Raw genomic sequence first — 1,153,433 nt, 5'->3', positions numbered from 1 at the left:
CTGAGAGGTCACTTGATGGATTGGTATGTAGAGGCAGAGGGCGAACTGGCCGCGAGTCCTTGTTTTGAGGAAGTCTGAGCCAGTATCTTTATAGGAGCCTGAAGGAGACCTGCTTGCCCGGCTCTTGCTAGGAGGACGCTGTGTGATCCGGGGCGCAACTTGCAGCTGTGAGCGCGAAGCTTCCCACTCAAGGGGAGAAGTGGAGCGGGTCTAGAAGTACCGTCCCTTCCCACATTAGGTATCTAGCGTTTGTCCACCAAGCCGGCGTGCTTAGATTTCTTGCCGTCTTTTTCGGTTTCGTCTGCTGTTGCTTCCTTTGCTCTGTCAGCCCCTGAAAGGGAGGGCGTCTTTAACCTTAAGCCGTGTTCTTGTCCTCGGGGACGATGAAGTGGAAAGCCTGATAACCTGCACCTAGGGAGACAGCCCTAGGCCAGACACAGTGCTACTGGTTCGTTTTTCTCCTGAATCAGCGTCACTTAACGTTTGGGAGCTCCACGGACCCGCGTGAGAACCTTAGCTAAGCTATGAAGCAACTCCTCAGCCAGATGTGCATACACGAGTTCATGGTTACTCGCTGAAACCTACCCCGTGCCCATCCCCCACACAGGATTTTAGGACCCCCCCCCCGCCCCCGCCTTGTGGAAGCGTCTGTATCCGTGTACTCTGTTCCTCTTTAACTTTTCAACCGCCGTCCCTCCGAGACAGGCAAGGTTGATGTGATGTGACAAGTGACCCTGGAGCGTGGGAACGGAGACGTTCAAAGCCGTGGTCTGATTCTTTCTGTAATATCCGTGGTCTGGGGATTCAACAACCTGAAGCCCATACCTGCAGACCCATATGCCCAAATTGGTCTATGCTGATGGTTCAGTTTCCTGGTCAGACTTGCCCTCCTTCCAGGCCACTTGCTGAGGGACAATGAGTTTGTGTGTCTGAATTCTGTTCAGGCAGGACCTGGGTTTCAAAGCAAACAGAAAAAGGCTCAAATAATTTAAGAACATCCATTTCCTGATATAATCTGTGTTTTGCACTCAGTCATTTGAGGACAGATGTGTGACTTGCAGAATTCTTCAACAGCTCACTGTGGGTTTTACAATGAGGAGTATTTCTGCTGTTTGTGGTTGTGAATCAGTGTGTAAGTCCAGCACTGCCTTTGGATTGGAAGTACAGATCTTAAGGCAGTGTGAGAGCAGTTTTCAGAATCATTACGACTAATGATGACTTATGTTCTCCCAAACTGACTGTGTGAGTGGACATTGCTCATTTGTGCAAAAAGCTTTCTTTATCTGTGTAGACATTTCTTGATCAATATTCTCATGTCCAAAAAATGGATTTCCAAGATTTTCTTCCTCAGTTCTTCTGTCTCATTTTTCAGCTTTGGATGACTTTGTTCTCGTCCCTCTGTACCATTTTAACTCCCCTTTGACACTTTGAAATGTATTATAAGGTTGTAAGTCATGATTTGACGTGGCCAGTTTTCCCTGTTAAAAGATAAGAAAATTGCTCTTACCAGATAAGCAGTGGCTGCCAGTTCACTTATTTTTGAATGGCTAGTTTGTTTATTCTTCTCCCACAAACATGCACACAAAACCCCACAAATATCTCAACTTGATTACTGAATATTTTTTCATTGGAGGGAACTTTTCCATATATCTGGTTCTAGAATTTTCTGAGTCACTTAAATTTCAATATTCATTTTTTGACTCCTTTTAGAGATGTGTTTTGTTTGACGACCTAGTTCCATTTAGTGACACACAGACACAGAGATTCTTTGTCCCCTTACCTACTTTTCAGTGGCATATAGCCTTTCTCTAATAGCTGCTTTTATTATCTGCACAGTTCATTTGTTGGTGAACACTTAATATAATACTTTGTTATGTAAATGATGTGTTGGTGTATATGGTATTAAAACTGCATTCAATGGAGATTAACCCTTGGGTATGACATCATCACCAGCCAATCCTCTATCTGATTTGAACATGCATTGACAAAAGTCACATTATCATATTCAGCAAGGGTTTCTATATTGCCTGTGATGAATCAGAAAAAGAGGGGAGTCCTTTGGTTCTTCCTTACTCTCAATTAGCTGCCCAGTTGGAGAGTTTTGGGGATTTCTACACTAAGAAGCTTAGCTTAATAATAAAATTCTCAGATTGCAGTTTTATAGATCTCTTTAGAATTTGCATAAGTACATTTTCCCCGTTTTGCTTTCTTCTTTGGAAATTTTTCACCCTGCATTTTGGCTCTATTTCTTTACTGATAGAGAGACATCATAGTAAATGGACTAACCTTTTGAATTTTTTTTTTCTTTGAAATAGGTGGAACATCTAGGTGATGGACTCACTTGTTTGCGTACATGTGTACTTTTCATCAGGTGTTGGGTATGAATCTGCTAGGGTTACCAGTGTACCTACAAATCTTGAAGTCAATCATAAATGACTGGGAGATCAAATAGTGTTCTTCATTCTAATTTGTCAAACAGATTCAGGATTGAGGGTAGGGGGACAGGCAGTAGAAACATGTCTACGAAGGGGTTGATGAAGCAATTTTGGCTACCTTAATGACTTCATAATTATTTGTTTTGAAAACACTATTAGAAAAAGCTCAGATCCTTCCTAGGCAGCCCTTACTTATATAGACTAGAATGGGTGTGTGGAGTTTGGTTTTACAATAATAGCCAACTCATTTTGTGAACTCTGGCAACCCGGTGCTCACAGTGTAAAATTAACTTTGGCTTCCCATGTTTTTAATATCTATTGAAAAAAATAAAAGTAACTCTTTCTGTTTTGCAGTAGCCATTCAAGTTAAATCTACTTTTCTCCATAAAGTCAGTTAAGAGGGTTCTTGGGTTTTATTTTTAACATAAATTTAACTGTGCAGTGTGGTTTAAGGGGAGATTCAAAGGCAAGCAGAAGTTTGAAAAGTATCTCAGAGTTCTGTTTTCCAGATTAAAAGTAGGAGATGTTGTGACTTGGATCCACTGTGGGCTTAGAACCCCTGAATCCTTACTCCTAGCCCACTGTGCTTTGAAAACCTGCAAGGAATGGCTTTAGTAATGTGCTAGGACCCACATTTTAGCTGTCTCTGTGGAGGGAGGACCACATCCACTTCTTCCATTATTGAGTCTTAGTTAGAATATTATGTTCGTTGAACCCGACTCAGAGATTTGATAACTATATGCAGCAGTTAGCTTGCGTCACTTCCTGGTAGCTTAGTACTGTAATTATAAAAGTGACATTTAACTGAGGTGATGGTGGAGGAGGAGTGGGTAAGGTGACTCAATTTGGACCTGATCACAGGGAAAGACGAGGATGATAAAGCGATGCTGAGGCATCACTTCAGGTCTAACAACTCAGAACATTTATTTATTGTGTGATAATCTCTTTCTTCATACTTTGTGCTTTCTAGTTGCTGTGCAGCCAAACCAATAATTTGGAATAATACTCTTTTTTAAGTATGATCATGAATATTGATAATAGCACCTTACCTTTGTTGAACACTTCGTGTGTTCCTGGTATAGGGTTAATAAATGCCTTTCTCTGTATGGATGAACTACTGATTTTCAAAGAGTCATTCATGTAAAACCACATTGACTCTTTCTTTGGCATTCTTTTTAATTCAAAAGATGTCAGGATCATACAGTAGCAAGTTATTAGCATGAGCATAAATAATTTTCATTCAGAAATACAGTAGCGTCAGATGTTAGGGAATTTTTGTTAATTCAATGCCAAATAAAAGGTAAATGGTGCATTTAGAAAGATAGTAAAGATGTGGCTAATTTGTTTTATTTTAAGAGATTGCCCATAGTATTGTTAGTACAGAAGAGTAGCATAATCCCTTTAGAAAGATAGGAAGATATGTTTATATTTCTTATAAAGAGAGAACAATGGGATTCTTTTAAAATAAAAATACGCATTGCAGAAAAAATAGTCTATGTTGCCTTTGTTAGTACTGTAAGTTCATTCCAAACTAGATACCAGTCAAACATTTCTACGCCTTTTCAGTTGTCTTAACTAAAAGTGAAACTGTCAAAAACTAGCATTGCTTTTATTATTAGTGTTTTGATGACCATTCATTATGCCTGCTTGAATTCTCTTAGGTGTGCATCTATGTTGTGTATCCTAAAGTTTTCTCTGAAAATTTATGGTTTTATTCCTTTATTCCATTTGATGAATCATTAAAATATTGGCATGTGCTTTGATGAATCATTAAAATATTGGCATGTCCTGGTTATAACAAAGGCACTTCCTTGTCCATCACCTAAAACCTCAGACTGTAGACACAGCTCCTGAGATAATCAAGGAAGGGTTCCAGCAAGGAAGAAACTGAAATCATCTAGGGCAGTGGTTCTCAACTGGGGGGCAGTTTTGCCCCCTCAGGGACATTTGGCTATGTCTGGAGTCATCTTTGGAGTTCCACACTGGGGTGGGGTTATGTGGGTCTCCAGTAAGTAGAGGTCACGGATACTGCTCAACATCCTATAATGCACAACATGGCCTCTACAGCAAAGAACACTCTAGCCCTAAATGTCAAGAGTGCTGAGGTTGAGAAACCCTGCTGAAGTGCAATTTTCTGGGCCCAGCGTCTTGAAATGGCTTATCCAGTGTCCCCAGCTTCCTGTTTCTGGCAGGGAACCTAGATCTCTAAATGCAAACCCAGGATTCTTTCAATCACTCTAGGCTTCTGTTTTGAACAGTTCTCTCTCTGTTTCTCTCTAATACATTTATAAAGATAATACATGTTTGGGGTAGAAAATTTACATACTGTAGAAGGGTATAACATGGAAAGAAAAAGGAACCCAATTCTGCCATTGAAATAGTTCTTTTTCATATTGCAGTAAATGTATTTCCAATTCCCTCCTTCTGCTTTTCTCCACATACAAACATTTAGGCCAAATCACTTTAGATAAATGGGGTCATCCCTCATATAAACTGTGTCCTGGTTTGTTTACTTGGCAAAGGGCTCCTGGAGGACCCTTGGCGACTCCACTGCTGAGGGGTCGGGTGAAATTCCCCCGACAGTGGAGACCTCCTGTGCAGTGGGACCACTTCACACATAATCGCATGGGATCCATATGTGCTTTGCAGCCATTCTCGGAAGGATGATGAATCAGTGAAAAGACCTGATTCTGTATGCATGCCATTCTTTTACATGGCTGTATCTTATTCTATTTAAAAATTCATTTTAAAATGCATTCCTCTTTGACAAAGGCAGCAAGTTTCACGATGTTAATATTAGAATAAGTCCTTGAGTTCTACCTTTTTTTTTTTTTTGTGCTGTCTAGTTTGAGATTTAAAGTACCTCGAAAGCCAAAAAAAAAAAAAAAAAAAATTATCCAAAAAGGTGTTTAATTGAGGCCATCTGAAGAAAATATTATTTGGGTGAATTCTCTGAATGTATCAGTGGGGGCAACAAGTCACTGGGGCCCGGTGATCTTGCCGTCTTCGTTACTATTTAAATCATTTGGCAGCTCTTCCAGAAGCAGCCAGATTGTAATGTAAACATCTGTTACCTTTTCTCTGCTTTCAGAACTGATTATGCAACCGGGCTTCACATCAGAGACCCACAGCTTTCTTCATCTGTATTCCTGGATTAATTCCTTCTCTCTGTCTCTCACACGGACACATCCACAGACTCAAATCAAAAGAGCCATAAAATTGGTCATCATGAGCTCAGTCCTCCCAGGATAAAACTCCTGTCTTCTTTGTGTTCTGTCCTGCTCTTTGCAGACTGTCGGGTCAGCTCATGAGCGTAGAGCTCCATTAACCAAGCTGGAGGATGATTGGGAGTCTGTCCCCTGGTACCTCTCATTCTCCGTGTGTGCTGAATTCCCACCACCTCAAAGCCTAGGGGCTGATGCTCAGCTCAGGAAGTTTGGGAAACTAACAGGTTAATATTTAAACATCCCCAATAAGGGCACATAGGGATAAGAGTGATGTGCAAGGAGTGCACAAGGAGACATTTACATGGAGTTGAACATTTGATAGTAAATGTCTCTTTCACTAGTTTCTGCTGGTATTTGCCATATTTACATTAAGGGATGTTTGAAATATTTTCTTTGTTGACCTTTTAAAAAATGATAGTAGCAACAATGACAATCATTTGTTGGATAAGGATATTGCTGGCTACTGCACCAAGCATTTACAAAAATTGTGTTAAAATACAAATAATAGGAGTTTACCTGTTTAATACCATTGAACTGTATGCTTTAAAATGTGTAAGTCCATTCACATTGTTGAACAGCCGTCACCACCATCCATCCTCAGAACTCTGTTCATCTTGGAAAACTGAAACTCTGTACTCAGTAAACAACATCTCTGCATTTCCCTTCCCTCCAGCCCCTGGCAGTTACCATTCTGTTTTGTATCTTTACAAATAGAGCTGCTGTAGAATCCTACAATATTTATCCTTTTGCGACTGGCTCAGTTCACTTAGCATAATGTCTTCAAGGTTCATCCGTGTTGTAGTGTGTGTCAGAATTTCCCGACTTTTTAAGTTTGGATACTATTCTCCTGTGTGTATACACCATGTTTTGTTTACCCATTCATCCATCCACGAATGCTTGGGTAGTGTCCACCTTTTGGTTATTGCGAATAAAGGTGTTATGCACTTGGGTGTACACATACCTGTTGGAATCTTTGCTTTCATATCTTTCAGGTAAACACTCGGAAATGGAATGCCTAGGTCATATAGTAATTCTGTTTTAAATTGTTTGAAGACCTGCCATCCTACTTTCCATAGAGAATGTATCCTTTTACTGCACTGAGAATTTTGATGCACTGTCTCATTCAATTCTCATACCCCAACCCCCACCCCCCGCCACACACACCCCAGGCCCTTCAAGGTAGCCATAGTCATCATCCCCACCCTGTGCATGAGAAAAGTGAGGCACGTTGGCAGGAAGCCACAGGTAGCTCGTGAAAGAGCCAAGATTTGAACCAGGCAGGACAGTAGAGTCAGTGCTCTCACTAGAGTATCCATTCTTCCAATTGAGGAAAGATTGACTGGACTACTCCTTCATAGGGCCCAGGGATGGGGGTTGGGAGTGGCTAAGAACTGAGTAACAAACACGCCGATTCCGAAGAGAAGCTGTGAAAGTCCTCACCCTGCCACACGGAAGAGTTTGATTGAGATGTGGGTCAGATGCTCATTGAGAAATTGATCTATGATCAGAATAACCAGAGGGCAGTAAATACACACTCTGGTTATTTTGGCTGCAAATAGTGGTGCTGTCTCCAGTCCTCTGGCAGTTAGTAACCATGCAGCCCATGTTTCTTAAAATGCCATGCCAGTTTCGTTCCTTGCTGGAGGTGGGGGATGGTAGTGTGTTGAGACAGTACAAGGAAATGATCAAGACCAAGGTAAGCCTTAAGCTGGCTCTGAGTGATTACCGTATTTTTACTTTACAGAGATAGTGGGAAGAGGACTTGGGCATTTTTTTCCCCCACCAAAAACTCAGCTTAATGAAGTGACTGCAAAAGAAAGCACGTAAAGTCACTTTAGAGAATTAACAATTGATCAGTTTTGTGGTGCCCACGTCCTTTATAAGCACCCCATGTTTATTCATTATTGTGATCACACAGTGTAAGCGGCCTGGCTTGATGTGATGAGCCAAGGCAAGATGCGAAGACGTTTAAATATACTTGAAATTAAAGTCTGCACAAATAGGTATCTGAAGGGATAGTCTAATTTAATTCTAAAGACCTAGGAATAAGCCTCCATCTGGGGGTGGGGTTGGGGGTGGATCCTTCTGGAATCCTAAATCAGATGTGTGTAGTTCAAATATTTCTGAACCATAGCATAAATAGACATGAACTTACAAGTGGTTGACTGCATCCATATATAAGTTGCACTGCCTTCATTTACTGAGAAGTAAGTGACAAGGGAAGATGAATATGGGGTTCATGCTGATTATAGTTTTTAAATTTTTTGTCCTCTGCAAATCTTGGATTTTTAAAAAGTCTATTTCATATTATCACTCTTGCTTGGTGATACTCCCCATTCTGGTATGATTGCAGTTCTTAATATTATTACTTGGACCAGTGCATAAGAGTCATCTGGTACAGTTCAGTCGCTCAGTCGGGTCCGACTTTGAGACCCCATGAACCACAGCACGCCAGGCCTCCCTGTCCTTTACCAACTCCCAGAGTTCACCCAAACTCATGTCCATTGAGTCGGTGATGCCATCTGTCATCCCCTTCTCCTACCCTCAATCTTTCCCAGCATCAGGGTCTTTTCCAGTGAGTCAGCTCACTGGAAAATCCTGGAGGATTTTGTTAAAATACAGATTCCCATGTCTCACCTCCAGGGCTGCTGGTTCAGGGAGTCTGGGCTGGAGCCTGATAATGTTCACTTCTGACAAGTCCCCATAGAGCCCCTCAGACCATACTTGACTTAACACTTCTTTTTACAGCTCATCTTTTGATTTGAAATTTTTAACATGAAAAGTTTTAGAAAAAGGACTATGCTATAAGGTGGCAGGTTTTATGTTTTGTAATACATTGATGTTTGTCTAAATAGAATGATTCTGAAGATGAATTTAAATTCCGGGGCTCAAAATACAAATTAGATTGGTGTTATAGATGAGAAACTGATGTTGATTATGTCCGTAATTTTCCTTTAGAGCATAAGATGCATTTTCTGTGGCTGAAAACTTTTCTTAAAATTAATTAATTTATTTTAATTGGAGGAGAGAAGGAAATGGTAACCCACTCCAGTATTCCTGCCTGGAGAATCCCATGGACAGAGAAGCCTGGTAGGCTACAGTCCACGGGGTCGCAAAGAGTTGGACACGACTGAGCGACTTTACTTTCTTTACTTTACAATATTGTGGTGGTTTTTGCCACGCATCGACATGAATCGGCCACGGGTGCACGTGTCTCCCCATCTTAAACCCCTAACCACCCTCCCACAGGAATCCATTGTTTACATGGATGTTGAGGAAATCTTGTTGTGTGGAGCACGTAACATGCATATTACCTCTTTCTGTCATTGGACTGATGTCTGTATTGACGAAGGAAAATGTGGCTTCTAAGTCCATATACTTTTGAGTCTGATTAAAATTGTAATCCTGTCGGCAGGTGACATACATGAATTTCGTCTCTGTATAGTTAAGACTCAGCAGATGTTAAAAGCTGATGTGGATTTAAGATTTCATCCATTCTGGGGATAATTGAAGGTTCAGTCAGGACCAGAAGACGAAGATGTAGATGGAGTTATGGTACTTGAGGGGATATGGAAAGTTTTTGCACAGATGCCTGGCTTCTTGTGTTCTCCTACCACTTGGAGGAATAAATTATCTCCTGTGTTTGCTGAAGTGAAAAGCTTTTGGTGGATTTGACTTTTGTCTTGCACTGTTAAAAAAAAAATGTGAAGTTTGCAAACTGAAGTCTCTTCTGATAAAAGACAAATGAGAGGAGGTTGATTTTTAACAAATCTTCAGTCTTTTTTTTTGTAATTGGGGTTTTAGGAGTTTTTTTCAGAGATAGCTCAACTTACAGAAACATGTGGCTGTTGGCAGGAAGGGAAGAACTGGCAAGCACCAAGAAGAGGGGATGGGCTGGATCAAGGGCATTTAATCTCCTTTGTCTCCAGGGATGTGTTTTAATTGCATGGCTGGTTTGTGGTGATACTTTCCTGGAGGCTGTGGCACATTGCACGTGACTAGGTTTGCACTAACATTTTCTTGGGACCCATCAGTCACTGTTGTCCCTTCGACTGGTTTTTACTTTGGTTATCTCTGCCCAACTGTCAAGATGCTATGACTCTCCTCTCTGGCTGCCTGCCACTGTGCCCTTTGTCCCCTCCAGCACTCAACTCCAGACAGTTAGAAGATGAGGCTTCCAAGAGGAAAGGCAGCTGAGGGCACGACAGAAGATAGCTTACATGGAAGACTAAATGGCAGAAGCATCCAAACAACAAAATTACCTGATTTTTTTTTTTAAGAACAAATATCCACTTAGGAAAGAAACATGGCATTTGGTTTACTGTAGAGCCTGGTGCATGTAGACTGTATTCTCTGCTGGCTGAGAATGGCTGGTCAGTGTTATTACAGCTGCTAGCGTTGAATCTCATGGACAAGGGTGACATCAGTTGTAATACAGGATCATAGTGACCTTGTGGGAGTCCCGCTGGTTAACTCATGAGTTCTAAAACAATAAAAGCAAAATTAGAATAAAATGAAAGGTACAGTTTAGTTCAATTGTTCAGTTGTGTCAAACTCTTTGTGACCGCATGGACTGCAGCATGCCAGGCTTCCCTGTCCATCACCAACTCAAACTCAAAGAGCTTGTTCAAACTCATGTCCATTGAGTCGGTGATGCCATCCAATCATCTCATCCTCTGTCATCCCCTTCTCCTCCTGACTTCAATCTTTCCCAGCATCAGGGTCTTTTCCAATGAGTCAGTTCTTTGCATCAGATGGCCAGAGTTTTGAAGTTTCAACTTTAGCATCAGTCCTTCCAGTGAACATTCAGGACTGATTTCCTTTAGAATGGATTGGTTGGATCTCCTTGCAGTTCAAGGGACTCTGAAGAGTCTTCTCCACCACCACAGTTCAGAAGCATCAATTCTTTGGTGCTTAGCTTTCTTTATAGTCCAACTCTCACATCCATACATGACTACTGGAAAAATCTTAGTTTTGACTAGCTGGACCTTTGTTGGCAAAGTAATGTCTCTGCTTTTTAATATGCTGTCTAAGTTGTTCATAGCATTTCTTCCAAGGTGCAAGCGTCTTTTAATTTTATGGCTGCAGTCACCATCTGCAGTGATTTTGAAGCCCAAGAAAAGGAAGTCTGTCATTATTTCCATTGTTTCTCCATCTATTTGCCATGGAGTGATGAGACCAGATGCCATGATCTTAGTTTTTTTAATGTTGAGCCAGCTTTTTCACTCTCCTCTTTCACTTTGATCAAGAGGCTTTTTAGTTCTTTTTCGCTTTCTGCCATAAAGGTGGTGTCATCTATGTTTCTGAGGTTATTGATATTTCTCCCAGCAATCTTGATTCCAGCTTGTGCTTCACCAGCCTGGCATGTCGCATGATGTTCTCTGCATATAAGTTAAAGAAGCAGGGTGACAATATACAGCCTTGATGTACTTCTTTCGCAATTTGGATGAGAGGTACAGATCACATTTAATTATCTCTCTACCCACTTCTGTTCTTCACTCCCCAAATTTTATAAAGAGTTTGGCTTAAATTTTTCTGCACATATTTATAATATTTAGTATGCTTTATCCAAATGTGAAGAGAAAGAATGTACTCATCACATCTCAGAAGACTCTCTGTAACCATTTTAAGTTGATTTGTCAATGCTCATTGATCAACAGAAGTAGGAGGCCTATCTGGCATTTAATTTGATTTAAAGTTTAAAATGTGGAAACATCAAAATATAGTAATTTGCTATATTTGTGTTATTTACATTGTGTGTGTTTTAAAATATATCATATGTGTGTGATGTTTTATTTTGATTAAATAGTAGCATATAATAATTGTGTTACTTACTGTTGTCTTCCGGGTCTACCTATGTTGATACATTAATAGTGCTTGTCCATTTCTTAATTTGCTTCTTAAAATTTTATTTTTGGCTGTTCTAGGTCTTCATTCCTGTGTTCTAGCTGCAGAGAGCAGCTGGAGAGTTGTAGTGCACAGGCTTCTCATTGCAGTGGCTTCTCTTGTGGAGCACAGGCTCTAGGGGCTCAGTAGTTGTGGCTCATGGGCTTAGCTATCCCATGGTATGTGGGATCTTCCTGGAACAGGGATCCAGTCGGCATTCCTCGGCATTGCAAGGTAGATTCTTAATCACTGGACTACCAGGGAAGCCACTTGTCCATTTATTTAACTGCCATTAATGTTCACTTATGAATCTACTGCATTTTAATTAGCTATTCTTGTACAGACAGGCATTCATATTTCCCCAATTCTTCTATTACAATGAGTATTATGAGAATATTATTGAGCAAATTCGTACCTGACACTGAGACCCAGTGTTTACTGTTGAAAGCCCTCTCATAATTACGCATCTCTTTGTAGCCGTGCATACATGTTTTTCTGAAGTGGAAGTGGAACTGCTGGATCGGAGGATATGTTTTAGAGCATCAAGTTGCTTAAGAATGCATCTGGAAAATGTGGGGATGCACAATGCCCCATTCATTATTGTGTTCTCTTGGAATCAAGATGTACAAACTCCAGAAGAAGTCGGACCCTGGACTTTCTAGATGAACAGTCTTTTAATTTCCAATAGAACTTTCTGTGATGAGGAAGAGTGTTTTAAAATCCATGCTGCCAGCTCTCATAGCCACTAAGTGACCACTGAGCACTTGAAATGTAGCTATTGTGACCAAGAGTCTGAATTTTAAATTTTACTTCATTTTAATGAATTTAACTTTAAATTGAAATAGCCATATCTGTTTAGAGACTCACATTTTAGACAATTATAAGTGGGAGGTACTCACCATCCAGGGAGTACAGTTACTATTTTACTTTTCAGTGCCAGAATGTTTTAGAAAGTGACTCATGCAGAGGTAGAAATGTAGTCTGTTTTGTTCAATAAGAGGCTTAAGATGTGTTAACTGAAAATAAAGAGATAAATAATCTAATGAAAGCGAGATGCTGCTGTTAAGATTTATTGGGCACTTTTCTCCCTCGTTTAGAGACTGTTGTCTGCTCTACATGGTTGGGCTGCCTGGTGGGAGCTGCGCAGTTCTACTGGGGCAGTTCTTTGTAAACTGAATTGATGGCTATGTAAATACAGCCATTAACCTTAAGCACCTCGGACAGCTCCTTGGGCGCTGCCGCTCTCTTGCCCTTGAAAATGTCAGTTGATGGATGTCAAGATATAAAAGAATTTTTTTTCCTTTTCCTCTAACTGGTGAAGCAGTGGTCCTTACATGTCACAGCTCAAGGAACCAGTGAAATTGAGGGCCTACTAGATGTAAATACCGTAACAGGGGCTGGGAACTCTTTTCTTGCAGAGGGTTATTTTGAAGGCTTATTCTCAATGTGAGAGGTCGGACTGTGTATTTGTATGTACGTCTTATTTTTAAAAATACACAGACCAATGTTAAAGGAAATTTATGGAAAGCCTTGTTTTAAAGCAAATGATGTTTTATACTTAAGGGATTTTTATGTATGTTAAAATTAGGCTTACTTTGCCATCAAAACAATATCTTCTTTTCTTTCTCTTAGAAGATATTTTTTGAAGTAGATTGAGTGGGGGTGACGGAGACAGACAGGTTATAGATAAGATTCCCACGTTGAAAATGCATTTGTTTGCAGGAAAATCCCAATTTGTATTAGAGGTAGTGGCGAAACATGATGATTGCCAATGTCTTGATTTTCTGTCTGATCTCATCTGAGCCCTCGCCCCCTTGCTTGCTTTCTGGTAATGACACTGGCCATCCATCTTTTCCCTCGAATGCACTAAACTTACTACTTCTTCAGTGACTCTGTACTTGCCTTGGAATATGCAACCTCTATTAGTTTTCCTTTTCTTTCCTGATTGGCTCCTTCTCATCCTTAAAGTCTCAGATGTTCCCTTGAGTACTTATACTTATGTCTTTTACCTACTTGAACCAACAGTGATATGCCCTGTATAAAGCAGTGGTGGGAGTTTCCAGTTGTTATTATGTGGAAATCCTTGAAAAGCTGCAGCTCAGAGTGTCAAGACACATTGTCGTTATTCCTGAAGTTCTGCCAGAGGCCACGTTCCTTCTGCCAAGTTGTAGTGATCTTCCATAAGGCTGGGCATTGGAGTGAAAACTAAGAGGTATTGAATTTAGAGTTTAGGTTTCTGCCATCTCATTCCATGTTACACAAATGCTATCGTTTCTCTGAACTCTTAAGTCTTTTCCACATTGATACACAGAGGTGTGTCAGCAGTGAAGTGAAGTCGCTCAGTTGTGTCCGACTCTTTGCGACCCCATGGACTGTAGCCTACCAGGCTCCTCCGTCCGTGGGATTCTCCAGGCAAGAGTACTGGAATGGGTTGCTGTTTCCTTCTCCAGGAGATCTTCCTAACCCAGGCATCGAACCCGGGTCTCCCACATTGGAGGCAGACGCTTTACCATCTGAGCCACCAGGGAAGCTCTGCAGAGGACTTTAATTCTACTCTTGGGTTCAATGAGATATATGTACATATGGTTTTATCTATAAATACCACAGGAGGCGAAAACCTAAAAGTTTAAACCGTAAAATACTTTGGTCTCATGATAAGTGCAATTGAGGTACTATTTATGCCTGAAATCTTTTATTATGTTAACAGGATAAGGAAGTATATGATACTGACCAGTCTGAGAAGAAATGTCAAACTGAGAAGAAATACATATCATGGTGAATGTTGCTTTCTAGGGTGCTGAAATGCAGTCTTCTGGGAGGTTCCCTGAAGTGACGAAAGATAGCATGTTAGAGAATCTTCCTTTCTTTCATTTATTTGATCCTTGATGGTCATTCATACAAAGTGCACATATACAATACAGGCTTACGGAAGAGATGCTACTTGCCTATATCTTTCCACCTCCCTTCATAATGGAACCCTGATTTCTATTCAGGCACCTGCTGTGTGGAATTAAGACCAGATTTTAACAGCCTCTCTCATGGTGTGAAATAAATGTAGAAACATTGGGTGGTGTTTCTGGGGTGTCTTCTTAAAATCAGGAAGGGAACCCTTCTTGGATATCTTAAATCCTGGCAGGTGAAGTAATGGTTAATACTGTAGCAGCCATCTTGGACTATGAGGTTACCTTGAGAATGAAAGGCAGATGGCTGAAGAGAAAAACGGAAGTAGCTTGAGACCCTGCTCTGTGGAACTGAGCTACCTGCCCTGGCCCACGTACCATTGGACTAAATTTTTGTAAAGGAGCAAGCCTGTATTTTTTTATGTCGTTGTTACATGCAGTGAGATGAAATGATACAAGTGCAGTGCAGTGACAAGTAAGGTTAGAACTTCCCTGAGTGAGTTCATAATGTGGTAGAGTTTCTAGTCTGTCAGTCCAGAATATGGGCTTCCCTGGTGGATCTGTGGTAAAGAATCCACCTGTCAGTGCAACAGATGCAGATTTGCTCCCAGATCCAGGAAGATTCCCTGGAGGAGGAAATGGTAACCCATTCCACTGTTCCTGCCTGGAGAACCCCACGGACAGAGGAGCCTGGTGGGCTACAGTCCATGGGGTCACAGAGAATCCGACATGACTTAGCAACTGAACAACAATAGCAAATCCAGAACATCCTTTCAAGTTATGTGTAGACCTAGCCTTGATTCTCGAAAACCCATTGAAGGGAAGGCTACACTGTACCACAGATTTAGAATCACAGGAATGAATACTACACAGGTTGATCCTGAAAACAATTTCTGGGAGAGTCACTCAGAGATACTCTACGGTTTGGGGGCAAGAAGTGAAGAAAACAGCCAAGGCTATCAAAGGCCATCAGAGACTTCTCCAAATTGCCCATATTGAAGTTAGTTACAACTCATTCTCAAATAAATTGAAGCCTTACCCGTTTGGTGCATTTTGACAGGAAATGTGTATTTACTGCCTGAAACGAGTCTAGTTGCTGAGCCACAGTATTTCATAAATGATTAACATTAGAGGCAGTAGAAACCTCGTGCCTTTTCATAAATAGCATTCCACAAGAAAGAATTTTTCACAATCACAAGGAATTTACCCTGTTTCCAAAAGGACAAATTCACCCTGGTAGATTTTGAACCTGTCTGTCATAAAATAGTTCCTGCTTTCACACATGGAGAGATAGCCACGTAAAATCAAAGGGGATGAGCAGATATATTCCGTGTATCTTGATCAATTCAATATTTATTAAATGAGGATAGGACTGTATAAGTTTCTCCCTCCATGTATTTCTCACATGCTTATTTTGCATAAAGTGGTGGGTGTGATTCTTGATTTTAATATGGATTTCATTTTCAGTGAGCTTTCAGTGTAGTAAGGGAGATTGAGCTGCAGTGGAGCTAGATGAAGGATATTCCATGTGGAAGAAATAGGCCTTTTGAAAGTTCGAGGTGGGAAAATTCCTGTTCCATCATTCTTTCACAATTACTCTTTCTTATCAGCCAATTAGCACCTCAGTTATTTTCTATTGGTGCTTTTCCAACAACACTCTTAAATGTTTATACGTTGAAGACACCCTAGTGGCTTGAAAACAAAAAAGGACTCCAGAGTTGGTTGTTTTTTTCAGCAAGAACTAACCTGAGGGCAGAGTAAACATTCTGGAAAAAAAATGGCCACTTACACAAGAAACTGACTTCTAATATTAGCTTCTGATACATTGAGATTGCATTGTCTTTTGTGGCTAGGATCTTCTGATAATACTCTAGTTGTCATTGGATCAGACCTTAGAGTTCAGACACAGGCTGTGGGCTTTATAAAGTCAGGGTTTGCTGCCAAGAATCTTATCATATTGGGTGTTTGAGGACAGCGTCTGAGTGAGGAAAGATTAGGAAAGTAGGTAACTTTATGGGCAATATCAGTGGCAAAGATGGAAATTAGCTGCTAGAGCCAGAATCCGCCAACTTTTTCTGTACATGGCCATATAGTAAATATTTTAGATTTTGTGGGTCACGTGGTCTGTGTTACAACTTTTCAGCCCTGCTGTTGCAGCAGGAACAGAGCCAGAGACAATATGTAAATGAGTGAGGAAGGCTATGTTCCAATAACATCCTATTTGTGAACATTGAAATTTGAATTTCATATGGTTTTCACATGTCAAGAAATATTATTCTTTAGATTTCTCTCAACCATTTAAAAATGTAAAAAACCATTCTTAGTTTTGGGGTTTTAAAAAACAGGCAGTGGGCTGGATTTGGTTCCTGGGTGTAGTTTCTTTGTTTTTTTCATTCTGGGCTACAATAAAGGTTCTTTTGACTTCCCTCTTTAGCTAAGGTATGTGCTGCTCATAGTTTAGTGACTTCCAAATTTCAGTCTTTTGCACACTGTCTTTGAGTGGTTTGTTTTGTTTTACCATATTTTCCCATATTTTTGTTGAAACAGATGTGTCCATTCTCATCTAAACAATTATATTAATGAAATATAGTCTAAATACATCCGTGTTTGAATATTAATTACTAAAATGGAACATACTATCACGTCACATACCATACTGACTCAGTACTTTTAAATTTTTAAATATTGAGGTGTCACTTCTAATAAATTACCCAAAGCTTAACCATTCAGTTCAGTGGCTCAGTCGTGTCCGACTCTTTGTGACCCCATGAATCACAGCACGCTAGGCCTCTCTGTCCATCACCAACTCCCGGAGTTCACTCAAACTCATGTCCATCGAGTCGGTGATGCCATCCAGCCATCTCATTCTCTGTCGTCCCCGTCTCCTCCCACCCCCAATCCCTCCTAGCATCAGAGTCTTTTCCAGTGAGTCAACTCGTTGTATGAGGTGGCCAGAGTATTGGAGTTTCAGCTTTAGCATCAGTCCTTCCGATGAACACCCAGGATTGATCTCCTTTAGAATGGACTGGTTGGATCTCCTTTTAGTCCAAGGGACCATTAGCACTTAATAAATTTGCACAGATGTACCTCTGGGTGACACCCCACAGCCCTGCAAGCCTTGTAGTTGCCCAGCCCCTGAGGAAAAAGCCCGGAGACAGTGACAGAGACATCAGTAGCTTATCGGACAGAGGATCTTTAGCAAAGGGTCCTGGAGTGACACTCCATCATCGACAGCAGGCAGGGCATGGCAGCAGTCTACTGAAGGGAGGAGGCGGCTACCATTTACAGAGGGAACTGACTTCAGGTTAGCTCACTGGTTACCAGGGAAACCAGCAGCTGGGGCAAGGACAAGCATGCAGGCAGTTACTGATTAAACCCTATAATTCAGAGGGTTGGACAGTCATGTGAATGAAACAAGGCCTGGTTGAGCAGAGAATGTACAGAGAGCAAGAGAGCAGCCATCTTGAATGGCCTGACCATATACATACACCCTCCCAAAACCACTATTCAGAAAGACTGCAGAAATCCAGCTCCCAGGTGGGTCCCTTGTATCACTTTCTACTCATACCCAGCCCGTATTGGGTGACTACTCCACCTCTGCCAGCAGAGCTTAGTTTTCTCTCTTTTATAGCACTGTGTGAACGGAAACGTACAGCATGTGTTCTTCCTGTCTGGATTGTTTGGTGCGCTTCGCGTCTGCCGTTTCGTGTAGTGGTAGTTCTTTATTGCTATGTAGTGTTTCATCGTATGAACAAATCACTGTACTCATCCATTCTAGTGTTGAACATACAGGCTTCTTCTAGCCTATGCTTTAGGCTGCCGTGAACTCTTATCATGTTTTTGGTTGACATACACACTTCTTTCTGTTGCATATACTCATGTTTTTCAGACTGGTTATTTGAACCAGGGCTATTTCTTGGCAGAATTGTTATAAAAGTAAAACACAGTTAATACTTAAATAACAGAAATTTTCTTTAATTAATCTGTACCAAGTTTTTAAGTAGAGTTAATATGTAATATTGCATTAGATTTAGTTGTGCAACATAATGAATGGGTATTTGTTATGTTGTAAACTGATCCCCACAATTCTCCCTACCATCCATGTGTCCCTCGCTACACAGGTACAGATACTTTCTTGTGATAAGATCTTTGAAGTTTAAATCTCTCAGCATTTCCAAGAATGCAGCACAGTATAATTGACTCTAGTCACCGTGTTGGACATCACATTCCCATGACTGACTTATTTTGGATGAGCCGAGCTTTCTTTTTCAGGCTTCACAGGTAGCTGTATTGGTAAAGAATCTACCTGCCAATGCAAGAGACTTGGGTTCGATCCCTGGGTTGAAAAGATCCCCTGGAGAAGGAAATGGCAACTCATTTCAGTATTCTTGCCTGGAGAAGTCCATGGACAGAGGGGCCTGGTAGTCCATGGGGTCACAAAGAGTTGGACATGACTTAGTGACTGAGCATACACAATGCTTAAATAGCACTTATGCTGTGTGAAATGCTATTCTGAATCCGTTGGATTTATCAACCCTTCTTGCTGGGGTGAGTGGGGTTGTTGTCTGCATTTTACAGGAAGCTAAGGAATAGAGTGATGAAGCATTTGGCCAGGGTCACCAGCTAGTGACTTAGAGAGCTTGTATTTATTTCTGTCTCTCATTGAGAAAGTCTTTCAAACATTGATCAGATAATTACAATGATTTTTTTTCCCCCAAATGTAGGAACTACCATCTGTAGGACCCTGTGCCAGAGACGGAGTAGGTGAGGAACAGCATTGCAAGTTGATCTCCAGCAGCTCACAATTTGAGCTGGACTTTGAACCCAGGTGTGACTCCAAGGGCTCTGCCTTTAATTATTCTGCTAACTAAAGCAAGCTTCATTTTGGTCAGTTTTCCAGCACCTCTCTCCCTCTCTTCCTGGGCTCTTTGCTGCCCCCAATGGCCATGCTATGTCCTGCAGGCCCCTTGTTCTCTTCCTGGTTGGCCAGCTTTATTTTGCAAACCCACCCAGCCACCACATGTGACTGGGGCAGAACTGGACAGTCTTTAGAAAACTGTGCTCTGGTGTCACTTGCTTGGATTTAAACCTTGGCTTCAGTTGTAACTATCCTTGCAACCCTTTCAGGTGTCCTTGTCCATAAAATAGAGAAAATATCACCTGAGCAGTATGTGGGAAATGTGTATATAGCTCACAGCACAGTGTTTGACACACAGGAAGTTTTCATTAGATAGAATCAGTTATTATGTTTATTGCTATTTATTTTGGTTGTTGTTATTCAACATGTCATTAGAGCTGTCTCAATGAATGACTGGGCAGCTGAAAGCCTTCCCATATTAATTCCTCTAGGACAGATGATTCCTTAATAACCCCAAGAGTTGATCTTTAGTAGGATAACCTGGCTGGGGAGATATTTGGGGGCAGGGTTCCCTCCCCCACTGCCTTCAATCACACCTTTGCCAGCAGCCAGCCAGCCTGCATTAAGAACCTGGGTAAATACCTTGAACCTCCAAAGTGAGCTCCACAAGTGGTTTAACATCCATTTTAACATCCACACAGAGGAAAATACCTGAGAACTGTTTTCTTTCGATTTTGTTAATCTCCAGTGGTTTTCTGAAGCCCAGAGAGGGTTTCCATAGGACTTTCCAATTTTCAGGGTTTTAACAGAAGAACAGGTGAGTTTGAGCTCTTGGGACTTAAAGGGACAGCCAGGAATCCCAGAGCACTTGAATGGAAGCCAGCAGCACCTTGGTCCTCCTGTTTTCAGCTCAGCCCGTTATTAATTCTCTCTGAATGCAGCGGCACACACACAGATGAGGAGGGTTGATTAACGGCATCCTGCTTGCTCGCTCATCTGGTCCCAAACACTTTGAAAATGCAGTGGAAAGAGGGTGGGGGAAACCAGGGGTGTTCACTGTGCAGAAAAAAAGAAAAACCCAGTATAGTGTTGGATGTCCCATTTTGCACTGATGCTGCTGTTTTGCATTTAATTAGTGGCCAGTCGTTCAGTCAGGCATGTAACATTTTGGTTGTGTCCTTGAGCTGCTACAGTCTTTTAATCACAGGACCCATGTCCCACTGCTTTTGATGTACTATTCTGCAGGCAAATAAAGAGACCCAGATTTGATTCCACGGGACTGGTAAAAGTAGAAGGGGGGTTTGGGTTTGCAGGTCTTTCCTGATGTTTCATGATTAAAGGGGCCCTGGCAGGTGAAGAGAAAGAAATTGGCTTGTGTAACCCTTTACGAGAGGGTTTCTCTTTAATGTCTCAGGAAGTGGAAAACAGACTATGGGGAAAATAATAGAATGGGATAATGGAATAAAGGTGCAGGAAATATTCTGTGAGCCTGGACCAAAAGAATGAAGGAGAAGGATCAGTGATTCAGCCGAACGCAGCGGATGAAACATTGATCCAGGGGAGCTTATGGGAGGGGACTGAGGCCTCTGAGGTGAGGTGCAGAGAATTGAAATGATTTCACGGCGCTTGGGCTGATGAGTTGGGTGCTAGAGCCCTCCGTGTGGGTAAGAAACATATTACTACTAATAAGGGTTTTGAGCCAAGGTAGCCCTATCTGATGACACACACATCCAGCATCCAGACACCCTCTCCAGGAAGGTTTGCGGCATTTTATTTTTCTGTTTCAGCTTGTTAGACATACTGTTTATACATCAATCCATCTTCCTTCCCTGTCCCCCACTTGCTCCCCACAAGATTACAGGTATTTCTGGGTCTCGCCTCTTTATTGGTCCTCTGGTTTATTTACAAGTCATGCAGTCGGTGGTGGTGTCCAGCATATAGAAGACTTTCAAATATTTGTGGAGCAGATGATTTGTTTGGGGGGTTCTCCTCTGTTAGAGACGTCCTCCGTATTAGGGGATCCTCTTCTGAGGGTCTGGCTTCCAGTTGCTGTTTGGTGTATGTGTGTGTGTCTGCACAACCTGTGTGACCTCTCTCATAGCTTGTTTCTCCCACTATAAAACAGAGTTGATCATTTCCATCACCTCGGGCGAGTGTGAGGGACACATGGCCTCACGTCGGGACCTCGTCTGGCACTGTATCCCACACATGATGCGTCCCCTTTCCTTTTTACTGTCTCAGTCCAAAATCCACAGGGAATGTTCTTCTCAAAAGAAGAGGAACATTTAGTTCTAAAGGACAGCAAGCTCTTAGTTGTTGATGTTTTGTCTTTATTTTATGAGAAGATGATAGAGGTATGGGTGAAACAGCAAGAAATGTCCAAATGCACGCTTCTATAGGAAAAAAGAAAAAGGATTGTAGAGGATTAATCTTTGCAGTTCATTGTATCGATTGGCTTGGCATAATTGCTCATCTCTCGAACATCATCTGCCTCTTTGCTCTCGGCAGCAAGCTGCTAGGAATGTGAACAGTGCCCTTACTGGGTTTTGAGGTTACTGTTATTGAAATGTAAATTGTGCAGGAAAGAGAGATATGGAGTTTGACCCTCTTTTTGGGAATGTGAAATTAAACTGAGCCAATATTTCAGGCCAAATCTATCATCGAATCTTTTTTGCATGCTTAGTAATTTAATGGGAGGTAAGAGGATGTTCACCAAACAATTAAGTACCAAGCATTAAGTTACCCTTTTAATGATGTTTTACTAGAAAAAACCTATGAGGTTTGGACAATGAAATCTGATTGCACATGGGATTTGGTGCTTAATTAAGTGTGTAAAACAAAAATCATAGATAGTAAGAATTGCTCTCTGAAAAATCCCATATTTTTGTGTCAAGAGGAGTATCTCCATGGGGAAGTCTGAGCATTCAAATTTATTGAATAAATGAATGTTGAGTGAATTCTGCTTAGAACTCTCAAAGTTCTATAGATGGGTGATGGGTTGAGAGGTCTTAAGTATTTCTCTGGCTTAAGGGTTGCCCTGCTTCTCTTTTAATCTTAAGCCTCTTTAACCTAAATCCATCCTACTAGATTTGTTGTTGTGAGGTTTAAACAGTATCATGGAGACAAATCTGACCTTGGTCACATTCTAAAGTGAGTTTGTATATTACATGTGTCTATAATGACTCCACTGTGCTCATAGGGCCTCATTTTTATAGAGGACAAGCTAGTGTGTGTTGAGTGACCAGCCAAGGTCACTGTCACAGACATTAGGGTTGTCCCACAGGATCACCACCTCTTAGTGTTCACACCTTTCTTTGGTGGCTTCCTCTTGAGTGTGGGCAGGACTTGACTTGATTCTAACCAGTGGAATCCAGCAGAGGTGATGGGGTGTCACCCATTGTGATTATGTTACATTATGTAAACTGTTTGCTAGCAGGCTTACTCTACACACGCTCTTTGATGGCTTGGATATATGAATGGAATGTTGAGGAAGCAGTGTGGCAGAGAAATACACATGACCTTAAGGAGCTGAAGGCGCTGAGCCTGAGAGCCGGCAGACAGTCCCGAGGCTGTCAGTCCTGCAACCAGAAAGACAGAGGAATGAATGCTGCCAACAGCCATACGAGTGGGAAGAAGGTTCTTCCCCAGTTGAACCTCCAGAGGAGAACCCAGCCCTGGTTGACATCTTGATTAAGCTTCATGAGACTCTAAGCAAAGCACCAAGCTAACCTGTGTCCAGACTCATGGCTTGAAGAAACTATGAGATAAAAATTGTATGCTGTTTGAAGTCACTAAGAAAACTCACATGTAGAAATCCGTTATACAGCCGTAGGTATCTGATTAGTCCCACAAATAGCGAGTGTCAGGACTTAACGCAGTGCCATCTGATGGTAGATGTGAGGCTCGTAGCAGATCTGGAAGGACCTCACATGGTCCAGCTGCCTTTTGGTGGATGTCTGGCTCTTGCACGGTGTCCCTGGAGATGGTCAGCCAGCTCCTGGGGACTCCTCCTGGATGAGGAAATTAATTGTCTTTTGAGGCATTTGTATTCCATTTGGATTGCTTTCTATTTTGATTAATTGATCGGTTTACTTAAATGAAGTATTTCCTGAGAGCTTCCTTGGTGCCAGGCAGGGTGCTAGGTGCTGGAGGTGAGTTCCGTGGCCACAGGTTCTGACGTTGTCATCATTATTAAACACTTATTTCTACACAGCCATGGATTTTTATCTTACTCTGATTTCCCTGTGTCCTAGTTTTGTCCAATGGACTCGAAAGAATATTTCTAATCCTTTTTCCATGAGACTGCACTTCAGAGATTAAACACAGTTGTCATTTTGGCCCCCTGAGTATTTTTTTCAAGGTTGCTAACCTCCCAGTCAGTCCTACCATTTGGCATATGGCTCTGTTTAAAGTTCTGCAGCCTCATATGGTAGCCAGGGGCCATAAGTGCCTACATAAATTTGAATTAATTAGAATTAAGTAAAACTCAAAAAAAAAGTCAGTTCCTCAAGCTCTATGAGCCACATTTCAAGAGCTCAGTAAGCCACATGTGGGTAGTCACTACTGAACTGGAGAAAGTCAAAGCGTTAGTTGCTCAGTCATGTCTGACTCTTTGTGACCCTGTGGACTGTAGCCCACCAGGGTTCTCTGTGCGTGGAATTCTCCAGGCAAGAATACTGGAGTGGGTAGCCATTCCCTTCTCCAGGGGATCTTTCTGGCCCACGGATTGAACCCGGGTCTCCTGTATTGCAGGCAGATTCTTTACCATATGAGCCACCAGGGAAGTTCGAATAGAACATTTCTTCATGGCAGAAAGTGGTCTGGGTCAGGGCTGGGCTAGGATTCCTCCTCCATCCTGAGGGTAGATGCTGAGTGAACCCTGGCATTCTTACACTGAACTGAGTACTATAATGTCTTTCGTTCTGGTACAACTAAGAGTATAACTGAACTATATGTTTTTCTGATTGTAAGTAATATACTTTCACTAATGAAACATAAGATCAAAGTAATAATTTTAGCAGCCATTTTGTAGTCGTCATTTTTAATTCAGAACCCATAAGACATTTATGAGCAATCTCTGCCCGGGTGATGTGAGAGAGCAGTGTTTCTTTCTTTTTTTTCCCCCTGTAATGTGGTTTGTCTACTTCTATTTTTAGACCCAAGCTTCATATTTAGCATTTACGTCTGGAGAATTTAATTTTGTTAAATTCAACGAATTGTAATTTCAACTGTATTGGAATTTTTTTCAGTTTTGCTTCAAACATTTCAGAATCGTTGTTATCCTTCCAAGCTTCAGTTCATCCCCAGATTTGACTGGAATGCCAGCAACATTGGCATCCAAGTTATTGATAAGAAAGATGAACAGGATGGGACTCTGGATGGAGCCCAGTGGCATAACATTAGAGGCTGCAGTCTAAATCGACATAGATATAATTAAGCAGAGGAAAACTTTGAGCTGTTCATCACTTACTTTCAGTAAGTCTAGCCTGTAATTCTTTATTTTTACATTGGAATTTTACGAAAAACCTGGTCAGAGTATCTTGCAGATTTATGAATTTTATGACCCTACCAGGCTTTTTTTTTGTTATAAATTAAAAAAACAAAATTGAAGTATAGTTGATTAACAGTGTTGTGTTAGTTCATGTATTCAGCAAAGTGATTCAGTTACACATATATATTGTTTTTCAAATTCTTTACTATTTTAGGTAATTACAAGATAATGAATATAGTTTCCTATACTGTGTAGTAGTAGGTCCTTTCCTTTCCAAACTACTATACAGTATAGGGAACTATATTCATTATCTTGTAATTACTTGTTTACTTATTTTTTGTAGTGTGTGTATGTCAATCTCCAACTCCTAATTTATCGCTCTTTCCCCTCCTTTCCTATTTGGTAAGTTTTGTAACAGTCTCTTGATTGTCAGTTTCTGTGAGGATGGTGAAGGGGAGTGAGCATTGCCTGGTATTAATTATTCTTAGTGAATCCACGCACATTCCAAGTAATCCTCACTGTTCCCTGTCCCCTCACTCCCCACCCCATGTTACTAATGGCATTTGAAGAATTTCAGTTGTGAGATTAGCAGATGCTGACTCAGTTATCTTTGGCAGAACCTCCCTTTTCCTTCCCTTTCATTCGCTGGTATGTTCCCTCTTCTCCAATGTTCTTCAGAGTTTGCCAGCGATCTTTTTGCCACCTCCCATCTCATGCTATCAATGGCATGGAGTTTAATTCATCAGGGCCAGGAAGCTCGGACTCATTCGGAGAAGGGGCAGGCAGTCTGACAATCGCTGCACTTGTTTTGGACCTCGATTCCCTCTGACCAGGGTCCCCTGTAGCCACTCCAGCACTCTTGCCGAGAAAATCCCATGGATGGAGGAGCCTGGTAGGCTGCAGTCCGTGGGATCGCTAAGGGTCGGACACAACTGAGCGACTTCACTTTCACTTTTCACTTTCACACATTGGAGAAGGAAATGGCAACCCACTCCAGTGTTCTTGCCTGGAGAACCCCAGGGACGGGGGAGCCTGGTGGGCTTCCGTCTATGGGGTCACACAGAGTCGGACACGACTGAAGTGACTCAGCAGCAGCAGCAGCAGCAGGGTCCCCTGTACTCTTTATGGAAAGCATCTCATCCCTCTTGACAGAACATGGATGCAGAGCGGAGGGTGGGTAATTCCGCCTGCTGTCACCCTGAGCATTGCCACACCCCCTCCATGCAGGAGACCGATGTCTTGGTGTTGTTCTCCTTGCCCTGAGTGTAACAGAAATAGCCCTTTTGTTGTGCTGCACATTTTCTGCTGGGCTCAGCTCATTCCAGCCTTTTGCCTTCCTGACACTCATATCAGAGGCTGAAGATTTTTCATTTGAGGATCGAGGCATTCTCCAAAGCAGATGACTTGAAAGTAGCCAGCTGGATAGAAAGCTATTATATTGAGAATGGCAGTTGGTGCATATCTTTGCCTCCACCTTTGATTTGAATAGTGAGCATTAATTTCTTGGACAACTTTGGCTATTAGTAGAGGATCAGTTTCTCTAAACTTTCTCTCCCTTCCCTCCCCTTTTTCCCATCTCCTTAAATCACTGGGCTTCCCTGGTGGCTCAGACAATAAAAAGAATCTGCCTGCAGGGCAGGAAACCCAGATTCAATCCCTGGGTGGGGAAGATCCCCTGGAGAAGGAAATGGTAACCCACACTGGTATTCTTGCCTGGATAATTCTATAGACAGAGGTACCTGGTGGGCTACAATCCATGAGGTCACAGAGTCAGACATGACTGAGCAATTAGCAGTTTCACTTTCAAATCACTTTATTGAGACCCTTTTCTGGTGGGTGTAATATACTGTGGGGAGTGGTTTTCAGATGACTGTCAGTTCTCATTAGACAAGGGGTTTTCTTTATAGGCAGGCTTTCAATGCCTTTGAAATGCCGCCACCATGGCAAGTCAGCTGTGAAGTGCCTACGGAGTTAACAAAGTCCTAGAACTTGTGCTTAGGAGATGGACTCCGGAGTCAGACCCTGGCTGCTTCAAATCTCAGCTTCCCTAATGGTCTTTATGATCCTGGTCAAATGATTAACCTTGTTGCATTTGAATTCCCTGTAAGGAGGTCCCTACCTCAGAAGACTGCTGTGAGACTACAAATGAGTTCACGTATAGAACAAGTTTTCAGCACTACATTTGACACATGAAAAAAAAGTGAAAGTCGACTCTGACCTCATGGAGCGTAGCCCGCCAGGCTCCTCTGTCTGTGGGATTTCCCAGGCAAAAAAATTTCCCAGGAGTGAGTTGTCATTCCCTTCTCCAGGGGATCTTCCTGACTCTGGGATCAAACCCAGGTCTCCCCTGTATTCCTGGCAGATTCTTTGCTGAGCCACCAGGGAAGCCCATAGTTAATGCCAAATAAAAGCTCTGTAATAGCAGCAGTTAGGATTTTCATACTGAATCTTTCAAGACTAAAATTCTCCAAATAATTGAAATTAGAGGGCAGTCAGGTGACATGATTTTGAATTCTAATGCCCACAGAGGTACTCATGAAATCAGTACCTGATTTGTTATGGTGCTTTGTTATGTCCATCAATGTATCATCAGCCAGGACATGAGAAAGGAAAGGAGATGCAGAGCTGGTTTGACCACTTTGAGGAAGGACAGTCTATCCTTTGAGATGCGTCGAGCCTGTAATCCTGCTTCCTTATCTGGCCAACTCTATACACAGGTTACTTCAGTGCAAGGTACCAAACCCCACTGCTCCTTATTCCCTGTTCCTAAGATGGGAAAGTACTTCTTTATGGTTTACTTTTGTTCTTTTCTGTCCCTAATGCCCTGGGACCATAGGCCCTTGGGGACTTTATCTTGGGTTCAAGCCTGGTTGATGCTGTGAAGCTCCAAGTTCAGTGATCTGTGGATGGAAAGGTGGAGAGGAAAAATTAAAAAAAGGGAAAGAGAAAAGAAACACTTTAGTGCGGTTGGGAGTCTGTGTGAAGAGAGGGTGCTGTGTGTTGTCTTGAGTTCATTACCATCTGAAAACAGGTTTGCTTCGCAGACAGTTGGCTTCCTCTCGACGGAGGAACTCCATGGCTGTAATAAATGCTCTCCTCCACCCAGTGGAGGATGCACTGACTTGAGCTCTGACTGGCTTCTTTGCACCGCAGGGCCTTTGCTCCTGCTGTGACCTCTGTTTAGATGCTCTTCTTTGCCTGTCACAAGGTAGATTCCTCATCTTTCAGGCTCTACGTCAGAATGACATTTCCTGGCTCCCCTTGCTGACTTATCCTCTCTGCCCTCTCCCTCTCCCCCTTGTCCTTTCTCCTGTCGTTTCTTTCTGTCAGTATCTGAGACTCATGTTTCAGATGGCTAGTATCTGAATACAAGGTGGAGGAGGGCACAGACCTCACCTGCCCTGTTCATTGCTGAGTGTCCACATCTGGAGACAGTGCCGAGTACGTAGTTGGGGCTCAGAAATAGTTGGTGAGTGAATAGATTTTAAATTTTCCTGCAGACATAGGTGAGTGAGATTAAAAGGTGCAAACCTTCAGTTACAAGATAAATGTCACAGGTATGAAATGTACAGTGTGGGGAATACAGTCAATAACTACATAATACTTTTGTACAGTGATGTACTGTAACTGGACTTGTGATCATTTAAAATTGTGTGTGTAGTCGTTCAGTCACTCAGTCGTGTCCGACTCTTTGTGACCTCATGGGCTGCAGCATGCCTGTTTTCCCCATCCTTCACCATCTCCCGGAGTTTGCTCAAATTCATGTCCGTTGAGCTGGTGATGCTATCTAACCATCTCATCCTTTGCCACTCCCTTCTCCTGCCTTCAATCTTTCCCAGCATCAAGGTCTATCAAAGTACCGTGTTGTATACCAGAAACGAACATAGTGTTGTAAGTCAGTTGTAATTCAGAAATATACAAACTCAGAGAAAAAGAGGACAGGTTTGTGGTTACCAGCGGCAGGGATTAGGGAGGAGGAAGGGGTTGGAAGAAGGTAGCCAAAAGGTACAAACTTCCAGTTGTAAGATAAATAAGTACTAGGGACGTATAATCCCATGGACAGAGGAGCCTGGTAGGCTACAGTCCATGGGGTCGCAGAGTAGGACATGACTGATCATCTTCACTTTCACTTTCAGGGACGTAACGTACATGATACATAGACTTTTCACTGCTGTACATTATATCTGGAAGTTGTTAAGAGAGTAAAGTTTTAATAGTTCTCGTCTCAAGAAAATATATCAATTTTTTTCTTTCTTTATTGTTGTATCTATATGAGATGGTGTATGTTCACTAAACTTAACCATTCTCACCATTTTATGATGTCTGTAAGTCAGATCACTGTGATGTAAACTCTGCATGTGGTGTTGTATGTCAATTCTATCTCATTAAAACTGCAGAAAAAAAAGTTAATGCAGGGGAAGCTACTCCAGAAGAAAAAAGCTGACATCCCACCTTCACTCTGGGTAGCAGGTAGCTCTGGGACCTTATGTCCCAACACTCAGCTCCCCCAAGTTGCAAAGGACCGTTCGAGCAGGTGCAGAGGTTGGCTTGGTGTGTAGATGAGGACACGAGGTACCAGCAAGAATGACTAGCTCATGCTCTGTCCTTGGCATTCGCTCAGCATCTTTTCCGCCTTTGTCGTGGGGCCTTCTCTGATGTGATGATGTGTAAGCAGGAGGTAGCCCAGGAGAACTGGGGCATGGACGCCTCTGATGGAAACCTGAAGTGTCAATGCCCCCACCCTCTGTGCTTGGGTGGATGATTCTGGGAGGGATTCTCTTGGCTTCTTGGGAGGCCCTGGGGGAACTCGCTGCCCTTACTCCTTCGGAAACCTCAGTCACGTGCTGTCACCTTGTGTCCTTGTCTCAGGCTCTGCTTTGGAAAGAACCCACCCGAAGACCCCATCCACACTGATAGCTTCGATTCCTTGTTGCCTGCCCTGTGTCATAGCCTGCACAGATATTTACAACCTTTTATGAAAGTCTCCATGAATGTTTGCCTGGGAATGTGTTTTATCTCTTTCAGGCTGGCAGGGGTCTCTTGGACTTCTGAGACCTGTTATCCTAGAAACCTAGAAACTTGGTCTCCTTTTTCTTATAGTTGTTCCCTGTGCTAGCCCCTCAACTCTCCCGGTTCCTTTCCTGAAGACACAGTCATGAGATCCAGCTCACTGTTGCTTTCCCATGCGTATTTATAGCACTGGGTTTTAGATGGTGGGCCAACTTTCGAGTTGCTTGCTTTGAAATAGACTTTTCTGAAGGACTTCTGGAAATAATGAGGCCATTTCTACACTGGCAAGTTGGAATGCATTACAGATAGTGGTTGCAAGAAGTACTTGAAACGATAGTCCTGTCTATACAGGGCAAATGATTTTTTTTTTTTAACCTTCCCCAGGTCGTTCTGCAACTGTTACCTGGTGATTTTGTGACTGGTTCATGTCCTATATGGAAGTCATTGCATTGCATCATCTGTCAGTTTTCTTCCAGACTTCTGAGGCGGTACCAGTAGAACTGATGGGTGAAAGATTTGGCTTATGCAGGGTGGCGGTGGGGAAAAGCGACAAGCCAAATATGATACTGCACATCGAACTTAGACTTTTGCCAGCTCCTGCAATGGAGAGCCTGTAACCTCTTCTTTGCCGTGGGTTCCCTGGGAGGCAAAGAAGAGGTTAAGCCAGATCTTGTCTCAAAACAATGTCTTAAAACACAGAAAACAGGGTTCATAGGATCACAGAAGAAGTCAGTTCTACAGAAATGTAGTGATCGACACGTTGAAATTGTCCATGACACAGAGCAGGCATGCTTCTGTAAGAATACATGCAACAGCACGATCTCCAGGCAGGTCCATTAACCCTAGAATTATGAGGTGTGATGGACACGTTTTGAGGTATTTGCGACAGACTGTCATGTGACTTGAAAATACCTGTGCTTTCTGCTTGTGATCAAGTCCTAGGAACTGCTAAATACCCCTCTGGTTTGTTGCAGACATTTATAATTGAAGGGAATAATGAGGCTCAGGTAGGAGTAAGGAAAAATGACCATGTCATCCCCCCCCCCATTCCAGATCATAGATCCCAAATCCTCTCCAAGGACCCCTGATTCAGAAACCCTGCTCTCCGGATGGCAGGCGCTCTAAGGCCTGTGCCAAAGGTCTTCTTTGCCAGGTGAGTGGTGGTCTTTTGCTTCAGCATCTGCCTCATGTGTTGGCTGAAGGAAAACATCGCCCAGCACCGTGCCTGCTGTTGTTACAGGTCAGGTGAATGTTCAGGACGAGAGTCATGATGCTGGCTTCTTATCTCTCAGGATTCTGGTCTCTGCCTTTTTTTGGGGGGTTCCTTTCATCTGTTATAGAAATGGCCATTGATTGGGAGAACCAATGGTGTCTGAAATTACTTATTAGATGGAAAAGACTTTAGAAAGGGATTTTACTAACTTGGTTTGTCAGGTTTCCTCTGCTGATTGCTACTGTGCAGTACGTCGTAGAGTGAAGAGGCCAGCCTGCATCTTGTTTTCCTTTTCTCCCCCCCATCCCCGCCTTTTAATGGCTGGACTGCACAATTTGTGGGATCCTCGTTCCCCGACCAGGGATCGAACCCATAATCCCTGCAGTGGAAGTACCAAGTCCTAACCACTGGACCTCTGGGGAATCCTCTACTTTTTGTTTTGATGTTGTGTTTTTGTATCCAGTAAACTTCTTATTGTTGTTTAGTTGCTAAATTGTGTCGGACTCTTTGTGACCCCATGGACTGTAGCCTGCCAGGCTCCTCTGTCCATGGAATTTCCCAAGCAAGAATACTTGAGTGGGTTGCCATTTCCTTCTCCAGGGAATCTTCCCGACCCAGGGATCAAACCTGTGTCTCCTGCATTGCAGGTGGATTCTTTACTGTTGAACCATGAGGGAAGCCCACGCTTCTCATACCCATATATAAAAATATATAAGAACAAGGGAAGAATAATACAAGAGAAAGCCCCAAAGACAAGATTATAACTGGAATGCGCATACACAAAGTGAGCTGTATAGGTATTGACCGAAAGAAATGATGGTGGGGGTGAAAGGGAGGGAGGTGTGAATGCCTGGCTTTAGACATTGGAAAGGCGTGCCTCACTTGAATCCCCCAGTAACCTGAGAAGTTATTTTTAAATCCATATTCAAGATGAAGAACCTGAGGTTAGGAAAGGTTGAATGATTTGCCCATTGAAAGGCTATGAAGGGGTGCAGATGGGAGCCCAAGGTTTGGGTTGGCAAGGCATCTGTCCACTTTCCAGTGGGTCCCACTGCTTTTAGTAGAGCGGCTGAAGTGAGCTTTTGCAGTTTGTTTCAGATTTCACATATGAAGAACATTGTTCCTGGAACTTCCCTGGCAGTCCAGTGGTTAAAGAGTTCGCCTTCCAACCCAGGGGATGTGAGTTCGATCCCTCATTGGGGAGCTAAGATCCCACATGTCTCATGGCCAAAAAACAAAACATAAAACAGAAGCAAATTTATAATACATTCAATAAAGACTTTAAAAAATAAAAATCTTTAAAAAAGAAAAACATTGTTCCCTTAGGAACCCAGCCCCATCCCAGACACTTTTTGCAGTGGTGGGGATGTTCTGTAAATTTGACTTCACTTAAGTTCATTTAAACTTTAGTGACTGCACATGGCTGCTGCTGCTAAGTCACTTCAGTCGTATCTGACTCTGTGTGACCCCATAGACGGAAGCCCACCAGGCTCCCCCTTCCCTGGGATTCTCCAGGCAAGAACACTGGAGTGGGTTGCCATTTCCTTCTCCAGTGTGTGAAAGTGAAAAGTGAAAGTGAAGTCACTCAGTTGTGTCTGACTCTTAGCGACCCCACGGACTGCAGCCCACCAGGTTTCTCCGTGGCTAGCAGTTACCAAATGGACAGTGTGGACAGAGTGGCTCTTGCGTTAGAAGGCTTGGGTGGGGAGCCCAGCTCTATCACTGATTAGGTTTGCCACCTGGGGAAGATAATTCCTAGAAGCTCAATTTCCCTATCTATGAAGTGGGACAGTTCTCTTTGGGTTCAATTAAAAATTCATTCCAGCAAGGTCAAACAAAGATGAAAATTGTTATTGTTTTTTGAAAAGTTACAGCCATTCTTGAGAAACCCAGGAGAAGGGTGAAGGCAAGCCGAGGAAAGGCTAAAAACAGAATGACTTTCAGGGTCATGATCACGCTTTCCTGGGTCATGTCTGCTCTTGGCACATCTGTGCCAATCTCACGGGCTTTCTTTGTCCCTGCTGCATGTGAGGAGAGAAGCCTGACCACCCCCAACCCCCAAATGTGTATCTCCCTCCTTTAGCAGCCTGTTCTAGAATGATCAGCTGTCTCTCAGTCTCCATTCTAAGTTCCAGGACAGGAAAGTTCTCTCAGTTCATGTTAGAATTCTATTGTTTCTGCTCCCTTGGCCCCAGTTACCAAAAATACTTTGACACTGACTATAATTGATGGGTTTTCAGGGAACTCTGTCATTTTAATTAAAGAATGAAGGTCCTATAGGTCACAAAGATAGATCTGCAGCTTTGTGCATTTTTATGTCAAGCAGCAGATGATGGTAATCTTTATTTTCACCCACGTTTCTCCCTTCTGAGGGTGAAGAGTGCATTTGATACCTTAAGGGCCTAAACTCGTCCCTGGAAAGAGAAATCATTCTTGCTCACCTCCCTTGTTTTTCTGCTTTAAAAGTCTCCTGAAGTGTGTGTTGTGTCTCTTGTGCATTGGAATTATGGGATCATGACCTAATATTTTCATTATATGGGTGTCCTTGCTGCCAGAATGTTTCCCTGATGCCCAAATGAAGCATGATTAGTGAATTCTTACGTGGAAATGTGAATGCAACATGGAAATGTCTTAGAACTCAGGTTCTGACTACTGTGCATCCCATCTGGCTCCATGTGGGCTGTGTCTTTTTTTAGAGCCAGAATAAGAGGAATGGCCTCACAGACCTTTTCTAAGTCAGTGATGTCAAACCATAGGACGAGTTGAAGATAGTTGCTGTGAAAACCAAAAGATTTTTTCCAAATGAGGAAAACAAATAATCCAGAATGTATTGTCTGTAGATAACAACCTGTGGTGACACATAGAAGCCTGAATTTTGCTTTTAAATTTCATAATATATTTTCTTTAACCAACCATATCTAAAACGCTATCAATTCAACAAGTAATTGATACTAAAACTTACTGAGGGGGTTCTTTTTTTGTTTCAAATGTTTATGACTCTGTGTTTTTTTGTACTAAAAGTGCACATTAAGTCAGATGGTAAATTTTCACTGGAAATGTTTGCTAGGCATTCAATTTATTCCGTAGTGTTTACATAAGAAACAGTGGATACATGACTGAAATTATGTGACCTTCCTCCAATATGGCCAGTTGTTAGGAGGACTCTCTCTTTCTTAACAGCTCCAGTATTGAAATGGGAGACTTTCTGGGCTGTACTTTCTGTACTGTGAAAATTCTAGTCTTGAAACAGCCATGGCTAATTACTTTCCACTGCCAGCCCTGCCTCTGGCTTTCCCAGACCTTTTTCTATTTTGCCTTCACTTTTCCTACCGTATGGGGCCTCTCCCAGTTTCGTTTGGATCCCTGGGTCCACTGCTTACTTGCTTTGTGCTTTTGGGTAACTAGAATTACTTATATTCTGCCCTGTGGGTTGTTCTGAGGGTTCTATGAGATGAGAAGTGATGGTGTCTGTTCTAATGTTAGGCTCGGTATATCCAGCTGCTAAATTATTATCTCTATGTCAGATTCCTTGATTCTCTTTTTTAGACTTAAGATACAAAATAGATAAGACTTTCTAGTGTTTTGTAGGTCCTGTGAACACTTTTCTGGATTCTTAGATTATATATTATATTTGTGTTAGTCTCTCAGCTGTGTCCGACTCTTTGCGACCCTATGGACTAAATAGCCCACCAAGGCTCCTCTTTCCATGGAATTTTCCATGTAAGAATACTGGAGTGGGTAGTCATTCCCTTCTCCAGGGGATCTTCCCAACCCAGGGATCGAATCTAGGTCTCCTGCATTGCAGGCAAATTCTTTACCATTTGAACTACCTGGGAAGCCCATGATCTTCATATCAGAAGGAGTGATTGGTTGTGGGTCACTGCTGGCTAGGACTGATCTTTGTTAAACATGTGTTCTTGGGTCCCTTCCCATCCCATCCTTTTTCACCTTGTCTTCTTCTGGGTCCCTTGACTGCACTCACTTCCTGACCTGCAGGCCCAGAGCTTGTTTCTCACATTCTGACTCACTTTAAGCCAAACCTTGTGTCCTTTGTCCTATTTGCTCAGACCCTGCAATCTACCAGGAAATTCATCAGTGACTCCCAGAGTGATTTACTGCCTGTTAGTTTCTATGTTATGTAAGTCTAGGTAACATTTTTCATTTTATTATTTGGAAATAATGCTTTTCCCAGAGGTAACCATGCCCTGGTGGAAATTTTGACTTTTGGTCTGGCAAGTAGAATGGGTTGAAAAATGCCAGATTTTTGGTCTGGCAGTTAGTACATGTTGGGCCTGTTAAAGCATGTGGTGTCTTGTTTACATATTCATGTATTTGTATCTGTCCCCATCAAAGCAGATTTGAGAAAACTTTTAAAAATATTTTATGAAATTGGACATAAAGGGACGATAAGGACAACTAAGCAGAAGGTTAGACTATGATATGCTTGGTGAACGGTCCTCTTCACTTACTTAAAGGTGGACTCTAAATTTGACTCTGAGCTTCCTAGTAGCCAAAGTGAAGAGTAAAACCAGTGGATTATAGGATGTACAATTGCATAGATAAAAACTAGTATTCTTGGTACCAAGACCTGAGCCTTGAACCTTGCATGTTAATTCTGCACATGTTTGACTGCACATGGAGTGTCTAAGATACCCAGCAGTGTATGTGAGCAAAACTGTTCCTCAGGAGGCCTGACTTCATTATTGCTCTGCTCTCCAGACATCTGGCCAGATTCATTCTCTTGTACTTCTTGGTTGAGACCTTAGTCTGCAGTAGTCTCTCATTTTTCTACTTTTGCTCCCCAGAGGGCCTTCTCCACCCAGCAGCTTGAGAGCTCTTGTGCAAACCTAAACCATCTCCCATTTCTCTCCTGCTTACAGCTCTCACATTCCATTTGGAACCAAATCCCAGCTCCACACTGTTATCTGCAAGCTTCCTTGTGATCTGCTCCTGGGACCTCCCTGATGTCACCCCCTAACCCTCTTTGCCCTGCTCATTGTCCTGCAGGCCCCTCTGCTTCTGACCACACCCAGTTTGTTTTGACATTAGACTCCTACAGAGCAGAGCTGTTTCTCTTCCAGGGACATTCTTCCTTCAGAAGTCACTTTCTATCATTTGTTTTCATGTCAAGATGACCTTCTCAGAGAGGCCTTCCCTAAACACCCCGTCAATAGACTGGGTTCCACCAAACCCAGCCAGTTTCTGTTACACTGTTGACTATGTTTTCTGTCATGCTTAATCTGAACCCACCATTACCTTCCAAGGAAGATTCTTTGGAAGGACTGATGCTGAAGCTCCAATACTTTGGCCACCTCTTGCAAAGAGAAGACTCATTAGAAAAGACCCTGAGCTGGAAAAGATTGAAGGCAGGAAGGAGAAGGGGACGACAGAGGATGAGATGGTTGGATGGCATCCCTGACTCAATGGACTTGAGTTTGAGCAAGTTCTGGGAGATGGTGAAGGACAGGGAAGCCTGGTGTGCTGCAGTCCATGGGGTCGCAGAGAATCAGACACAGCTGAGTGACTGAACAACAACAGTTCCGTTATTCATACTTGTTTGCCTGTCTGTCTGTCTTCCCAGGTACCCTGGGGTCTTGTCCATCTTCCATGCCCAGCACCCAACACAAGACCTGGTCCAAGAATTGCTCAAAAACTACTTGTTTAAGGAGTCACGAAGAGGTGACCCATTGAGTGTGGGATAGGACCTGGGAGACTGCTCACCTGTTCTGTAAGACCTCCGCATGGGTCAGCCTGCCATCCCTACCTCCTCTCCCTTCCCCCTTTCTCTGTGTGGTTTCCTTCAGTGGCCCTTTCTTCTCCGCCACCAGATCAAACCAGGACAAGACAAAACAAACTCGCACACATGTGCAGGTCTTCTCCCCTCAGCGATGACCAACCAACCAAACCAAATTTTTTAAATTCCTGAACACCTCTTTACTCTCTCCCCCAAACAGTCCTCTTTTACTCCTGTGTGTTGCTGTCTCCTCCAGGAAGTTTTCCTGGATTGCAGTAGTCCTCAGTGCAATTATTCTCAGTAGTCCTTATTCTTCTGTTTTCATTATTCCAAGAGACAATAGTAAATTTTTTTTAACTTTTTATTTTGTTGGAGCATAGCTGATGAACAATGTTGTGGTAGTTTCAGGTGAACAGCAAAGGGACTCAGCCATACGTGTACATGTATGCCTTCTTCCCCAAACTCCCCTCTCATCCAAGCTGCCTCATAACATTGAGCACAATTCACTATGCTATACAGTAGGTCCTTGTTGGTTATCCATTTAAAATACAGCACTGTGTACATGTCCATCCTTTTCCCCCATCCTCCCTTGGCAACCATATGTTCATTCTATAAATCTATGTATCTGTTTCTGTTTTGTAAATAAGTTCATTTGTATAATTTCTGTTTAGATTCCACATGTAAGGGTTGTCATACAATATTTTCTCTTTCTGTGTCTTACTTCACTCAGTATGGACAATCTCTCGGTCCATCAAAGTGAAGTCGCTCAGTCTTCTCCAACTTTTTGCGACCCCATGAACTGTAGCCTACCAGGCTCTTCCGTCCATGGGATTCTCCAGGCAAGAATACTGGAGTGGGTTGCCATTTCCTTCTCCAGGGGATCTTCCCAACCCAGGGATTGAACCTGGGTCTCCTGCATTGCAGACAGACACTTTAACCTCTGAGCCACCAGGGAAGCCTAGGTCCATCAAAAGACAATGGCAAATATCATTGACTTGCTCTCTTGGTTGCCCCATGTATGCCTTTTGCAATTGGTTTCTCATTTTTGGATAGACAGGAATTAGTCTTATTCTTGATTTCCCTAAGCATGTCCTAGTATTAAGCCAGAACTCAGTAGGCTTTTGTGTATATAAGCTGAATGTTTAGAGTATCTTTAAGTAGCTTGGAGAGATTTGATAGATGATATCATGGATTTGTGTTATAAAAGCAACAGGGAGAACCAATAAATATTGAATATCATTAGGCTTGTGTTTATTATGTGTAGTTTTCTGTATAAATAATTACCATTTCATTTAGAAGCTTTTTACCATATTTTGATTTGACTTTTTTGTGATGCAATTTAAATTGCTCTTTAACTTATTTAGTATCTTATGCTTCTTTAAGGATGATTTGCATACTGTTTTTAAATGACTTTATTAAAAAAATGAAAACGTGTACTTAAAAATATCCATTATAAATCAGGTAACGTTAGCATTTTCAGAAGACTTCCCTTTTTGCCACAAGAGGGCACTGTTGTCAAACAGAAAATGAATTTTTAAGGTTGGAAATTAATAATGTTTCTGATAAAGCTTTTAAGAAACATTTATCTCACTAATGGATTAAAATGGTCAATATTGCCTGCGATGGGCATTGTCTTGCTGTGCAATCCTGTTGCAGTTGAATTTACTGTGTTTGTATATCCAAGAGCTGGATGTTATCAATAGCTGAATCTTACCATGTTTTCCCTAAAATGGTCTGTGAGTCATTGTCATAGCTGGTGGTTGAACATACATTGGTAATTGTGTCTTTGAACTATATTAGTTTACAGGTGAGGAATTAGGGAAGTATAGAAGTGAAATGACCATTCATTTGGGAGTAAAACTAGAGACTTTATTCATTTATTTAACAAAATGTATTTAACACCCATAGTGTGCAGAGCATTATGTTAGAGTTTAGCATAGAAGCGAAATAAGATACCATCCCCTCCCCTCAAGAGGGTTACATTCTGTTTCTAAATGGCCAGCCCTGACCTGAGCAATGTAACTATTGAATAGTCACGAAATTCTATTTTTGCATTCTATTTTATACAGCTTAGGGCTTCCCTGGTGGCTCAGCTGGTTAAGAATCTTCCTGTAATGGGTTCGATCCCTGGGTTGGGAAGATCCCCTGGAGAAGGGAAAGGCTACCCACTCCGGTATTCTGGCCTGGAGAATTCCATGAACTGTATAGCCCATGGGGTCGCAAAGAGTTGGACACGACTGAGCAGCTTTCACTTTCATTATATATAGCTTGCTTTATTTTTTATAATATAATGTAGAAGTTAGATCATATCACACAAAAACGTTTAAAAGTTCAGTTGCTTGGCAACTTGTGAGTAGCCTCCAAAATATTATGTTGGTTATTTATTATGCTAAATAAAATCCTTAGACACTGTTTTGATGCTCTGAAAAATGAGAAACGGGAGGAAATTTTCCAATTAAAAACTGGTCCAATTAAAAGAAACCCTTAGACATAAGGATAATTGGGCCTTGAGAGATTTATGGCTAAATTGCCATTACCACTCACATTAGTTCAGCCCCAGACCTGGGCAATTTCAGTTGGACAACAAGCTGTGGAATCGTGTTGAGTGTCCCTGAATTTGGTGAGTGCGTTTTGTATTTTATGTCACTCGTGGGTTTGTTTTCTGTGTTTTGTATAGACTGACTCTCAATGAACCATCGTAACTTAGCGATGATTGCTTTTGGACAGTTCATAGTCACTTGTAGGCTAGAGTTTTTCATCACTAACAAAAGGCACTGGCCATATTTCCATTAGAAAGGACCATGTCACTGCATGGAAATAAAGATGCTACATGGTTGTAAGGAATTTCTCAGTTCTTACAGTGATAGAGTGTGAACCTTATGAGATCACAGTGTGTCTATTTAATTTGTTTAAATCATCTCTGACCAGAAGGGCCCTTTTGAAGAACTCTACAACCTAATTTAAACAAGATGGTATTGGCAACACTTGAAATTAAAATGCCACGTGTAAAATTTTATACAATTCTATACCAGACACAGCTATTGTCTTTAATAACTTACTTAGAACCTTTAAGTTCTAAACATGTTTACAGCGTGTTGTAAGATGAAGGAGTAAGTTCCTTATTGATATTTTTAGGCAGCAATAGAAAAGCAACTTAATGGCATGAGTATACTGCATTTTGGCAGAGAAACCTGTCCTCTTGAACGTGTGACAGTAAGCATGCTCTAAATTATGAGGTAATTCCACACATCATGTGATAGTTATAAGTGAGAACTCAGCTGAGGCTTTAGCCAAGTATCAGGGCTTGAAATACATTCATAAAAGTGTCGATAACCTATTAAGTACATTTACATTCATCAGAAGCCTTTTAAATATTAATACTTGTCTTGTTCCTGCGTAAATTTGTCAAGAGAGAGGTTGCACTTGGTTTGCATACTTTTGTGGAAAAGTGGTTTGAGAATTTCTAGAAGACAAATCGGTGTGGTTGTATTATATAAACAACTAGAAGTAGAAACATATTTCCTCCTCTCTGTCTAAAGAAATGATGAATTATTTCATGGAGACAACTTCTCTTTCAAAATTTCTGTTGGTTATGAGACACAATTCTTGCTTAATGGGACCATCTTTTCACTCATTTTCAACTCATAAAACTCTGTTTTATACATCCAAAACTCAGGTTGCTAGTTTCACCTCTGGAGGATAGAGGTGAAATTTCTCACCTCTATTATCTTCTACCTTGACTGATTTGAAATTAGTGTGAAAAAATGATTTAACGTTTAAACTTGTTTAAGGGTGTCATCTGTTACATCATTAGCTGGAAAAATTAGTCCTACTTGTGCCCTGATACCCGAGGGGCTGAGAACCACAGTTACCAGGTCATCCCAGTAGATCCCACTCCAGGAGGTCAGCTGCACTAATGGTGAATCTGAAAATAGCTCATTATTCAAGCATCCCTACTCTGCTGGTGAAGCAAGACGGGGCTTGGAAATCTCCTAGGTGAGGGGGCAGGCAGGAAAGGGCAATGGTGCAAGAGTGTCTATCTGGTTTTAAAGTGAGAATCTACCTTGCTGTTCTGTCACAAAATTGCTTCTGGATTTCTTGGCAGAAAATGAGTCTGCGTGGATGCACCGACAGAGTTCCACTTTGTTTTGTGTCAGTGCTGAATTCCTGCATAGAAATCGACAGAAGTCATTTAGGCTTATGTTGTGGCTCTGCTGTGTTTTCACCCAAGTGTCTTTGAGGCGTTCTGATCTAAAGTGTGGTTGTTTTTCCATCCGTTTGAAAAATGGCAGCTTAAGTGCTCAAGGTCTTCAGAATTCTTGTATGTTTGGTCTTAATTTGGAAAGTGACCTTAAGCCTTGAATAAACCTGTAGTAAGGCAGAACCTTGCAGCAAGTCAGAATCACTTTTATTCACCAGCTGTTCAGAGATGAGGCAAAAATTATTTAGGGGTTAATAAAAACAACAGAGGTTCCAAGCCAGGATCTGGTCCTCATTCAGTCCAGTCGCCTACTCATGTGGGTCCACAGACAAAATTTTTACTTTTAGTTTGATGATCATATTGCCTTGAATTCCTGAAGAAAGAGTTATTTTCAGTCTATTTAAAAAAGCATGACAAGGACTAATACTCTTTGAAAATATTTTGATAAGAATTGAAAGAGTAGATTCCTTGGTGCTAGATGGCTTGCATTTGAATCATGGCTTAGCCACGTGCTAGCTGAGCGAAAATATTTTGATAAGAATTGAAAGAGTAGATTCCTTGGTGCTAGATGGCTTGCATTTGAATCATGGCTTAGCCACGTGCTAGCTGAGCGAAAATATTTTGATAAGAATTGAAAGAGTAGATTCCTTGGTGCTAGATGGCTTGCATTTGAATCATGGCTTAGCCATGTGCTAGCTGAGCGACCTCGGGCAAACCCCTTGACCTGTCTGTGTCTCGCTGTCTTCATCTGCATAGCAGGATAGAAATAAATCCTACTTTTCAGTGAGTTATTATTTTAAGGTACTTGCACGATGACTGAACCATAGTAGACACTATGAAAGTGCTATTTTTTCTCATTGAATACATTTTTAATTAATCAGAGAAGTTAGGAGCACATAGTTTCAATCTCCTATACTTCCTATACAACTGATAGACCTTTGACCAAAGGAACACATTGAATAGCAACAGTTTTTGAATGTTATTGACTGTTATATTCTATTAAATGTCCTTGAAGATATTTTAATTACATGCAGATATTGTACGAACTAACAGCTTGAGAAATGGTAAACCAGTATGACATTTTTAAAGGAATAGCAAAAGCACACACCCAGATGTTTACAGAAGGTATTCCTATGAAAGTGCTTTTTAAATAAAATCAAATGAACTTCCTCTGGGGTCTCCAGTGAGTATTAAGAGAGTCAGACGAGCCAGAACATTTCAACTATCAACTCCTCTTATGGTTTAAGAATGCTAATAAGTTCTGAATCATTTTAGTGTATATGTGATAAAACTGGTCTTTTTAGTGAACATCTATTGTCTTACTTGGAAACAGTCTGTTGTTCCATGTACAGTTCTGACTGTTGCCTCCTGACCTGCATACAGGTTTCTCAAGAGACAGGTCAGGTGGTCTGGTATTCCCATCTCTTTCAGAATGTTTCACAGTTTATTGTGATCCACACAGTCAAAGGCTTTGGCATAGTCAATGAAGAAGAAATAGATGTTTTTCTGGAACTCTCTTGCTTTCTCCATGATCCAGCAGATGTTGGCAATTTGATTTCTGGTGCCTCTGCCTTTTCTAAACCCTGCTTGAACATCTGGGAGTTCATGGTTCACATATTGCTGAAGCCTGGCTTGGAGAATTTTGAACATGACTTTACTAGCGTGTGAGATGAGTGCTTAGATGCAGAGTACATCATGAGGAACGCTGGGCTGGAAGAAGCACAAGCTGGAATCAAGATTGCCGGGAGAAATATCAATAACCTCAGATATGCAGATGACACTACCCTTATGGCAGAAAGTGAAGAGGAACTCAAAAGCCTCTTGATGAAAGTGAAAGAGGAGAGTGAAAAGGTTGGCTTGAAGCTCAACATTCAGAAAACAAAGATCATGGCATCTGGTCCCATCACTTCATGGGAAATAGATGGAAAAACAGTGGAAACAGTGTCAGACTTTATTTTTTTGGGCTCCAAAATCACTGCAGATGCTGATTGCAGCCATGAAATTAAAAGACGCTTGCTCCTTGGAAGGAAAGTTATGACCAACCTTGATAGTATATTAAAAAGCAGAGACATTACTTTGCCAACCAAGGTCCGTCTAGTCAAGGCTATGGTTTTTCCCGTGGTCATGTATGGATGTGAGAGTTGGTCTGTGAAGAAAGCTGATTGCCGAAGAATCGATGCTTTTGAACTGTGGTGCTGGAGAAGACTCTTGAGAGTCCCTTGTACTGCAAGGAGATCCAACCAGTCCATTCTAGAGGAGATCAATCCTGGTTGTTCATTGGAGGGACTGATGCTAAAGCTGAAACTGCAATACTTTGGCCACCTCATGCGACGAGTTGACTCACTGGAAAAGACTCTGATGCTGGGAAAGGTTGGGGGCAGAGGGAGAAGGGGACGACGGAGAATGAGATGGCTGGATGGCATCACCGACTCTGTGGACATGAGTTTGAGTGAACTCCGGGAGTTGGTGGTGGACAGGGAGGCCTGACGTGCTGTAATTCATGGGGTCGCGGAGAGTCGGACACGACTGAGCGACTGAACTGAACTGATTGTCTTATTTTGATATAATTTCTGACGTAATGAAAAGTTGAAGGAATAGTGCAAAGAATTCCTAGATTCATCAGTTGCTTACATTTTGTTCGTTTTTGTGTTCATTCATTTATTCGCTTTTCCTTCCTTTCCTCTTCCCTTTTCCTCTCAAAATCATTTGACAGTAAATTCGAGACAGTTGCCCCTTTATTCTTAAATATTTCAGGGTATATTTTAATAAAAGGGATATTCTCTTAACTAATTTAATATTGATATGACACCGTAGTGTAATCTATCAGCTATATTCAGAAATTGTTCTTTGTCCCAGCAATGTCCTTTATAGATAAATGCGTGTATATATATGTGTGTATGCGTGTGACTGTGCACGCGGTTCATTTGAGAATGACTATGCATGTGCATTTTTTCTGATCTAAGATGCAACATAGGATCACCATTTCGTTTGGTTGCCATGCATCATTCCTTTATTTGGAATAATTTCTCAGATTATTTTGGTCTTTCATAACCTTGACAGTTTTTAAGGGGCAATTACTTTGCAGAAAGTCTCTCACGTTTAAATTGGTCAAACGTTTGGCATTTTTCCTTGTGATTAGGCCCAGGTTTAAGGTCATTGTGAATTGTGGTTTTAAAAGGAAGGTGGTATTTCATCATTGTAGAGTTTTAGAATGAAAAGATAAGAACATCATGCTGCATAAATTGACATCTCTGGAGTGAGGTGGGTATAGCAAAACTGACATAAGAGATATTCTGAGGGTGCTTATTTACAACAAGTCAGTAAGTGTATCCCCCAAAATTATCCTTCCAAGGAATTCACTCTGCTAATAGTGAAGTCAAGCAGATCAAGAGAAAAGAAAGGCAGAACCTCACTTTTCCTTGATAAGAAATTAGGTGTAGGCCAACTTCTTTCTTGGATACAACAGAAATAAATTAAACATTTGAAGAATGGTCTCCTCTGCCTGGGAAGCTCAAAGTTTCTTGGTACCAGGAAACATGAACAGGCATCCTGCTCTTTTGTAGAAAAGTGACTGTCTCCACATAAGACCAGTAAGGTGAAAGATGAAAAATGTAACCCAGCATGCAAATGCTGTTTTTTTTCCCTCGTTCCAACAGTGACCAGACACATTTAAAATTGTTCTTAGACAAGATATGGCAATGTCATTCATTGTTGTAAACATCCAGACTCTTTAAAAATGAATGACTTTTTCTTTAGTTTGAATATTTTCATTTTAGTATTATATAATATAATAATATTATATTAATAAGTAATAATATAATACTTATTGAAGTATTGTTGATTTACAATGTTGTGTTAATTTCTGCTATATAACAAATTGATTCAGTTATGTATGTATATATATTTACACACACACAGAATATATATTCTTTTTTAGATTCTTTTCCATTATGGTTTATCACAGGATACTGGATATAGTTCTCTGTGTTGTACAGTAGGGCTTCCATGGTGGCTCAAATGGTCAAGAATCCGCCTGCAATTCAGGAGACCCGGGTTTGATCCCTGGTTTGGAAAGATCCCCTGGAGAAGGGATAGATTACCCACTCCAGTGTTCTTGCCTGGAGAATCCCATGGACAGAGAAGTAGGATCTTGTTGTTTATCTATTTGCTATATACTAGAAAAAGGAAGGACTTTTAAAGTAGAATAATAGAAAAAACTGTGCCATTGTTCGAAAGCAACCTAGAGGGAAGTAGAGTGACTGGAAACACATGCTTTTTGTGTTGTGCACAAAATCACTGATAGTCTTGAATGTACTAAAGTTCAGAAATGACAGGAAAGAGTTAATCCTTTTAAGCAAGTGCCTAGGGTACACTCGGGGAAAATCTGACTGAATGAGTTACTGCTCAGCCTAAAATTAAACTCCTGGCTTTTTGTCTAGCATGTGAACTATTGGATCACATTTGTTTTTGCTGATGGATCCTTTTTTTTTTTTTTTTAACAAATTGAAGAGAGAATCCCCAGTGGTTCCCTTTATGCGAAGAAAACAAGATAAATATTAGCTAGGAAAGGTCATTTTGGTTTCCAGTATGTGGGGAGTTCATTAGGATGGGTTCTGGTAAATTATACTGTGTATTTCTTTCCGATAACAGAAGGTCATGTTGTGCCCTTGGGTGGATATGAGGACAAACATACTTAATAAAGTTGGAGGATCTGGGAGACGAACATTATCCAGTGATTTCTTTTCCAAGTATCTTACGTTTATACAGTTACTCAAAGCTGCAGCTCTCTCGTAGAGCTAATCACTCACGGCCTCCTCTGTGTCTCCCGTGGCCCCAAAAGGATGAATCTCAAGCCTGTCACCTAAAGAGGCCTCTAGACAAACATCTGTAATTACATCCAGGGCATCCAAAGAAGAGAAAACTATCAGTTGTATTTTGTGGTGCATTTGCAGTGGGTTCAACAGGATTCGATAATGATTAGACTATGGAGCAAGGGTCTTTTGTAAAAATAATTTTATTTATTTTTGACTATGCTAGGTCTTCATTGCTTCACGGGCTTTTCTCTAGTTGCAGCTTGTTGGGGCTACTACACGTTAGTGGTGATGCACAGGCTTCTTACTGCAGTGGCTTCTCTTGTTGGGGAGCACAGGCTCTAGGAAGCGCAGACTTCACTAGTGCTTGGATTCTAGAGCACAGGCTAGAATGTGTGACACACGGGCTTAGCTGCTCCATGGCACGTGGGAATCTTCCCTGACCTGGGATCGAACACGTGTCTCCTGCATTGGCAGATGTTTACTTTATCACTGAACCACCTGGGAAGCCCACAAGGATCATTTGTATGTCATATTTGCATCTTAAATATTTATTGTTGCCCATCATTATTTCTCTTTGATCTCCATCCCTTGGAGGAATATACTTAACTCAGTAATGTTAAAAATGGGTAGTTTCATGTTTCTTTTTTTTTTTTTTAATGTCTTTTGGTTTGGAGTTATCTGAATCCTTCTTGAAAAATGTTTTCATTAAGTAGAAAAGTCTTTTTAGGTGTGTGCATTAAAGGAGTATGTTGAATCTCAGTTATGGTGTTAAAAAGTGTTTTTGTATTTTTGTGTGTTTTATGTTGGAAAAAATTTTGCCTTCTGTGTCCCATCAGGATTTTTCAAAAAGCATCCTTGCAAATTGTTTTATATCTGTATTAGTGAATGAATGAAAGTTGCTCAGTCATGTCTGACTCTTTGTGACCCCATGGACTGTAGCCCACTTGGCTTCTCTATCTGTGGAATTATCCAGGCAAGAATACTGGAGTAGGAAGCCATTCCTTTCTCCAGGGGATCTTCTCAACCTGGGGATCAAACCTGGGTCTCCTGCATTATAGGTGGATTCTTTACCAGCTGAGCTACTAGGGAAGCCTATATATATAAAGCCCACTCATTAAAAAGCAATTTATTTATTTTAATTGAAGAATAATTACTTTACAATATTGTGGTTGTTTTTGCCATACATCAACATGAATCTGCCATGGGTACACCACATGTGTCCCCCTCTTATAGCTTATTATATAATATTGAGTCTAATTCCCTGTGTTATACACTAGGTTATTCTTGGTTATCTATTTTATACATAGTGGGGTATCTTGCAAATTGTTTATCATCATCAGGTTTATGTCGCAGAACATTGAAACTTAGGTCTGCATGCTGGCTTTTCCACTGCTCTGTGAACTTGGGCAGGTTGTGGAACTCTTGGGATTGGAGTATCTCCAATTTCATTTTCATCCCATGGTTGATGAGAGAGTGAAATTTTGCATCATGAATAGTTTGGTACCCTCTGTCAACTTGGTCGTGCCTTTGCTGCAGAGGGAACTTCTACTTTAAGATTGTATTCTGTTAACTACTGTGTGGCTAATTTATAAGTGCAGAATTCTGTATTTCCTGCCCTCCCTCCATCCCCATCTATTAGGACACTTTACAAATGTGGATGTATTTGACTGTCTACTACTTGCCTGAAAACACAATTGTTGTAAAAAAAAAATTTTTTTTTGCTTCTGAAAACCTGTATCATCTCAACATTAAAATGCTAATGGCTTCCTGTCTTTTTTGTATTTTAAATAGGTCTATGAAGTTAACATAATTTTTTGGAACTGTCGAAATGGTTGGTCCTTGCTACCAATGGGAACTTGGAGTCACTCTGAAATCCATCCTGGAATAACTGTGTTTGACTGGAACCAAATTTTATGAAGTCTCCAAGGTAAAGTGATTTTAGCACATACCTAGAGATGGTATCTTTATGAAGCATAAAGAATTTAGGCAGATGGGTCATCTTAGAACTGATGACCCTTTATAAAAGCTTTATTTTTTGTTGAATTTTTGGAAATATGGAGAATTTTTTTAAAATTAGCTGTGATCTTTGAAATTATTTCAGTTGATAAAGCAGTACTTTGGCTATTCAACAGGGCCAAAGGGGATATTTTTAAGATAAACTAATTTTGTTTTACTTTTGGACAAAATGTTCAATGTAGGAGAAACTGAAGTATCACAGTAGGTATGAAAGTGAAAAGTGAAAGTGTTTGTCACTCATTCGTGTCCTAATCTTTGTGACCCCATGGACTGTAGCCCACCAGGCTCCTCTGTCTGTGGAATTCTCCAGGCAAGAAAATGCTGGAATGGGTTGCCATGCCCTTCTCAAGGGGATCTTCCCAACCCAGGGATAAAACCTGGGTCTCCTGCATTGCAGGAAGATTCTTTCCTGTCTGAGTTACCACAGTAAGTGTAGTATGTGAGACATCTTTTTACTGGGGCTCTGGATTATTGAATGAAATGAAGAATTATTGCTAAATAGCTGCCCGCCTAGCCATAGGCATTTCTCCAGGGAATCATAGTGGTTGTTAAGTAAATAGTTGTTCTAGGCAATACTTATTCTCAAACTCACCCCAGACCCTGATACATAGAATTTTCCATGAGGAAGAAGTCAGATCAGGGACAGTCACCCGAGATTTGGAACAAGGGCCCATGAGACTTTTGATTTGGGATTTATTTTTTGGAATCCAACCAGGAGAACAGAAGCCATCCAGGAGCCAAAGGACAGGGAATTGAACTCAGGAAACTGATTACACGTGTGATGGGAGAGTCAGAGAGGTCAAGCAGAAGACACAAAGGCAGCCCATAGATGAGCAACAGCAGGCAACAGCTCCTGCCATCCTGAGGCTGGTGGGACAGAGGAAGGCAGTCCTGCTGGCCAGTGGCCTTGGCGGGGAAGGGCCTTCCATGGGAGCTGGAGCCATAGTGGGCCCTTCTGGGGGAAATTGACACCATGGAGGAGAAATGGCCACTCTGTTGACCCTGCTAAGACAGAGAAGGTGGGGGAAAATACCATGGCCTTTCCCTTCCACTCTGCAGGCCCTAACCAATGTCTCCTATTGGTGAAAGCCAGGTAGAAGCCAGATCATTCAGGAGCCTGGGGAATGCAGTATAGAGGTGTCACCCAGTGGAAGTGGAAAGAATGGTGCTGAGGGCAAAGCAGGCCCAGGCTGGGCTAGGGTTTATATTTGAAGTCTCTTCCCATCACATTTTAATGAGCATGCTGCCCTGCCCAGCATCCCCTTCAGGAATGAAGGATTCATGCCCTCAACTGTCGGAAGCATTGCAGAAGATGGCCTACAGCATCTTTGAATTGTCCTCAATCCAAAGAGCCTCCTTGCCTGAGATGAAAGATTTTTCCTGATGTTCAGGTGTAAAGGCCTGACCCCTCACCACAGTTTGGGACCATGAAGAAGGGGCATCTCAGCTGTGTAGTTTGTTCAGTCACTCACTCATGTCTGACTCTTTACAACCTCATGAACTGCAGCACGCCAGGCTTCCCTGTCCTTCACCATTTCCCGGAGTTTGCTCAAACTTGTGTTCATTAAGTCCATGATGCCATCTCATCCTCTGTCGTCCCCTTCTCCTCCTGCCTTCAGTCTCACCCAGCATCAAGGTCTTTTCCAGCGAGTGAGTTCTTCGCATCAGGTGGCCAGAGTATTCTGGAGCTTCAGGATCAGTCCTTCCATTGAACATTCAGGGTTGACTTCCTTTAAGATTGACTGGTTTGATCTGAGCTTTGGAACTCTCCAGAGGGTTATCTGAGGCCTTTCCCTCTTTCTGTCTTTCCTTCTTCTTGTCCCTCCCCTTTCACAGGTGATACTCCCTAGAGCACTCCTTGAGTCATCCGCTGATTATCAATTTCTATCTTAGAGTTGACTTCCTAGGGTACCCAGCGTTTGGGACTCAGATCATCTGAGACATATTCTCCCAGTTTGGTTAACTCCGTCCAGACAGGTTTAGGACTTGCAGTGACTGATAAACACATGGAAACGGAACTTAACTGGTAAATTAGGTGGGACAGATTATAGCTCATCTGATAGACTTCATCTGAATTTGGAGACTCTAAATCAGGTGGAACACTGTGGTTAGAGGCAGAGGAGCCAACCCATGAAGCAGGAAAAAGTGGAGGATAGAAGAGTGAAGAGGCCTTTGGAGACCTATTGTTTTCAACTGTTCAGTTTGGCAGTTTTTATTACACAGCAGTAGAAAGCTAGTACTCCGTTCATCTGATTCCTTAAAATTTTCCTTTTTTGGGCCACTAATTGCTACAAACCAGAAGTTAGGGTACCCAATCCAGTGTGCAAATGTGTTTTGTTTGATTTGCACGCTGTTTTTTAAAACAAAACAAGTAGAATCCTTTGCTGACTCAAAGTGTGCAGATGGTGTATCAGAAAGTAGCTTCTCTTGAAAAGTTATTCCTGGCGTTCCCTTGGAGCAGCTGCCCCTGGACAGGACTCTACCTTCCCTACTGCTCTCCAGTGCCTTGGGCCCAGCCAGCCTACACTTTTATTGGGAGATAATTGAAATTTTGACCCTTGGGTAAGAGGGATAAGCCTTTGTAACAGTTAGATCAATAATGGATATTGGAGTTAACAACTGGAATTTTAAAACATGGGAGGGGCGACAGAACACCTCATTCAAAAACTCAGCATATATAGAAGTCTGAACCTCCATGCTTTCCCTGTTGAGTAATAAATTAATAATCAATTTCCTGAAGTGAAAATGTAATTACGTACTAACACCTCCAGCTCACATAGACTTGCACATATTCTTTGCCACCTTTTGAGCTGATTCCAGGGTTTCTACCCACCATGCATGGAGGCTGAGGTGGGGGAGACGGAGGACATGCTTTGCAAAATTAAGGTGCACGCAGGTCTTTCAAACAGAGGCGCCTAGTATTTCTGTCAGTTTCAAGCACTCGGAATTTCCAAGGCCAAGGGCAAAATGATGTCAGGCTTCAAAGCTTGACATCAAAAGTGACTGGACTCAAGTCCCCTTTGCCACCATGGTCTTCAAAGCTAATCTTAGAATCTTGTATTACTGTGGCTGTTTCAGAGTCATACTGAGTCTCAAATCAGTGGTAATACAAGATCTTTCAACATTTGTGAGAGGCCAGTGTCTGCTCCTGGGAGTGTGGTGTGGCCACTGGGTCCCCAAGGCTGCACTTCCTCTTGAGCATGGAGTCAGGGTTCTGGTTGAGACCCTGTGGGATTGGCAGTCATGGGCTTGTTAGGCCCTTCTCAGGATTTCCTCAGAAGCTTTGCCTGTAGTGTAACTCAAACAGGAATCCACGGGCCATGTCTTTATTATCTGCCCGTGAGTGTTTATACATCTTGTATATGGAAAGGGAGTTCCTTTGATCCTCTGTGGTGGATCTATTATCCTTGAAGGCAGGCAGAACCCACTGTTACTGGAGTTTCAAATGCCCAGAGCTTGGACTTCTGCTTGAAAAAGTTAATTAAAAAAAGAGCAGACTAAAGTTAATCTAGTGCTGTCTGAGATTGAAAAAGGCAGAAAGTTAGGAAAGGAAGTAGAATGCATATTAGCTATTTTCTTTTTATTTGGAAAGGGAAGTGTTTTAGAATAGACCACACAGCTGCATTTGTAAACTGAATTGTCTTTGAGCAACTGTTTGGATACTGTCCATTCATATATATCTTCCCAGTTTTTATTGAGATGTAATTGATTCATAACACTGTGTATGTTTGAGATGTGCATTATATTGATCCAGTATGTTTATCAATTGCAAAATGATTCCCACCATAGTATCAGCTGCCACCTTCTTACTGTCGCATAGTTACTGTTTCTTTCTTGTGATGAGAGTATTTAAGATCTACCCTCTTAGCAACGTTCAAGTATATGGGACAGTGTTATTAGATTAGCTGTAATCACCATGCTCAACATTAGATCCCCAGACTTGTTAATCATGTCACTGGGAGATTTGACGTTTAACTAATACCTCCCGACTTCCCTCACCCTCAACCTTTGGTGACCACTATGCTACTTAATCTGTTTCTCAGAATTTGTCTTTTTTAGATTCTACATAAAAGTGAGATTATGCAGTATTTGTCTTGATCCGACTTATTTCACTTAGCAGTAATGCCCTCAGTTCAGTCAGTCGTGTCTGACTCTTTGTGACCCCATGAACTGCAGCACGCCAGGCCTCGCTGTGCATCACCAGCTCCCGGAGTCCACCCAAACCCATGTCCATTGAGTCGGTGATGCCATCCAACCATCTCATCCTCTGTCGTCCCCTTCTCTTCCTGCCCTCAGTCTTTCCCAGCATCAGGGTCTTTTCCATTGAGTCAGTTCTTTGCATCAGGTGGCCAAAGGATTGGAGTTTCAGTTTCAACATCAGTCCTTCCAATGAACACCCAGGGCTGATCTCCTTTAGAATGGACTGGTTGGATCTCCTTGCAGTCCAAGGGACTCTCAAGAGTCTTCTTCAACACCACAGTTCAAAAGCATCAATTCTTTGGCGTTCAGCTTTCTTTAGTCCAACTCTCACATCCCTCAAGGTCCATCTAAAATTTTGTTTATGGCAAGATTTCCTTCTTCATTCTCATTGCTGAATGATATTTCATCTTTATCCATTTATCTATTGATATCTATATGAAGTTGTTTATATATTTATCTGTAGTTGCCCATGTTCTCGTCAAACTCTGAGATTGGATTAATAAACTATTCAGCCAGTATTCTAGGCCAAAGGGCATTAATATGCAGTCAGAGAAACCAGGGGAAAGTCCTCAGGCCTGGTGTGTGAATTTCTGAGGTTTCGTTCACATGCAGAAACCAAATATCTTTTATTTGAATCCTGCTTAAAGTATGTTTCTTTTTAACTTTTGTGCTATAAAATATAACCCCCATGTTCTATCAGGGCCACTCAGGCTTCTCACTGAGGCATGTAGTTAACTTGAAAAACTTTTAATTATAAAAGGTGTGTATTGAAAACTGAGCGAATGCACAGTGCATGTAAGGTTCGCTTGGCCTCTAGTCTCTTTGGTGAGGTGGGGTCGAGGTGCATTGCCCAGCGTCTTCCTCTGCTCTCTGCGCCTTTTAAGGATGGTGTTTGCTCAGAGTCTCTCGCCACCCTCCGTCGCTGACCTGCTTCCTGCTTTCCCTCCAGGATGAGAGCCTGTGCCAGGCCCGTCTTGCTGTCTCACTGGCTCTTTCTGGCCTATGTGCTGATCGTGTGCTGTAAGCTCATGTCCGCCTCCAGCCAGCATCTCCGGGGACACACAGGTAAGCCCTTTAAACTCATCATGCGCCACTGAGATCAATTATAGAACCCTTCAAACGTCACAGCCCACATTTTAGCCACAGGCAATTGACAGGAGCCTTGGATGGTGTGTAAATAACCAGAGGAAGCATGAAATACAGCAGGGTACAGCAGTTTGACGGTCTGATGCTTAAAGAGACTTGTTCTAGATATCTTTTTAAGATTTCTCCAGGTTTTCTTTTTCCTGAGTACACTTCCATTCTTTGGAAGTGATTTTTCTCAGAGAATCCTGGAAACCCAGCAGCATTTTGTGCTTATGTAGTCCAGCTTCCTTTGAAGGCAGAACATCTTTATTGGTAAACTTGAATGAACACTGAAGGCAGTTTGCACATAATAGGGTTCTTTTAGGAAAAGATGGTGAATGATTTAAAAAGAAAAAGGAAGAAAAAATGTGGTGGTAACTTTTGCACAGGGCCTAAACTAGAACGTGTGTGAAGTTTTAGAGAAGCATTCTGATAACTTTCTAGTGAGACCCATGTCTGTCCTTCCGCTTATTTCTAAAGACAGATCAAAATAATCAGTTAAGTTTCTCTGTGTGTATTTTGTATTTGTCTTCACCTTTCCCTTTTACATCTACATTTAAAGAGATACAGATTTGAAAACTCCCCAGTGAATTGTGTTTTTCTGAATAATTCATATTTGTCAGCAAACTCATTACTAAACAATTAATTTACTGTCAATGCTTCAGTAATTGGAGGTGTGGCAGTGCCAGGCCTGCTCTGAGTTTTTAGTGAAAGAGTGAAGCTTGAACCCTAAGCCGTGTATGTGTCAGAATTGTAAAGTCTGTGTCGAAGAAAGTGTGCTCGTCACATAGCCTCATTCTCAGATATGTGGCAGGTCAAGGTTTCCCCTTAGTAGTTATTCTGATAATTTAGGACTAAGATTTAACTTTAGGCTGAAGTTTTGAAACTCTCTCACAATTCAATTTTCCTTAAGCGATGGTTTCAAGAAGACAAGAAAAATAATGACTGCAATTGTAATAGATCAGTGTAAAATCGATGCCATTTGACTGCTGTGAAAGTGCCCAGGGCTAGTTGGTTATTATGCTGTGTATCTTTGGGTGAGCTTACTCTCAGGAATAGGGTATTGGAAGTCATCGGCCTTGCCTATTTTAATACACATCTCTTTTCTGGGGTTGCAGGTAGAGAGTCAGTGTAGTACAGAAGCAGAACATTTCAGTGGGGCGGGTTAGCACCAGCACATTCCAGACTTCTCAAAACTGGGTTTGAGATTGTGATCAACAGTGATTAAATCTGAGGGAAACAGGGGCCATGACTGACCCTTCAATTCTTCATCTTTGTTGGCAATCCTCATTTCATACCATAATCTTTTAACTTTGGAAAAGGTGAGACCATAGGATGTCTGTGTGAAAGTGAAGGTGCAGTTTGGTAATAAAATGTGTTATACGTGAGCAAAAAAAAAAAATCTGAATTAAATCTAAATTAAAATTAGAATTGTGAACACAAGAGATGCAGTATTTTCCCTATAAGCCAAGACTCAACTGTAACTGGGAGGGTAAGAAGTCTGAGCTAAACCTTCAAAAGTTTTGCTCAAGAAATGAAATTTTCATCATGGATTTCTTTCAGTGATTTTATTTGGATTCTTGGTCTTTGGTTTCTCTTTGACTTTTGGGGGATTCTTCCTGATTTTGTTTTTGGAATTTAAGTACCTATCATCACTCATCTTTTAAAATTAATTAATTTATTTTTCAGTTCAGTTGCTCAGTCATGTCCGACTCCTTGTGACCCCATGAACCATAGCATGCCAGGCCTCCCTGTCAATCACCAACTCCCGGAGTCCACCCAAACCCATGCCATTGAGTCGGTGATGCCATCCAACCATCTCATCCTTTGTCGTCCCCTTCTCCTTCTGCCCTCAATCTTTCCCAGCATCAGGGTCTTTTCAAATGATTCAGCTCTTCACATCAGGTGGCCAAAGTATTGGAGTTTCAGCTTCAACATCAATCCTTCCAAAGAACACCCAGGACTGATCTCCTTTAGAATGGACTGGTTGGATCTCCTTGCAGTCCAAGGGACTCTCAAGAGTCTTCTCCAGCACCACAGTTCAAAAGCATCATTTCTTTGGCGCTCAGCTTTCTTTATAGTTCAATTCTCACATCCGTACATGACCACTGGAAAAACCATAGCCTTTACGAGATGGACCTTTGTTGGCAAAGTAATGTCTCTGCTTTTTAATACGCTATCTAGGTTGGTCATAAGTTTCCTTCCAAGGAGTAAGCGTGTTTTAATTTCATGGCTGCAGTCACCACCTGCAGTGATTTTGGAGCCCCCCAAAATAAAGTCAGCCACTGTTTCCACTGTTTCCCCATCTATTTCCCATGAAGTGATGGGACCAGATGCCATGATCTTAGTTTTCTGAATGTGGAGTTTTAAGCCAACTTTTTCACTCTCCTCTTTCACTTTCATCAAGAGGCCTTTGAGTTCCTCTTCACTTTCTGCCATAAGGGTGGTGTTATCTGCATATCTGAGGTTATTGATATTTCTTCTGGCAATCTTGATTCCAGCTTGTGCTTCTTCCAGCCCAGCATTTCTCATTATGTACTCTGCATATAAGTTAAATAAGCAGGGTGACACTATACAGCCTTGATGTACTCCTTTCCCGATTTGGAACCAGTCTGTTGTTCCATGTCCAGTTCTAACTGTTGCTTCCTGACCTGCATACAGATTTCTCAAGAGGCAGGTCAGGTGGTCTGGTATTCCCATTTCTTTCAGAATTTTCCACAGTTTATTGTGATCCACACAGTCAAAGGCTTTGGCATAGTCCATAAAGCAGAAATAGATGTTTTTCTGGAACTCCCTTGCTTTTTTAATTGGAGGATAATTGCTTTGCAATGTTGTATTGGTTTCTACGATACATCAACACGAATCAGCCATAGGTATACATACGTTCCTTCCGTCTTGAACCTCCCTCCCACCTTCCACTCCATCCCACCCCTCTAGGTTGTCAGAAAGTGTGCAGTTGAGCTTCTTGTGTGGTACAGCAAAGGCCCCCTGGCTGTCTGCCTGACATCTGGTCGTGTGTACGTTTCCATGCTGCTCTCAGTTCATCCACCTTCTCCTTCCCCACGGCGTCCACAAGTCTCCACGTCTGCCTTCCCTTGACTGCCCTGCAGATAGGTTCATCTGTACCATCTTTCTAGATTCCATATATATGCCTCACCCCTCGTCTCAGTAACCATCAAAGCAGTCAGGAGGGCTCCTGCCCACGGGAGCTCTGTTCTCTCCCTGGGGCTGCAGGCTGTATATGAAGAACCATCTTTGCAGAAGTACAGGTGTGCTTTGTTTTTTTGCTCTTGGCTTCTTGCTTGCACTCTACTGCTTTTTTTTTTTTCTTAACAAATCAAATGTTTGTGGCAACCCTTCATCCAGTAGGTCTATCGGCTCCATTTTTTCCCAACTGCGTTTGCTGTCTTTGTGGGTCTGTGTCATAGTTTGGTAACCCTTACACTATTTCAAACTTTTCCATTATTTATTTGTTATGGTCTGACCCGTGATCTTTGATGTGACCATTGCAAAAAGATTATGACTTCATGAAGGCTCAGATGATGGTTAGCGTTTGTAGCAATGAAGTATTTTAAAATTAAGGGATGTGAATTCTGTTTTTGACATAATGCTTTTGCACACTTACTGGACTACAGTAACATAACTATTATATGCACTGGGGAACCAGAAAACTCACGTGTCTTGAGTTATCGCGATATTCGCTTTATTGCGGTGGTCTGGAATCACACTGGCAAAGTCCGTGTGATCTGCCCATACTCTTTGTATAACTGCAGTTGAAGGCTCCTGACGGAGAAGGCAATGGCAAGCCACTCCAGTACTCTTGCCTAGAAAACCCCCTGGATGGAGGAGCCTGGTGGGCTGCAGTCCGTGGGGTCGCTAAGGGTCGGACACGACTGAGCAACTTCACTTTCACTTTTCACTTTCACACATTGGAGAAGGAAATGGCAACCCACTCCAGTGTTCTTGCCTGGAGAATCCCAGGGAGGGGGCAACCTGGTGGGCTTCCGTCTATGGGGTCACACAGAGTCGGACACGACTGAAGTGACTTAGCAGCAGCAGCAGCAGAAGGCTCCTGAATCCTACTGTGAAGTCTTATTCCCTCATGGGTTTCCTAAGCTGTGTCCTTGATGCTTGGAATATAATGGGTGCTAAATGAATATTTATTAATAGGCTGATTTTGCCCATTTGTCACCATGGAATCAGTTATATAATTTTCTGCTGGTGCTAAAAATTCCAGACAGTAACAGGCAGGTGTGAAAAGATATCCTGTTTACTTTTTATTGATTATTAGGGTTCTCCAGAGAAACAGAACTAATAAGATATGTATACATACACATATTGTTGTTGCTTAGTTGCTCAGTTGTGTCTGATTCTTTTGTGACCCCATGGACTGTAGCCCGCCAGGCTTCTCTGTCCATGGGATTTCCCAGGCAGGAGTTCTGGAGTGGGTTGCCATTTCATTCTCCAGGGGATCTTCCCCACTCAGGGATTGAACCCACATCTCCTGTTTGGCAGCCAGATTCTTTTACCACTGAATCACCAGGGAAACCCTACACATACACAGTGTACATTCCAGCCTTCCAAAGGCCTGGGGTCCAGGCGCCCAGAGGGCAGGAGACAGTCAGTGTCCCAGCTCAGCAGTCAGGGAAAGAACACATTCCACCTTCTTCTGCTTTTTTCTTTTCAAGTCCTCAAGCGCTTGGATGAGGCCCACCCACAATGGGCCATCAGCTTCACTCAGCCTCCCAGTTCCAATGCTAACCTCTTCCAGGAACACCTTCACAGACATATTCAGGGGTCATGTTTAGGCAGATATCTAGGTGTCCCCTGGCCCACTCAAGTTGACAATTTCATGTATCCGTCTAGATATTGTTTTATATAGTCATCTTTATTTTCTATATTATTTTACAGATTTTATGTATGCACACACCTATCCTTCCAGAAAAAGGAATGTGTATTCTGGTACATGTGTATGCGCAGATATCTCACTCTGTACTTTGTTTTTTATCTTGATTTTCTTTCCCATTTAACAATAGAGTTTAAGGGGTCTTTGAGTGCATGCAGATTTCTATCACTGTCTGTTGTACAGATGTGCTCTCATTTATTTGATCACCCCCAGTTTTGGTGGACATTTATCTTGTTGTCTGTCATATTTTTCAAATATATGTCCTGACTTCAGATGAATCTCTAGTAGTGGAATTGTTGAATTAAAGTGCACGGAAATGTATTAGTGGGGCTTCCCAGGTGGCATTGTTGGTAAAAGAATCCACCTGCCAGTGTAGGAGATGCAGAAGCAGGTTTGATCACTGGGTCAGGGAGATCCCTTGGAGGAAGGCATGGCCACCCACTCCAGTATTCCTACCTGGAGAATCCCACAGACAGAGGAGCCTGTCAGGATACATTCCATGGGGTTGCAAAGAGTCAGACACGACTAAACTTCTGAGCACACACACAGCAAGTGTATTAGTGAGAGTGGGCTAATTCCTGTTAAACATAGACCAAAGAAATATACGTAATGGCTTAAACAAAAGAAGTTGTATTTCTTGCTCACGAGTGCTGAGTAGGTAACATGTCAACTGGCTGTCCTCGACTGTGGCCTTTTTGGAACCGCAGGGCATGGAAGCTATGTGTCCTCAAAGGTTCTTCTGGAGCCATCTTCATTCCAGCCAGCTAGAAGGGGAATGGGTGGGGAGGGTACACCTGGAGGTGATGATGAACCGGGTTGGAAGCTGGCAGTATCCCTTGACCTGTCCTCTCTTGCCATTGGCTGCAGCTGAGTGTCCATGGCTACACCTTGCTGCAGGGGCTGCTGGGAAACATACCCTAGCTGGGGGCCCAGGTCCGAGAGGAGATTATGGTTTTTGGTGAGTGTCCTGCATCCTCTGACAACCGCATTAAGATTTCAGTAGTGCAGAGAGTTTCCTGGTGGTCCAGTGGTAGAGTCTGAGCTTCCTCTGTAGGGGTCACGGGGTCTATCCCTAGTCTGGGAACTAAGATCCCACATGTTGTTCAGCGCAGCCAAAGAGAAAGAAAGAAAGATTTTAGTAGTGCCAAGCACGCTCCAAAACTTCTGAACTTAAACTTACAGCAGCAGTAATAGTATGATAACTCCCTTGTCCCCACACCCTCATCAACTCTGGGTGCTATCAGGTCTTACTGATGTGTGAATATGGTAATGAAAACTACTGTCAGATTGTTTTGACTTGCAGCTCTTTGACTGCAGACTCTGTGCTGGGGGACTACTTGTTTTCCTTGTGCTGCTGCTGCTAAGTCACTTCAGTCGTGTCCGACTCTGTGTGACCCCATAGACGGAAGCCCAGCAGGCTCCCCCGTCCCTGGGATTCTCCAGGCAAGAACACTGGAGTGGGTTGCCATTTCCTTCTCCAATGTGTGAAAGTGAAAAGTGAAAGTGAAGTCGCTCAGTCATGTCTGACCCTTAGCGACCCCACGGACTGCAGCCTACCAGGCTCCTCCATCCATGGGATTTTCTGGGCAAGAGTACTGGAGTGGCTTGCCATTGCCTTCTCCATTTCCTTGTGCTAGCCTATCCATTATCTGTTTTTGTCTTGGCTGTATTGTTTACTTGTCGATTTGTGAGAGTTCTTTATAAATTGAGGACTCCAAGTACCTGGACTATCACTTCCTTGTTTCTTCCTGCTTTTCCTTTGCCAACGGTTCTAGCGAGGCTGTGTATTCTAGTTGGCTGTGTGTGTGTATGTGAGAGATGGGGAGGGAAGTGGTGATGGGAGGCAGGTGTTGTAAATGTGTCTAATGACCTTACAGTGGCCACGTGGATTTTCTTCCCAGAATTGTGCTCACCTGATGACAAAGTCAAGGGTCAGACTTGAGAAACTCTGGTCAGGTCTTTGTGTGTATCTGAAACAGCCTGAGAGTGGGAACAAGCTTTAGAGAGTTAAATGCAGAAGACAGTGTACTGTGTCCAAAAGGACTCCTGACACTGTCCCAAGAGCTTTGTGGTTTGTGCTGGCCAATTAAAGAAACTGTGGCCCTAGGAAACCCTAGTTGGAAGTTTATTGGATGCTTTTAATGGGTCAGATTAGAACAACTTGCTGAAGGTTGTGTATAAACAAGGAGATATTTTCAAATCCTGTCTCCGCTCATCCCTCTAAGACAGAGCCAGAGGGGAAGAAGGTGGGACCCCATCCCTGATTTGGGCTTATCAGATCGGGTGTTAGGTGTGGACTGAAGTTCACTTTAGTTCAAGTGTTAGAAAACAAAAATGCACCCAATTTCCGCAGAACAGGGAGTGGGAATCTTTCTTTAAGGCATTGATCATCTTCCACTAGAGTACAGAGGTAGTGTTTTTAAGGAATTAGAAAACACAAACGGCCACCTGTGTTGTTTTTTAAAATTCTACCTGACACAGTGATTGAGTAGGAGACCTTGGGGTCGCGAAGAGTCAGACACGACTTAACAACTGAACAACAACAAAGGAGACCGCCTGGGCGTCTGTAGCCCCGAACCACAGAAACGGTGCCTGGGCCATTGGTCGGTTACATTCTTTTAAAAGGAAGCCAGAGTTAACTCTCTTATTTCTTCAAGTAGCAGTTTGTCCTTTTGTTCCCTGTCCCCCGACCCTTTCCCCGCCACTGTGCTGTAACGTCATTTCCCCACAAGAGGGCAGCACATGTAATGCCAAGGACAGATGCTGACAGTTTCAGACTTCAGTCCTTTGAAATTAACCATGTAGGGATGTTTGTGACAGTTTCATTCGAGGTCCACGTGATGAGTTTGGGACACAAAACATCCTACATCCTGGAGATTTATCCCTGGGTATATTTTGTTGTTGTTCAGTCGCTCAGTCGTGTCTGTCTCTTTGCGACTGCAGCATGCCAGGCTTCCCTGTCCTTCACAAGCGAGCCTAAAAATGAATATTTAGACACTTTAACTTTCTCCTTTGAAGACAGAATCATAGCTACTTTTCCCATATAGCTGAGAGTGTCGGAAACTTGGGTGCTGCTGGTTTACAGCTTCATTTTAATAGTCCCATTTCTCCAGACAGCTTTACATGTGAATGGCTTTGGTCACATTTAATTCCTGCAGATGCCGTGGTGCCTGGCTGCTGTTTAATGTAGTCCATGTTGGTGTAAAGTCTCTTGTTTAATACATTGTGCCCTGGTGTTAAGGCCCTGAGAAACTGGAGTGCAACTGAGAATGAGGCAGCAGAGCACAGGCGGGTCTTCAGTGAAGCATAAGCCTGGTTCTGCCGCCTCCCAGCTGTGTGACCTTGTCCAAGTCACTTAATCTCTCTGAACTTGCTTCATTATCAGTAAAAATAGAATGATGTACTTGCCTACCTTATGGGATCATTTACTGACTCAATGAGAAAGTAGGTGAAAGGATTCTGTCCGTCCGTTCCATCGCTCAGTCGTATCTGATTCTATGCGACCCCGTGGACTGTAGCCTACCAGGCTTCTCCGTCCATGGGATTCTCCAGGCAAGAATACTGGAGTGGGTTACCGTTTCCTTCTCCAGGGGATCTTCCCGACCCAGGGATCGAACCCGGGTCTCCCGCATTGGGGGCAGATGCTTTAACCTCTGAGCCACCAGGGATTAGTACATAGTAAACACTCAGTAAATGGTAGCTGTCTTCATGTTTCGAGGCATTTAGAATGAGCAGGAGTCTGGAAACTTTCAAGGAATAATGGAGGACTCAGTATGGGTGGGGGATATAATCAGTGACATAACATTTGAAGCTTTATCATGTACAAGAGAAAATGCTTGTTTTTCATTGTTCTAAAGAGCTGACTGTAATGAAGACAATGTCTTGATGAAGACTGGTGTTTCACTCAACCTTAAGAAAAGAAGAAAGGAATTTCTAACAAGCAGGATTTCACCACGTTGGGGACAGAGCAACCCCAGGGAATGCTGAGAGTCCTTTTACCTTTTGGCCTTCAGATAGGTCTGTAGAGGGAGGCACCTCACTGATGGGGAGCTGTGTCAAGAATTGTGACGGGTCTGAGGCTTAATCTCCCTTGCGAGGTCACGGGGCAGCCTGTCGGTTTCCTGGATGCTGGTGGAAGACGAGAGATCCTAGGCCAGAGACGTGGGGTTTCTTCTTGCACAGCAAGTAGCAGGGGTTCAGGTTAGCTACTGCTCTCCTTTCATGTTTGAGCTGGTTACAAAATCTCTTTGGGACTCAGTCTCTTCTGGAAAGTGGAGATAATAAACAGTAAAAGTCATCCTTAAGGAGTTGTAAAGAGGAGTCAGTTCATGTCTGGAAAGTGCTAAGAATTGTGTTTGTGCTGTGAATGTTCAGTAAATGTTGGTCATCTTTATTGAAAACTGCCTTCTCCTTATGAGGGCATTCCATTTTATAGAGGTTCTGTGATGTTTACATTTATGTAAGTTTAGGTTTTCTGTTTTCTCTGTGATGCAGGATAATTGCAGAATATAAATGTTGGACTTGGGTGCCTTGTGTTGTTTTCAACTTTGGTTAAATTGTTTGAAAAGTGGCAGCACCTAAATTTGGGCTCATGTTTCTGTCCCCTATAATACCTGAAATTTTATAGGAACCCTGCTGATGATTTTGACTGGAATGACTACTTTAGCCCTCATTTACTGTAAAACATTTCTTTCAAAGATAATACAGATATTTGAAAAATAATTAGTCTGCATTGTCAGAGTTCTGACACGAGGGGGCAGGCAAGGCTTAGAAGAGCTAAACAGCAAGAAGCAGTATTCTAGCCTGATGCAGATGTTGTCTAGTAGAGAAAGGAGAGCCACGTATGTAATTTTAAATGTTCTATATAATCACGTTTAAAAAGTAAAAAGAAACACGTGAAACGGGAATATATTTTATTTAATCTAATACACCCAAATATGATTATTTCAACCTGTGGCCCAAGCCACATTCTAAGCACTCAGTAGCTACACACAGCCAGAGGCCAGTGTAATCTGCTTAGTGAAGGGGAATGAATTGAGTCTTAGCATTACTTTCTGAAAGATTAGAATTACGAGTTATTTGTATTTTCATGGGTCAATCCTCAGGCACAGTGTTTTATCTCCCTTTTGTTCACTTAATTTCTTTTTAAGTTTTTAGTTTTAGTTCTTTAATTTTTCTTGAATGACTGCTTCTAAATTTAGGTTAAGTACCAGGTAAGTGCGGTGTGTAGCCTTCATAAAGTGTGGAAAAGATGCCTGCATTTCCTGATGAACTGCCTATATGATCATTCCTTGCAAGAGTGTATTTTTTTTTTTAGGAAAAGAAAAATGGCAAGATAGTATATGTGTATCTGTGTGTGTGTGTATGTGATGGCTTCAGTCATTAAGTCTTAAAGTTAGTCCCTGGAAGTTAATTTTGACCAATAACTGGTATTTATACACTTGAGTGAAGTCCAACAATATAGATTTAATGTGGTTTCTTCTGTAACTGTTTTCATCTTCCTGCCCTGCCCCCAGTGAATGGTTACTTCTTTAACTGTATGGGTATATTTCTATGTAGGCAACTCCACAGGAATATCCTCTATTTTATAAACCAGAAAAGGACTCTGGAATGGCCCCAAAGCCCACGTTTTGGTAGTAAAGAGGGTATCCATGTGATGATGCTTACTTGATTTCTCTGGGGACCCTTTACATGAAAAAACAGAGAGGCTCCACCACAGCTATGTTATATCTGAATCTTGCACGGTGGAGCCCAGGCAATTATATTATTTAATAGTTTCCTGGTGAGTATCAGAACCACTCATTCAGAAGAAAAAAAATCACAGGTTTGACTCAAGCTCTTGTCACGCTACAGTTTGATCCCAGTGGTGATGAGTCTCCATTTCAGGCTCACTGCACACAATCAGGCTTGAAGAGAGGTCTGTTTGCTCCCTGGAGCGATGACCTCCATCTCCACTTCTTTGGAAGGACTGTGAGAATATTTGGTTATTTTGCACTGGCATGACTGTTCCTGGATGCTAAGAGCTCGTAGCGTGAGGGATTCCATTGACGTCCCTTGGACCCTTCATTATTTTTTTCCGGTGCCATTTGATGGGCTCATCTTAATCTCGGTGTTCATAAGAAGAAAAAGGAACCAATTATATGAGGTGTTAATATTTGACTTCTCATCTCAGCTGCAAGTTCAAGCCCTGGTGCCACAGACAAGGTCAGCTTGGCAAAATATCTGACAAATGAGCATGCTTCACATTGTTTTTTGTGGGGAGGAAGGGGTGTTTCACAGAGAGGGGAGTAAAGAATTTCAGGTCCTTAAATGAGCTTGTGAGCCCCCCGCAGGTGGCAGAGCAGGCTTTTTTTTCCTGATGCATTTTTGTGCCTTTGAGGCAGAAGAGGCAACCCAAGGCCTTTGAAGAGTTCTCTGGGTAGTTAGGCAAAAGATTCTCTTTACCCTTGAGAAGAAAGCTCCTTTTTCTTTTTTCAAGCCATAGCTTTGAACTTACCTAAACAAAGCCTACACTTGGGGGTTTAAAAAGCCCAAGATCTCACATGTGTGTTGGCTTTGTCCAAGGAAACCAGAATCTTTTGTATAAGGAAAACAAAATCATTTGGTAAGAAGAATCAGGAGGGTAGAGATGGCATGGGAAGAAAATGAGGTTTTATGTTTTTCTAGGTGTAACTTGAATGCTGGAAATAACTTGGCCCATATGGTGATAGTAATATTATTGAAAGGGTGTTCAGAAACCTATTAAAACTTTAATTCACTCAGAGAAGAGAGGGTGTACAATAGTTAAAAACTTTCCCACTCTTATGCCACGTGCTGTCAGCGCATATGTCTTGAGGAATGTCTGAAATCAGATAAAAACTGCAATCAATTTAAACTGGGCTGTGAGGGCCTGACCGGGTGGCTCAGTGCTTAAGAACCTGCCTGCAATGCAGGAGACGTGGGTTCAACCCCTGAGTCAGGAATATCCCCTGGGGGATGAAATGGCACCCCATTCCAGTATTCCGGCCTGGAAAACCCCACAGAGGAGCCTGGAGAGCTATACTCCATGAGGTCACAAATAGTGGGACATGACTGAGCACACTCGCAATGTGTTGTGGAACAGGTAGTGAGGGATTCAGAAAGGGAAAGAGTAGAAAACTTTATTTCAGGGAAAAGTAATATGGGCTTGAAATAAAATGAAAGACTCTACCAGTGGGCCATCTTTCTATAGTTTGTTACTAATTCTTGCATAACTACTTGCTAAAAGGCTAGAAGTAAATAACAGCAATCAAGGTATGTGTATGACAGGGGAACTTGAACAGATTGAACTTGGCACAAAGTTAAATGTGTGTGTCTTCTGCCCTCAAGCCAAACATAGTCCTAAGCTTTGCTGTTGGGAAAGCATTTGCAAGGCATGGTGGTCCAGAAAGTCATTTCTTTCAAGAGAACCATTGAAAGGCCTGGTTGAATTTGAGACATAGGCATGAATTTATTGCTATTTTCTTTACCTGACCTTCCCCAGATGTCCTGTAGTCATTGAGCCAATTTCCAAAGTGCCAACCAGTGGAGACCAGTGACTTCTATTTGAAGAGATTCTGTGTGTTTGAGCTATTACTGGTCAATCCTATTGAATAGGAAATATTCACTGTATATAAAGCGAGATAGTGGCAAGTAACACTGAATACTTTTCTAGTTAGTGGACATCTAGAAATTTGAAACATCCACACAATGGCTAGCTCAGCGTTTTAGTTGCCAGGTCTGTGTGTGTGTGTTTATTCTCCAGAAGAAAAATTATGGTGTTTGATTTCTCCAGGTGGGAGCCTGTATCTTCTACTGTATGTTGTGCTGATCTTGAGTTTGTTTCCAATGAGCCTGACTTGGTGACTCTTGGCTGTGTGACACGTCAGAACCTGGATTGTTTCTCTAAGTCACTGAAACCTTAAATTGAACCCTATTAGTTTTAGAATTTGCGATGATCCTGAAATGATGGGGTTGACATTTACCCATGCTCTCTCTATGAAAGGAGATTTGCTAAGCAAATAAATAGTGTAAAACAGTGGGAGCTGTTAAAGTTACCTTTAAAAAATATCAAGAGCTTTGAAAGCATTTATTTAACAAGAAATAAAAATGCTTGTGCTTTGGCTCTATGAAGCCCTAGCTGTGTGAGTTATTTATTGAAACAATTATTCAGTCTCTCTGGCAATGGGACTGCACCCTCTATCTCAAAGCTTTTTCATGAGGTTTAAATAGTGCATAGTTGGGTATTACATTGGGAACTTAATATATTTAAAAAAATTTTTGAACAGCTTTATTGAAGTGTAATTGGTGTGCAGGAAACTTTGTATAAGTGTGCAATTTGGTAACTTTTAGCATACATAATATATATGTATATAAATATACACCCACACACATACCCATGGAAACAATCTCGGTGATCAAAATAATGAATATACCCATTACTCCTGAAAGTTTTCTTGTGCCCCTTGGTAATCAATCCCTCTTGCCCCTACCTGCACCATGGCCAGGCAACCACTGATCTTTTTGGCCATTATAGATGACTTTCCATTTTCTGAAATCGTGTTTGAGTAAAACCATACAGGATCTATTCTTTTTTTGCTTGATTTCTTTTTCATAGTTGCTGTATGGTTTATCTGGGGTGTCATATGCATCAGTACCTCATTTCTTTTCATTTTTATTGGAGTGTAGTTCCTTTACAATACTGTGATATTTTTCCTGCTGTACAGCAAAGTGAATCACTCATACACATATATATGTCCCATCTATTTTGGATTTCCTTTCCATTTGGGTCACTACAGAGTATTTAAAAAAATAGTTTTATTTATTTATGTTTGGCTGTGCTGGGTCTTGCTGCGCGGGCTTTTGTCTAGTTGTGGCGAGTGGGGTCTCTTCTCTAGTTGCAGTGCAAGGGCTTCTCACTGTAGTGGCTTCTTTTGTTAGGGAGCAAGGGCTGTAGGGCGCACGGCTTCAGTAGTTGTGGCTGCCGGGCGCTAGAGCAGAGGCTCAGTAGTTATGGCAATGGGCTTAGTTGCTCCATAGCATATGGGATCTTCTTGGATTGGGGATCGTACCTGTGTCTCCTGCATTGGCAGGTGGATTCTTTACCACTGAGCCACCAGGGAAGCCCACTGTAGAGCTGAGTAGAGTTCCCTGAGCTATACAGTAGGTTCTCATTAGTTATCTATTTTATACACAGTAGTGTATTTATGTCAGTCCTAATCTCCCATTCATCGCATCCCTATTTCCTCCATTAGTGTCCGTACATTTGTTCTCGAAGTAGCTCATTTAATAGCTGAATAGTAGCCCATCCTATGTCACACACTGTATCCATTCACCTATTGGCGGACATTTGAGGGTGTTTCCAGTTTTGACTATTACAAGTAGAGGTGTTGTGAACATTTCTTACAAGTGCTTATATGAACATATGCTTTCATTTCTCCTAAGGAAGTTCCTAGGGAACAGAATGGCTGGTTCATATGGTAGATGTATGATCGACTTTTCAAGAAACAGTCAAGCTGTTCTCCAGTGTGGTTTTACCGGCTCACAGTCCCCCCAGCAGAGTAAGAGAGTCTTAGTTGCTTCACATTCTTGTCAGCACTTGGCATGTATTTTTAATTTTAGCCCATTTACTAGGTGAGCAGTGATATCACATGGTGGTTTTAATTGGCATTTCCCTCATGACCAGTGACGTTGTGCATCTTTTTGTTTGCTTTTCTGTGTATCTGTGAAGTATCTATTCAAATCATTTGCCCATTTTTTAGAAAGTTGGGTTATTTTCTTAATATTGAATTTTGAGAGCTCTTTACATATTCTCAATGTAGTTCCTTCATCAGATAAGTGAATTGCAAATATTTTCTCCCAGTCTGTTCATCCTCTTAGCAGTGCCTTTTGAAAAGCAGTTTTTTGTTTTGATGAGATTCCATTTACCAGTTTGTTCTTTTAGCTACCATGCTTTTGATATCTTTTGTTTCTAACTCAAGGTCACAAAGCTTGCTTTCTATGAAATGTATTTTTAATTTTAGTCTTGATGTTTAGGTCTGTGATTCATTTTGAGTTAATTTCTGTAGATGATGTACTTGAAATGCATTTTGAGTTGGTAAAAAAATACTGCTCATTATAAATTCTCCTCCTGTAACCTAGGTGAAGTTGCCGAGAGTACTTGAAAATAATAAAATCATAGATTTATTCTCAGAAGACTTAGGCACTTTAGTAAGCCAGACTGATCAGTTCAGTTCAGTTGCTCAGTCATGTCCGACTCTTAGCGACCCCATGAACCACAGCACGCCAGGCCTCCCTGTCCATCACCAACTCCCGGAGTTCACTCAAACTCATGTCCATCGAGTCAGTGATGCCATCCAGCCACCTCATTCTCTGTCGTCCCCGTCTCCTCCTACCCCCAATCGCTCCCAAGTCCCACACTAATTAGTCTGAATTAGTGAGTTAAAATAACGATGTCCAATCATGTAAACAGTACAGCTCTACAGATAAGGATATTTTAAACAGAGTGCATTTGTGAAGCTGTTAGCAGCGAGAGGACTGCCATCCTGGAAGCCAGGAGACCAGCTCTTCTTCCAGACATGGGCAGGAACCAGCTGCATAGACCATGACAAGTTTCATCTCTTGACCTCAGTTTCTGCAGCTTTTAAACACAGAAGTTAGATGATCTTTGCTGTTCACAGTGTGCAGCTCTGTTCACTGGAGGTGGGTCGGATTCTTTTGGGTCTTTATGTTCATCCTAGAACCAGTGACTGACTCAGTTGAATAGATGTCCCTCAACTGTGTGCAGCTCATTTTTCAAGCATGCATTGATGGCATCAAATGGAAAAAATAGAAATTGACTTAAAAGGACTTTGACTTCCTATTTAATGTTATGTTGGGTCTACATTTTCATAATCAAAGACTTATCAGCAGTGCAACCACTGTCTGATTGGAAATACACTGTAAACTTTATTCTTACTAGTAGAATGTAGTGGCTTAGCTAGTAAAGAATCCTCCTGCAATGTGGGAGACCGAGGTTCGATCCCTGGGTTGGGCAGATCCCCTGGAGAAGGGAAAGGCTACCCACTCCAGTATTCTGGCCTGGAGAATACCATGGACTGTATGGTCCACGGGGTTGCAAAGACTTGGATATGACTGAGCGACTTTCACTTTTCAAAACAGTCTTACTCATTTTAGCTGGGAAACCTACGTCTAAATGATCTTCTGCTAAGGATTTTTCAAACTTGGAGGTGTAATGAGGCTGTGAGGTGTACTACTCGTTTGTCATTTGTGGCTAGTGGGTCTCAGCTGAGATGCCAGTTTGTTCTGGTGGTTGCAGTCCCAGGTGGGTAAATGTCTTGACTCTCCTGCCTGGCCCGTGAGAGTGTTTCTCTCCCTGCTCCATCCACACCTCTGGAGGCTCAGAACATGGCCTGTGTGGTGGGTAGAGTGATTTATGTCTCCTCATAGCTCAGACTCAAGGGTGGAGTTCGAACTTCTCTCTGTGGGCGTCCTATAACATGTGCCAGCTTGGAAGCCCCCAGGAGCATGTTAATGAACCGGTGAGTTAGGGTGAAATGACGCGGACTTGTAGGGACTGGCGTGGGAACTGTATGTTGCTTTCTGCTTATTTTTACGAACTGTTTCATGTCTATATGGCCTTTCCTGGTGGCTCAGTGGTTAAGAACCCACCTGCCAATGTCGGAGATATGGGTTTGATCCCTGAGTTGGGAAGATTCCTTGCAGAAGGAAATGGCAACTCACTGCAGTATTCTTGCCTGGAGAATTCCATGGACAGAGGAGCTTGGCGGGCTACAGTCCAAGGGGTCACACAGAGTCAGGCTCACCTGAGCAACTGAGCAGCAGCAGCACATGTCTGTACACACATGCATGTCGTACCTGGTATTTGCAAACCGCCTGGGCTCTTAACTTAGAGCATTTTAATATAACTGATTTCCTTTGCCCTCTTGTGAGTTTTATTTCATGCATTAACAGTATTCTGAGAGGAAGTTTGTAGAGTCACCATGACACAAAAAAAGATGAGGAATTTCTGTGAGCATTGGGAACTGCATCTTAGCCTCCCCGCCCTTCACAAGTCTGCTAAGTGGGAAAGGGTGGCAGGTAGCACAGGCGTCTTGCAGCCTCCTCAGAGAACTCTTTCCCCCCAGGGAAGTGACTCGCTGGTCACGTGGGAAGCTGCTCTATCGTGATGTCAGGGGTCCAGAGAGGTGATCTTCCCCTCGGGCCAGTGGGAAAAGGGAACAGCAGCAGGCAGAAGTGAAATCAGTTGCACCATCTGGCAGAGTTGGGACGTGGAGCTTATGTGTGACTAGTTCTGGGGGAGCATCAGTAAAGTTGTCATCGTACCAGTCCCCTCCCCACACCCCTGCATCAGGTGTCCAGTAGTGAATCTCCATTCCTGACATCTGTCATGTCGGTCTGCACTTCTAGCAGGTGGGGGAGATCAGATGACAGGTGGCTTACTTTTCTGCTGAGTCCTCATGCCCCTTTTCAAACCATTTGGTGGCATTTCAGTAGGCTCTGAAAATCTCCCATCCTCTATGTTTCAGCACAGAAAGAATTTAGCGAGAGACAAAGTGATAGATAAGGAGTGATTTATTAGAATAGGATGCTTGGGAAGCTTACCAGCCAGGCAGGTGAGAGGGTGCCATGCCCCACGAACTTAGTGGGCTACACTTTTATAATCAAAGGAAAAGTGGGGAGGAGGGAGAGACTGCCTTCTTCCTCATTCTTGAATAGCCATCACACTTCCATCATCAGTTCTTTGACCAGTTTGGGCAGGAGAGTTTTCTTGGCCTTATATGGTCAAGCCAGGACTGTCATGACACTATGGAAAAAGTAATTCAGGTCTCTCTGTTCAGTGAGGGTATTTCACTATGAAATGTCGCCTTTCCATAAAGCATTCCTTCTCATGTGTAGAAAGCCTGTCCTAGGAATCATTAACTTACTGAGCTCACTGGGCAGGACGTGGGTCTCATGCTACCATTGGTTGATTGTTTAGGGGCATGTCTCATGCTTCTGCTTATGAATTTTGTTGCTAAGTAAGCCTGCCTGGTTTTGTGGCTAAGCAAACATGCTTCCTTGAGTAATCATTAACTTATTAACCATTGTCAACCATTAATGTGTTAATGTTATCTCCCATACCTTTTTATAATTTATAGTGCCCTAGTGGGATTAAGTATTTAATGCTTTGTCCCTTTACTCCTTTCCTGTCCCTTTCTCTTAGTGGAGAGAGGAGGAAGTGAGTGCTGGAACACCTCCAGGGCTGTGGGGTCCTCTCTGAGTCAGTGGAGCTGGACTGAGGGGAGGAGGGCACTCTCTCCTCCTTGGTGAGTTCCAGCACGTGCCCTGCACAGGTATACATGACTTTGTGGCCTTTATCATTGTGTATGAGCATGATTTGTGTGTGTATCCCTTTCTAGGCAAGAATTCCAGCAGGATAGGCACAGGGGTCTTACATTTGTTTCACAAGGTACCTGACACACTGATTAACAGAGTGAGTGAATATTGAATGCAACAGGATATTTTCTATCCAAAAGCAAAATTTCCCAAGGCCTGTCATCCTAGTTTTTTGGGATACAAGTGGGAGAGAGTTTTCACGAGTTAGTTCCTGAGAGTGAATGAAGAACAAACCAAGATTCCCAGTGCTGTGGAATATTCCATCGTGAATGCCCATCACAGGTGAATTCTTCATTCGCTTAGTCAGACAGTTAGATTGTTCTTGCTCTCCACCATCCCAAAACAGAAACAAAACAAACAAGGAAAATGCACTGGTGATAATCCATGTGATAATCATGTCCCTGTCTGGAGCTGTTCTGGAATTTTGGGGATATACAGATGGGTGGGAGGAATTACTGGGTAGCCAGGGAAGAGGGTGCATACGGAATTTTACCAAGTACTAACAGATGGGCTGGCCGCAGCAGTCACTCTCTTTTGCAATCCCTGAAACTGTGTGAGATATATTCTTTGAGAGGAAGGAATTTGAAGGCAAAGATTGTAGACAATAATATCTGTGCCTCATTTATGAGTTTCAGGGTCTTAGCCCATTGATTAGTATATATGATTAGCATTTTTGGTCAGGGACCTAAGTGTTACATAAGTACTTGAGGACTTGAATATTCTTTACAATCATAGGATTCAAGCGTTCCACATAAATATGTGTTGTTGTTGCCAAGTTGTGACTCTTTGCGACCCCGTGAACTGTAGCCCACCAGGCTCCTCTGTCTGTGGGATTTCCCAGGCAAGAATATTGGAGCAGATTACTATTTCCTCCTCCAGGGGATCCTTCTGACCCAGGGATCGAAAACCCATGTGTCCTGCATTCGCTGGTGGATTCTTTACCACTGAGCCACCAGGGATGCCCAGATACGTATTCAGTTCAGTTCAGTTCAGTCGCTCAGTCGTGTCCGACTCTTTGCGACCCCATGAATCACAGCACGCCAGGCCTCCCTGCCCATCACCAACTCCCGGAGTTCACTCAAACTCATGTCTGTCGAGTCGATGATGCCATCCAGCCATCTCATTCTCTGTCATCCCCTTCTCCTCCCGCCCTCAATCCCTCCCAACATCAGAGTCTTTTCCAGTGAGTCAACTCTTCGCATGAGGTGGCCAAAGTATTGCAGCTTCAGCTTTAGCATCAGTCCTTCCAAAGAACACCCAGGACTGATCTCCTTTAGAATGGACTGGCTGGATCTCCTTGCACTCCAAGGGACTCTCAAGAGTCTTCTCCAGCACCACAGTTCAAAAGCATCAATTCTTTGGCGATCAGCTTTCTTCACAGTCCAACTCTCACATCCATAGGCATTCAATTTTAATTATGTAGTATTGTAAGAAAATCTGGTGCTAGAAATACTTGAAAGGTAGTTTTTGGCACCTGGTGATTGAAATAGTTCAGTTCAGTTGCTCAGTCGTGTCCGACTCCTTGTGACCCCATGGACTACAGCACGCCAGGCCCCCTGTCCATCACCAACTCCCGGAGTTTACTCAAACTCATGTCCATTGAGTCGGTGATGCCATCCAACCCTCTCATCCTCTGTTGTCCCCTTCTCCACTCACCTTCAACCTTTCCCAACATCAGAGTCTTTTCAAATGAGTCAGCTCTTCACATCAGGTGGCCAAAGTATTTGGAGTATTCAGGACTGATTTCTCTTAGGATGGACTGGTTGTATCTCCTTGTAGTCCAAGGGTCTCTCAAGAGTCTTCTCCAACACCACAGTTCAAAAGCATCAATTATTTGGTGCTCAGCTTTCTTTATAGTCCAACTCTCACATCCATACATGACTAATGGAAAAACCATAGCTTTGACTAGATTGATCTTTGTTGGCAAAGTAATGTCTCTGCTTTTTAATATGCTGTCTAGGTTGGCCAAAATTTTTCTTCCAAGAAGCAAGCATCTTTTATTTTCATGGCTGCAGTCACCATCTGCAGTGATTATGGAGCCCCCAAAGTAAAGTCTGTCACTGTTTCTATTGTTTCCCCATCTATTTGCCATGAAGTGATGGGACTGGATGCCATGATCTTTGTTTTCTGAATGTTGAGTTTTAAGGCAACTTTTTCACTCTCCTCTTTCACTTTCATCAAGAGACTCTTTAATTCTTCTTCACTTTTTGCCATAAGGGTGGTGTCATCTGTATATCTGAGGTTATTGATATTTCTCCCAGCAGTCTTGATTCTAGCTTGTACTTCATCCAGCCTGGCATTTCGCATGATGTACTCTGCATATAAGTTACATAAGCAGGGTGACAATATACAGCCTTGATGTACTCCTTTCCTGATTTGGAACCAGTCTGTTGTCCCAAGTTCAGTTCTAACTATTGCTTCTTGACCTGCATACAGATTTCTCAGGAGGCAGGTCAGGTGATCTGTTATTCCCATCTCTTGAAGAATTTTCCACAGTTTTGACTGTGATCCACGCAGTCAAAGGCTTTGGTGTAATTGATAAAGCAGAAGTAGATGTTTTTCTGGAACTCTCTTGCTTTTTTGATGATCCTGTGGATGTTGGCAATTTGATCTCTGGTTCCTATGCCTTTTCTAAATCCAGCTTGAACATCTGGAAGTTCGTGGTTCATGTACTGTTGAAGGCTGGCTTGGACAATTTTGAGCATTACTTTGCTAGTGTGAGAGATGAGTAGGATTGTGCGGTAGTTTGAACATTCTTTGGCATTGCCTTTCTTTGGGGTTGGAATGAAAACTGACCTTTTCCAGTCCTGTGGCCACTGCTGTGTATTCTAGCTTTGTTGGCATATTGAGTGCAGCACTTTCACAACATCATCTTTTAGGATTTGAAATAGCTCAGCTGGAATTCCATCACCTCCACTAGCTTTGTTCATAGTGATGCTTCCTAAGGCCCACTTGACTTCACATTTCAAGATGTCTGGCTCTAGATGAGTGATCACAGCATCGTGGTTATCTCAGTCATGATCTTTTTTGTATAGTTTTTCTATGTAATCTTGCTGCCTCTTCTTAATATCTTCTGCTTCTGTTAGGTCCGTACTGTTTCTGCCCTTTATTGTGCTCATCTTTGCATGAAATGTTCCCTTGATATCTCTAATTTTCCTTGAAGAGATCTCTAGTCTTTCCCATTCTACCTTTTGTTAGAGTCATTAGAGTCCTCGCTGGTGGTTAAGCTCTTGGCAAAGCCGTGTGCTGGGCTGACTTGGTGCAGCTTTCACTGTACAAATATGCAGCATGATGCATGCTTGGGACGTTCTCTGCTTAAATCATTTCCATTATTTCCCAAGTCTCAGTCCATTAACTAACTTGGTCAAAAGGCCAAGAAGAGAAATGGCATTCTCGAAATATTAGCATTTGCGGTGAATGCTAACTACTGTACATTTACAGCCGATTAAGTTTTGCTCTCTGTTTTATTATAGAATATGACAGGGATTTTGAGACTGAATTCTGTTAAATAATAAATAGAACCAGCAAGGTCATTTTCTACCTGACCAAAAGTAAACTTTGCAGCAGGAAGACATGAATGAAGAAACAGGTTGAGCTAAACATCTCAGCGGTGTGTGTGGGGGAATAGGCAGGGATTCAAGATTTTTAGAATCAAAGAGAATCCAACAGATGCTGGGGACTTCCCAGTGGTCCAGTGGCTAAGACTCTGGACTCCAAAGGCACAGGGCCAAGGTTTCATCCCTGATCAGGGAACTAGATCCCAAATGCTGCAACTCATACCTGGCATAGTCAAATAAATATTTAAACATAAAAGAATTTTCTGTAACCGGGAAGAATACTAAAGAACAAGAAAAAAATCGATCAAATGGATGCCAAATAAACACCTGCAATGAAATGTGAATATTGCCAATTATTTATTGCCAGTGATTTGATGGATTTTTTTTTTCCTCACCAAAATTGTTAGGGATTGAAACAGGAGTCTCCAAGTGACAGCCCACAGGTAAATTAGGTCCATGGAGGTGTTTTGTTTGGCCCAGATGATGTTTAAAAAGCATCTTCAAAATCAGTTGTATTGTTTGAAAATCACAGGGTTGCACACATAAATCCAGATTTTGGGCAACACTAGGTTTTCCCCTCTGCTTTGTAGCGGTTTGCTGTTGCTAACTGCTGGCTGCTCTCAGCAGATGGGCCATTTGTCATCCTCTTTGTCACCTGCTTCCCTCATTTATGTTGACCCCTTTGACTCTGAAGTATAAGCAATTGAGTTTGAGAGCCTTGACTCCCATGTTTCAAAATGAAGACAAAGATAACTAGAAGATTGTGTTTCAGGTTTCAAGCCTCTTTGTTATTTTATAGCGTTAAGAGTTTGGGTTTTGGGATCAAAATTGCATGGAAACATGTGCTGGTTTCTTCCAGTTTAGCTGTGTGACCTTAAGAGGGTTATTTAACCTCTCTGAATGCTAGTTTTCTTCTTTAAATTGGACTGCAGTTTTATCTGCCTCCTAAGATTGCTGCAAGGGTCCCATTTGCATCTGTGTGGATGTGTATCCATTCAACACTGTCACACAAATAAACACGCAACACTCAGAGTAGTATCTCGTTTGTGCTAACTCATATTTTTAAGTAAAGTTTGGTTGAAAAAGAAAATTTAATTCATAAATAAAAGGGTAATTTCTCTTTAGTACTCATCAGTTGAAAAAGGCAAAAAGTGATATTTTTCAGACTTTGTGTGATTTTTCTTAAAATGCAGGTGTACTAGGTTGATGGTATTATTAACCCCATTCTAACTTGACTACAACAAAGAAATTGTCAAACCTGATGGACATTATCCTGCTCTTGATATTCTGCCAAGCAGTGAGACTTGAGAAGATGGTGCATTATATAAAAGGATGCCAAGCATTCCACAAAGCATTTTTGTTACGTATGTGAACCTTGTTCCTTATACATGAACCAGATGGCTCTAAGTGACGGCTTCCATGATCCACCTGAGGAGGTGGAGATGATTCCAGGCTGATGAATAAAGTGAGCAGGATCTGACAGTCCACAGGGGGCAGAATAGCAGGATCAGTCTTAGAGACAGAGTCTCATTCTGGTGGTTGGTGTTTGATCCGCAGATGGAGCATCAGAAATCAGATTTAAATTACTGGATGATGGAAGGAGATGGAGATAAATTGGCCTGCTTTAATCATTATGTCCTTTCCTGACTAGAATCAGGGCTTAGTATATTGTTTTTCTTCAGCTAATATGGCTTTTCTCCACCTGCTTTTTATTTTAAAAGATGATGTTGGCTTCCAAAGCTATTTAGTGCTAAAACGAAGTGCTATTTCTGAGTGTTTTACCCACCTCTGGAACTCTTAACACTCAAGAAAATTAGTAACGCATAACGATAGTACGTGAATGTATGTGTGTGTGTGGATGTGTGTGTGCGTGTGGATGTGTGTGTGCTTGTGGATGTGTGTGTGTGTGTGTATGTATATGCTATGTATATGTATATGAATTTACATTTCACTTCTACATAATGTATTTTAGGTAATGATAAACTAGTAAAGCAATCACAGTACGTGAAGTGAAGTGAAAGTTGCTCAATTGTGTCCGACTCTTTGCAACCCCATGGAATATATGGTCCATGGAATTCTCCAGGCCTTTCCCCTCTCCAGGGGATCTTCCCAACCCAGGGATTGAACCCACGTCTCCTGCATTTGCAGGCGATTCTTTACCAGTTGAGCTACCAGGGAAGCCCTCAGTTCAGTTCAGTTCAGTTCATTTCAGTCACTCAGTCGTGTCCGACTCTCCGCGACCCCATGAACCACAGCACGCCAGGCCTCCCTGTCCATCACCAACCGGAGTTCACTCAAACTCATGTCCATCGAGTCGGTGATGCCATCCGGCCATCTCATTCTCTGTTGTCCCCTTCTCCTCCCACCCCCAATCCTTCCCAGCATCAGAGTCTTTTCCAGTGAGTCAACTCTTCACATGAGGTGGACAAAGTATTGGAGTTTCAGCTTTAACATCAGTCCTTCCAATGAACACCCAGGACTGATCTCCTTTAGAATGGACTGGTTGGATCTCCTTGCAGTCCAAGGGACTCTCAAGAGTCTTCTCCAACACCACAGTTCAAAAGCATCAATTCTTCGGTGCTCAGCTTTCTTCACAGTTCCTAGTAGTCTGTAAAAGTCATTTTTAATTTCAGTGATTTGATGGTAATTAAGAGCATTATCTGGGTGATAAAAGATTTCCATCTGTGGGTTCTAATTAGCTAACAGCTACCATTATTTCTTGTTGATCCTTTTTTTCAAGAAGTTCCATACCATAGAGTACAGGCATTGTGTTTCCGTCCTTCCAACACTGTGTATGCAGACAGTGCTTAGCGAATCAACAGGTTATGATATTTCTTTATTAAGAGGGACTTTGTCCTTTAGCTGTGCTGTGTTATTTAACACTTGTGCCACCAATTTATCTTTGAGTTTTCAGAACTGGCTATGTTACTATATTTTGACAATTCACATAAAATGGAGCATCATTGAATGCCACGGTGAAAGGGAATCTGATTGTCACACTTTGTACATATAACAGGTACATGGAGGCTGATGATAAGAATGCTCAGGAATTTAAGCTTAATTCAGAAAGAATGTTATTACATACTAGTGAGTTTAATTAATATCAATGCCTAGAATATTATTAACTAATTCTTATACTGGGCCAAATGCTCTACCCCGTGTGCATCCCCTTTGACTTTCCCTCAATCGTGGAGGTCTGTGTTGTTACCTCCTCACATGTGCATTGAGGCTCAGATCTGTTCAGTGATTGGCCCAACGTCACCCAGCCAGCAGATGGTGGAGCTGGGGCTGGAATGGCACTGGTTTTCCTCCTTCCCTCCGTATCCCAGTGCTTCACCAATGATAGGTTTGGTTTCTGGGGTGTGGTTCTCACCTGCATCTCCCTGAGAATGGGTGAGGTGGAATTATCACTTATTCCATCCATAGGATTGCTGACAATGCTGCCTTTCTCAGTACTGATGTGTGCTAGGGGTGGGAGTGGAACCGTGTCTTGCTTTCCAGCTTAAGCTTCCTACTATTCTTAGGAGTTAATTTGAAAATCACGTGAGATTTACTGCTCCATAGCCAGTAAAGTCTGTTACCTCAAGAGATTGCCTAATGGGTTGAAGCCACAGGTCAAAAGAAGTTTTCATAGACTCTGGGAGAATGTTCTGAGAGGAGTGAGACAAGTTAGGTGTGCTTGGGACCATCTCAGACTCTGGAGATGGATGCTGTATGAGGCAGCTGTAAGTGGCTGCCTTATTCCTCTGTGCCTCTTTACACATAGGCTCTCAGAATGATCCTCTATTTTATTATTATTTACTTTTATTGAAAAATGATGGCTTACAATGCTATACTAGCTTCAGATATACAACAGTGATTCCATATTTTTATACATTAAGAAATGACCACTATGCTAAGTCTAGTCACCATCTGGCATCTATTTTTAAATTAGGTATGACATGAATAATGGTGCTGCTGCTGCTTAGTCGCTAACTTGTGTCCAACTCTTTGCGACCCTGTGGACTCTAGCCCACCAGGCTCCTCTGTCCATGGCATTTCCCAGGCAAGAATCCTGGAGTGGGTTGCCATGCCTTTCTCCAGGGGATCTTCCTGACCCAGGGATCAGACCCTAGTCTCCTGCTTGGCAAGCAGATTGTTTACCATTGAGCCACCTGGGAAGTCCTGACATAAATATTACAGATTGTTATTTTAAAACCTTTAAAAAGATAAAGCTGCCTTACATCTCCCAGTCCTCTTCTCCCATTGTTCCTTTACCTGGTTTTCTCCTCAGGGTAACCACTTTTGTAAGCGTGGTGTATGAATCTGTTAGGATTGTGTCATCTACATGTAATCAACTAAACGTAATAAATCAGTCTGTTGCTCCCTCTTAACAAGGAATCCAGGGGTGCATAGTCTAGAGAGGCACAACTGTTCAAAGATCCAGACTCCTCCCTTTCTGCCTCACCATCTTTAGTTTGTAACTTTTGTTTTCATGGTGGCAAGGCTGTGGATAGCCTGTGTGCATTTGGGGCAGGAAAAACAGGAAAGGGCAAACAGAAACAGGTGCATGGCAGCTGATTCTGGTCCTTTTTCTAGGAAAACAGTAACTTTTCTGGAGACCAGGGATGTCTTCTTATATTTAATGGTCAGAATGTGGTCACAAACCACTTGGGAAAACCACTATGTTTCTCATAGTAAGAAAGATGGGATAAAGGGATGTTGAGATGGTATTTATCAGTGTCTGCTTATTCATTCATTCTTTTTCCAAAGAATTTATGTATCTGTTCATGTATAGAGTGCCTCTCTCTTTTTTAATGTAACTGACGTGTACTCTCGATATTGTTCTGCAACTTATTTTCCTTACTTGTCAGTTTGTTACGTTAGTAATTTATTGGGCTTCATTACAGAAATAAAAATTTCTTCCCATTATGAGTAAAATACAAGAGTAAATCAAGCTGTTTCTATCATACAGCAAAACTTTTCTGATTTTAACCATTTTGCATAGAACTCCATCTAGATGATAATTTACTGTTTACTTTCTTGTAAATGAAAAGATACAAAGCATAATTGAAATCTTTGGTGTCAGCCACTTTAGAAATAACTAGTTTGGAGTTTGGGGAGAGCACCCAGCATAGTTCTGTTGTAATTTAGATTTTCTTTCTTACTGAGGTTTTTTTATTTTAATTTTATTTACTTTTGACTGCACTGGGTCTTTGTTGCTGCACGGGCTTTTCTCTAGTTGTGTGAGCAGAAGCTACTCTCTCCGTGGGGTGTATGGGCTTCTCATTGTGGTGGTTTCTCTTATTGGGGAGCATGGGCTTCAGTAGTTGGGGGTCCCGGGCTCTAGAGCATGGGCTCAGTAGCTGTGGTGGACGGGCTTAGTTGCTCTGAGGCAGGTGGGATCTTCCCAGACCAGGGATCAAACCTGTGTCTCCTGATTGGCAGGTAGATTCCTTACCGCTGAGTCACCAGGGAAGGTCTTTACTTAGGTGTTATAGAATCACCTTTTACTTATCATTGTCAGTTTTCTGGCCCCTAAGGACTCCACTGTTCCCTGTTACGATTTTTATTCTGTTGGGAGTTTGGGACCAGAGGTATTGGAATTCTGTGTCAACCAAGAGTGAGTTGGAGTGTGTCCAGATGGTTACAAGTAAAATACAGACATAGTGTGTTGGGAAATTATGATTGATTCTTGGAGAGTTCAGTAGCCTGTTTATTGTTTTTCAAGACTGTTACAGAAGCCTGAGGTTGTTGAAAAATGGACTTCGGTGAAGGTGAAATTGTTGTTCAACTGTCTTTGAAAGTTGATTAGGAAAAGAGGCAATCTGCACCCCGCCCCGGCCTCCCTACTCCACACATACATACAAAAACAGAACAGAGAAAAAACATACTCGAAAATACTTGGTGACTTCATTTTTTTTAAACTGTGTCAACTGAGAGGCGAAGACCATTCTTTCAGTGAATAAGGCTTTCAGCATGAATCTGCCCCTGCTGCATGTGAACTGTATGTGAGTCCGAGAATTTGTAAGACTTGATGCCTGCCAACAAGCGGCTCAGAGCTCTCAAGAGCAGCTAGTGAACATATATAATAGTTTTGACAATTAGTGAAAATGGATGTGATTCTAGCATGTTCTCCACATAGCAGATGATGTCACACCCCTCCCCCCACGCTGCACCCCACCCCCGGCTTGTAACACTCGAGCGGCTTCCTGCAGCTCTTAGAATAAAGCTGTCATCCTTCCTGTCACCTCTAAGGCCTTCAGTCTGGGCCCTGGCTGCACCCTTGGCATCATCTCCTGTCTTTTTCTTTCTTACTCACTTTTTCTGACTACGCTGGGCCCCTAGACCTTCTTCACAGAACATTCTCGTCATGGGCTTGAGTTCCCTCTGCCTTGAACCCTCTTCCTGTTCACTGTCCCATTTCATTGAGAACTTGGCTTAAATGTCATCCCTTCTGGGATTACTGCTCCTGCTCCATCTGTCTCCCTGCTTACCCTGCTTTGTCATTCTTTATGGAACTCATTGTTATCTGATATCCCAGTATGTCTTCATTCATTTTCCTCCTCCTCCTTGTTTTTCTCTTTCATTGAAAAAGAGAATTTTCACACTCACATCCCCTGAATAGTGTCAGGCACATAGTAGCTGCTCAGTAAATCTTTGCTCAATCAGTGAATGAGTTCTAAAATATGAAACAGACACCTTGCCCCATTTATTTGTGTACTTCCTGAGCCCAGGGATATGATTAGGAGTATTGATAACAGTAACAGCTAACGTTTACTGAAGCTTTCTACGCTCCAAGCCCTGTTCCACGTGCTTCGCAAGTGTTGATTTATTTGAGGACTCTTTGAGGTATGGAAAAACGGTGGAAACAGTGTCAGACTTTATTTTTTTGGGCTCCAAAATCACTGCAGATGCTGATTGCAGCCATGAAATTAAAAGACGCTTACTCCTTGGAAGGAAAGTTATGACCAACCTTGATTGTATATTAAAAAGCAGAGACATTACTTTGCCAACCAAGGTCCGTCTAGTCAAGGCTGTGGTTTTTCCCGTGGTCATGTATGGATGTGAGAGTTGGACTGTGAAGAAAGCTGATCGCCAAAGAATTGATGCTTTTGAACTGTGGTGTTGGAGAAGACTCTTGAGAGTCCCTTGGACTGCAAGGAGATCCAACTAGTCCATTCTAAAGGAGATCAATCCTGGGTGTTCATTGGAAGGACTGATGCTAAAGCTGAAACTCCAATACTTTGGCCACCTCATGCGACGAGTTGACTCACTGGAAAAGACTCTGATGCTGGGAAAGGTTGGGGGCGGGAGGAGAAGGGGACGACGGAGAATGAGATGGCTGGATGGCATCACCGACTCTGTGGACATGAGTTTGAGTGAACTCCGGGAGTTGGTGATGGACAGGGAGGCCTGGCGTGCTGTGATTCATGGATTCGCGGAGAGTCAGACACGACTGAGTGACTGAACTGAACTGAAATGAGGTAGGTCAGACTGTTAGCTCTCTTTGTAAAGAGGAGGAATTTGAGGCACAGAGGTTGACCAGTTATCCTTAAATCAAGCAGGGAGTAAATGGAGGATCCTTTTATGTGGGCATTCTGTGATCCCTTAACCACTTCACTGCAGTGTCTGCCTCCAGAAGACCTTCAGTAAATAGTTATTGCATTGAAATGAAGAATAAAGGACCATATTATGGAAAATGGAAAATAAGAGACTAAAGGAGTGTGTGGAGAGGCAGTAATTGTCTGCATAAATTAGTAGAGTAGGATTTAGCCAGGGTAGGATCAGGGAAGGAAGGGTTGTGGCCCAACCCCTCCCTCGAAGGAGAGATGGGGCTTATCTGGATTTTAAGAATAAGTCTCTCTTAGTAGGTGGAGAGGGGCAGAGGTGGTTTTCCAGGGGAAATGAATAGAAACAGTAAATCATGCATTTAAACCATTACTTTAAATAGACTTGAAGGTAATAGAAGGAATATGGGTGTTTCAGAGTCACACTCTCCTGTATTAAAAACCCAACTGAGTCATATCTATTAACAACTCAAGGTTTATTTTTAGAACACTGGCAAGGGAAAAATTTTTTTTTCCCTTTAACTCTGTAGTAGATAATGATAATAATTAAGACTATTAGATGTATAAACATTGTGACACTCCAACTTTGTATCTTTTGCATTTCTTTTCCATGGGGATGGTCTTGGTCCCTGTCTCCTGTACAATGTCACGAACCTCCGTCCAGAGTTCATCAGGCACTCTATCAATCAGATCTAGTCCCTTAAATCTATTTCTCACTTCCACTGTATAATCATAAGGGATTTGATTGAGGTCATATCTGAATGGTCTAGTGGTTTTCCCTACTTTCTTCAATTTAAGTCTGAACTTCGCAATAAGGAGTTCATGATCTGAGCCACAGTCAGCTCCTGGTCTTGTTTTCGCTAACTGTATACAGCTTCTCCATCTTTGGTTGCAAAGAATATAATCAATCTGATTTCGGTGTTGACCATCTGGTGATGTCCATGTGTAGAGTCTTCTCTTGTGTTGTTGGAAGAGGGTGTTTGCTATGACCAGTGCATTCTCTTGACAAAACTCTATTAGCCTTTGCCCTGCTTCATTCCGTGCCCCAAGGCCAAATTTGCCAGTTACTCCAGGTGTTTCTTGACTTCCTACTTTTGCATTCCAGTCCCCTATAATGAAAAGGACATCTTTTTTGGGTGTTAGTTCTAAAAGGTCTTGTAGGTCTTCATAGAACCGATTAACTTCGGCTTCTTCAGCATTACTGGTTGGGGCATAGGCCTGGATTACTGTAATATTGAATGGTTTGCCTTGGAAACGAACAGAAATCATCCTGTCATTTTTAAGATTGCATCCAAGTACTGCATTTCGGACTCTTTTGTTTACCATGATGGCTACTCCATTTCTTCTAAGGGATTCCTGCCCACAGTAGTAGATATAATGGTCATCCGAGTTAAATTCACCCATTCCAGTCCATTTCAGTTCACTGATTCCTAGAATGTCGACATTCACTCTTGCCATCTCCTGTTTGACCACTTCCAATTTGCCTTGGTTCATGGACCTAACATTCCAGGTTCCTATGCAATATTGCTCTTTACAGCACCGGACCTTGTTTCTATTATTGGTCACATCCACAACTGGGTATTGGTTTTGCTTTTGCTCCGTCCCTTTATTCCTTCTATAGTTATTTCTCCACTGAGCTCCAGTAGCATACTGGGCACCTACCGACCTGGGGAATTCCTCATTCAGTATCCTATCATTTTGCCCTTTGTTACTGTTCACGGGGTTCTCAAGGCAAGTATACTGAAGTGGTTTGCCATTCCCTTCTCCAGGGGACCACATTCGGCTGTGGTCCATGTGATTAGATCAGCTAGTTTCCTGTGATTATGATTTCAGTTTGTCTGCCCTCTGGTGCCCCCTAGCAATACCTACCGTCTTATTTCGGTTTCTCTTACCTTGGTCGTGGAAAATCTCTTCACAGCCGCTCCAGCAAAGTGCAGCTGCTGTACCTTACCTTGGACGAGGGGTATCTCCTCAAGGCCCCCCCTCCTGACCTTGAACGCGGAGTAGCTCCTCTCGGCTCTCCTGCGCCCGCGCAGCCACCGCCTGTTGGACGTGGGGTAGCTCCTCTCGGCCGCCGGCCCTGGCCTCAGGCGTGAGGTAGCTCCTCACGGAGGAGGCCTTACAAATAGCTGTAAAAAGAAGAGAGGCGAAAAGCAAAGGAGAAAAGGAAAGATATAAGCATCTGAATGCAGAGTTCCAAAGAATAGCAAGGAGAGATAAGAAAGCCTTCCTCAGTGATCAATGCAAAGAAATAGAGGAAAACAACAGAATAGGAAAAACAAGAGACCTCTTCAAGAAAATTAGAGATTCCAAGGGAACTTTTCATGCAAAGATGGGCTCGATAAAGGACAGAAATGGTATGGACCTAACAGAAGCAGAAGATATTAAGAAGAGGTGGCAGGAATACACAGAAGAACTGTACAAAAAAGATCTTCCCGACCAAGATAGTCACGATAATGTGATCACTGACCTAGAGCCAGACATCTTGGAATGTGAAGTCAAGTGGGCCTTAGAAAGCATCACTACGAACAAAGCTAGTGGTGGTGATGGAATTCCAGTTGAGCTATTTCAAGTCTTGAAAGATGATGCTGTGAAAGTGCTGCACTCAATATGCCAGCAGATTTGGAAAACTCAGCAGTGGCCACAGGACTGGAAGAGGTCAGTCTTCATTCCAATCCCAAAGAAAGGCAATGCCAAAGAATGCTCAAACTACCGCACAATTGCACTCATCTCACACGCTAGTAAAGTCATGCTCAAAATTCTCCAAGCCAGGCTTCAGCAGTATGTAAACCGTGAACTCCCAGATGTTCAAGCAGGTTTTAGAAAAGGCAGAGGCACCAGAGATCAAATTGCCAACATCCGCTGGATCATGGAGAAAGCAAGAGAGTTTCAGAAAAACATCTATTTCTGCTTCATTGACTATGCCAAAGCCTTTGACTGTGTGGATCACAATAAACTGTGGAACATTCTGAAAGAGATGGGAATCCCAGACCACCTGACCTGCCTCTTGAGAAACCTGTATGCAGGTCAGGAAGCAACAGTTAGAACCGGTCATGGAACAACAGACTGGTTCCAAATAGGAAAAGGAGTGCGTCAAGGTTGTATATTGTCACCTTGCTTATTTAACTTATATGCAGAGTACATCATGAGGAACGCTGGGCTGGAAGAAGCACAAGCTGGAATCAAGATTGCTGGGAGAAATATCAATAACCTCAGATATGCAGATGACACTACCCTTATGGCAGAAAGTGAAGAGGAACTCAAAAGCCTCTTGATGAAAGTGAAAGAGGAGAGTGAAAAGGTTGGCTTGAAGCTCAACATTCAGAAAACAAAGATCATGGCATCTGGTCCCATCACTTCATGGGAAATAGATGGAAAAACAGTGGAAACAGTGTCAGACTTTGTTTTTTTGGGCTCCAAAATCACTGCAGATGCTGATTGCAGCCATGAAATTAAAAGACGCTTGCTCCTTGGAAGGAAAGTTATGACCAACCTTAATAGTATATTAAAAAGCAGAGACATTACTTTGCCGACCAAGGTCCGTCTAGTCAAGGCAATGGTTTTTCCCGTGGTCATGTATGGATGTGAGAGTTGGACTGTGAAGAAGGCTGATCGCCGAAGAATCGATGCTTTTGAACTGTGGTGTTGGAGAAGACTCTTGAGAGTCCCTTATACTGCAAGGAGATCCAACCAGTCCATTCTAAAGGAGATCAATCCTGGATGTTCATTGGAGGGACTGATGCTAAAGCTGAAACTCCAATACTTTGGCCACCTCATGAGACGAGTTGACTCACTGGAAAAGACTCTGATGCTGGGAAAGGTTGGGGGCGGGAGGAGAAGGGGACGACGGAGAATGAGATGGCTGGATGGCATCACCGACTCTGTGGACATGAGTTTGAGTGTACTCCGGGAGTTGGTGATGGACAGGGAGGCCTGGCGTGCTGTGATTCATGGGGTCGCGGAGAGTCGGACACGACTGAGCGACTGAACTGAACTGAACTGAACTTTGTATCTATTTGACATTGTAAATTAACGTATAATTTACTTATGCAGCAATCACATTGCTTCATACGCTCTAACCATGTTCTTGCAAAAGACTCGGGGGAATCACAGCTGAACCTTCGCATTCCTGTGGAAGCTAAGAAGTACAACAGAATTCTGTAGTGACTATAACAAAAAAGAATCACAGATATCCCATGGGGGTCAGTAAAGGAGTGAGGGGATGGGAGGTACAAACTGTTGGGTGTTGGATAGGCTCAAAGGTACATTGTACAACACGGGGAATGTAGCCAGTATTTTGTAATAACCATAAGTGGATGGTAACCTTTAAAATTGTATATCAAATTAAAAATTAGATTTAAAAATCAGACAAAAATCACAGGAAAAGGAAAAAAAACCCCTCAGTTTTCCTTTGAAGTGAGAAGAGTTTATTAAGGAGGAGTTTTTTCAGAACACTTTTGGGAAACATGTAGGGTTTTTAGATTCAAAAGGATTATGTAGTCTGATCATGAATATGAGACGAGGGAATTTTTTTTTTTGTCTTGTTTTATACCTCCCCCCACAACCCTGGGCCCTCAAGAACCAAGGAGCTCAGTCTTGCTAGTTAGTTTTCTTTTTGGTTGATGGCAGTGCTAAGTTGAGGGTGCCCTAATGGTATTTGGGACCCTTGTTAATGACTTTCAGTGACTAAGGATCCAAGCTTAATAAATCTGAAAGGAAATTGATGATCATTGTGTATTGACTTCTCTGCAGAAGCTGGAGCTTGACCAAATCATTTTGAAACTTGTGATTGGAATTTTGGGAGGCCTGAACTTGCACTCCCTACTTTGGGTCTAAACTAGTTGAGAGAGAGCTATGAAGTCAGGCAAGTGGAGATGAGCACATTGCCTTGGGCACTGTTCAAGTTGGTTGGAGAATGTGCCTTCATGTCTATAGCCAGGGGAGCTTGCTGATGCTTCTGCCTGAAGTTAGATGAACTTCTCTACCCTGTCACTGGCAGGGTTGGACAAGCACAAGCCCCTGACACAGGAATAGCCCTCAGATGACTGAGAACTGACAAAATGCAAATGTCCTGCAGAAATGCAAGTCCCAAAGTAGGGAAGAGAAGGAACTGGGTTCAGTTTATCCTTCAAAACTTAGTATTTCAGTTAGTTGCTCCTCTTCAGATGCCTGGTCCCTTCTAATTGTATCTGGCATGAAACAGTCACCTCCCTTGAAACCAGCCCCTCCTCATCTCCCTACTTCTGTCTTAGCTCTTCTAAATCTTGAGACTTAAGAGTCACTGATTCATCTTTCTTTTCATCTTTGTCACCCATCAGGGGATTAGATCTCAGGTAGGGATTTTCAGAGTGGTCTGTGGCCACTGTATCAGAATCACCAGGAAGCTGTCAAAACACACATTCCTGGGATCCCACTCAGAGGCACTGAATCAAAGTCTCTTGGTCTGAGCCTGGGCTCACCCTGGTTCGACCTTAACACTGCCTCCTGAAATGCTTTTGTTCTATTTCTGCTAATATCACCCCACGATCCAGGCTCATTTATCTCTACCTAGGTTGTTTCCCCCTCACGTCTTGAGGGGGAGAAAGAAAGACTTTCTCCTTTCCTTTGATTTTTCTGTACCTACTATGACTATAGTGAGTTTTGAAATCAGAGAACCCAATTTTGGGCTTCCCTGCTGGTACTAGTGGTAACGAACCCACCTGGCAATACAGGAGATGTAAGAGATACAGGTTCGATCCCTGGGTCAGGGAGATCCCCTGGAGGAGGGCCTGGCACCCCACTCCAGTATTCTTTCCTGGAGAAGTCCATGGACAGAGGAGCCTGGCAGGCTACAGTCCATGAGGTCACAAAACAATTGGACATGACTGAAGCAACTTAGCACACACACACACAACCCGGTTGCTAAAGCCTACCCCCTCAGTCACACACAACCCTCAGTGTTTAGTAGCAATGAATTGCACTTATGTAAAGGTATAAGAGCCCTCAGCAGATCAGATGAGATTTGAAAAGGAGAACCTAGATCGGGTTGTTTCCCAGTGAAAGAGACAACCTTGGACCATGGTGGTAAATGACAACGAGCACACAAAACACCCTCTGGAAAGGCAGAGAAGTGGGAGAGGGAAGGAACCTGGTGAGGGCTGGTGAGCGAGCTGTTCAGGAGTGGAGGAAGAGGCACGTGAGGCAGCAGGAATGGAAGTTGGCGTTCTGTGAAAGGACTGGTGTTTCACTTGTTTAATGCAGCCTAAGAAATGACTCCCCAAATTGTGACCTAAGGCAATGTTTTATCTTAGATCATGACTTCAGATCAGGACTTCCGGACACTTGGTTAAGGGTGGTTCTCCACAGGGATGGGTTGCTTGGGGATATTCAAATGGCGTCTGGGCGAGTTTGAAGGATTCAGGTACTTTCAGTCACATTTTTGCCACTTTGGTGGAGAGCTGGGCGGTTGGAGGCAGTCAGCTGGGTCTCTTTGTATGAGTCTCAGGGCCTCTCCATGTTGTCTTCTGGGAGGTGGTGGTTATTGTACTTGTCAGCAGTGGCTCAGGGATCAAGAACAAACTTTCCAAAAGCCAAGGAATGGGAGCTGCCAGTCTCTTAAGGTCCAGACCCAGAAACTGGTGCAGTGTCATTTCTGCCACGTTCTATTATTCAGAGTGGTCACAGCGCACATCATCTTCAAAGGGGGGCAGAGACCCCACCCCTCCCTCAGAGGAACATCAAAGCCTTTGCAGCCATCTTTCATGTGTCACAGTGACTTACTCTCTCTTTCTGATGCATCTCTTGGCCAAAGAAAGTTAAGAGATATGAGAAGGAAATACGGGTTGGAATGCAAGAATCCTACTAGAATAGCCAAGGAAAGGTACATGTAGAAAAACTATATATGCATTATATTCATCAGCTGTAGTTTCTCTTGCAACCGTTTTTCTGGAAGGATAACTTGTCCCACTGGTCATGTACGGTTGTGAGAGCTGGACCGTAAAGAAGGCAGAATGCCAAAGAATTGATGCTTTCGAACTGTGGTGCTGGAGAAGACTTCTGAAAGTCCCTTGGACAGCAGGGAGATCAAACCAGTCAATCTTAAGGGAAATCAACCTGAATATTCACTGGAAGGACTGGTGCTGAAGCTGAAGCTCCGATACTTTGGCCATTTGATGTGAAGAGCTGAATCATTGGGATTCAGGGCAGTAAGAAAAGAGGGTGTCAGAGGATGAGATGGCTGGACAGCATCATTGATGCAATGAACATGAACTTGGGCAAACTCCGGGAGATGGTGAGTGACAGGGGGGCCTGGTGTACTGCTGTCCATGGGGTCACAAAGAGTCAGACACGACTAAGTGACTGAACAGCAACAACAACTTATGCTAATGGTGGGAAATCTATTGCAGAGAGAGTTAGGAGTGTTTTTATTTTTCTTCCTAGGTATTTTTCTTTTTGTAAGTTGGCATTCTGCTTGGCAAACCCTTCCAATGAGTCAAGATGATGTTTGTGAAGTGTGCTAATGAGGTGGAAAGGAGACAGTCTACCACATTCCTTGTACTATGCACTGTGTGTGTTCCCATCCTAAAACAGTCATGCCTGAGAAAGTGGCAGAGTGGCACGGGACGCTGGAGTTGGATTGGGAGTGGTGTAGAGTAGACTTTGTTTCCTCTGGAGGTGTCCATAGAAAATAACTGTCTGAGCCCCTGGCACTGGGTGTGGGTGATGTTCAAAGGGCATGGAAGAAGCAATGCAATTAAATACGTGTGTCCATTTTTACCTTTCACCCAAGTTCGTCGTATGTACCATTGCCACCAAGTCATTGGCCTCCCATGATCTATGGAAAGGCTGAACAGTAGGATGAATGAGATATTGAAAGTTTCCACCTTATTGATTTAGGCTGCCTACTTCCTAGAGAAAAGGTATATGGTTCATAGGAAAGGCCAGTTACATCTTGTGCCTAAAAAACTAAACAATACAAGTGGAGACCATTATTTATATTTGCTGATACATGGCTGAGGGTAGGGAGAGGATAGTGTCCTATTCATTTTCTCTAGTCTCATGTCTAGAAATAGAGTGGTATAGAGCCTCAGAAAATCCTGGACTGGTTAATTTTGTGACTTCTCCACTGAAGTATGAAGAAGACATATTTCCACAGATGTGATGAGCTGGTGTTGGGGGGACAGCAGTTAGTGCTGGTATGGTGGGGGGAGCGCTTAGTAGCATAAGCCTTGGGGTCATATTTCTTGTGATCTGATCATGGTGTTGCCGTGGAATAGCTGTAGACACTAAGATTGTTATTTAATCTTTCTTTCCTCAATTTCCCCATCTATGAAGTGAAGCTAACAGTAGCATTTCCTTTTTGGTAGAAGTGTGAAGATATAAGATATAAAGTGGACAGAAAGCTATAAAAATGCTAACTCTTAGCAGCAGTGGTGGTTATCTTTTCTAGAGCAATTTCTGACATCAATTCTTGGCAAAAAGTAGGGTGAGTGAATTCTGCGTGTGTTTCACTTGGCCTTTGGAAGACATGTTCAAAGCAGGAAGTGCAGGAAAAGTTAGTAAATATTTCCAAAACATGCTGTACACCTGGGAAATTAATGTGCATTTCATGACCAAGTGATTTCATACTTTACTGTGCTCAAATCTACCAATCTGGAACTTGTGACCTTTGAGAAGTTCAGTTCCTCTGAAACCCCTCCAGTAAATCAACTGGAGGTGACATCATATGAATTGTGGAGGGTGATAGTCACGCCTTGCTATTTAGCTCAGGGCCTGGGGGCCTTGTGCTGTCAGGGAAGAAAGGCAAGAACTCTGGCAGTCAGTTGTGGAAACCACAGAGATTTAATGCGAATTAAAAGTTTTTTTTTTTTTTTCTTGTGTGTATGTATTCTTAAGATCACCTTCAATTTAGACTTGGGAAGAAGGAGTGAACGCCTTGGAGTGTTGTAAGGTTTTCACACTGCAGCGTTGTTATCTTGACAACAGGCGTGGGGAGTGGGTGACAGGGCAAGTCCAGCGTTAGTTGGGTGTTTCAGGAAGTAACAGTGGCTGAAGCAAGGGTCGTTCTCACCACAGTGGGGGCAAGGGGTGTTCGGCAGGCATGGTGGCGCCTAGGGACAGACTATGAAAAGCTTGTCATGCAGGCAGAGTGTTTGCTACTAAACCAACTGTGAAATAGGATTTTTTTTCCCCGTGGGGAAGGGCTGGGGCTCTGTTGTCCCTTCTCTGTCACCATATTGGGTACATGTAAATGTCACCTGCCTACTTCTCAGCTTCTGTCTTTGTGTATTGAAGAAAACAGAATGTTAGTTTTAATTTTGAAAAGTCATGTGTATTACATCTCTCCAGCATTTCTTAGAGAGACTACTAACCTAGCCTTACAGTTGCTCTTTCTTATTCTTGGCAGTTCAATTTAAAAAAAAATTTTTTTTTTAATTTTATATTGGAGTGTAGATGATTCACAGTGGTATCTTAGTTATGGGTGTACCACAAAGTGATTCATTTGTACCCCTACAAGCATCCATTCTTTTTCAGATTCTTTTCCCATTTTGGTTATTATAGAATATTGAGCCAAGTTCCCTGTGCTGTGCAGTAGGCTCTTGTTCATCTGTTTAAAATATTATAGTATATATATGTCAATTCCGAACTCCCAATCTATTCCTCCCCCTACCCTTTACTCCTAGTAACCGTAAGTTTGTTCTTTAGGTCTGTGAGTATTTCTGTTTTGTATATAAGTTCATTTGTACCAAACAAATGGTATTTCTAAAACTACTAAATGGCAAGACCTGGACTCTAGTCAAGGAAAGTTTACTGATGTAGCCCGTGCTTGCCATGGGATCTTTTGTCCCACAGTCTACATCTTTTCTTGAGATTTTAGCCTCAGGAACAAAAGCTTCTTTCTTGGAGGAAAGACAGAGTTGTATCACAGCCTCTACCTGGAAGCGGAAGGACGTGATGAGACTCTAAGAAAGCTTGCTGCTGCTGCTAAGTTGCTTCAGTCGTGTCCGACTCTGTGCGACCCTGTAGACGGCAGCCCACCAGGCTGCCCCGTCCCTGGGATTCTCCAGGCAAGAACACTGGAGTGGGTTGCCATTTCCTTCTCCAATGCATGAAAGTGAAAAGTGAAAGTGAAGTCGCTTAGTCGTGTCCGACTCTTCGTGACCCCATGGACTGCAGCCTGCCAGGCTCCTCTGTCCGTGGGATTCTCCAGGCAAGAGTACTGGAGTGGGGTGCCATTGCAAAAGCTTTCTGATTGTGTATTAAATCTGTGGCCAGTGCTACATGTTCATGGGGGCCCATCAGTGGTCTTTTACACCTTCTCCTTCCATCTCAGCCCAGTGCCTCTGTGACTATAGTTGATGGTCTGTCTGACCTCTGAAACTCACAACCAGCTTAAGAAGTTGTTCTCTCTAGATTCTCCCCCTTAATTGAAACTTCCCAAGGCACCTCCTTTACAACAAACTGCTTTGGTGAGGACCCACAGGCCTCAAAGTTAATACTTCTAATGGATTACCATGAGGCTGGAAAGCAGAGCGGCAGGCCATGTGTCAGGGAAAGGAGGAATTAAAATGGTTTTCTAAGAGGCAGGGGAACATTTCTCAATATGAAAAGGTTGTGAATTGCATCAGGGTGTTAATGAAGCTTGGTTGGCAGGCCCCATTTGAAGCATTTGCTTTTACATCATGTGGCAAAACTTTCACTTTCCACCTTGATGGTGTGTGTTTGTGTCCTGAGGCCCATTTCATAGTACATGACTTCTGTGTGTTTGTTTTGGACATTGTTTCTACCATTCCCCAAATGGTGTTAATGTCATTCTCCACAATTAAAAATTTTTTTAAGTTTTTAAAAAATGATTTATTTTTCTCTGTGTTGGGTCTTCATTGCTATGAGGACTTTAGTTGCAGCCAGTGGGGGCCACCCTTGAGTTTGATCACGGACTTCTCACTGCAGCAGCTTCTCTTGTTGCGGAGCACAATCTTCAGAAGTTGTCACTCCCTGGGCTCTAGAGCACAAGCTCAGTAGTTGTGGCACACAGGCTCAGTTGCCCTGCAACATGTGGAATCTTTGCAGATCAGGGATCGAACCCGTGTCTCCTAAATAGCATTTGGATTCTTTGCCTCTGAGCCACCGGGAAAGCCCCTCATGATAATAATTTAACATGAGTGAGTCTTGCCATATCTGGAAGAGGGGTACTCATTTCCCCACTTGATGAAAATCTCTGCTTAAATGTCACCTTCCTTGGCCACCTCCTATGAACATCCTCTTCTGCTGTCATTCTTTAATCCCTTTAGCATTTTTTTTCTTCATAGAACTTAATTGCTGTCATCATTTTACTGTCTTTGTTTACTCTCTGTGTCCTTCTGCTAGAGCATACTCTCCATAAGGGCAGGGACTTTTGATCGCTCCTGTATTCATTCCTATCACCTAGACTAGGGATCGAAAAACGACAACCCATGGACTGTATCTGGCTCATTGCTTGTTTTTGTGGACTGCTTGAGAATCAAGAATGATTTTTGCATTTTAAAGGGTTCAGTTCAGTTGCTCAGTTGTGTCTGACTATTTGCGACCCCATGAATCACAGCACACCAGGCCTCCCTGTCCATCACCAACTCCTGGAGTTCACTCAAACTCACCTCCACCGAGTCGGTGATGCCATCCAGCCATCTCATTCTCTGTCGTCCCTGTCTCCTCCCGCCCCCAATCCCTCCCAGCATCAGAGTCTTTTCCAGTGAGTCAACTCGTCGCATGAGGTGGCCAAAGTATTGGAGTTTCAGCTTTAGCATCAGTCCTTCCAATGAACACCCAGGATTGATCTCCTTTTGAATGGACTGGTTGGATCTCCTTGCAGTCCAAGGGACTCTCAAGAGTCTTCTCCAAGACCACAGTTCAAAAGCATCAATTCTTCAGCGATCAGCTTTCTTCACAGTCCAACTCTCACATCCATACATGATCACTGGAAAAACCATAGCCTTGACTAGACGGACCTTTGTCGGCAAAGTAACGTCTCTGCTTTTTAATATACTATCTTGGTTGGTCATAACTTTCCTTCCAAGGAGTAAGCGTCTTTTAATTTCATGGCTGGAATCAGCATCCGCAGTGATTTTGGAGCCCCCCAAAATAAAGTCTGACACTGTTTCCACTGTTTTTCCATCTATTTCCCATGAAGTGATGGGACCAGATGCTATGATCTTTGTTTTCTGAATGTTGAGCTTCAAGCCAACTTTTTCACTCTCCTCTTTCACTTTCATCAAGAGGATTTTGAGTTCCTCTTCACTTTCTTTGAAGGGATAACAAAGAAAACAGAGGAATAATATAAGACAGAGACTATATGTGGCCCACAAAGTCTAAAATATTGACCATCTACCAATTAGAAAAAACATCTGCTGACCCCTGACATAGAACATGCCTGGCTGTTGAGCCAACCCTCATCAAATATTTGTGCAGTGAAGGAATGTCATTTGGGTCCCACAATTTTGTTCTCTCCATCTTCCTAGAATGATGTCTCACTGATTTCTGGTGTTGAATAAAGTGTCTTGAATATGGCCCCGAACACTTAAACCTGTACTCCTGTCACTGAAAACAGTAATTGTAGTAAAATATTTTTTATAGCTCTTAGAGTTGCAGCACCTGACTCCTACATAGCCATAGAGGCACCGTGAGTCTTTACTTTATAATAAACTGTAGCTCTCAGATCTCCTGGTGGTATTTTAAGTGTCCCAAAGTAAAACTCTGATAGTGATGTACACAAATGATACGTCTCGATTTTGGCCCCAGCTGTGATGATGAAGGTTTAGTCTCTCAGGCTTTCCTGGTGACTCCGTTGGTAAAGAATCAATTACCGCCAATTCATGAGGCCTGGGTTCAATCCCTGGGTCAGGAAGATGCCCTGGAGAAGAAAATGGCAACCCACTCCAATATTCTTGCTTGGGAAATCCCATGGGCAGAGGAACCTGGTGGGCTACAGATTCAAAAGTCTCCTCTTTTAAAGCAGTATTTCCAGAGTGATGTCCCAGGCTCACTTGTGTCTGAATCTCCTCGGGGGTGCTTGTTTAAAAATTCTGGAGTCTTTGACTCCATCTCAGGTACGCTGAATCAGAATCATTGGAGGGAGGTCCTGGGACTTTATAGTTCTTACAAGCTCCACACGTGATTCTGATCTTACTAAGGGGGAAAGTCATTGTGTTGAATTCTGGTATTGGTAGGAAGGAGGAGGGTGAAATTTACCACGTCAGCGTAGGGCGTGGGTATTTCTGTCATCACGAAACATTCCATGGCAGTGGTTCCAAGGCTTCTGCGTCATGGAACCCCACTTTGGGATCTTGTTACAGTGAAGATTCTGATTCAGTTCTGGAGTAGAACCTCAGATTCTGCATTTCAAATAAGCTACCAGGTGATGGTATCTGTTCTTGAACCTCATTGAGTATAACAGGGGATTAGAGCAGGGACTGTCACATTTTTTTCCCCTAGAGGATGAGGAAGTAAAAATATTAGGCTTTGTGGGTTGTAAAGCCTCTGTCTCAACTACTCAACTCTTCCTGTAGCACCAAAGCAGCCATAGATTATACATAAATGAATGATGGTGTGGCTGTGTCCCAATAAAACTTTATTTGCAAAAACAGGCGGCCAGTCAGACTTGGTCTGAGGGCTATGATTTGCCAATGCTGTGTTAGAAAATCATACCAATTCATATCACTATTCTTCAGAATTATTGAGCATCTTCCATATGACAAGTCATTTGGTGGGTGCTTTCATTCATTTGTTTCCTGGTAGCATACGCAAAAGTAGTTCTGAAAGGTTAATTAAGGAACACTCACAGCTACCACATGGCAGAGTTGAGACTTGAGCTCTGACTTCCGGGCTCCAATGTGAGTGTTTCTTATACTGTACAAGGCGGGTTCCTCATTAGCAATAAATCTTGCTTTGAAAATAACTTATTTTTGAAAGACAGATAGAATGGAGACTTCATGAGGGCAGGAATTTATACCTTTGGTTCTCTCTGTAGCCTCATTGCCTGGAAGAGGGCTTGGAACACAGTAAGTAGTTCACAGTTCAGCGTTTAGTGAATGAATGGCTATTTCATGATTTCCCACTTCTAACAATAGTGTTTTATGAAAGGGGTTTTCTATGTAAAGCAAGGCAATCCTTTATACAGTTAGTGACCCTGAGTGCAAGTCCTAGGAACCAGGTTTTTCCACACTAAGGCTCTTTCATTCTGAGCAGTGCACTAAAGGTAGATAAAAGACGATTTGCAGGGACCTAAATTGTGACCTTGTAGCATCTAGCAGATATTACCCGCCTCTTAATTTTAAGTCTTCAGTCCCTTTTCAACATTGGGAATAAAATTGTGTTTTGACAAACCTCCTGGTGAATGGAGGAGTCAAGGGCAAGAGATCCCAGACAAAACTCCTGTCTTCTTGTTGTAGGGAGTTCCTCCAAAACGTCAGTAGTCAGAAGAAAAAGAGGCCTGGCAAGAGGGACCCTCTTCTTTTTTCTTCTTTGGAGTTTCCCATTTTAGGACACTTAGGATTTTTGCAGTGAAATCCATAGATCTTTCTAGAATGGGTTTCTCAGTAACAGTATTGCATATTGTTAGAAAACACACTGTAATTGGCACAAGATGCTTCTGACTCAAAGGAAGGGCAGTTGGCACATGTGTTGAACGCATCACAAATAATTTTTGAAGAAGGATATGAGAAGAAGACCAAATGACTGCTTGAGGTGGAGTTTACTAGAGATGCTGCTGCAAGGCTGGGAGTCAGGGTTTTGATCCTGAAGCAGCAAGAGGGGAAGGGACACCTGCGAAAGCTACAAAGAGACTGACTTGAGAAGTTGTATCGAGCTCTGTATCATTTCTAAGCCTTCTTGCTTCAGGTGACCTAATGGTGTCACCCCTGAGCTAACTTTGTGCCCATGCAAGACTGCCCCCTGACGTCCAAGCTTCATAATGAGATTTCTCACAGAAGTGTTGCCTTTGTACTGCATTTGAACAACTGACTTGACTAGTTTACCTTCAATGGAGAAATTGAAACTGTACAATCTGGGGATTTATTTTTTAATGGTATTATCATCAAGCCTTGCCGAAGCCAGCCAGAGGAAGAAATACATTTGTTTCTATCGTATCCCTTGACTTCATTCATTCATTTTTTCATTTATTCATTCCACAAATATTTGCATACTGACTGTGTGTCAGATAGCATTCTCATTCTAGGCAAAGTCTGCCTTCAAGTTGTTTTTAATCCTAGTGCATTAAGAAAGATAGTCAATGGACAGAAAAAGTAAACATCAGATGGTTACCAGTTCTAAGGAGAAAAATACCAGATTCAGGGGGATCTGGGGAGCAGGGTGGGTAGTTATTTCATATAGGGCCATTAGGGAGGGTTCGATGGGGGTACCCCTTAGATAAAGACCTGAGGATACGCGGGAGCCAGTGTTCCAGGTGGGACACAGCAAATGTGAAGGCTGTGAGAGAAGAGGTGGAGGAATAGAGAGTTCAGTGGAGTGAATACGGCACTAGCCACCTGTGGATGGAGATGCCGACAGTATTGGGCCTCATGGGCCATTGTGAAGACATTGACTTCTCTCCTGAATGAGATGCAAGAGTTTGGAGGGTTTTTTAATATTTTTTTAGTTGCTTTACAATGTTATGTTCGTTTCTGCTGAGTGAATCAGCTGTATGTTTACGTGAAAGTGAAAGTGTTAGTTGCTCAGTTGTATCTGACTCTTTGAGACCCTACGGACTGTCGCCCACCAGGCTCCTCTGTCCACGTAATTCTTCAGGCCAGAATACTGGAGTAGGTTGCCATTCACTTCTCCAGGGAATCTTCCCAATCCAGGGATCAAACCCAGGTCTGCTGCATTGCAGGCAGATTCTTTACCATCTGAGCCACCAGGGAAACCAATGTGTTTAAGTATACCCTCTCCTTTTCGGATTTCCTTCCCATTTAGGTCACCACAGAGCATTGGGTTGAGTTCCCTGTGCTATACAGTAGGTTCTTATTATCAGTTTTATACATAATATCAATAGTGTATATGTGTCAATCCCAATCTCTCAATCCACGCCTCCCCCACCTTGGTATCCATAAGTTGGTTCTCTACGTCTTTGCCTCTGTTTCTGCTTTGCAAATAAGATCTATACCATTTTTCTAGATTCCACATGCATGTGTTAATGTACGATATTTGTTTTTCTCTTTCTGACTTGTCTCGGTTCTCTGTGACAGTCTCTAGATCCATCCACGTCTCTGCAAATGGCACGGTTTCATTCCCTGTTATGGCTGAGTAACATTCAGTTGTATGTAGGTACCACATCTTCTTTATTCTTCTGTTGATGAACATTTAGGTGGTTTCCATGTCCTGGCTTTTGTAAATGGTCCTGCAGTGAACACTGAAGTGCGTGTCTCTTTTGAATTCTGGTTTTCTCTGGGTATATGCCCAGGAGTGGGATTGCTGCATTATGTGGTAGCTCTATTTTCAGTTTTTTAAGGAACCTCCAGGCTGTTCTAATGTTGGAGGGTTTTGAGCAGGGTGACAAGGTCTGACTAGCACTTGAAAAGCACCACTCTTGTGCTGTATTGGTAAGTAGAAGGGCAAGAACCAGAACAGGGTGACCACTTAAGGGGCTATTGAAATAAATTCCCTGCAAGAAATGTGGGTAGCTTGGATGAGGGTGGTAGCAGTAGAGATTTAATAAACTCCGAAAATGTTGTGCAGTGGAGCCAACACAATTTTGCTGACAGGTGGAATGTAGATGGTGAGAGAAAGAGAAGGATCAGGGTGAGGCAAATATTTTGGGCTTGAGCAACCAGAAGGGAGGTAATGCTGCTTCTAAGATGAGGGAGTGTATGGGGAGAGCAGGGTTTGGGGATGGATGTGGAAATCAGGAGTTTGACTTGGGGTATATTGACTGGAAATGCTGATGACCTCAGATGAAGATCATAGGGAGGGTTTGGAAGATGCTAGTGATGCTGGTAAGAGTCATTAGGATTGAGTGTCTTTTATTTGAATGTACGAAAACAGTTAAAAACCTTCTTTTTCACAAATGTCTGCATTCAGAACCAAGTGATACATGAAAACAAAAGCTATATAGTTACAGAGTTGAAATTTCAACTTTATTGCTCATAACGGCAGGATTAGAGAATGTGGCTTTGAGTCTATGGCAAAGTGGACTTGCCCATTCTTTACTTTTGAATCAGGTGGGCTTTTCCACCAGTCATGGTCAAGATGGACATTTTCGGGGATGAGTCCCTTCTTGTATGGAGGTACTGAGCAGATCAGAATGTTAGCCTGTGCTCAGGTAAGCAGATTCTATATGAACGCTTATTACAGACAGACTTGAATGTCCACTTCCTTCTTGAACTTGCCAGTTAGTCAGCTGCTTAAGTCATTTTTCTTCCTTCGGAGAGGGGCTCCAGATGTTCGGGGAGAGAAGCCAGGGTGTGCATTAACTTAGATAATGGAGTATCAGGAGTGGGGAACACATATTGAACTGAATGTTAGATTCTTTACGCTTACTGTTTCAAGTGATCTTCACATCTTTATTACCATTTTACAGATGAGGCAGCACTTGCTTAAATATGTTACTTTACCTATTATCATATAGCTTGGAATGGGAAGACCTCTATGTACATTTGACAGTAGTCTTTAATTCCTCTGCTATGTTTTCCAAAGAAATGAACTATCAAAGGGGTGATCATTTTATTTTTTAAACTATAGACATGAAAACATTTGTTTTTGTTAATGTTGATGGGGTGTTCAGAGTATATGTCATTTAAGAGAAACTTGTATTCACATCACAAAAGAATTAAGAAAAAACCACATTGAATATTTACATGCAATTTAAACGTAAAAGACTGTGACTGTTCATTATCATTGGGCTTATTTTTAGGAAAACTTTTTACTCACACTTTTATTCCCAAGTGCCTGAATGCTTTAAAGATTCAAAATCATCTTGACATTGGCATTTTTATTGGGACTTCTTAGACAGACATGCAGCCATAAGTCTGGGTGCTGTATTTCATACAAAGTCAGGTCTCAGTTGTAGAAAATTCTAGACTCTGATCTCTATGTTCATCGTCTGGATCTGGGATTATTCTATGGTCTTTTGAGAAATAAAGTCCTTTAAAATGGAAATCTTCTGAAATAATAAGGACCTGTTATTTCTTCTCATGCCTTGTTGCTCTCATATTACTGAGTAAGAAAGTTTGCAGTAAAAAGTACTAAATCTTCAGAAGGAACATGGGTTTTCTGGACTCTTGAGCTTCTTCAGAGCAGACTGAGTCTCCTCTCCTCCCAGTGAGACTTTTCTATTGGTGTTCTGCCCTCAAATTCAGGTCAACATCTACACAGGCTTAGTTATTTTATTTTTGCAAACAACCTCCCTGAATAGCCTTTCTTTTATCCCTTGTTATGGGTGACAGAACTTTAGATGATGGAGTGTTTGTGGTTCCACAGGTAGGGGCAGAACTGGTCTTCAAATGTCAGCCTTCCAATTCCAAGTCCAGTGTTCTGTTCCTAACTCACTGCTTTGCTTCAGCCCCAACAAAACTTCTCTCTGAACGACACCATCATTTCTGTCCCACAGCCTTCACTCAACTGCAAAACCCTCTCATTCTGCAGAGCTCCCTGCCTGTTCTAAAGATCCTGCTGGTTTGATCTGTTTGCTTATTAAAAGCCCTTCATGATGCTGACTGAGTCCCCTGTCTATTGAAGAGTCATGTTTGCACTGGTTGATTTCTACTTATTCCCTCTCCCATCCCTTATGTTATAAACAGTGTGTGAGCAGGGACGGGTACCTTTCTGTGTCCCCAGTAGATCCTAAGACAAAGTCTTGCACCAGTGAGTGGAGACGGTCATTGAATCGGCCTGAGAGTCCCTGTAAAAAGCCTTAGATATTGCAAGTCATTCCCTTCAAAGGTTGCATTTTCATTCTTATGAATTATGGGGGCCACGTTCATTGAAGGATAAAGAGGCTGCTAAGTCTCTGCTCTTGTTTGCCCCCCACACTGAAGTTTGTGCAGTAATATAAGTTAATAATGGATGAATAAACATAAAATTCAGGGACATAGCAATGAAAGTACCAGGCACTCAAGAGCCATGAAGGAAGCATTAAACTTTGCATCCAGGTGTGAATGGGAGTTGGTCTAGAGAGCATGGGACAGCAAGTCTGGAGGGCAAAGTACAAGGTAATCTGGATATAAAGCACCAGGATATAAGGCAGGACTTCCCTGCCTTCCCAGATAAAGAAACCGCCTGCAATGCAGGAGACCTGGGTTCGATCCCTGGGTCAGGAAGATCTCCTAGAGAAGAGAATGGCTACCCACTGCAGTATTCTTGCTTGGGAAATCCTGTGGACAGAGGAGCCTGACAGGATACAGTCCTTGAGGTTGCAGAGTCAGATATGACTAAGCAACTAAGCACATACAGCCATATAAGCACACGGGCAGCTCATAGAAGCTGGAGAAGGCAGGAGACAGCTTCTCCCCTCGAGCTTTCAGAGGAAACACAGTGTTGCTGACGTTTCGATTTTGACCCATTAGACCTGTTTTGGATTTCTGAGAGATCCAGCCCAGAAAGATGTTTGTGTCGTTTTAAGCCACTGAATTTGAGATGATTTGTGGTACAGCGGTAATAGGAAACCAGTTCAGTAAGCATTCATCTGTATTGTGGTTGCTGTTGTTGTTACTATGTTTCTGGAGTAATTTACAGTAACTTGAGGCTTAAAGCTGCTAAAGTAAGTTACCCTTTCCAAGCTTTGGGTGCTCACCCATACTCACATACCATCACTGTACTGCACTTCGTTTGGTTCTTTTTCTGAACCATGCACCCCTTTGGCGGCACATTATGTAAAGCCTGTGGATGATTCTCATAGTTCTTTTTTTAATTCATAAAGTCAGTACTGCAACCCAGAAAACCAATTATATTGAATCATACTTATCAAATATATATATATAAAAAACTCAAGTGTTGCATTAAAGTGATGTTTGAACCTTAGTAACACATCAGGAAAGATCTTGTGTGAGGCCTTAGATCTACTGTACTTTTGAAATAGTAATGAGCATGAATGGTATTTCAACACATCTGCAAAAACTGAAATGTGAGATGAAAATATTCATGATTTCTTTTGGTGATAAAACCTCAGGTACCTCTGATACTATTGCATTTCATTGCCTCATCATTGGAGGAACTGCTAGATTACAGTTAAAGATTAGTGGAATGAAAATGTAACTTTCCCTCTCCTCCAATCCTGTTTTACTTGCCAAGTCTCCCAAGCTCCATTTCTCTCTGTGGACCTCCTTGGGGCCTGAGGACCTCAGGTGAGAATCCCTGGGAAGGACAGTATTGAAAGACCACAAAGCAGGATAGTTGAAACTTCAAGATCTTAGTACTTCTAGCAAGACTCAGTGTGTGTATTCTGTAAATGCTTGAGGATAGAAGGGGTGATAGGTCTGTTAGAACGAGGAAATGACTGCTCTGTTTCATTTGGGAAAGGCCAAAACCATTATTGTAAACCCAACTGACTTTATTTGGGCTTCATGGGTTTAAACATTTTTTTTTTTGTAAAGCTAACTTACCAGGAGAGAAGACCTATCAATAAACAGTAGGATAGGGGGATGAGAGTGAAATTAATTCCATATTAGCAAAGCACAAAACATAATGAAAGGAATGAGTAGTGCTGCAAGAATTTCAGTGAAGTTGCCTCTTAGAGGAAATTCTGGGTAAATAACAGTGGTCAGGGAAATATTCTTGACCAAGAACGAGCAGGATGGTCTGGAAATGGTACTGACCATTGTCACAGAGCAGTTTCCACAGGTGAGCTTCCACCAGAGTTGAAGGAGACAGCTCCAATCAGAGAGAGAGAGGAGCTCATGGGATAGCGCATCAAATAGCTTGTTTGGTGAGAGTTTTAGGCTTAAATGTGGCACATGGCTTTGCACATAGTAGACGTATTCATGGTTGTCAAATTGGCTTGACTTAAGAATCTTTACTCCCTTTTCACCATTTGGATTACACTTTTGGAAAAGTCAGTATCCTCACTGGATAATTTAGAAAGACAGCTATGGCAGCCACAAGTAAACATGTAGCTTTTCAAAGCTGTCCACACCTGCCATATAGCAAGAGGGAGCATAATACACTTTTATTTTGTTAACACGAGGCTCAACAGGATTGCAAAATTAATAACAAGAGAGCTTTTCTTCAGGCAGTTTCCATTGCAGATTGACTGGAGGAGGACTTGCAAGTATCTTTGTAAGTGATGGATTTGACAGCAATGTCTTGAAATAGAAGACAGCTGTTAGGTACTTAGCATGGTTTAAACAGTCAATGTTTTCTCATTTGTCTTTCAGATAAAAAGTTACTAGGGGCAAAACACCCCAATGAAGCAGAGTTATTGGGAATATGCCTTCATGGATTCACTCTTTATGGCAAGGTTTAAAATTGAGAGTGGAGGTGGGGTTTATTGTGAGTAGTGGTACCTAAAGAAATCACATAATTCACGATGCACAATGCATCCAAGCCTTATTTTCTTCTGGGAAAAAAAATCAAGTGGGGTTGCCTTCATGGACCATAAATCTACACCCATCATGTCTTATTGTTTTGATGCTATGTGTATTTCCTCAGTATTATTTCTAATGGCTCAGTGTTTGTTTTTAAATCAACAGCATGGTATATGTTGGCAGTGGTTCAAAAGCTATTGATTTTTTGCCATGTTTTTCAGCATCAGTGAATGTATAGGTGACATTATTATAGATTTTTAAAAAATTTAATCTGTAAGTATTGACTGTTAAAAACAACAGCCACAATAGTCAGTAAAATAACTTACAGAATTGGTTTCCACATTGTTAACAAAGTCTGTGTATTGGCAACTTTATATGGTATAGTGCAAACTGTTGATAGTTTCCATGGCTCACCAACTTTGGAATGAAATCCTTTACCTTTAATTGTGAAGGGTTTATGTTGTTTCTAACTTTGTACATATAGTGAGATTTAATAATGTTTTCTATCTTACCATATCAAAATTGTATATTTCAGAACTGCCTAAAAGAAGCAACCAAATTATGTTGGCAAAAAATTATATTTCTAGATAAATAACTCTAAATGCCGTGTTGTTAATAGTGAACTTTAAATCCATGTCCAAATTATTTTGTTCTACTAGAATTTCATTGCATTGGTTAACTGAGTTCACAAACTGGCAATTCAAAAGACATGCTATTGGTTCTTATTCATATGGATCAACTGTGTTTTGGGGTTTCAGTTTATACTTTAAAATATACAAATCCACTGCTATCATCATATTAGAATACAGGCAAAACTCAAAGATCATATAGGTTTAGTTCCAGACCACTGCAATAAAGATTTCAATTACGAGAGTCACACAAATATTTTGGTTTTCCAACACATATAAATTTTGTTTACACTGTACTGTAGTCTGTTAAGTGTGCAGTAGATAGCATTGTCTAAAAAGAATACATACCTTAAGTTAAAAATATATACTTGCTAAAAAAAAACGCTAACCATTCTGTGAGCCCTCATTGAGTCATCATCATTTTGCAATGGTCACATCAAAGATCACTGTCCACAAATCACCATAACAAAACAGTAATAATGAAAAAATTTCAAATATGGCAAGAATTACCATAATGCGGCAAAGATATAAAGTCAGCAGATGCTGTTGGAAAAAGGGTCCCTGTAGATCTGTCTGATACACAATTTCCACAAAGCTTCAGTCTGTAGAAAACACAGTGTCTGCAAAACACAATAAAGTGAGGTCTGCCTCATAGAAACAGCTTGTTGCTGACCATGGAACTTGTACAGTCCTTTGGAAATTCGACGAATGCCTGGGAAGTGATCACTAGCTGTGCACGTGATCAATCACTATTGATTTTAATGTTATTTTAAAATATTTGCTGCCCCTCTTTTTCCTGTCTCATTGACATCATGTTTGGTCATGTGGTTTTCTTTGGCCAATGAAATCTGAGTGGAAATGACTTGTGAACTTTCTGGGCAAAAGCTTAAAAGTTACCGGGCAGGGCTTCCCATGATCTCTTTTCTTGATGGGCAGCAACCTTCCAGATCAAAGCTGGTTCCCTCTCTCATCCCCAGCTCCCAGAACAATTTCTGATACACATTAGCATTCAGTGAACAACTCCTGAATGGATATTGGTGGCATTTGTGTATCTTTAGAGTGTTGTCTACTCTTGGCCAAGGCCTGGATGGCAAGCTTTTTGTAACAGAAACTTAACCACAGAATATATAATGTGAGGTTTAGATAGGTAACCCAGAATGGCAAACAAATAGCAAGGGATTGTTTCTTCTTTAGAGAAGTACTTGAGTTAAAACCGTTTTTCCTCATTTGTTGATTTTGACAATTTTTTTTAGGTTTTTAATTTTTTAAAAAATTGAAGTATTGTTGATTTACAGTGCAGTATTAATTTTAAGAGTAGAACGGAGTGATTCAATATATATACATATGTATATGATTCTGTGTTGGTGTGCTTAGTCGTGTCTGACTCTTTGTGACCCCATGGACTGTATCCTACCAGGGTCTCCTATCCATGGGATTTCCCAGGCAAGAATATTGGAGTAGGTTGCCATTTCCTCTTCTAGAAGATCTTCCTGATTCAGAGATCAGACCCCTGTCTCTTGAATCTCCTGTATTGGCAAGTGGATTCTTTACCACTGTGCCAAGTAGAAAGCCCACATATATGATCATGCATATCCTTTTTAAACATTATTTTCTGCTGTAGATTATTATATCATGCATATCTTCTGTAGAATATATACATACATTCTTTTTCATTTTGTTTCCCTTGTAGGTTATTACACACAGTTGCATATAGTCCTTTATGCTATAGGTCTTTTGCTGTTTATTTTATATACAGTAGTGTATACCTGTTAATCCAAGCTCCTAATATAACCCTCCTCCCCTTTCCCCTTTGGCAACTGTAAGTTTGTTCTTGTGTCTGTGGGTCTGTTTTTTTTGTCTTTGTCTTTTCTATATTGAAGTGTAGTTAGTACCTAATACTATGGCATCACTGACTCGATGGACATGAGTTTGAGTGAACTCCGGGAGTTGATAATGGACAGGGAGGCCTGGTGTGCTCTGATTCATGGGGTCGCAAAGAGTCGGACACGACTGAGCGACTGAACTGAATACTATGTAAGTTACAGAGTAAAACATAGAGATTCACAATTTTTAAAGGTTGCACTCCAGTCATAGTAAATGTAAAATATTGGCTGTATTCCCCGTGTTGTGCAGTATATCCTTATAGCTTATATTTTTATTGATTTTATAAAAAAATATTTATTTTTGGATGTGTTAGGTTTTCATTGCTGTGCATGAACTTTCTCTAGTTGCGGAGAGCGGGGGCTACTCATTGTGGTGTGTGGGCTTCTTACTGCAGTGGCTTCAGATGTGGAGTGTGGGCTGTATCATGAACTTCAGTAGTTGCGGCACGTGGATCTTCCTGGATCAGGGGTCAAACTGGTGTCCCCTGCATTGCAAAGCAGATCCTTAACCGCCAGACCACCAGGGAAACCCCAATCATATGGTTTTTATTCTTCAATTTGTTAATGTGGTATATCACATAGATCGATTTGCATATATTGAAGAATCCTCGGATTCCTGGGATAAATCCCTCTTGATCTAGGTGTATAATCCTTTTAATGTGTTGTTGGATTTGGTTTGCTAGTATTTTGTTGACGATTTTTGCATCTGTGTTCATCAGTGATATAGACCTGTAATTTTGTGTGTGTCTGTGATACTGATGATGACCTCATAGAATGAGCTCTGTACTGTTCCTTCCTCTGCAGTTTTTGAAACAGTTTCAGAAGTGTATGTGTTAACTCTTCTCTAAATGTTTGATAGATTTTGTCTGTGAGGTCATCTGCCCTGGATTTCTGTTTGTTGGAAGATTTTTAGTCAGAGTTTCAATTTCAGTATTTGGGATTGGTCTGTTCATACTTTCTATTTCTTCCTGGTTCAGTCTTGGAAGGTTACATCTTTCTAAGAATTTGTCCATTTTTCTAGGCTGTCTTTTTCTTGGTGTATAGTTGCTTGTAGCAATCTCTTATGATTCTTTGTATTTCTGTGATGTCTGTTGTAACTTCTCCTATTTAATTTCTAATTTTATTGATTTGAATCCTCTCCCTTTTTTTCTTGATGAGTCTGGCTAAGGGCTTATTAATTTTCTTTATTTATGTTTTGTATATGTTTATTTGTGTAATTATTTTAGATCCATATGTAAGTGATAATATTTGCTTTTCTCTGTCTTTTTGATAATTTTTAAAGTAGACAATTATGTGTGGAAACCAGTAGAAAAGTGTTTTCTACTGACTAGTCAAATTTGAGCAAAACACTTTTTCTCCTTACTTGGAAAGCACAACATTCCTGGTGAAAGTCTTTTTTTTCCTCTGCCCTCTGATTACCAGGTCATAAACTCTATAATAAACTACTGCTCAGGTCACTGGCATGAGGTTTTTTTTTTTTTTTTTTACAGTGTTTAGATTGTTACCAAGTGCTTAAAGCCACCTAAATCCAAGACACCAGGTATTCAATTTTCTGTTTTTATTTTCTTATATAATATTTTATATGTAACTAATGAAATTAAAAGATGCTTACTCCTTGGAAGGAAAGTTATGACCAACCTAGATAGCATATTAAAAAGCGGAGACATTACTTTGCCAACAAAGGTCCGTCTAATCAAGGCTATGGTTTTTCCAGTGGTCATGTATGGATGTGAGTGTTGGACTGTGAAGAAAGCTGATCGCCGAAGAATTGATGCTTTTGAACTGTGGTGCTGGAGAAGACTCTTGAGAGTCCCTTGGACTGCAAGGAGATCCAACCAGTCCATTCTAAAGGAGATCAGTCCTGGGTGTTCATTGGAAGGACTGATGCTAAAGCTGAAACTGCAATACTTTGGCCACCTCATGCGATGAGTTGACTCATTGGAAAAGAGTCTGATGCTGGGAGGGATTGGGGGTGGGAGGAGAAGGGGACGACCGAGAATGAGATGGCTGGATGGCATCACCAACTCGATAGAAGTGAGTTTGAGTGAACTCCGGGAACTGGTGATGGACAGGGAGTCCTGGCGTGCTGTGATTCATGGGGTCACAAAGAGTCGGACACGACTGAGCGACTGAACTGAACTGAACTGATGCCCTTTGTGCATTGACTTAATCGGAGACTGTGTTCTTAGATGTATGGACTGGTGGTTCCTTTAAAGGGTTGAATTGAATTCATGTTTCTTGGAAAAGTGGGCTAGATTTTCTTTTCTACTCATGGTTTAATTATATATAGTGTATATGAAAAAAAAAATCAGAAATAAAGATCCTGGAAGGTTCTGAGCTTCTTGAGGGCAGGAATCTTATTTGTTGGGGTTTGTAAGGGATCATATTGATCTTTTCTTTTCACTTAATGAACCTCCTGAAAAGCAGACACAGGCAGAGAAAAATAAAAATATCAATTTAATGTTAATGTTAACAGAGTAAAACAGAGTTGAAGAATGAGGCCGAGACCTCTAACCCAGACGGACTTTTTCAGCTCTCTATTAATTACTTGGCCGCACTGCACAGCGTGTGGAACCTTAGTTCCCCGCCAGGGATTGAATCTGTGTCCCCTGCAATGGAAGCATGAGTCTTAACCACTGGATTGCCAGAGAATCCCCAGATGGACTTCTTGATTCCTCCCTCCTGACCCCGAGTGTCCTCCGTGGGACTCACATAGGGGAGAACAGTCATCCAGTAACCCAAGTGCAGCATCTTGGTGGATCATGGCCTTCGTCAGCACAGCGACTGTGAATCAGTCAGCCTTGCCCAAGACCCAACGGTGGACCAGGGATTTGGGATTCTCGTTATTTCACCAATCAAATCAGTTCCTCTTTTTCCCGTTTGGGGGACTGAATGTGAGAGGGCCACAGTGTCAAAACCAATTCTGTAGGAACAGACGGAGAGGAGTATTGTTCTCTGTAAATTATTCGTCCCTGTATTTCTTGTTATCTCGCACAGCACATAATAGGCATTAACAAATAGATGGATGGATCTCACATGTGTTTATTTATTGAAGCCTGGTAACTACAAAATACTATGGCTGTAGCTGCTGCAGATATAAAGTGAGCTACTTTTGTAATTCATCAGTGAAGGGAATTTTCAATAAAGATCTCTTTGGGTGGCACCTCAGGTACTCATTTAGGCAGATGGGAACAAGGTGGGGAAAATCACAGTGCCTAGAGAAGGGTGGAAAGTTACTCTTAAGCAGAAGCATACCATCCTATTAGAGTTCTCCTTTGCAGCATACAGCGCTGCATCTTACTAGTAAGCTGCAATTTTGACAGCAAGTTTCCAAAGAAGAAAGCACATGAAATTCTATTTCAAGTTCTTTGTCACAAAAATGTGGTAATTTAATTGAAAGAAAGGCTAACTTCCTTGCCATGGAAGCTTTTAAAAATGGGGCTGCTCTATGCTTTACCGCTGTGTGGGAAAGCTAGGTGACGTCTCAGAAGCTCTGCTTAAAAATCGTACCGTATGGGGGCAGGATTCGCCTTCTTCTATAGGTGTCAGACGCTTCTGTCTGTGCTGTGTGTTGTTCAACAGTGTTGTGTTTTGGCTGCTCTTCAGAGCACTTCTGGGGCTTCCATATTTATGATAACTTCAGGCCATCTGCTACTCGACTGCTATCAGAATGAAGAAGAATCTTCAGCTTAAACAGAGCCATACTCCTCATGCCAAAGCACTTTCCATAGTATTTATCTTCCAGTGCAGTAGATTTTGTTGTTGTAAACTCCCATTGAGTTCACGTTGAGTTATGATTTGCAGCCTTTTTTTTTTTGGAATTATCTTTCATGCCATCAAAAAACAACAAAAACAAAACCAACATGCTGCCTTCTATTTCTGGGCCTATGTATGGGGCTCTAAATATGACAAAGATTCATTCTGACCTTCTGATTCAGCATGTAAATTAGGATACTTGAAGCAGAAGGCTCCGCATTTTCTTCCAGTTCATGTGTAATGCCAGCAGATTGGTATGAATCAAAATGGAACACTTAGAAGCAGCTACCTTTTATAAAATGTCAATTAGAGAAGGCTAAACTGCATATAAAAGTTAGCTAACTGGTGATATCAATTAGAAGAGCTTTCTTTCCGTGTTGCTTAATACTGCTATCATTGTTTTGCAATAGAGTAAAAATATAATGTAATCCCCACCCCGTTATTTTGAGAAAAACATCATGGATGTAAGTGTGCATCAATATTCCTTAATGATATTTACCTGCAGCAAATCCTGAAGCTCCCAATGGCTGCTTTGCATCTAATACACCCTATTGATTTCTGGGCTCCAGGAAAACACACATGCAAACTACAGGGATTTAATGTAAAGAATTTGAATGATTAAGGGAACAGTTCAAAATTCAAAATCCAGGATTCCCACCCCTCGACCTGTGAATAGACTCTCTTAATTATCTAGATTTTTGTTCTTGCTGTTCAGTTGCTACGTCCTTTCCAACTCTTTGTGACCCCATGGGACTGCAGCATGCCAGGCTTCCCTGTGCTTCACTGTCTCCTGGAGCTTGCTCAAACTCATGTCCATCGAGTTGGTGATGCCATCCAACCATCTCATCCTCTGTTGTCCCCTTCTCCTCCTGCCCTTAATCTTTCCCAGCATCAGGTCTTTTCCAGTGAGTCAGCTCTTCACACCAGGTGGCCAAAGTATTGGAGCTTCAGCATCAGTCCTTCCAATGAATATTCAGGGTTGACTTCCTTTAGCTAGGTGAGAGGTTGGCAAAGTATGGCCCTTGTGCTAATGCTGGCTCACTACATCTTTCTGTAGGATCTGTGAGCAAGAATATTCTTTACATTTTTAAATGATTATGTTTTAAATGATTGTTTAGACATGGATATAATAGCCTTAATTCTGCCTCTTGGCCCTCAAAGTCTAATGTATTTACTGCTTGTTCTCTTAGGAAAAAGTTTGCCAAACTCTGGTCTAGATTATGGTGATAAGACTTTGCCTAATTGCATTGTTGTGATAGGTAGATGCTGCTGCTGCTGCTAAGTGGCTTCAGTCGTGACCGACTCTGTGCGACCCCATAGACGGCAGCCCACCAGGCTCCCCCGTCCCTGGGATTCTCCAGACAAGAACACTGGAGTGGGGTGCCATTGCCTTCTCCAGATAGGTACATAGTAGGTAAAAAATAGGTGAAAGCAAAAGAAGGTGTTAGTCGCCCAGTCGTGTCCAACTCTTTTCGACCCTATGAATTATACTCTGCCTGGCTCCTCTGTCTATGGAATTCTCCAGGCAAGAATACTGGAGTGGATAGCCATTTCCTTCTCCTCTGTAGTAAATTAAAAAAAAAAAAATTGCATTTCTGAGCTACATTCATGTTGTGGTCACCGGAGCATTGTCGTAAGCAAAGCACCAGTGTAGTTGGTGCTGTGAGTGGAGAACCTTTGTGAACTAAGAAGGTTCTTAATCCCAAATTTTCACATAAGCCACTGAACAGCCATCAGTGGAAAAGAGATGAGAGTGATTCCTAACCTGGATCCGATGATCCCCCCGAAGGCTGCCACAAAATCCATGGGATTCTGGAGCTTATTCAGAGCTATAAGGGGATGGTCGATCAGGCAAAGACAGAATTCAACCCAGGGAAACATCAGCAAAATGTGAGGATATGGTGTGAGTTTTCACTTAGAAATCTACATGCCGATGGCAGTAACTGAATATTGTATATATTAAATTTACTGTTTCCATAAAACTCATAACCTTAGGGGTTGGGGGGTGCGGGGAGTTACCTTTCCTAGAACTTAAATCCAAAACAGATCTGGCTGTTAGACTCTGGGACCTTGAGGGGTCGGTCCTGCAAGTTAATGGGGGGCTCTTTCGTACCAGGCAGCTGTGACCATTTGACACTTGCAAGCCAATTAGATTTGAGGCTGTGCAAGGGGTGCCATCTGCTCTCCTCGCCTCGATGCTTGGCATACACCCATGGCTTTGCTAACAGAGCTGGTGTCCCATTCTGAGCCTTGTTTTCAATTCCACATCTTGGTAGTAATGATACCAACTTATTTCTTCACGTGCTTCAGTTCTCATTAAGTTTGTGGAATATACACCTGGCAGAAGAACTTGCTTTTCTTTCTCCCTTTAAGTGGTGGCAAGTCTTTCAAACATGCCTTAATGACACTCTTCAAAAACAGCCTTTGTGTTGCGGTGCCAGGCTTGGAGAGCTTGAGGAAAGTGTGGAGCAAAGTTGTGACAAAGATGAGGGTGAGCTGGGAGGCCGAGAACTCTCACATTATGAGTTTGGCAGGTTGCCTGGAGGCACCGCGGCTTACTTTTTTTCATATAAGTCAAATCGTGGAGTTGAACAAGAACCACTTCATGTTTCCATTTGTTTTGAAAAGTTTGACTTTAGGACAGAGTATCTGTATGAAAATGGGCTTTCTGCCACACACTTGATTTCTTAAAACAACACAAATTTATAGTTCCAGAGGTGATAACTCCTAAAACCAGACCTCCACAGGGCTGTGGAAATTTGAATTTGCATGAAAGAAACAGTGAATGTGTTAGTCGCTCGGTCATGTCCGATTCTTTGCGACCTGATGGACTGTAGCCTGCCAGGCTCCTCTGTCTGTGGAATTCTCCAGGCAAGAGTAGTGGAGTGGGTTGCCATTTCCTTCTCCATGAATTTACATACTTTACTATTTTCCTGGGTTCTATTTTATTTTGTATAAGTTAGTTTTACTAGTTCTGCTTTCCTGGAAAAGTAGTTGATGATTTTTTAATTTTTTGGTAAATGGAAAACTCACTTTTCTGTCTCACTGTCTAGGGGAAACCCACTTCTTTCCTATATGTCTTTCTTCCCTAAGTGTTTCCTTTCATTCAAGAGAATGCCTCACTTCGACACTGCTGCTCATCTAATATGTGGAGGTATTTACACCACAACAAGCAATTCTCTGACACCAGCTGGCTGTCCTACAATTTAATGGAATTCTTGTTAAATTTTATTTTGTACTGGAGTTTAGGTGATTTACAATGCTGTGTTCATTGCAGCTGTACACCAAAGTACACCTGAGTAGTTTTCTCTGAGTATACACCTTGGACTGCAATTTACAGATCATATGGTAGTTCTTTTTTTAGTTTATTAAGAAACCTCCCTGTTCTCCATTGTGGCTGTTACCAATTTACATCCCTCCAAGTACTGTTGGAGGCTTCTGTTTTCTCCATGCCCTCTCCGACATCTACTGTTAGTAGTCTTTTTGCTAACGGGCATTCTGACTGTTGCAGTGTGATACCTCCTTATAGATGTGATTTTCAATTCTCTGATGTGGCCCATGTGGAGCATCTTGCCATGTGCTTAAAAAAACCCAACACACACAGTGCATTAAATTGACCTCTTGCGATTGGCTTCTTGAAGGTCTGCCCTGTTTTGAATTGTTTCTCTATTACCTACCCCAGGACATTTGTTGAGGGCAGGTGTCCTTTACAGCCCCTCAGGCCTTGTGAATTTGAAGCGCCCCTAGCTGTGCTGTGCTCAATCGTGTCTGACTCTTTGCAACCCCATGGACCATAGCCTACCAGGCTTCTCTGTCTATGGGATTTCCCAGACAAGAATACTGGTGTGGGTTGCCATTTCCTTCTCCAGGAGCTCTCCCGACCCACGGATCAAACCCACATCTCTTGCGTCTCCTGCATTGGCAGATGGATTCTTTACCAGTAGTGGCACCTGGGGAGTCCCAGAATGCCCCATGCACTGGCTGTAAAGTTGTTGTTATGGGAAATGTCCACAAGGTGGCAGCACTCCCCCATGCCCTTCTCGGGTTCCTCTGGCACCTGGACCCCTAGAGAAAGGTGTGTTCCTGGGTTATAGATCAGAGTGGGCTGTGCTAGGGCTCGTGTCTCATGACTTCTTCCCCCTTTCCTTGAGCCCCCCAGACATATCCCAGATCCTGCCAAAACTGAGACTGAAGGTGCTGTCCTAGTTAGGTGGAGGGACTCAGGAAGGAGGCTGCCGCTGGGAACCCCACCACTAGGAGACTTGGAGACCTGGTAACATTTCAAAGCTCTTTCAGTGCAGAGGGTCCATTGTTTGGGTTGCGCTAGGTTTGGTTGAGCTGTATGAGGGCCTGCCTGGATCTGGAGGTCAGGGTCCCTCCACAGGGAACCAGGCACTCCAGTTCCAAGAGGGGCTCATTTGCTGCCGCATCCTCCCCAGTTCCCTCAGCTCCACCAGAGTCCAGCCTTGGGATCCAAGGCTGTCAGACTTTAGGGATGTTACAGCAGCCAAGGCATTTCTTTGCTTTTCTTTTGCATTTAATTTTTATTTTATATTGGAGTCTAGTTGACTTAAAAAAAGGTTGCGTTTGTTTTGGGTGTAGAGCAACATGATTCAATTATACATATATATTTTATTCTTCTTCAGATTGTTTTTACATACAGGTTATTAAAGAACATTCAGTAGAGTTCCCTGTACTCTACAATAGTTGCCTGTTGATTGATTTTTTTACATATGTTACTGAATTTATGTTAATCAAAGCCTCCTAGTTTATTCTTTGCGCTGCCTCTTGTGTTTTGTAACCATAAGCTTGTTTGCAAAATTGTTGAGTCTGTATTTGTTTGGTAAATAGGGTCATGTACCTCGATTTTTAGATTCTCCCTGTAAGTGATATCATAGGTTATTTGTCTTTCTATGTCCGACTTCCTTCACTTGGTATGGTCATCTCCAGGTCCATTCATGTTGCTAGAAAAGGCATTATTTCATTCTTCTTAATGGTTGAGGAATATTTCATTGTATGCATATACCACATTTTCTTTATCCATCCTTCTGACGATGGATATGTTGCTTGCTTCCATTAAGGTTGGAGTGCACGTGTCTTTTCGAATTATGGTTTTTCTCAGCATATAGGCCCAGAAGTGGCATTTCCAGATCATATGGCTGCTCTAATTTTAGTTTTCTAAGGAACCTTCATATTGTTCTCCACTGTGGCTGTTACCAACTTACATTCCCCCAAATAGCACAGGACGTTTCCTTTTGCTCCACGCTGTCCCCTGTATTTTTTGTTTGTAGACTTTATGATGATGGCCATTGTGACCAGTGGGAGGTGACACTTTGTTGTACTTTTGATTGGCATTCCTGTAATAGGGATGCTGACAGAGGATGAGACGGTTGGATGGCATCACCGACTCAATGGACATGAGTTTGAGCAAGCTCTGGGAGTTGGTGATGAACAGGGAGACCTGGCGTGCTGCAGTCCATGGGGTCACAAAGAGTCTAACACGACTGAGCAACTGAACCGAACTAAGCATCCTGTGCTGTGGTGGTTTTGTGTTTTGTGTTTTTTGGGTTTTTTCTTTCCCTTCAAGAACGTGAGGAAAATTTACCTGTTGCGATTGGCTTCTTGAAAATTGGTTGTATTTGGAACTGACTTCTGAAATTACCGTCCCAGGAAACTTCCTGAGGGCAGCTGTCATTAACAGTCCCCCAAGCCTTGTGAATTGAGGTGCCAGTAAGTGGCAGTGGTCAAGCTGTAGTTACAGGAAATTCCCACAAGGCAGCAGCACTTTTTCATGCCCAACCAGTTCCTCAGGCCACCAGAGCCTTAAGGAAAGCTGGCTTCCTGGGCTGTGAATTAGAGTGAAAGGTGCCGGAGAAAACACCCAGCGGTTTGTGTCTCACTGCTTCTTCCCCCTAAAGATTCACTACCCCACCGACTCCAGGCTCATCCAAACCTGAGCTACAGCACCTGCTGAGGGTTCATAGGTGCCTAGAAGGCTGCTCTCTCAGGAAGGAGGCTTGAGCTGAGAAACTCAGGGTAAGGTGACTTTTCCAAGGTCTTCAAGGCCCCAGGGTCGGGCCAGCATCATTTGGATGCACTAGCGACTCTGGTTCCAGCCAGAGCAAATCAGACACTAGAGGTCTAAGACGGAGCTCAATAAAGGGCACCCCCTTGGCTGTCTCGACAACAGCACAGTCCAGCCATGGACCCAAACGTGCTGAGGCTCTAGGGATGTGATAGCAGCCCAAGTCAAGGAAGCTGGAGAGTAGAAACCATGCATTGCTTTTCATTTCATTTCTTTTTTTTTTTTTTAACTTCATTATGAGAGAAGGAAATGGCAACCCACTCCAGTGTTCTTGCCTGGAGAATCCCAGGGATGGGGGAGCCTGGTGGGCTTCCGTCTACGGGGTCACACAGAGTCAGACACGACTGAAGTGACTTAGCAGCAGCAGCAGCAGCATGATGCCATCTTGGAGTATAGTCAATTTGCAGTGTTTAGCTTGTTGTCTATTTCAGTTTGACATGTACATTCCTATATGTCTGTTCTTTTTAGGACTCGTTTGCCACAGAGGTTATTGCAGAATGTTGAGCAAAGTTCCTGTGCTGAACATCAGTCCCTTGCTTATGGCTTATATAGTACAGTTGCAGATTTCTGTGTCTATGTTAATTCCAACCTCCTAACTAACCCCTAACCCTTCAACATTTTTTTTTTCTTTTTTTGTAACCCTGTGTTTGAATTCTGAGAATCTCCCTTTGTTTTCTAAATCAGTTCCTTTGTATTTTTTTTTTTTTCATTTTGCCTGGAAGGGACATTTTCCGTTATTATCTTCCTCTCTCTGCCTGACTTCACTTAGTGTGTGATCCTCCAAGGTCCATTCCTGTGGCTTGGCTGCGTAATTTCATTCGTTTTTTTATGGCTGAGTAATAGTCCATTTTATGTATGTGCCACATCTTTTTAAGCTTTAATCTGTTGGTGGATGTTTTGCTGGTGCAGTCCTGGCTATTGTAAGTAGTGCTGCAGTGAACACTGGGGTGCTTGTGTCTTTTTAAATTAAGCTTTTCTCAGGATATAGACCCAGGTGTGGGCATGTCAGATCCTAGGCTTAGCTCTCTTGATAGTTTTTTTTCTGACATGTGGTGAGTGTCCTTCATAGTGGCTGTTGCTGATGTACATTCCCACCAGCAGTGTAGGTGGGTTCCCTTTCCTGCAGGCTTTCTCCTGCATTTGTTGTTTGTAGACTTGTGAGGATGGCCGTTCTGACTGGTAGAATTTGATTTCTTGTTGTAATTTTGATGGGCATTCCTATAATGAGAGAGATAAGGTCACACCTCACAGGTTGAGGGCTCAGCTTCACAAGATGACCCCCTGGCTTCCCCAGCACAACCTCAGATATCAACTGCAAGCCTGGCTTATCACCTGTGCTTTTGACTAACTGGCCGTAGATTGGATGTTCCAAAAGCCCTCTCACTGACTTTCACTTGCTGAAGCAGATTCCGGAACTCAGAAACACTTACCTACATCTACTAGTTTGTTAAAAGGTACGAAAGAGGATGCACATGAACGTCCAGCTGCGAGATGTGTGGAGCAGAGTATGTTTTAAGGGCCAGAACTTCCTTGTCCTCTCTTAGCCGCCACTCTCCCAGCCCCTCCAAGTGTTCGGCAACCAGGAAGCTCTGTGAATCGCATCATTTTGGGTCTTTATGGTGGGTTCATTCCACAGGCAAGATAGATTGAATCATCAGCCACTGATACTTTAAGTCAATCTCCAGTCCTTCTCCCCTCCCCCGAGGTTAGGAGATGTGACTGGCAATTCCAACCCTCTAATCACAGGGTTGGCTCTACTGGCATCCAGCCCTCATCTTAGGTCCTGTCCGAAAGTGAGGTCAAGAATGTAACAAAAGACATCTTTATCACTCTCTTCACTTAAGAAATTCCAAAATTTTGGGAGCTCTGTGCCAGAAATCAGGAATGAAGATCAAATATATATTTATTATAAATCACTGTATCACCATTCTGTATATAGATTTCAAAAATATTGAGGAGTACCCCTGTATTCTTTGTTGAAGTAGTATGGTATGTGAACCTTGCAGTCAGACCTTTGCTCCTCTATAATTGGTCAAAAAATATCTTTCATAAGCTCCATCCCCTAGTCACCAACCTATAGACCTCCTGCACCCAACATGTAGTTTACTGAGGGTCTGGATCTTTCATAAGATGATTCCTTATTCTGCTCAGGTCTCTCTTTCCAAGTGTCAGAAACTCATCCACTTTGTCTCAAGCAGAGGGCAAATATGGTGGCTCTTGTGAGGGCAGAATTTGTTCTAATTATAGCTTGAAAAGCACCGAGATTCGGTTTTCCTCTATCTTTAGCCTCTGCTTTTGTCCAGATTTTATTTTTATTTTTGGGGTCCCTGTGGTAGCAAGATAGTAGCAGTGGTTCCACCTTCCATCCTTTGAGTTCCAGTGTCATGGGACAGAGCGATATATTTGTTAGCAGTGTATAAGACCAGGCTAGCTTTATCTAGGTAGATTTGAACTCATCACTAAAGCAATAATTAAAAAAAAAAATTTGTTGAAGTATAGCTGATTTACAGTGCTGTGTTAATTTCTACTACCTAGCAAAGTAATTTAGTTATGCATATATATGTGTTCTTTTTCATATTCTTTTTCACTATGGTTTATCATAGGATATATATTATACTTTCCTATGCTGTACAGTTGGAGAAGGCAGTGGCAACCCACTCCAGTACTCTTGCCTGGAAAATCCCACGGACGGAGGAGCCTGGTAGGCTGTAGTCCATGGGGTTGCTAAGAGTCGGGCACGACTGAGCGACTTTACTTTCGCTTTTCACTTTCACACATTGGAGAAGGAAACGGCAACCCACTCCAGTATTCTTACCTGGAGAATCCTAGGGACGGGGGACCCTGGTGGGCTGCCATCTATGGGGTCGCACAGAGTCGGACACGACTGAAGTGACTTAGCAGCAGCAGCATGCTGTACAGTAGGACGTTGCTGTTTACTAAACCAATTATTGTGACTTGTGGGAAATACGAGGCGCTGAAATATGGGTCTGGGTCATAAGATCTGTAGGTGGAGCTGGAAGAATCATGAGACTGAAAATGGGGAAGGCTTTTATTGGAGTAAGATCAGGCTCTTACTAGCACTGAAGGAAGTGGATGGTGCTGAGTGGCCCCAAATTAGCAGCTGTTGGAACTCTCCTCTCCTGAATGCTTTCTGCTCTCCGTATTATTATTAGTGTCTGCATCTGTTCTTTAACATCTAACTAAAACTTGACCTCTTCTTGGAGTCCTTCCTGTAAGGTTCCCAGAGCAAAGTGATCTCGAACTTGTCTGATTATTTATGGAATCTGTCTGTTTACTTAATAAATACCTGAAGTATGTTCATCTTTCGGCATCTGTGTTCTAAGCATTTGAAAGGTTGATTATTTCCTTTGAGGGGTTTAGTATGTGGTGGAGGTGACTGGTGTTTCATGGGTAATTGTAGGTGCAATGAAAATTACAAGAGGAAAAGGGGTGAGAGAATTTAACAGGAACAATTAGTCTGTGGGCTCAAAGAGGGCTTCCACAAGGAAGTGTTGTTTAGCGTGAATCCTGGAATTACCGAGACGCAGAGGAGGGTAGTTTAGGGTGAATGGAATGTTGTATATGGAAGGAGGTAGACAGGCCCAGAAACTGTCATACATCAAGGATCTCAGACTCCTCTGTCTGCAGGGAGGATGAATAATTGAAAGAAGTCCACTGTCATTAAGACAATACAGGTTGGCAGGGCTGTGAGTCAAAGGGCTGTTTTAAATAGCTTTGTCCTCTCAGCTCTAGTCCAGGTTGCCAGATCTTCTTGTGTTTGAAGAGTTTTTATTTTACTTTTGCCAATTCAAAAATTTTGGCAGTGGATTAAAATTTTCTAAAGTCTGTATGGGGAAAATAAAATTCTGCTGGATACAGTGATCCTTTTTCTAGTTTGCAGTGTCTGCTAGTCCTAAATCTGTTTAGGTAGATACAACTTGTAATCTCTGGATTCTTTGCCTAAGAAGTTCTAAGTTGAGATCGCTAGGATGATGCTTTGTTATCCCAATTCTTTAAACCAAAATTTTCTGTAATATTATTAGCCATGCTGCCCAGCATGTGGGATCTTAGTTCAACTAAGGGTCAAACCCACCCCCTGGATTGGTACTGTGAAATCTTAACCTCCGGAACACCAGGGAAGTCCCATTTGTTATTCCAGTTTTTAACTAGTGTTCTTCCCATGAGATTGTTTTAAAAGGATCAGCTTCTAGAGCTTGAGAAGGAAAGAGAAGCAGAATCAGGTCCTACAAACCTTCTAGGATCTGGCACGTAAAGTTTGAGTTTTATTCTGAGTTTAATGCGGAACCATTGGAAGTTTTAAGGAGAGAAGTGTGTTGTGCTAGGTTGAGTTTTGTACTGGTCCATGAGAGCTGGTGGTTCTTTTTTAAAAATTTGGGCAAGCAAGTGGTTAAACAGTTGGTAGCTTGAAAATAACTGGTAGCCATGAGGGGCTATTTACACCATGGAAATTGGCAGATGCTGCAAATGACTATTTCTGCCCTTGTGAGGATCACTAAATATTTATCATACATCATTGAGTACATTTATCAAATGTGTGTATGTTCATATGTATGTAAATCTGTGAATTATATATTTAATGTACAACATATATTTATATAGAATATACACAATGTATATGTACATATACATATACACACATAGAGGTATAATTTCAAAGATCCATCTGGATGCATTGTGGGGAGTGGATGGGAAGATGTAATCGTCTGGGTGAGAAATTCTGATAGCAGAGGACAGAGATGAGTAAGTTGATGTATGAGCTTTTGCCTCAAAACTTAAGGCTTAAAACAATAGCATTTATTCGGCTCACAGGTCTTCTGGACAGTTCTCTTGGTTTGTGACAGGCTGTTGCTTTGGCTAGGTTTGCTTGTTTGTCTGTGGTCACTTAGAGGGTCAGCAGGGGGCTGACTGGTCAGAATGGTTCCACTTACATGTTTGAGGAGGGCTGCCTGCTGGCTGGGTGAGGGGGTGATGGCACCCTATGTCTCTTGTCATGCAGAATTACCCAGGGCCTGTTCACTGGCAGCCAGTTATAAAGAGCAGCAAGCAGGCAAGTCTCCACATTGAGGGCTTTCCAAATGTTTGCTGAGGTTGTCCTGGCCAAAGCAGGTCTCAAGCCCAACCCTGGTTCAGGTGTAGAAAAATAGCTTTTTTTTTTTTTTTTAAACTAAAAGCCATACTTCATTCAGACTTCCTTAGTTTCTACCAGTGTTCTTTTTCTGTTCCAGAAATCCCGTCCAGTATGCTGTGACAGTTTCTCAGACTTTCCTTGTTTTTAATGACCTTGACAATTTTGTTTCTGTTTATCTGTTTGATTTTTGGCTGTGCCTTGTGGGATCTTAGTTCCCCACCCAGGAACCAAACCCCTGCCCCTGCAGTGGAAGACTCCACCTCTTGTCGGGAGCAGTTACCAGATTACACTGCATAGGTGAAAGAGGGAAGGAGTCTGTGGCCAGTCTGGAGTTCCACCATGATGGATTTTTGAGATGGGACACAGTGTTATCAGACATTGGTGACTGAATGTGGAGGTGAGGGAGAAGTGACCGAGGCATCATTGGTTAACCTGTTGTGTGTGTGTGTGTGTGTGTGTGTCATCTGCTGCCAACCAGAATTTAAACACAGGACAGAGAGCATTAAAAAGTGTAAGAAACTATTGCCCAGCACCTTGAGCAATGACCTCTACCTCTTAGGCACATATTTGTTGTCTAGTGAAGTAGAATCATCCTCCTCTCAATTTTGTCACCTGTCTGAATTTGACCAAGTTACAGCACCAGTTTTCCTACACATGGACTATTAGTCCATGTTCTTAGTTTCCTGGCAGATAAACCTTACTCCAAACTTTCCTGTTCTGAAAAGTCCTCCCTGAAGAATAACATCTACACTTTCCAGTTCTTCCTGACTTGATGTGTTTGTTAATCATGCATATTGAGACCTGCTTCTTCAGCCTCAGTCCTGTGTGTCTGTGTGTACAGATCCGATGATTTGTAATTCTCCTAACAATGTACAGTGTTGTAATGTCTGTTGTTACTCTCAGACTCATCCAGTGAGCAAAGCAGAGAAGCTTGTGTGCTTCATCGGGGTGGGATCCTTCCTGTTCAGAGCTGCAGCCCCAACGCTCACACGATGTGGACACATAGTAGCCTTACAACACCTAAGTATTAGAGAGGGAAATGGGCACCCACTCCAGTGTTCTTGCCTGGAGGATCCCATGGACAGAGGAACCTGGCGGGCTGCATACAGTCCATGGGGTCGCAAAGAGTCAGACATGACTTAGCAACTGCTGCTGCTGCTGCTAAGTCGCTTCAGCCGTGTCCGACTCTGTGCGACCCCATAGACGTCAGCCCACCAGGGTCCCCCGTCCCTGGGATTCTCCAGGCAAGAACACTGGAGTGGGTTGCCATTTCCTTCTCCAATGCCTGAAAGTGAAAAGTGAAAGTGAAGTTGCTCAGTCGTGTCCGACTCATAGCGACCCCATGGACTGCAGCCCAGCAGGCTCCTCCGCCCATGGGATGTTCCAGGCAAGAGTACTGGAGTGGGGTGCCATTGCCTTCTCCGTAACTTAGCAACGGAACAACAACAAATTGATAGAGGAAGCCTTGGAATCTTTTCTGTAGTTCATGGACTACATATACCTGACTTTCTTCTCTATAAACAAGACGTGTGAAATCTCATCAGAAAGCCAGCTTCCACTCAAAGTCTGCTTCCTTTGCTCTTTGCTCTGATTCCTCAGAAAATTCCACATCCAGAGAATCGCTTCTGCAAGCCAATTGTGTTTTATGCACATTCTTTCTGTAACATGCTATTCTTGTCCAGGTCGCAATAAAAATCCAGGTATGTTTTTAAGTGCTAGTAAAGCACTTACAGCACTCTGAATTTAATCTTTCAAAATTGAAGCATAAACATGGGTCAAAAGCACACCCTTAGTTTAGACTTTATAATAACTCTTGGTAGCATATGTTTTTTCATCTGTATCAATACTTGGTTCTGCTGAGGTAAAAATCATTGCTCAAGTAGCTATTTTTCTCTTTGTTTTTGATGGGGTCAATTCCTGTTAGTCTTTGCCTTAGTGGAGTTAAGTGGGTCATCCTTAAAAATAGTAATAAAATGAATCAGAGCTGTTGGGCCACAATAAAGGGTGTGATATATATGCACACTCCAGATTGATTCCTCGTGGTTAGCAAAGGTATCTTTCAGGCCTTCCCTTACTCTTGTAACTGCAGGTAGGCCTAAGCTGTTCACCGAAATCAGTATATGGTGTGGAATTTTGAAAGAAATGTGAAGAAAGGAGGGCACCATGGAAAACAGGAAGAAGTGATAAGGAAATGTAAGGAGAAGGAAAAGCAGACCAACGACCGACTAGGGGAAGAAGAAAAAGTCATCTGAAGGCCAGAGCTGTCCCTGTTGTTTTTAGTTCATTGGGAGTGAGGGTCTTTAAAGTTACCGTGTCTTACTTGATAGTAGTCCAGCGTGTATTTAACACAAGTCAGATAGGAAGATCCTTATCGACATTATAGCTTTTCAAAGTGCAAGGAAAGAAAGGAGCACAGCCAGGGTAGAAAACAGACCTCCCTGTGTTAGTAATGAGTTCTCCAGAAAGGGGTAAGTGGAAGAGAAAAAAAATGGCCCAGGTTAACAGGTGCCATTTCCTTAGCTTGTATTCATGGATAGCCACTCCTTGTAGCGTGAAGTCTGTGTTTTCATCAATGGCAAAATAAATTGGCATATTCCTACCAGGATTCGTTAAGATCTTGAATTTTGAAGAGCACCTTTTATTCCAAAGAGAGGATTGTGAAAAAATAAAAAACAAATAAGGGTTTGCACCGGTCAGGATCCTAGCAGATCCTCAGGGAATAAGAGGTGTTTATGTTTCACTGGTTGTGACAACCTGCCCACTTTTGAATGAGTCACTGGGGACAGGTTGTAAGTGGAGCAGCTTTGCCATTCCAGTGTCTTCACTTTTTATTATTACTATTCCATTAACCACAGAGAGACAGCATCTTGGGTGATTAAATAGATTGGCAGGTAAAGATGGCATTTTCTGAATTCCACTTTATCTGATTTGGAATCCCTCGTTATGTGACTACATTTGATTCATTATTTCAGAGTGAATTAAATGTGCATCCGAGATGCAGTTTTCTAAAGTCCATATCTCAAGCACAGCAGTAAAAATGGCAGCTCCCCTTAAAAAAAAAAGAACAAAAACCGGCTCTGAGTTTTGTTCATTGCTTTTGCGCAAAAGATCATAATTGATACTCTCTGAAGTTCAGCTAACTGTTACAGGAAGAGACTGGTTCATGCTCAGTGTTTTTAATGTTCTCTTGCTCAAATGTAAGCTCAAAATTAAAATGCCATTTTTGGCATTTAGCTTTATGACTAATCATTATCTAAGTGGCAGTTGGATTTCCGAGCTGGACTGTCTAGCTCTGAACCACCAAATAGGATTGCTTATCTGAAACAGTTTGCTGCAAAACCAAACCCTGCAACGAATTACAAACGAGCAATTAAAGCAGAGGGTGTTCTTCAGTAGAGCAGTGATCATCTTAATGCAGTTATTGGACCTGTATTCACTTAAAGATGAAACCTGCTTGTGCCTGTTAAGTCACTTCAGTTATGTTCAACTCTTTGCAACCCTATGAACCGTAGCCTGCCAGGCTCCTCTGTCCATGGGGATTCTCCAGGCAAGAATACTGGAGTCGGTTGTCATTTCCTCCTCCAGGGCATCTTCCCGACTTGGGGATCGAACCCACATCTCTAAGTTTCCTACATTGGCAGGTGGGTTCTTTACCACTTGTGCCACCAAAGGTCCAGCCTCTTTTTCTGTTTAGTAAATTATGGGGTTGTGTTCATGGACCATCTGCTTTTTTTCTGAATTTTTCAAAGGATCTCATTTGAAAATCTCTGTCCCAGTGGGAGATGGGGTAAGTCAGCTTCTACTTCCCTGACCACGCAGAGCGATTAACTGCCTATATTTGCTTGCCAAAGTTGAGATGCTTTGCGAAGTTAAAAATAATGAAAGCAGAAACACAGGAAAAACATAATCCCACTATTAAGAGACAATATAACCCGTTGATCTCACAGAAGCAGCAGCACAGCTGTACAAGGATAATGAAGAGAATGAAGAGACTTTTTACCGGTGTGTAGATGGCCATCAATTTGATAGAAATATAAAAGTACCAAACTCATTTCATTTTAGTGTTTGTGATTCTGCTTGAATTTAAGATGAAAGGTCTGAGTTTCATTAGAAATGGAAGAACAGTTGTATCTGTCTTCAGAACACATTTTTTTCATAATAAGTGGCATTTCTTTTAATCTAGTTAATTTGAAAACATTTTAGATGAAAATTACTGCTGCCTGAAGAACGATGATGATAAAATGCTGTGGGCAACTTTAGAGAATTTGAGGAAACTAGAAGATTGTCATTAACCAAAAACAGAGCAAGAGATGGCAGAAATCAATCTTTTTTTCCCCCCCTGAAACTTTGAAAGCTTTGAAGGGATTATCTTTGGGGTATGAGTGCATATCATATTTTGAATTTTAAATAGAGAATGTTATCTCAGTGTTAGAAATGCCCTTCATTCTACTGTCTGTTGTAGAGGTTTGCAAACTTTGCTGCACGCTAAAATCATCAGTTCAGTTAAAAAAAATCCTGATAACCTAGGCCATATCCCAGACCGTGAATTGAGGATGTGTGCCCCCGAGTTTGAAATTTTATTTCTGTCTCTTCCAAAAAATTTCCTTGACTTGTAGAGGAATAAAATTATTGTGAATGGATCAGTCTACATGTGTAGTTGTAGCTAATGTTCCCAACCAAACATAGGAATAAGATTATATTTGATATTTTTCCTCCACTAATGATGATGAGTTAAGGCTTATTTTTTGTCCATTAAGCTCTGTCTCTGATAAGTACTGTTAAAGTACTGTTTAATAATGTATCAGCCCAACAGCTCATTTTCTGAAAAAGTCGGAGCTTGCTGGGACCTCTCTGGTGGTCACAAATCCACACAGCCTCACCTTCCAACGTAGTGGGTGTGGGTCCCATCCCTGGTCTTGGAGCCAGGAGCCATGTGCCTTGCAGCCAAGGAACCAAAACATACATGCACACACAAAATAGAAGGAGTATCGTAACAAATCCAAGAAAGATTAAAAAAAAAAGCATGCAAGGATGGATGATGAAGGTATTTTTCTGAGAACATCTAAGAGTATTTAATACTTGGGAAACTCTAGACATCTCATAAAATCCATCGGTAGGCTGTGAAATTTTGTAAGTGAGTGACTTTTCTGCTGATCTTGTGAATCTCTGCCTTGAGGTGCAGGGATGTGATCATAAGAAGATATTATCAGCTGGTGGCTTGTGGGACATGTTCGGCCCAAATATGAGCTGTGTTTAGTCTGCAGTGTTTCAGTGTGGGAATATCAAAATCCTGATCTCTAGTTTTGAACAAAATATTAGCAGATCTTTCTTACATTAGGTAGACTTAACAGATATATTCAAAATATTCCATCCAAAAACAGCAGTGCAGATGGAACATTCTCCAGGATAGCTTATACGTTAGGCCACCAAACAAGTCATAATACATTTAAGATTGAAATCATATCAAGCATCTTTGCCAACCACAGTGATACAAGACCAGAAATCAATTTCAAAAGAAAGCTAGAAAATTCAGAAGCATGTGGAGATTAAACCACATGCTACCGAACAACCAATGAATCAAAGAAGAAATCAAAAGAGAAATTAAAAGAAAAACCTTGAAATAAATGGAAATGGGCCTACCATTTTGTTCTTTGTTTTCTGTTTATAACTTCTGTTTTTTATTTCATGTTCCCCTTCTTGCCTTCTTTTGGGTCATTTGAATAATTTTTAATGTTTCATATTACTTTGTCTATTGGCCTTTTGGCTGTAGCTCTTTCTTTTCTTTTTGTTTTTAGAGCTTGCTCTTGGGCTTAGAAGGTACATAGTAATCTTGCCCGGTTACTTTAGAGTTAACATTTCGACACCCTGAGCAAAATGTAAAAGCCTTATGTACATATAGATCCATCTATCTTCTTTATGTATACATGACACAATGAAAACCCTACCAGATAATGTTATAATTTTTGCTCTCAATAACCTCCATATCTGTAAGAATTGAAGAGGAGAAAAATAAACCCTGTTCACCTATATGTTTACCATTTACCTGTTGCTTTGCCATCATTGATGAAAGTCCAAGTTTCCCTCTAAAATGATTTCCCTTCAGCCTGAAGAATATTGTTTAGTGTTTGTTTTAGGGAAAAATCGTCCCTGATAAATGGTACTCTTTTAGAAGTATGCGACCAACATCGTTTCATTGATGTATGTGGGTATTTGTTGAATGTATGATTTTCTTTTGTTTTCTGATGAGAAGCAAAGCTAATTTGTCCAATGAGGTTGGTTTTTTTTCTTTCTTCCCCATTCCTCTTCTGCACCCAGTACTAATATTCATCAGAAAAATGCTGACAGAGAGGTGAACAAAACAGATAAATACCTTTCCTTTCTTGAGGCTTATTACGTCACGTGTGAAGGGAGTTTGACAACAAATACGGAAGAACAAACATAGTGTATCATATGTCATGAGTTCTAGGGAAAAAATAAAACCAGGGTCAGAGATGGAATTTTATTTATTTGCTTTTAATTTTCTTTTTTTTTTTCTGCACTGGGTCTTAGTTGCAGCTCCCAGGATCTTTAGTTGTGGTGTGCAAACTTTTAGTTGCAGAATGCAGGATCTAGTTTCCTGACCAGGGATTGAACCTGAGCCCCCTGCATTTGGAGTGTGGAGTCCTAGCCACTGGACCACCGGGGAAGTCTCCAGAGATGGACTTTGAAAAAGGGTGGTCCTAAAGACGACCTCTCTGAGAAGGAAATATAAGCACAAAGGCTCAGATGAGGGGACCAGCTCTGATGATAGCTGGGGGAAGAATGTTCCAGATGAGGGGACAGCAAGTGGAGATGTCCTGAGGCAGAGGGTGACCAGCAAGGGTGGGGAGCAGCACGGAGCCCAGTGTGGCCAGGGTAGTGAGGGGAGAGGGTGGTGAGGCAGCAGGAGTAGGGCCAGACGGGGGAAGAATGTGTTCACAGAGATGGTGCCGCGCAAAAGAGGTAAGAAGACCAGCCGACTGCTATGCCACATGAGACTGATGTATGGAAAACTGTTATTTTTGTTTTATTTTTTAGTGCAAGCTTTATTAATCTCAGTTTATTCTTGCAACAACATAAAGTTAGAGCAAAGCTCATATACTTAATTTAAATACATTTATCCCTAAACTATTACACAGTCACGTGCAGCTACACCTCCGGTCTGCCCCAGCTTGTTATGCATTGTACATAAAATAGACTGTTGGTGTTAATCCCCTCAGTAAAAATAACATTTATGCTAGTAATGGCTCATTACGTGCCAAGCACTGTGTTGGAGGATATTAAGAACCATTTCTCCTCCGGAGAGACAGCTGGAGTGGTGTCTGTTATTTATAATTCACTCTTCTGGGGCCATAAAAAGAGTAAAAAAGCTCAAATGCCTAAGAGTAGTGTTATCTCCTCTTGAAATAGGCAAGTGTGAGCCTAGCATTGCAATCTTCCAGTTTTGCCAAACAAGCTAGAGATAGACTGTTCAGGGACTTCTCTTAACTTTTAAATATTGACAACTGAAAACTGAGAGAATTTTTGGAGCTTTGAGCCAACATAGCATCCTTGGTTTAGAATGGGGCTGCAAATTGCTTTACATAAGTGCTGGTCTGGAAGCTTTATCAGTCAACAGGCAGCTCCTTTCCATCACTCTTTAAGGAAAACAGTGGTTTGTGCTCAGCTAGTTTTGAGTCTTGCTTTGCAGCCTATGCCCTCTTTTGTTTAATGTTGTATGCGCATGCTCAGTCCCTTCAGTTGTGTCCAACTCTTTGCGACCCCATGGACTGTATAGCCTGCCAGGCTCCTCTGTCCATGGGATTCTTCAGGCGAGAAGGCTGGAGTGGTTGCCATTTCCTCCTCCAGGGGATCTTCCTGACCTAGGGATCAAACTCGTCTCCTTCATTGGCAGGTTGATTCTTTACCCACTGAGGTACCTGGGTAGCCCAGGGACTGTGTACCACAGTGAATAACTAGGTGAAATACATATTTGCTTGTGGCATAGATTAGACATGACCCAGCGGGGTGGTTGGTGGGGCTCTGATGTGTAAGCGGCGCCAAGGACGAGTCCCCCGATGTTACTGGGCGTCCACTCTGCCCTTCTATCCTGACTCGGCAGGTTGTAGACATTCATCTGACTTTATTGCCTGAGAGGTTCATTATACTTAGCACAGCTTTCTCCACAGCCTGGTGATATAATTATGATTGTTATCTTCTCCTTATCTTTCCCCTCTCTCCCTTTTATGAGATGAAAACCTCTGGTATAAATATGTGGCGGTGAGGGCATGCATTTTCCCTTCCTCTCCGCCTAATGGATGAACAGCTGGGAGTTAATGAGCTTTTAATAGTAAGTGTAGGGGGTGAGTTTGTTGCAGTTTCAGTCTCCGCAGAATACTCTGAGGTCTTGTTGTTTTTCTGTTTCTCTTTAACGTTAGCTTTATTGATACCTGCAAACACCTGTTTAAAATGCACTCAGCATGGAGGGAACATATTTCTCTTTCAATCACCTTGGCCTCCACTGACTCTCCTTTAATTATAAGTCTCCTGTGCAATCTCACACAAGGTTTTTACCTTCATTTTTAAGGACCTTGAAAATGTTATATAGGCCTAAGTTTTTATTTAGCAATTTTAAGTTTACATGAGCATTTGTATATATTTTTTGCCCCTTTTTATTTTTTTATTTTGACCTTAAAGGCAAACAAGACCAAAGCATTTTTCCACTCATATTTTGTAGCAGGGTTCTTAGCCTTTCTCATTCATCCTTTTCCCTAAAAATTTTCCTCATACCTAGCCATTGTAAATCCTGGGTTATAAAATGATTTCTTGTAGCTAAAAAATCATCATTAGCAATAGTACCTAACTTCTGTGCATTACAGGCTTCCCTAGTGGCTCAGCTAGTAAAGAATCCACCTGCAATGCTGGAGACCCTGGTTCAGTTCCTGGGTCAGGAAGATCCGCTGGAGAAGATTTAGGCTACCCACTCCAGTATTCGTGGGCTTCCCTGGTGACTCAGCTGATAAAGAATCCGCCTGCAATGCGGGAGACCTGGGTTTGATCCCTGGGTTGGGAAGATCCCCCGGAGTAGGGAAAGGCTACCCACTTCAGTATTCTGGCCTGGAGAATTCCATGGACTTTACATTCCATGGGGTTGAAAAGAGCTGGACATGACTGAGCAACTTTCACTTTATATGCATTACTATGTAAAGCTGATAAATCTCTTTCAATATACCTGCATTTTCTCTTTCGGTATTTGAAATACCATCTGAAGTTAACTAGACAAGTATTATTACCATTTTTCAAAGTAGAAAACCAAGATCGTTGGTCAAGGTTAAATGCTTGTAAAAGCTAATAGAGGAGAATGGTAAAATTTGAAACAGTACAGAGGATGCACAGAAGTTTCCCTCCCAGGAGATAACCATACTTAATCATTCTCTTATGTTTCTTCCTGTAGCTTTCCAGTTTTCCATGCATGCTCAAACTCGTGTCTGCTTTCTTTTTTAAACACAAAGAGGATAATGTTCTCCATAGTTTCGCAACTTGCTTTATTTACTTGTGTGGATGAAAAGTGAATATATATGATCACAGGTCCTGCAGCTATCCCTGTTACATTGTAGGGACTTAGCAGAGTTGATTTAACCAGTCCCCAGTGGATGGACATCTAGGTTGTTTCCACTTTTTTAGGACCATGCAAACTATACTGCAGATGCCTGTTCCTAGACAAATAGGCAAATTCCTAGAATTGCTGAGTTGTCAGGTAAATGTGTTTAAAATTTTGATGCATGTTTCTAAAAGTGTCTTAATACATCCTTACAATATTTACACAGTAAATAAATTTTCACGAAAGGTTATGCCTTCACTTTGTTGTTGTTGCTTAGTTGCTAAGTCGTGTCCGACTCTTGCAACCCTATGGATTGTAGCCCGCCAGGCTCCTCTGTCCATGGGATTTTCCAGGCAAGAATACTGGAGTGGGTTGCCATTTCCTTCTCCAGAGAATCTTCCCGGCTCAGGGATTGAAGCTGGATCTCTTATCACTGAGCCACCAGGGAAACCAACTAGTCTAATACCCTAAATCATAAACCTTTGTAAAATTGACAGTCTGTTTCAATCTGCATTTCTTTAATTAGTGAGGTTGGTCATCTTTTCATAGAATTATTGGCAATTTGTATTTCATTTCCTGTTCTCTGTTCTGTTATTCATTTTTTAAAAAATCTTAATGATTCTAAGAACACTGTGTATTGAAGAACATATCTGTCCTGCTGCAAATATTTTTCCCAATTTATCATTTATATTTGACCTTTTTTAATTTAAAGACCCACTTTTTATTACAGTAGTAAACATGACCATTGTAAGATTATAGTTGGTAAAAACTGGTAAGCAAAAAGAAAAAAATGAAAGGCAGCATAATTCCATCATTTAGTGACAACCACTTTTGTCATTTTGTTGTAACATCTTCTAGTCTTTTTCTAATATGTGAGTGTGTGCTAATTGTTTTTCAAAATGTGTTTTAGCTTGCAGTTTCTGTAGGCCCGCGGGGGTCAGAAGGCTAGGTGGGAAGCTCTGAAGCAGATCCCTTAACTTGTGCGTATCACCTCCCTTTCCCCATTTTCTTTAGGGAGGAAAATCCTCAGTGCTTATAAGGATCTTTCTCTTTATTTCTCTAGGGAGGGTGTAAAAGGCCTGCTCCGTTTACCTTTTGCTCATGTTGCTGAAGTTCCCAAACTGGATGGAGCTCCTTTGTCCGTATTTGTCTGTCTGATTCTGAGACAGTCTTTGTTTTGGTTTGTTATTAGTGGGCATAATTATTAAACTTTAGGATCACTCTCTGCTTTTCAGTTCACATTTCTTTTCTTAGAAGTTAGAGTTATTAAGACATAATTTACATATACACAGTTACCGTTTCCAATGTACAGTTGGATGAGCTTTGATAGACATATATATGTGTATATATATATATATATATATAGTAACTTAATCATCATAGTCACAGATACCGAAAATTTCCATCACCCCCAAAAGTATCCTCACACACTTATGCAGTCTACCCTCTCCTTGACACCCAGCTCTGATTTCTGTCTCTATCATTTTCCTATTTTTAAGTTGATATATCGATAGGCTCATACAGTATATAGACTTCTGAGTTGGCTTCTTTCACTCACATAATGCACCTAGGATTCGTCCATGTTGTTGAGTATCAGTGATCCATTCATTATTATTTTTCAGTAATAGTATTGAGTTATATGGATATTCCACAGTTTGCTTATCTATTAACTAGGTAATGGACATTTGGGATGTTTAGACTTGTTGACTATTATGAAAGAAAACTGTTATCGCCATTCATGGATGTCTTTGTATAAATATATGATTTCATTCCTCTGCTGAGGAATTAGATTGCTGAGTTGCATGTAACTGCACGCTTACGTTTGTGATCAGCTGTGAACTTGCTTCCCGTAGTGACTATACCGTTTTGCATCCCCACCAGTAATGTATGAGATTTCTAGTTGGTTCTCATTCTCACCAGCAGTTGGTTTTGTCACTTTTATGATTTTAGCCATTTTAGTAGATACTTAGCAGTATCTTACTGTAGTTTTAATTTGTGAAAGCTTCTCTGTTGGTGTTGTGAGTACTTTCATATGCTAAATTGTCTATTCATAAATTGTCTTTGATGAAATATCTCTTTAATGCTGTGCCTGTTTTTTGGTGAGAGAAGGTGTTTAGTTTCTTATTGAGTTGGAAGAGTTCTTTTTATATTCTAAATTAAAGACATTTATTAGGTATGTTTTCCAAATTATATTTACCAGTGTGTGTCTTATAATTTAATTCTTAAATGTCTTTTGATGAATTAATACATTTTAAATTATCATGAAGTTCATTTTATCTTTTTGTGGTTTCTGGCTTGTTATTTTGGTGTCAAATACAAAAATAAGAATCCACTGCTAAATCCAAGCTTATGAAGGTTTACTCCTATGTTATCTTATAGAAGTTTTGGTTTTAGCTCTTATTGATTTATTTGAATTTAAATGCTGTGAAAGTGCTGCATTTAATATGTCAGCAAATTTGGAAAACTCAGCAGTGGCCACAGGACTGGAAAAGGTCAGTTTTCATTCCAACCCCAAAGAAAGGCAATGCCAAAGAATGCTCAAACTACCGCACAATTTCATTCATCTCACACGCTAGTAAAGTAATGCTCAAAATTCTCCAAGCCAGGCTTCAACAGTATGTGAACCCTGAACTTCCAGATGTTCAAGCTGGTTTTAGAAAGGTCAGAGGAACCAGAGATCAAATTGCCAAAATCCGCTGGATCATTGAGAAAACAAGAGAATTCCAGAAAAACATCTATTTCTGCTTTATTGACTATGCCAAAGCCTTTGACTGTGTGGATCACAATAAACTGTGGAAAATTCTGAAAGAGATGGGAATACCAGACCACCTGACCTGCCTCCTAAGAAATCTGTATGCAGGTCAGGAAACAACAGTTAGAACTGGACATGGAACAACACACTGGTTCCAAATTGGGAAAGGAGTACATCAAGGCTGTATATTGTCACCCTGCTTATTTAACTTGTATGTAGAGTACATCGTGAGAAATGCTGGGCTGTATGAAGCACAAGCTGGAATCAAGATTGCCGGGAGAAATATCAATAACCTGTTAAGCAGATGACACCACCCTTATGGCAGAAAGCAAAGAAGAACTAAAGACTCTCTTGATGAAAGTGAAAGAGGAGAGTGAAAAAGTTGGTTTAAAGCTCGACATTCAGAAAACAAAGATCATGGCATCTGGTCCCATCACTTCATGGGAAATAGATGGGGAAACAGTGTCAGACTTTATTTTTTGGGGCTCCAAAATCACTGCAGATGGTGACTGTAGCTATGAAATTAAAAGATGCTTACTACTTGGAAAGAAATTTGTGACCAACTTAGCATATTAAAAAGCAGAGCCATTACTTTGGCAACAAAGGTCTGTCTAGTCAAGGCTATGGTTTTTCCAGTAGTCATGTATGGATGTGAGAGTTGGACTGTGAAGAAAGCTGATTGCCGAAGAATTGATGCTTTTGAACTGTGGTGTTGGAGAAGACTCTTGAGAGTCCCTTGGACTGCAAGGAGATCCAACCAGTCCATCCTAAAGGAAATCAGTCCTGAATATTCAATCGAAGGATTGATGCTGAAGCTGAAACTCTAATCCTTTGGCCACCTGATGTGAAGAACTGACTCATTTGAAAAGACCCTGATGCTGGGAAAGATTGAAGGTGGGAGAAGAAGGGGACGACAGAGGATGAGATGGTTGGATGGCATTACCAACTCAATGGACATGAGTTTGAGTAAGCTCCGGGAGTTGGTGATGGACAGGGAGGCCTGGCGTGCTGCAGTCCATCGGGTCACAAAGAGTCGGACACGACAGAGTGACTGAACTGAACTGAACTGAATAGTTCTAAATTAATTGAGACATATTATATGGCCCATAGTATGGTCTTTCTGATTAACTTACCATATGTGTCCAAAATAATGTATTTCCTGTCGTTGAGTAGAGTGTTCTTTAAATCTTGTCAAAGTGGTTGACAGTGCTGTTTTGATTTTTTGTATCATTGTTGACTTCATCTTGTTATTATAATAGTTGTTGATAGAAGGGGATGAAAATCCCCGCCTTCCTCCTTTCTCTTTTCTTTTGAAGTCATACTACTACTGTTAGGACTCTTAGGTCTTTGTATGTTCCTTGTGTTAAGTCTTTGTCTGTTCCTTGTGTTAAATCTTTGTCCTCTAGTTTTATTTTTTCTGTTTGTTTATTTTGCTCATTTTCTTGTTGGAGACTTTCTGTCAATGTTGTACCCCCTTATAGAAGAGTGGAATCTCTGAGTGTGTATAGGACTTGGTGATCAGTGGACTTTGGTTTTGAGTGTGTGGGTGGTCAGTCAGGCCTCCTTCTTTGAGTGCCATGCCTTGAAGGACCTATTGAGGTCCTTGCAAGTGAAGTGGTTGCATCCTCTTACTTCTCCTGTCCCAATCAGTCACTTCTCATCTACCTGCTTTCCATCTCCCCAAACACAGTGAAATGCTTCTCATTTGTTTGATGTGTTAACTTTTATGTTTGTTCTTGCGAGTTTGACTTTTTTGTCGTCCTCAACTATAGGGCTGGTTGCATCTCGGAAGGAGAAAACACTGACCTAAGTGGTTAATTTACCATCTTCAACTGGAATTTAAAAAATTAAAACATTTATTGAAAACTGATTCTGCTAAGTTGCTGTTCAGAAAAGATTCATGGTGACATGTCAGGTTCAGAATGCTATTTTAATTCTGGGCTTAGATACTTAGTGACATGTATAATGTGACAACAAAAATAATGCTTATAAGAGAGTTTAACAACTAAAAATTGTTTAGGTTTTGTTAAAAAAATCATTATGCAATATTTGTGTTCTAGTCTATTTTAGCTAGAAGTAAAATGGAACAAAATTTTCTAAGAGAAAATGTGAAAAAATCATATATTTTTTATGTTTGAAATGTACAAGTGGAAGCTTATTGCCCGTTTGTACGTGCATATAGATTTATTCATTTTTGTCTACTGAGATGGTTCTGCATATAAATGTAGTAGAAGAACGATTAAGAAATCTATCCAACTGTGCAAGAAATGTTGAAATCACAGATACAGATATTGAAGGGACTTGCAGGGACTGAAACAAGTCCTTTTGTTTATTTTCATCTTTTAACTCTCTGTTTGGCTTTATTCTGACATTAGCATACACACACACATACAGACACAAGTTGTGTAACAGGTTCTTTGAAACTGAAGTCAGCAGTTACACTACTTTTTTTTTCTTTCTTGCACTTACTCCTGATTTGTGGGAGTGCTAGGAATGGAGGAGTGTGTCTAGGGCTGGGAGGGAAGGTGCCAGTAAATCCTAATGTCAGTTCTCTGCTTCATCAGCTACCGCTATGGGAGAGGTGTTTTGCAGTCTTTTCCATATCTCTGCAATCATGTTCGTCTTTCAGAAGAAAACGGCTCAATCTGATCATCTGAGCATGGGGAGCCACTTTATTTGATTTCCCGTCCTCCAGTGGGCCTGCTGAATTTAAAACCTTTGGAGGTACTAGGCGGTGATGAAACCAGGAACCAGAGACACAGAAACTGGAGCGCCCAGTATATAGTCCAGCGCAGTGGGGATAGGCTTCTAATGGGAAAGTTAAAGGTTTAAGGAAGCACTGAAGGAATATTTCTTAGGAAATAAAGGAATTAATGCACCAGGCGAGGGCTTCCTTGGTGGCTCAGCTGATAAAGAATCTGCCTGCAGTGCTGGAGGCCTGGGTTTTATCCCTGGGTTGGGAATATCCCCTGGAAAAGAAAATGGCAACCCGTTCCAGTATTCTTGCCTGGGAAATCCCATGGACACAGGAGCCTGGCGGGCTACAGTCCATGGACTCGCAAGAGTTGGACATGACTGAGTGACAAAACCACCACCACACACCAGGTAGGGAAAAATTAAAACAGAGGTTGCTATTTCAAATCTTTAATAAATATCAGTTGAGTGAGGGGAGCCTTATTAGGGGGATGTTTTGCTAATAGAAAGCATTTACTTTTTCCTTATTCTGAGAAGTATAATTTTTAGAAAATGATTTGAATTCAGTTCTTTGCATTTCTTCTAGATCCTCCCAGTTTAACAGTTATTTAAGTAGTCCATCATAATTACAGCGGTAATGTTACTGTCGTGTGGGTGTGTGAGTCGCTTGGTCGTGTCCGACTCTTTGAGACCCCATGTGTTGTAGCTCGCCAGGCTCCTATGTCCATGGGATTCTCCAGGCAAGGTTACTATCATACTTACTGTTATTAGCGGTAAAAATTTTATTGAAGTGGAACATTGAACAATGTTGTGTTAGTTTCTGCTATATAGAAAAGCGACTCAGCTGTCCATATACATATTCTTTTTCATATTCCTTTCCATGTAATTTATCACAGGATGTTGAATATAGTTCCCTGTGCTATACAGTAGGACCTTATTGTCATATCCATCCCAAGTATACTAGTTTGCATCTTCTACTTCCCATATGGATTGGGTGCTTACTGTATCAGGCACCATTCTTACCACTTCACCTGTATTACTGTTTATGCTCAACCCACCCTCTGAAGGTTTATTATTTTGCAGACATGGAAACAGAGGCCAACAGGAATGAAGTCACTTGTTGAAAACCTCCCAGAAGTAGAGAGATGGCAAGTTAGCTATTGAAACTGAGGTACCTGGAGTCCCTTGGACTGCAAGGAATCCAACCAGTCCATCCTAAAGGAGATCAGTCCTGAGTATTCACTGGAAGGACTGATGCTGAAGCTCAAACTCCAATACTTTGGCCACCTGATGTGAAGAGCTGATTTATTGGAAAAGACCCTGATGCTGGAAAAGATTGAAGGCGGGAGAAGACGGGGACGACAGAGGATGAATCGGCATCACTGATTCAGTAGAAATGAGTTTGAATAAACTCTGGGAGTTGGTGATGGACAGGGAGTCCTGGCATACTGCAGCCCATGGGGTCACGAAGAGTCGGACATGACTGAGCAACTGAACTGAACTGAATTGATACATGTTTGTTGTAAACTCTACCTAAACATTGCTAACATCTGTATACTGTATACATTCTTATTTTTCTTCTGCCTTTCACAGCAGAATTTCTAGCTGTAATTATTGTTTCCAGTTTCTCATTGTACGTGTTTTCTTGAAACCTGTCCCAATCATGGTTTGCCTCCACTCTTCTTCTGATACTTTTCTCATGAAAGCCACCAGTGGCTTTAATGCTGTAATGTCCAGTGGTCCTCAGCTCACTTCAGTTCACAGCAGCATTTAACACGATCACTCCCTTATCCTTGAATCCTTTGTCCCCTGGGTTGCCAGAATACCCCTCCTTCATCCTTGGTTCTCGTTTTAGGCCACTGGTCACTCCTTTTCTTCCAAAATTATACCATTAAAGTGAGCCTTTAAAAAATATTCTTGAGGTCTAATTACTTCCTTGGGGATTTGACCCAGTCTGATGGCTTTAAATACCATCCACGTATTCTAATGATGGACAGATTTAAACCAACCTTCTCTCTTAATCTTCAGACTCAAGTCTCACACCTAACCACCTAGTTGATGTTCCTCAGGTATCTAACCAGCACCTGAAACCAAGTAAGCTCCTGGTTTGCTCTCATTTCTTGGAGGATCATCCCCACCCTTCTCGTTGTTCAAGGCGGCAGCCTCTGAGTCTGCTTTGACTCCTCTCTTCCGCTCACGCCGTTCATGTAACCCCTCAGCACATCCCATCACCTCTGCCTTCGTCTCCAGAACCCCAGCTTTCCTTAGGTCACCTCTGCCACCACCTGCTCCAACCCATCATCACCTCTCTCTGGAAACAGGAGCTGTGTCCCTGCTCCATCCCTGTTCCTCTTTAGTCTGCGCTCATCACAGTAGATCCTTTACAAATGTTTGTCATAGCAGGTCACTGCGGGTTCACACTTGCCAGGGGCTCTGAGTCATATTGTAAGTAAAGCCCAATCCCCCACCGTGACCCACGAGGAAGCTGCTCAATCTGCATTATCTTTCTGGCATCACTGCCTATGAAGCTTCCCTTCTCTCACACAGCGCCAGGTGTCAGGGTCTCTTGCCCTCAGATAATCTGCATGTGTTCGTCTCTCCTCTACTTTGAAGTCACACTGACATGTTAGGTTCTGGGGCCCTCCCTATTTTCAATTCCTTCTTTGCTGCTTTGTGTTGCTTTCATCACCAGAATATGAGAGGTCCTTGAGGAAGAGAGTTCTTTGTCCTGTCGTGGTCAGTGTTATGTTTCCATGTGTCTGGCACAGAGCAAGTGTTCAACAAATAGTTATTGAATAAATATGTAAACAAAAAGCCAAAGTCATTTATTCAACATCTATGGTGTTTGAAGTAACTCATGATATCATTAAACACTTTAATTGAAACTTCAAAACCATCATGTGTGATAGATAACAGTCTAGCTGTGTATTTAGAAAAATGAGGTTGAATTACTGAGTTGAATTCCCCAAGTCTGGAAGCTGGCATTCCAGCTCAGTAATTCTGACTCCAAGTCCAGTGCTCTTTCCTCGGTTACCTTCAGGGAAGAAGTCCGTTTCCACCTTGGGAGACTCATCAGATATTGCCATTCGTTCTCTCTACTTGCTGAGGCCAGAAGCATTTCTCTTTACTACTGTCTCCTCATCCCCAGCAGAGGGCCTGGAGCATAGCAGGAGCCCAGAGGATACTTGTCTGCACAACTGAATTATGACTTTTGTCCAGCTGATGGTCCCATGGCTACCATAGTCTTAACGTCCATAGTGTCAGGTCTCTCGTTTTGACAGAGAGCAAAGTTGGGGCCAGGACTGGGGAAGAAAGTTGAGAGTTTGGATGGGAAGCACAATTAGGCGTAGTGAGCTTGTTTCCCAAAGGCAAGTGACGGCCTCATCTCTGCTTTCATTTCATGAAGTCTTGTTTTCAGCCTTCCGTTTGCTGTGTTCTGCCCCCATGGAGGGGAGGCTGAGAATACTGTAGAGAAAACCCTGCTCAAATCAAAGAAACACTTGCTAAGATCACTGGAGTGTGAGGCTTCCCTCTGAGGGTGTATTTGCCTGTGCGGGGCTGGAGGAGGAAACGGGGAAAGGATTTAAACAAAGGCAAAAGGATGCGAGGGAAATAACAGCATCAAGAAACTCACCCTAATCGGATGCCTTCTGTCTCTCCATCAGCTTTCAAGTCGCTTCAGCCAATCAAAGTAGAACTTTTACTGCAAATGAGGTTTTGTACTTTATCCCTTTTATCCTGGGAAGACCCTGACTGCACTGGGACAAATATGTATTTATTTACCCTTCTGTCAACTTTTCTTAAAAACATATTTAATAAGAAAAACAGATACGTATTTAAGCAGATAACGTTAATCTATCCTCTGTAGCAATCCCAAAGCACTGAATTTTTGTCGTAAGGATTGTCATAACTCTTTTAATGGTATATATATAAATTATTCAGGTGAGTGAGAAGCCAGGCATATTAGCTTTTACAATTCTGCCCGTATGTAATGTCACCTTTTTGGAAAAGAATATATACAACCTGATTGCAAATTCAGAAGTGTGGAAAGGAAGAAGAAGGTGAGATGATTTGAGAGAGTAACACTGAAATGTATATATTACCATGTGTAAAATATACAGCCCGTGGGAATTTGCGGTATAACACAGGGAGCCCAAAGCGTGGGCTCTGTCACGACCTAGAGGTCCGGGATGGGGTGGGAGGTTTTAGAAGGAGGGGACATATGTATACCTATAGCTGATTCATGTTGATATGTGGCAGAAGCTATCACAATATTGCAAAGTAATTATCCTCCAATTAAAAAAAAAGTAAAATTAAAAATAATGTTTCAAGTTTCCCCAGTTTAAAAATATGCCTCTAAGAGCACTGAGAATAGTGTCTTGCATATAGTACACTGTATGAACGTGTTGGTTAAATAAATAGAAATAAATACACTTCCATCCACCTAGCCAGAGAGGAAGCTTGGAAGGGAAATGGCTCAGAAACTGACAAGGATTAATGGCGTCAAAAGGATGGTGATTTTCTTTTCTTCCCCCTTCTGTGGCCAGTTTCTGTCCAGTGAACCTGGCCCCACTTCTGGATAACTCAATCGTCCATCCTCCACTCCACACCTTGAAGCTCTAAAGTACACCTCACATGAGAAATTTCAGCACAACTTCTCACTTACGGCATAGCCCTTATGTTATTATATGTATGTAGCTGTAGTTTTCGAGACAGTTCCCCGACCAAAATGTTCCTTGCTGTTTAAGAAAGAAAATGCATCTTTGTTTTAAGTGAATTTATCTGAAGTTGCCAGTCCCCGGTACTAAGCTTATTGAACAAGGCATCCCTCTTGCATGTCTTTATAGAGAGCTAAGCCACTGGTTTCTTGTCTGTTTTCTACCCTCGTTGTTTTCCTGTCTAGCAACACTGTACTTCATAGATAGATGTATGTTTATGATGGTTACATTTATATGTCAGCTTGACTGGTGGGGTGCCTGGTCAAACATTATTCTGGGTGTTTCTGTGAGGGTGTTTGGATAGCATGATCATTTGAATGTATAGGTTAATCTATAGACTAAGTTGACCTCCCCAAAATGAGTGGGCCTCATGCAATCAGTTGAAGGCCTAAATAGAGCAAAAAGCTGTATGTTCCTCTTGAATAAGAGAGATTTCTTCCAGCCTTTCCTCTTTTTAGACTCTGACTGAAACATACGCACTTCCTCCGTCTTAAGTCTGTCCACCTTTGGACTAGAATGACACCGCGGCTCTCCTGCTTCTCCGGCTTGCTGATTCACCCTGTAGATCTTGGGAATTGCAGCTTCCATAGTCACTTGAGCCAATTCCTTAGGATAAATCTCTCTCTGTGTATACACACACACACGCACCCTATTGTTCCCTTTCTCTGGAGAACCCTAATACAGGGTTAAAACATGAGCTGCCCAAGCATGTATAATCAGTGAGTTTACCCACACTGGATCCTTATCCTCTGTTGTCATTCCTTTAGCTGTATTAAGTACCTGTTTCTGAGTACGCATCTCAAGTTCCAGGAACAAAGATGATAAAGAAGCCAGGCACATCCTTATTCAGAGATTATTACTGAATGTCAACAGGACATGATACATTCCTAGAAACGAGTTGGAGCCACACACACATTGACCACAGGTAGAAAAGATGTTTATGTGGAGGGACTAAGCAATGCCTTGTGACTTGCTGAGGTGGACACACTATTTTGGTTGTACTTGGTGTGAAATATTGGGCTTCCCAGATGGTTCAGTGGTAAAGAATCTGCCTGCCAATGCAGGAGATGTAGGATATGTGGGTTCATTTCCTACATCGGGAAGCTCCCCTGGAGGAGGAAATGGCAACCCGCTGCAGCGTTCTTGCCTGGACAGTCTCATGGACAGAGGAGCCTGGCCAGCGACAGTCCATGGGCTCTCAAAAAATCACCCATGACTGAGCCACTGAGCATACACATGGTAAAATATTAGCTACCGTAGCTGCTCCATTTTCCATCATCCTGTGGCATCATAGACACTACGTCGGTTTGAATCTGTCCTCTTTCCATTCTCTAGCTGTGTTAATGTGGGCAAATTATTTTCTGGATATTTTATTAAATGTAAACTGGAAATGAAAATAGTACCTACATCACAGCATTTTTAAAGACTACATGGGACAATATTTATAGGAAGTTTAGAACAGTGCTTGCAATCTGCCATAGTTTATCAAGTCAGAAATGCTGTCAGTTGTGAAATACACTGCTATTTTGTGTATTTCAAAGAAGGGAAAGCAATGCCAATTATAATGGTAAGATGCTATCAGTTGTGACATCTCCTGACATGTTAAAAGATGAACAAAAAATGTTTCTTAAAATCAATAAAGTACCAGAGTTGGTGCTATATAAATGAATAAAATCTACACCAGGCAAGCTGATTATTCAGAGACAAGACTGAATAGAAAAAAAAAATCTATTTGCATTTGTGAATGGTTATCTAAATAGCAACAAAACTCTCAGCAAACTATAATATTAATGAATGTTCACATCACTTCTTGGCTAGTCTAGGAAGTTACTAAAGCATATTTCTTTTATTTTCTTAATGGGGTATAGAGCTGCTTTCATTATAGACTCTCTATGGCCATTTAAAATCTAATTAAGGCACGTTGGCTGTTATAGACTTCCCCCACCAAATTCATATGTTGAAGCCCTGAGCCCCAAATGTGACTGTATTTGGAGACGGGGTGTGTGAGGAGGCGATAAAAGTTAAATGAAGTCATGGGGGGGACCCTAATTTAATAGGGCTGGTATCCTTAGCGAAAAGAGGAAGCATGCTAGAGCGTGCAGAAGGAGGGGGACTTCCCTTCGGTCCATTGGTTATGACTCTAACCTTCCAATTCAGGGGGCACAGGTTCAGTTCCTGGTCAGGTAAACTAAGAGCCTAGCCACATGCTGTGTAGCCAAAAAACTAAAGTAAGTAAATTATTATTTTTTTTAAATAGGCTGTCTAAAGCCAGGGAAAGAACTCTCACCAGGAACTGAATTGGCCAGCACCTTGTTCTTGGGTTTCCAGCTTTCAGAAATCTCAGACACAAATGTCTGTTTTTGAGGCCACCTAGTCTCTGCCAGTGTGTGGTGGCAGCCAACGGGGAGTGGTCACTGAGAGAGGACTGGCCACCCCTCTCCCCCGCCGGCCCCCAGTTGTTACCTGCCTGGGGTTGTTTGACCCGAAGGTGCTTATGTGCAACTGGAAACTAGAGAAACGCTCTCCTCGTGAGCTCTTCCCGTCCTCTCTTCTCTGCTCACGTGGTGCTGAAGTCCCATGCAACTTTACCGACGCTGTAATTACTCTCTTTTATTTATGTGCTTTCTTACAATCGTATACAACTACCTATGGGAAATAAACACTCTTCCTGTGAACATTTAATTAGGTTTATAGTTTTAATTATGTCTTTCATATTTATGTGTTCTTGTGGATTGAAAGCTGTCTCTCATGTTGGCAGTTTGACTCTGTGGGTACTGGTTCCACTTTTATGTATTTTACAAATGAAACTTTGCCTTAGTGTTTGTTCTTACCATTATTTGGATTTTGTTTTTTACCATTTAAGATGGTATGATAGGGAAGGGCCAGAAAATCATTCAGCATGATACAGAGATTATTTTGTAGAAGGCCTGTCTTTATGGACTGAAAATCTGAACGGAATTTTTGAAATGAGTCTTGTTATTCGAAGCACATACACCAAACAACAGAGACCAAGCAAAGCATTAACCCGTGGGACTCCTTGGGGAAACCTGTTTTAATGAGTAGATGAGATGTCTTGTAATTCACAGAACAATTTATATGTAAATGGAATCTGTGGAAACCGTGAGGTGGGTGCTCTGAGGGTGCTCAAAAACTTGCCTTTCATTAATAATTTCTGAACACTGTAATGTTCATTACAGCCTCTGTAATCTTGTTTATATTGCTTTTTTTTTTTATTAGAACAAAGCTAAGTCTTTCCATTCTAGTTTTAACCAGAGTTAGTGTATCAGTTATCTATTCAGTTCAGTTCAGTCGCTCAGTTGTGTCCGACTCTTTGCGACTCCATGAATGACAGCACACCAGGCCTTCCTGTCCATCACCAACTCCTGGAGTTCACTCAAACTCATGTCCATCGAGTCGGTGATGCCATCCAGCCATCTCATTCTCTGTCGTCCCCTTCTCCTCCTGCCCCCAATCCCTCCCAGCATCAGAGTCTTTTCCAGTGAGTCAACTCGTCGCATGAGGTGGCCAAAGTATTGGAGTTTCAGCTTCAGCATCAGTCCTTCCAATGAACACCCAGGACTGATCTCCTCTAGAATGGACTGGTTGGATCTCCTTGCAGTCCAAGGGACTCTCAAGAGTCTTCTCCAGCACCACTGTTCAAAAGCATCAATTCTTCGGCGATCAGCTTTCTTCACAGTCCAACTCTCACATCCATACTGACCATGGGAAAAACCATAGCCTTGACTAGACGGACCTTGGTTGGCAAAGTAATGTCTCTGCTTTTTAATATTCTATCTAGGTTGGTCATAACTTTCCTTCCAAGGAGTAAGCGTCTTTTAATTACTGTGTAACAAATTAGCCCTGATCTTAGATGCTTGAAACAACGTACAGTTGACCCTTGAGCCACACAGGCTTGAACTGTGCAGGTCCACTATACTCTGATTTTCTTTGATAAATATGCACTATAGTGCCACATGACCTGTTGTTGGTTGAGTTCGTGGATGTGTAACTATAGGTAAGGGGTGCCAACTGTAAGTTATACTCAGATTTTCGATTGTGTTTGGGAGTTGGTGCTTCTAACTCCTGCATTGTTCACAGGTCAACTCTGTGTTATTTTACACAGTCAACTGTATATTATTTTACTCACTCCATTGACTGGTGGCAAATACTCTAACTCCTGGCCACAAGACCCTCTCCACAGAGCTGCACGCAGCACGGTGTCCTCAAACCACTGCTTCTGGTGTTTACTGTTGGTGTTGGCACACAGACCAGTGCTGGTGCAGCATCAGAGGAAATATACCAGAAGCTTACTTACAGGGTTTCGTGGCAAGAGACTTCAGTTTCTTTATAAGGGCCGCTTACACCATGGTTTCCCTAGAGTGAGTGATCCAAAGGGCAAAGAGTGGCCACCTAATTTTGGAAGTTCTGTATTACGACAGCAGGCTATTGGTCATGCAGACCCACCCTGGTACCATGTGGGAAGGGACTATACAAACGTATGGACTGGAGGAGGCAGGGCTGACTGTGGATCACCTTAGATGGTGGTTGCCACAGCTGACATGACCTTGAACAGAATGATAGAGTCATTGAGTAGAACCATTCCCTCAGGGTCACTCATGAGAACAGGTTCAACTACTGTTAACCTGGGCTTCCCTGGTGGCTCAGATGGTAAAGAATCCGCCTGCAATGCAGGAGACCTGGGTTTGATCCCTGGGTTGAGAAGATCCTCTGGAGGAGGGCATGGCAACCCACTCCAGTATTCTTGGCCTGGGGGAAATCCCATGGACAGAGAAGCCTGGTGGGCTACAGTCCATGGGGTCGCAGAGTCAGACATGACTGAGTGACTAAGCACACACACATTATTAACCTAAGTTCTCTCTTTGCTCTGCACTCTCCTGATACTCTTCCAGTAAATCCTCTTTGAATTAAGTGAGCTCAGATCAGTTTCCATTGTTATAACAGAAGAGTTCTCATTGATAAATGAACTCCAAAGTAAATTAAACTACTTTTTGTTTGTTACAGGACTGTGGAAGTCAGGTTTCTCATTATTGGTGTCAGGAGATTCAAATAGAGAGTTGTGGACAGAGTCGTGAAACCTGTGCTGCTAGGTTGGAATTGGAGATATTGGTGTGAACTTACGTTGTACACGCACACATGCACTCCTAGATCGATCTATTCTTTCAGCCCCAAATCACTCCCTGCAATGAATAAACCTTTGTGCCAAGACCTTGGTTTCTAAATCTGATGCCCCACTAAAAACAATCAGGTCTCCTTTGAGAAAAATGATGACGGCAGGGAAAATAAAGGGTGAGTTTGGCACATCTTTGAGTCTCCATTTGAGCCAGAAAGTTAGTAAGAACTCAAAGAATAATGGGGATATGTCACAATGACAGAGCTGCCAGTGTGAAGGGTCTCTTCCTGTCTAGGTCTGAGAGAATTTGAACATTAATATAGAATCACTTATGCAACCATCCTGTTAATAACTGGTTCAGATGGAAATCATTGATGGATGCTTAAAATAGTGGATGAATGTTTGATGAAGAATGGGGTGTTGCCTTTGTTTCAATATATCTCCCCTTAAAATGTGTATTAATTACAAAGGGCAAAATAATACCTTTAGAGATGGAGAAACATGGTAGACACCACCTTAAGTGTGTGATTAACAGTTACCGCTCCAGCAGTGGAATAAATGGACATTTAGTGCCTCCTGATAGGATGCACTGAGAAGAGCATAGTGTCACTTCTAGGGTCATCTGTCAAAGTGCATTGCCTGACTCTCATCAGGAGGAAACATCAGACAAAATGTGAGGAACATCTTGTGTATTCGTCAACATTGTGTACGATAAAGCCTGAGAAATAGTTCTGACAAAAGAAGACTAAAGAAAAGTGAACTGAATATAATGCAGAATCCGGCATTAGATCCTGAGGGAGAAGGAAAACTGCTCTGAAGGACATCTTTGGGAAATTACTTAGGCCACCTGGATGTGAAGAACTGACTTATTTGAAAAGACCCTGATGCTGGGAATGATTGAAGGTGGGAGGAGAAGGGGACAACAGAGGATGAGATGGTTGGATGGCATCACCGACTCAATGGACATGGGTTTGAGCAAGCTCCGGGAGTTGGTGATGGACAGGGAAGCCTGGCGTGCTGCAGTCCATGGGGTCACAAAGAGTCGGACACGGCTGAGCAATTTAACTGAACTGAACTGAGGATTGTCAATTATATAATAGCTTTATGTTAACGTTCTTTGTCCTGAATTTGTTAATTATGTCAGAGAATTAATTAATTATTCTTGGGAAATACACAGTATTTAGGGGTGAAGGAATGTCATGTCTTCGACTTACTCTTAAATGGCTCAGAAAAAACATATGAAAGAAAGTGAATGATGAAGCAAATGGGGTCACATGTTAATGATTAGGGTATCTTGGCGAAAGGTCTTCTATCAGTTTGCTATTGCTGCTGTGACAAATAACCATAAATTTAGTGGCTTGTTTCTATGAGAAGACTGGCACAGTTTGGCTGGTTTCTCTGGGTTAAATTCAAGGTGTCTACAGGACAGCATTCCTCTCATGCGACGAGTTGACTCACTGGAAAAGAGTCTGATTCTAGGAGGGATTGGGGGTGGGAGGAGACGGGGACGACAGAGAATGAGATGGCTGGATGGCATCACCGACTCGACGGACATGAGTTTGAGTGTACTCCGGGAGTTGGTGATGGACAGGGAGGCCTGGTGTGCTGTGATTCATGGGGTCGCAGAGAGTCGGACACGACTGAGAGACTGAACTGAACTGAACTGAAGGAAGAATCAGTGGAAACAGTGTCAGACTTTATTTTTTTGGGCTCCAAAATCACTGCAGATGCTGATTGCAGCCATGAAATTAAAAGACGCTTACTCCTTGGAAGGAAAGTTATGACCAACCTAGACAGCATATTAAAAAGCAGAGACATCACTTTGCCAACCAAGGTCCGTCTAGTCAAGGCTATGGTTTTTCCTGTGGTCATGTATGGATGTGAGAGTTGGACTGTGAAGAAAGCTGATTGCCGAAGAATTGATGCTTTTGAACTGTGGTGCTGGAGAAGACTCTTGAGAGTCCCTTGGACTGCAAGGAGATCCAACCAGTCCATTCTAGAGGAGATCAATCCTGGGTGTTCATTGGAAGGACTGATGCTAAAGCTGAAACTCCAATACTTGGGCCACCTCATGCGACGAGTTGACTCACTGGAAAAGACTCTGATGCTGGGAGGGATTGGGGGTGGGAGGAGACGGGGACGACAGAGAATGAGATGGCTGGATGGCATCACCGACTCGATGGACATGAGTTTGAGTGAACTCCGGGAGTTGGTGATGGACAGGGAGGCCTGGCGTGCTGTGATTCATGGGGTCGCAAAGAGTCGGACACGACTGAGCGACTGAACTAAGGAAGAATCTGTTTCCAAGCACATCCATGTTTTTGGCAGAATTCAGTTCCTTGTGGTTGGAGGACTGAAGCCTCCATTTCTTTGACTCTTGGCCCCTCTGTCTTCAAGCCAGCAATGGTGCTTTTGGGCCCTCCTCAGGTTTTCAGTGTGACTTCCCCTTCTGCTTTTCTGTCTCTGCTTTGAAGGGCTCACAGGTGACATTAGCTCCACATAGGTAATCGAGGATAATCTCCCTCTCTGAAACTCAGCTAATTAATAATCTTAATTACAGCTGCAAAATCTCTCTGCCATGTAAATAACATAATGTAGCCATAGGTATGATACCAGGGGACTAAAGGTCCCCGAAGACAAATTTCTGTCTACTGCAGGTTCATAGGAGTTCCTGCCACTATTCTTGTTACCTTTATCTAAGCTGAAGGTTCCATCAAAACAAAATAGTTATAGATTCATAAATGCAGTACATGGACTTGGAAAGCTGTAGTCGTGGCGTCGCCGATACTCTTGGTGGTTCCATGTCTTCCTAACAGTACCGGGTCTGTTTTGTCCCCTCTTATCTGCCAGGTCACCACCAAATCAAGCCGGGGACCTGTGAGGTGGTGGCAATGCACAGGTGCTGCAACAGGAACCGCATCGAGGAGCGGTCCCAGACGGTCAAGTGTTCTTGCTTCCCGGGGCAGGTTGCTGGCACGACTCGGGCTCAGCCGTCTTGTGTTGAAGGTGAGACCTTTACAGTCAGTTTCCCTAATGTTGCCCAAGGACCTAACACTATAAGAACCTGCTTGCTTTATTGTCTTTGCAACTCCAGAGAAAAGTAGGCTGCCCCTAGGTCAGCTATGTCAGTGTCATTTTAAAAACAAACATAAAGGGACTTCCCTGGTGGTACAGTGGTTAAGAATCTGCCTGCCAGTGCAGGGGTCACAGGTGTGATTCCTGGCCTGGAAGGATTCCCTAGGACCCCCCAGCTAAGCCCATATGCCACCAACTACTGTGCCTGCGCTCCAGAGCGCATGCTCCACAGCAGGAAACTGGTGAGGATTGCGACTGGAGAAAGCCTGCGGGTAGCAATGAAGACACAGTGTGGCGAAAAATAAAATTAAATAAAAATGAGCATAAATGTAACCCCACAAATGTCTTCATGAGTAAGGCATTAATGATGTCTCTCAAAAGGTACCAATGAGGAGTTCTCTTACTGGACAGTTAGGAAGATATGCTTTGATTTCCTCTTGCGTGGATATCTCTTCAAACATCATCCAATGGAGCAGTCACCTCCCCAGACACGCTCCTCTCCCTGCTCTCAAACGCTGCTCAAAAAATTCAGCAACCTGGTCTTCTCACCTCCTCTTTAATGTTACAGACAAATACTCTCTTTTTTTTTTTTTCTAGTTTACTATTTGTGAGACATTTTTAGAGCAGGTTCCCTGAGAATAGTCTGGGATCATGTATCATTTATTTGTTGTTTCCACATCCCCCAGCTGAGTACTGTGCCAGTCGTTTAGAAAAATGAATGAGGGTTGATGGCTGTAGATGGAGGCCTGGGACTGATTCCTTTTGATGCCCCGGCTCCTTCCAGCAGACACCTTGTTAGACACAAGTGTCAGTCCCCAGGGGAACACACACAAACATGAGGTAAGTCTTGTAGCTGTTTCTCTACAGCGGCATGGAACCTCAGTGAAAATGAACACTTCCCGTCTTACTGGATGCAACTCTAAAGGTAAGTGGTTAAAATGACACACCCATTCACACACAAACACACCCATTCTTATCTCTGGAATTATACAGTTGACAACAATAGCTGAATTACACGTGCCAACTCCCCTACCAAAGGCAGACACAGATCTATAGGTTGTACAGCATACTTGTATGGTATACATACCCATGGTCTGTATCAGCACGATCTTAGCCACCTTTCAAGCTGGAAGGTGAAAGTGGAATGTTTCCGGACTGTAGTTCCTCACCAGAAACCCTGGCGGTCAGGTGAGTTGCCAAATGCAGATTTCATCAGATTTTCTCAAGGTAAAAAAGTACATATACCATCTATTAGCTAACAGTCCTGAAGTCTTCTTCAGTTGCACCCCATTATCATAGATACTAATATTTATGCAGCAAAATATATGAATATTCATGCAGGATGGGATAAGGCAAGATGAAGAGCCTCATGTTAAGTCAGGTATTGCTACCATCGTAAAGAAATTCTTGCCATTTTGAGAGCTTTTTGGATTTGGGGATTAAAGATAAAGGATTATAGACCTAAGTAATAAAAAAGAATGAGGAGCTTTAACATTTTAAAAAAATCGCTAATTTTGGCTCTCCAGCTGGAATGGTTTGTTGTTGTCATCCTCAGTCATGTCCAACTCTTTGCGACCCCATGAATCACAGCACGCCAGGCTTCCCTGTCCTTCACCATCTCCGGGAACTTGCTCAAACTCATGGTCATCGAGTCAGTGATGCCATTCAACCATCTCATTCTCTGTCATCCCTTTCTCCTCCTGACTTCAATCTTTCCCAGCATTAGGGTCTCATTTCTAATGAGTCAGCCCTTCACCAGAGAAGGCAATGGCAAGCCACTCCAGTATTCTTGCCTAGAAAATCCCATGGACAGAGGAGCCTGGTGGGCTACAGTCCTTGGGGTCGCTACTAGTTGGACAAGACTGAGCGACTTCACTTTCACTTTTCACTTTCACACATTGGAGAAGGAAATGGCAACCCACTCCAGTGTTCTTGCCTGGAGAATCCCAGGGATGGCGGAGCCTGGTGGGCTGCCGTCTATGGGGTCCCACAGAGTCGGACACGACTGAAGCGACTTAGCAGCAGCAGCAGCCCTTCGCATCAGGTGGCCAAAGTATTGGAGCTTTAGCTTTAGCATCAGTCCTTCCAATGAATATTTAGGACTGATTTCCTTTAGAATTGACAGGTTTGATCTCCTTGCAGTCCAAGAAACTCTTGAGTATTCTCCAACACCATAGTTGAAAAGCATCAATTCTTTGGTGCCCAGCATTCTTTATGGTTCAACTTTCACCTCCATACATGACTACTGGAAAAACCATAGCTTTGACTATATGAACCTTTGCAGCAAAGTAATGTTTCTGCTTTTTAATACACTGTTTAGGTTGGTTAGAGCTTTTCTTCCAAGGAGCAGGCATATTTTAATCTCATGGCTTTTAATCTCATATTTTAATCTCATAGTTGCCATCTGCAGTGATTTTGGAGCCCAAGAAAATAAAGTCTGTCACTGTTTCCACTGTTTCCTCATCTGTTTGCCATGAAGTGATGGGACCGGATGCCATGATCTTTGTTTTCTGAATGTTGAGCTTCAAGCCAACTTTTTCACTCGCCTCTTTCACTTTCATCAAAAGGTTCTTTAGCTCCTCTTCACTTTCTGCCAGTAGGGTGGTGTTATCTGCATATCTGAGGTTATTGATATTTCTCCCAGCAATCTTGATTCCAGCTGTGCTTCATCCAGTCTGGCATTTTGCATGATGTATTCTGCATATAAGTTAAATAAGCAAAGTGACAATATACAGCCTTGACATACTCCTTTCCTGATTTAGAACTAGTTCGTTGTTCCATGTCCAGTTCTGACTGTTGCTTCTTGACCTGCATACAGGCTTCTCAGGAGGCAGGTAAGGTGGTCTGATATTCCCATCACTTTAACAATTTTCAGCAGTTTGTTGTGATCCACACAGTCAAAGGCTTTAGCATAGCCAATGAGGCAGAAGTAGATATTTTTCTGGAATTCGCTTGGTTTTTCTATGATCCAATGGATGCTGGCAATTTGATCTCTGGTTCCTCTGCCTAATCTAAATCCGGCTTGAACATCTAAAAATTCTTGTTGCATGTGATGTTGAAAACTAGCTTAGAGAATTTTGAGCATGACTTTGCTAGCTTGTGAGATGAGTGCAACTGTGCGGTAGTTTGAGCATTCTTTGGCATGGCCTTTCTTTGGGAGTGGAATGAAACTGACCTTTTCCAGTCCTGTGGCCACTGCTGAGTTTTCCAAATTTGCTGGCATATTGAGTCCAGCAGTTTTGCTCACCACCTCCTGTACGATGTTACGAACAGTTTAACATATTTATTTTCTCCATTATTGAGCCCAGTCATACTCTGTCTCCTTGTTCTCTCTCAGATCAGTTCACTTTTCTCTGTTCTGTCACCTCCACAGTCTAAGGGCCTTGTTATATTTTGCGGAGCTTACTATCTGAGTGTTCCAACATTCACCCTGTAGCCAGAATGATCTTTCCGCAGAAATAGAACTCATCACGTCACTCTCATATTTATTAATAAAACCTTACTTCAGCGACTTTCTACCGTCTTTAAAATGAAATCTAAAGTCCTTACCCTGGTGGTGTGGCTGATGAAACCCTGCGTAATCTGGTTTTGTCTTTTTTTCTTTCAACTTCTGTATTCAAGCCACACTGGAGTCTTCTCTGTTCCCTTTCATCTCTGCACTTCACCCGTCTGTATCCACTACTTGAATCTTTGCCTTTGTCCCCTCAAAACACATTTGTCCAGTTGATGCCTGTTCTTTCAAATCTGTATGTTCTGTATCTTGCCATGCTTCCAGTTCCTGACATGGATCTCATTTTGTTGTAAAAACTTGCTGAATGTTTGTCTTCCTGTTAGTCTACAAGTTGCCTGAGGATAGGAACGGGATCTTTTAGTTATATCTCTCCGAATTAGCTGATGCTTGGTGAGTTTTAGCATAGCAGAGAATTGTTTCATCTTCACTAATCACAGATTCATTTCAAAAAGTAACAGCACTGTTTGCTTGCCTCTGTAGATCTTTATTGTTTCTGCTGAATTATTATGACAGTAATAATAGTTGACGGTATTATGATAGTTTTAAGTGATCAGCATAGTGATTCAGCATTGATTTACATTACACAGTGATCACCATGGTAAGTCTAGTAACTATCTGTTGCTATACAAAATTATTAAAGTGTTATAGATTGTATTCCCCATGCTGTATATTATATCCCCATGGCTTAATTTATAACTGGAAGCTTGTGCCTCTTAATTCTCTTCACCTGTTTTGTCCAACTTCCCACACTTCTCTCCTCTGGAGACCTCTAGTTTTTTCTTTTTTTTTTTTTAATTTTCATTATTTTTTATGGATGAATAGGATTTCAAGAGACCCCGGTTAAATTACGGGGTTGGAAAGATCCCCTGAAGAAGTGATAGGCTACCCACTCCAGTATTCTTGGGCTTCCCTGGTAGCTCAGTCAGTAAAGAATCCGCCTGCAGTGCGGGAGACCTGGGTTCAATCCCTGGGTTTGAAAGATCCCCTGGAAGAGGGCATGGTAACCCACTCCAGTATTCTTGCCTAGAGACTCCCCATGGACGGAGGAGCCTGGCAGGCTGCAGTCCATGGGGTCAACAAAGAGTTGGACTCATCTTGAGTGACTAAGCACACACATATCAAGATGTATAGTTTTAATCATAGAATTCTTTTTTTTTTTTTGCAAAGAAATGAACAGAGGAAAATTTATGCGTCGAACCTGGACTGGTCACTTATGATAATATACATGCTACAATTCCATTCTCTCCAATCATTCCACCTTCACCCTCTCCCACAGAGTCCCAAAGACTGTTCTAAATGCCTATGTCTCTTTTGCAGTCTCTTATACAGGGTTCAGGTTACCATTTTTCTAAATTCCATATATATGCGTTAATATACGGTATTGATGTTCTTCTTTCTGGCTTACTTCACTCTGTATAATTGGCTCCAATTTCATCCACCTCATTAAAACTGATTCAAATGCATTCTTTTTGATGGCTGAGAAATACTCCATTGTGTATATGTACCAAAGCTTTCTTATCCATTCATCTGCAGATGGACATCTAGGTTGCTTCCATGTCCTGGCTATTATAAACAGTGCTGCAATGAACATTGGAGTACATGTGTCTCTTTCAATTCTGGTTTCCTCGGTGTGTATGCCCAGGAGTGCAATCGCTGGATCATATGGCAGTTCTATTTCCAGTTTTCTGAGGAATCTCCACACTGTTCTCCATAGTGGCTGTACTATTTGCATTCCCACCAACAGTGTAAGAGGGTTCCCTTCTCTCCACACCCTCTCCAGCACTTATTGCATGTAGAATTTTGGACAGCAGCCATTCTGACTGGTGTGAAATGGTATCTCATTGTGGTTTTGATTTGCATTTCTCTGATGATGAGGGATGTTGAGCATTTTTTCATGTGTTTATTAGCCATCTTTATGTCTTCTTTGGAGAAATGTCTGTTTAGTTCTTTGGCCCATTTTTTGATTGGGTCACTTAGTTTTCTGGAATTAAGCTGCAGGAGCTGCTTGTATAATTTGGAGATTAATCCTTTATCAGTTGCTTCATTTGCTATTATTGTCTCCCATTCTGGAGGTTGTCTTCTCACCTTGCTTTTCAATAATTACCTTAAATGTAAATGGGTTGAATGCCCCAACCAAAAGACAAAGGCTGGCTGAATGGATACAAAAACAAAACCCCCATATATGTTGTCTACAAGAGACCCACCTCAAAACGAGGGACGCATACAGACTGAAAGTGAAGGGCTGGAAAAAGATAGTCCATGCAAATAGAGACCAAAAGAAAGCAGGAGTAGCAATACTCATATCAGATAAAATAGACTTTAAAACAAAGGCTGTGAAACGAGACAAAGAAGGAAACTACATAATGATCAAAGGATCAATCCAAGAAGAAGATATAACAATTATAAATATTTATGCACCTAACATAGGAGCACCGCAATATGTAAGACAATTACTAACAAGTATGAAAGGGGAAATTAACAATAACACAATAATAGTGGGAGATTTTAACACCCCACTTACATCTATGGATAGATCAACTAAACAGAAAATTAACAAGGAAACACAATCTTTAAATGATATAATAGAAGAGTTAGACCTAATAGATATCTATAGGACATTTCACCCCAAAACAATGAATTTCACCTTTTTCTCAAGCGCACATGGAACCTTTTCCAGGATAGATCACATCCTGGGACATAAATCTAGCCTTGGTAAATTCAAAAAAATTGAAATCATTCCAAGCATCTTTTCTGACCACAATGCAGTAAGATTAGATCTCAATTACAGGAGAATAACTGTTAAAAGTGCCAACATATGGAGACTGAACAACACGCTGCTGAATAATGAACTAATCATAGAAGAAATCAAAAGAGACATCAAAATATGCATAGAAATGAATGAAAATGAAAACACAACAACCCAAAACCTCTGGGACACTGTAAAAGCAGTGCTAAGGGGGAAGTTCATAACAATACAGGCATACCTCAAGAAACAAGAAAAAAGTCAACTAAATAACCTAACTCTACATCTAAAGCAACTAGAAAAGGAAGAAATGAAGAACCCCAGGGTCAGTAGAAGGAAAGAAATCATAAAAATTAGGGCAGAGATAAATGCAAAAGAAACAAAAGAGACCATAGCAAAAATCAACAAAGCCAAAAGCTGGTTCTTTGAGAAGGTGAATAAAATTGACAAACCACTAGCCAGACTCATCAAGAAACAAAGGGAGAAGAACCAAATCAATAAAATTAGAAATGAAAATGGAGAGATCACAACCGACAACACAGAAATACAAAGGATTATTAGAGAATACTATCAGCAATTATATGGCAATAAAATGAATAACCTGGAAGAAATGGACAAATTCCTAGAAAAGTACAACTTTCCAAAACTGAACCAGGAAGAAATAGAAAATCTGAACAAACCCATCACAAGCACGGAAATTGAAACTGTAATCAAAAATCTCCCAGCAAACAAAAGCCCAGGTCCAGACGGCTTCACAGCTGAATTCTACCAAAAATTTAGAGAAGAGCTAACACCTATTCTATTCAAACTCTTCCAGAAAATAGCTGAGGAAGGGAAACTTCCAAACTCATTCTATGAGGCCACCATCACCCTAATCCCAAAACCTGGTAAAGACCCCACAAAAAAAGAAAACTATAGGCCAATATCACTGATGAACATAGATGCAAAAATCCTTAACAAAATTCTAGCAATCAGAATCCAACAACACATTAAGAAGATCATACATCATGACCAAGTGGGCTTTATCCCAGGAATGCAAGGATTCTTCAATATACGCAAATCAATCAACGTAATACACCACATTAACAAACTGAAAAATAAAAATCATATGATTATCTCAATAGATGCAGAGAAAGCCTTCGACAAAATTCAACATCCATTTTTGATAAAAACTCTCCAGAAAGTGGGAATTGAAGGGACATACCTCAACATAATAAAAGCTATATATGACAAACCCACAGCAAACATTATCCTCAATGGTGAAAAACTGAAAGCATTTCCCCTAAAGTCAGGAACAAGACAAGGGTGCCCACTCTCACCACTACTATTCAACATAGTTCTGGAAGTTTTGGCCACAGCAATCAGAGCAGAAAAAGACATAAAAGGAATACAAATTGGAAAAGAAGAAGTAAAGCTTTCACTGTTCGCTGATGACATGATCCTCTACACCGAAAACCCTAAAGACTCTACCAGAAAACTACTAGAGCTAATCAATGATTACAGCAAAGTTGCAGGATATAAAATCAACACACAGAAATCCCTTGCATTCCTATACACTAATAATGAGAAAATAGAAAGAGAAATTAAGGAAACTATTCCATTCACTGTTGCAATGAAAACAATTAAATACTTAGGAATATATCTACCTAAGGAAACAAAAGACTTGTACATAGAAAACTATAAAACACTAGTGAAAGTAATCAAAGAGGACATGAATAGATGGAGAAATATACCGTGTTCATGGATTGGAAGAATAAATATTGTAAAAATGAGTATACTACCCAAAGTAATTTATACATTCAATGCAATCCCTATCAAGCTACCAACAATATTTTTCACAGAACTAGAACAAATAATCTCACAATTTGTATGGAAATACAAAAAACCTCGAATAGCCAAAGCAATCTTGAGGAAGAAGAATGGAACTGGGGGAATTAACCTGCCGGACTTCAGGCTCTATTACAAAGCCACAGTCATCAAGACAGTATGGTACTGGCATAAAGACAGAAATATAGATCAATGGAACAAAATAGAAAGCCCAGAGATAAACCCACGCTCCTATGGACACCTTATCTTCGACAAAGGAGGCAAGAATATAAAATGGAGAAAAGACAGTCTCTTTAACAAGTGGTGCTGGGAAAACTGGTCAGCTACTTGTAAAAGAATGAAACTAGAACACTTCCTAACACCATACACCAAAATAAACTCAAAATGGATTAAAGATCTAAATGTAAGACCAGAAACTATAAAACTCCTAGAGGAGAACGTAGGCAAAACACTCTCCGACATAAATCACAGCAGGATCCTCCAAGACCCACCTCCCAGAATATTGGAAATAAAAGCAAAAATAAACAAATGGGACCTAATTAAAATCAAAAGCTTCTGCACAGCATAGTTTTTTCTTTCCCCTGTATCTTTGAAATTTTTTCTGTTTTGTTTGTTCATTTATTTTGTTTTATAGATTCCACATACAAGTGAAATGGTATGTTATTTTTTCTTTATCTGACCTACTTCACTTAGCACAATACCCTTTAGATACATTCATGTTGTTGCAAATGACAGAATTTCTTTCTTTTTATGACTGAGTAATATTCCATTGTGTGTATAGGGACTTCCTACATGACTCAGTGATAAAGAACCCACCTGCCAATGCAGGAGGCATGGGTTCAATCCCTGGGTCAGGAAGATCCCCTGGAGGAGGGCATGGCCATCCACTCCAGTATTCCTGCCCGGATAATCTCATGGACAGAGGAGCATGGCAGGCTGCAGTCCATGGGGTTGCAAAGAGCTGGACACAACTGAGCGCATGCACACACACATCTCATATCTTCTTTATCCATACATTGGTTATTGTAAATAATGCTGCAATGAACATAGGGGTGCATATTTCTTTTTCAATTAGTTTTTTTTTTCTTTGGATGAATAGCCAGAAATGGGATAGCTGGATCATATGGTAGTTCTAATATTAGTATTTTGAGGAATCTCCATGTTTTCCATAGTGGCTGTACCAGTTTAAAATCCCACCAGTGGTATATGAGGTTGACTTATCCCATGTGGGATCATTTTCTGAACTTTTCTTTCTGATAGTTTGTTACTAGTTTACAGAAATACAGTAGACCTATGTATATTGATTTTTGTATCCTGCAACTTTACTGAGTCCCTTAATCGTTTCTAAGTGTTTTGGTAGCGTCTTTCAGGTTTTTTTTTAATATATACTATTGTAACATCTGCAAACAGCAACAGTTTTGCTTCTTTCTTTCTAATCTGGATAACTTTTATTTCTTTTTCGTAGGAGTGGGACTTCAATACTGCGTTGAATAAAAGTGGTGATAGTAGGGATCCTCGTCTTGTTTCTGATTTTAGAGGAAAAGCTCTCAGCTTTTCACCTTCGAGTGTGATGCTGCCTGTGGTCTCTTGTATGTGGCTCTTATTATGTGAGGTGCATTCCTCTGTACTCACTTTGTTGTGAGCTTTTAAGCAACTGGATGTTGAATGTTGTCAAGTGCTTTTTCTTTATCTGTTGAGATGATCATGCAGTTTTCTCCTTTATTTTGTAAATGTGGTATATCATGTTGTTTGGTTTGCAGATATTGAATCACCCTAAAATTCATGGAATAAACCCCACTTAATCATGGCATATGGTCCTTTTAGGGTTTCCCTGGTGCTCAGTTGGTAAGAATCTGCCTGCCAGTGCAGGAGACCCAAGTTTGATCCCCAGGTCAGGAAGATCCCCTGGAGAAGGAAATGGCAGCCCACTCGAGTATCCTTCCCTGGAGAATCCCATGGACAGGGGAGCCTAGCAGGCTACAGTCCATAGGGTCGCAGAGAGTTGGACGTGACTGAGTGACTGAACCACTACCATGGTCCCTTTAATGTATATTGTTGAATTAGGCTTGCTAATATTTTGTTGAGATTTTTTGCATCTAGGTTCACTGTGTACACTGGTCAGTAATTTTCTTTTCTTTTTTTTGGTAGAATCTTGGTCTTAAGGTTTGATCTGTAGTTTTAGTATAAGGATAATGAGTTTGGAAACATTCTTTCCTCTCTAAATTTTTGGAATAATATGAAAAGAATAGGTATTAACTCTTGTTTAAGTGTTTTATAGAATTCATCTGTGAAGCAATCTGGTACTGGACTTTGTTGTGAGTTTTCTGATTACTGATTCCATTTCAATTAGTAATCACTTTATCCACATTTTCTATTTCTTCTATTTCTTCTTGATTGTCTTGGAAGGACATGTTTCTCGATCTCTTTGAGGTTGTTCAGTTTCTTGGTATGTAATTATCTGTACTAATCTCTTACTATTCTTTGTGCTTCTGTGGTGTTGGCTGTAACTTCTCTTTCATTTCTGATTTTATTTATTTGGGCCCTTTCTCTTTCTTTGCTTGATGAGTCTGGCTAAAGGTTAATCAATTTTGTTTATCTTTTCAGAGAACCAGCTCATAGTTTCATCGATCTTGTCTATTTTTTTTAGTTTCTATTTCATTGTTTCTGCTCTAATATTTCTTATGCTGACTTTGGGCTGTGTTTGTTCTTCTTCTAATTTCTTTAGATGGTAAGTTAGGTTGTTTCAGATTTTTCTTGTTTCTTGAGGTAGGCCTGTATCACTATGACTGCCCTCTTAGAACTACATTTCCTGTATCCTATAGATTTTGGAAAATTGTATTTTATTTTTATTTGTGAGATATTTTCTGATTTCCTCTTTGATTTCTTCATTGACTCATTGGGTTTTTTCAGTAAAGTGTTATTCAGTCGCCCCATCTTTGTGTTTTCTCCAGGTTTTTTCTTGTGATTTGATTTCTTGTTTCATACTTTTGTGGTTGGTAAAGATGCTTGATTTCAGTCATCTTAAATTTATTGAAACTTGTTTTATGGCAATAATGTGATCTATCCTGGAAACTGTTCCATGACACTTGAAATGTTATGTGCTTTTTCTGTTGTTTTTAAAAATTTTTTTAATTGAAGTATAGTTAATAGTATTGTTTTTCAGGTGTACAGCAAAGTGATTCAGTTACACATATACATGTATCTATTATTTTTCAAAGTCTTTTCCTATTTAGATTATTACAGAATACTGAGCAGAGTTCCATGCCGCTATATAATAGGTCCTTGTTGGTTATCTGTTTTAATACAGCAGTGTGTAATTTTCAGTTTTACCTCAATAAAAAAGTTTTGAACTTATATATATAACATGTCATTATATATTAACTTACACACATATGTATATATATTTAATCATTTTAAAATGACCTCATGGTTTGGGACATATCTTGTAACAAATACATTTACAGATAAAAGAAAAATACAGAAGTGTGTACATGCCAATCCCAGACTCCCGATCTATAGGTTCACCCCTGGGAACCATTAAGTTCTTTCTCTAATAAGTTAATAAACACATTCATTATCATTTTTTAAAAAGATTCCACATAGAGGTGATATTATATGATACTTGTCTTTCTCTTTCTGACTTTATTTGATAATCTCCAGTACCATCCATGTTGCTGTAAATAGCATTATTTTTCTTTTTAATGGCAGAGTCATATTCCATTGTGTATATATACAGCATCTTCATTATCCATTCATCTATCGATAGTTATTTAGATTGCCTCCCTGTCTTGGCTAATGTAAACAGTGCTGGAGTGAAGCTTGGAGTGCATTTATATTTGTGAAATACTGTTTTCCGTGGATATATGCCCAGGAGTGGGAGTGCTAGATCATATGCTAGCTCAATTCTTAGTTTTTTAAGGAAACTTTATACTGTTCTCCATAGTGGCTATACCAGTTTACGTCCTCACTAAGAGTGTAGGAAGAGGGTTCTCTTTCTTCCACAGCCTCCCCAGCATTTATTCTTTGTGGGCTTTTTGACGATGGCCACTCTGAATAGTGCAAGGTGACACCTTGTTTTGATTTTCAGATGGTTAATAATGAGCCATGTGGAGCATCTTGTGCTTTAAAATAAGCGTGCTTTAAAGTGACCTCTTCAGATTGGCTTCCTTATGGTCTGACCTGTTTTGAATTCTTGATTTCAACTACTGACCTACTGCAGGACATTTCTTGAGGAGAGATGTCCTTTACAGCCCCGCAGGTCTTGCGAATATGAGGTGCCCATAAGCCGCGATTTTAAAGTTGTTGTTATGGGAAATGTCCACAAGGCGGCAGCACTTTTCATGATTAATTTATTTGGTTTTGGCTGTGCCGTTCTTTGTCCCTGCATCGGCTTTTGTCTAGTTGCAGAGAGCGAGGACTACTCTCGTCTGGGGTGCTTGGATTTCTCATTGTGGTGGCTTCTCTCGTTGCAGGGCACAGGCTCTAGAGTACAGGCTTGGTAGCTGTGGCGCTCGGGCCCGTTGCTCCATGACATGTGGTATCTTCCCAGACCGGGGATCAGACTCGTGTCCACTGCATTGGCAGGCAGATGCCTATCTACTGCACCCCAGGGAAATTTTTGGCAGCGCTTCCTGATGCTCCAGTCGGGTTCCTTGGGCAAACAGAACTCTAGAGAAAGTAATGTTCTGGCGTGTAGATTATAGAGTACACTGTGCCAAGGCTCCTGTCTCATGACTTCTTCCCCCGCTACCCTCCACCACCCAGACAGATCCTAAGCCCTATCAGAACTGTGATGCTGAGGGTGCTGGCCTCGTTAGGTGGGGGGACTCTGGGGAAGGAGATAGCTGTTGGGAACCCCAGCACCGGGAGACTTGGAGACCAGGTGACTTTTTAGAGCTCTTCTGGCCTGGAGGGTCCACTCTTCTTTGGGTGTACTAGGTTTGGTTGAGCTGTAGGAGGGCCTGCCTGGATCTGGAGAACGGGGTCCCATCCACAGGGCTTCCCTGGTGGCTAAGATGGTAAAGAATCTACCTGCATGCAGTGCTGGAGACCCGGGTTCGATCCCTGGGTTTGGAGGATGCCCTGGAGGAGGGCATGGCAACCCACTCCAGTATTCTTGCCTGGAGAATCCCATGGACAGAGGAGCCTGGCAGGCTACAGTCCATGGGGTGGCAAAGAGTCGGACACGACTGAGCACCTAACACTTTCACTTTCCACAGGGGACCAGGCATGCCAGGTTTAAGGGGGCTCATTTGCTGGCACATCCCTCCCCAGGTCCCTCAGCTCCACCCCAGTCCAGCCTTGGAACCCAGGGAAGCTCAGGCTTCAGGGATGTCACACCAGGGCAGGTACCTGAGGCCTGAGGGGAATACTGATGGCATTTAAAAAATCTTTTTAATTTCTATTGGAATATGGTTGATTTATAATCTTGTGTTTGAGTGTATAGCAACTTGATTCAGTGATACATAGACGTATATCTATTCTTCTTTGGATTGTTTTCCTGTTTAGGTTATTAGAGTGTTCTGTCGAGTTCCTTGTACTATACAGTAGGTCCTCATGTTTATATATATAAATGGGTGTATGTTCATCCCGGCCTCCTAGTTTATCCCTCCCTCTGCCCCACCTTTTCTGTTTGGTAACATTAAATTTGTTGTCTAAGGTGTGGGCCACTGATTTTCCTTTGCAAATGAGTTCATTTGCATTGATGTTTAGATTCTACCCATAATTGATCTTGTAGGCTATTTGTCGTTCTCTGACTTCCTTCACTTAGCTTGGTCATCTTTAGGTCCATCTGTGTTGCTGGCAGTGGCCTTATTTCATCCATTTTTTATGGCTGAGTCATATTCCATTGTAACTTTGTGCTGCATCTTCTTTGTCATCCATCTGTCCATGGACATACTGGCTGCTTCCCCGTCGTGGCTAATGTAAATAGTGCTGCAGTGAATGTTAGTGTGCAAGCATCTTTTCCAGTTTTTCTCTGCCTATAGGCCCAAGGGTGGAGTTACTAGATCGTGTGGTAGCTCTGTTTTTATTTTTTGAAGGAACCTCCATACTGTTCTCCATTGTGGCTGTTATCAATTTTCATTCCCAAAATGAGTGCATAGGAGGGTTCCCTTTTCTCCATGCTTTTTCTGACGTTTATTATTTGTAGATTTTTGATGTTGGTCATTCTGACTAGTGGGAGGTGATATCTTGTTGTAGCTGTGAATAATGAGCCATGTGGAGCATCTTTTCATGTGCTTAAAAAAAACTATGTTAAATTTACCTCTTGAAATTGCCTTCGTGAAAGTCCTCCGTGTTTTGAATTCTTTTTCGATTACCTACCCCAGGACGTTTCTTGAGAGCAGGTGTGCTTTACATCCCCACAAACCTTGTAAATTCGAAGTGCCAGAAAGGTTTAAAGTTGTTATTACAGGAAATGTCCACAAGGCGGCAGCACTTCTCCATGCCCCACCCGGTTCTGGCAACCAGAGCCTTGGAGAAAAGTGTTCCTGGTTTGCAGATGAGAGAGAACTGTGCCAGGGCTCAGGTCCCACATGTCTTCCCCCTTACCCTGCACCCTCCAGACACCGGAATCACCGGCGTGGGCCGCGTGCGTCTTCCTTTTAGGGCTGAGTCTCTACTGCTGCAGACACACTGGTGGGCAGGGCTGATGCCCAAGCTGGCTGGTTGCGTGGGTTGGCCAGGACAGTTTATGGCACGTCCTGGGTGTAAAACTGGTCTCTGGGACAACTGGCTGTGAGGCTTGATCATGACTCTTGCGAGAGTGTGGTTGTGCGGAGTTCCCCGAATGGGTGCTGGTTTGCAGGGGCACCTGGGAGCCGAGGTGGCCCGCCTGGTAGCGGTGGATCTCCTTGGGAGGGACTGAGCCCAGCGTGGGGCGGGGGCGCAGTGCCAGCGCGGTAGACGGAGCTGCAGAAATGCCGCCCAGCAGCGCTGGGCCTGCTCGGGAAAGGAGGGTTAAAGAAAATAGCTCCTGTGAGCGCTTCTGCCCCTGGAGGTTATGCCAGGGGCTTGCCTCTCTGGTACCTGTCCTAAACGTATCCCCTGCATTTCCTTCCCGTGTATCAGCGGCACTTTCCAAGCTGCTGCCTGTGTCCTGGGACTTGGAATAAGTGAGTTTGTGTGTGAATCCTTCAAGAGCGGAGTGTCAGTGGTCTGCGCTCCCCCAGCTCTCCGCCGTGAGTCCCGCTGGTTTTCAAAGCCGTTCTAAGGACTCACCTTCCTGGTGCAGGACCCCTAGGCTCTTTGGTGTTTCCAGGGTAGGAGATGAACTCAAGTTCTTCCTACTCTGCCATTTTATCCAGACCAAACATGACCTCTGTAGATTGTACACTTCTACAGGAAGTCATGAATCATTACATTAACTGTTCATACTCTGTCTGGTTTGGAATATTTGAATAAAAATCTTGTATGTCTAAATCATGTGTTACAATTCTGAAAGCACTTTTATTGGGGCCTGGAAAGTACAGATAAGGTAGTAGTTCCCATTAGCATCTGTCTCTTAGTAAAGGAAATGCTAATCCCTTACCATAAACTAGCTTGTTTTATATTTGATATGTGGGAAAATCCTTTTCAGCCTCTACTGTCTGAGTAACTACACTTCTCTGTTTGGTCAATATATATACTTGTGTATTTAAAACAGATCTGTAGAAAATGTGGTGGCTCTTGGTATGAGTGTGTGTTATACACACGGATATCCCAGTGGCTATTTCTTGACTCGGTGTGCGTTATTGCTGTTAGTACTAGGGTGTGGAGGTCTTTGCGGGCTAGTACCTATTGACCTGTTTTCTTTTTAATTGCTCCACAGCATTCCTTCATATGGACAGGTTGTAACTTCTTTAGCTGTTCTTCTACTGAAAGGCATTTTGTTTCCTGTCTGTGGCAAAGGAAACATGCTCACAGGCTACATGAGTGCCTTGGTGGGGAGGATCAGTGAGTGGTGGAGACCGATTGTCTGGTCTTGGAGCAGAATCTGCACAGTAGAACTTTCTGTGACGATGCAAGTGTTCTTTCTGCACAAATCCATCTCTAAGTGGCATCCTGTATGTGTGTCCAGTGCGATTGGGAGCCACTAAGCATGTGCGCCTCCTGAGTATTCCAGATGCGGTGAGTGTATATTTAAGAGGGAATGTGGGACCTGAAGCTTCTTTGTTGCAGGATAAGCTTTATGCCATTGTGTAAGTTTAGTGTAACATTTGGTGGCCAGGGCATCCAAAACCCTGAGAGAGGTAGGATTGTGTGCTGCATATCTGTGTCTCCTGCACGAGCACTGCCTGGCAGATAATCGGTGTTTGGTCAGTGTTCATTGGCTCAAAGTCACGGAGGCAGTGTTGGAAGTTGTACTTTAGACACTAGTTAGGATGTATGAGTGTTCTCATATGTCTCTGATCTTCTCTTCCTTATTTGAATATGTTTTGAGTCGGGCTTTTTAGCTTTACCCGCTTAATCTTTATCCCATAATAATTATGCAATATCATGCTGCTGACTGGCATGTGGGGAGACCTAGTGTCTGCTGATACCTTCCTTTTATCTTATTTGTCAATAAGGATAGAGAGGATCTAAAATATAAAATTTACTTGAATTTACATTTAAATTAAAGGCGAGAAGAGGGGCATTAATTTTGGTATAGACATTGGACTATCTTTATGCGTTTTTTGTTAATCCATACCACAGATACTTATCTAGTGTTTTTTGTTGCTTTTCTGGGAAATCACAGCTTTTAGTAGTTAAAAATAGCTCTTTTTCCCTCCCATCAAGCTTTTTTTGTTATAATTAACTAATGAAATCCCCCTGAATTATTGAAATGTGTCTGTAATACACATTTGGGATTTGGGAGAAGGAATGAAGAATTATTTGATTGAAGCTATGATTACTTGGATCCTGAAACAGAAACTATTTAGCTGTTAAGCATTCTTCCTTTTGCATCTTCTACTGGCATAGACAAGGCTGTTTTGTGGTAGGAACTGTATTCTACACATTTATCAAAATATAACCCTATAGAGATAATGCTGGATTGTTTTATGATAAAATGAGATAAATGTGTAGTACAATGAAGCTTAATTTATTTTGTCAAACTGAATGCTTTCTAAACATCAGGTTTATAAAAGCTTAATAAGACAAAAGCTTAGGACTAGAAGACAGTTACTTTTCGAAGGTTTTTTTTTCTTTCAGTGATGTCCCAATGCCTTTTCTGAGATGTCAGACTTCGCTTAGTTAAGCATAAGAGTTACTGCGTGTCCTGAAGACGTCTTTTGTGGATTGTGTGGTGAGATGTCGGGTCTGTAAGATGTGAGTTCACAAGGTTTTGTTACTGGCTGTGTTCTCTGTGCCACCTGAACAATGAAGCAGTTTTCTGAGTTTTTCTCGGTGGTTGGGCAGCTAAATGACATTGAAGTATCCTTTACTAAAGCACTTTGAAAGTGGGAAGGATATGTCTGTGCATTTATCCAGTTTTAATGTAACTCTTTGGTGCCTGGCAAGTCCTAGATGCTGGAGGTCCTGTTTTCAACCCAGAGTTTGCTAATAATAAGCAAGATAGATAATTAAAGTCTAGTAAATGAAGGACTCTTGGAGAAAGTAGAGAAGGGGTCAAGGGTGGTCCCGTGAGAAACCATGGGTCTGACTTTACTGTAGGAAGAGGGGCAGGGTTGTAGAGCAGCTGAGAATGAGCGGGGGCAACTTTGGGAAGTGGAAGCAGCTCGTCTGGCTCAGAAATGGTAGAAGACAAATAGGGAGGTGTACACAGGGCCTGTGACAGTAAAGGTCTGAGAGCAAATCAAATTTTCGAACTTACTGCCTGCTGTCTGGGAATTTGTATTCAAGGAGAGTGGATGAAGCAGACTCTGCCAATAAGAAAGGTAGGAAATGCTGTGAGCGCAGTTCATATCAAATACCTGGAGATTGCTCAGAAGGAAAAAGGTGCTCTGTGAATTTGACAGGTCAGATGGATTGTCACATAGGTGTCATGGTGAGCCCAGGATTTGTGTGTCTGTAGGGGACAGAGACACATGCAGATGTTAGACTTGTGGAATTGCCTTCAGTCGGGGGAAGAAGGGAGGCGAGGACTAGAGCCGGCATGATATTTACTTAGAGTGACGTGCATTTTCACCCGGCCAAGCTTTGATGAACTAGCAAAGCCTCTCATTCTGGGCTGAGGACATCTGGATCATGACTGTAGGTGACCAGAGACCATTGTTGCTCAACCACAGGTGCTTTTCTCCAACTTGGGAACATGTGACAATGTCTGGAGATGCTTTTGGTCTTTATGCTGGGGGAGAGGGTCATAATGCTGAATATCTTAACGTGCACAGGCTGTACCCCTGAAGTGAAGAATTAGATGGCTCCAAATGTCAGGAGTGCCAGCGTAGAGAAGCCTGGCCTTCAAGGTTTCTGCTGTGTGTGGATGTGCTTGTGCGAGGTGGCATTTAGATGCATCTTAGATCACAGAGGAGGAGTGTGTGTATCTTCATCCACAGCCTCACTTTGTACTCTGTGGAAATAACAATTCTGGGTCATAGGTGAAATGTGTGAAAAGTAAAAGATTCCTTAAAAAAGAAATCCTAGTCCTCCCAATACTGCTTGTATGCATGTTACCTGGGTCAGCTTCTAATGGCTTCCTTTCTTGAATACCAAGCAATATCTATTGGCAGGGTTTTCCACCTACCTCTCTTAAAAGTTAATCAGTGGCTTAATATTTAAGGAACATGTCAGGTGTCTTGAAATAACACAGGAAAGAGCAAAATAGCTAAAGATGAAATACATCAAAACCTCTTCTTGTTTTGATGGTCTTGTGACTGTTTCCGTTTTCCGGAGGACACATATCCTGGGGAAGATGTATTCCTAAATCTTTGTGTCCCTAGTGTCAGTGTAGAAACACACTTTTCTTTAGAAAAGCCTTAACTGTTTGTAAAATCAATCAAAATAAATCAACAAAGACCAGCTATAGAGAAGTGAGCCTTTTAATCTTATTTGAAGGTGGGCTTATCGAAATAATTACGTATTAAGGAAAACAGAGTATGTATTTAGAGTAATATTTATTTGGAATAAGGGCAAGAAACCAAAAACGTCCGTCTACTTTATACAACAGAGAGAAAAAGACAGTGCATCAGCTTTACTTAGCTACTTAGCCACCTCATCACATTGTCTTCCAAAGAGAATGCTTAGGAACTACTAGCCGCTACCATAAAATGGGAGCGTCACTGTCTGTTTAAAATTTCCTTTCCTGCATAAAACCAGAAATTTGTTACAGCTCGGCAGCTTGGAGATAGGGATATTTTGTGTTTTCCTAAGTTAGGAAGTCATGGGGCTTTTTAAAGAATTTCATTTTAAAAATAGATGTGACAAGATAACTTTCTCATTTAAAGTATATTATGGTACTTGGTAACAGGAAAAAAAAATGTATTCCTCCTACAAACTTATTTTCCTGCGGAGACAAGACTCAGTTAAGTGGGCAAATGTTCTCAAGGGTTATTTTCATAGAATCCTATTTCTAAGTCCTTTGTCTCAGCTTACAGCCCTACTCAGTGTGCCCTCCAAGCCACACTGGCAGGCTGTTGAATCACTCTCTGCTCTCTTCTCTGTTAGGTCAAACCTCCGCTTGTTCTTCACCCTCACTGTGAGTTTGTTCTTCAATCCTTAATTCCGAAAGGAATTTGAATCTTGTATTTTGGCTACCGGGGTGGCCCTTACCATGTCTCTCTTTTCTGAAAGAACATCGGGGATTAAGTCTTTCACAAAAACCTCTATCCTGGATACAGTATGTACTTATGGAACCCCCTCCCTCTTTGTGTTCTATCAAATATGAACAGGGTTTCTTTTTTTATAAGTAGCAGTGTTTTACATTCCAGGACAGCTTGCTATTTTTAGGAGTCAGTTGTGAATCTGTCTTTAGAAATACCACTCATTTTCCAATTAAATGAAAGGATCGTGGTAAATGATTTCATAAGGTCTTGATGGTATCAATATATGCTTCTTTTATTTATTAAAATAAATTACACTTCAATCTTTAAACAAAATACCAGGCAATTCAGTAGTTAGAAATTGGCCTATCTGTCTGTGATGAATGCCTGAATCCATCATCTTTTCCCCTCAAGATCCTTTTCCAGATTTGTCATCAGCATTGTCTTGGATCCCCATGGTCCAGGGAGGAGATACTAGCACTTGCCTGCTCTGAAGGTGAGATGATTGGATTTCATCCATTTCCTCTGCAGGGAGTTTATTCCCAGACTTCTCACCTCACTCCCCCTCAGCTGGTCTTCTCCCTCAGACTCCTTTTTGTTCTACATTCCCTCATCTTCTAGGGCCACAGGTTTCCCGGCTGAAGGCACTACCTTGGTCACAAGCTTTCCAGAGCTTCCTATTGCTGAGAGACCCAAGTGCTCACTTGTCCTTGACAGCCCCTGGATGGCCCTTGCTTCCTTGCTGAGCCCTCACTTCAGCCACATGGGCTCCTGCTCACCCTTCACTGTCCCTCTTACCCTCACTTGGATCTCTAGGTACCTGTCAGAGCTTCTTTCGAATCATCCGTGTGGCTCTGATGCCTGCCAGGAGTCCACAGGTCTCTGCTGCAGAGTGGGAGAAAGTTTGTCTATGGAACAGTTTTAAAGACTTTTCCGGACAGTATTTCATGTTCAATTTTAACTCTGTGCAAGTATAATGAAGTCTGTCAACATTTATATAACTTTTCTGTCCTGGAGATGGTGTTTTAAATTGAAGAACCCCTTCTTAGTTATCTTTGTACCTACTTGGGACCAGACTAAGGCATTCAGAAAATAAGGAATGACTAGTCAGCAGTATGAATATGGTCAACTCTGCACGGCACTAACTCATCTAAACTATTACCTTAAACTCTGGTGTAAGCAGAAAGATTGATGGATGCAGAGTTTCAATTCAGATACTACTCATGGTGTGGAAAGCGCTGGTGTTTTGTCTGGAACCATCTGCCTCCTTTTCTTGCTTCTGAAGGTTCTGGGGACAATCACAAGAAGAATAGTACATAAAAGTGCTTTCAAAATGACACAGCTCTGTACAATTTTACGGTGAAACTGTTGTGATATTGGGGACTGAGAAAAATACAACTTTCCTAGACTTGACCCCAGTGTGTCCATCCACTCAAGTTCAGTCTCTGACACAATAAATAACCCATTTAGCGCGATTCCTTTCTCAGGGTTGGCACCTTCTGATTTCAATAGCAGTTGGTTATTCTCAATCACAAAGCTGCCTTACTCAGGCACTACTCTTGGTTTGGAGGGGACTTACCGGGTAACACCTCAGTGTTGGGTCAGAACCTGGAATGGTGGCTGCATGCAGAGACGGTACAGTGAGTCGTCACTTCCGCCAGTCATGGAACCATTCTGGTCCCTTGTCATGCCATATTGCGTTTGCTCTGTCACCTACTGCTGTTGCTGCCTCTGCTGGGGAGGAGGTATGTACTCAGGGTAGCACTCGGGCACCTCTGTTCAAATGCTGTTGGGCTCCTTGCAAAAACTGTGACTTTGGGCAGGTTGCTTAATACCACTGGACCTCAGTTTTCTCTTCTGTATAAAACGCAGGAAAAAAATAACCACTGTTAACCTTAGAGTTGTAATGAATTTGAAATTACTGAGCGTCTTCCCTTCATTTTTAAGGTGTCCTGCATTCACGACAAAGTAACGATTAGGATTTAGTCAGGCCTCATTTTATCGTACTTCACAGACAGTGCGTTTGGACAAATTGGAGGTCTGAGGCAACCCCGCACTGCGTGAGTCTATCAGCACCACTTTGTATTTGTGTCACAGGTTGGCGATTTTTGTGATACTTCAAATCCTCTGTCAGCGAAAAGAATATGACTCACTAAAGGCTCAGATGATAGTTAGCAATTTTGAGCAGTAAAATATTTTTTTAATTAAGGTATATATACATTGAGGGTTTGCTTTAAAAAAAATAGATACAGTGCCATTGCACACTTAATAGACTACAGGGTAGTGTAAACCTAACTTTTATATGCACTGGGAAGTCATAAAGTTGTATCACTTACTTTATGGTGGTGGTCCAGATTACTCCAAGGTAGGCTTGTGTAATGCCTGCTTTTTCTTGAACTTGACTTTCAGAGTTCTCAGGCAGTGGTAGAATCCATTGGGGTATTTTTTTAAAAAGCAACCTGTTGCTGTTTAAACAACAATGAAAGGTTAATCTACTTCCACCCCCAATCCACACACACTATCCCCAGCTTCAGAGCTTTGTCCTCTACCAGCCTACTGTGTGGGGTCCCCTTAAAAAACCTATCACAATCTTCTTTGTCCTTTGAAATCTATGGGAATAACTAGGCAAGCTGATGGTGTGTTTTTTTTTTTCTCTTAATTTCTCATCTTTACCTGCAAACTCAGAGAACTGGGGTGCTAGTTTCTGATTCATGGGCTTCCAACATGAATCACCGTATTGGCAGACTGCTGTGGGGACAGGGAAGTGAGGGGAAGCCACAGGAAAGCCAGCTGACCGGTCGAGAATCTGCACTTGTGAAGGGGTGCCAGTGCTCCCCCTCTTAACTTGGTGCCCAGTTGACTCAGGGGGTTGCTCACCCAGCTGGAGGGGCATGGAGAGATGAGCGCCTTCTGGGATAAAAATGCTGTCTGTTCCCAGTCTTGACGCTCTGTTGTCAACAGCACTCACACCTGCGGGATCAGCGTCCTCCACCGTCACCTGCAACCAGAGACACAGTGACAGCTAATATGTCCTGACAACACCGTGATTGGTGCAAAGTCAGCCAGGACTTTTACATGGATTGGCTGTAGCCTCTTGCCATCCTTTGGGGCGGCTCTATTTTTCTCCCCATTGTATAGGTGAAGAAACCGAAGCTGAGGGTAAAACAGCTCATCCGAGCTCCTTTAAAGAAGGCTGCACAGTCTGAGATCTTACTGCATAAAAAAGAAATAGTGTTCTTCTGTTAAGTACATGGGTGGTTGGATTCTTTTCTAATGGTGACAGCTATATGCAGTCTTGGAAGCCAGTGTACTAACCTGCATTGAGCTTTATGTGGCCTGGATTTGGAGGGAAGAAACATCACAAATGTTGCGTGGCCTTTGTCTTCCAGCTTCCATTGTGATCCAGAAGTGGTGGTGTCACATGGATCCTTGTTTGGAAGGAGAGGACTGCCGAGTGCTGCCCGATTACTCAGGTTGGTCCTGTAGCAGTGGCAACAAAGTCAAAACTACCAAGGCAAGTATAGATAGAAGCCAGCTGTACTCGAAGCTTCCGCATCCTGTAACTGCCCCTTCATTTCATCCTGCCGCCAAGAGGGAGGGGAATGTGACGGTGGTAAAGTGCCGTGGGCAGTGCCCCTCTACGACTCGGGCCCTATGATAAGCCTGTTTCTCAGCGTCACCCTCCGTTTCAGATTTATGGAGTCGTGACTGGTGGAGGGATGCCTTATCTTAAGCAGGGCTCCTGAATTCATTTCAGCTCCTTCACGGGCCGATTTAAAAGTAAAGGTTTCACAGTTGACAGTCCCGTGCATCAAACCAGCGTGTCCAGACCCCACATCCTGGTGACTCGCTGAAATAGAATACCTGCCACCTCGGAGGAGGTTTAGTCTGGCTGAACTGGCTGCAGACGCCAACTCAAGCCTTGTAAGTCATGTTTCCTCCCTATTCATCCTCGTTCTAGCTGTGTCTCTGAAACACTCTATTTTCTTCCCAGTTCTCGAGCCAGAAACTGAACTTCCTTCTCCTCCGCTGCTGCCCACTCTGTTCTGTCTTAGGGCTGGCACTGCCACACCCGCCCGCTTTCTGCCATCACCGTAGTTACCACCCCCGGGTGGTCTCCGCTGTGTCTGGATGACCAAGGCTGCTTCCTCATAGCCACTCTTGCTTTCCTTCCTGCCTGTTCTCCATAGAACGGAGTCATGTTTGTGAATTGCAGATCTGCTAAGCTGGTCCACCCCCGAATCTCTGAGTGGCTTCTCTGTGTTCCTTAGCTCACCTCTGCTTGTGTGGCCCTCACTAAATAACTCTGAGGAGCACCTACCTTTGTTCTTTCTGCTCCAACCATCTCGGCTTCTGTTAGTCCTTCTTCCTATGGTGCTTTTCCAGCTGCAAAGGAATGGGCTTTCTGCCATTCTTCTCTAGAACGGAGCCATTACTCAGGGACTCCTTCACTGATAGGATTCACATCCCTTGTATCTCTGAGTGCATCATGTAAAACGCACTCAATTTACACGCGTTGCTCTACTTACTTGCTTCAGACTGTCAGCTTCCTGTCTGCGAGGAGAGCGGTGAAGCCAGGGCCCCTTGCTGGGTCGCTCACCCAATAGTCCCAGAGCTGGCTGAATATCTCCACAGTTTTTTTTTTTTTTTTTTCATTTTTTTTTTTTTTTAATTAATTTATTTTTTATTGGAGGCAAATTATTTTACAATATTATATTGGTTGGTTTTGCCATACATTGATATGAATTTGCCCCGGGTTTACATAAGTTCCCCCTCCTGAACCCCCCTCCCACCTCCCTCCTCCCTTTATCCTCCCTCTGGGTCATTTTTTTTGTACAAAAATTAATAAAGACAGTCTAGGATTCTAATGAACTACTCACACTGGAATGGAATGACTGTTTAGTCCTGGTTGCTGTGTCAGCTTTGGCCCCCAAGGAGGTATAATATCCCTGAATAGTTTCTTACCATGCTTACATTTTCCTCCTTTATGAGTGTTTTGAATTACTCAAGTTCTCAGTCATCTTCAGCCACTGAGGGCAAGAACAGGTGAGTTCTCCTATGTGTGCATATAAGGTATTATAATAAACAAGATCTTATAAATATTTAAGCAAGTCATTAATAAAAGATTAAGTCTAAAACATACTATTGTAAAACAAGATTTAAAATAAATTTTACATGTAAATTTTAGCTGATATTTTTTATATCTCAGATTATTAATAGTCTAGTAAGTTGTCAGATTTATTCTTTATTATGTAGGTAAAATAATTTCAAAATCAAGACCATTTTAACATTAATTACAATTATCAAGTAAGCTGTCCTTGTTAGCAATATCATGATCACTAGGTTAAATGACTTGATCTGTGCTTTTTTATCCAGGGCAGTAGAAGTTCATGGAGGTTGTTGTAGAGGAAGGAAGCTGATATTGCCATCATTTTAAAAAAATTGGAGTATAAGTGCTTTACAATGTGTTATTTTTTGCTGTACAATGAAGTGAATCAGCCATGAGTATGCATCTATCACCTCTTTCCGACCCCCACCCATCTAGGTCATCACAGAGCACCAAGCTGAGCTCCCTGTTACACAGCAGCTTCCTACTAGCTGTCTGTTTTACACACGGTAGTGAATATATGTTTTACCCTAAGGAAACCATAATTCTAAGAGACACATGCACCCCAGCATTGCAGCACTGTTTCCAACACTGCCATCACTTTGATCAGCTCCTCTTCTAACCCACTCCCATAGACTTTCGATCTGGGTAAGCCCGTGTGTGCCTGTTAAGCACATCCTGCCTTAAGATAATTCCACTGTCCTTTCCCATGGGCCCCCATCAGCCTCTCTTCCCTTACCTCTTCCGAAATCCAAATCTTGCAGTGGCCAAAGAGCTAGGGTCTTAAATCCGTCAACCATAAACCGTTCCTTTTTCCATGCTTCTTGTAGACTAAGAAATAACGTTTTGCAAGATTATGCTTGTATTGACTCTTAAACAGAAATATAAGATACTGAGCACCAGTCAGCTGTGTTCTGGGACAGAACACATCTAAGGAGCCCCTTGCTTGAGCAGCTCCCTGCTGTTTCCGTACAGTTAGCGAGGGTGTTTGCACGAAGTGGGCCTGGAGGGGTGTTGTGGCTCTATGTGCTGGGACTAGGAGTTTGCTCTAGCGAATCCTCAACGGCAGTGACATTTCATTTAGCGCTGTGAAAAGCTGCAGACGCATAATACAGTTCCCCCAGCCCTCATGATACATAGCTACTCTTCTTTTTTCTTTTTTGTGAGACAGCACTGGAGAATAATCTTGGAGTCATAAAACTTTGTTTCCTTTAGTAATCCAAGTCAGTGTGACTTGAACTATATAAAACATTTTATGTCTTTTATGGAGCTTATGCACATAGAGTAAATTCATTTGTGGAGTGGTGACTGGCATTGAGCTCACAAAAGCTATGTCTTAAAATCGACACTGGACCTCACACCCTAGCTGAGACCACAGTCACATAAAGGTAGAACACTTACCTCTCTCAAGGGGGTATTATTAACTATAGCAAAATAGTTTCCATTTTCGTTAACAGTCCATGCATGGCAGCATCAAAACACAGAAAGGCTAAAGGAAAAAGATTAGCTACTGTCAGGCATCTAGGTCCAAATTTTCTTTTCCACTGAAATGCGAATGTAACAAAGTTAGCAGTCAACCTGAGGGATGAATAGTCTTAGATGAAGACAGGAACATGAGAGGCGACAACTCCCAAAGCAGGAAGGCAGACACTGAGTTGCTTCTGCTTGTATTGTTTTCATTGTCCCCAGAGAGGAGGCAGGTACTGCTCTGTTGGGGGAAATCTAACTTCTCTGACATCCTGCTTTGATTTTCCTTAATTAAACTCTGAGTTTTATTACCTGAAAGTGAAAACTGTAAGTTGCTCAGTTGTGTCCAACTCTTTGCAACCCCATGGACTATACAGTCCATGGAATTCTCCAGGCCAGAATACTGGAGTGGGTAGCCATTCCCTTCTCCAGGGGATCTTCCCAACCCAGGAATCAAACGAGGGTCTCCTGAATTGCCAAATGTGCTAAATCATTTCTCCCTATTTGAGTTGTCGGTATTAAGGCTCCTTACAAGTGTGCAGTGTCTTCTGAGCACCACAGGCAATGGTTTGAAGTGCTTTTTTGTTGTTTGCAAATACAAGCAATCACACGTTGAAGTTTGAGAAGTTTTAGATTTTTACATGTTCCTAATTTTAAGACCTCTCTGGCCACCTCATGTGACGAGTTGACTCACTGGAAAAGAGTCTGATGCTGGGAGGGATTGGGGGTAGGAGGAGACGGGGACGACAGAGAATGAGATGGCTGGATGGCATCACTGACTCGATGGACATGAGTTTGAGTGAACTCCGGGAGTTGGTGATGGACAGGGAGGCCTGGCGTGCTGTGGTTCATAGGGTCGCAAACAGTCGGACACGACTGAGCAACTGAACTGAACTGAGGATGTTTTTAGGTGTCACACACTGGGGAGGGGGTTGCTATGGGCTTCTGTGGTTAGAGGCCAGAGATGAGGCTCAATATCCTGAAATGCTCAGGGCCGTCCCCACGACAGAGTTATATAGCCCCATGTAGCAGGAGTGCTAAAGCTGGAGAAGAGACTACTTCATGCAATAGGGCAGTTCTTTCAGTAACTGTGTGTTAGCCTCCTACCTGATTCCGTTGCTTCCTTTTGTTCTTCAGAGTTTCTGTAAAGCGTCCAAGCGTTTGCAGTATTTCATACTGGAGATGCTAGAGGTAGGAGGAAAGACACTCTCTTCCACACCTCCCTCTCCCTCAGGATCTAAGGTGACCGACTCCTCTGGTCCCTCCTCACCGTTCCTCATGGATACCTTTCCCTCTGGCTCTTGGTCTGCTGCACCGGGTCTTCCTTATCCTCTCTACCACCATGTTATAATAGTTTAATGATACCAGTGGCTGTAGAACAATTATGGGAACTTGTTACAAACACAACTCTTTTGAGCCTCATTCTAGGATGTTCTGGGATGGCGTTTAGAAAACCATACTTTAGAAACAATTGTTCTTAGGGAGATTCTGATGAGCAAAGAGTATACCCTCGGTTTTCAAGCTCCCTACCTGCTCTCTGTTTCTGCCTTTATCTTGGCTTTCTGTGCTACGAGGGTGAAGTCCCTGCCAAGGTTCCTTCCTGGAACCATCAATGGATGCCCCTTGGTAACTGCTAGAAAATATAGAATATAAGCATCTTGGGATGGGCCTTCATGGCCATCACCAGACAGACCTGTGTGTCCACACCTTCCTCTCCATCCCCTCCCACTTCTCAAGTCTACCTGTCTGTCAAGGTTGAGCTGAGGTGACTCTTTTATCCTGAAGTCTTACCTTCTCTGATCCCTAGAACTAGAGCCTGAACTCTTCGGGGTACACTGTCACACAAGAGCGGAGCTAATATCGACATGACGGCAGCCTTTTCTCCTGGTCAGGATACAGTGCACCTTCCACCTATGATCAGCGAGACAAAAATTTTGAAAGCAACTAACTCTGAACGTACCTTATCCAACCGTCAGTGCAGAAAGGTTCCCAAACGGGTTGGATGTGGAGAATGAGCTTCCTCAAATAAGATGTTTTTGAGAATTACATCCCAGATGTAATTCTACTTGGCTGACTATAAAGATGGCTGGGTTTGAAACAGACGCGTGAAGGAAAGATCCAGGAAGAGCTGCCATGACAACAGTCACTGTTCCCTGAACACTAACCCCACGACATGACAGGCAGCAAGCACACCCTTCGTGTGGTTCATTCCCTTCTCGGTAGATGCTGCTGGTTTTCATTTAGCAGATGAGGCTGAGCGAGAGAGTCCTCCCTGCTCGGAAAATGACCAGCTTCCTCCTCCGGCTGCACAAACCTAAGACCTGAGAGTTGTCCTTGACGCCTTTCTCGCACATCCTGTATTTGTCACGAGTCCCTTCTTACCACTTCAGCCCAAGGGGTCTCTCTCAGTTGACAGCCTGGACCACATTCCTTGTCTCATCTCTGTGCCTCCCTCAGAAAAAGGCTGAAATCCTTGCGTTTCCCTCTCCCTGGACAGTTCTTCCCTCAAGCAGTCAGGGCTCCATTCCGCCTGTCACGTTTCTCTGTAGGCACCTCCTTCCCCGACAAGCCTCTGTGAAATAGCAGCCTTTTCCCCTCCCTGCCCCACTCCTGAGCTCCATAGACTATATCACCTTTTGATATACTTTTCATTTACCTATTTGTCCAGCCCTTTTCCTCTAGACTAGCAATAAGCAAGCTATGTCTTACGAGCCAAATCCAGCCCTTAGCTCACAGGTCATTAAAACAGTAGAGAAAGAATGAATTGAACATTTTTTTAAATGGTTGGGGAAAAAAATCAAAAGGAATATGTATTTCTTAACATGAAAATTTTGTGAGTTTAAATTTGAACATCCATAAATCAAGATCATTGGGACCTAGCAATGGCCGTTGGTTTGCGTACTGCCTGTGGCTGCTTTCATGGTATACAGACAGGATGCCGTAGATACACAGTGACTGCATGGCCTGCAAAACGGAAAATAGTCTACTGTTGGGTGTTCTACAGAAAAACTTTATCTACCTCTATTTTAGCTAAGTTCCATGAGGAAAGGGTGTTAATGCTATCTGTGCTGAGAATACTATATAGCAAACAAAAGAGCAGCTGTATAATACACAAATAAAGGACTATGTCAGTTAAAAGTGTATCTGAAGTTTGAATACACACCTGATCGGATGACGACTGTCATCGAGTGGTCATGATGGCTATGTGATCAGAGAATATCATTTACTTTAAAAGTATGCTGATGGTGTATACGGGTTAACATACTACGTTTCTATTTATTCCTACTTGGTGTATTGATTATCTAACCTGTACAGTTTATTACATGGTGAAGTCAAACTGTAGAAACTGCAGCCCTGTTTTCTTAGATCCCAAGTAATGGTGAGCCTGGGTGCTTAAAAGTAGAAGAAACCACACATTTTTTTAATGGATGTAGGTTTTCAGAAAGGGCTCCCCTCATAGCTCAGTTGGTAAAGAATTTGCCTGCAATGCAGGAGACCCAGGTTCGATTACTGGATCAGGGAGATCCCCTGGAGGAGGGCATGGCAACCCACTCCAGTATTCTTGCCTGGAGAATCCCATGGACAGAGGAGCCTGGAGGGCTATAGTTCATGGTGTTGCAAAAAGCCAGACACGACTTAGCGTCTAAACCAACACATTTTCAGAAAATATTGTAGTTTTATAAAACAATCTATTTTTGAAAAGTTAACTACCTTGTGCTTAGTGGATCCTTAAAAATATAACAAAGGCAGCATTCTGATCCTGACATACACTGATTTAAATCAGCACTCATCTGACAAAAGTTTAGTCACATTAATAAAAGCATGCCTTAGCATACGTGAGTTACCTTGATGAGCAATCAATGTACCTAATCTGCTGGGATTTTTTATAAACCCCTCAAGATACAGAACTAAGGCCTAATACCATGTTGTGGAATGTTTTGGGTATGTTTTCCTCTGCAGCCTACGAGGAAGACAAATATAAAGAAGAATTTGATGTCAACAGCTGATTGGGAGAGGTTGATTACAGATAAAGGGGCCCGACTATTAAATTGTACACATCTGGCACAGATAGGGACTTCTGGGTCTGTTAACAGGAAGGATTACCTTTGGTGGGTCTAGGGTGCTGAATGCTAACTTTTAACATTCATTTCAGGTAACACGGTAGCAAAGAGAGAGGTGCCTCCATGCTGGAGAAGGGACGGGCTGCAGTGCCGTCCTGTTTGGACTGCGCTCCTGGACTCTGTGGGAAATGGTCTTCGATTTTACCCACGCCACATCGGCATATCTGTGCTGTGAATGGTGGTGTTAACTGTTCCAGCTCTCACTGCCTCGTGACTTGACTACAGTGAGTTACAACTGTGGGCTGCCACACACACACAATGGACAGCCTACCTGGGTTCCTAAGGAACATACCTCCAAGAGATTCTGGACCAACAAACTAGAAGCTGGAAAAGTGGATCATCACTGAATGAAGACGATTAGGTCTGCAGCTTCTTTCTGTATTTACATAGGAGCACGGACCTGCTTCTGAGGACCCTCTTTCTCTTCCTCCTGTGAACTTTTCCTTCAGCCCTGTGTTCATCATTTGAAAGGGTCCAAATAACAAAACATTTTGGCAGAACATTCTTTTTTTTTTGCAGTTGTAGATTGATGAACTCTGATTAACTGGTGATGAAAATTTATTTTATAAACCTTACATTGGGGTAACTGTGTGTGCATTTGTTTCACTGTTTTTAAATTCTCTGCATCGTAAGGTCCTTTGGCAGGTCAGCAGAAATAAAATGCTTCCATTGTAACTTCTGTGTGCCATTTCACCGAGTGCTAAGGAAGTGTATCAACCCCAATAGTTTATAACCAAAGCCCTCTCGTGACAGATACACAACAGAAATGAAATCTGCTGGGATTTCTATGGCTTAAGTGCAGGCAGAGAGGTAAATCATTGAAAATATAGAACACTTTCTGTTTAGATCAAGGGTGATTTCTTAGATCCAGTTTATGTCAATCAAACTGTTTTGCTAACTCTGAGACAAAAGTCATTAATGGCAGCATTTTTAGACTGTGGCTGAGTTAGCCCCACGCCTTCCCTCCTTATTTATTAGTTATCTTATTTTTTAAATGTGAGTAAAATCTGAGTCATTTTTTTTCTTGGTTAAATGACTTTGCAGCAGCTGTGTCTCCACACATTCTCAGACACTGTCGTGCAGAAACGTATTACAGACAAGTGACCCAGATTTTAAATGCATAATATTAAATAGATACCTTTATAATAATGTGGAATACATTTTATATGTTAAGAAATGCCAAAAACATACTTTCTGCACTGTTGATTATCTCTGTCCTGTCACAATTATGGGAGAAAATAATATCATATTGTTTGTAACAGTAACAGTTATGTCTCTTTGATTTTATTCTTGCAGAAGGAATGGAGAAAGGTGATATCCACTTGTTTGCTAAATTTTGTTTGAATCTGATTGACGAGATGCTTACCAGAATTGTTATTCTCATATTAGTAAGTAAAAAATTAGTTTCACTGATGGTGTTTGGTGTAAACACTCTTGTGACTGTTTTATTCCATAAGACTTGACGTTAACATTCTTAGGCTTGCAAATTTTTAATATAAATGTGGAAACTTTACATAAAATTTAATGTTACTATATGGCAATTTATATATAGATCACCACTTTGTTTCTTCTCCCAAACCTATGTAGCAGTAAGGAGAATTTAAAATGTAGGAAGATTTAATTAAGTTGAGGCACATTCATAATGTTTTACATGCATTCTGCTGCCTTTAGGATAAGATGTTCCATTGTAAAAAAGTGAGTTAAAATGAAATTTTATGGAACATGAGACAGTGTCTTAGCTTTTCAGCCACACATCTGATCTTTTACCCCAAACAAGATCAAGTAAAATGACATCGCTTCACCTTGAGGTTCATTCCAGGATATAAACTACTTCCAGGGAATAAATAGTCCATTTGGGAAAATGGCAGGTATCGAAGCTGCCATTTCATCCATTATTGCTTCAGAGTGTTCTTTATCCCTCGTTCGCAAGTTAGCTCTGAAATGGGTATTTGAGAAGCATTTTAGTGTTATCATTCCTATTTTTTCCCGGTAGGGAAGTAGATAGGAGTCTTTGCTTTAAATTCTGTAAAAACCCAGAAAAGATACCAAAGGAGGTATCTGTCACATCAACCTCTGGCTCCCTGATGGTGGCGCAAGTGGTCTCAACAGCTGAGACACATTCGATGCTTACATCTTAGGACTTCCGGCTGCCCTGCTGGGCCTGTGGACGGAGAGGCCCTCTCCTAAGGCAGCGGCAACCTCCTCAGTTTTAGAGCACTCCCTGCCCCCTCCAGGTTCCCGTGTGCTGCTCTGAACTACGCAGACCCCTGCAGCACCTGCCCTTGGAAAAGTGGAATTCTGCTGCCACAGTAATTCATCAACACATAGTGAACCTTCCCAAGACCCCACAGAGTGTTGGGGAGATTTTGCATCCTTTTACACACAAAGCAATCTATCTCACCCTTTGTCCAGTGCACTCATTGCCACTGGATACACGCATGAAAACTGTCACACTTCCAGTGTTAAAAACAATTGGAAAAATATTCCGTATTGAACTTCAGCATGAGTTTACAAGAAAAACTGTATTCTTTATTATTAAAAAAAAAAAACCAACATGGTTAGAAACTCACAGTGAGCATCATTCTTGACAGTGAAAAACCGAAAGCATTCCCTCTAGTATCAGGAAAAAGACCTGGGTGTCCAGTGTCACCACTTCTCCTCATCATAATTTTAGAAGACTTAGCCAAGGTGGTCAGAAATGAAAGGAATCCAAACTGGAAAAGAAGTAAAACTGTCCCTGTTTGCAGATAACATGATACTACACGTAGAAAATCATAAAGGTGCTCCCAGGAAATTATGAGAGCTCATCGATGAATTCAGTAAAGATGGAAGATGCAAAATTAATACACCGATGACACCAGCGTTCCTATACGCCAACAGGAAAAGCTCAGAAAGAAAAAGGAAACGATCCCATTTACCATTGCGACAAGACAAATAAAATAGCTCGGAATAAACCTACCCAAGAAGACAAAATACTGTGAAAACTATAAGACACTGATTATTTGTGCTGGAAAAACTGGACAGCGACATGAATGACATTAGAACATTCTCTAACACCACACACAAAAATAAATTCAAAATGGACCAAAGACTAAAATATAAGGCGGGACACTATAAATCTCTTAGAGGAAAATGTAGGCAGAACACTCTGAAATAATTGCAGCAATATCTTTTTTGAACCACCTCCTAAAGTAATGGAAAAAAACACACAAAAATAAACCGGACCTAATTAAACTTAAAACTTTTGCACACCAAAGGAAACCATAAATAAAACACAAAGCAACCCACAAAATGCAAGGAAAAATTTAGATATGTGGCACCAACAGGGGATTAATCTCGATATTATTCAAAGAGCTCATGCAGCCATATGTCAAACAAATAAAAAATCCCAATCAGACAATGCGCAGAAGATCTAAGTACATGTTTCTCATAAGAACACATACAGATGGACAAAACCATATGAAGAGATGCTAATTATCACTAATAATGGAGGCAATGCAAACCACAACATCAGCTCTCAGTTCAGAATGGCCATCACCAAAAACTAAACACAACAACTCCGGGACAGAGTGTACAGAGAAAGGAATACCTCCTTAGGAATATAAGTTGGTACAGTCATTACGGAAGACACTTTGGAAGTTTCTTAAAAAACTAAAACTACAAGTACCATATTATCCAACAATCCCATTGCTGAGCAGCAGTCGGAACACACAAGAATTTGAAAGGATACGTACACCCCAGTGGCCACTGCACCACTGCTGACCACAGCTACAAGATAAAAGCAAGCTAAACTCACAGGAATGGACAAAGAAGACAGTGCACATAGGCACAGGAATTAGGAAAATGGATGCAGCACTGCATCGGCAGAAAAATGAATGGCCCTGCAGCTTATCGCACAACTGTAATAAGACAAAGAATGTCGGCTAGGCAATGATATCACTGACGCCTGCAATCTCAAAATGGACACAAATGAACTCTTTACAAAAACACAGAGAGACCCGCCGAGTTGAAAAAGAAGGTTACAGTTATTAAAAAAGAAAGGTAAGAAGACACGGATAAACCAGGAAGTTGGGGTTAACCTATATACAGTAATATATTTAAACTGGATAATCAAAATGGACCTACTGCATAGCACGGGGAAGCCCACTCAATATACTATGATACTATGTATGGGAAAGAACATGAACAAACTTAATATATGCATATGTACAACCAAATCAAGTTGGCGTACACTGAAAAAGAATCATCTATGTTCCCATAGAAAATTAAAAAATTAAAATGAAAAAATGCCAACGATGTTTCCCTCAGGAAAACCTGGTCTGGGGACACATTTCTGGAGCTTGAACAGCCTTGTGTCCCAGGGCTGGACAGGGTGGAGCACAGGCGCTGGGGGAGGCAGTGCCAGCACGTAAGCCCACTGCAGACCACGTGCCTGGTTCCCCATGAGGATCCCGCATCTCCAGACCCACACGGGCCCTCCTATAGCGCAGCCAAGCCCAGGGCACTGCAGTGATGTGGGCCCTTTGGGCTGGAAAACCTTCGAAAAGACCCCTGCTCTCCGAGTCTCCTGTTGGGGGGTCCCAGGGGTAATCTTCCTAGAGCCGCCTCTCCTGCGTGTGACTGCTTCCGCTGCTTAGTGGTGTAGGCAGGGCTTGGGACTTGTCTGGAGCTTGAACTGTAAGGAATGAAACAGGAGCTCTGGACTCTGACTCTTGCACATTGCAGTCTAATCTACAAGTGTGTCGCTTAGTCGTGTCCAACTCTTTGTGACCCCATAGACCTTAGCCCGCCAGGCTCCTCTGTCCACGCAATTTCCCAGGCCAGAATACTGGAGTGGGTAGCTGTTCCCTTCTCCAATTCACAAGGCCTGCAGGGTTATTAAAAAAAAACACTTTGCCTTAAGCAATGTCTTGGGGGAGTAACCGAAAAAGAATTCAAAACAGGGTAGGTCTTGAAGAAGCCAATCTCAAGCGTATGTTTAACATGGGTGTTTTGTTTTTAAAATTTTTAAACTCCCTAAAAGATGCTCCAACGTGGCTCATTTTCAGGGAAAGGAAATGATAACTACAAAGACATATCATGTCCCACCAAACAGAGTGGCCATCACCAAAAATTTATAAACAGTAAATGCAGGAGAAGGCATGGAGAAAAGGGAACCCTTCTATGCCCTTTTTGGGGGGTATGAAAATTGGTAACAGCCATCGTGGAGAGCAGTATGGAGATTCCTTAAAAGATGAACAAAAGAGGTACCACACAATCCAGCCATCTCACTCTTGGACCCAGCTGCAAAGACAGATCACAGCCAAGAGATGGAAGAAAAGAAAATGTCTATCCAGACATGGTTTCAATTAAGATGATATGGCGCGTACACACACACACACACACACAATGGAATACACCTCAGTCAACACACACACACACACACACACACACACACACACACACACACAATGGAATACACCTTAGTCATAAAGAGTGAAATAATGACTGAACTGAACTGAACTGCCTGAGCCAGCAGAGTGGAGGGGCGGCGGTGGAAATCAGAAAATGCTGCCGCCATGTGGCCATTTCCTGGAACAACAACTATAAACCTGGTGCTTCTGGGTACCACGTACTCAAAAGGCCTGAGGGGGAATAACCTCACTTGCCCTTAAGGATGTCCTGCGTAGCTAACTGAATAACAATGGAAAACACAGTGGACCTTTAAGAAGCCAATCTCAAGGATATATTTAAAGCATACCGTAGGTTTATATTTTTGAAGCACATGAATATATGCTCCACATGCCTTATTATTCAGTTCAGTTCAGTTGCTCAGTCGTGTCCGACTCTTTGCGACCCCATGAATCACAGCATGCCAGGCCTCCCTGTCCATCACCAACTCCCAGAGTTCAGTCAAACTCATGTCCATCGAGTCGGTGATGCCATCCAGCCATCTCATTCTCTGTCGTCCCCGTCTCCTCCTGCCCGCACCCTCCCAGCATCAGAGTCTTTTCCAGTGAGTCAACTCATCGCATGAGGTGGCCAAAGTATTGCAGTTTCAGCTTTAGCATCAGTCCTTCCAATGAACACCCAGGATTGATCTCCTTTAGAATGGACTGGTTGGATCTCCTTGCAGTCCAAGGGACTCTCAAGAGTCTTCTCCAGCACCACAGTTCAAAAGCATCAATTCTTTGGCGATCAGCTTTCTTCACAGTCCAACTCTCACATCCATACATGACCACTGGAAAAGCCATAGCCTTGACTAGATGGACCTTGGTTGGCAAAGTGATGTCTCTGCTTTTTAATATGCTATCTAGGTTGGTCATAACTTTCCTTCCAAGGAGTAAGCATCTTTTAATTTCATGGCTGCAATCAGCATCTGCAGTGATTTTGGAGCCCAAAAAATAAAGTCTGACACTGTTTCCACTGTTTCCCCATCTATTTCCCATGAAGTGATGGGACCAGATGCCATGATCTTTGTTTTCTGAATGTTGAGCTTCAAGCCAACCTTTTCACTCTCCTCTTTCACTTTCATCAAGAGGCTTTTGAGTTCCTCTTCACTTTCTGCCATAAGGGTGGTGTCATCTGAATATCTGAGGTTATTGATATTTCTCCCGGCAATCTTGATTCCAGCTTGTGCTTCTCCCAGCCCAGCGTTCCTCATGATGTACTCTGCATATAAGTTAAATAAGCAGGGTGACAATATGCAACCTTGACGTACTCCTTTTCATATTTGGAACCAGTCTGTTGTTCCATGTCCAGTTCTAACTCTTGCTTCCTGACCTGCATACAGGTTTCTCAAGAGGCAGGTCAGGCGGTCGGTATTCTCATCCCTTTCAGAATTTTCCACAATTTATTGTGATCCACACAGTCAAAGGCTTTGGTGTAGTCAATGAAGCAGAAATAGATGTTTTTCTGGAACTCTCTTGCTTTCTCCATGATCCAATGGATGTTGGCAATTTGATCTCTGGTTCCTCTGCCTTTTCTAAAACCTGCTTGAACATCTGGAAGTTCACAGTTCACATATTGCTGAAGCCTGGCTAACTAGAAAGAAGTATCAGGTCTGTCTGGTGGTCCAGTGGCCGAGTCTGCCTGCCAGTGCAAGGGACGTGGGTTTGATCACTGCCTTGGGAAGATTCCACATGCTGTGGAGTTGTTAAACCTGTACATTATATCTACCGAGCCCACACCCTAGTGACCGCCAGTGTCAACTGCTAAAGCCTATGCACCTTGGAGCTCATGCTCTGCAGTAAGGCAAGAGCCACAATGAGAAGCCCATGCACTGCAAAGAAGAGGAGCCCCCGCTTGCCACAACTAGAGCAAAGACCCAGCGTAGCCAAATAGATATAGTAAATAAATGAACCTTAAAAAAAACCCACAATGAGGTGTCACGTCTCACAGGTCCCAATGGCCATCAATATAAAGTCTATAAACAATACTTGTTGAAATGGTTGTGGAAAGAAGTGAACTGTTTGTGGGAACGTAAGTTGGTACAGTCAGTATGCAGAACCGTATGGATTTTCATTTAAAAAAAAAGTAAAATAGGACTTTACTGGTGGTTCACTTTCAAGACTTGGTGCTCCCAACTCAGGGGCCAGTTTCAGTCCCCGGTCAGGGAATCCAGATGTCACAAGTAAGAGTTTTCAGGACACGACGAAATATCCCACATGCATCACTGAAGTTCCTGCATGCCGCCGCTAATTATAAATATAGAAATAAATAAAGAGGATCCTACATTCCGAAAGCAAAGATTGCTGCATGCCACGATGATGACTGAAGATGGTGCATACAGAAACTAGGACCAACTATGGACAAATAATTATTCAAAAAAAACCAAGGAAGAAAAACTAACAATAGCGCTCCTATATGATCCAGTAATCCCATTCCTGGGCAGAAATCCAGAGGAAACCATACTTTGAAAAGACACATGTACCCCAGGGTTGACTCCAGTACTGTTTACAATAGCAAGACATGGTTGCAACCTCAATGGCTATTGAGAGATGACTGGATAAAGAAGTCATATATGTGTATGTCCACACACACGCGTGCACGCACACGCACACACACAGTGGGATACTCCTCAGGCAGAAAGAAAATAAAGTGAAGTCATTTGTAGCAACAGAGATGGACCTAGATATTCTCATACTAAATGACATACTTCAGAAATTCCATATGTTAATACTTACATGTGAAATTTTAAAAAATGAGACAAATGAACTTGTTTGCAAAACAGAAAGAGATTGACAGTCACCGAAAACAATCTTAGAGTTACCAAAGGGGAAGGGTGTGGGGGAGGAATAAACCAGGAGCTTGGGATGAACATATACACACTACTATGCATAAGACAGATAAGGTCCAGCAAGGGCCTATTATACAGCACAGTAAATTCTACTCAATACTCTGTGATAACCTATTTGAGAGAAAAATCTAAAAAGAATGAATGTATTTCCTTTAGAACTAAATCACACCCAAAACTAAGACAGTATTTTAAATCCACTACATTGCAATAAAATTTTAAATAGAAAACAACAAAAAATCAACCCCAAAGAATAATTTTTAAAAAAATACTATTGGTCTGGTATAATATGAAAAATTATCTGAGCTGCTGTTAGTATGACTCATATACTATGAGCAAAGTTCTCCACCCCACTGTATACCCTGGCAGTACACCAGCCCTTCTCTACAAAGAGGCTGTGTAAGTGCTGATGGATCTCAAGTGTATGTTCCATGGATTTCTAAGGCTTTTTGAAGATGCAGTGACACTGAGCCCATGTTCTTCCATGTCAGTGTCAGCAGCTGGAGTGGAGACAGCAGACCCTTCAATTCAAAATACCACCCCCTACCCATCCCAGCCCCATGCCATGCCCGCTCGGCTGGCAACCCTCAGTTGAATATTTGCTCATAGTATGGTATCTTGGAAAGAATTGGTTGGTGCACAAAATCGGGAGTTGACTTCTGTCAATGTCTGTGGAAACAACCTCATCGAGATGCCTGCATCATTCAGTTCAGTCGCTCAGTCGTGTCCGACTCTTTGTGACCCCATGGACTGCAGCACGCCAGGCTTCCCTGTCCATCATCCCTGTGTCATACTAATAGGTAATTTCTCCAAGACTGGAGCATGCTTCTGCACAAAATTCTTAGTGATGGGCAATTAGGGACTCACTGACCAAGGATTAACCCACTGCTGAGCTGGTCTCTCTGAACTAGGCAAAGCGTTATTAAGAATTGTACCTAAAGTTAAAGTTCGACCTGGGTTCTCCTATACAGTGTGCTTAGTCACTCAGTTGTGTCCAGCTCTTTGCGACCCCATGGACTGTAGCTCGCCAGGCTCCTCTGTCCATGGGGATTCTCCAGAATCCTGGAAGAATTCTCTAAGAATACTGCAGTAGGTAGCCATGCCCTCCTCCAGGGGATCTTCCCCATCCAGGGATTGAACCCAGGTCTCCCACACTGCAGGTGGATTCTTTTACCAGCTGAGCTACAAGGGAAGCCCTCTTCTATACTAGGGATTGGCAAAGTGTGGTCAAATTCAGCCAGTTTGCCAGTAAAGGTATATTAGTGTATTTGTGGAGCACCTCAGGCTTTGCACTACAACAGCAGGCTTTGCACTACAACTGTGACAGAGCCTGCATGTTCCACAAATTCTACAATATTTACTCTGCAGAGAAGTGGGCCATTCATGTTCTATACAATGGACGAACCTAATATTCTTTTTTGAGTTCACTGAAACACTGCAACACAGTGGCAGACAGCTGAAGTGTTGGAGTCAGAAAAATCAAAGTTTGAATGTCGGCTCTGCTACTCATTTTTCAAAGGTTTCTACTCCATCAACTGCAGTTTCTGTGTAAAGTGGGGATAAGGGGAGGATGATATATACGGCCCGAATGAGTTTTTTGATAAGAATTTTATATCAACAAACTCTTAGCATGGTGGTGAGCAAATAATAAACTCTTGTAAAAGCTGGTGCCTCTGTTATGAGCAACCCATAATCCAGTAGTCATCTCACACAAAAAAAGCAAAGGACTGCCCCGGTGCTCCAGTGGATAGGAATCTGCCTGCCAATGCAGGGGACATGGGTTCGATCCCTGGTCTAGGAAGATCCCACAGGTCATGGGACAATGAAGCCCACGTGCCACAACTACTGAGCCCAGCTGCCCTAGAGCCTGTGCCCTGCAATGAGAGAAGCTGCCACAATGAGAAGTCCGTGCGCCGTGACTAGAGAGTAGGCCCTGATCACCACAACTAGAGAAAAACTTGCATAGTAATGAAGATCCAGTGCAGTGGGGAAGAAAAAAAAAGCAAACAGCAGGCCTTCCCCTTCATGGATCACTGCACTGTTGTGGTGAAGGGGCTTGTGTACCTCAATGAAGCTATCAGCCATGCCATGCAGGCCCATCCAGGGTGGGTGGGTCATAGTGGAGAGTTCTGACAAAATGTGGTCCACTGGAGGAGGGAATGGCGAACCACTCCAGCATTCTCGCCACGAGAACCCCACGAACAGTATGAAAAGGCAAAAAGACATGACACTGGAAGATGAGCCCCCCAGGTTGGAAGGTGTCCAATCTGCTACTGCGGAAGAGTGGAGGACAGCTAGTAGTAGCTCCAGAAAGAATGAAGCAGCTGGGCCACAGCAGAAACAGTGCACAGTTGTGGGTGTTGCTGGTGGTGACAGTAAAATCCAGTGCTGTAAAGAACAGTATTGCACAGGAACCTGGGATGTTAGGTCCATAAATTAAGGTAAATTAGACATGGTTAAGCAGGAGATGGCAAGCGTGAACATCAACATCTTAGGGGTCAGTGAACTAAACTGGATGGGAATGGGTGAATTTAATTCAGATGGCTGTTTTATATCTCCTACTGTGGGCAAGAATCTCTTAGAAGAAAAGGAGAAGCCCTCATAGTCAAGAAGAGTCCAGAATGCAGAACTTGGGTGCGAATTCAAAAATGACAGAAAAATGGTTTCTAAGGCAAACCATTCAACTCACAGTAATCCAAGTCTATGCCCCAACCACTGACGCTGAAGAAGCTGATCAGTTCTGTGAAGACCTATAAGACCTTATATAACCAAAAAAAACCAAACTATAAAACCAAAAAAAAAAAAAAAAAAAGATGTGCTATTCATTATAGGGGACTGGAATGCAAAAGTAGGAAGTCAAGAGATACCTGGCTTAAAAAGGTAAGTTTGACCTTGGAGTAGAAAATGAAGCAGGCAAAGGCTAACAGAATTCTGCCAAGAGAACACACTGGTCATAGCAAACACAGTTTTCCAACAACATAAGAGACAACTCTACACATGGACATCACTAAATGGTTAATACCGAAATCAGACTGATTACATTCTTTGCAGCCAAAGATGGAGAAGCTCTATACAGTCAGCAAAAACAAGACCGGGAGCTGACTGTGGCTCAGATCATCACCTCCTTATAGCAAAATTCATATAGCAAAAACCTAACATTATAGGCTTAAACTAAAGAAAGTGGGGGAAAACCACTGGTCATTCAGGTATGACCTAAATCAAACCACTTATGATTATACAGTGGAGGTGATGAACAGATTCAAGGGATTACATCTAGCAAACAGAGTGCCTGAAGAACTATGGATTCAGTTTCATAATACTGTACAGGAGGCAGTGACCAAAACCATCCCCATCTTAGGGGTCAGTGAACTAAACTGGACGGGAATGGGTGAAAAAGAAATGCAGGAAGGCCAAGTGGTTGTCTCAGGAGGCTTTACAAGTAACTGAAGAAAGAAGGGAAGTGAAAGATACTGGAGAAAGGGAAAGTTGTACCCAACTGAATGCAGAGCTCCAAAGAATAGCAAGGAGAGATAAGAAAGCCTTCTTGGATGAACAGTGGAAAAAAACACAGGAAAACAATAGATTGGGAAAGACTAGAGAACTCTTCAAGAAAACTGGAGATATCAAAGGAATATTTCATGCCAGGATGGGCGTGATAAATGACTGAAACAGTAAAGACCTAACAGAGGCAGAAGAGATTAAGAAGAGGTGGCAAGAATACACAGAACTGCACAAAAAAAGCCTTAATGACCAGGATAACCACGATGGTGTGGCCACTCACCCAGAGCCAGACGTTCTGGAGCGTGAAGTCAAGAGGACCTTAGGAAGTGTTGCGACAAATAAAGCCAGTGGAGGTGGTGGGATTCCAGCTGAGCTATTTCAAATCCTGAAAGATGATGCTGTTAAAGTGCTGCACTCAGTATGTCAGTGAATTTGGAAAACTCAGCAGTGGCCACAGGACTGGAAAAGATCAGTCTTCACCCAAATTCCAAAGAAGGGCAGTGTGAAAGAATGTTCAAACTATCAAACAGTTTTGCTAACTTCCCCAATTCCTTCAAGCTAGGTTTCAAGAGTACTTGAATCGAGAACTTCCAGATGTACAACCTGGATTTAGAAAAGGCAGAGGAAACAGAGGTCAAGTTTCCAACATTCATTCAATCATAGAGATAAGCATGGGAATTCCAAAAAAACCCCATCTACTTCTGCTTCACTGACTATGCTAAACCATTTGACTGTGTGGATCACAACAAACTGTGGAAAATTCTGAAAGAAATGAGGATACCAGGCCATATTACCTCTCTCTTCAGAAACCTGTATGCAGGTCAAGAAGCAACAGTTAGAACCAGACACAGAACAATGGATGATTCAAAATTGGGAAAATAGTATGACAAGGCTGTATATCGTCACCCTGTTTATTTAACTTATATGCAGAGTACATCATATGAAATGCTAGCTTGAACGACTGACAAGCTGGAATTAAGATTACTGGGAGAAATATCAGCAACCTCAGATATGCAGATGATACCACTCTAATGGCAGAAAGTGAAGAGGAACTAGAGAGCCTCTTGATGAGGGTGAAAGAGGAGAGTGAAAATGCTGGCTTAAAACCTCAATATTAAAAAAACTAAGATCAGCATCTGGTCCCATCACTTCATGGCAAATAGATGGGGAAACAGTGGAAACAGTGGCAGATTTTCTCTTCTTGGGCTCCAAACTCATGGTGGACGGTGACTGCAGCCATGAAATTAGAAGAGGCTTGCTCCTTGGAAGGAAAGCATTGACAAACTTAGGGTATTAAAAAGCAGAGCTATCACTTTGCTGATGAAGGTTCATGTAGTCAGAACTATGGTTTTTCCAGCAGTCATGTTCGGATGTGACAGCTGGACCATAAGGAAGGCTGAGTGCCAAAGAATCGATGCTTTTAAATTATGGTGATGGAGAGGACCCTTGAGAGTCCACTGGATTTCAAGGAGATCAAAGCAGTCCATCCTAAAGGAAATCAACCCTGAATACTCCCTGGAAGGACTGGTGCTGAGGCTGAAGCTCCAATACTTTGGCTACCTGATGTGAAGAGTTGACTCACTGGAAAAGACCCTGATGCTGGAGAAGATTGAGCAGGAGGAGAAGGGGACGACAGAGGATGAGAAGGTCGGATGGCATCACTGACTCAACGGACATGAGTTTGAGCAAATCCGGGAGATGGTGAGGCACAGGGAAGCCTGGCGTGCTGCAGTCCATGGGGTCTCAAAGAGTCAGACAGGACTTAGCGGCTGAACAACAACAATAAGACTAGACCTTAATGTGTTTTCTCCTGGTTTGTTTAAGTCAGTTAAATCTCTTGAGAAAGCTGGGCAAGGACAAACTCTGCAAACAGCTCAAGAGGCATGGCTTCCCCCTGACTTTCGCTGTCCTTTGGCAGATACTGAAAATGCTTACGCTTTCTACATGGAGAGGTCAGTCTTGAGTCTGTAACACCTGTCTGGGGGAATTCCAAGCACCACTGGAAATATGTAGTACACAGTGATGCTGATTTGAATCTGCCGCCTGAGCTGAGGGATGTAGGACATACACACAAACACCATTCTTTCAGGTTCATCTTGTAAAAAGCTCAAGCCCCCAGCCAGCAGCCACATGAAAGGAAACAACCATTTCTAGTTACAAAGTAATCTTGTAAACAGAAACTCTGAACAAAAGAGCCCAATAAATAATTGATGACTGGTTACTGAAGCATGTTGGGCAGTCTTTGTACTATTGATCTGGGGCTGTGAACCAAGCAGGGCACTGCAAGCTCATGCTTGAGTTTTTTCCCTTCTCTTTGGTGCCATCCATATTCACTGTCGGTTCCCATGAGAGAAATGTGCAATGGTCCTGCTTTCATATTGCTCACCTGGACCTTTGCTCTCTGTGGATAGGGTCTGTGACCCATCCTTTAATTATCAGCTTCGGTTCTCTTAATGAGGAGTTATCAAAATAGTTCAGGCCACTGAATTATTAATTGAAAACTGTAATTAACAACCAAGGGATGGAAGCAAGAAGATGAACTTGGGTCCTCTATTCCAGATCTAAAATCCTACTATCAGGAGTTCCGTTTGCATCTCTGAACTGGCCTGCCCTCTTTTTGAATTGCCTCTTCACACTTGCTTTTTGTTACATATATTAAGTTCAACATTCAGTGCTTTATTGCCTGTTCGCAGACATCATAGAAAATTTAATCATGCCCTTATTATTTTAGTACCGCAATAACTGAAAAGAAAACATAAAAAAAATCCATACAGTCTCTCTTCACACACAAATCGATAGGGTGGACTGCTGAGGTCAGCTAGGTGGAGGCATGGGTTGAAACAAGAATCAGGACAACCCTTTGAAACATTTAAATATGTATGAGCTCTACATATCTGACAGAGAACTGAAATGGATCCTTAATGCCACAGTGAAGAGGGAAGGAAAGCCACTAAGCCTCAGCTGGAGAAAAAAGTCAGTGACAACTCTTAAAACTGTCAGAGTCAGAAAAAGCACTATCTGATGATGCCATATGCTGTTTCAATCACTGTCTCTCCTGATTCACTGCTAAAGCCCAGATGATGAGCGGCGATAGGGGAGGGGATCTTTACAAGACACCATGTCTAATGTTCTCACGGGAAAGGGTCTTTCCTGTAGAAAATGAGTTCCGATGGCTCTGATGTGGTGATGTAGGCACCTGGGCTGTGGTCAGACGGAGTCAAGCAGAAAATGGGTCTGAGTGTGGTTTTGGACAGCTCTTATTTCACTTCTGACTAGACAGAAACCCACTGGAGAAGGTCTTCCCATTTGTCACTCCACTCGTCTTCCTTCACTTTAAAGAGAGCTGTATCACTTTCTCGTCCCCACCCTGACATTTCAAATGTAAAAAGCGGTCAAAGGGTGAAGGGGATCTCTTCAGGCTCAGAGTAGGACCTGGAAGGCCAATCTCCTCAGCAAGAAAAGATTTGTAAAAAGGGATAGATTTGACTCCATAAAAAGCAAAATCTTGGGCATGGCCAAACCACAGAAACTCAACTGGAAGTCACACTGGGACAAGTATTTGCAGCTTATATAGGCAAACAAAGTATTTATATCCATATATGCAAAACTTTGGAGAAGGCAATGGCAAGCCACTCCAGTACTCTTGCCTGGAGAATCGCATGGATGGGGGAGCCTGGTGGGCTGCAGTCCATGGGGTCGCTACTAGTCGGACACAACTGGGCGACTTCACTTTCACTTTTCACTTTCACACATTGGAGAAGGAAATGGCAGCCCACTCCAGTGTTCTTGCCTGGAGAATCCCAGGAATGGCGGAGCCTGGTGGGTTGCCGTCTATGGGGTCGCACTGAGTCGGACACGACTGAAGTGACTTAGCAGTAGCATGCAAAACTTATAGAAACCAGTAAGCAGAAGACAAGTACCTCAATACAAAAGCAAACAAAAGCTGTAATAATTCACAAAAGAAGAAATACAAGAAGGCCAAATGGTTTGCAATCTTTGATGAGAAGCTGATGTTGAAGAACAGTGTCTCGTGTCAGTTTGGCTGATATTAAAAAGAAAGAATATTTAACAGGAGCTGCAAGGGCTGTGACATTACCCAGTACATACTGCACCAAGAGTCTTAGCAGTCAACCTTCTTGTCTCAAGGTTTCAACTTATAGAAATGTGAGGAAGGAAGAGGCCAAGTGCGTAGGCGAGACTATGAATCCCAGAACTGTTCAGAAGGGCCAGCAATCAGAAATCCTATATTACCATCAATCCTATATCACCATCTGGTTCTGAGGACAGTGCTTTCCGATTTACTCCTGCTGATCTCAGCAGAAATCCCTGGACAAAACCCATTAAAAACCTGGCAGGGTCAAAGATGAATGACAGAGACAAGTTGGAATTTTGGGACTCAGGGGTCAACTGAAAACTGTCACTTGCCATCTGGTTATGCAAGCATGAAGTCACTGGCCACTGTAGCCTTCAACACACCCTGACGGGAGTCCATGGTGGAGATGAGGAAGGGGGTACTCTGTACTATAGGAAAAAAAAGGCAGAACAGGGCTTCAGATAGAAAATCTCAGGAAAAGATGGTATGAGCCCAATTTCTTGCATCTTCTCATATCTAGAAAAGCACAAAAATCATTTACAGAGACATATGCTCCTCATGAAGACCTGCAAGACCTTCTGGAACTGACTAAAAAAAAAAAAAGATGTCCTCTTCACCATCAGTTCAGTCGCTCAGTCATGTCCGACTCTTTGTGACCCCATGGACTGCAGCACACCAGGCTTCCCTGTTCATCACCAACTTCTGGAGCTTGCTCAAACTCATGTCCATCGAGTCAGTGATGCCATCCAACCATCTCACGCTCTGATATCCCCTTCTCCTGCCTTCAGTCTTTCCCAGCATCAGGGTCTTTTCAAATGAGTCAGTTTTTCACATCAGGTGGCCAAAGTATTGGAGCTTCAGCTTCAGCATCAGTCCTTCCAATGAATATTCAGGACTGATTTCCTTTAGGATAGACTGGTTGGATCTCCTGGCAGTCCAAGGGACTCTCAAGAGTTTTCTCCAGCGCCACACTTCGAAAGCATCAATTCTTCGGTACTCAGCTTTCTTTATAGTCCAACTCTCACATCCAGACATGGCTACTGGAAAAACCATAGCTTTGACTAAATGGACCTTTGCTAGCAAAGTAATGTCTCTGCTTTTTAATATGCTATCTAGCCTTGTATAGCTTTTCTTCCAAGGAGCAAGTGTCTTTTAATTTCATGGCTGCAGTCACTATCTGCAGTGATTTTGAGGCCCCAAAATTAAAGTCTCTCACTGTTTCCATTGTTTCCCCATCTATTTGCCATGAAGTGATGGGACCAGATGCCATGATCTTAGTTTTCTGAATGTTGAATTTTAAGCCAACCTTTTCACTCTCCTCTTTCACTTTCATCAAGTGACTCTTTAGTTCCTCTTCGCTTTCTGTCATAAATGTGGTGTCATCTGCATATCTGAGGTTATTGATATTTCTCCCAGCAATCTTGATTCCAGCTTGTGCTTCATCCAGCCCGGCATTTCGCATGATGTACTCTGCATATGAGTTAAATAAGCAGAGTGAGAGTGTATAGCCTTGCCCTACTCCTTTCCCAATTTGGAATCAATCTGTTTTTCCATGTCCAGTTCTGACTGTTGCTTCCTGACCTGCATACAGACTTCTCAGGAGGCAGGTAAGATGGTCTGGTGTTCCCATCTCTTGAAGAATTTTCCACAGTTTGTTGTGATCCACACAGCCAAAGGCTTTGGCATATTCAATAAAGCAGAAGTAGATGTTTTTCTTGAACTCTCTTGCTTTTTCAATGATCCAACAGATGTTGACAATTTGATCTCTGGTTCCTCTGGTTCTTCATCATAGAGGACTAGAATGCAAAAGTAGGAAGTCAAGGGATACCTGGAGTAACAGGCAAGTTTGGCCTTGGAGTACAAAATGAAGCTGGGCAAAGGCTAGCAGAGTTTTTGTCAAGAGAACACACTGGTCATAGCAAACCCCCTCTTCCAAAAACACAAAAGACAACTCTACACATGGACATCACCAGATGGTCAATGCCAAAATCAGATTGATTATATTCTTTGCAGCCAAAGATGCTGCAGTCAGCAAAAAGAAGACCTGGAGCTGACTGTGGCTCAGATCATGAGCTCCTTATTGCAAATTGAGACTTAACTTAAAGAAAGTAGGGAAAAACCTCTAGGCCATTCAGGTATGACCTAAATCAAATCTCTTCTGATTATACAGTGGAAGTGACAAATAGATTCAAGGGATTAGATCTGATAGACAGAGTGCCTAAAGAACTATGGGAATAGGTTTATAACACAGTACAGAATGTGGTGACCAAAATCATCTCGAAGAAAAAAGAATGCAAGAAGGTAAAGTGGGTGTCTGAGGAGGCCTTACAAATGGGTGAGAAAAGAAGTGAAAGGCAAAGAAGCAAGAGAAATATATATCCAAATGAATTCAGTGTTCAAAAAAATAGGAAGGAGAGAGAAGAAAGTCTTCTTAAGTGAACAATGCCAAGAAATACAGTAAAATGATACAATGGGAAAGACTAGAGACCTCTTCAAGAAAATCAGAGATACAAAGGGAATATTTCATGCAAAAATGGGCACAATAACAGATAGAAATTGCAAGAATCTAACAGAAGCAGAAGAGATTAAGAAGAGGTGGCAAGAATACGCAGAAGAACTGTACAAAAAAGTTCTTAATTACCCAATAACCATGATGGAGTGATCACTCACCTAGAGTCAGACATCATGGAGTGTGAACTCCGCTGGGCCTTAGAAAGCAGCACGACAAACAAAGCTAGTGGAGGTGATGGAATTCCAGTTGAGCTATTTTAAATTCTAAAAGATGATGCTGTTAAAGTGCTGCACTCAATATGCCAGCAAATTTGGAAAACTCAGCAGTGGCCACAGGACTGGAAAAAGGTCAGTTTTCATCACAATCCCAAAGAACAGCAATGCTGAAGAATTGTACTCCTTTCACATGCTAGCAAGGTAATGCTCAAAATTATTCAAGCTAGGCTTCAACAGTACATGAACGAAGAACTTTCAGATGTACAAGCTGGATTTAGAAAAGGCAGAGGAACCAGAGATCAAAATGTCGACTTCCGTTGGATCACAGAGAAAGCAAAGGAATTTCAGAAAAAACATCTACTTCATTGACTACGCTAAAACCTTTAACTGTGTGGATCACAACAAACTGTGGAAAATTCTTAAAGAGACAGGAATACCAGACCACCTTATCTGCCTCCTGAGAAACCTGTATGCAGGACAAGAAGCAACAGTTAGAACCAGATCTGGAACAATGGACTGGTTCAAAATTGGGAAAGGAGTATGGCAAGGCTGTATATTGTCACCGTGCTTATTTAACTCATATGTAGAGTACATCATGGCAAATGCTGGGCTGGATGAATCACATGCTGGAATGAAGATTGTTGGGAGAAATATCAACCTCAGATATGTAGATGATGCCCATCTAATGACAGAAAGTGAAGAGGGACTAAAGAGGAGAGTGGAAAAGCTGGCTTAAAACTCAACACTCAAAAAACTAAGATTATGGCATCCAGTCCCATCATTTCATGGCAAACAGATAGGGAAAAAATTGGAAACAGTGGCAGATTTTATTTTCTTAGTCTCCAAAATCACTATGGACAGTGACCGCAGCCATGAAATTAGAAGACGCTTGCTTCTTGGAAGAAAAGCTATGACAAACCTAGCCAGCATATTAAAAAAAGCAGATGAATCACTTCACTGACAAAGGTCTGTAGAGTCAAATCCATTCTCAGTAGTCACGCATGGATGTGAGAGTTGGACCATAAGGAAGGCTGAGCACCGAAGAATTGATGCTTTTGTACTGTGGTGTTGGAGAAGACTCATGAGAGTCTCTTGGACAGCAAGGAGATCAAGTCAGTCAATCCTAAAGAAAATCAACCCTGAATACTCATTGCAAGGACTGATGCTGCAGCTCCAATGCTTTGCCCACCTGATTCGAAGAGCCAACCCGTTGGAAAAGACCCCGATGCTGGGAAAGACTGAAGGCAAGAGAAGGGAGGGACAGATGATGAGATGGTTGGATGGCATCAATGACTCAGTGGACATGAGTTTGAGTCAGCTCTGGGAGTTGGTGATGGACAGGAAATCCTGGGTGCTGCAGTTCATGGGGTCGCAAAGATTCAGAGACGACTTGGTGAATGAACAACAAGATGGTCCTCATGCCTAGCAACAAACTTCTTATGATTAGCAGTAACTTTCTGCCAAAATCTGAGCTTGACTGCCTGTATTCCCCTTCACTAAAACCACACATATACTACCTTTACCCTCACCACTTCAGAGCAGTTCTTCAGAGCTATCCGAGAGGCTGGTTCTCAGACTGTAGTCCTCATTTTGCACCCCCAAAATGTAACTGACAACTCACATTGCATGTTTTTGTTTCAGCAATGCAAGAACAACCCAGAAGTGATGTCCGATTTGTATTTTCTTTTCCCCTTGTATTCTGTGTAACCCAGCTAGGTTTGGAGAAGCCTGAAACCCAGAAATGCCAAAGGGTGCAGACAAAACATAGCCCCCCCCAAAAAACCTGCTTTCTTTCACACAAAGGACTGAGAAAAGGGCAATCCAACAGAATAGAAACTTTTGGCCATATCTGCCTGTTCTTGATGTTAGATAGCGCTTCGCTGATAGCTCAGTTGGTAAAGAATCAGCCTGCAGTGCAGGAGACCTGGGTTTGATTCCTGGGTTGGGAAGATCATCTGGAGAAGGGACAGCTATGCACTCCAATAATCTTGGGGGATTCCCTGGTGGCTCAGTTGGTAAAGAATCTGCCTGTAATGCAGGAGACCTGGGTTTGATCCCTGGGTTGGGAAGATCCCCTGGAGAAGGGATAGGCTATGCACTCCAATAATCTTGGGATTCCCTGGTGGCTCAGTCAGTAAAAATCCGCCTGTAATACAGGAGACCTGGGTTCGATCCCTGGGTTGGGAAGATCCCATGGAGGAGGGCATGGCAACCCATTCCAGTATTCTTGCCTGGAGAATCCCCATGGACAGAGGAGCCTGGCGGACTACCGTCCATGGGGTCGCAAAGAGTTGGACACTGACCACCTTGAAAACCCTCTGTAGCCACCCCTCCCCCAGTGCGCACTGCAGCTGGGGGTCTGCAGGAGGAACTCTGTCCTTCATCTCTGTCTCCAAAAGTGCGTGTCCCTCCCCTGCAGGGATAGGGGATGAACTAAGAATTCTTCCACGTTCTTGCAGGTGCAAGGAGATGTGTCCCCTTCCTCTGCAGGCTTTGGTCAGACCCCTGCCTGCCACACCCCTGTAATCAGATAGCACTCCTTTCCTACTAAGCCTGCTGCAGAAACCTGAATTCCATGATTTCCATTCTGAATGATCAGGCAGCTTTCCTCTCCTGTGGGCAGAACTCTGATGTGTAGCCCCACTCTACCACAATGATGATGAGGGGACACCCTGGCTCTGTAGAGCCTGTGGGCAAGATTTTGATTCAACCTTTTCTGCAGAAACAAGGTGGCCCCTTCTCCCCTAGGTCTGTCATTGCAGAAGACTCCGCCCTCTTTCCCCACCCTGCAGAGATGAGTTGTCTCTCCCCTTCCCACCTCCAGCCACCACTGATGCCACTGTAGTGTCGACTCCTATCATCTAAGTAACATACCAGTTGGGGGAAGAAAACAGCTTTGTGGAGGCTTTATAAACTAAACTGATATTTGAACCATGAAGCACAAGAGTGAACCAGGATATGTATTTAGAATAGGTTGATTAGAAGATTTAAATAGGAACCAAATCCTAATACTGTAATATTCAAAGCTTAGGATGCAGTCCAAAATTACTCATCATATCAAGTCAAAGGAAAAATCTCAGCTCAAGTGAGAAAATGTGAGCAACAGATTCCAACACTGAAAAGACACAGATTTTGCAATTTTCTAACAATGTTTTTCAAGCAGCTGTCACAAAAATGCTGCAACAGGCAACTATGAACACTCCTGAGCAAATTTAAAAACAGCCTATCTCAACAATAAAACAGAAGACACAAAGAAGAAACAAATTAAACTTTCAGAATTGAAAAAGACGACAAAATTTTTTGAAAATTTCACTGGATGGGTTTCATTGCAGAACTGAAATAATGAAAGACTCAGTGAATTTGGAGATCGGCTAATAGAAATCATCTAATCTGAAAAACAGAGAGGAAATTGATTGAAATAAAATAAAATGACCCTTAGAGGCACATTATACAATAACAAGAGATCTAACATTCATGTCCTCAGAGACCCACAAGGAGAGGAGAAAGAATATGGAGTTCAAAAAATGTTTTAAAAAATGGCTGAACATGTCCCAAATTTGACAAAAGACATAAACTTACAAATTCCAAGGTACATGTGTGAAGGTAAGTTTTTGTTTCTCTGGGATTAATACCCAGGAGGTACCATTACTAGGCTGTATGGTAAATGTATGCCTAACTTTATAAGCTTCCAAACTTTTACAGAGTGTGGTTCAGTGCCCTACATTTCCACCTGCAGTGTGCAAGAGACAGATCTACATACTCCACCTCCTCACCAGCTTTGTACAGGTGATTCTGATTATTCATGGTGGTTATGGGCTACAGCACCACTAGGAACATTGAACGAATGAATGCTGAATCATTGCTCCTGTGGGAAACACAGGGCTGTGTTTCTATGGGCTTCCAGGGACAACATTTCATCATCTGATTAATGTCAGTACATTACTTCTTTCAGTGTATGTTTCTGTTTAAGGACACCATGTGTAATGCATTAATGTTGAGTGATTAACATGGGACTCATGACCAACAGCACTGTAACTTGTTTGGAATTAAGTTTTTTTTTAATACACACATTTTCTCCATAAGGCACACGGCAGCCTTCCTGTACGTAGAAGCACTAGCCAGGAGGCCATCTTAACAGTGAATCTGCTGACAAAAAGCATAAAAGTGCAAGAAAACATGGTGCTAAATAGACTGCTGCTGCTGCTGCTGCTGCTAAGTCACTTCAGTTGTGTCCGACTCTGTGTGACCCCATAGACGGCAGCCCATCAGGCTCCCCCGCCAAAGGCACTTATTTATAGGATGGGAGCTGAAACAAGGCAGAGTGTCTCCATGCTTAGCCTCTGCTGTGAACATTTACATCGAGCAACTAAAAATTGTCACCGCTCTGTGCAGACACACGTCCAAATGACTGGAAGGACTGAGGTTGTTGATTATAGTTTTTCAAATAAATTCTGGTCAGTAGACAAGTTCACAAATTTGAGCACCTCATTATTCAGAATCCATGAATAACGAGGACTGATTATAACACCATCATTTTCTGGTTTGACATAGTATTATAGTTATGTAAGATATTATTATCAGGAGAATCTGGTTAAAAGGTACACATAAATTGTACTATTTTTTTTTTTTTGGGTAACTTTCTGTGAGTCAAACGAAGGTTTCAAAATGAAGTTATTATAAAGAAGAGGTGGCTAAATATGTTATAGTATTTCCAAGCAATAAATATTGTAGAACCATTAAAATGGTATTGATTTATACTGAACTATCTAGTATAATCCCATTTTATTAAAACACAGGCAGAGATCTCTTATGTAAAGTATGAAAGGGAAGGAGGATGGGTGGTTTTAGATTCCTTCTTTACACAATCTTTTTTTGAGACAGATTCACTAATATATTTAATCTCTAACTGATCTCCCTTTAGATATTCTCTGAGTTTACCAAGTCATTCTAACTTAAACTGAGTTATTATTCCATGTCAGGGAAGACAATTTCCAGATAGCTAGAAATAACATTCTATTGACTATTGAAACTCCCCAAGAAGATCACTCTTTCAACTTGATCTCTTAAATGTGAGTCTCACCAATTCAGAGATGTCATGTGTCAGAATGTTTGGAGAGAGATTTGTATAGCCTTCAGAATTCATCTATTACCTCTCCATCCAATCCCTCACATTCTAGATTTCGATGCAAGCCTAAAACATCTTTGGCTCCATTGTACAAAAATCGCTAGAGAGAAAAAGAGAATTGATATTTAGCAGACACCAAGGATATGTAAGGGTCAGCATCGTAGCTCTCCAGTATTTTCCAGATGAAAAGACTGAAAGAAAGGACAATAAGCCGCACTGAGGACACAGGAAGTGTTTGAGCTAAGATTCACACCTTTGTCATGTTCCTACCTAGCTTTTCTAGTCTTTCTTCAAAGTGAAAGTGTTAGTCTCTCAGTTATGTCCAACTCTTTGAGACCCCATGGTCTGTAGCCCTCCAGGCTCCTCTGTTCATGGGATTCTCCAGGGGATTCTCCACTGGAGTGGGTTGCCATGCCCTCCTCCAGGGGATCTTCCCAACCCAGGAATCCAGCCCAGGTCTCCCACATTGTAGGCAGATTCTTTACCATCTGAAGCCCCTAGTCTTTCATAGAAGTTTGCAATTTGACAGTAAATGTTAGTAAACAGTAACCTCAGGACCTCAAGTCATTTTCAGTGCCTTAAGGCTTCAGCAAATCCAACTCCTCTCAAAGAAGGCATTGTAAAAACAAAGCCACATCAGGGTGGTGATAATAGAAGTCAAAAGGAGAGAGATTTGGAGCCTAATGCTATAATTAATTTTGTAATTACATGGAAGACTATCCAGAATTGGGAATGTGAGCTCTTAGAAAGTAAGTTTAAATGAGAACTGCTTAACTAAAAATGTGATAAGACACTAATTGATTTTAGTAAAGAGACATTATGTGAAGTATCGTCAGCAAGACTGCTGAAATGAGAAAGTGTGTGTTTAAGAGTTTAATGGAACATCATCCCAGTTGCTGAGACCCTGTCTCAGCAGAAAATGGGAGCCCACAGGATGTAATTAGCTAGAAGGAGGTTGTTTTTCATGGCTCAGAGGAGGAGCAAGCAGGGCCCGGAGGAAAAAAAATCTCTTCTGGTTTTTGCAGCCATGCAAGTGCTGACCACCTACTCCGTGCTCTGAACATCAAACTCAAGGTTTCCTTGGTCAGTCGAACATTTCTTTCAGTTACAGAAAGATATCCCTTCTAGCTGGGCCACTGCTCAGCACTGGTCCAGGGTGAAACTGAAAGTGTTGTTCGCTCAGTTGTGTCCGACTCTTTGTGACCCCGTGGACTGTAGCCCACCAGGCTCCTCTGTCCATGGAATTCTCCAGGCAAGAATACTGGAGTGGTTTGCCACTCCCTTCTGCAGGGGATCTTCTCAGGGATCGAACCAGGGTCTCCTGCACTGCCAGGCAGATTCTTTACCATCTGAGCCACCAGGGAAGCCAGAGAAACAATGACAAAATAAAACCATGAGAGAAAAAAGAGGCATATTTTCTTTTTTTCTCCCATGAAGCTGTAATTATTTTAAAATAAACATCCTCATTCTAGTTTTTCATAATCTTTGCCTGACAAAAGGAGAATTTCTTTCATCTTTTTATCTGAAAAGTTCCCCTCAAAAAGATACTTTTTTATCATGGCTGATATCAAGTCAGTTCTAATGACTACATTTGAAAAGAAATACAGGTATTCAAAAGGACAAATTACAAAACCAAGCTCTGTTTTACAGTATCCCCAGGGAGGACCCCTAGAGAAGGTTGATTTAATGAATCAGAGTAAAGCCTTTGTAGGTAAAAGTGCCTAATAATATATTTAGACATTTGATCACATGTCATGTGTGAACTCTATTTTAGTATTTCAATGGACACAGGGAAGCAACAGTAATTCCCTGGTTTCACAGTTAAAAAACAGGAAGAGTCAATAAACAAAGAAAAGTTTCCTTTTGTTTTCTTCTGATCTCTGGAACATCTGTGGTGTGGTACACATCAATCACTAGAGATTTCTTTCTCTGTGACAGGCATTCAACAGGTACATTGATTTAACCATTCAGAATAATTCTGCGCTTCCTAGGAGAGGTTAAGATCCTAGAGTACTTCAGCTTCAGTGTTCCTGAAGTTGTCATCTTCCATTTGTATGTGAAATGTAGTTGTCCAGCACCAAGACACTATAAGGACACATGTACTCAACTTGCCCATCAGGATCTGAGAGGTTTTGAAGGGTCAGCAGAGTAATCTCAGGGGACTTGACACTTTAAACAATGGAGACAGTTGTTAGGAAAATAGCAGGTTGACAATCTTGCCCCTCCAGTGTGAATGGTTTTCCTTTGGGTTTGTCAAGTTTTTATTTTGAAATAATTACAGAAATTACAGAGATAGCAGAGATATGAGTCCCTTGTACCTTTCTCCCAGATCTTCCACTGGTTCCATCTTACATAATCCTAGCACAATGCCAAAAGCAGGAATTTCACATTGATACAGTGTTTGTGTGCGTGCCACCCAATGTTCAATATAAACCTACTCAATTACCCCAGTTCTCACTCATAGCTCCTTTTTAGTTACACTCCCCTGTGACCCACCATTCCTGATCCTTGATAACTACTAACGTCGAATTCTATCTCTATAAAAATTCAGCCTGATGCCCTTGAAATTCACCTTGTGTCAACAGTTTTTTTAAGTGCTGAATAGCATTAGGGATGTAGGGATGAACCACAGTTTGTTTAGTCTACTCTCCTAGTAAGGCATATATTGGTTGTTTCCAGTTTCTATCTATTATAAATATGTTTTCTATGGACAATTATGTGTAAGTTTTTGAATGAACATTAGATTTTCATTTCTCTGGGAAAAATGCCCAGGAGTGCAACTGCTGGGTCAAATGGTAATTGTATGTGTAATTTTTTTTCTTACAAGAAAATAACAGATTTTTTTCCATCATGTTACATGTTGAGTTTTAAGTGTTCTTTACACAGTATAGATATGAATCCTTTGACAGGAATGTAGTTTGCAAATATTCTCTCCTACTCTATAGCTTTTCTTTTAACTGAGTCTTACACAGAGTAAAACTTTAAAATTTTGACGAAGTAAAATTTATCAATTTTTCTCTTTGATCACGCTTTTTGTGTCACATTTAACAACATTTCAACAAACCCTGGTAGGTCCTTAAGATTTTCTTCCATTCTGTCTTCTGAAGTTTTATAGTTTTACATTTTATATGTAAATCTATAATCCACTTTGAGCGAATTTTTCTATAAGACATGAAATTTAAGTCAAGATTCATTTTTTGCCTATGGATGTTCAATTGCTCCAGCATGTGCTAAAAAGGCTAAACTCCTTCATTGAGCTGCTTTTGCACCACTGTCAAAAATCAATTGGCCAAGAAGGAAGTAGTACAACTTATCTGAAGTGATGAAAGGTGAAACCTACAAGGAAGAATACGCAGTGAGGCTCTCTTTCAGATTTGATGGAGAATCAAAAGCTTTGCAGACAAACAGAAGCTAAGAAAATTCAGCACCACCAAATCAGCTTTACAAAAAATGCGAAAGGAAATTCTCTAGGTGGAAAAGGAAAAGTTACCAACAGAAACAAGAAAATTACAAGTGGGAAAGCTCACCAGTGAAGGCAAACATACAGTAAAGGAAGGAAATCATCCACACATAAACATGGTATCAAAACCATCATTCATGAGGAGAGGAGAGTAAAAATGCAGGATACTGGACGTACGTATGAAACTAAGTGACAAGCAACTTAAAACAATCTTGTTTATACACAGACTGCTACATCAAAATCTCAAGGTAACCACAAACCAAAAATCTACAACAGATACACGCACAAAACAGAAAAAGCGATCCAACCACAGCACAAACAGTCATCAAGTCACACGAGAGCAAAGGGGGAAGGGAAGAAAAAGAACCTACAAAACTGAATCCAGAACAATGAACAAAACGGCAATAAGAACATACATATCAATCATTACCTTAAATGGAAATAGATTAAAGGCTCCAAACAAAAGACAGACTGACTGAAGGGATACAAAAAAAAGACCCATATATATGCTGTCTGTAAGAAGCCTACTTTAGACGCAGGGACCCATACAGACTGAAAGGGAGGGGATCGAAAAAGGTACTCCATGCAGATGGAAATCAAAACACAGCTGGAGTAGCAATACTTGTAACAAAACAGACTTTAGAGACTGTTAAGAGACAAAGAAGGACACTATGTAATGATCAAGGGAGCAATCCAAGAAGAAGTATAGCAAGTGTAAATATATACAAACCTGACACGGGAGCACCACATCATATAAGGCGCATGCTAACAGTCATAAAATGTCACTAACACAATGATCTGGGAGACTTAACACCCCACTTTCATCAATGAACAGATCATCCAGATAGAAGATCAATAAGGAAACAAAGGCCTTAAATGACACATCAGACCAGATGAACAGTATGGAGTTTCCTTTAAAAATGAAAAAATAGAGCTACCATATGATCCAGCAATCCCACTCCTGGGCACATGGCCTCGGAAAACTAATTCAAAAAGATACAAGCACCTTGCAGCTCAAGGTACCACTATGGACAATAGCCAAGACGCCAACACAAGCAAAATGTCCATCGACAGAGGAACAGATAAAGAATATGTTGTATATATACACACAATGGGAATATTACTCAGCCACGAAAAAGAATGAAATGATGCCATTTGCAGCAACATGGATGGACCTAATGACGATAATATGAAGTCAGACAGAGAACAAATGTCATATGATTATCACTTAAACGTGGAATCTAAAAATGGATACACGTGAACTAATTTACAAAACAGCAACAGACTCACAGACTTAGAAAACAAACTTGTGGTTCCCAGAGGGGAAAATGGGGAGAGGGATACATTAGGAGGATGGCATTCACATGCACACATGAACATAGATACAACAGATAATCCACAAGGACCTGCTGTAGAGCACAGGAATGCTACTCAACACTGGCGGGTCCTATATGGGAAAGGAACCTCAAAAAAGAATATATATATACATATATGTATATGTATATATACATGGGCTGGTGTCACAACCCTGGAGCCTGAGCAGCCTTGGGTCAAGCTGAGGGAGCTGGGGAGGATGGGCCAGCACAGGAGCCCCTTTGGACGCAGAGTGCCTGCCTGGTCCCCTGTGGATGGGACCCTGATCTCCAGATCCAGGTGGGTCCTCCTCCAGATGAACCAAGCTTACTGCACGCAAAAGAAGGAGGACCCTCCAGGCTGGAAGAGCTTTGAAAATTCCCCTGGTCTCCAAGTCTTCTGGTGGTGGAGTTCCTATCTCTAGCCTCATGCCTCAGAATTGTCCCACCCATACAAGTGCAACGGAACGGTCAGCATTGCTCTATTGCAGGGCCTGAGATTAGTCTATGGGGATGCAGGGTAAGAGGGAAGAAGTATGAGACACAAACCCTTGGGTGTCTGTTCTGGCACATTCTACTCTAATTCACAACCCAGCAACACTATTTTCATATGGCTCTGGTTGCCGCAGTAACCCTGGTGGGGCATGAAGAAATGCTGCCACCTTGTGGCTATTTCCATAACTACAACTTGAAAACCAGTGCTTATATGAGATGGTTGGATGGCTTCACCTACTCAAAGGACATGAGTTTGAGTAAATTCTGGGAGTTGGTGATGGACAGGGAGGCCTGGCGTGCTACAGTCCATGGGGTCACAAAGAGTCAGACACGACTGAGCAACTGAACTGAACTGAATAGACACTTCATATTCACAAGGTCTGCTGCTGCTGCTGCGTCACTTCAGTTGTGTCCGACTCTGTGACCCCATAGACGGAAGCCTACCAGGCTCCCCTGTCCCTGGGATTCTCCAGGCAAGAACACTGGAGTGGGTTGCCATTTCCTTCTCCTCACAAGGTCTGAGGGGCTGTAAAGCATAACTGCCCTTAAGAAATGTCCTGGGGTATGGAATCGAAAAAGAAATCCAAACACGGCAGACCTTCAAGAAGTCAATTTATATAGGTACATTTTTTGCACACAATTGAAAAACCTGCTAAATGTGGCTATTTATTAGAGAAAGGCAAATCAAAACTACAACAAGTTATCACCTCACACCACTCACAACGGCCATAATCAAAAAGTCTACCAGTAATAAATGCTGAAAAGAACATGGAGAAAAGGGAACCCTCCTACAGTCTTGAGGGGAGTGTAAACTGGCACAGCCACTATGCAGAACAGTATGGAGATTCCTTTAAAAATGAAAAGTAGAGCTGCCACTGTTCAGTTTGCAACCCCATGGACTGCAGCATGCCAGGCTTCTGTTTTCCGCTATCTCCCAGAATTTGCTCAGATTCATGTCTATAAAGTCGGTGATGCTAACTATTTCAACCTCTGCCGACCCCATCAATCCCACTCCTGGGTGTATATTTCTCAGAAAACCATAATTAGAAAAGATACATGCATCTTGTGATTCACCGCATGTGTGCTAAGTTGCTTCAGTCACGTCCGACTCTGTGGACTGTACACCACCAGGCTCCTCCATCCATGGGATTCTCCAAGCAATAGTACTGGAGTGGGTTGCCATATCCTTCTCCAGGGGATCTTCCTGACCCAGGGATCAAACTCGCTTCTCTTACATCTCTTGCATTGGCAGGCAGGATAGGATCTTTACTGACAGCACTACCTGGGTGACTCACCGCACCACTATTTAAATAGCCAAAACAGGGAAGTAACCAAAGAGGATGTGGTACATACACTCAATGGAATATTACTCAACCATAAAAAAATGGAATACAGCCATTTGCAGCAACATGGATGGACCTAGTGATGATCATACAAAGTGAAGTAAGTCAGACAGAGGACAAATATCATATGATATCACTTATATGTGAAATCTAAAAATGGATACAAAGGAACTAATTCACAAAATTGATACTGACTCACAGACTAAAAAACAAACATGTTTACCAAAGGGGAAAGACGGGGAGGATAAATTAGGGGGTTGGGATTAATATATAGACACTAGTATATATAAAACAGATAATCAACAAGGACCTACTATATAGAACAGGGAAACCTACTCAATATTCTGTAGTAACCTATATGGGAAAAGAATCTGAAAAAGGAATGGATATATAGATTCAGTGAAAGTCATTCAGTTGTATCCAACTCTTTGCAACCCATGAACGGTAGCCCCTGAGGCTCTCTGTCCATGGAATATTCTAGGCAAGAATACTGGAGTGGGTAGCCATTCCTGTCTCCAGGGGATCTTTCCAATCCCAGGGATCAAACCTGGGTTTTCTGCACTGCAGGCAGATTCTTTACCGTTTGAATCACCTGGATGTGTAAAACTGAATCGCCTGGCTGTACATCTGACACTAATAACAACAATGTGAATCAACTCTACTCCAATATAAAACTAAAATTAAATAAAACAGAGGAAAAATCAGTTGGCCATACTTAGTGACTCTACCTCTGGATTTTCTACTCAGTTCCGTTTATCTGTGTGTCTGTCCCTCCAAACATAAGTCAAGATTACTACATAATCTGCAAAGTGATGGAGCACTTCCTTCCATTTTATTTTTATTTTTCAGAATTATTTTTAGTTATTCTAGTTCTGCTGCCTTTCCATATAAATTTTAGAGTAGTATTTTCTATATCTACAAAAATATGACTGTGTTAAAATCTGTATATTAATTTTGGAGAACTAGTTTTTACTAATGGGAGCCTTCCAATTCATGACCATGGAATTTCTCATTTATTTAGATTCTCTATCTTTTCTGGCATGGTCAAGTTTTCAGCATACAACTCCTATACAGATTTTGATAGATTTATACAGATGCCATTTCATATTTTTGGAGCAATTATAAGTCATATTGTATTTTGAATTTCATTTTCCACGTGTTCTTTGGTAGTATATAGAAATACAATTGAGTTTCGTATATCAATCATGTTTCTTGACACCTTACTAAATGCATTATTCTAAAAGAAGACTTTTTTCTGGTACTTTCTTTGGGATATTTCTGTTAAGTAGCAAACCATCTGCAAAAAAAGCAGTTTTATTTCTTCTTTTTTGGTATGGGTGCCTTTTCTTTTCTTTCTTTATCACCAGGGATAAAACGTACTACAAAGAATAAGAGTGGTGAATCAATCATCCTTGCTTGGTTTATAGTTTTAGGAGGCAAGCATTCAGTCTTTTACCATAAAGTATAATATTAACCATATTATTTTTTTGTGTGTGGATTCTCTTTATCAGTGTGAGGGCTTTCAACTCTATTCCTATTTCTCTGAGAGATTTTTACAATCACAAATAGGTACTGAATGTTGTCAAACGCTTCCCCCCCTCACTCCCCCACCGCATTGACTGACATGATCTTATCCTGTTTATTCTTTCGTATATTAATGGGGTGAGCTATATCACTTGAAATCTGAATACTTTGACAACCTTGCAGCCCAAGAATAAAACCCAATCGGCCACAGAATATAGTTGTCTTCATAAATTACTCAATTCTATTTGTAAATATTTTGTTAAGGATTATTGCGTCTATGTCCATGAGAGATGCTGGTGTGTAGTTTCCCTTTTTCTTCGAATTGCCTTTGGCTGGTCTGGATTTGAACAATACTAGTTTCATAAAATAAATTGAGAAGTGTTCCCTTCTCTTTTCTGTCAGAGACTTTTTAAAGTTGGTATTAATCCTTCAAAAATTTGGTAGACTTGTCTAGTGAAACCATGTGGGTCTTGAGATATCCCCGGGTGTTTCGGGGCTGGTTTCACCCAGCAGCCAGCCTGAGATACACCTGAAGCAGAGAGAGGAAACAGGGATCTCACTGCCATGTTCCCTGGATCCCAAACTCCTCAGCTAGTCTGTCTTCTTCTTTCCACTTTTTAGACGTCTATTATATTTTCCCAGAGTTTTTATTTGTACTTATTGGGAGAAATAAGGACCTCTTTCCAGAAGTGGACGTTTCCCACAGGATTTTAACCTGATGGATATCTAAAAGGAATGTGTTTAGGAGAGAGGGAAAAAAATGACAAATTCTATAGAACCATTCTGTGTTAGACATAAATGAATGTGAGGCTTTGCATCTAGTGATAAACCACCTACTCCATCTGCCTTGTGTTTTGTTTTTGTTTTTCTTTTTCTACTGACATATAATTCATATACCATAAAATTCACTATTTTAAAGTATGTAATTCAGTGAATTTTTAGTATATCTAGAGTTCTATAGCCACCACCACTATCTAATTCAGAACATTTTCTTTGGAGAAATATTAACTCAAATACTTTGCATATTTTAAAAGATTTTAATTTTTAACTGAACTACAGTTCAGTTCAGTCACTCAGTCGTGTCCGACTCTTTGCAACCCCATGAATCACAGCACGCCAGGCCTCCCTGTCCATCACCAACTCCAGGAGTTCACTCAAACTCATGTCCATCGAGTTGGTGATGCCATCCAGCCATCTCATTCTCTGTCGTCCCCGTCTCCTCCTACCCCCAATCCCCCCCAGCATCAGAGTCTTTTCCAGTGAGTTAACTTGTCGCATGAGGTGGCCAAAGTATTTGAGTTTCAGCTTTAGCATCAGTCCTTCCAATGAACACCCAGGATTGATCTCCTTTAGAATGGACTGGATGGATCTCCTTGCAGTCCAAGGGACTCTCAAGAGTCTTCTCCAGCACCACAGTTGCCGTATGATATAAATTACAGGTGTACAGTATAGGGACTCACAATTTTTAAAGTTTATACTCCATTTACAGTTATTATAAGATACTGGCTATATTCCCTGTGTTCTCCAATGGACCCCTATACTTCATTTTATATTATACGTAATAGTTTGTGCCTCTTAATTCCTTGCCCCTTCCCCCACTTCCCTCTCCCCACTGGTAACCAAGAGTTTGTTCTGTATCTGTGAGTCTGTTTCTCTGCTGTTATAGTCACTAGTTTGTTCTATTTTTAGATCCTATATATAAGTGACATCATACTTTTTTATCTTTATCTAACTTATTTCACTTATTGTAATACCCTCTAAGTCCATTCATGTTGCCACAAATGGCAGAATTTCATTTTCACGGCTGAGTAGTATTCCGCTATGTGTGTGTGTGCGCACGTGCATGCATATAAACACATACACTCATACATCCATCACCTCTTACCCAGTCCTCTGTTGATGGACACTGAGGTTGCTTCCGTGACTTGACAACTGTAAATAATGCTGCCATGAACACTGCAGTGCAAGTATGTTTTCAAATTAGTGGATTTTTTAAAAGATATATACCCAGGATTAGATTGCTGGCTCATATGGCAGGTCCAGTTTTAATTTTTTGAGAGAGCTCCATACTGTTTCCCCAAGTGAGTGCATGACTTTATATTCCTGCCAAACGTTCCCTTCTTCTCCATGTCCTCATGTAAGGTTATGCTATTGACTGGAGAGTCTTCTTTTCTAACATAGGTGTTTACAGCGATACATTTCCCTCCAAACACCATATGAGTCACATCCCCCAAGTTTTGGCACACTGTGCTTTTGTTTTCATTCATCTCAAAGTATATCCATGTATTTATGAAGTCTCTGATTTCCCTTCTGTTAATGATTCCCAGTTTCATTTCACTGTGGTTGAAGAATATACTTTGTATGATTTCAATTCTTTAAAAACATTTTAAGGCTTACTTTATTGCCAAACATATGGTTTATACCGTGGAAGTTTTCATCTGCAGGTGAGAAAGAGGAGTAAGCTGGTGTTGTTGGAGCAAGTGTTCTATAGATGTCTTCAGCTTATTTGGTTCAAAGTGTTGTTCCAATCTTCTATTTCCTTTTTCATCTTTTGTGTAGTTGTTCTATCCGTCATTGAAAGGACAGAATCCTGAAGTCTCTAACTATCATTATTGAAAATACGGCATATTTCTTTCTTTGTCAGTTTCTGCTTCACATATTTTGGGAATACATTGTTAGGGGCACTGTCTTCTCTTGACACCCTTGCTATTGTAATTGACTCTGTTGTGGGTTAAATGGATACAGAAATAGTCTAAATGAATTTTGGATGTAACGGTCTTTACAAAGATAATTTAATAACCAGTGTTCTAGACCAGGGGCCTCCAAAACTTTCTCAGTAAGGGACAAAGGAATATTTTAGGTTCTGCAAGCCATATGGCCTCTGTCATGACTACTCAACTCTACAGTTGCAGTGACAAAACAGCTGTAGATAACATGAAAGCGAGGAAGTGTGATTATGTTACAGCAAAACTTTGTTTATAAACAGAGGCAGTGGGCTGGACCACATTCACCACTCCCTGGTCTGATAAATGGTTTCTGGCCGTGTGATTTATTAACCATGCTCTTTTATCGGTATCATTCTCTGTGTTCTTTGGGGATATTTCCTCTGCATAATTCCAACAAGTAATTTGATTTTGTAAACTTCACTGAATTACAGAGATTCTAATCTACCAATTCGTGATGAGTTTATTTACAAGAATAATGCTTCTTTCTACAAGGTCTCCAGCTCTGAAACAGGGATGTGAAAATACACTTCCATTTTCGTTAGCAGCCATGTCTGAATGGCTGGAAACTCACATATTGCCATTTGACACATAATGAGTCTGAGAAAACATAATATTCTCATTTCAAACCAAGACATCCTTATGTGTGGATTTGAATGAGTCACATCTGCTTTCACAACAGATGCCTGCAAATCAATTACAAAAAGAGCATCCTAAGAAGCATCATATTTAGCCGAGAACGCATGAAGCTACGTGTCAGAAAAGAGCTGGCCAGTATTGAGTCTTCAAGACTCCAAGAATACTCCTGAGGTCTCAAAGGTGCCCATTCCAACAGGAAATGTGACAACAGGAAAACTGAGCGCTAATTGATTACGTGCTGTTCAGCAGTATGCAGCAGTCTGTAGCAGAGTCCAAATGACTAAATAATCAAATTCCAGCTATACAGTAATGGGATGATAGACTGCCTAGGAAGGTTCTGTTACCCAGCCATGGTAGTCAGAGCTGCAAGAATACCTTTGTACTCTGGGGAGGAAACAAGAGACCTGGAAGCAAGGTATTTATCACCATATAATTATCCCATGACATGTTTCTTCTACAAACGTCAATCAGCTGCCACATACCTCCTCAACCAAAGGAGGAGGAGGGAGAGGTTATCTCGGCCTGACAGAGTTGGAAATGATGGCCCAGAGTGGCTCAGTGACACACGGGTAAGTTTGTTCGTTTCAGCTCTGCAGCTCCTTCTGGGACAAAACCTGGCAGCTTCCCTTACTGCCTGCCTTCCCCTGTGTTATGGCAACAGGTATCTGTCTTTCTTTGTGTGCCTGCTGACGAGGATAAAGAGGACAACAGCAGCTGCCAGCTATTGCTCCTCTGGTGCTAGGCCCTGGGTTAAGGGTTTGATGTATGTCATCTCATTGTTTTCTCACAGATAATACTGTATTGCGATTAAAATGATCCCCATTTTAAAGATGAAGAATCTGAGGCTGCGGACTGTGAAAGGACTTGAAGATGTTGCATCTTCTCTCTGATTCCAAAACTTTTGAAAACACTTTCTGCGGTTTTCCTGGCCGGCACAGTTATCTTAGTCTTCGTGATGGTGTTACTTTGTGCCAATAGACAGTGATGTCATTCCTTGAAATTAGAACATTCTCTAACACTGTACACAAAAATAAACTCAAAATGGATTAAAGACCTAAATGTAAGACCGGATACTATAAAACCCTTAGAGGAAAATATAAGCAGAACACTCTCTGACATAAACTGCAGCAAGATTTCTTTTTGATCCACCTCTGAGAGTAATGAAAATAAAAACAAACAAATGTGACCTAATTAAACTTGAAAGCTTTTGCACAGCAAAGGAAGCCATCAGCAAAATGAAAAGAAAACCCACAGAATTGGAGAAAATATTTGCATATGAAGTGACTGACAAGAGATTAATCTCTAAAGTATGCAAACAGCTCATGCAGCTCAGTATCAAAAAACCAACAACCCAATCAAAAAATGGGCATAAGATCTAAATAGACGTTTCCCCAAAGAAGACATACAGATGGCCAAGAGGCACATGAAAAGATGCTCAACATCTCTAATTATTAGAGAAATGCAAATCAAAGCTACAGTGAGGTATCACCTCGCACCAGTTGTAATGGCCATCATCAAAAAGTCTCCAAACAATAAATGCTGGAGAGGGTATGGACCAAAGGGAACCCTCCTACAATGTTGGTGGTAATGTAAACTGGTACAGCAACTATGGAGAACAATATGGAGATTTCTTTTTTTTTTTTAACTTTTATTTTGTATTGGGGTATAGCCAATTAACAATGTTGTGATAGTTTCAGGTGGAGAGTGAAGGGACTCAGCCATACATACACAGGTGTATACTCTCCCCTGAACCCCCTCACCCAGGCTGGGCTCCAAGTACTATTCAGTAGGTCCTTGCTGGTTATCCATTTTCAATACAGAAGTGTAATGGTATGGCGGTTTCTTAAACTAAAAACAGAGCTACCATACGATCCACCAAAGCGACTCCAGGGCATATATCCAGAGGAAACCATCATTCGAAACAGTACACTCACCCCTATGTTCACTGCAGCACTGTTTACAATAGCCAGGACATGGAAGCAAGCTAAATGTCTACCGACAGAGGAATGAATAAAGAAGATGTGGCACATATATGTGATGGAATATTGCTCAGCCATAGGAAAGAAAGAAATAATGCCATCTGCAGTGACACGGATGGACCTAGAGATTGTATCCTGAGTGACGTAAGTCAGGAAGAGAAAGACAAATATCATATGATACTGCTTATCTGTGGAATACAAAACAAAAAATGGCATAAATAAACCTATTTACAAAACAGAAGTTGAGTCACAGACGTAGAAAACAAATTTGTGGCTTCCAGAGGGGAAATGATGGCGGAGCGATAAATTGGGAGATTGGAGTTGATATATACACACTACTATATATAAAATTTTGCCAAGAGAAGGCACTGGTCATAGCAAACACCCTCTTCCAACAACACAAGAGAAGACTCTACACATGGACATCACCAGATGGTCAATACTGAAATCAGATTGATTATATTCTTTGCAGCCAAAGATGAAAAAGCTCTATACAGTCAGCAAAAACAAGACCAGGAGCTGACTGTGGCTCAGATCATGAACTCCTTATTGCCAAATTCAGACTCAAATTGAAGAAAGTAGGGAAAACCTCTAGACCATTCAGGTATGACCTAAATAAAATCCCTTATGATTATACAGTGAAAGTAAGAAATAGATTCAAGGGATTGATCTGATAGACAGAGTGCCTGAAGAACTATGGATGGACATGTGTGACATTATACAGGAGACAGTAATCAAGACCATCCCCAAGAAAAAGAAATGCAGAAAGGCAAAATGGTTGTCTGAGGAGGCCTTACAAATAGCTGAGAAAAGAAGAGAAGCAAAAGGCAAAGGAGAAAAGGAAAGATATACCCGTTTCAATTCAGGGTTCCAACAAACTACCCCACAATTGCACTCATCTCACATGTTAGCAAAGTCATGCTCAAAATTCTCCAAGTCAGGCTTCAACATGAATTTCCAGATGTTCAAGCTGGATTTATAAAAGGCAGAGGAACCAGAGATCAAGTTGCCAACATCCCTTGGATCATCAAAAAAGCAACATAGTTCCAGAAACATCTGCTTCTGCTTTATTGACTATGACAAAGCCTTTGGCTGTGTGGATCACAACAAACTGGAAAATTCTTCAAGAGATGGGAATACCAGACTACCTCACCTGCCTCCTGAGAAATCTGTATGCAGGTCAAGAAGAAACAGTTAGAACTGGACATGGAACAACAGGCTGGTTCCAAATTGTGAAACGAGTATGTCAAGGCTGCATATTGTCACCCTGCTTATTTAACTTATGCAGAGTATATCATGAGAAATGCTGGGCTGGAAGAAGCACAAGCTGGAATCAAGACTGCCAAGAAAAATATCAATAACCTCATATATGCAGATGACACTACCCTTATGGCAGAAAGCAAAGAAGAACTCTTGATGAAAGTGAAAGAGCAGAGTAAAAAAGTTGACTTAAAACTCAACATTCAGAAAACTAAGATCATGGCACCTAGTCCCATTACTTCATGGTAAATAGATGGGGAAACAGTGGAAACAGTGAGAGACTTTATTTTTGGGGGGCTCCAAAATCACTGCAGATGGTGACTACAGTCATGAAATTAAAAGATGCTTGTTTCTTGGAAGAAAATTTATGACCAACCTAGACAGCATATTAAGAAGCAGAGACATTACTTTGCCAACAAAGGTCCATCTAGTGAAAGCTATGGTTTTTCCAGTAGTCAAATATGGATGTGAGAGTTGGAGTATAAAGAAAGCTGAGCACCTAAGAATTGATGCTTTTGAACTGTGGTGTTGCAGAAGACTCTTGAGAGTCCCTTGGACTGCGAGGAAATCCAACCAGCCCATCCTCAAGGAAATCAGTCCTGAATATTCATTGGAAGGACTGGTATCTTGGAGCTGAAACTCCACTATTTTGGCCACCTGATGCAAAGAACTGACTCCTAAGGGAAGACCCTGCTGCTGGGTATGACTGAAGGCGGGAGGAGTAGGGGACGACAGAGGATGAGATGGTACTGGCATCACTGACTCAATGGATATGAGCCTAAGTAAACTCCAGGAGTTGGTGATTGGCAGGGAGGCCTGGCGTGCTGCAGTCCATAGGGTTGCAAAGAGTTGGACATGACTGAGGGACTGAACTGAACTGATATATAGAATAGACAACAAATAAGAACCTACTGAATAGCACAGGGAACTCTATTCAATACTCTGTAATAACCTGTATGGGAAAATTTTTTTTAAAAGGTGGATGTATATATACGTAAACCTGATTTACTTTGCTGTACAGCAGAAACTAACACAACATTGTAAATCAACTATACTCCAAGTAAAAGGTGAAAGTTGCTCAGTTGCGTCCGACTCTCTCGACCCTATGGACTACATAGTCCACGGAATTCTCCGGGCTAGAATACTGGAGTGGGTAGCCTTCCCCTTCTCCAGGTGATCTTTCCAACCCCTGGATTGAACCCAGGTCTCCTGCATTGCATGTGGATTCTTTACCAACTGAGCCACAAGGGAAGCAATGCTCTTGCAACCCCATGGACTGTAGCCTGCCAGGCTCCTCTGTCTATAGGATTCTCCAGGCAAGAATACTGGGGTGGGTTGCCATTTTCTTCTCCAGGGGATCTTCCTGACCAGAGATCGAGCCCAGGTCTCCTGCACTGCAGGCAGATTCTTTACCGACTGACCTATGAGGGAAGCCCAGATGAAAGTGAAGTGAAAGTTGTTCAGTTGTATCTGACTCTTTGTGACCCCATGGACTATACAGTCCATGGAATTCTCCAGGCCAGAATACAGCAGTGGGTAGACTTTCCCTTCTCCAGGGGGTCTTCCCAACTCAGGGATCGAATCCTGGTCTCCTGCATTGCAGGTGCATTCATTACCAACTGAGCTATCAGGGAAGCCCATACTCCAAAAAAATTAATTAACTTGATAGGGATTGCATTGAATCTGTAGGTTACTGTGGGTAGTATAGTCATTTTCACAATACTGATTCTTCCAATCCAAGAACACGGTATATATCTCTCCATCTGTTTATGTTGTCTTTGATTTCTTTCATCAGTGCCTTGTTTTCTGTACACAGCTCTTTTGTCTCCTTAGATTTATTCCTAGGTATTTTATTCTTTTTGTTGCAATGGTGAATGGGATTGATGCTTTAATATCTCTTTCTGATTTTTCACTGTTAGTGTATAGGAATGCAAGAAGTTTCTATGTATTGATTTTGTATTCTGCAACTTTACTAAATTCACTGATTAGCTCTAGTAATTTTCTGATAGTACCTAGAAAGGCTACCCACTCCAGTATTCTGGCTTAGATAATTTCATGGACTGTATAGTCCATGGGGTCGCAGAGTTGGACGCGACTGAATAACTTTCACCTTTAGGGTTTTCTATGTATAGTATCATATCATCTGTAAGCAGTGAGTTTTCATTCTTTTCCAATCTGGATTGCAATGGCATTTTGCACAGAACTAGAACAAAAAATTTCATGATTCATGCGGAAACACAAAAGACCCCACACAGCCTAAGAAATCTCAAGAAAGAAGAATGGAGCTGGAGGAAACAACCTTCCTGATTTCAGACTATACTACAAAGCACCAGTCATCAAGACAGTATGGAACTGGCACAAAAATAGAAATGTAGATCAATGGAACTAGACAGAAAGCCCAGAAATAAACCCACACACCTGTGGGCACCTTATCTTTGATAAAGGAGGCAAAACTATATAATGGAGAAAAGACAGTCTCTTCAATAAGTGGTGCTGGGAAAATTGGACAGCTATAAGTAAAAGAATGAAATTAGAACACTTTCTAATATCATACAGAAAGGTAAACTCAAAATGGATTAAAGACCTAAATTTAAGACCAGAAAGTATACAACTTTTAGAGGAAAACTTAGGAAGAATTCTTTTTGATGTAAATCATAGCAAAATCCTTTATGATCCACCTCCTAGAGTAATGGAAATAAAAGTAAAAATAAACAAGTGGGACCTAATTAAAATTAAAAGCCTTTGAACAGCAAAGGAAACCATAAACAAGATGAAAAGACAACCCTCAGAATGGGAGAGGATAATGGTAAATGAAACAACTGACAGAAGATTAATTTCCAAAATATATAAGCAGCTCATCATCAGAAAAACAAACAACCCACTCAAAAAATGGGCAAAAGACCTAAACAGACATTTCTCCAAAGACGACATCCAGATGGGTATTAAACATGTGAAAAAAATGCTCAACATTGCTTATTATTAGAGAAATGCAAATCAAAACCACCACCTCACACCAGTCAGAATGGCCATCATCAGAAAAATCTACAAACAATAAATGCTAGAGAAGATGTGGGGAAAAGGGAACACTCTTGCACTGTTGGTAGAAATGTCAATTGATACCACTATGGAGAACAGTGTGGTGATTTCTTAAAAATCTAGAAATAAAACTACCGCATGACCCATCAGTTCCACAACTGGGCATATACCCTGAGAAAACAGAAACTGAAAAAGACAGATGTAACTCAGTGTTCACTGCAGCACTGTTTACAATAGCCAGGACACGGAAGCACCCTAGATGTCCGCTGGCAGATGAATGGAAAGTTTGTGGTACACATATACAATGGCATATTACTCAGCTGTAAAAGGAACAAATCTGAGTCAGTTCTAGTGAGGTGGATGAACCTAGGATCTGTTATACAGACTTAAGTAAGTCAGAAAGAGAAAAACAAATATCGTATATTAATGCATATATATGGAATTTAGAAGAAATGGTACTAATGAACCTATTTGCAGGGTAGTAATAGAAACTCAGACAAAGTGAAAAGACTTATGGACACAGTGGGAAGGGGAGGGTGGGATGAACTGAGAGAGTAGTTTTGAAACATATGCATTCAGTTCAGTTCAGTTCAGTCGCTTAGTCGTGTCCGACTCTCCGCGACCCCGTGAATCACAGCACGCCAGGCCTCCCTGTCCATCACCAACTCCCGGAGTTCACTCAAACTCATGTCCACAGAGTCGGTGATGCCATCCAGCCATCTCATTCTCGGTCGTCCCCTTTTCCTCCCGCACCCAACCTTTCCCAGCATCAGAGTCTTTTCCAGTGAGTCAACTCTTCGCATGAGGTGGCCAAAGTATTGGAGTTTCAGCTTTAGCATCAGTCCTTCCAATGAACACCCAGGATTGATCTCCCTTAGAATGGACTGGTTGGATTTCCTTGCGGTACAAGGGACTCTCAAGAGTCTTCTCTAACACCACAGTTCAAAAGCATCAATTCTTCGGCGATCAGCTTTCTTCACAGTTCAACTCTCACATCCATACATGACCACGGGAAAAACCATAGCCTTGACTAGACGGACCTTGGTTGGCAAAGTAATGTCTCTGCTTTTTAATATATTATCAAGGTTGGTCATTACTTTCCTTCCAAGGAGTAAGCGTCTTTTAATTTCATGGCTGCAATCAGCATCTGCAGTGATTTTGGAGCCCCCAAAAATAAAGTCTGACACTGTTTCCACTGTTTTTCCATCTATTTCCCATGAAGTGATGGGACCAGATGCCATGATTTTTGTTTTCTGAATGTTGAGCTTCAAGCCAACCTTTTCACTCTCCTCTTTCACTTTCATCAAGAGGCTTTTTAGTTCCTCTTCACTTTCTGCCATAAGGGTAGTGTCATTTTACCATATGTAAAATGGATAGCAAATGGAAAGTTGCTGCATGGTGCAAGGATCTCAGCCTGGTGCTCTGTGACAACCTAGAGGGGTGGAATGGGGAGGGAGGTGACAGGGAGGGGTCCTGTGTGTACCCTATGGCTGATTCATGGTGATGTATGTAGAAACCAACAGAACATTGTAAAGCAATTATCCTCAATTACAAATAAATAAATTTAAAAAATTAACATAAAAAAGATAGTAATGTCTTTCTTGCTTATTGATTGGTCTCTCATGAGCCTGTGTAGCCTACAGTAGGCTCTCAGCGCTAAATAGATGAGTAAATTAAACTGCCAAAAAACGGCAGATTGTGGCTTCTTATGACTCACACAAGTGAACTAGTTTTTAGGGGTCAAGAGCTGCTTACTTTTGGTTCTATTTTCCCTCAAATACAAATAATAACTTCTGTGGGAGGGTCTCAGAGGCTAAACGCTGTGTGAGCTCAAAAGACCACAAAAGTCATGGTGAGCAGAATTCTGAGATGGCACCTCAGGTCCCAGCTGAGATTCTTATCTCTGGTACACAGACCTATGTAATGTAATCTCCTCCCTTTGCCTATGAACAGGACCTGTAAAAATAATGAGATATCGTTCCAATTGTTAGATTATGTGTCAAAGTGAAGAGATTTTTTACAGATGTAATTAAGGCCCCAATTCCATTAGTTTTAAGTTAAACAAAAGGGAGATTATCCTGGGTAGGCCTCACTTAATCAGGTGAAAGACCTTAAAAGAGATGCTGGCCTGTTCTGAAAAGATTGATTCTCCTGCTGGACTTTAAGAAGCATGCTGGCATGATGTGAGAAGGCCATCATAGTATTGAATTTTGGTAACAATTAAATGAACTCAGAAGAATATCATGAACTCCAGAAAAGACTGTAGCTCTGCCAACACATGAATTACATCTTGGTGAGATGCTAAGCAGAAGACTCAGATAAGACATATGGGGACTCCTGAGCCACGTGTGTGTGTCCTTAGTGGCGAAGTTGTGTCCGACTTTGCAACCCCATGGACCATAATCTGCTAGGCTCCTCTGTCCATGGAATTTCCCAGGCAGGAATACTGGAGATCTTCCCAATCCTGGGATTGAACTCACATCTCCTGTTTTGGCAAGTGGATTCTTTACCACTTGACCCACCCAGGAAGCCCTGAGCCATACAAACTGTTAAATTATAAATGAGGGTTGTTTACAATCACTATATTTACATCCTTTCTGTTATGCAGCAACAGATAACAAGGAGAGGGGTGAATTAACCAAGAGGCCCCGGGGAAAGTCTGACAATCTGTGTCATACAAGCTGGAGAATCAGGCAAGTTGACAGTATAATGCAGCCTGGATCTGAGGTCTCAGGAAGCAGGAAGGCTGAAGTCCTAGGGTAGGAAGAGATAAACGTTTCAACTGAAACAGAGAGGAAGTTTGCCCTTCCTCCTCCTGGTTCTGTTCATGTCCTCATACGTGTTGGATGATGCCCAACCACACGACTGACAGTCATCTTTATCCAGTCTACTGGCTCAAGTGTTAATCTGTTCTGGAAACATCCTCACAGAGGGCACCTGGAAAGAATATTTTACCAGCTGGGCATCTCTTAGCCTCGTCATGTTGACACATAAAACCAACGACCACAAATAGCTTTCTCCTTTCTCTCATCCCTCTTCAAATCCATTGTCCAAGCAGCAGCCAGAATAACCTTTCAAAACTGTACAGGAAATCATGTCTCTGCTTACTTAAAACTCTTTAATGGCCTCCCCTTGATGAGAGTCAAGTGTCAACTTCCACCACAACTTACAACGTCGTGTATGACATGGACCTTACAGGGCCGTTCCCCCTGGGCCTCCGCTCCAACCTCCCAGGCCTTCCTTCACTTCCTAAAAGGCACCACCACATACTTTCCAAATCCAGAGACTTCACACTGTTTCTTCCCTTTGTCTGAAACACTCTCTGTCTCATTGTGAACCACTTCATACTTTCCTACCACACTAGCGAAATTACAAGCCTTTATTTAGAAGCTACTTATTCTGTCCCAAAGATGTATAATCATGTATTTTGTGGGTCTGTTTTTATTTTTATTAATTGTTTTGTACTCAGGGGAAAAAAACTCCAGTTTGTTACATAAAGGTAAATCTTATCCATAAAATTATGCTTATATATAAACTTATATATATATGCTTATATATATATATGGACACAGAATCATATATTCTGAATTAACAATAATTGTTGGAAAGCTTATAAATATAATTTCATTGAATGTAATCACTCCCATTTTAATTAAGACTGAACCAGGCTTTGGACTTAAGTGTGTCTGCCTCAAGAGACCAGTATCTCACTCATATCTGAAGCTTGGTTAAGGAGGGTGTGTATTTTAAATGATCACTTCATTCTCCTTCCTTTATTAAACTCTAAGCTCCATGAGGGCCAGGCACACAACTATTTCATTTCACACTGAATTTTCAGAAAACTGATCAGTGGTGGTATCAGAACAATCAGAACATTCATCAGTGTGCCTCACTGATACTTTTTTCTCCTCCAAGGACAAGATGAGATAGCTCTATCTCACCCCCAGAAGCTCTAGGTGGACACGGGACTTTAGTGCATTAAATGGCAGAGTGTATGGCGATCATTACTTCTGAGTAGAAGCTTTTAAGGACAGGTGTGTAAGCATCCATGTTTTTTTTCTCCCCTAGCAACATATGATGATTTGGACCTACACTCTAAAAGACAGTGGCTATGAATCAATTGCGGCTGCTGAAATTAAAATAGTTAAAATTAAGTAAAAGTAAAAACTCAGTTCGTCAGTCACATTAGCCACATTTCAAGTACTCAAGTGCCACCTGTAACTAGTGGGTACCATTTGGGGCAGTACATACACAGATCATTTCCTTCACACAGAGAGATTTATTGGGACAGCGCTGCTATAGATGCTGAGGGCTGCTCCTGAATGAGGAAGCCGTGAAGCAGAGCCACAAGCTGACTCTAATATGCATGTTATATGAGTATGAAATAATCTGTGTTGTTATCAGCCACTTATATTTTGGGCTTGTTTGTCACTGAAGCAAAATCCAGCTTATCCTAATTGATAAATGTAATCATTAAATGAATCCATGCTTAATAATTTGACGGTTGTTTTTCTTCTGGGAGTTTTGGATGAAGAAGGAAGAAAGAACTTTTAAGGGAGGTCAACATAAGCAAAAGCTTACAGCTGGGATATTAACAGAATCTCTAGGAGTGGCAGGGTTTATGTGAAGAGGCTTCAGTTAAGAGGTAGGACTGGAGAGAAGCAGAGAAGCTAAGGCTAAGAATTGGTGCATAGAAAGGAGCAGGGGTAGGCCCCAAACCTGCATCTAACTCTGAGATGTACTAAGCAGTCACAATCTACTGAGCCTACAACTTGAAGCCCTGTCTGACACTGCTTTGTTCATTTAACCATTAGAGTGTAGACACTATAGTATGTTACCTCCCCAAGCCATGACATCTTTCTAATGAAGGTAACATGGCTAGTTAAGAATATCAGTATTAATTTGCTGAGGATAGTCTACAGAAAGAACCTGGATGATGCTTGGTACCCAAGAGGCTCTCCTTGTCATCCCAGAATCATGGCTAAAGTCCACAGCTGAAGAAGAATCTGGAAGTTATACTATGTACTCAGAGTAAAGAGGGCAGCTATTCCCCTGCAGCACTTGTTAAAGGACATCACTGCACAAGGACTGGACATTTTTCCCCACCTCACCTCCACCCTGTTAATAAGACAAGTAGAGCAAGAAGAGCTGTTGGTGTGGGAAGGAGGGAGGGATATTTGAGGAATTTGTATATACACAGTACTGTGTATAAAACATAACCAATAAGGACTTACTGTACAGCAGTGAATGATACTCAGCATCTTTTAATCAATAAGGGAAAAGAATCTGGAAAAAATAGATTTATATGTATATACAACTGAATCACTTTTCTGTACACTTGAAACTAACACAGCATTAAAAAACCAACTATACTTCAATAAAAAAAAGCTAAGAAAAATACCAAAAAGTAAACCTCAAACAAAACAAAAAAAAGAGCTATTGCCGCTACTTCTCACCAGGGGTCTGTGATGCAAGGTACCTTCCCTCCTGTGAGTCAAGAGTCAGTCCTCCAGGAAAGTCACTTTTAAAGCTTGTGAGTGACAGAATTATTTTCTTTGTAGGTGTGGGACAGGTTAGAGACAGAAGATTCAGGACTGGGGCAAAGAAGAGGAAAACTGAGAATGAGATTTAAAAACAACCTGTTGTTTTTAATATTGTTGTTTTATCGTCTCAATACAAACTGCAAAGAGACCACTGGGGTAAGTAGAAAAGAGCTCAAACTTGTGGAATTGGGCTTCAATACTGAAGGGGATGTCAGCTGAGAAATACTACAGGGGGTTTTACACATGTTCCTTGGACACTACTATTAGAAAATTAGCTTTTCCCTGAAAGTTACCCCAACAACTTGTGACTCTTCAATAAGCCCCTCTACTCTTGGACGTTGCTTGAGATACGGCAAGCACCGATGACCTTCCAGTTGCTGCAGTTGGAAAGATGCTTTAAAAATTGTCTCTCGATGGCTTTTTACTCCCATCTTTTAAGCTCTGAGTTGATGAAACAAAAAGTTATGTGAGGGATACAATTTTATATTCTTAGTGTATTTTTAGTTTTACAATTAATTCATGGATGAGAGAGTCATTATCTGATAGCATCCAGAAAGATGGAGACCATTCGTTTCAGACAAATACCCCCAGTACTGTTATGGGTTTTGATTAAAATGAAAACTTACCAAGTTTTATTCCTCAAAATATGATAGGTTCACGGGCAATTGAAATCAGCTAGTTTCATTGTTGGGTTTCTAATTCCAGGGCTTATGATAATATTTTTTGGAGTCAAACATGACATACTGCTAGGACTCCTGGAGCTAGCAAAGATGATAAAGTGTTTCAGCCCCAGCAGGTGCTCTGCACAACCCTTTATTAAAAAGAGCTGCCACACGCGGGCTCTGGGTGTGATGGATTGTATAGGAATTAGGAGTGACATGCTATGAATTTACAACATTAAATTTTTCCCCCTAATTAAAGCGGTGGGAATGGCCTCCAAACACAGTCTGGCTGCAGCTGGACAAGAATGACTGTATTCCCCAAGACTCCAGAAGGAGGATTCTTGACCCAGTGCTTCCACATAAGAGTGCTTGAATTAAACCATGAGCTGACAGCAAAAGATAACTGACATTATTGAATTAAAAGCCTCTTTTCTGTTATACTTTGACTTCTATTCCCAGCTTGATGTGTGCACATTTTCCTTTTTTTTGAGTGTATAATTAGACTTGGTAAGGTAGCTGTCCCGTTGACAGAATAAACCCATGGAACAATAAGGGTGGCTGACTTCCAAACATCAGAAGGACCCACAGAGCACTGCAAACTGTGCCGGGGTGTGTGTTAGCAGTGACGAAGAAAAGCTCCGCAAGCAATATCTCCCAACAGCTCTGTGATTGCCTGGGATGGTGTTGAAAGACCTGACTTCATCTGCACATTCTTGCACAGAGGGAAATGAAGGTGTGTGTGTGTCTCCAGGAGCAAGTACTGAATGAGTCACGACTCTGATGCAAGTGCAGATGAATATATTTTTCACAGGTTTTTGGGAGAAAAAGAATGAGTGGCCAGGTACCTGTTCCAAAGGGATCATGTCTGGGACAAAGAATTATTCAGAAATAATAAGTTTACCCAAATGAATACTAGATTCTGCAGCTAAATGAGCTCATTCCCCTTCCCTGACTTTTTAGTTCATCTCCTGTCTCTAAGGTTGTCCCCAAATGGATCTGAGTGCTTCCTTCATTCAGCAGACTTTTAGTTTTCCTTCCCTCAGAACTCTGAGAGGAACATGAAGAGGACATTTCCTTAATATTTCCACACATCTCCAACACACACACACACAGAGAAGAAGTTAATGTCTCACTGTTCCTTAAATACATCTGTATTTCTAATCATGATAAATCATTTATTTGAATTATCTTTCTCTACTAGCATGAACAGCAGTGTTATTAATAGCATGGATTTCAGAGCCAGGCATCTCCACTGTTTCCTGACTAGACGATCTTGGGCAAGTTACTGAACTAAGTCTCTTTTGCAAAAGGGGGATGTTAATACTAATTATCCTCAAAAAGTTGTTCTGAAGATGAAATGAAGTTATGCATGTACATCAAGCATTGGGGGATGTACCCAGTAAATGTTAGCTGTAAGTATGTAACATTATTATATTATCAATAAACTGAGACCTGAAATCACTGAAGAGAATAAAAAATTACATAGGCAGAATGTTGAAATTGGTAATCAATTATAAAACTAGTTCAGCAAGACAAAGAAAGGCTTCTATTTTATTCTTATGTTTAATAGTCTTAGTCTTAGGGGTGGGTGATGTCAGAAAGAGAGGGCATATGGACAAGGTGAGACTGTGACTTGGAGAGGAAACTTCAGAATGGAGGAGTAAGAAAGCAGCAGCAGAGGTACACAATTTTAAGACTCCATTCTGACATTTTCCCCAAACTTGCAACTTCTCTCACTGTTCCACTTAATAAAGCACCAAGTTCCTGCTCACATGCTTCTGAACTCTCCAAATACTTTCCATTCACTATGATTTTATGGTGTCAGACTCAGACCTGAAATAGCCTTCTTGCTACCGAAACACCATCCACCCATCAGTCTATTCTCTCCAAGCCTATGTGACTTCTGAGTCTATAGTTTAAGGTTGGCAACTAGTGTGCATCTCAGACACCTTCTCCCATTGAGTTGTTATGCCCACTTGCATTGCTGCAAAGAAACGATTTCAGAGTCCATGTCTGGGTACAGCAGGAATGAGTGATATGACTCACCTTATGTCTGCCACAAGCATGGGAGTGGGGAGTGGAGCTGAGATTGTCATGTATTATTGTCCCTCTTGTGAATTTTGCCATCCCTTATCATCACCTTCTTGTTGTTTGGTCATTAAGTCATGTCCAACTCTTCTGTGACACCAAGGACTCTAGCCCACCAGCTTGGCTGTCCATGGGATTTTCCAGGCAAGAATACTGGAGTGGGTTGACATTTCCTTCTCCAGGGGATCTTCTTGGATCAGGGCTTGAACCTGCATCTCCTGCACTGCAGGTGAATTCTTTTCCACTGAGCCACCCAGGAAGCTTTATATTGGTTATAAATCCCATCCCACCTTGAGGTTGCTCTTGTGTAAGATCATTTCACTTTCCCCCCAAACTTTTGGAGGAATTCAGAGAAGAGGTGTTTTTTCCTTCTTTGTATTAACAGTTCCACATGAATGCTTTGTATGTTGTAAATACTTGGTAATTATGTGCTGAATGATTGATACCCAGGAGCAGAAATAAATGTGTTTGAGAGAGAAGGGGGCAGCCACATGACAGATCTTTCTTTCCTTTAGAATTTTTCTCTCTCCCCATCCAGAGTGTAAAACCTTAAGAATTCCCTTGGTGCTTTTCAAAGAAAGACACTCACACACACCCTATACGTGGAAAGAAAGGCGTGTCTGCCACATGCTGTAGAATTAGTCTCTGGAACACAGAATTACTGACTCTGAATAGTTCACTATTATCTTTTCTGTCCTGCAAGTCATTGGGAATGGCAGACTGCAAACAGTAGACCTATTGAAAGGGACGTCAAAGCCACTTGTCTCCACAGGAACCACATTGAAAGGGTGTTCAAAAGCCAGGCACACAAGAGCTGAGGCTTGGCAAGCATCACAGCTAGCTTGGAGAGCAAGTGACTATTCAGAGTGGTGTTGCCTAACTGTCCGCATTCCCCACTGCTTCTCTCACTGGTTCATTATAAAGCCATAAGAAACCAACATGGCAGGGGTGGTCTGTCGGCAAGTCAGAATAATTGAGACAACTTTTGGGCTGCCTGGATATAGGTAAGAGAGACAGGCTCTATGTTGAGATTGAAAGAGTTGTGAGTGAGTGAGTGTGTGTGTGTCTGAACCAGTGAATGTTCAGATGGGATTAGCTCAACCACCTCAATTTCTCAGACTCTACCCAATTTAGATCAAGCCAGAGAGGTAGGCACAACCAAGTATGTTTGGGTTGCTTTGACAAGGGCTAGAGGAATATGGATGACCACACTTAAAGGATATGAAGGGGCTTTAAATTCTTCAGCTCAGACAAGAGTTTTTCTTCCTTGGCACTATTGGCAGTTTTGGACAAACAACTCTCTGTTAGCGTGAGGGGCTGTCTGGTCCACTGCAGAATGCTGAACAGTATCTCTGGCCTCTACCCACTGGATGCCAACAGTACCCATCCCTCAGTAGTGATAAGCACAAGTGTTTCCAGATGTTACCAAATATTTTCTGGGGGAAAAACTGTCCCTGTTGAGATCAACTGAACCAACTGTCCTCTTTGATTAATTATTAATAGTTACCCATTAGTAAGAAAGACATCAAATCAACACAGGATCCCTTGGTGATAGTCTCATAAATCATATACACATATCTTGTATATTTTATCACTCAGTAGTGCTTTAAGAGAAATTTCTGTCTCAAGCAGCTATTGTGTTAAAAATGTCTTTTGTGTATTAAATACTCACACAGAACACAGCATTTTAATTTGGAAACATATCAGCTTACATTTATCAGAGCATTTTCATGCAGATAGAAATATATAACCAAAACAAAGAAGTTATAACCATAAATCATGGCAAAGTTGGCAGTGTAACTAAATTGGAAATGAGTTCACAAAATAAATGAAAACACAAAAACAAATTACAGAATAAGTATGCCCCTTACTGCATTCTTTTTGGGATTGTTATAAATTGGAAAGAAAAGAGAACTGCATACAGTGGGAGTTAAATTACAATACATTCCACCTGTCAAAATACACTAACACAAATAGATCTATGAACAGGTGTAGCTAACTGCTGTTGTCATTAGCCTGGATTTATAAACATCTTGACTTTCCAATGAAAAGGTGAATAAAAATAAACGAAATCCTCATAAGCCTTAATTGAATGACAAAGCAATATTTAAATCGTACTGTATCACTAGCTTTCAGTCAAAATCTTTACACCTTTCATTACAAGACATTCCTTCTATTTGTTTATGAGTTGGCCACTATTAATTAACTTAGTAGATAAACATGATGTGAAGAGTACAAAGACAGACAAATGACTTTAAGGAAGCTTTCTGATATATATTCTTTTGTACAAAGACAAGCACTTAACCAAATTGTTTTGGACCAGTAAATTGACTATTAATTTAGCAGATTCAAGGCTTGAATGAGGGTTGTTTCAAGTATAGTTCTTATCTCTAAAAAAAGAAAAAGGAAAACAAACACACGAAGTCACTTGGACATTATACTGAGATTGGATAATTTAAGTAAGAAGCAATTTTATCATTGCTAATCATTACATTGTTCTTTCCCATTCTAAAATCAAGGACATTTTTTTTAGTCTACATTAAATTTTTTCTTAAACTCCCAACAACTTTCTTACCCATAGTTGAAGTCTTAAGGGAAAGTCTTCCCACTTTACCTGATAATAGTATTTGGCATTTTGCTTGATAACCAGGCATCTGCAACAGAATAATACCTGTACCACACTGGCAATTTGTTTATGCTTTTATTATGAAGTTTGCTAAAGTATCTCCCATGCCTCCATCTCAGGAATCAGTGTGTGAAACTACTGATGCACTTCACTCTCTTTCCAAAAATGCAGCTGGGTAGTCCAACTGAACTGCTCACATACTTGTGAAAATGCATTTTATTTTGCTGACTGATGTTAATGTCTTTCATGAGTCTCTCTACATGATCAAATAACTAGAGTTATCTTCAGACCAGAGACCGCTGTCTCTTCAAACCATTAGTGTCAGGGAGCTCATCTTTCCAGTTTCCTGTAGCATTCTGAATACAACTTGTGTTAGCATTTAGCCCACAGTACTAGGACTATTTATTTTCATGCCTTTCTCCCCTAACAGGCTGTTGACTACTTGAGAACAATGAATATATCTTATTTATTGTGTCTCTCTCAGAGATTTCCTAAGAGCGAAATCATAGTAACTTGCCAGTGCCCATCCTCCCTGCAGACTGCTACAAGGTAGCAGATAATGATACTAATAACTTATACCTGCATGGTATTTAAAAAACTGCTAGGCATTGCCCAAAATGTGTTGTTACACTAATTATATTTCATTTATTATAACAACATATGAGGTGAATGCAACTATAACCTTCATGTTATTGTTGAGAAACCTGGACCAGAGAAATTAAGTCTAAAGTAATTGCCTAAAGTAATCCAGCCACTGCATGACAGGGCTAGGATTTGAACCCATGCAATCTGGTTCCGTCTAGTCAAAGCAATGGTTTTTCCCGTGGTCATGTATGGATGTGAGAGTTGGACTGTGAAGAAAGCTGATCGCCGAAGAATCGATGCTTTTGAACTGTGGTGTTGGAGAAGACTCTTGAGAGTCCCTTATACTGCAAGGAGATCCAACCAGTCCATTCTAAAGGAGATCAATCCTGGATGTTCATTGGAGGGACTGATGCTAAAGCTGAAGCTGCAATACTTTGGCCACCTCAAGTTGACTCACTGGAAAAGACTCTGATGCTGGGAAAGGTTGGGGGCGGGAGGAGAAGGGGACGACGGAGAATGAGATGGCTGGATGGCATCACCGACTCTGTGGACATGAGTTTGAGTGAACTCCGGGAGTTGGTGATGGACAGGGAGGCCTGGCGTGCTGTGGTTCATGGGGTCGCGGAGAGTCGGACACGACTGAGCGACTGAACTGAACTGAACTGAATCTGGTTCCAGAGGCAATTGCATTTAATCATTACATCATCCTGCATATCAGGGCCTCAACAATATTTGGGAAAGAAGGGAAAACAAAAGAAATACTATGAAGGAATAAAGGCATATGAACTGGAATTAGATAGCAATCAAATGTTTGTCGAGTAACTGAAGATTTCCACTGCAAGTAAAACATGTGTCATGAGTAAGATGCAAATGATAACCCTGTATACGAGACAGCAAAAGAGACACAGATGTATAGAACAGTCTTTGGGACTCTATGGGAGAGGATGAGGGTGGGATGATTTGGGAGAATGGCATTGAAACACGTATGTTGTCATATGTGAAACGAATCACTAGTTCAGGGTCAATGCATGTTATAGGATGCTCGGGGCTGGCATGTGGGGATGACCCAGAGGGAGGATAAAGGGAGGAGGGAGGTGGGAGGGGGGTTCAGGAGGGGGAACTTATGTAAACCCGGGGCAAATTCATATCAATGTATGGCAAAACCAACCAATATAATATTGTAAAATAATTTGCCTCCAATAAAAAATAAATTAATTACCTAAAAAAAAAAATGTAATGGAACCATAAAAGACCCTGAAATTCCAAAGCAATCCTGAAGAAAAAGAACAAAGCAGGAGGCATAACCTTCCCAGACTTAAGACAATGCTACAAACTACATTAATCAAAACAGTATGGTATTGGGGGAACAAACAGACATAAGCATCCATGGAACAAAATAGAGAGCCCAGAAATAAACCCACACACCTACAATCAACCAATCTTTGCCAAAGGAGGAAAGAAAATACAAAGGAAAAAAGGTAGTCTTCTCAGCAACTGGTGGTGGGGAAGCTGGACATGTAAATCAATGAATTTGGAACATACACTCAAAGCATATACCTAAACTTTTGAAATAAACTCATAATGGTTTGAAGACTTAATCATAAAACACCATGAAACTCCTAAAAGAGAGCATAGGCAAAACCAGTACCAGTGTTTTCTTAGGTCAGTATCCCAAAGCAACAGAAATGAAAGCAAAAAGCAACACAAGGTATCTAATCAAACCTACAAGCTTTTGTACATCAAAGGAAACTATAAACAAAACAAAAAGACAAGCTACAGATTGGAGAAAATATTTTCAAATGATGCGACTGACAAGGGTTTAATTTCCAAAATATACAAAGAGCTCAAACAACAAAAAGTCCCAAACAACCTAAGCGAAAAATGGGCAGAAGACCTAAACAGACATTTCTCCTAAGAAGATATACAGATAGCCAAGAGGTACAGGAAAAGATGCTCAACATGGCTAACTATTAGAGAATGCAAATCAAAACCCACAAAGAGGTACTACCTCACACTGGTCAGAATGATCATCATTAAAAAATTTACAAATATCAGAAGCTGGATGGCGTGTGGAGAAAAGGCAACTCTCCTACACTGCTGGCAGAGATGTAAATTAGTGCAGCTACTATGGATAGAGATACCAAGGGAACATTTCATGCAAAGATGGGCTCGATAAAGGACAAAAATGGTATGGACCTAACAGAAGCAGAAGATTTTAAGAAGAGGTGGCAAGAATACATAGAAGAACTATACAAAAAAGATCTTCATGACCCAGATAATCGTGATGGTGTGATCACTCACCTAGAGCCAGACATCCTGGAATGTGAGGTCAAGTGGGCCTTATGAAGCATTTGTATGAACAAAGCTAGTGGAGGTGATGGAATGCCAGTTGAGCTATTTCAAATCCTAAAAGATGATGCTGTGAAAGTGCTGCACTCAATATGCCAGCAAATCTGGAAAACTCAGCAGTGGCCAAAGGACTGGAAAAGGTCAGTTTTCATTCCAATCCCAAAGAAAGGCAATGCCAAAGAATGTTTAAACTACTGCACAACTGCACTCATCTCACATGCTAGCAAAGTAATGCTCAAAATTCTCCAAGCCAGGATTCTACAGTACATGAACCATGAACTTCCAGATGTTCAAGCTGGATTTAGAAAAGGCAGAGGAACCAGCTATCAAATTGCCAACATCCACTGGATCATCAAAAAGCAAGAGAGTTCCAGGAAAACATCTACTTCTGCTTTATTGACTACACCAAAGCTTTTGACTGTGTGGATCACAACAAATGGTGGATCATTCTTAAAGAGATTGAGGTACCAGACAACTTCACCTGCCTCCTGAGAAATCTGTATGCAGGTCAAGAAGCAACAGTTATAACTGGACATGGAACAACAGAATGGTTCCAAATTGGAAAAGGTGTACGTCAAGGCTGTATATTGTCACCCTGCTTATTTAACTTATATGCAGAGTATATCATGAGAAATTCTGGGCTGGATGAAGCCCAAGCTGTAATCAAGATTGCCAGGAGAAATATCAATAACCTCAGATATGCAGATGATATCTGCAATAACCCTTATTGCAGAAAGGGAAGAGGAACTAAAGAGCCTCTTGATGAAAGTGAAAAAGGAGAGTGAAAAAGTTGGCTTAAAACTCAACATTCAGAAAACAAAGATCATGACATCTGGTCCCATCACTTCATGGCAAACAGGTGGAGAAACAATGGAAACAGTGAGAGACTTTATTTTTTTTGGGCTCCAAAATCACTGCAGATGGTGATTGCAGCCATGAAATTAAAAGACGCTTGCTCCTTCAAAGAAAAGTTATGACCAACCTATATAGCATATTCAAAAGCAGAGACATTACTTTGCCAACAAAAGTCCATCCAGGCAAAGCTATGGTTTTTCCAGTAGCCATGTATGGATATGAGAGCTGGACTATAATGAAAGCTGAGCACTGAAGAATTGATGCTTTTGAACTGTGGTGTTGCAGAAGACTCTTAAGAGTCCCTTTGACTGCAAAGAGTCATCCTAAAGGAAATCAGTCCATCCTAAAGGAAATCAGTCCTGAATATTCATTGGAAGGACTGACGCTGAAGCTGAAACTCCAATACTTTGGCCACCTGGTACGAAGAACTGACTCACTGGAAAGACCCTGATGCTGGGAAAGATTGAAGGCAGGAGGAGAAGGGGACAACAGAGGATGAGATGGTTGAATGGCATCACCAACTCGATAGACATGAGTTTGAGAAGCTCCAGGAGTTGGTGCTGGACAGGGAGGCCTGGTGTGCTGCAACCCATGGGGTTGCGAAGAGTTGGACACGACTGAGCAACTGAACTATGGAAACCAGTTTGGAGGTTCCTCAAGAAACTAAAAATAAAGTTGTCATATGGTCCAGTAATCCCACTCCTGGGCATACAACTTGACAAAACTGTAATGGAAAAGGATATGTTCACCCACATGTTCACTCTTTACAATAGCCAAGACATGGAAACAACCTAAAAGTCCATTAACAAATGAGTGGATAAAGAAGACATCATTCCTTTGTACAGTGGAATACTACTCAGCCATAACGAACAATGAAATATACCCTTTGCAGCAACATGGATGGACCTAGAGATTATCATACTAAGTAAAGTAAGTCAGGAAGAAAAATACAAATATCATATTATATTACATGTAGAATCTAAAATATCACACAGATGACTTTATCTACAAAATAGAAACAGACTCACCAACATAGAAAACAGACTTGTGGTTGCCAAGAGGTAGTGGCTTCGGAAGAGGGACTGGGAGTCTGGGATTGGCAAATGCAAATTATTACATGTAGAATGGATAAACAAGATCCTACTGTATAGCACGGGAACTATAGCCAATATTTTGTGGTAAACCATATGAAAAAGAATCTGAAAAATATCACTTTGCTGTAGAGTAGAAATTAATACAACACTGTAAATCAACTATACTTTAAAAAAATAAATTAAAACATACTTTTTAAAGCTTAAATATGCCATAGTATCTCTGATAAGAACTAAATTATTTTAAAGTAATAATTTTGAGGAATTCTGTATGGCATGCAAAACTTCCTTTGCTATAAAGCTGCGTGAAAAAAAATATAAAACAGTATATACCATCTCTTTCCAATAGAATTACAAGAAGAGACACAGATATAAATTCACATAAATAATTGTCAAAACCTGGAAACCATGCTTAATAAAACAGTAAAGAAACAAAATGGGAGAACTTAATTTTCATAATTGTATTTAACTCATACAGCCAAAATACTATTTCAACACATCATCAATATAAAAATTATAGATGAGATATTTTACACTCTTTTTTTTAATAATAGATTTTCCAAATCTGGAGTATATCTCCCACTTATAGCACATCTCAAAAAAGACTATCCACAGTTCAGAGGCTGAACAGAAACATATGGCTGGTGGCTACACTACTGGGTGGTGTAGGGATAACAGAGCGATTCCTATTAAACACAGTTAGTTGGCCAGTGTATCTGTCTGTCTACATTAAAAAGGAAAAAACTGTTGGCAGGAAATGCAGTATTATATTTATTGTAATTTCCTTTAGGATAAAGAGACATAGAGACTTTCTCTTCATTCTTTTAAAAACTGTTCAAGAGTTATTATGTTTAGGATCAAGAAAATACAGTTTTCACATATAGTCTCTGAGGAAATACTAATTTTTTTTCCCCAAAAAGTAAAATGAACATGTGAGGCACAGAACACTAAATTCAACCTAAGTATCCTGAAACTAGCACAATCATCAAGGTTCTGATGGAATATGAGAAGATGGGAAGGAAAGGACCACAGATGCTTTTGAGACAATGGCTCTCCAACATGAAAAAACAACCAGGGGTCCAGCTGCTGGTGATAGAAGGCTAGCTTTCCCAGACAAATCCTACTATGAAAAACAAGCAAAAATGCAGAATAAATTATAAAACAAACTTTTAAAAATAGCAAAGAGAAACAGAATAGTAAGAAATTAGCTGACTAAAACTGAAAGGAAAACTAAGGAGGCAGAGAATTAAGCAGATAACTAAAACAATGCCCTTTGGTTTTGAAAAGTTCTCAGGGAGATGTCATAGCCCAAGGAACTGGTGATTCTAACAGGAGACTCTTTCCACAATAATCTATACCTCTGAAGGGCTGCACAGTCAGGGGAAAGATAAAGTGGATAATTAAATAATACCCAAATTATGTAGAAGAAAGAGGGTGATTAAAGTTAAAAAAAAGACACCAATGGCACAGGAAACCTGCAAACAATAAAGAAAACTAATGTTATCAACATCACTAATCATCAGAGGTCAAAAAATGAATGGATAAAGAAGATGTGGTGTATATATTTTTGAGCTTCCCTGGTGGCTCAGAGGTTAAAGCGTCTACCCCCAATGCGGGAGACCCGGGTTCAACCCCTGGGTCGGGAAGATCCCCTGGAGAAGGAAACGGTAACCCACTCCAGTATTCTTGCCTGGAGAATCCCATGGATGGAGAAGCCTGGTAGGCTACAGTCCACGGGGTCGCATAGAGTCGGACACGACTGAGCGATGGAATGGAATGGTGTATATATACACAGTGGAGCCATAAAAAGAAGAAAATTTTGCCATTTTCTGCAACATGAATGGACCTGGAGGGCATTATGCAAGGTAAGTCAGACAGATAAAAACAAATACTCTATGATATCATTTATATGTACAATCTAAAAATTACAACTAAATAGTGAATACAACAAAAAGCAGCAGACTCACAGATACAGAGAACTAGTGGTTACCAGTGGGGAGAAGGATGTGGACAGGGGCAACTTAGTGGCAGGGAATTAAGAGGTGTAGAATGTTAAGTACAAAATCAGCTATAAGGATATACTGTATGACACAGGGAGTATAGTCAATATTTTATGATAACTCTAAATAACCCTTAACAACTGTGAATCACTATACTGTACACCTGTAACTTCCATAATAGTGTACAGCAACTCTTCAATAAGAAAGAAAAAAATCTGTAAAACTCCTAGATGTCTTTTAGCTAATGGAAGGTTAATTATTGAAAATTCATCGAATTAGATTTATACAAGGCTATTAACAATGTTGAACTAAACCTATATGCATCATCAGGGAAACTGTTCCTAAGTTTTAAAAATCAGGTTAACAAGTAGTATGAACACCTTCATGAAACATACATTACATACATATACAAAGTCAAAAAGCGGATGGTTTTCAAATATAAGAAATATTTGGAGTCGGGAAAAATAAATATCAACAGCAGCAATTATCTCTATGATGCTGTATTGAGTGTTTACTTTTTCTTTTCTTGTGTTTTCTGATTATTCTTTAATAAAACATGTAGCATTCATAAAAATTATAAAATATATAAAAATGCGTTAAACAGTAAGAAAGGCAGTGAAAGATGATAAAATATCCGAGGAAATCAGTTACTGCAGAATGTAGCAACCTTGTTAAATACACTCAGAATGCAGGCAAAAATAGTTAAAACTAATGGGAGAAAAGGTCAGAAACACGGAAAAATACATATAAAGAAAACCTGAAATACAACAGAATTGATGGAGCAGAATGAGTAAAAAAGAAAACAATAGCAGGCGATTTTTCTGTCTTTAAGAAAGGCCTGAAGAAAAATTAATGAAAAGAACAAAACGTCTAAGCTTATCCCATAACAACTTTTGAGTTTTATGGATTTAAAAAAGCATCTTATAAATAACAAGGAAAATGTCACTTGCAAAGGAGCAAGACTCTATAATGCAAAAACTAGAAAACATGTGAATCACCAGTACGTGAGAAAAACACTTAATTCAAGAAATCTATTTCTGCCGAAATAATTTTTTCACTTCCCAGTACAACAGCAAGCTGGTTTTAGATATTAAATAAAGCATATCATACATAAAGCTTTCCTTAAAACAATTATGTGTGTGTGTATAAAAACTGGGCTTCCCTGGTGGCTAAGACAGTAAATAATCTGCCTTCAATGCAAGAAACCCAGGTTTGATCCCTGGGTCAGGAATATCTCCTGGAGAAGGGAATGGCTACCCATTCCACTATTCTTGCCTGGAGAATTACATGGACAGAGGAGCCTGGCAGGCTACAGCCATGGAATCACAAAGAGTCAGACATGACTGAGGAACTTTCACTTTCAAACATAAATTACATATACATACATTTAATTGTATATATATATATAATTATGTAAATTTAATATATGTAATTATATATATTTAATATAATTTTATATATTAAATTTTATTTATATGTAAAATTTATTTTTTATATATATGTAAAATTTAGATACATATGTGAAAACTTGAAATAAATTACCCATCAGTTCAGTTTCAGTTCAGTTCAGTCGCTCAGTCGTGTCCGACTCTTTGCGACCCCATGAATCACAGCACGCCAGGCCTCCCTGTCCATCACCAACTCCCGGAGTTCACTCAAACTCATGTCCACAGAGTCGGTGATGCCATCCAGCCATCTCATTCTCGGTCGTCCCCGTCTCCTCCCGCCCCCAACTTTTCCCAGCATCAGAGTCTTTTCCAGTGAGTCAACTCATCGCATGAGGTGGCCAAAGGATTGGTGTTTCAGCTTTAGCATCAGTCCTTCCAATGAACATCCAGGATTGATCTCCTCTAGAAGGGACCGGTTGGATCTCCTTGCAGTCCAAGGGACTCTCAAGAGTCTTCTCCAGCACCACAGTTCAAAAGCATCAATTCTTCGGCGATCAGCTTTCTTCACAGTCCAACTCTCACATTCATACATGACCACGGGAAAAACCATAGCCTTGACTAGACGGACCTCGGTTGGCAAAGTAATGTCTCTGCTTTTTAATATGCTATCTAGGTTGGTCATATCTTTCCTTCCAAGGAGCAAGCGTCTTTTAATTTCATGGCTGCAATCAGCATCTGCAGTATAATACAAATAATTAACAATAAATAAACAAGAATTCTATATAACTAATACTAATGTGGTCACAAAACAAAGTTAAATAAAACATAAATCTTGAAAGAGAGTATTTATAATATTAAAAAAATCAACCTAGTAGTCATTAGGTCAAGAGAAAATATAAAAGTATGCTTAAGGACTTATCTACATAGATCCAGTTTTTCTTTTCATTTTCAATATTAAAAAACTCGTAACAATGGGTTAATTTTTTTTTCTTATGTTAAAATTAACCATTAGTCAGGAAGTAGGGCAGAAGAACGAGTAATTCAGATTAGGCCTTAAGATAAAATATTTACCGCATCATTATTTACAATAACCAAGATTTGGAAGTAACCTAAGTGTCCAATGATGGATGGATGGATAAAGTGTATATATACATATATAATGGAATATTACTCAGCCATAAAAAAGAATGAAATCTTGTCATATGCAACATTATAAAGGGTATTATGCTAAGTGAAATAAGTCAGACAAATAAAATATGATCTCACTTATACATGGAATCTAAAAACCAAAACAAACCAACAAAACAAAATTAAAACAGACTCACAGACACAGAGAACAAATGGGTGGTTGCCAGAGGAGGGTAGAGTGAGGATGGGTGAAGCAGATGAAGGGAATTAAGGGGTAAAGCTTCCACTTATAAAATAAGTCACAGGGATGTAATATACAGCATAAAGAATATGGTCAATAAAACTAATAACTTTGTATGGGGACAGATTGTTAGACACCACAGTGATCATTTCATAATGTATTTAAATGTTATATATGTGAAACCAGCATAATACTGTATATCAATTATATTTCAGTCAAAAGTCAATCATTTTCCAGAAGCTTTCTAAACACCTGTAACTACATAACAGATTTAATCTAACCAAATGGATGAGTATTTATATTTCTCCTCCCACTAGTAATAAGAATATAGCGGACTACAGTTTTTCCAGCAGATTTATTAAGTGAGTTGAGAAAACAGGGATTTTCACCAATCAAAAATGATGAGAATGATCTTAAATACTTAATCGTGGTTCCTTAACAGTGAAAGGTCCAATAGGAAAAAAGAAGAAGAAGACAAAATTGAGTTATTTGGTCATGTAATACTGCTTTTTCTTTCAAGGTCAATCCACATAAAAGGTGTGCCTAGTATAAAACTACAGTAGAATGACATAGAGAATCACACAATTAAAATAGCAATAAGAGAGAGTGCTTAGATGAGGCTTACTATATCAGACTCTTGAGACCAAAGAGCAGGTGTTTCTGAAATGGGTTTGTTAAAAAGAAAAATCCAGGGATGAATTTTCAAACAGCCCTCCACAAATTCTAGTTTTTTCAAAGCAACAGCTGTTTCAGGGGAAATAGTTTCTATCTCTATAGATGTGAACTTTCAACAGACACTTTAAAAAATTACAGAGAACTGTTATGATGAGTTCACATAGACAGCAGCATCACTCAGAAAAGCATGGCTTATAAAGAAGAAAGATCATTCCTAATTACAGGAAAGACAATTAAGTGCATGAGTCAGTTCAGTTCACTTCAGTCACTCAGTTGTGTCTGACTCTTTGTGACCTCACGGACTGCAGCACGCCAGGCCTCCCTGTCCATCACCAACTCCTGGAGTTTACTCAAACTCATGTCCATTGAATCAGTGATGCCATCCAACCATCTCATCCTTTGTCATCCCCTTTTCCTCCTGCCATCAATCATTCCCAGCATCAGGGTCTTTTCCAATGACTCAGCTCTTTGCATCAGGTGGCCGAAATATTGAAGTTTCAGCTTCAACATCATTGAAGTCCCTCCAGTGAATATTCAGGATTGATTTTCTTTAGGATGCACTGGTTGGATCTCCTTGCAAGTCCAAGGGACTCTCAAAAGTCTTCTGCAACACCACAGTTCAAAAGCATCAATTCTTTGGCACTCACCTTTCTTTATAGTCCAACTCTTACATCCAGATGACTACTGGGAAAACCATAGCCTTGACTAGACAGACCTTTGTTGGCAAAGTAATGTCTCTGCTTTTTAATATGCTGTCTAGGTTGGTCATAACTTTCCTTCCAAGGAGTAAGCGCCTTTTAGTTTCATGATTGCAGTCACCATCTGCAGTGATTTTCAGTTCAGTTCAGTTGCTCAGTCGTGTCCGACTCTTTGCGACCCCATGAATCACAGCACACCAGGCCTCCCTGTCCATCACCAACTCCTGGAGTTCACACAAATTTACCTCCATCGAGTCGGTGATGCCATCCAGCCATCTCATTCTCTGTTGTCCCCTTCTCCTCCCGCCCCCAATCCCTCCCAGCATCAGAGTCTTTTCCAGTGAGTCAACTCGTTGCATGAAGTGGCCAAAGTATTGGAGTTTCAGCTTTAGCATCAGTCCTTCCAATGAACACCCAGGACTGATCTCCATTGAATGGACTGGTTGGATCTCCTTGCAGTCCAAGGGACTCTCAAGAGTCTTCTCCAGCACCACAGTTCAAAAGCATCAATTCTTCGGCGATCAGCTTTCTTCACAGTCCAACTCTCACATCCATACATGACCACGGGAAAAACCATAGCCTTGACTAGATGGACCTTTGTTGGCAAAGTAATGTCTCTGCTTTTTAATATACTATCTAGGTTGGTCATAACTTTCCTTCCAAGGAGTAAGCGTCTTTTAATTTCATGGCTGCAATCAGCATCTGCAGTGATTTTGGAGCCCAAAAAAATAAAGTCTGACACTGTTTCCACTGTTTCCCCATCTATTTCCCATGGAGTGATGGGGCCAGATGCCATTATCTTTGTTTTCTGAATGTTGAGCTTCAAGCCAACCTTTTCACTCTCCTCTTTCACTTTCATCAAGAGGCTTTTGAGTTCCTCTTCACTTTCTGCCATAAGGGTCATGTCATCTGCATATCTGCTGCTAAGTCACTTCAGTCGTGTCCGACTCTGTGCGACCCCACAGACGGAAGCCCACCAGGCTCCCCTGTCCCTGGGATTCTCCAGGCAAGAACACTGGAGTGGGTTGCCATTTCCTTCTCCACTGCATATCTGAGGTTTTTGATATTTCTCCCGGCAATCTTGATTCCAGCTTGTGCTTCTTCCAGCCCAGCGTTCCTCATGATGTACTCTGCATATAAGTTAAATAAGCAGGGTGACAATATGCAACCTTGACGTACTCCTTTTCCTATTTGGAACCAGTCTGTTGTTCCATGTCCAGTTCTAACTATTGCTTCCTGACCTGCATACAGGTTTCTCAAGAGGCAGGTCAGGTGGTCTGGTATTCCCATCTCTTTCAGACTTTTCCACAGTTTATTGTGGCATCTGGTCCCATCACTTCATGGGAAATAGATGGGAAAACAGTGGAAACAGTGTCAGACTTTATTTTTTTGGGCTCCAAAATCACTGCAGTTGCTGATTGCAGCCATGAAATTAAAAGACGCTTGCTCCTTGGAAGGAAAGTTATGACCAACCTTGATAGTATATTAAAAAGCAGAGACATTACTTTGCCAACCAAGGTGCGTCTAGTCAAGGCAATGGTTTTTCCTGTGGTCATATATGGATGTGAGAGTTGGACTGTGAAGAAAGCTGATCGCCGAAGAATCGATGCTTTTGAACTGTGGTGTTGGAGAAGACTCTTGAGAGTCCCTTATACTGCAAGGAGATCCAACCAGTCCATTCTAAAGGAGATCAATCCTGGATGTTCATTGGACGGACTGATGCTAAAGCTGAAACTGCAATACTTTGGCCACCTCATGCGACGAGTTGACTCACTGGAAAAGACTCTGATGCTGGGAAAGGTTGGGGGCGGGAGGAGAAGGGGACGACGGAGAATGAGATGGCTGGATGGCATCACCGACTCTGTGGGCATGAGTTTGAGTGAACTCCGGGAGTTGGTGATGGACAGGGAGGCCTAGCATGCTGTGATTCATGGGGTCGCGGAGAGCGACTGAACTGAACTGAACTGAACTGATTGTGATCCACACAGTCAAAGGCTTTGGCATAGTCAATGAAGCAGAAATTTTAGAGCCCCCCAAAATAAAATCTGCCACTGTGTCTATTGTTTCCCCATCTATTTGCCATGAAGTGATGGAACTGGATGCCATGATCTTAGTTTTCTGAATTTTGAGCTTTAAGCCTTAAGGTTGAAGGCTTAAAGTGCATGAGTAGGCCTATTTAAATGAGAAAGGATGAAAGGGCATTGGTTTAAGGGACCTATTTTTTTTTTTTTTAATTATTATGAGACTAGCAAGCTTCAAGACGCTGCCTGGGACATATGAAACCTCCACAGGTAGGACTCAGAAAGCTGGTATCAGTTTTGGTATTGTCACTGGGTAGCCCTGAGAAAGTGAAGTAGCCTTTGAGGATACTTGGTTTATTGAACCCCTCTCACTGTCTGCTTTCACAAACCCCCAAAAGGAGCATTGAGCAGCCATCAGTGCATGGTACTGGATAAGAGCCTAGGGGTTAGGTGTCCAACAACTTTAGTTCAAATTCTGATTTGACCAAAAAGGTATCTGTGAGACCAAGGGCACTCATATAATTGATCTTTGCTTTTCATTGTTCTCAGTTGATGGTGGACTGTAGCCCACCAGGCTCTTCTGTCCATGGGATTTCCCAGGCAAGAATGGGAATGGGTTACCATTTACTTCTCCAAGGGATCTTCCTGACCCAGGGATCAAACCCACGTCTCTTGCATCTCTTACTTTGGCAGGTGGATTCTTTACCACTGAGCCACCAAGAAAGCCCATATATTACACATTACATAGACTGAAAATTGGGTGTTCAAAAATTCAGTCTCCCTCTCCTTCTTTATCAGAAGGAAAAAATTCTTGAAATAAGAGAACAGTGCTCATAAAGCTTGCTTACTTGTATGTCAGGCACTTAATTATTACCTACAACAATTCCTTTAGAAAGTTTTTATCATTCCAATTTTACTGATCACAAAACAGCCTGGAGGGGATAGTAAACTTGCTCAAACAGTAAATACAACCACAGAGCTTCTATTCTGTTCCCTGTCTAATTTACTCCAGAATTCAGCCTTTTTTTTTTTCAGTCGCTCACTCGTGTCCAGCTCTTTGCAACCCCATGAATCACAGCATGCCAGGCCTCCCTGTCCATCACCAACTCCCAGAGTTCACTCAAACTCATGTCCATTGACTTGGTGATGCCATCCAGCCATCTCATTCTCTGTTGTCCCCTTCTCCTCCCACCCCTAATCCTTCCCAGCATCAGAATCTTTTCCAGAATTCAGCCTTTAGTCACCACCATTTCTTGCCTTAGTAAAAAACATATATATAAGATTTTGCATACATTACCCATTTCACCTAAAATTTACACCATTAAAACACAGTCTTCATTTCCCTTTCTTGATCTTAAATTGAGACTGCTAGTTCAATGGTGTGCACAGTTAGTTCCTTAGAGAGTTAGAACAATTATGAGCCTGTGTGTGTGATAGTCACTCAGTCATGTCCGACTCTTTGCGACCCCATGGACTGTAGTCTGGCAGGCTTCTCTGTCCGTGGAATTCTCCAGGCAAGAATACGGGAGTGGATTGCCTCTAAGGAATCAATAAATGAAATTTGCCAAGAAGTAAAATATTATAAATGCAGTTGCTATTAATTTTTACATAATTACTGGGTCCTAGTTCCATCTGTAAGAAGCTTCATATATATTCTGCCTAATATGATGGAGCTGAACTTCAAAAACAGATTAAGTCCTTTTTAGTTTTTCACCTCAAACAAAGATAATTAGCCTGAAATACAGAAGATGAGAATAAATCACAAATACTGTTGTTTCAAAGACATTTCCTTTCACTTGATCCTGGTTTGCCTGATGTCTTCACACATAAAAAGTAATGTTCCATCTGTATGCAAGTTTTGCACATTTTTCTCAGAAATACCATTCTTATATTTTAGCCCCTAGATGGTGATTTTGAAGGTTTCATATCCTCTCATTTGACAGCTACTCAGTGATTGCTTGGAATCTCATGAGTATAAACAGCAAATAAGGAAATGCAGTAAAACTGAGAAATATCATGAGGTCAAAGATGAAGTGAGGGAATTTTTCTTGATAAGCTTGAGAGAAACAGTGCAATTCTCCTTTCTTCATGAAAAGACTAAGTCCTTCTCCTGTGGCTTGGTTACGTCAGTCTGAGCTCTCACTGGCCTAGTAGGAGCCTCAAGAAGACATACTCATGTACTGAGGGTTTTGAGACAGATTTCATGCAATATACCAGCACAAACATCTGGGAAGTGCCTGGAAAACTGAAATAAACATTTGTCAGCAAAACCCAAAGTATGCCTGGGAAGTTAGCAAAACTGTCTGATAGTCTGAACATTCTTTAGCACTGCCCTTCTTTGGAACTGGGATGAAGACTGATCTTTTCCAGACCCGTGGCCACTGCTGAGTTTTCCAAATTTCCTGGCATATTGAGTGCAGCACTTTTACAGCATCATCTTTCACGATGTGAAATAGCTCAACTGAAATTCCATCACCTCCACTAGCTTTGTTTGTAGTGATGCGTCCAAAGGCCCACTTGACCTCGCATTCCAGGATGTCTGGCTCTAGGTGAGTGATCACACCATCGTGATTATGTGGGTCATGAAGATCTTTTTTTGTATAGTTCTTCTGTGTATTCTTGCCACCTCTTCTTAAAATCTTCTGCTTCTGTTAGGTCCGTACCATTTCTGTCCTTTATTATGCCCATCTTTGCAGGAAATGTCCCCTTGGCAACTCTAATTTTCTTGAAGAGATCTCTAGTCTTTCCCATTCTATTGTTTTCCTCTATTTCTCTGCATTGATCACTGAGGAAGGCTTCCTTATCTCTCCTTACTAGTCTTTGGAACTCTGCATTCAAATGGGTATATCTTTCCTTTTCTTGCCTGCCACTTCTCTTCTTTTCACAGCTCTTTGTAATGCCTCCTCATACAACCATTTTGCCTTTTTGCATTTCTTTTTCTTGGGGATGGTTTTGATTACTGCCTCCTATACAATGTCATGAACCTCCATCCATAGTTCTTCAGGCACTCTATCAGATCTAATCCCTTGAATCTATTTGTCACTTCTACTGTATAATCATAAGGGATTTGATTTAGGTCATACCTGGATGGTCTAGTGGTTTTCCCTACTTTCTTCAATTAAAGTCTGAATTTGGCAATAAGGAGTTCATGATCTGAGCCACAGTCAGCCCCTGGTCTTGGTTTTGCTGACTGTATAGAGTTTTTCCATATTTGGCTTCAAAGAATGTAATTGATATGATTTTGGCATCGACCATCTGGTGATGTCCATGTGTAGAGTCGTGTGTTGTTGGAAGAGGGTGTTTGCTATGACCAGTGTGTTCTCTTGGCAAAACTCTATTAGCCTTAAAGTTACTCAGAAAGCCATAAAAAGAATGAAATTAAAATCAAAAGCTTCTTCACAGCAAAGGAAACTATAAGCAAGATGAAAAGACAGCCTTCAGAATGGGAGAAAATAATAGCAAATGAAGCAACTGACAAAGAATTAATCTCAAAAATATACAAGCAACTCCTGCAGCTCAATTCCAGAAAAATAAACAACCCAATAAAAAAATGGGCCAAAGAACTAAACAGACATTTCTCCAAAGAAGACATACAGATGGCTAACAAACACATGAAAAGATGCTCAACATCACTCATTATCAGAGAAATGCAAATCAAAACCACAATGAGGTACCATTTCATGCCAGTTGGAATGGCTGCTATTCAAAAGTCTACAAGCAATAAATGCTGGAGAGGGCGTGGAGAAAAGGGAACCCTCTGACACTGTTGGTAGGAATGCAAACTAGTACAGCCACTATGGAGAACAGTGTGGAGATTCCTTAAAAAACTGGAAATAGAACTGCCATATGACCCAGCAATCCCACTCCTGGGCATATACAGTGAGGAAACCAGAATTGAAAGAGACACATGTACTCCAATATTCATCAGAGCACTGTTTATAATAGCCAGGACAAAAGCAACCTAGATGTCCATCTGCAGACGAATGGATAAGAAAGTTGTGGTACATATATACAATGGAGTATTACTCAGCAATTAAAAAGAATACATTTGAATCAGTTCTAATGAGGTGGATGAAATTGGAGCCTATTATGCCGAGTGAAGTAAGCCAGAAAGAAAAACACCAATACAGTATACTAACGCATATATATGGAATTTAGAAAGATGGTAATGATAACCCTGTATACAAGACAGCAAAAGCGACACAGATGTATAGAACAGTCTTTTGGACTCTGTGGGAGAGGGCGAGGGTGGGATGATTTGGGAGAATGGCTTTGAAACATGTATATTATCATATGTGAAACGAATTGCCAGTCCAGGTTCGATGCATGATACAGGATGCTTGGGGCCGGTGCATGGGGATGACCCAGAGGAATGATCTGGGGAGGGGTTGGGAGGGGGGTTCAAGATGGGGAACACATGTACACCCAGGGCAGATTCATGTCAGTGTATGGCAAAACCAATACAATATTATAAGGTAATTAGCCTCCAATTAAAATAAATAAATTTAAAAAAAGAATGAAATAATGCTATTTGTGACATGGATGAATCTATTATTGTCATACTGAGTGAAGCCAGACAGAGAATGGCAAATATCACATGATATCATTTTTTTATTTGGAATCTAAATAGTGGTACAAATGAAGCTATTTACAAAACATAAACTTAATCACAGATGTAGAAAACAAATATATGATTACCTAGGGGGAGAGGGCAAAGGATAAATTGGGATTGATAGGTATACACTACTATACATATTGCAAAATAGATAACTAATAAGAACCATTTGTATAGCACATGAAACTCTACTCAGTATTCTGTAAGGCCTTATGGAAACAGAATCTAAAAAGAATGGATACATATAGATGTGTAACTGACTCACTTTGGTATAAGAAACAGAATCTTGTAAGTCACCTACAGTGTAATAACAAAATTGATTAAGAACAAATCAGTGAAAAGACAACCCTCAGAATGGGAGAAAATAATTGGAAATGAAGCAATCGACAAAGGATTAATCTTCAAAATATAAAAGCAGTTTATGAAGCTCAATATCAGATGAACAAACAGCCCAATCAAAAAAAGCAGAGAAGACCTAAACAGACATTTCACCAAAGAAGACATACAGATGGCCAACAAACACATAAAAATATGTACAGCATTGCTCATTATCAGAGAAAATGCAAATCAAAACTACAATGAGGTATCGCCTCACATGGGTCAGAAGGGCTACCATCAAAAACCCTACAAATAAATGATGGAGAGGGTGTGGAGGAAAAGGAACCCTCTTGCACAGTTGGTAGGAATGTAAACTGATACAACCATTATGGAGAACAGTGTGGAGATTTCTAAAAACTAGGAACAAAACTACCATATGAGCCAGCAATCCCACTATTGGGCATATACCCTGAGAAAAGCGTAACTGAAAAAGACACATGTATCCCAATGTTTGTTGCAGCACTATTGACAATAGCTAGGACATGGCAGCAACCTAGACGTCTATCAATAGATGACTGGATAAAGAAGCTGTGGCATATATACACAATGAAATATTACTCAGCCATAAAAGGAACACATTTGAGTCGGTTCTAGTGAGGTGGATGAACTTAGAGCCTGTTATACAGAGTGAATTAAGTCAAAGAGAGGATATGCATATATATGGAATCAAAAAAATGGTACTGATGAACCTATTCACAGGGCAGACTAGAGATGCCGAGGTAGAGAACAGATTTATGGACACCGTGGGGGAATGAGAGGGTGGATGAACTGAGAAAGTAACACTGAAAACTACATTGCCACCTGTAAAACAGCGAGTCAGAAGTTTTGTGCTGTGTAACGCAGGGTGTTCAACCTGGTGCTCTTTGACAACCTAGAGGGGTAGGTTGCGGTGAAAGGTGGGGGTAGTTCAAGAGGCAGGGGGTATATGTACACCTGTGGCTGACTCACGTTGTTGTATAGCAGAAACCAACAAAACATTGTACAGCAATGTCCTTCAATCAAAAATTAAAACACAGCATCTAGGAAGCTTGGAGGAATGAAAGGAAATTAGATTTATTTCATTTAGTTTCTTTTTAATTTTCAAATATTCCATACATTTTTATATTTCATTGTATCATTAAGAATGTTAATATGGCACACAATAGATGCACTGCATTTTTTTTTTTTGAATTGTCAATAGCTTAAATTTTTTTTTTTTAAATGGCAAAAAGCTAGTGTAATTTCTTGTTGATAGCATGTTCAGGATCATCCCTGACCCCTTTCAACTAGATGCCAGAGCACTCGTCCCAGTTGGGACAACCAAAAATACCACCATGTATTTCTTGGGGGCCAAATCATGCCCAGATTTAAACCACTGTTCTGGACTGAGGCACAGCATAAGGAAAGATCACTAGAACAATGTGTGGCACATAATGAACATTAAACAAACACTGACGTCACTGCTCACACCCATTTTGGATGCTGAATCACTGCAGATGAATTGGAGGAAGCTTGCATGTGACGAGTTGACTCACTGGAAAAGACTCTGATGCTGGGAGGGATTGAGGGTGGGAGGAGACGGGGACGACAGAGAACGAGATGGCTGGATGGCATCACCGATTCGATGGACATGAGTTTGAGTGAACTCTGGGAGTTGGTGATGGACAGGGAGGCCTGGCATGCTGTGACTCATGGGGTCGCAAAGAGTCGGGCACGACTGAGCGACTGAACTGAACTGAACTGAACTGGATGCGACTATTTCAAGAGAAAATCGTTGTATGGTAGTTATGCAAGCTTTCTTAGAAGGTTAGGTAATTATTTTCTCCTTTGGAATGGTTATCTGAGTATGGTTAAGAAAAAACATAATTTAATTTTGAGCATCTCAAGTGGATGTCTAGCCCTTAATTAAAACAAAAAAATTGTGTTGTAATTTATTAGTGTTTTTTCTTTTAATCGGGGGGGGTGTCAATAAATAAATCCATACACAAGACTTGAAAACGTAACCTCAAATGTGATCTACTTGTCCTATTTATGAGAATTATAATTGATTGCCTGCCTATGGACACTTTTTTCTCCTCTTTTCCCTTTAAAAATTGAAAGCCACACACACTTTGTCTAAGGAATCCGCTTTGTCAAGAAAGCAAATAGAAAAGGTGAAGAAGAAAAAATTAGTGTCATAAACATCATTTTCACTTCCTTCTTTAAACATACGGCCACTCCAACAGCCTCAAGCACACACGAGTTGCCCTGGGATCGGGGGCACCTGACAGCTGAGGCTGTGATGTGAGCTACAGGCAGGTGTGACTTGGCTCCCCTCCATCAGAGAACTGAGTGAGGGTGGGTGTCCCCACAGAAGCACAGTGGACACGGATCTCAGAGAGAATTCTGCCTTCAACGTCGGCTTCAAAGTAAGGAACTGGAAACCTTAGGAAGACAGGTAAAATGAAACAAGCAGTAGGGAAGCTCGCCTGAGTTCAGCCCATGTTATACCACAATGGCAGCTACTCCTTAACAACAACATCAACATGTGTCAACAACGGCCACAAACAGTGCCGATTTCTCTACAGGAACTATTGCTAGCACTACACACTTCTTCCCTACCACTGCTGCAACTACACAGCCACAGCAAGTGCTGCCACTACTGCACAGCCACCACGGCACAGTGACAATGATAACAATAGCTGCTCCTCTGCAGCTGCTACTGCCTCCCACTACTGCCGCAACAAACAAACAAGCAAAAACTGTCCAAGAGGTCACTACATAACATGGTCTTTAAATAATCCAATGAGTTAAATATTGGAACTCTGTCTTCCAAAATGGAGTCTTAGCCTTTGACTACTTGTGCTCACAGAACGCTGTAACCAGGGGTCCAGGGAATGTGATCAAGGCGTGAACCTGGATCTCCAGTTCTATGAGGTGCTGCTATACACAGTGACTGGAGGACTTCACCCTCCTGGAACATGGTCATCTCATTACAGAGGGCAGAGGATAGATTAGATGACGGATAAGCTATTTCCTCTATTTTTTTGTCTCAGACTAATTCTCTCACACTATCATGTGAGCCTGGAGAGCATGGCATTACACAGTGACACATGTTCAAATGTGTCCCTTGGGTTCCCAAGGGGGCAGATGGCTAGAACTGTGACTCAGGCAAACTTTTTTTTTTTTTAAACGCAATTTGTCTTCTCCTGGCCAAGAGGACAACATTGGGAGGAGAACTGCCACTGTCCACACCAAGGCTGACCACAGAGGGACCATTTCTATTTGAACTTTGAGATTAAAAAATGATGACTATGGACACTCGATAAATCAGACATTCTTCAAAAGCATGTTCCCTCAAGAAGAAAGCCTAAGGGAGGATGAGTGAATAGGCAGTATAGGTTAAGATCTATTTGTAAATAACAGAATTGGGAATGACAGCAACATTCCTGGTAATGTTCATAATAGCAACATTTTGGATACCACTTAAGTGTCCATCAGGAGGGTGTTGGTTACATTTTGAACCCTCTCTACAACATCATGAAGCCATTAAAAATGTCTAGTTTTATATCTGACAGAGAATGACACTCATTTAACATAAATGACAAGCTAAATTATTATCATAATCCCATTTACAAAAGAATTCATTTTGAACTCTATTTGAACAAAGAAAAATTTAAAAAGATAGATGCAAAAACATAAATCACAGGTACCTCTTGGCAGTGAGATTACACTTGATCTGTATGTTTTCTGTATACATTTTAAGCCATAAGCAGAAAAAATGTTATAAAGCTATTTCTAATTAAGGGGAAATTCAGATGTAAGTGGTTACAGTTACATACTAGTGTCTTTTTACATCTCATATCACCTTTGAAAATTGCAGATTTAATTTATACTGTACTAGAAATTAGGCCTCTTTAAAATTTCAAATTTCCTACCTGGTCCGCCATGTTATTTGTTAGCCCTTGACTCAGAACACCTGGTACTTTCTAGAAAGTAAATCCCTCTGGAAGGAGATGTACTAGGATGCTGGGAGGTGCAAAATGATTCCACATAAGTTATCAAAAGCAGCTCATGTGAACAGCACTAGGATAAATGCTAAGCTGCAAAGGCAACTACTTTGAAAGAAACAAAGCTATTTGGAAAATACATTGTAAGGCATGAAGGAAGAAAAGTATTTTTTTTTTTTTAAGACATAAGGGAACATATGGAAAGATACAGTCAGCTCCCTTTTAGCATCAGTATTATGTGATTTTCAAATTAAGTCCTTCCAATCTCTAGTCTTGCCTCTCAGACCCAATTTGGCTGGCTGATCTATTTTCATCCATCAATTTTCTCTTTGATGAGGTTGCATTTTGGGCTCATCTTTTCCTAGAGGCCTGGAGGCATTTTAATAGGATGAGTCAACAGGTGAACTTAATTGATCCTGTCGGGCCTTCCTTTATGCAAGGCTGATGTTGAGGGGCCGACGGCTTAGTCCTTTTCTGAAAAATGCATAACTCTAGAAAAATGCATTTCCATCTTATTTTCTTTGCTGAAGGGATAGTCACCTATCTATTATTCAACACACAGTGACCAGAAGATTACAAGCATCCTTACTGTAAACAACACGTTTTCCCAACACTGCTAGTTTAATGCTGGAACAGCAACCGGTGATTTATAGCAGCTGTTCTCTGAGGCTCAGTGGCTTTCAGATACCTTCTCAGTTTCTCCCTGCCCCACCTGGAAAAAATTTTGGTGATGACAGAGAAGGCAATGGCAACCCACTCCAGTACTCTTGCTGGGAAATCCCATGGACGGAGGAGCCTAGTAGGCTACAGTCCATGGGGCCACGAAGAGTCAGACATGAGCAACTTCACTTGCACTGGAGAAGAAAATGGCAACCCACTCCAGTATTCTTGCCTGGAGAATCGCAGGGATGGGAGCCTGGTGGGCTGCCGTCTATGGGGTCGCGCAGAGTCGGACACAACTGACATGACTTAGCAACTTAGCAATGTCAATATCAAACTTAGACATAAGAGTCCAGCAAGATGTTTTTTTCATGTGTCTTCCAATTCCACTTCTGCCTGCCAGGATTTGCCCTCTCCTCCATACTTTGTTAAGACTCTGTGGGAGAGGACGAGGGTGGGATGATTTGGGAGAATGGCATTGAAACATGTATATTATCATATGTGAAATAAATCGCCAGTCCAAGTTCTATGCATGATATAGGATGCTCGGGGCTGGTGCACTGGGATGACCCAGAGGGATGGGATGGGGAGGGAGGTGGGAGGGGGGTTCAAGATGGGGAACATATGTACACCTGGGGCAGATTCATGTCAATGTATGGCAAAACCAATACAATAATGTAAAGTAATTAACCTCCAATTAAAAAAAAAAGACTCAGTGAATTCCTTGGTGTGTCTTTTTTTAAAAATTTATTTTATTGGAAGCAAATTACCTTACATTAATATATTGGTGGGAATCCCAGACCACCTGACCTGCCTCTTGAGAAACCTGTGTGCAGGTCAGGAAGCAACAGTTAGAACTGGCCATGGAACAACAGACTGGTTCCAAATAGGAAAAGGTGTACGTCAAAGTTGTATATTGTCACCCTGCTTATTTAACTTATATGCAGAGTACATCATGAGGAACGCTGGGCTGGGAGAAGCACAAGCTGGAATCAAGATTGCTGGGAGAAATATCAATAACCTCAGATATGCAGATGACACCACCCTTATGGCAGAAAGTGAAGAGGAACTCAAAAGCCTCTTGATGAAAGTGAAAGAGGAGAGTGAAAAGGTTGGCTTGAAGCTCAACATTCAGAAAACAAAGATCATGGCATCTGGTCCCATCACTTCATGGGAAATAGATGGAAAAACAGTGGAAACAGTGTCAGACTTTATTTTTTTGGGCTCCAAAATCACTGCAGATGCTGATTGCAGCCATGAAATTAAAAGACGCTTACTCTTTGGAAAGAAAGTTATGACCAACCTTGATAGTATATTAAAAAGCAGAGACATTACTTTGCCAACCAAGGTCCGTCTAGTCAAGTCTATGGTTTTTCCCGTGGTCATGTATGGATGTGAGAGTTGGACTGTGAAGAAAGCTGATCGCCAAAGAACCGATGCTTTTGAACTCTGGTGTTGGAGAAGACTCTTGAGAGTCCCTTATACTGCAAGGAGATCCAACCAGTCCATTCTAAAGGAGATCAATCCTGGATGTTCATTGGAGGGACTGATGCTAAAGCTGAAACTGCAATACTTTGGCCACCTCATGCGACGAGTTGACTCACTGGAAAAGACTCTGATGCTGGGAAAGGTTGGCGGCGGGAGGAGAAGAGGACGACGGAGAATGAGATGGCTGGATGGCATCACCGACTCTGTGGACATGAGTTTGAGTGTACTCCGGGAGTTGGTGATGGACAGGGAGGCCTGGCGTGCTGTGGTTCATGGGGTCGTGGAGAGTCGGACACGACTGAGCGACTGAACTGAACTGAATATATTGGTTGGTTTTGCCATACATTGACATGAATCCGCCCTAGGTGTACATGTGTTCCTTTTCTTGAACCCCCCTCCCACCTCCCTCTTCCCCATATTCTCCCTCCAGGTCATCCCCATGCACCATCCCCAAGCATCCTGTATCATGCGTCGAACCTGGACTGGTCACTTATGATAATATACATGCTACAATGCCGTTCTCCCCAACCATCCCACCTTCACCCTCTCCCACAGAGTCCCAAAGACTGTTCTATATGCCTGTGTCTCTTTTGCAGTCTCGTATACAGGGTTACCATCTTTCTAAATTCCATATATATGCGTTAGTATACTGTATTGATGTTTTTCTTTCTGGCTTATTTCACTCTGTATAATTGGCTCCAATTTCATCCACCTCATTAAAACTGATTCAAATGTATTCTTTTTAATGGCTGAGTAATACTCCACTGTGTATATGTACCAAAGCTTTCTTATCCATTCGTCTGCAGATGGACATTTAGGTTGCTTCCATATCCTGGCTATTATAAACAGTGCTGCAATGAACATTGGAGTACATGTGTCTCTTTCAATTCTGGTTTCCTTGGTGTGTATGCCCAGGAGTGCGATTGCTGGATCATATGGCAGTTCTATTTCCAGTTTTTTGAGGAATCTCCACACTGTTCTCCATAGTGGCTGTACTAGTTTGCATTCCCACCAACAGTGTAAGAGGGTTCCCTTCTCTCCACACCCTCTCCAGCATTTATTGCATGTAGACTTTTGGATAGCAGCCATTCTGACTGGTGTGAAATGGTATCTCATTGTGGTTTTGATTTGCATTTCTCTGATTATGAGGGATGTTGAGCATTTTTTCATGTGTTTGTTATCCATCTTTATGTCTTCTTTGGAGAAATGTCTGTTTAGTTCTTTGGCCGAGTTTTTGATTGGGTCACTTATTTTTCTGGAATTGAGCTGCAGGAGCTACCTGTATATTTTGGAGATTAATCCTTTATCAGTTGCTTCATTTTCTATTATTTTCTCCCATTCTGAAGGCTGTCTTTTCACCTTGCTTAGAGTTTCCTTTGCTGTGCAGAAGCTTTTGATTTTAATTAGGTCCCATTTGATTATTTTTGCTTTTATTTCCAGTATTCTGGGAGGTGGGTCTTGGAGGATCCTGCTGTGATTTATGTCGGAGAGTGTTTTGCCTACGTTCTCCTCTAGGAGTTTTATAGAATCTGGTCTTACATTTAGCTCTCTAATCCATTTTGAGTTTATTTTTGTGTATGGTGTTAGGAAGTGTTCTAGTTTCATTCTTTTACAAGTGGCTGACCAGTTTTCCCAGCACCACTTGTTAAAGAGACTGTCTTTTCTCCATTTTATATTCTTGCCTCCTTTGTCAAAGATGAGATGTCCCTAGGTGCGTGGATTTATCTCTGGGCTTTCTATTTTGTTCCATTGATCTATATTTCTGTCTTTATGCCAGTACCATACTGTCTTGATGACTGTGGCTTTGTAGTAGAGCCTGAAGTCTGGCAGGTTAATTCCTCCAGCTCCATTCTTCTTCTTCAAGATTGCTTTGGCTATTCGAGCTTTTTCGTATTTCCATACAAATTGTGAGATTATTTGCTCTAGTTCTGTGAAAAATATCATTGGTAGCTTGATAGGGATTGAAGTGAATGTATAAATTACTTTGGGTAGTATACTCATTTTCACAATATTTATTCTTCCAATCCACGAACACGGTATATTTCTCCAACTATTAGTGTCCTCTTTGATTACTTTCACTAGTGTTTTATAGTTTTCTACATACAAGTCTTTTGTTTCCTTAGGTAGATATATTCCTAAGTATTTAATTCTTTTCGTTGCAATAGTGAATGGAATAGTTTCCTTAATTTCTCTATTTTCTCATTATTAGTGTATAGGAATGCAAGGGATTTCTGTGTGTTGATTTTATATCCTGAAACTTTACTGTATTCATTGATTAGCTCTAGTAGTTTTCTGGTAGAGTCTTTAGGGTTTTCTGTGTAGAGGATCATGTCATCAGCGAACAGTGAAAGTTTTACTTCTTCTTTTCCAATTTGTATTCCTTTTATGTCTTTTTCTGCTCTGATTGCTGTGGCCAAAACTTCCAGAACTATGTTGAATAGTAGTGGTGAGAGTGGGCACCCTTGTCTTGTTCCTGACTTTAGGGGAAATGCTTTCAGTTTTTCACCCTTGAGGATAATGTTTGCTGTGGGTTTGTCATATATAGCTTTTATTATGTTGAGATATGTCCCTTCTATTCCCACTTTCTGGAGGGTTTTTTATCATAAATGGATGTTGTATTTTGTCAAAGGCTTTCTCTGCATCTATTGAGATAATCATATGATTTTTATTTTTCAGTTTGTTAATGTGGTGTATTATGTTGATTGATTTGTGGATATTGAAGAATCCTTGCATTCCTGGGATAAAACCCACTTGGTCATGATGTGTGATCTTCTTAATGTGTTGTTGGATTCTGATTGCTAGAATTTTGTTAAGGATTTTTGCATCTATGTTCATCAGTGATATTGGCCTGTAGTTTTCTTTTTTTGTGGTATCTTTACCAGGTTTTGGGATTAGGGTGATGGTGGCCTCATAGAATGAGTTTGGAAGTTTTCCTTCCTCAGCAATTTTCTGGAAGAGTTTGAGTAGAATAGGTGTTAGCTCTTCTCTAAATTTTTGGTAGAATTCAGCTGTGAAGCCGTCTGGACCTGGGCTTTTGTTTGCTGGAAGACTTCCGAATACTTCCTCTAGTACTGTTCTTGTGATTGGTCTGTACAGATTTTCTATTTCTTCCTGGTTCAGTTTTGGCAAGGTGTACTTTTCTAGGAATTTGTCCATTTCTTCCAAGTTATTCATTTTATTGCCATATAATTGCTGATAGTATTCTCTAATAATCCTTTGTATTTCTGTGTTGTCAGTTGTGATCTCTCCATTTTCATTTCTAATTTTATTGATTTGGTTCTTCTCCCTTTGTTTCTTGATGAGTCTGGCTAGTGGTTTGTCAATTTTATTTACCTTCTCAAAGAACCAGCTTTTGGCTTTGTTGATTTTTGCTATGGTCTCTTTTGTTTCTTTTGCATTTATCTCTGCCCTAATTTTTACGATTTCTTTCCTTCTACTGACCCTGGGGTTCCTCATTTCTTCCTTTTCTATTTGCTTTAGATGTAGAGTTAGGTTATTTAGTTGACTTTTTTCTTTTTTCTTGAGGTGTGCCTGTATTGCTATGAACTTCCCCCTTAGCACTGCTTTTACAGTGTCCCAGAGGTTTTGGGTTGTTGTGTTTTCATTTTCATTCATTTCTATGCATATTTTGATTTCTCTTTTGATTTCTTCTATGATTTGTTCATTATTCAGCAGCGTGTTGTTCAGCCTCCATATGTTGGCATTTTTAATAGTTTTTCTCCTGTAATTGAGATCTAATCTTACTGCATTGTGGTCAGAAAAGATGCTTGGAATGATTTCAATTTTTTTGAATTTACCAATGCTAGATTTATGTCCCAGGATGTGATCTATCCTGGAAAAGGTTCTGTGTGCGCTTGAGAAAAAGGTGAAATTCATTGTTTTGGGGTGAAATGTCCTATAGAGATCTATCAGGTCTAACTGGTCTATTGTATCATTTAAAGTTTGTGTTTCCTTGTTAATTTTCTGTTAAGTTGATCTATCCATAGATGTAAGTGGGGTATTAAAGTCTCCCACTATCATTGTGTTATTGTTAATTTCCCCTCTCATACTTGTTAGTAATTGTCTTACATGTTGCGGTGCTCCTATGTTGGGTGCATAAATATTTATAATTGTTATATCTTCTTCTTGGATTGATCCTTTGATCATTATGTAGTTTCCTTCTTTGTCTCTTTTCACAGCCTTTGTTTTAAAATCTATTTTATCTGATATGAGTATTGCTACTCCTGCTTTCTTTTGGTCTCTATTTGCATGGACTATCTTTTTCCAGCCCTTCACTTTCAGTCTGTATGTGTCCCTCGATTTGAGGTGGGTCTCTTGTAGACAACATATATGGGGGTCTTGTTTTTGTATCCATTCAGCCAGCCTTTGTCTTTTGGTTGGGGCATTCAACCCATTTACGTTTAAGGTGATTATTGATAAGTATGATCCCGTTGCCATTTTCTTTGTTGTTTTGGGTTCGAGTTTATATACCCTTTCTGTGTTTCCTGTCTAGAGAAGATCCTTTAGCATTTGTTGGAGAGCTGGTTTGGTGATGCTGAATTCTCTCAGCTTTTGCTTGTCTGTAAAGCTTTTGATTTCTCCTTCATATTTGAATGAGATCCTTGCTGGGTACAGTAATCTGGGCTGTAAGTTATTTTCTTTCATCACTTTAAGTATGTCTTGCCATTCCCTTCTGGCCTGAAGAGTTTCTGCTGAAAGATCAGCTGTTATCCTTATGGAGATCCCCTTGTGTGTTATTTGTTGTTTTTCCTTTGCTGCTTTTAATATTTGTTCTTTGTGTTTGATCTTTGTTAATTTGATTAATATGTGTCTTGGGGTATTTTGCCTTGGGTTTATCCTGTTAGGGACTCTCTGTATTTCTTGGACTTGGGTGATTATTTCCCTCCCCATTTTAGGGAAATTTTCAACTATTATCTCCTCAAATATTCTCTCATGGTCTTTCTTTTTGTCTTCTTCTTCTGGGACTCCTATGATTCGAATGTTGGGGTGTTTAATATTGTCCCATATGTCTCTAATATTGTCCTCATTTCTTTTAATTCTTTTTTCTTTTTCCATCTCTGTTTCATTTATTTCTACAATTATATCTTCTAGCTCGCTTATCCTGTCTTCTGCCTCCGTTATTCTACTGTTTGTGCCCTTGAGAGTGTTTCTGATCTCATCTATTGTATTATTCGTTATATATTGACTCTTTTTTATTTCCTCTAATTCCTTATTGAACATTTCTTGCATCTTCTCAATCCTTTCCTCCAGTTTATTTATCTGTAACTCCATTTTGCTTTCCAGATTTTGAATCATTTTCACAATTAAAATTAGAAATTCTTTATCAGGTAGGTTCCCTATATCTTCCTCTTTTGTTTGTGTTGGTGGGCATTTATCCTGTTCCTTTACTTGTTGGGTATTTCTCTGCCTCTTCATCTTGCTTATATTGCTGTGTTCGGGGTGGCCTTTCCGTCTTCTGGCAGTTTGTGGAGTTCTCTTTATTATGTAGTTACCTCGTTGTGTGTGGGGTTAGATGGGTGACTTGTCAAGGGTCCCTGGTTAGGGAAGCTTGTGTCAATGTTCTGGTGGGTGGAGCTGGATTTCTTCTCTCTGGAGTGCAATGAAGTGTCCAGTAATGAGTTTGAGATGTCAGTGGGCTTGGAGTGGCTTTGGGCAGCCTGTATATTGAAGCTCAGTGCTATTCTCCTGTGTTGCTGGATAGTTTGCGTAGTATGTCTTTCACTGAAACTTGTTGACCCTTGGGTGGTGCCTGGTTTCAGTGTATGTATGGAGGCATTTGATGAGTACCTATCAATTAACGTTCTCTGGAACAGGAGATCTCTGGTGTTCTCAGGATTTGGCCTTAAGCCTCTGCCTCTGGTTTTCAGTCTTATTCTTGCAGTAGGCTCAAGGCTTCTCCTTCTGTTATTTCCAAGGCAGTTCCTTCTGTTGAAAAAGCTCTTCTGTTTTCTGGTCTCCTTAGTGTCTAATTCCTGTCCTGACACCAGGATGTGGTGGTGGACACTTTTTTTTTTTTTCCCTGGCTCACCTATTCAGTCCTGCTATGGGGAGGGAGGAACAGCTAACAAATATCCCTGGCGTCTGTGGGAAGTGCTTGCGGTGTCTCAGCTACACTGGGAATGTTCCTGCTCGAGGCGTGTGTGCTTTCCCTGTTTATGCTGCTTAGGCTTTAGGTTGCTCTGCTGCGAGCTGTCTGCGGCTGGCGCTGGGTTGCATGCACTTCCCAGGTCTGAGCGGCTCAGGTTCAGGTCCTCGGGTACTCGACAAAGGCGCAGACTTGGCTGGGCCTGCGTTTGGTGCCTTCCCGGTCCTAGCAGCTCAGGTGACTGGGTGTTTGGCGAGCGCGGTCACTGTGACATATCGCCTTCCCGGTCCCTGCTGCTCGGTTTTCTGGGAGTACAACTGGCGCACTTTCTCAGGTGGATATCGACCGGCCTGAACCCAAGAAGTCCTGGCCAGCAAGGAAGCCTGCCTGCAGCTTGGCAGGGGAAGCCTCTCTGGGGCCTCGCTGCCCCACCCCGGCGCTGGCTGCCCTCCCCACCTGCATCGGCGGGGGCTGGGGGATGGGCCGCCCGCTGCCGGCTCCATCCGCTCAGAGCCCGGTTCTGTGGGCAGGGCTGGTGGAGTCTTGGGCTGGGGCTTTTCGCAGGCTTTTCCTAGCCTTTTCGCCTTTTGGTATCTTAAGTTCGAGCCCTCAGTTTGCCCTGGGGCGTTCAAGCCTGGTTCTCCCTCTAAGCACCGCCACCGGTTCTCCCTCTAAGCGCTGCTGCGGGCGCCTCCCTGCCCAGCCCCCGCCCGCTAGTGAGGGGGGCGGGCGTCTGCGCCGCTTTTCCGCTGAGAGTTTCCTCTGGGCACTTAGTCTGTGAGTTTTAATTATTCATGTATTTTGTCTCCCAGTTATGCCGCCCTCTGAGATTCCACTCCTCAGTGTTTCCAGGTGTTTGGAAACTTCTCTCTCTTATTTTTTTAAGCCTCCCTTCCCGGGATGGAGCTCCATCCCTCCCTCTTTTGTCTCTCTTTTTATCTATTTTCTACCTCCTTTCGTTGACTATGGGCTGCTTTCTGAGTGCCTGATGTCCTCTGCTGGTATTCAGAAGTTTTTTTGTGGGATTTACTCAGCTTTCAAATGTTCTATTGTTGATTTTGTGGGGGAGAAAGTGGTCGCCCCGTCCGTCCTATTCCTCTGCCATCTTCCCGTGCTCCCCCTTGGTGTGTCTTGAAAACATTCCCAAAACCAATGCTCAGTGCCGAAGAAGTTACCTGTCCCCAGAAACTGGGCAGAATGTGACTCCCTCACTTTCCTATTCCTTGACCCTACTTCTGGTGTGAACCACGCTCTAGTACCACATCGGCTTTGTCTCCCATTTGCTTTCTAACATCTCTTCCCTTTTCAGATTCTAACATCTCCCGCTCATTCATTATTCTTAGCTGACGATCATGGTGTTTCCGTCTTTGAGAAGATTAAAGAGTTAACAAGAGAACTTCCACAAACTTCTACCGCGACACTGCCTCACCTTCATCGTCTTCTCGTCATCACCGTAGGCAAGCGGACCACACTTCCCCCCAACCCCCGAGGCCACACCTCCCTCACGCACACTAGCCGGTCCTTGCTCTCCCGCTCACAAACGCGCTCAGCGGCTCGCGAGTCTCTCCTCCTAGGTCATCAGAGCGTCTGTTTCTTCTTAGATTGCTCCCAGCTACATAAAACTACTGACATCCATTCCCACCCTAAAAGTCTCCCTGGATCCCATTGCTCCTTCCCTCTGGAGCATCACTTTTTGGGTCTACGTGAGCAAAACTCCTCTAAGAATTGTTAATGCAGACACGCATCACATGCAGCACTTTGGCTCTGAAACAGTTCAACCAGTCTTTCCAGGCTTTTGCCCAGGCCGCTGCACTGAACGCATTCTCTGATGTTACCAATGAATTCCTTGTTCTCCTGTCTCATAACCTCTTCACTAGTCTAGCTTTTCCCGTCCTTGATCCCCATAAAATATTTCAAACTCCACAAAGTGATGTCAAATCATGTCACATCTCTGCTGAAAACATGTTCATAGTCTCTGTTGATGAAAACAGTCAACACACAATTGTCCAGGGAGCTTGTAATTTCCTCGGTTCTCACTGCAGCAAAAATTTGAAGCAATGAATGGGCCAGTGTTACGGCTTGATGTTACAGCTCAGTTTTATTTGGCAAGCAAAGGAAAATACATCCTTGAGGCGTGAGGGTGGGCCAACCCAAAAGACACTAAGAGAAGCCAGTGGCTCAAATTTGGCTCCTCTTTTGATATGTTTTTTCTCCTCTCCCTGAGCCTGCCCTATGTAAACTGGGCTAGCCAGAGAGCTGTTTGTTTCACATTAGGCTCTCACTCTGGTCCTTGGACCTTTCTTTGTTCTATTTTCATGGGCTTTTCCCTTCTTTGCCTTTTAGCCACTGCCATTCTGGACACATTTTTCCTATTCTAGGTACCTAATACAATCAATAATAAGACCAGAAAAGGGTGTTATTTGAGCCAAACTACTGTATAGTCAAAGCTATTGTTTTTCCATTAGTCATGTACAGATGTGAGAATTAGACCATAAAAAAGGCTGAGCACTGAAGAATTGATGCTTCTGAATTGTGTTGCTGGAGAAGACTCTTGAGAGGCCCTTGGAAAGCAAGGAGATCAAACCAGTCAATCCTAAAGGAAATCAACCCTGAATATTCATTGGAAGGACTATGCTGAAGCTCCAATACTTTGGTCACCTGATGCAAACAGTCAACTTTCCCTGATGCTGGCAAAGACTGAGGGCAGGAGGAGAAGAGGGTGACAGAGGATGAGGTGTTTCAATGCCATCACTGACTCAGTGGACATGAGTTTGAGCAAACTCCAGGAGATGGTGAAAGACAGGGAAGCCTGGCGTGCTGCAGTCCACAGGGTCACAAAGAGTTGGACATGACTGAGCCGCTTAACAACAACTGAAGACTAGGCTGGAAGGCCGCTTTCCAGATGACGCTGAGAAACTACTCCTGAGAAGCATGGTTTTCTATTTTGTTGGAACAAAGAATATTAAACAATCAGGGTTACATTTCTGCAAAGTTAAAAAACAACAACAAACAGATCTGCACATATACAGCGAGGTAGTATGGCCATGGTGCCTGGGAAGGGACTCCTATCATCAAAGGAATACCAGCACTGGTGTCCCAGGAAGAGAGGCATTTAATCTTTACTTTGTAACATGGATGTTCTTTACTTTTGGTCAGTATGTCCTTTTCTCTAATAATTAAAGTAGATGTACAATGTATGTTTGATAGGTTACAAGCAGGCTCTTTTAACTAGCATAAAATTCAAGTTAACTCATGTATAAGCCAGAATGACTCCCTTACATTGCAATATGTGAAAATTTCTTCTATCACTTCTCATTGTATGGAGTCCATATAATTTTATGCAAGATTCTGTGTGATATTCTTCCCACCTCACCCTGACATTTACTCTTAACTCTTATCCCCTCATCCTCTGTCTCTTGCTCACTCTGCTTCAACCATGTCATCTCCTTGGTACTTGTTCAATAAATCAGGCACACACCCACCTCAGGGCCTTTGCACTGGCTGCTCTTGTCCTGATCTGCTCTTCCCTTAAATGCATGCTGGGGTATTTTTCCTCCCATCCTCTGGGTGCCTGCTCACATGTTACTCCCTCACTGAGGTCACCCGGTCTACCATCTCCACTCCTGGGATACCCACTCTACCACTACCCCCTCCCCATTTAGGTTTGATGTTTTCCCATGTCATTTACTTTATACTATATAATTTACTTATTTATTATGTTTATCGCCTGTCTCCCCCTACAGAATGAAAGCTCACTGAAGGAAGTGATATTTCCAGCTTTTAGAGCAATTCTTAGCATATTACATACATGCTCAGTAAATCGATCTTGAGTGAAGGAACTTGTGGCAAAATGACCAAGAGTACTCTATGGAACTGGGAACTTGGTCTCAAAGATCCTGTAAAAACTGCAAATTCAATGACTCTGCACATGATTACTAAGTTATGGTCTCTGGAGGTGGGCCCTGAGAATCCGGTTGGTTCTTGTGCACAATGATTCCTTCTAAGTGATGCTTCCAAGAAGCCTAAGGGGCCAGAGTTAGTTCCAGGATTCTGAATGGCTATTTTGTAGCAAACCTTGACCCCTCAACTAGGTTGACCAGGCCAACAATTTCGAACCTAGGTCCCTTTTTCTTCCTAGGACACACTTGGTAATGTCTGGAGACATTTTAAGTTGTCCAAACTGAGGTAGTGGGGGTGGTGGAAGAGGCATGCTCCAAGTCTCCAGTGAGTAGAAGGTCTAAGGGCAGACTGAGGAACTGGGCTTGACCAATGAGCATCTTAATCTCTTGATCACAATGACTGAAACTAAATCAATAGAAATTCTGGGATTTTTTTTTTTGTGTGTGGCTCTACTGGAAATTTGACTCTTGCCTTCTGCTGGCTTGAAGCTGGGAGCATGTGACACTGAAGCTCTCAGTGTCTTTACAAAGCTGCCTGACAGGAAAGCAGAACTGAGAGACAGACAGAAACTCAGTCCTGATGACTTATAACTGAACAAGCTGTGCCTCAAATTTCCTGGAAGATCATATAAAGAGGTAGATTAACATTGCTGTGATACGTGGACAGGATGCACTAAATTGGATCCGAGAGCCAATATAACCAATAATGATCCCTGGCAAGTTGAGCCTTTGCCCCCCAAAAAATGGCAACTGCAATTCAAGTTTGAGGCAGAAGGTGGGGATTAGAAGGCATCTCAGCACTCTTTTCTTTAGTGAAGGTTAGAGGGCCCCTTGTAACATTTGCAGAAGTTAAAGTTTAGGTGGGGCAAGCTGATTCTGTCCTATTGGAAGAAGAGAGAAAGAGAAGAGAGAGAGAAGAGAAGAAATACAACAGTAAATTAATATTTAATGTGTGGCGGCCCAACTGGCCCAACTGGCTTTGCTAGTGAGATAATAAATAAAAAAGTGAGGTAATAAAAACATTCCATGATGTAGCCAGTATGGAAAGAGGGTTTATTGGCCCTAGGAGAAGGCAGTCATAATTCAGAGCTATTAACAAAAATAATAGGGCTGGGGGCCCAAGGAGATTTTCATAGAATGCCTGCACACATTCTACCTAACCTAATTTAAGGGATGTCATGAGTCAGAACAGATCCCCATCAAGTCTGTCATGCTTGTCATAACATGGCATTTGAATAGCAGACATCCCGTCCCAGGAGATATTCCTGCTAAGGAACTGTGTTATTTAGTGGGGTTTAAAGACTCCTTTTAAATTTCAGGGCCTGTTTGTATAAAATCTGCATTGGGAAAAGCACCATTTGGCTAAGCTCCTCTTAAAGGGAAACAAGCTTTCTCCAGGCCAGGATTTGGAGAGCAAGTGCCACAAGTGTAATTAGCTAAGGATGGCAAGGGAGCGGAGGAGCACAGAAAGGAAGGGGGACTTTGAGTATGGAATGACAGAGATGGCCTTTGAAAAGCTACCATCTGTGATTTGGCGTTACTTCTAACATAACCCCGTGGTTATTAATGACAGTGTTTGTATTTCCTGGTGTCACCCTCTGGGTAAGGGGAACACCTGGCCCAGGTTTGGCCATCAGAGTCTCTTGGGATGTGGAAATGAGACACAGAGGCACCTTGATCTGCTTATGGTTGTTGTTTCTTGAACTTGGAACGTATGTGTTCCAACAGACATAGGCTGATGGCAGCCTCAGTCCTACATTCCTATTTATCTAGGAGGAAGGAACAGAGTTAGCTTTGAAGCCTTTAGAGGAAGCCCTGGAAAAACCAGAAAGGGATCTACAGGGAGAGAGACCCAGTGCCCAGTGTAGTCTCTGGTTTCCAGACACAAGGTAGATTCCTTTCCAGGTTAGTGATTTCAGGATTAGTCAGTGTTGAGGAAAAAGAACATGTCTAATGATCAAATCTGCTTTATATTTTCATTTCAAAAACCAAACTCTTTTCATTATGCTCCTGCTGACATAGAATTAATACAGTAAGAATGCTGCTGGAGTTACACAAGCAGACAATTCTGGAGACATCTTAATCATGACTGTCTTTAAATTCTTTCCTTCTTCTATTTTAGACCTTTTTTGATGTATAGTCACTCTGGAAATATTTTTTGACTTAATGTAGAGAAATTAATAAAAATTGTACCTAAGAAATATTGCCAAAATAGCACAGTAGACTTCATCTTATATAATTCATGGAGAAGGATATCCACTCATGGAAAGGTAGACACTGATTGTAGACGTGAAAGTTTAGCTTGGTATGTCAATCACGGACTCAGATATTGCTGGTTTGTAAATATCTATGCTCATCTTGGACAGCAAAGAGATCAAACCAGGCAGTGCTAAAGAAAATCAACTCTGAATATTCACTTGAAGGACTGACACTGAAGCTGAAGCTCCAATATTCTGGCCACCTGATGCAAAGAGCTGACTGACTGGAAAAGACCCTGCTGCTGGGAATGGTTGAGAGCAGGAGAAAAAGGGTGGCAGAGGATGAGATAATTGGATGGCATCACTGACTCAATGGACATGAGTTTGAGGAAACTCCAGGAACAGTAGACAGGGAATCCTGGCTTGCTGCAGTCCACTGGGTCACAAAAAGCTGTACATGACTTAGCAACTGAACAAGGAACAACAACATCTTGATGTCACAGGCTGGGGCAGTATCCAGGGATTCACCATTCCTATGGACATGTTTCTCCAAATTTACTTGGCAGCTAGGCAGCAAGAAAAAGTTACTTTTTTTCACATCAGGAAAAATTTATGAATAAAATGAAACCTTTCCTTAGTGGCTCTCCTGTCTAAATGCTATGTTGCCTTATTTATCACAAATCATGACAGCACATCATTTGGAACCTGTACTCATACTTCTGCTTCCTTTTCTTTTTTGAGCTAGTGTTATCTGTCTCTTTTCCCTCTGTGATTAGGAAAGCGTCTTAAATGCTTACTAAAATAGGAAATGTGCTAGTAGGACCTTCTGGAAAAGACAGTGGTTGGGGTAGAAGCCAGAAAAGCAGCCTCTATTGTTTCATGTTTGGAGACTTAAGGCAGCAAGAAATAGTTGGAATCTTTTTGGCTAACGTCAAATGAGGCTACCAAAACATCCATTGACAGATGAATGAATAAAGATGTGGTACCTATACACAATGGAATATTACTCAGAAATATAAAGGAATGCAATTAGGTCATTTGAAGAGATGTGGATGGACCCAGAGTCTGTCATACAGAGTGGAGTAAGTCTGAAAGAGAAAAACGCACGTCATATATTGATGCACATCTGTGGAATCTAGAAAAATGGTACTGATGAAACTATTTCCAGGGCAGGAAGAGAGCACACACATACGGAAGGGATATAGGGCTGGGATAAATTGGGAGACTGAGATTGAGCCTGATGTTTGTGCACTGCCACCTCTAAAACAGATAGCTAATGGGAACCTACTCTGTAGCACAGGGAGCTCAGCTCGGTGCTCTGTGGTCACCTAGATGGGTGCAATGGGTTTGGGGGGTGGGAGGGGGATTGTGGAGGGTGGGGATATACATATACGTACAGCTGATTCACTTCGTTGTACAGCAGAAACTAACACACATTGTAAAACAAGTATATCCCAATAAAAAAAGGAGGCTACCTCTGTATCCTTTCTGCAGTGTCACATAGAAAGAGAACGCTTGTTGTTTATTATAAAGGGATGGCTTAGCCTTAATAGTTGCAGGGGGACAGAGGCATTGTTTGACTGACTAAAAATTCTTTACAACTAGCACCGACAGAGTGATTGTGGGCAGCCTCCCAGGCATATGGAGGTGGTGCTGGGGGTTTGGTCAGCAGTACACATGCCCAGCCAATTAGCCCTGGGATGATTCTAACAGCATTTGAACAGCAGCTGCAGTCTTTTAGATAAGAAAACAAATTTCTGAACACAGGGAATTTATCCCAATGTGAAGTCCTGAAATACCTGTCAGTTCAGCCGCTCAGTCGTGTCTGACTATTTGTGACCCCATGGACTGCAGCACGCCAGGCTTCCCTGTCCATCACCAGCTCCCAGAGCTCACTCAAACTCATGTCCATCGAGTCGGTGATGCCATCCAATCATCTCATCCTCTGTCGTCCCCTTCTCCTCCCGCCTTCGATCTTTCCCAGCATCAGGGTCTTTTCCAGTGAGTCAGTTCTTCACATCAGGGGGCCAAAATATTGGAGGTTCAGCTTCAGCATCAGTCCTTCCAATGAACATTCAGGACTGATTTCCTTTAGGATGGACTGGTTGGGTCTCCTTGCAGTCCAAGGGACTCTCAAGAATCTTCTGCAACACCACAGTTCAAAAGCATCAGTTCTTCAGTGTTCAGCTTTCTTTATGGTCCAACTCTCACATCCATACATGACTACTGGGAAAACTATAGCCTTGACTAGATGGACCTTTGTTGGGAAAATGATGTCTCTGTTTTTGAATATGCTATATAGGTTGGTCATAGCTTTTCTTCCAAGGAGCATGTGTCTTTTAATTTCATGGCTGCAGTCACCATCTGCAGTGATTTTGGAGCCCCCCAAAATAAAGCCTCTTACTGTTTCCTTTGTTTCCCCATCTATTTGCCATGAAGTGATGGGACCAGATGCCATGATCTTAGTTTTCTGAATGTTGAGTTTTAAGTCAACTTTTTCACTCTCCTCTTTCATTTTCATCAGGAGGCTCTTTAGTTCTTCTTCACTTTCTGCCATAAGGGTGGTGTTATCTGCATATCTGAGGTTATTGATAATTCTCCCCACAAACTTGATTCCAGTTTGTGGTTCACCCAGCCTGGCATTTCATATGATGTACTCTGCATATAAGTTAAATAAACAGGGTGACAATATACAGCCTTGACGTACTCCTCTCCTGATTTAGAACCAGTCTGTTGCTCCATGTCCAGTTCTAACTGTTGCTTCTTGACCTGCATAGAGATTTCTCGGGAGTCAGGTAGTAAGGTGGTCTGGTATTCCCATCTCTTTAAGAATTTTAAACAGTTTGTTGTGATCCACACAGTCAAAGGCTTTGGCATAGTCAAGAAAGCAGAAGTAGGTGTTTTTCTGGAACTCTCTTGCTTTTTTGACGATCCAGCAGATGTTGACAATTTGATCTCTAGTTCATCTGCCTTTTCTAAATCCAGCTTGAATATGTGGAAATTCATGGCTCACATACTGTTGAAGCCTGGCTTGGAGGATTTTAGACATTACTTTTCTAGCTTGTGAGATGAATGCAATTGTGTTGTAGTTTGAACATTCTTTGACATTGCCTTTCTTTGGGAGTGAAATGAAAACTGACCTTTCCCAGTCTTGTGGCCACTGCTGAGTTTTCCAAATTTGCAGTCATATTGAGTGCAGCACTTCAATAGCATCATCTTGTAGGATTTGAAATAGCTCAACTGGAATCCCATCACATTCACTAGCTTTGTTCATAGTGATGCATCCTAAGGCCCACTTGACTTCACATTCCAGGATGTCTGGCTCTAAGTGAGTGATCACACCATCATGATTATCTGGGTCACGATGATCTTTTCTGTATAGTTCTTCTGTGTATTCTTGCCACCTCTTCTTCATATCTTCTGCTTCTGTTAGGTCCATATCATTTCTATCTTTGCATGAAATATTTACCCATCTTTGAATGAAATATTCCCTTGGTATCTCTAAATATCTTGAAGAGTCTTTCCCATTCTATTGTTTTCCTCTGTTTCTTTGCATTCATCACTGAGGAAGGCTTTCTTATATCTCCTTGCTATTCTCTGGAACTATCATTCAAATGGGTATACCTTTCTTTTTCTCCTTTGCCTTTTACTTCTCTTCTATTTGTAAGGCCTCCTTAGTCAACCATTTTGCCTTTTTGCATTTCTTTTTTTGGGAATGGTCTTGATCCCTGCCTCCTGTACAATGTCATGAACCTCCGTCCATAGTTCTTCAGGTACTCTGTCTATCAGATCTAATCCCTTGAATCTATTTGTCACTTCCTCTGTATAATCTTAAGTGGTTTGATTTAGGTTGTACCTGAATGGTCTAGTGGTTTCCCCTACTTTCTTGGCTTTAAGTCTGAATTTGGCAAGAAGGAGTTCATGATCTAAGCCACAATCAGTTCCTAGTATTGTTTTTGCTGACTGTATAGAACTTCTCCATCTTTGCTTGCAAAGAATATAATCAATCTGATTTTGGTATTGACAATCTGGTGATGTCCATGTGTAGAGTCTTTTCCTGTGTTGTTGGAAGAGGGTGTTTGCTATGACCAGTGTGTTCTCTTGGCAAAACTCTGTTAACCTTTGCCCTGAAATACCTGTAGGAGGGATATATATCAGGAGTAATTATGTAGAGAGAGTGACAATGAATTCATTCTGGCTTAAATATAAGTTGGTTCCCTGGAAGGTCAAGGGAACAGCTAGTCAGGAACACTTGGATCCAGGGGACTTATTGCCTTCTTTCAGCTTTGCTTTCTTTTGTGATGACTTTTAAGTTTTATATTGGCTTTCACATCATGGTGACCCCTGAAAAATACAGGTTGATACTACAGTGTCAGCAATCCCAGCAGAAAGAAATTGTCCCCATTTTTATTAGTTCTAACAGTATTCTTTTCTCAGCTATTTGTAAGGCCTCCTCAGACAACCATTTTGCCTTTTTGTATTTCTTTTTCTTGGGGATGGTCTTGATCACGGACTCCTGTACAATGTCACGAACCTCTGCCCATAGTTCTTCGGCACTCTATCAGTTTTAATCCCTTGAATCTATTTGTCACTTCCTCTGTATAATCGTAAGGGATTAGATTTAGATCATACCTGAATGATCTAGTGGTTTTCCCTACTTTGTTCAATTTAAGTCTGACTTTGGCAATAAGGAGTTCATGATCTGAGCCACAGTTAGCTCCCAGTCTTGTTTCTGCTGACTGTATAGAGCTTCTCCATCTTTGGCTGCAAAGAATATAATCAATCTGATTTCGGTATTGACCTTCTGGTGATGTCCACGTGTAGAGTCTTCTCTTGTGTTATTGGAAGAGGGTGTTTGCTATGACCAGTGTGTTCTCTTGGCAGAACTCTGTTAGCCTTTGCCCTGCTTCATTCTGTACTCCAAGGCCAAAATTTCCTGTTACTCCAGGTATCTCTTGACTTCCTACGTTTGCATTCCAGTACCCTATAATGAAAAAGACATCTTTTTTTGGGTGTTAGTTCTAAAAGGTCTTGTAGATCTTCATAGAACCATTCAACTTCAACTGTGAAAGCCAAAGCCATGCCAAAGCCTTTCACTCTTGTGGATCACAACAAATTGTGGAAATTTCTTCAAGAAATGGGAATAACAGACTACTTCACCTGATTCCTGAGAAATCTCTATGCAGGTCAAGAAGCAACAGTTAGAACTGGACATGGAACAATAGACTGGTTCCAAATCAGGAAAGGAGTACGTCAAGACCATACATTGACTCCCTGTTTATTTAACTTATATGCAGAATGCATCATGCAAAATGCCAGGCTGGATGAAGCACAAGCTGGAATCAAGATTGCTGGGAGAAACATCAATAACCTCAAATATGCAGATGACACCATCCTTATTGCAGAAAGGAAGAGGAACTAAAGAGCCTCTTGATGAAAGTGAAAGAGGAGAGTAAAATGGTGGCTTAAAGCTCAACATTCAGAAAACTAAGATCATGACATCTGGTCCCATCACTTCATGGCAAATAGATGGGGAAACAAAGGAAACAGTAAGAGGCTTTATTATTTTGGGCTCCAAAATCACTGCAGATGGTGACTGCAGCCATGAAATTAAAAGACACATGCTCCTTGGAAGAAAAGCTATGACCATTCTAGACAGCATATTCAAAAGCAGAGACATTACTTTGCCAAAAAAGGTCCGTTTAGTCAAGGTTATGTTTTTCCCAGTAGTCATGTATGGATGTGAGAGTTGGACCATAAAGAAAGCTGAACACTGAAGAACTGATGCTTTTGAACTGTGGTGTTGCAGAAGATTCTTGAGAGTCCCTTGGACTGCAAGGAGACCCAACCAGTCCATCCTAAAGGAAATCAGTCCTGAATGTTCATTGGAAGGACTGATGCTGAAGCTGAACCTCCAATATTTTGGCCCCCTGATGTGAAGAACTGACTCACTGGAAAAGACCCTGATGCTGGGAAAGATTGAAGGCGGGAGGAGAAGGGGATGACAGAGGATGAGACGGTTGGATGGCATCACCGACTCGATGGACATGAGTTTGAGTAAGCTCTGGGAGCTGGTGATGGACAGGGAAGCCTGGCATGCTGCAGTCCATGGGTCACAAAGAGTCAGACACGACTGAGTGACTGAACTGAATTGAACTGACTGAACAGTATTTCTGCAGTTAATTCATTCTGGTCTGGCTTGGGTAATGATTAATACACTCACTGCCCAGACCCATGGGAGAGTTCTTTCCTGGAATAAGATGGTTGTGTGTGTGTCTGTGTGTGTGTGTATCTGTGTGTATGAGATACTGTTTTCAGCTCCCACTGAAACTCATAGACTAAGAGTTAAAAAAAAAAGGAGACTTCTCAAAGGAGAAACTAGGTGCAATTACCAGAAGAAGGGGGACTAGAGCTTGTGTTTACAAAAGCAATGCATTTAGATGTTTACCACAATGAGACCCTGACAAGAACTACTTTTCATACTCGAGTACACTGGGTTGGTAATTACCCAGATGGGGTATAAATGATCACGTACCCTTATTCACATTCACATACTAGCTGAACCTGCCTAATTTAGACTTGGTCTATTTTAAATTGATCAGGATGAAGTTAGATAGAAGGAGAGGAGATTTATCTTTACTGAGTGCCTATCATATACCTATCAATCTCAAACTTAGGATTTCATTCTCTTCTTCTGATGGTCTTCCAAGGCTGGTATTATTTTCCCATTTTAATAATGAAACCAAAAAAGGGAAACAAGAAAGAGATCTGTCTGCACTCATATAGCTAGTGAGAATCTAGTCTTCAACATAGCACATTATTTTGATGTTTATAAAATTCAAGAAACTAATTAAAAAGCCAGAGTTCTCAAGTTTGGTGCTGATGGTGGTGGTCACTCCAAAAGACTCAAACATGTTGGTATCTTTCTAGCTCCTGATAAAATTTCTGTGGTTCCATTGTTCATTTTGGTCTGCTCAAGCTGCTACAACAAAATACCAGATACTGGGTGACTTAAAAAATAGACCTTTGTTTCCCACAGTTCTGGAGGCTGGCAAAGTTCAAGATCAGGGTGCCAGCATGGTTAGGTTCTTGAGCTATTGTCCTGCTTTGCAGATGGTCACCTATTTGCTGTGTTCTTATGTGTTGGAGAGAGAAAGAAATCTGGTCTCCTTTTCTTCTTATAAGGACACTAACACCATCCTAAGGGCCCCACTCTCATCTAAACCTAATACCTCCCAAAGGCCCCCATCTCCACATTCCATCACATCAGGGATTAGGGCTTCAACATAAGCATTTTTGAAGGGACACAAACATTCAGTCTATAACATCATTCTATCCTTCCATCTTAGCTGATCCTCAGTCATGGCCTTTATTCTCTTATCCTTTTCCTATTTCTGACCGCCTCAACTCTGCCAAACGTATCCATGCCATGATATGAATTTGTTTTGGAAAATGAACCAATTCAGTTCTCTCTCCATTCCCTTAACCCTGAATTCAGGCATCCTTTGGCAGACACATCAACTCAGAGAAGGGAAAACTGGCTCTCTGGGTCTGCTCTTGCTTCCATGTATAACATCACCTCTGTCTTGGAGCCAGAAGAGGCACAGAGCTCATTTCCCCCTTTAGTCAGATTTGCCACATTTCATCCCAATACATCTGGGGAGTTTTCAACCAGTAATAGTTATGAATTGAATTCCCAATTAACTTCTACCAATGAAGAGGAGGGGCACAAAACCACCTCACTCAATTTGATAAAACACTTTGTCTGGCATTTACTGACAGTAACAGGCTTAAGGTGTTAGCTAGCTGGATTGAGTAGATTAATACCTTGCCCTGGGTTATCAGCAGAGTTTCATCCACAAAGAAATCCTGTCTGATCTCTTCTACAAGCCATGAGATTATTCTATCTATTCTAGAGGCGAGGATTTTTTTTTTGCCTTATAACTGAGCAGCAAAATGACTTTAGCTAGAGCATATTTTGTGTGTCGTAGGCTTGGCTAATTTATGAATTAAATCATGGGAGAATGATGGCTTGCTCACTGTCACCAGCAAGTTTTTAATCAAGGAGGATGTGATCAAGCGAGAGCAGTGGTTCTCAGCCTGAGGGCAGTTTTGCTGCTCTCTCTCCACAGGGGTCCTTTGGAAATGCCCAGAGACATTTCCGATTATCACGATTGAGGAGAAGAGGTACTATTTTCATCTACTGGATAGAAGCAAGGGATGGCGCTTAGCATCCTACAATACACAGGACGGTTCCTCAACAAGGAGTTATTGAGCCAGAATGTTAATAGTGCGGAGGTTAAAGAGGTTTCGAAACCCTTAGGTAAATCATAAGTAGTCAAAGACACTATGTTGGCTTCCAATCAGGTAGAATGTTTTCTGAAACTTCCATCAGGAAACACCCATCTCTGGCAGAGGCTGCCGATGAGGAACTTAATCTCTGTATTAGTTTCCTATGGCTCCTGTAATGATTGCCACAAACTAGGTGGCCTAACCAATGCAAAGGTAGCATGTTACACTACTGGAGGTCAGAAGCCTCACTTCATTCCTTCTGGAGGCTTAGGGGAAGAAACTGTCCCTTGGCTTTCATGGCTTCTGGAGGCTGCCTGCGTTTCTTGGCTTGTGCCTCTCTTGTCTTCTAGGTGAGCAACTGCATCATGCTGACCTCCACTCCATCATCACATTTTCTTCTCTAACACCCTGTCTCCAGCTTATTAATAGAAGGATCACTGTGCTTGAGCCCATCTGGATAATCCAGGAAAATGTTCCCATCTCAAGACTCCTTAAACCCTTAAAAATCTGCAAAATCTCGTTTGTCATATGGAGGTAACACATCCACAGGTTTTGGGCAGTTAGGACATGGATATCTTTGGGGAACTATTAATTTGTCTACCTTCCTCCACTACAGGAATCTAGAAACTACCCTGATTTTTGAGATACCTCTGTCCTCCAACCCCCTCTCCTCACTAGAATCCTGTGACCACAGAAGAATGAAAAACAGTTCTAGACAAACCAAAATATCAACATTCCTGACCCCAAAGAAAGACAATTCTCTTAAATAAATTTCTGGCCAGTTGTTCAGGCCACTAAAATAATACTACATAAGTGTGAAAATCACTGTGGATGCTGATTGCAACTGTGAAATTAAAAGACGCTTACTCCTTGGAAGGAAAGTTATGACCAACCTAGATAGCATATTAAAAAGCAGAGACATCACTTTGCCAACCAAGGTCCATCTAGTCAAGGCTATGGTTTTTCCCGTGGTCATGTATGGATGTGAGAGTTGGACTGTGAAGAAAGCTGATCGCCGAAGAATTGATGCTTTTGAACTGTGGTGCTGGAGAAGACTCTTGAGAGTTCCTTGGACTGCAAGGAGATCCAACCAGTCCATTCTAAAGGAGATCAGTCCTGGGTGTTGATTGGAAGGACTGACGCTAAAGCTGAAACTCCAATACTTTGGCCACCTCATGCGAAGAGTTGATTCACTGGAAAAGAGTCTGATGCTGGGAGGGATTGGGGGCAGGAGAAGAAGGAGACGACAGAGAATGAGATAGCTGGATGTCATCACCGACTTGATGGAGGTGAATTTGTGTCAACTCCGGGAGTTGGTGATGGACAGGGAGGCCTGGTGTGCTGTGATTCATGGGGTCGCAAAGAGTCAGACACGACTGAGCAACTGAACCGAACTGAACTGAAGGGTGAATAAAACAATGATTTTATTTTCAAGATTCCAAGAAGATGGAAGAGTTAAACCATTCTTTTCTTCTTTCTGTATATAGATTTGTAGTACACAGTCTTATTGTAAAAATTTAATCTTTAGTCTGCCAATCCTCAGAATTTCCAAGAATACAGCTAGTATTTTGATCCAGGTTGGTACCAATGTTCATTTCAGTCCTTCATGGTCCCCCAAAGTGCAGATGCTGAACTCGATGCAAACATAACAGAATTTCCCACAGGGTCTGTATTCATTGTGTTGACGTCAGCATCAACATACTTACCATGGTACTTTGGAGGGCAGAATTGGGTACCAAAGAAATGCCAGACATTCTCCCAGGATTCAAGAAACTTAGAAAATATATTTGGCTCTGCTTAAGGGGTTTGTGAACTAAAAGAACAGAATCCAAGCCAATTGAGTGAACATCTATGAAGCATGTACTTTACACCAGCTTTGCATAAAACATTAGGATATAAAGATAAATACCCAAATGTTTCTCTTGAACTTATTCACAGAAGAGATTTGCCCTAATCTTTCTTGTTAGACTATCCTTTCTTAATAGCAAGGCTTTAATTTGTCTCCACCTATAAAAACATTATCAGTTCAGTTCAGTTCAGTCGCTCAGTCGTGTCTGACTCTCTGCGACCCCATGAATCACAGCACGCCAGGCCTCCCTGTCCATCACCAACTCCCAGAGTTCACTCAAACTCATGTCCACGGAGTCAGTGATGCCATCCAGCCATCTCATTCTCTGTTGTCCCCTTCTCCTCCCGCCGCCAACCTTTCCCAGCATCAGAGTCTTTTCCAGTGAGTCAACTTGTCGTATGAGGTGGCCAAAGTATTGCAGTTTTAGCTTTAGCATCAGTCCTTCCAATGAACACCCAGGATTGATCTCCTTTAGAATGGACTGGTTGAATCTCTTTGCAGTACAAGGGACTCTCAAGAGTCTTCTCCAACACCACAGTTCAAAAGCATCAATTCTTCGGCGATCAGCTTTCTTCACAGTCCAACTCTCACATCCATACATGACGACGGAAAAAACCATAGCCTTGACTAGACAGACCTTTGTTGGCAAAGTAATGTCTCTGCTTTTTAATATAGTATCAAGGTTGGTCATAACTTTCCTTCCAAGGAGTAAGCGTCTTTTAATTTCATGGCTGCAATCAGCATCTGCAGTGATTTTGGAGCCCAAAAAAATAAAGTCTGACACTGTTTCCACTGTTTTTCCATCTATTTCCCATGAAGTGATGGGACCAGATGCCATGATCTTTGTTTTCTGAATGTTGAGCTTCAAGGCAACATTTTCACTCTCCTCTTTCACTTTCATCAAGAGGCTTTTGAGTTCCTCTTCACTTTCTGCCATAAGGGTGGTGTCATCTGCATATCTGAGGTTATTGATATTTCTCCCAGGAATCTTGATTCCAGCTTGTGCTTCTTCCAGCCCAGAGTTCCTCTTGATGTACTCTGCATATAAGTTAAATAAGCAAGGTGACAATATACAGCCTTGACTTACTCCTTTTCCTATTTGGAACCAGTCTGTTGTTCCATGTACAGTTCTGACTGTTGCTTCCTGACCTGCAAACAGGTTTCTCAAGAGGCAGGTCAGTGGCACCAGAGATCAAATTGCCAACATCCGCTGGATCATGGAGAAAGCAAGAGAGTTCCAGAAAAACATCTATTTCTGCTTCACTGACTATGCCAAAGCCTTTGACTGTGTGGTGAACATTATAACTCTACCTAAATATGACATCAGGCAAATAAGAAGTCATTTACCCTGCACCTTCAAATCCTAGAATTTCTTTCCTGTGGTCTCTTTTGAGAAAGGCAGCATGATGCAGTGGGAAGCATGCAGATTCTCAAGTACACAGACTCCGGCCATGAACCTGTTTCCCCCTTACCAGGCAGTAGAGACTATTGGCAAGTCACTTACTCTCTCCCAGTTCCAGTCTCCTTATTTGTAAAATGGAGCTCATAAGGGTTCCCGCTGAAATACTTCAGGAAGGACCAGAACAGGATATCTGGAAGGACTTTACACAGAATGCAGGAGAGGTGGGTTAAATCCCTGGGTCAGGAAGATTCCCCTGGAGAAGGAAATGGCAACCCACTGCAGTATTGTTGCCTGGACAATCCCATGGATAAAGGAGCCTGGCGAACTACAGTCCATTGGGTTGCAGAGAGTCGGAGACGACTGAGTGACTAAAAAGCAGGCAGTGGGTAGCAGGTGAGTGGTGACTCTCCTCACCAGCCTTAGACTACTCTTCTGTCTCTGGTCATCAGACACATCGCTTACTTACATGCAGACTTATCAAGTCCAAGTCAGGTTACATACCTTCCTTTATGACTTCTTCGCCTCTCCCAGGGGCTTGGAAAGAACTTAATATGAGGACTAGCTACAGTTGCTCACACTCCTCATTTCACATTTGAAATCGCTTATTTTTTTTTCAATATCTTTAAATGTAATTCACTTGTCATGTAATTGGATGCTATAAGAGCCTCTACTTTTTTTTTTTTTTATTACCCAACTGAGTATCTTCTGAAAGGTGCTGACTGTATAGTTTTTAAAACCTGTTACTAATGGAGTCATTTTTCACTTGGAAAATAATCCCTTGTTTTCACGGAGCACACCGGGTTGGCATCACTGCCAATTAGGAAGCTTTACAATCCTCCATTCCATTTATGTCTCTCATTTGGAATTATTTTCCAAGAGGAAAAAAAAAATGATATTGACATTTTTGATCTATCTCATGTGTCTAGAAAGTTTGAACACTGACATTTTCATTTTGTGATGCAATATTTATGTGGCTCTGAATTGGTGGGCAATTGAAAGCTTGGGATCTGGAGTTAGGGAGGATGGAATTTGAATTCTAACTCTCCCACTTACTATCTGTGTGGCTTTGGGCTAGATACTTACTCTTTCTGTGTCTCAGTTTACCCATCTGTAGAATGGAGATTATAATAGAATCTCATTAACAAGGTTTTGTGAGATGAAATGTAGCACAATAGTGCCAAGTGCACGTATTATTATCATTATTATTAATATTGTTATTCTTATTATTTATTACTACTATCACACTACTACAGAGATTTACGTTTGGGATAAATTTATCTGTTAAATGTAAAGTGCTTAGCATGAAGTCTGGCACAAAGTAGGTTCTTAGTAAAAGGCAAATATCATTCATTAAGTTTTATTCATCAAAAGATTTAATAAACATTAAATTCTGTAACCATTGTCTTATGTATATGTTCCATTATACCCATTTCAAAGATGGATAAACTGAGGCCCCAAGTGGCTAAATATACTCTTTATAGTCATACAGGTATTAAGTGGCAAAGCTGGAACTTGAACTTGGGCAGTTACTAAACAGAAATCCATTTTATTCATGGGGCTACAAGATGCTCCTCCAAATAAGATCTCTCAGAAAAATGTCCCTGGTGTGTGAATTAAGTCATGGCCATGCTGAATGGCCAGGTCAATTATTGAGAGCCAGGCAAAAGAAATGCGATTATAAAAATATTACTGCACCTAATGTAGAGTCCTCCCCTTCCAGAGCAGCACACTGTCCAGACAGCCCAGAGGAGGGAGGAGGTCATAATCCTTAATAAACCACCATCCTCCATGTGGACCAGGCTTGAATTAAGCATCCATGGAAATGAGAGAGACACCCACTGATTCAAGCAGACCGCTTCTTTAGTGAGAATGAGAAATATTTCCTTGTTTTTATGGCAATTTGAACAACTCCTAATCACCAGCAGCCTGGCTCCCTTCAGAAGAAAGATGGCCTGAAAGGGGAAGATGAGGTTGAGGAACACAGCTTCTAATGGGAAGCTGAAGTGAGAGATTACACTGTGATGCTGATTGCAGGTGCTTGAGTTAGGGTGATTGGCCGAGAGAATTCAGATGGCTCCTGAAAATTAGCTGGCTGGATAACTCCATGCAGGGTCAAAGTGCTGCTTCTCCCAGATAACACACTTTGGCTTGGTGCAGTCTGCCATGGATGCAGCCCCTGCATTTTATAGTGTAGGAGCAATGATGGATTTGACAATAGTATTCTGAATGGATACCGTTTACTGACCATTTGTCCAGTGCTTGGCCCTTTCCATACTAATTTTCATAGATCCCTCACACTAGTCATCTCAAGGAAGGAGAACTGTTTTCATCATTTTACAGATGAAGAAACCAAGACACAAAAGCTAGAATGCTCCCGTGTAGCAGAGTCAGGACATAAACCTGGGTTGGCACGACTCCATCGCCTGTGGGTCTAATTACTGAGCCATACAGGCAGCCACATATAGCAGAAAGAACCAGGTCAGAATTTTAGCCAGGAGGTTTACGGGACTGCACTTTGGTTTTCTATTCCCTACAATGAGGAGTTTGCATACCGAACATCCTTGCTGTCCTTCTGAGAGCTGTCCGCAGGAACAGAAATCAACATATGTCAGTAAGTTTTGGAAATATAAGCAAGGATTCTAATTTAGGCAGTTCACTTGATTTTCAAACTACTGCAACCAAAATATATTAAAGCAAGGATGAAGAATATAAAAACCAAATTCAGACCAGATTTAATAAGAAATGCATAGACTGGCCTATAGCACTGAGAACTCTGGAATAAATGTACTTGAGTTAGACTAGCTGATTTTCAAATAGCTTACTTCATAGGTCAACAGCAGTGCTCCTTAAACTTTAGTGTGAATCCAGATCACCCATAAGGCTCAATAACATGTAGATTGTGGAACCCCACACAGAGTTCCGATTCAGGAAGTCTGTAGTAGATACCCAACAGTTTGCATTTCTAACAAGTTTTCAGCTAAGGCTAACTCTGCTGATGCAGGGACCACACAACGGAAAAGACTACTCTAGAGACTGCAGTATATTTCAGATAAGGTTTCATTCAAAGGTATAGACATGGGTGGACTTAAAGATTATCATAATAAGCGAACTAAGTCAGAAAGGGACAAATACCATATGACATCACTTATATGTGGAATCTAAAAACATGACACAAATGAACGTATCCATGAAACAGAATCAGAGACACAGAGAACACGCTTGTGATTGCCAAGTGGGGGATGGGGAGAGGGATGGAACCGGAGTATGGGATTAGCAGATGCAATTATAGAGAATGGATAAACAAAAAGTTCCCACTAAATAGCACAAAGAACTATATACAATATCCTGTGATAAACCAAAAGGGAAAAGAATATGAAAAAGGATATACATTTATATATATATATGTACATATCGGAGAAGGCAATGGCAAGCCACTCCAGTACTCTTGCGCATATATATGTATAACTGAATCACTTTGCTGTACATCATAAATTAATGTAACATTATGAATCAACTATATGTCAATATAAAAACAAAGGCACAAACACTGTTACCGGCACCTGAGTGGCTCTCCTCTGTCCTGCCATCTGCTCAATGTCCTTCATCTCTGGGCTCTGCATTTGCCTTTAGCAACCATTCCTGCTCTGTAAGGATTTCCCAGGTGGCTTAGTAGTAGTAGCATAGAATCCATCTGCCAGTGCAGGAGACACAGGAGATGAGGGTTCGATTCCTGGGTTGGGAAAATCCCCTGGAGAAGGAAATGGCAACCCACTCCAGTATTCTTGCCTGAAAAATCCCATGGACAGAGGAGCCTGGTGGGCTACAGTCCAGGGGTCACAAAGAGTCGGACACAATTGAGCACGTTGTAATGACAGCATATTTCTGCAGCAGAACTAGATTTCATCTCCGCACACCTCACTTTACAGGACTGAGAAAGCCAGTAGTTGCTCATTTCCTGGAAACACTCTTTCCCCTCCAAAATGGCTCCTGTATCTTAGCGGCTCTGATGTGGTCAGATGTTCAATCTTGAGCCAGTCCCTTGGGGAAGGGTCTTGACTTAGGCCTGTCAGAGACTATGGAAATAAAAGTGTGAGGTGAACCCCACCTCACATGACTGATGAGAAAGGATAAGGGTTGAAGTTCCCAAAGGAAAACCAGGGACCTGATTTTTGGTAGGGTGGAGTGGTGCAGATAGTAGAGAGATAAAGAACAGATTCCCCAAATTTTGTAATATGATGAGATCTCTTGAAAAAATACCTGACTCCTCTTAGATTACTAAACTGTGGCTTGAGTGGGGTTCAGCTCCACTTTTCTCACTTATTTAGTGGATATCACTTGTTCAAGATACATTTTATCTCTTCCTGCCTACATGGTTCCATCACACTTAAAACAAATGAGACTTTACGGTCAAAAGGTCCAAACTTTCAGGTCTAAGCTAAATTCTGGGGAGTAGTGTACCACATGGTGACCACAGGTAATAACGCGTGTACGTGCTCAGTCACTCAGTCGTGTCTGACTCTTTGTGACCCCATAGACTGTAGCCCATCAGGATACTCTGTCCAAAGGATTTTCCAGGGAAGAATACTGGGATGGATTGCCACGCCCTCCCCCAGGGGATCTTTCCTACCCAGAGATTGAACCCATGGTCTCCTGTGGCCCCTGCATTGGCACACAGATTCCTTACCACTGAGCAACCTGAGAAGTCCCATAGGTAATAATACTGTATAATATATTTGAAAGTTGCTGAGAGATTAGGTCTTAGAAGTTCTCATCATAGGAAAAAAGAAAACAAATTGTAACTATGTGTGGTGGTGGATATTAACTACACTTATTGTGGTGCTGTTATTTTGCAATATATCTGTATATCAAACCATTACATTGTACATCTAAAACTAACACAATATTATACACTTACTTTGCAATATATCCATATATCAAACCATTATGTTGTACATCTAAAGCTAATACAATCCATGGGATCGCACAGAGTCGGACACGACTGAAGCGACTTAGCTGCAGCTAAGTCGCTTCAGTCGTGTCCGACTCTGTGTGACCCCATAGATGGAAGCCCACCAGGCTCCCCCGTCCCTGGGATTCTCCAGGCAAGAACACTGCAGTGGGTTGCCATTTCCTTCTCCAATGTGTGAAAGTGAAAAGTGAAAGTGAAGTCGCTCAGTCGTGTCCGACCCCTAGCGACCCCAGGGACTTCAGCCTACCAGGCTCCTCCATCCATGGGATTTTCTAGGCAAGAGTACTGGAGTGGCTTGCCATTGCCTTCTCCGAGCTGCAGCAGCAGCTAATACAATACTCTATCTCAATTGAAAAAAAGAGAGCGAGACTGTAAAAGCCAGTAGTGTGACCAATCCAAAAACCCTCAAAATCTTAAAGCGGTAACCATAGTGCTGAGGATGACTGAGTGAAAAAAGAACCCATTTCTCAATTCCAGGTAATTATTTAGGCTACAAGCATCTTTATTGTGCAGCTCAAGCCCACTGTCAAAGCAGGGAGGAAAAATGCCTCCTTTTATTTTGTTCTTTTTTGTCCTAACTGTATGGCTTGTGGGATATCAGTTCCCTGACTAGGGATCAAACCCATGCCCTCGACAGTAAAAGTAAGGAGTCCTAACCAGTGGACCTCCAGGGCATTCCCCCCAATTTTTCCCTTTAGACAAAGCTTTGGTCAAGGAAAAGATTACAGACTGCCTTCTCTGCTCTGCACCTAAGGTCAGGTTCTGGGAAGGTGGTCCTGGTGGGAACGGCTCAGGCTGGCCACGGCTTATATATATATATATGACTTCTAATGGGTGATGAGAGCTCTTCTGTCCCCTAACTCACCCACTTCCTTCTTAGACTGACCCATGCCAATGCTGGGAATCCTTTACATTGTCCCCAGTTCCCCACAACCTCATATGTTGCTCCATAAAAGTGAGAGCTCAAAATGACACATGTTGGGGAATGATTAGCCATTTTGGTTGGACTTAGGCTTCTGGTTGATACCCTTGTAGAATTATCAATTCATTCATTTCTATAAATGAACTGTTCAGTCAATCCGTTTAGCTGCTGCTGGGGTCAATGACTGCCAGACTTTAAAAAGCATTCTTGGGGGCTTGGAGTGATTGTGAGGGGGGAATTGGCCCAGGGAAGGAAGAAAGACGTTATTCGCTCTGCAGGAAGCACCGTGTTTCAGAGTCATTTCACTCGTATATTAAAAGCCATGACCTCATTTTGGACCACAGGCTAGTGAGATTACAAGTCAGGAGAATAAAGACAACAACAGCTACAATAATCTTCAGTATCTTTTTGAGGACTCATTATATGTGAAGCATTTTAAAAAGCACTTTATACATTTTAGCTCTTTTGATGCACATCATAACAACGACAAACAATATTTCTATCCGTATTTCCCAGATGCAGTAATTAAGGAAAAGAGATGAGATTACCTGCCTAAAGTCACATAGCTAGAAAGTTCACATATGCTTCTTGCAGTCTTAGATTGGTGGGTCTCAAACTTTAACAAGCAACAAAATTCCCCTGGAGCATTCATTAAAACATAGATGGCTGAGTCCCACCTCTAGAGTCTCTGTCCTTAGACGTTTGGGATGGGGCCTAAGAGTTTGTATTTCGAAGTTCACAGGTAGTGCTGCTGTTGCTTTCCAAGGGTCACACTTCGAGAACCATGATCTTACATAAACAGACTTTACAAATGTGGGGTAAAAAGAATGTTCATTGAAAAATTGTGGCACATGTCATTTAACTTTTACGGCGTACACTTCTGGGACAGGAGCCCATTTTTATGACAAGGGCAGGTCATTTTCTCTCTTTCCTGCAAGACCATGATCATTCGAACTGTCAGTACCTGAGTGCTTCCTGTCGATTTCCCATACCGTAGGATGATGTTGACTTTCCTTCTCCTGAGTCATTTGCTACAATGACCTTGGGAGTCCAACGCCTGGCAGTCATCATTCCATGATTGTGCTCAGTCGTGTCCGACTCTGTGGCCCCATGGACTGCAGCCCACCAGGCGCCTCTGTCCATGGAATTTTTCAGGCAAGAATACTGGAGTGGTTGCCACTTCCTTGATTCATGGACCTAACATTCCAGGTTCCTATGCAATATTGCTCTTTACAGCACCGGACCTTGCTTCTATCACTGGTCACATCCACAACTGGGTATTGGTTTTGCTTTTGCTCCATCCCTTTATTCCTTCTAGAGTTATTTCTCCACTGATCTCCAGTAGCATACTGGGCACCTACCGACCTGGGGAATTCCTCATTCAGTAGCCTATCATTTTGCCCTTTGATACTGTTCATGGGGTTCTCAAGGCAAGTATACTGAAGTGGTTTGCCATTCGGGTTAAACAGGAGATGGCAAGAGTGAACATAGATATTCTAGGAATCAGTGAATTAAAATGGACTGGAATGGGTGAATTTAACTCAGATCACCATGATATCTACTACTGTGGGCAGGAATCCCTTAGAAGAAATGGAGTAGCCATCATGGTCAACAAAAGAGTCCGAAATGCAGTACTTGGATGCAATCTTAAAAATGACAGAATGATTTCTGTTCATTTCCAAGGCAAACCATTCAATATTACAGTAATCCAGGCCTATGCCCCTGCTAGTAACACTGAAGAAGCCGAAGTTGAACGGTTCTATGAATACCTACAAGACCTTTTAGAACTAACACCCAAAAAAGATGTCCTTTTCATTATAGGGGACTGGAATGCAAAAGTAGGAAGTCAAGAAACACCTGCAGTAACTGGCAAATTTGGCCTTGGAGCACAGAATGAAGCAGGGCAAAGGCTAATAGAGTTTTGCCAAGAGAACGCAATGGTCATAGCAAACACCCTCTTCCAACAACACAAGAGAAGACTCTACACATGGACATCACCAGATGGTCAACACCGAAATCAGATTGATTATATTCTTTGCAACCAAAGATGGAGAAGCGAAAACAAGACCAGGAGCTGACTGCGGCTCAGATCATGAACTCCTTATTGCCAAATTCAGACTTAAATTGAAGAAAGTAGGGAAAACCACTAGACCATTCAGATATGACCTAAATCAAATCCATTATGATTATACAGTGGAAGTGAGAAATAGATTTAAGGGACTAGATCTGATAGATAGAGTGCCTGATGAACTCTGGACAGAGCTTCGTGACATTGTACAGGAGACAGGGACCAAAACCATCCCCATGGAAAAGAAATGCAAAAAAGCAAAATGGCTATCTGAGGAGGCCTTACCAATAGCTGTGAAAAGAAGAGAAGTGAAAAGCAAAGCATAAAAGGAAAGATATAAGCATCTGAATGAAGAGTTCCAAAGAAGAGCAAGGAGAGATAGAAAAGCTTTCTTCAGCGATCAATGCAAAGAAATAGAGGAAAACAACAGAATAGGAAAAATAAGAGATCTCTTCAAGAAAATTAGAGATATCAAGGGAACATTTCATGCAAAGATGGGCTCGATAAAGGACAGAAATGGTATGGACCTAACAGAAGCAGAAGATATTAAGAAGAGGTGGCAAGAATACACAGAAGAACTGTACAAAAAAGATCTTCATGACCAAGATAGTCATGATAACGTGATCACTGACGTAGAGCCAGACATCTTGGAATGTGAAGTCAAGTGGGCCTTAGAAAGCATCGCTATGAAGAAAGTTAGTGGAGGTGATGGAATTCCAGTTGAGCTATTTCAAATTTTGAAAGATGATGCTGTGAAAGTGCTGCACTCAATATGCCAGCAAATTTGGAAAACTCAGCAGTGGCCATAGGACTGGAAAAGGTCAGTCCTCATTCCAATCCCAAAGAAAGGCAATGCCAAAGAATGCTCAAACTACCGCACAATTGCACTCATCTCACACACTAGTAAAGTCATGCTCAAAATTCTCCAATCCAGGATTCAGCAATATGTGAACCGTGAACTTCCAGATGTTCAAGCAGGTTTTAGAAAAGGCAGAGGCACCAGAGATCAAATTGCCAACATCCGCTGGATCATGGAGAAAGCAAGAGAGTTCCAGAAAAACATCTATTTCTGCTTCATTGACTATGCCAAAGCCTTTGACTGTGTGGATCAGAATAAACTGTGGAACATTCTGAAAGAGATGGGAATACCGGACCACCTGACCTGCCTCTTGAGAAACCTGTATGCAGGTCAGGAAGCAACAGTTAGAACTGGACATGGAACAACAGACTGGTTCCAAATAGGAAAAGGAGTTTGTCAGGGTTGTATATTGTCACCCTGCTTATTTAACTTATATGCAGAGTACATCATGAGGAACGCTGGGCTGGAAGAAGCACAAGCTGGAATCAAGATTGCCGGGAGAAATATCAATAACCTCAGATATGCAGATGACACTACCCTTATGGCAGAAAGTGAAGAGGAGGAACTCAAAAGCCTCTTGATGAAAGTGAAAGAGGAGAGTGAAAAGGTTGGCTTGAAGCTCAACATTCAGAAAACAAAGATCATGGCATGTGGTCCCATCACTTCATGGGAAATAGATGGAAAAACAGTGGAAACAGTGTCAGACTTTATTTTTTGGGGCTCCAAAATCACTGCAGATGCTGATTGCAGCCATGAAATTAAAAGTCGCATACTCCTTGGAAGGAAAGTTATGACCAACCTTGACAGTATATTAAAAAGCAGAGACATTACTTTGCCAACAAAGGTCCGTCTAGTCAAGGCTATGGTTTTTCTCATGGTCATGTATGGATGTGAGAGTTGGACTGTGAAGATAGCTGATCGCCGAAGAATTGATGCTTTTGACTGTGGTGCTGGAGAAGACTCTTGAGAGTCCCTTGTACCACAAGGAGATCCAACCAGTCCATTCTAAAGGAAATCAATCCTGGGTGTTCATTGGAAGGACTGATGCTAAAGCTGAAACTGCAATACTTTGGCCACCTTATGCGACGAGTTGACTCACTGGAAAAGACTCTGATGCTGGGAAAGGTTATGGGCGGGAGGAGAAGGGGACGACAGAATGAGATGGCTGGATGGCATCACCGACTCGATGGACATGAGTTTGAGTGAACTCCAGGAGTTGGTGATGGACAGGGAGGCCTGGCGTGCTGTGATTCATGGGGTCACAAAGAGTCGGACACGACTGAGCGACTAAACTGAACTGAACTGCCACTTCCTACTCCAGGGGATATTCCCTACCCAGGGATCAAACCCACATCTCTTGTGTCTCCTGCATTCATTGGCAGATTCTTTACCACTGAGCCACCTGGGAAAGTACATGCATCTAAACAAAGGAATACTACAAAGTTGGGGAAGAATGATGGTCTTCCTGAAATCTGTTTTCCAGTTTTTATTGGCTATATGGCTGGCCAGTTAGATCAATAATTTCCTAGCTTTCTGTGCAGCTAAGGGTGGCCATGGAATTAAAGGCTCCTGAGATGAGATGGTTGCAGCTTTCATTTTACTCTCTTTATCAGAAAACTGCATACCTTTGGTGTCCTTACTCTCTCCTTTCTTTGAGCTCGTATACAGAGGGGATAGCAACCAGCTTTGATCTTACAGATGATGACAGTGCCTAGGTAATAGCAAAGCAACAAGACAGCAGGGACCTGGGTATCTGAAAGACTGTATGGAGAACCGTTTCTCCACCAGGCTGGACCTCACATCTCTAACCTATTTTATGGCGGGGAAACAGTCTTCTTATTTTATTTAAGTCATTGAATTTTAGGATTGTTACTATCATTTGCAACAACAAAGAAAAATGGAGTTTGCAACAACAAACAAAAATGGAGTGTGATGGTATATATTGGTTATCTAAAATTACCATCTACCCTCTAAAATCACCCTCTGTGTATGTGCTAATTCACTTAAGTTGTGTCCGACTTTTTCTGACCCTATGGACTGTAGTCCGCCAGTCTTCTCTGTCCGTGGGATTTCCCGGGCAAGAATACAGGAGTGGGTTGCCATTCCCTTCTCTGGGGGATCTTCCCAATCCAGGGATCATGTGTCCTGCATTGGCAGGCAGATTATTTATCACTGAGCCACCTGGTAAGCCCTTACCTATACACACATACACACATCAGTGCCTAAAGACTCTTTCTGAAAGGATACCTAATGAACTGATAACAGTTGCATCAGTTGGATTTAGGGGATTAGTAGGGTGCAGCAGAAAAGTAGTATCTTCTATAACATATCATTTTCACAGTTTGATCAATTGATTGATCAATGTTTAGTGAAAACATTTTAAATGAACCAAACCAAAAAAATAAAATGCCAACAAAGTGAACATGAATTGTTATCCAAACTTGAGACCACCATACAGTCATCCCTAAGACAGCAAGCTGGTATTAGAATCTGATGTTGCTTCTTTTACTTTTTTCTCAGACTAATAAGTCACATTGAATCAAATAGTATGTTTTTTTTTTTCCTATGTAAAAAGCAGTTTTCTAAAGAAACAGTTTCTTTGCAGAGTTAATATCTTAGGTATAATGCACAAATATTTGGAAGTGCAGGAAAATACACGGTGTCGTCAATAGCAAATGTATTCAGCATGCAAAAATAACAGTGAAACATAGTGAACTCCATATTTCACGTTTAGAAGAACAACTTTTTTTTTAATCACCAAAAACATTTAAAATGCACATAATTGATATGACTTATGTCTTGAAACAAAGCAGCCCATGCCCACAGATTTGCAAACTTGTTTGCAAACGATGAACAAACTGTTCCCTAGAAAATTTTACTGAAAGTTTATTTTAGATTGTGTTCTTTCAAAGGAAAAAGGAGATTTTGGAATGAGCTAGAATTCTTAGTTAGCAGAGATAATAGTAATTCTTTGTTTAGGACCTGAGGTTTGGGTTATGTAAATACCTAGGGAAAAGTTGGAGATAGCAAGCTTTTTTCTTTCACATTTGTGACCATTTACTGGCTGTTAGCCATGTCAGTCCATCTCAGATCATCAGCAGGTAACAATGTTTTTACAGCTTTCCAAGCCATGGGATGACCAGTGCCACAGGTAATTTACCAAATGAGCTTGACAACATCCAAACCAGCCTATTGCCTTTGAAATAAATTAAGCCCCCTGAATACATGCTTGGATGTCACGGTAATGTCACATTGCTATAGATGTTTTTAAAGGTTCATTTCTATACTTATTATGTCCCAGATCTAGTCAGTCAGTTCATAAAAGTATCAGTCACTGTGCCAGACGCTGAGTAATACTGAGGTGGAGCCCAGATAATAGGTGGGAGGTGACTTGGGTCAAAAAAAGTCTGGTTGGCTTGTCTTATGCTCTGTTGTATAATAGGTTGAACTGTGTCCTCCAAAAAGACATGTTCAAGTCCTAAGCCCTGATACCTTTGAATGTGACCAAATTTGGAAGTAGGGTCTTTCTAGCTAGAATCAAATTAAGATGCAGTCATACTGGATTGGGGTGGGCCCTAAATCCAGTGATGTTCCAACATTCCTGTATGCATAGTCACTCAGTTGTGTCTGACTCTTTGCAATCCCATGGACTGTAGCCCGCCAGGCTCCTCTGTCCTGGGGATTTCCCAGGCAAGAATACTGCAGTGGGTTGCCATTGCTTTCTCCAGGGGATCTTCCCAACCCAGGGATCGAACCTATGTCTCCTGCATTGCAGGTGGATTCTTTACTGTCTGAGTCATCAGGGAAGCCAAACCCAGGGATGGGTGTCTGTTTAAAGGGAGAGATGTAAAGATCCAAGGGCACAAAGGGAGGACGGCCATCTGCACGTGGAGGCAGACTGAAGTTAACTCAGTTGGACTTGGAGGAATGCCAAGACGTGCACTAGAGGACAGGAAGAGTCAGGAAGATTCATTCCTCCTCCTCCAGAGCTTTGAGAGAGAGAGAACCTTGCTGACACCTAGATTCTATTTGTCTAGCTCCCAGAACCATGGAGGGTACCCTTCTGCCATTTTGACACTGAGTTTGTGATACTTTGTTACCACAGCTCTAACAAACAAACACATGTACCAATAGTGGATTCTGGGGAAAAACATTTCAATATGTATTAGGCCAAAAAAAAAAAAAAAAGTTTTTATGGCCAAAAAGTTTTAACAAGAAAAAAGTTCAAGATTTAATCTCTGTAACATATCTCAGGGCTTTTGATGTAAAATTATCAGTGGACTCACATTTGTCATGGGATAAATGTTCTACTGCTGAGAGTATTTTAGGGATCAAGCAGTGTGGGATCTCTGGAAAACTAAGTGAAGCAAAGTGATTATCAATGGCTCCAGAGGTACAGACATATTTAAAGAGCCAAACAATTTATTTTTGTACCCAAATATTCCTATTGGAAATCAACTCTTATATGTGTGTGTGTGCACGATTTGGGAACTGAACAGGGAGGCATGTGCTGTTTACCATTAGCACTGCCTGGGAAGCTCTTTGCCTCCTATCTATCCTGAAAACACTCAGATCAAACTTTGTACACAGATCATTGCACTGAATCATTCCGGTCAAGATGGCTATGGTTCTGTCTTGCCAAATCTTCCTCAACCTGTTAGCAAAATGAAATGGCTAATCACTTCTTTGAAACGTCTTTCTTTCTTAGGTTTCCAGGATACCAAACACAACTGGTTTTTCTCCTATTTCATTGGTTGCTTCTTTTTCAATCTCCTTTGTTTGATTCCCTTCCTCTGACCTCTAAATGGTAGGGCTCAAGCCTTGAAACTCTTTTCTTCACTCTCTATACTTAGTTCCTAAGAACTCTCATCTGGTCGCCTGGCTTTAAATACCGTCTATTAAATTGCTGTCTCCTGGATTTGTCTCTCCAGCCTTGAACTTTGCCCTGAGCTCTGGGCTCACATACAGAATTGCTTCCTTGGCATCGCCTCCCTGCAGCTTCCTAATAGGTACCTTGCACGTATCCTCCCCCCGGAGCAGAACTCATAATTCTCCTCCCCCTCTGCCCTCTAGCCAGCTTGTACAGGTAGCATTCTGTGGAAGCAAACACTGAGATAAGAGGCTGGTGAGCAGGGCGTTGAGTAGGGATCAGCATCTGTGGATGTCTTGGCTCACTAGGTGGCAAGCTCTGGAGCACGCTGGACCCATTAGAGATGTTCCAGGTTGGGCCAGGTCTCTATCCTCCCACTGCATAAGTCACTGATGTGGGCTGCCCTCAGGGTCCCCTTGGATGAGGCAGCTCTCTGTAGCAGAGCAAACCATGAAGACACTGACGGCTGGCGGAGTGCGTCTCTGACTCAGTAACTCTGAACACTTTGGGCTACCGTGGCTGAAGGACTGAGTGAGTGTGTGCGTGGGCGCGCACGCGCACACACACACACACTCATATTCTAGAGCGTATCACCGTCATGGCTTAGCTTAACATGCAACTCATGAAGGGAGAATCCAGGTATTTTGCTAATTTTGGCTATTTTATCCCAAGCTGCAAGCATGCTTTGTATAACATCTGGACACCGTTTCCCTGACTCGTTCTGCATTCACTACACTTGTGATCTCTTCAGTGCCACTAGCTATCACCCTATTTTATTTTAAAGAGGTTTTGAAAGGCCTACTTATGACACTGACACTTTGCAACTGTGAGGGTCATATCTCCAAAAAGAAATACTTAAGATTGAAAGACAATTAAATGTAAAAAATTAACCTTGCATAGGGACCTCTGAAAGAGGAGAGTGAAAAGGCTGGCTTGAAGCTCAACATTCAGAAAACAAAGATCATGGCATCTGGTCCCATCACTTCATGGGAAATAGATGGGGAAACAGTGGAAACAGTGTCAGACTTTATTTTTCTGGGCTCCAAAATCATTGCGGATGCTGATTGCAGCCATGAAATTAAAAGATGCTTACTCCTTGGAAGGAAAGTTATGACCAACCTAGATAATATATTAAAAAGCAGAGACATTCCTTTGCCAACAAGGTCTGTCTAGTCAAAGCTATGGTTTTTCCAGTGGTCAAGTATGGATGTGAGAGTTGGACTGTGAAGAAAGTTGAGCACCGAAGAATTGATGCTTTTGAACAGTGGGTGCTGGAGAAGACTCTTGAGAGTCCCTTGTACTGCAAGGAGATCCAACCAGTCCATTCTAAAGAAGATTAATCCTGAGCGTTCCTTGGAAAGACTGATGCTAAAGCTGAAACTGCAATACTTTGGCCACCTCATGCGACGAGTAGACTCACTGGAAAAGTCTCTGATGCTGGGAAGGATTGGGGGCGGGAGGAGAAGGGGATGACAGAGAATGAGATGGCTGGATGGCATCACTGAATCGATGGACATGAGTTTGAGTGAACTCCGGGAGTTGGTGATGGACAGGGAGGCCTGGCGTGCTGTGATCATGGGGTTGCAAAGAGTCGGACACAACTGAGTGACTGAACTGAACTGAACTGAACTGAACAAGTACCTTAAACTAACACTGACTGAGTGTCTTTCAGGCTGCTGCTGCTAAGTCGCTCCAGTCGTGTCCGACTCTGTGTGACCCCATAGATGGCAGCCCACCAGGCTCCCCCGTCCCTGGGATCCTCCAGGCAAGAACACTGGAGTGGGTTGCCATTTCCTTCTCCAATGCGTGGAAGTGAAAAGTGAAAGTGAAGTCGCTCAGTCATGTCCGACCCTCAGCGACCCCACGGACTGCAGCCCACCAGGCTCCCCCGTCCCTGGGATCCTCCAGGCAAGAACACTGGAGTGGGTTGCCATTTCCTTCTCCAATGTGTGGAAGTGAAAAGTGAAAGTGAAGTCGCTTAGTCGTGTCCGACTCTTCATGACCTTATGGACTGTAGCCCACCAGGCTCCATCCATGGTATTTTCCAGGCAAGAGTACTGGAGTGGGGTGCCATTGCCTTCTCCGTCTTTCAGGCTTGGTTTTCCCTAAATGATGCTTAGTAGTTCAAAAGAAAGTACTTTAGTAACTTTGTATGAACTTCTACTGGAAGGTCACTCCCTATTTTCTGAATGGTGAATTTTGAAGAAAATACCTTGCCTTATATTCAGGCACATATGCTATTTAAGACTATATAAAAACCAGATCGATTGGTCACAATGGTTGAAATAAACCTTATTCTATTTACTGAAGTCAATTTCTCGCAAGTCCAAATAACAAAACCACTTTTCTTCAAAGCAACACTTCTTGAGAAAAATCCTGCATTCCTGTTTCACCTCTATTTCATTTGTCAAGTAAAGCCCCTCTTGAAAACAAAAGCATTTCATGGAATAAGTGACAGACCCTTAATTCAAGGCACAGATTTAATATTCCCATAATACATGGGCCCAGGAAACCAATTTCATATTTTATAACCTGCTTTTAGAAAACTTGGCCTGTCCCCTTTTCTTCTGGAGTTGGTTTCCTCAACTATGACATTTGGGTTGTCTTCTGAACTCAAGAAATAATAATGAGAATGCCTGGGGCGCGGGGGTACTCCTGCATAGGTCTCTGAAGCCCACACAGACTGCAATTGTGTTCCAGTGGAAGTTAAGGGTATTTTTGCCACCTCATTCTGCCACCTCACAATTTGTCAAGACATCAGGAGTGGATGAATATAGAATTGAGAAATGAACACAGAGCTGAACAAGATCCAGATTCAGTTCAGTTCAGTTCAGTTCAGTCGCTCAGTTGTGTTCGACTCTTTGCGACCCCACGAATCACAGCACGCCAGGCCTCCCTGTCCATCACCAACTCCCGGAGTTCACTCAGACTCATGTGCATAGAGTCGGTGATGCCATCCAGCCATCTCATTCTCTGTCATCCCCTTCTCCTCCAGCCCCCAATCCCTCCCAGCATCAGTCTTTTCCAGTGAGCCAACTCGTCACATGAGGTGGCCAAAGTATTGGAGTTTCAGTTTTAGCATCAGTCCAGTAAGCTTTATATTTAGAAAGTTCAACAAATGAAAAACTTTTAAGCTGTTCTCTGTTTTTTAAAGCTTCCTACCAAAAGAAATAATTTTTCAAAATTTCATTTCCTGTGCTAACCGCAGCTTCACTCTGCCTACCATTACTAAAAACTTACAAACTGATTATCATAACAAAAGGAAGTGGTAATATGGTTAAACTTTATCATATGGTCTCCTAAGATGGCCTGAAGTCATGTGGACCACTATACAGCCTGCCTGGGGGTCATCAATGCACAGTCTCCTTTTCAATGGCTTGTCTCTCACTTTATCTCTCTCACATGACATCTTCTGGTTTTAAAAATTGAGATGAATCATTACTATAAAACAACCCAAGGAACAGCAGCTATTTATAAACTATACATGGTGCTTCAGGGTGATGTGTATAAACTCTCTGCTTGTGAAGTGGACACTGCTGCAAAGCCCATTTTCCAGATAAGAAGACAGAGACTCAAAGAAGTTAAGAGACTTCACGGACAAGGCTATTTAAGTGGAAGGCCTGGCCCACCGGCCAAAACCCATGCTCTTGTCCTCTGCATATTGCCCTACGCTCAGAGCTAAAATGCACTCAGCAGTTTCTCTATTCCAGCTGCCTCATGATCAAGACAACAAAGCGGAATTCCAGAAAGGTTGAGTGACTCATCTGAGGTTACACAAGAGCTGACTCACATCACAGCCTGGATCTTTCCTGTTTTCAGTTCTATGGTCTAGGTACAATATGATACTGCCTCCAACATGATTAGGATTCTGAAACATGGGACTCATTGCTCACCCTGGCTTTTGACTTAAAATAAAAAGAGCAATTTCAGTAGAGTTATGTATAGGCAGACACTCAGGAGAGAGAGGAGTGACTATGTAATTTCAGCTACTTTTCAGCTTCTTTTAACTCATTTCCATCAGGCTAAATCGGCACCCTTTGGAGATGCCTGTATAAAATGCTGCCATTGATTTGTTGTCTTAACTGTTCGGATATTTGAGTATGACCGGGAGGAAATCACTTTCGATTATCTCATCTTTTAGGACTTTGCTCTAACTTCATCCATCATGCTTGTTCAGAAAGTGAACCAGAGTGATGGGATGGGGAGGGAGGTGGGGGGGGGTTTCAAGATGGGGAACATATGTACACCCGGGGCAGATTCATGTCAATGTATGGCAAAACCAATATAATAATGTGAAGTAATTAGCCTCCAATTAAAATAAAAAAAAAAGAAAGTAAGACAAACTATGGTGGTCTTTTTCAGAGATATTTCATTTCATGGTGATTTTTCAAGGATATATAGAACCTTTTCTTCCTCTGAGCTTCATTATTTGTTCCATCAAATATCTATCTATTTATCTACCTATCTATCATCTGTTTCAGTCAGTCAGTCAGTTCAGTCACTCAGTCGTGTCCGACTCTCCGCGACCCCATGAATCACAGCACGCCAGGCCTCCCTGTCCATCACCAACTCCTGGAGTTCACTCAAACTCATGTCCATCGAGTCGGTGATGCCATCCAGCCATCTCATTCTCTGTCGTCCCTTTCTCCTCCTGCCCTCAATCCCTCCCAGCATCAGAGTCTTTTCCAGTGAGTCAACTTGTCGCGTGAGGTGGCCAAAGTGTTGGAGTTTCAGCTTTAGCATCAGTCCTTCCAATGAACACCCAGGATTGATCTCCTTTAGAATGGACTGGTTGGATCTCCTTGCAGTCCAAGGGACTCTCAAGAGTCTTCTCCAGCACCACAGTTCAAAAGCATCAATTCCTCGGTGCTCAGCTTTCTTTATGGTCCAACTCTCACATCCATACATGACCACTGGAGAAACCATAGCCTTAACTAGATGGACCTTGGTTGGCAAAGTAATGTCTCTGCTTTTTAATATGCTATCTAGCATCTGTTTAACTATGTGCAATTACATTTTTCTGTCTGTAATTGCCAGATGAGAAAATCAGATTCAGACACCAAGCCAAGTATGGGAGATAAAAGAACTGGTTGTCTCACAGACTTCATAGTTGGTTTTCTACACACTCTGATTCATCTGTTTTATTATAGGCCTCTTCAAGAACTGATAATGTTGCAGAATTTCAGAACCACTTCTGAGGTCGACTACCAAACCTACAGATTAATAAAATTAACAGGAACGGTGACTCCATGCAGTGGTGGCACAAGAGGCAATCTTACACAGTGTGCCACAGATTTTGATCTACAAAACTCTTTTAAAAGATTGTCTGGCTTGAGTTTCAGTTCTTATTTGCCATGGTATTAATGCATACTATTTTTCATGGATGAAAACAAATGATTGTGTTGAAGAATAATTTGCCACTTCTTCTTGTGGAGTTTGATAGAACTATTCAAAGCCATGTGATCAATGAATTATTTATAAACTACAGAACTAACATTTGATAGCAATGCTATTGTTAAGGGTCTGTCAGACTTTCCAATAGAGCTTGGCTTAATTTTTTTTTTCCCCCTCTCTTGAGTGTGGATCACTTGCCCATTTAAAATTGTAACAAGGGGAAACTTGGTGGAGAGAATGACATTTTATAGCAAAAATCACCAACCAGTAAATAGCAAAGAAAATTGCCCTCTCCCCAGTCACATTTAAATTCCTAGGCACACAATGTTTGAAGGTAAAGAAGTTGGAATAAGCATATATTTCTTCTCAAAATAAAACCAAGGTGGTTTATTATCAAGGAGAATGATACAATATGTTTTCACATAAATTTAACATAAGGTGAATATACAAATACAATTCTAGGCAAACTTATTCTCATACTAGTCGTTTCACATTTATAAGGATAAATGTCCCCTGGCAGAGTCACACCTACCCTCTAAATTCTCTCAAGGCAGCATTCCCTAACATCCACTTTTCTGAACACCTTGAACTGCCCATCGTTAGGATGCGGAAAATGTGATGCCTACGGCCATGACCGACCTCAACTGCAGCACAATCAGCAAACTCTTAGCTGCTGAACCTGCCTTGACCAAAGTGTAATTAACCCATTAGTTGTTTATGCACTGGTATTCACTGAGGATGCACTCTACTACTCCCATTTTATAGGAAGGGCAAAGATAATGTTAAAAGTTACATGACCAGGACTGGAAGCACTGTCTAAATTCTACTTTAAATCAGTTTAACAATTGTTCTAGGTTCTGTGGAGACAGATACCATGGAGATGATGGGAGACAAATAAGATATTCCTTCAGTGCTCATTAGCTCACTGGGTCAGCCACAACATTTTCTCTGTTCTCTAAGCTGTATCTCCATACCTATTGAGATATGGATACAGATCTTTTGTCTATCTATGTATCTATCTTTCTATCTCTCTTACCTTTTCAGAGTAAAGTATCTAGTTTCTAACCTTAAAACCACAGATGTTCAATGAATAGTAGGGATAAATAGAATTTGGACTTAAAGGCCAGGCCCTGGGAGTTGGTTAAAAAAAAAGTTGCCATGTATATTAGAATGAACTGGGTTTTAGTTGTAAGTTAAATAAGCTCTGGAGATGTAACATACAGCATGATGACTTTAACATTCCTGTATTTTATATTTGAAAGTTGCTAAAAGAGTAGATTTTTAAAGCTGTCAGTATAAGAAAAAATTGTAACTAACTGAGGTGATATATATTAATATATACATTGTGGTAATCATTTTGCAATATATGCACACATCAAATCATTACACTTAATGAATTTTTACACTTAAATGAATACAATTTATGTCAATTAGAACTTGATAAAACTGGAAAATATATATTAAAATAAAGTTCTAGCTAAACATTGAAAAAAAAAGAATGAACCAGGTTTCCCTCATTGTCCCTCAACCCACACTCTGAATCAGATCATACCAGCTCTGCTGAAACTTAAAGATAATTACTAATTCTTATGTGCTACTGAGACTTTGTGGTAACTTGTTATGCATCAGAAGCTGACTAATACATTCAGTTCAGTTCAGTTCAGTTCAGTCGCTCAGTCGTGTCCGACTCTCCGCAACCCCATGAATCACAGCACGCCAGGCCTCCCTGTCCATCACCAACTCCCGGAGTTCACTCAAACTCATGTCCATAGAGTCAGTGATGCCATGCAGCCATCTCATTCTCTGTCTTCCCCGTCTCCTCCCACCCCCAATCCTTCCCAGCATCAGAGTCTTTTCCAGTGAGTCAAGTCGTTGCATGAGGTGGCCAAAGTATTGGAGTTTCAGCTTTAGCACCAGTCCTTCCAATGAACACCCAGGACTGATCTCCTTTAGAATGGACTGGTTGGATCTCCTTGCAATCCAAGGGATGTGAAAAATATATCTACTTATTTCCCTCCTACCAACATAGAATTTGTAAATATGTCATAGACACAACAGCACTACGAAGTGACTTTGTGTCATGGCAGTTATTAGGGAGACTGGTTTGGGGCTCTGTTAATATTTTTGCAATATCAGTTACCCCCAAATTGGTCTGAGAACATTTATTCTGCCTGAGGACTCACATATAGTATCTGCCAATTTCGTGGGGGAGAGGGAGAGGAAGTGATTTTAGCACCCATTACTTGCTTGCTTCTCCATAAAGCTATCCATAGTTGATGAATAATGATAAGGCTCTTTTGAATAATTCACATTTTTTTTAATAGAGAGAAACTGACTTTTTGAAATCTGATTAAATGTGTCTTGCTTTTAGCTGAATGTATACTAGTTCTAGTTTATCCATAAGAAAGGAAATATTTGTCAGATTAGGGAAGGTAATGGATGAGACTGTAAAAAATGTGTTTGCCAGAAAGCAAATAAAAGGTAATATATAGGAATGGTGGAGGCACTCAGCACTGGACTAAAATTATAGCCTCACTTACTTACAATCCATGGTCTTTGCCTACGTACTGAATTAAGTAAGACATTTACTCATTTCCACATCTTGTATAAATAGCTGCTGTAAGGCCCAGGAATCGAAAAATAAAACAGATTTTGTTCAACTTTCTGTCCCCAGTACATGGCCTCAAGCCTGATACTAAGTATATGCTCACTAAGCCTTTTAAAAATAGATGCACAGGAGCCAGAGTGAATGTCTGAAAATCTAAGACCTGTCCTGTCACTCCTCCATTCAAAATCTTTCTGTGGCTTTCACATCACCAGAGATGAACAAAAAAGTCCCTGTGATGACTTTCAAAGCCCAACGTGGTCTGACCTTGAACTCCTATTCTACCCTCATCAACTTCATTCTTCCCTAGCCACAGGGAAGTTTCTCCTCCTGTTTTGCAAACTCACTAAGCTTATTTCTGTCTCAGGACCTTGGTACTTTTCACCTCCTCTACCTGAATTGCTCTTCCCTTGAATATGTGCATGGTTCCCTTTCCTGCTTCCCTGAGGTCTTTATTCAAATATTTCCCATTCCATTTGACCTTCCCTGGCCACAGGAGACGTGAAAAATTACAACTCCCTGCCTCACTCATGGAAGCATTTCCTGCTTCCATGGACAGGTTGTTAATTCAATTTTTCCTTTGTTCTCACCCAATATAACAATAGATATGGATATATTTATCTCTCTCTCTAGCTAGGCTGTAAGCTTACTCTAATGATGAAATTTTTCTATTTTTTGGTTTATTGCTGGATCTTAAAACAGTGACAGAGCAGTCACACAATACCTCTTTGTTGAATGAGTGATGGAGTGGCAGTTTATGCCATATGTTGGGTGGTTCCATGAACAAAGAGATGCACCTTGGCAATGGATTCTATTGCCTCAGCTTAGGACCAGGACTGTCTCTGCAGTACTCACTTGAAAGGGATGCTGGTTTTAAGAGAGGTGGAAGGTGTATAGGAGATAATTCTTCAAGTTGTTTGTGATGATCTAATATTGACAACTGGAATAATAAACCAACTTGGTGCTAATGTGCAGCGTCGAGGTAGCAAGTGCGCTTTAGCTCCATATCACAAATCAGCCAGCGTCTTTGTAGTGGTCAATGGGGAATAGCCAGATAACTGCTGTGACTTATTAACTGTGTCTCCCTAATTAAGATAAAATATTTGATGCATTAATATTTCCTCTGTCTGCTGCTTGAGCTTTAGGAATAAGAAATCCAGTGACAGATAGGCCCTCCTAGATGCTGAAGAATTCTTTTAGGGGAGGGAATTTTTTTAATCGGAGGATAATTGCTTTACAATATTGTGTTGATTTCTGCCATATAACAACATGAGTCATCCATAGGTATACATATGTTCCATCCCTCTTGAGCTTCCCTCCCTCCTCTCGCTGTGTCCCACCCCTTTAGGTCGTCACCACAGAGTATCGGATTCAAGCTCCCTGCGTCATACAGTAAGTTTCTACTGGCTATCTAATTTTACATATAGTAACATGTAGGTTTCAATGCTGCTCTCTCAATTCATCCCACCCTATCCTTTCCCTGGCTATGTCCGCAAGCCTGGTCTCTATGTCTGGATCTCCATTGCTAGGGAGGGACTTTTAAAAAGCTGATTCTTTTCTGATGAAAAACAATACAATAATGTAAAGTAATTAGCCTCCAATTAAAATAAATAAATTAAAAAAAAAGAAAAGAAGTAGACAGAGACATCCTAGAAATTCTGAGCTCTGGAAGAGATTGCAGCTGTATCTTTGCCATTACAACCAGTCATTAGAGTAAGACTCTAAGAACAAATGTTACTTCACTGGCTCTTCCTGAATGGGAAAGATGGAGGCTCAATGATTCAGAGAGTGCCATTAATGTAGCTTCTCCAGGTGAAACCAAACCCAGTGGGAAGGGACCACAGAGCATTGTCTACCTTGAGATCTTCCATCAGTTTTATCTTTATCTTTTTCCATTTCTATTACACATACATTCATACATCCCTGGCATAGACTTTCTTGAATATTTGGATCAAAGAATGTTTACATCTGATAAAGCAAATTTTTGAGGTAAAGAAAACTCAAATACATTCAAATAAACTAAAGCAGTTTTGAAATAATCCAAATGATAGGGCACAAAATGATTAGGGATGGAATATGCAAAAAAAAAATTCCAGTCTATAAAATCCTGGTGCATAGATAGGGGAATCCAGTGAAGTGCAAATATTGAATATTGGCAATGTATGGGCAAGATGCATTAGAAATATTACCCAGCATAATTCTCTTTCTAATTCTCTTTCATGAAGCAGGTAATATCTTCATTTATTGACAAGCATTAGAAGGTTGATATAACTTGACTGAATTATTATAATCCTATTTTTTATCAATTAGTAGACACTTGTAGTGAAGCTCAGTAACTTGTCCAAAACCAAATAGTTGGAAATGGCAGAGCCATGATGTAAACCTGGATCCTTCTCCTCCAGAGTCCTCGTCACTATACTCCATCACCTCACTGGCAGCATGAGAGGACTGACTTGATAGTACCTCACAGAAATTCAGTAACACACAGAATATAATCCATTGTAAAACTCATTTCCCCAAAATGACATTACTGGAAAGCTCAGCGGTTCACCAAGTTTTCTGTGTAAATTTAGCACTTACCCACATCTTTGACTTCATATCCTATTTTATTTAACTCTTCAGCTCAATACTATTCCTCACAAGATTTCCTATTTCCATGCTTTTTCATGGATATTCTTCTTCCACACAGTATGCCTCAACTTTCAACCCAAATGCTACATATTTCCCGAAACTTAGATAAAATGCACGTGTTCTTTGAAGCCATCCTGAATTTACTCAGGAACTGAGATGCTTGTCACTTTATACACCTTACTGGGATCCAGCCTTTTTTCTTTTTTTGTCTGATGTATTGCTATGATGCATAGCAGACACCCAGTACGCGGTTTTAAAATGAATGTACGAAAACAGATACAATGCTATACTCTGCAATAAATATGAACCAGAGCTGCTTTTGTGGGCAACATTTCAGATCAGCACCTTGGAGAGGAGCCAGCTCTACTGAAAACTTGGCCTTGTGTGGGCCCCTGTCCTCATCCCTTCTGATATTTGTGTATGTCCTTTGAAAAACTCTCTCACTTGTTATTAAGGAGGTACAGGTAAAATAGTGAAGATAATTTACAAAGAGTGGATTTTTTTTTTTACCCAGAGCCAAACATCACATGCATTAAGCAATGTTTTGGCTGTCATGGTTTACAACAACACATGATACAGAATTCAGAGAAATGTTCTTTTCCTAGACGCACAAGAGGCAGCTTTTCAGTAGGGAAATAATGCCAGCATATGAGTCATGTGTTATAATCCCAGATATGCTATTTTGGGCAATCACTTAATCTTTCACAGAGCTCAATTTTCTCATTTATAAACAAAATTAATCATATGTTTCTGCCTATTTTGGAGAGTGATTCCAGGAATCATATGAAAAGATATTATGTCAGATATATTCTGTATAAGCATAGTTTAATTTTTTTTTTTGACTAAGTAACGAAACCCCATAACTTGTTAAGACAATCATGACCCCATAAACCCCAAAATTGAACAACCAGCCCATTAGCCATCTGGGGTTGTGTGGGTGGGAAAGAATATTTAAATCTATCACAAATTAGATTTCTTTTAAACAAGGCACTGTTTTATTTCTGATATTGCCTATTACTAGCAATATTATAACATTAAAACTCAAAGAGTTTCTTTTTTTCTTTTTGTAGGGTTTAAATGTCTCGAGAGGTGAATTGAGAGGAAAAACGGCTCTATGTTTAAGGTGATTACTACTCCTCTAAGTTTCAAAGCAACATTTAAGACTTTGTCTCAAAAACCTTAATAGAAAGAGAAATTATGCTAATTAGGATAATGGGAATTTGTTTATCTAAGTGTAAGGATCCTTTTGAGGAAGGGAGATGCTTCCTGGGCAGCTCCTCACTCAACTGGGAGTGGAAAAACTACACTGGGAAAGTGATAAAGGTTTACCAGAGCCTGGTGGGCTGCAGTCCGTGGGGTTGCTAAGGGTCGGACACGATGGAGTGACTTCACTTTACTTTCACACATTGGAGAAGGAAATGGCAACCCACTCAGTGTTCCTGCCTGGAGAATCCCAGGGACGGGGGAGCCTGGTGGGCTTCCGTCTATGGGGTCACATAGAGTCAGACACGACTGAAGTGACTTAGCAGCAGCAGCAGCAGTCTATGAAACTACATTTGTTGCTGCTGCTAAGTTGCTTCAGTCATTTAGGAGGCATTATTTTCCCCTCTGATTGGGGAAGATTTAAAGCTGTGACCAAGACTCTGAAGGATTTCTTATGGGTCTGGAACCAACAGATACTTGTCCATTTCTCAGTCTCTTGTGTAATTTCCCTTCACACACACACACACACACACACACACACCCCTGCAATGCCCTGTGGATCTCATTTTCCCCATTAAGCCTACTTGCATGAGGATAGCCCTGCATGCCATTAGAGTTCATCAACTTCCGCTATCACTCTTTCCATTGCTCCTCCCAAGAAAACGGAATGCTCATTTTATTGGTTAGATTATAGATTCCTTTATAGAAAAATGTATTAGTGGATGGAGTCATTGGAAATTAAGAGGTTACCTGTTGGTAACTGAAGAACAGTTTCAAAACTTTTCAAGTTCAATGTCAAAATAGAGTTTGAATGAACTAAAGCAGATTGTAAATCTAGAACTCCTCCCCAAATATCAGTCTCAGGTATACAAAAATAGATCCCTTACAATGGTCAAATGATGCATAATAAATTTTCTGGGTTCTCTTTCCTCCCAGACAACTGAATTAGATTTTCTCTTTTATTCATGTATTCAGTTCTGCAAGTCAGTTACAGTCCACTGTAAGCAAAGGTACAGGTATGAAAGGTGAATAAAAGTTAGTTTTCCTCTCCAGGAATTTGTACTTTTGAAGTCTTATTATTGGGTTCCAAGGAGTTTATTCTCTTATCTTTGAAGTATGAAGTGACAAGCTTTCTCAGGCCTCCTCCTCTCACTGTGTCTTACAGATGTCATTTACAGTCTTTGGCTGAAGGAATTAGGATGGAGCAATATGTTACTCCTGCAATGCAGGAGACCTAGGTTTGATCCTTGGGTTGGGAACATCCCCTGGAGAAGGAAATAGCAACCCACTCCAGTATTCTTGCCTGGAGAAGTCCATGGACAGAGGAGCCTGGTGGGCTATAGTACATGCGTTCACAAAGAGTTGGACGTGACTGAGCGGCTAACACACACTGTACATGTTACTTGCTATCACTTCGGAGTTCTATAAAATCCTTGCTGCTGCTGCTAAGTCACTTCAGTCTTGTCCGACTCTGTGTGACCCCATAGACGGCAGCCCACCAGGCTCCCCCGTCCCTGGGATTCTCCAGGCAAGAACACTGGAGTGGGTTGCCATTTCCTTCTCCAATGCGTGAAAGTGAAAAGTGAAAGTGAAGTTGCTCAGTCGTGTCTGACCCTTAGCCTTATGAAAGCCTTTATTTCCAGGTCATCCTGGTAGAGGAACTCTGCTTGACTCTCACAACACAGGATACGCCAACAGGAAGAACAAATCTCAAGCTCTGCCAGCCTTACGGTCTTTCTTAGCCCTCTTTCTTAGGGACACTGCCTGGAGGGCAGTGGGTGCCGTGTGATTTTCATCAGACACAACAGCGGGGTGTCCCTCTCTCTCTGCTTTGCTCTCTTCCGTATCTCACTCCGATACATGGAGATAAATCTGCATGAAATCACTGGAGGGGCCTTGCTAACATACAGATCCTGATTTCACAGTTTTAGAGAGAGGACAGAGAGTCTGCATTTCTCCCACCCTCTCATGTTAAACAGGTGCCGCTGGGCTGTGGACCACACACAAGAACAGTCTGAAGCTTCCACTCAGCTTGCCAGGGCGTGCCGCCCTCTGCACAAGTCCACCTAGCAGGCAGATGGTTCTGGCTTTCTTCTGCTTCTGTCACCCATGTCTACAATTCCCTCAGGCTCTTTTTGTGGCAGAATGCTTTTCAAGGGAGGTAGGGTCTTCTGCTGCAAATACTACACTGATACCTTCAGGATGGTGCCACTCATCCTGTATCCCACTATTCCGTTAAGAATTCTAGATATAAAACGGCAGTAGTGAAGTACTTACTACCCAGAGGATGATGGACGATGGCCAAATGGGTGTCACTGTCACTTTTGTTCATTTTTTCCTTGACTTATGTTTAAGTTTCTTAAGACACCTAATCTCCATGGAAGCCATCATCAGCTACGCGGATGATATTTTTGGAGACTCCTGTGCAAGGGCTGGTAAGAACTTTTTCCAACTTAATGACACCAGAGTTAAAATAACTTTCACAAACACAGATTTAAACACAAATTGAAGCTCAACAAAACTATTGAGGCACATTAGCTGGCTTAACCAGGGAGGCTGGGATATAGAAAACTATTCTGGTTGGACTGAGAAAGTCAGCAGCCTCTGTCAAATACCTGTTCCTTGGTATCAGTAATAATACTGAGTTCTCTTTCTTTAAGGGATGGTTCTTTTATAAATGCTACTGAACACATGGTTTGTGTCAGGGACCATGTGAGGTACTGTGGGAGTAACAAAGATACATAAGATAAGTGCTTGCTTTCCAGAGATCTAAATGGAGGCCAGAACTAACACATAAATAGCATGAGTTTTTCAAAGATCTCATAGGCCATTAGTTTATTCAGCTAACAGCTTATTGTTAAGCTACTACCATGTGCCAAGCCACATTAATTATCATCATGTCCATTATTTTCCGCTATATTTTAAGATCATTTCCTCCAAGGAAATGTGAGTTGGAGAAAGAATTCTAGAGAATGTTCTCTATTAAAGAGGGTAGGTTTTTTAATATGACTTAAAAATATACTCTTTTGGTGGCTGGGGCTTCCCCGGGGGCTTCCCTGGTGGCTCAGTGAAGAATCCTGCTTCCAATGTGGGAGACTCAAGTTCAATCCTTGGTCAGGACGATCCCCTGGAGAAGGGTAGGGCTACCCATTCCAGCATTCCTGCCTGGAGAATTCCATGGATGAGAAGCTTGGCAGGCTACAGTTCATAGGGTCACAAAGAGTCAGATATAACTGAATGACTAACACTAAAATTATACAATATATTTAAAGCTATCCTTTGGGTAAAAACAATGCACTAGCTGTTGGGGGATGTAAGTTCCCATCCTCAATCAACTGTTTGTTCAATGTAACCTTGGGCAGAATACTTATTTCTCTCATGTATAAAATAAAAATACTGAATTATGTAATCTGCAGACCCCACTCAGTTCTGAATTTCTTCTGTGGAAATCAACATGGGGATTGAAATCAGAGAACATGGTACTTCTCACTAGCTGGGGACCTTGGCAAAGTCACTCGATGCTCCTGAAACCAGATTCCTCATTTGAGAATGAAGAGAGACGTGATGCTATCTAGAATTGCAGACCCAGCATTTTAGCACAATGTCGGGCACTTAGTAGGAACTACAAAAGCTCTTTTTCAATGGAGGAATACTTTTCTACCCTGTGAAAATTAAATGAGATCACGCGTATGAAAGAAGTTTGGAAATGTTATACCACTGTTTCAGTAATGGTTCGTATACTTCTTATGAACTCAGTTTATACTATTAAAAAAAAAAAGCAAAAAACAACAGCTTCCCTGTGTTCTGGGCTGAGTATAGTTCTTTATCCAGCATTATTTGTTACCATGAGGGTATATCTCCAACTTTTGCATCACACTTTACAACAGCAAAAAGTAAGGCTGGGGAAAAAAATGACTGGGTAAAGCGTTTTAATGAGCTATTAAACTTCCTATCAGAAAGCCAGAAACTCACAGGGAGTCCAAAATAGCAACTTCTGCATAACCAGCCAAATAATAACCTACATTTAAAAGCCAGCAATCAATTCTTAACACGCCTACAAGATAAACTAAACAGGAAAAAAAGAAAAGCCAGCTTGGGCTCAGAGACTTCCCTTAAGGTAACTTTAGTCATCATTTCTAATGCTTGTAATTTCCAGGCAACGGTCTCTTAATATGAACTAGCAGGTTTCATATGAGAATGACTAGAAGTTTAAAGTATGAAAATTTGCTGCTTCTGTGGCAGAGAATTTGTCTTAGGTTGGAATTTCTTTGAAATGATGGCTTGAGTTCAGCCTGTCTGTATTATGTAAATGCCATGGCAGTTTTGTACCCTGGTCCCCCCATGATCTATTCCCTCATTCTACTTTTTCAGTTGCTGTTTTCCTATTCTTGAAAGGGTTGTGGAAGGGACCAGCTATAGTTTGGTCTGGCTTTGATGTTCAGGAGACTCCCCAGGTTTCCCATGAATGATTTCTCTCATTGAGAGTTACTTTGAGCTGGAGGGAGAGTTGAATGTTCTCAAAAGACTAAAACAAATTCCCTTAGGTATATGATAGAAAGAAAGAACATTGCCTCCTTATTTCTGCTCCGGTTCATCTATCTAGAAAGGCAGACCAGTGGGAAGGCTGGAACAAAGGCTAGGATTGCACCAGGAAGCCAGCTGGGTGCCTCATGGAGTAGGCTGGAAAGGAGAGAAGGCAAAGACAGCTGTGAGTAAAAAGGGCTTAATAGATAAGAGCTAATGTTTCCTCAGAGGGTAGTTTGGGCCAGATATGTTATTGGTAAGAACAGCAGCAAAAATAGAAGCTACACCAATAATGACAAAGCAACTACTATTTAACTGAGTGCCTACTGTGTGTCATGTTCTATAACAAGGTTGATCATATATGTTGATTTGCTTATTCATTGCAAAAACCATGTGATATTTTCACAGATGAGGAAGTGGAGGTAAAAAGAGGTTTAGTGATTTGTGCAAAATTACATAACTGGAATAATATAGAATCAGATTTCAAATCCAAATCCGTCTCAGTCTATAGCCCACGGCCTTTCCATTTCATCACGCTATGAAGTATCGAGAAGGGTCTCAAGAACATTCGCATGGTGGCCTTATCTTGTTTACACCCCTGACTTCCATGGCTTACGTCAGAAAAGATGGAGTGGACTTTGAGCTAACAGAATGGCCTTGTTTTACTGAGGGAATAAGAGAGCATAGCTTCTTTTCCAGTTTAAAGCTAAAACTATTCATAATCTGAATTATCTGAGGATGACTGCAAAGGGAAAAAGTGGTAGGAAAGGGAAACAGCATCAACTATTAAAGTAAGCATTTTGTTTTTTGCTAACAAAAAGGGTGGCCTCCAGCCCTCTGAATCCACTCTCTCTGCACAGCAGCTGAGCTGCCACAGGGTTAGGCAAGCACTCTGAGATTGCCTTGCAAGGGCAGCAATCAGTTCACAACCATCCTGGCTGAAAGCCCTAAACCTCACTCTCCTCTGCAGCAGACAAGCCACAACTGGGATGGGCAGGCAGCTCAAACCTGGCCCTCTCCCTTTGTGGTCGAGCCACAACAAGACCAGGGGAGCACTCTGAGCTCCACTCTCCCTGTGCAGCAGCCACAGCCCTATCAAGCCAGTGGGCACAGTACAGTGCATACGATAGCTCTGGTGGCCAGGGGAAACTGCTTCTAGGCCACTTGGACAGCTCCTATTGAAACAATTCCTTTATGACTGAGGGAAGAAATCATTCAACCTAACACAGAGGAGACAGAGGGATATGTTCCAAACCAAAGCACAACACAAATCCCCAGAAAAAGACCTTAATGAAATAGAGATAAGCCATGTACTTGATAAAGAGATCAAAGCAATGGTCATAAAGATGCTCAGCAATCTCAGGAGAAGAATGGATGATCGCAGAGACAACCTCAACAAAGAAATACACAAGAAAGCAGCATACAGAAGTTATAACTGAACTGGAAAATACCCTAGAAGGGTTCAAGAGCAAAATGGAAGAAACACAAGCATGAATCAGTGAGCTAGAAGACAAAGCAATGGAAATCATCCAGACAAAGCCGCAAAGTAGAAAATGAATTCTAAAAAGTGAGGGTATCTTAAGGGACCTCTGGGACAATATCAAGTGGAATAATATTCACATTATAAAGGTCCCAGAAGAAGAGACAGAAGGGGCTAGAAAAATTAGTTGAAGAAAGAATGGCTGAAAATATCCCTATTCTAGGAAAGGAAACAGATATCCAGAGCAAGGAAGCCTCGAGGTTTCCAAATAAAACTAATGCAAAGAAATGACAAAAAGATAAACTTACAGGCCAGTATCCCTGATGATAAAGTCTTCAGCAAAATTTTAGTGAATCAAATTCAACAGTACATTAAGAAGAGTCATAAACTATGATCAAGTGGGATTCATTTGGAGAGGCAGATGATTTAACATGTGCAAATCAATCAATACAATATGCCACATTAACAAAACAAAGGATAAAAAATCATATGATCTCAATATATAAAGAAAGCATCTGACAAAATTCAATATTCATTTATGACAAATACTCTTAACAAGTAGATATAGAGGGAATGTACCTCAACATAATAAAGGCTGTATATGATAAGTCCACAGCTAACATCAAATTCAACAGTGAAAAGCTGAAAGCTTTCCCTCTAAGATAAGGAAACCCACTTCTATAAAACTCTCACTATTTGCAGATGACATGGTCCTATATATAGAAAATCCTCCAGACTCCGCCAAAAAACTCTTAGATCCAATAAATAAATTCAGTGAACCTGTAGGATACAAAACAGTTTACAGAAATCTATTGCATTTCTATATGCTAATAATGAACTATCAGAAAGAGAAGGCAAAAAAATCCCATTTAAAATTGCATCAAAAAAGAGTAAAATACTTAGGAATAGATTTAACCAAGTATTCTGAAAACTATATGAAACTGATGAAAGAAACTGAAGATGATACAAAAAAAATAGACTGATTTTCTGTGTTCATGAACTGTGTTAAAATGTACATACTACCCAAAGCAATCTACAGAGTCCATGCAGTCCCTATCAAGATATCCATGGCATAATAATAGAACCAAACAAATAATGCTAAAATTGGTATGAAACTACAAATGACTACAAACAACCACTGTAATTCTGAGAAAGAAGAAAAAAATCTGGAGGTACCATGCTACTGCAAAACTATAGTAATCAAAACCGGATGGTACTGGCAAAAAAAGACCAAAAACCAAAACAAAAAACCCAGGCATATAGATCAATGGGCAAATTGGAGAGACCAGAAATAAACCAACACTTGCATGATCAATTAATCTACAACAATGGATATACAATGAGGGAAACAGTCTTTTCCATAAATGGTACTGGGAGAGCTACAGCTCCAAGCAAAAGAATGAAACTCAACTACTTTCTTACACCATATACAAAAATAAACTTCAAATGGATTAAAGACTTAAATGTATTTAAGACTGGAAACCACAACATTCCTAGAAGTAAACATAGGCAGTAAGCTCTCTGACATTAATTCTAGAAATATCTATTTTGAATCTGTCTTCTCAGGCAAGGGAAACAAAGCAAAAATAAACAAATGTGACTACAATGAACTAAAAGTTTTATGAAGCAAAGGAAACTATCAACAAAACGAAAAGGCAACATACAGATTGAAAGGAGATCTTGATAAATGATATTATCCTTAAGGGTTTGATATCCAAACTCTATAAGGAATTCATACAACTCAATATAAAAATAAATTCGTACAACTTAATATCAAAAACCAAACAATCTGATTAAAAAATGGGCAGAGGACCTGAGTCAACATTTTTGCAAAGAGGACATACAGATTGCTCAACATCACTAATCATCAGGGAAATGCAAATCAAAAGCACAATTAGGTATTACCTCACACCTGTCAGAATGCCTATTATCAAAAAGACAACAAATAACCAGTGTCAGTGAGGATGTGGAGAAAAGAGAACCCTCTTTTACTGTTGGTGGGAATGTAAATTGGTACAGTCTCTCCAGTAAAACAGTAGAGGTTCCCTCAAGAATTAAAAATAGAACTACCAAGCAACCCAGCAATTCCACTTCTGGGTTTCATGAGAAGACAAAAACACTAATTCAAAAAAGAAAGTTGCACTCCAGTATTATTTACAGTAGCTAAGATATGGAAGCAACTTAGGTGTAAATAAAGATCTTGTACATATGCAATGTGATACTCCGTCCGTCCGTTCCGTCCGTTCCGTCGCTCAGTCGTGTCCGACTCTACGCGACCCCGTGGACTGTAGCCTACCAGGCTTCTCTGTCCATGGGATTCTCCAGGCAAGAATACTGGAGTGGGTTACCATTTCCTTCTCCAGGGGATCTTCCCAACGCAGGGATCGAACCCGGGTCTCCCGCATTGGAGGCAGACGCTTTAACCTCTGAGCCACCAGGGAAGCCCAGAGAATTCAGTCTTGCCATTTGTGATAACACAGATGGATGGAGGGGGTAAATGAAATAAGTCAGAGAAAGACAAACATTACCTGATCACACTCATCTGTGGAATCTCAGAAAACTAGACAAAACAGAAACTGACACGTAGTCACAGAGAACAAATTGTTAACTGTCAGAGGGGAGGGTGGTGGACGGTTGGGCAAAGTAGGTAAAGGGGATTAAAAGGTACACATTTTCAGTTATAAAATAAGTATGTTATGGAGATGTAATGTACAACATACAGAGTCAATAATATTGTAATAACTTTGTATAATGATAGATGGTAACTAGATTTAGTGTGGTGATCAGTTTGTAATGTACAAAAATACTAAATCACTATGTTGTACACCTGAAGCTAATATAATATTGTATGCCAATTATAAATCAATTTAAAAACGTCTCTCAATATATGTTTTTACTGTGAGTATATCCCCAGGCTCTGGCACTCCACCTGGAATACTAAAGAAAGGCAGGGACAATAGAGAATGTTAAATAGGTTGACTTTATTTTTACAAAATTTTTCTGGGATTAGCAGGTAAAATAGGAGTTACAATAGAGATGGAGCTTGCATGCATTTAATTTACAAACTGAATTTAGATCTAATTTTTTCTTGGCCCTCCACTCCCTTTGTATTCAGATTCTTCTATATCATCTCCTCAAACAGATAATTTTAGTGGGAAATTGGCTCAACTGCTGAATAAGGAAAGGCATTTTAGAGGTTTTTCACACTCATCTACCGCTAAGGATTTTCTAGTTATGATAACCACTAAAGGTTTGAATGTCCAGATGTCTACATAGAGACCTTTCTTTTGTTTCTTCCTTATGGATTCTCAAATTTTAATAAGCATTTAATCAGAGGTGCCATGTACTGATCTTAAGATCCAGATATGGCATCTGGAAACACTCTTCACTGGGCCTCTCAACTTCAGACTTGACTTTGACATGCTCTGAGCATTAGAATTTTGGATGTGTTCATTAGTCTAAATTTGTAAGAAGTGTCATTCTGGGAAATCTTTCATAAGTCACAGACCTGTCTGGACACAATGAGTTAGGACACAGCTCTCAGGAAATATCAGAGCCCTCTTTGACTTTGGAAAATTTTAATCAAATGCTAGGCTGGGAGTTTGTGTACCAATATCACAGTCTATGTGGTATGATCCCAGGAGCAGTTACTGCTGTTTGAAATAAAAATTAGGAGTCCAGTTACAGCCCTTGTTTCAGCGGTTAGCAAAGGGGTGTCACAAATTTACTAGGGTGCTGTGAATCCTTTATGTCTTTGCCTTCACATTTTGAACAATATATATTAATACCGTCTACAACTGAGGGTTCATATTAATTATTGCAGTGATTTCTGTCAGATGTGAGGTTATGCTAAGATTTAGGCAACTCTATCAGTAGAGAACACCTGCTGACAGTCAGAAGAGTCTAATCATGATATCAAGTCAGCATGGAGAAAAGAGCTCGGGTTTCTTAGAATACTCAACAATTTTACATTGTGGGTATATTAGGGAGTTTAGTCAGGGAAGTAAACAGTATGCGCTGGGTTGATGGCACTCAACAAAGAGGAGAAAAACGATGATTACCACACACTGAAATGTTACCCTGTTTTAAAGAACTGTACCATAGGTATAACGGATTCATTAACTGCTGCCTCCAATCTCTTAACTGCTTTAATATGTGGCCAAAATTTCTGGTATTTTAAAGGTTGAGGATCACTCACTTAGCACCACAAAACCTTATCCCTCAAATATAGGGAGAACAACTCAGTATTTACCTGGTGAATGGGAATCTACAATCTATGTGCTTATATGTGGAATGCTCCACATTTGCTGGACGGTTTGTGATTTGAGGAGGCACAAAAGTATGGAGGAATGGGAAGTGTGGAACTTCTTTGTGTTAAAAAGTTGGGAGAGTGATCGCAGGAAGTCAAATGCTCAAAAAAAAAAAAAAAAAAAAAAACAAACCAAAAAATCCGCAGCAAAATAAAAATGTTGCTATATGCAAGATTTCGAAGAGGCAGAATATCAGTGGTTGAATATATATTGAAGAATAGACAAACAAATGAATGTGTCAATGAATAAATAACCTTTACCATGTATTGTGATTTCCTATGTACTAGACATGTATATGATCTTACTTAAGGAGGCAGGTATTATCATGCTCAGTCTGCTGCCATTAAGGGTTTAAGGCAAGAAATTAAATAACCTGTCTAAGGTGAGCTAGTAAATGGCAGAACTGGAATTTGAATTCAGAACTATGCAATCACCAAAGCCCACTTTATTAAGCTATTATATATTAGGCAGTGACAGGTTTTACTTTCTTGAGCTCCAAAATTACTGCATATGGTGAAAGCTGCCACAAAATTAAAAGATACTTGCTCCTTGGAAGGAAAGCTATGACAAACCTAGACAGCATATTAACAAAGCAGAAACATCACTTTGTCAATCAAGGTTCATGTAGTCCAAGCTATGGTTTTTCTGGTAGTCATGTATGGATGTGAGTTGGACCATAAAGAAGGCTGAGCACTGAAGAATTGATGCTTTCGAATTGTGGTGTTGGAGAAGACTCTTGAGAGTCCCTTCGACTGCAAGGAGATCTGCCAGTCAATCCTAAAGGAAATCAACCCTGAGTATTCATTAGAAGGACTGATGCTCAAGTTCCAATACTTGGGCCACCTGATGTGAAGAATCTTGAAAAAGACCCTAATACCAGGAAAAATTGAAGCCAAAAGGAGAAGGGGGAGGCAGAGGATAAGATGGTTAGATAGCATCAATGATTCAATGGACATGAATTTAAGCAAACTCCGGGAGACAGTGAAGGACGGGGAGACTGGTGTGCTCCTGTCCATGGGGTTGCAAAGAGCTGGACATGATTTAGTAACTGAAGAACAACAATGTGTTAGGTAAGCCATAGATCTATTTGCTACCGATGAGCCAAAATTTAATTAAAAACATTAAAGCCGATCATGTCCTTCTCCTCCTAAAGCCCTATGATGACTTTCCATCATTCAGAGAATAAAATCCCAAATGCCTGCTCGGGGCTGGAAAGGTCACCTACCTCAAAAAGGTCCTCATCCTTTTTGTATTAGATACTTCTTGTTTTTCTAACCAACCAAGCTTATTCCCACTCCCAGAGGCTGGCATTTGGTGTCCCAGCTGTCTGGAATATTCTTCCCCCACATCTTTTCAGATCTCTCACAAATGTCACCTCTTAGAAAGACTTTTTTCATCTTTCACTCTGAGTAGTATGTGAGTTCCAAAGATTCTCTCAGTATTATCACTGCAATTGTAGGATCTAAAACAATGCCTGGCACATAGTAGGAACTCAACTGAAATATTAATTAAATGAATGAATGAGTTCATTCTCTGAAGCAAAGACTGAATGCCAGCTGTAATCATGAAGATATTTCTTTTGTATGGAAGATAGATAACATCTTGGAGGGTTAGGGAGGTGAAAAATAACATCTGGGTAAAACATTGTCACTTTATGAAAGCACAAGATTGATCAAGGAACATAAGCCCCCAGCCTGTAAGAACAAGGCACAGAAAGATGAAGTTGAAACACAGACCTGAAAGGGTTGAAAATTTGTGGTTCTATTCTCACCGGTCAGGTTAAACTTCATGACCTCAAAATGGTGCAAGTAAAAATGAATTTTGGCCAAAGTGAGCTGATGACAAATTTGGCCAGAGGGTCACCAGGCAGACATAATTTCAATGTAAACAACCTTCCACAGCAAGGGCAGTGTCCTATTTGGGAGTGTGATTCCAATATAATATTTTATAGGGCTGCAGCAATTTGGGCCAGACAGAACTGTACAAGTCTCTTATTAAGCTGAAATAACTGCAGAATTCAGAATATGTCATGTGTGTGTCAATCTGTGAACCCTTAGCTCTTGCCAGTTCTAAAAGACGACAGATCAATTCCCATTCAGCTGCCCATCCCAAGTTTAAGATATCTCTGAGGCACAATTTCCAAGACTCAGATGGAGTTTGGAATTTAACAGTTATTGTTTCAGGTGAGAAGTGTAATCTAATGAAGTGTGCAGTGATATCCTGTGGTGAGCACTTGAACGTTAATCTGCTTGGAATAAGGCAGTGGGTCTCATCCGACCTTGTCATCTATATTGAATTTAACACTCCCAGTGAACGCATTTTGAGCAGCTCACCTCAAATGGATGCGATCTGTTTCGATTTTTATTCTTCCTCCTAATAGTTTAATACAGCTGAGTAACTCCCAGGGCCTTGGTACAAATCAGCAGTGTGGCTCCCTGCTGCCAGTTATGGGCTGGTGCATGACATAGCTAGAAATTGACCTTCATACAATACCTCTCTGTTTCTCCCACTGATCCTTATTCTAGGAGGTGATTGAGAAACCCAGTAAGTAATTCTTCCCTGGGGGTCTCCCCACACCAACTCATGGAGGGACTTGGCAGATGTAGGCTGTGTGACAGATAGGAATGCCAACATCTGTTTCCTTTTATAATGAGAGCTAAACTGTTCTGCGAAGTGGTTTATTGTGGGGGGTTAACATTATGCAGTTGTTTCTGGATTCCATATTTGGTAGGGCATAGAGAGTAAGGTCGGAGAAGGCAATGGCAACCCACTCCAGTACTCTTGCCTGGAAAATCCCATGGATGGAGAAGCCTGGTGGGCTACAGTACAAGGGGTCGCTAAGAGTTGGACACGACTGAGCGATTTCACTTTCACTTTCCACTTTCATGCATTGGAGAAGGAAATCTCAACCCACTCCAGTGTTCTTGCCTGGAGAATCCCAGGGATGGGGGAGCCTGGTGGGCTGCTGTCTATGGGGTCGCACAGAGTCGGACATGACGGAAGCAACTTTGCAGCAGCAGCAGCAGAGAGTAAGGTATAATTCAACACCGATAAATTTCATTTTCTGTTTCCACCAAAGGCTAAGACACAGCGTTTTGTTTTGTTTTTTTCTGGGTATTTGCATGAATTCGACATGACAGTCCCCATTCAAAGTTTGGGAATAATAGCTTGACTACATCTCATACATGTATATATTAGATAGTTATTTAACTAATGCTATTGTACAGGCAACTGGAGAAGCCAGGTTTTAGGAAAGGGATCGCTTAGATAAGCTCTGTTGAGAAAGAATGTCTTAATCTAGAAAGTGGTATAGATACCTTTGGGCTAAATATCCTCTTTGGATTTTAAGGGGATCTGATAGTCTCTTTGTAAAAGTCGGATTAAACTAGGTTTATTAAAAAAACAAAAACCTCCATTTCTACACAGCTTTGCTCTCTCAGGGAACAAAAAGTATAATCTACTTACTAAAAAAGGCAGCAAAACTGGGTGAAAGTGTTACTTTAATCATTTATGAAGCTCTTGCTCAGTGCTGAACCCTGGACTAGATGCTACAGTTGGGAAAACGAAGACGCAGAGAGGTGAAGGAATTTTGCCAAGGTCTCACAGCCAGCCAGCGACAGCACTAGGATTTGAAGCCAAGTTCCTTCTGACCTCAAAGGACAGTGTTTTCCCAACATCCATCAGCAATCAACTTTTGGGATTCTATCTATAAGCCATGGCTGACTTCCTCAAAAATAAGCTATTTGGACATTTTGATTTTCTTTTATTAAAAATTCCTTCATTTATTCCTCATAATGACCCCCATTTTATATAGAAGGATATAAAATGTCCCCTCAAATGGGGCAGAGCCTGGCTCACAGTCACCCAGCTGGAAGTGACTCTGGAGGAATCTGAAACAGAGATAATCTGACATTAGGGATCACACTTTTCTACATCAGCAGGTGCATGGAAGGCTGCCCGAGGCTGAGCTTCATTTTAGCCTCACTTGCAACAAGGGGCTGCAAGAAAGATTGCCTTTGTCCGGTTTCACTCTGCGTCTTTTGTGAAAATGTAAACTGTATAGCTCTCTGAATTTTCCTTTAGCCCTAAACTCCTATCATTACATCTAACTGGTTTTGAGTCCAAGAGGCTGAAGAGTGGGTGGTTAGATGACTAAGATGTTCCAGTACTGAACAGTCAGAGGGTAGATGGGAAACATTTTCCAGGGATGGTTGACCTAATGGATCTGTCATCAGAGGCTGTGCCCTTCATGCAGTGGAACCCACTCTTCTCACTTCCCCATTTGTTCCCTGGCCAGACAGATGGCTTCATCTTCCACTTGTGCTGTTGCTTGCCTTTCTCACTCTGGGATTCAATAAACGAGTTTAACTGAAAGAAATTTGATGCGGGACAGCTAGGCTGACTCGGTATTAGGCCAGGAAATGCCACTGTCGATCATTGTTTGGGCTTTTCTTGAGAAAGGCTGCAGGTTCAGGGGAGAGTTTATCATTTTCTAAAAGGCACATTGTGTTCTTCAAGGCAAGAAGGGAGATTTGTCTAAACTCAGTTCACCCTTAACATGTTTTTTTTTTTTTTTTGGAGCCTGATAGTCTAGGGACAAATAGGACTATGTCAGTAGTGCATTAATCAGACCACGTGAATTGATAATAATAATGATCGTGGTGAGTGTTACCACTGCAACATTTATCAAGTGCTTATTAGGTGTCAGCCTGCACTTTACATTCCCTCACTTCATCCTCAACCTGATCTGAGATAGGTATTTTTATTCCCATTTTTCAGAGGCTCAGAGATGCTAAGGAATTTTCCCAAGGCCATACAACTAGAAAGTGGAAAATGTGAGACTTGAACTAGATATGTTAAAGCCATAGTTTGGGGCTATTTTGCCTTCATGGGGACATTTGGCAATATCCAGTGATTTTTTTTTTTAAATTAGCTTTTATTTTGGAATTGTTTTAGATTTACAGAAAAAGTAACAAATTTCCCATGTTCTCATGCCCAATTCCTCCTATTAATAACATCATGTTAATAATTAGTATGATATATTTGTAACAATTAATGAGCCAACATAATACACTCAGTTCAGTTCAGTCGCTCAGTTGTGTCCGACTCTCTGTGACCCCATGAATCACAGCACGCCAGGATTCCCTGTCCATCACCAACTCCCGGAGTTCACTCAAACTCATGTCCACAGAGTCGGTGATGTCATCCAGCCATCTCATTCTCTGTTGTCCCCTTCTCCTCCCGCCCCCAACCTTTCCCAGCATCAGAGTCTTTTCCAGTGAGTCAACTCGTCGCATGAGGTGGCCAAAGTATTGCAGTTTCAGCTTCAGCATCAGTCCTTCCAATGAACATCCAGGACTGATCTCCTTACATTACTATTAACTTAATTCTGTACTTTACTCAGATTTTCTTAGTTTTTATCTGATGTCCCTTTTTGTTCCCAGATCCCATATAAAGTTTAAGCACCTGTCTCCTTAGGCTCCTCTTGTTATTGTTTATTGTTTTTAGTCCCTAAGTTGTATGTGACTCTTGCGACCTCATAGATTCAGAGGATTAGATTTGGTAGACAGAGTGCCGAAGAATTATGTACAGAAGTTTGTAACATTGTATGAGAGGCAGTGACCAAAAACATCCCAAAGAAAAAGAAATGCAAAAAGGTAAAGTGGTTGTCTGAGGGGGCTTTACAAATAGCTGAGGAAACAAGAGAAGTGAAAAGCAAGGGAGTAATTGAAATATATACCCAACTGAAGGCAGAGTTATGGAGGATAGCAAGGGAAGATGAGAAAGACTTCTTGTTGAACAATACAAAGAAACAGAGGAAAACAGTAGAAAGGGAAAGACTAGAGATCTCTTCAAGAAAGTTGGAGATAGCAAGGGAACATTTCATGCAAGGACAGAGACAGTAAGGACCTAACAGAGGCAGGAGAGACTAAGAAGAGGTGGCAAGAACACACAGAAGAATTATACAAAAAAGGTTTTAATGATCCAGATAACCACAATGGTGTGGTCACTCACTTACAGCCAGATATCCCAGAGTATGAAGTCAAGTGGACCTTAGAAAGCATTACTACAAACAAAGTTAGTGGAGGTTATAGAATTCCAGCTGAGCTTTTTAAAATCCTAAAAGATGATGATGTTAAAGTGATGCACTCAATTTTATGTCAGCAAATTTGGAACACTCAACAGTGGCCACAGAACTGGAAAAAGCCAGCTTTTAGTCCAATCCCCAAAAAGAGCAAGGCCAAAAAATGTTCAAACTATTGCACAACTGCAATCATTTCAGCTAGCAATGTAATATTAAAAATCCTTCAAGTTAGGCTTCAGCAGTATGTGAATTTCCAGATGTACCACCTGGATTTAGAAAAGGCAGAGGAACCAGATATCAAATTGCTAACATCCGTTGGATCATTGAAAAAGCAGGAGAATTCCAGAAAAACATCTACTTCTGCTTCATTGACTATGTGAAAGTCTCCGACTTTGTGGATTACAACAATCTGTGGAAATTTCTGAAAGAGATGGAAGTACTAGACCACCTAACTACCTCCTGAGAAACCTGTATGTGGGTCAAGAAGCAACAGTTAGAACTGGACATGGAACAACAGACTGGTTCAAAATTGAGAAAGGATTATGGCAAGGATGCATATTGTCACCCTGTTTATTAACTTATATGCAGAGTACATCATGTGAAATGCCAGGGTGGATGAATCACAAGCTGGAATCAAGTTTGCTGGGAGAAATATCAACAACCTCAGATATGCAGTTGACACCACTCTAATGGCAGAAAATGAAGAGAAACTAAAGAGCCTCTTGATGAAAGGGAAAGAGGTGAGTGAAAAGCTGACTTAAAACTCAACATTCAAAACACTTAAGGTCATGGGATCTGGTCCCATCACTTCATGGTAAATTGATGGGGAAAAAGTGGGAGTAGTGATAAATTTCATTTTCTTGTACTCCAAAATCACTGCAGATGGTGACTGCAGCCATGAAATTAAAAGATGCTTGCTCCTTGGAAGAAAATCTATGACTAACCTAGACAGCATATTAAAAAGCAGAGACATTACTTTGCCAACAAAAGTCTATCTAGTCAAAGCTATGGTTTTTCCAGTAGTCAAGTATGGATGTGAGAGTTGGACCATAAAGAAAGCTGAGCACTGAAGAATTGATGCTTTTGAACTGTGGTTCTGGAGAAGACTCTTGAGAGTTCCTTGGACTGCAAGGAGATCCAACCAGTCAATCCTAAAGGAAATCAACCCTGACCTGAATATTCATTGGAAGGACTGATGCTGAAGCTGAAGTTCTAATACGGTGGCCATCTGATTCAAGGAGCCCACTCACTGGAAAAAGACCCTGATGCTCAGAAATACTGAAGGCAGGAGGAGAAGGGCAGCAGAGAATGAGATGGTTAGATAGCATCACTGACTCAATGGACATGAATTTGAGCAAGTTCCAGGAGATAGTGAAGGACAGGGAAGCCTGCCGTGCTGCAGTTCATGGGGTTACAAAGAGTCAGACACAACCTAGTGACTGAACAACAATTTGTAACAAGTAATGAACAAATATCAATACATTACTATTAAGTAAATTATATACTTTATTCAGATTTCCTTAGCTTTTATCTTATGTCCCTTTTTGTTCCAGGATCCCACAATCGGTTTAGATATCTGTCTGTTTAGGCTCCTCTAGTTGTTGTTTGGTTGCTTAGTCATGTCCAATTCTTGTGACCCCATAGACTGTAGCCTGCCAGGCTTCTCTGTCTATGAGATTTCCCAGGCAAGAATACTACAGTTGGTTGTCAGTTCTCTCTTCAGAGAATCTTCCAGACCCAGGGATCGAATCTGCATCTCCTGCATTGCAGGTGGATTCTTTACCACTGAGCCACCTGGGAAGCCCTAGGTTTCTCTTGGCTAGAATCTGCATCTCCTGCATTGCAGGTGGATTCTTTACCACTGAGCCACCTGGGAAGCCCTAGGTTTCTCTTGGCTATGACAATTTGCCACAGTTTCCTTGTTTGTGATTCCTTGTTTGACAGTTCTGAGGAGTACTGGTCAGACATTTTCTAGAATATTTCTCAACTTTGATTTGTCCATGCTTTCCTCATGATTAGGTTGGAATTATAGGTTTTAGAAGGAAGACCACAGAAGGACAGTGTCATTCTCATCACATCAAATCGAGGGTACACACAATCACCATGACTTAGCACTGCTAATTTTGCCCTTGAGCCCGTGGCTGGTTAGCGTCTGTCAGGTCTCCTTACTGTGAAGTTACTCATTTTAGCGCTCCTTTTCATGTTGTGCTCTTTTTAAGTAAGTCACTATGCATAGTCCATACTTAGGGAGGAGTTATCCATACCTCATTGAGGACTGCCTAACTCATGATGTGTGTGTGTGTGTGTGTGTGTGTGTGTGTGTGTATGAAAATGAGTGTCAACATAAATTACTTGAAAGTCTTCTGCAGACGAGACTGTCCATTATCCCCATTTAATTGTTTAATCATTTATTTATATTAATATAGACTTAATGGATATTGATTTTATACTTTGTGTTAGAACCCAATACTGTTTTATTTTGTTGCTTAAACTGTTCCAGCTTTGGCCTCTGTAAGCTATTCTGTGTTCATCTGACATACACCATCATTGAATTTGTTTGTCTGTATGTGTTTTGATAACTATCTTTTTTTCATCCTTGATACTAAGAGATGCACTCGATTCATCATGTTATTCCTTCCCCAGCCATGAAATCACCCATTTCTACACAAGCATTTTTGCTTGTCATGACTAGTAGGAGAATGCTATTGGCATTTTGTGTGGAGAGGCCAGGGATGCTGCTAAACGTCTTGTGATACACAGGACATCCCCCCACAGCAAAGAATTATCTAGCTGAAAATGTCAGCTATGTCAAGTTGAGAAGCCATAGTCTATTTCCAGAAATTAAAATGCATCATATTGACATTTACTGCCTACTCTTTGTCCAGACCTTCTGAGTGAAAATGCAGGAAAGTTATGGATACAATCCAAGGACACCATACAGTGTTCCTAGCAAAATGAAACCATCAGACTGATTCAAAGATTCTTTGCATTTGCACAAATTTTCCTTGCCTTTTTGCTTGCCTGGAAGAGTGAGATATATCAGATATATTTGACAAAAGGAGAAAGGATTTCTACAGTAGAGCATATAAGATGGTGAATGGAAAGAGTGCAATGAATGGAAGCAATGACTTTAGCATCCACTAAATGAAAAGTGAAAGCTTGTGTCCCTGGACAGCTCTCTTACCTTTCCTGCTTTCCCTTCTATCGAAATTCTCTTTAGTAAGAGGAAGACTCCTTTCCAATCCTCTACAGGATGATATTTTGGAATTTACCCTGAAAAAATTATATGGCTGAAAACTATGACACAGTTCATGGAAACAGGAACAGACCCACAGATTGTTTGTGTCTTCTTTTGGTTAAGTAACATTAGTGGAGAGTGGGCAACGATTACTTCCTTATGTTTGGTTGTCACAAGTTTCTAACACTTGTTCATGTCAAATTTCTGCTTGGAATTTTTCCGCTGGCAGAGCCTGCATGCTCTCTCCTCTGTGTGTGTTTTCTTTTTAGGATAGGATGGCACTCTATTCCTCTCTCACACCACTACTACCATTTATAGACATGTGCATTCTTGCAAATAATAGCAGAAAAAAGCAAAACTATGAATGAAGACAAAGCCAGGTCATTCAGAGAAAGTTAAGAGCTTATGGAGTTCAATCACAGGGACTTCCAAACATGTCCATACCAGACTGAAACAAATTCAGGGAGAATGGAATACTATCTAATATAGATCACTCCAATTCCTCATTCTTATACCAACACATGTAATGATTCATGATTGAAAGGGAGCTATGTGCAGGCAAAATACTGGATTTAGACAAATTTCTAAGCCTGGCTCTGTCACTGCCTAGCTAGTGAGCCAGGGCCAGTCATTTCACCTGTTTAGCCCTCTGGACATTTTTGTATGTGTGTGTGAAACTGAGCTAATTTTGCCTACTTCATAGAGTTGTGAGGACTCAGAGAAGTTCTGAACATATAACACTTGCACAGTGCTACATGTGTAGTTGTTCCATTTATTACACTGATGAGAGATACATACATCTATACACTCATTACACTGCTATGGTGATTAATAAATGAGTACATTCTGAGAAAACATGAAGCTCAGACAAGTTACTTCACTGCTGTGTTCTCAGTTTCTTCCTTTATAAAAGATAGACTGAGACAAGATACTCTTTAAAATTCCAGAGTTGTTATACTAAAATCCTATGATACTAATAAATATGCACTGGTATAATGAGCATCAGCTACTTACAAATCATATGCAAACATACATATATGGTTATTATTGCTATTGCTTATCATAGAGTTGTCTATAGATCTCACCCATCCTTATATCTGCCCAAAAGAATGCATAATTTCCAGTCTAAATTCTCTCTTCATCCTCCCCTCTTTGTAATCCACTGCTTGCCTTTCCCAAGCTGGGAGACCTGGGGATACAGATCCAGCAAAGGGCAGAGAAGGGAAGACCCAGATAGGAATGGCAGGGTGTGTGTGGGGGGTGTAGACCTGGTGAAAGGTTCAGGGAAATCATGGGGAAGATGGAAGGTTGGGTGTTAACAGGGTAGGGAGAGGGTGGACTGCAGGCAGAGGAGAGTGCCAAAGAGTTTCAGGTATGTGAAGCAAAGAGAAAAGGGGATAGAGGAAATGTTGAAAGTATTGAATCGAAACTCTCAAATTGTCTTATGAATTTATGTAAGGGAAAGTCCTTTCCCTTTGAACTGCAAATGGTTTATACAATTGCCCATTCTACTGTCTTAGTCCATTTGATCTGCTACAACCAAATATCACAGACTAGATAGCTTATACACAGCAGAAATTTAGTTCTTCCAGTTCTGGAGGCTGAAATTCCAAGATCAAGGTGCTGGCAAGATAGCATTCTGATCAGGGCCCTCTTCCTTGTTCATAACCAGCACCTTCTGGCTATATCCTCAGTGATGGCAGAGGCAAAGAATCTCTGTGGGGTCTCTTTTTTTTTAAGAATACTAATCTCATCTGTGGGAGTACCACCCTCATGACCTAAGTACTTCCCAAAGGCCCCACCTCCAAATACTGTCATATTAGGCATTAGAATTTTGAAATAGGAATTTGGGGGGAGAGAGTACAGACATTCAGACAATAGCACCTACGTTGACACTTGGGTATCTAATAAGTATTTTATTACCACCTCTCCAAAACTCCTATGCTTTCTCCCAAATCAGCTTTACTCACCTGTTTCCTATCTCAGATGGGGAAAACTCAATCCTTTAAGTTCCTTAGGACAAAGTTTTGGAGTCCAGCCTTCTGTAATCTTTCTTGCATACTCATATAATCAGAAAATGTAGTCTGTTCTATTTTTACTTTTTTAAGGAGCCTCCATACTGTTCTCCATGAGCATATACACAGAGAAAACCATAATTCCAAAAGATACATGCATTTCAGTATTCACTGCAGTACTATTTACAATAGCTAGGACATGGAAACAACCTAAACGTTCATCAATAAAGGAATGGTTAAAGAAGATGTGGTACATTTATACAATGGAATATTACTCGGCCATAAAAATGAACACAATTTTGTGCCATTTGCAGAGACATAGATGGACTTAGAGACTGTCATACAGAGTGAAGTAAGTCATAAAGAGAAAAATGTACAAGTTGGATTTAGAAAAGGCAGACGAACCAGAGATCAAATTGCCAACATCCGTTGGATCATAGAAAAAGTGAGAGAATTCCAGAAAAACATCTTCTACTTCATTGACTGTACTGAGGCCTTTGACTGTGTGGATCACAACAAACTGTGGAAAATTCTTCAAGAGATAGGAATACCAGACCACCTAAAGTGCCTCCTGGAAAACCTGTATGCAGGTCAAGAAGCAACAGTTAGAACCGGATGGGTTTAACATTTACAATGTTAGACTGAGTATAGATCAGATCATTGTTCCTAATGTGGATGGCCTCATTCAGTCAGTTGAAGGCCTGCACAGAATGAATGGGCTGACCTTCTGAATGAGAGGTAACTCCTATCTGATTGTCTTCAAACTGGGCAAGGCATCAGATTTTTTTCGTACCTCTAGACTTAACCTGAAACACTGAGTCTTCCTTCATCTCAGAGCTTCTGGTCTTTGGACTAGAACTACACTGTTAGCTTTCCTGGGTCTCCAGCTTGTCAACTGTAGATTTGGGCATTTGTGGGCTTCAATAATCATGGGAGCAAATTCCTTATAATCTCTGTCTCTACATACACACACACACACACACTCTCTCTCTCTCTCTCTCACTTATCCTATTGGTTCTTTTGGGTAGTTTCTCTGGTGATCCCTGACTAATACACAAAGCTATTATGATGATGTATAAGGCCCCATATAGTCAGGTCTCATTACCAACTCCTCACTCCTTTAAACCAGAGGCCTGCTCTCTATAGCAGCTTTTAGACCACAGTGGTAAGACTGAGTGGTTGTTATGGAGACTGTAATCTTTTTTATTATCTGTTTTTCTACAGAAAAAGTTTGCTGATGCCTGTTCTAGTTGCATACTGACCTCAGAATTCCAAGAAAGATTCAGCACTTTCCCACTTCAGGGCGTTTGCACTTGCATTTCCTTCTGCAATGCTCTTTTCTCATGTATCTACGTGACTCACCCCTCAGCCTCTTCAGATTTTCATTAAAAGTCAGCATCTCAAAAGAGACTCTTCACTCCCAGAACTCCCAATCATTTTTCTTGCTGTGTTTTGTGCACATCACTGATGATCAACTAACAGGACACAGTTTATTTAGATTATCATCTGCCTTTCCCCACTCAATGTGAACTTAATGAGGGTGCTTTTCATTTAGTCTGTTTACTGTTGCATCAATAGTGCCATGAGTAGTGGCCAACATAGACGTTGTTCAAGAGAAATGTAGAATGAATGAATGGAATCCATCTTAGTCCACTTGTGGGCTTTTGAACTGTGACTCCTAAATAAGCAGACAGCAAAGACTGAACCACACAGATCACAGATTATAAAGGGTTTCACAAGCTTCCTTAGCCTAAGTAAGCACAAATAAGCAGAGAATCACATTACATGAAATATCAGTTCAAACAAAAATATAATAGAAATATATTCCATTTCTTCTGAGAACAAAAAAAAGGGGGAAGGTGTATGCTCCAGGCATTACAAATTTTTTTTCTTTGAATATTTTGCTTTTTTGGACCCTTCTCCCACTCTCATAAGCATCTGTCATCCTTTGCTTACTCCCTTGACATTCTGACTTTCCCTGAAAGGCTACATTTGGTTTTTCTGGTCTTATTATCATCGGATCCTCTTCTATTTGTCCTGACCATCTCAACTCTAATTCTTTAATTCCATTGAGCACATAGAAGAGGAGAAAATGAGAGAGATAAAGCTCAAGCACAGAGACTGTGGACAAAAATAAGTTCTCACGAGGAATAGACATTTATCATTTTCATTAAATAGAATCTTCTGGGCAACTCTGCACAGTTGCTTCTTTTCATGGAAGCCGATACTCATGGGTTTTTCATCATGTGGATAGATGGAAGTATTGTGGTGATTTGGTGGACCTTTCTCTGAGATCCTACATTATAGTCTTTCTTAACTTTTAAAACTCTTAAACCCCAACATATGTATGTAGTTCTTTCCTGAATACAGCACTGCACCCCTGTATATATAGATACAGATATAGACATAAATATCGATGATACATGGGCCTCCCTAGTAGCTCAGCTGGTAAAGAGTCTGTCTGCAATGCAGGAGACCCCAGTTTGATTCCTCTGTTGGGAAGATCCCCTGGAGATGGGATAGGCTACCCACTCCAGATTTCTTGTGCATCCCTGGTGGCCCACATGGTAAAGAATCAGCCTGCAATGTGGGAGACCTGGCTTCAATCACAGGGTTGGGAAGATCCCCTGGAGGAGAGCATGGCAACCCACTCCAGTATTCTTGCCTGGAGAATCCCCATGGACAGAGAAGCCTGGCGGGCTATAGTCCACAGAGTTGCAAAGAGTCAGACGCGACTGGAGTGACTAAGCACATGACAGCATAGGTGATATATATGATACATGTATATCTAATACAGATGATGTATATAATCCATATCTAACATATCTATACCTATAGTGTTGCTGTTACTGCTGCTAAGTTACTTCAGTCGTGTCTGACTCTGTGTGACCCCACAGATGGCAGCCCACCAGGCTCTTCGTGACCCCATGGACTGTAGCCTACCAGTCTCCTCCATCCATGGGATTTTCCAGGCAAGATTACTGGAGTGGGTTGCGATTTCCTTCTCCAACCTATAATGTTAGGAATTCTATAACCCCCCCAAAATTATGACAATGAGCAGTGAATCAGTATTAGTACATCCATCTTTTTAATCTACTTACTGCCCATGGTGGTGATAGTTTAGTCACTCAGTTGTGTCCAACACTTTGTGACCCAAGTTCCCATGTAATTTTTTTAGTCCTTCTTGATTCATACAGAAGAAGTCTGACTCAAACCATTTAAGCAATTAAGGAATTTGTTGGCTCATGTAACTAAAATGTCCATGAAATGACTTTGGTGCAGTGTGATTCAGGGGCTCTAAGTCAAATAACCCCCCAGTTTCTTCATAAACTTAAAAGGGTTCTAATGAAATTCTCTGGTAGCAAAAGATGTAGGACCTCCACGAAATTCCCTCTCAGGGCTTACTTCAGTGTAGTAAGCCTTGACTTCCACATCCTAGAATCTGCACCTCTTGCCTGAGGTCATCCTTGTGTGGCTGAAACAGCCACTGTGCTAGTGTTCAGGGCAGGTAAGAAGGAGCAGTGATGAACCCCCTGAAGAGCGACCCTCAACCAGTGACTGAGGGGTACTGATGGACCCTGGTGTGGGCTGCCTCTGAGGCTCCTGCTCTGCACTAACTCCCAGAATCCCCCAATAGGATGAAGCTCCAAGTTCCCTCAGTTGTAACTTGCTAGATAACACCAAGTGTCTCCTGGGATTGCTTCTTAAAAAAAAATAATAATTCACACACAAATCTTTGTCTCTGGGTCTGCTTTGGAAAAATTCTTCCTGACTGTACATGCCACAAGTCTCATCTTGATTGGACAAGTTGGGATCTCTTTTCAATCTCTGCATCAATCCCCATGGCCAGGAGGATAGGTGTGTTCATGGGTTAGATTTGGATCCCATTCTCTATCCATGAGGCCAAGAGTCCAGTCTAAACAAAATCATGTGGGCTGAAGGTAGGGTAAGGGTGGTTCCCAAAAGATATTAATGGAAACAGATCCTAAGGAGGCCATGAAACAAAACCAAAAATACCCCTGTTTCCTGTATCTGTTACATTTATCCATTGGCAAGTTCATTTGTATGCCCACATTGCTGTCAACTGGCTGTACTTTGGTGCAGATAAGCTAGACTAGAGGTTGGCAAACTGTAACTTATGAGCCAAATCCAATTTTTTTTTCTTGTTGGTAAATAAACTTTTATTCGGATCCAGCCATTCTCCTTTATTGTCTATGGTCGTTTTCATGGTATAGTGGAGATGTCGAAAAGTTGCGGAAGAGATGTTATGATTCACAAAGCCTAAACTATTTACTATCTGGTCTGCTATGGCCTGAATGTTTGTGTTCGGCCTAAATTTATGTGTGGAAATCCTAACCTCCTTATAAAAGAGGCTCCACAGAGCTCCCTTGCCCCTTTTGCCATGTAGGGATACAAGAAGGTGTCTGCTGCCCAGAAGAAGGCCTTCACCTGACCATACTGGCACCTGATCTTGGATTTCCAGCCTCCACAATTGTGAGAAATGAATTTCCATTGTTTACAAGCCACCCAGTCTAGGATATTCTGTTATAGCAACCCAAACTGACTAAGACATAACCCTCTGCAAAAAACTGCCAAACCTTGAGGTTGCAGTAAGCACTTTGATTTCTAGAACTGGTCATCAAGGTTCCAGGGCAGAACATGAACCCCTCTCAACCCTTCACTCTTCTTTGTTTCTTCATCTGAGGAGCAGCACCTGAACAAATGGTGATTAATTTAGCAGATTCTACTTGTCATACTTCACCAAGCAAGGACTATGCACTAAATCACATGCCCCACCCTGGGTCTTTTCAGTAATCCAGGGCCCCTGGCACTGCTAATGGAATACACAATATAAAATTCAACATAAGCTCTTTTAAACACAGTTGTGACAAGTGTGTTTACTTCAGTGAGGTCTCCCTTATTCAGCTTGAGCAAATGAGTTACTGAAAGGCAGATGTTGGTGGGTTATCGCTTTACGGTGATTATCTCAGGTGTGCAAAAATGAATGAACTTTACTTCTATGAAAATTTCTGATTTTGACTTAAGACTTCCCCGGAGAGAAAAATTAGCTTAACACTTTTCAGTATTTTGTCAGTCCAGTTCAGAGATTTTTGTTTAAAGTACTTCTGGGCTGAAATTTAGGATCATTGAGAAAATCTCATAAAACCATCTTGACGTTCTCTCCTTCCTCCAATTCAGTACATGTCCCAGAGTTAAGACAGGTGATGTAAGATGCCAGATCTTAGACTTATTCTATCTTGATATTTTGTTACAGCTTTTAAATATGCAAAATGTATTTTGCCTGAGTCTGGGATGTGCTATTCAGTCTATGCTTTTGCACTTCACTTATCACAGCTTATGGTCACTGGCTTCTAGCAACTCTGTCCTTTGAGATCATCAAGGTTTGCTCTAACTCTCATCCTTATGCCTTCAGGTCATCCTCCATTCTTCATACTCTTGACTCCAGGCTCATTCAGCTCTTTCAGTCCAACCTCAGTCTTCTGGGATCTCTCCTAATGGTCTGATTGCTGTCCTTCATCTTTTGGAGGTCCACGGAGATGGGGAGCTACTCTTCCCTGACACTTACTTTCAAGTCTTTGAGACTATTAATGACAAGAGTTTGAGAGAGAATTGGCAGGGTACCAATCCTCTCTATTCCAGACCTCAAATAAAATCAATTGTGAGTTTGTCTCCCCTTTTCTTCACCAGGACTTATTCCAAGAAGGAGAGACAGAGTAAATGGCCTCTGGAATGTCTTGTCTTTCTTCTCATCCAAATTCTTTTTTTCTGTCTATATCTTAGAGGATCTTTTATAGGATCTAGGGGCAGGAAGAAAACATCTTTTCCTATTCATTCTTCCCTTTGATTTCTTTCTTTCCACCACTGAGAGCTAAGGATGTCACCTTTGCCCTCAGTAGTGGATTGTGTGACTTCTACAACTGGTGTTCCTTCATGCGACTCCTAAAATGGATCGTTGAAATCTGTACTGGGAAGTAGTCAGTAGGACTTTGGTAAACACTTTGAAATTTTATTCTGTTATATTGCATAATGGGATGTTTTTTAATATTAAAAAAGCAAAGGATTATCCTAAATGATAATTATAGCTAGCTAGTTAGCATTTCTTTGATGCAAAGACTTTGCTAGATCTTAAGCTAAGCTCTTCATAAATCTCATCTAATTTTCATAAATCCCTACAGCATAGGTATGCTCAAACTTTCCATTTTTGTGGGGGGAGTTAAATTTAATTTTCTCTGGCATTTGTTATGTTTTATAAAATACCTAAATGTCAATCAGATTTATAAAAGTATATGTATAGCTTACTAAATAGTAAACACAGATTATTCACAGACAGACACAATGCAGAACAAAACAATCTAAGCTGATGTGGTTTTTATTTTCCTCTCTATTGCAGTAGTAGTTACAGTTTGCTTGCAAAGTTTTTAAAAGATATTTCTTTTCCAGCTTTATTAAGGTGTATTTGACAAAGGATAATTGTATATATTTAAGGTGTACAACCTGATATTTTGATGTGTGTGTGTTAGTTGCTCAGTTGTGTCCAATTCTTTGTGATCCCAAGGACTATAGTTCACCAGGCTCTTCCATCCATGGAATTCTCCAGGGAAGAATACTGGAGTGGGTTTGCATTCCCTTCTCCAGGGCCCCGTCCTGACCCATGGATTGAATGCTGCATTGCAGGCAGATTCTTTACCATCTGAGCCACCAAGAAAATAATTACCATGAAGGCTGGCTTTGAAGATGGAAGATGAGGTCAAGAGCCAAGGAACAAAGGGGTGCCTATAATCTAGAAATGCCTAGGAAACAGATTCTCCTCTAGAGCTTCCAGAAGGAACGTAGCCTGCTGGCACCATGGATACCATGATTTGAACCTATTACTACTCATTTTGGAATTCTAATGTCTAGAACTGGAAAATAACAAGTATGCGCTGCTTTAAGCTACAAAGTTTGTGATTACTTGGGAGAGCGGCAATAGGAAACCAATACAGCTACTTTGGAGTCAGAATGCCCTGATTTGAATTCTCACTCTGCCACTTCCTGGACATGTATCCCTGGATCACTTTGCTGAGTTCCACTTTGCCAAGTCTCAGATTTCTTCTTATTCCTCATAACAGTACCACATTATAGAGTGGTTGATCATCATGGTGTTGGGCATACAATATGCACTTAATAAATATAAGCTAGTAAGGTGATCCTTGACTAAATAAAGCCTTGAGTCCTCCATAAAAGCATTCCAGGGAAAGGGGAGAAAATAGAGAAGGCATCATACCATGAGCAAGTGGGGTACAGTGATGAGTTTGCTATGGGTGCAGTAAAACATTTAAGGTAAGAAGAATCTAGATGTGAGGCTGAAAGGGTAGCGGAGGAACAGACTGTGAATGCCTGTATGTTATCTTAAGGCGTTTTAATGTTACCAGGTAGCTAGGAAGCCAGGAGTGATCTTTGAGTGAGGGCCATGATAAACTTGGGTATGTACTTAGAGAGACAGCTTTTTTGTTCCAAGGAGTGCAGGAATGGAAGAGATTTGTTGGAGGGAAATTGAGTGCTTCAGTGCTTCCTTTGTGCCAGGCACTGTGCTAATTACTTTCTGAAGGTTATCTAACTTAATGATCCCAACAGCCATGTAACTCGGTACATCACTACCTTCAATATACACAAAGAGGTATGTCTGCTTAGAAAGATTAAGTGACTTGCCCGAGGTTACCAAAGTAGCAAGGAGTGGAGAGAGAATTCAAGCGCAGGCTTTTCTAATGCCAAAGGCTATTGTTTTACCTGCTGCAAAATTTCACTTCTATCTCTGTGGAACACTCTCATAAGTGAAGTTATCTTTTGATGAAGCCCTTGGGTCCTTAAAAAGTAAATTAAGGCTCCATGAAGACCCTCACTCTGCCTATTGAATCCCATTCTTCTGAGATCCACATAAGAGCCAGTTTTCAGTGTAACAGTTTCTCTATGAGCTCATTGTTCAATCTAGCAGTCATACATGCTAGAGACTATTTAACCACTGAATGTCTTTATTGCTGTGGATTTATGCCCTTTTCAGCATTCAGTGGATGAAATAACAGTCATTGGTGAACTGGTGAAGCTCTGCTGATTTTGGCACTCCAGAAATATAGCCAATTAAATTCACTGGCTAGAAATGAACCCTATCATAACTACTGGTGGTGACAGAGACTGCTGTTTGTCTCAGTACAGGAAATAAACATAGTCAACTTTTGCTTTCTAAAAGTGCATCAGAGGCAGTATCTGCCCTTGTGGGTGCAGAAGATGCAGTGATAAAGACTTGGGCTGTTATGTGGAATGGGTAAGGCAGGAGATGGATGGAAAACCCTCCGGTTATGGGAATCATATTAGATGTATAATGTGTAAGCACTGTCGATGGACCTAGAGGTATTATGCTAAGTGAAATAATTCAGACAGAGATACCAAATACTGTGAAAATTCTTAAAGATATGCGCATACCAGACCACCTTACATGTCTCCTGCAAAACCTGTATGCAGGTCAAGAAGCAACAGTTAGAACCAGACATGGAACAATGGACTCTTTCCAAGTTGGGAAAGGATTACCTCAAGGCTGTATATTTTCACCCTGCTTATTTAACTTACATGCAGAGTACATCATGCAAAATGCCAGGCTGGATGAAGCACAAACTGGAATCAAGACTGCAGGGAGAAATATCAATAACCTCAGATACACAGATGACACCAGCCTTATGGCAGAAAGCAAAGGAAGAAGAGCTAAAGAGCCACTTGATGATGGTGAAAGAGGACAGTGAAAAAGTTGGCTTAAAACTCAACATTCAAAAAAGTAAGATCATGGCATCCGGTCCCATCACTTCATGGCAAATAGATGAGGAAACAATGGAAACCGTGACAGACTTTATTTTCTTTGGCTTCAAAATCACTGCCGATGGTGATTGTAGCCATGAAATTAAAAGACACTTGCTTCTTGGGAGAAAAGCTATGACAAACTCGGAAAGCATATTCAAAAGCAAAGACATTACTTTGCCGACAAAGGTCCATATAGTCAAAGCTATAGTTTTTCCAGTGGTCATGTATGGATGTGAGAATTGGACTACAAAGAAAGCTGAGTGCCAAATAATTGAAGCTTTTGAACTGTGTTGTTGGAGAAGACTCTTGAGAGTCCTTTGGACTGTAAGGAAATCAAACTAGTCAGTCCTAAAGGAAATCAACCCTGAATATTCATTCGAAGGACTGACACTGAAGCTGAAGCTCCAATACTTTGGCCACCTGATGCAAAGAATTGGATTTATTGAAAAAGACCCTGATGCTGGGCAAGACCGAAGGCAGGAGGAGAGGGGGATGACAGAGGATGAGATGGTTGGATAGCATCATCAACTCGATGGTCATGAGTCTGAGTAAACTCCAGGAGCTGGTGATGGACAGGGAACCCTGGGATGCTCTAGTCCAGAGGGTTGCAAAGAGTCAAACACAACTGAGCAACTGAACTGAACTGACTGAATTATTTATATGTAGAATCTTAAAACAAACAAACAAACAAACAAATGGATGTAACAAAACAGAAATTAATCCATGAATATAGAAAACAAACTAGTTGTTATCAGTGGGCAGGGCAAGATAGGGATATAGGATTAAGGGATACAAACGACTCTGTATAAAATAGATAAGTTACAAGGATATATTGAACAGCATAGGGACATAAAGCCATTATTTTTAATAACTTTAAATAGAATACAATCTATAAACGTATTCCGTCACTGTGCTGTACATCTGAAACTGATATAATAATGTAAATCAATTATACTTCAATAAAAAAAGAAACACAGTTACGGTGGACAAAAGTTTTTGTGTTCTCAGTTCCACTTTCTTTGGGAGACTAGTCCTCCTACTTTCTGTACGATTTTGTCTGTGATCTATCAAATTACATAATAGTTGAATGAAAATGAGGCCAACGCATACTGGAAGTAAAACTAGAGGTGGAGAAAGAAAACCAGCTGAATATCATCTGAGGCCCTGGAATCTGCCATACCCAACATGTAAATTTCTTCTACGTTTGTGTCCATTCTTGGACTTCACCGCTAGATGAGCCAATACACTTTCTGAGTTAGTTTTAGTTATTTTTTCTATCATTTGTAACCAAAAGAATCCAATCAATATATACAGTGGTATGAGGGGTGTTACTATATTTAAAATTATTACTAGTATTTTTTCCCCAAAGTTTGAAATATATTGTGGACTTCTCCTTTCCCTTAGAAACAGAAATTAAACAATAACTGTCTGGATATCTTCTAACTTCATTGTGCCTCACACTTAAGAATGATCTTACTCATGTTAGTATATACTAAGTCCAGTTTCTGTATACAAGCATCAGTATTGTTTAAAGGTATATAAAGTCCAACTCAAAGCACAGAACCTTCTGCATTTCAGATTCTCCACAATGATCTTGAGACTCTTGACTTGGAATTTGCCCCTGAGAATGTGCCTCTGAGAAGCCATTCAACTCAATGGAACTCTCCTCAACTTTCTGAATTTGTTGGGAGACAGAAAAAGGAAACATCCTTCAGGTGGAGAAATGGAAGGATGCTGGAATGTGGCCTCCACTGACAACTTGAGGGAGTCAAGCCCGCAAGAAGAGAAGATGACGGAGTGACCACCAGAGCTATCCCAACCTGCTGAAAATAGACCCCTGAGATTTGGCCAAGAGCCCCCATGACCACTGCTGGCTCTCCTGTTCCTTAGGCTCTGCCCTCATCTACTTATATCTGCTGCCAAACAGCCCTACACTCTGGGGACCTCCTTGTTCTTTGGCGTATGCTCAAACTCTTTATTTTGTCTGTTAAAAAATGTTGCACATATCTTACTGGATTCTTTCCTGGAGTAGTTGCAAAGGAAAACACTTCCTTCTAGTTTCACTGTTTTCACAATGGGGCTTACAAATAAACTTCTAAGATGACACTTCACCAGAACATGGCCTTGATCTTAAAACAAGTAATAAAGCCCTACCTTAAGGATATTTACACACATAAGGTGTGATCTCAGACATAAAGATTTACTTTCTAAACTGCCCTTGGCCTGTTTTTGAGAGCTGAAAATTCGTCTTGTAACATACTTTTGTCATTTTTGGAATGACAGTGTTACCTATGGGTCAGTATGCTGGAATCGCAAAACTGGTTTTTCTCCTCCGTGGCTTCTTATAGCCTCTGTTTCTTAACCACCCTGTCTTTTTCAGTTCAGGCTGCTATAGCAAATTACCATTGGCCAGTTGCTTCAACAACAAACATTTATTTCTCACGGTTCTGGAGTCTTGGTAGTCTAAGATCAAGATGCTGACCCAGGTGGTGCTTGCTGAGGGTCCTCTTCTTGGTTTGCAGATGGTGGCCTTTGCAGCATATCTCACAAGCTGATATGCAGCGAGAGATAGTCATCTTGTATTTCCTCCTTTTAAAATCTATCATGAGACCCCCTCCCTCATGACTTGATCTATGCCTAATCACCTCCCAAAAGCTCTATCTCCAAATACCAAAACTGGCGGGCTAAGATTTCAAGATATGAATTTGACAGTGAGGGACACAAATATTTACTCCATAATACATTCCCTGTCAAGGCTCCCCGATTTCTGGTCTCCAGCATATCTCACCTAGATTATGATCATAGCCTCCTAACTGGTCTAACTGCTTCTATCCTTATATTTTTGCCTCTTGAGACCCGGGTTCGATCCCTGGGTCGGGAAGATCCCCTGGAGAAGGAAATGGTAACCCACTCCAGTATTCTTGCCTGGAGAATCCCATGGACGGAGAAGCCTGGTAGGCTACAGTCCACGGGGTCGCAAAGAGTCGGACACGACTGAGCGACGGAACGGAATGGAATCTACTTTCAACAAGGCAACCAGAGTAACTTTGTTTCAAAGAGAATTAGACCTCATTCACGGAGAGTTGGACACGACTGAGCTACTGAACTGAACTCTTCTGCTCAATACACTCCCACAGCTCCCCCTCATTTGGAGTCAAACCCCAAGTCCTCATAATAATCCACAATTTAACCCACATAATGCAGGTTCTTATTACCTAGTAACCTCATCTCCACTCCTCTTTTCTGATCATGAGCTTGGTCACCATGCTGCATGAAACCATCAATGCTTTCTCTTTGCTTCTGGCCCACAGCTCTTCCTGTTAGCTTTGTTCTTCCTTGGACTCACCAAGCATTCGCCCATCTCAGGGCCTTTCCACTTGCCACTCCCTCAATCCTGGAACGTCTCCCTTCATGTATCCTCAGGGTCAGCACCCTTGTTTCCCAAGGGTCTTTCCTCAAGTCACTGTTGCGTGGAGGGCATGTACAGCCACCTGATCTAAATTTCAAGCCCTACCATTTGACATATCCTTCCCTTCTTCCTATTATTTTTCACTAGAGGTTTCTGTTTCTTCTACTAGAAAGTTAAATTTTATCAAGTAGGAATTTTGGATTCACTATTGAATCCTCAAGGGCTGGAAGAGTACCTGATACATAGTATGTGTCAAAAGAAATGTGTAGAATGAATAAATAAATGGATGGATGACTAAAATGGAAGACAAGGACACATATTTGAGACGTAAACTGAGGACGTGTGTGGGAGAGTCTTCAGAGAAGTTCTTGCTCCAAATTGAAGAGGGGCCAATGGCTTTATAGATGCAGGGAACGGGAAACATGTATGAAATACTACTAGGAGTTAAAAAAGCAGAAATTGAGATAAATATACTGACATAGAACAATCTTCAGTTCAGTTCAGTTCAGTTCAGTGGCTCAGTCATGTCCGACTCTCCACGACCCCATGAATCACAGCACACCAGGCCTCCCTGTCCATCACCAACTCCCGGAGTTCACTCAAACTCATGTCCACAGAGTCGGTGATGCCATCCAGCCATCTCATTCTCGGTCGTCCCCTTCTCCTCCCATTAGAGATACACTATTAAGTAAAAAAAAAAAAATTAGTAAGCGCAATGAACAAATAAATCAACTTCTCTTCTATAAATAAATGGAAAAACAAAACTCTAGATTTCTGTGTGTCTATTTGTGTTTTTATATATGCACACATGCAGATACATGCTAGGAGAAAGGTCTGAAAGTCTATGCCAGTAGGCAAACATTTTTTTCTGTAAAGGACCAGACTATAACTATTTTAGGCTCTGCAGGTCATCTAACAGTTTCTATTGCATATTATTCATGCATTTGTTTGTAAACAACGCTTTCAAACTACAAAAATAAAAAACACTTTTAGCTCATGAATTATATAAAAATAAAATCCTCTGGGCTCACTGGTTGTTGTCTCTTGATCTAGGTTTGGTTAGTTCTGGTGAAATCTGTGGCATTGGGAAGACTGAAGGGAGATTTTAGACTTTTTTCCTTTAGATGGTCTCTATTGTTTGAATTATTTTTTCTCAGGGAATGTATTCCTGAAATGTGTGGGTAAAAAAAAAAAAGTGCTATGAAATAAATGAATGGGGAAAAACCTGCTGCAGGGTAATTATTCAAGAAATACTTGTTGAATAAATGAATGAATTTTGAATGAGTGAATAAATGTTCACATGAACAAATGAATTGCATGGATTCACATGTTTTCAGTTCTTTTGCTATGCATTATGTGGAAGCAAGGAAGTGGTTTGTGAAATTCTACAGCTAACAGAAAACCACATAAGATTTGCAAGTCCAAGGAACTGACTTTGTATTTTTCGTCATTATCAGTTCTCCTAATATTAGTACTTGAAAACCTGTTTGAAAGTCAATTCTATGCAATAAAAACCTTTTTACCTAATGCATTGCATTAACCTTTGATTTGCATCAAGGTTTGGTACAATACACTGGAGGAAAGCTTAAAATAATATTTAGTTACTTCAGCATTTTGTTCCAGGCTTAAGTGGGCATTGGACCATGAATATTTATTTATATTAAACCCACTTGTCTAGGTGTGAGCTGCTTTGTAGACTCTATATAGCAAACATAGAATAAGCATTTTAAATCTTCTTGGATTTTTGCAAAAACCTTTTGTTCAGTAGCCTCTTTGAAAAGAAAAACACATGCACACCTGTGTCCTTGTGGAAAGATGAAATTGTCTTTAGTTTTGCTTTAAAATGCTACTTTTATAATACTAGTGTAAATTTCCAATTGTTCTTGAGATTAGTGTCTAAATTGCTATCAACTTTTAAAAATATCCCTTGGCCATGCTTTAGTACCTATCCATGTGTTTCAAAAAATAGCATATTTATCATCATCAATAGAGATTTTATTAAAAACACATATTAGGCACCCATCTGTACTGTTCTGGTACTGTACCAAAGGCTTTTGGGGAAAAAGAAATTCAACAATATAAGTCTGGGAAGTCTTTTAATAAATAAGTTCCTATCAAGATTTATTTTAACTCCTGAAAGATTTTAGCCTTCTTCAATATTTATACTTTCCCCCTAACCTCAGGTTATTGAGATATAATTGCCATGTTACATTCTGTAAGTTTAAGGTGTACAACGTAATTATTTGATAATTAAATATCTAGATTTCCCCCTGTATTTGTAGAAAGTTTTCTCTTTCTACTTGGTTGATTTCCTAATTTCATTTTCACAAAAGTATTTGAGCGAAGTCCTTATTCCGCTGTTTTAGGCTGCAGTTAGCATTGTCACACGAGAGCTTCCATCAGCTTTAATTGAAGCTGTCAAATTTGCTGCATTAAATTCCCTTTAAGATTAATGCTAAAGCACAATATTAACTCTCTATGAGCAAATATCCCACTACAATATGTGAACTACCCAATACTTTCTTATCATACTAAAAAGTGTGAATTAAATTATAATATAATGAGAAACTAGAAGTTCATAGTAATTCTAAATGTGGTGAATCTTCACCAGTGCATAAAAATTTTCAGTGACTTGAAAAACAGCAGAACGGCTTGAGCCTTGAAGCTTTCTCCCAACAACCAAAAAGGACCCCAAACAAGCAAGCATAGCTAAGCATTTCATCCTGGAAGCAGCTTACTGAATTAATAAGACAAGTCAATTAATGTAATGCTCTGTTGCTTCAGGATAAAACATGAAAATGGAAAAACGTGGAGCTGTTTACCATATTGAGATCAAGCCACCAGGAAGACTCTGAACAAAACAGCCTCTTTTCTCTAAGTCTTAAAGGAGAACTTGGCATGGTTTCTGCTATGGACTTAAATGTGAATTTCTCCCGAAATTTATCCTCAAAGGACTAACCCCTCAATGGGACTGCATTTAGAGATAGGGCCTTTATGGAGCAATGAAATTTATATGAGGTCCTAAAGGTGGGGACCTGAACCCATAGGATTAGCATCCTTATAATAAGAGACACCAAAAAGTGCTCTCCCTTCTCCATGTGAGGACACAGTGAGAAGGGGTCCATCTACAAACTAGGAGGTGGGTTATCAACCAGGAACTGAAAAGGCAGCATCATGATCTGGGACTTCTAGCTTCCTGAACTGTGAGAAAATAAAGCTGTCAAATTTGCTGCATTAAATTCCCTTTAAGATTAATGCTAAAGCACAATATTAACTCTCTATGAGCAAATATCCCACTACAATATGTGAACTACCCAATACTTTCTTACCCAATACTTACTTAAGCCAGTCAGTCTGTGGTGTTTTATACTCTGGAGAAGAGGCTGTGGTGGAGATCAGATAAGGGTTGACCAAGTGGGTCTCTGCTCCTTCCTGGGCACTTCCTGGGATGCATTTCCTAGCCTCTCTTCCAGTCAGGTGGGTTCTGCTGGAATCTCCAATAAACTGGAGTTCTGCTCCATGAAATGTGGGCTGTTGTATTTTCTACCACTTGTAGGACTGTCCTGTGCTTGCTTTCTCTTCCCTGCCTGCTGGTGGAAAGCAGAGTTTCAAATAGATGTTTCTATGGGCTCAGAAATGGTAGGGCCTCTCAGGAATTTATAACATTGAGTCCCTGGTTGCTTGATCTGTGGATAAAATTCAAGGAGTTTATGGCCTTGGCTAGAAAAATATCACATCCCTATTTTCATGAAACTCTAACTTAAATTTAGTATCTCCTTCTATTATGAATGTAGGCAAATAACCACAATGATTTAAGTACTCCCTATTACTGTCACCTGGACAAATCACAGATTTTTCATATCACTTAGTTGTTGCAGATATTTCAAAAGTGTTTTATACTTACTACTGTTTTAAAGTTATGATAGTTGTTAAAGCTGTTGCCAGATTTTGTTATTTAATTCTTTTGTAGTGAAGCATGTATATTATTATGTCACATTTTAAAACATTTTGATTATTGAATTTTAATGTATTTTTCTTTAAATTCTACATATTTTATTTTATGAATTTGAAAATTATTATCCTGGAAAAGGGTTGACAGACTTCACCAGACTTCCCAAAGGGTCCAAGGCACAAAAAGGTTAAGAATCGTGATGCCACATGGGAGGGCTCTGTGACACATGGGGAAGATAAATGCTTGCTGGCTTAACCCACTGAGATGTTCAAGATGCTATATTTGTTAGTCGTTTCACATTAAAGAGTCTATGCTCTCCAAGACAGGGATTGGTGAAGGTTTTCTGTAAAGGGTCAGATAGTAACTATGCTGGGCTTTGCAGTCCACACAGTTAGTGTTGCAGTGATTCAACTCTGCCCTTGCAGTGAAAAGACAACCACAGGCTATATGTAAATGAATGGGCATGGCTGGGTTTCAATAAAACTTTATTTATAGATTGGAATTTCCCCTGGAGAAGGAAATGACAACCTACTCCAGTACTCTTGCCTGGAAAATCCTGTGGTCGGAGGAGCCTGGCAGGCTACTGTCCATGGGTTTGCAAAGAGTCAGACACAACTGAGCGACTTCACTTTCTTTCACTATATGTTGGAATTTCTATTTCTTTTAATTTTGATAGGTCACTAACATTATTCTTTAAGAATTTTTTCAATCATTTAAATATGTAAAAAACCATTCCTGCTCATAGGCCATACAAAAACCCATAATGGATTGTAGTTGGCTGATCCTTAAAATAAGACATAAGTCAGATGGTACTTTTGGGAAGGATAGGGGAGTGAAATTGTGTTAACTGCTGAGTTTGCTGGATGACTCAATTCCACAATGTAAACCAACATTGGAAACATTCCTGAATGGCAAGCTGAAGGGATTTTGTATTGTCTGCTCTTTGTAAATCTAGGTTGCTATCTCCTACTACAGGGCATCTTCCTGACTCACGGATCAAACCTGTATCTCTTGTGTCTCCTGCCTTGGCAGGCAGATTCTTTAATGCTGAGCCACCTGGGATGCCCAGCTATCCTCCTAACACCACTTAAGTCCTTAGTGTTTAGTGATTCTCTACTTTGTGCTTTAGAATGACATGGGGTGCATTAAAAAAATATCGAGGCTGGAGCATCATACTGGACCCACTAAATCAGAATCTCAGGACTCTGACTGCACACTGATGCTCCTACAAAACTCCCTGATGACTCATGTTCAGTGAGGGAGAGAATACAACTACACGGGCATTGACGATGAAGTCTGGTGTGTGCCCCACAGTGCAGGGCATAAACAAAAATCGAGATTTCTCTCTCCAGACTCTTGGTCTTCACTTTATTTCATTCCTACTAGGTTGAAAATAGCACACATCGTTTAAGTTAAAGAAATATAAAACCTCTCCTCTAACACACATGGTGTCATCAGGCCTGTGCAGATGCCATACATGAATGACTGGGATGTAGCCTCTTACCCAGAGTTTGAAAACTGGTGGTTTAAGGAATGGTTTTGCCCACTTGTCCCTTTTCATTTTTTCTGCCTTTCCCCTTGCTTGTTTTCCCTTTCAACCTCTCTGTCTCCATCTCTCTTTCCTTCTTGGTTCCCTCTCCTTCTTGCCCTTTGAACTCATATTTATTGAGAATCTACTATGTCTTTATTCAACACTTTTCTGGGTGCCCTGAGATTTGTTGTTTGCTTTCCCATTATCCTAAAAATATTTAATTATTTTCCATATTTAAATATTCAGATATTCAGAAATAGGGAGATTTCACTGAACCATTAGAGGAGATGGAGCTGCTGGACATTTCCACATGGTGACAGTCAGGTACAGCTGAGTTACAGGGTCCCTTTCCACTGGGAGAGAAAAGTCTTTCTACCTGGCTATGTATTCATCACTTTCAACTTTTTAATACACACCTACATCTCTTCATGTAGCTGAAAGTTGTCAACCTGTAGATATCTGGGCTGTGACCTACCTGAGCCACTTACAAAATTTATAATCTGTACATTGCTTCTCATATCTGCAACTAAGTGGCAAATTCCCACATGAAAGCAAGATTTCTGTAATCATCTGCATCAGAGGTCTACCAACTATAACTTGTACACCAAATCTAGCCTGTTGCTTGCTTTTGTAAATGATTTTGTAAAAAAAATTATATACGGATATTTATGCGATGGGGAAACAGTGGAAACAGTGTCAGACTTTGTTTTTTTGGGCTCCAAAATCACTGTGGATGCTGATTGCAGCCATGAAATTAAAAGAGGCTTACTCCTTGGAAGGAAAGTTATGACCAACCTAGATAGTATATTAAAAAGCAAAGACATTACTTTGCCAACAAAGGTCCATCTAGTCAAGCTATGGTTTTTCCAGTGGTCATGTATGGATGTGAGAGTTGGACTGTGAAGAAAGCTGATCGCCGAAGAATTGACACTTTTGAACTGTGGTGCTGGAGAAGACTCTTGAGAGTCCCTTGGACTGCAAGGAGATCCAACCACTCCATTCTAAAGGAGATCAATCCTGTGTGTTCACTGGAAGGACTGATGCTAAAGCTGAAACTCCAATACTTTGGCTACCTCATGCGACGAGTTGACTCACTGGAAAAGACTCTGATGCTGGGAGGGATTGGGGGTGGGAGGAGAAGGGGACGACAGAGAATGAGATGGCTGGATGGCATCACCGACTCTGTGGACATGAGTTTGAGTGAACTCCGGGAGTTGGTGATGGACAGGGAGGCCTGGCGTGCTGTGATTCATGGGGTCGGGGAGAGTCGGACATGACTGAGCGACTGAACTGAACTGAACTGATGCATTATCTATGCCTCTTTTCTTGTTCTGATGGCAGAAATCAATAACTGCCTGCAAAGTCTAACATAATTACTTTCTGGTTCATTATGGAAAAATATTTGCTGACCTATGATCTAGGTATTTGATGTAAAAAATGTCTATATCTAGTTATCTGTTAAAACCTGGTTGATTTCATTTTTAGCTTTTCCTTCAGGTACTTCACATTTGTTGTGGCACCTGCTTTTTCCTGTGCAGCCTGTTAAGCAACTCTGAGGTCACTGGTAGGAGACAATAGTTTGATCCCCTCATCTTCAGGGGAGAAAATATTTGCAAATGAAACAAGTGATATGGGATTAAGCTCCAAAATATACAGACAGCTTATGCAGCTCAATATTAAAAAAGAAAAAAACCAATCAAAAAATGGGAAGAAGATCTAAATAGGCATTTCTTCAAAGAAGACAGATAGCTAAAAAGCACATGAAAAGATGCTCAGCATCACTAATTATTAGAGAAATGCCAATCAAAACTACAACGAGGTATCACCTCACATCAGTCAGAATGGCCATCATCCAAAAACCGACAAACAATAAATGCTGGAAAGGGTGTGGAGGAAAGGGAACTCTCTTACACTGTTCGTCAGAATGTAATCTGGTACAGCCACTGTGGAGAACAGTATGAAAGTTCCTTTAAAAAAAACTAAAACTACAGCTATGATATGATCCATCAATTCTACTCTTGGGCACATATCCCGAGAAAACTGTAATTTGAAAAGATACATGCACCCCAATGTTCACTGAAGCACTATTTACAATAGCCGGGACATGGAAGAAGCTAAAAGTTCATCAACAGAGGAACAGACAAAGAAATACACACACACAAACACACACATATATACACATACACACACACAATGGAATATAATTCAACCATAAAAAAGAACGAAATAGTGCCATTTGCAGCAAGATGGATGGATCTAGATATTGTCATACTAACTGCAGTCAGACAGAAATAGTCAAATATCATATATCACTTAGATGTGAAATCTAAAACAAAGTACAGTTAAATATATCTACAAAACAGAAATATGAGTTACAGATGTGAAAAACTTATGGTTAGCAGAGCATGAGGTGAGGGGAGGGATAAATTGGAAGATAGGGATTGACATACACAAACTGCTATTTGTAAAATAGATAACTAATAAGGACACACTGTATAGCACAGGGAACTCTACTCAGTACTCTGTAGTGACCTATATGGGAAAGGAATCTAAAAAAGAGTGGATACATGTATATGTATCACTAACTGATTCACTTTGCTATGCGCCTGAAACTAACACAGCACTGTAGATCAACCATACGTTAATAGAAATTAAACAAACAAAAATGTCATCACTGGCTGATATCTTGATTTTGGCCTTATGAGGCTCTAAGCACAGAGCTCAGTCATGTTGTACCTGTACTTCTAACCCATGGGAGTTGACATAATAAATGTATGCTGCTTTGAGCAAAAAAGACCACACAACTCAAAAAGAGATAGCTTCAATCATAGGGAATGAATGTGGAGAGATGTTACTAGCATCTGTTGTTATTTCTTTCCTGAAATACCTTTGCCCTCCTATTAATTTGTCATGTCTATTTTTTTTTAGCCAATTGTTCTTTTAACGAGTCATTAAGAGAAACATTTGATTTCATTTTATTATGTAAACGTTACTTTGCCAAGAGAACATTATCATTGCTTGACTTTACAGCAAATTCCCATTTACTCCCAACCTCATCGAACCATACTGTGTAACATGAACTGTGATGGAGGAAAACAGGCAATGGTTGAAGAGCATCAGACCATTTCAAACACTAGGATTGTAGCTCATCTGCTTGAAACACGGTTAAGATATTATGCTTATTTTATGTCTCTGGTCAGCAGGAAAAAGATCCAGTTTATTGGGTTAGAGCAAAATGCTTGACAGTGTTAAGATACCTATCACGGGGCTTAATTCTCTTCCAGGAAAAGCTAGTCTGACCTGAAACAATTTTTTTCTTTAAAGGGTCTTCTTTTATTTCCATCTTCTCCCTACTTCTGCTCAACTAAAAAGGGTTTGTGAAAATACAATTTGTTCTCTATAAAGTGCTTACTCTGCAACACATTCTCAATCTTCCTCCATCCTAGGGCTTTTTGATGAACTTCATGGATGGTGGTTCTCATCAAGAGAAAAATATAACAGGCTATAATCCACCATGTTGGTTCACACCAACTGCCTCACTCTGATTATTTTAAAGCAAATCACATCTTTAATCAATTGTCATGGATGGAACTTATTTGAATCTTGACCCAAGCACTTTACTGAAAAATTGTAAGACAATCAGAAGAGCACAAATATTGCTGACTTGTTCTTTGATATTAATGACATCATTCATTGTTGATTCAGTTCAGTTCAGTTCAGTCGCTCAGTCATGTCTGACTCTTTGTGACCCCATGAGTCACAGCACGCCAGGCCTCCCTGTCCATCACCAACTCCCGGAGTTCACTCAAACTCATGTCCATCGAGTCGGTGATGCCATCCAGCCATCTCATTCTCTGTCGTCCCCATCTCCTCCCGCCCCCAATCCCTCCCAGCATCAGAGTCTTTTCCAGTGAGTCAACTCGTTGCATGAGGTGGCCAAAGTATTGGAGTTTCAGCTTTAGCATCAGTCCTTCCAATGAACACCCAGGATTGATCTCCTTTATAATGAACTGATTGGATCTCCTTGCAGTCCAAGGGACACTCAAGAGTCTTCTCCAGCACCACAGTTGATTAGTTTTGATAATCATATTGTGACTATGTCTTAAAAATTTCCTTGTTGTATGTAGTCTGACATATTTATAGGTGAAACGGTATGATATGCTTCAAAATAATCTAGGGTGGGGGCAGTTGGTGGTGATGTGGACGAAACAAGAGGGGCTGTGTACTGGTATTTGTCAACGCTGCCTGGTGGGTAAACAGGTTCATTATATTATTTGATCTTCTTTTGCTTATGCTTGAAACTTTCTGTAATAAAAAAAAAGTAAAAAAGGAAAAGAGCCTCAGCATGGAACAAAATGAAGCCAGAAATCCTCAAGTATGTTCAGGGGCTTTGACCTTAGAGTTGGCAGTCTGAAGAGCTCACAGGGCAGGGCAAGGTCTCTAAAGATTCACTTTTTAATCAAATTTTTAATTTAGGTTTACAGCTGTCAAATCCAAAACCTATAGGACTCCAAAGCCCCCTCTGTAAAATCCGTATGTCTCACATACACATACCTCTCAGATGTCACTGAGATCTGATAAACATCTCAGAAGTTATAAAACCAACATCATGACCACCATTTTCTTATAAATTAAAAGAATCTTCCCAGTAGGCTTTGAGCCTATCTTGAGTTTCTCTAAGAGTGTTTCTGATCTGACCCAAATCTTTATTCTTTGTTCAAGCTGATTTCTTATTCTTTTTAGAAATCAGCTTGAACAAATTTGAAATGCTGAGTGATCAATTTGAAAGCTAGATTCCAGTTTATTCAATGAGATAGTAATATTTGACCAAAAGAGTTTTTTATTTCCAGTTGTAGAAGTTGCAGTGCTTATGTTAGGAGGCCAAATGGAACAATCACTGAAAAATATCAGACATGTCACTAAATATACTATGAACTTGAAAAATCCACTACTGAATTTAGGAAGAGAATAGTTTTTTTGGTTTTTTTTTAAGTAAAATACCTTCTTTTCTCCTCTCTTTGGGACTAGAGTCAATGTTTAAAGCCAAATAAGTATTTCATTAAAATCCCATGCCATGAGTGGCAATGGTTCAAAGAAGACTGTAGAAAGCATTCTCACAGTGATTTCAGTCCATGGCCAGCAGTCTGGGATATTACTTTTGAAAAAGTCCGGGTTGCATCACCCAGCCCTTCTAACCTACTCTGGGGTGTATTTTATTTTGAAAAAGATTGCAAATAAAAATGAAGTATTTTGAGAATTTTAGACTCTCCTTGAAACCGTTAAGAGATCTCCTTGTGTGTACCAAAACATGATTTGGGAATTACTTAGATCCTGATTTTAAGCCTTCAGCACTTGGTAGGGGCCAATTCATGAAACGAAAACCTGAAAAAATTCTTTGCTGTTTGTGTGTGTGTGTATGTGTGTGCGTTTGACACCAGCAGCCTCTGGTGCTTCAGCTCTGCCAACAGCTATTCAGATTCATATTTGAAACCACGGTCTGTGCCTGGAGGGTCTCTTAACTGCTGTTTTAAATGCAAAATCAAGTAAGAATAAAAAATATCTTTGAGCAACAGAAAAACTTCCTAAATAGCTGGGAAGTTTTTTTTTTTTTTTAAACCCTCTACCTCAAACCACCATTGAACTATAAAGTTGCGGAGTTCCTTCTTGATGATGAGTTGAGAAACATATCATCATTGAACTGTAAGGGCTGTTGCAAATTCTGAGAAATACCACACATCCTAATAGTATTAATTTAGGGAAAAAAAAAACCAAACAGAATCCTGAAAATTATTTAATGGATCACTGGGCAAGAGTATATTCTGCATGGCTGTTTTACAATTCACATGTAATGGGAAGGAGATGCAGGTGAAATCACCAACAAATACAGTTTCAGTAGTCCTTAAAGTAGTCTTTAAGTGATGGTGGGTGTGTGCAGTCACTTCAATCATGTCCGACTCTTTGTGACCCTATGAACTATAGCCCGCCAGGATCCTCTATCCATGGGGTTCTTGAGGCAAGAATACTGGAGTGGGTTGCCATAGCCTCCTCCAGGGGATCTTCCCAGCCCAGGGATCGAACCTAGGTCTTTTACATCTCCTGCCTCTGCAGGCAGGTTCTTTACCACTAGGGCCACCTGGGAAGCCCTAAGTAATGACTGTCAGTTTGGAAATCAAGAAAGTCACGGTGCAAAATATTTATATGGTTTGATTATTCTTATGACTGCAGCTCTCAACAAGGGCAGTATCTTATCCTCAAGGACCATGTGGGCATTTGTGTAGTGATTTCTTGGCTGTTACAGTGGTTGTAGGCTGCTATTACTGTGTGGTGGGCAAGGAGGAGAAATGCCCTGAAGTGCATGAGATATTCCTGCTCAAGGGAGAATTACTGCCCTGTTGACTTAGTAATGTCACACTGAAGATTAATGTACGTAAGAAAATCCATTTATGATGTTTTGAGCCCAGAACTGAGCTCAGATACAAAAAATAATATCTATTTTTTCCCTTAAAAAATTGAGGCATAATTAGCATTTCATACAATTCACCACTTTAAAACTGTTTACATGTCAATGGTTTTTAGTTGTGCAACCATTACTAATATCTAATTTCAGACTATTTTCATCTGTCTCAAACAACCAATTAGCAGTCGCTTTCCCATTCCCCTTTCTATCCCCTGGAAATGAATCTACTTTTGCAAGCAGCTCCTTGGTCCCCTTTTATGTTTGCTCATCCTTCTTTTGCTTAGACCTTAAAGATAAAGATGAGTTCATTAGGCAACATTTAACTCTGCTCCTGATTTCTGCTTTTCTAAATAAATACAACACCTTACCTGATTTGTTGATTCCCTTCTTGGATTAAAAGGAATAACAATGAAGAATTAAGTAGTTAAAGAATGACTGACTCTCTACCCCTAGATTCCCCTTAGTAAATCTGAAGGTAGACTCTGCGGGCACAGGTGGACCACGTGGGCAAGAGAACATTCAATTACAGGTGGACCATGTGAGCAAGACAGCATCCAAGTAAGACTGGGGTAAGTCAACAGGCCTGCATGCGACGGAAAAATGATGAAGACTCTGACTTCCTGCTTAATAGTCAACTGTTTCCCCTTTTTCCCTTTAAAAATCGTCACTAGGGTTGGGCAGCATTTTCAGAGTTGCTGGATTTTCTGAACATAGCATGTTTGTTTTCTACTGAAGCTTGCGTCTCAGTTTATTGGCTGTTGAGTGGTGAGCAGCCAATTATGTGTTCAGTTACACTTTCTGTGCCTACATGCATGCTCTGTTGTGTCCGACTCTTTGTGACCATCAGAGCTCCTCTGTCCATGTAATTTTCCAGATAAGAATACTGTCAATGTATGGCAAAACCACTACAATATCGTAAAGTAATTAGCCTCCAATTAAAATGAATAAATTCAAAAAAAAAAGAAAGAAAAGACCCTGATGCTGGGAAAGGCTGAAGGCGGGAGAAGAAGGGGACAACAGAGGATGAGATGGTTGGATGGCATCACTGACTCAATGGCCATGAGTCTGAGTAAACTCCGGGAGTTGGAGATGGACATGGAGGCCTGGCGTGCTGTAGTCCATGGGGTTGCAAAGAGTCAGACATGACTGAGCGCCTGAACTGGACTGATGTGGAATCTAGAAAAATGGCACAGACGAATCTATTTGCAAAGCAGAAATAGAAACACAGCTTAGAGAACAAATATATGGACATCAAGGGATAAGGGGGTGATAAAACGGGAGACTGGGACTGACATCGCTACACTACTGTGTATAATGTAGGTAAGGTAGGTAACTAATGAGAACCTGCTGCATAGCACAGGGGAGGAAAGAAGGTATAATGTGTAGGACATGTATTAAGTTAACCTTAAAAATTCACTCTAGTATATAGTTGATGCCGGCAAATACTGTTCGATTTCACTTATACTAGGTACCTAGAGTAGACAAATTCATAGGGTCAGAAAGTACATTGGTAGATTTCAGGGGCAGGGGATGGAAGGTGAGGAGAGGGAATGGGGAGTTAGTATTTAATGGGACAGAGTTTCAGTTTAGGAAAGTGAAACATTCAGGAGATGGATGATGCTGAGATCTGTTCAACAACGTGTACGTACTTAGTGCCACTGAACTGTGTAGCTAAAATAGTATGTTTTATATTATGTGACTTTTATCACAATAAAAAAATAATTAGATGATATCCATAATTGGATAAACCACTGAAAAGGTAGTAGAGACATATCTGGCTGAAATGTTCCATGACTTGCTCAGTTTTATATTTTTAAACCAATTTCTGCCTTCGATCATTTTGTTTTTCACTGATTTGGTTTGGGTCTGCTTCCTTGTTTTCAGACTTCTAACTGGTTCATCTTTGCAGTTGTTTCTACCTGACTTAATAGACTTGAAGTCTTTTGGCCAGTCTCTGTAACAAGGACTGCTGATTAATGGCAAAATCATCACCTCATTATGGTTCTCACTGACTGATCAGCGATTACGCTGGCTTTCTCCAGGTGTGGCTGGAGCTGGAAGAAACAGATGCTACAGAAGTTGGGAAGGAAGAGCTTTTTCTTTGCCAGTGAGCAAGGCTTCTGGGGCTGTTAAGGGACATCTGTATGTCTAAATAAAGCAATCTCGATGTAAGCAGTCAGAGCTGCTCTTTAGAACCTAAGAATTTGTTATGTCGTAAGTATCTGAAACTGCAATACTTTGGCCACCTCATGCGACGAGTTGACTCACTGGAAAAGACTCTGATTCTGGGAAAGGTTGGGGGCTGGAGGAGAAGGGGACGATGGAGAATGAGATAGCTGGATGGCATCACCGACTCTGTGGACATGAGTTTGAGTGAACTCCGGGAGTTGGTGATGGACAGGGAGGCCTGGCGTGCTGTGATTCATAGGGTCGCGGAGAGTCAGACACAACTGAGCGACTGAACTGAACTGAAGTATCTGCCTTAAAGAGTATCTCGAATTCTCTTTTCACTCGTTCAGTTCAGTTGCTCAGTCATGTCTGACTCCTTGCGACCCCATGGACTTCCCTGTCCATCACCAACTCCCGGAGCTTGCTCAAACTCATGTTTGTCGAGTTGGTGATGTCATCCAACCATCTCTTCCTCTGTCGTCCCCTTCTCCTCTACCAATTATCACTCTACCAATAAGAAATTAGGCTCAGATAATCACAAATTCCGAGAAGTACAAGATTCCTTAGGCATGAATCCTTCTATGTTGTTGTTCAATCACTAAGTCATATATGTCTCTTTGTGACACCGCGTACTGCAGCAGGCCAGGCTTTCCTGTCCTTCACCATCTCCCTGAGTTTGCTCAGATTAAGCACCCCTAACAGTTCTCATCTATGCTTGAATACCATTCATAGCAACAAAGCCATTACCTACTAAACAAAGTCAATCAGGTAAGTTGCTCTTAAACTGATAAATGTTTAGTTACAAATTGCACATACTCTTTAGAAACTAGTGTAACCCCTTCTTCTAAATGAGACCGTTAAATATTTAAATGCAGTTTCTCATTCTTGACCCACTTTTCTTTTTCCATGAATCTAAGCATCAGCCTCCTTCAACTGTTTCTGATTATCATAAGTACTTTCCTCTGTCTACTTGCTTGAATTTGATTTAAACATGCCAGGTAGTCGATGACCAGTTTGACTGTGGATCATCTGCAAAACTGGTCTGTATAGCATGTCAGTACTGTCTTTCAAACAGTTGATAATAAAACAATGCACAGGACACAGCTAGGACAGTACTCAGGATTCTATTACTAGAAATCTTCCTCTAGGATACAATTATTCTGGAAATTAGAAACACTTGAATGCCATTCTTCATTACGGTTATCAGCTCACACAATTTTTACTCTCATTTGGTATGGATGTGAGAGTTGGACTGTGAAGAAAGCTGATCGCCGAAGAATTGATGCTTTTGAACTGTGGTGCTGGAGAAGACTCTTGAGAGTCCCTTGGACTGGTCCAACCAGCCCATTCTAAAGGAGATCAGTCCTGGATATTCATTGGAAGAACTGATGCTAAAGCTGAAACTCCAATACTTTGGCCATCTCATGCAACAAGTTGACTCACTGGAAAAGACTCTGATGCTGGGAGGGATTGGGGGCAGGAGGAGAAGGGGACAACAGAGAATGAGATGGCTGGATGGCATCACCAACTTGATGGACATGAGTTTGAGTGAACTCCAGGAGTTGGTGATGGACAGGGAGGCCTGGCGTATTGTGATTCATGGGGTCACAAAGAGTTGGACACGACTGAGCAACTGAACTGGACTGAGCCTTCTCCAGAATACAGGGAGCAGTAAAATGTAAAGAGCCAAATAGTAAATACTTGAGAGTTTCTGAGCATAATATCTCTGTTGTAGTCATTCAGTTGCTATAATACTGCAAAAGCAGCTATGGCCATTATGCAAACTAGTAGCTGTATTACAATAAAACTTTATTTGCCAAAACAAGCAGCACTCCAGACTTAGTGTAAGGGCCACAGTCCACCAATCCTTAGCTTAGACTCATACCATTTTAGTATCTAGACCTAATATGTGAATCATTTAAAAAAATTTAGACTAATTAAAGAAAACCGTGAGGTCAATGAAAAAGTTGTCTGGTGTGATTTTTTTTCTCAGTGAACCCAAGCTGGCTCCTGGTAATCACTGTTTCCCTAATTATTCCCCCCAGATTTCTTAAATGATCTACTTTAGCATATTGCCCTGGGTTGACCTCAGGATCTCTGACCTGTAGATTTCAGAATCTACTTCCTTTCCCAAACGATTTAAACTGTACTTAACCCATACTAGACATCTAGTACCCCTCCTAGAGGTACATATTTCCCCAGCACTGGCATGGTAATTTTTGGACAGGGTTTTTTTTTTGTTTGCTTGTTTTTTGAACTAGGAATGTCATTTCCCTTACACAGTGGTATGCTGAAGCTGGCTCTCACAGGTTTGTGAGGGCCAACCAAGTGCATCTCTTCCCAGCTTGTCATTGGTAGCTTGGAATCAGCTGTGGGAGTATTTACTCCACAGAAACTACAAAAATATGTATAAATTAGAGCTTCCTTCCTTCTTTCATCACAGCTCCCTGGGTGCTTGAATCTTTGAGGTGAACTAGATGTTCTCTTCCAAATCTCTTCTCCTATCTTGAGTTATTTTTCTCTTAATAACATCCTTTCCAGACATTTTAGCCAGCAGATAACTTTTATCAAGATAGAAAAACCAGAAACAACACAGTTGCTTGAGAAAGTCCTGGATTCTCCATCACCTCTACATCACTGGCTTCACCAAGTAGTTGTGTCCTTTTAATACAGCTACAAAAAGGTTTTTACATTGACCTTACCATGTCTGGAAGTCAATTTCAGTCATAAGTCAATGTAACTCTATCATATTCTTAGAGGTCTCTGTCACTGTCATATATAGTCTTCACTCTTTATTTGCCTTGCAAAATCTTATGCCTATATCCTTTAAAATTTCAAACTGGTACTTTAACTAGTTCACCATTTCCCCTACAATGACAATGTGTGGCTGCCTGCACAGAATGCAATTTCTGAGAACCGCTGCAAGAAGTCTAAGACATTTCCTGGGTTATAACTAGAGATCAGGGTTCATCTAACCCAATGCATTTTCTAGGATGCCATCCACGTTTTACCCCGTGGTTTTTAGAAAATACTAGGATTGGACACAAACTTGGCATTTCCTTACTAATAATTCAATTTGAATCTTGTTCATTGGCAACGAGGCTAGCTAGCTGGGAACAAGGTGAATCAGAAGGGACTAAAGTTTTCTCTGTCTGAGTTACCTCTAAGAGATACAGCATAACCTTACTCTTGTTTTATCACGATGGCCTTGGATAACTGAGTCTATAAAATGGCAATTGACTGATGTAGCTGAGACTCGCATCTAAGCTATCAGCTCCTCCATGAAGGCAAAAGCATGATTCACTGCTCTGTCCTCAGGCTCTAACAAGGTAATGCTCCACGTATATACTCCCCGCCCAGTATATACTAAATGCTACAAAAACCTCCTTACTGATCCCCTCAGCTCTAGTTGGTGCCCTTCCCATTTTTCTCCATTTTGGAAATAGAGTGGTCATCTTAAAATATTGCCTTTGGTGGGTCTCTCCATAGGAAGACCTTGAGACAAAGATTTCAAGGCAAGGAATGTATTTGAGAGGTAAATTCGGGCAGCACTGAAAATGAAGTGAGGAAATGACACAGGACGTGAAAGGAAGTCAGTAAAATGTTTGGTTGTGGGCACGCCACCGCTTTGGGCAACTGGGGCTCCGTGTTAGGACTTCTCAAAGGTGAAACAGAACTATGCTGTCCAGTAAGGTCGCCGCATAGCCACATGTGGTTGTCTAGTAAGTTAATAAAATTAAATAAATGTAAAAACCTCTTCTTGTGTCACAGTTGACAGATTCAAAGTGCTCAATAGCCACGCGGAGCAGGTGGCTACTGTATTGGACAACTCAGACACAGAACATTTTCACACTACAGAAAGTTCTACTAGACATCATGAAAGGTCAGACCCGTGCACAAATGAGGGTTATGTGTGAATTTGTATGAATATTTTGCCCGAATGACAAAAGGGTAAGATGGAGGGGGGTCGGGGAGTAGGCTGGTGATGACATTGTGCATTGTTGTTGGACACTGTCCTACAAACCAGACAACTCTGGCCATTAACTCTGGCCAACTCAAGTCTTAATGGCAGTGATCAAGTGTAGATAGTATTGGCATTTTCCAGTGGTTTAAAAACACTAACAATAGTAATGGCAGATGGGGAATTCTACAAAGTTGAACAGAGATCTGTCTATTAATCTGAGAACAACAAGAGTTTACCTATGGCTTTCCATGTATAATACATTTCTATTTTCTCTAGTTTCCTAGTCTTCCCATAACCTTTAAACTTTGTACAATGATCTGCATTTTACAGACAGGAAAACTCAAGAGGAAGAGGTTACAAGTTTTCTAGGTGATAAGTGGAGGGCAAGGACCCAAATCTTCGGGGGCCCCTTTCAGCTTCCAATTCTAGAACTTTTTAAAAATACATACAGTGCTTTTAAAGTCTGGAATGTAAACGGGAGAAGAGGGAATATGACAGTGGTGAGCTGAATGAAAAGGGTGATGAGGTAAGAGGCCTTGAGAGCTTTTCCATCTGGCCTTCTTGAGGAGGATCCAGATCACGGGACAAAGAACTTAAGAACTCACCCACGTGAGTGTGGGAGGGAGGGTGCAGGATGAGAAAGCAGAGGGAGGAGGCAGTTTCCATTGGGCAGGTGGTACCTAGCATTTTTTTCTTAAACTAAATGTTCACGCTTCTCAGGTGTTTTAGAAGCTGCTTGTGGGAGATTCTGACCTGACACTGCTTCCTTCCAGCCCCTAAAATTGGCTCCCACAGTGGTTTGGTGACCCCAACAGTGGAATCTATGGAGGTGTAATCCATTTACTCTATTCTAGTACAGGGACTGACCTCTTTTTGATCCCTGGCATACCCCTATTCGAGTATAACTGATATCTATTGCTGTGAGCATAGGGTTCCCAGTGGCAAAAGCAGGAGAGGTTTCAGGTTACATGCAATGGACTGCAGACAAGCTGTAACTCCACTGCATTTTTTTCTACTACCAGAGGAAGTACACAAGGATGCAGATCCTGAGAAGAATGCCATTGTAGGCCAGATTTGCAAACCAATGTTTCATACACAGAATAGAATCTTAGTCATATCTTTTAATAAAAGTTCAGTAAGTTATAAATATGCACCATTTGGAGATTTCATATAAACCTTGGAATTTCTGGATTTTCTTATAAAACACCCCCAAAACAGAAGAACTGGGCCATATTAGCTCACCAGTGCTAAGCGGGAGGAATAGACTGGGACCAAATGCTGCCTGCTGGAACCTGCCAGGTACAACATTGCTACCCTAATCATGTGTGCTTTGGCAGTGACACGTAACCTTGGTTAGCTAACTAGTGTTACTTGGCTAGCTCCTGTTGGCATATATATCTTGTAGGCCATGGTTGGGAACTACTCGTGAAATAATTATAATTTTATTATTTCTAAACTGTAATTGACTCACAGATGTAGAAAACAAACTTATGGTTACCAAGTGAGAAAGGAGGGGTAGGGGTAAATCAGTAGATTGGAACTGATATATTCATACTACTATATACAAAATAGATAAGCCATAAGGATCTACTGTATAACACAGAGAACTCTATTCCAAAACTCTGTAATGACCTATATGGGAAAAGAATCTAAAAAAGAGTGGATATATGAATGTGTGTATGTGTGCAGCAGATGATACTCTTTGCTGTACAGAAGAAACTAACAATGTTATTAATAAACTATATTGCAATAATAATTAATTTAAAATGTATTTATAGATCATATTAATAAGCCACTTCTAACCCCTCTATAAACAATGGCAACATATCCATGTTGTAGAGAACCATTGTCATAAGGAAAGTCTGGCCTCAGGTTTTTCCTCATGGCATGAGTGGAATCTAATCTAGGGTTAGAGCCTCTCTAAGGAGGTGGGATGTTGACAATTTGATCGCTGGTTCCTCTGCCTTTTCTAAAACCTGCTTGACCATCTGGGAGTTCACGGTTCACATATTGCTGAAGCCTGGCTTGGAGAATTTTGAGCATGACTTTGCTAGCGTGTGAGGTGAGTGCAATTGTGCGGTAGTTTGAGCATTCTTTGGCATTGCCTTTTTTGGGATTGGAATGAAGACTGACATTTTCCAGTCCTGTGGCCACTGCTGAGTTTTCCAAATTTGCTGGCATATTGAGTGCAGCCCTTTCACAGCATCATCTTTCAGGATTTGAAATAGCTCAATAGGAATTCCATCACCTCTACTAGCTTTGTTCGTAGTGATGCTTTCTAAGGCCCACTTGACTTCACATTCCAAGATGTCTGGCTCTAGGTGAGTGATCATGCCATTGTGATTATCTTGGTTGTGAAGATCTTTTTTGTACAGTTCTTCTGTGTATTCTTGCCACCTCTTCTTAATATCTTCTGCATCTGTTAGGTCCACACCATTTCTGTCCTTTATCGAGCCCATCTTTGCATGAAATGTTCCCTTGGTATCTCTAATTTTCTTGAAGAGATCTTTTGTTTTTCCTATTCTGTTGTTTTCCTCTATTTCTTTGCATTGATCGCTGAGGAAGTCTTTCTTATCCCTCCTTGCTATTCTTTGGAATTCTGCATTCAGATGCTTATAAGCAAGAGAGTTCCAGAAAAACATCTATTTCTGCTTCATTGACTATGCCAAAGCCTTTGACTGTGTGGATCACAATAAACTGTGGAGAATTCTGAAAGAGATGGGAATACCAGACCACCTGACCTGCCTCTTGAGAAACCTATGTAGGTCAGGAAGCTACAGTTAGAACTGGGCATGGAACAACAGACTGGTTCCAAATAGGAAAAGGAGTACGTCAAGGTTGTATATTGTCACCCTGCTTATTTAACTTATATGCAGAGTACATCATGAGGAACACTGGGCTGGAAGAAGCACAAGCTGGAATCAAGATTGCCAGGAGAAATATCAATAACTCAGATATGCAGATGACACTACCCTTATAGCAGAAAGTGAAGAGGAACTCAAAAGCCTCTTGAGGAAAGTGAAAGAGGAGAGTGAAAAGGTTGGCATGAAGCTCAACATTCAGAAAACAAAGATCATGGCATTTGGTCCCATCACTTCATGGGAAGTAGATGGGGAAACAGTGGAAACAGTGCCAGACTTTATTTTTTTGGGCTCCAAAATCACTGCAGATGCTGATTGCAGCCATGAAATTACACAACGCTTACTCCTTGGAAGGAAAGTTATGATCAACCTAGATAGCACATTAAAAAGCAGAGACATTACTTTGCCAAACAAGGTGTGTCTAGTCAGGGCTATGGTTTTTCCCATAGTCATGTATGGATGTGGGAGTTGAACTGTGAAGAAAGCTGATCGCCGAAGAATTGATGCTTTTGGACTGTGGTGCTGGAGAAGACTCTTGAGAGTCCCTTGGACTGCAAGGAGATCCAGCCAATCCATTGTAAAGGAAATCAATCCTGGGTGTTCATTGGAAGGACTGATGCCAAAGCTGAAACTCCAATACTTTGGCCATCTCATGTGACGAGTTGACTCCCTGGAAAAGAGTCTGATGCTGGGAGGGATTGGAGGCGGGAGGAGACGGGGACGACAGAGAATGAGATGGCTGGATGGCATCACCGACTCGATGGACATGAGTTTGAGTGAACTCTGGGAGTGGGTGATGGACACGGAGGCCTGGTGTGCTGTGATTCATGGGGTCACAAAGAGTCAGTCATGACTGAGCAACTGAACTGAACTGAACTGAAGGAGGTGGGAAGTAGAGCTGGACTATAAATATAGTCAGTTATGTTTGGGGTCCTGGCTTTTATGTTTGGTAATTGGTTATTATTATTTTTTAAAAGTAATGTAGCTAGCTATCAAAATCAATATATGAGAGCTGAACATTTTGTTTTTGAAAATGAAACAAACTACCTAAGGTAATAAAATAAATAAATGAGAGCCACTGTGGACCAAAGATGTCAGAATAATGTAACGTCCCCTGGGATGCTCCTGAGATCTTTTATAAGGAAAAAATATCCTGAACTATTCAACCTAAAATCTTAAAATATTTATTAGCAGGAGATTTGTGTGTGTTGGTGTAATTAGTAGCTTCCTTTTAAATTTATTTTGAAGTGTGAATATGATTTTATTTTATCACTGTTGTATAATGTCCAGTTCAGTTCAGTCGCTCAGTCATGTCCGACTCTCCGCGACCCCATGAATCACAGCACACCAGGCCTCCCTGTCCATCACCAAATCCCGGAGTTCACTCAAACTCATGTCCACAGAGTCGGTGATTCCATCCAGCCATCTCACTCTCAGTCATCCCCTTCTCCTCCCATCCCCAACCTTTCCCAGCATCAGAGTCTTTTCCAGTGAGTCAACTTGTCGCATGAGGTGGCCAAAGTATTGCAGCTTCAGCTTTAGCATCAGTCCTTCCAGTGAACACCCAGGATTGATCTCCTGTAGAATGGACTGGTTGGATCTCCTGGCAGTACAAGGGACTCTCAAGAGTCTTCTCCAACACCACAGTTCAAAAGCATCAATTCTTCGGCGATCAGCTTTGTTTACAGTCCAACTCTCACATCCATACATGACCACGGGAAAAACCACAGCCTTGACTAGACAGACCTTTGTTGGCAAAGTAATGTCTCTGCTTTTCAATATATTATCAAGGTTGGTCATAACTTTCCTTCCAAGGAGTAAGCGTCTTTTAATTTCATGGCTGCAATCAGCATCTGCAGTGATTTTGGAGCCCAAAAAAATAAAGTCTGACACTGTTTCCACTGTTTTTCCATCTATTTCCCATGAAGTGATGGGACCAGATGCCATGATCTTTGTTTTCTGAATGTTGAGCTTCAAGCCAATCTTTTCACTCTCCTCTTTCACTTTCAACAAGAGGCTTTTGAGTTCCTCTTCACTTTCTGCCATAAGGGTAGTGTCATCTACATATCTGAGATTATTGATATTTCTCCCAGCAATCTTGATTCCAGCTTGTGCTTCTTCCAGCCCAGCGGTTCCTCATGATGTACTCTGCATATAAGTTAAATAAGCAAGGTGACAATATACAGCCTTGACGCACTCCTTTTCCTATTTGGAACCAGTTTTGGATGTGACCAATGATAGAAGCAAGGTCCGGTGCTGTAAAGAGCAGTATTACATAGGAACCTGGAATGTTAGGTCCATGAATCAAGGCAAATTGGAAGTTGTCAAACAGGAGATGGCAAGAGTGAGCATAGACATTCTAGGAATCAGTGAATTGAAATGGACTGGAATGGGTGAATTTAACTCAGATGACCATTATATCTACTACTGTGGGCAGGAATCCCTTAGAAGAAATGGAGTAGCCATCATGGTCAACAAAAGAGTCCAAAATGCAGTACTTGGATGCAATCTTAAAAACGACAGAATGATTTCTGTTGGTTTCCAAGGCAAACCATTTAATATTACAGTAATCCAGACCTATGCCCCTACCAGTAATGCTGAAGAAGCCGAAGTTGAACGGTTCTATGAAGACCTACAAGACCTTTTAGAACGAACACCCAAAAAAGATGTCTTTTTCATTATAGGGGACTGGAATGCAAAAGTAGGAAGTCAAGAAACACCTGGAGTAACTGGCAAATTTGGCCTTGGAGCACGGAATGAAGCAGGGCAAAGGCTAATAATGTCCAGGGGCACTACAAAATCATATTCTATCACTACTGCATGAGCTCTGAGTCTCTATATTCCTTGGAATGTCTTTTACATTGCTTTCTTATATTTATAAACTATGTGGAAGTGACTTGAGCCCTAGAATTTGCTAGACACTAAATCTTTTATTTGGAAGGTAGACAGATAGTGAAAAGAGACATGATATACTTTGTCAAGCAAAACCAAATAGATTTTGAAATGGCACTGTCAAGCTTAATTAAAACAGAAACTCATTCATGATGCGATATTTGACCTTCCAAGGAGGAGTGCATATCCCATGCAGGTGAGGAATGTGTGAATTGTCTCATATAAACAGTTTTTATGCCCTTCATAACTTATTTTATCAGTGACAATGCAAGGTAGCATAATATACTGCACTATAAAATCACTATATTGCTTGGTGAAAGTTACATTGGATTTGATCAGAAAAAGATATGAATTGTGTGTTGGTGAAAACATTCTTCATTGTTCTATAATGGGAAAAGAAGTAGTGTCCTTGCTAAGTCCGTTTATGGGTAAATACAATTATACACAAAAAGAGTCAGCAAATAAGCTTTACCTTCCTTGAAAATCTTTGTCTTATGAAAAGAGTCATATTTCCCTTTTACCATGAGAAAGGATTTGGATGAAACCCTTGGCATTTGCTCTAATTATGTTATAATATTATTCATCATTGACTCGAAAGCTCAATATCAGTATTAGTCACACCACACTGAGCTCTTTATTAACCTGAAATACGTGATATACTTTTTAAAACCATATACATTCAGATTCAATAGGCAGACGGTAGTTACTGAAAATTCCCCAAACTGCTGCAAGTTAAATTTAAACACAAGTTGATGGTTCACACATTTTGGTAAGGGACTTGGATAAATGGAAACTGAATTTGATGACATTTACAAATGTTTTCACTGTTTTCTTGGATGATTGCTTGATTCTGATGTGGTCTTTTCTTTTTTCCCCCCTTCTCTTTTCTTCCAACTCTTTCCCAGGGAATTTACTGCATTAAGCGAACAATAGGAGATGAACTAACCAGACATGGACCTCTAGACTGGATCTTTCATTGACTTACAGGCTCTAGTTACAGAACAGAAAAAGCTGTGAGCCCCACACATTGAGAATCATGAGGATGGTCTACATGTGTGAGGCCATAAAAAGAAAAAATTTGCTTCTCATTGGATTTTTTTATTCAGGACAAACACTTTTCAAAGGGTATTCCAGAAAATACTAATCTTATAGAAAAGGCCACATGGTCAGATATTTTGGGCAGTAATAAGGCTTGCAGAGTTTTTTAATGGAAATAGCCTCATTCTGGTTCATCTTATTTAAGAATGTTAGAAGATTGTATGTAAAAATCCAGACTTCTGGTTCTCTAGAAAAACTGAAGACATGACGACGCAGTAAATCTTTCCTCACACAGAAATAATTTCTTGCAGCTTCTATTAGTCAGCAAACAAATGCTCCGTTAGTCAAGGACCACTCAACATGCTTGGATTCTGGAAGCCTTTTACTTTACTCCCCCTGTTTTAGTCTTGAGGACACACAGTATCTTTTGATGTATTAAAGCCTCTGAGAATCCCTTTAAATACTTCTACTTTATTTTGTTGAAAATAATTTCCCTAATATATTTGATTATAGAAGTCTCTTGCTCCATATTTTGGGATGTACTGTTCTAGATAAATCCTTGGATTTATGACTTCAGTTTTCACCTCTGAAATTTATAGATGAAATCAATTTGTAACATATTACATGGTACATGGATATGGACCACAAAATTCAAGCAATTCTGAATTGTTGGTATGAATTTTATGCTACCTTCTAGAAAATATTTGTTGAAGTGTTTACGAAGCTCAGATTTTGCAATAAGGTTTCCATTTCCATTTTTGGATGCTTCTATAGGCATTCAAGATGCAGAACAAATCCACCTAGAGTATTTATATATTCAATCAGATTTCAAGGTATATTAGAAGAGATGAAGGAGCCTCTGGATTTTACCCAAAGGTTAACTGAAAAATTCACTCTGGGAAACCCACTGTGCCACTGATCTAGTAACAGGCCCTAATAACACATATTCTGGAGAAAAGACTTTGGAGGAAAAAAACACACTTGCAGTATGATATGATAAGTAACAGGAATGTACAGTAATATTATGCTCTACCGGAGTGCTAACATAATATCTACTTAAACAAGAATTTAAGTAGATAGTCTTTCTTAAAAGTGTCAGCTAAGTAACTCTAAAAAAAGAAGATGGACACAAATTGATCTTTGGGGGGCTGAGCCCTATATGTATCATCCAGGTGATCACTATGGAAGCCCAATAATAGCATTTGACATTTCATCTTGCTGGCTGAGAACACTGAACTTCTAGTAATGAATTTTTAGTTTTCACATTATTCGAGTTGGAAATATTGGTTATGATGGCAGCAATGACCATGTGCAAATAATTCTTGTGGACTATGTGTCACTGCATGAATGTTCTCTGGATTTGGCTAACGCTGATTGGGGAAAAACAAATGGCAAATGAAGAGCACACAATGATTTAGAAAGAAGTTATTTACCACTTTAATAGGGCTGTCCAACATTTGGTCACACAGATCATTCTGAAACCTAACTGCTTTAACAGTCTTTCCATCTCACCAGAAGAGATCTCTGAATACTCTTGGAAAAATCAAATCAAATGTAGAAAGAGGTGCCATGATAAGACTTGTTGCTACAGCACTATGTCATTAATGATGTCAGACTTTGGATTTAATCAGAGGACATTTCTGCAGTTTAGGATAGCTATACAAAGCCTTAAGACACTGTATTTACAGAACTTAATACAGGGATCCATATTTGACCATCACTCTGCCAGAGTCTTAACAGCATGGTGGAGTGGCTCCCTCAAGAATCCTCATTTTTCTTATCTGTGGAAAAGCTAGTAGTTCTAAAAATATTTTCCTGGAAGAGGTTAGAACGGTTATTATATATCAATTGAATATAAAGTATGGTTATGTAAGCCAAGCTTGCATGCTAATATTGCACAGGATAGAAAACAATAAATCAGGAGGATGTGCTTCCTCGGGCCATCTGGTAGAAACAGAAGGAAGCTCTTGACTTGGAGTTGTTTTGATGCCTCAGATTCCAGGAGTCCACCTGTAGCTGGCCTTCCAGTGTCAGTGCCATGCCCACCTCTCAAAAGGGCACGTGTTTTCCTTGCCGATAGCAAAAGAAATGACAAGAAAACAAAACAAAACATCCAAAACTCAAAGAGGTACACCAGCCGTCTCAAACTGTGGTACAGTTCATTTCTTGAAGAGAATATATAATATTTCAAAATATTATGTATATACATGTATTTCAAGTGGTACAAAGGAACTATAGATCCAAATGAGAAGACAGTTGATCGTTCTTCATAATCCCAAAAAATTTGCATTGAGAAAACCCATTTTTTTTTCTTAACCCACTTTCCATGGTACCGCCAAAACTTCGGGTCTTCTCACTCTAGGATACTCTGTGATACACAGTAAAAGCACTGTGCTTATCTGGTAATCAGTCAAAGTGCAAATAAGAAATCCATTTGGCTTCTAATGTATAAGATGTTTTAACTTTTTAAAATGTATTTTCCGCAGAGTTGGTTTTCCTTTATTACTATAACAAATGCTTCCGTTAGGTTCTTGGGTGAATCTGAAAGCAAAGAGAGAAAGAAATTTCAGGAAGAAAAGAAGGAAAAGAAAGCACAAAGAAAGATGATTAGGAGGAAAATTAAGGACACCATGAATTTTTAGGATGTTGCTTCTTTCAAGAGCACTGAAATAAAAAATGTTCAAGTCTAGAGCAGTAGTTTTCAAACAGTGACCAAAGCACGTGCACAGGCCAACATAGTTTTATCAATTCATTAATTTTTGCCACAAGTGAGGACACAGACTCTTGGAGCAATGGTTAAGCAAGACTGTGGTCGTGGGCATGCAACCTACGTAACTGTGGGGAGCCCTGTGCCGAAAAGGACCTTGCAACTGCCATCCTGAAATTCTTAGTAATTTTTTAAAAGGGGTTTTGTGTTTTCATTTTGCACTGGACTCTTTCTGTAAATTATGTAGTTATTCCTATGTCTGTCTGATGAGAATTTCATGAGAAGGAAATTCATTAGCCTTGTCATGTTGGTTGCTTGTAAGATGCAGAGGGGCGGCATAAGGTGAAGTCATTGCCAAGGTTGGATCACACTTCTTGAGGAATTTAAGAGACCTTTGCAAGGCGAGAAACTGTTCCACTCAAACAATGATATAGTTTTCAAGGGCAATCAATGGCATACTTCTATAACTACTGATGTCATTCAATCCATTCAAATAATGGTCCCAAAGACTCATATTCAGAAGGATGCATGCATGAAGAATCACTGGTTTAGAGCATGATGATGGTTCTAATAAAGTTGAAGTTTCTATTTTAGAGTTCTAGGACTTAAAATAGTTTTCTTCATTATCTCTTAATTCTTTATAGTTTTAGAAACTGAGTATTCTGAGTCCAGGAGTGAAGTCCATTCAAAGCTTTCAGGGTTAGATAGGAATGGTAATACATGCCTGCATTCAAAAGTTGGTTGGGCCAGGGGCAGAATGCATAAAAAAACTTCACACATTCATTTTTTTACTCTTTCCATATAAATAACAGATCCTTTCAAAATTTAGTTTCCTATAGTCCAGTGGTGTTTATGACATTTGTTTTCACTGTCTTCTTTTCCACCAAAAGGAAGGAGAAAGAGATGTTTCTGAAACTGATCTGGAATTGCCTTTTAAAAAAAAAATTGTAATTACCCTCCCTCTCCCCGCATCCCACCCGACCTTAGGCCCTATCCTCCAGGGAAGACCAGGAGCCATGTCATGACCGTCATCACATTCCCAAGACTTTAACTTCAGATAATAGAGGTTTAATACTATTTATTAGTTAAATAAATGAATGAGCACACTTGGATCATTTGTGGTAGTTTTGATAGCACAGTTTATTCTTGAAGAAGATAGTTTACTCTTCTGTCCTGAAGTCTCTAAATAACACTCCCACTCCAGCCTCCCCTCTTTCCACATCATCTCTCTCTCAAAGGCATTTCTTGCAAAACGAATGGACTTGAGATCAAGACTGTAAAGACTCTCAGAACCTTTCATGCCTGGTGGAATTTTGAGTGAAGAAGCTGGAATATGTCAAAGCTGGTATTTTACTCCTTAGTAATATATAAAAAAAACATTGGGGTGATTAGAATGGGTGGAGATATGCAAAGCCATTAGGAGGATAAGGCCAGGAGGCTGTGGGCAAATGACTCTGGTGAATTGCGTTGGGCGAGTCACAGAGCATACCACACCTGAAAAGATGGCTATTGTGGTTAGGTGTGTAATCTGAGGGGTTAGATTGCAATCTGAGGTCTGTAATTACTCTTTTAGGGAATGAGACTTTACAGTGTACACTAACTGTTGATCTCCTCACTAATGTGAAAGACATTAACATACTGGGATGAAGGGAATCCAAAAAGTTGCTTGATACTTCCCCAGATATAAAATCAGATTACATTCTGGTATTTTAATCTACTAATTTTCCTTCCCGAGTGATTTTGGATTTGTCCTCATTTTATTCCCTTCCTCTTCCTGTCCCCAATCACTGTTCCACTTTCTACACATAAATTATTACAGCATTGTCGGACAACTTATTTCATCAAAGGGGAAGTCTAGCTTTCTGAATTAAGTCATTATTCCTGAATACAAAAGATAGTAGATTCATTCCTAGATAGATGGACTATAGCCTCTTCACCTTTCACACTTATGCTTTTCCTCCATCAGTTTAAACAAAAAAGATAAACCAATAGGTATCCACAACCATAGGAAAAAATCTCTAGTCGATATTTAGGCAGGTTAGTCTTGCTACAAACTACCTACAAAGCTATGTAACAAAAAAACTGAAGCCATGATCAAGTGGGAACAGGGTTAAAATTTAGCCAACTTACAATTTTCATATATCAGTTTAAAGAAAAGGGATAAACTAATGGATATCTAAAACCATAGGAAGAAAATCTCTAGTCAATATTTAGGTAGTTTAGTCTTGCTCCAAATTCCTAAGAAAGCAATTTAATAAAACAACAGAAGCTATGATCAAGCAGGAACAGTGTTAAAGTTTAGCCAAGAAGCTTCACACAGCTGCACCAAGCTTCTTCTCAGAAGGCATCTATTTTACTGTACCCATGCCATGTTTTTGGAACACCCCTCAAGTGTGATAACTTTCTCTCCATAGCGTGGCATTCAGGAAGTGTCCTCTTTCCCTATGATTTATTCTGCCAAGTCTCCTGAAAGGGAAGCCTCTGCTTGATTCTACTTATCTTCTCTCCCTCCTTCTGAGTTTTATTGTCACCCAGATCCAATTTTCCCAAAATTTTCCTTCAGACTGTGGCCTGTTACCTTGGCTAGTCTATATTCTGTGGTGTCTGGTGGTAAATGAAACTCTGAATTTCTACTCTCCACCCTCCTTAAAAAATGAGCACCCTAAAAATTTAAATCAGAGCACACTTTAAACCATCTTTTGTTTATCTACACTTCAAAAAATGCTGAGAATTTTGGCTTAGGATGATTAGTTGGGAAGTAACTCACATAATAGGGAGTTTATATGGAAAAAAAAAAAAATGTAGGGAGAAAGACTGAAGTCCCAGGATCTTTCCTGCAAATTTCTTTACACTGAAGTTCCTTTTAAAAAATAACAGTTTGCAGGAAATTCACAGTTGCCATTAGCAATCTGAGTATGTTTTTTCAGTTTTCTTTTTTTGTTTCTTTCTTAAAGAACTCTTTGACTCAATCTTGCCAATAGAACAAAAGGAGGTGATTTTCTTTATTCTTCTTTTCCCTTTAATAAGGTCTTGAATTTTTTACCCTAAAGATTACTTCTTAACAATGAAAACATATGATTCCTAATTAAAATACATCTGTGACTTAAACTTTTAAAAGTTAAATTGCTAGGGTCAACATTTGAAGTGTGTAGGCATATTTATACTCTGATGGGGAAAACGCACAAGGCATACTAGAAAAATTCATATAAAACTTATTTTTTAGAGCATATGATCTGAGGACTGGTGTTAGCCATTTATATGGGATGAAGCGCCTGTGTATATCATTTGGACTTAACTTGTGGCTTTTGAGTTTAAAAGTGTTTATTTCATCATGAATTTCTTTGTAAAGAAGGGGAAGACAATATGTCAATTGCAGTGTTTGGGTTTTCGTAAGGTCTGAAACATTCAGTTTTTTCTACTGTCTTCTTTTTCCTTCTCTAAAGAGAGACTTGAGGATTCTTAGTTGACTGACGTGCCACACACATGGCTATAGAAGACTCTCTTATTTCCTTGCCTGAAACAGATGCACACATCAGAAACAGGCACATCTTCTGCTTGTAAACTGCCTGTAAGGGTGATTTATTTCTCTTATGCTGTTCAACTATTTGAATTGCGTTCAGCTCACCTAGTGGCATAGTGAACACAGTGTGTACTTGACTCTATTACCATGATCAGATTCCACACCATACTTTGCTGATTCAGAAGAATGTTTCGGATGTATTACTGCAAACATGATGCTATTAAAATATACTCTATGAAAGCCAAATAAAAGAAAGTGACACGGGTCACAAATAAGCAGCATTAACAATTTCTTTGTTTTATTTTCTGTCAGTCAAAGAGTCTTCTCATTGGTACTCTTGGAATTTTACACATCTAAATTCTGAAATATTTTGACTCGCGTTCTTGTTCTTTAAGGAGTTTTAAGTCTGAAGGTACTATGAGAGCAAGGATTACCATCAATAAAGGGTGATTGGTTATCACTTGGAATAGGGAATGGAGATTTGGCAGAGAGTATGTCAGCAACATGTTCAAAACAACAGCTACTGATTTCCAAACATACTGGCTAAAATACAGAGTAGCTTAAAACTAACTTGTGAGGGTATCTTCAAATTATCTGGTAAAATCATCTTCACAAAAAATGTAACCAAAGGGAAACCAAAAATCCATACTTTAGACTGGCTAATTAAGATGACTTCCGGGGTCAGTTCCGTTCCATCGCTCAGTTGTGTCCGACTCTTTGCGACCCGGTGGACTACAGCCTACCAGGCTTCTCCGTCCATGGGATTCTCCAGGCAAGAATACTGGAGTGGGTTACCATCTCCTTCTCCAGGGGAATCTTCCCGACCCAGGGATCAAACCCGGGTCTCCTGTATTGGAGGCAGACACTTTAACCTCTAAGCCACCAGAGAAGTCCAACTTCTGGGGTAAGTAACACAAACTAGGTTCAGTTTTAAACACTCTCTTCTGTAGGTGTGTCATTGAAGTGAAATACGATAGTCCAGATTGAACTTCTTGGCACCTTCAATTTGTAGGTTAACAAGCTAGGTTGGTTTCGAAAAACCTTCTGGCTGCAGGCCAGGGAGGTAGAGCCATTTGCTGGCTAACTGGTCAGTATTGGCAACTAAACTGGAAAAACAGAGTCTTCACTTATAAAAAGTTTCATAAAGTGTTATGTTTTCTGCATCACAGAAATGCAAGAACCAATTTCATTTTTTGAAAGGAAAATTCTGAGAAGAAAGACCAGGTTAAGACTCATGATTTAGGGGCTGGAATCAGATATGCCCTTTGAAATTCAGATCATTCTTTTGGAAACTTACAAGTTCAACATATTGGAATTGTATCTAGTGGAGCTTGCTTTAAAAAGTACCCCATAGTTGCAACATATGCACACATAACAGGGCTGATATTCTCATGGTTCATGTACATATCACCACACTGACTGTTAAAATACGAATAGACTTTTGTATAGTGATAATTACTGTCTTACATACCCTAAAGGACCCCCTCGATACCCCCATTAGAACTTTCAAACTTTCTTATGAACCAGTAACTACAGAGTCAACAACTGGCCTAGACTGGCCTCTCTAACCTGTTCCAGCCTCATGACACCAGTTCTGATGAGTTGGGTAGCCTCATACACATCATTACATATTTTGAAGCTAATTCCTGCTTCAAAACAAAGAAACCACACAAAACAAAGAACAATTATTCACATCAGAGAAACCTTTCATTTCACTAAAAGAGCATCAAAAATTCCTTTAAACAATCTTTAGAAAACAGCAGTACTTAAATGCAGAACTTTTTAGAAAACCATCTGGATGAATTAGGCAAGATCCTTATTTTATTATCTGAGCACCATAGATGTCCAATGCATTATCCAAATACCCGCCTCACTGCCCCTCTTCCCTTTGGCGATGGCAGCCTAGCTTTGTTTATGAGTCCATAACAGAAACACTAAACTGCTCAGTATGGAGAAGTCAAGTTCAATCTCTAACTTCTCTTTGATGGATGGACAATGATCTGAACGGTCAAAAATAGTTTCTGCTGGGGAAAAGGCTTCTTTCTCTCCTGTTCAAAGCTTCTCTGGGTGCTCTTTATACAACACAAAGGCAAACAGTACAGTTTGTAACATGCATGAGACATTTGGAAAAAAACACAAAAAACAACAAACAACTTACTCTTGTGGTCTTGATTTTATTGCCTGTAGCACACATCCATCCAGAATTATCAGGGAGTGTCTTACACTCTTCTCCTTCTAGACAAGGCTCCATCTCACACCACCATTTTCCGATCACAATGGAGGCTGTGCAAAGACAGGAAGCAAGTTTGTTTGCAATTCATCCAATCTGGGTGTGAGACTGTGTCCTTCTACAGATGTTAGTGTTCTATGAGACACATTAGGTCCTTTTTAACATTTCATGATTGGGTAAGAACACTGTTAAGAAGAGTAAGATTTTAACTTAGAACATCTTAAAATGCAAATATAATGATGCCATCTGGCTTCATCAAGCTACATTTTGTCCAGAATCTCCTTGTATGATGAAAATATGAAGAATGGAGACATTCACTTTTTAGAGAAACTTCTCTGTTAGTTTTCTAGATCAAGGATTTGGTACTTTCTTTTCAGCGTGAGGGACAAAAGGACTAAATGTTCTTTAGAATGACTGGACTGAGCTGTTCTTTTTCAGAAAGGCCAGTTTATTCACCCCCAGCATTAGGGGTTATCTCCCAGCCTAGGGTCTTTGAGAATTTCAAAGGCCTAATGAAAAAAAGAAAAAAACTGAATTTATGGAAAGTACAAAAGAAAGCCTGAGAAATTAAAACCAGCAGTCATAATAAAGGAAACTATTTGTTTACAGTCAAAAGTATATTTGATGTGAGCTTTCAGTGTGTTTCCTTTCAATGTGTTTGAGGTGATATGAGTGTAAATTTTAAAACCTGAGCCTCTGATAAAACAGCTCTACTTTGTAGGGTGATACCGAGGATGACCACATTAGGAAGCTGGCGATGAATTTAGTGGCTGGATTTATAGCACACTTTTTTGGATAATGAGATTTTAAAAACTAGAGACTGGATTCACTCAGTCCCCAGAGCTTTAATATCTTGAGTGAAAATGATTTCTGCATAAGCATTGGTCATTTCTGAGGATCTTCAAGGCATTGGTTTTTTAATTTTTACTTTTTATCAAATTCACCTGGCTTTTTCATGAAAAATCCTTAACATATCTGTGAGTGTTTCTTTTGTGATACTTTCCAAATGGCTGTCTTTACAATGAACTGGAACTCTAGGTCTTTATCTTAAAAGAAAAAAAAGTCGCTTTTTAATCCCTCACATTCCCACATTGTCTCTACCATGATGTTTTGTCTCAAAACAACAAAGAGCCCACAGGATATCTCTTAACATCACAGGGCATTAATGTTAAAATGAAATGGGGTTCATGGTATAGGGAAGCAGGAGCACATTAAAATTCTCTATCCATCCAGCGTACACTAGAGAGATCAGACTGCTACCTCAGAAGCAGAATGGCTTAAACACCCAGACATTTATCTGCATTTGTTTCCCTCTTCCTTTCTTTTCTTATTTCAGACTTCCCCTCCTTTAGAATTCAGTCTTCCTCAAACTTCCCTTTGAACAAAAATTATTCTGCAGGATTATATATGCAAAATCACATCTACTCTATTATATGGTCAATTTAAAGATTTTTTTTCAAGGGTAACTTTGCCTACATTTGATATACACCTTACCTGTAGACTAGACCAAATCACAGAAAACACAATTCCATAGAGCAAGCAGAGGAAGTAAAATCTTGCGTATCGTTCTATCCACATACAAAACAATGCGATATTTTTGAAAAAACTCAGGCTAAAAACAGAAAACACAGATCCTCTACAGCAAGGGTCTCCAGCCTCTGGACCATGGACCTGTTTCACCTTCAGATCAGCAGTGGCGTTACATTGGAAATCAAGTGCACAAAGGGCTTCCCTGGTGGCTCAGACAGTAAAGTACCTGTCTGCAATGCAGGAGAATCAGGTTCAATCCCCGGGTTGGGAAGATCCCCTGGAGAAGGGAATGGCAACCCACTCCAGTATTCTTCCCTAGAGAATTCCATGGACGGAGGAGCCTGGCTGGTTACAGTCCATAGCGTTGCAAAGAGTCAGACACAACTGAGCGACTAACACAAAGGGTACAATAAATGTAATGCTCTCGAATCATCCTGAGAGATTCCCCCCACACCCAGTCCGTGGGAAAGCTGTCTTCCACAAAATCAGTCCCAGGGGCCAAAATGGTTGGGGATCACTATTCTAGAGGGTCCAAAATGATTATGAACGCTTTGAATGATTTTCTTTTTAATAGTAGGGTTCAGCATCAGGATATGGAGTAGAAGAAGAATCTTGTTATGAATTAAGAGGCCTTATTTTTGTGAACTAATAGGTTGACAATACTAAATACAGAAGCAAATATTTTGGAAGCAAGAAAAGCGTATGTTGTGTTGAAGGGGAATAAAACCACATGGCAAAGTTTTCAGGAACGTAAGATACAAGTCAGTGTTTGGCAGTGCTTCTTGAGAGCTTCCAAGTTGAGGCTCCCTTCTGGCTAGAGCTCGGTCACACGCAAACCAATGACACTTGCCATGCTTGTCCCCTTAAAGCCCACCTTATATTTCAGTATTGTGCCCTACATCTCAACCATCAAGAACAGAGACCCTATGATCTTTGCTCGGAGGGGAAACTGCCTCTCCCAAAGGTCTTAGATTTAGCATTTGTGCCCCTTCATTCACAGAGGCTCACAGATAATGAACAACTGCTGGTAAGGTCAGCTGTTAGTATCTTTGCCTCTTTCTAAAGGACCCCGTTCCGTCTTCTTCAGGCTGCTCTTTGCCCTCTCACAGCTGACCTACTTTGCTGCACGCTAACAAAGCAGCTTCTCCCCTTTCTCTCAAGCATTAATATCTCCTGAATGAACACGTAGGCTGTAGGAAAAAGAATGCACCTCAAATCCTGAGTGTCACTTTTAATTCAAGTTTATAAAGACCCACCAGCATGGAGGGAAAGAGAAAAAAGCTTTTTAAGAATAAAAATGTCCCAGATCTGCCGATGGTCTCGAAAAATTTGTATTACAGTTGCTTCTCCTACATGGAGTTTGATGACTTGGTATCCCTCCGGCTTTTTTAGAATCTAGTTCATTTTTCCAGGATCGCTTTTCTTAAAATGCTATTAGACCTGTGTTGTTTCTGCTTTGTGCATTACACAGTCATTTTGATACCTATTATTTTGTGGCCTAGGTCAAAATATAGTTTCTCCTCCCCCCTTTTTATGAACTCACATTTCCTAGAATATCTTTAAAAAATTCACAAAGAAAGGATTTAAAAATTGCCTTCTCTTCTCCCAGTGTGGAAGCTACTGAAAACCTTCTGAATATGGGACAAGGAATGAATAATTGGATTTAATAAAATGAGCTAATATTAATGCTAGTTGTTTTTAATAATTTTTCTTACAGAGATAAATATAATAATAAAACTGTAAATATAAATAATTCTAAGATAACTTGCATTATAATGGTCAGTTCAATAATACGAATGATAACTGACATTTCTGAATGCTTCTTGTGTGTCTCTATATTCCGTTGCTCAGTCGTGTCTGACTGTTCTGGAGTGGGTTACCGTTTCTCCCGCATTGGAAGCAGACGCTTTAACCTCTGAGCCACCAGGGAAGCCCCTGTTAGATACTTTTAAATGTATTATTTCAGTCTTGAAAGCAATCCTATGAAGTAGATATCATGAGACTGTTTTTTTAGATTAAAAAAAAATAAAGTCCAGAAAGGTTAAGTAACTTTCCCAGGCTTATAAAGGTAGAGAAGTTCAAAAATTTACATAAGAATTCAGGCCGGCTTTACCACAAAAACCCATGTTTTCCACCATGATAGTGCTAACTCATTTTAGTTGTGAGTTTAAAAATCATAGTTCTCTAAGAAAAACATGTATTGATTTATGAGTATATGCATGAATTCTCTCTGCTCTATTATTATTGAAATAAATTTTGTATCAACCTGAACACTTGCAGGAAACAAAAACATTCAGTTTTTTGTAAAATTAACTTAAAAAATAATTTGGGAAGGGACAGTCGATCACACTTGTTTCTTCCTAGTCTAAGGTACACGTTGCTTCATTTCATTTGTCACAGCATTTTAAGAGAAATTCCCACTAGTGAACACTTTATAAATCCATAAGAAACTTATGAGGTAGATGCCTAACTGCTCTAAGAACTTTTCTCTCTTAGAAGAACTGAATTAATTAAATATCAGTTGCAAAACCCAACTCTCTTATCTGTGGTGATTATGAAAAAGAATCTTAAAAGTCCCTTTTAACCCTGGGATTCTGAGATTCTATGAATGCGCCGTGTTCAGGAAAATGTCTGATCTTCATCTTTTTCAAGAATGTTCATCTTTCCTTGAGAGATTCTTAAAATCACTAAGGCCACTTTAATCATGAGTCTTGATTTTGCTCTTATACCAGGTCCTATTGCTATCAAGCAGAAGAGAGACTATAAAAGGACAGTGAATCCATCTTTTGGTGATAAATTGTAAATGGAGCAGAAATCCCTTTTTTTATTTTTTGGGTTGTTGTTCACTGTGAGGAATTTTCCCATGAAAATAGAATGGGATATAATAAGCAACTGCTAAGTCACTTCAGTCATGTCCGACTCTGTGTGATCCCACAGACGGAAGCCCACCAGGCTCCCCCATCCCTGGGATTCTCCAGGCAAGAACACTGGAGTGGGTTGCCATTTCCTTCTCCAATGTGTGAAAGTGGAAAGTGAAAAGTGAAAGTGAAGTCGCTCAGTTGTCTCCGACCCTTAGCGACCCCATGGACTGCAGCCTACCAGGCTCCTCCATCCATGGGATTTTCTAAGCAAGAGTTCTGGAGTGGCTTGCCATTGCCTTCTCCAGCAACAGGTTTAATATATATTTAAAAAAACACTATTTAAGAATTGTCCTTTTAATAAATCATTTCAGTAGATAATGTTTGAGTTGTGGTTCAGCAAATGTTTATTGGGTACTTTGCATAGTCAAAGCTCCCTGATTTGCTGAGAGTAATAAAATAATGAACATGACATAGTCCCTACCCTGAGAGCCTACAGCTTAGCTCAGGGTTTTTCAATATGAACACTATTGGCATTTTAGCATGAATTATGGTAAAGAGAAATAAATGAACAAAAAGTACTCCTCCAGTAGTAAATATGATAATGTACTAGAACAGCAGACTCACGATTGGGAGTAGTAGGAAAATAGAAATTCTTAGTAAGATTGTAGAAGTTTCTTAAAGCAAGGAGCCTGAGCTTAAAAAAATTGTTTTGTCATTAACTTATTTTTAAGGAAAGGTAAATCATTGAGAGTTGGACTGTGAAGAAAGCTGAGTGCCAAAGAATTGATGCTTTTGAACTGTGGTGCTGGAGAAGACTCTTGTGAGTCCCTTGGACTGCAAGGAGATCCAACCAGTCCATCCTAAAGGAAATCAACCCTGAATATTCATTGGAAGGACTGATGCTGAGGCTGAAACTCCAATACTTTGGCCACCTCATGTGAAGAGCTGAGGCTGAAACTCCAATACTTTGGCCACCTCATGTGAAGAGTGACTCATTGGAAAAGACCCTGATGCTGGGAGGGATTGGGAGCAGGAGCAGAAGGGGATGACAGAGGATGAGATGGCTGGATGGCATCACCGACTCTATGCACGTGAGTTTGGGTGAACTCCGGGAGTTGGTGATGGACAGGGAGGCCTGGCGTGCTGCGATTCATGGGGTCGCAAAGAGTTGGACACGACTGAGCGACTGAACTGAACTGAACTGACTGAAGTCATTCTTCAATGACTTTCTTGATTTTCTAAGCAAAGGGAGGACCTATTTATAGGGATGATTGGGGGAAGATGAATTTGGTAGTAATATGCAAGATGCAAGAAGGAAGAAGCAAGCACCTGAAATGCCAGGTAAGCACTGCAGCATTCAGACAGAGAAGCGACAGGTCTTGATTTCTAGATGCCTGCTCTAGAATTGTGAAGCACTGTAGAGCGGAAAATGATGTTAGGAACAACTTGGGGGAACACAGTTGCCAGTATATCAACCATGTTAATTGTAATCCTAACCACACTGGACACTAATTATTAACTTATTAGCTCATGTGCCAGGGCCTTCCCTGGTGGCACAAGGGTAAAGAATTCGCCTGCCAAACAGGAGACCCGGGTTCGATTCCTGGATTGGGAAGATCCCTTGGAGAAAGAAATGGCAACCCCTTCCAGTCTTCTTGGCCTGGGAAATCCCATGGACAGAGGAGCCTGGCAGGCTGCAGTCCATGGGGTCGCAAAGAGTAGAGCATGACTTAGCAACTCAACAGTGACAGCAAACAGTTCATATGCCTGCATACTCCCTCTACTCACTAAGTAGTAAATTCCTTGAGGGCACAGATCATATTACATTCATCTTTGAATGACATACAATAGCTTAAGACAGGTTCATTCACTCATAAATGAATGAATAAAACAATGAAACAAAAAAGAGAAAGAAAAAATAGTGACTATTTCAAAGAATTGTGAGGATCACATGAGAAATTCATCCCAAGCACTTAGTATTGTCTAGCATTCAGCAAATGTTTAATAAATATTAGGTATTATTATTATCATCAGCAGCAGCATTTCAGTACTCAAAAGAATAAAATCATTCCCAAAGAGAAAAGGCAATTCTTCACAAAGCTAGCAACTACACCATTGTTCTTCAATATTATACCAAACTCTCAGCTCACTTCTATGACTTATGAGAGTTTGAGCATAAATTAAATGATTGAACATATGATTGCATTCATGTTCCCAGAAGTAGGTTATAAGTACATCAATCAAGACAAATTTCCAGGCTCATTTTTGTGCAACCTGTCATGCAATTTAAAGCAATGGCTGGGACTCCATTAGAAGAATGGGACAGCTCTCCAGCCTCCATTTTTGCACAGGTTGTTGGAACAGCTGTTACGAGGCTCTTCTTCAAAAGAACTGCAGTGACTCCTTGTGTGTGATTGTCTTTATCAAAGGAAACAGAAAATTAAAGGCACTGAATAACACTGTCTGTAGACATTCTGAGCTCCCTCTTTGCTATAAGCTCACATTTAAGAACTGGACCCAGTTTGGAGGGACTGGGGAATGGTTAAGACTCTAAGCTCTTGGGTGTGTGATAGAGGGACCCAGGTTTGAACCTTAACTCCATCACTTATTGGTAGAATGGCTTCTGAAAATTCTTTGGTTCAAGTCTCAGGTTCCTGAGTTATCAATGGAGTTCATAAAAATCACCACTGTAATGGTGAATTTTAGATGAAATAAGATACTTAGCATAATACCTAATAAGCTTTATGCTCAACACAGGGAAAATTATTACTATTATGTATCCATGTGTACTCTAGCCAGCTATGTATGCATTCATGCAATTATCTTTACAGAGAGTGAGTGCCTTTTTTTAATGGAAGTTTATCCCAGTTTTGAGAGGCATATATTTGCTTTTTTACTGTACTGATTAGACTGTACTACTTTATAGGATCTATAATATATTTCAGAGACATACACAGAATTAATAGCTGATGATAGGATTGATAAGCATTACTTCTCTTCTACTAATTCTAGTCTAGTGTTTTTCAAACTGAGGCAGCTTTTTTCTGGTGAGGGTAGAGGTGAGGATGTGGATTGTGAAATGGGCCATACTTAAAGCCACAAGATAAATGTTGTACAGTCTCCTTGAGTAATAGTTTTCCTTGAAGGTATTTGAAGAAAAAAGTCATCTTTTATTCATTTGAAAGCTATTCATCAAGTATTGTGCTGGACATAAAAGAGACATGGTTCCTACCCCAAAGTGGCACACAATCTCTTGTGGGAAATAAACACTGTATGTAATGATGGGGTAACATGTGTTTACAAATTGTGATATGTAGAAAAATATGATGTGCTTTAAGGGAAACTAAATGGATCTGATTTAGAGTGTCAGCATGATGGCAGCCAAGAATCCTCACCGAGGAGATAATCTAACCACCAAGTAATCACCAAAGTATCTTCATATGGAAGCAAAAAAATACATTTCTTATGAGGTAAAAGGCTAACTTTACCTGAATTTTAAGATAAAACACAAAGAAGTATTTTACTTGTCATGGGTTGTCTTATTAGGATGCAGGGGTACCATCCCCACTGCTTTAGGGAAAAAAAAAAGCTGTCTGCTTGGTAAGAGAATTCTGAGACCCTTTGCCAGTTTAAGGGAACACTCCTAATTCCTGCCAGCAGTAATACCCCTCTTTGTGGTCTGGACACCAGGACTGGAGTCTCTGGCTTAATATGTGCTCTTAATACATGACAACTCTATTCACACATCCACTTATAATTCAAACACTGGATGTTGGTCTTGCTTTCCTTAAACTGATGCTTTTATTTTTTAATTTAATTCATATATATATATATTGCACTTATGTAAGTACATAATTTAAAATATATGGTTAAGAAAGAACACAAAGAATCAGTTATTAGACAAAAAATTCTACTGTACATTTCTCATATTCTCAAATTTAACATTTTATGTTAAAGGCTAACTCTGAAGTTTACAGTAAATAGGAAGTGAAATTTTGTTGTTCTTATTTTTTCCAACCATATAAAACTTTACATTTTTCCCTCCTTAATTTTAAAAGTAAAAAATATTCTTTTCTAGAATTCAAAGCATACAGATAATTAGAAAAAGGAACATAAATCTAATTGCATTAGGCAGAGATAAACTGCTCCATTTGTGTATGTTTTTCCTACACTTTCCCTCTGAGTATTCATGACATAGCATTCAAAATGATCTTTAAAAATGCAAATAATTTCTTATCATTCATCTCTTTAATCCAACAGTTCCCATTACAGGGAATAAATCCTAAACTCCTTACAACGGCTTTCAAAGATCCACATCACTTGGCCCCTCCTATCTCCCAACACACATTTTCCACCATCTCTATCTCCACCCATCTCCCCCCATTTTGTTACAATCTCTTTGCCCCTCTAGCTCTTCTGCACACCTGTAAAGCTCTCTCTCTCTTTTATTTGGCTAATCATCTGTCTGGGCTATGTTCTCCCGGAATTGACATTGTTGCTGCTGCTGCTGCTAAGTCGCTTTATTCATGTCCAACTCTGTGCGACCCCATAGACGGCAGCCCACCAGGCTCCTCTGTCCCTGGGATTCTCCAGGCAAGAACACTGGAGTGGGTTGCCATTCCTTCTCCAGAATTGACATTAACTAGGCCTAATTTCAATTCTTTGTTCTCTAAGTGGCCTTTTTTCGATAACTTATCTAAACTAATTCATACTCTCTTACCTTGCCACTTCCCCTCATATTCTGCTTTGCTTTTCTTCATAGCACATACTACTACCCGAATTTACAGAATATGTTATTGACCTAATACTTCTCTTTTCCTCCCACCTGATGGTAAGCTCCATGAAGGTTTGGACTTTGTATTTCCAAATGGCTAGTACTTTGTATTTCCAATGGCTAGCACATAGTAGGTGGTCAATATATATATTTAAATTGCTTGAATAAATGTATTTACCAACACACACATACAAACACATACCATATCATACCACACATACAGTCTGTACCCTTCTTTAAAACCTAAACACTAAATCATAAACATTCCCCCATGCCTATTAATAATGTCATTATCTTAATGCCTGCATAATATCCCATAAGAGGGCTGCATAACTGATTTAACCAATCCCCTATTATTGGAAAGTTGTTTTTTTTTTTTCGGTTGGTTGCTATTAGAAAGGATGCTTATACGAATGACCTTGCACTTACATCTTTGCAACGTATTTATTTCTCTAGCATGAATTCCAAGAAGTGAAATTTCTGAGTCAAAAGGTTAAAAAAAAAAAAAAAAGTTTGGTGCTTGGGCTTCCCTGTTGGCTAAGATGGTAAAGAGTCTGCATGCAGTGCAGAAGACTTGAGTTTGATCCCTGGGTTGAGAAGATCCCCTGGAGAAGGAAACGGCAACCTGTTCCAGTATTCTTGACTGGAAAATCCTATGGACAAAGGAGCCTGGCAGGCTACAGTCTATGGGGTCTCAAAGAGTTGGACATGAGTGAACGACTTCACTTTGGTGCTTGTGATATGTATCATCAATGAGTCCTCCAGAAAGTTGATACTAACTGGTATTTCCCACCGAAAGTACCCAGTTCTCTGCACAGCTGCACCAATACTTGTTTGCATTGTTAATGATTTCTGTGAATTATGGATTTTGTCTGTCTTTTGAGGGGTACAGAAACATGTTGCTTACCTAGTGAGCCCAGCTAACTTCATAGTCCAACTTAACTATCAAAAGAGTGACCTAATAATAGGGTCTCAATTGATTTGTGAATAATTCCTCCTTGAAGAAATCTGACTGAGAGGGCTGTCACAGAATAAAGAGAGAATGGCATAGTGAAGGCACTGAGCCCCAAACAAAACCAAAACCACTACGCTGGAGTCCTTAATGTGCACTGATAGCTCCTGGAGGTCCCCAGTGGATAGTGTGTGGCTACTGCACATGGATCGCTCAGGCTTAGCCAGCCTGGTGTGGAAAATCTTGCTATTTCTGAACAGAACAAGCACTTATGCTGTCCTTCTGAAATTCTGTGTCCCTATGGATTGTAAATGCAATCCATTTACATTCATGGCAATAAATGGGGAAAGGGATTAACATTGATATGGGTATAAAGAGGAACTCCACAATGGTTCTGCATTTTAAATCAAAGGGGAAATCAGAATTTTAAAATGATATTTACAAGCAACTTTCAAGACACTTATACATCTATATACCTTTTGAGTGCTAGTTCTCTCTTCTTACAACTTGAGAAACTGCTCCTTGGAGGGATGTATTTATTTCTCAATTTGAAAAGGTAACTTTAAAGGTTATTATTAGATTATATCATATAGCTTATTTTCTAGACTGGCTACAGATTTAATAGAATCAAATAATATTAGTTAAGTACCATTTTTTCCTTTCCATAGGTAAGGTAATCACTTCTATAGTTATTGACATACAAAACTATCACTTTGGTTGGTTCCAGTTTGTGAATGATCCCAAATATTAAATTACTCCCAGAAAATTCTTGGCATCAAGATCCTTTGCAAAACCAGTGCCTGCCATCTGAGCCGTAATGGGAAAGCTGCACACTGATTGTAAGGTCTTTCATTTTAATTTTGCTCCCACTAGAGAAGATTGATATAAATAAAATTTAAATAGAAAACACATTTCAGATGTCAGCAGTAGAAAAGACTTTGTCAGCCTAATGAAAAGGTATCAATTTTCTCGATTTTATTCAATAAACTGTGAATCATTTTCTAAATGGATTAGATTAAAGGTAAGTTCAAACTCCCAGTGAGATGTTCTTGGCACTAAGGGAGACTTCAGACAAGGGAGAGAAAACAGGATACCTGGAACCTCATAGGCTCCTTCAGATCTATGCAAATTGACGTAAGCTGGAGAGAAGTGTCTCAAACATGACTTTACCTATTGATTTAGAAGCCAAATCCTGGGGAATTGAATGGGAAACATTGTTTCTTTTATTTCGTTAGGATGTTATATGTGGTTGGTGGAATTACAACTGAGAGCATGGAAATTTGGGGAAGACTGAGCGACTTCACTTTCACTTTTCACTTTCATGCATTGGAGTAGGAAATGGCAACCCACTCCAGTGTTCTTGCCTGGAGAATCCCAGGGACGGGGGAGCCTGGTGGGCTTCCGTCTATGGGGTCACACAGAGTCGGACACGACTGAAGTGACTTAGCATTTAGCATTAGAAGCCAAATCCTGGGGAATTGAATGGGAAACATTGTTTCTCTTATTTCGTTAGGATGTTATGCGTGGTTGGTGGAATTACAACTGAGAGCATGGAAATTTGGGGAGGATTGAGCTACTTCACTTTCACTTTTCACTTTCGTGCATTGGAGTAGGAAATGGCAACCCACTCCAGTGTTCTTGCCTGGAGAATCCCAGGGATGGGGGAGCCTGGTGGGCTGCTGTCTATGGGGTTGCACAGAGTCGGACACGACTGAAGCGACTTAGCAGCAGCAGCAGCAGCTTGGATGAAGAGCCTACGGCAATCAGTGCTTTATATACCTGTCTCATAAATGTTTGATAAAATAAGACAAAAACACGCTGTGATGCTACCATGCCCACACAGTCTCTGGGGAAGACTTTGATGCCTTCTGATTTATTATAATTAAACTTCCAAAAACATAACCCAACTTTCATGTGAGGATCAGATGTGTAAAACCCTGATCACAGAGTACTCTTGAATCTAATTTTATTTGTGTGTATGTGTTTGAAATGGCAAAATATTTTGATAACTGGTGATTTTTATAATTCAGCAAGAACTGTGTGATATCTTTTTGGCATATGCCTTCACTCACCAATCCCTTGAGAAATACAAAATAACGATTGGTGTTTTCTTTATGTTTTCTTATACAACGCCCTACAACTAGGATGGTCAATTTGGTGGAATCATTGGGATAGTTTGGAAAAGTTCAGCTTCATTTATCAGAAAATAGCTATAGACTATCTGCTCTATGCTTATCATCATTCAATATAAGCAGTCTGAATGACATAAAAGGGATGTCAAAGCTTTTCGATGAGTTTAAGGTAGATGAGCAAATGAAAAATGATATAAGGTCCTTATTTTTAAATACCTAATGCCTAAAATATCAAACAACTTTATTTAAACGACCAGAATGAGCCTTTAGAAATTACTACATATATGGATAAATTCACAACATTGACAGTTTGTAACTTTTCATGTTCATGATGATGGTAAAAGGAAAGCCAGAAAATCAAAGACAGCCAGCAATATAAAAGTGGCAATGTTTTCGATGCACCCAGCTGCAAAAAGTTCAGAATGATAGTTCCACTGCCTCAAGCTGCACATCCTTACTCTTCATGCTAAATTGAAAACCTCTAAGTTTACCTCAATTGGAAGCAGGAGGTAATGTGTTCCTGAAATCCAACAGCAATACCTAGAAGCCAGAAAAGTACTTCCCCATCTGAGGGCTACAGGTCTGGGGAGGAGCTGGGGACAACTGTGGTTTCCATGGTGCTTTGAAGAGTCTTCTTGAATTGAGTAATTCTGATTCATTTTTATTTTTTGTATTTGTTATTTCCTTATGTCAGGTGATACTACCTTTTCATTTTGACTGTAGAAATGGCTGCACAGTCTTCCTCTTCTTCTCTGTCCACCCTTTAAAATGTGACTTGACCTCTCCTTGCATCAGGAAGGGAATGAAGTCTATTTCCTCACTCCTTTTGTCTGGGTTTGGCCATGTGCTTTGTTTAGCTAATTAGAAGTTAGTAAACACGACAGGAAGAAGATTGAAAGTACTTTTGCTTGCTTGGGGCTTGCTGCCCTCTGGAATGCTGAGCTGACCACGATGAAAGGTCATGTGAGCTGAGAAGAGCTCTCCGATCTGATGCCCTCCTGGACTAATTAGCCTGCCGACCATCAGACTGTGGCTGAGGCCATCCTAGACCCCACTTCTACAAAGTTCACTGCTAGCCTGCTCCTTACCCGTCCCCTCACCAGCCACTTCCTGTCTTGAATATTTAAATGACAGCTGCAACTTCAGTGGCTCTCACCTAGGAACGTTCAGGAAAATGGCTGCAAGGCTGGCACTTATGTCATTAAACCAACGTCAACAATCCAAGCCCCTGGACTTCTTGTTATCCAAGAAAAATCAATTCCTATTATTCCAGCTATTACAGTTGGGGATTCTATTACTTGCCAGTTAATGCAGTCCTAAGTAAAACTGAAGGTATTAAATATCTGGACTACCTGAATGAATGAGTGAATCCAGATACTTGTGCCTAGGCCAGATCCTGCCATTTCCATCCACCAACTACTAAATATTCACATTGGTCAAGAGTGACTTTTTTTTTGGGCATTCAAATTCAGAAATTCAATTGACATATAGACAATCCTGAGAGTGGTTTTCTGTCCTCATTGTGTGTGTCTCCAATTTGCATGCACAGTCACACCTTCCTTCACAACTCACCAGATGTGGAAGATACCAAACTAGCATAGCTGTATGTAAATTAGGCATTTTCCCAGAGCAATTCAGTGTCAGTGGCAATGTTGAATTTTCTTAATTACAATCCAGATATGCTCACAATGGAGTAATACTAACTGTTATGGTCTAGAGAAGCTAAATTCAATTTTGCTAAACTATTAAGATTCATTTCGATGTACTATTTGGGCGAGAAGAGGAGCGCATATAGAAATTGCTCTCATGGTGAGGTATTTTCTGAGGCTGGCTGGAGCAAAGAAAGAAATTGGGAAAGGACTGAAAATCAGCCATCCAAAGAAAAAGAGAAACAGAGCAACAAAAGCAACAGCTTCTAGTATTTATTTATTGTTGATTTAAAATCATTTTCTGTTCTACCTGTAGCAGGCTGAAATGTATCTCTACCTGAGTCCAAGCCACTAGGAGAGAGTTTGAAAATTTATTTGAATTGATGTGATTTTTGGAGAAGACAGGCCTAAGGAATTTTTTTCTAATGCTCTGAGTTTATAAGTTGGCTTGAGCCTCAAGTACCAAGCTCAAACACCACTTTCATTTCAATTTCTGAGATGACAACTTTTCTCAAAGAAAAAAACCATCATTGTAACAATGGGACTTAATGTGAAATTCTGAGTAAAGGTGTTCTGCTTTCTGTTATATGATTTTGTTGGGTCATAACAGCCCCTTTCTATAAGAAGGAATATACTGAAATCAGCTCCTTTCAATTGTAAGTCTTATTTTGTAAATTTTCTTGAATAATGTCTCCCCTCAATGCAGAGAGGTAAAGCACGTCCAGTACGTAAATCCACAAAACACACTCATCCTAAGACCAATTCATTTCTGAAATGCATCAGCCTAGAGCACAGTTGATACAAATCACTAGGCAATCATCTGGAATCTTTTAATTGGCCATTTCCTATTGTGCAGTTTAGACCAAGAAGCTTAACATCTTGAAACATACAGGCACACATAGACACATCAACTTATAGTATTTGGGAGCTGAGGCGAATTACTGACATTTTAGAGAGGAGGAAATGGAATCAAAGGAAGGTTAGATAACTTGCCCACGTTCACACAGTTAGTAAGGGGAATAATTGTGAATTAGCTGAAGCAACCTTCTCCAGAGCCGAGGAAAGGTTTGAGAAAGTGATGCCTGATGTAAATGTGGAAGGATGAACAGTAATTTGCAATGTAAGCAAAGTAGAGATGGATACTTTCAGTGGAGATAAAGCTGTGCACAACCCAGAATTGTTGTCTAGAAAGCTGTACTTTGGGAACAATTGGTGACTCAGAATTTCTGGAGCAAAAATGTGTGTGTGTGTGTGTGTGAGGAAGCAAAGAAGGTGAGAGGCTGGGTGTGTGCTAGGTACTGAGGAATTTGATCAAGGTCTTCTTAATTAAATCAACTTTATAAAAACTGCTGTGGCAAATCAAAGGTTCCAAGAGAATGATGGAAAGGATCATTTTTGATCTACAGCAAGTTCTCTTTGATCTTGAGTGGTACTGTTTTTATGTCAGATGAATTTCCTCTCCAGGGCCATGGTTCCACATTTGGAAAGTGTATTTTAGTAGATGGACCTGGGGATGAATTAATTCATTTGGCAGAAGCAAGCGGTCTGTCCTCACCGAGTACTTTCTTCAGTTCAGATCTCCATCAGGAATAGCCTGTAGGATATCTGCTCAGCATCTCTATCACTCCTCCAGTTGGAGGTCATGTGACCACAGGCCTCCACATCTTTCCCTGAATCCAGGCTGCAAACCCAACTAGGGATCCTTGGTTTATAGACAAGAATTCAGGACAAAAGAAACAGCAGGAGGCCATGACCCAAATAGAGAGCTCGCTGCCTGAGTTTTAAGCCATAGGTTACCACTTGTAGGAAAAGTTTCTTTTATTGAAGTGAATTTATATGAAAAGGGACCTTTATTTCCTGGCTTTACGAGGTAGGACAAGTAGCATTGTTCTCATATCAAAGATATAAACATCACCTTCACCCAAACAAGGTTACTATATCTAGTTAGATACTGCTGCCCTCCTAAACTGATGTCTTTGGTCTGTTTGAAAAAAAAAAAATTGAGAATGAGCAGATTTTAGAGAGGTATTAAAGACACAATAGTACATGACTGAGTTCTTCAAGACATCAGATTGGCAGAAAGAAACTGAAAAAAAAGTATTAATTACTCTGTATTCTTTATTATTTAGTGTCCTATTATTACCTAAAACGATCTCATTTACCACCAGGGGTATGACCCCTGCATACTGACCACAGTGAAATAATCTCTTTTATTGCTTCTTCAAGAAGCAGGAGGGAGAACGAGCTAAGGCTCTTGATAGATGTCTTACACTATCCTGATTGCTTTTAATCCAAGACCACTTTTATTTAGATGGCATTCAAGAACCAGACACATTAATGAGACAGATGAATAAGTGAAACTGTAAGCTAAGGAAGAGCTGCAACATTACTAGCATAAGTTTTTCAGCTGACATTCACATTAAAAAATATATCAACCAAGGCTAACATTTCTTGAAGGACAGCTCCCTTTCAGTCCTGGCTCCATGATGAAAAGTGCCAGGCTGAGAAGTCATCGGTCTGGTCCTTTAAGGTGCATTTATCTAATGGCTGAATTTGGAAGACAGTTTCCAGCACCTGAATGTCCAGGAAAAAAATATTAATCAGTCAAGTTTTATTAGTGATGACCAATAAAAAAGAAAAGCCAAATTCAGCCCTAAAATTTCATTATTATGATGGGTTGAGTGACCTCCAATATTCCTTAAGAGACCGATGGCCTTGGATGCTCAGGATTCTGAGAGAAATGAATTTTGAAGATGAAATAGGAAACAGTATGTCACTGCAAAGATGCAGAGTCTCTCTCTCCAGTGAACAGAGACCAACCTGCATCTGGGTTTATTGATCAAACTGAACAATATGAATTGGATTTTGGGAAGTAATGGCTGATGTAGCCTGTAAACAATGCTTGGTTTCTACAGATTTGAGACTCCCTAGGCTACTATCTCCTATGCCACTCTCAAAGGGAGGGCTAATTTCGTAAGCTCACATCTATGGCTGAAGAGGTTTCAGTGGGAAAGAAAGTGAGGGGGATAACATTTGCTGAGCAAATCTTAAGTACTTTTATATAGAGTATTTCAGCTAATGCTTGCAGTAATTCTGAAAAAGCTATTATTATCCACATTTTATAGGAAGGTAAGCTGAAACTCCAATACTTTGGCCACCTCATGTGACGAGTTGACTCACTGGAAAAGACTCTGATGCTGGGAAGGATTGGGGGTGGGAGGAGACGGGGATGACAGAGAATGAGATGGCTGGATGGCATCACCGACCCGATGGACATGAGTTTGAGTGAACTCCGGGAGTTGGTGATGAACAGGGTGGCCTGGCGTGCTGTGATTCATGGGGTCACGGAGAGTCAGACACGACTGAGCGACTGAACTGAACTGAGCTGAAGGTTCAGAAGTAAGTAAACAGCCCAACTTGTGGATGGCATAAGTTAGGGTACAAACTCAGGCTGAGTCCTAACTTCTTATGCAAATTCCAGAATGACTGTTGGAAGCACAGGTTTGGTGATGCGAGCATCAATTTGTAACATAGCTGTTGTTTTTATACACCTAACATCTGTTTCTTTGTCTACTGGCAACAAGATACTAATTTTCCTCTGTGGAACTGCTCTCCTCACAATGTTAGTCTGATGTTTTAGGTAAATCTGATCCCACCCTATGGAAACAGAGATGGCACATGACCAGGTTTGTCCAATCAGATCACTCTCTCTCTCTGCAGGTTAAAGACTGTTGCAAAAAATTAGAAAAATAGCTACTCCTCTCTTTGAGAATTGGGGTTTCCCTGGTGGCTTAGCTGGTAAAGAATTGGCTGCAATGTGGGAGACCTGGGTTCGATCTCTGGGTAGGGAAGATCCCCTGGAGAAGAGAATAGCTACCCACTCCATTATTCTGGCCTGGAGAATTCCATGGACTGTATAGCCCATGGGGTTGCAAAGAGTTGGACACGACTGAGCACTTTCACTCTTTGGGAATTAAAGTATTGTTGCCTTTCTGCTGAACCTAGGATGGCCCTAGTAACTTGCTTGACCAAACAAATGCAGCAGAAATGGCATTCTGGGATTTCTTATGGTGGGTCCTGAAAAGCCTTGTAGCTTCTATCCATGCTTCTCGGAATCCTCTCTCTGGGAGTCTTGAATCATCTTGTTAGAAGTTCAGCTATCCTGAAACTACCATCTTGGAAAAGGGCATAGAAACCATATTGATAACCCCAGCTTAACCCATCCTTCCATCCACCCACTTTAAGCCAAGGTAAATGAGCCATTTTGGACCAGATCTGTCCAGTCTAGTCACCAGCTAAATACCATGCAGTAACCTCTGATGCTGGGAAAGGTTGGGGGCGGGAGGAGAAGGGGACGACGGAGAATGAGATGGCTGGATGGCATCACCGACTCTGTGGACATGAGTTTGAGTGTACTCCGGGAGTTGGTGATGGACAGGGAGGCCTGGCGTGCTGTGATTCATGGGGTCGCGGAGAGTCGGACACGACTGAGCGACTGAACTGAACTGAACTGAACTGAACCTCTGTCAATGTCATAACTGAGGAATCAACCTGCTGACACATTCAAATTGTTGACCAATAAAATCATAGGATGTAATAAAAAAATTATTGTTTTAAGCCAATAAGTTTGGGGGTTATGATGCAACATTAAAGACTAGAATAATCTCTTTGGCCACAATGATTGGCTTGGGGGTGGGTTGCGACCTGAGTCAATCAATGACACTCATTCCAGGAGTTCTGTTAATTCTATTGGGAAAAAGAACTCTCCTTTCATTTCTTGGTGGTGATTAGGTAAGAGACAAAACTGGGACTAATGGTAGCATTTTTATTACCACTGGTGCACAGCTTGTTTGAGACTAACGCCAACGGAGAAGAAACAGCGGAAGGATGGAGAGAGGAGTGATGTCTGAAGATCATCTTAGCCTTGGCCTTTTATTTCATAGCAAAATAAACGTTTTGTTTAAATCGAATTCTGTTTCTTCCAACTGAAGAAGTTTCTACCAAGGAAAGCTATGTTAATGGGATAAAGGTGAAATGGAAAGAAAGAATGCAAACAAGGGAAAGAAGGACCACATATGTGCATATTTGAAATTAACATCAAGTCACAGTTTCGATCAAAAGGAAATGGGGAAAAAATAAACAAGCACAATAGCACGATGGTTAAAACCATTAGCTTATGTCTCGGTGGGTAAGTTACTTTGATGACCTGAGGTCTATTTTCCTGATCTGTAAAATGGGAATAATCATGTCCTGCTTTCTCCACAGAATTTTTAATTAAACTCTGTTGTCACAGTCATATATAGCTCTTAAGCCCTTGAAATGTGCCTAATGAAATGGAGAAGTTAAATTTTAATTACATTTAATTGTAATTAATGTACATGTAAATAGTCACACGTGGCCAGTGGATACTGTATTTGACAGTACTGGCATGGGACATTTTTAGCATTAACTTCAGGAGTCAGCTTGTGGCTCAGCTGGTAAAAAATCCACCTGTGCGGGAGACCTGGGTTTGATCCTGGGTTGGGAAGATCCCCTGGAGAAGGGAAAGGCTACCCTTTAATTAAACTCTGTTTAATTGAACAGAGTTCGTGCTTTTGGAGGCAACTGGAAATAGGCAAGTAAAGTTGTTTAGAGTTCGGGGGACTTATTTGGCTGTATTGGTCTTTATGAAATAGATATGGGTTAGCAGGAAAGACAGGTCTGACTCCTGAAAATGAAAGTGAAAGTTGCTCAGTCGTGTCCGAGTCTTTGTGACCCCATGGACTATACAGCCCATGGAATTCTCCAGGCCAGAATACTGGAGTGGGTAGCTTTTCCCTTCTCCAGGGAATCTTCCCAACCCAGGATCAAACCCAGGTCTCCCACATTACAGGCGGATTTTTTACCAGCTGAGCCACAAGCTGACTCCTGAAGTTAATGCTAAAAATGTCCCATGCCAGTACTGTCAAATTTACATGTACATGAATTAAAATTAAATATAATTAAAATTTAACCTCTCCATTTCACTAGGCACATTTCAAGGGCTTAAGAGCTATATATGACTGTGACAAAGGAGGCAAGAATATACAATGGAGAAAAGTCTCTTCAATAAGTGGCACTGGGCAGTGCAGAATAGAATATTTCCATCACTATAGAAACTTCTATTGGATAGCACGGGCCTCCTATACCTGACATTCAACCTGCCCGGCGTCTATTAGCCATCACATGGCATAAATCCATCTACTCTGTCACCAGCAGCACCCTATCACTTCTGAGCTCTGAGCTCGACATCCTTTTCATGTCTTACTCTCACCATTCTGGAGGTGCTTGTGGAGTCATGTAAAGTGGACTGAAGTCCTAAGAAGACCTGAATTCTAGTCCAAAATCTAATATTGATGTAGGTGACAACTTCAGCTGATCATGTTATGTCATTAAATCTCAGATTCCCATCTGTAAAGTGGGTATACCACGTACTTCACACAGTTGTTGAAATTGCATAAGGGAACCTATGTGTTTTGGAAAATGTACAAAAGTTAAGATTAGCAAAGTTCTTAAAAAGTTAATTTTTTTCCTCAAGATAAATTTTTTAAGATCTAATTTTATAACATATTAATAACAACACAGTCAAGATAATTTGCTCTGATATCAGATAAAATATTTATTTTAAATTTGCTTTACATCCCATTTTAGCCATTTACAAGTTGTATAATCTTGCACAAGTTTTTAAGCACTTTAATCCCATGTTTCTCATAAAATCAAAGGCAAGAACCTACTTAATACTTAACTACTTAATACTGATGCTGTGCTGATTAAGTGAGATAACATGAATTAAGAATTGTAACTGACACACAGAATGGGTTAAAAAGTATCAGCTGACCCTTCTGGTCCTAATGCCTCCCAGGCCATTGCAATGCTTTCAGTCATTACATAGGAACAATGACTGTAGGAGTGTATCTGAAATTCTGATGGTGGGTAAAGAAAATCATAGAGAGCTCATTGGAAGGACTGATGCTAAAGCTGAAACTCCAATACTTTGGCCACCTCATGCGATGAGTTGACTCACTGGAAAAAGACTCTGATGCTGGGAGGGATTGGGTGTGGGAGGAGAAGGGGACGACAGAGAATGAGATGGCTGGATGGCAGCACTGACTCGATGGACATGAGTTTGTGTGAACTCCTGGAGTTGGTGATGGACAGGGAGGCCTGGCGTGCTGTGATTCATGGGGTCGCAAAGAGTCGGACACGACTGAGCGACTGAACTGAACTGAACTGAAAGATACTACTAAAATTTGGAAGTATATTTTCTTAAGGTAGTTGTTCATTGTGCTTAATGCTGATAAAATAGTCTTTACTTTTAAAAGTTAATGCATGATTTTTTTAAAAAATTAATTTTATTTATTGAAATATAGTTGATTAACAATGCTGTCTTAATTCCTGCTGTACAGCAAAGTGATTCAGTTTATATATATATATATATCTAATTTTCCATTATGGTTTTTCAGAGGATATTGAGTATGGTTCCCTATGCTATAGAGTAGGATCTTGCTGTTTTTCCATTCTCTATATGATAATTTGCATCTGCTAATTTGAAAGCCCCAACCCATCCTTTCCCTGCCTCCCTCCCCCTTGGCAACCACAAGCCTATTTATTCTCTATGTCTGTGAGTCTGCTTCATAGATACATTTATTTGTGTCATAGTTTAGATCCTACATATGTGTGATACCATATGGTATTTGTCTTTCTCTGCCTGGCTTGCTTTACTTAGTATGATAATCTCTAGGTCCATCCATGTTGCTGCAAATGGCATTATTTCAATGAAAGATGTTTTCTAAAGAGGTTTTTTTTCTTTTGGAAGTCCCTCATTCCTATACTGTGGGAAATAAATCTATGTCTGCTACATGAAGAAAGAAACAGAGTGAACTTTGTAAACAGATCAGTAGGTCACAAGCTCTGTGGCAGCACGTGAAATGGTTGAAACTTTAACTGTGGAGTCAGGGAGATCTAGATTTACATAACCTGCTTTAAGTTATATGACTTCTGAAAACCTTGGTATCCTCTTTCATCTAATAGGGATAATCATACTGTTCCTACCTCAGAGAGTTGTCTGAGTGATTAAATGTTAAACAGTTGACATAGGAGTTTAGAAGAAGTCCTAGCATCAGTTCAGTTCAGTCACTCAGTCGTGTCCGACTCTTTGCGACCCCATGAATCACAGCACGCCAGGCCTCCCTGTCCATCACCAAGTCCCGGAGTTCACTCAAACTCATGTCCACAGAGTCGGTGATGCCATCCAGCCATCTCATTCTCAGTCGTCCCCTTCTCCTCGTGCCCCCAATCCCTCCCAGCATCAGAGTCTTTTCCAGTGAGTCAACTCATCGCATGAGGCGGCCAAAGTTTTGGAGTTTCAGCTTTAGCATCAGTCCTTCCAATGAACACCCAGGATTGATCTCCCTTAGAATGGACTGGTTGGATCTCCTTGCAGTCCAAGGGACTCTCAAGAGTCTTCTCCAACACCACAGTTCAAAAGCATCAATTCTTCGGCGATCAGCTTTCTTCACAGTCCAACTCTCACATCCATACACGACCACTGGAAAAACCATAGCTTTGACTAGACACACCTTGGTTGGCAAAGTAATGTCTCTGCTTTTTAATATATTATCAAGGTTGGTCATAACTTTCCTTCCAAGGAGTAAGCCTCTTTTAATTTCCTGGCTGCAATCAGCATCCGCAGTGATTTTGGAGCCCAAAAAATAAAGTCTGACACTGTTTCCCCATCTATTTCCCATGAAGTGATGGGACCAGATGCCATGATCTTTGTTTTCTGAATGTTGAGCTTCAAGCTAACCTTTTCACTCTCCTCTTTCACTTTCAACAAGAGGCTTTTGAGTTCCTCTTCACTTTCTGCCATAAGGGTGGTGTCATCTGCATATCTGAGGTTATTGATATTTCTCCCGGCAATCTTGATTCCAGCTTGTGCTTCTTCCAGCCCAAGATTCCTCATGATGTACTCTGCATATAAATTAAATAACCAGGGTGAAAATATACAACCTTGACGTACTCCTTTTCCTATTTGGAACCAGTCTGTTGTTCCATGTCCAGTTCTAACTGTTGCTTCCTGACCTGCATACAGGTTTCTCAAGAGGCAGGTCAGGTGGTCTGGGATTCCCATCTCTTTCAGAATGTTCCACAGTTTATTGTGATCCACACAGTCAAAGGCTTTGGCATAGTCAATGAAGCAGAAATAGATGGTTTTGTGGAACTCTCTTGCTTTCTCCATGATCCAGCGGATGTTGGCAATTTGATCTCTGGTGCCTCTGCCTTTTCTAAAACCTGCTTGAACATCTGGAAGTTCAGGGTTCACATACTGCTGAAGACTGGCTTGGAGAATTTTGAGCATGACTTTGCTAGCATGTGAGATGAGTGCAATTGTGCGGTAGTTTGAGCATTCTTTGGCATTGCCTTTGGGATTGGAATGAAGACTGACCTTTTCCAGTCCTGTGGCCACTGCTGAGTTTTCCAAATTTGCTGGCATATCGAGTGCAGCCCTTTCACAGCATCATCTTTCAGATTTGAAATAGCTCAACTGGAATTCCATCACCTCCACTAGCTTTGTTCGTAGTGATGCTCTCTAAGTCCCACTTGACTTCACATTCCAAGATGTCTGGCTCTAGGTGAGTGATCATTCCATTGTGATTATCTTGGTCGTGAAGATCTTTTTTGTACAGTTCTTCTGTGTATTCTTGCGACCTCTTCTTAATATCTTCTGCTTCTGTTAGGTCCATACCATTTCTGTCCTTTATCGAGCCCATCTTTGCATGAAATGTTCCCTTGGTATCTCTAATTTTCTTGAAGAGATCTCTTGTTTTTCCTATTCTGTTGTTTTCCTCTATTTCTTTGCATTGATTGCTGAGGAAGTCTTTCTTATCTCTCCTTGCTATTCTTTGGAACTCTGCATTCAGATGTTTATATCTTTCCTTTTCCCCTTTGCTTTTCGCTTCTCTTCTTTTCACAGCTATTTGTAAAGCCTCTTCAGACAGCCATTTTCCTTTTTTCATGTTGAGTGCAATCATGCATTGTGCTTAGATGTTCAGTCATGTCTGACTTTTTGCGATCCCGTGGATTGTAGCCCACCAGTCTCCTCTGTCCATGGGATTCTCCTGGCAACAATACTGGAGCAGGTTGCCATTTCCTCCTACAGAGGCTCTTTCCAACCCAGGGATAGAACCCGAGTCTCCAGTTTCCTGCATTGGCAGGCAGATTTTTTACCAGTAGTGCCACCTGGGAAGTCCCATACAAGCACAATATGTGTTGTTAATGATGATGCTGATGGTCATTCTCATTGCTTATGTTACCCAGAACCATTCCTGGTACATATTTGGTTTTAATTTGAATAGTAGTAAAGATAGATAAATTAGTTTAGTAAATTAAGTTTATCTATGGTAACTAATACTATCATGAAAAAGTAAAAAAATTATGAATCTGGGGAATATTAACCTATATTTAAATAATAATATTCTTGCAAAATTTGAAATAATGATTTTTTTATAATAGACTTTTTAATATCTATTTTCTTAGAGTAATTAAGAGAGTCCTTAGAATCACTTTATAGGATAAAAACTGATGATATTTGCCCAGATCCCACACCCTTGCCTCTGTTCCATTGCTTTAATTTTATTGTTTTGATATAAGGAAAATGGGTTCCTTTTCTAGCATATTTTTAATTAAGTTCTAGAAGAGATAAGTAATTTCAACTTGACTGCTGGTAGAAACATAGGATTAGAAACCTTGCTAAACTATGAAGATAATTATGTTAATAACATTTATGACAACTGCATTTGCTAATAGTATTATTTTCACATTTGTTTCCATACTATTACTTGATGTTTAAATTTATCATAGCAAGAGGCTGAGCCTTATTTCCATATTTATTGCTACACAGATATTTATACTATATGTTTATTTAAAAAACAGCAATGGGTTCAATCTTGAATGTGGAAAGCAAATGACATACTATTGCAAAAAATCTAATGAGTTTTTTCCCCTTTCAGGGGCAAAGAAATGGCACAGTGAAGAGATGCATTTGCAATTGAGTCTTCTTAATATACGCTCTGGAAAATCAATACGGTAGATACCTGACCTTTCTCTTGTTCTGTGGAATAAGCAAGAACACACTAAAATCAAAAGGTGTAAAATCCTAAGGATTGCAATGAGCTGATTTACATCAGGGAGCAAATTTCTATTTACCTGATAGCCAAAGAAGAATAATACCTTGTCGATTTTTCCCCTTTACTCTTTCGTAGAACATTTTTATTTTTGTTTTATTCATATTTTCTCTTTACTCTGTAAAATGATACTGTGGAAAGAACATTGACTTGGGTGTCAAAATTCCCCAGTTTAAGTCTACATTCTGTTGGTAATTAACTATGTCACCTTGTTTGACTTACTCAACTTTTTGAGTTTTCATATCTTTATCCTAAGAAGTGAGTCAACTCTGAACTTTAGATGCAGCATAAAATCTGGTAGCATCACATGGTAGCATTATACAGATGCCCTGAGACACAAAAGTGGGATATGCAATGGTGCATGTGGTCAAGCATGGGTGATTCTCTGGGTTAACAAGGAAGCTAGCTACCTTCCGGGAGACAAGAGAATTAAACTGCTTTCTCTTCAAAATCTTTGACTTTTTGAGCAGAGGAAAGCTATCAAAAAGGATTATGTATGTGTGTGTGTGTATATGTGTGTGTGTGTGTAAGCAATCACTTTATCACCTGAAAGCCTCCTCCTCCAGGAATAGTGCAAAGCACTGGGGATACAGGGATGTCCAAGGCACTGTCTGCTTTCTACCTTTGAGTTCCTCCAAGTCTAATGGGAGATAGTCAGGTTGAGGGGCAATCGCAGTTTAGTGTAATAAGTTCTGCAGCAGAGTAAGCACAGGTGAAGGGCACCAGACTCAGCCTTGGAGGGTGATCAAGGGAGATGTCTGTTAGGAGACAGTGATGCAAAGGAGGAAAGGATGGAGCCCTGGAGGCAGAGGGATCATCTTTACAAATGTCTGAACATGAGAGGAAGCATTGAGCAAGAGGTGGGAACAGATCATTAAGGATCTTATAAGACGTGACAATGGCATTTGATTTTATCCTGACTTGATAGGGAATCAAAGTTACATACAATGTGTGTTTTCCACTGGAGTCCAGAAAGGACATAAACTAGTTCTAATAACCCTCTGAAGCCGGGCACTTCACAGCCCACTTGGCACTTCAATTGGGCCTGGTAAGACACTGAGCAGAGGATGTAGCTATGAACTCCAGACATAAAGAAACTATGGGTTAATACTTGTTAAGTTGCTAGATTTGTAATTTGTTATGAAGAAGTAGAAAAATAATATAAGATCATGGAGCTGAATTTAAAATATGGCTCTTGAACTTGAAAATGTGACTATAAGATTATATTACAAGGTTCTTAGTGTGATTATAAGGTGATGGGTTAGTTATATCAAAACATCAGGAAAGGTGAGAGAACTTGTTAAAAGATAAAAAGCAGAAGTCAGAAGAATATAGCTTGTATCATGTATAACTATCTCCCTGACAGAGGTTCTTAACTTGCTATGTTTGCTAAACACTAGGCATTTGGGTGGAACACTTGAAAGGATTAGACTGACTCTGTCTCTGCAGTTATCTCATTTTGCACTCGGGCGTCCTCCCAAGCCTTGTCACAGTTTAGGGTTAGTCGCTCAGTCATGTCCAACTCTGCAACCACATGGGCTGTAGCCCAGTAGGCTCCTCTGTCCATGGAACTCTCCAGGCAAGAATACTGGAGTGGGTTGCCATTTCCTTCTCCATGTCACAGTATGGGTACAGCCATTTGCTGCCTTGACTGTTCTCTCATATCCAGAGGAGGTGGCTCTCCCATGTTTCAGGAAACATACTCAGACCTTAAGTATCTGCTTATCAGAATGTCACACTTCTTACCCTCTAACACACGCAGTAAAATGCACTCTGTTCTTAGCATCCCACACAATCCATACATTACGCAATCTGACAGTCTTTTCTCGTAACTTTTAGTTTTGAGTAAATAGCCTCAGTTTGAGCAGGAGCAATTTTTATTTCTCCATCATATTTTGATCCTTTAAGGGATTGTAGTACACCCGTGCACCATAGCACAAAGTTGAAAGCACTATCTCTCAGCCTTGCTAATAATACCTTTGGATAGACTTTTACTGGCCATTGATATTTTGGTTGATAAAGTTGGGGGAAAATGTAAAGCTCATGAGCCAAAATGTTGAGGTTAGATGGCAAATTTTTAGTAAAGGGATAAGAAAAGGATTGGTAACTTCCACTCAGACATGGTAGAGGATTCACTCTTCCTTTTAAAGAGACTGAGTCAGATGTGAGGACGCTGATATATGGCTACATGACAGGGACAGTGGCAGGCCTCTTGTGACTGACTTGTGTGGACCAGACGAAACTAATCAAGTCAGCCGAAAGTCTCAATGGCACACACTGTAGGACAGTGTGTCTGTCATGCCTGGATCCTGGTTACAATCCTAGTTAAGTTGTTCAGGAACACTATCTGAGTCCAGGGAGGTCCTCCCCAGGACAGAAGCAGACAAACACAAAACTGCCTGTTCTGTGGACAGTTTGTGTTTAGAGCAACTCAGCTTAGGGTGGCCACAAAGGAGCCCTGCTAGTTTTCAGAACAAAGGCCTAGCAGGCAGTTTCTTTTTTGGTCAACCTAGTGAACTGGGCGAGGGAAGCTTGGCTGTTCATAAGATCTTTATGTTTGTAAAGATCATAAGAAAGATCTTTACAGAAAAATGCCTATAGCAGACAAAGAGGACGGAGAAACTCCATGGCTGGACTTACCATTAGCTTTTTATTTGGTTGTACGTAAATGAGACTAGAAGGAAATGGCAACCCACTCCAGTGTTCTTGCCTGGAGAATCCCAGGGATGGGGGAGCCTGGTGGGCTGCCGTCTATGGGGACACGACTGAAGCGACTTAGCAGCAGCAGCAAATGAGACTAAAATGTGGTTATTCATCTTTTCTTGTCCCTTCACCACAAATTTATTCTTTAAAGATAGAACCATCATAAAGAAAGCAGTCAGAAAGTATGCACTAAGATTCAGGTTTCTGTGCACTGGATTAATTTTTTCTGTGATTATCAAGTTATCCAGATTATATGATGATGGTACAATGATGATGACCATAGCCATCATGGTGGTGAACAGCATCATCAACTATTTACTTCATCATTCTTTCTGCATTGAGCACTTAGTTCAAATCCAAAAACAAATCCATCAGTGCTGTTTCACTGGCTTCCTTTCCAAAATATGTATTATCAGAAAATGATGCCTCTTTCTGGGGAATTGCACACATAACAACTTTTTGCCTGAAACACCTCCCCTAGCAGGAATGATTCTTGCAATGATTTTTTTTTTAATTATTAAGGTACAACTCACATCACTAAAACACCACTTTAGCCATTTTCAAGTATTCAATTCAGTGGATTTTAGTGCATTCAAAATGCACAACTCTCACCACTATCTAGTTCAAGAATATTTTCATGGTCCCCAAAGGAAACTGTGTACCCATTAAACATCACTCCCCATGTCCCTCTCATCACAGCCCCTGACAACCATAGGCTTCTTCTGCACTTAGGATTTGCCTATCTTGGATACTTATATAAACAGAAGTATACGATATGTGGCCTTTTACATATGGCTCTCTCAAAAAAAGTTTTCAAGTTCATCCACGCTTTCAAAATTCATCTATGTTGCAGCATGTGTAGTATCTTACCTCTTTTTATGGCTGAATAATATTTTTCCCCCATGTCCATATCACATTTTGTTTATCTATTCATCTATTGAGGGACATTTGGATTATGTCCCAAGTGAAATGAAGTGATGTCGCTCAGTCGTGTCCAACTCTTTGCAACCCCTTGGACTGTAGCCTACCAGGCTTCTACGTCCATGGGATTTTTCCAGGCAAGACTACTGGAGTGGGTTGCCATTTCCTTCTCCAGGGGATCTTCCCAACCCAGGGATTGAACCCAGGTCTCCTGCATTGTAGGCAGACACTTTACTGTCTGAGCCACCAGGGAAGTCCTTCTGGCTGTTGTGAATAATGCTTCTCAGAGCACTTATGTAATAATTCTTTGGGGCCTTAGAATAATTTTCAGGGTTGGTTTTGAGTCTTTGAATGTGGTCAAGACAAGTTTTGGCAGCTATTCTTTTTTGCATGTTATTATTTCTAAGAGCATTGAGAAGGAGCTGTTTGACTCGGTAGATTGAAGGTAGCAGATGAGAATGTGTGTGGAGGAGTTAGGGAGGAAGAAACATACAGAAAAAAGAGCTTGGGGCTGGGACTCTCCGAAGAAATAGAATTTCTCATAATCTGCTATACTGGTAGTGTTTGGGATTGTATCTACTTGCCTATGACTACTTACTAGTCTGTCTATATTCACCCGTGTTCCCAGGAATAAATACATTCTGTTTCTATTCAATTACTCAATGCTTAGTAATCCACCAACTGTGTGAAATAATTAAGACTAATAATCACAAATCAAGATATTTGACATAAGGTTCCATTAACAACTATTTTGTGTTTGATGGCAGTCTTTGTTTCTGTGTGTTCTAAAGCATGGAAGACCTATATTTATTTTTCCTAGCAGACAATAAAAAGTGTAATCATAATACTTATCTGTAAAATGGAGTTAACAATAGGTTAGTTGTGAGGTTTAACTAACTTAATGCTTATAAATTAAAAGGTGTTGCCCTTAATGAATCAGTCATTATTACCGTTACTACTATTCATTCAATACACAGCAGTAGAAGCAGTATTTGTAAAAGCAAATCAAACCATATTGTCCATTTGCTTAAAACCCTTCAGTGTTTTTCCCGTTTATGGACTCAGGAAAGAATCCACATGTCCTAAGGCCTCACCTGAATGGTTTTTGCTTCTAACTTTCCAAATGTTTTTGGACTATTTTTCTTCTTGCTTATTCTCTCCAACTATGTGGCTTTATTTCCTAGAACAGATCAAGATTTTCCTGCCTCGGGAACTTGGCACCTGCTTTTTCTTCTGCTGGGAATATCTATAGTCTACGTTTCTCTTGGCTAACCACCCACTGTTTTTCTTGTGGAACTTAGCCTCAAAGCCACTTTGTCATACAGGCCTTTTGCTAAAGGACATCCTCCATTATTAATCTCTATTTTTTTTCCCTTTTGCTGGAGTTAAATGATAGCCTAATTATAACCTGCAGTGATTTTATTTGATTACCCACTGACTATAGTTCGCGCGTCCTTCCTTTCAAGTCTCTTGAGAGAATCAATATCTAGCTCAGTGTTTAGATATTCATGGTATATATTTATTAAATATTTTCTAAATAAATATACTCTCCAAATAGTTTCTATTTTCATATCTGGAAATGAGAGTTCAGTTCAGTCGCTCAGTCGTGTCTGACTCTCTGCGACCCCATGAATCACAGCACGCCAGGCCTTCCTGTCCATCACCAACTCCTGGAGTTCACTCAAATTCATGTCCATCGAGTTGGTGATGCCATCCAGCCATCTCATTCTCTGTCGTCCCCTTCTCCTCCCGCCCCCAATCCCTCCCAGCACCAGAGTCTTTTCCAGTGAGTCAACTCGTCGCATGAGGTGGCCAAAGTATGGGAGTTTCAGCTTTAGCATCAGTCCTTCCAATGAATATCCAAGACTGATCTCCTTTATTTTTATTTTTTTTTTATTTTTAGTTTTATTTTTAAATTAATTTTTATTGGGGTATAATTGATTTACAATGTTATGTTAGGTTCTACTATACAGCACAATGAATCGGTTATACATATATATTTATCCACTCTTTTTTGGATTCTTTTCCCATGACTATGACGGTGTGCTCAGTCATGTCTGACTCTTTGTGACCGCATGGATTGTAGCTCACCAGGTTCCTCTGACCATGAAATTTTCCAGGCAAGAATACTGCAGTGGGCTACCATTTCCTACTCTAGCAGATCTATGCAACTCAGGGATCGTACCTGCGTCTCTTGTGTTCCCTCCATTGGCAGGTGGGTTCTTTAGCACTAGTACCACCTGTAAGCCCAAAAAGGTCATTATATAGGTCATTATAAAGTATTGAGTAGAGTTCCCTGTGCTATACAACAGGTCTTTGTTGGCTGTCTATTTTACATGTAGCAGTGTGTGAATGTCATTCCCAAGCTCGTAATTTATCCCTCCCCCCACATTTCCCCTTTAGTAACCATAAGTTTGTTTTTGAAATCTGTGAGTCTGTTTTGTAAATAAGTTCATTTATATGATTTTAAAAAATTAGATTCCACACAAGTGATATCATATTTTTCTTTCATTTAGTATAATAATCTCTAGATCCATCCATGTTGCTACAAATAGCATTATTTTGTTCTTTTATTAATAAATGAGTAATGTCTTACTGTATATATGTACCACATCTTCTTTATCCAGTTCTCTGTCGATGGACATCTAGGTTGCTTCCATGTCTTGCCTATTGTAAATAGTGCTGCAATGAACATTAGGATGCATGTATCTTTTCAAATTATGGTTTACTCTAGATATATGCCCAGGAGTATGATTGCTATATCATATGGTAGTTCTATCTTATTTTTTAAAGTACTTTTTTGATCTCCTTTAGAATGGAAATGAGAGTTAGGTAAGCCTTGAGTATTTTATAATTATTTTATATCGTATTATGGTTGGGCTAATTAATTTATTATAATAACATTTAAAAATTATTTATTCTTTCCTTTGCATATTTTATTACTTCTCAATCCTCAAAGGATTTGAGATGATAATTTTTTAAGCCTGAATTCATTTAAGGCACATTTTGAGGTTTCAGTATTCATTTTTAAACAGTATCAAGAAAACAGCATATTAAGATGGAAAATCAAAATCCAAATTCTATACTAGATATTTGAAGGAATTCAGCTTCCCATTCTCTTGAATAAGAAGAGTTTACCTTACGCCATGTTCTAAGAATGAGTTTCTTGCAATAAAAAGAATAAGTTTCCCATTCTTTTGGTAGCCGGGTTACAAGTTCCTTTAGGAGAATTATCCCATTGCTACTCCCCATCCATGTGCTTAGGTATGGGTCTGTGACTTCTTGGATAATCATAAACTCATGGTCTTCTGGTCACAGCAATTGCATGAAGTAGGAATTGGCAATTTTTTTTCCTATAAAGGGCCAGATGATAAATATTTTGATCTTTCAGGCTGCAAGTTTCTGTTCAACTACTCACCTCTGTCCTTGTATCATGAAAGCAACCTAGAAAACATGTAAAGAAATGGTCATGGCTGTCTTGTAATAAAACTGTATTAGCAACTCATGAGGGATAAGATTTGTTCTGTGAATTGCCATTCGTCGACCCCTGGCTATGGGTCTACAAGTACCAAAATTGTGAATAAGTGTTTAGAAAATTTTATACCACTTTAATAGAGTAATTTTATGTATTTTGTAAGTATAATTGTTTTCCTTTTGTTTTTATGCTGATTCATATTTAATTGTATTTTACAAAATTATTGGTCTATTACATACTGGATGTTTAGAAAAAATGATAAAAAGGTCCTCATGATGGAAAGTTTGAGAAGCACTATCTTAGATCACAACATAGTGTAAGGTAAACTCATCAGCCTGATTCAAGCCAATCCAAGACTTGTAGGAAGAGACCCATTTTCCCCCTTGGCACTTAAACCTAGAAACTGTGAGTCTGCAGCTACTGGGCCACCTCAAAGAATCCAGGAAGGAAAGAAGGCAAGATATTGGAAAGCACAGCCAAGAGGTGGATAGAAATCAACTGTGATGACATCACCTGAGATCTTGATCAAGTCTGCAGCTTGGTACTGCTTATTTGTGTTTTGTCTGCTTCCCCAACTGATAAGTTTTACCACTGAATTTTACTTGTATGTAAGCCAATAAATCCTTCCTCCTCCTTAAAAAAAAGCCAGTTTTCATGGAGTTTTTTTTCACTTGTAACCAAGAGAATCTGACAAATATAAATTTGCTTAACTTTCACTTCCATTAACTGTGAGACATTGGGGGAATCACCTCCCTTACTCATATATTTATTTCCCCAGCTATAAAAATAATGAAGTTTTACCAAGCAAGACCTTAGTTCTTAAGTCATATCATTGGGAAAACATATTAAAAATGACTCAAATAGTCATTATTGTTTCAATAAACGATACCTTTAAAAATTAACATACAAAGGGTTTCCATAGAAAGTACTGCTCCAGATAATCATTATTCCTGTCAATTTGGCCCTGACAAAATAAGTTTCTTAGTATACATGAAAATTCTGCATGGATCTCTAAAGATATTTTATACCCAGGCTGCTTTATGAGAGTTGGGAGAAAATGTATTTCTTTAATGATTTCTACAATTCCATTTTTCTCACATGAAGTTGACTATTTTGACTTCTACCAGGATAAAGGGGGAAAATGTTGCAAAAGAGAAACTTTAATAACTTCTAGGCTCCAGCCAATACATGTCTTTGCTGGAGATAGGCTTTCCAAGTTCCAGTTCCAAGGAAGTGTTAAAGAACATCTCCTGTACTCATGAAAGTCCCCGAAGACCATTAAAAAAAATTAATTTATTTATTTTAATTGGAGGCTAATTACTTTACAATATTGTGGTGGTTTTTGCCATACATTGATATGAATCAGCCATGGGTGTGCATGTGTCCCCCATCCTGAAACCCTCTCCTACCTCCCTCCTTATCCCATCCCTCTGAGTTGTCCCAGTGCACTGGCTTTGAGTGTCCTGTTTCATGCATCGAACTTGGAGTGGTCATCTATTTCACATACGGTAATACACATGTTTCAATGCTATTCTCTCAAATCATCCCACTCATGCCTTCTCCCACAGAGTTCAAAAGACTGTTCTTTATATCTGTGTCTCTTTCACTGTCTCACATATAGGGTCATCGTTACCATCTTTCTAAATTCCATATATATAGGTTAGTATACTGTATTGGCGTTTTTCTTTCTCACTTACTTCACTCTGTATAATAGGCTCCAGTTTCATCCACCTCTTTAGGACTGATTCAAATGTATTCTTTTTAATTGCTGAGTAATATTCCATTGTGTATATGTACCACAGTTTTCTTATCCATTTGTCTGCCAATGGACATCTAGGTTGCTTCCATGTCCTGGCTGTTGTAAATAGTGCTGAGTTGAATGATGGGGTACACGTGTCTCTTTCAATTCTGGTTTCCTTGGTGTGTATGCCCAGCAGTGGGATTGCTGGGTCATATGGCAGTTCTATTTTCAGTTTTTTAAGGAATCTCTACACAGTTCTCCATAGTGGCTGTACTAGTTTGCATTCCCACCAACAGTGTAAGAGGGTTCCCTTTTCTCCACACCCTCTCCAGCCCTTATTGTTTGTAAACTTTTGGATTGCAGCCATTTTGACCGGCGTGAGATGGGACTTCATTGTGGTTTTGGTTTGCATTTCTCTGATAATGAATGATGTTGAACATCTTTTCATGTGTTTGTTAGCCATCTGTATGTCTTCTTTGGAGAAATGTCTGTTTAGTTCTTTGGCCCATTTTTTGATTAGGTCATTTATTTTTCTGGTGTTGAGCTGCATGAGTTGTTTGTATATTTTTGAGATTAATTCTTTCATTTGCTTCATTTGCTATTATTTTCTCCTACTCTGAAGACTGTCTTTTCACCTTGCTTATAGTTTCCTTCATTGTGCAAAAGCTTTCACAGTTAATTAGGTCCCGTTTGTCTATTTTTGCTTTTATTTCCGTTACTCTGGGAGGTGGGTCATAGAGGATCTTGATGTGATTTTTGTTAGAGTGTTATGCCTATGTTTTCCTCTAGGAGTTTTATAGTTTCTGGTCTTACATTTAGATCTTTAATCCATTTTGAGTTTATTTTTGTGTACGGTGTTAGAAAGTGTTCTAGTTTCATTCTTTTACAGGTGGTTGACCAGTTTTCCTAGCACCACTTGTTAAAGAGATTGTCTTTTCTCCATCTTGTATTTTTGCCTCCTTCGCAAAGATAAGCTGTCTATAGGCGAGCGGATTTATCACTGGGCTTTCTATTTTGTTCCATTGTTCTATATTTCTGTCTTTGTGATAGTACCATATTGTCTTGATGACTGTAGCTTTGTAGTATAATCTGAAGTCAGGCAGGTTGATTCCTTCAGTTCCATTCTTCTTTCTCAAGACCATTTCAAAGTTAATCACCCTCGCAGATGACCCACTAGAAACATGCTCTACTTCAAATATTTCCCTCTATATGGGGGCCACTAAAATAAATGAAGTTTCTCAGTCATGTCTGACTCTTTGCGACCCCATGGACTGTCGCCTACCAGGCTCCTCCGTCCATGGGATTTTCCAGGCAAGAATACTGGAATGGGTTGCCATTTCCTTCTCCAGGAGATCTTCCCGACCCAGGGACTGAACCTTGTCTCCTGCATTGTAGGCAGATGCTTTACTGTCTGAGCCACCCGGTAGCTCAGTTGGTAAAGATTCTGCCTATAATGCAGGAGACCCAGGTTTGATCCCTGGGCTGGGAAGATCCCCTGGAGAAGGAAATGACAACCCACTCCAGTATTTACCATGTTTTCAGTCACAAATACCCTTGGCCTTTTTGTTGTTGTTGTTGTTTTTAAATAATAGACTCTGCTTTAGGGAGATACAGCCTCTCATACCCACTTAGCCAAGTGTGCTTTTCTGATTTGATATTCATATTTTGCACAGCTCCAGCACTGTATTCAGCTCCCAGCATCCATTTCTCCCTGTGATTTCTAACCCAATACTTATTGAGTATAAATATCTTTGAACATGGGGACATCCCAGTGCCTGCTTCGATAGATGTGTGTGGAATGAATAATTACAAAATACTTATTATTGAAGATTCTCTTCATTCCAGGTGTGATTACAAATACTTTCTATACTTCCAATTCTCACTGGAACACCATGAGGTAGACACTTAGGTCTTATGTCTATTTCACAGAAGAGGAAGCAGAGGCACAGAGATGTGATTTTTCCCAAGGTCATACGACAGCCAAAAATTGCTGAGGCAGGATTCAAATTCTGACTCAAAAATCTCTCAACTTTTTTATAATACCAGGGACTGAACTCCAAGCCACTGAAGAGTCTACTGACTACCAAGCAAGGGATTGGTAATCAGTGTCTCTGATAGGTGATGCTCCCTGGAGTAGTATCAGATCCAAGTGGATCCTTGGTGAAAATTCCATTAGTTGGCTACCAACTGGGGATAATTATCCAATGGCAGCTTATTCCTGAGTATTTTTCTCCATCCACACCACCACTTCACAGTGCAAGCTATTACACTCTTCTTCCTGGGCTACATGTGTAACCTTCCAGCCCTTTCTATAAAAAACAGTCAGAGCCATTTAAACAAACAAATCCACTATTCTCTTGTCACTTTCCTACTCCAAAATCCTCACTGCATTCTACATATCTTTAGGAAAAAGTCAAAATCTTCATTTGAGTGTAGAAAGTCCTGCTTACTTTTCCAGACACCTCTCAAGCTTTTTTTCCTGTGTCCAGTCACACTCTATCTACTTTCAATTCCTGGAGGAAACACGCTCTTTCCTAGCTAAAGATATTGACTCTGGCTGCTTCTTTAGTGGGGCACACCAACACTCTGTGCTTCCAGCCACCCAACTGTGTCATTGCGACCTGCTGTCATAGGTCTACTCATCTTTCCTTTTGGTCTCAGCTTGGCCAGAAAGGAGTTTCTTGATATATTCCAGTCCCAGATCATACTGGAGTCCTCTAAAACGTACCATCAAAGTCTTGCTACTCTGTCTTTTAAACTCCCCTTATACTCTGATAATTACACATTGAATATCTGTCTTCCCTTTCTTGCCATATCTCCAGTACCAAATATCTGTCGTAGTGCTGATACTTCATACTTGTTGAGTGAATTAATGGACATTTTAAAATAATTAAATTGTGTCACTTCTAGGAACCATTACCTTGGAGACAATAAAAAGTTTAAATATGTCTTGAAAATGTGAATAGTTGGTAGAGCACTGGAATAGTTTACCCAGGAACACCGACAATTAAAAAAAAACAGTGATATTATAATAATTGCTAATATATTCCAAGCATTTACTATGTAAAAGGCATTTTTCTAAGAACTGCGAACAAACTGGTCGTTTTTGGTTTTGATTTTCATTGGTTTTTTCCTGAAGACCAAATCAGAGGTCTCTCGTTTTCATCCTAAAAACTGGTAAGAAACAACAATATCAATGGTAGTGGCAGTGTTGGTAACAGTAAAGATGATGATGATAATAGTGTTGGCGATGGTATCTTACTTCATGCTATGTTCTTTAAATGCGGGACAATCATATGTGGTCCTAAGGACCGCTTAATGAGACAGGTAATATTATTACCCACACCATAAAGATGAAGAAACTAGATAGAGAAGGGTTAAGTAACTGTCTATATTTATATAGATAATACAGGCATAATCAGGATTCATATCAACCCAGTCTCGACATTCATTTAGTAGCTGTAAACAGCAATATGCTCTTTCCATTTTGGGGGTTAATAGGCTCTGCTGTGTGGCTCTTAAGCAAGAGCTCTCCTGAAGTTGTAGTCAGTTGGGAACTTTAGTCATTTAAAGTGTTCACTAGTCTTGGCATCAAAGATGGCTTACTTGGAGAGCTGGCAGCTGATGCTGCTGTTGGCTGGGAATGCTTTTGAGGCTGCTGACTGGAGGGCCTACACTTGACCTCTCCATGTGACTTGGACTTCCCACAGCAATGAAGCTGGGTTTTGATAGGGATCTTTCCAACGGGGCAATTCCACAATATCAGGGGAAACTGCAAGGCTTCTTCGGAGCTAGAGTTAGAAGTTTAGAACATGACTCTCCTCACATCCTGTTGGTCCAGCAAACACTGAGGAAATCCCAGGGTGAAGGGAAAGGAGTTATACTTAACGTCTGGACATGCAGAGCAGCACATGCACACACAGAGGGAAGAAATTGATGAAGACCATCTTGAAAACGATCTTCCTTAAGATACTATGCTGTTTCATAATTTATTTACATTGGCACTGATAACTCTTTAATGCTGATCATGGTGGATAAGAAGGTAAGCCTTGCTACCCTCCTTCCAGGTCCCAAAGGATAACAACTTCAAGCATTCTTCACACAAACCATAGACACAGTGGTATTTGATTTGAGAAAGTCTGTTTGTCTTTTTTTTTTCTCTCTTGCTTAAGGGAAAGAAGTTTCACTATCATTCTATTTCAAGAGGCAAGTGGGAAAATCCTGCAGAACAAACAGGAGCCCTTCAAAGGATGCCTCTTAAATCACTGTCCATGGAGATCACTTTTCCCTTTAAGCCTGTGAAGAAAGTTTGGCGTTTTCTAACTTGCTTTGATGTAAATTCCTTTCTCAGTTTCCTTTCTTTTTCGGTCCACATGGGAGCCAAGGGAGCATGTGTCTCTCTGAACCCTCACAATCAACCCTGAGTTGCTTTAGATATCTGTCCTCCGGCACTGCCTGCAGCAGTATGGACTCTGGATGGGACTGAAAGCGTGCCCCCCTAATCCAAAATGATTGAGAATGGCAGCTGGTGAGCTGAAAATTCTGTGAAAGCAATAAATGACAAGTTGCTACATATACCTCATATACATTTTGGTGCAACTTAAAACTACTAATTGTACAGTTATTTGCCAACCTAAAAATGTAAAGCTGAGGACTTTTCTCAAAATAAGAGTCCAGATTTTGAGGTTCCAAGTAGTCATTCTTGCATAAACTACATTTATTAAGCATCATGCTTGATGCCATTTTTGTTTTCTTTCAAGTAAACTGAGAATTTAAGGGAGAACACAGAATACTTTCAAATTTCTAAATGATTTTTCCTATGTACAAAAGTGTAATGTTTCTCTTTGATGGAATTTTTCAAAATATTAAATTATGTATTTTATATAAAATTGAATCACATATTTCAATAGCAAATATAACAGGCAGGAAAAGTTTTGAAAACACTGACTCTTGATAAGTGTACAATTCAACAGGTGAGAACAGAGAATACTCAGGGGAGCTAGAAAGTGACCTAATAGAAGCCTCACTGCATTGCTGGTCTCCACTGGGATATTTTTACAGAGGGGAGGGACAGTCTTCATTCACCTCGTGTTTGGGTTAGAGGTCAGTTAAGAAAGCTTCTGGTGTGTTTCTTGTTTTCCACTGTGGCTGTGACTTGGCCCCACGGAAAATCACATTGTCCACAGTCCAGAGGAGAGTCAGCATGACCTTCGCCAAGTCCTATGAAACATAGGCCTCGTTTAAATAAATGTTATCATTTTTAATAGCATGATCCATGTGCCAGGCCCTGTATAGCTATTTCACGTGATTTATCTAATTTTATCCTTCCAAAACCCCTATGAGAGAGTGCACCAATTAGAAATAGCATTCAGTTCAGTTCAGTTCAGTTGCTCAGTCGTGTCCGACTCTTTGAGACCCCATGAATCACAGCACGCCAGGCCCCCCGTGTCTGTTACCAACTCCTGGAGTTCACTCAAACCCATGTCCATCGAGTCAGTGATGCCATCCATCCATCTCATTCTCTGTCGTCCCCTTCTGCTCCTGCCCCCAATCCCTCCCAGCATCAGAGTCTTTTCCAGTGAGTCAACTTGTCACATGAGGTGGCCAAAGTATTGCAGTTTCAGCTTCAGCATCAGTCCTTCCAATTAAGTTGCTTAAGTGCATTAAGTTGCATTAGTGCAAGAATGCTGCTAAGTCGCTTCAGTCGTGTCCGACTCTGTGCGACCCCATAGACGGCAGCCCACCAGGCTCCGCCATCCCTGGGATTCTCCAGGCAAGAACACTGGAGTGGGTTGCCATTTCCTTCTCCAATGCATGAAAGTGAAAAGTGAAAGTGAAGTCGCTCAGTTGTGTCCTACTCTTAGCGACCCCATGGACTGCAGCCCACCAGGCTCCTCTGACCATGGGATTTTTCCAGGCAAGTGTACTGGAGTGGGCTGCCATTGTCTTCTCCGTGCAAGAACAATAGGGGCTTAAAAAGAAGTTTGATTTCTTCTAAGGAAGGTAACTTAAAAGGTAAACAGCCCTGGGCTTGGAATTAGGAACTCATTCATCATGTCTGACTTCCATTTTCAAAATTATTGCATGATCCAAGATGACCACTAGAGTCTTCACATCTGTTTGTGGCAGCAAATGGTAGAAGGGAGGAACGTTCTCTAAAAGGACTATCTAAGACCTAGAATTTGTACTGCAAAGGCCACGCTTGTCTGTGATGGGAGTCTGGGGTACATTTTTAGCTGTGCAGTTTGATACTCAGTTTGAATCTGGGTTCTTCTGCAAAGCAGGAAGAGAATGGACACTGGCCCTCAACTATTAGACAAGGACCCAGCTAGTTCTTTTTACTATCTCTGTTGTACAGAGAAGGGAACTGAGGCTTATCAAGGTTTAAATCTTGATCACAAAGGGAGTTAGTGAAAGTCTAAAATTTTTACCAAGAGAGGTGTTATATTTAATCATTACCATCAACGCTGTAGTTGATACTATTGGTTCTAATTTTCAGAAAACAGACTTAAAGAGGTTAAGCTCACAAGTGAATATGTGGCAAATAAGATCATACGTGGAATCAAGTTTGTCAGATTCCAAACAGGGATCTCTAAACTATTTTGCCACACTAATACCATTGCGTGTTTTAGGAAAGAGTCAACACAGATTCCTGGCACGATTTCATCCCTCTACACTAAGTCCCCAGGGGATGTTGCTCATTGAATGAAAATACCAGGTATTGTCAGTCATGTCTGACTCTTTGCAACACCATGGACTGTAGCCCGCCAAGCTCCTCTGCCCATGGGATTCTCTAGGCAAGAATATTGGAGTGGGTTGCCATGCCGTCCTCCAGGGGATCTTCCTGGCCTAGGGATTGAACCCACATCTCTTACATTTGTTGCACTGGCAGGCAGGTTCCTTACCACTAGGGCCACCTGGGAAGCCCATTTACAATATATAACTAGATATGGTTCATTATCCTTAAATCTGTCTTCATTCTTTCTAATCATAGCAAATAGATGGAGAAACAGTGGCTGACTTTATTTTCTGGGGCTCTAAAATCACTGCAGATGGTGACTGCAGCCATGAAATTAAAAGATGCTTACTCCTTGGAAGGAAAGTTATGACCAACCTAGACAGCATATTAAAAAGCAGAGATATTACTTTGTCAACAAAGGTCCATCTAGTTAAGGCTATGGTTTTTCCAGTAGTCATGTATGGATGTGAGAGTTGGACTATAAAGAAAGCTGAGCGCCGAAGAATTGATGTTTTTGAACTGTGGTATTGGAGAAGACTCTTGAGAGTCCCTTGGACTGCAAGGAGATCCAACAAGTCCATCCTAAAGGAGATCAGTCCTGGGTGTTTGTTCATTGGAAGGACTGATGTTGAAGCTGAAACTCCTATACTTTGGCTACCTGATGTGAAGACCTGACTCATTTGAAAAGACCCTGATGCTGGGAAAGATTGAGGGCAGGAGGAGAAGGGAATGACAGAGGATGAGATGGTTGGATGGCATCACCGACTCAATGGACATGGGTTTGGGTGGACTCCGGGAGTTGGTGATGGACAGGGAGGCCTGGCGTGCTGCAGTTCATGGGGTGGCAAAAAGTTGGACACAACTGAGTGACTGAACTGAACTGAATCACGCAGTATCTAAATTAGATTGATCATAAAAAGTCATCTAAAATGTTTGTCAAAAAATAAATTCCCTCCCAAATAATAAGTAAACAAACACATTCCCAGTTCTTTTCCCTGGAGATTATACTCAGTAGATGGAGTAGAGCTGAAAAATCCATGTTGAAAACCTGCTCCAGCTCATCCTTGAGATCAGGCTAATGTGGGAAATATATTTACATGGTTTAACCACATGCTTCCTCTTTTACTGCTAAGTTTGCAGGAACTTGAAGGTGAAAATGTCTTCCCACAATAGTTTCTTCTTTTTAAAAAAAGGCTTTTCTTCCAAAACCAAGAAAAAAATAACAGCAAAATGTTTCTTCTTGATTTTCTCCTGCTTTCTCTACAAAATAAATATGGAAACATCACAAACAAACAATCATTTATCTTGAAACTTCAGGACTAAAAAGCCATCCATGAATAAAATGAAGCATGAAAGACTACAGTGAAACAACAGAGCTTGAGAAAACACCCCTTCTGATTCATTCATTGGTTTCTTCTTTCATTCACGGAGAGATCAGATGAACTCAGGAAAAAAAGAGGGAATGCAGACTATCAGAAAAGCAGCTCACTCAGAAATTCTCTTTGTAGTCTGGCTTCCCTTTGCTTTGTGCCTCAACTTTTATAAAAGAGAATCTCAGTGACACCGAAGCCTTCTTTGAGTGTTTTGGGAAAGGCTTGATGCGGAAAAGTGCACTGGTTGAAACAGAATCGGGTCAGAAAGAGGCCCTGCTTCTTAATTGATCAAGACTCAATCACAGGAGGAAAGGGAGTTTTGTTCACAAATCTACTTTATGAAGCAATGTAGTTATAACTGGGGACCCACATTGACCAGTCTCCACACAGAGGTGCAATATATAGAGGAGAAAACATCTCATTTCTAGCTTTGTGCACGTTTCCATTTCTACCTGGTATTCATGAATTAGTGCAGAAGTGCTAATCTATAGATAAATACATACGTAAGTAAGTGAAGTCACTCAGTCGTGTCTGACTCTTTGTGACCCCATGGACTGTAGCCTACCAGGCTCCTCCCTCCGTGGGATTCTCCAGGCAAGATTACTGGAGTGGGTTGCCATTAAGTATACATAAATTGAAGGTTTGTACTCAATTTTTTTTTTAACTGATGAGGTATGTGATCAATACAATTTGATGTAGAACAACATATCTTTAGTGAGCATCAGAATCACCTAAAAGACTTGTTAAAACGCAGATTTATGGGACACACACCCAGAGATTCTGATTGAGTAGGTCTACGGTAGAATCTCTGAAATTACATTTTTAACAATTTCCCAGGGGGTGCTGGCACTGCTCATCCATAAACAACACTTTGAATAGCACTGTTCTAGAGGAGTGATGAGCATCTGATTTGGTCTCAGGATCACTTTATACTCTTAAAAATGGTTGGGGATCCCAAATAACTTTATCTGCTACTATTTATGAATACTGAATTAGGAATTAAAACATATATTTATTGGTTTAATCTTTGAAACACAATAATAATAAATCTCATGTTAATACTTACTTATTGTAATGAAATAAATTACATTTTCAACATGAAATAATAAGCAAGAAGAGTGGCTTGTTTTACAGTGGGTAAATCTTTTTAACACCTGACTTAATAAAAGGAATTTGGAGCTTCATATCTGCTTCCAAACTCAGTCTGTTGTGCAGCGGGAAAAGGGGGGTTCTGATATTATATAAAAATATTATATTATCATAAGAGTCTTTAAAGATAGTTGTGGATATTCTTTGATACTCAAAAATAGTCATTTCTTAAAGTTTATTTTCAATACAGCTCTGAAACTGTATCAATGAACTTTCCATACTTATTAACATGACAGTTCATTCATCTTTCACTTTGAATGATCTTACCTTCATTCAAGATTCTGTAGTATATTCACTGGAATGTATTGGTTTACTGAATTAAGCACATTTTTCAAATATTGACATATGTTATTATATCTTAAAAATCACATTTGTTAATATAACTACCAATTATATCAGAGAAGACTGTAAGAACTGGGAATCTGTCAAGTTTAAGTTCTCCAAAATTTTAATTTTTCACTTGAAAGCTTGAGCTTTATCATTGGCAACAAATATTGTCAGTTGTTTCCCTTGGAAGTGACAGGTTTACTTTTTTTTTTAATAAAGAAAATGTATGCCAAAGAACAAATCTGAATAATCATAGTCTGTCAACTTTTTCTGATAAAAATGATATTCCATTAAAAAGGTGGCTAGTTGAGTTTGCTCTCTGATCAATTACTTAGTCCTTCTTCTAGAAAAAATACTTTTATGTAAACATCAGTTTATCCCATGGACCATTTAAAATATATATGTTCAAAGGTTTAGATTAAATAAATGAGTAGCTTTTACTGCTTTATTAATGGCATTCTTAAGTAAAACTGGCATTTTAAAACATTATTGTGAGCATGTATTGGTGAATAAAACAATGGTTACCGGTATGTTTTAGAGAAACTGCCTTAATTTATGTGAAGGCAACAGCAATTTTACCCATGGTTTCTTTTGTATCATTCGTGCAAGTGTCAATGCAATGGAAAAAAATTATTGCTATTGTGAAAGAAGTTTTGAACATGAAGCTGCCTCGAAAGGATCTAGGGGACCCCACCACCGGGGGTGGGGTCACATTTGAGATCACATTTAAGAATCACTATTCTAGAGAATAATACAGAGTCAATACTACAAGTGGAACTTTGCATGCAGATATATTTCCTTTGACTATTACAGCATTTTAAAATATGAGTTAGCTGTAAGCATTTAATAAGCAGGAGAGTTCATATAAAAATCTGAGTCCTGGACTTTTCTTGAAAGATCAGAGACATGATAACATTGGACTCTCTTTCCTTCCTCATGATAATGGACTGGCTACACTTTACATGAGGCAGGCTCCTCTCCAGTTGGCACAACCGCCCCCACCCCAACTTACTTCATTCATTACCTTTACCTTCCTAGGTACAAAGCAGTCTGAGTCTGTAAATGCTAGTATTATGATAGAATGATGAAAAGCAAAGCCTGTGAAGTTAATATATGCAAGATATTAAATCCCAATCTTTCTATGACTAGCTATGTGACTTGTGAAGTGACTCTCAGTGTTCTCATCTTTCTAAGTCTCAGTTTTCTTATCTTCCAAATGGGGATAATACTATGAAAGTTGTGAGGATTAAATGGGATTAGGAAAGTAAAAATTTTGCTCAGAGTCTCTCAAATCCCTAAGTTCATAATAGAAGTTAGTTCTGTTGATGATGCCAATGGTGACAGAGCCATGTATTCAACCTTCACAGGGACCCTAGAAGTTATGTGGTCTCGTTCTAGAGATGAGGACGATGAAGCACAGAAAGGCAGTCAATGACCAGCAACCTCTCTAACACCACCTGAAAGAACAGTGAGACAATAAACGCGGAGTACTGAGCACTTACCATGCTGCTGGTATTATGCTAATTATATCCATCATCTCAGCTGCTGCTGCTGCTGCTGCTGAGTCACTTCAGTCGTGTCCGACTCTGTGTGACCCCATAGACGGAAGCCCACCAGGCTCCCCCATCCCTGGGATTCTCCAGGCAGGAACACTGGAGTGGGTTGCCATTTCCTTCTCCAATGTGTGAAAGTGAAAGTGAAGCCCCTCAGTCGTGTCTGACCCTTAGCGACCCCACGGACTGCAGCCTGCCAGACTCCTCCATCCATGGGATTTTCTAGGCAAGAGTACTGGAGCGGCTTGCCATTGCCTTCTCTGGATCATCTCAGCTAATCTTTACAAAACCCTGTGATAGAGATATTTTATTGCCATTAAACAGATGAGAAAAGTAAGGCTCACGGAATTTAAGGAATGTTCTCAAGTAGTGCCTACTCAGACAGAGCTACATGATCTCAGAGCTACAAAGTTTTGGTCTTTAAAAATCTCAAGTACTGTCTTCCACGCACAACGCTGGTTTGTACTGAAAATACATCCATCTATCTAGTCTGTATCCATCTTTACTGGTCGTTGATTATCAATGCTTATAAGGAGGAAATCTGTCCTAATTCCTGCAGGCCTGTGGGCATCATATCACATAGGTGCTTCTTTCTGTGGAAATTCTCCAACACACACCAATGAAAAGAACAAGCAGAAACAGCTGAAAGACTACATCTTCCAATAAGACTGATTTATAATTTATCACATCACCTTTTGGTAGAGAGAACAGTTTGACATTAACAGACGTTTCAATGTTTATAGAAATAAACACACACGTCCCCCTTCACAAATATGCCATAATTTGTGAATCATATAACGAAGCATAATTAACGGGCTGTGAAAAATTAAAACCAAGAACATGGTTTTGTCAAATAAATAATGAAGGAAATTCATAGTATGTTTTTAAGAAAAGCTCTCCATGGTTTGTGACTGTAATTAGAACCACCTGAACTTTGGCAGAGAGTACTATCAAATTTCCCAAAACCTTTGTTGACATTAGAATATTTTGGATTTAGGTCACATTCCTGGGCAACTGACATTCTCTCTTATTTGCAATTAAATTCTGAAATTTTCAAACACTCTCTGACCCATCATAACATTTCTATCTTTTCATAAGTTTAAAAATAACCTTGCTTGGGTTAATTGGATCCCAAAGGGTTGTAATTTTTGGTATTTTAATTCATTTTGTCCTTGGCTGATTGTTAAAACTTACTGGAAATAAAGCTTCACAATAAACTCATATTTAGTCTAAATGGTTTCAGAAATGAGTGTACCAATGACACAGGGTGAAGCCAAACTGCCTCTGAGAAGCCTTGGAAAGCACTAGTTATGATGATAAAATGCCAAGAAGCCAGATAAAAAATAGTAACTCAGTTATCTATCTTACTTCGGTTACCAAATACCCAGATGTCATGCTATCTGGGTAATTAACTAAATGTTAACCATTTATAAGGATTATTGCTGTGTTGACAGCTTTAAACATGAGCCCATTCCACAGACTTGAGAGATCATCATTGTTAAACGGTGCTATGCTTTGTGCCACGTATTGTGTAAGTACAATAGTGTTAGTCACTCAGTCCTGTCCAACTCTTTGCAACCCCATGGACTGTCGCCCACTGAGCTCCTCTGTCCATGGAATTTTCCAGGCAAGAATACTGGAGTGAGTTGTCATTTCCTCCTCCAGGGGATCTTCCCAAACCAGAGGCTGAACCCGGGTCTTCTGCATGGCAGGCAGTCTCCTGCATTGCAGGTGGATTCTTTACCAACTGAGCAACCAAGGATGCCTGCGTAAGTACAATGCACTCTCTTAGAACAACAACCTTGCAAGTGCTCTCTGAAAAAGTGAGTAAAGGTCTTCTTTTGATAGATGAGAAAACTAAGACTTAGAAAGATTAAGTTTCTGCAGAAACCACTGAGGCTTAGAAAGATTAATAACGTTGGTAGAAACCACTGAAAAACACCCTGATGCTGGGAAAGATTGAAGATAGGAGGAGAAGGAGGCGACAGAGGAGGAGATGATTGGATGGCAACCGTTAATCCAATGGACATGAGTCTGAGCAAACTCCGGGAGATAGTGAAGGACAGGGAAGCCTGGCATGCTGTAGCCCATGGGGTTGCAAAGTCAGACACAACTGAGCGACTGAACAGCAATGACTGAGCAACTGAAAAGCAGCAACAACAACTAAACTAGTATATGACAAGGGGAAGATCTGAACCCATGTCTGTGGGATTTCCAAGTCCAGGCTGTGCTTAGGCGTGGAGGCATGCTGTGACCCAGGGCCTGCAAATGGACATGCTCCCAGGGGCCAGGCAGATGGCCCGAACTTGTGAATGTGGTTCAGTTTCAGACTGCAGGTAATGGCCAAAATGCTAAGGAACTGGAGACTTCATACCTTGCCTGATAGCTTTGAAATCCAAAGTTCCAAAAAACACGATGCAAGCAAATCAAAACAGAATCATGTGTTCTTCCCAGTTCTTCAGTTGGCTGCTCTGATGTAGACAAAATAAAAACAATCTCATAAATATGGGCTGCTTTTTTCGTTTAGCAATTTTCACTTTAGCCTAAATGAGTTGTTTAGAAAGCAGCTCAAGTCTGTTTCAATAAGAATTTAGCAATGAATAAAATTTTCCTTGCTACCAAATTTAAATGAAGTATACGTGAAACTTTTCAAAGAGGTGCCTGGAGTGGAGTCAGCAATTCTGAGCTCTCCTCTTAAATCCTTGCACGAGCTTCTTACTGTAGAGAAATGCTCAGTTCGGTATTCAAAGATTCCTGAAGATTAGAGTTCAAGGTGCTAATCAGTGATGAACTGCCCTCAGGCAAGTGGCCAGTGAGGGGCCCTGAATCAGCTAATAAATGAATAACTGGGCATTCAAATCTAATTGTCTTGATATTGAATTCTCTATCCAGTAGACACAAAGATTTTACAATAATTCTAATTTGCCTTTGGAGTGTCAGAGAAGAATGGAAACTTTTTTTTCCTTCTTTTCTGGAGAAAAGAAGAAGAATGAAAATATCATAGATGTTCCCTAATAAATATGGTAGGAAAGGACTGGGTTTCAATACTGTATCAACATTAATTCAGTAAATTTCCATCAGATACATCAGTTTTAGTATCTAAACCCTGCCTTTGCCAGTGTGTGCATGCTAAATCATTTCAGTCATGCCCAACTCTTTGCAAACCTATAGACTGTAACCTGCCAGGCTCCTCTGTCCATGGGCTTCTCCAGGCAAGAATACTGGAGTGGTTTGCCATGCCTTCCTCCAGGGGATCTTCCCGACCCAAGGAATGAACCCACTTCTCCTGTGTCTCAGAGGGAATAAAGGATTGATGGACTTTTACTAACTTTCTAAGGAACCCTTTGGCAAAGTAGAAAAAAAAAAATGTTCAGATTTATTTAGCCACTATTACCTGTGTAGTTCAGTTCAGTTCAGTTCAGTCGCTCAGTCGTGTCCGACTCTCCGCGACCCCATGAATCACAGCACGCCAGGCCTCCCTGTCCATCACCAACTCCCGGAGTTCACTCAAACTCGTGTCCACAGAATCGGTGATGCCATCCAGCCATCTCATTCTCCGTCGTCCCCTTCTCCTCCCGCCCCCAACCTTTCCCAGCATCAGAGTCTTTTCCAGTGAGTCAACTCGTCTCATGAGGTGGCCAAAGTACTGGAGTTTCAGCTTTAGCATCAGTCCCTCCAATGAACATCCAGGATTGATCTCCTTTAGAATGGACTGGTTGGATCTCCTTGCAGTATAAGGGACTCTCAAGAGTCTTCTCCAACACCACAGTTCAAAAGCATCGATTCTTCGGCGATCAGCTTTCTTCACAGTCCAACTCTCACATCCATACATGACCACGGGAAAAACCATTGCCTTGACTAGAAGGACCTTGCTCGGCAAAGTAATGTCTCTGCTTTTTAATATACTATCAAGGTTGGTCATAACTTTCCTTCCAAGGAGCTAGTGTGCCTGGGGAGAGTGCGACTTCATTTAAACAAGTGGGTATTTTGGAAACAACTGGCTGGAATCAGGTAAACATCTGGTTAAAGCAGCTGGTGAGCTGACAGCATTTACCCTTCTCCCCCAGCTGGCTTGCTTGTGATAAGGTAGCGGAGTTGACTATCAAGAGAGATTTTGTAGCCTGTAGCTGTGGAAATCGCTAAGAAGAGAAAAGACACTTATTTGTTCTGGGTGGATTAGAAGCCCTAGAGGCTGGGGACTGTAACCAATGAGCCCTTTCATGGCTTCCTGAAGTGTGTAGCTACAGTTGCACTCTCCTCCTTGAAATTTCAATAATCCCTCCACCTTTGCAAGGGCACATGTTGCCATGGAAGGCAATCAAGAGATGGTTTAAAACAGCCCTGGTTATGATTCTTGCCTTGAAATTAAACTCTAGCAAACAAATTGTTTCCTTTTTCCCTGAGAAGATTTTAAATCCAATTTATTTGAGGTTTCTATTTAAATTGAAAATACTGTAGCATCTCAGGCAAAGTGAAATCAATCTCTTTAGAAACAGGAGGAGGAGAAGGGAGAAGGGGAGAAGCTGGGCCAAGTATATGTAGATTAAAACTTGCTTTTTCAAAGATTTTGAAATATGAAAAACTACCTCTGCCCATAAGATTAATGATGGATCCTTGGGACAGAACCACTCCGTTTAACTGCTTTCCTGGCTGCCTAATAGGCATCCCAAACATAATGTATCTAAACTCAGATTCCTCATTCTGCTCCTGCCTGGTGTCTTTCACTCCTAGGCTTTGCTCACCCACAAAATGGAACCAACAATTGAGTTGTTTATACCAAACCCTAGAAATCATCTTTCAATCCTCTCTTCACCTCACTCCCCAAAACTAATTCATCAAACCTTATCTCCTCAACATATCGCAAATTAATCTTGCTGCTACTATTACCTTGGACCATCACCTTCATCTAGACCAGTGCAGCAGCCTCTTAACTTGTTCCCCTCGCTTCCACTCTGGTTCTCAAGAATCCATTCCCTGCATGACAGTCAGAGATCTCCCTGAAACTCCCAACATGGTAGCCACTAACTAAGTGGCTATCAAGCCATAGAAATACGGTCAGCTCCTACTGCGATGAGCTTTAAGTGTAAAAGTACACTGGATTTCAGAGATGTTGCACAAAAGATAAAAAAAAAATAAAAAAAGGAAAAATCTCATTAATAATTTTATACTGATTACATGTTGAAATTATAATATTCTGAATTCATTTAGATTAAAGAAGCTATATCATAAATTATATATTTGTATTGGCTAGCACTATAATCAAATAGATCATGTTCCTTAAAAATCCTCTTTTAGCTTCCCATAGCCCCAAGTCAGAGCTTTATTATATCACAATCTATAAAGCCCTAAGTGATCTGGCTGTTGATTTCCTCTTATGCACCTTTATAAACTCTAGACTCCAGTCACACTGGCTTTTTGCCGCTTTTAAGTGTATAAAAGACATTCTCCTCTTAAATGTTTTTCATATACTTAAAGAACATTTGTAAATGTGGTTTGTCCTCCATGAAATATTATATAGATCAGGTATTGGCAAACTATGGCCCATAGGCCAACTTTCCTCCCCTCCCCATGCCTTGCATTGGCCCCTTCCTCCAGTCATGCCCATCTGTTTACATCTTTTTTTTTTTTTTAAGTTTATTTGGCTATGTTGAGTCTTAGGTATGGCACACAGGATCTTTTGTTTAAGTGCATGGGCTAAGCAGCTGTGGGGCTCAGGCATAGCTGCCCTGCAGCATATGGGATCTTAGTTCCCTGACCAAGGACTGAACCCGCATCCCCTGCATTGCAAGGTAAATTTTTAACAACTGGACCACCAGGAAGTCCCTGTTTACATATTCTTTAATGACTACTTCCCTGCTGCAAAGGTGGAACTGATGATTTGTAAAAGAGACCATATATGGACTCTTGGCCAAAGTCAAAAATACTCACTATCTGGCCCTTTACAGAAAACCTTTGTTTATATATAGATAGACTGAAGTTATGCAGGATCCTTCATGAGCTGGGCCTTGTCTGTCTCACTGGTGTCTTCCCAAGCCATTTCCTCTCTTCCATCTTAGACTCCAGCTGAGCCAGACCACACGCAGAGGCCTATAGGCACTGACTTCTCCCAGGGTCAGACCTTTCTATTCATTTCTTTGGCTGGAAACGTTTCTCTTCTCTACATCTGGTGAAGTCCCATGTTAGTTGTAAGAGACAGCAGAAATGACTCTGGCTGGTTTAAGAAAGAAGTGGAATTCAGTGGTTCCATAAACGAGTGTAGGACTGCCTGGTCCAGAGGTTTAAGCTATGTCAGCAGGAGCTGCTTTCTTTCTCTCCATCACCATGTTCTTCTTCCTCTGTGTTGGCTCTAATCGCAGGCAGTTTTCCTCTTGTGGTGCAAAACAGCTTCTAAGAGCGCCCAAAGCTATAAGGTTCCAGAAGTCCCAGAGAGACTGTTCTGAATTGGTTCTAATTAAACCATAGGCCCATGCATGAACCTTTTGCTCACGCTGGACAGAGGATGTGGTATTTTAATTGGCTCAAAGCTAGGTCAATTGTCAGCCTGCTGAGTGAGGTCTGCAGACCATTTAACAGAAGGGGAAGAGCATGATCTTCCTGGGGAAAATTAGGAGAAGCAGGAAATGAGAGCTATGTGGCCAAAAGCATGGATGCTTGCTACCTTGTCCTTGAAGTCCTAATGGACACACCATCACTTTCTTTTGGGTGTCTTCACAGATCCCTTTACTGCTGCTTCAGTTGAATCCTACAATCTGGTCTCCTGTGACCCTGGGCTTTTCTCTACATCAGCACTGCTCACACCACATGGGAGTAAATGGCTACCTTGCTTCTTTTCTGCGGAGGCTTCGAGCTTGTTGAAACAGGACTTTGTCTTTGTATCCTCAGCATACAAACACAGGGACCACTACAGAGGAAGAGCCCAATACATGCTGAAAAATATATGTAAACATGGACTTTAACCATTCTTCTCTTGAGTAAGGAATAACCATACAAAATTGTATTTTAGGAGGATTACTTTGGTTGTAACTGGCAGGGTAAATTTGGGAAGACTGTAGCTAGAAGGCTGTACTATATTACAGAATGAGATGAAGAGGAATGAAAGGGGCTGGACCATGACTATAGGAAAAGAGATGAAGGAACCTGATGTCTAGAAATTTTCTTTCTGGATCACTCATCCAGAAACAAGGTTATAAATTATTGATCAAAGCTTCAACCAGTAAAAAAAGCTATTGTTCACTGATACTTGCTTAAGTGTTAAACATTTGTATTTGTTTTATATAAATCAAAAAAGTAAAGTCTCTCAATGCCACTTGGGGTAAGCAATATATTAATTTTAGAGGTGATAGGGAAAGAGTTTTAGCAATGTTAAGCAAGCTGTCCAAAGTTATGCCGTGAATCAGAGTAAACTCTAGATCTGAATGAAAATCTGCCTCCAAAAACTATTGTTTTTAATGACAAAAGAGGTAGGGGATACTTTTAAAACTCTTTTAGGGCCCAATCAAGTAACTTTGGGGTTTAGAGTCCATATTATTTTTAACTATTTGAGCAAGACATAATTTGCCTGTGGTAATATCCTTTGTAAAAATTGATTACAACACCCACTGTTTATAGGCTCCTCATGTCTGTTGGCATAGTAATTCCTCAGTAGATTTCTCTGATAGCACCTGATAAAGTCAGAATTCAAATAATGGTCACAACATGAATGAATAGCTCATGGGTGTCATCACAGGATCTGAGATTATGTATCAGATACAGTAAAGACATACTGGAAATAAATTGTGCACATTCAAAAAAACATAATTGTTTATAAGGTAGCCAAGCTTATGAAGGATTTTTATAATACTTATGCCCTCTTTACTTGCTACACAAAGCAAAGAGTACTGGCAATTAATTAGATTCCAGGTCCACTTCTTGCTCTCAAAAAGTTTACAATTTAAAAGGAAGGAAAGAGACACATAAGGTCTTGAAGATTTAAGTTCATAGAACCTAAGAGCTGGAAGGGTTATTCCAGATCATTTAGGCCAATGGTTCTCAAACTTCAGGATCCTTCAGAATGACCTTCAGGACTTTGATGAAACACAGGTGTTGGGCCCTGCTAACATAGTTGCTGACTCAGGTGGTCCTGAGCGGACCCTAAGAATGTACATTTCTAACAAGTTTCCAAGTTATGCTGACATTACTGGTATGTGGATAACTCTCTGAGATCCATTGATTTAGGCCAAGTTTCTCATTTTGTAAATGAGCTAATCCAAGCCCAGGGAAGTATAAGACTTGCCTGAAACTACACTAGCTAATTTTATAGCAGAAAATGAGGGAAAAATATTGTGGACTCCTCTCTAAGTAGAGGTGTGTATACATATATGTATACATATGCAGATTTCTTTTTGTGCCTATGAAGCATTCATTACTCCTTCTTTTGGTCATAAGAATGCTTTCACTCCTCTGTGTTCCTATGATTTGAGTGGAATTGATGTCATGTCCACTTGCAGAGATAAGCATATAAAGAACACCTGGAAATAAGTCCAAAGTTTGTCTATCAGAGGGATCGCTGATTAAGTATGCATGTTTTCTAGAATCTATCCTGAAAATACAGTTTCATGTTATATAAATATATCAACTATCATTGTTTTAATAGGAAAAAAAGCATCAACAAAGAACCAAAAGATCCATCAAGAAAAGAGCATTCACCTGATTTATGATAGATGCCTACGATGGAATCTATGCTGTCATTTCAAAAAATAAGAGAGATGTACTGATAATGATTCCTAAAACCCTTGCAGAACTCTTGTTTAGGACATTCAAAGAGCTATAAGATCTAGACAGTGAGAAAAAAAACAAGCTATAACATAGCTATGACAAACCTAGACAGCTTATGAAAAAGCAGAGACATCACTTTGCCGACAAAGGTCTGTAGAGTCAGAGCTATGGCTTTTCCAGCAGTCATGTATAGATAGGAGACTTGGACCATAAAGAAGGCTGAGTGTGGAAGAATTGATGCTTTTGAACTGTGGGGCTGGAGAAGACTCTTGAGAGTCCCTTGAACCTCAAGGAGATCAAACCAGTCAAGCCTAAAGGAAATCAATCCTCAATAGTCAATGGAAGGACAGATATTGAAACTGAAGCTCCAGTACTATGGCCACCTGATGCAAAGAGCTGACTCACTGGGAAAGATTCTGATGCTGGGAAAGATTCTGATGCTGGGAAAGATTGAAGGCAGGGGAAGGGGATGACAGAGGATGATATGGTTGGATGGCATCACCGACTCAATGGCCATGGGTTTGAGCAAACTCCAGGACATAGTGAAGGACAGGGAAGCCTGGCATGCTGCAGTCCACGGGGTCACAAAGAGTTGGACATGACTGAGTGACTGAACAACATAGTGCATGGAGTTACCATTTATGCAGAGTACAGGAATACATGCATTCACGTAAATACACTCATAGCATGTAAGTTTATATGTGTACATGGAGCTACTGTTTGTAGGGTAGAGCACTATATATTCCTACATATATATTTTTATATACTATATATTCTTAGAGCACTATATATTTTTATATGTATTTATATACTTACATACACCTTACATACATATACATGCATATAACTTAGAGCACTGTATATTCTTATATATATTTATAAACATACATACATATACCTAAATAATAATATAAATGTGATATATGAGTTAAAGTGATGTCACTTAGTCATGTCTGACTGTTTGTGACCCCATGGACTGTTGCCCACCAGGCTCCTCCATCCATGGGATTTTTCCGGGCAAGAGTACTAGAGTGGGTTACCATTTCCTTCTCCAGGGGATCTTCCTGATCCAGGGATGGAACTCAGGCCTCCCACGTTGCAGGCAGACTTTACCATCTGAGCCACCAGGGAAGCCCATATATGCGTTAGTGTGTATCTAAATACTCCATAAAGTTACTTTTCTCTCTGGAATCTCTCTGATAAATTAGAAGTACAGAGCTTGGTGTTTGCATACATGACACTTGTATGCATTTTTCAATTTACCCGCCCATGCAAACAGTATTTTCAACATCCGTACACTTACAAGTTACAGTTCAGCTTGTTCTTATATTAATGGGGAAAAAAAACAAACTTGCTGGATGCTTCAACGTGGAACAGACGTTGAGGACCACTTGTCACAATGTCTTAGAATTGGTAGGTTCAATCTACACAAACTTACATTTATTCATGATTTCTCATAGCTTATCGACTACCATGCACAGAGATGATTCCAAAATTTGAGGGAAGGATGATTATTTCAACTTTTAGCATCTTATGGGAAGTGAATAAATATTCATTGAGAAAGTATTCCATGTTTTGCAGGTTCTAAACCTTACTGAAAATGATTTTTACTTGTCTTTTCTCTTACTTCCCCTTCATGTCCTAGAAGTTTCTGGATGTTTTTCTCAAACAGTTTGCTGGAAGTTTTGCAGACCTCTCATTTAGGAAGGGCCTGCTGACTTTTTGTTGTTGTTGTTGTTGAGGCGCATGAGCAGACCAAATAAATATGCACAGGTATCCTGAGCACATAATAATAAGCATTGCTGAGAATTCTCCCCAACTCTACTGTCAACTTGGCACACCATGTTCTGATTTGTTAAACAAAGAAAGCGGCCAAGTTGGGAGTACCTAATGAGACAGCAAATGCTCCTGCTGTCACCGGTGAGAATCCAAGAATCACAGGGAGAGTGTCTATCACACCTCTAAGGATCAACTTCAGTCCTAGTCTCCGAGGCTCCTTCTAGTTTTAAAATTCCATTTTATGATTGAAAAACTTCCTCCCTTTTCTAGTGAATAAAACACAAGATCCAAATCTCTCATGAATAGACAAATGATCCCCAAGCCCTTAGTGGAATTGCTTTTATATCACTGATGGTCTGTGCACCTCATTTGAAATCTCCAGTTCTAAAACTCAAATTAAAGTGATGATGGTATATTATTATACATCATCAGTATGATTAACCCCTCCTGCCACCAAACTGGTAAACACAAAGTATTGTCAAATATGTAGAGCAATTCAAACTCTCATTCATTGTTGGTAGGAGTATAAATTGGAAACTCTTCAGAAGACTGTTTATCAGTATCTTTTAAAGCTGACAAAAATGCATATTCTTTTAATCAGAAATTTCACTCTAAGGTTTATATTCAATAGAAGCACTAAAATATGTGTATATCTATAGGCTATGGTTTTTCCAGTGGTCATGTATGGATGTGAGAGTTGGACTGTAAAGAAAGCTGAGTGCCAAAGAATCGATGCATTTGAACTGTGGTGTTGGAGAAGACTCTTGAGAGTCCCTTGGACTGCTAGGACATCCAACCAGTTCATCCTAAAGGAGATCAGTCCTGGGTGTTCATTGGAAGAACTGATGCTGAAGCTGAAACTCCAACACTTTGGCCACCTCATGCGAAGTGTTGACTTGTTGGAAAAGAGCCTGATGCTGGGAGGGATTGGGGGCAGGAGGAGAAGGGGATGACAAAGGATGAGATGACTGGATGGCATCACCGACTCGATGGACATGAGTTTGAGTGAACTCCGGGAGTTGGTGATGGACAGGGAGGCCTGGCGTGCTGCAATTCATGGGGTCACAAAGAGTCAGACACCACTGAGTGACTGAACTGAACTGACTGATAAATGTAATATTTGTAATAGGCCCATACTGGAAGCTACTTCAGTGCCCATCAAAAGCAGACTAATTCACAAAACATGGCATGTTCACTTTCTGGAATAATATTACATAGCAATGAGACTCAACACAATTATTATCCAAAAATCATGGATGATCTCACAAACAAATGAAGCTAAAAATAAGACATAAAAGACTATATTGTGTTAAGGAAGTATGTGAGGGTGCATGCTAAGTAGCTTCAGTTGTGTCTGACTCTTTGCAATCCTGCCCATGGGATTCTCCAGGCAACAATATTGGAATGTCGCCATTCCCTCCTCCAGGGTATCTTCCTGACCCAGGATCAAACCCATGTCTCTATGTCACCTGCACTGTATGACTCAGGGAACTCAAACTGGGGCTCTGTAACAACCTAGAGGGGTGGGATGGGGAGGAAGGAGGGAGGGAGGTTCAGGAGGGACATATGTATACTATGGCTGATTCATGTTAATGTTTGGCAGAAACCAACACAATTCTGTAAAGCAATAATCCTTTAATTAAAAAATTTAAACTTAAAAAATAGTATATTGTGCTTGATTTCCTTCATATAAGATTTTAGAGTTAACACTAATATATGAGTGTTAGAAGTCAGGAGAGTAGATATCCTTGGGGAAGGAGAAGTTGAAAGGACACAAAAAAGGGCTGATATGTTCTGTTTCTTCGTCTGAGTGTTGAATGGGTGTGTTCATGTAAATTTGAGAAGCCTTTCTGTACTGTATTATTAACTGATAAAGATGACTGAAAACCATCATCGCTATTGTGACAGAATTTACTCATTTCATGGTATTACCAAAACTGACTGTTCTATCAATAGAAGACCCTTGAGAGTCCCTTGGACTGCAAGGAGATCCAACCAGTCCATTCAATGGAGATCAGTCCTGGTGTTCATTGGAGGGACTGATGCTAAAGCTGAAACTCCAATACTTTGGCCACCTCATGCGACGAGTTGACTCACTGGAAAAGAGCCTGATGCTGGGAGGGATTGGGGGTGGGAGGAGACGGGGACGACAGAGAATGAGATGGCTGGATGGCATCACCGACTCGATGGACATGAGTTTGAGTGAACTCCGGGAGTTGGTGATGGATAGGGAGGCCTGGTGTGCTGTGATTCATGGGGTCGCAAAGAGTCGGACACGACTGAGCGACTGAACTGAACTGAACTGAACTGAAAATGTTTCAGATTACAAATGTGTTTTGTATCTCCTTTTATACAAACAGCTCATGCAACTCAACAACAAAAACTGCTGCTGCTGCTAAGTCACTTCAGTCGTGTCTGACTCTGTGTGACCCCACAGACGGAAGCCCACCAGGCTCCCCCATCCCTGGGATTCTCCAGGCAGGAACACTGGAGTGGGTTGCCATTTCCTTCTCCAACTAAATAACCCAATTGAAAAATAAGCAGAAGACCTAAAGAAACAGTTCTCTAAAGAAGAAATACAGATGGCCAAGACACAAGAAAAGATGCTCAATACTGTTAATTATTAGAGAACTGCAAATTAAAACCACAATGAGGTATCAACTCACATTGCTCAGAATGGCCATCATTAAAGTCTACAAATAACAAATGCTGGGGAGGGTGGACAGAAAAGGGAAACCTTCTACACTGTTGGTAGGAATGTAAGTTGGTGCAACCACTAAGGAAAACAGAATGGACATTCTTCACAAAACGAAACAAAAAAAATTACCACATGATCTGGCAATCCCATCCTGGGGAATGTATTCATACAAAACTATAATTCAAAAAGATACATGCAACTCTGTGTTCATAGCAACATTATTCACAATAACCAAGACAGAAACAATCTAGATGTCCATCAACAGATGAAGTAATAAAATGTGGTATATATATATACAATGGAACACTACTCATCCACAAAAAGAACAAAACAATGCCATCTTAATGCCAGCAACATGGATAGACCTAGAGCCTGACAGAGAGTGAAGTAAGGAAAAAGGAAAATGCAAATGACACAGGATATCACTTACATATGACACAAATGAACCTATCAAATAAACAGAAACAGATTTACAGACACAGAGAACAGACCTAGACAGCAAAGACAACAATCCAACGAAGGAAAGACTGGGGCAGGGATGGAATGGGAGGTTGGGGTTAGCAGATGTAAGCCAGTATATACAGAATGAATACACAATGAGGTCCTAGCACAGGGAACTATATTCAATGCCCCATGATAAACCATAACAGGAAAGAATATGAAAAAGACCAGATATACATATAACTGAAACACTTTGCTATATGAAAGTGAAAATGAAGTTGCTCAGTTGTGTCTGATTCTTTGCGACCCCATGGACTGTAGCCTACCACGATCCTCCATCCATGGGATTTTCCAGACAAGAGTACTAGAGTGGGTTGCCATTTCCTTCTCCAGACTTTGCTGTATAGTAGAAATTAAAACAACACTGTAAATTAACTACTGTTGTTGCTGCTTAGTTGCTAAGTTGTGTTCAACTCTTTTGTGAACCCCATGGAATGTGACTAGCCAGGATCCTCTGTCCATGGAATTCTCCAGGCGAGAATACTGCAGTGGATGCCATTTTCTTCCCCAGGGGATCTTTCCAGCTCAGGGATTGAACCCGCATCTTCTGGCAGGTGGATTCTCTACCACTGAGCCACCAAGGAAGCCCAAATCAACTATACTTCAGTATAAAATAATTTTGATCTTGGTAAAAATTTCCTACAAATTTTAAAGGACAGATATTTGGAAATGATCCACTCTGGGCTACTTTAGTGAGGCCCAGGTCATATCGTTTATTGTAGTTGGAACTATTGAATCAGAGGAAGACATCCTAAGCCAATTCAGAAAAATGATATTTATTGGGTTTCCTTAATCATGTGAACATATTCATTCTTACTCCACACTTTCACGTATGTAGTGAATTGGGAATAGGTGTGAACTTTAAGATGGTTAAACCTGAAATTAAATTCTCTGGTTCCTGGTCTCTATTTTTAAGGAGACAATGGCTTGTTTTTCTACTCTCTAGTATAGACTATGGATGGATCTTGAGGGCATTGTGGTAAGAGAAATAAGCCAGAATGATGAAGACAAATACACCACATAGTAGCACTTATATTTGGAATCTGGGGTGGGGGGAAGGTCAAGTTCACAGAAACAGAGAGTAGAAAAGTGGTTACCAGGGCTGGGATGGTGATGGAGGATAGGAGAAATAGGGGAGGCTGGTCAAAAGGTATAAACTTTCAGTTATAAGATGAATAAATTCTGAGGATCCAAGGTAAAACATCGTGGCTAGTTGACAACATTATATTATACCATGAATATTATATAACATGGGGTTGCAAAGAGTTGGACATGACTCAGTGACTGAACAAGTAGAATTAAAATTAAAATTTGCTAAAAATGTAAAACAAATGCTACCACTAAAATAAAAAGGAAGATGTATTCATATATCAAATCACCACAGTATATACACTTTAAATATTTTACAATTTTACTTGTCAATTACACTCAGTGAAGGTGGGAAAAAAAACACTAGTTGAACTCCATGCTTCCCTTTTACAACCTGTGTGCCAAACAGGACAGATTCTAAGCACTTTCTTACTGTGTTGAATGCCAGTAGGTTTCTGAAGACAGTGGCTATCTCAGACTTAACAGCTTCAGGTTAGCTCCTTCAAAATGAGAAGTCAGCATTTAAAAAGTTGCTCAAGCAGGTGGTATCAGAACCTTTTCACATCTGACCCCGAGTAAAGGGGATTTTCAATTTCAACATCCAAGAGTAACTCAAAGGAACAGAGCCTCTTTGATAAGAAAGTAAAACCTTAGGTAATCAGTTCAGCAGATCACATCTTACCTGTGAGAAACTCCACATTTCTAATGTTCAACAGAAAAAAACACAGTCCTACTAAAAAAACACAGCCACTAATGTGATAAACAAGATCTTTGTCCTAGGAGTCAAAGTTATCTTTGCCACTTAAATTGTTTCTTTCTTGTGCTATTTTTCCCTCTTTGCTAGAGACTGGTATCTTAGAGATGATTTATTTGACTCCCTTTGTCTTAATCTCTGGACACCTCTCTATGTATGACCTCTGCCTAAGTTTACTTTTCATGGAAAAGAAATAGCAATGGTTGGGAACATAGGTAGGAAAATAATCTTCAAAGGTTTATGAAACCAAGATGCTGAAGCTGCAATACACCCATGTAAACTCAGTTATTTAGATAATCATTGTTCTTCAGAAGTGGCATTTAACTATCTCTGACTACCTGGAAGACCAAATTTGCATAGTGAATCCATATCTTAGTGAGCATGACCCTGGTGGCTTCAACAAAACAACATCTAAATCTTGTAGATGAAGATAAACTTCTGATGACTGGATAGACTTGGTTGGATGGTACAGCCACCTTAACAGTGTTTCAGTAACAGGACATAGGTGTGGATACAACCCTTAGGTACAGCCTCAGATTTTTAAATGGACGAGTGGACAAGTGCCACATTTCTACGGCAACCCCTGTCTCTAGCCCCTTCAGAGAAGTGAAGCCGCCTGGAATTGTAGTGAAACCACATGCTATGGAAACATAAGAACTTACATCCTGAATAATTTTAGTAACCTTCGTTTACTCAATCTCCTTAGCCTCTCCTTATCTATGTATGGGATCAATAATACTTATATAGTAGCACTATGATATTAGAAAACTCCTATGTAGTGAGCAGCGGCTGCACGGCCCTGGAGTGGGGAGCAGCCCAGAGGAGATACCCTACGTCCAAGGTAAGGAGCGGCGGCTGCACTGTGCTGGAGCAGCCGTGAAGAGATACCCCACATCCAAGGTAAGAGAAACCCCAGTAAGACGGTAGGCACTGAGAGAGGGCATCAGAGGGCAGACAGACTGAAACCACAGCCACAGAAAACTAACCAATCTAATCACATGGACCACAGCCTTGTCTAACTCAATGCAACTATGAGTCATGCCGTGTAGGGCTACCCAAGACAGACGGGTCTTGGTGGAGAGTTCTGACAAAATGTGGTCCACTGGAGAAGGGAATGGCAAACCACTTCAGTATTCTTGCCTTGAGAATCCCATGAACAGTAAGAAAAGGTGAAAAGATAGGGCACTGAAAGATGAACTCCCCAGGTTGGTAGATGCCCAATATGCTACTGGAGATCAGTGGAGAAATAACTCCAGAAAAAATGAAGAGATGGAGCCAAAGCAAAAACAACACCCAGTTGTGGATGTGACTGGTGATAGAAGCAAGGTCGGATGCTATAAAGAGCAATATTGCATAGGAACCTGGAATGTCAGGTCCATGAATCAAGGCAAATTGGAAGTGGTCAAACAGGAGATGGCAGGAGTGAATATTGACATTTTAGGAATCAGCGAACTAAAATGGACTGAAATGGGTGAATTTAACTCAGATGACCATTATATCTACTACTGTGGGCAAGAATCCCTTAGAAAAAATGGAGTAGCCCCAATAGTCAACATAAGAGTCTGAAATGCAGTACTTGGATGCAGTCTCAAAAATGACAGAATGATCTCTGTTTGTTTCCAAGGCAAACCATTCAATATCACTGTAATCCAAGTCTATGCCCCGACCAGTAATGCTGAAGAAGCTGAAGTTGAACAGTTCTATGAAGACCTACAAGACCTTCTATAACTAACAACCAAAAAAGATGTCCTTTTCATTATAGGGGACTGGAATGCAAAAGTAGGAAGTCAAGAAATACGTGGAGTAACAGGCGAATTTGGCCTTGGAGTACAGAATGAAGCAGGGCAAAGGCTAACAGAGTTTTGCCAAAAGAACGTACTGGTCATAGCAAACACCCTCTTCCAACAACACAAGAGAAGACTCTGCACATGGACATTAGATGGCTAACACTGAAATCAGATTGATTATATTCTTTACAGCCAAAGGTGGAGAAGCTCTATACAGTCAGGAAAAACAAGACCAGGAGCTGACTGTGGCTCAGATCAGTTCAGTTCAGTTCAGTCGCTCAGTCATGTCCAACTATCTGCGACCCCATGATTCACAGCACGCCAGGCCTCCCTGTCCATCACCAACTCCCAGAGTTCACTCAAACTCATGTCCATCGAGTCAGTGATGCCATCCAGCCATCTCATTCTCTGTCGTCCCCTTCTCCTCCCGCCCCCAATCCTTCCCAGCATCAGAGTCTTTTCCAGTGAGTCAACTAGTCGCATGAGGTGGCCAAAGTATTGGAGTTCCAGTCTTAGCATCAGTCCTTCCAATGAGCACCCAGGACCGATCTCCTTCAGAATGGACTGGTTGGATCTCCTTGCAGTCCAAGGGACTCTCAAGAGTCTTCTCCAGCACCACAGTTCGAAAGCATCAATTCTTCGGTGATCAGCTATGTTCACAGTCCAACACTCACATCCATACATGACCACGGGAAAAACCATAGCCTTGATTAGACGGACCTTGGTTGGCAAAGTAATGTCTCTGCTTTTTAATATACTATCTAGGTTGGTCATAACTTTCCTTCCAAGGAGTAAGCGTCTTTTAATTTCATGGCTGCAATCAACATCGCAGTGATTTTGGAGCCCCAAAAAATAAAGTCTGACACTGTTTCCACTGTTTTTCCATCTATTTCCCATGAAGTGATGGGACCACATGCCATGATCTTTGTTTTCTGAATGTTGAGCTTCAAGCCAACCTTTTCACTCTCCTCTTTTCACTTTCATCAAGAGGTTTTTGAGTTTCTCTTCACTTTCTGCCATAAGGGTAGTGTCATCTGCATATCTGAGATTATTGATATTTCTCCCAGCAATCTTGATTCCAGCTTGTGCTTCTTCCAGCCCAGCGTTTCTCATGATGTACTCTGCATATAAGTTAAATAAGCAAGGTGACAATATACAGCCTTGACGTACCCTTTTTCCTATTTGGAACCAGTCTGTTGATCCATGTACAGTTCTGACTGTTGCTTCCTGACCTGCATACAGGTTTCTCAAGAGGCAGGTCAGGTGGTCTGGGATTCCCATCTCTTTCAGAATGTTCCACAGTTTATTGTGATCCACACAGTCAAAGGCTTTGGCATAGTCAATGAAGCAGAAATAGATGTTTTTCTGGAACTCTCTTGCTTTCTGCATGATCCAGCGGATGTTGGCAATTTGACCTCTGGTGCCTCTGCCTTTTCTAAAACCTGCTTGAACATCTGGGAGTTCACGGTTCACACATTGCTGAAGCCTGGCTTGGAGAATTTTGAGCATGACTTTACTAATGTGTGAGGTGAGTACAACTGTGCGGTAGTTTGAGCATTCTTTGGCATTGCCTTTCTTTGGGATTGGAATGAAGACTGACCTTTTCCAGTCCTGTGGCCACTGCTGAGTTTTCCAAATTTGCTGGCATATTGAGTGCAGCCCTTTCACAGCATCATCTTTCAGGATTTGAAATAGCTCAACTGGAATTCTATCACCTCCACTAGCTTTGTTCATAGTGATGCTTTCTAAGGCCCACTTGACTTCACATTCCAAGATGTCTGGCTCTAGGTGAATGATCATGCCATTGTGATTATCTTGGTCATGAAGATCTTTTTTGTACAGTTCTTCTGTGTATTCTTGCCACCTCTTCTTAATATCTCTGCTTCTGTCCATTTCTGTCCTTTATCGAGCCCATCTTCATGAACTCCTTATTGCCAAATTCAGACTTACATTGAAGAAAGTAGGGAAAACCACTAGACCATTCAGGTATGACCTAAATCAAAGCCCTCACGATTATACAGTGGAAGTGAGAAATAGATTTAAGGGACTAGATCTGATAGAGTGCCTGATGAACTATGGAGGGAGGTCCATGACATTGTACAGGAGACAGGGAATAAGACCATCCCCAAGAAAAAGAAATGCAAAAAGGCAAAATGGCTGTCTGAGGAGGCCTTACAAATAGCTGTGAAAAGAAGAGAAGTGAAAAGCAAAGGAGAAAAGGAAAGATATATCCATTTCAATGCAGAGTTCCAAAGAATAGCAAGGAGAAACAAGAAAGCCTTCCTCAGTGATCAATGCAAAGAGTTAGGAGAAAACAATAGAATGGGAAAGACAAGAGATCTCTTCAAGAAAATTAGAGATACCAAGGGAACATTTCATGCAAAGAAGGGCTCAATAAAGGACAGAAATGGTATGGACCTAACAGAAGCAGAAGATATTAAGAAGAGGTGGCAAGAATATACAGAAGAATTTTACAGAAAAAGATCATCATGACCCAGATAATCACGATGGTGTGATCACTCACCTAGAGCCAGACCTCCTGGAATATGAAGTCAAGTGGGCCTTAGGAAGCATTACTACGAACAAAGCTAGAGGAGGTGATGGAATTCCAGTTGAGCTATTTCAAGTCCTGAAAGATGATGTTGTGAAAGTGCTGCACTCAATATGCCAGCAAATTTGAAAAACTCAGCAGTGGCCACAGGACTGGAAAACGTCAGTTTTCATTCCAATCCCAAAGAAAGGAAAAACCAAAGAATGCTCAAACTACCACACAGTTGCACCAATCTCACATGCTAGCAAAGTAATGCTCAAAATTCTCTAAGCCAGGCTTCAGCAATACGTGAACTGTGAACTTCAGATGTTTCAAGCTGGATTTAGAAATGGCAGAGGAACCAGAGATCAAATTGCCAACATCCATGGGATCATCAAAAAAAGCAAGAGAGTTCCAGAAAAACATCTACTTCTGCTTTATTGACTATGCCAAAGCCTTTGACTGTGTGGATCACAACAAACTGGAAAATTCTGAAAGAGATGGGAATACCAGACCACCTGATCTGCCTCCTGAGAAATCTGTCTACAGGTCAAGAAGCAACAGAACTGGACATGGAACAACAGGCTGGTTCTAAATAGAAAAAGGAGTATGTCAAGGCTGTATCTTGTTACCCTACTTATTTAACTTATATGCCGAGTACATCATGAGAAATGCTGGACTGGATGAAGCACAGTTGGAATCAAGATTGCTGGGAGAAATATCAATCATCTCAGATATGCAGATGACACCACCCTTATGGCAGAAAGTGAAGAAGATCTAAAGAGCATCTTGATGAAACTAAGAGAAGAGTGAAAAAGTTGGCTTAAAGCTCAACATTCAGAAAACTAAGATCATGGCATCTGGTCCCATCACTTCATGGCAGATAGATGGGGAAATAGTGGCTGACTTTATTTTTTTGGGCTCCATTATCACTGCAGATGGTGACTGTAGCCATGAAATTAAAAGATGCTTACTTCTTGGAAGGAAAGTTATGACCAACCTAGACAGCATATTAGAAAGCAGAGACATTACTTTGCCAACAAAGGTCTGTCTTGTCAAGGCTTGGTTTTTCCAGTCGTCATGTATGGATGAGAAAGTTTGAGTATAAAGAAAGAGGAGCACCGAAGAATTGATGCGTTTGAACTGTGGTGTTGGAGAAGACTCTTGAGAGACCCTTGGACTGCAAGGAGATCCAACCAGTCCATCCTAAAGGAGATCAGTCCTGACTGTTCATTGGAAGGACCGATGTTAAAGCCGAAATCCAATACTTTGGCCACCTGATGTGAAGAGCTGACTCATTTGAAAAGATCCTGATGCTGGGAAAGATTGAAGGCAGGAAGAGAAGAGGACGACAGAGGATGAGATGATTGGACAGCATCACTGACTCAATGGACATGAGTTTAAGCAAGCTCTGGGAGATGGTAGAGGTTAGGGAAGACTGGCATGCTGCAGTCAAAGGGGTTGCAGAGTCAGACAAAGCGACTGAACAATAATGTAAGGTATTTAGGAAATGGTTTGGCACATTTTCTTGCAAATATACCACTTCATACTAGGCTGTAAGTTAATCCACTTGGTCCATGGTGATCTCTGCTTCATTAAGTCTTTCTTTATGCAACAAATAATGAATTTACCAGGTACATTCTATGTTTCTGGTGGTCTAATCACTGGAGATTTGGATTAGAACAATTTAGAAAAGGTTATACTTCTTGGAGGGATTAAATACTATAATATATAAGGAAAGAAATGAAGAATAAACATGCATGTACGTGAATAAAATGATTACAGATTGTGAAAGTTCAAGGAAGGAAATAGACAACAATAACAATAAAAATCGAAGGTACCTGATGGAGTAACTGGGGCTGGGAGACTGAAGTAGGGAGTCTTTTCTGTTCATCTAGCAAACTGGAAGCCAAGCGATTAAGAGTTGGAAAACCATCACTTTTTTTTTTTTTTTCTGAGGCTCTCCTTTCTTAGCTTCCCATGGCAGATAGATTGTTAGACTTGAAGTTCCTTATTTCTGATAACCATTCTACCTTTGGCCAATTCCACTTGAGAGGAAGCAAACCGAACAGATAAGGTCATTGCTAACTGGTAGCAAGTTTCATTATGGAAACACTGCCATCCAGTAATAAGATCACTTGACCTTCAGTATCTTGTGGTAAATATGAAAGTATTAGATTGGAAGGTTAAGAAGAAAGTCCACTTAGCAATTTATACCACCAGAGATATGATAGACAAGTCTTCGATTTTTATCTCTCTATATTTTCTGTCATTGATTCAAAGTCATCACCATTATCATCACCATCATTATCGTCTTTGCCTTTATTGCCATCATCATCAATCACCATCATCCCTGTCTACATTTCCTATTTGTTGCCAGGAAGACGCTTAGAATACTATTTCCTAGAATTTCACTCCCCATACGTTTTCTGGTTAGACTTAGTCAATGAGTGGAGAAGGGCATGGCAGCCCACGCCAGTGTTTTTTCCTGGAGGATCTATTGACAGAGGAGCCTGGTGGGCTACAGTCCATGGGGCAGCCAAGAGTTGGACATGACTGAGCAACACACACACACAGAGTCAATGAGAGGCATTTGAGGGAGGTTTTGTAGGTGGAAGAGAAACAGAAGCCATTATTCTCCGGTGGAAGTTAAAGGCAGGCAGTTCAGCTCACAGCTTTCCTGAGCTGCTGAGGTTTCTCAGGCAGCTGAGATAATGGACACTGATTTGTTTATTGTCTGTGGGTTCTTCTGAAAATCACTTTGGTCTTGAAAGAAAATGGGATCATCAAGATTTCTTGAATGTGGTCTCTTAACCACTTCCTCATTCCCTCCACTGAGCCCTCAAATCATTTGGGTAAGCCTGTCATTCTTATATTAAATGTCTAGCTAGTCAAAGTATCTAGAGTGGCTTCTATTTTTCTATTCAGAGGTTGACTGATATACCATTCCTCATTATTTATGCTCTTGTAACCCATATAAGAAGCAGTCTTATAGGTGGCAATAATTTATTTGACAAGCAGGCACTTAGTAGCTATCACTGACAGAGGACTTAAGATGTCCCAGTCACTGAGCCAAATGTTACTTTTTAATTGAGATAATTTTATATTCACTTGCAGTTGTAAAAAAAAAAAAATAGAGACCTCATGGATCCATTACCCAGTTTCCTCTAATAATAACATTTTGCCAAACTACTGTACAATATCACAACCAGAATTTACAGATTTTATTCAGATTTACCCAGCTTTAGCAATTTCAGCACATGTTGTAAGCTCACGCACCCAATATAACAGTCAAGATATAGTTCCACTACTACAAGGGCTTTATATGTACTTTTAAAGTTCAATCCTTACAGTGTACCTATAGGTACTATTGTTTAGTCACTAAGTCATGTCCAACTCTTTGCAACACTGGGAGCTGACTGTGACTGAGATCATGAGCTTCTTATTGCAAAATTCAGGCTTACATTGAAGAAAGTAGGAAAAACCACTAGTCCATTTGGTATGACCTAAATCAAATCCTTTATAGGTCCTATTATTATCTTCTATTTTCAGATAAGAAAACTAAGCTTAAACACCGTAAGTCAATGGTACATGGTTATACAATAAGTATTTGAACCAGAATATGAATCCAAGTCCTTTAATATCTGGCCCCATAGGAGAGTGGACTTGCACCTGTAAGATAGCCAGTCAAGCTTCCATTATCTCCTTAAACATCTCTTTGTGCAAAAGAAAAAAAAAAAACCAGAATAACTAGCCTTGAAAGTGAGCAACAAATGATAGATGAATAATGCTTCTTGCTTTCCAATGGCTAACATGCCTCCTTTCTGTGTGGAGAAAAATTAAGTCTCCTGATTGTTTCATAACAAATTCTTTCTTTCATTATCTTAGAATACCAAAACAAAGAAAATATAAAAACATGCCTTTGCTGGGTTTGAGCTTAACAACTACTTGGAAAAGGGTTTCAATTTGAGCCACTGTAGTATATTACTTATTTCCTCTTCTTTTTTTCTTCTGTAACTTTCCAATGAACCAACCACTTTGACAAGGAATAATTTGACACTTTGTGGAATTCATTTCTTACTAAAAGTGATGCAGATATTGATGAGTTGGCAGTTTTTAAAGTCATGTAGGCAGCAAACATATGTCTTTCTTAGAAACCAGATTTGAGGATAATAGAAAAGTGCTGATAATGTGGGCCCCATGCCGGATGCAGCTCACCAGTGAGGAAGCCTCATCAATCTCAAAAATACTGTCAACTCTCAACTATTAATGGTAATAGGGGTCTAGGAGAGCACAAATACTGTAATTGAAATCCAGTGATAATCTAAAAACTTCATTTTATCTAATAGTTCCAGTGCCCTCTTGGGGCAAACTCTTGACAGGAGTGGGTATAAGTAGTCAATGGGACTGATCTGAGTTTCATCTCCCTTTTCCTGTCTTGGCACAAACAGGCACTGGAGGTTAGAGTCCATTAATATTCAAAAAGGGAGCCAAGAATGACCAAAGGGGAAAGCACAATCTCTTCAAAAATAGTGCCAGAAAAATTGGAGGGCAGAATAAAACTGGACTTCTATCTCATGCCATTAACACAAATTAACTTGAAATGAATCAAAAATTTAATCATAAGATCTGGTTCCATAAAATTCCTAGAAGAAAATGTAGGAAGGAAACTCATTGATATTAGCTGTGGCATTGATTTTTTTGAACATGATGCTAAAGGTACAGACAGCAAAAGCAAAAAGTCAACAAATCGAGCTACATCAAACTCAAAAGTTTTGGTACAGCAAAAGAAACAATTACCAAAAGGAAAACACAACCTATAGAATGGGAGAAAACTTTTACAGACTAAATAAAATGCATTTTAAACACTCAGTCACCTTAATAACAAAACAATGTGATTTAAAAACGGACAAAAGAACTAATTAGACATTTTTCCAATGAAGACCTCAGAGTGGCCTAGAGACACAGGAAAATGCGCTCAACATTTCTAATCATCTGGGCAGTGCAAATCAAAACTGCATGACCTGTCACCTTACAACTGTTAGAATGGCAATCATCAATAAGACAAAACACAACAGGTTCTGGCAAGGATGTGTGAACGGGAACCTTTAGCCTTTGTTGATGAGAATGAACACCGATCCAATCATTGTGGAAAACAATATGGAGTTTTCTCAAAATATTAAAACTAGATCTACCATTATGATTCAGCAATTACACTTTTGGGGATATACCCAAAAGAAATAAAAACATGACTTTGATGAGATATATGCACTTCTATATTTATCTTACCATTATTTGCTATAGCCAAGAAATAAAAACAACCCAAATGATCATTAACAGGTAAATGGATAAAAAATGTGGCAATTTTAAAAGAATATTATTTAGCCATTAGAAAGGAGGATATCCTGCCATTCTCAGTGACATGGGTGGACCTTGAGTACATTACACCAAGTGAGATTAGACAGAGAAATACAAGCATGGTATGATAACACTTATATGTGGAATCTAAAAGTGTTAAGCCTGTAGAAAATAGTAAAATGGTGGGTACCAGGGGTTTGGTGGGAAAAGGATAACAGTGATGATGTTTAAGGGAACAAACTTACAACAAGCAGTAAATAAGCCATTGAAATCTAATGCATGGTATAATGAACACAGACAATAAATGTTGTATTTTAAGTATTAAAATGTAGTATGATAAATCTTGCTACATTGGCAATCATATTATAATACATGAATAAATCAAAGTAACATGCCTGTACATCTTAAACTTATACAATGTTACACATCAAACTTATTCAGTAAAATGAAGGAATGAATGCATTTGGTTGAAAGTAACAGAACTGAACTGAACTGAACTGAACAGAACAGTCAAATCAGGACTTCCTTGCTGGTCCAGTGGTTAAGGATCTACCTAGCAATGCAAGGGACACCAGTTTGATCCCTGGACCAGGAAGAACCCGCATGCCACGGAGCAACTAAGCCTGTGAGCCACAATTACTGAGGCCCACATGTTCTAGAGACTGTGCTCTGCCACTTCAAGGAGAAGCCTTCACACTGCAAATAGAGAAACCCATGTGCAGCAATGAAGATCCAATACAGCCATAAATAAGTAAATAAAATGTCAAAAAAGAACAGCTAAACCAATAGTGGCTTAAACAAGAAAGACAGAATTGTCTAGATGTTGATGGTTCCACAGTTTTGATGCTCCACAGACTCAAGATTTTTCTTTCTGATTTATGATCCTCATCATGTTAGTGTTGGTCACTGTGTGGTTATAAGATAATTGCTGCAATGCCAGTCATTTCTACCAGTGCTCAAGGCATGAAGAGGAGGAGATCTCCTGTTCTATTTTCATCAGGAAGCAATATCCTTTACAGAAGTTCATTAGTGCTCTCTGCTCCTCTCCCCTCTTACCCACCTCCTACCCTACAAGGAATCTTTCCTTCCATATCTAAAATGAAGACATGTGCCCTCCCCTAAACCAATTATTAGCAAAAAGGACTGGTGTTAGGGCATCATGACAGATCTCCCAGGGCTGGAGAATGGGCTGATCTTACAGGAGCGGATTGCTGTCCAAATAAAGTCAGGCATCCATAGGTTAAGGGAGATGGGGGAAACTGCCTGCCTCAGCAGAAAGAATCTCTTTGACTTCTCCTTTACTTTTATACTTAGCAAGTCCCATCAGTTCAGTTCAGTCGCTCAGTCGTGTCCGACTTTTTGTGACCCCATGGATTGCAGTACGCCAGGCCTCCCTGTCCACCACCAACTTCCGGAGCTTGCTCAAACTCATGTCCATTGAGTCAGTGATGCTGTCCAATCATCTCATCCTCTGTCGTCCTCTTCTCTTCCTGCCTTCAATAATTCCCAGCATCAGGATCTTTTCAAATGAGTCAGCTCTTCACATCAGGTGGCCAAAGTATTGGAGTTTCGGCTTTAACATCGGTCCTTCCAATGAACAGTCAGGACTGATCTCCTTTAGGATGGACTGGTTGGATCTCCTTGCAGTCCAAGGGTCTCTCAAGAGTCTTCTCCAACACCACAGTTCAAACGCATCAATTCTTCGGTGCTCCTCTTTCTTTATACTCAAACTTTCTCATCCATACATGACGACTGGAAAAACCAAGCCTTGACAAGACAGACCTTTGTTGGCAAAGTAATGTCTCTGCTTTCTAATATGCTGTCTAGGTTGGTCATAACTTTCCTTTCAAGGAGTAAGCATCTTTTAATTTCATGGCTGCAGTCACCATCTGCAGTGATATTGAAGCCAAAAAAAATAAAGTCAGCCACTGTTTCCACTGTTTCCCCATCTATCTGCCATGAAGTGATGGGACTGGATACCATGATCTTAGTTTTCTGAATGTTGAGCTTTAAGCCAACCTTTTCACTCTTCTCTCAGTTTCATCAAGATGCTCTTTAGATCTTCTTCACTTTCTGCCATAAGGGTGGTGTCATCTGCATATCTTCAGTTCAGTTCAGTTCAGTCGCTCAGTCGTGTCCGACTCTCCGCGACACCATGAATCACAGCACGCCAGGCCTCCCTGTCCATCACCAACTCCCGGAGTACACTCAAACTCATGTCCACAGAGTCGGTGATGCCATCCAGCCATCTCATTCTCCGTTGTCCCCTTCTCCTTCCACCCCCAACCTTTCCCAGCATCAGAGTCTTTTCCAGTGAGTCAACTCGTCGCATGAGGTGGCCAAAGTATTGCAGTTTCAGCTTTAGCATCAGTCCCTCCAATGAACATCCAGGATTGATCTCCTTTAGAATGGACTGGTTGGATCTCCTTGCAGTATAAGGGACTCTCAAGAGTCTTCTCCAACACCACAGTTCAAAAGCATCGATTCTTCGGCGATCAGCCTTCTTCACAGTCCAACTCTCACATCCATACATGACCACGGGAAAAACCATTGCCTTGACTAGACGGACCTTGGTTGGCAAAGTAATGTCTTTGCTTTTTAATATACTATCAAGGTTGGTCATAACTTTCCTTCCAAGGAGCAAGGTGATTGATATTTCTCCCAGCAATCTTGATTCCAGCTTGTGCTTCATCCAGTCCAGCATTTCTCATGAGGTACTCTGCATATAAGTTAAATAAGCAAGGTGACAATATACATACAGCCTTGACATACTCCTTTTCCTATTTGGAAACAGTCTGTTGTTCCATGTCCAATTCTAATTGTTGCTTCCTCACCTGCGTACAGGGTTCTTAAGAGGCAAGTCAGGTGGTCTGGTATTCCCATCTCTTTCAGAATTTTCCACAGTTTGTTGTGATCCACACAGTCAAAGGTTTTGGCATAGTCAATAAAGCAGAAGTAGATGTTTTTCTGGAACTCTCTTGCTTTTTTGATGATCCAATGGATATTGGCAATTTGATCTCTGGTTCTTCTTCCTTTTCTAAATTCAGCTTGAACATCTGGAAGTTCATGGTTCACTTACTATTGAAGCCTGGCTTGGAGAATTTTGAGCACTGAGCAAGTCACATTTTTTTTTTCCCTAAATATATATATATTTTGTATTTTTTTCCTAAATATATAGAACTACAACAAGAAGGAGTAGAGAGAGATGATGCTTCATTACTGTACTGCCTTTCACTCATTCTTCTACCTTCAACTTATTCTCAAATAGCAGGCATTGGGCTATATCCTTTTTAAAATAAATCATATAATCTTATTGCCCTTGCTTCAATCCCACCTAAAACTTGCTAGGCCACATCAGGTGGCCACCTGATGTGAAGAGCTGACTCATTTGAAAAGACCCTGATGCTGGGAAAGATTGAAGTCAGGAGGAGAAGGGGATGACCAAGGCTGAGATGGTTGGATGGCATCACTGACTCAACGTACATGAGTTTGAGCAAGCTCCAGAAGTTGGTGGTGGACAGGGAGGCCTGGCGTACTGCAATCCATGGGGTTGCTATAACCCACCTAACTAGGGTTAGGGTTAGGGTTAGGGTTAGGGTTAGGTTTTTATCCATTTCCTGGATAAAAACATTCTGTTTTCTGTGTCCTACAAGACCCTACACCATCTTACCCTGGCTTCCCTCAGTCTTATACTCTCCTCCTATTGTTCTCCAGCACTTGTGAGCAGGGACTTGTGAATATTCTCAAAAGTAATGAACTCATTCCAACCTTGGGGATTATGAACTTCCTGTCATGTCTCCCCAGAAACTTTTGTCTGACTTCTTGTCCATCATGTGTCACTTTAAAGGTACCTTCTCTGGGAGACCTTCTCTAGCCATTCAGTATAAAGCAGATCCCTCCTTTCCAATTCTCTCTACCTCTACCAGGCTTTGTTTTCTTTATAATTTCCTGATTGGAAAGGATCTTATTTATGCATTTATAAGTTGTTTTGTACTCTTATTTTTGTTCTACCCTACTAGACTGCAAGATGAATGAAAGCCAGGGTATTGTCCATTTTCATCACCTACACAGCTCTAGTAAGAAGATCAGCACCTGGTACATGGTAGGTGCTTAACACAATGAAAAAATTAACAGAAATCTGGGTGATAATGATTGTAATCACGAAGCATCCCTACATGGGTAAAGGAAATGGCATACACTCAAGTTTGCCTACAAAAATGAAATGACACCTCATCAAGAATGTGTTAATTCAAATCTATAAAGGGTCAAGTGAGGTATAGTACTTTTTTAAAAAAATAAAGTGAAAATCATAAGCCTATTAATTCACTTAAGGATTAATACAATTTTTAACCCATGTAGCTCACTGAATTTATTTTAAACCCAGTATTCTTTCAATTATTTATTTTGTAACCATATGTATATTATTCATAATGGCCATTCAAGAGGCTGTGAAATTGCCTGTTAAGCTATAGCCCATAATTCAGTAGAAATGGCTGAAGGAAAAAAACTTGAATCCCGCAAATGATGCAAAATATGTCATCAGATATTAGCTTCACCCTACACCATACCAAAAATTCCAATTGGTAGGGCTTATTCTTGGGTATGTGGACATGCTCTGTATTTTATATTGAGTTGCTATTTTCTGTGTAAATCTGGAACACAGGACACAGATTCAATGTGGAGATGGAAGGAGAGTTGACACGTGGCAAAGATGGAGAAGATACACAATAAAATTCATCAGGCAAGGAGAGCTAGGAGCAGATCCAGAGAGAAAACCAAACTGATTATACAACTAGAATTTCCATGTGCTTGTTAAGAAAAAGAGCTAATTAAGGAAAAACCAGTGAAAATAAACCTTTTGATAAAAACCTTGTAAGTGACTGAATTTGAAATACAACATTTTTAGCACTGACTCTGAGATGAAACAGTTTTTTTTTTTTTTTTCTTCCCATTATGCTCCAGGAAATAGATGCTTGCTTAATAACTCCTTTAACTTTTCTCTGGCATCTATTGATTATATCCATAGAAATTAAGAAGAGAAGGCAATTAAGTTTAAAATTTAATAGTGTTCTGCTGCTGTTAATTTACTGGCTGACTCAATCAATGTGTCACCCTGGAAAGAAATCTATGCTCCTCTCCATGTGTTAGAAAATTCTATGATGCCCTTTCAGCTAAAATTATAATAATCATAAGAAATCAAAGAACTAAGAAGCAGGTACCATACAAAGAAGTGAGAGAATGTGTTGCTTACAATAGTTTAATCCATATTTTTAAATAGGCCACTTAAGTTGAAAATAACAAACCTTGTGAGTGCTTTTGTTTATCTTAGTACTTGCCAATTTGGGAATTCATGAAATGGTACATAAGCCACATGCACAACAGAAGGTAAATTTTCCCTACCAATGAGAGGTAAAATATATACATTCCATGAAATTTCAATATGTTTGTTAGACTGTAAAAAAAAGTACTGGCTATATATGTCATGATTTAATCTGAAAATGTCTGGTTACTGGCAAAGGAGACTATTCTATTTACAAAAATGTATTAGTGTATTACATAAGCCCAAAGTTTTAACAGTTCACTCTATGACAATGAACTTCCCTCATGACACAATTTAATACAAAGCAAATGATAATGAAATATAATTATAAATGAATAGCAGTAACTATCTTGCTTTCTACAAAATGAATGTTTTCTATTAAGTTTACCTAACATTTTCTACTTATAATTAACTTATTTTCTACTTAAAGATAACTATTTATAGTTAACTAAAAATCAGGTTTATGTGCATATATGCATGTGTTCATGAATACTCAAAAGCACATTAAAATATAAAGAAAAAAGCAAAAATCTTCTATTCTTCTAAGCTCCCTTTTATACCTACCACTGTATTGAGAATTTTCCCAAAGTTTTCAAAACTTTATTTTTTATGAACCAAAATTTATTCTGTCTTATCAGTGCCTTACAATCATTAACTTTCCTACTGCTACACTGTGTGACTCCCCCCCCATCTTATCTTACCCGAAACTTCTATGTTGCAACCTAGAGAACGAGTCTGGGAGCAATTATTTCTTTCCCCTAAAAGTATTAACTCATTATGCATTAACAGACAAAGGTGCCCCCAGAACTCTGGCTATCACAGGAAGAGTAACCAGATGGATGAGTCTACGGCTCTGCCCTGAGTCACAGGACATCATCACTGGAATTACCCATGATTCCATTGGAAGGAGGCAGACAGGACCATAAGGGCAACTGCCTCCTCCTTGAGAAGAGATGAACATGGTAACTGAGGTAGGTTTTCATTCTTAATGACATTAGAAGGAAATATTGTGGCAGGTTTGTGCTCTATTAGCACCAGAGTTTCCACGAAACCAGACAGGCCATTGTCTGTGGAGAGGGTATAACAATAGGATGATGGAGGTATATGGAGCAAGCTTCAATCCCTCTTCAAGCTCTCACCTCTACCAAAATTTGCAATTCGGTGAGAGCAACGATGAAAGCTGAGATAAGATTATGAATAGATTCCAGTAGGAAAGGTAGGAAGAAAAACAAACTGGGTCACATACCCATGTTCAATTAGCTAAAAATCTTTATATGGGATGTGTACATGTATGCAGCATAATTAGTGCAGACTCCTTGTGGGTATACTAGCCATGTTATTTGTACTCTTTTTCTTTCCAGAATATTTTATAAAAAAGCCTGCTTTGAACTCTGAGAACAGAGTTTAATCTGTTTTGCATTTGAGGTTTAGAAGTAAGATTTCACTTTGAGACATCTTTCTTTTTTTAAATATGCCTTTAAATTTTTTTGAGAGTGTCTGGTACAATGATTCTCTAGATAGGGCCCCAGATAATTGGTAGCACCAGCATAATCTGGAAACTTGCTAGAAATGTAAATTCTCAGGCTGAGGTCCAGTTCTAGGGAATCAGAAACTCTAGCAACAAGTTTCAGCAACTTTTCTGCTAACAAGCCCTTCAGAATCCTGTCTCCCAAGGTAACCCTCCTACACTGTTGGGGGAATATAAATTGGTACAGCCATCATAGAGAACAGTACGGAGGTTTCTTAAAAAGTTGAAAATAGAGCTACCATATGACCCTGCAATCCCACTCCTGGGCATATATCCAGAGAAGAACAAGATCTGAAAGGATACATGCACCCCAATGTTCACTGTAGCACTGTTTACAATAGCTAAGACATGGAAGCAAACTAAATGTTCATCGACAGAGGAATGGATAAGGAAGATGTGGTACATATATATAGAATGGAAGATTACTCAGCCATTAAAAATAATGAAATAATGCCATTTGTAGCAACATGGATGGACCTAGAGATTGTCATACTGAGTGGAGTAAGTCAGACAAAGAAGGAGGAATACTGTATGACATCTATTATATATGTGGATTCTAAAAAAGAAATGATACACATGAAGTTACTTACAAAACAGAAAGCGACTCACAGATTTAGAGAACGATCTTATGGTTGAGGGTGGGCAGTGGGGGGTTGACTGCGAGAAGGAATAGTTAGGGAGTTTGGGACGGGCATGTTCACACTGCTATATTTAAAATTGATAACCAACCAGGACCTACTGTATAGCACATGGAACTCTGCTCAATGTTATGTGGCAGCCTGTATGGGGCGGGGGGTTGGGGGAGAATGGATATGTGTATATGTATGGCTGAGTCCCTTCACTGTTCACCTGGAACTATTACAACATTGTTAATCAGCTATACTCCAATACAAAATAAAAAGTTTTTATAGAAAGTTAAAAAGAAAAAAAAATTAAGCAGAATATTTTTTTAAAAAAACCTGTCTCCCCCATCCCTGGCATTTGTGTAGGTGAATATTCATTCTCTGTGTTTCTTCTGGGAAATGCTCCTTCCTCACTCCTGGGAATGAGCAGGGGATGCTTTGAATTCAGGATATGGAGGAGAGGAAGACAGTCTTATAGAGATCTTGCTTCTGAATGATGTATCTAAAAATACTGTTCAACTTCTTTTATTGGGATGGTTCTACTCCTGCTGGCACTTTCCTTGCACCTTATTATGCTAAAAGTCTGCCTCTTCCCTGAGTGACAGTATTGAAAAATAAAAATCCTTTATTCATGGAGGAACCAGACTCCAGAAAGAAGAGTGGTGAGGGGAAAAATACATCAATTTCTCTCATGAAGTAAGTGGGAGAACCGTGATGGATCAGATGGGCTCTAAAGCTCCCTCCCAAATCTGGAACTCTGAGATTTGAAAATGTACATCTTGTTCCTTTTCTTTTGTAACTTCTCTAATGGTCTCCTACCAATTTATACCTTAAGTTTTACAGCAGGGAGAAGAGGCATGAAAACAAAAACAAAACAACAACAAAACACCCTCATTTCCCTTTGCTTCTGAGACCTAAAACGTTATTTCCTAAATCCATTGCAAGATTGCGGTAAGACCTTGAGGTCTTTCAGAGATGATAGAGCAATTGTTCATCTCTCAAACTCCAATGAAGGGCCTAAAGTGCATTTGTTTCCCTAAATAACAAAGCAGTGGTTAATTACTGTGTGAATCTAAGCACACTAATACTGAAAACACAGTCCACATTTAATGATGAGTTGAACATAGCTTCATTATGTTTCCAGAGCTTCAGGTATTTCTAATTACATGTGAGAAGTTCACCTTTATTTATCATTTTCTTTTATTTCACTGGGGATGACATTACTTCATAAGCATTTGACTGGGGCGTCTTCAAATGAAAGTCTTATATGGGCAAATAGGGAATTAGGGGAAAAGCAGGGATGAGATTTCTTTGTATTGATCTTATCACTCATTTCAAGGATGAGATAATACTTTCTATCAACTGCAAACACTTTCATTTAGCTCCCATAAAACTAGTATTAGTTCCATTTATTTTGTCCTCAGAACCAGGAGTTAGATATATTTATTCAATTCTCAGAACTTGTATTTTGCAAAAATGAACATTCAAAGCTGAATCATTGCTTACTTCTCCTACTGCATTAAAAGATAAAGAAAACCCCCCAAAAAAGTCTTTGAAATTAGTCCCTGCTTAAAAATTATTTATGTCTAACATGTAGATTGTGAATTTAAGATCAAAGTATAACAATATACACATTTTTCACTAATTTTAAGTGCTCAGTACTCTAAAACCTATTGTTTCTCTTTTTAAATGTTCTTATCTCTTATTGTCTTAAAGATTAGGAACTTGTTACTTGCAGTGACTGTGTGGCTTGGATTCCCCTCTCAGGACCAAGTGGTTCATGCTCTTGGCTCATAAGGTGGCTTATGGCTCACTGAGAATTGCCCTCATTTGAAGAGAGCTTCCTTGCCCAAAGTCATCCTCTCCCCCTACATTCAATGACTGCCAAATGTGAGGATCAGTTGGGACTAATTCTTTGCTAGAGAAAGAACAACTCTGAAGGGCTGTCCCTATGGACTGGCTGAGGCTTTGCTATGCCTGTGTGCATGCGTGCTCTGTTGCTTCGGTCATGTCCAACTCTTTGACCCGATGGACCGTAGCCTGCCAGGCTTCTCTGTCCATGGGATTCTCCAGGCAAGAATACTGGAGTGGGTTGCCACGCTCTCCTCCAGGTGATCTTCCAAACCCAGGGATTGAACCTGAGTCTCTTTCATCTCCTGCATTGCAGGTGGATTCTTTATCACTGAGCCACCTGGGAAGCCCTGCTATGACTATATCACCATTCAACTCTGCCTTCTGCCAGCCCTGCTTCTCTGCCCCACGTCTTCCCCAGGGGTTGATCCTGAAGACTTCACTTACTATAACTCCTGCAAGCAAACAGGTCTTAAGGTCTGTTTCCCAGGGAACCTAAGCTATCACTAAATATAACACGATTTATCTTTTCCTATAGGAGTCATGATACAGTTTTAAATAGTGAAAAACACTATTCAAGTATTTCTCTAATCCAACCACATATGATCCTCACCCAAGCAGCTCTAAGTGAACTACGTATGGAGGGTTTGCATATAAAACATTTGGAAATGTCACACTCGTAGTTGCCATTATGTTATTCATTTCTGGTTGAGAATCTACAGAGCCTCTTAGGAAGATTAGGGTGAATGATCAACTTAGACTCAAAATCCTGTGTCCTAGTATTGAACTGAGTTGATGTCTTTGGACAAAACATTGAACTTTACTGAGCTTTCTTGGAAATGGTAAAACAGTGAACAAGTAAGTGATCCCTGTGGGGGGAAAAAAAGCTGTAATTCTGGCTAATCAAAAAGTACATCTACTGATTCATACAATATGCTGCTATAGTGGAATAAGACCAGATAGCTAAAAATGCTTCATGGATTCATCTCCTTACCTAAGAGTGATAGGGTAAACTATTTCAAAGCATGGTTCACAGAAAAACCTCATCAGAATCCAAGGATACTTGTTTAAAAGGCAGATTCTCCCCACCTCCAGCCTACTGAAATAGAATTTCTGTGTAGTGGTGTTAGGAAAAGAGCATTTTAAGTCAACATTCTTGATAACTCTTACACAATCTGAAAAGTTATCAGGAGAGGTTACTCAAGGAGGGAATAAAGGATTGAAACAACAGCTATTGTGGCTTAGCTACAACAATAATAAGGAATTGCCACTGAGAGCTCAGGTGAGGATGGATGAAATCATTCTCGCATTGTGTCCAAGCAGCCCAAGACTTCATGTACTTTCTGAAAACTTAGGAATGAGTTTTAAGGTGGTGGATTTTTTCTATTAATCTAGACTGTGCATTGTGTTCAGTCACTCAGTTGTGTATGACTCTTTGAAATCCCATGGACTGTAGCCCTCCAGGCTCCTCTGTCCATGGGATTTTCCAGGCAAGAATACTGGAATAGGTTGCCATTTTCTTCTCCAGGAGACCTTCCCAACCCAGGGATTGAACCCGTGTATCCTGTGTCTCCTGCATTGGCACGTGGATTCTTTACCACTGATCCACCTGGGAATCCCCAATCCAGAGCTGGGGCCTGTATCAAACAGGATAAAGTGAGAAACTAGAGATATGGGTTGCCAAGTTCACAGTTCTGGTGCAAGACTGTGCAGCAGACACTGAGACGTAATATCGGGGAGGGAGGACCCCCAAGACCAATTGGGATGTGATGGACTGGGGAAATCCAGAGGGACTCAAGGAGTGGTAAAATCAAGTTCAGTAGGAGCAATAGAGAAGAAAGTTCAAGAGCCAAAATACATATGGTGACCCTTTTTCCTTACAAAAATGATGATAAAAGCCCAGGAAAGCTGCCACTATCCTTTCATAATTCCTGGGTTGACTAGGTAGATCTCATATTTTGAAGTTGCGGAGTGCTTATTTAAAAACACTATTGCAGCCATGGCTGTAAATTTCCAAGTTGCTAAAGGTAACCCACTGGTAACAAACATCTGTTAACCTACTTCAACTTCCATGGGATGTGCAAAGAAATAATTTTTCATTTCAGTCCTCCTCCTTAAGCTTCATTTATTCAGGTGCACTCAGAAGTTGAGTTCAGATTTCCAGCAGAGCGCCAAGGTGAGAAGCTGTAGAAGTTAATGCATTTTTACCAATAAAAAATTAGCAAGCAGAGGATTATGGGAAATGGGCATGCCCTGACTACAGTGTAAATGGTGTGGTTAATTGTCATTTAAATCATGGGGTTGATGAATAACATCCCAGGAATAATGAGGATTCAGCTTGACAAATAGTTCTTTAGAAGTTATCTAACACTATTTTGGCATATTGCTGTTTGTCAAATTATTCTTGTGCCAGATGCTTACACAAAATCTGTTGCTTATTGCGAAATGGCCTCGCTGAACATTTTCTCATTAGATGGCACTGATATTCTATGCAGAGAATGTATCAAAATATAATTGAGGATGAAGAGGTTTGCATTTGTATTCTACACTGACAATGCCTGTTGCTACTCCACACTGCTACTCACCTGCTGGCTCAAGCACACACTCCATCGTCTCATTTTGGGCACCAGTCGCTGTGTATGAGACTACAGTATGCATGTTGATCGGAATGGGAGTGAAAAGTGGCTTGAAGAAGACTTGCGCTTATAACATGCACAATTTCTGTCATTTTTGAAACATGCTGGATTTTCTGATTGGGGATATTTTCACATCCTAGTGTACAACCTGTCACTTCCCAGCACAAATTACATGAGGGTGAGAGCTGTCTGCAATGGCTCTCTTGTCAAGACACAGAGTTTGGGGCACTGCCTCTGATCCACTCAAACCCCATTATTCTTAAAAAAGCATTGGAAAATCTTGAGTTGGGTAACTCTCAAGGTTAGCGAGCCCTTATGTCCCTAGAGATTAATCCAATTTCTCAATCTTAGTGAAATAAAGCAATGCCATAGCAATGAGGGAAAAAATGAGTATCTGGCTACTTGTAGGGTTTCAAATGGATTTCTATTATCATTTAAAGAGGCAAGTGAATAAGCCCATGATTGACAACTACAGTATTCAACATTTACAATTCCCTCTTCAGGGATGTTCAGAATTGATTGAAAAAGAATACAATGTTTAGGAACTACTCAGGGGTACTTTCAGTAAAATGTTTTAAATAATGATTGTCCAAAGCTTGCTAGACACTGTGTGAATGTCAGAAACACATTAACTATGTTAAATGGGCATGTTCAATATCTAGAAAACAACACAAGTGATTTACAATCAATTTTGCACTTGCCCAGGAATATCTCCCTGGTGGAAGACAAGAATGTCTTCTTTGACTGGGCACACCAATATCAAGTCTTCATTTTGGTCCAGTATTTACACTCATATGGCTTCTCAACACACAACATGGGCCATTATCTGGAGAATAAGATACATGTTTTGGAGCTGAATAAAAGTTCTATGTTCAGTGTGCTCTCCACAGCTGCATAAGGATACTAGTGGGTACATTCCACTGAAGCTGGGTGTAAGAGAAAGTAACTTGCCTTCTTGGAGTTAAAGTCCTATTCTCCAACACCATTGCCCCTACCCCTGACTTCTCTTTCTTTCTTGGGTGGTTATCTGGGCTACTCCCTGAAAAGCCATCTGGATTCCTTCATAGTTCTAACCTACCATCACATATGTCCAGAAAGTCTTGATGCAGAAACAGAACTACACTCATATTTTCACCATAAAATACTTTGTCTCCAACTGCCCTTTATCCCTTGTATGTATCAGCTAACTCTCTCATCTCATTTTTCAATGGGTCATTGACTCTTCCAAGCCTCCACTGTCTATCCTCAAGCTCACACAACTCTCTCTTGGCAGATGGCTCTCACCCCTCTCTTATGGAAAGAGTCTAATTCATCCCTAAGGTCTTTGTAAGTTTTCCATCCTGTCTTTACGTGTCCTTATACCTATGTACCTCTGTTTTTCCTGTTGCAGAGGTTTTTTGGCAGAAGTTTTTCTCCTGTTTTGTTTTTTTTTTCAAAGCCAATCCCTCCATGCTTATAACAAAAGTACTCAATAAATACATTTTGAATTTACAGATGAAAGTACAGATGGAGAGAGAAAATGACAGGAATATATTGTTCAGTTGCTAAGTCATGCCTGATTCTTTGCAACCCCATGAACTGCAGCATGCTAGGCTTCCCTGTCCTTCACCATTTTCTGGAGTTGGCTCAAAGTCATGTCCATTGAGTCAGTGACGCCATCCATCCTCCGTCAACCCCTTCTCCTCCTGTCTTCAGTCTTTCCCAGCATCAGGGTCTTTTCCAATGGGTCAGCTCTTTGTATCAGGTGGCCAAAGTATTTGAGCTTCAGCATCAGTCCTTCCAATGAATATTCAGGGCTTATTTCTATTAAGATTGACTGGCTGGATCTCCTTGCTGTCCAAGGGACTCTCAAGAGTCTTCTCCAACACCATAGACTGAAAGCATTGCTTCTTCAGCACACAATGTTCTTTATGGTCCAATTCTTACAGGAATATGAGTTCAGGGATAAAGATCTTATAGCCTTTATTTTAGCACCCTCTGTTTCTCCCTTTGAGACATCACCGAACCAGTCACTTATTTCCTGGTGTATTTTCACAGGTTTCTCCCCTTCTGGAAACTTCCTTTAAATTTGATTAATGTGTTCAAGTCTTTACCATTCTAGGTACTAATTTCTCTTCTCCTCTTCTAGCCATAATTTCTCACGTATTGATTTAACAAATATTTTTCGAGAACTTATGAAGTGTGATGCAGTGTAGGTCAAAGAAATGTTGAGGCTCACAGTATTCATTTCCTATCTGTCTATTCATTACATGAGTGGAGTGATCAGATGGAATTTATCATCTAATCTGGAAAATGCTGATTCTTTGGTAGGATGTTGAGACAATAGGCATAAACTGAATCATACTATTTATTACCCACTGTGGTGTGAAAAGATAGTCCAATAGGAGTGAAGTCAAGTTCTGGACTCTTGAGTAGATTTCCTGAGTTTAAAACTTTGGTTCCATCACTTCCTTGCTGTTTTCTTGAGAAAATTATATGATATCTCTGTCCCTCAGTTTTCTCATTGTATCACAGGGACAAACATAGTATCTTATAAGGTTATTGTTTTAAATGAGTTAAAATGTACAACACTTAGGACTCTGCAGCCATGTAATAACTGCTATGTAATTATTATTGTTATCTTCCATTGTCTTTAAAATGTCACTGTAATTACTTTCACTAAGATTAGCAATGAACTCCAAATTTCCCAAATGAATGGACCAACTTCACTTTTTGTTTCGTTTAACACTTTAAAAAAATCTGATTCTTGGCCTCCATTATACCCTTATGTCAAGATTGTTTTCATTCTTGTCTACTTTTTTTTATTCTGGGTCTATTTTGTGGGATATACTCCTTAAATGTACTGCTTCTTGGGCATCTGCCCACATGCCATTCTTGAACCTCAGGCTCTCCCTGACTGATGGAATTCATTCTTATGGATCCAATTACAAACTGTCTCTTCTGACTAGTCAAATCCAAACTTTTAACCTAGATCTCTCTGCTAATTTCATGCTCGTGTATGCAACTTTCTACTCAATACTGATACTTTGTGTCACAATTTATGTCCAACTCAACCTGTCCAAAATGGATTTCATATTCTTCATCCTAATTTGGCTTTTTCTTTCTTACTGAACCACCAGCAGCCTCTACTGTACAAAGTAGAGACCAGAGAAATCATCCTTTTCTTCTCTCAACCTCAGAGTCGATGAACCATGAACCCTGTGATTATATCACCTGTGGACTGTGTAAATCCACTCTCCTTTCCAACCTCAGTACCACAGTATTAACTCTCACTCTTATTGCTTATCTGCATACTAGCCATGAGCCAATGGTTCTTCTTGCCTCTAGTTTTGTTTCATGAAATCCATCCTCTAGGAGTCCATCAGTCCATGCTGATGACTTTGGCAAGAGGAGCTGCAAACTCACATGTCAAGCTCAAAGTCAGGCATTGTGAATGAGTGAAGCATGCTAGTGTAAGAAAGCAAATACTGTCTTTCCCATTTTGCTTGAAGCACATGGTCCTCTTGATCTATTTTTCACTTTCCCACTTTTGACACAGACATGAGTATGGAGAACCATTTCTTTGCTATAAGAAAAATGTGCCTGAATCTGATGATAAATGGCCTCACTTATTTGGTCTCAGTGTTGGCAAGGATACAAAGAGTAGAGGGATCAAGGCCACCTGGAGAGCCCACATGCAGTCCAAATTCAACAATCACCAGTTGGCTTCCACCAATAGAAGCCACATGGAATAGAAAGTCAGGGAGGCTGGATCTTTCAATTTTTTGGAGGAAGTATAGTCTCCCGATTTTTAAATACATGAAGAATTTAAAAAATTCAACATATTGCCGGATACATATGTAAACTAGATTTTTTCAGAAGGTCATTAATTTGTAACCTCTTCCAAAAACATTGATTTGACAGATAAATCATTTATGCAAAGACATGAGTGTGTTCCATCCCCTATAGAATACAGTCCAGGACCCTTAGCACAGAAGACAAGAACTCCCATGTTCTGACCTCAACCTCTCTCTCCTTATTGCTCAAAAATGTCTCTCCTCTCTAGAACTTTATGCTCTGGCAATGGCAAAAATGAGTCTCATTTCCTGCATTCATAAGCTCATATCTTACTTCTGTACTGCTTATTATACTGTCCCCTCTAACAGTAACATCAATATCTCTTTAATTGCTTAACTTCTCTTCACACTAAGGCTTGGTGCATCACCTCCTACAGGAAGCCCTCCCAGCCTCTTCTCTGTGCATCTCCTCTTCCACTGCACTTCCTTCACCATTTCATGGAGATGTGACTATATTTCCCACAGTAATGCAACCTTCGGAGAAGGCAATGGCAAGCCACTCCGGTACTCTTGCCTGGAAAATCCCATGAACGGAGGAGCCTGGTAGGCTGTAGTCCATGGGGTCCCTACAAGTCAGACATGACTGAGCGACTTCACTTTCACTTTTCACTTTCACGCATTGGAGAAGGAAATGGCAACCCACTCCAGTGTTCTTGCCTGGAGAATCCCAGGGACGGGGAAGCCTGGTGGGCTTCCATCTATGGGGTCACACAGAGTCGTACACGACTGAAGTGACTTAGCAGCAGCAGCAATGCAACCTTGTTAAAGGCAGTCACCTATCTCATTCATTTGTGCTTCAGTGCAAAACCTATCCCGGTGTGGACACACAGTAGGCAGCCAATAAAAATTTTTTTAAACAGTAAGAATGGAAGCTGAGTAACAGGCAGCTTACATTCTTATACCACCATAGAGTTGCTTCTCAAGTAATAATCAAGATCTCTTAGAAAAAAGGGTTTATGCCTCATAGAGTCATTTCCAACTGTGTTGTTTTTTTTTTTTTCCTTTGCAGTGGTCCCATTAGAGAGGTTTATTCCCATTTTACAGTGAGAAAATGAAAATTCAGAGAGGCTAGGAGACGTATTCAGGTGACACAATTACAAAGAAGTTATTAAATTCTACTTCTGCCTTTCATATTCAGTTTTCTTTTTATAACATTAGAGCTACTCTTAATGCAGTTTAGTCACAGTGGATAGAATTTAGAGGGTCTGTGACCTTAAGTGGGAAGAAAAAATGACATCTTCACTTTCATTAACCTTTAACGGAAATTTAGCATCTCCTTCAATTATCTAAGAAAGCAACAAAGCACACTAGAATCGGCAGGCTGTGACTCACTCTGTCACAAATGGAAATCACAAAGGTTTTCATATCACGGTACAGTTGTTAGAGCTTCTTTAAAATGTTGTTTATGCTCTTCATTATTTCAAATTACAACTGCTTTTAGATTCATTGATGGCTCTTGTAACTTTTCGTATTAATGAAGGAACATGTGTGTTATTCTCTCAGAAATTTACTTCTAAAAATATTTTAACAAATGGATTTTAATGTATTATATTAATTAATAAATATATAATGAAAGTGTTTGTCGCTCAGTCGTGTTCAAGGCTTTGTGACTCCATGGACTATAGCTTGTCAGGCTCTTCTGTCCATGGAATTCTCCAGGCTGCTACTGCTATATATTTAATTGAATATATTAAATATATATTTAATATATTTTTTAGTTTTCCCATGTGTTTTGTTTTATGCATTTAAAACATTATTCTAAGCAGGGGTTAATGGGTCTTATAAGATGGTTAAGGGCTCCATGGTACAAAGCAGATATGGGGCCCCTCCAGTAGGAGGGTACCCCAGGGATGCACACCCTCCTGTTCCTTCTTCCAGAGGTGACCACACACTCCACAAACTCTGCAGCTGAATCCTGGGCTCACAGTCCAGCTCTGTCACTTAATATCACTGAATCTGTGGATTGGGCAAATCATTTAACCTTGGTACTTTAGTTCTCTCATTTGAACTTATTTTATAGGATTGTTTCAAGAAAAACCAAGTTAATATGTTTAAAATGTTTGGTCCCATATCTGGCAAGTTGTGTGTTATGTTTTATTCTTTTGATTACTGTTTATCATATTCTTTCCTACGAAGCTAGAGCGTAGCTCCAGAATCCTTTTAAATACATTGTGTTCATTGATGTGACTCAAGAGATGGAACTTATTTTTGAGTATTGAAATTAATTCTATTGACAGGCCTGGCTATACTTCTCCATGCTTCTCAGTGACACAACTCTATGAAAACATATATTTTTATTATTTTCAACCAATGTCCATACTCATCTACCTATTGTTTGCATCTTTAACATGAACTTTAGGCTCGTTAATAATCAGACCATAAACTAGAGAGTTCAGGGACCATGGTTACGGATGACTGGGGCCAGACATTTCTACAGAGTAGACAAGAGGCACACCAGTAGAACAAGTGCCACATTGTGGATGAATCGAGTGATCACATCCAGAAAATTCAGGGTTGGGAATTTGCAGCGGGCAGAGAAGAACAGCCACTAGTTTGGTGGTTGTTAGTCCACAGTTCAGTCCTGCTCTGGCATTCAGCAGTGGGTGAAGCCGAGGAAGTCTGTTTAGTAATCTACAGCTCAGTCTTTCTTTCTGTGGAATATAATATGCTACAGCAAACACCATGGGGCTGCTGTGATGTGTACTGGAGCTGACCTGCACAGATATAACGGAGAAGGCACTGGCAAGCCACTCCAGTACTCTTGCCTAGAAAATCCCATGGATGGAGGAGCCTGGTAGGCTGCAGTCCGTGGGGTTGCTAAGGGTCGACACGACTGAGCGACTTCACTTTCACTTTTCACTTTCACACATTGGACAAGGAAATGGCAGCCCACTCCAGTGTTCTTGCCTGGAGAATCCCAGGGAAGGGGGAGCCTGGTGGGCTTCCGTCTATGGGGTCACACAGAGTTGGACACGATTGAAGTGACTTAGCAGCAGCAGCAGCAGCACAGATATGAAAGTACATGACATATTTAGGGATATTCAACGAATGCTAGTTTCCTTTCCTAGTCCTCCTTTTCAAAGTGTGGGACATCATCCCAACACCACAAAGTCCTCTTAAGGTTTCTTACCCAAATGGTGACAGCAAATGACACCACCACCAAAGAGAATCTGATCCTTCAACATTCACTGTTAGACTCAAAAATGCAATGGGCAGATATTTCATGTCCTTTAGTATGGTGGTCAAAAGCCAGGGGGTCACCACAAAGAAACAGCTCTCTCTTGACTAGTTTATGCCACTGAAGATGACCTCACCAAGTAGCGATTGTCAGATCACCTGGTTCTGTCCTATGGACACCTTGTTTTACTTCCTGTGTTTCAACTGCAGGTGGGCATGGGTGCCTAATTAACTGGACATGGGAGCAAACCATTCGTGACACTGATGGAGCCTTTCCATCATCTCGGGAGGGAAAGCTAACCACTGGGTCTTTTCCAGGAGTGAAAGGTTTGAGAAAAAGCTGACTTTGTGATTCCTTTTAGATGTCAGCCTTCTATCCATCTAGTAGCAATTGGGTACTGAAGTGTGTAATTCAATTCCCTTTAATTTTCATCCCTTAATGACAGGCATATATAAATGATTTGTCCTTATAATTGACTGCGCTGCTGAAGAGCTCATAGTGAATCCCTAACTCAAGGCAATAAAAGGAACTGAAATGAAAAGGTAGAGGCCAGGTCTCTTGCCATCTTCTACTCTCACTTCCCTATTCTTTAGCCAGGGGTCTGCCAACGTTCTGCAAAGGAACAGATATTCAATATTTTTGGCTTTGCAGCCCATATGGTCTCTGTTGAGACTATTCATCTCTGTCATTATAGTGTGAAAACAGCCATGGACAATGCATAAACAAATGAGGGTGGCAATAAAGCCTTATTTACAACACAAATGGTGGGTCAGACTGGGGTGCAAGATGTTGTTTGCTGACCTAGACTTCGGACTAGTGAGTCTCCCAGAGGGATCTCAAGAGCAGCCGCAGCAACATCACTAGAAGACTTTAGAAATGTGTATTTCTGAGCCTAGATGTATAGAATCAGAAACCCTCATCAGGGGACATTCAGCTTTAAGGGATTCAGTATGTTATTCTTTTCTTTTGTGTGCCATTTCTCAAGGATTCTCTATTCCTTATCAGTTCCTGGAAAACGGGAACGAGCAGAGCTGCACGCAGTTCTCAGGACTGAGATCATGAGAAGGGGCACCTGCTTGGATTCCTTTCAGTGACTCCCTTCAGTGACCTTACTAGAATGTAATCTATTCAGTTATGCCCCTCTTACTCAGGATGTGGAATGCTTTCTGGCCCTTTGAAGATTGTTACTTGCTTGACTTTGTTTTTGCTCAGTTTTTTTTTTACTGCCTAAAGCTGCCTTGTATGAAGATATATAAACATGCGTTTCTGCAAATAAAGCACCCTTGTTTCACCCGAGACTTGGGTCCCCTGTGTCCCTCTTCTCATCCACTCCAGTCCCCAGGTCCCTAACGACTGTGACAAACCCTAAAGATGAGATCCAACACACTGTTTTAAGAAGTATTCTAGGTGATGCTGATGCATGAGAACCACTGCTTTAGCCTAGGGGACCATATGTCTCATCCAAATAGAATTCTCTCTTACCCAGTTTACAGCTAGAATTCATTTCAGAAACTGTTTGTGCTGAATGCTAATTTTAATGTCTGCAACTGCACCCGTGTTTATATATTTGTTCAATATAAATTATCCATGGAGAATTCCTCTGAGAAAATTAGTTTGCCCATACTTCGTTGCATAGATCATTTGTTCATTTGTTGATTGATTAAAACAATAATCTTGTAAAGCAGATAATCTTTCAGTGCTAAATTCTACAAAGGTGTACATCTTACTGCCACACAAATTTGGATCAAATTATGCATTGTTTGGAGTCCAGTCAGAAGATTTTCTTCCAACAGGACTGGAGTGTTTGATATCACTTTCATAAAATGCAAAATTAAAATAGCAGAGATGGACCATGTATTATACATAAACTGCTAAGTAAGTGTCTTAGTAAATCTGTTAGTTTTGCCAAAAAGAAAATAAAGTGCTCAAAATGCAAAGTTTATAAAGCATGAAACGCCTTAAAGATGTAAATAAGAGCACGTCAGAGTCCTGTTTCATTATCATTGGGTTACTACAAATCTTAAACACAGACAGTGATTATAATTATCAAGATAATGTCACTCATTTAAAATTACTGGACATAATTTTACATAATTTATCATTTAAATATATTATTCTATAAAACAATCTTATGAAATATGTGATATTCAGAAGGGACAGAGCAATGCTTACTTAAGCTTTTAGGGATTGCAAATGATGAAGGTAGGACTTGAACTCAGATTCATTTTAATTAAAAGAAGGGCAACGGGAGCATTGCATATTACATGTACATCAAAGACTATTTATATTTATGCAAATATTCTCAGAGAGATATTTTTCAACGATCAGCTCTTCATCTAATATTTGTAATCCCTTCCACTGTATTGCACTGTTACTGATAAGCTCAGATGAGAACTCCATTTCCCAGGCTCCCTTCATTCAGGAAGGGTCGTGTGACTACTCTTGTCCAGTGGCATGTGAGTGGAAATTATGTGTGCCACAGGAGGGTGAGACAGCAAAGAAATAAAGCAGACTTGCACACTTGAGAACTGTTTCTAATAACTTTGGAAGTGGTCACTAGTGGGAAAAAATGTATATCGGAGCCTTCTGAGTGTTTGAGGGAACTCTGCTCAGAGTTTAGAAAACTAGCTGTTTGCGCTTAAATCAACTCTTGGGCTCCCAAATTAGTATGAATAAGATGTATGCTGTAAATGCTACAGGGCCACAAGGAGGGCACATGCCTGCCACTCCCTTCAGATGATGCCACGGGGGATGAAGGACAAAGATAAAGTGCCAGAAGGCAGAAGCAGGGCCATGGGGAGAGAGGGACCAGGAAACCCTGCCACAGTCCCTAGGTAGTATTCCTGACAATGCCCACTGAGCAGGATTTTACACTGTTAGAAAATAGCATGACTGCAGTACTTTCTTCTTTCTTTCCTTCTCTGAAGGAGAGTTTTTAAACTAATGCTACCTTTGCTCCCACAGCTATATATTTAGTATGTGGGCTGGGGTGAGGCACAGATCATGCCTATAATGGTTCTGGGAGGCCAGACTGTAAGAGGAGTTGCCTTTAGACCTGATGAAGAAACTACGCACAACCTGGAGACCCTGAACTTCAGGCAGTCTCTTTGGGTGACAGGAAGTTTATTTTGTGTATATGAGGATATAATAGGTGACTAGAGATAAGTATTGAAGGGGACACAACTAGCTGCCTTCCAGAGCTCCTGTCTTATTTTGGCTTGGAGCAAAGGCCATAACTGGAAAGAGCCTGCTTTAGCAGGGATTCTGTTATCCAACTGTCTTACAAAGGGTAGGACCATTCACTAAGGCAATGTGAGCAGAAGTGAGGTGAGCCAATTCTGGGTTGGCTAAGAAATCAGTGGGCTTTATTTCCTGTCTACCCTTGGTGTGGATGCCCCCAGCAGCCATACTTGACAGAGCCACAATATGGAAGGATGGAGAATTCTGAATCTCCACCTGGAGAAGACCCCCTGCTGTTCAGGTACACACAAATTAGTTGGGCTGTGGGTGAGAAGTGGAATGCTATCATATTAAGTACACAAATCCAGCAGCCAGAGTTACAGAGGAGTACAATATCAAATTCAGTTCAGTCACTCAGTTGTGTCCGACTCTTTGCAACCCCATGGACTGCAGCACGCCAGACCTCCCTGTCCATCACCAACTCCTGAAGTTTACTCAAACTCATGTCCATTGACTCGGTGATACCATCCAACCATCTCATCCTCTGCTGTACTGCCCCTCAACACTCGGCAGATGCTCAATGGAGAGAAAGTCTTTAGGGAAGATTGTCTGTCACTATAAATTATAGTGCTTAGTGGATTCCTTCTATCAGTTCAGTTCAGTCGCTCAGTCGTGTCCGACTCTTTGTGACTCCATGAATCACAGCACGCCAGGCCTCCCTGTCTATCACCAACTCCCGGAGTTCACTCAAACTCATGTCCATCGAGTCGGTGATGCCATCCAGCCATCTCATTCTCTGTCGTCCCCGTCTCCTCCCACCCCCAATTCTTCCTAGCATCAGACTCTTTTCCAGTGAGTCAACTCGACGCATGAGGTGGCCAAAGTATTGGAGTTTCAGCTTTAGCATCAGTCCTTCCAATGAACACCCAGGACTGATCTCCTTTAGAATGGACTGGTTGGATCTCCTTGCAGTCCAAGGGACTCTCAAGAGTCTTCTCCAGCACCACAGTTCAAAAGCATCAATTCTTCGGCGATCAGCTTTCTTCACAGTCCAACTCTCACATCCATACATGACCACGGGAAAAATAACAGCCTTGACTAGACAGACCTTTGTTGGCAAAGTAATGTCTCTGCTTTTTAATATGCTATTTAGGTTGGTCATAACTTTCCTTCCAAGGAGTAAGCATCTTTTAATTTCCTGGCTGCAATCAGCATCTGCAGTGATTTTGGAGCCCCAAAAAATAGTCTGACACTGTTTCCACTGTTTCCCCATCTATTTCCCATGAAGTGATGGGACCAGATGCCATGATCTTTGTTTTCTGAATGTTGAGCTTCAAGCCAAACTTTTAGAACTAACACCCAAAAAAGATGTCCTTTTCATTATAGGGGACTGGAATGCAAAAGTAGGAAGTCAAGAAACACCTGGAGTAACAGGCAAATTTGGCCTTGGAGCACAGAATGAAGCAGGGCAAAGGCTAATAGAGTTTTGCCAAGAGAACACACTGGTCATAGCAAACACCCTCTTCCAACAACACAAGAGAAGACTCTACACATGGACATCACCAGATGGTCAACACCGAAATCAGATTGATTATATTCTTTGCAGCCAAAGATGGAGAAGCTCTATACAGTTAGCAAAAACAAAACCAGGAACTGACTGTGGCTCAGATCATGAACTCCTTATTGCCAAATTCAGACTTAAATTGAAGAAAGTAGGGAAAACCACTAGACCATTTAGATATGACCTAAATCAAATCCCTTATGATTATACAGTGGAAGTTAGAAATAGATTTAAGGGACTAGATCTGATTGATAGAGTGCCTGATGAACTCTGGACGGAGGTTCATGACATTGTACAGGAGACAGGGACCAAGACCATCCCCATGGAAAAGAAATGCAAAAGAGCGAAATGGCTGTCTGAGGAGGCCTTACAAATAGCTGTGAAAAGAAGAGAAGTGAAAAGTAAAGGAGAAAAGGAAAGATATAAGCATCTGAACGCAGAGTTCCAAAGAATAGCAAGGAGAGATAAGAAAGCCTTCCTCAGCAATCAATGCAAAGAAATAGAGGAAAACAACAGAACAGGAAAAACAAGAGATCATGTCAAGAAAATTAGAGATATCAAGGGAACATTTCATGCAAAGATGGGCTCGATAAAGGACAGAAATGGTATGGACCTAACAGAAGCAGAAGATATTAAGAAGAGGTGGCAAGAATACACAGAAGAACTGTACAAAAAAAAGCTTCACGATGAAGATAATCATGATGGCGTGGTCACTCACCTGGAGCCAGACATCTTGGAATGTGAAGTCAAGTGGGCCTTAGAGAGCATCACTACGAACAAAGCTAGTGGAGGTGATGGAATTCCAGTTGAGCTCTTTCAAATCCTGAAAAATGATGCTGTGAAAGTGCTGCACTCAATATGCCAGCAAATTTGGAAAACTCAGCAGTGGCCACAGGACTGGAAAAGGTCGGTCTTCATTCCAGTCCCAAAGAAAGGCAATGCCAAAGAATGCTCAAACAACCGCACATTGCACTCATCTCACACGCTAGTAAAGTCATGCTCAAAATTCTCCAAGCCAGGCTTCAGCAGTATGTGAACGGTGAACTCCCAGATGTTCAAGCAGGTTTTAGAAAAGGCAGAGGCACCAGAGATCAAGTTGCCAACATCCGCTGGATCATGGAGAAAGCAAGAGAGTTCCAGAAAAACATCTATTTCTGCTTCATTGACTATGCCAAAGCCTTTGACTGTGTGGATCACAATAAACTGTGGAACATTCTGAAAGAAATGGGAATACCAGACCACCTGACCTGCCTCTTGAGAAACCTGTATGCAGGTCAGGAAGCAACAGTTAGAACTGGACATGGAACAACAAATAGGAAAAGGAGTACGTCAAGGTTGTATATTGTCACCCTGCTTATTTAACTTATATGCATGAGGAATGCTGGACTGGAAGAAGCACAAGCTGGGAGAAATATCAATAACCTCAGATATGCAGATGACACCCCCTTATGGCAGCAAGTGAAGAGGAACTAAAAAGCCTCTTGATGAAAGTGAAAGAGGAGAGTGAAAAGTTTGGCTTGAATCTCAACATTCCTTCCATAGGTGCTAAAATCTATTTCTGGTTTCAGCCAGACTAGCTGAGTACTGATGCCCTTACTGGGCCATTTTGCACACACAACCTTCAGAATTACTTTTATTGACTTGTGGAGTCCCTCAGCCTACACTAGGAATGTTGGCAAAGCGTCCCATGAATTTAGTGATGTATGGGAAAGGTCCCCTTCCTGCTTCCTTTCCTCTGTCATTTATGCATTCAATATGTATTGGTGGCTACTACAAGTCACTGCTCTACTAGGGTGTTTGGATGTAGATGACGTTATTACAGTTTTACACAGTAGCCTCATTATTTAGATCTGGAGATAGTTTTCTCTAGCATTGTTCCAGAAAGAGCTATTTCTCTCTCCAGCAATTGCCTGGATTAAGCTGGGGACCTTCTGAATCTTGTAACCCATCTTGTTTCCTTCTTTACATTGTCTGTTAGAAGGCTTTAAGCCAATTTGCACCCCACTGCTGGCATATTTATAGGTCCTTATGGCCTACTGTCAGCATCTTCACGTCCCTTAAGGTCTCCTCTGAAGTCTCCTACCCCCATATTCCCTGCCTCCTGACTTCTTTCATGTTTGTATTACATTTGATCTCTCCCTGCTGTGTTCGGCGCATCCATCTAAGTCACCTTTACTCGTTTTCGGAAATATTTATAAATGAAAAGGGAAAGGAACAGAAATCATTTCCAGCACTATTTAGAGGTTCCTAATAAGGTGGGTTGTATCTGGACAACAGAAATGGAGTTGACTATGTGAATGAGAGCCAAGGTGTCAGGAAAATGAGCCTCTGGGCAGCCGGGATTATTAATGTCCAGTGACTTGCTGTTTATTTTTGAATCTCTATGTTGATTTGATTTCAACTCTTCAGAGACATCTGTTGGTTCCACATTTGTGTTAAATTCAAATCAGCATCCAAGTTTTGGAGTGGACTCTGAGCAATCCTTTATTCTATTTTGTACAATGTATACTTCCTTGCCTCATATTTGGGGACTATGTTATTTGATGATCCATTAGTGAACACTTGTTCATATTCCAACATTAGCTTGGAACTCAAGAAAGCAATTTGGCCCCAACTTGGCCTTTCTAAATGTTTTTTTTCTATTATTCTCTGAAAGAAAATGAAAGTGAAGTCGCTTAATTTTGTCCGGCTCTTTGCGACCCCCATGGACTGTAACCTATCAGGCTCCTCCGACCATGGGATTCTCCAGGCAAGAATGCTGGAGTGGGTTGCCATTTCCTTTTCCAGGAGATCATCCCAACCCAAGCATCGAACCTGGGTCTCCTGCATTATAGGCAGAGACTTTACCATCTGAGCCACCAGGGAAGCCCCTATTATTCTCTGAAGCACTAGCCAAACTAATTGGTATCCTTGGAATATGCCTTGTGATTTCCATCTCCCTGTCATTGTTTCTCTTATTACCTAGATCTGGTTTAAGAAAAACGTACTGTGTTTAATCACTCAGTCATGTCTGACTCTTTGTGACCCCCATGGACTGCAGTCCTCCAGGCTCTTCTGTCCATGGGGATTCTCCAGGCAAAAATACCAGAGTGGGTTGCCATGCCCTCCTCCAGAGGATCTTCCCAACCCAGGGATTGAACCCAGGTCTCCCACATTGCAGGTGGATTCTTTATCATCTAAGCCATGTGGGAAGCCCGTGAATACTTGAGTGGGTAGCCTATCTCTTCTCCAGGGGATCATTCCAACCCAGGAATTGAACTGGGGTCTCCTGCACTGTAGGCTGATTCTTCACCAGCTTCCATTTATTGAGCACTTATTTGCCAGGAATTTGTAAATCACTTTGCTCATTAACTCATGTAATCCTTGATGATCCTATCAGAGAGATGCTATTAATTTTTCCCATTTTTACAGATGAGGAAACTAAGGACAGAGGGGTAAGGGTTAAATTTCCTTCATATCTGTACATTTTATCTTTATCTTGCTGTGTTGGATATATCCATATTAAGCCACCTTTAATGTTTTATGGGATTTTTGCAAATAAAAAATTAAAAGAGCAAAATAAGAATTTCTAGAAAGAGCTGGAATTCCAACTCACACTGCCTTCCTCCTAAGCCCATGCTCTGGGCTGTGATACCTTTGGTTTTAGAATCTGCTTACACTTTAGTATACTTGTGGAGCCTTCAAAGAATACAAATACTCAGGTCCCACCCTATCTCAATGAAATAAAAATACTTAAGGATGTGGTCAAGACGTTGGTGGTTTTAAGAACCTCTCTGATGACTGTAATGTGCAGCTGGGTGAATTCACAGTCCCCTTTAATCCTCCTAGTGTGAAGTGTCTCCTCTTCTCGTGGTTAAGACAGCATCACCCCAGTCTTTCTCACTTTTTCTTTCTAAGTGGAGTCAACTCTTCTCTTGCCATCATGATCTTGATGCATTACCAAAAGTTTTCCTGAAGAACCTTGGACTCTTGTCCTAGACCTTTTGAATATGCACAAGTCAGGGCTTTCCAGTCCTCCAACTAATTAGATGCTCATTCCTTTGGGATGCATGTCCTCTTGCATAATCTTCACTTTAAGTTGTTTTTTTTTTTTTGCCAGCAAATTTGATACACCTTTGCTGAGTGAGCACTGACTTAAATATCAGAATTAACTTGCATCCTTTCTGGCATTTTGTGGGTTTCATCTCTCTATTGATTAGAAACATAAGTTTCAGTACAATGAATAGCATTGTACTTCTATGGTAGAAGCAATGTTTTTGATTCCTTTGCTAGGTAGTGAAAAACTCTCAGGAAATTGAATTGTGTCATTTATCAACACAAAATCCTTTAGTGCCAGACTCCACCACTTTTGGACAGAGTTCCCATGCCTCATCTTGGTTCCCAGGGTGCTGCATGAGTTCATCCTAGGGAATGCTCTGGTCTCACCTCTTCCAGACCTAATCCACGCTCTTCTCTCTCCAGGCACACTAAGCATCTTTCACCTCTCTGGATCCATAAGGCCCCTTGTTGACTCCACGCTTGTACATATACTGTTCCTCTGCCTTGAACATACTACTGTATCATCTTACCTGCTTAGTCAGGTCTCAGTTTGAATGTTAATTCTGCAGGGAAACCATCCAGAGCCCTTCCCTACCATGGGTTAATACCCTCACCTTGGCTCTCGGATTGCCCTGGGCTAATCCTTCTCATACAGTCTTGAAATCACCCATTTCCTGTCATCTCCCCTAGATCTCACAATCAATAGGTCACTCTGTCTGATGCTCAGCATCAATGGTGTTTGCGGAATGAATCTTCAGTATGTAGGTATTTTCCTGGGCCATTTTCTCATTTTTGGCTTAGAAGGTAGTATTAGACATTTTTCTCTTGAATGCTACAGATTCTGCAAGATGATATTGTCAAAAATGACAGACTTTAGGCAAATGGTATTAACTCTTAAAGACATACCAAAAATCAGTCAGTCAGCAGACTGCAAGATCATTTGTAACATTTATCCATCTGAATAATTGAGTGCACTGAAAAACTCCACCTTTGATCAAAAGTTCTATGTAAATTTTCTCTTTATATATATTTGTGTCCACCTGGAACACTAGGAATAATCAGTGATGGAATATACTTCTACTTGAGGTCTTCCTTTTAATTTGCATTAAAATAGAAGGAAAACTCTCAGCATATAAACACAAGAAGAAGGATAAGTAAAGTCAAGCTCCTTAATGTCCTTTAATTCAGGGATTTGAAGTGCAGGATCTGATCAGGCTCTATGGATGAATCTCTTAATGGGGATAATCATCACAGTACCCATCTCGTGTTGTTGTAAAGTCCTGACATGAAAATGCTGGTAAAGTTCTCAGCAGGGTACTTGACACATGGTGCTCCCCAACTTCCAGTTCCTGCAGTCATTATTATCCTTTATCTGTAAGGGCTATTAGTACAGTGGAGAATTTTTATACTGTGCTTGTGGCTTTATTATACAGCTTCTCAACTCTATGTGCTTGAAGGGAGCAGGACTCAATAATGTGAGAAAAAATTTTCTCATTATTTCCTTCTTCACAAAATAGACTTCTATAATCTAAATCCATCTGAATTTTTACACACTACCTCAGATTTCAGGAATGGGTTGGTCAGTCGTCCATTGTGTTAGGGAATTTTTTTTTTCTTTTTTTGCTACATAGATCAGGGCATTGTAAATTTGTAATGAAATGAACTAGAGTCAAAGAACATATAGGTTAATCAGGAAGAAAATAAACTAACATGAGCCTGTAGCTCCAATACTTTGGCCACCTCATGCGACGAGTTGACTCACTGGAAAAGACTCTGATGCTGGGAGGGATTGGGGGCGGGAGGAGAAGGGGATGACAGAGAATGAGATGGATGGATGGCATCACCGACTCGATGGACATGAGTTTCTGTGAACTCCGGGAGTTGGTTATGGACAGGGAGGCCTGGCGTGCTGCGATTCATGGGGTCACAAAGAGTTGGACACGACTGAGCAACTGAACTGAACTGAACTGAGCCTGTAGTTAGCTGCCATGTTTAAATACACAAGTTATCAGCCTTTTACCCTGATGCCCTGCCTGATATAATGAACCTAGTAGTTACAATATTTTCTGAAGTCAGACAGTAGAATTGAAAAGCAGTGACTTGCAAGTTCTATCAGAAAGTTTTGCTGTTTGATTTGGGGGTGGTTGTGAGTATTCTTTGCGGCAGTGTGACTGGCTCAGCATAGAAAGACTGAGACATTCAGGTGACAGCAACCATGTGGATAACAGTGTATGTGGAAGGCAGGGATATCAAAAAGGCGATTTGATTTGCTTAGATTTGGCATTGTCTCAAGTGTCAGTAGGGAGTTTTTAAAATCTGTTGTCAGGCACTACATAGGCAGATTTCTGTCTAAGTAGAGGACTCTCAGTGCTGTCTCCTCACTCACCAAGTTCCAAGTTGACTTATCATTCCATTTCCCCCAGCAGATTCCTGCACTGCTGCCTTCCCGAAACATTTGATGAGCACATCTCAGTTTCAAGAACGATACTCAGAACTGGAGACGCACAGCTCAATTACAACACTATTGTCTGACCCCTGCCTATGTTTTCAGCCTCTTCTGGCATATGATCTCACTGTTGTTTGAGAAAAACCACAATGATTTCCTCAAGTTCTTGATCAAAATCCAAGGCTTTTGCCCAGCTGTTCTCTGCCTGGGATGCTCTTCACCCAAGAAGCTTAAGTCACAACTCAGACCTCTTGTCACTTCTTCCCAGAAGTCTCAGTTTCCCAGCTTCCCTTAGATTCTTTGTTATGACATCCTCTCTGAATTCCTTTGGTCCAGAACATGCAGTTTCTACTTGAACAATCTGATGTGTGATTAGAGTAAGATGTGTCTTCCCAGCTGGACTGTAGTTTCCATGAGAGCCAGGGACTAACTTTGTTCATCATTATGTGAACATGTGTTTGGCATAATTCCCGGCACATAGTCAATGCTCTGAAAAGAACTACTGAGTGGATGAGAAGATGAGATGTCTTTAGACATAAGTCAACCAAAAATTATACTACATTATGGCAAATTCTGACAAATATTATCCAGGATATTTCAGGGACACAGAGAAGGGTATCTGTTAGATTTGGGTGCATAGGTTTGAGGAAAGGCCTCTGGAGCTGGTGCTATAACTTGGTTGATGAACTTGGAGTGGGATGGGGTAGGGAGGAGAAGTGATGAGGGCACATTTTAGTCAGAGGGATTAATCAGGGTCAAGAGAAAAGTTTATACTATATTAAAATTAGGAGATGATGAGAAAATAATGGATTTAAAAGGTATGTGATGGGAATGATGAGTGTGTATGTTGAAGATGCCTTCAGGATGCTGTCATTCTCCAAGGAAAGGAATACATGAAGTGGGAGGTACTCTGAAGTTTTCCTACCTAAGTTTTCAATGCTGGCTCCTACTCATCATTTCTAGCAGTTCTTCATTTGGGGTCTCAGATCTCCTGCTACCATGCTAAGGAGAAATGATTTAACTTCTCTAAGGCACCAGGTTCTTCCTCTATAAAATGGGGTAATAATAGTAACTGTCTTATAAGTCTGCTGCTATGAGAAATACATAAATAATACATGTAATACACATGTCTGCCACCTATTAAGAGCTCAATAATGATAAGCTAGTACAGTTATCAGTTTTTAATTTGTACTATAACTCGTGTCTCATATAGGTGATAAGACCATTGCCAGCTGATATGGACTTAACCTGCCTTCTTTACAGGTGAGAGAACGAAGCAGATATCCAGAAAGAGCCCAGGAGGGAAGGGGAACGTCATCTGTGAGCACTATGATGAGCCCATATGGAATCACCTTGAGGCCTCCTTCATGCCCTCTCTGCTCTCGGTACCCTATGATAACCCCAGTAAATTGTCACAATGAATTCCCTTTTCACTTGAGCCACTATTGAGAAGATTGATGAGAACAGGTCCCCAGCACAGAGCAACACTGGTATGTAAGCACCAAAGAAGAACATGAATGATCATTTCAGAGTTGGCACCAGCATGCCATTCTGTATCTGAAGGAATGTGACCTTCCCTTGAATGAGAGGCTAGTTAACCACCCAACTATTATCCCAGCCTAAGTAATACTGCTGACCTTGAATTTGAGTCCATTGAATTTTAAGGTTTCCCAGGTGACTCAGTGGTAAAGAATCCACCTGCCAATGGAGGAATCGCAGGAGATGTGCATTCAATCCCAGAGTCGGAGAAGATCCTCTGGAGAAGGAAATGGCAATGCAGTCTAGTATTCTTGCCCGGGTAATCTCATGAACAAAGAAGCCTGGTGGGCTATAGTCCATGAGGTCGCAAAGAGTCAGACACAGCTGAGTGACTGAGCATGCATGCCACTGATTTTTACCATTAAATCTTTTAAATGAAGCAATAATGAGAATACTAACTACCATCAGGGCTTATAAGTAAAACTGGTGGCTTGGGGAAGGAGAGAATGTTCTACCAGTATCCTAGTTCAGTTGGAGATTTTGACTCCAACTGGTCTTTTGCGGTTGGTGTGTGGAACTTCAATTCTATGTCCACCACACCAGTTAAGGACCCTGGTTCCTTTTTTCACTTCCTGAGAGCACACCTATGCAGAGTGGAAGACTAGGGAAGCAGGTGGTGATGACTCCTGTTGGACTATTTGTGTGCAATATACTAGCTTCTATTCATGGGTGGTCTTCACTGGAAGGAAACCAAAAGGATATGAAGAGTGTGTTGACCTACTATGTATAGTAGTTTCTCTGCTGGCAGCTGGAGAGATGGGTCCATAGGTGGTGACACACGTCCCTGGCAGGAGTGGCATACCTGTCTTTGCTCCAGTGGACCAGTTTTCCTATTCATGTGGTCCTTCTTTGCTCCCTCCCTGGGCTCATGGCATCCATATCAGTTTGAGGGCAAAAAAAATCTCATCTTTCAATTTTCTACCAGAGTTTCTGAATGACCTTTGAACTTAATAAAGATCATTTGGGCATCTCTTCTCTGGTTGGTGTGTAATTCACGTCTTGTTGTTTAAGCTGGGAGCAGGCCCTCAAAACTTCAAAGAGCTTGACAGACTACAGTACTGATTTTTCAAAATACTATTCATTTGTATAAATTTCCACATGGGCTTCAGAAGGGGACAGAGTTTTGCCACTTTCCTAGATGAAGTTATCACAATCTTCCACATAGAAAGGGACCAGCATCTTCAGTAGCTTCCAGTGCTGTTAGAGAAGGATCGGGCTATAGATTTTTCTACAAGTGTGAAATAATTCACCAGGCTCACTCATTACTCATATGGACAGCACATTAATAACACAGGACCCTGAAACCTTACCTTATCTAGGCTGGAGCCAAGCTAGAGGGATGAGGACCTGACTCCATAGATTTAGAACAACATTTTTTCCCCTTTCTAAAAAAAAAAAAATATTGATTAAAGGTGATCTCATATCAGACAAGAACAGGTCTTTGAAGACACCTGAGCTCATTGTGGATAAATGGAAACCAATGACTTTGGAGCTATGTTAGGGAAATTTTCTCATTGATGATTTTGGAATTCTGTGTAACCAAGTATATTCCAGCTAAATAACTGACAATGATTTGGGATATGTTGTATCATAATTACACACACACGCACACATGTGCACACCAACTTATACACTCTGACAAATGTTTGTGCAGAGAGTTTTGTGTTTCTCAAGTGGCTACATAGATGGGCTTTACAATAGGATTTACTATATCTAGATGCAAGTATGGCAAATAGAAAGGAAAAAAGTGGAAGATGGGACAGATTTTATTTTCTTGGGCTCTAAATGCACTGCTCTAAATGTGACTGCAGCCATGGAATTAAAAGACACTTGCTCCTTGGAAGGAAAGCTATGACAAACTTAGTGTATTTAAAAGGAGAGACATCACTTTGCCAACCAAAGTCTGTCTAGTCAAAGCTACAGCTTTTCCAATAGTCATCTACAGATGTGACAGTTGGACCATAAAGAAGGTTGAGTGCCAAAGAACCGATGCTCTTGAATTGTGGTGCTGGAGAAGGATCTTGAGAGTTCCTTGGACAGCAAGGAGATCAAACCAGTCAGTCCTAAAGGAAATCAACCTCGACTAGTCATTGGAAGGACTGATCCTGAAGCTCCAATATTTCCGCACCTGATGGGAAGAGCCAACTCATGGAAAAGGCCCTGATGCTGGGAAAGATTGAAGGCAAAAAGAGAAAAGGTTGGCAGAGGATAAGATGGTTAGATTGCATCATCAACTCGGTGCACAATGTTTTGAGCAAACTCAGGGAGACAGTGAAGGACAAAGAGTTGCAGTCCATGGAGTCACAAAGAACTGGACATGACTTAACTAAACAACAAAAAATATGCACTAAATGTACTTTCATATTTAGTTTTCTCTCTGGAAAGGACATCAAAATCCTGAGATTTCTTCGGTGATATCTAGATTCATGAACCCAATCCTGTTGAGGAAATGTGGTGAATTATATGTCTAAGAACTGTGGCTAAATAAAGTCAAGGCAAGGAGTTACAATGCATGCGATTTGTATTATGTTCCCCAAACATCCAGTCTCAATAGAAAATTTCCTATTTATCTTCTTCCTTTTCAGTGAACCAAATAAAGGAAAGTGGCTAACTAGTTGAGTTTGCAAGCTGTTTATCATTGAGTATAATTTATACGTAATTTTTCTCTCTTCCATTCTTAATCCTGCATGCTACTAAACCTTTCATCTCAGCATACAACTGACTGCTGAAACATTACATTTCAGAGTTTAATTTACATTTCTTCTCTTGAGTGAATTTAAGTATTTTTTCCATGTTTACTAGCTATTCTTTTATGGAAAGAGTGAAGTATTTAAGATTTTTTTTATGTTAAAAATGAAAAGATTAAGACCATTTTTAAAATAATGGGACACCGCTTTGATTTATTGAGTTTCATGTGTATATCCATAAGCCTACATATGCATAGATATTATCTGTAAGAATGCACAGAAATCTGGTAATGATGGCTCCCTCTGGCAATTAAGATGTGAGAAGATTAGTGGAAAAAGGGAGGAGGAGGACTATTCTTATTTTGATCCTTTCTTTGCTGTTTTTGGATACATGTATTTCTATTTATGGTGCTTCCCAGGTGGCTCAGTGGTAAAGAATCTGCATGCCAATGCAGGAGATGTGGGTTCAATCCCTGACTTGGGAAGATCCCCTGGAGAAGGAAATGGCAACCCACTCCAGTATTCTTGCCAGGGAAATCTCATGGACAGAGGATCTTGGTGGGCTATAGTCCATGGGGTTCAAAAGAGTTGGACACAACTAAAAAACAACATTTGAATTTACACGAGGTTAGTACTTTTATATGAAAGAGCAAATTTCTTCCAACAAGTGATATGCTTATTAGCTTTAGAATACTAGGAAAATGGCTCTGTGAGCCAGGAACCATACATTCCACTGTGTTCAGGGATCAGGTAAGCAATATCAAATTGTCAGAGCCTGGTGTGTAAGAGGGAGTGGTGAATCCTGCAAGAATTGGAGTGTCCCATCAAAGAGCAAGCAAAGCTAATTTTCCCACTGCTTAGCCAAGGACCCAAGGAACAGGTCTGACAGTAGTTTCTGCCAGTGGGCTCTCTGAGTTGGAACCTATGGCTTTAAACTAAAAAATGAAAAGTGACACCCACACTTAGAGGTATGGGATTATCTGAAAACTGAATACCCTTCTCTTTATCCTGACAAGGAACAAATAGAGAGACAGCACTTTTATTAGATGGTCTAAAACTCTGTCAGCTCTTGTATGCCCTTCCTCTCATTGCTCTGACTAATGTAGACTTGAATTCCTTACCTACCTGGACAGGAATAGGTGCCAAGGAGGGGAGCAAAAGAAAATTTACACAATTCAGAAAGTATGCTTGGAAATGCAACAATTTTACTAATGATGCTGTAAAAGACCTTCTTCTAACAAAAACAATAGAATCTCCTTTCAGCAACAGTTGGTGAAGAAACCAGTTGAACTCAGACTTCTGTCTATTAAACAAGCCAAAGTCTGCTATGAAAGAGTGAGATAAACTTGAAACAGAGATTGTAATGAAGGGACCATAGACAGCTACTGTGGCGTATGGCCTTAGACCACCATAGCAATTCATTATTTTGGTCTTATGTGTGGATGTTGAGTAACAAAAGGCAGAACCAAAATAGGTCATCTTCTCTGTCCCCTAAAATATTTAATATGTGTGAATAAAAATATGGGCTTAAGCTTTTTCATACTGCATTTCCCTGGAAGTTCTCTAGACGCTTTCCAAACCTAAGTTGAGCCTGACATGTCACTGAAATGTGATAAACCACATTATGACCAAGACCTGTTGCGCACTGTTTGGTCTTTGGAAAAACACTGAATTATGGGTAAAGGAATTATCAACTGGTCTTGGAAGACCTAAAACACTTTCCTGGAAACAAAAACACAGTCTAAACAGTCTAACACCAACATGGCCCCAAGTCCATTTCATGGAACATTGTCTGCAGGATATAAACAGGTGTTACATAGAAGAGGGCTCTATGGTCACATATGTTCAGGGAATACCGGACTGAAGTTCTACAGGTTCCTGGTCTGCAGAGCTTCTCACAGCCTTTAATATGGTATCATGTTAGAAGGCTAAGAAAGGGCTATAATATGCAGCATTTCTCGTACACATTTCACGCTATTCTACAGAAAATTGTTACTGAATTTCAAATTTACTTCCCGTTCTCTGATCTATCTATTCATGATGGGAATACAATGGCATATGGTCAAGAAATTTTTATTATGTCCTTTCCAAAGGAGCAATCTTCAGACACAAGTTTTAGAGAGATTCTGGTCCCGGAATCTCAAATAATACAATTTGAAAAAAAAAAAAAGTTTCAATTTACCAAATAACACTTTATTTTGTTAAAATTAGTTATATGCTGTGAGACAATACAAATAAGTTGTTTGGAAAGTGAATGAAGTAATTTCATGGATAGATGTTTTAACACTCCTTCTAGGCATCCATTGTCTTCTGTCTCTCTTTTATCCCTTTTTCCCTGGTTCCTCTTTCCCAGGCCCCTCTGTTCTTTGTATGTCCCTCTAGTTCACTGACTGTGGGCCTCCTTTCCTGTAATTCTGTTTCTTTTCCTGGGTCTGAGTCTTTGTGTATCTTTCCTTTGGTCTCTTTTGCTCTTACCTTGGAAACTCGATCGTGGTAAGTAGGAAACAAAATGTAGTGATATATTTTGGAAGTTTCTCTTTAAGAAATCAGCCAGGAGTATGACACCTTTTTCATCGTATTCAGTTCAGTTCAGTTCAGTTCAGTCGCTCAGTCGTGTCCGACTCTCTGCGACCCCATGAATCACAGCACGCCAGGCCTCCCTGTCCATCACCAGCTCCCGGAGTTCACTCAAACTCATGTCCACAGAGTCGGTGATGCCATCCAGCCATCTCATTCTCTGTCGTCCCCTTCTCCTCCCACCCCCAATCCTTCCCAGCATCAGAGTCTTTTCCAGTGAGTCAACGCGTCGCATGAGGTGGCCAAAGTATTGGAGTTTCAGCTTTAGCATCAGTCCTTCCAATGAACACCCAGGATTGATCTCCTTTAGAATGGACTGGTTGGATCTCCTTGCAGTCCAAGGGACTCTCAAGAGTCTTCTCCAGCATTAACTGTACACTAGTGGTTAAAAACAAAATAATCTGGGGCTTCTGTATCTGAGAAATTTAGAAAGTTTTATGATGCAAGGTGGTCTCTTCTTGCTGCTATCTCTGGCTGGTAATCCCAGTGTAAGAAGACAAGAATACCAGGTAAAATTTGCTAGCAATCAGTCACTGAAATGGTCATAAGTTACAAGGAATGAGAAAGGAAGGCCTATCAACTTATCATGGAGATTTTTCTTATTTATGTTGACACTAAAACTTCACAGTGAATGAAAAGTCCTCATTAAGCAGTAGTTACAATGATTTTTTCCACGTATTTGTCTAAGTCAGAAACATAAACTACATGAAAATAAAATACAAAATAGAGACAACTGCATGGCAATTTTCCCATCAGTCACTTTATCCGCCCCCCCCAAACAATGATACTTCAATCATTCTACAAAACTGAAGCCATTATTTACACAAACGCTCCTAATTGCTCAATGACAATGACCTTAGGAAGGGTAATCAATCAACCATCTCGAAGACACAGAAAGGGAAGGGGAAAGTATTGCCCACAGTACTGAATGTTTCTGTAAGTATCCGTCATAGTTGCACTTTCTGTCTCTTCTGTCTCAAATATTTTGGTATTCTGCAAGAAAGCCTCTGGACTAGAACATGTGTTTGTTACATTGTGGTTTGCCTATGCTTGCTAAAAGGGCCCTTGGAGTCAGATAGCCCAGGTGGATCTTCTGGCTCTGCCACTATGGCTATAAGATTTTGAGCAAGTCACTCAATTTCTGAGCCTCAATTTCCTGGTGAGTAAAACTGAAATAATCAAAGGTTACACCTTATGGGGTTGGGGTTAGAACTGAATAAACAGATTTGAAGGACTTAGAAAAGTGGTACATGGTAAGCCTTCAAGAAAATGTTAGCCACTCTTTTTACTATTGTTATCATTATTCTTACTATTTATAGTCAATTATTTTTAAAACTTTGATACTCTTTTTATCCACTATAGATCAATTAGAATAATAAAATACAACTTCACAGGCCTCCTAGAAATTAGCTTTTTTGTTGTTGTTTGCTTTACATCTTCTGCTTAAAAAAATTCTTCTCTTAAATAATTATGCTTCTTTCATCATCATCTTCTTATTTATTGTATTCTAAATTTAGTCTCTGGAAAGTAATTGGAGATTATGGAAAGACTACATTTTTAGTTGATCTCAACCAAAGATCTTGAGTAAGGGGTCTACTCCATTTATTTTGAGTTATAGAATAATTAGTAAAAACACAACATGATGTGAATTTTAGTGTAACAAACTATATTCTCTCAGAATAGTGGTAGGCATACATCCAATTGTATAATGTTTTCTAAAATATCTGCAAAAGACTATGCCAAAATTTAGGTTGTTGAGTGTGTATTTTTGGTAATTTGGTATTATTAGGCAACAGAATATCACTTTTAAGCTAAAAGTCCACTCCTTAAATATCTCTCCAAATATCATGTATTATACTTTTCAATGAGTTGCTAAGATTATATTGCAAAATGTATGCCCCATTTAAAATAATCTGGTCTCAGATTGTGAATCTTTAAACAATCCAATATAAGCATTTTGAAAAATCAAGCTGTGCCTCTGTTTTTGGAAACACTGCAAAAAAGGCAACTGACCTGCAATTTCAGAGGAAAGCAAATAACAGCAATTGGAACACTTACCCTGGGAAATGCACTATGAAGAACAAAATATGTTTAGGACAAATGTGGTATCTGGATTGTCAACTGTTGTCATGGAGAGAAACTCATTTCTATCCATTTTTAGGATAAGAGAAATGCATGAAATATCACAAATATGCCAAAGTGGAAGATAGTTAGATAAATAGTGGTACATCCTACCCTGAAATTCTGTGTAGCTATTAATAATGTTTTTTTTAAGAGTATGTATTAAGTTGGAAAATGTTCATCATATTGAGTTGGCCAAAATGTTCATTTTCTTATGGAAAAACCCAAACAACTATTTTGGCCAACCCAATATATTAACAGAAACAAGCTGTCAATCAAATAGTACTATAACATTTTAGTTCAATAAAATATCTACTTTGTGAGTTTCTTTTAATGGATTCAACCTCAAAGAAGATATACTTATTTTCCTACAAAGCAATAATATTATGGGTGATTTTAATGTATGGATGTACTGTAGTTTTCAAAATTCTTATAATGAATATACATTTCAGAAGAAGACAGACCATCATTAGTGATATCCAGTATAAACACTTAGAAGCAGTTGCAAGAAAATATAGTGGCCAAAATGCCATTGTATTGAATTACTATGAAACAAAACTTCCGAAAATAACGTCTGTTTCTAAGCATTACCCACACTTATCAGTAAGACAGAAAACTGATACCATCATTTAAGGAGCACTTGAGAACCAGACATTAGACAAAGCACATTATAGACATGATTTCCTTAGTTCTCATCACAACCTCATGAAGCAGAAACAACCATTATTCCCATTTACAGATGAGGAAACAGGTTAGGAAGCAACGTGACTGGCCCAAGATCATCCCATTAGCAACTGGTACAGCTGGGATTCCACTCGTGTCTAATTTCACAGTTTATGGTCTTAACAACTACACTGGGATTGTTCCTTTATATACCTACTTCCTGTTCAATTTGCATGTAGAGATCCAGGCCTTAAAAGAGTTTTGATCAAAGTAACATAGACACTTTTCGCTACACGGGCCAATGGATTCCAAGATTTTTGAGGAGTAGGATGCTTTGGAAATTAGAAACAATGAATGTGAGGCTATAGAATATGCTGTACTTTATTGACTTTTGCTCAGAAGATAGACACTCACAGCTCTCCTGCCTAAACCTACCACACTAAAGGGCTCCGAGTTTCCAAAGTCAGACAGACTCGTTCTGAGAAACAAAAGTTACCGATATGTGGCTTAACTTCTCAGAGGAACTTCAAGCCAAATGCCAGTTCCCCCTGTGTCGGCACAGACAGTGCGCTGCTCCCTGTGTTCTCCATTCAGATCCTGAAGGCAATTCTATTTCTAGGTAATCCGTGATAAAAAAAAGGAACTGGAGACAAAATGGAGATTTATAGTTAAGAGACTCACTGCTTTCTTTGGCAGAGAAGAGGAGAAATCATCATGGTTTTATAATGTTTATTGGCTTCAGGGGCCAAGAGTTTCCTCCTCTAAGAGCGTGCAATGGCTTTTCTGGTCTAGCTGCCTGCTTTCCCTGTGGTGGAAGTGCAGTATGGTACTGACTGTGATCTAGAATAACTAAAAAGTCATGGTGCAAGTCTCTCAACTGCAGCCCCATTGACACCGGTGGTATGATGACCTTTTGCTGTGGGAGCTGTCCTGTGCAGGGTAAGTTGGCGAGCAGCTTCTTTGGCTTGTACACACCAGATGCCGGTAGCACTCTTCTAGTTGTAATAGATATCTGCACAAAAATTGTCTCCAGACATTGTCAAACAGCTCCTAAGAATTGCCCTAGTTGAGAACTACAGATCACAGTACATTCCTAAATCTAACCTTTTCACATCTTCTAAAAAAAAAAGTTTCACCTTCCCATGGTACCGAATGCCCCTAGAGCTTGTCCCTCTGGCTGTGGCTGATTGGGCAAAGAATAACATCTGACCCAAGCCGGGTCAATCATATTTAGTCTTTTTGGAGATGGCATTTAAGATACAGGAAGTCAGTCAAATATACTTGTTGTATACCATGATGCTAAGTGAGATCAGAGTTGGTACCACAGACATTAAAGGCTTGCTTTATGCCAATCCCTGAGTTAAGGGAGAGCAAAAGATAAAATCCTTGAAGGAACCAGTCTACACAGAGGAGAATGAGGGAAAGAAAGATCAAAACAAAGAAAACAAGGTGGAAGCTACCTAAATAGTTTATGAATCCCATGACATTTGGCTGAATTTCCTATAACCAAGTTCCCCAGGATTTCTCTGTTTTCTTAAAAAATAACTTTTGCCTTTCCTGGTCTAGTTTGTGTGTGAGTGTTTTCTTTCTAACCACCTGATGGTTCATAATGAAAATACACAACATGAGCCAATCTAGAAGGTATCTTTCTCCATCTGTATCTAGAGGTAGGACCAGGGACCCCAAGTCAAGAGGTTTAGGTTATAATCCCTGCTGTATGACCAGAGCAAGTGAGTCACTTCTCTGAGCCCTGATTTCCTTACTGAAGATTTTGAAGGTCAACCCACATCTGGCTCTAAAACAATGAAAGATAAAGACGGGGACAGATATCTATTATCCCTTTGAACTGTGGACTCTCTGTTTGACAGGCATATAAAATTGTTTATAGATGGTGGTCAAGACTGGGTATCCGAGTCAGTTAGTGTCATCTCAAGAGTTAGCAGAGCTACAGCTTACCAATCATGGGACCAATGGAACATTAATGAACCATTCTAAGTCTCAGCTTCCTTCATGTTTAAAATGGCAGGGAAAGTGTATCTACCCTGGTGGTCCTTGCCTTCAGGTTTTCAAGCCTTTTTCTTCCACTTCCATTCTGGACAGATAGGGTGACTTACATAACCCATAGGATATTGTGGAAACAATAAAGGATAACTTCTGAGGCTCTGCCATAAAATAAAAGGGTCACACTGTGGCTTCTACATTGTTCTCCTGGGGCACTCACTCTGCTATGGTGTGAGGACACCTAGCTTCCTTTGGAAGGGTGCATGTGGAGGGGAACAGGGGCCACCTGCCAACAGCTCTGTGAAGAGCTATCTTAAAACCATCCTCCATCATCAGTCGAGTCCTCAGATCTTGACTGCAACCACAGAAGGGACCTCAAGCCAGAACCACCCAGAAAAGCTGAATTCCTGACCTGTGGAAATTGTGAGATGGTGTCTGCTGCTTAAAACTGTTAACTTCGGGGGGGAATGTGAATTGTTATATTGCAAGAGATAAGAAAGATGGTATTGTTAGGATGAGAAAATAAACTAATGCAGGAGAAATGTTTAGGACAGGGCATGGCAAATGGTGAACTCTCAGGGCACATCTATCTGTTCCTGAATATATATGAAGCCCTAGATCGATGCCTGGGATAAAGTAAATGTTCATTAAATACAGATTGAATGACTGTCAGGCATTACTACCTTTACTACATTAATCATCATCATTATAGATAAACTAGATCCAAAATCAATTCCAAAATGAGCTGGACCCTCAAACTCATAGACTTGAAAAAATTCCTTCACCTTATCTTCTCTAACACACATTCAAATACAGCTATTTGAAAAACTGAAAGCCAGAGAAACAGGAATTCAAACTCTATGCAAAGGGCTGGCATTTGTCTAACTTTGTAGCACTGTAGAGGCACCTTCTTTATTATCCTGAACCATATTTAGGTGAAAAAATATATATATATATTATACACCATAACAACACAGATGAACCCGTAGAGAGAGGAGTGAAACCAGCTACTTACCATCGACACAGGAAGGTCGGTTTCTTGTCGTTCCAGCCACTTTCCCAGGTAGACAGGAACACTTGACTGTTTGTGACCGCTCCTCAATGCGGTTTTTGTTACAACATCTGTGCGCAGCAATCACTTCACATGTCCCTCCTTCTGGCAAGAGAGAAAGAAGCGGGATGCTGATTAGAGATAATTCCGTGGCCGTGCAGGTATGTGTACATGTGAGTGGAAGGGTTGGGAAAGTGAAAAACGCAAAGGGAAGGGTTTCCCTAAAGTGGAGTTACTATGGGATTCTCTCCTATAACATGTGTCTATACATATATACACGAGTGCATACAAGGGATGTGTCATGTCATCTGGGAGAAGACAGGCATCAGGGCACAACATTTTAAACGCAACTAAGAGCAACAACAAAGAGCCCTGAAGGGGCAACACTTCTGGGCTGTATGTATGGAGAGGCAGTGGAGCAGTGACTGCCCGGGGATAACACACAATAAAGATGCTGTGAGATTTAAATGCATTTGGATAGCTCACCCCTGCATTATCTTTGTGTTTAGAATTCTCTGAGCTCCCACTAATGACAAGAAACTGACACTCCAGTGTTATAGAACCCGCAGTGGCAAGAAAACGGCCCTGAAATGAGCTATCCCTCCTAGCACCCACTCACTCTCAAGGGAGTTGAATAGAAAATCTAGTTGAAGAGTCATTTCCCCAATCCAGATCTCACCCAAAAGTGATAGAAAAAAAAATCAGTATGAGCTTCAAATGAAATCTCAAATTACACCCCAAGGCATATGGCTTCACTTAATTATTACAGATCAGCCATGCTCTCTTCAGCATTTACTGGCAACCTAACGTATGCCACTCTCTGCTAGGTTCTTAACAGGTGCTCTGCTGGATCTGTCTAAAGGTCAGTGAAATTCAAGTGGATCTTCTCAGCCCGAAGCATACCAGCTAAGCCAGTTCTCCAGGGACATAAGAGGTACTCCAAGTGATCAGAAACTTGGGATTTATTTCACCAACGTCAAGTTTTGCATTCAAGAAGAATGTTTTTCATTTGTCCTTAACACTTAGAATCCTAGGCATTTAGGACTCTGTTGGCAGTAATTCCTCAAGCATTTGTTAAGCAACCACTGTCTACAAGTTACTGTGTTCTAACCTACACAGGATGTGTATCCAGCCTGTACATGGTGGGCACTTAAGAAAGACTGAAGCAAAGGAGCAGAGGGAGGGAAGACAGGAGGAAGGGAAGAATTCAAACACAACTCCATCCCCGTCTGAAACAGTGTAACTCAGGGGCTTGCAGTGCAGGGCTGGGGGATGGGATTGTTTTGCTATTCGCCCTCACTGTCAATGAAATATGGCAAATTCTGAAGACATTTTTCATTGTCATTACAGGTAGAGGGTGAGAGCTAATGGCATCTAGTGGGTAGAAGCCAGGGATGCCCCTAAACATCCCACAGTACACAGAACAGACCTCACAACAAATAATTATCTGACCCAAAGGTCAATAGTGCCAAGAAACCCTGGTATAATATGACAGGAACAATCATAAGAATCTCTGACTGGACTTGCCTGGTGGTCCAGTCGTTAAGAATCTGCCTGCCAATGAGGGTACCATGGCTTCCATCTGTGGTCCTGGAAGATCCCACATGTCACGGAGCAACTAAGGTGACTGCACAAAACTACTAATACTGAGCCTGCGTTCTAGAGCGCTCCAGCCGCAACTGCTGCAGCTCCTGAAGCCCGCGAGCCTAGAGCCGGTGCTCCGCCAGGAGACAGGCCATCGCAGTGAGAAGCCCACACCCTGCAATGAAGAGGAGTCCCTGCTCACCACCAGTAGAAAAAGCCCACACAGTAAGGAACAGCCAAAAACAACCAAACAAAAAATCTCTGACTTAAGCAGATGAATTGTGTCTTCTTCAATAGGATGAAAGAGTTTGGGCTTTCAAACAAACCTGTTTTAGCCTGAATCTCAGCTCTGTCACTGCTGAAGTCCCTCAGTTTTGTTATCTATAAAGTACAAATATCTGTAAAGTACAAATAAAAATAACCTTGCGTCACAGAGTTATGTAAGGAATTAACCAAGGTAACACATGTTAGCACTGAGCCTGACACATAGTTGAGTTCATATACGGTACCTATGTTGGGAATATCCAGTCACACTGATGTTCTATTTCTTTGGGGATGCTGCCCTCCTTTCTGCCTCAGGAATGTTGCAAATAGGTTTTCTCCCAGAATACTCTTTCCTGTCTCCCCATTCCTCCATCCACCACTCACATGTCAAGTGCATAGACTTGAGGTCAGATCCTTAGAGACATTCCCTAATCGCCACCATTTTTCATTCTCTTAGAACTGTACACGTTTGCTTGCATGACTGTAACCACAAAACTGTAAGCTTGATCAGAGTCAAGGTTGTTGCTTGTCTCTCCACAGCACTATAGTCAATAACTGGTGTGGGTAATCCATAACTGTTGGTTGAATGAATGAAAGAATAAGTAATTAATGAAAATCAACACAAGAAATATTGAGTTCTTTGGACATAGATGGAAGGGGGCACCCATTCCTTTTTAAAGAATTAGGAAGGCTACTGAAGTTGAGTGGAAAGGTAGGGCTTCGGCAGGGGACAATGAAGGGGAAGCATTTTGCTAGTGTGAGAGGTTGGAACATGATTTTAAAACAAAGGTTTAATCATAGGCCGGCATAGGACAGAAAATTTATGAAGACAGTATAGTGAGTTCCCATATACCCCACCCTCTACTACATATTTCCTAGTTTTAGGCCCTTAATATTAACATCACATATTAGTATACTACACTTGTTGCAATTCATGAACAAACACTGATACAGTGTTATTAGCTAAAGTCTAGGTTTTATTCAGATTTTCTTAGGTTTTGCGTAATGTCTTTTCTAAGCCAGGACACTTCCAGGCTCCCACATTAATTTTAGTTATCTTATCTCTTTAGGTTCCTCTTGGTTATGACAGTTTCTCAGACATTCTTTCCTTTTTGAGAACCTGGACAGTTTTGAGTAGTGTTTTTTTTTTTTTAATAAAATGTTCCTCAAATGAGATTTTTCTGATGGTTTTCTCATGATTAAACTGTTATGTGTTTTTGGAGGAGGACCACGGAGGTACAGTACCATTCTTATGACATCAAATCAAGAGTACATATCATCAACATAACTTTTTACTCTTGATGTTGGCCTTGATCACATGGTTGATTCAGTACTTGTCAGATTTCTCTACCATAAAGTAACACTCCATCTCCACTCTCTATGGTATCCTCTTTGGAAGTATGTCACTAACTACAGCCCATCCTTAGAGAACAGAGAGTTATTTATGCTCTGTCTCCATCTCTGTGGGGTTGCAGTATCCATCACAATTATTAGAAATCCTTCTACAAAGTATATAGGTCTGCTCTCTTCCATTTATTTAATTATTTATTATTTATATCAGCAAATTATTTATATTAATTGATTGATGAATTAATCATATCAGTATGGGTTCATGGCTCATTCTTATTTATCCTTTGGGTTATAATCAAATACTATATTATGCTATTTATTTTGTTGATCAAGATGGTCCAGATTTGGCCATTATGAGCTTTTCTAGTTGATTGGCCTTCTTCTTCTTCTTTTTTAAAGCACTTCCTTTCTTTCTGGCCCTATGTTCTGATCCTGCCTCATCGTGTATATTTCCTGCCCTAGTCCTAGAATTAGCCATATCTCTAAGTAGAGTCAAGGTATTTTAAATACTTGGGACAATATTTTAAATATTGGAACAGATGGAACTGAGGACTTGAAACAGGACTGAACAGAAGAGGGCTTCCCTCTCCAGGAAGAGGCTTTGGGGGTGATTCTGCATTGCAGTGAGGTACAACGTGACTATGAAGCTAAGGAAAGATGTGACCTGGATACTGCTCTTGAGTGACACCATGTCCACTCTTTGACCCCATTCAGGAGGGGTCAGAGAGGGCAAAGAAGAAGAAACAAGAGGCCACTGCAGAATTCTAAGCAGGAAGTAAGCAGACTTGAATTTGGATGATGAGAAGAGTATTTCCGGCTCACCACCTGCCCATCACTGGATGACAGTTAATGAAAGAGCAGGGCTAGAGGCACAGTTCACTCTTTAACATTGACACTTGCAATCATGCCACTTTAGCTTATAATTGTTAGCAACAAGTACCCTCAGTCAAGTCACTAATAACTAGTTTTATACTTCATGAAAATACCACTAATTCTAAAGCCACCACTTAACTTTAATGTAAGATTGGAGCAATATTTTTTTATTAAAAATGGCACAAGGCATATGAAAGCTCTCGTTTCATTTAGAGCCAAGCTAGCAGGGTGACAGACAAGCCAGATCATCTGAGTCACTGACCGAGTTTGATAATGTGGACAAGGAGGTGGCCATTGGAGGCCCAGAGCCAGTTCTCACTGCCCTGTTGTGGCGATGGTTTAGTCACTAAGTCATGTCTGACTCTTTGTGACCCCATGGACTGTAGCCCACCAGGCTCCTCTGTCCATGGGTATTCTCCAGGTAAGAGTACTGGAGTGGGTTACCATTTCCTTCTCCAGGGGATCTTCCCAACCCAGGGATCAAAACTGGGTCTCCTGCATTGCAGGCAGATTCTTTACCATCTGAGCCACCAGGGAAGCACTGTTGTAGATGACTGAATTCTGTTCCCTGTCGGCTCCCTGCTCACTACCGTTTAGTGAGCTCTGATTTGGGTGCTGTCCTTGGCACTTTACAGACATTAACTGTGAACCTCCCAGGAACTATACAAGGCATTGTTCCCACTCAACAGATGAAAGGGAGGTTGAATAATCTGCCCAGAGTCACACAAGTGTGCCCCAAGTCTGTTGCACTCTAAACTCACGCTTTTTTGCATCTTGTCACAAGACTTTCTTTGATGATGAAGAACTTCCAAAAGGAAGTTTGACACTTTGTTTAGAAGGGGTATCAGGGTTACGTATTCAACCTACCCCTCCCATAACTGTGTCCTTGGCCTCATTGACTCCACCCTTCTCTCCTTCCCTCTGCCCCAGGGCCACTGGTCTCCTTGCAGACTACTGGCTGAATGTGGCAGGAGTGATTCCTCTAGAGGGTTGCTCTGAGTCAGAGAGGTGTTGCTCTAAAGAGAAAAATGACTCAACAAGTTGAGCCCTGTAACACCTAGGACACTCTTCCAGTGGATCTCTGGCTCACTCTCAACTCTTCCATATCTTTTCCAAATGCCATTTTACAGAAATACTTTTGATCACCCTATTGAAATCAACTGAGTGACTTTCAATCATTGAAATCACAGTTCCTTTAGTCAACATCCATAATTTCACTTTGCTCTGTGCCAGCCACCTCCCCACACCCAGTCACCAGGATACCTGTAACTTTCCAAATACAGTATATAATTTATTTATGTATTTTACTTATTGTGTGTTTCTCAGTGGAGTGCAATTTTCTCAAGGACAGGGATTCCTGATGTTTCCCATTAAACATTGTCTGTCACATTATTGTTAGGATTTCAAAAGTACTTTTGATGCATATTTCATTTAAACTAAAAAACTGTTCAAAGATAGAAATAGGACTATTGTCATCTGTACTTTTTTGAGTGAGGATGCAGACTTAAAGCAGCCAAATGACATAGCCATAAAAGAATTGGCAATGATAATAGTATTCCAGGTGTTAACCATTCACTGACTATTTACTATTAATACGTTACTGAAATCATTGTAGATACTGTATAAAGCTTCAATTTATTACATACTCAGAAAGCCCAGTGAGGTCATGATGACCCTCATTTTTACAGAGGAGGCAAGTGTCATCAAGAGCAGCTTAAACACTTATTCACATTTTACTGAGCAGGTACCTGTCAGCATCTGGACCAGAATTTAGATCCTCTGACCCCATATATGTATCCTTTCCCCAGTCCCAGACTGGCACATATGCTGCCTTTTCTCTGAAAAGGGACAGGGAATTGACAAGTGCTCCATTTTCATTAAAACCTTGTATATAAAGTCAATGACCCCAGACCACATCTTCCTTAGGCTAATGGATGATGGATTTGCACACTGGAAGCCAGAGGGGTTGCTCTAAATAATGAACTCATCTGATCTTGACAAGTTGAACTATGGCTTCAGTGACACCTACTGCTCAGGTACACCAGTGTGGAGACCAGAACTGGCCCTCAGAGAACCACAGGACCCTGCCATTGAGAATGTCTGATGAGCCCTGCCATATGCAGATCTGAATCCCAAGGTTTATGCTTGTGACTGATCTAGCCACAGTCAATCAGAGAAATGTAATCTTTCAGTAGAAATTTAATCTTTCTTTAGAATACTAACTATGAAACCCTGGTCCATAGGCTTGCAATTACAAAAAAAAAAAGTTAGTTTTTTGGAAAAAGCTCAGATATGCAGTCCTCTGATTAGAATTTTTCAAGTTTTGCCTCATGAGACTTCACAGATTATCTGAGGGGGTTCAGTTACATCCACTAGAAGAAACGAGAAAGCGACTCTTGATAATTTATTTTTTAATATTCAATATAGCACGTCAATGTTTTATTTAAATGTTTATTTTAACATTCAGTATAATCCTTCAAAGGGATTCCTTTGCTAAGAAAAAAGTGAAAACAACTGTACTCGGCTGATGAGCAGCTCGAAAGTTAATATCAAGTGACAGGTATTTGCTGGATGGATGGATGGATGATTGAACAAGATGAAACATGAATTACAAGTCTGTCGTGGATTACTGCACAATCATTTAACAAGGAACTTACTGTTTCTGAGATGTTTAGATGTCTTTGGTACAGAATTGTATAGTAAGTTGGTCAGATACACTCCCCATTTTCAATTTCTATGTGTTATTTTTATTATTATTGTTTCTTGGCTATATCAGAAGCCCACATTTACTTTGATCCACCCAAGACACAGGGAGAGGCTGATCCAATTCTGTGAAAAGAAATAAAATTCTGGATTTCTATAATAACCACATGGATAAAACTTTTTAAGACCCTCTGGAATTGACTGTAGTTTTCTTTACCTATTGGCCTCATTAGTCGGCTACTTCAAAAAGGAGACTGAAAATAAAAATATTCCCAGATTTGGTTCCTGTGAAAGGGAAGAGTTAGGTTTGTCATAACCCTTTCTGGGAACGAGAAAATTATTCTTTTAAATCTATTTTGTCTGCATTTTAAGAATTACCCAGTGAACTGTCCTTTCAAACCCAACTACCAAGGTTATTGCAAAATCATAATGATAATATTTGTCATGTAAATGCCTTTCAGTCTTTGGTACCAATGCCTGACCATTCTAAATTTTATCTCAATCCAAGTCAAAATGATTTTGAGATGATATATGGCCTCTCAAAGCAAAGTCATTTAAGTGCTCAGAAAACTGAGCTTTCCTTTCTTGCTTATGGATTACCTGGAAACTTGCTTCTTTTCTGGATTTCACTCAGCATCTGTAGAACCAGCCAAGAAGACAGGTGAAGTAACCTTTTCACTACTGGTAGAGAATATGTCATAAACACAAGCCAGTATGGGATTTGTCTGTACTATTCAGATTTTTTAGTTTGTGTTTTGTATCATGGCTTTGTCTATAGAAAACACACCTAAGGTGAAATACACTATAAGAAATTAGCCTTCTACCCTAAATCTAATCTTAGAAGTGGACCCCATTGTTCTTCTAGATTAGAAGGTAAATACAGTAATTACATGATGAATGCAGGCCAATCTGAAAAAGCTAGATGTGTTAGATGGACATCAGTTTCCTAGTTTTCCCTCCAATACACATTTTTAAAACAGCGGCCTGCTTCATGTTTCCCAGGAGGCGATGGGCAAGTCCCCTGCTGAGAAGCTCCCCAGGGCAGCTGTCCACTTTTTCTGTCTGCTCTTTCTTTTGGATTTGTCAGCATTTGGAGTGCATTATCAAAACCTATTTTTAACAGGAAGAGAAAGTTCCTAATAGCCCCAAAGGAAAAAAAAAGACAGCATTTCAAGATTATTTCTGGCAGCAGCAACTCTCTGAGGTGGAAAAGTTTACAAAAATTTCCAAGTTCCTAGCAATGATCCCTCCTTCCCAATTCAATGCATCGCTGTCTTGCCCTGTATGGGTGAGGAAACAAAAAGAAGATAAATTGCTAAGGATAATATTTCTTTAAAAGAGAGTCCCCGTGGATGACAATTATATATCTTGATGGAAAGGGAAGATGAGATTAGGAATGATTGGCAGGTGGATGGCTAAAAATCTGATGATTGGGATCTTAAATGGTTTGTCCCTTCCTCCCCGGCCATGGACATCTAGTAGAAATAGCTTATACTGACAAAACTGATTGATCTGAGCTACAAACTGGGTCAACCATTTAAAAATGGTCACTTGTGGGAGATTGCTAATATCTAATCCTTTTCATCTGTCAGAAAATTTGACACTAGTATATTTTGGTGTTGATGGTTTCATGTCCATGACCAAGCGTAGCCAAGCAATTTGAAATGATCACAACACCAAGTTTTCTGGGAAAGAAGATGCTAGGGGAGAATGTAAGGTTGAGATGGAAAATAATCTTTTTTTTTTTTTTAAGTTAACATAAGTCTAAACTCTATATTTTGGGAGGGCGGGGGTGGGGGTGGGGCGGGCTCCTGTACTCACTATTCAGGTCTTCTTTAGGTGGTCTCCTTGAATCAGATTGTAAATTAAATATCTCTTCTATATGACCCTACAAGCTCATATAATTACCCCATAATAATATTTACAATGCACTATTTTGGCACTTTTAAAGAATATTTCACTTTTCTTATCTCCATAAGAGCAGCAACTTTTATACTTCATTACTTCCTTGCTGGGTCCATCTCTGGCCTGTAATTATTTGCTGAATGACCCTCTTCCCCAAAGACTAGCTTTTGTCCCCCCTGTCTCCTAACGGGAATGATTGGTTTATCACCTCTCCATCCTGTTGGGCTACATTCTCTGCAATGGCAGGAAGCTCATCTTGTTTACTTCTTTATCCCTAGTGTCTGGAACATGTGTGTGTGTGTGCTTAGTGGCTCAGTCGTGTCCAACTCTTTGCAGCCCCATGGGCTGTAGCCTGCTAGGCTCCTCTGTCCATGGAATTTTCCAGGCAAGAATACTGGGGTGGGTTGCCATTTCCATCTTCAGGGGAACTTCCTGACCCAGGGAATGAACCTTGTGTCTCCTGCATTGGCAGGCAGGTTCTTTACCACTGCGCCACCTGGAAAGCCCATAGTACCTGGTGTAGACATTCTCGTACTTGCTAGATTACTGAGTAATTAAATAACTGAATGAGGGAAATAAGAAAGAAAGGGAAAAAAGCAGAGGAAGGAAGCAGGAAAGTGTTAGACAGGAGAAAGAAAGAGGAAGAAAGAAGAGAAGGGAAAAATAGAAAGATTGATAGACAATAACCCTCTTTGGGGATCTTTTCCTGAGTATCCAATATGTGGTCTTTTCAGAAAATGAACTTGAATGAGAAATGTAACTTTTGCAAAAAAGTTACCTTCTAATACACCTTCTAGAAAAGTCAGCTTGGAACTTTGGTTTGGGGAGAGCCAAATTATACAAAGGAAAAGATTTTTACTCTAAGCAAATTAACTGAAAAATGAAATTGCAATTAAGAGTAACCATAAGGAAACTTCAGTCCTCATTAATGGTAAAGCCAGGATATATCTGCTTATAGTGGAAGCCAACTTTTGGAGGAAATGAATAAAATGTGATTAAGGAATGCTAAGACTGACATGATAATTTGGATCTAGCATTTCACTTTATTGCAAATGGTTCCTTTCTTTAAAAGCTGTTAAGTATAAGAAGAAGCACAGGTGTTTTGATATTCACTTTTATAGAACTTCTAGATTAAGGCCTTATAAATAGCTCTCTTGGAATCTATTGTAGAGGATGTCAGAAATGCATATTTAAGACTGTGTTAAAAATGCTTTATTGACCCAGTGGACTGGAAGGAAGCTCCAAGTGTCTTTGTAAATCATTGACAAGAGAGACGCTAATGGATCTTTAAGCATGTCTTGGTCAAGGAGGGCAAAACGGCTGCTTGATTTGTTTATACTTGAGATTAAACAAATTACCATCTCCTCTGTCCCAGGGTTCTGCAGTATATACGGTGTAGACAAATGCAGGAAAAAGAAACAAATTCTGGGCCAAACAGTCATGTCTGAGGCAGTAGAGCAAAATGAATAAAATATTGTAGAGTCAGGCTCCCAAAGTTCAAGTCCTAAATCAGCTTCCTATTGTTTTCTATTCTATGTCTCAGGGTTCTCCTCTGTAAAATGTGAAAAATAATAATACTAACTTATTAGGGTTGTTGTGAGGACTAAATGAGTATGAGAATTAAGTGAGTGCAGGGAAACTGATTATAATAAGTAGCTGTTAATACATTGACCAGCACACAGCATGTCCACCATAAAGAAGAACTGACATTCTTCTTACTGTTCACATAAAAAATGAAACCCAATTTCAAAGACACTACCAGAGGCAGTTATATGTGACATGAATTTTGATGGAAGGACACAATTCCGAAAGGCTGGAAAATGGAAGCATTTAGTTTTCAGGTTCCAAGACTCTGCTGTCACAGGTGCGAACTGCTGGTGCAATGACGGGTGGTCTACCTGCTTTCTACTTTGAATCCTTGCTTCATCTGCCCTTAAGTCTTTATTCATTTTTATTCTGTTTCTTCGTGATGCTTATCTAATGGCATACCAGAAGGAATACACTCTGAGAAGGAAGCCCAGTAACAATGATACACTTTTAAAAATTCTCTTAAGGAGGGCTTCTCTGGTGGTCTAGTGGTTACGAATCTGCTTTGCAATGTAAGGGACACCAGTCTGATCCCTGGTTTGGGAGGATCCCACCTTAGCCTCTGCACTGCAACTACTGAGTCTGTTTTCTAGAGCCCATGAGCAGCAATTACTGAGCCCACATGCTGCAACTATTGAAGCCCACACCCCAGATCCTGTGCTCGAAAAGAGAAGCCACTGCAATGAGAAGCCCCAGCACCTCAAGAAGAGTAGTCCCTGCTCACCAAAACCAGAGAAAGCCCAACCATAACAATAACAATGAAGACCCAGAGTGGCCAAAAATAAATAAATAAATAAAAATAAAATTTAAAAAATAATTCTCTTAAAATGGGATTCTTCTATTAGCCTCCATGGCTAAGTGTATAGATATTAAAAGGAACGTGAGTAATGACAATACACAAGCTCCACTATCAAAACAGAAGGGCAGCAGGCAATGCAATGGCTCAGAATCTATTATCTCTAAATCATAACCATTTTATGACATAGTTTCTTCCAGCTAAACAAAAATACACACTCACGGAACAATATTCCTGAGTTAGCTTAGAAGTAAAAACAAGAAGATCAAGATACAATTTCAGATTATCCAAGGAGAAATGGCTTTAAAATAACATCCCCTGAAAGAAGCATTTTTACTTTAGGGTCTGATTTTCTCTGTTGGGTCCTCTTGCTGAGTCTTAAACTGATCTTAAATTCTAAGTTCTTTCTGTGGTACCCACAGGATAACCACATGAAAATCCATAGGCATTAGCTTTTACTTCCATCTATGCTGCTCAGGTCAGCAGCAGCAGCAGCATGGTCTAATTACTCTCAAACTCCTAAGTAAATTATTAGGTTTTAGGAAATCTGTTATACAAATACTAACATTAACATTTTGCTTATGTCTATTGAATTCTATGGGCTTCCCTGGTTGCTCAAATGGTAAAGAATCTGCCTGCAATGGAGGAGACCATGGTTCAGTGCCTGGGTTGGGAAGATCCCCTGGAACAGGGTATGGTAACCCACTCCAGTATTCTTGCCTGGAGAATTGCACGGACAGAGGAGCCTGGTGGACTACAGTCCATGGGGTCGCAAAAAGTTAGACATGACCGAGTGATTTGTGAAGAAGTGGTCTCTACATTATCAATGGCTGGGACTTTTCTTAGATCTAAAGGATCCATGTGTAGTAGGATATTTAAGACTATAGCATTTGAGATTGTATTTTAGAGCTATATTGACAGGATTTAAATGCTGCCTCCACCCTGTGGAATCTGTATTATGTCAGGATGATCATTTAAGCTTTTTATTCTTAGTTTCCTCATCTGTAAAATGGGGAAAATAACAATACTTTCATGATTAGAGAGTTGCGAAGATCAATTAGGCACTTGAAATATGCCTGAAGTATAAGAACCGTACAAGTGTTTGCTGTTAATAGTCTTGCTATTTTTAATTTTAGCTGTTGTAACCATTAGGACTTCTGAATGACTATCTCTGGCTCTCCTCCCCCTAGGTTTAGGGTAATTTCCAGTCCCCTTGTGGGAGGTGGGGCCATTTGAGTATTTCAGTATTAAAGGAAATGATCTGTCATTTTCATGTTATTGTTTAGTTGCAAAGTTGTGTCTGATCTTTGCAACCCCATGGACGGACTATAGCCCACCAGGCTCCTCTATCCTTGGGATTTCCCAGGCAAGAATACTGGAGTGGGCTGCCATTTCCTTCTCCAGGGGATCTTCCCGAGCCAGGGATCGAACATGCATCTCCTTCACTGGCAGGAAAATTCTTTACTGCTGAGCCACCAGGGAAGCCCATCACTTTCATACCAAGCTTTTAATTCCTTGTGGAAGACTCTGGAGCTCTCTTCCTGTTGGTGTAGTAACCAGCAGTGTTTTAGATCAGGGATCAGCTTTTCCTATAAAGGTCTCAGGTCAAAAATGTTTTTGCTATTGTTGGCCATCTGATCTCTGTGGCAATTACCAAACTCTGCAGTTAGAACACAACTGTGAACAAAACATAAATAAAAAGTATGGCTCTGCATAAGTAAAATTTTATGTATGGAAAGTGAAACTCGAACATCATGTAATTTTTTAGGGGTCATAAAATATTCTTTTGATTTTTTCCAGCCATTGAAAAAGGTAGAAATCATTCTTAGCTCATAACGTATTAAAAAAAAAAAATGGTGGGCTAGATTTGGTCTGTGGACTATTATGGTGTGCCCACCCCTATTTTGGATATTGGCTGCTCCAGCAGTTCTAGTTCCTGGGTGACACTTCCAAACACAGCCTCACTGAGGAACCACAAAGGGCGTGTTGCTTGATCAAGAAATAAACCTTCATTGTTTTAAGCCAATGAGAGGTGCGGGTGGTTTGTTACTGCAGTTCAATACAGCCTGATCTGACTCATGTATTAGTCTTTAAGGTGACAAGAATAAAAAAGGTGTATTACCCCCTTTAGAGAGCTTAAATTGCTTCTGTAAATATGTTTAATGATAACTAAGGTGGAACCATTCCAAGGCTTTTACCCATGAAATACAGTCTTTCAAATCGATGCCATCCATGAAGAACGGGAATGAGATATAGCCGCTCAGCTTCCTCCTCGGTGCCATATCTCATCCAAGCCAAGGATCTGGCCCTTGTCATCTTGGTGTTTTATTGGTGTAGCTGAGAGGTAATCACAAAAGTATATATTTCTTCATATCATGAGACCGTGCCTCTCCTCCACAGTCAGCAAGATCAGAAAACACACATTGAGGGGAAAAGAAGGCAAACAGAAACTCTGATTTGTGTTACACATTGTAGAAGTCATTAACTATGACTCAGGTAGAAAAACTTATTACTTCTCTTTTTGACAGTGATGACAATTTAATAGTATTTGACTCTACCAAGTTACATAAAGTGTCCGGAGGCATTGAAAGGGACTGTTTATCAAGATGATAAACAAGGTTTCCTTGCCTCCCTGGCTGCATGAATGTGATCAGGAGTCTGAGGCCATCTGAAATCACTTAGTCTGGCCACCAGGCAGACGTGAAGCTACACGGGACTATCTGCACATGAAATGAGCTTCACTTAATTGACCTGCTCTACTAGTTCAGCACAAAGGGAGGCATGTTTGTGTGAGTACATGAACACTAGGGCATTCAGTGTGGATTTGGTGACTGAGGGAAGGGTATTAGTCCTACTGAAACCCTGCTCCCTGGAAATCTCATACTTGACTAATCTAAAAACATACAGTCACTTTTGCCTTCTGGCTTGAGTAAAGCAGGATGGATAAATTCTCAGATTTCTGAGAATGTAGAATGAGTTTGAATGGGTGAGTATAATTTAAAAAATACAAAGTAAGTGTTTTTAGTATTGCTATTATTAACTGTGGCAGTCATTAATGCCATTACTCATTTCTACTTTGTGCAAGTGAAGTGTTGTGTCCGACTCAATCGTGTCCAGTTCTTTGAGACCCCATGGACTGTAGCCCACCAGGCTCCTCTGTCTATGGAATTTTCCAGCAAGAATACTGGAATGGGTTGCCATCTTCTCCTCCAGGGGATCTTCCTGACTCAAGGATCAAACATGCTCCTCCTGTGTCTCCTGCATTGCAGACAGATTCTTTACCCACTGAGCCATTAGGGAAACTTCCTCCAAAGAGAAGTTTCTCTGTTCTTCTACAGAGAACAGAAAATAGAATACTACTACAGAATAGAAAAGTCTCTATTCTTTTTATCTGCACAGCAAACTCTGCTGCTTCTACTGGTACTTGCTTCTTTGTTTTCCTTAGGGAGCCAAAGGCCTCTTCTCCAATGTTAGCTCATGGAGTTTTGAAGTTGTTGGTTCTACCCCTGATCCAGAAGAGTGCAAAGACTCATAACTAGCTAAGTGGATTATGAATTCTCTAGTGACCAAGTGATTGCTCCAAGGACTGGTACCAGTCCTAGCTCAAGCTGTACACAATGAGATCCAATTGTAAACTATTCATTCTTGGGAAAATATTTTTTTCTGGAAGTCTTTCTAATGAAAAGATGTAAATCAGGAGCTTGCCACTATCGTAGTACCATGACATATGAGAGTGCAAATGAATGGAATCAACAAAGAGGGAAGCCAAGTGGAAAAATGGAGTGCTTCCTGGCATTATTGTTAGTGCTACTTGATACAGCTCTGCCTGAAGCTGGCAGCTGAACTTTGGGCAGAACATTTTTTTTTTTTTAGTTTGAATTATATGTTCTACCACAAAGAGTCATGAAGCTGAGTTACACCAAAGATATTAAGAAGATCCTCTGCAATTGTAATTTCTTCTTTTCTGTACATTTGTCATGTGCAGTACTCTAAGACAGCTTCCAAAACTGACCTCTATCTCAGTGCCACCTCCTGAGGGAAAAATTCCTTTACTTCCCCTATTCCGTTCCGTTCCCTCGCTCAGTCGTGTCCGACTCTTTGCGACCCCGTGGACTGCAGCCTACCAGGCTTCTCCGTCCATGGGATTCTCCAGGCAAGAATACTGGAGTGGGTTACCATTTCCTTCTCCAGGGGATCTTCCCAACCCAGGGATCGAACCCGGGTCTCCCACATTGGAGGCAGACACTTTAACCTCTGATGCACAGGTCACTCAATACTTATTGTCTTCTTTTTCATAGAGCTAAAACAAAAATTTTGGTCAGAGAACCATATACTCATGCATTCAAAAGTATTTTTCTATTCCCCTTATAACTATGATGGACATGTGACACAGTTCTTGTCAATGGGTTATATATGAAAATTTGCTAAGTATATTTAGGAAGAGAGTTTCAGAAAAACATCTATTTCTGCTTCATTGACTATGCCAAAGCCTTTGACTGTGTGGATCACAATAAACTGTGGAACATTCTGAAAGAGATGGGAATCCCAGACCACCTGACCTGCCTCTTGAGAAACCTGTATGCAGGTCAGGAAGCAACAGTTAGAACTGGACATGGAACAACAGACTGGTTCCAAATAGGAAAAGGTGTACGTCAAGGTTGTATATTGTCACCTTGCTTATTTAACTTATATGCAGAGTACATCATGAGGAACGCTGGGCTGGAAGAAGCACAAGCTGGAATCAAGATTGCTGGGAGAAATATCAATAACCTCAGATATGCAGATGACACTACCCTTATGGCAGAAAGTGAAGAGGAACTCAAAAGCCTCTTGATGAAAGTGAAAGAGGAGAGTGAAAAGGTTGGCTTGAAACTCAACATTCAGAAAACAAAGATCATGGCATCTGGTCCCATCACTTCATGGGAAATAGATGGAAAAACAGTGGAAACAGTGTCAGACTTTGTTTTTTTGGGCTCCAAAATCACTGCAGATGCTGATTGCAGCCATGAAATTAAAAGACGCTTACTCCTTGGAAGGAAAGTTATGACCAACCTTGATAGTATATTGAAAAGCAGAGACATTACTTTGCCGACCAAGGTCCGTCTAGTCAAGGCAATGGTTTTTCCCGTGGTCATGTATGGATGTGAGAGTTGGACTGTGAAGAAAGCTGATCGCCGAAGAATCGATGCTTTTGAACTGTGGTGTTGGAGAAGACTCTTGAGAGTCCCTTATACTGCAAGGAGATCCAACCAGTCCATTCTAAAGGAGATCAATCCTGGATGTTCATTGGAGGGACTGATGCTGAAGCTGAAACTCCAATACTTTGGCCACCTCATGAGACGAGTTGACTCACTGGAAAAGACTCTGATGCTGGGAAAGGTTGGGGGCGGGAGGAGAAGGGGACGACGGAGAATGAGATGGCTGGATGGCATCACCAACTCTGTGGACATGAGTTTGGGTGTACTCCGGGAGTTGGTGATGGACAGGGAGGCCTGGCGTGCTGTGATTCATGGGGTCGCGGAGAGTCGGACACGACTGAGCGACTGAACTGAACTGAACTGAACTTGCTTTCCTTACATAACACTTGCCCCTTCCTGTTTACTATTTTTTGCTTTTTCCTATCTGAAATGAAGGCTAGATGGCTGGAAGTACAGCAGCCATTTTGTGCCAATGAGAGAAAGGAAGGTCAAAGAAGAGGTCAAGAAAATCTTAGAGACTTTAACCTGGAGAGTGTTAAGCAACTGAACCCAAGTCACCAAACATGCCTCCAGATTTTCTATTTCATGAGAAAAACTAAATGCCTCCCAGTTTGCTTAACCTACCACCCAGATGAGATTCCCATTACTGGCAACCAAATGTAGTTCTGATATATTGGTACATGTTACAATTTTTGATAAATGTTTTAAAAAATATATGAGTAAATGAAAGGAAGTATCCTTGACTTCAAAGATCTAGTCAGAGATCTAAGACAGAGAGAAAATAAAAATGAATAATTCGAAGTAGAAAGTAACAAGAGCCATGAGAGGGTAGACTCCTTCCATTCCTGAGTTTAAGGAAACTCTGGGAGATAGTGAAGGAAAGGAAAGCCTGGTTTACTGCAGTCCATGGGGTTGCAAAGAGTCAGATACAACTTAGGGACTAAACAATGACTATTAATAAAACAACCACAGAGACACTCTATTTCCAATGCTGACTTTGGGAGAGGATATATGGAAATGTCCACATGACAAGGAATTGCAAATAGCCTCTAAGCACTGGGAGTAGTCTCTAGTTGGAAGTCATACACCTGCAAGGACATGGATTCTACCAACAATCTAAAGGATCCTCTGGGGAGAATCTACATGTCTGTCAACTCATACCCACGTAGTACACTTTTCCTCCAATGTTTAGGGATGGTTAGGTAATTTCTGGTAAAAATCTCTACTGCATTTGATATTTGATTTCAGTTACATCAAGGACATCTCCTAAAAATCAACAGCACTCTTAAGATCTAAACAAGTATGAAAATGTACATTTTGGTCCTTAAGAATCTGATTGTTCAGAGAAGAAAAGAACTTAACAGTTTTATCTTACTGAGTAAGGTAATAATAATTCTTATCCTTAGGGTTGTGAGGATAAGATAATGGAATATCACATTACAAGGGTTCAAATGCTGTTGGCTTCTTAGAGTTGGATAAAAAGCAGTGGGTTTTAACAACAGAAAGTGACAGTCACAATTATCTCCATTTTACTGACAACTAAATTAAGGGTCAGGAAGTTTAACTGACATGTCGAAATTTGCCAGTTAGTAAGACAAAACCCAACTGTTTTTGCTTGCCTATGTTTTCATTCTTTCCTCTGATAAGAGCATGTCAGGTTTCCTTTGGGGTGTGACTACTCCCACCTTATTTGCAGTCCATGTAGAGCAGGTGAACTAAAGCTTTCGGGGGGGGGACTGTGACCTAGACCTGGCCACACAGCACAGTCCCTCTACAGTCATGGAGACTGGTGTGAGGATGGGCTTGTGATCCAAGTTGGTTCAATCAGGCTGAATAAAGGTTAAGGAGAAATACTGGGAAAAAACTTACTTTCTGTTGGACTAGATGTAAGCTGCTCTTTTCAGAGATTCAGTGTGGAATTGAACTGATCTGGAGAACAGTGGAGAGAAGAGATAGTGATGGACCTGGCCCTCATGTAGATCCAACACTGTTGGCTCTTACTCTGGGCTCTTTCTTTAAATGTGCTAATAAATTCTCTTCTTTTTTACTGTATTGGCTTCAGTTATTTAAATAATTCTGTGGTGTTATTTTTCATGTCACTTCTCCAAGTCCCCAACAGCAACTGGTATCCAATAATTCAATTCAATTCTGACTCAACTACCTGCAGTTAGTGCAGACCCCACAGGTTGAAGGGTTCAGTCCTCCAACACTAACCTCACTTCAGACAACAGTTGCAAATGGGATAGCCAAACTACCTGCACTTTTGCCTGACTTGGTGATAACTTCAGGGGTTCTCATGACTCCTCTGATTTAATAACTTGCTGGAATGGCTCACAAAACTTAGGAAGGCAGTTTATGCTTACTGGTTTACTATAAATGATTCAACTCAGGAACAGCCAAATAGAAAGGATGCAAAGGATAAGCTATTCAGGGGTTGGGAGGAGGGAGGTTTAAGTGGAGCTTCTATAACTGCTCTAGGTACTGCCACCTCCCCACACCTCAAAGCATTCACCAACCCAGACGCTCTCAAAAACCTGTCATTCTATGAAGGTTTTATTGCTCTTACATAGGCATGATTGATTTGAACTGCTGGCCATTTGTGATTAACACAACTTACAGCCTGCTTCTCTCCAACCTTCTTATACCTTGGTTTTCCTGATACCTTGGTCATCCTGGTGATCACTTCTGTCCTGAAACTATCCAGGGATCCCCAGCCACTAGTCATCTCATTGGCATACAAAATACACTTATTACTTTAGAGAGTCCAAGGATTTTACCAGCTGTGTGCCAGGAACTGGGTACAAAGACAAAACACCTTTCTATGATACCTTGGGAATTTAGTTTTAGGGTTCTAACATTGTATGTAGAATCTTTATAAGAAATTAATTTTAAAAAAATGCACATAGAGTATTTGATACAGTGCCTGAAACATAGTAAAGGCACAAATTGGGCAGCTGTTTTTGTTGCTATTAGTGTTACTGTAATAAACATCATCTTTTAAATGTACTGAGAGCAAGTGGGAGAGAGAATCAATTAGATAATGATTTTATGAGACATCTACTGCAAAGTCCAAATAAGTCACCATATTGATACCTAGCAATTGACAGTCAAACAATCAGGTGAACTGACTCATGCTCAACTGGATGGCTGAGCCTCTGTTGTTAAGAAATTCTAAATAGCAGAGTCATGAAAGAATTGGTAAAACACTATAGTGAAGACTCTTGAGCTCAGTAGTAAACCAAACATGGGTTTCAATCCCAACTGGGTCATGTAAGACATGCATCTCTTAAAGTCTCTGAGCTTTGTAAAATGGGAATGTGAGAATAACTTCATTAGATATTTGTGAAGAATAAATGGAGTAGTAAATATGAACAGCTCACTACAGTTTGACTTAAACCGTAAAACTTCATAATCATCGCTTTTGATGTTTTAATTATATTGACTGATGCAAATACACTAAATTTCAACTCTTAAGTGATGTAAATTAGACCTTAATATCTTTATGACCAAACAATATTGATTAACTGACATTTGAGCAATGTAGAAGCAACGTGTGGAAATAGACTAATTTAGACTTTAACTTTGGAGCAGGAAATGGCAACCCACTCCAGTGTTCCTGCCTGGAGAATCCCAGGGACGGGGGAGCCTGGTGGGCTGCCGTCTATGGGGTCGCACAGAGTCGGACACGACTGAAGTGACACAGCAGCAGCAGCAGCAGCAGACTCTAACTTATTTAGACTAAATGAGAGAGAAATTTTCCCACCTAAAGTAAAAAAATTCCATCTTTCAAAGTTTCATCTTGCCTTTAGGTAAGTCAGACATAAAGTGACCTTGCAGTGAGAAGTCTGTTAAAAAAAAGACTGCTCTTCCTTGGTTAGATGTCAGTTCGCCAGCACACATTTTATGAGTGATAATCTGAGCAGCAGAATATGGTTACTAAAGTTTTGAGTTCCCTGAAGAAACAGCTATGTAAGTTAACGCTTGTAATGAAATAACATTAGGGAAAAGCTGGCTGAAAAGTACATAAATTTCAACCTAAGGCTAAAGTTTTCTTCTTCACAGCAAATTATATTCAGGCTAATGGGGTCAACATGGGAATTGAAGCTATTGAGGAGGCCTAGGCGTCACATACCAAATTTCCACTGCACTCAATAATGCATGAAAGCCATTTGGAAGAATGCTGTTTCCAGACAAGTGTTTGTGAAAATGCAAGGTCCTCAGAGAAGAGTCTTACACAAGGAATGCCTTTCTCTTTTTTCCTCCACAGATTCACTTAGACCTCTGTCTTAGCCTAGAATGTCTTCTCTCATACTCAGTCACTTCACACCCTCCAATCTCTCACCCCTAAACTCATCACTTCACTTTTTCTTTGGTTCATCAAGTGGTCTCTGGAAGCTTAGAGGAACAATATGAAACGACAGTCAAGAGAACAGAGTCCGTCTATTCACGGTGTGATTTTACCCTTAGTTCTGGGATGAATTTAACTGTGGAATCCTTGATAAATGACTAACCATCAGTTCCTTTATCTGTTAAACAGACTTAATTTTAAAAAGCCCGTGGAGGAATGGCCAAAAAACACGTTAGGTCAAAATTACCTCAGAAAGTCACTAACTCCTTCATTAGACTGGAGCCATGCTAACAGTGTAGGACACAAGACAAGTTAAAAGGGGAGAATAACTGACTCAAGAGGGCCATCTGTGAAATGGGATACTTCCTGCCGTATCGGTAAACAAGGATGTCACAGCCATGCATGATTGTGATTCTGGCCCTGCAAATGTGAGCCTTTGAACCCTAAGGGCACCCAGGAAGAACAATGCTGGCTATTGGCAGCCATCAGTCACTCCCCAAAGTAAGCAAGGAACTAAGGGGTGAATAACCAAATCCCAGGATGCTGGCCCCAGATGGGTGAGATGCATATGAAAGGAATGCTTTCAGTAAGCCCAGTCTCTTGCATATTCCCATACATAGGAAAGTGCTAAATTCCGAGACATCTGGTTTTCCTTAATTAACAATAATCTTTCGATGTTCAGACTACTCGCCTCTTGTTACAAGCTTCTGTGCAAACTGACTCTTCCCCCTAGGTCCTCTGAACAGTTCTCTCAGGGTTACTTGATATGCTGTCTCCCAGGCTTGAAGTCCTAAACATTCCCACCAAACAAAACAGAACTCTCAACCTCTAGGTTGTGACTATTTTTTAAGTCGATACATCCCATGCCCACTCCAGGAAATATCCAAGAAAAAATCATAAGAATTAGCATTATTAAAATTCTTATTTATTTGTATTGGCTCTAGCTCTGTTTTACTTGACTATGTGTGGTTGAATTGAGTGAGTTCAGTGCATGCGGAGGGCCACTGCTGCTCTTTGTATTGGAAGGTTACAGACATAGTCAGTTTTACTCTATTATTATATTATATTTTAAATTTCAGCAATGAAAATTGTGTGTAGTTTTGTTTTCCCTTTACCATGATATTTAAGTATCTACGAAGAGTCTCAGTTTTGCCTTTTGGCTCACAAAGCCTGAACTATTCCTATTTTGCCTTTGAAGCAGATGGAAACTTCTTTCCTTGTAGGTTCTTTGACTAGTCTAATAATTAAACTGACATAACGTAGATTAAAAAGAGAAAAGCAAATTTAATTTCATAGGTACAGGAGCTCATAGGAATGTGACACTCAAAGGGTAGTCAGGCAGTTGAGGCTTACAAAACATTCTGAGCTAAGGAAAGGGCCAGGGGCCTGAAGCTACAAAGGGAAAGAAGGTCATTCAAGTAAAATGAGAGGAGCTGTTTGGAAAACAAGAGTTGCCCTGCTTTGTAGGTAAGTTGCTCAGATAAAAATGTGTATCTCTTCATATGTTGTTGCTGTTGCTCAATCCTGTCAGACTCTTTTGTGACCCCATGGATGGTAGCTGGACTGTAGCAGGCCAGGCTCTTTAGTCCATGGGATTTTCCAGGCAAGAATACTGGAGTGGATATGCAACCCCTAAAATCCATGTTAAAATGGTCTTAGTTAATTCTAAGGACATTGAGTACAATGACATGATTGAAGTGGTCTTTTAGTAGAATTGATTGATCTCCTATGGGAAATTTTATCTCTCTTCCATGTATTGTGAAAGTGAAAGTCATTCAGTCGTATACGACTCTCTGTGACCCCATGGACTATACAGTCCATGAAATTCTCTAGGCCAGAATACTGGAGTGGGTAGCCTTTCTCTTCTCCAGGGGATCTTCCCAACCCAGGGATCGAACCCAGGTCTCCCACAATGCAGGCAAAGTCTTTACCAGCTGAGCCACAAAGGGGAGCAGAATTGGTCATCCCAAAATATGCCTCTTTGGTATATGAATTATTTTAAGCTGACATTTTAAAGAAAATTGGGGCATAAAACAGCTCTGAAGGCCAACTAGAAATTGCTCTTTTTAAAAAAGTATTTACATTTCTAAGGGAAACTCCAATTGGAGGGGTGGCTCTTGTTGTACCAGGAAGAAGAGGATGACTCAGTCTCTAAGAACTCCTACTAATGGAGACAGCAGGAACTTCAGTCTGCAAACCAACCCTTGTTTATTGTGCTCTTTTTGGTCATCTCCCATAACTCACTGATCCCACCCCAGTATCTTTTGTCTTTAGATAATGAGTTTGGGTAAACTCTGGGAGTTGGTGATGGACAGGGAGGCCTGGCGTGCTGCAATTCATGGGGTCGCAAAGAGTCGGACATGACTAAGCGACTGAACTGAACTGAAAGACGGTATAAAGATAGTGGCTTTGTCCATTTTGGCAAGTTATTCACTTTTCTAAAGTCTCTCCCAAGTATACAGGAGGTATACATGTAATTAAATTTAATTTTTCTTCTGTTCATCTGTTTTATGTCAATTTGGTTATTAGACCAGCCATGGAAACTAAAAATATTTCTCTTCCAACAGTATATACCCAAGAATAATGAAAGCAGCCATCCAAGAACTTTTCAAGAATGTTTATAGCAGCTTAATTTATTACAGCCCCAAACTGGAAATAAATGTTCATCAACAGCAGAACAAATTTATGGTATGTTTATATGGGATACCAGTATACAGAAATGAGAACGAGCCATCTACTCCTGTATGGAACAAAGGCAAAAAAGTGGCCAGATACCAAAGAGGATATAGGATATTAATGATTTTAAATGTATTTTTTAAAGGCAAAACTGTATCATATTAAAACTTAGGAAAGCAATTCCCTTGGAAGACAGAGCAGTGACTGAAAGGGCTCACAAGGGATGTTGTTGGATTACTGGTATTATTCTATTTCTTTATGTGAATTGTGGTATCATGCATTAATTCAGTTAGTAAGAATTAATTGAGCTGTTCACTCATGACTTGTATGCTTTTTTCAGTGTATCAGTTCAGTTCAGTCACTCAATCATGTCCAACTCTTGGTGACCCCATGGACTGCAGCACACCAGGCCTCCCTGTCCATTACCAACTCCCAGAGTTCACTCAAATTCATGTCCATCAAGTCAGTAATGCCATCCAACCACCTCATCCTTTGTTGTCCCCTTCTCCTGCCGCCTTCAATCTTTCTCAGCATTAGAGTCTTTTCCAATGAGTCAGTTCTTTGCATCAGGTTGCCAAAGTATTGGAGTTTCAGCTTCAGCATCAGTCCTTCCAGTGAATATTCAGGATTGATTTCCTTTAGGATGGACTGGTTGGATCTCCTTGCTGTCCAAGGGACGCTCAAAAAGCATCAATTCTTTGGCGCTCAGGCAGTGGCAACCCACTCCAGCACTCTTACCTGGAAAATCCCATGGACGGAGGAGCCTGGTAGGCTGCAGTCCATGGGGTCGCGAAGAGTTGGACACGACTGAACAACTTCACTTTTAATTTTCACTTTCATGCATTGGAGAAGGAAATGGCAACCCACTCCAGTGTTCTTACCTGGAGAATGCCAGGGATGGGGGAACCTGCTGGGCTGCCATCTATAGGGTCACACAGAGTCAGACACGACTGAAGTGACTTAGCAGCAGCAGCTTTCTTTATAGTCCAACTCTCACATCCATACATGACTACTGGAAAAACCATACCCTTGACTAGATGGACCTTTGTTGGCAAAGTAATGTCTCTGCTTTTTAATAAGCTGTCTAGGTTGATCAAAATTTTTCTTCCAAGGAGCAAGTATCTTTTAATTTCATGGCTGCAGTCACCATCTGCAGTGATTTGGGAGCCCCCCAAAATAGTTCCTCAGTTTCCACTGTTTCTCCATCTATTTGCCATGAAGTAATGGGGCCAGATGCCATGATCCTAGTTTTCTGAATGTCGAGTTTTAAGCCAACTTTTTCACTCTTCTCTTTCACTTTCATCAAGAGGCTCTTTAGTTCTTATTCGCTTTCTGTCATAAGTGTGCTGTCATCTGCATATGTGAGGTTATTGATATTTCTCCTGGCAATCTTGATTCCAGTTTGTGCTTCAGCCAGCCTGGCATTGCACATGATGTACTCTATATATAAGTTAAATAAGCAGGGTTACAATGTACAGACTTGATGTATTCCTTTCCTTATTTGGAACCAGTCTGTTTTTCCAAGTCCAGTTCTAACTGTTGCTTCTTGACCTGCATACAGGTTTCTCAAGAGGCAGGTGAGGTGGTCTGGTATTCCCATCTCTTTAAGAATGTTCCACAGTTTGTTGTGATCCACACAGTCAAAGGCTTTGGTATAGTCAATAAAGCTAAAGTAGATGTTTTTCTGGAACTCTCACTTTTTCAATGATCCAATGGTTGTTGGCAATTTAATCTATGGTTCCTCTGCCTTTTCTAAATCCAGCTTCTCAGTGTATGCTGCTGCTGCTGCTAAGTCGCCTCAGTCGTGTCCGACTCTGCGCGACCCTATGGACCGCAGCCCACCAGTCTCCTCTGTCTACGGGATTCTCCAGGCAAGAATACTGGAGTGGGTTCTCAGTGTATAGTATGTTTCACTAAAAATTATCTCAAAAAGAAGCAAACACTGCAGCCTTTTAAACTTCCTACTGATAAGACCCCCTATCTCAACAGAAACTCCAATACTTTGGTCACCTCATGCGATGAGTTGACTCACTGGAAAAGAGTCTGATGCTAGGAGGGATTGGGGGTGGGAGGAGACAGGGACGACAGAGAATGAGATGGCTGGATGGCATCACTGACTCGATGGACATGAGTTTGAGTGAACTCCGGGAGTTGGTGATGGACAGGGAGGCCTGGCGTGCTGTGGTTCATGGGGTCGCAAAGAGTTGGACACGACTGAGTGACTGAACTGAACTGAACTGAACTGAAAGAAATAAATGAAGAAAAACAGAACCTCATTTATAATTAGGAAATGTAAAGTTGGAAATATTTTTTCCTAATCAATTTTATAAAAAGGATAAAGAAGGCTAATGTCCAGAGTTTATGATCTTACATAAAAGCAGACACAGACACATCTGGGGAATTATTAACAGACATTTTTTGGGCAGTATCTATTGATATTTAAATGAATATATTCTGTGACCCAGTAATATCAATTCTAAAACTCTTCTACTGATATCCTTACAAAAGTTAACAAAGCTGTATGTACAATGTTATTCATGGTACCCTAATTCATAATAGCTAGAGAAATGAGATAGTTATTAAAGATTATATAAAAATGAAAAAATAAATTACAAAGAGGCCAGGCTGATGAAAGCTTTTTATGTGTTTCCTCTGGGAAAAAAATATGAGCTTAAGAAGTGCTGCCAAATATCTACTATGATTAGCCACAGATGGAATAATTGAAAAATCAAGGCAAAACACTTGCAGACTTATAAGTATATTTAAGTTCCCCTTGATTCAAGGTAGAGGTCATACAAGCATGTTTTCCAGCATCTACAAGTATAAACTTTAAAGATATAGGGCTGTCTTTATCAACATAGACTATACAGTAGCTGGCAGAATTCACAATTTTATTTTAATTAAAAAGCTATCTTTGACTCATGGGAAGAGATAATTTTCTTATTTTCCTTGTAGCAAAAGTTCACATATAAAGTACAATTAAAGTGACCCATATTGTGGTTCATTAACTTTCACAATAAAAAACCCTTTTCTAAACCACCAGTGTACAATAACTCTCTTGGGTCAGTTTCTCAGATAAATATCACTTAACAATGCAAAAAATTACAACCTAATTTTCTACAAAATAGGTTTTTGAAGTAAAGCTAAAGCATTGATGGTCAATCACATGAGATCTATAGTCCATTGTGATAAAATTGTTGGCTAATTATTAAGCTTTAGAAAGACCATTCAAAAGGCCCCTTTGGTCACTTAAGTTTATATTCAAAAGACATCAGATGGCCATAAACTCTTTAAAAAGGTCTAGTAGAATTGATTGCTAGCTTCACAGTTTGGAAGAGAGACCCAAAGAGGTCCAAAGAAACCTGGCACAATGAAGACCCAGCATGCCTGAGATCTACATCTAAAGATGTTGGGGATCTATTCAGTTCAGTTCAGTTGCTCAGTCGTGTCCGACTCTCTGCGACCCCATGAATCACAGCACGCCAGGCCTCCCCGTCCATTACCAACTCCCGGAGTTCACTCAAACTCATGTCCATCGAGTCGGTGATGCCATCCAGCCATCTCATTCTCTGTCGTCCCCTTCTCCTCCCGCCCTCAACCTTTCCCAGCATCAGGGTTTTTTCCAGTGAGTCAACTCGTCGCATGAGGTGGCCAAAATATTAGAGTTTCATCTTTAGCATCAGTCCTTCCAATGAACACCCAGGATTGATCTCCTTTAGAATGGACTGGTTGGATCTCCTTGCAGTCCAAGGGACTCTCAAGAGTCTTCTCCAGCAAAATAAGAGGTTGGTGCTAAGATTTCAAAAGAAATTCATGGGATAATGAGCTGAAGATAGCAAGAAGTAATAGAGATAAATATTAGATACGACCTATTAGAAAAAAAGGTGTTAAGTATACATGGAAAAGAGGTTTAACAGCAGCAAAGGCTCTAAAAAAAGGAAACAGATCTAAATTGACAGTGAATTCAGAATGAGGCCTCTATGTGATGTAGTACGGGGCTCAGTGTCAAAGATTCTATCCGCCAATGCAATAGACAGCAGGAGACTTGGGTTCAGTCCCTGGGTGGGGAAGATCCCCTGGAGAAAGGAATGGCTACCCACTGTAGTATTCTTGCCTGGAGAATTCCACGCACAGAGAAGTGTGGTGGGTATAGTCCATGGGGTCCCAAGGAGTCGACTATGACTGAGTGAATGATCATGCACGTGATGTGGCTACTAAAACTGCTAATGTGCTTCGGGGCGTCATTAATACAAGTTGAGTATCCAGTTTAATTATTTCAACCACTTTTTTTCTTTTAAATTCATAGTAACTTTTTATAAACGTAAAATTGAAAGCTAGTGATTTCAATTTGCATTCATTCAGTGGCATACTCCCCTCGAACTCCTTCTAAGACTGTTTTTCCGTGTCTTTCCCAGTCAAGTTCCAAGCCCAAGTTTTCATAATGTGAGTTAAGACATTAGGAATTTTACTTGATTTCTAAAAATAATGTTATATTGAAATACCGAATATGCCTTTTAAAATTATATAGTATATGCTTTATTTGTGATTAATAATTTATATTTAATCATAAAATAGCACACGTTTCTTTCATGGAAGGAGGTAATGTCACCTTAAATCTCAGGTATTAGTTTCAATGATAATAGTCAGAAAGGGTTTAGATTGCTTAAGGAATACAATCATTGTTTTATATAAAAACTAGAGCTGAATGAAATGCATAATGTATAAATGATGTTCCAAGGCCACAGTTTCAGAAAGCAACCATGAGCTCCTTCACACACACACACAGGTTGCCATGTCACTCTTGGAAACTGTAAGTACTACTGATGACCCTGTCAGGGCATCCTTAACTATGGCAGAGAACTCGCAAATGACATCCTAAGTGAGAGAAGAAAGAAGACTCTTTGAAATGAATAGAAATTTGGGCACATAGATGAACCCAATACATCCTCATGCTTTTATTTCCCCAGCACCCATCACAATGCCAGGTATACTTTGTTATTCAGTTGTTGTGTCCAATTCTTTGCAAACCCATGGACTGTTGCACACCAGGCATCCCTATCCTTCACTATCTCCCGACTTTTGCTCAAATTCATGTGCATTGAGTCTGTGAATGCTGTGTAACCACTGAAGGTTGACTTCAGGGTAAAATCATACCAAGACTCTTCACTAAGGCATACGATTTCCATGGTACAGTGGCACCAATGACTATACATAAAAGTTGACTGCAGTGCAAGTTTGATGCACGAAGCAGGGCACTCAAAGCTGGTGCTCTGGGACAACCCAGAGGGATGGGGTGGGGGGGGAGGTGGGAGAGGGGTTCAGGATGGAGGGACGCATATACACCTGTAAAGTAATTAACCTCTGATTAAAAAAATAAATAACTGTTTATAAAAATTGCCTGGATAGTACTACTTAATATACATTTTTTATATTAAATAGTACTATACAGGCAACTTCTGTGCATAGTGAGGACAAATAAATGCTAATTAGGCTTTATAAACATTTTATGAAGCAGATGATCCTGAGGAGATGCTTTTATGTAACTGGAAAACTCCAAAAATCACTTGACAATCTAATAATGTCTTTCCTAAGGTTTTGGAATAAGTCCTTTTTGCAAAATGAACTACGAACTGTCTTTTTGAGTCTAGCATAGAGGATCTCAGATCTGTAAGAAACCTAATTATCACTGGAAGTATACTGTTTGGATTTATAGTCACCAGAATTTTCAGTCCTGCTTTCAGTCAACAACAAAGATGGCTTTATGAAGGCATAGATTTGAGATTTATTCCACCACATTCTTCTTGGGCCTAAGGGCTTCATCCTTTAGAGAGTGTCTATATGCAGATGCCAAAAAGGAACATTAAGGTGCAGAGAGTATGGATTTAATGCCTGACTTTACAAAGCAAATTCTGAGCACACTGGCAATCAAGATGTAGGGCAAGTGTATGTATTTCCATATCAAACCAACGTAGACACTAGAGAATAATCTTTCTTTCTAAACTAAAGGGTCTTGCAAATTGATCTCATGGGACATTGTTCCTAGGACTTCATTCTTATGCATATAACATCTTTCAAAATTGAATCAAAGGGAAATCAAACCTTCTTAAACAAAATAAGCTTCTGGCAGGCAAAGCTTCAGACACTTGGCATTTCAATTGGCTTACACCTAACTACCTACAGGGCAGACATCCATGAAGGCAAGAGGAAGCAAAACCACAGCCTACAACCCTCCCCATCAGTGGCACAGTTGGCTGTCTGCAGGCAACGCTGTTGGTGAAAACAAATATTTCCCTCCCAGGAAGGGGAAGCTGAATGTCAACAAAGATGGAGATGGGAAAACAGACTAGATCAAGCACAGAGCAACCTGCATGAGTTCTCAACATGGATGAAATGGAACTGATTGTCTTGAACATGGACTTTTAAAATATGTACTCTGTGTCATCCACATACGAGATTAGAGACAAAATAAGACAAAGTAACTAGGAACCATCACAGTCGGCACATATCATTAAAGAACTACATAAGCTCATCTGAGACATGTATTTGGAGTCATAAAAATGTGCTTTAAGTTCCAATTTTGTTATTTACTAGTTGTGTGACTGGTGAGAGTATTATCTTACATAATAACTCTGAATCTCTGCTTCTTCTTATGCAAAATAGGGATAACACAGTAACCACATAGTGGTACAGAAATTATTTTGCATGTTGTGGGGATTAAATTTAGCACAGTCCCTTGCTTATAGCAGAGGTCAGAAAACTTTTTCTGTAAACAGCTAGAGGCCCGATAGTAAATATTTTAGGCTTTGGGTGCCTAGTGGTCTCTGTCTCAACTGCTCAACGTGCCCATGTAAGCACAAAAGCAGCCAGAGACAACATGTAAAGGATGGGACTGTGTTCCAATAGAATTTTATTTGCAAAAACAGGAGGTGAGTTGGATTTGGCTCAGAGGCTGTAATTTGTAATGTTTTAAGAGATATGCTTAACAGTAATATTATGAATCCAGTTCCAGTTTAGTTGCTCAGTCGTGTCTGACTCTTTGCGACCCCATGAACCACAGCACGCCAGGCCTCCCTGTCCATCACCAACTCCCAGAGTCCACCCAAACTCATGTCCATTAAGTCAGTGATAGCATCCAACCATCTCATCCTCTGTCTCCCCTTCTCCTCCTGCCCTCAATCTTTCCCAGCATCAGGGTCTTTTCAAACGAGTCAACTCTTCTCATTAGGTGGCCAAAGTATTGGAGTTTCAGCTTCAACATCAGTCCTTCCAATGAACACCCAGGACTGATCACCCATATCAAATGTTTGAAAATGCTTACAGTATGCCACATACTGAGCCAGGTGCTTCACTTAGATTAATTCATTCAGTTGTCATAAGGTAGGAACTATTCTACTATTAATATCTCCAATTTTACAGCACAATCAGGTCCAGAGGTGTTAGTAACTTGCTTAAAACTACACAGCTTAGAAGCTGAAAAGTCAAGATATGAGCCTAGGTCCTCAGGTTTGGGAGTCTGTTTTCTTAACCACTCACCATGGCACTGACTATCACCGACTAACGCCTCTGTATGTGTGTGCTCGTCGTGTTCAACTCTGCAACCCCATGGACTGTAGCCCACCAGGCTCCTCTGTCCATGGAATTTTCCGGGCAAGAATACTGGAGTGGGTTGCCATTTCCTTCTCCAGGGGATCTTCCTGACCCAGGGATCAAATCCACGTCTCCTTCACTGGCAGGCAGATTCTTTTTAACCACTGTGCCACCTGGGAAGTGACTCCTCTATCAGAATGTAATTAAATGTCAGGAAAAAAGCCAGTTTGAAATTGAAGTTCAAACAAAACACTAATGTAGTTCAATTTTGAGAAAATGGACCACTCATATTTATAATGATCAGGCAGTCTTAAAAAACTTGGAAGCGCTTCAATTAGCTTTCCCTTTGATTTCTACCATCCTTACATGGGTTTTTGGGAAGGCATCCTACTTGTAACTCACTCTATGTTCTCTCTTTGCTGTGAAATTATTTGAAGGAAAATGAACTTGTAATGATAGCGATAAAGGGGGAGAGGGCTGCTCTAAATTATTTAGGCCAAAGAGAACTTGAAAAATGATTTTCATATCAGCTGTTGTGTGACAATCTAGGTGGGTGGGACGGGCTGGGAGGTGGGAGGAAGCTCAAGAGGGAGGGGGCATATGTGTACCTCTGGCTGATTCGTATTGATGTATGGCAGAAACCAACACAGTACTGTAGAACAATTATCCACCAATTAAAAGTTTTAAAACAAAGAATGATTTGCTGTGGAATATTGTTACTTGAAAAATATATATATATACACAAAAAGAAAAAACAAACAATGTATGATAGTTGACCATTCATTTCAAAACACATAATAGGGGACTTCGCTGGTGGTCCAGTGGCTAAGACTCCACAATCCCAACGCAGGGGGCCTAGGATGGATCCCTGTCTGGATTAGAGCCACGTGCCATGCTAGAACTAAGAATCAGCACCTTGTAACTAAAGAGCCTGCCTGCTACAACTAACAGACCCCTGTGTTGCAACTAAGATGTGGTGCAGATGAATACATAATAAAAATTAAAAAAACAAGAACATACATGATAACTACCCAAGGACTTCACTCTGACAAGGATTTTTCCTAGGCAAACACCATAGATTTTAATAGTCATTGGACACATTTTTAAAAGAATAGGCAAAAGATTTTCCCTTCTGTGGGAAAAAAAATGTGGAGGGCCATTCTTTCCCTGTTTTTCATAAGAGCCTAGCCGCAGGCATTATCTCATTTAATCCCAGGCACTATTACTGTCTTCATTTCACAGATGAGGAGCGAGAGGCTCACTTGCCCAGGCTCACACGGTTAGTAATCACAGTGCTAGGGTACAGCCCCAAGATAGCGGGCTCCAAGCCGAAATGCTTGAAGTACTTGAACTCTGCACAGAGCCGTCCCTTTTCCACTCAAGAATGTCATATAATTGACAGCGAATGAGAATGTGAAACTCAAGGGTTCATGTTCCACTGAAGACCAGGAGACAAAGACAGTGTGAAATGGAGTGAAAGACGGATGGAAAAGCATCATCACGTTAACACAGTGGTTCTCAGGCACTCACTGGGCCATCTCTGGTAGGCTTTAAAATATACAGATGCCCGGGCTGCTGGTCCAGAGATTCTCATTCATTTTGGACTAGTGGAACTAACAGCTAAGGTTTCACCCTTGGCTATACCTTGGAATCCCTTGGTGGATTCATGTATGTATGTATAAAAATGAGCTACAGCGAGGGTCTCAAACTTGGTTGCACAATTGAATCACTTGGGTATGTGTATGTATGTACTTAGCACAGAGCCTGATACATAGAAGGAACTCAAAAAATAATAGTTACTATTGTTAGTTGAAAATGTGAACCATGAAGAAGTAGACCTCATATCTGTTTTAATGAATTGAGTTAAATCAGGAAAAATGATTCATAGCAGTCCTTGGAAATCATCTATAAGTTAATCTGATATTGACTTCTTCCAGACAAGAGAGTTGATTGGACTTATTTATAGACAGAATATATAGATCGTGACTGCCTTTAGGACACAGAATAACGTTTGAGTCATCTTCAATTTTTTTTTCCCAGTTACTTGCACAGCATAAGCACACAGTATATACTCACTGAGTTGATTTCAAACATGTACTTACTTTATGTAAGTAAATCAGAATCCATGATTTTAATTAACTGTATCCATCAAAATGGACTTAGAAATGATTTCCAAAGTACTAGAAAGTCCTGTTAGACATTAGCATATGAGAATATCATCGTCTAGAGTAAAATTCACAATGGAAAGCAGTTCTTTCTTGAACAAAAGGAAGTTCTTGCCTTAGTTGACATTAGCTGATCAAAATGTAAAATGAAAAACAGAAGGCAAAAAGGCTCTTTATATTTGAGAGGATTACAGATCAGTTGGTAGCTCTGAAAAACAAACAAACCAACCCCTAGCAGAGTTATGTCAAAGGGGACCTTCTTCCCCAAAGATTTGGTTGTGATAAACTCAACACCACATGAATTTATCCACACATACAATGATTCTGAAATGCGATTAGTCTATGGAGAGTCAACTGTAACATCATCACAATAAAAGGGTGGTGGTAGGTAAGAATTTTTTTAAAACTCTTTCCCCTGGAGGATGATTTTGCAGGCAGGGAGATAAGAGCTGTTGAAAGTAAGGAGATCCGTACCGAACATATAAAGACAGAGCTCCTGGGATCATTGAGAAAATTAGAAAAGGCTGAGCTGGAGTTCCTAGCAGGGTTAGAAACATTTATCTCACGTGAAAGCATAGGAAGTGACTTAACAACCAGAAGACCTGGAAGTAGGTGACTTTCATCAATACAGAACCATGTGGTGCGTGCCTACTGTGATGCTGACACAGTGTGGTGATTTCTAGAAATAGATGAGGAGGAGAGGAGTTATATAATACAGAACAGTTGTGGGCATTTCTAATAGTCATTTTATGCATTAAGGCTTACTGAATTCTAGAGTGTTCAAAGAGCCAGTTAATTTTAATAAATATTAATCTGTGCAAACCTTTACAATCAGTAACCTCTCCCTTCTAATTCTACTCTGTACGTAATTGCACCCAATAGGGATATTTCTCTTTTTATAAGTGCATATACATAATAGTACAGAGGGCAACAGAGAGTGATTAATCTGCTCAAAATCCACTTTCCCTCAGTTCCCTCCTCCTTACAAAGACAAGCCCCTCACTGTCTGCTCTATTTATATGGCTACAGTATAGGCAATCATATTTCGTAAAATATGACCCCTACCTCCTCAGCCGATTGGCCAGGAATGGGTAATTGACCAAAATAGATCAAAGGAGACATGGAATTCTTATACCCATTTGCTTGATCTCTTGAATGACTGGATTTCATGACAGAAGTTGTAGGTTTGACCATGTTTTACCATGTAAGTTAACAAAAACTAGTTTAGAGAGATACAGAAAGGAGGTAATCCCATCTTTGGTCTATTTCTGAGTCTTCAATGCATTCCTTCCTTTAGGTTCAAGGAGATATTCTATACCCTTATGATACATTTCCTTCTTGTGTTTTATTCTTGCTCAAATGGGTTTCTACTCCTGTCAAACAGGAGTCTGAATTAATACAGAAATGGGCTCTAGCTGTTTGCAGAATCCATTCGTTTTCACTCATGAAAGAGGGTCCTGACAAAATGAATGTTTGCTGGGCAGAGTGACCCAAGTTTTCAGTGTGAATGCTGATAAGCATTTCCCTTGCATTGGAGTCAGATTTGAAAATCTGGTTTCAAATTAAGATTGGCATATCTGGTCTTCCAGATGGTGGCTCGCGTCTTGATATAAAATGAAATGACTTCCGTCTCTTACGGTAGCTCTGACATCAACATTTATTACATAGCCAGAGTGTGCTGGGGGCTGCTGACCAGGCTGAAAAAGGGACTGTCTGCTGGGGCTGCAGTGAGGAGAACAAAGCAGCTATGGCAACTGTGGTTAAAAGGGCAGATGGATTAGAGTAAGTTACCTGGATTGAAGTCTTGTGTGACTTTGACTAGCTTAAACCACTCCCCCGCTGTTTATTATTTACGAAGCTAAACAGAATGGTGTAAAGAAAGGAGTGCCCTGTTAGAGTTTAACTAGCCACCAGTTCACATCTCACTTCTGCTACTTACTAGTAGTCATGTGACTTCAATTCAGTCCCTCACAGTTTCTTAGCCTCAGATGCCTCCTCTGTAACCTGAAAATCATCGTAAGAAACATTGGAGGAGCTAGAGGCATAGTAATTATGGGAGCAGCTTTTGGCAGGAAAAAGTTCTTTGGAGCAAAGAGCTCTCTGCAGGAGGCAACCCTTTGTCTTGACACTAACCTTAAATCAAGCACACCAAGCTCTACTCATCTCTGGTCCTAGCACACCATTCCAACCTTTTGATCACACAATACTTTGCCTAACTTTTTTGTTCTTTTCATAGTTCAAAGAAGTAGGAATGAAGAATAAGCAATTAACAGATGACTAGATTTATTCCCTAACTACTTCTTCAATAATCTCTCAGACAAACTGTGTGAACAGGTTTGCACCTAAAGAAAGGTCACCAGGAGTCAACAAGTGTGCATAAAGTGGGGAATGGCAATGACTCTGACCCCCCTATCTCAGTGATAAACCGAGGTAACTTCCCCGTTTCCCTTTAAAAGCTTTCATGGCTGTATAGACTCTTTGGAGGTAGATTTTGGGGAATGCTGAGACCACCATTTCCCCAGATTGTGGGCACTCTGATTGAAAGCAAACTTCCTTTCTATCAACATTTGTGAGTACTGATTGTGTAAGTGGTGAGCAGCAGGACCTGATGTGATGACAGTTACTCACTGTTTGTGCTGTGCTCAACTGTGTCGAATTCTCTGAGACCCCATGGATTGCAGCCCTCCAGGCTCCTCTGTCCACGGGGAGTCTCCAGGCAAGAATCCTGGAGTGGGTTGCCATGCCCTTCTCCACGGGATCTTCCCAACCTAGGCATCGGACCCAGGTCTCCCACAATGCAGGCAGATCCTTTACCAGTTGAGCTACCTGGGAAGCCCACTCATCACTTAGTAGTTAACATTATTAGGCAAGGTTGTGCTATTTGGTTACTTCATTTTTTACTTCATTTACTTTTCATTTCACAAATACTTTTTTATACCCGCTATGTGTCGTGCACTGTGTGAGGGGCTAGAATGGCATCCGTGAACAAGAGCAACACCTATGTGCTCACTGTGCTTACAATACAGCAGGCACTCAGAAAGAAACAAATACGATGAAGGCTCAAACTTCTTGGTCTTTGGAGACCCTTACAAGGCTCTGTCTGAACAGGCAGTGGTGTGTTTGCCATCATTTTAAATGCAGCATGCATAAACATATATTTTTTTTTCCTTATGCTCATTTTTGAACCACCTGTATGAGGGTGTAATCATTTGGACAATTTTCTCTTGGCCACAGTTGCAAGGCAATGATCTGTATCTTCTTGTAGGCAGCACCCTGGTACTCAATAAATGGTAGTGGAAACTTGCAACTTAAAACAGGAAAGATATATTAACTGTGAACTTTACATATTGAGGGACCAATTTCTTCCCACTGAGTTGGAAGCCAAATAAATCCATTTCCTTCTCCAGTGGGAGATTTGCCCGCTGACGGATTGGGGGCCTTGCACACAGGCTTCCTTTATAAACCTTGACAGTTTTTCAAATAAGTTTTGTATTTTCCAACAGATTCCTGGGTTCAGCTTCTCACTGAGGCTATTCCTTTGTGTCTTTCACTTCTTGTTTCTAATCACCGATTTCCTCAGTGCTGGGTTTATTTTATTTTATTTTTCCATCTGATTGGCTGTGCTATTTCATTTGATTAATCCAACCTTTGTTGTATGCAGGTCTTTGCACTTTATTCCCCAAGTTGTGCTTTTCTACTTCAGTTTTCATTTGCTTCTATATTCACAAGACTATGCTGTATTATGTACTGAAATTTCTTTGCCCTGCAATTTTGCATCACCTGCTGGCAGTCCGTGGGGTCACTAAGGGTCGGACACGACTGAGCGACTTCACTTTCACTTTTCACTTTCACACATTGGAGAAGGAAATGGCAACCCACTCCAGTGTTCTTGCCTGGAGAATCCCAGGGATGGGGGAGCCTGGTGGGCTTCCGTCTATGGGGTCACACAGAGTCGGACACGACTGAAGTGACTTAGCAGCAGCAGCAGCAGCTGGTTCCACATTAGGCTATTTGTCATGTGACTGCTACTAAGTCACTTCAGTCGTGTCCGACTCTGTGTGACCCCATAGACGGCAGCCCACGTGGCTCCCCCGTCCCTGGGATTCTCCAGGTAAGAACACTGGAGAGGGTTGTCATTTCCTTCTCCAATGCGTGAAAATGAAAAGTGAAAGGGAAGTCACTCAGTCGTGTCTGACTCTTAGCAACCCCATGGACTGCAGCCTACCAGGCTCTGCCATCCATGGGATTTTCCAGGCAAGAGTACTGGAGTGGGGTGCCATTGACTAGCAATTAGTAAAAATGGCATTTTGAGCACATGCCCAGAGGAACACCAAAGATTGGTAGTTCATCTCCAAATCCACCTGGCCCTGTTCATCAAAACGCTCATTAACTTGCAGTTTGAGATTCCATGCTGTCAGATCCTGGATTGTCTATTTTCCATTAGACTCTGGATCAGCATGTGTATGGTAAAGAATCCACTTGCAGTGCTGGAGACCCGGGTTCGATCCCTGGGTTTGGAAGATGCCCTGGAGGAGGGCATGGCAACCCACTCCAGTATTCTTGCCTGGAGAATCCCATGGACAGAGGAGCCTGGCGGGCTACAGTCCACAGGGTCACAAAGAATCGGACACAACTGAGCGACTAAGCGTAGCACAGCATCTGTAACAGTCTTTCTCTTTACTTGAATGTACTTTTTCAGCTATTGTTGACCCATCACACTGCCTCCAGGACCCAGAGGATCCCTCAAAGCTGCAAAGTCATGTTCTTCATCTAGGCTGGCCAGACCACAAATGTCATTAACACTGTCTTGCTGCATTTCCAAAACAAACAAATGACACTGAAGTTCTGTTTCGTTGATTTTTTTTTTTTATGGAACGTCCTTAATCATTTACTTATTTAACTCCTAATCAAATAAAAGTGAGACTAATAAGGAGGTACTTTTGTTAAATACATTATGTGTATCTGACCACTGATCTCAGACTGCCTACAAAAATTGACTCATTCGATACTGGCTCACCTTGATTGAGGTTTTCACAAGTTTGAATTAGAATAAAATCTCACCCAAGAATCTAGATTTTTTGATTTCTCTGAAAATTATCAGAATGTTTGACAATTTTGGGCCATCATGCCCCCAGGGGAATAACTATCTGGTGATGAAACTGACTGGCAGCTCCCTCCTTTTGAGAATTAGCATGAGTTCCCTTGTTTATCACAATCTTCACCACACCCTTCTGTCTCCCATTTGGTCACTTTGGTTATTTCTTAATTTTGTGTGTGCGTTTGAGGTGGCAACATCTGCATTATGGGATTTCAAGCATTTTAACTTTATAAAAATTCTGAGAAGCAAAGGTTCAAAGAGGTTTTGTTTCTAATAAGGGTGGACTTGTGCTTATTTATATTGTATCAATGGGGAGAGGAAAAAAATCACAATCTCCTTTTAACAGAAGAGTCAATAAAATAAGAAAAACAAAACGCTTCTAGCTTCGTTGGCCTTTTCTTTTCTTCACTGGTATCTATATATCATTATACTAGTTTAGTGTTGGGGCTTCCCTAGCAGTTCCGATGGTAAAGAATTGGCCTGCAATGCAGGAGACCCAGGTTTGATCCTTGGGTCAGGAAGATCCCATGGAGAAGGGAATGGTAACCCATTCCAGTATTCTTGCCTGGAAAATTCCATGGAAAGAGGAGCCTGGCGGACTATAGTCCATGGGGTTGGCAAACCATAAGACATGACTGAGCTACAGTTCCAGGAACAAACAACTAAACCAAAATAGCTAAAGAGGGTGAAAGTAAAAGTAGTGTTCTGGAAGATTGTACCCCAAATATCTTCTTCAAACCAGAAGATGCAATCACATGATGACTATCAATTAAGTTGATCAAAACTTTTTCTCCCTCCAGTGGAACAGGCTCCCCTGTTTGTTCCCTCAATGGCTAGAAACTAGAACTGACGGCAGGTGTCTCGGTCCACACCATGCAAAGGGAATTGTGCAAGTATCCGTTCTATGTGCTCCCAGCCTCCTTCCTAGCATCCCGTAACTGATTCCATTTCTCAGTGATCAGGGAATTCAGACAATTAAAAAACCAATAAAAATCAATACACAGAAAAGGAAGGAGGCTTAACAAAAAGAATACCCACTCTCCAATTTTCTAAGAGATTTTCTGTGGCTTTTACACGTGGTTTCATGAAGACAACTTCCAATTCTTCTAAGGTTTTTGATACCACTTCTCTTGTCTTTCACACTTGAAAAAAAGAATTCCACAATCCGATTTATAACATCTATTTCCTTTAAGTAGTCAACACTTCATTTTAGAAATTTTGCAGAGTTCAGCTATTTCTTGTATTTTGCTTAAATTCACACTGCAAAGTTTTTTTTTTTTTCCTAAAGAATGCTCTGTACTTTAAAACAAATGTATATTCAGCCATGAAATCTCTTGAGTGTTTTAAAAGCATATGGGTGGTCTTATTTTATTTCCTATCATCTTAAGGAAGATTTCTTTTGTCTTCTGAAGGCAGGGCACTCGCAAATATTTTGAGAAGGAACCTGGACTTGTTCCTAATAAGAATTCTAGAAAAAGAAGCCCTTGTTTAACAAGAAGAGTATTTGGAGAAACAATGCAAGAGGCAGAGCCAATTTATATTGAGATTGAAAACAATGTGTGAGAGAGTGATGGCAAATCCCTAAGAAATTGCGGATTTAAATGGAACAAGAGCTATAAAAAATAGAATTGGTGAAGGGAGAAAGATCAGTCAGAAACCTGATAGGACAATATAGTCTTTGAACTGTGACTACTGTTGGCCAATAACCAGTGGGAAAACATTTTTTACAGTACTGATTTTTAAAATTGGTCCCATAAATATTTTGCCTGTTTCAATAATGTGCTTAAAAACATACATCACCTTAATTGAAGGTATAGTTTCTCTGCAAAGAATAAATAATTCACTTTGTTTTTGTACAATTTTGTTGAACTTTAACATTAATCTATTGACATGTAATGTGAACCAATGCATCACCTCTTTCTTCACATACACTATTTAAGGAAATGTAGATCCAGGGGTTGTCAGAGCTCATCTAACTACTAAAATCATCATTGATCTAATAAATATCCATTATGAAGCAATTTATATACTAGCCTTTAGTTCTATTTTTGTTGGGGGGCCTGTGTATGTTGTGTGCACACTTGACTGATGTTCCAGAATGTGTCTCCTGACTATGTGTGCTGTGCTGGGGTTACCAAACCTACTTTAGACAAGTATTTGCTATACCAAAGCACTCGATATATATTACATATAATATTGGAAGTTTATATCAAATAATATCCATTTACATGTATTTTTGACATGTCCTATATGATATATTTAATTTTCATTAGATGTTTTTCTTAAGTAATTTTGTAACTCTCCACCACACCTTTGTTCTGAGTCTGATATGAAAGTATTCACATCAGAGAAGAATAGGTGTAAACCAAGAATTTAGAATACATTCATGTGAGATGTTGTCTTGCTTCTAAATTGCAGCTGACTCCACTGATTGTTGCCCCCAACTTTCCTCAGGTTTGTAAAGGGGTTTGTTGGGGAAGATGTTGGCGGCACAGATGGAACAGAGTATTATTTTGCATCCTCCTTTCCATTTTGACCAGTGCAAATACGTAATCTAAAAGTGATTTTCTCTTTTAAGGAAGAAAGAGAGAAGACAATCTAGACTCTTCATTTTTCTTTACAAAGGACACTGAAGATCTCAAGATGGTCTCACATTACTTGTCATCTCAACATTCCAGCTGTCCTTATGAGGTACTTTTTTGGATGCTCTGTAGAAAGGGGTTTTATTTCCTTGGACTATGCCATCCCTAGGGAACTACAGATACAAATGCTTTAAGGCCTATGAGAATAATTTCAAGGTCTAGGAATGAGGTCACGGGTACTTGTGACCACAAATATTATCTCTCTCTGGGAACTGAGACCCACCCACTCTTTTTTTTATACAAAATTCTATAATGTTCAGTGCTTCCTTTGACAGAAAGATGAGTGACCAGAGAAAAACCTATATTAACCTAACATTATTCGTAGGGTCATTTTATCTAATAAATTTGGTTTAAGAAATTACAGCAGACAATAGTGATGCTGAGCACATTTTGAAAGGCTACCCAGGTTGTCTGCTACTTAAGGGGGAAAAAACTCCTATTCCACTTGGGATTGTGGACAAAATGAAAGCTCCAAGCAATTAACTGGAAGAACTGCATGTATATTTACATACAGGATGACTTATTTTTCATTGTAATTAGCTTTTAGAGCATCACTAGGGATTGAAATAAACATATGGGAATGTATACATATAAGCTGTTTGCATTTGAGTTAATTTGCTTTGCCACCAGATACAGACAGCAGCTAAGTGAGCCATTAATGTTGAACATTAGTTTTACAGACAATAGAACCACTCCCCCATTAAAGCACTTGCCCTTTGTCATTCTGTCTCTATTCTAGAACCTGCCTTTCTAGAACATTTATATACCCAACTTTGTAACTTTGTCTTACCATTGAAAGGCCCTGGGGAGCTTTACAACAATCCAACATACCAGCAATCTGATAATTCAGGTCCTATCACAGAAAACATTGTATTTTGTCTGGGGTAGGTTAGGCTACAGAATGTTTTAAAAGCTTCTCAGATGATTCTGCTGTTGGTCTGAGGTGGTAGACCACAGAATCCCAACATGAGTTTCTCAGATTTTAGAAGCATCTCCTTCATGAAACACCTCTTCTATTGTTGTCTCCTCACTTATAGGTGACTTGTAAACCCTTGATAGGTTTATCCTTTTCCTTCCTGATGGAGAAAAATCACAACTTGTAACCTTTGATGGACACTGCAGAGTATTACTAGATAAGTTCATTTGATCTAATCTTGTTTCCTGTTTCTCTATTTTAATTCCACTACTGCATACTTCCTAAGACAAATGCACCAGGTTAAGCAAGGGGCTGCTAAACGGATTATGATTACCCAAGAGTGGCACCAGTCCTTTCTAAGAACTCCCATTTCCTAAGGGGGAACTATAAGACATTAGACTCTGAGAGATTTCTGTGCCAGAAACATTCCATTTAAAGCTTCAGGCTGGACTTTAACATAGACAAGTTGGCCATTCATGTGCTGGTACTGTCCAAAGTGCTTTATGTGTCATAATTCACTCAGTTCTTACAACAGCCTCAGGAGGTGGTTTATCCTTGTCATTATCCCTGTTTACGAGGTGAGGAATCCAAGGCTAACTTAGAAGAAGCAGAAGATGTGGACAGTAAATTCTACAAGTTTGAGTCATGGTCACCATGCAGGGTGAAATAATTTAAAGACAAGTCAGAGTGTAAAAACCTTAGAACATATCTGGCTTCAGAGAGGCAGGTATGAGTCCTGATTCTGTATCCTAAAGCTTGCTTCTAATGATTCTATTGGGCTCTATTTTCTGAGCACATACTATTCATCAGACACTAAATTAAGCGCTCCATATTCACTTTTCTTTTTTACTTCCGCAGATCTTAGGTAAATACTATTATTCTTCTTGATTGACGGAAAAGTTAGGCTTAGAGTAGTTACTTGTCCAAAGTGCTAAGTTGGGTTTGAACTGTCTGGACTTCAAACTTAGGTTGTGAAACTCTGCCACAGACTGCCTTGCTATCAGGCAAGGGATTCAATGCATCTGTACGCAGTAGATTTCACCACCTCCTGTGACTTTACATTTCCATCCAGCGCAGTCCCTATTTCCATTTTGAACACTTTGGCTTGAGAGAAATCAACACCGCATTGTGTAATGGTTTGAAAACAGGGACATGATGTAAAGATGTTAAAAGAAGACTGTGAATTTCTGAGTTTATACCAGTGTCCTACGGCCTCTTTCCCTTTCTGGAAGTGAAGATTCAAGCCATTTCACTTCCCACTTGGTTCTGTGACATTTCTGTCAGGCTCAGCTACCACAGTGAGAGAGAGACTGTGAAGGGCATGTACCTGTCTTCACTTGCAATGTTCTGCATGGTAACTTGCATTCTTGATATTTGGATCAGTGTCCCCTTCCTCCCTCCTGCAACTTTAATTTTCCTACATGCCACTGTTTGAGCTTCCAAAGCACAAGTCTTGCCTTCTTCTATAATTGTGGCAGTTCCACAAATACATTCAGATAGAGTATAGAGATACCCTCGGTAGCCATGGTCCTTGCATTAGAAATTATATATAACTGTTGGCTCTCAAATCTTCTGAACGCCAACACTAATTCCATAAGAAGCAGCAAATAGTTTCCAGAAAAGGAACTTTGCAATAAGACAGACCTACATTAGAGTCTGCATCTATCACCACTACTTGTGCGATCTTAGGAAAGTTACTGAGGATCTTAGAAAAGAATTTCAGTTTTAATCTGTAAAGTGGACCTAAGCATACTTTACTGATCAATTCATAAAACAATGTATATGAAGTTTTAAGTATAGCGCTTGTTTAGGATACTTTAGAAGATGCAACAGAAACGATTACAATTATTATTATTCTCCCATCCCCACCCTCAATAAAGGGCTCTTTCAGCTTTATGACCAAGGTTAAGAGCATATGCTCCTTCTTAGACAGGCTGATTGCCATCCAAAATAAAAATTATATGTAGTAGACACTGCACAGCTAGATGTCTGGGTTCAGATCCCTGCCCTGGCTCTTTCTATGTTACTTTTGATAAATAAATTCACTGTGCTTAAGACTTATAATCTATAATGTGAGGATAGAATTATTTACATCATAGGTTTATGGTAAAGATATAAAAGTCAATATGAAAATGAACATATATGAGGTTCTTGGGGCTTCCCTAGTGGCTCAGGTGGTAAAGAATCTGCCTGCAATGGGGGAGACCCAGATTTGATCTCTGGATCAGGAAGATCCCCCGGAGAAGAAAATGGCAACATTCTCCAGTATTCTTGCCTGGAGAATCCCATGGACAGGGGAAGCCTGGAGGGCTACTGTCCATGGGGTTGTGAAGTGTCGGACATGACTGTAGTGGCTTAACACACACAGCACGAATGAAGTTCTTAGAAAATTGCCTGTCACATATTAAAGAATATGTCAATGTGAGCTATTTTTATTATTACTTCAGTTAATGTCACCCCAAATTCGTACTGCAATAGAGTATTGAAGAACACATAGTCTTAAGTATGTATCCAAATTTCCGTGCAACATGTATGCTTATAGGTTATGTTAGTTGCTTTTTTGACCCCGTGGACTGTAGCTCACCAGGCTCCTCTGTCCATGGGATTCTTCCAGGCAGGAATACTGGAGTAGGTTGCCATTTCCTTCTCCAGCGGATCTTCCCAACCCAGGGATCGAACCCAGGTCTCCTGCATTGCAGACAGACTCTTTACCAGATGTCTGAGCCACCAGGGAAGCCCAAAACATAAGCGGAAAGCATTTCCCTAGAAATACGTCTCCTCCAAACACACCCTGATCTTTGCTATTCTTATACTGTGTGCTGTGAGTGCTCACTTGTGTCTGGCTCTTCACAACCCCGTGGACGATAGCACACCAGGCCCTTCTGTCCATGGGATTTTCCAGGCAAGAATGCTGGAGTGGGTTGCCATTTCCTCCTCCAGGGGATCTTCCCCACCCAGGGATTGAATCCATGCCTCTTGTGTCTCCTGCATTGGCAGGTAGACTCTTTACCACTGTGTCACTCAGGAAGACCCTTCAGTTCAGTTCAGTTCAGTTCAGTCGCTCAGTCGTGTCCGACTCTTTGCGACCCCATGAATCACAGCACGCCAGACCTCCCTGTCCATCACCAACTCCCGGAGTTCACTCAAACTCATGTCCACTGAGTCGGTGATGCCATCCAGCCATCTCATTCTCTGTCGTCCCCTTCTCCCGCCCTCAACCTTTCCCAGCATCAGAGTCTTTTCCAGTGAGTCAACTCGTCGCATGAGCTGGCCAAAGTATTGCAGTTTCAGCTTTAGCATCAGTCCTTCCAATGAACACCCAGGATTGATCTCCTTTAGAATGGACTGGTTGGATCTCCTTGCAGTATAAGGGACTCTCAAGAGTCTTCTCCAGCACCACAGTTCAAAAGCATCAATTCTTCGGCGATCAGCTTTCTTCACCCTTACCCTCTTTAATTCTTTGATCCAAATCGTTCTTTAAGTTTCTCATCTTGTCATTTTGTAACAATTTTTTGAAATTTTGGAGACGTGCCCCTTGAGTCAAACACAGTGTCTAGGCTATGAAGTGAAGTGAAGTGAAGTTGCTCAATCATGTCCGATTCTTTGTGACCCCATGAATTGTAGCCTACCAGGCTCCTCCGTCCATGGGCTTTTCCAGGCAAGAGTACTGGAGTGGGTTGCCATTTCTTTCTCCAGGGGATCTTCCCCACCCAGGGATTGAACCCACATCTCTTGTGTCTCCTGCATTGGCAGGTAGATTCTTCTAGGCTATGAAATGTATATTAATTGTCATGACTTTTTTTTTTTTTTTTTACGTTTCCTTCAACTTGCCTTTTCTGATGACATGATTAAAAGTGGCAAGGATTTCTTTGCCTTGCTCTAGCTAGGACAATTTATTAACAACCTAGTGGTCAAGAGTATGCTATGTTTCCATGCACTAGCTATGAGACTTTAAAAAAGTCACTTGGCATCTCTGTGGATTGGTTTACTTCTCTATTAAGAGGGGACAGTATTATCTACCTTATAAGATTTAGTTCAAACTGATTTTGGATTGAGACAACTCCTAACTCACTCTCTCTGTGAAGAATTCGTGATCCTCTCAGAGACCGTTTTGCATGTAAAATGAGAATAAGAAGACACAACTCACAGATATTTTGCATCACAAATAAATGAAGTAATTGTGCAAAGTCATCCAAAATAAAATGTAACAAATCATTCCTGCTCAGGAAATATTGGTTCTTTTGCTTTTTTTCTGTGTCTTACCCAAGCCTGATGTGCTACAATTTAAACCTGTTTATTTTTGCTCAGTGCTTACTGGAGGCAACTAGTGGTACTCTCCTGTAATTATTTGAATACTTGAAGACTATTGTGAGGTCATTCTTCAAGTATCAGTGCTAATTCAAGGTTTCAGCAGAACTGTATTTTGTCTTATTTTTTTTTTAGCATAAAATTTGCCACACTTTAATCCATCGCAATAAGGAAGACCAGAAACTTATATCTTCTGAACATTAAAGTTATTGATTTAAAAGCCTCTAATTAGGCCTTTCTAATATTCAAGGAATAATAACTGTTATGAATAACATTTAGCTTTCATTGGAGTACTATACAACTTTTACCAGGGATGCAATATGTTGTCAAAATGCTAATATATATATAGTACAGTGGTTTCTGTTTTAGCATAAAATGTAAGCATTTCCATATGAGTCAGTGATTCTAGCATTGTTTTGTCTTCATATGAGGCCAAGCTGTGAATTTAAATAGTAGCATATGTCATACTTATGTGTACAGACAGTATTTCAAATGACTAACTACAAAAATATTAGTGCTACCAATGTGATATTTTCAACTTGCTGAAGGAACACTTGTGATTTAAAAAAATCCACATGAGATGGTATAGCTGCTGCGTAACAAACCAGGTGAATTTTGCCCTTTTCCTTCTACTGCAAACCCCTTTCTCTCTTAGTGTGTGTGTAGTGCAAAGGGAGTTGGCATCCTCTTCTGGGAGGAGGCAAACTTGAGTAAGTTACTCCAACAGTAATGCAGGGACTCCATGATGTCTATCATGTCATGTCTTTTGACTGTACCTAGGCAAACAACCTTACAGAAAGGAGAAGCATCCATGTTCTACTAAGCATTTAAATCGTTAACCATAAAAACTTTGCATTTGTAAAAGTGGTTGCTCCAAAGTGGTGGTCTCAGTGCAGCGGTTAGGATTCTCTGAACATTACAGGCTTCTATGAGGATCTGTTGAGTAAACACTCTCTGCCAAATCTCCATGTCATTTAATGTTGAGAGGCATGGAATTGAAGAGCCACTGGAGTTGGTTATTTATTCATGTTGTTCAAGCGGGGGCATCTGTATCAATATGCGATCATAGCAGTGAATAATATAGGGGCCTGGATTGAATTCTGATAAATATAAATATGTTGGGATCTAAAAAACATACTCAACTACCAATAAGAATGAACAGCCACAAACCCTCTAGATGTAAGATTTCATAAGGGAGTAAAGACATGAATTTTCTTGTTCGAGTTGTCCATGTTTTGTTAGTCCATCTCATTTCAAGGTCTTCAGTAATGGAATCTACACAATGGATCATTACAAAAATAGAAAATTGGTTCCTATGATAGAAAAAGTCCTCTATTTTGACAGTAGAAATAAAATTTAGGTCTAGTCATGGCCTGGTCGGAGAAGGCAATGGCAAGCCACTCCAGTACTCTTGCCTAGAAAATCGCATGGACAGAGGAGCCTGGTGGGCTGCAGTCCATGGGGTCGCTACTGGTCGGACACGACTGAGCAACTTCACTTTCACTTTTCACTTTCACACATTGGAGAAGGAAATGGCAACCCACTCCAGTGTTCTTGCCTGGAGAATCCCAGGGATGGCAGAGCCTGGTGGGCTGCCGTCTATGGGGTCGCACAGAGTCGGGCACGACTGGGGCGACTTGGCAGCAGCAGCGGCGGCATGGCCTGGTAATCTAAGAAGGAGTATTTGCAGGCTATATTACTTTCCTATTGCTGATGTAGTGAATTACCACAAATTTAAGTGTTTAAAAACAACATAAATTCAGTATCTAACAGTTGTGAAGTTCAGAAGTCTAACATGGTCTCACTGGGCTAAAGTCGAGGAGTTGGAAAGACTCTGTTCCTTCTTGAAGCCTCTAGGGGAGAAGCTGATTCCTTCCCTTTCCTAGCTTTTGGAGGCTGCTTTCTTCCTTGGCTCATGCCCTCATGCCTCTACCATCAAAGCCAGCAACCACAGACTGAATCCTCCTCACATCATTGCTCTCATCTTCTCTCTTCTGCGTCTCCTTTCCATTTTTAAGGAGTTTGATGATTATTTTGGGCCCACCCAGAATATCCAGGATAATCTCCCTATACTAGTCAGTTGGTTAGCAACCTTAATTCTGTTTGTAACCTTAGTTTCCCTTCGCCATTTAAGGTAACGTACACACAGTTTTTAGGATTAGGAGGCGTAAATTGGTGTGTGTGTGGGTGCATCATTCTACTTACCACAGTGGCCAACCCAAGAATTATCTGAATCTCTGACAATTTTGGATCATGATTTTAAGAATATTTGCCTTTTGCCACAGAACATATAGGGAGAATTTCACATATATGCATCATGTTTAAACAATAAAAAGGAGATATCTTCACGGAGAAGGGTCCCATAACAGACATATATTTGGTCCAAGAGTAGGCAATGGTGCCTTGGGCACTAAATTTATGCTGTCGACTGGATTCCTGCAAGAAACAGACTTGGTGGTGGTGAGACCCAGTTATACTGGATACCCAATGAATTCCATATGTTAAAGCAACTTCTGCCTTAAGCAGGATTAAACGTAGATTGAAGGTTGGAAGTAGAAATTCAATTCAAAGCACTCAGTGGGTACCAATGCTTAAAATAACAAGGTAAGGGTTCTTATCTTTTCCATAATGCTAGTGGAAGTTTTTTACATCTGTATCTAAAAATCATAACATTATCACTAGCATATGCCACACAGCTTATAATGCTGAAGGTTATGAATTTTATTCTGAAAGAAGAAGAGCAGTCATTCATCAGCAGGAACTGTAACTGCAGCTGAGGGTGTGGCTGACTGCATCGACTAAGGAATGGAGTGGACTAGAGATTTAGGGGGTGGGACATGAGGGTGATCGGGACAGTAATGGGGTCAGTCCAAGTCATGGGGGCAATAAGGAGACCTCCATAAGATGGGAAGATATTCATAAAAGTATAAAAAATAAGTCATGTCCTATTGTGGCCATGAAGCCCATTGGTTCATGGCTCCCTGAGCTACTTACTCTGTGCCTCTAAGCTTCAGTTTCCCTGCCTGTAAAACAGAGATAGTGATAAAACTTGGAAAATGCCTCAGATTTAGTGAAATGTTAATAAGATAACTGATCTAAATATCTTAGTACAGAATCTGACATATGATATGTCTTCCGTAATTACTGGGTATTTTCGGCATTATAATTGTGAATAGTATAACTAGCTCAGAAAGAAGACATGAAAAGACATTTAGGATATGAAAGCAAGGCAGTTTAAGATATAGAACTAGAATAATTCTTTTTTTCTGTAAAGACAACTCAAAATTATATATAGAGAGTTCAAATAAGCAGAGAAAAATGTTTAAAAATATACACACCTAACTGTTAATAATAATTCTTAGAGTAGAATTCAATACAGATATATTTTTACTACCAAAGTAAGAATAAACAGCAAGCTTGACTCCCTGAAAATATCACCAAAACAACCTATTGACAAGACAATCTATTTAACAAATATTTATTTTTAAAAGCAACAAAGCACACAGACCAATATGTAAAGTATATCTAAGCATTTGTATAATATTTGAAGTTTCTTATCATCTGATATCATTCTATCAGAATCCTCTCTTCAATTTCAAAGATTCAAAATCAAAAATAAAATGAAGCATCTTCCTTACAATTTTCTGAGACCAAGAACAAATGTAATTGAAACCCACAAGTTCCAGGAACATTTACATCCCCAGCAGAGATATAAAAATGCCTGGTCATCCCACCCTCAGACAGCCTTTTGCACAACAAACAAAAATCAGAATGCTTAGACAGAATGCAATTGCCAACAGCCATTTTATCTCCGTGTTCAGTCTCAGTAATACTTCTTTAACTAACCAATTGTTTAGTTCATTGGAGTTTTCTACATGGCTGGTTTAGCAGAGAAACTCACACTAACTAGCCTAGGGAGATCTCTCTTCACAATGGAAATGGTAAAGATTGCTTAAAAGTAAACAAACATCATTGCAGTTTTTTAAGGAATTAAACAACAATAAAATAAATACAAAAAACATACCATCGGGTCCCAGATCAGCAAGGTGTTTTTCTCCTAGTTTTCTTCCATAGCCTAGTTTCCTCTCTGAGAATGGAGGGCCTTTCTACCTTGATGACAGGCATCTATCAACAATTAAAGTGATCACAAATATATATACAATGTGTGCTGTTTTGCTTCATGAAGATGGACAGGGTTTCACTAAAGTAAATTGCTGAATAAGAAATGTTTCTTGATAAATCTGTTCTTTTGGAAGATTTACCTGATTCTATTTAGGAAGAATTATTCAATTCCTATATGTTCTGTACAGTTCTGGGAGACCTAGGTAAAACAAATATTATAGATATAATTCTAGTCTGCTCAGAGCTTACAGTATCATTGGGATGGGGAGAGATATTCTTGGCTTTTTTATTCTTGTATGACAAAGTTCAGAGGGACATCATCCTTAAAGATTTTGCTCATTTATCTTATAAACAAGGAAGCTACACTGGGAGCACAGTGGTCAAACATCTGGTTCTAGAGAACTGGGTCCAAACACCAGCTGAACCAGTTCCTATATATGATTTGTTAAACAAGGTATTTGCATCTTCAGAAAACAATTACCTATAAAATTAAAGGTTTAATTACCTATAGGTAATTAAACAATTACCTCTAAAATTAAATCTAGAAGAATTAAATGAGATGATACATTAATATTCTTACACAGATTCTGTCATATATAAGAATCTATGTATTAATATATTGACAGTTACACATTGCAATCATCTTGAGTTAAAAGAATCCACATTTAGTGGAGGAGGGATAAATCAGGAGCTTGGAATGAATATACACACATTTATATAAATAAGATAGATAAGGACCCAGCAAGGACCTACTGTATAGCATGGGGAACCCTACTCAATATTCTGTGATAACTTATATGAGGAAAAAACCTGAAAGAGAGTGGAAATATATATATATATATATATATATATATATATATATAGTATAGCTGAATTATTTTGCTGTACATCTGAAGCCAACACAACATTGTAAATCAACTATATGCCAATAAAATTTTTTTTTTAATCTGTATTTGAATTTTGTATCCAGCCACTGATAAGCTTGGGCAGATCACATAATCGCTTAAAGCTTCAGTTTCCTCTGGTCTAGGACCGTGTGAGAAGCCACCTCTCAGGGTGGTAGTGGGAATTAAATAAGATAATGTATGCAAGAAGTTTAGCTCAGAACGAGATACATGGTTAAGTGTACACTGATGGTAGCTATTGATTTTGGAAACATCTTGCTGTCTGGGAGGCTGGCACAAAGAGGCTGCTTTGCTGTACTTGAGATCACAGCCTCTCCATGATTCCTTCCCTTCAGCTAAAGAGAGAAGGCAAGCATCTGCGTGTCCTGCTTGTGCCAAACGCTGAGACTGACTTCTCCCCATTTGCACTGATAACCACACTTGGGGGCAAGTTTTAATTACACAGCTGGGGAAACTGAGACTCAGACAGTGCTTTGCCTGGGGCCATGCGTGTGTGTGAAAACCAGGAATCCTTGAATAGTAAACTCCATACTACTCAGACTCTCAGTTCCTTCTTTATACCTCTGCCACACTTCATGGACTAACTTTTCCCAAGTCATCGAATTCAGAAATCCAGTGCAGGACCTGCCTCTACAATATGCTGTTCAATGGAGCTTTCTGTGATGACGGAAATGTTCTATGTCTATGTTGTCCAATAATGTAGCCACTAGCCACTCGTGGCTATTTTTATTAGCTCTTGAAATGTGGCTAGTAAGATGGAGGTGCTGAATTTTTAATTTTATTTAATAAAAAAATCTAGAATTGTATTCAATTTTAAATAACAAATTTAAATACTGTGTTTAAACAAATGTAAACACATTTAAATGTGTATTTAAATACATAGTTCATGGCTACCACTTGGACACAAGAGATCTACAACACTCCTGGCAGACAGTCCTGCAGTCTTTGCTTGCACATAAGTGACAGATTGTTGGTCACCTGACAAACAACCCATTCAATTGCTTCCTATCTATGAACATAAGAAAGGCCTTCATTATGTTGAACCAACATCTGTTTCCTCTAACTTTTATGTACTTGGTCCTGATTTTTTTCCTGGAGCTACATAAAATATGCTCAATCAATTTCATTAAACATTAGTATATTCTGATCACCGAAGAATTGATGCTTTTGAACTGTGGTGTTGGAGAAGACTCTTGAGAGTCCCTTGGACTGCAAGGAGATCCAACCAGTCCATTCAATGGAGATAAGTCCTGGGTGTTCATTGGAAGGACTGATGCTAAAGCTGAAACTCCAATACTTTGGCCACCTCATGCGACGAGTTGACTCACTGGAAAAGACTCTGATGCTGGGAAGGATTGGGGGCAGGAGGAGAAGGGGATGGCAGAGAATGAGATGGCTGGATGGCATCACCGACTCGATGGACATGAGTTTGAGTGAACTCCGGGAGTTGGTGATGGACAGAGAGGCCTGGCGTGCTGTGATTCATAGGGTCACAAAGAGTCAGACACGACTGAGCGACTGAACTGAATTGAACTGAACATTCTTTACCATATACAAATTTTATAATTACAAAGCATTCTGGGATCAGGATTTTTTTTAATGGGGTTTCAGCATCCAGGTATGATGATGACATAATGGTGATGATCATCGTTACCCTGGCCAAAGCACTTCATACATGCCCTGCATTACTTTGAGTCCTTTATGTAGTTTAGCTCATTCATCTATTACAACAACCTTAAAGGCTAAGTCCAATTCATTAGCCCAATGTCAAGAAAAATAAGTGAGGCAAAGGGAAGTTTCATAATTTGAAATGGTATTTTGAATTCAAAGACCACTGTCTTCACTACACTGCAATCTGGCTTCTTCAGACCCAAGTTAAAGGATCTAAAAGAGCACAGAAATCACACATCAGTGATTGAGTTCTGAACTCCTATGTTCTGTAAGAGAGGGTTAAATAGAAACATTTTAGTCTCAGTTAAAAGGAATCTGTTTTCCTGAGAACCCTGGCCTAACTGCAAAGGCTACAGTTTCAAATGGCCACAAAGAATAGAAACTAGAGAAGCTGCTCTTACTCAGGGGTTTCAAAGCAAAATGCCTACATTGGCCAGGAAGCTTATGTAAATGAGGGAAGTGGGTTGGTTATCTAAATATATCTTTATTTTCTCAAATTCTTTTTTGTCCACTTTCTCTGGAAATACACTGTCAGGCTATCTTTTGATTTCTCACTTTTCAGAGTTATGAGTGCAATGGATGGTCCATAGCCTTCGGATTGTACTATAATTGGAGGTGCCAAGTGATGGTAATGGCTACTGTCTACTGTCCAGTAGGCAATAGAGGATAGAGGAGACTGTGACAAACTGGAGGGCACATGTCCTGTTTCAAGCAGCAGGGGTGAGATTTCCCTGGTGGACCAGTGGCTAGAACTCCACACTCCAAATACAGGGGGCCTGGGTTCCATTCCTGGTCAGGCCGAGGCTATGAGTTCTCATATCACAGCTAAAGATCCTGCATGCTACAAAGACCTAGCAGAGCCAAAATAAAAGAATAAATATTTTAAAAAATAAAGTAAAGGGGCAATGGTGACTCAGCTTTAGCTTATCATTGCTATGGTCAAATTTATCAAGTTATGCACACAGGTCTCTCGTCATAGGATCACTTGAGCCTTCAAGGAAAGTGTGAAATCCAGATCTTTTATGTGAAATATTTAATTTAAAAATACTGACAATTTCACTTAAAAAAAAAAAAGTCAAGTTGTACTAAACGCATTATAGTATCCTAGACTAGATCTTGGGATAAAGGACAATGGTAGAAAAACAAATGAAATTTGAATTAAATCTGGAGTTTAGTTTTTAAATAAGTTGAAGAAAAAACACCCTGTGGCCAAAACTTGAGGGTCACTTAAAACATATGCAGCCCTCAGGCTGCTAATATGCAGTCTCTAATCCAGTCCAACTGTCACATTTCATGATGAGGAAGCAGGGGCCCAGAAATCAAAAATACTTCGCTTAAAGTCTCAAGAATTAGCTGCAGTGTTTTGTCTAGAAACTCCATTTTGTACTGCTCGGGCCAAGCCTGATTAATTCTGGAATTGTAATAGAACTTACTCTTTTTTTTACTACACACTTGGAATAAAGCAAGCATTGCACTCATCAAGTATTATACTTCACACGGTAAGACATTATGTGACTGAAATGTTGTTGCTCTTGTTATAGCTGAAGCTGCTCCCTTTTCTTTCTTCCCCACTGGCCTTCCTCACCTACTCTCTGCCTGAGGCTTGATTTTTCTCCTTACTACCTTTTCCTGAATATTTAGAGTTTTCCTTCTATTGTTCTCTCCTTCCCTGTAGCCACTGTTGCATGAAAAGTCAGATTATGCAGCAAATAGTGGTTATGAATACAAAACGAAATACTTATCCATAAACCCAATTCAGAAACACACGTTCCATTAAAGCTGTCAAGAAATTTTCAAACTGCCAAATAAGAATTACTACTATAGCACTTGTACCACAACAGTCACATTACATGGTTGTACCACCCAAGTAAAACTATAAGGCCAGGATCAGCTCTAAATGGCTAATAGGATGTGTGTCTTGACTTAAGAAACAGAGACACTTGAATGCAAGTCCTTCTCGCCAGTGTGACTCCCAGAGGATAGAGAAGACTTTAGAATACAGGCTTCTTCTGTGTCCAAGGCGCAAGGGCTTAGGTGAATTGCCTAAAGCAGGAGAAGACTCAGAGCCAGAGATAAATGGCTTGATTCCAGCAGAGGAGAGCAACAGATCTGTGCAGTGAGCTTTTATTCTCCGCTAGGCACAATTTAAAAAGTGGCAAGGCAGTAACCTCATTTGTGAAAAGGAATGCTCTTAGAGTGACAAAGGAGCTATTTCCTAAGTGGGTTTCTAAGTGGTTTACTATAGTGCCAATTTGGCTAACCTGGAATTACGTTTTCCAAGTTTTCCTTTGCCTTTTGACTCTGAGTCAGAGGTGGTCAGAACAGAAGTGCAAGTGAGCTTCTGAAGCCATTGAAGTTAGAGGTATTCAGAAACAGATGTGGACTCCCTCACCCCTGCTGACTCTGCTGGGCGTCAGTGACCCCAGGTCCACAATCAGACTCTGGGACAACACCATTACTTCCACGGGCATCTCAGCCAGTGGTAGAGGCGCCTGTCTTTCCATATTCCCACACAAGCTCCTTTCCTGTCCACCTTCACTAGGGTGGGAGCTGGTTAGTGACTTTTCTCAGATCTTCCAGCTCTTTCCAACTCTCACTTCTCCAGCTCCTTCCACAACTGTGTGGCCGTACTCCTGTTATACATCCCTTATTCTCTAATACACTGAGCAGTTTTCTCGACCACACTGAACTCTGCTTGATGTGCTAAGCAACTCTCTTGAGTGGTCTTTCCCCACGTTCACTTGACCATGACAATCACGTCCATTACTTATTTAAAACCGATTTCCAGGACCCAATCCTCGTTCAATGGATTAGAATATCCAGGACTGGGGTTTGCTCCTTAAAAGCACCCCCAGGTGACTCTTGTAGTCAAATAACCTTCTGGCTATATATTTAGGCCCTTTGGCTGTACCTTAGAACCGCCTGGGGAGATTTAACAAGAAACAGTGCTGCCTGGGTCCCCTGTCCAGTGATTTGGATTTAGTTGATCTGGAGAACAGCCTGAACATCAGTATTTAAAAGCTCCTATGTGATGCCATTGTGCAGCCAAGGGTGAGCAGCCCTGGTGAGGCACCTATTAAGAAGGAGTAATTTTCTTCTGACTCACTAGCAAAATATGACAGGTACCATATGCTCCAGCACAGCATTTCTTTCATACAATTTTAAAGGTAGTGTTCCAGCTACACAGGGTCTCAGTGGTCATTTAGCAAAGCCCTCATTTCTGCCCTCAGGTTAGAATAGTGAGGTCAGAGAGGTTAAGGGGCTGGCCCAAGGCTACAGAGCTAGTTATGAAAAGACCCAGCACAGAGATCTTCCTGCCACAGATAAGCAACTCTTCATCAGTCCTTAATTGTATATGGAATAAATGTTCTTATGTGTAAATGACTCTGTTCTGAGAAGCATCTGCTGCTTTTTTGTTACAAAGTAGTTTTAATTACATTCAATAAACAAACAGGAAGTAGAATACCTATATTTGTTTTATAAGAGCAGTTTTGAAAACTCTGCTACACACAAGAAACAAGGAAACACTTTGGGAACTTTTAAAAATGCAAATCCGGGAAGGCTGATTTAGGAAATCTGTGGTGGGCCTAGGAATCTTCAGCTCCTATCCAATTATAAGCAAGCACCTCTCCCACCCTTTATAATCCTGAAGTCCAGGGGCCAGGCTTTGAGAAGCTCTGTCCTGTCATTTGATTACACTGTTGTAAACTATTTAAATAAAAACAGCATCTAGGTCTCATTCGAAATAACATAAGGCTCAGCTTTCTGGTTTTCCAAATTTGTGCACAAGGTTAAACTCTCAGTACTTCTAGATCAGAGATTGCATCCACAGTTTCTAAAGGAATGCTCTATCAAACAAAACCAATTAATCACTGAGTACAAATAAATTTCTTAACTGCAGTCTTGCCATCATCCATATTTTGGCTGACCAGAGTTTTAAAATACTGTTTGCTATTTATATACCAATATTTCTGCATATGCATGATTCATTTTACATCCTTTAAGCTGGTTTTAAGACATCAAATTCTACAGAGGCCAGAAAAGCATTGCTAATGAATCAAGGAAAGAGGCTTGGGAGTTTCATAGGAAGTCGTGAGGGCCATGGCAAATGTAATACTCAACTGTGTCTAAAAGGAACATTTGTTATTTGGCTCAGGGCCGTTATGGTGACATGGGAATACAGACACAGAGGTGCTGAACTTCTAGTCTCTAGCCCCAAGAGGAGGTGAAAGTCTAGATCAAGAGTGTACAAACTCAGGCCAGAGACAATTCCAATCTGCCATCTGCATTTTCAAGTAAAGTTTTATTGAAAAACAGGCATGCTCTTTTGTCTACATATTGCCTATAACTGCTTCCTCAGAGTTAAGTATTTGCAGCTAAGAACCATGGCCCTTGAAACCTAAAATGTTTATTATCTGGCCCTTTATAGTTAAAATTTGCTGATCCTGATCTAGGTATTTTGTGTGTAAAATTTTTGTACGCCAGGTCAAATTCTAAAAGCATTGCATGTCCAAAAACAATATATATGCTGAAGAACTAACATTTGACCCTTAAAGAACTCAGAGGTTGATTTGCATATACCTTATAGTCATCCCTTCAAATAAGCAGCTCCTTTGCATCCATGGATTCAGCCAACCTTGGACAGTATTCAGTTCAGTTCAGTCGCTCAGTCGTGTCTGACTCTTTGCGACCCCATGAACCACAGCACGCCAGGCCTCCCTGTCCATCACCAACTCCCAGAGTTGACCCAAACTCATGTCCATCGAGTCGGTGATGCCATCCAGCCATCTCATTCTCTGTCGTCCCCGTCTCCTCCCACCCCCAATCCTTCCTAGCATCAGACTCTTTTCCAGTGAGTCAGCTCTTCGCATGAGGTGGCCAAAGTATTGGAGTTTCAGCTTTAGCATCAGTCCTTCCAATGTACACCCAGGATTGATCTCCTTTAGAATGGACTGGTTGGATCTGGACAGTATAGTACTATTGTATTTGCTATTGAAAATAATTCACATATAAGTGGACCTGTACATTTCAAATTCATGTTGTTCAAGGGTCACCTGTAGTCACTTTTCCTCTTGTACATATGGTTGTAATATGACTCTATATGGCATAGGCGAGATAATATATTTATTCCTATAACACTTTTTTATGAGAGAATATCACGTCCAGAAAAATAGGCACTTAAGTACTATTATATGTGGAGGAAATCTTTGGCAATTAGAAAGAATTTTGCTTGTAGATACAAAGAAAGAAACAGGCACAAAGGACTTTGAATTTAAAGATACCAAAGACTCGTTTAAGGGAAAAATCTCGAAGAAAAGTTACAGCCTAAATAACAGAGCCGTGGGAAAATCTACATCAGTTTTTATGATGCCTTAGGAAAATTTGCAAAATTTCCTGAACACATAGAGAATGATTCTGAACTTTCCAGGAAACAATCAAACAAACATATCAGTCCTCCATAAAGGAACAAAAAGCAGGTTGGTATCAGCCTTCTAATAAGATTTAAATTTTTTTTCCAGTTTCATTGACAAATAAATGATATACATCACTGTATACGTTTAAGGCAAATAGTATGATGGTTTGATTTACATATATTATGAAGTGATTACTATTAATAAAGTTTAACATCAGAAATCCAGTTTGTTTTAGAAGCAAAGCCTTCTAGAGTTTTATCAAGCATGTTTTTTAATTATTAAAAGCAATACCTATTGCTTCTCCTCCAACCTTCTATTTTATATGAGTCCTTGATCTTTTCAACTGCAGCTTTTCCAACCATGCTACTTTTCAGGAAGCGATCCCGTGGTTGGTGGGGGGTTGCAGTAATTCATTCTTACATTTCATGTTGAGTTTTAAAAATTGCTTTCAGAGGTTTTGAGGATAGAGAAGAAAGGAAAGAAAACAATGGTCATAAAGAAACAGGTTGAACTATGTCAGAATTGTAGCAGGAAGGAAGTCCTTGATAAGTCATTGGTGTTTCAGGACCCAAACTTAAATTTAACTAACAGCAAAAAAAAAGAAAAAGTGGGCTGACTTGGTTCTTACAGTTTGAATGTCCCTCTCAAAGGTACCCAAGGCTAAAATTAGGAATAAAGGTCTTGGGTAGCTTGACATTGGTACTACTTCTCCTAGATTACTAGCTCAAAAGAAAGAGCATATGTGTAAGATGAAATAAATTGTTGTTCAAAAAGTCAAATACATTTGACGTATAAGACAAGATAAGCAACTGAAAGTACACCAGTTAGAAAAACTTTAAACAAGAGGAAAACTGAGACATACATTGTGTCCAAATGTATACTCTGGCTTAGAAGTTATGAAGCATTCCACCATTATAACTATAGTGATAAAAATAGTAAGTTAGTACAGAATTACTCTGTACCAAGGTCGACAGCAAGTACTTTACATACATTATCTCTTTTAATTATTAAAGGGTATTATCTTGTGTTAGTGGCAATGATACTGAGGCTAAAAAGGTGAAGTAATTTGCTCTAGATATGCACATAAGATGTAAAGACCGTAATGAAAAAAAAAAAAGAAAATGAAACAAAACAAACTTCTGCTCTATATACTGCTATTTCCCTGTGAAGTATGTCTGCTTTACAGATAAAGCATGTAAAAACTCTGAAAAACCAACATTGTGAAATTGGTAAATGGCAGAACCAGGATAAAACCCAAATATTCAGACATTCATGCCATTTCCATCATGTCACCCCATCCTTCACCTGAAAACTTGTAGTCACCCATTCCACATAGAGATTCAGAGAAAGAATCTCCACAGGAGTGTAGCTGTTCAGAGACATTACCAGTGAACACATTGCAAAGAATGATAATAGTTGTAATCCCAAAATATGCCCTTTCCAAAGCAGATCATGATTGGCTGCACAATAAACTGTGGAAAATTCTGAAAGAGATGGGAATACCAGATCACCTGACCTGCCTCTTGAGAAACCTGTATGCAGGTCAGGAAGCAATAGTTAGAACTGGACATGGAACAACAGACTGGTTCCAAATAGGAAAAGGAGTACGTCAAGGTTGTATATTGTCCCCCTGCTTATTTAACTTGTATGCAGAGTACATCATGAGGAATGCTGGGCTGGAAGAAGCACAAGCTGGAATCAAGATTGCCGGGAGAAATATCAGTAACCTCAGATATGCAGATGACACCACCCTTATGGCAGAAAGTGAAGAGGAACTAAAAAGTCTCCTGATGAAAGTGGAAGAGGAGTGTGAAAAGGTTGGCTTGAAGCTCAACATTCAGAAAACAAAGATCATGGCATCTGTTCCCATCACTTCATGGGAAATAGATGGGGAAGTGGAAACAGTGTCAGACTTTATTTTTTGGGGCTCCAAAATCACTGCAGATGCTGATTGCAGCCATGAAATTAAAAGACACTTACTCCTTGGAAGGAAAGTTATGACCAATCTAGATAGTATATTAAAAAGCAGAGACATTACTTTGCCAACCAAGGTCCGTCTCGTGGAGGCTATGGTTTTTCCCGTGGTCATGTATGGATGTGAGAGTTGGACTGTGAAGAAAGCTGATCGCCGAAGAACTGATGCATTTGAACTGTGGTGTTGGAGAAGACTCTTGAGAGTCCCTTGGACTGCAAGGAGATCCAACCAGTCCATTCTAAAGGAGATCAATCCTGAGTGTTCATTAGAAGGACTGATGCTAAAGCTGAAACTCCAATACTTTGACCACCTCATGCGACGAGTTGACTCACTGGAAAAGACTGATGCTAGGAGGGATTGGGGGCGGGAGGAGACGGGGACGACAGAGAATGAGATGGCTGGATGGCATCACCGACTCGATGGACATGAGTTTGAGTGAACTCCGGGAGTTGGTGATGGACAGGGAGGCCTGGCGTGCTGTGGTTCATGGGGTCGCAAAGAGTTGGACACAACTGAGCTACTGAACTGAACTGAAACTATGAAAGTGAAAGTCACTCAGTAGTGTCCGACTCTTTGTCGGGATCTTCCCAACCCAGGGATCGAACCCTGGTCTCCCGCATTGCAGGTGGATTCTTTATGAGATTAAAAAGTAAGGCTCTTATACACACACACACATACATACACACAAATAAAGCCAGAGCCAGTGATTTTAGAGTGGGAGTCAGCAAATTGTGTCCCACAGGCCAAATTCATCTCCATGGGTCGAATGCAGCGTAACATCTGCTGTAAAGAAAGTTTTATTGGAACACAACTACAGCCATTCATTTACATGTTGCCTATGGCTGCTTTCACGCTCCCATGACAGAGTCATGCAGTTGCAACAGAAACCATGCAATTGGCACAACCTAAATTATTTACTATCTGATCCATTATAAAATAAGACTATCAGGCCCTGTCCTATAGGGCTAACTATGTCACATGGAAAGTGTTACAGCGCTCTACTACAGGGGAACTTTTTCTAACTTGGATTTGAGGCCAGAAGTGAGTTTTTTGCAAACAGTCTCTATAGAGCAAAGAGTTTGAGAGGCAGAGCGAACATGCAGGCTGCATAAAGCTATAGATTCCAAGGTATTCCTGCTAAACGGTAAATAACAGCTAATATTTACTGAGTATGTTTAAGAAAAAGCAAAACATTTCATAAAGGACCAGAAAGTGAAGATTGTAATTTCTCCTAAAATAGAAGCACTAAGAATATTCCACCTGAACATGATGCATAATAACAGCTGTAATTCCATATCAGGGCACCTGAGTGCAGGTGGCATGAAGTGGTTAGCCATTCCCTTCTCAGGGGATCTTCCTGACCCAGAGTAAGACCCCAGAAATTCAATGGGGAAAACAGACTAGAGCAAAGCAAAGACCATTCCTTAGTTTAAGAATGGTAGCAGCTGTTTGCTTTTAGGAAGATCTGAAGACTTCTACCAGAATTTTCCCCCATGCGTTCTTTAGTCTAATTGTTTTTATACTTGGGCATGTAAAGTAAGATGCTGCCATTTCTTCACCCTCCTCCCCACCCCAGCCTGAACCACAGAACCTGGAAAGTTCTATCACACATCTTATTTCATGATTTCATCAGCCCTCCAGCTGCCTGTATCAGTTGAATGAATTTACCCCACCATCCTATATAATATATACATATATATTTATCAAATATATAATTACATATGATAATTATACAATAATTTATACATAATAAAATGTATAATTATATAAATACATATTTATAAATACAAATATAGGTAATAAAATAAACTATATAAACATATATAAATAGATACATATGTCAGGGAAAGAGGCTGGGAAACTGATACAGCTCATTACTGAGGAGTATGGAACAACTCTAGTCAGAAACTTTAAACTTGTGCAAGTCACTTTCTAACTTGGAGACTCTGAAGGCTGCCTCGGCATTAACATGAGATAATGTAAATCAAACGCTGTGTACAGTGATAGTCAGAAAAAAGGGGTTCAAAAAAGTGTTAGCAATCATTGTCAATCAACTCTTCAGCTGTCTTCAGGAAAACTGTAACTTAAAGTATCTCTCCAGGTACTGGCACTTGGAGATAATTATGCTGTGAGAACCCCTTTGTGAACTCCCTTCTGGGGCTCAGATAAGGCCGATACCAGGTAAAACAGCATCCCCGGCTAAAGAATCACATGAAAAAATAAAAAGTGACCATGTTAGTTACTCATTCATGTCCGACTCTTTGTGACCCCATGGACTATACAGCCCACTAGTCTCTTTTGTCCATGGAATTCTCCAGGCAAGAATACTGGAATGGTTAGCTATTCCCTTCTTCAGGGGATCTTCTGAACCCAGGGATTGAACCTGTGTCTCCTGCATTGCTGGAAGATTCTTTACTGTCTAAGCCAAGAAAGACATATAAAGCTTAATTCCATTTTGGTGAACTACCCACTCCTCTTGTGCTTTTAAATACTTTAGCTTCTCAAATAGTCAAAGCTGACCCACATAAAGGTAGGTAGTTCCTAGAGAAACTGTGTATGCTGCTAAGTCACTTCAGCCGTGTCCGACTCTGTGTGACCCCATAGACGGCAGCCCCCCAGGCTCCCCCGTCCCTGGGATTCTCCAGGCAAGAACACTGGAGTGGGTTGCCATTTCCTTCTCCAAGGTGTGAAAGCGAAAAGTGAAAGTGAAGTCGCTCAGTCGTGTCCGACCCTTAGTGACCCCATGGACTGCAGCCTACCAGGCTCCCCCATCCATGGGATTTTCTAGGCAAGAGTACTGGAGTGGCTTGCCAGAGAAACTGTGTATAAAGAACAGCAAATAAGTAGCTGGCCATTCCTTCCAGAATAATTCTAAGAAGATTTTTAGTTGGCTGGTAAAACCAGATATGTAACTTAACAAGCTGCCGTCTCTTGCCAATCTTTCACGTCTTTCACTCTAAGAAGGAAAGAGGGTATTTCATTATCAAGAATTTTCAGTACATCTTCTAACTTTCTTTTTCCTACTTCTACCTCCCCACACCTAAAAAAATGTATAAATTTCCAATGAGGTGCCCAGGGTTTTCCAGAATCTTCATTTCAAATATTCTAACACAATCATCTGGTAAACATGACCCTTTTTGCTGAGGCTTGTTTTTTTCTTAAAAAAAAAAAAAGAAAAAGAAAGAAAATTCTGGCTATAAGAGTATGTTCCAAGCTGGAAGAAAAATTTGAAAGGAATGGTGTGTTTCTGACTTAACAAAATGCTTGAACACGATCTCCTGGGTCTGCCTGTCAAGTTTAGGTGTCACTTTACTCCTCACATCAATGTACTGCTAGCTTCTCAAGAGCTGCTCTGACTCCTTATGCCCTGAGTGATGTGAATCCCTTTTCTATTTTTCTCGAGTCAGGATTTTTCTTTTTAAAAGGATTTCTTTCTACATTTGTCCAATTATATCAGGAAAAGCTGATGTGATGAGAACTACAGGCAAATGGGGAGAGGGTAGCCACACCTGCCTGGCCCCAGATGCACACCTCTAAGCCTCTTTACCTGGCCCTGCTTGCCCACTCTGTTCAGTCCACTGCAGCCTATTCCTCAATGACACGTCTGTGGGGCTGGGTCAGGCCGTAGCATCTTGAGAGATCATCCAAAATGATGATCCCTCCCAGGCTCTGGATGGTAGACTGTTAGCAAAGCAAAGGCTAACGTTTTGTTAGATTCCACTTGCTATTGATCTCCTGAGATCGAAATATGAATGAGTCACTCGATTTAACTTTTTCATTTTAAAGAAACCATATATGAACCTAAATTAAAATCAATTTATGTATCACTCTGTGGGGCTGCAAAGAGTTGGACACAACTGAGCAACTGAACAACTAATACACAAGGATTAGGAGCACAAGTTCTGGTGTTGAAAAGCCTGAGTTAGCTTCACCTCCTAATCTGTTTGCCTATCTGTGGCATAGGAATAATAAAAAAAAACTAATTCAAGGATATTTGAAGGTTAAACACAAATAATAATGACAAAGTGTTTAACAGAGTGCTCATCAGGTATAGGTGCATAGATATTTATTATTATTCTTGCTCTTATCTCTGTCATTAGCTATAGGGGACTTAACAAAACCTAGAAATGCGGAGAAGCTAAGTGACCTGGCCCAAGTCGCACAGCTACATTAAAGTCAGGGCTGGAGTCAAGGTCACTTGATACTTGGTTCAATCTGGCCATTTGTTGGAGTAGGGAGAGGATGCTTATGCTGATCACTCAGACAAAAAAGGTGTATCACATCAGAGCTGGCGCATGTGCACACCTGTCCTCTGGAATCCCTTGCTGAGATTATGATCTAAGATGCACTGGTGTGTAGACAGAACATGTGAAAATAGGTAGACTCAGGTTAGTACTTTATTTCCTCAAATTCATGCCTTAGCCAGAGGTTTCTGAGCTTTGTCCTGTCACGTGGCACCTACAGCATCTCAGCAGTTTCTTCACAATGTATCTAGACACAAAGAATACTTAACATTTCCATTTATAAGTAGTCACTTCAAGCAACCTAACAGATATCTATGTCCTAACAACTTAACAACCATTTGAAAATATAATGTACATATTTGAAAGATAATATGGATAAAAGTAATGTATATACAATATTGCAAAATGGTATTTCTGCACAACTTCTTAGATACCATTATTATTTCTTGCTCCACACTGATTTTCCCATGGTATGTGCTTGTGATTGCAGCAACTACTGAAACTCAGCTATACAAAGATATGACATCATCCAAAATATCTGGCCTGAATGGGAACAAAGTCCAAAAGAGATGGGTTATGAATATGTATGGCCGATTCATTTGCTGTACAGTAGAAACTAACACAACATTATAAAGTAACTATGATCCAACAAAAATTAATTTAAAATACATAACAAAATAAAAAACAAAAAACATGTTGTTTCAGACTGAACAACCCTGAGCTTCAGTGTGTTCAAGAGATGTTGAGTTTCATTCTAACTTCCCGAAACATTTAAAATACTCTGTAGTGTCTATGAGAACGAGGCCATGCCCACGGGTGACTCAGCACAGTTTGAGAAACATGGACGTAAGCTTTGTTGACCTCATTGGCCTTTACCTACAAATATGGGGGAGGCTGCTATATGTATGCATGGGACTTCCCTGGTGTTTCAGTGGTAAAGAATCTACCTGCAATCCAGGAGACACAAGTTCAACTTCTGGGTCGGGAAGATCCCCTAGAGAAGGAAATGACAACCCACTCCAGTGTGCTTGTCTGGGAAATGCCATGGATAGAGGAGCCTGGCGGGCCATGGTCTATAGGGTTGCAAGGAGTTGGACACGAGTTAATGACTAAACCATCACCAACAAAGTGTGTTTAGAAGTTGCAAGGATAACTTAAATAGAGAAACTGCCAAGCACAGAAACCAATGGGTCTCAATTTTCAGTGAGCCTAAGAATTGCTTTTTTCTTTTTTTGAATTGTTGGTTCTCTATTCCCCCTGAAGTCTACATCTTTTATTCTCATCAGGAGATTTATACGTAGGTGGTCAGAAGACTACACCTGGAGGAAAACTGCTTGAGATGTAACATTTATTTGTTTGGGATGTATGCAAATGCCAGCCATTTAGGGAAGAGAGTTAGTGGATGACATTTTCCTCTTAATGGGTAATGAGAAAACTCAAAATGACTCCAGGGGCTTGCTAAGTAAGTTTCTTTCATCAAATTCCCCAGGTAATCAATCTATAGATTCTCACCCACGCCTACATAGTTCACCTGATAGCACTTTGTTAAAACAACTAACCTATAGGAAATTTGATCCATGAATTTAAAAAGGCTTTGAGAAGGAAAAGGAAAGATACTTTGAGTGTGTAAAGAATCTACTATTAAATCTTAAAGGCTGCACTGCATAAAGTAAAATTATTGTTATTAAATTCTCCCCAGATTACAAGGTAGCAGCAGCTCATATTGTCAAGGCAAGATTGGGCCTTTGTGATGCCTACAGTTCTAAGCATGAAGGAAGGAAACTTGGCCTCTTGAAGGATATTTGCCTACAGCATAATACCAATAATGGAAATAATATCAGATCATATAAAGTTGAGGCTTTTATTCTCTGCAGAACTGAGAAATGATGAGAGAAGCACTCTGGGAATTTTCCCTTTAGATTAAATATTTGAATCATGACTGTCTGAGACAATCACATTCAGTTTGAAAATTACTTTGCTATCTCAAGCATGCTGAGAATAAAAGACACTTTCGGTATCTCAATTAAGACATGAAAATCGTATTTTCTACGGGATTTGTACAGTTAAAGAAAGAGAAAAAAAATATTTGAATGGTACTTAACATTTTAGCTAAATTTAACTAGCTCCATCTCACTGCTGTGTTACTGAAATAAACAAGTTCACAGCCCTTTGGAGTTGATTAAAGATACTCAGTTGAAGCTCTTGGTTCTAAAGAGGATCAGATAAGAGAACCAAAACAAAAGCCAGCAGGCCATCCATTCTGCTGTTCTGCAGTAAGGTGGCAAAACTCAGATTTTCTAGCATCTTCTAACATTCACTTCCAAACTAGCTTGGGCCTCTAACTCCACTGACATATTATTACTGAGGGCATGGAGGGCACAGGCAGCCCTTACTTTGTAGGTTTATACCCTTTATCCTATTCTTGCCGAGGTCAGTTGTCATTGCTTAGAAAGGCCAGCCAGCCTGCAGAACTTGTCAAAAGGGTGGAAACATTCCATCTATCCACCCATCCATCCATCATCTAAAAGTGTGACCAGATTTAGGAGAAAGTGGTAACAATCTGATGATGCATATTCTTTAGCAAGATCCACTTCCCAAATGTAACCTCACTCAACTGTCAACTCTCAATGCTCTTTGCTGTCAAATCACCTTGGTACTGAAAGCCCTGTTAATAAAGCTGACTTTTAAAATTCCATGCCTCCTCTTTGTTTTAAGCTCAGGCCAAACAGAAATAACCAGGATTTCTTGGTCTTTACGTGCTAGTCCCCCATCCCTGAATCTTTACTTCTGTGACTGCTTCTATTCAGGAAAATAATTATTCTACAATGGTTTGCTGCTGCTGCTGCTAAGTCACTTCAATCGTGTCCGGCTCTGTGCGACCCCATAGATGGAAGCCCACCAGGCTTCCCCATCCCTGGGATTCTCTAGGCAAGAACACTGGAGTGGGTTGCCATTTCCTTCTCCATGGTTTGATATGACTTTAAATCCACTTGTTTATGACAGAATCAAGTTGTTTTTCTAAGCAAAGTTGTTTGGATAAAAAAGTTGTTGTGTCAGGGTGCTGTCACCACCATGCATGGTGCCAATGGGTACCAAGTAGCTTGGCCTCTGAGGGGCCATGCTGGTGGCTTATCAATAAGAACATATGAACAAGCAACTATGGTGAGGAGACATTTCCACGATAAATAGCAGAGTTAGTGAAGGCTTTAGTGAAGTTAGTTAAGGCTTTCCAACAGTGTTCAAGCTGAGCAAGGCAATGGCACCCCACTCCAGTACTCTTGCCTGGAAAATCCCATGGACGGAGGAGCCTGGTAGGCTGTAGTCCATGGGGCCACGAAGAGTCGGACACGACTGAGTGCCTTCACTTTCACTTTTCACTTTCATGCATTGGAGAAGGAAAAGGCAACCCACTCCAGTGTTCTTGCCTGGAGAATCCCAGGGACAGTGAAGCCTGGTGGGCTGCTGTCTATGGGGTCGCACAGAGTTGGACACGACTGAAGGGATTTAGCAGCAGCAGCAGCAGAAACGATGACTCTACCAAATAGTGGTGAAAACCATGTGGTGGCCCCACAAGTGAGATCATCTTGCCCGCCTACACCATCACCTTTGTTCCCTAGCAACATGCTCTAACTACAGGGAGTTTTGATTTTGCACTGTCAGCTGGACCCCAACTCTTGGTTGGAGAAACTCTCTCTCATGAGAACCAATTCATAGAAAGATACACTGAAAACAAAATATGAACTTTATTCCTTTCATCTCTTTTCACCTGGAACAGTCATATAATTCATCTATCATTGTTTTAAAGTATGTTATTTATTTATTGGCTTATTAAGAAATATTATTTTGCATTTCACTATTAGCTTGTGAAATTCTTATAATTTCTGCAGGGAATCTGTGTTAAATAAAATATCATCAAAGGAACAAAACAACTACCTCACTCTTTCCCAACTTCTCTATGTTAGTATCTTACCCATGATTAATGTGACCTTTCCAGGAAGTTTACTCTGACTTCCAGTACTCCCATTGATGAACTGTTTTCTCTGATTTGAACCTGTAACACTAATCTCAATGGGCCCATTACTTTCCTCCTGATATTAAAGAAATGTGGCTAAAAGTCAGATTTCCATCTTCCCCATTAGACTGTAACTTCTCAAAAGGTAGAATTCACATTTGCATCCTTCCTAACAGATAAGAATGAATGAAAGAGAGAAAAGAACTGATATGCAGTTACCCCTAGAAATCCTTCAAAGATGTCAATGTACCTAAGCTATACATGATTGAGCTTTTCTGTTTCTGCACAGGGAATATTCATTGAAAGAGAACGGGAAGAGAATTCTACATATTCTGTGTAGAATATGAGGGAATTACTCAATTCTGGGGAACTGGCTATGGAAGGAAAACAGCACAGGAGGACTGTTTAAAAGTAAACTCTACCCACTTTAGCTCTTTTGCTTATCACCTGGCAAATGAGACACTACTTCCCCCCATTCTAATCCATGTCCATTCACATGACAAAGGCAAGATGGCATACGTATCATATCAACAACATTCCTCAGTGTAATCAGCAAAATTAGTTAAGGATTTCGCATGGCCCATCTCAAATGGAACTGGTAGGTAGACGAGGAGATGTCCTCTTTGACTCAGGGAAACTTTGGCTATTCAAGTTCATAGAGAATATTAGCTTATTTTTAATATCATGAGGAATGTGTACCAAATGACATGCTGCAATATCTTATCATTCTATACTACCTTCTGATGTACAGTATGTAATTTCCATTGCACACCAAAAGCACCGTGACTTGTTTACAGGCTTCAAACACAATATTTTCATACTGGTTTTCAAAAATCACTTAAGCCTGATTCAGTGTCTTGATGGTAGATGGGAACAAACTCAGGATATATGAAAGAGTAATTAGAAAAGATAAAAGGAACTAAAAATATTCCTCAATGGAACACATAGTATTATTTATAGTGGAAGAAGTTTGTGGCAGCTGGCTCATAGCAGAGTTTTGTGAGCTGGCTGTTAAGCCATTGGTAAACTGAAGGCAGCTACGTTGGGAATATTTACACCATAAAAATTGGCAAATATTACATCTCAAAGCCTATTTTTGTAAATTTTTTTTGAGGACTGGTTTAGTAACACACCGCTGATTAGAGGCTAGCATAGATGGCAAAGAAGATAAAGAAGTAGACAGATATTCTTAATGATTCTTTGTATCCTCAAAAATCTACATTAGGAACAGTATCGGTGATTGCATATTAAAAAACAAAGAAAATGTTTAACTAGAATTGTGCACATTGTAAAAATATGTTTCTAATAGGACAAGAGAATTTAAGTCATAGTTCTACCAAAACATAAAGCGTCAAAAGAGCTTTTAATAAAATACTTTCAGTAATACACAAATTTCCTGTGTTTCTTGTAGTATATACAACATCTTCAAAAAACAACTGACCCTTAAATTTAGTTTTTCTGTCAAATCTGGTGGCCATTACCATGCATACTGTCATACGTGCAAAAGTCCTAAGTCATTTTAGTCATGTCTGACTCTTTGTGACCTTATGGACCTTAGCCTGCCAGGCTCCTCTGCCCATGGGATTCTTCAGGCAAGAATACTAGAGTGGGTTGCCATGCCTTCCTCCAGGGGATCTTCCCAACCCAGGAATCGAACCCATGTCTCTTATGTCTCCTGCATTGGCAGGCGGGTTCTTTACCACTCGCGCTGCCTGGGAAGGCTGCATACTGTCATGCTGCTGCTGCTGTTAAGTCACTTCAATCGTGTCCGACTCTGTGTGACCCCATAGACGGAAGCCCTCCAGGCTCCCCCGTCCCTGGGATTCTCCAGGCAAGAACATTGGAGTGGGCTGCCATTTCCTTCTCCAGGAAATGCATACTGTCATAATCATCTTTAAAACAATGATCGAGGTGTATACTTTGTCCCTGATTCTAATAATGCAATTCACTATATCTTTATAACTAAGTCATCTGTGGTCAGTCAGTCAGTCAGTTCAGTCTCTCAATCGTGTCCGACTCTTCGCAACCCCATGAATCACAGCACGCCAGGCCTCCCTGTCCATCACCAACTCCCGGAGTTCACTCAAACTCATGTCCATCAAGTCGGTGATGCCATCCAGCCATCTCATTCTCTGTCGTCCCCTTCTCCTCCCGCCCCCAATTGCTCCCAGCATCAGAGTCTTTTCCAGTGAGTCAATTCGTTGCATGAGGTGGCCAAAGTATTGGAGTTTCAGCTTTAGCATCAGTCCTTCCAATGAACACCCAGGACTAATCTCCTTTAGAATGGACTGGTTGGATCTCCTTGCAGTCCAAGGGACTCTTAAGAGTCTTCTCCAGCACCACAGTTCAAAAGCATCAATTCTTCGGCGATCAGCTTTCTTCACAGTCCAACTCTCACATCCATACATGACCACGGGAAAAACCATAGCCTTGTTATAAAATGATGAAAGGATAACTTTAATAAGAGTCACAAAATAAAATCCTGTTATACCTCACAGACAATATACAGTTCTTTTAATGCTGTGCTGGTTATAATCCAATCACATCTTTGACAGGGAGAAAATAAGAAGAGTTGTTCTTGTGTATTTAGTCATGGCTGTGATTCTTCCACATCCACCCCTCTCCTGGTAGTCACACTCGTGTCCACACTTCCCATCACACTGATGTTGGTCTTGTCCATACAGAATGTGGTGTAGCCTCCAGTGTGTCTCTTCTTAGTTCAAGTCCTCATGAGCCACTGTGTATTTATCTTCTGCCCCTGCCACTGACCCACAAGAAGACAATGCCCTTAGAAGCTGTTTGTCTTTATCCTGGCCCCAGAATAAAGAAACAGGGCACAGGCTTGAATCCAGCTGATTGCTCAGATCCAAGCTTAGACAAGCCTAGCTGAGATTAAGCAAACTCCAGGCAACTCAATGAGTGTACAATAAATACTTATTTAAATAAATGTTTATTTTGAGCAGGCAAGTTTTGATGTAATGTGTTATGTAGCAGTGTTGTAGCAATAACTGACTAATGTAGTTATCAGACAGTAGGCAGAAATTAAACTTTTTTTAATGACAGTTTATATACATCAGGGGCTTCCTTAGTGACTTAGTGGTAAAGAATCTGCCTGCCAATGCAAGAGACATGAGTTTGATCCCTGGATTGGGAAGATATCCTGAAGGAGGGAATGGCAACCCACTCCAGTATTCTTGTCTGGGAAATCCCATAGACAGAGGAGCCTGGCAGGCTACAGTCTGTGGGGGTGCAGAATAGTTGTACATGACTTGGAAACTAAATAACAAACATAAATCAGACTTGCACAGGCTTTGGAATTCAGGAGCAAAATTTTGAATACTGGCTCAAATATTTAGAGCTGCTCTATTCTTTGTTTTATCAATTAAAAGAGGACAATAATATTTCTTTCACAAGTTTCTAGTGAGGATGAACTGAGAATTCTCTCCACAAAATGATCCTCTATAAAGGGCTCAACATAGGATATGGGACATAATGAAAACTCAAAATTGATAGCTACTAGGATTATTTTTATTAAACATTTACTATTTACAAAAGCATCACTATGAACTGAAATTGAGGAGAGGGAAAAAGCCTATTTTTGGTGTAGAGTCTGAACTCACTAATAAAACAGAATCACCTGCAAGGCAACATATTTAGTATTGACTGAAGAACATGGCCAAAGGCAATTGCTTTGGAATTAAACATAGGTTTGGAACAAGAATTTATTTTTTGAACACTGCTAAGCACTGACCATACCAAAAAGTCTCTATAAAATTTGATGGATGAGTTCTATTATATACGTAAAAATTAAGGCATGGCCTTATCCAAGTGTTGTTCACAACAGCACTGAAATCCATAACAGGTAGCCCAGAACTCACAGGGGAGGAAAGTTTTCAACCTAAGCTTGTACAACAAGAACAAACATGCAGATAAGCAAATGAATTGCAAGCCAAAGGACTTTGAGCTTTGTACTTGAACACAGGCTAATCTAATTTGACAGAGACCCACCAAGTGATTAGAAAAATCAACCAAGTGGTCTACAGTGAATTAGTGATATTTGTTGAGAACACAGTGTCTCTGAGTTCCTTGACCTAATGCTCTTTTCTGGATGGAGGAGGTAAGACAGGTAAATAGTAAATAATGTAAAATTTAGGGAAGGGAGAGGGGAGGGAGGCCTAAGAGGGAGGGGATAAGTATATAATTATGACTTATTCGTGTTGTTATATGGAGGAAACCAACACAATATTGTGAAGCACTTTTCCTGCAATTGAAAAACAAAACAAAAAAAGAAAGTAAAATTTAGGTGAGTGTGTTCCTTATTTAGTAATGTAGTCATGATTCTCCTTAAAAACTACAATCTCCCTGGCTACATGTCTCCCAGATACTGTTTCATGATTATTTTCAAAGGGCAGTACTTCAATTAGTCTATACCCACATTAGAGGCCATAGAATCACCCAGAAACCTGATTTAAAATGTATATCCTGCCCAGCACCAGACTTCCTGATTCAGCAGTCTGGAATGAGGATGGGAACTTCCCTTCCCCACCTCATGTACCAGATGAGGACCACCTCTGTCAAACAGATGGTGTGAAGACTGTTCTTTGAGGAGGACTGACCTAAACTAAATTGAGTGGGGGTGGGTGGGGGCACAAACTAGTGTTTTCTCTGCCTCACAGATTTGGTTTTTTTGGTGGGCGCCAAAATGTACGAAATTTCACAAAAACAAATTTCTGGCTCTTCTTAAAAGAGTTAAGGAGATTCCAGGTGGCTCTCCCGCCTGCAATGTGGGAGACCTGAGTTCGATCCCTGATTTGGGAAGATCCCTTGGAGGAGGGCATGGCAAGCCACTCCAGTATTCTTGTCTGGAGAATCCCATGGACAGAGGATCTGGTGGGCTACAGTCCTTGGGGTTGCAAAGAGTCAGACATGACTGAGCAACTAAGCACAGGCAATTCCTGAACAGGGTTTCCGCATGACAAATTAACACTCTGGAGAAGTTGCAAGGTGGCCAGTTGGGAGGATCCTGAGAGCATGGAAGCAAGAGACTGAAGCTACTGTCATCGTAGGGCGAGATGTTAGGACTGAGGTTCTTAGGCTGAAAGCTTAGATCACCTGGCATTAGTTTAAACAATGCATGCAGTGACCTGGACCTTCTGCTAGAGACTTTAAGAATATTGTTTCTAATCCTCACAACCACTGTTCAAAGTGGATATTGTATTTTTATTATAAGATTAAAAATTTAATTGTCAGAATGTTTTACCCAAGGTTGCACAGCTGGCAAAGGATGGTGCTGGCTCCCCATTCTTAATGACCCACTGCTTCTCCAATTTGGTATATTAAGGAGGAAGAGGAGCACAGGGTAAATGTTAAAAGCATTGGGTTGGGAGTCAGGAATCACAAAGAATGTTTATGAATCAAAACTTGAAAAAGCAACTAAAAACTGCTCTTCATAACTGAAGTTTGTCATGTCATATGACTTCCTTTCTAAGAAAATTTTGTTTAAGGAGATAAGTCAAAGACAACTAGGTGTTCATTTTGGTTATTGACATCATCCTTATGTGTTTCTTGTAAATTCTAGAATTAGTGGAAATTCTTACAATAAGTGGACTCAATTATCTGTCAAGTTTGGAAGAGGATTATGTACCTCTTGATGTCATTAGGTGTGTTTGTATGTATGTGTAAAATCATATGTCTTAAATTTTGTAGGATATCCCATGGGGTTGCAAAGAGTTGGACATGACTGAGAGACTGAACTGAATCCTCCATTAAAAAAAAATGGTCCCATTATACAGACACACCATTGCAATGGCCTAGAAATTTGAGTTATTTATCATCTAAGTTGGGTATGTGCATGCTTAGTCATGTCCAACTCTTTGTGACCTCATGGATCGTAGCCTGCCAGGCTCCTCTGTTCATAAGTTTTTCTGGGCAAGAATACTGGAGTATCTTGCCACTCCCTTCTCCGATTCAGCATCTAAAGTCCATTCTATTTCAACTGCTTTAAAACTAAAAGAGGCACAAAATTCTTTTTAAGATCAAATATACTAATCAGGGATATGGAGAAGCTGGTTTCTGTTCCACTCACTGTCTGCCGCTGATCAGAGTAACAAACAAGGAGTCATGCCATGCAAAAATTCAAAGAAGTCAAAATAACTGAATTCTAGACTTGATGTTCCTATTCTGAAAAGAAAAGTGATTACCTTTTTTTTTTTTAACGCCTCTATAAATAAGAGGATTGGAAATAACTTCTGCAAGTCTTTTCAGTTCCAAAACTCTATCAGTCAAAAAGAATTATTAGCTTATCTTATGAGGAGGAAGAAAATCACTCCAAATCTCTTGTAAATAGAAAGCATGTAACTGAAACCTTAAGGCAAATGTATTTCTTATGAAATTTGTGAATAATGACTTGTGAACTATTTTGTTCACATGATGAAACTGCAAGCACAGTCCCTCAACATAAGTTCCTAAAATTCACTAATATTTCAACATACGGTTCTATGCTACTTGTGAATATACAGAGGATTGCATTTTTCTGCTTCCTTGAAGTGAATCATGTTAATGAAATATGATTGTAAGTGACATGGGCTACCTTGAGGTCAAAGTACTTAATTGCTGGGGCTCAATTTTCTAACCCTCTCATCTGTCATCCCTTGGATGGTTCAAGTATGAGATGTTAAGTCCTCCACTGATATGGGTCCCTAAGAGACTTTGTAGAGCTCAGTATCTCATTCAGTCTGCACTTGGCATAACCTAACAGGAAGACCAGGTCTCCCACACTGCAGGCAGATTCTTTATTGTCTGAGTCAACAGGGAAGTGGTACAGGAAGACATACTGTATGAGTAAGACCCACAACGTGAGTAAAACATATAGCATGAATGTCAGAACACTGGGATTTCAGAGTTCATTTCTTCCCACAGCAAAAATCAATGTGTGATGTATATGGTAGAGCAACATCATTATCACTTGGGACATTATTAAAAATACAGAATCTCAGGCCCCAGGTCACAACTACTGAGACAGAGGCTGCAGGTGATTTGCACACATAGTTGGAGAAGCACTGAGAGTCTGTTCTGATTTATACAACCCTTAACTTTGTCCAATGTACTGGGTTGGCCAAAAAGTTTGTTTCTACCATCTTATGGAAAACCTTGAATGAACTTTTTGGCCAGCCTGATAGATATATACATTTGAAATATCTAGCTTTCCCTAATTATCATGTCTATCTCTATTTAAGGATCTTTTTCATCAAGTTTCAGAGCAGTCTCACAAACCTGATAAAGCCGGCAAAGAAATAACTGAAATACATCATGGCAGCACAGAATCAAAATATACCTAACAGTATGAATATTCTCTATTCCTATCTCAAAGAACTGGGAAAGGGAAACACATATAAATACCTTACTCATAAAACGATCTCCCATAAAAGGAATAGTTTTGGCTTCAGATTACCATGAAGGAAATGTTTCTGTCTGCAGCAGAGGTAAATATAGTCTTAGTGACCAACATAGCCCATAATGTTTTTTTTTTAAAGTTTGTTATCTCAGGTATCCATTCATTTTTTTATTCAACAAGTATTTTTAAAATACCTATTATGTGCCTGGACTATTTTTGTGTGTATCTTAAAGGTCTAATAGAATAAAACTTACCAGTTTGGCCATTTTAATGTGTAAAATTCAGTAGCATCTGACATATTCACAGCATTGAACAAACATCACCACAATCTAGCACAATAATATTTTCCTCACTCCAAAAGGAAACCCTGATTTTTAGGCAGCACTTCTCTATTCCTCTCTCCCTATAGACCCTGGCAACCACTATTTTACTTTATGTCTATATGGATTTGCCTTTTCTAGATATTGTATATAAAGGTAATCATACAATATAGAGCCTCTGTGATTAGCTTTTTTCACTTAGTATACAAGTATGACCCTTGTAGCATGTCAGTACTTCATTTCTTTTTTATGGTTGACTTTCCTGGTGGCTCAGATGGTAAACAATCCACCTGCAATGTGGGAGACCTGGGTTCGATCCCTGGGTTGGGAAATTCTCCTGAAGAAGGGCATGGCAACCTACTCCAGTATTCTTGCTTGGAGACCCCCCATGGACATAGGAGCCTGGTGGTTATAGTCCATGGGGTCACAAAGAGTTGGACACGGCTAAGAGACTAAGCACATCATTATTTCTTTGGATGGATATACCACATTTTGTTTACACACTCCTCATTGACAAACATTTTGGATTGTTTCCCCACTTTTGTTGCTGTTGTTTAGTTGCTAAGGCATGTTGATCTCCTTGCAACCCCATGGACTGCAGTGCACCAGGCTTCCCTGTCCTTCACTATCTCCTGGAGTTAGCTCAAATTCATGTTCATTGAGTCAGTGATGCCATCCAACCATCTCATCCTCTGTCATCCCCTTCTCCTGCCTTCAATTAAAAGATGCTTGCTCCTTGGAAGAAAAGCTATGACCAACCTCAGTTCAGTTCAGTTCAGTCGCTCAGTCGTGTCCGACTCTTTGCGACCCCATGAATCACAGCACGCCAGGCCTCCCTGTCCATCACCAACTCCCGGAGTTCACTCAAACTCATGTCCATCGAGTTGGTGATGCCATCCAGCCATCTCATCCTCTGTCGTCCCCTTCTCCTCCTGCCCCCAATCCCTCCCAGTGTCAGAGTCTTTTCCAGTGAGTCAACTCTTCGCATGAGGGTGGCCAAAGTATTGAAGTTTCAGTTTTAGCATCAGTCCTTCCAATGAACAGCCAGGACTGATCTCCTTTAGAATGGACTGGTTGGATCTCCTTGCAGTCCAAGGGACTCTCAAGAGTCTTCTCCAACACTGAAGTTCAAAAGCATCAATTCTTCGGTGATCAGCTTTCTTCACAGTCCAACTCTCACATCCATACATGACCACTGGAAAAAACGTAGCCTTGACTAGATGTAGACAGCATATTAAAAAGCAGAGACATTACTTTGCTGACAAAGGTCCATTTAGTCAAAGCTATGTTTATTCAAGTAGTCATGTATGGATGTGAGTTGGACTATAAAGAATGCTGAGCAATGAAGAACTGATACTTTTGAACTGTGGTGTTGGAGAAGATTCTTGAGAGTCCCTTGGACTGCAAGGAGATCCAACCAGTCCATTCTAAAGGAGATCAGTCCTGGGTATTCATTGGAAGGACTGATGTTGAAGCTGAAACTCCAATACTTTGGCCACCTGATGCGAAGAGCTGACTCATTTGAAAAGTCCCTGATGCTGGGAAAGATTGAGGGCAGGAGCAGAAGGGGACGACAGAGGATGAGATGGTTGGATGGCATCACCAACTCAATGGACACGGGTTTGGGTGAACTCTGGGAGTTGGTGATGGACAGGGAGGCCTGGCATGCTGCGGTTCGTGGGGTCTTAAAGAGTCGAACATGACTGAGTGAGTGAACTGAATGTAAATTTAATGTAAAAGCAGGTAAATTAATCTGTTTACATAATATTCAATTCACGAGGCATGAGAAACCTGCTATTCCTCTCTCTCTCTGTCCAGGGCATCATCATAAACATGGTAGTTCAGAGATCACTCATACATTGCCACAGGCTGTCTGTGGTACTCCTGATTTCAGCTCTACAAATGTAAATGTCTTCCAAAGTATAAGGTTTATTGACAGATAAGACTGAAGATGTGTGCCTGAGGCTTGTAGAAAGCCAACGGTCATCTTGTGAGACTGAGGGCATTCAAACCAAAATAAAGCAGCAAACACACAGGAATTTTGCTTAAATAAAGCAAAGACTCTGATAGTCAAGAGTCACCGAGGCTTCTGATCTTTCCAGCCAGTCTTCACTCAGTGTATCATTAGCCATCACTGTCTAATGAGATCTATCCTGTAACAGAACTTGATTTGCATGACTATGCTGGTGTAGATTACCCATGAGGGACAGACTTTGGAAGCTGAGATACAGAAAATGGTAGATTAGCCATTAAAATGGCCACAACTAAGACACTGCTCCTAAGACAATTCCTCCATGGACAGCATCACAGCCCATAGCAGCATCACAATGTTTTATTTTTTTCCATTTTACACGTAGCTTAGAACCAATATGCCGTTTATTTTTTGCCGTCCTATATGGTTTTTATTTCATTATATTCTGTCACTCTTCTTGGTTTCCCACAAGTTCTCTTTTCCCCTTAGCTTCCATGCCATTGTTTCCTACCATTAAGTACTAATTTCTAGTTCAGTTTCAATTGTGTCTGGTCTTGGGAACTACAAGGCTATACATGCATTCATTTTATAGAGAGAGCTTATTCTCTGAAATGAAGAAATAAAAGTGTCTGGACATTAGTTCTATCTGTGAGTTGTTTCTCAGGCATAGTGAATTTCAAAGCAACCTGCACAATAAAAACTGGGTAATGTAACTGTGCTTCATGTTAGCCTTCTGGTTTACATAAGAAGTCCTTGGAAAATGCCCTAAATAATTTGTAATAATCTGTTGAAGTTGAAATGTGCACAGGGCAGTCACATCAGTTTGTTCCCTCAGAAAATAGCTGAAATGCTTCAACTAGCTTCCTGATCCAGCAGACACTTTTCTCAGCAATTTCAGCTCAAGGGGCTTCAAAGCTGTGTAATAACTACTTTCCCCAAACACAAATCTGAAACTAAATAGGATCATCAAGAAGAAGAGACTGTCCTTCTGAAACTGGGTACCAATTGCTGTGTTCAATAAAAATAGCATCTTATCCAACATCAAAAGCAATTTTACAAAATTGGTAATTTCCACACTCCACACAGCCCGGGCCAGACACTGGGGAATGCATTTGTGAGAGTGGCACAAAATCCTAGTTGATCACCAACTAGCTGACTCATGAAAACAAGCCATGTGGAAAAATATAAAAGTTGATGCTAGCTTTCCAGTTAAGACACATGAGAAAAATGAGATCCTAGGCAGCAAAGAGAAACACCTTTCTACACAAATAGATCATCTATGTTAACAAAGACAAGCTATGAATATACCCTAGAAGACACCATAGTAACTATGATCAGCTATTTCAATATTCAGATACCTCTATTTAAAACTCATCTCTATTACAAAAAAACTATAGTATTGGGTTAGCCAAAAAGTTCATTTGGATTTTTCCATAACATCTTATAGAAAGAGTGACTGAACTTTATGGCCAACCCAAATGATAGTTATCAAGGATTTGGGGGATGTCTAGTTTGTAGATTATCCTGGTCCATTTATTTCTTTTGATAGAGATTGATAGAACTAAAGGTGGCCCTATGAACTGCCTTAAGTAATATGATCTACTTGGAAATATCTCTTCAATGAAAAGTCCTAACATCATTTCTTTTTTAAAGATTTTTTTGTGTGTCCCATTTTGAAAGTCTTTATTGAATGTGTTACAATGTTGATTCTGTTTTCTATGTTCTGGTTTTTGACCATGAAGCCTATGAGATCTTAGCTCCCCAACCAGGGATCGAACCCACACCCCCTTCATTGGAAGGCGAAGTCTTAACTACTGGACCGCCAGGGAAGTCCCAAGTCCTTTCGTTACTGAGAGAGAGGTTGGAGGTTTTCAAACACTTTAGTTATTATAAACAAATAATATCCAGCTTTACACAGGGCAATAACAACACTTCAACTAATACCCTTTGTTGACTATTATTTGGTACCCAGCTCTATCTCATGGATAGACCACCTGGATAACCCAGGCGGCAGTACTAAAGAACTCACCTGTCAATGCAGGAGACCTAATAGACACGGGTTCGATCCCTGGGTTGGGAAGATCCCCTGGAGTGGGGCATGGCAACCCATTCCAGAATTCTTGCCTGGAGAATCCCATGGACAAAGGTGCCTGGCAGGCTAAAGTCCACAGGGTCGCAAAGAGTTAGATACAACTGAAGCAACTTCATACACACACACATTTAATCTCAACAAACCTGTGAAGTTATTATTGGTAGCTCAATTTTACTGATAAGAGAATTAAAACTTAGTAATGTTAAGTATTTAGAACAGAATTTCGGACTGGTAATAGCTGGTGAAGCCAGTACTCGAACACAGGATGGTCTAACATCAGGGCTGCTGCTTAACTCATATTGTCCCTCCTTGGTTATAAATCCCTTTTGGTTTCAAGACCCAGGGACTGAAGCCAGGTCTCATGCATTGCAGCTGGATTCTTTACTGCCTGAGCTACCAGCAAAGATTTTATAAAGATTCCTTCTCACTAACACCAAGTGATAGACCCAAAAATCTTTATAACTTGGCAAATATAGCAGTTTGGGCAACAGAGTCTATAGTCTTGAAATCCTGTATTTGAAGATGCCCCAACTCTGTTTTAAGGCTTTTGGGTTTTTCATACAACATCTTTCAGTCCTATGTCTTCATCTTTTCAAAGGAAATGATAATACCTACTTCCCAGAGTTGCAAGGATTAAATGACAGAATATCCATAAATACATCTGCTAATGTGTGTATCAAATAATAAGAACACTTTAAATTTTAACTTTCTTCCTTCTGTCATGATCACTCCTTTATATTCCATGATAAAGAAGTTCATTTTTTTTTTAAACATCAGATCCTGATAAATTGCTGAACATGTAAAGTGTGGCATAGACTGAAGAATCCCATGGACAGAGGAGCCTGGTGGGCCATAGTCCATGGGGTTGCAAAGAGTCAGACACGACTGAGCACCGAGCATGCGTTCATGGCACAGACTCAGCACAGTTATGCAGGGCAAGAGAAAGAGTTTGTTGAATGCAAACTCTCAGGTAAACTCACCCCAAGCTGATATGAATATGTAGACAATTTGAATGGGAAATAACTCTGTGACAGATAAGATCCATGAACCCAACCAATTCCCAATGGCTCTTAATCTGCCTATTCTAATTGACTCCCCTTCCTAGACTTAATTTCCAAATGTAATTGTCAATGACACAAGGCAAAATCTGCAGCAACCACAGCCCATTAAAAACAATGACAGATGCTTTTAAATGTGAACAGGTGATACAAGGCACACTTCACAAGCGGGTTTCCTTCACCACTGGCATAAGCTAACAGGAAACCCAATGTTCTCTATCAGCTTGGAAACTGTAATTTCTTGTTTGTCATATGCAGATAAGAAAATAAGTAACTTTGGGAAAACAGCACTTTGGGATTCAAAAGAACAGGAATTTCTGCTAGACCCTTCAGTTACATTTTCTTTGGAATTGCCATTTTCTTTCATTCTCAAACATTTTAACTTGTTCTAAATCTATTCCAAATGACCTTCAACGCTATGACCACAAGAGTCACATCAATAGCCCCATAACGTAGCAGCAGCCATGGTCACAGTGGCGTGACCAAGAGTTTGAGATCTGGTCAAGTCTCCTTTATCACAAACAAAATATGTGTCATTGAGCATGCTAATTACAAAACAGTCACAACCTAAAAGTTGAGAGTTATGTTTCATTCGGAGAAGGCAACAGCAAGCCACTCTAGTACTCTTGGCCTAGAAAATCGCATGGACAGAGGAGCCTGGTGGGCTACAGTCCATGGGGTCGCTACTAATCGGACACGAATGAACGACTTCACTTTCACTTTCACGTATTGGAGAAGGAAATGGCAACCCACTCCAGTGTTCTTGCCTGGAGAATCCCAGGGACGGGGAAGCCTGGTGGGCTGCCGTCTGTGGGGTCGCACAGAGTCGTATTAGGTGGAAATTTTTAGGACTGAAGCCCAGGAGGCAGCATCTCAAGTAGTCCTGTGAGAACTGCTCCAAGGAAGTGAGGGGAAGAGCCAGGTTATATAGAAGTTTTGCAACAAAGGGAAGGTAATTTGAGCATCAAAAGATTATTGTTAATTAAAGAAAATCAGATATCCCAGCCTAAGGAATTTAGCATTTTCCTATTTATGGGAAGATGCAAGAGTCTGGGATCACTGAAGTTATTCCTTTCATATGCATCTCAGCTATATGGGGCCAGTATCCTGCATTTTTCACATCCTGAGTTCCTCAGAGCTCACTGTAGGGAGTGGCTGCAGCCTAATGGCTACCAGGTCACAGGTAGTCTTCTCCTTGGGTACCCTTAGGGCTCAGGAACTCACATTGTTTACATGGCAGGAAATACTTCATTTCTCAGGCAAATTATCTAACCTTCTCGGGTCTCATCTTTCTTACTCAAAACAGTAGGCTTAGAAGAGCTTTTGAAATCCTTATAGAGTTTATGAGAATGGAAAACAGTGTTGAACTCAATACATATCAGATATTTCATCTAACTAATACAACTAAACCTCAACTAGTTCACCTGAAAGCTCACTGCCATTGCAGCTTCTAAAAATGAACTGTATGCCCAGCCCAGCATTGGGAACACATTAGTTACACAATTAACAGTGACAGTGAACTTCTTAACCATCAGCATCACACTAGTAGATGTAAATATACAGCAAAGTCTTAGAGCTGGGCATTGCTCTAAAGTCTTTACATGTATTGCCTAATTAAATCATTAAAACAATCCTGAGCAATAGATATTAATATTTTCCATCAGTTTAGAGGTGAGGAAGAGGTTGAATAACTAGTTAGAAGATCACATAGTATGTGAGGAGGGGATTGAGATTCATAGTAAACTAAGGATGCTCTTAACCATAGGCTTTACAGGGAAACAAATATTAACTCAACCTCCCACCTACAACATATGGCCCTGACATTTGGGACCATTAAATGACTATCCTAGAGTTACACTCTAGCAAGGGACAGTTCAGTTCAGTTCAGTCTCTCAGTCATGTCCAACTCTTTGTGACCCCATGAATCACAGCATGCCAAGCCTCCCTGTCCATCACCAACTCCTGGAGTTTACCCAAACTCATATCTATCTAGTCAGTGATGCCATCCAGCCATTTCATCCTCTGTCGTCCCCTTCTCCTCCTGCTCCCAACTCCCCCCCCACCATCAGGGTCTTTTTCAATGAGTCAGCTCTTCGCATCAAGTGGCCAAAGTACTGGAGTTTCAGCTTTAGCATCAGTCCTTCCAATGAACTGATGATCCAGGACTGATCTCCTTTAGGATGGACTGGTTGGATCTCCTTGCAGTCCAAGGGACTCTCAAGAGTCTTCTCCAACACCAAAGTTCAAAAGCATCAGAGACTCAAACCCATCAGTTCTAAGACCAGACTTCTATTCTCTATTGTGATGGTTCATGAGCTCAGATTTCAGGAGAAGTTGTAATATTGAGAGATGAGAGACAGACAGACACCCCTTGCTAGTGCTCTTGTGTCAGCTTGAGAAAATCTAGCTCTAGCAGACCACACAGTTTTCCTGCTGAATAAAATTAACTCCATGGAACAAAAGCCAATCACCATCAGATAGGCCACTTTTGTGACCATGAAGAAGAACAAGAAAAAGAGACTACTCTCTAGAATCCCACCTGAGCATAAGAACATGATTCAAATTATGAAAATAACCAACCTCCCTGTGTCTATTTCATATGATCAACTGCTATTTATTTACTAATTACTTCTTCAGCCCCACTTTGTTTCTCCCACCTACTTATTGAAATTGTCAAGATATCTAATCATAGAATTGCTCTTACCTCTGAAAATATCCAATTCCAAGCAAAACTGTGAAACCTTCACCAAATACCTAAGCAAGCTCAGTTTTATGAAAAGCACTTCTTCACAATCTTGCAAATTCCCACACTTTCCCCAGGTGTGTAGTCTCCCAAAACCAAGCCCGATTTTTACTGACTTGGTAATGGTCTTTCTATTCTCCAGTGCTCTTTGGCTGTACTGACAAGAGAATTTTGAAATGCAATCATCCCTTGGTATCTATGGGAGTATTTATTCTAGGACACCTCCCCCATGCTCAAGTCCCTCATACAAAACAGCACAGTATTACTTGCAAATAACTTACGTGCATCCTCCCTTATACTTTTAATCCTCTCTAGAATAGGGCCTATATGGGGGCTTATGGTTGAAATGTGGGCTGGCATGTGGAAGTCAGCCCAGCAAGGCAAGTGGAGAGTCCAGTTCCAGAGCTCATCTCAGTTTCCTGGCAAGGTCCAAGGGAGGGAGCCCACGAGAGCCCACCCAGTTTTGGTGGATCTTCCCTTCTGGGTTTTGTCACCAGAATGCAAGGCAACTACAGAGAAAAATAGAGCAAACTGGGCAGTCAGGCAAAAAGGGAAATTTATTAGAGGGAAATGAGAGGATGACTGGCCCTTAAGGAGAACCAGTGTCCTTTTCTGATGGGGTCTTTCTTATACCCCACCAATGAAAAATTCTCTAAAGGGATGCTTAATTTTTAGCCTGTAGTTGAGTCCTGTGGTCATATAGCTGGAGGTCTGGAATCTGGTGGTCTTATAGCCTTGAGAACGTAGGTGCCGGTAAGAAAACAGCATGTTGTTTGGGCAATTTGGTCAGTCTCAAGGGTCACTGTGATTTTATTCTTTGTTTGAGAGGTCAACATAATGAGCCATTTCAACAATGAGCCCCGATGTAGGCCATATCACTTTCTATATTTTTTATAATACTTAATACAAAGTAAATGCTACAATGTAAATACTATGTAAATTGTTGTCAGCCCATGACAAATTAAAATTCTGCCTTTTGGAACTTTCTGGAATTTGTTTCCTGAATATTTTCCATTGTGATATTTTCATGATTGTGATCAGTTCGGTCAGTTCAGTTGCTCAGTCATGTCCAACTCTTTGCAACCCCATGGACTGCAGCACACCAGGCTTCCCTGTCCATCACCAACTCCCAGAGTTTACTCAAACTCTTGTCCATCAAGTTGGTGATGCCATCCAGCCATCTCATCCTCTGTCATCCCCTTCTCCTCCCACCTTCAGTCTTTCCCAGCATCAGGGTCTTTTCCAATGAGCCCATTCTTTGCATCAGGTGGCCAAAATATTGGATTTTCAGCTCTGGAATCAGTCCTTCCAATGAATATTCAGGACTGATTTCCTTTATTTTTTTTTCATTTGAAATCTCCTGATTTTTATTTATTTAATTTATTTTAATTGGAGTCTAATTACTTTACATTATTGTATTGGTTTTGCTATACATTGACATGAATCTGCCCCGGGTGTACATATGTTCCCCATTTTGAACCCTCCTCCCTCCCCATCTCATCCCTCTGGTTCATCCCTGTACACCAGCCCCGAGCATCCTATATCATGCATCAAACTTGGGTGATTTCCTTTAGGACTGACTGGCTGAATCTCCTGTCAGTCCAAGGGACTCTCAATAGTTTTCTCCAGAACCACAGTTCAAAACATCAATTCTTTAGCACTCAGCTTTTTTTATAGTCCAACTCTCAAATCCATACATGACTACTGGAAAAACCATAGCTTTGACTAATCAGACTTTTGTTGGCAAAGTAATGTCTCTGCTTTTTAATATGCTGTCTAGGTTGGTCATAACTTTTCTTCCAAGGAGGAAGTGTTTTTTAATTTCATGATTGTGATAGGGACAGAATAAAGAGACAAAGTAGGTGATTAAATAGTCAATCCCACTATGGGATTGTAAGTAAAAAAATGAAAAACCAACTCTTCGAGACCCCTGCAAATTAATAATTAGTCAATAGTCAAGAAAGCAGACTTGCTTAACCACAAAACCTTGCAACAGAAGCATGTGACATGCCCCCAAAGGATAAATCAATGGTGACATGAGAACTGCATCCTGCCCAGTGAGTTCAGTAAGTTAATGTTCCCTAGAACATACTCTCTGCACTCATAAAAAAACAGTAATTTATGGACCTAGCTTGGCCATGTATGGACAACCTGGAGTAGAAGCTGATAGGTGGAAGCATGATGTCTACTCAGGAAAGACAAAGATGTTCTTCCCTTTCCCACTTTTCCTTTGATTATAAAACTGTAGACCCACAAGTTCTTGGGGTACAGCATTTTTCACCTGCCTGCTTGTAAACCTCACAAGCACCCTATTCTAACAAATCAATTCTTTTCTATCACTTTGCTCTCGCTGAATTGTTTTCTGCATTGAGACATAAAGGACTATGGTACTGGAGCTCCTTAGAGCCACCCTACCTGGAAATGACACCAAATGGTTTCAGTTGTTTGAATCCACACATGTGGAAACCCCAGATATGGGGGACTGACTGTATATTTTTTTATTAGGTAAAGATCATTTTAAATGAGTTACATTTACTATGTCATAATTATGGCCATAATTCTTTTTTAAAAAATACCCACAAAATTATGGTTAATATTATTAATTTATCTTGATGACAAAGTCTCTACATTTTTCTCATTTTCCCCATTTCATTTGGCAGAGCAAAATCTTCACCATGGACCAGCACTGCCAAGAAGGGACCTGGGTTTGGAAAGCCTGAAGCTTTTGAACTTTGTGAGTGGAGGGAGCTGTTTAAGAAAAATGCAAAATTAGGCAGGAAAGGTGAGGTTTATTGAGAATCAGAAAAGAATACAAGGATTCCTGGAGTCTTAGAGATGTTGGTTTCCCTTTTTCTGATATTCCTTTAGGCACTTTATCAGAAATGCTTAGACAGAAATTACTCCTGATTGAAATCTGGCACCCCTTCCCCACCTGGAACACAATGCAGGGGTCTGTGCAAATGGAGGATTCCAAAGCATGGTTTCATTTGTTTCATAGTAAATCCACCAAGTGCTGGCATTTAATAAACATTGCCTTATGCCGCTTCTTAGAATTATTTTTCAAGAAATGAATTCCAGCTGATCTCACAGGCTAAAGGAATAAACAAATATTTGTACCATTTGGTTCAACTTCAATCTGTGATACTTGGTTATTCTTTCCCCCTTCCTTTCAGCTTAAGACAACTATGGGCATGTCAGCCTTGAAAAATAATCATTTTGACAGCCCAGATTACCTAGTTCCATATATGAGGACAGGCAATGTAATACATTTTGGCCAAAGAACTGTCAGTCACTGACCTGTGCTTAACTTAGATGTCCCTATTTCTTTTGCGTATAAAATTCAATGTTTGGTTTGGTTTCTGACTGTCCCCAGTTTTTCTTTGCATTTGTGTTGGCTCCTATTTCCTGTCTCTTCAACCTGTTTCCAAGTTCTGGCCACTTGAATCTATTCATTTCAATGAATTTTACACAGCTGGGTAGGTCTGCAGGTGGCCGCTAATGTGTTACACAGGTGGCCGCATAAATCCTGATCCATTTCATCTGGTGGAGATAGCGTCTCTCCCAGGGATGCATTTAGTTCATCTGGATCTAGGGCAGAGAGCCGGTTCAGAGTGAAGCCAATGTTTAAGGTGAGATGAAATTTGGCAAAATCGTGTCAGGATTTTCCGTACAATTAACTTTTCAAAACACCATTTAATATAAGCATTGGTATCCCTTCCAAGTCATAAATATTGATTATAGATCCCAACTGGCCCTGATTTTCCTCGAGGTACTGAGGCCCTGTGATACAATGGGAGGAGTTGAGGCTTCTTTAACTCACTTGATTTACTTAATTCTTGTCCAAACTCTGTCTCTAATGATATGAACTTGATTGGGCAAGTCACAGCACTTCTCCAGATCTCCAGATGCTAATATAGTGGAGACATTGGCACTGATATCTTAGTGAGAATTAACTAATAGAATGACTTTCTGGATATCTCGAGTGAAGTGTGTATCTTTCTAAAGGAATATTATGGTTGTGAGAAGAACAGGAAGACATGGTACAAACTCAGCAAATCTTATGGAAGCATTATTACTAAAAGATCGAGCTGTAAGTAATTTACTTAGCAGGTAGGTTAAAATTCTACTTTGTAGTAAAGCAATATTAATAGAGTTGGAAGAAAAATGTAAATGCGTTCCATAAAGGTACCTAGTAGGAAAATTTGGCTTGTGGCTCCAAGCCCATGAAATTAGAAAAGTAGCCTTCTCTGCCATTAGGCATTGTTTATAATGCTCATCTGTATTTATAAGATATTCTGTGAGGTTCTGGAACAATCTTAATCTATACATGACTATGAAAAAAATCTCTCTGCTTTTGTTAATGGATATAGCTAAAATATATCTACTTATATTACAATATAAAATATTGACCTCCCCAATGACTCAGTAGTAGAGAATCGCCTGCAATGCAGGAGACACAGGAGTCACGGGTTCAATCCCTGGGTTGGGAAGATCCCCTGGAGGAGGAAATGGCAACCCACTCCAGTATTCTTGCCTGCAAAATCCCGTGGACAAGGAGACTTGTGAGCTACAGTCCATAGGGTTACAAAGAGCTGGACACGACTGAGCATGCAGGCTCAATACACAGCTAAAATAAAGCTTTCCAGGTGGTGCTAGTGGTAAAGAACCTGCCTGCCAATGTAAGAGACATAAGAGATGTGGGTTCAATCCCTGGGTCAGGAAGATACCCTGGAGGAGTATATGGCAACCCACTCCAGTATTTTTGCCTGGAGAATCCCATGGACAGGAACCTGGTGGGCTATACTCCATTGGGTCACAAAGAGTCAGACTTGAATGAAGTGACTTAGCACACATTAGCAGGCATAGCTGAAATGCAAACGGACTTATCTCAAGACAGAAATATATCTTTTACAGATGGGAGTTTGAAAACTGTTAGGAAAGGAGTACGTCAAGGTTGTATATTGTCACCTTGCTTATTTAACTTATATGCAGAGTACATCATGAGGAATGCTGGGCTGGAAGAAGCACAAGCTGGAATCAAGATTGCTGGGAGAAATGCAGATGACACTACCCTTATGGCAGAAAGTGAAGAGGAACTCAAAAGCCTCTTGATGAAAGCGAAAGAGGAGAGTGAAAAGGTTGGCTTGAAGCTCAACATTCAGAAAACAAAGATCATGGCATCTGGTCCCATCACTTCATGGGAAATAGATGGAAAAACAGTGGAAACAGTGTCAGATTTTATTTTTTTGGGCTCCAAAATCACTGCAGATGCTGATTGCAGCCATGAAATTAAAAGACGCTTGCTCCTTGGAAGGAAAGTTATGACCAGCCTAGATAGCATATTAAAAAGCAGAGACATTACTTTGCCAACCAAGGTCCGTCCAATCAAGGCTATGGTTTTTCCCGTGGTCATGTATGGATGTGAGAGTTGGACTGTGAAGAAAGCTGATCGCCGAAGAATCGATGCTTTTGAACTGTGGTGTTGGAGAAGACTCTTGAGAGTCCCTTGGACTGCAAGGAGATCCAACCAGTCCATTCTAAAGGAGATCAATCCTGGGTGTTCATTGGAAGGACTGATGCTGAAGCTGAAGCTGCAATGCTTTGGCCACCTCATGCGACGAGTTGACTCACTGGAAAAGACTCTGATTCTGGGAAAGGTTGGAGGCGGGAGGAGAAGGGGACGACAGAGAATGAGATGGCTGGATGGCATCACCGATTCGATGGACATGAGTTTGAGTGAACTCCGGGAGTTGGTGATGGACAGGGAGGCCTGGCGTGCTGTGATTCATGGGGTCGCAGAGAGTCGGACACGACTGAGCGACTGAACTGAACTGAACTGAGGAAAGGAGAAAGGAGAGTTTCTCCCTCTCTGCCTCCACAGTATCTGTCGAAGCATCTCTCTCCCCTCTATGTTCCTAGACTCTGTTGGAGATGCCAAGTGATGCTCTAGTTGATTTTGTGTATTACATTACATAGACCTCATAATAACCTTAGAAAATAGGCCACATTAGCTCCTATTTTTAAAGAAAGAGACCTAAGAAAAGAGAAGCTAATTGACTTGCCTAATAACACAGCCAATGAGAGGCAGGTCAGAGGTTTGACCCCAGACAGTATGGTTTTGGAGCTCAGTCTCATAACCGTGTGGTCTATGTTGCCTCCAGTGTAGAAGAAACATGGATGCTTCTAGGTCATGCTCCAGGAGGAGATCAATGAAGTAGACCTCTTCAGCTCCTCCCTGGGGCCTTCTCTCTTTGTCCTCTTGGGAAGGGGGGTTCTTATGTGATGGGAGAATTCAGAGGAAGAAAAGGAGCAGGAACCCTTCCGGCTCCCACTGAAGAAGAGCCTGTTTTCTGGGTTTCAACTCAAGATCCTGCCTCTGTGGGGCAACCTTGGGTTCTGATGAGTATAGGTGTGAGAGAGTCTTTAGAACATGGTTTTCATTGGAAAACTGGTCACAGAGGCTGAGTAAGAGGTGAGAAGCTAAAAGAGAGAAGGGGATCAGCAGCAGCAGGTTCTGGGTCAGAAGAGTGAAAGGAGGTGCTTTCGTAGGGCCTCAGTTCCAGAATCTACCAGTAGCAGGTGGAACCATGGCAGGTGTTTTCAGCAGGGTCTAGGACTATGGAGGGGAGTGAGCTGCTGCCAAAGATATTGTAGAGACAGGGAGGGAGAAACTCTCTTGTTTCTTCTTTCCCAACACTTCCGGACCTCCTGTTATTTGAAATCAGCTAGCACCGGAGCCAGGACAATGTAGCCTCACTACACAGACAGAGCAAAGGAGGGTAATGCATGCATCTGAGGACAGAAGAGCTGGGATCCACACGTAGGCTTGTTCAACATAAAGGGAAAGACACAAAGAAGCCAGATTGTGGCCATGTATTTAAGCCTTGTTCTCAGCTTGGATGTATCATTAATAAAGCTAACATGGTATTATGATCTTCATGTGTATAACTTAAAGCTCAATTGATTTGGAATTTGGGAGATAAGAGAAAGGGCTTAATTATTATCCTCTGTCCCCAAATTTGCAGTTAAATTGTAAGCACAGAAGGATTTGTTTTGCATATATATACACTCACACACACACACACACACACAAATATATACACAGACTCACACAAATGCACACATTTACATATATATTCAAACTGGACATAAAGTATTCAAGTGAAATCATTTTAGAAGAAACACTGTCTTAGTAGTATTCTCATTACTTGCTTTATCAAAGCTAACAACCATTCTAACGTTACTATGAAAAATACCAATTATTTTTATGATAATGAAGACTTTAAATAGCTCAGTAGGATAAATTGGATCCAAACCATGGCTTAGCTAGTTCCTTCTATCTTTGGAATACTAAACCAGAATGAAGGATTTTAATCCTTCTAATACAGAAATGTCTTTTTTGAACTTTAAAGAAGAAAAAAAGATATTTATTCTGTTTTGAGGATGATGAATTAATTTTGCAATGGAGATGTGGAAAAATGATTTTTACCTGAGGGGCAAAGCCCAGAGTGAATTTAACTTTGTCAAAATCCTTAGTGGTAAGAATGACAGATACCACCAATGCATGTGTAGGTGATATTGGATAAAACCTGACTAGTTTTTTTTTAAATCAGTTGCCCACACTCCTTAATGCTTTGGACGGACCCTCTAGGTCAGGGTTTCTTAGCCTTACAGTACTGACATTCTGGGGTACATAGTTATTTGTTGGCTGTGGGGCTGTCCTTTGTAAGATGAGATGCTTCACACCATTCCTGGTCTCTACCCACTGGATTCCAGTAATACTCTCCATTGACAACAATGAATCCAGACATCTTCAAATGTCCTCTGAGGTGGTGGTGGGGGAATGGGGCAAATAACCCCCAGCTGAGAATTTTTGCTGTAGATATTGTGTTGGTCAAAAAGTTTGGGTTTCTCCGTAAGCTGTTTCAGAATGACCCGAAGGAAATTTTTGGCCAACTCACTATTTATAGTTATCTCACTTGTACTATTACTGGTTGTGACTGTTCATACTTCTCTCAAATTAGTTTGACTTTGAGCTTTAAAAATCATACACGTTGAACTGGACTCTACTAGTGTAGAAGTAACATCCAAGGATCAAATCTCGTTGTAGGATTCAATCTTTTTATAGCTATTCCTTCAGTTCAGTTGCTCAGTTGAGTCCGACTCTTTGCAACCCCGTGAATCACAGCACGCCAGGCCTCCCTGTCCATCACCAAGAGTTCACTCAAACTCACATCCATCGAGTTGGTGATCTCATCCGGCCATCTCATTCTCTGTCGTCCCCTTCTCCTCCTGCCCCCAGTCCCTCCCAGCATGTTCTAAAATTGAACCAAAAATTAAGCTTCAATATGGCTAATGGGACCCAAGATACCTCAAGTAAAAAGGATCTATTTGCTGAGGACACTTTGGTAGGAGGGGAGCAGGAGGAGTAGAAAGAATAATATTCAAATAAAATACTATCTTCTGAGATTCTCCATTAACATAATTCTTTGAAAAATTGGACATTTACCCATGTTATGAGCTTTGTCTTCTAGCTATGAATTTAAATTTTGGGATTCAATACTTTTATTATTAGATTCATTACATGGTGTATCTTTATTGAAGACAACATAATTCAGAAGGCTTAAAATCAATTAATTATCAAGTAAACAAGTGTACCTATATCAGACTACCTTAGAATATTGTAAGCAATCATACAGAAAGATATATTCTTCAGAAGTGCAAAGAACCAGGTAAAAAAAATTTCTCAGTTTAAAAAATATTTATTCTCTCCTATAAAATTTAATGGAAACTGGAAAAGCAAATCAAATGCTCTGTGACAACCTAGAGGGGTGGGATGGGGTGGGAGGTGGAAGGGAGGGTCAAGAAGGATGGTACACGTGTCTACCTATGACTGATTCATGTTGTTATATGGCAGAATCCAACATAACATGTAAAGCAATGATCTTCCAATTAAAAATAAATACATTTCAAAAAAGAAAGAAAAAAAATACTCTGGGAGGAAGAAAGACAAACCAATAAATCAAAATAGTATAATGTTAGAAAGACGGTCAGAACTGAATCCTTGTCAAGTGTCTACAAAGCACTATGGCATGACCACAGTATTGTCACTGTCTTCAGGGGTCTTAGCTCCTCTGTGGTAAGATAAGAGAGTCAAAGACTGCAGAGTAGAGACATGGGAACTTGGTGGGCCATGGGGGCTCCCAGGCACACGCACAAGTCTGATCTCACCAGCAGGAATCCCTGTGCCTGAGTAATCTCAACATTAAATAGCAAATGAAAACACCATGTCAAAGACAGAGATAGGAAAATACATTTCCATAGCTCTAACGGTACTTTATCCCTATTTGGGGGGAATAAAAACCCTGAATTTTCATTTTACACTGGGCCTCACAGATAATGTACTAAAGCTGATCATGTAAACAACAGATATTTATAGAGCATCTGGCATCTTCCAGGCACTGTGCTAGGTATAGGCGACCTAACTGTGAACAAAAGAAAGCACATCTCAGCCCCTGGGGAGTTTGCAATGACTTCAACATTATTATCCACCCTCCCATCCCTGACACTCCTTGTCAAGATTCCTGATAAAGACATTCCCTATATGCTGAAGAGAAATTAGGAAAATCAACTATGGTAGGTTGCATTGCTAGTTTATCAAATATTCTGTTTCTTGTCCCTGGGTATCCTTCCCTGATGTGAACTCACGAGGAGTCATTCAACTTGCTGTAACCAATGAAACACGAATGGACGTGTTGGGTGTCATTTTTGGTGTGCTGTGTATACTCAGTCGTGTCCTACTCTTTGCAACCCTATGTAAACTTGCCCGTCAGGCTCTACTGGCTTTAAAAGCCAACATATAGTTCTCCAGGTTTCTGTTCTTTCTGCTGTAGGGACCAGCAATATTCTTAATAGATGTTTGTTCTCTAACCTGGGTCCTGGGAGCCAAGTGACAGAGTAAAGCTGCAGCTGACAAGCAGCCTAATTGAGAAATAAGCCTTGGTTTCAGCAAGTAACTGAGATATAGGGGTTGATTGTTAACGCAGCATAATCTAATCTACCCTCACTAATTTATGGCACTTCCCTTGGGGAGAGGAACCTCTCTATAATCTCCAGCGATTTAGCACGATATTTGAGACCTCTAAACACACAACATCTCTACTTTATCCAGAAAATTATTACAGTCTTTTATAGTGAGCACTGGAATCCTTTTTTACAAACAGCTCTCCATTAATCAACTTTACGGCCATCTTCCACAAATTATTGACTCTTCAATGAATATGTATTTAGTTTGATTAATTTTTTGTCCTACATAGTACCATCTATTTCAGATGTTAACTTGGCTGTGAGTCACACTCATGCCACCATCCTACTATAATGGAAAAATAGAAGGAAATAATGGCAGTATGAGGCTATTTTTCCATTCATCAAAATACTTGTGAAATGTTTATTAACTATGTTCTACTTTTTTCTTCATGTCTTAAGAAAGCTGATTGATAATTGACTCAAGTCATCAAATCAAAATAATGATACACGGTTCTATTTCACTGATTCATTCCATATATATTTACTGAGACCTACTGTGTGCCATGTACTGTTGTAGGCATTCAATCCCCCAGTGCCTACTGCAGCATCAGGCATGCACAAAATGGTCACTAAATATTTGTTGAAAAATCTGGGAATTTAATTAATTTTAGTATGAACTCAAACCACCTCAGAAAAACTATCAGGTCTTTCAGTATGTTTTCTAGACCCATTACTTTTCCTTGTCTGAAAGCAAACACCAAGAAAAAGAGAGAGAAAAGTCCAGAACACTGCAAGCTAGCAACCTCTAAAAGGCAGAACATTATGAGAAACCCAAACATTATAAACACATTATTTTGTGAAAGATTGAAATCTGAAGCAACAAGAAACGGTGTTGGTAGAAAATTAGTTTTGTATCCTTTTGACTCGAGAGTAAATTATGAGCTATTTTAAGGCAGGTTGAATTTTCCAAGGCACTGTAATTTTATTTAATCATTTTGACCATTTCTAAGGAAGAGCATTCTCTTCGGGGCACGGGATGGGGTGAGGGGGCAAACCTCCTCCTCATCTCCAAGTAGTGTCCAGCTTTGTCAGCTTTACAAGTCAAGCAGTAAAAGACCTATTTAAAATAAACCATTTCAATATGTGCATTAGTATGGTGATGGAGCGAAGTACTTTTTACTCAGATTAGTGAATCCCTCATTTAATTACAACTGGAAAGGTTAGAGACTTTTTCCTGTACACACATATTCTCTGGGAATTATCTGGCTCTGAAATATAATTAATCATCCTCTGTCATGCTTTCATTATACGCACTGCTCTCCAGAGCCTTCGCTTTCTTCTTTCTTCATTCATATTCCTCTGACCTTCCTCCTCACTGTTACCACAGACCTCAGGTGAATTTCGTCAACTGCTCAGAAATGACTGGATATTGTTAAACCCATTTGTCAACCACATTATCAGCTCACAAACATGAGATTTCTGCATATGTTTAGCCTTTCCCATATATAGCAGTCTAAGTATTAACATGGATGGCATCTGTCAATGTTGACAAAAATTAAATTTCCAAACAACTGTAAATAATAAAGCAGTCATATAAAGATTATTTCTCTGGAGCATAAGCTACCAGTAAACACGATTTGCATATTGTGCTTACAGCTGTTTCAACATGAGCTGCTTGCTGTGGTTCATTAAAATGATTTGATTTGTCAGATTCTAGGATAGTTGAAAGTTTGATGTAGAACTGTTTAAGGAAGTTTAGTGAAGTTTTTTTACTCATTTTTTTGAGCTGTTCACATCTGGCATAAGGAGAATAAAGTTAATTGAGTAATGTATCTTCAGGAGAAATCATTAGAGTTTTAAGGCTTGAGGATTCATCATTAACTCAATGTAAAGGCCTTAGAAAAACCAAGTTCTCTGTCCCACCAAAGCTCATGTAGTTTCCACACACAACTCATGGAGTCAGATGGCCAGGATACCATTCCCAACTCAATGTGAGAGGACATCACAGCTTGCCAAGCTGGGAACTGAACATGAAAGAGCCAAGCACGGGTTCACCAACCTGGGAACCATATAAACTCATCTTCAACAATTTTCTGTGAAACCGATTTAATGTGGCAATTCTACAGCTCTATTTCATCACTTTCCAATCAGAAATCATAAAATCTAATTGCTTGGTGAACTGTCAAAAGACATGTGTATTAGTACTCTTCTCTAGAAATAAAAGAACTTTTAGATAAATGGTTAACTTGTAGATAAACCACAATAAGGGTGGTTTTCATGATTTTCAGGGAAGAATGTTACATAGTTTCTTACTGAAGTCCTCTTTAACAGAGAAAGAAAAATTTTCATATCTATTTGATGATTTTCTTGATATTCTGTATTCTCCATTCATTGTTGATACATACATACATATTATAATTATCACCTTTACTGCCTAATTATCCTGAGACCCAGGAATGACCAAAGTATAATGTTAGCCAACTCTTTCAAACTATGGACCCAAGTATGCCTTTAGATATTATTTGTGATCTTTTCTATGCTAAATCTCCTGTTTCATTAAGAAGAAGGGGACAGGCTGAACTCTCTTATCACAGGTCATATATTAAAAAAAAAAACTTTTAGTGTTTTGCATAAGAAAGTGCTTGCTAGGCATATTTACAGGTGAAATAACTAACATTATTGGCAAAGTGACTTTCATTCGTCAATGAGTTGCTATTCTAAACAGTGTGTGTGCACACAATCCTCCACTTATGTGTACTGTAACGTTTTCTCTTTCAAAAATCAATCCTGTCGAAAGAAAAAATTTGCCAACCTTTTCTTATCCAATAATATGTGATTCTGATGTAAGAATTATTTTTAGACTTTTAATGTGTGGAACATTAATATCAGGAAAATGAGAGCACAGGGTACTGAGGAAGTGGCAGGAACGGCTATGTGCAGATCGGATGAGTTTGCTGTAACTCTACTGTAAAATGGCAGATATTGATTTCCTTTATGAATAAAGTATCCAAATAAAACTCAGCTCTGAACATATGACCAACTCCTCTGTGAAGAGGAACAGGTGTTCCTGTTTGAATTTTATAAAGAAACGTGCATTTGTCTACTCGCCCACATGTCAACTACTGCTATCTAACTGGACCGTGTGTTCAGCATACAGGGTTGTTTCTTCCTAAAGATCTTTTATAGGCCATCACAGGAAAAAACAATGGTCAAACACCAAATTCAACAAAACCCTAAAATCTAGGAAAATAAGCAAGAATTGGAGTCATTTTCATACTATGCAGGAATGCACGAGAATAATGAAGTGGAAACTGTGGTTTGGCTTAATGCTGAGAAATGGATTCCTTCCTACATTTCTACTTATTTTTGTAATCAAACATGCAAGGCACAACTGTTATTTCTGCAGGCTAATATTTACATTCCTTTCTTAAAGGGAAAATATCTCTCTATTCCTAGTACACAGACTTCTATTGAAACTGACTTTAATCCCAGGCCCTTAGAGTAGAGGCAAGGGTCATCAGAATAGTCCACGTCCCAGTCATAGCGACTGACTTATGCAAATGACTCATGTCATGCCATCAAGGGTCAAATAGATTGACTTTTGGGACTTTTTTTGTGTTCTCAGGATATACATATTTGTCCAGGTTGTACCTGGAAGAAGGGCGTTATATCTGGGAGGGTCCCATTTATATTCGTACATATTCATTATTTTGACATTTCTAAAATTTTATCATAACTTTGTTAACGCCAGCATAAGTAATTTATATATTTATTTTAACAATTTTGGGGGCAGATGGCACAAGGATGTCTTGCTCTAGGAAAATCAGCATATTTGGACAAGTTTCAAACAGATGAAAGTAAGACTACGGTTATAACAGTGTGGCTATAGATCATTATGCTTTGACTTATGAAGGAGAAGCAAGTAGAAGAAGGGAAAGACTACCAACCTAGCATCAACAACAATAATGTGTGATTCTAAGCAAGGAGCTTAAAAAGCAGGTAGATTCTGAGGTACGAAACAACACTATACTTCCAAAATGATTCACTTACTAATATATTTGTGTAATATGAATTTAGTATGACATTTTAAACAACTAAATCTACAAGTAACATGGTGACCAATCAAAATTCAGCATATATGAAGCACTTGGAAAAAATAAGAAATTATTTGAACAGAAATGAAGTAATGTTTTAAAAATAAATACAATTGAAGGCACATAGATATCAAATATTTTAGCATTAACATTCACTTTCCAGCATAGAAAATATGAAATTCATTTCAAATATGAATACCATGATTGTACCTTCTATAACTCAAAACTAAAATTTAAAATACACTGCTCATATACTATATTTAACATTAACATAAATCACCTGAAAAATGCAAGTTTATAGTAGCTTATCTTACTGTTTGATTAGATATAATATGAAAATTTGACATGAACATGAACTACTCTAACAACATAAAATATAAACTTGAAACTGACTGACGAACATTGTAAGGAATGTAAAAATGAGAAATCAGAATATGAGGCACTAACTGTACACACACAGTTTTCTAACATTTATAATGTACCTGTTAAAAAGTATGAAAATATTCACCAAAAAAAACTTCACATACTTTTATTTTAAAACAGGATCTAATTAACTCGGTAAATATTTGTCACTGGTCAAGAACATGATTCCTCAAAGCGAACACTACTTATAGTCTCCACTAGCACAAGAAAGATGGTGAAGTCTATGATTTGTTGGTACAGACAACCTTTGGAACAATTCCATTTTGTTTTTCTGAAAGGAAAACCTGTAATTATGTATAGTGTAGTAGGGATAGTAGCTTAGTTATGTCCGACTCTGCGACCCTGTGGACTATAGCCTGCCAGGCTCCTCTGTCTGTGGAATTCTCTAGGCAAGAATACTGGAGTGGGTTGCCAATCCCTTCTCCAGGGGATCTCGCTGACCCAGGGATAGAATCCATGTATTCTGCCTTGCAGGTAGATTCTTTACTGTCTGAGCCACCAGGGAAGCCCAAATACAATGTAAGTTTCTTTGGATTCTTGATCTTTATGATTAAAAAATCACACATGCTGCTTTACTATTTTCAATAGTATGATTTGTTTTAATTTTTACAGTGTTTTATGTATGTTCCAATAATTATTACTGTTAAATCATCCATCAACTTTAAAAATTTCCTTGAGAAAGGGGTACCTTTTTCTAATCTGCACAAATGTGCCATATGGGCTGGCAGCAGACTTGACTACTGTGGAAGGAAACTTTCTCATTTCCACTGACATGAAAGAGAATGCATAATGCCTGGAGCTGCTAGAACTACCCACCTGCCATGTTAACCCCAAGGAAGTGGAGTGTAGAAGTGGAGAGAAAAACTGGGTCTGGATGATATAATTTGAGCACCAGATCAAGCCTCCGTTAGAGCCATCCCTCCAATCTGTTCAATTTTCTGGGCTGATGCATTTATTTATCTTACTTTATATTTTTGACCAAGCAGAATTAAGTGGAAAATTCTGTCAATGCTAACAAAAATCTGTATGATACAAATTCCATAAAGAGTATTTATTCACAAACAACAATTTCTGGTGGCTAGAGGGAAAACTGTTAGATAGGTAAATTTGCTTTGGAGTCTCCCATTGTATGTACTATGTTGTTTTTTTTTTTAATTTAATGACATGGTTTTGTTGTAAGACAAACATGAGTTCAAATCCATCTACGCTATTTATTAGTGCTGTGACACTGAGAGGATGTGAAAGTTGAAAAGAATGAAATAATGTCATTTGCAGTAACACAGACAGAGCTAGAGATCATCCTACTAAGTGAAAGAAGTCAGGAAAAGACAAATTTCATGATATCACTTATATGTGGAACCTAAGAAAATGATACAAATGAACTTATTTACAAAACAGATTCACAGACACAGAAAATAACTTTATGGTTACCAAAGCGGAAATGTGGGGGAGGGAGGGATAAATTAGGCATCTGAGATTAACACATATACTCTACTATATATAAAATAGATAATCAACAAGGAAGGGCCTACCGTATAGCACTTAGAACTCTATTCAATATTCTGTAATAATCTATATGGGAAAAGAATCTGAAAAAGAATGGATATATGTATATGAACAACTGAACCACTTTGCTGTATACCTGAAACTAACACAATACTGTAAAACAACTGTACTCTAATATAAAATAAAAGCTTCATTTAAAAACTGAAATAATTTATTCATAATACTATAGCTTCTTTCCTTCTTTCCTCTTTAAGATGCTAGAGTATTTGTACATATTATGATTATGCTAATCTTGAAGAATAAAATTACTAGGCTATTGACAAATATTCTTTGAGCTCTAACTCTATGTTTAGTACATTCTACACTGAGGACATGGTGGTGAACAGAACAGACAAGATATGTTTTCTACTTTCACAGAGCTTATGTTAAAATAGGTTAAAAAGAATAAGAAAGCAACAAAACTTCAAAGAGTGATAAGCACTAGAAATCAATAAAATATTATTGTGGGATTCAGAGTGTCTGGTATAAGGAATACCTTTAGTTGCAAACCTTTGTGGGGGCTCTGAATTCACACAATATTAGTGGTTTGTAAATCCTAGGTTTTGAGTGTCTGCGTGTTTGATTATTTTAAAGCTCATTTTCAAATTAGGAAATTTCCATTCATATCACCCAACTTATTACTATACTTGGTATTTTAGGGGAGTGACTATACACATGTTTATTTAGTGCTCAGTAATATTAAAAATCAGCACTATCTTTTTAAAGTAGATAATTATTTGGGGAAATTTAAGAAGGTTAACATAGTCATATTACAAATCAATGAAATAACAAGGGCAATTATGAGTCTCTGATGCAATGATTAGCCATTTTTTATGCATCTTTGCATACTTCTAACCCTGATCTCAGACTCATCTCACATGGAGTTCATACCCTTTCTATATCTTCCCAGTCCTAGGGAAGCCACTCTCTCATGCATGCTTAAACTCTTCAGATGAAACTAATATGGTGAATCAAGAAAGTAGTCTGGGGTATACTTCAAACCTCCAGCCCTTTCAAATGTTTTGCCTTGCTAAGATAAGCAAAGCAACAATCAGATAAAACAGATAATATTCAAAAATTGTTTCAAGGCAAAGTGGAGGCACATGTCCAATAAAATCCATAAATGAGAACTGGATGATGAAGACATGCATCTAGTAAATCTGAGAAAATTACAACGCCATGTTATTCATATAGGTCATCGAATATTACTGTTTAATAGATGTTGTTTATAGAAAAATGATATTGTTGGAATTGCAGAATTTTTAGCTGTTCTGTATTTATAGACCTAGAGATTAACTTACATACAAGACTACTCTAGATTTGCACTGTGATACTAGAAAACTTATTTAAACTGTTCATCTTCTTTCCTATGTTGCACTGCAAGAGTTGTCAAAAAATGTCCCTCAAGCTAACCCAAATAATTCCCAACTTTGGAATAATGAGGTAAATATAAATATTTCAAGAAATTTGCTTTCATTACTGCATGATAAAATGGACTTTCATCTTAGAAAATGTGACATGATAAATAATATCTGAAGTTAGCAGTGTTGATTAGGTACATTGGTATACACTGGGCAATGTATATTAAACTTTTAGCATGCATTATTCCAATTATGCTATTATCATTAACATTTTACAAATAAATAAATAGAAGCTGATATAAATTAAATGGCTTTCCAATGTCATGTGGAGGAGTCCTTTAACAAGTCCTTGCTGGCTCCCAAGACTGTCTTCTTAACCACTACATAATGCTGCCTTGAAATGTCACCAAATGTTTACAGAAAACAAAGTGCAAATATTTGACACAAAATGGTTGAAAATATGGAAATTAATCCATAATTGGTCTCATGGGGAAGCTTGAGGTAAGGGTGGGGTTGGAATGTGGGAACTCTAGAAAAAGATCCCTTCCCTGGTGGCTCAGCTGGTAAAGAAATAGCCTGAAATGTGGGAGACCTAGGTTCGATTCCTGGGTTGGGAAGATTCCCTGGAGAAGGGAACAGCTACATACTCCAGTATTCTGGACTGGAGAATTCCATGGACTGAATAATCCATGCGATTGCAAAGAGTCAGACACGACTGAGCAACTTTGACTTTCCTTCCTGTACAGTGAAGATTCAGCACCAAGAATAGCAACTCAGGAGGTACAGTGGCTGTCTTGGGCAAGCTGACCCTCAGGAGCCTGTTCAGTTCAGTTCAGTTCAGTTCAGTCGCTCAGTCGTGTCCGACTCTCCGCGACCCCATGAATCACAGCACGCCAGGCCTCCCTGTCCATCACCAACTCCCGGAGTACACTCAAACTCATGTCCAGAGAGTCGGTGATGCCATCCAGCCATCTCATTCTCCGTCGTCCCCTTCTCCTCCCGCCCCCAACCTTTCCCAGCATCAGAGTCTTTTCCAGTGAGTCAACTCGTCGCATGAGGTGGCCAAAGTATTGGAGTTTCAGCTTTAGCATCAGTCCCTCCAATGAGCCTGTAATGTGGTTCAAATACTAGAGCTGTTGTTTGGACAGGTTTTCACACATAGTGGTTCCAGAGACTAGCTATATCTCCTGTGAGATCTGAATCTATCCATTGGGGAGAATTAATTAATTTGTATGGGACCAAGTTTAAACTGTTCAGTGAAAAAATGTTTTTGACAGCATATAAATTTAAACACACACACAGCTGCATCAGTTCAGTTCAGTTCAGTCGCTCAGTCGTGTCTGACTCTTTGCAACCCCATGAGTCACAGCACGCCAGGTCTCCCTGTCCATCACCAACTCCCGGAGTTCACTTAAACTCATGTCCATCAAGCCGGTGATGCCATCCAGCCATCTCACGCTCTGTCGTCCCCTTCTCCTCCCGCCCCCAATCTTTCCCAGCATCAGTGTTTTCCAGTGAGTCAGCTCCTCACATGAGGTGGCCAAAGTATTGGAGTTTCAGCTTCAGCATCAGTCCCTCCAATGAACACCCAGGATTGATCTCCTTTAGAATGAACTGGTTGGATCTCCTTGCAGTCCAAAGGACTCTCAAGAGTCTTCTCCAACACCACAGTTCAAAAGCATCAATTCTTCAGTGATCAGCTTTCTTCACAGTCCAACTCTCACATCCATACATGACCACTGGAAAAACCATAGCCTTGACTAGACAGAGTTCAAAAACTGTGTTTCTTTAAGTCTGAAAATCATACTCAGGCAAACTTGGATGGTATGCAAGTGTCATATGTTTCAAAGTTAATAGCAGCCTGATAATTACTGTCACTTAATTACATTTTTTGCAAGGTCAAACTCAGAGAGTTACTTGTTATTTCCCCTTGGGCACTAAATCCACTGAAAAAATCCCACCCAGTAAAAATGAGGTACAATTTAATGCAACATTAAAGAAATGCAACCAGCTAGGTAACAAGCCATGGGGTCTCTGACTAGACAGTTATCAGGTACCATTTAACTACCTCTAGTGATCTCCCAATGGTTGGATCTACTCTTGAAATCTGAAGCTTTCTAGTTTATATTTTTTCTGCAAGAACAACTTCAAATATCTAGTAATTTCCCTTTTCCATACGCCATTGTTATGGGTTTAATTGTAACAACTCCTACTGCCCTCATCCTACCTGACTCCAGTCAAAATAATATGTTGCAGTTCTAACCTCTGGCACCTGTGAATATGACTTTACTTATTAAAAGGGTTCTTTGCAGATGTAATCAAGTTGGGATGCTCTCATTAGGGTGGGTTCTAATCCAATATGATGTATCCTTCTAAAATGAGTAAAACACCAGAAGAAAGAGACATAAGGTAAAACAACAATACGATGACATAGGCAGAAATTAGATTTATGCAGCTGCAAGCCTTTGGATGCCAATAGTTGATGGCCACCACTAAAAGCTAGAAAGAATCAGAAAGAATTCTATCCAGAATCTCCAGAAGAGGGAGCAAGCTCTTGCCAACACAATGATTTCATATTTTTAGACTTCAAAAAATATGGGAGAATGAAAATGAATTTCTGATGTGCTAAGCTTCCCAAGGAGAAGGCAATGGCTAGCCACTCCAGTACTATTGCCTAGAAAATCCCATGGATGGAGGAGCCTGGTAGGCTGCAGTCCGTGGGGTTGCTAAGGGTTGGACACGACTGAGCGACTTCACTTTCACTTTTTACTTTCACACATTGGAGAAGGAAATGACAGCCCACTCCAGTGTTCTTGCCTGGAGAATCCCAGGGACGGGAGAGCCACTGAAGTGACTTAGCAGCAGCAGCAATAAGCTTCCCAATTTATGGTACTTGGTGTTGCCATTTCCAGGGAACTAACAGAGTACTTCATATCCTATTTTTTGCTTGTTTGCATGAGAAGTAAAATGGAGACATCTTGATAGAGATCAGCTACTATTCTATGGGGTCTACTTCAGATGACTCTTTGCCTGGCCAGCCAAAACACACAAAACAAATGAAAATACAACCAAACAATCCCTCCTCTGAAAACTCTTCCCTCAGTAAGGTCATCTTTATTTCTTTTTATGAACTAACCAAGTAATTCATCACCATCAAAAGGAATATTTTTTGTTTGTTTCTCTATTTTAAAACTGTGATCTTGCCAAGGCTTTCTTCAACTTCTTTAGGTAATTAAGCACTTTTTGTGTTATACTTCAGTGGCTGTTTGAAAAGAATAAACTGTAACAGTTTATTCAAGATTCATCTCAGTTCCTGAGCACCTCAGGAATGGTTGTGACTCTGTTATTACTACAAATCTGGGAAATAAAGTATTACGCTGAAACGTCATGGATGTACCAATATGTAGAGGGAATACAGGACATGCTGTAGATCTAAATCCCATCCCTTATTAATATTATTTAGAAAAGAGTTACATACTGAAAAAATTAACAGTAATGCATACGATAATAACCAGGAAGATCTTTTGTGTGCGAGCTCAGTCATATCTGATTCTTTGCAACCCTATGCACTGTAGCTAGACTCCTCTATCCGTTGGATTCTCCAGGAAGGAATATTGGAGTGGGTTGCCATTTCCTCCTCCAAGGGATCTTCCCCACCCAGGAACTGAACTTGTATCTCCTGCATCGGCAGGCAGATTCTTTACCAGTGAAGCCATCTGGGAATGACTTTTAGTTCAGTTCAAGTATAAACAAAACTTCAAAAGGGTTATTCACTGTGGTTAGATATTTGGTTGTATTGACTTAGGCTTTTACAAATAAAATTCTAACAGCATTTGGATTTTGGATATCTTATTCTAAATGCAACCTTCTCTTTTATACATGCTCATATCAGGTATATATCATTTAAATCACAGAGCTATTGATTATTTTCTACTTTAATATGAGGCAGGTGAAAATATGGTTATAATATTTCCACATCTTTTTAGTCACATTTATTTTGCCATATTTAAATATCCAATTTCAGATTTCTATCATTTTCAAATAACCCTGCCTTATTCTTTGTGGGTAAAGCTATTACTGGACACTTCAGTTTTCCACTACTGTAATGTCTACCTTTGTTAACCAAGCACCATATTGTGGGTGCAGCTCTAATATTTGAAATAGGGTTCAGTTCAGTTCAGTTCAGTTCATTCGCTCAGTCGTGTCCGACTCTTTGTGACCCCATGAATCACAGCACCCCAGGCCTCCCTGTCCATCACCAACTCCCGGAGTTCACTCAAACTCATGTCCACAGAGTCGGTGATGCCATCCAGCCATCTCATTCTCTGTCGTCCCCATCTCCTCTCGCCCCCAATCCCTCCCAGCATCAGACTCTTTTCCAGTGAGTCAACTCGTCGCATGAGGTGGCCAAAGTATTGGAGTTTCAGTTTTAGCATCAGTCCTTCTAATGAACACCCAGGATTCATCTCCTCTAGAATGGACTGGTTGGATCTCCTTGCAGTCCAAGGGACTCTCAAGAGTCTTCTCCAACACCACAGTTCAAAAGCATCAATTCTTCAGCGATCAGCTTTCTTCACAGTCCAACTCTCACATCCATACATGACCACGGGAAAAACCATAGCCTTGCATAATACAGGTATAAAAGCTTCTACTTTTAAAAGTATATATATTTTAATAAGGGGAACATCTGTGGTTTAACTGCTTTTCAATTAATGTCATCAAACCTGTGACTTCCTATAAGAATTTTGCTTTTTGTGACATATTTTGAATTCTTAAGAGTCTCTATAACTGTAAGAGTGGGATCAAAAGCATTTTCTCTATACCCTTTTTGCTGCTGCTAAGTCACTTCAGTCGTGTCCAACTCTGTGTGACCCCATAGATGGAAGCCCACCAGGCTCCCCCGTCCCTGGGATTCTCCAGGCAAGAACACTGGAGTGGGTTGTCATTTCCTTCTCCAATGTGTGAAAGGGAAAAGTGAAAGTAAAGTCGCTCAGTTGTGTCCGACCCCTAGCGACCCCACGGACTGCAGCCTACCAGGCTCCTCCATCCATGGGATTTTCTAGGCAAGAGTACTGGAGTGGCTTGCCATATCCTTTTTAGACAGAGTAAATGATCACCTTTCGAGTATTACATTCAGTTCAGTTCAGTTGCTCAGTCGTGTCCGACTCTTTGCAACTCCATGGACTGCAGTGCGCCAGACTTCCCTGTCCATCACCAACTCCCAGAGCTTACTCAAACTCATGTCCATTGAGTCGGTGATGCCATCCAACCATCCCATCCTCTGTCATCCCCTTTTCCTCCCATCTTCAGTCTTTTCCAGGGTCTTTTCCAATGATCCCATTCTTCATATCAGGTGGCCAAAATATTGGAGTTTCAGCTTCAGCCTCAGTCCTTCCAATGAATATTCAGGACTGATTTCGTTTAGGATGGTCTAGTTGGATCTCCTTGCAGTCCAAGGGACTCTCAAGCGTCTTCTCCAACACCACAGTTCAAAAGCATCAATTCTTTGTTGCTCAGCTTTATAGTCCAACTCTCACATCCAAAAAACCATAGCTTTGACTAGATGGACCTTTGTTGGCAAAGCAGTGTCTCTGCTTTTTAATATGCTGTCCAGGTTGGTCATAGCTTTTTTCCAAGGAGTAAGCGTCTTTTAATTTCATGGCTGCAGTCACCATCTGCAGTGATTTTGGAGCCCCTCCCCCACCCCGCAAATAAAGTCTGTCACTGTTTCCATTATTTCCCCATCTATCTTCCATGAAGTGATGGGACCAGATAGCCATGATCTTAGTTTTCTGAATGCTGAGTTTTAAGCCAACTTTTTCACTCTCCTCTTTCACTTTCATCAAGAGGCTCTTTAGTTCTTGACTTTCTGCCATAAGGATGATGTCATCTGCATATCTGAGGTTATTGAGCTATTGATATTTCTCCCAGCAATCTTGATTCCAGGTTGTGCTTCATCCAGCCTGGCATTTCTTATGATGTAATACATCTGGTTTGATCAAAAGCCCCCTTTTCCAAAAACCTCATACCATCAGTATGCCAGTATTTGGAAGGATCTCCATTATATGTATGAGTTTGTAAAAGCACTGTGGTTCTAGAAACCTGGTACTAGAAGACAAGTGTGTGTCCTTCAGAAGATAATATAGTAATAAGGAAGTATATAACCTGTGTAGTTACTTACAAAGTGACAGTACTCTCACTACATTTCATTTGATTCTCCCAGTAAATGATGGTGATATGAGTATTTATTGAGCATTTAGTTATACCGGATACCTTGCTTGGAGAAGGCAATGGCAAGCCACTCCAGTACTCTTGCCTAAAAAATCCCATGGATGGAGGAGCCTAGTAGGCTGCAGTCCATGGGGTCGCTAAGGGTCGGACACGACTGAGCGACTTCACTTTCACTTTTTACTTTCACACATTGGAGAAGGAAATGGCAACCCACTCCTGTGTTCTTGCCTGGAGAATCCCAGGGACAGGGGAGCCTGGTGGGCTTCCGTCTATGGGGTCACACAGAGTCGGACACGACTGAAGTGACTTAGCAGCACCAGTAGCAGCAGATACCTTGCTACATACAATAGGAGAATATGCAGTCCTCCAAAAATCTTATGTGGAAGATTATTCATATTTTTTCCTATTAAACAAATGAGACAACTAGGGTACAGAGTTTTAAGTAGCTTGCCCTAGATCACACATAGCTAGTAAGTAGTAGAACTATAATAGATTTGAGTGTTTTGGCTCTGGAACTTGTATTTTGGCCCTGAATCCATTAGTCCTGTTTTATAAACAGAAATGGAAGCCCAGAGATTATCTTCCTTGCTGATTTACATAGTTAGCAAATGTCAAAGACGCAATGGGAATTTAGGTCTCCCTGAATTAGGTCTCTCCTCTCTCGTCTAACTGTAGGGTTAGACGGCTGCCTCTGTCTCACTCATTCTAAATGGTTTATTGCGTATCTTTATGTGGCAGAATCTGCTGTAGATGTGAGGGGTATGACAGTGAACAAGGCTGGAATGGACTTTGTTCTTCTGGAACTTTCTTTTTCATGTGGGGGAGTAAACGATAGGCAAACAAATGAATAAGAGAACAGAGATTCAAAATAAGACTGAGAAGAAAGCTTTTAAAAGATGAAATATACAAGTGGCTGGGAAAGCTTAAAGCCATTGTCAGCTACCATTCATTTTTCCAGTGTAGTTAGCTGTTATTTGGAAATAACAGCTCTGCATGAAGGGATCATGCTACCTTTTGGGGAAGCGACCAGGGCACTCTTTGAATAAGAAATTCCTTCCTGGACATGTCCACAATGCCTGACAAATAAAAGATGCTCACAAAGATTAACTAAATTCAACTGCCTTTCTAGGAACTCTCAGAATCTCAAAAGCAGTATAAGATCACAGGGTGGGCTAGGAATAAACATCTCTTTTACTCTAGTCTTTGTTAATGAGTTAAGGTTTAATGTAATATCACCTTGGTCTTTCGAACTCCAACTGAGAATTTATCTCTTCCTTTCAATTAGGGTAAAGGAAAATATCTGATCTATGGTAGTGATCACAGAAGATATTTTACGTGGACTTGACTTTCTGTTAACCATATGCATACACACTCAACAGAAATTATAGAATAAATCCTGAATACCTTTTTTTTATCACAATGGTAAAGTAATAAAATTCAGATGAATAATTAACAATAAAATGAACTAGGATAAGATGAACAGAGAATACCAACCTGAATAAATGTAGTAAAAAAGTCTGTCTCTAAAATATGTACATTTATCCTATCTTTCTGAAATATAAACTCTTCTTCAACTTGGCCTCAACAGTTAATTAATATTCTTTCTTTGTTTCCCACATAAGCATCAGCTGTCAATGATCTGATAGATTTTTGATAATTTTCAGAGTGCAGACTGAGTTTCCAATGCCAATTTTTAACTCAGTTATGACTCCATTATCTTAAATAGTTCAGGTGAAATTCTCTTTGATTAGAAAAAATTCATCTTTTCAGTGCAGAGGTGTACTCTTGCTTCAATTCTGCCTTGCTTTCCCTGCTCCCAGGCCACTTTGCTTCTCTCCATCTGATAGATTTGTCCCAGTTTACTGGGGTGCATTTGGACAGCTTCTCTCAATATGTTATGTTAGAAGTAATAGGTGTGATATGTGATAACAATATGATATGTTAGATCCCTATTTGAAATTCTTTCCAAAAGCATCTCAGTGGCTCTTTTTAGAAATGGTGTCCACCCCTCACTGATGCCAAGACAGTCATGTTACTGGTCCACTCTTTGTTTATCAAGAATTGTGGGAACAGGCCCTCCAGCATGGTTACACCAATGGCAGACACCTCAGTCTGCCTAACAGGTGAAAACGGATGAACAGATAAGGTCAGAGAAACAAATCTCCAGGTCCAGCGAATTAATTTAGTCAGAGAGGAACCATCTTTGTCTTATTTCTGAAGTGTTCAGGAAAAAATAAATAATATTGACTCCAAGAAAGTATTTGAATTAGAGCAAGTTCTTTTTAAGTGAGAAATAAGATAAAAATAGTAATATCTGAAAGTGCTAGACTCACTGAGCTTGTAATAATTGTTTCAAAATACATAGAGACACCAACTTATAAAGAACCAAAATTTTGCACAGAGGAAAGCAAAAGAAGGGATATAAACATATAGATGTATTCTTAATAGAGAAGATCCCCAAGAAGTTCAAGAAATAAAATATCACAAAGCCCAGTTATATTGGAAGAGGAAGATCTTGCTGTAAATTACTTCCCCATTAGATAATTTCCAAAAGCAGCTGGTAATATTATCAGTTCTACTGAAGTTGATATTATCTGTGAATAAAGTGGTAATATACAAAAGTGAATTTCTAAGGCAATAGTTTCCAGACTTTATTGCCTATCAGAATCACTAGTAGAAGGTTTAAATGATAAAGATTTCTGTGTCCCATCCTAGATCTGTGAAGTCAGAAACTCCAGGAGTTGGGAGAGGAGGTCACAACAGCTACTTTGTTGTAAACCTCACCAGAATAAAGATCCTGAATTTAGAGTGACTATTCTGAAGATATAAGAAGAAGATTCTAAATTAATTCATGGGTTGATTAAAAAACTGAAGATAGACAAGTGATGGTTTAAATAGTTTCAACAACCTTAATGAAAGTTCAGTTCAGTCGCTCAGTTGTGTCCGATTGTTTGTGACCTCATGGACTGCAGCATGCCAGGCTCCCTGAAAAGGAATGTACTATTAGAATGAAGATCAGATTAGATTTTGATAAAGATAAATGTTTGAGACAAAGCCTACCAAGTCCTGCAGAATCTGCCCCTGTCTGCCCCTTCAATGTTATCCTGTGTCATACTCCTGCTTGCTGGCTAAACTCTAGCTCCAGGGGCTTTCCTTGGCTTCTTTGAATGTGCCATTATGTTTCATTCTGTACATTCTCTGAGCTTCTGTACGTGCTGTTCCATGTACGTACAAGGTCCATCCTCCTCCTCTCTCCTATGACCTAGTAAATATTTTTTTTCATACTTTGACTCTCAATCATAGAGGTCTTCCTGACTTCTTCAATTAAGTCATTTCCTCCCCAAATCTTCAAAATCACTGTTTGTCCTATCTTTTTATGCTACTTATTACAGTTGACTTTTTACATTTGGTTACTGGATGAACTAGTCTCCCACCAATAACAAGCTCCCTAAGGGCAGCAGTCATTTTGGTCTGTTCCCTATGTATCCTGAAAATCAAGTACCGAGTACAGTGTCTGCACATGGTTACATGCTATTGACTGAAAGTGTCCTCTCAAAATTCATGCTGAAGCCTATATCCTCAATGGGATGGTATTTGGAGGTGAGGTCTTTTGAAATTGATTTAAATCACTGCAGATGCTGATTGCAGCCATGAAATTAAAAGATGCTTACTCCTTGGAAGGAAAGTTATGAACAACCCAAATAGCATATTAAAAAGCAGAGACATTACTTTGCCAACAAAGGTCCGTCTAGTCAAGGCTATGGTTTTTCCAGTGGTCATGTATGGATGTGAGAGTTGGACTGTGAAGAAAGCTGATCGCCGAAGAATTGATGCTTTTGAACTGTGGTGTTGGAGAAGACTCTTGAGAGTCCCTTGGACTGCAAGGAGATCCAACCAGTCCATTCTAAAGGAGATCAATCCTGGGTGTTCATTGGAAGGACTGATGCTAAAGCTGAAACTGCAATACTTTGGCCACCTCATGTGAAGAGTTGACTCACTGGAAAAGACTCTGATGCTGGGAGGGATGGGGGGCAGGAGGAGAAGGGGACAACAGAGAATGAGATGGCTGGATGGCATCACCGACTCGATGGACATGAGTTTGAGTGAACTCCGGAAGTTGGTGATGGACAGGGAGGCCTGGCATGCTGTGATTCATGGGGTCGCAAAGAGTCGGACACGACTGAGCGACTGAACTGAACTGAACTGTAAGTCCTAAGGGCAGAGCCTTCACTGATGGGATTAGTGCCTTAATAAGGAAAGACATGAGAGGGATGATTGTAAAGATATCCTCCCATGTGTAAGGAGAAGACAGCCATCTCCACACTGGGTAGAAGCTAAAACTGAAATTCATGAAGATATTTACGTGGAGAGACACATGATTTTTTTTGTGTGTTTTAAGAGACTGTAGATAGGAACAACAAACATGGAGGTCAGATGAACTCAAAGAAAAAGTTATGAGGGTTGGTGATCCAAATACTAAAATTACATAGCTGTCTTTCATTTTACTTATCTTGAGTAATGTTACTCTGAATTATCTTGTCCTGTCAATTACTTGACCTGGAGAGGATGCTGTATAGCATACTAAAATCTGATTTGTTGTTGTTTACTGCATACTTAGACAATTACAGATATTCTAATATATTCCTTGAGATAAGGGAAGACTCAAACGATAATTAAATCAGAGGCAATTTTCTTAACTGCTAAGAGGATATTTTGGTAATGTTCCCTGAATGGTAAATGAGCAAAACAATCCTAAATCTTAATCCTTGGTGTTTCAGAGAGATTCTCTGTGCTTTGACCAGGTTCTGCTTCTTTGTGTTTTTCAACAAGGTTTGTTTTTCTCCCTGACCTCATTTATAAAAGGGCTGCAAGAAGCAACCCTGGTTGGCCTGAAAATGAAATGAAAAACGCTTTTCCCACCACAGTTCTTGACCTGGAAATTACTCTTCAGATTCTCACAAAGGTCTCAAAAGACCAGCTTCCCTTTCCTGACTTCCATTCCCACTGCAAAGCCTGAGGCACTAAATACAAATGCTTTATGAAGAACATGATAACAAACACTGATCAAGCTCACGTGCCAGGCAACAAGCTATACCCTGTTATATGGAGTATCTCATTTAATCCTTATGAAAACGCAAATATATAGATGCTAATATTTGCCAGAAGACTAAAGCGGGTAGTATGCCCATGATCACATGTCTAGAAAGAGGCAAGGAAGAGGTTTTAGTCCTTATTTATCTGACATTTTGACAACATCAGATTTTCTTTCTCTAGGAAGAGGACTTATAACTTATATTAAACTATTTAAATATCTTTTTGACTAGGAAGGGTTAAGCACTTTTAGTCTACAGAGAAGTGAAACTTTCAGTGAAACTGTTTTAGCCATCAGGTTTCTGTTGTTAGTATAAAGCTAAGGTGTTTAGAAAAAAGAGAGGCATCCTTTTATGCTAACAATTTTAAAAAGGTACAAAATTGAATATGTGGCTTTTTGGAATGAAGGGGGCAGAAGAGACATAATCAGTGAAAGACCTCTTAATCTAACTTGTGGATGAGTATGGGGAAGTGATTTTGTTTTCCTAGGGGTTCTCACAAAATGGGAAAGAAGAGAGAAGCAAAAGATGGTGCAAACACATGAAACTTAAAACTACGTATATATGAGAACTTCAAAAGCTTGAAACATTTCTGGGAAGAAGTATGATAAATGAGAAAAGACCAAGAAGAAAAGTCATAGAGAAAATGACATGGGAAATACAGACAGATGTCTGGTCCTTCTTTGAGCCTATAGGTAGCAAGACTAAAGAACTGCACATAGCTATTAACAATGATACAAACAAGAGTCAACTTAGCATGGACTAAGTATGCTTCATGGGAAATAGATGGAAAAACAGTGGAAACAGTGTCAGACTTTATTTTTTTGGGCTCCAAAATCACTGCAGATGCTGATTGCAGCCATGAAATTAAAAGACGCTTGCTCCTTGGAAGGAAAGTTATGACCAACCTTGATAGTATTTTAAAAAGCAGAGACATTACTTTGCCAACCAAGGTCCGTCTAGTCAAGGCAATGGTTTTTCCCGTGGTCATGTATGGATGTGAGAGCTGGACTGTGAAGAAAGCTGATCGCCGAAGAATAGATGCTTTTGAACTGTGGTGTTGGAGAAGACTCTTGAGAGTCCCTTGGACTGCAAGGAGATCCAACCAGTCCATTCTAGAGGAGATCAATCCTGGATGTTCATTGGAGGGACTGATGCTAAAGCTGAAGCTGCAATACTTTGGCCACCTCATGCGACGAGTTGACTCACTGGAAAAGACTCTGATGCTGGGAAAAGTTGGGTGCGGGAGGAGAAGGGGACGACCGAGAATGAGATGGCTGGATGGCATCACCGACTCTGTGGACATGAGTTTGAGTGTACTCCGGGAGTTGGTGATGGACAGGGAGGCCTGGTGTGCTGTGATTCATGGGGTCGCGGAGAGTTGGACACGACTGAGCGACTGAACTGAACTGAACTGAACTGAAGTATGCTTCATTAGATATTTAGAATTAAAACATTTGATGTAACTTGTATGAAAAAGCTGATGCTTAGGTTGGTTTGGTCTGGGAGAGAAAATGGTAATGAGAGTGTATCTGACATGAATGAAAATTGAAACTGTATTTGTAGAAATAAGGTTCGAAAATTTTTGAAGGGTGTATTTCACAGAAATTTTGCTGAATCATTTTTAGAATTCTTACAAAGTTACCAACCAAAGGCATTATGCAACTTAAAAAACATCTTGAAGAGTTTTTTCTCATCAAATATAAACTCCCTGTCCTGGAAACATCACTGTTTCTCTCACTTCCTAGTGAATTTACTTCCAAGCAGGCTGACTACCGTGAGCTTCCCAGGAACAACTGACAAGTGCATACCAGACATACCTTCCCGTGTACAACTGTAGTCACACTGTCCAGTCAACACACGTATTCTAATTGCATCCAGATGAAGAGCCGTCTCTTCTGAAACACCTTTTGCAATTACCCAAATACTCTTTATTCACATCTCTCAATACGTGTTTCTGTATGTCATATCTTGATGAAAGTGAAAGAGGAGAGTGAAAAAGTTGGATTAAAACTCAACATTCAGAAAACAAAGATCATGGCATCCAGTCCCATCACTTCATCGCAAATAGATGGGGCACAACGGAAATAGTGACAAAGTTTATTTTTGGGGGCTCCAAAATCACTACAGATGGTGACTATAGCCATGAAATTAAAAGAGGCTTGCTCCTTGGAAGAAAAGCTATGACCAACCTGCTGCTGCTGCTGCTGCTAAGTTGCTTCAGTCGTGTCCGACTCTGTGCGACCCCATAGACGGAAGCCCACCAGGCTCCCCCGTCCCTGGGATTCTCCAGGCCAGAACACTGGAGTGTTGCCATTTCCTTCTCCAACCTAGACAGCATATTAAAAAGCAGAGACATTACTTTGCCAACAAAGGTCCGTCTAGTCAAAGCTATGGTTTTTCCAGTAGTCATGTATGGATGTGAGAGTTGGAATATAAAGAAAGCTGAGATCCGAAGAATTGATGCTTTTGAACTGTGATGTTGGAGAAAACTCTTGAGAGTCACTTGGACTGCAAGGAGACCCAACCAGTCCATCCTAAAGGAAATGAGTCCTGAATATTCATTGGAAGGACTGATGCTGAAGCTGAAACTCCAATACTCTGGCCACCTGATGTGAAGAATGGACTCATTGGAAAAGACCCTGATGCTGGGAAAAATTGAAAGCAGGAGGAGAAGGGGATGACAGAGGATGAGATGGTTGGATGGCATCGCCGACTCAGTGGACATGAGTTTGAGTAGGCTCTGGGAGTTGGTGATGGACAGGGAGGCCTGGCGTGCTGTGATTCATGGGATCACAAGGAGTCAGACACGACTGAGTGGCTGAGCCGACTGACTGACGTCATATCTTATGTTTGGTTACAATCTTATCTGTGTTGGTCTAAAATCATCATTTTCAAGAAGCTACCTCTCATATATTTAGGGATAAAATAATATATGCCTGACATTGTATTCTCTCCCTACTAGACTATTAGCTTTTTAAAGGCATGATATTCATTTTATTTCTGATATTCCTTGTTTGGCAGTTAACCCAGAATTCTTTAAACAAGCATATGTTTATCTGAAAGGAAGTATTAAGTCTAGTGAGATTGGCAGTTTTAAGGTTTTATAATAGTTTTAAAATAGTTTATAATAGTTTATAAAGGTTTATAATAGTTTAAACAATCTTAATACATGATCTAGATCTGTGGCGAATGGATAAGTTATTTCAGTCTGTACTACTTTACTGTTTTCCTTTGTTTTTTGGTTTATTTTTTTAACTGGAAGAGAATGGCTTTACAGTGTTGTGTTGGTTTCTTCCACACCGTAATTATAATTAGCCATAAGTATACACATATCCCCTTCCTCGGGTGCCTCCCTCCTCTCCTCCCATCCCATGCCTTTAGGTTATCACAGAGCACGGAGCTGGGCTCCCTGTGTTATCCAGCAACTTCTCACCCATCTATTTCACGCACGATAGTACATATATGTCAAAGCTACTTTCTTCATTCGTCTCACTCTCTCCTTCCCCTGCTGTTTCCACAAGTCCGTTCTCTACATCTGTGTCTCCATTTCTTCCCTGCAAATAGGTTCAATACCAATTTTCTAGATTCCATATATACGCTTTAATACGTGATATTTGGTTTTTGCTTTCTTACTTCACTCTGCATAACAGGCGTAGGTTCATCTACTTCACTGCTACTGATTCATATTAGTTCTCTTTTATGGCTGATTTATATTCCATCATATATATGTACACATCTTCTTTATCCATTCATCTGCAGATGGACTTCTAGGTTGCTTCCATGTCCTGGCTACTGTAAATAGTGCTGCAGTGAACATTGGGGGTACATGTATCTTTTAGAATTGTGACTTTCTCTGGATATATGCCCAGTAGTGGGATTTCTGGGTCATATGTAAGATTTAGGGCTTCCCAGGTGGTGCTGGTGGTAAAGAATCCACCTGCCAAAGCAGGAGATGCAAGAGATGTGGGTTCAATCCCAGGATCGGGAAGATGTCCTGGAGAAGAGAGTGGCAATCCATTCCAGTATTCTTACCTGTAAAATCCCATGGACAGAAGAGCCTGGTGGGCTATACGGGGTCTCAAAGAGTTGGACACAACTGAGCACACGCACATATACACACACATATGGTAGATTTATTCCTAGATTTTTTTTTAAGGAATCTGTGTACCGTTCTCCATAATGGCTGTCCATCCACACTACTTTAATGTATAGGTACTCTCTGCTTCCACTACTTCTTTTATAGAATGATTATTTTCACAAGATTCTTTCAGTAGGAAGAGTATGACGTTCTGCACACTGATAGACTTAGGTCAATGTCTACCTCCACCCCTTACTAGCTCTTTGGCTTTGGCCACGTTACTTGGAGACTTTAGGCCACATTTCTTTTTCTTGTTGCTGTTGTTATAAAATGGGATCAGTGATGCTACCCAACTCACAGGGCTCTTGTGGACTTCAGCCAAGAACATGCCCGTTAAGAGCTTAGCACAGCACAAGGCAAGTAAAAAGTACTCTCTATGATGAAGCCCTATCATTGTTCTCAATGGGTCAGATTCCATTCTAATCCTTGTCGTGCACCATTTTATATTTGATGTCCATGGTGACCCTAAGATGATTATTTTCCCCACTCTACAGATGAGAACAAGAAAGTTTAGCAGGGTGAAATGAAATTTGCAAGAATCTTAGATATTAAACAGAAAGTGGGTTAGATCTTGAGGAAAAAAGCTTTCTTAAAAAAAATGATTTGATTCAGTTTTAGTTGCTTTTTCTAGATTTATCTATTATTGACATCATCATAGTTGATAACATAAGTAGTTTCTTTTTATAATTATTTCTTATATGCAGATCAAAGGTTACAAATTAATAGTTAAACATACTGGAGAGTGTAATTTCCTTTTAAAGCAGCAATATAGATATCAATTAAATAGCAAATTAGATATACCTTTTGACTCATGTGCAAAGAAGAGAATCGCTACAGTGTTAAAGAGTTCTTAACTACTGGAGAGTCAGGTAATTAGGAAGCTGTCAAAGCTTGTTATGTTATCTTACAGCAGTTGGTGTTCTGAATATTTCTAGCTACTCCTGCCTGAATGGGATGTGGTTAATATGCAGCTTCAGTCAACAAAGGTTCAAAGGGGACAATTTAATTATGACTCTGTAACTTCTTAATTTTCAATTATTATAACACAGGGAACTGCCCTTGAGAAAGGGCAGTTAAAAGACATTTTACCACTTGTGTAAGATTGCAGACATAAACAAACTTGAAAACAGTGATGTTTACTACAGTAAGGCTATAGTCTACTGTGTGTGTTTTATATATGTTAACATGGTAGTAAATTGAATACAAACTTTTCCTAAAGATGATTCCATAGAATATGAAAATTCATTTCATGGAAATCTTAACAGGTCTCCCTTTTAAAATGCTTTTATGAAAAAAATGAGAAATATTAGGTTACATAAAGCCAAAGAAATATTTTTTGTTCTTGCAGGGGTTCTCAGAGACTTAAGTAATGTATGTATTAAATTACCAAGGGAGTTAATACATAAAATACCCCAAATTAGGTAACCAGAGATTGTTACTTTATTTTTCTATAATACTTTGAAACTAGACATCAATGGAATATTCTCTGAATTATGCTGGTATAATGGAAAAAGTTAAACACCTGGCCAGCTCAAGTCTGGCCAACGACTTGCCTATTTATCTTGGACAAGTCCACTGGTTCATTCAGTCACTCACTCATTCCCATAATATCATCACTCGCCCAGTTGTTCAAGTCAAGAACCAAGGAAGCATCCTTAATTTGGCTTTTTCTCTCCCTCCAACTACAAAATTAGAAGGCTCAACCTCTGAGACATATCTCGAATCCAGCCACTTCTCTCCACTTTCACTGCTTCCACTCAGTTCCTTCCCCTAATCATTTCTCACCTGAACTACTGAGGCAGAAGATTCAAAACAGTCTCCCTGAGTCACACTTTGTCCATCTTCCATACTGCAGCCATAAAGATCCATATAAGAGAGAAACTAGCCAAGGCGAGCATCTTCCACAAAAATTCTGGTGATATCCTGTGACTCTCACGCAAATACTAAAGTAAATTTCTGAGTAAAGTAGATCTAACGACAAAGGAGAAGCAGTAAATCTTCTAGGAACTAATAGAGAAGGCTTCATGATGGTGGAATGGGGAGAGATATTTAAAACAGAAAAAAACTTTTTTTTTTTCTACTAACCATAGTGGAAAATCTTGATAAATTGGACTGCAATAAAATTAAGAACTTCAATTCATCAAAAGACATCAAAAGAGTGAAAATGTAGCCTCCATCAGTTCAGTTATTAACACATACAATAGACAGAAGATTCATATCTAGGCCTTATAAAAATGTATACAAACACCACCTATAAATCATACACAAAGCAGAAATAACCCAACAGAATATGGGCCAGAGACAAGAGTAAGGCACCTTAAACATATACTATTTTTTACTGTATACTTCATGATAATTCACTGAACTATGCACTTTTATGGCACATGGTTTTAACTTCAAAAAATTTAACAAAAATTTACATACCCAGATACTTCAAGACATGAGCTAACTTCCTTGGAGACTGAAGTAACTTGGCCTACTTTCAATACTTAGTTGTCTCTACAATGGTCTTCACAAAACAAGTCATTTTTTCTTTGAAAAGATAGACGTATTTCATTTTTTCCCTACAGGGTAGTGTCAGCAGAGCATTTCTGAATAAGAATTGCATCATTATATAAAGCCCTAGCTCTTCATATCATGGAAAAGTCATTAATAAGTCATTGAATCTGCCCATACAGTAGCATTTAATACAGATGGAGGGCTCACTGTTGTGTTTTGCATAAGATGAATAAACAAAGAATCAAAGAGCAAGGGGTATTAATATTTTAAGTATAATATTTAATTTGAAAAACAGGACAGGGAGGCATTAGCATTGAAAGCAGATAAAAAAAAATGTCTGGATGAGAAATGGAGAAGAGACATCATTAAACATGTGGACTAGGTAAGAATACAGATAGAATGCTAGCCTCCCTAGACAAACAGCCACTCTGACTTGGTGCAAATGGCATCATCGTCTTCTATGGACTGATTCTCTAGTAAACCAAACTGAGGAAATGGAAATTCCCCGGATTCGGAATTTTGTTTGTTTCCCCGATCTGCATTTTGTTTTCCTCATTTCTGCTTTAACCAAGTGTTTGAGATTCAGCACAAACACTAGCCCAAGGATATCTCCATTTTCACAAAGCTGCTTAAAAAAAAAATTCTATTTGTGCCTGTGACAATGGCAGGTATCACTCGTGGGTCTGGAACAAAGTTGCGTTTTGCCCTATAATTGGTGAATGTGAAAATCACTCAATTGTGTTCGACTCTTTGGGACTCCATGGACTATACAGTCCAAGGAATTCTCCAGGCCAGAATACTGGAATGGGCAGCTGTTTCCTTCTTCAGGGGATCTTCCCAACCCAGGGATCGAACCCAGGTCTCCCACATTGCAGGTGGCTGGCTAAGCCACCGGGAAGCCCAAGAATACTGGAGTGGGTAGCCTATCTTTTCTCCAGAGGAATGGTCTATTCCTTCTCCAGGGGATCTTCCCAACACAGGAATAGAATTGGGGTCTCCTGCATTGCAGGTGGACTCTCTACCAGCGGAGTTACCAGGGAAGCCCTTGTGACGGGTGAGCAGCTGCAAATAGGAGAGAATGATGATCTCGAGGAACATATTTTTCTATTTCTACAAATTCCGAGTTAGAAACAGCCATGAAACTCTCATGAACTCTCAGTCATGCAAGGAGAGGAGAGATCACCCATGACTAAAAAAAAAAAAAAAAGTAATGGGAAGCCAAGAAGCTTTCAGAACTGAAGTGCTTCATGAAAGAGAGTTTACATTGTCTCCTACACAGTGTCCTGTGAAAACTGGTGTTAAACTAAACAAATATCAGGCCTCCAATCATTTGGGGGCTCTCAAGTAAGTAAGTAAATAAATAAATAAATAAAATCCGGACCCCCCCACCCCCCGGCCAAGGGGGAAAAAAATTCAAACAAAAATCTTCCAAGCATGAGAAGTGTGCCTGGTGAAAGATCTAAAAATGTCCTTCTTTTTAAAGAAAGAAACAGGTATAATTAGATTTCATAAATGGGCCTTGCTTTAGGGCATGGTGGAGGGGCAGGAAAAATTGTCCTAGGTGTATGCAGTGTGTGACACAGGCCAGGAAACACCCACGATTAAAATCATTTCCTAGGATATATTTTTAATACCCTGAAAATGCTTATGAAAACATCAGGAGGGATCTTGAAAGCCTTCAGCAGGAGGCACAAGGCAAAGCTGAAGTCCTCTGGTCTGAGTGTGTGAGTCTGTTTTGGACTTTAATGCTTCCTGTCCCATGGAGGCAAAGGAAAAAAATCTCCTTACCCCTAACTGTGATTTTCTCACACAATAATTTCAGCTCCAAATGGAACTCATCTGTCTGCTCCTGGAATTGGGGCCGGGAGGGGGTGGGTTGGGCAGCACAGGTCAGGGAGCAGAACTTCTGCCATTAAAACACAGTGGCTTGATTAGGTTTTCATAGTTAGCAGGTGATGAATGAAGGGCAAAGAGAAGGCTGTTCCTCATGTAATAGGGCGATAATAGGAGACTCATTTGGGCTGCTACAATCCACTTTGGCTGGTGTCAGCTTTTCCATTACACACACAGCTTTTCAGGAAGGTGATGATAATTCAATCCAGGAGTAGGAAAAATAAAACGAAAGTAAATTAACCGTGGGCCGAGACTTGGCAAATAGGGTCTCCACTCGGGCATGCTAAGCCCAAAAGTCTAAAAGTAGGTCACCTTTAATTCTCTGCTGGAGAGATTACTGTTTTCCGTTTTCTTTTTTTTTTTTGCAGCGTAGTTGACTACAGGGCCCTTTGCTGAGCTTCCTTGCTTGAAATGCAATGAATCTTGATTCCAACTGTATCATACCAAGGATGGGCCTATGATGACAGCAGTGTCAAGGGGCTTGACTCTTGCAGGAAGATGATCCTCTGCTGCATCAGCTCTAGAAGGAGAGAGCATTTTCAAATTTCTATCACTAGCTCACTCTGCTTTCTCTCCTACCATTCTGGTAAGAGTAACCAACCACTCCATGTCTTGATTGCTCTCCATTACTGCCACCTCATGCTTGTCCCCCGGCAGCCCACTGGGACAGCCCCAGGAAGGTGTCATCAGTGATCTGCCAACAGCTCAATCCCAGTGCCTGGATAGCAGGTGCTCAGAAAATATTTGCTGAGTGATATTCAAAAGATACTTTTTGCTATTCCCATCTTTCCTGGGCTTACTGGTTTTTAGTTTCCTCCCAGTTCTCCCTCATTAATCCTTCTTAGCATCCTTGAGGGTCTCTATTTCCATTGTCTACTCTTTGAGGGTTGAGGGACTTCAGCTTCTGCTACCACTTCTGTTCTATTCATCAGCTCTCTTTCAAACTCAGAGCTGCAACTTGACATATATTTGGAGAAAGTCTTAATTCTAAAAGATACATACACCCCAGTGTTCATAGCAGCACTGTTCACAACAGCCAAGACAGAGAAGCAACCAAAATATCCATCTATAGGAGAGTAGTTAAAGAAGATGTGGTGCATACATATGATGGAATTCTACTCGGCCATAAAAAGAATGAAATAATGCTATTTGCAGCAACACGGATGAACCTAGGGATTATCATTCTAAACAAATAAATCAGTCAAAGACAAATACTGTATGAGACCACTTATCTGTGGAATTTAAAAGTTTATCCAAATAAACTTATTTACAAAACAGAAAGACTCACAAAGAAAACCAACGTATGGTTACCAAACTGGAAATATGTGTGTGTGTGGGGGGGGGGCGATAAATTGGAATTAACATATACACACTACTATATATAAATAACCAACAAGGACCTACTATATAGCACAGGAAAACTCTACTCAATATTCTATAATACCCTAAATGGGAAAAAAAAATCTGAAAAAGAATAGATATATGTATAACAAAATCACTTTGCCATAGACCTGAAACTAACACAACATTGTAAATCAACCATACTCCATATAAAATAAAAATTTTTTAAAAGAATCAATGCAGAAAACCCCCCACACACAACTCAGAGCTGCAATTTGAAGGACTGGTGACTCTCCCCATCATCCTCTCCAGTCCAGAACTCAGTGATGAGCTCCTGGCCACATAGCCAACAATTTACTCTTGAATGATTCACTGGAAACATCAACACCCGGACTCATTACTCATACCCTCATGCCATTCTGATATTGCTTTAATATTTTTATTATATTTTAGTCACCCAAGTCACAAAACGGGCTTTACTCCCGAGTAACACATAGCCTTTCTTGTTTCACCTCTCTGCTCTCACTGTATTGGTTGAAATATATAATGAAAATCTCATTTCACTTTGAGTCACAATAGCATTATCACATCTAATAAAATTAGTAATATACCCTTAATATAATTTAGCAACCAGTCCACATTCAATTTGCCTTCAAATGACTAAAAAATAAACTTAAGTTAAAAATAAATTAGAAGCCAAAGAAAGTTCACATAAATTGCATTTGACTGATGTTTATTGTTTATTAAGTAATTTTAAACCTTTAATGGTAGTTCTCTATCCCTTTTTTTCAATGTGACGTATTTGTTGAAGAAACTGGATATCCAGAAAGTTTTTCATATAAAGTCACTAATTTCCTGTGATATCAGTTCAATTCAGTTCAGTTCAGTTGCTCAGTCATGTCCGACTCTCCGCGACCCTATGAATCACAGCACGCCAGCCCTCCCTGTCCATCACCAGCTCCCGGAGTTCACTCTGTGATATAGCTTATGCTAATAAATCTTTTCCATGGCAATACATAGGTTATTTGGAATTTTAAGTATAATATGGATATAATGAAATCTACAAATCTTTAAAGCACATCTTTATAAATTTTCATATATTGACATTATCCATATCAATATTTAGAACATTTTCATCCCACAGAAAGACGTAAATGTGCCCCTCTCCAGCCATCAGCTACCCACCATAGGCAAATACAGATACTATTCTGACTGCCAAAAGCATAGATTGCTTTTGCCTATTTGTGCACTTCACATTAATGGAATTACACTTTATGAACTCTTTTGTATTATAACTTGCTTATTTCATTCAACATAAAATTTTTGAGTTTCATACATGCGTTGAATATATGTGTAGTTGGTTCTTTTTTTATTGCTGTGTAACTTTATGAACACATCATGATTCATTTACCATTTTCCTATGGACAGATATTGTCTGTTGTGAATATAGCTGCTAAAAGCATATATGATCTTTTTGAAGAAATAACTTTAATATCTTGTGGACATATGTTAGGAGTAGAATTGCTTGGTTACAGAGGAAGCAAATATTTTGTTACAGATTGCTAGTTGTCTGAAGTGGTTTAGCACTTGACATTCTTACCAGCACCGTATAAAATTTCCAGTTATTCTATACCCTCACCAGTACTTAATTTTATATTATCAATCTTTCAAATGTTGATCATCCTGTAGAGTGTGCATTGATTGATGAATGAGCAGTGCCAGCATTTATGTTTAACTCCCAAATTCACCCCAAATTAAGAATAAGCCAACAACTTTCACAAGTGTTGGAACTTAATAGGAACATGCTCTTTCACGTGGTGTTGTCTGATATCAGTAAAAATGCAGTTAAGGTTGGTGAGACTGAAAAACACGGAAAGACTCAAATCTCATCTAATTCTTCCCTCTTTCAAAATTCTTTGGCTGAAGTGGGCATTTAAGCAGATTCAATATCAAAAGCCTGTCAACCTCTGTAAGATCATAGAGAGCAGCAGGTTTTCTAGGGAAATCTCAGATCTTAGCTTCTGGTTAAATTTGACGTATCCATCCTTTTACTCACCTAACTTGACAAGACATGCAAAATTGCACAACCATTTATCCAAAAGAATTCTACTCATCAATGAGTATTTTGGAGTTTATGCAGTTATACAATGTATGAAAGCGAATTAAGGACAGCAGAAAACAGTTGCATGGTTTTGAACCTGGGAATGACCACCCATTTCTGATTTTCAGCATGGAATGAGCTGTAGGGAATGTAAGATGGGAAAGGAAATAACATTTACTAAGCAGATACAATGTGCCACCCTTTACACACAGAATCTTCAGTATCTAGTCTTGAATTAGGCCCTCACTAAAATCTTTAAGGTGGGTTTTATTGCTACATTTTACTAAGAAGGAGACTGAGGCTCAGAAACATTTAGGAGCTTTCACTGTGAGTGCTTGGACCAGAATACACCCATGAATATAAGCAATAATGCCACAGAGTTTTCTCTTATAAGGAGGATGAATTATATTAAATTTAGAGATAATAAGGAAATTATGCAAAAGTTATTCCTAAAAATCCTTGAATTGTCTACACAGTAGGGCAGAGTGGCTTGGTGTATATAACCTGAAAGAGTAATACTTAAGCATGCTAAAGCTTGAGAATCAGTAAGTTAGACTAAAAGAAAGAACATAAGATGATATATGCAGATTCAGGGCTCTCTTCCTTAAAAGGAAGAAATGCTAAAGCATTTTACAGGACTTAGGAAATCTCTAGTGGTGAATAGGTATGGCAGAACAGTCTCAAGCATTCCTCCTTGTGTGCATAGCTTATTTGTTTGGTTTAAGTACTGATCCTTTATAATCATAAAACACATTACATCTACTACATCTGTTGGTCTGAGGATTTTACAATACAGTGTAACTACAGCTGCAAAGAAAAAGGTTATATTCCATAATCAACCAAAAGGTAAAATGTGGACACAATTGCATTCCTATTGTACTATGAGTAAAACTGGAGTTTAGAGAGATTTAGAATATGTGCCCAGAGCTCTAGTATACGCTGGACAGAAAGTGATTCTAGTTCATCTGTTTTAAGCTGAAAGTAGAATGGCAACCCACTCCAGTGTTCTTGCCTGGAGAATCCCAGGGACAGGGCAGCCTGGTGGGCTTCCATCTATGGGGTCACACAGAGTCGGACACGACTGAAGTGACTTAGCAGCAGCAGCAGCAGCAGCAGCAGAAGACCCATTTCAGGAATCAGGCCAAGGATTTAGCTATACAATTCATGAGGTTCTCATGGCAAGTATATAGGTGGGAGAAACATCAACAACCTCAGATATGTGGATGATACCACTCTAACGGCAGAAAGTGAAGAGGAACTAAAGAGCCTCTTGATGAGGGTGAAAGAGGAGAGTGAAAGAGCCAGCTTCAGACTAAATATTAAATAAACTAAGATCACGGCATGTGGCCCCATTACTTCATGGCAAATAGAAGGGGAAAATGTGGAAGCAGTGATAGATTTCTTCTTCTTGGGCTCCAAAATCACTGTGGACTGTGACTGCAGCCATCAAATCAGAAGACAATTGCTTCTTGGGGGAAGTGATGACAAACCTAGACAGTGTGTTGAAAAGCAGAGACATTACTCTGCCAACAAAGATCCATATAGTCAAGTCTATGGTCTTCCCAGTGGCCATGTGTGAGAGCTGGGCCGTAGAAAAGACAGAACTCCTAAGATTTGATGCTTTCGAACTGTGGTGCTGGAGAAGACTCCAGAAAGTCCCTTAGACAGCAAGGAGATCAAACCAGTCGATCTTAAGGGAGATCAAACCTGAATTTTTGCTGGAAGGACTGATGCTGAAACTGAAGCTCCAGTATTTTGGTCATCTGATGAGAACGGAAAACTCACTGGAAAAGTCCCTGATGCTGGGAAAGATCAAGGGCAGAAGGAGAAGAGGGTGTTAGAGGATGAGATGGCTGGACGGCATCTCCGATGCAATGACCATGAATTTGGGCAAACTCTGGGAGATGGTGAGGGACAGGAAGGCCTGGGGTGCTGCAGTCCATGGTGTTGAAAAGAGCTGGACACAACTGGGTGACTGAACATGAACAAAACTTGGAATTTTATATACTTCAGAATGTCTCATTGAAAAAAAGGTGGGAGAGTTTACTCATGAAATGAATGAGCACATTGGGCAAATACTTGACTCACTGGAGAAGACAACCGATCATTGCTTACACGGGTGAGATGCTTTGGCAGTTCTTCCCAGCCTTGATTTTGCTATGAACCTCGTAATGGATGGTGATCTTCAGGGAAGAGGACATGCTCCCTGGGTTGTAGGCTCCATGAGCCTGCTGTAGCTACACCTATTTCTCTCATACTCACGAGAGCATAGCAGACTGCAAAAAGTTAAAAATTATCTAAGGAAGCTTGAAAGTTCTCAGTTTTGTAGTAAGAAGTGGGTCATCCACAAATGATGGTCTTAAAGATTTTTGTTGTTGTTGTTAATACGTCCTAGAGGAAAACAAGAACCCCCAGCTTCATAAAATGTGACATCCATTCCTATGAGAATGATACTCTTATGCGGACAAACACGAATCTTTTGAGGAAAAGTTAAGGAAGAGAGACACGGTCAGACTTCTTTGGTGAAATCTCAGTTCTGTTGTTAGACATTGGATGAATCAGTTCAACTTTCTAAGTCATGTTTTTCTCATCTCTAAAATGAGGATACTTCATAAGGCTATGGTGAAGACTGAAAATATAGGTAATGTGCTTAAATAATATAACATACACTTAGCACATAGTAAGTGTTCAAGGTGATGAGTAACAAAATGGACCATGGGCAAAAACAATTGGAGAATTAGTGGAGAAGAGGACCGGCCACCTTACCTTTAAAAGAAATAGCTACCTTCAGCCTGAAAGAGAGACTACACATTGAAAAGGATCTTAAAATAGTTTTCATTTTCCTGATGTCTGAAGGAAATGACTTTGATAAGAGGGAGGTCAGATATATGACTATAGGAGCTCATGGGATACCAAGGTCAGAAGAGATTTCTTCTGTTAGTACTAGGAGAGGCCACAGTTTTGTTTTATATCAGTAGAGATGGAATAAATCCAGTCTATAAGAGAATGGGTGCTGGACTTTGAAAATAGGGTATGAATGTCAGTACTACTGTTTACCTGCTGTGTAAACTTGGACAAGTCACTACCTGTCCTTTAGTCTCAGTTTCCTCCTCTATAAAATGTGGATGCTAACTATAACTACCCCCAGAGAGTAGTTGGGAGGATTAGGCACAAATAAACACATAGGCACAAGTATACTCAGGCAAAATGGTTGTCTGAGGAGACATAACAAATAACTGTGAAAAGAAGAGAAATGAAAGGCAAAGGGGAAAAGGGAAGATAAACCCATTTGAATGCAGAGTTCCAAAGAATAGCAAGGAGAGATAAGAAATCCTTCCTCAGTGACCAGTGCAAAGAAATAGAGGAAAACAATAGAATGGCAAAGACTAGAGATCTTCTCAAGATAATTAGAGATACCAAGGGAACATTTCATGCAACAATGGACACAATAAAGGACAGAAATGGTATGGACCTAACAGAAGAGAAGATATTAAGAAGAGATGCCAAGAATACACAGAACTATACAAAAAAGATCTTCATAACCCACATAATCACACAATGGTGTGCTCATTCACTTAGAGCCGGACATCCTGAATGTGAAGTCAAGTGGGCCTTAGGAAGCATCACTACAAATAAAGCTAGCGGAGGTGACGGAATTCCAGTTGAGCTGTTTTAAATCCTGAAAGATGATGCTGTGAAAGTGCAGCACTCAAAATGCCAGCAATTTTGGAAAACTCAGCAATGGCCACAGGACTGGAAAAGGTCAGTTTTCATTCCAATCCCAAAGAAAGTCAATGCCAAAGAATGCTCAGATTACTCCACAATTGCACTCATCTCACATGCCAGCAAAGTAATGCTCAAAATTCTCCAAACCAGGCTTCAACAGTAGGTGAACTGTGAACTTCCAGATGTTCAAGCTGGATTTAAAACAGGCAAAGGAACCAGAGATCAAATTGCCAACATCTGCTGGATCATTGAAAAAGCAAGAGAGTTCCAGAAAAACATCTACTTCTGCTTTATCGACTATGCCAAACCTTTGATGGTGTGGATCACAACAAACTGTGGAAAATTCTTAAAAAGATGGGGCTACCAGACTACCTTACCTGCCTCCTGAGAAATCTGTATGCAGGTCAACAAGCAACAGTTAGAACTGGACATGGAACAACAGACTGGTTCCAAATAGGAAAAGGAGTATGTCAAGGCTGTATCTTGTCACCCTGCTTATTAAACTTATATGCACAGTACATCATGAGAAATGCTGGACTGGATGAAGCACAAGCTGGGATCAAGATTGCCAGGAGAAATTTCAGTAACCTCAGATATGCAAATGATACCACCCTTATGACAGAAAGCGAAGAAGAACTAAAGAACGTCTTGCATGAAAGTGAAAGAGGAGAGTGAAAAAGTTCCTTAAAACTCAGCATTCAGAAAACTAAGATCATGGCATCTGGTCTAATCACTTCATGGCAAATAGATGGGGAAACAATGGAAACAGTGACAGACTTTATTTTCTTGGACTCCAAAATCACTGTAGGTAGTGACTGCAGCCATGAAATTAAAAGATGCTTGCTCCTTGGAAGGAAAGTTATGACCAACCTAGACAGCATATTTAAAAGCAGAGACATTACTTTACCAACAAAGGTCTGCCTAGTCAAAGCTACGGTTTTTCCAGTAGTCATGTATGGATGTGAGAGTTGGAATATAAAGAAAGCTGAGCACCGAAGAATTGATGCCTTTGTACTGTGGTGTTTAAGAAGACTCTTGAGAGTCCCTTGGACTGCAAGGAGATCCAACCAGTCCATCCTAAAGGAAATGAGTCCTGAATATTCATTGGAAGGACTGATTCTGAAACTGAAACTCCAATACTTTGGCCACCTGATGCGAAGAACTGACTCACTGGAAAAGACCCTGATGCTGGGAAAGATTGAAGGCCGGAGGAGAAGGGGATGACAGAGGATGAGATGGCTGAATGGCATCGCCGACTCAATGGACATGAGTTTGGGTAAACTCTGGGAGTTGGTGATGGACACGGAGGCCTGGTGTGCTGCAGTCCATGGGGTCACAAAGAGTTGGACACGACTGAGAGACTGAACTGAACTGAACTCAGAAAGTGCCTGATAAGTTGTCATCACCTGTTGTTCATGATTGTCATGATCAGGAATAGTAATAAAAGCAAAGCCATCTCACTCCTTTCTGTGGACAGAAATAATACTGATAATTTATTTTAATGAAAATCCAAATGGTAGAACAATGGTGCCACAAATCTACTCTTGTAAGTATCCTGAGAGATACAGAAACTTTCCATGGAAGAAAAATACGAATTCATCTACGCCAACAGAGCTATTCCATCAAACACAAAGTCCTCATGCCTTTAATTGAATCTGAGAGCTAATGACAGATGTTTGTGATCAAGGGTCCAGATGACTGGAAAATGTGAATATGAATGCAAAGTGGGTTCATCTGTATCACTATGGTGCTATGCATAGAATAAAACTAAGTATCCTAATTGCATTCCCCTGGTCTTCCTTTCCCAAAGTAGCTTTATGCTTCATTTAGAATGGTTAATGTAGAAACTGATGCCCAGCAAAACCAAAATATCTTAAATAACTGATTCTACAGCTTGATGTCACACCATGTATTCAGCATGTCTGATTTGAAAAACACTAGAAATAAAATTTTAATATGTTAAAAAGATAACCCTAAGGGCAAGATGATAAAGTGGAAAAAGCTTTGAGTCAGAAAATGAGGGTTTTAGCCATATAACATCATTTCTTTTTGGGCAACTTTAAGTTGTTCTGTAGTGTATAAGGCTGCCAGTTCACAGCCATTCTTTTCTTTAACTTCCCCGAGCCTTAATTTACTCAGCTGTAAACCCCCAAATAAAACATTTATCATGCCTATTAAATAAGACTGTCATAAAAATTGACTTGTGTATAAACTTTAAATTGGTAACATCTCATAAAATAGTTTATTAGAAATGTATGGATTTTTTATTCTATAAGAATATTCCAAAATGTTAAGAAATAAGTACACACAAGATCAAAATCTTTCTAACCATCTCACTGTACAGGAAAGAAAGACAACTAAATCAGGACTTGCTCAAAGCTAGATCAACTCCTTTAAAAGTGGAGGTAGAATTCTTTTAATGATGATGGGAGGCTGTCAGTTGATACCCATGCCTCCCTTTAACCACAACGATAACCCATCTAAAAGTCACCCTATACTACCACTTGAGGAATTTCCTAAATCACTTACCAGGCTGCATTCATCAAGACAGAATGCTGAGACTGCCTAACAGCGAACTGAAAAACAGGGCAGAAGGAATGCCACTAACTTTGTAACTTACAAAGAGTGACTGCAAGCCAATGTTGTTAAAGGGATCAATGGTATTGAAAGAATGAGTTGTGGCGACTGGAGTATCGACCACTGAAGAGAATGACGGACAATTACAGTCCCAGTCCAATAGCAGCGTTATAAAGGTCACTGCTGAAAGAGGTCTCAGTTCCCCCTTTGAAAAGTCCTGTGATGTTTGATTACCATTCTTTTCCCTTTCCATTATTCCGTTTCCTCAAGTGGTTCTATCAGTATCTCAGTGACAGCAAATAGCGTTATCCAGCAGATGGTTACCGTATCATTTATGTTATTAACATTTTGTGATTTTTACACCCTGCATAGGAAGCTTTGTAAAATGAGATTTTTGGGAGACTCGGAATGCTGTGCAAGACTGCAACTGGCACATTACTTAAAATGCAAAAACTACAGTTGTACATTATTAAGATTACAGATTAAAATTCTCCCTGAGTCAAGGAATGACGGAGACTGTGGCTCTCTAGGTGGTGTTTGTTTCCCCACTGTAGTATGTGCCAGAAATGAACAACATGTGCTATACTTTCAAGCCTAGCTAATAGGAATACAAGCCATGTGCAAAGCCCATATTATGACTTAATGTTACATGAAAAAACTATCACCCTGGCATTTCTATGCTTTTCTGATATTTCTTTCTGAAACAGAAAAATTCCTATTAAGTGTATTGAATGAACTTTCAAAAAGGAGGAAACAAGGAAGAATTTTTTTTTTCTTCTCTTATTTCCTATATGTGTTTGGTTATGTGTTCTTATGTCTCTACCTTTCACCAGATTGTCAGGTCTACAGAAGTAGGAGCACCTCTGATTCAACTCCTGCTTCATTTTTGCATGGCTCCCAGCATTCAGCTCTGGGCTTCCCCGGTGGCTCAGAGGATTAAGCGTCTGCCTATAATGCAGGAAACCAGGGTTTGATCCCTGGGTTGGGAAGATCCCCTGGAGAAGGACATGGCAACCCACTCCAGTACTCTTGTCTGGAGAATCCCATGGGCAGAGGAGCCTGGTGGGCCATAGTCCATGGGGTCGCAAAGAGTCAGACACGACTGAGCGACTTCATTTCATTTCATTTTCAACATTTAGCATAGTCATGTATAATAAACGGTCAATGCAAATACAAGGGTCTTGATGAGATGGATGGTTTGGAGAGGGACCAGATACATCCAAGAAAGAACACCTACCTAGGCATCATCATCTGTGACATGTAACCTAGTGGCTCAAACACTTACCTGTGCCCCAGAATTGACCAAAGGAAATGAGACTCCAAGGCCCCACTTCAAACTTATTGAATCAGAATTTCTCATTGAAGGCCCTGGAATCTAAATTTCAATATAAGTTCCTAAGTTGCATATTTTGTAGCCAGTTTGATTCTGGTTTGTAGAGTCATATTTAGGACTCTGAGATAAAGGAAGCCCTTTTGTCTTGGTCAGGCATAGGCAATTGATTCACCTGATACACCATTTCTGGCAGTGGTCATTGAGAACCTACATACTCAAAGTTGGACTATAGAACAGCAGTGTCCCCTGGAAGCCTGTTAGAAAAGCTGAACTGCAGGCTCTGCAGCAACACCCCCTGAATAAAAATAAATAAATAAAATAATCTGCATTTCCCAGAGAAGGAAATGGCAACCCACTCCAGTATTCTTGCCTGGAGAATCTCATGGACAGAGGAGCCTGGCAAGCTACAGGCCGTGGGGTTGTAAGAGTCAGACATGGCCTAGAGCAATGTTCACAGAATGTGACATGCAGAAAGGCACTATCAGCGTTACCTGGCAGGTTGTTTGAAATGCAGAGTCTGAGGCTCCATCTCAGACCTAACTGAATGAGAATCTATGGGGGAGGGACCCAAGACTGTGTTTTTCTTAATACTCTTTTTTTTTTTTCCATAAATTTTTCTTTTCGGTTGCGCTGGGTCTTCATTGCTGCGCATGATCTTTCTCTAGTTGCTGTGAGTGGGGGCCACTCTGTGTTGCAGTGTGTGGGTTTCTCACTGCAGAGGCTTCTCTTGTGGAACACAGGCTCTTGGGTGCCCAGGCTTCAGCAGTTGCAGCACACAGGCTTAGTAACTGTGGCACAAAGGCTTGTGGCTGTGTCATGCGGGGGTTCAGAGCATAGGTTCAGTTGCTCTGCAGCATGTAGGATCTTCCTGGACCAGGGATTGAACCCATGTCCCTCACACTGGTAGGCAGATTCTTATCCACTGTACCCCCAGGGAAGTCCCAAGGCTGTGTTTTAACAAGCTCTCCAGGTGATGCTTAAGTATGGCAAAATTTGAGACTTAACTGGTCTAAAGCCCTGTGTTAAAAAGGGTTCCAAAGATAGGTTGGGCTTGCAGCAAACTGATGCATTCACTGGTTCATGATACCTACCCAGGTGCAGAGGGGGAGGTGATAACAATCATGCTGCTGCTGCTAAGTCACTTCAGTCGTGTCTGACTCTGTGCGACCCCATAGACGGCAGCCCACCAGGCTCCCCCATCCCTGGGATTCTCCAGGGAGGAACACTGGAGTGGGTTGCATATATTATTTCTGCTCTAGACAGAAAACTTGACTCACAGGTATGATGCTTGAAATCAGACTAGGATGAGGAGTGAAAGATGAACAAACAAAAAGTGAAAAAGACTATGGCAGGAAAATTAAGAAAAAGATTAAACCTCATGCAGATAAAACAAGTGTAGCATTCTATTAGTAACTGCTGAAGTTGGATGATGAGTAATGAGAATGTATTATACTATTTCTTCAACTTTTGAGTATACGTGAAATGCTTCATAATAAAAAGCTGAAAAATAAATGCATCCCGAGATACATTATTGCCTATGTAGTTAAAAAACGTTAAAATATGGATAATATCTGTTGCTAATGAAAGTATAAGACAAGCAAACTCATACATTGATGGTAAGAGTACAAGTAGTTATGACTTTTGGGAGATAATTTGACAGTAAATGCTAGACTGTTTGAAAATGTTTCACATATACTGATCCAGTAGTTATTTTTAGAAAGCTTATCTACAGAAGAACTTAGCCATTTGTGTATGGATACAATAGAAAGAAGATGACTGTGGCTTTACTTGTAATAATAAGTAACTTGGAGTCTACATATCTATAAAGATGAAACATGTTCATAATGAGGTCGATTGTACAATTATTACATCTAAATGTACTGATCTAGAAGATTACCAATAATATATCACTGAGAAGATAAAAATATCATTCCTTTCAGTGGGAAGAAAAACTCCTAACCTTTTATGTGTATGGCTTTCTTTGTATGTACACAGGCAAGTATCTGGAAGTCTAATACTGAATAGTTAATTGTTACTTGGGGAGGAATATGCCTATTTGAGGAGGAAGTCTATCGCTTTCAATTTTGTATAATTTTGCACTCTTATCCTTTTAGTATCTTGGTCCATGTGACAGTGTTCCTGCCAATGAGATATAATGGGTGTTACAGGGAAAGCTCTTTTAAGTTTTGAGAAAGCTGGTTGATAGGGCCAAATTCAGGAGGCCCCTACAGTTTCTTCTTTGCCCTTCTCCTTCCTTCTAGCTTGGAAAGTAGATGAATACCTGAAAAAGAGATGCTATTTTGCAAGCACTGGGGTAATGGATCCATGATTTTAGAGATGGCACAATGGAAAACTAAAAGGAGCCTGGGTTCCCAAAGCAAGTGTGGAATGAATCAGACCTGAATGGTTTTTTTTCCAAACTCTGCATTATATAAATAAGATAAAGCCATTAATTTTTTCATATTCTTTAGACTTCTGTCACTTTCAGCCAAACAATTTTCCACCCAAGCATTATTTAACTACCCAGGGATCTAGGTACATCTGGCATAAGTGGGGATCAGACATATAAATACTAATATATGTGCAGATCAGTTTCATCTAAAGATGTACATCTGGTCCACCATAAATTCTCAGCTTTAGCAAAATGCTGGGTACATAATTTAATGAAAGAGTAAGGGAATCTATAAAAGAGTAATGTACACAGTTATCTCTAGATGGTGAGATTATGGATGATTTTAATTTCCTTTTGTATACTTGCCTGTATTTTCTGAATGTTTAAAATCAGTAAAAAAAAAAAAAAAACCCAAAGCTATTCTTAAAAATTATTAAAGCTGTGTGGTAGGGTTTAATGATAAAGTGAAACTGTGTTATTCCTCAGATATCAACATATTGCAAATCGAACCTTTCCCCACCTCCCTCCCTCCACTGAAAAAAATAGAATGAGATCCTGATAAAGCTCGATATATAAGATGAGTGTTTGTCTGTTCCCCCATCAGGATGATAGAGGAGTTTTACTGTACAATTATATTACATATTTATAAAGAAAAATTTTGAAAATGGTTTCTTTTACATTGATGGATGTCTGAACGCTCACCATAAGAAATAATAAAAAATTAAGCATCTTTGTTTTCTGCTGCTACAAATGCATGTATGATGTACAGTATTTCAATTCAGGGGGCACATTTATCATACCTCTCTGTAAAACTTTGCAGACAAGTCAACGGAAACCCCTCTGGGTGGTGCAACAATTTTTGCAACATTTTTTTAAAGCATCATGGCATGAATACGTTTATACTAGTGGTCTCCTCCGCACCGTAATGCAGTATTTAGAGACATTTGGGGTTGCTATGGGGGCTTGAAGCTCAACATTCAGAAAACAAAGATCATGGCATCTGGTCCCATCACTTCATGGGAAATAGATGGAAAAACAGTGGAAACAGTGTCAGACTTTATTTTTTGGGGCTCCAAAATCACTGCAGATGCTGATTGCAGCCATGAAATTAAAAGACGCTTGCTCCTTGGAAGGAAAGTTATGACCAACCTGGATAGTATATTAAAAAGCAGAGACATTACTTTGCCAACCAAGGTCCGTCTAGTCAAGGCAATGGTTTTTCCCGTGGTCATGTATGGATGTGAGAGTTGGACTGTGAAGAAAGCTGATCGCCGAAGAATCGATGCTTTTGAACTGTGGTGTTGGAGAAGACTCTTGAGAGTCCCTTGGACTGCAAGGAGATCCAACCAGTCCATTCTAAGGGAGATCAATCCTGGATGTTCATTGGAGGGACTGATGCTAAAGCTGAAACTGCAATACTTTGGCCACCTCATGCGACGAGTTGACTCACTGGAAAAGACTCTGATGCTGGGAAAGGTTGGGGGCGGGAGGAGAAGGGGACGACGGAGAATGAGATGGCTGGATGGCATCACCGACTCTGTGGACATGAGTTTGAGTGTACTCCGGGAGTTGGTGATGGACAGGGAGGCCTGGCGTGCTGTGATTCATGGGGTCGCGGAGAGTCGGACACGACTGAGCGACTGAACTGAACTGAACTGATGGGGGATAATACTGGTACCTCATGGGCAGGGAGCAGTAATCCTGCTAAACAATACACAGGATAACTTCCATGACACAGAGTTAGTCAGTCCTAAATGTTCACAGTACTGAGGCTGAGAATATATATATGTGTGCGTGTATACATATATATGTGTGTGTGGGTATGTGTGTATTATATATATGTGTGTGTGTGTGCTAAGTTGCTTCAGTTGTGTCTGACTCTTTGTGATCTATCGAGCATAGCCCATCAGGCTCCTCTGCCCATGGGATTCTCCAGGTAAGAATACTAGAGTGGGTTGCCATGCCCTTCTCCAGAGGATCTTCCTGACCCAGGGATTGAACCCGGGTCTCTTGTATCCTTTGCAGCGGCAGGAGGGTTCTTTACCACTAGTACCACCTGGGAAGCCCCATAAATAAATAAATGCACACACACACACACACACACACACACATAGGTTCCTTATCTTGTTATTTAGGCTATATCTACTGGTACTATAATTTGACTGCTTTAACTTTTGGATTTCTTATTGGGTTATTAAATTACTAATTAGTTTTCAACATTGAAAGTGTTTTCTTTCCCAGTCTTAGAATCCCAGCACTAGACATGTGACCACTTAGAGATCCCTTTAAACAACAAATTTTTACTAAGTATTTAATAAGGACTAGCCAGTGGCCAGACAGTGAGTACACAGATGTAAGTGAGCAGACATGGCCAATGCCCACATACTTAACGTGCCAAAAGAGAGAAAATACTCCTAAATCCTGGAGAGCAGGGGGCCCAGATAGGGGATGGCATTTGAAAGTAGTGACATGAACTCTGGATGTGGACTCAGGGCCCAGTTCCAAATTCCAGTTAACCATTTCCTCATTTCTGTTTATTAACACATAGCCCAGGCCTGCTTCCTTCGTGTCTGCCCTGTTTACTCGTCTGCTTGCATTATCCTTTCTTCAATTCTCTTCTCTATTTTCTCTTTTGTGCCATTCAGGTCTCTACTCAAATGTCTCCCCATCAGAAAGGACATTCCTATTCATCCTAGCTATTGTCTCTTCTAAGCTTTCTCTGTCCCACCACCCTGTTTCATACTCTTGATCTATAAACATCTTGCTTCCTTGTTTAGTGTTTGTCTCTTCAACAATGACTTTTGGAAAAACAAGCCCCGATCCTTCAAGGCCCTGCAAGATGTAAGTTCTGAGGATGTGAGTGGTCTTACCTGACACTCTCCTGCCCTCCCTCTATCTCCTTTTCCGCCACACTGGTCTTGTTCAGCTTTTTCATCAGAATATGCAGTCTCTGATCCTTTGGACATCTCTCTGCTCCTACTAAAACTCTCTCCTCATTTTCTGACTAGTAACCATTCATCCTTCACCAATTGTCTTTAAGCATGATTTCTTCCACTATCCACAAAGATTGCCCTCTGCATTGCTCCCAAATTTTCATTACTGCATTTTAATTGTTGGCCCCCTTGCCTGCCTTCTCTTATGGCTAGAAGCCCAATGAAGGCAGAGTCCTTGCCTTCCAGTCCACTGTTGACACCCCAATGCCCACCCTGATTCCCTCCTTATGATACATGCTCCACAAATATATACTGCTTAAATTACTCCATCCTGCAGATCTGAAACTGATTTTGAAATATAAAAGCTAATAAAACATTAAGTAACTTCTACTTTGTTTTTTTCAAGAAATATTAACTTTATAAACCCACCTCTACTATGCTTCTGCAAACTGCGTGTGAACTAAATATTAATTTTCCAGCAACAACAAAAATGCAAACAAGGACCTTAGCTAATGGAAGATCTTCTAGAGAGTATAACCAAACAAGAGAGAGAGAAAGAAGGCTTATATACATAGTCATAATCTAATTAAATTGAAAAAGAAGCATATAATTGAACTTCTGACTAAGAACACAGACACACACACACACCCTCCACATACATACAGAAACACACACACAGTTTTCTTTGGAAAAAAAACATGCAAACACCAAAACTTTCACTACCTTTTTGAGGTTTGATGATTAATGGATGGAGTAAACTATACGTTTTCTCGAAGTCCTCCCAGTGGGAAATATCACTTCCCACAGCAATCCAGGCAAACGTCTGCAGTAGCCAAAGCAGGACAAGTCTTGTCCTTGAGGTATTAGTTGCAGAACGATTTTTGCAAAGCACACTGAGAAGCTCCTATTGATCTGCCGACAAGCGTTTGAATCTGCAGGCAGAAATGAACTTTGGCTTTTTCTTGAATGTATTGGCATCCCATACTGTTTTGCTCTTCTATTAATTTGCCATTTTTATCTGAACACTGGAAAGAAAAATGTTGGAGGAGTTTTGGAGAATTTTCTATTTTGAATCCCTCATTTTATGAAACTTTCATCATAGTTCTTTTTCATCTTTTGCACTTCTTCATGAAAAGCATCACCCTAAACATCATGGAGTGTGATTTAACATTCATAATCTGGACATATGAAACTTACAGTCTGAATTTGGAAGTGGAAATTCATTTGTGGACCTGAGTGAACCATTGTGAAGTCATTCCGAGGGTAACAGAGAATATAGCACCGTTTTAAGGCTGGCCAACTGCCACAGCTCTCAGTAAGACATAGACTAGTTTCTTACATCTTTGGCTGGTCAATATTCTCACATCTCTGCCTTTGGGGGATGGCTGAGAACTGATCAGAGCAAATCACTGAGTCCTACTAAAGTCAAATGGATTTTATGGACAGGTTGGTCTGGCTTAGGATATTTGTGAGCTTCAACCAAATGCTGATCTAGAAGAGTCCTTAGAGACTGCTTTCTGCGTGCTTATCTTATAGTGAAACGGAGTCCCAGAGATGAAAAGAAATTATGTCAAATTAACCCAGACAGAGGCAAGGTGGAAACATTTCTTCCTCTGCATTGTACTGTCACCATCTGACATAGCTCACTAACCTCTCTTCTCTGGATTTCTCTGATAGCTTTCTAACTGATCTCCCTGTTTCCATTTTTTAATATCCTCCTGTGTTTCTCTATAGTAGCAAGAGTGCTTTTAAAATTATAATGTTAGTCCTTCTAATCTCTTTCAACAGTATCTCAATGCACAAATAAAACAATGCAAGGTCTTGGCAACAACACAAGTTCATTGATCTGGCTCCTTCCTTTCTCCAATCACATATCATATTACTTTCTCTCCCCAACCGATTATGCCCCAGCCAGGCTTTTTGTTCAATTCTTCAATTATATACTTATCTTTCTTAGCCCAGGGCCTTTGCACTTGCTTTCCCCTTTATTTGGAATGCTCTTCTTTCCCTCCTTTGCATGTTTGGATTCCTTTTACTTCATATATTAGCTTAAGTGTCACCTCCTTTTAGAGAGTTTGCTGAATGAAAACGAGGCTGCTGCACAGGTAATATTTTTGTTTCTCTTGTTTCCTTTCTTTTCTTCCTAACTTGTGACATGATTTATAAATGTATTTTCTGTTACATACTTTTACCCCCTCCTCCCAGTTAAAATATAAGTCCTGTGCTTTTCATGGCGTGAGGGATGCAGAGGCCCTCAGTTTACTTTTATAGAATAAAGGAATGAATGTGAGTTGAATTCAAAGTTCTGGCCTCCCATGTCCCACTGTATGAACATGAATGTATTAAAAGAAATGTTTTTATGATATTTCAGCAGTTTCAGTCACTATTAAATCATTGCTTAGCCTAACATAAAAGTTAGCTCTATTTCGAAAACATTCAGTATGCTATTACAATGCTCAAAAACTAAAGGTATCAAAATGTTCTACTGAGAATTTTAGAGTTGTAAAGTCTGCAAAAATCCTAAAAAATTGTATTTGAATCTCTCATTTCATAGATGAGGAAATTACAGCCCAAAGAGATGAATTATAAGTATCACAAAATCTTAATACTCTCTTAATCTAACACTGATTTTTTTAATCCAGCCAGTTTCTGAAAAATTAGACTAAAATTACTATTTTACCTAATGTGCAATGAGCTGTTACAGTCCACTAGCTGCATTCTCATGTACCTAAGTGCCACATGAGAGAGGAGACAAGACATGCATGCATGCTTAGTCTTGTCCAGCTCTTAGTGACCTCATGGACAGTAGCCCACAGGTTCCTTTATTGACTAGATTTTGCAGGCAAGAATATTGGAATGAGTTGCCATTTCCTGCTTCGGGGGTATTCCCAGATCAGGGACTGAACCCATGTCTCCTGTGTCTCCTACATTGTAGGTGGATTCTTCACTGCTTGAGTCATTGGGTGGGAGTTGCCACATGCATGCATGCTAAGTCACTTCAGTGGAGTCTGACTCTTTGTGACCCTATGGACAATAGCCTGCCAGGCTCCTCTGTCTATGGGATTCTCCAGGCAAGAATACCAGAGTGGGTTCCCATTTCTTCTTCCAGGGGATCCTCACCCATTAACAATTGTTTGTGACTATCTAATATGCCAGGTCCCATGTAACAGGCTTTATCCTTTTTGTCCTCATGATTTCCTTCACTTTGGATAGCTTGATTACAGTCATTAAAGAGATTAGGAAACCTATCATTAGTAAGTTGAGCAGGTCACCCAGGCGAGAAAGGCTAACTGGTACCAAAGCCAATGGTTTTGAGCTCCCTGCTCTCTGCCTCCCTGAATGGTATTCCAATGGCACACAGGAGCTGATGTGCTTTACCAGAGTACTGTGCTTTATTATGAAAGAGCAGCTTGTCACTTGGTGAGAATAAGGCTCTTTTTATGTAAAGTGATTTTTATCTTTGGCAGAAAGAAGCTCTAGTACAAAATCATATTTCACTCTGTTCAGAGCTCAGATCTCTTCATACATCTCCATAAGTCAATAGGATTGGGGAAAGAGTATTTTCTCAGAGCACCTATTTATAGTTACATTGTGCAAATCACTATATACTTGAAAATCACTTAACCACATTTCAATCATTTGAGTAAAATCCTCTGGCTGGCATCACATCCCCATTTCTGAGATGAATAAGTTTATTGTATACATTAAATGGGGCTTCCCTGGTGGCTCAGAGGTTAAAGCGTCTGCCTCCAATGCGGGAGACCCAGGTTCGATCCCTGGGTCGGGAAGATCCCTTGGAGAAGGAAACGGTAACCCACTCCAGTATTCTTGCCTGGAGAATCCCATGGACGGAGAAGCCTGGGAGGCTACAGTCCACGGGGTCGCATAGAGTCGGACACGACTGAGCGACGGAACGGACGGACGGATACATTAAATAAATGTGTGTGTGTGTTGAGGGGGGGGCTTCCCTGTTGGCTCAGATGGTAAAGAATCTGCCTGCAATGCAGGAGACCTGGGTTTGATCCCTAGATTGGGAAGATCCCCTGGAGGAAGGCATGGCAACCCACCCCAGTGTTCTTGCCTACAGAATACCCATTGACAGAGGAGCCTGGCGGGCTATATATATAGTCCATGTGTTCACAAAGAGTCAAACACGACTGAGCAACTAAGCGTGCACGCACACATACACATATAAATAAATAAATATATATATATATACACACACACACACATGTAAGTCTGTGAGTAAACCCTGATATTGAAATTGACAGACAAAATACAGGTAGCTATTACCCAAGTATTTCCCCCATGCTCAGCACCTGAACTTTAACCCTTTGCAAACTGTAAAGTATTTGCTAACAACACCTTGTTTGTGATAGATATCAGAAAATTATATTCTCTTTATTGAAAAGCCTTTCAATCTCTTTTGGTGTGTGTGTTTCTTTTGGAATCTATCTCTCTTGACCAAGTTCTTTAAAGGAGTTTATCACCTTGACTCACTTTTGGATCTTAGAAATCAAGATGTGTTTCTTACCCCACAATTCATTCATTCATTTTTTCTTTTTTGAAACAACAGCCCAGTTTTACTGGGAAAATAATCTTTGTCCCATTCTTAGCGATGTGCTTTATGTAACCAAGCTCTGGACAGTTAAAGGGAAATAATTTAATATCCTGAACCACATAATTCATTCAGAGATGAGCCTGTGACAAAGCCAGGCTTACAAAATTGAACTCTGGACTTCTATGGGTCTCTTGGGAAGCAGTTCTATGAGTCATTGGAATTTTACGACCTCATGTGAAACAGATCTTGACTGGCTAATGGCCATCCTTGCTACTGTGTGGAGAGATCATTCCGAAACTGAAACCAACGCAAGAGATGGAGGAGCTAGGGGTGGGGGGGAGAGAGAGAGGTGTGAGAGGTGTGTGTGTTTGTGTGTGTGTGGTGTGGGTGGAACATGACACTGTTTAATTCCTTTCAACCTGCCTGTCCAAATAGGCTCCATTCTTGCAAACTTACTTTTTAACCACAACAAACTCTACCTCCTTCTTCTTACCATTTTTTTTTTTTTTTTGGCCTTAGCAGTTTTGTTTGCTAGGGTTTCTATCATTTTCAACAAAAATTATTGATCAATACAGATTGAGAAACAATATTTTAAAGACATTTTCAATAGAAATAATAAATTCCGTTATTTTTTCCCCTCTGTGAGCTCATTTTCTAAAAAGCTATATATGCTAAATGGCTCCCATGTGCTTCCCTAATAAATTTTAAATTATTAAAATTTCTTTTTAATCCATAATATGCCCTATAATTGCTGATAAATTAGTCTACCATAGTTCCCAAGAAATGAAGTTATTTTTGACCTTCCTTCTGATGCTTTTATATAACGGATCAGCTCTGATGATGGAACCTTCAGGAGAAGAGGGAAGATATTTTTGAGAAAGCCTTTTGATAGTCTCAGGTTATACTTTTGTACTTGGTCCACAGATAACCTGGTCTTCTTGATAAAACTTTTATATCTATGTTAAGCAAATTCCAAATCATTGTACTCACGAGTAATCGATCATGCACAAGCATCGAGAGACTTAGGAGTACATTGAGAATTGTCAAGCTTTTGGTCCATATAAGGTAACACTAGATATTTTCTAACGCTAAGCAGAATCAACATGAATGATTTTGGAATGTTCTCTAATCATGTTGTTGCTATTCAGTCACTCAGTCGTGTCCGACTCTTCGCAACCCCACGGACTACAGCAGACCAGGCTTCCCTGTCCTTCACCATCTCCTGGAGTTTGATCTAACACATGTCCATTGACTCAGTGATGCTATCCAAGCATCTCATCCTCTGCTAGCCTCTTCTCCTCCTGCCTTCAGTCTTTCTCAGCATCAGGATCTTTTCCAATAAGTTTTCTCTTCATATCAGGTGCCAATGTATTGGAGCTAATTGTCTTACTAGACACAAAATATACCAATTGTGACAAAAGTCACCTCGAAATATTAACAACATGCATTTGTCTTCTGATGATTGCTAACCCTTCAATGAAGACCTTTCACAACTTTATTGGTTAATTACTACTTTCATCCTCATTGTAAATAAGGACATAGAGAGATTATGTAAGAAGGTGATAACTGGAGATTCAAATCCCCTTCTGCCTGAATCTAGAGGTCTCAGCTACATAAGTTCTGTAGCACAGCAGAAGGGAAGGACACAACAAATCAGTGTGGGTCCCTGCAGCCTCTCCTCAGCACTGGAAAAAGGAGGCACAGATCTGCCAGGTTGGTTTGAGAATTCTTTCACCAGATGAAAATGTAAGCAATGGGTTCCAGCACAGTGTTTGATTGGCTTAAAATTGGTTATCTCTAACAGAAGTAGGCAGCACTAGTGGTAAAAAACCAGCTTGCCACTGCAGGAGATGTAAGAGATGTGGATTCGATCCCTGGGTTGGGAAGATCCGCTGCAGGAGGACATGGCAAGCTACTCCAGTATTCTTGCCTGGAGAAACCCATGGACAGAGGAGCCTGGCATGGGGTTGCAAAGAGTCAGATACAGCTGAAGCAACTTAACATGCATGCACAACAGAACTAGAAATGAGTGGGCCCTTGTCTTGAAATTTCTCAAAGTGTAGTGTCACGGATCATCATCATCATCATCATCATCATGCTTTCTAAAAGACTATGGATAAGAAGGCAGACTCTTCAGGACCCACTCTAGACCTACTGCATCAGAATCTGCTGTACAATGAGACACCCAACAACACAAGATGAGTCTTCCAACAAAATAAGAGAAGACTCTACACATGGACATCACCAGATAGTCAATACTGAAATTAGATTATATTCTTTGCAGCCAAAGATGGAGAAGCTCTATACAGTCAACAAAAACAAGGCAAGGACCTGACTGTGGCTGAGAGCATGAATTCCTTATTGCCAAATTCAGACTTAAATTGAAGAAAGTAGGGAAAACCACTAGACTATTCAGGTATGAACTAAATCAAATCCCTTACAGTTATACACTGGAAGTGACAAATAAATTCAAGAGATTAGATCTGATGGACAGAGTGCCTGATGAACTGTGGATGAAGGTTCGTGACATTGTATAGGAGGCAGTGATCAAGACCATCCCCAAGAGAAAGAAATGCAGGGGTGACCCAGAGGGAGGATAAAGGGAGGAGGGAGGTGGGAGGGGGGTTCAGGAGGGGGAACTCATGTACACCTGGGGCAGATTCATGTCAATGTATGGCAAAGCCAACCAATATAATATTGTAAAATAATTAGCCTCCAATAAAAAAAAAAGAAATGCAAAAAGGCAAAATGATTGTCTGAGGAGGCCTTACAAACAGCTGAGTAAAGAAGAGAAGCTAATGGCAAAGGAAAAAAGGAAAGATATAACTATTTGAATGCAGAGTTCCAAAGAATAGCAAGGAGAGTGATCAATGTAAAGAAATAGAGGAAAGTGATAGAATGGGAAAGTCTAGAGATCTCTTCAAGATCTCTAGATCAATTAGAGATACCAAGGGAACATTTCATGCAACGATGGGCACAATAAAGGACAGCAATGGTATGGATCTAACAGAAGAGAAGATATTAAGAAGAGGTGCCAAGAATACACAGAAGAACTATACAAAAAAGATATTTATGTCCCAGATAATCATGATGATGTGCTCATTCATTTAGAGCCAGACATCCTGAATGCGAAGTCAAGTGGGCCTTACGAAGCATCACTAAAAACAAAGCTAGTGGAGGTTATGGAATTCCAGTTGAGCTATTTCAAATCCTAAAAGATGATGTTGTGAAAGTGCTGCACTCAATATGCCAGAAAATTTGGAAAGCTCAGCAGTGGCCACAGGACTGGAAAAGGTCAGTTTTCATTCCAATCCCAAAGAAAGGCAATGTCAAAGAATGGTCAAATTAGCGCACAACTGCACTCATCTCACACACTAGCAAAGTAATGCTCAAAATTCTCCAAACCAGGCTTCAACAGTATGTGAACCGTGAACTTTCAGATGTTCAAGCTAGATTTAGAAAAGGCAGAGGAACCAGAGATCAAATTGTCAACATCTGCTGGATCATCAAAAAAGCAAGAGAGTTCCAGAAAAACATCTACTTCTGCTTTATTGACCATATCAAAGCCTTTTACTGTGTGGTTCACAAAAAAACTATGGGAAATTCTTCAACAGACGGGGCTACCAGACCACCTTACCTGCCTCCTAAGAAATCTGCATGCAGGTCAGGAAGCAACAATTAGAACTGATCATGGAACAACATACTGGTTCCAAATTGGGCAAGAAGTATGTCAAGACTGTATATTGTCACCAGGCTTATTCATCTTAAATACAGAGTACATCATGCAAAAATGCTCGACTGGATGAAGCACAAACTGGAATCAAGATCTCTGGGAGAAATATCAATAACCTCAGATGCAGATGACACCACTCTTACGTTAGAAAGCTAGGAACTAAAGAGCCACTTGATGAAAGTGAAAGGGAGAGTGAAAAAGTTGGCTTAAAACTCAACATCCAGAAAACTAAGATCAGGGCATCCAGTCCCATCACTTCGTGGCAAATAGATGGGGAAACAATGGAAACAGTGACAGACTTTATTTTGGGGGGCTCCAAAATTATTGCAGATGGTGATTGCAGCCATGAAATTAAAAGATGCCTGCTCCTTGGAAGAAAAGCTATGACCAACTTAGACAGCATATTAAAAAGCAGAGACATTACTTAACCAACAAAGGTCCATCTAGTCAAAGCTATGGTTTTTCCAGTACTCATGTATGGATGTGAGAGTTGGACTATAAAGAAAGCTGAGCACCGAAGAATTGATGCTTTTGAACTGTGGTGTTGGAGAAGACTCTTGAGAGTCCCTTGGACTTCAAGGAGATCCAACCAGCCCATCCTAAGGGAAATCAGTTCTGGATATTCATTGGAAGGACTGATGCTGAAGCTGACACTCCAATACTTTGGCCACCTGATGCAATAAACTGACTCATTGGAAAAGACTCTGATGCTGGGAAAGATTGAAGGTGGGAGGAGAAGGGGACGACAGAGGATGAGATGGTTGGATGGCATCACCAACTCAATAGACGTGAGTTTGAGTCAGCTCTGGGAGTTGGTGATGGACAGGGAAGACTGGTGTGCTGCAGTCCACGGGGTCTCAAAGAGTTGGAGCGACTGAACTGAAGTGAACTGAGACCCCCAGATAATTCACAGGCTCATTCAAAATGAGAATAGACTTGTCTGGAACATGCGGTCTAAGTGTGGTCCTTAGACCAGTGGCATCAACATACATGGGAGACATGAGGAATGTCTTCCTCATTAGGAATGAGAAAGAAAGGAAGGGATGGAGGGATGGAGGGAAGGAGGGATGGAGGGATGGAGGGAAGAAGGGAGAGAAGGAAGCAGGGAAGGAATTTCCTGGTAAGAAAGGGAAGGGAGGAAGAAATATCTCCACTGGCTGGCAACTCTGATGTGCCTGATGTAACGGGATACTGGAATTAATGTTAGTTCAGTCAAGCAAGGCAGCTTAGTGTAATGAGTTAGTGTCAGCCACTCTGAAAGTTTACATCTTTTTTAATTATCATGATTACCCAACTGACTGGTTTCTTTCAGATGGAGGAAAAGTGCAGGGAACAAGTGAGTTTAGGCCCTATAGTATGTCGTAAGGAAAGCAGATTGAAAATGTCAGTCAGTCAAGAAGTGGATATTTTTAAGTTTCTAGAGGAAAACCAAAGGGCTTCCTTTGACCCTTCACTGCTGGGGTCAGGGTGTCTGGCCTCTACCTCTTCTTCATCCATTGTCTTCTTTTCTATTGCTTTCACCTCTCATTTCCTTCACTGCATTTTCTCCCAGTGGGGAAAAATGATGATAATGCCCATGAAAGCGAGGTCAAATATCACAGGAAGAAAATACCTCAAGGACTCATATTTAGCTGACAATTGAACTGCCTGCCACCCCCTCCACTTCTCAGCACCCACAGTGCATTGAGTCAGGGGGCCAAGCATTTTTTGGTCTCTGGTTTGGATCTGCTAACCCTTAAAATGTCAAACTTTAGGCAACATGTGAAAATATATCTTTCTTCATTGAAACTGAAATAGTGCGCTCTCTCTTATCTTCTTCTTCTATCTTGACCTGGCTTGTCCTTTTTTTTTTTTTTTTTACAATATTATCTTTTGGAGCCAAAACTTTAGATATCTTTTCACAATAAGAAGGACTCATAATGGCAGTCAAATGCCTAAGAACTTTATTTTTGGAACTGGTGTTATAAAAGAGAGGGACAGAATGATTCTCAAAATATGCTTCACCTTTTAACACATTTTCAACAGAGTCTGAAAATTCCAACACAAAGAGAAAATAAAATTAATTGTCTGGACTGCCAATGGCAAGGGACTACAGCTCTTTCAATGAGCGCATGACTATGAACAACTCCAAAACTAAGTCCTCTTTGCCAGTTCATATCCATAATGTCATCTAGCAACCTTAATGATACCTGTCAATTGAATAGCAGAGATTTATTGCATACTAGTGGTGTTCTCATTGTTGACTTCTTATGTGAGGAAAGGAGTCACAGAAAAAGCACTCAGGATTATAAAAGGCAGACTTGAAAAGTTACACAGAGTAATGTAAAGCTTAGAGCTCCCCACCCCCAAGCCTTAAATATTAAAAATGAAATCTTTCAAAAAATATGTGCAGGATAGAACAAAATTTACAGAACTCAACAGAGCAATCTTGACAGAATCAATTATCTTTTCAGGTAGGAAAGTCCTCACACATATATATACTCTACAAACTCAGTTAAGTCAAGGCTGTGATAGAGAGCTTTCCATCCCTAGGTGGGGTCATTCCTGTGACCACCAGGCACTAAGATTCCACAGCTGCACTTCAAGGTTTGACTTCATACATAATTTTCTGTGTAACTTGTATGAGCTACTTGAGGTTTTCAAGCTTGGTTTCCTTGAAGTATGGGTTCAGATCAGAAGACCTCACCTACATGCTCTGATGGACCAGTTTACACCAAGGGGTGGGAATAAATTTGGATAATTGAGAACAGAGACTCAGCTTTGTCTTGCTAAAGTATCCCCTGGGAACGAGGACCATTTGCATGCAGGAAGTCTAACAGTGGAAAATCTATTTCTGCTGGAACCCAAAACCCCCTGCTCCTTGGGCAAGATTCACAGAAGAAACTCGAGTACATTAATCCAAGGAAGCCTCTTTTGCTTGACTGAGCCCAAGAGTGGATGTGCCTCATAAATACCAGTCAGGCAGGCCATGTAGCTTCAAAGTATGGTAACAAGCCAATTAAAATCACATACTTATTCCTGGGAATAAGCTGGGCAGCATTTCCTGGAGAGGAAGGTTCTGGAAGGCAGAACCACAGCCAAACACAGGCAGCCAGATGCTTTGGCATTCCTTTCCCCACTCTGCACAACCCCACGCATCTGGGAACTGTGCTTTTTCCAGCTCTTGCCAGGGACCCCTTTCTTTGTCTTCTGGAATGTCCCAGGCTCCCATTCCACATAAAATAGTTTGCAGCCCTACTAGAAGCGCAGTTCTAGAAATGCAGCATTTCAAACCTGAAACAAATCTTGGTAAAGAGAGAATAACAATGCTGTGTACACCGGAAAGGCAAAAATTAAGCAAGTTTCTGTTTGTGAAAGCTCTCTATAAGCCATAAAAAGCAAACCAAATGTCAGATCATTAATGATGGCAGGAAGTGGGACACAGTTATCAACACTTAAGGTAACTTCAGTTCAGTTCAGTTCAGTCGCTCAGTCGTGTCCGACTCTCCGCGACCCCATGAATTACAGCACGCCAGGCCTCCCTGTCCATCACCAACTCCCGGAGTTCACTCAAACTCACGTCCACAGAGTCGGTGATGCCATCAGCCATCTCATTCTCGGTCGTCCCCTCCTCCTCCCACCCCCATCCTTTCCCAGCATCAGAGTCTTTTCCAGTGAGTCAACTCGTCGCATGAGGTGGCCAAAGTATTGCAGTTTCAGCTTTAGCATCAGTCCTTCCAATGAACACCCAGGATCAATCTCCCTTAGAATGGACTGGTTGGATCTCCTTGTGGTACAAGGGACTCTCAAGAGTCTTCTCCAACACCACAGTTCAAAAGCATCAATTCTTCGGCGATCAGCTTTGTTTACTTTAAGGTCAAGACAGTAGTTCTATGTCTTATTAAATGCTCAGCTTCGCAACTCATGTGATATATGGCTCTTCAATTAAAGACTTTCGTTTTGAAATATCTCAACCTCATTCTTCTAAGTCAAAGATCAAACTTCCTTCTCCACCAACTGCAGGGACAACTTCATTACAGAGTATAAAAGTTCAAGTATCAACCTGGCTGTAGATTAAATTGCACTATGGAAAAAGATGGCATTCCACTTCTGTCTCAATTCAGTCCCAATGCTGACCACTTTTTAAAAATGCTGTCCTTATTGTAGATGCTTTCTTTCCCTGGTAGCTCAGATGCCAGAGAATCTGCCTACAACGTGGGAGACCTGGGTTCCATCCCTGGGTTGGGAAGATCCCCTGGAGAAGGAAATGGCAACCCACTCCAGTATTCTTGCCTGGATAATTCCATAGATAGAGGAGCCTGACGGGTTATAGTCCATGGGGTCACGAAGAGTAGGATGGGACTGAGAGACTAACACTTTCACTTCTTTTCCTTAGGAAGGAAATGTTTTATGGCCTTAAGGGCAGCAGCCAGGCCCATGTAAAAAGAATAAGCACTTGATGACTGTGTCTAAGTATGCTTTCAATTTAGAAACTCAAGATGTTAGCATTCCACTTACTGTCTCATTTTTTTCTTCTCCATATTCACAACTTCTACTTTCAGGTATAAATCCTTTAACATGATACACGAGAGCTGTGAAGTACCCTGGAGGAGAAGAGCCCAGTGCCACTCAGGCCTGGCAGTTTCTTTACCCATGTCCCAGTCATGCAGACTAGACCTCTCTAGAGGGCTGAGTTAGCCTCCCTGGCACTTGGCAGTGCTTATAGGCCATGGGAATGAAGGGACTTTTGTGTTAGGCGCCAGTTCCTTAACAAGCCTTGCAGAAACTCTCCTTCATACTGGCTGCAAAGCTATGCTTTTCCGTTCATGTGCTCTTTCTCAGGTCTGGAGAGGAACTCACTTAGTTCAAGCTTTACATAGCATCTCTGTCCTAGAAAACTTCCTCTCCCTAGAGGGAGAGATCAAAACATCTTTCAGAGACTTCAGAATTCATAGAAACTCCCACTGGGGATGTAAACTGTGACGTGGCCAAAAAGTCAATTGGTTTGTCCTGATAGGATGCTGGGTGGCTGTGCATAATCATCTTTAATTAAGGGATGGGTTGCCCTTGATGATGGTGAGTCATTTTCACATAAAAGGACCTCTCAAATTAGGTTGATGTCGAAAGCAGCAGGGCCAGGGCCCCTTTGGAATACACAGTGAGAATGCCATGGTTAGAATTCCTAGCAAGAAATAATTAAGACAAAGAAAATGAAATCAACACATGTTAATAATGACTGAGGAAAATTAAACAGAGATCTAAGTGATCAGAGTCTCAGAAAGGGTTTTTGATGAGAGTCTTTTGAAAAGAGGTTCCAAGTTCAACAGAACTATGATGAGATGAAAATCAAAATTGGGATGACATAAATTATCCTAAATTGAACACAATTCTTGCATTGCCAACTAAACAGCATGTTAATTTCTTACTTCTATATTCTATAAAAAATGCCCCAATTTTTTGTGTACATTTTCATATAAATATGCTAATTTTATATGTAGAGACATATGCTATTATAGCAGATTTTAATAGTTATCAAACTCTACATCTTTTTCCCAGCATTCAGTTCAGTTCAGTTCAGTCGCTCAGTTGTGTCTGACTCTCCGCGACCCCATGAATCATTACTGACATATAATTGACAAATAAAATGGTAAGATATTTAAAATGTACAGCATGATTTGATATATGTATAAACTGTGAAAGGACTCTCTCATCAAGTTATTTAACACATCCATCACTGTACATATTTATCTCTTTTTGTGTATGTGAGAGAATATTTAAGTTCTACTTTTTCAGCACATTTCAAGTACACAATACAGTGTTATCAACTATGGTCTCCATGTTATATGGTAGATCCTCAGATGTTATTAATAACCTGAAGATTCCAACTCAATGACTGTGGGTTGAGCCTGGAGTTTCTTAATTTCCAGAAAGCTCCCAGGTACTGCTGTTGGACTCTGTACTGTATGTGGAATGGACAGATGCTAAGGTATCTTTGATAATATCTTCCGCAAAACATGCCCTACATGATGCTGGAGGTGAAAGCTTCCAATGTTAGGCACAAATTTGTATAGTTTTTATATGATTTCAAAACCACATCATTAGCAGCTGGCTTTTCTTGTGCCTTGGTATTAACTTTATCTGATATTTTAATTTGAAAATATTCCTTGAACATGTGGATTCACCATGGCAGCCACTCTTGAACAAAATGACTAAAGTTATATAACAGTTTCTTATTATTCTGAAAAAAGTATTTTAAAGGAAATTCTCCAGAGTAAATAGAAAGTTGATTATACATTTTCTGAAAGAGACAGAGAAAGTGGAGCATACTTGGAATAGTCAAAAGAGTCAACGCCACCATACGATCCTTGTTTAATCAAAAGCAGCTTGTGACATCAACTTAAGTCATGGCAGTGGTAAACAATTAGTATATAGTTACCAGAGGTCACCACTGGTTTCTAACCCAGTTTAGCTATTTTAAGTAAGTTTTCTTATATTGGAATAATTTTAGATTTACAGAAAGCTACTACAAGGAGCTCTTATATACCCTTTACTCAGTTTGCTGTAATATTAACATCTTATACGTGACAGTGCATTTATCAGAACTAAGAAATTAACTTTTGATAGTAACTAACCTACAGACTTAATCTGAATTATACCAGTTTTCTCAGTTTTGTCCTTTTCTAGGATCACTCAAAGTATTTAGTATTTAGTGCCAATGTCTCTTTGCTTTCTTTGGATCTCTGTTTCCTTGTCTTTCGAATTTTTTCATGATTTTGAGAGTTTGGAAGAGGTATTTGATAGAATGTCACTCTAATTGGGGTTTTCTGATTTTCCTCATGAGTAAACTGGATTATGAAGTTGGGGGGAGGATATCAAGCAAGTGAAGTGTCTTCCTTATCATACCAACATCAGAGGGTACATGATACCAACCACTTATTAAACTTTATCACTTGGTTAAGGTAGTGTCTTCCAGGTTTATCCACTATGGAGTTACCATTATTTCTGTTTCTTATTTCCCTTTCCTTTCTCTCTTCTTTGGAGGCAAATCACTAAGCTCAGCCCATAGTCCAAATCTTTAGAGAGATCTAATAGCCCTTTCTAGGTCCACTATATTCTCATTTGTAAAATGGGGATCCTCATGGTAATTAACTCAAAAGGTTATTCTGTGGATGAAACAAAATCATGAATATTGACCTAGTGTTTGACACACAGGAAGCATTCACTTACCCATGCATTCATTGACTAATCGCCTACTCATTAACTACCAACCATGTCTGAGGTGTTACCATGGGAGTCAGGATATAGGGTTTAAAAAAGACAGTCTTTGCCCTTATGGAGTTAACTGTCTATTGGATAAGATGGATGTTTCAAACAAACACATAGAAAAACATAGTACTACATATTGGAATAAGTTTTACAAAGGAAAAGGTCACTTTGCTATTTCTGAAAATCAGCATTATGACGGGGTGGGCTAGGTTTCAAAGGACTGCTTGCTAAGAAAGTTGTGTTTAGTTGTGGTCTGAAGGGTGAGTAGGAAAGAAAGTGGGGCTGGAAGATGTCCAAATAGAACAGCACGTGCTCATGTGTTGAAGCTGGAAATACTTCAAGGACCAGGGAGAAGGAGAGCAGAGTGAGAGCACTCTTGGTGAGGAGAGTCAAAGCTAGAGAGGGAAGCAGAAGCTTGATGCTTCCTATTTATCCAAAGTCCAATTGACATGTGATGCTAAGCAGGGGGATGATGTAACGTGGCAGAAAATCATAAGAAATCACAAAGGCTGCATTGTAGGAAACAGGGTGGAGGAAGAGATGTAACTTTTGTGGCTACAACAAGAACTCAGGGGAAAGAAGGTGGCAGCAGAGGGGAAGGGGGGGAGTGAATGTACCAGCTGATAAACATAAACATACACCAATCTCTTTCAATCTTCTTTTCCCAAATCACCTAGTCTGCTTTATGTTATAATTAACCCTCTGGGCTTAAAACCCTACAGTTGAATTTGCTGTCCTCCTGTCCCACAGTTCCCAAATAACATTCTTCACAAAGTCAAGGCTGTCTCCATTAAATTAGACACAAGACCATGTACGTTAAACAATTAAAAAATCATTTTATAAATAGGATGCTCTACATGACATCCTTATCTCTTAGACATTTGAGACTTTTAACAAAGAGTGCTACTCATCATCTCAACAAAGCAATTATTCTCCCCAAAAGACAGTAACAGCACATAAATAACACCACAGAGCAAGCCCTATTTTAAATGACTTTATACTATGAGAAGAGATAGGTACAGTTATTATCCCCACTTTACAGAAGTGTAGACACAATCATGGGACAGAACTTAATCAATGTCTTGATCTCACAGCCAGTCTATTTGCTCTGAACCAGTATGATATATCTCAGTGCTAATGGAATTTTAGTTTAAGAGAAACCCTGGCATTTCTCTGTGGCTAAAGGGAGACATTTTTAGGTGACTGTATTTAGAAAATGTGGGAAATGTTTAGTCAGTTAGCGGTATTACCTCCTGCCAGAAGTCATCCCTAGACTAAAAATTATTTTATTCTACTCCACACCTGGAAGGCTTGTTGTAATATTCCAACTTAAAAGCCGTAGGAGTAGCCATCTGGTCTGATTTTAAACTATAATATTTGGAAAAATGTTTTAATGCCATTTTGGGGCTTTGATAAATAATATGTATTGTAGCAGAGATAGGGTTCTGAAAGAGAGCCATATTAGTAAATAAAGTCATTTACAAAGTGATTCGTTACTCTAGTAATTAAAAATATATTTGGTGAAACTGAAATCTCCATTTTTTAAACAGATTTAACTGCCACTGTCAGCTTGAGAAAATGAACTAGTGTTTCAATTTCTATCAGCCTGCTTGCAGTCATTTACTCTGCAGACATATTCAGTTCAGTTCAGTTCAGTCGCTCAGTCGTGTCCGACTCTTTGCGACCCCATGAATCACAGCACTCCAGGCCTCCCTGTCCATCACCAACTCCCGGAATTCACTCAAACTCATGTCCACAGAGTCGGTGATGCCATCCAGCCATCTCATTCTTTGTCGTCCCCTTCTCCTCCCACCCCTAATCCCTCCCAGCATCAGAGTCTTTTCCAGTGAGTCAGCTCGTCTCATGAGATGGCCCAAGTATTGGAGTTTCAGCTTTAGCATCAATCCTTCCAATGAACACCCAGGATTGATCTCCTTTAGAATGGACTGTCTGGATCTCCTTGCAGTCCAAGGGACTCTCAAGAGTCTTCTCCAGCACCACAGTTCAAAAGCATCAATTCTTCGGCGATCAGCTTTCTTCACAGTCCAACTCTCACATCCATACATGACCACTGGAAAAACCATAGCCTTGACTAGACAGACCTTTGTCGGCAAAATAATGTCTCTGCTTTTTAATATACTGTCTAGGTTGGTCATAACTTTCCTTCCAAGGAGTAATCATGCTTTAATTTCACAGCTTCAGTCAGCATCTGCAGTGATTTTGGAGCCCAAAAACATGAAGTCTGACACTGTTTCCACTGTTTCCCCATCTATTTCCCATGAAGCGATGGGACCAGATGCCAAACACAAATCCTGTGAAGCTCAGAAACCCTTAAAGAAATCGTTGTCCCTCACAAAACAAACTATAAAAATCTCTAGCATGGGTTTTCCATTTCTGTAGTGATTTCCTATACTGTGGCCATTGATTCTAGTAACTTCTAAATGGACCTATAGACAACAGCTATCTTACGATGCCAGAAGTAAAGTTGGATCTTTTTCCAACTGGTTTCTTTCCAACTGGTGTCACATTTAAAAAACAATACTGGTGACTGCTGATTAAACTTCAAGACCTTGAAGTCCTCAGTTCACAATTGTTTGGTACACTGAATAGTGGGCCAATATCCTTATCTATCAAGATTCCATGATTACCTGAATCAGAACCAAACCAATAAATGTAAATAGATTACATTTCCTTAAGTTGGACACAAACCAGATTTGTAAAATATAGGTCTTTAGGACAAACCTAATAAATGAAAAACAATAATATTTAATAGACAGTTATTTAATGACTACAGTATTCTCTTTATTCCTTCTTTACTTAGTCATACTTCTCGGATTGAATCATTCTACTCTAATAGCTTGGGGTTGTAGAGGACCTAAACATGAATGACGAGTTGACTCACTGGAAAAGACTCTGATGCTGGGAGGGACTGGGGGCGGGAGGAGACAGGGACGACAGAGAATGAGATGGATGGATGGCATCACCGACTCAATGGACATGAGTTTGAATGAACTCCGGGAGTTGGTGATGGACAGGGAGGCCTGGCATGCTGTGATTCATGGGGTCGCAAAGAGTCAGACTGAGCGACTGAACTGAACTGAACTGAACTGAAACATGAATGAATATTCTTCATCCGTTTCACTTGCACTTATTTATTTCTTTGCTGTTGTTGTTGTTTTTGCAAAATCATCTCTCTATTGAGGTGTTATTTTTCCTATTGCAAATCAAAGATCTCTTGAGTGACAAGTAATTTATTACAAAGTTCATTTTCTCCTTATCTTTTCAATGGGGCCAAGTGGCTGTCACTTCCAGAGCTAGTTTTCACCTGAGTATCAAATTACCTTATCTATTTATTGTGCTATATAAGCTGGCACCATGGGTTTGGTTTTCTTCCAGCAGAATTAATTGGGTTTTCTCTAGTTAATCAATTTCATTACTCCCTTCTCCCTGCATGGGATCATGACCTTTGATAGAGTCAAACATGAACATTCTAGAAGGTCACATTCAGAAAACTGGGACTTAATTGTGGCAGATCCAGTGCTAAAACCTAAGGTTGTTTATGAAGTGAAGTGAAGTAGCTCAGTCGTGTCCAAGTCTTTGTGACCCTACGGACTGTAGCCTACCAGGCTCCACCGTCCATGGGATTTTCCAGGCAAAAGTACTGGAGTGGGTTGCCATTTCCTTCTTCAGGGGATCTTCCCCACCCAGGGATTGAACCCAGGTCTCCCACATTGTAGGCAGATGCTTTACCATCTGAGCCATTAGGGAAGTCAAGGTTGTTTGTAATATTCCTGTATATTCCTCCATAGAGGTAATAACTATCTATCACAGGATCTCTTTGGTTCCCATATGGATAAATTCCAGCAGTAGTATTTATAAAATGGTCTCAGTAATTATAGCTCACTCCACACCATGATGGCATATGGAAAAGTATTTCATTTCAGAAACTTAAGCAAAAAATGACACGTATTTTCCTTTCAGGTTTAATTCTTCTGTTTGACTGAATTTTAGGAAGCATTCTGACATTAGTGAAAAAGAATACTTCTGACCCTCCCATCCCCACAAAAAAACATCTTGTTAGGTTCAATCTCGATATATGTAATTGGTTTTCACACTTTCCCAGTAACTAATTTCATCATCTCCATTATAACCTATTATGTGTTGAATTCTCATCCTTGGTCTTTTATCCATGTTGAAGACCAAGGCCAAACTCCAGAGAAACTGATTCCTTGGTTATTTTTACAGATTTTCCAATTAGATTTCTTGCTTCTATAAGGTAGGAAGGAAATAAATCTTAACACAGTTGCCACATGATAATGACCTTCAATTTGGAAGTAGTGTTACACAGTAATGACCTTCAGTCCACATCAACCTATATTAGAAGGGGTGAAAAAGCCATTTCAAAGCTCTAACTGTGTCATTCATAACTGGCTCTTTCACTATTTCACTGATTAGACAGAAACCTGACCTTCTAACTTAGTTTTGTTAGCCAAGAAAAATGTCATGATAAAAATTTCCCTCATGAGATTTCAGAAAATAAATTTTGTACTCTATAACATTGGTGCCAACTATCTGCCAGCAAGTTGAAACAAGACCCAATAGTCACCTGTCATACATCTTCATTAGGATGCTCCAATTTGATTAGAGAGATAAAACATCAACACAAGACAGTTAAATGCCAATGCAAAGGAAGAGATGAGTACACAATGGGTAGCACAAAAAATCCGAGTTAGAGGAATGGAGAGCAGTGAGAAACAATAAGCAGCTAGAGTAGCTGGTGAAGCCTTCATAAAGGGGACAGACTGAAGATTCCAAGAGCTGGACAGAATTCAGTAATCATAGAAGAATGGATAAGCTATTTGAAATAGAAGGTTAAGGCACACAAGAGTAGTGAGATAGGATTGCAAAAGCTATGTTCAATTGCCAAGTGTACCAACTTTACTGATAAACAGCAGGAATTATAAACAGCAACTTATTGACTGCTTTCTATGACCATCCATTGTTCTAAATGTTTGTGTATGTATTAATTAATTTAATCACAGCAGAGATATGAGGTAGGTATCATATTACCTATATTTTATAGGACTGCCACAGAAAGCTTAAGTCACCAGTCAAGTTAGGAAGATTAGTAAGTTTTAAAGCTGGAATTTGAACCCAGGTAGTCCAGCTCCAGAAAGTACTTACAGCCACCATTCGTAACTATTGCCAAAATATGTGAGAATGCTTCTAAGGATCAGACAGGCTACAAGTGATGTCTGTGGGTGTCTGACTATGGACACTGCAGAGAACTTGAGAGCTTATGGCCCATACAAAATTGGTGGATGCTGCTCAGTTTCAGCCTTGTGGGAATATGCCCCTAGTGTGATTTATTTTTTTAAGAGAATTCAGTAACCTAATTTTTTAAAAGACCATATGGTCTAAATATAACCTGCAGATAGGTGACCAATGAGAGATGTAAGGGAATAAGGAGGGGTGATATTGAAAAGGTAGACTGGTACCAAATTGTTGAGTATTCAGAAATCTTGAGAAGATGGAACACACACAGCTAAAGCTCTTATAGTACTAGGGCCAATGTAACAGGAAAGATACATCCTATGACTTTAATAAGGAAGTAATAATTGATTCTGTGATTGGAAGGGCAGATTTGGTGAAAGTTAAGTAATGAGACCCAAAAAAGATGTCCTTTTCATCATAGGGGACTGGAATGCAAAAGTAGGAAGTCAAGAAACACCTGGAGTAACAGGCAAATTTGGCCTTGGAGCACGGAATGAAGCAGGGCAAAGGCTAATAGAGTTTTGTCAAGAGAACGCACTGGTCATAGCAAACACCCTCTTGCAACAACACAAGAGAAGACTCTACACATGGACATCACCAGATGGTCAACACCGAAATCAGATTGATTATATTCTTTGCAGCCAAAGATGGAGAAGCTCTATACAGTTAGCGAAAACAAGGCCAGGAGCTGACTGTGGCTCAGATCATGAACTCTTTATTGCCAAATTCAGACTTAAATTGAAGAAAGTAGGGAAAACCACTAGGCCATTCAGATATGACCTAAATCAAATCCCTTATGATTATACAGTGGAAGTGAGAAATAGATTTAAGGGACTAGATCTGATTGATAGAGTGCCTGATGAACTCTGGACGGAGGTTCATGACATTGTACAGGAGACAGGGACCAAGACCATCCCCATGGAAAAGAAATGCAAAAGAGCGAAATGGCTGTCTGAGAAGGCCTTACAAATAGCTGTGAAAAGAAGAGAGGCGAAAAGCAAAGGAGGAAAGGAAAGATATAAGCATCTGAATGCAGAGTTCCAAAGAATAGTAAGGAGAGATAAGAAAGCCTTCCTCAGCAATCAATGCAAAGAAATAGAGGAAAACAACAGAATAGGAAAAACAAGAGACCTCTTCAAGAAAATTAGAGATATCAAGGGAACATTTCATGCAAAGATGGGCTCGATCAAGGACAGAAATGGTATGGACCTAACAGAAGCAGAAGATATTAAGAAGAGGTGGCAGGAATACACAGAAGAACTGTACAAAAAGATCTTCACGACCAAGATAGTCACGATAACGTGGTCACTGACCTAGAGCCAGACATCTTGGATGTGAAGTCAAGTGGGCCTTAGAAAGCATCACTACGAACAAAGCTAGTGGAGGTGATGGAATTCCAGTTGAGCTATTTCAAGTCTTGAAAGATGATGCTGTGAAAGTGCTGCACTCAATATGCCAGCAAATTTGGAAAACTCAGCAGTGGCCACAGGACTGGAAGAGGTCAGCCTTCATTCCAATCCCAAAGAAAGGCAATGCCAAAGAATGCTCAAACTACTGCACAATTGCACTCATCACAGACGCTAGTAAAGTGATGCTCAAAATTCTCCAAGCCAGGCTTCAGCAGGATGTAAACCGTGAATTCCCAGATGTTCAAGCAGGTTTTAGAAAAGGCAGAGGCACCAGAGGTCAAATTGCCAACATCCGCTGGATCATGGAGAAAGCAAGAGAGTTTCAGAAAAACATCTATTACTGCTTCATTGACTATGCCAAAGCCTTTGACTGTGTGGATCACAATAAACTGTGGAACATTCTGAAAGAGATGGGAATCCCAGACCACCTGACCTGCCTCTTGAGAAACCTGTATGCAGGTCAGGAAGCAACAGTTAGAACTGGACATGGGACAACAGACTGGTTCCAAATAGGAAAAGGTGTACGTCAAGGTTGTATATTGTCACCTTGCTTATTTAACTTATATGCAGAGTACATCATGAGGAACGCTGGGCTGGAAGAAGCACAAGCTGGAATCAAGATTGCTGGGAGAAATATCAATAACCTCAGATATGCAGATGACACCACCCTCATGGCAGAAAGTGAAGAGGAACTCAAAAGCCTCTTGATGAAAGTGAAAGAGGAGAGTGAAAAGGTTGGCTTGAAGCTCAACATTCAGAAAACAAAGATCATGGCATCTGGTCCCATCACTTCATGGGAAATAGATGGAAAAACAGTGGAAACAGTGTCAGACTTTATTTTTTTGGGCTCCAGAATCACTGCAGATGCTGATTGCAGCCATGAAATTAAAAGACGCTTGCTCCTTGGAAGGAAAGTTATGACCAACCTTGATAGTATATTAAAAAGCAGAGACATTCCTTTGCCAACAAAGGTCCGTCTAGTCAAGGCAATGGTTTTTCCCGTGGTCATGTATGGATGTGAGAGTTGGACTGTGAAGAAAGCTGATCACCGAAGAATCGATGCTTTTGAACTGTGGTGTTGGAGAAGACTCTTGAGAGTCCCTTGGACTGCAAGGAGATCCAACCAGTCCATTCTAAAGGAGATCAGTCCTGGGTGTTCATTGGAAGGACTGATGCTAAAGCTGAAACTGCAATACTTTGGCCACCTCATGCGACGAGTTGACTCACTGGAAAAGACTCTGATGCTAGGAAAGGTTGGGGGCGGGAGGAGAAGGGGACGACAGAGAATGAGATGGCTGGATGGCATCACCGACTCTGTGGACATGAGTTTGAGTGTACTCCGGGAGTTGGTGATGGACAGGGAGGCCTGGCGTGCTGTGATTCATGGGGTCGCGGAGAGTTGGACACGACTGAGCGACTGAACTGAACTGAACTGAACTGAAGTAATGAGATAAGAAGTCAGTTGAGATTTTGAGTGAAGGAATATCAATAGAAGAAAGTAGTTAATTTCAAAGGTTAAGCTTATTTATAAGGCAGTCAGAGCATATATATGTAAGGTCGGACCCTGGTGGCCTTCTTGGCTTCCCCTTCCCGGTGTCTATCTTGGCTCCTTCTTCCCCTCTCCATCCCCCGCCGGAGGGAAAAAGTCCGGCCAAACTGCTGAGGAATCTCTGACGTGTAACCCTCTGCCGAGATCTACTCCACTTCCTGACCTCCAGAGTGACCAACCCGGTCTCGCCACCTCGACTAGCTGACCATTCGCAATCTCGCGTTCCCGAGCTTTACCTTATTTTAAGCCTGTCCAGGTTATATGATGCCACTTCCTGCCCCGAAGGCATAAAAATTGCACCCTGCCTTTGTTCGGGGCAGAACTCCTCATGGCCATTCTTGAGGTCAGTGGGTTCTGCCTGGGAGCGCACTGCCAATAAAGCCTGTTATTTTCCCTTGGTGTCTGGGTTATTTCCTTACAGCTTGAGACGCCCGTTTTCGCGACCTTACAATATAAACAGAATTATCTACTGAATAACTGAAAAGCAGCACTGTGATTATTAAAGCTCAGAAATTGAATAGACCCTGTCCTGGCTTTGGGTTTCCCAAATGTGTGATATCAATGAGTTACTTAACATCTCTTTAGTTTCTCTTTCCTTGCAGGTAAATCATGTCATCCCCCTGCTGTTAATCATATATGGCTTCTCTTTATCATCAAAAAGAAATCCAGAGTGTTTACCTGGCTTAGGAGGTCCTGGGCCCTTCTCCCAGCACATGTCCCGTCTACCCACAAAGGTGTTGTTCTGTTCTTACAGACCCTGGCTCTGCCACAGGACCTTTGTACCTGATGGTTCCTCTGCCTGGAATACTTTCCATCCTGAGTTCACATCATGGCTCCATTTAGGTCTCTGCTCAAATATCATCTCTGTGGAGGTTTCTCCTCCTCCTGCTCCTCCACTTTCTTCTTCACCTTCCATTTACTGTCTTTCTTTCAATTAGAATGCAAGTTTTCATTCACATTGCTATATCCATAGCGCCTAGTGTGTGGCCTGACATTCCATGAATGTCCATTGATGTGTATGAGTGAATGGAAGGAACATGCCAAAAAAGGGACTAATAGAAATCCTAACAGAGAAGTTGAGTCACTCAGTTGTTTCTGACTCTTTCTTTGTGACCCCACAGACTGCAGCATACAAGTCCTTCCTGTCCGTCACCAACTCCTGGAGTTTGCTCAAACTCATATCCATTGAGTCAGTGATGGACATGAGTAGTATGTAGATTAAATGAAAGAACATGTGTAAAGCACTCATCAAGCTGCCAGAGAAAAGAGTTTTTTAAAGTAGTTGAAAACAATAGGAAATGACAAGATGGGGGCTGGGAACTGGACACAAGCCCTGGAGCTTGGAGTCTAAGACTGTGAACAGCTTTCCGGGCAGCTAAATCTGGATCTGCTATCATTACCCAAACTCTCAAGGGTCTATCCTCTGAATTTGGGGGGAGATTTTTGAATGTTGTTCAGTGAGAAGTGTATTAGCCACAATGGTGTGCTGTTAGCCAATCATTTGTTTTGTTTTGCTTTCTTGTTTAAAGATAACCTACAAACTGCCACTTACTGCTGTTTTGCTGATAAATTAGAGATTTGGGAATAAAATGGTAATATTAAACTAAAAGCAATGAGAAATCCAAAGGAAGCAAATGTCATTTCTATCATATGCATTGTAGTTCTTTCAAAAATTACCATTACATTACCATAGTAAGAGAAATTGGGTTCCTTTTCTGATTTTTATGTAATTATGCCCTTTATGAATAGTAATTGACTTGAACTAGTTCCTTGTCCTTCAGGGTCAGGCTCCAGAGAAGAAGGAAATTGCTAGAAAAATGACTAAAAGGATCACTTAGGCTTGCTCAATTTCACTAAAAATCTGCCTTTCTGCTCCAAATTCCCACTCAAGCAATTTTCATCTTGCCTTAGGGGTTGGTTGCCTGAAAAAGGAATAATAGGTGAGAACTTCAAAGTATGCAAGATGACTGAGTACATAAATGTTTTGCAAAGAAAACTAGTCTCTTGAAACTAGGAAATATCACTGGTTATTTCTCAGAAGGCTAGAAAGACAAGGTAAGGGCAATCCTTGGATAAACTAGGTACCAGAGGCCATGTTGAGCTAGGAGTAGTGTAACTCCTGGTGAAGTTTCCAGTACTCTAATACTGAGCATCAGTGTATTTTATATGTTCTTGGAATACTCTAAGCAAGTATGTCTGATTAGTTCTGAGACCATTTCCAAATGAAGCTGAAATGCCTCAACAATAATTTCAGCCAAGCTATGATTACCCTCTGTCAGGCACCATGATAACCAACCTCTGCAGAGGGTGTTATTATTATCTGCATTGGACAGATCAGCACACTGAGATTTCTTAAGGGTAACACATTTAGCGGGTGGAGAAGTTTAAAGTAGAATCATTACACCAGATAGTGAGGCAGGAATATGACTAGAGGTGATGAGAATGTAGTTATTCACTGAAGTATTTTTCCATAGAATGTATTTCTTGTATGTGTTAACATTAGTAAAACCATCTCAATATGCACCTCAATGGACTTGAGTTTGAGCAAGCTCTGGGATTGGTGAAGGACAGAGAAACCTGGCTTGCTGCAGTCATTGGGGTTGCAAAGAGTCGAACAATAGCAACAATGTACATTTGAGAGTCCCTTGTACTGCAAGGAGATCCAACCAGTCCATTCTAAAGGAGATCAATCCTGGGTGTTCATTGGAAGGACTAATGCTAAAGCTGAAACTCCAATACTTTGGCCACCTCATGCGACGAGTTGACTCACTGGAAAAGACTCTGATGCTGGGAAAGGTTGGGGGCGGGAGGAGAAGGGGACGACGGAGAATGAGATGGCTGGATGGTATCACCGACTCTGTGGACATGAGTTTGAGTGAACTCCGGGAGTTGGTGATAGACAGGGAGGCCTGGCGTGCTGTGATTCATGGGGTCACGGAGAGTTGGACACGACTGAGCGACTGAACTGAACTGAACTGAACTGACATTTGGGAGAACTCCTCAAATATCCTGATTTAAAAGGAAGGTCCTTCCTGGTAGTGAAATCCACATAAGGAAGACAGAGTTAGGAACTAGGAGAGATCAAATCCTGATGACATCATCTAGTTCCTAGGTTTGGTTTTATTTCTGTATTATTTTACTCATTTGAGCTACTACATTTCTTTTGGTGCTTAAGCCAGTTTCAGTTGGGTTTTCGAAGACAGGTGGCTTGTGTGTGGGTTACTGTCTGACTAGCCATGCCAGCTTTAAAAAGATGTTTACTTTGATGTCTCCTTTCAGTCATTTTATGAATTTTATTCTTTCAAAGTTTTTTCTTTCTCATTCTTAATCTTTTCTCAATAATTTTATTTTATTTCTAGAAATGTTAAGCCTAAGGCAAATTGAAGTCTCTTCTGTACTAATGATCTAAAGTTACATAACTTTATGAAGTGTTTCCACTTAATGGTTCTTATTAGGGTTTTGAATGAACAGAACTGGGAATTTCTTAGTTTTATAAAGTAAATAATCCTACCCTCTGACTTTACAAATAATCTTTATGTGATATTTTCACTGCATAATTTTTTGTTAGCAATCAATATAATGAATATTTTTAGTGTTAGAAATTAATATGATGAATCATTTTCTTACAATCATCCATTAGAAGTCAGTTATGTTCTAAGACTCACAGTCACCCTATGTTCAGTGTCCAAATCTTAAGATGATACGAAAAGATTTTTTTAAAAAAAAACTTTTTATTAGGGTATAGTTAATTTGCAATGTTGTGTTCGCTTCAGGTGAACAGCAAAATGAATCTGTTAAACAAATACATATACCTACACTTTTTAAAGATTCTTTTCCCATATAGGCCATTATAGAGTTTTGAGTAGAGTTCCTTATTAGTTATCTATTTATGTACAAATTTATCTATATATAGTAGTGTGATTATGTCAATTCCAATCTTCTAATTTATCCCTCCTCCCCTTAACATGAGATTTTTCTCCCAACAGTTTTGCAACTCAATATTCCAGAATTACTCATCCGTAATTTTGCCCTTTAACTAATAGTGGTTTGATACTCAAATCGTCTTCAGTTTATAAGGACTATAAACCACAGCCTGAAAATTTAAGTCACCTTTCCAAAGTTACTTACATTATTAATAAGGACAGAATTTCAACTCATTTCCACACAAATGAAGAGAAAGAGTGATCAGTCTAATTGATGTAGGTTTAGTACAGGACATTGCAGAGAGCTCAGAGCCCAAGATGCCCTGCAGACATTGGTTTAATTATCTGATTAAGAGAGGTAGTTTTTTTTTCCTCTTCCCATTCTGTGGTAAAGTCACATCTATGTTGCTATTTAAAAAAAAAATCATGCTTATGATATTCCTTTCTCCCATAGGGCTGCACTCAGATACTGGTTAAAAGGAACTTGTGAAAATGGAAAGAATTCAGAAAGTGTATATATAAGTGGTGGAGGCGGGGAGAGAGTAAAACATACCCAACCTTACAGCTCTGCAGGACCTGGTTCTAGTGTGTGTGGATCCTGAGCAACCCATCACTGCCAGGCCCCTCAGCAAAAATCCAGAGAAAGAGGGATTTCAGATGGCTTCAAGCAAAAAAAGCACTGTAAAATTGACAAAGTTTCAAATGAAGTCCTCCCCAGGACACCAGAGCTGGAAATAGGACAGATATGAGCTCTGGTGATGCTTTGGAGAAAAGAAAAAAAAAAAAAATCCGTGCATGTGACTTTGTTTGGTCTTTGTAGGTTTTTCATTAAAAGCAGAAAAAATTAGAGAAGTTTTCTTAGTAAGAGAAAGAATCTCTTCCAAAGAAAACATTAGAAAGAGATTTAGTTTCTGAGGGAACATTCCAGGTGGACTTTTTTCAGGATGATACATGACAGAAGTTTTTGTGTTTTGAATCACACTCATTTTTCCAGGTCCAGGATAGGGAAAGGGAGGAAGGAGACAGAACTGGTAGGGTAGCTAGGGGTCTTAATCAAGGCAATATCATAACTCTTGCTTATGGAAATTAATTATGTGCCAAGATTACTGCTAATCATTTTATGTCATTTCATTTCATTCTCATGTCAACCTCATGAACAATCATTATCGTATGTCTCTTTCTTGACAGAGAAACAGAGGCAAGAAGTTGTTCAGTAAGCATCAGGGCCAGCATCTGAATCCAAGCAACTCGATCCCTTGTTCTCATCTTTATCATCCTTCTGAATACTCTGATTTACCCAATCTTACCCCCATTTTACATACAGGAAAAATAAGACTGTGCCCATTTACAGTGTATTTTAATACTGGCATAAAAACTAAGATTTGAGCAGTAATAGAGCCATGGTTCTACTTCACTGTTATAACAATGACAGCCCGCTTTAGAACTGGGTATGATGCTTTGCCATTTGGGAAATCCACTCACTGTACTGTCTCATATATACATTTTGTACTTTCAATAGAACAGTGAAGTCCGGAATCATTTCCTCACTCTACAGACAGAATACTGAAACCATGGGAGGGAAAGCTGACTGACTGAGATTATCCAGGACTCCTTTTTCTTGGTTTACTTTCTTCCCCCCAGGAAGATCAGGACTCCTTGGGAAGCTTTTCTGGAGAGCATAGTGCAAGCAATAGATACCCAGGGACTTGGAACACTGCTTTAGGATGGAGCACGGAGTTCCAAGGTATATGTGGCTAATTTCACTACCTTACAAGCTCTTTGTGCAGATGGGGAAATAGGAAATGAAATAGCTGACTGTGGGGAGTGCCTGATATTGTTGTTAACTCTGGAGATAGAGCAGGGAGCCAAACACACAGATCTCCTGTCCTCAGTGAGCTGCTTCTTCTTTTTTTAAAATTTATTTATTTTTTATCAGTGAGCTTCTGTTGCTGGAGACCGTTCTGTACCACAGTTAACTTTTACCCATGCCTGAGTCTTGCTTACTGCCCTAGATAAGCCCTTCTTATGGCTTCTGTAAAATACCCCCTAAATTACATACTCTTGCTTCTGAAAGGCTAGCTCATACATATCACAAAACAAGAAAACAATAAAAGCTAACTCTCAAGGGTAAAACATTTATTTTCTTTTTGATCCCCACTGGAAAGATGGAAGGTTCAGAATGGGAGGCTACTCAAGGTCACACAACAAGTAATCAGTAGAGGAAGCAAAGCAACTCATCTTCTGATTTTTGTTTTATCCATGAGGTTTCCTATTTGCAACAGGTGACCAAGTACCAAACGTTTATGAACAAAAGGAGAACTATGATTTAAAAACAACAACAACAACAAAAACAACCCTGCTAATCATCTTCCGGGCAATATGTGGCACTAGATGACCCCTGTTGTTCATTTTGCTTTAATATGCAGCATCTAAGCAAGCCTCCGTGAACTGAAAAGTAGCACATCGGAAATATATGCAAATTCAGGGTGTAACATGTAAATCACATAGAAATCATTACTACAGGTTTATGTCCAGAAAAATTGTCTCTCAAGAATTTTAAAAAGAATTAGAGATTCAATAAATAGGGAAAGTCACCCTTAGCTATATGACCTTTGTGGAAAAAGTAAAGGGCTCTGGAAGACGTTCTGTTAAATTACAAACCGAATGAAGAGAGGCCAAAACATGTCAGATGCTCTGGCTGTTACTATTGGCCTGTTGTTGTTGTTCAGTTGTTAAGTCATGTCTGACTCTTTGTGACCCCATGGACTACACCCCCATGCCTCTGTCCTTCACCATCTCCCAGTGAGCATAGCAAAGAGTATTGTTAAAAACTGATCCTAGACGAAGGGACCATTTCGTTTCCTAAAATGGTTATATTTAATATGGCAAAAGCCTAGTCAAATTCCAGAACTAGACTCCAAACTCACAGCTGATTTCTCAAGCTAAAGAAATATTTTTAAGTGCCTGCCAAAGAAGTCATCAGTTCTTACTATACAACAAAACAATGGCTTGAAAGATGAAAAGCTTTGACTCTGAGTTTCCTTTGGTGGTAAAATATTTTAGTATTAAGCATGATATGTGCTTTCAAATCACACAGATCTGACTTCTAATTCTACCTTTATATTGTACCACCTTCATGTCCTTGAGCATGTCACAATGTTTTTCAAATCTTAGCTTCCATATTTCTAAAGTGAAGATAGTAATACTGCCCACATTTTTTTCCTGCAAATCAGTTCAGTTCAGTTCAGTCACTCAGTCGTGTCCGACTCTCCACGACCCCATGAATCACAGCACGCCAGGCCTCCCTGTCCATCACCAAATCCCGGAGTTCACTCAGACTCATGTCCACAGAGTCGGTGATGTCATCCAGCCATCTCACTCTCGGTCGTCCCCTTCTCCTCCCGCCCCCAACCTTTCCCAGCATCAGAGTCTTTTCCAGTGAGTCAACTCTTTGCATGAGGTGGCCAAAGTATTGCAGTTTCAGCTTCAGCATCAGTCCTTCCAATGAACACCCAGGATTGATCTCCCTTAGAATGGACTGATTGGATCTCCTGGCAGTCCAAGGGACTCTCAAGAGTCTTCTCCAACACCACAGTTCAAAAGCATCAATTCTTCGGCGATCAGCTTTCTTCACAGTCCAACTCTCACATCCATACATAACCACGGGAAAAACTATAGCCTTGACTAAGATATGGTTAATAATGCAGGTATGTCTAGTCAAGGCTACGGTTTTTCCCATGGTCATGTATGGATGTGAGAGTTGGACTGTGAAGAAAGCTGATTGCCGAAGAATTGATGCTTTTGAACTGTGGTGCTGGAGAAGACTCTTGAGAGTCCCTTGGACTGCAAGGAGATCCAATCAGTCCATTCTAAGGGAGATCAATCCTGGGTGTTCATTGGAAGGACTGATGCTAAAGCTGAAACTGCAATACTTTGGCCACCTCATGGGACGAGTTGACTCACTGGAAAAGAGTCTGATGCTGGGAGGGGTTGGGGGCGGGAGGAGACGGGGACGACAGAGAATGAGATGGCTGGATGGCATCACCGACTCGATGGACATGAGTCTGAGTGAACTCCGGGAGTTGGTGATGGACAGGGAGGCCTGGCGTGCTGTGATTCATGGGGTCGCAAAGAGTCGGACATGACTGAGTGACTGAACTGAACTGAACTGAATAATGCAGGTAAAGAGACTGCACAGTTAAAATGCCTGGCACTGAGTAGGTGCTTCAACATTTCTATTTATTATTATGTAGCACATGTAACTTATTTAAGAGCTATACATCTTTTAAAAAATATGCTGTAATTCAATGGAGGAATGTAGCTGATTCACTTCGTTGTATAGCAGAAACAATATTGTAAACAACTATATACCAATAATTTTAAAAAAGAATGAACTTGGATACACACAACACCCTGGATAAACTTCAAAGAATGGGGAAAAGTCAATTTCAACAAGTTACATAAGGTATGATTTCACTTATGCAGTATTTGTGGAGTAACATAGGCATAGAAATAGAGAAAAGATCAGCAGTTGTGAGGAGCTGGGGTGGCAAGAGGGGTGGGTGTGCCTATAAAGGGGTAGTGTTATAGTGTGATATAAAGGCAACCTTATGGGGACAGTGTAATTAAGCATATTCACTGTGGAAGTGGCTCAGACAGTAAAGAATCTCCCTGCAATGGAGGAGACCCGGGTTCAATCCCTGGGTTGGGAAGATCCCCTGGAGAGGGAAATGGCAACCCACTCCAATATTCTTGCCTGGAGAATCCCACGGACAGAGCGGCCTGGTGAACTACAGTCCATGGGGTCACAAAGAGTTGGACATGGCTGAGAGACTAACATACATTGTGGAAGTGGCTGTCAGTGAAGCTACATATGTGATGAAATCGCATTGATGTATACACACACACAAGAGTACACCTGGAAATAGTGAAATCTGAATAAACTGTGCATTATGCCAGTGCCAATTTCCTAGCATAATTATTGATAAACTCTAATTTTGCAGCACGTGATCACTGGGGGAAACTGGGTGAAGGGTACATGTGACATCTCTGGACATTTAGATACAAATTGCTATGACTGTTATGATTTCAACATAAGGAGTTTAAAAAATTATGCTGATTTCAAAGATTTAAGGATTAAACATATGATTTCAGGGTGAAATCTCATAAAGCTCAGTGGTGCCTGAGCTATCCAGGAGAATAAATATCAAAATGTTTCCTGGGAAATAAGAGATGGAAAAGGGAGTTCACTTCATCACGTCTTCCAGCGCACATTCACACCCTACTCCACACCTCGCATCATTGCTTAGGAATCACCATGTGCTCAGTGTTACACATAACGTGTAGAGCTAGATTTTATGTAGTCTACATCAAAATTACAGTTTATAGGAAAATATATGCTTGCACTTAATTCTCATCAGTAACACTGAGGTAGGGTAAAGGAACCACACTTTTAGTTCTGTAACTAAATCTGTGATGATCAGCAAATGACTTCAACTCTCAAATAGTCTTTAATATGGTGATTAACCTAGGTGATATGAAAGATTCTAACCATAATTAAACAACACCTAATTACTAGAAGTGAAAATTCATTAGGCACAAGTACTCGAGATGTCGTATACTTAATGTACAGTAAAACCTCATTAATGTAGACTCTACTAATTTAGAACTTGTAACAGCTTATGGTGGGTGTTACCCATATCACTATTTCTAATATTTAAGAGAAGACAGATTTACTATCTAAGTAAATTGTGCAGAGAAGTATCTGAGAAGAATGTTTAAATACAGCAAATTTTTAGACTCAATTAACACTTTAGAAATTCTTGTGTGTACAAGAAGAGATGGGTTATTAGAAAACTTTCTTATTTATTCATCGTGTCGTAGGGGGATGTAGGATAGTACAAGGACAGGGAACAAATCTTAATAAGAGATTCCCCTAAACTCATTCATTCCAAGGGAATCCTTTACTCCGAAATCATCTCCAGCTTGCCAGTCAGTTAAAAGTGCCTTAGGCTCTTTTACTGCAACATTAGGCAGAACAAGAGGTCAGTCAGGCCAAACTCAAGGTTGACAGGATTAAAAAAAAAATTAACACAACAAAACGGCAACACAAAATCTCTGGATTCAAATTTGTATTTAATATGTGGCCCTCCTCAGATAATTTGCAAAGTTGCAGGATATTAAAATAACAGATTTTTAAAATGTGTCTCCCGCATCTTATGCTTCCTGTTGGTTCTGCTTCGGGTTTTGGCTCTGAGGTTAGTTGGACTTCTGGGAGTTTTTGTTCTGCTGGGGAAGTAAAATAAAACCTCTGAATCAAGCGTTAAACTGAGTGTGATGCCCAAGTGCCTGCCACATGATTTCCTCTGTCCGGTCACATAGTCATCTACCTATTGCCCCCTAAAGAGAAGCAAATTTGGGTCATTTTCCTAAAAAGGAGTCATATGAAAGTATAATGGTCAGTTCACAGAGAATTAAGATACAACAACCCAACAAGTGCCACCAAAGCCATGTGTGGAAAAGACTAATTATATCCTTGGAAAAGGACATTAATTTTGAGGTTAGAGTCATGCTCTGTTTTCCCCAAAGTGCTACTATCCTTGGAAGTAATTCTTTCATAGCTGAAAGCAAGTTGTTTAAAAGTTATGAAGAGATGGACTTCTCAGCATAGTTTCTTCCATTACATATTGAGTCCAGAAAAAGCCTTAAAAATAAAATATCACTGGAAATTATTTGTCCAGAGATATCTTCAGAAGATACTTGTGCCATCTCAGGATATACGGAAAAAATAACACAGAAGATCACCAACAACCACTGTACTCTTTTTCTTCTGTTTAAATCTGTAATAAACAGGCATCACTCATTTCCTGCTCTTTCTAATAGGATCAAGTGGCACATTTTTATATGAAATAGTGATTTTATGAAAAAAAAGTATTATTTTGTAACTTTTCTCTTAGATCTTTGATAACTGACCTAACCATGGTGAAGATGTAAAAATTTCATACTTTAGTTTTAAAAAGGCAAGCCAAAAATATTCTATGATGGTTTATATCAGTGGAGATCTTTTTTCCCCACTCAATCAAAGAAAACAATATGAGAATATCCACACCAGAGCTCATTTCATAGCTTCAAAGCTTTCTTTGGCAGAGATAAATGAGGACAAAATAATGCTTTTTATAATTGTGTGTCCATGGTTAAGTTTATTTGCCTCTGTGCCACAAAGCCTAGACTTCCAGGCATATATGCTTTATTTTTTTCCCCAGGCCAGACAAATTAATAAAGGATAGTCCATGAGTTCTTTGGGAAAAAAAAAAAGGCTTTGTAAAAATGCATGGCAGCTTCACAAAATGTGTTGAACTCTGATGTAAGGATACAAGTGAGTTGTTTTGTTTTTTGTTCCACGAAACACCTGTGTATTTTTTCAATCTCATAAGCACAATTTGTGTTAAGAAATACAAAGTGTGAAATGAAAAAGTAAAAAAAAAAAACAAAAACAGTAATCTAGGGGGGAAAGTCCCTCAATATTTTTATGTGTTTTCCTCTAGAAAATACACAGTTGCATCACAAAATTGGAGTCATGAGAAGCAAGTCTTTTCATCGCCTTATTCCCTGCCTATCTTGCTCTTTACCAAAGGACAGTGATACATAGTCAGTGAATCAGAGGCCAGGACACATTCTGTATATGTTACCCATTCAGGACCCCTGAGCTCCAATAATTTGCTGATAACCTTTCTAATATCAGCTTCAGTTCAGTTCAACTCAGTTCAGTCGCTCAGTCATGTCCGACACTCTGCGACCCCATGAATCACAGCACGCCAGGCCTCCCTGTCCATCACCAACTCCCGGAGTTCACTCAAACTCATGTCCATCAAGTCAGTGATGCCATCCAGCCATCTCATTCTCTGTCATCCCCGTCTCCTCCCACCCCCAATCCCTCCCAGCATCAGACTCTTTTCCAGTGAGTCAACTGGTCGCATGAGGTGGCCAAAGTATTGGAGTTTCAGCTTTAGCATCAGTCCTTCCAATGAAGTCATCACTAAACATTCCTGGACATTACTTTCCTCTTTGTCACATTTATTAATAATATATTCTTAACAAATACAAAATGAGATAAAGGGGAGAGATGGAAAACTAAGAAGACTTGTTATCATTTGATTAAGGTATCCATTAAAGTTAATTTTTGCCCAGATAAGTATAAATACATACCTCTGCCATAATTCAAGTATGTGTCTCACAAAATCACTCTCTTGTAAAAATTTTATGTGCAAAAAGCAATATTTAGCTTAAGTATTTCCATCTGGGTAAAGCTACCAGAGGATTAGCTTAAATCAATCCATAAAGACGCAAAAAGTGGGAAACGTCTTAAAGTTTCATTCCAAAAGAACTCCACAGACCATTCATTTTCACATATTTCAAGGCAAACTAAGTTTAATCTATGGACTTATACAGTAATTAAGAAGGTAACATTCCCTTGGGTGTAAATTTTCTCTTATAAAATTAGGTATGCATTGATAGGAGCCATGGACAGAAGAGAGACCAAAATACGGATTTAGTATTACGCTTGTCTATGAACTTATTTACAAAACAGAAATCAACTCACTAACATAGAGAACTTACAGTTACACGGGGAAGGAGGGTTGGCAGGGGATAGGTTGGGAGTTTGGGAATGACTTGTACACACTGCTCTATTTAAAATAAAATGCCAAAAAAGGGCACTTGTTTGAAATGGCCATGTTTCTATTAAGAAATTGTTATTGTTGTTGTCTAGTTACTGACCTGTGTCTGACTCTATATGACCCCATGGACTGGAGCCCACCAGGCTCCTCTGTCCATGTGATTTCCCAGGTAAGAGTACTGGAGTGGGTTGCCAGTTCCTTCTCCAGAGGATCTTCCCAGCCCAGGGACTGAACCTGTACCTCTCGTATTGGAAGGCATATTCTTCACCACTGACCCACTAGGGAAACCCATTAAAGTATTATCAAACATTTAATCATCAGCTATCTTTTTGGCAAAGGAAATAATTAACAGAAGAATTCCACTCCTCCCTTTGGTATTTTGTCACTTTCTGCCAGCATCTCATTTTGTCACAATCTCATTTAAACTCCTACCAAGTTGTCATCATCAAAACATCAAAAAAAAATTTTTTTTTCAAAAATTAGCTGAATTAGGGATCGTATAATGTATTATTCATGCAACACGAAAGCTTCATTTCTGGACAGTTCACCTGCAGGAGATGCATTAATTGGTGTAGAGAATCTTGCTGCCTGTCATGACATTTAGCATCAAGTGGCCAATCCCTCACAGAGAAAATCCTGAATTTCTTCTCTATCCAGTGCATGTAACCAATAAGGAAAATTAGCTGCTGAAATTAACGAGGCCCATGAAATGCAACAAGGTCTAGGTCTCTGCCTAGGGGAGGAAAATTCTTCTAGAGTGCTCCATTTCAGCCCAAAGGGACTGTTCCTTATATCTGCTATTCTGATATTAATTAGGGTTCTCTTTTAATTTCTAGTAACAAATCCCTTGATATCCCTATTTCCTATTACAATTCACAATTTTTATATTAAACTTCCTGTTCCAATTAGTATGTGGCTTTTCTCTTTTCTAACTGGACCCCTACTAATTCAACATCTTTGGGTATACCTTTACTTTTTTATAATGAGTGAGAATATATTTGAAATTGAACAAAAACCAACAAAGAAGTTTTAAAACAAAAAACAATGGGAAGGTAAGAAAAGTACAAATTTTAATTATATGTATATGATGAGATCACCTACATCTAAGGTGTGTCATTCACCAGTATTTCATGAATTACATTCAGAAATATATGAATTCATACGTACATACGTCTGATGTTATCCACATGCACCTGATGTGTAGATAGCATTTAAAACAAACCAACTTGGTTACTTAACTGCTTAAAGATTAATAGTCTTTATTGTCTAACTTGTACTACAATATTAACATATGCTAGAGATGTTATTCATTGGCTTACTGTTTAGTGAACACAATCTAATTTTGATTAGAGCATCTAATTCATCACTGAGATTCCTATTGAGGCCCCATTAATTCCAGTGCACTTTTTATGAGCTCCTGTTGACCCAGTCTCAATGATCCTCCATAAAGGATTCCATGACCATGATCTCATGAGAAGGTGCTGCTGCTTCTTACATTACTCAGCTCAGAGGTTCAAAGAAGCAGTTTAAGTGTTGATGTTCTTCCACGAAACCACAATTATGTAACCAGGCAGAGACAGTCTAATGGAGGAATAATTAAAATGTACTTTAAGATGTACATTTTCCCATGAATGATATTAACTCTGAATATGAAAAACTGCAATTAAAACATTTGGTCCAATACAGAGGCTTTCAACAGCTCTATGATTTTTTTCCCATTATGTACTTTGTTAGTTAATATCAGCCTCCTGAGTAGGTTGAGACCTACTCCATTAATATCTCCTTTCAGCCCATCTATTGTTACTGTAACTCTGCCACAGAGTACAGTATCAAAAAAATGAAAAGGGGTGACTCTAGCCTCAACTCTGTATTTTGCTATGTAAGAATGACATTTCTGGGGTTTCCCTGTTGGTCCAGTGGTTGACTCTTGTGCTCCCAAGGCAAGGGGTATGGGTTCGATCCCTGGTCAGGGAACTAAGATCCTGCATGTTTCATGGAGTGGTTAAAAAAAAGAATGATACTTCCTAATTTTAGTAATAATAGTAATTATAATTTTATTCTAAATAGGCTAGTTTATGGAAATATATATATTTAAAGTATGAACTACTGAAATCACCTATGACCAAAACAATCTTTCCAATTTTTTTTTTCCAAAAAGCTTATAGAGTATTATCCAATATGCCCTAAGGAATTACAGGTATAAATAATTAAATGGCTTCAGAATTCCCAACTTTTTGAAATAAAGTGATCCTTAAACAATACTTTACTTGTTTACAATACTTTTTTCCTTGGTTCTACTTGGTTCTACTTGGTTCCTTGGTTCTACTCTGCTTAACTATGAGCTTTCAGATGATCAGATTTTATCAAGCTTCAAACATACAGAACCTGGTAAACTGACAGAGAAATGGGATGCTGTGGTGGTTTCTCTGCTAATGTATATAGCAGTTCATTAATTAAGGCTCACAGCTGCAGATGTCAAAAATCCAACAAAGACCAATTCAACCAAATAAGGGAAATTTACAGTCATCTAATGGAAAAATCCTAGAATAGATCTAGTTTCATAGGTGACAATAAGATAATCAACCCCCATGATAAGGAATCCATTTTCTCTTTGCCATGCATGTGTGCTAAGTTGCTTCAGTCGTCTCTGACTCTTTGGACCCTATGGACTGTAGCCCACCAGGCTCCTCAGTCTATGGGATTCTCCAGACAAGAATGCTAGAGTGTGTTGCCATGCCCTCCTGCAGGGGATCTTCCCAACGCAGGGATTGAACCGCATCTCTAATGTCTTCTGCACTGGCAGGTGGGTTCTTTACCACTAGCGCCACCTGGGAAGACCCTTCTGTTTGCTATATATCAGCTCTGTTTTTGTGCTTTGTCTTCACACCGTAGAAGTCTCAATGCATATGGTTGTTCTAGGTAGCTCCAGGTGTATGCTCTCCCAGTTTCAAGCCTAACAGAAAGACAGTTTCCTTTTGCCAATCTACCTAGGTAGGTGCCAGGTCTGAGTCTCACTGCATACTATGGGCCACAAGAAGATTTGATTGGCCAGGCACATTTGATACGAAGTAGGACTGGCACCAATCAGATGATAAAGTCTACCCACTCTTTGGGAAAAATGGAAATAGGTGTTTTACAGACATAAAGTTCTCAGATTTCTGCCAATTGTAATTTATTTTAACTAGGTACCAACTTACAAGGTGACATTTAATCCTCATAATACCACCTTTTTTTTTTTAAGGATTATTATATGTGGTTTAAGGATGAAACTGTTGTTACTCCAAAAACATTTCAAAACCATACCCAGAATTCATAGTTACATGTTAGAGATGCTACAAAACAGAGATAAAGATAACAGGTCATAAGGGCTTCATCTCCAAAATGCTTTCCGCAGCTAGCATGGTACCATATAGGATGGAGAGGTGTTTAACTAAAAGTAAATCACTTACATTAATTTAAATAAATTAACACTCTGCCACACTGAACTCAAAGTTTCTCTACAGAGTTGTCATATTTGAGGCATTCAAGCCCTTATGACCTATACAGAAGCAGCAAATAGCTCCTTCACCTTGAACTAAGATGAAAATGCCTATTGGCCTTTAAGAGCTAAACGGTATAGTGTGTGAGTGAGTGAATGAGCGTGTATGTGTGTGTGTGCGTGCATGTGTATGTTGTGTGTGTGCACACATATGTATGGGACAAGGAGCCAGGAATGAATGATTCAAGTATTTAATAAAGACCTTAAGTGTTCATTTGTGTGTCGCATTCACTCCTTTCACAAGTATTTACTGAGCGGGGCCACTATGCCAGAAATTCAAAGCAAGTTGCTCCAAATAGACACTAAAGGTACACTGCTTGAATTAAAAGTGACCTGTCTGCCACTTGGGTTTTCACCCTGAAATTTTCAGAGACTGAGTAGTCTGAGGAAATCTAAGTGCATTTATCACAACTGCCATAAATGCTAATTTTTGTTTTGAGTGTTTTTTTTTAGCTTCCCAAGGCTGAAAGTAATATATAAGAGAAATTAACCTGCTAGTGACAAATGTGGGCAGAGATGACTCCACTTAAGAAGTATGAGCAGAGCTTTTAAGGGCCGGGTGACAGTCATGAGGGGGAACCCAGGGCAGGATCACTTGAGTTAAGAGCCAATCTTTTTGTAAATAGAAAAATGGAAACTGTGGCAGCACAGTAGGGCAGAAGAACTGGTACTTTTTAAATATTTTAATTGCACCCAGGTGGCTCACTGGTAAAGAATCCGCCTGCCAATGCAGGAGACATGGGTTTGATCCCTGGGTCGAGAAGTTCCCCTGGAAAAGGAAATGGCAACCCGCTCCAGTGATCTTACCCAGAAAATCCCAAGGACAGAAGAGCCTGGTGGGCTACAGTCCATGTGGTCGCTAAAGAGTCAGACACAGCTTAGCGACCAAACAACAACACAAATAGCTGATAAATCCTAAATACTCTCTGGGTTAGCACTGACAATTTTCTCTCTGAAAGAGTAGATACTCAACACATGATGCTGGCATTCCTCTAGCTCCCTCCTACCCCATATTTATCTTCAGGGGATTTTAATGTATAAGAAACCTGAATCTGTTTGAGTGGAATCCTGCCAGAGAAGCAACTCCCCTCTGAGAAGACTTTGACATCCCTCACCACCCACCAAATCAGCATCCAGCTCCTTTTTGTCGGAGGCCAATTCCAAACGTGGTTTCCAAACATCTGCCATCACTGTTCTTTGATTTCACTTTCAAATGCCATCCTGGGGAATCTGTTCACACAATCACCACCCTGGCCAATAACCCACAGAAATATCAGCTGCTGGGTAATCTGAATATACTCTTCCATCCAGTGCCATTTGTTTCATAGAGGTACAGAGATACTCAACACAGCGAGCTTCGGAGCAGTAAGCAGAGCTTTCTGGACACTTTCAGTGTGTCTGACCCTTCTTTCCTGCCTTGCATTTCCTCATCAGTACAATGGGAGTGATTTAGTGCTCTGGGAATAAGGTATCAGGGTCATCACAAACTGCAGGGAGATTTTTCTGTACATAAGCTCTGCTTTGTGAAAAATATTAGGTCCCTCTGGTTATAGACAGTTTCTTTGAGATCTTTTAATCCCAAGAGTCATAAGACAGAAGCATCCCCATGAATCTTTGTGATGTTGGTTAAAACTTACGGCTGTTCAGATCTATACAGACAGAAAGTAGCTTAACAATTGTGGGGGCTAAGGTGAGAAGAGGTAGCATTTGCAAATAGGTATGAAGAATCTCTTTGGGAAGATGGGAAGGTTCTAAAATTGGAGAGTGGTGATGACTGTGCACTTTGTAAATGTGCTAAAAATAATTAAATTGCACACTGAAAACAACTTCATTTGATGGTGGATAAACTGTATCTCAATAAAGCTGTTAGCAAAAATAAGAATGATTGAGGGATGGATAGACTGACTGAAATGTGGTAAAGCAAATATAATAAAATGTTAAGTGCATGAGCTACATGTTGGTAATGGGTGTTTATTGTATAATTTTTGTATTTTTGAGTATTTGAAATGTTTACAATAAAATGTCAGGAAAGTATATTACAAAAATTGGTGTCTATGCACTTGGTGGAAAGGATTAGACCTTCCACTTTATATATCTCTATATAAATGCACAAATACATGCATATATTTAAATAAACAAAGATGTGGACAAAAACATCCTTACTGTCTCTGAGAAAAATACAGTAAATATGATAAGATTCTTGAGGTTAGAGATGGTAGTCAGTAGAGAAAGACTGAAAGGTACTTACAAAGAAACCTCCATGTATTTGCTGTTCTAAGGATTTTACATACATTATCACATTTAGTTGTCATAAATAGCTGTTTGAGGCAGGCACTATAAATATCTCCATGATACAGATGAAGAAACGGAGGATTAAGGGGTTTTAAATGCACGTATAAGTGGAGGAGTTATCGTCTGAAATAGATCTGACTTGAAAGAATTAACAGCACAACTTTGGTGTAATAGATGCACATTATTAGGAGCTGCTAAATTCATGATAATGATCTCAACTCTATTAGTTTTCTTTTTACCCCATCCACCAAAAGGTAAGATTGATAATTTGAAGAAAAAAATAAAAAAACTTGTCACTGTATTACAATGAGTTTGGCCATGCTGTATTTCAATCTGTATTTCCACATTTGCAAAGTAGTTTGCAACACTGGAGTGTTACTACTTTGCTACTGTAGGGGTACTTGCCCCTATTTCAATTATAAATGAATGGTGAAGAGATGATATTTTAGACTGTAGAGCCACAGGTATATTTTCTGTTTTAGAGTTAGATATCCTACCAAGAATTTACATATTTTTCCATCTAGCTTATAAGGATATCTTATACGTGTTTATTTCACAGAGGTAAAATTTGTTTTTTTTTTTTCTAACACTGAAAAAAATAAGAAAGAGCAATAGAAAATCCTAGTTATGTGCCTGACTGCCAATAAAGAAATCAGTGAAGAAACATTCAGTGTGACTTCCAAATCTACTGCATCACAAACTGTTGCTAAGACTCTTGTGCTTACTTTGTTCAAAAATATAAAGTCAGTAGCCAAGATATCTCAACTTTGATGAATATCAAGCCACCTGGTTTTTCAAAGTTGAGTTAGATGCCATATTGGGAGGGGGCAGAGGGCAGGCAGCCATGGGGTTAAAGGAGAAAAAGCAAAACGCATTCGCCTGGGGCAAGCCTTTGGCACATAGTCCCCCACAGCATTCCCCTTTTCCTTATTTCTCCCAATTCTTCTCCTTCCTTCAACTTTCACTTAGCCACACACCTGCACTGGGTCTGAGACCCAATGCAGGTGGAAGAAGTGTGCCATCCTGGTCTTTTTCCCTTGCAAACTTAACATCAAATCAGATGGTTTTATTCCAGTCTTGGTATATTTCCCTGAGAAACCAAGAACCATTGCTTTCAAGTCAATTAAACTTGTATATACTGAGAACTAGTGATGTTGAGCCAGGGGTAGACAATAAGAATGAATCTAGTTCTTGAAACATTCATAGAATGATTGGGGAGATGGTTGAACCAGAGCAAAGGAAACAAGTAGAGGTACAGAGCCATATGTTACCACTATATAGAACAGAAACTGTATGGTGATAACATTTATTTTCCATAGAAATATTTTTAAGTCCAGTTATCATGCTACCTTGATATTCTATTAGTTAATATTTATCAGGGGTTTACACCATTTCAGATGACATGATGATTCTTTACATGCATGATCTTGTTTTATTTCCACAGTTAACTAATCAGGTCACTACTTTTATTTTTTCCATCTTTACACATGAGTGAACCTCAAATACACCTGCTGAATTAGGCTGTGGTCTGTCTTGCCATCCTGGAGACCTAGCTGCAAACTAGAGACTAATCCATTTGTCAACCTGTCTCTACTTTCAGCCTTTTGCTGTTTTCTTCACAAAGCAGCTTCGAAAATAAAGTACGTGCTCAACTTTAAGTTACAGCTCGAGATAAAAGATTTCCTTCTGGGGAATCACTTTTCACTTATAATGTACAGACCTTGCTCCATGGAGCATCTGTGGTGGGAAAAAAAGGATCATTTTAATAAAGTGAAAAACCCCAGATGCTCCCAATATTGAGTGATAAATTCACACCCTGTTTGGGAATTCACCAAGGATTTAAGCCAGATCTGCAGAGAGAAAGTTAATATCGCTGACCAAAGTTGGGGAAAAAATATAACACTCTCTGCTATAATACAGAAGTGATCTGTATTGTGTGTGTGTTTTTTTTCCATTTTCCATTCAGTCTTACACTTAGTTTTGCCCTTTGATGGTCTTTTATGAGTGAGTATTTCCCCCAGTTGGCTGCGTGGAGTCTTGCTATGTGGGAGGTGGCATTCTGAGTTTGAAATACTCATCTTCCAAGTTCACCTGGAGGTTGGCTGTCTCCAACTTGGCAAGGCATAAAAGGACCTGGCTGAGTTCCAGCCCCTGTAATTATGTTCTAATCTGTCTTCATCCCCGCTCCTCATTGTTCATGTAATGTTTTTAAAGCAGCTTAAACCACAATTTCATTGCTTTTTAGCAGAAAGGGAAATTAATGGATGTATTGTGAGATTATCTAATGACATATGATTTATTTTTAGTTCTACTCCTGTTATATGAAATCAAAACAGATATTGCTCGGATACAAGCTAATCTACCTTTAAAAAAAACATTTTTTCTTAGGAAATATATTAATTTTGCAAATAACTAAAAATTATATATTATATGATTACATATTATATGGCATGCAATATTTGAATATGTCAGATTGACTAGATATGGCCTCTTGCCCACCCCTCAAAAAAATCTTGAAATAGTCAAAGACTAAATGATACCAGTAACAATGACCACTTGACTCCGGACTCACAGCAACTCAGTGTTCCATTCATTTGCATCTTGGCTCCTTCATTCCAATAATAATTCTGTAAATGACAGAGGACGCATCAGCTTCTATCGTGTGACCCACAATACCTAGGACAGATTGGTACACTTTGCTCCTCCAAACTCCTAGTTGGCTTCCTGATGGCACTCCTTGGTGCTCATTGTCTCTTCCAAGAACTGTTTCCTGAAGAATAGGCATGATGGGTGTGGTCCAAAGAGGAAGCACTTGCATCAGGAGGGGCTGAGTTGGAAGTGACCAGTCTCTGAGAATTACTGGATCTGTGACTTGGGTCAAAAACCAAGATTTTTCAGACTTCAAGACAATGAAAATAATTCACGGTCTGTCTTCCTCTTAGGGAAGTCCAGAGTGTTAAGTGAAATAAGTATACACTGAAGTATCTTGTCAAATGCGCTCTACAGTGGAAGCTAAAGTGAAGAAGGCCAAAGGAGATGGGAAGGAATGATTAAGATCTCCTCTCCCATTTAAATTAAAAGCTTGTTGAGGTGAAGGATAATATATCGCAAGTTTTATTTTTGTTAATGCGTGTGGCTCAGTGGTAAGGAATCCACCTTTCAAGGCAGGTGATGCGGGGTTCCATCCCTGGGGAGGGAAGGTCCTCTGGAGATGGGAATGGCAACCCACTACAGCATTCTTGCCTGGAAATCCCAATGGACAAAGGAGCCTGGCAGGCTACAGTCCATGGGGTGGCAAAAAGCTGGACATGACTTAGTGACTAAACACGTGTGTCTCTCCTCTGTTGGAGCCTCACAGAAAGAATGACATAGATGGGAGTAAGCAGTGAGGAGGAGGAGGGCGAGGAAATATTTTGAAGTGATAATTCATATACCCATACCAGACTTCGTCCCTCAGAAGCATAAGAACCATTCCTCTGAACAAGTGACACAGGGACAGGAATCCTGCCGTTCTGATAATATGGTTGGTCCCGTTTCTCTGTTAATGAACATGACAGAGTGTCAAACACTTCTGAGCTTATCAGTCTGCTGAGGAGTAGAAAGCATTTGTACATGGCATGAAATCATTTCATTTTGAGCTGTAACCTGACTCCTTGCTTTTAATTGTCTAATCAAGGAATGCTAAGGAACAGTGTGGAAAGGTGGGCTGCTTGACACCAAGGAAATCACAGTATGTTTCCATCCATCTGTCTGTCTGTCTTTGAATGTAAGTAAATTGAACTCTAAAAATAAAACTTGAATTTTCATTCTTTTTAATGACCACATGCCAAGGGAGTGCTTTGATATAACTACTCCTTTTGGTGAAACTATTTTTTCAGTCACATCACCATTCTATGCTGTCAACTGACATATGACAATATCTTTTCTCTCCATTTTGCCAGATGGTTCCCAGAGAATTTTCATATGAGTTATGTTTATTTGATTCGGTTCGTGGCCACCCTGAAATGCAGGTATTATTACTGTTTCCCTTTCAGAGATGGGTTATCAGAGGCTCAGCAACATTAGAGAACTTGTTCAAGATTCCACACCTTGCCCAGTAAGAACAAAGACAAAAAAGAATTTAAGATGTGGAAAGTCAAGCTTAGAGAAATGAGATAGCCTGCTTGAAGTCTCACAGTCAATAGTAGAGGCAAGACGTCAACCAAGAGACTGACTCCCTGATCTACTCTCTTACCACACTGCCATGTACTGTGCAAAATGGATGCCTGATACAGCGCCTGGCATGTGGCAGGTGCTCAGGGAATATGCATTTCTTATCACTATTGGCAACCATGCCCTGAGGCAGAGAGGGCAAACATATTTAGAGGAGATGTGACCTTTTCAAGGTCACCAGCTGGCCCTCCTTCCGTGGGACCATATTGCCACCACAGGCAGGAACTATAAGGTGATCTATTTTGACTGTTGCTCTCTTGGATTTGTTTGGTGGAGGTCAATTTAAAGAGATGATCCTGTAATAGTCACTATAAATACATGAGCATAAGATCCTGATTAGAAATTATAGGTTGTAATGAAAACTCCTACTTGTGTCCCCTCACACACATAAGACTGTGTAAGTTGAACCCAGAATATAACTGTCACCCAAAAGGAAATAAAGTGTCAGAACCCAGAGGTTTCTGAAATGTGAAACATAATTACAGGCCCATTCACCCTGTCTTCCACCACCTGTCCCGTTACAAATCTAAAGTCTCCTCTTTACTACTGACTATGAATACAAGTGAAAGGCCTTTCAGGAATCATTCAGGATAAAAGGCTCATTTTAAAGACAGGGAGACTGAGGTATGGAGCAATGAAGGGCATTAAAAATGAGAGCTTGTGAACCTCAGCACAAGGGTGACTGGTGGCCAGTCTTTCTGAATGAAGCTCTGTTACCAAGAGTGTGCTCTACCTGGGAATGAAAGCCACAGGCCACAAAGTTTGTCAAGAAACAACACATACCTCATATTTGATACCTCTCTAAGTCTGGATTTCTAAAATGCCCAAGGATTAGCCACAGAAACTAAAATTAGCAGCCCTTTAGCTTAGATGACACACTTTTTAAAAACAAAAGAATTAAAATTTATTTAAATTTTAATTTAAAATTTGATTTCCTTTGTCAGAGCGGAACCCTAAAGAGTCAGTGTAATCTCTTGTGTTTGAACTTAAACTTATTAAGTTGGGGGTCAGAGTATTGGGAAGGAAGAAATCCACTCAAAGAAGAACCAGTGCTAGTATTAATCTTAATTCTTTTGTGTAAGCTTGTCTTAAATTTGCCTACATCTACCTTTATTCACTGAATGTGATTTGGACATGCATTTAAATCTCTCTAAAGTGTTCTAGACTTTATGTCAAATGTGAGCAGCCAACCAGAAAACATTGTTCAAGAAGGGAGATATAAAACACTCTAAAATACTAGCAGTTTGTCAAGGCTCACATAGTTAATGGCCATAAAATTGGTGCTCAATAAATTTTACTCTCATTAACTACATTCTGGAAAAAGAAAACAATGGATTAAGGTTTAATCAAATTATTTAATGTTGAGGCATTCACAGAAACATGACCCTACTGCCTTGTACTCAATTTTAAATACAGATATTAAAATAAATCAGTTTGAAACCCAGAGAGCTTTGATTCATCATAAATTTCAGCCCAAGGCTGCTAATAACTTGGGTTGTGTCATGAATTGTTTTCCCTGACTGGCATCCATCATGGCCCCAGATCAATAATCGTTACTGATACAATCCTGCCATTTTTTAAACTTCCTCATCCTGTCAGTGGGCATGGGGAAAAAACTCTTGAATGGCTAAATGTTTGGGACATCACTTAGGAAGCTTGGGGGACAGCTTGCATGCTATCTACCTCTTTGTAGAGGAAAGTCTGCAAAGCCAGATTTTTATTCCAAGGGCATGGCTATGATATGAAATGAGCATGAGAATCTTATGTGTATATATGTGTGTATGTGTTAATCATTCAGTCGTGTCCGACTCCTTGCAAACCCCATAGACTTTAGCTTACCAGGCTCCTCTGTCCATGGAATTCTCCAGGCAAGAATACTGGAGTGGATTGCCATTCCCTTCTCCATGGGACCACCCTGACTCAGGGATCAAACCCAGGTCTCCTGCTCTGATGGCAGACTCTTTACCATCTAAGCCAGGGGGGAAGCCCAATTTATGTGTACAAATATACACCCCTTGAACAAAAGAAGTCATGGTTTTAAAGTTGCTTCATCTTTATGGCTCAGTTACCATGGTTGTAAATACTGGATGACTACTGAATAACACGATGTGTATAACGTGCTTAGCATAGTGTCTGGGACATTAGTAAGTGCTCCCTTCTTAAAAAAACACTTTGAGTGGAAACCCCAGCTTGCTGTTTAGCAGAGATTTCCTTCCAAGTGTTTGTGAAAATTTTGAAAGGCTTGGTAAGTTATCTCACCCTTAAGTACTTTGGAAAGGCATTTAAAAAATCATCTCATAGGCCTTCAAGGAAATCACAATGATTATGTTAGCTAGTAAGAGGACCACGCATCCCGATTACCTACTGTAATCACCAAACTTGGGTCTGAAAGTCTTGACTTCTTTCCAAGGGGAAATCAAGCCTTAAGGATAAAAATGAATGTGATCATTAAGGATGCTCAATAGAATCTGAGTTATATTAAAAAAAAAATACTCCTCATTGTTCAAAAAAAGTCTTAAGGTATGAGTTGGAGTAATCATCTGTCAGGAATTAAGACTGTAAGAGAAAATGATGCTGTACAAATAAACTCAAGGAAATTAATTCAGTGACATTAATGGATCAAATAGATACTGAATACCCTCCAGGTGGAAAAAAAAAAAAAAAGACAAATTAGGCTAGAAACAGCAGGGTTGAGAAGGCAAGAAAATATAGAGAAAAGTAGCCCTACTCATCAAAGACCTCAGAAGCCATCAGAGAAGGAGACAATGAGGTAAAGACCAACTCTAACTGCCTTTCTTTAAACTCTGCAAATAAAGATCTATCGGAAGAGGAGATGGGAAGGACAATATAGTGCTTTCCTCTCTGGCATGAAATTTATCTTATGAAAAGAACAATTATCTAACAGCAGATTTCTTTCTCAATGACATCAGATAAAGTCTGCCCTAAAGGACGAGATGAACCCTGTCAGCCTTTATTCCTTAGGCTCCCTGCAGTTCTTCTGAAAATGCATGGTGCTGCATGTGTGAACTTTTCACTTGTAAATCAGAAGCACAAGCTTAAATAAGTCAGTCTTTCTCTTGCATTCTTCTCACCCTCAATAAAATCATGAAAATAAAAGTTGGAGGATTTTTGGCTTGCTCAGGACCAACCATTATTCATCTTGAGGGAATCAGCTCTCGACAATTGGCCCCAAAGCAACCTCCAGGTGTCATTCCCTATTATATTTCTGTGTTCAACAAACACACCGTGAATTCTCATTCTACTACACAAACCAGGAGCAATTTTTGTGTTCAGCTTATATGGAAAATTATTATGATTTTTAGTGGTGCATATTAAGAGGTTGGAAGAATCAGAAAGCACAGTCACATCCTATTTATTGTGTATTCTATTCATTGAAAATGTCCCCACTGTGTATTTGCTCATTCTCGTCTCTCTACCGAAATGCTCAGCTTGTTGAAATACTACATAACCTTCTCTGAAATGATTTTTAAGGACATTAATGTGCTTTCTCTCTTTTCAGTTTGACTTCTTTTTTTTTACTTTTTCCTTAATTGTCCGTGCATCCATTTGCTTCGAGGTAGAAGAGGCAGGGTGTCAGGAGTGTAGGGACAGAAGCAAGACGTGGTGGAGAAAGGTAGCTCTTTGCTTCTGTTATTAAAAATGAAAATAAATGTTGTTGCAAAACACTTGCCTTTCAGGCCAGGCTATTTTTTTGAGAAAATACAATTTAAATTATTTTATTTCTCCTTTAACATATCAAGAGGCAACCTAGTCTCTTTGTCTTAGGGTTTTATATAAAGAATATCCAGACAAAAGAGGAACAGGGACAAACCTATCCTTTTGGGGCCCTAGTAAATGATGGGAAAGAGAACAGAGAAGAGAAAGGGAGCAAAATTGGGCCTTAATTGTTCACTCCAGCCGGAACGCAATGAGTGGAGGTAATCAGATGAGCAAATGAAAATTGGCAGCTGGTACTGGAACAAGACAGTCTTTGGGCCGCTTCCCACACCAGTTTGAGGACACTGACAGGAGAGCAGGTAGAGGGGAGCCCTCAGACTTAGCCTCCCTGAACCACACTTGATTCTTGTGTGGTAGGGATAGGACTAGAGGCTGCTGAGGATGTGACTGGGGGGCTTCTGACAGGAGTGCAGTAGCAGGAGTAAGAGTTCTGTGACTCGGGCCCTAATGCAAACCATGGAAGCTGGATCTTGATGGAGGTCACAGGTGGTCTGCAGAGGCACCCATAGTGCCAGTAGGAACAAAGTAAGGCTAAGTCAGCCAGAAGCTCCATGCACTTGAGTGAAGACAAGAGAGACTAGTGAAGACTCCCAAAGCCAACAGCCCAAACAAGGAAGAAGTGAAGAAAGACTATCACTCAGGGGACAGAGGAGCCCAGGACACCATGACCCAAGGGCTTCAACTCATCTTCTCCATGAAGAGACGGAGAGAGCTGTGCTCGTCCACATGTGCACCATCCTGGAGAATACCTTGGAGGTGATGGTGGAAACCTGAGAAGCTGAATGTGTTTTCCCCTGGTCATTTCTGTACAAGGTCCTGAAATCTCCCTAAAGAGACTGTGGGAACAGATCAGACAAATTGTAAAACCTGACTGGACATTCCCCTGGAGTTGTTCGTCTTCACTGCACTAATGAGTGGGTAAAGGATTTAGGGAAAAGACCATATTAATTATAAACAGATTAAAGAAATTCCATCTTCTCTGCACTTTCAAGCTGTAGTGAGTATTACATTTGCTACCCTATTCTGCTGCCAGCCTTGGGACACATGCCCCCACATCTGTGGGAAAGCACTTCCTCATCTGAGAGCCACTTTCCAGGTGGCGCCGTGGTAAAGAATCCGTCTGCCAATGCAGGAGAGGTGGGTTCCATCTCTGGGTCAGGAAATGGCAACTCACTCCAGTATTCTTGCCTGGAGAATTCCACGGACAAAGGAGCCTAATGGGCTACAGTCCATGGGGCAGACACAACTGAGACTGCATATGTGCATCTGAGATTCACATGATCTCACTTACTTTAAAAAAAAAAAAAAAAAAGGAGTATAGTTGATTTACAACGTTGTTATTTTCTGCTGTGCAGCAAAGTCAGTTGTATGTATACATATATCCCCACTTTTAAAATTTTCTTCCCTTTTAGTTTGCCACAGAGCAGAGTAGAGTTTCACATGCTTACTAATACGTAGGTCCTTATTCCGTTCCGTTCCGTCGCTCAGTCGTGTCTGACTCTTTGCGACCCCGTGGACTGTAGCCTACCAGGCGTCTCCGTCCATGGGATTCTCCAGGCAAGAATACTGGAGTGGGTTACCGTTTCTTTCTCCAGGGGATCTTCCCGACCCAGGGATCGAACCCGGGTCTCCCGCATTGGAGGCAGACGCTTTAACCTCTGAGCCACCAGGGAAGCCCTATTAGCTGTCTATTTATACACAGTACTGTGTACATGCGGAGAAGGCAATGGCAAGCCACTCCAGTACTCTTGCCTAGAAAATCCCATGGATGGAGGAGCCTGGTAGGCTGCAGTCCGTGGGGTCGCTAAGGGTCGGACACGACTGAGCGACTTCACTTTCACTTTTCACTTCCACACATTGGAGAAGGAAATGGCAACCCACTCCAGTGTTCTTGCCTGGAGAATCCCAGGGATGGGGGAGCCTGGTGGGCTTCCGTCTATGGGGCCACACAGAGTCAGACACGACTGAAGTGACTTAGCAGCAGAAGCAGCAGCAGTGTGTACATGTCAATTCCAATCTCCCAATTTATCTCTCCCTTCCTTACCCCCCGCTATTCATAAGTTTGTTTTCTACAGCTGTAATTCTAGTTCTGTTTTACAGATAAGTTCATTTGTACCCTCCTTTTTTAAAATTAAAATTCCACAGATAAGTGATGTAGGCTATTTGTCTTTCTCTGACTTCTTCACTCAGTAGGACAATTTGTAGGTTCAGCCATGTTGCACTGACATCATTCAGCCTTGTAGTTAAGATACTATTTGCATGTTTATTACAAAATTATAAGCTCTTTGAGGGTACCTGTCCCAGTGAACATAAAATAGTTTTTCTTACTGAGTTAATAAATTAACTGAATTTAAAAGCTAAATGGCGATTTTTTCTAATTAAGACCGGTTGGTTTCAAAGGTCTAATTCATGCTCTACTACAGTTTGTATTGTCATTTGTGTAATTAAGCCACAGGTAAATAACACAATTAATAAATAACTAAGGGGCCATACGAAACTTATCAACTATCATATTAAATCTGAAAATAGTCGGAGAGGACAAAACTTCCTTATGCTTTGATAACTGCTGAAGATCTTGTTTTCAGTTTGCCCAGTAGGTGCAAGGTATCCTATTTGTTCTGGTAACAAACTACAATCTCCAGACTCACAACCAATGTTGAGCCCAACCTGGTACCTATCTGAGATAGGAGGCATTGAGGGTGGTCCCCAAGGTTCCTGATCCCTGGTATATACATGTTGTAGAATTTCTTCCCTTGACCATGAGCAGGATCAGTGAATATGATAGGATAGCATTCTCTGTTATAGATTACTAATCAGTTGACTTTGAGTTAATCAAAAGAGAGATCATCCTGGAGATGAAACTGACTGAATCAGATGACCCATTTAAAAGGTGAAATATGAGGGAAGCGTTCTCTGGCAGGCCTAGAAGAAAGCAATCAGCCACGTGTGAGAAGAGGGACCTCCCAGGGGCAAAGAGTGACTCTTATCTGACAGTCAATAAGAAAGCAGGTTGAAGGGACTGGATGCAGAAACAGGACTAGAGTAAGTGATTATATAGACACCTGTATTTATGTATAACTGTTATTGACAGAGCTGAACGAGAAGAGTCAGAGCACTATAATATCACTGCTTCCTAAGTACTGTGCTTTCTAAACTATATTTTGATATTCAATAATGTATATATTAGTAAACTACATTCACAGGTAGATTGAACTCCTCTTTGCTTTCTTTTATTATACTTCTTGTGAAATTAAAATTGTTTTAAAAAATGTCTTTGGGTTATAAGGAAACCTAGTTTGGTGTGGAATATAAATTCATTTCTCACTGTCAAGCCATGTCTACGATTTATACTTTTAAGATATAATAGCTGTAACCATATTTCCCTAGTGATAAAAAGAAATCCCCTTCGTAATCCCAACAAAATCCTAAAGTGCTAAAATGCAATGAAGAGGATTTCTAATGGTAAGTTATAAATCCTTTTAGAGAACATCTTGGTTTAAAATAATTTTTAAAAAAAAGAATGCTTCGGAATTAAGTAGTACTATTTAGACACCCTTCAGTAGTATCAAGGACACTCAAAAGGATTTCACATTTAGAGAAGATGAAATGAAGTTATATTTGTGATAGTTATGGACGGTAAGAAACCAACGTTATCAGAGAAACAACTGTACACTTTCAAAGTGTGACAGAAATTCAGGGGTCATTCAGTCAGTCCACCCCAAATTCAGATACTCCTTTACATCAGCTATTGCAGGCAGAAGAGATCTACACCTCATAAGTCAATATATGCCTCAGGTTAATGAAGCAGAAACTTAAGTCAGTGTAAGTGTTAACCTTTATATAAGTTTTGCTCCCCAGCACTCCAGAGAATAAGTTCTGTCTCTCTTCTATCTGGTTGCACTTTAATATTTGAAGGCAGGAGTTACTCGCTTTCATAAACTGGACCTGTATAGGATCAAGCATGAAGTTACACACAGATATAAAGTTACAAGACAGTGGGACTGATGAGCACATGATAGACTCTAAGACCAACAACTCCATGGAGTGTAGCCCGCCAGGCTCCTCTGTCCATGGGGTTTTCCATGTAAGAATATAGAATGGGTTGCATCTCCTCCTTCAGGGGATCTTCCTGAACCAGGGATTGAACCCACATCTCCTGCATTGCAGGTAAATTCTTTTACTGCTTAGCCACCAGGGAAGGTTCTCTAAAGGAGCTGTTGCTGCTGCTAAGTCACTTCAGTTGTGTCCGACTCTGTGTGACCCCATAGACGGAAGCCCACCAGGCTCCCCCATCCCTGGGATTCTCCAGGCAAGAACACTGGAGTGGGTTGTCATTTCCTTCTCCAATGTGTGAAAGTGAAATTATTCCCCAACAAGCATGTGGTAATTTGGGAACTAATCACAATAAACCAAGAATCTGGATTATCAGGACTACATTTTTCCCTTTTGAAAACTCTATATTACTATAGAGGTAATAATTAACCTCTATATTAAGAAGTCACATTTGATTCTCCTAAATGCATCATTCCATCAAAACATGGTATGAACTGAGACTTTAGAACAGCATTCATAGCTTAAAGGTACTTGTCATTCAATGTTGAGAAGATAACCTGAATTCTTCATCTATTTAAACACATGTAAATGGAAATTTTAGGACCCTTCATTAGGCTTCTACATTTATAATCGAAAAGCTGGAATTTTTCACATTGAATTAATGCTGGAACATTGAACCATCATGTCCTGCAGGATGCTGATTCAACTTCCAGGGAACATGTTGTTTAAAGACCTGAAGACATGGTGAGTGCTTTGGACCCTCCCCAGAAAGCCATACAAATGCAAACCATTTAGCCTATTTTTAGAGGTTTACTGTGAAGGGTATTCATTTTCCTCCAATCTAAATACCATTCAAAATAAAAATGATAATAATACATGCTAAAACATGTTAGGTAAAACACAGGGTTATCATGAAGATTATATGAGTTATTAAGTGCATTTGTCAAGAATGAAATAAATCCACACATGTAAAATATTTGGAATGTACATTATCTCACTTATAACAACTCTGTTAAAAAAAATTAACCTTATTTTTTTGAACAGAAAAACTGTGACTATAGTAGAGTTACTATATCCTCCATTCCAATTTTGCCATTATATATAATTATTTTTCATTAGTATGGTACATTTGTTGTAATTAGTAATTCAATACTGACACTTTATTATTAACTAGAGCTTAATCAAATTTTCTTAGTTTTATGCCCAATGTCCTTTTTCTGTTCTAGGACACCATCCAGGATCCCTATCATTTAAGCATCATGTCTTCTTAGGTTTCCCTTGACTGTAAGAGTTTCTCAGATTTTCCTTGTTTTTTCATTATCTTGACAGATTTGAAGAGTACCAGTCATATGATTTGTAGAATATCCCTCAATTTAGATGTTTTTCTAGTGGCAAGACTGAGATTACCGGTTTTGAAAAGGAAAACCACAGAGACCAAGTTTCATGTTCATCTCTCACAACAAAGGGACATGCTCTCAACATGGCATCACTGAGCATGTCAGTCTCAATCACCTGGCTGAGGTAATGCTGGCTCTGTGTCTTCACTGTAAAGTTACTCATCCTTGTCGCCCTTTCTACACTGTTCATTTTAGAAGAAATTGACTATAAACAGGCCACACTTAAAGCGTGGGGAGTTTTGCACCCATCTCCTTGAGGGCGGGGGGAATCTACATAAAGTATTTGGAATTATTTTACAGAGTAGATTTGTCTATTCTTTTCCAGTTGTTTATGTATTCCATTATTTGCTTATAGTGGCTTCCCAGGCAGCACTAATGGTAAAGAATCCACCTGCCAATGCAAGAGACATGAGAAACAGGGGTTGCATTCCTGGGTTGGGAAGATCTCCTAGAGGAGGAAATGGCAACTAACTCCAGTATTCTTGCCTGGAGAATCCCATGGACAGAGGAGCCTGGTGGGCTGCAGTCCATGGGGTCGCAAAGGGTCAGACACAAGTGAAGCAATTTAGCATGTATGCATGCCCCAAAGAAACAGGAAACACTGTGGACTCACAGATATATATTTTAAACTTTGGGTTACAATTCACTACTACTTTATTTTCTTGCTCAAATATTCCCCCCCAATTTTGCTCACTGGGAGTTCTTTCAACTGGTGTCTATGATCTTTTTTGACTCGGTGTGGGATGTCTGTTTCTTGTGCACTTCTTCACTTTCTAGCACTGTAAGATGTCCTAGGCTCATCTTGTTTATTTTCTGCCCCAATCCTTGATTTAGCCATTTCTTCAAAGATTCCTGGATTCTTTTATCAGATAGTGGCATTAGGAACCAAGATCTGAGCATCAGATGTACTCAGCACTAGTGCAAGAAAATACATGTGTGTTTAGGTGGCTCAGATGGTAAAGAATCTGCTTGCAATGCGGGAGACCTGAGCTCGATCCCTGGGTAAGGAAGATCCCCTGGAGAAAGGAATGGCAACCCACTCCAGTATTCTTGCCTGAAGAATCCAATGGACAGAGGAGCCTGGCGAGCTACAGTCTATGGAGTCGCAGAGTTGGACCCGACTGAGTTACTAACACTTTTCACTTACCATGTACACGTTTTTATACACATTTAACTCTTGTGGATACATCATTAGCAGCTAGAGTACAGTATTTATATACAGATTCTTTTACCTTTTGTTTCACAAGCTTTACTTATTCCCCAAATTACTTTTCACTGTTGTTTTTTCCCCACTCCTTTCAATGAGGCTATATGTTTTATTATAGTTTTTAAAATCACTTTTGCATTCATTTGGGGTTACCCAGACCTCTCAAATGACTTTTGTATATTTGTAAACATTAAGATATACTCTTTCTTTTGTAAGTTTCAATGAGTTTTGACAAATGCACAGTGTCATGTATCCACAACTGGAGAATCATACAGAATAGTTTCACCACATTTAAAAATCCCCTGTGCTTTATCTATTCAACCCTAAACTTCTCAGTCTCTGGCAATCGCTGAACTATTTTCTGTCTCTAAAGATTTCTAAAGTTTTACTTTTTATGAATGTCATATAGTTGGAATCATGCCTGTAAACTTTTCTTTCATGGAGCAATATGCGTTTCTTTTCTCTGTATCTTTTCATGATTTGGTAGCTCATTTCTCTTTATGGCTATAGTTCTGTGCTACGGACATATCACATTTTGTTAATACATTCACCTGTTGAAGGATATCTTCCAGTTTGAAGTGATTATGAATAAAGCTGCTATAAATATTTACGTGCACATTTTAGTATGAACATAAACTTTAGAATCAGCTGTGCATTTATCCAAGGGGCATGATTGCTGGGTCATATGGTAAGGCAGTGTTTAGCTTTGTAACATACTGCCAAACATTTCTCAAAGTGGCTGGGCCAGTTTCCATTTCCAGCAGCAGTAAATAGAGAATTCCTGTTGCTTCACATACTTGGCAGCAGTTGCTGTTGTCAGTTTCTAGGATTTCAACCATTCTAATGGCTTTATTGGCTATCTGTTTTGCACATATTTTCTCTAAGTCTTCAGTTTGTCTTTCCATTCTCTTAGCAAAGTGTTTCACAGAGCAGATGCTTTATTTTAGTAAAGCCTGGTTTATCGGTATTTTTTTTCATGGATCATGTTTTTTGTGTTTTATTAAAAACTTTCCATTAAACACTCCATCACCTAGATTTTCTCCAACCCTCCATCTTTCAGGAATTATATAATTATTTTTTTCCATATGGCGAAAGTAGAATGTGAATGTTAGGGGAAGCACACTGACTGAAAACTGCCCACCCTGGCCAGGCTCTCTAGTAATCATCTGCATGAGTTGTTTTACAACAGGAGGTCCTGGTAAAGAACTAATAAGCCACCACCAACTGGAAGAGTTCAGGAAAGGTCAAAAGTAGACACCGCGTGTCCATCCAGCTCCCAGAATCCCTCTTGCTAGCATCCATCTTGGCTGAGCAATGCGTTAGCCAGCAGGAAGGACTCTGGGCCAGAATGATTGGCCAAAGACAACCCGGAAACTAATCCCAACAACATAAAACCCAAGAGTGTGAGGCACGCGGCAGAGCAGTTCTCCTGGGTTCCCTTACCCTGCTGCTCTCCCCCGGCTGCCCTCTTCCAATAAAGTCTCTTGCTTTGTCAGCACATGTCTCCTTAGACAATTCTTTTCTGAGTGTTAGATAAGAGCCCACTCTTGGGGCTCTGGAGGGGCCCCCCTTCCTATGACACGAAGAATAACCTGACTGATGCCACATACCCTGAATTTCAACTCAGACTGTCTGAGCCTCAATTTCTATGTTCTTAGCATGTTTCTATGTCTTTTGAGAACCATGTTGCTTAGTGTGATAGTAAGTGAGATAATGCATGGAAAGTACTCTGGGCCCACTGAGTACAATCTATTTATTATTGTTGTTGCTTTGTTTTTATTCTTCTTCTTCTTAAGCATTACCTTATAGGTTTGATTTCAGTTAAAACAACACTAATTTAAAATGAACCTCTTTGGCACACTGGATGAATGATGCATCACTGAATTTAAAGTAGTTTTATGGAGCTTTATATTGATATGATTAAATAATGCAGAAATCTGAGTGCTCTTTATTTCACAGATCAGTAACAGTATGCACAGCCTCTAAACAAAACTTTAACTTTCTTCCTTATTATGACACTTGAGTTAAGATTGTAGAAAAGTCCCCACTTGCTCCCTGGGGTCTCTTTCCTTGTCACCATCAGAAGAAAACATCTGGTATTCATTATTTAAAAGGCTGGGGCAATGGATTCTCTTATGAGTACAATAAATAACCAAAGACTGTATAAGAGGAGACTGGGAACATCTTACAAAGCATCTTGTAAGGGCAAAGTGAAGCAGCGGCTGCTAACTTAAAACACTTTCTGATCTCTTACTGTGTGCAAAACACAGGAACTTAACATGTATAATATTATTTAACCTCACTTATTATTATTATATTTATTTGAAAGCAAGGAAACAGAGGCCCAAAGAAATAAAGTAACCTGCCCAGAGTCACAGGATAAGAAAAATGGTTTAAGGATTTGAATTCTGGTCTCTCTGAACTCTGAGCTTGTACTGTGAAGCACTGTTCTTCTACCCTGTGGAGATCATGTGGTTAGAAGACTAGAACTTTATGATGCCAAGTTTTTTTTACAAGGGTAAAGATCTCACAGCATCTAAGGAATTTAATTGGAAAATTTTGGAAGACTACCCAAATTGTGTTACCTATGCCACAAAGAACCACAGCTTCTATAGACAGAGTTTAATTCCTGATTGAATTTATAAGTTATCATTCCAACAATGCCCAGTAGGTTAAGGAAATGACTGTATTCTTTAAGTAATCGGAAGGAATGAGAAGGCAGACAAAGGAACCCAGTATGATGTTGATGTGGAATGCTGAGTTGTCAAAGTATGTCAAAGACAAGACCAATAGCCTAGCTGATTCATTCTTTCTAATGGAAACTAATCCATTTCTAAACTAATCCAAGAAATCAATCCTAATGTATTTGGCTGGGATAGTCAGAATCAATTGAGAATTATCTTCAATACAACTCAATGGTATAGCACAGTAGATATATATATAGATAGATGATAACATGAATAATAATACTGACTCTGAAGTTAAGTCATTTTTAGATAATTGTGTTTTATATATACAAACATCCATCAGGCATCACTGATTCAATGGACATGAACTTGAGCAAACTCTGGGAGATGGTGAAGGACAGGGAAACCTGGAGTGCTAAAGTTCATGGAGTCACAAAGAGTCACACATGACTTAATGACTAAACAACAATACTCATCGGAGGCTAAAATAGGCAAAAGTCAAGTACGTTTAAAATCAAAGTTGATTTGATTCAACATTGGAAGAATGTGCTAAAGGCTCTTCTGGATTAAAGTAGAACTTTCAGGGGACTCAAATGGTAAGAAGATTTAAGCAGTCCACACCCTCTGGTTTCAAGCATTTACTATGGGTATAATTCCTAAATTGGAGGTTTATTACCTCCAATTTTTTTTGCCAGAAAGACATGGCATGTGACTTTCTGTAGTTTACTGATCAAATTAACTTGAGTATGTAAGTTGAATGTCTTCTTGACTGTATTGGTAGAATCCACAGCCTTAATGACATTTTCCCTAAGATTTAGTATCATTCATACATGCAATATCCTACGTGCTGAACTTTAGGGATTTGAGAGTAGAAGGGAAAGTATTACGTCTGGTAACAGCACCCTGATTTTCTTCTGAAAGATTACTTCTTCAAACAGTGGCTGACTTTATTTTTCTGGGCTCCAAAATCACTGCAGATGGTGATTGCAGTCATGAAATTAAAAGACACTTACTCCTTGGACATAAAGTTATGACCAACCTACACAGCATATTAAAAAGCAGAGACATTACTTTGTCAACAAAGGTCCATCTAGTCAAGGCTATGGTTTTTCCAGTGGTTATGTATGGATGTGAGAGTTGGACTACAAAGAAAGCTGAGCACCAAAGAATTGATGGTTTTGAACTGTGGTGTTGGAGAAGACTCTTGAGAGTCCCTTGGACTGCAAGCAGATCAAACCAGTCCATCCTAAAGGAAATCAGTCCTGAATATTCATTGGAAGGACTGATGTTGAAGCTGAGACTCCAATACTTTGGCCACCTGATGCAAAGAGCTGACTCATTTGAAAAGACCCTGATGCTGGGAAAGATTGAGGGCAGGAGGAGAACGGGACGACAGAGGACGAGATGGTTGGATGGCATCACTGACTCAATGGACATAGGTTTGGGTGGAATCCGGGAGTTGGTGATGGACAGGGAGGCCTGGCATGCTGCGGTTCAGGGAGTCGCAAAGAGTCAGACACAACTGAGTGACTGAACTGAACTGAAACGACATACTGCTAAGTTAAATAAACTCTCTCTTAAGATTTTTAATATGAATAAGAATTACACAAAAAAGGAAAATAAACAACAAAAATGAATAGTAGAACCCATTCATTCCAGAATTGACAATCTGAAGACACTAAACTAGATGATACATCTTAATTCATGGACAAATGGTAATTTTAGGTTTATGTTTTATCCCCCCTGCCCAAAAGTTCTATATCCAACATTCTCTTCAGTTTCCCAATCTCCTGGCCATCATCCAATGAATTCATTTTCTACATGCATTAGTTGGAGTTGGTTTCTTTTCTACTGGCAACAGAGTACTAAAACTGATTAATTATATCACCCAAAAGAATTGAGTACCAATTTCTGCTGAAGTGTAGAGTAACTGGTAACATTACTAGGTTTGTGTCATGCTTTTCCTCTGCCTAAAATATTTTTATAAAAACCACCATTTGCAACTCGATGATGCTGCATCCTGAGGAATGTTATTGAGGGAGAGTTCAATATCCTTGGGCTTCCTTGGTGGCTCAGCTGGTAAAGAAACCACCCGCAATGCGTGAGACCTGGGTTTGATCCCTGGGTTGGGAAGATCCTCTGGAGAAGGGAAAGGCTACCCACTCCAGTATTCTGGCCTGGAGAATTCCAAGGACTGTATAGTATAGTCCATGGGGTCGCAAAGAGTCGGACACGACTGACTTTCACTTTCAATATCCTGAGATTGTGGAAAGATGACAGCTCCCCCTGTGGTTCGGAGGGTGTATTGCAATCTCATCTAGCTGCTCAGGGTCTGAGCAACCACAGGGCTGAGTGGACACACACAGAACCAAGCAAAGATGCTTACTAGATAAGGATGAATATCTCCATAGCAACTATCTCCTTGCTCTAACGTCCCCGACATTGTCTCAACTTCTCACTTTGAACTCTTAGGTTCATTCAGTGATTGACTTAAAAAGTGCTTATGGTTTTAACAATATTCTCCTAGTAGGGGGAAAAAGAGTGACTGCACATTGCAAGGTCTAAAGCTGAAGACAGGGCGCAGGCGCGGGAGACGCCCGGCTCCGGCGCAACCGACCACGTGCAGAATCGTGGCTGAGATGAGCTACCCCGCGCCCAGGGTTAGGGCGGTGGCCGAGAGGAGCTGTACCACGTTCAGGAGGCGGTGACTGCTTGGGCACCGGAGGGCCGAGAGGAGCTGATCTACATTCAAAGCAGGAGGCGCGGCCTTGAGGAGATACCCCTTGTCCAAGGTAAGGTACAGCGGCTGCGCCTTGCTGGAGCAGCTGGGAAGAGATACTCCACGACCAAGTGGAATATAAGAATCCAGTGTTCTGGGGAGGAAGAAACAAGATGGCGGAGGGATAAGATGGCAAGACCACTTTCTCCCCCACAAATTCATCAAAAGAACATTTGAACGCGGAGTAAAGTCCACAAAACAACTTCTGAATACTGGCAGAGGACATCAGGCTCCCAGAAAAGCAGCCCATTGTCTTCTAAAGGAGAGAGAAGAAATCCAGCTCCACCCACCAGAACACCGACACATGCTTCCCTAACCAGGGAACCCGGACAAGTCACCCGTCCAACCCCACACACAGCGAAGAAACTACATAATAAAGAGAACTCCACAAACTGCAAGAAGAGGGAAAGGCCACCCCAAGCAAAGCAATATAAGCAAGATGAAGAGGCAGAGAAATACCCAGCAAGTAAAGAAACAAGATAATTGCCCACCAACACAAGCAAAAGAAGAAGATATAGGGAATTTACCTGATAAAGAATTTCAAATTTTGATGGTGAAAATGATTCAAAATCTTGAAAGCAAAATGGAGTTACAGATAAATAACCTGGAGAAAAGGATTGAGAAGATGGAAGAAAGATTTAATAAGGACTTAGAAGAAATAAAAGAGTCAATATACAATGAATAATGCAATAGATGAGATCAGAAACACTCTGGAGGGAACAAACAGTAGAATAACAGAGGCAGAAGACAGGGTAAGCGAACTAGAAGATAGAATTGTAGAAATAAATGAAACAGAGAGGAAAAAAGAAAAACGAATTAAAAGAAATGAGGACAATATTAGAGACCTCTGGGACAATGTTAAACGCTCCAACATTCGAATCATAGGAGTCCCAGAAGAAGAAGACAAAAAGAAAGACCATGAGAGAATACTTGAGGAGATAATAGTTGAAAACTTCCCTAAAATGGGGAAAGAAATAATCACCCAAGTCCAAGAAACCCAGAGAGTCCCCAACAGGATAAACCCAAGGCGAAATACTCCAAGACACATATTAATCAAATTAACAAAGATCAAACACAAAGAACAAATATTAAAAGCAGCAAGGGAAAAGCAGCAAATAACACATAAGGGGATTCCCATAAGGATAACAGCTGATCTTTCAACAGAAACTCTTCAGGCCAGAAGGGAGTGGCAAGACATACTTAAAGTGATGAAAGAAAATACCCTACAGCCCAGATTACTATACCCAGCAAGGATCTCATTCAAATATGAAGGAGAAATCAAAAGCTTTACAGACAAGCAAAAACTGAGGGAATTCAGCATCACCAAACCAGCTCTCCAACAAATGCTAAAGGATCTTCTATAGACAGGAAACACAGAAAGAGTGTATAAACTTGAACCCAAAGCAATAAAGAAAATGGCTACGGGATCGTACTTATCAATAATTACCTTAAACGTAAATGGGTAGAAATTTTCAAAAAGGCTAGGAAACAATTCTCATAGCCATCAATAGTTCAGTGTTGAGTTCATGAATAGTTTTTAAAGTTTGGGACAAACTGTAGTATTTGCTATTTGAAGTACTATTTGTAATTGGCATATTACGATGTAACATTGGTCTTCATTTCCATCTTAAAACGCCTAAAAATGCCTAACAGGTTTTTAGATTTGTGAATTTTAGTTGAAATGTATTTTATGATGTTACTAAACCTGCAGAAATATTGAAATATTTCAGAGAACTTATTCACTGTACATTTAATTTATTTTATTTATAAAAGTTATGAACTGTAGAAAGTTTTACTTGTTGGGTCAAATGCTTGTTGCTTCAAATGCTTGTTGCATTTGAAGTGCTATTTACAAGAAAATCAAATACCTTCAATGTATAAACGCTATTAAGTTTTTAAAGGACTCTGGAGTATAAGTAAGTTTGTTTGAAGAAATTTAGTCTGTTCAACTTGAAAAAAATAAATAAATAAAATTGGAAAAAAAAATAATAAAGCTGAAGACACTTGGCCCTATAAGAGGACAAAAAAGGAAGAAAAAAGTAGCTGAAACTGACCATCTGTTTTCTACTTAGTGCCAAGGCTGATGAACCCAAAATATGAAGAACATCCTTCTGATTCTCTACTAAAACTCAAGAACTCCTATTGCATTTAGAAGTGACCTGCAGCACCCTGGGAGAGGCCCATATGACTAGGAACTGAAGCCTCCTACCAGCAGCCAGCTTGGAAGTGGGTCCTCCACATCTGGTCTTCTCTTCATTCTCCCCTCTCATCCCTCTCCTCTCCAATGAGCCCTCTCCCCTCTACTCAGTGTGTTTTACTCTAAAGGCACATGACTGTGCTCTTTCCCTCTGACTTGACCCTACTCCCCAGGGTTGCCCATTTTCCTATCAGTTTCCACAGTCAGGCTTGAGGTCTAGGATTAAACATTATTGGTGGGACCTTATCTTAGGTAACCTCCACTTCTCAGTTATTTTTCTATTTCAGCACTAATTTGTTTTCATTACGATGCTCAGCATTACCCCTATTTATTCATTCAAAGTCTCTTGTCCCTCAATTATAAGCTCTGTGAGGGCTGGTGTCCTGCCTACCTCAATCATGGCAGCATCTCTGGTGCCTAGAATGGAGACAGACTGTTATAGCTCAGTAATTATTTTCAAATATCTAGGTTCAGGTATTAATATCATGAAAGTGAAGGCACTAAAATTAGCATGTTCAGAATCTACTCTCTTAGGTACATCCTTCAAGACAGGAAATTTATCTAATAGTTGAGAAGAGCATACACAAAATATATTCTGTAAGCAAAAATTGTGTGATATACCTACATCTGGTAGTCAGTTTTTAAGGTGGCCCCCGTAATGCTTGCCACCTGGTATTTTTGCCCCTGTGAAGTTCTTTTCTGCATGGAGTAGTGCTAACCTATATAACCGATAAGATATTATAGAAAGGGTGTGTTTTATTTCCAAGGCTACGTTACAAAATACAGATCTATGACCACTTTGCTCTCCCTGGATGCCATGCTTTGATGGAAGCTAACTGCTTTGATGGAAGCTAGGATCGAGAAGAGATCCTAGCCACGCCATGGAGGTGTCTGAGTGGTAAGGAAGTAAGGGCTTTTTCTAGTAACCAGCATCTACTTGCCAGCTAGATGAGTAAGTTAATTTAGAGTTGGATTCTCAAGCCCCAATCAACTCTTCAGAAACTGCAGTCCCTAGGCTCTATCTTGACTGCCACCTCATCAGACACCGTAAGCTGGAACCACCCAGCTAAGCCAGTCCTGAATCTGTGACCCAGAGTAACTGCATAAGACAATAAATATTTGTTGTTGCTTTATCTGTAAGTCTCAGGGTGATTTATTATGCAGCACCAGCTGACCAATACACCATTAAAACAGTATCTGGAATGTAGTAAATATTTAAAAAAATAAAATAGTAACAAGCAGCAGCTGCTGCATTAAATAGCAGTGACAGCAGGGTGGCTACCCAAATGAGTCTGGTGAAGAATGGGTACAAGGGTAGGAAAGAGAACTTTTAAGTCTTTATAGTTAGACCTGCAAAGCAGAGACAGTGTGTGGTGGACATAAAAATTGGCTTCCATAAATGGCTTGCATTATGCCAAGTCAATTGTGGATAGAGGTGGCAAATTGGAACTTTCACATGGTTTAGTCTCTGTTAGTCAGGTAATTTCATAGGGCATGATAACCTGGGGAGCAAATCCCAAGATAATACCCATCACATTTCATTAATAGATGAGCACCTAGCAAAGCTCTGATCACAGAAGTGCATAATTAATGTGAATTAACATTGATGATCATGGTGATAATATCTAGACTCTAAGGATGGTCCCATGAATTGACATTTACTTAGGCAGACTTTCATTTTAGAGAAAAGACCTGAAGGAATAGGTCTTGTGACAAAGTTCAGTTTTCCTGATTTGAGTAGAGAACCGTTCGTGGTAAAATTGTGTAAATCAGTTTCAATTTCCTCAGGTTCTGATAACTGAATCACACTTCTAAGGTAAAACAAATTGAAGATGCTAAATAATAGAAAAAAAATCTTCAGAAATCAGGCTTGGTTGTAATAGGAAGGATAGTTTCAATTATTCCCTCCCTTTCTTTTTCTCTAAAACACAAGCTCATTACAAATACAGGGTAGCAAAAAGGAAAAAAAAAAAAAAGATTTGTCATAGAGTATGGTGCTTTCATGAGGAACGCTGGGCTGGAAGAAGCACAAGCTGGAATCAAGATTTCCGGGAGAAATATCAATAACCTCAGATATGCAGATGACACCACCCTTATGGCAGAAAGTGAAGAGGAACTCAAAAGCCTCTTGATGAAAGTGAAAGAGGAGAGTGAAAAGGTTGGCTTGAAGCTCAACATTCAGAAAACAAAGATCATGGCATCTGGTCCCATCACTTCATGGGAAATAGATGGGGAAACAGTGGAAACAGTGTCAGACTTTATTTTGGGGGCCTCCAAAATCACTGCGGATGCTGATTGCAGCCAGGAAATTAAAAGATGCTTACTCCTTGGAGGGAAAGTTATGACCAACCTAGATAGTATATTAAAAAGCAGAGACGTTACTTTTCCAACAAAGGTCTGTCTAGTCAAGGCTATGGTTTTTCCAGTGGTCATGTATGGATGTGAGAGTTGGACTGTGAAGAAAGCTGATCGCCGAAGAATTGATGCTTTTGAATTGTGGTGCTGGAGAAGACTCTTGAGAGTCCCTTGGACTGCAAGGAGATCCAACCAGTCCATTCTAAAGGAGATCAGTCCTGGGTGTTCATTGGAAGGTCTGATGCTAAAGCTGAAACTCCAATACTTGGGCCACCTCATGAGAAGAGTTTACTCACTGGAAAAGACTCTGTTGCTGGGAAGGACTGGGGGCAGGAGGAGGAGACGAGAGAGAATGAGATGGCTGGATGGCATCACCGACTCGATGGACATGAGTTTGAGTGAACTCCGGGAGTTGGTGATGGAAGGGAGGCCTGGCGTGCTGTGATTCATGGGGGTCGCAAAAAGTCAGTCACAACTGAGCGACTGAACTGAACTGAATGGTGCTTTCATATCATGTTTAACCATGTTTCAGAAAAAAATTAAAAAATGATTTTAATGAGCTTAAAAGTTAGGCCTGCAATTTCAGCCTGTGTAGGTTTCACATATTTTGATTTGGACTATGTATTTTTGAATTTCAATCTGAGGCATTAAATTATAAATTGTGTTGGCTTTTGTACCTTTTATCATGGATGTATCTGTATTATAAAACAAAAAAGTAATTTCTCTAACACGGCAGACATGGGCAATATCAAGGGAAAAAGTCTTAGGGATACTGCAGCGTTTGTTAATAGAATCATAGGGTTTCAACAGTTAAAGAAATCAAAACATGCTACTGCAATTTTGAATCACTGTGTAAACATATTTGAAGCCAGAAAATTGCAAACTGCCGAGAACAGACACATAACATAATACTGCATTGGGAAATGGAGACTAAACTGGTTAAGAATCAAGAAGGGACAATGGATAATATAATATGCTACCCTCTTAACTTAATTGTCCATGAGCATCACAACATTTCTGTGTTGCATTCCATTTGTTTCCAAGCCACATTATCTCGTTTTGGTATAAGAATCTTAGAAATTACCGCTATATAATATAGTATTCTGAACAGAGGATTAAGCATGTGACAAGTTGTATTAGCTTTCTATTGCTGCATAACAAATTACCTCAAATTTAGCAGTTTAAAACAGCACACATTTATCACCTCACAGTTCTGTGTGTCAGCAATCTGGCAGGTTTCTGCTGGATACTCTGCTCCGGGTCTCACAGAGGTGCTATCAAGGTATTGGCTGGCCATGTCCTCATCTGGAAGCTTGACCAGACAAAGATGTACTTCTAAGCTCCCTCAGCTTACTGACAGAATTCACCTTCTTGAAGCTGTACAGCTGAGGTTGCTGATTTTTTTTTCCTTTGGTGAGCTGTTGGTTGGGGACCTCAGCACCCAGAGGTCACGCTCAGGTCTTTTTCACGTGGCCCTATTCATTACATGGAACTTTTTTTTTAAATAAAAAGTAAAGTAGTAGGATGCATGCCTATGCATCTTTGAATTTCTCAGAGTTTTCTGTCTCTGACCATTAGTAGTAGTTGTTGATCAGTTGCTAAGCCATCCAACTCTTTGTGACCCCATGGACCTCAGCATGCCAGGCTTCTCTGTCCTTCACTATCTCCCAGAGTTTGCTCAAACTCATGTCCATTCAGTTGGTGATGTTAATCTAAACATCTCACACTCTGCCACCCTCCTCTCCTTTTGCTTTCAAACTTTCGCAGCATGAGGGTCTTTTCCAGTGGGTTGACTTTTTTCATCAGGTGGCCTAAGTGACCATTAGAGCCTCTTTTAAAGGGCTTACCTGATTATTAAAACCCGCTACACTCAAGAGGAGGGGATTCCACTTTTAGGGCATGCATACCAGGGAGTGAGGTTGGGGAAGATGAGCTTCTTAGGACACTAAAAAGATGGAGGTGAAGATATTCTTCAGGGACAAGTAACACTGCTTTCTTCTCATAAAAAGGATAAAGTATTTGGTGGGTTCAGATCACCTCAAGAGCTTGCCATTCCCAGAATGAAAGAATCCAAGTTGTCTGAATAGATTCTTCTGATTGATGACAAAAGGTGTAGTGATGAAGAGAGGATTCGGGTCTTTCTTCAAATTTAGCAAGACCCTAATCTGCACAGAAAGTGTTCTCTGGAACTAAGCACCTAAAGAGGACTCAGAGCCAAGAGAAAAGCTACACCGAGGTACGCTGCGCCAATTCTGCTTGTCATAATCACCTTGCCAAAAGGAATGGGAACTTGGTTAGCCCTTTGATCCAATCAACATAGTGACCTTTAATACAATAAATGTGTGGTGGGCACTGCTGTTGCTGCTTGCTGCTGAAGTAAAATGGCACTGTTGGTACTAGTTCACAGGTCATACACAAATGGAAAGGATCGCTCCCAATCCCTGCATATTCTACACAGTTATGATAGGCATATTGCATTTTCCCATGGAAAATGCACTATTTAAAAATAACTCTACCTTCTATTTTCCCATTCAACTAAAAATAAAAATGGATAAGGTTTACATCCATGTGAATAGAAAGGTCTTTCACTATTCTGCTTTGTATCTATAAAAGTCTATTTTTACTCCTTTGCTCTATTGCTGCCTGAGAAGAGTAGCTTTCTAAGCAACAAAATCATAATAGGATGGATGATAAAGGTTAATGTTATTTAGTAGCTTTGTGACCTTATACTCACTTTATTTCCCCCCTCAATTTCCTCTTCTGTAAATTGGGAATAATAAGAGCACCTAATATCTGCAAGTGTGATCATAGATGAGATATGTACAATGTCTGACTTATGTAAGAGATTAGTAATTATTACAACTGCTACTGCTGCTAATACTATCAGACTAAAACTTTTATGGAATCTTTATTGATATAAAATTGTTGACAACACACACTTGACATTGAGCAGTTGGTGGTTCTTAAACTTTACAATCAGTTGGAGGGCTTAATTAAACACAGACTATGAGACCCACTCCCAAAGTTTTTGACTCTGTAAGTCTGAGGTGTGGCCCTGAAAACTGACCTGATATGGCGATAATCACTGTCTATTCTGTGAAGCTTGTCACTTCACCAAGGGAAGAGGAGAAAAGGTTAATCCCAGTAATCATGATATTCCACTGCACAGGTAAACCTTTAACATGTGGTATTTTTCACTTTTATGAATTTTTCTGATGGTCTATAGAAACAGTACCAGTTTTAATTAGCTGTGACATTTTAATATAATTTAATTTGGAAAACACAGAGAAAGCATAATGTATTAGATCTTGAAGACTTGCTCAAGAATAGGGCATTTTCAGACAATAGTAAATTTAGGAATCCTGGTTACCAAGAATTCACTCCGTATTATTCAATAGAGGGCAGTCTCTTAATTTTTGGCAATTTGTGGTTGACAAATGGCTGCTCTCTAAAAATCCATCAGTCATGCAGTTTGGTAACATTCAATGTAATCCTCACCAGGCAGCTTGGTATTAACCTTTTAGTTTGCCACAAGCTACATACATACAACATCTGAACTTTATTGATGTTAAAGCAGCCTACCTTCTTAGAAAAAGCATTTCCATCACTTTGAGGGGGAAAGTCATCTCCACTCTTTGTCAGTATGATTTGTGTATGACTGACCCCAGGTTCTGTGGAAGTCATGTGACTTGAGTCTGGACAATCAGCGTTAATTCACTCTATAAACTACAGTAATTGGCTCAGGTTCAGGCATGTGGCCCAACTTGGCTCAATGAGATACAACACCAGCACTTTGACCGGAATGAATTGAAAAACAAATTCTCTTGGGTTTAAGGTTATCAGGATGATAAGAATGTAAGTCAGGAACTGATGATAGCTCTCTTGTGTTCACACAGGAAGACCTCACTTGATAATGAGACCAACTGAGAGGATGGCAGAGGTCAAAAAGGAGCATAATTCATACTGACATTGAGCAACCAGATCCAGCTATGCCTGAAACCATGGTATCATTTATTTCCATGTATGTGAGCCAATAAATCATTTTTCTGCTTAAGCTAGTTTAAGTCAAGTTTTCTATCTGTAACTGGAAGAGTCCTGAATAATATCATTTAGAAATTATTTTTTCTATAAAATGAGTAATAACAATGCATAATTGATACTATTTTATAGCAGTTTAAGAAAAATCAGACACATTAGAAAATCTTGTCTACATTGACAGAGAAGTAAATTCAAATCAGCAATTATCCTCCTCACTTAATAAACACATAGTGTATCTCATGTCATAATGATAGACCTATTTTAAAATCTACCCTAAATTTCTTTACTACTCAAAGACTGTTGGTCATTTCTGTGTAAATCTGTGGCTTAAAAATAATACATAGAACAAAAAATGACAATGGTTAAAATCATTCCAGTTTTCCTGTGATAGGTGGAATAATAAAAAAATTTGGACCATGTCCTTAATCATATTGTTTCTATGTCAGGGTGACTGCAAAGGATTCTAGAGTGTTGTAAACTTCAGAATGCTTTTGCATATTTCCTGAAAGTGCAATTCAGTTGAAGAGAAAATGTATACATTACCTATTTTTCACTTTTTCCATGTTAGTGCTTTGCTACCTAATATATTTTCTTATTAGTGTGAGGAGGACCAATTTTATGACTAATTCCTCTTTTTCCTTCATCCATCTTTATATGAGCAATCATTTTGGTTTTCTGGTATACTGCTTATAATCATTTGTGTTACTTGTAATCTATTTCTGTGGAAAGTCGCAGCAATTATAAACATATTCAGTGGTCTGAAGAAAAGATAACCTAGGGATTATTTCCCATCTTTAAATTCACCTTTGCCTGATGATAGTAACTTGTTGCTGTTGTTCATTTGCTAAGTTGTGTCCCACTCTTTGCAACCCCATGGACTGCAGCACACCAGGCTTCCCTGTCCTTCGCTATCTCCCAGAATTTGCTCAGGTTCATGCCCACTGAGTCAATGATGCTTTCTAACCATCTTGTCCTCGACTGCCCCCTTTTCCTCCTCTACTCAATCTTTTTCAGCATCAGCGTCTTTTCCAATGAATCCGCTCTTCACATCAGGTGGCCAAAATATTGGAGCTTTAGCTTCAGAATCAGTCCTTTCAGCGAATATTCAGGGTTGATTTCCTTTAGGATTGACTTGGTTTGATTTCTTTGCTGTTCAAGGGATTTTCAAAAATCTTCTTCAGCACCACAGTTTGAAAGCATCAATTCTTCTGCGCTCAGCCTTCTTGAAAGTCCAACTCTCAGATCCATATATGACTATTGGAAAAACCATAGCTTCGACTATATGGACAAAAGTGATGTCTCTGCTTTTTAATATGTTGTCTAGGTTTGTCATAGCTTTCCAAGAAGTAAGCGTCTTTACTTTTCATGGTTATAGCCACTGTTAACAGCAATTTTGGAGCCCAAGAAAATAAAATCTGTCACTGTTCCCACTCTTCCCCTTCCATTTGCCATACAGTGATAAATATCCGCAGATTACAGATGAAGAAAGTGACATTCAGAGGTGATGTGCCTTGCCCAGAGTCACAATGTCCAGATGGACTCCTGGTCTTATTTTCTTTTCCACTCCCCAAACTCCCTCATAGTCATTTGCTTTGAGGACAAAGTCTAGAATATTGCCATGGATACTGGCTGGACAACACAGACTGTTAAGAGGGGCTGTGAAGTGAACACAGCCGGAGTCTCATTCCTTGCAATGATCTCCATTGGGTTTATCGACTAAGCGTTTCAGCTCATAAAGCACAAACCCTTGCTATTGAACTGATTTAAATCATCTCAGGAAGAGTGTGATGTCTCAAAACCACCCATACCTTATAGAATAAGTGAAAAGAAATCCTCCCACACATAATCCTTGCACTGCAGTGCTATTAAGTCATGGTTCATTTTCTTGGGCTTACCCAGGTTATGGAATTTCAACTCATTGTATACAAGGTCAGTTTTACACTGTATGTGGAACTGCAATTTGGCCAGTCTACTTTATAATTCTGTAATAAGATATGATATACTAAATGGGAATAGTTATGCTTCAAGTGAAAGGAAAAAAGGGAAGCAGGTTTATAGGGCACCTGGGAGGCCACACAGTGCAATGGGAATAGGCTCGAGACTAGGAAACTAGCTCTTAGTTATCTCATAGATTAGTCATTAACTTACCGGATGACCTTGCGCAAACCACTTCAGCCTTGACAATTTCAGTTTGCTCATAAGGGAGGTGCAAAAGTTCACCATCAAAATCAATTCAAACTCTACACAGGAAACTTGTTAGAGGGAATATGGTGGGCATCTGGACATCTGTGGTTGTTGCTTTCACTGTGTCCTTACTTTTGGGATCTGCCTCTTTTCTTTTTAAAAAAATTTTAATTGGAGGATAATTGTTTTACAATGTTGTGCTGGTTTCTGTTGTACAACACTGTGAATCAGGCATAAGTATATATATGTTCCCTCCCTCCTGAAACTCCCTCCCCAACCCCGTTCTCCCCTCCAGGTTGTCACAGCACACTGGGTTGAGCTCCTTGTGTTATACAGCATCTTCCCACTAGCTCGCTATTTTGCGCATTGTAATGTATGTATCTCAGTGCTACTCTCTCATTCCACAGGAGTCCCATGGGCTGCTAGTCCCAGTTATACCTTCCCTGCCCCAGTGATGATTTATGATTCAGGCTGATCTGTCAGAGTATTCTTCCTTCCCTTCCTCTGGCCACAGTTATTGGTTCAGAGGTGAGCAATGTCACAAAAGAAGGTCAGTCTACAGGTCTATGGAATGAAGGACTAGACTAATTTTTCTGGGATCACTAACTCTAAGGCCAATATAAGAATAGACCTTCCCATCACCATCTTTGCTACTAGGTCAGGAGATTCTGTCCAGTAACTAAACCCAAACCAGAGGAAAGCAGAAATTAAAAAAAAAAAAATGAAGACAGAGTCAGAATCCAGTTTACATCATTAGGACTTCTGGATCCAGCTATACCTGAGGTCATTTCTCCTCCTCTAGACTTCCCCAAACATAAACTCCTCTTCCTCACTTAAGATAATTTGAAGTGAGGCTTGGTCACTTGCTCTTGATCGAGTTCTAATTAGTACACTCAGAAATGATGTTATTTACTCTCTACAACTGAGTTCAACACTCCAATGAAATAGTTGCCCATCAAATATATGTTGATACACTACAAGAATTAATATATGCTATGAATGATTCTATGGTTCTAAGAAATATATATATGTCCAATATTTAAATCTACATATTAAGTGACACATCATGATTTTTCACTTTAAAATATTAACTACAATTCATTCACTCATTGACTGAGTACTGAACAACTTTTACATGCTGTCTTGAGGATGCAATGCTGAACAAAATAGACAGTCTCTACATCTATTGAGCTAACATTCTAGCAGGACCAGAGTTATATTATATTTAATTATATACAATATGCATCTTAGAACCACCCAATCCATCTATCTGTATTCAGGAACAATTAAATCCAGAATGCAAAATAACACTCTAAGACTTATAGATCTTAGCTTTGAAATGCTTTTCTTTCACCAGTGAATTTGGAACCCAGTTAACCATCAGAGCCTAAGGCCAAAATATTTGTTATGTTTTTAAACAAGGAGTCCCTGTTTGCTGTTTTGACAAAGATCTATTAATGCCTTGTCTGATTGCACATTTCTGTAGGATGATCTTGAGTATTCCCTGTCAACAAAGTTAGATTAATACAACTACCCTGCCAAAAACAACAAAATTGACCTTTCCTTCTTAGTAATTAGATGTTGCCACTGATATGGAGATACTGTGGTCCTAAATTTCAATTGGTGCCTGTTGCGATTCACAAATATTCCATTTCCTGAGCCCCAGAGGAGCTTGTTCTGATTAAACTGTTTTCAGACCTACCAGGTAAAAATCAAGTAATTCCACAAGATACCCTTGATCTGATAAAGGCATATACTCCAAATCCTACACTTTCAATTCTCTTACACATTCAGTTTCACCATTTTATTGTTAAGAAAAGCAAGACAGCAAGCATGCTGGGGAAGACATATTTTAGCAGAGCATAAATGTTCTATTTATGGACTAGAAAATCTTTTATACACTATGCTGGCAAATCATCCTAAATAAACCAGTGTGTTGGCAACACCTTACATAGTAAATTATGACACATTTCCTCAGTTGGTGGCTATATATACATTCACCAATTACTGCTGGGATATAAAGCATGATTTTAGGCCTCACAGAAGACAGAGGAGTGACACATGTTTAAGCTGTGATAGGCTATCTCACATCCTGAGCATTCCCTATGCTCTTATACAGCAGTGATTTTCTGCCTTTTCTCCTGGGGATGAAATACCTTTTACTTCCCTGATCCATTCCATACAGTTGGCTGGGACTATCTCTACCTCCTCCAGTCAGAGGGATGGTTCTGTGGTTGGCCCTGATGAAATGATCCCATCCTTGTGGCCAGCGTGATTGACTTAGTTCAAGTACAGGTGAATGACCTGTAAGTTCTTAGAACTGTTCTAAAAAGGTTATGGGGCATTAGTCCTCACCAGGGCCCCACTGCCCACTAGGTTGAGAGATTCAGTTTATGAGATGGCCAAGAACATGTAGCACTGCCAACAGTAGTCTAAGACCCTGGTTCCAATTATAAATAAAATAATGGTGCTACTGGTAAAGAACCCGCCTGCCAATGCGGGAGATATAAGAGATGCAGGTTCAATCCCTGGGTTGGGAAGATACCTTGGAGTAGGAAATAACAACCCACTCCAATATTCTTGTCTGACGAATCCCATAGACAGAGGAGCCTGGTGGACTATAGTCCACAGGGCCACAGAGAGTTGGACATGCAACATAGAACACAAAAGCAGAAAGAGGAGAAGAAATGAGAGATAGAAATATCACAATATCATTTTTGCTCCCCATATGCAATTACATGTTGGTTCTTTGAAAATTTCCAAAGCAATAATCCTCCCTTCATTTTCCCCAAGGCTATGGTTTTTCCAGTGGTCAAGTATGGATGTGAGTTGGACTATAAAGAAAGCTGAGCGCTGAAGAATTGATGCTTTTGAACTGTGGTGTTGGAGAAGACTCTTGACAGTCCCTTGGACTGCAACGAGATCCAATCAGTCCATCCTAAAGAAGATCAGTCCTGGGTGTTCACTGGAAGGACTGATGTTGAAGCTGAAACTCCAATACTTTGGCCACCTGATGCGAAGAGCTGACTCATTTGAAAAGACCCTGCGGCTGGGAAAGATTGAGGGCAGGAGGAGAAGGGGACGACAGAGGATGAGATGGTTGGATGGCATCACCAACACAATGGAGCTGGGTTTGGTTGAATTGAATTCCAGGAGTTGGTGATGGACAGGGAGGCCTGGCGTGCTGTGGTTCATGGGGTTGCAAAGAGTTGGACATCACTGAGAGACTGAACTGAACTGGAACTTGATTTCCTCAGCCAAAAGAATGCTGAATGTACACTGGCAAACAGGTGAGCCAAAACAGATGTAGACCCCACATAAGTATCACCCAAAATGATGGACTGATTTATAGATTGACCACTGATCCATTCATCCATTCAAACATTCCCTGATCACCCATCATGTTCCAGGTGCTGGGGAAAATCTTTAATTACAAAGATGAGAGACACACAGGGCCATTAGGGGTTCACTGTGGAGCAGGAAAGGTGTTTTAATATAATGTGATGACAGCTTTAACTGCAGTGTGCAGAGTACCTTGAGGATTTGGGATCTGATGAAATTGTGCCTGGAGACTGAGCATGCTTCTTGGAGGACAGGAGGATAGCTCAACCAATTAAACACAAGTTATCCATTGATGTGAGAATATTATTACCACTCAACTCCTTTGAAGGCTTAGGGGAAGGTAACAAGTTATGTAGAACAGAGTAATGTATGGGCCCAGTGGGAAGCTGCCTCCACATAGATGGGAAGGGAAGAACCAGGTTTCTGATTCCTGAGCAGCTTCTACCCTACCCTTGTTCAAGGATCATTCTCCCCCTAAAACCTCAGCTCCATGATATATGACCCACATTCTAAGAACCCTGTTGCCTCTGAAATTCTATGCGTTTCTGATGCTATTTGAACCATAAAAAGAGAGAAATATTTTTCTATCTGTGAGTGGCCGAGTGACATGGGCACAGGTCATCTTCATACCAGTAGACTCCATCTATCAACAAGTACAGAAGCCTACTGTTCCAGGATCAGTACTAGGAGCTAAAAGGGATACACTAACACCTAAGACACAAATTTGCATGGAGAGACAGAGGGAAAATAATTAAATATTATATGGTAATGATCCTAGTGAAAAGTAGAAATCTCTGCGACTGACACGACCCAACACAACTTGATCATCTTTGGCATAGTTTAGAGTAGGGTTTCTCAACCTCTGCGCTATTGACATCTTGGGCCAGATAATTTTTGCTTTGTGGGGCCATCTGAGGCACTGTAGAATCTTATACACCATCCCCAACCTCTAAACACTAGATGATGCTGCTGCTGCTGCTGCTGCTGCTGCTGCTGCTGCTGCTGCTGCTGCTGCTGCTGCTGCTGCGTCACTTCAGTCGTGTCCGACTCTGTGTGACCCCATAGACGGAAGCCCACCAGGCTCCCCCGTCCCCGGGATTCTCCAGGCAAGAACACTGGAGTGGGTTGCCATTTCCTTCTCCAATGTGTGAAAGTGAAAAGTGAAAGTGAAGTCGCTCAGTCATGTCTGACCCTCAGCGACCCCACGGACTGCAGCCTACCAGGCTCCTCCATCCATGGGATTTTCTAGGCAAGAGTACTGGAGTGGCTTGCCATTGCCTTCTCCGAAACACTAGATACCAGTAGCTTTTTCAGCTCTGACAAAAACGCCTCCAGATGTTGTCCTATGTCCCCTGGGAAGTCCAAGTATGCATGACTTGAGAACCATTGGCCTAAAGGTACTGATGCTTAGAAACAGAAAGGCCATAGTAAGAAATTCCAGCTAAGACTTGGGCATAAACATCTATATAGAAATCCTCAAACTCTCATTATCAGACTAGGATATTGATAAGCCCAGGAGTTTACAACAGTATACTGGGGGTAGGGGGAGCGGATGGGAACAGGAAGTCGTATATTATAACTTCCTAGGACGTGAACTCTCCATTTGAGGATTTAAAAGTTAAGCAACCTAGATAGTAATTCAGAGTGTACTTATTTATATTTAAGTAAATGCACATATATTATGGCATAAACTCTAATTTAGTTGAAGCCTGAAAGAACATTTCTAAATGTCATGGGCTATTTCTGACTATATTCCCAACCCCTTCAAACACACACTTACCCTCCTCTGCCATCAAGAGAAGCACATCTAGGACCCAGACATAGATAAGCACAGAGGGGACACACCCAGTTTTAACAGATTGATAGGAAATTAAGTGGCTGTACTTAAAGAATGACTATCAAAGCTATGGTTTTTCCAGTAGTCATGTATGGGTATCAGAGTTGGACTATAAAGAAGGCTGGGTGCCAAAGAATTGATGCTTTTGAACTGTGGTGCTGGAGAAGACTCTTGAGAGTCCCTGGGACTGCAAGGAGATCCAAACAGTCCAGCCTAAAGGAAATAAGTCCTGAATATTCATTGGAAGGACTGTTACTGAAGCTGAAACTCTAATACTTTGGCCACCTGATGGGAAAAGCTGACTCAATGGAAAAGACCCTGATGCTGGAAAAGACTGAAGGTGGGAAGAGAAGGGGACGACAGAGGATGAGATGGTTGGATGGCATCACTGACTCAGTGGACATGAGTTCGAGCAAACTCTGGGAGATGAATAGCAAAGCCTGGTATGCTGCAGTCCATGGGGTCACAAAGAGTTGGACATGATTGAGCGACTGAACAAGAACAACAATCAGAGAAAAATCTAGAAGTCAGCTACCACTGATTGAGGATGATGAGGAGGATGATAGCAAAGCCTCACCTGTGCCAAATACTTCCCTATACACCAGTCTCTACGCTATATACACTTTACAAAGAAAACCTTACACCAACCCAAGGGGACAGCTACTGATGCCACTGCCATTTTAAGGAGACAAAACTAAGCTTTCATACATTGCAGTATGTGTCCTAGAGCTGCCATTTCAAATTACCTTCAGCTGGGTGGCTTATAACAACAGAAATTTATTTTCTTACAGCTCTGGAGGCTAGAAGTCTGAAACCAAGCTGTTGGTAGAGCCATGCACCCTACAATACCTAGGGTAACATTTTTTCTTATGTATATATATACACACACATATACATGTGTGCTAAGTCGCTACAGGTGTGTCTGACCCTGTGGCCCTATGGACTAGCCTGCTAGGCTCCTCTATCCATGGGATTCTTCAGGCAGGAATATTGGAGTGGGTTGCCCCGTGCCCTCCTCCAGGGGAACTTCCTGACCCAGGGATCAAACCCATGTCTCGTGTCTCCTGCATTGGCAGGCGGGTTCTTCACCACTAGCAACACCTGGGAAGCCTATACACACACACACACACACACACACACACACACACACACACTATCTGAGTCACCGGGGGCCTTCCCTGGTGGCTCAGATGGTAAAGAATCTGCTTGTAATGCAGGAGACCAGGGTTCAGTCCCTAGGTTGGAACGATGTCCTGGAGAAGGGCATGGCTATTCACTCCAGCACTCTTGCCTGGAGAATTTCATGGACAGAGGAGACTGGTAGGTTACAGTCCATGAGATTACAAAGACTCAGACATGACTGAGTGCCTTTGTCATATGACATGGTAATAATGAGTCCCTGTATTGGAAGCAGAGTATGCATCTCTGTTCTACTGACTTTGAGCTTGGCCATTTTACTTATGATGACTAGTGAGCAGAAGTGGGAATGGGTTTAAGCCATAATCTTAAAATGCATTGCAAGATTCCACTAACCCTGTTGAGATTCAGCCCTTTGCCAAAGGAAGAACATACCCCAGATAGACATTAATGTTCCCTGAGTCTCAGAACAGCAAACCCTTGAGCCTGTAAAGAAATGTTTACAGTTGTCAGCAACTAGGATTCAGAGGATTGCTTGTTACATAGCATTAGAGCAACAGAAACCTGACTACAACAGCCAGCATCTAAGATAGACACAGAGAAAACCTGTTCTGTTTTTCTTTCTCAAATTAGTTTTAAAGCCTAAGTAACTTGAGAAACTTGGGAAAAACAAAATTTCTGTCAACAAAATCATGTTTTCCTATTGACTCACAATCAATTCAGAGATGTTTTTGCCTGGGGAAAAAATGTCTTAGAAATAACAATGAAAGCTATACTCTCAAGAGTGCAGCAGACTTTAGAACTCTGCCTAACTCCTTGCCCTTAACAGAGCGGGGGGGAAGAAAAAAACAACAGTAGGTATCAAAACTTGTCAAGGGAAGAAGTCTAACTGGAAGAACACACAGTGTAGCCTTTTTGTTTTCTCGTTTAAGTTTCAAAGGAAACTTTTTTGGGGAAAGTTTTCTCTGGGTAAACTCTATTTAATTTCTTGGTTTCTTTCTTGACACTTTTGGCAAAAATGTTGAAGCTAGGGCACAATGTCTCATTATGTCTTCAGATTAAAAAGAAATTCTTGATACAAAGGTTAATAAACATTTGATGAGAGACAAGTACCTAAAATAAAAATGAGGTATCTCTCTCCTGCACATACATGCTAAGTCACTTCAGTTTTGTCTGACTCTTTGTGACCCAATGGATTGTAGCCCACCAAGTTCCTCTGTCCATGGGATTCTCCAGGCTAGAATACTGGAGTTGGTTGCTATGCCCTCCTCCAGAGGATCTTCTGACCCAGGGATTGAACCCACGTCTCTTTTGTCTCCTGCATTGGCGGGTGGTTTCTTTACCACTAGCACCACCTGGGAAGCCCATCTCTCTCCTACCAGATCCCATTCCCCAAGTGCCATAGTTAATAGCATGATGTGCAAAGGTAAGACTTTTCCAAATCTGTTATTCTGACATTCTCTGCCCCCAGAGAACAATCTGCAGTAAGTTTAAGAAGCCCTGAATGATTTTTGCTGTCCACCGTGTAGACACATTCCAGGATACTCTACTGTATGTCACGCTATTTGCTTTTCAGCCACCGTGGACCTCATTGTGCACATTTCCATGCCCTGTTCTTCTGCTGGATTATTAACAATAGGTCCCTCCATGCCTGACTTAACTCATAGTCAAGTTTCAGGTCTCAGGTGATCCATCACGCCCTCCAAAACCACATCTTTCACTTGCTTAGCCTAAATAAGTCCCCTTGTTATGAGTTTTCAGAGGCTCCTTTACCTTCTTAATAAACCCTTCATTCTAATTTTAATCTCATTTGCTTACTTTTTTCCAGCTTTATTGAGGTATAATTGACAAATGAAACTATGATATATTTGAATGTACAATATGATGATTTGGTATGTATACATCATAAAATGATTTCCACAATCGAATTAATTATCTATCACCTCACTGTTACATTTTTAAATAAGAGAGTTTAAGATCTACTTTTACAAAATTTCAAGTATATAATACAGTTTTAGCTATAGTCACCATGCTATATACTGCTGCTGCTACTGCTAAGTTGCTTCAGTCGTGTCCGACTCTGTGCCACCCCATAGACGGCAGCCCACAAGGTTCCCCTGTCCCTGGGATTCTCCAGGCAAGAACACTGGAGTGGGTTATGCTATATACTAGACCCTCAGAATTACTCATAACTGAAGGTTATTAGTTTAATTTTAATCATAGCAATCCCTATGGGAACAGAAGCCATGCTGCTTCTTCCCTTATAATTCCTGAGTCTAGCACGTAGTAGTCACTCAGTATATAACTCCTGTGCCGGAGTGAACATAAACCTCGTAGCTCAGAAGACAGATACTTAGGAATTAAAGCTGCTGCTGCTACTGCTAAGTCACTTCAGTCGTGTCCGACTCTGTGTGACCCCATAGACGGAAGCCCACCAGGCTCCGCCGTCCCTGGGATTCTCCAGGCAAGAACACTGGAGTGGGTTGCCATTTCCTTCTCCAATGTGTGAAAGTGAAAAGTGAAAAGTGAAAGTGAAGTCGCTCAGTCTTGTCCAACTAGTAGCGACCCCATGGACTGTAGCCCACAGGCTCTTCTGTCCATGGGATTTTCTAGGCAAGAGTACTGGAGTGGGTTGCCATTGCCTTCTCAGGGATACATTTAGGAGGGTTTTGTGAAGGAAAGTGGAACCAATATAAAAGTAGAGAAAGAGAATACAAAAGGAGGCAATATAGGGACAATGAGAATTCACCTAAGAATGACTATGTCAAAGAAAGTGAGAAATTCCTTTAGCAGCTATTGTGACACTGTGGAGATGACCAAACACCATCAAATCATATGCTGTATAATGACTACATCAATCAGGTCTCCTAAATTGCCCATAGTGAAAACCAAGTGCCAATTACCAAGTGTACCTTATGGATCCGTAAGTGTTGGCTCCAAATCTATATGACATAAAGTTTATCTGTCATGTTGGGACCTTAAGTCAAGTAATGGCCCTGTGTAATGAGTCCTCTCTCCCCATCCTTGATTTCTACTGTCTTTGCTGTAATAAACCATTCCATGATGACAACAGAATTAAGCAGAGCTGATGAATAAAGTCCAACTTACTAGTATTGAACTTGACCTATCTACAAGCACTTCCTTAGACATTCTACTCCATCAGTTCTATAAGTAACTACACTAAAACTGAGGCAATTGAGATACCAAAAAGGCAAAAATAATTGGATTCAACTTCAACATAGCACCTTTAGTATACCACAAGATTCAGCTTCAATTTACCTGTAAAAATGATTCACTTCGATTCTAGTCATGGTTTTGTACTGCTTGAGCATGTTTAATAAATGCTTCCATGATGATATCCCTATGTGTCTTGTGGGAAACACTTTTAAACTCTAAATTGATGATACATGCTGCTGTGAGCACACACTCAGCTCTTTGCCTGGTTATTTGGGATTCCATAGGAGGGATATTAGAAGAGAAAGTACACCATACAGATAAAATGTACTACAATGTATTTGCCACTAAATGTAAAAATGAAAAAAAGAAAAAAACCAAGATAGACATACTGTAGACTCATCATAGAACAGCATTTACTACTCCCTTTTCTAAAGGTTGTTTGAAGATCACTCACTGGGATTTGCTTCAGGGCATGTTTGAAGTCTCCATCTTAGACTAGCTGAATTTGAATTTTTGAATTCAACCAGCTATGTCCGTGAGTTTTTAAGGTATCTAAAATAACAATTCCACAATATACTTAGTAACTGAAACTGGTAGGATGTCAGTGTGAAGTGGAAGTATTTGTTAAAATTGTGTCTTGGTATAGATACTTTATGTCATTCATACTCTGGTGTCACTAGAAGTTCATATTACTTGGAGGAAACACCAGATAAATATTAAATCAGAAACAAAAGAAGAAGTCATACTTTTCTGGTTCATACAGATATACTTAAAAATATTAAAAGCCCATGTGGTGAGCTTTTCTATTCTCACAAAATCCTCTCAACACATGTACCTTTATTTATTACCATCAGGGTAAGGCTGTGATTCTCAAATTTAATGTACAGAAGAATCACCTAAGTACCCACTAAAAATACAAAGGTTCCTATTGACAAAGAACAAAAACAAGAAGACCGGAGCAGAGCCTAGTTTTTTCATGTTTGACTCATGTCTCAAATGACCTTGAGGCAGGTGGTCTGAAGAACATACTGTGAGAAACACAGACTCTGTAAGAGGGCACTCTTCCTACCTCAATATTTTCTCTTCAGAAAACAAAACTCACAGAAGTCAAACAGATGTGTGGAAGCACCTTCAGGAAGTATTTGGAAATGTTTTCCTAAAGGCATGCTGGTATCACCTGCAGCTTATCCAAAAGTGTAGCCAGCCTTTTTGTATCAGAAAGACAGCCAGGCTATAATGTAGAAAATGCCAGATAAGTTGTGATCTAATTAATCATTTCTTTCACTGCAGGATAATATAGCCACAAAAGAAGCTTTTGGTGACTGAGGATGAACACTGAAGGGAAAGAAAAGAATGACAAAATGTTAGGATTCGTTAGTATCTCTTTCTGACACTATTCAAAGCAGAGAGCGGGCTGATTCCACATGACTAATAGTAGCTCTTCTGACAGAGTCTCCTTCAAGTGGAGAAAGACAATCTGTTTAGCAACTGTAGCTTGATATAAGTATCTGTGAAGTTCACTAGCTTCTTTTGTTTTAATCTATCCTCTTTAAAGCCATCTTCTCTGTAACTGGGTCTTCAAAGTTCACTCACCTGCCAGGAGAAATTCCCCGGTGCAGATGACTAATAGTGGCAGTGGTGCCAATAAGAATTACAAAAGAGACAAAATCAATATTAATGACAACTCCTTTTGTGCTGGGACTGTACCCTGCATTATCTTATTTCATATTCAAAGCATTTCTATGAGGGAGGTATAATTATTATCCTGAAGATAAAGTTGAAGAAACTGAGGCTCAGAAAGATTAAATAATTTGAAGGAAGGTCACATTTAATTAGGTGGAGCCAGTGATTCAGGCTATTTTTATCTGAATGTAGGATATACCTTGTATAATTCTTAATTTGTTCTCCCTTCTTTAGTAGAGTACTAGTCATTGACCCATTCTGGGAACTTCTAAAGGGCTAGTTCTAGAACTGTGAAACTTTCACTTGGGCCATAAAATCAGGGTATTAGGTACAGCTTTGAGTGAAAGGCTACGTTTGACAAATGAACTGAACTGGGTTGCCGACCCCAGAGCTGATATTTAAATTGGGAATACACAGCCAGGAATTTATGAAACAGATAATAAGAACAAGGGAGGAGTTGAATGTTATTAAAGATCAATATGAAGCAATATTTAAAACAATGTTGCTCTCTGGGGCTAGATTCCATATATCAGACAACTGGCATGTGGGGATGTTGAAGTTAAAGAGTTCTAGGATGGGACAGATATGTAAGACTATCATTCATTCTTTCTTTCACTGAGCTGACATTTACTGGGTACTTACCATGTGACTAGCCATTGATGATATAAAGATGAATAGGATGTAGACCACATCTTCTTAAAATTTTATCCTCCAAATAAAATAATTGAAAAAACTTTCTATTATTTTGCATTCCAAGATTTTAGATCATTTTACAAAGGATTTTGGTATAAATCAGCCCCTAAGCACACAATCACTAGTGGCAATCCAACATGAGGGTCTGATTGTCTAAACCTGACAACTACAGCCAGGATCTATAAAGACTTGAGTGTGGTCACTAACCCCTAACCCCCAATCTCGTAGCATGCACCTGGTTTCAATCCATTAATGAAATAGAAATGGCAGGCCACAAAAAATGTAATGACTAAAATTACCTTGAACAATAAAAATTAACCAGAAGAAGCATCACACAAGATGTCGGTCAATGTCAAAAAGTCATCTTTCCCTACCCATCTATGGTTTTGTCCTCAGTGCAAAAGGATGGGGACTCTAATTCAGAGTTAAGAAAACCTACTATCCTTTCTTTCTAAACTGCTCAATGGAAACACAAAGACTACTTTGCAAGAGCCAGATTTTCTTTTATGAACATTAACTGATATAAGGGCTATTAGTTTCGAAAAGCTATATGGAAAAATATTTAGAAAGATTGCTTCAAAAAACAAAACAAAAAATTAAAACAGGAAGAATAGGAGTAAGGGAAAATAGTTTATTTCAATATTCTTTTTTAAAGTCAAATAACCATTTAAAAAATTAATCTAGTAAGTGATATGAAGAACCAACATTGTAAACTTGCTCTTACCAATGTCCAAAAAAGTTAGGGAGCATGGAATTTAGTTGATCTTAACTCAGGATTTCCTATACAGGATGCAAAAAATACTGGGAAATTTGACTGTATTAAAGTTAAAAAAGAATCCCATTTATTTTCAAAGCAAGCAAGCAAATAACCTTAAGACAATGAAAAGATAATCCACAGAATAGAATATACAACATGGATAAGAAAGTTCTTACACTCAGAATATAAAAGAATTTCTAAAAATCAGTAAAACAAAACTAGACAATACAGTAGAAAATGGGCAAGAAATTTAAACAGTGGTCTCACAGAATATTCCAATGGCCAATAAGTCAATCAACAAATGCTCAACTTCATTAGTATTAATAAAATGCAAATTAAAGCCAAAATACCACCTCAATACTCCCTAAAATGGCAAAAATTAGAAAGACGGACAGAACCAAGTGCTGACATGGGTTTTAAAGGGAAAAGAATTATCATACATCACTTCTAGCATAAGTTTCAACTTGCAGAGCATGTTGGGAAACTGCTTGCCATTTCCTACTAAAGATAAACAAATGCTTATTGTGTATAATGACCTCAAATTCCACTCCTAAGTATGTATCTAATAAAAATGCATGCTTCCAATATACACACAATAAAGTTCACAGGACCGTTATTTGTAATAGCCCCAGACTGAAATTCAATATTACAGAGGATATCTAGAAACTGTCATGTAATCATACCACCCAGTGATAAACTACATCACTCAAGATAATCAATTTCACAACACTTTTGCTAAACAAATGGAGCCATAATGTATTAACCCATCATATAAAGTTCAAAAATAGCCAAAACTGATTTGTAGGGTTAAAAGTTATGATAATGTCTTTGGCTGGAAGTGATCAAGGAGGGCACGAGAAAAGTTTCTAAGTTGCTGATAATGTTTTATTGCTAGATCCATATGTTTTCCTTGTGATAGCTCATTAAACAGTACATTTATGATTTATACCCTGTGTGTTTATACTTCCATCAACTAAAATTTTAAAGATACCTTGAGAGGCTGCTTATACAGAGAAAATAATGTCAAATTACATGGGCAGGAAAAAAAATGGCAATGCTCATGTTTTATTCTTTATCCATACCAAATAATGATAGGCAAAATTGACTTAGTATAGAAGTTATGGCTTAATTTTTTCAAACATTCTCCAAATTTCCATGAAAGTTTGGCCTGAAACAAAGAATGCAGACTCAAAGATGGGATGCAGAGTTAGGAAACTAGCTTGGCTCACTGCCTTCACAAGTTTTACATGTTTTCAAAGATCTACTTATCACCCATAGAGGGAAGGAGTACAGAGGAGTTTTAGAAGGGTACTTTGTGGGTGAGGGCTACTAGTAAGTTTGGAAAGGAGGAAATCAATGTGTCATTTCCAAAAGCTTGAGCTTTCTTGGCAGCCAAAAGGAATTCAGTACATCCTAAGCACTTAGTAGAGTCTGGCACACACTGATCCTGGAGGAATGAATTAGAGACAAAGAGAAAGGCAGAGAGGGAAGCTGGACAAAAGGAAGGGAAAAACACAGGCAGGTGGAGTAAGAAAAGAAGAAAGGAAATAGACCAGGCAGGTTAGACACCCGGATGCAGGAGGAAGGTGAAGAGGCGGCAAAGATAACTACAGTAGAATCAATGATGATTTCCATTTTCAGGTGGGGATAAACAAAGATTCTTTCCTGCAGTGGACATCTGACCTGCAGTCCAATGTGTTAACACAGAAGCTGAGTTGTGTTGTTAAACCTGGGTAAGGAGATGGCAGAGCCCTGTTTCCTTAGTAATTGATGCCAGAGACTGCTTAGAAGCATATTCTAAATACAAAAATATCAATGCTCTGACAATTCAAAAACATATTTTCTTTCAGTATGAGAAACCTTAAAACGCATGTGTTTAGAGGCCACTAAAAGCCACAGTGAATGTATCCACTTACTAACATCTATTCATTGAGCACCACTATGTGACCGTCTCTGTGTAAGTGATGAGGGGAACAACAGTGAAAGAAAAAGCATACTTGCACATCTTAGTAAAATTAATTTTACTCAGTGACCTATTATTATTATAATGAGAAGGGGCTGTATTACACTTTAGAGCAGGAAATCACACTTGAATGTTGAAAAGAGAGCATGAGAATTCAAAGCCACTTCAACTTGCTTCTCTGGCTTCAAGCAGTTCTGGGTACTTCCCTAGAAGAGTTTATTGTCTTTATGACAAAATTTAAAATCTACAGGATTTATGCTGCTGCTGCTGAGTCACTTCAGTCGTGTCCGACTCTGTGTGACCCCATAGACGGAAGCCCACCAGGCTCCCCCGTCCCTGGGATTCTCCAGGCAAGAACACTGGAGTGGGTTGCCATTTCCTTCTCCGATGTGTGAAAGTGAAAAGTGAAAGTGAAGTCGCTCAGTCGTATCTGACCCCTAGCGACCCAACGGACTGCAGCCTACCAGGCTCCTCCATCCATGGGATTTTCTAGGCAAGAGTACTGGAGTGGCTTGCCATTGCCTTCTCCGACAGGATTTATAATTATTCCCCAATAGTGAGAAATGTATTACAGAAGACCTTCAAGCTAACCGTAGAGTCCTCTAAGGGTGGGAGGTGGTACATGATGAAGGCACTAAGTATTTATGAATTCTCAATAAGAAGGCTGTTTGGTTTTTAACTTTCTTTCCAGGGAGGAAGTTTCACGTTGGTGCTGGGGTAACTTTACCTCCTTCCTAACACTTGTTCCATTTTTGACAAAGAGCAGGCTCCATGCTCATCATCTTCCATCGGCAACAATGCTGAGTTATGATTTAACAAGTCTGTTTTGTTTCAGCTTCATTTGAAAAAGTGACCTGCTCATGTGAGAAGAAGCTGGTGTCATATATACACAGTGATCTGACACTTTCTTTCCCTTAGAATAAATTTGTTTAAGAAGTAAATAAATGTACAGCAATGTATTAAGGGAATGCACAAGTGGAACTCTGGTGGACAAAACCATGAAAATGATATGAAAGTATTGAACACTAGTGAACTGAAGTCTATAATATCCTGTAACTTTCACCTCTGCCCAGCCCCTCTCAGGCCCCAAACTTCACTCACTCCCTTTTCTAACTATTAAGTCTTTCCATCTTTCCAATCTACTCTGTTTTATCCACTCTGGTTCACAAATATGGTTTTCTCTGTTTGGAAAAGTCCCTTCTTTTTCTTTTTCCCTCTTTTCCTTCCCTTGACTGACTCTTATTCATCCTTAAAGGGACTTTGAAATGTCATCTTCAGGGCTGTCTCTCCTGCTGCCCCAACAGGGATTAGTCCAAATGCATGTTTACTGCATGTTCAGATGTCTGTCTTCCCTAAGAGCCTGAGGATTTTTATGGGAACAGGGATTTTGAGACAACTCTCTGGGGAGAGTAACAGTCACAAAGCAGAGTTAAATATTTATCAATCTGAACTGAAAGGGAAAAACATCATCCCAAGCAAGAAACAGAATTTATACCAAACACTGTTCAAGTAAAGCATATACAATGATTTCCTGGGTGTCTGTGTAGAATACCCTTTTCAAAGCTCAGTCCCTCTGAACCTGCTTCACTACATTATGTTCAGGAACCAATGTATTAATATTTCAGAAGTAAAATAGTGGTCCACAGCCACTGTGAGAGATCTAGACATGTCATAGTCAACACCCATACTTTGGACTTGAAATCTCTCTTTTCCTGGAGCAGTTCCACAAGAATGAGTAGTTAATCTTTGCTCATTTGCCCAAACCTAATATTTATTTAACACCTGCTTTGCTAGCAAATGGGAGCTTTGATGTTCCCAGTATACACTGGAGCTCATCAGTAGACCTAATTTAGGAATAGAAGAAAAGACTCCCTGTAGCATTTTGGATTATTTTCTTGAGCTAAAGTTCAATGTTTATTGTTATGAAACGTAAAGCTCTCATTCTGCTTTTCTTATACACATGCACACACAGAAAGCTTATCATCTTAAATGTGAAAAAAATATGTTGGTATACCTTCTAGCCATGGTGTTTCCAAAATATGAACTGTAATAATTTTCTAAGCCTGCAGCCCTGCAAAGCCCATTGAATCTGATAATTGCTTTCATGTAGGATTTAGGATGAGATGGCTGGAATGTATCCTGTGGAGGTGATCTATTTCACCACCAAAGCCATCCTCTGTCAATCAACTGAGTTATAAATGTAACTGTCAACTCAGTCATTTGATTTTTTATTCACAGAAATGCATAGAAAAGTTCAGAGCAACCATGGCACATAATGTACTTTTTGTTGTCCTTTTCCTCTCTGAGGTATATGAATGTACAATGTCATACTGACATTCTGGGGAAAACCAGCTTAATGTTAGTGTTTGGATAAGATGTTTGAGTTTATTGTTCAGGTTACGGATTAGGAGCAATTACACTAAACTGTGATGAAGGGCAGTGTCTTTCTGAGTATATTAGCTTTGCATTACTAAAGGCCAAGGTTAGCTCATTATCCCTCATCGTGGTTATCTCTGAAGCACATGGCACTCCACTGCACATTTCTGCATCCATTTTCCCTGACAAGTTAACTACGGTTACGACTGCTCTCTATGCACAGATTCCCATTCTCAGAGCAAAGGGAAACCATAGAACTGACTCTGATCTAAATAGAATGTGCTTAGCAGAAAATACACTATCTTAATCCCCTATATTATGAAAGTGGGTTTGGAATCAACACACAGGAGATGAAGAAAAGGACAGTCGCTAGATTCGAAAGTGATGCATGACCAAAAAGCTATGTTTCAACTGAATTGCACAAGCTCTAGAATGAGCAAGTAACCTTGTTTCTCAAGGTTGAGGGCAGCAAATAAACAGTAATGAAAGATAAACGGGCTCCAATAGGATCTTACAAATCCTAACAGCTCAAATCAGGAAGTCTTCATTATACTGAAGATATAGCTCCTTCTCAAAATGTGGACATGACTGAGCTGTTAATAAGCACCTCACTTTACACCTCACTTGAGACAATACATCTGAATCATAATAAGTTGCCAGAGTGTTCTAATGCCTGATAATGCATGCCTTCAGTTCATTATTCCGTGATGTTATGACACTGCTGTCCAATCCTGGGGCATAATGAGGAGCTCGAGATTTTATATTATCACTTAATGAAGTCCAATTAAGACTTGTTAACCTTTGATCTGCTCCACATACTTAACGGACAATGAGTGGTCCTGGAAAAACTTTAAAAGGTGAACCTGGCATGATTAGTCAAACAATTTTTTTTTTTTTTTTTTGTAGAGCAAAAGCCCTTTCAGACCACCATTTTCACTGGAAGTAAGGGCCAGGGTATGCAAGTGACTGATGATAAAACTACATACACAGCCCTCAGGTCAAATATGTTGAAAAGTGCAAGGATACTATGGTGGTATAATTATTTAGGAGGGTTTATAGAACCAACTGATAATATAAGCAGGATTTTGATGATTTATGTTTTTAACATTTTATCTATGAACTGCATGAACTTATATACAAATAGTATTTCTTTTTATTTTCAACTAAATCCAGCTCATGTTTATCACCACCACATAAATGCATAAAATATAAACAATGTTCATAAAGCATGACATTATTACTAAACAAGAAATTCAGTTGGTGAAATTACTCAGAAGTGTGTATAATGCATAAAGCAATAGGCTTTTCCTAAGGTTTACAGAAATGCAAGGTTTATACAAAGACATGGTTTGACGGTTACCAGACATTACATTAAAACACACATTAAAATCTTTATATGTGAATATCATTGCATTTTAAAAGGAAGTTTAGGCTAATCTAAAAAAAGTCAGCTTGCTAGAGGACCAGAGGAATGAAGTATTAGCAGAAACACAAGCCAAAGCAACAACCTAGCACTAATAATTCCTCCCATCTCGATATTCAAATACATTTTGCTGTCAAATTAGTTTTGAATAAAATACTACTGCATTGTGTGTAGGCTTTATTCAACTACCACAACCTCAGAAGCTGAAGACAGCATGCACAGCACTCTGATATATATCTGATTCATTCTATCTCCAAACTGAGCATAATAACTGCTACAATACAGGGGCTTTTACAAAGCTTGCTGAATACAAAAGTGAACAGTACCTTATTTTCCAATTGACAAAGTAATATTGAGTAATCCACTAAGGGTTACCCAGTTTATCAGTAAAGAATTGTATCCAGATCTCTGTGTTTAGTCTTACTTTGCCTCTTTCTTAGATTTCACCCTATTTTATAGATTGAAGAAGGTTCCATCTTCCATCTATGCCAAATGTCTGCATAAATTCGAGTAGTCCCCTATAGGAGTCTGGTATTCTGAAAATGTAATGTGGTTAATACTTTCCAGCCTTTTTATGTCTGACACATAGTTTTGATCATCAGAATATTTGGAAGCACATCTAAAGAGACCTGAAAAACAAACTCAAACAATACTGAAAAAGTAGCACTGTAAGAAACATTTTAGTGCAAGTCACTCACAGCATTTAAGTCCTGACTGGTCACCTTTTATTCATTTCCTAGTTACTGAGTATCTCCAACATCAGCCATTACAAGGAAACTATAGTCATGGGAATAGAGAATTTATATCATCTCAAGGCAAGGTTTTTACACATGCTAGTCAATGCACCATCTTCCTCTGAAGTAATATGGAATATTATTTATCTATTCACTGCAAAACAAATTACTCTGGAATTGAGCAGCTTAAAATAGTAGAGAATTTTGTGAGTCAGCAATCTGGGCTGCCTCTTGAGAAACCTGTATTCAGGTCAGGAAGCAACAGTTAGAACTGGACATGGAGCAACAAACTGGTTCCAAATAGGAAAAGGAGTACATCAAGGCTGTATATTGTCACCCGGCTTATTTAACTTATATGCAGAGTACATCATGAGAAACACTGAGCTGGAGGAAGCACATGCTGGAATCAAGATTGGCGGGAGAAATATCAATAACCTCAGATATGCAGATGATACCACCCTTATGGCAGAAAGTGAAGAAGAACTAAAGAGTCTCTTGATGAAAGTGAAAGAAGATAGTGAAAAAGCTGGTTTAAAACTCAGCATTCAACAACGAAGATCATGACATCTGGTCCCATCACTGCATGGCAAAGAGATGGAGTTAACAGAAACAGTGACAGACCTTATTTTCTTGGGCTCCCAAATAACTGCGGATGGTGACTTCAGCCATGAAATTAAAAGACACTTGCTCCTTGGAAGGAAAGTTATGACAAACCTAGACAGCATATTAAAAGTAGAGACATTACTTTGCCAACAAAGGTCCATATAGTCAAAGCTATGGTTTTTCCAGCAGTCATATATAGATATGAGAGTTGGACCATGAAGGTTTAGTGCCAAAGAATTGATGCTTTTGAACTGTAGTGTTGGAGAAGACTCTTGAGAGTCCCTTGGACAGCAAGGAGATGAAACCAGTCCATTCTAAAGGAAATCGGTCCTAAATATTCATGGGAAGGACTGATGCTGAAGCTCCAATACTTTGGCCACCTGATGCGAAGAGCTGACTCATTAGAAAAGACCCTGGTGCTGGGAAAGATTGAAGGCAGAAGGAGAAGGGGATGACAGAGGATGAGATGGTTGGATGGCATCACTGACTCAATGGTCATGAGTTTGAGTAAGCTCTGGGAGTTGGTGAAGGACACAGAAGCCTGGCGTGTTGCGTCCATGGGGTGGCAGAGTCAGACACAACTGAGTGACTGAACAACAACATATCATGCAACTCATTTAACTGATAATTAAACGGAAAATTTTTCATTGCAGGGGTACACCAAGAAGAAACAGATTCACTCCAAAGTTTCCTTTGGAAACTATAAAAAGAAAACATTTTCAGTGTCTCCAAGGGTAAAATTGCGATGAAAGTGAATGAGGCGAGTGAAAAAGTTGGCTTAAAGCTCAACATTCAGAAAACAAAGATCATGACATCTGGTCCCATCACTTCATGGGAAATAGATGGGAAAACAGTGGAAACAGTGTCAGACTTTATTTTTTGGGGCTCCAAAATCACTGCAGATGCTGACTGCAGCCATGAAATTAAAAGACGCTTACTCCTTGGAAGGAAAGTTATGACCAACCTTGATAGTATATTAAAAAGCAGAGACATTACTTTGCCAACAAAGGTCCGTCTAGTCAAGGTTATGGTTTTTCCCGTGGTCAAGTATGGATGTGAGAGTTGGACTGTGAAGAAAGCTGATTGCCAAAGAATTGATGCTTTTGAACTGTGGTGTTGGAGAAGACTCTTGAGAGTCCCTTGTACTGCAAGGAGATCCAACCAGGCCATTCTAAAGGAGATCAGTCCTGGGTGTTTGTTGGAAGGACTGATGCTAAAGCTGAAACTGCAATACTTTGGCCACCTCATGTGAAGAGTTGACTCACTGGAAAAGACTCTGATGCTGGGAGGGATTGGGGGCAGGAAGAGAAGGGGATGACAGAGAATGAGATGGCTGGATGGCATCACTGACTTGATGGACATGAGTTTGAGTGAACTCTGGAAGTAGGTGAGTTCTGACGTGCTGTGATTCATGGGGTCGCAAAGAGTTGGACACGACTGAGAGACTGAACTGAACTGAACTGAAGAAGTCCTTGAATAAAGCTCTAGATAAGTACTTGCTATTATATCATTACTTAATAATTCAGCAACATACACAGAGTACAATAAAAGGAAAATCCTGTTTGATTTTACAAGTTCTATCTCTTTAAAAAATATAAACCACAGTGAAATGAGTAAAAAGGAAAAATGAACAAAACAAACAAACAAGATCAGTGTTCTAATAAACTCCCAGTCTCCCTCTGTGTTACTTATGCACTCAAATTAAACTCTGAAGGTCGTTTAGTCTTATAGTGTTGTAACATGCCTAAAAATATTTTTGACCTAGAGAGGAGAAAATCAGAGAAATATGCTGATCTGGTACATGTCCTTGAATTTTAAATTTTAAAAATACCAAAAGTGATGTTTTGTGCAGCGAAGGTAAGGATATGTAATATAGTTTTCCTGGAAATATGTTATGACCTAATGAAATTGTAAATGATGAAGAGAGTCTCAAAACAATAGTTAAGTGCAATCTTAAGTGGTTCTGCTAAAAAAGCTGCTCTTACTTAGCAAATAAATGCCTTCTGAGCACCAGCTCCTCCACTCCCTGATATGTGCAGAAAGAAGAAAATATCTAATGTTTCACAGTTCATGAGATACAAAATAGCCCCAGCAATGGAAGGTTGAGGATTTCCCCTCTGATCATTGAGTAGGAAGCTCAGGGTGACACCTTGGATTCTCTTCAGGCCATTCTCCACAGGGCAGCAGCTTAAAGCATCTTCTTACACTGCCAACCATATTACATTACCTCTTCTAGGATAATTTACTAGGTCCTCTCTCTCTCTCTAAATACACACACACACACACATACACACACATATAATTGATGTATAGTTGGTGTACAATATAAGTTACAGGTGTACAGTCATAGTTATTCACAGTTTTTACAGGTTATACTCCATTTAATGTGGTTTAGTCACTAAGTTAGCGGAGAAGGCAATGGCAAGCCACTCCAGTTCTCTTGCCTGGAAAATCCCATGGATGGAGGAGCCTGGTGGGCTGCAGTCCATGGGGTCACTAAGGGTCGGACACGACTGAGCGACTTCACTTTCACTTTTCCGTTTCACACATTGGAGAAGGAAATGGCAATCCACTCCAGTGTTCTTGCCTAGAGAATCCCTGGGATGGGGGAGCCTGGTGGGCTTCTGTCTATGGGGTCACACAGAGTTGGATACAACTGAAGTGACTTAGCAGCAGCAGCAGCAGTCACTAAGTTGAGTTCGACTCTGTGACTTCTTGGACGGTACCCTGCCAGGATCCTCTGTCCAAGGGATTTCCCAGGAAGAATACTGGAGTGGATTGCCATTTCCCTCTCCATACTCTATTTATAGTTACTATAAAATGTTGGTTGGATAACCTATGTAGTGTATCATTGTAGCTTACTTTATATATAATAGCTTATATTTCTTGATCCCCTAACCCTACACTACCCTCTCTGCCTTCCATCTCCCCACTGGTAACCGCTGGTTTGTTCTGTCAGTTTGTGTCTCTTTTCTTTTTTTGTTATATTCACTGATTTGTTGCAATTTTTAGATTTCACGTGTAAGTGATATCATTGTCTTTATCTTTCTCTGTCTGATCTATTTCACTTTACCATAATACCCTTCAAGACCATCCATGATTTTGCAAATGACAAAACTGTTCTTGTCTGTGGATGAATAGTGTTTTCTTGAGTATGTGTGTACACACACATAAATGTCACGTTTTCTTTGTTCATTCATCTGTTGGTGGACATGTAGGCTGTTTCCATGTCTTGGCAATTATAAATAATGCTGCTATGAATATTAGGGTGCATGCACTTTTTTGAATTAGTGTTTCCAAACTCACATGAGTAAGAAACAGGGCTAACTTGCCCTAGTTTCGTTTCCAAAATAATCTTATTCTGCCTTACCTTCTCTGCCATAGGCAAACTGGTCTTCTTTCAGATTCCTGGGCATACCAAGGCATATACACATGTTGATCCTTCACCAGGAATGCTTTTCCCTGAGTTTTTCTACTCTTTATCTCTCAATTATCAGCTCTGTAAGTTCTGCCTCCTGAAAGCCTTCTCTGAATTCTGAATTAATTATCATACCCTTCTTCCCTTGTTTATTTCCATCTTAACCCCTTGCTTGTTTGTTTCTTAACATTTATCATAATCCATGATTACTTGTCTGATTACTTCTTTCCACCAGATTATTAGCTAAATGAGAAAGAGACTCTGCCTCCCCTATTCACCGTTTTGTGTGCATATTAAGTTGCTTCAGTCATGTCCGACTCTTTCTGGCCCTATGGACTGTAGCCTGCCAGGGTCCTCTCTCTATAGGATTTTCCAAGCAAGGATAGTTGAGTGGGGTGCCATTTCCTCCTCCAGGGTATCTTCCCTACCCAGAGATCAAACCCACATTTCTTATGTCAATTGCGTTGGCAGGCAGGTTCTTTACCACTAGTGCCATCCGAGAAGCCCATTCACCATTGTACCAGCATCTAATCAGAGTGTCTGGCACAATTAAAACAACTGATAAGTACGAGTGAGTGAATGAATAAATTACATGGAAAAGTCATTTTGTTTCAGCTGTTGCATAACATAATAAATACTGTCACATATCAGCAGTCTTCTTGGCTGAGTTATTTTGTTAACTTTTATAACAATACTCTGAAGTAGCCACTCTTATCAACATCACATTATAGAACAGAAATAGAAGTTTACAGGAGTTACTTGCCCGAAGGCCAGACAGAGAGTGAAGAGAGCAGGAACAGTGTTTGAACCTAGTTCTGTCTTATTCAAGAGCTCTACTGTGTAACTATTACACACACCATTAATATTAATAGTAAATCCCTTGTTGAAAATCAAGAGCTCCTTTTTAGAGTGGGATACATTTTAGATAACTGCCTAAAACCACATTTAAATTTGTACCCAAGGTGACGATGTATCTAATTACAAATTGACTATAATAAGAGTGCACTCCTATTATATTCTTGATTACTACAGTTAGAAGTCTCAGGATGTCAAGTTTCTCTCTTCAGAAGAGCAAAGTGATACTAAAGGAGCACAGAATTCCAGGATTTTTTTTTTTTTTAGTGAGGTTTTCCCTTTAGCCACTAGCTCTGTAGCTATAACTAAAGAAGTCAAAAGTGCATAGTAGCTTTCTAAAAAAGCTGGATCTAAACTTTCCTAAGCATTAATGTTGATTTACCAATTAAACATCCCAGAACAGTCCATAGAAGCATGCCTTAGGGTCTCCTTGGCAGAAAAGTAGAGGCAACTAAGGAATTCATTGTGTCCTACTTCAATGAAATATGTTACCATTTCTACCTGATTAGAATTACTCCTTTTTCTTTTTTAACTACATTCCTATGCATACTTGTCCCCACTTATGTAATATAAACAGTGACATCCTCTGAGTTACTGTAATATTTACAGTTTGAGTAAGGTCTATGAAGACATCCATGAAAATACCAGTTCACGATGATCACCAGTCCATAAAACATCTTAATTCAAATGCCACCAAGAATCAGATGAGACATATAGCGAATCATAAACAACCAAATCAATTTTCCCTCACATTCCTCCCAGATCTGGCAAATAATCTACTCCCAGGTTGAGCTTTTGTGCTGAGTTTCATTCCAGAGTACAACTTTACAGCACAGTTACAAGCCCTTAAATTGCTGATACAGCCTTAATTATTGCTATGCTGGTGACACTGTTCTAATGAACTCTTTGCAATTTTATGTGGCCTGGGTATCCCAGAAGGAGCATTGTCTAAATGTACAGACACACTGGTCAGGGCTTAGTGGGATATTTTTGGAATAGAGTATTGGTAAGTGTGGGTGTGGAGCTTTTAGTGCAAATATGAATCATGCAAATTTTAATGAGTGACATCAAAATGGTTCTGTCTGCCATTATAGAAAACACTTGAAATAATATAAACCTTCTCAATTAAAAAAAAAAGTTACCAAAATTAAAAAGGATACTAAATGATCTGTAAGTTGCATTTTTATTTGTATTATTTTCTCTACTGCCTCCAACAGCAGTAATTTGGCTTTCAAACTGTAATACTAGCTACCATTTTTGGGTTCCATGATAACCAATGTTTCCCAAAATGTAATGTGCTTTCCAAGTGCAATCTGGTTAAAATTCATATTTTTATTCTGCATATTTGTAATGGGGCCTTGAACTGTGCTGGGAAAGACTGAAGGCAGGAGGAGAAGGGGACGACAGAGGATGAGATGGTTGGATGGCATCACCAACTTGATGGACATTAATTTGAGCAAGCTCTGGAGTTGGTGGTGGACAGGGAAGCCTGGTGTGCTGCAGTCCGTGGGGTGGCAAAGAGTCGGACACGACTGAGCAACTGAACTGACGACAAAGTTGCTGGTCCATGTTACTGTTTACTTGGAATGGAACTTCTACAAGAGATTTTAGTTACCCTGGTGTCATTTTTATAACATTCAAAAATCATTTTGGAAATAAGTTAGGTGACAGACTCACATCCAGAAATGCATGTTTTCTTAAAAAGTGGAGAAATGATTTTTTTAGATAAATAAAATTCTATAACTTGTTACCTAAACACTCTTTCAATAGTGGTTCTAGTACTGCTTTTTTTTTAAGCTTCTGAAAATCAATGACACTGGAAGTTAAGGGAGTTGCTTAAAAAGACCACAAAGAAAGGCAAATAACCAGAATGACATACCACATTGCTAAGTTAGGGGAAAAAAATTCTTAAGAAAAAGAAAAAAAAAGACAAAAAGCAGCATGAAAGCAATTATTTGAAGATTCACATCCCCCATCCTTTAAATGTACTTTTATAGGAAAATAAATCTTGAATCCCGAAAGTTTATTGTTTGAGGTTTTCAAAATACATTCGGTGCGTAAATATGTGAACTCTCATACATTTAAAATCTAAAATAGGTTAAACAAGGAACCTTATACTATTTCTCTGATTCCCTCTGTTTCTTTCAAGTCTGATGTCTCAAAATGATTAAATGCTGTTTACAACATGAGGCTATTCCATTACCTTTAAGGAAAATCTTAGAAGTTGGGTTGGCTCAAAAACCCTAAGCTCAGTATGAAAAAATATCACATTGATAATAGGCCACAGTCAATGACTACAGATTCTAATTTCTACCATGAAAAAACAAATAAAACAAGCTATGAACACAGAACACTGCTATTAAGCTTGGAGAATTTGCTCAAAATGTGTGACATGATCCAAATATACTGGGAGATTAAAAAATCAACCTAGAGAGGAATATGAAGAAGCTATCAAGTGCACTACAGAAATGAACACATGTTCTGTTGTGTTTATTCGAGGGATTACAGCTCCCACTTGTCAGAAAACATGTATATTTAAAATACACAGAGAAATATATTTAAAAGGAAAGTCTTCACATACAGATCTTAGAGTGATATAGCTGAACAATCCTTCAGAAATTATCTAATCTGGGAAGTTCTAAGCTTTCTTTTTAGCCAAGAAAGCAAAACACTGTATAATACATAAAACAGATGAAGTCAGATCTGCTCTGCTCTCTTGTTTTCTTGTCACAAGAATGTGTGTCAATTCTTCAGCTCCTGAAGATGACAACCTGGAGCAGACTTTCCTGCTGCTGGTCTGATACAACCCCCCCATTTTACTCCAGAATCAAGAAGTGACTTGCAGATAGCACCTATGTGCATGCTGTCAGAGAAGGCAATGGCACCCCACTCCAGTACTCTTGCCTGGAAAATCCCATGGACGGAGGAGCCTGGTGGGCTGTAGTCCATGGGGTCGTAAAGAGTCGGACACAACTGAGCGACTTCACTTTCACTTTTCACTTGCATGCATTGGAGCATCAAATGGCAACCCACTCCAGTGTTCTTGCCTGGAGAATCCCAGGGACGGCAGAGCGTGGTGGGCGGCCGTCTATGGGGTTGCAGAGTCGGGCATGACTGAAGCGACTTAGCAACAGCAGCTGTCAGAACCTGAACTAGTACCCTAGCTAGGGTCTCCCTTATTCTTGGCCCACAGTGAGTTTACTCTGATACTATGTTGCCTTGTTGAGAGGATAGTAATAAATCTCGAGTTCTGCTCAATGTACACATCATGGCAATGATTTAGTAGCTTTCTTAATTCATATGGCTATATTTAACCCAAATTACAGCTTTATTGAGATATATTTAGAGACCCTAAACTTCACCCTAAAGAATAAAATTCAGTACTTTTTAATATATTCAGTTTTGCAGTCATCACTGCTTTCAAAGTATGGAACAGTTCGTCACCCCCAAAAGACCCCGCATCAACTGGTATACCAGCCAGTCACTCCCTATTTCTCCCTACCTTCAGCCCTGGTAACCACTAATCAACTTTATATCTCTACGGACTTGCCTACTCTAGATACCTCAAATCAATAGTTTCATATATATTATAGCAGTTTCGACCAGCTAAGTTCATTGAACATAATGTTTTCAAGGTTTATGCATGTTATAGCCTGCAGCAGCACTTTATACCTTCATGAAATTAAAAGACGCTTACTCCTTAGAAGGAAAGTTATGGCCAACCTAGATAGTATATTAAAAAGCAGAGACATTACTTTGCCAACAAAGGTCTGTCTAGTCAAGGCTATGGTTTTTCCCGTGGTCATGTATGGATGTGAGAGTTGGACTGTGAAGAAAGCTGATCGCTGAAGAATTGATGCTTTTGAACTGTGGTGCTGGAGAAGACTCTTGAGAGTCCCTTGGACTGCAAGGAAATCCAACCAGTCCATTCTAAAGGAGATCAGTCCTGGGTGTTTGTTGGAAGGACTGATGCTAAAGCTGAAACTCCAATACTTTGGCCACCTCATGTGACGAGTTGACTCACTGGAAAAGACTCTGATGCTGGGAAGGATTGGGGGCGGGAGGAGAAGGGGATGACAGAGAATGAGATGGCTGGATGACATCACCGACTCGATGGACATGAGTTTGAGTGAACTCCGGGAGTTGGTGATGGACAGGGAGGCCTGACGTGCTGTGATTCATGGGGTCGCAAAGAGTCGGACATGACTGAGCGACTGAACTGAACTGAACTGAACTGATGGTCAAATAATAGTCCCTTCTAGGATAAATGACATTTCATTTATCCATTCAGTAGCTGATGGACATTTGGGTTGTCTTCAACTTTGGGCTATTATGAATAACAGTGCTATAAATATTTGCATACAAGATTTTGGGTGGTTGGATGTTTTCAGTTCTTTGGGGTATACATCTAGGAGTGGAATTGCTGAGTCATATGGTAACTCTACTTTTTATCATTTCAAGGAATCCATCACCTACTTCCTAGAGTGTCCGCACCATTTTACAATCTCATTGGCAATACGTGAGTGTGTAAGGGTTCCAGTTTCTCCACATCCTTTCCAATGCCTGCTATTGTCTTTCTTTTTATATTGGCCATCTTGGTAGGTATGAAGTAATTTTTATTTCTATTTCCTTAGCGACTAATGATTCTGAGCATCTTTTCAAGGGCTTATTGGCCATTTGCAAATGTTCTTTGGGGAAATGTCGATCCAAATCGGTTGCCCATTTTTAACTGAATTGTTTTATTGTTTTCATTGCTTAGTTATGAGTTCTTTATATAATCTAGATACTTATCAGCTGTGTGATTTGAAATTATTTCCAAATAAATCTTAAACTATAAAATTATTTTCAACTTCATTCTGAAGTTGTATTTTGACTTCTTGATAGTGTCCCTTAAACATAAAAGATCAGTGATAATAATAAATAACAATCAATAAAGTTCAATTCTTTTTTTACTTTTGTTGCTTCTGTTTTTCATGTCATAGCTAAGGAACTATTGCTTAATACAGAGTCACTAAGGCTTACTCGCATCTTCTTATTAAGTTTTGTAGTTTTAGCTCTTAAATTTAGTTCTATGATCCATTATGAATTATTTTTTATACAGTGTGAGATACAGCTCGAATTTCTTTTTTTTTTTTTGCATGAAACTATCTAATTGTTGAATAGACAGGCTATTAGTCATTGAGCTGAATTGGCACCCTTGTTAAAATCAACTGTCCAAAAACTTAAGTAATCAATACCATAAGAGCCCTGGAAAAGGGAAAGGCTACCCACCCCAGTATTCTGGCCTAGAGAATTCCATGGATTATATAGTCTATGGGGTCACAAAGAGTCAGAGACGACTGAGTGATTTTCATATATCATAAGATGATATATAATATATATGGCATAAGGATTAAAATTATATAGTAATTCCAGAAATCTACTGTCCTATTTTTGCTATTCTGGGTCACTTTTATTTGCATATGAATTTTAGTATCAACTTGTCAAAATGCAAAAAAAAAAAAAAATTATAGCTTAGAATTTTGACAGAAATGTATAAATCTTGTACTTCTTTATTTATTCCTAAGTATTTTATTCTTGCTGTTTGTAGCATAAATAGAATTTCTTTCTTAATTTCACCTTGGGATTCTTCATTACTACAACATAGAAATAAAATTTTTTTTGGTATTGATCTTGTATCCTGGAACTTTGTCAAACTCATTTATTAGTTCTAATGGGTTTTTAGTGGATTCCTTAGAATTTTCTATACCAAAATCATGCTATAGGGAGGTGGGAGGGGGTTCAGGATGCGGAACACATGTACACCTGTGGCTGATTCATGGCAATGTATGGCAAAACCACTATAATATTGTAAAGTAATTAGCCTCCAATTAAAATGAATCAATTTATTAAAAACTAAAATTAAAAAGTGCTCAATTAAAAACATAAAATAAAATCATACTATCTTCAAATGGAAACAGTTTTGCTTCTTCCTTTCCAATCTGTATGTCTGTTATTTTTTTGCCTAAATTCCATGGATAGAATCTCCAAAACAATACAGAAGTGATGAGGACAGACATCTTTCTCTTGTTCCTAGTCTTAGAGGAGAAAGTATTTAGTCTTTATTAAGTGTGATGTTAATTGTTGGGGCGGGGGTTTGTAGACATACTTTATTAGGTTTAAAAACTTGTTTTCTATCCCTAGTTATCATAAAGTTTGATATTTTTTAAAAACTGATATTCTGCTTCTTTTCTTAAGTAAGTACTTCTTTTGTGGAAGGGAAGATTTTTGGAGGTCCTTACTCCTGGAAGGGATTTTTAAAATGTCTTCTTAACTTTCAAAATGTGCCTTTTTTGCAACTAACATACTTTATCATTACCAGGACAGCAAACCTTCTGACAAACCACTGAAGGCAACCAGCCTTCAATCTTTTGAGAATTTACCACAAATTAAATATGCTTTTTTTCTATCTTACCACCATAATCTATTCTGGTAAAACCTAGTTAAAAACTAAGTTCTCTCTCCACAAAATGAACAGAATAAAATATAGATTCACGATCATCACAGAGTTTGGCATGCATCCAGTAATTTGAACCTTGCACGTCATGCTCTAGTCTTTGGCCATGAAATTCTGTATTTGTTATCTATTGTTGAGAAACAAATTACCCTAAAACGTATTGGCTGAAAGCAATGATCATCATGTATTAGCCAGAAATTCCTATCTATTAAACAGATGTTCAGGTCCATGTAATCAAGCAGCTATTGCTGCTTGGTTTCTGTGGAAAAGAATATTAAAGTTGCTTTGTTGAATAGTTTCAGCTTGGGCTCTACTTTGTCATTTTCAGATATTGACTGGCTCTGGAAGATCTACTTTTCAGGCAATTCAATTTTAAGGCTGGCAGCTTAGTGTTGGCTTTTATTCAGGGGTCTCAGTTCATCTCAAAGGGCTGTTTGAGTGTCATCATGACATGGCAGCTGGTGTTCTCCAGAGTGAATGATCCAAGAGAACAAGGAAGAAGCTCCAGTGCCTTTTATGACCTAGATTTGGAAGTCACACATCACCACATTTGGAGCATTCTGTTGGTCATGAAATGCCAGATCCAATTCAATGTGGGAAGGGCACAAATACATGGAGACATGAATTATTTGAGGACATGATACAAGCTTATTGCTACAACACCTGTTTAGCTTGAGACCCTGTGGATAAAGAGGCACATGTTCCAGTAACAATACTATTAAGAAAAATGATGTGTTGAAAATGAAAGATTATATACTTTAAGAATTCAAAAAAAAAAGGAGAGATGGCACCCAACTTTCTTAACATGGGTGTTCGACTGAGAGGGACTCTTGGCTATGACTGAGAAATCAGGAAACGATCACCTATTTATTAGTCCCAATAAATTCCTTTGCAGATAGAAAGGAACAGGTGCTTATTTTAGTTTCTTAAGTTAGAAGCAGATTTAGACTCTTTGGACTCATGTTTCGTCTAAAGACTTTCAACCTCATGGTGGGCAAAGCAACTTCAAACTACCATAGATAATTTTAGCTAAACCACTGAAACCAGAAGGTATTGACCACAATTATAATCTGCCACCAGTATCTAAAGAAAAACCGGTGTCTTCTGAATTTCTACTTTCCTAGGCTGGATAGAGATTACCCAGATACTGTTTACACCAATCAACATCTAAATTATGACTCTTTTCAGAAACATAAAGCTGTATAGTTTTAAATTACTTGTTTCAAACTCTGGCAAATATATAAATAAAAAATGGAGAATGAATATGTGATTACTACATCATCTGCTTGAACATTAGGAGACATAAATAAATTATTTCCTCCAAAAATGCTAAGTTGGTTCACAGGCACACGTTTATTCATCACTGAAATTGAAGTGCCCATGGTTACTGCAAATGCTACCCAGCTAAGAAGAAAAGAATTCAAAATAAGGTGTAGCCATTGTTACCATCTGGTAACATTGTTACCAAAAGCCATTGTTATAATTTCCTTTTGCATCCAAGAAGTTTATTACCACCAACAGACAAGATTTTCTACATTCATAATTGTAATCAATTGACCCCAAATCAGAATATTTGCAGTCAAAATTGAATAAAACAGGACTGCATCCTCTGACAAATGACACTGAAATTGATCTTTAGATCTATTCCAAGTGTGACTTTGCAGTTTGCACACAGGTTCCCCTTTGTTTCTAAGATTTATCTAGGAATAATTTAGACTTTTAGAACTTTTACTAAGTGTCTCAGCCTATGTTAGGTGTTTTTTTGGTGCAGTGGTTCTCAAAATTTTCTGCGGTAAGAATTCTCTTGAGTGCTGTTATTAAAAATGCAGATTCCTGGGGCCCTATTTCCAGAGATGATGGAGGAACCTCAAAGTTGCATTTTACCTCCTACCAGGTGACTTTGAAGAAATCATCTAAGACTATAGTTTGGGAATTAGATTATTACGGTATGCGAGTTACACTGTCAGAGCCAAAAATTCTGACTCAGCAGACCTGAGTTCATGTCCCAACCACAGCACTAACTAGTCATGTGACCTTCAGTGGTTCCCTTGACCTTCCTAGGACTCCTCCTGATCATGGGGTAAATTTCTGTCTTGTTCTGGTTAGTGCTGAAGACAAAAGAGGCAACATGAAAGAAAGGCTTTGTAAATCATAAAGCCTCCATAAATGATATTCAGAATATCCTTACTGCTGAGGCCTCTGCCAGAAGTGGTCAGGTTACATCATCGATCTTATTTATCATTTAGAAGATATTTACTGCAATTCTACTCTGCATAGGGCTTCATGGCAGATGTACTTCTCTTGGCCTTTATACAACCCTGTAAGAGCATTTCAGGACTCACAAATGGGCAATTAAACCTATAGCCTCTTCCTGAGAGTTCTGCCCTCTATTTGTTATGCAGAATTTCCCTTTGATGATTCAGTTGGCACCTCTGTATGAAAGTGCTCCCTTCCCATCCTTCAGGGAAGGCTGTTTTCTCCCATTATGAGCTCCACGAGGGAGGAGCATGGCAGGCTTTGCTGCATATTGCACACTGTTAATTTTTAATGTGCGAAGCCAGACTGCCAGCAGTAGGTCTCTCTCCCACTATGCAATGCACCCCTTAAGCTGCTCCAGAAACGTGTCTTTTTGTTGCTAGAGATCTTGAGATGGTAAGCTGTTTAGTTACTGTCCAAACAAGAGGGCACACAATGGAACTCTGCTCATTTTAAGAAATGATCCGAGAAAACCCCAAAGGAAGAAGAGGTTGTGTGATTGGCTGACAGTTGAGGGACAAAACGCACTCAGAGGAAACAGAAACCACCTAGTGTGATAGAGAAAGTGTCTCAGGAAAGGAGGAACCCAGAAAGGCAGGTGGGATCAAGACCCATTTTGCTTAAAAACCTTTAGGTGTCCCCAGACTCCCTGAGATAGCAAAACCTTTTCCTTGGCAAATAAGAACTTTGTGATCAAGTTCCAACTCGACTGTCTGGTCTCTGAGCTCTGGTCACAATAAATTTCAATGTCTGGAATGAGCTCTAGTCATTCATACCTGCCTCTGCTTGGACTTTTCCCTCTTCCATCTGCCATTCCTGCTTCACCTCTTGCTTTTCTTTCTCCAGCCCCTGCATACAGAATGAGCGCTCCCCTCCTCACCTTCCTTCCTTCCTCCCTGATCACCTTCACCAGGCAAATAGTTTCCCTTCTGAAGCAACTGTAGCCCTTGTTTTATTCATATGTGCGTGTATATGTGTGTGTGAGTGCATACACGTGGGTACTAAGTCGTTTCAGTCATGTCTGACTCTGTGCAAGCCTATGCACTATAGACCACCAGGCTCCTCTGTCCATGGGATTCTCCAGGCAAGAATACTGGGGTGAGTTGCCATACCCTCTTCCAGGGGTATCTTCCCCACCCAGGGATTGAACTCATGTCTCCCGCATTATCTCTTAAATTGCAGGTGGATATTTTTTTAATCACTGAGCCACCTGGGAAGCCCATTTTACTCATAATTATGTCCATTCAAGTTTCCAAATATTTGTCAAGTACATCAGGCACTGCTCTAGATGCAGGGGATACAGCAGTGAGCAAGACAAAGCCACTTGCCTCCCAAGCTGAATGACTTGCGTGTTGTCTGTTTTTCCTGGGAGCAGGAGAGCAGGGTCTTGTCTGTTTAGTGCATTATTGCACTTCCACAGCCTAGAACCCTGCCTGGCACAGAAAACACCTAAGGAATGTTTTACTTTAACACTAAATTGGACTAAAGAAGGCTGGCCAGGTATCTGTTTTGCATCACAGACTGCAGGCGATTTGAGGGTAGAGGTTACACATTTACCTCTTGCATGTGCAAGAGCCATGTACCTGGCAGGGACCAGATGCTCATGGATAAATAAAACTCTCTAAGCTTAGTGTTGTAGCTACATCCATGCACTTTACGTTCAGAAACTAGCTGATCAACTTAGATAATTATCATCCTGGGGTAGCTTAAGATCAAAATGTTACCCTAAGAAATCTTTCTCTTACTTTAGGCCCTCAGACAGATGTGGGAAGAGGCAGAATCTGTGTGTGGGGAGGTCTCCCGGCTGCCAATGAGGCAGTTTGGCTGCTGGGAGAAAGGGTTTTGGAATACCCACCATTTGCCACAGAGCCTGTAGCAAACTCAACAATATTTTTCAGTGTTAGGAGGGTTGGTTTATTTGGGAAGTCACTCATTACATTGAGGATTCTAAAATTCCAAGAGTCCCATGCATGAATGCAGATTTCACAGCTGTCCACCTGTTTTCAAACACTCAGGCTGCTGCACCATGGCCTGAACTTCATCCCTTGATCCTCCTCGTTATCCATTATGAACACTTGTGCTCAGAGTACAAGTTCAAGAACAGCCATCCTTTGTTTATTGCTAATATGCAAAGGAGTTCCGGATATTACAAGTTAGTGGCGTATTCATAGGAGCATTTAAACAACTGAAACTCAACATATTTTATGAGGTTTGGAAGACAAAATACGTTCCTCAAATGACATATCTCGAAGAATCTACAAAGGATTTTTAAGTCACTAAAGGTTTTCAAATGGGAGAAAGAGGCAATTTGGTTATAATCCAGATAAGTAGGGAAAAGTCAAATTGTAGGAAAAAATTTATCATGGAAAATTCACCACGGGGTAATCATATGGGAAATTATGAGAGCTGACCATAAGCACTAGATAATAATTTAATCTCCATGTAGACACCTCTTACACACACATTTTGCAATGACAATGAACATGGTAGATGAGTCCATGAGGAAAAAGCTGAATAAGAGCAAAGGCAAATGGAAATGGTATACAGAATATAATGAAAAAGAAGAGATTCTGCAAAAATGAGAAATCTGTTGATTTTACAAAAACTGGGAATAGTCTACATAATATACCCTGGGCAATTACCCAAGAGGGGAGAAAAGGATCTATTCAAAACTTGCCTGATGACACCTCCATGATGAAGTGTCAACATTTCAGGTAACAGCATAAGTTATAATGCCGTAAAGGCCCTTTTCAGAATTCCATTGGAATACTTGTGAACCCCACAATACTGTTCATATTCAACAATGTAGTTTGTGATTCTGTTTGAAAAAAACACCTTTCAGAAGTAAGACCTCCTGTGATTAAGTTTCTAACCTGAGTGAATTTTTATGGCCAAATTAGAAAGCCTGGAAAAGGAAGATTGTAGTGAAGGTGCTGACTCAGCAGTGACTTGCAGAATGGCAATGGGATAGTATTTTAATGATGCCAGAGCCTGAAAGCATCATCCCTAAGATTAAAATACTTGTTAAAAAATTAAAAAAGATAAGAACTATCAATCACGCATAAGCATTCTGCCACTGGTCAGCAGAAAGGGGATATCTGCATAAATAACAAATTAGGAGATAGGGTCAGAAATTTTAAAGGAATTATACAGTGACCTAAATGATCCGTGAAACTCCAAATTGGATCCAGTTTTCTTTTTGCTTAACAAGTTCCAGACGGGTGTTCTTTAGCATGGTCCCTGGCAGATTTTGACAGTTTACACGGTCATTCCCGTCCTTATAGTCAATCTTCCAGTTGATTAGCAAAAATTGTCTCTTTAATGAATTCACATACTTGAAACTGATTTAGCATCTACCATATACCAGGTACCTGGGATACTCTGAAAATTAAAGTCAGTCACTACTCTCAAGAAAATGTCATAGTTTACAAGGGGAATACAGCCTAATTTCAGTCCAGAATGAATTATACACTAATAGAGATAAGTAAGTAGAGACAACAATAGGAATGCAGAGATGAGATACTTGACCTGGGTTGAAGGAGGTAAATGAAATGAAAGGTTTAAGCTTTGACTTAAGGATCTTAGGGTTGACTGCCCTTTTTGTACACTTCACTAGAGTATTTTTCAGGTCCAGAGTAAAGCATCAACTTCAGACATTAAAACCAGTTTAATGCCTATCTATGGGTAGAACCCGGAGAAGGCAATGGCAAGCCACTCCAGTACTCTTGCCTAGAAAATCCCATGGATGGAGGAGCCTGGTAGGCTGCAGTCCTTGGGGTCGCTAGCGGTCGGACACGACTGAGCGACTTCACTTTCACTTTTCACTTTCACACATTGGAGAAGGAAATGGCAACCCACTCCAGTGTTCTTGCCTGGAGAATCCCAGGGACGGGGGAGCCTGGTGGGCTTCCGTCTATGGGGTCACACAGAGTCGGACACGACTGAAGTGACTTAGCAGTAGCAGCATGGGTAGAACCAGCTGATGAAGTGAAGTAAGTAAGTGTTGGCCTTAAAACACGACTGCAAGTTGGCTCACTATTTACCAGCTGAATGACCTTGAGCACTTGAGCAAGTTTCTTAGCCTTGAACTCCTCTAAGATAGGAATAACACACCAATTCATACGACACTTAGAGATTTGAAGAAAATAATGTAGGCGGTGCATATGACAGAAAGCATCAAGAATATACTCAATAAAATGATACCTGAAGTATTGTATTTGCTATTGCAGTTGCTATGCTTACTAATATTATTAGACATGAGCAATTTAAATAATTATGGTTTTTCAATTTGAAGTCACCAGATACAAGAGAGTTTTCTTAAGTATGGCTCTATTCCTACATTTCTTCATGTGTGATTGAAGGACTCTGTTCTTCAAAATAGTACAAGGCAGTGCTTTCTAATAAATTTTCTGCTATGATGAAAACATTTACTAGCCGCATGTGGCTACTCGATGCTTAAGTGTGACCACTGTGAATAAGGATTTGAATTTTTAATTTTAGTTCATCTCAGTTTACATATTAATTACCTATATGTTCTGAATGTTTGTGTCCCTGCCAAATTCATGTTGAAATCCTAATTCCCAAAGATGATGGTAACAGGACGTGGGACCTTCAAGAGGATGGAACCCTTGTGAGTGGGTTATGCCTGATAGAAGAGGCTCTTGAGAGATTCCTAGCCCCTTCTTCTGCTATTTGATCATCCATCAAGAAGTATGTGACCCAGAAGGGGCCCTTACTGCACCACGTTAGCACTCTGCTCTCACACTTCCAGCCTCCAGAACTGAGAGAAATAAATATCTGTTGGTTATCAGCCACTCTGTCCATAGGTATCTTGGTATAGTAGCCTGAATGGACTAAGACAAATGTGTAGCCATTGGCTACCAAACTGGATGGTGCAGTTCTATGGTGATTGTTAAACATAAAGTTACCCAGATCCTACCATAGACCCAAGCAGGAAGAACCCTGAGAATCTGCATTTTTAGAACACACACTAGAAGATTCTTACACATGCATATATTGAGAATCACTGCTCTCTCTTCGTGAATTTGACTTCATAGTTATGTGTTCACAGATGGGCCCTAAGGTTATAAATTAAAAGAGATACATTTCCTTGGAGGTTATCCTGTTTTAAAGGAAGTTTTGGTCTTTTGTAATCTAGCTAAGGCTTATGGAGGTGGGTCGTCTCTCTTCTGTGGATTCATCAGGAAAGCCATCCAAAGGAGGCAAGCACGAGAACAGAAACTAAAAGGACAGGAGTGAGTGTGGTTAGAATGTGAATTTAGAGACAAAGGCAATAATACCAAAAAGGCCTTTATTGTCTCATCTAAATAAATTGGATAATACTATAGTAAATATTAATCGATCGTTTACTTTCTGCTGAGATACTTCACCTGTACTCTCTTAATTTCCCAATGACATTAAGAGAAGATACTACTATCAGCTTCCATTTCACATCTGAGGAACTGAGTTCAGTAACTCTCAAGATCATAGAGCTTGACCATAAAGTAGTTTCAGAGTCAGTCAGGGAAAGCAATCGATCCAGGATTCAAAGGAAGCCATTCAATCTTCAATGAGCTGAACTGAAATACTGGTCAAATATTTGTGGTAGAACAGATATTGAGGAGACACAAAAGATGGAAAGCGCAAAAACAACAAAATAGTAGCTGTCATTGATTGCACACTAACTACTGCCAAGCACTCTGGCAGGATTTTAAACTTATCATTCAGAGTTTTCTCCTAACAAGTCACCAATAGGCATTGAACAATGATGGGAACAAGAAAAAATTATAATTATCAAGCATGCACCCAAATAGCCATGGGGATGAATCACTTGACAGGAAGAAAATTTTCTCCGTTTAGTTCACCTTAGTTTAGGTCTCCAAATCAGAAATGCATATACTTGTGAAGAAATATATGCAGTGCTCATGGGAAGTGCCAACAATTATAGCTGCATTCACCTTTCTGTGCTGAAATGACACATTCTGTTGATGTCTTAAACATGTAGGCTGTGTCTTTCACCTCTGGGTTATATTAATGAACCCAGGAAACTCTAGGGTCACTTTCTCATATGTCAACATCTGTTGGTAGTTTTCCATTATATAGTAAGGGATTCCTCTGCACACACAGGCACTCACATACATCGCAAACCAATACAGAAAACTGGAGACAGAGAAGAGAATTATCTATGAAACAGATTTCAGGTAGAAACTATTTTTTTTTTTTTAAGAATCACATAAATTTTTCTCATAAGTAAGAACTTCCCAGGTGGTGCTAGTGGTAAAGAATCTGCTTGTTAATGCAGCAGACATAAGAGATGCTGGTTTTATCCCTGGGTCGGTAAGATTCCCTGGAGGAGGAAATGGCAACCCACTCCAGTATTCTTGCCTGGAGAATCCTGTGGATGGAGGAGCCTGGCAGGCTACAGCCCATAGGGTTGCAAAAGGTTGGACATGACTGAGAGTCTGAGCAACCAAATATGGTCTATATAATAACAATAAAAAATTTTGCCAAAACATTAATATATCAGGGGTTAATGTTTTTAATTCCCCACAATCTTTTGAATATTAGACAAGGTTTTCTATTTAATGTACTAACCACTGAATTTCAAACAGTGTATAGTAGTATATTAGAGCTGCATCTGGAGATCATGCTTCAATGGTAAACGTATTTTTTAACAATTTTAATTTTGTCATCTCCCATATCTCCCAGGAATTTTTTTAAGGCAAGGCAAAGTTAAAACTTTCATTGTAATTTTCTTCTCCCTCAAATAACCAAGGGGTTATTCATTCTTCTGGGTTCGATCCATACCTTAACACATGCAGTCTTTAAAATGTGGGTTTATTAGCAGAAGGTGAAACTACAGAATATACTTGAGAAAAAAACCTAACTATGATACTGCACATCATCAAAGAACCCAGAGGGCATGGACTTGTTTATTGGTAAATGGTTTTAATTTACATAGCAGTTCCTATTTCTTAACATTAGATGCTCAGAACACTCACTGGAGAAAAATGTTGAGATTGGCTGTGTGGAGAAAGAAGGTATGTACAAGCATTGACCTGTCATGTCTGCCCTGCTGAAAGTAATGGAAATGATGTTCCAATTGCTTAATGTTACTTGCCACTAATTTTGTTTATACTTTACCTTAATTAATAAAGTGACTGCCACATCGAAACGCAGTCTTATCAAGGCTCTGTGGCAAGAGCACAGCAGAAGTAGTATGAAGATACTTGTTGGCTAACATCCAAATCAAAAGCTTTCCCATGGCATCAAGTTGTAATCATCCTATGTTTTTCTTTCTTTTCCTTTTAATTTTTTTTTTCTCAAAATCAACAGTACTTTGTTAAAATCTAACTAAACACACTGGAAAAGGCTGATCAATACAAAGACAAGAACAGTCCTTCAGAAGATTACACCGAAAGAAAAATGGCTATGCCCTTGAAAGGAAAGCTACTTTTATTTACGTTAATAAAACTTTATTTGTTCTCTAGTCGTTAAGTTTATAGAAATTAAACGTCTTGACTATTTGTCTTTTGCCAACATGAATTTAAAAGTGGCTTTAAAAAATCTCATTAACATTGTGCTTCTTTTTTCTGTCCCAAGCTGATTCAATACAAAACAGATTACCTCCTGTCTGTGCCACTAAAATGCACATAAATATTTCACAAACCAATTTATCTAAAAATTTTGTCATTCCTCATTCTGAGTCTGGACATAGAGCTCACTATAAAACACTTCAGGTTTTTCAGATAACATAATCACTGAGGCAAGAGTATATTTCTTGTTTTGATTCTTGCCTGGACTCAAAACATTCCTCTTGAAATGCTTTCAGAATGTCACTATGTCACACTGGTACACACGCAGTTAACACTTGCTGAGAATAACTAGAAAATACTTAATTGTGGTAATTTGATGGCCAGAATGCTGACAGAGTCCACACTATTGAACCATAGGGGAACGGGAAAGTAAACTTAGCTTTACTGATTCTGGTGTGGAGAGTGATAGTTCTCATGAACAGTCATCCAGCACAAAGAAACATGCAGAAAAGTGGTGAGGAGACTCACTGAAGTCACAGTTAGGACCCTGAATTTAGCAACTCTCTATTCTGCCAGCTTATTCACCAAAAGTGATGTGAGACACTGATTACCTCCAGACCAGTGATTGGCAAAAATTTTCTGGAAAATGTCAAATAGTAAAGGATTCTTGCACTGGGGGCATGTAACCTCTGTTTCAACTATTCAGTACTGCTGTTGCAGTGCCATAACAGCTGTTCACAGATAATAGTTATACAAATGAGTGTTACTGTGTTCCAATAAATCTGGATTTACAAAAACAGCTGACGGGCCAGTATAGCTCCGACAAACTGTCACTGGATGAGTCCTGCTCCAGAGGACTAAAAATCATGGATCTCAGTGGGGCTCCTCCACCATCCTTGCTTCCTTGCTATCTACCAACTCCTTCTTCCTTCAGACCAGGCTGTGAGCTCTTTGAGGCCAGAGTTGGTACCCTTCTCATCCGTATCCCCAGCAAATTAAACAAAGTTTACAGCATGGCAGGTGCTCAATAATCAGTAGTTGACTGAGCAGGAGATTGAACAAAAAATCAGGCCCTTTCTCAGTGTTTGGAATTCCTTCATTCAGTCAGCATTGGCTTGGCTAACTTTAAAGATGCAGATATTTCCCACAGACACTATAAAATTCTCTCTTAAACCTCTATGAATGCAAAATGCCCTCTCCTGATACAAAATACATATTATAAATTTATAGCATACATTTATTCAAATTACATGAAATCAAATGCACTTACTTTGTGAAAGAAAAAAAGTAATGTACAAATGGAAGAGAAGAGAAAAATAATTTGGTTGCAAATTCCTGACCTCTCAAATTGAGACTCTCTCATCTCAATGATTCTAGGGTTTAAGAGTATTTTTCACACTACATGACTCTGTATGCAAGCCAATTATCATCATATATTTAATGGAAGAAAGAGTAAACTTGACTAATCCTGATAATTCGTCTTGGTAGACTTTTCAATTGATGTGTCCTCATATCTATCTCCAACCTGGCATAAATATAGCCATATTGTATCTAGTATTAGTGCCATCAAGATTCAATAAAGATAAACTGACATCACCTTTATAAGTAATCTATACATTTTACACACCGCAAGTTGAACTTGAAATCAACACCTGGGACAGAAACCATTCCACAACACTGTACACATCACGTGTTCAAGGTTGGCAGACTCATGGAGAAGTAGGGACTCATGTGGAATGCTGGGACGTGAGCTGCTTTTATCACATGATACCATGAACAGGCACTTCTGAACTGGCTACGGCACAGAGAAAACTTCGGTAGGATGAACATCTAAAATCTGAAGTCTATTTCCTATCAGTCTCAGCTGTCAGGAGAATAAAGAACCAGCAAAACCATTTCATTGGGGCCTGAATATTTGGGCTGCTCCTTAGGGCAGGTTTTGTTAGGGGGCTGAGTCAAGCCTCAACACAGATTTTAATTTCAGCTGATTCTTACTGAAGGTATTGATCTCTGAAACTTGTTAAATTTAAGGCTGAGAGGATACACCTGAGAGTGAAAAGGCTCAAAATGTGAAAGCTTACCAGGTCTCACAGGCCTCTCCAAGGGCCAAAAAACAAGATATAATTTTTCATGATCATAACCCAAGACTTTTAAACCAAAGAGTGTTATTTCTGTTAATAAGAAAACCAAAGGTGACGTCTGGCTATCCAACTAGCAGATGATTATGAAAATGACAGTTCTAAAATGAAATTTGCAGCCAAAGCTATTTGGAGATAAACTAAAGATGCCAGCCCTATTTGGAAATGACTGAAGAGACCACATATGAGTTTTTATTATCTTGGTTAAATAAATGGGAAACATAAAACCTAGGAGATGAAACCAAAGGACTTTTTAGTCATTTCTATTGATTGGAAGACAGCTCCAAAAGGACTCCAAACTGTTTAGAAAACAAACTATAATTTTTCCTGTGTGTCTTCCAAGCAAGGTTTTTTTTTCTTTCCTCTCTACGGCAATTGGGAGAATTCCACTTCCAGTAAAGAAAATGTTTATTTATCAGATGTTCTTGACAGAATAGTAATCACCATTTTTGTAGTTACTTTTAATATCTTGTGGCAATGACTTTCTGATTTAAGATCACAGACCTATCAAAATTTCCTGCCCACCATCGAATATTGACTATAGCACGGATTCAATAGGATGATCCAGAGCACATTTTAAAGAACAAAAACAGCAAACAAAAACAGAGAAAAGCTACTAAAAAAAAAAATAATATTAATAAATAAAAAAAATAATTTCCCTGGATCCTTTCTGAATATGCATTGAATGCATGGTTTCAAAGTCATACTGATTGCTTCTGAGGGTAATCTGAATTGTAACACACATTTAGCTAGTATTACCTGGCACTCCAACATAAAAGTTTGTTCATATTGCAATAAAGAACCTGGGAACACTACTTCCAGGATTTATGAAGTCAGAAAAGCACACTAGTTAGTAGTGATAGAATAAAAAAAAATTGAGTTCTAACTCATCTCCCTCATTTAGCAGCTAAAAATAGGTATAAACCTGAGAGAAGTAATAATCTCTCCATACCTCAGTTTTTCATCTGTAAAATGGACATGTTAATATCTGTTTCAAGTTTAAAGATAGCATGAGTTAAAGATAACGTAAGACATTTCTTTTCCCCTGGTACAAAATTTACACTCTAAGTGTGGATATTATTATAAAAATAAAGATAATGATAATGTTTCACATTTCAAAGTTTAAATTTATTCTCAATCATCCTAGCTCAAAGTGTAGGTCTCCTCTTTTGAAGACAATATGGTTGAAACAGGTTAACACTAGTGGATCCATTTTCTGTGCAGCAGACATTGTGTTGAGCAACATTAACTCATTTTCTCCTTTAGCAGAGACTACACCATATTTTCCATTTCCATTTTGCAGATGAAAACAATTGAGGCCTGAAAAAGTCAAGCAATTTGCCTAAAGTTTCACATTTCAGTTCAGTCAGTTCAGTCACCCAGTTGTGTCCGACTCTTTGCGACCCCATGAATCACAGCACCCCAGGCCTCCCTGTCCATCACCAACTCCCGGAGTTCAATCAAACCCATGTCCATCGAGTCGGTGATGCCATCCAGCCATCTCATTCTCTGTCGTCCCCGTCTCCTCCCGCCCCCAATCCCTCCCAGCATCAGAGTCCTTTCCAGTGAGTCAACTCGTCACATGAGGTGGCCAAAGTATTGGAGTTTCAGCTTTAGCATCAGTCCTTCCAATGAACACCCAGGATTGATCTCCTTTAGAATGGACTGGCTGGATCTCCTTGCAGTCCAAGGGACTCTCAAGAGTCTTCTCCAGCACCACAGTTCAAAAGCATCAATTCTTCAGCGATCAGCTTTCTTCACAGTCCAACTCTCACATCCATACATGACCATGGGAAAAACCATAGCCTTGACTAGACGGACCTTGGTTGGCAAAGTAATGTCTCTGCTTTTTAATATGATATCTAGGTTGGTCATAACTTTCCTTCCAAGGAGTAAGCGTCTTTTAATTTCATGGCTGCAATCAGCATCTGCAGTGATTTTGGAGCCCAAAAAAATAAAGTCTGACACTGTCTCCACTGTTTTTCCATCTATTTCCCATGAAGTGATGGGACCAGATGCCATTTGTTTTCTGAATGTTGAGCTTCAAGCCAACATTTTCACTCTCCTCTTTCACTTTCATCAAGAGGCTTTTGAGTTCCTCTTCACTTTCTGCCATAAGGGTGGTGTCATCTGCATATCTGAGGTGACTGATATTTCTCCCAGCAATCTTGATTCCAGCTTGTGCTTCTTCCAGCCCAGCGTTCCTCATGATGTACTCTGCATATAAGTTAAATAAGCAGGGTGACAATATACAACCTTGACGTACTCCTTTTCCTATTTGGAACCAGTCTGTTGTTCCATGTCCAGTTCTAACTGTTGCTTCCTGACCTGCATACAGGTTTCTCAAGAGGCAGGTCAGGTGGTCTGGTATTCCCATCTCTTTCAGAATTTTCCACAGTTTATTGTGATCGACACAGTCAAAGGCTTTGGCATAGTCAATGAAGCAGAAATAGATGCTCTTCTGGAACTCTCTTGCTTTCTCCATGATCCAGCGGATGTTGGCAATTTGATCTCTGGTGCCTCTGCCTTTTCTAAAACCTGCTTGAACATCTGGAAGTTCACGGTTCACATATTGCTGAAGCCTGGCTTGGAGAATATGAAGCAAATCCAGGAGGGAAAAAAAAAAGGCCCCAAAAAGCTGAGCTAGCAAACAAACAAGCAGCAAAACACTGCTTCGTTTTAAATCCCATGCTTACGGGCACCAAGCAGCGTTGCCTAAACATTCAGATGCACGCCTACATTTAGGTCTTCATCCCTCCTTGCTTCCGAAACTCTGGTTAGAAGAGGCAAGCTTGCAGGTCAAAAGCCCAGATACAACAACTGTAGGTCAAACAGTCTTTTTCTTCCTCCAGACCTTGTCAGGATCCCAGTCCCCAGTTCTGCCTCAGGAAAGCCGGCAGGGTTTGGGGGCTTTATTTACCCTATTCTCATCGACTAGCATGTCCTGCCACAGCTCTCAGTTTCTTCAAAAGAACTACAGAATCAGAAATGGCGCCCTTGGGCCAAACGCAGTTTGCCTGACCCTGGGGTTTAGACCACCTGGTATGGAGGCAAGTGGGGAGAAAAAAGAAAAAAAGTAACAACCTAATTATTGCAACCACCTGCCTGCCCTCACTGTTGTGTTTCTGACTGCTGCCAGGTGCTAAGCTGGCAGGTTGGATCAATCAGTAATTGTAACCAAAGCTGTGTGCAATTAATTACATAACTTTAAGCTGTTCACATTTAATAACACTGAAATTACTTCATGAAACTGCAATGTAGTAGAGGATCACAGCAAATAAAGGAAAATAGCTGTGGATAAGTATAAGAAAATACTTATATTTTCTTCAGGATGGATCTAACTTAATCCTCATATACCCTGTGTATGCCCAACTCGTCCTATTTACCATAGGTAAAGGGAGAACTTTTTCCTTGGGCCATGCTGTGATAGGTCTTCAGTGAGGTATAAGGGAGTACAGGGGATTATGGACTAGCGGGTCATACAGTTTATTGTTTGCATCCTGGCTCCAACTTTAAATAACTGGGCAAATGATAGCTTCACCCAGCCTCCATTTCCTCCTCTGTAAAATAGGGATAATATTAACTGTAGAGAAAGAAAGGAAAACAGAGTCTACAAATTGATTGATCCAAAGTCTGGCACGAAGTCAATTCTTGATCAATGCTACGGTGCCACCACTGTCTGCTAACCTCTGCAGAGTTCAGGGACTGGCAAACCTTCTCTTGAGGCTCTGTCATAGCTATAGCTTCCCCACCAACCAGGTACGATAGTGTCATATAGTTGTTGATGACTCAGGAATCTATTGTACATGAATTCCTGCCACCTAATGAGGTGTACTTCCAGTAACTTTTTCAAGTCTTAGTTTCCACATCTGAAAATGAAGAGGTGCGTTACCTAGCTCGTAGTGTGAGTTTGTCGATTAAATGCGATACGGCACTGAATGTCCCAAGTGCACTGAAGAGATAATACTAGATGTGTGTGTGTGTCTGTGTGTGTGTGTTTACGGTTAAGGGAGAAATTAAGGATGACAAAAGTTCAAAAGTTCAAGAAAACGGAGAGGAGAACTACCCCCAGGACAGTGAAGAGAGAGGACCTCGATGGGTCTCCAAAGCAGGAAAACTCACGTTTTCCTTGGCAAAGCCTAGAAGAGTAGTACAAAGACTGAATAGATGGCTATATGGCTCCCCTGAAAATTGTTCCAGCCTCAGCATGAAACCTCCCATGCGATGAGAGAAGAGAAACAGGAGCCTCAGTGAAATGGCATGGGCTTAGGTAAGAGGATAAGAACTTTGCTAACTGTGATCATAGCAGGCATTTAAATTCCCTAGATCTTACTGTGCAGCCCAGAAGCAAAAGAAAGTCCCAGGAATGATCGTAGCAGGAAGTGGCTGAATATTCATTAAACCAATTTCTTCTCTTGGGTGAACAGAGAAATTAACTTTACCAGATCTGGCCCCTGGAATACCGGCAGAAGTAATGCATACAACACTCAACCTGAAACTCAGCAGGGGATGTCCTATACACTTTCTCTTTGCTCACCAGCTTACTGATGCAGTAGAGAATATGAGGACACTTAGAAAAAGGATGGAAGGATCCACTGAACCACCATATGAAAAGTCATTTGCCAAGTATGCAATCAGCCTATGTATGACAAGACTGAGACATATAAATGTTCAGTTCAGTTCAGTTCAGTTCAGTCGCTCAGTCGTGTCCGACTCTCCATGACACCATGAATCACAGCACGCCAGGCCTCCCTGTCCATCACCAACTCCCGGAGTACACTCAAACTCATGTCCACAGAGTCGGTGATGCCATCCAGCCATCTCATTCTCTGTCATCCCCTTCTCCTCCCGCCCCCGACCTTTCCCAGCATCAGAGTCTTTTCCAGTGAGTCAACTCGTCACATGAGGTGACCAAAGTATTGGAGTTTCAGCTTCAGCATCAGTCCCTCCAACAAACATCCAGGATTGATCTCCTTTAGAATGGACTGGTTGGATCTCCTTGCAGTATAAGGGACTCTCAAGAGTCTTCTCCAACACCACAGTTCAAAAGCATCGATTCTTCGGCGATCAGCCTTCTTCACAGTCCAACTCTCACATCCATACATGACCACAGGAAAAACCATTGCCTTGACTAGACAGACCTTGGTTGGCAAAGTAATGTCTCTGCTTTTTAATATACTATCTAGGTTGGTCATAACTTTCCTTCCAAGGAGCAAGAGTCTTTTAATTTCATGGCTGCAATCAGCATCTGCAGTGATTTTGGAGCCCAAAAAAATAAAGTCTGACACTGTTTCCACTGTTTTTCCATCTATTTCCCATGAAGTGCTGTAAAGAGCAATATTGCATAGGAACCTGGAATGTTAGGTCCATGAATCAAGGCAAATTGGAAGTGGTCAAACAGGAGATGGCAAGAGTGAACATAGACATTCTAGGAATCAGTGAATTAAAATGGACTGGAATGGGTGAATTTAACTTGGATGACCATTATATCTACTACTGTGGGCAGGAATCCCTTAGAAGAAATGGAGTAGCCATCATGGTAAACAAAAGAGTCCGAAATGCAGTACTTGGATGCAATCTTAAAAACGACAGAATGATTTCTGTTTGTTTCCAAGGCAAACCATTCAATATTACAGTAATCCAGGCCTATGCCCCAACCAGTAATGCTGAAGAAGCCGAAGTTAATCGGTTCTATGAAGACCTACAAGATCTTTTAGAACTAACACCCAAAAAAGATGTCTTTTTCATTATAGGGGACTGGAATGCAAAAGTAGGAAGTCAAGAAACACCAGGAGTAACAGGCAAATTTGGCCTTGGAGCACGGAATGAAGCAGGGCAAAGGCTAATAGAGTTTTGTCAAGAGAATGCACTGGTCATAGCAAACACCCTCTTCCAACAACACAAGAGAAGACTCTACACATGGAGACGTATAAATGTACATGATATTAAGTCACAAAGCATTGGATGTTGTTTAGTGAGCCCTAAAATGTAAAGGAAAGAAAACAAAATTAATTTAAAGAACATGTAGAATATGATATGATTCACATCTAAGTTTGTGAACAGCTTTAATATTACAAAAATTGGATTTTCCATGTAACAGTCTAAGTCACATCAACAATAAGCATCATAAAAAGCAAGTATTTTACATCATGGATTGGTTTAATAACTAATTCATTTGAGTCATATGACAGGGTTCTCTCTCAAGAAAAGTGTCAAGGTTAGAGTTGCCATCTCAGCCATTCTACCAGGAGAACACCAGAGATTGATCAGACCAGCATAAGAATCTTAACCACCCATGAAGTACTCTCTGAAAATATACATGATGCTAATACCTGAAGGTTTAAAATAAATAAAATATGAACAGATGAAATAAACTTACTTTGAGAACTCAATTCCAAAACCCTTCAAAGCTATAGGAGAGCTTTTCAAATTACATCTAAGAAACACCCTCATCTCGATCCATATTGTTCAGCTCTCATACAAAGTCCCCGTTCTCTCCAGCCCCTCATCTGGCCTCTTTGTCAGCTTCTAGTTAGGACGATCCTGTTGTCCTCAACCTGCAGCAGTTTTTAGCTGGTCCTTTAATGTGTCCTATGAACTATCATGGCCGCTTTTTCCATTTAATTGATTTGAAGCATCTGGGAAATAAATTCTATTAGAACACTAACTGGGTCTGATGTGAATATTGATCTATAGGGAGATGTACCTCACAGAGCACTGGATTACATTAGATCTGATAACATTTAAAAATATTTGCTAAGAAAATTATGCTACATCCAAACACCAAGGAGAAAAGCAATAGCAGAGCCATGAGCAGAGCGTGACTTGTTTTACTTATTCATGGTAAAAAGGATAGCTACTGATTTGCCTGTCCATCATTCCCTTTACTTTCAGTTTTAAAACTCAAGTTTCCCTTGGGAACCAAGCCTCTCTTGCCGTGAGTTCTTATGGTTCATCAGTGGCTGGATTTCACCTTTCACTCCCTCTTCCCTGAAGTTTCAGAATCCTGTGGACAGGATCCAAGTCTGGCCAGACTTGGGGGGCATGCCATCCCCTGTCTTCTCTTTGGTTCAGGGAGGTTATGGTAGTAATCTGGCTCTTGAAGGAGTTGTGTAGAAAGATGTACTCTTCCCATTGGAAATTCCAACCTGGCAGTAGATAAACCTGGAGGTGGTGGAGGCAACCCCATCCCTCCTTGGAAGTGGCTACCTAAGAACGAAGCCCAAACAGAGAAGAAGTGACCCAAATCACAATTCATGCTGACTGTGTGTAAGCACCTTGATCATAATGTATTGTAAATAAGCAAATCAATTACCTTTTATGCTTCTTCCAGTTACCATTCAGTTCAGTTCAGTTGCTCAGTCATGTCCAACTCTCCGCGACCCCATGAATCACAGCACGCCAGGCCTCCCTGTCCATCACCAACTCCCGGAGTTCACTCAAACTCATGTCCACAGAGTCGGTGATGCCATCCAGCCATCTCATTCTCTGTCGTTTCCTTCTCCTCCCGCCCCCAACCTTTCCCAGCATCAGAGTCTTTTCCAGTGAGTCAACTCGTCACATGAGGTGGCCAAAGTATTGCAGTTTCAGCTTTAGCATCAGTCCTTCCAATGAACACCCAGAATCGATCTCCCTTAGAATGGACTGGTTGGATTTCCAAGGGACTCTCAAGAGTCTTCTCCAACACCACAGTTCAAAAGCATCAATTCTTCGGTGATCAGCCTTCTTCACAGTCCAACTCTCACATCCATACATGACCACTGGAAAAACCATAGCCTTGACTAGACGGACTTTGGTTGGCAAAGTAATATCTCTGCTTTTTAATATGCTGTCTAGGTTGGCCATAACTTTCCTTCCAAGGAGTAAGCGCCTTTTAATTTCATGGCTGCAATCAGCATCTGCAGTGATTTTGGAGCCCCCAAAAATAAAGTCTGACACTGTTTCCACTGTTTTTCCATCTATTTCCCATGAAGTGATGGGACCAGATGCCATGATCTTTGTTTTCTGAATGTTGAGCTTCAAGCCAACCTTTTCACTCTCCTCTTTCACTTTCATCAAGAAGCAACAAGTCTAATATCATGGGGACAAATTAATCTGATAGCAACAGGGTCAGATTTTCCTGGCAGTGGTGTATTCAGTTATCACTTATTATAAGCTGTCCAAAATTATTTCACTCACTGATTTATACCAGTGTCACCATACTAGTAGTTACTTTTTGAGGGACTTACAAAAAGTCATGAGCTTTCTAACCCAAGTAAAAGTTATATGGATTGCAGGGACAGTTGGGAAAATGGTAAAAATTGCAGCTTCCTAAGCCTTTTATGGATAGTTTCTGATTTAGGAGAACTTTGAGCACTCTGCAAATCACCATTCTCATCAGGCAGCCTAGATGACTTTGATACAGGTAGCCAAACTTTATGAAATGGTACTGTGACCAGTGGATGAGAACTCAGGGACTAAAATGATATACAAATGAATTTCAAATCCTGTTTCTACTGCCTACAGGCACCTGGGACAAAGCGTAATCTTTTAATCTTTTTATGCTTCAGCTTCCTAATTTACAAATGAAGATAATAAAGCTATCATAGAGGGCTTTGCAAGATAAAGCTTATAAAGTATTTAGCACAAAACCTATCATACCATAAGACTCCAACAATGGTATCTATTGGTAATTCATTTACATGGATTAGCTTCTCAGATAAACCAATTATTACTAATTAGAGATGAATAAGACCTTGAAGCAATGAAACACAGAATATATAAATTTTGGTGTGGAAAAGAGGACATAGGCTCAGCCTGATAAAAGTTCCAGTGTACAAAGGATGGGAAAAAAAAAAAAATCCTACCTTACCTATTATCCTGCTTAAAGCCACTTAGGACTAATGTCCTTAAGCTTAATAGCTTACCAGTACAGTTTTAGGCCTCACACTGAAAAGTCTTGTACTTTAAATAGCAATGCCCTAAAGTTTCCCTGTTTAAAAAAAGAATCAGTTCAGTTCAGTTCAGTCGCTCAGTCGTGTCTGACTCTCCACGACCCCATGAACCACAGCACGCCAGGCCTCCCTGTCCATCACCAACTCCCGGAGTACACTCAAACTCATGTCCACAGAGTCGGTGATGCCATCCAGCCATCTCATTCTCCGTCGTCCCCTTCTCCTCCCGCCCCCAACCTTTCCCAGCATCAGAGTCTTTTCCAGTGAGTCAACTCGTCACATGAGGTGGCCAAAGTATTGCAGTTTCAGCTTTAACATCAGTCCCTCCAATGAACATCCAGGATTGATCTCCTTTAGAATGGACTGGCTGGATCTCCTTGCAGTATAAGGGACTCTCAAGAGTCTTCTCCAACACCACAGTTCAAAAGCATCGATTCTTCGGCGATCAGCCTTCTTCACAGTCCAACTCTCATATCCATACATGACCACGGGAAAAACCATAGCCTTGACTAGATGGACCTTGGTTGGCAAAGTAATGTCTCTGCTTTTTAATATACTATCAAGGTTGGTCATAACTTTCCTTCCAAGGAGCAAGCGTCTTTTAATTTCATGGCTGCAGTCAGCATCTGCAGTGATTTTGGAGCCCCAAAAAATAAAGTCTGACACTGTTTCCACTGTTTTTCCATCTATTTCCCATGAAGTGATGGGACCAGATGCCATGATCTTTGTTTTCTGAATGTTGAGCTTCAAGCCAACCTTTTCACTCTCCTCTTTCACTTTCATCAAGAGGCTTTTGAGTTCCTCTTCACTTTCTGCCATAAGGGTAGTGTCATCTGCCCTAAACACAGAAGTGAGTAAGGCAATGGAAGTGGTTGAGCAGCTTGTATAATAGGCATAGCTACACAAGGGAGGATGTTCATGTTGAAAGTTGTGGAGGAAATAAGCATACCTGTACAAGGTACAGGTCTATAAGTCATCCTGACATGGAGGAGAGGCTTTGAAGAAGGACTGGTTGTTCTGAGTTTAAATTACCAAGGTCCCATTTACTAGAAGAGCCACGACATTGATGAGTCACTTAGCTACTGGTTTCCAGAGGAAAATGAATCCAGTATCATTAGACTCAGTGAAATATCTGATGTAAAATATTTAATAGAATGCTTAACATAGGATGAGTGCACTATTATTGTTATTACTATGGTTTTACCATGGAGATGCTACTTTTAAAAATAATTAGCAAGATGAGGATAGGAAAAGACATACAAAATATTTCATATTAGTATAGACATGAGAGTGGGGAGAAGAAACAATCAGAAAGAACCCAAGGCATTAATTTCAATTATTTTCAACAAGTGGCAAAAGAAATCAAGAAGAGGCAGGCTTAAGAAAGTACTTCTTGCTAGTCCAGTGTTTCATGCCCTCATTTCCTTCATTGGCTTTGCCCGTACACAAGGTGGAGCAGCAAGAACCCACGAGCACCAACAATGGCTCTGATGTTAATGGACCTTCAAGGGCTATCTCCCAAATCCATTTTTAGCCTTTGCTGCCATAACAGTTGCAAGAAGGAAAAAAAAAAAAATCAATTTCACAGTCCTCTCCTTTTCCAAAATGCCTGGGCTTTGGCTGATAAAGCGATGATTTAAGTCAATGGCTGAGGTGGAAATTTGAGTATATTCTTAAAGGATAATCACCAGGCTCCTTCTTGAAATGCATCTGTTTTTAACCAATTTCTCAACCTCTGAGAGGGGTAATTAAACTGAGAGGTGCACAAAACATAAATAGTGGAAACTGAAAACTAGCTTCATTAGCCTCCTTATATTTGGTAACTGCAGGTGTGTGCTAATGAATTACATGACTGGTAAAATAAAATTAAAGGCAGCTGCATGTGTTTACAAAACTGCAGCCACAAATTACAGGTATCTGTAGCATCCATAATTCATCCATAATTGACAATTTTCATATTATTGGAATAAAGAATCAAGTCATGCAGATGATTACAGAATTTGCCTCTCAGCACTAGAGATTTTGCTTCATTTCCTTTGCAGCATCTCCACTGAAATAAATGACAGTTTTATGGGTGGAGTTATATGCCAAGGTAAAGGACCAAATATGGCAGACAACACAGAACCCAGTTCTGTCTCCCATGTCTCCAACTTCTAGTTTCCCATCAAGAGAGAAGTAAGCTTACACATAAACTTTGGAAATGTACACACTGGGCCCACTTTTGACATTGCTAGCTAGAAAACTGAGGTAAGGTTTCTATATCTCAATGTCTTCATCCGTTAAATAGGATAATAATAGTGCCTACCTTGCGAGGTTGAAAAGTTTGAGTTAATTAAGATTGAGTTAATGCATGTAAAGTGCTTCAAGTAATGACTGGCACTGAGAAAGCAGTGAGTGAATTTTTAACTATTAACAACTCCAAGCCTCGGTTTCCTTAACCATAAACTAGGGTAAGAACATCACCCATCACATACAATTGTCAAGATGATGAAATGAGACAATGTATAGGAAGTGCATTATGTCCAGGCACACGTAAAACACTCCATATTCTAGTCAGCAACAGACACAGTAATGACAGCGCTATACCCAAATAGACATAAACACTGCTAATTTTTAATGTGTGTGTGTGTGTAAAAATCCCAACTCTTGGGCTCATCATTTACTTAGAAGATATTTTCTTTCATTTGAGTATTCTGATACAGATACTCTTGTGGGACTGGAGTTTTGCAAAGTACCTTGGACTTGAATAAACATAATCTTGATAAAAATCCCTTGCATGAGAGATGACCTGTACATTACTGGGAGGCCCTGTAGCTTTACCTCCCTGGAGAGAGCTGACCAGAACTGCACATGGAATTCTCCAGTACTTGATGAGGATGAATTTGGAGGCCACTTTAGAAAAGCTACCAGAGTTGGGAGGAAAGCTGAAAACAGCAGAGGATGTGATGGAGACAGAGCTGAGAAGTTACAGGGATACAGGCCAAATGCTTTTCTGAAACCTCTGTGACATGCTTTAGAAATGACTTTCTCAACTGCCCATCATTTCACAGATAAGAGGTCAAGGGTCTGCCCTTATGTTAGGTATTTTGGTTCCTATTCCTTAAATGTAGGAGGAAAGGACAATGCAAATATGCTGTCAACATGGAATTTCTTAAACAAACTACTCTGAGCATGTGTCAAAGTTTATTGCCCATTATGAGGGACCTGGCAAGTAGAAAAAACTTATTCAAAATGCACGGGAGAGAGAGGTTAAATACATAAGGCTTCTAGTGAGTTAGAGACTGCTGTATTACTTCAAATGGTCATTAAAAGGTCATATCTGTATCTGTGGTAGGGTGAATTTGTGAAACATTATGGAACCATTTGGGGACACGATCCATTGGTCAGAAACCAATCACCTTTAAGAGAAGAAAATGATAAATCTATCTTTAGCTATTTAGAAATACCAGATAACAAAATTTCTCCTGCCTTTTCCATTAGAGTCAATATGTACACAGGTATTGGGTAGAAGTCAATATATAAGAATACTGGCAGAAGCACAGAGTCCTGCTTTTTTACTAAACAAATTTCTGCAGCAAATGAAGATATCAAACAATAGCAAATCCTCAGAAAGGTACATGATATTTTTCTTGCATAATGAGAATATTTCATAACATTTAATATGTGTTTGGTACAATAGTTTACCAAGTGTTTTCTCTGCATTGGAGGTCCCATTTACTTTGCACGACAGGTCTGAGATGCAGACAGGACAGTTGTGAGTCCCACTTGATACCTAAGGAACATGACACCAAGAAGAACTAAATGTCTTTGCTAAAGGTCTATCATTCAATGGATAAAACAGCCTAGAGTGGAGCTCATGTCCAGTATAGCTATGAAAAATATCTCTCTTTCAAATATTTTAAGGATGGTAAGAAAATTATCAGGTCAGAACCTATAGCAGACAGAGACATGTAGTCAATAGTATAAAGGGTTTCAAAGTTCTTGCGGTCTTTCCTCACCCAATCTGTCAGCTCCAGTGTCCCCATATTCCCAGCCTGATTTAAACCGTTTAAATCTGTTCAAACAAGGCACCTATTGTATAAATGTAGGCCTAACAATTCAGGAGTTGTCATCTTTAGATTCAGCAATGTGTTACCATATCAAGTATTTCAACTCCCTAAGGGGGATCTAGTTTTTCTTCTTTTTTGGCTGTGTGGCTTGTGAGATCTTAGTTCCCTGACCAGCGATTGAACCTGGGCTCTCAGCAGTGAAAGTCTGGAGTCCTAACCCCTGGACCCCAAATGAACTCGAGCTCTATGTATTGTAGAATGTCCCCATTACACATTGGAATCACCTGGGGAGGCAATATATGGTATCTGGGGCCTGTCCCTAGGACTCAGATATTGTAACCAACCTAGTTTGAAGACACTTGCAGACTATGTAAGAGATATTCTATATTTTAGAGAAGTAAATGGCAAGCACTCCAGTATTCTGGGGAAACCCGATGGGCAGAGAAAGCTGGTGGGCTACAATCCATGGGGTCATAAGAGACGGACACAACTTAGAGACTAAACCACCACCACCATTCTATATTTAACCATGTACAATGATTTCTGGGAGAGGAGAAGGGATGTTTTGATGGAGTCTGAATTCAGTAACACCCTAAGGCACCTCCTAAAGAGAAGGATAGCACCTAAAGAAAAAGGATGTGATGAAGATAATCTTTCTAGTCTAGAACCTCACTGTACTGTGTGGTTCCTGCAACAGCCTCAGCAGCAGCTCAGGAAAATTGTTACAAACGTAGAATCTCTGGTCTTGTTCCAGAACCACTAAACCATAGATTGCATTTTGACAAGATCCTCAAGAAAGACTAGATGCATTAAAATTTAAGAAGCCCTACTCTCATCCATCACTTTTAAACCCCTTCCTGGGTTTCATCATTCTGGCTTTGAGGAAACCTTTATGCATCAACAGTAGTTTCTTCTGCAGCGTATCTTCAGCATTCCCCCAAAAGGCAGGAAAACCCTGAGCTGTGGCTCTACAGCTCCAGAGGGCATCAGTCACATAGGACATAGGGTGTACAGTGTCCCCAGATTTATACAGACCCAAGAAGTCTTTGCAAAATTGACACTCTACTGTGTGGAAGACAGAGTCTTTGTATTATCAGTTTTGTCAAAGAACTTTTATTAGTCAAGTTTATCAGTAACACTTTTTGAGCAATTAATAGAGTCCAGAAATCTTCAAATCACTTTACACTCATTATATTATCAACATAGCACCCTAAGATATAATCTATTATCATCCCCATTTACTGATAAGGACAAGGGAATTTTTAAGGATTTATAAATGATGTTATAATCAACATCAAATAGTAGACCTGGGATTTGACTGTATATCTAACTCCAGAGAGTATGTTCTTACTACAGAAAAGCTGACTTTAAAAAATCTGTAGAATAGGATAGAATATCGAGGTGGGAAATTACAGGAGAGTTTAGGAATTATGTTTGACAACAGAGATTAGTTATAGAAAGTGTGGTATGGCTTCCCTGGTGGCTCAGTGGTAAAGAATCCACTGGCCGGTGCAGGAGACATGGATTTGATCCCTGGTCTTGGAAGATCCCATATACTGCTGAGCAACAAAGCCCATACACCACAACAATCAAGCCTGTGCCCAAAAGCCCAGGAACCACAAGAGCAGCCATCACAATGAGAAGCCTAGGCACCACAATTAGAGAGTAGCCTGTACTCGCTGCAACTACAGAAAAGCCTGCATAGCAACGAAGATGCAGCACAGCCAAATATAAATAAAAATAAATACATAATTTTTTTAAAAAAAACTGTGACTAGAATATGTTTCTAGGGGACATGGTCTTGGTTTGCCCTAATTTGAAATTAAGAACCCTGCATAAGTGGACAATAATTGAACAAACATTTGTTACATGATTACAATGTCTAATCATGTTGACAAATACTTTGCATAGTCATTGTGAAATCTACAAACAGCTACTCTCTGTTTTATCCTCACTGAGGTCTAGTGGGAAATTTTACCATCTCCAATTTTAGGGACAGGGGAAAGTAGAAAATTTTAAGAATATTTCCTAAAATCTCCAAGTCCAGAAGTAATGGTGATAAGGTTCAAAATCAGATCTTAAAACTTTGAAATCCTGAGCTTCTTTGCAGCGGCACAACCTGCTTACCAACCGTGGGATAAATGTTAGGACCTTAAGAATAAAAGACAAGAGGTACACTTCTAGCTGGCTAACCTAGCCTGGACAGCTGACAGACAGCAAGCTAGAGGGTTCATGGAAATGAATTGATAAAACAACAATGACAAAATAGAGGAAATGTCTTCCAAGAATTTTTCACACTTTAGCAGAAGCTCGGTTCTAACAAATGGTCGATTTTGGTACCTAAGAGCACAGAAAGTTATTTTTCCGCAACCCTTAGATTTAATTTTTCTTCTCTCTCTTTCAAAAATAAAAAATCTTTCTGCCAAGTTTTCTCAAAAAAAAAAAAGACCCCTCCAGGCTTCCTGCGGACATAAAGGTGTGCTGGATGGTGAGGCTGCTGACGAGCATTATCATTAGCACAGGCCCACAGGGACAAAGAGAGAGAATCAGGCCAGGTCAGGAATAAACAGTGTCCAAGAGTTCGAGGGTCCATAGGGATCTTGGGAGGTCACTTAGTCCATTCCTCTGTCTCTAAGAAGGACTCACCTTTCCCCACTAAATTGGACCACCATAGGACAAATTCATTCTCTTTTAAAAAATACTGGGAAGCAGATTTTTCTGTGGATCAACACATGAAAATTTCTCCACTCTTATGCATTTACCTTTGGTCTTAGTTCTTAACTGGGAGTGACTTTACCCTTTCTCCTCCGAAGCCAGTCAGCCACCCAGGGGACATTTGACAGTGTCTGGATACTCTTTTGATTGTCACACCTGGAGAAGAGGTTGCTACCAGCATCTAGTAGGTGGAGGCCAGTGAAAGTCACTCAGTCATGTCCAACTCTCTGTGACCCCATAGCCTATACAGTCCATGGAGTTCTCCAGGCTAGAATACTGGAGTGGGTAGACTTTCACTTCTCCAGGGGATCTTCCCAACCCAGGGATCGAACCCAGGTGTCCTGCATTGCAGGCGAATTCTTTACCAGCTGAACCACAAGGGCACCTAGTAGGTGGAGGCCAGGGATACCCCTAAACACTATAAAATGCCAGGGTAGCCCAACAAGAAAGAATTATCAGGCCCCCAAGTAAACACACCGAGATTGAGAAAGAGTGATGAGCAGGTGAGAGCATCTTTCCTTGCATTTTGCTATATAATACAAGGACCTGTCTATAGTGGAACTGAAGTTCCATGGTTCAGAAGTTCAGAAACACATTTCTTCATAAGATGATGTGGAACTCTTTTTTTTGTTTTTTGGTAGTCAGAACAACCTAATTCTCTATTGACTAGCCAGTCTTATATATTGGACAGTATATGAAGGCAGGAACCATACACAGTTAATTTCTGTTCCTCTAGGGCCTATCACAGAAAATTGCATACAGTAGACGTTTTGGGAGGGCTTGCTCAATGGTGCAGTGGGTAAATAATCCACCTGCAATGTAGGAGACACTGGAGACTCTGGTTCAATCCTTGGGTTGGGAAGATCCCCTGGAGAAGGAAATGGCAACCCATCCCAGTATTCTTGCCTGGATAATGCCAGGGACAGAGGAGCCTGGCAGGCTACTATTCATGGTGTTGCAAAGAGTCAGACACGACTGAGTGACTAAGCACTTAGCACTCAGATTTATTTTGCAAATCTCTATGTGAAAATTCAAATCATCTAGTTATGTAAAAACAGCGAGACAGATTTTCACAGAATTAGGGGCATGTGCTAGAGATGGTCTGTCTTAAAATTACAGGCTATTTCGTATACATGATATTTTGGAGTCCCTGAGTAAGGCCTCTCACAAACATAGTCTTCCAGAGCAGCTGAAACTAAGGAGTCTTGGTGACTATAAATGGGGCACAACACGCCATATGTATGAAGATGCTGTAGATTAAAAAAAAAGAAAGAAATTGTGGTTTCCAAAGTGAGTCCCAAAGTGAAAAACCTCAGGCCAGTCAGATTCTGTTAATTGTGGATATTGCTTTGCTTTCCACAAGGGGAACCCTATGTAGTTCTGCATGGTCCACTCCTTGGAAATGAGCCACCTCTGTCTGAGGGGAATGACTTAAAGAGAATCAGAGCTGAGCAATTCATGGCACGGGGTGTATTTAAAGTGCTCTTGGAAAGCTACCAATTACCAATATCACAGACACAACCCATTTCTGTTTTAACAGGAACTGCTTTAGCCCATCCTGTTAGAGTAGGAGGTTTTGCCAACTTCCTTCAGACTTTAATTGATAACACACAAATCTGTTGCCACAGATGGTTGGGTGGGCAGCATCTGAAGCTGAGGTCTGGAGAAAGGCTTCCCACCCCCAGCAAATGCAAGAATGTTCAAGGAATGTAGATGCAAGGCGCACCATGGAAACCAAAGGGAAGAGCTGTGGGCTCCACACCGAAGCATCAGATCTGGATTAAAGATGCCCTGGCGTGAAGAAGGCTACAGGTCTCCAGCTTGCTTCTGCCATGTGCAAATAAGATTATATGCTTCTGAATCCCAGGCACACCAGCTATTAACTATGTCATCTTGAGCAGCTTATTTAATTTGTTCAGGTTCTGCTTTTTCCTATATGCAATAGAGATTGATATTAATACCTCTCTTTTGAGACTTTGAGACTTGAATGAGTCAAAACATTTTTTTTCGTTAATTATTTTTCTTTTCTCATGTATGAAATAAAACTGTCCTGTAGATGATCTCTATTCTCCTTGACACAGACTCTTCACTTTTCCCCAATAAAACTTGCATTATCTTTGAACTTTTGAGTGAAATCCAAGAGTCAAGAAGCTCAGTGACCTCAGATTCTTCAAAGACAACTTACATGGTCTCAAATAATTCCAAGTGATCACAAGAAGTGTGATTAAAAGTGACCTGGGAGGGCAGATATCTCAAATTTGCTAATCTGGTCTCTTTCAGTGCAGGTGATTGAAAGTCAAATAAAACTGCTGAAAAGAATAAATAGGAAGACATCCATCAACTCTTATCATAGATGAGAAGCCCAGTGGAAAGCTTCAGGGTAGGCAGAATCCTGTTGCTCAAGAGATCATTGGGAATCTGCCTTTCTATCTCTTGACATTTCTTTCCTTACTGTTGGCTTTCCTCTCATCAAGGCCCCCTGCAGTCATGAGCCCCACGAGGTCCAAGCATACATTCTTTCACTGTCAAGCCCAGCAGACCTAACATGTGTTTCCCAATCACTCTGGTGAAAGTCTCAGTATTTAATCTGCCTTGTTCAGACCTGGATCATGTGCTTACTCCTGCAATTGGCACCACACCTGAACCAGGTAGACTGAGGGGGCAGAGGAGTAACCAGGAAATGGCAGAACAGATGCCAGTCAGGCAAAAACAGGAGCGCCCACTGCACTTGCTGACCACCCAAGTTCTCCTTCTTGATAAAGGACTTACCTCTTTTCTTTCTTCCTTTTATATTACATGGGTGGTTATGGAATTGAATTGAGCAGGGGTTGAAATGAGAATAGATTATGCACAGCTGGACTGAAAGGAGTTTTTTTTCTTGTGTGCTATTTTAGTCTTGTTTTAAATTATCTTCCTTGGAAATAGGTGCCACGTGCCATGTCGGCTGTCTCTCATGGAGCTGTTTGGCTGCATGAGAAAAGTAGACTCTCACAAGTTCCTGCCAACACCTGACCTGTGGTTCCCCTCTAGCTATTCTCATGCTCCAAAGAGTTCAGACTGTCAAAGTAAGAAGAGGAGACTTAGCTTAAGTACAAGGTTCCATAACTCCATGGTCTCAGAATCTCAGAAAACAGAAATCTGGATTTATTCTAGGACACTTCTGCTGTGTCTATTTCCAACAAAGATTTGGTACATTTCTTCTTAAGCTCACTGGGCTCACTTCAACTGACAGTAAGGAGCTTTTAAGGATGTCAGTCCCTGGACTTGTAGTTATTCACAGTGGATGCTATGAAGCAGGGTAGTAAAAGACAGAGGATGAGATGGTTGGATGGCATCACCAACTCCATGGACATGGGTTTGGGCAAACTCCAAGAGATAGTGAAGGACAGTGAAGCCTGATGTACTGCCATCCATGTGGTTGCAAAGAGTCGGACATGGCTTAGCAACTGAACAACAACAAAAGACCTAAATGCTGAGAATTTAAACGTAGATAGAGCGAGTTCTAAATCCCTAAGCAAATTGTCTAACTCTCCTGAGACCATTTCCACCTCTGTAAAGTGGTCATAGTGACTACCGCCCACTGAACATTTTCAGTTTGCCCCATGCCTACTCTAAAAATGTGCTTTCATGGATTGAATCCTCATACCAAATTCTGTGAGGTAGGTTCTCTTATTACCTCCATTTTACAGATGGTGACACCGTGGGTTCAGGAACTTGACCAAGGATGCACCTCTAGAAATGGCAGGAAAGTATTCAGCACAGAGCCTTGTATATAGTGGCCGATCAAAAAAAAGTTCACAGATGGGAAGAGTTGGTGACAGATGCACTTCCATTAAGAAATGTGTAATTCCAAAGTAGTAGATATCATTTCAGATGACTGTCATTTCAGTACCAAAAGGTGTGATTATTGATTGGGATATGCAGTAGTTTAATCTGGAAGGGCTTTGTGGAAGAGGAGATTTATTTTGCTATTCTAATCAGACGGCATCATACTCAGCTATCTCTGTAAAAGGCTTGGTTCTCACCCTTCAAAGTTTTAGAAACAGTTCACCTTTGTGTGCAATGAATAAAGAGGGGCGCTGCCCCCAAACTGCCTCATTTTCTGAATCAATTCTGACAATTGATGTCAAGTGCTACTGTCACCAAATAACCCTCCCAACTAAGTTTTGAAGAGACAGATGGTATGAGAGGCTGGAACTTGAGACTGATTTCACAAATATAGTATGTGTTATTCACTGCAATTGGAGATTCAACTGTGAAACTGAGCCCAGGATACACAGGAAAGCAGAGTTATATGATACCTGGTGTTTAAGGAGGACTTATTTGAATTTCACATTCATTATGTCATTTAGTCCTGACAACTGCACAATCAGTTTAGTTCCATTATCATCCCCATTTTGCAGATAAGAAAAATGAGGCTCACAAGTCACACAGAGCTAAAAAGCAGAGGAATCGGCCAATATGGAAGAGCTTATCTCTAAACCACTAAATGCTCAGTGTCCCATGTTGACATGGACTGAGATGGAACAGGAGATGAGTGCACATAAGTAAGGTAAGTTTTGCTACTGATTGGAAGATATCCCTATACCAGACTCCATGCATAATCAAAATGCAAAAGATCTGACATAACTGTGTGAACTCAAGGTTTTCATCACCTTAAGGTATGTAGGGCATGAAAAAATTGTTGAGGCCCAAGGAATTTTCTAGTTCATCCCATCAAGGGAAGCAACATAAATATTCCAATTACAGTAAGCAATTCCACACATTTAGTTTCCAAATAAGAATACAGTGAGAAAAGAAATGGCCACAGACTCTTTCTTTACCAGAACTAGACTCACTGTGCCTGCAGTGAATCAATATTTTCCCATAATGTTACTTGTCTCCCACTGAATTGCTGGCAAATTCTGCAGAGGAAAGAAATGCTTACAGTACATTATTACTTTGGTGTTTCAAGGGGAATTATTCATACCCACATATTACCAAAACAGTGCTCACTTTATAGAACCTATTCCCAACTCTAATTTCCAACAGTGCATATTTCTCCACTTATTGCTATTTACACATACAATTAATTTCTATGGTTAATTGACCTGGTATTTGGTATGCCAATGTTTGCATGTGTTAACATAAATAAATATTATATATAATGATGGATGTAACAACACAGTAGAAATTCATTTCCCAATGGACCTCCTTAACAATTGAAATAAGTTGATGGTTTCCAGAATTCTAAATGTACATCCATGCCAATCTAAAATAGAAGACAAAAACAATCTGATTCTATATGGCCACACTCAGGAACAGTAATTCAAAGACCAGAAGAACTGTCATAGCCTGAGTCATTCAGATTTTCTCCCTTTGATCATGGCATTCAGAGCCCCAAATCCACCAGTTCTAGCAACTTCCAGCAATGTCAAACATATCCTAATTCTACCTGGAAAAGATTTGAAATGATTCAGTTCCCTATTAAATGCAGCCTCACTATAACAGAAACCAACTATCGGTAACAGCAAGAAAGACAACTGCCAATACTACTGAATACACATCTTGGGCTGAGCACTAAATGCTAAGTGCTTTACACTACTAGTTATTTCACAGAAACTTCCCTGTGTAAGGAGTTTGCACGTTATGCATGAATAAGCTGAGGCCCTGAGATAGTAAATCACTTTCCCATCATCTATCACCTTGTAAGTGGTAGAGTTAGGATTCTGATCCTGCTTTGTTTAACCACAAAGCCTACAACCATAACACCTGCTCCATAAGCTTCCTTCATACTAAACAAGTGGCTGCAGAAATTCAAACTGAGTAACAAACATTCAGGTTTATTAGTCAGGATAGAGAAAGTGCTAGAAGCTCTGACTTATGCCACGGAATCTGATGCGGGATAGGCACCATTCCTGCATTTCCAAATTCCATACATTTATGCATGTATTTTAGTATGTATCCTATCCTTCTGCCTTGTGGCTCCATCATGTTGCATGATACCCATGACAAGCGATGTAAAACCTGGGGGATCTTGCATTGGCTCAAATGCTTCAGCCCACAAAGAACACACCAATTCTGCTCTCAGTCCATTGTCCTTAGTCCACAGTGCTGCCCAGCTGCCAAAAGATTGGAAAATGTTGGGGCAGGGCACATGGATATTCAATGAACAACAGATGTCGCTGCCATGTAACCCTTCTCATGATTCCTAGGTAGGAGGAGGCTTAGGGGCATCTGCAAAAACATACTTCAATACGCATTTTCAAGTACTTTGCCCTAATATTTTGGAGGTAATCATCTGTTCGTTGGATCCACATTTTTTTCACTCTAAATGGTAGCTAACATTAATCATGTGTGTTAACAGGATATTTGGCAACAAGAAAATACCTTTAATAAATGTATCTGTGGGTTGTCAAGAGATGGATTTGGACATCTTTATTACCCTCTTACCAGCACAACAACATTGCCATTTCTGGCCAAATATCACAGATCCAATTTTCACTCAACAGTCTTTAAGGGAAAATATCAAGCTTTAGTGTCAGCCAGAGTACAAGATGGCTCATTCGGGCCCTTCTCTACATCTCTCCCATGATTTATTGTTCACACCCTTACTTTCTAACCAAACACGCTGACCAGCGCACTACAGGTCCAAAGGGAATGCGTTTCAGAGGAGACCACTTGTGTGATAGGCAACCTTTCCAGTCATCGTTCTCTACTTCACTCTAAGTCTGTCTAGTCAAAGCTATGGTTTTTCCAGTAGTTCATCTGTGGATGTGAGAGTTGGATTAAAGAGAAAGCGGAGCGCCAAAGAATTGATGCTTTTGAACTGTGGTATTTGAGAAGGCTCTTCAGAGTCCCTTGAACAGCAAGGAGATCCAACCAGTCCATCCTAAAGGAAATTAGTCCTGAATTTTCACTGGAAGGACTGATGCTGAAGCTGAAACTCCAATACTTGGCCATCTGATGCGAAGAGCTGACTCATTTGAAAAGACCCTGATGCTGGGAAGGATTGAGGGCAGGAGGAGAAGGGGACGACAGAGGATGAGATGGTTGGATGGCATCACTGACTCAATGGACATGAGTGTGAGTAAACTCCGGGAGTTGGTGATGGACAGGGAGGCCTGGCGTGCTGCAGTCCATGGGGTAGAAAAGAGTCAGAACATGACTGAGCGACTGAACTGAACTGAACTGACTTCACTCTAGAGCAAAATTTCAGAGCAGGAAAACCTCTGCACCTATCGATTTACTGATCTGGGTTTATTTGCTCTTTTGTGTACACCAGGGCTTCCTATTTTCTAGAACTTTCTTTCATGCAATATTGTATCCCCCACTGCTGTTGTTACTTAAAGGCATTCTGTGATGTGGACTATACTTTCTTGATTGAAAATCCAACTCTCTTTGGCTGAATATAATCTGATGGGATAAATTATTTAAGAAAGACACAACATTGAAGGAAGGTCAATACCTAGTCACTGCTTACTCCTCCATTTAATCATAAAATTGAAAGAATAATGAAAACTAGAAGACTTAGAAACATAAAAATAATCAGGGCATTTGTATGAAGTAGTTTAAAGTGACTGAATTCTTGACGGTTTTTGTTTGTGTTGTTTTTCTGTTTAGAGGAGCCTCTTAAATTATACCATGTGAAGAGAGAGATTTTCCTATACAGTACTCTTATTTAGACCTTGGGGAAAAAGTCTAGAAAACAATATTTCCCTGAAATAATGGAAAAATCATTCATTCTAGTGTTTTCAGTTTTCTCTTCTGACAACTTACATCCTTGAAAACACTATTCTGGGATTTTCCCCTCAACCAAATGCTCCAGTGTTGAGTGGCTAAAGACAGTCCTCAATGAACAGGTGACAAAAATTTCAGCAAACCACTGGGTCAAAACTTAGTAGCAACTGAGATACATATGAATTGGCCCAGACCATATCTCATTGGGAAGCTCACCGATGAATCAGAGAATCCAATGTACTGGTCTTTTTAATAATTTCTTTTTGACCCATATCCATCTAGGAAGGAGGCAAATTGAGAAAAAAACAAACTGAAATCCTCTGCTTTTTCCTCAGAGCCTGTCGTCCCTCCCTTTCTCCTTTATGCACACAAAATATATATATTCTACTTCCTTTCCAATGTGTTCAGTTACAAAGAGAGATGTAATGAAGGCTCTCTGTGAATGGGGTTGCCATGGAGAAACTGCTCCAGGTAAAGAATAGACACTACAGAAAAGTGGCGTGTAACTTGTCAGCGGAAATGCTGCAGCAACCCCCGAGAGATAGTAAGTTCTGCCCCCGACTAATTTAAATACAACACGATTCTGTGGTTATCTAGAATACGCTCTGTCCTTTTGTGAGTACGCCTCGCTTTACAGAAGAAGTGTGTCCTGACTCCATGGATTTAAATCAAAGCACATTTCAAAAGCATATACATGGTGTCATATTTAATAGAACCCTAATGGCAATCCTTTGTTTAAAGAATTTTCCCCTCCGAAATAGGGTTTCAAGGTATTGGGTTTTCTTACAGTGGGATAAACTGTTGAACTCTGTCTCCTGATCTTCCCTAGTGTGAGGAAAATAGAGATCCATCATGTGCTGCCTTAGCTATACTTTCTCTCATTTTTTTAACTGAAGTAGAGTTGATACACAATATTATATATGTTACAGGTATACAAAACATTGATTCAAAATTTTTAAAAGTTATATTCCATTTATAGTTATTATAAATATTTGCTATAATCCCCATGTTGTACAATATATCCTTATAGCTTATTTCACGCCTAATAATTTACGCTTCTTAACCTCCTGCCCTTGTGTTGCCTCTCTCCCCTTCCCTCTCCCACTGGTAACCACTAGTTTGTCTCTCACTCTTGAGAGGCATTAGCCAAAACTGGAGCAATATATACAAGCTCATCTTTCTGAACCAATCTCTCTGCTGGTTGAGACTTATGTAAAGAATATGTAAGCAAACTTCAGTTCCTTTATTACATTTCAGCATAACTGCCTGAGTTTTAGTGAAAGGAAATATATTTATGCACACATGAGATACACACTTACCCTCCCCCCAAATACGTGTGAAATATCCACCTGTAGTCATGCCGACAGTTGCCTAAATAAAAAACGAAAAGAAAAATCCTGATAGATTGAAAGGAAAGAGCAAACCATGATTGTATTTTAACAGGAACTGCTATTCAGCAAGCTCAAATGGTTTAAGCCCTACGAGTCAGCTTCCAACTCTGAGCATTCAACAGATACCACTGAAATTTCTTAAACATCTACTACATTCCAAGAACAAGGCTAGATACTGTATATTCATAACTGCATTTGCTCATCAAAAATAAGAAAATAGAGACTTAAAGTGGGTAAGCAATTTGCCCAGGCTCCTTCTTTCATACCGTAGCCACAGAGGCTTTAAACCGGGGTCTTGAATACTCCAGAGTCTGCACTTCTTCTTTCATGCTGCCTGGAAATCAGGAAATGTCAAAATTCAAATGCGGGACCTCAGTTCTGTAAAGTACATGGCCCATCACTGAGTTCTGGAACAATGTTAGAAAAGAAATTATATATATATATATATTTTTGCCAGAGCTAGGTATCCAGGAGATATGTTTTGGTTGATATTGGTAGATGACCACTGAAATCCATCCACCTTCCTCTTAACTAAGAGGTGGAAATGTGCCCAGGTAAACAACTGTATTTGCCAGTCTATCTTACAAATATATGTGCCTTCAGTTCAATTCAGTTCAGTTCAGTCGCTCAGTTGTGCCTGACTCTTCGCAACCCCACGAATCTCAGCACACCAGGCCTCCCTGTCCATCACCAACTCCCAGAGTTTACCCAAACTCATATCCATTGAGCCGGTGATGCCATCCAGCCATCTCATCCTCTGTCGTCCCCTTCTCCTGCCCCCAATCCCTTCCAGCATCAGAGTCCTTTCCAGTGAGTCAACTTGTCACATGAGGTGGCCAAAGTATTGAAGTTTCAGCTTTAGCATCAGTCCTTCCAATGAACACCCAGGACTGATCTCCTTTAGAATGGACTGGTTGGATCTTCTTCCAGTCCAAGGGACTCTCAAGAGTCTTCTCCAACATCACAGTTCAAAAGCATCAGTTCTTCGGTGCTCGGCTTTCTTCATAGTCCAACTCTCACATCCATACATGACCTCTGGAAAATCCATAGCCTTGACTAGATGGAACTTTGTTGGCAAAGGAATGTCTCTGCTTTTTAATATGCTATCTAGGTTGGTCATAACTTTCCTTCCAGGGAGTAAGCGTTTTTTAATTTCATGGCTGCAATCAGCATCTGCAGTGATTTTGGAGCCCCCAAAAATAAAGTCTGATACTGTTTCCACTGTTTCCCCATCTATGTGCCTAGTGAAATGTAATTAGAAGATTTTGGTAAATTTTTCAGCAAAGGTTTTTAACAGGGTTCTATTTGACTGACATGTGCCCTTTTAGCTTTACTGCCTGCCTTGTTCTTACTGTCTTGAACACCCATCCGATGACTAAAAGGTGAGCCACGAGTCATAATTATATGGCAACTCAGAACCCAGAGGCCACACAAAACTTAAAGACAATTACTGGCTTCAAGTTACACAAAAGAAAATTACCTATATCTTATTCTAAGACACTGTTATTTGGGGTTTCTGTTATACAAACTCAAAACCCAAATAACAGTGTCTTAGAATAAGATATAGGTAATTTATAGGTAAACATATCCTGCTAGGAGAGAAAAAAGGCAGGATTTATGTCCCTATCTTTCCATGATAATTACCTTGAGGTTGGAGACCCTACTCTTATATCTACTTTTATATCTCCTCCGCCACTTGGACTTTCCATATAAACAACATGAGGTCTATGGTTACTTGTTTGCTTAAACTAAGTAGATATCTTAGAAGAGGCACCAAGGAAGGTCTATATTCCTTCATGTCACTTTTAAAGCTAAATCCAGTTTAAATGAACTATAAAAAATTTTATTCTGGAGAGATGCCAGCAGGCCACTTACACTGACTGACAACAAGAACTAACTGTTCTTCAACCTGAAGAAAACAAAAGAAAGTGAAAATGAAAGTTGCATCTAACTTTTTGTGACCCCACAGACTATACAGTCCATGGAATTCTTCAAGCCAGAATACTGGAGTGGGTAGCCTTTCCCTTCTCCAGGAGAGCTTCCCAACCCAGGGATCAAACCCAGGTCTCCCGCATTGCGGACAGATTCTTTACCAGCTGAGCCACAAGGGAAGCCCAAGAATACTGGAGTGGGTAGCCTATCCCTTCTCCAGCAGATCTTCCCAGCCCAGGAATTGAACCATGGTCTCCCGTATTGCAGGCAGATTCTTTACCAACTGTGCTATCAGGGAACCCAAAATCAAATTTGTCCCTCCAAGTGACAGTGGCTCACAAAGGAGGCCTGCGGATCTTTAGATTACACTCGGCAAAGGAACATCTTTTTGTACACATGACTGAGGTGACTTAGCAGCAGCAGCAGCAGCCGAGGTGTTTTCAGAAACTCATCCTATTAAGAATTTGAATGCAACTTGAGTGTTGATCTGATTTCCCCTCTTGTTCCTCTATAGAACTACATCCTTGTTCTGCTTCAGAACAGATCTATTTGCTGTTGAAATCTCCAAATCCCCCTCCATCTGAGTGCCTAGTTTGCATTCTCACCCTTCCCTTCTGTAAATGCCATTCTAGAAGGCTTTCCTCTACAGCTATAGAATCTTCTCTAAAGCCAGCCTCTCCAGTGGTAATGGGAACACCAAAAAGATGACCTCATGCAGTTGATGGGAGGATTAGAGGTCAGAGATGAACTTGCTTGGCATTGTATCTGCTACATGAGATGTTTTCAACCAGTAAATATTGGTGGCTTTGATTTCATGAATCAATCAAAAGTCAATTCCATTTTAGCTCCCTTTATTTCTATCGATTAACCAATCATAGAGTTTCCTGCTAGTTATCATCATAAATTGGCCATTTCAACTAATTTTCAGCTCTGTTCTGAGGTCAAGCCTGAATCTGACACACTACAAGAGGCCAGTCCTAACCACTACAACCTCAGCAAAGTCGCCATTCCTTCTATTCCTAATTCTCTGTCCAATCAATTGTACTTTTACTTAGAACTGTCATTTACCATGTGAAAATCATCTTCCATCATTTAGTTTCTAAGATCTTTAAGGGCAAGCACTGTGTCTTCCCTGTCTTTGATTCCTGCTTGTTGGCATGGTATCTGATCCCCCAGTAAACTTTTGTTATCTTGACTGTTTGCTCTTGGATCTTAGTTTCTTGGATGTTGGGAACTAGGTAGCTACTGTGATAAGGAAGAAAAAACACACAGGGTCCAAAGAAAGTCAGTGTTAACTGCTTCCTAAATCATATGTTGACCGTTTAGTACATTCCAGATACTAGGTTAAATGTTTTCTTTCATATATTTCTTCCCAGCAGATGTGGAGGTTCTGTAAGATTTCTATTTCATGGATCTTAAGATACTGAGGCAAAGAAACTAAGTAACATACCCTAGTCCACATCTGGTAGTGGCAGAGCCAGAACTCTCATGCAAGCCCTTGGGCTGTAAGAACTGAACTCTAACCACAACATTACAGTGACTCTAAGATACGAACTTGCTGAAGGTTCTGTGCAGCCCAGCCCCCTGCAGTGGGACTCATGACCCATCCAACACAGCCTGGTCAGTAGTCATGCCTGTGCTTAATTTTTGTGGATTTAACAGCTCTCCTGTGTGCATGTAGCCTGGCAGGCTACAGTCCATGGGGTCACAAAGAGTTGGACACTACTGAGTGACTAACACACACACACACACGTGTGCTCAGTCACTAAGTCATGTCCGACTCTTTGTGACCCTATGGGCCGCAGCACTCCAGGCTCCTCTGTCCATGGGATTTACCCGGCAAGAACACTGGAGTGGGTTGCCATTTCCTTCTCCAGGGGATCTTCCCGACCCAGAGATCGAACCCACATCTTTTAAGTCTCCTGCATTGGCAGGCAGGTTCTTTACCGCTAGTACCACTGGAAAACCCAATAGCTTACAGCAGCAGCTAAAAAGTTTGCTTAATCTACCTCAGAGAAGCACTAATAAGTAAGGAGCAGATAACTAAGCTACTGACAAAGGGCAGTAGCATGATGGTGAGAAGTCTAAAAATAAACATAAGGATGCAGGAAGGGTGAGACTTGAAGGTAACTAATGTATGCTCTTCTGCTGGGGAGAACAAAGGTCAACTAAATGGTTACCCAGTTCTGACAGCCACCTTAAAGTCATATTCTCCTTTTGGGAATGAGTATGATTTTAGGGGTGATTGTTGAGAGAGACTTTACACATTACCAAGAATGGAGGAGAACATGGGATCCCCTAGAAAGAGCTATAATAGGGCCACTGATGAGTAAGAAAAAAAAACATCACTTAAAGATGGTTTCAAAGATCACATATGTGACCAGTCATATACAGTGCAAGCAATGATCTTGGGAAAGCATAATTCAGCAATTCATTCATTCTACATGGATTTTTCCCTAAAGTATTTATTAAGAGAACTATGTGCCATGTGTTACACAGTACTGAGGATGAAATGGTGAAGAGTCAGAAAAGGTCCCTGCCTTCATGAAGCTTGCCTTTATTTGGGAGAGGTAGATAACCAACAAGCCAACGAATGGATGAAGACATGGACAGTGTTATGAAGGGAAAGGACAGTGTAATGGGCTAGAGTGGGCCTGGGCAGGTGGCAGGGAGGGTTTGTGGGGAAGGTAACATTTAAACTGAAACATCCAGGATGAGATGGAATGATCTCTGCAAAGATCTGGTATGGAGATAACCTTTGAAGCAGAGGGATCCAAGGCTAAGAGAAATGTGAATGAAAAGAAAGATAGTAGGACAGGGAAATTGACAGGAAAGAGTTGGAGATGGACAGGAGCCAGACAGGATGAATTTGTAGTCCAGGGGTTAAATTTAGGGTTTTATTTTAAGAAAAGAGAAGTTTTAGAGGGTCGTATGGGAGAACCAGATGAGCTAGAGGAGGAAATAGCAACCCACTCCAGTATTCTTGCCAGGAAAATCCCATGGACAGAGGGCCTGGAAGGCTGAGGTCCATGGGGTCACAAAGACTCAGACACGAGTTAGTGAGAAAACAACAACGGTGGGAGAACATCATGATGTGCAGTGGATTGCAGTTTGGTTTCTGGGTGGAAAAGGAAGAAGAGAAACAGGAGACTCGTTAGGAGGCTGAGGTGGAGGCCCAGGTGGTTTGGGTGAATGTGGCAGCAGCAAAAATGGAAATAAGTGAAAAAGTTTGAGTTGTGTCTCAGAGAAGGAATAACTTGTGCCTTTTGCCCAAAGGCTTCACTGCTCCAAATATCAGCAGCATGCTTGCCTAAAATTTGGGGAATTAAATAATTAAAAAGATAATGAGTTTTGTTCAAAACTAATTCAAGATAAAGATATTAAGTAGCTTCTCTCCCAGCTTCAACTTGCCACATGAAAGGCTGCTTTGTTGTAGGACAACATTTTAGCCTCACTGAATCTCATCGGGTTCTATATCTACAACTCTGGCTACCTGGCAGGGTTGTTGTGAAAATTTAATTAATGAATAATAAAGTAAAAGCCATTAAGCCCCTATCTCAATATTTCCCAACTGGAGAATATTTGCTCAAAAGATGTGAAAATAAGCATTTGCTATTCAAATACCCCTCTAGGCTTCTATATTGCAGGACTTATCAGGGCCTTTAATACATTAATGAGTATGGCTCTTTAGTGAATTAATGAATCACCAATAGAATACTGTATTTCCTACTTATTTAAAGAAGGAACTCTTTTCTTTCAAACCACCCGATTAGGGATTTTGTAGAACACAGTTTGGCAAGCATTGTATTAATATTGTTCAGTTCAGTTCAGTTTCAGTTCAGTCGCTCAGTCGTGTCCGACTCTCCGCAACCCCATGAATCACAGCACGCCAGGCCTCCCTGTCTATCACCAACTCCCAGAGTTCACTCAAACTCATGTCCACAGAGTCGGTGATGCCATCCAGCCATCTCATTCTCCGTCGTCGCCTTCTCCTCCCGCCCCCAACCTTTCCCAGCATCAGAGTCTTTTCCAGTGAGTCAACTCGCCGCATGAGGTGGCCAAAGTATTGCAGTTTCAGCTTTAGCATCAGTCCCTCCAATGAACATCCAGGATTGATCTCCTTTAGAATGGACTGGTTGGATCTCCTTGCAGTATAAGGGACTCTCAAGAGTCTTCTCCAACACCACAGCTCAAAAGCATCAATTCTTCGGCGATCAGCTTTCTTCACAGTCCAACTCTCACATCCATACATGACCACAGGAAAAACCATTGCCTTGACTAGACGGACCTTGGTTGGCAAAGTAATGTCTCTGCTTTTTAATATACTATCAAGGTTGGTCATAACTTTCCTTCCAAGGAGCAAGCGTCTTTTAATTTCATGGCTGCAATCAGCATCTGCAGTGATTTTTGGAGCCCAAAAAAATAAAGTCTGACACTGTTTCCACTGTTTTTCCATCTATTTCCCATGAAGTGATGGGACCAGATGCCATGATCTTTGTTTTCTGAATGTTGAGCTTCAAGCCAACCTTTTCACTCTCCCCTTTCACTTTCATCAAGAGGCTTTTGAGAGAGATGTAAAACATGCTATTGAGACAGCAGGAGAACTTCTAAAATTAAAAATCTTCCCACAGAGAAAATATGTTGCACTTACATTATAATTATCAGTCCTTTGGATAAGAGTTACCAGGTTAGGGAGTTAATATCTTGCTTAGGCACCAAAAACATAAGATACCCACTGCAGAACAAAATGAAAAGTGGGGCTTAGGTAAGACATCTTGGGAATACAGTATTCCTGACTCTAACAAGAAGCCTATCGAGTAGCCATTATGATCCCCAAACAACAGATGAGAAAACTGAACGTGGAAGTGGCTGAGTTACGTGCATAAGTTCATCCAACTGATGGGTAACCATCATGTGTACTTCTAAGCGTTATACCCAATGGCTCTTTTTAAATGCTGCGATGAGATATAGTAGTGGTTAGGCTAGTATGCTGCTGCTGCTGCTGCTAAGTTGCTTCAGTTGTGTCCGACCCTGTGAGACGCCATAGATGGCAGCCCACCAGGCTACCCCATCCATGGGATTCTCCAGGCAAGAATATTGGAGTGGATTGCCATTTCCTTCTCCAGTGCACGAAAGTGAAAAATGAAAGTGAAGTCGCTCAGTCGTGTCCGACTCCAGCGACCCCATGGACTGAAGCCCACCAGGCTCCTCCGTTCGTGGAATTTTCCAGGCAAGAGTACTGGAGTGGGTTGCCATTGCTAGAATGACCTCTGTCCCAATCCTAAACACAAGTAGAGGCAAGAGCAGAGCAAAGCAGTCAAAGCATTTAAATCCCGGCTTTACCACTTAGTAACTGTGTGATGTTAAGTGAGTTACCTAACCAGTCTGATCCCTGGCTAACTTATCTGTACCTGACAGATGACAGCAAATATCCCACCCACCGTAAGGTTTGTCATGAGGATGAAATGGAACAATACAAGTCAAGTACTTAGCCCAGCTCCTGGAAAAATAGGAGCACCTCTTAAATGCGTGATCTAATTATTTTGTACAATATCATTTGTATAGTATGATATTTTGGAGGAGAAGATGCTCCTAACAGAATAGTGGTATCAAAAGATGAGGATAAGTTGTGCCCCCTTCAGAGTTTTGATTAGCTTGTTGTATTCTGTCAAGGGCTTCCCCGGTGGCTCAGTGGTAAAAAAAAAAAAATCCGCCTGTCACGTAGGAGACAGGAGTTTGATCCTTGGGTCGGGAAGATCCCTTGGAGGAGGGCATAGCAATCCACTCCAGTATTCTGGCCTGGAGGATCCCATGGCCAGAGGAACCTGGCAGGCTACAGTCCATAGGATGGCAAAGACTGAAGCAACTTAGCAGGCAGCAGGCATTCTGATGTCAAACAGCAGGCTTAAATGACAAAAGACAAAAGCTGCACATGATCACTTAATCTTGGGAAACTACTTTTTTCTAGAAATAAACTTAAGTAAAAGCCTTTCTTTTTCTTTTCTTCTTTTTTTCAAAGCTGGGAACACTTGGTTTAAGGTTAATTCACTGAGCCTGAGTAGTATGAAGAAAACTGAGTTAAGGACATAGCTACTGAGTGGCTAAATGATTCCTGAGGTACTGGTCTAAGTACCACACATCTCCTCTCCATGGAATGGATCTACATCATATCAGGTGGGGATAAGAACAGAGAGGACAGATAGTGAGACTTGCTAGACAGTTAGGAATAGTATCTGTGCATGTGTGGGGAGGAGGGTCTGCTCTGACTATGAAGAAAGCTGCTGATTTCAAATCACACTTTATCCTTGGCTTCGTTAGATCTACCTGAAACCAGTTTTGACCTTTAAAACACAATATCACCTTGTTCACAACCCTTCTGTAAGTAGCTTGTCTACTTAATGAAATTGTTGCCTGGCTAACAAAGTTGTGGTTGAAGTCCTGCCTGTTAGTCATTAACTTCAAGATCTGACCACAGCTTTCTATTCATTAAGCCTAAGTCTCTTAGCAGCAGGATGTAGGGTCTTGCTTAAAACTGAATTTGGAAGGTCTCTGATCTTGATGTATTTAAACTGAAGCACAAGATGCAGATTTGAATAAAGACAACATGAAATTAAGTGTCTTGCCTCTGGAGTCAGCCTACTTGGGTTTGAGTCTTGGCTCCACCGTTAACTGTGTGGCCTCTCTAAGCCTGTTTGTTCAGCTTGAAAACTAATTATAATAATATAATAATTATTATTATAAAAATGAATCCTTCAGTGAGTACTTATAAAAATGAAGAGAAACATGGTTCCTGGATTATAAATATTAGCTATGAATACTATCAGAGAAGGCAATGGCGCCCCACTCCAGTACTCTTGCCTGGAAAATCCCATGGACAGAGGAGCATGGAAGGCTGCAGTCCATGGTTGCTGAGGGTCGGACACGACTTCACTTTCACTTTTCACTTTCCTGCATTGGAGAAGGAAATGGCAACCCACTCCAGTGTTCTTGCCTGGAGAATCCCAGGGACGGAGGAATCTGGTGGGCTGCCGTCTATGGGGTGGCACAGAGTCAGGCACGACTGAAGTGACTTAGCAGCAGCAGCAGCATGAATACTATCACCACCATCGCATCACCATCACCACCACCACCATTACCTCCACCATTGGCACTGCCACCATTCCCTCCTTATCATTATTACCACAGTCAGCCGCACCATCATCACCACTACCTTTATCATCGCCACCCTCGTCATTAGCAAAGGCAGTACCAGCAACAAAAATACCATGGTCCACCCAAGCCCATTAGCTGAGCTCTTTAAGATCCACTTAATGTCTCTACTTCTTCACCATTACCAGCAGCAACAAAAATGTCACGTCCACCCAAACCCATTAGTCCAGTTTTTTAAGACCCACTTAATGTCTCTTTCTTTTCTTCTTGACTCCAAATATTTTCCTTTTCTCTCATATCCATCTCACCTATGCTCAAGTTTTCCATCTTACAACTAAAAGCAGCTTTAAAAGCTAACAAGACATTAAGCAAAAGCCACTGGGGCAACTAGCTGAGGTCTTTAATACTTCCCATTTTTGTCTCTTTTAGGTAGCTTAATTCAAATATCCTGCCCTTAAACCATTTTTCTGTTTCTAATATTTCATTATGAATCACTAAGTAAAACTCATTCTTTTTTAAAAAATTTATTTATAAAGACTTCCTCCTTCTCTTTAGTGATCCAGAGAGTCACAGACGTTCGCACTACTCTAGACTTCTAGTGAATGTTGTTTGTGGTCTGATCAAGTCAAAAGTCAGTTAATAAAGCTCATTCATGAGTTTTTCAGTTTGTACTAATTGTTTTTGCAGTGAAGTCCTGTTGTACACATTTTGTATTTTCTGGTGTGGTAGTTATATCATTGTTTGAAATCAATATGCAAAAACACTGAGTTCATCAAATTCTGCAGATTAAACGTTCTAAAATTCAAAGTTCCCTTTAGAAAGGCTACGGTTGTGAACTTACTGCATTGAGGAGTTCACGCAAGTGAGTTTGTGTCATGAAGTGGGAATATGACACACTGAAGAATATTCTACTTTCTCAAGTCAGCCTGGGAGGGCTTCTGTGTTATTGTTAGCAAGTGAGGTGTGTGGTCAAACAAGCTCCCATATAACATGATGCACCTTGGATTATAACCTCCTGGCATCCAAATATTGCCCTGTGGTGTAGCATTGACTGTGCATCTGATCTATAAGCTCCCTCTTATAAGGTTTGCGTCAAACAGTTCACCCTTATCTGTTATCCCAGCCTGGAACAGGGTCTATAAAAGACCAATGAATATTTGCTAACATGTAAAACATTTTTAACTTTGGAAATATATATTTTTTTGTAAAGCTAGAGAATCACTGAACTGATCACTTTTTCCCCTTCAGGACTGCAGAGAAAAACAATGTTTTCCATGACTAAAGATGAAAGAAACTAGTTAAGATACAAGAACCCTCCAAGGAAGATTTTGACAATCAGTCTCTATGCTTTTGGTACAACATTTAGTAAATAGGATTGAGTGGTACCCAACCTACATGCTCACTATCAAGTACTAAGAAGCATTTTGATTTATTTGTTCATTGATTCAGTCACTCAACTAGCATTTACTGAGTGCCTAGGCTATATCAGACACCACGCCAGGCACTGGAAACAGCAGCAAAAGCAAGAAATGGAGTTTACAGGAGAATTGCACAATGATATTGTTTTTGGAATTAGGGTTTTAGAAGAAGGCATGTCTTAGTGTGGGTCCCAGAAATCAGTGACTGAGACAAACACTTATGTGCAAGTCATTTACTTAGAAGGCAATTCTATAGACAGGAGGGAGAGAACAGGGAGAGTGATACAGTGAAGGGTAAAACCCAAGATGAGGGAGTGTTTTGAATGTCTTTGTTGTAGGAGAAGGTACTCTGAAAGCACCTTCTAGGACTGTCGATCTGGAGGGTGGGAAGTATCCTCTTGGGTTAAGGGTTTCTTTGAGGCCATCTTCACACATAGGCTCTCTCAGTGTTGGAAAAGTCCTTGCAGCAGACAATCTGAGGGCATCTGAAGCAGGTGCTGCTGGCACGAAGTGAATCTGAGTCCCCAAGGCAATGCCCACCACAGGTGTGGCTCAGATGAGGGGTAAGCTGAGGGAATGAGACATGAGATGCCAAAGGCAGAGTGACAGTCACGCTTTTAAAGAAATTTTAATAAGGGCCTGCCTCTCTGACAGGCCCTGTGCCAGGATCCTGCACGTGAGCTGAAAGAGACAACGGGCTTCAGCATCTAGATCCCACACTCCACAGACAGGGGCCGTGTTTCTCTTGCCCATTTAGAACATCCTTCGGCTCATAGCCAAAGATCAAATAAACAGGTGTGCTGATCAGATTCACTTTTTAAAGCACATTAAGTGCTAATTTTTCAAAACAGCAACAATAAAATGGTAGTAAAAACAATAGCAAAACTAACAACAGTAGCACAATTCACTCTATATATGCACGAGGCTCTGATCTAAGTGGTAAACCTAGTTCATCTCTCTTAATCTTTACAAGAATTCAGTGACAAAGATACTATTGTTATCACCCCCATCTTACAGATTAGGCAACCAAGTCACAGCGAAATTCTAAGATATGCCCAGGGTGAAACAGCTAGTGAGATGCAGGGCAAAGACCCAGCCTGTCAGTCAGACTTCAGATTTCTTACTCACCACATCTTTCGGTCTGTCTCAGCCTAATGGAAAGATCAGGCATCACTCCTGTTCCTCATCTGCATCTCTTCCCAGCCTGTGTCTAGCATGCTACCAAGAGTTCTCAGACATCACAAAAGCCTCAGGCAATGCCTGGTGGAGGAAGAATCAGTTTGTCTTTATTCCAGAACTGAGAGGAAGTAGAGAGCTCATCAACTGAGACCCTGATCCCAACCTTTCAACCCCTATTCTTACCCTCATATCCATATTAACAGAGGCTACCAGGGAGCAAAAATTCTGCTCTTTGGGGTAGTGACACGTCATATCTGGGTAGTGACAGAACAGGTTCCATAGCCCCTGTTCAATAGAAGGGCTGGGAACTCAGGATCTGGACTCACATTTCCCGGGTTCAAATCTTGATTCATGTAAGTTCTCCCAGGCACTGGCCTCCTCACCTGCAATATGGGCGTTATAACAGTGCCTAAAGTCTTAGAAAATATTTCAAAATTCTATAGAACTGTGTCTTCAACATGGAAATCATTGGATATTGTCATTATTTCCTCCACTGCCACACATTCCTTGTGAAAGGAGCCCTTGCTCTTAACTTGGTGGCTCATGTCTCCATTTAAGATCTTGTGATCCTCTGGATACCCTTCCCTCACAAGTGCACACAATACACATGATTTCATCCAGTCTCAGAGACATCACAGCTCATTAAGCATCCCCATGGTCCACACAGTGGCATCTCTAGGTAGAGCCTGTGAAGACATTTCCAAAGGAAATTTTACCCGAGGAAGTGTTGGAGAAAATAGAGGGACACCAGAGTCTGCAATCGCTAAGAGCAGTGGGAACACAAAGGAAAAAAAAGATAAGAATCTTCTCTCATTTTTAGCCTCTACTAATTATAAAATCCTTATTCCCAGTGAGCGGTGAAGCTTACAGCCAACACAATTAAAATTTTAATTAATTAAGCCGAAGGCAACATTAACTTATACTTAAAAAACCCTTTATACATAGTTATTAACATAGGTCAGCAAATCAGCAAATATTGCAAGGGTTTTAACACTAAAAGCACAACAGTCCTCACACTTGTCCAATAGTTTGACTTCAGGAAATCATGACAAGACCAAGAGATCTCAAGGACAGTGATTCCTAAAGTTTCTAGTGAGTGAAACACATTTTAAAATGTTGTTCTTTATCAGAGTACAAAAGTAGTGTAAATGTTCTTATAGCACAGCTGGTTAAGAAAGCAAAGGTGGCCCGAAACATCAGTACAATCACTATTATAAAATCTACAATCAAACATCAGATGGACAACTGTATGGATTTAGAAACATTTCCAGTGGATACACCACTGAACTAGTTGATTATTAAATCAACAACAGACCAAGCCATTGCATTAATTGAGAAGAGATGAACACATGCTGAATGAAATAGATTCAATCGTTGGTCTATTCTATCATCAAGAACAGACCATCTGCCATTTCAGACAAATAAAGACATCTTCACCAGACCTGAAGCTGACTGCAAACATGACTATCCACCCTAATGTTTTGGGCATACAATACAGAAAGTTCTGATTCATCTCAGGTGGACTCCTCTAGGCCTGGGCAAGCTGTGCAAGAGGAAATGACTGTTTTCCATTCTCCCCATTGTTCTCTTCAGAGTCCTTCATTTATTTCTTCCTATTAGACAACATCCCTGTCAGGTAGTCTGGGAAATAATCAAACTATGTGGAGTTTTTGGCACACCTTTAAACAGTATCCTAAAGGCAGCAGCCCCCTCTTCCCATGCTTCTGGTCAACCCTGCTCCTCCAACCATCTTAACTTCTCTGCACTCAAAACACATCTTTAGCACCTAAGGAGGTGAACCAGAAAATGAGCTTGATGGAAGGTTGAAAAGGGAGAAGAATAACACTCTTTCCTATAGCAAGAAGAAACTCATGTGCAAGAGCTGTCTGGAGTAAGGAGGGGAGGAAGGAAGGGAGGAAAAAAGGAATAAATCTACAGAAATATTTTTGAAAGAGAAGGTTCTAAACCTTGCTAGTTTCTTCACTGCTATTTCCAATAGGTCAGTACCCACTATTCAATGAGTCATGAAACTTCAATGACACACACACACACACACACACACACACCACATTATAAATGCCATGAAGTAAGTTATAGTGAATAAGAGCAGCTGAAATCTTAATATAAAAATAAATAAATTTCTCATTTATTTCATGTTCTGCTCATGGAATTTTAAGCAACTTGCTTATTTCCAGGCTTTACATTTTTTACGATAAACACATAAACTATGCCAATGGCAAACTATTAGGTTTATCTTGACATTGGTTTTCATTAGAACATGGTCCTAAATTCACATTTAACTCATTTTCTCTCCTCACACAAGAGTAAGTGTTCCTGCCATGTGGATCCCTTAAACTGCATATTATGTTTAGCTCAGAATCTTCTCATTCTATTATCTTCATCTCATTTACAATTCTTTTCCAGTCTGTGCTTCTCCTGGGACATACGTGATTATTTAATCTTTTCTAGCTTACACTGCATAGAAGACAAAACTCCCTCTGGGCCAATACATCTATAAATAGGATGAAATCTACACATGACATGGATAATTTCTTTCAGTAGGGGTGTCATTGCCATGGAGGAGATGAAAACCCGAATGTATTCTTAAGCGGGAAATATTCAAAATTATTAGGTGAGTTAAAATACAGAGAGAGCCTAGAAAATAAATAATATAAAGATATTATAAAGAAGAGTTGTATCAGAGTACCAACACAGTAGGAGCATCACGAAAATTCGATTCTGGAGTTAGATGAAATGACTCTTGAATTCCAGATTCACAACTTATTAGCACACTTCAGCTTTCTTCTTTACAAAATGGAGAAAAAAAGAACACCTACTTCATGAGATCCCATAGACTATACAGTCCATGGAATTTTCCAGGCCAGAATACTGGAGTGGGTAGCCTTTCCCTTCTCTAGGGATCTTCCCAACCCAGGGATCGAACCCAGGTCTCCCACATTGCAGGCAGATTCTTTACCAGCTGAGCCACAAGGGAAGCCCACTTCTTGAGATAGATGTGAATATAAAGGGACTATATACCTAAGTATATAGTCTTAGTGTATGCCTTTAGGATACTGTTTAAAGGTGTGCCAAAGGCTCCACATAGTTTGACTACTTCCCAGGCTACCTGAGAGGGATGTTGTCTAATAGGAAGAAAGGAATGCTTGGCATAAATTGCGTTCTCTAGAAACATTAGTTGGTATTTTTACAGATACAAAGAACCAACATATAAACATCTTTCAATTAATTTTCCCTCTATACTTCCAAATGATTCCTTGCAAAATTCAGGCCTATATCAAGAATTAAGCTTCTCAAGTAAAGGACACTCCATTTATACTTCACTGTCATTTGTTGTTAGAAATCACAGTGTGTGCTGTATTTTAATTGATCTAGATGACAGAGTTATGATGTTGCACAAAATAATATATTATGTCCGTTTGTGATAACATTTTTATGTTCAACCATGAAGAGTGCCTCATTTTGACAGAAATAGAAAACATGTGATTATTGAATTAGGGGCACCATGGAGAACTTTGTAGCCCAGCTGGTTCATTCGCACTCCAAACACATACTGTTCTTATTCAATTACAGCTCGTACATTCAGTTCAAGAGCGTTCTTCAAAAACCTTGTTAGTGAACTTCAGATTTCTTGGAACACCAAAAATAAGCTTGCATATGTGAAAGAGCCACTGACACAGAATAATGAGTTCTGCTGGGGTTTTTAAAAACAGAGGGAAGCATTCTTATTTTTCTCCATCATTTAATAATTATCAAGCCAGCATATCCTGGGTTCACTTATATGAGGCCCATTTCTAATGAGGGCCTCTTTCTCTCTCTCTCTTTATATAATGTGTGTATACACACACACACACACACACACACACACACACTCATGAGCAACATTTGAAAATTCTATTGATAAATCGTATCCTGTGAATAATTAGGGTGAAATACATTATAGAAAGCATTTTTAGCCTACAGCCTATAGAAACATTATTAGCAAGGGAACTAAAATATACTTCTCTTTATTAAGACTTGGAGAATTTACAGGCTGGCTTGTTATTGCAACTCTGCTGACTCAGTAATGGAAATTAGCTGAGACAAAACAAAACTACTGGAAGAAGAGACTGTTGACTCCATATAGGATTTGAATTTCAATTCAGCTCTCAATCCAAGTTACATATAAAGTTCTTAAATGGTCTTTAAGTAGCTCTTCAGGCATTTGTCAATAAAGGGTTGAGGCAGACCCTCACATTCTCAAAGGTGACAGGTCCCTGGGAAAAGTGTATTACCCGTTCAGTACTTCATATAGTCATTTTCATTCTTTTAGGATAACTACGTCTCCTGAAAATATCTATTACCATGGATTCTAGAATAATGATCCTCAAAGGCACACAGAAACGCACTTCTTTCATGAGTTGAGCAGACTCGTAGTAAGTATATGTGGCATGGAAACATGAAGGTGGACAGTGGTGTCTTCAAATGGCCTTTTACCCCAAGGTTATCAACCTTACCTCAGGTATGGTGAAGCTGTATCATTTCTGTAACCCTCACTAGAGTAGATCTAGATACAAAAGTTAAGGTTTGGAGACTTACTTTGAACACTGACTGGCAAAATTGTGGCTGCAAAAAGGGCTACTTGATTAGTCTTTACCCCGTTCCAGGTGTTGAGGATTTCACAGTTCTCCTAAAGGAAGAATGGATCAACCAAAAACTCCTACCAGATATTTGCATATGCATCTCCTCTCCTCATTGTATTTTTAACATGTCAATAGTTCTATAAACCTAAACATACCTTGTAGACTTGCAAGGAACTATGCATACTAAATTGCAAGGGTGATCCTGAGTAGCCAATACTGAAAAAGAAAAAATTGGAGGTCTCCCAATTTCAAAAGTTATTACAAAGCTATGGTAACCAAAACATTGTGGTACTGGCATAAAAGCAGTCATATAGACCAAAAGAATAGAATAGAGAACCCCAAAATAAATTCTTATGTATATAGCCAAATGATTTTTGATTACAGTGCCAATATTATTTGATGCAAAAAGGACAGTCTTTTTAACAGGTAATGTTGAGAAAACAGAATATCCATATGCAAAAAACAACATTTGATTCTAACCTTATACCATATGCAGAAATTAACTCAAAATGGATCAGACCTAAAAATATAAGCTAAAAAAATAATAAAGCTCTTGGAAGAAAACATGGGGGAAATTCTTCTTGACATTGGATTTGGCAATGATTTTCTGGATATGACACCAAAAACACAAGAAACGAAAGTAAAAACAAATAAATATAACTGCATAAAAATTAAAAGTTGTGCATCAAAGACACAATCCACAGAATGAAAAAGCAATCAGTGGAATGGGAGAAAATATTTTAAAAAATCACAAAAATATTTACAACCCCCTGATAAGGGATTTATACACAGAATATGTAAAGGACCCCTACTACAACAACAAAATGACTCAGTTTTAAAATATGCAAAGGTGTCAGTTAGATATTTTCTAAAAGGTTGTACCAATGGCCAATACTCACCTGAAAAGATGCTTAATATTACTAATTATTAGGGAAATACAAACAAAAACCACAATGAGATACTGCCTCACATCCATTAAGATGTCTACTAACTTTTTAAAAGACAGAAAGTAACAAGCATTAGTGACAGATTCTGGAATGCTTGTCGGTGTACTGTTGGTGGGAAGGGAAAATGGTATATCTATCAAGGAAAATGGTATAGAAATTCTTTAAAAAATTAAAAATAGGATTACCATATGATCTGGCAATTACACTTCTGATTCTATACCCAAAAGAATTGAAAGCACAGTCTCAAAGAGATAGATTTGTACCCCTATGTGCATAGCAGGGTTATTCACATTATCAAAAAGGTGGAAGCAACCCAAATGTCCACTGCAGGATGAGCAGATAAGTAAAATGTGGTATACACATACGTGCTCAATCACTCAGTCATATCTACTCTTTGTGACCCCCTGGACAGCCTGCCATGGAATTTTCCAGGCAAGAATACTGGAATAGTTTGCTACTCCCTTCTCCAGGGGATCCTCCTGACCCAGGCATTGAACCTGTATCTCCTGCACCTCCTGCACTGGCAGGCAGATTCTTCACCATTGTGCCACCTGGGAAGCCCATACACCCATGAATACTATTCAGCTTAAAAAAGAAGGAAATTCTGACACATGCTATAAATGAAACATGAATGAACCTTGAGGACATAGTGTTAACTGAAATAAGTCAGTCATCAAAGAACAAAGCATGATTCCTCTTATGAGAGGTTCCTAAAATAGTGAAATTCAGAGACACAAAGTAGAATGGTGAGAGGGCAGTAGGCTGGGGAGAGTGGGAAGAGCAGCATTGTCATTGAAATGACATTTGTCATTTCATCTTTAAAAGACAAAAACTTTTGGAGGTTGGTTCCAGAACAATGTGAATGTACTTAACATTGCTGAATTGCATACTTAAAAATGGCTTGATGGTAAATTTTACGTGATGTGTCAGTTCAGTTCAGTTCAGTTGTGTATTTTACCACAATTTAGAAAAAAATGTACGTGTCACTTATGAAAAAGTCAAAGGTCATTTAGACTATATGAAAATTTCTATAATGCAGTATTAAAACCTCTAAAACCTAACCTTTAAATTAAATTTTGATTCTACCGTATTTCCTGGCTATTATCTAGTTTCCTATTTATAAATCAATAAAATAATAAGCAACTATAAACAAACATCAACTAACCTAGATTTCTTTTTTTAGTTAATAAGGAAGAACCAAGGAATTTGGGGAAATGGTCTGCTGTGCAAGTTAATAAACAGCTAATGGAATGACAAACCTAAAAATCAGTCCACATGATATTTTCTGTTGCTGCTGCTGCTGCTGCTGCTAAGTCACTTCAGTCGTGTCGACTCTGTGTGACCCCATAGACGGAAGCCCACCAGGCTCCCCCATCCCTGGGATTCTCCAGGCAAGAACACTGGAGTGGGTTGCCATTTCCTTCTCCAATGTGTGAAAGTGAAAAGTGAAAGTGAAGTCGCTCAGTCATGTCCGACCCTTAGCGACCCCACGGACTGCAGCCTACCAGGCTCCTCCATCCATGGGATTTTCTAGGCAAGAGTACTGGAGTGGCTTGCCATTGCCTTTTCTGGATATTTTCTGTTAGCTATCTGTTAAAAGATAATGCACTTCATTCCTGGATACTGATAACCTATCATTAAATCCTACTGGGATACTTGCCACTGTGACATACCACATTCCATTCTTGGCTCTGCATTTAACCTGTAATCTGATAATATCATTGCCACTCTCCTGAGAATGAAAGAGAGCTGGACCAAATCTTATGGTATCTAATTAATGTACTCCTGAGTAGTTATGCTTAAACTGATTCATATACTCCCATATCTCATTGTACTTTAGCATAACAAAAACCCCACACTAGCTCCAAGGGAAATGAAGGGCATTTAATAATACAATGAGGGGAGTAAGTTTCTGAAGAGAGTAAGTATAATAAAAACGATTCCGTAAGGGTAGCTTGCAAAAATAAACTTATTTGGGCAAAAGAACGTTTCTTGGAGACACTGATAAATGATTTTTTTCATTTATTCAATGTTCACCAGTTATGAAGAACTCACTATACTATAACTATTCTTCTTGGAGGAGGAAATGGCAACCCACTCCAGTATTCTTGCCTGGAGAATCCCATGGACAGGGAAGCCTGGCAAGCTACAGTCCGTGCATTCGCAAAGAGCTGGACACGACTTAGCAACTACACACATTCTTCTAGATCAGGGATCAGCATACTGCTTCTGTAAAGGAGCAAATAGTAAATATTTCAGGTTTAGCAAACCAGAAGGTCTCTGTCTCCAAGCTATTCAGTTCTGCCTGTGTAGCATAAAGGCAGCTACAGATAATACTTAAATAAATGAGCAATGCTGTGTTCCAACACAACTTTATTCATAAGGATAGACAGGTGGGCTGAATTAGGCTCGTAGGCTATAGATGCTAACTTCTGTTCTACATTTTAGGAAACAGTGGCGAAATAAGTCCAGAGGACTTATTTTCATGAAGCTTATATTCCAGCAGAGAGACAAGGGGAAAGCAGAGGGGGGGGGGGGTGAGGGGGGAGGGAAAGGAAGCAGGAATGCAGAAGAGAAAGGAAAAAAGGAAGGGAGGAAGAGACAGAGTGACAGAGAGAGACACAAACAAAGATGTTTCAAATGATATGGACTTCAGTTCAGTTCAGTCGCTCAGTCGTGTCCAACTCTTTGCGACCCCATGAATCACAGCATGCCAGGCCTCCCTGTCCATCACCAACTCCCGGAGTTCACTCAAACTCATGTCCATCGAGTCAGTGATGCCATCCAGCCATCTCATTCTCTGTCGTCCCCATCTCCTCCCGCCCCCAATCCCACCCAGCATCAGAGTCTTTTCCAGTGAGTCAACTCGTCGCATGAGGTGGCCAAAGTATTGCAGTTTCAGCTTTAGCATCAGTCCTTCCAATGAACACCCAGGATTGATCTCCTTTAGAATGGACTAGTGTTGTTTCCTTTCAAAAATAGTTTGCTCCAAAGTCTTCCAAACTAAAGGTTTTGACCTGGCTATTTAATAGATTGTCAAAAATCCACATTACAGAAGTTCAGCTAGAAAAAAAAAAAAAATCACTCAATGGGTGTAGGGTAGAGCTTGAGGAGGAATACTTTTCAGAAAGTTCTTCAGGTTTGCTATCTGGTCAAACAACCTTTGTTTCTATAGGTATGGTTGAGAAAAATTATTAGTATTAATTTCAGTGATGGAGAAATAAGAAATAGCAAAATTGAATCAATGAACTCTTAATGAATTAGCTTCTTTAACATACAAAGGACAAAATATGTCACTGTAAACAGTTTGGCTGATAGAAATACTTACACTTCTTCACTCACACAAGAAAACTAACTACATATGCATTACACGTATGACATAAATTCCATGGTAGTATTTAAGAATTACTCAGATGTAGACATTTTCATTGGAGGATAATTTTACACATCAATTGTAGAGGGCAATTTATTCCCATATTTAATTTTTGCAGGAGTGTTTTATGAACAATAGGACATGTGCTACACAAGCATCAGTATTACTAGCAATTTTAAATCACCCTAGATATACTGAGCAGGCTTTGAATTATACAGATAAAACAATGTTCTTGCCACAAAAAGATAAGATAGAGGAGCAGTACATGTGGAGTGAACTGATAAGACATAGGTACCTTCTGATTTGGGCTTCCCAGGTGGTGCAGTAGAAATGAATCCACCTGTCAAGGCAGGAGATGCAAGAGACGCGGGTTTGATCCCTGGATCAGAAAGATGCCCTGGAGTAGGAAATGGCAACTCACTACAGTATTCTTTCCTGGAAAATCCCATGGAGAGAGGAGCCTGGTGGGCTACAGTCTGTGGGGTCACAAAGAGTCCAGCACAATTGAGCGACTGAGCATGAGCACGGGCATAAGCACTTTCTGATTTGCATCCTCTGATGTTTGCTGCTGACAAGTCTGAGACTGACAGGCAGGGATGAACACACATGAAACATGACTCAAGTCACCCAGAAAGAATGAAGCAAAGCACTTGAAGGGTACCTCAGCTAATGTAGGTTATTGCTCAGATTATATCAAAACCTCAACCTGGTCCATTGAACGTCATTTCTAATTTTGCGGCTCATTATCTGGATTGTGTGTCAAAACTGGACTTCCTACAATACCAAAATCCATGAATTCTGAAGTTCCTTATATAAAAACACATAAAAGTGTCCATATTCCCTATTTACAGGTTCTGTATCTGCGGGTTAATTGAATCCTTGACTGTGAGGTGCCAATTGTACTGGCCTCTCCTTTAGCACTTAACGTCCCAAAATTCTAAAGGAGGACTTAAATCCACCCAGTCAATCAAATTTTTGCTTCATAGACAAAATAGTTGTCATAACAGCAGGGGGGACATTAGGGTGGTTGGATTTCAGCAACACATTCACACCTGCCACTCTTGAACTCTCTCACATTCAATTGTGAAATAGAACACATTCACAGCAAAAACATTAATAAGTTACCATATAGCATGGCTTCATGCAAGTATCACTTAAGAAATAAAACTTTCAGTTCAGTTCAGTTTAGTTGCTCAGTCGTGTCCGACTCTCCACGACCCCATGAATCACAGCACGTCAGGCCTCCCTGTCCATCACCAACTCCCGGAGTACACTCAAACTCATGTGCACAGAGTCAGTGATGCCTTCCAGCCATCTCCTTCTCTGTTGTCCCCTTCTCCTCCAGCCCCGAACCTTTCCCAGCATCAGAGTCTTTTCCAGTGAGTCAACTCGTCGCATGAGGTGGCCAAAGTATTGCAGTTTCAGTTTTAGCATCAGTCCTTCCAATGAACACCCAGGATTGATCTCCTTTAGAATGGACTGGTTGGATCTCCTTGCAGTCCAAGGGACTCTCAAGAGTCTTCTCCAACACCACAGTTCAAAAGCATCAATTCTTCAGCGATCAGCTTTCTTCACAGTCCAACTCTCACATCCACACATGACCACAGGAAAAACCATAGCCTTGTTGCCAACATCCAAAAAAACTCCTGGGTACCCCTTCCCAATTATAGCCCCTCCCTCCATGATAATTGTAACCACTGCTTTGATTTTTATACTTACCATTACTTTGCTTTTCTTAATACTTTGATCATCTATGAACTATAAATTATACTAGTTTGGTTTTGCTTATTTTTGAGGTTTATATAATTGGACGAATATATATATTCTATGGGGCTTCCCTGGTGGCTCATTCAGTAAAGAATCTGCCTGTAATGCTGCTGCTGCTGCTAAGTCACTTCAGTCGTGTCCGACTCTGTGTGACCCCATAGACGGCAGCCCACCAGGCTCCCCCGTCCCTGGGATTCTCCAGGCAAGAACACGGAGGCCCAAATCTCCTGGAGTAGGGAGTGGCAACCACTTCAGTATTCTTAACCTGGAGAATTCTATGGACAGAGGAGCCTAGCAGGCTATTCAGTCCATGGGGTTGCAAAGAGTCAGACATGACTGAGTGACTAACACATACATGTATATTGTATATATTCTTCTAATTATGTAATATATGGTATATATCTGACTTCTGTTATTCAATTCATCAAGTTTCTGCTTTTAACTGTAGTTGCTTTTACCTAACTGTAATTTTTTCATAGTTGTATTCTATTCCATTGTAAAAATGTATCACTATATTTTTATAAATTGATGGATATTTGTGTTGTTCTCACTTTAAAACTATTATACATTATGTTGAATTGAACATTCTTTTAGATGTCTCAGTATACAAATACATGTTTTTCATATCTAGAAAAGAAATTGCTGATTCACAAGATATTTGTATTTTCAATTGTGTTACCTAATGCCAATGTGTTGGTCAAAGTGTTTTGTCTCAATTTACATTCCAACCGGCACTGCATGAAAACTGAAGTTGTTCTGTGTCTTTATCAGCACTGGCATTGTTAGTCTTTAATTTTAGCCCATCTGGTAGGGCTCTCATTGCGGTCTTGTATTTCCCTTAGTAATGAGATTGGGCATCTTCCTACACTTAATTGGTCATTCATTTTGCTCTTGTGTGCAGTACCCATTTAAGTCTACTGCCTTTTTTTCAGTTAATTGTTGCTGACAGAAAAACTATTCCACAACTTAGTGACTTAAAACAAACTCAAAGAAGGAATTTTCAGCATTTAACCATGAAGTATAATATCTACTTGTCTTTTTTTGTGAATAGACTGTATTACAGTTCTCTTTTATATCTGAAGAATTTTTTAAACTATGATATTGCATTTAATTTTGTTTAGTTTCCTTGATGCCTGGATTCTTCCATCACGTATTTCAATCAAACATTTAGGAAAGAAGCAACAACAATCTTAAATTCTTTCACAAAATATTAAAGATTGCAATACTCAGTTCCTTAAGGAGGCCTGTGAAGCCTGCCAAAACTCCCAAAGAGGGAATTACAGAAAAGGTAAATTATAGGTAAATTACAATATAGATTCAGAAATCTATATATTCAGAAATCTATAAACAAATATTAGTAAACTAATTCCAGTCATATATAATGCCATGCAGGGTTTGTTAAGAAATTCAAAATTCCTTAAGTTGACTGATTTTTAAGTGTAACATACCACATTAACAGAATAAAAGAGGGAAGTCATTTCAATTAATGCAGAAAAGTGACAAACGTTTCATAGTTTAAAAAATTCCTAGCACGTAAAAAAAGGGAATTTCTTTAATTTCATACAGCATATTCACCTAAAACACAAGTAGATAATTTACTTACTTAACAGGAAGCAACAGTTAGAACTGGACATGGAACAACAGACTGGTTCCGAATAGGAAAAGGGGTATGTTAAGGTTGTATATTGTCACCCTTCTTATTTAACTTCTATGCAGAGTACATCATGAGAAATGCTGGGCTGGATGAAGCACAAGCTGGAATCAAGATTGCCGGAAGAAATATCAATAACCTCAGATATGCAGATGACACCACCCTTATGGCAGAAAGTGAAGAACTAAAGAGCCTCTTGATGAAAGTGAAAGAGAAGAGGGAAAAAGTTGGCTTAAAACTCAACATTCAGAAAAGTAAGATCATGGCATTCAGTCCCATCACTTCACGGCAAATAGATGGGGAAACAGTGGAAAGAGTGTCAGACTTTATTTTGGGGGGCTCCAAAATCATTGCAGATGCTGATTGCAGCCATGAAATTAAAAGACACTTACTCTTTGGAAGGAAAGTTATGACCAACCTAGGCAGCATATTAAAAAGCAGAGACATTACTTTGTCCACAAATGTCTGCCTAGTCAAGGCTATGGTTTTCCCAGGGGTCATGTATGGATGTGAGAGTTGGACTATAAAGAGGGCTGAGCCCTGAAGAATTGATGCTTTTGACCTGTGGTGTTGGAGAAGACTCTTGAGAGTCCCTTGGACTGCAAGGAGATCCAACCAGTCCATCCTAAGGGAAATTGTTCCTAGGTGTTCATTGGAAGAACTGATGTTGAAGCTGAAACTCCAGTATTTTGGCCACCTGATACGAAGAGCGGAGTCATTTGAAAAGACCCTGATGTTGGGAAAGTTTGAAAGCAAGAGGAGAAGGTGACGACAGAGGATGATATGGTTAGAGGGCATCACCGACTCAACGGACATGAGTTTGGGTAGACTCTGGGAGTTGGCAATGGACAGGGAAGCCTGGTGTGCTGCAGTTCATGGGGTCGCAAAGAGTCGGACATGACTGAGTGACTGAACTGGACTGAACTGAACGGTCAGATGCTGAAAACTTCCCTTTTAAGTTTGTTACATTTTTGTACTCAGTTTCTACATTAATTCTATGTTTAATTAATAACATGGTTTTTTTTTTAATTTGTTGAAACTTACTTATTCTAAAATAATGTAAATGTTATAGCTGTATTACATGTGCTGGGGAAAAAAGGTGTTTCCTGCAGTTATTTGTTACAGTGTTAAAGAATTCACTGAATTTTTAAAATCTTGTTTAGTCTTACTAGTATTTTGTCTGCTTGTTATATTGGCTACTAAGCAAGAGGTATCAAAATTTCCCCCTATTCACAAAAACCCATTGAATAATCATATGCCTCACGAAGAGTTGCAAGAAAAAGTATATAACACCATCCAGGAAGAAATCTACTCTAAAATAAATTGAGCCTGTATCAAATCAACTCTCCAGGACTATCTACCAACTTACTGGGAAATGAAAGGTAGAAAAGCAAAGGGAAACAGCATTATGAAGAAGCAATTAGTCAAATACAGAATATGGGTGTTCCGTAGGCTGAAGGATGCATTTGAACAGTGGCTTGGAAAACCAACAAAAAGGACAAGGATCATTAAAAATAGAATATATTTGAGACAAGATTTTAATTACTCACTGTGATTTCTACTTATAATTATAACCATCTTTCTGTATGTATTTTTCAGCCATGTTCCTAACTGCACACTACTTTAGAACTGTTATATCTTCCTGGTGAATTGAGTGTTTTATTATAATACTGTTTCCCATTTTGCCTCTAGTAATGTTGTTTTATAGTTGGTTTTATATTTATGATATTACTATAGCTACACCAGCTCTATTTAGTTAGTATTTCATAGAGTATCTTTCCTGTTGTTTTAGTAAGATAACCATCTGAAAAATGATTAGCTTTTAATTGGAGCACTTACTGCAATTATTGATATATTTCTGCTTAAATAATCTACTGTCTTGTTAATGTTTTAAATGTGTCCTGTTCTATGTTTCCTCTTTCTCTTTTCTTCTATGTTTATTTTACTAAGCTTTTTAAACATTGTAATTTTTGTAGTTATCATAATGGCTACCAGAGTTATTATCATGGCTACATGTATTTTAGCATATTTTAATCTACTGTTAATTGGTAATTTAAATTAAAATCTCTTCCCAAGGAATTCAAGAATTTTATAATACATTAGCCCAGTTGACCCCCACATGACCCATATCCTATAATTGCTATATATTTTAATTCTATATATGCAGTTTATACTCATAATCTATTTATTACTTCTCTCATTCTTTATTCTTTCTTATTTCTCCAACATTCTCTCTGGGAACAGTTTACTTCTGTCTGTAGAACTTCCTTTAGCTTTTAGTTTGGACAAATCACTCACTCTTTTCTATTAATAATTCTATTCTGTTTTCCTTTTGAAGGCTATTTTTACAGGCCATAGAATAATGATTAGCAGCTTTTTTTTTCTTTTGGTTCATTGAGGACATTATTTCATTGTTCTCTGGCTTCCATTATTTTTGTTAAGAAGTCTACTAGTAGGTATTTCCTGCCCAAAATGTGGCCCAGGAAACAGCAGCATATTTAATCTTGTGTATCTTGTTATCTTTGATTGTGCTATGGAAATTTTATTGAAAGCGTAATTTGTAGAAATACTTTCAGCTTTGTAAATACCCTATATTTCTCTAGGAAAGCTAATAATTTTTTTTTTCAGCCTGAGGTCTTGAACCTAGCAATTTAGGATCATGTTAATGCTAGAGCTAAGGACAGAGATTTTTGAGGCTGACTCAAGCAACTCATACTATGATACAGTCCCTGTGACATCAAGCTTATTTGTGTCTCATCTTCACTCCCAGGATGCCACCCTTCAGGATCCCGGTCCAAAGTAGAAAGGGTCTGAATGGACTCCATCCCTAGTGGGTTCTGGATTCCAACTTTTTCAATCTCCGTTAGAAGTACTTCTCTGTCAGAGAACTTTCTGATGGTGGCAATTTATCTCTTTCCATCACACTGCACAGTGAGTTCATCAGCAAGTCCGATGTTTTGCTTCTCTGGAGAAACAGACGTAGAGAACAGACCTATGGACATGTGGGGAGGAGAGAAGGGAGAAGCGGGGATGTATGGAGAGAGTAGCATGGAAACTTACAATACCCTATGTAAAATAGATAGTCAATGGGAATTTGCTGTGTGACTCTGGGAACTCAAACAGGGGCTCTGTGACAGGCTGAAGGGTGGAATGGGGAGGGAGATGGGAGGGAGGTCCAGGAGGGAGGGGACATGGGTGTACCAATAGCTGATTCTTGTTGATGTACAGCAGAAAACCACAACATTCTGTAAAGCAATTCCGTTCCGTCGCTCAGTTGTGTCTGACTCTTTGCGACCCCGTGGACTGTAGCCTACCAGGCTTCTCTGTCCATGGGATTCTCCAGGCAAGAATACTGGAGTGGGTTACCATTTCCTTCTCCAGGGAATCTTACTCTTCAGTTAAAAAGCTAAAGAAAAACAACTGGGAAAAATGTATCATTAATCTGTATCTGCTCTCAATCTGCAAGGCCCCCATCACCTCTTCCCTGAGTGACCTCAGTAACATCCTACCTTGTTTCTTCCCTTGTCTCCTGTGGTCCATTCACCAACCATTTAAAATCAGCCACACAATTCACATAAACCAGATTATGATGCCCCAGTTTAAACACCTCTAAGAGCTTCCCATTGAACTTGGAGTGCCTTGTTTCTCTAACATGCAATTTTTTAAATCTGACCTTCAAGGCATTCCATGGTCTGGACCCTTCCTTTCTCTCTAGGCATACGAAAATATATATATCTTTTAATGAATAATCCAAATTAGTTCCTGCTTTAGTTGCTTTGTACTTGCTGTTTCCTTTTTGTGAAAGAGCAGTTTCCTCACTATATCTCCTCTTGGACCCTCAGTTTCTGCTTGAATGTTGCATCTTACAAGAGGACTTCGCTAAAAACAAGCAAGAAAAGAAACCCAAGAGGCCCTCACTCATCATCCCACTTAAGTCCTTCTCTCTCTGGACTCTTGTGCTTTGGCTCATTTAACCTCATTCATAGCATTTACCAATCCCTGAAATTATGCTTTTTATTCCATGCAACAAATTCCAGTCAATGATAATGTGAAAAGACCTCTTTTTATATAGGGGAGACACTGTTGAAAAGGTCATAATTGTTTATAAAACTAAGTCAGCAAAAAGAAGGAACACATAAAAGCATGTGACAGAATGTTGGCATATAGAAGATTCCTATACACATTTCCTGAAACTCAGAATATAGAGCTCTGTATATCATGCGTAAGTCATTCATCCAGTCCGGTCTTATGGATTCATCCTTCCCTTTTATCCTTCATTCCAAATCTCTCATTCAATACCACTCAATTTCCTCCCCAATAAAACAGAGTTTCTGTCAACGCGCCCCCCCAAAATCGACTACTAGTAATATATCCAAAGAAACAGTCACATTAGTAAGCAAATAAATGATACAAAATGTACACTGTGATAGGAAAAAAAATAGAAAAACTAAATATTTTCTTAGAGGGTCAGCTAAGTACATCAAAATGTATCTTAGAGCTTAATTATATGTTGCCTTGAGGAAGATTTTAAGATATTTCCACGGAAGAAGTTAATGATAAGTTTTTCACGGAGAAAAACTGTAGAAGTAGATGTATAAAATGATAAAGCTTTTATTATTAAAATACATGTCTCTATATATGCATATATTAAACTATGTAGCATGTTACTGAGTGAAACTGCCATTGGGAAAAAATCTTTTACTATTTCTATATCTCTGCCTTGATATTTCATTCTACATATTATTTTTTTATAATAATGAAAGACCATAAAAGCTACTCAGAAATTTAAAATATCACCTCTCATTTAATTTTGAACATCTCATTTAGCTGTATTTTTACATCTTCATCTAATCAGCAGTGACACTATTCTCAAGGTGTTAAAAATTACTAACACGCTTGTAAGGATTACGCTGTCTGGATTAATTTGTTCTTCCCACTTCATGTCTAGTGTGGTAAGCTCGTCCAGGAAACTTGCCACTCACCAATCAATGTGGTGATATCCCAAACACAAATAGGTAAGAATGAATGACAGCCAGTGCATGCTGTAATGCTTAACTCTGTAAAAGATTTCAAATCAGTTATCTCCCACTACCTTATCTTGGCTTTATTACACTGGACATTCCAGGGAGAAGTTATCTAATTTGAACATACTTTGGTTTACTTTGAGGGGTTCTGAATCTACTGATGCATTAGATAACACTGTCTACAATAATGCTTTTTACAAGTCAGTTCAACTGGTAAACCTCATTTAAAAAAACAGCTCCCATTGCCCTTATCTGAGCAAGTATCTACATTTTGTTATACAAAATAAACACTTTAAGAAGAAAAATAATAAACTGTCACATACATCCCATAGAATTATCTAATAATTATTTGCTAAAGGTGATTTTGCTTTTACTAACCCAAACTTCTTGGAAAATGTGGCTGGAAATATTGAAACACAATATGATTGGAAAACAAATCCAATCAGCCTGTTAATCTCTGTATTCCCTGACCCTTACACTTGGGCATTGAATCACCAGGGCGGGGCATGAATAGATAATTTGGTTCATAATAAACGGGTTGTAATAGTTGGATACGACTTAGAGACTAAAACAACCAAATGTTCAATAGAATTAGTATCAGTTCAGTTCAGTTCAGTCACTGTATCCCAATGACTAAAACAGAGTTATCCAAGGGCCCCTGTAAAATCAAGAAAAATACAAGGAGTAAATTGGAACAGGTACTAAATTATATGAATAAAGACTTCAGCCCTTTGAATTTGGATTTGAAACTAGACTTTTTTATTTGATACTATTTTGTATCAGAAATCATATGAAATCAAACCACTCCTAGAAACTTGATAATCATGAAGAATTCTGAGCTCTTTAATTTGATGTAAGATGTGGCATGTCTCTAAAAACCCATTTGATGATTTAATACCAACTACAGGACTGGAAGAGGTCAGTCTTCATTCCAATCCCAAAGAAAGGCAATACCAAAGAATGCTCAAACTACCGCACAATTGCACTCATCTCACACACTAGTAAAGTCATGCTCAAAATTCTCCAAGCCAGGCTTCAGCAGTATGTAAACCGTGAACTCCCAGATGTTCAAGCAGGTTTTAGAAAAGGCAGAGGCACCAGAGATCAAATTGCCAACATCCACTGGATCATGGGGAAAGCAAGAGAGTTTCAGAAAAACATCTATTTCTGCTTCATTGACTATGCCAAAGCCTTTGACTGTGTCGATCACAATAAACTGTGGAACATTCTGAAAGAGATGGGAATCCCAGACCACCTGACCTGCCTCTTGAGAAACCTGTATGCAGGTCAGGAAGCAACAGTCAGAACTGGACATGGAACAACAGACTGGTTCCAAATAGGAAAAGGTGTACGTCAAGGTTGTATATTGTCACCTTGCTTATTTAACTTATATGCAGAGTACATCATGAAGAACGCTGGGCTGGAAGAAGCACAAGCTGGAATCAAGATTGCTGGGAGAAATATCAATAACCTCAGATATGCAGATGACACCACCCTTATGGCAGAAAGTGAAGAGGAACTCAAAAGCCTCTTGATGAAAGTGAAAGAGGAGAGTGAAAAGGTTGGCTTGAAGCTCAACATTCAGAAAACAAATGGCATCTGGTCCCATCACTTCATGGGAAATAGATGGAAAAACAGTGGAAACAGTGTCAGACTTTATTTTTTTGGGCTCCAAAATCACTGCGGATGCTGATTGCAGCCATGAAATTAAAAGACGCTTGCTCCTTGGAAGGAAAGTTATGACCAACCTTGATAGTATATTAAAAAGCAGAGACATTACTTTGCCAACCAAGGTCCGTCTAGTCAAGACAATGGTTTTTCCCGTGGTCATGTATGAATGTGAGAGTTGGACTGTGAAGAAAGCTGATCGCCGAAGAATCGATGCTTTTGAACTGTGGTGTTGGAGAAGACTCTTGAGAGTCCCTTATACTGCAAGGAGATCCAACCAGTCCATTCTAGAGGAGATCAATCCTGGATGTTCATTGGAGGGACTGATGCTAAAGCTGAAGCTGCAATACTTTGGCCACCTCATGCGACGAGTTGACTCACTGGAAAAGACTCTGATGCTGGGAAAGTTTGGGGGCGGGAGGAGAAGGGGACGACAGAGAATGAGATGGCTGGATGGCATCACCGACTCTGTGGACATGAGTTTGAGTGAACTCCGGGAGTTGGTGATGGACAGGGAGGCCTGGCGTGCTGTGATTCATGGGGTCGCGGAGAATCAGACACGACTAAGCGACTGAACTGAACTGAACTGAACAGCTGCCTGGTAATTCAAGAATACCTTTTATACTCAAATAATTGGGGCAATGTGGAACATATTGAAAGAAAATACTGCAGATTCAGGTACCAAGTGAAACATCTAGACTAACTCATGTTTGCAGTTTTATTTTTAAATGAGAGAGAGATAAAGAGACAGACAGAGATAGAGACAGAAGGAGATTCCCTCACCAAACTCTCAACTTCTCTTATACATTGTGACTGCTTTCACATAAGTTTTCAGAAAAGTTTCTTTGCAAGAGAACCAAAAAGTACAACACAGGTATTTTTCCAGAGGAAATCTGTTTTTTTCCTCAAAGTGAGACCTAGTGAGATATAATTTAGATACAATAAAAGCTGCACCAGCTTAAAATGTAACGTTCTATACATTTCAACAGAGGTATATATAGTATATTCTCATCACCCTAAAATTTCTTTGTGGTCCTTTGTAGTTAATCCCTCTTGCCTCACTCTTAGTCTCTGCAAGTACTAATTTTATCTGTGTCCCTATAATTTTGCCTGTTCCATTCTTATAAAATGTCATCTTTTGTGGCTTCTCTCACTTAAGTCTAATTTTTTTTTAAAAGCAATCATGTTAGCATATTTAACTGCAGCTTATTCCTTTTTGCTATTGAGTAGTATTCCATTTGTTGATGTACCAAAATTTGCTTATCCATTCACCAACTGATGAACATTTTATTCATTTTCAGTTTGAGGTGAGCATGAACAGAGCTACTATAAAGAGTAATGTAAAGTAATTGGATGAACATGCTTTTTAATTTCTCTAGGACTACAATTTCTAGGCTATATGCAGTGCCATATAGTAGATATTTAATAATTGTTTCCCCTGAAGAAAACATTTATTTGTAGCCTTTGCCAGTTCCTGAGTATAGACCCCCACCTAGCCTGTTTCAAGCTTCCCATGTGGCACCACTAAAAGTGGATGAATGATTTTCATGAGCAAGTTAAGAACTGATTCCAACACAACAATGGTCATAAGTGTGTATTTTACTTTATAAAAAACTGCCCAACTATTCTAAAGGGGCTTTGAAATGTCACATTTGCATCAGCAATGTATGAGAGTTCCAGTTGCTCTACATTCTAGCTGGCATTTTTTATTGTTCAAGTTTTTAAGCAATTTATTTTAGCCACTCTATCAGGTATGTAACATTGTGGTTTTAATGTGACTTTCTTTAATGCCTGGTGATGTTGAACATCTTTTCTTATGCTTATTTGCCTTTTGCATCTTCCTGTTGAAGTGTCTGTTCAAATAATTTGCATATTTTATTTTCTAATTATTGCATTTTGAGAATTTTGTACACACTCTCAGTACAAGTCCTTTATTGGGTATTTGGTTATAAATATTTTCTCTCAGTAAATTGTCATTTCATTTTTTGCTACTATCTTTTAAAAAGCACATGTTTTTCGTGCTGATAAAATTCAACTTGTCATTTTTTTTCATTTATGATATTTGCTTTTTTATCCTAAAAAATATTTGCCAAATCCCAGTTACAAATATGCATTCCTGTAATTTATTCTGAAACTCAAATGTCCAGTACAACAGCCACCAATCACATGTAGATATTTTAACTTCAAATTCATTAAAATTAAATCAAGTTAAGACTTCGATTCCTAAGTTGCCCTAATCACAGTTCAAGTGCTCAGTAACCTGATTAGCTAGTGGCTATCCTATCAGACAGAGTAGCTACTGAACACTTCCATCTTGGTGTACCGTTCCTTTTGGACATCACTCACCTAAAAGTTCCATAGCTTTAGGTTTTACATTTAGTCTCTAACATATTTCAAGTCAATTTTTGTATATGGTGTGATATATGGGTAGAGTCTTTGTTTTTGCATATGAATTTCAAATTGTTCCAGCAACATTTTTGAAAACTACTTTCCTTTTTACTACCATAACAATTTTTGTATGTCAAAGTAGACTTTCCCTACTACTTTGTACCCTACTACAAAGGGTAGACTTTCCCTTTGGCATTTTTATGATTTCTTTCCAAAAAAGGAATACCTGAGGATAAAATGTTAGAGACCAAAAACTGTGGTTGAGCTGGAAAAAAAAAAAAAGTTGTTACTCATCACTCAGTCTTGGCTGACCCTTTATGACCCCATGGACTGTAGCCTGTCAGGACCTTCTGCCTGTGGGCTTCTCCAGCCAAGAATATTCAGTAGGTAGCCTAGAAAATCCCATGGATGGAGGAGCCTGGTAGGCTGCAGTCCATGGGGTCGCTAAGGGTCGGACACAACTGAGCGACTTCACTTTCACTTTTCACTTTCACACATTGGAGAAGGAAATGGCAACCCACTCCAGGATGGGGGAGCCTGGTGGGCTTCCGTCTGTGGGGTCACACAGAGTCGGACACGACTGAAGTGACTTAGCAGCAGCAGCAGCAGCCAGTCCATTCTCCAGAGGATCTTCCCAACCCAAAGATAAAACCCAGGTTTCCTGCATTGTAGGTGAATTCTCTACTGTCTGAGCCACCAGGGTGGTTGTGTTAGGGTCATCAAATTCATTTGGTGAAAACTGTATTCTCTACCACCTTCTGTCTTCTGAACGAACATCTGTTTCTGACATCCTGTCTGCTAGGCCTTAGGTGATTAATCTGTGAGTACCAGGTTAAGATTAAGCCTGGTTTACAGGGAGGCAGCTCAACTGCAAGGGAAATTCTGCCTCTTACAAAGAAACTAATTGAATGATCCAATCAAAGTATGAAAATACTATTTTGTATTCTTAATGTATAGAAATGGGTCGCTGAAAACAGACCTCTATTAGTGGGAAACAAGTGTATGTTTCCTTTTTAAGTTTATTTAGTAGAAAAAATATATTTCTCACATGAACTTTGGTATTTTTCTTTTCCCATTGTAATTGTGCTTTAAAGAAAAAAGTAAATACTGGATTCTGGGTTTTATCACAAAACCTTCCATTAGTTTCTGTGCCTTTTAATTTTCCACTTAGTAAGTAAATTTGATAAACATAGTTTTGCTTAAAAAAACGACCATAAGATTGAGGGAACCTCACCTTGATTTTGCAAGTTTTCTCAAATAAATGTGGCAGTAAAATAAAACATGCTGTTTTTAACTGGCTGAAGATTTTAGAGACCCCAAACTGTGTGGACCTGACAGAAGCAGAAGATATTAAGAAGAGGTGGCAGGAATACACAGAAGAACTGTACAAATAAAGATCTTCATGACCTAGTTAATCACGATGGTGTGATCACTCACCTAGAGCCAGACATCCTGGAACGTGAAGTCAAGTGGGCCTTAGGAAGCATCACTACGAACAAAGCTAGTGGAGGTGATGGAATCCCAGTTGCACTATTTCAAATCCTGAAAGATGATGCTGTGAAAGTGCTGCACTCAATATGTTAGCAAATTTGGAAAACTCAGCAGTGGCCACAGGACTGGAAAAGGTCAGTCTTCATTCCAATCCCAAAGAAAGGCAATGCCAAAGAATGCTCAAACTACCACACAATAGCACTCATCTCACACACTAGTAAAGTAATTCTCAAAATCCTCCAAGCCAAGCTTCGGCAATATGTGAACCGTAAACTTCCAGATGTTCAAGCTGGTTTTAGAAAAGGCAGAGGCACCAGAGATCAAATTGCCAACATCCGCTGGATCATGGAGAAAGCAAGAGAGTTCCAGAAAAACATCTATTTCTGCTTCATTAACTATGCCAAAGCCTTTGACTGTGGATCACAATAAACTGTGGAACATTCTGAAAGACATGGGAATACCAGACCACCTGACCTGCCCCTTGAGAAACCTGTATGCAGGCCAGGAAGCAACAGTCAGAACTGGACATGGAACAACAGAATGGTTCCAAATAGGAAAAGGAGTACGTCAAGGCTGTATATTGTCACCTTGCTTATTTAACTTCTATGCAGAGTACATTTTGAGGAATACTGGGCTGGAAGAAGCACAGCTGGAATCAAGATTGCCGGGAGAAATTATTAATAACCTCAGATATGCAGATGACACCACCTTTATGGTAGAAAGTGAAGAAGATCTAAAGAGTCTCTTGATGAAACTGAAAGAGAAGAGGGGAAAAGTTGGCTTAAAGCTCAACATTCAGAAAACTAAGATCATGGCATCCAGTCCCATCATTTCATGGCAAATAGATGGGGAAACAGTGGAAACAGTGGCAGACTTTATTTTTTTGGGCTCCAAAATCACTGCAGATGCTGATTGCAGCCATGAAATTAAAAGACGCTTACTCCTCGGAAGGAAAGTTATGACCAACCTAGACAGCATATTAAAAAGCAGAGACATTACTTTGTCAATAAAGGTCCATCCAGTCAAGACTATGGTTTTTTCAGGGGTCATGTATGGATGTGAAAGTTGGACTATAAAGAAGGTTGAGCGCGAATAATTGATGCTTTTGAACTGTGGTGTTGGAGAAGACTCCTGAGAGTCCTTTGGACTGCAAGGAGATCCAACCAGTGCATCGCAAAGGAGATCAGTCCTGGGTATTCCTAGGAAGGACTGATGTTGAAGCTGAAACTCCAATACTTTGGCCACCTGATGCGAAGAGCTGACTCATTTGAAAAGTCCCTGATGCTGGGAAAGATGGAGGGCAGGAGTAGAAGGGGACAACAGAGGATGAGATGGTTGGATGGCATCACTGACTCAATGGACATGAGTTTGGGTAAGCTCTGGGAGTTGGTGATGGACTGGGAGGCCTGGTGTGCTGCAGTTCATGGGGTCGCAAAGAGTCAGACACGATTGAGCAACTGAACAGAACTAAACTGAAACTGTTTGACACAACTGCATTTTAGTCAATTTGGAATGTCTCCAATTAGATGCAACTCTTAAATTATTATTGAAATATATATCAACCAACATTTCTGTTTGGAAAATGCTTAGAGTCTTTAAACTTTTATATAAGGAACTAAATAGTAACTATCTTATTCTTTGCATGTCAGTGATCTCTATCATAAGTACTTGACTCCTCTTTGCAGCACAAAAACAGTCATAGACAATATGTAAACAAATTAGTTCAGTTTTTTTTTTCAATAAAACTTTATCTAAAATATACAGGCTGTGGGCCTGACCTGGCCCCTGGTTTAGAGTTACAGATCTTCACTCCCATTTCATTAAAAGACAGAAAGGTCGTTCCGAAGTAATAGTGTACAAACAAATGAAATATAAAAGTAATTAATTTCCTTGAAAGGTGACAATATATTCTAGGATTGTGATATTTTTAATTCCAATAAAAAATTAATGATGTTTTTCTGTTAATGTATTTCACAATATTTACATATCTTTTTCTCATTTAAAATTTTTATATCTGCCATACATCTTATAAAACAATAAAGACTTAATCGAATGATGTAATGATTCTTAGGGAATTGTCCTTGGAATTATTCAACACCAGTTTATCACTTTGGTGGTTACTTAAATAAACACAGTAGACCCATATTAGTATGAACATTGGCAGTCTCCCAAACTTCTTAATGATCGCAATAGGAGACTGGTATAAAGTGGCTACTGAGTTTAGAATGGGACAATTATAATAATAAAAGCAATAAAGATCAATTATTATAGGCAAGATGGCCTAACATTAGACTTCAAATTCGTATAGTGCACTGGAGACACATGGATAATAAGTCAGTAATTTAGGTTGACAAAAGACATATGCAAATAAAGCAGGAGTCTTAAGCCAATGGGAAGGAGTAATCAGAAACTTGGGTTCAAAGTTTGACTCTGCTACTTATTAACTCTAGAATTTGGGAAAATCATTTACACTCTCTGAGCCTCAGGTTTTCTCATCTTTACAATATGGATAAGAAAAGAATCCACTTCCTAAGTTCTAAGAGGACTGAATGATATGATCCTTGTAAGGTGCTTAGAGGGCTTCCTTGGTAGCTCAGCTGGTAAAGAATCCACCTGCAATAAGGAGACCCAGGTTCGATTCCTGGGTCGGGAAGATCCCCTGGAGAAGGGATAGGCTACCCACTCCAGTATTCGTGGGCTTCCCTGGTGGCTCAGTCAGTAAAGAATCCACCTGCAATGAAGAAGACCTGGGTTCAATCACTGGGTTGGGAAGATCCTTGGGGGAGGGCATGGCAACCCACTCCAACATTCTCGCCTAGGGAATCCCCAGGAACAGAGGAGCCTGACGGGCTACTGTCCATGGGGTCACATAGAGTCAGACAAGACTGAGCGACTAAGCACAGCACAGCACAATACAAGGTGCTTAGAACAGAACCAGGTACATAGCAAATCTTCAATGAATATTAACTACTTATTCGTTACTTATTATTACAGTGCTGATTAGTTACTTACTATTATATTATTACTTATTATTATAGTGCTGAAACCTAACTTAGAAATTCATGGAATTCTGATAATCTCCCAGACAGTAATTCACCACCAGTGAAAGTTACTAAAACCTGTGTGTTTCCCCTGAGCCTTGGTAAGTGCCTGGCTAATGGGATAAACACATGCAAAAATGTTAATTGCTGCTGGTGAAAAATATAGATGTATTTGCACCCCCGAAGAACTTTCTATATTTCAACAAATATTCAGTGTTAAAACTCAAGGAATGAATTGCTAAGGCTGACATCACTGACAATAGTTAATAAGCAGACTTCGAACAAGGAAATCTTTAAACACACTTACCCCACAACACTTCCAACCTAAAAGCATTAGGCTATCCTTCTAGCAGCTTATCCCGCTGAATCTCCTCCTAAAGAGCAGGTGCTCAAGGGTCTAAGCAAGCCTGACCCAACACTGGAGGGGCAGGAAGCAAGAGTACGAATGGAGATCCTCTCTCCAGCCTGCCCCCCTTCTCTCATGCCTGATACCAGTCTCTGGTCTTAAGAGTTAAGCACATGATTTCAGACACCCAAGTCCTTTATCTTCGACACAGAAATATCTACCCTTTGGTCACACCATGTCTATACACCCTCAGCATCCTTTCCTTACCTTGATAGAATAAACTCAGGCAGAGAGAGTCTGAAAACAGGTTCAGGGTGTAATGAGAATCCCGGGGTTTCAAATATTCACAGCCTGGAAGGTAAGAAGAGCATGGGTTCTGGATGGACACTCTTCTGGGCCTGAAGATTCCCATGGGGAGGGACACAATTGGCAGAGGGCAGAGCTGGACCCTAAGGACCAAAGCTAAGAACAGGGCTAGTTGTCCTGAGTAGGAGGATGGTATTGACGATAAGTGATGAAAAATCTAAGAACCAGACAACTGTGTGGTTTTCTTCCTGGCAAGTGGTGGAAGTAGATTCCTAAATGAGATAGCCTGCAAGTCCAGGCATCCTTTTCGTATCGTCCCAGAAATTGATCAGTGAAGTTCTAATAATCATAATACAGAATAGCAAATTACAGATTTTATTATATAACCATGGGTCTGAGACTCAGTCCCAGCTAAAATTGTTTGTGTATAGATAGTAATTCAGTATGGGAAATAAAAGCTTCCTGTGCATGTGATGAGTTAACTGACATTAGTGCCTCTACCTAGTCCCCTCCCTTATTAATTAGATTAGTATAAAACCCTGCTACACATATAATTGAATGTTTGGATAGCACTATAGGATGTCACAAAATTATAATATCACAGTTACCTGAGAGGTAGATAATTGAATGGTAGTAAAGCAACAGGCTTTTAAATTCTAAGCTCAGGGTATTTAAAGAACTTGAGAGTGGTTTTAGAATTTTTTGTTGGGGGAGAATTTTAAAAGAATTGTCTCTTCTAAACTTTAAGAAATCCCATCAGCCTCACAGCTCAAGCCACTCTTGATGTGTCTTGCTGAAATGAATTAGCACGGAAGGAAAGAAAGAAATCATTTCCACCAGAATCTAAAGCTATAATTTCCAGAGTAGAAATGGCAAAAAGTTACTATAACACCTTTATCTTTATTCTTGTAAAAAGTGAAACACAGTCTGGGATGCATTTTTGTCTTTGACAAGGCATTTGATTGTTAAATAAAGTCTCACCCTACCCCATCTCTGAAGAAAAAGCTAAGCTCATTTAATACTCCTTGGGCAAAATCCTCCCAGCCTCAGCCTTCTCATAAGAGCTGGACAGCTTTCTAGTTCTACTGCTGCTCCCCTTTTCTCTGCTTCAAAAATGAGGGAGGCTCTTTCTATTGCATAACCTCTCTATTTTGGTATGTGGGACCTTTGAGACCTCCCTTCTCTTTAGAGATTCACCTTGCACCTTTTCCACAGTCAGGACAGGGTCTACATCTCCCAGAACCTGGAGTGGTTGGCCAGGTCCCTGAGCATGTGGTGCTGGCAAATTGTGAAAACACCAACTTCTGCTGTTTCTCAGCCTTCTATTTCTGCTCCTGGCTACAGCAATAGGCATTTTCCCCTGTATTTTCTCAAACTGGGAGCTTCTTAAGGAGAGGAATGGAAATTCACTTATCCCTGATTTCAGAGTGTAGTACTGGAAACACAATATGTGCTCAGGAAATATTTCTTTATCAATTCATTGCAAGGAATTCAGGAAATATCCCTTTACTGATTAACGGATTGATGTTGGATAAACAGATAGCTGGAATAATAAATGATGATAAGGAAAATAATGCTTAGATTTACATTGAGCTGAATCCAGTCTAAACGTTCACAGCAGACCTATTGACAAGCAGTTTTAAACACTGAATTTGGGGCTAGGATTATGAAATCACAGGATCCATCTGTTGGACCTAAGAGTCCTAGAATGAGCCAAAAGCCTCTTTATATATGACTGGCATTCTTAGCATCTCTCTCTACAACAAATATCTTCCCTTATAATAAATTGTACATATGTTTGTTGTTCTCCCACTTCCCTACCACACAGTTCCTTGAGGCATGCCATCTTATAACTGTATGAAGGTCAAGAAGCAACAGTTAGAACTGGACATGGAACAACAGACTGGTTCCAAATCGGGAAAGGAGTACGTCAAGGCTGTATATTGTCACCCTGCTTATTTAACTTATATGCAGAATACATCATGAGAAGTGTTGGGCTGGATGAAGTACAATCTGGAATCAAGATTGCCAGGAGAAATATCAATAACCTCAGATACGCAGATGATACCACCCTTATGGGAGAGAGTGAAGAAGAACTGAAGAACCTCTTGATGAAAGTGAAAGAAGAGAGTGAAAAAGTTGGCTTAAAGCTCAACATTCAGAAAACTAAGATCATGACATCTGGTCTCATCACTTCATGGCAAACAGATGGGAAAACAGTGGAAACAGCGAGAGACTTCATTTTTCTGGGCTCCAAAATCACTGAAGATGGTGACTGTAGCCATGAAATTAAAGGATGTTTGCTCCTTGGAAGAAAAGTTATGACCAACCTAGACAGCATATGAAAAAGCAGAGACATTACTTTGCCAACAAAGGTCCATCTAGTCAAGGGTATGGTTTTTCCAGTAGTCATGTATGGATGTGAGAGCTGGACTATAAAGAAGGCTGAGTGCTGAAGAATTGATGCTTTTGAACTGTGGTGCTGGAGAAGACTCTTAAGAGTCCCTTGGACAGCAAGGAGATCCAACCAGTCCATCCTAAAGGAAATTAGTCCTGAATATTCATTGGGAAGATTGATGCTGAAGCGGAAACTCCAATACTTTGGCCATTTGATGTGAAGAGCTGACTCATTTGAAAATACCTGATGTTGGGAAAGATTGAAGGCAGGAGAAGGGGACGACAGAGGATGAGATGGTTCTATGGGATCACCAACTCAATGGACTTGAGTTTGAGTAAGCTCTGGGAGTTGGTGACGGACAGGGAAGCCTGGTGTACTGCAGTCCATGGGGTTGCAAAGAGTCAGACACGACTGAGCAACTGAACTGAACTGATGACTGGCATGATGCATTGCACATGACTAGTGACCAATAAGTATTTGATGACTCAATGAATCAAAGAAAAATTCTCTGAGATAGAAAAGTAAATGCCTCTATACGTTTATTTTTATTCTTTGCATTTCGGAGCTTTGGGAACTGAGGCTTAGGAAGTTCCAAGGGCTACTCTCAAATCACAAGGCAGCTGGGATAGGGGAAGCAGCACAGCATAGTACAACATTCTGCTCTTCTTAAGAAAACACTAGTCATTCATTTGGATGTATTTAATAGAAACCTTTAAAAAATAACCACACTTCAAAATGTCTTCAGTTAGGAGGTTGTGAATTTTTTCTTTTTTCTTTTTCTATTTGAGGCATTCAGTTATTGAGTTCCATTATGAGTCTTTTAGGACACTAAATCCACTGCAAAGTTTTGCCTGAAAGGAATAACATAGATCTACACAAAGGAGCCTGGTGGGCTACAGTCCATGGGGTCGCAGAGAGTTGGACACTACTGAGCGACTAACACACACACACACAATGAGAACCCAACCAATCCTTTGAAGACCAGGGCAGTTACCAATATTGACTGCTTAGCATGTGCTGGTCACTAGGAGCATTACATGAGTCATTTACTGTTTTACATATAAGAAAACAGGAGGGACAGCCTGTCGACACTTTCATGCCGAGCATGTGAGGAAGCAGAACTGGGATCTATATTTTCTGACACTGGGGGCATGGTCTGGATCACCATGCTGTGAGGGTTCTCTTCCAGTGAGGCTGTCAAGAATGGCAGAAAGAGCTTCCGCCTCGACTCTCTGTTGGGGAAACAGGTCCAGTGCTAGAGATTTCCATGGTTGTCTGGTCATCCCGCTATCATAGTCTTTACTAAACTTCACTGTGAATATACTCATTCAACAAGCATTTATGGAGCACTTATTAAGTGCCAGGAGCTGGGTACAGCAGGAACAAGACCAATGAAATATCCTGATCCATCTTTCTGCCAGACTATAAGCTACATAAGGAAAAAGACACATTTCCCTTTTCATGCTCCTATCCTTATTGAAGGATGAGATAATTCAATCTAACTGTATTCAAAACACCAAATAATTGTTCTGAGACAACATAATACAAGCCCAAGCTGTACGTGAAAAGATATTTCATTTGATGCTCATTTCAGGACAGATGGGAAATGTTTCGTATTTGTTTGCCATGAAGTGAAACAGGATCAAACATAGATCATGACGAAAAACAAACAGAGGAGATAATTTGTTTTGTTTACTCAAACTTAAATAGAAACAAATTCTTCTTCAACCTGAACATAAGTATTATGGCCTTGAGGCTAAAAGGTGCTTCCTTCATATAAGGGATATGATGGGAAAGAAGTCTCCTGTGTAAAACTCTATGTTAATGAACTGGCAATTCTGTCATTATCAATCACAATGCCATTGTGATCCCTACTGTGTTTTTCTGTCAGATGATCATTTCTTTTAGGATGTGCTCATGGTGAACACTAGACAGGAAATGGATCTATGGAGATAATTCTTTTGCTTTAGTAAGAATGACCCCAGAGCATCTGTTATTAAATCCGTCAGTTCACAAAAACACGGTATAGAGAGAAAAGCACATCTAGGAAAGGAACTGTTCACTCTTATCCCAAGACACCACTTTACCTACTGTGCGAGCCTAGGAGAAGACACCTGCTGGATGGTAATTCAGTTCAGTTCAGTTCAGTTCAGTCGCTCAGTCGTGTCCGACTCTCCGCGACCCCATGAATCACAGCACGCCAGGCCTCCCTGTCCATCACCAACTCCCAGAGTTCACTCAAACTCATGTCCACAGAGTCGGTGATGCCATTCAGCCATCTCATTCTCCGTCATCCCCTTCTCCTCCCGCCTCCAAACTTTCCCAGCATCAGAGTCTTTTCCAGTGAGTCAACTCGTCGCATGAGGTGGCCAAAGTATTGGAGTTTCAGCTTTAGCATCAGTCCTTCCAATGAACACCCAGGATTGATCTCCTTTAGAATGGACTGGTTGGATCTCCTTGCAGTACAAGGGACTCTCAAGAGTCTTCTCCAACACCACAGTTCAAAAGCATCAATTCTTCAGCGATCAGCTTTCTTCACAATCCAACTCTCACATCAATACATGACCACGGGAAAAACCATAGCCTTGACTAGACGGATGGTCATTAGGTGTTTACAAAACCCTCCAACCTTCACCATGGTTCTTCACCATTATCTCTGAGAATAACTTTCCAACACTCTCACTTCTAATCTATATGAAAGTGCTTTGTGATTATAAGTCTCTGAAGGTGTAGGGAATATATATGTATTATTTAGACTTGGTCCATAGTAATAGTGTTTTATTGGTTATCAAGTTGCTACAATAGTTTAATTTAAAATTTAGGACTATAGACTTTGCTGTTTTAAATCCCAGGTCTTCCATTTATAAGCTGTGTGATCTTGGAGAAGCTACCGAACCTTTCTGAGCGTTAGTTTCCATAGGTGGAAAATGTAACTAATGTTCCTATCTCACAGAGTTACTGATATAACAGAATAAGATAGTGTATCCAAAGTACTGTGGTACAGTGAGAGGCAGGAAATTCTGTGAAGTCTGTTCCACTATTTTGGCAAGTCATTTAGCCTCTTTGAGCCCAGTTTTTTCATCTGCAAAATGGGGTCACTAAGAATACCATTTTGCCAGTAATAAATTAATTAATGCATGAAAAGTACTTAACATATTGTCTGAGACACAATAAGTGCTCAAATGTCACTTACTGTCAATGTTATTATTATCATCACCACCACCATCATCATCTGTAATCTGTTGGAGGGCAGGAAACATGGCTTACAAATGTTTCTTCAAGACAGATCTTGGGTAGCTAAATAAACCTTAATAATTTTGTATGGTTATCATGGGACTTGGAGGTGAAATACCTACAGAGTAAAGACATGCCACCAGGGAAGAAAGACTCTGACACTAAATAGTAAGGTATTCAACTGACAATATGAAAAATCAATGCGTTCCAAGACTAATTGTAAAAAGTGTTTCAAGTCTGAGTGTCCACAGGCTTGAACAGCACCAGGCAGAGGTATATCATTGCAGAAATATCTGAATTCTACTCCTTGAATTAATAAAACTCCCTTTACTGGCAATACCACTTAAAAGATTCTCGGGCAGGTTTTCACTTGAACTGATATCAAGAGTCAGGAATTCCCTCTCATGGGAAGTGAGAAATGAGAGACTGTACTCAGCAGAGTTAAGAACCTAAGAGCTCTATCAAACATGAACAGAACAAGAGTGTCCAGGGAGCTGCAAACACACTTTGGAAAAGAGCCAATCAGATCTCACTTGCTTGAAGACGAGGGACCAGAATGTCACTTGCTTGAGGCCAAGTCACTGAAGGGCTTCTGAGAGGGTCACAGCCCATTTTCTGTGATGGGTGGCCTTGTACACTGCTGTAGGAGTAATTCCATGGGACCCCCAACAGTTATGCTACATTGACTCCTTGTTAGCCAGAGAAAAATGATTATCAATAACTAAAGCAAATTTCAGCTATGGTTAAGACTGCAATGTATGTCAAAGAGTGTTTTGTCTTTTTTCCCCCTAGGAGTTTTATACTTTCTGGTCTTACATTTAGGTCTGTAATCCATTTAGAGTTTATTGAATGTTCACGGAAGCACTATTTACAATGGAGCAACCTAAATGTCCATCAATAGAGGGACAGATAAAGAAGATGGGGCATATATATACATATGTATATATATATAATGAAATATTACTCAGCCATAAAAAGAATGAAAAAGTACCATTTGTAACAACATGGATGGACCTAGAGATTACCATACTGAGTGAAGCAAGCCAGAGAAAGACAAACATTATATGCTATCACTTACATGTGGAATCTAAAAAAATGATACAAATAAACTTATATATAAAACAGAAACAGACCCTGGACATAGAAAACAATTTTATGGTTACCAAAATGAAAGAGGGGGAGGGATAAATTAGGAATTTTGGAGTAACATATACACAATACTATATATAAAATAGATAATCAACAAGGAAGAAATGTATAGCACAGTGAACTATAGTCAATATTTTATAATTACCCATAAGGGAAATAATCTCAAAAAAGTTATATATTGATATACATATACACATGAAACTGAATCACTTTGCTCAACATCTGAAACTAACACAACTCTGTAAATCAACTATACTTCAATAGGGGCTTCTCAGGTGGTGCTAGTGGTAAAGAACCTGCCTGCCAAAGCAGGAGACATAAGAGATACAACTTCAATGATCCCCTGGAGGAGGGCATGGAAACCCACTCCAGTATTCTTGCCTGGAGAATCCCATAGGCAGAGGAACCTGGTGGACTGCAGTATATAGGGTCACACCGAGTCAGACACGACTGAAGAAACTTAGCATTCAAGCATGTATACATCAATAGAGTATAGAGCTAAAGCAAATTCCAGTTATGGCTGAGAATCAGAATCCATGTTTGACTTTTTCTTTTTTCTTCATTTTTTCCTCTATTTTTCACATCACTTTATAAGTCAATACCTGGTTATGTGAAATAGGAAACTAACATTCACTGAGTACCTGTGATGTGCAATGTACAACAATATAGGATCAGTGCAGTTCAATTGCTTCAGTGCAGTTCAATTCAGACTCCTTGCGACCCCATGAATCACAGCACGCCAGGCCTCCCTGTCCATCACCAACTCCCGGAGTTCACTCAAACTCATGTCCACAGAGTCAGTGATGCCATCCAGCCATCTCATTCTCTGTCGTCCCTGTCTCCTCCCACCCCCAATCCCTCCTAGCATCAGACTCTTTTCCAGTGAATCAACTCATCACATGAGGTGGCCAAAGTATTGGAGTTTCAGTTTTAGCATCAGTCCTTCCAATGAACACCCAGGATTGATCTCCTTTAGAATGGACTGGTTGGATCTCCTTGCAGTCTAAGGGACTCTCAAGTGTCTTCTCAAGCTTAGTCATGTTTAATTCTTTGTGACCCCGTGGACTGCAGCACGCCAGGTTTCCCTGTCCATCACCAACTCCCAGAGCTTACTCAAACTCATGTCCATTGAGTTGGTGATGCCATCCAACCATCTCATCCTCTGTCGTCCCCTTCTTCTCCCGCCTTCAATCTTTCCCAGCATTAGGGTCTTTTCAAATGAGTCAGTTCTTCACATCAGGTGCAAAAGTATTGGAATTTCAGCTTCATCATCAGTCCTTCTAATGAATATTCATGACAGATTTCCTTTAGGATGGACTGGTTGGATCTCCTTGCTATCCAAGGGACTCTCAAAAGTCTTCTCCAACACCATAGTTCAAAAACATCAATTCTTCGGCACTCAGTTTTCTTTAAAGTCCAACTCTCACATCCATACATGACTACTGGAAAAACCATAGCTTTGACTAGACAGGCCTCTGTCAGTAAAGCAATGTCTCTGCTTCTTAATATGCTCTCTAGGTTGGTCATAACTTTTCTTCCAAGGAGTAAGTGTCTTTTAATTTCATGGCTGCAGTCACCATCTGCATTGATTTTGGAGCCAAAAATAAAGTTTCTCACCGTTTCCCCATCTGTTTGCCATGAAGTGATGGGACCGGATGCCACGATCTTAGTTTTCTGAATATTGAGTTTTAAGTCAACTTTTTCCCTTTCCTCTTTCACTTTCATCAAGAGACTCTAGTTCTTCTTCACTTTCTGCCATAAGGGTGGTGTCATCTGTATATCTGAGGTTATTGACATTTCTCCTGGCAATCTTGATTCCAGCTTGTGCTTCATCCAGCCCAGAATTTCTCATGATGTACTCTGCATATAAGTTAAATAAGCAGGGTGACAATATACAGCCTTGACGTAATCTTGTTCCTATTTGGAACCAGTCTGTTGTTCCATGTCCAGTTCTAACTGTGGCTTCTTGACTTGCATACAGATTTCTCAGGAGACAGGTCAGGTGATCTGATATTCCCATCTCTTGAAGAATTTTCCACAGTCTGCTGTGATCCACACAGTCTAAGGCTTTGGCATAGTGAGTAAAGCAGAAGTAGATGTTTTTCTGGAATTCTCTTGCTTTTTCCATGATCCAGCGGATGTTGGCATTTTGATCTCTGGTTCTTCTGCCTTTTCTGAATCCAGCTTGAACTTCTGGAAGTTCATGGTTCATGTACCGTTGAAGCCTGGCTTGGAGAATTTTCAGCATTACTTTGATAGTGTGTGAGATGAGTGCAGTTGTGCAGTAGTGTGAGCATTCTTTGACATTAATGTTCTTTGGGACTGGAATAAAAAATGACCTTTTCCAGTCCTGTGGTCTCTGCTGAGTTTTCCAAATTTGCTGGTGTATTGAGTGCAGCATTTTCACAGCATCATCTTTTAGGATTTGAAATAGCTCAACTGGAATTCCATCAACTCCACTAGATTTTTTCATAGTGATGCATCCTAAGTCCCACTGGACTTTGCATTCCAGGATGTCTGACTCTACGTGAGTGACCACACCATTGTGATTATACGAGTCATCATGATCTTTTTTGTACAGTTCTTCTGTGTATTGGTGCCACCTCTTCTTAATATCTTCTGCTTCTGTTAAGTCCATACCATTTCTGTCCTTTATTGAGCCCATCTTTGCATGAAATGTTCCCTTGGTGTCTCTAATTTTCTGGAAGAGATATTTAGTCTTCCCATTCTATTGTTTTCCTCTATTTCTTTACATTGATCACTGAGGAAGGCTTTCTTATCTTTCCTTGCTATTCTTTGGAACTCTGCATTCAAATGGGTATATCTTTCCTTTTTTCCTTTGCCTTTAGTTTCTATTCTTTTCACAGCTATTTGTAAGGCCTCCTCAGACAACCGTTTGCCTTTTTGCATTTCTTTTTCTTGGAGATGGTCTTGATCACTGCCTCCTGTACAATGTCACTAAGGTCCGTTCATAGTTCATCAGGCACTCTATCAGATCTAGTCCCTTGAATCTATTTGTCACTTCCACTGTATAATCATAAGGGATTTGATTTAGGTCACACCTGAATAGTCTAGTGGTTTTCCCTACTTTCTTCAATTTAAGTCTGAATTTGGCAATAAGGAGTTAATGATATGAGACACAGTCAGCTCCCAGTCTTATTTTTGCTGATTGTATAGGGCTTCTCCATCTTTGACTGCAAAGGATATAATTAATCTAATTTCAGTATTTACCATCTGGCTATGTACATGGGTAGAGTCTTCTCTTGTATTGTTTGAAGAGGATGTTTGTCTAATTCAATGAAACTATGAGCCATGCCGTGTAGGGCCACCCAAGATGGACGGGTCATGGTGGATAGGTCTGACAAAATGTGGCCCACTGGAAAAGGGAATGGCAAACCACTTCAGTATTCTTGACTTGAGAATATCATGAACAGTATGAAAAGGCAAAAAGATAGGACACTGAAAGATGAACGTCCCAGGTTGGTAAGCTACTGGAGATCAGTGGAGAACTAACTCCAGAAAGAATGAAGAGAGGAGCCAAAGCAAAAACACCCAATTGTGGATGTGACTGGTGATAGAAGTAAAGTCTGATGCTATAAACAGCAATATTGCATAGGAACCTGGAATGATAGGTCCATGAATCAAGGCAAATTGGAAGCGGTCAAACAGGAGATGGCAAGAGTGAAAATTGACATTCTAGGAATCAGTGAACTAAAATGGACTGGAATGGGTGAATTTAACCCAGATGACCATTATATCTACTACTATAGGCAAGAATCTCTTAGAAGAAATGGAGTAGCCATCATAGTCAACAAAAGAGTCCAAAATGCAGTACTTGGATGCAATCTCATAAACGACAGAATGATCTCTGTTCATTTCCAAGGTAAACCATTCAATATCACAGTAATCCAAGTCTATGCCCCGACCAGTAATGCTGAAGAATCAGAAGTGGAATGGTTCTATGAAGACCTACAAGACCTTCTAGAACTAACACCCAAAAAAGATGTCCTTTTTATTATAGGGGACTGGAACATAAAAGTAGGAAGTCAAGAAATACCTGGAGTAACAGGCAAATTTGACCTTGGAGTACAGAATGAAGCAGGGCAAAGGCTAATACAGTTTTGCCAAGAGAACGCACTATAGGATAAATAACCCTATTTCCAATTTCCAGATTCAAATAGTGAGGCTCATAGGGATTGGATAACTTTACTTGTATTACATAGCTAATAAATTGCATAGCCAGAATTACGATTAATATCTCTCCGTCTCTTCCTCCATGAGAATTGACACATATCTCTTTGTTCCTTGTTGTAACCTCAGTACCTAATGGACACTTCCTAAGCATTCTTCAGTGCATATTACTACAACTTACTTTCTCAGCTCTATGTAAGGCCTGACTATCTTTTTAATATTTGTTGCTAAATGAGCATAAGAGAATCTGTTTCTTGTATCCATTCATTATTTAGTCATTCAGCAAATAGTTATGAGGCCCTACTAAGTTTCAGGCACCAGTAACATGAGTGAGTAAATAAAAAAAAAGATTCCTGCCCTTGTGCATCTTATTATAAAGGAAGAAGTGATACAATAAGTAGTAAATTCAATAAACAAACAAATTATTAAAGATGTCAGAGAAAGATTCATTGACTCAGAGCAGATGAATGATTTAAACACCCATGAACCCATCAAAGTTGGGAATCATGACTGCATGGAATTAGAGTTTTGATAGGTACAATATTTTTGAAAATATTAAATTGATGTACTTTTCATTCATCTTAAATTATAATACCCTAGGGCTCTCCCACCCTAATGGGTTTCAGTGCCTCAGAGAAAAGGCATCATCTAGAATAACAAAACCTATGCTTCATGTTGACTGTCAAATTAGATTCATTTTGAGTCTATAACAAGATAATAGTTCTGATAGTTGGGCCCTGTCAAAAAAGAAAAAAGAAATTCTCAAAACTCCTTCTCCATATCAACAGACAAATCTGGTGACTGCATGCATGGGCTTTTCTATATGACTTTGGTAGAGAAAACTCAGAAGAGAACATGACGTAAGTTTCCATCAAAGGAGAAATAGGGAATGCTTCCAGGGGCACCAGCAACTAAAGTTCTTATTTCTCATCAATCCCTATCCAATCTGAGGACCAATCCTGAAAGGGAATAATGAAAACACAAGATATATTGACATGGAATGTCATAAGCAGGTTTCTACTTTCAACTTGAAAAATAAAATGCAACTGCCAAAGTATTGAGAGTTGGACCATCAAGAAGACTGAGCATCAAAGAATTGATGCTTTTGAACTGTGGTGTTGGAGAAGACTCTTGAGAGTCCCTTGGACTGCAAGGAGATCAAACTTGTCTATCCTAAAGGAAATCAATCTTGAATATTCATTGAAAGAACTGATGCTGAAGCTGAAGCTTCAATACTTTGGCCACCTGATGCAAAGAACTGACTCATGGGAAAAGACCCTGATGATGGGAAAGATTGAAGGCAGGAGAAGAAGGGGACGACAGAGGATGAGATGGTTGGGTGGCATCATTGACTCAATGGACATGTGTCTGAGCAAGCTCTGGGAGTTGGTGATGGACAGGGAAGCCTGGCGTGTTGCAGTCCACGGGGTTGCAAAGAGTCAGATGCAACTGAGTGACTGAACAACCACCAAAGTGCACCCTTTGAGATGTCAAAGCTCCACAGGATATAATTGACCACATAACATAGGCAAAAGGTAACTCCTTCAGGTTGTTCTGCCTTCCCAGAACCCAGCATGGTGTGTAATGGGTTGTCTGTGATATGGGAAAGATTTTAAAGTGTCTCTTGGATACAACAAATAGTAGCTGAGAATTAAGAACTAAGAACCTGCCACTGATATGCTAGAGTAATTTTTAGGTTCTCTTTTACAGTTGAAATGAGGATAATGAGCATCCATTTAATATTATCATAGCTGATAACAAGGAGAATTACCTTGGCCAGGAAGAGCCAAATGAGACCAAGTTAAAAGTGTGAAATGGGAGATGGAAAGGAGATGCACTAGGCCCCACTGTGTGGAAAGAACAGTTTCACCGGCTGTAAACTGGAGAGACATACAGAGAACGATCTTCAGTCACCATGCTGGACAAGAATGATCTCAATGGAGCCCAAAAGAACCCAGGGGACAGTCAAGCCACCCATCCTTACTCACTCCAGCTTTCCTTTCTGCATCATGAGTACACAAAAGCTCTTTATCTATACTTAATGCCATCTTGGATTTTGAGGAAGGACAGGGAAAACTTTTGAGAGGAAATAAACATATATGAAAGTTACTTTCAAATATTAATTTATGAATATGCATCTAAAAGAAACTGAGATAATCTGAAAGAGACTGTTTAAAATTAGCAGTGAAAGAAATGCCTAAAATTAAGCTATTCCCAGCCAACATTATGCAGCTAGAGACAATAAAGCTGAGTTGTAGTATATAAATCTTGATCCCTGGATAAAGATTTAGCTCCTGACTCAGCTATTAGGATTTATCCTGCCTTATTCTATATGCACATAGAGCCAACTGATTTTACTTTGGCACACTTTTGAAGTTCAATTGCTATTCTGGTAGGTGTCCAGATATTAAGAACTTCTGTTTATGATTTCTGAGAGATGTATTTTGGAAGGAAGAAGTATTCTTTTGCCTGTTGAAGTACTTACAAACTCTTTGAAAAAAATTGCTTAATAAGCTACATGAAATTGCAATACTTTGGCCACCTCATGCGACGAGTTGACTCACTGGAAAAGACTCTGATGCTGGGAAAGGTTGGGGGCGGGAGGAGAAGGGGACGATGGAGAATGAGATGGCTGGATGGCATCACCGACTCTGTGGACATGAGTTTGAGTGAACTCCAGGAGTTGGTGATGGACAGGGAGGCCTGGTGTGCTGTGATTCATGGGGTCGTGGAGAGTCAGACATGACTGAGCGACTGAACTGAACTGAACTGAAGATTTACTTGAGAGAGAAGAAAGAACTTATGGGCAGAACATGGCTCAATTTCCTTCTTTTCTTGCCCATTTGTCACAAGAGCTCTCTCATTGGTCTAAAATTCTTTTTCAAATAAGCTGAAATCTTTCCCATGCTGGTATCTATTCTTTCCAATGTCTACCTAGACACATATAGACCTCTTCCCAAACCATATGCTGACCTCCATCTGCTCAGAGCCTTCCTCTCTGAGAATCACTCAGGTTTTCAAGTCTTTCAAATTTTTTTCTCTGTAACAAGTTACTGTTGATAAACCATTTTCTTCTTCATGTGCATTTCCAAATTTTAGTAAGTTTTATTCTAAATCTGACTCAGCACTTAAATCTGAGTGAAGAAAACTTCAGACATCTGAAAGAAGTTCTTTCATTCACTTTTCCAGAGAAGGCAATGGCACCCCACTCCAATACTCTTGCCTGGAAAATCCCATGGATGGAGGAGTCTGGTAGGCTGCAGTCCATGGGGTCACTAAGAGTCGGACATGACTGAGCGACTTCACTTTCAATTTTCACTTTCATGCATTAGAGAAGAAAACGGCAACTGACTCCAGTGTCCTTGCCTGGAGAATCCCAGGGACCAGGGAGCCTGGTTGGCTGACGTCTATGGGGTCGCACAGAGTCGGACACGATTGAAGTGGCTTAGCAGCAGCAGCAGCATTCACTTTTCAAGCCAAAGAGCAGCAGGAACACATTTTAATTGAATAATGTGTTTATTGTCTTATGGCAAGGAGAAAGAGCTCCACCCTGGGGAACACCATGGCTAAGGCAGGTGGGGGAAGTATTGAAAAGGGTTCATTGTAGGATTTGAAATTAGGTCATCTGGGAGATGATTCAAGGAAGTGAGACTTTGCTCTGCATGGGATGCTGCTAGGAAGCTGGGATAACTCTGTGATTGGGTATCTTAATAATTCTCACCTAGAATGTAAGCACCCAGTGATTTGTAAAAAAAAAAAAAAAGAAAAAGAAAAAAAGCAGCAGTCACTCATATTAACTATTATGGAGAAATGTTTAGTCATTTTTCTGGTTTGGACAATGTTCATGTTTTTGTGTGTATTCAAAAATGATTACAGTGTCATTGTCTGGATCAGTTACAGTCTCAGAAAGAATGATTTTGATGTTTTGTGAAATTTTTTATGTTCAACAGGAGGAAACCAAGGCCCACCTATGTGTGTCTGAGGCTAGTTTCTGCCTCTCAGGGCTGCTTTTCTCTCTTTAAGTTTATTCATTCATTCCCTAGTAGTGGTTTTTCAAAAATTATAGTTATTTAATTTGTTGTTTTGCTCACTTAATATTTTTTCCTGTTCTTTATTCTAGAAAATAAGCTCTATTAAGATAGATATCATGACTAACTGGCTCTTAATTTTACCCCAAGTGACTTCTCAGTGCCATGGAACAAAGCACCCAACAGACTGAGCAATCTTGGAATATTCATTTAAAACTATGGCTCAGAGTTCTGAAGAAATGAGAATGGTTCAAAAGTCAGCCAGTTATTCCCAACTTCAAAAAATAAAACTTTCCAATGAAAAGTTTTTAAGATATGTTCTCAGAAGCTAACCATTAGGGTATACTTCTTTATTACACTATTTGTTTCAGATACTCTGCCAAGCTATTTAAAACACCAAATTATCAGAGTTCCTTTATCCCCCAGAGAGAAGCCAGCTTGTAGCCCTGGGTTTTCACAAGCAAGGTTTGAGAAGCATTAACTAATATTGTCATTTAAGAGGGGAAATCATTCAGCTACGATGGTCTAGTCTAGATTAGAACATTGGAGAACCAAAAAAATCCTTCATCAAGAAAAGTATTCTAGAATAGATTGCTTTTCACACCTGATTTCAAGACATTTCAGTAATTGACGGATTGATATTTAACTCAGATTAGATTGTTTTGAAGAATAATAACTTTCTCACATGTGTTAGACCACATACGTATTTTGGTTGTTTTGGTGGATGGAAAGCTTTCTAAGGACAGATTTGTAATTAGAGAAGCAAAGGTCTTATTGACTTTGATTTTTGAAGAAGCATCACCACTAACATCCTAGTTTTCGATGACCTGTCACAGGGGTGACTAATTGATTCTTTCATTCAAATAAGACCCTCTGCATCAGATACTTTTTCAGATGCCATAGAAACAGTAGTGAATAGTGAGATTTGAGTCACAAAAGAAAATGTTTTCTAAACAAGGAATTTCCTGTGAGCTGAGTGTTTCAAAAGGAGGCGTATACAAAAACCCCTAGAGCAATATACAGAAGGTGTATCCAGACTCACAGACAGAGGGGAAGCAACATAGGGTACAAAACAGGGAAAATGGCATTAGCTGAGATATCTTTGCATGTCTTTAGACTCGTATATTTAAATCTTACTTTTGTGATTCCAAGTATTAATATAGTCTTAAGGTTTCATTTCTTAATATAAAAATGAATCGTCAATATCCCTACATTGATATTAACTATAGTTTTACAAGATGTTACCATTGAGGGGAGGCGGGTAAAGTGTACACAGGATCTTCTGTATGCAAATCTACAAGTATCTCAAAATCAATGTTTGCTTTCTAAAAAATGAAACATATTTTGCAGGAATGTGTTTCATGTGTTGGACAGAAGACTTTGATTTAGCAGACAATTCAGCCATCGTAACTTCAAAAACTGCAATTCTCAGCTAGTAGGATGTCTGGCTCATGTTAATTGCTCTTCGCAGCTTTGGTGATTGAATGAATGAATGCAAATTCTTAGTGAGTAGGCAGTCTGCTAACATCAACTGCAAAGTCTTGGTCATTATAGTGAAATATTCACTTAGTGTTTAAGAGGGGCTCTTAGGAGGTCAGCCAGCCAATTCCATTTTCAGAGATTACACACATAATAGCTTCTGTGAGTCATGAACACTTTTTTTAACTAGAAATTGTAATTCAAGTCAGGATTGTTTATATTTCTCTCTTTAATATTTTATCCTTTATTCCTAACAAGGCCTGGCCCAGACATCGAGGGACCATGTAAATACAGTTGACTGAATTATTAAAAGGATGCTCTCTGAGCACCTCAAGGACTACACAATGCTTTTTTAGTTAACATTTCCATCTAGGCAAGGAAGGTCAGGACCACACTTCAACCACAAAGATTAGACTTGGCATAGTCAGCCGTGATAATATGAGCCCTGGGATTCATGGCTTGGTTTCCCTGGAAAATGTAATTAATAACCCATAGTTACTAAACCTCTAATCTAAATGTATTTTAGGATCTGCTTTTTCTCCTATACCTCTATATCCTACACTGAAAGCAGGTGAACCCATGTTTTCTCCATTTCTCCAAAATGGGTTGAACTTCTGAACTGGGTTTTAAAAATGTTCACATTAATTAATCTATCAACACTGCAATCATCCACCAACCCACCCATCCATCATCATAATGAGGAGGAGGAGGTAATATTTATTATCTACTCACCGTATGTCAGGCAGTGTGCTGAAATTTTTATAAAATTTGTATTATTTCATTTAACTTTTACAAAAAAAGCATTATACCCATCTTATAGATGATTAAATTGGGATATAGAAAGATTAATTGCCTTGATTAAGATCACTTGGCCAGCGCTGATAATTCCCAAATTTAAATCTCCCACTCTGACTTCTCTCTCTTGAACTTTAGATTCAAACATCCAATTTCACACTTGAACATCTCCAGCTAATAAACACCTCACAACCAAAATGTTGATCACCCTCATCTCTGCCTGCATGAAACCTTTGCTCCCTCCTATCCACCAATCAGTGATTGACAGCTAGTGACTGACAACCTAGTCTCTCAGGCTAAAAACTGTAGAGGCCACCTGAACATCTCTTTCCCTCTCACCTGACATCCTAACCATTAGCATATCCAGTCGTCTCTACCTTTCGCATAGATCCAGAATGTGACCATTTTTTCACCATCTCTAGTGATAACACAGCCATCTCTCACCTTGTTAACTGTAACTGCAGTTACAGGACAGTGTGACATCAGGAATAAAGCTTTTTAATGGCCTTGGAAAATAATAACCAGAAGTATTAACCCTCTCTAACAGATGATAAAGACTGTCTCAGGAAAAACAAATGTTACCCTAATCTAAATTTCAGTGATTTTGTTTTATCTATTTATCATGGACTTACAGAAAGACAGAAACACGAGCTGTTTCTAACATTGTTATAACCCCAGTATGTGGCACAGAGTGTCAGTTCAATAACTATTTATTGAATAAATGAATTTTAATCCTCTTTATCTGTTTAGAAATGTTTATATTAGTCAAAAATTAGAAACAATATAAATGCCCAGTAATAAGAGATTGGATATATAATTTATGGAACATTAATACAATGAAATAAAATCCCTGTTAAGTAGAAGTATATCTACTGGCTTGGAATATGCTCAAAGTATGCTGCTTCATTACCAGAGCAAACTGTAAAAAGTTTATATCTAATATAACACCATGTTTTAAATACAAGGATAGATGAATGGATAGGCAGAAAGGAGGGATGGGAGAAGACCAGGAAGGAAGGAAGAAAGGAAAGGGAAGGGAAGGAAGGAAAGGAGATAATTAAAGGAAGAAAAGCAAAACAGTAATCAAGAAGGGTATTGTCTAAAATGCTTTATCTAGGTGATAGCTATAATCTATTGTTTAGTTTTATGCTTTCGCGTTAGTAAAATGGATTACTGCATGCACAGTAATCATTTTTTTTAAATGTCTGGTATAGAAAGTCAAATTTAATTGGCAACTTCATGTTTTATAAATTACTTGAAACATGTTGAGAGTAAGTAATTTTTTTCATTGCTGCAAATAACAAAAAATCCTCCAAACCAAATAAGCATCTATTTACTGGTATGTTCAACTATTGTCTCAGAAAAATTTCCACTGAAGTATCTGGGTATGAGAGCTTTATGGATTTTGCAAATCATATTCAGTTCCTTTCTAAATGTAATTCCTGTACAACAGTAGGTATCCAATGGTAATTAAGCAGGGTTATTTGAACAATGCATAAATATTTCATAGTGTGCGAAGAGCCACAAATGCCGGACTCCAAAATGTCTGCAAACATGCAAGATTTCCAGTTCCAAGAGCGTAATTACTGTCTTGGGATTTGTGGGGTGTCTTGCTGAAGACTCTTTTTATTTTGATAAAATGATGATCTTGCAAGAAAAATGATACTCTAACATCTCATGTTAACCTCAATGAGCCTGATCAAGGAGAAAGATTCCTTTTGTAAATCATTTAAAAGAACACTACCTAAAGCTTTTTGTTATCCAATAATATCAAAGAATTCCTCTCCAATGGGCCCCTCACTGTCTGGGAAAATGGGTTTACATCACAATAGACTGACAGCTTCAAAATCACATATTATTGGCAACGAACTGCCGTCACTCTTTAGACTAAGTTAAAAGTAAATGACTATCTCATGCTCCTTTTATCACACGCACATTGCAGAATAAAGATTTTAAAAAATAATAATCAGCCAACAATTCAGAAACCAATTTTGAAATCAGAGGGGAAATTCTAGTGAGAATGCTTTCTTATGCAGTTGGTCAGTCTTTTGACTTAAGAATAAATGAATATGAGAGGCAAGACTGCTGTTTTAACATGCAACCGAGAGACAACCAGGCAATAGAGACACATAAAATTCACGGCCCACACTCATGAAATGAAAACGCAGAGAGGAAGGTGAGGATTCTGCAAACTGTGTGGACCACCCAGGAAACAACCTGCATCTCCAAGAAGCTCCAAAGGACCCTAGACAGTTCCTTACATCTGACACTGGTGGGGTCTCTCTCCTGGATGAAGGTCATAATCAGTGTCCTCAATAACCAGGGCTATGTTCTGGAAAAGTCTGTGGTCACAGAACACTTTGGGAAAAGAGAGGAAGTGACCTTCGCTTCCTCTTCAAAAAGTCTTGATTCTGAACTACTAATAAAATCAGAACACCAGGTTATCCTCCACTTCCAGATGTCTTGATTGAGGACTGGAAATTTTAGTATTTATAAATGGGCTGTGCCTCTTATGAACAGAGAAAAATCCCTTCAGGGCAGGAGGGAGAAATGTGAATTTCAAGTATTTGGTTTTGGTTTTCTCGCATACCAGAATTATCACTCAGCTCTGTAATGTAGATCAAGACCTGTGGCTAGAATCATCCACATTGGGCACCTCTGCTCCAGAAGGGATATCTGTGGTGCTGTAGTTGTCCATCAACTGGTACATCAGTGTTTAAAAAGATTGGGGGGAAAGCACAGCCCCCATAATGACACTTCCAAAGAATGATTATCAAAGTCCCCCCACTGGAGGCATTTGTTGAAGACCTGCTCAAACTACAGACAATCTAAAGTTTTAACAAACATTTTTCCTAGTCTCTGAATGACTAGGTAGTTCTAGTGAATTCTGAATATGTGACAGAAACTTGTATTTATTGACATAGGTAGGTATAATCTTTGAAATGGATAAAAGTTAAAAAAATATATATAAAATTCGCTTTTAAGCTCTGCAGAAGGCACTATCTCCATCTTCAGTCTCTTGTAAGGGCCAGGAGTGGCGATAACCTGCGAGATTCATACTGAATCTTTTGCGGTGAGTGAGCTGAATTGATGAAAAAGCAGAGACCATGAGGAAACAGAAGCGGAGAGAGAAAAATACCAAACAAAGATTGAATGAAGGCTAGTTGATAATGGACCAGAAGTAAGAAAACACACCGAAAGGAGCCACGACCAATAAAGTGGTTGAAGCCTATAACTGCCACAGGGAAGAAGGAATGATCACAGAGGTTTGCAGTGATGCTCTGCATTCATCTCCATTTCTGGAGAACCTCAACAGTGTAACAATGCAAGTTCAGATTCTCAGGAGCTCCCCATTAGCCTCATGGCCATAAGCATTCACTCAGTTGCTCCAGCCTGGATAAATCTGTTCCATGCCACTAAAAGAGCCTAAATTAAAGCAAGTTTACAATAAGAAAGAACAAAGAAATCACTTATAATCTCACTGCTCACACATAATGATCATTAGGGGGTATTCATCCATGGTTTTTGATGTATAATTTTATTTTAAATGATGTTCATATAAGATCTATAGAAAACAAGCAATTAAAATTCAAGTAATTGAAGCAAAGACCAAAGTGACGCTCACATAAAATACTTAACTGCTTGAAAATGAATAGGTAAGGGTTGGGGCTTGGTGCAGTTAAGTGCCTCAATTAATTTTCTTGCTGCTTGCAATGCTCTTTTTGCCTGGACAGATATCTCCTCTGATTTGAGAGGCACTTTTTCATTTGGTATGTGTGTGACATAAGGTATGGCCTTCACACTCTTTCATTCAGGCTCCTTTAAGCTCGTAAGCATGGCATATTGCAACTACAAAAAAAAAAAAAATGAATGGAGGGAAATGGATGGCTATGAACTTCATTAATATTAAATATTAATCCCTAACAAATTAAGGTACAATTTTCCACTGAATGTTAAAATCATTCTTATAGCACATCTAAAGGGCAAGTAGGATACCTCCTCCTTAAATATGGAAAACTGGATAAACCAAGGGAGGAGGTGACTTCTTCAATGTCAAACAGCAGCATAGTCAGTAATGTAAGCCAGGCCTCAATTGCTCTTAAACCCTAATTTATTCAATTCAGTCCTATATTTATTAGATGCTTCCAAATTAGTCAAGGCTTCCCAGGTGGCGTAGTGGTAAAGAATACAGCTGCCAATGCAGGAGACGCAAGAGACACGGGTTTGATCCCTGGGTGAGGAAGATCCCCTGGAGTAGGAAATGGCAACCCACTCCAGTATTCTTGCCTGGAAAACTCCATGGACCAAGGAGTCTGGGGGGCTACAGTCCAGGGGTCGCAAAGAGTTGGACACTACTGAGTGACTAAACAACAACAAGACAGTCAACACTGTATAAGTCTCTGGGGACACAACATAAATACAATTCACTCCTACTTTAAAGGCTTTCACTGTTTAGTGGGGGAGGTTGGCAGAAACAAATTATTATAACACATTTTACGAAGGAAACCATCATCTTTGTCATTGTCACTATCCTCATCAACACTTATATATACTTTAGCATTGTCCTGTTTTCCTCACTTGAATTCTATGTTTCCATCCTCAAACAACCAAAAGAATTTAGGCACAATAAATGGCTCCAGTTTACAGACATGGAAAAAAGACTTTGAGGGATTAATAATTTATTTGATGTCACAAAGTTAGACCATGTCATGCTTAAAGCCTAAATCCAGGTTTATCAGTCAGCAAAGTTCAAGCTTATAATCACTTATATTGATGTGTCTCCTATATTTACAGAGAAGGCAATGACACCCCACTTCAGTACTCTTGCCTGGAAAATCCCATGGATGCAGGAGCCTGGAAGGCTGCAGTCCACGGGGTCGCTAAGAGTCGGACACGACTGAAATGACTTAGCAGCAGCAGCAGCTCCTATATTTAAGGTTTACATAAATTGCTTCAGGAATAAAAATGAGGGACACTTTTAATTAGGAAATAGAAATAATGCAAAGACTCCTGATGGCTTATTGGTTTTTGTGAGAGCATTTTGGTATTTCGGTCTCTTTTATCAAATTCTGATGCCCAATGACAACTAAGAGTCAAAAGACCTGGTCTCAGGTCCCAGCTCTTCCATTCAGCCTTCACTAAGATTGCTCAAAGAGCAACAGAACAAAATTCTCAAGGGCAACAGGGCAAAAATATCTCACAACATTTCTATGATGCTTATTTAATTCTGCTGATGGCAGTTTTTCTTAAATGATTGGGAGGGATTTTTTTTTTTCTCTGAAAGAAAATGATACTCGGTCCTTCAGTTGTAATGTTGACACCTAACTACTTTTCTATCCACTTGAGAGAACTGGAATATGTCTAGGGGTTAAAAGGTTAACTACTTGGACAACATCTTAATTGCTACTCCTTCATAATATGTAATAAAACAGCATTTACTTTTAACAACCCCCTTGTAAAAATCCTTGGGACTTAAAATGGTGTAAAAGGAAAGCAATTCATTATAATTCTACTGAAGTGATCTTTTCTTTGTGGAGTTGAATGTAACATCCTAGTTAGGTTTTCAATATTCTTACCACAACCTACAAGTTGGTTTCTGAATCAGCTTACAGAAAAGAAACAGAGAGGAAGAAAACTCACTGAAGGTAACTAATAGTCCATTAGCCTAGGCATAAGAATCAGAGTCACAGGGGTCCCAGATTTCAGTGGAAAGTCAAAAACCAGCTAATTTTATCCCCAGTGCCAATTAATAGGGAAGGCAGTAACTCTGCAATCCCTATAAAGAAGAATCCAACGCTGGCCAGTCCCAACACAATATTGTATACAAAAGAAACAGTCAGATTTATAGTTTTAAATAATATTCTAACAACAGCATTTATTGACCTCAAATCTATCTTCAGTGACCACTTTGTTCAGTCTTCAGTCTTTCAAGTTAAAGGTGTACCTTTTGTCAACTGTCAGGTTCCTGGGAAAGGCCAACCATTTATGACCCAAAAGACTAATGTTGACAACAGTGGCATCTTGCTGCAACAATTTCAGAAGATTCAGAAATGGAACATCCTATATATTTTTTTAAAAAAAGCCCTCAGATAACAAATGCAAAGAGGTTTTTCAAGATTTAAGAAGCAATATTCAAAAACCAAGATTGAAGTAACTTTTCCAAAGAACACAAACATTGTGGTTTTGAATCGGGTGAGGAGTCCTATAGACTTGGATTTGAATTCCAGTACTACCATGAAAAAAAAAAAAAAAAAAGACTTGGGAATTATTTCAGCTCTTTGAGACTCAGTGTTCTCATATGTACAATGGGGATAAAAATAAAGCCTTCGTCACAGAGTGTGGGTTATAAGCTTTGCCAGATGCTTTATGGACTTTTCTGTTCATTTTAGTCTCACTTTATCCATTTCACGTAGGCACTTTCATTTTCTCTATTTTTACTGGTGTGGAAATTGAGACTTCGAGAATTTAAGTATTAGCTCAAAGTCAAATAGCCAGGAAATGTTTGCACTGGGATACAAGCCCAGGAATCTGAACTTGAGCATTAAAGTTTTGAGTTATATTCTGTACAGTCTCTTTTGTATAGAGTGTCTGGCCTACAGAAAGCACTTAAGAAATATATGTCACCATGCTCACCTTCACCATCATCACTGTTACTGCTTCTGCTACTATCATTCTTCTATAGTCCCGACCATGACTCCTGCTACGACTCACTACCGTTTCTATGACCACTACCATAACTAATGCATATTTGGGGGAAAAAAAAGATTGTGACACTTGTCCTTTTAATAGATGGAAACATTTTATTTCTTTATTTTTTAATTCTATAGGCTGTGCTTTTTTATTTTTTTAATTTATTTATTTTAATTGGAGGCTAATTACTTTACATTATTATATTGGTTTTGCCATACATTGACATGAATCCATCCCGGGTGTACATGTGTTACCCATCTTGAACCACCCTCCCACCTCCCTCCCCATCCCATCCATCTGGGTCATCCCAGTACACCAGTCCCGAGCATCCTGTATCATGCATCAAACCTGGACTGGCGATTTGTTTCACATATGATAATATACATGTTTCAATGCCATTCTCCCAAATCATTCCACCCTGCCCTCTCCCACAGAGTCCAAAAGACTGTCTATACAGCTGTATCTCTTTTGCTGTCTTGTATACAGGGTTATCGTTATCATCTTTCTAAATTCCATATATATGCATTAGTATACTGTATTGGTGTTTTTCTTTCTGGCTTACTTCACTCTGTACAATAGGCTCCAGTTTCATCCACCTCATTAGAACTTATTCAAATGTTGGTGGGAATGCAAACTAGTACAACCACTACGAAGAACAGTGTGGAGATTCCTTAAAAAACTGGAAATAGAACTGCCATACGACCCAGCAATTGCACTCCTGGGCATACACACCGAGGAAGCCAGAATTGAAAGAGACACATGTACTCCAATGTTCATCGAAGCACTGTTTATAATAGCCAGGACATGGAAGCAACCTAGATGTCCATCCGCAGACGAATGGATAAGAAAGCTGTGGTACATATACACAATGGAGTATTACTCAGCAATTAATAGATGGAAACATTTTAATCCAACAGAATTTTATAACCAAATCTTACTGGACAATTTGAAACAAATATGCCATGTTTCACTGAGCAGAATTTCCAAGCCAACATGTCTAACCTGTATATTTATTCATACTTTTATGCTCTCTTTAGATATAAGGTAAATAATAGAAAAGGAAAAAAGAATCAAGGGGTGCAAAGATTAGATAGATAGAGATAACTATTTCAATACTGAAAAATGAGAGCCAGTATGGAACCCCGGAGAAACCCACTGTCCCGATCCAGCGGGCTTTGCTCTTAGAGACTGGTCCTGTCGTATACACGCTATGAAATCTAAAGTAAATCAGTCAGCCTCAGTGAGTCTCTCCTTTTTTTTTTAAATCACAGAGAATATACTATCAGGGTGCTTCTAATAGTCTTTAAATCCATAAAAATGTTGTTTTTCTTATAATAAAGCCATAGGTCTAAGTCATCCTCATAGAAGCCCACAACAAATGGAAAAATCTGCCAAAAAGAGGTCTCTTCTGCTGGTTTTTATTATTTTCTAATTAACCAAGAACAAGGATGGCCTGTCTGAAAATTTCCTTTGAAAGTCTAGAATTTAGATGCATGTCTCTGCACACAGCGTTTTTCTCTTCAGAAATCCTTCTAATGAGCTGGAGGAAGAGCATATTATTCCTTTTTAGAAAAATTTCACTGGAGTTCTTTGTACCCTAAAATAAATAATTATTGCTGAAAGCGGCAAGAATAGGATGATACTGCTCTGAATGCTTTATATTTGTAGCATTCTTTTGAGTTTCCCAAGGTTTTGCATTTACTATGCCATGTGTTCCAAACTTCAAATCAAGCCAATGATGCAAACTTTAAGCCCATAATGTCCAACTGGCTATACACATCTCTATACAGACATCCTACTCTGGATGCCACAAACTCCACAGTCCAAAACTGAACTCTAATGGGCTTCCAGAACACTCAATGCACTGCTTACCATAGTCAATTGCTCTCACTCTGATTTAGCAAATCTTCTCTCAAAGATCCCATGTTCAGATTTATGTGATAAGTAAGACGCCAATTGGCAAACATCCTTGGTAGTCCCAAGTAAAACAAACTAAAACAAACAAAATCCCCTACAGTATACCAGGTAGGTAAGCCAAAACTGAAAAATTGCAACCTAACAACAATGAAAACAATGGATACTGAAAGATACTTCCTGTCCCTGCTAGAGACAGAAGCCTTCTGGTCTCCCTAACTTACTTGATGGCTGTCATGATTTGGTTAAAAGACACAAACTAGCTGAATATATGACCAATAGGAAATCATTTGCTAAGTACAAAATCCATACCTTTATACACATTTTTGCTCATTTTATCAACACATCCAGAGTCACTCATGACTCTTTTAGTGCAGGACAACCACGATGCAGGTATTAAAAAAACTAACCATGACAAGTGATAATTAGCTGAGATGTATATACAATGGCCATCATTTTTCTTTCTCAAAAATGCAGATATTTCCCAGAAAGAGTATGGAAAAAGAATTTAAATGAAGGGGGAAAGGCACTCCTAGAGCTTGCCTCATTGTCTTATTTACAACATGAAACAATTTTATCATCAAAATTATATGACAGCAGAAGCCAAAATAGGATACTTCTCAGGCAGGAAATAGAAAAATACACACTCACATACACAAAATATTTTCCAAGGAGTTAAGAAGCTTTCTTGGACAAGTTATGTTACAATAAAATATTAATGTGTGCTCATTTATCATGTGTTAATTAGCAGAATAAGCTGTAGGAAGTCCGGATTACCATGCAAATGTTAATTAGGTCATAATTTATGTTAAGCATTTCTAAGTTTAGGAGCACTGCGTCTCATTTAGCAGCAGTTGAACTTTAGAAATAATTTGCATGTGCAACTGCTCGTTTTCAATTTTAATATGACAGTCACTTCATTTTAATAAATACAAGAACCTGCATTTAAATAATAGCAAATTCAGAGCTAATTTGGTCACAGTCAGTACATTTCCCCAGGAGATGGAAACTCTGTCCTTTAATCACCACTCAGGTTAAAAAAAGAAAAAAATGCTTCAGAAGATGTTTTTTTCTAAATAGCTAAGAGAGTGCTCCCTGCTTCCCAGCCACTGTCCAGAATATTGAAGCCCTACTTTTGTTTTGAAGAAACTGTGCACTTGGATGGTTTCTGTGTGAGCCAGCTTGACCAGCTTGAGGTCCCACTTGATCACGTTTTTATTTCCTCATTTTGGTTTGCCACAGGTACAAACATATAGCAACATTCTGTCAGTTTCCTCCCTTATTCTGTTTTTTACATTTGAACTCAACTGTTTTCATTTTTTTTAATTCTTTTCTGTTCTGTTTCACAAGAATGAATTATCCCAGTTACTCCTGAATCTTTATAAGCAAGAAGAAACTCCAATTGGAAAGGCTGTTCTCACCTTCTTACCCCAGATAGGAAACCTTGCAGTAAAAAAAAAAAAAGAGCAATCTCAGAACCTCCACAATGGAAAATCTTTTTATTTACTGGTTCAGAGCCAGGCTTCTTAACTTTTCTCATGTCACAGACCCCTTTGGCGATCTGGTGAAGCCAATGGACTCTGTTCAATGTAATCATTTAAACACTTAAACTATGGATTAAAAATGAAAGCACTTATTGTAAAATAGTATTTTTAAAATATGTGACATAGTAGTATATGTACTTCTTTATTAATGCATGGAAGAACATGATCTGAGTTTGCTATCTGCTGTGGTTTTAAGTATCTATAATAATAAGCCTAACTATGACTTCCAGCCATTTGCATTTCAACAGTATGAAAATTTCCTGGGATTTCCATTGGTGACAAAGTAACAAGGGTACCACTTAAACGTCTATGGCTTGTTAACTATTTCCTAATTGAATGAAATGTTACCCTTACGTTAGAGGATAATGGAGATAAAGATGTGATTATGTTTTTGCTCAAGTTCACAAACCTGAATTTTCTCTGCTTTAAACTATTGATTTGGAAGAAATTTTTTTTTCTAAACTTCTAAAAATATTTTAATTAATGTGTCTCTAATTTAAAATGTTATGCTATAATATGAAGCATAATACATGAAAAAAAATCTTTTTACACACAAAAAATAGCTTCATGTAACACTCTCATCTGTGTGCATGCATCTTTTTACATATTTATAATTACAATGCATACAAAATTTATATCTTTTATCTTTTCCTATTATCAGTAGCAGGAGTATTTAAAGCCCACTCTTTGATGAGAGACCCCCAGTTGGCTCAAGAATAGAGAGAATTGTCTCAAGAATAGAGCTCATGATAACCTTCTTCCTACCCCATCCCCCCAGCAGATCTAAGTTTATTTTACATGTGGGCTTCCAAATAAGCTTTGATTCACACTTTTCTTTTTTCATGTGCATATGCTGCCAACATTTAAAAACTGTAACTTTCAAATAAAAACTAAAAACTTAGATTTCCAGCTTCTTGTGGGCAATGCTGGTGCTGCATTTCTACATGGCAACAATCCACTGGAACTGAGCCTGTTTTTTCATCTAGATACAGTGGACTCCCATCCAAATTAAGTTTTCTTTTTTGTTTCCTGTCTAGCCTTTATAGACATTTGAACTGGCAACCCCCTACTAGAGGATAAAACTCTTACTCCTCAGCCTGTCATTTAAGACCCTCAATAACTGGTGCTTTCAATGAATTATATTTATTGATCAAATTAATATCAAATTAATATATTTATTTGATCAAATTAATGATCAAAATAGTGACACCATTGTCCCAGGAAAGACATCTTTTCCTACCATGAACTTATCCTCAATTAATTCAACTATTAGGACTGCTTCTTCATTATGTTTTTGCTCTTAATCAGGTCATATCTATATTTCAAATCATAATTCAAATATTACCCACCACCACAAGTCCCCTATCCTACTCCAAACAGAAATATGTGCCCCTACTCTCAATGTGCAGCTAACATAATACATATTTTGATTTACAATTTAGATTTTCCAGTGGACAAAACCTAGGGTCCTGTACATACATAGAAAGTAATTTTAATTAGTTGTTTATTTTATATGAAATGGATAGGTCAAAAACCTGTTTTGTTTTGCTGATGCTTTGTTGTCGCTCTCTGTTTATTTGCTAAACTTTTCCTTTTATCAGATTTTTCTGCAGAAGTCACAAACTAAGGTTTTGGGGGCCTGTACATCATTTCAAATGACAGGACTCTTCATTTCTTTGAGCATATTTCTGGCATCTCTATAAAATATTTGTAGAGAATCACAATTTGGGGCCTAGAGCCGCAGGTGGCAGCTATTGGCTGAAAGTGAGCAACAGAAGCCTCCCTTACCAGAGGAATGTGACTTTCAGTTTGCTACAGTCTTTACCATTCCCTACTGAATGCACTTTACCCATTTCAGGGCTTCCCTGGTGGCTCAAATGATAAGGAATCTGCCTGCAATGCAGGAAAGCCGGGTTCGATCCCTGAGTTAGCAAGATCCCCTGGAGAAGGAAATGGTAACCCACTCCAGTATTCTTGCCTGGAGAATTCCATGGAAAGCCTGAAGGGCTACACAGTTCATGGGGTTGGAAAGAGTCAGGCACAATTGAGCAACAAACACCTTGACCCATCTCAACAGTCTATATTATTTGCCTACTCACCTGCTCTGAAGCATCTTGATTTGAAACCACCTAGGGAATAGATCTGATTGATAGAGTGCCTGATGAACTCTGGACGGAGGTTCGTGATATTGTACAGGAGACAGGGACCAAGACCATCCCCATGGAAAGGAAATGCAAAGGAGCGAAATGGCTGTCTGAGGAGGCCTTACAAATAGCTGTGAAAAGAAGAGAGGCGAAAAGCAAAGGAGAAAAGGAAAGATATAAGCATCTGAATGCAGAGTTCCAAAGAATAGCAAGGAGAGATAAGAAAGACTTCCTCAGGGATCAATGCAAAGAAATAGAGGAAAACAACAGAATAGGAAAAACAAGAGACCTCTTCAAGAAAATTAGAGATTCCAAGAGAACATTTCATGCAAAGATGGGCTCGATAAAGGACAGAAATGGTATGGACCTAACAGAAGCAGAAGATATTAAGAAGAGGTGGCAGGAATACACAGAACTGTACAAAAAAGATCTTCACGACCAAGATAGTCACAATAATGTGATCACTGACCTAGAGCCAGACATCTTGGAATGTGAAGTCAAGTGGGCATTGGAAAGCATCACTACGAACAAAGCTAGTGGTGGTGATGGAATTCCAGTTGAGCTATTTCAAGTCTTGAAAGATGATGCTGTGAAAGTGCTGCACTCAATATGCCAGCAGATTTGGAAAACTCAGCAGTGGCCACAGGACTGGAAGAGGTCAGTCTTCATTCCAATCCCAAAGAAAGGCAATGCCAAAGAATGCTCAAACTACCGCACAATTGCACTCATCTCACACACTAGTAAAGTCATGCTCAAAATTCTCCAAGCCAGGCTTCAGCAGTATGTAAACCGTGAACTCCCAGATGTTCAAGCAGGTTTTAGAAAAGGCAGAGGCACCAGAGATCAAATTGCCAACATCCGCTGGATCATGGAGAAAGCAAGAGTTTCAGAAAAACATCTATTTCTGCTTCATTGACTATGCCAAAGCCTTTGACTGTGTGGATCACAATAAACTGTGGAACATTCTGAAAGAGATGGGAATCCCAGACCACCTGACCTGCCTCCTGAGAAACCTGTATGCAGGTCAGGAAGCAACAGTTAGAACTGGACATGGAACAACAGACTGGTTCCAAATAGGAAAAGGTGTACGTCAAGGTTGTATATTGTCACCTTGCTTATTTAACTTATATGCAGAGTACATCATGAGGAACACTGGGCTGGAAGAAGCACAAGCTGGAATCAAGATTGCTGGGAGAAATATCAGTCACCTCAGATATGCAGATGACACCACCCTTATGGCAGAAAGTGAAGAGGAACTCAAAAGCCTCTTGATGAAAGTGAAAGAGGAGAGTGAAAAGGTTGGCTTGAAGCTCAACATTCAGAAAACAAAGATCATGGCATCTGGTCCCATCACTTCATGGGAAATAGATGGGAAAACAGTGGAAACAGTGTCAGACTTTATTTTTTTGGGCTCCAAAATCACTGCGGATGCTGATTGCAGCCATGAAATTAAAAGACGCTTGCTCCTTGGAAGGAAAGTTATGACCAACCTTGATAGTATATTAAAAAGCAGAGACATTACTTTGCCAACCAAGGTCCGTCTAGTCAAGGCAATGGTTTTTCCCGTGGTCATGTATGGATGTGAGAGTTGGACTGTGAAGAAAGCTGATCGCCGAAGAATCGATGCTTTTGAACTGTGGTGTTGGAGAAGACTCTTGAGAGTCCCTTATACTGCAAGGAGATCCAACCAGTCCATTCTAGAGGAGATCAATCCTGGATGTTCATTGGAGGGACTGATGCTAAAGCTGAAGCTGCAATACTTTGGCCACCTCATGCGACGAGTTGACTCACTGGAAAAGACTCTGATGCTGGGAAAGGTTGGGGGCGGAAGGAAAAGGGGACGATGGAGAATGAGATGGCTGGATGGCATCACCGACTCTGTGGACATGAGTTTGAGTGAACTCCGGGAGTTGGTGATGGACAGGGAGGTCTGGCGTGCTGTGATTCATGGGGTCGCGGAGAGTCGGACACAACTGAGAGACTGAACTGAACTGAACTGATTCTAAACAATGGAGAAGGCAATGGCAAGCCACTCCATTACTCTTGCCTAGAAAATCCCATGGATGGAGGAGCCTGGTAGGCTGCAGTCCATGGAGTCGCTACGAGTCAGACATTACTGAGCGACTTCACTTTCACTTTTCACTTTCACACATTGGAGAAAGAAATGGCAGCCCACTCCAGTGTTCTTGCCTGGAGAATCCCAGGGACGGAGGAGCCTGGTGGGCTGCCGTCTATGGGGTCGCACAGAGTCGGACACGACTGAAGTGACTTAACAGCAGTCTAAACAAAGATAAAATTATCTTTTAAAAAGTGTAAGTGATAATCAACAAAGAGGCTTTGATTTTTAGAAATATAGTAGCAGAAGATAAACTGACAGCTTCCACAATAAAATACTACTTTCTTATGCCTAATATATATATGCTGAAAACATTAGAATCTCTAATATGAATTTGAGAACAGAGACCAAATTGTTTGAGGTGTCATTTCTACATTTGCCAGGAAAGAGGAAAATCCCATTTTGATCAGGGATAAATGTCATATATTCAGAAACCATAAAAAGAGAAAAACCCTGCTTGACAAGTGGTTCAACTTCCCCCTTTCCCAGAAGGGTGTTTTGTGGAGAAAAATGACCTCATCCTCAAAAATAGAGATATTTCCTGAATGTTCTTAATGCACCTTTAATCGTCAACTATAGTTTTATTCTTCACTTTTTAAACTGTTCTTCTTTGGAATCTATTTCTCTTTCAAGCCACTGTACATGATCAATAGTGCTTATGACCTGTGCAAACTGCATCCATTATTCTACATTTTAAATCATCACTTTCAAGCTTTGAACAAAACCTTTGGTTTTTAGGGATGTGATAAACAAAGGCACATAATCATACCTAACCCCTTTCTAATTTTGTGAATGTGTGTACCATCCCTCCTCAGACCTACTATCCCTATGCTGACTCCCACTGTGCTTTTCAGTCCGTTCTTATAGAGAAACCATCTCATCACAGGGAACTTATTCAGTCTCTTTTCTCATGACTGCTCCTGCTTTCCCCATTCTCCTTGAGTCATATCAGACTGAATGTAGAATTATTGATATGTAAGATCCATATAAACAGAGAAACTTATCAAATACTATATTTTTTAATTGTTTTATGTCATTTTCATAATCAAGATATGAAACCTCTCAGCCTGAGGCTTAATAAATGTCCTCAAATTCTACCACCAGACATAAGCCATCTGCACCCAGCACTGATGAGAATGACAAACTCATACATGCCATGTCCCAGAGCTCTCCACTGGGAAAAGTTCATGTTCTCTGCAATGGCCATTGTCCACTCAGTTTAAGTAGATATTTACCCTCTACAACTCTTAGCTCTATCTCCAAGGAAAGGTGAGAGAAACATTCAGAGAGAGAGCACACACAAACACACTGCTAAAGAGGAATTTGAACCTATGTCAAATCTGAACCAGTGTCAAAACACACTATGGGATGATGTTGAATCATCCATCTTGACAAGATGGTTTGTGACAGTGGGTCATGAAGAATCCACATTTTCATTATATAGAGTCTACCCGCTAAGAAGAGCAATCAAAACCCAGCTAATTGAATTATCCATGAGCCCATTTAAAGAAGAAATATTGCTCAATAAAATTATATAGCCTCTCTCCAGACTGCCCCTCCAACTCTTTTATCTTGCCTCTGAGGCGTATGTGTCTGACATCCATGACAAAGACCCATGGCTTAACGGAGAACAGGCCAGGACGTGGTCTCAGTTGAAGCCAATTTCTCCACATTCATGGGGGCCAGGGCAATGTGATTTATAATCAAAATGGAAATCCACTATAAAAATACAATGTACAGATTTCCCAGGAAAAGCCCGGAATCTCACTGGTTGGTCTACCCTTCAGCTTCTCTGTCTGAGATTCCCCCATTCTAGCTTCCCTCCTACAAGGTAAGGTATCATGGCCTCCAACAATACCTTTTGAAATAAAATATACCCATCCTGGTGGTAACAACTTGAAGTTGCATTAGTCATCATACAGCCAACATATGCACGTGTGAATGCCAACCAGCTGGTATAAAAGCAATGATAAAGGGGGAACAAGGGAATGTGGGATGCTATGTGTGTATGTAAACATACATACATATGGTTGCAATGGGGGATTTTCAAAGCAGAAGAGCACGCAAGTTAAAGGATAACATGGAGACATCAAAGATAAACTTCTCTTCCTTCCCAGTTCTGCTTGGGCAAGCCTTGATTGTCAAAGGAGAAAGACTTCTTAAATATTCAGAACAAATTCTCTCACTTCAGCCTTCCAAATGGGAAGTGAATAGCTAGAGCATCCAGCCCCAACTTGAAGAAGCCAGAAACAAGTCTATGGAGCCCCACCCCCACCACCACTGACTCACAGAAATAGATTTATTTGCATCCAATAATTTAGGCTCAAGTGTTCTTCGAAGTAAAAACAATTACCTTCTCTCTGTCATGGCACTTGGGTTAAAAATTCTCAGCTGAGTCAGTGAATCAAACAAACACATTTTTACCAAGACCTTATTTCCTCTGACTCTTTCATGTATTTAGTTAGTGCCATCCCTTGGCTAAATCATGAAATAGGTAAACATTATTCATGAGGTCTCTTCTCTCAGTTTGCTTCCCTACCTCCCAGATCCCATCTGTCATTGCACAAACATACGCTGAGTGGCCCTTGCTAACCACAGGATTCAGGGACCCTATGATGGTGTCTTACCTGACTGTGTATTCTCTACCCAGCATCCCCTTCTTTTCCACTGAAAACTCACCTCTCCTGTATTCTGCTCTCTCAGAAATTTGTTCTCTACCTTTCGAGGTAACTTATTAGTGAGTAGGAATGTAGGCTCTGGGGCCAGGTCACTTGAGTTGTGATCCCACTTCTGACAATAACTCTGTGACCTCTAAGTTATTTAGCCTTTCTGCTTCAGTTTCTTCATCTGTAAAGTTGGACAACTAATCGTTTCTACTTTACAGGGTCATTGTGAGGAATAAATGTATTTTTATATTTAAAACATGATTAGAGCAGTGCCTGGCACTTTCAAAACACTCAATAAGCATTAGCTATTGCTGCTATTATTATGAGTGTGAGCATGCTAAGTCACTTCAGCCTTGTCTGACTCTTTGTGACTCCATGGACTGGAGCCCACCAGGCTCCTCACTCTATGGGATTCTCCAGGAAAGAATACTAGAGTAGGTTTCCAAGCCCTCCTCCAGGGAATCTTCCCAGCCCAGGGATCGAATCTGGGTCTCCTGCATTGCAGGCAGATTTCTTTACCATCTTAGCCATCAGGGAAGCCCTACTATCATTATAAATGGCATCAAGTATCAATACAAGATTCCTCTTATCATATGCTTTATTTTTCAAGCCATTATCATGAATTTTCTTCAATGCTTTTTCTCAGCCTCCTGTAGGAAATATGAGTTGTCAGGAAAGCAGGCATTTTGACATCATTCATACCCTGAAAGTGATAGGAACGATTACTTATTACTCAGCATGTGGGGATTTTATATAAAACAGCAAACGTCTCCACAATTTGGTCCCATCTTCAACAATCACTGGTAGCTTCTGATCCTGAAACTTCTCAATTTACGACATTTTTTTTTTCCTGTCACCAGAGCTCATCTCTCTCCATAGTCAGTGACTGAACTCAAATATAGAGCAGTCTTTTGGAAAATTATATGAGCCTTTTCTATGGCCTGTTCTTTAAAAATAATCAAACTAAGAAGTTTTAAAAGTTGGGACACTTAGATATCAACGTATAACTCTACCCAATAAAAGGAAGCCAACTGCATTCTGAGACGTTATGAAACATGTGGAGCTTTGCATGTGCCACTGTTGAAGCATATTTGTGTTTTCTTTATCTCTGGAACTTTGCACTTACTGCATCATATTTTTAACATCGACTCAGTACTGAAAAAGAGCACTGAGTTATAAGCCAGTCTCAGACCTTGGGAATTTCCATTATCCCTTCCATGATTCTATGTGTCCCTCTGAAGAAAGGTGAGGGAGAGAAAAAGCGAAACAATCTCACAGAATTGATTTAAGTTTATGAGAACACTGTAAACTGTGAGATCATCACAAGCACAAAGATCATTATTTTTAGATTAAAACTATAATAATCAATATTTTTGAGTTTTCAATATGCTCTAGGAATACTTTTAAGTGTATACTTATTCAACACTCACAACACTGTAAGACATATATTATTAGAACTCCCATTTTACAGGTGAGGGAACCAAGATTCAAAATTGTTATATAACTTTCTAAAGGTCACATTGCAAATAAACCATAGAGCCATGGGACTTTAATTCAGCCCCTAGATTCTCAGCATCCACTCTATACTTTCACCAGAAATACAAACATCTCTGCCTCTGCTCTAGCTCCAAAGATGACTATAATCTGTTTTACCCTAAATATTAGTTTCCTCTTGCTGCTGGAACAAGCTACCACAAACCCAATAGTCTAAAATAACATAAATAAATTATCTTACAGTTCTGGAGATCAGAAATCTGAAATGAGTCTTACAGGTCTAAAATCACAGTGTTAGCAGGGCTGTATTTTTTTCTGAAGATCCTAGGGGAGAATTCATTCTATGCCTTCTCCAACTTCTAAAGGCTGCTTCCACTGCCTGCCTCACGACTCCTTTCTTTGTATTCAAAGTCATCTGGTCATGTTACTCTGACCACTCTTCTATCATCACATCTTCTCTGACTCTGAATAGAGCCCCTCTCTTAGGGACACTTGTGATTACATTAGGTCTACCCAGATAATCCAGGATCATCTCGCCATAGCAAGGTCAGTAATTCAATCACATCTGCCATGTCCTTTTTGCCATGTGAGGTAATATATTTGCAGCTTCTGTGGATTAGGATATGATCAACTTTGAGGGAGCTATTTTTAATTATTTTTGCCTACCATACTCTTCCATTGTCAGGTTAACTGTCTGAATAATTGTCGTGTTAGATGCTTGAGTCATATTCAACTTTTTGCAACCCCATGGACTGTAGCCCACCAGCTCCTCTGTCCATGGGATTATCCAGGCAAGAATAGTGGAGTGGGTTGCCATTCCCTTCTCCAGGGGATCTTCCTGACCCAGGGATCGAACCTGCATCTCCAGGGTCTCCTGTATTGGCAGGAGGGTTCTTTACTTCTAGCACAATCTGTCTCTAGCATATAAAAATGGAAAGGAAGTAAATTGTTTCCATCCTATCGTCTTTTCTGTGACAAAGATCCATGTTTAAATGAGGCAGTAAAATTGATGTGGTCTCACAAAAATAGAATTATTTATGTGGTCAGCTTCAGAGGAGTGAAGAAAATACATAGTGTCACCTCTCCCAACAATAATGAGAGGAGGCTGGCTTGGGTGGGGCTCCATTTTAAGTAATGGCATTTGGCCAGATGGTATAACTGTAACATCTCTAGCTCCAAGTCAAGTAGACACTACTTGAGTTATCACAGGGGGAAATCTGTAAATGATTTATTTCTATCTTTGGTTCCCAATTCAGGGTTGTGAACTATACATTGATTCTGATACAGGAAAGGATGCTCTTCCCTCTTTGGAGGAACACCTGGGACCAACATAATTGCTGGCCAAAAGGGAAAGAAATCTAAAAATAGGGGGGAGGGGACAGAGATTATGGACATCAATTGCTGCTCAAGTCTAAGAGCCAGAGTGAAGCTTTTTCCCATCAAATTTCCTGTATAAGTTGTGTCCAGCCAACCCCCTTACTATACAACAAAGGCAACTTATCATCGGTCATAAGTAGATCTGAGTACTTCCAGGAATGAAAGCTTTAACAAATATTGTGTTGCCTTACTCATATCCTCCAGATCTTTCAGTGTTTCCAGGCAAATTCTAGATGCCAATCTCTGCATTTTGGGGCCTGAAAGGCTTTTTTCCTGGAAATATTATACCAAGGCAGGTGGCTTAATAATGCACCTTCTACTGACTGCCTTCACTTCCCTTTCTTATTTTCCCACTCTAGGGGGTGTTTTCTTTAACAACAACAACAACAAAAATATTTGCACCCAAATCCTTGCCTGAGAGTCTGCTTCAGGGAGATACTAAGCCAAAGTATGGAGGCAAAGATCTCATCACTAAAACTTTAGAAAATGTTCTTTAATCTATCACACCCCAAAAATTAAAAGAAAAAAGATAAACATATTGAGTACCAGATTAAGAACTTGAAGATCATAAAACTGTTTCTCTCACTGTGTTATAACCCTTGATCTTATAGAGCAGGTTCTGGCACACAGTGCCTACTTATCAAATATGTGTTCAATGTATGACATGAAAAACAAATGAATAAATGAAAAGATTAGCTCCCACCAAATATGTAGCCCAGGAGTTGGCGAAACTGCCCTTAAAGGGCTAGATGGGAAAAACCTTAGGCTTTCAAGTTCCATTGTCTCCACCTTCTCTATTGTTGCAATGTGAAAGCAGTCATAGATAATATGTAAATAAACAAGTGTAACTACATTCCAATAAAATTTAATTTACAAAAAAAAATAATAAATGCGGGCCAATTTGGCTCATGGCTAGTTTGCCAAATCTTGATGCAAATCAAAATTAAAACCATATCAAAACTTCAAATAAGTGAAGTTTAGAAGAAATTCTGACTTATCTGATGGTTATTTTGACACTTTTTAAAATATAAAATTATTGTTTTTAAAATGAATTTTCTCATTTTTGGTGGTCCTGCTTTTCTGAAAGCTATTTGGGTAATTCTATACTACACAAACTACTGTAAAATAAATTTTATGAAAAAAGAGCAGATATATTCCACTGCATAAAAATAAAATAAATACACCTGAAATTTGTGTAATATTGTAAATCAACTATACATCAGTAAAAAATTAATAAAATAAATCTTAAAAAATAAATTTATAAAAATAAAACTTCTCAAGCAACTGTAAATTAAACCTGCTACTTTTTTTACTTAGAGCAACTTGTTTAATCCCTCTATCTCTGCTAGAGATAAGATAATTAAAATTGCATTAATAAAACAACAAAAATTTAATAGCTTTCTAATTTTACAATTAAAATAATAAACAGATATTTCAATTTTATACATAAAATTATAAATTATCCTTATGGAAAACATACTCAAAATTATAAGCAATTATTAATAAAATTTAAGACAATTCTAAAGTACTACTACATATTTACTAATGTCCTAAAAATACATAAAATAAAACTGTTAAACGTTGTAAAAAAAAAATATGGACATCAGGTTTCAGAAGGGGAAATAAAAAGACATGGAGAAGACTTATCAATACATCCAATTTTGTTTTTATTTCTAGTGAAAAAACTACCAATGGACTCTAGTAGCCTACACTGATGCCATAAATATCAACATTTTCCACTTGTAGAATAAGTTCTTTATCACAGCTGTTAAAATTTAAATAGGTAATGTTGGGAGTATTACTTTAACCAGTTAACCAATTCTGTTACATCTTCTTGGTTCTGCCATCTAAAAACTGTCCCACCCTCACCCAGCCACCCTCTTCCATAGCACACTGCTTTGTTTCTCAGTACACTCACCATAACCTGAAATGACTCCTTATTTGAACACTTTGCTAGTGTTAAGAGAAGTTGTGAAGACTTTAAAATGAATCAAGAAAGACTGCTGCAGAAGGCTGATGGATGTCAACGAATCCCTCAGAAATAAATTGATAACATGGAGAGCACCTTTGATTGTTTTTCACTAATCTGTTTTGCAATTGTGAGAAGAAAAAATTAAATTTTAGATGATGCTGCTGAAATAAATCTTTTCTCTCTTGCTGGTGGCAAGGCAAATGCATATTGTCCAATAGAAATGATAAATCTCTATAAATCCAATTCTTACTTGAACCACATATTGGTTCCTTCTTTAACAGTCAAAATCTTTGGCATGTGTTCATTTTGCATTTGTGTGAGAGTCACAGTTTTATCTTTTTTTAATTATTCTTTATTTTTTTAATATAAATTTATTTATTTTAATTGGAGGCTAATTACTTTATAATATTGTAGTGGTTTTGCCATACATTGACATGAATCAGCCATGGGTGTACATGTGTTCCCCATCCTGAGCCCCCCTCCCACCTCCCTCCCCATCCCATCCCTCTGGGTCATCCCAGTGCACCAGCCCCGAGATTCAAAAGTCAACCAGATGAGGGACTTTGTGTTACTGGAAGGAACTTAGTGAATATTTATTGGCTAAATAAATAAATGAACAAATAAATGGGGATGTCCCAACAGAGAGAAAGTCAGGATACAAGCATAGCTACAATATAACTTTCAGGAGTACCCTGTAAAAGTATACAAGTTGTGCAGTGTTCAAGAGTTCCCAGTCAAGGCTCTGTGTACTGAATCATGGGGAATTTTCATGGGGCATTTTCATGGGGTATATTCATGGGGTATTTTCTCTGAGTAGGATGCCTTTCTTCAAGTAGCCCAAAGGTTCCCCATGGATTAGGGGAGGATGCAAGAACACTGTGAGGCCATTTGAAGACCCAGAGTAGTCACAGAAATCTGCAGAGATTTAAATGAAAATTGAGCACCAAAAGAAAAGAGACTGTCACTCAGAAGGGATGTTTGGTTGGACATAGCCTATTTAGAACTGTTTTTTGTTTTTTTTTTTAATAAAAATTCTCTAGGAAATTCATCTGTCAAGTTGAGAATATATCAACACTTAAAAATAAGAGAAAGAAGAGGTCATGGTGATTTCTTGACAGTGAAGAGCTATTAACAATCACTCCAATGTGGTGAAATTCAGAACAGAAAGCATTTTGAATTGAGATAGTCCATTTCAAAAATCATACTGTCATAATATTGAGAGTTAAACAGGTATAAATAATAGCCTTGCACACTTCTCATTGCCAGATACCTTGGTAATTTATAGAGAAAAGGTTTCTTTACATCACAACAAAGATGACAGATTTGAAAGGCTGTCTTCTATCATCTCAAACTGTCCTCAATTGATAGAAGGATATGGAATGTAGAGAACATCATTCGTATTGTCAAAAAGATTCTTCAACAGTTAAAATTGTTTTAGAAGAAAATAAAGTATGTAGTTTTGTCAACCAGGCATCTAGAGTATTTTTTAAATGATAATGTCATTCAAAAATATAATACTTCACACCTCAATCTATTTGTCTTGACAAAATATTTCCATGCATCTTTTGGAAGCCTGTGAACCAGACAAATCATGATGACAATTTAAAACTCATGTGAAAAGTTGTGATAGACATATTGCCAAATGTTAGAGGGTAAAAGTTGAGAAGGGACATATTCTATCTAAACCAGGGTTTCTTGACCTCAGCACGAGTGGTATTTTGGGCCACATCAGCTTTTGCTGTACAGAAGTATTCTGTACATTGAGAGATGTTTAGCAGCATGGTGGCCTATACAAACACCAGTAGTTTCCTCACCTCGATTAAGAAGGAAGGAAGTTAGTCGCTCAGTCGTGTCTGACTCTTTGCGACCCTATGGACTGTAACCCTCCAGGTTCCTCTGTCCATGGGATTTTCCATGCAAGAATACTGGAGTGGGTAGCCATTCCCTTCTCCAGGCATTTTCTCGACCCAGGGATCAAACCCAGGTCTCCTGCATTGCAGCAGATTCTTTACCACCCAGACATTGTAAAATCACCCTTAGTTAAGGACCACTGACCTAAGTCCATGCAGTTTAATAGGTTGCTCAAATTTAACTGGTAAATCTTTGTGCCAATCTGAATCTCAGCAAGGATACCAAGAACTATCTTGTTATCTTTTCGCCCAAGTAGAGTTTCAGTATATTTTTCCAATGAAAAAGCAGAGGAGTGATAGAAATCAAAATGAGTGTGTTGGAAACACTGTTCTGATTATGTGTTACTATGCTAAGTATGGGACATGGAATAATCCTCACAGCAACCCTAAGGGGCAGTACTCTTACTTTTCCCATTTTATAGATGAGAACACTGAGATTTACAGAGAATAAATGCTTTGTGTAAAATTATCAAAGTACAAAGTATAATCACTGGGATCCAAAACTTGGCAGGCTGACACAGATTCTAATTTCACAGTCCATGCTCTACTGTCTCCTGCAAAGTAAACACTATTTTTTATTTCACATTAGATAGTTGTGGAAAAGATAAATTGGTTTATGGGCCAAACAATAGTCCAAGAATCAAATCTAGCCCATCACCTGGTTTAGCAAGCAAATTTTTATTGGAAGACAGCCACACCCATTCATTTACATTTTGTCTGAGGCTACTTTTACTCTGGAAAAGCAAGTTGAATAGTCAAGACAGAGAGCGTAGGGCTCACAAAGATGAAAAGTATTACCATTTGGCCTTTCTTAAAAGATTTTTTATTTTTTAGCTTTTTATTTTGTATTGGGGTATAGCCAATTAACAATATTGTGATAGTTTTGGGGCTTCCCAGGTGGCGCTAGTGGTAAAGAATTCACCTGCCAATACAAGAGACCTAAGAGAGGAGGTTTCGATCCCTGGGTCAGGAAGATCCCCTGGAAGAGAGCATGGCAACCTACTCCAGTATTCTTACCTGGAGAATCCCATGGACGGAGAAGCTTGATGGGCTACAGTCCATAGCATTGCAAGGAGTCAGACACCACTCTTAGCGACTTAGCACGCAAACACATGATAGTTTCAGGTGAACAGTGAAGGGACTCGACCATACATATACATGTATCCATTCTCTCCTGGCCTTTTGCACAAAAGATCTGTTGATGCCTATCCCTGCTTTAGAGGCTAAGAAGCTAGTCCCTCCAATGGTAAGTAGTATAAAGAGAACTTGAACCTAGCCCAATGACAGCCAGGTTCTAACCCACAGGGCTCTATTGATCACAACAGGAATGGCAGCAGCACAGGGCTGGGGCTGACTATGATCCAGGCACTCCTCTCGGCATCCATCTGTGGAAACTCATTTAATCCTCTGAATAACCCAATGAGGCATCATGACGTGTAACAGCAGATGCTGTTGGGGTCTTGCTCGTATTTCCCCAGCAGTCACATGTGCACAGTGAGGGCTTTTCTTCCCTTGCCTTGGGAATATATTTGGCTCAAGCACGGGACAAGTGAGAAGCACCAGACAATAAATAACACACAAGTAACCTTCAACAGCTTAGCCATAAATTCTTCAGTCTTTGCCCCTGTTGTGGAATATATTGAGGTCTCTTCTATACTCACTCCCTAAGTTCCCTGTTTCCCACTGTGGTAACTGGTTTTGAAAACACGTCTTCTGTTGGCTTTCTCCCTTCCCTCTTTCACTTGCCCATTTCCCAACTTATGTTTCCTAGAAATATTTCCCAAGTAAACTACCTGTACTTGAATTCTTATCTCAAATTCTATGTCTGAGGGAATTTCAATTTCTGCCATTTTTATAGGTAGAACACTAAAGCCCAGAGAGGTTATGTATCTAGCCCAAAGTCACACAGCTGGTAATTGGTGGTGTGAGGATTCGAACCTGGCCATCTGACTCCAGAGTCCACTCTTAACCAAATCATTCCCAAGTAATAGTCACTTATAGGGGCATTCTGGATACGCTATTCTCCTTTCTCTACTATGCAGGAAAAATAGATAGCTATCAACACTGTCTCCAAGTTTGTTTTGGGAGGGATAAAAGTCCTTTCAGAGAGAAACACACACCTAACACACATACACACAAACACACACACGATGCCTTCTCTCTGCTTCTTCCCCTCCCTATCTAGGAGGGATAGTCCATTTCCCTGCCAACACCCAAGAGAGAGGGACAGAGGCAAATTTTCCTCTCCTGAGTCTTAGAAAGTAACATCTATATACTCCTTTGCTTGTGCTCCATTATCGGCCATGACCCAGAATATTCCCTTAAGCTCCAAGTAAACAATCAAGAGTTACCAGGCCTTAGAGTAGCTATGAAACTCTGTGGAGATTCAGAATCCATGTGTGCCCACATACACAAATCACACAGTGATTTCCCACACTTCAGTGTGGAAAACAAACAGGCTATCATTCTCTTTTTTATTAGGGATTAAAGATCACACATTTGAAGGATACACCACAACCATAATTCTTTATACACAGCTCACAATCCTCATATAATAAGAATCATTGAAATCATGCTGTCTGTCACACGTACATCCTGCCTTGTGACTAAGAGCTGCTCCCCAAGGGGAAGAGTCCTTCTTTATTGACACCCGTGACTTGCCCTTACCTCAGGCATTATAGGCAAAGATTTGGGGACTATTTTCTTTTAATAGCCCATGTGCTATTAAAAGCAGATTTCTGAGAAAATGAATGGTCTCAGATAGATAAAATAAGGAATCCAGACATGGCCAATACATAGTGTTGTACATTTTAGACTGTGTGATTGGTGTTCCTCACAATTGTACAGTGAAAAATCTGGCCAACTATACATGATAGGCCTGCCTCAAACCTATTTCCAAGGTCCATGAACTCTGATTGTATTTGTCCTGCCCAATACATTCATATAATCATAACTGTTGTATTATTTAGTATTAACGATTTTCAGAGTCTCAGAATGCTTCCACTTGGCAGCAACAGAGTACTCAACTAACAGCAGTTATATTTCATGAAGCAGGAAGAACGGAAACAGGGCCTTGTAGAGTTTGTTACCTTAACGATTCCATGATATTAGGTTGATTCCTCTGCATTTACCTTAGCTTCTGCCTCTTGGTCACAAAAAAGCTACCACAACTCTCAGAATCATCTGTCAAAATACTTGGCCAATTTGACTCATTTACTTAAACTTCTCAGGTTCTTACAGTAATTGTGTGCCTGTTCCTGAGCTGGGAAGATCCCCTGGAGAAGGAAATGGCTACCCACTCCAGTATTCTTGCCTGGAGAATCCCATGGGCAGAGGAGCCTGGCAGGCTACCGTCCATAGAGTTGCAGAGTCTGACACAATTGAGCAACTAACATTTTCACTTTCTCTTGTAGTAGAGTAATAGAGTTAGAAGCTTAGATTTCTATCACTCATCCAAGATGTCAAGAGGTATTATCTTCCCAAAGCCTGGTTGCTTTGTTTCTTGGTTCCTCAAATATAAATTTTTCTAATACATTCCTATCCTCCACTACTTAACTTGTGAGCTTCTACTCTTTGTAACCATATTGCTATAACCACTCAGCTGCCTGTTACAGGCAGAAAGGAACGTTTCTCTCACTGCAGTTTGAATCCAATGAAGTTACATGGCATTCCAAAAGAAAGAACACAATCTGTGAATTCCTAGTTTATTGCAGAGATGAGGGCATTCAGTTCTCATTAAAAGAATCTGCTACTCATATAAACTTCTCTTTGGGGTAAAGTTTAATCCTTTGTGATGAGCTCCGTCTTGAAGTTATTTATTTTTCTCATATTGTCTGTATGTTTTATTTCAATTGGAAGATTGTTTTGGAATTATTTCATACCTGAGTTCAGGGACTCAGATGAATTTATGCTGCTATCTGAAAAGGATCACTTTGAATCTCTACAGAAGTTTCCTGTGTTGAAAAATGTGACAGTACCTCATATCACACTCTAGAATGATCTGAAGGAGAGGAAAACTGTTCTAAGTACATTATGAAACTAATGTGGGCAAACCCACAGCTTGCTTACCATCATGAAGATGGATATAGTAAGGAAATAAAACTCTTCTAAATATTAAAACAGTTTTTCATAGATATTACACTAGAATGACTAATGAGACAAAAGCTACTCCCTAATTTTTAAGTACAGCACTTACATTTTATGTCTAACAAATTATGATACATCTGGTGCACATTTACCTGTACTTTTCTTCTAAAAATCAATATGCTGTGTATGATATTACTTACCAAGGATAAATTCATATCAGCAGGTTTTACCTTATCATGTTTCACAGCCCAGGATTCAGAATCAGTCTACCTACAGTAGTTCCCAGCTCTGCTCATTGTTGGCTGTCTAACCAGCTAAGTTTTGGATTTTGGTTTATTTAAATTCACCTGGTGTACCTACCATATGCAGTATTGTGTGAATTAAATGAGACAAGCCACAGACCACATTCATTATGATGCTTGAACACAGCAAGCACTTACTCAATATTTACTATTATCAAAAAATCCATCTATTCAACATTGATCCTAACAATAAGATAATTAGACCCTAAATAAGTCAATTTTGTTGATTTATTTCTAGAAGGCTTACTTATAACTAATCAATTGCTTAAAAAGTTGAAAATGTATGATTGCAAACTCAATAACTGTTACTAATCATGAAAAAAATGTTTTTAAAAAAGTTGAATTAAGTAAATTCTAAGATTAAGGAAGCTACAACTTCCAAAAGTCTACTTAGCCATGCCTTCCAAGATGAATTATTTTATACTCTGCAATTAGTCACTAAACATAACCTTATCATTATAGGAAACAATATAAAAAATTTTATCTAGACCTGCATTTCAATTTTTCAAGTAGTAGAGAAATTAAATAAAGATACAGATTCGTTTCAAATACTGAAAACTGCTGCCAAAATAACTGTATCCCATCCAACATTTGTGGTTGCAAAAGCAAATATCCTCGATGGGAATATGGCTTACACAAATAATGGAGATAAGGGGAAAATGAAGGATTTACTGTAAGTCTAAGAGGAACTGTAAACCTATTAGGGAAAATATGCTGCCAATGGGGCAAGTTAATTAAAACATGTAACTAAGCTAATTCCCCAAACTTTACTAAGTAATTTATGGCAATATCACTAGAACACTTCAGATTATTTACAGCTTATAGTCATTTATGAATGAAATTTTCTCTAGAATACAAGGTGTTCTCACCATAAGAATGTTACCCTTTGAGAATTTTGGCATATTTTCAAAATGGAGTAAAATTTGAGAAAAATAATAAAATGAATGATTAGAGAGCTAAAAAGGATTTAAGAGATCATCTAGTAGCTATGTGATAAATAAATCATAATAATGCATACAAATCACCTGTGCTGTCACTCCCTTCTCTTTTGCCCTTGTGAAACATAATTTATAGGAGCAGATTGGTTTCACAGCTCTGAGCCTCCCAGGCAACATCAGCTGACTCCCAGTTGTATAAGTGGGTTAGCTAAGATAAATCAAAGGTACCCCCAGTTAATCTACAGAGACTTGAAGGGAAAAAAAAGCTAATATTTTGTGCCCTGAGATTATGTGGATATTTGTTACACAACAGCAGCTGATTAGTGTAATTGTGCTGCATATGATGATCATTATTACCATCTCAAATAACTTCTATATGCCAGGCATTTTGTCATTTTATGTCTAATCCTCATGTCTGCAACAACAGTAGCCGCATTTTAGAGATTAGGAAACGAGATTCAGAAAGCTTTTAAATGGGCCCAAGTTCCAACAACTAACTGGCTGGTCTATGGTTTGAATTCTGATGCAATTCCCTTTCTTAAACACCAGATTTATTCTCCCTCTCTTTTTATTTAGCTGTCAATATGAGTATCAATATATCAATGTGAAACCATACAACTTCCCAGATGAAAATATATATGTTTTTTAAACATAATAAGGCACAGCTCACAGCTGAAGTGTGCAAAGGTGAAAATAGGTAGTAGGACTAGAAGTCAGGGAGATGACCAGGGCTGGGTTATACAGGGCCTCCCAGGTCACTGTAGAAAGTTCAGAGCAAAACAAAGGTCCAACAAATGGGGGAAAAGAATGTGCTCATCCATTTAGTCACTCGTGTGGCATTCTCAGTCACTCAGTCGTGTGCAACTCTGCAACCCCACGGATTGTAGACTGCCAGATTCCTCTGCCCATGGGACTCCTCAGGCAAGAATACTGGAGTGGGATGTCATTCCCTTCTCCAGGGGATCTCAAACCCGTGTCTCCTACATCTTCCTTCATTGGCAGGCAGATTCTTTACCACTGCACCTCCTGGAAAGTCCTATGTATTCACTCAGTAGATAGTCAATAGGCACCTTGATAGACTTTAGGTTTCCAATGGTGAGCAATAAAAGCACAAAAGTCTATAGTTTCATTAAGTTTACAGTTCAGGGAATAAGAGCAAGATACTTATTAAAGAACCAAAAATAAACGTTAAAAACAGAATTATCATAAATGCTAGAAGGAAGAAGTACATAATTCTTGGAGAGCCTGGAGTAGACAGTAGCTAAATGAATAAATGAGCAAATGCATGAACAAACTGATAGAAACAATTACCACCCAAATCAAAGGACACGGCATGTTTGTCAACCATGGTACCAATTGTGGGTCTTCAAAGAACAGAATCCTAATGCTGAGGGCCATGAATTTTCTCACCTTCTTACTTCAGTGGAAGGAGGGGCTGGAATGATGGGAAAGGGATTCAGGTCAGAAAACAGAAATGAGTTTTCCTTGAAAAATGTCCATATGAATCCCTTAGAAATACTTTACTTCGAAATGAATGCCATCAGCAGCAACCTAGGCAGGTTTTGATTCTGGCAAGCAGCATCCTGTATAGAATGGCCCAGGAAGAAAGAAAACAAGAAGAGAAAAAAAAAAGTTTGAATCCTACAAGCAGCACCAGCCTCTTTTAGGATTCTGGGAGAAAAAAGAAAAAAAAGCAAAACTCCAGCATTACTTTTAGATCCCAGAGAAAAAGATCTCATTGAAAATTCTATGAATAATGAACTCGCATTTTTATTTTTCATGTGAAGAATTTGGCTTCTTCCTCAGAAGCAAAAGTAAAATCAATCTACTTTGAAAAAGTCTGATACATATTAAGGGAAATGTGTTTAGTTTCTAAAATATAATAAATGCTTATGTGTTTTAGGTGGGCTAATCTTTTAATCATTTTTCTCCAAAACATGCATTAAAATAAGTACTTCATCAAATACGTACGTCACCAAAAATAAAAATTTTGGTGAGTAATTTCTTAGAAAATGAATAATATTGCCTATTCTATCTGGATATTCTGTACTTTGGAAGGAAATTCTTTTAGCAAGTTAATCTTCCAATCAATTCTTTAAAACAATTCTTCTCTCATCCCAAATAGGAACTAGGTGAATTTAAAGGAAAGGAAATGAGAAATTACAGAGAAGACAATTTTAACAGTTTCTCTTTCCCCTCCAAGACTACCACCTTCCCCTATTTAAGCAAGCAGAGGCAGAATCACATAGCAAACAGTGAAACAAAAGACTGTTTTCACACAAAATACTCCACTCTCCTTTTGTTAACATATAAACTCAGAACAGCATGATATAAAATGTGATTGAAGTGGAAATTAATGTACATGTGAAGTTTTGGGAACTAAAACCACAGTACAGTTTTCTGTACCTCTTATCTGTAGAGCAGGAGAAAAATTATCTCTTATAAGAGATGTGAAGTGAGGATTAAATGGGTATGCACACACATATAATGTACACTATAGACTTTGCTGCATTTATTTATATATAAAATTCTGCTTCCATTAATCAAAATTGAAAACAATATTTGCTATGCATAGGAATATAATCCTATGAGTTAGATAAATGTAAAGGATTATTATGATCTCAAGCAATTGTGACTATTTTACACTGATTAAGTTCTCAGATCGGAAGTTGAGGCTATAAACAAAATACCCTACAAGCTCAAGGCAGCTGGTATAAATTAGGGCAAGAAACCAGTAGTCATTAAACAGGGAGTGATGGAGTCTATGGTGAATCGTAGCCAAATGTGGGAAAATGATAGTTCATTGTGGCCAGATCTGCCAATTTTTTTCAGAAAATCCAGAACCCTGGATCTTTCTGCATTTTGTAAATATTGGCAAATAATTTGAGATTTTATTTTAATATGATAACCATGTCCAGCAAAATCTCTCTGTGAAATATGTTTGCCACCTCCATGCTAGGTCAACAGTATTCAAACCATATTCCATGGAATATCAAGAGCTATGTTGTGAGACTAGGATTCATGGAGTGCTCTGTAATCCCTTTCTCCAGAATAACTCAAACATTATTTTTCTAGATACTGAACTTCTAGATAAGATACAGTTTGAATCAGTGGGTTCCACCATTGTAAGAACTTGGAAAAGCATTGGTGTGTAGTGGGGAATGCACTACGGAGCATGGTTTTTGCCCATCTTGGACTGGAAACTCACTCTGTCCTCTTTCCCCACACAGCCCCAGCACCCAGCACAATGCCTAATATAGTAGACATTCAATAAATATTTTTTTTCCAATGACTGAATTATGTAATGATTCAAACATTCAAATGTTCGATTTCAAACATTTTCAACCTAGGTTCATTTTCTGAGCCTTTCTACATTCAAGTTATTCCTATCTATTCATATTTGGAAAATGAAAGACAAAAAAAAAAATGTATCTTTCACAAGGACAGAGCAAAAATTCATGAAATCACCATCATAAGAATGTTTCCAGACAAGCTCAAAGGCATATATGCTGTGCTCTCACACTTTAATCCATGTATAAACTCTTGGAATGCACATAATTGAATTCTGGTAAACCAAATAAGTTGCTTTTTATTATTTTTTAAGCAAATCATTTGACAAGCAATAAATATGTTTTTATGTAGAAGAACCTCAACAGAGAGACTATTGTGAATGTCAACAATCACTTACAATGCTGGGGAAAGGGACTGGTATAAAAGTTCCGGGGTTTTGGATTACAGATTCCTTTACAGTGAGGGCACATGCCTCTATAATTACTAGTCATGATATTTGAAAAATATAATCATGTCATTTGATTAAAATAATTGAAAAGATATAACCATAAGATAATTAATTTTTGTGGTTACAATAATCCTTGATGTGCTGGGCAAAACAGAAGAATTGTCTTGATATGATTTTCAAAATAACATTACCCTCACAGTTGCATAGTCCATAAACGTGCACATATTAAAGGCACTGGAATCTTCATTCAGTCAGTTCAGTTCAGTCGCTCAGTCATGTCCGACTCTTTGCGACCCCATGAATCACAGCACGCCAGGCCTCCCTGTCCATCACCAACTCCCGGAGTTCACTCAAACTCATGTCCATCGAGTCGGTGATGCCATCCACCCATCTCATTCTCTGTCATCCCCGTCTCCTCCCACCCCAGTGAGTCAACTCGTCGCATGAAGTGGCCAATTAGTGATGTGTTATTAAAGAAAAAAAGAAGTTGTTACAATGGGAAGAAATCTGCTATTTTCCTCAAAAAAAAAAAAGAAATTTTATTTTATAAAATTAATTGGCTATAAATACTTGGACTAATGTGAATTATAAACAGCTACAACTGTTGTTTTAAAATTTTAGTGGTTATCAAAATCTCCTGAAGGGCTTTTTAAAACAGACTGCTGAGTCCCACTCCAGGAGATTCTGAGTTGGTAGGTGTGGAGGAGGGAGAGCCTTAGGATGTGCACCTCAAATAAACTCCCAGGTGATACTGAGACTATATAGTGAGGCACATGCCTCTATAACTACTAGCCATGATTTTGAGTTAGCAACAAAGTTCATTTATGAGCCCCTGGACTAGAGGAAATCTAATACCCTTTTCAAAATGAAACTATAGTGGTTATGGATAAATCATTAATTCACCATTGGAGCACCAGCAAAAATTACAATCTGCTTTAGTTGTACTAAAAGACATTTTCTTGGACACACAGGTTGCATTCAGCTCCAGTCACTTAAGCAGTAACTGAATTCTTTGACTCTGTTCACTTGAAACCCAACTATAGGAGCAGTAAACCTCCCCTGGGAGAAGGGTAGAGTTGGATTGTTTATCAGGAGGTCCAGAGTGTTTCAAGACAATTAAAGTAAATGGATGACTCAGCAGGGGAGAAAACTCAAAAGGAATAGAAACAGTTCTGCATAGAACTGAACAAGGCAGCAGGTGAGTAAGAAGATTGCCTTGCAAAAGAGTTTACCACAAGAAGACACATCAGGTCAAAACACAAGGTCCAGTTAAAAGTATTAAAAGAATAATTTCAAAAATTTTCCCTAAAATACTTACTAAGACACAAACACAAGCTTACAATAAAGCATGCACAGGAACATGGCAGCAGATGTTCTCAATGCCCTGCCCATATTCTTTCAGCAACCAGCTTGCCTTCATGCTGACAGCTTCCTCCTGTGAGCACCTGATGGGGAACTTCCTAGAGATATGAATGCAGGGACATGTTCAGCCCATTCACAGGACAGGTCAGAAGTGCTGTGGAGTTAATACCCCTCGGAGCAGCCCACAGCCAATGACAAGCTCGAGTTGATGGATTCATACCTGTTTGCTAATCCTTAAATAGGACTTCTCAGAGACATATTGTGCACCATTCCCCAGAAGGTTGTAGTGAAATCGAGTTACAATTGTCTGGAGCAGTGATCTGCTACAGAAGCAACACATATAGACTTCCTCCCCTTTCCTGAGAAACAATCACCTTCATGGAAACTATCTGCACTCCAGTATATGCTTCAAGGTCTGCATTTGACAGATCCTACTTGTTCACTCAAACATTGTTTTAAATGGTAAGAAAGAAACTGAATTGTCCATATGATGTAATTATAAAATAAATTCCAGCATAATCACTGAGGGGACCAAATTTTGTCAAATAAGAGTAATGATATTATTTCAAGTATACAAAAAACATACACATGAAATGACAGTATATAATTTCAGAACTGTCTATTTATTAAGTAAAAGTCAAGAAGTGATCTGCAAAGTTTCAAATTAAAGAGAGGACCAAGATGGCAGCCTAGGGAGACTCTGAACTCAACTGCTCACGTGAAAGAAACACATAAATTCCTAGAAATATACACTGTTCCAAGACTAAGTCAGCAAGAAATAGAAAATCTAAACAAATTAGTTACTAGTGATGAAAGGAGATCAGTCCTAGGTGTTCATTGGAAGGACTGATGCTAAAGCTGAAACTCCAATACTTTGGCCACCTCATGCGACGAGTTGACTCACTGGAAAAGACTCTGATGCTGGGAGGGATTGGGGGCAGGAGGAGAAGGGGATGACAGAGAATGAGATGGCTGGATGGCATCACCGACTCGATGGACGTGAGTTTGAGTGAACTCCAGGAGCTGGTGATGGACAGGGAGGCCTGGCATGCTGTGATTCATGGGGTCGCAAAGAGTCAGACACGACTGAGCGACTGAACTGAATTGATGAAATCTGAATCAAAACATTTTTAAAACTCACATTAAACAAATGTCCTTTTCCTGATGGATTCACAGGTAAAATTTACTAAACATTCAATGAAAGGTCAATATCTATTCTTCTCAAATTATTTCAAAATACTGAAGATAATGAAACAACTCCAGACTCATTTTACAAGGTTGACATTTCCCTAACACCAAAACCAGACAAAGACACTACAAAAACAAAACAAAACAAAAATTACAGACCAATATCCTTGATGAATATAGATGCAAAAACCTCAACAAAATTTTAGCAAACTGAATTCAACAAGACATTAGAAGGATTATACATCATGATCTAGTGGGTTTTATCCCAGACATGCAAGAATGGTTCAGTAGTTGCAAAAAAATCAATGTGATATACCATGTTAAGAAACAAGGGATAACTATCATATGGTCATCTCAATAGATGCAGAGAAAAAAATCTGACAAAATTTAACATTCATGTAGGATAAAAACTCTAAACCAAATGGTATACAGGGAACATGAAAGTCTTAGTATCTAAGTCCTGTCCAATTCTTTGCAACCCCATGGACTGCAGTCTCTGTCCATAGAATTCTCAAGGCAAGAATACTAGAGTGGATTGCCATTCCCTTATCCAGGGGATCTTCTTGACCCAGGGGTTGAACCTGGGTCTCCCGCATAGCAGGCAGATTCTTTACCATTTGAACCACCAATGAAGCCCCTCAATATAATAAAGGTCATAAATGACAATCTCACAGTTCACATCGTATTCAATGGTGAAAAGCTAAAAGTTTTCCTCTAACATCAGGAACAAGACTGATCACTGCCCACTCTTGCCACTTTTATTTAACACATTATTGGAAGCTTCCACAATAGCATTCAGATAAGGAAAAAAATAAAAGACATCCAAATTGGAAAGGAAGAAGGAAAGTTGACCCTATTTTCAGATTACATAATACTGTATACAGAAAACACTATAAACTGCACCAAAAAAATGTTAGAACTAATGAATGAATTCAAGGAATAGCAGAATACAAAATCAGTATGCATAAATTTTTTACACGTCTATACACTAATAATGAACTATGAGAAAGAGAAGTTTAGGAAACAATCCCATGTACAAATGCATCAAAAAAATACTTATGCATAAATTTGACCAAGGAGGTGAAAGATCTGTACTTTGAAAAGTATAAGACACTTATGAAACTGAAGAAACAAATAAATGGAAAGAAACATGTTTATAGATTGTAAGAATTTAAATAATTAAAATTAAATTAAATTAAAATTATTTAAATAGTACCATAGTACCCAAAAAAGATCTTCACGACTCTTCACCACCCAGATAATCACGATGGTGTGATCACTCACCTAGAGCCAGACACCCTGGAATGTGAAATCAAGTGTGCCTTAGGAAGCATCACTATGAACAAAGCTAGTGGAGGTGATGGAATTCCAGTTGAGCTATTTCAAATCCTAAAAGATGATACTGTGAAAGTGTTGCACTCAATATATCAGCAAATTTGGAAAACTCAGCAGTGGCCAAGGACTGGAAAAGGTCAGTTTTCATTCCAATCCCAAAGAAAGGCAATGCCAAAGAATGCTCAAACGACTGTACAACTGTACTCATCTCACACGCTAGTAAAGTGATGCTTGAAATTCTCCAAGCCAGGCTTCAGCAATACGTGAACTGTGAACTTCCAGATGTTCAAGCTGGTGTGAGAAAAGGCAGAGGAACCAGAGATCAAATTTTCAACATCCACTGCGTCATCGAAAAAGCAAGAGAGTTCCAGAAAAACATCGATTTCTGCTTCATTGACTATGCCAAAGCCTTTGACTGTGTGGATCACAATAAACTGTGGAAAATTCTGAAAGAGATGGGAATACCAGACCACCTGACCTGCTTCTTGAGAAACCTGTACGCAGGTCAGGAGGCAACAGTTAGAACTGGACATGGAACAACAGACTGGTTCCAAATAGGAAAATGAGTCCTTCAAGGCTGTATTTTGTCACCCTGCTTATTTAACTTATATGCAGTGTACATCATGAGAAATGCTGGGCTGGAAGAAGCACAAGCTGGAATCAAGATTGCCGGGAGAAATATCAATAACCTCAGATATGCAGATGACACCACCCTTATGGCAGAAAGTGAAGAGGAACTAAAGAGCCTCTTGATGAAAGTGAAAAAGGAGAGTGAAAAACTTGGCTTAAAGCTCAACATTCAGAAAACAAAGATCATGGCATCTGGTCCCATCACTTCATGGGAAATAGATGGGGAAACAGTGCAAAGAGTGTCAGCCATTATTTTTCGGGGCTCCAAAATCACTGCAGATGGTGATTGTAGCCATGAAATTAAAAGATGCTTACTCCTTGGAAGGAAGATTATGACCAACCTCAGTTAATCAGTTCAGTTCAGTCGCTCAGTCATGTCCAACTCTTTGTGACCCCATGAATCGCAGCACACCAGGCCTCCCTTTCCATGACCAACCTAGACAGCATATTAAAAGGCAGAGATATTACTTTGTCAACAAAGGTCCATCTCGTCGAGGCTATGGTTTTTCCAGTGGACATGTATGGATGTGAGAGCTGGACTATAAAGAAAGCTGATTACAGAAAAATTGATGCTTTTGAACTGTGGTGTCGGAGAAGACTCTTGAGAGTCCCCTGGATTGCAAGGAGATCCAACCAGTCCATCCTAAAGGAAATGAGTCCTTGGTGTTCATTGGAAGGACTGATGTTGAAGCTGAAACTCCATAACTTTGGCCACCTGATGTGAAGAGCTAACTCATTTGAAAAGATCCTGATCCTTGGAAAGATTGAGATCAGGAGGAGAGGGGGACGACAAAGGATGGCATCACCAACTCAATGGACATGCATTTGGGTGAACTCCGGGAGTTGGTGATGGACAGGGAGGCCTAGCGTGCTGTGGTTCATGGGGTCGCAAAGAGGTGGACACAACTGAGCGACTGAACTGAACTGATAGTACCCAAAGCAATCTTTGAATTCAATGCCATCCCTATCAAAATAATCATATCGTTTTTCACAGAACTAGAACAAATAATACACAAATCCAAATCATTAAAGCAGTCCTGAATAAGAAGAGACATCTGAGGAAGCTGTAGGTATCACACACCATGATTTCAAACTATATGACAAAGCTACACTATTTAAAACTGTTTGATACTATCCCAAAAGCTAACACATAGATGAACAGAACAGAATACAGAGCCTAGAAATAAACCCATTTTTACATGGTCAATTAATCTATGACAAAGTAGGCAAGAATACAAAGAAAAGACAGTCTCTTCAAAAAACTGTTGGAAAACTGGAAATCTACACTTACTCCACTTCAGATTTTAGCTTTTCCTTTTTTTATCTCATCATTGTTTCCAACCTTTCAGAGGTTAGATCAATACTGCATCCATCCAGGCATTATTTATTCACACAATTGACATTTACTCAGTTTCTGCTAGAGTCCATGTTCCATACCACATGCCATGCATTCAGCAATAAGCAGAGAGAGATGTGGATCCTAGCTTCATAGAGCTTACAGTCCAGGAAAGAAGACTGATTTATGCAAAGCATTTGGATGAATTATTATAATGATCTCAATAGCAAATTCTACATTGGTTTCAGTGTAATTCTATTGAAATTAGATATTTCCAAAAATGTTGACTAAAGATTTCTATGACACAGAATCTTGGTTATCAAAAGCATTTAATTACTTGTCTCAATTTCTTTCAAATTCTATCTTTCCCATCATCTTCCCAAAGTGACTCATGAAAAAAGTACAAGGAAGACTTCTCAGACTCAGTGATCTGTTGTTGTTAAACGTGACAATGACAGTCTTTAAAATTATGATAAAATATGATAAAGTATTCTACAAGGCAAAACAAGAGTGCATTAAGCTAAATATATATAGGCAAAATTCAGTACCACTGTGGAATTTCCTAATGCTTCTTCTGTGGTCTGTTAATGGTACAATCAGTTGAGAATCATGTAGAATATAATAATTCAAATGACATCAGGGTTTTATGCAATTATATGGAAAGGTTCTTTGTGGTTTTCTTTGTCTTTCTTTTCCTTGCTTCTGTGTTTCAGAGAAAAGGAACAAGAGAGAGACCACACAATTTTGTTCATATCGCATTCCCACCGGCAGAGTGAGAATTTGTTTTCTTTCTCTGTCATCCTATCTGGCCATAAGATGCTTAGAAAGGATTTGCTTAAATTAAACCTCCAGAGCAGTAAAATATATCTTGCCAGAGACCTTCCTTCTCCATACCGCCTCTGGAATGATCTTTCTAAAATCCAAATCATACTGTGTCTCTTCCCTGCTGAAAGCCATTTAAAAGGACCCCTTTCACCTAATGCAGAAAAAGATAAAAATATTCATGGGCTGAATTTTTTTTTCCACTAAAACTGAAACTAATTTTACCAAAGCCCATGTATGTACTGTATATTCTTCCAAAAGTGGATTACCTACTTTACTGAACAGAAGACTGGGAAAGATGGAAGTTCAGTTTATCCATAGAAAGCTAATACCTGGACATTTTTGGAGGGTAGCTTTTTCATCTTTCAACCTCAAACTGAATCGTTGGGTTAGGTAGAATCAGATGGAACTTGTGCCTTATGGGATACTCATCACAGACTTGCAAGATAAAAGCACAAATTTCTTGGCATGATACACCAGGCCCTGAATATCTGACCTTCTCCTCTTTGGCATAATCTCCAGACAGGCCCCTGTGTATGTCACTTCCCAGCAATTCTGCACTATCACATTTTCAGAAGCACACTGCACTTGTTCATGCTCTTGGGCTTCTCTACAAGTTCTTCCCTCTCTGGAAGTTCTGCCCTCTTCTCACCTTTTTTTTTTGTCTGGAAAAAATGTACTCATGCTTAAATACTTACTGAAGCTACCACCACTTTGGTTAATCCTTCCCTAACCTCCCCAAGGATTGGGGACAGGGGCGGGGGGAGGTGAAGGAAACTAATCACTGCCTCCTAGTTCTTTGCAATTCTGCAGTTACCGTGCTACATCTACCCGTTGTATGTCTGCCCCACCTGACTATGAGCTTCTGAGGCCAGGACTCAGTTTCACTTCCTAAGTTCCTGGCCCAGGAGTTGGCTCTTTGTGGAGCTCAACAAGTGTTCAATAAACGTGTAACTGTACAAATGAGAAAACAAAGGAAATCTAATGTGAAAAGAAAGTATTCAAACTTCTATCGATCCCAGAATGGCCACAAATGAGGTTTTTCTTTCTTTTTTTTTTTTTCCTAAAAACTGTAGTAGTTTGTATCTGTTAATTCCATACCCTTCTTTTGTCCCTCCCTGCCCTACATTTTTGGCCATTCTAGTCACAGGATGTTGGAGATGGGTTACTTGGAAACAGAAGGTGATATTCTAAACAGGTAATCAAAAAGTATTCATAATAAGACAAAATAAGTTAATGGAGCAATGACATAGTAACAATCAATAGTTTTCTTTTTACCAAATATATTAAATATTTAACATCATAGAGAAAATATGAGGAAATGTATACAAAGAGAGTCCGGGGTTTAAGACAGCATATGCTTATAGATGAAGTAGAAGTTTTGTGCTGATGAAATAGTAGTCAATGGACTTATGAAACCACAGGCTGGAATGAATCCAAATCATCTGAAAGAAAGGTCTGAATTCATGTGATAAATCAGAGAGATGCTTTGTTTCTTTCAAATCTGTCTGAAATAAGGAAAGGTCTGGGAAAGGAATTAGAGGGCTTTGAAAAACAAACCAAGCTAGGGTCCTGATGGAATGCAGAGAAGGTCCAAATTCACTGTTAGCAGCCTTATTGGTAAATGTTGGGTGAATGACTCAGAAACATAATCTTCAGGTAGAAATAGAGTCTGTGAATCAGCCCTAAGATAACTCCAACCTGGGAACCAGTTTGAGGATAGATGTGTAAAAGGTGATGAGTAGATAAGATGTCTGCCTTGGTATGTAGGACTTTTTACTTCTCCTTTCTAAGACAGTGACATAGATTTGCCAACCCACACAATCAGCCAAACTTTCCTCCCAGCATTCCTATCCTCACCAACCAATAATGTTCCCAGTCTCTCTCTCCTCCAAATGATCATATGGACAGGGACAGAGGATCCTTGGGGCTTACATCTTAAAACAGAAAGTGTTTTCACTCACCAAGCAAGGACATGAAAGGATAATAGTGACTTCCTCGTGCTCCACCCCAAGAAAGAGAGGAAGTAGAAGCTGAAATCACCACTTTATAAAGGAATTCTCCAAAGTTTCCTATGATAGGCCAGGCTGGAGTAGCCCATTTCAGGTCTTTTTTTAAGAGCTTGGCATCTGGAATCAGACTGCTTGGGCTCAAATTCTTACCCCCTGCCCTCCACATACTGAACATGTGATGTCATCCAGCAAGACAATAAAGAATTGTGTTGCAGGTTCCCCTTAAGCAAAATGGGGTTAATAATAGTAGTACTTTACAGGTTTATGGTAAGGATTCCATTTATTAACTCAAGTAAGGAGATTAGAATAGTGCTTAGAACATCATAATTGTTGCATGTTAGTTCTTATTGCTTTTAAGTTTCTTGTTGTCATAATGAATATTAACATATATCAAGTGAAGGAAGTCTTCTAGGGGATCTAAGTCCCCCTTTATCCTAAAACTACACAGCTTGTTTGGCAGAAACCAACAAAATTCTGTAAAGAAATTATCCTTCAATAAATAAATAAAAACATGACTTTATATATGCTATAAGCCAAAGGTACTATTTGGTTCAATCTATAAATGAGTTCATACCTGCATTAAAGGTAAGCGAAAATGAAAGTCTTAGTTGCTCTGTCTGTTGTGTCCGACTCCTTGTGACCCCATGGACTGTAGCCCGCCAGGCTCCTCTATCCATGGAGTTCTCCAAGCAAGAATAGTGAAGTGGGTAGACATTCCCTTCTCCAGGGCATCTTCCCAAGCCAGGGATCAAACCAGGCCTCAAACATTGCCAGCAGATTCTTTACCATCTGAGTCACCAGGGAAGCCCATGGGTTAGCAAAGAGGCAGAGCTATACTACAAAAGACACTGCTATGTCTAGTTTATGTCAAAGGTAAGGGATCAGTTCACACTGACTATCTTGCTTCTGACTATATTATTTTGCTCCTCTTTAGTCTAATGGTATTGTCATTTGTTTTACAGTCATACTGTCACCTGTCTATCCTGCTATTAAAATGACTGATCTGAAGATTACATCAAACTCCAAACCAAAAGGTTCCTTCAGAAACCCAAGCAGAGCATCTATTTGTTCATCTTGTCTAACCCAGCAGAGACTGTATCATATATTTCTAGTATTTACACACTGATAAACTTGTCCTCTGGTAAATATTTTTTGACAGGGAGACATATTCCAGTTACAGTAAAGAATAAATACTGCCTGCTTTCAGAAAAATTCTTTAAATGCTAATTTTTCTATTCTATCTATTGCCTAAATAAGGAAGTGTCCAGCATACGTTTAATCCACAAGTCATAAACTGATATTTGTCATATTATATTGGCTTATAAATATACAAAAGCACTGTGCTATCGGAGGTGCATTAAAATTCGATGGAGCATATTCTTGTCTAAAAAAGAAACATCTAACGTATGATGCAATGTTAAGATCAATGTCAGATTCTAAATACTTGCATGATGAATGGTTTTAAAAACACACATGCCAAAAAATCTATACAACTAAAAAATAAACCCATAGTAATGCAATGCTCATAAAAGAAAGATGTAAAGATGAATGTCTTTGAGACAGATTGTTCCAGATATTTCAGGTGTTGAAAGTAAAAGTGCAGTCCCCAACTGTGAGGACAGAAAGAAGGTGAAGACTGGCACAGCTGAGCAACTTGGCAGAAAAGGAAGTGAATATAAAAGCTCAGACGCAGAAAAATGTCTGGGTCCCCACTTCCATATGATCAAACAGTAACTAGGTCAATGGAAAATGTAGAAAAATTACAAGAGATGCTATCTATTCCTGTTAAAATTGAAGACAATTTAGCCACTTTTTCATGATTGTAAAAGTGTTTCACAACTAGGCATTGCTCTCCTAAATGGTCGTTAAGTATATATATTTTCATCAACTATATATATCAAATGTTCTTTCCTCTGATTTAATTTTGGAAGAAATAAAAGGATATTACCGACAGGGCTTCCCAGGTGGCACAATGGTAGAGAATCCAACTGCCAATGTAGGAGATGCAGGAGACTCGGGTTTGATCCCAGGATTGGGAAGATCCCCTGGAGTACCAAATGGCAACCCACTCCAGTATTCTTGCCTGGAAAATTCCATGGACAGGGGAGCCTGGACGGCTACAGTCCATGGGGTCGCAGAGAGTCAGACATGACTAACACACCTGCATGCATGCATTACACACAGGAAAGAAAAGGAATGGAACGAAGAATTAGGAGCAGGAAAGGAAAACATAAAGGTGAGAAGGTGAAGAAGGCAGAGCAACAGAGAAAATGATGGATTTACAAGTGTTAAGAAGTGTTCAGTTCAGTTGCTCAGTCACGTCTGACTCTTTGCGACCCCATGAATCACAGCATGCCAGGCCTTCCTGTCCATCACCAACTCCTGGAGTTTACCCAGACTCATGTCCATCTAGTCGGTGATGCCATCCAGCCATCTCATTCTCTGTCGTCCCCTTCTCCTCCTGCTCCCAATCCCTCCCAGCATCAGAGTCTTTTCCAGTGAGTCAACTCTTCACATGAGGTGGCCAAAATATTGGAGTTTCAGCTTTAGCATCAGTCCTTCCAATGAACACCCAGGCCTGATCTCCTTTAGAATGGACTGGTTGGATCTCCTTGCAGTCCAAGGGACTCTCAAGAGTCTTCTCCAACACCACAGTTCAAAAGCATCCATTCTTCGGCGATCAGATTTCTTCACAGTCCAACTCTCACATCCATACACGACCACGGGAAAAACCATAGCCTTGACTAGATGGACCTTGGTTGGCAAAGTAATGTCTCTGCTTTTTAATATGCTATCTAGGTTGGTCATAACTTTCCTTCCAAGGAGTAAACATCTTTTAATTTCATGGCTGCAATCAGCATCTGCAGTGATTTTGGAGCCCCCAAAAATAAAGTCTGACACTGTTTCCCCATCTATTTGCCGTGAAGTGATGGGACCAGATGCCGTGATCTTAGTTTTCTGTATGTTGAGTTAAGAAGTGTTAGGCATGTGAACAAAGACAGCAAAAGGAAGATTGTTTTGCTCTGCTGGGCAGGATGGTATGAAGGTCAGTCTTCAGAGAAACAGATTTCTGTGCTTGAGAAATGGCTTGGGATTTCCCTGAAGGAAACAGAGTCTGGAGGGTAGAAGCAGAGGCAAGAGAGGAGAGGGAGAGGGAAGACAAGCCAGTGATAGGAAAGGAGTGGTTTGGAGTTTGGAAAAACATGGACAAGACCCAGGCAGCAGTTATAAGGAGACTGGGCTGAAAAGGAGGATTGGAGCAGTCTCACTCCATGTTAAAAGGTGTAAGTCCCTTTGTATTACCTCTGCAAGAGGTTGTTTGTCAGCCAAAGTGTGCATTACCTTCTAAAACTTTTGCTCTCTGATTGGCATTTCTTTTTAAGTGTGTTACTGGGATGAGACTGGCTTTTGGGTGGGAACTAGGTGTCCACAACTTGTATGGGGTGGGGAACAGGAGAGAGGAAATAGGGATAAGACATAAAAACAGCAGCTTGACTAAACTTGCCCTTGTTCGACTATGTTAGCAGACTTATCTTCTTGCACGGTTCCTTTTCTTGTGTGTACTTGCTCACCAGAGAGATTTGTCTACTTTCTAGAACTCTATAAAAATACAAAAATATTTTGAGAGATCCAACTAGTGAAACTCAGATACAGACCACATAAGCCCTTGGTTCATTCTGCCAAGAGGAAGCTGGTCAAACCCCCAAACAGTCTGAAAAGACATGATGGTACCTGCCTGAGGCTAAAGATTAAAAACATGATGAAATCTCATAGAAAAGAAAATTATCAAGACTCAATTTTCCTTGTGTCCAATAAATAAATAAACCCTGCAGCTTAGAGAAGGAAAATCTATGTGAAGATTCAAATAGGTATAATTTAGAGATTAAGTAGGAAAACTGTGTCTCCTCAATTCTGGCTTGATCTATCACAATGGGATATGACTCAAGCACTCTGTACAGTAAGACTAAAAACAGAGAGCACAGGAAATGTAACAGAAGACAGAAGTCACTGAAACAACTCTCTGAAAAAAATAGCATAGCTTTACTTTGTTTGCAATGGATATTTGTACAAAGGAGCCTGAAGTTTTGTTTTGCTTTTCAACTTTTTGTATATAATTTTATCTTATTATATATAAATTATTATATATTATTTTATTTTATTTTATGGCTGTGCTGGGTCTTCATTGCTTCATGGGCTATTCTCTAGTTAAGGTGAGAGGGGCCTACTTTCTAGTTGCAGTGTGGGGCTTCTCACTGCGGCTTCTCTTGTTGCGGAACACAGGCTGTAGGTGTGCAGGCTTTAGTAAGTGTGGTACGTGGGCTCAATAGTCGTGGCTCCCAGGCTCTAGAGCACAGATTCAATAGCTGTGGTGCACAGGCTTAGTTACTCCACGGCATGTGAGATCTTCCCAGATCAGGGTCTAAACCATGTCTTCTACATTGGCAGGTAGATTCTTTACCACTCAGCCACCAGGGAAGTCCGGGAGTTTTTTTAAATCAAACTTTTTAAATTCCTGGTTTCATTTATTCATGACTTGTTTAAAATTAAGGGCCTCTCTGTGATGCTAGGTTTTGAGATTTATGACAAGTCCCCAAAACTAGGACGACTGGACAAATGGAAATGATTATTCTCATCTGTCTGTCCAGCCTACTTAACTGCCACTTACTCTATGAACAAGATCCTCTCTCTAACCTTGGTCTAAATCCAGGTTAGAATCATTACTGGTTTCTCCTCCTCAAACCTCTATTCAGTGCTTCCTCCTCTTTGCCTTATATAATTGTTCCTTCTTTAGGCATTCCTCACTGCGTTTCCACTTTTATTTCTTTTCTCTTTTGGCACCTAACAGTGTTACTACAGCACCACATAAATGTTAGAAGGATGAAATTGGAATCCAGGTAGGACATAAAATTAGTCACCAAACATCCCACTAGAAAATTACTTGAACATCAGTCTCTCCATATGGATAATTCCAGGCCCCAATACTTACTGAATATTTATCCTTTTCTAATAATGATTGCATTAAAATATTTCCAACTGAATGCAGGTTTCTGTTCTTAAATAAGTTTTCTTTTTTCTCCCCTAAAATTTGCTGGGAATCGATTCTGAATAGGAAATTCTGAGTTAAGAAGCAATTCCAAAGCTGGAAATTGATACATGCCAGCCAAGTAGTAGCAACATGTTTTAGTTGCCTGACCATCTCAAAAGCCACAATAGTTTTTTTGGTGCAATTCTTTCTGGTATTGAATCTAAGCTCTTGTAATGTGATATATAAGCTGACTTGTGGTCTTTTCAAAACCACTAAAAAGGGGACATCCTTTCTCTTCCTTAGAAGGGTACATTTCAGCCTAGGATTGTTACTACAAACAAACAATCAGCATTTTATTTGGGAAACCTCTCAGACAAAATGTACTATATAAAAGACAGATGGCTTAAAACACCATTAAGATGTGTGCTGGTCAAGAAAGAGCATAAACTTGTTTTATCTTTATAACTTATTTTACTGATGTGACATTACTGTTTGCTATTATTAATAATGCTATCCATTTTATTTCCAGTCACATTTATTCTCTTGACATTTTAAGTATATTCTCTTATTTCCTCATCTTACGAGACATCAAGTTAATGTCCTGAAAAGAAGTTAATTAGACGAACTTAGAAGGGCATTTAGATCATGCTCGATGGGAAGCCCAAAATAAAGTTCTGCCAAAGTTCTGAGCACAGTATTGCTGTAGATAAAATTGGCTTCTTAGGCAAACATTTTCAGATTATTTCCATTAGTTTACGTCCCTATTATCCCAAGCCAATTCCTGTCAAGTGGGACATAGATAGGGTAAGAAAACAAATGTGAATTCAGACAGAAAGTCCCATGAGGGAGAGATACCGTCTCTCTTGTTTGCTATCCTATTTCCAAGTCCTGACGCGCTATTTGTGCTCAGAGATACTTGTATTGCAACTGAAAACCTTAGTGCCGCTTACAGTTGTCAGCACTATATAAGTCCGAGCACATTGGCTATTCAGTTCAGTTCAGTTCAGTCGCTCAGTCGTGTCCGACTCTTTGCGACCCCCCTGAACCGCAGCATGCCGGGCCTCCCTATCCATCACCAACTCCCGGAGTTTACCCAAACTTATGTGCATCGAGTCAGTGATGCCATTCAGCCATCTCATCCTCTGTCGTCCCCTTCTCCTCCTGCCCCCAATCCCTCCCAGCATTAGGTTTTTTCCCAATGCACTGGCTATTATACGTTACAATTAATATTTAATAATTGAAGTAAACTCTAGTGCTGCAATACACCAGCCACATTTGACTACTGAGATGTGAAATGTGGTTAGTAAGACCAAAAATAAAGAGTTGCAAACTTTATTTATTTAATTTAAATTTTAAAACTGATGTGTGATTTCTTACTAGGAAACTTCCAATAGTGTGGAAAAAGTCAAGTATGTGAATCCATCTTTTCAACTTTAATTTTTACAATATCTAAATAGAAATCAAGTCTTTCTAATGAAAATTTGGAGTCTAAATTGAGATGTGCTGTATGTATGGAACACACACCAGAGTCCAAAGACTTAGTACAGTAAAAATAACATCCAACTCTTAAGACCCTATGGACTGTAGCCTGCCAGGCTCCTCAGTCCATGGGATTCTCCAGGTATGAATACTGGAGTGGATTGCATGCCCTCCTCCAGGGGATCTTCTCAACCCAGGGATCGAACCTGTGTCTGTTATGTCTCTTGCATTAGCAGTCAGGTTCTTTACCACTAACACCACCTGGGAAGCCCAAACATTGCATTAACAAGTCTTTACATTGATTACAGGGCTCCCCTAGTGGCTCAGGGAACTCACTCCAGTATTCTTGCCTGGAGAATCCCACAGACAGAGGAGCCTGGAGGACTACAGTTCATGGGGTCTCAGAGAGTTGGACACGACTGAAGCAACTTAGCATGCACGGGCATGATCTCTGGAGTGGACTGAATGGTGTTCTTCCAAAAGTTACATCAACAGCCTAATCTCCAGAACTGGTGAATGTCATCTCACATGTAAATGAGGGAATGCTACCTTACACAGCAAAAGACATGTAATTAAGAACCTTGAGAGGAGGCTCTTATGCCAGATTATCCAGGTAAACTCTCATTCCAAACACAAGAGTCCTTCTAAGAGTAAGGCCAAGAGATATTTGATGGACAGCAAAGGAGGAGACAAGATGGATTGGAGAGAGGTGACCACATGTCAAGGAGCACTAATATCCATGAGAAGAAGACATGAAGAAGGGATTGCTCTCTAGGACCTCACAATCTCTGGAAACTTGTTACAGTCATAGTTTAGATACATTGGGTTAAAAAATTATTAAAATTAATTTCTCCTTTTTTAAGCTTTAGAAATGTGACTACTAGAACATTTTAAATTACCTATTTGGCTCTCATTGTATTTTTCCTGTACTACACTGCAACAGAATAAGCTCTCAGAGATTATCTATTTTTCCAAATAATATTTTGTGTGGACTTTCCATCTCTTAGGTCACATATGTAAGAAGCAGCTTAAAAATCTTAAATTCACAAAATGATGGCATCTTCTTAAATTCACAAAAATGTTAGCATCCTAGAAGGTAGGATTATTTTATTCATGTTTAGGAAAGATATTTTTAATATTTGTAGATATCTCTATTCATTCAAAACCATTACATTTGGGCAGTCTAGTTAAAATATTAGATAAGAGAATTGAAATTTTGAAAGTTTCCAATAAGATGAAATGAAGGTTGAAATCTAACAAGACAGAAAGTAACAGGGACACATTTAAAATCCACACTTGGGTCCAAATAGCCAACTGTGAAAACAGAGACTTGAGGAGATATGACTTCACTATGGCGTGTGAAAGAGACCTGGGGGTTTTCACTGATGATAAATTCAATCTGAGTTGGCAGGTTGGTAGAGCTGCCAAAACAGCTATTGCGACCTTGGGCTGTTTAAATAAAAATTGGGGTTCCACAGGCAATAGTCCTGGCTTAGCTCACAGCCGCACTATTTCATATGACAATCAATTAGCCTGGAAAAGGATGTCCTAGGAGAGATATCCTGTCTTTACATCTAAATGGTTCTTTTATGGAAAACATATTGAGCTTGTTCTAAAGCCTGCCACAGAACTAAAAACCATCCAGATGTTCTTCCCTAGGATTCTGCTAAGCATCATGGGGGTATAGAAATCTAATCATTTCAGCTATCCAATATTGAAACAGGCTACCACAAAAGGTAACAAACATCCCAGGTCTCACAAGAGACTCAGAAAAAGTCTGAAACTATTGTTCATTTTCCTTAAGAGTGACATCCTAAGATAACTGTGTACCCCTTTCCTGAAATAAGGTCACACAAGTTAAGAGTTATGGCAGTAGTTAGGAGCATCCCTAGCTCAGTCATTTGCTAGCTGTGTGACATTGAGCAAATTACCCAACCTCTCTGAGCTTGTATTTCTTCACCTGGAAAATTGAGATTATAAAAGTTCCTTCTTCCAGACATTTATTCACAGGGTTTGGCCATGGACTGTGGGCTTCAGACCAACCCCAGTGCTCACTCCTGTGGCCAGTAGAGTCATGCCAATTCAGAGGATCAGGACCAGTGGATCTAGGACAGAATTTCCTTTTCAGCAGTGGACTGAAGGCTGTAGCAGGTAATTTATGAATACTTATTTTACAATATTTAATGTGGAGTAGAAAGAATGAGCTCTATCTCATGAGGTCCTAAAATTTCTTTTTCATTTATTCATTCATTTGGTTAATCAATGTGTCTTAAGGGCCTTCTTTGTGCCTTATGATGCATCAGGGACTAAGCTTGGTTAAAGAAAACCTATGTGCTTGTGGAACTTAGATTCTAATGGGGAAAGACAAATAATAAAGTTAACAAATAAGTGAATGATACATCAAGGTTAAAGGCAACAAATGCTACTGCAAAAGGAGAGCAGGGTACAGGATCTGAAGTGCTGGGAGGAGGCTAAAATAAGAATTAATATAAAGTGGTTGTGTGAGACCTCACACAGGAAGCAATATTCGAGCAGAAACTTGAAGGGGGTGAGGATGTACTCCATGTGGATATGTAGGGAAGAACATCCCAGGCAGAGCAAGAGCCAACAAACACAGAAGTTGTGTCTGTTTTTGAAGGGAAAGCAAGGAGGCCAGTGGGGATCTAAGAGAATCCACCACGGAGGTAACAGGGGAAAGGTGAGCAGTGGCTGGACAATCCTTTTCTCTTCTTTTTTTTTTTTTTTTGAGTAAGCTGAGTTATACTGTTGTGTTAGTTTCAGATGTACAGCATAGTGATTCAATTAGATGTAGACATATACTCATTCAGGAAGTATAGTCTTGCTGATGGATTGAACATGATATTTGAGAGAAAGGAGGGAGGAGGATGAAACTGCCATTAACTGAGATGAATAAAACTATGGATGGAAGAGGCTTGAGAATGGGGGCAAATCAGTTTTATGATTGAAAGAATTTTATGTAGGTCAAAAAATGAGTTCTGATTTCAGAATGCCCCAACAAAACAAAGGATCCAACCAGGGAATCCATAACCATTTGGCAGGGGTTGTTTTGAGGCAAATGAAATGTCCAAGAAAAGCTTGATCTAGATAATTGTTAAAGTAATTCCTAGTTCTTAAGTTATCTAAGTATGATTTTTAAGTAATTTAACAATGTTTAATGAAGTGTGTCTGTGTGTACCAAGGAGACAGTCTTGTGCTCAAGAAGGAGACAGTCTTGAAAATCCTTTAAAATCCTCACAAAATAATTACCTCAGCCTCATTCCACCTCTAAGAGGTAGGAAGTTAGAGACTGAAATCATGTTTAACAAGACTAAACCTGATATGTGTCGTCTTCCTGAACCATCCATGGGAAATGCCACTTGGTAATGACATTTGTGACAGAAGTGTTGATGGACCAATCTAGTGTTCCTAATTTTTTCTTCTCTTCCTTTAGACACATGGTGGTGAATTACAGTTTTGTCTGCTCATCAACACACAGTTTTGTAGCTAATAAGAAAAAAACCCTGTCTGTTAAATAACAGTTCCCAGGAAGCCTGACTCTTCCTAAAACAACTTTTGTCAACGGAAGCCACTATGGATTATAAGAGCACCTAATTAAAGGAAGGAAGACAGGAATAATGTTACCATATTCCTATGAAAATAAGTCATTTAGCACCTACAATTGCAGTGCTATCACTGTTTTCCCTAGCTTCATTAATTTTTTGTCTTCCAAAGTCAGCATCTATCCTTACAGCCTTTCTCTCCTGCTGTCATCAGAGCATTTATATGCATTAATCCATGACAAATGGGTGCATTTGATCCATAACTGATTTCTCTGCCTGCCAACTAGGAACAGATACAGTTTTGAAAATGGAAATATGAAGACTAAAAAATAACTAGGATTATATAAAAATAATATTTTCTTACTAAATATGCTTTATAAATGTTTCATCTAAAGCAAACAGCAGCCTCCCAGATGGTAGAATATTGAATGCTTTGACTTTTTGGTCACTGGCAGCAATTCTTAAAATAGAGGTCAGTTCACACATTGTGTGTGCTTGCGTGTGCTAAGTCGCTTCAGTCGTGTTTGACTTTTTGTGACACTATAGACTGTGGCCCACCAGGCTCCTCTGAGGTGGACACTTCACAGATTCAGTTCAGTTCAGTTCAGTCACTCAGTCATGTCCAACTCTTTGCGACCCCATGAACCACAACACACCAGGCCTCCCTGTCCATCACCCGGAGTCCACCCAAACCCATGTCCATTGAGTCGGTGATGCCATCCAACCATCTCATCCTCTGTCATCCCCTTCTTTTCCTGCCATCAATCTTTCCCAGCATCAGGGTCTTTTCAAATGAGTCAGCTCTTCGCATCAGGTGGCCAAAGTATTGGAGTTTCAGCTTCAACATCAGTCCTTCCAATGAATACCCAGGACTGATTTCCTTTAGGATGGACTGGTTGGATCTCCTTGCAGTCCAAGGGACTCTCAAGAGTCTTCTCCAACACCACAGTTCAAAAGCAACTATTAAGCTCACACAAATGAGAGCATAGAGGGAGGGAAGGAGAGAGAGTGAGCAAGCAAGCGCCTTAGGTGTTTGCTATGGGAAAGAACTCAGTGGAGAAGAGTGCATGGTCTCTGACGGCCCCAGAGGTTTGCTTCACATTCACTTACATGGGGAGTTGGGCCCCGTGACACCCATTTGTTCAAAAGCCAGCTGTGTGAAAACAGAACCAAACAAAACTGTATGCTTGGTGTTACACTGCATCTGGTTTTTGCTTTTTTAGATTCACTAACTGGATTATCCTCTTCTGGACTGAGTAACTGAAATGTCTAGAGCCTTATCCAAATACTAAAATAAGCAGAGATATCTAAACTTGGATATCTCAAAATGAAAGGGCACTGTAACAAAGAAAATATTATTTCCTAATCATTAAGGCATTTCACAGTTACCATGAAGGCTCTTCACCAGATATTTCCTGTTATCTGCCTTCTGGGAACATGATAGGATTGTACTCTCTGGCTTTTTGCCATTGGGTTGAGCCATATGACCAGATCTGGCCCGTGAGTGGTGACATGTGTCACTTTCAAGCTGAAGCATTTATTTGCTAATGTTACCTTCAAATTCTTTCTTTTCTGCCATGATGAATGATAGATGCTGCTCCTAATTCTGGATTGACCACAGCACAGACCACAGTCTCCAGCCAACCCCAGAGGACAGTACCATAAGCAAGAAATAACTTCTGTGCTTTAAGCCATTGAAATTTGGAGCTGATTGGTCATCATAGCATCTTGTAGCCTCTTCTGAAACACATTCATTTCCTTCTTAATTCTATCACAACTAATACTAATGATGCTGGTAGAGGCAAATAATTTTAGTGTTATAGACATGAAGAGCATGGGATATGGAACTAGATTATCCTAGTTTAAATCATAGCTTCACCACCTGTTGGCTGTGTACTTTGAGCAAGTTATTCAAACTCTTTGAACCCTATTTTCTTCATTGGTAGAAGGAAGAGAACAAGAGTAGCTGCCCTCAGTGGTAAATATAAAGGTTAATGAAATAATATAGAATTCTTAGCACACTGCCAGGCACACGGTACTTAGTAAAACTATATATATATACCTCAGACAAGGAGGAGGAGTGCTAAATTAGCTTTTCCCTTCCAAAGTCAGCATATACTCTTTGTCTTCTATTATGTTCAAAACATTTAGATGTTTTAAAACATGAAAAATAAGTGCCTTTTCCATGATCTTCTGATCGTCTTTAGAATTTTCTAATGCATCTTCTTTTCTGACTCTGGATGTTCATAATGCTATTATCTTTGCCTGCCTGGAATTCTTTGCTGTCCAAACTACATCCCTAACTCTTGGTCTCACCTTTTCTTCTTTTCTAGGTCTCATTTAAAGCATTTTTTTTGCAGAAGACTTGACCCAGAACTTAAACCTTTCCCCCACCAAATATTCCCTCAAAGGAAAGAAGAAGAGATGACTAGATGGTCTTAGAGCTCCTCAGGATGCATAGTAGGACAACAGGGATGTCTGTCTTGGCAGAAACCCCACTTTATCTATCTAATACTGGATATAAAATTATAAATGTTATCCGAAGCTTCCACTTCCAAATGTTCTATTATAATAACAACTTTCTCAAATTAGCATTTTTATATTGCTTTCTGTTGATGAATAATACCATACCCATGAGAAAGAACTTTACCCCAGATCTTATTCACACAAATAAGTACATCAATAGGGCTTTCTGCCTACAATAATAATAAACTACCCTTAGTTGTTTTCAACAATTTAATTAAATACAATTAACTCTAGTTTGTTTTGGCAACCTATTAATGTCACTATTGAATATAAATAGGCTCATGAAAAGAGTATAATAAATCCTTTACACTACTGTAAAATTACTCTGATGCTCAGCTTGCCAGAAATACTTAACAGCATTTTTGAAGTATGTTAATGAGACAGTAAAAAAGAGATAAAGTTTTATCAAGTAACTCGTCAAGACTTCTATAAGGCTTTGACTTCTTCAGTAGAGAGCTCTTGGATATGTTGGATATGGTTCTTAAGAGACTCTTAAACACTAATTGCAAATTTATCATCATCTTATAATATATTTAATCCATGCTTCTAACTGCATAGGCTATTTTTTTATATTATTTCAAATTCCCTGGAATCTTAAAACATAAGAAACTGACCACTGGCACTTTATTTTGTGTTGCTGCTTTTGATAAGGCTCAAAATGTTAGACACCATGCTATTTGCTGCTGCTACTGCTAAGTCACTTCCATCGTGTCTGACTCTGTGCGACCCCACAGACGGCAGCCCACCAGGCTCCCCCGTCCCTGGGATTCTCCAGGCAAGAACACTGGAGTGGGCTGCCATTTCCTTCTCCATGCTACTTAAGCAATCCTTAATACACAAAGAAATCATTTTGCATTCAGAGTAGAAAATATGGGGTACACATAATAATACACAAAAATGGTACCATGGATGAAAATCGTGGATGTGTAGGTAATAATGTGCAAATAGGTATACACCTGGGTTACTTTCTTCAGCAGTTGGGTCCTATGATAAAGAGGTGATGGGTTATTGGAAGGACAACACTATAAATCGAAAAAGGAACAGCTGAGGAAGTATGGATAAACGGTATAAGATTTCAGTTGACTAGTGGCTCTTTTAATAGGGTTTTAATACAATTATAACTCATTCTGAGAATCACAAAGAACCAATGCTGACTTTTAGACCATTTCTTGTTAATGGAATATTGGCCAGATGTTTTAATTAATTAACCAAACTTCCCTATTATTTGACATCATATAGACTCTACCAAACTTACAGATTAGAGCACCTTCTTCAGTAACTACCTACACAACCTGCTGTTGAAAGGAAGCATACTGTGAGTATTAACCTGGTCATATTGACTTAGAACTAATGGCTAACCATTATGTATTCCAGAGTAAAGACTAGCCCTAAAATCCCTACCTTTTGACTGTTCTGAGTACATGAATTTTATTATCAGAATTCTCAGATGTATTCATAAAGTGAGTCAAATAAGTCTAAATTATAAAATTTCTATATGCATCATCTTATAGAATAAAATATTATGGGTATATATGTTAGTATAAAGCAGTCCTTCTATACCATCTCTGCTGTGACATTCATATAATTACATAACAATATAGTGAGATGCTTTGTGCTGGACACGTCCTATATGGCAGATATAGAAAGGATACCTTCTCTATTCCTTACGTAAGTCAGCAAGGTGGAAGTTTTATAAACAGGAATCCCCATTTCATGAGTGAGGCATGGAGAATTATAATGTCTAGTCCATACTTGGAGCTAATAGTGATAGACTTAGGATGAGAACTCCTGGTTTGATTAGGATACCAAGCGACTCCAATTCCTACAGCTTCTTTGGCCAAGGATCACAGGTGGCAAAAAGGGTAAGATCAGGTAAAAAACCTGCAAGCAAGTCAGCTCTTTATCTCATTCCCAAAGATGTACACAGTTGCTACACAAATGGGGTGTAACTGTCTTGCTGCAGGTACCATCCTGAGTATTTTACATGCTAATGCTTTTTATATCATTATTTTAAATGAATAATATAGGCTACCTTGATGGGGACTTCAATTACATATAAGAACAGCATAGCTCAAGAATGGACAACTATCTCACCTCGAAATTAAACAAATAAGTCCAGGTAAGAAACTTTGCACAGTATTTGAACATTGTAGGTGCTGAATGATGATGGTTGTGGGGGTGGTTGTTGTGATTGTTTTTAAAAGCATCCCTACCTCTTTTAACAACTCACGATTAGAACACGGTGCTTGGAAGGATTTGGAGATTGAATCTAGGTGAAAATACAAAGAGTGTCATAATTGATTAGCAATCCTATGTGCAATGTCTGGTTATAGGAAGAGTTGACTATGTTTCAGGAATCTGCCACCACTGGCCATGGGGATATTTTCAAACAAGCAAAAGGATTTGTTTTGATGGTGAGAGGAATTTGAAAGGGAGACTTAAGGTCTGATTATGTAAGCAGTTTCTACCAAATATGTTATTGAGTTATGAATCTGGCAAGTTTTATTTGAAAGATAGCAAATTCTATATTTTAGCAAAAAGATACTGCTGCAAATGATCAAACCACTTACCAGAAAGGTCAGCCCACTTTACAACATTCTAGATAATTTATAAAGTCTCAACATGATAAATGCCAAAAAATCTTATCAAAAAGTTAAACTGCAGTTAGGTGGAATTCTCCACTGTGAATGATTTATAACTTCATTTTAAGTAAAACAAAAAATCTACACTGAGTCTAATAAATGTATATTCATCTTATGCTGCTTCTTCCTCCCTTGGAGCACAAGAAAAGGGCCCCCAGAGTCTAAAAATCAAAACAAAACATTATAAGATCATAGCCCTATAAAAAAATACTTGAAAATGAGGTCCTGTTAATGCAACAAGCAAAGAAAGCATGCTCTCAGTCAGGCCTGTATGCAAAGAAATATGAACACTAAAGTTCTATAGAGCACAGGAAATTAAAATTATAGCTTGATGTAGCCAAGCCTAAGACACAGAGCCTATTAATACAGAACAATGCCCCAAAACATAGAAATTTATTTTGCAATTATATTAAACCAAGACTAACTTGCTGGTATTCCTAAAAGTAGTACTTGGTTGTGATGGAAAGAGCACCTGAGTGAAAGACAAGATATAACCTAAGTTTCCCTCTCAGCTTTTAATTATCATCCATACTTTGGGCCTTCCCTGGTGGCTCAGCTGGTAAAGAATCTGCCTGCAATGCAGGAGGCCTGAGTTCGATCCCTGGGTTGGGAAGATGCCCTGTAGGAGGGCACAGTAACCCATTCCAGTATTCTTGCCTGGAGAATCCTAGTAGACAGAGAAACCTGGCAGGCTAGTCTATGGGGTTGCAAAGAGTTGGACATGACTGAGCGATTAAGCACAGCACAGAACCATGGGCCAGATGGGGCTTTCCTGGGTTGGGAAGATCCCCTGGAAAAGGGCATGGCAACCCATTCCAGCATTCTTTCCTGGAGAATCCCCATGGACAGAGGAGCCTGGCAGGCTACAGTCTATGGGGTCGCAAAGAGTTGGAAACGACTGAGCGATTAAGCAAACGCACATGGGCCAGACACCCAGTCAGGGATCCCAGACTGCTCGGTTCCCTACCCACACAGAACTGGTAATCCAATCAGGAAAGGCAACATTAAACCAGTGATTATAGTAAAGAGGCATTGCTATAGCTATTGAGGAAGTGTAGTTTTCTGTACCTAGTAGGCAGTTCATAAACATTTGTTGAATAACGCATTAAATTTGTTGTCCATTAAAAATAAAATTATTATCCTTAGGTTTTGACGTAAGAGATATGTAGTTTACTCTAATGTAACAACCAGACTTTAAAAATCAGCAGAAGTGGCATATTTTGTCTTGTATTATTAAATGACTTGCTTTCCACAGAGACTCAAACTGTGGATGCTGGGGCTTCTTTCTTCCATTTTAACTAGCTGTTCATCTGTGATCACCAGTGTACATTGATAAGGCAAACTTTAAATTACAAAACAGTAATAACAACAAAATCTTGCTTTCCCTTTATCTGCAATAATATGAAGTTCTCCAACTAGTTTAGGGCCTATAGACATTTAGGTCGCAGTCCTACCTTATCCCCCTTACCTTCCACTAAGACTTTACTTGTTCTGTTTCCTCTGGTTCAGTATGGTACCCTTGATCTTTCCTGCTAGCTGACTTCCTACCCAATATTCAAAGCCAACACAAAATCCAGCTTTCTATGAGGGTTTCTCAAATCCTCTCTGTTCAGAATGAAGTACTTCATGCTTTATGATCAAACACCTAATTGGTTAGAGCTCCTAGGACAAGCAGCTTATGTCCCTGACATAGAATAAGAGAAGAATGCGGAAAGTAATAAAAAATTTCTGGATTAAATAAAAAGAAAGTTCTGCAAATATTAGAGGCTGACAGAATGACTAAAGATCCTCTATCTTAAACCATCATTACTAGATATGTGTGGCTATTTAATTTGCTTTAATCACACTTTGGATCTTTTTATTTTTTATAAACTGTTTTGTGGCATGCATTTTTGGATAGGAGAGGGATTCTAAAGATGGTCAGTAAATGAACCAGTAGGGACGGTCAAAGACTCTCAACTTGCTTGTGTCAATCAATTAATAGGTGGTGTCCAGAGAAGGATTGAAAAAGATTCTGAAATCACATCTAGGCTCTGTGGGAACAATCACTGTGATTGATTCCTTTGGCCTGTGATAGATAGAGGGCTGGAGATTGGCAGCGTGTATGCCATAAATCTGCTTTTTCTTCTAAACAATCCTGGGAGTAGCTGTCAAAAACGCTGCCCTATAAATGTTCACCCAGTGACCTACTTTCTCAAACACATGTCCAGTACATGGCATCTTGCATTTTCATCAGATAAAAAGTGTAAGAAGCTACAAAAACAATTCAACTTAATAAGACCTCATCTGGGAAGCTTCCAAGTCGCCTCTTCTCCTGTCTTATATCTTATCATTTTATCTCAGGAAATTATTTTATTTTTTGTTTTGTCATGTAGTTTTTAATTCAGAGTTCCAGTAGGTCTGGCCTCTAGATACAATTTCTTCAAAGAACAGTGGTGTTCAAATTTTCCTAATCTCAACATCCTGAAGAGGTGCAATATCCAGTTTCTACCTGTACCACTTCCAGTAGGAAAATACTTAGGTAAAAAATACTTGGAAAGATGCATTTATGAATCACTCATTATTTTGGTAAAATAAGATGAACCTATTAATATGCTGCTGCTGCTGCTAAGTCACTTCAGTCGTGTCCGACTCTGTGTGACCCCACAGACGGAAGCCCACCAGGCTCCCCCGTCCTGGGATTCTCCAGGCAAGCACACTAGAGTGGGTTGCCATTTCCTTCTCCAATGCATGAAAGTGAAAAGTGAAAATGAAGTTGCTCAGTCGTGTCTGACTCTTAGCAACCCCAGGGACTGCAGCCTACCAGGCTCCTCCATCCATGGAATTTTCTAGGCAAGAGTACTGGAGTGGCTTGCCATTGCCTTCTCCAATTAATATGCTAGTATATTATAAAACAATGTCTTACAGACATAAAAATAACCCCAAAAATGTTTTTTCTCTTGAGAATTTATGTTGCGTAGGTTCACAGGCAATATATAAAATATTACTAGACTAGTATCACCATACAAATAAGTTTTGAGAGTGACACACACATGTTTTACAATAAGCATAGAGATGAATCATTTTTAACCACAACCGAAGACTGTTTCAAAGTCCAAACTTTAGCAAATTTAAAACCCCAAATATGCAAATATGCATTATTATAGACTATAGGGTTAATGAAACAGCCCGCAGCAAACTTAATTGATAATGATGAAACTGAAGCAACACTAATTTATAATTAAAAAGCAAGGACCACAGCAATGGAAAATCACTAACAGCTCAAACAACACTCAAGATCCAGTGATAACAAATTATCCTTCCCCAAATAGCATGAGTTCTAATTATTTGCATGCAGTCACTTTGCAATGTTTCCCAGAGCCAGCAGCCAGTTTTCTTAGCAGAATACTGAATTAAGGAAGCTCAGTAAGCCTTTAGTTACATGTCATTTGGGTAGAATGATAACTCAGCCAGTATGTTAATAAGTAGCCTGTGTTCATATACAAAATGAATATACATAAAATCTTAAATCATTTGCCCAAAAGAACAACAACAAGAAAAAAAAAAAAAATCTTGGGTTTCAAGATAAATTTATAATCTGCTAGTAGACTGCAGACTAGATTTTGAGAACTTTAATAAATAAAGGGTTTTACATAGGCATCATTATGCTGTCTGATGCTTCCCTCTGTTTTATTACATTTACAGATTACTCTTTCTGCTTAGTCTTAATCTAAAGTTGAGTTAATTGACTTTTAGCTAAGATTCAAATGAGACCTCTGCTTAGGCCACTGGCTTCATAATATAAATGCCCTCTGCTCATCAGACTCCCTAGTGATAGTAGTTCACTGTGTGTATAGAAGGCTCAGAGACACACAGCATTTTAACATGTTGAATTTAACTCAAAATAGGACTTATCCACGGACATAATTTTAAAACAGGCCGAAACAAAGCAGATCTGCATTGAGATTCCCCTTTTGGCCCTACTGCCTTCACCTCTCTCCACTGTGCTTGCATAAATTCATTAGGAATCATAAAATGTTGGAGCCAGAGATAATCTTGTCTGAGGTCACCCACTGACAGCTTGCAAGTGGGATATAACCCTGAGTCAAGTTTTGTTTGGCCCACTTGACATTTAAAAGATAACTTACACAGAAAATTCTAGGTTTCTGACTTGCCTTGAAACACCGGATGATCTGGTCACATTGAGCCCACCTCAGGTGTGGCAAAGTCTGTACTATGCCCTCTAGATGTGCATATGCTCTTATGCTGCCACAGTTCTCAGCATTTTGTAATATCTGGCCTCCAGGCTGATCCAATTATTTTTGTTAACTACCTGGTCTGTGAAGCTATTTGCCTTCTCCATCTATGAAATCATCCAGAAAGTTTTCAAATAGCTTTAGCAGAAGGCTTTTTAAATATACAAAGGTGATTTTGTACTGCTTCTTGCTCTATCAAATGGATAAAGGCAATGAATCAGTTCCTTGGGCCGCTTAAAGCTTCCTTATTTGGCAGGATGTACTTTACTATTTGTGGAATGCATGGATCGCCTCCTCGGAGTTGCTAGGAGCAATATTAAAATGGTTGATTCCTTCCAACCTTCTAATCTGGAGCCTTGCAATTGATAACATAAGTGAGATGCTGAAAGCTCCAGTGTCCTACTCCTACTGTGGCTCTTTCTTCAGCACCATTAGATGTAAAAGAAGGTGTAAAGTGGTGCTTTCCCACCAATATGTGCATTTTTAAAGGATATAAAACTCTTGCCTAGTTGCTCAGCAAATATTGATTAAATACCTACACAGTATTTAATCCAGGGATAGGATGAACTGCTGGCCTGCTGTCAATTTCAGGAGCATTGAAATCCTTTTTCCCCCAACCCCCACCTCCACCCCCGCCCCCACCCCGCACTGTGTGGTAATTCATCTAAATCTGGAAGCTGACATTTATTCACTTCAAAGCATGTGACTCAAGAGGTCCATTCTTTATCCACACACGTGGGAAATCAGAAAATCCCTTTAGATATATATAGACTCAGCTTGTATTTAGTCTTAGGTATAAAGGAGGTACATCTACAAGTGAAGGTCTAGTAAGGGCATGGTAATGGAAAACACAGGTAATTCCATCAACAGAAGATGGCCTTTGCTGAGGATGTAGAAAGTCTTCCTCTATTTTAGACTGAGGGGAAAGCTTGATTGGATTCCTGCCCTGCAAGGAGAAAGGATATGCTTAACGAGTAGGCAGATCACTCTGATATCTATCTTCTGAGAGAAAGGTGCTGTGATATATCATTTTACTTTTCTTTCTCTGGACATTTATTATATAAATTCGGGAAAAGAGAAAGAAATAGCGGGTCAAGAGGAGTCCCTAAATACTTTGAGGCCATTACCTTTGGGAATCCAATTAGTTTATACAAATTGTTAGCAAAATAACTCTTCTTCTTCTATTTATCCCAAATAAATGATAAACTGCTGGTCTGGTGTTATTTTTTTCCTTCTGCAAAGATAAAGTGAATTTTTTTCTTGATATCAAAAGATTTGAAAGCAAAAGTTCTTTTCCTATTTGCTAAGTGAAATTTCCTTTTCAGACCCTCAAGAACACACCTATAATATTTTCTAATCTATAGGAAAAAATAAAAACTCATGCTGTGACTGAAAAACCTTAGGGATTTGACTTTTCACTACAACTGTAAGTATGTTCTTTGGACCATTTTGATTAATGTACTATAATATTAGTGTTAGTCACTCAATCGTGTCTGACTCTTTGTGACTCCATGGACTGTTAGCCCACGAGGCTCCTCTGTTCATGGAATTCTCCAGGCAAGAATACTGGAATGGGTAGCCATTCCCTTTTCAAGGGATTGACCCAAGGATCGAACCCTGGTCCTGCACTGCAGACAGATTTTTTACCATCTCAGCCACGGCTTTTGATTAATGTCAAATATTGAATAGAGTCAAATATCTCCCCAAAGATACTGCACAGATACACGCACACACACATGCAGATGTTACAGTGACAATTTAGTGTTTATACCACTCTCCATTATAAACACACATATAGACACACATGTACCCAACCATATACACAGAAACACTCACACATAAGTAGGAAAAAATGAAGGAGAGTTTGATTCCACCAGAACGGTCATTCCTTCTTTCTTTAATAATCTAACACATATTTTCTGAGTACCTACTATATGCCAAGTTCCTTACTAGAAATGAAAGATAAAAAGATGAATGTTACATGATTACAGGATTATCTTGGCCTGTACGTCTCAATGCATGTGATATGACTAGGCACTGTAGATGTTTTCCAAAAAAAAGTTTGGAAAATTTTAAACACAATCAGGACTCCCATCTGCAAACCTTTTCAGAACTTTCATGCACTCACATACACTGCAAATCTCCAAGAGAAAGACACATCATACAGTGAGTGTTTCCACAGCAGTTAATAGTTTTTCTCCAAAGAGCATCTTGAGGGGACAGTGTTTCTGAACTGGGAAATGCTAATCTGAATGTTTTATTGGATTAAGGCTCTTAGAAGGAAAAGGGCCTAATTATACTTTTGCTACCTACATTTGCTTCTTTTTCCTTAAACTGGGAAGGAACATTGATGAATTTTTAATTTAATCATTGAATTCTCTATAGCTAATATTTTAAGCTTTTCATTAAAGACCATTACATACCCATCCTAGAAATGAATTTGAAAATTTTTCAAAATTAAAGGAAATAAAAAGTCGTCAACCCAATCCTCCCATCAGGTTTAACTAACAGCGCATAAAGAATGTTTTTATCTTTTCTGATATTTTTTATGCAAGTACAAATAAATATTTTCTCCAAACTATTTTGCTCATATGGACAGAGGAGCCTGGCAGGCTATGGTCCATGGGGTTGCAAAGAGTCAGACAAGACTGAGGTGACTAAGCATGCACGCACATCCCTTTTGATAGAGATGGAAACTTCCTTTAATTTTTTGCCATCAGAATTACTGTTTCAGTGACTAAACCTTAAACATACATCTTTTTAAACCTGTCCAATAATTTTCTTAGGATAAACGTCTAGAAATGGAATTGTGTCAGGACTTTCACATTTTACATTTTGGAAAAGACTGCAGATTGTTGTTGTTGTTTTAATGATGTACCAATTTTTATACCCGAGCTTTGAAATTTTTACACAGAGTTCAAAACTGGAGGATTTTAAAAAGCAGTTTTCATTTTAAATGAACTTTAAAGATGAACAGCTGCAGACTGCTGTTCGTTAATGCCAGTTCTAAATATCTGTTTGCACTGTTGTATAAAATTGAGGCCATAAGTAACAGTACTTAGAGTGCATTGTAGTACTTCTTTTATAAATTCACGGGGATGTCAGAAAATCTTTATTTGCATTTTTATCTGATTTTGATTTTGAAAAGAAAGTGTGAAAGTGAAACTTTTAGTCACTCAGTCATGTCTGACTCTTTGTGACCCCATGGACTATAACCTGCTAGGTTCCTCTGTCCATGGAATTCTCCAAGCAAGAATACTGGAGTGGGAAGCCATTCCCTCCTCCAGGGAATCTTCCCGACCCAGGGATTGAACCTGGGTCTCCTGCAATGCAGGTGGATTCTTTATCATCTGAGCCACCATCAAATGCATGCATGCACTTTGATTCTGGGATGAGGTGAATATCATCAATCACATGATCGACGGATTATCACCAGCACCAGTTACACCAAATAACAACCTGTCTGCTCCAATCCTTAGGCCAATTCACTATACTTAGCAATCTAGAATTGGTACACATTCTAAATATCCAATACACTACCACTCTTGTTTTCACTATTGCTTTTATACTACAATCGTAAAACAATCCTTTATTGTAAGGAAACTTGGTATTCTAATACATATTCCCTAAGCAGCTTTCAATAAAGTAATATATAACAGTAAGGTAAAAATAAATATAAAGTATACAGGAATGCTTTCCAATCTTTACAAAAACACTCACTTTAAAATGGATGGTGGTGTTCAGTATGTAATAATTAAGTCACAAACAAATACCTCTAAGTACAGTTTGCTTTATAAAGCTTTAAATCAAACCAAGTATAAGTTACACAGACAATTCTATTCAGTGTCATCTTTTTATACTTCCATACACCCTTGTCAATAAAATATCAGTGACGTGAGAATAAATGATTCATAAGGCATTTACAACTACTTGTCTCATGTAATTTATGTTTATAATTTTAAATTGCTAAAGAATCCCAAAGATCTTTTCTCACTAAAGTATTTTGAAATCATTCATATTTTATTAAGTTTCAAGGACAACCCCTCACAACACACTCATGTACCCTCACACTTGAAATTAAGTAACCATTAAAATTGCTGTCATACTCTTATACCCATAAAGGGAAAAAATAATCCTATATCAGAAAGTTACATTTAGCAAACCACTCTTTTTTTTACCTGACACACAATAACTGGCGATTATAAAGAGTTGAAGCTGTCTATTTTAACTTCTGGAAACAATGGAATACCACTCTGAGTTTTCATTGTTCAGTCTGTCTTTTTTAAATGAAATGTCCTTCTTCTAGCTTTACTGTACATATTTTTTAAAAGGCATGAATATTCTTCAAGTTATTACACTAATTTCCTACATCATTCCCAAAATAAAAAACTTGATTTAGCCAAATATTAAATTATTGATATTACAAATCTGTTAATCTATAGCACATTTTACTTATTTGTGTAATTTTAAAATTCACTTTCATTTGATTGACTGTTTTAATCTTCCTTAACTAGTGAGTCAGTGAAAACAAATGGTGCATTCCTAATACTATAAATATGAAAAATAGGAAGCACTTTGGGACTGCAGGGGAATACGTTAAACTCAGTCCGTTTTCTAGTTAACATATTCTCATTCTGTTTGTGTAGAAACCCACAGCATTGAAAAGACAGATCACAAATTCATGACCTCACAGAAGCAAGGTCCTAATACTATGTGCTGACAGCAGAAATTGGCCCAAATCTCTAACCATTTCCCATAAAGGACTCCGGCTGGCTGGTGCCATCCAGGTACGGTATAGTCTGAATGAGGGGAACATCCAGTTTCACTCATCTGTCAGTGGAGTGGATTATTTCTTGAGAGACTGAGATTGGCTGCTTGGGATCAGAACATCATCCATCTTACAGTGTAGGGGATGATGGTGAAGCTGCCTATAAGAGCCTGGAGAGGGGGGACCAGCCATTCTTAAGCAGGTGAGGAGGCAACTGTAAAGCCTTCACTCCATCGAGGGCTCTGAGTGAAAGATGTGTCATTTTTCACATTTCCCAGATACTTGATATGCACATGGTGTCTGCCAGCTCCTTCTTTATGAAAGAGGCGATTTTTCAAGCTTAGGCAAATGTGGCAAAGCTCAGGGTGTGCTAGTGTCTCATTTTTTCTCATCATGTCACTTGTTTTAACCGATTTGAGAAAATGAGATTATGTTTTTCCTTTTTGCTCATTTATCCAGCTATTTATTTATTTATTTGCTCATTGAAGGAGGGGATTGTCACATATAACTGGCCCTGATTTCTCTCTTGTTTTCATACACATTTCATTAGTGTCCCTGAAGATTTAAGACCCATGAAGGGAAACATCACAACTCTCATCACAGGAAGCATATATTTTCCCTCAAAATCAAGACTGAAGATTGCATTAAAGGAGATTGTATTTCTGACTGAAATAATGTTGAATATTGCTGTGTCCAAGATCTATGACTTTAATCTTTGCAGCTATTGTTGAAAACCCAAGAAAGTAGAATAAACCTAATACATAGAAACATTGGACTTTAGTTTAATATTATTTTCATCTTTCTGCATCTAGAAGGGAGTATTTATAGTTTCTTCATTTCATCAATGAATCTGAAATAGGTCTCAAATGTATAAGTACTTGGGGTTGAAATTGGTTTCAGTGCTGCAATTTCTTGGAGTATTTGAGGTACAGATGAACCATGAACTGACGATAATAAGCAATTACTAAGAGTAAACAATGAAAAAAAATACTGAGTTTAATTGCAGAGAGAACCTATGATGTGTTTCCCAGTTTTAAATTACTGTATTTTGATAACAAGCCCCACAAAGACATAAGTTTACTTGTTACATAACCACAACTCTTCACCAAAAAAAAATCTAATATATTAATCAATTAATTGAGAGACAGTGTATGGGAAAACTCATTGCAAACTGTGCCATATTTCTTGACTGTATGCAAAGGGCACAAAATAAGACCGGTGGCATTTGGTGGTATATTCTAGCCAGGTATCACATGGTTAAAATTAACAGCAAGAGTAAAAACAATATTGCTATCAATAAGGATAATTAGCTGTGTGAACGGCAAGACATCACTAATTCAACATCTATGACATGCACGTTTGTAGTCTATTAAGTGGTGAAAGTGTGTTAGCTGCTCAGTCGTGTCTGACTCTTTGTGACCTCACTGACTGCAACCCGCCAGGCCCTCTGCCCATGAAATTCTCCAGGCAAGAATACTGGAGTGGGTACCCATTCTCTTCTCCAGGGTATCTTCCCCACGCATGAGTCCAACCCTGGTCTACTACACTGCAGGTGGATTCTTTACCATCTGAGCCACCAGGGAAGCCCGGGGATGTCAGTAATTCCTGATATTTCTGAAGAGTTTTACAATTATAAAGTACTTTTCTGAAGATTATTTTATTTACACTCCCCACAATACCCCTAAATGAGAAATTGGGCCCAGAGAAGAAGTGACTTGCCCAGGGTCATGTCACTAATGTTAAGTGACAGGTGCAGACTCAGACATGACTGAGAGCACCTGTGAGCACGTACACGCACGCGTGCCCACATGGACATGCACGCAGTGCTGATGGTCTGGCCTGAGTTCTCTCATCCCCACAGGCCACCCCTCACCAGTTCTGCCATAGACACCTTTCAGAATGCACTTCAAATGAGTCCGTGTATTGACATAACTGGAAAGTTTTCTTGAATTACATGAAGGTTTTCACAAAGCTTCAAAAAGGCTGCATGGCAAGATTGTTCTCTGCACTTTGAGGCATTGTTTTCTCTTTGGGAAACAGGCTCTGGAGATGAAATCAGACCGAAGTCTCCAATGACAGATATTATCTGTGTGAACTTAAGTCACCCAGACCCTCAGAACTTGTCTCCTCAGCAGCACGGTGGGAAATCACACCTACCTGAATAAGAATTAAGCCAAGCAACGTGAATTAACCTTCAGATCCTGTCTAAAACACTCGCATTAGCTGTTTCTGTTATTCACGCTTATCGTTAAATATTATCATGACTAGAAAATTTATCGCGTTATTTGTATGACTATGTAACAACTCAAAGACGTTTTTTTGCCAGAGCAGATTAGTCATCTACTGATTGGAGGTAACCTGGGGATTCCAAGACCCACGTTTGTTTTTCCTCCAACTCCGCACTGATGCCTCGGACTCTGGCAGTGGTAGATCCAGTCTCAGAATACACGCGGAGCAGAAAACCACCCTGCAGCATCCGCAAAGCCGTTTCCATACCCACCTGCAGGGGCACCAACGCCCCCTCGCCATCCCTCCCCGACCCAGGGCGTGGAGAACGGGCAGCTGGAGCCCAGAGGCAATCCCGGGCCTCTGCCCCAAGCTAAGGCCCCACCAAACCCCTCCTCTCGTGGCGGCCCAAGTTGCAGCAGTCAGCAGGCTGGTGCGCTCGCCCGCAGCCGGCACGGGAGAACCTGGGCTGCAACAGCGCTCTTTCGATCCCGCCCCTAGGCGGGAAGCAGAGCCCAGGAAAGCAGCAAGCAGCGCCCTGGGAGGCGTTGCTGGAAGAGAGTGTCGAAGAGCCCAGGATGGGTGCTCAGGCCGGCTGCAGAGGCAGCGAAAGGCAAAGGCATAGACGCTGGACCACGCAGCTGCAGGAAGCCGGGCGGATGGGAAAAAGGCAGAGAGGGATTTGCAAGGGAAGGAGTGTGTGTGGAAAGCTGGCAGCGCTAGACAACTAAGGATCCGGAGCTTGAGCGCGCAACTGGTCCCCAGAGCCCGGATCCGGCTATCGGATGGGAGGGGAAGGGGTGCGCTGAAGGTGCAGGAATAAGTGCAAGGGCTGAAGCTAAGCAGAAAATGGAAGGCCACCTTTCCGAGAACCAGGACGGGTGAGGACAGTCGAGCAGAGAAAGCTGGAGCGGCAAAGGAGAGAAAAATACAGATTGAAGAGTGAGACCACGGAAGGGTGATAAATATACTCTGAAAAGAAAAACGAAGAGAGTAAAATGCATCTGCAACTTAAAATTCGGTATGGGGAGGGGGAGGGGGAAATCACGCTAGAGAGAACTTGTCCCCGATGCTGCCAAGAGAGATAGGGAAAAAAAGGCACCAAGCATACCGGAAGAACAGAAAGTGAAGGAGGGGAGGAAAGAGAGGAGACAAACCAGACAAGAAATAGTAAGTTGCTGTTTAATTTCTTTTTCATTGACAAACTACTTCCAAAGTTAATTTTGGCACTAACATGCACACAAAATCCTTAGCCACATAGACACCAAAATTATGGTATCTACGCTACAGACAAATGCAGCCCAGGATCATGGACACATTTTCTCGATTGCAATATCGTATTTTGCCTCTTTAAAAAATTTTCAAGTCTTGAAAGTTATCCCATCTTTTGCAGAATATTTCACTATTGGCCAAGGTATCCACAAACAAAAGACTTCTTTTTGCACCGAGGGACGGTGGGACTCTTAGACAGAATCACATTTTCCGAACAGTTATTGGAAATACATCCATGACATTTTAGTATCCCCCACTCTCCCCGTAGCATCCAGCCAACAGTAAGTCTTGGAATTCTGAGGCAAGCTGCCCACACTGTAGCACTTTCTGTCACTTGCCTTCAACCATCTGTTAGAAGACCACAGTGAGGCTGGAGATTGGAGGTTACTGTGGAGGCAGCCTCCGACTTACCTGGTCGGTGCAGGTGATGCTGCTGGAAAGTGTGCTGAAGGGATCCATGGCAGAGCAGCACCGCGCAAGCACTTATCCACAAATACAGGACCCAGGACATCGCAGAAACCATTGCCATTCTCTAAAGAGAACATTAGAAAGGAAGAATTACCCCCGGCTTTGAGCCCCTCGCTCTGTCAGTCCCGTTGATGAGAGAAGGGGGGTCTCAGACGTCATGTCCCTTTGCTACTTTGCTGGCTAGAATTAATGACCCGGCAGAGGTCATGGCATGAAGTGGGATTGAGAGAAATCACTCTCCACGAGATCATGAATCCACTTTTGAAATTCTGCAAAACCAAACTCTTAGGATAGCTGAAATACAGAAATAAAGTTTCTGACTATCTGTTAGGCAGTTTGAAACACTATACCCTGACTAAACATCCTGTTTTACACAATGATCTTTAAGCTATAGTTATTCCAGGCATTGAAAGCTTGCATGTTCCTGTTCATTCTAACTTCATTGCAAGTCTGACATAAGCCTGGAAGGAAAGAGTGGATTCTTTTTTTTTTTTTAATTCTACAGTCATGAATTTTTAATTCCAGTGCTGTCTTCTAAACTAAGAAATCATTTCTCAGAGGCATGTTGTAATCTCCTGAAAGAACTGGTGTTTGGGGCTGGACTTAAAATCAGAAGGAATTGTCTTTAGCCAAAATGAGTTTCAGATACAAGATATAAGATCTATGCATCTCTCCTAAAGCAAACCATAATTTACAATATTGCTTTGCCTCCTAAGATCTTATTGTGGCATTTGTTGAGTGTTGATGAATATGCATATACAGGTGGTGTATGTATTTATGGACGAACATCCACCTTTTCTCAGGCGCTGAAACTTTGACAGTCTTCTCAGCACCTATGAGAATCTTAGGAGGTACAAAAGCTCAACTGCGCTACATATTGTCCAATTTCTCAAACAACACCTTATGCTGCATTTCATATTTGCCAAATTAATCAAACTTGAAGCATCGTCCTTATTCAGCCAGTGATACGGAAGCATTTTCTATATAACAATCCAGTTAAGTGTGTGCTTGTCTTTTAGAGCTTTAGAAACAAGATTGTTTCTTTTCTTTTTTTCATCTTTCCACTGTCAAATCATATACTTCAAGTATTTATACTCTACATTTAAAACCTCCTAGTGACCTCCCAGTGTGGCTTCTTTATTCGTGGAAATTGGCCCTCTTTCAAAAGCTGTGATGATCAGCAAGCAAAATATATACATTATACTTCGGTGTGTGTGTGTGTATGTATACAGACATAATACAAGATAATTTGTGGGTTTCAGGAGAGAGAGATTTAGTCTTTAAGAAGGGGTTTAAAATTATAACAGACAAATGGTGACAACCGTTAATTAAGTGCAAAGGAGGAAAACATTATGTTCAACAGCATGATGCCTTTCATGCCCTGGTCTGTGATTCACATGGACCATTCACTTTATAATTAGTTTCACAGCCCACTGTTTACTTTTGTGTACAACAGATTTAGCCTCATTGTCTTCAGAACTATCAGTGTACCATGGATGCATTCTCTTCAGATAAGAGCAACACCCCTCCTATGAATCCTGAAATGAATGTATCTGGGTGCCTGCAAATTATAGAAAGACAAAATAGAGCGGATGGTGGCATGCAATGACTGTTTGTGAATTTCAGTTAAAATGTACTAGGAATTCATCTAAACTTGAAAAAACCCTACCAGGATAAAAACTTAACAGTTTTGCAATGACTGCTTTCTCTTCTTCACCCATATAGACCATTAGCACTCAAGATTGCTGTGGTTTGATGTTTGCAATATTTTCCTTCTTTTTATTTTTTTTTCATTTAACTTTCTTTAATTCTTAACATTACTTCCAAGGCTCCTGCAAATAGCTCTCTTTGCTCACTCTCATAGCAAGAGGTGATCTCTATGTTAATAGGTGTTTCCCCCCGAAATAATGCAATCAGCCTTACATAGGTCTCTAGACCTGACTAAATAGATTTCAAACCTGCTTTCTGAATCTTAAATCCTTAAAGAGGCTTCTTACCTGAAAAATCCAGCCAAGAGCAGAGTACTCTATTAGTGTTCATTGGAAAGCTCTAACACTTTCTAAAATCCATCTGTGCCACAATTGGAGATTTTTTTAAAAAGAGCTTCCCAATAATCTTCTTTATCAGGATTTAAAAAAATATGTTTTTCTCTTCCGATGCTACTTCCACAGTAAAGAAGACATTGGGTTCATTCAGACTGTATTGTCAGAAAAGGAACCAAGGTTTGAGGGCTGGAAACCTTGTCATTTTCACCTTTAAATCATCTCCTGGCGTCACCTCTGCCAGACGAGACCTTTGAAATGATGGTGAGATAATGTGCAGTTTCCTGATGAGAATCAGTTTATAGTTAATGACGGACCATCCCCACTCCAGAGCATTCAGGGCAGAGTAAGGCAGCAAAATGTAGGAGCAGGGCTGCTATACGGCGCTGTAAGTAGCAATAGTCTCTTTCAATACATCCCTCCTCTGTAAAGTATCACATGTCTTAAAGTGACATTACCCTCTATTACAGCTACAGTGAATTGTAATACCTGCCCACTAACTATTGAACAACTCAAGCAGCACTTTAACACTGTATTGCCCAGTACTTTCTGTTAGAGATTTTACTGATACTGTTCATTTACCAAAAGAAGAAAGAGGGAAGGAGAAACAAAAGAAAAAAGCATTCTGCAAAATACTGATAGTGTTAATGTGTGTTAGATTTCTAACAGCAAATGGGAAAATGAAAAATGTAAGCCATTTCTTACCTCTTAAGGTTCTTTTAACCAGTAAGTTAACCCAAAATATTGTTGAGTTTATACAAATTTAAGTCTGTCAATTATTTCAGCAGCTAAATGTGGGAACATGATCTAGCTAGACTACAGTATAGATGTTTATAGGAGTAAGCCTAAAACAAACCTTTTGAGTTTTTTTTTTAACATGTTTAATACACAGAAATATATCATTTTCAGCATTGAAGAGTGGATTTTGACAAAGAAATATGCTCAAGACATTTTATAAAAATTTCCTTCAAATAATATTCTGGGCTGGGAAGAGGAAACACTCAGAAGTTCAATATTTTGTTTTCAGTGCTAGGGTTTAGACACTTTCTTTTTTGGAAATATAAATATGATGGTACCTACATATAAATGATGCATATGAAGTGACCTAGTTTTCACTTACAGATTGCATTGACATGATTAACTCAAATAAGTCAATCAGTTATCCACTTATAAAGCACCTACTATGTGTTAAATGCTCGGGGACAAAGGGGAAAATAACATTGATGGGATTGCCACTGTCATACATCATACATCATACTGTCTAGTCTTTCTTTTTTTTTATTTTCAAAATTAAGGTAGTTCTTATAATATTCCAGCTTCAACAACCTCTTCAAGTGCCTCAGAGTACTCTCTGGGCTTTCACAGTCATTATAAAGGAAGTTTGATGTTGCAGTGCGTCTTCAGAAGCCATCCTCCTCTCTCTCTATTTACACAGAGTAAGACACTGAGAGACCCTTCAAACACATCGGTCTTCATCCCTGGTCCTGCACAGAATAGCTCTTTGGTCATCATTAAACAAATTTCAGTTCAGTTCAGTTCAGTCGCTCAGTCGTGTCCGACTCTCCGCGACCCCATGAATCACAGCACGCCAGGCCTCCCTGTCCATCACCAACTCCCGGAGTACACTCAAACTCATGTCCGCAGAGTCGGTGATGCCATCCAGCCATCTCATTCTCTGTCGTCCCCTTCTCCTCCCGTCCCCAACCTTTCCCAGCATCAGAGTCTTTTCCAGTGAGTCAACTCGTCGCATGAGGTGGCCAAAGTATTGCAGTTTCAGCTTTAGCATCAGTCCCTCCAATGAACATCCAGGATCGATCTCCTTTAGAATGGACTGGTTGGATCTCCTTGCAGTATAAGGGACTCTCAAGAGTCTTCTCCAACACCACAGTTCAAAAGCATCGATTCTTCGGCGATCAGCTTTCTAAACAACCTCTTCCAACAACACAAGAGAAGACTCTACACATGGACATCACCAGATGGTCAACACCGAAATCAGATTGATTATATTCTTTGCAACCAAAGATGGAGAAGCTGTATACAGTTAGCGAAAACAAGACCAGGAGCTGACTATGGCTCAGATCATGAACTCCTTATTGCCAAATTCAGACTTAAATTGAAGAAAGTAGGGAAAACCACTAGACCATTCAGATATGACCTCAATCAAATCCCTTATGATTATACAGTGGAAATGAGAAATAGATTTAAGGGACTAGATCTGATTGATAGAGTGCCTGATGAACTCTGGACGGAGGTTCGTGACATTGTACAGGAGACAGGGACCAAGACCATCCCCATGGAAAAGAAATGCAAAAGAGCGAAATGGCTGTCTGAGGAGGCCTTACAAATAGCTGTGAAAAGAAGAGAGGCGAAAAGCAAAGGAGAAAAGGAAAGATATAAGCATCTGAATGCAGAGTTCCAAAGAATAGCAAGGAGAGATAAGAAAGACTTCCTCAGTGATCAATGCAAAGAAATAGAGGAAAACAACAGAATGGGAAAAACAAGAGACCTCTTCAAGAAAATTAGAGATTCCAAGGGAGCATTTCATGCAAAGATGGGCTCGATAAAGAACAGAAATGGTATGGACCTAACAGAAGCAGAAGATATTAAGAAGAGGTGGCAGGAATACACAGAAGAACTGTACAAAAAAGATCTTCACGACCAAGATAGTCACGATAATGTGATCACTGACCTAGAGCCAGACATCTTGGAATGTGAAGTCAAGTGGGCCTTAGAAAGCATCACTACTAACAAAGCTAGTGGAGGTGATGGAATTCCAGTTGAGCTATTTCAAGTCTTGAAAGATGATGCTGTGAAAGTGCTGCACTCAATATGCCAGCAGATTTGGAAAACTCAGCAGTGGCCACAGGACTGGAAAAGGTCAGTCTTCATTCCAATCCCAAAGAAAGGCAATGCCAAAGAATGCTCAAACTACCGCACAATTGCACTCATCTCACACACTAGTAAAGTCATGCTCAAAATTCTCCAAGCCAGGCTTCAGCAGTATGTAAACCGTGAACTCCCAGATGTTCAAGCAGGTTTTAGAAAAGGCAGAGGCACCAGAGATCAAATTGCCAACATCCGCTGGATCATGGAGAAAGCAAGAGAGTTTCAGAAAAAACAAATTTCAAGGTAACAGTAAATACAAATCTTAGAGTGAAAATAAGTCTAGTGCCGAAGTTCTAGGGGCGATTGTGTATTTCATTTCTATGGTTCATTATTGTTGAGTTGGTGAATATATATAGTAAGCTCATACCATTCAATATCAAGACAAAAGTGATTAAAACTACAGCAGCAGTTGTTGTTTGGTCGCTAAGTTGTGTGTGACTCTTTTGCTACTCCATGGATTGCAGCTCACCAAGTTCCTCTGTCCATGAAGTTTTCCAGGTAAGAATATAAGAATGGGTTGACATTTTCTTCTCCAGAGGATCTTCCTGACTCAGGGATCAGACCCACATCTCCTGCCTTGGCAGGCAGATTCTTCATTGCTGAATCACCAGGGAAGCCCACAGTAGCAATAGGTAAGCTGTATTTAAATCCTCACCATGTGCTGATGCTACTCCAAAGTATGTTGCTTATAAGGTGTAATTTAATCCTTTTTACAAACCCTGTAAGATAAGTATCATTATTACTGTCTTCATTTCATGAATGGGGAACCAGAGGGTGAATAGGGAGATTAAGAAACTTACTCAAGGTATTATAGATGCTAAGTTATAGAGCAGACCCCAGTGATCTGGGTCAAGAGCCCATCTTCTAAACACTAGGATTAAATACTTCATAGAAAAAAAACAAAAAAAGCTACCCTCCAAAATTAGCCATTATATTTTCTTATTTCTTTATAATTAATAGTCTTCAAAAAGCATTATATATTCATTCAAGATTTACATGCTCAGTATATTCCAGGCATTTGAAGTATAGAAATACGAAAGGCAGTCTTTACCTCACGGTTTTTTGTTTTATTTTTGCTATGCTAATGTGTGCATGTCTGACTCTTTTCAAACTTATGGACTGCAGCCCATCAGGCTCCTCTGTTCTTGGGATTCTCTAGGCAAGAATGCTAGAATGGGTTCCCATACCCTCCTCCAGGGACTCTTCCCAACACAGGGATCAAACCCATATCTCTTATGCCTTCTCCATTGATGGATGTGTTCTTCACCACTAGCGCCACCTGGGAAGCCCTTGCTATGATAATGCATTAAAATTAGAAGGAAAGGGCTTCCCTTGTGGCTCAGCTGGTAAAGAATCTGCCCACAGTGTGGGAGACCTGGCTTCAATTCCTAGGTTGGGAGATCCCCTGGAGAAGGAAAAGACTACCCAGTCCGGTATTCTGGCCTGGAGAATTCCAAGGGAGTCGCAAAGAGTTGGATATGACTCAGCAACTTTTACTTTTCACATTTGCTAATAAAGGCTACCAGTTTGAAAACTGTACATTATATTTTTCATTTCTAGGGATTAAACTAAGGTTCAACATCATTTCTTATCTATGATTTAATTTAATAAACTTGAAATACATACTAATGGATTATGTTCAAGGCACTCTGATAGGCATTGTTAGAATTTTTTAACAAGACTGGAATAATGACTTTCCCTTTCAGTCTTAAGTGGCTTCTATATTTGCATATGATGGAACAAGAATGTCAGACTAGCTCAATTTTCTTTTCTAAATACCCTGTCCATTGTATTGCTGCCAATGATAACTTTCCCTAATAATATAACCATCAACAGATATTGACACTTAAGGCAATTTAGTCTATTCTCCCAACACAAAGCAAAGTTATTCTCACACCTTTCAAAGAAGTTGAGCCTTTCCACCTTTGGCCATCATTGGATTTCATCACCTGATCACTTTCTTGTTGGATGGGCTATAATGTTTTGGCCAATGAGGTGTCAACCAAACGGATGGTATCTCTTTGAGGCTGAAGGACTGTTGAAGCAACACTTTTCAGATTGCTTTTTGCCTCTGGAACAGGGACTATCTTCCTGGATCCTTGAGAGACTGCAAAGAGCAGAGGCCCTCATCTTCACCTTCCCACTCACAACAGATGTGCTGCTGCTGCTGCTGCTGCTGCTAAGTCGCTTCAGTCATGTCCGACTCTGTGCGACCCCACAGACGGCAACCCACCAGGCTCCGCCGTCCCTGGGATTCTCCAGGCAAGAACACTGGAGTGGGTTGCCATTTCCTTCTCCACACAACAGATGTAGATAGTAAATAAATAAGAAATAGTCTGTTCTTTAAGCAATTGAGATTTGGGGGCTATTTGTTACTGCAATATAACCTAGTCTGTCCTGACTGATGAAGACTTTAACCTATATCAATCATGTATTACTTGAATTATGTTCCATTTACTTCCCTGAGCTATAGCAGAACATATACATCAGGCCCAGTTCATGTCTTCACAGAGCTCCATGGTATAGAAACCCATTGGAGATTTTTGATCAGAGCAGTGTAAATCCAAAGCATTGATTATTGCAGCCAGTATCCCTTTGATTCTCATAAGCCAGGAGTTATAAACTGAACATTCACATGCCCATGGCCAGGCTGGTTCAGTTATACAAGCATGATATTGCAAAAGGCAAAGGGCTACTGCACCACTGTTACAGCCCTTCCAGTTACAGGACTTCAAGATACCTACTCAGTGGGGTCAAACTCCTAAAGATATAATTTCAAATACAGTATCTATGCATATGTATACCTGTTTATGTAAAAAAGAGAGAAAATCATATTCACTAGAACTTCTCCCCATGGAAAAACCCACATTTACTCAGAAGACCCAATGAAAATAATCGGGGATAAAAGATAAAACTCAAAATGTTTACATAGCCAAGAATGTTCAGCATATTGCACTGCATAATGAAAGGCCTGGGGATGGAGAAATGGAGGATAGAGGAACCAGTAGGGCAGAAATCTGGAGAGCGGAAAAATGGTGGAGGTGGGCAGAAAAAACAGACAGAGAGATGCAGAGGTTCTCTAGAGGCTCAAGAAGAGAAGAACTGGGGGCAACAGAAATGTCTAAAGGGAATTTCCTGGTGGAAAACTACATCCTATGCAGTGTGACTTCACCCTTTGTCTCTTCAAGTGATTAAAAACAATTTTAAAATACAAAAAATTCATATATACTTTGTGTTAGTAAGTTAATTGGGAAATGCATTGAAGGGGCAAAATCCTGGATCCAGGCCCGAAGTACCACCAGAAAATCCCTCAGTTCCCTGATTACCACACTTTTCATTTCTTGGCATGAGAAATAAAAGCCATCTTCACTTTAGTTTAGGAACAATCCACTTAATAATTTGGCTAATTTGAATTCACAAATGTGCAGGAAAAACACATTTGAGACATGCAAGATTTTATGTCTATGCATATTTCTAAATTAAAAAACAACTAAAGGAATTTAAATAAATTACATCTGGACTGAGAAAGATGCCAAGTTTCAGTCCAATGCAAATGAAAGTGGTTTTAGATGTATGCCATTTAAAGGAGTTCTAAGTATCTCCTGAAATAACACAATTTTGGTTGTGATTTCACAACGCTATTGTTTTTTTCTTGTTCCATTTCAATTGGCTAATGGAAATGAAGTTATGGATGAGAGAATCATTGTCAGTATCTCTAATCTAGATGCTTTCTATACCACTGAAACTCAGTTTTTCTTTTCTGTAGTCACTGGGGCTATCCATCAATTGGCTGATGATGTCTGTTTTCAGTTCCTGATTATGAGAAGACAATATACCTCTTCCCTTGGCTAAGTAATAATGCTATTTTTCTCCCGTAACACAATTGCATAAATCATTTGTGTTACATCACGCTTTGTCTGGAACTCACTTAAAATTTTCCTGTCTCCCCTGGTGTCCTAATATGTGCCCCATATCAGATACACAACAACATCCCTAGCTTGTAAGTCTTACTTTGGGACCTAAATAAAATGTATATACTTGTCTTATTTCTTTATTCTGTACTTTGTATTGTTTTAAAATACATTTAAGCTAAGATGAAGAAAAAATGAAGAGAAAACAAATGAAGTACAAGAGAATATGAGTTATATAATATATATCTATGATGATTGATGAACATGTATTAATAATGATGATGATAATGATGCTGTTGTATTAATACCCTTTGTCTAGAGAGAGGAATCTTTTTATGTGCCAAGCCCCTGGCTAAGCGTTCACATGCAGTGTCTCATTTAATACTCACAAATATGCTCATAGCTCTGTATTACAATCATCTCTATTTTATCAGTGAAAACACAAATTTCAGAGAAGTTAAGTGATTGAACTAATGTCACACCTCTGATAAGGTTGAACAACTTTGATGCAAACTCATATTTGATTTTCAGAATCGAAGCTCTAAGCAACCAAATTCTAGGCAAGCGATATTGCCAAGAAACAAAACAAAAATAATTACAAAATAAAGATAAAAGCCATGAAAGCTAAGTAAGATAAGCCTAATGAGAACTTTGAAAGTGAACTCCAAACAATCAAGTAGAGGAAGTACTAATTTGACTCAAAGCTTCCTAGCAGTAGAAGTGAAGAAGAGACAACTTATTTCATAAAAATGTACAGCATCCATAAGGTAAAAAACCAAGCAAAAGCACACCCACCAAAAAAGCCAAAAAACTGCTCCAGAAATAAGACTTAATGAGCAGAGGCTGAATCATTTGCTGTAAAACTGGTGACTCTCAGTTTGGTAATTTGGATGTGGATACACAAGCCAGAATTTTCAGTAACTGTAAGAAAAGGGAAATGGAAGGCAAGATTTCTCTTAGGCTAGAGGAAAAGATAACCTTCATGTAGGAGTCTCATTTTTCACCTCCAGCAGCCTATCTCTTCAATTACTTTATCAATTATAATTCCTCACTGCTTATCTTGTCTGTCTTCCAGGCAGCAGGTAAAGAAAGAATAAGGTCATTTCTTTTGTTCTTCCACATCTCATCTCCTTATTCTCTTTTTAGAACAGAAAGAAAGTTGAAACCACAAACAGCTTCACTTCCATTGCACTAATGAAAGTGATAAATAAACTGAAATTTTAAAGAACAAGTGGTCTCTTTATTATGAGAATATGAATATATATTACGAGCACATAAAGGTTGTGAAAATGACTGCTTTGATGACAATAATAAAAACAATAACATGATTTCTTTGGTTTATAAAATGCTCAGATCCATAGCCAGATTCATAGTCACAATCTCCCATACCAACTCTGACCTAAGAAATGGCCCTTCACAGACTCTGTGTCTTAAATCTCTCCACTCTCTCCCTGTCCATTCAAACATATACACCCCAAATACCACCATCTTTCATTTGAAATATAACAATACTTCCTTAACGAGTCCACTTGCGTTCAAATGTGAACCTTCCACGCATCTCTTTCCCACTCTGCCACCAGAGCGAATGGGTTTGAGATGCATGTTGATCATGCCACTCAAGTAAACCTTGAAAACCTTTCAATGATTTTCCCATTGTGCTTAAAATAAAGCCCAAATTCATGGCCATGGTTGACAGGGCTCTGCATGAGTTGGCCCCTGTCTGCTTCTCTCGGCTCATTTTTACAAACATTCTCACTCAGCTCCTACTACACTCTTGGGTCCTTGAGTGGGATAGAGTTTCTCTCAGTTGTCTTCTGGAATGCTCCAAACCAAATCGTCACCCTGATATATGCTCTCACAGTATATCATCTCAATAGCCTTAATTACCATTGTAAATGACAGTTTCTGGAATTATTTATGATATCTGCTTTATCTCTTTACCATAAGCACTGTAAGAGGAGAACTAGAACCTTGTTCGCTACTCTATTATCAGAATTGAACATATATATATATATATATATACTACATAGCATATCGTAGAGACTCAAGTGTGTGTATGTGTAAATAAACAATAATCCATGAATCAAAAATAAAATATGAGGCCACTATCAAGATGACATATAAGATGAACTGTTTTTTTCAGAAATAAGTATATTTTGTGCCCTCCTCCAAGGCCTTTATTTGTTCTTTTTGGTAGTACACATGTATGAAGTAGCAATACATATTAAGGATGACTGCCTTGTTCTGTTTGAGTCTATCGTTTTGACACTAAGTAAAAGAAAGTGGCCCATATGTTGTTTAAACCCTTACTTCAGTTCAGTTCAGTTCAGTCGCTCAGTCATGTCCGACTCTCCGCAACCCCATGAGTCACAGCACGCCAGGCCTCCCTGTCCATCACCAACTCCCGGAGTACACTCAAACTCATGTCCACAGAGTCGGTGATGCCATCCAGCCATCTCATTCTCCGTCGTCCCCTTCTCCTCCCGCCCCCAACCTTTCCCAGCATCAGAGTTTTTTCCAGTGAGTCAACTCGTCACATGAGGTGGCCAAAGTATTGCAGTTTCAGATTTAGCATCAGTCCTTCCGATGAACACCCAGGACTGATCTCCTTTAGAATGGACTGGTTGGATCTCCTTGCAGTCCAAGGGACTCTCAAGAGTCTTCTCCAACACCACAGTTCAAAAGCATCAATTCTTCGGCGCTCAGCTTTCTTCACAGTCCAACTCTCACATCCATACATGACCACGGGAAAAACCATAGACTTGACTACACGGACCTTTGTTTACCTGCCACTAAATCCATTTTGGATACTTTTTTTTTTGCTAGAAGAAAAAAATGAAACTGTCCTGAATTTTCAGCCCTGGTACTTAGTATCCAAATATGATCTGATGGAGGAATTCACAGCTGACCCCTGAAGAATAACAAAAATCTACAAATGTTAAAAATTGAAAAAAATGCTTAGAATTTCATCACTCTGAACCTAGAAGAAATCTCCCCCAAACCTCCTTGTTCAGCCTCTCCGTTGTACAGGAAATAGAAAGACCTAAGAAAGGGAAGAGGCTTTCCTGAAGGAATACAGTGAGTTCACTGGTGTGGGTCACATTCGAATACAAGTCTCCTCATTTTATATGCTCTCTTCTCTTCTTTCTCTCTCTCTCTTTCATAGCACTATCCAATAAAACTTTCTCTGAGACTGGAAATGTTCTGTATCTGTGCTGACCTAGATGGTAGCCACTATCCTCATGTGGCTATTAAGTAATTGAAATGGGTCTAGTGCAAACGAGGAAATGAAATTTTTCATTTTATTTCATTTTTATTAATTTAAACCTAAATAGCTTCATATGGTTAGTAGAAACTGTACTGAACAGCACAGCTCTAAAATATGTTAGCTCGGTTAAGGAAAATAAATGCAATGACGTCAAATAATTTTTAGTAAGTTAGCAGAAAAATCTGAATTACCTCACAGTAAGATTGCTGGGAGAAATATCAATAACCTCAGATATGCAGATGACACTACCCTTATGGCAGAAAGTGAAGGGGAACTCAAAAGCCTCTTGATGAAAGTGAAAGAGGAGAGTGAAAAGGTTGGCTTGAAGCTCAACATTCAGAAAACAAAGATCATGGCATCTGGTCCCATCACTTCTTGGGAAATAGATGGGAAAACAGTGGAAACAGTGTCAGACTTTATATTTTTGGGCTCCAAAATCACTGCGATGCTGATTGCAGCCATGAAATTAAAAGACGCTTGCTCCTTGGAAGGAAAGTTATGACCAACCTTGATAGTATATTAAAAAGCAGAGACATTACTTTGCCAACCAAGGTCCGTCTAGTCAAGGCAATGGTTTTTCCCGTGGTCATGTATGGATGTGAGAGTTGGACTGTGAAGAAAGCTGATCGCCGAAGAATCGATGCTTTTGAACTGTGGTGCTGGAGAAGACTCTTGAGAGTCCCTTGGACTGCAAGGAGATCCAACCAGTCCATTCTAAAGGAGATCAATCCTGGGTGTTCATTGGAAGGACTGATGCTAAATCTGAAACTGCAATACTTTGGCCACCTCATGCGACGAGTTGACTCACTGGAAAAGACTCTGATGCTGGGAAAGGTTGGGGGTAGGAGGAGACGGGGACAACGGAGAATGAGATGGCTGGATGGCATCACGGACTCTGTGGACATGAGTTTGAGTGTACTCCGGGAGTTGGTGATGGACAGGGAGGCCTGGTGTGCTGTGATTCATGGGGTCGCGGAGAGTCGGACACGACTGAGCGACTGAACTGAACTGAACTGAACTGAACCTTCCAGAATTAGGATAACATTGAAGTTAAAAATGAGCTCGGTTACAAGTAATAGGAAAAGAAATCAGAAACGATGCAAACTGGAGTAAATAATACAGAGGATGTAAGTTTTCTTAAAGGTGGATTGTTCACAGGTGGGGCTCACCTCCTGGTGGATTTGACTTAGTAACTCCACTAAGTCATCAAGGATGTAGCTCAGTTTCAACTTTCTCTCTGCTGTGCCAGGTGTCAATCTAAAGTAGGCTTCCCACCATGGATGAAACACAGCTGCCAAAAGCTGTCTGAGATATGATCTTATTCATCCACGTATTGGGAAAAAAAAGGGTTGTTTCAAGAAGCTCTCCTCAGATAAGTAAGGAAGAGTCTTTATTAGCTTCCCCTAGCAAACCACTTCTCACAGCTCCTTAGCTTGTCTTGGATCACTTGCCCCTCCCTGAGCCAGCTACCTTGATCAAGGGGAAAAGATCACATAGTTGGACTGAGGGCCACAGCATTAGTCCCAAACAAGTCAAGAGAGAAATTAACTTCCTCCAAAAGAGATGAATGGAATGTGGAAGGTCTGATACTTAAATAAAGTGAAAGTGAAGTTGCTCAGTCTGACTCTTTACCACCCTGTGGACTGTAGCCTATCAGGCTCCTCTATCCATGGGATTTTCCAGGCAAGAATACTGGAGTGAGTTGCCATTTCCTTCTCCAGGGGATCTTCCCAACCCAGGGATCAAATCCTGGTCTCCCACGTTGTAGGCAGATGCTGTTCTGTCTGAACTACCAGGGAAGTCACTTAAATGAAAATCAGGACAATAATTTGGAAGAAAGCATGAATATTGAAAACAACCACAGTGTGAACAAAAGCTGGTGGTATTTTCATGTATATTTTAGGACTAAAGTACTTTGCCGTTTTTATAATTTTTTCTACTTAAAAGTAGTATGATTTTGTTTTTGAAAGGTAGTAAACTTCCCCTCCCTCTTTGAATCTCTTTTTCTCCTCCACGCCTATCAGAGAGTCCTGGTCTGTAAGTAAGAGTGCAAATGGGGTAGGAGTAGTGTAAGTCCTCTCCCAGTGAACTTCCACCTCTGGAGTCATTGAGGAAGCAGTGGTGCTTCTCAAGGAGTCAAGAAGAAAAAGAAGAAGTGACATTTCAGGAGAACTGGGATGCTGAGGCCTTGAACAGAATTATTTCTGGACTTTCATTTGGTAGATTCTTCTATGAGGAAATTCAAGGATGAGTGACCTGGAACAACTGAAGCAGGAAGCTGAGAAGCTGCAGAATCAGATCCAGAGATCAAGTCCTGAGGCTTTGGAATGGGAGCACTGACTCCAAGACCCTAGACTACCAGAAAACCAACCTTCAGTTCAGTTCAGCTCAGTTCAATCACTCAGTCGTGTCCGACTCTCCGCGACCCCATGAATCACAGCACACCAGGCCTCCCTGTCCATCACCAACTTCCGGAGTTCACTCAAACTCATGCCCACAGAGTCGGTGATGCCATCCAGCCATCTCATTCTCGGTCGTCCCCGTCTCCTCCTGACCCCAATCCCTCCCAGCATCAGAGTCTTTTCCAGTGAGTCAACTCATCGCATGAGGTGGCCAAAGTATTGGAGTTTCAGATTTAGCATCAGTCCTTCCAATGAACACCCATGATTGATCTCCTTTAGAATGGACTGGTTGGATCTCCTTGCAGTAACCTTAGGGAGTATCAAATAGTGAGAACTCACACAAAGGAAACCACTTGAATACAAGACCCAGCATCACCCAACCACCAGTAGCACCCTGTGCAGGACGCTTCATCTAAACAACAAACAAAATGAAAATATAAACCCAGTCATCAGCAGGATTGCCACCTCATTCAGCCTAGGCCATCAGGGGAAAAACAAACAAAAACTCAGCACAAATCTCACTCTATAAGAAGCTTACACAAACTACTGGACCAACCTTAGGAAGGCAGAAACCAAAAGGAAGAAAGAATTCAACCTTAAACCTGGGAAAAGGAGACCTCGAGCACAATAAGTTTAAAACAAATAATGAAAAGGCAGAGAAATACTACACAAGTGAAGGAAAAAACTAGAAACACAGAAGTCCAAATCAATGAAGAGGAAATAGGCAAACTACCTGAAAAATAATTCAGAATAATGATAGTAGAGATGATAAAAAAAAACCTTGAAAATAAAATGGAGAAAATGCAAGAATCAATTAACAAAGACCTAGAAGAATTAAAGAATAAACATGCGGAGACAAATGACACAATTACTGAAATTAAAAATACTCTAGAAGGAATCAATAGCAGAATATCTGAAGCAGAAGAACAAATCAGTGAGCTGGAAGATAAAATGGTGGAAGTAAATTCTGAGGAGCAGAATAAAGTAAAAAGAATGAAAAGAACTGAGGATAGTCTCAGAGACCTCTGGGACAATATCAAATGCACCAACATTCGAATTATAGGGATTCCAGAAAAAGAAGAGAAAAAGAAAGGGTATGAGAAAATTTTTGAAGAGTTTATAGTTGAAAATTTCCTCAGCATGGGAAAGAAAATAGACAATCAAATCCAAGAAGCACAAAGAATCCCATACAGGATAAACCCAAGGAGAAACATGCCAAGACACATACTAATGAAACTTATAAAGACTAAATACAAAGAAAGTATATTGAAAGCAGCAAGGGAGAAGCAACAAGTAACATACAAGGGAAACCCCATATGCTTGACAGCTGATCTTTCAGCAGAAACTCTGCAGGCCAGAAGGGAATGGCAGGATATACTTAAAGTACTGAAAGGGAAAAATTACAACCAAGATTACTGTACCTGGCAAGGATCTCATTCAAAATTGATGGAGAAATAAAGAGCTTTCCAGACAAGCAGAAGTTAAGAGAATTCAATACCACCAAACCAGCTCTACAACAAATGTTAAACAGACTTGTATCGTCAAGAAATACAACAGAAGAAAAAAGATCTACAAAATCAACCTCAAACAATTAAGAAAATGGCAATAAGAACATATATATCTGGAATTACTTTAAATGTAAATGGATTAAATGCTCCAACCAAAAGACACAGACTGGCTGAATGGATACAAAAACAAGACCCATATATATGCTGTCTACAAGAAACCCACCTCAGACCTAAAGACACATATAGACTGAAGGTGAGAAGATGGAAAAATATATTCCATGCACAAGGGAAGTAAAAGAAAGCTGGAGTAGCAATCCTCATATCAGACAAAATAGACCTTAGAATTAAAGAATATTGCAAGAGATAAGGAATGATATCTACATAATGATAAAGGGATCAATCCAAGAGGAAGACATAACTGTAAATATCTATACACCCAACATAGGAGTACCACAATACATAAGACAAACACTAACAGACATAAAAAGAGAAAATGACAGTAACACAATAATAGTACGAGACTTTAACACCCCACTCACACCAATGGATAGATCATCAAAACAGAAAATTAATAAGGAAACACAAGTCTTAAATGATACATCAAATGAGATGGATCTCATTGATATCTTCAGGACATTCCACCCAAATGCAGAAGAATACACCTTATTCTCAAGTGCACATGAAACATTCTCCAGGATAGACCACATCTTGGGTCCCAAATCAAACCTCAGTAAATTTAAGAAAACTGAAATTATATCAAGCATCCACACTGACCACAATGCTATGAGATTAGATATCAATTACAAGAAAAAACTGTAAGACACAAATAGAGATTAAACAACACATTTCTAAATAACCACCAGATTACTGAAGAAATCGAAAGGGAAATCAAAAAATTTCTGGAAACAAATGACAATGAAAACACAAAACCTATGAGATGCAGCAAAAGCAGTTCTAAGAGGGACGTTTACAGCAATACAATCCTACTCAAGAAAGAAGAAAAACATCGGCTAGACAGCCTAACTTTACACCTAAAACAACTGGAACCAAAAACAAACAAACAAACAAAAAAATTAGTAGAAGGAAAGAAATCATAAAGATCTGAGCAGAAATAAATGAAAAAGAAATGAAACAATAGTAAAGATTAATAAAACTAGAAGCTGCTTCTTTGAGAAGATAAACAAAATGACAAACGTTTAGCCAGACTCACGAAGAAAAAAGAGAGAAGAATCAAATCAACAAAATTAGAAATGTAAAAGGAGAGGTTGCAACAGATAATGAAGAAATACAAAGGATTATAAGAGACTATTATGAACAACTATATGGCAATATAATGAATAACCTGGAAGAAATGGACAGATTCTTAGAAAAGTTCAACCTTCCAAGACTGAACCAGGATAAAATAGAAATTATGAGCAACCCAATAACAAGCACTGAAATTGAAGCTGTGATCAAAAATCTCCCAAAAAGCAAAAGCCCAGGACCAGATGGCTTCACAGGAGAATTCCATCATTTAGAGAAGAGCTAATTCCTGTCCTTCTAAAACTCTTTCCAAAAGATTGCAGAGGAAGGAACACTTCCAAACTCATTCTACAAGGCCACCATCACCCTGATACCAAAACCAAACAACACAAGAAAAGAAAACTACAGGCCAACATCACTGATGAACACAGATGCAAAAATCCTCAGCAAAATTTTAGCAAACAGAATTCAGCAACACATCAAAAAGCTCATACACCACGATCAAGTTGGGTTTATTCCAGGGATTCAAGGATTCTTCAATATATGCAAATCAATCAATGTAATACACCATATTAACAAATTGAAAGATAAAAACCATATGGTCACCTCAATAGATGCAGAAAAAGCCTTTGACAAATTCAGCACCCATTTATGATTAAAACTCTTCAAAAAATGGGCATAAAAGGAACCTGCCTCAACATAGTAAAGGCCATATATGATAAACCTACAGCAAACATTATTCTCAACAGTGAAAAACTGAAGGCATTCCCCCTAAGATCAGGAACAAGACAAAGGTGTTCACTTTCACCACTATTATTCAACATAGTTCTGGAAGTCCCCGCTATAGCAATCAGAGAAGGAAAAGAAATAAAAGAAACCCAGATTGGAAAAGAAGTAAAACTCACTGTTTGCAGATGACATGATATTGTACACAGAAAACACTAAAGATAGTATCAGAAAATTACTAGAGCTAATCAGTGAATTTAGCAAAGTTGCAGGATACAAAATCAATACACAGAAATCCTTTGCATTTCTATATACTAACAATGAAAAATCAGAAAGAGAAATTAAGGAATCAATCAGACTCACCATTGCAACAAAAATAATTAAATATCTAGAAATAAACTTACCTAAGGAAACAAAAGAACTGTATACAGAAACTTGTAAGACACTAATGAAAGAAATCAAAGTGACATAAACAGATGGAGAGATATCCCATGTTCCTGGGTAGGAAAAATCATTATTGTGAAAATGATATACCAAATGCAATATACATTTTCAGTGAGATACCTATCAAATTACCAATGACATTTTTCACAGAACTAGAACAAAAAAATCTTACAATTCAAAAGGCCCCAAATAGTGAAAGCAGTCTTGAGAAAGAAGAATGGAGCTGGAGGAATCAACCTTCCTGATTTCAGATTATACTACAAGGCTACAGACACCAAGACAGTATGGTACTGGCACAAAAACAGAAATATAGACCAATGGAGCAAGATAGAAAGCCCAGAAATAAATCCAAGCACCTATGGGTACCTGACAAAGGAGGCAAGAATATACAACGGGGCAAAGACAGCTTCTTCAATAAATGGTGCTGAGAAAATTGGACAGCTACATGTAAAAGTGTTTCACTATGCCAAAGACTTTGACTGTGTGGATCACAATAAACTGTGGAAAATTCTGAAAGAGATTCGAATACCAGACCATCTGACCTGCCTCTTGAGAAATCTGTGTGCAGGTCAGGAAGCAACAATTAGAACTGGACACAGAATAATAGACTGGTTCCAAACAGGAAAAGGAGTACATCAAGGCTGTATGTTTTCACCCTGCTTATTTAACTTCTATGCAGAGTACATCATGAGAAACACTGGGCTGGATGAAGCACAAGCTGGAATCAAAATTGCCGGAAGAAATATCAATAACCTCAGATACGCAGATAGTACCACTCTTATGGGAGAAAGTGAAGAAGAACTAAAGAGCCTCTTGATGAAAGTGAAAGAGGAGAGTGAAAAAGTTGGCATAAGCTTAACATTCAGAAAACAAAGATCATGGCATCCAGTTCCATCACTTCATGGCAAATAGATGGGGAAACAGTGGACATAGTGGCTGACTTTATTTTTGGGGGCTCCAAAATCACTGCAGATGCTGATTGCAGCCATGAAATTAAAAGACGCTTACTCCTTGGAAGGAAAGTATGACCAACCTAGATAGCATATTGAAAAGCAGAGACATTACTTTGCCAACAAAGGTCTGTCTAGTCAAGGCTATGGTTTTTCCAGTGGTCATGTATGGATGTGAGAGTTGGACTATAAAGAAAGCTGATTGCCGAAGAATTGATGCTTTTGAACTGTGGTGTTGGAGAAGACTCTTGAGAGTCCCTTGGACTGCAAAGAGATCCAACTAGTCCATCCTAAGGGAAATCAGTCCTGAATATTCATTGTAAGGACTGATGTTGAAACTGAAACTCTGATACTTTGGCCACCTGATGCGAAGAGCTGACTCATTTGAAAAGATCCTGACGCTGGGAAAGACTGAAGGCAGGAGGAGAAGGGGACGACAGAGGATGAGGATGGTTGGTTGGCATCACCTACTCAATGGACATGAGTTTGGGTAAACTCAGGAAGTTGGTGATGGACATGGAGGCCTGGCGTGCTGCGGTCCATGAGGTCGCAAAGAGTTGGACACGACTGAGCAACTGAACTGAACTGAACATATAAAAGAATGAAATTAGAACACTTCCTAATGCCATACATAAAGATAAACTCAAGATGGGTTAAAGACTTAAATATAAGACCAGAAACTATAAAACTCTTAGAAGAAAATATAGGCAGAACACTCAATGACATAATTGACAATGTCATTGGCATTGGAACAATGACAATTTCCTCTATGCCCCACCTCCTAGAGTAATGGAAATAAAAACAAAAGTAAAGAAGTGGGACATGATTAAACTTAAAAGCTTTTGCACAGCAAAAAATCTATAAGCAAGGTGAAAAGACAACTCTCAGAATACGAGAAAATAATAGTGAATGAAACAAATGACAAAGGATTAATTTCCAAAATATACAAGGAGCTCATACAAGTCAATACCAGAAAACAAACAACCCAATCAAAACTTGAGGAAAAGACCTAAACAGACATTTCTCCAAAGAAGACATGCAGATGCCTAACAAAAACATGATAAGATGCTCAACATCACTCATTACTATTAAAGAAATGCAAATCAAAACCACAATGAGATGTCACCTCACAGCAGTCAGAATGGCCATCACCAAAAAGTCTACAAAGAATAAATGCTGGAGAGGGTGTGTAGAGAAAAGGGAACACTCTTGCACTGTTGGTGGGAATGTAAATTGATACAGCCACTATGGATGAAGGTATGGAGATTCCTTGAAAAACTAGGAATAAAACCACCATATGACCCAGCAATCCCACTCCTAGGCATATACCCTGAGGAAACCAAAATGGAAGAAGACACATGTATCCCATTGTTCACTGGAGAACTATTTACAATAGCTAGAACATGGAAGCAACCTAGATGTCCATCAACAGATGAATGGATAAGGAAGTAGTGGTACATATACACAATGGAATATACTCAGCCATAAAAAGGACGCTTTTGAGTCAGGTCTGATGAGGTGGATGAACCTAGTACCTATTATATAGAGTGAAGTGAGTCAGAAAGAGACAGATAAATATTGTATTCTAACATACATACATGCAATCTAGATAAATGGTACTGAAGAATTTATTTACAGGACAGCAATGGAGAAAGACATAGAGAATAGACTTATGGACATACGGAGAGGGGAGGAGAGGCTGAGATGTATGGGAAGAGTAACATGGAATCATTACCATATGTAAACATTACCATATGTAAAATAGATTAAAAAAAAAAAGAAGACAGTAAATTTGAGATCTAAATAGAAATTTTTTAAAAGTCATCTAGAATCTGTTATATGAAAGTTACCAGTATTCACATTTAAATGCACATGTCCTTCACTTTCTAAACATGCCTACTTGATTTTGTTGTTTCTAAAAAAAGTATATATATATTATATATAATAATTATATACAATGTTTTATATATAATTATATATAATGTTTTATATACAATTTATATTTTTATGATCTGTTTTTTTCTCTGAAAATATCACATTTTCCAATGTCAATAACAATTCCTCTAATGGTGAACTTAATCTAGATAATCAACCTAAAATACTTTTCTTTTTCTAAGCATTCCACATCCCTTTATTGCTTGTAAATTGTGGTTAATCTCCTCACTTTTATGGCAGTAAACTTCCTCCTATGCAAGACAAAGAATTAACAACGAAAATATTTTTCTTAACAGAGAAAATATTTTCTTTTCTCTGCAGGATCCTATATAATACTAATGGTTAACTGCAACAGAAAAGCATACATCCCCGTTGATTGGTGTGGGCTTAAATCTTGTGAACTTTATTTGACACTGTCGGTTTGTATCTCATCTGCCTTCAAGTAAATTTCTCTTCTGGTCTTTGTCTTATTTTTAATATGTCTGATTATCTATTCTCTTTTATCTGGTTTGAATTTTAATTATGAGAAAGAAATAATTTCCTGAAATGGAAAAAATATAGAAAAATAGATATGTATATCTTTTAATCCATATCTCCTTGGCCTTCCCTCCTTTTATTTCTTTGCTTTTCAACTTGGTCAGAGAGGCAGTAAAATAGAAGGGCTAAGAGTATGGACTGTGGAGTCAGACAGCTTGGGTCCCTCTTTCAGCAGCATCTCTTACTAACTGTCCAATCCTATTCCAGTAACTTTTCCTGAGTTGCCAAATACTGATATCTAATTCAAAGGATTATTGTTAAGATGCATATTAGAGTATCTGGTATATTATAAGTCTCTGTAAACTTTTAAAATTAAATTTGATATCTAGGCTCTAACTAAGATTTAGCTCTACATTTTAAGATGCTTTTGTATGTCTATGAAACCTCAGCTTTTAAAATGTGAAACATTCTTCCTCTCCTCTTTCAGCTCCACTTACCTTTCCTATTCCCCTTCTTTCCTCTAAATGAAACCACTTTTTAGAATTAGTTCTAGCGCTTTATTTTCCATGGACTTTTTGTTGGCCTCCCAAGTCTAGATTGGACACCCCTCTATATAGTTGTGTCCTATAAGACACACCTCAGTCTCTATAAGATTCAGTGCCAACCACATTTGCTACAGCATCTACTTCTCAGTGCTGTAGAACAGATGGAAGAATGTCCCGGAAGGAGGGAATAAATTGTGCAAAAGCTTTAACTCAAGAAGGCATTTTGTTTGAAGGGCCGAAAGGCACTATGCTTTATCTGGGGATGTGGAGGTGAGAGATAGACTAGATAGTGATAGTGGCCTTGTGATCACTAGATAGTTATTTTCACCTCACTAGTCTGTCTCTCACCTCCACATCCCCAGATAAAGCATAGTGCCTTTCGGCCCTTCAAACAAAATGCCTTCTTGAGTTAAAGCTTTTGCACAATTCATTCCCTCCTTCTGGAACATTCCTTCATCTATTCTTTTCCCAGATGGCTCGTTTTTTATCCCTCTGGTCTCACAGAGATTTTCCCTGACCTTATCATTCCCTGTTTGAAAACACAGGATGACTTTAATGTGGTTTAAAAACGACAGACCACAAGACCCAACACAACCAAAGTGTGCCTATATTTTCAATCTAAATATAATTCCATTCCTCCCTACCTACTCCCATGGTCTAGTCACTCTTAAATTCTCTCAGTAATACACTTCGGTATTCTTTCCTTTAGGAAGCATTCTTTCCTTTAGGAAGCATTCTTTCCTTTAGGAAGCATTCTTTCCTTTAGGAAGCATTCTTTCCTTTAGGAAGCATTCATGCAATAAACCAAGTACAGAGAACAGAACTCAAGAACTGGTATATAAGATATATATATATATCTCACACACTCCAAAAGCTTTCTAGATTCAGGGCCTTTGTACCTGCTCTGCAACTGCTGCTGCTAAGTCACTTCAGTCGTGTCCGACTCTGTGCGACCCCACAGACGGCAGCCCATCAGGCTCCCCCGTCCCTGGGATTCTCCAGGCAAGAACACTGGAATAGGTTGCCATTTCCTTCTCCAATGTGTGAAAGTGAAAAGGGAAAGTGAAGTCGCTCAGTCATGTCTGACTCGTAGCGACCCCATGGACTGCAGCCTACCAGGCTTCTCCGTCCATGGGATTTTCTAGGCAAGAGTACTGGAGTGGCTTGCCATTGCCTTCTCCTGTACCTGTTCTAAACTCCTGTTTTATTCATCACTGTGCACTCACCCTCTGAAAATGTACCCGGCACATAGTAGGTGATCAATCATTATGTATAGACTAGATGAACAAATGAATGTGTCTGTATTTCTCATTTCCTGTTTTAGGTGTCTTAATTTGCAGCAATATTCTAAGCAAGTGGTTGGCGGTGGGCTGAGCAGGGAGGAGGCTGGGAAGAATTTCAGATGATGTGTCTGTATGTGTATGGGTGTTTGTGTGGGAATCTGAGTCTGAGAATGCCTAAATGTGCATCTCCAACCACAGCCCAGTGCCAGAAAGGCTTTTTGAATTGCTTCTTGTTTTTTCTCATCCACTCTTTTGTCCTTTTGTCTTACCACACCATATTGAAAGTAGGCCTTTCCCACTCTTAGTTTCCACCTTCATGTTCATACTGTAGTGAAGAACATGTGGTATCTCTGGGAGTCCCAACTAGGAGATCTAGCAGTTGCTGGTTTAGAGTAGAGGAGGAGAGAATTATAAAAAGGAGTTCAAGGGAGTCATTGAACATGACTAAAGCGGGTAGGATAGAGTAGTTGAGCACACCCACACTTGGATTCCCTAAACCAGAGGTCCTCAGTCTTGACTGTGAGTTACAATAACCTGGGGAGTTTGTAAAACTCTAAATGCCTCGGACCCTACCCCAGATCAGTCAAATCAGGATCTGTGAAAGTGAGACTCGGGCAACAGTATTTTCAAAGCTCTCTGTGTGGTTCCAACATGCAGCCAAGTTTGAAAGTCACTGCAGTAAAACAAAAACTTACTGCAGTGTTTGGTCACTATGGCAACCCCATAAATACCTGTGATATTTTGTTAATTAGTTGCCAACTAAGAGGCACATTCTCCCTGTTTAGCAGATTTAAGTTTAGGCCAGTGTTTTCAGTACATCCTTATGGAAAGCTTACTATGTGCTTGATATGATACAACCTCTATTTCATTACTTTGTGATTTTTTTTCCTACCTCATATTTAGGTGCATAGATTATGTGAACTTTAGGTGTTCCAAGAGAGGGTTAGTACACATCATGATTGCTCCGCTTACATACATTCCCCCCTCCTTGGCTTTCTATCACTTAGTCACAATCTCCTGTGCTGAGCTAACTGCTGGTTCTAGTTGTCTCTTCTGTGGCTCAGGGTAGCCCCATTCCCTGCCATAATCAGGGATGAGCACAAAAGTCAATCGGTGCCAATAATTACACGAGGACAGGTTTGCAGAGATCTCTTGGAAAGCTACATTTTTCATTCATCCAAGACAGTTTTAGGAAGTAATTTTTTTTCTCTCCTCCAGACCTAAGAAAGGGAGCAGGCCATAGACTCAGTGTCATTATGAAGCAGTGCTAATCTTAGCATGAGACTGATACCATGGAAAGCAGAGGAAACAAGTGTGGAAAAAATGTCCTTTGCTGAACCAGACTCTTACATTCAATGTTAGACTTGCCCTGTAATAGTTTAAGGCAGTTTGAGTGTGGCTTTCTGTTACTTGCAACCGAAAGCATCCTAATTAATGGAGTATTAAGAGACAGCCTGGGTTTCCCAGGTGGTGCTAGTGGTAAAGAATCTACCCACTAATGCAGGAGATGTCAGAGACGTGGGTTCTATCCCTGCATGGGGAAGATGCCCTGGAGTAGGAAATGGCAACCTGCCCCAGTCTTCTTGCCTGGAAAAGTTCACAGACAGAGGGGCCTGGTGGACTACAGTCCATAGGACCGCAAAGAGTTAGACATGACTGAGCACACATAAGAGACAGCCTACAACAGTGGAAATATAAAACTAAAAATATCCCAAAGATTATTTAACCCAAACTTTCATTTTAAAAATGAGAAGACTTCCCTGTGGTCTAGTGGTTAAGACTACGTGCTTCCACTCCTGGCAGCATGGGTTCAGTCCCCGGTAGGGGAAGTTCCACATGCTGTAAGGTTCGGCCAAAAAATAAAAAATGAGAAGATTAAGACCCAAACAGCCAAAATAACTCATGGAAGACAATGCAATCTACTGGGTCTTGTGTTACCTAGAATTGGGCCTGGATTTCAAGTGTCCTCATTTCCAGTGTATTGTTCAGTCTACTAAAGAATAAAGTCTTTATTGTAAACATTCACTTTAATTTTCAAATGTTGCTAAATTAGCTGTGATGACCCTAATTTTTAAAATGTCATTAAATTTCCTTGGAAGGAACTCTCTCTAGAAATAGATATTCTCAGCCTTTTCTCAAAAGACATACTCAAAGCCTGTAGAGACCATTTGATTTTCAAATGCAGACGTCATGAAAGAATATGCAAAACTGTTGAAAATATATATCACACAAGCCACCCCCAACCAAAAAAAAATTTAAAGTTCTATCCAGCTAGGCTGCTTCAGTAAATGATGTTTCTGAATATATAAAATACTTGAATCTAAATTTAAAAATACTCCCTCCACCCCTTGATTAACCAGATTGTCCCCTCCCCTATATATAGGAACGCTATGTGCCTGAGCCCACTTGCCATCTGTCACCACATTTTCCAAACTTCTCTTCCACCCCCTCCTCTTACACAATCTTATCACATAAAAATATTAGATTTCAGGGATTTGTATAATTTCATTAAATTTTCTGAGCCAAGTAAAAACAGAGGAAGAATTGGTATCTCAAACTGACTCAGAGTTTGAGTTGTCCAGCAGATATCCATGGTAGCCAGTGATGACCTTTAGGCAGAGCTCATGTGCCTAGGAATAACATGAATAAGTCTTTTCCCTTAGTATGGCACTTCGCATTAAGACTTTGCAAGTATTCCCCATATTACAGAGAGGGATTTGGATAGCTTCCAGCAAGTCCTGACTCATATACCATCTTATTGCTTTGTTTATTACCTTTTGTAAAGTTTTGTGAGTTTTCTCAGATCATTAAAAAAGTACTTAGGAGCCAGTTGGGAATTAGCCATATTGCTGCTGCTTCCTCTTTCACAGTTTGGGAAATGATTTTTAGCCATCTGAATACAGGGCACCTCTTCTCAGTTCATTTCAGTTGTTCAGTCATATCCAACTCTTTGTGACCCCATGGACTGCAGTACGCCAGGCTCCCCTGTCCATCTACTCAACCAAGTGCTTAAGGCAGAAGTTTAAGTGCCTTCCTTGGTTGCTCTCTTTCCTGCTTCTCTTCTACAATCCATGCAAAATCTCTGGCAGTGCTTTTGTTTCCAGACCCCACAGTAGGTCTTTGAGGAATGCCCAGTGAGGTTGGCTATAAAGTATCAAGAACACAGTGAAGAATTGCTAGAAATGGTTCTTTCCTGCTTCTCTGCATGTGTAGGAGAAGTGAGGCTTATAAAGTGCAGCCTATTTCTTCTACCAAGTACTCCTTTTTCTCCCATCCCTACCTGAGGTGGTCCTGAAGGGTTTATCAATCACCATGTCTCAACCATTCTCTGATGGCAGGGGGAGTCACATGACTCAGGCCTGACCAATCAGGAATTCCCATGTCCTCTCAGCAGAGGTTGGTCCAAGTGTGGCACATTATTCAAGAGGAACATCAGGGAGAAAGAGATTTGCTTCCTTTATAGCATAGACTTGGGGCTACTGGTGGCCATTTCTATTTGCTACAAGGAAAAATTGTACCTGTGGCAACAGAAGCACAGCCACACCCATAAGGGAAAGAGACAAACTAAGATGGAAAGATAGAAAAGGAGCAAGAGACGGGGGATAAGAAGAAAGTCTAAATCAGGGGTTGGAAAACTAGGGTCTGCCTCCTGTTTATGGGAACACAAATACAGCCATTTTTATTGTATTATCTATAAATGCTTCTATTCTGCCATGGTAGTGTTTAGTTCAAATAGATACCAAACCTAATTGACAATGGCTAAATGAGGACATATGAAGTATCTTGTCCTTTTCAAAGAGCTCATAATTTATTGACGGGTAAATAGAAAGCAAATATATATGTATAGCATATAATGGGGAAAAATATAATACAGAATAATACACCCAAAAACTAGCAAAGAAGCAATGGTCACAGATGATACTTATACTACCGATGATGACATTTTCCGTTTAACTGAACTGATTTGGAAGCTTTACATATATTTTCACTCATCCTTCAATCTTGTACAGTAAATATATCAGTAAGGATAGAACAAGTCTTGCTGCAATAACAAACGAAGCTGGTATCTCTTGCTCCTCATCCGTGGTGGATCAGTAGCAGAGTGTGCTTAGTCTTAACAGCCAAGATCTCAAGATGATGGAGGTTCCTTTTCAACACATGTTTTAATATTTGCCTCACTGAGGGTAGGGACCATAGCAAATCTCACACTGCCTCTAGAAAAACTTCTATCTACAAGTGAAATACAGCACCTTCGCTCAGATTGCATTAGCAAAAACAAGTCATAAAGCCATGCCTATATTGAAAAGTGTTGGTGAAATGTGATCAGAAGAAGAGCTGGAACTCTGGTATTTAGAGAATACCAGGAATGTTTACCCAAAGAAATATTAGGTAAACACCTTTCCAATGAGGAAATCCAGTAAGAGAAGTTAGCAGACTTTGTCAAAGTTAGTGTTAATAAAGTAGCAGTGTTTTAATTGAACCTAGAGTCAGTATGACTCTAAATTCTAAGTTCTTTTATGTTGTTTTGTGTCAGTATACTTTCCCTTTGTGCTGGAAAATAGTAGAGTTTACTGATGAAAGGAATAGTAGGTTTTTAAGGACCAAGAAAGAGATGTGAAATGTTTAGGTTTGGTGAGCTTGCAAAAAAGGGAAGCCCTTTAATCTTTTTACTAAAGGCATTTACATTATATAAGCTGTATTTAAGAAAGATATGAATGGCAGTTTTAACTAGTGAATTTAACCTGGAATGGGATGATTAGCGAGAGGAGAGAGCAGTATGGAAACAGGAATGAGATAATACAAAAAAAGAAGGGATTCAAAGAAAGAGAGAAAGAGTGGCAGGGAGGGAGAGGTTGAGAGAGAGAGGATTAGGAGTTGCAGGGGAGATTTGGGGCTTAGGCCATCTCTGTTCTTGAGGTATCTTAAGCATAAATCTTAAGTATAATTCAGATTCAGATATTTGTGAGACAGAGTTGCTATTTCTTTTAGAGCCTTGTCAAGTGTAAAAGAGGAGGAAAAATCTGTTTGTGAAAGGAGTTTACATTATACTTAAAGTTTATTTTAAAAATAAATAGGACTTGATAGATAGGGCAGTAAACAACAGGCCCCACCAGGAACCTGCCAGGAGCACTAACAGGAAGCATCTGTAGGCTGCCAAGAGCCAGGAATAAGAATGAACAGTTCTTACCGTCAGAGAGTCACAGGAATACTCACAAACAAAAAGGCTATTTGGGGTGCAGCATCTCTAAGCCAAGTTACTCCTGTCATGAACGCACTCACAGTTTACACAGAACACACCCACACAGGTAAAGCCACATCTGAATCAGATGCTGCTGGTTCCCTTTGCTATAAGTTCCTGGTTTTGTTTTAGCCTGAAATTGTGACACGACATAGAAAAATAGGTAGAATCCTTTAGAGAATTTAATACCATAGGGATATAAAAATTTGCATGATCTCAATAATTAAGAAGTATGAATGACCAGGAAAGAGTCTGTGTGCTCCCTCCAAAATTTTATTATTTTAACATTTATATTTATTAACTTTGCAAAGGTAGGACTGATTATGGATATGTGCTTACTATGTGCTGAGCTTGATCACAGGAGCTGAGGATACAAACATGACAGAGAGAAACAACCTTTACCTTCCTGGAATCTCCTGTTTTCACAAAGGAAGAAAATGAGAAAAAATGAATGAGGTGATTAAAGACTGGACTAGGACTAGTAATAAAAAGCTATGAAAATAATGATATAATAGAAATCCTAGGGATAAAGAGTAGGTCCAACATTAGGCAGGGTCCTGGTGGCCCTTTCAAGTGGGGAGCTTTGAGCCAGGGTCTGAAAGGTAATAAGCAAACCGTATGATGACAAAGCATAGTATATGTTTGATTCTGTTTCAATTAATAAAGATTTTTTTCTAGAGAAAAATATAATAGAGCTGGGTTATAAAGCTCATTGGATAAAGACTTAAGAGAACTGAGTCTCTTTTCTGACACTTAATAGCTATAGGCCCTTAAGCCAGTCACGTAATCTTTAAAAGTATGGCTTTCTTCATCTGTGAAATGTGTGGGTTGGGCTGGAGGATCTCTAAGGTCCTTTTCAGCAGTAAAAGTGTATAGTATTCCTCTCCTGTCCCTACTGCATTTGTGTGAATAGAGCACTTATTTTCTAATTGTTGTCTGGAATAAACTCTGAGCAAAATAAGAAATGTTTATGCAACATAATCTCAGTATAAGTGAAAACCACCATGCCTCTTTTTAACATCTTCCCAAAATTCAACCTTTCCATAAAGGTCTCTGAGGATAAGTGGGACCATATCTGGATATAGCCACACCCCTTTAGCCTCCCTGATAGCTCAGTTGGTAAAGAATCTGCCTGTAATGCAAGAGACCTGGCTTCAATCCTTGGGTTGGGACGATTCCCTGGAGCAGGGAAAGGTTACCCACTTCAGTATTCAGTCCTGGAGAATTCCATGGACCATACAGTCCATGGGGTCACAAAGAGTTGTACATGACTGAGTGATTTTCACTTCACACCCCTTTCTCAAACTATCGGTCTCTGACCATAGCCTCTGATACTCCATGTGTGTATGACTCTTCCTGCATACTCTCCCCTTCGTACAGCCCAGTCCAACATCATCTGATTGGACCAGAAGTGGATACCCAAATTGAGGAAGAATCAACTATAGGCTGACCACTGATCAGGAAAACAAATGGGAAAGGTGAGGTCAGGCTAACCAATCCACTTTAAGGAAGCTGGATTTAGGACTGCAAAACATTTATGCGTTGGTGGCAGGGCAAAAAATTAAGGACATGTGAAAGGCGCCAAAGCATTCAAAGGAAGTTGGTGGCTTCTGTGGCTGTTGAGGCCCCCAGATCCTCCCATCTCCAAAAGGCCTGGCATTACAGTGTTTCCCATACCCTATTTCTATGAAATTTCTCAGTGTTCTATCAACAATCCCCATTTCTACTGAACTAGCTTCACTGGATTTCTTTCAGCCAAATTGCATTCACTAAAACAAAGTGTGGCTCATTCAATAAATAAGGTAAACTCCATGGAGATGTTAATGGTGACCAGATTTAGAAACAGGAGTAATAAATGAAAATGGGGGAAAGGCTCTTTTTTTATGAAATAGAGGTTAAATAGTTATGAGTTGCTGGCCCAGGGAGAGGTGAATCGCACCTGAAGCAGAAAAAGGATTCCAGAAAATATGCCGTTTAGGGGATGTTCCAAAATTGGTCTGGAAGGACTGAAAGGAGATGAGTAAGATGGAAACATTTGACCTACAATTTTGCTAATGAGCAGTGCTTAACTCTATAGGAAATAAATAGCCCCCAAAGCTTTCAGATATGTTTTTCTTACTCTCCATTCACTTTCCTCCCAGCACAATGAATAATACCTAGTAAAAAGAAAAAAAAATAATACTTATTAGTAAAGTCATAAAATTCTGTCTTTCAGGAACCGTACAGGAAGATATTTTCTCCTAGTCTTTTTTCAAAGAACTCTGTATTTTCCCACCCCTTCATAACTCTTCAGAAGTTTTTGTTAATTCTATGGCTTATACTCCTCAAATTAGGGATCACAGGGAGACAAATCAAGCTCATCGTTTTTCAGAAGAAGATGGTATGGAGTGATCGTCCAATATTCACTTCCAACTGCCATCTGTGACAAGTCTGTAAAACGTTTCGTTTGCATAATATATGGGAATTCTATTAAAATACGGCACACTGCTACAAGAAGTGGGAATATTCTAAGTCAAATTATGTCTCCACATAAAACCATCCCCCTAGTATTGGCAGCAAAGCAGAGTTCTCCTGTATTGCTTTAAATAAGAAAACCCACTGCTCAAGGAATTACTGAATAGATGCTAAACCTAGTTTAATCCAATGCTGCTGACATGTTGTGAAGTTATAACAAGAAGAAGGCTGAGGGAAGGTCATTTAGCATAAAGATGCCTGTTTGGGTTGAACATCTTCTCTGCACTAGGGTAAGCAAGGACAGAACAGCAATCAGTTTATAAACGCAGGCACTGGGTCCCATCCATAATGTAGACCTATATATCTGACCTAAAAAGGCCACAGCTCGTGTTTCCAGAATAGAAAAATGTATATCAAATACCTTACCTTTAAAAAAAGATCTTTATGTTTAGTCAGAAGTGGGCCAGCAAACTGATATCTTGACAGCACATTGGAGATTCTAGCAAAGGAGAACGGTGGCTATTTGCGTTTTTCTTTCTCCCTGCCTCTCTAAAACACTGATGACATCCTTGCTCTACAAAGGACATTTTGTTTGTCTAGGTCCAGAATTTTTAAAAACATGCTCTTATTCTCACAGGTGGCCATGGCAGGAGATGTAAGAGACATAGGTTCACTCCCCAGGTCAGGAATAACCCCTGGAGGAGGAGATGGTAACCCATTCTAGTATTTTTACCTGGAAAATTTCATGGACAGAGGAGCTTGGCAGGCTATAGTTCATGGGGTCGCAAAGAGCTGGACATGACTGAGCGACAGTACACACACATTATTCTCACAGCTTTAAACTGGATGGCAGCTACAGATATAGTTTTCCAAAAGCACCAAATGGTTAGCAAAGACCATGGTTGTTAATTAATGACACTTTTACATCAGCCCGACATCCTAGCCGTACTTCAGTGATTAGTTGGGGAAAATCTGAGGGAAAAAAAAAATAGGACAGGAGAGGATGCAAGAGAGTTTCTTACCTTCAATGTTTTAGTTAGCACAGTCTAATAAAGTCATTTGAATTATCAATGATTTAAATTTCACTGGTGGCTCAGACAGTAAAGAATCTGTCTGTGATGAATGAGACTTAGGTTCGATCCCTGGGTTGGGAAGATTCCCTGGAGAAGGGAACGGCTACCCACTCCAATATTCTTGCCTAGAGAATTCCACGGAGAGAGGAGCCTGACGGGCTACAGCCCATGGGGTCACAAAGAGTCAGATATGGCTGAGCAACTAACACTTTTACTAAACTTCACTGTCAAAGCATTTCTATTGACAATGGAAGCCCTGGAAATAACTTGAGGAGGTATTTTTAATAGTTCGGTTCAAACTCTGTACAGGGTGCTCAATCCGAGGCTGGTAAAACATATAATGGTTTTCCTTCCCAAATAATCTGAATGATAGCCAGGCCCATGTTATACCTCTCTCAAGACAGATGGTGAGAATACAGTTTACTGTTCAGTTTTAATTCACTGCTGTCTTTTGTAAGATAGCAGCTAAAGAGAGATATTGTGTAATTTTAGCTACACCAGGATGAAACCTTGTGTTATACTATGGGTCACTTCCCTAGTGTTTTTTGAAATTCCCTTTATATTTGTCACACCCAAATTCATACCTAGTCAAAAGTAAAAACTCTCCTAAAAGAGAAGGCTGTAATTTTCTTGGCCATTCTTGACACAATGGTCCACCTTTTGATATGGGCAGGCGTTTCATATTTCAGATCTCTGGCTCATTTTGTTTTCATAGCTCTACCTCTTTTATCCCATGATATCACTAAAGATAAGCAAAGATCTACCAAATTCAAAATCTGTCACATCTGGATTTGTGTCTTCCCTTGAATAGGATTAGTGAGTGCTGACTATGGACCAGCCTCTGGGCTACATGTTTATATTCTTTAGCTGTGTCCATCTCATGACACACGAAGATTAGTGCCATTTTATAGATAAGAAAATGAAGCCTCAGGTAGGTTAGGCAACTTTTTCCAAAGTTATATGGCTTATTTATGGCTGAGAAGAAATGTTAACTTCAGTATAAGTTTATGGCCTCACCTGCTAATCCACCTCACTAATCAGCTCTTTCTTTCAATCCCATTATGCAGGGGTGTGCTTAAGCACTGACTCTAAAAACAAGACCTGCTCAACAGCAGCCTTACCTCTGACAGTCCAACCCAGGGTCTGTTGTTGTGAATTCCCACCTGGCTACTAAACACCTGTATTATTTTGTGCCTACTAGATGAAAGGAAACTGATTTTCTTTGGGGTGAATGACAAGACACCTCAAGCAGGTCTTCCCATGAAAAAGTGTCTGTGGTGCAACCATGCACTCACTCACACTTTATCCCTACATGCAGTGCATTTTTGAAGCATACACTGCATTTTGCACACTGATGCCTTTGAACTGTGGTGTTGGAGAAGACTCTTGAGAGTCCCTTGGACTGCAAGAAGATCAAACCAGTCCATCCTGAAGGAAATAAGCCCTGGGTGTTCATTGGAAGGACTGATGCTGAAGCTGAAACTCTAATACTGTAGGCAGCTGATGTGAAGAACTGGCTCATTGGAAAAGACTCTGATGATGGGCAAGATTGAAGGCAGGAGGAGAAGGGGACAACAGAGAATGAGATGGCTGGATGGCATCACCAACTCAATGGACATGAGTGTGAGCAAGCTCTGGGAGTTGGTGATGGACAGGGAAGCCTGGAGTGCTGCAATCCATGGGGTCACAAAGAGTCAGACATGACTGAGCGACTGAACGGATACAGAGCAAGTTCTATAAGTTCACAGACCTAGTCTTGTATCCCAAGCTTGGAGCCCAGAATGTACCACTTGGGTAACCAAGAATCTCCTGAATGACTGAAGGAATGAGTGAGTGAGCGAGTGAACAGCAATGTCAAGATCCAGGCACAAGAGACACCAGTGTAGGAGCCTTTTACTCCCTGACCTGCTTTCACCAGCTATATTGCTGATAGCAGCCCATTTCCTAGATCCTGGCTTATTAACCCAATAAGACCCCCAGTTCTAACGCTTCCTTTGGGTCTCTAACACTGAGAGAAAACCCAGTCCACCTACGGGTTTATCATTAGTTTTAGAATGAACTTAACATTTCTTGGGCTTCTCATGCAGCTGAACTGGTAAAGAATCTGCCTGCAATGCAGGACATCTGGGTTCAGTCCCTGCGTTGGGAAGATCCCCTGGAGAAGGGAAAGGCTACCCACTCCAGTATTCTGGCCTGTAGAATTTCATGGACTGTATTGGGCAGGAGGGGTGGGGGGACAGCGGAGGTGGTACTTTCATACTATCCTCTGCATGCCTAGCCTCCAGGGAGTGAAAAAATAGAGAGACTATTTTTGTGGTAATCAGACTTAACAGTAAAATGGCCTTGTTAAGCGATTTAATTTTCATTCATTCAGAATAGGTTTACTGAGTGGTACTGTGTGCCAGGTACGTTGTAAGAGCTGAGGATATTGTGAGAATGAAAAGAAAAAGGACAAGGATTTTTGTCATCATGGAACTTAAATTTCAGAGAAAGGAGCCAGACAGTAAACCAAATAGATAAGTAAAACACAGGAAGTTTGAAGAAGTGATAAACAGAAAAAAGAAAAGAAATGGGATAGAAGTGCTGACAGTGGAATGCAGTGTGAAATAGGGTGGGTATTAAGGGTTTAATTGTATTCCTCCAAAGAGGAATTCAAGTCCTGATCACCAGGACCTCAGAATGTGACCTTATTTATAAACAAAATCTATGCAGATATAATGAGTTAAGAGGAAGTCATACTTGAGTGGAGTGGACTCTTAGTCCAATATGACTATTGTGTTTGGATTAGAGGATAATGTTTAGACACACAAGGAGACCATCATGTGTCTACAGAAGCAGAGACTGGAGCATTGCCATTATAAGCCAAGGAACACCAAGGACTTCTGACCATCACCGGAACTAAGAAAAAGCAAGGAGGGATTGTACCCAACGTCTGAGACGGAATGTGGCCCTGCTAACACTTTAACTTGGACTTGTAGCCTCCAGAACCCTGGGAGAATAAATAAATATCTGTTTTTTTCCAGCCTTCTCAATAGTTTGGTATTTTATAATAGTAGCCATAGGAAATTAATATAGTGGGCAAGGAAACCTCAACTGTGGAGATGACATCTGAGAAAAGACCTGAAGTTGGTGAGGGAGCACCCACACAGCTACCCTGAGGAAGAGGGAACAGCAAGTACACAGGCCGAGAAGTAGGAGTGGACGTAGCAGGTTCATGTGGCTGCAAGGAGGCCAGAGTGGCTGTGGTCAGGTTAGGAAAGCGAGAGCATTCAGGTCCAAGTGTAATAGAATCTAAATACCAGGGAATCTTGGCTGACCTGTTAAAATACAGAGAGCTGGGCACACCCCTGGACCCTCAGCGTTTCAGTAGATCTGGGGTAGGCTCTGAGAATATATAAGTCTAACAAGTTCCTGATGCTGATATTGTTGGTCCAGGGGCCATGTTTTGAGAATCCTTGTCATAGGACATATCGGGCATTGTAACAACTTAGATCTTTGCTCTGTGTGAGCCAAAAGCTATTCGAGGGTTAGATTAGAGGGGTGACACAGGTGGACTTCTGTTTTAGCAGGATGCTGTGCCTGCTGGGTGGGGAATAGGGTCACCAAAGGGTGACTGGTAGAAGCAGAGAACCCAATTGTACGATTATTAGAATAAAAAGTATACAATATGAAGTACCTGTTTAAAAGGACTTAGGGACCAGTATGTATTGCTTGGGTGTTATTTGGATGGGGGGAGGAGCATTCGGGTTAATTCATGGAAAACAAATACATAAATAAGAGATCTGAGTTACCATGATACCTTGAAAGACTGGCATTCTTGGAGAACAGCACTTACTTAATAAGAACTATATGACCTCTGCATGTCACCAGCTTCCCCTCCACTCATGTCCATGCACAGCCAGTTCAGAGACCAAGCACCTATCAAGTCTGGAAATTCTTAATATACCCTGCAGGTCATCATTTGAGGGTTTTTTTTTTTTTTACTGTCTTTGAAAGAAAAAAACGTCCCTTTACTCCATCCTAACAGCAACTCAGAATTCTTTCAATTTTAACAGTTTTTGTTTCAGTAGCTAACGAGGACTCCAGTGAGCATGTCTGTTAAAGCTCTCAGATCACTCCCAGAGTGACCTTTACAAAGGTCCTAAAATAGGTTAGAATACCTATTATCTTTTTATATAAAGCCGGAATCTTACTGTGGAAGAAATTTCCAATGTGAAGAATGAAATAAACTACTAGGGTTAATAATGACCAAAAAAAGTAATACTTAGAATCATACATCCAACCTCTTTATAACTTCTTTCTATTAACACTTTCTATTTCCACTTCCTGTGTGCTCTCACCTTATTATGGATTTATCATCTTGAAGGTAAAGCTCACAAGAGCTACTGAGATGGCTTCGAAACATAATGGTTTTATTTCTTGGCTGTTTGTAAGGTTCTCAATTTTGCAATTTGTATTTTATAAATATCTTAACATTTTTTTATAAAAAAAGGTGAATTTTGAAACAATCAAAATCCTGGATAAAGACATAGCTCATGTCCTTTCTATTCCAAGGGAAAAAGTGAAGCGATTTCAAAGTGTTATTTAGACCACTTCAGTGCTGATACACTGTATCATTAGCTAATGCATAAATTAATTTCTCTGTTCCTAGTTTCCATATCAGTAATTTAAGGGAGTTTGGATCAAACTCCAAAGTCCCTGGCAAGCTCTAGAATTAGCTGATTTAAATTGTACCATTGTATCCTAGATTTATTTTTACTTTAAAAGAGGGAAGTCATGTTATTTTGTGTCCTTTCTAATACTAAAACTGAAATTCAAATCTTCTGGGAGCCAGACTGTAGTATAAGTGAGTGAAGCAGATGACAAGCAAGAAAATGGAGTCAAGGATCCAGAACTGGCATCTGTGAGGAGACCATGGACACCGATGAGGGATCTGTAACTGAAGAACATTGATACTATGCTCTAGCCTCTGTGAGCATTAAAGAGATAGAGATGTGAATTTATAAAGGTTTCCAGTATTTCAGAAGCTCAAAATATTAATTTTTGTTGATACCATGTTGATCTTTAAATTGACAACCAATTGGAGAAGACTCTTGAGAGTCCCTTGGACTTCAAGGAGATCCAACCAGTCCATCCTAAAGGAGATCAGTCCTGGGTGTTCATTGGAAGGACTGATGCTAAAGCTGAAACTCCAATACTTTGGCCACCTCATGCAAAGAGTTGACTCACTGGAAAAGACCCTGATGCTGGGAGGGATTGGGGGCAGGAGGAGAAGGGGACGACAGAGAATGAGATGGCTGGTGGGTATCACCGACTCGATGGACATGAGTTTGAGTGAACTCCGGGAGTTGGTGATGGACAGGGAGGCTTGGTGTGCTGTGATTCATGGGGTTGCAAAGAGTCGGACATGACTGAGCGACTGAACTGAATTGAACTGAACTGAATTCAAATTAAAACATCATCACTCTGCAGGCCAAACTCTGGTAGCTCACTCCTATCTAAAAGCTACTGGTTTGCATGATGAAAGCCATATTGGATAAGATTTATCCCTCCAGGGGGTTATTGTTGCAAGCTCAGTTTCCACAGGGGAAGGATCCCACAGCCTGAGTCCATATTAATTTTCTCTCTTAAAAAGAAAAAAAAACTACTAACCTTTTCCCCTACAAGGAAAAGGCTAAGTAAAGCATCATAATAACCAGAGATTAAACTGACAGTCAGAAAGATAGACATGGGATACTGTAAAAATGCCTACAGGGCAAGACAAACTGGTTTTGCAGAGGTGGCTTACTGACTGAGATTTGGGCTATAGCTCCATTGGCCAATTGGTGAACAGCACAAGTTATGGCTGGGCTGACTAGTCAATCAAAATGGCCACAGGATGAAAATTTGCTTTCTTTTTCTTCCCTCAAATGTACTGATATATCTCCCCATAGACTCCATTCATTTCCAGCTTCAAAGTGAGTTTAATAATTGGTAATAAATCACAAGAACTACCCAAAAACCACACCTAGAAAACAGACAAGTGAAGACAGAAAACTATAAATAGGATTGTTCCTTTTCAGTTCAGTTCAGTTCAGTCGCTCAGTCGTGTCCGACTCTCCGTGACCCCATGAATCACAGCATGCCAGGCCTCCCTGTCCATCACCAACTCCCGGAGTACACTCAAACTCATGTCCACAGAGTCGGTGATGCCATCCAGCCATCTCATTCTCCGTCGTCCCCTCCTCCTCCCGCCCCCAACCTTTCCCAGCATCAGAGTCTTTTCCAGTGAGTCAACTTGTCGCATGAGGTGGCCAAAGTATTGCAGTTTCAGCTTTAGCATCAGTCCTTCCAATGAACACCCAGGATTGATCTCCTTTAGAATGGACTGGTTGGATCTCCTTGCAGTACAAGGGACTCCCAAGAGTCTTCTCCAACACCACAGTTCAAAAGCATCAATTCTTCGGTGATCAGCTTTCTTCACAGTCCAACTCTCTTTAGAGAACTATTAATCAGATAAGTTAGCATCTTTAGGATATCATTTAATACATGGAGGCCCATAAAAATGTCAAGGAAAGGTACATGGATTTATGGATTTTCTATATAAATAAAATTAGTTTTATTTCAGTTTGTCTCCTTGCTGCTACATTATACAAAAAGAAATAATCTGAAAATTTCCACTAATATAGTTGTGAGGTCCAAGTGAAAATATAGGCTATGTTCTATACTGGAAGTTGGATTCCTCCACAAAAGAGCCTGAGTCAAAGTCTTTGGAATTAATTTGAGAGATGACCCCAGAATCAGGAAGCATGAAAGAAGAAAAATCCAATTAAGCTGCAATATTGAATTGCTGATGATTGTAAGCAACTAGGTTCATTCCTACTGGGGGCCTCTGAGAACAAGGTAGAATATGTCTCAGAATGCTCCCGCCAAAGACCAAAGTGTCTGATCCATTTATAGATTCTTAGTCTCTAATAGTTGAGATTTACTGTGGGTTTTATCTTCCTTGTATATAATAACTGTTCTTGGCTTTAGGAAAAGTCTTGAAGCAGAGCAGCCGAGAGATACTTGGGGGCACTTGAGGTAGGACTCATCCGTCAAATTACAGGTACATTAAGATGTATATAGATTCTCCCTGGGTCAGGAGAATCCCTTGGAGAAGGGAATGGCTATCCACTCCAGTATTCTGGCCTGGAGAATTCCATGAATATAGGAGCCTGGTGGGTAACAGTCCATGGGGTTGTTGCAGAGTCGGACAGGACTGAGGGACTAACACTTTCACACTTTTAAATTAAGTATCCAAAATTGGACCACACCAAAAAGATAGGATGTCACCCTTTAGAGCAGCTAGAAATGAAGTGGGATATAAAGAGAAATCTATGAATATGCCAAACAAGAGAGAAAACCTGGTACCCTCATATCATGATTGCCAGTTCCATTGGGTGCTGCCTGTGTGCCTATGTGAGTTCTATGTGTTTCACATGTATCAATGTATGTAATCCTGACCACAACTTTACCCGCCATAGACACTACTTTTATTCCATTTTTCAGTGATAAAAAAACTAATGATTAGGGAAATTAAGTCATAGTGTTTTAATATACCAAAGGAACAAAAAACTAACCATGGTTCAAAAAGATGCCTCTTTGCCCCAAAAGAGGCCCAAATCAAAAGTCATCAGGGAAGATATCTTGAATCTCAGGCATTGATTTGCTGTCTCATATGTGATAACCCTAGAGAATATTCTCAAGCCAGCAGTTGTAAGGATATATTTATTTAATTACGGTTTCTGATCTCAAGCAATGATCAGCACACTAGCAAGTCACAAATAAAAAGTTTTCTCAACATCTAGTCAACTTCTCTGGGAAAATAGGACTCAAGTTAGAAATGTCTCATGGGTATTGAATTATCAAGAAACACACCTGCTGTATATCAAAAGATCCACTCATATAAAACAAGTGCTTATGCAAGTGTACCTGAAAAGAAATTTACGCTAAAAAGGAATTATGTTCTTTTTAAAAAAAAAAAAAAAGTACTTTTTTTTTCTCCTGCTGGGTATTACCATTGTGTGTCTTCAGAACAGAAGCAGGTTTTTACAATTCGTTAACTCAGTACCACCACTGGAGTGCCAAAGACTTGTGTACCCCATGCAGAGACCTTATTTCTCTTTCATGGTAACTAATGACTTTCCCACCCTCTGCTTTCTTGGCTTCCAATACAAGTTTTGAATACCATGGGGAAGAAAATGAAAAAAAAAAAAAAAAAAGAGAGACAATGGAAAAGGCACTTCTGAAAAATAATGAATAAAGTTATATCATATCACAATGAGCATTTTCATTCTGATTCATTTAATTTTTTAAAGCAGGTCAGGTGGGCAAATGTGGGCATGATTAAATGAGTCCCAGTAGGTGATATAGTAATTTGAAATCCTCTTAATGATGCCAAACTGAACTGTTACAATGTGATTCTTGGCAATTAAGACATTTATCCCCCAAGATTGGCATTATTATTATTTTTTTTTTTTTTGCTGTTTATGATATACACCTTTTTGTGATTTGAGTTTCAATTTTGGCTCAAATAGAGGGATTTTTTAAAACTGTATTCAACTCTTTTCTATTAGTTACCTAGTTAATTCAATTTCCTCGGATATGAAATGATACTGACAAGCAGATATACACACTGCCACAGAATTTCTTTCCATGTTGCTTAAAAATATAACAGTGAATAAAATAGAAAGAAAAAAGTAGACGCTTAAACAATGTAGACATAAATGGTGATGGACTTGGATGCAATATGAAAGCTGGCTTGTCCAACCTGTTTAACATATGGTCAGAGACACCAGTGTCTTTCTTGGTTCCTTAATTTTTCTCAGAAGGTCTTAATTTTCAAAACATATGGTTCTGTTAATAACTGGCTAAAGAATATCAGCATGTGATTTAAAAAAAAATCAGAGCCTACAACAGTGAGTATGTTTCTCTCTTCTTCATGTTATTATAATAAAGGGAAAACAGACATCGTTGGATTTTTGCTTGGGCTTCAGACATTCTTGACATTCCTTGACACTGTGTGCCCAATTAGGGGTGGATATAATTTGGGGACAGGGGCTTCCCTGGCAGCTTGGTGGTAAAAAAAGAAATCCACCTGTGATGCAGGAGATGCAGGTTCAATCCCTGGGTTGAGAAGATCCTCTGGAGAAGGAAATGGCAACCCACTCCACTCCAGTATTCTTGCTTGGGAAATACCATGGACAGAGGAGCCTGGCAGGCTACAGTCCATGGAATTGCAAAAGAGTCAGACATGACTTAGCAACTAAACAACAACATAATCTGGGGACAGGGTCCATAGCTTTCCTTAAAGTCTTAGAGGGGCTTGAAACATTTCTGCACAGCACACACACACACACACCCCAAACAAAAATAAATACAAAGCAAGATGAGGAGAAAATGAACTACAATGCTGAGATAATCAGACTTTTAATTGCTTTTCTTGACATCAAAGGATGTCAAAGAATCATCTACTCTGTTGCATAGTTCTGATCCATGCCAGAAAAAAACTTTCTGTGTCTCTATTTCAGCAAAATGTTCTTCTCCTGAACCCCTTGGCAGTACTCAAGTTTATAAGTTAACAGTCTTAAGGATTCCTTGAATAGTCCTCTGTACAAAATTCATGGCTCATATGCAGCACCTAAACCAGGCTGTAAGATCTGTATTTCTGTGATCTAATTTAATCTTAGAATATAATTATACCCAACTCCCTCCAATATTTATACAATTATTCTGTGCCTTCTTTATTTGTATTGTTGTTCAGTCATTCAGTCATGTGTGACTCTTTGCAACCCCATGGACCGCAGTACGCCAGGCTTCCCTGTCCTTCACCATCTCCCAAAGCTTGCTCAAACTCGTGTCCATTTGTATAAGCTGCTTTACATTCTCGTGCAGATAATAATCATACAGTAAATACCCTTGTGAGAAAAGTTGAACCTGGGCAATTACATCACACTCCTATCATTTTGGCCCTGATCTTTTATTTTCCCTAGTAGCACTTACAGTTAACCAGCTGACTCTACAGTATGTGTTACTTTGTTTTTGAGTTTTGTCTGTCACCCCAATAAAAAGTAAGTGCCATCACGGCTTTGGCAGGATATTGGCTAACATGTTCAGCATTATACCCCAGTTCCTAGAACAAAGCGTAGCCATAACAGGACCTTGGTGGAGATTTACTGAATGAACTCGGTTATCTGAGCTCATAGAAGAGGTTATAGAGACCAAATGTTCCCCAGAGACCAGCCAGCTGATTCGCTTCTCTGTGTTGTTTTGATTCCTCCTAATGAACTGTCCAAAGTGTTAAAACAAAATCATGTTTTAGTTCTGCAATCTCTTATGTTTAGACAGAAATCCGTTCTTTATACATGAATATTCCCTATTTAAAAAACAATATAATTCTTAGCACTTATTTTAAGTGATTCTAAAAGGAGGAAATCATTGGCTTTACAAGCATTGCATAATTGAAAATCTGGGTACATTTTAGCAAAGGCTAATGGGTACATATTTATTTTTCTGTGGAGTTGTTTTTGTATAGTGCCTTGAAAGGAACTCTTATTAAACTTTTAATGATATTCAAAACAAGCTCTCTTTTATGTTTCTAAAGAAAATTAGCCTGCTGTTTGCAGCCTTATACCAGCTTCAGTTTCATGGCCTTTAAATCATCATTTATATATTCCTAGTGTTCAGTAAAGAACAAAATATGTCCCATAGAATTTGTGGTTTGTTTTAAGGATGCATGAGAGTACAATTGAGAACCATGCAATTCATAACAAATTCAATCTAGACAAGACAGCGTGTCATTCAATGCAGCCCCACCTATTTCTCCTTTCCCACAAGAGACTGAAGAATGGAAGTTATTCGCTCAAATATGAAATTCACGAAACACTTTCATTCTATGACAGCCATACACCAAGGACCAGAAAAATCATTTCATCTCATAATGTTTTAGAGACCCGAGGCAAATGTAAACAGTAGACGCTGTTAGACATTAAGGATTCATTACAACCGCTAAACAGCTAAACTGAAAATCTACTGATTTATTTGGAATTCCATAGGATTCTGGTGGGAGACTTATTAAATTATTTATTAAACTTCAACGGAAAAAATTGCTATTTATTAAATCTGAATATAGCATTTATAGGTGTTCTTGTTTAATACCATGGTTTATATTAAGGGATAAAACACATGGTAAAATAATATTTAGTGTCTAACATTAATCCACCAGTAATAATCCATTTTAATATAGGACTGATGCTAAAGCTGAAACTCCAATACTTTGGCCACCTCATGCGAAGAGTTGACTCACTGGAAAAGATTCTGATGCTGGGAGGGATTGGGGGCCGGAGGAGAAGGGGACAACAGAGAATGAGATGGCTGGATGGCATCACCGACTCGATAGACATGAGTTTGAGTGAACTCTGGGAGTTGGTGATGGACAGGGAGGCCTGGCGTGCTGTGATTCATGGGGTCGCAAAGAGTCGGACACGACTGAGCAGCTGAACTGAACTGATAGTTCTTCAATAAGCTGACTCCATAGTGATTTGGTGGCTCAGACAGCAAAGAACCCACCTGCAATGTGGGAGACCTGGGTTCGATCCCTGGGTTGGGAAGATCCCCTGGAGAAGGGAAGGGTTACCCACTCCAGTATTCTTGCATGGAGAATTCCATGGAGAGAGGAGTCTGGAAGGCTACAGTTTATGGGGTCGCAAAGAGTTGGACACAACTGAGTGACTAACACACACACACACATAAACACCCATTCTTACCAGAAGTAGTCAGTTTCCATGTGAATTTTATCAAACTATCTTTTATTGTACTCACTGGATCCAGTAAACTAGAAGTGATATTTTTGGTTTAAATAAAATGTATTCATCTTCCATTCTTTCTGCCATCACCTTAAATTAGGAATAACTGATTCATTTATTTTTGGAAGATTATTTTCCAAAATAGAAGGATCCAAAGAATTCTTGTCATCTCCATATCAAATTTGGCTGTTCAAATCAATAAGGCCAATAGACCTCATATTAGTTCAGATACATTACTTAAGATAATTTTTTAACCAGTTTAATAATAAAGGAAGAAGTTTATTTTTTCCTTCATTAGCAAGCAATTAAATTAATTCAATTTTCTTCTACCTAATTTTAAAGTTATTTAATCCATTAATACCAGGCCTGTTAAATTAAAGATCCTGAAATTTGTTTGATCATTTAATGCTTTTGTTGGGAGATAAAAGTTAAGCTCTGATGTCTCTAAACTGAGAAGAAGCAAAAAGTCATTTTTCACAGTCCATTTGCTCCTTCAATCACTTTATATGTCCCTCAAGGAAGTGTGTCTATACATCTTGTCCATCATAACCCAGCTAATTCCTCATCTTGTATGTTTATTCCCAGTGAGATGAACAGATCAGGGGCCTCTCTGAGGTGTTAGCCCAGAGCTTCATAACCATAAATCTTGGACCATCTCCTTTCTGTGCTGGCACTTGCTGCCAACTAGAGTTTAGATTCTACAAGATGCTTCCAATTCACCCTCATTATAGACTAACCAAAAGTAGAGAGTTTGTATGTTGACACTTTAGTTTAAAAACAAGAATAATAAAACTAACAAGGAAAACAAAATACAAGATCAAGCCCACAAGTTTTGAAGTCAAACTAGAGTCTATACGTTGGTTCTCAGTCTCCCTGTGAGGGGACCTTGGACAACGAAGACAATGTCTTCCAGTCCTCATTTTCTCACATATGTTAGGGAGAAGTTAGAGTATTTATTTTAGTTGCTGGTTTAATTGCTTACATGAGATACAATCTTCAAAGTTTTTACACACCTCCAGCCTGTGGCAACTGCTTAATAAAATGCCACTATTGTCTTGCTTTTCTTAAATAAGTATTTGAGTGCAAAACATGACTTTTAACTTTTTTGGGTGGCAGCTTCATCTGTTCTTTAATGAAGTTTGATGAGATAATAACCTATCATTTTCCCTTTAGTAGTGAAATTCTAAGAATATAAACATAAAAAACACAGTTGCAAAAGTGTATAAAAGGATGTCAAAAGACAATAATGGTATTTATATATGTTTCTACAACTGTCGTTTTTCAACAATCACTCCCATATTAGCTATGAAGTTCTACTGTGCCATAGATCATTTGGGAAATATTATGATCTCTGAGGTTTCTTCAATAAACATTTATAATACAATAAAATCTAATATTTATTGTTTATGACTGGCACTGTGCTGTGCTATATGTATACAAACCCACTTGATCCTTGAAAAACTCATAAATACACACACACACATTGCGAAAGTTGTATGTGTGTATATTTATACCTATAAATATAATTTATACTTATTTATAGGTATAAATATACATATAAATTTATGTATATGTATATATATGTTGTATAAATATAAACATATTTATATTTATGCAGTTTATATATTATATATATAAGGATATACATATCCTTAAACTAATACCTTAATACATATTATACACATTATATAGTATATAGTTCTAATTGATATAAAATTTTAACCAATATATATTTATACATATATAAAAGGGAAGTTACACATTATATATATATATATATATACATATATATATATTGACATATATATATTGTCAGGAAGCATAACAGGAGGCTTCCTGTGTGCTGTTTTGGATCAGTCAGGAATTCTCTGTTCCTTATTAATTCCTGAATATTCAGGAATTAAGAGGAGAGGCAAGACTCTCCTGGGGTGGAGGCGGGGTGGGTCGGTGAGGATTCCAGGCATTTCCTTCATTAGTTTTTCTATACAGTGATAAGTATCCTCTTCCTTTTTATGAACCATATGGTAAAAGTGATTATTACTCTCTCTCTTTCATATGGATGACCTCATGTTTCCTTGATAACTTCTAAGTTTTGATTTTATCTCTGCTCTCTCTCTTTTTCAGGCTAATTCCTGGAGCATAGAGGCTCTCTGTGTTCACTTTCCTGCCCGGGCTTCTAAGACCCTCTCGAGAAGGCGCTCTGAGCCTTCACCCATCGAGAGGGCGCCTGAGGCCTTCGTGAACAGAGCAAGCCCCGTGCCAGGGGCTTTATTGGCTTTCTGCGTAAACCAAGGAATATCAGCCTCTTTCTCTCTCCTTTACTGTCTCATCGGTCGACTCCAGACCACCAGGTTCCGGTCCATTAAAGGACCATCAATATATAGTTGATGAGGAAACTCAGGCAGAACTTTCTCAGTGTATTTATTCAGTAAAATAGTACTATATCCTTAAATTTTTATCATTATCATTACCATTTATCGATAAGTTCTAACCTTGCAGGATAAAATTGCTTTGTGATCTAACCGTCTCTCTACCTTTATACATCTTTTAGAACAAACTAGACTTTTAGGACCCATCTGAAATTCTAACTTGAAAATTTTTTCAAATATCTAGAAAGATTTTAATAAATTTTAAAATAGCCTAGTAGGTTCTAAATAAAAATGTAGAATGCCAAATACAGGAAATAAACACATAACTATGTTAATATGAGGCTTAAGTACGGGCACAAAAGTTTCAATCACTTTAAAAGGAAAATCATATTAAGAGTAAAATCAGGAAGCTACACCCAAGAAAAACGATAATTTTTGGGCAGTACTGCTCAGTAAAAATACAGTGTGAAATATACATGTGTATTATTTTACACTTCTGTCTATGGGGTCACACAGAGGCGGACACGACTGAAGTGACGCAGCAGCAGCAGCAGCAGCAACCATATTAAAAAATGTAAATAGATGAAATTAATTTAACAATATGTTAAGCACATTGCACTCAAAATATTTTCATGTCAACATATAATATTAAAAATTATTCATGAGCTCTATTACTTTCTGTTTGTCCTACGTACTCTGAAATCCAGTGTGGATTTGTTACTTACAGAACATCTCAATTCAGACTATCTACTTGCAAGTGCTCAACAATTACATAGAACTAGCAACCAGTCCATTCTAAAGGAGATCAGTCCTGGGTGTTCATTGGAAGGACTGATGCTAAAGCTGAAACTCCAATACTTGGGCCACCTCATGCGAAGAGTTGAGTTGACTCACTGGAAAAGACTCTGATGCTGGGAGGGTTTGGGGGTGGGAGGAGAAGGGGACAACAGAGAATGAGATGGCTGGATGGCATCACTGACTCGATGGACATGACTTTGAGTGAACTCCGGGAGTGGGTGATGGACAGGGAGGCCTGGCGTGCTGTGATTCATGGGGTCGCAAAGAGTCAGACACGACTGAGCGACTGAACTGAACTGAACTGACTGAGTGACTCCAGTGTTCTTGCCTGGAGAATCCCAGGGACGGGGGAGCCTGGTGGGCTGCCGTCTATGGGGTCGCAAAGAGTCGGACATGACTGAAGCGACTTAGCAGCAGCAGCAGCAGCAGCAGAAGCAGCAGCAGCAGAGACTACCAAGTTAGACAATACAGATTTAAGTCTGTACAGACTGTGGCTAAAGTCTAAGGCATTACAATAGGTTAATCTTCTAAAATCATGTATTCAATTTTGAGATTCGAAAATTATTTTAAGAAGGTATTATCTCTAGTTTGTATAGAAATCACTGCTAGTTACAGGTGATAGGTGTCAGCTTTGCAGGTACTGGGACTGCAGGAGGGAGGAAAATGAACACTAGGGAGAAACAGAGGGTCTAGAATCAAGTCTTGGCTTGATTAAGTCACTTAAAATGCACAGAACTCATTTTTCTCACCTCTAAATTGGGGAATATTACATATTCTATGTATTTCTCTGCATCATTCTGAGGATACAGTGAACTAACTTAATTTGTAGAGAATATGATATAAAGAATGGTAACAATGGTTGTTTTTAAGATAATAGTGATGATTAATGTTTGGTGAAGAGGAAGATAATATCAGCACTGTTGTTTTTAACCTAAAATCTATATTAAATAATCTTTCCACAGGAAAATTGTTCTAAAAATAGATCTCTATTTAAATCATTAACATATAAAATTCTTAAGAGTAGAAATGTCCACCAGTTACATAATTATTAAATTTAACTGTTGTTCTTATTGTATTTATTCACCAAAATTAGATCTTTAGTTCTAAAAATATGTTGAGATAAAGAAGGTCATCATGGGACATGAGGGTGTGACAACGTAATGGGAATGATAATGTTTATTTCCATGAGCTATATGAACTAGAAGTATATTATAGGCCAAGGAAAAGTCATTTTGACTGTATTATCATAATAAAACTCTACATCAACATTCTGTGTCAACGAAACAAGTCAAGTAAAGGAATTTTGTATTTTACCTGGACACAGGAAATTTTAATAAGAAATAGTTCAATTAAGAACTATGATTAGCTGGATTTTTAACTGTTCATTTACTCTCGACTGGTTTATCACAAACATCAAATGTTCTTCTAAGTAAGAGTACAGGATTGCACATTAAAAAGTAGTTAAATAATTTTAGTAAAAGCTTCCAGTTAAAGATATAAATTGTAATTACCCTTTACTTTTGGTGAGAGAAATGTCAGGGACAGCATATGAGAGAAAATTTTGGATTCACTCACATATTTGTAGAAGTTTCCTCTAAAGTTTTGTGTATGTTAGTCAAAGTGAAGCAGAGAATACCCTGATTTGAAATAATATTAATAACAACAGTAAATCTTAAAGTTCTATATCAAAGAGTAATAAACAGGTTAAGAATTCGATCTCTAAGGACAAGATACATGCTTCATACTTTGGTTTGGTTTAGTTAGAGAAACTGTATTCTCAAGTGGAATATTTTGCAGAAACCCAATATGTAAAACAAACTAAAGTGATATTTTATTAAAATAAATTATTTTTATGTTCAAATTTATATTTTCTTCTTAATGTCCCTCAATAAAAAAGCAATTGTGATCAATTAAAATATTTAGAATTAGGTTAAGATTATTATCAAGGTTTGGTTCTCATTATCTGTGTTTGTGCCTTTATATATGACTATAAATATGAGGAGAAGCAACGGGAAATTTCTGATATCGATTAATTGTAACCAACAAGTATGAAAACATCATGTAGTTCAAGGTAACAGTAGCCATTGTGTTTGTGTTTTTTAAGTATTTCCACCTGTGATATTTCCATTCTCTTTAATTTAGAGCACCCAGAACTGGAAATATGGTGAACTTTGTTTTAAAGTTTAGTCACTAATGATATTAAGAACTTGCTCACACACACTACCATAAAAGTAAGAGCTGTTGTTGTTCAGTCACCAAGGTGTGCCCGACCCTCTGCGAGCACGTGAACTACAGCACGCCAGGCTTCCCTGTCCCTCACCATCTCCTAGAGTTTGTCCAAGTTCGTGTCCACTGAGTAAAAGTTCCATTCCATTCCGTTCGGCTGCTCAGTCGTGTCCGACTCTTTGCGACCCCGTGGACTGTAGCCTACCAGGCTTCTCCGTCCATGGGATTCTCCAGGCAAGAATACTGGAGTGGGTTACCATTACCTTCTCCAGGGGATCTTCCACAACTACAATTTAATATGTTTTAGAAGTATCTTTTATATAAGCTAAAGGATGTATTATTATTGTTGTTCTTGTTTAGTCACAGTCATGTCTAACTCTTTTGAGACCTCATGGACTATAGCCCACTAAGTTCCTCTGTCCATGAGATTTTCTAGGAAAGAATGTTGGAGTGGGTTGCCATTTTCTTCTCGAGGGGATCTTCTCAAAGGATGCATCTCAAGCAGAAGAAAAATTATGGCACATGGAAAGGATAAGATGCAAGAAGAAATGTGATAAAATATACTGGTACATATGTGAGTAAATTTAAAAATAACTAACATTATAAAATATAATAATATTGCCTAATTTGGGAATAATTAAAACTGAAACTGGGTAATGGTAATATTTAAGTTGGGAGGAGATAATTAGAATAAACTACTGTAAGGTCTTATATTATTCTGTAGTATGATAAAAATATTAACTTCAGATGTCTTTAAGATAGGCAGACATGTTACAACAGCTTGGGAAATACCAAGTGACATACAACATAGACCTTTTAAACTAATATAGTCATAAAGGAGAACTAAGGAAAAATCTATTATTAATATAAAGAGAAGAAAGAAAAAAGAAAAAAAAGACTGCAGTAAATCAACAGAATGACAGCATACAGAATTGTCATATAGGTTGTAAAAAATCCAGCAGCTGTCTGCTATTTCCAGGAGATATATCTAAATTTAAAGACTTAGAGGAATTGAAAGATGATTCTCTGCAATCCTGTGGACTATAGCCAGCCCCTCCTCTGTCTTTTCCAGAGGGGTTTTCCAGGCAAGAATACTGGAGTGGGTTGCCATTTCCTTCTCCAGGGGATCTTCCTGACCCAGAGATCGAACTTACATCTCCTGCATCAGCAGGTGGATTCTTTACCACTGAGCCACCAGGGAAGCTCCATTTATCAGGTAAATACTAACTGAAAGAAAATGAGTATAGAAATAATATTAGACAAAATAGATTTTAAGACAAAAATAGTTCATATAAATAGTAATATTTTGGTACTAAGCACAATAGCAATTTAATTCACTAAGAAGATACAAAATTCTAAACTAGTATAAACCTAAAAACACAACTTCCAAATACATAGAGTAGAAAATGTTGAGTACAAGATGAAAAATAGGCAAGTTCACCATCAGAATGAAAGAACCGTGTGCATTTTGTACAAGAAGACTTACTAGAGATATAAAAAATTTAATCAACACAATTAACTAGCTTGATCAGAAATTCTTAAGAGCTACACGGTCTTCTTGAATTCCCTGACCTCCTTTCCAGAGGAAAGGGAAAAGTCCACAGGTCCCTATGATCTTGAATGCGTTTAATCTCCTATGTATACAGATTGCAGACATGTGGGAATGATGGAGACAGTTTTCAATAAGCATCACACGGATACATTGGTTCTCTTTTGAACAAAGGGATTATATAGTACCCTAATTCCACGACGACAAGTAAAGCTCAATTCTACATTCTATCAATCTGAAAAAACTGCTGAAACTTTCCAGAACAGGACCGTGCCAGTGCACACCACACACATTCTTGTCACCTCACTGTGTGCTGCTCCACCCTTAGGAGAACTAAGCCAGAGACATCACTGGCCTTTCATTGAGCTTGTTCTTACCTGCCTGGTTTCAAATGAGCAGACAAGTGCACTTCTGAATTTTAATTCAGTGACACTTTGCAGAGTTAAACAATCCCTAATCATAACAAGTTCTCAAGATTTTCAAGCACTGCCTACATGTAGAAAAAGAGTATATGTTTCAGAGAATGGGGATGGTGTTTCAAAATCTGCACAAAATAAGAGTTTGTGAGCCTGGAATTTCAAAGTGTTTAAAATTGATTCACAGTTATTATGAGAGTGTATATTGAGTTTTACTAATATTTTAGGTAGTTAAAAATAAAATCAGAATTAAAAGTACTAAGAACCACTGAGTAGAGGACCCTCAGCAGAGCACAGTTAAGAAAACCACGAGCCTATAATATAGACAATTGCTACACAGATCTTTAAACACAAAGGAAAAGCAAAATACGGGTATTGGGTATTTCCTACTAAGGAGTTCATTTCAGCCATCATATGTTTATTCATCATGCTAGTCATTGTGGAGTCACATCCCTGCCAGCAAGTATATAATCCAAGTATGTTTGTGCTAAGTCACTTCAGTCGTGTCTGACTCTGTGTGACCCTATGGATTGTAGCTCATCAGGCTCCTCTGTCCATGGGATCCTCCAGGCAAGAATACTGGAGTGGGTTGCCATTTCCTCCTCCAGGGGATCTTCCCGACCCAGGGTTCGAACCTGCATCTCTTATCTCCTGCATTGGCAGGCAGGTTTTTTACCACTAGCGCCACCTGGGAAGCCCAATATAATCCAAGGACATGCACAAATAACCATCACAGAGATACACATACAAACACATACCATGTATGAGTCAATGTGGTTAAGTACTATGCACAGTAAAAGTTTTTGCCGAAACTTCTTGACTGATTGATTTAGTAATTCAACTGAAACTTTTAAAGCTTTTAGCAAGTGTCAGGCACCATGGTAGACACAGGAGATGGAACACTGACCAAGATAGGCAAGATTCCTGCTCACATGGACCAGCATCCTAATTCAGGAGACAGACCAAATTAAGAAAAGAATGAATGAATGAGATAGTTTCAAAGAATGTCAACTTCCTTGAAGAAAATAAAAATCCTAGATGAAACTTTACAACTTCAGTCCTACTGACATATTGGGTCAAATAATTCTTTACTATGCGAGTGGTGCTAAAGCTGAAACTCCAATACGTTGGCCACCTCACGCGATGAGTTGACTCACTGGAAAAGACTGATGCTGGAAAGGATTGGGGGCGGGAGGAGACGGGACCGACAGAGAATGAGATGGACATGAGTTTGAGTGAACTCCGGGAGTTGGTGGTGGACAGGGAGGCCTGGCGTGCTGTGATTCATGGGGTCGCAAAGAGTCGGACACGACTGAGTGACTGAATTGAACTGAACTGAATGGGAGTGGTGCTGTGCATTGTAGGATGTTTAGTAGCATCTCTGGCTTCTATTCAGTAGATATCGATAGCACCTTCTCAGTTAAAACAACCAGCAAAATCTCCAGACATTGCCACATATCCCCTGGGGGGGTAGGGGGACAAATTCCTCCCCAGTTGAAAACCACTGTACAAGAGTGTCGGGGATAAGGATGAGTTTTTTTGTTCTGTTTTTCTTGGATGGTCAGGAAAGACCTCTTTGAGACCAAAAAAAAAAAAAAAATCCAACCAGGAAATAGTTTGGAAGAATGCTTTCTAGACAGAGTTGAACAGTTAAGTGCTAAAGTGATAAGGTAATAATGAACTTGAAGTCCTAAAGGAACAGACAGAGGCTTATTTGACTGAAGAGAAGCAGGATATGGCATCAGAGAGGCAGATAAAAACAGACAGAGCTTTACAGGCCATGGTAGAAAGTTAAGATTTTTTAAAATGTGATAAATTTAGATAAAAAAGAGAATTTCAGATTAACTGTGAAGGAAGAAAGATTTCTAGTCAGACATTTAAAGGTGGAAAGACCTGGATTTTTACAGGCTAGAGGGAAAAACAGAAGTATTTGAGGCACTGATAAAAGATCAGAGAGGATAGAACCTGCCTGGAATAGAGTAAAGGATGCGCAGAAACGGAATTGCAGAATTGTCAGTAAAGTAGAATCTTGGAGGAAGGGACTTTTGAGGGGAATCTGCTATTCCAACCTCCAGTGGATGACAACTCAGAAGAACGCTCTCAAGGAGAAGGTGTTCTAGGCAACATGCTGACAGCTGCTGTGAGTTGTGGGACTCAATACATATGCATGAATTCTGGCTCAATCCCAAACATGCCCCTTTAGGCCCAAAGCCAAGTGAAAGCCAAGCTAACGCCTAAGAGGAGCCGGAGACCAACAATCCAGGGACAGGCAAAAACAGTACAAAGCTGTCAATGGCTTGATTCTGATATTGGATTGGCCAAAAATTTCATTCTGGTTTTTCCCTATGCTGTTATGAAAAAACCCAAACTAACTTTTTGGCCAACCCAATACATTCTTCTTAGAGGTTTTTAGGGGCAACACTCTCAGACCAGTAAAGACAAAAATAATGAACATTAGCTCTTTATTCCAGCTCCCTCATAGTTGTAGCACTGTAGCATTTTTTAAAATATTGGCATGTGTGAGGCATTTGTCTAAGTGATTTTCTCATTTAATCTTCTGAACAATCCTATGAGGTAGATTCTCGTATTTCCAGCATTAAAACATAAGGCACTAGAGCCTTGAGACATCCTGTTACTTGCCCATGGAATCTGAAACTTAAGTAGTTCTGACTCAAGTCCAGTTTCTGGGCCAACACATAATACTCAGATAAATCAATCCATACCATATACTGCTCAGATGAAGTGACTGACAAAGGTGAAATCTCTTGCCAAAGGCCATGCCCAGCTAATGTCTGGTTAAGGAACAATTTGTAATGAATTGCTAACTTGTGAAGACCCACTCAGTCTGGGAGTTGGTGATGGACAGGGAAGCCTGGAGTGCTGCAGTCCATGGGGTCACAAAGAGTTGGACATGACTGAGTTCAGTTGAACTGAACTGAACTGAAGATCCACTAATACTAGTTATTTTTCTAGGCAATGTATACACGTTACGTTATCTCATCTTCACAAAATCTACAATAAAGGTCTCATTAGCTGTCTCATTTTATAGATGAGAAATCGGAGGGCAAGAGATTTTAAGTAACTTGTCCAAAGTCACATGGGCTTCCCTGCTAGCTCAGAAGTAAAGAATTCGCCTGCAGTGCAGGAGACGCGGATCCACAGGTTCAGTCCCTGGGTTGTGAAGATCCCCTGGAGAAGGAAATAGCAACCCACTCCAGTATTCTTACCTAGGAAATCCCATGGACAGAGGACTCTGGTGGGCTATAGTCCATGGGGTTGGAAGAGGCAGATAGGACTTAGTGACCAAAACCACCACCACAACCAAAGTCACACAAACAGCAAGTGGTAGAATTGAGATTGCAATTTAGACAGTCAAATGCCCAGGTCTCCATCACTACACTAAATATCATAGAACCCAGTTCTTCTCAGAAAACAAGAAACTTTCGAAACTCTTATATGGTCTTATTTCTTAAAAATAAGACATACGATTATAAATATTGCAACCTTATTTAAAAGAATTCACAAAGATGTCTGACAATGTTCTAAGCAGAGGCAATCCTTGGAAAGTCTCAATTACTGTGTTTCTGTTTATGCAGAAGTCCTAAAGAAAATACGATAAATTCATTATTTAATTCATGTCTCAAGATACCTTAACTTCTAAATAAGCATAGGAAAAGAGGGCTTTGGGCATTGATTCTACAGTCCCATTTAATGCACAGGCCAGTTAATGAGCTCAGGTATGTCCACATTGCTTCAGGTAAACGTCTGTTCCTGTCTCATCTGCACGCGCATCTCCAGATCTTCTAACCAAACACAGTTTGAGGAATCAACAAAGAGAGAGTTGCAGAAGCTGGTTTTACAATCCATGTGTTGCCTGACATCAGAATGACAGACTGTTGCTACCTGTGTGTAAGCACACTTCCCATGGCATCATTGGGACGAAAGAGACTGACCCAGTCTGTTGGTGACCCATTCTGCAGAAAAATGTATATTCTCAAGCAAGAAAATTGGAGGTATTAAAAGGTATCTGTGAAACATTAGAAAAGAGGCAGTGCTTGGGATCAGAAGTGGCAGATTTCAGTCCAGTGTTACCCTTTACAAGTTTTGTGGCCTTGGGCAAGTCACTACAATGGTTCTGAGATTAGGGCTCTTCATTCTGCAGGAGGCAACATGATCTTGACCCTGGCTACTAGGCAGGTTGCAGTGCAGATCAATAAAACAGTGTGTTGGGTAGTTTATGGGCTGTATAGTGATGCTCTAACAGTAAAGGACAATGTTCATAATAGAGATAATTTTAACTGAACGAAACAGAGCACGTCTCATTTGTCCTCAGGTCCTTTTGATGATGCCAGAGTGCTGCAGCCAAGCTGACTCAAACCTATGTAGTCTGCGGCTACAGGAAAGACGAAGTCGACAGGAATAGGATATGCATGCTGCTGGCAGCTTCCTGAGATAGAAACGGAAAATTCTTAGTCTTTCAAGGCACTAAATCCAACCTGACTAGGCACAACCATTGTGAATGAGACAACCTTTGCAGACTCTGTAGCAACTAGCTAAGAAATCTTTAATATTAATAATACCAATAATAGCAGTTCATGTATCAGTTAATTACTTTTGCAAACAAAATGCTCTAAGACTTATAGGCTTAAGAACAATTGTTTATTCTTAGTTTCTCTAACTGCATGTTGGTTGAACTCAGGGAGCCGTGACTCAGAATGAGGCCCATTGGTGCTTGTCTTCTCATCCTGGTTGGGCTCCTGTGTGTTCATTCTGGAGCCCAGGCAAAGGGGACAGCAGCTACGCAGGGCAAAGCCTTTTCAGAGCAATGTCACAGGTGCCAAGGAACCCGTGTGAGAGCTCATTTCAGACCTCTGACCGAATCTGTTTAAGTTATATTCACTAGGCACTTACTATGTGTTCAAGCAACTGAATGCTTTAGCCTTTTTCTTTCAAATAATTTTCACATCAACGCTATAAAGCCAGGCCTATTTTTCTCTTCATTTAAAAGAGAATGAAATGGAAGTAAAGAGAAATTAAGAAACTTTCCCAATATCTTGCTGTTAGTCGATAGCAGGGCCAGGATTCCTGTATTGGCAGAGGACCCCAGGGATTTGCCCATATATTCTATTGTTTGCTTAAATCCTTAATCTATCAATACTGCAATTAAAATGAGACTAGTTTCAAAGTGTTGGATATACCTGTTCCCATACCATGACACTTAAACATGAATCTTGTTTTGTTTATGTTATGAGATATTTGCTACACACAAAGTTGATAACACGCATCTACCCTGTGATGTCTAATAAAATCAACACAGAAATCTACCACCCAGAATCTAGAATATTGCTACATCTTTGTGTGCTCTTTCTCAGTATCAACTTTATGCCTCCTCCCTGAAGGTAACCACTCTCTTGAATTTTATATTTATTAATCTCTTGCTTTTTTAAACAGATTGATCATATATGTCTGTGTCAAATAATTTTGCTTGATTGAAACATCAACTGTGCTGTCATGTATAACTACATTTAATCTATTTTCTTATTGTTGTATAATAGCACATCTAGTGAATATATCAAAATCTTTCAATTATCCTATCTGTGAATACTGGGTTTCTTCTAATATGTACACTATTAAAAATAATGCTGCTATGAACAATTTCAGTATTAATGTATGGGTTTTTGCTATTCCACCATCTTTACCAGTACCTGGTACTGTCAGACTCATAATTTAGGGAAAGTAAAAAAAATATTTCATTGTGATGTTAATTTGTGTTTCCCTGCTTACTAAGCAATTTTGGCACATTTTTCTTAGCTAATCTACCACATATGTTTTCCTACCTGAAAACTGCTTATCCATGACCCTGGCCAATTTTCCTACTGGGTTATTTGTCTTGCTTATTGATTCATATCAACTGTTTATATAGTTATTACATTCATATAAAAGTACCCATTAAATATATTACTGCTATATTCTGTGTCTTTTCATTGTCTTTATAGGAAACAGTTAAAAGAGTCATCAACCTTTTCTTGCACAGTTGTACTGACTTGAATAGTGTCCCACTCAAAATTCATGTCCGCTCAGCACCTGTGAGTGAGACTTTATCTGGAAATAGGGTCTTTACAAATATAATCACATTAAGATAAAGTCACACTCGATTAGGGTGAGCCCTAAATCCAATCACTGATGTCTTTTAAAAGGGAAATGAGGACACAAAGAAAAAACAGTCACGGGGAGATCTCATGACAACAGAGGCAGACATTGAAATAGGGTCACTGGACCAAGGTTTCCAGTAAGGATCAGAAGCTGGGAAGAGTCAAGGAGTAATTCTTTCCTAAAGCATTCAGAATGTAGAGGCACCTTGTAGTCTTCAAAACCATGAGGGAATATATTTTTGTGTTGTAAACCACCCAATTTGTATTACTTTATTACAGCAAGCACAAGAAACTATTACAATTGTCAACCATTTTTGTATTATAACTTCTTTAATTCTAAAGCTATAAAAAAACTCTATATTTTTATCTAAAATTGTAAATACTTGCCTTCACATTTAAGCTTTAAATTAATCACCTACTACTTTTCTTTATGGGCATAGGAATCTCATTTTATTGTTTTGTTTATTTGAATAATGAATTGTTCCAGTACCATTTATTGAAAGGTTCATTTTTCTCCATAACTTTGCAAAAGTTCCATTATATATGAAAATGCCACATAAGTTTGGGTTTCCTGTAGGGCTTTTGGGTATGTTCCATTGGTTAAATTGCCTATCATGCTATTCTTTATTGATTATTATAAATTTATCATAGTTCTTCCTATCTAATAGAGCTAAAACTATCACATTCTTTCTCTTTTCTTTTTTTCTTCAGAAGTCTTTTGATTGTTCTCAGGCATTTGATCTTCCATTTAAATTTAAAATCAGCTTGTAAAGCTCTTTTATAAAACTCTGTTGAGACTTTTATATAATCTATACATCAACTTGAAAGAATAACATTTTTATAATATTAAGCCTTCTTATCATAAACTTGATTACATATTATTATTTATTTATATTTTAAAATAAAGTAATGCAAGTAATGCACGCATGCTAGGTTGCTTCAGTGGTGTCCATCGCTTTGCAGTCCTGTGGAGCCCACCGAGCTCCTCTGTCCATGGGATTCTCCAGGCAAGAATACTGAAGTGGGTTGCCATGCCCTCCTGCAGGGGATCTTCCTGACCCAGGGATCAAACCCTCATCTCTTATGTCTCCTGCACTGACAGGTGGGTTCTTTACCACTAGTGCTATCTGGGAGTCCCCAGATAAAGTAATAATGTGTTATACTTACACATTTACTGTTGAATTTATTCCTAAGTACTGTACATTCTTTGTTGCTCAGTGTAACACTATTTTTCCAAAACTGTGTTTTAAAAATTTTTTGCTTATATATAACTGCAAATTTTGATTGACAGTATTATATCCACCTTGCTATATTCTATTAACGGCTTTATATACACTTATCACATGCCAAAAAAAAAGTGGGAGCTTGGTTTCTTCCTTTCCAGTTCTTAGACTCTTTGCATCTCTGTCTTTCCTTACTGTACTTGCTGGGTCTCCAGTACAATGTTGTACAGTAGCAGTAAAAGTTGGCATCTTTGTCTTGTTCCTAGTCTTAAATGTAATGCTTCTATTATTTTAGCGTTAAGAATTATGTTTGCTGTAGGTTTTCATACTGTTTAACAGACTAAAGAAATTCTTTTCTATTCACAGTTTGCTCAAGTTTTATCACAAATGAGTATGAGATATATCAAAAGTTTATTTGACATCTATTGCAAATTTGTGGGTTTTATTCTTCAATGCATTAATGTGGAAAATATATAAATAAACTTATTTAAGAGCCACTTAAGAGAGGTATGACTGACACACAATAAGTTGTACATATGTATACACCTAAATGTCTTTGGCATTAAGTATACTGGTGGCTCAGGGGTAAAGAATCCACCTGCCAATGCAGGAGATGCAGGTGTGATCCCTTGGTCAAGAATATCTCCTGGAGAAGGAAATGGCAACCCACTCCAGTATTCTTGCCTGGGAAATGCCATGGCCAGAGGAGGCCGGTGGGCTACAGTCCATGGGGTTGCATAGAGCTGGACACAACTTAACAACTAAACAACATTCCATCCATGAAACCACCATGACAATCTTTGCCATAAACAAATCCATCACTTCCAAAAGTTTCCCCCACCCTTTTTATTTATCATTAATTCTGAGTGTTGTAAAAACACCATGGCTACACAGCACTGGAGCAGCGACTGCGTGGTGCTGGAGCGGCCATGAGGAGATACATCACGTCCAAGGTCAGAGAAGGCCCAGCAAGATGGTAGGAGCTGGAGCAGCAGCTGCACCACATTGGAGCAACTTTGAGGAGATACCCCACATCCAAGGGCAAAGGAGAAGCCCCAGAAAGACAGTAGGAGGAACGAATTCATGTTTAGAGTCAAACCCCATTCCTGCCAGAGACACTCAGAGGGCTCAAACAAACCTTGTGTGCACTAGGATCCAGGGACCCCACAGAGACTGAGCCAGAACTGTGTTTGAGCGTCTCCTGTGGAGGTGCGGGTCGGCAGTGGACTGCTTCAGGGGCAGCGGCTCTGGATGCAGTAGACTAGTTATGGCATAAGCCCTCTTGAGGAGGTCACCATTAACCCCACCAAAGAGCTGCCAGAACTTACACAGGACTGGGAAATAGACTCTTGGAGGACACAAGCCGAATCTTGTGGACACCAAGACCCAGGAGAAAGAAGCAGTGACCCCACAAGAGACTGACTCAGACTTGCCTGGGAGTGTCCAGGAGGTCTCCAGTGGAGGCATGGGTCAGTGGTGGCCTGCTGCAGGGTTGGGGGCACTGAGTGTAGCAGTACAAATGCGGGACCTTTTGAAGGAGATTGTCATTATCTTCATTACCTCCGCCATAGTTTTGCCCCAGGTAAATAACAGGAAGAGAACACAGCACCACCCATCAACAGAAAATTGGATTAAAGATTTACTGAGCATGGCCCCACCCATCAGAACAAGATCCAGTTTCCCCCTCAGTCTCTCCCATCAGGAAGCTTCCATAAACCTCTTATACTTCTCCATCAGAGGGCAGACAGACTGAAAACCACAATCACAGAAAACAAACCAATCTGACCACTTGGACCACAGCCTTGTCTAACTCAATGAAACTATGAGTCATGCCATGTAGTGCCACGCAAGATGGATGGGTCATGGTGGAGAGTTCTGTGGTCTCTCACAGACCTGTGGTCATGTACATTTTGGTCATGTGGACCAAAATGTGGTCCACTGGAGAAGGGAATGGCAAACCACTTCAGTATTCTTGCCTTGAGAACCCCATGAACAGTATGGAAGGCAAAAGGATAGGACACTGAAAGATGAATTCCCCAGGCCTGTAGGTGCCCAATATGCTACTGGAGATCAGTGGAGAAAAAACTCCATAAAGAATGTAGAGATGGAGCCAAAGAAAAATCAACACCCAGTTGTGGATGAGACTGGTGATAGAAGCAAAGTCTGATGCTGTAAAGAGCAATATTACATAGGAACCTGGAATGTTAAGTCCATGAATCAAGGAAATCGGAAGTTGTCAAACAGGAGATGCCAAGAGTGAACGTTGACATTTTAGGAATCAGCGAACTAAAATGGACTGGAATGGGTGAATTCAACTCAGATGACCATTATACTTACTACTGTGGGCAAGAATCGCTTAGAAGAAATGGAGTAGCCCTCCTAGTCAACAAAAGACTCCGAAATGCAGTACTTGGATGTAATCTCAAAAATCACAAAATGATCTCTAATCATTTCCAAGGCAAACCATTCACTATCACAGTAATCCAAGTCTATGCCCCGCCCAGTAACACGGAAGAAGCTGAAGTGGAATGGTTCTATGAATACCAGACCACCTGACCTGCCTCTTGAGAAACCTGTATGCAGGTCAGGAAGCAACAGTCAGAACTGGACATGGAACAACAGACTGGTTCCAAATAGGAAAAGGAGTACGTCGAGGTTGTATATTGTCACCATGCTTATTTAAATTCTATGCAGAGCACATCATGAGGAACGCTGGGCTGGAAGAATCACAAGCTGGAATCAAGATTGCCGGGAGAAATATCAATAACCTCAGATATGCAGATGACACTACCCTATGGCAGAAAGCGAAGAGGAACTCAAAAGCCTCTTGATGAAAGTGAAAGAGGAGAGTGAAAAGTTTGGCTTGAAGCTCAACATTCAGAAAACAAAGATCATGGCATCTGGTCCCATCACTTCATGGGAAATAGATGAGGAAACAGTGTCAGACTTTATTTTTTGGGGGCTCCAAAATCACTGCAGATGCTGACGGCAGCCATGAAATTAAAAGACGCTGACTCCTTGGAAGGAAAGTTATGACCAACCTAGATAGCATATTAAAAAGCAGAGACATTACTTTGCCAGCAAAGGTCCATCTAGTCAAGGCTATGGTTTTTCCAGTGGTTATATATGGATGTTAGAGTTGGACTGTGAAGAAAGCTGATCACCAAAGAATTGATGCTTTTGAACTGTGGTGCTGGAGAAGACTCTTGAGAGTCCCTTGGATTGCAAGGAGATCCAACCAGTTCATCCTAAAGGAGATCGATCCTGGGTGTTCATTGGAAGGACTGATGCTAAAGCTGAAATTCCAATACTTTGGCCACCTTATGCGAAGAGTTGACTCACTGGAAAAGACTCTGATGCTGGGAGGGATTGGGGGCGGGAGGAGAAGGGGACAACAGAGAATGAGATGGCTGGATGGCATCACCGACTCGATGGACATGAGTTTGAGTGAACTCCGGGAGTTGGTGATGGACAGGGAGGCCTGGTGTGCTGTGATTCATGGGTCACAAAGAGTTGGACACGACTGAGCGACTGAACTGAACTGATGAAGACATACAAGACCTGTTAGAACTAACACCCCCAAAAGATGTCCTTTTCATTATAGGGGACTAGAACACAAAAGTACGAAGTCGAGAAACACCTGAAGTAACAGGCAAATTTGGCCTTGGAGAACAGAATGAAGCAGGGCAAAGGCTAAGAGAGTTTTGCCAAGAGAATGCACTGGTCATAGAAAACAGCCTCTTCCAACAACACAAAAGAAGACTCAACACATGGACATCACCAGATGGTCAACACCAAAATCAGATTGATTATATTCTTTGCAGCCAAAGATGGAGAAGCTCTATACAGTCATCAAAAACAAGACCAGGAGCTGACTGTGGCTCAGATCATGAACTCCTTATTGCCAAATTCAGACTTAAATTGAAGAAAGTAGGGAAAATCACTAGACCATTCAGGTATAACCTAAATCAAATCCCTTATGATTATACAGTGGAAGTGAGAAATAGATTCAAGGGATTAGATCTGATAGACAGAGTGCCTGAAGAAATATGGACGGAGGTTCCTGACATTGTACAGGAGAGAGGGAATAAGACCATCCCCAAGAAAGAAATGCAAAAAAGCAAAATGGCTGTCTGAGGAGGCCTTGCAAATAGCTGTAAAAAGAAGAGAAGCAAAAAGCAAAGGAGAAAAGGTAAGATATAAGCATCTGGATGCAGAGTTCCAAAGAATAGCAAGGAGAGATAAGAAAGCCTTCCTCAGTGATCAGTACAAAGAAATAGAGGAAAACAATAGAATGGGAAAGACTAGAGATCTCTTCAAGAAAATTAGAGATACCAAGGGAAACGTTTCATGCAAAGATGGGCACAATAAAGGACAGATATGGTATGGACCTAACAGAAGCAGAAGATATTAAGAAGAGGTGGCAAGAATACACAGAACTATACAAAAAAAAAAAAAAATCTTCATGACCCAGATGATCACGATTGTGTGATCACTCAGGTGGAGGCAGACATCCTGGAATGCGAAGTCAAGTGGGCCTTACGAAGCATCACTACAAAGAAAGCTAGTGGAGGCGATGGAATTCCAGTTGAGCTATTTCAAATCCTGAAAGATGATGCTGTGAAAGTGCTGCACTCAACATGCCAGCAAATTTGGAAAACTCAGCAGTGGCCACAGGACTGGAAAAGGTCAGTCTTCATTCCAGTCCCAAAGAAAGCCAATGCCAAAGAATTCTGCAACTACTGTACAATTGCACTCATCTCACATGCTAGTAAAGTAATGCTCACAATTCTCCAAGGCAAGCGTCAACAGTACATGAACCGTGAACTTCCAGATGTTCAAGTTGGTTTTAGGAAAGTCAGAGGAACCAGAGATCAAGTTGCCAACATCTGTTGGATCATCGAAAAAGCAAGAGAGTTCCGGAAAAACATCTACTTTTGCTTTATTGACTATGCCAAAGCCTTTGACTGTGTGGACCACAACAAACTGTGGAAAATTCTTAAAGATTTGGGAATACCAGACCTCCTGACCTGCTTATTTAACTTATTAAATAAGTCACCTTGCTTATTTAACTTATATGCAGAGTACATCATGAGGAACGCTGGGCTGGAAGAAGCACAAACTGGAATCAAGATTGCCAGGAGAAATATCAATAACCTCAGATATGCAGATGACACTACCCTTATGGCAGAAAGTGAAGAGGAACTAAAAAGCCTCTTGATGAAAGTGAAAGAGGAGAGTGAAAAGGTTGGCTTGAAGCTCAACATTCAGAAAACAAAGATCATGGAATCTGGTCCCATCACTTCATGGGAAATAGATGGAAAAACAGTGGAAACAGTGTCAGACTTTATGTTTTTGGACTCCAAAATCACTGCAGATGCTGATTGCAGCCATGAAATTAAAAGACGCTTGCTCCTTGGAAGGAAAGTTATGACCAACCTTGATAGTATATTAAAAAGCAGAGACATTACTTTACCAACAAAAGTCCGTCTAGTCAAGTCAATGGTTTTTCCTGTGGTCATGTATGGATGTGAGAGTTGGACTGTGAAGAAAGCTGATCGCCGAAGAATTGATGCTTTTGAACTGTGGTGCTGGAGAAGACTCTTGAGAGTCCCTTGGACTGCAAGGAGATCCACCCAGTCCATTCTAAAGGAGATCAGTCCTGGGTGTTCATTGGCAGGACTGATGCTAAAGCTGAATCTCCAATACTTTGGCCACCTCATGCGAAGAGTTGACTCACTGGAAAAGACTCTGATGCTAGGAAAGGTTGGGGGCGAGAGGAGAAGGGGATGACCGAGAATGAGATGGCTGGATGGCAACACCATCTCTGTGGACATGAGTTTGAGTGTACTCCGGGAGTTGGTGATGGACAGGGAGGCCTGGCGTGCTGTGATTCATGGGGTCGCGGAGAGTCAGACACGACTGAGCAACTGAACTGAACTGAACTGAACTGAACTAATGCTGGGAGGGATTGAATGTAGGAGGAGAAGGGGACGACAGAGGATGAATTGGTTGGATGGCATCACCAACTCAATGGACATGAGTTTGAGCAAACTCCGTGAGTTGTTGATGGACAGAGAGCCCTGGCGTGCTACAGCCCGTGGGATCGCAAAGAGTCAGACATGACTGAGCGACTGAACTGAACTGAAAAACCCTATGTGCATGTGTGCATGCCAAGCCACTTTAGTCATGTTCAACCCTGTATGACTGTAGGTACCATACCTCACCAGGCTCCTCTGTCTATGGGATTCTCCAGGCAAGATCACCAGAGTGGGTTTCCATGTCCTCCTCCAGGGGATCTTCCCCACCTAGGGATAGAAACAGTATCTCTTACATCTCCTGCATTAAGAGGTGGGTTCTTTAACACTGGTGCCACCTGGGAAGCCCCTCAAACACTACACATTTTACCATATTCTTAGCAAATTTTTAAATATATAATACAATATTGTTAACTATAGATACTATGTGGTTCCCAAGATCTCCAGGATTTACTCATCTAGCATAACTAAAACTTTGTGTCCTTGACTAATACTGTTTTGTCTTCCTCCAGTCCTCTGGCAACCACTATTCTACTCTGTTTCTATTAGTTTGACTACTTTAAACTTCTCATGTATGTGGTATTCTGCAGTATTTGGTCTTCTGTGTCTAGCTTATTTAACTTAGGATAATGTCTTCCAGGTTTATCCATATTTTCACAAATGGAAGGATTTCTTTATTTTATAGAGTTAAGCAGTATTCCATTGTGGGTATATACCACATCTTCTTTATCCTTTCATCTGTTTATAGACATTTAGGTTGTTTTTGTGTCTTAGCTATTACAAATAATGCTGTAATGAAGTTGCATGTCTTTTCATTAGTGATTTCCCTTTTGTCTCAATACACACCCAGAAGTGTTACTGCTGGATCATATGGGAGTTCTATTTTTAATTTTTTGAGGAACCTCCATATTCTTTTCCAAAGTAGCTGTACCATTTTACATTCCCACTAACAATGCAGGGGGTTACGTTTTCTCCACACCCTTGCCAACACTTGTTGTCTTTGTCTTTTAAATAATAGCCATTCTAAGAGGTATGAGGTTATATCTCATTGTGGTTTTGATTTGCATTGTGCCTGATGATAAGTCATGTTGAGCATCCATTTATATACCTATTGCCAGTCTGTCTGCCTTGTTTGCAAAAATGTCTGTTCTGTTCTTTTGCCCATTCATTTTCAAATCAGGTTATTTGCTTTTGCTATTGAATTGTAAGAATCTCTTACAATTTTTTGAATATTAACCCTTTAACAAATGCACAGGTTGCAATTTGATTGTATTCCATTCCACAGGTTGCCTTTTTATTTTATTGTTTCCTTTGCAATGTAGAAACTTTTTAGTTTGATATAATCCCTGTTGTCTACTTTTGCTTTGGTTGCCTGTGCTTTTGGCAAGAAATCATTGAAGAAACACTTAATGTTAACTTACCTCTGAATTCCTGGAATAAACTCAGTTTTGATGCATTACCTTTGGTATATATTGCCAAATTTTATTTTGCTGTTATTTTGATTAATATCTTTGCATTTTTACTTATGAATGAAACCATTTCTTGTTTCCACTTTGGCTCATACAATGGAGTTGTTGAGTAATCTCTCCTTCTGTATTCTGTGGAAGAATCTGCAAGAAATTGGAATGATTTGTTCTTTGAGAGTGCTGTAGGATTTTCCTAGAAAGTCATCTCGGTCTGGGGCTTTCTTTGAATGAGTGGATTTACAGATTTATAAAAGATTTGAGGGAGACAATAAGTCTGGCTCTCTAGAAAATACACACTAAACATTATGCCTAACAAGTAAATGGGACACATTCTTCTTAGTGAACATGGAAATTTTATAACATAGTTTCATGTTGTATGCCAAAGAGTCAGACTCAATTGTCTTCAAGGAACTAGTAAAATTGAAAAGCTTAATAAAATAAATAATATCTAATACGATGAACATGTGCCAGCCCTTTGCTATAGAAATATCCTAATGAGATATCAGACTGTCTCTGTGATTCTAACAACTTTAGCTTTATATTTTTTGAAGCTATTTTGTGAAGCGGATACATGTTGAGAATTATTCCATTTTCCTAGTGAGTTGAGATTTTATTTTTTATTTAATGACTTTTTATGCCTAATAATCTGAATTAATTTTTTTCTGTATACATTTATATTCATGAATCACAAATGTTTATTTTCTAGCACAGTTCTAATATCCAAGAGCTGGCTATACTAGATATAAAAATAGATCTTCACTTGTCAAATATCTGCTTATTTTTGACAACTTTTAAAAGTTGGATGCTCATTTTTATTCCACCTTTTATTTCTTTAAATAGTTCATACGACAGCAGTTTGCATCCTCCTTTCCCACCATTCACTCTAGCCACTGATGTCAAGATGGTTTTCTTCCAAGTTTTGATCAACCTGGGGCTGGTGCAACCTCACAGTAACTCACTCCTTTTGAAAGTTGGATCAGCTTCCAGTATTTTATCCTTTGTACTTTCAATGTCATGAAATAGCCTCAAGATTTTTTTCAATGTGAAATTTTTGCCAGTCTTCACGTATCTCTTTCTTCTTTCTCCAGAATTTATCTAAGTCATGGCATGGGGTACCTACAAGAAGATGGTTAATTCCTGAGCCTGTGAGGTACTTAATGTCCATGGGGCTACTTCTGACCTTGGGGACTGGGAATGGATGGATAAATGTGTCCTCATCCTTAAGATGGATAACTTAGGTAGGTCCCTAATCTGTTAAGATTATTAAGATTAATGGCCTTATAAGAAGAGAAAGAGGGAGATCTCTATCTTTCTCCTTGTGTGCAAGCACACAAACAAGCATGGAAGCATACAACGAGATCACAGCCACCAGCCAAGCAAGAAAAGATGCATCAGAATGAAATCTACCCTGCCAGCTCCTTGTTCTTAGACTTCTCAGCCTCCAGAACTGTGAAAAATAATTTCTGCTTTTTAAAAAATCACCCGGTATGTGGTATTTTGTTATGGCATTCCAAGCTGAGTAAGACAAGGTGTTTTATTTCTTTGTTTAAAAAAAAAAATCATATCAAGGGTAGTTTATAAACTCTGCTTACCTTCTTTTACGTCACAGGACTTATGATACCCAGCCAGCATCTTTTCTTGCCTTGGAAAATTGTCATAGCCCTTTCTAAGTACAAATCACCTTCCAACATTTTATCCTTGAGTTTCAATATCATGAAATATCTCCAAGAGCTCTTCTACTGTGAATACTTTTTCTGATGTCACTTCTTCTAGGACACCTTCATATTTTCATGACAATCCCTCTCCCTGCTTATGTTGATAAGTTTGCCTTCACTAAGTTCCTTTGACTGTACATCTAGATAGCTTAAAAGATGATATGTCCAATGATCCATGTAGGATCATTTGAATCCTACATCTGAAGACTATTAGCTATCTGACTTGACAACTTACTTATTCTAATTTTTTTGAGTTTTAAAGTCTTTATTTGTAAAATAGAGTTCCTTGATAGCTGGAGCTAATAACAGCACTGTACCACTGTTATGTTTCATTTTTTTTTTTTTTTTGCTATCACTCATTAGGCATTCATACACCAGGTAGGATGCTAAAAGTGTTAATATGGTAATGACTAGGAGACATTACATTTAATATTTCCTTTTCTTTATAGATGTTAGTGTTTTCCATGTTATTTGGTAAATGTGTATTTTTTAATTGAAGTATACTTTATAATATTGTGTTAGTTTTAGGTATACAACAAAGAGATTCAGTTATGTGTTTTCTTCATATTATTTTCTATTATAGGTTATTATAAGATATGGAATATATTTCCTATAGAAGCAGCAGCTATATAGTAAATCCTTACTGGTTAGCTACTTTATATATAGTAGTTTGTATCTGTTAGTTCCAAGCTCCCAATTTATTCTTCTGCCCTTGCTTTTCTCCTTCACTAAGCATAGTTTGTTCTCTATGTATGTGAGTCTGTTTCTATTTTGTATAGAGTGTTTTTTTTTTTAGTTTCCATGTAAAAGTGATGTTACATAATATTTGTCTGACTTCACTAAATATACCACTCTCTAAGACCATACACATTGCTGCAAATAGAAGCATTTCACTCATTTTTATGGCTGAGTAATATGCTTTGGGGATTTTTTTTCACGGTCCCCCAAATGTGGCTTATGTGTTTAAAAGATACTTGGCCCACACCAATTACTATTTACCCATAAGATGAGAATATCATTCAGAAAAGTCATGACCTGTAAATGAATATGAACAGCCTCTTTTCATATGTCTTATTTTAAAGAATAATTTAAATAAGTAGTGATTAACTGTACATGAATCAATGTTTCTTGTGACGTTTCCACTAGGGTTACTATAAATGAACCAATGCCTATAATCAAGTCAAAATAATATCATTTGAAAATGACTATATCTTTGATTTATAAAGCCTTTTACAGCACAATATTTAAACTAAGAAATCCTAGAAATCCTGCCAGCATTGTATTTGTAGAGTAATACAGTCTTCCAATAATTTATATTATTTTAACTTTTTCTTATCTATTTATAATTTATTGAACAATTCACAAAAATGCTATTATTGACTTTATAATAAAGTCATAATTCCCTAATCAAAAACTAATGAAAATGTAATTCTCCAAAAATCATATGCTCTCTAGAGATTTACTGTTTTGATAAATAGCTTATTTTTTGAGATGCAAAAGGGGAACTTGCATGTATCCATGGGCTTCTTCTTCAACTTAAGCATATGCTGAGAAAAGGAAGCCACAGGTATTTCTTCTACATAGAATTATCTTAGGATTATAATGCAAAAGACTGCTTTGAAAAGACTATTTTCTAACTTTAATTAGGCCTTCATCATACTTGGAAAGAAAACTCCAATGGAAAAAGAAGATTGTTATATTAAAATTTTGCTTTTTAAATGAATATACAGTGTGGGTTAGTCATTCCTAACAGTTTGATTAGGGAGATAAAACAAAGAACACAAACCAACTACCATCACTTTTAACTTAAATTTATAATTTTTCTGTGTTCTATTTTTATGAAGGTGAGTTTCAGTATAATTCTGAAAATAATATCTTCTCTCTAATAATATATATGAAACTTCAATCTTACAGTGTTTTAGGTAAGGTAACTATACTGGCTAAAAAAAAGTCAGTGGAAAAAAGATGAAAACATGAATGGTCCATGACTGAAAATTTCCACTCCTGGGTACTTTCACAACAGAAATGTGTCCATGTCCATAAAAGGTATGTATTTGAATATTTTACTATTCAGATCAGCATTTTTTATTAGCACCAAACTGGAAACTACTCAAATGTTCATGTCTCTGGAATGGATTCATAGCAGTATATTTACTTACCAAAAATGAGGATGAATCATCCGAATATCATGCAGTTTCACAGACCAACTTGCCAATTCAGTGTTGAATAAACGTCAGACGAACAAAAAGATATAGACCATTGATTCCATTATATAAGTACAATGTAGGCAAAATTAATCTATCCTGTCAAAAGTCAGAATAGTGGTTACTCTGGGGGTTGGGCAAATCATATGTTGACAAAAGCATGAGGGGGCTTCTAGTGGGCTTCTTTTTGAGTGCTGCTCACACAGGTGTATACAACTTGTGAAGATATATTTAACTGTACACTTCTATGTGCATGTCTCCTTATAAATGCTTGTGACAAAATAATTTCATTTGCTTACTTCAATTTATACACTGTTTATGTTAACCAAGGTCCGTCTAGTCAAGGCAATGGTTTTTCCCGTGGTCATGTATGGATGTGAGAGTTGGACTGTGAAGAAAGCTGATCGCCGAAGAATCGATGCTTTTGAACTGTGGTGTTGGAGAAGACTCTTGAGAGTCCCTTATACTGCAAGGAGATCCAACCAGTCCATTCTAAAGGAGATCAATCCTGGATGTTCATTGGAGGGACTGATGCTAAAGCTGAAACTGCAATACTTTGGCCACCTCATGCGACGAGTTGATTCCCTGGAAAAGACTCTGATGCTGGGAAAGGTTGGGGGCGGGAGGAGAAGGGGACGACGGAGAATGAGATGGCTGGAGGGCATCACCGACTCTGTGAACATGAGTTTGAGTGTACTCCGGGAGTTGGTGATGGACAGGGAGGCCTGGCGTGCTGTGATTCATGGGGTCGCGGAGAGTCGGACACGACTGAGCGACTGAACTGAACTGAACTGATGTTAATTTTAAACAGCTAAGTGTACTTAATAACAAGATTATCTTCTTACTTGCAGAACATTCTTTACAAATTAACTAATGATACATTAAAAAAACATGATGCATTGTACCATTTGTTAAATAAAAATTAAAAAAGTAAATTAAAAAGTAAAACAAAACTTAAAACTAAAAAAAAAACAAAACGATACAAAATCTACTTCTTCCACAAAATGGATGGAGTAGTGTTTTTGTAGCATTACAGTAGCATTGTTGTAGTTATGCCGCTTATTTTTCTGATAGGCTTAACTATATTAACATACCTGAAGAATGAAGAATAAATATTTTGTACCCCACTTCAAAAAGCATTTTATTATACAAACCTTAAAACTTATTTCTCCAGAAAATACTATATAGCATACTTAACTGAATTTGCATATTATTGTGGATTAAGATCAGAACTTTGCTCTTAAAATAGAGTATGTAGAGTTGAAATTAGGGCTTCCCTGGAGGCTCAGACGGTAAAGAATCTGCCTGCAACGCAGGAGACACAGGTTCAATCCCTGGGTCAGAAAGATCCCCTGGAGAAGGGAATGTCTACCCACTCTAGTATTCTCACCTGGAGAATTCCATAGACAGAGGAGCTTGGTGGGCTACTGTCCATGGTGTTGCAAAGAGTCAGACATGACTGAGCGATTAAAACACACATACGCACACACACACAGTCAAAATTACCCTTGAAAATTCTCCAATAATGTGACAGACCAAAGATAGCATTACAACTCACAACCCTGCAAGATGATTTTTTTTCCTCTAACACTAATTTGATCATTTTTCCCTCTGATTGAGCATAAGGTAAAGGAGCTATCTTACATTTAGAGCTATATTCCTAAAAGGAAACAAAAATATCAAAATCACATCCACCTAAGAGGCACCTGGAGCTATAATAACCTGTGCAGGTTTGGAAGTGAAAGTCTCTCAGTAGTGCTCGACTCTTTGTGACCCATGGACTATACAGTCCATGGAATTCTCCAAACCAGAATACTAGAACTGTAACCTTTCCCTTCCCCAGGGGATTTTCTAACCCAGGGAACGAATCCAGGTCTCCTGCATTGCAGGCAGATTTTTTACCAGCTGAGCCACAAGGGAACCCCAGAATAAAGGAGTGGGTAGCCTATCCCTTCTCTGGATCTTCCTGAACCAGGAATCCAATCGGGGTCTCCTGCATTGCAGGTGGATTCTTTACCAACTGAGCTATCAGGGAAACCAACAGTAGGTTTATAGCTCTCAAATCAGGATTCCAGTAGGACACATATTTATTGGGTAAAATGGCTGGTTGGTTTATCCATAATATTTAAATCACTTTCTCTTTCATTCTCTCCCAATCCCCATATTTGGCCCTTCCATGGCACATCCACAGTTGAAGTCACAAAAAATAATTCCAGATATGGAACTCCACTGGGAAAAGGAAAGGCCTGAATTTTATAGCCACACAGATCTGGATCAATGGCCTGGTCTGTCACTGTCAGTCAACTGATGAAACTTAGTTTATAATAAAGAAACTGGAATGAGACCTTACATTATAGCAGTAAACCTGAGAGATAAATTTATATAAATTAACTCATGAGTAAGCAGGTTTTATAAAAGGCAGAGGCACCAGAGATCAAATTGCCAACATCCGCTGGATCACAGAGAAAGCAAGAGAGTTCCAGAAAAACATCTATTTCTGCTTCATTGACTATGCCAAAGCTTTTGACTGTGTGGATCACAATAAACTGTGGAACATTCTGAAAGAGATGGGAATCCCAGACCACCTGACCTGCCTCTTAAGAAACCTGTATGCAGGTCAGGAAGCAACAGTTAGAACTGGACATGGAACAACAGACTGGTTCCAAATAGGAAAAGGAGTATGTCAAGGTTGTATATTGTCACCCTGCTTATTTAACTTCTATGCAGAGTACATCATGAGGAACGCTGGGCTGGAAGAAGCACAAGCTGGAATCAAGATTGCTGGGAGAAATATCAATAACCTCAGATATGCAGATGACACCACCCTAATGGCAGAAAGTGAAGAGGAACTCAAAGGCCTTTTGATGAAAGTGAAAGAGGAGAGTGAAAAGGTTGACTTGAAGCTCAACATTCAGAAAACAAAGATCATGGCATCTGGTCCCATCACTTCATGGGAAATAGATGGGTAAACAGTGGAAACAGTGTCGGACTTTATTTTTTTGGACTCCAAAATCACTTCGGATGCTGATTGCAGCCATGAAATTAAAAGACGCTTACTCCTTGGAAAGAAAGTTATGACCAACCTAGATAGCATATTAAAAAACAGAGACATTACTTTGCCAACCAAGGTCCATCTAGTCAAGGCTATGGTTTATCCCGTGGTCATGTATGGATGTGAGAGTTGGACTGTGAAGAAAGCTGAGCGCCGAAGAATTGATGCTTTTGAACTGTGGTGCTGGAGAACACTCTTGAGAGTCCCTTGGACTGCAAGGAAATCCAACCAGTCCATTCTAAAGGAGATCAAACCTGGGTGTTCATTGGAAGGACTTATGCTAAAGCTGAAACTCCAATACTTTGGCCACCTCATGCGATGAGTTGACTCACTGGAAAAGAGTCTGATGCTAGGAGGGATTGGGGGTAGGAGGAGACGGGGACGACAGAGAATGAGATGGCTGGATGGCATCACCGACTCGACGGACATGAGTTTGAGTGAACTCCGGGAGTTGGTGATGGACAGGGAGGCCTGGCGTGCTGTGGTTCATGGGGTCGCAAAGAGTTGGACACGACTTAGCGACTGAACTGAACTGAACTGAAGTGTGTTAGGAGTTCTCAGTAAATTATAACTATTATTGTCGTAGAAAAATATGAAAACAAATAAAACAGATGAAATTACTATGATATATTCCTCCCAAAATATTAAAATTACTCTTTTTTAAAACTACTTGGAAAATTAAATTTTTAAATTTAAATATATTCCTTTTACCCAACTTAAGGTGCTTGCCATAAAGCTTCAAGACCATGTGGCAAGGCCCTCCATCATGAGACAGAGTCTATTTCCCAGCCCCTTGGATCTAGGCTGGCTTGTGGAGTGCTTGGCCAAGAGAATGCAGTTCAGTTCAGTTCAGTAAAGGGGGCATAATGCCCATTCCAGACCCAGGCTTCAAGAGTTCACGTGAGCATCACTTTGTACTTTGCCTTGGTCATGGAACAACCTCAGACTAGCCTGTAGGAGTTGGGAAGACAATGTGAGCCACGGACCAGTCAGCATAACTGATCCCGGACAGGCATGAGAGCACAAACTAATAAGCAGAGTCAATCTGCAGCTTTCATGGTCACTCCCAAATGGCCACACACACATGAGGGGGATCAACCCACACCAGGACAGCCCAGCAGAGTCATGAACCAAATAAATGCTTGCTACTTTAAGTTATCACACTTTGAGTGATTCTTTATTCAACTGGACCTAACTGACACAGATTATGAATTTTTTCATCAATTCTTTAAAACTTTCTTTTTCAACTGCAACTTAGTATTACTATACATTATATAGTATGTTCAGATAGCCCACAAGATTCCAATGACACATTCATACACACAGACCTAGAGGTGGTTTTACAAAAATGCCTCAACTTGCACTGGAACCTTCTACATTTCTTTTTCTTTTTTTTCTTTTTCAGTGGAACTCCTGTAGATTTACAGTGACAAAGCCAATGCTTAGACTCTAACTAACAGTGATCTGGTCATTTTCCATCTATCACATTATAAAAAAGCTATTTAATCAACATATGTACAAGAGATTTTTGTCAAGGTATTAGGCTAAGCCCCTTACTATTGATGTATAATTAGGAGATATTTAATTGAAGAGATCAGCTTTAATATCAGCTTAGCCCCAAATAGTTACATAGGAGAAGTTACTTTTAATCTTGCTTTTAAATTTAAATAGGTACACAAAGTGAAAATTAAATTTGTCTTCTTCCCTGTGTCTCATTCTAAAGGCAATCTCATGCCAATTCCTATGCATCTTTTCAGAGATACTGAATGTTTGTATACATAATGTATTAATCTATGCAACACAGATACATTTTATGTGTATATATGCATCACATATATGTGTGTATATACATTACATGCATATATATTTATGTGTATACATGTAGACTTGCTCCCCTTGCTCATTTGCATTTTAGTTTATCTTAGGAATCACATCATATCAGTATAGACAGATTTTAAGGCAGAACCTTCAACAAGACAAGTCAAGGGATACAGATGTTAATGCTCTGGGGTGACTGTCTTGACAAATCTGCCAGCATCTGGAAGACTGCTAAGCACTTCAGATTTTTTACTCAACTTTCACAATTTTATTCCTTTCATCGAAGAAAAAGACAGGGTATGATTGCCAGAAAGTTGACCATCCCTGGATCAGGAAGATCCCTGAAGAAGGAAATGACAACCCACTCCAGTATTCTTGCCTGGAGAATTCCATGGACAAAGGAGCTTAGTGGGCTACAGTCCATGGGGTCACAAAGAGTCAGACATAACCGAGCAAATAACACTTTCACTTGCCAGAAGCCAACGCTTGACTAGTTTATCACCAGTTCATGGTTCATGAAGTGTGTGTTTAAGATTCAGTCATGGGGCTGTGGATCTGAAAGGGATCTGAACTAGGCCAGTCCTTGGTTTTACATGTGGGAAACTGGTGTTCTTAGAGATCATTCCTCCTCTTCCCTATAAATGAACATTTAATGAACTTATACTATGTGTTGAGCCAGGCACTGATTTTAATAAATAAATATTCAATAAAATCACTGATTTTAATAAAATCGGTCTCAAGGGCAAAACAGATTGAGTTTCAACTTGGATCAAGTTCTTTTAAGCATATAATTCTTTAAAAATATTTTATTGCTTTAATGATACTAGCAAGTCTTATGTTTTCTCAGAACGCTTATGTGAGAAATCAATCTATATCCTTAGATTCTAAGGAAGGCAGCTGTGCTACTGAATGTCAAAATGGCTGATTTATATACCAAAGCCTGGAAATAATTAGATCGTTCAGGAAGTGATTGTGCCAATACAAACTCTCAGTTCAAAGATCAAAAACCATGCCCACTCAGAAGCTAAGTTATACAGCTCAGGAATCTGTGTCATTCAGAGTGATGTTTGTGGGCTTAATGATTGCTTTTATTGAAATTAGCCTTAAAAAGTTCAATGCATCACACACACATCTAAATTCCCTTAACCACCTAGGACAGAAAGAAAAAACAAAAACAAAACAGTGATACAATTCCAAAACTTTTGAAACAGTTTTCAGTCTGTATTACATATTGAAGGGCTTCCCCAGTGGCTCAGCAGTAAAGAATCCACCTGGAATGCAGGAGACTCGGGTTTGATACCTGGGTCAGGAAGATCCCCTGGAAGAGGAAATGGCAACCCACTCCAGTATTCTTGTCTGAAAAAATCTCATGCACAGAAGAGCCTAGTGGGCTACGTCCAAAGAGTTGCAAGGAGTGAGACACGACTGAACACCTAAGCACACACATTACATAGTGAAGAAATACAGGCAGTTTGGGTTTTCTTATTTATTGGTTTTCCTTTTACCATCCATTTCAGATGATGCTAGCTAAGTCCTAAAGACATCAGGTCAATAAAACAGAAATAAGTTATTACAGTAAATTGAATCTGCAAGTCTTTCCTAAATAATCAGATTAAATTCTGGATGTATAAAAATCTCAAAGTTAAAATCTGGGACAGGTTTTTTCAGCAGTGTTATAGGAACTAATTTGGGAGGAAGAAAGAACAGGGAAGGTGAAAAAAGGGAGGGGAAGGAGGAAGAGGGGAGAGGAAAGAAAGAAGAAAGGATGGAGGAAGGCAGAAGGGAGCAGGATGAGGGTAGGATTGGAAGAGGAGAGAGGAAGGAAGGGACAGAAAGAACCAACTACCCCCCCAGACTTCTTTCCATGAAGAAGCAATTCTTATTTTAGAGAGAGACTTTTAGATTGCTCTGAAGACTAGGAAACATTCCTATCCGAACTTTAAATTGGAAGATGATTGTGTATGCTGGTTTTATCACAGATGAGGCAGCAAATTTTCTTATAACATCAGCAAATGGGCTTCAGAGAATTGCATACTGAAGGCACAGTGACTGCTACAAAAATAAACAAATGCCTTTGGTTTATTTCTGATTAGATAAGAGCCTATAAAACACTCACTATTTCAAAAAAGAAATCTGATACAAAACTCCATCTGAGGAAACATTAACTTGAACATCCAGGGAGGTGGGGGTGGGCAAGAGTTCACACTATTTTTTCCCCTCTATTATATTTTCTCTTCCTGATAATTTTTGGAATAACATCATGTCCTATATTCCTCCACTTACTGTTAATGCTCTGAACTTTCTGTTTCTGCCTGGCAGGGATCCATCAATCCACAGTCTTTCCACTATTAAATCTATTTCTCAATATAGGTCACTTGAGTCAAAATTACTCAGTTATGGATAAAATATAACCCCCCACTAGAGGGACATATTTTTATCTCAACATTCAAAGAGTTGCCTTCTTAATATTCCCCAGTGTTAATGGAGGTTATACTCATAACTCTTCTGGAAGAGACTATAATTTAGAAATCTACTCTCCCCTTGATAATTAGGCATACTTCTATTAACATAAAATGAGAATTATGTGACTTAGAGCAGGCAAGATCAGATCCCTTACTTTAAACTAATGGTAAAAGTTGTGATTTCTCCATATTGTGAAAGTCTTCTCTGAAATTATGCCAGCATCTATGAAAATGCCATTATTATCTCCATAGCATTGCCTAGAGCCCAAACAATGAGAAAAAAATATTAAAAGCAGCTTTATATCAAGTGTATATGTTGTCAGTGTCACTGAGAATCCCCTCATTCTTTATTTTAGACAATGGCTTGCTGTATTTCCTAGTAAGGGAGATTCACAATGCTATTATACAGCTGACCACAAGTGACAGATTCATTTTTAAAATAATTGTCTCATGGCAAATAGATGGGGAAACAGTGGCTGACTTTATTTTTCTGGGCTCCAAAATCACTGCAGTTGGTGATTGCAGCCATGAAATTAAAAGACACTTACTCCTTGGAAGGAAAGTCGTGACCAACCTAGACAGCATATTAAAAGTCAGAGACATTACTTTGTCAACAAAAGTCCATCTAGTCAAGGCTATGGTTTTTCCAGTGGTCAAGTATGGATGTGAGAGTTGGACTACAAAGAAAGCTGAGTGCCGAAGAATTGATGATTTTGAACTGTGGTGTTGGAGAAGACTCTTGAGAGTCCCTTAGATTGCAAGGAGATCCAACCAGTCCATCCAAAAGGAGATCAGTCCTGGGTGTTCATTGGTAGGACTGATGTTGAAGCTGAAACTCCAATACTTTGGCCACCTGATGTGAAGAACTGACTCATTTGAAAAGACCCTGATGCTGGGAAACATTGAGGGCAGGAGGAGAAGGGGACGACAGAGGATGAGATGGTTGGATGGCATCACTGACTCAATGGGCATGGGTTTGGGTGGACTCCGGGAGTCGGTGATGGTAGGGAGGTCTGGGGTGCTGCAGTTCATGGGGTCCCAAAGAGTCATACACGACTGAGTGACTGAACTGAACCGAACTGATAGCTATTTATAGAGGGACCTGGTGAAGCATTTACCCCAAATCCTAATTTAAGTTTAAATCACTATAAATTTGAAGCATTTTATACATTTAGCAACATAAAAATGCAAATTTGGCCATCAATCAGATGCTTAATGAAGACTATAACACTTAGACAGTTTTGATCAAAAACTAAGTTTTTATAATACTGAAAAATCCACTGCATACCCAAGTAGTATATTGTTGCTAGTACTTAAGGACTGTTACCTTTAAATCCTCATATTTTCCTGTTCATGTCTTAAATAATAGAAGACAAGTCTTATCCATATCATTTGTGTTAAAAATAACACTAACTAATACCTACCAATTGAGCTCATGGATATGTAAGACATCTCACAAGCAGAGTTCATACAGATGGATAAACTTTTAACTCAATTCATATATGAAATTCAACTGAGGATGGAGGATTGGGGTAAATAAGACCCAAAACAGAATCCAGAGGCACTAAGATGTGTAAAATAAGTCAGCTGCTATGGTTTTTCCAGTAGTCATGTATGGATGTGAAAGTTGGACCATAAGGAGAGCTGAGTGCTAAAGAATTGACACTTTTGAACTGTGGTGTTGGAGAAGACTCTTGAGTGTCACTTGGATTGGAAAGAGATCAAACAAGTCAATCCTAAAAGAAATCAGTCCTGAATATTCATTGAAAGGACTGATGCTGAATCTGAAGCTCCAATACTTTAGCCACCTGACACGAAGAACTAACTTGCTGCGAAAGACCCTGATGCTGGGAAAGATTGAAAGCAGGAGGAGAAGGGGACAATGGAGGATTGAATGGTTGGATGGCATCACCGACTTGATGCACATGAGTTTGAGTAAGCTCCAGGAGTTGGTGATAGACAGGGAAGCCTGGCGTGCTACAGTCCGTGGGGTCACAAAGAATCGGACATGACTGAGTGACTGAACTTTCTCAACTGATGTACTTTACTCTAAGAAAGTATATGCACTAATGACTTGCTCTTATTTTAGACATACTTTGAACAGTTTTAGTTATTTCATTTCCCTGTATAATAGCTATTGTAAAAAAAATCAAATGAGAAAGGGAAGGGGAGCTGGTAAGACACACATTGAGCAAGAAGTGGTGTCTAACACTTAGGGAAAGAAGAGAAAATAATACAGCATCTGACATAAGTGTTCAAAAGTCTAGCTCTTGTGGACCAGGAAGGACACCCCATGACAACACTGCTGTCCACAGAGTTCAATAAGAGCAAACAGACAACCCTAAGGTATCTTACATAAAACACAATATTCTGTTCAAAATTCTGTTGAAATTGGCAGAGACAGCTATAATTCATTGTAGAAAGGCTTCATTTTATGGCTAAGATTTTTGTTATTGTTTGGTTATTGTTGTTAAGGTTTTACTCATAGAAGAGAGAACTATAATTAGCAAGCAAGTCACCTAGGAGGACTCAGACTTCTAATATAATAGAGTCAACAAGGTTATTGTATTTGCTCGGATCATGAACTATCAGGAATCTATTTCATTCAACCCATATTGAGCCCCTATCCTCAGGCAAGATAACTGCTGAGGAAGATGAGTTGGGAAACAATGACATTATTAAAAATGCTGGTTAAAATTTCACTTCCATTCAACTTAATTCATTAATCCAGTCACTAATTACAATGGCTGTTATAAAACGTTTAAACCTATTCTATCAAAGCATAGCATTGACACGGAAAATGGATGCAATGATGATAAATACTTACCTAGCACTAGGTAAGTTTCAGATTGGTGCCCTCTACATATTACTTCATTCAGTCCTTACAACCTTCCTGGAAAATAGGCACATTATCACTCTTAATCTAAAGATGAGGAAAAAGAGAGATTAGGAAATCTTATCAGGATCTTATATCTACTACTGTGGGCAGGAATCCCTCAGAAGAAATGGAGTAGCCATCATGGTCAACAAAAGAGTCCAAAATGCAGTACTTGGATGCAACCTCAAAAACGACAGAATAATCTCTGTTCGGTTTCCAAGGCAAACCATTCAATATTACAGTAATCCAGGCCTATGCCCCAACCAGTAACCTGATGAAGCTGAAGTTGAATGGTTCTATGAAGACCTACAAGACCTTTTAGAACTAACACCCCAAAAAGATGTCCTTTTCATTATAGGGGACTGGAACGCAAAAATGGGAAGTCAAGAAACATCTGGAGTAACAGGCAAATTTGGCGTAGGAGCACAGAATGAAGCAGGGCAAAGGCTAAGAGAGTTTTGCCAAGAGAATGCACTGGTCATAGCAAACACCCTCTTCCAACAACACAAGAGAAGACTCTACACATGGACATCACCAGATGGTCAACACCGAAATCAGACTGATCATATTCTTTGCAGCCAAAGATGGAGAAGCTGTATACAGTTAGCGAAAACAAGACCAGGAGCTGACTGTGGCTCAGATCATGAACTCCTTATTGCCAAATTCAGACTTAAATTGAAGAAAGTAGGGAAAACCACTAGACCATTCAGACATGACCTCAATCAAATCCCTTATGATTATACAGTAGAAGTGAGAAATAGATTTAAGGGACTAGATCTGATAGAGTGACTGATGAACTCTGGACGGCAGTTTGTGACATTGCACAGGAGACAGGGACCAAGACCATCCCCATGGGAAAGAAATGCAAAACAGCAAGATGGCTGTCTGAGGAGGCCTTACAAATAGCTGTGAAAAGAAGAGAAGTGAAAAGCAAAGGAGAAAAGGAAAGATATAAGCATCTGAATGCAGAGTTCCAAAGAATAGCAAGGAGAGATAATAAAGCCTTCCTCAGCGATCAATGCAAAGAAATAGAGGAAAACAACAGAATAGGAAAAACAAGAGATCTTTTCAAGAAAATTAGAGATACCAAGGGAAAATTTCATGCAAAGATGGGCTCAATAAGGACAGAAATGGTATGGACCTAACAGAAGCAGAAGATATTAAGAAGAAGTGACAAGAATACAGAGAAGAACTGTACAAAAAAGATCTTCACAACCCAGATAATCATGATGGTGTGATCACTGACCTAGAGCCAGACATCTTGGAATGTGAAGTCAAGTGGGCCTTAGGAAGCATCACTACAAATATAGCTAGTGGAGGTGATGGAATTCTAGTTGAGCTATGTCAAATCCTGAAAGACGATGCTGTGAAAGGGCTGCACTCAATATGCCAGCAAATTTGGAAAACTCAGCAGTGGTCACAGGACTGGAAAAGGTCAGTCTTCATTCCAATCCCAAAGAAAGGCAATGCCAAAGAATGCTCAAACTACCGCATAATTGCACTCAACTCACACACTAGTAAAGTGATGGTCAAAATTCTTCAAGCTAGGCTTCGGCAATATATGAATTGTGAACTTCCAGATGTTCAAGCTGGTTTTAGAAAAGGCAGAGGAACCAGAGGTCAAATTGCCAACATCCACTGGATCATGGAAAAAGCAAGAGAGTTCCAGAAAAACATCTATTTCTGCTTCATTGACTATGCTAAAGCCTTTTACTGTGTGGATCACAATAAACTGTGGAAAATTTTGAAAGAGATGGGAATACCAGACCACCTGACCTGTCTCTTAAGAAACCTGTATACAGGTCAGGAAGCAACAGTTAGAACTGGACATGGAACAACAGACTGGTTCCAAATAGGAAAAGGAGTATGTCAGGGTTGTATATTGTCACCCTGCTTATTTAACTTCTATGCAGAGTACATCATGAGGAATGCTGGGCTGGAAGAAGCACAGGCTGGAATCACGATTGCCAGGAGAAATATCAATAACCTCAGACATGCAGATGACACCACCCTTATGGCAGAAAGTGAAGAGGAACTCAAAAGCCTCTTGATGAAAATGAAAGAGGAGAGTGAAAAAGTTGGCTTGAAGCTCAACATTCAGAAAACTAAGATCATGGCATCTGGTCCCATCACTTCATGGGAAATAGATGGGGGAATAGTGGAAACAGTGTCAGACTTTATTTTGGGGGGCTCCAAAATCACTGCAGATGCTGATTGCAGCCATGAAATTAAAAGACGCTTACTCCTTGGAAGGAAAGTTATGACCAACCTAGATAGCATATTAAAAAGCAGAGACATTACTTTGCCAACCAAGGTCCGTCTAGTCAAGGCTATGGTTTTTCCCATGGTCATGTATGGATGTGAGATTTGGACTGTGAAGAAAGCTGATCACCAAAGAACTGATGCTTTTGAACTGTGGTGTTGGAGAAGACTCTTGAGAGTCCCTTGGACTGCAAGAAGACCCACCCAGTCCATTCTAAAGGAGATCAGTCCTGGGTGTACATTGGAAGGACTGATGCTAAAGCTGAAACTCCAATACTTTGGCCACCTCATGCGACGAGTTGACTCACTGGAAAAGACTCTGATCCTGGGAGGGATTGGGGGCAGGAGGAGAAGAGGATGACAGAGAGTGAGATGGCTGGATGGCATCACTGACTCGATGGACTTGAGTTTGAGTGAACTCCGGGAGTTGGTGATGGACAGGGAGGCCTGGCACGCTGTGGTTCATGGGGTCCCAAAGAGTCGGACAAGATTGAGCAACTGAAGTGAACTGAATTGAACAGAATCAGATTTCAAATGCCAAAGTTTCTTACAGGAAGGAGATAATCTGTATATCCATGAAGAAGGATTTTTAAAGAGCATTAATGAAATATTTTGAATATCATGAGTGCCAATTATCCCTGATATGGAACTATCAAAATGGTATAATGCCCCCAAATTTGTCATAGTTTGTTCCAAAGGATTTGCATTGTCTAGAACCAGTGCAAATGCAAACTGCCTCAATGGACCTGAATATCACAAATATCAGATAGCCTTATATGCAATGGCCCAAGACTATTTACTGTTTAATTTGATTTATCACACAGTATTCAGATTTTACCAACAAAAATGGATAATGATAATTAAAGTTTTAAATACACTGAAAAATACAAACCATAAGAAATGGAAACAAATAATAAATGTTGGACAGGGTGTGGAGAAAAAAGAACCCTCCTAAATTGCTGGTGGGAATGTACACTGTGGAGAACACTATGGAGAACAGTATAGAGGTTCCTTAAGAAACTAAATATGGAGCTACCATATGATCCTGCAATTCTACTCCTGGGCATATATCAGAGAAAGCCATAATTGGAAAAGATACATGCACTCCAACATTCATAGCGGCACCATTTACAATAGCCAAGATATGAAAGCAACCTAAATGTTCATCCACAACAAATGTATAAAGATATATATATATATAGGCTTCCCTGGTGGCTCAGTGGTGAAGAATTTGCCTGCAATGCAGGAGACCTGGGTTTGACCCCTGGGTCAGGAAGATCACCTGAAGGAAGGCATGGCAACCAACTCTAGTACTCTTGCCTAGAGAATCCCATGGACAGAGGAGCCTGGCAGGCTCCAGTCCATAGGGTTGCACAGAGTTGGATATGACTGAAGCAACTAAGCAGTATATCATGGCATATTACTCAGTCATAAAATCATGAAAAGAATGAAATAATGCCATCTACAGCAACATGGAATGACCTAGAGATTATTACCCTAAGTAAGCCAGACAGATAAAGACAAATATCATATGATATTACTTATATGTGTAATCTTAAAAAAAAATGATACAAATGAACTTATTTACAAAACAGAAACAGACTCACAGACATAGAAAACAAACTTATGGCTACCAAAGGGGGAAGGTGGGAAAGTAATAAATTAGGAGTTTAGAAGTTTGCATATAAACATTACTATATATAAAATAGATAACCAAGTATCTACTGTATAGTACAGTGAACTATATTCAATATTTTGTAATAATCCACAAGGAAAAAGAATATGTACACACACATACACATATACATGGCATCACTGAGATTGCTTTATGGCCCTGCATTTGGTGTGTCTTGGTGAATGCTATTTATTTTATCAATTACCAAGGGGACTACTGAAACTTTCAACTGTACTTGCTACTATTCCATCTATCCTTCCACCCATCTATCCATCTATTCATTGGATATAATATGTAGTAGTTAAGATCACAAGCTCTGGAACATGATTTTGTTAGTTCAAAATCAAATTCCAGAATGAAATTTATGTAATCTTGAATAAGTTACTTGGATTTATGAAACCCTATTTTCCTTGCCTTTAAAATAAGTGTACGTTTGCATTCCTACCAACAGTGTAAGAGGGTTCCCTTTTCTCTGCACCCTCTCCAGCATTTATTGTTTGTAGACTTTTTGATAGCAGCCATTCTGACAAGTGTGAGATGGTAACTCATTGTGGTTTTGCCTTGCATTTCTCTGATGAGTGATGTTGAGCATCTTTTCATGTGTTTGTTAGCCATCTGTATGTCTTCTTTGGAGAAATATCTGTTTAGTTCTTTGGCACATTTTTTGATTTGGTTGTTTATTTTTCTGGAATTGAGTGCATAAGCTGCTTGTATATTTTTGAGATTAATTCTTTGTCAGTTGCTTCATTTGTTATTATTTTCTCCCATTCTGAAGGCTGTCTTTTCACCTTGCTTATTTTTGCAAAAGCTTTAAAATTTAATTAGGTCCCATTTATTTATTTTTGCTTTCTTTCCATTACTCTGGGAGGTGGGTCATAGAGGATCGTGCTGTGATTTATGTCACAGAGTGTTTTGCCTATATTTTCCTCTAGGAGTTTTATAGTTTCTGGTCTTACATTTAGATCTTTAATCCATTTTGTGTTTATTTTTGTGTATGGTGCTAGAAATTGTTCTGGTTTCATTCTTTTACAAATGGTTGACCAGTACAGCCACTATGGAGAACAGTGTGGAGATTCCTTAAAAAACTGGAAATAGAACTGCCATACAGCCCAGCAATCCCACTGCTGGGCATACACACTGAGGAACCCAGAATTGAAAAAGACTTGTGTACCCCAGTGTTCTTTGCAGCACTGTTTACAATAGTTAGGACATGGAAGCAACCTAGATGTCCATTGGCAGATGAATGGATAAGAAAGCTGTGGTACATATACACAATGGAATATTACTCAGCTATTAAAAAGAATGCATTTGAATCAGTTCTAATGAGGTAGATGAAACTGGAGCCCGTTATACAGAGTGAAGAAAGTCCGAAAGAAAAATACCAATACAGTATGCTGCTGCCGCTGCTGCTAAGTCACTTCAGTCATGTCCTACTCTGTGTGACCCCATAGACAGCAGCCCCCAGGCTCCCTAGTCCCTGGGATTCTCCAGGCAAGAGTACTAGAGAGGGGTGCCATTGCCTTCTCCGTCCAATACAGTATATTAACGCATATATATGGAATTTAGAAAGATGGTAACGATGACCTTATATGTGAGACAGCAAATGAGACACAGATGTAAAGAACAGACTTTTAGACTCTCTGGAAGAAAGCGAGGGTGGGATGATTTGAGAGAAGAGCATTGAAACATGCATATTACCATATGTGAAATAGATCGCCAGTCCAGGTCCAATGCACAAGACAGGGTGCTCTGGGCCAGTGCTCTGTGATGACCCTAAGGGATGGGATGGGGAGGGAGGTGGGAGGGGGATTCAGGATGGGGGACACATTTACACCCATGGTTTATTCACATCAATGTATAGCAGAAACTACTACAATATTGTAAAGTAATTAGCCTTCAATTAAAATAAATAAATTAATTTACAAAAAAAAGTAATAACATATTTTGAGAACTAAATGTATATGAATGTTTTACCATGCCCTTCCCTGGTGACTCAGTGGTATAGAATCTGCCTGGCTAAGCAGGAGACACTCGTTCAATCCTTGGATTGGGAAGGTCCCCTGGAGGTGGAAATGGCAACCCACTCTAATATTCTTGCCTGGAAAATCCATGGACAGAGGAACCTGGTGGACTACACTCCATGTGGTCACATAGAGTCAGACATAACTTTACGACTAAACAACAAAAACATAATCTATAATTGCTTTATCTTCCTGTTGCATTGATCTTTTTTGAATCAAATATCTCTCCTTGTCTCTATTAATCCTGTCTTAAAGTCTGATTTATATGATATTAATATATCTGTCCCCTTTTTCTTACGCTTACTTTTTGAATACTGCATTCAGTTCAGTTCAGTTCAGTTCAGTCGCTCAGTCGTGTCCGACTCTCCGCGACCCCATGAATCACAGCACGCCAGGCCTCCCTGTCCATCACCAACTCCCGGAGTACACTCAAACTCATGTCCACAGAGTCGGTGATGCCATCCAGCCATCTCATTCTCCGTCGTCCCCTTCTCCTCCCGCCCCCAACCTTTCCCAGCATCAGAGTCTTTTCCAGTGAGTCAACTCGTCGCATGAGGTGGCCAAAGTATTGCAGTTTCAGCTTCAGCATCAGTCCCTCCAATGAACACCCAGGATTGATCTCCTTTAGAATGGACTGGTTGGATCTCCTTGCAGTATAAGGGACTCTCTGCATTATTTACCATTATTTTCCTTTAATTTCTCTGTATACAATATATACCTCTTATTGAAAGAAAACAGTTGGATCTTTTTTCTTTAATCCAAGTTTTGCCTTGTAATTAGAACAGGTAATCTATTTATAGCAATGTGATTTTTGTATAGCAATATTTTAATCTGCCATTGCAGTATGTATTTCCTAGTTGTCTCTTCTCCTTTTTGTTCCTCTCTTCTTTGGTTTTCTGAAAATATTTTTGTAAGTCATTTTAATCCTTATTAACTTTTGACTATATTTATCACATTATTTTTATTAGGTGATTAAGAATAACAAAAAACGTTGTTAATTCATGACAATCTACTTTTGCCTGACACTGAGTTATGACTTTGATTAAAATACCAAAATCTTGAAACATTATAATTCCATTCACCCATTCTCATTTGTTCTTTTATTGTCATATATACTAATATACCTAAAGCATTCTACACTGACTTTTTTAAAAAATTAAGAGAAAAAATTATTTGTATAATCTTTTATATTTCACCATGTATGTACATTTTCCAGTGCTTCTCATTTCTTTCTGAACGTCACTGCTACTGTCTGGTGTCAGTTCCCTTGAACCTAAAGATATTTCTTTAGTATTTCTTGAAATGCTAGTCTGCTAGCATTGTGTTTTATAAATTTTTGTCAAAAACTTCTATCTTATTTTCGTATTTATGAAATACCTGTAGGAACTCTAGATTTCTTGACAACCAGGGTTTTTTGTTGTTGTTGTTGTTGTTGTTTGGTTGGTTTTGTTTGTTTACTTATTCTATATTTTGAATACGTAAATCCAGTGTTTTCTTGCATCATTTCTGGTGATAAGTCAGTTGTTGATCATTCTGTTAGTTCTCTGCATGTAATGTGTCCTTCAACATTTTCTGTCTTTGGTTTTCAGATGTTCTACTTATGGTATATTGAGACTGAACTATTGGGTGTATGTGTGTGTGTGTTTATGTGAACTTCACTGAACTTCTTGGATTTCTAAGTTAATGGACTTTCTTTTGCACATTTAAGAAGATTTGACCAATATTTCTTCAGTTTTTTTTCCCCTTTTCTCTCTCATTTTGCCATGTGTGACTCCCTCTGCACATGTAGTAGACTGTTAAATATTATTCCACAGTCCTCTACAGTTTTTTCATTTTTGCTAAATATTTTTCCCCCTGTTGTCCAGACTGGGCAATTCTACTGATACTTTAATTTCACTGACTTTTTTTTCTTTTGCTATTTCAAATTTTCTGTTGAGTTCATAGAGTGAGGTGTTTATACCCAGTGTTATACTTTATAGTTCTAAAATTTTCTTTTGTCTTTCTTTTAGCTTACATCTCTCTGTTAAAATTTCCTATCTGTTTACTCATTAATATTATATTTTCCTTTAATTATTTGACTGTATGTTAAATTGCCTATTTGAAACCTTTGCTCAATACATTGTCAGGGCCCACTCAATTTCATTTTCTGTTGACTGTCACTCATAGTTAGGCAAAGAAGCACTTTCCTGCTTTGCATATCTAGTAATTCTTGCTTTGAAACTGTATCCTATAGATTATACTTTGTAGTGATTCTGGGATAGTCTGAGGATGATTGGGTTGTTTGTTTTATTATTTGTTCTAAAGGCAATTTTCTTGCCCAGAATCAAACTGTGAAACAGTCCTCCCTGCAATGTGCAGCAACTGGTGTTTGATCAATTTTCTTTGACTTCCAGCTGCTGCTTATTTGGCTCGACCCCTGGGAGTCTCTCTGTGCCTGCATAGTTTGGCTGTCAGAAAAAATTTGGGTCTACTTTACATTTAGATTTTAGGGTTCACTCTCAGTGGTTATTTTGTTTCTTTGGGTGTTCTCTAAATTTCCAGATGTTTTTTCCAGTCCCAGCGTCATACTTCTGATATTTAAGATAAAGAAGCTTTCCTCTTTCTGCTGCTTAAGTTGTGTGTGATTTGGAAAACACACTCAGTCAAAAACCCAACAAACTCAAAAGCCTTACCACCAGATAGTTCTGAATTTCAGTGGTAGCTGATTCTCTAGTTTCTACTTCACTTTTTTTCCCCCTTGGGGTCTCTTAATTCCAAGCTTCTGTAGTTTTGTAATCAATTAGGAATTTGAGTAGAGTTTATACTTAGATTTTGCACTTAAGCACCTTTGAAGCTTTTCCACTTTCAAAAGTTCTTCTTTGAAGCTCAGGTATTTCTGTGCTCTGATCGATCATCTGATAAGGAAAGTTGGGGTAGCTTTATTGAGATAGTTATGAATTATGTGAAGTTGTAAGGAATAATTAAGAGAAATTCCAGGTATACTTTACTCAATTTTTCCAATAAGAACATTTTGGAAAACTACAATGCAGTATCACAGCCATGGTATTGACACTGATATAATACATTTATCTTCTCCATATTGCCCAGTTTCACTTGTGTTTGTGTGTGAATGTATCTGATTCTATTAAATTTTATCACTTGTGTACCCACCACCACAGTCAAGATACTCGACAGTTCTATCATCACACGGATCCCATGAACTGCCCTTTAAGGACTACATCTACCTCCCTTCCACCTCATCCTTTCTTATCACCTGGAAATACAGACTAGTCTGTATTCCATTTCTAGAATATTGTCATTTCCAAATATTATCTGAAGGAAATCAAACATTATGTAATTCTCTTGGATTTACTTTTCTCACTTAGCATAATTCCCCAGAGATTCATCAAAGTTGTGAGTTATATCAATAGCTACTTTCTTCTTATTGTTGAGTAGTATTCCATAGAATGAATATACACACATTTTCTTTAGTCTTTAACTGTTTGAGGGATATCTGGCATGTTTCCAGTTTTTAGCTATCATGGATCAAGCTACTATAAACATTTGTATATAGTTTGCTATTTTTGTGGATGTGAACACAGGTTTTCATTTCTCTGGGACAAATGCCTAAGAGAATAATCACTGTATCATTTGGCAACCGCAGGTTTAGTTTAAAAAAAAAAACAAAAAAACTGTAAGCTCTTTTCCAGAGTTACTGTACCATTTCTCATTCCCTTCAGCATGAGTGATCAAGTTTATCCATCCCTTCATCAACACTCTTATTTTAGCCATTCTAATAAGTATACAGTGATATCCCACTGTGGTTTTAATGTGTATTTTGCTGTAGACTCATACCTAGGATATATAGACAAACTTAACAATGGATTAGAAAACAAGAAAAGACATGAAAAGACAATTCACAAAAGAGGATATACAGATGGCAAATTCTAGACATGAATCTTTTTAAACTATTTTCTTCAAGAGGAGTTACCTGATACCTTCATGTCACCCTGGTGGCTCAAACTGTTAGGAAAAAAAAAAAAAAATTGACCTGCAATGCAGGAGACCTAGATTCAATCCCTGGGTCAGGAAGATCCCCTGGAGAAGGGAATGGCTACCCATCCAAGAGGAGTGGAGGGCAGGAGGAGAAGGGGGCGACGGAGGATGAGATGGTTGGATGACATAATTGACTCAATCGACATGAGTGTGACCAAACTCTGGGAGATAGTAAAGGACGGGGAAGCCTGGAATGCTGCAGGACATGGAGTCTTAAAGAGTCAGACATGACTGAGCCACTAATAACAACAACAACCAGTATTCTTGCCTAGGAGAATTCCATGGACAGAGGAATCTGGAGAGTTACAGTCCATGGAGTCACAAAGAGTCGGACATGACTGAGCAACTGACAGTTTCACACTTTCATGTCACCATTACTGTATTGCAATTACATAGAAAAACATGTATGGCAAAAGCATAATACAGGATTTCATTTCATATTTGAACATAGCACTGTATGAAACAAAAACAAGCTCTGTATATATAAAAGACTAAAACGTACCAAAAGATATGATAATTATCTTTGATGATACAAAATTTGAGTACTTTTTGACTACATTTCACTAGTGGGTGGTTAGAAAGTTATCCTCTATAGTTACTAAATTATTTCACATTTTTATTAGCTTACAACATAGTCTTGATCAAAATGTTTCTCAAAAAAGTTAATGGAAGTTCCAACTTGAATATGGTCACAGAAATTTCTACCTATTCCAGAACTCAACTTTGAAAAGGTAGTTCAGTTCAGTTAAGTCACTCAGTTGCGTCCAACTCTGTGATCCCATGGACTGCAGCATGTCAGGCCTCCCTGTCCATCACCAACTCCTGGAGTCTACTAACAACTCCATTGAGTTGGTGATGCACTCCAACCATCTGACCCTCTGTCATCCCCTTCTCCTGCCTTCAGTCTTTCCCAGTATAAGGGTCTTTTCCAATGAGCCAGCTCCTCACATTAGGTGGACAAAGTATTGGAGTTTCAACTCCAACATGAGTCCTTCCAATGAATATTCAGGGCTGATTTCCTTTAGGATGGACTGGTTTGATCTCCTTGCAGTCCAAGGGACTCTTAAGAGTCTTTATAGTCCAACTCTCACATCCATACATGACTACTGGAAAAACCATAGCCTTGACTAGACAGACATTTGTTGGCAAAGTAATGTCTCTACTTTTTAATATGCTGTCTAGGTTGGTCATAACTTTTCTTCCAAGGAGTGTCTTTTAATTTCATGGCTGCAATCACCATCTGCAGTAATTTCGGAGCCCCCCAAATAAAATCTGCCACTGTTTCCACTGTTTCCCATCTATTTGCCATGAAGTGATGGGACCAGATGCCATGATCTTAGCTTTCTGAATGTTGAGCTTTAAGCCAACTTTTTCACTCTCCTCTTTCACTTTCATCAAGAGGCTCTTTAGTTTTTCACTTTCTGCCATAAGGGTGGTGTCATCTGCATATCTGAGGTTATTGATATTTCTCCCGGCAATCTTGATTCCAGCTTGTGCTTCACCCAGCCCACCATTCCTCATGATGTACTCTGCATATAAGTTAAATAAGCAGGGTGACAATATACAACCTTGACGTACTCCTTTTCCTATTCGGAACCAGTCTGTTGTTCCATGTCCAGTAATAACTGTTGCTTCCTGACTTGCATACAGATTTCTCAAGAGGCAGGTCAGGTGGTCTGGTATTCCCAACTCCTGAAGAATTTTCCACAGTTGGTGGTGATCCACACGGTCAAAAGCTTTGAGATAGTCAATAAAACAGAAATAGATGTTTTTCTGGAACTCTCTTGCTTTTGCGATGATCCAGTGGATGTTGGCAATTTGATCTCTGGGTCCTCTGCCTTTTCTCAAACCATCTTGAACACCTGGAAATTCATGGTTCACGTATTGTTGATGGCTTGGAGAATTTTGAACATTACTTAACTAACATGTGAAATGAGTGCAATTGTGTGGTAGTTTGAGTATTCTTTGGCATTGGCTTTCTTTGGGACTGGAATGAAAACTGGTCTTTTCCAGTCCTGTGGCCACTGATGAGTTTTCCAAATTTCCTGGCATGTTGAGTGCAGTACTTTCACAGCATCATCTTTTAGGATTTGAAATAGCTCAACTGGAATTCCATCACCTCCACTAGCTTTGTTTGTCGTGATGCTTCCTAAGGCCCACTTGACTTCACATTCCAACATGTCCAACTCTAGGTGAGTGATCACACCATTGTGATCATCTGGGTCATGAAGATCTCTTTTGTATAGTCCTTCTGTGTATTCTTGCCACCTCTTCTTAATATCTTCTGCTTCTGTTAGGTCCCTACCATTTCTGTCCTTTATTGAGCCCATCTTTGCATGAAATGTTCCCTTGGTATCTCTAGTTTTCTTGAAGAGATCTCTAGTCTTTCCCATTCTATTATCTTCCTTGATTTCTTTGCATTGATCGCTGAGGAAGGCTTTCTTATCTCTCCTTGCTCTTGTTTGGAACTCTGCCTTCAAATGGGTGTATCTTTCCTTTTCTCCTTTGCTTTTAGCTTCCCTTCTTTTCACAGCTATTTGTAAGGCCTCCTCAGACAGCCATTTTGCCTTTTTGCGTTTCTTTTTCTTGGGGATGGTCTTGATCCCTGTCTCCTGTACAGTATTACGAACCTCTGTCCATAGTTCATCAGGCACTCTGTCTATCAGATCTAATCCCTTAAATCTATTTCTAGGTCATGCCTGAATGGTCTAGTGGTTTTCCCTACTTTCTTCACTGTGTCTGAATTTAGCAATAAGGAGTTCATGATCTTAGCCACAGTCAGCTCCCAGTCTTGTTTTTGCTGACCGTATAGTGCTTCTCCCTCTTTAGTTGCAAAGAATATAATCAATCTGATTTCAGTGTTGACTATTTGGTGATGTCCATGTGTAGAGTCTTCTGTTGTGTTGTGGAAGAGGCTGTTTGCTGTGACCAGTGCGTTCTCTTGGCAGACCTATATTTGACTTTGCCCTGCTTCATTCTGTACTCCAAGGTTACATTTGCCTGTTACGCCAGGTGTTTCTTGACTTCCTACTTTTGCATTCCAGTTCCCTATAATGAAAAGGACATCTTTGGGGGGTTTTAGTTCTAGAAAGTCTTATAGGTCTTCATAGAACTGTTCAGCTTCAGTTTGTTTAGCATTACTGGTTGGGGCATAGACTTGGATTACCATGATATTAAATGGTTTGCCTTGTAAACGAACAGAGAAAAAGTAGTACATTTCTCTAAACCTCTTGAAACCATAAGTAATTTCAGATTGGAGAACATATAGCTTTTCTATTATTAAGTAAGTGTTTGGATAATGCTTCCTGATATATTTCATGGTATCATTCATACAAATAACATGCTCATCACCTATTATTAACTATAGTAGCATTTCATGAATAATTTGTGAGTTTTAATCATTTTTTAAAGAAAAGACTTTAAAAATAACTTTTTAAAATATTGCAACTAGTATGAAATCAATTAAGGTGAAACACATCTAAGGAATATTATCCAAATGTAAGATTTATTTTGAGTTGAACATTTTTTAAAGTAGCTTCGTAATGATAAATAAAAATTAAGTAATGAACTGAGATTCTATGAACATTTAGGCAAAGTCTCTTAGAATAAGCTGAGCTCTGGGCAACTCTATCTAATTTGCTACAGATGATACACTCAAGTTACAGTAAGTCAATTAGAATTTCCTATAAATGCAGTGAATATTCTGGATTTGCTTAGACAAATCTGCATAATCCATTTAAAATTTATTTTGGTTCATTTTCCCCCCAGGACTAACAAAAAAATTTGTCTTCCCCCCAAATCAGTAAATCCTGCATATTAAATTCAGTTTTTTAGGCTCAATTGGTGATGGACAGGGAGGCCTGGCGTGCTGTGATTCATGGGGTCTCAGAGAGTTGGACACAACTGAGCGACTGAACTGAACTGAACTGAACTATACACAACATACCAGAAAGTTTTGCTTTTAAATTTATAAAAATTTATAAACACCTATAATTAAAGAGAAGTAAAAATGATTTATTAGATAATCAAGCCATTCCTATGCCCAGATTGCAAAATCCTGAAATCCCTGGGTAGAATGCATAAACCTTTCATCTTCACCATAAGGCCATTAACATTTAAAAATTGGCAAGGTTGGCATTTCATGTAGTAAATAACTTCTTACAACGCTACTGTCCACACGTCAATGCCAGTGGCTCACGTTCTAACCTGACCTGCCTGCTTATTGAAATCGTTGAATATTACTTTTAAGATTGTTCTTTTTGTTTGGAATAGGAGTTGGAGGAAAATCCTTAGTGCACAATATTAATACTGTGCTGATGATTAGTGTAGCTTTCAGTTCAGTTCAGTTGCTCAGTCGTGTCCGACTCTTTAAGAACCCATAAATTAGAAGTTCAAGTCATGAATACTGCAAACACTCCTTCAACACACAAACTACTAAAAACACAGAGGGCCATAATAAGAGAGTTGAGAAGGGGTAGTTTTTAAAATGTAAATATTATTCATTTCCCTTTTTTTTTTAAATAACAAATGACTGCGCAAAGGAAATAAGCGTCAAAGAAAAGTTACAGTAAAGTAATCGTGGTCCTGGAACTATATCAGGAACAAGAAAAACATTTATTATTACTAAAAAGTTTGCCCCCAACAGATAGAAGTGGTCAGAATGTGGGAGCTCTGGCTTGCTTCCTCAGTTCCCGGGGGATGTCAGGTATTTAACTTGCTGCTTCTGGAAAACATTCTAAGTTATTTGTTGACAGGAGTGAAAATTGGCAATAAGGTTATACTGATATTAGATACCTGAAACAGTCCTTCAAAAATTTCTCAGCAGCCAATAGTCTCAATTTATTTCATCTAGTAAAACTGTTAGTTTCTGCATTAGGGACCTTATTTTCATTTGAAAACATCTCCTTTGGTATTATGCATGTATGATGATTTTACACCTGAGAACTTTTCCCTCTTGATGCCATTTCCATTTAGGAAAATATGGTTGAACAGGTACATGTCATACCTTAGTAGAAATACCCAGCTGGATGATTGGAATATAGTAGGTACAAGTAGGATGCATTGGTCTTTTCATCTTTTTCAGTGACACATTTTGCAGGGACAAAGTCAAAAGGTTGGGGATTTGTGCAAGCTCACTTCCAGTGTATTGAACTCTCTGCCTATAAACATTCACATTTGTCCTCAACAGGGATGCCCACTGACCTAATACTTGCATCCTGTAAGACACTTCTCTAAGACACTCCAAACACAGATGGATGGTCTTTAAGCCCATTCCTTCACTTTCACCCCACAGGCACAGTGACCTACAGGCTTGCTGCCAGTGACTGCCCTGTTAAGATGAAATCTGTCACTTTTGTAATAATGTTCAGATGGCCTATAAACTCCTCATTTATGCTTTTGAAATTAAAAGTCAAAATTAAGAATTATCTGTTTCCAATCAGAGTTGGTGTGCCATGCTTAGTTGCTCAGTCATGTCCAATTCTTTGCAACTCCATGGACTATAGCCTGCCAGGCTGTTCTGTCCATGGGGATTCTCTAGGCAAGAATACTGGAGTGGGTTGCCATGCTCTCCTCCAGGGGATCTTTGCAACCCAGGGATCGAACCCAGATCTCCCACAGGTGGATTCTTTACTGTCTGAGCCACCAGGGAAGCCCATGGTTGGTAGGTCATACTTTTCAAAAATGCATTCCCTCATTATGAAGGGGTATTTAATCCTAGGGAAGCAAGACTGAGGGAAAGAGTGAATCCAGGCAAAAAGGAAAGGAAACCAAGACCAGATGGTGAATCATTAAGATGGCCTTGGCTTCCCAGAAGAACACAGAGCGGTCACCCAGTCCCTCATAAGCCATACTGGATGACTATCAATAAGGACAGTCCATCAAGGGCAACAGTAGCAACACTTCATCTGCTGGTTCATTTCCCTCTCCTGTCACTTACTGGCCAAAGTTCTCCCTATGGGCATTTATCTTCCTGCACATTTGGGTTACAGTACAAAGCCCTTCCTGGAAGCTACTGGGAAAGCCAGAGCTCTGTGGGTCCAGGCCTGAGGCTCAAACTGCTGTGGTTTCCACCACAGCAAGCACAATGCAGTTCACACAGTAAGTAGTCCGACTTTTGTCCCCAGAGGAAGGAAGATCATAACCCTAAAACCATAAGATCAGGAGCCTCCACTGAGGGCTTTCCATTAATAGAACACAAGGTAAACAACTGACACCCACAGAAAAAGGTGTAGGTACGCTGAGTGTGTAAGAGGAAACATGTACCCTGGATTTCATACTGTCACCCACAGATCCACAGAAAGAATACAGGGTGCTTTCTCACAGAAGAGTTTGGTCAAAAATACCTTTCAAGGTATCTTTGAGCAGCAAAATATCGTGATTAATGGTAACCAGAGCTAACTACCCTACTGTTTAGCCAATTAAAATCCTAATATATGAAGAACTGCAGTAAGATGTCAACAGTCTTGTTGACTTTAGAATTTTTGACATCCAGAACTTCCTCCACACATCTAGTGAATCCAAGCCAAGTCTGTCTGTTTGTGATGGCTATGAGGTATGGCTGCTTGGAAGAAAGGGATGCAGGCAAGTGACTTCTGCTACAGTCCTATTTAAGAAATGGTGCATACGTTGAACCTAAAGCAACAGGTAACACTCAGCATAAAATATTCCACCAGCTGATATCATGAATTGGTCCTTCTCTCTTACAATTTTTTTGTTTCAAAGCCTCTCCCAGGTCTGGCTGGGCCAACAACCAATTGTGTTGTGCACCCCTGGTCATTTCTCCAGCTCTCCTACCAGTTAGGTAAGGACCCCGGCCTTCTTCAGCAAAAATGTACTTGTCCTTAACCTCTGATTGATGTCAGCAGCTCACTGTTGTGTCTTACCAGCATGTTTTCCCTCGCTTCCTGCCAAAATCAATTCTTTGTGCAATTAGGAACTTAATACCTGATTTTAAATAATGGCAGAAAAGTAGCTTCAGTGTCAGTGACAGCAATGAAAATGGCACTGAAAGTGTTTGTTTCTTTATGTGTCTCGGCTTGAAAAGCTCCTCGGTGGCAGGAATGCTTTCTTTCTCAGCTGTGCATTCTCAGTGCTGAAGCCAGAACCTACCATATTGTAACTACTCAATACTCGTTGAATACATGAATGGCATAGACAAGACGGAGAAGAGTAGCCCTTAAAAGCACAAACTTAGAATAGTGGGAAGAAAATTCACATTTTCATTGTAATGTTATGTGGAACATCGCATAAAATACAGCATGTGACTATGTGAATAAACACCTTGAAAACTACACATTAACATGGAAATTTGGTTTAAGGAGCATATAATCACAAATAAATGCATGCATACTATAGTGATATGTAAGAGAGGACATTAAAAAAAATGTATCCAAAAATAAACAATAAATATCAGAGGCCAGTTGGAATACAGGTAATTTTTATTGTAGTCTTTATATTGTTTAGAGTTTCTAAAATGAAAATGTATTAGTTATAATTTATAATCTGAAAAGTGATGCTTTAAAAAGTCTGCCCCAAATACAACAGAAAATAAAGGACAGGGAAGTTGAAGAAGAAATAGGTATTTTATAATTTATCAAAATATGAGAACTGTACCTCTTAGAGTACCACAAATCAATATCATAACAAATATGATAAAATAATGCACTGGACCCTAGGGTGAGACAGAGTAAATTCTCTGCCTCGAATATGCTTCTATTTGGTTTTCTAACACCCCAAGACCTGTATCACAAGATTATTGAGGATGGAAGAGACTCCTCAAAGACTCCTAGAATGAGGATTGTGGAGAATAGTATAGGATGCTCAGTCACTGCTCATGATACACTCTCAGGTAGAAAGTAATTCAGCCTACCGAAACACAGTCCTGCTGTTCCAGTGATAGAAAGCCATGCTGTGATCCTTGTCCTAAAATTCTTGTTCTGTGTAAATATTTGAAACCTTCTCCCTTTTTTCAAATCTTAACACAGAACAAAACCAAACAAGAGGATGAGAAGGACTGTAGATAGGCTACCTGACTTTAGATGGGTAGTTCTCCATAGAAGTTGATTTTAACCCCAGGGGACATCTGGCAATATCTAGAAACATTTTTGGTTGTTAAAGTTGGGGAGGAGGACAGGTGTTATGGGCATCTCATGCATAGAGGCTCAACATCCTACAGTGTACAGGACAGCTCCTGGGACAGAATTACTTGATTTAAAACATAATACTACACAGACACCAGACACTACTGCCATCACAACTACTGCTCTCAGGGCACACCCTGTTTCCTGGATCCATAATGGTGAGAAGAGAAATGGGGTGTCCTTCACCCTAACCTGAAACCACAAGCTTGTGATTACTCATTGCAGCATCTCTCCAGAAAACTCAAGACTTTTCTGTGCAGGCCTGAAAGCAGAGAGAACAGAACTTAGGAACTTTAGCCCAACCTAAACCAAAAGCTGTTGGGGAAGGAAGGCCCTACCGTTAAAACTTTGCACTATCAAAGGAGGATAGAATGGACATGAATGAGTTACTGTCTTATATCTAAAAGATATTATATTTATATTCAAATGCCATCAGTGTTCCCAGAAGACCTTTTAACATTCCTGGCTTTGCCATTCTGACTGATGGCTCAATTGGCTGACTTCAGTTTTCAAGATATTTTTCTTCCAACAAGAGCTCATAGAATTATATTTCTTGATTTCTCTCATATTTGATAACGTCTCTCTGTAACCGTTCCCTTCTTCAGTATTCTTGCCTTGAGAACACCATGAAAAGTATGAAAAAGCAAAAAGATAGGACACTGAATGATGAACTCCCCAGGTCGGTAGGTGCTCAATATGCTATTGGATATCACTGGAGAAGTAACTCCAAAAAGAATGAAGGGATAGAGCTAAAGCAGAAACCAAACCCACTTGTAGATGGGACTGATGATAGAAACAAGGTTCGATGCTGTAAAGAGCAATTTTGCATAGGAACCTGAAATGTTAGGTCCATGAATCAAGGCAAATTGGAAGTGGTCGAAGAGGAGATGACAAGAGTGAACAATGACATTCTAGGAATCAGCAAACTAAGATGGCCTGGAATGGGTGAATTAAACTCAGAAGACCATTATATCTACTACTATGGGCAGGAATCCCTTAGAAGAAATGGAGTAGCCATCATAGTCAACAAGAGTCTGAAATGCAGTAGTTGGATGCAATCTCAAAAACAAAAGAATGATCTCTGTTCGTTTCCAAGGCAAGCCATTCAATATCACAGTAATCCAAGTCTATGCCGCAACCAGTAATGCTGAAGAAGCTGAAGTTGAAGAGTTCTATGAAGACCTACAAGACTTTCTAGAACTAACACCCAAAAAAGATGTCCTCTTCATTATAGGGGACTGGAATGCAAAAGTAGGAAGTCAAGAAACACCTGGAGTAACAGGCAAACTTGACCTTGGAGTACAGAATGAAGCAGGGCAAAGAATAATATAGTTCTTCCAAGAGAATGCACTGGTCATAGCAAACAACCTCTTCTAACAACACAAGAAAAGACTCTACACATGGACATCAGCAGATGGTCAACACCAAAATCAGATTGATTATATTCTTTGCAGCCAAAGATGGAGAAGCTCTATACAGTCAGCAAAAATAAGGAGTACGTCAAGGCTGTATATTGTCACCCTGCTTATTTAACTTCTATGAAGAGTACATCATGAGAAACGCTGGGTTGGAGGAAGCTCAAGCATACTGTGGCTCAGATCATGAACTTCTTAATGACCAATTCAGACTTAAATTGAAGAAAGTAGGAAAAACCACTAGACCATTCATGCATGACCTAAACCAAATCCCTTACGATTATACAGTGGAGTGAGAAACAGATTTAAGGGACTAGACTTGATAGACAGAGTGCCTGATGAACTAGGGACGGAGGTTCGTGACACTGTACAGGAGACAGGAATCGAGACCATCCCCAAGAAAAAGAAATGCAAAAAAGCAAAATGGCTGTCTGAGGAGGCCTTACAAATAGCTGTGAAAAGAAGGGAAGCAAAAAGCAAAGGAGAAAAGGAAAGATACACCCATTTGAATGCAGAGTTCCAAAGCATACCAAGAGGAGATAAGAAAGCCTTCCTCAGTGATCAATGCAAAGAAATCAAGGAAAACAATAGAATGGGGAAGACTAGAGATCTCTTCAAGAAAATTAGAGATACCAAGGGAACATTTCATGCAAAGATGGGCTCAATAAAGGACAGATATTAAGAAGAGGTGGCAAGAATACACAAAAGGACTATACAAAAAATGTCCTCACGATCCATATAATCACAGTGGTGTGATCACTCACCGAGAGCCAGACATGTTGGAATGTGAAGTCAAGTGGGCCTTAGGAAGCATCACTATGAACAAAGCTAGTGAAGGTGATGGAATTCCAGTTGAGCTATTTCAAATCCTGAAAGATGATGCTGTACTCAATATGCCAGCAAATTTGGAAAACTCAGAAGTGGCCACAGGACTGGAAAAGGTCAGTTTTCATTCCAATCCCAAAGAAAGGCAATGCCAAAAAATGCTCAAACTACCACACAATTGCACTCATCTCATACGTTAGTAAAGTCATGCTCAAAATTCTCCAAGCCAGGCTTCAGCAACAGTGAACCGTGAACCTCCATATATTCAAGCTGGTTTGAGAAAAGGCAGAGGAACCAGAGATCAAATTGCCAACATCCGCTGGATCATCAAAAAAGCAAGAGAGTTCCAGAAAAACATCTATTTCTGCTTTATTGACTATGCCAAAACCTTTGACTGTGTGGATCACAATAAACTGTGGAAAATTCTGAAAGAGATGGGAATTCAAGACCACCTGACCTGCCAGTTGAGAAACCTATATGCCGGTTAGGAAGCAATAGTTAGAACCGGACATGGAACAACAGACTGGTTCCAAATAGGAAAAGGAGTACGTCAAGGCTGTATATTGTCACCCTGCTTATTTAACTTCTATGCAGAGTACATCATGAGAAACGTTGGGTTGGAGGAAGCTCAAGCTGGAAACAAGATTGCTGGAGAAATATCAATAACCTCAGACATGCAGATGACACCACCCTTATGGCAGAAAGTGAAGAAGAACTAAAGAGCCTCTTGATGAAAGTGAAAAGAGGAGAGTGAAAAGGTTGGCTTAAAGCTCAACATTCAGAAAAACTAAGATCATGGCATCTGGTCCCATCACTTCATGGGAAATAGATGGGGAAACAGTGGAAACAGTGTCAGACTTTATTTTTTTGGGCTCCAAAATCACTGCAGATGGTGATTGCAGCCATGAGATTAAAAGACGATTACTCCTTGGAAGGATAGTTATGACCAACCTAGATAGCATATTAAAAAGCAGAGACATTACTTTGTCAACAAAGGTCTGTGTAGTCAACGCTGTGGTTTTTCCTGTGGTCATGTATGGATGTGAGAGTTGGACTGTGAAGAAAGCTGATCGCCGAAGAATTGATGCTTTTGAACTGTGGTATTGGAGAAGACTCTTGAGAGTTCTTGGACTACAAGGAGATCCAACCAGTCCTTTCTAAAGGAGATCAATCCTGGGTGTTCATTGGTAGGATTGATATTGTAGCCGAAACTCCAATACTTTGGCCACCTGATGCAAAGAGCTGACTCATTTGAAAAGACCCTGATGTTGGGAAAGATTGAGGACAGGAGGAATAGGGGACAACAGAGGATGAGATGGCTGGATGGCATCACCAACTCATGGACATGGGTTTGGATGGACTCCAGGAGTTGGTGATGGACAGGGAGGCCTGGCGTGCTGTGGTTGAGGTCCCAAAGAGTCGGACACGACTGAGCGACTGAAATGAACTCTGTAACCATCAGAAATAAAAGCAACACTGCCAGGTAATGTTTCCTTGGGTGGCGCTCTCTGTGTTTAACAGCACTGTAGACGCTGCTTTCTGTCTTCTGGCATTGGACATTACTATATTACTATGGAACGGTCTGAGGCCAGTCTGATTTCTTACCCTAGTACATGATTTTATTTTTACACATAGAAACCAGAAGGACTGAATGCGTTCATTGATCAGTGTGTCAGTGTGTGCTCGTTGATCTGCTGGTGTAGTTCTTTCTTCATTTTAGGCTTTTTTTTTTCCCCTTTTGGAGGAATAGACACCTCAGAGACATCAGCTCTTCTCATGTCAGCTGCTTTAGTCTTATTCATCTGCTAACATTCTTGCTGTTTTACTCTCATCAGAATCCATTATGATTATGTCTAGTCTTTCCTCTATGTCAATAATTTAATTTTCATTGTTGATTCTCTCCCTTAGTATTTCTAATTACTCTGTTCTGTGATGACACTGTTTTAGTAGTAGGTTTGTTTCCTTCTCTCTACCAAGTACTTTTCTGTTTGTATAAACAACAACATATGAAAAATGCTGGACTCAACCAGTTCCAACCATGAAACAAGTTGGTCTAGTTGCTCCACTGTCTCTCCTGACCTGGACTGCATGCTGATCCTTTCTGCTTCTTACCTGAGCTGCTGGAAAAGTTCCTTAGTTTCTCCCAGTGTTTTCGAGTCATAGAGCAATCTCATTTCAGTAACTAAAGCCCAGTCCAAGGAACATTAAAACCATTATAATTAGGGAACACAAAGATTGTAGTTGGCTTGTCTTGTTCCCCTGCTCATCCTTCCAGAGCTTCTTCTGCAAACTGCTCTCTGAGGCCCAGAGAATCTAATCCAAGAAGGATGCCGTGGTTTAGCAGCTGAGCCTGGGCCATTCTCCAGTTGAGAGCTTCTGACTGGAGTTCCCATGACACTAGCTGTGCCTGTTGTCCAGCTGGCCGGCCACTTTCAACTTCCTTTCTAGCCCAGGACTTCCTACCATTCACCTCTGTATGGGGTTCCTTCCTTAAAGTTCTGGGTGGAGTCTCTTTCTCAATGCCTCTGTAAAACCATACACAGTGCTTTATTCCTCCCTCTTTGAAGTAAGTAAGTGTTAGTCACTCAGTTATGCCCAACTGTTTGCAACCCCATGGACTGCAGCCCACCAGGCTCCTCTGTCCATGAGATTTTCTAGGCAAGGATACTGGAGTGGGTTACCATTTCCTTCTCTAGGGGATCTTCCCGACCCAGGGATCGAACCCGGGTCTCCTGCACTGCAGGCAGATTCTTTACTGACTGAGCTACAAGGGAAGCCCACAGATCTAATTAAAAAAAAAAAAGAGAGAGAGAGAGATGGATACCACACTTTTGGCATTCCCCTTGTTTCCCATCTCGGGTTTAGATGGAAGGACACACATCCTTCCTGTCCCTGGTGGGGCGATGGTGTGAAATCAAAAGGGTGCAGCACACCCACACTTTTCTTCATTCTTCCCTTCAACCTTAACTGCCAGAGTGGTTATTCTTCAAATTCTTAAAATCAGGTTTGCCATTGTTCTAAAGTTGTACCCAGGATTTAATTTAGAGTGGTCTGACTGAGTGACAACACAGAGAGGCCAATGCCAGGAAAGGAAGAATTTAGCGCTCACATTTCACATGAGAAGGGGACGTACCACACTACAAAAGGCCAAAAGGGGAGCACTGAGGTGGGCAGGAGGCAGAAGACAGACAGGGGCAAGGGGAAAGTCTTGGCCAGAGTCTATGTTTGCAGTTCTACAGCAAAGGCAAGGTAGCACAGAGTCAACAGCTTAGGTTTGGCAGAGTTTGAATCATTGCAGGCAACTGTGGGGCATAGGGATGGTCCTTGGCTCTGGGATGGTTTCAGTTCAGTTCAGTTCAGTTGCTCAGTCGTGTCCGACTCTCTGCGACCCCATGAATCACACCACGCCAGGCCTCCCTGTCCATCACCAACTCCCGGAGTTCACCCAGACTCAAGTCCACAGAGTCGGTGATGCCATCCAGCCATCTCATCCTCGGTCATCCCCTTCTCCTCCCGCCCCCAACCCTTCCCAGCATCAGAGTCTTTTCCAGTGAGTCAACTCGTCGCATGAGGTGGCCAAAGTATTGCAGTCTCAGCTTTAGCATCAGTCCCTCCAATGAACACCCAGGACTGATCTCCCTTAGAATGGACTGGTTGGATCTCCTTGCGGTACAAGGGACTCTCAAGAGTCTTCTCCAACACCACAGTTCAAAAGCATCGATTCTTCGGTGATCAGCTTTCTTCACAGTCCAACTCTCACATCCATACATGACCACGGGAAAAACCATAGCCTTGACTAGACGGACCTTGGTTGGCAAAGTAATGTCTCTGCTTTTTAATATATTATCAAGGTTGGTCATAACTTTCCTTCCAAGGAGTAGGCGTCTTTTAATTTCATGGCTGCAATCAGCATCTGCAGTGATTTTGGAGCCCAAAAACATAAAGTCTGACACTGTTTCCACTGTTTTTCCAACTATTTCCCATGAAATTATGGGACCAGATGCCATGATCTTTGTTTTCTGAATGTTGAGCTTCAAGTCAACCTTTTCACTCTCCTCTTTCACTTTCATCAAGAGGCTTTTGAGATCCTCTTCAATTTCTTCCATAAGGGTAGTGTCATCAGCATATCTGAGATTATTGATATTTCTCCCAGCAATCTTGATTCCAGCTTGTGCTTCTTCCAGCCCAGCGTTCCTCATGATGTACTCTGCATTGAAGTTAAATAAGCAAGGTGACAATATACAGCCTTGACGCACTCCTTTTCCTATTTGGAACCAGTCTGTTGTTCCATGTCCAGTTCTGACTGTTGCTTCCTGACCTGTATACAGGTTTCTCAAGAGGATGGTTTAGAGCAGGGGAAATCTTGGCATGGTTGTAAGAACTAGATAAATGAGGTGGTTGGGGCAGTAGTCTTGGGATTGGTGGGTTTGCACATGAGAAATGTGCTCCTGGTTGAGCCCCTGCTGTCTCTAAGAATTGGTAAGCCCTGAGAAGTGTATATCTCCCTGGATCTATAAGGCTCCCAGATGCCGGAGCATCAAGAATACAAAACATAAGAAAATAAAGTTACTTCAATTGGCCCTGTAACAAATGGATTCCAAATATACAATCTAAGAGAACACAGAACAACCAAGTCTCAGCAAGTCTGGCTTTGGTAATCTAAGTCACACTTCAGATTATGGACTAAAATAAAAATTTTAGTTGCTAAGACTGCAAACATTTTAGGAGGTGGGGATCCCCAATGTGAGGAACATCGTCTCCTCACTGTGACCGGTAATAATCAAGGTGCCTTGCCCTCCTCTGGCCTGTGAAGAATCAGACAGTTTTCCCCAAGTATATGAATTTTAAGTGAAGCAATTCAAAACTGGAACTCAATGCAGCTCTTTCATCACATCTCCGGGGACCTGAAATGATTGGTCATTTGTCCATGCCTCCTAAGAAGCTGGCATTGATTTCTGTCCTTTTCTGAGGCTTGGGTAGGACCTATTCTCTTGACTTTTTAGATTATACCTTATCTTTCTAAAAAGTATTTTTTAATCCAAGTTAGTTAGAGTCCATATCTGTTGATTTCTATCTAATAAATGTGGTATCAAGTGTTAATATTTAACAGACCCAAAGGCTGGGGGGCGGGTGGGGAGCTTTGAATGGTAATTCAACAGTGTTGATTTCACAGTCAAGTTGTGTTTCTGTGTTTCTGTAACATATTGGATGCTAAGAATCACAGATCGATGACATTAATATCTTAGTAAAGTACAATCCTTCATTTTGCCACACTCAGGGAAGAATTCATTTTGTTTGGGAGAAGTCAGGGAAAGAAAATAACTGATAAAAACTCAGTGTTTCCTTATAGTGATTTAGGTTTTTGCTGAATTTGAAATTTTTATGCCAATACTTCTTGGGTCACTGATTTAGAAAAATTAAAGACATAAATCATATGAAAGCTGTAATTGCCAGGGTGCTTTGGTTTTCACTTTATATTTATAAAATCTATTTGTTTTGTTGTATTTTATTGTCTTTACCTGATTTTGTTTTTATGCTAAAATAGTTTCCTTGGGATATCTATTTATCTAGGTGCTGCTTAGACACTGTGTTGAACCACAGTTTGGGGATGAAGGGCTTTTCCTGTTTGCCAAATAGCGCTAACATCTTTAAAAGGAAGCCAATTTTTCTGTGGTAGCACTCATGACATTATCAATCCATGGAGAAGTCCTTTGGGAGACATCTTGGTTAATAAGTACCTAGCCGGAATATTACAATGTAGAATTTTCCTTTTAAGAGATTTGTTTCATAATTAATAGTAATTATAAATAATAGCTATATTATTAATTTTGGAACATTTATTAAGTACTAGGTAATGATAAAAATTTAATTTATTTTTCATAGTAATCATATGATTTAGTAATTCATCATGCTCAATTTACAGATAAGGGATGTGAAACTTAGGGAGTGTAAGCAGTGCTTCAGAATCACACAGAGATAGAACTAGGATTTGAAACCAAATCTGCATGACTCAAAACTCATTGCTTCCAACAACTCTAGCATTTTGGCTCCTCCTCAACTTTCCATTTACCTCCTAAATGATTCAAAATGTGTGTATATTCATATTTTACACTTTCAACAAAATGAAAGCACACATTTTTCTATGAGTTATCACAGAGAATCCAAAAATCTCAGCTGGGTGTTGACTCTCTCAGTACTGTGGGCCATCCAGCCAATTTCAGACTGGTTGGTTATATATTTAGAGTGGACACTCTTAAGTCTTTGTTAAATCAGTAAATGAAGGTAAAGTGTTGAATAATAGCTTTGGGAACAACTCTCACAAAGGTATGTTTTCCAAGCATCTGTGAATTTGAACCATTGCTCCACCCACTGTCTCCTGTAGGGCAACAGGTGGGAGATTCCAATGAATAAAACTGATCTTTTTCTTGACCGAATCATACTCAGAGGAAAAGAAAGTTAAATGATAGAACTTGAGATATGAGAAGATGCTCAACACAGTCCACCTTTCATTTTCCATATGATGAAACTAAATCATATTCAATCAATGATATACATTCTTCTTAGCAATTGTTCAGTTCAGTTCGGTTGCTAAGTCATGTCTGACTCTTTGCAACCCCATGGACTACGGCACGCCAGGCCTCCCTGTCCATCACCAATTCCCAGAGCTGACTCAAACTCATGTGCATCGAGTTGGTGATGCCATACAATCATCTCATCTTCTGGCGTCCCCTTCTCCTCTCACCTTCACTCTTCTCCATCATCAGGGTCTTTTCAAATGAGTCAGTTCTTCACATCAGACGGCCAAAAGTATTTGAGTTTCAGCTTCAGCATCAGACCTTCCAATGAATATTCAGGACTGATTTCCTTTAGGGTTAACTGGTTGGATCTCCTTGCAGTCCAAGGACCCTCAAGAGTCTTCTACAACACCACAGTTCAAAAGCATCAATTCTTCAGTGCTCAGTTTTCTTTATAGTCCACTCTTACATCCAAATATGACTACTGGAAAAACAATAGCTTTGACTAGACAGACCTTTGTTGGCAAAGTAATGTCTCTGCTTTTTAATATGCTGTCTAGATTTGTCATAGCTTTTCTTCCAAGGAGCAAGCGTCTTGTAATTTCATGGCTGCAGTCACCATCTGCAGTGATTTGGAGCCCAAAAAAGTCTCTCACTGTTTCCATTGTAGCAATTTGTAGATGCTTTTGTTTCTACTAATGTCCATATATTTGTGTATTTATAAATGTGACATGATGGAATACACTAATCAGTATATTCCATGGACTCTGAACTCTGAACAGGTAGACTGCAGTTCTGGCTTTGTCACTTATGAGTTGTATATCCTCAGAGCATTTACTCTAACTGCTCTGCACCTAAAAACTTTTCTAACAGAGATCAAATAACCAACATTCGCTGAATCACAGAGAAAGCAAGAGAGTTCCAGAAAAACATCTCTTTCTGCTTCATTGACTATGCCAAAGCCTTTGACTGTGTCGATCACAATAAACTGTGGAACATTCTGAAAGACATGGGAATACCAGACCACCTGACCTGCCTCTTGAGAAACCTGTATGCAGGTCAGGAAGCAACAATTAGAACTGGTCATGGAACAACAGACTGGTTCCAAATAGGAAAAGGAGTACGTCAAGGTTGTATATTGTCACCCTACTTATTTAACTTCTATGCAGAGTACATCATGAGGAACGCTGGGCTGGAAGAAGCACAAGCTGGAATCAAGATTGCCAGGAGAAATATCAATAACCACAGATATGCAGATGACACCACCCTTATGGCAGAAAGTAAAGAGGAACTCAAAAGCTTCTTGATGAAAGTGAAAGAGGAGAGTGAAAAGTTTGGCTTGAAGCTCAACATTCAGAAAACTAAGATCATGGCATCTGGTCCCATCACTTCATGGGAAATAGATGGGGAAACAGTGGAAACAGTGTCAGACTTTATTTTGGGGGGCTTCAAAGTCACTGCAGATGCTGATTGCAGCCATGAAATTAAAAGACGCTTACTCCTTGGAAGGAAAGTTATGACCAACCGAGATAGTATATTAAAAAGCAGAGATATTACTTTGCCAACCAAGGTCCGTCTAGTTAAGCCTATGTTTTTTCCCGTGGTCATGTATGGATGTGAGAGTTGGACTGTGAAGAAAGCTGATCGTCGAAGAATTGATGCTTTTGAACTGTGGTGCTGGAGAAGACTCTTGAGAGTCCCTTGGACTGCAAGGAGATCCAACCAGTCCATTCTAAAGGAGATCAATCCTGGGTGTTCATTGGAAGGATGGATGCTAAAGCTGAAACTGCAATACTTTTGCCACCTCATGTGACGAGTTGACTCACTGGAAAAGACTCTGATGCTAGGAGTGATTGGGGGTGGGAGGAGACGGGGACGACAGAGAATGAGATGGCTGGATGGCATCACCGACTCTGTGGACATGAGTTTGAGTGAACTCCGGGAGTTGGTGATGGACAGGGAGGCCTGGCGTGCTGTGATTCATAGGGTCGCAAAGAGTCAGATACGACTGAGCGACTGAACTGAACTAAACTGAAAAGCTATTAAATTACTATAATTAATAAATGTTAGCTATTACTTTTATTTTGTCCATACATTCACGTATGTATCAAATTGTTAAGAGAGCATTTGATACTGGGAAAAGCATGATCATAAAATGACTTCCAAAAAGATTCACTATAACAAACAATAATGTATTGGCATTGACATTCAACTCAGATATCAGTTAGCTCAAGCTAATTTTTCAGTTCAGTTCAGCTCAGTTCAGTCACTCAGTCGTGTCCGACTCTCTGCGACCCCATGAATCACAGCACGCCAGGCCTCCCTGTCCATCACCAACTCCCGGAGTTCACTCAAACTCATGTCCACAGAGTCGGTGATGCCATCCAGCCATCTCATTCTCGGTCGTCCCCTTCTCCTCCTGCCCCCAACCTTTCCCAGCATCAGAGTCTTTTCCAGTGAGTCAACTCGTCGCATGAGGTGGCCAAAGTATTGCAGTTTCAGCTTTAGCATCAGTCCTTCCAATGAACACCCAGGATTGATCTCCTTTAGAATGGACTGGTTTTTACTACCATGCAAAACAATGCCAAAATCTAATTGGTTTGCAATAGCGACTTAGCAGCAGCAGCAGAGTTTAAGTTCTGGATTGCACTTCATACTGATGTTGGTAGAAGTAGGCTGGGCTGAACGGAATGTCAAGTATGCTTCATCTTTGAAGGAGAAACTCATGTCTGGGACTTGGCCAGTTTCATGGAGGAAAAAAGGGAGCACTGGAGGATCAATGACTTTTATAATTTCAACTTGAAAACAATATATATCACTTCCACATGAATTTCACTTACCAAAGTAAGTCACAAGGCCTAACCTAACCTCAGAGAATCAGGATGGTAAAATCATCCCACAGAAAAGAGGGAAAAAATTTTGAAGAATACTATTGCTACCATACCTAATAATAAGTAGTGTTTATTGAGCAACTACAATATGCCAAGAATTACTCTATATATTATTAGATACATTTATCTCACCTCCACAAAATCCAAGTAAGGTCATTGTATTTGTTCCTTCTCTATAAATGAGGAAACTTGCACACAATAAAGTTTTATTTATTTAACACAACTCTTGCATTAAGCTCTGTAATGTGTTTTGCATCACATCTCGCTGTGGGTATACACTGATGACCAGAAGAGTCAAGACCTTTACCTTCAGGTAACCTGACATTAGCAGGTTTGTAATCAGACAAAAAACTGGTTACAATTGTGGCAAGTGCTCAAAGTAGAGGTACATGAGGATATGAGAATAAATGCAGAAATGAGTCAAGGAAAGTTTCTCTGAGAAAAGGATCTTTAAGCTGATGAATACAAGGCAGTAGGATGACTGTATGAGTGGACTTCTTGTGCACAAGGCCTGCGGATGAAAATGTACAGACCTGATGTCCCAGCAGCTTTCACATGACTGATTGATGGAACCATATCAGAAGTCACAGGCAGAGGATACAAGTTCTTTCAAGAAACAGAAAGGAGAAGTCATGTGCCATGGAGGTCAGGAGTACAGGTTTTGAACCAACATTACCTGACGCCAAATCTTCCTTTCCCCACTTACCACCTCTACAAGATTTAGGCAATTTATTTAACCACTATTGTCTCAGTTATCTCAATTACAAAATGGGAACAGAAGCAATACCTATTTTGAATTTTGTCAAACGAGCTCATTTTTGTAAGGTACTTAAAACTGTGCCAAGCATACAATTGCTAAGTTGCTTCAGTGGAGTCCAACTCTTTGTGACCCTACGGACTGTAGCCCACCTGGCTTGCTGTCCATGGGATTCCTTCGGGCAAGAATACCAGAGTGGGTTGCCATTTCCTCAGTAAATCTTAAGTTTCCATCTTGTTGCTATTGAAGCACACGGAATGGGAAACACAGTGGTGTATGGGTTGAGCAATCAGGTGTCAAGGTGCCCAGATAGGACAATGAGCCCAAATGAGAACAACCAACATGGCTTCAGTCACTCACTATGATAGTGCAACTGAGATGCCAAAGAAGGGTTCTGGGCCCCATAGTTCTCCTGCCCCTCAAGGAATTTTAGGAGTTGAAGGTCACGTGGACACAATGCACATAATGGGGGGAATCATTTCATCCTGGAGCCCCAAACAAAGGCTCCTGAATCTTTCTGGACCATGGGCTAAGGGAAGGGAGACAAGAGAGGGAAACTTGTGTGCCAAGTCTGGTGTGGAGAGAGCAACAACCTGCTAGAAAAAGTCATCATTGGTCTGAGAAATTGTACATTGAATTTGGCCTGGAACCAGACTTAATATTCATTCAGAGCGATAAATTTTTTTGACTTAAATTTTTCCAGCTGCTTATCATATCATGACTGGAGTAAGAATTACAGCAGGTCAGCTGGAAGGGTCTGCTTATCAGCCTCATTTTTATTTGTGTGTTTCAATAGGCCTCTGGCTCATCTCAGAGATTTTGGAGACTGACTTTTGAGCATGTGGAAGTCGTTGTTAAGAGCCTTGCACCTAGCTCGGTATTGTGCAGGATGAATTCCCCAGGTATATCAGCCCCCTAGTAATCTGGGGCTTCAGATCTTCTAGAGGCAAATCTTGCAACTTGTTGCAATAGAGCAAAAAAGACCAGTTATGACTGAAGTAAAATTAAATGGCAGCTCAAGATGAGGCTGGAGGATAGTAGGGGACCAGATCAAAGCGTAAATGAATCGGCCAATGTCATATGGTTAAATCAAGAGGGAGTCAAAACTCATAGCCACAGGTGCCTGGTTCCAAAGTCTTGTTCAGTGTACTGAGTCAGATCAGAAAAAAAAAAATCATTTGAAAATGATGATGGGTGAACAAACTGTCTTGGTATTTCTACAAAGTCATACGTGGAGCAAAGGGAGGACATGGTGCCATTAAACATAGTTCATTGTCAAGAACAGGGAAAATTTTACTTGAGATTCTAGAATCAAATTTTGATCTTTTTGTCTTAACAATAGAGAGTGAAACTCGGGGATATCGAGCTGATGGAAGCTGACAGATGAGCAACCTGAATCCAATAGCCTATCAATACAGATGTGACTCATAACCTCTCCAGCATTTAGCTTATCCATGTAACACAATGAGGGAAAAAGTAAACCTGAGTCAATGCTCATAAACTTCCATTTGTTAAATATGAAGCAAAATTCTGACAGCCATAAAACAGGGTGAACAGTTGTGTGTTTGTATTAAAATATCATTGAGATAAGCAATAACCAGCTACCCGAGCAAAGGAACATCTGCGATATTATCGTGCTATTTCTGGCTGAGTCATCTCATGCTGAGAGAAAACACAGAGAAATGGAGATATCATTGTGGTGTTCTTAATTGAGTGAAGAAAGGGCTCTTTTTTCAATCTTCCCAGGGTGGACCCTAGAGATGCAACAAGTACCATTTAAAAATAAATTTTTAGCTGATTGCTTTAGTTGTCTGCAAAACAGGCATTACAACCTACTTTAAAAAAAATTATCTGCCCTGAAGATTCTTGGAATAAAATGTGAATGTGCAAAGTCTTATAATTAATGAATCTGCCTGTAAGTTTTTAGTTTTTGGAAGGACTTCTCTTTTTGACCTCTGGAGAGAAGAATAGTACGTTAGACATATTTGATAATACTGTTTCTCAGATTCTTAATTAATAGGCAAAACCCCCTCCATAACAAGTCCTATTAAGGTGCTAATTTATTCACTAACCCCCTTGAACAGGGATGAGACCAAGAAAGACATTCATTACAGTGAATTACACTGAATTATATCCTATAGAAAAGCAATGAATTAATGGAATCAAGATTTTGTATTGTTGCAGGAAGCCTTAGAAGTAACTTACTGAGGACCTTTCATTATACAGTTGATAAAACTGTATCTACAGAAATGAAATCTCCTGCCAGGTCTATATAGTTGTCAAATAAGTTATTGAAAAGTTACAGAAAAACTTTGAGTCTAACATGCCTAGATTTAAACACTGGATTTTTGGCCTTGAACAAATTCCGTAATCATTCTGATCTTCAGTTTATTCATTTATTAAAGGGGGAGACATTACAGATTCTTCTTTTGTAGGATTCTTGCATAGAATAAATTAGATACTATATTTAAACTGCTAAGGTACAGCACTCTTCTTACAGTCAATACTCAATAAATAGTTATTTTCACCTTGAAAAGAGCTGGAAAAAAGTACAATCCATATAGTCAGTTTAGTATATAAAGTTACTTCTGCACATACAGTAAAAAGAGAGAGACAGAGAAAGAGAAAGAAAAAGAGAAGAAGGAAGAAAGAAGAAGAAATCTAGATCTTGAAACACCTCATCAGTTTTTCTGGATATATTTACCAAGTCCATGAGAAGCACACTATCAATACACCTAAGACAGAAATCACAAGTTATTTGGCAAGACTTTTTTCAACCCAAGTGATAAAAAGGACAAAGCAAACAACCTGAGGACTGACTGAGTTCAAAGAACTGACTAAATTGATCAGGTGATCCTGTCGCTTAACTTATCTAACTGGTAGGGAGGAAGAGATACTTTTATCCTCATTCCTGACAAAGTAAATCTTACCAACTGGTTTTGCTACAGCCACGCCTGATATTCACAACATTTGACTCACAGAAGTTCTCCGCCTTCCTCAATGCCTATGAAAACAAAGAGCCTAGAACCCAAGAATCCTTCACACAGGCAAATTCAAAGTCAAACATACAGACAGAATGTGGACCAAAGCTTAAAGAAAATGATCAGTGTGTTCCTCCATTAGATATATGAATCTTTTAGAAAATTATCTTCAAACAGGGAAATACAAAATAAACAGCTGATGACTTGAAACAGAAATTTGCCTGGTGGGCTGCCATCTATGGGGTCGCACAGAGTCGGACACGACTGAAGCGACTTAGCAGCAGCAGCACAAACTCAAGTCATCAATTTAAATTTGTGTTCTTTAATAATATAAGCTATAAGTTTGTACAGTACCTTTTGTCTATACTTTATTGATCAGGTAGCACATTAGACGTATAAAACATTAAACAACTCATTAGAAATACTGAAGGCTTGGAATGCAACCCTCATATTTAAATATAAACTACTCAGTTCTTCAAAATACTCAGCCTCTTTACCAATAAGTTGGTTATCATGATATTTCTGTAAATTCTGAATGCACTGGTATTCTGCCGTCATTTTCTGTGTTGAGAATAATTACTTCCCAGTGTGAATGATATTCATAGGAGCACAGTGGAACTGGCACCGCCTGGAGGTGTGCAGCATGACAGCCCTGTTTGTTTCTCCAAATGGTGGCTTCCTTTAGATATGTTATCCAAAATTATTCCAAGTTTTTATCGCTTGTCTTTTTTCCTGTAAGCCCTTGCTTTGAAATGGACAGCATCTTTCTTTTTGCTTCATATAAGTTATTATAGGTGTTGATTTCAGCTAACACATGAGAGATATCTGGCCCAAGTTCCAAATACATCAGAAATATCCCTGCTCTTTCCACACACACACAAAAAAATCAGAATTATGCAACCCTATCAATACATCAACTGAATATCAAGTATTGACTGAAAATGAGTCATCCCTACATGAAAACCTAAACTACCTTTAAAATATCACAGGACTCGTACATCTAGTATATGCAGCCCTATTAGGGATTTATAGTCAGTTGCTGGTATCTATAAAAATTTGAACAGAAATTAGAAGGAATACCACCAGCATGCATCCTCTGGACATTGATGGTTTGGTATTTAGTATTACTTTGGATTTTTTTTTTTTTTTGCAGCACTGAGATCAGAAAGACCTTCAGAGAGAAAATAAGCAATGGCAGAAAACAAACTGAAAAATATAGTTTGTAACTAATCCCCGTAAATTATCAAGAACTTTTAGAAATCAGTGAGAAAAGGGATCAACAATCCAGTATAGGTTGTGTTACTTATTCAAAAATAAGTTTAAAATAATATACCATTTACTTTGGATTTTTATAAATACATTATTTAACATTACATAAGAACCTATTTGCCATCTTTAATTATAGTTTACATTAGTGTTTATATTGATTGGTTTTTGATTGACTCTGAATGCTATGTCCAGGGACCAAAAAAAAAAAAAAGTAATTTTAATGACAAATTGCTATTAGATACTTTCTGTGCTGTTTAAAATATGCTTTTTAAAAATGCATGCTTTTATGGTAACTGGGCAACCATCATTTTTAAGTGTATAAAACCTCTAGTTATTAGGTTATGTGAGTAAAATAATATGCTTTATATGTAATTTCTAAAATAATTTAGAACATATACTTACCAGTTGGTGTTAATGTTTAGAAGGTCTGATTTTCCCAATAATGGAATTTTTAGTTTACATCATCTTAAAATGTTTGAATTTGCATCTACCCAGTGAAAAAGAAACATGAACTAACACAACATTTTTCCACATACAATTTGGAATTTCAGGGAGATGCTTGTTATAAATCATGGGCCCCTTTCCAGGGCTAATGAAGCAGATGCTATAAATGTTATTCTGATGAATTGGTGTTTGGCTTTAAAGATTAATGATGATGATGATGAAACGGTGCCACCAATTTTTAAAATAAGGAAACAGAGTTTGAGTTAAGAAACATGTCCTAACTCACTTTGATACTGAGTAGCAAAACTTAAACCTATGTATGTCCAACACCAAAGCCTATATGTTTCCCAAAAGATTTTCAAGATAAACCAAACTTAAATGAAATTTCTAAATGTATACAGATTTAAATGAAAGATTCACAGAGAACATGGATACAACAAACAAAGGAGATAATAAAAACATTCAAAGGCTGGGAAAACAGAAAAGGAAGTTTTTTCAAGACACTGTAAAGAATTCTTATTGGCCCCAACTGTAGTTTCCTGTTCGGTTTCAAGGGTTAACTCAGGCAGCAAGCTCCATATTGGAAAACATCTAGAATGTCAGGTTGAGGAAAGGCCAATAAGCAATATAGTGGTTTCTGATTCAGGATGCTAGTCAGTCTACTTCTCTGGACGCCCTCACATAAGACCACTGTCACCTATCAACTGGACAACAGCAGCATTCTAGGCGGGCTCACTGACCTCAGTCTTGCTTTCCCAATGTACCTGTCATGCCGTATTCATAGTGCAGTCTTTCCAAAATGAAAATTTCATATCCTTACTCTGCTTAAAACTAATCTTGAACTTCTATGACCCTCAGAATAATGGAACACAGGGTGTTTTACCATGCCTTCCCCAGCCTTTTAAAATCAGATCCCATCCACACCTCACCTTTTTGGTCTCCACCTATATGATGCCTTTACACTGATTCCATCTCCACCCAGGCTCCCACCCATCCCACTCTGACACCAGACATGCAGACCTTCTTTCATTTCTTCTCAAAGTCATGATCTTTTTTCCCACTTGGTCTTTACATACCCTGGTCCCTCAGCATGGAACCCTTTTATATTATCTCTATATATTTCACTGCTAACTCTTATCTAGCCTTCAGATCTCTTCTCTTCTCTGCTTATAGAGAATCCATCTCTACCCCAAATCCACCTGTATCAGTTAGTTCAGTCACTCAGTCGTATCTGACTCTTTGCAACTCCATGAATCACAGCACGCCAGGCCTCCCTGTCCATCACCAACTCCCGGAGTTCACTCAAATTCACTTCCATCGAGCTGGTGATGCCATCCAGCTATCTCGTTCTCTGTTGTCCCCTTCTCCTCCTGCCTCCAATCCCTCCCAGCATCGAGGTGGCCAAAGTATTGGAGTTTCAGCTTCAGCATCAGTCCTTCCAATGAACACCCAGGACTGATCTCCTTTAGAATGGACTGGTTGGATCTCCTTGCAGTCTAAGGGACTCTCAAGAGTCTTCTCCAGCACCACAGTTCAAAAGCATCAATTCTTCAGCGATCAGCTTTCTTCACAGTGCAACTCTCACATCCATACATGACCACGGGAAAAACCATAGCCTTGACTAGACAGACCTTTGTTGGCAAAGTAACGTCTCTGCTTTTTAATATGCTGTGTAGATTGGTCATAACTTTCCTTCCAAGGAGTAAGCGTCTTTTAATTTCATGGCTGCAATCAGCATCTGCAGTGATTTTGGAGCCCAAAAGCATAAAGTCTGACACTGTTTCCACTGTTTCCCCATCTATTTCCCATGAAGTGATGGGACCAGATGCCATGATCTTAGTTTTCTGAATGTTGAGCTTCAAGCCAACTTTTTCACTTTCCTCTTTCACTTTCATCAAGAGGCTTTTGAGTTCCTCTTCACTTTCTGCCATAAGGGTGGTGTCATCTGCATATCTGAGGTTATTGATATTTCTCCCGGCAATCTTGATTCCAGCTTGTGCTTCTTCCAGCCCACCGCTCCTCATGATGTACTCTGCATAGAAGTTAAATAAGCTGGGTGACAATATAAAGCCTTGACGTACTCCTTTTCCTATTTGGAACCAGTCTGTTGTTCCATGTCCAGTTCTAACTGTTACTTCCTGACCTGCATATAGGTTTCTCAAGAGGCAGGTCAGGTGGTCTGGTATTCCCATCTCTCTCTGAATTTTCCGCAGTTTTTCTGTGATCCACACAGTCAAAGGCTTTGGCATAGACAATAAAGCAGAAATAGATGTTTTTCTGGAACTCTCTTGCTTTTTCCATGGTTCACCTGTCTAGGCACATTGTATATTATTCCTCTCACTTATTCTAACATTTATCTCACTATGTCATAATGAGCTTTGTGATTTTCCAAAAATCCCATTAGAGGTACTGTTCCCTTAGGGTGGGTTCAAGCTCTGTCTTATTGACTAGGGAATTCCTAGTGCTGACTACACTGACTGCCAGTAATTGCTCAACAATTATTATTTGTCAAATAAATGAAGAGATGGATGAATAAATGAACTATATGGAGGAATATGACAGGACAGATGAGAAAGCGGAGACATGACAAACATAACAGCACAATTTAGTCATCTCAGATACCAGAATCAAACAATAATATATTAAAGACCACAACGCAAGAAAGCATTTTTTAAGGAGAAAAAAAAATTATCTGTAACTTCATGTTTCTCTAATAGCGTGTCCATAAAGTCTAGAAACACAAAGCATGTTTTATTTCCTTTAATTTGAAGATTTCTTTAATGATATTATATAATAATAGTGATAAATCCCACTATTTCTAGATTTTTCGGGCACCCATAGATGTAAGCATTTTGCAAATGATTTTCACAATCCTAATTGCTCCAATTTCTGCCTGATGTGGGAACAATTTTAGCTCTTTTAGTCAGAGAAAGGGGAGAATCAGTTATGGTAGGCAGAGGTTGATCCAGAATATTTTCTTTATCTGGAGCATGCTACCTGTGGGATGGCCTTTTCTATCTATGAACTTGTCCTACTTCTCTCTTTAGGGAATTCTTGTGAGAGGTTGAGAGAAGCACACTATTCAAGAGGATGTCTTCAGTCTCACACAAATTTAGGTTCAAAGCCCAGCAGAGTTAGTGTACTTTATTTAAAACATTTTAAGTGTCAGTTCTCACACACAGTCCTCCACACTCACATATTTTTGCAACACCCATGCACTGGGAAGTGGCCCTGACATGACCACTATAAAAAGGACCATAAACAAGATGCTTTTCCCCAAAGTCTCCTCCTGATTTTCCAAAGTCATCTTTAAAATGAAACTGTAAGTTACTCTAGAGTGAATGGGCAGTATCAGCTTCCCTGGTGGCTCAGGAGTAAAGAATCCACTTGCCAATGCAGGAGACGAGAGTTTGATCCCTGGGTCAGGAGGATCCCCTGGAGGATGAAATGGCAACCAACTAAAGTATTCTTGTTTGGGAAATCCCACAGAGGAGCCTAGTGGGCTACTGTCCTTGGGGTTGCAAAAGAGTCGGACATGACTTAGCAACTAAACAACAACAAAGGGATAATATGGAAGAAAATAAATTGAATAAAAGGCTTGCCTTCTTAGAAATCAGAGCAGTTGCTAACCACAGAACTGGAGGCAAACAAGAAATAAAGATCTAGAAATTTCCAATAGGGAAAGAGAAAATCTTATACATGAAAAAAAAAGCATTCTAGCACGAATGCTACAAATTCAATATAACCACGTAAAACTATACACAAATCATTGCAAACTATAGTTATCCTAGTGAGGGGAATAATTTTCACATTAGCTTCACATACTATTTACATTTGTTACTTTGACAATGATTGAAAGTGAAAGTGAAGTTGTTCAGTTGTCTCTTTGCAACCCCATGGACTATAGCCTACCAGGTTCCACTGTCCATGGGATTTTCCAGGCAAGAATACTGGAGTGGGTTGCCATTTCCTTGATTACCATTATTTAAAACAAATGAAAAGTGCTATGGTGAATTGTTCTGTAAAAGTAGGGACCTCGCTCTATTCTTAGCCCTTTTGCTCCAGGCCTAGAAATCTTTCCAGAGTTTTGTATTTCTGCACTTTTGTGGCAGGATAATCCCTTTGAGGCATTATGCTGTATATTAGTTTCTTTAAAAATAAACTTTCTCATCAAATATTAAATTCTTCAGCTTTTTGTTAATTTTTAGAATATTTCAGAGTTGCAGGTTATACTGCCCCTTTTCAAAGGAAAATCACTCTATGCACATTTTGCAGTTAGAGTAGGAAACACACTCCTCTTCAAATTGTCTTTTATTTTTTATTGTTGTGTTACAGCACAACCTTCTGTGTATAGCATACAAATGATAGGTGGTGAAGATATTGCAAGAATGCATGCATAATAAACATGGTTTCATTTCAGTAGTTGGTGAACATTTCATAAAGCAAGAGTAGAAAATGGGACAATTTGAATATTTGGGGAGGCTTCAATATATATTCATTGTGCATGCATATACATATTTACATACAATTTTCAGCACTCTATTTATAAGCAAATAGCCAAAGAGGCAATTATTTGTATGTGGGCCAATATGACACAGTCAATGGTTTGGAAAATATAGGCTAGTTAACTGACTCATTATTGTAAGTAGAAAACGCAAGTAAGGTATATCAGCTCATTTGAAACATAAGCCACTGAAGACAGAGTAATTTCCTGAGAATCAAATTCAAGAGCTATGTTTAGATATAAGTCTCTCATTTCTATAATATTTAAGAGAACAGGGAACTATGAAACATTTTGAAAAAGACATTTTAGAGTAAAACGTGGCCCAGTACCTTTCTATAAAAGAAACCAGCAAATCCAACACATTCCTTGTGATTTCACATTTTAATTCCTAGGAATATGATGTTAGTTGGGCTATGGTTTCTAATGCAGCTAGTCACTTGAATCACAAATGATTGTACCTGTGGAAAGTGGTAAAATCAACCTAATGAGCCCTTATGTGAGTGTCAGAGTCCCTGTTGAAGTCACATATTTGAAATTACTCAAAAGACATATCAAGAGGAGACAGACATACAACAGGACGGGCTGTTTTGGTGAGTTAAGGTGTCATATGCGTGCGATGGATGCAGCCAGTGCTCCATCAAGGCTCATCCTGCTAAAAACAGTGAATGAAAGTAACTGATCTACAATTTGCATCCTCTTTTCAGTCCATCAACAGAACATTATTAAAACCAGTCAGCCAAAACCCATTAGAACAGCACTCACGTATGAAACAATGCCCAGGTCCTCTTGTTCTCCATTTTTATGCACTGCTACAGGACTATAAATATTCATCGTAATGTAACTGAAAATTATTGAAGTGAGAAAAAAGAGAAACAGGGAAGCCATTTGCTTCAATTCATAAACAGCATCTGTTGGGAAGTTATTCATAGATTGCTTCAGGGCCTGCCGAGCAGCAAGCCCACGGAAAAGGATGCCATTGCAAGCAAATTGGCACAAACTGCATGGAGATGCTATTAGACATGATTCACTGACAGCCAGGGAGAATGATCAGGCACTGGGTTGTTTTATGTGTTCTTTTATCACTTGGACACAGAACTACCCTCCAGCCAAACTCTCACACAGTTCAAATTAGAAGAGCAACCTTCTAAGTGTATTAAGGCCTAACTAGTGGCTAGAGAAAGTTAGAAGCAGCAGCTAAACTCCAGGTGTTAGAACTTGTTCATCTGCCCACACCTTAGGCGCCCTTCAAATCCTGCCTGTACAACCTGGAAGATTTGAATGGCCCTGGTAATGCTGTGTCCATCAAAAATTAAACAGTAAAGAAAAAAATTTTCTCTAATGTTGACACTGATTTCGTGGTGTTACCCTGAACAGAATGAAATCGAATGATTACTACTTACCCAACCACTGTTAAGAAAAAAAAAAAAAAATAGCAAGGAATGTTTTCCAATCTGGCATTAGTTGCACGATGAGTCGTATTTCATTAAAAAATGGATTTATGGCTTCCTAGTCAAAGCCCCAAATTCAGCTCAAAGAAAATAAACACAGCAAGAGCTTTCAAATGTGAAGTGATCATGAATAAAATAGATGGGTTGATTTAGTAACTGTTTATAGTTGTATATTGATTTATGTGCTTGTGGTAAAAAGGCATCTTCAAGACAGAAAAAGAAAATATTTATCTCAGATTTGGGGTGTTTTTTGGGCAACAATGAATGTCATGCATTTCAGGCTGAACTCACTGATCAATCTTATTATCAGTAAAAGAAAGAGAACTAGACAGAATATGTTCCATCATAAAAGATCCACATGTATGCACATGCACACACAGAGAACCTAAATTCAGATCAAGGCTTTGGATCTGATTATCACTCTACAGAAAAAAAAAAAAAAACTGGGGACAGGAGAGCACATCAGTAATATCACACAAGCGCAACCAGCAAAATCCAAACTATGGAAAGCTACAAGTGACCTGGTTTCCCAGCAAACAAATCGCAAAGAAAATAAAGGAGGTGGGGAAAGAAAGAGGGAACCTATAGATTAAAAGAATCTTAAGAGAGACATCAAGTAAATGCAATGAGGAGCTCTAGTTTGGATCTCGATTTGAATAAAACAATTCTATATCCCCTCCAATGTATAGATAACCACCAAAATGTATATATATAATCAGGTAAATTGGAATACAGGCTGGATAGTTGATAACTTTAAGAAATTGCTATTAGTATTTTTTTGTATTATGGTTTTATTTTTAAAGAGTCCTTCCCTTTTAGAGACACTGTAGTACCGGTTTCAAAATAATTAATTTGGGGATGGAAGGAGCAGGTGTAGTACAGATGAAACAAGAATTTGCCTGGTTGGATCATTACTGAAGCTAGTAATGGAACATGGGAGTTTATCAGCCAATTCTCTCTGCTCCTTGAAACCCTGCATAATAAATTTTCATATTGCTAGAGTTGGCTCACAATAGTCCTGAGAACTGACCATTAAATTTTTTACAAGCCCATTTTTAAACCAATGGTGGCTTGAATTCAGCCATAGTGGGTATATGGAAATAAGCTAATGCTACAGTCAAGTCTTTTTGTTTCGGAAGAATTAATTGTTGAACATTAACCAGTATATCACTGCTTCTGATCCCAGTGAACTCTTTATGTACACTGGCAACTTTATCAGCAGTAGTACAAGAAGCTAGCTTTTCACCTTCGGTTCTTCTCTGCTCTCCCTCCCGACTGCCACCAGGTTGTTTTTGTTGCTATTTTTTTTTGCCTCAGATCCCAAGGTGTGGTAGTTCATGGGCCCACTCTGAAACATTTCACCTGGGCTCCAATGATTTCTTCCCTTTATAAGCCCTTAGCTTTACTCCTTCTGTCAAACTTATCCAATCTATGGCCCTTCTCCCTCAGGTCTTACTCTGACCTAATACAGTGCTCAAATTTCTTCCCAAGTAAGAAGAAACCTGAGTCCTTCAGAAATAATTTTCTTTGGAAATTTCTGATCTCTTAGCTGGCTTCATAATCTTTAGTAATTCTATAACTCTAAAGCTCTTTCATATACACTGGTTTGTTTACTTATTTATTTATTTATTCCTGATATTTACTAAGTGACTACTTCTTATATACAAGATAAACTCTCATTAGCACATTGTCTTATTAAATCCTCAGAATAAACACATGAGCTAATAAAGAGGCTGACGCTTTGAGAAGTAAGGACATAAAAACTTAAGAAAAGTCAAATGTCGTATCAAAAGCCACCTGATTAGAGACAAACTCAAAACCGAGCCTAAGAATATTTGCTATCTTGATTCAAGGATTTTTCTACAAACCACAAGCTCATTGACTGGGTGAACAGAGTAGATTTTTTCTCCTCTGCAAGGCAGATTTGTATAAACACGCGATTCACAAAGAAATTTTTTCTCAACAGCATATTTTTATTCCCATATACAGGAGTGTGAAGGCTCAGTCAGTTCAGTTCAGTTCAGTCGCTCAGTCGTGTCCGACTCTCCGCGACCCCATGAATCACAGCACGCCAGGCCTCCCTGTCCATCACCAACTCCCGGAGTTCACTCAAACTCATGTCCACAGAGTCGGTGATGCCATCCAGCCATCTCATTCTCCGTCGTCCCCTTCTCCTCCCACCCCCAACCTTTCCCAGCATCAGAGTCTTTTCCAGTGAGTCAACTAGTCGCATGAGGTGGCCAAAGTATCGCAGTTTCAGCTTTAGCATCAGTCCTTCCAATGAACATCCAGGATTGATCTCCTTTAGAATGGACTGGCTACTTAAATCCAATCTACAAGCATTTATTAAATGCCAATAAAGCACCTTCCATTTTATATCAGCAAATAACAATTTCCTAGATTTTAGGAGAATGGGATGTTAGCTCCTCTGATTTATAGTTAGACTGCATTTCCAAAAAGGTGTGTTTTGTCTGAAATACTATGATTTGCAAAATTGTGTGTCTGTCATTACTGGTTTCTTCCTGCATTTCCACAGAAGTCAGATCTGCCCAGAACTATTTAGGAGACTAAGGCTGTTGTTCCACTGACATCTAAATTGACTGCCTTTGTGTCTTTCTCAAACTGGATAAGACAAACAATACCGTCAACTCTTGTGGTTTCCTTCTGTTTCTCTATGACAATGAATTCTGACTCAGTCTTGCAACAGAGAAAATGGCTGAGTGTGGGGGGCAACACTAATGCTAACACTAAATATAGAAGACATATTCTGTCCCTATGTATTCCTGGAAGAAACTTGAGTAGAAATTAAGTATTCCTAATTGCACATTGATTCTATTCTCTTTTTTATTGGTGCATTTGTCTATTTTATTACTGACCACCTGTAAATGCCAAGGACTGTGATAAAAACGTGGGCTATACAGTGGAAGACCTCGGCCCCAAGTAGCTCACAGAGAAGTCAAAGGGAGACTTACAAGAAAAGATGCAGGCATATTAGAGCATGCAAAATGCTAAATATCAAGCTGCTCAATGGGAAAACAGAGTCTCATCTTTAGCCTGGGATGAAAAGAAACATTCTTAGAGACTAGAACATCTAAACTAACATCTGTAACACAGAAAGAATTTTTTTAGTGACGTCACTGAACTGGGGGAGAAAACACTGTAGGCACTGCAAGAACATATGCTGAGTTTGGGAAGATCCCACCATGAGACATTCTGATTCGATAAGTCTGAAGAGAACCCCTGGAAAATAAATTTTTAACAAAAACACCCAAGAGATTTTAATGCAAAAGATTAAAAACCTTGAGAAGGTCAGAGGCAACATGGTAGTCTGAACCAATTCAGAATGTGGTCATCCAGGAAAATTTGGACAGTGTGTCTCAGGTATCCACACAGCTCCTTGCTTGTCACCATTTATATCACCAATTCGAACTACGGGGATTATGCATGTGTTATATGTAAGTGTGGGAGGCAGCCAAAGTAGAGGGAAGGGCCAGAAGAGTGGTATAAAGGAGGAATATACTATAAAATGTAAAACATGAAAGGAAGGGTTCCTGGGCTGCAAGATGCTGAACTAGGATTTGTAGAATAGCTGGAACACGAAAGCGGAGGGTACAAGCATTTCAGGCAATTGAGATTTGTAGTTTCAAAGTCTGGATTGAATCTAGGTTTGGTCACTTCCAAGCTGTGACATTCATCAAGTTGCATGACTTTGTTTCACTTTCCTCATGTGTAAAATGGAAATGATAATCATTTCAACTTGCACCTGTGAAAAGCAAATTAAATAATCTGTTGAGTAAAATATGTATGGGTTCTAGTGCATAGTAAGCTCTCACTGCTGCTGCTTCTGCTGCTAAGTCACTTTAGTCATGTCCGACTCTCTACTTACTGAATTAACAAAAATGGAAACTAATTCTTATTACTTTTTTCTCTAGGAGTCCCAATTTTACTACAACCTCACTAATTATCTTTATAAGCAATGACTTGACATTTAGCAATGATCTTTCACTTCCCAGGTGGTGCAGTGGTAAAAATCTACCTGCCAATGCAGGAGACATAAGAGACACGGGTTCAATCCCTAGGTCAGGAAGATTTCCTAGAGGAAGTCATGGCAACCCACTCCAGTATTCTTGCCTGGAAAATTCCTTGGACTGAGGAGTCTGGTGGACTCTAGTCCATGAAGTCGAAAAAAGTTGGACATGACTGAGCACACATGCATGCACGTGATGATTTCTAAAAAGTTTGCATGCTATCACAGACCCCTTGAGATCATTTGGTTCCAGCAGCTCTATATTTTTCAGATAGTAAAGGACAGGAAAGCCTGGCGTGCTGTAGTCCATGTGGCTGAAAAGAGTCCAACACAACTGAGTGACTGAACAAGAGTATGGTGAAAAGGCCAGATTTTGGAATTAGATTATCTAAGTTTGAGTCTTCACTATTTGCTAGTTATATAAACTTGGACATGTTTCTCAAACTCTCCTAAGCTTGGCTTATTCAATAATACAATAAATGTATAAATCTCAGGATTGTAACAAGCCTCACTGATTCATTCAGTAAAAAAAACAAAGAAAAAGAAATTGGGTATTTGGTAAATGTGAGAAACTGTTTCAGAACCTGAGGATTAGTAGTGAAAAAATGAGACCTTTGCTCTCATCTAGTTCACACAGAAAAGAAAAGATAGGTGTATTATTTCTCTAGGGCTCTGTAACAAATTACTATGAACTGGATGACTTAAAGAAATATATCCTCTTATTGTCTGGGGGCTAGAAGACTGAAACCTAGGTATCGATAGGCTCATGCTCCCTCTAAGGCTCTAGGAAAAGGGCCCTTCCTTGACTCTCCTGGCTTCTAGTGGTTAACAAAAATCCTCAGCGTTACTCAGTTTATTGACCCATCACTCAAATCCGAACTTTCATTGTCACATGGCATTTTCAAAATGTGCCATATGTCCAAATTTCTCTCATCTTATAAGAACACCAATCATTGAATTTAGGGCTCACCCTAATCCATTGTGACCTTATCTAATTATATCTGAAGAGATCTATTTCTGAGTAAGGTCACATTGACAAGTATTAGGGGTTAGGACAAGAATTTTTCTTTTGGGGAGACAAATACACATCAGTTCATGACAGTATGTAATAGACAAACTGACCATGTAATTTCATGGTCAGATCACTGACCATGATCCCAAGATCATGACTTCCAGGAGGTCTTCAATAAATAATGGATAATATGAGACAAAATATTTCACTCACATTTTTCAGATAAGGTCTCTGAATTTGTCTGGTCCATCAAGAATGACAAAATATAATGGAAACCAGAAACCTGGTCAAATAAATCCCGAAGAGGAAGGCTCTTTCCAAATAGCAGTGTCTCATAAAAGAGATTATTCATATGCCTTATGGCTTCTAAAAAATTTTGTGTGTTAATGTGCAAACTTTATTTTTAATAATTATGTATTTATTTTAATGTGTGTTAGAAGAAATATCACCAACAATTAAAACCCATGCTTTCACAGATAACACTTTTCATGATGTACTTAACATAAATTTGTCATTTAAAACAATTAGGCATTTAACGTGAATCAATTCATAGAAAAAATGAGAAAAAAGTAGGTAAGTGGCTATAGCAAAAAATACTACAACAGTACTTGGTGACTCAAGTTTCAGAAATGCCATACTCCCACGTGATGTTTGTTCAATCTGTCATACAAAAGAGGATTCTGGCTGTATGTCTTGACATGGACTCAAGTAGCAAAATGCAGTTTGGGAAATTCCCCAGTTGAGGCACTGAACATAAAAATTATAATGTGTCTTTGTTTCAGCTGTCCGTTAAACTGATGATCCATTCTCTCAAGTCCATACTTTGAATGCTTCTGAAGTTCAATTTCAAAACTTAGCATAAAGCTACAGAAAGCAAGGCTGTGTGGTGACAGCATAAAGATATATATATATAGACTCAAGGAGAAAGAATTAAGAGTCCAGAAATAAACCCATAAATGTCTGATCAATTGATTTTAAACAAGGGTCAACTGACAAAGAAGAGTCTTTCCAACAAATGGTATAAAAGAATGAAGTTGGATAACATCTCATATCATTTACAAATATTTTACTACATCATATATAAAAAAGGGGTATATTATCCATTGTGTGTGTTTATGCAAATACTTTCTTCCATTGTGGAAGCTATCTTTCTACTTTCTTGATGCTATTCATTGATCTGTTTTTCTTTGGTTCCTTGCACTTTAGGTGGCATTGCTAAGAAACCATTGCCTAAGACAAGGTCATGAAGTTTTACACCTGTGTTTTCTTCTGTTTTATAGTTTTAGCTGTTACATTTAGGTCTTTGATCCATTTTGGAGTTAATTTTTATATACAACATTCTTTCAAATTTGTTTATGTCACAATGATTTAATTTCTCCTTTATTTTTGAAGGATAGATTTAATGGATTTATTGGTTGACATTCTTATTCTCTGAACACATTGAATATATCACCCCACTGCCTCTGCTGTCCATGGTTTCTGATGAGAAATCAGGTTAATCTTGTAAATGATGAGTTACTTCTCTATTGCTGCTTTCAAGACTTTCTCTGTCCTTGCATTTCAACACTTTGATTATGTTTTGTCTAGGTGTTACTCTCTTTGAGTTTATCCTACTTGGAGCTCACTGAACTTCTTAGATATGTGGATAAATGTTTTGTTTTTATTTTATCAAATTTGGGATATTTCAGCCATTATTTCTTCACACATTCTTCCTACTCCTCTTGTTCTATTCTCTTCTGGGATTCCCATTGTGTGTGTTCATACATTCGAACACACTACAGGCTTCTAAGGCTCTGTTCATTATTTTTCTTCTTTCTTTTTTCTTTCTGTTCCTCAACTAACCTATCTTTAAGTTCAATGATTCTTTCTTCCACCTTATCAAGCCTGCTTTTGAGCCCTTCCAGTAAGTTTTTTTTTTTTCACTTACTGTATTCTTTTGCTCCAGAATTTCTATTTTTTTTTAAATAACTTTTATATATTTACTGGTAGCCTCTATTTGGTGAAACATTGTTCTCATATTTTCTTTGATTTCATAAATATGATATTCTTAAGTTATTTTGAATATATTTTAAATAGTTTATTTAAAATCTTTATCTACTTAGTCCACCATCTGGGCTTCCTCAGGGACAGTTTCTATCATGTGCTTATTTCCTCTGTTTGGACTATCCTTTCTTGTTTCTTTTCATGTCTCATACTTTTTGTTGAAAATGGAACATATGTGGAAACTCTGAAAATTGTACTCTCCCTCTTTCGCAGAGTTTGTTATTATTGCTGATTGTTATTTGTTTAGTGACTTTTCTGAACTATTTTTATAAAATCTGTATTTGTTTTATCTGGTAAATGAAATGTCTGCTCAGTTAGCTTGAATTGAAGTGAAGTGAAGTCGCTCAGTCGTGTCTGACTGTGACCCCGTGGACTGTAGCCCAGGGGGCTCCTCCATCCATGGGATTTTCCAGGCAAGAATACTGGAGTGGGTTGCCATTTCCTTCTCCAGGACAACTTCCCAACTCAGGGATCGAACCTGGGTCTCCCACATTGTAGGCAGATGCTTTACAGTTAGCTTTCAGTTCAGTTCAGTTCATTTCAGTCGCTCAGTTAGCTTCAGTTCAGTTCAGTCGCTCAGTCGTGTCTGACTCTCCGCAACCCCATTAGCTTAGTAGTTGCTAATTATTAAACAGAAATTTCTTTAAACTCTTGAAACCAGTAGGTGTCTCGGTCTTCGTTTAGAATCTTGGTGTGCATGTTGGGCACATCTTAACAGTCAGCCAGCCTGCTGACAACTTTACCTTAGTCTTTACTTCAGATTTATATAGAACTTCAAAGCGAGCCAGAGGTGAGAACTTAGGGCATTTATTTCAGGTCTTTCTCAGCACTCACACAGCCCTGAGCATGCACATAGTCCTACACACGTGTATGACTTTCTAAATCCCAAGAAACAAGAGGAGTTTTTCAGAGCCTTTATAAAGGGTATCTCATTCCCTAGCTTTTTCTTTTAAGTTTTTTGGTTTGCCTGTTTGCCCCAACTGTTGCCCATTGCCTCAGACAGACATAAAGTTCAACATTTGTCTCTACATATTTTTGACAAAAGCCCCCATGGAAAAGACTTTCTTCCCTAAGGCTCTCTTCACTCAGTGAGCTGTAAATCAGGTCAAATAAGGATGGCTTTGCAGGTGGGGCTTTCTCAGGAACCATTGTGAATAGTCGCTCAGTCGTGTCCAACTCACTGTGACCATGTAGACTATAGCCCAAACAGCTCCTCCATCCATGGAATTTTCCTGGCAAGAAGAGTGGGTTGCCATTTCCTACTCCAGGGGATCTTCCCAACCCAGGGATTGAACCCTCATCTCCTACATTGTCAGGTGCATTCTTTATCACTGTGCTACCTGGGAAGACCCAGGAACCATCATACAGGTCAAATAATGACAATTCTCTGGGAATGTGACTTTGAAGAAGCTCCAATCACACTCTGTCTTCCCATTCTTTCCCAATAATTGTGATCTGTTGGTTTTCAGTGCTACTGAGGAGCTATCAGGAGGGAGATGGGAACCGAGCAAGTTAACGTGCAACAAATCTCTCTCCTCTGACGAAAATTCTCTAGTTTTTCTTGAATGAACACTTTCCAGGTTGCTACAAGTCTTTACTCATTTCCAAAATTCTGAAAAAGTTTATTCAGACAATGCATCCAGTTTTTGCATTGCTCTTATGAAGGAGGAAACTTGGAAGTTCTTCAGTTCAGTTCAGTTCAGTTCAGTCGCTCAGTCGTGACTGACTCTTTGCGACCCCATGAATCACAGCATGCCAGGCCTCCCTGTCCATCACCAACTCCCAGAGTTCACTCAAACTCAAGTCCATCGAGTCGGTGATGCCATCCAGCCATCTCATTCTCTGTCGTCCCCTTCTCCTCCCACCCCCAATCCCTCCCAGCATCAGAGTCTTTTCCAGTGAGTCAACTCGTCGCATGAGATGGCCAAAGTATTGGAGTTTCATCTTTAGCATCAGTCCTTCCAATGAACACCCAGGACTGATCTCCTTCAGAATGGACAGGTTGGATCTCCTTGCAGTCCAAGGGACTCTCAAGAGTCTTCTCCAACACCACAGTGCAAAAGCATCAATTCTTCGGTGATCAGCTTTCTTCACAGTCCAACTCTCACATCCATACATGACCACTGGAAAAGCCATAGCCTTACTCCATCATTTTCAATGATGTCACCTCTGTGCTTCTTTATTCATCTACAAATGCAGGACTGACATAGCCTGCACTATGCTGGTTTCCCCATCTTTCTTCCTTTTTAAGTCTCTCCCTTATTTTCAGTTCAGTTCAGGAAAAAATGAAGTGTCAAGAAAGATGCCAGTATCAGATTTTGTAATTGTTTAGAAGATGAGGAGCATTGAAGATAAGCCATTTGTTTATTCATTTCACCCCATCCTAAACAGTGATCATCCTTCTAACTACATTGTTATTTACTCTAAAATACAACTGCCTACTAAAGCACATGTGCTAATTGATGGTCATGTCCTGATCTTCAGAAGTAAATGTATAATGAGACCATTGCAAATGCTCAAACTGGTAAATACAGGTTGGCTTCTTCTTTTTCAATCACATCAAGAAACACATGCTTCCTCTGCATGGCTTTACCCCACCAACAGTCCACTTTTCACCTTTCCTTATCTTCACCTTCACTTGGTAGCCATGTTCCTAAAGAATCTAAGTTGCTATTAGTTTCAATTTTAATCAATGGATAACTATGACTCAATATACTAAATCAACAATATCAAAGTCTCATTGAGATTTTGATGCTGGGCAGTTAGCTGGGTTCATCACTAGCTAAGTGACACATTCTTTCACCTTATCTATGAAAGCTGAAAATGATTACTTGTAATGAAACATTGAGGTCACCAAGGCTTATCTTAAAATCCGAATTTTTGAAAAATTTTTGAAAATACTTCTATACAAACTTCAGAGCTTTTCGTAAAAATGTTTTCTAGCATATGAAATAGCCAATGATTCATAAGAACAAAAGTATTCACCAGCTGTTACAAATGCCCTTTCCCATCAAACGTGACCTTTTCCTCAATGCTTCCCTAAATTCCAAATTCTCTTCTGCCTGAGGGAAGGAAAAGCATTTCCTCCTGCCAGCGACAGCCAAGACACTGCAGAACCAACAGCTGGCCAGAAGTGATTCTCCCTTCCTGTGGAGCAAGCCAAGCCATAGAAGTGGATCATTATGTTTCTAGGTGAAAATCCCAGATTGGTAGTTCTTTGGTCTTTTTTTAACTTCTTTTGTGTGATGAACATTTAGTATGCCATTTCTTTACACTCAAAAATCTCTAGCATTTATGTAACCTAACCAGAGCTATCTCTGACCAAGTAGGATAATGAAAACTATATCAGTTAAGGCTAGAGTGTCAACATTAAGGCAAAACCTCTACCATAATATCTTACTACAGTTAACCCACAAAAATATACACAAAATAAGGACAGTTATAGTCCTGAGGTCTCACTGGCAGCTGGGAAATGGAAACTTGTGTTTTAGTATAACAAGTATTCACCAAGTGGAAACTTGATGTTCCAAATTTGTCCATAGTTTCTGGTTGCATTGGGGAATTCACTTACCCCTTATTACCTAAATATTTATGATTTAGAAATTGTTAGTATTTGGTCTTTTAATCTTTGGACTAAATTGTGAGCAAAATTTATTTATTGGCTTTTAAACTGTTGTTTTAAAAGAAGGGCCTGATTCCCTATCCCAATCATAGAAGAGCCCAGGTATTTCCTAACTGTTCAGTGAGGCTATTTTGATGTGCCAAAGGCAAGGTCACCAGTACACCTAGTGACTGCTCCACTGGACGTATTTGTCTGCCTTCAAGTCTGGTCTGAAACATCTGGATGGGACAGAAACTCACAGCCACCTTACTCATGGCTCCAGACAGGTTCTGAATGATATGGGTCTGGGGAGGAAACAGACACCAATGTCTTGGCCACTTATTTTAATTCAAAAGGGAGATAAGGAAGTAATAACCTTTCTCCTAAAGTGAATTTCAAGGAAGGAGCTAAATAAATTTTGCCTCTACTCTATCCACACCACTATTAATCTATACAAATACTGGTCAGTTAAATTAGATTGCATTTATAAAGTGCTTGGCACCTGGGTCCGATATATAATAAGGTTTCCAGTAAATCTTAATGGCAATTAATAATAAATCATATTCAAAACTACTTATATTTTTGCATGCATTTAAAATTCTAACAGAGAAAATGACCTCAGTGCACAGACACCAACGCAAAGTACTCCTTGTAAATACATCAGACATTATGCAATATTTCACATGTCTGAGGGGTTGGGTGTTCTGTTTTTGCACATGTATGAACATTAAGTGAATGTCTGTTTGGGGAATATTAAAAGAATACTAGCAACTGAGAAAACAAGGTGTTGAAGGCATATGATCACTTAATGAAACTGAAAAGGGAAGTGCCTTCTACTTATCTCCTATGTGGATATGGTACAGCCAATGAACCAACCAATAGCATTTGGATCTTTATGGATTAAACAGTGACATACTACTTTGTCTCAATATCCTCCGTGTAAGAACACTAATTTCTGCTTTGATATTCATTTCAGGAAAATCATTGCCTTTATAGATTAATATATCTGCTTTCTATTTTCAGAAATCACACTTGAGTCGCTTGTTATCATTCTTTTGTTACTTTAGCAGTTTTAGAATTATACCTTACTTTATCACTCAGGTGGGTAAAATCTGTTCAACCAATATATGGAGTGCTAAAAACATCAACTCCTTCTGTCTTCTCCAGATGGTTTGGAGATACCTTACCCTAATCAGTGCTTGAAACTGCATTAGTATATAAAGATATAAAAATAGCAAAAAAAAAAAAAAGCATTTACAGGATAATATTCATAAGAGAGCAATGTGGCATAACTGTGGCTATACATGTTCAAATATCTGGGGGTTCAAATCCTACTTCCAGCAATTGCTTGCTTCTTTGGTTTCTCAACATCCATGATCCTTTCTTTGTCTTTGCTCCTTAGTTTGCCTGGTCAGAAAGTCTTCCCTTTTCTCTCAAACCAAGTGATCTAGTCAAAACCTTCAAGTTCCACATTCTTGGCAGGTCCTCTATCTGTGGACAGCTTGTATCAATTATTAGATTTCTGTCCCTCCCAGTGAACTGCTCAGAACACATGACCACAGAAGGCTTCACCAAAGTCAAGTGTTTTGGCACCTGCCACTTAGGCTGGGATAACTGAGGGAGAGAAAATCCCTCTCGGTAAGCATAGGACTTTCTGGTTACCGTCTTGCTACCCCAAAGGAAGAAGTTGTCTGAAATCAAGGCCAGTACTAAGGGGAAAAGTTTCAAGGTGGAGATACATATATTTTGAGTACTTGGGTCCAGTCATGCCTGGAGCCTTACACCAAAAGACTTCTGCATTATACTGAGTAATAAGTTACTTTGGCCCCCTCATGCGACGAGTTGACTCACTGGAAAAGACTCTGATGCTGGGAAAGGTTGGGGGCGGGAGGAGAAGGGGATGACCGAGAATGAGATGGCTGGATGGCATCACCGACTCTGTGGACATGAGTTTGAGTGAACTCCGGGAGTTGGTGATGGACAGGGAGGCCTGGCGTGCTGTGATTCATGGGGTCGCGGAGAGTCGGACACGACTGAGCGACTGAACTGAACTGAACTGAACTGAAGTTACTTTTATGTAACTCTTTCCCTCACTTACTTTTAAAGGTCTACTGATTAACGGTATTGCTTATAGCATTCTCAGTGCTGGGAATTAAATACTAATCCCACTTCACTGAACCAACATTCTTAGGCGAGGTATCAATGAGTCAATGAGTCGTAACAACTGCTAACAGAGGATAAATACAGGGAGATATGGGAGCTCTCAGCAAGAGCACTGACCCAATTTAAGGGGATCAGGCAAAGAAAGACTTTTCAGAGGGGACAGCATCACATGGATTTCCCATCTGTTCTTCAGGGGTTAATTTAAAAGTGTTACATTTTCATCCTCAAACTGAGTGTATAGTGAGTGATAATACTGACACCTAGCCATAGGTATTATCATTATGACTCTAAAACTATCACTTTTCCTTAAAATTCCCAGCCAGTAAGACGCTATCCCCTCATTCTCTTTTAATAGCTAAATTTGCATTATTCATGATTATTGCCTTTAAAACATAGATTATCACAGCTGTTCAGCCATCACATATATAGTTTCCAACCCCACCACCCACTCTCAATCAGAATTTTGGCCATAGCCCCAGTTGGTACTGAGAGAGAACACATAAACGTTAAATACTATAACAATCTGTGGTATAAGGGGAGTGGAAATCAGCAGCTGACAGTGCTGTAATATTATAACCAGGAAAACAAAAATATTTTATGCAAGTGCCCATTTTATAAAAGTGCTACATTCTGACACAGCAATTCTTTGATAGGTTTGGTAAATCCATCCAAAATTTGATGGAATGGACTCAATAAAACCTTCCTTTTATGAATTCCTCACTTTATAAAAATAGAGTTTGATCAGGATTTGAGCAGTAGATTAAATGTCACTAACCAATGAAGGACAACATAAATTTCCAAGTCTATATATAATTTTTAATTTTATACCAGAAATTATAAGAACTTAAAATGTTAAACTTAGTAAAACACTTAGTTAAAATTTTCAAACAAGTAAATACTTCAAACAACAATATTGGATTGTTCAATATCTGCTCTTACAGATTTTTCCCCAATTTATTTGCTCTTTGTTGTTAACACAAAAGATTTTGTAAGGAATTACTCCCTAAGAGATTCAGGGTTGAATGCTGTCAAGCTGTGCTTCAAAACACCCTTATAAAGAGTGAAGGAAAAAATAAAACTAAAAAAAAACCCTGAAATATAGAATTATGATGAAATTCTCCTTGACTAAGATACTTCAAACTTGGAGGAATATTTGAGACATGAATCCACAAGGGTATCCAGCAGATGTGTGATAGCCAGCCTCTGGGACAGTCCCCAGTGTTTCTTGCCTCCTGGTGTTAATGCCATTGTGTAGTCTCTTCCCACAACGAATAGGACTGGCCTGTGAAACCAATAGAATATCACAAAATGGAAGTGTGATTCCAAATAAAGACACAACGGCTTTTGCCTTGCTTGCTCTTAGACCAGTCATTCTGGGAAAGTCCAACTGCCGTACTACAGGGACACTCAAGTAGCCCTCGAGAATCTTAAGTGGGAAGAAACTCAAGTTTCTCATCAATAGCTAGTACTAACTTGCCAGCTATGTGAGTAAACCACAGAAACAGATCCTCTAGACTCAGTTAAGCTTGGACAGCTGTAGCCCTGGTGGATATCCTGATTACAGCGTCGTGACACACTGCGAGCCAGAAAGGCCCAGCTTAAGCCTCTCACAGAATCCAGATCCACAGAAGTCACACAGTCATAAATGATTATTGTTGTTTCCAGCCAAACTGCCTGGGATAATTTGTTTTGCTATGACGTATAACTAATTTCCAACCAGTCCATTCTAGAGGAGATCAATCCTGGGTGTTCATTGGAAGGACTGATGCTAAAGCTGAAACTCCAATACTTTGGCCACCTCATGCGACGAGTTGACTCACTGGAAAAGACTCTGATGCTGGGAGGGATTGGGGGTGGGAGGAGATGGGGAGGACAGAGAATGAGATGGCTGGATGGCATCACCAGCTCGATGGACATGAGTTTGAGTGAACTCCGGGAGTTGCTGACGGACAGGGAGGCCACCTGGCGTGGTCACAAAGAGTCGGACACGACTGGGCAACTGAACTGAACTGAACTGATAACTAATTTACTAGGCATGCTTGTGCATGCTAAGTTGCTTCAGTTGTGTCCAACTCTCCACGACCCTATGGACTGTAGTCTGCCCCTCTCCTCTGTCCATGGGATTCTCCGGGCAAGAATACTGGAGTGGGTTGCCATTTCCTTTTCCGGGGAATCTTCCCAACCCAGGGATTGAACCCTGGTCTCTTACGTCTCCTGCATTGGCAGCTAGGTTCTTAACCACTAGCACCACCTGGGAAGCCCAATTTACTAGCTAATTAATTTCTTTATTCTCTAGACTGTCACGCTATTGTTTATTTAATAATTGAGTGAAAATTTTTCTATGTATCTGTTAATGCTGATTACTGTTGTCATGCATGTGTATGCTCCTCGGTTCTTTGTCTCGTCACAACGAAGATTTGGCGTGACGGACATTAAAGCCCCGACAGCGTGTCACAGCTCTTGGGTCTTGGACAGACTGTGTTATATCTCTCAGGTCTCAAATAGATCGTGTTATAGTTCTTAGACAAATCAGTCTTACAGCTCAGTGTTACAACTCTATTTTATTTAGAAGATAGCAGGAAAATCCATCTTCAAGGCATGAGGGCACATCCATCCACAGACTCAAAGAGAAGAGCGGCCCAGCGTGCAGGAGAGAGAGAGAGAGAGAGAGAGAGAGAGAGCTAGCTTCGGCTCCTCTTTTTAAATGCTTTTTTCCCCCTGGGACTGCCCTATGTAAATTGGGCCAGCCAGGAGTGTTGGTTGTTTTACCTGAGGTCCTCACTCTGGTCCTCAGACCTTCCTTTGTTCTATTTTTGTGGGCTTTTCCCTTCCTTGTCTTTTGGCCCCGCCATTTTGGACTCCTTTTCCCTATTCTACCTACCTAACACTGTTAAGAAATGAAGTGCATGATATTCTTTCAGTGATCTATGCACCTCAAGGTTGGGATTTGCCTAAGGCTGAAGAGGTCTATCTGTTCTTTTACTTGGTATATATCTAGTTACAGGGTGCTTTGACATAGCGAACAAATAGCCCACTTACTCCTTCTGCAAGGCACTGTGTGTGAAAAGATGCTCATCCTATCCATGCACCTAGAATGACTCTCTGCAACTTGACCTTGAATAAATCATAAAGTAGCAAAATTTATAAAAAATAAATAAATAAATATTCTCAAATTAAATGCCTCTTCAGCATGTCAGCTATAAGTTTTTCAAGATAAACCTGAACTCTTTCAGTGATGGGAACTCATTACTCATCAGAATTCAATCAAAATCTCAAGCAAATATATCCAAGCAAAATCTCTTTCTTCCTCTGGATTCCAAATACTGGCCTCAGACGTTAAGTCCTATTTCACTCTGGTCAGTCCTTCAGGTATCTAAGGAAAATTTTATCTTCCTTTTGAGTTCTCTTCATGTAGGATAAAGTATTTGGCTCCAACTATTCCTCTTAAGACATGATTGAACCCCTAATACTCATGATGCTTTTCTCTGAAGTTGGCCCAGTTTCTTTTTAATCAGAACCCAACAACTAACAGTCTAAAAGGTCTGTGGATGTGTTTTTGTTTTGTTTTTTTCCCAGAGATTGAATTTGGGTACTTTTAGATGTAACAAACCCTCTTTAGTTCCCACAAACCCCACAATGCCTTCTTGTCTTATAGATCACTTCCTGTCACCCATTTCTTTCCTATCTGGTCAATGGTTCCCATAAAACAACAAATATTCCTAATGTCAAAAGGCTTATAACTGCTGCTGTTCAGAAAGCATCTTGTGGTTATTATTGGGAGGGAATTAGGGCTTTATCATCTTCTTGCCTCATTCTTAAGCATACTAAGTTAACAGGTACTGATCCAGTATTTCCTGAACACCTCAAACCAGAGACTGTATTTAATACAGGAGAAAACTGGTCTGTCTATTCCTCAAAGATGAGAAGGAGCTCCCATTCATTAACCTAGCACATAAAGATGACTCAGAGTGTGATAATAGAGGAGAAAGCAGGAGATATGCTGTTTTAACTGGGATATGAGGCCAACTATCAGCAAATCAAAATACAAGCAATAAATACTTGCAAATTTTAACCAGGGGAAGAGGTCTACTCCTTGGTGTAGTGAAAGGAAGGGATGTAGAAGCATAAACTCCTCACAAGACAATTAGTAGTCTGCTGTGTCCACCTCAGGAGCCTCTCAGGAGAATGACCACTTTGGGTATGTTTAATCAGTGTCTGACAATGGCTAACTCTGCCTTTGCTCCCCTGTGTTGGTAACCTTAAGGACTAGATGATTTGGGGGATTGAATACTGTGTGATTTAGTGATGATATAAATTTGGGAGAGTTAGATCTAAGGTCTCTTTACCTTTCTATTAAGGAAAAAGTTACAGCGGGTCAAAAATGTAGGCAGTGAGTTGTTCTCAGAGAGGAATATTAAGGGGAAATAAATAATCCATGGCACACCTCAAGAAGTCTGTCTTTATTGTTTGTTTCACAGTACAAACTACTTTGCACGCCTCAAGGAGGATAATTACTTCTCCAAATATCAGCCAAAGGGGGGACAAAACCCAGCATACAATAGCACTCAACTTTTAATTCCAGTGACAGCCAAAACACCATTAAACTCTACTTCAAGTCTTTGAAGTCCTAAAAAGTTCAGTCGGAAATTAGTATATGGTCAAGTATCCAATTTAATAGCTAATGCAGTTCCCTCTCTGTCTAGTTGAGAAGAACATTCAAGGTACAAAAGAGTGGTGCAGGAAGCTTTAAAAACCCAAAGGAAAGTAGCAATTCTTTCAGAACAAGTCAAAGAGAATGTGGACATCATAAACTAGTTCATTATCCAATCATATTAGACACTCTTGAGAGGCAGAAGCAATTACTGGTTAACAGTATGAGCTTCCTTCAAGTTCAGAGAGACCTTAGTTTACCTCCTACTCTGAAGCCTGTGTTGTCTTGACTCAACCACCTAACCAGTGACTCAATGTTTTCATCTGAGATTGCAGGTAACAGTAGTACTTACTTCACCGAGTTTGCCATGTGCCAAACTCACAGCTAAGTGACACAGTTTCTTTTTTAATCTTATTTGGTATACCCTTTACCACTTGATAGAGAACACTGAATAAAAAGCAAATTTTAGGGGAAAATTACCAATTCCATTTATGACATGTAAAGTTTGAACTATTAACAGGCCAGAGAGAAAAAAAAATTGTGCTTTAAGTTGGTCTTCATGTCTTTGAGGAACATTTCCTGGTCTTCCTTAAAGCCAGCTTAGAATTTTGGACTTGCCTCAACTTCTCAACTGCCTTATGAAAGGAGCTTACATTCTAGATATAACCTGACAATACTGTATTTCCAGTGGCTCAAGGCTTAATCTAAGATTGTATCATCTAATAAGCAGCTGCATTATATAAGCAGTGCTTGTCAGCTAAGATCTCTACTTTCCCCTCATAAGTAGATTTTAATCCAGATCATCCTGATACAATTCTTGGACATTTTGATGCCTCTGAAACTTCACTGTAATCAGAAGTAATCTTAAGGGAATTACTCACCTTTTAGCTTGTTACTTTAGATTTTTATTTTCATTTCGGCATTTTTCACAGTAGCTCTCCCTCCCAACTTTGATATTATAAGGAACCCTTCATGATGGACTTTAAGCCCTACTCCTACTTCCCAGCTCACTCAACTCAAACCTCTTAGTTCTTGATGAAAAGAATTGGAGAAGCATTTCTAACATTACCTGGGATGTCACAGCAACTGACTTAACATGTCCACACAAATTTCTAACATGATCCAGTGTAGAGCAACTGACACATTGTCTACATCAGACAACAGGATAAAACCTTTGTACTTCTGTCTATCCAAAAATTAATACTTGCGCCATGAAAGAAAATGTACAACATAAAAAATATCAGAAATTTATAAGTTTCTATGGCCTCTAGTCAGCAAAGACAAGTAATTACAAAGCAACAAGTTGGCATCAGGTACTCCCTCATTTGAAAGTCTAACTTTGTCTATACAAAGTGCTATTTAGTTTCTACAGTTGGAAATTGCTAATGGAAAGCAGATTTCACTATTAGGCTCATAAGTTTTTCCTGTGCAAATCTAGCCTTGTATAACTATTCCACTTTGGATATGGCCAGATTCTCTTAGGATATGCACGCCTCTTTGTTTCCCATATCCTGACACAGAAATAAAGCAGGAAGGTATGTCAAGAATAGGTGAGAAGAAACTTATTCATCAAAAATTTTCATGTGAACTGTGAAAAGCCAAAGGTTTTCATGCAGAAAGAGTAATTTCCATTTTCTGTAGGATGGCAAAGTACTATGTTCATAGCTACTATATAAGGATAAACGTTATTTAAAAGTAAGCCCCATACCTCACTAGATATTGAGAAACAAAGATATGAAAGAATTAAAAACAGATATTGTTTGCAAAATTTAATCAGTAAAGTTATATAGAGAACATACCAAAGTTCTTTTGTTTTTGTTTTTTTTAACATAGAATAAAAACAATGCCTAGGAGTGTGCCTCAAGCTATGAATTTCAGAATGTTCACTGTCAAGGACTATTATGGGATATAGTGTTTAGAAATTTACATGGGCTTTTTTTAATCAATTTTTTAATTTATATACTTTAGTTGGAGGCTAATTACTTTACAATATTATAGTGATTTTGCCATACATTGGTATGAATCAGCCATGAGCTTACATGCGTTCCCCATCCTGAACCCCCTCCCACCTCCCTCCCCATCCCATCCCTCTGGGTCATCCCAGTGCACCAGCCATGAGCACCTGTCTCATGCATCGAACCTGTACTGGCGATCTGTTTCACATATGATAATATACATGTTCCAATGCTATTCTCTTAGATCATCCCACCCTCGCCCTCTCCCCCAGAGTCCAAAAGACTGTTAATACATCTGCATCTCTTTTTCTGTCTCGCATACAGAGTTATCATTACCATCTATCTAAATTCCATATATATGCGTTAATATACTGTATTGGTGTTTTTCTTTCTGGCTTACTTCACTCTGTATAATAGGCTCCAGTTTCATCCACCTCATTAGAACTGATACAAATGTATTCTTTTTAATGGCTGAGTAATACTCCATTGTGTATATGTACCACAGCTTTCTCATCCATTTGTCTGCAGATGGACATCTAGGTTGCTTCCATGTCCCGGATATTATGAACAGTGCTGTGATGAACATTGGGGTACACGTGACTCTTTCAATTCTGGTTTCCTTGGTGTGTATGCCCAGCAGTGGGATTGCTGGGTCGTATGGCAGTTCTATTTCCAGTTTTTTAAGGAATCTTCACACTGTTCTCCATAGTGGCTGTACTAGTTTGCATTCTCACCAACAGTGTAAGAGGGTTCCCTTTTCTCTACACCCTCTCCAGCATTTATTGCTTGAGGACTTTTGGATAGCAGCCGTTCTGACTGAAATGGTACCTCACTGAGGTTTTGGTTTGCATTTCTCTGATATTGAGGGATGTTGAGCATCTTTTCATGGGTTTGTTAGCCATCTGTATGTCTTTTTTGGAGAAATGTCTGTTTAGTTCTTGGCCCATTTTTTGATTGGGTAGTTTATTTTTCTGGAATTGAGCTGCAGGAGTTGCTTGTATATTTTTGAGATTAGTTCTTTCTCAGTTGTTTTGTTTGCTATTATTTTCTCCCATTCTGAAGGCTTATAGTTTCCTGTGTTGTGCAGAAGCTTTTAAGTTTAATTAGGTCCCATTTGTTTATTTTTGCTTTTATTTCCAATATTCTGGGAGGTGGGTCATAGAGGATCCTGCTGTGATTTATGTCGGAGAGTGTTTTGCCTTTGTTTTCCTCTAGGAGTTTTATAGTTTCTGGTCTTAACATTTAGATCTTTAATCCATTTTGAGTTTATTTTTGTGTATGGTGTTAGAAAGTGTTCTAGTTTCATTCTTTTACAAGTGATTGACCAGTTTTCCCAGCACCACTTGTTAAAGAGATTGTCTTGAGATCATCTAATTCAACCACCTATAGCTATAGAAGCACAAACATTGTTGAGAGGTTAAGTTTCTAAATATATGTTTTCAATAACTAAATACCTAGATAGGCTAGAAGACATATACTCCTGACTTTCACCAATCTAGGTCTGAGGGCTTTGCTTTCTAAAGAATAAATTACATTAAGAAGTTTTTTTTAATCAAATGTATTAATCAAGACTCTTCTGAATGCAAGGTAACTCCCACTCAAACTAAATGAAGTCGAGAATGTGCTGACTGACCTAAGTGAAATGGAGCTTCAGGGAAGAAAGGATTCAGATGCTCACACATAATCTTAAGACCTCAGTTTCATTAGTTTTATTTCTTTTGGGGTAAGTTCTCTTCTTTGGATGTTAGTCAATGCAGAAGCCCTAGTTAAAGAATAACTCCTCTCTCCCAACAATTAGACCGAAGTTTCAAGAGTGAGTGTCCTCACCTATCTTGGTCTCTGTGCTCCATCTCTTGAGTTGAGCATAGTCACCAGAAGAAAATGGTCTATTTTGATTGTCCTGACCTGGGTCACATGGCCACTCCTGGCAATGGAAGAGTAGCCCATCCTAACATAAATCAAATGAATGAAGCTAGGAAGTTACTCCCCAGAACAAATTTGGATGCTATTAGGATAAAAATAAAGAAGGCAATAGATGCAGGAGAAGCAAAACCAGCAGATGCCCACTAAAACTACTTTTATGAGGATACAGAGAAAGTTCAGATCAGATCAGATCAGATCAGTCGCTCAGTCGTGTCCGACTCTCTGAGACCCCATGAATCACAACACGCCAGGCCTCCCTGTCCATCACCAACTCCCGGAGTACACTCAAACTCACATCCACAGAGTCGGTAATGCCATCCAGCCATCTCATTCTCCGTCGTCCCCTTCTCCTCCCACCCCCAACCTTTCCCAGCATCAGAGTCTTTTCCAGTGAGTCAACTCGTCTCATGAGGTGTCCAAAGTATTGCAGCTTCAGCTTTAGCATCAGTCCCTCCAATGAACATCCAGGATTGATCTCCTCTAGAATGGACTGGTTGGATCTCCTTGCAGTATAAGGGACTCTCAAGAGTCTTCTCCAACACCACAGTTCAAAAGCATCAATTCTTCGGCGATCAGCCTTCTTCACAGTCCAACTCTCACATCCATACATGACCATGGGAAAAACCATTGCCTTGACTAGATGGACCTTTGTTGGCAAAGTAATGTCTCTGCTTTTTAATATACTATCAAGGTTGGTCATAACTTTCCTTCCAAGGAGCAAACGTCTTTTAATTTCATGGCTGCAATCAGCATCTGCAGTGATTTTGGAGCCCAAAAAAATAAAGTCTGACACTGTTTCCACTGTTTTTCCATCTATTTCCCATGAAGTGATGGGACCAGATGCCATGATCTTTGTTTTCTGAATGAAAACAGAGTTCTTTAGGATATATTATTATTGTTTCAGACCACAGTCAACTGTCCAATTATTAAGGCACTTCCAAAGAATGAAAAAGGTCAGAGAGTTGCAGACTCTTGTCTCTCATCTTTCTTCATAGATTTAAAAATACTAAAGCCAGAATTCACAGTTAAATTGTGGTTCTCTTAATAAGACCAATTTTAAGCAATCAGATTGGTCATTCTGTTGATCCCACTCAGAAAGATAAGTCAAACATCAAATTGACCTTTTCAGTCTAGAATTTTTTTAAGTCCTAGACAAAGTCTTCTTTATTGTCTTTTATGGTTTCCTTATCCATTTTTTATTCTGCTTTTTTTTTCTTTTTCATTCTCCTCCTATTTACCCTTATTCATATGTATGTTTTCATATCAAACCCCTGGATTCAACTTTATGTTCTCCTTTATTTTCTGTGAGTAAAATAAAGATCTTGATTAAATTTTACTCTATTCCACTCATTCAATAAATACCTGAATTCCAGATACTATTTTAGGTACTTGGGTGACAACCACAAACAAGGTAGACAAGATTCCTATTCTCATAGAATGCACACTCTAGCGTGGAGGAAATGTTATCACCTACTTATGCATCCTTGTCTGCTGTTATCCACCAAGACCTATGATCATCATAAACTCTGGGTACCTTTCAAAGCCCATCAGATTGAATCTTCCTAACTCACTGGGAGATAGAGCTAATTCCAATGGCCCTATTTTATAGATATCATTTAACAGAGAAGTAGAACAAGATCACTAATTTAATCTTTAATAAGTGTCTATAATATGCCAGATATTATTGGGCTGGCTGAAAAGTTTGCTCAAGTTTTCTGTAAGATGTCACAGGAAAGCCCAAATGAACTTTTTGGCTAGCCCAATATTTCAGGTTTGGGATCAGTAATATTGATCTGCATTATCCTCATGAGTCTAGTAAGGGACATCAATAAATAAAATGAAAACTTAAGAGTAAATGATGTCAAAACAGCAAATTAGTGGTGAACCTAAAATAGTTTTCAGCCTTTCTGTCTTGATGTATAATAACACAACTCTGAGCAAATGATCACTTGACCAAAGCCCCTGAGAGGATGTGGCATCAGCAACAAAAGCCATCTTCAATGCCTGCTACACAAGGCAAACTAAAGAAAGAATTTCGTATCTCCCAGTCAAGACCATGCTGCCACTTTATAAGGATCTCCAGTGATCCGCCTCTTTCAAACATATCTACTATTCAACCTTGTACTCAAGGTCTTCATAAATGCAATGTGATAAGATAAGGTGGACAGGACAGGATATGATAGGAAAGTAGCAACCCAGCTTCCATTTCAGGCAGTCTGGTTTCAGAGACAAATATTCTAACCATTCTGCCATGCTGCATCAAAGAAGCCCTTAATAAACAGAAAGTACAATTCACAAAAGAAAGAACAAAATTCACCTAAATGAAAAGTATCCACTTAAGGATAATGTAAAATAATAGGAACAACTAACAGAATACAAATATTTATTTGTAATGCATACACAGTTAGGAAACAGTGTTCAGAACAGATTAAAATGTCCACTAATGGGAGTTCCCTGGTGGTCCAGTCATTAGGATTTGGTGCTTTCACTTCTGTGATCTAGGTTCAATCCCTGATCCAGAAACTAAGATCCTACAAGATGCAAGACATGGGCAAAAGAAACAAAAAGCCCACATGTGAGTTAGAAAATATGAGCCAACAATGTGGACAAACAAAAATGTAGAAAACATTTTTTGCCCCAGTAGGGCAAAAAAAAAAAAGAGCTCAACTTCAAGTAGCAACCAAAAGCATCACCTACTAAAGTAACACCAGAATACCATTTCATACTTCTCAAATTGGTGGGAAAAAAGGGCTGACCTCATGAAGTGATGACAGTGTAAACTTCTGGAAGCAACTGAGTTGCTACAACCAGTTCTAAGAACAATTTGGCAACAGATCAGTAATTTTAAAAGGGACATAATTTACTACTCAACAATACCATTTTTAAGTATGTAACCTATAGAAACTATTGTTGTGTCCCAGCAGACTGTTTGAGAATGCTTACAGCAGCATTTGTGACACTGTATTATAAACAGCCCAAACACCCATCAGTAGAAGAAGAAATAATTCGGATGGGATGCAGTAGAATTTTAAATGAAAAGCCATATGTATGTGATTCAACATGGACAGAGGTCAAAAACATAATGCTGAGTGAAAAAGGTACCCTGAAGATTATTACACAGAGCATAGTATAATTTCTGAATATTTTAAATGTTCAATACTATACATATGTATATAAAAATTGTCTAGAAAATAGAAAAAGAAGTAGAGAAACGTGACCTGAAGTTCACCTCTCTAATTCAGGAGAGGGTAGGAGAGGATAGGAGAGCAAATGGGAGCAGAGTGGGACAAACGTTATCTGTTATGCTTTGTTTCTTTTACATTAAAAAAACATGAAACAAGACTGACAAAACAAAACCTTTATCGATGTGAAAATCCTAGGGCTATTCAATTTTTATAGTTTTATGTTTTCTGCATTCCTCAACATTTTAAAAAGAAAACTCCATATGCCCATTACTTCTCATCTCTCACTCTTGTTCTCTTTCCCTTCCTCTGCTTCGTGCTTCCAGATTGGCAGAAGAACAGAAAACTAGGTGTTCTGATCCCCACTAGGGTTTAAAGCACTTGTTCTCTTGCCTAGACCATCTTCCACTCTTACCCAACTGTAGTCCTACTGTACAAAGTGGCAAAAAGAAGATTTAAAAAGAGCAACTCACACCACTTAAAATCTTTAAGAGCTGCCCGCTGACTTTCAGGTGCAGGTAAAAATCCTGCCTATAAAGATTGGAGTTTTTTTAACTTAGCTGCTCAGTCTTGTACTAAAGAGCTTTCCCTTTCATTCTATCTCACTGGCCCCAGTAGCCTTTCTGTCCTTTCAACGTACTACTACCCATCTGGCCCAGACATGTATCACATGGTCAACTTTCTGCTAGGACTGCCCAGCCCTGGCCTTGACTGCCCCAGTCCCACTTATCCCATAGAGCCCTCTCCACACATGGTATCTTCAGGGAAGCTTCCACAACAGATGCCTGGCCCACCTTAGACCAGATGATGTGGTTCAGTGCTCTGGGTGCAATCTTGATTCTTTCAGAACATCACTTAGTTAGGGTGTGGTGGGGAGAGTTTAAATTCTATTGCCCAGTGTATCTGTTGATTTACATTCATGGCGAACTGTTTCCTTTATGAGCTATCTGTGAGAATCGCCCCCTCTTGCTCCACAAACAAAGCTACCAGATCTTTAATTCACACTCCTCTCTCTTTTCTTTTCAGTTTTTTTTTTTCTGGCCTCTGAGAGTTTCATTGACTTTTGGAGATGTTCAATGCCACCTATGAAATGTTTCTTACCATATTTCATCCAGTGTTTTGATATTTTGAAACTGGGGGAATTCTTGTTATCCTGTTAAACACTATTACAAGACATGTAATTTCTCCAACTAAGAATGTACATGTGCTCTTATGTTATTGAAAGTGGGGTCAGGTTACTGGTCACTTGAAGGCCAATAAAGAGGCAAGATTAGTTGGAAAGGAAACCTTCCTTTATTGTGGAGGCTGGCAACCTGGGGCAGGGGACTCCCCCTACTGACAATCAGAGGCAAGAGCTTTCAAATGGGAGTTTCAAAGGTATATAGGTGGAGGGAGGGGCTACACTAGAAACTGCACAGTCAGCTCTAACAGTCATCTTGAAATTGGCCTTATCAGCATCATCTTGATTGCTTTAAGTAGTAGCGGGCTTCCCTTGTGGCTAACTTGGTAAAGAATCTGCCTGCAACACGGGAGACCTAGGTTCAATCCCTGAATTGGGAAGATCCCCTGGAGAAGGGAAAGGCTACCCACTCAAGTATTCTGGCCTGGAGAATTCCATGGACTGTATAATCCATGGGGTCACAAAGAGTCAGACACAACTGAGAGACTTTCAATTAAATTAAATTAAGTCTTCAGTTCCAGGGTCAGTTTCTCAATTCTTTGAAATAAATTCCTGGAATTATGACAGCTTATGTCATGGCTACAGTCTGGTAATCATGTAGTTAACCTCTTCCACTTGGTGGGGGTTTCAGTATCTACAGAACAGCTCAAAGAATATAGCTCAGAATATTACCAATAGCTGTTGAGGAGGAACTAGATGTCCTTGACTCTGCTTAATGACTAAACTGTTATTATTTGGTCTCGTTTGACTCTTTTTCTTTGCTTTTCTCCTCTCTCTTCTGATTAAACTTATACTGTAGCTAAAGTTTTTCTACAGACAAAGGACAGGTTGAGGGGACAGAGGGCAGGGAAGGGAAGGACCATAGTGCCCTGCTCTGTTTCATTTACTTTCTTACTTAAGAAAACTCATCCATTTCGCTATGTTATAATCTCCCTGAGAGAAGGCAAATATATGTTTTGACTTGTCACCGTTTTCTTTAACAGCGCTGCCACAGAGTAGGTACTCAAAACATATTTGCTGAATGAATGAACAGATCAGAGCTGGAGGGTAGGGGTTTCCCTTGGAGCACCTTGCTCGAGAGCAGGCTGAAAAAACATAACCATAGGCAATACGACAAATTCCAAGATGTTCAACATTCTCCCAGGCACTGGGAGATGAAAGCCTCAGAGTCTTTGATCACCAGAAAATGTGGCTCCCCTACTAGTCTACTGTCATTAATCTTTAATGCATGTTTCACTCCATCCATCCCACACTTAAGTTTCCATATTCTTCATTAATTCTGACATCAGCAGCCTGAATTCCTCTGAGACCAAGGCACTAAAGCTCTCTCTTCAAATACCAAAGGCACGTTTTTTAAAAGACAGGCATAATTTTTGCCTACGAGATTTTGTATAACAATATTACCAATTAGCCTCTTGTACCATCCAAATAAATTGACTACTAGTCATCACTTTAAGGGATTAATTGACCATGCAAATACTGAGAGGCATAAAATTCTGCTGCCAAACAGAGATCTAGTTAAGGCCTCTTTAAGTGTTCCTCCTTGGGATCAAACTCCTTTATATTTTAATCATATTGTATCATTTGAATGAAACAAAGTCCACATAAGTTTTCTGTCCCTAGGATGATCCTCAATTTATTTGTCCTTTGCCATTTGGGGTTAGCCTTTCTTCAAACACAAAGTTCACACAAAGCAAGTAGGATGTTAGAAGGTAAATGTTAGAACTCCAGCCTGTTTTCTATATCTCTCCTTGAACCTGGGGGAAACCAAACATGGCAGAATCCCACCTGAATTATCTGAGCTATGGATAGAGTCAGAGTGTTGGTAATGGGAACCAATACCTTAAATAACATATTTAAGGAACCATATTCCTTAAATATCCTCTAAGTCTAAAGAAACATTCAGTTCGGTTTAGTTCAGTTGCTCAGTCATGTCCAACTCGTTACGACCCCATGAATCACAGCACGTCAGGCCTCCCTGTCCATCACCAACTCCCGGAGTTCACTCAAACTCATGTCCATTGAGTCGGTGATGCCATCCAGCCATCTCATTCTCTGTCGTCCCCATCTCCTCCCGCCCCCAATCCCTCCCAGCATCAGAGTCTTTTCCAGTGAGTCAACTCGCCACATGAGGTGGCCAAAGTATTGGAGTTTCAGCTTTAGCATCAGTCCTTCCAAGGAACACCCAGGATTGATCTCCTTTAGAATGGATTGGGTGGATCTCCTTGCAGTCCAAGGCACTCTCAAGAGTCTTCTCCAACACCACAGTTCAAAAGCATCAACTCTTCGGCGATCAGCTTTCTTCACAGTCCAACTCTCACATCCATACATGACCACTGGAAAAACCATAGCCTTGACTAGACGGACCTTTGTTGGCAAAGTAATGTCTCTGCTTTTTAATATACTGTCTAGGTTGGTCATAACTTTTCTTCCAAGGAGTAAGTGTCTTTTAATTTCATGGCTGCAATCAGCATCCGCAGTGATTTTGGAGCCCAAAAAATAAAGTCTTAGGGAAGTGTATAAGGCAGCATCCCTTAGGTAGGGTCCCAGCAGGAAATAAATGGCACAAATAGAAAAATGAAGAGAGTTAAATAAAGGGACTATTTACAAATGGTATAAGAAAACCATTAAAGGCTATACTAGTGCTCTGATGTTAGTACCAACAGAACTGTTCCTTCTGTTTAGCTGAAAGGAGCTGGGAGAAGGTGCAGTTATGGGAACTTGGACAGAAAGAGACAGATGGAGAGGACCACCTCCCAAAGAGCTGTGATCTTTGGTCAAAGCAACAGCCAGTCCAAAGTTATCCCTTAAGGAGAGAGCCAAGGGAATACAATGTCCCATCCTCTCCCTTCTTCCCTCTTCCCATATCCTGGCAGGACTTCCCATTGGCTGCCAGGAAGGCAGAAAGTAAAGGAGTTCACCAAGACTGTCCACAGACCTTGGCCTCTTGAAAACAGAACAGAGCATGTTTAAAAAAAAAAAAATGAAAAGTTGAGTGTACATCTGGAAGGTAAAACAGAATATAACCAATACAGCAGGGACCAGAGGCACCTAGGGAGGACTCACAAAAACCCAGATTTCAGAAACTCCACTCTCCCTGCATCAAATCATAGCAAAATTCATAGGCAGATGAATTGTGGGCAAACTGTACAGGCTATTATGATGCACACCTGTCATTAAGATTATGCAGCATTTTTAATTTAAAACCCTGATAATAACTTTTATTTTATAATTCTTATTATTCCAGAAAAATTAAAAATCTTGGTGCTGCAGATTTGGCTTTGTATAACTAACATCAATTTTTATTGATTATCCGAATGAAGGGGATATTAAGGAACCTATTTAATTGGGTACATAAATCCACCCTGTTCACACTAATATTGCTGTACCCATGGTTAAATGCTTGTTTGTTGGTGTACAGCCACTATCCTCAGCTCCCAAGAATCCAGCCTCCACCCCGGCTGCCCAGAACTTCCTCAATTCAGCAATTAAAGCATTAACACTTCAATAGACTAATACCCCAGCATCTAGCATAACTAGATATTTTGAATATCATATTTCAGTTTTCAACAGATTTGTTCTACTCTTCAACCAACTTTCCCTTTTATTCAGGAATTCTAAATTTTCAAATTGGGTAAATCTCTAGCAGACTTTTTTTTTTTGAGAATTTTTAAAGTTTTTATGCAGTTCAAATCAGAGTGCATGGTTCATTTTATATTGAAGAATAGTTGATTTACAATTTTGTGTTAGTTTCTGGTATTCAGCGAAGTGATTCAGTTATACAAACATGTATATATATGCTTCTTCATATTCTTTTTATTATGGTGCCATTACAGGATATTGAATATAGCTCCCTGTGCTATACAATAGACTCTTGCTGTTTGTTCATTCTATATATAATATTTTGCACCTAGCAGAAATATTAATGAACCCAAAAGCCAAACATTATCGTCAAAGAGACATAGGGCTCTACCAATCAATCAGCTGGATGGTTTGCCACCAAATTAACAGCAGTGAATTATACATTTTTTCCCCTATATCAGTTTTCAACTTCAAAATCCAATAACTCTTTATCTTGAGTCCAGGAATAATCAGAGGAGCATAAACCTAAGAAAATGACATTGGCGACCAGAATCCTGTGTTCATCAATCAGCTGGTTGATCTTGGTCAAGTTATTTAAACTCTAGGTCTGTTTCCCTGTTACTTAAAAATCAAAAACAAAGAAACAAACAGAAGTCCTACTCACAATGTTTCTGGTCAAAGTACCATTACTTAAAACAGACCTCATTTTTAATCAGTGAGGAAGAACAAAGAAAATAAGAAAGATAAAATGAGCAGAAAAAAATAGTGATAACACATTCTAATGTATAATCATATAAATAATGACACCTCCCATGTATGAAGCTATTATGTCACCAAGCACATAGGAATGGTATTGCAAACATATAATTCTCACCAAAGTCCTGGTAGGTAGTAGTCTTAAATCCACTACACCAAAGGGGAAATTAAGCTCTGAAAACAACATATTTAAGAGCACCCAATAGCAGCCCAACAACTTCCTGGACTCCCAAGAGATACTCTGAACTGCTACCTATAATAGTAAAACCATCAATGTACAGTCCCATGATTATAAACAGATATTTAAAATTGCTTGCCAATCAATCATTGACATCTTGTTTCAGATAAACAAAAGAAAATGAGTAGTGGTTTTTAATGAGAGACTCTTTTGAGACTGTAATATTGAGAAAGGTACATTTTCTGAAGACCTCTGTATTTACCTGGATGGGCTAAATTCTAGAATTTTAATATGTCAGAAAGAGTCAATCTTGTAAGTAATTTAGAGACTTGTTCTAAAAAATGAATAAACAAAAAAAACTGTTGATTTCTGTTCCTGCAAGAGTTTGTTTACATGTTTATTAACAGGATCAACATCAAAGTAACTCATGTCTCAGGAACTTTAGTTGTAGTTGTAGCAAGCAATTTCTCAGGAGACTAAAGGTGTAATCATATGATTTTAGGTCCTTCCAACTCTTCCGTCACAACAGTAGGTAGATGATTTGATCTTCAGCCCCCCATCACATCTTGGAAAATGACCTCATGGGATCTAATAATGTACTATTCAACAAAAAGACCTCAATGGTGACAAGAATAAAAAGCAGTTCATTGACTCTTGAGAATAGAATAAGAGGAATAGTTTTAAAAATCAGTGTTTTTCTGTTTATGAAAATACACTGACTCTGTTTCCTATATTTTAGAATTTGTAGAAAATGTATCACAAAGACCCATTTTCATCTAACACGGGCTCTAGAGTCCCCAAGAGCTCTTGCCTCCCAATCTCAGGAAATTCACACAAGTGCAACAGAAAGGCCATGTTATCACTGCCCTGCTCTTCCAGGAGGTGTAGGCATTCTTCTGAGTTGGTAATTCTAGTGATGGCTGCTTGTTAGAAAAGCAGGATCTGGAGTTTCACTTCAAACTCCTGAATCAAAAACTTGGAGGTTTTAATAAGTTCTTCAGGTGACTCTGATTTAGGCTCAAGTCCAAGCATGGTTGCTCTACACCGGATGTCTTAGATTTGCCTGATAAGTTGGTGAAATGTATCAGCCTCTGAAAACCCCTCCAAAAGAAATTCTGTCTCAGTGAGTCTCAGATCTTGTTACCAACTGAATTATTTCCCTGTTCCAAAACTTATATGTTGAAGCCCTAACTGGCACATCCTCAGAATGACTTTATTTGGATATGTGACTTTAAAGAAGCAATAGTTACTTAAGTGAATGAGGCTGTTAGGGTGCGTCCTAGTTCAGCTTGATTGGGAATAGGACAAACAGAGGGACACCAGGGACAAATGGGCACAGAAAAAAGAACTTGTGAAAAGGCAACAGGAAGGCAGCCATCTGCAAGACAAAGAGAGAAGCCTCAGAAGAAACTTAACCCTGCCAACGTTCATCTTGGACTTCCAGCCTTGAGAACAGTGAGAAATAGATTTCTGTTGTTTAAACCAGCCAGTCTGTGGTATTTTGTTACAGCAAAGTATCTGTGTTTTCAATCACCACCACAGATATTTCTTCTAACCAACCAGCTTGGGAAACTCTATCCTTCACACTTTCTACTCAGATGTGATCCTCAAAACAGCAGTCTTGACACTGCACCCACTGAATCAAATTTCATAGTTTAACAAAATTCCCAGGTGATTTACATCCCCAGTAAACACTGCCGTGTACCACAACCTAGGATTACCAAATCTAGCAAATAACTATTTGTAATAGTTGGGACATACTCACCCATATATATATCAGTCAGTCAGTCAGTTCAGTCGCTCAGTTGTGTCCTACTCTTTGCGACCCCATGAATCACAGCACGCCAGGCCTCCCTGTCCATCACCAACTCCCGGAGTTCACTCAAACTCATGTCCATCGAGTCGGTGATGCCATCCATCCATCTCATTCTCTGTCGTCCCCGTCTCCTCCCACCCCCAATCCCTCCCAGCAACAGACTCTTTTCCAGTGAGTCAACTTGTCGTATGAGGTGGCCAAAGTATTGGAATTTCAGCTTTAGCATCAGTCCTTCCAATGAACACCCAGGGTTGACATAGGTAGTAATATTTATACTAAAATATTAATTATTTTTACTGGAAATTCAAGTTTACCTGGGCATCTTATATTTACCTGAAGGAAACCAAATATGTTTACCAGAATTTCAAGAAAAGGTATCCAAAGACTCAATTTTGGTTTCTGAAAGCAGACTTTAGGACTATACATTTCTTATCCCGAAATTGAATAATGTAACAACTCTCAAAAAGACTGACATTTCCATTAGTTAAGAGCAAATCTCAATGATCTTGTCTAATCTTAAGGTACTGAAATTTCTCACTGGAAACATCTATATCAATCTTCACCCTTAAAGCTGACAGCTTGTTTTTTGGAAGGCAGCCCTGAGTTCAGAGCTCCTTATAACCCAAGTGGCCTCCAAAACATCACATGAGTGTATCTTGTGGGGATGCCATATCTTTCAAGGAAGTTCATTTATTTTGTTTGGTTTTTAAATCACAAAATGTTAGCACTGGAAATTTTCTTATAAAGTTGTGAGCTTAAAAATTTGTTTAAATAAATTTATGAGCTTAATCTCTAGGTACAGTGATAGTAATCCTAACAATTAGTATTTATAGAGCAGTTACAAAACATCAGAGAACTTTACAAACATTGTTTCAAACTCCCAAAAGAGTAGATATGACCTCCTTTTCATAGCAATAACACAGCTAACATTAGAGATTATTTACTATATGCTGGGAACTGTGCCAAAGTGATTTACTATATTACACTGTCTATCCTTAAACTAATTCTCTAACATAAATATTAGTTGCCCCATTGTGCAGATAAGGCAAGTTATTTTCCCAGCATTCAGAAACCTGATAAACAACTGAGCTGAGATTCAAACACAGGCAAATATCTCTAAAGCTCTCACTGCAAATTACTGACATCATATCATCTGATACAGGAAGCATCTCACATTCAAGAGTTAAATACATTTCCCTGATGTACTGAACACTGAACCTATGCCTGTAAACAAACTGGAAACCTTAAGTAACTGAAGGAGCAGAGTATGGGGTATTTCAATGAGCAGTGTTAGGAATCTTCCCTGAAAAGCTTCAGTTCAAAGATTTCCCCACTATATCAATATGGCAGATGGACAGGAGAAAACAAACACAGCAAGGTCACCTGGCAATCCACAGTTGCCATGATCGATCAACTGGATCTCTAGTTGGTGATATTGTGTGGAAAAAGCAGAACGGGACCAGGAGGAAAAATCACAAGAGGACACAGAGAAATATGTTATCAGTGCCTGGGTTCAAGGACTAAATTTTGCAGAGTATTGGAGTATTCACACTGGAACATATTTAGTCATTCAATAGGCACACATTGAATGCTCTCTATTCCCCAGGCATTCATCTGTTCTCTACTAGTCGACCTCAGTTTCAATAAAAGCGTACTTCAGACATACCCCTTTGACCACAATGGGAAATATTCCCTGCATATCAACAACAGTACTAACAACCTCTTACTTTAAGAACTTCTGAATTTACAATTCAGTAAGAGGTACTTTTTTATTTAAATTTTACACCACCATATTCCACGCCTATTATCATATCTTAGCTCTACTGCCTACTAACAGTGTGGATCTTAGGCAATTTACTTAACTTCTCTGAGCCTCAATTTCCTCATCAATAAAACATGGGTACAAAGAATATCTAGCTTGTAGGGTAACTGGTGGGATTGAGTTAGTCAATGCGTCTAAAGTAGGAGGAAGGGTATCTGGCACACAGTAATTGCTATAAAGTGTTGCCTATTTCAGACAAGCAAACTGAGGCTCCCAGATAAGAATTTCTTGAAGCATGGTCCTGGACTACCTGGGTCAAAATCCCTTAGGATGCCCGTGAAGAAAAGCAGATTCCTGGGCTTATCTAACTGTATCAAAATGTCAGCTGGTTATCGTGAGCCCTCTTTATCCTCCAGGTGATTCTTATGTATATAAATGTTTGAGAAGTTCTGTCTTGGAGGATAAGGAGGTTGTCTTTGCCACTCGACAGTATGTAAGGCAGACAGGTCCATTAGAAAGGGCTCAGTCCCTTGCATATATTAAAGTGCCAAAGAGAATGGAATTTTAAGTGGTTTTTCCAAGGAAACATGTTACCCTAGTAACAAGCAGAACCAGGATTTTGATGTACATTTGTGACTGTTTAGGTCTGCTCTCAGCCACCCTACCAGCAGGAACAGAAATGTACCCAGGAGAGATTTACCTGCCTCTGAAGTTAGAGTTAAATGAAATCTCTAAGAATATCTTGTTTTGTACCGGACTTCAGGTCACCTTGTCCAATAAACCAGAGTGTCATTTCTGGAGCTAATTTAGAGTGGTCTGTCTTACTCTGAGGAAGGTTTGGTAAAGAGCAAACCTCTGTCAGGGCTTCCCAATGGCTAAGTAGTAAGGAATCCAACTGCCAATGCAGGAGACGCAGGAAACTCAGGTTTGATCCCTGGATCAGGAAGATCGCTGGAGTAGGAAATGGCAACCCACTCCAGCATTCTAGCCTGGAGAATCCCATGGACAGAGTAGCCTGGCAGGCTACAGTCCACAGGGTCACAAAGAATAGGACACGACTGAGCGTGTGAGCACACCCACAAACACACAAACTTCTGTCAATAGCTAGCTAGTGGGAGGCTGCTTTATAGCACAGGGCGTTCCAAGCTCTGTGATGACCTAGAGGGGAGAAATGGGGAGGAAGCGTGAGAGGGAGGTCCAAGGGGAAGGGCACTGTACAGCAGAAACTAACACAATGTTGTGAAGCAACTATATTGCAATACAAATAAAATAAGCACACCCCTGAATCTCTGCTGGAAGGGTGAGACCTCCCCAGCAGCCAGCCAAAGTTAACCTTTATATTTCAAAATACCTGTCTACCAAGTACAGCGTCACTCTGGAGCCGTCCAAACTCACTCCAGGAGGGCTGTCTACAATCAGGATGTCCTTTGGGCCCAATAATGTCACTTCTGAGCATTTTCTTTAAAATGAGGTGGGTCGGGGTGGGGGGTTGTTTTTTTAATGGTGAGAAGGTGAAAAGATCAACCAGCTCTGGTTCTTCAACAAATCAGTATTAAAAATGGGAAACAAGGGTAAGGAGGGGCTGCTTTAGATGGAAAAATATTTTAGAGACAATAACACCCAAAGGTAATTCAGGTTCATGATTGGGTCCTGATTTAAAAAAAAAAAAAAATACTGTAAAAGATGTAAAAGGCAATTTGGAAAATTCAGAAATTTTAAAATAAATGTGTTATATGATATTAGTGTATTATACTTAATTTTCTTATATATAATAATGGTATAACAGTTCTGCTGGAAAATGTTTTTATGAGAAACACCAGTATTAGAATAAAATGTCATGATTGATGTGTTCTATTTTTAAACACTCAAGAAAAGCACAGATCAATCAAATAAGGCAAATGCTAACAGGATAATTACAAGTGCTAGCCTAAAGCTGAAACTCCAATACTTTGGCCACCTCATGCGACGAGTTGACTCACTGGAAAAGACTCTGATGCTGGGAGGGATTGGGGGCCAGAGGAGAAGGGGACAACAGAGAATGAGATGGCTGGATGGCATCACCGACTCGATGGATGTGAGTTTGAGTGAATTCCGGGAGTTGGTGATGGACAGGGAGGCCTGGCGTGCTGTGATTCATGGGGTCACAAAGAGTTGGGCACGACTGAGCAACTGAACTGAACTGAACTGAGCCATATATTTGTGTGCATTACACAATCCTTCCTAATTTTATTTGGTTTGAAATTCTTCATAGTATAATGTAAATTAAAAAATACACAGTTTGGGCCCAACAAATCTAGAAATTTGTAAATATTTTCATTGAACAAATGTGCCAAATGGTAAGAAAACAGACAAGTATTTAAGTTTTTTACAGTATTACATGTAATAGGTAAAAATTAAATTTTTAAAAGCTAGCAATTCAACATTTAGGATATATTAAACAATCTGTAATTCATGTACATAATGCAGAGGTGTGCATCTCATAACGACAATGATAAAAGTGTCTGTTTCCAGAGTCATATGGAAATATGTTCAGGGAAAAATTATGTGAAAAAAAAAAGTAGTTACAAAACAGCATGCATGCTGTTTCTGTAAATGAGGCCGTTTTTATAAAAAAGAATGATGTATTTATTTAATAATGAAATTAAAAGCTAATGTGCATTGAGAACTTACTTTTCCAGTCCCTGGGCTGCATTACAGAATTATTTCACAATTATCAGGATTTTCCAGATTGGCATAGATCTGAAGCATAGAGAACTGCTCAAGATCATCCAGTTAAAAGAAAATTTATACCTGATGTGTGGGATTTCCAAACCTGGACTTTTTATACTCTGCTCTGGGGCTCACCCAGGCAGACAACAGGACCTAGCCAACACCAGCACATGTACATGGACTCTGAACCTATGGTGGGACGATGGGTAACTGTTTTCCTGTTATGTTTCCCTATAGCTTTCCCCCCCCCCCCCCCCGCATAGCATTATTACCTGGGCTCCTTTTATAAGTTTAGGAGCAAATCATAAAAATGATAGGAAAAAATGCAACAATGAGCAGAATTTTCCTGATCTGGGTCCAGACATTCATCGTCATCTGGCTGGATGATGCTGTCTGCTTATTCTGCTGCAACTCCAGGAGGCTGTTTCCAGTTACCTGCTCTAAATTTCTCTTTCTATTTACTTGTCGCTGGCTTAAACCCAGAGCCCAATCTATCTTTATGAAGCCTTCTTGCCTTGATGAATTTCCCTTGTAGTAATACTTTCCACTTAGTTGTGGATCATATTTTCCAAAAATGACTTGAATAACCTCTCTCATCCTACACGCATTTTTTGCCTATGTGACTTATATGTAACTTTGCTCCTTCCCCAGCAAGAGTGGTGACTATACCCCTTCTGTTAAAGGGATCCCTGCTTCTATCGTAAGTATGATAAAACTGATTCTATGTGACTTCACAGTCTCAATCCATGAAAGATAATACAGCTTCCACCCCATTCTTTCTCTTAGGACACTTGCATCTGAAACCTAGTTAATTATGCTGTGAGGAAGCCTGGGTCACATGAGGCCATGTATTGATGTTCTAGTTGACAATTCCAGCTAAAATCTTAACCAAGAGCCAGCACATGTGAGTGAGGAAGTCTCTGAGGTGACTCCAGTCACAGCACTATCTGACTGCAGTTATGTGAGAAATTCAAGCAACCTTAAGAGAAAGTATCACTGATTCCTTACGTTCAACCATCAGCATGTTCTAATAGTTCCAGCCTCAGAATACATACAGCACTCCATCACTTCTCCCAGTCTCTTCTGGTCCAAGCCCCAGTCATCACTCTCTGGAATTAGAGCAATAGTCCCAACAGCCTCCCCACTCTGCACTCACTAGCACATGAGTTCACTTTCCTGCAGAAGTGACTTTACAATCATACAACCACATCGTGTCACACACATCTTCTCAACATCCCCAGTGGCTCCTCACTCCACTCTGAGTTCATGCTAAAGTCCTTATACTAGACAACCAGCTGTACGTGCATGATCTGACCTCTGTTACCTCTCCCAATTCTTCTCAGCTACTTCAATTCTTCACTCTTGCTCCCTCACCTTCTGCCTGGCTGACCCATCTACTCATCTTCTATCCTCCACCCCCCAGCACTTGCTGTTTCCTCAACCTTCAAGACTTTTTCTCCAGTCTTCTCTCAGGCTCATGCCTGCTCAACCTTAAAGCCTTTGCTCAGATAGTAGCCTTAACTGAGGCGTTCCTGGCCTATCCTATTAAATTTGCACCATTCTTATCCCCCAGCACTTCCTATTCACCTCCTATAATTTACTCTCTATGGTGCTCATTTCTTAGATGTTCCATATATTTCAGTCTGTCATTTGTTTGTCTATCTCCACCCGCCCCCACTAAAGTATAGCCTTCATGAAGGTTTCTGCCAATTTTGTTTATTCCTAATGTCCCAGATTCAAGAATGGTACCTGGCATATACTGCTGCTGCTGCTACTGCTAAGTCACTTCAGTCGTGTCCGACTCTGTGTGACCCCATAGACGGCAGCCCACCAGGCTCCCCCATCCCTGGGATTCTCCAGGCAAGAACACTGGAGTGGGTTGCCATTACTGGAGGCTCACTAAATAATTTTTGTTCATGAATAAGTGCTTGAAAAATGGTAAAAGCTAAGAGTGTAGTTATTGGGAATTCCCTTGTGGTTTGGTGGATAAGACTCTGCATTCCCAATGAAGGGGGCTTGGGTTGGATCCCTGGTCAGGGAACTAGATCCCAGATGCCACAACTGATCGTTCACAAGCCACCACTAAAAATTCCACATGCCGCAATGAAAGTCTCGCTCCTGTCCATGAAGATCTTTCCTGCTGCAACTGAGACCTGGCACAGCCAAATAAAAGCAAATAAATATAAAGTGTAGCTATTATCATACTATTAATTGAGGTTAAAAACCTGAGTTTTCTGACTCTATCTACTGTAGTAGGTTGAATGGTGGCTCCAAAAACAAATATGACCAAGTCCTAAACCCCAGACATGAAAAGGCAAACTTACGGGGTAAAAGAATCTTTGTAGAAGTAGGTAAGAATCTCAACATGAGATCAGGAGTCCCTGTCAGGAGAGGGGAGGATGATGTGAAGAGGGTGGCATATACTAGAGTGGTACATCCACAAGTCAAGAACCCCCACGGTTGCCAAGCAGCCTCCAGAAACTAGGAGGAAAGGTATGGGATGAAAGGTTTCTCAGAGCCTCCAAGAGGAATCAACCCTATAAACACCTTGACCTTAGACTTGTAGCCTCCAGAACTGAGAAAGATTAAATATATACTGTAAGTCTTCAAATTTTTGATGATTTCCTATGGGTACACTGGGAAAATAATACACCCACTATAACCTGTCTCCCTGGATGATAAACTGGTGTGCAGTCTAGCCTAGCAACCTGGACTTGACCTTATTTTGCCAGTAGGCCTCATCATTAACTACACACCTTTTCCATGTGGACAAGTACGGCTTTTGCTCTAGCATGGGCAATGCTTTGCTCTTTCCCTCAGCAGCCCAGCCTGGCCTCTAGTTTGGATCCTTCTTAGCTGGCCCTGATCATGTTTCTGTGCTGCAGTGAGATACTGATTAGGCCCTTTCGTCCCATCTCTCTGCCTGTATTCCTGTCTCCAGACCTAAGCGGAGTGGGTGAGACACAGCATCTGGAGCCAGAATAATTGCCCTCCTGAGCCCCAGCCTGTCTGTGGGACTGGCGAGGAATCACCCCAGGCTCCATACCTGCTGGTGATCTCACTGCCTCTCAGACCCCATTGGCCAGACTGCATTAGTCAAGTGCTGGAAGTACCTTAAGTTCCTGTAACTGTTTCCAGCCTGATGTCTGCTATGATGTTTAATTTATATCATAAGAAATAAAAGTGTACTCCTTCCTGCTTAAAATGTTTAGATCAGCAGAGACCTGGCACTGCTCTTCCTGTGCTCTGGAGAGAGAACATCAGGAGGAAGACTTTCTGTCTGAATCCAGGAAGGTTTAACATCTTCCTCCCAACAGGTTTGAGCAGCAGCATCTCAGATTTCCCTAAACCTCTAGATAAATGAATACTCCCCTACACAGACAGGTAGCTAAATTTCAAAACCCCTTAACCTGCAAACAGGGATTGGCAGTGACACAGATAGATTTTAAACTGTCTTTTGCTCCCTGTTAATTAAGCTGCTATGCCTTCCTTCCCCAACCCACCCGAATTTATGAAGACTTCTCTCAATCCAGGCAAGAAGTAAGGACATTCACCTTCTTCCCACAATTCTTTACACATTTGCTGAGAGTTAACCTAGTCTTTCATAAAAATAAACAAGCAAAACCTCATCAAAGGGAGTATTTATCACCTTGAATAGGTGAAGGCTAAGAAAAATACTTTCCTATTTGTGTTGAAGATTTTTCAGTCCAAAAAAGGAATTCCATTCAATGGAACCAAGATGTATTGAGTACTCCCACACACTCTGAAGAGTTCAAGAAAGGCCAGCTCATCCTTGCATGAAGGCTTCTGAAGGACAAGGATGTTTATCTGTGCTCAATGTACCTCTAGTGCTTCAAATGGTCCAAGCCCATAGTAAGTACTCAATTACTACATGTTGCATGTTGAGTCCCAGGGAAGAAAGTAACCGGAGAGTCTGAGAGAAACTTCAAAAGGTATCCTAAAATTCCAAAACAGCAAGACCTCTTTGGGATTATCTAGTATACAAATGAATTTTTCTTAATGATCACAATAGCCAGCACTCCTTGTTGAGTGCCAGTCACTGAGCTAAGCACTTTAAACGCACTGCCTTATTTAATCCTTTCACTATTCTCATTATGGGCTTCCCTGGTGGCTCAGACGGTAAAGAATCTGCCTGCAATGCAGGAAACCCAGGTTTGATCTCTGGATCGGGAAGATCCCCTATAGATGAGAATGGCTGCCCACTCCAGTATTCTTGTCTGGGGAATTCCCTGGATAGATGAGCCTGGCAGGCTACAGTCCGTGGGGTCACAAAGAGTCAGACATGACTGAGTGACTAATACACACACACACACACACACACACACACACACCAAACACACACATTCTCAATTTACATATAAGGAGATGAAAGATCAGAAAGGGTACATATCCAACCCATAAAGTCACACAGGTGATGAATAGCCAAGTCAGGATTCACATGCAGTTCTTTGAATCCAGGGCCTATACTCTATAATTCTGTGCTATGTTGTCACTTTTTACAGTTTGGTAAACTGAAGCCAAGAAAGAGGAAGAGGCCACCCTAATTTATAAAACTAAAAAGTAAAATAGCTTAAACTTAGCATTACTGGATCTCTAAACTAGTGTTCCTGGTATATTACCTCATTCTCTCTTATCACTAATGAAATCAGGAATTTTTAAAACTTTAGCATTTCTCAGAAAAAGTGCTTTCTCATCTTGATACCCTTCCTCCTGGTATTGAGAAAGAAATCTGTCTTGTGCCTTTACAGAAGAAATTTTTGAAAAAAATCAAAAAACTCTCTGGGGAAAAGGCAGCATGTTTGATTACCAAAAGAAAAAAAGACTTTTATTCACATAGAAAAAGTTAACCTGTTTCAAATATTAATACAGCATTTATATACTGCCTTTCTTCCAGGAACTGAAAGAGTTTAATACAGTTCATTAATTTTTAGACTATTTCTGTGAGAGAAGAAAGCAAGCATCATTATCTATATTTTAATACAAGGAAACTGAAGCATAGACTCAAGTGGAGAGTAGGGAAATGGAACAAATTCAGATTTGTTCCAATCTGAAACAAATGTGAAATGTGAAAGACAAGATCATTTGGTCAAGTTATATCTGGGATGTTTGCTGGATGTGGATCACTCTCTGAGGTATGTTGATCTTTGTTGAGTAGTAAATGTCCTGAGGAAGCCCCTGGAGTCATGGCACTAATCAGTGAAACCTGTAATTTATAGCATTTTTCTCGAAGTAGATGTCAAAATAAGCGATTCTCAAGCTTAAGCGTGTGTTGGAATCACCAGGAGGGAGAAAACACACATCACTGGGCCTCTGCCCCCAGAGCTTCTGATTCAGTAGATTTGGAGTGGGATCACAGTTCTGCCCTCCCACAAATCCCAGTACATGGAACACACTTGAGAACCACCAGTCTAGAAAGGTGTGCTTTAGCAGAGGGCCCCACAAGAATTCATCATTTAGACCTAGAAGCAAACCTGTGAAGGTTTGAATCCTGGCTCTGCTAATTTGCATAATTATTTATTTTGTATTTCAGGGTTTTTCTTTGAAAAAAACAAAGTGACATGGAGATGGGGATAATAATAATTTAACACAGTGTGTGGCAGAGAGAACATTCTCAGTAATTGTTGACTAGCCTCATTTTGTCATGACTCAGGCTACAAGTGCTTAGCCATCTTCTTTGATGCTACCTCATAACAAGGTATATAAATTAAGAAATATCCCCTCTAAGAAGCTGGGCAGTCTTTAGGGAAATTAGGATCAGGCAGAAATCTTCATTATGAAAATGATCATGAAACTTGTAGGGTCAAAAACTTTGATCAACGGGTACATTGCTTTAGGATATAAACTTCCAAGATGTGTTTTAAAAGTCCCATTAGCAAGGGGAAAGACCCTAATTTTGATGCATTTCCAGAAAGTTAAGTAATGAATTATCAAATTTTAATGATGCTGGCAAGAATAACCATGTTTGATGGAGGTGTGTTCAGTAATACTTAAGTCTGAATTTTACCAGAAGGGATTTTCCTCCATTGCTAGGTTACAGTTTTTCCCCACCTAGAAGAAAGGATGCTGTGTGCCTGCTGAATGATAACTGTATGTGGGAATATTTACCCAAGTCTCCACAATTTTTCTGGAGAAATGGAGACTTAGTACTATGTACTGATATTTAAATCAAATTGCTTAAAATCTTCATTGCTTGAAAGCATAATGAGGAAATTATTCAAATAATTTATGCTAAATATGTATCTCAAGTAGTTGATAGGTTTCACATTGTTCCTGGCATTTTACAAGTACAAACAGGTAATACTGTGTATTTTTTAAAACAGTTTATCAAACAGTGCTACTTCAACATCTCATAAATGTCCAGTTCCACACCTCTCTCGCACTCACATTCTTCTCCAGCCAACAAGGATGGCCGCACACTCCATCTCAGGGCATCATGAAAAATTTCACATCTTTGCACACAAATTCTCAAAGGAAAGTGCATAAACTGGTTCTAAGTTATTATATACAGAGCTGGCATAGTAGACTGTAATGGCCTCTAATGAAGGATAGTCCAAGTATTTATACCCATTAGTAGCCCCCTCCCCTGAAACCTGGACCCTCTCTGTGACCACCAGAATGTAGCAGAAATGATGATGTGTTTGTCTTAAGAAAGCCTATGGCTTCGGCTTCTGCACTCTGGGGGAAGCCTGCTGTCAGGTTAGATCTGACTATCCTAAAACTGCCTTGCTGGGAGAAGTCCAACCTAGTCATGTGGAGTGACACACGTCGAAGAGAACTGAGGCCCCAGCCAGGAGCTCCAGTCAAGCTCCCAGTCAACAGCCAGCAGTGCCTTGCCAGCCATGTGACTGAGGCCATCTTAGAAGTGTAGCTTCCAGCTCCAGTGGAGCAGTCCAGCTGTGATTTAGGAGCAAATAAATAAAATGGGTTTTGTTTAAGCCATTGAGTATGATGTATTTCATTAAGCAGTAACAGATAAACCAAAAGAGCTAACTTGAAGAATGGCCCAGGCCTGCTCAGCACATAGTGAGTGAAAGTCACTCAGTCATGTCCGACTACTGGAGTCGGTAGCCGTTCCTTTCTCCAGGGGATCTTCCCAACCCAGGGATCACACCCAGGTCTCCTGCATTGCAAGCAGATTCTCTACCAGCTAAGCCACAGGGAAGCCCAAGAATACTGGAGTGGGTAGCCTATCCCTCCTCCAGTGGATCTTTCCAACCCAGGAATTGAACCAGGGTCTTCTGCATTGCAGGTGGATTCTTTACCAACTTAACTATCAGGGAAGCTGCTCAGCATATATATTCTGTATAAAAATTTACCTTGATAAATTCCCAACATTCCCAGCCCATAGCATCTCTTTCTGCTGGTTTGTACAACATATTTATTCCAAATGAGTGATCATGCATACGTTAGTTGATCGCAGTTTCTAATAATGGTCTTCTTTTCCTAGTCTATTCTCACCCCTTTGGGTCTGACATCTGTATCAGGAAGAAACCCGAGAAGAACTATTTTGTTATCTGATTCTGATAGTCCAATAATAGAGGCCTGGGATTAATTCCTTTTCATACTCATTTTTACCCTGGGAGCATCAGAAAAAAAAAAAAACTGAATGGCCAAATATGCAAAGGTCATGACTTAATTAACACACAGAGTTCAGTGTGTCGAAAACTGCAAGCACCTCAGTGCATTAGGGGATGATGATAAAACAAACTGACTCTAATGTGACCCATTCCATCCTTCAGCCTTACATCACCTACCTTGGCAGAGCTACACATTTCTGTAGGTTATGGGGACAACTGTGTACAGCCAAAATTTCTGACATTTCATCTGGAATGCCATTCACTTTCACACTTAGTCTTTCCAAAATGAGAGAAAGCACACAAAATCCAGATGTTTAGATCAGCAAACTGTCAGTGGTAGGAAATAGTAGGAAAATATTTTGTAAAATCTAATTTAATTCTTTTTTAAACCCTGAAGAAATACTTGTATGTATCCAGAGACTTCCTTTAAAAGGGTCTTAATTCGCTATGGAACCATTTCTCCAGATTTCACATCCCCTCTAAATCTTTCGTCTCTCCAGAGAACCAGGTGGTTACATCAACTGTTTGCTAACTCCATTCTGCAACTAGGGAGACTGAAATATGTATAAAGATTTTGTGTTTACCTTTGCAACAGTGGGATTTTTCAAAACTTCTGCAAACAGATACTTTAACCTCATGAAAGGTTTCATGGGAATTGAATACAGAGAGGCATACACATACAAGGGAAATGAACTGCACTGTTTGCATAGCACATTTGTCAGCTGCTGCCTACTGGGAGGTGCAGGGAAGGTGGACGCATGCTGGGTAGAGACTCAGACAACTTGCACTTAGACTGCAATTGATTCCATAGCTTCTTGGGCAAATTATTACATATCGGAGCCTCAGTTTTCCCATCTGTAAAAAGAGACTAGAACTATCTCGATATGAAAGAGACAAAGTCAACAAGATTATAAGAAAGCACATTGACATGTGATCTACATAGAGCTGAAATTGTCGCTACTAGTATTATTATAACATTCTAATTTCCCCTCTGCTTTTTAATATACTATCAGGTTGGTCGTAACTTTCCTTCCAAGGAGTAAGCGTCTTTTAATTTCATGGCTGCAATCAGCATCTGCAGTGATTTTGGAGCCCAAAAAAATAAAGTCTGACACTGTTTCCACTGTTTTTCCATCTATTTCCCACGAAGTGATGGGACCAGATGCCATGATCTTCGTTTTCTGAATGTTGAGCTTCAAGCCAACCTTTTCACTCTCCTCTTTCGCTTTCATCAAGAGGCTTTTGAGTTCCTCTTCACTTTCTGCCATAAGGGTAGTGTCATCTGCATATCTGAGGTTATTGATATTTCTCCCAGCAATCTTGATTCCAGCTTGTGCTTCTTCCAGCCCAGCGTTCCTCATGATGTATTCTGCATATAAGTTAAATAAGCAAGGTGACAATATACAACCTTGACGTACACCTTTTCCTATTTGGAACCAGTCGCGGAGAGTCGGACACGACTGAGCGACTGAACTGAAATGAACTGAACTGAACTGAATTTCCCCTAAATTTTAAGAACAGCTACCGTTTGTTGACTACTGATTATGCACTTTTTTAATAGAAACATCTTTTCTTGTAATAGTAATTGTATGATCATGGACAAGTTATATTTTCCTCCCCAAGGTTTTGTTTCCTCCCCACCTGTCATGAAGACTGAATGAAAAGACCTCAGAATAAATCCCTGACTACTGTGGCACTCCCCTCTGAAGGACAATGATCCATGATTCTGAGTGCTTCAGCCAGGACTTCCTCACTACAGAAGATTCCCCTGCGGTTTTGTTCTTTTAGCACCTAGGTCCCCAACATGGAGCAGCTGCTGTTGATGCCCCACCCCCGCAACCCTGCCCCATAGTCCCTCTGCCCTGATGTGACTATAGCAAGCAATTCTTGTCACTCAGGTAATCTCCCATTCTCTTTTGTGTCTTTTTTCCTTGCCTCCTGGGACTTTCTTTGGTGCTCAGGAGTTCACTTGGCCCATGCACGGGGATAAACCTCAACCAGTGATGTATAGAAGTTGGTGGCTAAATAGCCCAACTGAGGTTCTTCTTCCTGCTTTCTGGAAGCTTTCTTAAACAGTAGTCAGGAAGATTTCAACTCATCTGTTTATAGCTATAATCTGCTCATCAACATTCCTTTAAGTGAGCTTTCTCCACCCTCCCCCTCACTTTTCTATTCTTCCCCTTGAGCTACTAGGGATTACGCCCCAAATAAACAAACTAACCAAAAACCATGCCTCAGGGTGAGCTCTTGGAAGATCCAAAACCAAGAAACCACTCAAAGCCTGGAGTGGGCAACCTGATAGACCAAGTTTGTCTTAGCCTATGCCTGAACTTGTAAGGCAGACTGGAAACTTGAGTTCCTGACAGTATCAGCTTCTATAGTGAGAGTAATAACATCAGTTCTACGTCCATGGCATTCTTATTTTCTAAATTTTCTAAGCAGCTGAAATCTATTTACTTATGTGTACGGTTTTTCCCGTGGTCATGTATGGATGTGAGAGTTGGACTGTGAAGAAAGCTGATCGCCGAAGAATTGATGCTTTTGAACTGTGGTGTTGGAGAAGACTCTTGAAAGTCCCTTGGACTGCAAGGAGATCCAACCAGTCCATTCTAAAGGAGATCAATCCTGGGTGTTCATTGGAAGGACTGATGCTAAAGCTGAAACTCCAATACTTTGGCCACCTCACGCGACGAGTTGACTCACTAGAAAAGACTCTGATGCTGGGAAAGGTTGGGGGCGGGAGGAGAAGGGAACAACACAGAATGACACGGCTGGATGGCATCACTGACTCTGTGGACATGAGTTTGAGTGAACTCCGGGAGTTGGCGATGGACAGGGAGGCCTGGCGTGATGTGATTCATGGGGTCGCGGAGAGGCGGACACGACTGAGCGACTGAACTGAACTGAACTAAAAAGTTAAAAAAATGTCTGCTACCAAATATTTCTTTTATCACCAGAAGGAAGTACACCTCACTTCATATTTCTCTGGCATGTAAAAATGTTGTGAAAACTTAAACATTGTCCTAATCTCTACTTCTGTGTTTCTAAAAATTTGTTCATGAGCCCTCATAGTCTCTCAGCCCCCTCATGTATCCACCTGAGATTTCTGGGGTCTTTATTATCTGATGTTGTATTCAACTAGCAGACCTGCTGTGTGGTAATCCAAGGACTAGAAGAACATCAGCTCTCAAGTTGCCTCCAGTCAAGTTAAGGAGACAATCTTGGGAATAAATAGCTCCAATTGAAGGCAGACCCTTGCTTAGGCTCACACACAGCTACAAAAAGCAGGAAACAGGAAAAAAGAATTTGTCTTCAATGAAAGGAGCAGAGAAAGCTTGGGCACTGAGCCATGCACAGACTCTGTGGTATCTCTCAGAGATGGGCAACGTGGCCAGCAAAAGCGTAAGAACTCATCTGAAACATGCAGAGGGCATTTTTGGGGCCCTGTGAACCATCTGTAGCTTCAAGAACATTTATATGAGTGACATAGTTTGTCACAGATTTACAGGGACTTCCGGACAACTGTGCCAAGTGGCTTTCCAAGTATTTCTGTGATTAAGGGCAAAATCAGGGCCAGTTCAAGAAGGGAAGATGGGCTTGTACTGGTTGAGTTGAGGCTCTGTTCAGACAGAGAGTTTGCTCAGGAGATTTGCACTGATGGTCACACCCCATGTATTGTCTTCATGCTTGGGAAAAGGCAGTGTTTTGATGCATAAAGGTAGAGCTGGTTCATGTTGGTGAAGCTGTTTTCTCTTTTTTATCAGTCACAACTTAAAAGCACAATGTCAGGATCTGTTTTCAGATCCCGGTCCGAGTGCATCATCATATATCCCGTCAGTTGGCAACCCATGCAGATTCTATCCCTACAATGGACCAATACTCACTCTCTCCCAGCCATTGCTAACTTTATCTCCCTCATTTTAGTGTTGCTGGACCACATTTGGACTTTTGCCATATGATCTCCCTGTGTCTATTACGTTTTTTCTTTCCAATCCAGTTTTTTCTGAAGCTTCAAACTACCGCACAATTGCACTCATCTCACACGCTAGTAAAGTCATGCTCAAAATTCTCCAAGCTAGGCTTCAGCAATATGTGAATCGTGAACTCCCAGATGTTCAAGCAGGTTTTAGAAAAGGCAGAGGGACCAGAGATCAAATTGCCAACATCCGCTGGATCATGGAGAAAGCAAGAGAGTTCCAGAAAAACATCTATTTCTGCTTCATTGACTACGCCAAGGCCTTTGACTGTGTCGATCACAATAAACTGTGGAACATTCTGAAAGAGATGGGAATCCCAGACCACCTGACCTGCCTCTTGAGAAACCTGTATGCAGGTCAGGAAGCAACAGTTAGAACTGGTCATGGAACAACAGACTGGTTCCAAATAGGAAAAGGAGTACGTCAAGGGTGTATATTGTCACCCTGCTTATTTAACTTCTATGCAGAGTACATCATGAGGAACGCTGGGCTGGAAGAAGCACAAGCTGGAATCAAGATTGCCGGGAGAAATATCAATAACCTCAGATATGCAGATGACACCACCCTTATGGCAGAAAGTGAAGAGGAACTCAAAGGCCTCTTGATGAAAGTGAAAGAGGAGAGTGAAAAGGTTGGCTTGAAGCTCAACATTCAGAAAACGAAGATCATGGCATCTGGTCCCATCACTTCTTGGGAAATAGATGGAGAAACAGTGGAAACAGTGTCAGACTTTATTTTTTGGGGCTCCAAAATCACTGCAGATGCTGATTGCAGCCATGAAATTAAAAGACACTTACTCCTTGAAAGGAAAGTTATGACCAACCTAGATAGCATATTAAAAAGCAGAGACATTACTTTGACAACCAAGGTCCGTCTAGTCAAGGCTATGGTTTTTCCCGTCGTCATGTATGGATGTGAGAGTTGGACTGTGAAGAAAGCTGATCGCTGAAGAATCGATGCTTTTGAACTGTGGTGCTGGAGAAGACTCTTGAGAGTCCCTTGGACTGCAAGGAGATCCAACCAGTCCATTCTAGAGGAGATCAATCCTGGGTGTTCATTGGAAGGACTGATGCTAAAGCTGAAACTCCAATACTTTGGCCACCTCATGTGACGAGTTGACTCACTGGAAAAGACTCTGATGCTGGGAGCGATTGGGGGTAGGAGGAGACGGGGACGACAGAGAATGAGATGGCTGGATGGCATCACCGACTCGATGGACATGAGTTTGAGTGAACTCTGGGAGTTGGTGATGGACAGGGAGGCCTGGCGTGCTGTGGTTCATGGGGTTGCTAAGAGTCTGACACGACTGAGAGACTGAACTGAACCGAACTGACTGAATGTGGGTCATGACCTACATCCAGGGATTGCAAATAAATTTTGATTGGAACAAATCCACTCTTACTCATTTACATGTCATCTAAGACTGTTTTACTCTACAAGGGCAAAGTTGAGTAGCCATAGCAGAGATTGTACAGTCAACAAAGTCTAAATATTTACCATGTGGTAAATTGACTCACTGGAAAAGACTCTGCTGCTGGGAAATGTTGGGGCCAGGAGGAGAAGGGGACAACAGAGAATGAGATGGCTGGATGGCATCACCGACTCTGTGGACATGAGTTTGAGTGAACTCCAGGAGTTGGTGATGGACAGGGAGGCCTGGCGTGCTGCGGTTCATGGGGTTGCAAAGAGTCGGACATGACTGAGCAACTGAACTGAACTGAACTGAACTGAATGATAACAGAAAAATATACATAATATAATAATAACAGAAAAAGTTTACAGATTCCTGCTCTGTATCACATAATTGCTGGAAAGACTCTAAAGATACATGCAAATACTAATGTACTTGACACACTGTGTATGCTTAGTAAATGCAAGTTATTATCATTATCATTGCTTTAGTCTCTCTATTCACTGACCTCCATGTAACCAATTCACCCAATTAACCAGTGCTCTCCACACCTTCAGTATTACATAATACTAATGCTCAGGGCACATGGAAAATGCTCAGTTAGCAGATTGCTCCTCACCACAAAACTATTCTCCTGGAGGGAAGGAACTTGAGAACCACAATGTTTAATCTTTATGCATTCTAGTTTCTTCCATATCTCCCTTGTCTCCTACTAGGTAATTCTGCTTCAATGTCCAATATTCTAATACAATAGATCTCAAAGTATATTCTTTTCTTGTCTCTTCCAAATGGGCTTTCCCTCCTGAATCCCAAATTTCTATCAAACGTACTACTACTAATACAGCCTGGAGTTAAGCTTAAAGAGTTAGAGAATGTTAGAACTCATAAAACAAAGAATTGTGGGCTTTAAACCTCAAAGAGGATCATGTAGTTCAGCAAATTTTGTTTCTTACAAATCACTAAGTTTTGCTGCTTCATTCAATGCATCTAGTTGTAGGCAAGTTGGATTTATTTAAGTGTTTCTTTTTCATATCTATTTATACATTTCCATGTGTACTACCCCCTTTCACGCAAAGATTTATTTCTTTATCCACTTGTTTCATCATTCATTTATTCCTCTGCTACTTACTGAGCATCATTAAATGGCATATATTGAAAGAGACACTGGGGATCTGAGAGTGAATAAGTCCCAGCACCTTCCCCACAAAGTTATAAAAACTATCAAGTAACCTAAATTTTCATTTGGAATAGTGAAAGCAGTTCACTTTTTCTCCTCTGCAGCACTTGAATTCAGCTTTTGGGGGACCCCATGTGCTTCACACTGGATAGGATATATCTATTTGATGGGAAATAGATGGGGTAACAGTGGAAACAGTGTCAGACTTTATTTTGGAGGGCTCCAAAATCACTGCGGATGCTGATTGCAGCCATGAAATTAAAAGATGCTTACTCCTTGGAAGGAAAGTTATGACCAACCTAGATAGTATATTAAAAAGCAGAGACATTACTTTGCCAACCAAGGTCCGTCTAGTCAAGGCTATGGTTTTTCCCATGGTCATGTATGGATGTGAGAGTTGGACTGTGAAGAAAGCTGAGCGCCGAACAATTGATGCTTTTGAACTGTGGTGCTGGAGAGACTCTTGAGAGTCCCTTGGACTGCAAGGAGATCTAACCAGTCCATTCTAAAGGAGGTCAATCCTGGGTGTTCATTGGAAGGACTGATGCTAAAGCTGAAACTCCAATACTTTGGCCACCTCATGCAAAGAGTTGACTCACTGGAAAAGAGTCTGATGCTGGGAAAGATTGGGGGAGGGAGGAGAAGGGGACGACAGAGAATGAGATGGCTGCATGGCATCACCGACTTGATGGACATGAGTTTGAGTGAACTCTGGGAATTGGTGATGGACAGGGAGGCCTGGCGTGCTGTGATTCATGGGGTTGCGAAGAGTCGGACACGACTGAGTGACTGAACTGAACTGAACTGATGAGGAAACAGACCTTCTACTTGTACCATGAGCTTCTCACAGTTCATCTTAAATGTTGCCACTGGTGGTTTAGTTTTAGCCATGGTTTTCGAAGAATAAACTATAGATTTCCTGGTTTGCTACACTGCTTCTTTGAATAACAACTGAGGGTGGAAAAGGAATGGAAGCAAGTAGATGGACTTCTCCCTTCAAGCACAGTTAACCTTTTACTAGTCATGCTGTATTAACCCCTTATAGTAGTATGAAGAATGAGGCTCCATAATTTTTCCAAAAAACATTTTAAAATAACGAATCTCCTATTTATAATAAAAATCCAGCTTTCATTCCAAATTTCTCAAAAGTAATTCAAAGGAAAAGTGACAATATAGGGATGTATACTCAATATTTTATAATAACCTATAAGGGAAAAAGGATCTGAAAAAGAATATACATATATATTATATATACATATATATTATGTATATTCCGTTTATATACATATAAACTGAATCACTGAGATGTATACCTGAAACTAATGCAACATTTTAAACCAATGATACTTCAATAAAAAAAGAAAGATGATAATAAAAGATCCTTTATGAGCGCTTGCAATATGCTTTTAAATCCTCTCAACAACAGCATGCAGTTCAGTTCAGTTCAGTTCAGTTGCTCAGTCGTGTCCGACTCTCCACAACCCCATGAATGACAGCACGCCAGGCCTCCCTGTCCATCACCAACTCCCGGAGTACACTCAAACTCATATCCACAGAGTCGGTGATGCCATCCAGCCATCTCATTCTCCGTCGTCCCCTTCTCCTCCCGCCCCCAACCTTTCCCAGCATCAGAGTCTTTTCCAGTGAGTCAACTCGTCTCATGAGGTGGCCAAAGTATTGCAGTTTCAGCTTAATTATGTCTGTGTATTCAGGAAAATAAGTTTAGGGTCAGAGAGGTGAAGCCACTTGCCCTGAGTCCCATAGGTAGTAAGGCAGAGCCAAGAAATAAATTCCAAGATATCTCTCTCAAAACTATTGTCTTTAATTTCCCTGCTTTCCTTTCTATAGTCTATATACTGCTTTCCCCCTTTTTACCACTCTGAATTACTGTTCACCCTTTTTTTTTTTTTTTTTTCTTTTGAAATAGCAGATTCCACAGTCTTTTCTTTTTCATTTACTTTTTTTTTTAAGCTTGCTTATTTGGCTTGGGTTATTTTTTTAATAATAACTTGGGTTATTTGCTTTAATTAAAGACTTCAAATGTATTTGCATGCCTCTCTTGTCCAATCCTTCACCAATTTGTCCCACACATTTATCAAATTCAGTTCAGTTCAGTTCAGTTCAGTCGCTCAGTCGTGTCCGACCCTTTGTGACCCCATGAATCACAGCACGCCAGGCCTCCCTGTCCATCACCAACTCCCGGAGTTCACTCAAACTCATGAACATCGAGTCGGTGATGCCATCCAGCCATCTCATTCTCTGTCGTCCGCTTCTCCTCCCGCCCCCAATTAATCCACTCCAAATACAATTTTTTAATTTCTTTTCAATATTTTATTATAGTCTTCTAATTCTTCCTACTTCCTCCAATGGCATTAATCAAAATGTGTTCCTCAAGATGTTGGTAGATAGTCTACTTAAATAAAAGGAATAAAAAGACTACTTGGTAACACTTAGCATTTCAGTGCTTTTCTTGGAGGAGAAAGAAAAGAGAGAAGAATCAGGATTCAAAAAAAAAAAAAAAACTGTAATCCCATAAAAGAATTTGGGGAAATGTTTTTTGGAAAAAAATAACTTTCTTCTGAATAAGCTAGACATTTTTGGTTTCATGGCTGAGGTTTTGTGAAGAACACTTCTGGAATGATCAAACTGAAATGTTACTAGATTTGTTATTTTAAAGCCTTAATTAAGAAATCTAAAATATTATGAGCTACAGCCTAAACATTTTCTTGGAATACAATAGTTTAGTATCAAAGAGATATGTTTCTTCCATTACTATCCAAATTAATGCTGTAGTCATTCAGTGCGGTAAGAAAAGGATAAGAGGAAAAACATCCTACAAGAAAAAAATAACTTTAGTGTTAAAGATGGCTTCCTCATGAGGGCAATGGTGTTAACCATTAGAAAACTCTACAATAGTAGTAATTTTGAGACCATGCGTTAAAGATGATGAAGCCACAATATGGAAAAGTCAGAGTCCACCTCTCCACACACACTCCTTAGGCTGAGGTGAATGAGAAAGAAACTTTCATTTTATTAAATCACTGAAATGTTGAGGTTGTCTGGCATTGCAGCTAACATTACTTACCTTGGCAGAAACCAAGGTCCAGACATGTGGCAACATGTTTAAAGGTCCACAGTGAAATAAGGGCATAGCAATTCAGTACCCAATTCATAGCAATTCTTTCTACCCAATGACACTGCTCTATTTACAAGAGACTTCATTTTTAATCTCTCTTATTATTAAAAAGTTATGACCAAACTTGATAGTATATTAAAAAGCAGAGACATTACTTTGCCAACAAAGGTCCGTCTAGACAAGGCTATGGTTTTTCCCGTGGTCATGTATGGATGTGAGAGTTGGACTGTGAAGAAAGCTGATTGCCGAAGAATTGATGCTTTTGAACTGTGGTGTTGGAGAAGACTCTTGAGAGTCCCTTGGACTGCAAGGAGATCCAACCAGTCCATTCTAAAGGAGATCAGTCCTGGGTGTTCATTGGAAGGACTGATGCTAAAGCTGAAACTGCAATACTTTGGCCACCTCATGCGACGAGTTGACTCACTGGAAAAGACTCTGATGCTGGGAAAGGTTGGGGGCGGGAGGAGAAGGGGACGACAGAGAATGAGATGGCTGGATGGCATCACCGATTCTGTGGACATGAGTTTGAGTGAACTCCGGGAGTTGGTGATGGACAGGGAAGCCTGGCGTGCTGTGATTCATGGGGTCGCGGAGTCGGACACGACTGAGCGACTGAACTGAACTGAACTTGTAAAAGTTTCCTGTTTGTAAGTAATCATTTGTTTCCTTTCATACCTTATCTCACGTAAATGTAAAACCTTCACTGAACCAGCATGACATTAAACCAAGTCATTATATCATAAAATTGCAGTGGCAACTACTCCAAAACATTTAAAGCAGCTCTGTAACACAGCACATTCAGATAAATGAAGAGACATCACTTAGATTTTCTACTTTTACCCAGTAATAGGAGAGGACAACCTGACATGACATAGTCCAAGGGTCCTAAAGTCTTAACAGTAAGAATTTTATGTACTTTAGATAATGCTCTCTCCTCCCTCACACCAATTTTTCTACTCTAAATTTAATTATTTGGATATTTCTTGCTTTAACAATCCCACAATGTAGGGCATAGTGTCTTCAAACACAGTCTTAAATAGAAACCCTAATAAATCACTGTTATTTTTTTTTTTGATCAGAGCCTTTTGTATCATATAAATTAGAATGGAAGATAAATGATTCTGCAGAGGGACATTCACCTAAATAGCTTTATCCTCAGTAACGATGACAGTCTCCTACCTGGGCTGTAGGAATATAATGGAATCTCTGGGGAAGCTGGAAGGGCAATATGTTAGTAAAGTGAAGTCAGGCCTTCCTATTCAATAGCCATGCCTAGACTAATCTTGACCAAAAGTCAAGGATTTCAAGAAGAAGACCAAGCCATGAAGACATTAAGAACCCTTTTCTTACTTCCTTTATTAAAGTAAAGCTAAGATTAGGATAGGGCTTCCCAGGTGGGTAAAGAACAGGATAGGGCTCAGCGGGTAAAGAATCCACCTGTAATGCAGGAGACACACGTTCAACCCCTGGGTCAGGAAGATCCCTTGGAGGAGGGGGTAACAACCCCCATTAGAGTAGTCTTGCCTGGAAAACCCCGTGGACAGAGGAGCCTGGCAGGTTACAGTCCATAGAGTTGAAAAGAGTTGGACACGACTGAAGAGATGGAGCACAAACACACAAGACTAGGATAAATACTTGGAAATTCATATCTACACAGGGTAAAGTCATTAAGCAAAAGTCAAGAGTAAGGACATGAGTGGTCAGATTTTAGGATGGATGCGAAGACCAACAGACTTTAGGCCCAAAAGACTATGTAAAGGAGTGAGAAAGATACTCAGGGGACAGAACTTAGGACTTTAAATCTGAAAATTTAGATTCAAAACAACTTTACTATATTTACAAAGCCTATTTATTCATATATATTATTGGAATAAAGAATTGTGTGTTATTGGAGTTTAGCTTATGCAAACTCAAATGTAAGTGCCCAGAGAGGGAGACAATATCTCTCATACAAGGGTTTTGCTATCATTAATGGCAGTGACTCTGTGTCGGGGGGACCTAGGCCATTGTTGCTGCATTCTGTGTGTTGCTCTGTTCATCTCTGTATTCCCAGGGTCTAAAATAATACGTGCCATGCAGGAGGCCATAAAATTTAGGGAAGGAATGGATGGAGGGAGATACAGAAGAAAAGAAAAAGGAATGAAGAAATAGTGAGCATCTTGCTGTATTGTGTCTCTGTTTTTTGGTATGTCATGATCCAAAAGAGAAGTCATCCATTTTACCAATTGTGAGTAGAACAGGTACAAATGAATTATATTTATGGGAAAACTAGCTGTGTTGGACTTTTTGAAAGACAGAATTCTCAGGAGTATCTATAACTATACACAAAATTCTGCTTCCATTCTTTAGATCAAATTGCCAACATCTGTTGAATCATAGAAACAGCAAGAGAGTTCCAGAAAAACATCTATTTCTGCTTTATTGACTATGCCAAAGCCTTTGACTGTGTGGATCACAATAAAATGTGGAACATTCTTCAAGAGATGGGAATACCAGACAAACTGACCTGCCTCCTGAGAAATCTGTATGCAGATCAAGAAGCAACAGTTAGAACCAGACATGGAACAATAGACTGGTTCCAAATTGGGAAAGGAGTATATCAAGGCTGTATGCTGTCACTGTGCTTATTAATTTATATGCAGAGTACATCATGAGAAATGCCTGGCTGGATGAAGCACAAGCTGGAATCAAGATTGCCAGGAGAAATATCAATAACCTCAGCTGTGCAGATGACACCACCCTTATGGCAGAAAGTGAAGAAGAACTAAAGAGCCTCTTGATGAAACTGAAAGAGGAGAGTGAAAAATTTGGCTTAAAGCTCAACATTCAGAAAACTAAGATGATGGCATCTGGTCCCATCACTTCATGGGAAATAGATGGGGAAACAATGCAAACAGTGTCAGACTTTATTTTCTTGGGCTCCAAAATCACTGCAGATGGTGACTGCAGCCATAAAATTAAAAGACACTTGCTCCTTGGAAGAATAGCTATGACCAAACTAGACAGTGTATTAAAAAGCAGAGACGTCATTTTGCCAACAAAGGGCCATCTAGTCAAAGCTATGGCTTTTTCAGTAGTCATATGTGGATGTGAGAGTTGGACTATAAAGAAAGCTGAGTGACAAAGAATTGATGCTTTTGAACTGTGGCGTTGGAGAAGACACTCAAGAATCCCTTGGACTGCAAGGAGATCAAGCCAGTTATTCCTAAGGGAAATCAGTCCTGAATATTCATTGGAAGGACTAATGCTGAAGCTGAAACTCTAATACTTTGGCCATCTGATGCAGAGAACTGACTCACTGGAAAGACCCTGATGCTGGGAAAGATTGAAGGCAGGAGAAGGGGAAGACAGAGGATGAGATAGTTAGATGGCATCACCAATTCAATGGACATGAGCAAGCTCCAGGAATTGGTGATGGACAGGGAAGCCTGGCGTGCTGCAGTCCATTGGGTCATAAAGAGTCAGTCATGACTGAGCAACTGAGCTGAACTGAACTGAACCAAATAAGATGCAACTCTACTACAATAATAATCATAACAATGCATGTAAAACCTAAACCCCCAGGCTCATATAAGGACACAATAAGATTAAAATATAGACTGGTACTATGCATAATAATGGTATAGTGGGCAAGAATCAAGTCAAAATAATTTGTATCATTATCTGATTTCACCTACTAGTATATGCTGTTGTATGGAACTCTGTTATATAACACAACTGCTGTATATAGCTTCTATAGTTACCTGGCAAAAGAAATTTCTATGGTTGAAATACTGGAGATGATAATACCCCAAAGGACAGGAAAATTAGCCAAGGAAGAAAATAACTGCTGTTCATTCCATCAACCAACTTAGCCTTATAGCACTATTGACATTCCCATCTTGGCTCTGTGTGGCTTGTCAATGGAGATGCTCACAAACACTTCAAAGCTGTTGCTATCATTGTGAAGCTTGTAAGCATGTATTCATTACTATTTATGAGGTGTTTGATAATCTAATGACAACTCAGTTGGTCAGTCACTGCTAAAATCTTGCGGGCTTGTGGTAAAGGGAGCCACCTGTGTTTTCAGACACACCTAAGTTCAAGTTGAGTTTCTCCACTTATTTATCATATGACTTGAACAGATCATTTAGACCCCCTGTTTGTTTTTTCTTTCTCAAATGCACAATATCATGCCCCTATGTATCTCAAACTTGAGAGGTACTAATAAGAGTTCTTCTGTTCTCATTCTAATACTCATATTATAGTCCTGTTCCTGAATATGGCATCCCTCTGCCCCCAGATAATTAAGACAAAACCTTAAGTATCATCACTGATGCCTTCCTTACCTTTTATCACTTCTAACATCCAAACATGACCAAGGTCTGCAGGTTTTTCATCAAAAATATTTTTGGAGATATTTTCTACTACATGTCAGTAAAACTTTTTTGAACTTCAGCAGCTCCTTAACTTGGTTTATTTTCTGCTATTACCCCTTGTCATGATTTTTTTAAACCTCAAATCAGAACATGCCACTATATTGCTCAAAGTCTTGCACTGACTTTGCCTTCCATCTCCATTAGTATAAAACTCAAATTCCCATACTGTGTTCTATAGAAAGATTTTGCATATTCTAACCATCATCTTCCTCTGTGAGTTCATCTCCTATTCTTTCCCCATCTCTCACTACTGTCCAGGTAGACTATTCTGTTTCTCACACACATCAAACATTTTCCCAGCCAAGGTCTTTGCCATTATTGTTCTTTCTTTTGTCTGCAATGTTCCCCTGGGCATTTGTCAACCCTCTTTCTTCAGGGATCAGTCACTTCCTCAGAAAAGTGACAACCTTCACTGACAACCTTCACTTAAAGTCTGCTTCTCCTTGTTGATCTCAGTAATCCCAATCTTTCCAGAAACTATCCCAGTTTATAATTACATTGTTTATCTATTTAATAATCTTCTTATACACTAGGAAGTAACTTTCATGTGATCAGAGAACTTGTCATGTCTCCATGCTAGTATATGACACATAGAATATACTCAATAAATATTTTTGACCAATAGAATGAACAGCGTAAGAGATAGAAAAGGGAAGCTGGCTAAGTCGTACATGTTGAAGGCTGGGATTCTCAAAGGTAACTTTCAGTTCAGTTCAGTCGCTCAGTCGTGTCCAACTCTTTGCGACCCCATGAATCACAGCACGCCAGGCCTCCCTGTCCATCACCAACTCCCGGAGTTCACTCAAACTCATGTCCATCAAATCGGTGATGCCATCCAGCCATCTCATTCTCTGTAGTCCCCTTCTCCTCCTGCCCCCAATTCCTCCCAGCATCAGAGTCTTTTCCAGTGAGTCAACTCTTTGCATGAGGTCACCAAAGTATTGGAGTTTCAGCTTCAGCATCATCCTTCCAATGAACACCCAGGGCTGATCTCCTTTAGAATGGACTGGTTGGATCTCAATCAGTTCAGTTCAGTCACTCAGTCGTGTCCGACTCTTTGCGACCCCATGAATCACAGCACTCCAGGCCTTCCTGTCCATCACCAACTCCCGGAGTACACTCAAACTCATGTCCATCGAGTCGGTGATGCCACCTAGCCTGCTATACATAATTATAGAACCTATCTCATAAATTAGATATAATTCTACTGCAATCTTTTCTGTGTAACCTAAGTTATTACACTTATAGAATCTCAATGAGATTAAAATGCCTAGTAGGCAAATTTTAAAATATTATGCACTCTGCAGATGTTATATGCATTTTATTATTATTGTATTTTAATTCTCGGTATATTCTTTTATGTTAATACTGGTATATTACATAACAGGGCTTCCAAGGTGACACTAGTGGTAGAGAACCCACCTGTCAGTGCAGAAGATTTGAGACACGGGTTCAATCTCTGGGTTGGAAAGACCCTCTGGAGGAGGCATGGCAACCCACTCCAATATTCTTGCCTGGAGAATCCCATGGAAGAGGAGTCTGGCAGGCTACAGTCCATAGGGTCGCAAAGAGTTGGACATGACTGAAGCAACTTAACACACATGCATGCTTAACATACAGAGTATTTATGTAATAGAACAGTTTTAGAGACAAGGAACAGAATGTCCATTTCAACTCTGCTTAAATGATAAAGAGAATTTGACTCAACATATGAAAAATCCTACAGATAGGGCAGACTAACCAGGACCCAGAATCTGTTTCTTTGGGATTGTCTTGTCCTTTCATTTTTCTCTGTTGACCTCATCTTTGAGCTGGCAGTGAAAAGGCTACCACAATCTGTCATGACATTGTTCACAGCCAAGGGAAGTCATCTTTTTCCATGACTTTCTCTTTTCCAAATGCCCTCAGCAAACATCTCTTCCTGTCTCCTTTGCGTACACGGAGTTACATGCCATTTTCTGAACCAATTCTTCTGTCCAGAAATGGTTGGCTGTCATGCCTGAGTCCCTACACCAATTACTATCAAAGACATAGGAGACAAATAAGACTCATTCTGGAGTTGGGAACAGGTTTGCTTCCTCTTCAGCACTGGTGTTACAAGGAGTTAATGTAAATTGTTGTCATTGTTGTTTAGTCACTAAGTCTTATCTGATTTTTTCACGACCCCATGGACTATAGTCTGCCAGGCTCCTCTGTCCCAGGGATTTCCCAGGCAAGAATACAGGAGTGAGTTGCCATTTCCTTCTCGAAGGGGTCTTTTCAACCTGGGGATTGAATCCTCAACTCCTGCTTGGCAGGCAGATTCTTCATGTAACGTAATTGTAAATGCCTAAGGGTAAATCGGAGAAGGCAACGGCACTCCAGTGCTCTTGCCTGGAAAATCCCATGGACAGAGGAGCCTGGTGGGCTGCAGTCCATGGGGTCGCTAAGAGTCAGACATGACTGAGCGACTTCACTTTCACTTTCCATTTTCATGCGCTGGAGAAGGAAATGGCAATCCACTCCAGTGTTCTCGCCTGGGAGAATCCCAGGGACGGGGGAGCCTGGTGGGCTGCCGTCTATGGGGTCGCACAGAGTTGGACACGACTGAAGCAACTTAGCAGCAGCAGCAGCAAGGGTAAATCAGGCAGGAAAGTACCTGATTACATCTACTCTGTGGATGAAAACTAAACGACTGAAAGCAGGTGAAGAGCACTTGGACAATACCTGGGATATGGGAAAATGCTCAATAATATTAACCAGTCTTTGGCTGGGAGAAGAGCAAATCTTTCTAAATAAAATTCTAAAAATTTCAACAACAAAGAAGTGATGTAAAACCAAGAGAAATTATACATATAAAGAGAAAATACATATAAAGTATTTTGTAGAATTTTTTACTTGACCTGAGATTAGTTATTATTATATATTTTCCATTTGGACTTTGGTCAATCAATATGGTTTAATATCTACACTGTGAAAGACATGATTTAAAATGCTGCATATGACATGAAGCCTAAAATATAGTTTTCTCTAGGAGCTTGGAAGCTAACACATGACATATGTTCTAAGTCAATGTACAATAATATTTTAAGTACTAAACAAGTTGAGTTATATCAACATGCAAAAATAATATATGTTAAATACTAATATTAGAATGAATGTAAAGTTATATATTTCATATATTTATGCAATAACAGAAGTACTAAATGAGTGATTGACCACAGCAGTGTTTAAGAGCCTGGACACTAACTAGACCCATGCAAAATAATGTTTGGATCCTAACTCTTGGATTAGTATCTGGGATCCGTACTCCTTCCCTAGCTTTAGTCCACTCACCTGTAAAATGTACCTATCTCACTGGGTTGCTGCAAGGGTTGAATTAAAAGAGTTGATCCAAATGAGTGATGTCATTGCATCTGACACATGGTGAGTGCTCCATAAAAGATAGTTACTCTTAGAACTACCATCTTTGTTAAGATTAGGTTTTATAGAATTCTGGAAAAAGAAATCAGTTGAAATAGATAGGACTTGCTCTTAAAGGAAGTAGAGGATTCAAACAGGAGATGAGATAGCTGGCCATGCAATCACAAGTCACATTTGGGAATTTGGTTAATAGCCCAAACTGTTTAGGAGGTGGAAACCCAAGTAACAACAGATTGTATTTGTACAACATCATCTCACAATCCTTCCATTTTTACATTTAAATAGCTATTATCTCCCATCACTCTCATTCACAACTCAATTCAATTCATATCTGCTTTCTTTTTAACAAACATGGAAACTGAGACCAGTAATTAAGTACCTCAAATCCCTTTTCAGAATGAGGTAGGTCCCAAGAAGGAAGAGACCTATTCGTATTAGCTATTGAAATTTAAGAAAGGACCTCAAGGCCTAACACTCCCGCTCCCTGGCCGCCAGGGCAGCGGGCCCAAGACGAGGGTCGCCCCCTACTTCCTCCACGCCCCTGAATGGATGGAGCATGAGCAGTCGGCCGTCCTCGCCGCTGGCTGGGCAAGTGGGTCTTGCCACCGGTGATCGCTTTACCCCTTCCTCACTTCTTGGGTTTCAGCCACCGCGAGTCACCCCGCGCCCCGCCCCGGGCACTCCCGGCTCCTTGTGATTGCTTCTGGGCTTCCCTGGTGGCTCAGCTGGTAAAGAATCCGCCTGCAATGGGGGAGACCTGGGTTACAGCCCTAGGTTGGGAAGATCCTCTGGAGAAGGGATCGACTACCCACTCCAATATTCTGGCTTGGAGAATTCCATGGACTGTACAGTCCATGGGTTCGCAAAGAGTCGGACACAGCTGAGCGACTTTCACTTCACTTCACTTCTCATGAATAATTATTGAATGGCGATGATGGGGTAAAAATAAATGTGTTAATAAACTGACTTGCTTAGTTATCTAGCTAGTAAACAGCAGGGATGAAACTGGAGAAGAACTGGTGCTTCTTAGTTTCAGATTTTATTTTCTGTTTCCTATGACACTTGACTCTCTCCACATAAAGGAATTAGGGGAGAGGAGATTGGAAGCAGCATCTCTGGAGAGTGAAGTGATCAGGAGTTCAGGTGAACACATAGGAATTGGTCCATTATGTTCTCAGGGTCAGCACAGTGTAGGGGGGCAGTGCACAGGTCAGGTTAAAAGCCCAGTTCCTCCTCTTATGTGAATTTGAATGTTGTTTAACCTTTCTGTATCTCATTTCCCTCATCCATAAAAAGGGGATAAATGATAGCTTTTATCTCCTAGACTGATAATGATTAAAGGAAACAAAGCATATAAACTAAATAAAACTGCTTAGAACATAGAAAGCATTCAGTAAATGTTACCAATCATTATGTAGAAAGATACAAAAATCTATCTTTTAGAATATTTGCTCTTTTTTATTCATCTGCCCCTAACTCTGGCCCTTTTCATCTGAGTGCATGCAACTCACGGTTCTGTTGCTCCCTTGTCAAGGCCTTTGATGTTTGTTTTTCCAGCTCTAGGAAAAGTGCTCTCAAACTATGGAAATCACTGAAATCACTCCAGGGAAGCAATCACCTCCCTCACCAAACATGTGATTCAAACCAAGGAAAATAGCAGCATTCCATTTCCATGAGTCTGACACTTGGGACTGACTATACAATGTGTGGAGCCCAGTGCAAAATGAAAATGTGGGGCTTCTTGTTCAAAATGTATTAAGAATTTAAAGACAGCAACATGGCATTAAAGTATGTATGGGGCCCCTCTGAGCCCATGTACGGTTGCATACCTATAAAGCCAGGTCTGTAGATGCTTTAGACTTTCTACTCTTTTTCATCTTCCTTTGCAGTCATCTTTTCATGACTCTTGCCCCAAACACCTGGCAGAAAGTGTTCCTCTTGCCCTTGATCTTGGCATTAAACGTGCTTTGCATACTGGAATCCAAACACCTGGATTCAGATTTGAATTCCATCCCTTACTGGCCTGTATGTTCACAAGTATGATGCTCAACTCTTTTCATCTCTCTTTTCTCATGTGAAAATTGAGGATAGCAATAATAGCAAGTTTGAAGACTTATTATGAGGATTGAAAGAGCTATTAATTTAAAAGCTTTTAAATAGCATCTAAAACAGTCGTTCTCAACCCTGGCTGCATATCTGAATCATCCAAAAGCTGTTCAGAAGTAGCTTTTCCTGGGTCCCAGCCATGACCAATTAAACCAGAGTCTTTGGGGGTGAGGTCAGGACAACTGTAGTTTTAAAAAGCCCCCAAAGATATTTGAATAGACAGGAGGATTGTGAACCACTGATCTTGTGCATGATGAGTGTACAATAATGAATAATAAGAATAAATAATAAATGCTATAATAAAAAATAAAATTTAAATATAAATAATATAATAATAAATAATAAATGTTGGCCAGTTATTATTACACAATGTAGCTACACTAAGAAGTAAAATGCCCTATATTTCAGTTTTTCCCCTGGATCAACTCTGCATTTGACTTCTTTCTCCCACTCTCATGTGCTTTGATCCAGCATGTACCTGCAACCAATATAAATCAATACCAAAGATGTCTTACCGTGCTCCCACTGAGACAAATGTACCTCTGAATACAGGTCTTCCCATTAACCTGGAGATGAGAGGGGAAATGTCAACTCTTCCAACAGGGGTCCTTCCTTTGATATGAGGGCGCTGTACATTCCAAAAACTCAGCACTCTGTGGATTTCGGAAGGCAGGGAGGCCTTCAGTCAAGTCACCAGAGATCCCTAAATAATGCAAAGCAAAGAGAGACAAGGCAGTGGTGAGAATGTTAATTTCTTAAGCTTGTATTTCTCTCCCATCAGAGTGTATAATCATCTTTTTGAAAATGTCCTTTTGTTGTATTTATGATGGTGACACATCCATTATGAATACAGTAGTTCATTTGCAATATATCCTGACAAATATTGATATGTTCTAGGCTACATTTAATTCCAAGATAACTAAAATCATTTGTGTTTCTTAGTAACTGAGAAGGATTCTGATCACATGATCACACGAAGCTTAAAATAGGAGGGTCTTTTATGAATCATCCTTCACAGTGAACCTACGATCAGGACCTAGACTGGAGTTGAGGTCGGAGCTGGAGAAGAGGTCAGTTGACTCAATTTGACCTTGAGGTCTAGAGGATCTCAATCTCAAGCTGAGGTTCACAGACACATTGTTGGAGGGGATGTAGATGTTAGTCACAGATAGTTTCTTCACTGACACCCACTGACCATCTCCTCCAGCTCAATAATAGGCTTACAGACTCAAGGCTCTTGGGACTTAGAATATGAAAGTTGATTGATGGAGAACCTCAGAGGCCCCAGTCCCAGCATCCAAAAGTCAAATACTTGTTATATTCCTGAGACCATGGGTCTAAGAGAAAAGAGCAGATCCTACCCAGAGCTATTTATGTTCTAGTTGGCTTCCTAAATTCTAAATACCTGAGAAGGCAACTCTTAAGCAATATAATGAGGTTTTAGATCTTAACAATATCCTTAAGATGTGATGGACGACCCAGATGAACTTTTTGGCCAACCTGATAGGGGTTTCCCAGGTGGTGCTAGTGGTAAAGAATCCACCTGCCAATGCAGGAGCCTCAGGAGACAGAGGTTCGATCCCTGAGTCAGGAAGATCCCCTGGAGTAAGAAATAGCAACCCACTCCAGTATTCTTGCCTCGAAAATCCCATGGACAGAGGAGCCTAGCAGGCTACAGTTCATGGGGCTGCAAAGAGTAGGACATGACTGAGCACACACACACATAACATAGATTCAGAGGATAAAAGAATCATCATAGTCAGTACAGTGTTTTTAATAAATTTTGAAATCAATGTGAGTCCTGAAGTTAATTTAGTAGGTCAAGTCAAACATTTATCTTTATAATAGAATAGATTAGTTCAAAGTAGAATAGATCAAAATGCTTTCGTTTCAGTTAAGGCTATTGTTAGTATTGAGTATTGTTTTCTAGAAAGTTTTGCTTCATTTATCTGTGTTTATGCATGTATATATTAGGTTTCAATGTAGAATGAAATTTTTGCTGTGGTTTAAGGTCCAAAACAATGAAATTCACCATATTAATGGACAGTGTCTGTTCAGGGCAGTGTTTACAAATTGGGGCTTCACAGGATACATATGGTCCATCAGGAGTGAGTGAACTGGGGGCTTTATTGTTATTATTATTTAATTCTATGGTTCACAAAAAGAAGTTGTAAAAAAATATGAGTTGATAGCCAGCATTTTAAAGTCAGGAAGTTTTATAAAAGGCAGATTTTTAAGTTTCTCTTTAAATACCAGAATATCTAGAAATAATGAATCGGCATTCCCCCAGCCCAGGAGAGTCCAGGCAAGCTGTTTTCCCAAAAATGAAAAATCTGATATGTCGAATGGGTCCATTTATATAGTATTTTCTATCTCTGGGTCCTTTGACTTGACAATGATTTCTTATCTGCCATATGCTCCTGCCTCAACCTACATTTCTGGCCTTATCCCTCACTCATCTTCTGTTCTAGACAGAAGAATTAGAAACCTAACTTATCCAAGGATATTCCCACCATCCTCTGATTATATGGCGCTCTCTCCTTCCCAACCTTCTGTCAGTTGAAACTTTCACCAAAGCCCAATTTAAATACATAGTTCCAGTTAGCCTTTCTGTCTCTTTCTTTATCTCTGGTTGTCCCCGTCTCTGACTTCTGCTTGCTCATGGTACTTCTCTACTGGTCATACAATACTCACAATTCTCTAAAATATATCATCCTAATTTATCATTATCTGTCTCTCTGAATAGGTCATAAGCTCCCAGAATGCAGAAACCGTGTCACATTTGTCTCTGCTTTCCCAACCTATTCCTCAGACCAGTGAATTGCATAAAGCAGATACTCAATAGTTGTTTGACGAATTAGATTACAAAATACTTCAATATAAGGTTATTCATTACAGCGTTGTTTGATATAGCAAAAAATTGAAAACAATCCAGTTGTCTATCAGTTAAGGTTGAATAAAGCAGTTATACTACCTCAGAATATTCTGAGGCTATTAAAAATGATTTAGATCTGTATTTGGTGATGTAGACAGATGTTCAGGACATACTACTAAGTAAGAAATCAATTGACAGAACCATAGAGAACATTATCCAAATAAGTTTTAAGTAGATACTTGTATGTACCAAATAGATCTGAAAGGATATTCACTCATTCACCTTACGGATGTTTACTGAAAGCCTCCTATGAGTCAAGGACTATTCTAAGATCCACATATATGAGAATAAACAAAGCAAAATTTCTATGCACATGGAGTTAGCATTCTAGTGGGGAAGGAGGAAGAGTGGAGAGACTGTATTTAAGATAGTAATAAGTGCAACAAAGAGAAATAAAACAAGAATATTGAATAGAGTGATAGGGCTGGTGCAGGGAATATTTCAACATTATATAAAGTAGTTAAGAAACAGTTCTTTGATCAAAAGTTATTTCCCTAAAAGCCTGAAGTGAGACAATAAGTCATGTAGGTATCTAAGGGAACAGGATTCCAGGAAGAGGGCACAGCAAGCCTAAGGTCCAAAGTATAAGTGTACTTGGTGCATGGGATAGAGTAAGTAAGAGGAGAGGAGGTAGGAGGTTAGATAAGCACTTCAGTGTGAAACCATGTTACGTAGTGCCCTGTAAGTACTCTTTTCTGAATAGTTGTAAAGACTGGCAGAAGAGATTGGTAACAGACAGGAGTTCCAAATGGCAGCTAGAGAGTTGGGTACATGATCTAGAGTTCAAGAGCGAATTCTAGACTGGTTTTATAGATTTGAACTGGTATTTAAATCAATTTTCTAATTAGGTAAAACTACCTTGAAAAGAAGTGTGGAAGTCAAAGACGTCTGCGAACTGAGCCATGTATTTGTTTTTTACAGAATAGAAGCTTGAGTCCAACAAAACTTAGAAGGAGGGACCACTGAGCAAAGAGATAAAGGAAAGAGCTATATGAACGAAGCCTGGTGATGAAAGTATGATACCCTCAAGAGGAAGAGAAGATAAATTCTATCAAATTCTCCTGAAAGGTTGAATAAGAGCAGGACTGAGAAATGACCATTGAATTTTATGACATGAAGATCACTGGTGACCTGAATAAAAGCAATCTTGGGAGAATGATGGGGACAGAAGTCAGAGTAAATTAGGATCTCAAGAGAGAATAGGAGGCAGGGCTGACAGTGAGTTTATACAACTCTTTCAAAGCCCTTTCAAAATTAAGAAATATCAGATGAGTTGAGACTCATTCTAGAAATCAACTGACCTCTTCTCCACAAAAATGTCAGTGTCATAAAAGATAAAGAAAGGCTGAAGAAATGTTCCAGATTAAAAGAAACCTAAGAGTCATGTCCACTAAATTCTATACTTGATTCTTGATTGAAACCTGGATCAGGGGAAAATTGTTATAAGGGACATTACTGAAAAAAATGACAAAATCTGAATATAGATTTCATTTTAAATTAGGATATTGTATCAACACTAAATTCCCCCAATTTTATCATAGAAATATAGATATGTAATGGAATGTCCTTGGTCTCAGGAAATATATCCTGATATACTGAGGCATAAAGGGTATAATAGTTGCAACTTTCAATCAAATGATTCAGAAAAAAAAATAAACATAAATATATATACACCTATGTTTGTACATGTATATATATATATAATAAATTTACATATATGGGGAATAATAGATTTTATATATGCAGAATGTAGAATATATATATTTATATATATATATATATAAAATCTAGGTGATGGGTACATGGAAGTACTCTGTATTATTTTTATAGCCTTTCTGTAAATTTGAAATTATTTTGTAATAAAGCATTTTTGAAAATGTTATAGTGGTTTTTTTTTTTTAGTAATGAAATAATGGGTGTTTTTCTATTTCCTTATCCTTTTTCTTTTTCAATAGCAGAGATTAGTTATTTTAAAATATAAGTATCTTAATGACGTTTAAAGTATTCAAGAAGACATATCAGTTAACTTTATCAACCACTCAAAAGGATAGTGTTTTAATGATCTGAGCAAATACTAACTTTATGAGACATATTTATCAGATTCTTTGAAGTTATAGAACAAGATTTACAACAGATCTCCAACAAAGAAATTATATACCCACATACAATACTTTATGGGCCAATGTTCACTTCTCAAGTAAAGGAAAGTTAATATATATGGATATTGCTTGAAGTATTTTAATGTTAACTATAATGATTTGGATTTTTTAGGACTTAAATTATTTCTGTGTTTTATGTACTGGCTTTACCACCACAAAGGAGAAATATCCAAAAGCAATAAACTCTAGTCTCCCTGAGAAATCACTATAAGGAACCTATGAAAGAAGGTGCAGGGTTAGAGTAATCATAGAAGGTCTGTTTAATCAGATTTTCACCCCGTGGAAGATCTGGTTTAACATCCCACTGCTATCAGAACAAGTTTGCCATTATCACATAACAGATTTGTGGTGGAAATTCAATGGCCACTTGTTGATTCATTGTGAAGAAAGGGAAGAAAGCTTATATTAGAGACAACTTGACTTTGCAAAATCTGGCAAGGTTACCACCAACTCTCACCTACTCAGAATATAAAGTATTGGCCATGGTGTTAGGAAGCTGAGTGGGACTTTTTTTAATGTCAATCCATCTAACAAGAATAAGATAACTTTGTTGACCACAAGCCTTAGAGCACTTTATTGACTTAACAGCCAAGTAAGAAAGAAAAATGACGGGTGGTGGGGGAAGGAACTATTTAAGAAGGTAAAGTGATAATATTTTGCTATCAAGATTTGTAATTCAATTGAATTAATTTATTTATATCAAGCCTTTAAAAATTATTATGGAGGTATATTTTAAGAATTAGTATAGGTATTTTTGAAGGTGTTTAAATATATATCTATATATATCTATATATATATACATATATATCTGTACCTGTATCTCAATTTCACTTTCTGGCACCATGGCAGACTAAATAATCTAACCAGCTCTCAATTAAGGTAAATTAAAGTATGAATATCTATCTCTGTCGTTGCTTTGACAAATTGATGAGAAGGTAAGAATGCTTCAGAGACCTAAAGTTAAGGGAAACAGGAGCACAGCAAGGCAAGCCGAGGACCAGAGTTCACCTTTACCCTAAGGGCATCTTCTGAGCCCAGACAACTCTGAACTTCACTTTGCATGGCCTCACTGAGAGTGAAGGCATAAGAAAATCTTTCAGAGTGGGAAACCTACTAGGAGCTTCCACACATTAACCTGAACTAGAAAATTATACCTTCAGCAGGCAAACTAGAAATAAAGCTGTACCTCTCAGGAGTAGAAAATAAAATTAGCCACCTAAACCTTGTGTCAGGATGGAAGCCAGGAGGAAATATTTATAAATTAAAAAGAACAGAGTACACATATACAAAAAAAAAAGTTTCCCCTCTGCTTTTTAATATACTATCAGGTTGGTCGTAACTTTCCTTCCAAGGAGTAAGCGTCTTTTAATTTCATGGCTGCAATCAGCATCTGCAGTGATTTTGGAGCCCCAAAAAACAAAATCTGACACTGTTTCCACTGTTTTTCCATCTATTTCCCATGAAGTGATGGGACCAGATGCCATGATCTTCGTTTTCTGAATGTTGAGCTTCAAACCAACCTTTTCACTCTCCTCTTTCACTTTCATCAAGAGGCTTTTGAGTTCCTCTTCACTTTCTGCCATAAGGGTAGTGTCATCTGCATATCTGAGGTTATTGATATTTCTCCCAGCAATCTTGATTCCAGCTTGTGCTTCTTCCAGCCCAGCGTTCCTCATGATGTACTCTGCATATAAGTTAAATAAGCAAGGTGACAATATACAACCTTGACGTACACCTTTTCCTATTTGGAACCAGTCTGTTGTTCCATGTCCAGTTCTAACTGTTGCTTCCTGACCTGCATACAGGTTTCTCAAGAGGCAGATCAGGTGGTCTGGGATTCCCATCTCTTTCAGAATTTTCCACAGTTTATTGTGATCGACACAGTCAAAGGCTTTGGCATAGTCAATGAAGCAGAAATAGATGTTTTTCTGGAACTCTCTTGCTTTCTCCATGATCCAGCGGATGTTGGCAATTTGATCTCTGGTGCCTCTGCCATTTCTAAAACCTGCTTGAACATCTGGGAGTTCACGGTTTACATATTGCTGAAGCCTGGCTTGGAGAATTTGAGCATGACTTTGCTAGCATGTGAGATGAGGGCAATTGTGCGGTACTTTGAGCATTCTTTGGCATTCTCTTTCTTTGGGATTGGAATGAAGACTGACCTCTTCCAGTCCTGTGGCCACTGCTGAGTTTTCCAAATCTGCTGGCATATTGAGTGCAGCACTTTCACAGCATCATCTTTCAAGACTTGAAATAGCTCAACTGGAATTCCATCACCTCCACTAGCTTTGTTCATCGTGATGCTTTCTAAGGCCCTCTTGACTTCACATTCCAAGATGTCTGACTCTAGGTCAGTGATCACGTTATCGTGATTATCTTGGTCGTGAAGATCTTTTTTGTACAGTTCTTCTGTGTATTCTTGCCACCTCTTCTTAATATCTTCTGCTTCTGTTAGGTCCATACCATTTCTGTCCTTTATTGAGCCCATCTTTGCATGAAATGTTCCCTTGGAATCTCTAATTTTCTTGAAGAGGTCTCTTGTTTTTCCTATTCTGTTGTTTTCCTCTATTTCTTTGCATTGATCGCTGAGGAAGGCTTTCTTATCTCTCCTTGCTATTCTTTGGAACTCTGCATTCAGATGCTTATATCTTTCCTTTTCTCCTTTGCTTTTCGCCTCTCTTCTTTTCACAGCTATTTGTAAGGCCTCCTCAGACAGCCATTTTGCTTTTTTGCATTTCTTTTCCATGGGGATGGTCTTGGTCCCTGTCTTCTGTACAATGTCACGAACCTCCGTCCAGAGTTCATCAGGTACTCTATCAATCAGATCTAGTCCCTTAAATCTATTTCTCACTTCCACTGTATAATCATAAGGGATTTGATTGAGGTCATATCTGAATGGTCTAGTGGTTTTCCCTACTTTCTTCAATTTAAGTCTGAACTTCGCAATAAGGAGTTCATGATCTGAGCCACAGTCAGCTCCTGGTCTTGTTTTCACTAACTGTATACAGCTTCTCCATCTTTGGTTGCAAAGAATATAATCAATCTGATTTCGGTGTTGACCATCTGGTGATGTCCATGTGTAGAGTCTTCTCTTGTGTTGTTGGAAGAGGGTGTTTGCTATGACCACTGCATTCTCTTGACAAAACTCTATTAGCCTTTGCCCTGCTTCATTCCGTACTCCAAGGCCAAATTTGCCAGTTACTCCAGGTGTTTCTTGACTTCCTACTTTTGCATTCCAGTCCCCTATAATGAAAAGGACATCTTTTTTGGGTGTTAGTTCTAAAAGGTCTTGTAGGTCTTCATAGAACCGATTAAATTCGGCTTCTTCAGCATTACTGGTTGGGGCATAGGCCTGGATTATAGGATAAACAGTTGAAATATGTAAATATTTAAAAGATACCATTTTTTGCACCAACAAATGAATTTAACCAAAGATGCACAAAACCTTAATGACCTCAAAAACCTGTAAAACTCTATTGAAACCACTTAAATAAGAGCTAAGTAAAGATGTACCATGGTCCATAGATGGGAAGATTCAGTACTGTAAAAATGTCACTTCTCCCCCAAATGATCCATATTTTCAATCTGAATAGTTTTTACTTTGAAATATGACAAAATGATTGTGAAATTTAGAGGACAAAGGCCAAAAATAGTCTAAAGAGCCCTCAACAGGAAATATATACTGGAAATACTTGCCTTACCAGATATCAAGAGTTATAAAATCTAATATTTAAGATACAATTATAGTGGTCCAGGGATAGATCCCGGAATATACTGGTAGAACTGAATGGAGAACTCAGAAATATATCCATACAACTATGGAAGTTCAACTGACAGATTAGTGGGAAGCAGGAATTTTTCTATAAATAGTTCTGAAATGAAATTAACTCCTAACTGAAACTTCTATAGGAATTAAAGATCTACTCATGAACAGCAAAAGTATAACAATTTTAGAAGGCAACATAAAAACATGACATTACCATTCCCTCCATGGAATTCTCCATTTTTTCTGGAGTTGATTTGTAGTAGAGATAGATTTCTTAAATATAGTAGAAGTAGAAAACACAAAGAGAGTTAGGTTCAATTACATTAAAATTAAGAGCATCTGTTCATATAAAACACCATGTGGTAGAAACCGTTGAGTACTCCCAAATATCAGTGTGGGAGTATTCTTCACTTCCCAACCTCCTTTGGGGCTGCATGATGAGATGTAATTTGGACAGGAGTGACAGAAACCACTTTCAGGTCTCTCACTTAGAAATAACCTACAGAGTCCCCAACTTTCCTTCTTTTACTGTGTGTTTTCTAAAGCATAGCTTCAATATGGAGGATCATCTACTAACATCAGCCTTCGTTATTCACTGACATTCAAAGTCTGTTACCTTAGTTTTGTGTATCCTACACTCATGAACACCACAGAGAAATGACAACTACAAAATGGAGAAACAATTTTCAGAACATCTACTTGACAAAATATGAGCTTCCAATATATTCTATGAAATAGTAAGGAAAGGATAAACATATCAACAGAAAAATGGGCAAAAGATTTGAACAGCCTCCTTCATAATGTCAATACCCATGTAACAAGATAGCCATTCTCTTTAGTAAATGAGAAAATAGTACCTCACAATTTTTATTCCCATCAGTAGCACAAAAATTTGAAGTCTGATCCTACCCAGTGTTAACACAAATAGGGAATAATAGGAATTCTTATTCAATGCAAATGGAAGTAAAAATCAATACGACTCCTTTGGAAAACATCTTAGCATTACATAATAAAGGTTAAGAAGCTCATACTCTTCTACTCTTCTCTTGGGTATGTTCTCCAAGCTAGCGCTGCTCAATAGAACTTTGATGATGCTGGAAATATTCTATAATCTTGCTGTCCAATATAGTAGTCACATGCCCCTTGTGGCTAACTGAGCACTTAAAATGTGGCTACTGAGACAGCAGAACTGGATGCTTAATTTTAATTCATTTTCAATTTTATTTTATTTATTTTTTTACATTATTGTACTGGTTTTGCCATACATTGACATGAATCTGCCCCGGGTGTACATGTGTTCCCCATCTTGAACCCCCCTCCCACCTGCCTCCCCATCCCACGCAGCACTGTATATAATAGTCAGGACGTGGAAGCAACCTAGATGTCCATCTGCAGACGAATGGATAAGAAAGCTATGGTACATATGCACAATGGAGTATTACTCAGCAATTAAAAAGAATACATTTGAATCAGTTCTAATGAGGTGGATGAAACTGGAGTCATTTTCAATTTTAATTAGAATACTCACTTGTGCTAATGTATTAAACAGCACAGGCCTAGGCAAAGGAAAAAGGAAAGAAAGAAAGAACTGGGTCACTTACATTTCTTGGAATAAAGAGTAGAGGCAGTTTTTCTTATTCTTCCCACTAAGTGTAACTAAAGTCCTGGTGGAGTTAGGGGAAGATATATACATATATAACTCTACAAAGTTATATCAATAACCTCAGATATGCAGATGACATCACCCTTATGGCTAAAGTGAAGAAGAACTAAAGAGCCTCTTGATGAAACTGAAAGAGTAGAGTGAAAAATTTGGCTTAAAGCTCAACATTCAGAAAACTAAGATGATGGCATCTGGCCCCATCATTTCATGGCAAATAGATGGGGAAACAATGGAAACAGTGGGAGACTTTATTTTCTTGGGCTCCAAAATCACTGCAGATGGTGACTGCAGTCATAAAATTAAAAGATGCTTGCTCCTTGCAAAAAAAGTTATGACTAACCTGGACAGCATATTAAAAAGCAGAGACATTACTTTGCCAACAAACATCCGTCTAGTCAAGGCTATAGTTTTTCCAGTGGTCCTGTATGGATGTGAGAGTTGGACTATAAAGAAAGTTGAGTGCTGAAGAATTGATGCTTTTGAACTGTGGTGTTGGAGAAGACTTTTGAGAGTCCCTTGGATGGCAAGGAGATCCAACCAGTCCATCCTAAAGGAAATCAGTCCTGAATATTCATTGAAAGGACTGATGCTGAAACTGAAACTCCAGTACCTTGGCCACCTCATGCGAAGAACTGACTCATGGGAAAAGCCCTGATGCTGGGAAAGATTGAAGGAGGGAGGAGAAGAGGACGACAGAGGATGAGATGGCTGGATGGCATCACTGACTCAATGGACATGAATTTGAGTAAACTCTGGGAGTTGGTGATGGACAGGGAGGGCTGGTGTGCTGCAATCCATGGGGTTGCAAAGAGTCAGACACAACTGAGTGACTGAACTGAAAAGACATTTCACCAGAGAAGATATATAGATGGTAAATGAGCAGATGAAAAGATGTTCAACATCATTTGCCATTATGGAAATGAAAATAGAAACCATAATCTGATTCCACTGTACTCCTATCAGAATGGGTAAAATAAAGCACAATGACAATACCAGAACCTGGCTAGGATGAGAAAAAACTGAATTATTGAAGCATGATAGTGGGTATGTAAAATGGAACAGACACTCTGGAAAACCATTCAGCAGTTTCTTAGACAACTAAATATGTAATTATCATATGAGCCAGCAATTGCTTTCCTGGGCATTTAATACAGAGAAATGAAGAATTGGATTTATACCAAAACCTGGACCTGAATGCTCATAGTAGCTTTATTCATAACACCCAAAAACTGAAAACACCAGATGTTGTTGAACAGGTAAGTGTTTAAATAAACTATGGTACATCCATACCATGGAATAGGCCTTAGCAATAAAAAGAAATCCATTTACAAAACATTCTTGAAAAGAGAAAATTATAGAAATGGGAACTAGATTATGGGTTGCTCTGGGTTAAAGACAGAGGCAAGTTTTGTGGAAAGTGAATATGGCTACCTCTATGCTCATGGAAATGTTCTGTATCTTTCTTTACTACATCAATGTCAATATGTACTAGAGTTTTACAAGACATTACAATTGGGGAAACTGAATAAAGTTTATGTGGGACATCTTTGTATTGTTACAACTTCATATGAGTTTACAATTATTGCAAACCAAAAGTTTAATTTTAAAAACGCTGGAAAAAACTCAAATATTTATCAACATAAAATGCAGAAATAAATTGTGATATATTAATTTACTCATTGGAATGCAAGCAAAAGCAAAGATGATAAATTCAATAAATGAAATTACTTCTGAAGGGGAGAGAAAGAGATGATTTCAGGGGTACTGAAGGGGATTTCAAAGGTAATATTTTTCCACAAAAGGAGTAATAGATACAGAGGCATTCATTATATCATTGTTCTTTATTCTTTACAAATATTTTAAAAATTTAAAAATAATTTACATTTTAAAGTTCCTTTCAAAGTAAGGGGGAAAATGTATTTTATTCTGTTTTAAAGGATATCTTAACTGCACCAGTAAACTAGAAATTGAACAGTCCACACTGCTCAGTGATATGTGCTAAACACTTCATTAAAAAGTGGTGCATTTAACAATTAAAATTAAAATTTATATTCTCTCCCTGAATAAATTGTGTCAGACAACAGAAAATGATTAGATGATAGTTAGAGCCAAAGTAACAGTGAAATGTGAGATGACAGATAAAGGGGAGACACATTATTCATTTATTTTTATTATATTTTTGGCCATGATACATGGCTTGTGAGATGTTAGTCCCCCAGTCAGTGATTGAACTCAGTGCCCAGCAGTGAAAGTACGAAGTCTAAACCACTGAACACCCAGGGAATTCCCGAGGGAACTCATAATTTGAGGTTAAAAATGAGAGGATCACTTTCTAAATTCATATCATATTAATGATGTTGGGCTAGGTCTTAGAACAATGGGCAAAGTTAAAACTTGCTGAAGCTCAAAAGTGGATGAGGGCTTTACTATTTTGGCTGGAGAGGACCCAGGAAGCTCTGCCCATCAACCAGATGTACTAGCACTTCAGTATATGAATGGATTTAAGGAAAAGGATGGGCATTTCAGAATACAGCACTCAATGAAGTAAGCACCTACAGAATTCTGTGAATGATGCATAACCAAATCACTGGGACAGAGGATACTAAAAACAGAAATTTAATGAAAAAGTCTGTAAAATTTTGAACCAAGTTCTTACGAATAAGTAAGGTTAAATCTACGGGTGGCATTGCTTTTGGAGCTAAATAGAAATTACCAAATAAGACTGACCCTAATTGAGCACTAACTATATGTCAGGCCTGGTGCTAAATGATTTACATGTATTTAGTTTATTTGATAATCATGGAATTCTTCTGCAGTGGTACTATTATTTTCCTGATTTTATAGGTGAGGAATCTGAGACTCAGTGAATTTAAGGGATTGCCTAGAGTCATGTCGCTAAAGGGTGGCAGAACCAACACAAAGACCCATATCTGTCTGTCAGACTCCAGAGCCTATGCTCTAAGCCTAGCCATGCTGCTGAAGCATCAAGAAATAGAAAGAGCAAAGGAAAGTTAATATTAAGGACACCCCCCTGCTTAGGAAAGGAATTTAGGCATATATAGCAGGCACACAAATAACTTAATATTGGTCCATCTTTGTCAATTGCAACAAAGTTCAACTGGCATAAGCTTTCAATTTTTGAGGTATTTTCATGACTAAGATTCCTACTGTTCATTCTTTTCCTTTGCTGCTCTCTGTACCATGATGTAGATGGTGAAAAAAATAATACACACTCTTTTTGCACGCATCAAGCAAATGCAAGAAGGGGGGAAGCTTCTTACATTACAAGAGAGGAACCCAAAGAGTATCAAATTGTAACATTCTTGCTTACTACCTGCAAGAGGACTTAACCAGGAGGAAGGAAATCCTGATGTGGTCTAGGAAAAAAAAAAAAAAACCTAGGATTTCTAAAGCAAAGTACTGAACTTATGCTTCTGTGCAAAGAAGAGCATACATCATCTTTTCTAAGTATTTTGAAAGAGGGTAAAAATCCAACTTTTTATGGTTGTTTGTAAAATGAAAAGCCATTTTCCAAAAAATATCAGCAGCCTGAAAAAGTAGTTCTGCTCCCCAAAAGGGCAGAACACTTTCTGAGAGCACACAACTAACTCGCCCTTGGTGTAATTTAGCAATGCCTCTACCCACTGGCAGAAATAGCAACATATTTCCTGCAGATCAAATTTGCAATTTCTCTCAGAAAATATCTTGGGTTTTATATATGCATATTCATAAAATGAAAATAACTTGATTCGTTGGCATTCTGAGCCTGGAAGCAGTGGGGTTTGGGGAAGAAATAATCCCAGGGATTGAAGGAAAAGGAGTAGGGCCAGAGAAAGCAAGAGAGTAAAATGAGAACACAGGACAGGGCTTTGGAAAGGGCAGGAACATACAGATGTTAATGGTGTAGATATGCTAGGGAAAGAATGTAGCTTTTCTACTCAAGATATGATCATATGAACTTGAAAACCCCAGTTGCCTGACCCAGATGGTGGAGATTCTCTCGTCTGCCAGTGCAGAACTGAAGGTGTGTCTGCATGCGAGCTGGCTGGGCCTCCAGCCAGGGAGGCAGAAGTGAAGCTGGGAATGAGGAGGAGGCATTCTGATCTTTTCTAACAGAAATGCCCTTCAGAACAGGGTTCCTGTCTACTTTGGTGGCAGCAGTTTATAGAAAAGCAGGGGAGATATCCTATATCATTTTTTGGCCCTCCAGTTCCACTCTCTCTCTTCTCTATTATTAGTAGTAGTCATATTTCTATTATTATTGTTGATGGAAGGAGGCGACTTCATCACATTTATTCCCCAGCTCCTTCCCTGCTACGCAGTGAGGACACAGGGGCTGTGTTCTTCTTCCAAGACTACCGCTGGGATTGGGCAACAGTAACTTCTCCCTGCTGCTGCTAGCCATGGGGTGCTTCACCACCTTTCCTGGTTTCTCTTAACACTGCCCAAACTTTTTATAAAAATCCCCTCATAATACTCAAATACCCCATTTGAATGTTTTATCTATTTCCTGCAGGACCCTAACTTGGGCAGTAGATTTGTTCTGGCAATGAGTTCTAGAAAGGCAATTTGAAGAGAAGGAAAAAAGAGTAGTAGATCTGATGGGAGAGAAACCTCCAGGACGACATGCTGTTTGTGGTCCTTGGCTGTCCTCTAGGAAAGCAGCACTACTACTGTAGCCATCTGGCTTAGGTTATGGTGCTGCAGAAATTAAGAAAATGACATTGGGTGTCATTGGGAGCTTGGGAGGCAGTATGAGGTTATATTAAAAAAAAAAAAAAACAGCCTTGAGGGTCACACAGACCTGATTCTGTTAGTACTTTTGCAGCCCAGAGAAAGTTACTTAAATCTCTGAGCCTTGTTTTTTTTTCATCTATGTAAAACATAATAGTACCCACATCTTGAGGATTTTATGTGACAATTATTACAGTAACAAATATAACACATCTAGGATGGGATTCAGAACATTGCAGGTTCTAGGTCATTGTTAGTTTCTTTCTTCCTTCCATGTTGCACAGCAACAGGACAAGTGATGGGAGGCCAAGGCCTAGGAAAGCAGATCTTCTGGTGGGGAGATGTGATGACAATTGCTTTGCCAGCAAAAGGCTGTGGTACCCAGTGGAAAGTGCACTGTACCAACATCAGGTCTGGATTCAAGGTTCAGATCATCCACACAGTCAGTCAACTTCGTGTAAAAAGTCCTCCTCTCTGAGCCCCAGTGTCCCATCAGGAAAGTGAAGCCTTTGGGCTAGATTAGCTCTTCCCAAGGTATGTCACAATCTAGAATTGAAAGGGAGACAAGGGAATAAGGAGGGGAGACATGTCCCCTTAACTTCCAAAAGGAAAATAACTAAGGCAATAGAAACGAAAATAGTTAAATTACCTAGAGTAGAAATGATGTATTGACAGGCCATAAGATAGATCCGTGTGCAGAAATATTTTCTTTGACCTTGTGTGGTGGTGTTTTAAAATTTCACACCATTAGACAGGTTTTAAAAGTCAGGAGACATCATATAAAAATTCAGAATATCAGCTTACTTTGAAGGTCTGGTTATACCATCCCACCCCACCCCCTCACACAACTTTCTATAGGGTAATGGTGGCCAGAGCTGAGTAACCTCTGCCACCCTCAGGGAGGACCTGCCCCCTCCTGTTGGCCACAACCTTCACCTGAACCACGTCATTCATATATGTTACATGTCAGGTGGCTGGACACATTGGGTGCCTGGCACCAAAAAATTGAAGAGATGTTAGTCTCGATATTAAAGGCTCTATGATAGCTTAAAGATTGCCATTTACTGTCACTAAAATAGAAAATAAAAGTTAAAACCAAGAGCACATTGGTACAATGCAACTGATAATTGATTCAAGGGCCAATTCAATGATAGTTTTGCCAGCGAGATTTTGACTGTGTCATCAATTATATTGTTGGTCACTTTTACCAGAGGAATAGCCACATTATTTTTAGAACCAGTAAATGAGGGGGATTCTGGAAAAAACCCTGATGCTGGGAAAGATTGAAATCAAAAGGAGAAGAAGGGCAGCAGATGATGAGATAGTTAGATAGCATCACCAACTCAACGGACAGGAGTTTGAGCAAACTCTGGGAGATGGTGAAGGAAAGGGAAGTCTGGCATGCTGCAATCCATGGGGTTGCAAAGACTTAGCAACTGAACAACAACAAATAAAAAAAATGAGAGGGAAGAAATAAAAAATATACCCTATCTTTCTTAAATGAACTCTATTTCCAGGTATCAATAGAGTTGATAAGGGAAAATTTCCCTTTACAGAGAAGTATTTAAGCTAAAAATTGCAGAAGGAATGCTAGAATTGGGATTTCATTGTTTCATAACACCCAATGAAATAAGGACTTTGATAAGCATCATGCATGCTTAGTCACTCAGTCATGTCCTACTGTTTGTGACCCCATGGACTGTAGGCTGACAGGCTCCTCTGTCCATGGGATTGTCCAGGCAAGAGTACTGGAGTGGGTAGTCATTCCCTTCTCCAGAGGATCCTCCCAACCCAGGCATCGAACCCAGGTCTCCTGCATTGTACATGGATTCTTTACTGTCTGAGCCACCAGGGAACCTCTTGATAAGCATCAGTGATGGCTAACTCCACAAAATAAGCCAAGGACAGATGATTTTGCACACTCCTGATAGACGCACACAATATCACCTAAAGTATTCTCACCAAAAAATCAAAACTGTCTTATCAAAACAATCTCACTACCCACTCAAAAATACAAGCAACAGAGAAACTGATTAAATGATACCATGAAGATACAATCAGCAAAATCGAGACCTCAGAAACTCTATGTTAATTCAACATAGATACCAAGGAAAAAGTAAAAGAAAGAGGGAACAATCTATGGGTTAAAAGAAATGATATTAATCAGTTAATGGCAACATATGGACCTTATTTAGAATCTGAATGAAGCAAATTGAAAATAAAAAATAAATTCATAAAGCAACCAGAGACATTTAAATATTGAGTGGATGTTTGATGGTATTTGGGAATTACTGTCATTTATTTGGTATAAAAATCATACTATACTTTTTGTTATTAATAAACTTTAATTTTTAGAGCCGTTTCAGATTCACAAAATTGAGCAGGATATATGAGCACATATACATACAACTTCCTCTGCTATGCGCATCCCTCATGAGAATCCTACACTTGTTAACAATTGATAAACCTACGCTGATATATCATAACCCCTAGTGCATAATATACATTAGAGTTTACCCTTGTTGTTATACATTTTATGAATCTGACAAATGTAAAATGACATGTATCCACCATTGGAGTATCACACAGAATTGTTTCACTGTCCTAAAATTCCCTTGTACTCTACCAATGCATCTCTCCCTTCCCCTACTCCCTGGCAACTACTAATCTTTTTACCATTTGTAAGTATTAATAATTTTGCCTTTTCCAGAAATCATACAATATGTAGCCTTTTCAGATTGGCTTTATTCACTTCACTGGAAAAGACTCTGATGCTGGGAAAGGTTGGGGGCGGGAGGAGAAGGGGACGACGGAGAATGAGATGGCTGGATGGCATCACCGACTCTGTGGACATGAGTTTGAGTGAACTCCGGGAGTTGGTGATGGACAGGGAGGCCTGGCGTGCTGTGATTCATGGGGTCGCGGAGAGTCGGACACGACTGAGCGACTGAACTGAACTGAACTGAATGTGCATTTATGTTTATTCTATGTCTTTCTGTGACTTGAAGGATCATTTATTTTTAGCACTAAGTATTCCAGTGTGTTTCCCAGGTGGCTCAGTGGTAAATAATCTGCCAGTCAAGCAGCAGAGTGGGGTTTGATCCCTGGATCAAGAAGATCCCCTGAAGAAGAAAATGGCAACCAACTCCAGTGTTCTTGCCTGGGAAATCCCATGGACAAAGAAGCCTGGCAGGCTACAGTCAATGAGGTTCCACAGAGTTGGCCACAACTTCGTTACTAAACAACAAATATATCACAGTTTATCCATTCACCCATTGAAGGGAATTTCGATTGTTTCCAAGTTTTAACAATTATGAATAAAGTTCACAGTGCAGGTTTTTGTGAGGGCATAAATTTTAAATTCATCTGTGTACATACCAAGAAGCATGCTTGCTGGATCATATGTTAAGAGAATGCTTAGTCTTGTGAGAAACTGCCAACTGTCTTCCAAAGTGGCTGCATCATGTTGCATTGCCATAAGCAATGAATAAGAGTTCCTCATGCCTCACATCCTCACCACCATTTGGTGTGGTCATTGCTTTGGTTTTGACCATTCTAACTGGTGTGAAGTGAGTGGCATCTCATTTTATTTTTAGTTTTAGTTTTCATTTCTTTGATGTCATAGGATGTGAAACATCTTTTCAAGTGTTTATTTACCATCTGTATATTCTCTTTGGTGAGGTATTTGTTAAGGGCTATGATATATTTTTTAACCAGAGTATCTTCTTTTTGTTGAGTTTTAAATTTTCTTTGTATATTTTGGATAACAGTCCTTTAAAAGATGTATCTTCTGCAAATAATTTCTCACAGGCCGTGGCTTATGGTCTCATTCTCTTGACACTGTATTTAGTTGGACAGAAGTTTTTTTATTTTAGTGAAGGCCAGCTTATTCTTTCTTTAATGCACTGTGCCTCTTTGAAGGCTGTGTATCTCAAAAGTCTACAGTATACCCAGGATCACCTAGATTTTCTCCTGCGTTATCTTCAAGGAGTTCAACAGTTTTACATTTTGCACTTAGGTCTCTGATGCAATTCGCTTCACTTTGTCAAGGATGTCAGGTCTGTGTCTAGATTCATTTTTTTGCATATAGATGTCAGGTTGTTCCAGCAACGTTTGTTGTAAAGACTGTCTTTGCGCCATTGTATTACCTTTGTTCCCTTGTCAAAGATCAGTTGCCTGTATGTATATAGGTCTATTTCTGCCCTCCACATTTTGTTCCATTCATCTATTTGTCTATCCTGTCACTAATACCACTCTCATGATTACTGCAGCTTTACAGAAGTCTTGAAAGTCTGGTGGTGTCAGTCCCTTAACTTTTTTCTTCTCTTTTAATACTGAGGTAGCAATTATGGATCTTCTGCCTCACTATTTAAATTTTAGAAACAGTTTTATTTCCACAAAACTATTTGCTGGCATTTTAATTGGGACTGAATTGAATCTAAAGATTAAATTGAAAAGAACAACCTGATAGTATCAAATCTTCCTGTCCATAAATATGAAGTACTTCTCCCTTCACATTTAGCCCATCTTTGATATGTTTCAACAGAATTTTATCGTTTTCTTCATATACATCATATGCATATTTTGTTAGACATAAACCTAGCTATTTTATTTTGGAGGCTGTTAAGAGCCCCTGAAGAAGGAAATCGCAACCCACTCCAGTATTCTTGCCTGGGAAATCCCATGGACAGAGGAGTCTGACAAGCTCGCAAAAGAGTCAGACATGAGTTAGTGCCTAAACAACAGCATACAATGTAAATAATAATATGTTTCTAATTTCAATTCCACCTGTTCATTGCACATATATAGGAAAGCAATGTATTTTTATATATTAACCTTGCTATGATCACTTATTACTTTCAAGAGTAATTTTTTGTCAGTTTCTTCAGATTTTCTACATAGAAGATATTTTTATCTGTAAACTTTTAGGACAGAATGGCAGTTTTTAGGTCCAGATCAGAGAATGGAAGTCTACTTTGTTTTTAAAAGTGGTTGTTCCATTTTCTCAGAGGTTCAGTTCCAGGAGGTTAGGGACCAAGCACCCGCTAAGAACAAACCTTCTCAGACATGGTGATAGGATCTCACTGCTTGAGTTGAACATCAACGGTAAATATAAAGCTACTTCCTAATGGCCAATTTCATCACTTCTGCCACTATTACCTGCTCAATCTGGGAGCATAGCTGGGATAAATGCTTGATCCTAGATATAACTAGCTAGAGCTTCTTAGGCCTAACCCATTGGCTTCAAAAATAATGGGCAATTGCACTGATTTCTACTTCCGTATTACTATAGTAATCGGCTATGTTCTCTTATTTAGAATAAACACAATGAGTACCTTTCCACTCAAAAAAAAAAGTGGTTGTTATCTTTTAATGATATATGCAAAGATACTTATAGATAAAGTAATATAATATCTGGGAAGCCTCAAAGTAATCTGACAGAATAGGGATATAGAGGAAACAGAATTGGCCATCAGTTGATCATTATTGAGTTAGTGTTCGGAAAATCATTCTCTATATTGTGAATTCATTTTCAAGTTTTCAATATTTCTTTTTCCTCTCTGAGAAACTTTCAATAGCTATACCTCTCCAAAAGTCAGATCCATCTTTCTTCCTCCCTCACTCCTTCTCTCTTCTCCCACGCTTTTGTTCAAATACCTTGTAAATTTTGAACACGGCTTAATGATGTCTTTAGAGAAACAAAAATAACTAAACCTTAGCAGTATTTCCCATCCTTCAATCATTCGCATTTACCTATAACTTGAGTCAGTTCAGTTCAGTTAAGTATCCCATGCTATTATTTTCATTAACTTTTTGCATTGACTCTTTGTTTAACTGTGCTTAAGTATATTATCAATGAAGCTAAAAGAAAGGAGGTTCTAACAATATTTAGGTCAAATATCATTAGAGATCAAACCAGTCAATCCTAAAGGAAATCAATCCGGAATATTCATTGGAAGGACCTATGTTGAAGCTGAAACTCCACTACTTTGGCCACATGATGTGAATAACTGACTCATTGGAAAAGACCCTGATGCTGGAAAAGATTGAAGGTAGGAGGAGAAGGGGACGACAGAGGATGAGATGTTGGATGGCATTACTGACACTATGGACATGAACTTGAGTAAACTCTGGAAGTTGGTGATGGACAGGGAGGCCTGGCGTGCTGTAGTCCACGGGGTCTCAAAGAGTCAATATTTGATAAATATAAAAAATGAATGTCTAGGGACTTTCCTGGTGGTTCAGTGGTTAAGACTCTGTGCTCCTAATGGAGGGGGTCCAGGTTCAATCCCTGGTCAGTGAACAAGATCCCACGTGCCACAACTAAAATTTCCTGTGAGCTAAGACCCAGCACAGCCAAATAAATAAATATTTTAAAAAATTAAAATGAAATAAATGAAAGTTTAAAGAAAATGAATCTCTAAGCAGTAAAACAAAATGCATTGATTAATGTATCTCTTTAAATCAATTTGCATTTTACCAGAAAATTTGTGTGCTATTCTCTGGGAAATACTGTGCTAGTATGAGGATTGGTCGCCCACAAAAAAATGTATGTCATGTTATACCTCCTCTTTCCTGCTCTAACATTTGGAAGATGATTAAGTGGCAGAATTAGAATCTTGTACTTCTCCAATATAGAAGTTTGTCTTAAATCTGAATTTCTATCCAGGTACTGCACCTACTTTACTATGCAGATTACTAGTAGTTTCGGAGAATTCAATTGTTGTCCTAGCTGTCCATCAAATGAGGGGTGTATAAATACATGTTTGCTTCTTGAGAAATATTTGCTTCTTCAGACATCTAGCCAAAAGAGAGAACTGCTACTTTGGATTCACTTTGTTTTTAATGTATCTTAAAAGAGAGCTGAAAATGAATTGATCACAAAGTGTTTTGTTTCTGAATGCAGTCATGTAAAAATCAGTGTACATATAAATGTGGCAATCCATATCAACTGTGCCTGGAGTTTTGGGTTCTTTTTCACTTCCTAGATTAAGCTTTCTTTCATTGAATCAGTGCTTTAGAGACCTTGAGGGTTAAGGAAAAAAGAATAGAAGAGTGAAAGCTTAGACTCTGATTAAATCTCACAGAACTTGACAAATGATAATTCTTTGTTTCTTTGATCATTTCAATACAACAGCAGCAGCATCTTACTGATTACGAGAAAATAAATACACCAATAAGTTGGTCACCACCTCCATTAAAACCTGAGCATTTACTGCTGGGAACCCAACAAAATCCATGCAAGAAAATGTTTCTGAAAATTGAATGACTATTGAATATTGGAACTTTATAAAAAGCAACCAGAAAAACTTCTATAAATGCATCAGGCTTTTAAATTGGCCTTAAAATAATGAATGTGAACTTTAAACCTTTTTAGGCCATATTATATAAAAGAATATGATGAATGTTGCAGTATCACTTTTTACTCTGGTGCAAAAAAATATTATTCTCTGTAGACATTACAACATAAAACAAAAATGCTTTTATTACTAGTAGCAATGATGTGACAAGCCTGATAAATGCAAGTTTGAGATTCCTTTGGGTTTTGGCATCCCTTCACACTTATTGTCAAGTTACTAATAGATTCTGTAGGTTTGACTAGCCATCATTTAAGAGTGTCATTTAGTTTGAAATGACAGAAAAGTAAAATGTTCTTAAATGTTCAATTTTTCTCTGTTCCCTGACTGAGTTGCTAATGACTAAGAGTAATATCTTTTATTCATGTTGCTTGAGTGATGAAATGGTCATTGCCAAATGATGAATATCAAGCAGAGATGTTTTCATTTAACACTCTTGGAAAAAAAAAGAAAACTTCAACAGGAACCTGACTGCCCTGTTTTAGTTGCTTCTTTTTGTGAGTCTTGGATTGACAGATAAATTCTTCCAACTGAACAGGCTTTAAATATCCCTCATGTAAAACCTAGATGTGTTACATGACGCTTGCTACAAATGCTTGGATTACAGGCTAATTAGTGCATTGAAGACCAAAGCATTGTTTAACTATTTTCTCTTACACTAGAGAGAGGTCTCTAAAGTGGAGACATTTGGGGACCTAATGACAAAACAATCTATTACTTTCAAGCAGCATTTTCTTTGAAAGCAACATAATCACATTGGAAATAGCACATAACAGCCACATTGGGTATCTCTGGGCTGGTTACCATGAATTTTGAAATGTAAATTGCCTGCTCAGATCCCTCACAGTGTCTTAGAGGCTGAAATTTAACTCAATATTTTGATTTTCCATTACTTTTTTTCTTTACAAACAGTTCCACAGAAGCATTCAGTTCAGTTCAGTTCAGTTCAGTCGCTCAGTCGTGTCCGACTCTCTGAGACCCCAAGAATCACAGCACGCCAGGCCTCCCTGTCCATCACCAACTCCCAGAGTTCACTCAAACTCATGTCCACAGAGTCGGTGATGCCATCCATCCATCTCATTCTCTGTCGTCCCCTTCTCCTCCCGCCCCCAATCACTCCTAGCATCACAGTCTTTTCCAGTGAGTCAACTCGTCGCATGAGGTGGCCAAAGTATTGCAGTCTCAGCTTCAGCATCAGTCCTTCCAATGATTAGGCATCTCAAAACATGCACAAAGCAATGCTCATCACTGTTGGAATTCACTTATTCATTCATTTCTTCATCTATTAATTCATTCCAATGTTTTTTCTTTTTGGTTCCAGCTGTATGACAAGCCCTGTGTTACACACAAGAGGAACAACGGTTAACAAGGCAGATAGAATTTTCCTATGAAGACTCCACCAATGGGAATTTTAATAATGAATGATACATAAGGCAGCTTCTTATAGTAAGAGACTGGCAGAAAAGGATAGGAGGATGGACGCAACTTTAGATAGAAGGGTCAACAAAGAAATCAGTGACTAGGAGTAATGATACTGAAAATGAACTCCCTGGACTGTGATACCTGAGATGATAAAAATGCACATCCTTGTGCATTCTTGTGTGTCCCCCCATCACTCCCTCTCTTGATCTACTGATGCAGAAACTCTGGAAGTAAACCCAGCTGTCCTGTTTTAATAAGCACCATCTCTCACTTCCCAAGTGATTATGAAGCACTTCTGTACCTCGAAGTTCCAGGGACTCTTAAGTAACAGTTTACTTTCTTCTGACCTCACATCTGTCTTCTGTCTTGAGTTTCCATTTCTTTGATCCTCAAAGAGAAGCTAATTCCTTTTCTCACAATCTTTCTTAATCCTACTCCAATCAAGTTTATGCCTATACTACAGTGTCAAAATCCCCAGTGACCTCGCTTTGCTAAATCCAAAGGATTTTCAGTTTATGTCTTACTTGAGTTACTCACAATATGTGACACAGTTGAACAGCCTCTCTTCCTGAAGCACTTTCCTCCCTTGGTTTTCACTTATCTTGCTAATAGATCCTTTCTGTTGGACCCCTTATCTACTCCATTTGTAAGTAGCAGGGCCCCAGAGCTTAGACCTAGGACCTCTTTTCTATCTATAATCACTTCCTCAGTGATCTCAGTTTCATGGATTTGAGTGCCAACTATATGTTTTCAACTCCCAAACTCAGATCTCTATCTTCGACTTTTCCTTAAACTTTAGACTTCTACTTTCATGCATAGATATCCAGAGGCATCTTAAACTTAATAGAAATAATTTTCTCCCTGAAACTTGCTTCCCCATCTTGATACATGAAAACTCCATCTCCCGAACTGCTCTAGCCCTAAATCTTGGAGACATGCATGACTCTTCCTTCTTGTTCACCTAACATTAAGTCTTTCAGTATATCCCTCCTTTGGCCTTCACCCTTATAATACAGCTGTTGTTGTTTAGTCGCTAAGTCATGTCTGACTCTTTGTGACCCCATGGACTGTAGCCCACCAGGATCCTCTGTCCATGGGATTTCCCAGGCAAGAATAATGGAGTGGGTTGCCATTTTCTTCTCCAGAAGATCTTCCCGGATCAGGGATCAAACTGCATCTCCTACATTACAGGCAGATTCTGGACCACTGAGTCACCTGGGAAGCCCCCAAATACAGCTACAATCCAGCTACTTATCATCACCACCACTACTACCATTCTGGTCCCAGCCACTGTCCTGTCTCATTTGGATTATCGCTCTAGCATCCTAATGGGTATCCCTGATCCCTAAATTAAATAGTCTTGTTTGGGCTTCAGAGACAAAGCAGAGCAGGCCTCTGACCTTGCTTCTCACCTGCCTGGACACTGCCCTGATTGTGAGTAAATGTGACTGCCTCCTGTAAATGCAAGACTTGTAGCACCATAGGTAAGATAGGGGACAAATCTTGAGATTCCTGAGCCCTTTGAGGGGCCCTGGACAACCAAACGCCAGGCTTAATCACATTCCAAGTTTTGTAAGACATAACAAACAGCATTAACATGACACTGGTGCTGCAATTTGCTCACAGATTGTTGATGATATCGATTGGCATCGGATTATAAGTAGAACCTGAAATGCAGTCTTTAAAGTCTCACCCACAGAGCTGATGTGCGGCCTGGGACATTTTCCCAGTTGGGACTCTGGATGTGCTGTGACATGGGACTTCCTAGTGCTAATTCTGGATGTTGGTCAAAACCTAATTTGGTGATGTATCCTCTGCTGTTTCTATTTCTCTTTTCTTTTAATGTTAGCATATTGAAAGTAAGCTAGATAATTCTCTAATAAATATTGGAGATATTTATTAGAGAATAGAGAATAAATAAATTCTCTAAATAAAAATTTGTATATAAATATATACAAATATTGTTTATTTGTATATAATGAGTGGCATATTTTGTTAACAAATTCTTGGAACCTGAGATGAAAGTGAAAACTTTTGACAAAACACTCAATACAGTCTGTTTCACACAGGCAGGGTCATCCATTTGACTGAAAGTAAAAGGGAACATTTTTACCGTAAACTCCAAAGCCCCATGTGCTCTGGACCCCTACTACTTCTCAGGGTTTCTCTTCTACCACCCTCTTCCTGTTCGCTCCACTCCAGTCACCTTGGTTTCTAAACTTTCCTCAAACTGGTGGACACACTCTTGCCTCAGGAGAAAATGCTCCTTTGCATTTGCCTTTCCAATAGCCTGGAGTACTCTTCCCCAAGATATTCTCACAGCTCCACTCTGACTCCCTTTGGAGCCTACTCCAATGACTTCTTAGCAAGGACATGTGCCCTACTTTACTTTTCTGCTTTATTTTTCTTCATAGAATGTACTGCCCTTTGATATAGTATATAATTACTTATATAATTTTTTTAAGTATCTATCTCCCCTCACTAGGAATGAGGGCAGAGATTGTCAGTTTTGTTCACTGTTTCATTTGCAGTGCCTAGAACATAGCATATTTTTGAAGAAAAATTTGCAGAAAGAATTAATTTTATGTTTCAAGTCTTATATCAAATACTCATTTTCCTAGGGTGGATTAACCTGTAACAGAAGGGAAAGGGGTAGGGTACAATTTTTGAAAGAATGTCATAGTCCAGTTCAGTTCAGTTCAGTCACTAGTTGTGTCTGACTCTTCGTGACCTCATGGACTACAGCACGCCAGGCCACCCTGTCCATCATCAACTGACAGAGCTTGCTCAAACTCATGTTCATCAAGTCAGTGATGCCATCCAACCATCTCATCCTCTGTCATCCCCTTCTTCTCCTGCCTTCAATCTTTCCCAGCATCAGGGTCTTTTCAAATGAATCAGTTCTTTGCATCAGATGGCCAAAGTATTGGAGCTTCAGCATCAGTCCTTTCAATGAATATTCAGCATTGATTTTCTTTAGGATTCACTGGTTTGATACCATTGAAGTCCAAGGGACTTTCAAGAGTCTTTACCAAAAAACAATTCAAAAGCATCAATTCTTCAGTGCTCAGCTTTCTTTATGGTCCAACTTTCACATCCGTAGCTTTGACTAGATGGACTTTTGTTGGCAAAGTAATGTCTCTGCTTTTTAATATGCTCTCTAGGTTGTTCATAGCGTTTCTTCCAAAGAGCAAGTGTCTTTTAATTTCATGGCTGTGGTCACCATCTGCAGTGATTTTGGAGCCCAAGAGAATAAACTCTCATTGTTTCCATTGTTTCCCCATCTATTTCCCATGAAGTGATAGAACTGCATGCCATGATCTTAGATTTTTTGAAAGTTGAGTTTTAAGACAGTTTTTCCACTCTCCTCTTTCACCTTCATCAAGAGGCTCTTTAGTTCCTCTTCACTTTCTTCCTTAAGGGTGGTGTTATCTGCATATCTGAGGTTATTAATATTTCTCCCAGAAATCTTGATTCCAGCTTCTGCCTCATTAAGTAGGGTGACAATACGCAGCCTTGACATACTCCTTTCCCAATTTGGAACCAGTCCATGGTTCCATGTCCAGTTCTAACTGTTGCTTTTTGACCTCCATACAGATTTCTCAGGAGGCAGGTAAGGTGGTCTGGTATTCCCATATCTTGAAGAATTTTCCACAGTTTGTTGTGATCCACACAGTCAAAGGCTTTAGCATAGTCAATGAAGCAGAAGTAGATGTTTTTTTGGAATTCTCTTGTTTTATCTATGATCCAGTAGATGTTGGCAATCTAATCTCTGGTTCCTCTGCCTTTTCTAAATCCAGCTTGAACATCTGGAAGTTCTTGATTCATGTACTCTTGAAGGCTAGCTTGGAGAATCTTGAGCATTACTTTGCTAGCATGTGAGATGAGTACAACTGTGCGGTAGTTTGAGCATTCTTTGGCATGGCCTTTCCTTGGGATTGGAATGAAAACTAACCTTTTCCAGTCCTGTGGCCACAGCTGAGTTTTCCAAATTTGCTGGCATGTTGAGTGCAGCACTTTCACAGCATCATCTTTCAGGATTTGAAATATTTCAACTGGAATTCCATCACCTCCACTAGTTTTGTTGGTAGTGATGCTTTCTAAGGCCCTCTTGACTTCACATTCCAAGATGTCTGGCTGTAGGTGAGTGATCACACCATCGTGATTATCTTGGTCGTGAAGATCTTTTTTGTACAGTTCTTCTGTGTATTCTTGCCACCTCTTCTTAATATCTTCTGCTTCTGTTAGGTCCATACCATTTCTGTCCTTTATCAAGCCCATCTTTGCATGAAATGTTCACTTGGTATCTCTAATTTTCTTGAAGAGATCCCTAGTCTTTCCTATTCTGTTGTTTTCCTCTATTTCTTTGCATTGATCACTGAGGAAGGCTTTCTTATCTCTCCTTGCTATTCTTTGGAACTCTGCATTCAGATGCTTATATCTTTCCTTTTCTCCTTTGCTTTTTGCTTCTCTTCTTCTCACAGCTATTTTTAAGGCCTCCCCAGAGAGCCACTTTGCTTTTTTGCATTTCTTTTCCATGGGGATGGTCTTGATCCCTGTCTCCTGTACAATGTCACGAACCTCCGTCAATAGTTCATCAGGCACTCTATCTATCAGATCTATTCCCTTAAATCTATTTCTCACTTCTACTGTATAATCAGAAGGGATTTGATTTAGGTCATATCTGAATGGTCTAGTGGTTTTCCCTACTTTCTTCAATTTAAGTCTGAATTTGGCAATAAAGAGTTCATGATTTGAGCCACAGTCAACTCCCAGTCTTGTTTTTGCTAACTGTATAGAGTTTCTCCATATTTGGCCGCAAAGAATATAATCAATCTGATTTCAGTGTTGGCCATTTGGTGATGTCCATGTGTAGAGTCTTCTCTTGTGTTGTTGGAAGAGGGTGTTTGCTATGACCACTGCGTTCTCTTGGAAAAACTCTATTAGCCTTTGCCCTGCTTCATTCCGTACTCCAAGGCCAAATTTGCCTGTTACTCCAGGTGTTTCTTGACTTCCTACTTTTGCATTCCAGTCCCCTATAATGAAAAGGACATCTTTTTTGGGTCTTAGTTCTAAAAGGTCTTGTAGGTCTTCATAGAACCGTTCAACTTTGGCTTCTTCAGCATTACTGGTTAGGGCGTAGGCTTGGAGTACTGTAATATTGAATGGTTTGCCTTGGAAATGAACAGAGATCATTCTGTTGTTTTTGAGATTGCATTCAAGTACTGAATTTTGGACTCTTTTGTTGATCATGATGAATACTCCATTTCTTCTAAGGGGTTCCTGCCCACAGTAGTAGATATAACGGTCATCTTAGTTAAATTCACCTGTTCCAGTCCATTTTAGTTCACTGATTCCTAGAATGTCGACGTTCACTCTTGCCATCTCCTGTTTGACCACTTCCAATTTGCCTTTATTCATGGACCTAACATTCCAGGTTCCTATGCAATATTGCTCTTTACAGCATTGGACCTTGCTTCAATACCAGTCACATCCACAACTGGGTATTGTTTTTGCTTTGGCTCCATCCCTTCATTCTTTCTGGAGTTATTTCTCCACTGATCTCCAGTAGCATATGGGGCACCTACCGACCTGGGGAGTTCCTCATTCAGTATTCTATCATTTGCCTTTTCATACTGTTCCCTTGCTGCTGCTGCTGCTAGGTCACTTCAGTCGTGTCCGACTCTGTGTGACCCCATAGACGGAAGCCCACCAGGCTCCCCATCCCTGGGATTCTCCAGACAAGAACACTGGAGTGGGTTGCCATTTCCTTCTCCAATGTGTGGAAGTGAAAAGTGAAAGTGAAGTCACTCAGTCGTGTTCAACTGTTCACTTAGGGATCCTCAATTGCAATCTAAATGGCACACCCATGACAGTTCCAAGGCACTGTCAAAAGACCAGAGAATGGGCGATGGGTGGCTTAACTCGTGGAAATCTCCCCCCTTCCCAAAATTACTTGGAATAATCTTCCCACTTATTAGCATATGAAATTACCCAGCCTATAAAAACTAACCATGACACATTTTGCAGCTCACTCGTGGCCTGTGATGGCCCACACTCTGTTTGCCGAGTGTGCTTCTCTCTGAATGTGAATAAATCCACTTCTTGCATGCTTAGCTGCTCAGGCATGTCTGACTCTTTGTGACCCCATGGAATGTAATGCATCAGGCTCCTTGCCTATGGGATTCTCCAGGTAAGAATACTGGAGTAGGTTGCCATTTCCTTCTCTGGGGGATCTTCCCGATCCAGGGGTTGAAGCTCCATCGCTTACGTCTCCTGCATTTGCAGGCAGGTTCTTTTCCAGTCACACCACCTGGGAAGCCTCATGTCACTTTGTCTCTCACTGAATTCTTTCTGCGATGGGACATCAAGAACCTGAGCTTCATTAGGTCCTAAAACAGGTACCATGTGTTTTGACTGGGTTCCAGGCCCAGCCACATGGGTTCAAGTCCCAGTCTGAGGTAAACGGTTTCAAACCCATCAAAAATACCTTTCCACAGCCCCATTCTTTCACTATCACCTATTTATTTCTTCACGGTAATCATGAAAATCTGTATTATCTTATGTATTTGTGTTATCCATGTTCTTTACTTGAATATAACACCTTTCTCCCAGACACAGTAGGTTGTAAACCCCAGGACCACATCTTTCCTCACAATGCTTAACGTAACATCTAACACACTGATGCACCTCGAGTATTTTTCATTCAAGCATGGAATGAAATAAAGTGCTGTCTCTACCTTGTCTTGACATTATCCTATTTTATCTTTATATCAAACTCTGAGGTATATGATGTCATCTCCTGTTTATGAGAATATCAAAGCTCAGGGGAAGCTAAATTGCCAAAAGTAATTTTTAAAGTCCCACAGAAGCTTCCCTAGTGGCTCAAGTGGTAAAGTATTTGCTTGCCAATGCAAGAGACATGGATTCGATCCCTGATCCAAGAGGATCCCACAGGCCACGGAGCAAATAAGCCCCTGCACCTTGACTACTGAGCCAGTGCTCTAAACCCTGGAAGCCGCAAGTACTGGAGCCCATGGGCCTTTAAGCCTGTGCTCCGCAACGAGAAGCTACTCTGATGAAAGCCCTATGCAATACAACCAGAGAGCAGCCCCTGCTCACCACAACTAAAGAAAGCTCATGCAGCAACAAGGATGCAGCCTAGCCAAAAATAAATATAAATAAATACATAAAATTATGTTTTACAAAACCCGAGGCAAACTCAAAAGTCCACTCGCTCCATGACGTTGCTCCTCAAGGAAATCAGTCAAAGGGTCAGTAGGATTTTCCTGACATAATACCCTAATTTTATGAAAAAGGTACCTTGTCTAAGGTGTTAATAATCAATAAAGCCTTTATATCCACCCCTACTATTTTACTGTTACTTTAAAAGAGTAATTCAGTATTTTAACCCAAGTGAGTAATAAAGATAGGCTTATCACAGAAAGATATATGGGAAAGTAAATCTTTCATTCTCATTAATGACTCCAAAATGGTAACTAGTTTTTTCTGGACTACATCTAGGGGATGGTGGGATTGGAAGGGAGTATTAAATTTAGAATTCAGATCTGGGCACAAGTTAGACTTTAAGAATTACGTTCCCTCTCAGAGCAGCAATTTTTGTCATTTAAAAAGTGAGAATAATATCTGCCCTGAAGAACTACAGAGATAAGAGTAATGACAATGTATGCGAATTGTCTGTTGTCACCTTGACATCACTGTCATTCCCTTGTGAGGTGCCCTCTACATTGCACAGAAAGTGCCAGAATAATTCCCACAATCCTTTTCTCAAAGTATCTCCAGGTTGGATTCTGCCAGGTAGAATCAATGGTCCAGTAGTGGTGAACAGAAGCTGAAATCAGGTGATTACTACTGTGAACAGGTACTGCAACAGCTGGGAGATCTGCAACAGCTTCTGGGTGCACCCCACACATCCCCTGCTTCAGTGCTATATGTATGTGAGGCTTTGGGCAACGTTTTCTGGGCTCTTTTCCCATCAGGTCGTGCAGACTGAGCTAGTCGCTTCCTGGAGCTGTTGAAAGTAACAGCAGCTTTCAGGGAGTGTTCACACCAACCTGCCTGTTAGGGCTGCAGGCTGAGATGATTAGAAGTGGCTTTCCTGACCTTTCCTCCCTCACACTTTCCAAAAATTGCACACGCCTCTAATTCCCAAAATTCAATCACTTTATAGTGGAATACATAGAGTAATTTCTGTTTATTCAGTGAAACCCTGAATGCCAAACAATAGTAACCGAATAATCACATGAAGCACTTCTTAGACCCAGCATGGAGCTATGTGCTTTCAGTTGTCCCATCTCCTTGAATTCCTACAATAGTTCCGTGAGGTACAGACTGACTTTGGGTCCACTAAACCTATGAGGAATCTGAGGCTTAAAGGGGTCACTTGGACACAATTAATGAACACCACACTCAGGTGAAATAAGTGTCTCAGTTCAGGTTGCTATAGCAAAGTACCATGGACTGCGCGACTTGAACAACAGAATTTTATTTCCTACAGTTCTGGAGGCTGCAAGTCCAGGATAAGGACATCTACCTGGTTGGATTCTGGTGAGGGCCTCTTCCCAAGAGGACTTCTCCTTCTACGCTCACTTGGCAGAAAGAGGGCAGGCGAGAAAGCTCTCTGGAGTCCCTTTTATAAAAGCACAAATCTGTTTCATGGGGGCTCCATCTTATGACTTAATTATTTCCCCAAAGCCTTGCCTCCTAATACCATCACACTGGATGTTGATATTTTAGCATATGAATTTTGGGGAGAACACAAATCTTTAGTCCATAATAATAGAAAAGTACACTAGGTTTTTCCAGTGGTCATGTATGGATGCGAGAGATGGACTGTGAAGAAAGCTGATCACTGAAGAATTGATGCTTTTGAACTGTGGTGCTGGAGAAGACTCTTGAGAGTCCCTTGGACTGCAAGGAGATCCAACCAGTCCATTCTAAAGGAGATCAGCCCTGGGTGTTCATTGGAAGGATGATGCTGAAGCTGAAACTCCAATACTTTGGCGACCTCATGCAAAGAGTTGACTCACTGGGAAAGACTCTGATGCTGGGAAGGATTGGGGGTGGGAGGAGAAGGGGACGACAGAGAATGAGATGGCTGGATGGCATCACCGACTCGATGGACATGAGTTTGAGTGAACTCCGGGAGTTGGTGATGGACAGGGAGGCCTGGCGTGCTGTGATTAATGGGGTCGCAAAGAGTCGGACACAACTGAGCGACTGAACTGAACTGAACATTATAAATGGAAAAACATTGCACAGAAAACACATGTGACCATATAGTCTTCCCAGGCAGAATTTCTCACAAGTATGAGAACAGATTCTTCCTTCTGTTCCTTAAAGTTCCTCTATGCTAGACTTTCTCAATCCTGGCACTATTGATATTTTGGGCAGGGTAATTCTTTGCTTATAGGGAGGTTGTGGTCCTGTGCATTGTAGGCTATTTCACAGGATCCCTGATCTTTACTAACTAGATGCCAGAAGCAACCCCTCCAGGTGCAACAATTGAAAATGCCTCCAGGCATTGCCAAATGCCTCTTGAGGGCAAAAAACACTCTCCCTGCCACACCCTTCCAGAACCACTGAGTTGAAGGCTTCTTGCTCAGAGGCTAAAGCTGTAAAGGTCACAGACTTATTCTCTCTTTTTTTTCCAGGGGATGATGTAGTTTTTATTGACAAGGGAATATTTGCACAGTACATTATTTTTTTTTAATTGTGGCAATAAAACACGTAAAATTTACCCACCCAACAATTTCCAAGTATACATTATAATATTGTCAAGTGCTGGCATTGTTGTACAACAGAGCCCCAGAACATTCTCCCATTCTGCATGACTGAAACTCTTTACCCACCAAAGAACACCTCCTATCTTTTTCTGTCTCCAAACCACAGCAACTACCAATCTACCTTCTGCGCTATGAATTTGACTTTTTTAGATAACTCACCTAAATGGAATCATGTAGTGTTTGTCTTTTTATGACTGACATATTTCACCCAGCATAATATCCTTAAGTTTCATTCATATGCCACAGCCCAATTCTTTATTGTGATACCATCACCAGGTATATCCATGTTCTGTAAGAGCAGACAGACCCCACAGGGAAGTGCATGCTTTTACAAAACTTGAAGATGCAGATTATTGTGTTTCATACCCTATTTGGTAAAAAAGAAAAAAATGACATTGAAACATACCTACAGCAGAAGATAATGAAGATGCTCACATTCATTACATTAAGGATGTTGGTGGATCAAGAGTAGGAGAGATGATGAGATTTTTCTAAATGTGTCCCTTTCGTGGTTTGACCTATTAGAATGAGCAAACTCTTTCCAAGTATTTTTACAAATAGTTTTATCAATTATAATTAGGCAGTAATAACTATAGAGTATCCAGTACATTCAGACCTGCAGTTACACGCAGACACATGAAAGAGACCAAAATGAAGCATATAAAGTACCTTCCTGAAGTCAGGAAAGATCAGGAGTTTTGAAAATCTAAAAGAATGTTCTCTGAATGTTCTAGAAATATTCTCTCTTGATTGTTCTAGGAATGGGCTCTCAAGGTTGTGGGCCCTAAAGCAAAGCACCAAGCTGGAAACTAATTCCGAATCCATCACTACCCTGCATGCTAACAGTCCCCTAGCATATATTTTCTTGATTACTTTGTAATGCCTGGAGAATCCCAGGGATGTGGGAGCCTGGTGGGCTTCCGTCTATGGGGTCACACAGAGTCGGACACGACTGAAGTGACTTAGCAGCAGCAGCAGCAGAGGTAATCACCCTGCAAATTATCCAAATCATAGGCAACAGGACCTTCATTCCCCATGTTCAAAGAGCTAACAATCCCCTCTCCCTACTTATTCCTTCTTTTCTTCAACCATCTTGACTCCTGCAGAGGCAAGGTCAGTTCTGCTCCAGTAGAAAGCAGAACAAACCACTGATTCAATGAACATTGTCCTCCAGAGATATAAGTTCTAGGACTATATTACTCAACTCTAGAAGCCTATAAACATTCAGTACCTTTCTCTAACTAACTGAATAAGATCACTGGGATCCACACCAAACATTGTGGGTCTGAATGTGAGGACAGGAGCAGTAGTACAGAAGTGCAATTTTCAACAACTCCTCAAGGAGATATCTTTGCACAGAAAGTATAACTTATTTTTTACACTGTACATTCAATAAATATTTTTTAGTCATTTTAAACTGACTCCGATGAAACCAAATGAATCCTTCTGGAATGCTGAAGAAAAAAGAGTTGAAAAAGTGAGTTTTTCACTGTGTCATTTCCCTTCCACAAACCTCTGTGATTCGGGTAAAAGCAGAGTCCCTTTCAAATTAAAGAACAGTCAGAAAGGCCTTTAGAAATGGATATTACTTCAACATCACAGCAAATGGCCCCAAATTTCAGTTGACTTTGGAATTTAAGCCTAACATCTGGGCAAACTATTAGTCTACTCTATTCCTCTGATAAGTGTATGAGAGAAAATGATGATTAAAAAATCACCGAAAGGTCATTTCATCATCTTCCTAATTTCATTTTAGAGGATTTAAATTTCCTTTTACCTGCATGTCTGCCTGGAGCAATCATATCATCTCCGTGTCAGCCAGGTGAAGGCGACTGATATGTGAACATACTTCTAAGGGCATCTGAGCTTTCAAGTTTTGAGTCACTGAAAGTTTCAAGCCATGTTCCAACTCAGAAGGGATGTGCTTTAAATTATGATGTGCAAGAGGGAAATATGAGTGTCTCTTTAAACCAAATCTAAAAGGAAAATGGCTAAAACCAATGAAAAGGGGATTTTCAGCATGCAGTAAATAGAAGCAAACAGGTTTAAAACAGTAAATAAACATTAATTAGTCTTTACAGAAAGGTTGTTAAATTCTATCTAGACCGAAAGGATGAAATTTTTGGAGAATGATACACTAAAGACCTCATTTTAAATTATAAATTTTCATCTAAAGAGCAAATTGTATTAAAAGCCCAATTTTATTACTCAGCACTGTTTTCAGTTTGTGGAATATTTTGCATTACATTTTAATTAAACTTATAATTACAGAACTAAATATAATTAGCTTCTTTCTTTCAAAGAAATTAGAAGTGAACTTACTTTATTAAATTTTCAATTTGTTTCCTGCAATGTTACATAGTTTATTCTAATTAATTGAAAGAGAGCTCATAAATATTTTATCAACATGGGAATGTGATTAAAAACTCAAGAACTTTTCCCTTGTGTTTTTCTTTTTAGTGATTTTCTACTCTTAATTTTTTGGCTTGTGTTCAGATGTGTACAGATGAAGGAGAAGGATGAAAAGGCCCTCTTGATATATTCTTGGACCTGATGCTTAGCATCCAAGCTGGTTGCAGCATTTATTCCACTTTATTTATTTATTTTTTCCTTTTGGGCCAGCATTTTGAAGTATTCCCAAAGGAGAAAAGGGGATTGGCAGCCTGTATTCATCTTTCCTGAGTGGCTATGCTAGTGGATACTATATGATATCTCTGCCTGCCTCCACTTCCCCTACAAACCTTCTAAACTAGAAATTCCACCAGGACAGTTACTTCATTTGTTTTGTTGGCTGTCCACCCATAGCACCAAAAATAGCACCCAGCATAGAATAAGAGTTCAGTAAATGTTCACTGAGTACATGGACCCAAATTTTCCAAAATTTGTCCCTTTAAAGATTATTTCTAAAAGATAAGAATATATTTGTTTAAAGATAGCCATGTCAAATAAGGGGCATACTGAGCTTATTATTATTATTTTTTTTGTATTTCAGTTTTACTGAGGTATAATTAACACATAAAATTGCAAGATATTTACAGTGTACATCACATTGACTTGATGTATACCAAAAGGACTCCTTCCAGCTAATTAACGCATCCATCACCTCACTTATTTATCTATTTTCTCTTTTTGGTGGAGGGAGGTGGAAACATTTAAGTTACACTCTCTTAGTAAATTTTAATTATACAAACACAGTGTTATCAACTACTTTTGTTCCTCAGTCACTCAGTCGTGTCCAGCTCTTTGCTACCTTATGGATGGCAGCTCACCAGGCTTCCTCGTCCTTCACCATCTCCCAGAACTTGCTCAAACTCATGTCCATTGAGTCAGTGATGCCATCCAACCAGCCACCACATTATACATTTGACCCTCGGACCTTATTCATCCTAGAGCTGAAAATGGTACCCTTTGATCAGCCTATTTTCCCCATTCCCAGGCCCTGGTAACTACTTTTCTACTCTCTTTCTCTGAGTTTAAAAAAAAAAGCAAAAATCTATAGAAACACACTTAGTTTCTTAACAAAAAGACTTCCAAGAAGGGGATCAAACATATGCTATTACCCATTCTTATTTGATCAGGAACAACATTTTTCCTCTCAGAGCTATCTTATGAGACTAGTGGTTTGTAGAACATACATTGGGAAATGCTGTTGCATGTTTATGGGATCTTAGGGGGGGAAATGTTCACCTTCAGTACTTGACAGTACAGTCAGTAGTATCTCTCAGTTTATGTATATTATCTTCACTGCCCCGTAGTGCAAGTTTCCTGCTTTGATCAACTGACTGATCAATTCACTTCTAACTCATTTCCTTTTTGTTCCCCTAAAGACAACCATATAATTAGGTTTAATATGAATACTTTTGTTCTAACATATTGTCATGTTGGGCTGGGAAAGGAGTGGAGAACAAAAAAGTGATATATCTGAATATTCTTTTTTGCATATAGTTAGGCTTTCTGAACCCACTCCAGTGTTCTTGCCTGGAGAATCCCAGGGACGGGGGAGCCTGGTGGACTGCCGTCTATGGGGTCGCACAGAGTCGGACATGACTGAAGTGACTTAGCGGCAGCAGGCTTTCTGAAGGCTTTAATCTCCTATATATTAATATACGTGTTTGTGCATGCTGAGTCGTTTCAGTGCTGTCCCACTCTTTTGGACCTCATGCACTGTAGCCTGCCAGTCTCCTCTGTCCATGGAATTTTCCAGGCAAGAACACTGGAGAAGGTTGCATTTCCTCCTCCAGGGATCTTCCCAACCCAGAGATCAAAACTGCATCTCTTATGTCTCCTGCATCAGTAGGCAGGTTTTGTTGTTATTTTTTTAACACTAGTGCCACATGGGAAGCACCAATATATATACAAATATATATATAATGTACACATATGCATATATACAGAAGGAAAAGAGCACTAAAACAGGAAGTCAACTAAGCAACATAAATTCAATCGTTTTCCAAACAAATGCCATAACTACACTTAAGTGGGACAGGAGAGACAGGAAGGGAGTAAAAGAAGGAGGGAAGGAGAAAAGAAGGAATTAATCCATGTAACTAACTATACACCCTCAGTTTGTGACAGAATGAGGGGTAAGGATAAGAATTGCAACAAATCTTGAACTGTTTTCAATATGGCTTGTTTTTTGTAATGGAACGAGCAAAATAATTGTGAAACTATTTTAGATGTGATGTAGATGGAGAAACCGTGGAAACAGTGTCAGACTTAATTTTTTTGAACTCCAAAATCTCTGCAGATGCTGATTGCAGCCATGAAATTAAAAGACGCTTACTCCTTGGAAGGAAAGTTACAACCAAACTAGATAGCATATTAAAAAGCAGAGATATTACTTTGCCAACAAAGGTCCGTCTAGTCAAGGTTATTTTTTTTCCAGTGGTCATGTATGGATGTGAGAGTTGGACTGTGAAGAAAGCTGAGCACAAAAGAATTGATGTTTTTGAACTCTGGTGTTGGAGAAGACTCTTAAGAGTCCCTTGGACTGCAAAGAGATCCAACCAGTCCATCCTAAAGGAGACCAGTCCTGGGTATTCATTGGAGGGACTGATGCTAAAGCTGAAACTCCAATACTTTGGCCACCTCATGCAAAGAGTTGACTCACTGGAAAAGACCCTGATGCTGGGAGGCATTGGGGGCGGGAGGAGAAGAGGACGACAGAGAATGAGATGGCTGGATGGCATCACCGACTCTGTGGACATGAGTTTGAGTGAACTCCGGGAGTTGGTGATGGACAGGGAGGCCTGGCGTGCTGCGATTCATGGGGTTGCAAAGAGTTGGGCACGACTGAGCGACTGAACTGAACTGAAGATGGAGCAAGTAAATAAACTTGGAAGCCAGTTTTCTCAATCAAGAAGAGGGAACATAAAAACATAAACTGGGAAAAGACAAGAAAGAACCCTGTAGGGATGGTTTAGAAACTGGGAATATTGATGTGAATTCTTCTTTTGAGATATGCGTCTGTATGTGCATATGCATATATAAGTGCATAGGTTTAAGAATATTTGTATGCAATGTATGTATGTAAATGTGTTTATGCATGCATAGGGTTCTAACCTTTATGTACTGAAGGGGCCAAAATGCCACACTCCAGTTGCAATGAGCACACTATCAAGAGCTAGGATTTAATACCATTACCCCCTAAAATCAACCAGGGATCCTTAGAGCAATGGCCGATGCCAGGGCTTGGGTGAATAGGTACAAGACTTTGGAATACCTTGCTATGTCATAAAGCAAGTGTTCATCCTTATTTTGGGGACATGTCCCAGACACAGAAGCCAGCTTAAAAATACTCCCACTATCAACATGGGACAATTTCAGTGTCAAATAATTAACTCTATGTAGTAATATACCAAAAACCATTTGGAAGGAGAAAGGCAATCTGGAAAGGGAAGGTTCTTGCTTACAATAGAATGTCATGTAATACCTAATAAATGTGGAAAGTGTACTGGGATAGAAAATCAGCATTTTGCAATAATAGTAGTAAAAACTGCAGCAAGCAAGATTTATAAATCTGTGCTGTGCTTAGTCACTCAGTCATGTCAGACTCTTTGCCACCTCATGGATTGTAGCCCGCCAGGCTCCTCTGTCCATGGGGATTCTCCAGGCAAGAATACTGGAGTGGGTTGTCATGCCTTCCTCCAAAGATGCTAAACCCTAGGAAGGAAGCTTGATGAGGAGCAGAATCTGTGCATGCTTTCAAAGTGTCTCCCCACAGGTTGTTTCCATGTTGCAAGGGAAAAAAATATATATATTGACTATTCAGTGGAGAAATCAGGCAATAGCCTAAGTGTTCAAAATAAACACCCCCAATTAGGGGTAGATGAGTGTTTTACTTCCAAATATGACATCTGAGAAGGACATACTGTCATCATCTATGCAGTGTTCTGGTCAAGAATACATAACTGAATACAATAATGAGGAAATATTAGACAAAGTCCAAATGAGGAGAATTCTATAAAACAAATGGGTACAAAGGAGAACTGTAATTTTTTAAATTGTCAGCATAAGTAGCGAAGACTGGAGGAATGTTCCATACTATAGGAGGCAGAAAGAGGTGAAAATGTAAATGCTACACCTGACTCTACTCTAGATACTGTAATGGAGGAAGAGCAACGTTATAAAAACATGTCTTGGTCAACTGATACACTTGGAACATAATAAAATTCTATCAATATAAATTTATGAGATTGGTAACTATATTATGGTTATATATGACTGTGTCTTTATTCTTAGGAAATCCATGGTGAAACATTTGAGGGTAAATTTCCATAGTTGGTATAAGTTATCCTCAAGTTGTTCAGAAAAAGAAAATGTTACAGAGAACAAGAGAAAATGTGCATGCACTTGTGCCAACGACAAACAAAAAGGAATAAAATATTAACAGTAAATGAATCTGGATAAAGGATTCCTGCATATTCTTCACACTATTCTTATTCTTACTTAAAATTATTCTATTTTTATTATATTCCTGTATATTATACCATTCTTTTCTTATATGAAATTACTTCCAAATGAAAATGTTTAAATACTGTGTTCCCTAAAGGAATTTGTCTTTCCAGAATGGTGATAGTATTGAAGTTGCGTGAAGGGTGTGTAAGAGGGCTGATATTCTATTCTGTTCACTTGGTAAACATTTAAGTTAAATTTTTTCATAACAAAGATCTCTGCTTTTTCAGAAATTATTTGACTTGGTTTTTGTTTAAAGCCTGATTTCATGCGTTGACCACGGGCCATTTCAAAGGACTACACTTTTGAGATCTTATAAAAACTCTCTAGCACTGGACAAGTGAGTGTCCATGCCACACAAAGCATGCCTTCATACCTGCAGCTTGCACAGCTCTCTAGGTTCTCTAGTCCAACGCTGGGACTCTCTGGTCTTTTATCTCACTGAGCCCATTCGACCTCTCTAGCCTTCTCTCCCTCCTTCCCTTTCTCATTACGAAATTTAGAGACACTTGTTCTTTAGAGCAACCCACAGTGATATGATAGAATTGGACACCTTCCAGCTTCCTCTTATCCAGCTGTTTATTCACTTTCTTCTGGATTTTTTCATCTACTTTTTTCACTTGTTTAATATCACCCTCTACCCCTATAATATAACTATGGATTTTCAAAACACTTTTACACACAGAAAGGCATACTATCTGTAACTGATGTGAACAGATATACATAACGATACCACCTTGAACCAGCAAAAAACCTAGAAAGGTAGTTGGTGAATTCAGAGTCACCAGGAGCAGGGATTAGAAACTCTGTATGATACACTTGCCCGATTAATAGCATGCTACATCATGAATTCTAAAACAAATGGCAAAATTATGCATGGTCCGTGCCTATTAATAGTTTCTGGTAAGATTTTAAATAACAACACTGGGCTTGATTTTAGCTGATGATCCACTCCGACACTGTGTCTTTTTCTGCTGTGACTATGCATAGCCTGGCATTCCCAGTCTTGGAACTGTATCTTTTGCATGTGTCCATATTGATTTCACTTCCATATGAAATATTTACATATGTTTATCACTTTGTCATCATTTAGCATGGCATCTGTTTGCTGCAAATGAGTCAGGTCTCAGCCACAGCAGCTTGTCAGATTGGTGTATCTGAAGAGAAGGGGAAAATGCCTTTGGGTAGATTCCTATAAAAGTGGGTGCCTTTATTAATCATTGCCTGACAGTATTTTACACTCTCAAATATGCTCCTGCATGTTTCCCTTAATTTCAGGCTTATAACAACCCTGTGAAATATGTAAAGTAGCTTTGATAATCCTATTTGACAGCTGTGAAGTCAAACCCTTTGGAAGGTGAAATGCTTTGGAAAAGGTCACAGACAGAATCCACGCTGACCCAGGTGTCCTGATTCGTAGACCCTGCGATCTTTACATCAAACGTGCTGAGTCACATCATTAAAACAAGCAGTAAAATGTGCTGGCTTGTCAGAGATGTTAGAAACTATTTTTTTAATTTAATTAACAGCTACCGCTTAATGAGCATTTAAGTATTAATTTAAATATGCATATACAAATTATTAAGCAGAATGTTTTCTGTGACTTCTAGAAATTAACTAAGTCCCAAAGAGGCAATAGATAACCCCTTATTCAAAACAGATGGCGAAATTGGTCTTTCAACCCTCACACCCATCACTGATTCAGACTGTATAAGTAGAAGACTAGAGTTAGGACAGACTGGTTGAGTCAGGATGGTTGTTGACCCAGTAGCCATTCCACAAACCAAGTGAGGAATTTTCCAGTAAGAGATTGGGGACTGAATATAAGATAAGGAGATTAGGGTCTCATTCCCTCAGTCAGTTCAGTTCAGTCACCAAGTCGTGTCCAACTCTTTGCAACCCCGTGGACTGCAGCACACCAGCCTCCATGTCCATCACCAACTCCTGAAGTTTACTCAAATTCATGTCCATCGAGTCAGTGATGCCATCCAACCATCTCATCCTCTATCATCCCCTTCTCCTCCCGACTTCAGTCTTTCCCACCATCAGGGTCTTTTCAAATGAGCCAGCTCTTTGCATCAGGTGGCCAAAGTATTGGAGTTTCTGCTTCAAAATCAGTCCTTCCAATGAATATGCAGGATTGATCCCCTGGGATGGACTGATTCGGTCTCCTTGCAGTCCAAGGGACTCTCAAGAGTCTTCTCCAACACCACAGTTCAATATCATCAATTCTTTGATGCTCAGCTTTCTTTATAGTCCAACTCTCACATCCATATAGTCTCATTCCCTAGCAGATTGCTTTCAGGTCTACAAAAAATCTTAGCATTACCCCTACTCTCCCCATCCCTCTCTATACAGAGCCCAGTGACAAGACTCAGGAAAAAGTTTCACATGTGTCCCCTAAGTTTGGGAGCATTTGTGAGACAAGAAGCTGACATTCATTTCCTGTTAAAGTTTTCTGAAGCTGAAAGGGAATTCTGGCTGGAAACAGTCTCAACAAATGGAGAGAAGAGGCAGCAGATAGTGAACATTACCAAACCTTCAACCAACAGGAGATGAACAATGTTGAATAATTGCCGCCAACCATTGTCCCTGTCTTAGATCAAGTTCCCTAGAAGCAGAGACCGAGACAGGGGTTTTAAATGTGTGAGATTAAGCACTGTAGACATATCAGGAGACACTAGTAAGGGAAGGAAGGAAACAGAAAAAGTAAGGGGAAAGAATCAATGAGGTGTAGCCACGTCAGTCTAGCCTTGGCCTGCCCATGGTGAAGAGGGCTCTGTGCCATCAACCATGCAGCAGAAATGTTTCCCTGGAGGTAAAAGGCTGGCTTTTGTATCCCCATACAAGTCAGTCAGTGCTACTGGCAGCTGGGGTAGAAAGGTCCTTAAGCAAGGACAACACTCCAGAGAAGGGGTAGGGAGGAGAGGCTTTGAGAAACCCAAAGTTCGGAGTAACTAGAGGTCATGTACACTAGATTAGTAAAGGTATCCAGTTCAGGAATCAGAAGCATCCACTATGCTCACCTTTCTCTAAAGACAATGTTCTAAGGTCTGTTGCATGTGGTATTTCAGAAACATTGAGCCCTAGTTACTCAGAGTAGTGACCTGCTCATACCACACTTTTACTAACGATTATTTCTTTCCTCTCCCCATTTCTTCACTTATGCTACTTTGAACCACCTCCCAGATAGGCTGTGTGTTAGTCATTCAGTTGTGTCTGACTCTTTGTGACTCCATGGACTGTAGCTCGCCAGGCTCCTCTGTCCATGGAATTCTCCTGGCAAGAATACTGGAGTGGGTAGCCATTCCCTTCTCCAGCGGATCTTGCAACCAAAGGATCAAACCCAGATCTCCTGCATTGCAGACAGATTCTTTACCCTCTGAGCCACCAGGCAAGCCCAGAGGGCTAACTGCACCCAAATTCTTGTCTCATAGTCCTTTTGTAGGGGGCAACCCACGCTAAGATAATTACAAGGAAGAAATTATTCTTATCACTCAATGTTACTTATAGTCATAAGGAACTGAAATTTGTGTTTGGAGGAAAAAATAAATGATGTTCTTTCCTGTTTTTACCTCCCTGAAATTTAAGTTGGTTAATAAACTGATTCCCATGAATTATCTCATTTAATCTTCACAGCAACTCTCTGAGGTAGATATAATTATCTCTACTTTATTATACATAGGAAAACAGAGGTTCAGAGAAAGTAAGTGTGATATTCAAAGTTACTCAGCTAAGATTCAACTTCAAGTAATGTGATCCTAAAGTCAGTATTTTTGCTCATTAAACCAAATCACTTTCCTCAAGGTTTCAGAAACATGACATAGATATTTGCTTGCTCATTTCTAAAATTAAATGTTGGACTCCTAAAACAAACTCTTCAGACAGTGGTGGTGGAAGTACAATTTTTAATGTGGTGAAGGGGTACATTTTTCCTTTTCTAACATAACCAGGAAGAGGAAAAGAGCAGATAGCATGTTCTGCTGTTAAACTGACAGCCTTATTGATATTTTTCAAATTATTACAAGAAAGACCCAGGCTTCACATGTTTTATTTAAAGCAGTTCCTGCATTGTTTGGATATTACATTATTTATGTCAAAAATGGTATATTGGATGAACATTTATTCACCCAATAACATTTATTAGTTATAACCAAGCAGTTTTAAGACCAGAATAAAAGATTCTGGTCTTAACGGAGGGAAATAAACCAGTGTCTTATTTTTCTGGCACTCTCCTTGACATGTGGACATTTTTTTCAAGTAATAAACTACATTCTTGATGTTTTCTCTATAGGGTTGACACAACTCTCTAGGCTGCTAGCTTCTAGGAATGACTATTAAATCAGCCAAGCAAGTGGAAAGATGTCAACCACGGTTTTCATTCAAGAGGCCACACTGTACAGTGATTAGGGTACAAACATAGGTATCTGACATTCTTTGATTTGACTAAGCTTTGACACTTACATGTTGTGCAATCTTAGACTAATTAGTTATGCTCCTTAAGATTCAGTTTTTCCAGTAGAAAACTGGAGACAATAAAAGGTGCTCCCTGATGTGGTTTGGAAAGAATCCACTGCATTATGTCTACAAAGCGGTTCCATGGTATCTGGCAACAGAGCAAGCACTCAGTAAATGATATTTATTTATAATCAATAAAATATTTTTTTCTGATTAGAATAGAGTATAAGAAGGATGAAAAAAGTCTTATTTGCTTCACAAAAATTTGGCCTAGGTAAGCACGCCAAACTTTCTTTTAGCCACCAGCTAGAAGCTATACACAAATTCACTGTGCAATGCACACTGGAATGAGTGCATTACTGACACTGCTTACCTGGAACAATGCCACCTACAACATTACCTTAGGGGGACCTTTTGGGGATTAACCCCTTCCCCTGGAAAAACAGCAGAAGTAGAGAGGAATTGAAAACACAGTGGAGAAAGAATATATGTCGATTTGGAGTGCTGTAAACGTACATTACCATGAATCTGGGATGACAATGTAAGTCACAGGAAGGGAAGCATCAAATGAATTACACAGCCCTTCCCTAAGAAGTGGCAATAAAACAGTGAAGGACCCTTTACCATCCCATATTTCATGTATGCCAGAAAAATTCAACTCAAATTTTGTCTTAATTTTTCTCCATGTTTAGCTTCTTTCTTACTCCCCTTGCCGTACAACTCTGGGACTTATTCTTTCGTTTGACGTGTATTTATGGAGAACCTTCTCTGTTGCACAGAAGTATCTACATGGCATTGTCAAGCTATAAGTGCCAAGCTATAGTGGTTATTTCCATGGATATATCACAAAATTAAATTGTTTTCCTATTATTTAATATAAAGGATGGAAAACAGAGAGCCAGGTAAAAATAAGTGCTTATTAAACATCGCATGTAATCACTCTCTAGCCAACACCATTATTTTATGTAAAATCATAGTAAATGTCAACCTATTTCATGGTTGCACTTTTGAAAATGCTAATATTCTAACAAGGAAGAACACTAGAAAATCATCCCTCATTAATTTGCTGAAAATGCAATGTTGATTCCTCATGGGTGTCTGGGGGGTGCTCATAATTATTTAAATACGAGGTAAGCTAGCTTCTCAGGTCATTTTGGAGGCCCATCATTTTCCTGATTGAGAGATGCAGAAATGCAACACATGATTAACCTTATATATATATACACATACCCTGATAACTGATCACTTTTACCCAGTGAATGTTAATACTAACTCAGAATTCGTCTCAGTACAGCATTTTAGGAAATGACTTCCACCATCAGTCTGGACACATGAATTGTATTTATCAAGGATATAGCAATCTTTAGAGCTGATGGGGAGGGGATCCGTTTTCAACTTTTCGACATACTGAGTCCCTCATTTCCTTAAATTTGTGCATTTGGATACACACTTCACTTACAATTTTTTTAAAAATATAAGTGCTTTGAATTGAGAAGGTTTGCATTTAATCTCCTGATTTTAAACAATTTTTAAGACAGATTTATTTGTATGTTCCATGAAGACTTTCACTCTGCTTTCATTCATCAGGGAACTAGAAAAAAGTTGGGGCAGTTATTGTTTACAAAAGGAATACTTGTACCAAGCAATCTTTACCTTGTCATACTGTGAAAGTGAAACTCCTAATACATCAAATCCTAGCTTCTCATTCTGAGCCCACAGACTCAAAACCAACATAACAGTTTTAATAAGTTCCAGAACAAAGTGAAGGAACAAAAACATTTTCTATTTAAGATAAAGTTCTTGCTTGTTTATCCAAAAAGAAAACATATCCTTCAAAACCCAGTTCAGATATCATCCCTTGCAGATAGCCATCTTTGCTCATCTACTCTGACAATTATTCATCTGTTCCAAGAGGTTTTGCCCATTTCTCACACAGATACCCTTATCATTCTGCACTATATCCTCTACCAGATGGGGAATCCCTTGAAGGCCAGGTGATGTCAGAGCCATTTCCTTGCCCTGAGCACCCAGCAGAGTTCCTGGCCAAGAGGCAACACTCACTAAATGTTGTCACAATGAAGTAAGCTGTATGCTCAGTCACAACACAGAGAGTCACCTTTATAATCATATATTCTTAGGATATATCAGAGATGGTGGAAATGTATAGAAAAATTAATATAAAGAAGGTCAATAGCATGGAAGAGAAAGATGTAATCATCTATTCATGACTCAACAAATATCTAGGAAGTGTTTATTATAGAAAAAGGAAGAGAACACAGAACTCCTGCTTGGTTGGAAATTATCTACAATCCATCACAAGTAAACAAGTTTTCCACTACCACTCACAAAGAAACTTAAGCATTAAGTATAAAGGTGAATGGTTGAGACTGGAGAGCTAATTGGCATGAACAAGCCATGTCAATGACCATAACACTATAATGATTCTATTTCTGAATATTCTATTAATTGTTGACAATTACACAAGCTTTGACTTCAAGCTCAAGAGTCATAAAAACTCTCAAAATCACTTCATGTCTATTGTTGCAGGAAGATGTTAAAGTGAAATGTTCACCTTAGCACCATGAATTAAAGTTTTATATTTCTAAATACACTTAAAAAATGTAAATGTAGTAATATAATCTTTTATATTTACTGATACATTAATTTTTAGAATATCATGCTTGTAAGCTTTTACACGTTTCAAAACCAAGCGTCTCCAATGTCTCTAATAATTGGCAAACATACACACAAATGTGGCGTGTGTGTGTGTGTGTTCACATTGATATAGATACCCAGACAAACAGAGCAAGGGCTTTCAAGTCAGTTGTTGTTCACTCACTAAACTGTGTCCAACTCTTTGCCACCACATGAACTGCAGCATGCCAGGCTCCCCTGTCCTTTACTCTCTCCCAGAGTTTGCTCAGATTCATGTCCATTGAGTCAGTGATGCTATCTAATCATCTCATCCTCAGCCACTCCCTTCTCCTTTTGCCTTCAATCTTTCCCAGCATTAGGGTCTTTTCCTCCGAGTCGGCCTTTCCCATCAGGTGGCCAAAGTATTGGAGCTTCAGTTTCAGCATCAGTCCTTCCAATGAATGCTCAGGATTGATTTCCTTTCAGTAGGTCATTATTTAAATTCTAGCATGGTTCCTCTCCAGTGGTGTGACTGAATAGAAAATTACTTCACCTCCTCAAGCCTGTTTCCTCATCTATTTGCTTCAGGAGCCACAAGAAAAACATACACCCTACTAGGTTGCTGTTTGGTATTAAGATCCTTCATGTCTTAAACAAATAACTCAACATATGGTAGAATCTCAACAAACAATAGCATAATAAAAATATTATTACTGTAACTATGATGTAATATATGTATATATAATGTATATACATGTATATATAATGTTATAAGTATGTTAACTGTAACTATGATATAATATGTAAATATGATATAACTATGATATATATATTATAATACACTCAATATAATATAATATATATAATAAATATAATGCTATTCATGTATCTTAAACCACTCTACCTCTACCATCTAGCCTGACAACTCTTCCCCTGTCCCCCACAGTCTATAATATGTCATGATGAATGGAGAAGTCACTAACAGTTGGTGAAAATGGGAATGGAGGGTCCATTATAATGATGGCAGCATGAATATTAATAACATTTTTCGGATCACTTTCATGGACAAGACTAACAAATTCATGTAGTAACTTCTAATAATATAAGATCCCTCATTTATAAATTAGAGATAAAAGAATGCCTTCTTTGCAAGTTTATTTTGAAGGCAGGTTACAATGAATATAATTTATCTAGCACAGTTTCTGCAACATAGTAGACACTCAAAGATGGCAGCCATAACTATAAATACTGTAATTTATACTATGAGCTTATTGTTCCCAGGATGAAAACAATGATCAAAATTTATCTCTAATTTCAGACATTCCCTCTGATGGGATGTGTGATGGAGGTGTGATACTTTCTTTTTCAGTATCCTCACATCCTTTTATAGCCCAGCTCATTCTGTCCACATTAGTAGTTCTAGGACATCAAGGCAGGTCTGAGAAAGGGAACGACCTCAAGGAGAACATCTCGCAAATCTAGATGGGATATTCTATAAGCAGTTGTAAGTACATAAGAATCCAGGCATAAAATGGGCTTCTCAACTCATAGAAAAGACCTTTGATTCTTTATATTTTCCCATTAATTCCTGTGGCTATGGCTGTGGTTTTAAGTAGAGAGGAACTCAAAAGCCTCTTGATGAAAGTGAAAGAGGAGAGTGAAAAGGTTGGCTTGAAGCTCAACATTCAGAAAACAAAGATCATGGCATCTGGTCCCATCACTTCATGGGAAATAGATGGAAAAACAATGGAAACAGTGTCAGACTTTGTTTTTTTGGGCTCCAAAATCACTGCAGATGCTGATTGCAGCCATGAAATTAAAAGACGCTTGCTCCTTGGAAGGAAAGTTATGACCAACCTTGATAGTATATTAAAAAGCAGAGACATTACTTTGCCGACCAAGGTCCGTCTAGTCAAGGCAATGGTTTTTCCCGTGGTCATGTATGGATGTGAGAGTTGGACTGTGAAGAAAGCTGATCGCCGAAGAATCGATGCTTTTGAACTGTGGTGTTGGAGAAGACTCTTGAGAGTCCCTTATACTGCAAGGAGATCCAACCAGTCCATTCTAGAGGAGATCAATCCTGGATGTTCATTGGAGGGACTGATGCTAAAGCTGAAACTCCAATACTTTGGCCACCTCATGAGACGAGTTGACTCACTGGAAAAGACTCTGATGCTGGGAAAGGTTGGGGGCGGGAGGAGAAGGGGACGACGGAGAATGAGATGGCTGGATGGCATCACCGACTCTGTGGACATGAGTTTGAGTGTACTCCGGGAGTTGGTGATGGACAGGGAGGCCTGGCGTGCTGTGATTCATGGGGTCGCGGAGAGTCGGACACGACTGAGCGACTGAACTGAACTGAACTGAACTGAGCCATGTAGAATTTTAACAAAATTTCCTTGAAAATCAAAAAGAATTATATTCTCTGTTATTATGTAGCATCTTTTGTGAATTTATTACATAGAGGTATTTAGTTAAACAGAAATTTCTTTTGTCCAAATTAGTGCAGAACATGCTTTATTTTTTTGTTTCTCCAAAGTTTCTAGACTTCTTCTAAAATTGTGGTTCATTTAGCCCAATTATAATTTCACGTAAAGAAGACAAACCACAATATGAAAATAAGAGACTGGGAATGTAGAGTACAGCCACTCTAGAAAACACTTTGGCAGGTTCGTTAAAAACTAACCATGGAACAACCATATGACCTAGAAATTGTACTCCAGTAGAAATTTTCCAAAGAAGTGAATTTATTTTCACCCAAAAAAACTGTACACAAACATCTATAGCAGTTTTATCTATGAGTCAAGAGTTGGAATCAGTCCAAAAGTTCATTACATGAATGGTTAAATAGACTACAGCACAACCATGCCATGGATTGTGACTCAGGAGTAAAAGAGATAAGCTACTGATACAAGCAACCATTTAGAAGGATGTTAGGGAATCATGTTGAGTGGAAGAAACTAATCTCAAAAGAATACATACTATTGATTCCATTTTCTGTAATATTTTTGAAATGGCAAACATTTTTAAAATGGAAGACAGATTCGTGGTTGCCCCAGGGTAGAGGTAGGGTGAAGGACATGTGCGGGGGGGGGGGGGGGGGAGGGGGCAGAGGGAGGAGGGTCAAGGGGAAGGAACTGACGTGGGAGGGAGGGAGGGAGGAAGGGAACAAGTGGGAGGTGGGTGTGATTATAAAAGGGTAACATACAGGACCAGGTGACTTCATAGGTGGATTCTATCAAAAGTTTAGAGAACCTATCTTGCTCAAACTCTTCCAGAAAATTGCAGAGGAAGGAAACGCCCAAACTCATTCTATGAGGCCACCATCACCCTGATACCAAAACCAGACAAAGACGCCACACACACACACACACATAAAAGAAAACTACAGGCCAATCTCACTGGTAAACATAGATGCAAAAATCCTCAGCAAAATTCTAATAAACAGAATCCAACCACACATTGAAAGGATTCTACACCATGATCAAGTGGGATTTATCCCAGGGATGCAAGGATTCTTCAATATAGGCAAATCAATCAATGTGATACTCTATATTAACAAACTGAAAGATATAAACCATATGATCACCTCAATATAAGCAGAGAAAGCCTTCAACAAAGTTCAAAATCCATATATGATAAAAACTCTCCAGAAAGTAGGAACAGAAGGAACATACCTCAATATAATAAAGGCCATATATTACAACCTCACAGCAAACATTATCCTCAATGCTGAAAACCTTACCTCTAAAATCAGGAATAAGACAAAGGTGCCCAATCTCACCACCATTATTCAACTTAGTTATGGAAATCCTAGCCATAACTAATCAGAGAAGATAAAGAAATAAAAGGAATCCAGAGTGGAAAAGAAGAAGTAAAACTCACTGTTTGCAGATGACATAATTCTCTACATAGAAAACCCCAAAGATGACACCAGAAAATTACTAGAGGTAATCAATGAACATAGTAAAGTCACAGGATAAAATTAATACACAGAAATCCCTTGCATTCCTATACATTTTCCTAACAATGAAAAATCAGAAAGAGAACTTAAGGAAGCAATCCTATTCACCACTGCAGCAAAAAGAATAAAATACTTAGTAATAAATTTACCGAAAGAGACAAAAGACCTGTATGCAGAAAATTATAAAACACTGATGAAAGAAATCAGACACTGATGAAAGACCTAAACAGATATTTCTCCAAAGAAGACATCAGATGGCTAAAAAGCACATGAGGAGATGCTCAACATCACTCATTATTACAGAAATGCAAATCAACACTACAATGAGGTACCATCTCACACAGGTCAGAATGGCTGCTATCAAAAAGTCTACAAACATTAAATGCTGGAGAGGGTGTGGAGAAAAGAGAACCCTCTACACTGTTGGTGGGAATACAAACTGACAGAATCACCATGGAGAACAATATGGAGATTCCTTAAAAAACAAGGAATAAAAATACAATATTACCCAGTAATCCCACTATGGAGGCTAATAGAAAAAGACATATGTACCCCCAATGTTCACTGCATCACTATTTACAGTAGTTAGGACATGGAAGCAACCTAGATGTCCATCAGCAGATGAACGGATTAGGAAGTTGTGTTATCCATACACAGCGGAATATTATTCAGCTAGAAAAAGGAACTCATTTGAGTCAGTTCTAGTGAGGTGGGTGAACCTAGAGCCTATTATACAGAGTGAAGTAATTCAGAAAGAGAAAGACAAATATCATATATTAATGCACATACATGGAATCACAGACAATCCTATGTGCAGGGCAGCAAAGGAGACACAGATATAAAGAACAAACTTTTGGACACAGTCGGGGAAGGAGAGGATAGGATGACTTGAGAGAATAGCACTGAAACATATACATGACCATCCGTAAAACAGATCACCACTGGGAGTTTGATGTGTGACACAGGAACGCAGTCTGTGCTCTGTGACAACAAAGAGTAGTGGGGTGGAAGGGAAGTGGGAAGGGGGTTCAAGAGGGATGGGACACACGTGTGCCTATGGCCCATTCATGCTGATGTATGGCAGGGGCCATCACAATATTGTAAAGTATTTATTCTTCAATTAAAAGAAAAAAATAAAAGGGCGACATAAGAGAGCATTTTGTGCTTTTGGAACTGTTCAGTACCTGACCGGAGTGGCAGATATAAGAACATATACATATGATGACGAAGCTGAAGCTCCAGTACTTTGGCCACCTGATGCAAAGACCTGACTCATTGGAAAAGACCCTGATGCTGGGAAAGATTGAGGAGAACAGGACAACAGAGGATGAGATGACTGGATGGCATCATTGACTCAATGCACACGAATTTGAGCAAATCCTGGGAGATAGTGAAGGACAGGGAAGGCTGGCATTCTGCAGTCCATAGGGTCACAAAGAATTAGACACGACTGAGCAACTAAAAAACAACAAATACATATGATAAGACTGTATGCATGCGTGCATGCTGAGTCTCTTAAGTCATGTCTGACTCTTGCGACCCCATGGACTGTAGCCCCCCAGACTCCTCTGTCCATGGGATTCTTTAACAAGAATACTGGAGTGGGTTGTCATGCCCTCCTCCAAGGGATCTTCCCAGCCCAGGGATCAACCCTGCATCTCTTATGTCTTCTGCATTGCAAGTGGATTCTTTACCTCTGAGCTACCAAGGAAGCCCCATAAGACTGTACAGGACTCACAAATGAGTAGAAATATAACTGGGAAAATGTGAATAAGATTGCTGAATGGTATCACTGTCAATACATTAGTTACCATATTATACCATAACTTTGTAAAATGTTACCATTGGTGAAAACTGGACATGATGTACCCAGAATCTTTCTATACTGTTTCTTACAACTAATATTAGTCTACAATATCACAAAAAAATTTCAATTGAAAATTAAACTAAATGTGTATAGCACAGGGGATTATAGCCATTATCTTGTAATAACTTTTAATGCCATGCAATCTAAAAATACTGAATCAGTATGATATATACCTGAAATTAATGCACTGTTGTAAATCAACTACACTTTAATAAAAATTTAAACTAAATGAACACACTAAGAAAAAAAAATTATACAATGTCAGTATTGAAAGGAAATTATACAGCTCAAACTCTTAGAAAATTCTTGAATTATTAGCTCGTGATTGCTTAACCTCTATTTACTTGGACCAAAAGAAAATTTACCTCCTCCTGAGGTAATCAGTAACAGTTTTCCTCAGTCTGAAAAGTTCTTCCTGAAATTGAAATTGGAATCTCTTTTAAAGAAGCTGCATCCATTGTTCCTACAGAATAACTTTAAGCCCTCATGCACATGGTAAGCCCTTCAAAATCATGAAAAGAGCTCAATTTTTTATTTTTGCTGAGTTTGATTTTCTTTATGACATTTTCAGTTACTTTTCCTCATATATCATGCTTTTATGGTCCTTCCCCATCCTAAACAGCTCTTCTTTAAACACATTCCAGGGTCACTGTTCATTTTCCTTAAAGCAAAAACGGTAGTGTTCTAAGTGTGACATAAACAACAGGGCTATGGTTGCCATTAAGATCAGGGAGTGGAGTAAGGGAAACAAGAGTATTTGTAAGGAACACCTGAAAATTAGGGATTTTGGTGATGGAACTGTTTTGAAACTTGACTGAATCTAGGCTAATAACTTAAAATATGATGCCATATAGTTCTGTAAGAGGTTATCATTTGGAGAAACTGAGTAAAGTGTACCCAGGAGCACTCTGTATTATTTCTTTAAGCTACTTGTATGTCTACAATTATTTAAAAACAAAAAACTTAATTAAAACAACAAAGTAGGAAGGGCACGGAGACTACCCAACTTCTTCTTCAGTCATAAAAGGCTGAGCACTTGTAAAAACAAAGCAAAGCAAATCAAAAACACCCAAACCCCAACCAACTCTGAGTGATTAACATAACCAGATGTTAACATGTGTGAGCAAATATGCTGAAGTGGTTTATGCTTGGCTCCGAATTGCATACAAATATACATATGAACTCCGGCATCTGAGTATTTGGAGAAATATGCATATTTGCAGTATGTGTTTGGAGAAGTATTGCATTGTCCTCATACTTCAGTTTTCCAAAATTTTATCTAAACACACCTAAAAATCTTGGAGTTTTCCTTGATCGTTCTCATCTTTTTAATACCTCATGTCCAATCTATCAGCAAATTCTGTTGTTTCTGCCCACAAAATACATCTAGAACCTGACCACTTTTTCATTGCTTTCACTGTTACCATCATCTCTCACGCAAATTATTCTAATAGCATCATAAATGGCTTCTACCATCTCCTTGTTCTTTCGTGGTCAATTTTCAGCACCTGGAGTGATCCCTTAAAACATGTCAGAGCATGACATTTTTCTTTTCAAAACCTTTCAATGGCTTCCAAACATAAACACCATCATAGAAAAGGTCAGCACTTTCCATGTCCTGCATGGTCTGACTCCCACTGTACCCTTCTGACCTTGCACCGCCTACACTTCCCTCCCTCCATCCTTCAGTGTAACCTCACTAGCCTCTGCTATTACTCAAATACACCAAATCCTGACCTCAGGGCCTTTGCACTGGCTGTTCCCTCTACTTCGGATGCTATTCCTCAAGATATTCACATGACTAACTCCCAAACCATGTCTAGGTGTCTGCTTGAATATCATGTTCCCACTGCTCCCTATTCCTTTCTCCACATTTTTTTTCAGAGAGCTTACACCATCTGCATATTACTTATCTTATTTATTAGTCTCTACCATTAGTGATGGAATTCCAATTGAGCTATTTCAAATCCTGAAAGATGATGCTGTGAAAGTGCTGCACGCAATATGCCAGCAAAACGGAAAACTCAGCAGTGGCCACAGGACTGGAAAAGGTCAGTCTTCATTCCAATCCCAAAGAAAGGCAATGCCAAAGAATGCTCAAACTACCGCACAATTGCACTCATCTCACATGCTAGTAAAGTCATGCTCAAAATTCTCCAAGCCAGGCTTCAGCAATATGTGAACCGTGAACTTCCAGATGTTCAAGCAGGTTTTAGAAAAGGCAGAGGCACCAGAGATCAAATTGCCAACATCCGCTGGATCATGGAGAAAGCAAGAGAGTTCCAGAAAAACATCTATTTCTGCTTCATTGACTATGCCAAAGCCTTTGACTGTGTGGATCACAATAAACTGTGGAACATTCTGAAAGAGATGGGAATACTAGACCACCTGATCTGCCTCTTGAGAAACCTGTATGTAGGTCAGGAAACAACAGTCAGAACTGGTCATGGAACAACAGACTGGTTCCAAATAGGAAAAGGAGTACATCAAGGTTGTATATTGTCACCCTGCTTATTTAACTTCTATGCAGAGTACATCATGAGGAACATTGGGCTGGAAGAAGCACAAGCTGGAATCAAGATTGCTGGGAGAAATATCAATAACCTCAGATATGCAGATGACATCACCCTTATGGCAGAAAGTGAAGAGGAACTCAAAGCCTCTTGATGAAAGTGCAAGAGAAGAGTGAAAAGTTTGGCTTGAAGCTCAACATTCAGAAAACGAAGATTATGGCATCTGGTCCCATCACTTCATGGCAAATAGATGGGGAAACAGTGGAAACAGTATCATACTTTATTTTTTTGGGCTCCAAAATCACTGCAGATGCTGATTGCAGCCATGAAATTAAAAGATGCTTACTCCTTGGTAGGAAAGTTATGACCAACCTAGATAGCATATCGAAAAGCAGAGACATTACTTTGCCAACCAAGGTCTGTCTAGTCAAGGCTATGGTTTTTCCCATGGTCATGTATGGATGTGAGAGTTGGACTGTGAGGAAAGCTGATCACCGAAGAATTGATGCTTTTGAACTGTGGTGCTGGAGAAGACTCTTGAGAGTCCCTTGGACTGCAAGGAGATCCAACCAGTCCATTCTAAAGGAGATCAAACCTGGGTGTTCATTGGAAGGACTGATGCTAAAGCTGAAACTCCAATACTTTGGCCACCTCATGCGATGAGTTGACTCACTGGAAAAGAGTCTGATGCTAGAAGGGATTGGGGGTGGGAGGAGACGGGACGACAGAGAATGAGATGGCTGGATGGCATCACCAACTCGATGGACATGAGTTTGAGTGAACTCCAGGAGTTGGTGATGGACAGGGAGGCCTGGCGTGCTGTGATTCATGGGGTCGCGGAGAGTTGGACACAACTGAGCGACTGAACTGAACTGACCGTTAGTGTATTTGCTCACCAGCATAAGAATATTGCCTGCAATATAAAGGCACTCTACACTTATTGAAAAACACTAATGAATATGTCTGAAAAATGAAGGACTAAGGCATTTTCATAGTAGGAAATATTAAATATTTTAATGAAATCCCCTTCCTTCCAATCTAAACCAGAGTCCTCCTCCACCTTGCTGTTCCTTTCCACAAAGTACAACTCCTTCACTGAATTCATAAATTCCTCCACAACAGTCACAGTTTGGTTTTTGTTCTAATTGTTTCATATATGGCTTGTCCCCTCAAGTAAATTAGAAGCTCAGGATTAAGAGCCATGTTCTGGTTTTTCAATCCTCTCCCATGACTGGCAGAAAACAAAGCACCCCACAGGTATTCATGAGATAAACACTTCTTGACTTAATTCCATCTCTGCATTTCATGACCCCTCCTATGTTATTCTCCCTTTGATATCTATGTAATCTTATGATGATTATGTCTCTTTTTCAAATGTAATTGAGTGCTGTCTGTACCCTGGCTGCACAAGATTTTCCAGTGATGTGATTAAATATAACCTTTCACCACCTACCTCACTAACGTTCCCCAGCAGTAGAATCTGTCACCATGTTCTTACCATTAGTTGATTTGGAAGGTAAAGGCTGTCACCAAGGCTATGTAAGTCACATATAAAAGAGATTTCATGAGAAGTTCATCATCACGGAAGGGGAAAATGTTTTGTAGCTTGCAGAAATAAGGAAAGGTTTTCGATTAAATCCTCCTGGCTGAGGGAATTTTACCTTGCCATGCATAATAACTGAAGCAACCATTTCCACTAAGCTTTAGAAATGCAGATTCAGAGAATTCATTTTAGAGCAAATCAGAAACTTATCTTTTTATCTGACTGTTTCTGTCCTTAAATGTCACTCCAAGTTTGAAGCTCTTGAATATTGTTTTATGTAAAGTCCTGAGAGATAACTTTATATATTGCAAATTTGGTTTGTATAGCACTGAGTTTTAAGAAAAAGACCAGGGCAGTTTGAAAAACTACAGGGAATGAAAATTCACAAAAGTGATTCTACTGATAGAAAAGGGAGCAAGCAGGAAAAAAACAAACCCTATTTTTGTGAAAAATAATAAAATACTGTAAGTGTGGGACAGATCCTAAAAATCATTTATTTCAGCCACTTTATGGAATACAGGCAAGTACATCTGTCCAAAATGGTGAAATAAATTGTACAAAAGTGGCTAAGGACAGAAATACAATTAGAATCTAGCTCTCCTATCTCCCTCCCATTTTTTTTTTTTTCTGTGTTATCAGGGTTTCTCAAACTTGGCACCACTAATGTTAGTGAATGTGTTACTCGCTCAGTCATGTCCAGTTCTTTTCAACCCAGTGGACTGTAGCCCCCCAGGTTCCTGTGTCCATGGAATTCTCCAGAAAGAATACTTGTGTGGAGAGTCATGCCCTCCTCTAGGGGATCTTCCCTGACCCAGGGACCGAACCCAGGTCTCTAGCATTGCAGGTAGATTCTTTACCATCTGAGCCACCAGGGAAGCCCTTTGGGACCAGATAATTATTTGTCATAGGGGCTGTCATGTGCATTCCAGGATACTTAGCACCATCCTTGGTTTTTCTCCACCCATGTCCCCTCTCCAGTTGTAACAAACAAAAAATGTCCTCAGAACTCTCAAATGTTTCCTGGAAAGAAAACTGCCTTCCCACTAATGAAGAGTGGTGTCAAACCACTGTTCAACATGATCAATGAACAAGAATAATTGAGAGGTTTCCATTTCCAGTGCAATGATCTGTATAAGATTCTATGCTCAACAGGCACTTGTACCAGTCAAAATTCTGGTTGAAATGGCAGAAATCTACCTGAAACTAATTTAGACAATGTGTAATTTATTGACTTGCGTGAACAAAGCACCAAAGGCAGGTCCTAGGCTCTCTGGAAGTAGGAGTACCCAGTATTTCTCCACGGACCCTTTACTTGTTTCAGTTCTCCCTTATTGACCTTATTATCTCAGACACTTTGTTTAGGAGTGGACATGTCCCAGTAGATCTGGAGTCCCTTCCTTTCTATATTCAACACTTAAGGTCAAGAAGCATAAATCCTACCACCTTCAGTCGAGAAAATTCTAGAAAGACATCATGGACCCAGAATGATCATGTGTCTGACCTACAGTCAGGACATGGCAGCTCTATTTTTGTCAGAATAGGGGTAGATGTGGGGGGGAGGGGTAAAGAATACTGATTCAAAGTATAATAATAACAAAGATAATAATAATGTCCTTTATATTGCTTTGAAAATAATTGGAAATAAATATTCTAACTTACTTTACCATTTCCTTTAAATCTATATGTACTACAACTTAAGGTGAAGGCTCTTTCAAACCAGATAGAACGCTCATGCCTCCAATGCTCAATTTTTTAGCATGAATACTTTTACTGTTAACAAACTCTGCTTCTACTATTGTCCAGGTACAGAGTAAGATGACTAACAGAACTAAATGTTTCAATCTCACATTGTGTTAAATAAACACAGTCTCTCTTTCTACATTGACAGATGTTGTTGTTGTTGCTGTTCAGTTGCTAAGTCATGTTAGACCCTTTGCAACCCCATGGATTGCAGCACACCAGGCTCCTCCATACTTCACTATCTCCCAGAGTTTGCTCAAATTCATGTCCATTGAGTCAGTGATGCTATCTAACCATCTCATCCTATGCTGTTCCTTTCTCCTTTTGTCTTGAATCTTTCCCAGCATCAGAGTCTTTTCTAATGAGTTGGCTCTTCATATCAGATGGTCAAAGTGTTGGAGCTTGACAATAAATTTGTGAGTTCATACATTGACAAATATATCATCATAAAGACCTGGAAGGTCAGATTTAAATTTAGAATTATCAAAGTCCTTGTTGTTCTAAAGTAGAAAGAGTAGCCTGAGAAAAGCCAGCTTCCAGCTTTCATGCCAAGCCCTGCTCACCTTTGTTTCACACACACAGCTCCATTTCACACTGTGAGGTCCCGCATGTCCAATCTCAGCCCACTTCCCACAAATAACTGCCTCTCAAATACACTCTGGTTCTAGGTATTCCAAACTGGCAGCTTGATCTGTCCTGGGTGGGAGAGATTTAGAAAGAAGCTCACACAAGCTCTATAAGTAGAATCCAGAGAACTCTAGGTCTAGGTACAGAGAACATTTTCTAGAAGGTTGCACAAGCACTTTCTCCGTAACGACATAAACTCTTTACCCTGAGGAGTGCCAGAGGTGTGTCTTCTAAAGCATGGGGCCCAGGATATCTTTTGCCAAGATCTAAGGGGAGACGAGGACGACAGAGAATGAGATGGCTGGATGGCATCACCGACTCGATGGACATGAGTTTGAGTGAACTCTGGGAGTTGGTGATGGACAGGGAGGCCTGGCGTGCTGTGATTCATGGGGTCACAAAGAATCGGACATGACTGAGCGACTGAACTGAACTGAACTGAACGGGGAGTACTTGGTGGAAGATGACACATGTGGTCTGAACAAAACGTCTGTGTTCTATAAAATAGTACATTAAAAATGATGACCTCGTGGGAAAAAAATACAGTTATGGGTACACCAAACCCTATTCAAGTTCACAACCAAATCAACAATGAAACAACAGTTGGTACCTTGGAAGAGAATCTGAGCAGCTCAAGAAAGTAGCAGCATGAGACTTCCTTAGAGAAAATAGAAATGAACAAGAAACAATAACAGTGCTAATGATGGCTTATAGGCAGAACCAATGTTGATGGGAAGAAAGTTCTGAGTCAGTGGGCGTGCTGCTAAGGTGGGCACACCAGGAAGTGCAACCTGCTGCAGACAAGAGCCAGGCACTGTGAAGGTGCTCCTTTCTAGGGAGCATATTGGATGCAGGCATTTATTTTTATCTTTCTTTAACATGTAGTTAATGTACAGATATGAGTTGGATCACAAAGAAGACTGAGCACTGAAGAATTGATGCTTTGAACTGTGGTGCTGGAGAAGACTCTTGAGAGTCCCTTGGACAGCAAGGAGATCAAACCAGTCTATTCTGAAGGAAATCAACCCTGAGTAGTCATTGGAAGGACTGATGCTGAAGCTGAAGCTCCATTATTTTGGCCACCTGATGTGAAGAGCTGACTGACTAGAAAAGAAGCTGATTCTGGGAAAGATTGAAGGCAGGAGGAGAAGGCAATGACACAGGAAGAGATGGTTGGATGGCATTGCCAACAAATGGACATGAGTTTGAGCAAACTCTGGAAGATAGTAAAGGAAAGGGAAGCCTGGCGTGCTGCAGTCCATGGGGTTGCATAAAGTCAGACATGACTTAGCAAGAGAAACAACAACAACATGGAGTCGAAAAGTCTCCTGCATGAACAACAGATGACCTGAAAGTCTATCCTTTTCTGCTGAAGATTATAATCCTACTTCCATCATTCCAGCTTCCCTGCCTAAGGAAATGCTTGTGCAACTCCAATATCACTTTTGTGTTAAATTAACATCATTACCTATTAACAATTGTATGTGAACTGATGAGCATTATGGAAATATGTATAACAGAAGAGCTCATTTATTTTCATTATAAAAAAATATTATTTCATTGAAAATTATTGAAAGAATGAAATACAGTCTGTCACCCAATTTAAAAATGTGTTTTTCCAGCACACAACTGTGTGCCACACAATTCCACTCCTTATTCAAAACCACATCCAAATGCCACCTATTCCCACATATTTTCTTGAGTGTTACAAATATAGAGTGATCTTATCTGCTTCTGCAAAATTTTATACCCTCTCCCTATATGTTCTTTAAGTTATTTATACAGGTTTATTGTCTCCTTAAGAAAAAAAAAATTTAGGCTGCATTTATCTTTCCAGTGTATCTCATTCAGGGCTTGACTATGAGAGTTCAATAAATGCTTAATAAACAAATAAAACCTTGAATCTGGAAACCACACTGATCAAACTCAGTCTTGAATCATGGAAATGAAATGATAACCCTTACCTCAACTATCCACTCACTCTGTTCCCCCCTGTGAGACTGAACATAGTATAGAAAAACATACAAAAGTAATACAATGTGATAATAATTATTTTAGCATTTTTAGAAAATCAGGCATGAAGTGATGGACTTCATTGGTAAATCCTCTGAATCTCAATTCCTCATTTATAAAATCAAGACAAATATTTTCCCTGCTGACTTTACAGAAGGGTTGTGCAGTTGAAGTGATCTGCAAAAATCTCCAAGAAAAAATCCTAATTTTTACATCTGCAGAAAGTATTAGTGTTTTTTAAAATGTTTTCACATGCATCTAGCACTTAAAAAGCCCTAGGGTTCCATATAAATGTAAAGCATTATTAATCTCTTATGCTGTTTTTACACCCAAGCTCTTTTTATGCACTATAAGGTAATAACAGTATCAAGAGCTAATATTAAAATATGCTAAGCTCAGTGCTGAGTTTTATACTGATTGTCTTAATTTATACTAAGAAGAAAAAAAAGGTTCAGTTCAGTTCAGTTTAGTCACTCAGTCGTGTCCAACTCTCCGCGACCCCATGAATCACAGCACGCCAGGCCTCCCTGTCCATCACCAACTCCCAGAGTTCACTCAAACTCATGTCCACAGAGTCGGTGATGCCATCCAGCCATCTCATTCTCGGTCGTCCCCTTCTCCTCCCGCCCCCAACCTTTCCCAGCATCAGAGTCTTTTCCAGTGAGTCAACTCGTCGCATGAGGTGGCCAAAGTATTGCAGTTTCAGCTTTAGCATCAGTCCTTCCAATGAACACCCAGGATCGATCTCCCTTAGAATGGACTGGTTGGATCTCCTTGCAGTACAAGGGACTCTCAAGAGTCTTCACCAGCACCACAGTTCAAAAGCATCAATTCTTCGGTGATCAGCTTTCTTCACAGTCCAACTCTCACATCGGTTACTATTCTTAATAACCCATTTTGAGGTAAAAAATATATAGAGAGAAATTAAACAATTTGCAGAATTCATTTTAATACATTAGCAGATCAGGATTTAAGCATAACACTACTTTAAAAATAACATTTCATAGTAGAAAGCATCCAAGATATCATTGAAACATTGTGTCAGTGTGCTTGTTATTGATAATGATAACCTACAAGTATGGTTGGTTGGGAAAGAGGCTTAAATTTGAATTAATTGTGCCTCCTAAAGCATCAAAAAAAAATAATACTTAACTGAATTCTTCTGAAAAATTCTGAATATATCAATCATTTCTATTAAGGAGTGTCTCAATTTTCAAGAAAACATTTGTAAATAAAACAACATTGTAGACCAGTTGGGTGGAGCAATTCTTTTAAAAACTTAAATAATATTTTATGAAATAACAGCTAAAATGTAAATTAGTCTTCTAAGCTATGTGTGTGCATGCTAAATCGCTTCAGTTGTATCCAACTCTTTGCGACCCTGTGGACCATAGCCCGCCAGGCTCCTCTGTCCGTGGGATTCTCCAGGCATGAATACTGGAGTGGGTAGCCATTCCCTCGTCCAGGAGATCTTCCTAACCCAGGTAACAAACCCATGTCTTTCACTTCTCCTGCATAGGCAGGCGGTTTCTTTACCACTGTCACAACCTGGGAAGCCCTTCTAAGCCATACCATAGATTAATATCATTATATACAAAATTTTCTCAGTGATGATACATGCTATAATAAGTGTTATTCTTTTTAAAATATATTTATTTTAACTGGAGGCTAATTACTTTACAACATAGTAGTGGTTTTGCCATACATTAACATGAATAAGCCATGGATGTGCATGTGTCCCCCATCCTGAAACCCCCTCCCACCTTCCTCACCATCCCATCCCTCAGGGTTGTCCCAGTGCACCAGCTTTGAGTGCCCTGTTTCATGCATTGAATTGGACTGATGATCTATTTCACATAAGGTAATATACATGTTTCAATGCTATTCTCTCAGTGCTATAGTACTAGTCTATTTATCTGTAACTCCATTTTGTTTTCAAGATTTTGGATCATCTTTACTATCATTATTCTCCTCCTCTTTGGTTTGGTTTGGTGGACATTTATCATGTCCCTTTACCTGCTGAATATTTCTCTGCCTTTTTATTTTGTTTAGATTGCTGTGTTTGGGATGGTCTTTCTGTAGGCTTGAAGACTGTTGTTCCTCTTTACTGTGGAGCTTGTTCCCTGTGATGGGGTTGGACTAGTGGCTTTTCAAGGCTTCCTGTTAGGGGAGCTTGTGTCTGTGTTCTGGTGGGTGGAGCTGGATCTCTTCTCTCTGGAGTGCAATGAAATGTCCAGTAGTGAGTTCTGAGGTGTCCATGGATTTGGCATGACTTTGGGCAGCCTGTATTTTAATGTTAAGGGCTGTGTTCCTGCGTTGCTGGAGAATTAACGTAGTATGTCTTGCTCTGGAACTTGTTGGCTCTTGCGGGGAGCTTGGCTTCAATGTAGGTATGGAGGCTTTTGTATGAGCTCCTGTCTATGAATGTTCCCTAGAATCAGGAGTTCTCTGTTGTTCTCAAGTTTTGGATTCAAGCCCCTGCCTCTGGCTTCGTTTCTTATTCTTACAGTAGCCTCAAGACTTCTCCATCCCTACAGCACAGATGATAAAACACCTAGGTTAATGGTGAAAAAATTCTCCACAGTGAGGGGCACCCAGAGAAGTTCACAGAGTTACATAGAGAAGTGAACAGGGAGGAGGGAGATAGAGGTGACCAGAAGGAGAAGAGGATGAGTCAAAAGGTGAGAGAGCAGTCTAGCCAGGAATCAAGTCTCTATGTGCTCTCCACAGGCTGGAACACCCAGAGAGATTCACAGAGTTAAGTAGAGAAGAGAAGGGGGAAGGAGGAGATAGAGGTGACCTGGGGGAAAAATAGCAGGGTCAAAAGTGGAGAGATCAATCAAGTTAGTAATCACACCTCTAAGTGAAAATGGATATTGAAGATTAGATTCTTAAAGGTACAAAATTGATAACAAAATAGCAAAAAACGAAGATTAAAAAATCTAGAGTTTAAATACTCAAAAATACAATATTAAAAATACAAAACAAAATCAATCACAAAAATTATAAAAAATATATATGAAATTTGCTTGAAAAATAGGGTCTTTTTTCACAAGGTAATAGTAGGTTATAAAATGAAAATTAAAGGAGTAATAAAAAACTTAAAAATTAAAAAATGATCATAGTAAAAATATATCTAGGAATTTCTTTGGCACTGTTGTGGGCAGTGTAGGATCAGTTCAGTTTCAGGTAGTTCCTTGTTCCAGCTTGTATTTCTTCTAAGGTCTATAGGGCCTTCCAATGCTTAGTCAATGTTAACTATAGGGTTTTAACCTTTTGCATCTGTCTCTTCCAGAGTGGTTCCCTCTTCTTTATTTTGGCTTCCTCTGTTTGCGAGTCTCTTCAGTGTCTAATTTCCACCCTGACACAAGGGGGCAAATGTGGTCCCTTATTTAGGCTCATTTGTTCAGTTGTGCTGTAGGGAGGGAGCAACACTGCAAACAAATATCACTGGTGTGTGGGGGGCATGCTCACAGTGTATGGACCACACTGGGCTTGCCCCAGCTCACAGTAGATGTGTTTTCTGGGTCTACACTGTTCAGGCTCCAGGTTGTTCTTCAGAGGTACTGTCCAAAGCGGGCCCTGCATTTTGTGCACTTCCTAGGTCTAAGCTTCTCAGGTTCAGGTTCTCAGGTACTCTGCAAGGGCACAGACTCGGTTGGGTGTGGTTTTGTTCCCTTCCCATGTCTGAGCAACTTAGGTGACCAGGTGCGTGGTGAGCACACTGTCCCAGGTGGACCATGCATCTTAATTACCTCCCTGACCTGGCCGCTCAGTTTCCCAGGTGTGCCGCGAGAGCACCATCTCTAGTGTCGTGTGTCTCCCCTGGGGAGCTGGTCTCAGGCTGCGACCCTCCTGGCAGATGTTAACCATTTAGGATCCCAGGAAGACGTTGTTAGCAACTGAGAGCCTGCTCATAGTTTGGTGGAGGATGCCGGTATCTGGCGCAGAGACTGCTCCTTGCCTTCTGGCTCTGGCTGTTGCAGGCCTGTCTCTCTGCCTCCGGTGGTGGGAGGGGCCTGTACGCAGCCAACTAGCTCTCCTTTGGTATTCACTCAATCTTTTGTTCTGTGAGCAGGCCAGGCTGCGTGTTAGGTAAGAGCCTTTCATGGGAAAGTTCCCTTATTTTTCTCTCTGGCTGTCACACAGTTTGGGTTGCTATTTCACGTTAGCTCCCTCAGATTGTCCTCAGGGCATTTAGGCCTGGTCCTTTACCCTAAGCATTCAGCCCATGACTCTCTGTCCAGCCCCGGCTCACTGGTGGCAGACACCAGCGTCTGGGCTACTTCTCCACTGGGAGTGGTGGTTAGGAGCCTATTCTGTGGGTTCCTGCCCACCCCACCCCCACATCCCCCAGTTATGTTGCCCTCTGAGATTCCAAAACTCCCCACAGACCCACCAATGAGAGGGTTTCCTTCTGTTTGGAAACCTCCTCCTTCACAACTCCCTACCCAGGATGGGTCTCCCTCCCTAACTCTTTTGTCTCTCTTTTTATCTTTTATATTTCATCCTATCTCCTTTCAAAGAGAATGGGCTGTCTTTCTGGCTGCCCGATGTCCTCCACCAGTGTCCAGAGGTTGTTTTGTGGAAGTTGCTCAGCATTCAAATGATCTTCTGATGAATTTGTGGGGGAGAAAGTGGTCTCCCTGTCCTAATCCTCCACCATTTTGGGACCACCCTCAATAAGTATTCTTTTTAAAGCAGCTTTTAATTTACAGCACAAATGAGCAGAGGCACAGGGAGTTCCCAAATACTCTGCCCACCCAGCCTCTGTAGACTGTTACCCCTATTATTTATGTCTTACATGAATGGTATATGTCTTAGAATGGTATATTTGTCACGATTAATAAACCAATGATACATTATTGTTAGCTAAATCCCATATGTTATTCAGATTTTCCTAAATTTTACCTAATGTCTTTTTTCTGTTCCAGGATCCCATCCCAGATACATGTTACATTTAGTCTGTCTGTCTCCTCTAGACTGGGACAGTACCTCAGATTTTCTACGTTTTGATGACATTGACTGTTTGATGAGTGCTTGTCAGTTATTTTGTACAATGTCCCTCTATTGGGCCTTTTCTGATTTTTTTTTTTTGTAATTATACTGAGGCTTTGGATTTAAGGGGAAAATACCATAGAGATAAAACACTATTACCATTAAATTATATCAGTTTGTATCCATGTGATTTATAGCTGTTGATGTTGACTTTGATAACCTGACCGAAAGAGTGCTTGTCAGGTTTCTCCACTGTACGTTTTTGCCCCACCTTTCCATAATGAATTTTTTTTTGGGGGGGGGAGAAAATCACTACATACAGCATCTAAGGTTATTGATATTTCTCCTGGAGATCTTGATTCCAGCTTGTGCTTCATCCAGCCCAACGTTTCTCATGATGTACTCTGCATAGAAGTTAAATAAATAGGGTGACAATATACAGCCTTGACGTACTCCTTTTCCTATTTGGAACCAGTCTGTTGTCCCACGTCCAGTTCTAACTGTTGCTTCCTGACCAGCATACAGGTTTCCCAAGAGGAGGTCAGGTAGTCTGGTATTCCCATCTCTTTCAGAATTTTCCAGTTTATAATGATTCACACAGTCAAAGGCTTTGATATAGTCAATAAAGCAGAAGTAGATGTTTTTCTGGAACTCTCTTGCTTTTTCAATGATCCAACGGATGTTGGCAAATCGATTTCTGATTCCCCTGCATTTTCTAAAACCAGCTTGAACATCTAGGAGTTCATGGTTCACATAATGCTGAAGCCTCGCTTGGGGAATTTTGAGCATAACTTTACTAACATGTGAGATGAGTGCAACTGTGCGGTAGTTTGAGCATTCTTTGGCATTGCCTTTCTTTGGGATTGGAATAAAAAATGACCTTTTCCAGTCCTGTGATCACTGCTGAGTTTTCCAATTTGCTGGCATGTTGAGTGCAGAACTTCCACAGCATCATCTTTTAGGATTTGAAATGGCTTAACTGGAATTCCATCACCTTCACTAGCTTTGTTTGTAGTGATGCATCCTAAGGCCCAATTGACTTTGCATTCCAGGATGTCTGGCTCTAGGTGAGTGATCACACCATCATGATTATCTGTGTCGTGAAGATCTTTTTTGTACAGTTCTTCTGTGTATTCTTGTCTCCTCTTCTTAATATCGTCTGCTTCTCTTAGGTCCATACAATTTCTGTCCTTTACTGAGCCCATCTTTGCATGAAACGTTCCCTTGGTATCTCTAATTTTCTTGAAGATCTCTCTGGTCTTTCCCATTCTATTGTTTTCTTCGATTTCTTTGCATTGATCATTGAGAGATGCTTTCTTATCTCTCCTTGCTATTCTTTGGAACTCTGAATTCAGATGTGTATATCTTCCCTTTTCTCCCTTGCTTTTCTCTTCTCTTCTTTTCACAGCTATTTGTAAGGGTTCCTCAGACAGCCTTTTTGCTTTTTTGCATTTCTTTTTCTTGGGAATGGTCTTGATCCTTGTCTCCTGTACAATGTCACAAACCTCCATTCATAGTTGATCAGGCATTCTGTCTATCATATCTAGTTCCTTAAATCTATTTCTCACTTCCACTGTATAATCATAAGGGATTTGATTTAGGTCATGCCTGAATGGTCTAATGGTTTTCCCTACTTTCTTCAATTTAAATCTGAATTTGGCAATCACGAGTTCATGATCTGAGCCACAGTATGCTCCCAGTCTTGTTTTTGCTGACTGTATAGAGCTTCTCCATCTTTGGCTGCAAAGAATATAATCAATCTGACTTCAGTGTTGGCCATCTGCTGATGTCCATGTGTAGAGTCTTCTCTTGTGTTGTTGGAAGAGGGTGTTTGCTATGGCCAGTGCGTTCTCTTGGAAAAACTCTATTAGTCTTTGCCCAGCTTCAATTTGTACTCCAAGGCCAAATTTACCTGTTACTCCAGGTGTTTCTTGACTTCCTACTTTTGCATTCCAGTCCCCTATAATGAAAAGGACATCATTTTTGGGTGTTAGTTCTAAAAGGTCTTCATAGAACCGTTCAACTTCAGCTTCTTCAGCATTAGTGGTCAGGGCATAGACTTGGATTACTGTGTTATTGAATGGTTTGCCTTGGAAATGATCAGAAATTATTCTGTCGTTTTTGAGATTGCAATCAAGTACTGCATTTCGGACTTTTTTGTAGAGTATGATAGCTACTCCATTTCTTCTAAGGGATTCTTGCCCACAGTAGTAGATATAATGGTCTTCTGAGTTAAATTCATCCATTCCCATCCATTTTAGTTTGTTGAGTCCTAAAATGTCGACGTTCACTTTTGCCATCTCCTGTTTGACCAATTCCAATTTGCCTTGATTCATGGACTTACCATTTCAGGTTCCTATGCAATATTGCTCTTTACAGCATCGGACCTTGCTTCTATCACCAGTCACATCCACAACTGGGTATTGTTTTTGCTTTGGCTCCATCTCTTCATTCTTTCTGGATTTATTTCTCCATTGATCTCCAGTAGCATATTGGGCACTTACTGACCTGGGGAGTTCATCTTTCAGTGTCCTATTTTTTGCCTTTTCATACTGTTCATGGCGTTCTCAAGGCAAGAATACTGATGTGGTTTGTCATTCCCTTCTCCAATGGACCACATTTTACAACCTTGCTATAATCACTTACTAGTTTCAGGAGTTTTACTTTTATTCTTTGGAATTTTCTAAATAGAAATGTTCACACGTCATCTGCAAAGGAAGACAGCATTTTTCTTTTCCTTCCCAAACTATGTACCTTTTATTTCCTTTTTTGTTTGTTTTTTTTTACTAGCTAGTACTTCTAGTAGGGTGTCGAAAAGAATTCCTTTAATTAAGCATAGTTTATAAAATTACATTTAGTCTCATTTCTTAGCATATCAATTATATTTCCTTTTTTAATGTTTTAGTTGTTTTTCTATAGTTTGCAATATGCCTTTACAAGTAACCACAACCAATGAACACAGTTATGCTTCCTGAGAAGTGAAAGTCACTCATTCGTGTCAAACTCTTTGCTATCCCATGGACTGTAGACTTCCAGGCTCCTCTGTCCATGGAATTCTCCAGACCGGAATATTAGAGGGGTAGCCATTCCTTTCTGCAGGAAATCTTCCTAACCCAGGGATTGAACCCAGGTCTCCCGCATTGCAGGTGGATTCTTTACCATTATGAGTCACCAGGGAAGCCCTCCTGGGTTGTGCAGTCACCATATAATATAGCACTTTCACTTCCTCCCTCCAGTCCCTTTTACCACTGCTATCATTTACTTCACTTATCTACAGGATATATTTTACTTTTATGCAGTCTTTCAATGATCTTCCTTTCTTTATGTAGATCCAAGTTTCTGACCTATATTATTTTGTTTCGTTTTCAAAATGTCTCTTAACATTTCTAGCAAGGCAGGCCTAGTGGCTGAGATGGAAAAGAATTTGCCTGTAATGCAGGAGACCTGGCTTTGCTCCCTAAGTCTGGAAGATCTCCTGGAGAAGAGAATGGCTATCCACTCCTGCATTTTTGCCTGGGAAATCCCATGGACAGAGCAGCCTGCCATGCTTCAGTCCATGGTGTTTCAGAGTCATATACAACTGAGCAGCTAAGCACATCTGAGAGCAAAACCCTACTGGTGGCAGTTTCACTCAGTGTTTATCTAAGAAAATCTTTATATACCCTTCACTTTTGAATAATAAGTTTGATGGATACAGAAATAGGTGGGAATTTTCTTTCAACAATTTGTATGTTTTATTCATTCTCTACTTCCTTGCATGGTTTTGAGGTTTTTGATAAGAAGTCTGATGTAATTCTTAGCATTATTCCTTTACAGATAAGCTTTTAAACCCTTTGTAGGGGGCAGTCCTAAGATGGCAGAGGAATAGGGTGGGGAGACCATTATCTCCCCCACAAATTCATCAAAAGAACATTTGAATGCTGAGTAAATTCCACAAAACAACTTCTGAATGCCAGCAGAAGACATCAGGCACCCAGAAAAGCAGCCCATTGTCTTCTAAAGGAGATAGGAAAAAATATAAAAGATAAAAAGAGAGACCAAAGAGGTAGGGATGGAGATACATCCCAGGAAGGGAGTCTTAAAAAAGAGAGAAGTTTCCAAACACCAGGAAACACTCTCACTGGTGAGTCTGTGGAGAGCCTTGGAACCTCAGAGGGCAACATAACTGGGAGGAAAAATAAATAAGTAATTAAAATCCACAGATTATGTGCCCAATGGTAGAGAAGCAGTGCAGACGCCTGCATCCGCCATTAGCAAGCCAGGGCTGGGCAGGGAGTCAAGGGCTGCTTTGCTTACAGTAAGGACTGGGCCTGAATGCCCCGAGGGCAATCTGAGGGAACTAACTTGAGATAGCAAGGCAGACTGTGGGATAGCTACCCCACGAAAAGGTGAAAAGCCCTCACCTAAGACACTGCCAGACCCACTCACAGAACAAAGGACTGACTAGAGCTAGCCAGCTGCGGCCGGCCCATCCCCTGCTGAGACAGGCAGGCAAGGGCAGCCAGAGCCAGAAGCAGGCAATGGCGGCCCCAGAGAGGCATCTTCTACCAAACTGCAAGCAGGCTTCGTTGCTAACCAAGACTTCTTGGGATTCTGGATGGTCGACATTCGCCTGAGAAGGTGTGCCGGTTGTACACCCAGAAAACCGAGTGACAGGAACGGGGGAGGTGATAAGTCACAGTGACTGCACTCACCAGACACCTGGTCACCTGAGCTGCTTGGACCAGGGCAGGGCACAGAACGCAGGCCCAACCAAGTCTGCGCCTTTGTGGAGTACCCGAGTACCTGAACCTGAGCAGCTTAGGCCTGGGAAGTGCATACAACCCAGGGCCAGCCTCAGATAGTTCCTGGCAGAGCAACCTAGAGCCTAAGCAGTATAGACTGGGAAAGCACACACGCGGTGAGCGGGGGCAACCCAGTATGGCTGAGACACTGGGAGTGCTCCTCACAGACGCCAATGATATTTGTTTGCAGTGTTCCTCCCTCCCCACAGCACGACTGAACAAGTGAGTCTTAAAAAAGTGACTGCCACCACCCTCTGGTGTCAGGGTGGAAATTAGACACTGAAGAGACCAGCAAAAAGAAGAAGCTAAAACAGAGGGAACCACTTGGAAGTGACAGATGGAGAAGTCTTGAGGCTACTGTAAGAATAAGATTGAAAACCAGAGGCAGGAGGCTTAAATCCAAATCCTGAGAACACCAGAGAACTCCTGACTCCAGGAAACATTAATCAATAGGAGCTCATCAAACGCCTCCATACCTACACTGAAACCAAGTACCACCCAAGGGCCAACAAGTTCCAGAGCAAGACATACCACACAAATTCTGCAGCAACACAGGAACATGACCCTGAGCCTCAATATACAGGCTGCCCAAAGTCACTCCAAACCCACTGACATCTCATAACTCATTGTTGGACACTTAATTGCACTCCAGAGAGAAGAAATCCAGCTCCACCCACCAGAACACCGAGACAAGCTTCCCTAACCAGGGAACCTTAACAAGTCACCCATCCAAACCCCCAACAGCAAGGAAACTCCACAATAAAGAGAATGCCACAAACTGCCAGAATATGGAAAGGCCACCCCAAACACAGCAATATAAACAAGATGAAGAAGCAGAGAAATACCCAGCAGGTAAATCAACAGGACAAATGCCCACTAAACCAAACAAAAGAGGAAGAGATAGGGAATCTACGTGATAAAGAATTCCGAATAATGATAGTGAAAAGGATCCAAAATCTTGAAAACCAGATGGAGTTACAGAAAAATAGCCTGGAGACAAGGATTGAGAAGATGCAGGAAAGGTTTAACAAGGACCTAGAAGAAATGAAAAAGAGTCAATATATATGAATAATGCAATAAATGAGATCAAAAACACTCTGGAGGGAACCAACAGTAGAATAATGGAGGCAGAAGACAGGATAAGTGAGGTAGAAGATAGAATGGTAGAAATAAATGAAACAGAGAGAAAAATGAATTAAAAGAAATGAGGACAATGTCAGAGACCTCTGGGACAATGTTAAACGCCACAACATTCAAACCATAGGAGTCCCAGAAGAAGACAAAAAGAAAGACCATGAGAAAATACTTGAGGAGATAATAGTTGAAAACTTCCCTAAAATGGGGAAGAAAATAATCACCCAAGTCCAAGAAACCCAGAGAGTCCCAAACAGGATAAACCCAAGGCGAAATACCCCAAGACACATATTAATGAAATTAACAAAGATCAAACACAAAGAACAAATATTAAATGCAGCAAGGGAAAAACAGCAAATAACACACAAGGGGAGTCCCATAAGGATAACAGCTGATTTTTCAATAGAAACTCTTCAGGCCAGGAGGGAATGTCAGGACATACTTAAAGTGATGAAAGAAAATAACCTACAGCCCAGATTACTGTACCCAGCAAGGATCTCATTCAAATATGAAGAAGAAATCAAAAGCTTTACAGACAAGCAAAAGCTGAGAGAATTCAGCATCACCAAACCAGCTCTCCAACAAATGCTAAAGGAACTTCTCTAGACAGGAAACACAGAAAGGGTGTATAAACTCGAACCCAAAACAATAAAGAAAATGGCAATGGGATCATACTTATCAATAATCACCTTAAACGTAAATGGGTCGAATGCCCCAACCAAAAGACAAAGACTGGCTGAATGGATACAAAAACAAGACCCCTATGTATGTTGTCTACAAGAGACCCACCTCAAAACAAGGGACACATACAGACTGAAAGTGAAGGGCTGGAAAAAGATATTCCATGCAAGTAGAGACCAAAAGAAAGCAGGAGTAGCAATACTCATATCAGATAAAATAGACTTTAAAACAAAGGTTGTGAAAAGAGACAAAGAAGGACGCTACATAATCATCAAAGGATCAATCCAAGAAGATATAACAATTATAAATATATATGCAACCAACATAGGAGCACCACAATATGTAAGACAAATACAAACAAGTATGAAAGGGGAAATTAACAACAACGCAATAATAGTGGGAGACTTTAATACCCCACTCACACCTATGGATAGATCAACTAAACTGAAAATTAACAAGGAAACACAAACTTTAAATGATACAACAGACCAGTTAGACCTAATAGATAATCTATAGGACATTTCACCCCAAAACAATGAATTTCACCTTTTTCTCAAGCACACACAGAACCTTCTCCAGGATAGATCACATCCTGGCCATATATCTAGCCTTGGTAAATGCAAAAAAAATGAAATAATTCCAATCATCTTTTCTGACTACAATGCAGTAAGATTAGATCTCAATTACAGGAGAAAAACTATTAAAAATTCCAACATATGGAGGCTGAACAACACGCTTCTGAATAACCAACAAATCAAAAGAGAAATCAAAATATGCATAGAAACGAATGAAAATGAAAACACAACAACCCAAAACCTGTGGGACACCGTAAAAGCAGCTCTAAGGGGAAGGTTCATAGCAATACAGGCATACCTCAAGAAACATGAAAAAAGTCAAATAAATAAGCTAACACTACACCAAGCCAGGCTTCAGCAATGTGTGAACCGTGAACTCCCAGATGTTCAAGCAGGTTTTAGAAAAGGCAGAGGCACCAGAGATCAAATTGCCAACATCTGCTGGATCATGGAGAAAGCAAGAGAGTTCCAGAAGAGCATCTATTTCTGCTTCATTGACTATGCCAAAGCCTTTGACTGTGTGGATCACAATAAACTGTGGAACATTCTGAAAGAGATGGGAATACCAGACCACCTGACCTGCCTCTTGAGAAACCTGTATGCAGGTCAGGAAGCAACAGTCAGAACTGTACATGGAACAACAGACTGGTTCCAAATAGGAAAAAGAGTGCATCAAGGCTGTATATTGTCACATTTCTTATTTAACTTCTATGCAGAGTACATCATGAGGAACGCTGGGCTGGAAGAAGCACAAGCTGGAATCAAGATCGCTGGAGAAATATCAATAATCTCAGATATGCAGATGACACTACCCTTATGGCAGAAAGTGAAGAGGAACTCAAAAGCCTCTTGATGAAAGTGAAAGAGGAGAGTGAAAATGTTGACTTAAAGCTCAACATTCAGAAAACAAAGATCATGGTATCCAGTCCCATCACTTCATGGGAAATAGATGGAAAAACAGTGGAAACGGTGTCAGACTTTGTTTTTGGGGGCTCCAAAATCACTGCAGATGCTGATTGCAGCCATGAAATTAAAAGACACTTACCCCTTGGAAGGAAAGTTATGACCAACCTTGATAATATATTAAAAAGCAGAGACATTACTTTGCCAACCAAGGTCCGTCTAGTCAAGGCTATGGTTTTTCCAGTGGTCATGTATGGATGTGAGAGTTGGACTGTGAAGATAGCTGATCACCGAAGAAATGATGCTTTTGAACAGTGGTGTTGGAGAAGACTCTTGAGAGTCCCTTGTACCGCAAGGAGATCCAACCAGTCCATTCTAAGGGAGATCAGTCCTGGGTGTTCATTGGAAGGACTGATGCTAAAGCTGAAACTGCAATACTTTGGCCACCTCATGCGACGAGTTGACTCACTGGAAAAGACTCTGATGCTGGGAAAGGTTGGGGGCGGGAGGAGAAGGGGACGACCAAGAATGAGATGGCTGGATAGCATCACCTACTCTGTGGACATGAGTTTGAGTGAACTCTGGGAGTTGGTGATGGTAGGGAGGCTTGGCGTGCTGTGATTCATGGGGTCGGGGAGAGTCGGACACGACTGAGTGACTGAACTGAACTGAACTGAACACCTAAAGCAACTAGAAAAGGAAGAAATGAAGAACCCCAGGGTTAGTAGAAGGAAAGAAATCTTAAAAATTAAGGCAGAAATAAATGCAAAAGAAACAAAAGAGACCATAGCAAAAATCAACAAAGCCAAAAGCTGATTCTTTGAAAGGATAAATAAAATTGACAAACCACTAGCCAGACTCATCAAGAAACAAAGAAAAATCAAATGAACAAAATTAAAAATGAAAATGGAGAGATCACAACAGACAACACAGAAATACAAAGGATCATAAGAGACTGCTGCTGCTGCTGCTGCTAAGTCACTTCAGTTGTGTCCGACTCTGTGTGACCCCATAGATGGAAGCCCACCAGGCTCCCCCATCCCTGGGATTCTCCAGGCAAGAACCCTGGAGTGGGCTGCCATTTCCTTCTCCACATAAGAGACTACTATCAGCAATTATATGCCAATAACATGGACAACTTGGAAGAAATGGACAAATTCTTAGAAAAGTACAACTTTCCAAAGCTGAACCAGGAAGAAATAGAAAATCTTAACAGACCCATAACAAGCATGAAAATTGAAACTGTAATCAGAAATCTTCCAGTAAACAAAAGCCCAGGCCCAGATGGCTTCACAGCTGGATTCTACCAAAAATTTAGAGAAGAGCTAACACCTATCCTACTCACACTCTTCCAGAAAATTGCAGAGGAAGGTAAACTTCCAAACTCATTCTATGAGGCCACCATCACCCTAATACCAAAACCTGACAAAGATGCCACACACAAAAAAAATAAAGAAAACTACAGGCCAATATCACTGACGAACATAGATGCAAAAATCCTTCACAAAATTCTAGCAATCAGAATCCAACAACACATTAAGAAGATCATACATCATGACCAAGTGGGCTTTATCCCAGGGATGCAAGGATTCTTCAATATCTGCAAATCAATCAATGTAATACACCACATTAGCAAATTGAAAAATAAAAGCCATATAATTATCTCAATAGATGCAGAGAAAGCCTTTGACAAAATTCCACATCGATTTATGATAAAAACCCTTCAGAAAGCAGGAATAGAAGGAACATACCTCAACATAATAAAAGTTATATATCACAAACCCACAACAAACATTATCCTCAATGGTAAAAAATTGAAAGCATTGCCCCTAAAGTCAGGAACAATACAAGGGTGCCCACTCTCGCCACTACTTTTCAACATAGTTTTGGAAAGTTTGGCCACAGCAATCAGAGCAGAAAAAGAAATAAAAGGAATTCAAATTGGAAAAGAAGAAGTAAAATACTCACTGTTTGCAGATGACATGATCCTCTAAATAGAAAACCCTAAAGACTCCACCAGAAAATTACTAAAGCTTATCAATGAATACAGTAAAGTTGAAGGATACAAAATCAACACACAGAAATCCCTTGCATTCCTATACACTAATAATGAGAAAATAGAGAAATTAAGGAAACAATTTCATTCACCGTTGCAATGAAAAGAATAAAATACTTAGAAATATATCTACCTGAAGAAACAAAAGACCTATATATAGAAAACTATAAAGCACTGGTGAAAGAAATCCAAGAGGACACTAATGGAGAAATATACCGTGTTCATGGATCAGAAGAATCAATATAGTGAAAATGAGTATACGACCCAAAGCAATCTATAGATTCAATGCAATCCCTATTAAGCTACCAATGGTATTTTTCACAGAGCTGGAACAAATAATTTCACAATTTGTATGGAAATACAAAAAACCTCGAATAGCCAAAGCAATCTTGAGAAAGAAGAACGGAACTGGGGGAATCAACATGCCGGACTTCAGGCTCTACTACAAAGCCACAGTCATCAAGACAGTATGATACTGGCACAAAGACAGAAATGTAGATCAATGGAACAAAATAGATAGCCCAGAGATAAGTCCTCTCACCTATGGATACCTTATCTTTGACAAGGGAGGCAAGAATATACAATGGAGAAAAGACAATCTCTTTAACAAGTGGTGCTGGGAAAACTGGTCAACCACTTGTAAAAGAATGAAACTGGAACACTTTCTAACACCATATACAAAAATAAACTCAAAATGGATTAAAGATCTACACATAAGACCAGAAACTATAAAACTCCTAGGCAAAACACTCTCCGACATAAATCACAGCAGGATCCTCTATGACCCACCTCCCAGAATATTGGAAATAAAAGCAAAAATAATCAAATGGGACCTAATTAAAAGTAAAAGCTTCTGCACAGCAAAGGAAACTATAAGCAAGGTGAAAAGACAGCCTTCAGAATGGGAGAAAATAATAGCAAGTGAAACAACTGACAAAGAATTAATCTCCAAAATATACAAGCAGCTCCTGCAGCTCAATTCCAGAAAAATAAATGACCCAATCAAAAAATGGTCCAAAGAACTAAACAGATATTTCTCCAAAGAAGACATACAGATGGCTAACAAACACATGAAAAGATGCTCAACATCACTCATTATCAGAGAAATGTAAATCAAAACCACAATGGGATACCATTTCACGCCAGTCAGAATGGCTGCTATCAAAACGTCTACAAGCAATACATGCTGGAGAGGGTGTGGA

At 40.0% G+C, this 1,153,433-nt stretch overlaps 2 protein-coding genes across 4 annotated transcripts; one reads left to right on the top strand and one right to left on the bottom strand.

Moving 5' to 3' along the window:
* Window positions 1-47,570: 47,570 nt before the first annotated feature.
* TAFA4 (TAFA chemokine like family member 4) lies at window positions 47,571-172,875 on the top strand. Its single transcript, XM_055413363.2, has 4 exons — window positions 47,571-47,696; window positions 52,935-53,050; window positions 149,231-149,386; window positions 172,607-172,875. The coding sequence occupies exons 1-4, from the start codon at window positions 47,683-47,685 to the stop codon at window positions 172,873-172,875; spliced, it is 555 nt and encodes a 184-aa protein (XP_055269338.2). The 5' UTR covers window positions 47,571-47,682.
* Window positions 172,876-267,296: 94,421 nt separating this feature from the next.
* Window positions 267,297-889,481, bottom strand: TAFA1 (TAFA chemokine like family member 1). Of its 3 annotated transcripts, none has more exons than XM_088831647.1 (4): window positions 889,364-889,481; window positions 486,109-486,249; window positions 372,907-373,031; window positions 267,297-267,368 (listed from the first exon to the last, which is right to left on the bottom strand). In XM_088831647.1, the coding sequence occupies exons 1-4, from the start codon at window positions 889,479-889,481 to the stop codon at window positions 267,297-267,299; spliced, it is 456 nt and encodes a 151-aa protein (XP_088687773.1). The 3 variants fall into 3 exon arrangements, with proteins under 3 accessions (XP_088687773.1, XP_055270261.1, XP_088687774.1); XM_055414286.2 differs by lacking the exon at window positions 267,297-267,368 and adding an exon at window positions 367,045-367,062; XM_088831648.1 differs by lacking the exon at window positions 267,297-267,368 and adding an exon at window positions 367,045-367,062 and having other exon boundaries at window positions 486,109-486,246.
* Window positions 889,482-1,153,433: the final 263,952 nt, after the last annotated feature.

The sequence above is a fragment of the Moschus berezovskii genome, chromosome 24 (genome assembly GCF_049115385.1).
Source record: "Moschus berezovskii isolate FMDL1 chromosome 24, NW_MosBer_1.0, whole genome shotgun sequence".
Lineage (NCBI taxonomy): Eukaryota > Metazoa > Chordata > Mammalia > Artiodactyla > Moschidae > Moschus > Moschus berezovskii.
Note: the sequence above shows the minus strand (reverse complement) of the source record. Positions and strands in the feature narration are given on the sequence as shown.

What these genes read in the sequence shown, in the direction of transcription:
- TAFA4 (XM_055413363.2), top strand. An exon ending in GCATCTCCGGGGACACACAG is followed by an intron (nt 53,051 to 149,230) that starts GTAAGCCCTTTA and finishes CTTATCTGCCAG; the next exon opens with GTCACCACCAAATCAAGCCG. An exon ending in TCAGCCGTCTTGTGTTGAAG is followed by an intron (nt 149,387 to 172,606) that starts GTGAGACCTTTA and finishes TTTGTCTTCCAG; the next exon opens with CTTCCATTGTGATCCAGAAG.
- TAFA1 (XM_088831647.1), bottom strand. Translation starts at nt 889,481, where the DNA reads ATGGCAATGGTTTCTGCGATGTCCTGGGTCCTGTATTTGTGGATAAGT. An exon ending in CCGACCTTCCTGTGTCGATG is followed by an intron (nt 373,032 to 486,108) that starts GTAAGTAGCTGG and finishes GTCTTTGCACAG; the next exon opens with CCTCCATTGTGATCGGAAAA. An exon ending in ATAAAATCAAGACCACAAGA is followed by an intron (nt 267,369 to 372,906) that starts GTAAGTTGTTTG and finishes TTCTTCCAATAG; the next exon opens with GACAGAATCAGCTTGCCCCA.